This window comes from Panthera leo, chromosome A3 (assembly GCF_018350215.1).
Source record: "Panthera leo isolate Ple1 chromosome A3, P.leo_Ple1_pat1.1, whole genome shotgun sequence".
NCBI classification, from domain to species: domain Eukaryota; kingdom Metazoa; phylum Chordata; class Mammalia; order Carnivora; family Felidae; genus Panthera; species Panthera leo.
Genome location: NC_056681.1, coordinates 63,743,328 through 64,896,760, shown reverse-complemented (window position 1 = coordinate 64,896,760; position 1,153,433 = coordinate 63,743,328). Strand labels below are relative to the sequence as shown.

Genomic DNA, 1,153,433 nt, shown 5'->3' with positions numbered 1-1,153,433 from the left:
TGCTAGGCACAATTCAGTCACTGGGAATGTAACAGTAAACAAGAGAGACAAAATTCCTGCTCTCCTGGACCTTAGGGAGATATCAACAACCAAATAATACATATAATCTCAGATGGTGAATGTGAAGACTCATGAAGCAAGAAAGGAGGAAAGGAGTGACAAGGATGTGGGATCCTGAGGGTAGTTGTTTGGAAGGTGACCTTGGGTGGAAGCTAGAGTGACCTGAGGCAGGGCAGCATGCAAAGATACAGGAGAAGAATGCTAAGGAGGTGGCGAGGCAGGAAACAGGGTGACGGGTTCAAGGAACAGCAAGAGGCCCATGTGACTGGAGCTTCAGGAGGGCTTGGTGGGAAATCAGGCCTCATCAGGTAGGGTGTTGCAGCCACTGTAGGGATCTGGGGTCTTTTAGGCATAAGGGAAGGCCAGGAGAGGGTTTTGAGTGGTGAGAGCACGTGGTCTGATTTTTGTTTTATTTATTTTTTATTTTGAGAGAGAGAGAGACTGAGAGAGTGAGTGCAGGAGGGGCAGAGAGAGAAGGAGAGAGAGAATCCCAAGCAGGCTCCGCCCTGTCAGCACAGAGCCCGACGCAGGGCTTCATCTCACAAACTGTGAAGATCGTGACCTGAGCTGAAATCAAGAGTTTGATGCTTAACAGACTCAGCCACCCAGGTGCCCCTGATTTTTGATTTTAAAACATCACTTTGGCTGTTGTGTGGAAACACATGGTAGGCAACAAGATAGAAGCAAGAAGACCAGCTCCTGGGCTGCAGCGACCCGGGCGATTGTTGGCAGGTTTGCGCACTGTTTTAGTGGTCAAATCGAGTTCAGGGAATCTTCTGAAGATAGAGCCAACAGAACTTGCTGAGGGATTGCATGTGGTGTGAGGGAAAACTCAAAACTGATGTCTGGGTTTTGGGCCTGAGCAGTTGGGTGAACGGTCACGTTATTTCCTGAGAGAAGTGGGGGCAGAACTGGTGTGGGGCAGGAATCAAGAGGGGTGTTTGGACATGTGAACTGCAAGATACCCATTAGACATCTAAGTATCTGGCTCAGGAAGAGGCTGAGTTTGGCGCTTTAAGTACAAGTATCATCAGGACTTTGATAATATTGATAATATTGGGGCCTTTCCTCAGGGAATGAGTGTAGCTGGAAAAAAGAAGAGGTCCAAGGAAGGAACCACCAGGCACTCCAACGTTTATAAATTTGGAAGAGGAGGAAGAGTAACCACTGATCGAACCTTCCCTTGTCTAGCAGTTTTGTGGGCATCTCCACCTAGTTTCCTAGGCCTCCCAGACCAGAACTAGTCTTACCTGTTGGTGGCTAAGGCCCCTGTCCCACAGTGCCCTTGGGAATCTCATGGATCTAGTCCTGGCCCAGGCCCTGGTGGCCTCCTCCTTTCAGCAGGAGCTCTAGATCCCCAAGCATCTGTTTTGGCCTCCTTCCTAAGCAGGGAGCCTACCCTAGACCCAGAGCCGGCAGACTGATGGCTTCAGCCCCACTTGTAATATCATCTTTCCATTTTGTGTCTGAACCAGAGGCTGATTTTGTTTTAGCAAGAGGATATGAATATGTTGTGGCTTCTTAATTTTCTCTGTCATGCTATGTGTTTGGGGAATATGGGCAAGGGATGTTGCTATTCTGACTGGAGCACTAACTTTTGATTTTCGAGAGCTTGTTTTCTTTATGGTTCACCTCCCCCTATGCATCTCTCCAACAACTGGTTATCCCTGAGTCACTCACTCAACTAGTTTGACCGGTAACTATGAACATTTGCAAAATACCGAGTAAGATGTGGTTCTTGCCCTCCAGGAGCTTAAAATCAAGCCAGGCAGTTGGAACCACAAACCTAACATGAGGAATATCTTTGGAGTATATATTCTCGTGAGGATCTGCTGTGACACGTTGCTTATTAACATATAGGAGATCCTCAACAAATGTGAAAGGCACAAGCCCACTGGGGCTTATCATTGTCCGGTGGCCTAAACTGGTGGCCCGTCCAAAGCAAAGCAAGCAACCAAGGCAGCTGCCTCGATACCACTATTATGAACAGTTTTTACAAGGTTCCATATTGTTAATGGCAAAATATCCCCCTACTTGGCAAAATGCTCTGGGCTATAGCTCGGAAAGTACTTCTACTCACATCTCTCAATTCTCACAACCTTCTGCCCTAAGTCTCTGCATTCCCACCTAACAGAAGGAGACACGCATTCACTGAGTGGCCTCCTGGCCTGCTACTATGTGCCCCAGGGCACTGAGGCCCCCAGCTGGGGTGATTTTGGCAGTCCACGCACCAGCACCAAGTGCTTCCTGCTCCTATAAGTCTTCCAGGGTGGAAGACACCACAGGGAGGGAAGGAGGTGTGACAAACCTTGGGGCCAGGCCCCACAGTGGAAAGCAGAGGGAGGGGGAACGAATGGGTTTGTAAGGCTTCTGCAGTCGGCATGGTCGTGTTATCCTCAGTGGACCAGGATCGGTATTCCTGCCACGCAGGGCATGGTAGAGTCAAGCTCTATCCTCAGACCTCAGCCCCGGTGCCTAGAGGGCTGCCGATCCTGCCAACAGGCAGACACACAGATGCCCACTGTGCCCAATAGCAGATGGCACCAAGGTTAGTCTTGGCTGTGGGGCAAGGCCGGGATCCGACACGGAGAGGAGGTTGTACTTCAGTAGCTGATAAAGCGCCTGGTGCTACAGGATGCCTTGGGTCCGGATCCTCTTAGTTCCTACCTCACAAGAACAAAGTCCCAATTTAAAACAAATGCTCAGTTTACCAAACAGAAAAGGAAAGCAGTAGATGATAAGAAAACAAAACAAAAAGGAGCATGCTCTGAGCCATCTTTCTTCTATTATCATCATACTTTGTCTTCCAAACGAAGCATCTTTACATGCAAATCCATTTTTGTATATTTTGACTGATTGCTGGCAAGATAGAGAGACATAAATATTTCTGGAAATGGACATGACATAAACATATCATTAGCAGGGCTGCAACTTTGTGTGTATGTGTGGTTTGCAAAGATGTTTATGGCGAGTTCAGTCAACAGACCCTCCTCGTCTTTGTCTGATCAAGAGTCTTGAAGGTTTGAGAGCATCAGGCCTGGAGAGGATAGACAAGAAAAGTTCTGGGAGCTGGAGGAACGTCCCGGATTTTAAGCATTAATTAAGTTAGAAACCCACCATCTGCACACTTGCTCGTAACCCCTCTGATTATCTTTCTTAATTTTTAAATGTATGAAGCGTGTTTAGTTGCCTCCCATGACACCGCTTCAGAAATTCCAGCTGTTGCATAGCTTTTCTTAACGACATTACTGAGCAACTCAGCCACTGCGGGGTGGGGGCGGGGCGGTGTGTGTGTGTGTGTGTGTGTGTGTGTGTGTGTGTGTGTGTGTGCGCGCGCGCGCGCGCGCGCGCACGTGCACACGTGCCCTCAAACTCGAGCAGAGCCTAGGCCTTGAAAACACATGCAAAGAGGCGATTGCGACTTTTTCTTTTCCTTTTTAAAAATCAGGCCTAGTCACAGCAAGGCCCCGCGCCAACACAGGAGGATTGAGAGTAAAGACGTTAGCAGCCGGGTTGAGATGGCAGCGTTTTCACGTCTGGGATATATTGCTTTGTCTAACAAGGCGCCCCAGCAGGCTTCCAATTGTGGTCTCTCTGCAGACCCTCCCAGCTGCATGGGCTGATTGACAGGCTGTGGGCAGATGCAGTGCCAGACTCTAATAAAGAGAGGGCCTTGGGAAAATATAAGGCAATTATTGATGGGCAGCAATCCACTAATCAGACAATTTCAAAATTAATCCCATATTCCCTTACTGTATTAGCTTTCTTTCTTGTTTGTATTTATATAGCAAATTCATGACTTCAGTGAAAATTCTTCCCTCCAGCCCAATTATATCTCTCTGAGGGCATTAAATTAAAAAACAAGAGATATTGAAAGTGGCTTGCAATTAGTTTCTTTAGTTAAAGGTGCTGCGCGCACTTAGCGACAGTGGGGTTCATAACAGGATGTATTATAATAAAAGTAAACACTCGTCTTTTCTTCCTTGTCTTGACAGCGTGAGGGCTGGTAAGAGTAATGTGCCTGCCATTACTCTGGACCAGTGATAATGGGTTAAATAATTATGATTTGATTTGGGGGCTGATTAGATTTGCATAAAATCCTACTCAAATGTCTCGACAGGCCCCAAACATCTCAGGATACACCGGCCCTCCTTTGCCGTGGTCCATCCTGGTGGCCTCCTCTGACTTTCCTGTGCCTCATTAAGAATGTGGATTTCTTACAATAAAGTCATTCAGAGAAAACCTGACCAGTTTCTGTTATAGGCTTCACAGGCAGGATTACCTTCCAAGTCATGATATGAGACTTTTAAATATACATAAAGAAGTCTCAAATATTTTGCCAGTTACTATTCTAGAAGTCAATCTCTCTGTTACTATTTCCACCCTCTTTTCATCTCCCTTCTCCACTTCACCCCCATTTTTTTTGACCCGAAACATATGGAATTCTCTTTTTGTTCACTGTAGAAATTGCTTCTGCAGAGTGCTTCCTGAGTGCATACCTCCACTACCTAAACTGAGGAAGGTTGATTATCAGGACATTTCGGAGGGCTTACAGAGCCAGAGCCTCATGCTGGGGGCCTGAAGGCTGTGGCTGCCCCGGCCCACCTGCTCTCCCACTCTCTGTCTCCCCCACACTCGCACAGGCTTGGCGACGTTGCAATCTGCTCTGTGGGTCCTGTCCTTTGGCAGGAGGATCTGTAGCAGCTCTGCTACAACAGCTTGGAGTACCATTCTGATCCCAGGCCCGTGTCTAGCAGCTGACCTTGTCGCTAGTTTGGAAGTCCTCAGCATTCATGCCATTACTCTTCCCTCCTATGCCTGGAGCGACATTGGTAATGTAGTCGTGAAACTCTCCCAGAAGCTGTCTTAGAATCTTAGAATCTAGATGAATCGGGTGTGGGGGCATCCAGGCAGCTAAAGGCTGACTGTGAAGCTGCGAAGTGTGAGGAGATCTTCCTGTTCCAGATTGTTAGGATGGGGAGTGAGAGAAAGTGATCAAGGGAAAATCCCAAGGAAGAGTGGAGAATGTGCAGAGTATGTGGAAGGAACCGTGAGAAGCCCAGCCTGCCTGGACAAAAAGGGCAGAGAGGAGGCTACCCAAGCAGAAGGGAACCAGAATCTTGTTCCACACAGTGCCCTTGGACCAGTCAGTCACAGCTGGCACGCAAACTGGCCAAAACCAAGCCCCGAGCCCAGACCCAGATCTGGGGCTCAGTTCTCTGTGCCCCCATGCTGATGGCCTTCCCAGAACAACAGCCTCCTTAAGACTAGAGATCTGAGCCTGAAGCTTGGCCACTTACTGTACAACTCCCCTAGTATTGACTCTCTGCCTGGCTTTTACGGCATCACTGTTGCCAGATGTCCATCTCTACACCTATGGGGAGATCTTTCTTGAGCCCCTCTCCACTGGACTGACTTCCTGATGGCTGCCCCAGTTTGGTTCCATGCCCAGTAGATGTCACATCTGTAGCCCTGTAGAACCTGCTGTAGCCCATTTGATGTGCCTGGTCCCAAGTGCCCATTGCTGTGGCTGCCATCCATGCGTGACCATGCGACCAGATGTAACAATGGGGGAGTGAGGAGGAGATAAAACCGTGCCTATGCTAAAGTTTTCTATGCAATGCTAACCCACAGAGGGGAAGTTCAGAAGTATCTCAGAGAAAATGCAAAATACGCATTTTTTCCTCCACCAAAAAGTGAATTGTAAGAAACAAAAAAGAGCAAAATGAGAGGGATGGTGTAGAGCTTCTAATCAGCGTCATGTAAGAAATACAAAGAAGAGAAGACTCATCGAGTGGGTTAAAATATTGAAGGTCCATCATGAGCAAGGTGTGTCTGAATGGCCCTAAGAGGTGGAATGAGGTCAATGAGTGGAGGTCCCCAAGAAGTCAGATTTTGACTTTATCTAAGGGTATAGGTTCTAAAAGCCAGATACATCTAAAGATAGAGTTGTCCAATAGATAGTGACAGCCCTGTCACTCTGGAAGCAGGTGGAGGTTGGACAACAGTTTGGCAAGGATGTTACATCAGAACCTCGGCTTCACATGTAAGTGCCAGTGACTTCAAGGTCCTTTCTAACTTAAGAAGCAATGCTTTGGTGTGGCTACAGAAAAAGTGATAAGGCCATTATCTTTGCATCTATTGAATCTGATCACTTCTGAAGGGGGTCAGCTTCTCTGGTGAGGTACCAGGGGGGTCAAATAAGGAAGAAAACATTAGAGGGTGCCTGGGGGGCTCAGTCAGGTAAGTGTCTGACTCTTGATTTTGGCTCAGGTCATGATCTCACAGTTCATCAGATCAAGCCCCATATCGGACTCTGTGCTGACAGCATGGAGCCTGTTTGGGATTCTCTCTCTCCCTCTCTCTCTTCTCCCCACTCACACACACTCTCTAAATTAATTAATAAAATGAAATAAAATAAAATAAAATAAAATAAAATAAAATAAAATAAAATAAAATAAAATAAAATAAAATAGAGCATTGGGATTTCATGACCTTTCCCCAATGTCTCATGGTTTTTGTTCAAAAGCTTTATACTCCCTTAGATCCATTCCTTATGAAACAGTCTTCAACTTGGTTGTTAAAGCCTTTGTTGGCCACCCACAGAAACTACATCTGAGGCCCATGAGCAGGTGTTTTTAATAGCTTTTCCATATGGACAATTTATACCTTGGAGACTAATATGAACTCTTGTATCAGGCCCCTACTGAAGAAGTTCCAGTGGCTCCATGCTGCCTGCTGGCATGGCCTCCCTGCTTAGCCTGGTGCCCATGACCTTTTATATCTGGCTCCCATCTGCTCCCCCAATTTTATCCCTGCTCTTTTTGCTCTAGGCACGCCAGGCTCTTCAGGATTCCCTTCACATACTCTGCATAGTCTCCACTCTATCCCTTGGTTTCCCCTTCCTCCATTTCTCTCACTTCCCCTCCCAACATTCTGGAATAGAAAGCCCTCCTCACTCTTCTCAACTTCTTCACATCTGTTCTTTTCTTCTCGACCCACTGCATGGATGCCCCCAACCCCGGATTCTTCCTTGTACATGAAAGCTTCTGAACGATGCAAAAAGCCTTCTTCCAAGCGGAGTAGGACTTACACAGGGCAGGAAGGAGACAGAAGCAACTGAAAACAGGGACTTCCTTACCGCCCCTTGTTAGTCTGAGGTGTTTAGTTAATGTCAAAAGCAGTGGGACACTTGGGGGAGCACCTGGAAGCTGGATAAGTGAGTCATGCTTTGTGCAAACCCCTTCCCTGGGTCAAATGGGAATTGGGTGAGGCTGTGTCTCTGACCTGAGGGATTTGCACAGTGGAGGCCAGCAATTGACAGAATCAGGAATGCTACCCATGTAGGTGCGGTGGAGGGCTGAAGTCACAGGTAGTCAGGACTCTTGTTTGGAAATGGCTCGCCATTGTGAAGATCTGAAAGCACTGTTGGTCAAATTGTGGACCGTGGGTAGAAAACATAGAGGGTGTTAGAGTTGGAAGGCTTGTATTCCACTTACTAACTGGGCAGTCTTTGCCAAGTTGTTTCGTATTTCTGAATGCCAGTTTCCACATCTGTATAACAGTGATGACGATACCTGTCTTCATGGCTGGTGTAAGGGATCAGATTGGAAGGTGATTTGCAAATTGTAAAGTGTTCGAAAAAAATTTATAATGTAGAGGCTTCACCTTGAAAAGTCATTGGTTCTGGTTCCAGACAACAAGATGATGGAGGGGGCCGCCTACAGGGCATGTGCATATGGATGCAGTTAGAGTGGGTGCTGGGCATGGACCCCTGGGGGCCTGATACATTCTTTTGGTTTATTTGTTTGTTTATTGAGATACAGTTCATATAATATAAAATTAACTACTTTAAAGTATACAATTCAGTGGTCTTAAGTATCACTATGATGTGCAACCATCACCACTAAGTCCGGAACATTTCCATCACCCCAAAAGGAAACTCGCACCTCATGGATGTATGTGGGGAGGCAAGTAACCATAGCAACCCTAATCTGCCTTCTCTTTCTGTAGATTTCCCCATTCTGGATATTTTGTATAAATGCAGTGATAAAATACACAGCTTTTTGTGTTTGACTTGTTTCACTTAGCATATGTTTTTAAGCTTCATCCATGTTACAGTGTGTATTAAATTTCATTCCTTTTTTTAAAAATATTTATTTATTTATTTTGAGAGAGAGAGACTGCATATTCAGGGAAGGGGCAAAGAGAGAGGAAGAGAATCCCAAGCAGGTTCCATGCTGCCAGCACAAAAGCCCACATGGGGCTTGAACCTATAAACCGTGAGATCATGCATGACCTGAGCCGAACTCAAGAATCTGATGCTTAACCAACTGAGCCACCCCGGTGCCCCTAAATTTTATTCCTTGTTATGGCTGAATACTATTCCATTAGATCGGTTTACCTCATTTTGTTTTTTCATCCATTAGGTAATAGACATTTGGCTGGTTTCCGCTTTTTTGGCTATTAAGGATAATGCCGCTATAAACATTGGTGGACAAGGGTCTGTGTGAGTCTCTGTTTTCAACTACTTGGGGTATATACCTCAGAATGGAATTGCTGGATCATATAGTAACTCTATATTCAACTTTTTGTAGAACTGCCAAACTGTTTCCCACTGAGGCTGTACCATTGCACATACATACCAGCAGTGTACGAGGGTTCCAATTTCTCTACATCTTCACCAATGCTTATTTTCCTTTTTAAAAAAAAAAAAATTATAGCTGTCCTTACGGGTGTGAAGTTGTATCTCACTGTGGTTTTGATTTCCATTTCCCTATTGAGGGAGCGTAATGCATTCTTAACAGAATTGAACAGTCTATGAAACAACATAGCTTCAAAGTTTCTTAGGTGACCTTCCTACAGAAGTAGCGGCTCTGAGGTTTAATTGTCACCTCCCCCTTTACTGCCTCCATCTCTGTTCCTAGTAGCCAATGCTAAAGGGCTTCTATGTGCCAAAGACTGTGACAGAGGCTTTAAGAGTAACATCCCTGTAAATCAGATATTACTATTGTCCCATTTTATAGCCATAGAAACTGAGGCTAAGTGATGTTGAACAACTTGCCCAAGGTCATACAGCTGAGTGGTAAGGCTGCTAGCATTTCATTCCAGGTCTGTCAGACTCCGAAGCTAAGCTCATAACCATCATGCCATAGAGATTCCTGCTGGAGAAGAAAGCCATCACACATCATCCTATGTTTCAAAATTCAGCAAATGCTTCCCGAGTGCCCACTGTGTGCCAAAGTCCGTGCTCGGCTCAATGGCCATGAATGAAACTGCTCTGTGGAGCACCTCATAGTCTGGAGAGTTCTGTCTGAGTTTGCTGGTGACTTCTGTAGAGTGGAGAAATGAGTTTTATAATTTTTATTTGATTTAGCCCTCAAGTTGTTAACACCTCCAGTGCAGGGACTGGGGAGAGGGCTGTCTATAAATATTAGCTCCCAAAGTAAAAATGACTCTTTCATCTCGGCAGACCTAATTAAGCTGTTGATTAGAGAAGGATCAACACCTCCGTCTGTAACAAAAGACACTGTCTGCCAGTGGGAGGTTCTGTCAGGGCAATTTCTCCTGCAATTTAGAACATTTGGGAGGACAGAACCCAGACAGCCCAGGGTGTCAAAACGGACAGGTCTTACTTCACATAATACACGCGCGCACGCGTGCACATTCACACACACACATACACATACACACACACACACACGCACACACACTGCCCCGGAGACACTGGAAACCCTGCAGCCCCACCACCTGGGAGGCATATAACATCTCTCTAAAAGAAATAGAGGCTTCAAGCAATAGACACATTTACCGATGGAATCAAGTACAGTTTACGGGGCACAAATGGAGCCCGGCACTTAGGGGATAGCAGCATATGTGTGGAGGACTCCAGCCAGCATGGGAGATGAGTGGCAGACCAGGCTCTGATTTTCCTGACGGGATGACCAGAGAACAGCTGCAGGCTTTCCCTTCCCATCTCTCCAGGAGCACTGGCGCCTCCACGGGACGTGCAGATGTCGCAGCCCTTCCGTGGGGGGTACTTGTCTGGTTTGCTCCCATTATTTCCAAGGGAGATGCTGACTTCCCTCGAGTCTCTCTTGCTGAGAATAGGCTTTTTCTCTGGGGACCCAGGGAGTCTACTTCCATGTAGTAGGCACGAATGAGAAGCATCTTCTGGCAGGAAAGCCCTGTTTCCCCAAGTGTAATTCGCCTGATCAGCTCGCAGCAAGGATTCTCCAGCCTCCACTCTGTCCCCATCCTGAGGCCATTCATAGCAACTGCCTGAAAGGAAGGGAGTCACAGCTTCACTGAATGGGCTTCCTGGGCTCAACAGTGAATGACAGGCACCCAAGAGAGCAGCAGTAGTGTGTACATGTGAGGGAGAGAGGGGGCAATGTTCTCTGTGGGAAATAGAGAAGGTCACTCTGAACTCACAATAGGAATGATGGACATTTATGAAGCATATACTACGTGCCAGGCACTGTTTTAAGCATTTTGCATATATTAATTCATTTAATCCCCATCGTGACCTATGAGGTAGGTATTACTAACCCCAGGTTACAAATGTACAGACTGAAGTACAGAAAGATTAAGGAAGCAGCGCCTGTGTCCCTACTGCAATGCTGTCTGTGAATTGTGGGCACAAATCTGGGCATTTTCCGGCAACATGAATGGCTCATATGAATCAGATTCCCCTTATGTAGTTATCTGTATACTTGAGATGATGTGAAAAGGAGGGTTGTTAAGTGAGGGGAGTTTCTCATAAAGGAAACAGAAGAAGGGAATGGATAAATTCATCTATAAACTAAACATATTTTCTTAAGTTTGTGTATTTTGAGAAAGTACACGTGCAAGTGGGGGAGGGGCAGAGGGGGCAGGGGGAGAGAATCCCAAGCACACTGCACTGTCAGCTCAGAGCCTGACACAGGGCTCAAACCCATGAACTGTGAGATCATGGCCTGAGCTGAAATCAAGAGTCAAATGCTCAACTGACTGAGCCACCGAGGTGCCCCCATTCAACATATTTTTATTGAGCAACTACTATGTGCATGTCTCTGAGTTAATGGAGCAAATCAAACCCACCTTTGTTAAAAAAAAAAAAAAAGTTTTATTAAACACTGCATGCTGTGATCCATTAGTCCCATGGAGGTAGCAAAGGGGACCAAGAAAGAGGAAGACCGGAAGAGGAGAAACTCATGTTAGAGAGGGCATCAGGACAGGTCTCTCTTGGTGATATCAAAGCAGAGACTAGTGTTAGCCATGTGAGGAGCAGTAGGAAGGGCATTCTAGGGCTGCTGCTATATCATAGGCCCTGAGTGAAGAAACGTCTTGGGTGAATCAAATATCCAGAGTGTCCAGAGGACTGTGAACTGGGGGAGGATTTTTGTGGGGAAGCCAGAGAGCCAGGGCAGGAACCGGCCCATGCCAAGGGGAAGACTCTGGATGGGCTTCTGAGAGCAGTAAAATCCACTGATGGGAATCAGGACAGTGACATTGAAGGATTGTGACTTCCATGAGGAGAATGGATTAGAAGAGGCAGAGGCTGCCACAGCAGTATAACTGAGGGATACCAGGGGCTGAAGAAGGATGGGAAGGCTGGGGGCCTGGGGGCAGTAAGGAGAGGCCGCCGTGGGAGCCAAGAGCCACTGAAATGGGGCGGCCACTGATGAGGTGGCATTTCCTCTAAAAGGGTGACATCTCTGGGAGTGGTTGCCGAGACGAACAGTTAACAGAAGTCCTGGAGTTGCCTGGCAGTTACCAGCAACAGGATGCCCCTTTGAGACAAGAAGGGTTTGCAAGCTATTTTTCTCAGCAAAATGCAGGAAAAGCCTGGAGGCTTATGCCATGCTCCTCCAGGATACCAGAAGAGAGAGGGGCTGAGGCTTTGGGAAAGGCCAGGTCCCTGGCACCTGTAAGAGAAGAGTACATGGGAATCACAGCAGGGAGACCAGAGGGCCAGGAAGCACCATTCACTTAGACACCTCGAGCATGGACTGCAAGTCAAGCTTCCCAAGCTCTCAGGAACCAGGAGAGGCCTTGAAGGTGAGCTTGGAGGGCTGCATGGAGCTCTACAGGTGGCGGACAGAGCAAAAGCTTTCCAGACAAGCCCTGCGGAAGAGAAGGCTGCCTTCTGGAGCCCAGGAGATGGTTCACTGTGGCTGCAGCCGAGGCAGGGCAGAAGGAGGTGACATGGAAGCCAGACTGTGAGGGACGAGAGTAGTTTTCCACCGATGGAGCCCTGAGCCACGAATGAGTCATCACTGGGGAGGGTGTCTCTGCCTGGCCTGTTGATGTGTTGGTTGTGTACCTCCCCTTGACCACACGCCCAGGGCAGAGATCTGTGTGGCCCAGCCCCCACAGGCTGCCCAGCGGCCACCTCAGGCACTCTGCATTCAGGAAGAGAAGCAGTCACGTTGGATCTAAATGTTAATAAAAATGAAATCCCCGAGCAGTCACTGAAATTAGCCTGGGTATGATTGAAATGCCAAGGCAGGTCTTGTTATTTTTATGAAGCCGTGAATAATATAAGTATCCAATTGATAAAATGTTATTAAAGCTGACAGCCCTTAAGTGATCTAAGTGGTAAATATTGAAATGAGGTCTCTGCCACACCGTACCCGGGGGCCCGCGGCAGTAATAAGCATTGAACAATGATTCCACTGGCTCTGGGGAGCTGCAGAGCTTAGGGGGAGCAAAAGCGTTCTTCCTAAATAATTAAACCGGGATTCCAGGGATGGATCGCAGATCCTTGTAGTGGTTTGTTAACGTCCAAAGTTGCTGGCCTCAGGCAAAGCCTCTGTTGGGCCATCCTTCCCCCGACAAGGGTAAGAGGGAGCAGGGAGGGGCTGGCTCAGCTCCCCCTCAGCCCCCAAGGAGCCCGCACTGAGCAAGCAGCATATTTCAGACTTTATTTATAATATAAACAGACTGGTGCAGCCTGAGGGCAGCTAATAGTTGATGAGCAGTGGGGCTGCCACGTGGGTTAGAGATTTTATTAGCACTGTCTAGAAAAAAACAGAACACCATACAGAGAAATTTAAAATGCGGTGCCTTCCTGACAATCAGATCGTTAAAGACGTGGCAGGGAGCATCTTTCTTTTCCCGTTCTTGGAAAAAGGATCTCTAAGGGCTGTTATCTATTCCACCGTCAGCTAAAGTCCAGCTGTGCTGAGGCAGCGGGCCTCCTTGAGTATGGCCAGGTGAGGAGAAAGGCTATTCAGAGCCCCTTCTAAGGGCTTTGGGAGTAGGACATTTCTTTGGTGGCTGGTGGGGTCCCCAGTGCCATCCATCTCTCCCATTCCCTGCCAGGTGCTGGTAAGTCTCTGGAGGTGGGAATGGGCAGGGAGGCATGGCTGCAGACCTGTGGAGCTGGCCTGAGCCTCTTCCTTTCTTGAGTTTCTCCCAGTAGAGTGGGATGCCGAGAAGCTTGCCTGTTTGCTCTGTGCACGGTCACAGGCGAGGGAAAGCTCTCTGGAGATCAACAAGGTGGAGAAGCTGTTCCCAGAGGAGGTGCCCTTTAAGCTGATCTGTGAAAGAGGGCAAAAGCAGGACAACGGGGAACCTCTGTGACCCCTCCAATGACAGAAAGGCTAGCAGAGGTGACTAAGTCGCAGACTTCGATCCTAGCCAGGCTGTGTCAAGCACTTAGCAGGGCCTGCCTGGGAACTCAGCAGGACTGGGAGGGAAGGAGTGATAAGGGGTCTGGAGAAAGGCATGAACACCTCTGGTCCCAGGGGCCCTGTTAGAGGTGGGGGTAGTGCCTGGGTGTCAGGATTTAGGGATAGATGGTGGGGCAGGGAGGGGGGGGGTGGATTCGCCTTCAGTCCATCCCTTATAAGTCTAGGACTTTCATACTGAGAGTCTGGGGTCCTGAGACTAAAACATGTGCCCACCTGGCCCAGTGACCCGAGGTTGAGAAGCCTGACCCAGGTTTGCACTCTGTGGAGCGGCCCCAGGCTACCCTCTCTTTCACATCCCTCTAAACTACAGCGAGGGCACTTGAGCCCATTTCATTCCCTAAAGTCCTCTAAGTTCCTAGGTGAGAAGTAGCAGAAACCATAATGGTGCAGTAATGGTGTGGGCTCTCTCACACTAGCCTGTGGGCTGACTGCTGTCTGCGAAGCCCTGGAAGAGAGCTGTGGCCTTTCCTGCCCAGTGCACACCACAGACTCTGCGCTCTGTCTGGCCCTTCTCTGTTCTCAGTGTGCTGATCACAGCCTCCATTTCCAACTTCCATGAAGATAGAGATTGCTCTTTCCCTGCCCTCTGGCCCTCCAAACCCAGGCTATGAAATAACATAACATGTATTAATCAGAAATGACACTTCCGTACCTCAGTCCAGGTTTTCAATACCCATCTTCTCACTTAGCTTTGTTTCAACCCTGGGAATAGCAGGGCAGATTTCCCTAGGCTGCAGTTGGGGAAAGTGAGGTTTATAGCAGCAAATGTGAGCTTATCTTAGCTCGCAAAGTCTGCTGGTGCCAAAATATTCTTTCTCCCATGATTCACCGATGGATGCTGCTGCTGGGGGTAAAAGGCAACCTGGAGGTCTTGATGAACAGGCAGCAGACCCCAGAAAACAAGCCTTTCTCTGCAAGAGATGAGCCTTCTGGCGTGGATAAGCTAATGGGATGGGTCTTGCCTTACCGGCCATTTTGGAAGGAAAGATTATGGGATATTTTTTTAGGAACAGACACAAGAGCTCTTGGGAGTGGCCAGTGGTTTTGAGCCAAGCTTAGGAAGAAGGAACAGTGGACAAGTGCATTAAAGAATATTTAAGCTTCCAAAAGCTTCAAGCAGCCCACTGGTGTGCCTGGGTGCCTCTTCGGGGCTCCGTAAACAGCAAATCGATTGAACGTCAGACTTGTTTTCATAGCGGTCCTGCACACTGGGAGTATTAGATGAAGCAAACCTTTTATTTAGTTCCTGACAGGTAATTAAATTTGCCTCTGCATTGGTTTGCGATCCAGCCAAGGAGCCAGGAGTAGCATTCTGAATGGCTATAGCTATTTGCTGGAATATTACAACTTAATTTTGCCTCTCAAGTTGCAAGTAGAGATCTTGATTCAGTGGAAAGTTTGACTCAGCCTTGGGACTCCAGGTTGGAGATTTCATTTTTTCCAACGAGAGTTTGCTCTCTGTCTCAAACATGTGAAAGCCCCATTCCTATATTTTTTCCAGAGTGACATACTGTGGGAACAACCAAAGGTTACACAGTAAGGAAAAACAGCAGTTGGCAATGGCAAGATCCAATGCCTTCCCAAAGACCCATTTCTTTGGGAACCGGGGATTATTTCAGTGACAGAAAGAAGCTCTGGATTCCATGGTCACCACAAATGCCAAAAAGACTTACTGTGGCTCTTTGAGAGCTTTTGTAAAGCACTTGTTAAATTGAGACATGCAGGAGGAAGCTGGCAGCCTCAGTTTCCCCAGTGCCTTGGGTGTGTGAGCGCTTCCCTGTGTACTGGGCTGGACTGCAGGGCATCAGGGCAGTGGCTCCCTCTCTCCCTCCCCTTCTCCCACAAGATTGGGGGCCAGTGTTGCTCCTTGCTCTGGAGACGAATTAAAGAGAAGTTACAGTTCCTAGTCCTGAACTTCCCTGAGCATTCTTTCTCTGAGCCCTACCGGGGCAGGCTCCAGGAGCTTTTTTATGATTTTCCTCTTCTTGGCGGTCTGCAGTTTCACTATGATGTGTCAGGGTGGTTTTCTTTATCCTGATCCGTTCTCAGTAATGATGTTCCATCTGAGGAGTTGTCTCTCTTCCATTTTGGAAATTCACCAGCATCATCTCTTTGTTGCTTCTGTTATTCTTTCTTTCTTTTTTTTTTTTTTTATGGAGCTTCTACTAAATATATGTTTGAGCCTCTCCTTCTACCCTCAAGTTCTTGTAAACTTCATGTATCTAAATAAATTTTCTTTTTCTGTCTATGCTGCATTCTGAGCAAATACCTTGGTGCTATCTTCCAACGTAGCACTTTTGTCTTGAACTGTATCCCATGTAGAATTTATTCTGTTGAGTTTTGTATTTCATCAACTATGTTTTTATTTACAAGATTTTAGTTCTATTTTATATCTCTTAATTTATTTCTTCTTTTCTATTTAAATTTTTTTAATGTTTGTTTATTATTGAGAGAGCACGAGCAGGGGAGGGGCAGAGAGAGAGGGAGACACAGAATCCGAAGCAGGCTCCAGGCTCTGAGATGTCATCACAGAGCCCGATGCGGGGCTCGAACTCAACAAACCGCGAGATCATGACCTGAGCTGAAGTCGGACACTTAACCCACTGAGCCACCCAGGCGCCCCTCTATTACTTAAAAAACATAATTACTATTTCTTCTTTTATTCCTTTTATCTCCTTTACCTGAGCATGCATATTCTAAATTTGTTTTGGGACCTCTATTATTTCATTTCATTTGGAGTAAATTTATTTTCTGATTGCTAATCATTTAGGCTGTTTTTCTGGAGGTTTGGAATTTTGTTAGCAAGCTCATTTGGAGTGGAGTTTTGTTCTTTGTCTCCCTCTCTTTGCATGTACACTGTTTAGCAGTGTTTTGGTTGTTTGTTTGTTTGTTTCCCAGCAGTGTCCCAGGAATCCTAGACCCTAGGCCTGTTGTTTGTGGCTCAGGTCTCCTGTCCTGAGCTGGTGGGCCACTGGGCCCAGGCTGCAAGACTGCACTGTTTCACCCTGCCCCTCCAATACACCAGGGCCTTGAGCAGCACTGAGAATTATTTCCCACCTCATTTCATGATAAGGAAGCCCCATCCCAACCCCTGGCTTCACAGCATGGCTCTGGATCCAGCGATTTGCCTCTCTGGGGCACCTTTAGACCCCTCTCTCCTGCAGGCGTCGAGCTACTGCCTGTTTACTAGCTCATCTTTCCATGTGGCCTCAGGTCCTCAGAGGGGCTTTTCTGGTTCTGAGCAATTGGAACTATGTCTTTGTAACTTTCTTATCTCATATTTTACCTCATGTTGCTATGATTTGGAGCACAGGAAGGCCTCCAAGCATGAACTAATTAATTCTGTGTTGTTGGGAAGTTCTGGGGCATGGTCTCGAACCCTTGCAAGGAGATCTAGAGGGAAGGAAGCCCTCTGTCCCTGCCCCTCCAGGAACTTCTAGGGCACAGCATTTGCCAAGAAGGTCTGGAACATGTCAGCAAGTGCTTGAAGGATGTACGACAGGAGACACTCGACTTAAACACAGAAGCAGAATTATAGACACCCCTTCATTGAAGAGAGACATTAAAAAAATCTTCACATCTTACCTCCGCTTCCCTACTCCATGATTCTAACTCTACCATCACAGCGAGGGACTAGCCACATTACGTTTGAACACTTCCAGCGATGGGGAGCCACTGCCCAGCAAGGCAGCCTTTTGTGTCTCTGTGTAGCTGTGCTCTTCCCTTTCCAACCTGAAATCTGTCTCCCTTTAGCTTCTTCCCAGCGGGCTTCATCCCTCCCCTGGGAGCCATACTGAAAAGTTCAACCACCCTTCCATCTGCCACATGTAAATGCTCAATAACTGCTCTCTACAATTATTATTTCTGAACACCATTAACCCAGCCAGCTCCCCGTACACTGCTTGCCCCGTTGTTTCACAGCTCACCCCCAGGCGTGATGTGGTTTGGCAGTCTGGTTCTGCTGCCTGGAGTTTTCTGATGCTGTAGGAATACCACTATTGCTTTTCACAGAACAGGAATAGGGTCCCCTGCAGCACTCCCTCCTGCCCCCCCCCCCCCCCGCCAGTGGCATGTAGTCCTTGCACACAGAGGCGAAAACAGGCTCTTGACAGAGGCAGCTCAACCTTTCTTTCCCCAAACCAGAGCAGGTGAGGGATCTTGGGGTTCTGGAAGCCTTCCTCGGGAGCAGTTAGATAGAACCTGCAGTTCTGGGGCCAGGCAGAAACTGAAAGACAATGGCCTGATGTTGCATCTGCAAGTAATAGGGTCTTCAGAACCCCAAGTTCCAGCCTCAGGGCACGAGGGTGGGTCACAGGGTGGAAAGATAGCCCAGCAAATATCTCTAGTCCCTTCCAGGATCACAGAATATGTTCCTCTCCAAATAATAATAAATGATGGAAAACTGTTCCCAGGAGGGACTTTGGACTTCTGGCTGAGCCATTCTGGGGTTTTCTGGTCCAGCACTGATATCTGAAATACTATGTGAGCCATGTCTTGTATGGGCCTTGTAGCAAAGTCTTTTGGATACTGAGAAAGGAAATTCACCTCAGAAGTGAGCTCACACAGGAGTATGATTTAGGGACCATGGTTTAGGGAGAAGACATTTCTCTTTTAATGTTTGAAGGTTAGAAGGAAGGAAAGGAGGAGGAGAGGAAGGAAAAAAGGAAAGAAAGGAAGGACGAGATGGCCATTTTAGAAAGTCTCAGGGAAATTCTTCAATTACTGACACGTTCTCGCAGAGTTATAGCATGGCTGGCTGTCAGGGCCGATAAAAATCCCAAAGCCAGCCCTGGGTGTGGGTATCAGGAGGACTCGGGGTCTCCGAGGATAGCAGGGCTTGGACAGCCAATGGGCGTGGGGACAGGGTCTTCCGGGGCTCACTCAGTAGTGGTGCTTCATTTGGTGATACCAGTCTGGGATTCTGCACAGGCAGAGGTGACTGATGCTGCCATTTTTCCAGGGCTGAGGTGCTGGGGGCTGCTTATTGCATTTACAGATTCGCAAGAGAATGTATGTGTTTTATAAATGGAGCGGACGCCTTATGTTTCTGATTGATGGGCCATCAGTCGCACAGTTGTTGGGCAGTGATTGATTTTCCAACCCAGCTGCTCCAGCTGTGCCGCAGATGCTCCTTGTCTGAAGTCAGAGGGCGGGTGTTGTAAGCCGTAGAGAAGATCCTAATTGGAGTGATCCCTGAGAAATCGGCCATTGTAATGGCTAACAGCCATTAATGTGGGGCTTTGCTTGGGGTGCTAAACCACAAGCTCTCCCTTGGTAATTGCCATTCCCAGCTGGGTAGGTGCCATTTTGAAACTTGCAGTGATGGACTGGGGCGGGGGGGGGGGGGGGGGGGGGGGGGGGGGCGCTGAGGTGAAGTTTACTCTTGCATGCTTTGTGCAAAGAAAACTCTGTTTTTAAAACACATTGTTTTATAATTTCAAATTAACATGCTTATTTAAAGGTCTTAAAATATATATAAAGGTAAAATAAAGTCAGGCACATTCTCATGGTCCATAGATAACCACGGCTGATATTTTGATGTATTTTATTTGGCTTATTATATTTTATTTGAGTGTGACACACACTTTTTTTTTTAAATTTGGGAACATACTTTACTTTTTTTTTTTTAATGTTTATTTATTTTTGAGAGAGAGAAACAGAGCGCAAGTGGGGGAGGGGCGGAGAGAGAGGGAGACACAAAATCTGAAGCAGACTCCAGGCTCTGAGCTGTCAGCACAGAGCCCGACACAGGGTTCGAGCTCACAAACTGTGAGATCATGACCTGAGCCTCAGTCAGACACTCAACGGACTGAGCCACCCAGGCACCCCTGGGAACATACTTTAAACAATTCTATTTCATACTTTTTATCTTTATGTTATAATTGGGAACAAAACATATGCCTTTAAATTACAAAGAAAATTTCTGAACAGGGGTGCCTGGGTGGCTCAGTCGGTTAAGCGTCCGACTTCAGCTCAGGTCACGATCTCGCAGTCCGTGAGTTCAAGCCCCGCGTCGGGCTCTGGGCTAATGGCTCAGATCGGAGCCTGCTTCCAATTCTGTGTCTCCCTCTCTCTCTGCCCCTCCCCTGCTCATGCTCTGTCTCTCTCTGTCTCAAAAACAAATAAACGTTTAAAAAAAAAAAAGAAAGAAAAGAAAATTTCTGAACAAGTAAATGTCGTCAGCTTGATTGTAGCTAGAGAGGGGACTGTTTAACAGCAACGTGGGGTGGAGATGAGACCATGGCAGATACCCAGGAGACCCGGTTTACAGGACTTTTTTGCCCCGGTATTGCTATGCTAGGTGCATAACCTATAAAACGGTGACATTAATACCTGCCTCACTTATCTCGAGGGGTTGTGAAGTGCCATGCTGTGCAAGTGCCAGTGCAAGCCCTGGAATTGAGGCATGAAAGTATTATCATTATTACTCAAGAAAGGGAACTTTCCAAGCATATCAGCTGCATCCATTTGTAGAGTCTGGTTAATTAGAAATGACCCTATTTCATTAGAGCAGAACAATGGACAACATGCCATCAGCTCTTCCTGTGAGTTTTTACTGCAGAGGTGACATGGGGATACGAGCATCTTTTATAACTGCAGGTAGGGCTTGGACCCACTCCCTGGAGGCCTCTTCAAGTTCCGACATCTGTCATTTGGTATCCTTGAAAGGGTTAATACAGGATTTCTTTTAAACCCTCTGATGGAGAACTTTCCCAAGTTCTTCCCGCTCTGGTCCACCGAGGGGAAAGCAGCGTTCTGGCAGCGTTCTCTCACACACCCGTTCCAGACACCGACTTTGCACTGTGGGTGGGGCAAACCAGTTCAAAGCTCACAGGGTTCCTAGAGGCCTACAGGGATGATTGACCACACACACAGGTGGTGTCTCTTGTCAGGGATGCTGCCTGGGTGGCATGGAGGTTCCAAAGTCCCGTCCAATTGGGGGTCCAGGGAAGGCAGTGGAGGAGCCACTCTGGCTCCTGCCCCCTTGTGCCCAGGAGACCCACTGGGGATAGTTCATTGGACAGTTTCTGTGGCCAACGAACTCATCCAACACCTAGGCCAGGCCCTTTTCTTTTTAGCCAACCTATTATAGGACTACTGGTGGTCTAACTGTGGCCTACACTTTAGTGCCATAATTTGAAAAGAGACCCCAAAAAATCACCTTTAGGGCTTTTTGAGTTCTTCAACTTTTTATCCCAGGAGAAGAACTGAAACTCCCAGGAGCTCCCTTTTGAGCTTCTGAGTTCTGGTCCCTGGGCCACTCCATGTAGACTTGATGTTAGCTTAATAAAATCCCCACAGCAACTAGCATGGGGGTTTGCAACCTTGCCTGCACATTAGAATCACCTGAGGTTCCATTCCCAGCCCAATGAAATCAGAACTTCTAGGGGTGCAGCCTAGGCAACGGTTTCAGAGTTCCACACATGGCTCAAATGTGGTGCCAAGGTGAAGAACCATTGATGGGGGAGCACCTGGGTGGCTCAGTTGGTTAAGCATCTGACCTTTTTTTTTTTTTTAATTTTTATTTTTGAAAGAGAGAGAGAGAGCATGAGCGGGGGAAGTGCAGAGAGGGAGACACAGAATCCGAAGCAGGCTTCAGGCTCCCAGCTGTCAGCACAGAGCCTGATGTGGGGCTTGAACTCATGAACTGTGAGATCATGACCTGAGCTGTAGTTGGACACTTAATGGACTGAGCCACAGGCGTCCTGCATCTGACCCTTAATTTTGGCTCAGGTCATGATCTCACGGTTTGTGGATCTAGCCCCAACTTGGGCTCTGCGCTGATGGCACAATCCCTGCTTGGGAGTCTCTCTCTCCGTCTCTCTCTCTCTCTCTGTCCTTTCCCCGCTCATGTGCGCTCTTGCTCTCTCTCTCTCTCTTTCTCTCTCTCAAAAATAAATAAACTTTAAGAACCATTAATGGGAACATGATAGCTTCATAAAATGCAGCCCTATGCCCTCATTTCCAAAGTGACAAGACTGACGAGGTGACATAACATGTTTCTTTGAGGCCACAGTTAGATGAGGCAGGTCCGGGGCTGGGACTCATAACCCTGAAGCATTCTGCTCCGGGTGCAGGCTGAGTTACTTGTACCCAGAGGGCAACAGCTGTAAAGCCAGTGAGCAATCCTGCTTATGAAAACAAAATGTATTAAAACAGGGTTGCTCACTGGTTTTATAAGATGGTTACAAACAGTTAACCGTTTGGTTGTACTGAGAAGAGACCATCTTGGAGTTTTCTCTAAGCCCTGGTACTGTGGCCGAGTGGGGTGGCACTAGTGACTAGGGAGGAGCTGGGACTTGGCAGGGACCCCTAGAGGAGATGTGGGGAGGAGGGGAGCCGACCCTGCATAACTGCAGGATGGGAGGCTGGACAGCAAAGAAGCTAGAGTGGGAGCACCTTCTCCTGGCTCCTCTCCTGCTGTGGCAGCGAGATGCTCCTGGCCTCCTGGGGCTCCCCTTTCCCAACTGCAATAATAGGACCTCATTTGTACACTCACAGGGTTACACCTGTGTTTTCAGAAAACTTCCCTTCTGGTCCTCACAGTAGTGTTATGTAGAGGGAGCGGGGGGGGGGGGGGGGGGCTCCATGAGAAACTTTACAGCCCTCACCCCAAGGCAAGAACATCTTAGAGCCCACTTCCACCCTCTCCTTTAGCATTTTCTCGAAGTTTCCAAGAGGGACCTTGTGTAAGCCCATAAACCGGTCTGTTGGTGTCAGACTCCAGGCACAACTCACTGTCCTTTCTACCCAGCTTCTGGATGGGTGGTGCTCACCCCTGAGCCCCTGCCCCCAGGCAGTGTCAATGTTGAGGGTGCTTTCTGGATAGTTCCAGGATGCTGAAGCACCCCCAGACCCCCAAATCAGTGCTGCTCTTGGCTGCTCCAGGCTTAAGGAGGTCTGTTTGGCCCCAGGTCTCACCAAGTGCTTCCCAACCCTTTTCAGCAGCTTCTTCTGACCTTCTCTAGCGCCCAGTCTTAGCCAGCCTTCTGGTTGTTCCTCCACCCCCAGCTTTCCCTCTGCCCCCTGCCCACCTTGACCTTTAGAGCTTCCATGACTGAAAGGACTAAATCCCTCTGTGCTGCTTGCTAAGTCTGGGGGAGGGGTACAGAGGCCAGGGTACAGCCGCCAAGAGGGGCATCACCACCAACAGCTGCCAGCCACCAACTCTTGTTACACAGGTGAGAAAACCAGAGTTGGAGTCCTGGAGCTAGTGAGCCACGGGGTGAGAAACGCATCCTCAACCTTCTGAGCTCAGCTTGGTGCAGGTGTTGAGAATAGCACATACCACGCCGCAGGTGGAGTGAACACAAAGGAAGAGAGGCATCTTGAAGAGCGAGGTAAGCTAGGCACAGGGCTGTCTGTAAGGGCCACCCTCGCTCCGCTGCAGGCCGAGCTGGCGGTTCTGGGCCTGGGATGCGCAGGTGCGGGCACCAGTTTGGGCGTGGGTGTGGGCATGGGTGCAGGTGCGAGTGCCAGTGGCGGTGACAGTGCAGGTGCTGTGCCACTAGGGGCGTGGGCACAGGTGCGGGCGCCAGTGCGGATGTGGGCGCGGATGCAGGTTGGGCGCAGGTGCGGGCGTCGGTGCGGCTGCGGGCGCGGATGCAGGTTGGGCGCAGGTGTGGGCGCCAGTGCGGATGCGGGCGCGGATGCGGGCGCGGATGCAGGTTAGGCGCAGGTGCCGGCGTCAGTGCGGGTGCGGGTGCAGATGCGGGCATGGGGGCAGGTGCGGGCGCCAATTGCATGAGCTGTCTGGATGCCCACTCTTAACAAAGGCCCCGCGCCTGGGCCTCCTCCCGGAGGCCGGCAGCCTTTGAAGCGCCCAGCCGGGATTATTTAATATAATGGAACAGTGCAACTCGACCCATCAGAGACATAAATTTCCAGGTGTTTTAAATTTGTTTTCCCGTCAGAATGGTAAATGGCGGATAGTAAAAGTCGCCACCAGGTCGAGGCTGTTGGTGCAGGGCGGGCCCAGGCCGTGCTCAGGCCGCTCTGGGGTGGGCTGGTGGCCCCCGCCCCCCCAGTGCCTACCAGAGGCCAGTTCGTGGGTTCTGTGGACGGGGTCTCCCAAGCCAGGAGAGGGAGTCCATGACAGGACTGGACGAGGGTCCTGGGCCCTAAGTTTCCAGAGAGGTCTCAAGCACCTAAATCTGCTGCCAGGATGCTCTCTTACCCGGATACCTGTACAGAGAAACCCACAGCCCCTCCATGCCCCAGATTAATTACGGTGTGAGGGCCTGTAACACCTATAACGAGGTTTCTGTTGCCCTTGCCAAGTTCAATTATGGGTGCGTCTGCTTTCTGATTTTTCCAAGATGGTTTGATTTTTTTTTTTTTTTTGATAAAAGAAAGCCACCCCAAACTACAAAGGAACAGACTGCACAGTAGCTTTTTGCAGAAGGTAAGAGATTCTGACTGCTTTTTCCAGACTCCCACTTTCTGAGATGTGTCAGAATTCATAGGGTGGCTGCTGAGGATAGATATTACTCTGAGTCATCCTGGAGAAATCTGACCCTTCCTCCCACTCCCCACAAGGCCCTTCACCCTTATCCCTTCAAAGTAATAAAGAATGTCTACTTTTTATGAGGCGGGCTCCCCTGCCTGCTACCCAGAAACCTACTGTGATCCGTCACTTTGAATGGAGAAATCATTTGACATTTATTTCCCAAACAGGAAGCACTGGCTCTGAGAAGGTGGAAGCCCTAGAAATTAGCTCAACTTAGATGAAAGTAGGGAAGTTCCTCCTTGCCAAAGTGATATTCATTCTCTATTTGCTTATGGGCAAGGCCTTCACAGGGATGCCATAGGGTCTGGGGGTGGGGTGGGGAGGCAAAATCCCTAATGAAACAGCTACATTTGCTCCCAGCAGAGTACCCTCTGTTGGGCCAGCATTGCATGTGTGCCCGTGTGAGTGTACATGTGCATGTGTGTGTGTGTTAGTGGGGGCTGCAGGCGGGGTAAGGAGAAGATGCAGAGTTGTGAGACACTTAAGGCGGCTTATCCTCAGAGAACTTGCACACTAGTTACTGGCTGACACGCGCCATTCACAAAGCTGTGCGTGGAGGGTGCCAACAGGACAGAGCAGACACAGCCACTGGGACTGAGGAATTCAAGAGCCAGAGGGGGCACACATCCGTGCTGGCTTACTGGTGGTTGAGGGAGGCCTCCTGGGGGAGCTTGACATTTGGGCCAGGGTTAGGAAAAGACAGCGGGAGGGGCCAGTAGGAGCCAAGTGAGCAGGAAGGAAAGGCACAGAGGTGCAGGCAGCGTGGGAGGACAGTGAGAGCTGGCACTGTAAAGACCAAATCCAGGTGGGGCAGGACCCCAGCTGTCCTCAGAGACATGCTAGTTCCCCTGTTTGCCCTGCTGCTGTGTTTTCAGCCTGGAGTCGCTTCCTGATGACATTTCCCCAAGAGCAGGGGAATGCTTCCGAGTCAACTTCTGGAAACAGGAAACGGCAATTGGCAAATCAATTAATTTAAGATCCAGTGAGCCACTGGATTACAAAGAGCAGTTATTTGTTAACTGAAGACAGACCCTGGCCCCTGATGAGAGCTCTGATTCTCCAAGACGGCATGTCTGAGAGGATTGCAGGCCCTACCTATGTGTGAAATTCCAGCAGCCCAGTTCTGCCGATGACAGAAATGACCGTAATAAACCCGGGAGGCCACAAGTCAAACAAATAATTTGGTTGACAAATAGGAGTATAAACAAGACCTTGATTAATGAATTTCCTAATAGTTCTCTGTTTATTGACATTCGCTCAGCTCGGTCATTAGGCTTGACGTTGCCCATGTACGTTGTATGGTATGATAGCTTCCATTCCAAAGACAGCTTTGTAACTTTTTTCTTGACTGTTTTGTGTCTCTGAGTCCTGTCTCTCTGACCGGACCAAGGGCCCCCAGTCTGAGAACCTGCTGTACGTGTACCGAATGAAGGGTGAGGTCACGGAGCTTCCTGTAAAATGAGAGCGGTGAGAAGTGACTCCAACTTCAGCACCTGCAGGCCTTGGCATTGGGCTGGGACCTGGGGTCTAGCACCCTTTGACTTTGGCTTCTGTTGCCTTTTTAACTAGTCACTTAACCCTGTTCTGTTTTGATTGCCCCATCTACTGAGGGAGAGAGTCATTCCACAAGATAGTCCTTCTCCTGGTGTTACAGGCATTACAAAGAGAGCAGAGAGGAGAAAGGACAGGATGCTAATATCCCATATGAACAAGAGCTTCCCTGTGGCTCGTCTTGGGCATGACTTAGACTGCTTCTTACTAAAGTGTTTTGGGGACCTCAGCCACTGCCTCTGATGGCCGGAACCAAAGCCAGGGTTGTCCTGGGAAGGTGCCAGCGTGCCTACAGTTAGTCACCAATCCCTGGCCAGTGCCTGCCAGGAGCCACTGTCCTTGTCAACAGCATGGGCTCTGTGGTCCTGAGCCAACATTCCAGCCTGGACGACTGGCTGCAGCTTTAGCAACTTGGTGAAAAGCAAAGGCAGGAGGAGTTGAAGCTGTAAATGCCAGCTGTATTTTTATTGGTCGTCTGCAACTTCAAAGCCTTCCCCGCTTTAAAGGAGGCACAAGCAGGTATCCAGTCGGCTCCCTGAGCTCCCGGCCTTGGTGCCTTATTGATTTTCAATGTGGCTTGACTCCCAGGTGGGCAGACTTCAAAACGGCCTGTATTTTTCTGCTGTCATGTTTCCATCCCTGTTAGTTTCCATCTCCAGCAAGATTCTGGATGTGTTTGAGACAGCTTTTCTTTCTTCAGCTTTCTCTCAATAATTTTCTTCCGGACAGGATTTCAGACAGCCAGGGTCACTTTTGCCGGGGTCTCACGTTGCTTATAGCGAGCTGGATCAGCTGCTGGCAAGTGTGAGGGAGAAGACACAGTGCTTGCCCTTAGGGTTTCACCCCATTGGTCCATCTAAGTGCATTGTTAAGTGTGGCCACTAGGGAAGGAGTGGCCTGTGGTGGAGAGTGGGGCCCGTGACCTCTGGTCTAATACATATTCCTCAACCTCAAGCCAGCAAGTGTCTTTTGAGCTGTCGTGTGCCCAGCCATGAGAACTAGAACATTCATTAAATGCCTCCCATAGGAAGAGCACTGGGCTTCACTGATTTTACTGGTAGCTTCACTTAAATTTCGTGTCAATTCTGTATTGCTCTAGGAAGCCGGTGATTCTTAGCTCCTCTTTAGAAATGAGTAGGCTAGCTTTGCAGGGCTAACTTAGCAGGATCTGGCTCCTGGGCTGCTCTTGCTACCACACCAGGCTGGTGCATGTCTGTGTGCCCAGGTATGTCATGGGGAGAAGAAAGAAAAAACTGAAAGCTTGTCATCTCATTGGCAAACCTATTCATGTGGAATAAACAAGCAAAATGAAGCTTCTGCCTGGTAACAGTAATAAATAGCAAAAGCCTGTCTGTATCACCTACCAGGTGCCAGTGACTAGTCACAGGTTTCAGCAGTATTAACTAATCCCTGTGAGGAGACTAAGGCACAGAGGGAGTGGGTAACTCTCCCGAGGTAACATAGTTGGGAAATGTCAGAGTGGAGATTCACACCCAGAGTGTGTCTTAATAAAACCCACTCGACTGAGTTTTAGGACTGCCGGAGAGGGATACCAGCAGTGTAGACTGAGTGGTACCTGCCACTGGGAGATTTTTCTGCCTCTTCTCCCACACTTGACCTCTTCTAAGTCTCCAAAGAGTGGCGAGTCAGTCAGCCAGGCCTTGGTACCAACCCCCCAACCCCCTTGATGGACGAAGCACGGAAACGTCAAGTGGGCGCCTAGGATTACCCAGACCGTGGCCCGGTTTCCCACCTCTCTGCCGAAGGAGTTTTCAAAATTTTGTTTTCGACAAAAATATTGGGATGTGGATGTTTGGTGGAAGTGTCTTGCCTACAAACTGGGGCATCCGGGACCATGAAAGCAGTATCCTAAATAAGCGGTTCCCTCTCCATCTGCTGTGGCCACAGAGTGAACCGGGAATGTGACTTTTGTGACTATGAAAGAAAGAGGTAGGGCAGGCTAGGGAGAGTCTGGGTCTGGGTCCAGCAGAATTCTCTGGTACCCTGGGCACAGGCCTTCTGCTCTGCAGCCTGCTGGCTCCGCCATGCGGAAGGAGAGGCCTTTGAAGTCACAGACCACCCATAAAATTGCAGCTGGCACCAGGAGCTCACAGGGCTCCAGGCGTGAGATTTTACACTACCGAGGGGCTGAGCCAGCATCGACAGGGTTGGAATGTGCCCTGGACTTCTCCCTCCTCTGCAAGAGCCACCGGGGTGCCTCAGCCCCTGGCCACCCCGTCGCCCAATCAATCAAAACTGCAGCGGCCCATTAGACACCACAGGGGGACGAGAGAAGAAGCAACTCACCGGCCAGAGCTGATGCACAGGCAGCAAACAGCCACAGCACCAGCAGGCTGTGAGTCTAGGCCCGTTGTGGCGACACAGACAGTTCTCTGCTGAAGTGATAGTGGCCAGGTGGGGAGGCCTGGGGAGGGAGAGAGCAGTGAGGACCAGAGTGGTCAAGCAACCTCCCAAGGTTTCAGCATGGATAGAGGCATGCAGGCTAGAATACAAGGTCACTTTCCTTCTTCCTCTCCCCCTCCTCTTCCTCTCTCTTCCCTTGCCCTCCTCTTCCTCTCCTCAGTCACTTTTAAACTCCTATCTGTATCTGTCCTGGCAGTGGCCCCATCTCTCCTCTTAAAAGCTTATAGTCTTAGACAGGCTTGAGAATAGACTTTGGATCTATAGGACCTGGAGGAAGAAGGCAAAGGAAGTCAAGGGAACCTGGCCAAGCACTGTGGTGGCCCTTAGAGCCATGAGTGCAGTGCAGGGGGCAGAGCTCGCCTTTGTGTCATCCTCACCCACGCCCAGAGTCTTCTAGTGCCTTGCCCCCTTCCTCTTGGGAAACAGCTATTCGCTCAACCCTTCCAAGGGTTTGGTGATGGATGGGCCAACTCCCTTCAGGGGTGGTGAACAGGAGAGGTCCTGGGGATTGGCCTGAGTAGGGACAGCCACTATCTGGAAGCTGTAGCCAGAAACAGGAGCTGAAATAGAGACCACACACGTAGGAGCAGGGCAAAGGGATGATAAGGGAAGGAGGCTGTAGGAGACGGGAGGATGGGTCAGGCCAGGACGCGTCACCACAATCTGCCCCCAGACCACAGGCAGCTGTCCTGCTTGGGCACGGGTACTTCGAAGAGGAAACTGGTTAGTCCAAAGGAACGGAAACCTTAATGGAAGACAGTAGAGTCTGCAGGGGCAAGAGAGGCCTGAACGGCAGGGTACATTTGGGTGTCGCTGTTGAGATCACACCTCACAGGTGGCTTGCTCACTGCCCCTCCTCCTCACCCACCCCACCACTTGGTCTTGCAGGAAGGACAAGCCCTGACCAGGGAAGAGACAGTGCTAAGGGATTTTAGGTAATGGGGATTGGCTGCTGCAGCCTGACAAAGCTGTTGTCCCCAGTGACCTTATTTGTCTTGGCAAAGTAAACTCTTCCCTGTGGCTCGTTTAAGTGTGAGAGGGCCAGTCCCCATGAGGGGAGGCTGGCGTGAAGAAGGGCGAGTGGACCCAGATCCCGCAGACGTAGCTAGTGCATTACCCATCAGGGTCACTGGGCCTGATTTGCCATGTCGTGTTTGGGGCCATAGGGGAAAACACCATCGTTCTGGTCAGGCACTGGAGAAATGGGGAGCTCGGGGACATTTTTCTACTTTATCCTGAGTGTCGAGCTTCGGTACCCACCATCAGATCAGCATCAGACATTGCACTGGAATCTCACGAGGAACGAGGGACCTACCTGCTGTTTGTAGGCAGCATAATACGTGACACAATTAATGCAGCTAAGCCCACGTTCACTTCTGGCTCATTGTTGAGAAAGGCGTTTAAATGTAGAGAAAATCAGAGCGCCTCAGTGGTTCAGTGGGTAAAGCATCTGACTTCGGCTCAGGTCATGATCTCATAGTTTGTGGGTTCGAGCCCCACGTCAGGCTCTGTGCTGACAGCTCAGAGCCTGGAGCCTGCTTTAGATTCTGTGTCTCCATCTGTCTCTGCCCCTCCCCTGCGCGCTCTCTCTCCCTCTCTCTCTCTCTCAGAAATAAGTAAACGTTAAAAGAAATTTTTTTTAAATGAATGTGGAGAAAATCTCTCTCCAGGAACATGGAACAGGCTGGCAGTTTACAAACTAAGTTTACAGAATGTACACAGGCAGGTAGGGCTTGTCTCCTTCAAAGCAGTCACATAGCCAGGCCAGCATTCAGTGGGATGTTCATGCTTTGCTTCGTGCTTGTCACTAAAAGAAGTTGAAGCAGAGTCAGTGAGGACTCAGAGTGACGCTTTTTGTGTGTGGCAAAACATTTGATCAAACTGTGCGTGACTTGAGAAGGAGGAATGTAGCTGCCCGAGGCTGTAGCAATAGGAGAAAGGATGAGAAAGGGTCAGAACATTAGCACGTGTCAGCTTGTGTCTCGTGGCTTTTTACCAAGTCTTGCGAGAGTGAGGTGGAAATCAGGCTAGCGTTAACAGGTCTTCGAGAACGGATGTTAAGGAGTATGGCTTCGTGAAGGTGCTTGTCTGCTGCCTGCAGCCTGAAACCTAAATTGACTGAGAGTTCAGTAATTTGGAGCCTTGTTGTGTTGAAAAAGTGTGATATTGTGATTTATGGTAAGAAATCATGGTTCCTGGCACAGAGCTCCTAAAGCATGGGGAATTTCGTAAGTGCTGAAAAACAGAAAGTGTCTTTTGTTATGTTAATGAGGTGACTTTGGGGATGCTCCTAAGTCACCCAAAAGGAACCAACCCAGTGATTAGAGTGTTGAATTTACAGTCTCACAGCCTGGGAGGGGAGAGGGGCTGGAGGTGAATCAGTTGCCAACGACCAGTGATTTAATCAATCATGCCTATGTAATGAAGCTTTCACGAAACACGAAAAGGACAGTTTGGAGAGGTTCCAGGTTGGCAAATACAGACTTGGGGAGAGTGGTGAGCCCAGGGAGGGCACAGAAGCCCCACACCCTCGCCCTATGTCTTGCTCTATGCGTCTCTTCATCTGCCTGCTGACTACCATCCTTTGTAATAAACTAGTAATCTAGGGAGTAAACTGGTTTCCTGAGTTCTGTAAACCACTCTCGCAAATTAATTGAACCCAAGGAGAGATAATAAGAACCTCGGATTTCCAGCCAGTTGATCAGAAACACAAGTGACAACCTGGATTTGCATCTGAACTGGGGCGGGGGGCATTTGGGGGACTGAGCCCTCAGCCTGTGGAACCTGGTGCTGTTTCCCGGTAGACGGTGTCAGAATGGAATTAAATTGTAGGACATCTAAGCTGGTGTCAGAGAATTCCTTGGATATGCAGGAAAACCCTGAAACACACTGGAAATGGGATCAGAATCATTAAAAAGGCAACTGCTTCTCTACCTCAAACTGAAGCAGAGGCTAAGTGGCATTCGAGAAGCCATAGACTTGGCAGAAGATGTCCCGCCATATGGCAGTGGGAGCCCGGTGATCTTGTGCCCGGTGGGCACAAGAATGTTGCTTTCCCACTCAAGCCTGTTTGGAGTGGCCTCAAGATAGTTGCCATTAAACGGAGAGCACTTGGCAGGGCCCAGCCATCAGTAAGTGAAAGAATGGCATCTAGGCTTAAAAATTACAACTAGGCAAGAGCTTTACTAGTAGTTTCTTGCACATGGAATGACCAGAAGCAAAAGTACTTCAAAAGCATTTGAAGAAATTGTTTTACCACAGGAAGCATAATTCTGTCTTTGAAAAGCTTGTTCGATCCTTAAAATCATCCCTGGGCACCTAGTCCTGCACTGGTAGGAACCTCTGTAGTGCTCTGAGGGTCCTTGTTCTCCGGAGATCAAGCAGATGTGGCCACGAAGGACAGTGGACAAGGGAGTCCCTTCTAGAGAGCAGAACAGGGGTTCCATCAGCAGAATCAACTTTGGGATGATGATTTGGGAAGCAAAAGCCCTATATATATGTGTATATTAAGGATACTTACACTTAATGCACAAAACTTGAAAAACCAGGATAAATACCTCCCATGCCAACCTCCCTCCAACCCTGCAAATGATTTATATTATATTATATTATATTATATTATATGATTTTGGTGTAAGTCAGGCTTTTTTCTAGGAACATTCTATTTATAGATTTACTTTTTTATATATTTATTTGCTAAGAAATTGGATTATGCTGTATCTGCTGTTTCACATTCTGCTTTTTAAACTTAGCATTTTATCATGAGTATCATCTCTTTTTCCTTCTTTTTTTATGTTTATTTATTTTGAGAGAGAGTGTGTGTGTGAGCTGGGGAGGGGCAGAGAGAGAGAGACAGACAGACGGAGAGAGAATCTAAAGCAGGCTCCATGCTCAGTGTGGAGCCCAATGAGGGGCCCCATTTCACCACCCTGGGATCAGGACCTGAGCCAAAATCAAGAGTTGGACACTTAATGGACCAAGCCACCCAGGAGCCCCTCATCTCATCTCTTTTTTCTTAAATATTCTTCTCAAACACGATTTCTAATGACTGTATAATATTCCACTATGCAGAGCTCATAAAGTTGGACATTCAGATTATTTTTCCTACCTTGAGAGAAATTCCTTCACATGGAAATACCAGGCCACAGGACACAGACATTTTTACAATTTGATGCAGGCTGCCTACGTCCTTCTAGCGTGATTTTTACCAGTTTACACTTCCCCTGGCTGTCTTTGAATGTGCCCATTTTCCCCATTCTGTCTGCCACACGGGCTGACACTCACTTTCGTCCTGGAGATGATGAAGTCTGAGACCTGCACTGCCCCTGTGCAGGAGAGCTGTTGCTTGAGGGTGTTTGTTTTTGGCTCCAGCCACCCTGCAAGATGGTGTATATACTTTTTCATATTCACGCTGAAGATTGTCCTCTGATCCTCTCCTTGCCAAGCCGAACAGAAGCCTATGGGTAACCATCAATGTGACATTTCTAACTTTGTACCTCATCATTCAGATGGTCGTCTGGGTCCTTGTATCATCCGCAGAAATTCTAGCTGCTCCCCCAAGGCAAATACATGGAAAGAAGGGACACCCTGGGGCAAAGCACACTTGGAAGCAGGAATCATCCAGCCACCAATCCTCGAATGCTTGCTTGAGAGAGAAGATGCACCTTTCCTTGTAAACAGTTATCTTCCATCTTCTCCACGATGGCCAGATTGCTCTTTCCAGTCTGATGGCCTGCTGTTATCACCAGTGGATTTCTGATTACACAGGTAGTTCTTGTTCTTTGCAGGAATTTAAAAAAAAAAGTATAAAGAAGAAAATAAAAACCATACATGACTTCAAGGAAAAAAAAAAAAACCCAAATGTTGACATTTTGGTGTATACGTTTCCAGAATTGTCTTCTCTACATGTTTTTCTCAGAATTGAGATCATATAAATGTACAGCTGCTTTAAACATTATAAAGAGCTTCAAAGTTATCAAGATTTGTCATAAACATTTATAATGGCTTCAGAATATTCAAACACAAGTGTTCCTAGAATTTTTGGCCACTTTCCCCTATTATTGCATGTTTAGTTTAGATGTTTCCAATTTTTTATAACAAAATCTGTAATGTTTCAAAGTATCTTTGTGTGCATAAAGCTTATCTTCATTTGGATTATCTCCCCATAATCAGTTCCCATATGTGGAACTCAATGTGTTTCTAAAGGAAAGATGTATGGCTATAGGTGATGTGGAGGAATATTCCTTGGGAAGAGCCATCTGACTGCGGGCCACATCCCACCAGACTGGGATTAAGGATCAGTCAGAAACTGTATGCGTCACTGTCAAAGGCAATGTGCCCCCCAAAGATGTCCATGATGGATTCCCCCAAACCTGTGAATATGTTACTTTACATGGTAAACGGGATTCTGCCCTTATGAGTTGGTTAAGAATTTTTATATAGTAGTTATCCTGGATTATCTGGCTGAGCCAATGTGATCACAGAGGTCCTAGTAAGGGGGAGACAGGTGGGTCAGAGTTCTAGAAAGATCAAAAGAGAGATTTAAGATGCTACACTGTTGATGCTGAGGGCAGAGGGGACCATGAACCAGGAAATTCAGGTGGCTTCCAGAAGCTTAAAAAGGCAAGGAAGATCCTCCCTGAGAGTTTAGAAGGAGTGAGTCCTGCCAGCACCTTGATTTTAATCCAGTGAGACTGATTTTGGGCATCTGACTTCCAGACCTGTAAGAGAATACATTTGTACTGTTTTAAGGCACCAAGTTTGTGCTAACTTATTACAGCAGTGATAGGAAATGAATACAGTCACCGGTCTATTATATAAGCTAAAATGTCACTGAAATAAATGAAAAAACGTGGTGGGGCTCACATTCCCACACACAATCTTCAGAGATCAGTATTTAACACACAGGTGTCTTTCTCACCCCCACCAGCCCTGGCGACCCTGAAAAGCACATGTCCTCCATGTAACAGCTCAGGGATCCATGAGGGGCAAACCATATGGCCTTCTCCATCAATGAAGCAAGAGAAAAGAGAGAAAACCTTGTATGGGCTTTTCCCTGCCTCAGGCGGGAGTCCCTTCCTCTCATAACCCATGGCCAGAGGCCAGCATGTGGGTCTGCCTGGCTCTAAGGGGCCTGGAAAGTGTAGACTTCTTGCCAGAAAGGGGATGGCAACTGACAATTCATAGACGCCAGCAGAACCTACCACACCGTGCATGCAAAAGGCATGAGAAAACAGTTTCCACTCTTCTGACTCCATATCTCACAAGTGCTTTGCTGACTCACATTTGCAGGTTGGCTGGTGTCGATTCCGGTCTTCCTGACCAGTCCAGAAGCTAGCCAGCAGACAGCTGCCTCAAGCTGGCAGCCCTAATCCGCTGAAATTCTGAAACTGAATCACACACGGAGTAGTGCTGCTCTTGGAAAACGAATGATCTGTTTTATTATCTAAACTGTGAACGTCTTAACTACACCTCCCGAGAAGTTACCTGGTTCAGAAGACTGCGGAGGAACCGTGGTGCTCGGCAGAAGGCCCTCTCTCCCCCACTTCCCTCCCTCCCGCGTTCTCTGTATTTGCTCACTGCCGCATCATGTTCCTGATGGTCTGGGCTCGAAATTTTGACATCCTTGTGGAGCTCCACTCTTTCCCTTGGCTTCACATCCAATCAGCTCCTGAATCCTGCTGCTTCTATCTTTGATTGGTCTCTGATCTCTTCCTCCTCTCCTCCCTGCCTTTCTCACTGCTACCTGCCTTCAACCTTCTCTCCTGAGTAATTACAACTGCCTCACAACTGGTCATTCCACCCTAACCTGGAAGCTGGCATTATTAATACCCTGTGTGTAGCTCTCATTGGTGCACCCCTGCTCCCCGCCACCATATGAGTTTATTCCAGACTCCTGAGTAACATTTCAAGGCCTCTTGCCATGACTCCAGTCAGCCTCTCCAGTTTCGTGTTCTCCTCTGTATCTTACATGGCGGCCAAGCTGGACCCTAGACACTCCTTGAGCATGTCCCCGGCTTCTGCTTCTCTGGGTCTTTAATGTCTTTAATGATGAGAAGACTCCCTCTCATTTCCCCCCCACCCCACCTTTTGGCCTGTTGAAGTCCTGCCCATTCTAAGGTTTGCCCAGATGTCTGTTCCTCCACAAGGTTCTCAGCCTGTCACTTGAAAGTGGGTTCTTCTATGCATTCTGCAGTCCTTTCAAATGATCTTGAAGCTTTATCAAATCTGCTTTATATTGTGGTTATTTCTGTAGAAGTCTTATTTTCTGCACTAAACTACAATCCCCTTGAGGACGAGGAAGGCAAGCCCCTTGTGGTTTCCATTCTCTATGGGCACTAGGGAGCCTAGCAGAGTTCTCATACACTGTGCCAGCTCAAAAAGCTTTGGCTGGATTAACTAGTTCCCCATTCGCATGCAGACAGGCTGAGAGTTGGAGAGATTAAAGGGCTTGCACCAGGTCAGAAACGATAGCCCCAACTCACAATGCAATTTTTTTCCCTTGACTTCAAGATTGACTAGAGAGCCGGAAGTCCCAACTGGCCATTCAACAAACATCCTGTAACTGTGCCCAGCATATATTGGGCACTCACTCACATGAGTGAGTAAGATAGTAGCAGACCCTGCCCTTGTTGGTGGCTTATGGCAGTGAGAAGGCAGGGAAAGGAGGAGGCACAGCTTAGTGGGAAAAGGCAAACCTAAATACTTGGTAATTAAGTGCTGGAGGAGAGATGCAGAGTGCTAGGGCAGCAATAAAAAACCAACTGCCTGGGCTTGAGATGCTGAGGGGAGTCCGAAAAAGCTTTCCTGGGGTACTGCTGATGAAAGCATTTAGCCATTTGAGGAGGACCAAGAAAAGAATGGCTTTCATGCAGAGAGAACAGAATATTTAAAGGCCCTGGGGTAGGAAGTAGCAAGGACTAAAAGAAGGCCAGGGTGGCTGGGGCATAGAGAGGGATGAACACGTTGGCAGGAAATGAGACTGCTTAGGGAAGGGTGTCTGATGGCCATTTACAGGAGGGGCCATGGTCAGAAGTGGGAAATAAAGAATTTTATTTGTGAGTTAAAACATGTTACAGTTGAGGATAGAAGACCCATCCTCCCAAGCCTGTGTCTGTATATGCGACTAAACTTCATGTTGTCATACTAGTTTTCACTCCTATGTGGATCCTGAGAAACTTAACAGAAGACCATGGGGGGGGGGGGGGGGAGGAAAAAAAAAAAGGTTAGAGAGGGAGGGAGCCAAAACATAAGAGACTCTTAAAAACTGGGAACAAACTGAGGGTTGATGGGGGGTGGGAGGGAGGGGTGGGTGGGTGAGGGGTATTGAGGAGGGCACCTGTTGGGATGAGCACTGGGTGTTGTATGGAAACCAATTTGACAATAAATTTCATATTTAAAAAAAAAAACAAAACCAAAGAGTTAAACTACAGAAGTGAAATGAAAATCCTTGCATGTGAGGGACGAAGGGAAGGGGTAACGAGTCCGGAGTTAACTGAAGTATGGGCTGAGGGCACAGGGCCTGGATGCCACTGTGGCCGCAAAATGACACACATGAGAAAAGCAAGTCGCCAGCAAGCTCGAAGCAGCAGTCAGCGCCATGCAGCCAGCCTCAGGTCCTGCCTGGGTGTCAGGAGTCTGGGACCCGGCCGTGGCTGGCACCGGGTCCGCCCCGGGGAGGAGGCCTGCCAGCTCCTGGTCAGGCCGGCACCGGGGCAGCTTCTGGAATGGGTCACCCACTAGTCCCTCTAAGCAGTTTCACGTGGCTTCTCAGGAGTCTGAGTGAAGTGAAAGTTCACAATGTCGAACAAGGAGAGCAAGTCACAGCTTATAAATGACTGGCCTAAGAAGTGAGGGAGAGACCTCTAGGGACTTCACGGAGAAGTGAGCGGACACGAGTGGACGAGGGAGTTGAGTGGGGAGATCACTAGAGACATCAGACAAGAGTGAGTGGACACTTAGGGTAAAGAAGTTCCAGTGGAACAGGAAAGCACACGGGCTGTCACCCCCAGCAACCCTGTCAGTGATCACACATGGTGAGACTGTGCTTGGAAGACTGCAAGCGTAATGAATGCCTTTTCCAGCTACTGGTTTGGGCAGACTGGGTAGAGAAGTCAGTTCCTCCACACACTTCTGTGTGGCCTGGGCGGGACCTGGAGCCTCTCTTGGTTTTCATTTTCAGAACCATATAGTGAGATGGGTAAAGCCTCTCTCAGTCGATGCCAGTAAAACCATCTAGATTCCCTGACAGATTAGGAACTCTGGACATCCTCTAAAGAATGCCCATTATTTGTACTCTCTAAGTTACCGTTTTTCCCCTGATTGGGGGGGGGGGGAGGGATCTGTGCATAAAGAAAATGCTTTTTTAACAAAAGCACAATTGATGGCCCTAAGAACTTGTCATTGCAGACTGGCCTTTGCAAGGTGGACAAAACTTTGCTGTGCAGGGGGAAAAAAAAATGCAGCCAGCACTCATTGGATTAAGAGTGTAGAAAAGCAAACGTGTTCAAATCTTAAACACATCATAATTTTAAGCATCCACAAGTGTTTAAAAAGTGCTAGCTGCTATGAGCACATACATCCATTTACTAGTTAAACATCATAACCTGTTTCTTTTCTAAACACGTGGGCAGGAGAACAGAGGACAGTTAACATGTTACACACACTGACATGTTTACAATGTGTTGCAAGAAGGTGTTTAACTTTTTGTGCTCCAAAGCTAAACACTTTGGAATTAGAGGGTTGGCCAGTTCCGCCTCTAGTTAGTATGGCTATCACCTGGCAGTCGTCTTGGCTTTGAGCAGATAGATGCACCTTTGGAAACGCAGGCCATCTAGTGATAACCTGGGTCCCATGAAGAGCAGCGCAGGGATGCTGACTGCAGGACCTTGGGTGCAAATGAAATGTATGTTTCTGAAAGCACATCATAAAAGGACTCAGTCCTGAATCCATGAATTGCTGGACCCAGCCCGTGCTCCAGTTACCATGCCCCATTTCTTCTCTCAGTTGGTGGGTCTGTCCTGTTGGCGGGAGCTCTCGAGGCCTCAGACATAGGCTGGCTGGGGCCTTGGTCTCTGCTCCACACTGCCTCAAACTTTCATAGGGAATAGAGCCCGAGAAGCTAAATTGGAAAGAAAGAGGGAAGGAAAAGGAGAAAGGAAGAAAGGGTCAATATTTGCTTTGTATGACTCTTTATTAGATTATCACTTGGTGCCTAAAACAACATAAATGTATTCTCTTACAGTTCTAGAGGTTAGAAGTCCTGAAATGGGTCTCCTTGAGCTAAAATCAAGCATCAGTAGGACTGGGTTCCTTCTGGAGGCTCCAGGGGAGAATCTGTTTCCTTGCCTTTTCCAGCTTCTAAAGGCCACTCGCATGCCTTGGCTTGTGCCCCACCCCCTTTCGTCTTCAAAGCCGGCGATGGACAGACAGTGGAGTCCTCACCCTGCATCACTTTGACACTGCCTCTCTCACCTCCCTCTTTCATTTCTAAGGACCTTTGTGACTACACTGGGCTCACCTGCATGATCCAGGATCCCCTCCTTAAAACCAGCTGGTTAACAACCTTAACTCCCCCTTGCCATGCAACAACACTCTCAGGTTCTGGAGATTAGGATGTAGACATGTTTGGGAGGCATTGTTCTGCCCGCCTTGAGGTGTTATAGAAAGAAACAGCAAGAGAGGGAATAGGAGAAAAGGAATTACACAAAATGGCACAAGGTTGCAATCCTGGTTAGCCTGGATAGAGGCCGTCTCAGACAAGCACCAGATGGTGGTCTGGGAGCGTGGGCCAAAGTGCAGTGTTGGTGCTTGGGCATGGGGTAAGCCATTTCAGGGATCCAGGTGTTAGTCTTTAAAACCCATCGCATCAGTTAGGGTATGGGCTAAGCTGCTATAATAAAAGCACCCTAAAATGCAATGACTTAGACAAGAGAGAAGGTTATTTCTTTTCCATGGTAATCACAGAGGCAGACAGTCTCTCCCCCTCACATATCCAGCTTCTGTTCCTAGGTCCAAGAACATTGGTCCAGTTTTGTTTGACTTGTAGCCTGGAGGAAAGAACCGGGGGGGGGGGGGGGCGTGTACATTCCTTTTAAGGGCATGATATAGAATACAACTTCTCAGCCTTGACACTGTTGACATTTTGGGCTAGAGAATTCTTTTTGTGTGTGTGCAGTGCTGTTTTGTGCAATGTAAGATGTTTCGCAGCATCCTGGGCCTCTACCAGTGGAACCCCCCAGTTGTGACAACCAGAAATGTCTTGGGAGGGTAGGACCATCCCTGGTTAAGAATCACTGATCTGGAAAAAGTACATATTGCTTCTGGTGTTATCCTGTAGTCCTAACAAGCTGGACAGTCATATACCTGTCTATAACTTGGGAGTTCTATTATAAAGCAAGAGAGAATGAGTGTTTAGGAACAACTAGCAGTCTTTACATCCGTTTCCAGCATCTGGACTGCCAAATTACTGAATCTTACCTCATATCCAAGGTACTGGCCTAGAATGCACAATGGGAGGGAAGGGACTGAGGGTGGTCACCAGTAGGAGGAATTTCTGAAGTCCTTGGCCAGAACTCTGGATGGTCATCTGGCACTCTTTGGGCAGACCTGCCTGAGGGGGCTGGGCCAGCATTCCCAGAGCTGGGAACCAGGGCCTTGCCATTCTTATTCCACTCATTATGAGATATGGCTTGACTTCCAGGGGCTCTGGCCTGGATGCTGTCAATTGTAACCTCTTGTTCTGCCCTGGGGGAGAGGCGGGGTGACCTTGGGGACTCACTGGCCTAGATCTGTATAAGGTAGTGGGTTTAAAAGACAGACAGGAATGCCTGGGTGGCTCGGTCGATTAAGCATCTGACTCTTGATTTAGGCTCAGGTCATGATCTTACGGTTCATGGATTTGAGCCCCACATCGGGTGCAGAGCCTGTTTGGGATTCTCTCTCTCTCCCTCTCTCTCTGCCTCTCCCCTACTCTTTCAAAATAAATAAATACACTAAAAAAAAAAAAAAGACAGAACTGGGTTCTATTCTGTTTCTGCCATTTATTAGCAATGTGACTCCTCAGTGCTGTAATTTTCCTCATCCATAAAATTAGGACACTCTCATGTCCTGCGTTGAAGGAGGTTGTTGGGAGGATTAAAATTAGATAATATGTGAAAAAAGACTTAGTGCCATCCCTGAGACTTTATAAGCACTTGGTAGATGGGACTCATTTATCCCTTTGTTCCTCAGACATTTACTGAGTACCTACTATATGTGAGGCTCTGTGCTGGTTGCTGGGAAAGTGAACATAGCAGTAAGCAGACTTTCTCAGTAGTTGTACTGTGGCAGCTAATGCTGTTATTGTTGTCATGATTCTAGAAGCAGGCCTAGAGATGGACTGTCTGCGGGGGGTAGATGAGACTAAGCCAACAAATTCTGGGGCCGAGTATGTAGGAATGAAGCCGGCTGTTTGGGCAGGAATGCTGAGGTCCAGCCTACATGTTTGATGGGGCTGGTTGGGTGAGGAAGACGGGGGGCGTTGACTAAGGACTTGGTCATATAAGCCAGGAGCAGGGCTTCAGAAATTCCTGGCAATTCAGAGTTAAGATGGGGCTGCTGTCCTGGGACTAACAAATGAGGAAGGAACAGTGAGCCATAGGAAGGGAGGCAGGTGGACAGGGACAGGCAGCTATATAGTGGAGGTACTTTGGCCCAACTGGATAAGCTGAGTCCTGGCTGAGGACAGAGGTGGCTTCTGGGGCCACTCCCAGTGAATCCAGGCTTGCTGATAAGGCAGGGAAGGCTGTCTTTGGGGTGATTAGTTCGCCTGATGGATAGCCTAAGAGCAAGTCTGTTACAAATAGGATGGACCCTCCCCTCCCTGCTCCACTGCCAACCCCTGCACTATATCACTGTGGGCAAGCTGATTATGAAGTCAAGTTCCAGAGGCAGGTCACCTCTATTAAATCCTCAGGTAGTCAATTAAAGATGGCCCCAGGGCAGTGAGTCTCAGACTTTTTCCATCCATGGTTCATTCTTGGCAAAGTAAAAGACCTCAACATGTTCCCACTTACTAAAATGGAAGCCCTTCTCTCTAGAATGCAACTTAAATTCCATAGTCAATCATTATAATCACTCCCTTGCCCCTTTTGTTTCATTGTACTGTCTTGGCAAACCCACAATAAAGGTTAAATCCAACTCCCCACTTACTCCATGCCTGTTTGGGGAAGAAATACAGTCATGCTGACCTCTCTCACGTTAAATTCATGCCCACAGTTTTCAAGGAGGCCTCAGTGGCAGCCGAGTCACCACCCTCTCCTGTCTGCTCACTCCCTCACACCCCTAGGTGACAACTTTACACTGTCTCTTCTCTCTCCAGCCCCCAAACGAACTCCCACAGACTCCACCAGAACTTCTCTAGAGCAACGTCTCCACCTGAGCATGGGATCTCACCCCGGTCACCTACACAAGGATATCTCTCCCGCCATATTGCCTACTTCTCTCCTCCATCTATAATTACTCATTCTCTCCTGAATCCTTCCCATCAGCATACAAGCATGGGATTATCTCCCCCATTTTATGAAGACCTTCTCTTGAACCACTTCTCCTGCAACTTTTTGTTTGCTCCCCTTTTGCAACAAAACTTCTCCAGAAAGTTGTCTGTACTATCTCCAATTTGTTTCCTCCAGTTCTCTCTTGCATAAACAACTTTATTGAGATACCCTTGACCTATAAAACTTGTTTGTTTAAGGTGTACAACTTGATGTTTTAATATAGATGTACATTATGAAAAGACCACCACAATCAAGCTCAGTAACTTATTCATCACTTCTATATAGTTACCTGTGTGTGGGGGGAGGGGAAGATTTAAGGTCTATCCTGTTAGCAAACTTCAAGTATACAATCCAGCATTGTTAACTATTGTCACCATGCTATATGTTAGATGGCAACTCATTCATCTTGTATGAAATTTTGTAACCTTTGACCAACATCTCATTTCCCTTTACCCTACCCCTGCCCCTGGGAACCACAATACTACTCACAGTTTATATGTGTTTGACTATTTTAGCTTCCACATATAAATGAGATCATGCAATATTTGTTTTTCTGTGTCTAGCTGATTTCACTTAGCATACTGTCCTCTAGGTTCATCCATATTGTCACACAGGGGAGGGTTCCCTTCTTTTTTTTAAGACTAAGTAATATTACATTATACATGCATGTGTGTGTGTGTGTGTGTGTGTATGGCAATATAATATATATGGAGATATATATATATATATATATATATATATATATATATATACACACACATATATAATTATATATATATATATATATATATGTGTATGTAATTCTCTTTATCCATTCATTCTTTGACAGACATTTAGGTTTTTCCATATCTTGACTATTATGAATAATGCTATAATAAACAAGTGAGTGCAAATATCTCTTCAAGATACTGATTTTATTTCCTTTGGATATATACCCAGAAGTAGGATTGCTAGATCATATGGTAGCTCTATTTTTAATTTTTTGAGCATCCTTCATACTGATCTTCATAGTGGCTACACCAACTTCCATTCCCACCAACAGTGCACAAGGGTTCCCTTTTCTCCACATCCTCACCAACACTTGTTATATTTTGTCTTTTTCATAATGGCCATTCTAATAGATGTAAGGTGGTATCTCGTGATTTTGGTTTGTGTTTTCCTGATGATGAGTGACATTGAGCATCTTTTCATATACCTATTGGTCTTTTTTTTTTTTTTTTTTTTTTTTTTTTTTTTTAAGAAATGTCTGTTTAGGTCCTTTGCCCAATTCCTTATATATTTTGGATATTAACCCTTATCAGATACATGGTTTGCAGATATTTGCTCCTATTCTGTAAGTTGCCCTTTCTTTCTGTTGATTGGTTCCTTTGCTGTACAGAAGCTAAGTTTGATACAGTCCCACTTGTCTATTTCTGCTTTTGTTGCCTGTGATGTTAGTGTCAAATCCAAAAAATTGTTGCCAAGATCAATGCCAAGAAGCTTTTCTCCTATGTTTTCTTCTAATAGTTTTACAGTTTCAGGACTTATATTTATGTCATTATTCAAGCTTTTTTTCTTACATTAAAGTCTTTAATTTATTTTGAATTAATTGTTCTATATAATATTAGATAAAGATCCAGTTTCACTCTTCTGTGTGTAGATATCCAGTGTTCCAAGCACTACTTACAAAGAGACTGTCATTTCCCTCTTGTGTGTTCTCGGCACCTTTGTTGAAGATCAATTGACCATAAGTGTGTGGATTCCTCCCATTCTCTCTTAAAACCACTCCAATCACTCTTTTGCCCCCAGTACTTAACAGACTGCTCTTACCAACCTTCATATTGCTGTGCCCAGTGGTCAAGTCTCAGTCTTGACCATTTAGTCCATCAACTGCATTTGATGTAAGCTGACCACTTTTTCTTTCTTGGTATGTGTTCTTTACTTGACTTCCAGAAAAACCCACTGTCACTGTTTTCCTCCTGCCTCACAGGTTGCTCCTTTTGATCTCCTATTCTGGTTCCTCCTCATCTCCTTGATCTTTTAGGATTGATATACCCCAGGGTTCAGTCCTTGGTTCCCTTCTCTTCTTTATCTATCTTATTGGTAATCTCACTTGATCTCACAGCTTTGCATATCGAATATCACTAATGATGCCCAAATTTAAAGTTATACTGCCAGCCTTCGGATCTTTACGTGGATGTTGACTTGGAAGATATCTCAACCCAATATTCTGTACTGATTTGCCCCCAGGCCCACTGATACCTTACAAACCTGCTCCACCCACAGCCATCTCCATTTTGATAGCAACTCCTTTCTTCCAATTACTTAGGCTTGCCACCTCCATGGCTACCCTCCTGGTTGGAGCCTCCGTAATTTCTCACCTGGATTATTTTAATAGCCTCTTAATTGCTTTCACCTTTGTTCCTCTTCAGTCTATTCTCAAAATAGCAGCTAGAGAGGGTCCTTTAAAATTTATTTTATTTATTAAAAAAAACTTTTTTAGCATTTAATCATTTTTGAGAGTGAGAGAGACAGAGCATGAGCAGGGGAGGGCAGAGAGAGAGATGCAGAATCTGAAGTGGGCTCCAGGCTCTGAGCTGTCAGCACAGGGCCCGATGTGGGGCTCGAACTCATGGACCACGAGATCATGACCTGAGCCAAAGTCTGATGCTCAACCACTCAACTGACTGAGCCACCCAGGCGCCCTAGGAGTCCTTTAAAATTTAAATCAGGGGTACCTGGGTGTTGGCCTGGCTTGTGAGTTCAGGCCCCACATCAGGCTCTGTGCTGACAGCTCAGAGCCTGGAGCCTGCTTGGGATTCTGTGTTCCCCTCTCTCTCTGCCCCTCCACCACTCATGCTCTGTCTCTCTATATATATCAAAAATAAATAAACATTAAATAAAAAAATAAATAAAATTTAAATCAGACTGACCAAGTCATTTCTCATCTCAAACCTTTCAATGGCTCTCATTTCCCTGAGGCCCTACAGGATCTGCCAACCCATCTCGACTCTACCTGTCTGAACTCACCTCATACAAATCTTCCTCTTATATACACCATTCCAGCCTACTGACCACATGGCAGTTCCTCAGACATGCCAAATATCCTCCTCTGTATAAACCATACGGTCTGTTCACTCTCCTGGAATGTTCCTTTCCCAAATAGCCACATGACCTACACCCCCACCTCCCTCAAACCTTTGCTGAGATGTCACCATTTCAATGATGACTTCCATAAACTGACTTCCATAAACCCTACAGCCCACCCCTATTCAAATCCCAACTTTATTTATTTTGCTCATTTATTTTCCATAGTAGTTATCACTTTCACACATTCTATGAAATTGCTTGTTTTTTAATATTTATTGTTTGCAAGGCAGACTCTTTTTGTATTTTTGTTCTCTTATGAATCCCAAGGGCCAGGATCTATGGCTCGCATGTATAGTAAGTGAACAGTAAATATTTGCTGAACGAATACACAACAAAACTGGTCCTGTTATGGGAAGACCTCCATGAAGGATGGTTGCCATCCATCCATCTGTCTGTCCCATCTACCTAGCCACCTATCCATCAAGGTTAATCATTCAACAAGTATGTTTTGAGTGCCTGGTCATTTTTTATCCTATGCATTCTCCTGTGGCATCTACCCTAAAAGAACTTTCAGTCGAGTTAGGGGAAAAAGCCCAGACACAGGAATCATTAAATAGAAGGTAGCCATTGTTATCGAAGCCAAAATTGAAGCCATAGACATTGTTACTCTGGAGGGCTGGCGACCGGGGTGGTTAGCACAATATTTATGGCCTGGCAGTCCAGTGGATTTGAGGGTTTAAAGATCAAAGAGTCTTTGAGGACCCCACCTACTCCATGTCCTGGGGATGCTGGAATCTGCTGGGAGGGGGAGGAAAGAAGCAGTCTTTGAGAGTTGTGGGAGCCCTGAGGCTGAGAGAGGAGCTGTTGCCCTGACTATTCCCTCTGTGTTTTACCTACGCCCCTGAGGCTTTCTCCCCAGGAGCTATGGGACAGTTTTAGGCCCCGGGATGGGGGTGACAACCAGCTACCTCTATCCAGGGAGCCGCCCCTCTTTGTAAGGCAGCATCCTTGACACTTGTGGGAGAGCTGGAATCTCCAGAAGCATCAGTGAGAAATGAGAGCCTAGAGGCCAGGCCATGGCTGTCCTCAACTTGGGATCTTTCTTTTCACCCCTGAACCAAACTCTGAAAGGAAAACAGTCCTAATCCTATAGCCCTAAGCCAAACAGCTCACAGCTGGCCAGCCCACCAAAACAAATAAGCCAAGTCCCCTGTGATCCACAGAACCAGAATGAGAGACACTCATCCCCTCTTGCTCCTCTTCTTTGTTCTGTGGTCCAGTGAAGGTTTGTGGGGACAGGAGGTGGTGAAACACAGAAACACATCTAGAGGCGTTGCTATGGCTCAGGGAAGGGTGCGCTGAACAGGGACTCAGGGAAGGAGGGAGTTGGGGAAATTTACATACACACCCCCCCATACACACACATATACATGCTGCTTGGCGATAACAGGCACGACCCAGGCTATGCTCTTGGGAAAGCTGGTTCCTGGTGGAGGGGGCAGTAGGGCAAGGCTTAGCTCGCCCAGCTCTTGACTTCTCCCCCTAGTGCTCTGAGGGTGCCTCTTACAGCATGTAGCTATTTATATGTGGACAAGAAGGACTTAACTGTCAGAGCGTGCATGAGAGGTGAAGTCACTCAGACGATACTCATTTTGCTCAGAGGGCCAGTTCCATTTTCCCTGCTTTTCACTTCCTCCTGTTTCAGAAACTCATCATCCAGGCCTCTAAGTGAATCCAAATGCTTCTCTCAAACTTTACAATTTTTAATACCAATGATTCACAGTTACTGTAGTAAGTACAGAAAATTAAAAGGAGACCATTCTAATCTCCCATAATGTCCCCTCCCCGCCAGAGAACTATGTTTGGGCACACACTGGCCAGACTGGTCCTTAGGCACACACATACACATGTGGTCACGTAATGTACTGTGCTATCAATCGGTGTGGGTTCTCCCTGGCTCCTCTCCTCCTCTATTCTAAGTCCATGCGTTTTCAGTCTGGGCAGCTCCAGGGGAGGAGAAGGCAGAAGCTGTCCCTCTTTCTGGCTCTCAGGAAAACCCAAGCTTCCTGAAGAGCTGGGTGTTATGGCAGGTGTGCACAGGGGTTGGGAGAGGGAACAAGACAGAGCCCAACCCTGGTCAGAGTTCAGGAGTTGATAGGCCTCACGTTGCAGGGAACCTGACCTGTCCTGGTAGCACCTGCAGAGGGGACAGGACACCTGAGGAAAATGACTGCCCCCGGGGAACAGGATGAAGGCACCTGAGCTCCCAGTCTTGCTGAGGTCACCACCCCCATGCTCCCCATCTATGAGCAGCCACATACCTGCAAGGGGCCTGTGGGCTTGCGCATGAGGATGTCAGTGCAGCCACAAGAGACAGGAGGCTAGAGGCCGGCCTCCTGTCTTCTGGGCACCATGTTAGCATGCTGGATTTTCATGCGTCACTGGATAGGAGAAGAAACCGCGGTCATGCCTGAGAGGGAATTTTCTGCCAGTACAACAGGGTAAAACAGAGTCAGATTTGAGCTGAAAAAAAGTAAAATAACAACATGTGATACTTCCTGCATATCTCAACTTGTAGAGTGTGATTCATACATGCTGCACGTATATACTTTTAACAAAAATGGGCCATCCTGTTCTGTTACCTATTTCACTCAGCACTGTGTCACACATCCTTCTATATGTATTTATATGCACACATTATCTATAATGGTCACATCACATTCCACCATATGAATGTGTCCCAGGTTACTCAACTGGCTCATCTAAATGCTTCCTAACCCAGTCTGCTTCTAAGGCCCAAATCTCCAAAGGATTAGGAGAAGGGAGAGTATTCATTTTGCTGCTGCCATCAGGAGCTCTGCGTTGGCTCTTCAGATCTTGACTTTTCAGGGCTTGGTGCCCAGGAATGACTGGCAGCAGCTGGGAGAACATGTTACGAGTAATAACAGTAATTAACATTTCCACAGCATGTGGGGCCAAGCCCTGTTCTCAGCACTTTCCACATACACTCTCACTTAATCTTTACAACAACGCTACAAAGTCGTACTATTTTTATCCCCATTTTATAGACGGGGAAATCGAGTCTCAGAGAGAGAGAGAGAGAGAGAGAGAGAGAGTAGTAACCTGTGCAAGGTCACCCACTAAGTGGCTGTGCTGGGATTTGAACCCAGCAAGCTGGCACCAGCATAGTGCCTTTAACCACCAAACTAGTCTGCTTGGTTGGAGACTTTGGGCTGGCTGTTGGGAATAAGCAGAAAGGTTTTCTGACCTTTTCCCCTAAATTTGGACACTATGTATTTATATATATATATATATATATATATATATATATATATATATATATATATATATATATGTTTTAGAGAGAGAGCACACAAGTGTGGGAGGGGCAGAGAGAGAAGCAGACACAGAATCTGAAGCAGGCTCCAGGCTCTGAGCTGTCAGCACAGAGCCTGATGCGGGGCTTGAACCCACAAAACCGTGGGATCACAACCTGAGCTGAAGTCGGATGCCCAAACAACTGAGTCACCCAGGTGCCCCTGGACACATTATATTTTGAGGCTTGCATTTTTCTTTTTAAACCAAGAAAATCATTTCTAGTTTTCCTCTATAGAGTTCAAGAGCCCATATTCTCTTGGCCTGTCATTCCTGGGCTGGGCCCTGCTGACTGATAGGTCACCATGCCACCATTTTGAGCTGTTTGTTCCTGGGTGGTGTGGCCTGACACTCCTCCATCCAGCATCCCCAGGAAGAAAATGACAAGGACTTCCCCCTCGTGGCCAAGGTCACCCTGCCAGCCTTCTTCATCTGATACCAATATGTTTCTGTATAGAAGCTGACCTCATTACTGGGTTGAGTCCAGTGGTTCTGAGGGCTCCAGGAGGATGCCTTGTACTTGTCAGCTATGTGTGGTGACCCTGGACACAAAACACAATTGCTGAGCTGCTTTTGCAAAATACAGATGCCTTGGTTCCAGACCTTGGGTTCCAAAGGAACCCCTGGGGGTGGGGCCTAGACTCGCACCTCTTAGAAAGGGCCTCCAGTGAATCAGATGCCCAGCCCTGGCCAAGGGGAGCTCTGACCGGCTTCAACCTTAGGTTTCCCCTGCTTCCAATGCCACTTATACAGAGACTCCCACCCTCCTCAGGGGCGTTTGGTGTGGAGGTTGAGGCTGCACAGGTGGAAGGTCCCTGGAGTGTGCTGTCTGAAGCCTGGAGGTGAGACCCTCCCTGTTGGCATTCAGGGACTGGAGGTGATGAGTGCCAAGAGTCCTGCGATTGTGAACAATCCCAGAAATGTGATTATTACTGGCACTGTAAAGAGATGGAGAAACCACCCAAACAGAGCCATTCTTTAAACTTGCAGTTGAAGAATCAAAGGCTTTGGCCATTCTGAAGCTTAGGAGAACATTGTTTTTTGTGTTTTATTTTGCTTTCCCTTCTCTTTTCCATTTCCTTAAAGGAGGACCAGGAAAAAAAAAAAACAAAATCAAAACAACAAACAAGAATGTTTTTTCTTGATCTGAAAGGCCAAGTCACTCTGTTCAATGTCCTACTTTCAGGCCAAGGTGGCCTGCACATCTCCATCCAACAGGTACCTGTGCCCCTGATGGAGGGGAAGGGGGCACAACTCTGAATTCTGGACTTCTTTTCCCAGTAGCTAATTTCACCCCTGTCGCTACATACACTTGAATCACAATTGGTGAGCACCATCCACTCAAATGCACTGTGGGCAGAAATCCCTACCAGGTACTGTCAGGAGATGCAAAAGAATATAAATAGTCCATGGAAGATTTCGACACAAACTGCTAAGTATCTGCCTGTGGTTCTCATTAACTGGAGGAATGTAGTGTGGCCCACGAAGCCCCAAACCCTTTAACTTAGGGTAAAAAAATCAGACAAATGTCTCCAGGTAAGTGAGCCACATGCACTCTGTTTAAGAAAAGAACAAAAACACATAGAACTCATGTAACTCCAGACCCTTGGATGGCCTTATAATTATTCTCAGGAGGCTGTCGTTGATTGTTTTGAGAGAGCACTTTCCCTGTGGGGCTCTAGGAGCCCAGCCCCTGGGTCGAGGGAAGAAGGACTTCTCCGCCCTTAAGTGTCCCTCCTGCATGGGCTCACAGCACAGAGTGCAGTCCTGTCCTCTCAGTTAATTCTGGTGGGGGGATTTGGGGCCATGCAGCCTTTATGTAGTTCCTGGTCCTCAGGCTCTAACAGTCATACCCAGGAGACCCTGTGGAAGCTCATCTAAGGTGCTCTCACAGCCGCTCCCCTAGGGCCCACCCCAGGCTTTGTCCCTCAACCCCCTGACCCTTAGTGGAAGCTACTTCTCTGTCACCTGCTCAGGCCCAGGGGTGGGGGTTGTATGGGCACCTGTACCACAGCATAGGACAGGGTACATTATCCTATCCAGACAGTTAGGCAGCCGTGTGTGTTTAGACATACCCCCTCCACTGGCCCGTGCTGTGGTGGCCCTGCGTATAACCTGGGGAGAGGCTTGGAGAGAGGGAGATGGTGTGGCTGTACAGCTGTGCTGCGGGTGGCCAGTTGTCTTGAAATCACCTCTTTGTGGAATTGTTCTCGTGTTTCCTGTTTCCGAACTTGGCCTCTGAGGCTAGACCTCTGGTGGTGGGCCTCGGGGATAAGACTTGAAGGAGTGACCCTCTGGTGTCCCTGAAGTAGCTGAGGCAGTGTCTTTCCTTGGTCCTTGTCTGTCAGATTCCAGGATGCTCTACATGGCCCAACAGTGGACGGTTAGCAGGTGGAGCCTGGAGATCTCCCAGCCTGCCCCCTTGGCGTGCAGGCCAGGCCACTGAGGAGCAGAGTGGGGGGGGGGGGCACTGAAATTCCTAAGGCCCCTTAGCTGGAGAGGGACAGTGCCAGGACAAGAACACAGGTCTTTAGGTCCTCTGGCCCTTGGTGAGACAGAGCAATGCTGTGTTTGCCTAGGAGTGTGACTAGGGGCTGGAATGCTCCCCCAGCCCCCACCCCCATCCCATGCCCCTGCTCAGGGGGGCCAGCCTCCCCCAGGAAGTCAGAGACTCTTGTCATGCTGCACCACAGACACAGGTGCTTATCTGATCTTTGGATACCTATAGAGGACAGATAATGGCATGCTCTTGCCTGATAGCACATTCACAGGATCACTCATCCCAGAGCGTGCTGTGTTAGAGGCTCCTTAAGATCAGGAAGGTGCCTGGGTGGCTCAGTCGGTTGACCGTCCGTCCGACTTCGGCTCGGATCACGGTCTCATGGTTTGTGAGTTTGAGCCCTGCGTCGGGCTCTCTGCTGACAGCTCAGAGCCTGGAGCCTGCTTCAGATTCCGTGTCTCCCTCTCCCCCACCCCCCCTCACTCCCCATACTCTGTCTCTGTCTCTGTCTCTCTCTCTCTCAAAAATAAACATTAAAAAAAAAAAAAAAAAGATCAGGAAGGCTCTGCTTTCCAAAGGCATGATTCCTTAGCGGTGGCTTTTTTAGCACCAAAGGTACAAGTTTGTTGAATTACTAAAAACATTTGTGTGCCAGATTGGATCCTGGAACAGGAATATGACATTAGTGGGAAAACTGGTAAGATCCAAATAAAACATAAACTTTAATTAATAGTAATGCACCGATGTTAATTTCTTAGTTTTGGCAAACGTACCCTGGTTGTGTAAGATGTTGCCATCAGGAGAAACTGAGTGAAGAAGATACAGGAACTCATTCTACTACTTTTGTTAACTTCTAGAAATCTAAAATTATTGTAAAATAAAGAGCGTATTTAAATAATTATTTGGTAGAACTTCCTCAGCTCTGATTTCCTACTCTACCGAAATCTACCTAAATCTGGCCCTCCTTTTCTCTCCTTACTTCATTTCTGGGAAAAGAATAGGTGACATAATTCTATTTTGCTGCACTGGCATTTTCTCCTGAGGGCTTACTCCAACAAGGAGAGTGATATAGACCTCCCTGGAGACAGATCAAGAGTCTACGCTCATCACAAAAATGAGATGGACCCATGGGGGTACAGTGGGTGGAAGCTCGCAGTGGGGCCCAAAGTTTGGAATGCAGGATGGAGTCACGTTTCCAAGGGAGACAGGAGTCTCCACCTGGGGCAAATGTGATGGAGGCAGGACATTCAAAAGGGGTTACATCCTGACCTTTTTTTTAGAAAAGTGCTTTTTAATGTTTACTTATTTTTGAGACAAAGAGAGAGCAAGCAGGGGACAGACAGAGAGAGAGAGAGACACAGGATCCGAAGCAGGTTCCAGGCTCTGAGCTGTCAGCTCAGAGGAGTTCTGAGGAGCATGGGCGGGAGGTGAAGACGTCTGAGGCGAGTCTGCCTGGGTCCCGGACCCCACCCCAGTCTCTGTGACCAGGGGCTGCTCTGTTTTCCATTACACCTCCTGTACAAGCTGAGGAGCCTGCTCCCCCTCAGTCTGGCTAGGCTTTAATTTTGGGGGGCAGAGAGGACAGGGGGCTGAATCCTCTGAGAGCCCTCAATTTGCTCCCTGTCCTGCCTTCAGGTTGAGTTGGCAAACTGCAGCCCTTCTTCGCTTGCTCTCCACCCACCCTTCTCGAAGCCCCCCAGAATCCTCCAATGGTAGGAGGAGGCCAGGAGATGGGGGTGGCGTGGCCGGGGAGGAGGGGGAGAAGCACAAGCACACCGAGTGCCCTAAGCGAAGCTCTATGCCCCTCACAGCTTTTCTGCAGCTGACTCTGCTCCCCTGAGGGACACTACCAGGGCAGCAACAGAGCGGCGTGTGTCCTTAATCCAATGTTGCTTGCAAGTTTCAGAATAGAGCACTTTTGGAGGGAAGGGAGGAACAGTTTGAAAGTAAAGAATAGAGGCAAAAGCTTGCTCACTGAGGGATCTCCAGGGTGTAGCTGGTAAGATCCCAGTGACATATTTGCCTGAATGAGCCGCAGGCGCCCTGCCTGGAAGCTGGGAAAAAGCATCCCCCTAACCAAGAGCTCCGGGAACACCCAGCGGATGAGCACAGCAGGAGGCAGGGTGTGTGGTGTGGAGAGGTTAAGGCAGTCTCCCTCCCAGAAGGAAGAGGGTCCCCGCTGAGCCCCGGAGACTCAGAGACTGGCGGGGACTCCAGTAGGTGAACGCTGCAGAGGGATGCTTTCCAGGCCGGGGCTGTCAGCCAGGAAAATACATGTAGGTAAGATGGGACGTGGAGAAGGAGGGAGTCACCCCGAGGCTCCCCGGCCCCCTGAGCCCTGGGCTACACGTGTTCCCAGTCTGCACAGGGTCATTAACTGCGGCAGGGGAAACACCTGCCCCTGGTCTGCGCCAGGGGTTTTACGTCGTCTTCATTGCTTCGTGCTTATCTCATTTATGATTATAGAAAAGATTCTTGGCAGCTGTCACCCAATCCTAACAGAGCCTTTAATGTCCCTCGTTTATCCTGAACGTGTCAGTAATTCCACACTACACACTTATGATTTTCTTTCACTTGCAATAAACGTTTAGAAAAATGTGACTTCCATAGAAATGCCTGTGAGGACAATAAAGAATATAAACACGCGCTCTTCTAGCACTTGAGGTAGGTGTACGTGCACACACAAGAGCACACGCCTGCAAAGAGTGTGGAGTGACATGGCCACGGGCTTAGGAAGACACCAGGCTGCGGGCAAGTAGAGACTCTGTGTGCACTGGAAAGAAAGGCAATCTGTGTGCCAGCTGGCCCAGCCCCGGCTTTCTCAGGGTTAGGCTCGAAGGCATCACAGGTGATGTGTTTACTTTCTCGCCTCTGCTGGGGTGAGTTCGCATGGTTCTCTGGCTTCTACTGTTGACGTGTTATGAAGAGGCCTTTCACACCAAGTCCTTGTCACCTTCCTGTTGGGGCCTTCAAGCAGGGCCTTGAGTGAGGCTTACCTGGATGCAGGGGGCTTGCCCTTCTGCAACTCGGGGGCTCTGGACAAGCAGCTCAGCGTCAGGCCAGCTCTTCTCAGGTCCCTCTCAGCTCCCTGATCTTCAGTGTCTGCCCTGCTCCCCTCACTGGGGGGCCAATTCACCTGGAGTGGAAGCTTTGCCCTGGGATCAGTGTGGTTTCTGGGTGCATCTCCATACCTGCTTTGCCTGACAGGCCTCTCTGATGTTCTCCATGGCTTCCCAGATCTCATGGGTTCAGCAGCTTTCCAGATCAGTCTGGATGCCAGCATCTGGACCTCCCAACAGCCCTCCCCTGCTCTGTTGCCCACTCTGCTCTGTTGACTTGGTCTGTTCTCCCGGTGCCCCAGTGGTCATCTCATGGCCTGATTGGGGATGGCCCTATACGAAGGCAAGCCCCTAATAAATCCACTTAGCAAGTGATGCATTCGTTAGTGGGCCATTGATGAGCACTGACAGTGTAACTGGTGCCGTAGAAGTTGGTGGGTGTAAGATATGCTCTCTTGCTCTCAAAGCACTGAGTGTCATCCAGTCTGGGCAGGTGATGTTCACAGGGGCACATGTACGCACTTGGTTATGTGCAGTTCCCGGGGCCTGTGAGCCTCGCTTTAGCCCCAAGAGGGGGTTAAGCACAGAGCCCTTGTACAAAATTCTGAAGCTTCGTGTCACCTTCACAACAAGCTGAGGCCTGTGCAAATTCAGGTGAAATTAGAATGTTTCCACACGGCACTCAAGTTTTCAGGGTACACTAAGGATCATCTAACCTCAGCTGCACCAGAAGCCGTGGAGGGTCTTGGCAAACTCAGAAGTCCATTCAGAGTCTTGCCAAATGTGGAATGCGGGCAGCCCTTTTGAATAGAGGCTGTGAGCTCAGGTCTGCCTTTGCCACTACATCCTACCCACTATGTACACAGCACCCAGGAGTATTTCCATAAAGCCAGCTGGGGCACCTGGAAGCAGGAGCTCCACGGAGGAAAGAGATGCCCACCTGCATGCTGCCGAGGGGATAGCAGATGTAAGTCACCAAACACGGTGGCCAGAGCTTGGGTGATACTCAGCCATTCTCTCCCTTCCCTCCCCGTGGTCCTAGGAAAGGGGCTTAGGCCACAGTGAAAATCACTGACTTTCTTCTCTCCTGAGTATAGGACCCTCTCTCATACACCGGCTTTATGAGAGTCCGGTGATAGGGAAGGAGGATGGCCCCCAGGAAGGGCCAAGGGCAGCACTGGAGGATCTCAAGTGTCACAGAAGCTTTAGGGTCTTGGCCTTCCTGGGGAGCCTGAGGCCCCAGGTCCCTTACGGTATGGGGAGGGGAGGTGAGAATGGGGAGCGGCTGTCATACAGAATGCCTCAGTCACAGGTGCCTGGCCACTCCACCATCTTCCGGGACAGCACCACCCCAAATACTGGCAAAGTCTGGAGCCTGCCACAGCCTTCAAGTTTCCAAATAGGGTGGTACCCATGTTGTGAAGTCTACTCAAAGCCTGAGTAAAATTAAAAGTGAGTCAGAGATGAGTCCTCAAAACTATGTCAGAGGCTCTAGACTTGGCTCATCCCCTATGGCATCTAGTGAACCTGGATATTAAGTTCTGACTGGGAGACATTACTGGAGAGAGGTGTCCCAGAGACAAGAGGCGTCTCACTGGGAGTAAGAACTGCTTCCTGGGGCCCTTGGGGGTCCAGGCCAGGCTCTGGAGGATTGCTGACACTGGGCAAGGGATCTAATGCGCCTATAAGGAAGTTTAGAGAATTCTAGGCCTGATTTGGGGGCTGTGGCCAGCCTCACTGAGCAGTTCCTGGCAATGGTGTGCTGGAGGCCCAGGGAGCACCTGGGAGCCAAGCCTAAGTTTCTCATCTATTTCAAGTACATCTTTTTTTATCGATGTCTGGGGCTATCACCCTGGGCAGGGCACCCATAGCTAGTGGAAATTCAGGAGAGTCAGGTTAGCAGGAATGGCCTTGTGGCAAAGGAGCCGGATACAAGTGCAGGAGAAAACCCCCTCCTTCCCTCCCAGCCCACACCTAGTGCCTCGGCTGTTGACCCACAATACGGCCCTCAGACTGTAAGGGGCACTTTGGGAAGCACAGGGGCTGAACCCAGGGATACCTTCTAGGCCACAAGAGGTGGGATCCTCTGAGGTTATGCCTCCTGACTTGGTGGACAGGAGGGACCAAATCTTTGGTGCATTAGGGCTCTTTGTAGTAGAGCTCTGTGTGGGTAGAGAGAGCAAGTGTTGTTCAGACTGCATTCTGAAGCCTTACTGTCCTGGCTTCCCTAACCTTGCTGGGCCAGCTCAAAGTCATCCCCATTAGTGCAAGAGGTGATATAGATTTGAATTCTGGGTTTTGTTTTTTTTTTGTCAATATTGTTTATTATTGAACAATTTTTTGTTTCTCTCAAAACAATTTTGAGAGAAAGACAGAGAGAATGAGTGGGGGAGGGGCAGAGAAAGAAGGAGAGAGAGAGAGAATCCCAAACAGGCCCAGCACCTCTTTGTGCTCCCTGCGAGGAAGCTCCCCAAAGCCAGTCCTTCTGGATTTTCATGGAGGCGTCATTACATTACAATGATTGACTAAATCATTGGTTATTGGTGACTGAACTCACTTTTCAGTCCCTATTCTCTTTCCCCATCCTTGGGTTACCTAGGGACTTTCTGAAAGTCATCTCATTAACATGACAAAAGACACCTTCATAGCTCTTGTCACTTAGGAAATTCCAAGGGTTTTATTTTTTTTAAGTGTATCTATTTAAAAAAAATTTTTTTTTTTTACATTTATTTGTTTTTAAGAGACAGAGAGTTGGAGCACAAGTCAGGGAGGGGCAGAGAGAGAAGGAGACACAGAATCCGAAGCAGACCCCAGGCTCTGAGCCATCAGCAAAGAGCCCAATGCAGGGCTCGACCTCACAAACTGTGAGATCATGACCTGAGCCGAAGTCAGACACTTAACTGACTGAGCCACCCAGGTGCCCCGTTTATTTATCTACTTTGAGAGAGAGAGAGAAAGAGAGAGAGCAGGGGAGGGGCAGAGAGAGAGGGAGAGAGAGAATCCCAAGCAGTCTCCAGGCCCAGCACAGAGCCCGATGCGGGGCTCGATCTCATGAACCATGAGATCATGACCTGAGCCAAAATCAAGAGTCGAACACTTAACTGACTGAGCCCTCCAGGTGCCCAGAAATTCTAAAGGGTTTTAGAAGCTCTGTGCCAGGACAGGAATGAAGACCAAATACATATCTCTTATTATAAATGACAATATCATTAGACCCTTATAGGGAAATCCTCCCATCCTGCAATCAACGAATCATCAAGTCTCTACTGAACAATTACCATGTCCTAAATTCTACTAGATCTTTAAGAGAAGAGAGTAAGAGATGAAAGAAGCACCTTGGAAGGTAAGTTAAAGACCTTGAGAAAACAGCTGCAGAACAGGGCCAACAAGCAAAGTGCCCCATAAGAGGTACCTGGCAGTAACTGAGCTGCCATTAAAACAAGGGAGGGTGAGAAAACCCTTGGAGTTTTGCAATTCTAGGCTGTTGAACTGTACAGGAGAGAAAGAAGAGAGGTAGAGGGTCCAGAAACCCTTGGTGATGCCTGGGCTCTGCCCCTTAATTGCAGTGTGATGCCAGTCAGGGCACTAACCTCCCCAAGTCTTCCCCGATCTGAAGGATGGCTATGATGGCATCTGCCCTTTTGGGGTGCTCATAATGAGATTGGGCATGGAGATGAAGCATCCCAGAGAGAAATGGAGTTACTGTTGTTGCTGAAGAGGTTTGGTTCAGGGAGACCTTGGGGAGCATCAGAGAGGAACAGCCACCCGTGTCACGTGTCCTCAAAAACTGACGTTTTCTTGTGTCTCTGTTCTCCCTGCCTTTCTGCCTATGATTTCCTTCCCTTCCTCTAAGACCCCACTCTCCCAAGGAGCCTACTTGGACCTGAGCTTCCTTATTCTGGGCTCCATTGTATGGTATTCACATCCTTCTGCCACATGGTCCAGCTAACCATTTGTGTGAATCTCTGTTGGACCAGGAATGACCAGGAGCTAAGACTTAATCTTTTTATTTATATCTAAATCCCAGAACATACAGAACGTACCCATTTGTGGATGTGATCTAAATGCAATGACCTCATACATCCCTGGAGGCTCCATACAGAGAGGAGGTTCTAGGCTCTCACAGGCTAAATAACCCCTCCTACCGAGATTTCTTGCTCTCTGCTCAGTAAGGATTTGGAGGCTGTTTCTGATTTGGAAATTGCAGCCAGAAAGTTTTTGGTGCCGTTTTCCAAAGTCAACATTCCCAAGCTGAACCGGGGTGCAGAGGAAACAGTGCCCCTGGACCTCGGAAGAAAGGATCAGTGTGGTTCCATGATTTAATTAGGCTGAAGAACGCTCACAGGCGCGTCCTGAACAAGAGGTGGTGGGGGCACCAGGGAAGGCGACTCTGCATGTTATTGGACCATCCTCTGGATCTAGAGAGGGAGCCTGTGGTGGGAAGAAGAGCGTGGGGTGAAAGGTCAGGGTGCTGGCCTCAAAGATGTCCACTAATTATACGTGTTTAGTCATTCAGGGCCTCAGTTTTCTCATCTGCCAAATGCAGACATGTTATTTCCCAGAATTATTGTGCGACTCAATTTAGGCAATCTTGATAAAAAGTTTTTTGAAAGTCTCTGAAACCCCACTGTGGTCTAATGGAAGATACACGGGGTCATTCATGGGCTGTTCAGTCTTTCTCTGGACCTCAGATTCTCCAACTGAAACAAATCACGTGTTGGGTTGGATTGTCCTGAAGGCCACTTAGAATTCAGAATGTTTATGTTAGCTCTTCTGACCAGCAGAGGCCCAGAAGAGACACACGCATAGTTAGTTTGCATTCTAAAACACACTGGTCGGCCAGCATTGAATGCATAGTAATAAATTATTGCTATTGTGGCCTAATTAAACATTCATAAGATGTTGAGTACCCCTCTTGGCCTTGTCCTTATTGACATGTTATTTTTGGGCTCTTGTATTATCACTGACTTTGTGTGTGTGTGTGCACATGGCTTGTGGTCCATCTAGACCAGCACTATCCAATAGAAATATGTTTTAGCCTCACATATAATTTAAAATGTTCTAGTAGCCACATTAAAACAAGTAAATAGAAACAGAAGAAATTAATTTTAAGAATATATTTTATTTATCCCAATATATCAAAATAGTATCATCTCAGCATGCATTTTTATGTTCTTATTCTGTTTTGTAATATACTTAGAGCCTGTGTCTGTTTTTATCAGTCACATTTCAAGGGCTCAATGGTCACATTATGGCTGGTGGCCACCATATTGGATTGTACAGGTCTAGACTGTTCACTGCCTAGAGGTAGGGATCGCATTCTGTGGTATTTAGCACTTGCACACTGCTTTAGAGTTTCTAAGCCCTTTCTGAAATGTCATCTCTTTCCATCTTTACCGTTGTGTGGTAAAACTGATAGTCATTAATGCCATTTTACTCATAAGGAAACTGAGGCTTTGAAGAGAGCAAGTACTTATCCAAGGCCAATACACAAGTAGTAACAGAGGCAGACTTTGAACCTAGATATCCCTCTGCAGAGGGAATTCTAATAGGGCAGCTACCTTCATTTGTTTGTCCATTTAGTTGTCACTGGTTAGTTGACCTGGGTGGACGCTGTGCCTCGAGCTGACATGGACGAGGCATCATCCTCCTCCATTTTAAGAGGAGACAGAAATGGAGGTGGTTTCCTTGTTATGTTTCAAGAGAAAGATGCAGAAATTATGACTCTGGCATTATTGTCAGTATCTTCATCATTGTATCTGCAAGCCTGCTTCATTCAGCCTCTCGGGCAAACCAGGGCTGGGTACATTCCTGCATTTCAGACTGTGTTTCCCCTTGCCCCTTATCTCCTGATTCTGTGAGTCCCCTGCACGGCTCCTCTTTCCTCCTTGGTCTGTATCCTCTAGCAGAGCCCCAAGATGGTTATCACACACACTCTCTGTCAGACCTGACTTGAGCCAAACTAAACACAGTTTTCTCTCTCATGTGGTGATCTTGGCTCATTGTTTTTAGGAATGGACATCCTGACAAGGGTTCTCATTCTGGAAGCCCGAGGCCTTCCTGCTTCAAGGAAAGATTGGCCTGCACCACTCTGAGGGGAGCCTGCTGTACTAGCAAATCCCGTGACTACAAACTACTCACCTGTGGTATCAGGTGATACTTCCAGAACGCTGGGGAGGAGGACCCAGACTTGAGGGCAGGTGGAGGAGATGGCAGGAGGCAGAGTCACAACACATTATTCAGTGTTGATGCTCACCTGGAAACGCCTGGCTGGAAGGCAGTGTTGGGGCTGAGGATGAAGCAAAGCATCGAGTTTGAGGCTCCTGTGCAGAAGTGGATAATACTGCAGGCAGAGCGCTGGGCAGGAGATGAAGTTTGAGGAGGGGCCCCTCGCAGGCAGGGACCACAACCCGTGTTCTGCGTACCCCACCCCTTGGTGTGGTGGTACATAAGAAATCACATAATCCTCGGGATGAAGGAATCTTAGAGGTCAGCTGTTCTGATCCCCCCACCTAAGGCCAACATGGCCCGCTCAGTGGGCTCAGTCAGTGCTCTGGGATGTCCTAGTGTTCCTTGGGGATGTCTCTGGAACAGGATTGTCCTATGCAAGATTTGGGACATAAGAAATTACTCATTGTTTATCTGAAATTCAAATTTAACTGGACAACATTATTTTTATTGGCTAAATTTGACAAGCCTATTTCGGGGCTCTGCCAGGAAAGGGATGGGGGCCTGAAGGGATAGGGATTTCCCACATTTTAATCAGACCAGCTCTGCTTGTATCTATCAGTGACAGCTAAAACAAAGCTAACAGTCAAACCAAATTCCTCCCCCTCTGTGGTCTATGATCAAGAAGAATCCTAGACAGACAGCAAGAGATCTGGGCCTAGTGCCATTCATGGCCGAGGTTATTAACTCTCCACAAATAGGTGAAGGTCATGTTAAAGGAGGAGTATAAATCTCTTCTGAAAACCAGCCTAGGTATTTTTTTGTTGTTTTGTTTTTTTAAAGGAATTGACCCACAAGACCGTGAGTTATGGGTGAAGAGGAGCTAACTGCAGGCAGGAGGGATGCGTCCACTGTCCAACTTGCCCCCAAGTTGCTCAAAGACCCTCAGCCCAGAGACACCCTCCCTTGCTTTAGATGGCAGCCGACCCTGGGCTGGGAAGAGGCACCAGGACAGTCACTCCGGATCCCACTGGAGTCTGTGAAATTAGCAAGATATGAGGAGGGACCTCAGGGGTTAGGAACTACTGATATTTGAATGGGGAGGGGGTAGGGTCACCAGGGGAAAGAGTGGAAATGCTTAGGGCTCCCACCCCTCATGGGGAAAAGACTTGGAGGAAGTGAAGGCAGAAGTGGAGAGTCAGGGCATGAGGAAGCATCCATTCTGTACATTCACCCACAAACACTTGTTATTTTCTGTTGTTGGGTTTGTTTGTTGTGTAGTAGCCATGCGAACGGGTGTGAGGTAGTATCTCATTGTGGTTTCGATTTGCATTTCCCTAACGATTAATGATGTTGACCATTTTTTCCAGTGCTTATTAGCCATTTGTATGTCTTCTTTGGAGAAATGTCTGTTCAAGTCTTTGTCCATCTTTTAAATTGGGTTGTAGGAGTGTGTGTGTGTGTGCGTGTGTGTGTGTGTGTGTGGTTGTTAAGTTGTAAGAATTCTTTATATATTCTAGACATTAAGCCCTTATCAGATACATGATTTGCAGATGTTTTCTCCCATTCTATAGGGTGCCTTTTCACTCTGTTGATTATGTTCTTTGATACACAGAAGGTTTTCATTTGGATGTAGCCAAGAGATTGTGTTTTTCTTCCACGATCATGAATTGGTGAGGAGGTGAGCAGGAGGCCAGCCTTGGTGACAGGGGTTAGTATCTGGGGCAGGAAGCATGAGGCCCAAAATGGAGGCACCAGCCAGGGCCTTTTAGCTTCCTGGAAACACCCACCTTTGGAGAGTGCTTCAGTTGTAAGCATGTGGTAGGGAAGCTGCTGCCTGTTGAACATGGGTCCTTGTCCTTGGGGCTCAAAGACCTACAGACTGGGTCACAGAAGGGCAGCCACAGTTTGAGGGACAGGACCAGCATCTGACTCGATTTCAGTTCAAGTCACAACCTCGGGGTCATGGGATCAAGCCCCGCCTTGGGCTCTGCACTGAGCATGGAGTGTACTTGGCTATCCTCCTGCTCATGCTCTCTCCCTTCTAGAGCCATCCCTGCTTCTGCCAATTGCAGTGGCTTCTTCTTAGAGCAGCCTAAAGGCAATTCTTCCTTAGGGAAGAGCTCATTTTCCCTCTGGGGGAAGCAGGAGCAGTATTGGGGAGGGAAAAACACACACCCCTGTTCTATGTTTCTAGGTGGACTGTCCTCGGAGTCAGACCTGCCTTAGGCTGGGTTCAACAATAGGTTCTCTTCATGGAGGTCTGTAGTTGGAAGACCCAGGCTGGGGCTGGAAGTTTGGGTTTCCAGAGGCAAGGGTGTGACCTGACCATTATAAGCTGCCTGTAGGAGGGGGATCTGACCAAAGATGCCCAGGGACTGAGCACTCTGCCCTGACTGATGAGCACTTTGAAAGGCCCAAGTGAGGGACGCCTGCCTGGGTGGGGTGGCTCAGTCGGTTAAGCATCAGATTTCGGCTCGGGTCATGATCTCATGGCTTGTGAGTTCGAGCTCTGCGTCGGGCTCTCTGCTGACAGCTCAGAGCCTGGAGCCTGCTTCGGCTTCTGTGTCTCCCTCTCTCTCTGCCCCTCCCCCACTAACGCTGTCTCTCAAAAAATAAACAAACATTTAAAAAAAATTTTTTAATTTATAAAAAGAAAAAGAGAAGGCCCAAGTGACTGTTCCCCTCCTGAGGAATATGCTCCAGGGTGGAACTCTTAATCCAGCTGTGCAGAGCAGGCCCTTGTCTCCCCGCTTGAGCAGAGGAGAATGGCCTGGCCCCGTGTGCCCAGCCAGGTGTTGGCAGGGAGAAGAGGAGCCCTGTTCCTGTGTCAGCAAAACCATAGTTAGAGATGGCGGGTACACTGGGCAGGCTGACAAAATTGGCACTGTTTCCGGTGGATTCTCTCCAGACACATGCTTCCTTTTTATCTGGAGGACAGGTGGAGCTGCGTGTGGGTTGGGGTGCAGAGGGAGAACCCTCCAGGCCAGCTACAGTTTCTCCTCTGGTTTTGAGAAGTCAGTTCTGTTCTGGCTCCAACTCAGGTTCCCTTCTCGGTAAAACAAGAGCCCCAAAGTTCACTGTACCCTTAAAGGCAGTGAAGGACCATCCATCGTCACTTCAGAATGACCCTGGGGGCTCTTGCTCTGCCCGCTCCTGCTGTCTGGACACAGAGCCCTGAAGCAACAGTGGTTATTTTGTAATTCTGCTTAAACCATTTTTGCATCAAGAAGGAGGGCTACCCTGCCTCTGGGACCCAGAACTTGTGTATTATCCTTTGCCTATATTATGGGGTACATGGATTAGCCTGAGAGTACACCAACAAGCATAATGGGACTTCACTGGGGAGATTTGTTCAATTAACTGACTCCTGGAGCACAGAGGAGTCCATATTCAGGCAGACCTTCCTTGGAACATGATGTTGGCATAGGAAGGTAGTTTCCTCAAACTATCATTCAAACATCTCAAATGATTCAATGACTATTGAACAAGGAGGTTCCCAGATACATACAAAGGTTCATCTTTAAGCTGGTTGCACACCATATTCATAGCAGCATTATTCACAATTGCTAAAACACGGAAGCAACTCACGTGTCCATCAATGGATGGATAGATAAACAGAATGTGGGATATATATACGATGGAATATTATTCAGCCTTAGAAAGGAAGGAAATCCTGACACAGGCAACAACATGAGTGATGCTTGAGGACAGTATGCTAAGTGAAATAAGCCAGTCATAAAAAGACAAATACTGTACGATACTACTTACAGAAGGTACTTAGAGTAGTCACGTTCCTAGGGACAGAAAGTAGAATGGTAGTTGCCAGGGGCTGGGGGCAGGAAAGAATAGGGAGTTGCCTTTTAATGGGTGTAGAGTTTCCATTTTACAGTGAAAAGAGTTCCGGAGGTGGTTGTACAACATTATGAATGTATTTGACAACACTGAGATGTACATTTGAAATGATTAAGGTGCTAAATTTCATTTTATCACAATAAAAAAATACACACCAAAAGATTTGAAAAACCACTGACACCTGACCAGAGGCAAGAATCTCTGAGCCAGAGGAATAGAGAAACTTGCAGTGGCTACCTGGGTCCCTTGAATATTCTTTAAGTGGAAGGACGGAACAATCCGTAAAAATAAGGGACAGTGAAAAAATTAGATTCTACTTTTTGAGAATGCCATATAGAGAAAAGTTTTCAACTCTATGCTGTGCCTTTTGTAAGAATGAAGCCCAGGTAAGTAGAAATTCTCCATTGGACTGGAGGTTTTCCAACTTTCCTCAAAATGGGATGGCGACCATGGAAGTGGGGACGTTAGCATTTCTCAGGAGAATTTTCCCTTTGCACATGCTGGCATCATGTAGGGGATCCCAGGTAGTTCCATGCACTCAATGGAAGTCTGGGATCCTCACCCTTCTCTGCCACTTACCAATTGAGGAATATTGGAAAAATGACTTAACCTTTCTGAGCCTCAGCTCCACATCCGTAATGAGGGATATATCAGGTTGCTTTTACTGAATAATAAACTACCTGAAAACATGGTGGCTTAAGACAGTGACCACTTACTATTTCCCATGATGCTCTGGGTTAGTGGGGCTTCAGGTGTGCACTGCCTTGGCTGAGAGGGGATGATCTAGAATGACTTCACTCCTGTGCCTGTGGCCTCGGCCCAAATGGCCAGAGTGGCTGGGGTCTTGCCCCACCTGGTCTCTCTTCCTCCCAGAGGGTTGTCTGTGCTTCTTCACATAGTAATAAAAATGGTTCAAGGCTGCAAGAGAGGGCAAGCCCTGATGTGCAAGCACTTTTTGAGCCCCTTCCTGCTCTGTGTTCACTAGTAATGCCTCGTTGGCCCACGCAAGAAGATGGTCAACACCAGATTTGAAGGCTGGAGAAACAGATTCCTCCTCTCAGTGGGATGAGATGCAAATATTGCGGCCTTTTTCTTTTTCTTCCTTTCTTTCTTTCTTTCTTTCTTTCTTTCTTTCTTTCTTTCTTCCTCTCTCTCCCTTTCTTTCTTTCTTTCTTTCTTTCTTTCTTTCTTTCCTTCATCTTCCTTCCTTCCTTCATCCATCTTTCTTTCTTTCTTTCTTTCTTTCTTTCTTTCTTTCTTTCTTTCTTTCTTTCTTCTTTCCTTCATCTTCCTTCCTTCATCTTTCTTTCTTTCTTTCTTTCTTTCTTTCTTTCTTTCTTTCTTTCTTCCTCCCTCTCTCTCTCTCTCTTCCTTCCTTCCTTCCTTCCTTCCTTCCTTCCTTCCTTCATCTTTCTTACTTTCTTTCTCTCTCTTCTTTCTTTCTTTCTTTCTTTCTTTCTTTCTTTCTTTCTTTCTTTCTTTCTTTCTTTCTTTCTTTCTTTCTTTCTTCAATACACCACAAAAGATAATGACAAAATCTACCCCAGGGGTTTATTGGGAGGCTCACTGGAGATAATGCATAGAAATAAAGCTCTTGACCTGGTCCTGACACATAGTAGGCCTTCCATGAATGCAGGTTTCCTTTCCTCCCCCATCTCCTTCTTGATTAAGAACACATCTTTATGAAAGACACAATGGATCTGTTGACTCTAATTCCATTCTTTTTCAGAACACATGGAAATTGAAGCCATGTGGGGCTTAACAAGAGATCAAATAGTGCCTTAAACGTCCCAGAGCAGCAGCCGTGTCCCCAGAGCCTGGGCGGCCCCTGTGATGGGGCCTGCCCTGCCTGGTGCTCCGGGCCCCTCTACTCCCAGCCTGCTGCAGGTCGGTCTTTTTTTCATTACAAATTGCTCATAAGCACACACATCCCCAGATGCCCGCATAAAAGCTGGTATTAAAGTTGTGTAATGGTGGTGTGAGCCTTGTTATGATTAGGGCAGCAGTAAGCTGTTCCCCAGAGCTTGGGGCTCCAGTGGGAAAAGCCCTGGGAAGCCTCGCACGCTCTCCAATACAGTCCGACCCCTCGCCCCACCCCCACCCCTACCCCCACCCCCAGGAAGGCTGGAGGGAGGAAGATACTGGGCTGTGCAATCTGATGGTGAACCAATTATCAAGGGAGTAAGAATTAGAGGGAACAGACACCTGAAGAGAGAAACCCGAGAGACAGAAAAGCATTTGAGGTTTGCAAAGGACTTTGCTGATGAGTGTTTTCTGAGGCAGGTACCACAGTACTCAGCACCCGCCAGAGAACTGTGCCCTGCATCTGGATGGCACTTCACAGGGAACCAGATGAGCCTTGTTTTCTCAGCCCAGTGAGTTTGGCAGGTGCATTAGCCCCGTTTTATAGATATGAACACTGAGGTTTTAGAATCATGTTGTTACTCACTTCCCAGGACTGCTCTTCCCTCTGCGTTTGGTGGCCCCTCCTGCTCCTTGATCTTGAATGAGTTGTCATCCATGATGACAGCCTTGAGGAGACGTTAATTAATGACCTCTGGAATATGCCGTCGTTAACAAGAATGAGTGTGTGTTCTGTGTGTGGTTATACATTGGATAATAAATCATCCTTGGCCTCTTGCCATTGTAGCATCTAGAGTTCTTACAGTGACTGATGCAAATCTTGTGATGAAAAGCCGCAAAAACCCTAGCCTAGAGGGTAAAAGAAGTTACAAACTAGGAAATGGGCCACTGTTTCTAAGAAAACTGGTCAGAACTGGCATAGAAGAGAAGTCAAGCGATCTAGTTGGCCATATCATGCAGAAGGCTGTGAATAATGGTTATACTCTCCAACATTTATTAACCCCTTTCTGTATGCCAGAGACCGTGCTAACGGTTTATGTGGATTATTTCCCTTCATTATCACCAGCACCCTATTCAGCATTACCACCCATGTTTAGTGCTCTCTCATAGCTGGCTCTTTTTTCCCTGGCACCTGTTGATTGTCCTTCCCTACACCCTTGCTAGAGGCAGGTCCATGGGTCCAGTCTTGACCAGTTATCGGTGAATGGAAGTGATGTGTGTTGCATCTGGGCCAAAGAATTGAACTGTCTCCGCATAGCCCTCCAGAATCCTATTCTGATCATGGAATCATGTGGTGAACAGGGGTGACACATGGCTGAAACAGCCTGGGTTGTTGAGCTTCCGTGTGGAGGACAACTGCCTTGGGAGGTCCCTTGAACTGTAGCCAACTTTGCTTGAATAAGAAGTAAGCATTTGTTGTTTTAATCTACTGAAATGTTGGTGTTGTTTGTTACTTCAGCATAGTCTAGCATATTCTGCCTAGTGGACTTGCCCTTGGCACACAGGCCATAGTGAGAATAGCAGGCTTTGGACCCAGATATGGCTCCAGGGCACAAACTTTTTTCACTGCCATCCTGTGACTCCACAAGGAAAAGTCATGGCCCATAGGGGCACCTGCGTGGCTCAGTCGGTGAAGCATCCCACTTTTGATTGCTGCTCAGGTCATGATCTTATGGTTAGTGAGTTGGAGCCCCACATCTGGCTCCTCACTGACAGCACAGAGATTATCTCGCTCTCCCTCTCTGTCTGCCCTTCCCCTGCTTATAAACACATGTTCTCTCTCTCTCTCTCTCTCTCTCTCTCTCTCTCTGTCTCTCAGAATGAATAAAAACTTAAAAAAAAATGTTGTGGCTGGTGGGAAGTCATAAAAAGACTTTCAAACTGGAGGTGACCTGATGACAACAAGGTTTAGGGGAGCCTGACCTGGCTTAGACACGGAGGGCACATCTGTCTCATGGAAGAGTAGCCTCGTTGCCTGCCCCGCCTGGTATTGGCACACTGTTTTTGCGTGTTTTTTTGCGATCAGGGAGGGCAGGATGGGAAGGGGCAGCTGGCGTGCAGGTGGGGCAATGCTGTCAAGGAAGGGACAGAGAAATGACCTGTCTCACTGCCAGATCACCCCAGCCCACAGCCCTGACAGCTTACTCAACGTCGGCTCACCCTGACTTTCTTCCAGCAGATGCCTCCTCTGGGGCTCCACCTCAAGATGAATGCCACACGCCCAGAGACCGGGCTTACCATTCTAATGGGTTTTTACCGTCTAGTTTGGCCAGATGGTTGTGGTGTTAGTTTACGGCAGTGTTTCCGAAGCTTGCCTGGTCATAAGATTACCTGGGGTCATAGACCATACCCTGTTGCCCACCCCCCCTAAGATTCTGATGCAGTCGGTTTTGCTGTAGGGCTTTGGGGTCCACGTGCTTAACAAGCCCTCCAGAGGACTTCTTATTTTCTGGCAAGGTTTGGAAACAGTGACTCACGCAGTGCCCGGTCAGTCCGCCTGAGCTGTCTGGGGAGTGAGGCTATGAATTGCTTTGGCGTCCTGTGCACAGCACGGGGCCCTGGTCCCTGAACTCCCCTTCAGCCAGAGAAGTCCTTTTGTCTCTTTCTTTTCTTCACTTTAAAAAGAAGAAGTTCTAACTTAAAAAAAGAGTTATCCAGGCTTTCAAGATGCAAACCCCTGGTTTCCTACATACCTCGGGATTCCCTTGGAGAACCCGTGTGAGAGGTCGCTTTGAAGTCTCACTTCCAGGGATATCTATGATTCTTCTGAGCAATGGTTTGCCCTTTACCTTAGTGATGTTGTCAGTCTTGTAACTGACAGTATTATCTTCTTTGCACTGGCATCTGGGAAGCACAGAGCCAAATCTGCAAGTCCCCTTAGCAAAGATTTTATGTAGCAGCCGGGATTCATCTTATTTTTCTACGCTCATTTTTCAGTTGTTTGCTATAATATTATTCATATCTTATGTGCATTTGTACATAGATTTTCCACAAATTTTGTTTGGAATGAGGTGGAGTAGACATAAATAGAGATAATTCTAGAGTAATAATTTTACAGAATCATCGGCTCAGACTTTCAGCTCGTGGGAACTACAGGAGCTCAGAGAGAGGAAAGTCCACCTTCCTCAAGTGATCCTGAGGTACAGAGAGGGGAAGTGATGCTCTAGGGTCATGGAACAGAGAGGCACGTCGAGAGGGAAGTCAAGCATCTGAACTGACACTCTGCCCTGTGGGTGGGGCAGGGTGGGTATGGGGCCCAGAGACAGCTTTCTTAGCCCCCGAGACATTCAACTGTAGGGAGTTCGTTTCTTTGGGTCTTGAGAACTCTTAAATGTTCAGTCTCCATGAAAGGTGCAGATATCTCTGGGAAGGAAGCAAGCCACAGGCATCTCAGCCAGCTCGAGGGGTGTCTCGGGAGGGGACAGGGAGAAAAATTCCTGGGAAAATGAGTGAGCCAAGCTGTCCCAATGCCTGAGGGGTCAAGCCAGCAGCAGGATGTGTGTGCCTGGGATGAAAGAAACAAAAACTGTGGCTTTCCCCTAAGAATTTGGGGCCCATGTGGCTCTCCTTCCTCTCAGGACAGTGTATGGAAAGAAGAGGAGAAAAATGGGAAAAAGCCCATCTAGAAGCTCTGCCAAAGGCTGACTGGGCAGAGTCCCCAGGGACTTCTGTGTGCCCTTGAGAAGACTGTGCCTGCTTGGTTCCAGCTCCGTCCCTGTCCCCTGTGGAGGCAGAGAGAGCCAGAGTGCTCAGTGTGAGGCTGTGTGAGGGGGACCCCGAGAGCCAGAACAATGAACTGTGGAGGGAAATGTTCCCGTCAAGAACCCAGAAGCAATGAAACCTCCCCCAGTTACATTTCAGGTTTTGTTACTTCTCTGGCCTGTTGGCTGAAAGATCCCATGGCTGCAGAGACCTGAGCCTTGTGGCCTTGTGACCTCAGCATCCCTGGTGGGACCCGGCCCTGCCCTGGCCTTCCACGAGACACATATGCACGGCTTGTGTCCGAGTGTGAGTGTGGAGCCTGGTGGGTGTGCAGAGACCCGCTGCTGCCTCTTATGTGGGGAAACATCTGTTTTCTGCAGAATGTCCAGTGTCAGATGTTTGACTACAAGGAACCCATTTTGGTGGGGTTTTTTTAATAAAATAAAAATGGGACGTGGAAATCGAGGTAACCACATTTTAAATGTTTATGGAAGATAAAGGCTTAAGCACAAGTCTTTCATCAAATGGAGGATACTAGAAAAAAGTTTAGGGAATGCCCTTTGGCTGTCCTCACCTGTGCGGTGAGACCTCGCAGAGTCTCACCTCGTACAGCATTGGGGCCTCTGGGCAGCTGGGGATATTTAGCAACGTGTCTAAATGCTGGTGCACAGCAACCACGCCACCGGGCCTGTCTGGCCATGGCCACGGGGAGGGAGGGATTTGCTCAAATGAAAAGCCCAGGTTCAAGTGTGTTGGGCAAACAGCACCCCAGGGTATACAGCAGCACAAGTCCCGTCCCTTTGTTCCTGCTTTCCTGGGGTCCAGGAGCGCTGGCTCAGAGCAGGACGGCCCCTCCTTGTCCTCCCTGTGAAAACAGAAGGCGCCAACGTCTGAGCTCTTCCTGAAGGTGCTGCGGCGGACTCTGTCTCAGGAAATAACCTTCTGGCCCGTTTCCAGGCTCCTTCTTCCCCGGGATGAATGCACACTGATATTTTCATCGCTGTTTTCTCAGCGGAGAACTGTTCCCATGTTACAGATGAGAAAATTGTCGGGGAGAGTGTCCCCACCCTCCCAACACCGTTCTGAGGTCGCCTGGCCCACAAGTAGAGAGAAGGGCCGAATCTTCTTGCTAGGGTTTGGAAAGGAAAGTGGGGACTCTTCCTGAGCTGCCCCCCTCAACCCTGGGTGGCGCCCCTTCTCTCCCCTCTGCAAGGTCTTGAACCAATCACTCCTCTTTGGATCTGAAGTAACTTTTCCATTTTAGGGCAATCCCTCACCTCCCATTCCCATGGCAGACTTATCTCTCTGCCCATCAGCTGCCGTGTCCCCTGAAGCACATAAAGTGTAGGATGGAGTGAGGGATCAAGTTGAATTATGTGACCGGCAGTTTACGGTGGGGGCCCTCCAGACATCCGATCCAGTGTCTGAGCTCAGTTACCTCGCTCTGGCTGCCGGCTGATCAGACTTCGCAGAGAAGGGGCGGTTCTTGAGGGAGAGGATGCTGAGGAGGAGGGGAGGCCCTGAGGGCTGTGAGCCCCACTCGTCAGCTGGTCCTGGGCACACTTTGGGTCTGTGGCCTCATCGCTGTTCATCCGTGAGCAGTTCCAGTGGTGGGAGGGTGGTTGGAGGAAGACAGTGAGACGGAGCCCACTGTCTGGGTTTGGGGACAAGAGGTATGGTCTTCCTCCCCACCAGCCCTAACCCAAGCCATGTTCATCGTGCTGAGTTAGCAGGAACTAGAACGTGAAGGGGTTTTCAAGTGGGACAGTGAAACCAAAGGTATTTCCTAGACTCACAAATGTCTTATGCTATCAAATAAACCAGAGGATTCTGCTTGGTCCCCGAACTCAGTCTCTATTAGAGCTGCCACGGCCCAGCTGTTCAGCAAAACGTTGCCCACAGAACAATGTCCTGTTTTCTTAGGCACAGGACATAGGAACATTTGCAAAACACTGAGACGTGCCACTCTGGCCAGCGCCCTTCTCAAGGCGTCCTTGCAGCCTGGGACTCTGATTCTGGGAGCCCCGGGTGGATTAGGCCAACATGGGAAGGCTTAAGGAACTCTGAAAGCTTCTGCAACCAGGTGTTGGAACTAACCTACGACTTAGAGCCAGGCCCTAGGCAGGGTCTCAGTAGATGTTTGTGGGATGACTAACTTTGAATAGGAATCAAGAGATCCAGATCCTCATTCTGGTCCTGTCATTCACTGAGGCCTTTACATAAGCCATGGAATATCTGAGCATCAGTTGCCTCTGTGAAGGGCCTACAAATACCTGCCCGGGACACCTCCAAGGGCTGCTTTGAGGATCAAAGGAGAGCAGATGTGGAAGTGTGTTTGTGCATCTGTGAGGTGTGTGTGTGGTGTATGTCGTGTGGTATGTGTGTGTGTGTGTATGTTTGGCTATGTGGCTGCGTGTGTGATGTGTGTGTGGGTGGGGATGGGCTGTGGTCTCATTGAAGGAGAGCCCTTCATTTTCAAGATCTTCTTGGTTCCCCTCAACATGTGTCTTTCTCACGTAAAGACCTTAGGTCTATCTCTAGCACAGCCCTAGACAGCCACATTTGTCTCCACCCTCTGCTTCTGGCCAGTTTGAATCAGTTTCACTTCTTCAGAGAGGTGGATCTCCTTTTCTTTGGATCTACCCTTGTCCTTGATAGCTCATGTTGTTCTAGAACTTCCCACGTGGAAGCCATTTCTCAACAATAAAGTTGCTGCCAACATCACAGTCACTGTGCTAAGTCCTTTACATGCCGTAAATAAAGGACAAACTAAGAAAAAAATGTGGCATTGATGAGGAAGGGTTAAAGTTTATAATATATAGAGAGCTCTTACAGATCCATAAAAGATGTGTCTCAAAGGGAAGATGGACAAAGAACAAGAATTAGTACTGATTTTACACTCAGTCTCATTAGTCTCCCCATAGGCCAATCCCCCATTTTTAGGATGAGGAAACTGAGGCCAGGAGAGGTTAAGTAACTAAATTTATACAACTGGTGGTCCCGAGCAAGAATGTGAACCCGAATGGGTTCAGAACCCAGGTGGGGGTTATTATCATTCTTAGGTTATAGACGAGAAAGCTGAAGTCCTATCTGTCTACACTTGAACCCATACTACTTAAAGGTGTGATGTCTGCTCAGCCAGCTTGCTCACTGACCGATGAGGTGGTGGGTATAGGAATCTGACAGCCAGAATCGGGGCTCGTGGAAGGTGAGAGCTATGAGTGCTTGGGCAGACAAGTTAAAAACGGTCAAATGTGGGGGTGCCTGGGTGGCTCAGTCGCTTAAGCAGCCAATTCTTGGTTTCAGCTCAGGTCACGATCTCCCAGTTTGTGAGATCGAGCCCCATGTCAGGCTCCACACTCTGCTTGGGATTCGCTCTCTCCCTCTCTCTGCTCTGCCCCGCTTGCACCCTCTCTCTCTCTTTCTCAAAATAAATAAATAAACTTTAAAAAGAAAAAAGGTCAAATGTGGGTTCTGCCTCTCTCCCATGGTCCCCCAGCTGGTAAGAGGCCGAGCCAGGCCTCCAACCCAAGCCCTCTGCGTGCAGAGCAGATGACTTCCGCTGTGCCTTGTAAAAGTCCTTCCCTGACTTTGGCCTCCTGCTCACTGAGGCAGCCTGACATAAGCACGGAGGATCCAGTGCTTTTGGCAGCCTGCCGAGTTGCGGTGGGCACCCAGTCTGGGGAAGTCTCTGATTCCTTGACTCAGAAATGAGCATGTAAGTGCAGAAACGCAATAGCTAACCAGAGACAAGATCTCTCTAACAAACCCAGTAAGGTTTACATGTTTCTATTTGTAATCTGAAATGACCCGGCTGGGGGGCTGGAGCTGAGGCCCCTCCGTCCTTTAATATGTTTGCTACTGGCTGCTGAGGGAGCCTTCCTGTCTGTATCATTAATATGATCTAGGCCTTTGGTTGCCAGTATCATCTCTTTGGAATTTCTGTCTCAGACCCCGTGCAAATGAACATAATCCCCTGGCAGGAAAGGCGTTTCAGAGTCCTGGCATCAGGCTTGGAGGCCCTGGCCTTCACGTGAGGAACGTGAGGAACGCAGGATGCTGTCACTCTCGGCCTTTCCCTCAGTCAACACCTCCTCTGCCCCTCCCTCCCCACCCCCCATCCCCCCGTTAGGGTCTGAGTTTCCATCTGGACAAGCAGGGAGGAAGCATTGGGTGTTCTCGCTGGAAGGGAGGAGGCTGGCTGGTGAGGGCTGTCATCCAGTGACTCTCCCTAGACAGAGGATGCAGAACAATTTGCTAAATATCTCAGGATAACTAGAGAGGGCTGGTGTGGGTCACTTCCAAGTTTTTGATGAACAGAACAAATCTTTACTCTCTAAACGAGACTGGACTGCACTTCCCACATTTTCTCCAGTCATACCACATGTACAACAGAATGATTTCTGGACATCGTAAGGAAAGAGGACAAGGTTGCTTCTAGCCAGAGGAAGCTTCTGGTCCAAGGGTTCTGGCTGTCCCAGTGGCTGAGTCCACCTGTAACCCAGCAGGGCCTGCTGAGGCACGGCAGTGACTGGTTGGGAACCTCAGGTAGGGTTGTGTGGGATGGCCTCACGGAAGGCTGTCAGGCTACCGCTCATTTATTTTACATTTTCTCCCAAACAATATTGAGCAGCTGCCCTGTGTATCGGGTTCAGTGCTGGGGTATTGGGATGGACAAAAGCAGGTACATACCCTCCCAAAGCTCATGGAATTGACAGTGAAACTGAGGAAGACAGACATACAAGTAAGTGGTTCTGTCACCGGCTAGTTAAGTGACCCTGAGCAAGTCACTTGACCTCTCTGAACTTCACTTCCTTCGTCTGTCAAATGAGAATAAAAAGCATGTACCTTATGGGATTGTCGTGAGGATAGAAGGTCATATTTATGAAACAGCCCAGCCCAGTGACTGGCTGGCAGGAAGCACTTACTAAGTGAGGAAGGACTGGATACATGGTAAAAGGTACGAGGTTTTCAGATTGTTATTCCCCATCTCTTATGCTGCATCACCTGACAATGTTTTCCAGTGGTTTCCCAAAAAGGGGCCTTTAACAGTTATGTTGAACTGTTGGGTGGGGTGGGAGGAAGTAGTGATAGAAGGGGATGGAGGCTATTGCTGAATGTACTGACTGTCTTTTCCTGTTTCTAGAACATTCTAGGGAAAGTAGACAAAGCTGTGGGCGGCTGGAGACCACTGGTCAAAGGTATCTGAGCTAGTGAAGGCATATAGTGTAGGGGAGTCTATATTCTTTCCCAAGCTTTCCAGGTGGTTTGGACACAGAGCTGGTTGGAGGAACACTGTGTGGTTGACAGTTTTGGGAGTGACTTTCCTGTCTTCGTCCTATAGCCATGGGTCACCAGGGTCCAGAACCATAAATCCTCTGCCAGCCATGTGGCAGGTACTAACTGACCCCAGCCTCCTGCCACTGCTATTGGATAATGGGTGAGAATCTGGCTCGAACCTGGACAATTAGAACTCCTTACCAAAAATCTGGAACGGGGATTAAGAAATGGCATTCTTGGCTAGACTTTTGGACAAAAGAGGAAATATAAATTTAGGACCAGCAAGGAGGCTTTTTCCACTGTAGGGACTGAATTAGCAGAGAGACAAGAATGGAGTCATCAGTAGGGGAAGAAAGAGGATCCCCTGGTTATCGGTGTCTTTCCCTTTTCTGATTCCAGTCCCTTTCTTGGGCTCAGCTGCTCTTGCCCTGAGGGATGTGAGACTGCACTTGGGTATTTAAGTTAGCGTGAGTTGCTTTCTGTTTCTTGCAACCAGAACATTTCCCTTTAATAAAAGAAGGGGAACCTGTTTCATTTACTATGAAGAAATGACAGGGTTTGAAGGGTTAGATGATTGTACCAGGGGTCCAGAATTTAGGTAGTTAAGTTCAGGGTATTAAATCCATATCATCTCAGTTAAACTAATTTTTAGCACACAGTAGTCTCAACCTTGGTCTTGAAGCTTTTATGATCTGCTTCCTTCTTATACCTGAGAATTGAGTGTCCTCTCAACCACCCAGGCATACATCCTGCACTGGTGATGATGATGATGATGATGATGATGATGACGACGACGATGACAACAATGACGTTATTTGCCTAACGCAGTATAGTTTATGAAGCCCCGGTCCCATTGGTAGGATATTGTGAACACAACTGTTTAATTTGTTTATTCTGTGCATTTGCTGTGTTCTGAGCATTGAGCTATGTGCCATTTTAAATTGTCTTTTAGTTCACAGAGGGCTCCTGTTAGAAGTTCACAGATAGCATTTTCCCCCTGTGGTTGATAGCGCTGAAGAAAATAGGTTTAAGTTACAAGAGAAGGTAGCTCTAATCAGCAATGGAGGAAGAAGAAATGGAGATGCGAGGGTGAGGGGGTGGATTATGTAGCCAGAAATCTTCAAGAACTGAAGTGATATGGTCGAGGTGTATGCTTGTCTGATGGCAGAGGCTAAAGCCCGGACTCTTGGGTTCTTTCCCAGCCCTGGGCTTTCATGTTTCTAACTGGTGAAGTAATCAGATGAGGACACAGCCCTGATACGCTATCTCGAAGTGACCGGTTTATACCACAGTGGACCAGTTTTGGTTCCTGTTCTCTCCAAAGCTGTTTCCTAATCCATAAAATAGGGTTGATAACACTGCTGGTATATTAGTCAGTGTTCTTTAGAATTAATAGAACTAACTGTATTTTAAGGACTTGGCTCATGTGATGATACAGGTTGAAATCCAAAATCTGGAGAGTAGACCTGCAGGCGGGAGACCCAGGGAAGAGTTGCCGTCCAAGCCCAAAGAAGGTCTGAATTCCTTCTTCCTCAGAGGAAGTCACTTTTTGTCCTATTAAGTCTTTCAACTGATTGGACAAAGCCCATCTGCATTATGGAGGGTCATCTCCTTTACTCAAAGCCCAGTGGTTTAAATGTTAATCTCATCCAGGGGCGCCCAGGTGGCTCAGTCGGTTGAGTGTCTGACTCTTGATTTTGGCTCGGGTCATGATCTCATGATTGAGCCCTGCATTGGACTCCACGCTGAGTGTGGAGACTGTTTGGGATACTCTCCCCCTCCCCTGCTCATGCTAGCTCACTCTCTCTCTCTCAAAATAAATAAACGTTTTAAAAACAAACGAATAAATAAAATATTAATCCCATCCAAAAACACCTGCACAGAAACATCCAGAATAATGTCTGACCCAATATTGGAGCACCATAGCCCAGTGAAGTTGACACAAAAAAATTAACCATCCTAGCTCGTCTCATAGGACAGACCTGGAGATTTAATTAGTCCAGAAATGTAAGAAGTGTCTTGCAAATGGTAAAGTGCCCCATCTGCTGAGAGAGGGGTTATCTTTGAGAGCACCTGCCCCATCCCCAAGCAAGAGTGTCCTGGCACATGGAGGGTTAAGGAGCCCTGCCTCCACTGCTCTTCCACCTGCTGTCTGAACTGTCACTACCCCCTCCCGCCCCTCAGGTGAGGAGGGACTGGAGAGGGGCCTGAAGTTGCCTGACACCGGATACTTCCTTCCTGCCTGGATTAGAGTCATATTGTCAATATCATGTCAGTGTTTACCAAATTAACAAATGGACTTCAAGTTAAACACTGGGCGTTTTGTGAGATGGATTTTTAAAAAATGTGACCTGGCTCAGGGGATCACTCACAGGTGATGGGCTGTTTGCCTTTTTTGGACTCCTGGCCTTTAACATCATGTCACTTTAAATTGCTTTTCATGGAAACCTGCCTCCCTGCCATTCCTCAGCCTCCACACAGAGCCTCCGGGCAGGCATTTCTGTGCACAGCTGGAGCCTTGCCTTGCCGTGGGGCAAGCTTCTTTCTTCTGTGCCCAACAGAGACAGATCTCCTCTGGTCGGTGGCTCCAGGATGGAAAATAAAGTGTGTTGAAACACTTCACTCCCCACCAGGAATTTCTACCCACAGAGCAGGGCCAAGCAGGGCAGAGCAGGGCTTCTAGATGGTCATTATAGTCTTCTAATTAGTGACAAAGAAAGCAGACGTTTCTCGGTGAGGTGGAAAAGACATCGGCATCTGGCCTGGGTGTTCCTTTGGCATCTAGATGTTGGTGGCATGTCCACAGCGAGATACCGAGCCATTGTCACTGTGTCTTCTCCTGGTAGCCGAGAGGCTGCCTCCATGGGTCAAGCCTGCTCTGCTTGAGGGATGTGCTGACTTAAGTGCCTCTCAATGATGGGAGACACCTTGACCTCAAGGAGACCATCTCTTGGAGAAGTGGGCCTTTGCATAGACAAAGTGATGACTGTCTTTTGTGTATTTTCTTACTGAGTTTCATTTTGTAGCCCATTAATTTTTAAATGCTATTTATTTTGGAAAGACATTAAAAGGAAAGAAGTGTGTTTCAGCACCTTTACCACGTGCCATTCTGTAGCTGTTACTGTAAGGCAGCAAAGCAGCCATTTGAAAAGCGAAAGACTTAGGTCAATTATTTTTCTTTCCTTGGCTTACTGGACAGCCAAGCTGGTTTAACTGAATTGACCAGTTGTTTGATGAATCAATCAATCAGCAAATATTTGTTCTGCGAGGCCTGTGAGCAAGGCGCTCACTGCTTGATTAAATTGTTTGATGAAACAGAACAAATAGACCTGTCTTCTAGGCCCCTTGTAGACAGTCGAGCTATGTGCAACTAATTATTCTTCCACCTCTAATTACAGATATGCGCTCAAACTGAGTTCCTTTTCCTTGAACCAAAAGTTAATCCTGGAAATCTGGTAATGCAATTACTCTGCTTGTTTCAACAAGCGAGAAAGAGGGGGAGGGAGAGAAAGAGAGGGAGAAAGAATATGAATATGTTCCATTTATGCAGCTCTACAATGAGGGGGGAGTTACAAAAAGACTTTGATATACAAGGAAAAATGAAGGTCTGTAATTGAGGATGATTTGGTGTCCAAGACTTGACTTTGAAAGGGAGCCGGAACCAACTTTCCTAAGTGGCATTTAATGTACTCCCATGGGTTTAGCTTTTTCATTAGCGTGGTTTTTAATTGATGTCACAGCTCAGACTCAGGACCATATTACCAGAGGGAGGGAAGAGTGAAAACACTCAGGAAACACACAAAACAACCAAAAAACTCTAAACCACAACAGTGAAAAAAAACCCATGTCTTTTCTTCTAAACATCATCTTAGCATGAGGCAAACTGATCTGTCAGATATGCTTGTCATAGCCACATATTTTATAATCCAATATGTTCGGGCAAGAATTTTGGAACAGCCTGCCAACAGCCATCCTGAACTTCTCTCGACACTTTGAAGAGCACGTAATATGTTGAAGGGGGGTGGACTGGGGGGAGGCCTTAACGCTTTCATTCTACATCTAAGTGTCCTTTGGACACTTAGTGTGTCACCTTAGTGTCACCTAAGAACAGCCCCAGAGGAGGATCAGCCACAGGCATAGGTGATGACCAGCCCCAAGCTGAGTTGGCTCTTGCTACAGCCTTACCTGTGGCCTCTCCCCAATATGAATCAGGAGGAGGGTTAAACCTGACCCTCTCTCACTTGATATAGCATTGAATTCAGTGCAATTCATGGAATCACAGACTTGTATGGGACTGTTGTGATGATCAAATCCAATGGTTCTCGGTCTTGGCTGCATGTTGGAATCACCTGGAATGCTTAAAAAAAAAAAAACAAAAAAACAAAAACTGATGTCCAATCCCACCCAACACTATTCAAGCAGAAGCCCTGGGGTTGTAGGCCCTGGCTGTTGAGATTTTCTTTAAGTTCCCAGGTGACTCTAATGCCAGGGTTGAGAACCACAGTCTAACCTCCGATTTTACAGATAAGGAAACTGAGGCCCCAAGATGGAGTTGACTGCCAGTGTCAGGACCGGACCTGTATCCAGGCATAAGTCAACTTGGTTTGCTAGGTGGTTGTTGCAGTCCAGCAGAGTGTTCTGTCCTGCCCTGGGCACAATGGAGTTACAAGAGGGAGCTGAGGCTGGCCCCTGCCCTCAAGGAGCTTATAGCCTCCACAGGGTGGCAGAGCTCACAGGCAAAGCAGTCTGTCGGGCAATGTCCAGAGAAGAGCGGAGCTTCGTAATATCAGATGCCAACTCGAGACTAACATGTCCTGGAAGAGATGCCCACAGGGCCGGGTGGGGTGGAGGGAAGCATTATTGGAATCAGGAACCCACAGGCAGAGCTCAGGATGAGGACATATGGCCAATGAAGGGAGGAGAAGGCCCTTTCCAGGGAGAAGGGCTTAGGTGACCACTTAGAGGTTGGAATGAGTGATGTTCGGTCATGTGCTTTGGTGGCCTTTGCTGGAGAGAGACTAGGACTTGAGAGAAGTGTGTGAGGCATGAGGAGGGATTCTGGGCAGAGAGGTTGTGCTGCCAGTGGGGGAGATCCACAGCACAAAAGTTAAAGGTGACTGCTGCCCCCCATGGAAGGATGTCACTGAAGGTTAAAACGAAAAGGTAGAAGGGACTCAGCATGAAGTTATCGTTGGTGAGAAACCCTGTTCTGATTGGTTGGTGCCCAAGTCATACCAATAGTTACATATTTTGAAGATCTTCCCTGTATCACATCCTTGACCTCAAGGTACCAGGTCCCTTGGAGGCATAATCTTGAGCTGTGTACTTTGGGGATTCCTGGGCTGCTGCAGGGAAGGGGCAGCTGAAGCTCAGTTCAGGTGGGTGAAGGGACAGAGATAGGTGGGTGAAGGGAGTCTTCAAGTCAATGCTAAGAAAAGCTCCATGTTCTCAGATAATTCAGCCTGTGGCTCTGCTGCCACCCATAGCAGTCGATGGCCCATGAGATTGGTGTGGCCTTTCCTCTCTTGCCCACATCTTCTCATTGAGACTTCCCGCCCCTTGTCTTCCCTTCGCCTGGATTCTTGCATGGTTGTCTGCTTTATCCCTTGACTCAAAGGATCCAACCTGCCTTTACCACGCTTTGTAGAAGAGCAAGCCCAGAGGGCAGTGTCTTGGGGTCAGCATCCCAGGCCAAGAAATAGCTTTTGGATGGGGAACGAAGATGGCGTTTGGGTATCAGATGTCCTTTCCTTCAGAGCCGTTTTGCTCAGAACCCCTTAAGACTGCACAGGAAGGCATTCTTCTTGGGTCCATTCTTCAGCTATGCTGCCTCCTTTCATTTAAGACATTTGTCATTTGATTACTGTCTCCTCCATTTGCTTTCTCAGTGGGTGCACCTACTAAGAAGTCACTCCTGTTGACAGAATTGGTTCTACCACAGCACTGTATGCTTTAGAAAACCCCTGGGATCCCTGTCCTCTGAGCCCACTCTAGGAATCCATCCTGAATTCCATTTTGTGTAACTTGATTCTAATAGTGAAACCAGCTCAAAATTCCCACCTAAAAAGTGGGGAGAATAAACTAAGGATGACGTGGCCATTTGGATTTGTCTTTAGAAGAAAGGATTCCTGGGGCGCCTGGGTGGCGCAGTCGGTTGGGCGTCCGACTTCAGCCAGGTCACGATCTCGCGGTCCGTGAGTTCGAGCCCCGCGTCGGGCTCTGGGCTGATGGCTCAGAGCCTGGAGCCTGTTTCCAATTCTGTGTCTCCCTCTCTCTCTGCCCCTCCCCCGTTCATGCTCTGTCTCTCTCTGTCCCAAAAATAAATGTTGAAAAAAAAAAAAAAAAAAAAAAATTAAAAAAAAAAAAAAAAAAGAAGAAAGGATTCCTTTTTCTTTTCTCATGTTCCTTGTGCCTTAGCCCTGGATGACTGAAAGACACCTGTGAGATCACTTGACCCAACCCTTTCATTTTATAGTCAGTGTAGATGAATGGCTAAGAAAAAAGGTCTATTGTCATATTAACTGGGTTTAAATCTTGGTCCCACCACTTTGAAGTCGCCTGACCTTGGGTACATCACTTAACCTCCTTGAGCAGCTATATAATAATGGTCCTTGTTTCACTGGGTGGTAAACATATTTAAAGAAGATGATCCATATGAAGTGCTTAGAATAGAGCCTGGCATATAAATATTATTTTATTATTATTGCTATAAATGAAGAACTTGAGTCATGGACATATTTCATAGACTTACTAGATACTGGGAACTATTTTGTAACTTTTCATGTTAGTTAAGTAGTTCTTGAACATTTCACCAAAGCATGCCCTAATATCAGAGGCACGTAGAAACATAAACCCAAGGAATCTCAGGGCTTAGCTCTGTTCCATAAGAGTTAAATGTCTTGGACTTCTGTGTTATCTGAAACAACACATACAAATTTTGCACTTTATTTTTTAATGTACCCGTGTTTGATCCAATATAGAAATTATGGTTTCATCTCAAACTCTTTCTCTCTATAATATCAACTCTCCTAAACATAAATGATGCTTATTCATTGGATGGCGAGCACTGGATGGTGAGCATGTCTAAGCGTTTATAACTCCACTGTGAGGGACATGAAGTTAGCCATGGGTCATCTTAAACAGCAGTGACTGTTCTGTGAAGGATGGGACTTGAGATCTCATGTGAGAGCAGGAGGGAGGAAGTCACACAGAAGCAGCGCCTCCTCCCTGGGAAGGGGCGAGGCCAGCCGTGTGGGGTGATAACTTCATCCCTGAAAGCTGGCAGCTTTTTGTTCTCGGCAGACCCAGAGGCCCCTCTGTGGGACTCTCCGGGCTCCAGACTGGGGGCTCTGGTCCCGCCATGCCCCAGGGAGGCCACAGTCTGAAAGATGTAGCATGCCTTGGTGCCTCGAGGCAGATTGTGTGCTGAAACGGAGGCGAGACAGACTGTCAGCGTGGAAACCATGTGGTGACAGCTTCCTTCACCCTCCAGACCTGTCAGCTCATGGGGGACCTGACAGGCCTCAACTAATAAGGTAAACAAAGGCTTTAGAGCATGGGGGAGGGATGTGGAATTCCTCCTTTAATGTTTCCCTATTCATAACATGTCACAGGGCTAACGCCTGCCTGGCCGGAGTGGTGAAGGTAGCGCTTCCTGCTTTTCAAGGTCTCCCCAGCCAGCAGCGTGGTGAGGCAGAGGCTGGGTGCACCGAGGCTGAGCTTACAGCCAGAGCAGCTCTGTCGCATGGGGCTTGGCATCTGGCTGCTTCCTTAGGAAGTCCCTGGCTCCCGAGGCTGCGTGTTTGAGGGTAAATCCAGACGCTAGCCTGGTGGCCGAGGCCCGGTCACAGCTGTCGTCTGGCCTTATCTGTTCCTGCTCCGGTGCTCCTAACACCTTTCTCATCCACACAGCGCACCTCCAGTCCACTTTGTCGGTCTGGACGGCTTCCAGGGAAAGTCACCTCAGCTTTGCCCTTTCAGAGGTCTAGCCAGTGTGCACACTCCCATTTGACTCTAGAAAAGCCTCCAGATCTTCTGGATCAAATCCCATCCTACCTTGGGTCTTTCCGCCTCCTGGGCTTCTTTCGTGTCCACCCACCCACACTCCCTCCCGCTTGCAGGGCTAGAATGGCAGCAATACAGTATTTCTGTGCCATTACTTAAGAAGACAAATGGCCTGTTAGCCTTTTAGGATGTAATTTAAAAGCCATTTGTCTAGTGGTAATAACTGGAATTGGACTTCCGCTGTAGGCCAGTATGACTTCCTCCAGGAGCTAGTGAGAGATCGGCTAATGGTGACCGGTTGGCCACGGCTGTTTTCAGACTTACCCACTGTTTCCACTGGAAGGCTCAGAGAGGGGGGATTGGCATTTTGAGGGGACTATGAGCTCACAGAGGGCTTTGAAGAAAGGCAGGCGCCTTTCTCTGGAGCCATACAGCTGCCGTTGTTGGTCTTATGTCCTGAGAGGACCAGGAATAAAAATGGGTTCAGAGGGATGGGGATCATGATGTTGTCGTTAACAGCCAAATCGCACCCATCAGAACTCTTGAAATCTGGAAAGGTTGGGCTTCCTCTTGGTCCTCTCTTTAAGAATCTGCAGGCACATTCGAGTTATCTGACTTTGGTGCACCTCAGAAGGGACACTTCTCAGATAATGGTGGCTTTTTCCTGTAGACAGCAAAGCTTTTATTTTAACCATTCAGGATAGACAGTTTTCAAGAATATATTACCTGTGCTTCTCCTTCAGTAGAATTGTTGCAGAGACATTAAGTGTTCGTTGATGATGTAGGGCCATTATTTTGAATGTCGGGTTTAAAGACCTTGGCTTCCCTTCGCTATTCTTTTGTTCATTATATGCTATTTTACAATTCCATCACCTCCTCTATCTTTGGTATTTCATATACATCTACTCCCTATTCAGTGAGGGAAAAAAAAAGAAGGGAAAGTCCCAAATGGTAAAATCAACGATGATGTGTTCACTCAATGGGCTCCACTGACCTCTGGAAAGGATGTGGACGGCCACTGATACAGACATTGGAATATTGGAAAGAGGTGCTATGTCACTTAGTGACCCAGTTGGTTGCTAAACAGTATGCACAGTAGGATGGCCTCTATGCCTAGGGACGCCATAGAGGTGAGCTGGATTCTGGACCATCCAGATCTATAAATGAGGACACCAAACTGCTTAGCTTTGGATGGACATTCTGTGCATCCTGTGAAAGGATTCTAGGGAAAGAAGCAACAGTTACCAGTCACCTACCATGTGTCAGACACTATTTTAGGAGCTTTCATATATTACCTTTATTAATCCCGCTAATCACACACTGAGGTTATCTTGTTCAGGAGTCGAGGAGGCTAAAGTCAAGTCAAGTCAAGTGTAGCAGGCTCAGGTTCATACAGATGAAAGACAGTGGAGGTGGGAGGGGAACATAAAAATAACAGACGCCAAAGCCCCTGTTCTTTTTACTGCACATTACCAGTTACCTATGGCCTCAATAATGCTGCATGACACACGACGAACAGCCACAAAACCTCAATGGCATAGGACAACAAGTGCATATTGCTCACCCCCTTGGGGTCCGCTGGGAGTCAGCCAGGTACTTCTGCTGTTCGTGCACACGTCTGGTGGCTGACTGGCCATCGGTTGTTAGGCTGGCCTCGTCTGGGGCAACCTGGTGACTCCCTTCTGCACCACGTGCCTTTCATCCTTCAGCAGGCCAGCTTGGGCGTGTTCTTGCGGCTGTGGCACAGGTGGAACAGAGCAAGAGGAATCGCACAGGCCCCTTGCGGCCAGGCTGGGAACTGGCCCACCGTCACCGCTATTGGCCAAACTAAGGTGCGTGACCGAACTCAGAGTCAAGAAGGGGGAAAGATACTCCTCTCCTTTTATGGAATGCATTGCAGAATTACGTGGCAAAGGGAAAGGTGCAAAATTGGGGCCATTAAAGCAATTAGCCACCTAGAACAAGCTGCCTTTGAACCCCAAGCAGGTGTTCTAAGAGCTTCGTCTGGGCATTCCGCCTAACCTTTTTGAGGTTTTGGTAAAGTATGTGTGTGGGTGGGGTGGAGACAGGAAAGTTGGGGGAGAGAAGGGAGACAGATATATGTTTAACCAAAATAATGTCATTGCATAGTATGTTCATGGCTCTAATGAGGGAAAAACTGTTCCAATCTTATGTTCTATTGTTCTATGCTATTTTGTAACACAGGGGTACCCCCTGGGACTATTAAGGAAGGAGAGCGTTTCTGTTGTTGTTGTGTGTTTTTTCCATCCCTACACTCAGCGAACCCAGGTTCATGACCCGGAAAGAAAACAGACAGAAGAACTGTTTCCATAGCACTTCCTTGGCTGTCAGCGGGTAATGCATTACTGCTGTGTTTCTTGCTGCCAGGCTCTCCCTCTCAGATGCCACATCTGGGTGAGAGGCTGGAGGACGTGTGTCTTGTGAAGAGTACGGTTAATGAGCTTTGTGAATGCTGTCTGCTTCTGAGACAGTCTTTCCTCTTCCCAATGGGTATCACGATAGTTCTTGAAAACACGGCACAGGGGAGCGCCTGGGTGGCTCAGTCGGTTAGGCGGCCAACTTCGGCTCAGGTCATGATCTCGCGGTCCGAGAGTTCGAGCCCCGCGTCGGGCTCTGGGCTGATGGCTCAGAGCCTGGAGCCTGTTTCAGATTCTGTGTCTCCCTCTCTCTGACCCTCCGCCGTTCATGCTCCGTCTCTCTCTGTCTCAAAAATAAATAAACGTTAAAAAAAAATAAAAAAAAATAAAAACACAGCACAGGGAAGAGTTATAAGAGCCATTGAGTCAGCAGTAACGTCTCTTGTTACTCAGTTGAGGTCTTTCTGTCTTGGTCTCATCTCTCTATCTCTCTGCTCTCTCTCTCTCTGCCATGGATGGTGTGCTTAAGAGTCCACCAAGCCTTTCCTTCAGATAACTGCTATCATATACATAAAATTGCAGGAGGAAAAGTAACTCTATTAAAAGAACAATCGTCACATGCTTTGGGAACGTATATAATCAATGATGTGAATTCTCTCCGTTCTTCTCTATTTTGTAAGTGGGACCACAAAATTTCTACTTGTCAGTCTTTACTAACCTCCTTCAAGGTGCTATTAATTCATAAAAATATCAAAGCAACATTACAAAAGAAAGAAATCTGTAACGCAGACTTTTCACTGAGGGGTTTGATGTTTCTAACGGGGGTTTCAATGCTCCTGCTGATTCAGGATGGCTGAGCATTGCTGCCTCGGGCTCTGCCTCCTGCTGGTCCTGTCTCACCCCGCCTGCCCACCCAGGAGACCTATTTAGCCAGAACTGAAAGAGGATGACACCATGGCAGTTCCCTCTGCTTCCCATCCAGGCAGCTGGAGGACTAGACCTTGGACCTGGTTCCTGCCCCCACTCCCTTCCTTGGGAACCGCTTCCGTTGAGTTCTGAGGTGGACACTGCCATTCTGGAAGTTCCAGCCTCCCAGGCTGTGGCGGAGAGTGGGGCAGGGGCCTGTAAGAAACCATACCAGACAACACACTCGAACTTTCCTCCAGAGGCTTAACAAAAATGCTGGTAGCTGCTTTGGACTAGAGGTGACCCACTTCCTCTTCCAGCGATCTCCAATCTCTGTGTCCTGTCTCAGGGCTTATTGTTTTGGGATTCACGCCCCCTGCATGTGTGCCAGTGTGTGAACTAGTGCTCTTTGGAACTTTGTGTTCATTTACATAACACATTTCTCAGGTGCATATACGTTATGCATGAAGTCTGTGTTGTTAATCGTTTGAAATTTAATTTGAACATGCCAGTTCTTCCTTACTCTTCCGTCTTCCCTCTCTCTCTTCCACTCGAGTTCATGCAACATTTCCGAAGAATTCCAGTCTCTTTCCCTGGCACTGTGAGCTTCCTGACTTCCTTAATGGAGGGTGGATATTCAGAAGCCCAGCTGGAATGGGGCCTCTTGCCTGAAGTAACTCCATGGGCCCCTACAGGATCTGTGAGGGAGCCCCAGGCTTCCCTGCCCCACCAGCCCTTCCTCTCATCTCCTTCTCCTCCCTTCCCCAGGCTTGGAGGCCTGCCTGTGTGAGGAGGGCTCAGCGATGAGGTGGCCAGGCCGTCCCTAACTTGCTCTGTGCTCTGGCTTCTGAGAGCCTTTCCCACAATTCCATTAGGCAAGGGCTCTGTATTCATTACTGTGCAATGATGACCCCCCCCACCCGCCCCCCCACCTTTGCTGGTTAGAATTCTTGAGAGCTGGGAGGGATTCTTTCTGGCTCCAGAGAAGGTGTGAGCTGAAGGACAGCAGAGGACGGAACTGTAGTTCCCACTGGGTTTTCCCCTGCGGGCACTCAGTTCTCTCCCCGCCTGCTCCATCCTGCTCCCCGTGCGCTCTGACCTGAGCAGAAGGCGAGTTCAGTTCCCACAGGTGCACGGATCCCACTCTCTGAAACGAGGGAGAAGAGAAAAGTGATGAGAGCCGATATCCCTGCTCCCGAAAACAGGAAGCGAGCTGGGTAGATTGACTCGATAGGGAGCTATCAGACTGCGCTCTGCTCACACTGGGACTTTTATCACTGCCAGGCATCAGCGCTCTGGCAAGCTCATGAATAATGCATTTCCCAGTGATTTCCTTCCTTATTTGCTAGCTGGAGGCAATATTGATTTTTTTTTTAAAAAAGGTCCACATAGCTGAGCTGTGTTGTGGTAACATTTATTTAAAATGATGGGGAGACAGAACACACTTGTGTTTATCTCGACGTATGTATGTTGGTGTCTGTTGTCTGTGGATAATGACATTTGTTTAAGGGGCCACGGTGGTTATTAGGAGTGTTTTTCAAATCAAAGGTTGGTTCAGTTTGGAGCCCTGGGTTACGCTGAAACAGCTGTGTGGTGGTGAAGGACCACAAAGATGAGGCAGAGTGCACTGGGAGGAGAAGGGGGTGGAAGGGGAAAGGGGGGGGGGGGGAGGTGGGCGACAGGGAGGAGGTGAAAGTGGATGGGGAGGGGAGGTGTCGACAGAGGTGGGGGGTTAGAAGGGGTGGATAGGGAAGAGGTGGGGGTGCACAGGGAAGAGTTATAAGAGCCATTGAGTTAGCAGTAATGTCTCTTGATATTCTGTTGAGGTCCCTCTCTCTTGGTGTCAGTCCCTCTGTGTTCTCTCTCTCTCTTTCTCCACCTTGGATGCAAAACCCCCTGGTTGCACCGGTCTCCATATCCAAATAGCAAATGTGATGGTGACACGTGGGCAACGCTCCTGCAGAGGGGCCACGACAATCAAACTATGCAGGTGTAAGCAGGGTTGGTGACCACAGGCTGAGCTTGGAGGGGAAATAGCCCAGGCAGGCCTGGGGCATCAGAAGTCCCCATGGGTGGCTCTGCCCTGCCCAGGACCGCCATGTGCTGAGTCATGGGCAGCCTCACCTGCTGAAGGCTCCTGGCTCTGTTGACTTCATTTCTGCTTCTGATCAAAAGAGGCACATACCTGGAATTTCTGGGCTGATGATGCCAGGCCCGATGCCCCCAGCCCCATTCAGCCATCCTCCACCTCAGGCAGTCCAGAAGCACACCTGCAATCTGACAGACTGTTGTGGCCTCCCACTCCATCATACTGTCACACAAGCTCTCCGGGATTCCAAGAAGAGAGCCCCCGTCTGGGAAATCAAATTCTCCTCCCAAACTGTTCACTGGCTTCCTTAGCCCTCCCCCCACCATGCTGGTCTTCCCTCTAAAAGCTCAGGAGCAAGTTCAGCAAGCTCCAGGCACCTGCGTGGTGTTGAAAGCAGGCCTGGCAAGGAGGTGGTGGCGATGGCAACCTCTTCAGTGGCCCTCCCTCACACCTTCTGTCCCAGGCACTCCAGGCTCCAGTCCTCATCTCCTGGGGCAGGTAGTGCCGTGGTGGAGAAGCCAGTTGCTGAAGCTCTGGAGAGACCCTGAGAAGTCGTGGAAGTTCGGAGGGTGGAGGGCACCGGATAGCTGGCCGGGAAAGGCTCCCATCTCTCCCATCCACTGGCTCCACGCTACTGCCAGCTAATAATCAGGACCCCAGACTCTCATCCATGTGGCTTTCTACTGCTTTGACGGTATTTTCACGTATGAGCATGTTATGTGAGCTGCCCCCAAAGTCTAGAAGGTTCCCCTGAATCCTTCATTCACGTGTCTTACTAGCAGTAGTTTAAGCTCGCTCAGCTTCCCTTCAATCCTAAACTTGTGGGATTGAAAAGAAGGCTCCATACGCACTGCTATCACTTCATGACTTACAACCCTCCTCCCACATTGACCGGAGCTACCTTTGTTAAAGTGACCACTCATGTTCAGGTCTAAACCTAGGGCCTTTTCTGAGTCCTTACAGGCTCTGCTGTAGTTTTCCTGTTGCCAGCTTCCAATTCCCCTCCACCTCCTCCCAGTGCACCCCTCCCTGGGCCCCGTGCACCTCCACCATGTCACCAACAGGTAACATGGTCAACCCAAAGGGGTCTCCAGTGATGTCATTCCAGGTATCAGAAACAGACAATTATATTGGGGTCAGGCGACAGTGTTAGTGGTTCTCTCAAATCTTCCCATTTGTACAGCCACCAACCTGTCCTGCAAATAGACGTGGCTCTAGATCCCTCTTGCTGGGGAGCAGACATCGAGAAGTCAGCCAACAGTGAGTCTCAGGCACTTCCATTTCTTTGGCCTCCAGGAGTTCATGGAGGCCTTGGTACTCTGTGTTTTGGACTTCTACTTCCCCCACTTGCTGAGCAGCAAATGAAACTGAGAGTTGGCACACCCTCCCCCTCTGTCCACTTCGGCCGAGTCAAAAACTTGAACCTGGAACCCCTGTCAGGCTTAGGTCTTTGCTTTTGCTCACCTAAAAGGAAGAGGCTAGAAAGAAAGGCTCGTTTCCTCCGCGGGATATGGAGAGCTATAGCATGCACCAGGCGATGCTCATTTATTTGAAATTGTTCCATGGTGCAAAGCCCTCTAATAGATCATTCTTTTGCAAATGTCAATGGGAGAAATGTGAGTTCTGTATTTATAAAGCCAGAAAAATGGGGGCTTGTCCCCCACCTCCCGGGTGTGTATTTATGCACTGATGGATGACCCCAAAGTGGGTTTGTTGTAGAAAAAGTCCGTGCCAAAGGCAGGAACCTTGCATCTGGAAACACAGTCTGGCAATTAGGCCTCTGAGCCCGGAGGCCCGTGCTCTGCATTTCCTGGCTGTGACTATCACATCCTCAAGGCTGGGGTGAACCCAAGTGTTTCCCACAGTACTGTCCCCTGAGGTTGCTTTTTGTTCTGTTTTGTTTTGGGCTCTGGAGGTGGAGCTTTAAAAATCTTGGAAGCTAATAATAATCAGTGCAGGAGAACAAAACTTATTCCAGTCTTGTCCCGAGAGGAGAGTCATGAGGAATAAGGAGTAAATGGTGCAAAAGACCCTTTCAAGTAGTTAGATGGGGAGTTCCTCACAGACTTGGGGAGTCCTGACTGGGTGGGTATTTCCCAGGAGCCCTGGCCTTCCCCAGCCCCCCCCCCCTGGGGAGCAGGCATCCCTGTGCCAAAAAGTGACCCCTGACCCCAACTCCCATTGCCTCCCTCTCTCCCCTCCAAACCAGCCTCTCCTTTCCTTCCCTCTAAACAATGGCACACTTTGTTTTATAAAGGACGGTGAGATAGGAATCGCACTTTCAAAATAACTTTCACACAAAGAAATTGGGACCCGCGAAGCCAATGGCATGTGCTGCGTGGGCTCCTGAGGGCCTTGCTCCTTTCAGACGGGCATCCCCACGTGAGGTCTAAGCGGAGTACCATCTGACTAATTGGTGCCTTGTGTTTTTCATGCTCTGTGGAAAAAAACCAGCTGTTATGAAAGGGTTAAAAATGAGTTCTCTCTGTCAAGAGCCCCAAGCAACAGGCACGTTCAGTTTCAGTCAGGAAGAAAGACAAGTGTTTGGTTAGTAACAGGATATGGCTGGAGCAGGATTTTGGCCTCCGGTCCCTCTGCAGGTTGAGAGCCGGGGATGGCCCAGTTCTTGCGGTTATTTGGAGGTTGGAATGGAAGCAGGCAGGCCTGGAAGGCAAGGCCTGGGCGGTGCTCCCCACCCCTCCTCTACACAGAAGGAAACTAAGGGCCCAGGGCAGGCTGGGGGCTTGACCTGGGTCATTCTGGTTAGTGGCACAGCAAACACAAGGGTAGGCAATCCCTGCTTCCGGTTCCAGAGTCCTTTCTGGAAAGCGTCAGGTCTCATGGAATGTGGATGCAGGCAGATATGGATTCGGGGTTGTTTCAGCCTCTTCTTGGCTGGGTTGCCTGCTGTTCCTCTTTTTTCCCTCTTCATCCAGATCCCTCATCTGTGAAATGGGGTCCAAAAATAGCTCTTTGGCTGGGTTTTTGGCATTCAGTCAGATGCCAAAAGTACGTATAAGATCAGCGATTGACACACTCAAAAATTGCTCTTTCTTGGGCTGACAGGAATTCTCCCAGGTGTGGCACTGGTCACGCAGAGGGACCAGCCTCCTCCTCCGAATCTGTCTGGAGGTAAATAAAGCCTCTGAAAACCAAATACCCCTGTGGCAGTCCTATGTACCCTCAGCCCCTTACTGGGGGAACTCCACATCAAAGGAGAAGGCCAATGGGACGGGGAGAATAAAAGAGCCTTTCTGAGCAGAAGGGAACTCACCCCAGAGAAACACTGAGCTAACGGTGCCCAAAGCTGGTCTGTGAAGTTAGAGAGGCCTGGAGATTAGAAGGCCGAGAGGAAATAATGCTTTTCTTGTCTTGGCTCCTGGGGCAGAAGGAGAGCAACAGCTGGCAGGCATATGCAGCCTGTTAGGGGCACACTCCCATCAGACAGAAGGAAATCCTGCCTGGGGCTGGCAGGGCTGGAATAGCCACTGGGGAGCAGGCGGTCTGGGGGGGCTCAGGGAATCTGAGCCGTTGCTGCCCAAGCTCCGGGCCCCGGGTCCCTCCATGGCTGCCTGAGCAGGGGCCTCCTTCCCCAGCCACTGGCCCTTAAGGCCCTTCCCCTTCCCAGGAGGTGTCGGATCCAGTGATACTATCGACAGAAAGTCCGAGGAAGCCTGGGGTTTATTTTGTATCCACTTCAAAATGTGTACGAACCCCCTGCCTCCTCTGTGCCCGGATGGGTGACTTTGGCCCACGCCGCAGCCTGGAATCCTTCTCCTCCGCCAGGCTAGACAGCGAGCGGCCTTCTTTTTCCCCTTCAACTTTTCCTTGGTTTACTTTACCGGCCAAGGGATCAAACTCCTAAGAGAGGAACGAAGGCTGCCTACCATCCCCTCTCGGGCCCTCAGCCTCTGAGCCTTTGGCCCATGTGACAAGATGCCCAGCATTAGCGTCTGCTAATTAATCGGGAAACTGGCTCCCTATTGGCCCATAGCTTTTTACAAACCTGAATTAAACGAAGTGTTTATGTGACAGATATGTGGGAGGGATTTCAGATATAATCACCATCAATCTGGCTGCAGCCAAAATAAATTCTGTGAAAAGTAAAACAAACTATTGCACAGACAAAGTAGGCCTTAGGGGTCTCCAGCAATAATCTGTGTTTTCTTATTTAGCCTCATCTAATATTTCTGCTCTTTTCGGCGTAGATAGGATCTCTGCATACAGGGCACTCTTGCTGCAGCTGACAGGGGCGGACACATGCTCCTGCCTCCTGAGTGGAGGGAGAGGGGAAGGGATGTTGCATATTTACATTAAAATTCTTAGTTCAAATAAACCGGCTCTGGCTGGGCACAGGGTGGGGTAGAGATGTGGGGTAGAAGGGAGTGTTGGGCGGGGAGAAGCCTGGCTGTAAAGTGGGGGGCATGCTAAAGCCTCCCTTCCTCAACCTGCTAAGGTTAGGGCCACAGTAGAAAAATCAGAGACTCAGAGACCGCTGGTCCTTCCAGAAAAGAGCTGCGTTAGGAGGCCCTCAGCGTGCGTGCGAGGTGTGCAGGCTTTCTGAGCGCTTTCTCTCTCTCTGTCTCTCTCTGTCTCTCTCTCTCTCTCTCTCTCTCCTTCAGCTATTTCGGCACTTCTGGGAGGAAACAGAGTGAGGAAATTGAAGCTCAGACATAGTAACTATGCTCTAAAGCGGTGACGTTGGGCTTTGACCCTGACTCTGAAAGCCTATGCCATCTCTCTCCACCATACCTTGTTAAGTAAAGAGTAACCAGGCTCAGCCATTCTTCCCTGAGAAGAAACCCCTGGGCACCTTGGTCGGCCCTGCCCAGCCACCCTGCTATGTCCCTTTCTTGCACAGCTGGGACTGTTTCACCCTCCCTTTCCCGACTGTCCCCACTTTGGCTCAGCTTGTCCCCAGTTCCCAGACCAGGCTTAGGGGTAAGGAAGGAAATGAGGAAATGTTGAGGGTCTCCAGTCGAGCAGCCGCCTGTCTTGCCTATCTGTGGTAATGGAGCACAGCGCTAGCCTCCTGCCTGAGAGCTCTAGCTTCTCTCCCTCAGGGTTTTGCCCTGGTGACCAGCCTAGGATCCCGGCAGCACCCCCAGGAGCAAAGACTCCTGCTTGCTCCATACAGATGTCTGGGTGCTTGAAGCCAGCTCTCCAGTTGCCCTGTACCCGGACTTGCCACGCTTGCCGAAATGCTACGATTTTGGGGAAACTCCCTCCTTCTTCAGCCACTGCCCCCCCCCTGCTTAGCACTTGCCTGGGCCTGGCTCTAGAATTCTGAAGTCATGCCTGTTGAACTCAGTCCTGTCCATCTGCTCTGAATCCCTGTCCTGGCTCCTGTGCTGCCACATCAGTGGGTCTGGTGTCACATTCTGTCCCTTCCTTAATATCTAGAACTACTATCTGTATCATTCTCGGGGCTATGCCTTACTGAGGAGGTGATGTGTGGACATAGACTTGAGGGAAGTGAGGACATTGGCCATGAAGGTAATTCGAGAAGGGTGATCCAGGCAAAGGGGACAGCCAGTGCAAAGACCCTGAGGCAGGGCACATTTAAGGAACAGCAAGGAGGCCAAGGTGGCCAGAGTGAAGTCAGCACTAGGGGAAGTAGAAGGAGGTGAAGTCAGAAGTGAGGTCAGAAAGATAACAGGAACCAGACCATGGAGGGCCTTGTAGGCACAATAAGGGCTTGGGCTCTTCTCTGTCCCTACTTGAGTAAATTCCATAAAGGTCAGTCTCTCTCACTAGTCAAGCTAGAGTTCAAGAAATCCAACAAATATTTCTTAAATTGTACACCAAGTCCTGAGGCATACACTGATGAGTAAGGCTGTCCCTGCTTCAAGAAGTTCAAGTTTGAATCCCAGTGGTTGTGGAGCATGGTGCAGAGGAAAGCACACTGGACTGGGAGTTGGGAGGCCTGGGTTCTCGTCCTCCCTTCCACTTAATCTTGGCCCTTTGCCAAACCTCAGCTTCCTGTCACTGAAGATAGTTATCTATGTCCCAGTCACCTCCTGGGTGTTATGGTGATCAAATGAATTAAGGCATGTAAAGACTCATTGAAAAGTGAACAGACCTGTATAAATAGAGGAGGGGGTTAGGGAATCAAGTTAACATGTTCACTGCCCTACATCCCTTTCCTTGGGCCAGTAGACTCAGTCTGTGTTGCAAGCTTTGTCATGCCCTCTACTCTCTCCGTGACCTCATTGGCACTCACTTCACCTGCCATTCTTTCGGGTTGGTGCAGATCTCTGGCATGAAAAATACAACCAGGAGGGTCTGCTTTGCAAAGGAAATTTACCCATTCCTTCCGTATGTCGTGCTTCCCTGATCAGATAAAGCCGCATCTGGGGCTAACGTTTAGGTCAAGTATGCACGACTCCAACCAACAGCAATAAAAACAGGCCCACAGGTTGCCGAGCACGGTGAGCTTTTAAAATGCATTCAGACAGTGTGAGGATATTAAGAGGGAGACACGTATCTCATTTCAGGCTACAAAGCAGATCCCACAGTGGGACACGGAAATGCTGGCCGCTTCAGGGTTAGCTTAGACTGAAGAGAGGGACCCGGCTGGAATACAGACATGCCTGAAGCTGTGTCCCAGGCACCGGGCTTCCAGCTCTAAGGGCACAGCCTGTCAGCTCAGCTCTGTTTTGAGTGGAACTGGACACTCGGTAATGGCCAAAAACAGCAGTTGACTAAAATAATGAAGCTACATGTGGACAGTGATGGAGGTGGAGAAAAACAGAGCTGGACGGGCCCTCCGGAAATTATCTTGTACGCTCTTCCTTTAGTTTACAGGTAAGGACACCAAGACCTGCAGGTCATGTTGTGACTACAGTAATGAGGAGACTCGAATGTCATTTTCATTGTGAGCGCATTTGCCTCCTCTGGAGTCACAGCACTCTATATGTCCTTAACTGTCATTTTTTTTTGTGTCACAGTGACCTTCTGGACGCAGGACTAGCCAGAAGGACACTTGGAGGTTTTGGGGTCCAGTCAAGGGGATGGACTGTGTTGGTCACAGTGGAAAGGGCACTGGATAATCAACCCAAAGATCTGGTGTGAGGCCTGGCTCTGGACTTACTGGGGGACATTTATCTCTTTGTTTTCTTAATTGCAGAACATGAGGTATACGGCTAAGAGAATGTGTGTTACAAGGCTCTGAAAACCAAAACTATTTTCCATCTCTCTTTTCCAGATTCCAAGCTGTCATTTGTGAGGACATGGTTCTGAATTAGGGGTGAGTTTCTGAACAGGGGGTGTAGGGAAGCTAGCGGTCCCCAAATGGACCTTCCCAGTCACAGTATGCAGGGCTCTTCACTCTCAATGACCACTTCTGCACGCCCCACCCCCCACCCCCAGCTCCCCTTCACTCCCTCAACAGCCTCACCGGCCCTCAGATTGTCCTCAAGTTTGCAAATGTCTCTTCTTCACCCCGGGGCACTCCTCCTTTCCTTTAAAATGGTAGCATCGTGACATCATCAGTACCATTCCCGACTCCATCCCACAAAGTAGTTGCGGTCTTCTCTGTGTGACCATAAAGAGAACAAGTCCGAGAGCCAGGCATGTGGGTTTAAATCCCAACTCTATCACCTACTATGGGTTTACCTTGGACACATTATTTGGCTCTCTGTGTCCCAGTTTCCTCGTTTATAAAGTGGGGATAATAAAAGAATCTGGATCATAGGATAGGGTTATTCCGAGGAGCAGGTGAATTAGTATAAGTTAAAGTGTGTAGAACCATGCCTGGTTCATGGTAAGTGCTATATAAATATTTTCTGTTATTATTATTATTGTTAGACTATTTAATATATCATGTGCAATGTAATGGATTACATATCTGCCTCCCCCACTCAGAATATTAGAGCCAGAACAGAGTCCTATTTTTCTCTTTTCTCAGTGCTTAATGCCATGTCAGGAACGTATTAAGTGCTCAATAAACACTTGTGGGATAAATGAGTGGGCATGGTCTATATAATTGTGTCTATGACGTCATTCACATCATTTTTCTCCAGTAAACTTCAGAGGACAAGCAGTATGTCAACTATACCTCTGTGGCCTTCATGTGAATTGTCTTGTGGTTTTAAAAATTCCCCAAGTCTCATTTTTGTTTAAGTAACAAAGAAAGTTGCCTTGGAATTTTACCCAGTAGAACTACAATGTGGAAACAAGTGAAACTCAATTGGTAATAAATTTTTCCACTTGGAGTTGTGGTCCCAGCCACACTGTTTTTGACATGGTTTCCAGAACAGAATCTAGGGCTGGGTTTTATTTGAAGAGTAATTAAGATAAAAGAAGATTCCCTCCACCCCTGTCACCACCCAAGTCTTTGAGATCATATGGTGTGAAGAGAGACAAAGGACTTAGACAAGTGAACACAGCTTCCAGAAGGAGACAGACGCTCTAAGGATATGCAGCATGGTGGGGGGAGGTCAGAGTGGGATGAGGGTTGTAATTTCCTAGAAGAAGTGGATTTTAAGCCACTGGTTCCACTTGCTGCTCCTAATCTGGCTATGCACAGTATCCCGACGCTGATACCTGAGAGACTATTTGCCAGTTTGGGTTTTGGGTAAGAGTGCTGTGGGGGAAACAGCTCCCTTTCTGTTGTATTCTTAACTTCCTATGGCCAATAGTATTATTTTTTAAGTTTTTATTTTAATTCCAGTCAGTTAATATGCAGTGTAATATTAGTTTCAGGTGTACAATATAGTGATTCGACACTTGCATACCACACCCTGTGCTCATCACAACAAGTGCACTCCTTAATCCCCATCACCTGTTTCACCCATCCCCCCCCCCCACCTCCTCCCCTCTGGTAACCATCAGTTTGTTCTCTATAGCTAAGAGTCTGTTTCTTGGTTTCTCTCTCTCTCTCTTTTCCCCCCAATAGTATTCTTAAATACAACAAAATACAATCCCTCCAAGGGTTTGTAGGGTTAAAATTCAACCATATTATCTCTTTCTAATGGTCACTGGTGAAGCTAATAACTTAGTAAACGATCATATTTGATAATATTTAGATATTAACTAAGGTAGTGATGTAAATATATGTATTTATGAATGTAACAGGCATGTGCTTGTAGTTTTATTAATATTTATTTTTAAATTTTTATTGGAGAGTGTGCATGCAGGTGGGGGTAGGGGTAGAGGAAGAGAGCGAAAATCTTAAGCAGGCTCTATGCTCAGCGTGGAGCCCAACCTGAGCTTGACCCCACAACCCTGGGATCATGACCTGAGCCGAAATCAAGTGTTAGACACTCAACCGACTGAACCACCCAGGCACCTTGTGGTTTTATTAACATTTAAATGATATAGGTTAGGAATGGATAATCAGGAATATCAACATACTGTCTTCAGCTATTTTATGATACGATTTCTAGGCCAGCAGACACACAACAGGATCCGTTAGGTGAGCCGAGAAACGGATATGGTAAATTGTTTGCTAAGATGGCTGCCAACAATTCCTTCCCTCCTTGGATGCTCATTTTGTGCTTCCCATCAAGAGGTGGAGTTTATTTCTCCTCCCCTTGAACCTTGGGCTGGCCTTGTGACTTGCTATGACCAAGAGAATTCTGCAGACACAATGCTGTGCCTGTTCTGAGCCTTGTAAAAGGCCTTTAATAGGCCTGACATCTTTTCCTTTCACTCTTTTAGAGCCTTGAGCCACCATGTAAGGACCCTGCTGGAGAAGGGGCACCAGCCAACCCCTGGAACCCTTTTCCAGCCTCTCAAAGCAAGAAGAGGCATAGGAGTGTGACGCCATCTCGATTCTCCAGCCCCAATCAAGATCCTCTCCCTTAACACCACTTGGAAAAGAGATAAGTTGTCTCCCCAAAACCCACCCAATTCATACCATCAAGGAGCACACAGTTGTTGTTTTGGACCACTTCAATTTGGAATGTTTTGTTACACAGCATTACATCCCAGAAACAAGGGATACCACTGATCTACATTCTTGTCTGAGATCTCTTTCTGTGTGGTCTCTTCTTTGGGTTAGGACAGGCCAGGAAAAATCTTCAGTGCCTCTCTCTCCCCATTGCTCAAGGTAGACACTGCTGGTTGATACAACTCTCCTTCCTCTTTAATCCAGATTCTGCCTTAAACCTCACCACAGAGCTCTGGACCACAACTACTAAGTCATTAATGTAGGTCTTTGAACTGAAACTATTTGCCATTCTAGGATTAGTCATCCTGTTTCAAAAGGAAAGTGTGTACCCTAGTAATCCATTCGTACCTCCTAGAGCCATGGAATGTTTTTTTGTTTGTTTTTGCTTTTTTTTTTTTTCTTTTTTTTGAGAGAGAGAGAGGGCATGCATGAATTGGGGAGGGGCAGAGGAAGACTGAGAATCTTAAGCAGGCTCCATGCTCAGCACAGAGCCCAACGTGGGGCTCAATCTCAGTCGTGAGATCATGACTGGAGCCAAAATCAAGAGTCAGATGCTTAACTGCCTGAGCCACTCAGGTGCCCAGCCATGGAATGTTAAAGATGATACAACTTTAGAGATCATCTAACCTAGTGGTTCTGAACCCTGGCTACAGATTAAAACTATCAGGGCTGCTTTCAAAATTGAACTGATGTCTGCGCCTCACCCACCAACTGGTTCAGATTCAGTTGGGCTTCAGCATTTTAAAATATGCATATTTCTTAGTAGTGAAGAAACTTGATTTCACAAATTGGGTCTGAAGGAATAGATCATAGCTGGCTGTGCCCTAATGAGGAACTATTTTGAGGGTTCTTGAAATATCACGGGCAGACTATCCAAGGACTCAGAGCACTGGAAAAGGGGAAGGTTTCCTAAAGGGAAAATGAGGATTCGCCTGAGGGAAAAAGAGGGAAGGGCAGGCACTCAGAAGAGCCAGCTCGTACATCTGAGGATAGACATTGCTTCTCTTCTGTCAGGAAAAGCCAGGAGCTGATCTGTGAGGGCAGTTTTGATATTATGACTCCAGATGGGAGTGGAAGGTACAGTGTGTGTTTTGAGGTTTTTCCTGTGGAGAGTTTCTTAAACCTCAGACCTGACTGTCAAAGAACACAGACGAAGTATGAAGCGCATGAGAGATGTGTTTGACACAATAGGGTCAGAAAAGTTCAAGGTGCCTTCTCTCCTGGCATGTTTGGCAGGAATGCTAAAATACAATGAGGGGACTAGAAACCTTATGACAGTAAAAGTTGAAGGCTTCATTTTTTGGGTACAATATGACTTGCTGTCAGGCCTGTGATTTGGTAGCTTTGATGCAAATATATAATAAATCTCACCTCTTTTCTGAAATCTGAAGAGGTTTCTGCATATAAATAAAACCATGAGTGCGATAAAATTGCTTTTGATCATCTCACATGAAAGGTGTTAGGAATTTTCAGACTATTATCATAATTAAAGTGCTCGGGATGAAAAAAAAAAAAAACTCTACGTGAGTATCTCTCCCCCCTGTCCTATCTTAAAAGGCATTTCTGGAGAAAAGCACAGCCACTTCCGTATTGTTTTGACCCTACTTTGTAGTTTGAAGAAATGTTACAGCTTTCAGTGACAGCAGGAAAATACTCTTGTCATTGAAAACACTACAAACCACACATGGCATTGGAATTTGCAAAAATGAACCAGGTTTCTTCTCACAGTCTTGGCTGAAATTGATGACTTCTAAAGAACTCATTTTTGTCAGTAAAGGAATCGCCTGGAGACCGTCTTTCCCTCTTTTCCAGCGTCTGCTTCTTAATCTGTCTGTAGGGTCATGGTGCCTGACTTGCTCTTTCTACAGGTTTTTTTTTTTTTTAATGGCTTTTTGGGGCATCTGGGTGGCTCAGTTGGTTGAGCGTCCAACTCTTGATTTCAGCCTAGTCCCACCTTAGGCTCCACGCCGAGCATGGAGCCTACTTGAGATTCTCTCTCTCTCCCTCTGCCTCTTCCCCACTTACACTATGTCTCTCTAAAACCAAAAAATAAAATAAAATAAAATTGCTTTTTGCATTTGCTTTATCTACTAATCACTATTTTTGTTCCAAGAGCATAGGCTAACAATGGGAGAGGGATCATTTCTCAAACAAATACCCACATGTACTTACACCTGGCATATCACAATGGCTGTCTCACGGGTCACCCCAGCTCCATCCCACCTGCTCCAATCATCCCATGCTCTCTCAAGACTTAATAGTTAGAAGTCTGACTCTGCATGTGCCACAGCTCCACTCAAAATATTTAAGGGATTTCCTTTTGTTTAGAGAATAATGCTCAAAGCCCTTAGCCTGGCCTTCAAGACCCTCTATAAATCTACTCTGTTATCTCTGGCGCTCACCTCACGTGAAAACTTGGATCCAACTTTGCTGCTTTGCTTGCTCCTGTTCCCATTTTTTGGCACCTTGACTTTAATCCTGCCAGAAATGTCTTCCTCCCTCTGGTATAATTCCTACAAGTCCAGCTCACTTCCACCTCCGCCGGGAAGCTTCCCCCAGTGACTCTATCCAAATCCCTTGAACTTTAGTGGGAGTTATTTGATACTTAGCAAAACCTGACCTAGATTTTTCATTTTTATGTGTGTGCCTTATTTTCCTTTCTAGAGGGTAAATTTTCATTCATTTGTTTAGCAAATGTTTATTGTGGACCAACCGTGTGTGAGGCCCTGAGTTCCACATAGGATAAAGCATTGATTAAGACAGATATGGCCCCTGCCCTAAGGAGCTTACATTCTAGCGAGGAACAGTTACCATTCAGTGTGCCAAGTACTATTTAGGGGACAGGACTGGGTACCATGGGAGAATGTAAGAGGCCCATTTGAACATACTCAGAAGGGTCAGGAAGACCTCCTAGAAAAGGCAGTGCCCTAAGCAAGACTTAAAGGGTGAGTAGGAATTAGCTAGGCAAGAATGTTGGGGAAGACTGTTTCGGCAGAGAGAATAGCATGTGTTAGTCTTGGAACTGAAAAAAATCAAAAGAGCAGAATGGCTGGGCACAGAGAAGACAGGAGAAATGGTTTGAACATTTTTTGGGGATAAGTAGTGGCCTAGCCCTGAGCCTTGTGTTCATTCTGCCATTGGGTGCTTTTTAAGCATTTTACTCTTTGGCATGGTTTCCCCTTCAAGGAACAAGACCAGCAATAGAGATCTCTTATTTTCTCATACAACATGAAATACAGAGAGGTGATTCTCGGGCTGATTCATTCAATAGTTCAGTCACATCTGGGCTCTGAGTCCACGCCTCTAAGCTTTCCTTGATTTTTCCTCTGTGATCATGAAATAGTGTCCACAGCTTCAAACAGCATACCCTCACATGGCAGAAAGATAGAGAGGGTGGAAGGGGGAAAAGTATCTTCTGCATCCTTCTTTTCATCATGTGGGAAAGTCTTTCCCAGACTCTTCCTTGGATTCATTCTAATATTTTTGGTACAGATAGGACCAATGCCTACTTTTAAACCAATCACTTGCAAAGGGAATCAGATTTCTATGGTAGGCTTAAACCAAACATGATTCATCTGAAACTGTAGGACGACAAATCTTTCCTAAAGACATTGTCACCCAATACTTGCTCAATATTCAAGTTTTTAAGCAGGGAAAAAAGAAGTGATTGCCTTTGGAGAGACAACCAACAGTGTCTGCCACTTAGCATCTCTATACCAAAGGCCTAGCAGAGGGAAAGGCATGCTTACTTCCAGGCCTAAAAACTATTTGCATCCATTTTCACTGTCACATACAAGATGTCTGGCTTTCAACAAAAATTATGAAATGTACAAGGGAAAGACAGTATCCAGAGACAAAGCAAGCAAGAGGGTCAGACTCAGATATAACACAGGTGTTGGATTGATCAGACAGAATTTTAAAAAACTGTTGTTTATATGTTAAAAGTAATAATGGAACAGATGGATAATGCACAGTAGCAGATGGGTAATTTTGGTAGAGAGGTGGAAATAATAAGAAAGTTATCAAATTGAAGTGTTAGAAATGAAGGACACAGCAACAGAGTTGAAGAATGCTTTCAACTGGCTCATTAGTAAACTTGATACAAGCAAGAAAAGAATCAGTGAACATGAAGATCTATTTTCATGAAATTACCCAAATGGAAGCACACACATGAGTGAAAGAAAGAAAAACAGAACAGACAATGATGAACTCTGAGGGACGATATCAAATAGTCTAATATATGTGTAAATTACAATTTTAGAAAGAGAAAAGAGAGAAAAGGCAAAAGAAATATTTAAGGAAATAATGGCTGAGAAGTTTCCAAAGTTAATTATGAACATCACCCCTGGATCTAAAAAGCTCAGAGAGCACCAAGCAGAGTAAGCACAAAAGCAAATCAGAATAACCTAGGCATATAATATTCAAACTGTTGAAAGCCAAGGATGAAGAGAAAAGTTGAAGGCAATAGGAGGGAAAAGACGTTATATGCAGAGGAGCAAATATTTAAAAATTACAACAGACTTCTTGTCAGAAAATATGAAAGCCAGAAGATGATGAGTCACATCTTTAAACTGCTAGAGGTGGAGGGTGGGGGGAACCTCTGTGAAGCAGAATTTCATATCCAGTGAAAATATTTTTCAAAAATTAAAAGGGGCACCTGGGTGACTCAGTCGGTTATGTGTCCAAAATCGAGTGATTTCAGCTCAAGTCATGAACTCATGGTTGTAGGATCGAGCCCCACATCGGGCTCTATGCTGAACGTGGAACTTGCTTGAGATTTTCTCTCTCCATCCCCCTGTTCCTCTTCCCCAATTCATGCCATCTCTCTTTCTCAAAAATAAAATTTTTAAAAATTAAGGGAAAAAATACTTTCTCAGCCAAACCAAAGTATTGTTGATTACAAGAGGTGGAAATAGTATCCCACTACTGTTTAATTCTATACTAGTGAGCAGTGAAGCTGATTTTTTTGTGTTTAGTATTGACTTGTAGTTTGTCTTATATGAACTGCCAATTCACATCTTTCACCCATTTTCTGTTGGGTTGCCTTTCTCTTATAGGTACTCCTTATATATTTTAAATACCAATCCTTTGTTGTATATGTAGCAAATATCTTTTCATGATCTGTTACTTTTGTTTTAGTATGTTTATGAGGACTTCTGACAGAATTTTACAGTTAGACAAAATTAAACCTAATCACTTTTTCCTCTATAGTTTTTGCATGGACTTTCCCAATTTCACATTCTCTAAGATTTTCTTCTAAGGATTTATAGTTTTTCATATTGTATAGGTCTTTAATTCTTCTGGAACTTATATTTTTGAGAAGTAAAAAATAATGATATATATGAATTCCTCACAAAGTTAGTAAATTACTCCAATATCATCTTTTTGAATAGTCTATTCTTGCCCTATTGATTTTAAATGCCACATTTATTATAAAATACATTCCCATATATTCATGGCTCAGTTTCTATATTCCATTTTATGTCCCATTGAGCTATTTTGCACCAATGTTACAGTATTTTATTTCCCATAGCTTTATATTATGTTTTGATGTGGTAGCCAATGGCCAGGCTTGTCCTGCTCAGCTCCTCCCTGGAGATAAATGACATGCCTGCCTGAAGTTTTGAAAAAGGAGTCCTGAGAGAGAGAGCACATGCTCTTTTACATTTCTTTTTTTTTTTTTTTTAATTTTTAAAATGTTTTTATTTTATTTTTGAGACAGAAAGAGGGAGACAGAATGTGAGGTGGGGAGGGGCAGAGAGAGAGGGAGACACAGAATCCGAAGCAGGCTCCAGGCTCTGAGCTGTCAGCACAGTTTCTGACACGGGGCTTGAACTCACAAGTTGTGAGATCATGACCTGAGCCAAAGTCGGATGCTTAACCGACTGAGCCACCCAGGCGCCCCACGTGCTCTTTTATATTTCTAAAGTAGCCTAGCAGACAGTGGGCTTCAGAATGAGTGGTGATAATAACCAGGCATCACACACAGCCTGTCATATTGTCTTTAGGCAACCAGGCATGTTTGATGCCTGGTTATTATCATTTAATCTGCGTGCAGTGCAGCAATATGGCATTATAGTGATATAGCAAGCAATTGAACCTGATAATAGGTCTGGATGATGTGGCTTACCAACAGTGGTTTTGTAAAACCATTCTGGAGTTTTGAGGCCTTGTGGCTGGGGGCCTGTGGGCTCCAGAAAACACTGTTCAGGACTTCCCATCACCTGACAGTTTCCTGTCAGGCCAGCACTCAGCCTGTCTCTCATAGTGTGATTAAGGTAAACCCACGGAGCTGTGCTCCTCAAGCTCTCCTCCTTGATGCAATCTCTTATCCTATAAGGTCATTGCAATGCCATGCAATTTGTGTACTCTCTTAGTACCTGAGTGTTCCTTCTTACTCATCTTCAAGCCTAGACTCTATTGGACTCCTTCAGAAATTTACGATAGCATCCTCTCATTTAGAACTTCTTTTTCAGAATCACCTTGGGTAGTTTTTCACGTTTTCTCTTTTAGAAGAATTGTAGAATCAGCTTGTAGTTCTTTGAAAAATCCCACCAGGAATTTGATTGTGATTTCCCTGAATGTGTAGATTAACTTGGGGAGAACAATCATCTTTAGATGCCAAGCCTTGCCAAGCAGATATGTGAACATTTTCTTCATTTATTTAGGTTTTCTTTTGTGTCCTTCAGTAAAATTTTAGCATGCTCTCATTTAGATCTTGGATATTTTTTTTTTTATTCTTGGGTATTTTGTAGTTTTGTGGTTTTTGTGAATGAGATCTTTTTTCATGACATTTTATAATAGGTATTGTGGGATACAGACAAGCTGCTGTTTTCCTATGTTAACACTGTGTGTGTCCTCCTAAGTGAACTCTGATTGTGGTAGTTTACAGATTCTCTTAGATTTTTTTAGATACACAATTATGTTGTTTGCAAATACTGACAGTTTTTGGGGTTTTTTTCCCTTTCAAATCCTTATGTCTTATTTATTTCCCTTGTCATTTAATTGGCTAGGACTTGTAGGTCAATGTCAAAATAGCTATGGGGATCCCTGTCTTGTTCCTAATATCTATAGGAATAATTCTTTTATTTCATTATTAGGTATGATATTTGCTGTAGGTTTCTGGTTGACATTATCAAGAAAAGAAAATTTTCTTCTATTTTCAACTTGCTAAGAGTTTCTTGGGAATGAGTGTTAAGTTTCATGAAAAAATTTTTCTGCTTCTGTTGAGATAATCATATAATTTTTCTCTTCCAGTCTGTTAACAATATTTTGAAGCGTTGAACCAACACTGCATTTGAGGGATTAAACACCGTTTGATGTTTCCCTATTGTGGCAATAACGCTTTTAGTTTGTTTATAAATACTTAAATAGGACAGACAGTCTTTGGTTTGCCTGAAAACTGCCTGCCTTGAAGGTCTCCCATGAGTCCATTGTTCTATTATTTTTGTCTCTAGCAATTGAGTTTGTGGTCATCCTCTTCAAAAGTTTCATTGCAGATTATTTAGGGGAAACTAAGGATATTTGGGACATATCCTTAACCTTTAAAGTTTGGTCTTGTAGAGGACAACCAGGATATACCAACTGCTGACTGGTGTCAGTCAGAAACACAACCCTACATTTGAGGTGGTTGGTAAAGGGCTGATGCCCCATAACCCATGATAGCTTTGTATATGGTTCATCTCCATGTAAGGAATTATGGAAAAGTACAAATGATTACATAAGAGTAGAGAGGATATACTTCTTTGGAGTCAGTCAATCCAAAATCCAGGACACAGACAGGAGGCCAATGTTCTTTCAGTTTCCATGGCAGCTAGAAGATTTTTATGTTAATAAGGCATAAGCTTCGAGGGCCTCTCACTTAAAGGGGACCTTTCCAAGGCCCCGCTTCTAATTTTGTATTTGTAACTTTATATTCTTTTCCTAAAGAGAGACCGTAAGTTGCATAAGCCTTAGACCCTACAAAACCTGGGTCCATCCCTCATGACAACCCCAGCCATAGCTTTGCATACCAGCCACCAAGCCTGGACCCAGGGCTCTGAAAGCCCTTTCTGGCAACCCTGGTAATTCTCTCAGTTTAGCAATTAGAGTGGGTGGCAGATTAAATTACCTTGTTGCTTCCCAGCTGGGCCAGGAGAACTGTGGCCTGACATAGAAGCCAGTGGGTGTCACATGGAACAAGTGCTTGGCCATCTCACACTTTGCTCGCTGTGGGGGCACGTGACCAAATTCATTATTAACGCTGAGCTGATCTGGTTACCTTGATTGACACTAAGTGATTTCAGCCTGGGCTATATTTGTCTTCGTGGGGAAAATGACTGCCGCAGAGCTGAAAGGTTATTTCCCTCCTCAAATACATTTGGGCCTGTCACTGCGGAGTTACGCACCCTGACATCAAAATTGGACCCACGGGCTTTGGAAGACAGCAAATGACATCATGGGCAAAAAATGGTGTCAGCTTCGTTTTGTTTTTTCCTTCTCTTTCTGAACTCTGACAGAGAAGTAGTTTGTCTAGAATTTGCAAGGCTTTCAGGTGAGGAAAAGGAAGAATTTGTAGTAGCAATACCTATTTTGTACACATGCAAAAATAGTTTCCAGGACATGTTTCTCTGTCTTCATGGTCTCTCTCTGTTACTATGAAGCTTAATTACTTTTTTTTTTCAGCTGTGAGGGCTTTGGTGTCTAATTAATAGAACTAATAAATCATTCCCTTACTATTGCATAAAAATCTAGCCTCTTACTAGAATACAATGTTCCTTATGACAACGCCTATTTTTGTTTATAGAACCAACATGGAAGGTATTACCTACAAGAGACTCCACCCTTAACTCTGATACCCTCTCCCATGGTTGCAAAGCATGTAAGAGAAGCCTCCGAATGACACGATGAGTATTACCTTTACAGTGTTACGCTATTTGAATTCTGAATGCGTGTGAAAATGCATGTGAGAAATACATCAAACCCAGTAACATGGGTAAAATTGGATGCTGCTAGGCTGTAAACTTCAATTAGTAAATTTAAAGTAGACTGAAGAGAAATTTTAGCTTAAAGATACCAAATGGAGTTGTAGTGGCTTAGAGTGAACTATCGCCCTACCTCATAGGATTTACTTATTTGGGATGAGACAAAAGTTAAGGAATTTAACAAAAAGTTGTATTGATGGCCAGATCCTCTAGACTTGAGGGTAAAAGGAAATGGTTTTTTTAGAAAAAAAAAAAAAAAAAAACTGCACCATTTGTCATTGTGTTTCTTATAGCACACAGGTCTGATTCTTTATTGTTGCTGAAGACAGGAGGGACCCTCTTGTGGGATAGTCCACAAAAGTTGGGTTTGAGGGCAGAGAAGTGACACAGCTCTCTTCTGTACGATTGCAACAGTGACCCGCCTATAGAAACAGTTCTTATCCCAGACTGAGTCAGGAGGGTGGGGAGGCAGGGCTACAGAATCTGCTCCTCCCCGTTGGGTCTCTGCCTCCTCTCCAGGGGCAATGACAAAGAGATAGGCTGGCTTCTCATTAGACAGAGAAATAGGAGGGGAGTGTCCACTGACCCAAGGAAAACATCTCATGGTTTCTTTAATATAGAGTAGCACATAAAAATGCATGTAAACAAGCAGTTTTTATTTGAACATTAAATTTTATTGGTACAGAGATGTGTTTTGTTATACTGGTGACTAATGCCTTTTAAAAATGAGATTTTGGAATGCCATTCTGCTTATGTAACAAGATAAGGAGCTTTTCGAACATTGTTCTGGTGCAAACCTCTGTAACAATAGCTGATTAACAACAAGACAACTCGAGGTGCCAAAAATATTTTCTGCAGAGCCCTCTATTAAGCAGAAAAAAGTTTTGGGCTTTTTTTCTTTAATGATATCCAAATAGTTTTTGTCTGAGAAACCTAGACTTCAAAAAGTCATCAGTGTGCAAATATCGGTGAGCAAAATATTTACTTGCATAGATACCGTTTTGTCCCTTTTTCTCTGTCTAATGGAGTCAGTAATTTATCTGAAAACATCTAGTTAAAGATAAACTTATCTGTGAGAGACAGAAGAGGAAAATCCAGAAACAAAAATTAGTAACCATACCAAAAGTTGCTTATTCCCAAAGAAAAAAATTACCGCAACACTGACTGTCTTAGGAAGTCTTGGTTATGGCTCATAGTCACAATTTACATTTTGTAGGAAAGTGCTTTTTTTGTTGTTAAATTTTTTTAATGTTTATTTATTTATTTTTTTAATTTTTTTTAATGTTTATTTATTATTGAGAGAGACAGAGGCAGAATGTGAGTGGGTTAGGGGCAGAGAGAGAGGGAGACACAGAAGCAGAAGCAGGCTCCAGGCTCTGAGCGGTCAGCACAGAGCCCGACGCGGGGCTCGAACTCACGAGCTGTGAGATCATGACCTGAGCCGAAGTCGGACGCTCAACCGACTGAGCCACCCAGGCGCCCCTGTTTATTTATTTTTTTTTTTTTTAATTTTTTTTTTCAACGTTTTTTATTTATTTTTGGGACAGAGAGAGACAGAGCATGAACGGGGGAGGGTCAGAGAGAGAGGGAGACACAGAATCGGAAACAGGCTCCGAGCCATCAGCCCAGAGCCCGACGCGGGGCTCGAACTCACGGACCACGAGATCGCGACCTGGCTGAAGTCGGACGCTTAACCGACTGCGCCACCCAGGCGCCCCTGTTTATTTATTTTTGAGAGAGAGAGAGAGAGAGAACCCTCGAGTGAGCACGAGTGGGGGAGAGGCAGAGAGCGAGGGAGACACAGAATCTGAAGCAGGCTCCAGGCTCCAGGTTGTGAGCTGTCAGCACAGAGACCGATGCGGGGCTCAGACTCACAAACCATGCAGTCACGACCTGAGCTGAAGTTGGACGCTTAACCCACTGAGCCACCCAGGCACCCCTGTAGGGAAGTGCTTTTTAGATGGCAAATAAATTCCTGGACGTTGGCTATTATGATGATAACGATAACATTTACGGGGAAGTGTGCCTATTCACAGAAGCAACAGGAAATGCCCAGGAGGGAAAATACAGAGATACTTTCAACAAAGAAAAAAAATTTTTTTTGCAATAATGAATGTGATTGCAAATGAGTATTTCCCCAGGTTGGTCATTTTCTGACGCAGTGAAGTATATGGACAGGTGAGTCCCTGGTCATATTCACCTGAAGCCTCGGGCTCAGCCTTCTTGGGCTCCGTGGGGCCCCAGAACCTGGCACCTTGTGGAGGTGTGTGTCATAGCATCTGTCCGGCCTCTGGAAGCTTTGGACTTGAGCCGTCAGGGAGGGTCTCCCCATGTTCACATTTTACAAGGATCCTAAGATCTCAGGGCATGTATGTTGAAACAGAAAAGTGATTAGTTCTCATGATCATGAAGCAAACCTAGAACTTGTTCCATGGAAAAGAGTGGGCTTTTGACCCATCCTCCAAATTTTAAAGTTGTTGTAATTCAGGGCAACCTTGGTTCCCCCAGATTGTCTCTTATTTCGGAGTTGAAGTGATTACAGTCCTAATCTGCATTCTGTCCTGAAACAGAACAAAACATCCTCTGTCTGTTGTACAGTGGGAAGCTCATGGGCTTTGAGCACTGACAGCCTGAATTTGAATCTGGGTTCTTAGTAACTGTGTAACTTTGGGCTCATTTGTCTCCACTTCCTCACCTGTAAATGGGAACATGATACTTTCCTTTTCCAATATCGTGAGGTTTAAATGAGATAATATGTGGAAACTACCCAGCACATAGTAGACACCCAATAAATCCTCATCCCTCCACACTTCTTCAGCAAAGACCTTTGCTGCTTGGATAAATCCAAACTTTCCAGAGGCTGAGGGCTCGTGGCAGTTCTCATAAACTTACAAAAGATTTTCCAGGGTACTCTTGTGTGTCTGGATTGTCAGATCCTATGGGTAGTGTTTTGATGTTGAACCAGCTCTCAAGGTCTCTGCAGTTCTTTATAGGTAGAATATTGCCCTTGAGGGAGGCAGAGCCCAGGTTGGAAAGTCTCTGCAGTAACGTAGAGACTTATGTTGCTGAGTCCCTTTCTAAAAGGAAAAGATGTTATACACACCTGTCTTTAACCCCAGGATCCTCCTGGAAGGAGGAGAGGAGTTCCGTATACCCAGTCACTCTGACTCCTTGCTTCAAAGGGATGCTGTGTTAATGGTTGTGCTAATGGCAGAGTTTGTTGGAGAAAGATTCTTTCAGAGGCAAGGCATTCCCTGAACCCCACAAATGCCACCATATGGAAGGCTGCCTGTTCCACATGAACACTGGGTGAGCTCTGGCTCTGCCAGATAGTATAAGAAATAGTGGTCAGTGAACACAGTAGGGATCTTAGCCTGGCCAAATTCAAGGTCATTCATTAATTCAACAAGTATTTCCTGAGTACCTTTCCCTCGGGCTATATAGGTTTTGCTCATTGTTCCATAGCAACCACACCAAAGGACCCACTGTTTACATCAAGGTATTGATTCAGGGACCCATGGGTGGGTTTTCGAGAGTAGGTGAATCCCCTGAAACTGTGTGCCAAAGAGTCTGTGCACTTCTGGGAAGAACATCCAGAACTTTCATTAGCTTCTCAGAAAGTTAGGAACCACCTGCTGGACGTGAACTGAATGTTCTCCTGTACTCAGCCAGCACCTGTAGGAATCTTGGCTCCAGAGTCCCTCCTGGGCCTCCAGATAGATAAAATATAATGACCAAGGGTACGCTCGCCATTCCCCAGAAGCCCATGCCAGGTGACTGAGCACCGAGTGGTATTGGCTGGACTGCCTTTCAGCCATTGCTACCTGGCCCATCAGAGGCTGGTCTGCATTCAGCTAAAGATAAATCATTTCCAGCCATCTGGAACTAAGCCACATTCTGGGCTATAGCTACAGAAAGAGCACTGAGCTTGGCCACGGAGGGTTGTGCTCCAGGCTGTGCTTGACTTCTCCTCTCTGACTGGGACATGAACGCCTGGCTGTAGGGTTAAATGTCCCTCTGTCGTTAATACACCCTGTACATTGCCAGGCACCCAGGAGGTGGTCGGCCCAGGTTCATGGAGTTGAAGTGAAGAGGGAGCTGATAATTCCAAGGGAAAATCAGACCACATAAATAACCATAATGCAAGGTAGAAAGGGATCCATTGCATGAGAGAACTGTAAGTCAGGGGCGTAGGGGCTGCAGCACAGAGGATGACAGGTGATCTTAGTGTAAGAGCTGGGTCAGTTGATGGGAAATCAGAGAAGCGTTTCTGAGGAGGAGACCTACAGGTAGGACTTGAGGCACAGTTGAAGGCAGACAAAGGGATATGCAGAGAACTGCATTTAAGGGAAGGGAGTGTCCTGGGCAGGAGAACAGAGGGTGGGGAGGTGCAGGACAAGAGCAAGCCTGGATGGGAGTGGTCAGATTGGGTGCCTGCTGCTCTGGGTGCCCTCCTCACCCAAGGACTGAGCAATGGGACTGGCTGTCCCCCTTGGCCAGGTCACTGAGCTGTGGCTGGGTCCTCAGGCCAGGGCAACCCAGCAATGCTCTGTGCTGTGCCAGGTTACGCTCCTTACAGCTAAAGCATCATTGGTCTCAGTGGAAGGTGCCCCTGCCTGATGGTTCTCAGAGCTCACGTAGATCCCTATCGAAGGCAGGCAGGGAGCAGATCTACACTTACTAAGGCAGTGGATACTCTCTCCCAGGGGATCACATTTCAGCTTATAATGTCGTCATTTATAAGCCCTGTTCATCACTGGTAATGAAATGAAGCTGGGCAGCATTAACTGCATTTGCGACAGGATTTTTTTTCTCCCCTTCCACTCTGCCCCTCTCACTTCCCTCTCCCACACTTCAGCTTATCTGTCTCCCGCTGATCTCTGGCACTTTCAGTGTTACAACTCCTCACCACAGAAAGAACATTCTGGGAGGCCATAAATATTGGAATTGTTCCTTAGTAGCCTCCCCCTAAAAACTACTTTCAATATCTCACTTTAAATCCCCTTTAAAAACTACTTTCAATATCTCACTTCCTCTAGGAAGTCTTCCTGGATTGCCTTCCCCAGACACTTCAATTCCTTTATGATGGGCTTGCTATTTGTATAGGTGGTTCTCTTCTGTTGGGTAGGTAGTCCTCAAGGAATGTTATAAATATTTCAGGCCCTGGGCCCTTGAAAGCATCCATTCTCTTGAATTATTACCATAAAGAAAAAGTTAAGAGCATAGAGTCCCTCTTTTAATTTTTTTTAACGTTTATTTATTATTGAGAGAGAGAAACAGAGCATGAGCAGGGGAGGGGCAGAGAGAGGGGGAAACACAGAATTTGAAGCAGGCTCTAGGCTCTGAGCTGTCAGCACAGAGCCTGACATGGGGCTTGAACTCACAAACCATGAGACCAGGGCCTGAGCTGAAGTGGGACGCTTAACTGACTGAGCTGCCCAGGTGCCCCATAAAGTCCCTCTTTTAGACTGAGGACAAGGAAAGGAGGATTCTGGGGTCTCCTCTCTGCCTCTGTGTGGGAACTGTCTCCTCCATCTGCCAGGAGCTTTGGTCCCCTCTCTCTTTTTCTGTAGAGTACTTACCCAATGCTTGCTGGGGGGAAGGCTGAGCTGCATGGTGGGTGGTAGGAGGGTGGTGTGCATCCCAGGCCCCTTAGCCCACTTCTCTATAGGAAGCCAAGAGGACATCAGAGGGATTTGTGGCCTGAAAGTGCCAGGGATCCTTTGTGCGGCCATGACCTGTTGCTGTGCTCAGCTCAGAGGCACAGTCCCTTAGGGAAGGTGTGGGACGTCCCTCTGCTTGGCTTTTGGAGACTGGTGGGGTCAGGACAGCCCCAGAAAGCTGTGATGCAGACAGTGCGCCCTGAGTTTCCCTACTGTCACAGCATGCTTCCCTCTGGGTCCTGTCCTTGGCCAGGCTGCCCCAGCCCCAGACCCTGGGTGCCCGTGCTATCCTGGCTGGGAGAGGGAGATTATTCCAGATACGGAGAAGGGCTAAGCCAAGTCGGAGAGGCAGATTAAGTGCACTGACAGCTAAATATTTGCCTCACAAATTTAAATAGTAATTGCAAAGGGTGCAATTTCTGGCATATTGAAAATCTGCCAGTTACACAACTGTAACGTTACTCCTTTAAATGGATCCAATGAAATATAAATAGCACAGCAACTTGATACTCTCCATCATCTGTTTAAAAAATACCGAACAAGCTCTTCTTGACCAACAGAAATCTTCCGTTGTTCCCATTTCTCGTTGAATCCACATTTTCACTCCAATTTCCCCATAGATTTTCATCCCAATGTATTTGTAGGCTTATCAGACTGCAATAAAAATGTGTGTATGTATTCAAGCTAACTTGACAAATCTCCTGTGATCATAAGCTCCAGGTGTTAATAAAGTTTCTAGATTATCCATTAAAATAGTTTTTTTTATACAGTTGACCAAAATACTAGAAAATAGAATGCAAAATGTAATAAATATTGAACAAAACTACCATGTTGCTGGAAATGCATCTTTTTAAATTTTAATTTCGGTATAGTTAGTGTATAGTGTCATATTAGTTTCAGGTGTATAATATAGTATAGTATAGTATAGTATAGTATAGTATAGTATAGTATAGTATATAGTATATAATATAGATTCAGCAATTCTATATATTATTTAGTGCTCATCATAATAAATGTACTCTTAATCCCTCTCCCCTCTGCCAACCACCAGTTTGTTCCCTGTAGTTAAGAATCTGGTTTGTTTTTTTTTTTTTTTTTTTTTGGTTTGTCTCTTTTTCTTCCCCTTTGTTTTTTTGTTTCTTAAATTCCACCTATGAGTGAAATAATTTGATATTTGTCTTTCTCTGACTGGCTTATTTCACTTGGCATTATACTGTCTAGGTCCATCGATATTAGTGCAAATGGCAAGATTTTGTTCTTTTTTATGGCTGAGTAATATTCCACTGTATGAATATACCACATCTTCTTTATCCAGTTGTCAGTTGATGGGCACTTGGGCTGCTTCCATATCTTGGCTGTTGTAAATAATGATGCAGTAAACATAGGGGTTCATGTATCCTTTCGAATTAGTGTTTTTATATTCTTGGGGTAAATACCCAGTAGTGGAGTTGGTGAATCGTATGGTAGTTCTATTTTTACTTTTTTAAAGAAACCTCCATACTGTTGGGAAATGCGTCTTTTAATGACATAGGAAGGATTTTTTTTTTATGCTTGCTCCTCTATCCAAGGATGAGCACTAATTATTGTTAGAAAGAGACACTGTTTAGCTTCAACTCTATTACTATTTTTCCTTTTTATATAGATGCATATGCTGAGAAAGTGTGTCCACAAAAGTATGACGCGTATAGAGTGTTGTCATAGCAATGAGACTCAATTCTTCAAACACCTTCCTAGTTATATGCCAAAATCATATGGTGATCTATCATCAAAAATTATTTTTAATGATCTTTTGGCTGACTATTTAATTAGACCCTCCATCAGTTGAGCTGAATGTGAAGAATGGAGAATTGACTACCTGGGAAAATTTATTCTTGGTCATTGCACTCATCCAGGCTTCTCAGTTTCTAGAAAGAATATCCAAAGGCTCTCCACTCACTTATGGATGACTATTGATTGCATTCTGTACTGTTTCACATTAAAGCGCTTTGTTAAACCTGATATACTCTGAAAGCGTTCGGAAAATAAAAATATTGTTAATATACCTTGCTAATACAAAGTCTTTCAAATAAAAAATTCACATTACATGCATACACTGGCGTGCACACGCACGTACACGCACGCTCTTACAGCTGAATATCTATCTTATTCAATTTATGGGTTTTGTCCACCATTTAACTTAATTAGTAAAACCAGAAGTCACAGTCAAAACCAAATGGCCAAATCAGAGTCTCAATCAGAAAAAAATCAGACTTCATTTTTTAATTCAAATAAGTATGTCGACACGCATCCTGGAGACAGTCTCACGTATGAATTCTATTTCTGGTAGAGGGCAAGAGCAGGCACAGAGGCTTGCCATGAGCTTGTCACCTGTAGGAAATAAGGTGCTGCTAGCTGGATATTTGTCCAAGGCATTCTCTTTGCTTTGCTTTTAGGGGTTCCTTTCTGGATGCATCCTTTGACGGTGGTCAAGGAATGGAAGAAATGAGGTTGTTAAATAAAATGTATCTTGAATTGTCCCTTTGTTTGATACCCTGGAGGTTTTCGTTGCCTGGGGACCATGCACCACAGGGATTAAGGCTCAGGGAGGGTGAAGGGAATCTTCATCTTTCGTGAAGTGGGACTTTGAAAAGGAAGTAGGAACGGAGAAACCACAGGAGGAGCCTTAAACCAGAGACATTCTCAGGCAAACCTGTTTTAGGAAAGATAGACGTGGAAGTTGGAAACTAAAATTAGGTTTCCTTAAACTACCTGTGTTTACATGTCTTCTGGAAAGACTTAGGTTATCCGTGGCCATATATCATGCCTTGATTTGAAGACCACCGGACTAACCCAAAGAGTGACAGTGTGGCCAGACCCTCAGGAAGGCCACACTATCCCTCACCTCTCACATCTGACGTCACTCACCATTTATGGAGAGGCAGCACAGGACTGGATCCTGTGGGAAAAAGTACACTCTCTGCTCCTGTCCATCCTATAAGGAGTCTATTACAAGAAGTCACTAGAACCAGCTCACACTCACGGGGAGGAGACTAGCTAAGGACATGAATGCCAGCAGGCAAGGATCATTGGGAGCCATCTCAAAATCTGCCTATCATGGTACTTCGTGCTTTTTCTGACTCAGATGTGAATCCTGGCCGCTTTCTGGGAAAAGAGGAAGAGTCTCACTCCATAGCCTATAACAGAAGTAAAAGTTTTGAAAAAAAAATACATGTATAGAGATAGTCACTGCTGTATTGTTGATAATAAACAAGAAACAGTGCAGATGCCCCTTCAAAGGTCTAGGAAGAGCCTGTGTAGTGTGTAGCTCCCCCTTCCCACCCCAACCCCTGCTCAGCCCAATCACTTTAGGCCATGAGGTAGGAGGGGTGAAGTACGAAGAGCAGAGCCTAACATCCATGGCCTACTCCACCTGACCCCTTTCCTTTTGCCTAAAGGAGTGTGCAGAGGCTGGGTGTGAAGGCAGGTGAAACCAGAAATGGGGGGCCTGCAGGGCCAGGGGAGTGTGAAAGGGCCATGGTAGCAAAGGGGACAAAGGACAGATTCTTTAGTCGTGACCTCCTGGGAGAAATAGGGAGACACTGGTCAAGTGGTCAAGTTTCAGTTTTGCAAGGTGGATAAGCTCTGGGGATCTGATGTCCAGCATGGTGGCTATAGTTAATAATACTGTATCCTACTGAAATTAGCTAAGAAGATAGAGCTTAAGTGTTCTCTCTCTCTCTCTCTCTCTCTCTCTCTCTCTCTCACACACACACACACACACACACACACACACACACAAAGAGGAGAGGAGAGGAGAGGGGAGGAAAGGAACTGGTAACTGTGTGAGTTGATGGATTTGTTAATTAGCCTGAATGTGGTGATTAGTTAACAATGCATTCATACACCAGATCATCAGGTTGTACACCTTAAAATTGTCAATTATACATCAATAAAGCTGGGGAGGAAATGACCTCCTATCCAATAAAAAGGGAGGGAACTAGCTGCTCTCTTGTGTGCACGCTCTCTCTGTCTCTGACACACACACAAACACACACAGATCATTTTATGAATTATAAATCTAGCCATAAAATACTTGAATCCATATTTCTTCTAAATGCCAGCATTAAGAATTTTTTAAAATACTGAATATCCATGTGTAATAGGATAAAATTCACATTGTTTTACTTCCTTCTACCTTTTCCCATCTATTTCTTCTGTGTGTGTGTTGTGTGATCTGAGATATGGGGAACCAATGTATTACTATTAAATTATGGACATGTTACACCATATTCTCTTTAAAACCTAATTGCTGTTTACATGTTTTGAAGCTATATTTACATTAATCATTTAACCTCATTCATATGCTTAAATGTCTTCAATGCCTGCCAACACTCCTTCAGATTATAGCCTACCGATTCTTTGGCTCATTTTACTTCACCTCTCTGTTGGTTGGAGTGGATCTTAAAGCAGTTTTCTCAGGAAAGATGTTTCCGAGAATATCTGAGAATGGTTTCTCTGAAAATTTCATATATGAATGATAAAATTGCAATTTGGCTAAGTTAAAGTGTGTTTCTCTTAAAACCTTGGAGATGTTATCTCATTTTTCTTTGTCATTTCTTGCTATTGTTGAGAGGCTTGAAGAAGACTGTCTGATTTTTCATCATTTGGTTGTAATAACTTTGCATTGCTTGTAAGATTTTTTTGTCTTTGTCCTTCTATTTCTAGATTCTTGCCAAGATAGGTCTACTTATTGCTGTCTTTGTTGATTTTTTTCTGTGCAGTTGATTACATAATGTCCCCTCAAAATTTGCATCTACTTGGAATATCAGAATGTGACCTGACTTGGAAATAAGGTCTCTAAAGATACAAGTGGCTACAAATGAAATCATCCTGGATTTAGGGCACCCTCAATCCAATAATTGGTGTCCTTATAAGGTAAGAACACATTGAACATACAGAGAGGAAAGCCAAGTAAAGACAGAGGCTGAGGTTGGAGTTACCCTGCCACAAGTCAAGGTTCACCTGGGGCCACCAGAAGCTAGAAAAAGCAAGGTTTTTCCCTAGAACCTTTGGAGGGGGCATAGTCCTGCTGACATACTGGCTTTGGACTTCTAGCCTCCAAAACTGTGTGAGAGAAAATTAGTGTTGTTTTCAGCCACCCGGTTTGTGGTGCTGTGTTACAGGTGCCCTGGAAAACTAAAACCGGCTGGAATGCACACGTCTTCAGTTTATAAACTTTTTTGGGGGGTCACTACTTTGATCAGCTTCTTCTTCAAGTCACCTATAATTCATAAGTATGGTTTCTGTCATCTGTCTTTTATACCTATTATATTCTCACTTGTTGTTTTAATCTCCTTGTCTTCTCCCTCTGCATCCTGGGAGAGCCTCTTGAGCGTCGGGAAAAATTGCGGAAGACAAAAATGGGCAAAAGAGTACGGGGTGTCCTTTTAGTGGAATGTGGGGTGTTGTACAGAGGACTCTTCAGGATTATCGGATCCACTGAGGTCCTGAATCTTTCATTATTTCTTTTTTTCTAGACTGTATTACAACCCTGTAGTATACAGAGAACTGGTAGTCATGCAGATGGTTCTTGTCCATGTGAATGGAAAAAGGAAGAAGAGACCCAGTGAGGCAACAGTGAGGTCTGAGCCCCTATGGGTAAGGCGGGGGGGGGGGGGTTCCCCAAACGTGTGTTCACAGAATCCTGTTCTTTCCCCAACAACCACATTTTTTGTGGACTGGCCCTATGCCTAGTGGAATTCTTAATTTTTCTCCAGCATCACGATTGTCACTTTTAAGTGATTCACTGCATCTTAGTGTAGCTTAAGCATTTGCCAAGGTAGCCAAGAAAAAAAAAAAAACAAAAAACTGGTTCCCGGAATTTTGATCTTTTTAATCACTGCTCCAGACTGGTTCTGGGAACTGAGAGGCACCATCTGCAAAAGGCTTTTGGAGGAAATGGGGTGGGAAGAGGGGTGGGTGGAGTGTTGTCAGGGAGAAGAATATGTCCCCAGATCCATTAGAGCAGTCTAGTCTAAGTTGAGTGCCACTTTGAGGAGAAAACCATTTTGTGGTGTCTTCACTAAGCCTAGATATTTTAACTTCATTTCCAGGTCCACACTTGCCGTTCCTTTCCTGATTTATTTTGTTTTTTTGGCTGTTGTAACAGGAAAATCTACTCCCTTTTCAAACAAACAGCACTGAAAAAGATAGGACCAGAGAAAGTTCTCACTTAAAGCCTCACCTCTCAGAAAAGAAGCTGTTTCTTCCACCCCCGGGCCTCTGGTTTAGTCCTCTCGTAGCCTGGGGCATGGAGAAAAGAAGAGGGACCTTGTACTCATAGATGAATACTGGGGTCAAGTTCTACCTTCTCTGTAAAGTCATCCCTGGCCACCAGCCCACTGTCCTCTGTTCCCTCTGAGCTCCTAACTCACTCACTGTTCCACTCATTTTTATATTTAATTCCAGACGTGGGTGAATTATATGAAGAATACCACTTTCCAATATGGAATTCTCATTTTCCCAGCTATAAACACCTTAACAGCAAGGACCCTCCTCTGGCTTCCCTTCTGTTCACCACAGCCCTAAGTGTGAGGTTGGACTCATGGTAGGAGTTTGGTAAATACTTGAGTTGACCTGAATTCAAGCCTGGACACTGGGGCAGATAAAGAACATTTAGATGTGGTCAGATTGCAGGCTCTCCTGGTGCCCTGTTATATCGTAGAGAACTATCCCAGTCCCCCAGAATGTTACCTTCAAAGCTTCCATATAGGGGCCTGGAACCGGGAAATCATGCCACCCTCCGTAGGGAGAATTGTCTGACCTGCTGCATGGAAATCCACCTGCAGAACCTTCCACGGTGCTTGCCAGCCCAGGCTAGCATCTTTTCTCCCCAATTCCTCTCTCCCCCTTTTCTCAAGTGAACGATTCCTCACTGCTCTCTGGCCATCCCCACCTCCTTCTCCTGTGCCTTCTCTGGATTTTGGCACATGCCTTGCATCATCTTCCCTCTCCTTCAGGACTGGGTAGAGGAGAGAAGAGGAAGTTTTCCTTTTCTCCTTGGGCAAAACATTCTGCTCTGTTCAAAGCAACAAATTTTTTTTTAATTTAAAATCACGTTAGTTAACATATAGTGGAATAATGATGTCAGGAATAGAATTCAGTGATTCATCACTTACATATAACACCCAGTGCTCATCCCAACAAGTGTCCTCCTTAATGCCACTCTCCCATTTAGCCCATCCTCCCATCCAACACCCTAACAGCAACCCTCAGTTTGTTCCCTGTATTTAAGAATCTCTTATGTTTTGTCCCCCTCCGTGTTTTTATGTTATTTTTGCTTCCCTTTATGTTCATCTGTTTTATATCTTAAATTCCACAGAGGAGTGAGATCGTATATTTGTCTTTCTCTGACTATTTTGCTTAGCATAATACCATTTAGTTCCTTCCACATTGTTGCAAATGGCAAGATTTCATTCTTTTTCATCTCTGAGTAGTATTCCATTTTATATACATACCACATCTTCTTTATCTATTCATCAGTTGATGGACATTTGGGCTCTTTCCATACTTTAGCTATTGTCAAAGCGACAAATATTGAACTCAGTCTATAATGCACTTGTTTCACTGGTAAAGATATTGATTCATTTAATTCTGCTATAATCTGGGAATAGTTCTTGCACCTTCTTCTGGGTTCTCTGTATGGCCTCTCTGGGGCTAAGGTGTCTGCAGTGTTCTGCATCTCCACTTTCTCTTTCCTTTGCCCTGGGTAGTTCACCCTCCTGTAGAGTCTCTGTTCTCCCCATCCTCTCCCTTCTCCTATTCAAATTGGTTCCTAAGGAAAGATCAGAGAGGTATGGCAATAAGTCCCAAATACAATGCTTACTTCCTCGTGGGGCAGGTAATGGAGAGGTCACATCAACTGACTAAATCCCATGGAGCAATATGAGAGACAGCATGAGGGTAAGGGTAAGAATAGGACCACTGTTTGGCAAAGGACCTCGCTAGTACCCCCAGAAATTCACGTACTTAGCCAAACACTCTTTTAGGTGCCCTGGACTTGCTTGGAATAGACATGGCTCTATCCAAGTCTGGAGTATTTGAACTAACAGTCTTACAACAGAATCGATGAGAAAATTCTAGAACTGAAAGGAAGGTTAGACAGCCTCTAGCCTGGGTGCCTCACTTTGCTGATGAGAAACCTGAAGCTCCAACAGAAATGATGAACGGTCCTTCAGTTTGTTAGGGCAGAGCTTGGCCTAGAGCCCTGGCTTCTTAATTCTTACCCCAAAGCTTGCTCGTTCTTCTTCTTTCCCCAAGTTTCATAGGTATTGTTTATTTGTTTAAAAATTGTTTATTTTTAGAATCAGCTTTTCTAGGTCTACACCAAAAAAAAAAAATTGTCCTGTAAACATCATTATTGAGAGAGTGCTAGATTTATAAAGTAACTGATTAAAGAATTGACATTTTTGCAGTGATGAGTCTTTCTCTCTAAGAACATGGTCTACCTCTGCATTTTCTCAGGTCCCTTTTTATGTTAAAGTGCTTAAAATTTTTTTATTATTTAATTATAGTTGGCACACAACCTTATATTAGTTTCAGGAGTATAGCATAGTGATTTGACAATTCTATACATTACACAATGCTCACACCACCATAACTATAGTTACTATCCACTCTACATGCATGTTAAGGTTTTCTTTATATGTTTCTTGCAAATTTTGAGAATTATTCCAAACCGTTTTGTACTTTAGTTGCTGTTGAAAATTCTTCCACTGTGTCTTCTGAGTGACATTTAGATGTAGAAAGGCTATTGTTTACTACATATTAATTTTGTAACAGGCTCATTACTCATTTCTCTTGTTTGCAATTAAGTTCTCTTAGGTTTTCCAGATATATAATCATAATAATTATACACTATAACCATGATAGGTCTATAAATTATGATAATTTTGCCTCTTATTTTCATATTTTACACCTCTAAATTTTTTTCCTAATCCTAACTTCTTGCCTACTTGGATCGGCTCATATCTGCAGAGCTTTTTAAAGAGTGATGCTAATGGGCATGCTTGTCTTTTTTTCTAACTTTAATGGAACTGCTTTTAGTATTTTCCTTTTAGAAAAGATGCTGACTTTTGGGAAAGATATATTTTATCATGCTAAAAAAAAGAATTTTGTCTATTCCTCTTTTATTAAGACTTTTTTTCTTGGGGCACCTGGGCGGCTCAGTCGGTTAAGCATCCCACTTCAGCTCAGGTCATGATCTCACAGTTTGTGAGTTCGAGCTGCAGGCTCTGTGCTAACAGTTCAGAGCCTGGAGCCTGCTTCAGATTCTGTGTCTCCCTCTCTTTCTGCCCCTCCCCCAAGCTCATGCTCTGTCTCTCTCTCTCTCAAAAATAAATAAACATTTTTAAAAAGACTTTTTTTCTATAATCTAGAATGAGTGTTGAATTTTATTAAATGCCTTTTCAGCATCTATACAAATAATCACTTAATTTTTCTCTGTAGATTTTTTTAATATAGTGAATCACATTAATGGATTTTCTAATATTAAACCATCCTTGCATTCCCAGAATAAATATCACTTATGTATGGGTATTATTCTTCACATGTGCCACATGAATCTGGTTATAAACAATTTATTTAGAAATTTTGCCTCAGTATTCATTTGTGAGGTTGGCTGGTAGTTTTATTTTTTTGTGCGCTGTGGTTAACTAGATTTAGGTATCAGTGTTGTGCTACTTCAAACAAATCATTTGTAAGCTCCAGCAGCCGGCCTGCAGAATAGCCTCCAATGATCCCCATGTCCTTGTATTTACCCCCTCACATAGTCCCCTGCTACTCTGTCACAGAGTTTGTCTGTGTAATTGGTAGCAAATGGCAGAATCTCACTTCAGGGATTAGGTTGTAAAAGACTATGGCTTCTGTCCTGGGTGTTTTTTGTTTGTTTTCTGGCTCTCTCTTGGATCACTTGCTCTAGGAGATGCAAGCTGCCATGTTGTGGAGAGGCTTGTGTGTCAAGAAACTGCAGTTTCCAGCTGATAGCGAGAAACTGAGGACTGCCAACAGCCACATGAGTGATCTCAGAAGCATCCTCTAGACAAGCCTTGAGATGATGGCAAGCTGTGGCTGACAGTTTGACTGCCACTTTATGAGAGAGACTGATTCAGATGGATTCCAGCCATGCTGCTCCTGGATGCCTGACCCACAGAAACTGCAATAACAAATGTAAGTTGTTTAAAGCTGCTGAGCTTTGCAATAATTTGTTATTCAGCATTAAGTAATGAGTGCATATATTTTCTTTATTTTCAGTTTTCCAAAGCAGTTACAAAGCATTGGACGTAAGATTTGCTCTAGGGCTTAAGTAATAGATATACTTTAGCTCTGTGGAGATAAAGGAGAAAGGTATTCTAGGAGTGGGAATTAATGAGAAGAGATAAAATGTGCATAAGTAACAGATGTCTACAGAACACTTTGCTAAACAACAGCAGAATACACACTCTTCTTAAGCATACGTGGAACATTCTCCAGGATAGACCATATACTAGGCCTTAAAACAAAGCCCAATAAGTTTAAAAGGATTGAAATCATACAAAGTATATTCTCTGTTTACAATAGCATGACATTAGAAATTAATAACAGGAAAAAAATGGGGAAATTCACAAATATGCAGAAATTAAATAACACACTATTAAATAACCAGTGGATCAAAGAAGAAATTGCAAGGGAAATCAGAAGATACTTTGGGATGAGTAAAAAATGAAACAGTATGCTTAGAGGGAATTTTATAGCTATAAAGGCTTCCAGTGTAAAAGAAGAAAGACCTCAAATAAGCATCCCAAATTTGCACCTTAAGACACTGGGAAAAAAAGAGCAAATTAAACCCAAAGCAAACAGAAGGAAGGAAATGTTAAGATTAGAACATAGGCTAATGAAACAGAGGATAGAAAGACAACAGAGAAAATCAACAAAAGTAAAAGTTGTCTCTTTAAAAAGATAAACAAAATTGACATGTCTTTTTATCTAGACTGATCAAAATTAAAACGAGAAGGCTCAGAATACTAAGATCAGAAATTAAAGAAGTGATATTATGGGCTGTACAGAAAAAAAAGGATATAAGGTAGCATTATGAACAATGACATAACAACATAGTAGATGACTTAATTGAATTGATAAATCCCTAGAAAGACACAAACTATCAAAACTGACTCAAGAAGAATAAAAAATCTGAATAGACCTAAAACAAGTAAAGAGATTGAATTAGTAATTTTAAAACTTCCCCAAAAGAAAATCCCTCGATCAGATGGCTTCCCTGGTGAATTCTATCACATATTTAAAAAACTAATACCAATTCTTCACAAACTCTTCTAAAAATAGAAGAGGATGAAACACTTCCCAACTCATTCTAAGAAGCCAGTGTTACCATGATACCAAAACCAGACAAAAACATTATGAGAAAAGAACACTCAGACCAACATGTCTTCGGAATACGAATGCAAAGACTGAACAAAATACTAGCAAATCAAATCCAGCAATATATAAAAAGGATTACACATCATGACCAAGTAGGATTTACCCCAGAAACGCAAGGTTGGTTTAACATCTGAAAATCAGTTAATGTAATACAGCACGTCAACAGAATAAAGGGAAAAAACTTTATGAGCATCTCAATAGACAGAGAAAAGGCATTTGACAAAATTTAACCCCTCTTCATGACTAAGATACCCAAGAAACCAGGGATAGAAGGGAACTTCCTCAATCTGATAAAAAGCATCTACAAATGTCCACATTTAACATACTTAATGGTAAGAGACTGAGTGCAACCTCCTAAGATTAAGAATAAGACAAGGATATCTACTCTCACCACCTATATCCAACATTTTGCAAAACATTCTAGCCAGGGAAATCAGGCAAAGAGAAAAAAAAGGCATCAACATTAGAAAGGAAGCAGACAACATGATTCGTATAGAGAAAACCCTAAATAAACTTGAAAAAAAAAGAGAAAACCCTAAATAACCCATGAAATAACTATTAGTTCTAACAAATGAGTTAGCAAAGTTGCAGGATACATGAAAAATATACAAAAATCAATTTTATTTCTATACAGTAATAGTAAGTAAACTGAAAATAAGAAAAAAACTCCACTTACAATAACATTGAAGAAATAAAATACTTAGGAATAAATATGACAAAAGAAGTGCAAAATCTATGCTCTGAAAACTACAAAATATTATTGAAAGAAATTAAAAAGACTTAAATTTATAAATAGAAAGGCATCCCATGCTCATGCTCATGGATAGAAAACATATTATTAAGGTGGTGGTACTCCCAAATTGATCTACAAATTCAACATAATCCCTATCAAAACTCCAGCTGATTTCATTGCAGAAATTGACCAGTTGATCCTAAAATTTACATGAAATGCAAAGGACCCAGATTAGCCAAAAATAAACTTGAAATTGAGGAACAAAGTTGGAAGACTTAGACTGCCAGATTTCAAAACTTACTACAAAAGCATACTAATCAAGACAGTAGGGTACTGGTCTATGGACGGACATATAGACCAATGGAACAGAATTAAGAGTACAGAAATAAACTCTCAACTATGGTCACTTGATTTTTGACAAGTCTGCCAAGATACTTAAATTGGGGAAAGAATTGTCTTTAAACCAGTGTTGGGACCACTGGGTATCCACATGTTTAAGAATGATGTTGAGGATGTTGGGAGGGAAGATGGCGGCGTAGGAGGACGCTGGGCTCACCGCGCGTCCTGCTGATCACTTAGATTCCACCTACACCTGCCTAAAGAACCCAGAAAACCGCCAGAGGATTAGCAGAACGGAGTCTCCAGAGCCAAGCGCAGACGAGAGGCCCACGGAAGAGGGTAGGAAGGGCGGCGAGGCGGTGCGCGCTCCACGGACTGGCGGGAGGGAGCCGGGGCGGAGGGGCGGCTCGCCGGCCAAGCAGAGCCCCCGAGTCTGGCTGGCAAAAGCGGAGGGGCCGGACGGACTGTGTTCCGACAGCAAGCGCGACTTAGTGTCTGGGAGGTCATAAGTTAACAGCTCTGCTCAGAAAGTGGGAAGGCTGGAGGACAAAGGGAGGGAGAGCTGCTGAGCCCCCGGACGGCAGAGCTCAGCTTGGCGGGGAACAAAGGCGCTCGCCAGCGCCATCTCCCTCGCCCATCCCCCAGCCAAAATCCCAAAGAGAACCAGTTCCTGCCAGGGAACTTGCTCGCTCCGCGCAAACACCCAACTCTGTGCTTCTGCGGAGCCAAACCTCCGGCAGCAGATCTGACTCCCTCCCGCTGCCACAGGGCCCCTCCTGAAGTGGATCACCTAAGGAGAAGTGAGCTAAGCCTGCCCCTCCTGCCCCCGTGCACCTTGCCTACCCACCCCAGCTAATACGTCAGATCCCCAGCACCACAAGCCTGGCAGTGTGCAAGTAGCCCAATCGGGCCACGCCACCCCACAGTGAATCCCGCCCCTAGGAGAGGGGAAGAGAAGGCACACACCAGTCTGACTGTGGCCCCAGCGGTGGGCTGGGGGCAGACATCAGGTCGGACTGCGGCCCCGCCCACCAACTCCAGTTATACACCACAGCACAGGGGAAGTGCCCTGCAGGTCCTCACCACTCCAGGGACTATCCAAAATGACCAAACAGAAGAATTCCCCTCAGAAGAATCTCCAGGAAATAACAACAGCTAATGAACTGATCAAAAAGGATTTACATAATATAACAGAAAGTGAATTCACTGGGTGTTGTATGGAAACCAATTTGACAGTAAATTTCATATATTAAAAAATAAAAAAAATTTTAAAAAAAAATTAAAAAAAAAAAGTGAATTTAGAATAATAGTCATAAAATTAATCGCTGGGCTTGAAAACAGTATACAGGACAGCAGAGAATCTCTTGCCACAGAGATCAAGGGACTAAGGAACAGTCACGAGGAGCTGAAAAGCGCTTTAAACGAAATGCAAAACAAAATGGAAACGATGACAGCTCGGATTGAAGAGGCAGAGGAGAGAATAGGTGAACTAGAAGATAAAGTTATGGAAAAAGAGGAAGCTGAGAGAAAGAGAGATAAAAAAATCCAGGAGTATGAGGGAAAAATTAGAGAACTAAGTGATACACTAAAAAGAAATAATATACGCATAATTGGTATCCCAGAGGAGGAAGAGAGAGGGAAAGGTGCTGAAGGGGTACTTGAAGAAATAATAGCTGAGAACTTCCCTGAACTGGGGAAGGAAAAAGGCATTGAAATCCAAGAGGCACAGAGGACTCCCTTCAGACGTAACTTGAATCGATCTTCTGCACGACATATCATAGTGAAACTGGCAAAATACAAGGATAAAGAGAAAATTCTGAAAGCAGCAAGGGATAAACGTGCCCTCACATATAAAGGGAGACCTATAAGACTCATGACTGATCTCTCCTTTGAAACTTGGCAGGCCAGAAAGGCTTGGCACGATATCTTCAGTGTGCTAAACAGAAAAAATATGCAGCTGAGAATCCTTTATCCAGCAAGTCTGTCATTTAGAATAGAAGGAGAGATAAAGGTCTTCCCAAACAAACAAAAACTGAAGGAATTTGTCACCACTAAACCAGCCCTACAAGAGATCCTAAGGGGGATCCTGTGAGACAAAGTACCAGAGACATCACTACAAGCATAAAACATACAGACATCACAATGACTCTAAACCCGTATCTTTCTATAATAACACTGAATGTAAATGGATTAAATGCGCCAACCAAAAGACATAGGGTATCAGAATGGATAAAAAAACAAGACCCATCTATTTGCTGTCTACAAGAGACTCATTTTAGATCTGAGGACACCTTTAGATTGAGAGTGAGGGGATGGAGAACTATTTATCATGCTACTGGAAGCCAAAAGAAAGCTGGAGTAGCCATACTTATATCAGACAAACTAGACTTTAAATTAAAGGCTGTAACAAGAGATGAAGAAGGGCATTATATAATAATTACAGGGTCTATCCATCAGGAAGAGCTAACAATTATAAATGTCTATGCACCGAATACCGGAGCCCCCAGATATATAAAACAATTACTCATAAACATAAGCAACCTCATTGATAAGAATGTGGTCATTGCAGGGGACTTTAACACCCCACTTACAGAAATGGATAGATCATCTAGACACACAGTCAATAAAGAAACAAGGGCCCTGAATGATACATTGGATCAGATGGACTTGACAGATATATTTAGAACTCTGCATCCCAAAGCAACAGAATATACTTTCTTCTCGAGTGCACATGGAACATTCTCCAAGATAGATCATATACTGGGTCACAAAACAGCCCTTCATAAGTTTACAAGAATTGAAATTATACCATGCATACTTTCAGACCACAATGCTATGAAGCTTGAAATCAACCACAGGAAAAAGTCTGGAAAACCTCCAAAAGCATGGAGGTTAAAGAACACCCTACTAACGAATGAGTGGGTCAACCAGGCAATTAGAGAAGAAATTAAAAAATATATGGAAACAAACGAAAATGGAAATACAACAATCCAAACGCTTTGGGATGCAGCGAAGGCAGTCCTGAGAGGAAAATACATTGCAATCCAGGCCTATCTTAAGAAACAAGAAAAATCCCAAATACAAAATCTAACAGCACATCTAAAGGAAATAGAAGCAGAACAGCAAAGGCAGCCTAAACCCAGCAGAAGAAGAGAAATAATAAAGATCAGAGCAGAAATAAACAATATAGAATCTAAAAAAACTATACAACAGATCAACGAAACCAAAAGTTGGTTTTTTGAAAAAATAAACAAAATTGACAAACCTGTAGCCAGGCTTCTCAAAAAGAAAAGGGAGATGACCCAAATAGATAAAATCATGAATGAAAATGGAATTATTACAACCAATCCCTCAGAGATACAAACAATTATCAGGGAATACTATGAAAAATTATATGCCAACAAATTGGACAACCTGGAAGAAATGGACAAATTCCTAAACACCCACACTCTTCCAAAACTCAATCAGGAGGAAATAGAAAGCTTGAACAGACCCATAACCAGCAAAGAAATTGAATCGGTTATCAAAAATCTCCCAACAAATAAGAGTCCAGGACCAGATGGCTTCCCAGGGGAGTTCTACCAGACGTTTAAAGCAGAGATAATACCTATCCTTCTCAAGCTATTCCAAGAAATAGAAAGGGAAGGAAAACTTCCAGACTCATTCTATGAATCCACTATTACTTTGATTCCTAAACCAGACAGAGACCCAGTAAAAAAAGAGAACTACAGGCCAATATCTCTGATGAATATGGATGCAAAAATTCTCAATAAGATACTAGCAAATCGAATTCAACAGCATATAAAAAGAATTATTCACCATGATCAAGTGGGATTCATTCCTGGGATGCAGGGCTGGTTCAACATTCGCAAATCGATCAACATGATACATCACATTAACAAAAAAAAAAGAGAAGAACCATATGATCCTGTCAATCGATGCAGAAAAGGCCTTTGACAAAATCCAGCACCCTTTCTTAATAAAAACCCTTGAGAAAGTCGGGATAGAAGGAACATACTTAAAGATCATAAAAGCCATTTATGAAAAGCCCACAGCTAACATCATCCTCAACGGGGAAAAACTGAGAGCTTTTTCCCTGAGATCAGGAACACGACAGGATGCCCACTCTCACCGCTGTTGTTTAACATAGTGCTGGAAGTTCTAGCATCAGCAATCAGACAACAAAAGGAAATCAAAGGCATCAAAATTGGCAAAGATGAAGTCAAGCTTTCGCTTTTTGCAGATGACATGATATTATACATGGAAAATCCGATAGACTCCACCAAAAGTCTGCTAGAACTGATACATGAATTCAGCAAAGTTGCAGGATACAAAATCAATGTACAGAAATCAGTTGCATTCTTATACACTAACAATGAAGCAACAGAAAGACAAATAAAGAAACTGATCCCATTCACAATTGCACCAAGAAGCATAAAATACCTAGGAATAAATCTAACCAAAGATGTAAAAGATCTGTATGCTGAAAACTATAGAAAGCTTATGCAGGTAATTGAAGAAGATATAAAGAAATGGAAAGACATTCCGTGCTCATGGATTGGAAGAATAAATATTGTCAAAATGTCAGTACTACCCAAAGCTATCTACACATTCAATGCAATCCCAATCAAAATTGCACCAGCATTCTTCTCGAAACTAGAACAAGCAATCCTAAAATTCATATGGAACCACAAAAGGCCCCGAATAGCCAAAGTAATTTTGAAGAAGAAGACCAAAGCAGGAGGCATCACAATCCCAGACTTTAGCCTCTACTACAAAGCTGTAATCATCAAGACAGCATGGTATTGGCATAAAAACAGACACATAGACCAATGGAACAGAATAGAAACCCCAGAACTAGACCCACAAACGTATGGCCAACTCATCTTTGACAAAGCAGGAAAGAACATCCAATGGAAAAAAGACAGTCTCTTTAACAAATGGTGCTGGGAGAACTGGACAGCAACATGCAGAAGGTTGAAACTAGACCACTTTCTCACACCATTCACAAAAATAAACTCAAAATGGATAAAGGACCTGAATGTGAGACAGGAAACCATCAAAACCTTAGAGGAGAAAGCAGGAAAAGACCTCTCTGACCTCAGCCGTAGCAATCTCTTACTCGGCACATCCCCAAAGGCAAGGGAATTAAAAGCAAAAGTGAATTACTGGGACCTTATGAAGATAAAAAGCTTCTGCACAGCAAAGGAAACAACCAACAAAACTAAAAGGCAACCAACGGAATGGGAAAAGATATTTGCAAATGACATATCGGACAAAGGGCTAGTATCCAAAATCTATAAAGAGCTCATCAAACTCCACACCCGAAAAACAAATAACCCAGTGAAGAAATGGGCAGAAAACATGAATAGACACTTCTCTAAAGAAGACATCTGGATGGCCAACAGGCACATGAAAAGATGGTCAACGTCGCTCCTTATCAGGGAAATACAAATCAAAACCACACTCAGATATCACCTCACGCCAGTCAGAGTGGCCAAAATGAACAAATCAGGAGACTATAGATGCTGGAGAGGATGTGGAGAAACGGGAACCCTCTTGCACTGTTGGTGGGAATGCAAATTGGTGCAGCCGCTCTGGAAAGCAGTGTGGAGGTTCCTCAGAAAATTAAAAATAGACCTACCCTATGACCCAGCAATAGCACTGCTAGGAATTTATCCAAGGGATACAGGAGTACTGATGCATAGGGGCACTTGTACCCCAATGTTTATAGCAGCACTCTCAACAATAGCCAAATTATGGAAAGAGCCTAAATGTCCATCAACTGATGAATGGATAAAGAAATTGTGGTTTATATACACAATGGAATACTACGTGGCAATGAGAAAAAATGAAATATGGCCTTTTGTAGCAACGTGGATGGAACTGGAGAGTGTGATGCTAAGTGAAATAAGCCATACAGAGAAAGACAGATACCATATGGTTTCACTCTTAATGTGGATCCTGAGAAACGTAACAGAAACCCATGGGGGAGGGGAAGAAAAAAAAAAAAAAAAAGAGGTTAGAGTGGGAGAGAGCCAAAGCATAAGAGACTGTTAAAAACTGAGAACAAACTGAGGGTTGATGGGGGGTGGGAGGGAGGGGAGGGTGGGTGATGGGTATTGAGGAGGGCACCTTTTGGGATGAGCACTGGGTGTTGTATGGAAACCAATTTGACAGTAAATTTCATATATTAAAAAATAAAAAATAAAAATAAAAATAAATAAAAAAATAAAAAAGAATGATGTTGAACTCCTACCTGATACCACATACAAAATTTACTCAAAATGGCATCAAAACTAAAACTTTTGTGCTTCAAAGAATACAGCTTAGAAAGTGAAACAACAACCCACCAAATAGAACATTTTGCAAATCATATATCTCATAAAGGATTTGTATCTAGAATATATGAAAAACTCTTTACAACTCAATAATGACAAGACAACCCAATTTAAAAATGGGCAAAGGATTGTAATAGGCATTTCTCCAATGGAGATATACCAATGATTATAAGCACGTGAAAAGATGCTCAACGTCATTAGCCATCAGGAAATGCAAATCAAAACCACAATGAGATATCATTTCATACCATCTAGGATAGCTTTAATAAAAAAACACAGATAATTACAAGTGTTGGCAAGGATATGAAGAAATCAAATCCTCATGTGCTGCTGGTGGAAATTTAAAATAGTATAGCTACTTTTGGGGCACCTGGGTGGCTTGGTCGGTTAAGCGTCCGACTTCGGCTCAGGTCATGATCTCACGGTCCGTGGGTTCGAGCTCCGCGTCGGGCTCTGTGCTGACAGCTCAGAGCCTGGAGCCTGTTTCAGATTCTGTGTCTCCCTCTCTCTCTGCCCCTCCCCTGTTCATGCTCTGTCTCTCTCTGTCTCAAAAATAAATAAATGTTTAAAAAAATTAAAAAAATAAAATAAAATAGTATAGCTACTTTGGAAAACATTCTGGCAGTTCTTCAAGTGGTTAAACATAGAGTTACCACATGACCCAACAATTCCACTCCTAGGTATGTAGTGAGAAGTGAAAATATGTGTCTGCACGAAAACTTTTACATAAATGTTTACAGCAGCATTATTCATAATGGTCATAAAGTAGAAATGACCCCAATGTACATCAACTGACAAATCAATAAATAAAATGTTATATTTGTACAATGGAGTATTACTCAGCAATAAAAAGGAATGAATTACCAATGCATGCTCCAGTGTGGATGGAACTTGAAAAAATCATGCTAAGTGAAAAGCCAGTCACAAAGGACCACATAGTGTATGATTCCATTTATATCAAATGTCCAGAACAGGCAAATCTGTAGAGACAAAAAGTAGATAAGTTGTTGCCTAGGGCTGGAGGGCAGCGGGAAGGTGATGGATAAGAAGTGTGGGGATTTTCAGGGGTACCTGGGTGGCTCAGTCGGTTGAGCATCTGACTTTGGCTCAGGTTCGTGAGGTTCAAGCCCCACGTCGGGCTCTGTGCTGACAGCTCAGAGCCTGGAGCCTGCTTCCGATTCTGTGTCCCCCTCTCTCTCTGCCCCACCCCTGCTTGTGCTCTGTCTCTCTGTCTTTCAAAAACGAATAAACATAAAAAAAAAGAAGTGTGGGAATTTTCAGGAGAGGTAATGAAAACATGCTAAAATGGATTGTGGTGATGTATGCATAGCTCAGAATATACAAAAAAGCATTGAATTGTGCACTTCAAATTGTATAGTGAACTGTATAGCATGTGGATTATATCTCAATAGAGCAGTTTAATTTTTTTTTAATTTTTTTAAATGTTTATTTATTTTTGAGAGACAGAGCGCAAGCCAGGGAGGGGCAGAGAGAGAGGAAGACACAGAATCGGAAGCAGGCTCCAGGCTCTGAGCTGTCAGCACAGAGCCCAACGTGGGGCTCAAACTTGTGGACCATGATATCATGACCTGAGCTGAAGTCCGACATTTAACCGACTGAGCCACCCAGGTGCCCTAAAAGCTGTTTAAAATTGTGTGTGGGGGAAATCACAGATCAGTTTGGGGTCTAGAGTGCACATGTGAGGAGGGTGGCCTAGCACCGGCATAATGGAGACAAGGGTGGAGAAGTAGGGGGGGTCCCAACTTGGAGACTGGGGAAGTGCATTACTTGTCAGGTAAAGAAAAAAGTGGGACAATGATGACAAACAGATTTTGTCTTAGATGCTATCCTTGGCCAATAGCCAGTAGCAGGTGGTGGCTACCTGCCGGGCTGCACTGAGGAGTCTGAGACGGAGTCTGGTTTTTTGGGAAAGGTACCATGGTTGGCTGCCAATGTCTGTCTGCGCAATAAGGACAGCTAATATTTCTTGAGTAGGACTTTGGGACTGAGCACTGTCCTAAGTACTTGATGTGCTGCATCCCATTTAATTCTCTTCAGTGTCCGAAGGTAGGTACTATCACTGTCTCCAGTTTATAAAGGAAGAAAATTCAGCCACACTGGCTCAAGATCACAGGACTGGGTAATGGCAGAGTCGAGTCAGAGCCTAGCGTTTTGATGCCAAAGTCCTCTGATGACTCTGAGCCGTGATGCTTTTCCCAAGAGCGTGGGAGCCTATGCTTTAAATCTGCCAGCTGGCAGAGGCCACCCTTCCTGGATATGATTAAAGATGTGTTTGGGAAGCCTCATCTGCTTTAAAATCTTTCCGAGGTCTGGAATCCTGTGGATTTCACTTGTTGGGGCAGTGTTAGCTGTTCAGGGTACCCTGAAAGGAATCACAGCTCATCGGTGTACATCTTCTGGGGATTTACAGTCAGTGGCTGACTGCAGGGCCTGGGGGAACAGAATTGCCAGGAAAATATCCCGGGGGGTATGGGGCACACACAGAGAAAACCCATCCAAACCCCGCAATCACAACCTGCAGCATCCGGTGACTCTTGCTGAGCCTTTCCGTGTGAGGAGTTTCTAAGGATGCTTTGTGCTCGCATGTGACCTTGGAGGCTAGGCTAACGTCTCAGGAGGCGACAAGTGGGCATGAGTGCAGTGGCCTGGATGTGGGCATGCTTGGCTTTCTTGGGTGACCTGAATGCAGAATGCCTTGTGTTTCAGGGGCAGTGGACAGTTTGTTATTTAAAAGGCAAAAGAAACTCACTGCCCTGACTGTGCTCACATGGGAGGTCACCTGAGACTGAGTTAAACTAGTCACCCACCAGACCTGGCACCCCATGGAGTTGCCTGCCCAGCCTTCCTGAGGTTCTTCCAGGGACAGTCGCCAGCCAGCTGCCCCTGTCCCTGGTGGGGACAACCCCCTCCCTCCCCCACCCTCCCCCTGCCGCCCTGACAAGTTGCTGCTTGCTCGGCAGTCACCTTTAGGAGAGACCTGGGCCTCTCTCTCCCTCAGAACAGAATTAGGCTCATGGACTCTGAGCCCTCCTCCCACCTCAAACCCAGACAGGCTGTCCTCCTGTGCAGAGGGTGGGTGGGGAGGTGTCCTGGACGAACACAGGCAGAGCTAGTGATGTGAGTGGAAGGGCGAGGCAGGAAGGTGTTGGTTGGCTGTGAAACAGGGAAGAATGTAAGTGGTGGGGGGCGGGGGGGATGTGACCAAGTGCAAATGTGGACTATGTGGAACCTGGCAAGGACAGGTAGGGGTGTGAGCGGCCCCACACCCTGGTTCGCCCCAGCTTGTTCTGGCCTTCTCAGATTTCCCTACCCTCTTCTCCAAGTTTGCTTTCAGCATTAGCTGGGTTTACGTATCAGCTCTGTCACTTACCACTTGTGGGTCCTTGTCCTTGTCCTTGGGGAATTTGTCCTCTGAATCTTGGTCTCCTTGCCTATAAATTAGGTGGAACGACACCACAGCCTCCCTCAGGGTTGTTGTAAAGGTAAAACGAGGTGATGCGTAAAGCACGTAGCACAGTAGGTGCTCAATAAGTGATACCTATCCTGTTACAGATATTTTTTAAAGTTATTTTTAACAGAACACAGCATTTACCATCTTAAACCATTTTCAAGAACACAATTTAGTGGCATTAAGCACATTTATAATGTTGTGCAATCATCTCCACTCTCCATTTCTAGAACTTTCCCATCATCCCCTGCAGAAACTCTGTTTGAGCATTAAGCAATAACTACCCATTCTCCCCTTACCTCAGCCCCCAGCAACCTCTCATCTGTTCTCCATGACTAGGAATTTGTCTATTCTGGATATTCCATGTAGGTGCAATCATACAGTATTTGTCTTTTTGTGACTGGCTTATTTCACTTAGCACAATGTCTTTAAGGTTGATCCATGTTGTAGCACGTGTCAGAATTCCATTCCTCGTTAAGGCTCAACGTTGTTTCATTGTATGGATATACTACATTTTATTTATCCACTTATCTGTTGATGGACATTTGTGTTTCCACCTTCTAAATGTTGAGCCTATTATACCCATCGTAGTCACTCCCTATGAAAAACTAGCTGAATGTGGGGGAACAGAGCACAGACCTTGGAGCCACACACACTGCCTGAGGCCCTTCCTTTTGCTTACCACCCTGGGATGGTCTTAACCTTTTTGTGCCTCAGATTTCTCATCTGTGAAATAGGGATATAAGGGCCTCCCTGCTCAGGGCTTGTGTGAGGAGGAAATGAATCCGCACATGCTAAGTGGCTCCGACAGTTTCCGGTACTGGGTTAACCTTCAGGACGGTTGGGAACTGATGCCTTTACCAAGGCACTGCACCCGAGACTCATCTTGATGGACTGGAGTTGTCTCTGGGAGTTGGAACCGGTGGCTGAAGGTGGAGACTTGCCAAATGGAAAAGTGCTAGAGGTGACAGAGACATTGGAGGTCACCTCCTCCAACTTCCTCCTTTGACCACCGGGGAAGCCGAGGCCCAGAAAAGATGGGGCATGGCCAGAGTCCTGGAGGCAGAGCTGGAACCAGGTGCCCGCTCCCAATGTCAAGAACTTGGCCTTGGCTCCAAGTGTGGCCACACTAGCTCCCCTCCCCCAGCCGGGTCCCCCTCTCTAGACACTTCCCCTCTCCAGAGGTCACACCAAATGGGGGGCTGCTTCACCAGCAGGATTCTGCTCCAATTTAGGGGACCTAGGGGCTCACCTTCCCTTTGACCTTAGCTCGGACACAAGGCCAGCTGCTGGCTGCACTGCCTTTTCTCTTCCCCACTTCTGCAGGGGGAGGGAGGGACGATGTCAAAAAACTTTACCTGAGAGAGTCTTTTCTGGCAGGGGCAGGGAGTAGGCAGGCAGGGACCCAAGCCTGGCCAGCCCAGGGGTGGCGAGACTCTGGTTGTTTTGGGATTAGGTACCTGCACTGGGCAGGCACATCTGTTGTTCAGCTGTTTTTGTTCTTTTGTTCATTTCGTTGATTTTTCTGCGAGGTTATTTTTAGAGAATTCCAGCCTGTCTGAGCTCTGCAAAAGTGGGGGGGGGGGGGGGCAGAAAGAGGTGCAGCCCACACCTGGGCAGGAGAACAAGGCAGACAAGGTGACTTGGTGGTGATGAGAACAAAAGAGGGGTGCCAGTGAGGACAAAAACTTCAGGGGAGGGAAAGGGACTAGCTACCGAACTGTCCCTTCCCCCCTGGAAAGGCTTCTCCTGGAGCTGTTTGATGAAAGAATTTTTTTGTTTGTTTGTTTATTCAAAGGTGAAGTCCCATCCCTCACCCCCTCTTAAGGAATTCATCTCACATAAGGAAGTTTTACCCACCTGGGTGTGGCAGGGGGGTCCATTTGGGGGGTCCATGATCAGGACGGAAGGACCCGGAAGAGCTTAGTGTCAGGGCTGGGGGGTGGGGGAGAGGGTAGGGCACCACAGAGAGGGGGTTGCTGCGTGAGGACAGAACTAGAGCGGGAGGCAAATTTTGTATGACTCTGGTGTAAATCCTTGCTTCTTACTTGTTTATAATTTTCTCCTCTTTTATCCTAATCAGTGTGATGGTCATCCGTGGGCAGGAAAGATGTTTTCTTCAGTGACCTTGAAATGCTGGTGGCGTGGACTGGATGGTTGTGACCTAGCTCCTTCCTCACCTGCCAACCCTCTCTCAAGATAGATCCTGGGAGGCAGGAGTCGGACTCCAGCAGAGGGGAGGTGCGACGATGTCCAGGTGGGTCTGTGCGGGCATGCCTGGAGGAGGCTTCTCTAGGACAGGACATGGCTCACCTGGGCAGTCCAGGCTGCTGCAAGAACAAACACCCAGTGATGGGGCAGAGGGAGGAAAGAAAGGATCCTGCCCCTGATCCAGCAGCTGAAAGTGAGAAGCTGATAATAGCAAGGAGGCCTGAAATGCACCCCATGGTAATCAAGCCATCTGGCACAAGCCCGCTGGGAAAGGAGGCCACATCCGGCCTGCCAGGCCTCACTGTGCAAAGGTGGAGTGCAGCGGTCAGTGTCAGCAGCACGACGCCAGCCACCCTCTGGAGCTGGAGGCTGGGGGTGGGGGGAGCTCTTATCTCAAGGCCATGGGGCTGAGGCCAGTTCTCACCTGCCAGAGGTAGGGAAGGAGCGAACAGTCAAGGCCATCTGTTCCTGGCCCCAGGTCTGCACCAGGCTCGACTTTCACTGCGAGGAAGCCTTTGGAAACTGCATCCTGGACCTTTTATTAGCTTGGATGGTGGTTTTTAAGAGCTTTATGGATGCCTGAACACTAATAGTGAGCCCTTACCCTGCCCTCACTAAGTACCAGGCACTGTTCTGAGAGCTTTTGTCTAAATCACCTCACTGAGCGCTCATAAGAACTCTACAAGATAGGAGTTATCCCCATTTTATAGAGTGGGAGGGGAGGCCTGGAAAGGGGGCAGAGCTAGGAATCGACTACATAACTCTGCTCCTGAGCCCCGCCCTTCGCTGCTGGGCCACACCGCCCTATTGTCCCAGAGCACAGGCTGGAGTGCAGATTCAGTCTTACTTGTCCACTGGGAAACCAAACGTCCTAGAGATGTGGCCTGTGGGTGATTAGCCAGCACAGGTGATAGCATGCCATCAGAATTGACCAGCCCCTAACTTAGAGCAGGCAGGGGGCTCGTCCAACCCCACCCCCTCCTAAGGTTAGTGCACCCAGATCTGGAGAGCTTTCCTGGGGTCACGCAGCTAGAAAATGATGACACAAGAATCCAAAGTCTTCTGACAGTCCCTTCAATTGCTATGCATTGTCTTTCTTTCTCTAGGAAAGTAAGACTATGCCCCTGCCCTGGCACCCCAGTCCCATCCACCTAAGCCCCCACAGTGGACAGCAGGAGTGTTGTTGGTATCAGGTGGCAGTTATCTGCTGGAGGTTTCCTGAGGGTCAGGGAGCCATGTTGACCTGATCACTAGTTCTTGCCCGCCTAGGGAGCCCCCTCCATCTGGTAGAGAGGATTGAGAACTGGAGATGCTTCATCCCATGCCTCCTGGCTCTCCTCCCTCTTGGCTGAAGGCTGGTTAGTGTCTCTGGAGGCTGTTTGACCTGTGGGCCTTGCCCAGAGCTCAGCTTGGGTTGCATTGGGATCGAGCCCCCAGCCAGGTCCCAGAGAGGAGTCTCAGGCCTGGAACGGAGATTGCCGGTTGGACAGGGCTTCACCAGGTAATCATTGCTGGTAATGGCAAAGGCTTTGAATGAAGTGTCCAAATTGGTTTAACACCCTTTTGGTATTTCTCTTATTTTGTGGATTTATATCATTTACCTGCTAAGGACCTCCCTTGCCTAATCTCTATTCCCTGAGGAATGAAAGAGTAGATAAAGTTTTTTGTTTGTTTTGTTTGTTTGAGGGCTGTACTCCTGTCTCCTGGGATAGCCTCAGCTGGTCCAGCTGAGGGGGGTCTAGCTGAGGGGGAGTCCAGCCCCAGGAGGGCCAGCTCTAGGGCTACTTGGATCAAGGCCCAAAGTACCTTCAATGTTCCTCCTAAATCTGTGGTTCCCAGAATATTATTTAGCACCTACTGGCATTCCACCAACAGAAGATATAAGAGAAGAAATGTCCTTCAATTCCTAATCAAACAACATCGATGAAGCAATTAGTATATAGAAGGTGCTAGGCAAGAAGCATTCTAGTTTTCTGTTGTGGAGGAGTTTACAGTCTGAAAGAAAGGTAAGACACACGCACACGATGGGAAGTTCAGGATTGGAAAGAGAGACATAACAGTGCAGAACAAGGGAGCAGTACCACTTCATTGCCAAATGAAGGACCCAAGAACAGTTTTCATATGAAAGTGTTTCACAGAGTAGCTGATGTAGCAGGACTTATTCATAACCAAAGGATGCCAGCAAAAGACGTGGCCAACATGAATGGCAGTATGAAGAATCAGGTCAGGACTTCAGAGGAGAGAATTGGCTAGAATTGTTGGGCCTGGGTTTTGGAAGACATGAGCGTGTGGTGGGCATTTGCTGGGCTTTGGGTTTCCTGTGTGTATTTTCCCTTATTCTGGAGACTATCCTCATCTCTTTCTGGGAAGAACCCCCTTCCCCTTCATCAATCTGGGAAGTGTCAGTTGGGTTGCAGGTGAGAGCATCACACTCCTCCCCCATCACCCAACCCTACCATTGGTCCAGGGAATGGACCCAATGACAGTTGCACATGTTGCACACGTGCAACATGTGCTGGGGCTGTTAGGAGCGAGGAACGTTCTCTCTCTCACTGGGCTTGAACCTGCAGTTCACTTTGCAATGCAAATCTCTTGCCACCAGAAGTGTAGAGTCTGTCTGCGGGTGGCACCAACATAGAGGGAGCAAGACCAAGAGGTGAACATCAGGTGCTTGTGACTTCTTGCAAGACCCTGGTTCAAGCCGTGCCTGAAGACGGACCTACCCTCTGGACTTTTCAACTGTATGGTCAGTACATTTCCCTTCTTCTTGTATGTACTTGGGTCAGTTTTCTTGAAACAGAAAGCATTTTGTTACAATGTAGGCCTTGAACTAGATTTGGGTGGATGGAGAGCAAGAGGGCAATCCAGGTCGACGGTGCCATATGAGCTAGGGTGTGTTGATAAGTGTAAGGGTGTGGTGTCCATGGAGCTGTGTGGAAACTGCCTGAGAAAGAGGGTCTTGGTGGACAGCATGCAAAATACCCTGTGAGAGAACCTGTGTTTTCATTCTTCTGGGTGCATTTATCTATTTGGACAAATCCAGTGGGATTGCCAGGGAGTGGCATGTAATGGAAGGAGAGCAAGAGCTCTAAAAATAATAGAATAACAACAATAAACATTTACTGAACACTTACTACATGCTAAGCATTTTTCCCACTTAATCCTTTTGACAGCCAGGAGGTATTATGATTTCTCTATTTTGCAGATGAGGAAATTGAGGCACAAGGAATTTGCCTCAAGTAAACCAGTTAGTAAGGATCAGAGCTGGGATTTTAACGGGCAGGAAGGCTGGATCCTGCATTCTTACCCTGCCTTCTTCTGCTTGTGGCCTCCTCTGTTGCATGTGGCCTCTGCCTTGGGGAAGAAAAGGAGGCAGCTGTTGCCGAAAGGGTCCATGGGACAACACAGAATTCGAGTTGTTTTTCCCAGAGCTGACCCCAATTTGACAATTTGTTCGCTTTTGCTCTGTTGTTTTAAAAGTGTGCTGTTAGACAAATGCAGGCACTCTGCCCACCCCCACCCCCACCCCCCAACTAGCAACAGTCCTTGGGACCAGCGGATGACTCCAGGAAACTTCTCCTGGTCAGGACCGACAGCGTCCTGGGCTGGCTGACCACACTCAGAGGGAAGCAAGGCCCTCTGGACAATTCTTCCCTGGCCCTGGCTGCTCCCTCCTCCTCCCTGTCTCTTTCCGGCTCCATATCTCCTTCCCTTGGATTGCCTCAGGAGAAGGAAAGAAGACATGTTTTTTAAAAAAGAAATTTAATGAAACCAAACACTTGTATTTCCAACTATTGACATTGGATGTGTGCTTCTCCAGCCCAGCCATTTGGGACAAGTCTTTAACCGCCTCTCTTCGCCCGACGGTCTAATGCAAACAGACCATAAAAAAATAAACTTCCCCCCCCAAATATTATCTTAGGCCTCATTTTATCATGCTTCCTTGAGCTGTCTCTGTAAAAAAGGGAAGAAAAAAGAATGTGGGTTTTAGTTCGTGCAGGGATAGAGAGGGCCCCATCACCGTTTCTCCCAACACTGTCTACTTCCCAAAGCACTTGGTATGTGTCTCATTTCCATTCAGACCTCGCTCAGGCTCTGCTCATCACACAGCCGATTTTTGTTTATTCACCTGTAAAATGGGCTATTGACACCCATCCACAAGGTTGCTGCAAGACAGAAGTGACAATACAAGTACATCCAAGACTCAGAAACCAGAACAGTTATAATACAAGAGGGGGTGATGGCCTCTGATCTAACCAGACAGAAAATGCCCCCTACCAAATGTATTTTCATTTGGCTTAAAACAAACCAAAACAAACAAACAAAAAAACCCCAACAAACAAAAACACTCTTGCTGGCCCCAACAGCTTAAGCACTATCTGGGTTTGGGTTTAGGGCTACCTGTTTTCTTTTTCTTTTCTTTTCTTTTCTTTTCTTTTCTTTTCTTTTCTCTTCTCTTCTCTTCTTTTTTCTCTTTTCTTTCTTTCTTTCTTTCTTTCTTTCTTTCTTTCTTTCTTTCTTTCTTTTTTTAGTTTATCCATTTATTTGGAGAGAGAGAAAGTGAGCATGAGTAGGGGAGGGGCAGAGAGAGAGGGAAAGAGAATCCCAAGCAGATTCTACAATGATAGCTTAGAGGCTAACACAGCCCTTGAACTCACAAACCGTGAGATCATGACCGCAGCCTTAGTCTGTACCAACTGAGCTACCCAGGTAGCCCAGGGCTACCTGTTTTCAACCCCACAAAGTTTATGACCGAATATTTGAGACAGGTAGCTGAAAAATCCCTATGCCTCTAGGATGGGTGATGCCCTCAATTTATCTTCTAAGGGGGGAGAAAATGAGAACCTGTTCCTTGAAGGTGGGCACTGCTGGGGTGGAGAGTTGGGGAGACAGAGGAATCACAGGGCCTGGGGTGAACTCTTTGTGGTCGAAGGCATAGTGAGAGAAGGCAGGGCTGATGGAGGCCATCTTTATGACAGTTTTGCCAATTTCAGACCTCAGTAACTTACCTGAATGTGCCAGAGCTTTGAGCTCTGGGGGGAAGAAAGGGATTTATGCAGATTTTTCTGTGTGAACTGTACCACAAGTAACCAGATTATAGAAGGAGGGAAGTTCTGAATTGGACTTTCACCTTTCTGAAACCCCAGATATATATTGGAATTGAGCAACAATGACTGTTTATAACACAAAAGTCATGTTGTAGCTGATTATGTACTTTTCAGTGAACAAATGCACCACTGCCAATGAAGGTGTCTTGCCAAAATTAATCAAACCCACGCAAATTTGTTGGGCCGACAGATCCAACCAGAGATATTAAAGGAACTACAAGGTCAGAGGAAAGAGGTCATGCAAGAAACAAAACCCACACTGTTGGAAACTACAAATGACTCCCCCTTTTTTTCACCTTCAAATTTTACTTTATTTGGAAACTATACAAAGGTATTATTTTCATGCTTCGTGACTGTGGTACTGAAGTGGAGACACAGAGATATTATGAATGCATTGAGAAACTAAATATAACAGTATCAATGCAACACTGTGTAAAAACTCATAGGTACACTTGAAATAAGTCCGAGGTCTGGGCATTCACAGCCATCAGATTTCCCCCCGGAGGCCAGTGAACCTTACCGGGAGATCGTCCGCGGGGTACATGACCAGACTGGTTTTCATTACAGGAGGGCCATTTAAAAGCCGCCAGTCACAATACCTTGCCAGCTCCCCTGTAAATATTTTGAGAAGAATTTTTGCAAATTCTTTCCCTACACAGCTCCTGAAGCCTCCTGCAGACAGAATGAAGCTGAACTTGGATGCATCCTCTGGGTGAGGCAGCATAAAATCGGTCCGGATGAAATCCCTCCTTGTTGATGAAGATATCTGCCGCATCGTGAGTATCACAGGTACCCGTGGACAACAAAGTCCGCAGCCAGTAAATTCACAAGTGGAAAGGGGTGGATGGGAAATCTGTATATTCAGAGATTTAAAAATATTGAAAAAGTGAAACTAAGCCTCCATGTTGAGGGAAGCCCGAGTAGGTGATAATGCTGCAAAGAAAGGAAGGAAATCATCATAAAAGTCAGCGGGGCAGGGGCGCCTGCGTGGCTCAGTCAGTTAAGCCACTGGCTCTTGATTTCAGTTCAGGTCATGAATTCACGGTTCATGAGATCAAGACCTGTGTCGGGCTCTGTGCTGATAGCACAGAGCAGCTTGGGATTCTTTCTCTCCCTCTCTCTCTGCCCCTGCCCTGCTCTCTCTTGTTCTCCCTCCCTCCCTCTCTCTCTCTCTCTCTCAAAATAAATAAATAAGCATTTTTAAAAAAGGCAGCAGGGCAGTAACTGACAGAGGGCAGTGCGGGGTCTATGATGGGATGGAGCTCAGGCACAAACTTATGACCTGGTTCTGTCTATTTGGGTAGGGGTTATAAGCATGCTCACCTTTTAATGCTTTATTAAACTGTACACCTATTTTCTGTATTTGTACCATTTTTTTAGCCATATAAAGATTGAATGTTTGTTTTCGCTACATGCCCCTGGTTCTTTCTCTACCCCGGCATCAAACAAAGTTTTGCTTATTGCTTATTCTATATGTCTGTGACACCTTAGCAGAGGCCTCTGCTCGTCTCAGTTGGTCAGGGACACTGACTCACAGGGTAGCTCCTGCTCAGATACTCTCAGGGGCTGTGCCAGTACTCACTGGCAATTGAGTGCTTTGGCATGGAAGGGATATCTGTAACTTCTGGTCACAGTTCATTGGCCAGAAGTAATAACATGTGACTATCCCACCACAAGGTGGTGAAGTGCAATACTCTCAATGCACTCAGAAATGTTTTGATAAACACATTTTTTAAAATGGCGGGGGGAGACCTGGTCGTTCAGTTGGTTAAGTGTCCAACTTTGGCTCAGGTCAGGGTCTTGGGGGTTTGTGAGTTTGAGCCCCTCATCAGACTCTCTGCTGTGAGCGTGGAGCCTACTTTGGGTCCTCTGTCGGCCCCATCTCTGCCTCTCCCCTGCTCGTGCTCTCTCTCTCTCTCTCTCGAAAATAAATAGTTAACATTAAAAAAGAAATATTTGGTACAAATATTCACAAAACAGTCCCTCCCTGCACTGCATGTTTCTGACACACACAAGTTTCAATTTCCATGATTTAATATGTATTACCTGTCCCCAACAAAATGGTTGCAATTTCTGCGGCCTTGGTATAGGACTGTAGTTACATAAACTACAAATTTCACTGCCTGCTTTTCAGGCCACAGATCACTACATAAACAACAGATGCGAATCGTGAAGTGACCAATTGCATCGCTCCTTTCAAAGTCTGTCTGTGATTGATCACCGTGCTTCTGGTATTCCGTTCACGCACAGGCAGCAAAGTATGGAGCTGTGCTGCCTCCTTGCCTCCCAGTGATAAACCCACATGACATTTTACAAAAGTGAAAAATCCACAGAGGATTAGCTAACAGAAGTACAAGTACAGCAAAGAAAGAGTGACGACGCTGGCAGTGAAACTGGATGTGAATAGATTGGAAAATGGCAACAGCAAAGCCAAGCTCATGGGCAACAGAGGGCTACTAGAAGCTACGGTGCTAACCTTACTGGACAAGTCCAATGAGTATTAAAAAACAAAACAAAATAGGAGAAGCCACTTTATCTTTCAGTTTTAACTGCAGTGGAAGCATAAAGCCATTTATGGTTGAAATGGAATGTTTTCTTCTACTTTGGGTTGAAGACCATAATGTTTTAAAGTCCTAATTAGTCTGGCTAACATTCAGACCAAAGCATTGCAGTCAGCTGCATCGTCAACAACAACAACAACAAAAACAACAACAAAGCCAATCACAAGGAGACTGAAGAAGAACCACTGACTGCCAGTAAAGGCTGGTTTCTGCATTCTCGAGTTCAACATGAGCTGGTTGGTGCTAAGTTGCTCGTGAAGCTGCTAGCCTAGATGAGGATGCCACCATGACATTTGCAGCCAGATTCCAAGAAAATGAAGATGTCCCAGAGGAAGTGATGCCAGCAAAAAACTTCTCCTCAAGAAATGCTCTGAGATATTTCACGGCACCGCAGGAGTGAAGGATAAACTATTGCACGCTGATCCAAACTATGTAGGAAGGACGACAGCACACTGAGGCATAGCATCACAAGTTACACAGCGTGGGGTGCCTGGGTGGCTCAGTCGGTTAAGCTTTGACTTCAGCTCAGGTCATGATCTCACGGTTCGGGAGTTTGAGATCTGCGTCAGGCTCTGTGCTGACAGCTCAGAGCCTGGAGCCTGCTTCAGAGTCTGTGTCTCCCTCTCTCTATGCCCGCCCTTGCTCATGCTCTGTCTCTCTCTCTCTCTCTCTCTCTCTCTCTCAAATATAAATAATAAAAACATTTAAAAAAAAAAACACAGTTATACAGTGAGAGGAAGAAGGCAAGAACTGCTCAAAACTACTTTTGATAAGTTTTTTAGAAAGAAAGCAAACACTTTAATCCTCACTGTTTTTAATGTTTTAAATTACAGTGTAATATGTAAATATTAATTTTGCTAATTTTTCATTTCCTGGTGCATTTATAGCCAACAATAAGAGCGTTTTTAATGTTTAGACAAAAATACTTACAGGTCACAGAACAGTTGTTGTTTTTCCATTGATTATCAAGATCACTTTGTAGGACTGGAATGCCCACAGTCATTTTTACGATCTTGTGTCATCATGCAGAGCAAACATACCTGATTTGAGCAGAGTTAGGTTGCAATTCCTCCGCATCTGTTTGTGTCAACTCAATTACATGGAGTGTGAGGAAACTTCTGGAAAAGAACCTGAACCACTGGGATTAGCTAGGTCGAGGGTTTCCAGTTACAGTTGGAGGCTATTATTCAACCCCAACCTGATCCAGCCACCCGAGGGCCTGTGTGTGATCCTGAGTGGTAAAGGGTTGTGGACAATCTGAGATGAGCCACACCCATTTGGGGGCCATGCCTTTCTACTCTGGGGTTCAACCAAAGAAAAAAATGTATCCTAGATAAAGGCAATGTGTTTCTTTACTCACTTCATGGGAGGGCAGATATATCGAGCTACAGCCAAAGTAGAGACTCAAACCCTGGTCAGGGATGAGCGTCCATGGGGCCTCCTTGGGCCATCTGGGCCTTGTGGCAATGATAGAACACCCAGACACTGTCTGATACCCCAAAGCAGCAGTGCCAGTTGGAGCCACTGCTCCCGGGGAGAGTGGAGGGGACTGTCAGCCTTGAGGTTCGACCAGCAGCCTCAGAAGAGGGTCGACCAGCAGCCTCAGAAGAGGGTCGAGAGCAGTAGCTGAGCAGTAGTTTGATCTGTCGAGAAAGTGTGGGCTCCAGCGTCACTCAGATTTTCTGGGGAGGAAGCAGGGGAGGACGAGGGAGGGGCTGAAGTTCCAGAATTAAACTTAAGAGGCGCTCCAAGCTAGGGGAATCCAGACTATGTTAATATGACCTCACTTTTCCACACTGGCAGTGAGTCCTGGGGACATTAGAGTTGTTTACAGATGAGGTGGCCGTAGAATTTATTGTTCCACCAGAAATATTTTTAAAGTCGAAAGGATTGCTATCAATTGTTAAACCTTTTAATAATTAAAGGCACAAATAGGTTGTCCCAGACAAACCAAACCATACACTCACACTAGCTACAGGTGGAGTCCAGGTAATTGCAAGTCAAAGGTTGTATCAGAACTAATAAAAATAAATGAATGTGCCCCTCCCTAGACGGGCCGGGATCCCCGGAAATGGACTTGGAGGTAGAGATTAGCGTGCAGGACGTTTATCGGGGAGTGCTCTCGGGATCCACATCTGTGGAAGTGGAAGGGAAGGAGGAAAAGCAGGCTCAGGCTGAGAAAACACTTGGACTACAAAGCAGTGTCATCAGAGCCCTCAGCGGGCCCCAGGGGGAGCTCTAGGGGTGATCTTCAGAATTATTAACAATTGGGGCAAGGGGAGGGGGCCTCACTTCTGCCCAGGGACCGGTCATTGTCTATGGCTGTCCCCGATGGCCCTCTCCAGCTGAGGACAGATTTCTGGGCTGGCAGCAGTCCCAACTCTCTGAGGAGGGGTCAGGGTAGCACATCACAGCATCCACTACCCTAAGGGAGAGGACAGTTTGAGTAAAACTATCATAAAGATATATACCTGAAGTTCAATCATTAGTCAAGTCCACCAAGGAAAGATCCTGTCGCACCTGCTTTGAAGGTGTTGAGTCTCCATGTAATCAGCATACTAACTGCTTATCTACAGATGATATTACCAAGAGGGGGAACTCATTCTCTCAAATTAATATTGGTATAATTGGTACTGCTTAGAAAACTTTTTTTCTAAGATAAATTTCTACCCAACTCTTTTTGGTAATGTTTGTATGTAAGATACTTATGTAGGACTTACTATGTTTCAGGCATGGTGTGATGGTGGTACTGAAATATTAACCCACTGATTCTCATAACAAACTTACAAAGTAGGCACTCCAGGCAGGGAAACAGAGACCCTGAGGTTAAGTAATAGGACTCAGGTGGTGGTGCCAGAATTTGGACCCACATGTCTCCACAGGCTGTGCTCATAACTGCTATGCTGCACTGGCTCTTGAAAACACTGTTTAATTTAGTAGATACTATATCACCACAAAGAAGTTTAACAAGTATCTATTGAGCCCCTATTAGTTGGCAATGTCTAATCTTTGAAGGAAGTAAAAATCTCGGAAGTGATGCAAATAAGTTAAATAATAACAACAATAATAGCATTAATATCTAAGATGTGTCAGGGGCTGTCCTAACAGCTTTCCATGCATTCACATCCTGTAACATGCAGAACACTTATTGCCTCCCCAGAAAGAGATTCTGATTAATGCGGAAGCGAGACAGGAAATGGCCTTGTAACCATATGTAAGATTTGAAAGATTCGGGGCCTCGATATGCAGGACAGGCTGTCGCTGGGTGAAGTGGTCAGAGAAGCACAGGCTGGGTTCAGAGCTAGGGAACTTAAACCCTGGAAAGATTACAGGGTGTCCTCTCCAGGTAATTTAAAAAAAAAAAAAAAAACATAAGCAATAGTATAAACAACAAAATCAGGGTAAAGAAATGCAAGAAAATTCCTGTTTCCTGTTGTGATTATTTCACAACAGAATTTTTATTTAATTTTTAAAAATTTTTTAACATTTATTTACTTTTGAGAGAGAGAGAGACACACACACACATCATGAGTGGGAGAGGGGCAGAGAGATAGGGAGACATAGAATCCGAAGCAGGCTCCAGGCTCTGAGCTGTCAGCACAGAGCCCAATGCAGGGTTCAAACCCACTGGTCGTGACATCATGACCTGAGTCGAAGTCGGACACTTAACCGACTGAGCCACCCAGGTGCCTCCAGTACTTTTAAAAGAAATTTTCTGGTAACAGCTTCTTCCCCAACAATACATTCGGTTGCCCGTGTTCTGCTGGTGGTAAATTTGGTGTGGTCTGCAGTTTGGTCTCCCTTTCTAGAGAAAGAAGAGCTTATTGTGGGCCTGTAGAGCCAGCCAGCTTCATGGCTCTTAAGGGATGGATAGGACCAAGAAAGGGAAGAGAAGGGAAGAGGATGGGCCTGGATGGAGGAAGAGTGAAGAACCGAGAGCACTGGCCTCGCTGGGGCACATGGTGTTCATGGTGTGTGCAGGGGAGCAGCGAGGTTGAGCAGATAGGTCGGGGCCATAGTTTAAACCTTGAATGCCTTGTCAAGGGAGTTGTAATATATCCCATATGCAATGGGACTCATGGGAGGTACATGCAATCTTGTTCTTGTCACTGTCTCTCCTCCCCTAAATCGGAATGTGCCGGATAGCCAAGGTACTCAAAGCCCTCTTGGGCAGAAGCCCCAGGCGGCAGGTGGCTGGGATCTCTGGTCACCCCAGCGGGAGCTTTCCTATGCTGTGCCCTGACCCTCTGCAGCCTCTGTAAACACCCAGGACCTTCCTCGTTGCCCAGCCACCTTTCCAAAGGGACCTTACTGACTCAACGTTCTTGGTGGCCACCCAGATTTTTACAGATCCAAGACAGCAATGCTATGTCACCAGCTCTGCTTCTCCCAATAATCGCAATCTGACAGAAGAAGGTACCCCACAGTTTCCCACTCTGCCAGGTCACGCCAGTGCTGTCCCCAGTTGCCTCCCGATTAAGAATTTCCAGATTATTGCTGGTTGCTTCCTTTTTCTGAATTAAAAATTCAAACATTGTTTTTCCACCTTCATTTCATGCATTCAGGTCAAAGCCTCTGGCTCTTCTCCGCGGTAGAATGAAAGATCCCAACCTGGCTGAGCTCAGGATGGAAATGTTTGTGGAACTTTCGGTTAGGTGCTGGTAAAAGGAGCATGCGGCCAGAGCGGCTCTGAAAACCCAGAGGAGCTGGAAGTTGACCTCCGACAGGAGTGGTCATGTGCACGTTTGTCCAGACTGCAAGATTTCCTCCCTGGCCTTGGTCTCTGCTCTCTGGATTCACATTATGTTCTGTCCCTCCAGCCCAGCCCCGCCCTTTCCATGAAGCCTTCCATAAACTCTGCCAGGCCACCATGACTGGTGCCTCCTCACCCAGCAGTCAGATCGGGTACACCATGCCCCAGAATTCAGCTGCTACGTGCTCCTAGTACTTAGCTGTGAGCCTTCTTTCTTTAAGACAATGGAAAGCCTGGGGGCACCTGGGTGGCTCAGTCAGCTGAGTGCCTGACTCTTGATTTTGGCTCAGGTCATGATCTCCAGGTTGTGTTGGGTTCATGCTGACAGCACACAGCCTGCTTGGAATTCTCTCCCCCCACCCCTCTGCCCATCCTCCCGCTCTTCTCTCTCAAAAATAAATAAGCTTTTTAAAAAAGAGGACGGAAAGAGTGCTGAAGGCAGAGACTATGTTTTCTCAGCACTGGGTTGAGTATAAAGTACAGGTGGAATGAAATTTAATTGCACCAAATAGAAGATGGACCAGCCAGGACCTTCCGAAGATGCCTGTTTATTATAAATAATAAGATGGAAAACTTACATTAACTGGATTCTTCAGAGAGAGAGAGTGTGTGTGAAGGACAAGCCGTGTATACTTTGATCTGTCTCATGGGTAGAAGGAAAGTGGGCTGCAAGAGACTCTCAGGGGCATTCACTATATAGTTGCTACTTTTTTTCTAAGGGGTTTGCAGGTTTGAATCAGAGCCAAACTCAGCAGGAAGACAGAGGGCAACTGGCTGCTTCTCCCCCCTTCACCAGGCAAAGATGACAGCAGCCTCTAAATATGTGTGCCCAAATGTGTTTGCAGGGCGCCATACTATGAGCCCGCCCTGGACCTTACACTTCTCCCTCTGGCCTCGTAGCTGTACTAATATTCTCAGTCCATCTTTTTTAAGTGAACCCACAAAGAGAATTGCAATGAGCAAGTTGAGCTTTTCTTCCCTGGGAGAAAATCATCTTAAGGCATAGTTCACACTGAACTCTCTTGATTGAAAGGGAGGGAGAGAACCTGCTTCTGGAGTCCATGTTCTCTGGGCCTTACCAGTCACAGAGGGGTCCAGGGGACAGCACCAGCATCACTCAGAAGACTGTTGGAAATGCAGAATCTTGGCCTCTACCCCAGATCTACTGATTTCCAGTCTGAATGGTAAAGGGATTTGTATGTGCTGTTCTATAGAACACGGAGTGACCTAAGTCTGGACTTTGGAACTAAGTACAAATAAATCTCTAATGTGAAAATGGCATCCACAAACCATCCCTCAAGCAACGAGGTTTTATTGAAATCTGCTGGGTTCCTAGTCCTGCGTTAGGCACTGCGGGGAAAGAAAGAGGCAGGGGTGGGTCCAGCAAATAAGGACTCACACTGTGGGATGCCAATGGCACACCCTGCCCACCGGTCCCTGCACAAGACTCCGACGAGGGGCGGGCTCATGCCTAACCGAATTCTCTGCAGCATACAGCACAGCCCTGGGGTGACACCGGTCACGTGGATGACCCTTATTTTCAGCAATAATATGTCATTAAGATCGAGCTAGCAAATCTTCAGGGAAGACAGGCCAGTTCTAACCTCCTTCATAACATTTCTCTTTTGCAATGAAGCATCGCCGAGTTTGTTGAAAGCTCATTCAGTGTTGCTAAAGCTCAAACACTCAGGCTTCCCCAAGGTCCAGACTGGGACTGGGAGGTTGTGGGGTGCTGTCCTGGCCTATTAGCCCAGACTGTTGTTGTACTGTAGAAGTCTGTGCTCCCTGCATTGTGTCTTGTACAGGGAGTTGTTTTAGAATACTATGCATAAAAATGTAGATTCTGGAGTCAGATTGCCATGAGTTCATTTCCAGGCTCTGCCATTTGCTAGCTGTGTGACCTGGTGCAAGCCTCAATTTGCTAGCTATTAATAAAGAGATACTTTATTTCCTGCTTAATTTGGATGAAATCCAATTTATCTTTTTTTTTTTTTTTTGCATTTAGGGATTGTGTTTTTGATGTTGTATCTAAGAAATCTTTGCCAAGGTCATAAAAATGTTCTCCTGTGTTTCCTTCTAGACATTGTATAATCTAAGGCTTAACATTTAGGTCTGTGATCCATTTTTAAGTTTTGAACATGCTACATAGTAGTGCAGGGTAAAGAGAGGTTCTTCTTTTTTTTTTTTTTTTTCCTTTTTCTTTCTTTCTCTTTCCTTTTCTTTTTGACATATGGATATGTGTTTGTTGCGGCACCATTTGTTGAAAAGACCATCCTTTGTCCTTTGAATTACATTTTTGTAAAAAATCACCAGCAGTGTATTTGTGGCTCTATTGTGTTGTGTTGATTTATATGTCTGCCCTTTGGCCAATACTGTACCCTTGATTTCAGCAGCTTTATGGCAAGACTTGAAACCAGTTAGTAAAAGACTACCAACCTTGTTCATGAAAAATATCTAGGCAACCTAAGTCAGTTCTATTTCCATATAAATTTTATAATTGGTTCATTAATTGCAACCAAAAAAAAGCCTGCTGGGATTTTGCATAAAATCTATAAATACATTTGAAGAGAACTGACATCTTTACATCACAGATTCTTTTAATCCGTGAACACAGTATATTTCTCCATATATTTATGTCTTTCATTTCTCTGAGCAATATTGTATAGTTTTCAGTGTATAGGTCTTGCATAGCTTTTGTTAAATGTATTCCTCAGTATCTTCTGTCACTCTTGTAAATGAACTTCTTAAAATTTCCTTTTCTAATTGGTTGTTGCAATTCTATAAAAATAAAAATAATTTTTGAATGTTAACTTTGTAACATGTGACTTTGCTAAATTCACTTATTAATTACAACAATGGTTTTGTAGATTCTTTAGAACTTTCTGCATAAGAAATCATGTCATCTGCAAATAGAGACAGTTTCCACTCTGCTTTCTGAACTTTAAAACCTTTATTTCTTTTTCTTACCTTATTGCAGTGGCTAGGAGTAGTGGTCAGTACAATGTGGAGAAGAAGTGATGAAAGTGGACATCATCGCCTTGTTCCCAAACCTACTGAGAAAGTGTTCAATATTTCATTATTAAGAATACCTTTTATAAGATTGAGGAAGCTCCCTTCTATTCCTAGATTGCTGAGAGTTTTTATCATAAAGGTGTATTTGTCAGTTGTTTTTTCTGCATCTATCAGAATTACTGTATGCTTTTTCTCCTCTATTATTTTAATTTGGTGAGTTACATTGATTGATTTTTTTTTTCCTGTCAAATCAACCTTGCATTCCTAGGATACTCTTATTGGTCATGAGGTATTATTCTTTTTATATATTATTGTGTCTGATCTGCTAATATTTTGTTGAGAGTGTTTACAACTATGTTTGTGAGGGATGCTGGCCAGCCTCCTTTTCGTATGTGTTTGTCATGTTTGGGTATTCGAGTTTACCAGCACCATAAAACAAACTGGGAAGTGTATCCCATCCTCCTCTATTTTTTTGAAAGAGTTTGTGTGACTTTGGTGTTATTTCTTCTTTGAATAGTTGATCAGCGTAATTACTGTGCCTACAATTCAGGTTTTCTGTTTCATCTTGTGTAAATACTGGTGATTTGTTATTTTTAAAGGATTTTTCTATTTCATCTATTTTGTAGAAACTATTGGTATAAAGGTCTTCACAGCATTCTCGTATTCTCTTTTTGTTATTTTAACGTCTGTAAAATCTGCATTGATAATCCCTCTTTCATTCCTGATATTGGTAATTTGTGTTTTCTATTTTTTCTTGAGCACTCTAACAAAGTTTATCAGGTTTTTTTGCTGTTATTCTTCACAAAGAAACAACTCTGGGGTTTGCTAGTTTTCTTTATTGCTTGCCTGTTTCTTATTACATTCATTTCTACTATATTTATTATATTACTTGTTCTACTTTGGTTTACTTTGGGTTTGAGGTGGAATCTTAAGTCACTGATTTCAGACCTTTCTTCTTTTCTAATATAAGCATTTAAAGCCATAAAATTCCCACTAAGCCCTGCTTTAGCCACAACCCACAAATTTTGTTGTATTTTCATGATCATTAAGTTTTATATATTTTCTAGTTTCTCTTTGATTTCTTTTTTCACTCATGGGTTGTTTAGAAGTGTGGGTTTAATTTAATATTGGGGATTTCCTAGGTACCTTATTTTTATTGATTTCTAATTTAATTTAATTACCCTGTGATTAGAAGATACATGCTAGTATAATTTTGATCCTTTTTTATTTTATTAGGACTTGTTTTATAGCCCAGGTTATGGTCTCTCTTGGTAAACGTGTGCAGTAGAAAAGAATGTATATTTTCAGTTGTTGGGTATAGTGTTCTATAAATACCAGTTAAGTGAAGGGGCTGATAAGGCTGTTTAGAGCCTCTGCGACTTTACTGACTTTTTTCCTGGTGGTTCTATCAATTGTAGGAAGGGTTAAAATATCCTACTATAATTGTAAATTTTTCTATTTATTTTTTTATTCTGGCAATTTAAAATTTTTTTACTTATTTATTTTGAGAGAGAGAAAGCACGTGAGCAGAGAAGGAGCAGAGAGAGAGGGAGAGAGAATCCCAAGCAGGCTCCAGACTGTCAGTGTAGAGCCTGATGCAGGGCTCAATATCACAAACCATGAGATCATGACCTGAGCCGAAATCCAGAGCCAGACACTTAAACAACCGAGCCACCCAGACACCCCTATTCTGTCAATTTTTGTTTTATGTATCTTGAAGCTCTATTCTTAGTCATGTACACATCAACAATCATTATGTCTTCCTTATTAATCGATCCATTGTACTTAAAAGTTTATCTCTTTTTCAAAATTTATCGTTAACTTTATTGAGGAATGATTGACAAATATAATTGTATATATATTTAAAGTGTGCAATGTGACGATATACATATACATTGTAGAACGATTACCAAGATCAAGAAAATTAACAATCCGTTACCTCACATAGTTAACAAAGTTAGCTCTGTGTGTGTGTGTGTGTGTGTGTGTGTGTGTGTGATAAGAACGCTTAAGATCTCCTCTCAGCAACTTTCAAGTCTACAATCTTGTATTATTAACTGTAGTCACCTTGCTGTACATTAGAGCCTCAGAACTTATTCGTATAACTGATAATTTATGACCCCTGACCTACATCATCCTGTTTTTTTCCCACCTCTCTGCCCCCCAGGTCCCAGCTCCCTCCAACCATTCTATTCTCTGTTTCTGTAAAATTGGCTTTTTTTTTTCTTTTTAGAGTCCATATATAAGTGATACCATACAGTATTTGTCTTCCTCTGTCTGGCTTATTTCACTTACTGTAATGCCCTCCAGATTCATCCACGTTTTAGCAAATGGCAGAATTTTCTTCCTTTTCATGACAGAATAATATCCCATTGTCTATCTATACCACATTTTTCTTTATTCATTTATCTGTTGAAGGACATTTAGGCTGTTTCTGTTTCTTGGCTATAGTGCTTCAGTGAATATGGGTGAGAAAGTCCATCCCTTCTAGTCAGAATATAGCTTGGTCTTGCTTTTTAAAAAAGATCTAGTAAACTCTGCCTTTTAATTTGGGTATTTAGTTCATTAATATTTAATGTGATTATTGATATGATTGTATCCAGGTCTACCATTTTACTCTTTCTTTTCTGTTGTCCACTCCACTCTATTCTTAATTCTTCTGTTTCCCTGCCTTCTGTTGGATTATTTGACTATATTTCATAATTTTGTTTTAACTTAGTTATTAGATTTTTTTTTAAGTTTATGTATGTGAGAGGCAGGTAGGGGCAGAGAGAGAGGAGAGAGTGAGAATCCCAAGCAGGCTCCCCACCGTCAGCATGGAGCCCAACACAGGGCTCAAACTCACGAACTGTTAGATCATGACCTGAGTTGAAGTTGGATGTTTAATGGACTGAGCAACCAAGGTGCACCTAGATTTTTCGATATATAACTTTGCATTATTTCTTTGATGGTTTATCTAAGGATTACAAAAAAATCCTTAGATTCATTTTACAGTATACTTACAGTTAGTACTGAACATCTTTACATAAAATGTAGAAACCTTGAGACAGCGTAAGTCCATTTGCCACCCCAACCACCACTATCACCATTAAGTCCACAGCCTTTGAAATCACTATTCCCTTGTATGCAATGTGTCGTTTTTCTTTGCCTACTTGCAAGATTTCCCCTTTACTTTTCGTTTGCTGCAGTTTAATTACGATATGCCTATATGCGATTTTATTCATAATTATCCTGTTTGGGATTCCCTATGGTTTGGATCTTTCAACAAATTTGGGAATTTCTTATCCACTATTTTGTCAGATATATTTTCTGCCTCATTATCTCTCCCCTCTCCTTCTTAGACTCCCATTGACTTCATACTGAACTTTGGATATTCCCTACCCATCCTTAAATCTTACTCAGTTTTTTCAGTCTTTTCTCTTTTTTGTCTTCAGATTGGGTAATTCCTTTTGGTGGATCTTCCAGGTCACTCATCCTGTCATTCATTAGGGGAGTGGCTCCCTAACCAGGACTGTTTAATATTTAAACTTTTTAAATATTAGGTTTTAAAGTATAATAGAAGGCTCAGGTTTTAAAGTACAATAGAAATCCACAATACTAAGATTTATTAATGTTAACTATGTAATACCATGATTTCATATGCAATGAAGTTCAAAACCTCAGTCCTCAGTCTTGACAACTCTCTATAGAAAAATGGAGATTTTGTGATAAGTTCATAACTTGAGTCAAAGCTAGGGATCAAGTTAGGAGACAGACACCAAGCAGAGGGTTTACAACACAGTGTTATGAGGTGCTAAAATCCAGATGTGAACAAAGTGCCATGAGAGCACAGGGGTGCAGATGGCTGCTGCTATCCCAGGGAGTCAGGGAAGACCTTCAGAGGGTTGGCACTTAATTAGGCATTTTAGTTAGCAGGAATAGTCAGACTTTGTCAAAACTAGAACATTCTAGGCAGAAGGGCTCTGGGAAGGGGCTGCCATTGGGAGGAGGGGGAAGGAGGAAATGGAGGGTAGCGTCTCCAAGGTGGGGCAGGAGAGTGGTCTATGTCAGGCTGTTTGAAGCTCAAACTGAGAAATAGTTTGTTGCATCATGTGATGGTACTGGTGGGAAAGAGTAGGACACCTCCTTCATCGTAGGAAGACTAAAGCAAGCTCTGTCCTCCAGGAGCTCTCAGAGAAGCCAAACCAACCTCCATTGGTTGAGAAGCCAAATCAACCTCCATTACACAAAAGAAGAAGAATACCCATGGCCATCATTCTGCTCCAGCCTCTATTTTCTCTCACCTAGCCTATGGTACTCTCCCAAAGGGCCTCCCCATTATTCCTTTTGCTCGCTTTCAATCCATTTTCCACACTTGGAGCCAATCATCTTTTAAAACCACAAATCGGAGCAGGTTAATCCATTGCTTAAAACCACTCACTGGCTTCCCACTGCACTGATAACGCTCTGAATCCACACCACTTCCCATGGCTTCATGCCCAGCCTCCCTACCTTCACATCTGGTCACAATGGCCTTCTGGCTGGGCCTCGTCAGGCCAAGCTCTTATGGACATCAGGACCGTGTGCTGCCTATTGTCACTTTCCTCCCAGCTCACCATGTGGCTGACTTCTTCTTGGCCGTTAGGTCCAGTGTGACTCCCTTCCCTACGTCAGGTGCCTCCGCTATTAAAACCTGTCACAAGGCATGAATACCAATTTGTAGTCTCTTAACCTGTTTGTTCACCTGATTCATATCTACCTCCTCCACTGGGACATAGACCACAATGGCACGGATCTTGGCTGTCTTGTAGCTCATTAAATCCCCAGCACCCAGTATAGTGCCCAGAGTGTGGTAGATACTCGGAAAATATCCATGGATAAATAGCTATAACTACATGTTAACGGTCATGCGATTAACTCTGTATCACAGAGCAGGAGATGAGTGGAGGGTGAAGGATCAGAAGAGGAGAGAGAAAGCCCTGTTTGAAGGGGGCAGCCCTCGTTGCCCCTAGCCTACCTGCAAGGAGGGCCCCTCATGATCTTGCTGTGGGTTGTGCAGCCCCCTGGGGGTGAAAGAGTAGCTTCGGCTGTGAAAATGATACTTTGGGTAAGGTAATCTTGTTCTCTGGACACACTCCAGTAGGCACACTTCAGGGCTGGGATTTCCACATTCCCCAGAAGGCAAACTCATTTCACCTCCCCTAATTCTTGCTTCTAGGCCACAGGATGATTTGGAAGCCCTTGCTTGTTCCATCGGCTTCTCCAACCCAGCTCTTAGGTGAGGAAACCTATTCTGTTCCCTAGGAGGCTTACATCTTATTCCAGAAGACAGTGCAAATAAGAGAATTCTTGAATATTCCATTGAGTTGCTTTATTTTAAAAACCACTGTGGTTTCTAAACCTAGGATACATTTTTGAAACTCTCCTGCCCAAAACCCAGGCCGGAAAGCATCACGTACGTAGAAAATGCACACCTAAGAGTTGGAAGCACTGGATAGGGAGAGACATAAGCAGAAGCACGTGATGTCAACATGTGCTTTTATTGAGTGAGATGTGATGTTTCAAAAGTCTACAGCTCACACCCCAAGTGGAATTTCTTTCAGTAACAGTGCCATTAGCCAGTCTGGAACCCTCGTCCCACCATCCCCCAGTCACTCCCCTTGTCCTGTCTTATACACAGTCATGGATGGAATAAGAGCATCTCTCCTTGGCCGGGTCAGAGTGGAGCGTCACCTTCTTGACCCCCTCAGAGAGAATGTTTGTAGTGTTTTGCTGTTTTCTCTGCTGGGTGTGCTTGTGATAACTGATGGAGGCTCAGTCTGCTCCGGGGCTTCTTTGGCTTTGGCTTACAGGGCTCAATTTAGACACCCTGGGCTCAATTCTCTCAGAATATTGAAATAGGATGCAAACACCCATCCTCCACCTCCAACATCCCCATCCTGTTCCCTTCTGCCCTCCTTCCTCCTCCCCAAACAACTAATATCTTAACTCTGTAGTATAGGCTTTAATACCTGTTGCGGTGAGTTTCTCGATCTCCGAATGTGTTTTTCCTGCCTCAGGCTCTCTGGGTCTTTGGCACAGAGAGCACATGTCAAGAACAGAGCAGAGCATCTGGGTCAGAGGCAGATGTGCTCCTCCAGGCCAGGGAGCGGGTACAATTTCCAAGCCATCAGGACAGCGTGGCTGCTCAGGGTCCCTTCCTGGCTGGTCTCAGAGCAGTTGGACAATGATGTGCACGGTCCCTCTCCCCCAGAGCATCAGCCATGGTCCCTTGGAGACAATGGAGGTCTGGAGGCCTTTGTGAAACAGGCCAGGACATCCTCCTTAGGTGTCACACAGGCAAAATCATCAATATGACAGTACCACAAAGGCTCTGCTTCTGTGCATAAGCTTAGTTATAAGAGCTAAAAGGGAGTTTCCAGGAGAACACCCCCCCCTCCCTGCCTAATCTGCCTCCTGCTTCCCACTTCCCACCAGACAAATATGCCTCCCTGAAATTTTAGAGATTCGTATTCTCGCTAGGGAAATTAAAAAGAAAGAAAAAGAAAGAAACAAAGAAACAAAGAAAGAAAGAAAGAAAGAAGAAAGAAAAAGGTCTTTCCTTTCCAGATTCCTCCTCTGAGCGGACTACATGAGGAGATGTCTGTAAGAAATTGTGGGTTGATATCTCAGACAGGGGGGGAAAAAGCACTTTAAATGGACAAATCAGTCCAAACCACTAAGGTTATAACTCTTTCTCTTCCCTCTCCAGCAGAATAGTAAAACAGACGCGTTATTGGCAACTCCGTCGTGCTAAGGAGAGGCCGTCTCCAGCATGACATCAGCCAAATCTATTTCACCAGAGAGCCTTGCACTGCCTGATTTCCAACATGTAGAAGATGCACACGGGGGGCAGGGGAAGAAGGCATAAATGAGACACAGACTGGGGACTTTTTGATGTGTTTAGCACATTTTTGTGACTTCCTTTAACACCGCAGACCTTGGTTCTTCCACCATTAGGCGAACAAAAGACAAGCCAGGAGGGGGCAGGGAAGGTGACCCGTTCAGGAACAAGTTCTGCTCAACCTATTTAGCATTTTTAATTAAACCGCTGAAAAGGGGAGGCAAAAATGGGAAGACGAGAGTGAACACCACAGCCGAGTAACTTCAGATATAAAAAGTCCCTTCATTAAATCTGTTGTTTTTTAATTCATAATTGCACTTAAATAAAGAGGGACCTATGGGCAGCTGTTTCTAATATCGAGTCCCCACCGCACATGAAAGACGCATTTATTCCTGCAGCAGGCCTCCCTACCCTTGGGTGTTATCAGCTGAACATGTTTTGAACCTACCTAATGCATTTGAGGTAGCTTGGGTTTATTTTTCTTTCAATAAAATAAATGGTTTTGTAATTAAATTTCTGCACTGCTTGTGCTTAATGGTTACATTGACAAGTGCTAATGTATGGCAAGAGAATGAGTTTGAAATGAAACATGCTGTTTTTGAATCTGCAAGCAATTTTGCAGCGGGGCAATCAAACCCCTCATGCCAGCAAAACATTTTCATTAATCTGCTCACCACGCCCCTTGCCCACTCGGCTGGCCGAGAGAGGACACTTTTTAGCTCTACCCATCCCCCACCCTTGCCTTGCCTTTTTCTCAAACACACACACGGACGCGCGCACACACACACACACACACATATCATGAAGCGAGCCGTTGTTTGAAACCATTTTGTGGTCTCTGGCAGGCGAGCCGGTGGAAATTCGCTGACTTTACACCATGAAATGTTTCAGCTGTCCCCTCCGAGGGGACTGGCTGCCTCAACCTTTCAATCCCTGGCAGCCAGTCAACAAGAAAATCTGTCCCTCTGCTTTCCTATTTTTTTTTTTAACATTTCCCCCTTAGCTAAATTTATTTTTGAATAAATCTTCTCATAGAAAATAGAGAACAGCTATTACCTATCTGGCCTCGGTCTGTGCGAGCCACTTCAAGCCCTGGCAAAGGTGGCGGCCTTCCAGCAGTGCGCTTGTAGGAAGGTTCATGAACGGAAGCCTGGATGGTGGGCTGTGGCCCTTTGCTGGCTCCCCTTCTGCCCGATGCCCCGGGAGGGAGTCCGCAGCTTGTGCTCCGGCCCACACAGGTACGGGAAGTGGACACACGCCTTTGGCCCTGGCCCTTCCTTGGAAGGCCTGTGTTTCATCCGACCACTAGCGGGATGACTTCCCAGGTCATGGCTGCTCTAGAGCTTGCTGGACCCTCTCTTCAGAGGCCAAGAAGAATGGGCAAAGCCCAGAAGCTGTCTGGGCTGTGGAGAGAGAGAGAGTGACGGGGGCTCTGGCTCAGTGGCTCCCCACAAGGTGTGCGACTCAGCATTTCCCCTCCAGGCTGGGGAGAGGAGCGGGGGGCTGCCCACATGAATGCTGACTCACCCGTCAGGGCTGGCCAGAATTACAAGCTGTCCTGCCCCAGCGCGGCCTTCTCTTGCCGTGTGCTAGGACAGGGCTTAGGGGAAGGGCTTCTGTGTGGTCCCACCTCCCTGAATTTACTGCAGTGGAAGATGGAGGAGGCAGCTGCCTGTGGGATCTCAGCAGCAGGAGGAAAGATCCCGGCTTCTCAGGGCTCCCCTACCCCGTTCACAGGTCTCACTGCCCGTAGTAGGGGACACGCCTTTCATTTCGTAAGAGGCTTGACTGCAGGAGTCAAGCAAGGAGACTTAGCTCTCCACTACTGTGTAAATGATGGGCACTGCAAAGCCCATCCTGAGGGGGGAAGAAAAATCTTTAACATTAACCCATATCTGGGGGCCCCTGGGTGGCTCAGTCAGTTCAGTGTCCGACTTCGGCTCAGGTCATGATCTCACAGTTCATGAGTTCGAGCCCCACATCGGGTTGTGGAGTTGAGCTGTCAGCTAGGAACTGTCAGTGCGGAGTCTGCTTGGGATTGTCTCTCTTTCCCTTCTGTTGCCCCTCCCCAACTTGTGCTTTCTCTTTCTCTCTCTCTCTCTGTCTCTCAAAATAAATAAACTTAAAAAAAAACAAAGTTAACCTGTATCTGGCTTGCAGGAGGGGAATTCTTGGAAGGAGAGAGCAAAGATGTAGGGGGACTGATGTCCTAGCCAGCCGACACCTTCACGGTGGCCCTATGAAGACATAGAAAGTTCTGGTAGACTTATGGAAGAGTCCGAGACTTATCCAGGGTAAAGGGGCAAAGGAGAGGCCCGTGTCTCAGAAGGAAAGATGGAAAGGTGGTGAGGAAGTGAAGCTGGAGGGCTGGTCACAGGAGCCTCAGCTGAGTCGGAGCTGGGATCCTGATGAAGCTAAGATATAAATATTGTGAGAGGCCTGTCATCTACCACTCAGCCTGCCCCCAAAGTGCTTATACATATGACTCCTGGACGACAGTGGAACACTTTCGTCGTTCATTCACTCACGCGTTCAGCAACTAATAAGTTCTCACCATGTGCCGGCCATGGTGCTGTGCCTCTCAGCGTGCAGGCATCAGGAAGACGTGGTCTGCCCTCTCAAGGATGAAGGGGTCTACTAGAGATACAAACAAATGCTACGTGACTGCAGAGGTGGAAACAGTGAACTGTGCCTGGAGGAATAAGAGAAAGCTTCACGGAGGAGACCGGCCTTATAAGGTGAGTAGGATTTCAAGAGGGGATAACGATGTTCCAAGGTAAGGAACCAGTATAAGTGTAAAAGGAGCCAGCGTAACACGGAGGTATGAAAGGGAGAGTGGTATCTGGAGAACGATGAGTGGTCCCAAATGAAAGGTGAACGAGGTAAGGGTGTGTGTGTGTGTGTGTGTGTGTCTGTGTGTCTGTGTGTGTTGCTGGGGGTGGGAAGGGTGGTGGGAAGTAGAACTATGGTTAAGATGGGGCCATGTTGAGAGCCATGATCAGGAGGCTATGGAAGCTATGCTGTATTTTGCAAACCACAGCCATGCCTTAAAAGAATTGGAGCCTTGAGGATGGAGGTAAGTAAGGGAAGGGTGATGTGACCCCATCTGTGTATTTGTAACAGACTCTGTGAGCCACGAAGAGCCATAAAGGAGCAGGCTGAGGACGGAAGACGGTGAAGGTAGGCAAACCAAAGCTATTTCAACAACCCGGGTCAGAGAAGAGGAGGGCTGAGGAGGGCTGGCGAGCGCAGGCAGCCTTCCTGGAGAGAGGGAATGGGTGCCGGGGACCCTGCAGAGGCCAGGGGAAACCAGTCACTTGTGTGGGCAGAAGGGAAGTACCAGCAAGTAGTTTGCTATCTTCAGTGTGTCTGGGAAGATGCTCCTGGCCATGAGAAAGACAGGGAACCCTGAGGGAGAAGTGGTCTGGGGGGAGGGAGAGAGAAAGCACCAGTTCCGACAGGATAGGTGGAACTGGAGTTTCTGGTGGCGAGGTTCATGAGACAATATCCAGGGGGCAGTAGAGGGAGAAAGGTACCAAAATAGGAGAAAGGTAGTGCTCTGAGGACCATTCACACTGAGAGGCACCAATGCAACGGACGCTAGGGGAGAGCAGGGGGAGCGGGAGAAGAGCTGAGAAGAAAAGGAAGGACAGTTTTGAGAGGAAGAGCTGGAACACATTTCTGATGCTTCAAAGAGGCCCCATAAGGGGAGATGGGGAAGTGGTTGGGTCTGCCATAAATAGACAATGGTTATCTTGAGAAGAATAGTCTAAGTACAGGGGAAGCTTGAGTGGGAAGCGAGAAGTAGAGGCAGCAAGAGAGGATTTGAAGTGTCACAGTGGGGCGCCTGGGTGGCTCAGTTGGTTAAGCATCCGACTCTTGGTTTTGGTTCAGATCGTGATCTCACAGTTTAATGGGTTCAAGCCCCTCATCAGGTTCTTTGCTGGCAGTGCAGACCCTGCTTGGAATTCTCTCTCTCCTGTCTATCTCTGTCCCTTCCCCTACCTGTGCTGTCTCTATCTCAAAATAAATAAACTTAAAAAAAAAAAAAAAAAAAAAAAAAGGAAGCGTCACAGTGGTGCATGAAAAGTTTCCCTGGGTGATGGTCCTCTGGACAATGGTCGGTGGGGAACCCATAAGGAGGCAGAGATGGAAAAGGGACTAGAGAGGGAACTCAGATGGAGCGTGATCATGAGGGAGGTGGACGGGGTGGAGGAATTGACCTTGGAAAGCAGCAGGAAGAAGGGGTGATGGGCCAGAGAATTCTGGGGTAAAGGCAAAGGGGGCTGATGGCTTTGGCAGCCTCTTGGGGAGGGAACCAATGAGATCATGTGCTGACTGTAGGGGGTGGGGGTGGAGGGCATGGCGAGAGTGGTGTGGCTTGGAAATGTGAGGCAGGCAGGAAACGGGACAGCAAGTCAAGCAGGATTGAATAATAGGGCATTGAGCAGCCCTGAGAACCAAGCTGAAGACAGAAACCTGACTCTGCAGCAGCCCAGCCTGCCCAGCCGTGGCCAGTGCTCCAGCCATGCTTGGCAGTCTGGAAGCAGGAGCAGAAGTGGAGACGGTGGCGGGAAAACTCGGGCGAGCGGTGGCACCACAGCTGCGGTGGGAAGCCAGGGACGGGGACCCCAGGTGCCAACCAGAGAGAAATTTTTTTTTAATTTTTTTTAAATGTTTATTTATTTTTGAGAGAGACAGAGCGTGAGCAGGGAGGGGCAGAGAGAGAGGGAGACACCGAATTTGAAGCAGGCTCCAGGCTCTGAACTATCAGCACAGAGCCCGATGCGGGGCTCGAACCCACAAAGCTGGGGATCATGACCTGAGCTGAAGTCGGCCGCCCAACCGACTGAGCCGCACAGGAGCCTCAACCAGAGAGAATTTGACATCAGGCAGCCTTTGAGTTGACGTGTGTGAGCTTGATCTCCAAGACTGGTACAGCCCTGTCTTGGGCTAAAATTTGGAGACCCAATTTGAAAAAGTTCCAAATAAAAAAACACACACCACTGCCAGACAGAATACGAACTGGAGGTTAGAAAACGAACCCCCGTTGAAGCTTCTCCTCTCAGCTTTCTTATGCCGCGTGATCCAGGCCAATGGCTTAAACGTTTTACATCATTACTCCTATGTGCCTGCCTCTGGGACACATTCTGTTGATTTACTAGCTTCCTGGAAGAAAAGGTACCATTTACCTGAAGGTAACCTCGCTGAAAAAGAGCTTCGAGTCTACAAAACTCTGTGGTTCTTGACCTCTTGCTGCGGCAGCAAAACAAAACAAAAACAAAGAAGCAAGACCAGTTTCCTGGAAACCTCATGGGTCTTTTGACTTGTTCTTGACATTCAGCGGGGTTGTCAAAGCTAAGGAGATACTGAACAAACTCTACCCAGTTCGGTTTGGGCAGGTAAACCTCGTCAGTGCTGTGGCCAGACCTTTGCCCTCCACACAGATGCAGGATCCTAGCGTTGGTTCCAGTCGCCTTGGGTACTGGAAGACCCAAGGTTCCAGTCGCCTTGGGTACTGGGTGCTGCCTCTTCTGTGAGAGGCAGCATCCTAGCCTTGACCAGAGTGGAGAAAGGTCCAAGAACTGAGGACCCCATCCAGGACCAGAAAGTCGCAAACTGGGGATGAGCCCAGAGGAAGGGGTGCAACATACTTCCGTACTGTCCACCAGGACCCCACTTCCTGACAGGGGGAAGTGATTCTGTGGGGTCTGTTCTTCCTGCATCCTCTTTAAACATCTCCAAGCACCCCCACCAAAGCCCTGAGGAGACCTCTGAAGCCACCCTTTCTCTCCTGTTAGCTGTAAATGGCTGCTAACAGGCCAGAGTAGGATAAAGAAAGTCAGAGCCCAAGAGAGGCCTCCACAGTGTCAGCACCCCGGGTTCTGTCCAGCCTAGAATCTGACGGCTGAGACCCCAGGCACAGTGTGGGGCAGGGACCACGAGGGGCCTCCTCCACACCCTCCAAAGGCAGAGCAGGGCCGGAATATCCAGGGAATGGCTTTCGTGATGTGTCCCAATTCTTCTCCTGTGAGCTCACTGTATTTCCCACCGGGGCCACATCAGGGAAGAGTGAAGTTCATAAGTTGACTTCCCACTGCCTAAAGTGGACACATCTTTTTCTCCCAAAAGACCCACTGTACCAACTTGAATTTGATAACCTAACAAAGAGAAGAAGCAAATGATTATGATTGGGATCTGCGATGTACTAAAGCCTTTGCTAAGTGTGCACTTTTGCTAAATTGTTTCACAGCATACCTATTATGTAAGAAGGATTACCCCCATCTTACAGGTGAGGAGCTAGGTTTGAATCCTATCTGGATTAAAGCTTAGCCTGTTCTCCATTTTCTCTTGCTGCCAAGTCCATAATGCCATTATATGCTGCCTTATAGCGACCTCTGTCTTTCCAAATTAAAGAGCCCTCTTATTTTGATGCCCCACCTTGGTTTCTGTGTAGAGGAGGGCTAGGGATCTAAACATATTGGCTGGAAGCCAATAAATCCCTCGTCAAATATTCATTGAGACCCTCTGAGAGAGAGATCCCATCTGCAAGGACAGAGCTACCCATTTCGGAATAGGGAAAAACATGTCCATTGTCATGTCTTCCTTGTAGCCAGGCCCCAGAGGTGTGGGTTGTCATTTCGAGATGCAGAACAAACATCGCAAAATAACTCTGAGGACCTGGTGATCTCCAGGGGGCCCCCACTACAGCACCATCGCATACCAGTGAGCCCCAAAGCAGCCTTCTTCAGTGTTGGCAAATGTGTTAGTGGAGGCAGACATTGTTAGGTCCCCGACCAATGGTGCTTTGCTTTGCTTCTTGATGTCTTCACTTGGACCCAGAGGAAGACAGCCAGCACTGGAAGAGCAACATGGGAGCGTCCTGGTGAGAAGCTTAGGTAGCCCGGCACACTGAGGCAGCCCACACTTTAAGTACCAGAACTGATTGAATATCGTGATTCACCCTCTCCTTGGCTTTCAGCCCTCATCGACTCTTCCAGGAAGGAAGCCACACAGAGGAAGGGAGGGAGGCGGGAGGGGAGGAAGGACCATTCCCACGGCGAGAAGGTTCCTGACCTGTGATGGGGGAGGATGGAATCTGAGGGCTGGCTGCTGAGAGAGGCAAGGAAAGCTGGGTGCTTTGGAGCCAAAGCGCTCATTATGAGAAGTTTCTTAATGACCGTAAGTCCTCAGGGAGGCACGTGGGCAATGTGTGGTGCCAAACATGCCTGCCCGGGGCCTCCCGTCCAGATGGAAAATGTGTAGAGAGTTAGGAGAGGAGAAGAAATGGTGTGGTTGCTGAAGGTGACTGATGGCCTTGGGACAGCAAATCGGGCTCCTGTGAGATCAGTTTTTCCTGGAACCAGACACAAAGATTAGTGACTTTCAGATGAGAAGGAACCTCAGGTCCTGGTTTTTGGAACAGAGTTTCTTTGCGGTTCCTTGAGGGTTTCGTTTGTGTTCACCTCCAGACTTTCGCTTGTGACCTTTCTTCCTTCTTTCCACATGTCTACATCCTACTGGGCCAGCTTAGGGCTTCATGAAGGCCCCTTCGTGAAGTCATCCCTGATGGTCTAGCCTGGAGTCTCCCTCCCCTGACCTGCTGACCCTGTAGGCAGAAATGATGTTGGTTTGAGGTTTTTCAACAGGAATATGTGTTCAGGATGAATGTTTATCTTCCCAGAACCTCAATGTTACTCAAAGATTCTGAGGGAATAACTTAATAAGATTTAATATATTAAAACATTTTATGGAGTTAAATACAAGAACGTGTAAATGAAAGCTGAGACCTCAAGGAAATTTCACGAAGGTGGAGGATCACTCTGGGCCATACCCAACTGGATACCTGCTTGCTCTCCTCTCCACTGGGGAACTTGGGTGTAAGAGCTGGGGAAATAGGCAGCAAGATGTCAGGGGACATTGGAATGTTCCCTTCTCTTCATACAGGCTGGACAACGACAGGGGAAATCTTACTTATTTAAAGTAAATGGCTAGGCGCCTGGGTGGCTCAGTCAGCTGAATGTCTGACTTCGGCTCAGGTCATGATCTCACGAGCTCACGAGTTCGAACCCCATGCTGGGCTCTGTTCTGATGGCTCCAGAGCCTGGAGCCTGCTTTGGATTCTGTGTCTCCCTCTTCTCCCCCTCTCTCTCTCTCTCTCTGCCCTTCCCTGTCTGTCTCTCTCTCTGTCAAAAATAAACATTTAAAAAAATAGAGTAAATAGCCATGGTTTCACCAATCTGCAATTTAAGAAAAAACACAAAAGCAAGCTAGAATAAAAAAGACAAGAAATTGTAAGTGTTGGCAAGGATGTGGAGAAAAAAGAACCCCCATGAACTGTCGGTGGGAATGCAAAGTGGTGCGGCCACTTGAGAAAACAGTATGGGGGGGGTTCCTCAAAAAATTAAAAGTAGAAATACCACATGAGGCAACCCAGTAATTCCACTACTGGGCATTTACTCAAAGAAAATAAAAACACTAATTTGAAAAGATACTTGCACTCTTATGTTTATTGCAGCATTATTTACAATGGCCAAGATATGGAAGCAGGCCAAGTGTCCATCAATAGATGAATGGATATGGGGAGGCTGGGTGGCTCAGTCAGTTAAGCATCTGACTTCGGCTCAGGTCATGATCTCACAGTTCATGCTTTCGAGCCCCACATTGGGCTGTATGCTGATAGCTCAGAGCCTGGAGCCTGCTTTGGATTCTGTGTCTCCCTCTCTCTCTGCCCCTCCCCTGCTCACGCTCTGTCTCACTCTGTCTCTCAAAAATGAATAAATGTTAAAAAACATTTTTTTAATAGATGAATGGATAATCAAGACACACACACAAACACATATGGTGGAATATTACATAGCCATAAAAAATGAGATTTTGCCATTTGAGTCAACATGGATGGATTCAGAGGGTATTGTACTAAGTGAAATAAGTCAAACAAGAAAGACAAGTATCATAGGATTTCACTTATATGTGAAATCAAAACAAAATAAACGAACAAACAAAAAAACAGAATCAGACCTACAAGCACAGAGAACAAACTGATGGTTGCCAGAGGGAGGGGGCGGGGGATGGGCAAAATGGGTGAAGGGAAGTGGGGGGTCTAGGCTTCCAGTTATGGAATGAATAAGTCATGGGAATGAAATGTACACCACAGGGAATGTCGTCAATGGTACCGTACTAGCGGTGTATGGTGACAGAGGGTGGCTATACTCGCGGTGAGCAGGGCATGAGATACGGAGCTGTCAAATCACTATGCGGTCACCTGAAACTGATGTAACACTGTGCATCAACTATACTTCCATTTAAAAAAGCAGTAAATGGCAGGTATTGTGAGCTTCCTGCCCGTGGGGCGCTGGACTGGTTGCATTAGACCCATCGTTTCAGTCAATCCTCATGACAACCAATGAGGTAAATACCACTCTCACCTTATAGCTGATGAAAGCAAGCCACTATGAGGTGAAGTAACTCACCCTAAGTCAAAAAGCTAGTAAGATCCAGACTCTTCTCTATTATGCCGTGCCGCTGTGGGTGTATTAAGGAAAGCCATGCATTGTATGTCTCCACAACTAATCCTAGGCCCCCCTTAACGTTGTATGATTCTTGTGTTGGCCCCCAGATGTTGACCTCCAGCATGGCAGGAACAGACCCCTAGCTCCAACGAGGAGCTCAGTTTGTCCCACCGGTTCCTCCCCATCCCCGGGTTCCTGGGCCAGGTGTGTGGGGACCTCGCCCCCTGTAACGATATCTAGAAGGTCTCACAGATCACAGCTTGACTTATCGAACCAGAGATAAAATGACTGATTTGGCCTGTCCCTTTACATTGGGGAATTACCAAGTTGGATCGAAGCGTCCATAAATTAGGGATGAGCAATTTAGAGGCAGCCAGGGACCGGCTAGTTGTTAATCCACTCTGCACAGGGAGAACTGAGGGTGAGAAATCAGGGCCGGAGCCCCTCTGCCGGGACAGCTCATCTCCAAGAACTTTTCCATCCAGTAACTTCCTGCTTGATATTTTTCATTGCGGTCACAGTGAGGAGCTCTGGTTATTTTTAATAACACACCCCACAGCCATTGCATTCATTCAGTCCTACGGCGTTTTATGATGTGTCTGACCCAGGAAAATGTGTGGCTCCTGGGGGTGTAAGGGGTGGTCTTTATTTTCTCCCCTTGCTCCGCTTTCCTTTTCCCTGGCACTTGCCTGCCTGCCGAGGGAGTGGGCTCTGACATCCCACGCACACTTTTCCACCGCCTGTGCAGGTCTGCCCCATCTCCCAAGGGCCCTTCTAACTTTACGTTGCACAAATTCATGTCCCGGGGACTTGCCAAATCTGTCAAGTCCTGATGTTTTCCTTGGCAGGGACCACACCACTCCACTCAGATGGGTGGGGCGAGCCATCGGGGCTTGGTGCCGCTCCTCTGGGCGCCGCCGGGCGCCGAGTGCAGCCGCTGGGGCTTTCCTGACACCCTTCCCAGGCTCCTCTGGGCCTGGCATGCCCAGCATCCCGCCTCCTCCAAGCCTGCTGGCTTCCTGGAACATCACTGACGTCAGCACCTCCCAGGCCTGCAGGAACATCATTGAGTTTTATCTTCATCACCTCTGCCCACCTCACCCCAAGGGGTGTGTGCCCCTCGTCTTCACTGTTCTCTTCCCACTGCTGCCCCTCTGGTGGCTCCAATCCTTTCGGCCAGAGGGGAGAGTTCTTTCTTCCATTCAACCAGGATTTGTGCAGAGTGTACAACGCTGTTCACTGTCCTAGGTGCTTAACGGTGAACTGACCAGTGATCAAAACAACCAGAAAGCCCAGCCTGCACAGGGCTTACAATCTAACCTGTCTCACAAGATTTTAAAAGGAGGTTGTTGGGAATTTAACATGCTGAGTCAGAATGACTGCTTCCTAGAACAGAAGTCTGGAGAAGTCTAGTTTAACCCAAAAAGGAACAAAGTACCTGTTTGGAACTCCTGGTAAGTGTGTTTGAGGTGGGGGAGGTGGGTGATATTTGGGACCGCAGGACCTCTTTGGTCCTCTGGAACAGGGCTTGAGAAGCTATGGCCCATAGGTGGCCCACTGCCTATTTTATATGGCCACAAGCTAAAAATAATGCTTACATTTTGAAATGATTGGGGAAAAAATCAATAGAAGAGCAATATTTTGTGACGTGTGAACATTATATGACATTGACCTTTCAGTGTCCAAGAGTTTTACTGGGACACGCCCATTCGTTTACACGTTGTCTGTGGCTGCTTTGGTGCTACAATGGCAGACTTCAAAAGTTGGGACAGAGATTGCATGTGGCCCCTAAAGCCTAAAACCTTTACTCTCCAGCCCTTTACAGAAAGTTTGCTGACCGCTGCTGTCGAATCATACAGCGAAGACAGCAATTTATCTTCCATGTGCATGGGGCTGGCCCGGTGAGGCAAGCAGGAATCTCTTCTCCACCCACCCGTGGAAGAGAATCATAAGGTGGACTTAATGTTGGCAGCTGAGAACCTGTCCCTGCCATCTGTTTTCTCTTCAACACCCACGGAGACAAGCCCTCCTGTGAAGCTCCTGACAAATGCAAGGTTCTTTCCTGGCAGAATCTTCGATGTTGTTTGCTGAGTTCAGGAAAAAACCTTCACCTTGGGAGGTTCAGGTTCCTTGGTGGGGGGATTCATCCATACTCTCAACTCTGCAAAATTTAATGTTTATTTATTTTTGAGAGAGAGAGAGAGAGAGAGAGAGAGAGCGTGCATAAGTGGAGGAGGGGGAGAGAGAGGGAGACACAGAATCTAAAACAGGCTCCAGGCTCTGAGCTGTCAGCACAGAGCCCAATGCGGGGCTCGAACTCACAGACCGTGAGATCATGACCTGAGTCGAAGTCAGATGTTTAATGGGCTGAGCCACCCAGGTGCCCCTGTTTTCTTTTTTTAAGTTTATTTTGAAAGAGAGAGCCTGCATGAGTGTAGGAGGGGCAGAGAGAGAGGGAGACAGAGAATCTGAAACAAGCTCCAGGCCTGAGCTGTCAGCACAGAGCCTGATGGGGGTGGGGGGGGGGAGGGGCCTCAAACTCACAGACCGTGAGCTCATGACCTGAGCCAAAGTCAGACACTTAACCAACTGAGCCACCCAGGTGCCCCTCAACTCTACAAGTTTAAATAATAATACTATGCCTGTGGAAAGGACACAGAACTAAGGGTCAGTGGAAATGGGTTCAAATCCCCACTCTGCCACTTAATTAGTTGTGTGTAGCAGGCAAATTATTTAATCCAAAGAAAGAAGCCTCCATTCTCTCATCTGTGAAACGTCCAGCATTGCCCTCTTCAAAAGGCTATATTCAGAGAAACTAATGCGATCATGGAAACACATCTACCCTTTTCATGGGTAGGGGAGCAATATTAGCTGAATTAGCATCCTTCATTCCGGTTTGTCTGTGGTGACCCCGCCAGAGAGTCAAGGTGAGAAAGATCTAGAATAGTGTTCTGGACCTCAGTCAAGGTATCTGCCTGTCCTGAGGCCCCAACTCCCACCCTTACCCCCAGATTCCACCTACTCTCTGGAGTCAGATTAGGGGATTCTCAACCATGCAGGGACATAGGCCTCTCAAACTAAATAAGAACCATAGTAACACCCCTGTGGTTCTTTGGCAGGATCATGTCTCAGAGTTTGGCGGACGTCACAGCTGCCCTCCATCAAACTCCCCAAACCCCATCCAATGCATGATGGAAACACCAGCTGCAGCCCCCTTGACCTATTTGCTTATCTCTTCCCCCAGTCGGTAGCCCTCTCCAGTGCAGTGAGTTTCTTCCCTACTATGGACCCCTGATTATCCTAAGTTCAACAACCATCTTTTTCAGGTAGTTTAGGGTTGAAGGGGGAAATGTGCAAATAAGAATGATTTTTAAAAATGAAAACCTTCCTCCCTCGCTGGACTATAAGCATGCGAGGGGCAGCGACTATGTCTGTTCTCCGTTGTGTCATTGACACCTACATGGTGCTGAGCACGTGATGGGGGATCCATAAACATCCTTTGAACGAATGAATCAGTGAATGAATGGCATCTTAGGATTTAACACCAAGTGTTTTCCAGGTCATCCTGGTGACAATTTTTATGTGTTTATACATATCCCTTCTATGTGAAACACAACACTCTACACCCAGGAGGTGCCTAAAACATGTCAGTGGAAAGTGACAACAGTGAATATGAAGGTTGAAAGGTCGGTCTCCCAAATCTCAAAGCCAAATGAACAGAAGAAGACATGTGAATAGAGTCTCAGTTTAATAGCATCTTTAAAAAACAAAAGGGGGCGCCTGGGTGGTTCAATCGGTTAAGCAGTCAACTCTTGATCTTGGCCCAGGTCACCATCTCGCAGTTTGTGAGTTTGAGCCCTGCATCAGGCTCCATGCTGACAGTGTGGAGTCTACTTGAGATTCCCTCTCTCTCCTCTCTGTCTCTGCCCTTCCCTCTCTCTCTTTCTCTTTCTCTCAAAATAAGTACATTTAAAAAAATAGTATCTTTAAAAACAAACAAACAAAACCCTTCTTTTGCAAGAGGGCTAGTATCTTGTAGTTTATATTTTGTTCAAGGATTTTGCTGCCATAGGGTAACGATAACTTGCAACTTCGACCTGTGACCTGGGGAGGTGGGTGTGGCCATTCCATTGGTTACGTCCCCTGAAAAAATTCTCAAACTAAGAAAAAAGAAATACTCTGACAGTGACACACTAAGGCTGGTATGTATAACTACTGTCCTCGTTGTTTAGGGGAAAGAAGTTTTAATTCTGGGCCAAAGAACAAATGTCAAATCCCCGGCCTTCCTCTGCTGTTTGCTGTTTGCTGTTTGCTATGAGTCACTCTGGAGCCTGTCCATCCCAACACCAATTTTCGTGGGAGGCGTCAATGTGTGGCTGCAAGTGTGTGCTGATGGATGGGCACACATGAGGATAGCTGGAAGGCTGGGCCTCAGCCTACGGTTGGCTCTGGCCTTCTTTGCTTTTTGGGTCACCTTGTTCCCCTTGCCCACCTGCCCCCTCTGTCCCCTTTGTTCTCCCTCCGGAGCCAGATTTTCACAATAAATATGGGCTCTCACTTCAGTTCCTGCAGCACTGGCTCATCAGAGACACAAGCGAGGGCGACAGAAACACCTTCGCTCAGGACAAGTATGTTGTCCGTGCCACCCAAGATGGCACAAATTCTAAGAAGAGAGAGGGCCATCTCCTGGACAGTGGTGGGAAGAGACGAATGGATTTCTTGGTCTTTTCACTTGGTGCCCCAGGAGAGAACCCTAGAGCCATCCTGACTTGCACACTTTCTTCAAAGCCTCCTGGAACCTTCCCAGGTTTTCTGGCTGACTCAGCCATTTCCACCGGTGGACCTGATCTCTCCTTTAGTGATCTGAGCTAAGCTCTGCCAGTTCCCTTTTCCCCTTTATTTAAGCGACAATAGTGCTGGGATTTTGCATAAAGAACTTTGCTAGAAATCTAAGAAAAAAACCCAAACACTTGGAACAGGGTTTGCTAAGCCCAGCGGATGTCGTTAGTCAAGATCCCTGGTTCTTTTCCTGTTCTTACTTAACTCAGTCGCTGGACCAGCCACACAGAGCCCTTACCTCATAGGCATGTGTGAAGCTTAAGTAGATGTAATTGGTTTCCAAAATTTATCCCATTTTTGCACTCTAATGGATTTATGCCATTTTGCACTCTAATCAGTGCTGTAGAAGATTCCATTGCTCAAGATGGTGGTCTACCTTTGTTGTGGTCAGTCTTGGTCATGTCTTAAGTCATTTTGATGGATATATATTAGTATCAAGTTGCGGTTTTAATGTGTATTTCCCTGAAGAACAACGATGTCCAGCACCTTTCCTTATCCTGGTTGGCCATTTGGTTATCCTCTTTGATAAAGTACATTTCAAATCTTTTGCACATTGTTCACTGGAGATAAGCCCTTTGTCAGATACATCTATTGTGAAAATCTTCTGCCAGTCTGCAACTTGCCTTTGCACTCTCTTCGTGCTCATCTGGCCCAATGAAACCCTTCTGTAATATAAAACCAGAGTTAGGAGGACTGAATCTACAGCATGGCCAGCTGCTTTTACTTGATTGCGTTTCCAAATCACTTTTCAGAAAGTCAATAATATTTATAATTCAGCACCACAGAAGGTGCCCTTGTGCCCCCTCTCAATCAATAGCCCCCTGCAAAAGTAAATTCTATCCTGACCTCTCTCACCATAGATTTGTTTTGCCTGTTCTTGTCCTTCACATAAATGGAATCAAGCAGCATGTACTCTTTTGTATGTGGCTTTCTTTTGCTCTACATTATGTCTGTGAGATTCATCCATTTTGTTCATGGCAATAGTTGGTGCTTTTTTGTTGCTATATGATATTCTGTTATATACTACAACCTGAATTGTTTCCAAGTTGGAAACTTGTGCTGAATAAAGTTGATATATATTTATGTAAATTTGTTTAATATATATATTTATAAACATACAAAATATATAAAGCTACATTCTTTTTTAAAAGATTTTTTATTTTTAAGGAAAGATTTTTTATTTTTAAGCCCCAATTTGGGGCTCAAACTCACAACCCTGAGATCGAGAGTGCCACATTCGGCCAGCTGAGTTAGCCAAGCACCCCAAAACATTTCTTTTCTTCTTCTTTTTTTAATAATCTCTTCACCCAACACGGGGCTTGAATTCACGACCCTGAGATCAGGAATCACATGCTCTACTAAACTGAGCCAGTGAGGTGCCCCTTAAAGATGTATTCTTATAGGTCTTTGATAGACAAATGTAATCCTGGGCCTATACCTAGGAATTGAGTTGCTGGGTCTTAGGGTATGAATTACTGCTTTGTTTTAGTAGATACTACAGATTTTTCCAACTGGTTGTATCAGAATACATTCCTACCCACAGTATGAGAATTTCACCTGTTCTACATCCTCCCCTCCAACACTCGATATTTCCAGTGTTGTTGTTGTTGTTGTTGTTTGAATTTTGGCCCTTCTGCCATGCACGGATCTTAAGTGAAGCTTTAATCTGCATTTTCTTGACGACTAATGGCTTTGAGCATCTTTTCATATGTGTATTGGCCCCTTGGATATCCTCTTTTGAGAAATATCTGTTCAGTCTTCTGTACATTTGTAAACTTTGGTTTCTTTGGTATTTTTCTTATTGATTTGTAAAAATTCTTTATATATTGTAGATACGAATTCTTCATCAGAAATATATTGTGAATATTTTTTTCACAGTCTGTGGTTTGCCTTTTCATTCTCTTCATTCATTCTCTTCATTCATTGTCTTTTGATGACAATTCATTAAATTGAATGAATGAATTTGATGAATGGAAGTTCTTAAATTGAATGAAATTCAAATGATCACTTGTTTCTTGGACTTCAGTAAGACTCTCTGCTTTGGGTCCCAGGCTGCAGGCTGTTCTGTCCTGACCTGCAGGTCTTTTCCCTACCCTTCCCGCAGATCCCTTCTGCTCTGCTGGCTGGCTTGCTGTAGATTCCCTGGGGTGGGGGCTGAAGCTGTAACTCCTCTTTGGATAAGCAGAATCATCCTCTCTTTCTGACTTGTGCCTGGACTTATTTCCTCTGCAGCCACAGGTCTTGAAGGTTAGAACTATCCTCCGGGGGTCTCCCTGCCTGCCATCAGCAGCCAGTACTCCTTCCCTAGGTTCCTCTGCATCTCACATTCCAGTCCCAGCCCCACCCTGGCCTCATTCACCAAGGAGAGGTGATTCATTCATCCTTATCAAGTCTTTCCAGGCTCCGGTTACACCCCTCCCCCAGGCACTTTGACAGGTGACCTTTAACACTTCCTTTAGTGTCCTCTGGGCAAGGGAACAGTTCTCCTGATCTCCACTCTCTGGATTATGATATAAAATTACTTTTCACCTCAAGACCAAAACCTAATATCACAGGCTCAATATTTAAACTCCAAATGTGGGCCCAACACGATCCAATCAAAACGGACCCAAATGACCATTTTATTGTGTATCTCCAAAGCACCACCAGCCTGCCTCTCTTCCTCCTTTTAAGGGGTTCTTCACTTGAAAGTGATCTGGAAATGCGACCAAGGAAAAGCAGAATCCCATAAACTTGGATGTAAAAAAATGGCATCTTTATTTCTATGAACCTCTATTTGAAAATTTGCATTTCCTTACATTATGAATACAGAGAACAAACAGCAGCATTAGCAGTGCCTATGTCTTCATCACCAACAGAAATCACAGCTACCTTCGTATCACATAGTTGCTGATAACAGTTTATCATTCACACTTATCACGATTTCAATATTAGAGAAGCTATTAGACTCACCACTGGATCTCACATTTAATGGGTTGTTAAAGACACAAATACAATACCGTCTCACAAATTTGTTTCTTAAAAGTATTCTGATACATTGATTTCAGTATAGTTCATGAACTTTAAAACATTCTGACCAGCAGTCTCTAGGCTTTGCAAAACTGCCAGAAAGGTCCCGGATACAAAAAAGAATGAGAAACTCCTGATGACAAGAGATCCTCTGAGCCCATAGCAACTTGAAGTCACATGGCAACCCACACTGATGAATCCGCATCTATGCTTCTGGGTTGGTTGGTGCTGAAAGTCTGCCCGGTCTTTGTTACTGAGTTCCTTTGGTATGGGGGTGGGGGTGGGAGGATCTCAAGGGGCCCAGGCATGTGGCTCCAGTTTTCTCTAGATTCTGGCATTCCGGGGATTCTGAAAGAACAGGGCTCTTCTGCAGGTCAGAGGAAATGGGTAGCTATCCAGCTAAATAGATTTCATGCTTGACTTCAGGGGAATAGCCCAAATGATGATCTGTTTGGGAGAGTAAATTAAAGAGGTAAGCGGGCATGCTGATTTTATTTGGTTTAACTTTTGCTAGTTTCGTGGCTCCCCTAAGCATTTCAAAAGAAGAATATAGGTTGTCAAACCTCTTTTCCCAGTATCATTATCTCCCCCACTGCCCAATTCAAATTTTGGCCAGATCCTGCTTCTCAGGGGGCACCGACCTTGGATTAGCCTGAAGGGGAGGCTTACCAGGACCTCTTCTCTCTCCAGGCCAATCAAAACAGGACTATTTCTTTTCTCACAACTCCCAATACTGAGTCCTGGGTCACTCCCTCCTCCCACCCGCATTCTCCTAACCAGTATCCCTCCTTGCATTTCTTGGACCAGAATGTTCATGAAGGAGAGCTGTCTTCCCTTTCTAGAAGCAATGCTTTTATGTTCTCATTTGATGTTGAAGAAAATATAAAATGGAAGAGGTCTGATTACATCATGTATGAATCCAGTTCCTTGGCTCTTGCCATGAAGGACCAGTGAGATTCCCAGATCCCCAAAATTGGGGACGTATACTTCGTTTCACTATCTAAATATCCTTAAATAGCATATTTCTTTTGGGGCCCTCCCCCCGCATCCTTCATCCCCCACCCACCTACCTCATGCATCCTAACCTTTCATTTCATCATACAAACCACTGGGACAATGAGTTGAGGCGATTGTAAGTCAGGTGAGACACTTCCGCTGACATCTTTGTCTTCTTGTGTCAAGAATGGTGTTGATGTCGCTGCCCCCACCTCCTCCTCCTCCCTTCACCCCATCAAGGTCCGTTATTCTGGCTGTTTAGATGTGTTCTTTTCCAGGAAAAGAGACCGTACCCAATCCTGTGTGTGACATTCCTCCAAGGTGCTGTGAGTTCTCTGTAGAGATCTGTCATGTGTTGTTTTCAGGACCACCAGGCAAATTGCTGAAGCTGACGGGGTTTTTTATTCGCTATGTTTTTGCAATAGTTTGTCTTACTATGGAGACTAATGGGAGGACTCTGCCTTTACACTGGCTTTGTTTTATAGTTCTTAGATGTGTAACACCAATGAATGGTTTTGAGCTGCGTCCAGCCCGTAGTGATGGGTGTCAGTTTCTTGGACACTCCTTGGAAATCTGTGAGTCTGAGCAGTATGGTAATGATTCCAAGGCAAGTTGTCCTGGAATAAGCTTTGGGCTCTGTGAGTCATGACTGGAACTCAGTGATTCTAGTTCTGACCCTTCCTCTGACTCACATGTGGCCTTGGATAGGTCCTTTAATGTTTTTGGTCCCCAGTTTTCTCATCCATAAAGGGAGAGAGGAGGCCTGGAGGAGCTCTGAATCCCTTCCAGCTCGCTCTGTCATTTTATTATTCCAATAAATGAATCACAAAAAAAGTCATGAAAACATCCTAATTATAGCCATTAAGAAAAATAACTGTGATTCGGTTTTATATGGTGTTAAAGATTCCCTTCTGCCTATTGAGTCTCTTAACGACTCGATAAGTGTACCCCCGAAACTCTACTGCATCCCTGTAAACTATTTTTTAAAATTGATTGTGGGCCAATATGAAATCCTGTGTCTTATTATCCAAGTCTCAGATTCTGAGTTGTAAGAAGGTTTATTTAAAATGGTATGTTTTTCTTACAGCGATTGTAAGTGGTCACATTTTATGATGTTTTAACATTCATTGCCATTCATTATCTAAACACTCCTCTGTAATCTGGTGAGTGTGTAGGGCTAATAAGTAGAATGGAATTCATTCTGGGCTTGATTTCATCTGCTGATTCTAGTGGAAGGCCTCTCTTATATCTGCTCCTTCTTTCTCAACATGGTTAAGGCAAAGAGACGTGGAAAACCTCAGACTCAGCTCAAGATTTTAAATCTCTGCAACTTTGGGGAAGGAAAAACATGTGGCTCGGTATCTTCATCCCCAAGCTTAACAGCTTGTGTGGTGATATTTCACATGAAGAGAAATCTATTGTTACTGTATTTGTCCAAGTTATTAGAATTGTCGCTATACTGCTTTATTTTCAAACATGGAATTTTCCCGCCTGTCTAGTGCTCATAAGGCTTAATCATGTTTTAATGTCATCTGACATTTATTCGTTTGACTTTATAATGCTCCAAGAAGGAACAATGCAGGGGAGAGGGCCTCCAAGGGCACAGTGATATTTCACAATCCGACTGAATCTCAGGCAAAAGGCATCCCTGTTCATGCTGCTGCCGAACGCCCCACTTAGCCTATTTAAGATTATGGGATGCCACAGACGGATTCTTTGTAGGCTGTGCCCTTTATTGTAAGCCCTTATCCCATTGAACCAGGCTCCCTCTCTCCTATCTTCCCCTTTCTGGCTCCACTGCCCCCACTCCCTCCCAAGTACACGCTAACACTTGTACTTGGACTACGTTTTCCAAAACATATACTTAGAGTTTCATTTACTGATTGCTCTGCTGCGCTCCAAATGGCCCAGCATCTTGTCGATGAAAGAGTGTAAATCATGCCTTACGTGGGATATGGTAGGATGTGATGTTTAGACAAAGGAAAATATGCTTCCTTATAGAAGCACCAGGCACTAAACCATCTGGATTGGAGAGAACATTTTCAGTCATTCATCCTGATGTTTTGTCTACGCAGTCCCAAACATCTGGGACCTGGGTGACAGACTGAATTTTTCACTTCACATCCAGATGTTTTTGCACCATGCTGAAACAGCTTAAAGTACGCAGCTATATTTTTAAGAATTTAAATAGTAAAAGCGTAGAAGTTATACTCATTTAAGTTTTGACACAGAAAAGATGAGAGAAATAGAGACAAACTTTTGGCTGTTCTTTATGCAATACGCTAGTTTTTTGTTTTTGTTTTTGTTTTTTAAGCCACGTATTCTCCAAGTCAACTATCAGAATTAAAAGCATTATGAAGAAATATCCCCAGAAATACCGCCTGTCATGAAAAATACAATAATTTGGACTGTTGTTCAACAGGGAAAACGCTCAGATCCTGCAAATTCAGGTAAGACTCGGACAGTTCAAAAGTTATTCTCAAAAACAGTTGCTTCACAGCTTAAAAAATGAGAGTGTCATTGGAAATGACTCTAATTACATGTATTTCTTGCATGAACATGAGAATGCACGATCAACAGGTTGTCGAGATTCTAACAGGATTTGCAAGGAGGCTTTTCAGACCTTTTAAAGACTTATTTTTGAGAAATGCTTTGAATGATTCAAAGTGGAAAATAAGATTCTATCTGCTGGAGCCACCTTGAACATGTCACAAGAACAGGAGCAGAAAGGAAGTTTCAACATTCTGCAACACGACCATTTGGAAACAAAAAAACATTTTGCGTTGTTTGGAGAATTTGTATGTCTCTGGATTCCTCCCATTAAATGGAACTGGGTCTAATGCTTGTTAGACGACATGCTCAGAACATATTTCTTGTATTAGAAGACACAGCATTTAACCTGGCGCTGAGCCGCCGACAAGTTTTGTGGCCATTTCTATGCCATGAAAATTCTAATATATTTTTCATTATTTCCACGAAGGCACATAGAGTGTGTTCATTACACATAGCAGTATTATTGAACTGAACTGGCCTGGTACAGCACTTTTGCTGACTCAGCACATGGTTTCTCTTTTCCAGATTACTAAAACAACTTTCCTCTGGGGTAAAGGCTTCACAGAAAGCAAAGGGGAAGAGAAATACAGAGGGGCCTTATTTTCGCCCTTAATTATACCACGTCCACAGGCAAATGCAAAATCAGACTCAACTTCTCAAGGTTTATAGAACTAAAAAGTCCCTCCCCCTTGCCTCTCTCCCACCCCAGCAGAGTAGGAACCCCACAAAGTTGGGAGGAAGCTTGTTGTTCACCCATGAATTTGCACCAAGCCCGACCCTTGGGGTTGGACTCAGATGCAAGGTTGCCTGTGCCTTTTTAAGGCTGTGTGTAGGGTATTTTAGGCAAGGCAGGTCAGTCTCCGCTTCATGAACTTGTACCAGGAAACATTTCTTAAGAGTCGTGCATTGAGTAAGCTGCATACCCCAGACATCACAGAGGCACTTGTAGGGCCTGGGGTGAACCGGGGGTCACAGCATGTGTCCACCGTCTCTGCCTGATTCAACACTGGAGCCTTCAGAGACTTAAGGTTGTGTGTGCATGCCCCCCCCCACCACCACCACATTGTACAAGCTGAAAGGCAATGGCCAGTTGCTATACATATCAAACGTTCTTGAAGTTCAGTTCTCTGCTCCGTGCCACACTCAGCCGTCTGGTGCGGTGGGAATCGCTGGGCTGCAGGGTAGCTCGTGGAACCGGGTCAGGAAGAATATTGTGAACCTCCGGTCTCCCACCTCCCCCGCCTTTGGCCTCCCCCTTGACCGGCTCACTAATCAATGCAAATGTCGTAGGAGGCCAGGTCCGCAATTGGCATTCCAGAGATCGCGGACCACCAGCCGAGCTTTAAATAAGTGCAGATGTGACAGGCAGGAGACCAGGGAGGGCCGCCTCTCCGCCCCGCACCTCCCTCCCGGCGCGGCCGGGTGCACACCGCCGCGGGCCTCAGCTGTGTGCGCAGGGTGCTCGCGGCGGCTGCGGGGAGTATGTTCGGGAGCAATGGGGTGCACACATAGTAACTGCAGAGGCAATGGAGGCCCTCAAGTTTGAAGGCAGTGCGGGAACAGTTTGAGCCCCAGCATCCCTAACCCCAATGCTTCTTCCCTAAAGTGGCTGGAGAGTAACGCACCCTCGCCGCCAGCCTCGGCCTCCAGGGGCCCAACTGCCCGGCCTGGCTCGGGAAATTCTGAACTTGGCTGGCCGGGACGGCTGGGGAGGCTCCGCTCTTCCGCCGCAGGGCCCGAGCAAGCAGAAGGCGCTCTGGGCCCGACCCGCGGGGGGCCCAGAGATTCTGGATTTTCTCCCCGGCTTACCCCCACCCCACAGGGAAAGGCACCTTCCCCTTCCCAACCCCTAGGGGCTTGGACGAAAGATCCCAGTCGGAGACGTCCGGACCCGCGGGCGGAGGACAGCGCGGTCCTGGGAGTGCGGCGGCGGCCGAGGGAGCGGGAGAGGTCAAGCCCCGGTCAGTCCACGAGCCCCGGCGGAGATTGAGCGGCGCTGCCCCGGGCGAGAAGCGGCGCGGACCGCCCCATCTCTGCAAAATGCCTGCAGAACCGGCGACCCGCAGGCTCCCTTGTAGCCCCGACTGCGGGCTCCGCGTTTAAGGGCTTGGGGCAGAGACGGAAAGGCGAGAAAAAAAAAAAAAAATCGGAGCCATGTGCATTCTTCCGTGTTTGATCTGCCCCGAGCCCGATTTCGAATTTATTCACAACCAGCTCCCCAACTCTCCAATCTCGGCTCCGCGAGCCACTAATCCCGTCCGGTCCCGGCTAGCGCGGCCACCCTCGCCTGCGGTCTCGTCCTCCGCCCCGGGCCTTTCAGGTCCGAGCGAACCCCTTCGGCCTCTCCTGACCCGCTCTGCGGGTGCCGCTCCCGGGGCCCAGGGGGGCGGCGGGGACGCAGCTGCAGACCGCTTGGCGGCCGCCCAGCGAAGCTCCGGGGCCAGACCCCCACACCACCTTCGGCCCCGCGCATTCCCGCCCCTCCGGGCCCCAACCGCGCCAGCCTCGCGCCCTGCAGCTGCGGGATCGGCTCCCCCCGGAAACCTGCAGACCGGGAGGGGCCGGCCGCCGCGCCGGGTGCACGGTGGAGAAGGTTTGCCCCGACGCCAAACCCGGTCGCCCCCGGCCTTCCCAACGGCCTCCCGCTCATCGGAGACACCCGTCTGGGCGCCCACCGTCCGCCCCGCGCCTCTGTGCCTCTGCTCCTCTGCGCCTCCGGGCACCCCCTCCGCCTCGGGGCACGCTCGGAGGGACCCGGGGCGGGCCAGCCGGAGCCCCGGGGCCCCGAGCGTCACCCCCGCCCAGCGCCGCCGCCCGCCCCGGGGCGCCCCTCCCTCCTTCCCTCCCTGTCTCCGGGCCACGCTCGGCGGCGAGGGCTCCAGGCCAGAAGCACCGGCACCGGCGCGCACGAACCCGCAGCGCTGCGGCGCGGAGAGCCACGTGCGCCGAGGCTCGCCGCCCCAGGCCGGTCCCAGCTGCCCCCGGCGCAGCCAGCACCCCGCGCCGCCGCCCGCCCGCCGTGGCCACTCGCCGGCACCTGCACCCTCCTCTCCCGCTTGCCTTTCCATCCGCGAGAAGTGCCACGACCTTAAACAAACAAACAAAAAAATTTCGGAGACATTCACGAAAAAGACGAGGGGGCTACGACAATCCGAGCGCCGAGGCACAGTAACGCAAACTGGCCCAGAGCGACCTGGCTTGGCGCAGAGACTCATTTAACCAGCGGGAGAGGCGACAGCAATGGGTGTGCGGAAAGCGGAGCTGTTCTTAAAAGAGTGATAAACAGCCTCAAATTATATCGAAAAGCTATTCAGACCCTTAATTATTTTACGTGGGCCCGTCCTAATTGAAATGCCGATTGTAAGCAAAAACAAGAACTTGAATTTATTGATGCAAATTCTGTTCACAGAGGCCAACAGGAGTAGGAGACACGTGGCGATTAAATTGCTAGGCGATGCGACCCCTATACCATACTTTACGGAGACGTTCTAATGAATTTGCCTATTTTTTAAGTGCAAAATGCAGCTAAACAACCTTCCCTACAGCTAACACCCCCAGATAATATGGTTACTTTGCTATGTAAAATTTCTTGGTGATGCATCTTCTAAAACAGTACCCACAAGGTTTCCGATTGTGTAATATAAACAGCAGGACGTAACCAGGCTAAAGAGCTGTTAAGTCCCTTTATGTAAATACCTGATGCCATCATTCAAAAATAGTTGTTAGTTTGTATAGCAAATCTAAATCACAGGGCCAAGCTTAGCTGCCCTTTCATGAATAATATCTCAACTTTCCTGGGACCCCAAAGAAGACAAAATGCAATGTCAGTGTTTTGTTCTTTAGAGGGAATAAATTGTCCTTTCCAGCCGCCTGAGGTGCTCAGGAAAGAGATGTGCTAGGCATTCAGATGAGGATATTTGGGAAGCTGGTGCAGGTGTGGACTGACTTAAATTACTTACTTTTGTGTTTTTTTAAAAGGTCAAACGTAGGATCTGGTTTTAGGAAGGGAAGAGAATAAGATTTCCTGACATGAGTTAAAATGCCCCTGTGCCCAGTCTCAGATGGAGAAGGTAATACAAACCTGACGAGGCTTTAGCTGAGGCATCCTGAAAAATGGTGTGCCTATCCACATGCCTGCTAGCAACCAAAAATTATTTAATATTTGCATTCAATTAACCAAATGGCCCACCATTTTGAGAGTTTTCACAAATGAGCCGTTAGTAAAATGATCAGTAAAATCTTCCACACTCACTCATTTAATGGTAACTTATTGAGCGGTATGCTTTAACTTGTAGGAATATTTAATAGTTTGGGAATTTGTAGTGCGGTCACAAATACAGTACAAGAATTTCACTGGACTGGTAAAAAATACTAACAGAATAACTCGTTTCTTTTCTTTTTTCTTTTTCTTTCTTTCTTTTTTTTTTTTTTTTAGATCCTTTTGGAACAGAGACTAAATTTAGGAAACAAATCAGAACAGCCGTAATATCTGAATATATAAGTGAGTTTAAGTATATGGTGTCTTAAATGATTTTTTATATAAAATAGCTTAGTGGCCTTTAAAAAATCTCTTGTTTAATTAAACACACAACACGAGCTATATTAAGATATGTTTTTTTGTCTTATGTAACTAGGATTCCTTACATACCAACATAAGAAACTAACAGCTATGTTGGCTATATTCCCTAAGTATCAGTAATTTCAATTCTCTGAATATAACTGACCTCAGTAAGTTGAATCATAGGACATAAAAGCTAATTTATAAAAACTCTTTATATATAATTATGCAAATCATTGGATTTTTTAAGTCACTAATAACTAGACATAAATTATCTGGGTTGAAGGAGAGATTATAAATCTATCTCATATACTTTTCTAGCCATCTTTTAATATGAGATAAATTATAGCATATAAACATCCTTGGGATCTGTTTTATGATAAGAAAATAATTTTCTTTGCTGTCAGAGATGCCCATGAGAGCACATTTTTAATATATATTTGAGAGCTGTTCAATTTGATGATTAAACACATCATTTCAAGTCATTTCTCAGAAAAGTTCTCAGACTATTCAGAGTATTTTACTTTGGAGAAATGCATTAAAAATACAAAATGTGTGGCATCAGTATTGAATTTTCAAAACTAAGAATGTACTTAAAACTGGAATTATGTACAAAGAAAAACTGGAGACCTAAGTCCAGGTGAAGAAGGACACTCAAAATTACACTTGGCAGAAAAATGATCTATTTTACCAATAGTTCTTGCAATATTTTCTCTCTTAAGTTCGGCCGTTTACAAAATGACAAAACTGTTCAGGGATCTGCTCACCAACTTCACACAATTGCAGCTGTGTGTGTGTGTGTGTGTGTGTGTGTGTGTGCACAGGTTTCAACCCTGCCTTTGCAGGGCACAGAAGTAAAGGAAAGAAAAAAACCTTGAGCTACTCTGACACACATAAGGACTTATAGTTTATTAATCAGAGAATTTAACTTATCCCCTCTGCTATTCATCTGAAATTAATTAAGTGTGTAGAATTACAAGGTGGGTGTATCTGAGACAGCAGGCCCTGCTCGGACTAATCAAAAGGGCACATGTTGAATGAGCACAATTTAGTTAAGGTTAATCCAGTGAAGATGATACCTCCCTGGTCTTAATTACTCTAGGTGATAGATTGTGGAATGGGAGAGTAGGAAGGAAGGGAAATTCGGTCCTACTGAATACCAGGATTTTCTAATTTAATTTGGCTCCCTGTTTTCACAGAGGCAAACAGTTTCCATTCAAAGACCAGGACCACGCTCTCTGGATTCTTGTTTAGGGTGGGTGGAAGAAAAAAATAATTGCATGTGTATTTTTAAGAAAAATAAATGGAAAACAAATACGAAGGTTTCAAAGGTGTCGGTTGGTGATAATGTGCCTTTCATTACAGACTTGTCAGTTCGGAATTTTATCACAGCTCAGTGGATTCTTTGTGATTTCTGCTGGGGGTTGGTTACTTTTTTTAACTTTCTTCTGAGCGGGGAGACAGGGCACTATGCTGAAATAAACAGAGGTGTTTCTGTATCTACAAAATTGCATTAATGAAATGACTCCATGTGTATTATTAAAAAATAAGACAGTTTAAAATATTAACAAGTCAACAACTAACCACCATGAATGAACTGCACAAATATAATGTTGAGCATTAGAAGCAGCTGCAAGAAAACCTACTCCACTATTCCATAAAGCTCAAAAACAGACAACACAAATCTATATGTTACAGGTCAGAGTAGTGATTACCCTGAGGGGAGCACAAAACAAGAGGGGCTTGGGAGGGGGGTGTTGGTAATGTTCTGTTTCTCAAGCTGGGTGCTGGTTACACAGGTGTGCCCACTTTATGAAAATTCATTCAGCCTATGAATTTACAAACTTACAATTTGTGCATTTTTCTGTACATAGGTCTTATTTCAACAAAACATTTACTTCACAAAATGAAAATGAACAAGAAAAAAATGCTAAGAAGGGAATAGGATTGTAGAACGGTATATTTTTGAAAGACAGAGGTATGAGGCTGAGTTCTTTTTTTTTTTAATTTTTTTTTTAAACGTTTATTTATTTTTGAGACAGAGAGAGACAGAGCATGAACGGGGGAGTGTCAGAGAGAGGGAGACACAGAATCTGAAACAGGCTCCAGGCTCCGAGCTGTCAGCACAGAGCCCGACGCGGGGCTCGAACCCACGGACCATTAGATCATGACCTGAGCCGAAGTCGGCCGCTTAACCGACTGAGCCACCCAGGCGCCCCAGAGGCTGAGTTCTTAATGTGTGCACTTTACCATCTTTATATCTGCAAACACTTAAGATTATGCCTCAGTTTCCAGACTTCACTAAATATTTGGATCTTTCTTGTTTCTTTTGCCTAAGTGAAAGTCACAGTCTGATTAAAGTGTTTAAGAATCTGACTTCTTTGTTGCTATTTAAGGTGCGGGCCTCTCCCCCCTCACACACGCACAAAAGCTTATTTTCTCCTTGTGCATGCATTAAAAAATCATCAGTTGATTTCCTCGTTTTCAGTTTTGTGATATATTTTCGGCTCGAGAGGGGGTATCTGTTTCTGATTTATTAGCATTTGATCCCCTCGTTTCCTGCCATTGATCAAGCCTAATACTTAGCTCAGCTGATGAGTTTTATATGAAAACTGATATTTCAGGAAGGCGAAGGTTGGATCCATTTTTAATATTTTTTTTCCCTTCATCTCTTTCAGAGTTTGATGTACACGGGAGACACCTAGTAAAGCCTGAGACTATATTTCTTTTTCACTACGTCTCCCTGGTATAAAACTTTTTGGAAGTAAAATATGTATTTATCAATAGAAGAGATGTTTGTCCACTGTCATCCACATCCTGCCGACTGTATATACGTTTACACCCTCTCGCCTAAACAGGGCTTCACCCCACTACTAACCGGCTGTCTGCCATTCAATCTCCAGTGAAGTCACGGTGAATAAGGTCAGCCTTTTGGAAACATCTGTATTTGATCAGTTTGCACAAGACGGGGGCCTTCCTAACGCTGGACTTCCCTGAAGTCCCCTCTGACAATAGTTGATTCACCACCACTGCCCGAGTCTCCCCCTGGAAACTTTTCCCCCCTCTGAAATATACAATGCCCAGACGCAACTCTGCTCTAATGAGCCAAGGGACGTTTGCAGTCCCATGCCTTCCAGGCTGGCAGCTCTCTGGGGGAGAATGTCCCTCCTTCAACCGGGAAGATGGTGTTCTAGTTATTGCTAAAGCTAGGACAGCTGGTGGTCTTTTACCCACTCCAGTGCCCCGGAAGAGTAACAAATAAAATCTGGTCAGAAAGTCATCAGCACGTGGAAGGTACTTCAACCATTCTAGACCCTGATGGGGTCAGTTCTGTAACTCCCAGGTACACATCAGTGGGGATTAGCATGAGCCTCTGAGTGTGTGTTTGCATTTTCTTTTCTTTTCCTTCCTGTCTCTCTCCTTCCCGTCCCCTCCCCACCACCTTGACCATGTTTTCAGCACTGTATTGTCAACATATTATTCCAATAGAAAATCTGAAGGACAACTCTAGAGCTTCTTTTTTCTTTAAAGCAAAAAAGAACTTTTATGACAGTTTGATAGTCCCAGATGGTATTTTGATAGGCAGAATATACATTTTATTCATGACAATTTAAAAAAAAAAGTTGACAAAAAATCTAGTGTAAACTTTTACATTTGGAAGAAGTTCCAAAGGGGCGCCTGGGGGGGGTGGGAATCAATCAGTTAAGCGTCCCACTTCTGCTCAGGTCATAATCTCACAGTTTGTGAGTTCGAGTCCCGCATCTGGCTCTCTGCTATCAGTTTGGAGCCTGCTTAGGATCCTCTGTCCCCCTTTCGCTGCCCCTCCCCCACTTGTGCATGTGTTCTCTCTCTCTCTCTCTCCCTCCCTCCCTCTCTAAAATAAATAAACATTAAAAAAAAAAGAAGTTCCAGAAATTTTGGGGCATCATTACATTCATTCTACCTATAGAGCATTTAGAAAATACCCCACCAAGTGTTTGCAAAATTTGTTTACTACATTTTTTTAAAGTTTATTTATTTACTTTGAGAGAGAGAGAGGGTGAGAAAGAGAAAGCCTGGGTGAGTGAGGGAGGGGCAGAGAGAGAGGGGGAAAGAGAGAATCCCAAGCAGGCTCCGCACTGTCAACACAGAGACTGATGTGTGGCTTGATCTCAAGAACCAGGAGATCATGACAGAAGCCAAAACCAAGAGCTGGTTGCTCAGCCGACTGAGCCACCCTGGCACCCCAACCACGTTTTAAAAATATACAAGTCGGGCTGTCCTTTATTTACAAAGAGGGTGGGACAATAGGCTGAAACACTAGTTAATCAATTACATCATCACCGAAGGTCTCTGAGAATAACAGGTACCAAGCAGGAGGCAAGAGACCCAGTAAACAGCTCCCCTCTACCGGAGCTGTTAGAGCAGTTGAGGGGAAAAGACAACAATACATAAAAACGTGAACAGCAGCAAGAAGTCCCAGGTAGCCAGCAAGTGGCATAGACACCAACGTGCAGATTATCCACCTTTTCTTCATGTTAAGGACATCAGGACTGGTTCCTGGTTTAAGCCTGAAGCTTCCATTCATGGTCCCATCTAAGACCTCATTGGTGTTGCTTCCCCATCACCCCATGATCAGTGGTGCTGGGGTCACACAGATGTGCTTTATAATCCCGGTGCTTCTGGAACATAGGGCACGTTGCCGAACTGCTCTAGGCCTTAGGTTCCTCACCTGTAAATAACAGTCCTACCTCCTAGGACAGGCTGGTGAATCAGAGGGTGTACGCGACAGGCGTAGGCAGCACTGAGCGTGAATGCCCCACTCACCACAAGCAGCTATGGCTGGTATTCATATTCCCACCCTTCCGGGTCCCTCCCACATCAGCCAGCCGTGTTATGTTTAGTAGCTAATGATTTCACTCGGATAAAAAAGAATTGTTTGGAAATACTTCAGAAAGCTGCTTTTGTAACGCTCACTGCTTTCAAGTATACTGGCTCCCCCAACACAACCCGATTCAACAGGGAGGGAAATTTACAGTGATTCACATCACTGTCTTTGCCCCTAAGTGCAAAGTTACACACTGTACAAATAAAGGAGCAGCTTTTTCCACCGCAAAAGGATTATTTTAAAGGTCTTGCAACGGGCGTAGAAACCCTTGGCACCAAGGCCAACGTTGGGTCCCAAATGTCAATATTCTGGAAAACCTGACCTTTCTGCATAGATTTAACTGGCTTTGTGCAAGTGACACAAATACTTTTCCTCACCTCAATCTAGTCCCATGTGTCGGGCTGTTTCCTTACTCGCCTCTGCTTCTGAATGGCCTGATGGCCAAGGGGCCCGTCGCCTTCTCGCCCTGGAGACCCGCCTTCTAAGGGGGGCTTCCTCCTGCGGCTCTTTCACCGTCATGTCTTCTGGGTCTGCCTCTGTTTCTTCCTCAGCAGCTCTCTTCTCCATGCGGTCCTAGCTCTCCTCTTTCCTTCCCTCTTGGCCATCCAGGCCTTCCTGCCACATTAGCCTCAGCTCCCTGCTGTCTTTGGAATAAACCCTTGGCTGTCACCTTTAATGTTGTAAGCATGAGCCCTCCTGAGAGCTCTTCTTTCAAAAGCAGCCTTTCCCAACTTTCTCCCTTTGTCTTGCTCCCAAACCAAGCTCACTATACCCTTGACCTTTGCTCTGTCTCCCTCCTGTGGCTGTCCTTGTGCTGATACATGTCTGTCCTTGAGTAAAGGGGTGCGGCTGCAGGGGGTGAAGAGGAAGAGGTTGGAGCCATGAATCCCAGGCTCCTTTACTTGGTCGTGTCTTCCCTCTTCTCCTGGTCCACCAAGACGGTGCTGGAGCCAGCCATCACCTCCTCGTTCAGAAGCACTTCTGGGAACTCTGCTTAACCCACCTGCCTGCCCCCCAGAACCATCCAAAAGCACGGTATGTTCCCAGTGAGTATGTTGACTGTCCCTTCTCCCTGTACGGAAACCCCTCCACTTTTGTGTCATGTCCTCAGCAAGGCTTCTTGACAAGAGCTGTGCCTCATTCAATTCTTTTTTTTTTTTTTTAAACACTTATTTATTATTGAAAGACAGAGAGAGACAGAGCTTGAGCATGGGAGGGGCAGAAAGAGGGGGAAGACACAGAATCCGAAGCAGGCACCAGGCTCCGAGCTGTCAGCACAGAGCCCAACGCGGGGCTCGAACCCACAAACTGCGAGATCATGACCTGAGCCCAAGTCGGACGCTCAACCGATGGAGCCACCCAGGCACCCCTCATTCAGTTCTTTGTAGAAGTGGGCATGTTGCTGACGGTCATTGGATTAAAAGTCCTGTTCAATTCCCGTAAATCCAATTAGTTTAAAATGGAAAGATGATTCGGGGTTGCCCTGAGTGGTGCAAGAGAAAGAAGAGAGGAGGCCACATGTCTCCCCCTGTAATAGAAAATGAACACACATGAAAGAGTGACTGAGACAGGGGCTGGATGATTGGCCTGGGAGAAGTCGAGGCTTGTCTGTGTCCCAGGGGCTTTGGGGGATGGTGAAGGAGTGTTCACTTCCTGCAATCACACAAATGATTCATACTTGGTTTGGTATCCAGTTTACTAATTTTAAGGCAATGAACATTTTGAAACTATTCACACACTACTGAATAGCTAATAAGTCAAGAATATCAACTCAACTAATTAGATTCCCCCTAACAAGTAAACAGTTCTGCACACTCGAGCAATGAAAGTCTTTACCATTCTAATATATCAGATTCTCCTAATTGCTTTAGAGCCTTTGAAAAATAAATTGGCAATAACTTCACGATACTAAACTCATTGGTTCACTTACACTAAAATCTGTTACCAGAGGGCCAACGCCACAACTTACATGTGATTCTTCTTTTTGTTTTGATTCCCATTGTTCACTTTGCAGTTCTTTCTTCTTTGCCTTGGGTATGATTTTTACTCAACTACCCTAACGAGTCAGAGTTACTTTCTAAGCCACGTGGAGGCTGCAAATACAGGTCAGGAGGCAGTGACTTGGGTGTGCTTTCCAAGGTCAGCGTCTGGCCAGCCAGGCACTTTACTGTGCAGAGACTTGATCAATTACATCGGAACTGTGCAAATTATAGATTCTGACTAAACAGATGCATTTTTATCATTTTGATCTTAATCTTTTCCCCCAGTCGATGCTTGTTCTGAGTATCTTGTCTTCTCTTCATTTTACACCAGGTATAAGCCTATTTTGCCATTGCTGGCTCTCAGCGAGTCCTGGCCTGGCTGCATCTTAGCTCAGATGTTTACTAAATTTGGGTTATCAAAGCTATAGAGCTGGAGTATTGATGTTCCGTGCTCCACTAACTGGGACAAGTCACTTTCCCTGGGCTCCAGATTCCCATCCTGGGCTCCACCCCTGAAGTCCAGTCAGCCCTAACCATCTGCGATGCTCGGATTCTAAGAGGCAAAATGGATGTGAGGTACAGCCAGTGCCGTGGGCCTTCATGGGAGGGTATGACCAGTACAGGCTGGCGTTAGGGAGGTCCTGTGGCAGGGTTGATGGACTAAGTGGGATCTTGAAGGATGGTAGGATCCAACTGGAAGAGAAAAGAAAAAGGGCAGCCAGACAGGGGGAAAACCATGAGCCAAGGCCTGGCAGCGGGAATGAGGTGGTCCCAACAGAAGAGGAATGCAAAATGAAAAATATTCAAGAGAAACCACAGCAGTGGCATTGCTCCCGGGAGGAATCTGCACATTTCTCTCCGGCAGCTCTGTTATCTGTTACCTAAAGGTTTTTTGTTTGTTTTTTTTTTTTTACTTGCCAATCATTTGTGGGATATCCTTTGAGGATATCAGTTCAAATCCAGACACACCTTAGCAAAAGTGTGTGCAATGTTTCCGTCTGCTCTGTGCCCAGAGGCTGGAAGGGGAAGGGTGCCAACTCCTAGACTCTGAGCTTTCTGAATGCGGCGGCTCTGCCAACCTTTCCCTCCTCTTGCCCAGCCCCTGCCCTCCTGTTTTACTTTTCTATTGTTGCGAAATGCAACAGCTTAAGGCAACAATGTATTATGTCCCCTGACTCTGGCTTAGCTGGGTTCAGCCAGACAGTTCCCCGCTGGGTAATATCCGCTGGGGTCACTCACGTGGCTGTATTCAGCTGCCAGAGGGGCTGTGCTGGCGGGTCAAGGAAGATCGTGCATATGTCTGGGGCCTTGGTGCTTCTCCGTGTGGCCGTGCCTCCTGTTGGGCTGTCCCCCGGCGTGGCAGTCTCGGGACGGCCGAACTTCTCAAGTGGCTGCTGGCTTCCAAGAGGGAGAAGCAGAAGCTACCTCAAGAAAGCCTATGCTCTGGAGTCCCACAGTGGCACTTCTACAACATCGTGTTGTTTGGAGCAGATGAAACAGAGCTCTGGATGGGAGGAGAACGTGTGCAGAAGAGGGCTCGGGGGTCGCCACGTTCGAGGACGATGTGTTCCGTCTCTCCCCACCGCACGGTGCGTGTGCAGCTGCCAGAGGGATAGAAACAACAGCGGCGGGCAAACAGACCTTGGAGCCAACGCAAGTCCCCGTGCCAGGTGTTAGAATTTTCCATCTGTGAACGACTGCAATAAATGCTGGCGGCTCTGCTCATTTTGACTCTTCATCACACACCTTCGGTTACTGCTGTGTTTCTCAAGTGTGAGTCTTTTTTTCCCCCTAATTAGACCAACAGCTCCCAGGGGCAGGACCACCTGTTCTTCTCTCATATGCCTAACCGTACCTTGAGTCAGGCTGGTACGTTCTGAAGGAAGTTGAACTTGTATAAAATCCCATGCATTCATGTTTCTTGAATGCTAAGCAGAGATCTAGAGTTCTAGCAGTGAATGGAGTCCCCGTACTCTGGAGCGTCCCTTATTACTGAATAAGAGTAATGATGGCAACAATCCTATCTACTAGGTATTGAGCATCTATTCTCTTTCTGCCAGCTGCTGCACCTGTTGTTTCACATACACTGTGGCCTTGATCTCCCCAACCACCCTGTGAAGAGAGGTTATTACTGTCCCCCTTTACACAAGAAGAAACCGAGACTTTAAAGAGATTATGTAATTTTCCCCAGGCCAGAGTCTATCAGTGACAGAGCCAGGATCCGAGTAGGAGACTATGTGGCTCTAAAGTGGGGCCATCACCTCCACTCTGCTACTAGCCAGGCATACAGAATGCCAGTTCTCAATGCACAGTTTCAGTTATCCCCAGAACATCACGACGGGACCCAAGGCAAGATCCTGAACAAGCATGTGGAAGCACACACGCGTGTGTAAGAGAAGGCAGTTCATCCTGGGAGATCTAGCACATCTAATGTTGTAAAGCATTGGTTCTCAATGTGGTCCACGAGTCAAAACTGTTTTCCAAACAAACACCAAGGCATCGATGGCCTTCTTCATCCTCATCGTCTCACACGTGCACACTCGTATTTGCCCCCAGGGACATGACGTGTTCTAGCACAACACACTGGATACCAAAGCATATGAAGGATCATATTTATTATGTCTCATAAATCAGACATTAAAAGGGTTTTCCAGGGGCACCTGGGTGGCTCAGTTAATCGTCCGACTTTGGCTCAGGTCATGATCTCATGGTTCCCGGGTTCGAGCCCCGCTGACAGCTCGGAGCCTGGAACCTGCTTCCGATTCTGTGTCTCCATCTCTCTCTGCCCCTCCCCTGCTCACGCTGTGCCTCTCTCTCTCTCTCTGAAAAACAAACATTAAAAAAATTTTTTTTAAGGTTTTCAAAAATGGCAAACAATGCGTGGCTTCTCACTAGGTTTTTTCTTGCTGTTGTGTCTGAATATGTCATTACTTTTCATAAAAGTATTACTTATATTAATATGTAATGGATTTATTGTTGTTTTTAAATGAATTAATAAATGGGTATTTTTAAATTTGCAGTTTTAACTGCTAATATGGAAATTCATTTTTTATGTTTATTTCTTTATTTGTGAGAGGAGGGGAGGGGCAGAGAGAGATGGAGAGACAGAATCCCAAGCAGGCTCCACACTGTCAGCATGAAGCCTGATGCAGGGCTCGAACTCATGAACCATGAGATCATGACCTGAGCTGAAATCAAGAGTCAGACACTTAATCGACTGAGCCACCCAGGCACCCCAAAAGGGAAATTCCTGATAGGTGTAATTCATATAAATACAAGCTTACTGGAGTCCTTGATAAATTTTAAGAGTGTGGAAGGGGGTCCTGAGAACTGCTGGTGGCAGGGGGGTTGAAAACTTCTGGCTCAGTAAGAGAAGGTAAAAGTACAGATCCTTTGCCTGACCTGTGGTAAGCATTGTCAAAGATCTAATGGGGGTGAGAGGAGAGAGCCCCTGGGAACCATGAAGAACCCACTAAAATTGAGAGGATCTTCCCTCCCCACCCCTGCAGTCCAGAAGCCCCAGCAGAAGCTCAAAGAATGAGGCATGTTTTGCCCAGTGCCAACTATGGCAGCACTCGTTTGCTGTGGAGACTGGGACTCTCACTTGCACCGGTGAGCCAAGGCTTTAGAAGGCACTGCCCGAGGGGGTGACGTGGCTCTGAGGTCCAAGGATGTCGGGTCAGGGCTGACCTCCAAATACACAACATCTACACGCGGATTCGGTTCAGAAAAGAAAACCAGGCGAAGGAACATCTGCTCATTTGCCTGGTTCTCCAGAAGCAGCTGATATGCACTCCCACCTCCCCACACCTGGCCCAGATCTTTGAACGAGGCCTGGGAGAGCAGAGGCTTGTGAACCGGATGCTGTGAAGGAGGAGATGCACGGCCCCATCACGGCTGAGCTCCCTGTCTTTATCTCCAGCATCCCGCATCTGGGGTAGGCTGTCCTACTGAACAACACGATCAGGCCCCAGCCACACTTTTAGTTCTTCCTAAAACTTGTTTATGGTTTCAAAGACGCCAAAGAAGGTGTGAACAAAACACCTACCCAAGAGACCCAGTCGACAAGCCCGGCCTCACCATCCGACCTTGAATTAGACTGGAGGCGCACATGACCTAGAGCCAGCCGCAGGGTAACCAGTGAGACTTGCTAAGGGGCTGGCAAGTGACGAGGCAGCTCGTCCCCTTCAGTGGAATTCCAGGCCCTGGGACAAGCTGGAATAAGGTGAGTTGGGGAAAAAGGATTAGAGCCTCAGCTCAGGAGGATGAATCATTGCTTCCTGTAGGAAGTGGGCACCCGGTTCTCCTCCCAGCCCCACCACGAGCACCTCCTTTACCTCTCTCCTCTCCTATTCTTTGCTTGTCTCCCACCCATGCCTTCCAACACCAGTTCTTCCTCACACACCCTCCGTTTCCTCTCCTAGGTTCTGGGTCTGGAAGCCATGGATGTGACTTTGCCCTGATGGAGACCCCAAGAGGTGCTGCTGAGCCGGTGTCCTAATACAGAAGACAGCAGAGGGAGCATGGGGAGAAGAAGGGAGGCAGAACCAGAGTCAGCAAAGCATCTTCAGTGTTGGAAAATAAGCTTGTGAATCTCATCTCGTGTAGATTTTCCTTAATTTGATTAGGATAATAATGCTATCTTTATGCAACTCCAATCACAGAGATCAATGTATCTGAACATTTAGTGTCATACCAACCACATATTGAGCTGTTGACAATGCTTGTCTAAAAGGCTTTTAAAACTACAAAGTAATGCGTCTCTAAAGGTGAAATTCCAGGCACAGAGACAGGCCAGTGGGAGTGGTAGGGTAGAAGAGCTATTCTAGCCGCTCTCCGGTTACACCAAATGGGCAACCATCTAGTCCAATTATGTAATAGGCAGCCCGCGTCAATTTTCATTTGAATGCATTTACTTGTAAACTAAAATGACTTCTGGTGAGTTATCCTCTCCAACCAAGAGGTATAGGGCCTTCAGGTTTACACTGGTGATCCCTTTTTTTTTTAATTGTGCATTGCTTCAGCACCAGGTAAACCCTTAAGCCCCTCAGGGTCCCTCTATGGGAATGAGTTGTCTGGGTGACTTGGCTCCATGAGCAGGAGGGTAGAGTAGCATTCATTCATTCATTCATTCATTTATGTAACAAATATTTAATAAGGGAGGGGAAGGAAGAAAGGCAGGGAGGAAAGGGGAACTAGGACTTTTCTAGGGATGTTACCACCTTCACAGTCCAGACTGAGCCTCCTTAGCCAGCAGGACCAGAATCTTTGAAAGAGGACTCTCTGCCTCAGAGCCAAGAATTAACCCCCAGAAAGGGAGAAGAGGAAAAGGAGGAGGGGAGTCCACGAGTCTACAGTGTCGGCTTATTACTCCGAACAGTACATCCACAACATCTCCCTTCCCGGCTGTGCCTTCTAGAATTAGGCAGAAAAGAGGCCTTGGAAGCTCTTTGCATGAGCACGACTCATTTCTCTGTCAAGCAGGTCAAGTGGGAGCTGTCTGCTCTGAGGTCAGCTTGGAAGAGAGTCAGTAAGGCCCTCCCAGGCTCTCCCACCAGGCTCCCTCCGAGGCTGGCTTACTCGTCTGGTGTAAGTGCGGGGTCCTGAAACACAAACCCCACCGAGGTAAGTAAGGATTAAGTCTTGAGCGATCATTAACCCCGGGTAGGCAGGGCTGAGAAAGCAGCCACCGGTAAAGGAAAGGGTACCAGGTATTTGGCACAGGAAGACGGGGATTCAAATCCTACCACTTCTTAGTGCCTGATCACTTAACCTGTGTGAGAGGCAGCCATTTAGTTCCTTCATCCCTGGTTGAAACAGAATAATATCGCAGGCTGATATGAGAGTTAAGAGGGAATATTTGCTGAATGTGTTTTTTGGGTAGAGCATTCAATGTCAGTTGTTCAGTCGTTATTATTCAATTTTATCAGATCTTTTTGGGAGTGACTGCTAGCTGGGAGAAGTTTAACAAGAGGCCTCAGAGGATGGATGGGGAGGAGGAGGGAGAGGAGGGGCAGAGCTCCCCGGTGGAATGTGGTCTAAGGTGCTGGGACCGTGACTTTTGGAGAAAAACTTGGGGTTTCCTCACTGCCGTTCTCCAGGCCACGGTAAAACTCTGTCCTGTGCCTTGGCATGGGCCAGAGAAGTCCCCAGGCCCTGCTTTGGGGCCAGAGAGCAGGAGACCATAGGCGCTCAGCCTGAGACATGCGGAACAGGTGCTTTGCCCACATACTGGGAATCTACAGACCAGGGTGAGGTGGGCCACAGGACCCTCATTTAGCTCACAGCTGATTAAGAAACCACTTCTAATGGAGACCAATCTTCTGATTGTACGAACTCGGACTTCGCAGTTTATTTGGTTTTGCCCAGGGAAAAACATCCGGTTGCGTGGAGAGGAGGGAGGACCGGGAAAAATCACTTTAAATTAACTTTAGACTGCTTCTTATAGCAGGGGAGCTCTGTAGGCCCCAACTATGCTAATGCAGCCTTGAGGTTTGCAGGGCAAATCCCCCCAAACACCAGCACAGCCGCAGTAACCACCCTCAGAGCCCGCTCCTGGGCCGTGAGGCTCTTACCACATTGTAAACTATACATTTGCAAATCTCACAGCTAATCCGCAGTACAGCCCGCGTGCAATCTAATATGGGTCTGAGAGCCCCGGAGGCAGCCTCGTGGCACAGGCAGACCCTGTCTTAAGCCCCACACTGAAAAGTACAACTGGTTAGCCAGACTGCAAAATATGTAACTTGAAGTCCCCTTGCCATGAGAACCACGTCTCTGGAATTTCCTGGCTTCGGGAGGGGTGGCGTTCGATTTCTAACCTTTGCTTTATGTTGGTCGAGCTCTTGCATTTTATTCCTGGGGTCAGTTGCGTATTTGGTAGGGAGGTGAGGGGGCAGGGAGGAAAGAATGAAAGAACTTCAATAGCAAAATGAGGAGCCCGAGGCCGTCAAGAGCCCTCCGTGGAGCCCCACCTGGGCCCAGCGCAGCGGGCGCGCCAACCAGGCCGTACAGACGGAGGCCGTGGAAACGCGCCTTCTGCCCCCTTCCCACGCACGCATTGCTACGGGGTTTTCCAGAGCCCCCTGATCGTGGCCAAGTGAAAACAGCTGTCATATCAGGCAGGCACGCTGGACCTGGGGCCGGGAAACCTCGCTTCCAGCTCCAGCCCTGCCTTTACCACTTGCTCACGGAGGGGCCTTTGACAAGTCTTTCTACCTGAGTCTTGGCTTCCTCCTTTGTAAATGGGATAAGGGTGCCTCGCAGAGAATGGTAAGGATTAGGTGAAGGAAATGGAGGGGGGAGAGACAGAGGGCACCCGGAAGACTGTCCGGGGAGCTCTTTGGAGTATCTGGGTTCAGAAACGTCTCTTCTGCAGCTTAGCACCGGAACAAATAAAATACGCGGTGGGCAGCTCTGTGTGTTGGCTCCCTTGCCTGGCCGTCCCGGCAAGGTAAGCCAGGCCACCACGAGCCAACACGAGCCACCATCAAGTGCTGAGGACAAGCCCTCAAAAGGTGATGAACATGATGAGGCCTCTTTTGCTAAGAATCAATAAATGTTGAAAAGAGCTCAGAGTAGAGAAGAATGGACCATAGAGTCTTTTGGGGGGTGGCGCTTTAGAATGCTTCATCCCGTTCTCTTTGGCACCCAGGACTATTTCTTGCCCCAAGAAAGTCTGGCCGAATGTGCCCAAGTTCAGTCACAGGATCCTTAATGTAGCTCCACCTAAGCAATTTGAGTAAACATTTCTAGATTAGATTGGCTTCAGGGAGAGCCAGCGTCTTTTGCCTGACAATTTTGTCTCTTCTGCCCCAAGTCCATAGGCCCTGACACCATCCGGAATAGGTCAAGGTACCGCCGAGGGATATACCGTCTCTAGGATGCTAGAGTTCTGGATGTGCTGCTTTAAAAAAAAAAAAAAAAAAAAATTATCGAATGTCATCATATGATTGCATTTCTTGGCTCCTGCCTAAAAAAGCCCGAGACCTCCTCGGAGGGAATTTCTTGTTGATAACTGAGACCCTCGGACTGGAACCAAGCCACACGTCCCGTCTCCTCTGCGGCCCTAGGGTTCAAGCTGCAGCCACCGGGGAGGGTTTGAGTTACAACTTAAAGAGTGCAGATGACATTTAAAAAATATCCGAGCACTACTGTCATTGCCTGAAAAACTTCTCTGGGCATTTCCCTGTGTGACTATTATACGACAAGGGCCCCTTCCAATCTCGGCCATTTCTGAAGGTCACACTAAGTCTGGAGTTTAGATGAAACTGCATGAACAGCGAGGTTGCTGTGCCCACAAGCCGGGAGTGGCACTTCTGTGGAAAGTTAGGTTATTCCACAGTAAAGCAACACCAGGATACATATGGAGGGAAACAGACCAACAGAGGCAAAAGCCTATAACGAAATACAGCCACATATTTGCAGTGTCTGTACTTGTGAAAATGGTATGATGGTGATGTTTATCTTTTTTTCTTCATGCATCTCTTCAGTAAAAATTGATAATTAGAAAAAAGATCATTAGAAATTGGTAATTGGAAAACTGTCCAATAATTATTTAAATTAATAAATTATTCCAATTAGAAAAACCTCCAATCATTATTAATCTAAAAACAAAACAAACATACGAATGCTCTTATTTTAATGTTTATTAAAACATTAATACAGCGTGAGCAGTGAGCAGGGGAGGGACAGGGAGAGAGGGAGACACAGGATCCAGGTGATCTGCCCTCACCTCTTGGAACCACGCATATATATGTGGAATGAGGGGTGGGTACCATCCCTCCTGGATAGCAAAGGGGGAGCAGTTCAAGCAGGCTCAGGTGGGACCAGAGAGAGCTCGGTGGTCCTGAGCACGACGAGCATGAGGTCTGTTGTTCCCCAACAGGGAGAGCCCAAGCATGCCAAGGTGCGAAATATCTTCCCGCCATATGAGAGTACGTGGTGGTGCCTTTGGATGTGTCACGTGTTGCCTTGGCTACGTGTGTTCGCTCTTTCTGGTAAGAACAATAGCCATGTCTCCCTAACAGGGAGGTTGAACGGGAAGTGGAGGATCCACATTGACCCTGATAAGAGCAGAGCACCAGCCACCGTTTGGAGTGTGTGCGGCAAGCCAAAGAAAGCCTCTGTGAGCATCTGACCAAGTTTTGCAAAGGAACAAGGTATTAAGAGGCAGAATTGCCTCCCCTTGTTGGGGGTGGGGGGCGGGTGCTGTGGAAGGAAGAAGAGAGACAGCTGACTCAGAAACTTCGAGAAGATTGTGGCAGAGACCGCTCAGCAGTCCTCAATATCCATCTCTCCTTCTTGCTTTACTAACAGATCTCTGAATTTTAATGGGACACATGGGTGCCCAGAATAAAGACACAATTCCCAGCCTTCCGAGTGTAGCCATGTGACTAGGTTTTGGCCAATAGGATGTGTGTGACTTCCGGATGGTGTCCCTGGAACGAAGGAACGTGGCCTCTTCTTCTCTCTTGATTCCTCTTCGTGCTGGCTAGACTGTAGACGTGATGGTGAGGAGATGGGATGGCTTTCTAGATCACAAAAGGGAAGGTGTGTGTTGAGGCCAGCAGAGCAACATGACAGGAGTGGGTTTCACACACTGGAAAACCATCACAACAGCCAGGGACTACTCATGCTCAGACCGTTAGAGAAAAATAAACTCCTGTCTTGCTCAAGCCACTATTATTTTGGTTTTTATTAGAGGAGCCAGACCCGCATTCTACTTAATAATGCAGGGAACAAAAAGAATAGAAGACAAGAAACTGGGTTTAGAAGAGAAAAGTCAGGAGGGCGAGAATGTCCGTGGAAGACGTTCTTTCAAGCCTAAGCCTGGAGGGGCCCTTGGTCTGGCCTAAGGAACTGACTGAACCATTTGGAGAGAGTCAACCTTTGCCCCTCCCCTGCTTTGTATTATTCACCAAAAGCTGTTCAACCTCAGGGAAGAGTGTTATGGCTGGGTGTTTGGTCTGCTGGGACTTGTAGGACAAGTCGGCCTGAGGAAGTAGAAGGCTCTTAAATAAAGCTGTACTCCTCAAAGTCTGGGCCACAAACTAGTGCCAGCCCTTGAACCATTTGCAACCAGCCCCCATGAGATGAATATAAAAATTCAGCCTAAGCGTTTGGCACCCTTTCTAGCCATTTGACATTGCTACAACATCTGAGCATATGGTTATTTTTCTGGCACTTTACTTTTTTGACATTTGAGAAAAATATTATTCTGCATATATACTGATTCTTTACCACAGGCAGTTTGAGAAAGGGGAAGGCAGGCTAAAAATGCATTGAGAAGGCACTCCAGGTATGAGAATGTTCCATGATTCCCTTACTGAGGTATGACAGCTGAAAGAGAAAACAAGAAAGACTGTCATTTTTCTTACCACTTGTTAAGCTCAGTATCTGCCATCGCTATTGGGCAGAAGGTGAAGTAGGATTCATTCTGTGTGTGTGTGTGTGTGTGTGTGTGTGTGTGTTCTTTTATTTTGAAATAATTAAAAACCTGCAGAAAAAGTAGACAGAATAGTTCAGAGAGCTTTTTCATTCTGAACCATTTGAGCAAGTAGCTGATAAGATGAGCTATTCGCACCAGACTCTTTAGTCTAACTCCCAAAAAGTTCCGTGTCTGTTTTCTGCAAATAAGTACAATTTTCTGCATAGCCACAGTAATCCCATTGAAGCCAGGAAATTAACACTGATACCTGCTGCCATCTAAATCACAGACGCCATTCAAATTTTGCCACTTGTCCCAGTAATGTTCCTTATAGTCAAAAGAATTTAATCCAAGATCACACGTTGCACTTAGCTAGCTGTTATCTCTATTATCCTTTAATCAGGAACTTTTCCTTGGCCTCTTTTCTACTTTTTGACTTTGACAATTTTCTCAAGATAGTTTATAAAATGTCTCTGAATTTGGATTTTTCTAATATATTTGTTTTCTTTTTTCTTCTTCTTCTTCTTCTTCTTCTTCTTCTTCTTCTTCTTCTTCTTCTTCTTTTGATTTCAGGAATAGAATGTAGTGATTCGTCCACTACATATAACACCCAGTGCTCATCCCAACAAGTGCCCTCCTTAATGCCCATCCCCCATTTAGCCCATCCCCCCACCCAACACCCTGCTAGCAGCCCTCAGTTTGTTCTCTGTATTTAAGAGTTTCTTATGGTTTGTCTCCCTCTCTGTTTTTATAGTATTTTTGTTTCCCTTCCCTTATATTCATCTGTTCAGTATCTTAAATTCCACATAGGAGTAAAATCATATATTTGTCCCTCAGCATAATTCATTCTTAAATACCCTTAGCTAGCCAACCACACCGAAGCTATGCTACACCCTAATTTTCAAAAAGGTAAAAGCATGATCTTCATACAAATACAAAACGAACAATTGGCAAGGGTTTTATTTAATTCATGAAATGAATCAACAAGCTGTTAAAACCAATTCATAGAGAATTTACAGAATGGGCATGCAGGTATATAGGAAGTCAGAAATCAGACTTGAGTTTGCTAACTATTTACAAAGCCAGCTGATATCCTACAACACAACAAAGTGTAGTGTTTAGGATGTTTTCTCCACAGAGTTGAGATAATTGTATCTCAACTGGACAAAATGTATTTGACCCCTAGAGAGCAGAGTCGTTTGCATCTGTACATTATCTACCACTGAACTTCTGCCTCTACAGAGCTGTTTATTAGCTTAGCTAATAGATGATCAAAGGTGCCTTCCCTTTTGAGCGAGATAACCCCTCGAGGGTCCACCAGGTAACACGTACTGCCCCACTGAAGGTAAACCCACTAAAGCACCAACACCCCTTCTTTTTCAGGTTGAGCTGTCCCTCCGGGTCTGTAGCAGGGTGGAAACTCAGATGAACCTCTGCCGATTCAGCCTGTCTCCCAGCTCTTCAATAGATCACTGAGGATCCACTAAGATCAGCAGGTCCTTTAATCAAACCGTCACCGTGAATTCTCTTCACTTTAACCCTCTGGGCCCTAATCCATGGGTCCTGCAGCCTCTCCCCAGCCTCTGATGAATATGATCAGTCTTTCTTTTATTTTCATCTCATTCCATTCTGAGTAGGCTGGGGCCTTTAGGTCTGAGAGGTGGGACATTGGCAAGACAACCTAAGCATCGTTTTGCAGAGAGCTCTAATTATCAAACTCCCTGAGTTGCATTATCAAATACCCTTTTCACAGTGTGTACCAGGTCCCAGGGTTGGGATGGATGGAAACAGTGTATGGAAAGTCTACCGGAGCACAATGTTTGCCTGTCATCTAGAAGCATTTAGCCCGCTGGGAGGCTAAAATTCTATTTATTCTCTCTCCAGGCAGGCAATGCTGTGCGGGTGGGAGGCACTGAAGCCAATGCAGTTAGGCAGGGTAGAAGACTGGGAACAGCTAGACCTGATGGAGGAAACCAGGCTTAGCCACTTTTTACTTGAGTAGTTTTCTTGCAAGTCACTTAAGACTTCTTGGGACCTCAATTTCCTCACGGTATCAACGTGCAACAGTATCAACATGCAAGGGGTGTTGCAAGGATGAACAAAAACAAGTGTGACTTCTCTGGCACATCCTGCATGCTCAGCACATGGGAATTACTCCTATTATAAGAAGAGAGAGGTCACTGAAGGCTGGATAGTCTTATAAGAGATGGGACTTGAGGGGCACCTGGGTGGCTCAGTTGGTTAAGCATCCCACTCTTGATTTCAGCTCAGGTCATAGTCTCATAGTCCTGGGATTGAGCCCTGTGTCAGGCTCTGCACTAGGCATAAAGCCTGCTTGAGATTCTCTCTCCCTCTCTCCCTCTCTCTCTCTTTCCCTCTGTGCCTTCCCTCCTTGAGCTTGCTCTCAAAAAAAAAAAAAAAAAAAGAGAGACAGAGAATGAGAGAGTGATGGGACTTGAATTAGGCAGTGAAGAATAGGCAGAGGGGAGTGATATAGAAGGAAAATGGGAGGAGGGGGCACACCAGAGGTGGGCACTCCGAGAGCCAAGGTGGGGAAACAGAAATGAACACGCCTACTTCAGAGGACAGCTCTAAAGAGAGGAAACTGATGGGTTTGGGAAACAAGGGGGACCAAAGGTGGGGCAGAGAGGCTACAAAGCTGATATGACGAACTTGCACTTGAGGCAGCATGGAAGGGACCTGTGGAAGGTTCTAGAGGTCATGCAGGTCTGTATTCTACAATTGTGTTCCTCTACCACAGCACAACGGGAATGCCAATGTCCATAACTGCCTCCCTGCCGTTGCTCTCACTTCCTCGTCAACAGGACGGGGCTCCACTCAAGATCTGAGGCACTTTGGAGTCGAGCTCCCCTCCAGCTGCTGGACCGCCTGCAACTTTTCTAGGGGAATTTAGGTCACAGTCTTATTTCATGGTATTCCTGAGAAGACGTGTGAGGGCCAACCAACCAGTTTATCATCCAAATGGGGCTTCTTTCACCAAACTGTGAATGTTTGAGTCCAAGCTGTCACCATAATTACTGCTGTGTGACACAAACTTACAAGGACATTCTGTTACAGTCTTCAGAACATGTCTAATGGAAGTAACCTCCAGGAAGACTGAAAGGCACAAAATTATTATTTTTGACCACGAAATTGGCATTTGCATGTACATTGGATAATTGCTCAGCCACAGGTAGAGCTTTTTTTTTTTTTAACTTTTTTAAATGTTTATTTATTCTTGAGACAGAGACAGCGTGTGAATGGGGGAGGAGCAGAGAGAGAGAGGGAGACACAGAATCTGAAACAGGGTCCAGGCTCTGAGCTGTCAGCACCGAGCCCGATGTGGGGGCTCGAGCCCACGAACTGTGAGATCATGACCTGAGCCGAAGTCGGACGCTTGACCGACTGAGCCTCCCAGGCGCCCCATCCACAGGTAGAATTTAAAAAAACATGAAGGTACCTGTGATGGGATCTCTAGCTGTCAGGTGAAGATTATTAACCTATGGTAATAGATTCTTAAAGAGGCAAATTGCTTGCATGTTCCAAATCAGTCACAAGCCACAGTGTATGTGTTCTGCAGCCTTTAAAGGTGAGTTCCTATTGCTGAGAAATATTTTATGTCCCAGAGTTTTCCAAAACAATCCCAGAGTATGTGGCTTTCAAAGAGATAATGTCGACTTCTAAGCGGATTCATGGGGGGAAAAAAGGAGTCATGTTCTATGTTTCATTTTTCTTTGGTTCTCTCTTAACCGTATGGAAATGTCTGGTTGAAAACCGATAATCTAAGCAAATCTTGCAGAAATGTTTGCAATTTGCGTTTAGTTTATACTATAGTACTTTACACACGAGCCCAAAGTGCTGGGCAGAAATTCTCAATTTGTATTTGTAGGCATATTTTCTTTCTGTCAATTAAATTGCGATTTCACCAAAGGAAATAAAGACATTTTATGTTTCTTTTGAATTTCCCACTATTACCTGATCCAGAGTTCCTCATCTATTATGTGTATTGTTAATTATTATGCTATTAGTTGCAAGGGACCCTCTCAGCAGCTCCTAACAAAAACTAGAAGCGGCTTGAACAACATACATTCGCTAGCTCACATAGCAAGAAGTTGAAAGACAGGAGGGCAAGAGGAGGACTGGTCAACGCGGAGACTCAGCCATGACAACAAGACCCAGGCTTTTTTCATTTTCCTGCTCCATCAACGCCCACACGTAGATTTTCTTATTCACCACACTCAACAGCCACACGCAGGAGTTGCCATTTCTCTTCACTCTTCTCTTGAGAAGAAAAATCTTTCTCAGAAGCCTCAGGCCAACTTCCCCTCAGGTCCCATTCGTCAGGATGGGGGTCACATGACCAGACCTAAGCAGCTGTTTTGGATATGTAGGGGGGATTGCAACTGTTAATCAGGAAGCAATAGGAGGTTGATATTTGAGAGGCCACTGTGAAGCTGTCACTTTATCTGTGTGTAAAGGAGGTCTCTAAAATGAGGTGAATGGTAACAGGGAAAAAAACCAAGTTTCACAAATTGTGTGCTAGGGAGCGGGGTAAGATGGGAATCATAGATACCATGCCTAGTTTGAAGAAAATTTTCCAATTCTTGGGGTGACTGGGTGGTTTCATTGGTTGGGTGTGGGACTCTTGATTTAGGCTCAGGTCATGAGATCATGGTTGTGAGATCGAGCCCCGCATTGGGCTCATGCTGGCCATGGAGCTGGCTTAAGATTTTCGCTCCTTCTCCCTCTGCCCCTCCCCCACTCGTGCACAGAAGCACTCTTCCTCTCTCTCTCTCTCTCTCCCTCTCTCTCTAAAAAAAAAAAAATTTCTCAATTCTTCCAGACCTGAAAACTTGTAAGCAAAGTCACTATGGAAAGCACCATTGTGTTGGCCCTGTAGTAAGTTCTGTTTATTACTCGGTTCTGTAAATTGGCTGAAACAATTGGAAAAGGCTGTGATCATCATGGTCGCCCTTGAGATACTGGGTGCTGTACCTATGTGTTCCATCACCTGCCCAACTTCACAAAAACATGAAGTAGTTTGCGGCCAATCTTGCTTGTAAGGAAAATGTGCATTAGTAGATTATTTGCAAAGATACAGAGCAAATGATAATTTGTTGATGCATGGCAGGTGTGATTGTATCACATTATAAAAAGACAGGCTGGTGGTCTGACAAAGCCACTAGCCGAATCAGCCTCTCTCTTCAGTGGATGCAGGTGATGTGATCAAGTATCTAGATCAATTAGAATGGAAGGATCTGGGAATTTAGAAATCTGAGAAAAATGAGTCCTAAATTCTCTTTAATTGAATTCAACAGAATATGCAATATGCTGATATATAATATTTATAATTATATAATATAAAATATACAATATGAACACATAATACATAACATGTATGACTTTATAATATACACAACATATATACTAAATAGAAAAAAGTAGTAATATTTTAATTCATAATAAATTACTTTCCTTTTATTTCTCTTTTATATTAGATATACCAGCTCATATTACTAAGATAAAAGATAAACCCTGTGCAATCTTCTTAATAATGCAGGTTGATAGGTTTGACATATAGGAATTGTGGCAGAGGCAATGTATTGCCACCAATGTAAAGAGAGGAGAAGAAGTAGCTGAATGAAGCAAAAGGACGATATATTTGCTAGCCTCCCGCAGACAGAAGGCTCATCTGCCTGGTATTATCTGGCTTTTCTGGAACATCACTCTCCAAAGCAGAGTTTTCTTAGGTGTTACGCCCTCACGACAGGCTAAATCCTTAGGAAAACGCGGGTGAGTCTGCGGGGAACTTCACAAAGCTGTTAAGTGTTCATCGCTCTTAAAGTATTTGCCAAAAGTCAACACTTGAATTCCAGGCAGCTCGTCTGCCTTGAAGGGCTGGGGGTGAGATGGCTCTCAGGAAGAACAGAGCCGCCTCACCCCTCTATCCCGCCCTACCTCTAGCGCAACTCATAATGCCCAACGCCCAACGCACTCAGCATGTGAGCAAGACTTCCCGGCTGCCCTCGCACCTGCCTCCTCCGCTCCGTAAACCGAGCTCTTACATGTAGGAACTCAAGCACCGAGCCCTCAGAGATGAAAGAGAGGGTATGGATGCTGTTCTCATCTGAAAGAACCCAGAGAAAATGGAAAAACACTCGGGAGCTAAAAACGGTGGGGGGCAAACTGAGCTGAGTGTAACTATCCTCTTCCCCACCTCGTCCTTGGCCAGAGTAAAAGTTTGAAGGCCCTGGCTTGCACCCCATTCTTGACCCAAACCAGAACATGCTCTCAGTGGGCAGAGGAAGTGCTCACAAGGGTGGAGCTCCGGGGAAAAATCACCGCCCTTCTCTGAATCTGGAGCTCCCCAGGGCAACAGTGATGTAAATATGGTCAGAGAGGGGCCGTACCCCTCCCCGGCGTGGCCAGCGTAGAATTGCAGACAGGCCTTAGTCATGCTACATGACAACGGGGTGAGATAAACACAGAGACTCTGTGTTTAACATTTCCGTCCGTGGGGCTGCCGGGGCCTCTTCTGAGGGCACAGCGTGCTAGTCTTGCCGGCAGTCTTTTTTTTCCCGTCGTGACTCTCCGCCAGGGGTGTCTGGCTCCTGTCTCCCTGACCCCAAAGTCCCGAGCCTGCTGAGTTTGGAGGGGGTGAGTTAACGTACCACGCCCAGGCCGGGCAGAGCTCCCGGGTGGGCTGCGGGGCCAGCTCCGTGGGCACGAGCCCTGTGGGGACAGGGCCCCACCCCTTCGATGGGCCCACACCTGGTTTAAAGCTCTGTTGCCCGGGTCTTAAAATTCTCGATAATTTTTGAACAAAGAGCCTCACATTTTTATCTTGCACCGGGCCTTGCAAATTATGCAGCCAGTCCCGTCTGCCAGATGGTCTTTAGAGGGCCCTTCACCCTCACGGTATCTAGAGAGTACAGCTCCCCCACTTCCAACTTTCATGTTCGTCGAAGCCTGAAGTCACCCAAGACACGCTCCCAGCAGACCCTGCGGGAGGCGGTAAACTCTGTCCCTACTGCCAGTTATGGGGATAAAAGTGACACGGACGCGTGCAGCCCTCACCCGCCCCTTCAGGCCATTCCCAACCCCAGAGGTTCATCCTACTCCCCAGAGAGGTCCCTCCTCTCGGTCAGCAGGTGCTTCCTCCTCCCAGCTATGGAGCGCTCCCTGTGTGAGCGGAGAGACTGGAAAGGATGCACTTTCCCCTCAGGGGAGGTACCACGCACCTGCATGGACAACAGTTGTTAGGGTTGTGGTATATGCTGAGCGCCAAAGAGGCCTGGTGCTAACAGACTGGAGAAGGAAGGGCTCAGCGGGGGCCGGGGGCGCCCAGAACGTAAAGGCCAAGGTCACGCCCTTACCTTATCTCCTTCTCTTCCCACAGACCCACCCTTAACCCTAGCCAGCCCTCTCACAGAGACATGCCACTGATATGGGGCAGGGGGGCAGCAGGGCTGGTAGAGGATCTGAATGCCCTTCACCTCTAGAAAATAAAACAATTGCCACTGTAGTCCCTGCCGGTAAAGATAGATGAAGGAAGGCTCCTTCTCATTGTAAGTAACGAACTCACGAGCATCTCATTCAGAGGCCAGTTGACTCCGGTAAGGGGGCGGTGACAGCCCATGAGATGAGTGACACTCCAAAGTCCCTCCTGGACCACAGAGGACTGCTTATCAATAATCAGCTTGATGCTCACTTCGTTTACACCAGCACCACGAATTCTCTGTACCACACAACTCAGGATAGAATTAATTTATTTGGATAATGCTAACAACCTGATGCTCTGGAACTTTCTGCATAAAAGTGAATCTCCTAAGTTTTTTTTTTCTTTTAACTAATTGCTTTCTAAGAAGACATTGATAGAGCAGTGAGTAAATGCCAGAGACTATGCAGAGGGCTTTTTCCGGATGATCACCTATAGACGTCACATCTGTAGAAGTAGATCCTGTTTGTTATGGACTGAATGTTTGTGTCTCCCCGCCCCAGATTCATATGCTGAAGCCCAACCCCCAGTGTGATAGTATTTGGAGGTGGGGCCTTTGGGAGGTGATTGGGTTATGTGGGTGGAGCCCTTGTGATGAGATTAGTGTCCTTATAAAGAGCTCCCAGAGAGCCCCCTCACCCCTTCCTGCCATGTGAGGACACAGCAAGAAAATAGCTGTCTGTGGACCGGGAGACAGGCTCTCACCAGACACCGAACCTTCTAGCGCCTGAATCTGGGACTTTCTCAACTTCCAGAACTGTGAGAAATAAATAGTTGCTGTTTAAACCACCCTATCTATGGTATTTTTGTTATAGCAGCCTGAACCAAGATACTACCGTTATCTTTAATTTACAAACGAAGAAACCAAGTGATGGAGAGGCAAAGTCCTGTTACACAACTGTAGACCCAAGATTTGAACCCTGGCGGTTTGGCACTGAGGTGGTCTTCTAAATTATCTGCAACTCTTGCCTTCCCATCCCCCACCCCTCCATTGTGCCTGGAGCTGAGCATAAATGAAGCGTTTTGGGGTGCCTGGGTGGCTCAGTCGGTTAAGCGTCTGACTTCAGGTCATGATCTCATAGCTCGTGGGCTCCAGTCTCACATCGGGCTCTGTGCTGACAGCTCAAAGCCCAGAGCCTGCTTCAGATTCTGTGTCTGCCTCTCTCTCTGCCCCTTCCCCGCTCACGCTTTGTGTGTGTGTGTGTGTCTCTCTCTCTCAAAAATAAATAAACATTAAAAAAAAAATTTTAACTGTCAATCAAGAGAAGTTTGAACAGTGTTTGCCTTCTTCTCATCATGAAATGGATGCTCAAGAATGAGTCAGCATCTTTGCTAGGCCTGACCAAATTGTCCGACATCCTTCCAAGTGTGGATCGGCTTCCAACGCCATGTTTTTGTGCGTTTCAACGTCCTGAAGTGTCTCTCTGAGGTCCTTTCATGGCACATGTCTTGCTGGTGTCACCGCCTCTGGGACACCTTCGTCCTTTGTGTTGTCACCACTTTCCTCACTTAAGTCGCGAAGTTTGCCTCCGCTAAGACTCTCAGCTGCACACTGGGGAGTGTCTAGAAGAGCGCCTTCCCGTGGCCAGCCATTCTTCTGTCACTCCGCTTGGGCTGGGTTGGAAATTCACTTCCGGCTTTGTTTCTTTGCTTCCATCTCGGTGGGCCCGCTCCCCCCTTTGATTATCACACGGGCACGTCACGGGTTCGCGCTTTGCCGTCCGTGCGTGAACCGAGTAGCAGATGAGCGGTGACCGGTCACCGGCGGGCTTTGAGAGAGAGGACTCAATTGGTCCCTGATCACGACGTGCCTCTACTGTTTGGAAGGGCTGGCAGAGAAGTTTGTCCTTTCTGCAGTTGCAGTCAATGCACATGGTCGCTGAGACTCAAACCCTGCTGTTGCAGACTGGTGTCATGGAGCTCGGGGGTGATAACTGAAATGCATGCATATTTGGACTCTACCGGGTGCAGACTGTCTCTACGTTATGCCGTTTAATTCCCACAGTAGCTTTATGAAGGATGCAGGTAAGGCCACTGTTGTACCCACTTATAGAGGAAGGGGCGTAGGGGGGCCCCCTAACTCAGGCCCCTGAGCACATGGCAAGGCAGTGATGGAGAGGGTTTCGGGAGCCTGCTCTCCCCACCACTACACCATGGGCCTTGATCTGGAAGGAGGGGGGCGGGGGTGCCTGTCTCTGGAGGCCGCCTTATCACACAAAAGGCTTCTGCCTCATCACACTTCTTGCGTTTGGTCTACAGGGGATCTTTGACCCAGGCTGATTTAAACTTCCCCAGTGGTTCCTACATTGCTGCCGGTGGCTTGGCTTATCACCCACTGCAGCAGGTAAGAGAAGGATTACTGTGTCCACTCGAAGTGGGAAGAGATAGAGTCCGGGGGAAGGGTTGAGACTAGTCCACACGGCCCAGCAGGCTGCCAGGGCACCTTCTGCGGCCACACAGCATGTGGTGGATACAGCTGGAGCCTGGGCAGGGGCTGGCCTTGAAACTGGGGTGACCGGGGCTGAGGAGATGGCTACCGCCCTGTCCCGCACCCTCCCCACCCCACACTGGCCACACCGTTGGGGGTCCCCTGCCCTCTCCCGCACCCTCCCCACCCCGCACTGGCCACACTGTTGGGGTCCTCCCTGCCCCCATCCCAACAGCAGAAAAGCCTGCTCTTACTCAACCTGGCCCAGCCCAGATAGGAAGGATGTTTCTCATTAATAGGATCAGAAAAGGCATCTCTCGCAGAATGAAAGAAAACGTGGCTTTCTTTGCCAAGGTCGCTCCCCTCGAAAGCCCTCCAGAAAGCATACAAAATTGTTAAATTATCAAAACATTAATTAGATTGTTAAATAAGACCTACGCTAATCCTCAAAGCATGTGGGGCAGGCCCTTTGGTGGATCTGGCCTAATAGCTTTCGGGTCCGGCTGGCAGGTCCTTTCCAGAAAGTTGAAGCCTTGGAAAAAAAGAGCTAAGAAAGAAAGAAAGAAAGAAAGAAAGAAAGAAAGAAAGAAGTAGTTGATTATGTAGAGACACCATGTGCCCCAGCAGAGTCAGCTTGGCAGGGCAGGCTGGGGGCTTCTCTGACTGTGACAGACACCACAGAGACCTCCCCGCCCCCAGCCTCCCCTGCTCCCGGTGTCTGTACCTGTTATCCTGCCATTTGAAACCCTTGACTGTATCCTGTGACTTCACGGATATAACTCACAGATTCACGTGTTTAAATCTGGTCCCTTCAAATACGTTGTAAGCATCTTGAAGGCAGGAACCAACTATTACGTGCTCCATTCTCAACAGTACCGACGTTAAAAATTATTACGTCAAAAAGAAATCTTTTATTTCCGTAGCGTTTTCTCTCCGCTCCCCGTCCACCCAAGCTGATGTAAAAGAAAATGTGACCTGGAAATCCGCCTCACCTGCCAGTCTGTATCCTGGGACGTCATGCCCAGATTCAGCCCCGGCATCAAATACATGGTCTGCTGCGAGGAATTTCCGCATTGCAGACGCAGGAGAGGAGGGGCTATCAGGCTGTGCAGCGGTGACCCAAGGGAGGTGAAGGAAAGTAGCCTTCCTGATTTCCTGCTCCCCAAATTTCTTCTTCTATTTTTTGGATTAAAATTCCAGAGATCGTTTGGACCTGTTTAAATAAGACTGATGGGAAAAACAAAACCTTTAACCGGGCAATTTGGATGAACTAATCTAAGAAATCCTTTATGGGATGCCCGTTAAGTGTCAGCCATTGGGACAGGAGTTTAAAATCTGAAGTGCAATTCTCATTCTGTAAAGGAGGAAACAGGCTCGGAGAGGTTGTGTAATTTCTCCAAGTTGAACTAGTAAGCGCAAGGAGGGGAACCTGAAGCAGTTCTATCTCTTTCGCCCCGAGCTCTGTTAGCTGTGAACACCATCAATCTGTAACCCCTTTGCCACATGTGTGCATTTCTCAGTGCGTAGAGGCCTTTTGTCCCCTCCACTGTAATTCTCACTCAGCCTTCAGACTCCGTTCAAACCCTCCACCCCCCATTCTGATTTACCTCCCTCACCTCACTTCCCCCTGGTACTCTCTGCCTAGTTCTGTGACAGCGTGTAGAACATTGGCTTCTAAGATGAGAAGTCTTAGTCTGCACCTAGTCTGTGAACAACTTGAGCTCAGGAACTAGTCCTTATTCACCTAATGCCCTCAGTGGATACTGTAGGACCTGTCCCTTAGCAGGACTAGGTTAGGAAAGGATATACAGCTTCTTCCTCCCATCTCCTCCCTGGTTTCACTTCTCAACACCAGCCCTAGACCCGGCCATCACATTGTGAGATGTTCTGGCCACAGCCCCAGCTGAGGCCCCCAGTTGAAGATACTGGAATAAATCAGATGAAGGATAATGGTGGCTTGGAACTTGGTGGTAGTCTTTGGCTACCAAAGTCATCTTTGGGCATGTGAAGTTTGAGTTCCATATCCAAGCACAGATACTTACTGTGTTTGCAGCTGGATATGTGAGTCTAGAGTGTAAGGGGCCAAAGAGAGAAATTTGAGATAATCAGCATGTAAATGATAATTAAAGCCATGAGAGGATGAGATCCAAGAGAGTGAGTGTAGATAGAGAAGAGACGAGGCCAAAGAATGTGTGGGTCCGTGTCAGTGTTCAGAACTTGAGGAGATAAGAAAAAACCAGCTTAAAGCTGGAAGAAACAAAGCAGAAGGAACCTACAAGAGTCTGAAAGGTAGTGGCCAATCCGCAAAGGGAGACACAACAGAGGAGAGTCCTGGAAGCCAAGGAAAGAGTTTTAAGAACGAGAGGGTGGTCATCTGTGTCAAAAGCTGCTGTGGGTCAGGTAAGATGAGAACCGAGAGAGAATTCACCAATGGATTTAGCAACATGGTGGTCACTGGTGATCTTGACAAGAAGGTTTTGGTGGAGCGGTGAGGGCCAGAGCCTGACAGGAGTGAGATTCAAGACGAATGAGGAACAGGCAGCAGGTATAACCCCCTCTTGAGAGATTTGCTATGGGCGGTAGAGAAATGGTGTAGCAGCTGGAGGAGGCTGCAAAGTCAAGAGAGAGTTTTTGAAATATAGAAGATATTACGGGATGTTGATATGCCGATATAAGTGATCCAGCAGAGGGAGAAAAGAGTTGACAATGCGGGAGAGCGAGGACTACTACAGGAAGCCCTTGTATGGTGAAATGTCGGGTGTCTGATGTACCAGTGGAGGGGGTTGGCTCTAGAGAAGAGTAGAAACGGCTCACGCACAGTATGGGAGGGAAGGCAGAGAACAGGAGACAGACACAAATGAGTGGATACGGTGGTGGGAGCACGTGGCAGGTCCCCTCTGATTGTGTTCTCGCAGAGAAATGGGGAGCAGGGCTCTCACTGGGTGTAGACAACCAGATTGACACCCAAGGAGCTGGGGGAGCACCAGGCACACCTAGGGGTCCACTTAACGTTAATGCTCATGAACGTGAGCATGAACTGGGTTTGTTTTACTCTAGTCGTATTCGGCCGCATGGTGCAGGCGTGAAAGATTCAATATTTAAGGGATGGGTATTTTGCTGGGGATACAATGAAGGAGGTAAGGGGCCAGAGAGATGAGAGGAGGGAATATAATGATAGAACATGGAAATTAAGCTGGGAAAGGAAGAAAGGTCAGGAGAGGCATTGACAAAGTAGTCAAAGCAATGTGTTATAGATCCCAGTGGGGCTAAATCAGATCTGGCCCTAGTTCATGGAGCATCTTCAAGGAATTAGTTAAACCCTTACCCCTCTGGGTGATACAGCCCCACAATTGTGCAACAAAAAAGCTGCTTCTTCCTTTGGATAAATAATGCCGTGGGTCAGAGTACACAGTGTCATTCCTGGAGCTTGGGCTGGATTTCAGGGTTCACTTGATCCGTTGGACAAGGACTTTTGTGCAGTCCACAAAATGCACAACTGTACACGGCAGCCCTGGGTCAAAGGATTGTTGGGACTGAGTACTAGAAGGATGGGTATGAGTCAGCGGGCGGTGGTCCCAGAGCGGGAAGATGAAATTGAGATTGTGGGAGGGTGGCAGTCATTGGCAATAAGAAGGTTAGAAGGTGTGAATGTCCATGATAGGGTGGAGGACAAGGTATTGAAAGGTATCACCAAAAATGATACCTAAAGCATGTGGGAATCAGTGAGCCAGGGCTCTGGAGATGGCCACAGGAGACTATTGCAACCTCTCTAGGCTGATGGCATGTGCTTCAAAGCAAGTGTTTTAGAGAGAAGGAAGGAACGGTGGTCCCCAAGTGGTACTTGGGATCAGGGCGTGACCAGCGGCATGAGGGGTGGAGGGGAGGAAGCAGCCGCCACTTGAAGGGGTGCAGAGGAATGTCCTGGGTGGAAAGCCAGAAGTTGCTTAGAGCAAGAGGGTGAAGAGCGCATTCAGGGAGAAACAGAGGACGCAGGGCATTTTGCTTATGGTGGACCTTGAGGCCCAGAGGCTTGGGGAGTTGGAGGAGTGAGAGATAGACTAAGATCAGGGACTTCGTGGAGATGCCTGGAGGTAAGAGTTAGGGCACAGAGTATGATCTGGGAGTCCTGGGCTTCTCAGGGCGATTGACCCCAACAGGAATCAAAGGCATGACGGAATAAGTCCCGAGGGTCTGCAAGGCAGACTGTAGTCATGAGGCTGTGCTTGTTGGGGATGGGGGAATCTTGCAAGAGCACCCTAAACTCTGGGCCCCCTCCTTCCTCTTCACTGATGGCGAGGTAAGGTGGCCAGGGGAGAAACTGTATTAACCTTGGTCTGCATCCAATTACCTTATCAGAAAAATAAAGCCTTCTGATTAGCCTAATTTTGGTGTTCCTTCAACCCCGGGTGTCTCTATCTTAATGACACATGTAATTCATTCTCTAGGACTGAACGTAATGAGCCTGTGATGCCCCGGAGGGACAGGCCTCCACCGGCCAAAACTTCTGGAATCCTCATCTATGCAGCTGCTCCCAACTCAGAATTCCAAGTGGAACGTCCAGCCCGATAGGCCCTCTGAGGGCCCTTGTCCTCTCCGCCTTCTAATGTACTGGCCAGGGCCGTTCTGTAAACTGTGGAGGCCATCGTCAGCTCACTCTAAACCGGAAGGACTAGATGTATATCAGGAGAAACGAAAACACTGTTTGATTAATCGCCATCTTGCAAGCTGGAGAGTGATGGCTGGGCACAAAATGTGGTCGTTATCTAAATGGAGTGCCGGTCTGTCCCTGGGATCCTGAACAAATGGACTCCCCTCTATTTATAAACAACCCTGAGGGATGAGCAGCTCGGTTTACGTTGAGAAGGGGCCATCGTTCATTTTTATCCATCATACTTGCTTTTAGTGATATTACACACACACCCTGCTCGGGCTAGAATCTCAACAACCCAAGAGGTTTATGTGCTTTTAACACCAATTTTGAGGGTCTCTGTGTACATTTCATCATCGAGGGGTAGTGGTGGGCCCGAAACACAGTGTGTGAGCTGATCCCTTCCTCGGGGCTTCATGCAGCGTTCACGATGCAGATGACAGCGGGCCCCAATTTTGGCCCCAAGGCTGTGTTTGTGACCACAGGTGATTACGGAGGTGAGCGGGCATGAGCCACTGAGCCAACCCGGATTCTCCTGGCAGGAAGGGGGGTGGGGTGCGGCCAGGTAAGCAAGACCCTCTGTGATGTCCAGCCCGGGCCTGAGGCAGGAATTCGGCATTTAGCATTTGCTAACTAGACAGGAGAGGGAAGGAAGTGCTGGAAAGAGCAGAGTACTTCCACTCTGCGAATACAAATCATCTAATGCTAGAACCCCACTTCCATTGCTTCCAGATCTCCACGGATGTTGATTCTTCTCTTTCAGGGAGCCCTGAGAGGAGGGCCCTGCCCGTTATTCTCACGTGATAGATGGGGAATCCGAAGCCCAGAGCGGTGAGGCGGCTTGCTTAAAGTCACCCCCTGTTAACAAGAAGGCAGGGCAAAGTCCCAGTTTTCCGATCGCCGGCTCAGGAGTCATTCCATTCATTCCTCAGTGTGTCCCTGTTGCCTGCCGGGCTCTGCAGAAAATGCCCAAAGCCTCTTCCTTCCACCTCCACCCCACGAAGGAAGAAAGCACCGGGTTACGCGAGACAACCAGAGATGAGGCAAAGAGGCCGTCTAGTCCTGGCGTAGACAGAGCTGCTAGAGAGAGGACAGACCAGGGTGCCCCTGAGGGTGTAGGGCTGCCATCCGTACAACAGCGTCATCCCACGATAATACAACGTGAGCCGCGTGTGTTATTTTACATGTTTTAGTAGCCGCAAAACAGGTGAAAATAAATGTAGCAATTCAGTGAACACCACGCATCTAAAATATCATCAACATGTGTTCAGTGTAGAATCAATATATCAAATTATCAATAAGATATTTGTTCTGCATTAAAGTTTCAAGATCCCACACGGATTTTATCCTTCTCTTTCAAGTTTCATGGAGGTATATAATTGATATACAACAAGGTGCACATATTTAATGAATACATTTCGATGAGCTTGGACACATACGCAAACCCACAAAAGCTCCATGGCCCATGTGTATTTCAAATCCCTATTCAAATCCTCAGTTGTCATCAGTAATACTTGAGCTGTGCTTAGATTTCAGAAAATATCCAGTTGAAAAAGTGGATTCACATATGCAGGCTGCTCCGCGCCGACTTAAAGTCTTCTGATAACTTAAGTATCCATTTTTTAATTAAAATCTAAGTGAACTAAAATTAAATTATATTTCATTATAATTAATATATTTAAACCACAGTTCCTCAGTCATGTTAGCCACGTTTCAGATGCTCAGCAGTCACACACAGCTCACGGTTACCATATTGGATGGCTCAGCCATAGAGAAATCACAAAAACCACGATAGCAGAAGTGGGGCTCTTTAGAGTCTCTACGTCCGGGCAGTGGGCCAGACTTGCTCTTTCCCATCACGTACCTGTCTGGCGTCGTCTTTCCATTTGTGACCCTGTTCAGCGTGACCGCTAACGAGAGGACAAGACTTCAGTTATGACCCACCCGTTAAGGCACGAACAACTTCAGGAGGTGGTGAGCATGGGTGGATTTGTCAGTCCAGCCTGCCTACTTGGACAAGGAATCTGGGGAGACTGCCAGATAGCACACAGCGCACCAGTGCCCACTCAAACCCAAAGGGGGTGGATAGTGACCCTTCTCCATGGCTATCAACACACACACACACACACACACACACATGCATATACCCCCAACACACACACACACACACACACACACACACACACACACGCATATACCCCCAACACACACACACACACACGCATATACCCCCAACACACACACACACATACATACATACCCCCAACACACACACACACACACGCATATACCCCCAACACACACACACACATACATACATACCCCCCAACACACACACACACACACACACACGCATATACCCCCAACACACACACACACACACACATGCATATACCCCAACACACACACACACATACATACATACCCCCCAACACACACACACACACACGCATATACCCCCAACACACACACACATGCATACATACCCCCCAACACACACACACTCATATACCCCCCCAACACACACACACACACACACACACACACACACACACCCCTATTCTTCCAAGGTCTGCGACATAGAATGAAGAGCGGGAGCTATCTCACATTGTGGACCCTCAAAAATTAATTTCTGAATGGTAGGGCTTAAGCACTGACCTAGGAGTTAGGAGACCTATGATCTATTCCTTGTTCTGTGGCCACTGACCCATGTGTAACCTCGACCAAGTGCAGTTTTTATAAAATGAGAGGTTAGGCCCTTCCCAGCTCTGACATTCTAGTCCAAGCGTTGGCAAACTACCGCGAAGGGTCACTCCCATTCATCTACATGTTGTCTGTGGCCGCGTTCACCTACAACTGCAGAATTGAAGGCTTGGGCCAGAGACCCACAAGCTGAGGATATTTACTCTGCGGACTTTTATGGAAAACGTTTGCTGACACTGTTCTCGTCGATGGTTCCAGCTCATTTTAATCCTTTATTACTGATTTTGTTCCTTCAACAAATATTCATTGGTCAGCATTATTGTGCAAAGTGTTATGAAAATCGCTGAAATGCGATGGTGACCAATATAGACACAGTCTTTCCCTTCAGCAATTTTAACACTCGTGCTCAGAGCAGAGGCTGCTGACCTCCAGTGTGATAGAGCCTGCTCTTGCCCCACAATGGCCATCTATACTTCTTTCATACTATGATGGTTAATTTATGTACCTACATGGCCCAGCCGGCCATGGAGTGTCAGATATTTGATCAAACGCTATGCTGGGTGTTTCTGTGAGGGCGTTTTTGGATGAGATGAAGTCAGCGTGCTTTAAGGAGAGCAGATTGCCTTCATAATGTGGGTGGGCCGCATCCAATCAACTGAAGGCCTGAGTTAGAGCAGAAAGACTGGCGACAACGAATTCTCCAGCCTGCCAGCCCTCCACCGGGAAGTGCAGCATCAGGTTTCCTGGGTCTCCACCCTGCCAGCCACCTTGCAGGTTTTGGACTCGCTAGCGTCATAATCGCATGAGCCAATTCCTTAGAACAAAGCTCTTTATCTATATGAACACATCCTATTGGTTCTGTTTTTCTGGAGAACCCTGACTAATACGCATAACATACATTCGAATGTTACCTGCTAAAGGGCCATCTGGAACAAAGACTGCAGTTCCCAGCCCTCTTGTAGCAAGGTCTGGCCATGTGACCAGAACAGAAACAGAAGGTCGTGGCAGATTCTCAGGACCTTCCTTAAGAGATAGCTGGCGGATGCCCTTTGCTGCCTCCCTCCCTCTTCCTCCTTCTGGCTGCCAGAAAGGTGTGACAGGAAGTGCTCCTTCCTGGACCACAGGAGGAGGAGAACCAACCTGTGAATTGGGATGTCCCAAACTGTGAGAACCCAGAACGAATCTGGGCTCCTGAGGCTTTTGTAAAGCAAAACCACTATGTTGTTCTGAACTTTTACTTGAGGGAAAAAATGAACTTCTTTGTCCAATCCACTGCTGGTGGATGTCTGCTACCAGCAGGAATATCTAATCCTACATGACATAGCCGCCCTTTCCTGCCCCTGCTCTGCTCTGAGCACAATATCTGCTGTAGCCGAGAGGGCCTGCCAGAGTCCACAGTATGCTGAAGGCATGCACGCAGGTTATGGCTGCATTGGTTCGTCCCAGGGGATGGTGGGGACAGAGTACATTTATCTTCCCATGAAGTTGAGTTTCAAAAGAAATGGGAATTGTAACATTTACAATTCCTCCTCTCTCCCTTGCATAGATGAAATTTGGATTGAAAAACAAACATTTTGGGGGACGCCTGGGTGGCTCAATCAGTTACACGTCCGACTTCAGCTCAGGTCATGATCTCACGGTTTGTGAGTTCGAGCCCTACATAGGACTTTGTGCTGACAGCTCAAGGCCTGGAGCTTGCTTTGGGGTCTATGTCTCCCTCTCTGCCCCTCCCCCGCTCTCTCTCTCTCTCTCTCTCTCTCTCTCTCTCAAAAATAAATAAACATTTAAAAAAATTTAAAGGAAGCATTTTTTTAAAAAAAACTCAGAGTCAACTAAATAGGTGGATAGTTTTTCTTTGTTTCTTTTTTTTCCCAACATGACACCAAAGAGTTGGAATTAGCTGTTTCTACCCTTTAACAGATTATTTGGATATTATTAGATACAAATGCACCTATGTATCTTAGACTATATCACAGTCATATGGTATTCATAGCCAGGTTTTTCCTGCCCATAAAAATAGTTTTTTACATGTAAAACAAATGTTAGCTGAACTGATAAAAGCTATGGATGCCACAGCCTTCCCCACCAGTGCTGTTCAGAATGACTATCGTATCAGAGGTGACAATCATCACCTGCTCTGTCCCCACCCCAACTCATAACCTCTGCTTCTAAGTGACACGTTGCCCACCCCTCAGCTGACTGTGCTCTGGGTAGGTGTCCAGCACAAGGACAGCTGAGTGCCCAGGGCCCTAGGCCCTGCCTCTCAAAAATAACAGATGCTCGGGGCGCCTGGGTGGCCAGTCGGTTAAGCATCCAACTTTGGCTCAGGTCACGATCTCACAGTTCGTGGATTTGAGCCCCGTGTCGGGCTCTGTGCTGACAGCTCGGAGCCTGGAGCCTGGAGCCTGCTTCGGATTCTGTGTCTCCCTCTCTCTCTGCCCCTCCCCTGCTCACGCTCTCTCTCTCTCCCCACTTCTCAAAAATGAATAAACATTAAAAAAATTAAAAAGAGAATAATAGAGACCAGTTGGGCCAGTTCTATTTCTTTTAGGACACAGAGAAACAGCCAGTTAGCATTGAGGACAGAAGCCAGACGTTGTATAGAGAATTGCCACAAATGAAAGGAGCTGGCAGTCATGATGGGCCATATGCAAAGTGAAGTAACAGAAACTATGAGTAAGCAGAGGGGGGACTGGGACACACAGGCATACAGAACAAGAACTGTTGAGAGAGCGGGCTGGTCTCCAGAGCTGCCTTGGTTCCTTCTAGCTTTCCTGTTGCTTATCCATTTCCAGCTGCAGTCCGCGTGTCCCCTACAGCGTGCCTCTGCATGCTTTATCCTTTGCCCCTGTGCACCTCGCAGCCCAGTTCTGATGGGGCCAGGTGATGCATGAATGCATCATGGCCAGGCTGGCAAACTCCATTCTTCTCTGAGAGATTTTTCACGCAAGTACTCCTAAGGATGTCAAAGAGAAGAAGAGAAAAGGGCAACTTTCTGGAAGGGCAGATATAAAACACGAAGAAACAAAATCTGTCCTCTTGCTGCTTGGAGAAGTTTCTCCAGGAGCTATCTGTTGTGCTCTGGGCGTCTTCAGAGTTAGGGGTTGTCTCTGACGGGAACCCCAGGAAAGAGTCAAAGGTGGAGAGCAATTACCTTCCCCTGAAGTCAATCGTAGGAGGTGGGGATCACACCGAACATCCCAACTTCTCTTCTCTTCCTTTGACTAAGACCAAACCTGTCGGTTGGTCAGAGCTGAACAAGGCAGCTCCCTGCCGCCCGAGGGACCGAAAGACCCGTAAGTGTAGGTCTGTGTGTAGAAACTAGTTTTGGGTCTCTCACTGAAACCCAACCCCCAGCCCAGCCACAGCATGAGCTCATTCTACCCCAACCGGGAGAATGAGAAAATGGTCTGTGAATTTCGCTTCCACTCTGTCAAAATAAGAACAGAAAAAATACACCTCTGCAAAAGTGTTTTCTTTCAGCTTTTATTTGCACACATTCTGTATAATTATGGTCAGCAAGAGGGTATTTTCCATCGCCACACTGGCAGTATTTTCCACACAAAGGTTTATGCTGGCGGGCAGCCTGCCCTTGAGCTATTTACTTGTGTGGTGGATAGAAAACCATCGGACCTATGGCCAGTTAGACCCCAGCAAAATGTTTTCACTTGGACCTCTCCTGTAACAAGGCACATTATTTTAATTTCCCTCTACCCCTCGTCCTCTTCCCTAGGTAAAGTGATTCAATATGGTACAGCCACCTTCTCACAATCAACTCTGTGGCAGACCTTCCACTTAACTACTAATGTTCACATTTTAAAATGCTTCTTCCTAGCTTCCGGATCTTAGAAGTTTCTTATCCATGGTTATCCTGCATGACTGCATCTCATGCCCTCTCTAGGCAGTGAAGCCTTTTGCCTCGCTGGCCCCTCGCGCACCAAGCCCATTTCCTTCTTCAGGTGATTTCTTACACTATTCTTCACCATCCCATCCAGAATGCCTGTCTCCTTCCTTTAGCTTCTCTGAATCCTGTCCACTGCCTCTCAGTGAAGTCTTCACTGACTCCAATTCCTCTTTCCTTCCGTGTATGGGCTGGTCGCTAGCTGCCCATTCTGAGTCAGACAACTAGACAACTTGATCAAAATGTTGACACTTGTTTATGCACAGAGCTGTAGCATAAATCAGATAATTCAGTTAGCAAGCATTTACTGAACACCTGCCTTATGGTCAGCCCTGTGGGGAACATGCTACGTCAGAAAACGTGTGGGGATTCATAAGACCTGTCTCTGTTCTTGAGCAATTTGCAGAGACCTTTGCGAAAACAAGCTATCCACACGAAGGAACAGTCCCAGAACCGGAGGCCAAAGCATGATGGTTTTTCAAGGCAACATGAGGTAGGCAAGAAGTGGAGAAGGAGCGGACCTGAATCACTGGAGTGGGGCAAGGATTGGGAGGCAGTTTCGGCGGAAAGCAAAGTCAACTTTCCACTGTTCATTGGATGGATGGATGGATGAAAGGAAGGAAGTAGAGATGAATCAACAGATGGATGGTCCAGAAGGCATCCATCCACCCATTTATTTGAGAAATATTTATTGAACACTTACATGTACCAGTCATAGGAGATACTTAGATGGAGAAGATAGGCTTCAGTGAGATTGAAGTCTAGTCTGGTGACATAGCAGTGCAGTCACAAGTCAACCAACAGTGGCTTTAAAAGTCCAAAGAGAAGTAATGATAGTTACCATTATTTAAGCACCAGTGATATGTTAGGTTCTTTCCAAACAGAATTGCTATGGTTCGCACTCTGGGGTACTGCAGCAAACTCATAGGGGCACTGTCAGTTGTTTGAAATTTTGGGGGAAGCATAATGACATTCAACGTCTGCTAGACACTGTGTTAACTACAAGCTCGAGGTAGTTCACAGTTTTGCCGTGAGATCATGCCACATTCCTTTTGATGACGTCACATCTTGTGGAGCTGGGGCTTTGGTGGCTGCTACAATAAATAAACAAGAACCATATGAAAATCAACATGGAACAGGAGATGAGGGCAACGGGGTCCAGTCAGATTCCAGGGTTTGAAAATTGCGCAGTGCCCAAGAGGAGCATACGTCTCATTAATAAGTACTTGTTGCTACTTAAGAATGAAATAAGGGGCGCCTGGTGGCTCAGTTGGTTGAGCATCTGACTTCCGCCCAGGTCATGATCTCACGTTTGTGAGTTCGAGCCCCACATCGGGCTCTGTGCTGACAGCTCAGAGCCTGGAGCCTGTTTCGGATTCTGTGTCTCCCTCTCTCTCTACCCCTTCCCTGCTCACACTGTCTCTCTCTCTCTCTCCCTCAAAATAAATAAATATTAAAAAAAAAGAATGAAATAAAGCTATTACTCTTTTCTTTCAATGTATATGTATTACTTTGTCTGGACATAAATACGTATTAAGTTATTTGGTCTTAGCTTCTTAATAAATGGGATTTTAGGTGTTTCTTAAAGCCTGGAAACACTATGAAAAAAATCACTGTTGTACTAACTCATGAGTATATTAACTGAGCAAGTTCAAGATCCTCTGTGTTATTGCCAACCCTCCCAGGTTATCGATTTGCCAAAGATCACACAGGTAGTAAGTTCCTGAGCAGGCATTCAAACCAGAATCTCTTCTAGCAGTCCCTAAAACGATATCACTCTTTGTTTATAATAATGACGGGCACTCGGTGAGCTCATGAGGAGATGGAGAGGTAGGCTGCTGGGGCAGGAGTTGAGGAAGTGGGGTGGGGCCGACAAATGATGGAAAGGAGTCTTGAGGGCTCACCACACGGCCACTCTGCACTTTGTCTCCCTCTCTGTGCTGAGTTCCCACAAGATCTTGTCTGGTGGGAGGAAGAAAGAACAACCCCTAAGAGGTAGACAGCAACGAATCCTGTGATTTTTCTCAGTTTGGTCAAAAGAGGGGGAGGTGGGCTGGAGACCATGGAGAAGTGCGAGAAATGGGGGCCGAATCTGCACATGCTTGAGCCGTCAGATAAATTTCCTTGCAGCCTGCTGACTCTTGAAATCTTGAATGGCTGCTGTCATGGTAACATCCCCAAACTGACTGGCCTTCTGTCATTTCAGGTGGGCAGAGTCCTGCCAAGATCGTGGGGAGAGTGGGGGCAAGTTCCCCTGAAAGAGAAGCCCTCTGGAATTGGGAAAAATTTAGGTCAACCTCATTTGAACCTTGCCCTCCTGCTCTTTCGTCCTCTGACAGACATTTCCTTGATCTCCAGAAATTCCTCTGCCTCAAGGGAAGACTCCCCCACCCCCCAGAGGTCTCCAGAGTGGACTGGGAACAGATTTAGGGCAGGACCCCAGAAAAGCATGGAAGGCCTTGGGAGGGTGGACAGTGTGGAGAGGCATCTCTGCAAAGATCTTCAAAGGCAAAGCCCAAGGCGGTGGGCACCCCAGGAGGGCACGCTCTATGACCAGAGCCTGCAGCCCGAGAGGGGGCCTGGCCAGAGAGACCCCCTACTGTGGCAGCGAGCCTGCTTCTAGGAGCCCTGAGAAGCCTAATTCAATTACCCTTATCAGAATGCCTCTGAACTTAACAAAGCAGATAATCAGTTCCAGAGACAGATACTGTGTGGGGGGCCAAAATTATTTTGCTTCCCCAAATTGGAGGCTGAAATCAGAGATGTTTGGGTAATGAAAAACATAATCCCTCCCCGGGCCCAAGCCCCCTCCCACTACCCACACCTGAGACACCCCTACAATTCGATCCGAGGAGGCTGGGATTCAACATCCGCACCCATCTTCTTAAGACACGTGGCTGTGAACTTGACCTCTTTCCCTCACCCTCTTTGTGCCACAGCCAGAAAGAAGCTGAGTAGAGGCTGGAAGCAAGAGGGGAAGGGATTAACATTTATTGAGCCTCCCTGTATGTCTAAGGTTCATCATACACATTATTTAATTTAAATCGCCCATTTAAAATTAAATAAATCATTTTTGATTCACGATTAAAATTAAATCACCCATTTTTGAAGAAAAATGTTAATAACCACCACATTACAGAAGGTAATGGAGATTTGGGAAAAGTGAAATCACTTTTCCCACTGAGGACCCACTGCCCAACTCAGAAGTGAGTTTTGTTTTGTTTTGTTTTGTTTTAAACGTTTACAAATTTTTTTTTAATTGCTGAGAAAAATTTCTGAGAGTCTTCTTACAAAAAGCATTGTATTATACACTGCAACATGTTCTCAACAGCATCTCCAAAATAGAAATAATTACAAGTTCATAGTATTTATTATTTCTCATGCCCTTAATTGTCAGTTGGTAGGATAAATCCAGAATCAATTCGATAAAAGCATTTAGATGAAAGACCGAAACGGCAGAATCCAAAGCTCTTTAGTGGTCTAGCCTGATCCAAGGATAAAGTTGAGATTATCAAATGGACTGGATGAACTGAGGATATCAGTGTATCACAGGAGCCAGAGCAAGTATCTTCTCTTCTGAAAGATTCTTCTAGTACTTGGGGATGTACTCTCGTCATTAATTCATGTCATTTATGCTTCATCAAAACTCTAGGCCAGTCAGATGGTCTCTACAGGAAAGGCCAGTGGTAATTCTTTTCTCTTTTTAAAGACAACAAAATATATTGGGGTCCCTGGGGGTGGAGCGTGGGACTCCTGATCTCAGGATCATGACTTCAAGCCCCACCTTGGGTGTAGAGATTACTGAGTTATTCATGTGGCTCAGTCCACAATATCTTTCAGGCATTTGGTTACAAGTCACCTCATCTGAGGCTTCTGTCACCGTTTCACATAACATAGCAGTCCCACACTGAGTGTGCCACACAGGCTCTCTGCCCAACATCAGAAAGCAAATACAACTCACTTATTCAAGGATCCACAGCAACCCTCCAAGGTAGGGTTGTCTCCTTTATGGGTAAGGAAACAGACTCAGAGAGGCTAAGTAACTTTCTTAGCGTCACACAGGTGCTGGAAGTCTTAGTTGGGATTTGAGGCCAATGAGCTTGGAGGCAAAGCCAAGGTTCTCACTGCTATCTCACAGCTGCCACCCAGATTGTTTCCTAGAATCTTCCTAGAGCCCTAACTGCAGAAACCATTTCTTTTCATCTTCCCCATTGGGCCTAGTGCGGGTCTGGATCTGGACAGAAGCAACATGGGCTGATTTCTCTTTCCTAACCCGTATGCTGGATTGCCATGATGACTACTGAATGTTCAGATGCTTTCTGAAGGAGAGCTCTCAGCCTCTATTTACTTGAGCTCTCAGCCTCTGTTTACCTTAGAATTGTACACCATACAAGGTTAGCTTGGAAACTCTCGCATCAGTGGGTCGCACCCTTTATTTATTTGTTTAAACTTGCTGTTTTTATTAGATAACATTTGACAGGTACAGAATAACATCTATGTAAATTATTTATAAAACACAGTAATCGTACAGCCTGTGAATTCACCACTCTGCCTCATGACTAAGTGGTTACAATGCTTGCCCCTCCCTGTCTTTTCTCTGCCTCCCCCACAGTAATAACCACTATCCAGAATTCTGTGTTTATCGCTCTGATTATTTTTTATAGTTTTTTCAGTTACATTTGTGTGGTAGGTTGCATTATTGTTCTGGGTTCTTTAGGTATCCTTTGACTTATGACCTTGCAGTTCCTCCCATTAGAGTTGAAATAAATTTCCCTGCCCAGTGATGGTAGATTTGCCAGTTCAATGTTGTAGGCAGTGACGGATGCCAATTCTGAGCCTGGACTTTAAGAGGCATCACATATTTCCACGTTCCCCTCTTGTATTTCTGCTTCTGCCATGAAAAGAAAGGGCTCCAGGGCACCTGCCAGTCCCAGGAGGATGAGAGACGCGTGGAACAGAGCCAGACTCCATCTGAACTCTGAACCAAGCCCCGCTGAGCCCAAACTAGACTGGTCAACCCCCGGCCAATCCACAGATACCTGAGTAGAAATATGCGAACGTGTGTGAGCCACTGAGTTTGTTATGCAACAGGTTGATAATATATGATGCATCTCTGAACAGCACATTCTATTTTTGCTTGTTTTTAAGCTTTGAAAGATGATCATTCATATGGAACACCACGGCTCCACGATTCTTTCCTACACAACATTAGGCTTCTGCGATTTATCCCGTGGAATATAACACAGCCAAAGTACTACAACAATAGAGATGGGAAAAGGTGGAAGGCCCACAGAGCTCAAGAAGGGCCGAGTGGGTGGGAAGCCTGTGTCTCACTCCCATAGCAAATATGGATTGAACATAAGAAGACCACTTTCCCCACTGCCGGAAATATAAAGGTGAGCCGGACCCTAAGGTTGTTGCATTCGAGGGCTTTGTGTTATGGAAAGAAGTGGCAAACACACATCAGTGCCTCCTATCACGTCATGGAGAGGCTTCCTTAGGGCCCCTGCCCTGCTAGCGATCCCCCTCATTCCCTTCACCAACTTCTGCCCCTGGAGGCAGAGAGCATAATTAAGGCAGTATGCGGGGAGAGCAGGCAGAGACTATGGAGGGGATGCCTCTGCTGGCAGACTGAGTTCCAAGGGAAAAGGCCAAAGTATCTGGGAAACTCGAGCCCGAGGATCGATCACTTTGGGGAGGCAGGTTTGCATGTCTGCAGATGACCTGTGTCTGTAGGGAACGGCAATTGTCTGGCCAGAGTGGGCCCTGCGATGAGCTCAGCAGCCCCCCGGACTCGGCTCCTGGGGTGACCACAGTCATCAGTAGGACATGCTCGGAAGGCAAGGAAAGGCTGAGCACTGTTCCTGCCCCTTGAGGACCTTGCAGGCAAACGAGGGAAACAGGGCGCGTGGTAAAAGCAGGGCCGCAGACCCTTTCCACGGACACGAACGTCATCGTGTAACCAAAGCTGAGCAGACCCGCATGGATCACCGTGGATGTGCGCATGTCCAGAAGCAGCTCAACCGACCAGGACACGCTGCCATTCTGTAGACAGGTGTCTTTTGTTTCCCCGCAACATTTAGGTAGTCCCCACGGGAGTTGCCTTTTGTTCCACGCTTTGGGAAAACACAGTGAGAACCGCTTCGCATGAAAACTAGACCGAACACAACTGCATACTCCCTCGGTGAGTCAGAAAGCATTCCCGGATGCCTCAGGGCCTTGGGGATGTCATTAGGAAAATCAGTTACCATAGAGGAGTGAAGAAATAGCATCCTAATGATATGAGGTTTCACGGTGATTGGGTCCTGGATAAAGAAATGATTTTTGGTAAGGAAGGACTCGCAGCACCCGCCTGATAGGGAAATGGCAAGACCGAGGCGAGCCCTGGGCGGCTCTCAGCACCAGCACTCAGATCATCTGGACTCCCGCCACCTCCCCCGATACACCTGCAGTGATGCCCTTAGGCAGCTGCCCAGACACCCCCACCCTCCTCAGCCTTCCCCGCCCTGGGTGAGAGTCGGGAAGCTCTGTCAACGCTCTCCCGGGTATCACTGTTGGCTCTCTTCTGGTCAGAGGTTGCTCAGACGGCAGCTGCAGCTCTGGGGTGATCTCTCCTGGAGCTGGGGAAGCAGGGTCAGCAAGGTCTAAGTTTAGACGGGAGGGCCCCCCGCTTTAGGAGATGAGCACTGTTTTACCTGTCTCTCCACCCAGGTGCCATTTGAACACTCCCATTGCTCCGGTTTACTGTTTTGGCTTTTATTTATTCATTTATTTTACTCCAAAAATAATGTTTTCAAATATAGTGTTTTCCGCCCCGTGGTTATGTGTGAGGACCCCCCACTCTCCCCACCCAGGGAAGGAAAGCAAGGTGCGGCTTGCAATGTGGTGGGTGAGGAGCCAGGACCCACATCTTACACACGGTGAATGACTGCCAGCTCGGAGGGCAGCAGACTGAATTGGAAAGATCTGGAAGCCCTGAGGTCAAGGCCCAGCCCTGCCACTTTTTAAAGACAAAGTCTGTAGCACAAGTCTCCTCACCTCCTCAGCCCTGGTTGTCCCATCTGTCAGCGGGCTGAGAGGACAGTGGCTTCTTTTTTTTTTTTTTTTTTCCTAATATTTATTTGACAGAAGACAGACACAGCACGAGTGGGGGTGGGGCAGAGAGAGAGAGGGAGACACAGTGGGGGTGGGGCAGAGAGAGAGGGAGACACAGAATCCAAAACAGGCTCCAGGCTCTGAGTAGTCTGCACAGAGCCTGACACGGAGCTCGAACTCACAAACCACAAGATCCCGAACTGAGCTGAAGTCAGACGTTTAACTGACTGAGCCACCCAGGCGCCCAGAGGACAGTGGCTTCTAACTGTAGACATTCTCCACCTTCAAGAGCCTATGCAAAAACCAAATGCTTCCATATAGGTGGCAAAAAGAAAGGAAGAAAATGACCAAATTTATTTGGGCCAAAGTTGAGACAATACTAAGTGGCTCTTACCATCTATTTCGCAAAGTGTGGTATATTTTCTTTCTGTCATGTATTTAATCCTGTGATACATGTGTGTGTTTTTATTTCCCCAATTAGATTACATGTTTCTTAGGAGCAAAAACAACTTTCACAGAACTCACTAAATTCCAAAACCAATTCTATTATTTTCTTAAAAGTTGTAAAATTAGAAATTACATTAATCTCTAGTAGATTAGAGTAAAAATCTCTTGGGGCACCTGGGTGGCTCAGTCGGTTAAGCATCTGACTTTGGCTCAGGTCACGATCTCACAGTTCGTGGGTTCAAGCCCCATGTCAGGCTCTGTGCTGACAGCTCAAAGGCTGGAGCCTGCTTCAGATTCTGTGTGTCTCTCTCTTTCTGCCCTTCCCCTGCTCATGCTTTCTCTCTCTCTCTCTCTCTCTCTCTCTCTCTCTCAAAAATTAATAAACATTAAAAAAATTTTTAAAGAGTAAATATCTCTCAATTAATTGGATACCATTATAGATGATCCCATTTATTTCTCACATCAACATTGTTAGGTGGATTGTTTCTGTGCCCATTTTAAAGATAAGGAAACTGAGGACAAGAGAGATTAGAAGACTTGCTAAGTCCACATAAATAGTAAAGGGTAGCCCTGGGACTTGAACCAAAGTCCTTCAGCTTAAACTTCTAGACTCTTCAGAAGTCATATTGATCTCTTCTTTACCTCACGCGGCACTGCTCACAAGGCAGGTCCACAGCAAGCGATCAATACATCGTTGTGGGTTGATGGCTACCACATAATTATCAATTGCTGGCTTAAAGGCTAGGGTGGATTCACACGGCCTTTCGTGATTTTTTTTTTCTCGCTCGGGAATACCCTTGGGCCCCTTCGAGCGCCCCGTGCTCCAGGAGCCAGGGCTCCAGAGGGACCTCCGGGACCTGTTGGCCCGCAGTTCCAGTCATGTGGCTGGCCAGGCGCCTGTGGTTCTCCTTTCTCATATGAGAAGCTGGCAGGCACGGCCCAGACTGGAAGCCCCCTTCACAAACATTCCAGTTTGCGTTCACTCCTGGCCAACAGACAGGGCCCTATAAACCGCCTGGCAAAACCAGCCAGGAAAAAGCCCTCAGTTCTGGCCACAGGAACTTCACCAACGCGTCAGCCTGAGTCTGAGGCGCCAGCTCTGCCCACAGGACACCCAAAGGCAGCAACCTTGGCCAGGCCAGGTCTCATGGACTCGCCGAGTTTAATTCGCCCGTCAGGGGACTGGAGCATCCCTTTCAACCACCCTCTTCTGTTCACAAACCTTCAGAGGCTCCCCGGCTCTCTCTGTAACAGATTTGGACCTGGACGCCCCTTGCAGCTCTTGTAAACGCCTCCCCTAGGCCCCGCCGGCCTTCCCCTCCTTCTCCCCACGCACACCTCTGTCTTCCTAGACTGGGCTCCCTGTTGTCCCAACACACAGTACACTCAGTCTGGCCTCATGGCCTTTCTTGGCGCTGATCTCCTCACCGGGAAGGCCCTGCCCTGTGTCCTGTCCTATCTTAACCCTCCCATCCTGCAAGACCGGCTTCTGGAGGAACACTTCCCTGCTGGCAGGGACCACTCTCCTCTCTGAAACCCATAGCCCTTAGCCAGATCCTGTCTTGAACTGTTATTAGGCCGTTTCACGATTGCCATGTGAATAAATATACTACACAGTAAATAAATTCCTCTCTCAGACCTATCAGCCAGCGTTCCTGCCCATTAGAAGGCCCCACTTCGGCGCCCTCCAGCCCACCTTTCCCCATGGGGGGGATGGTTCTGTGGGACCAAGGGAATATTCCCATCTTCAGTCTGCATCCTTTCTACTTCCACTGTTAGACCATGCTCCTGACAGCCAGGACCCCGAAATTCTGGGCCCAAACAGCCCTGAATCTATTTCCAGGACCCAGGGAGCCTCTTTCCCAGATCAGTGGACAAGGGGTTGCCAAGGAGAGGCTGTTTGCCGGAAGGTGGGTTTGTGGATGGAACTTGGGCCCGTGGGCTGGAGCGTTCGCCTGCATATGCGTAAGCCCTTTGGTGGGAAGAGAAGGGGATGGGCCTCCGCACACTTGAGTCCCCCGGTTGCCCATTAGTCCACCTGCTGGAGGATGATGCCAAGATAGAGGAAAGTAGGGTGAGGTTCAGACAGAGACGGATTTAGCACAGGTGACATTGTGGAAACTCGATCCAGCCTGTGCCTAGAATTTTCTGTTAACTAAACTAGTTTCCTCCTGGGCTGAAATTCATTGACACGGGCTTCGGTTACTTGCGGCTAAAAGTGACGAGTACAGTGGTGGTGAGGATGAGGACGAGGGTGGTGCCGGCTCCGGTGGAGGTGGTGGCGAACGTTTATTCATCCACCTGCACGCTCCAGGCACGCTGCTTCACCTGTGTTAGCTCATTTATTCCTCCACCTACTTCTTGCTCGGGTTGCTATTATCATCCCAGTTCTGCAGGTGAGGAAACAGAAATTCAGAGAAGCCAAGTAACTTGCCCAAGGCCACACAGTATTCAGACCCAAGTCTGTCTCACTCCTGTGCTCTTAACCTGCTCGACTGGTTTGTACTGGTCGCCAGGAGTGCAAGCTGAACCACACAAAAGGCATGGGGCTTACAGTGTGTAGTTAGCCACCGTGAGACGGCCAAGGCTCTGAAAGAGGGGGAAAGGGCAAAGGTCAAGGTCAGGAAGCACAGGATACAGCATGCTCAACCAGAAGCCCAGCAATCTTTGTTGATGGAGGAGGAGAGGAGAAAATGATCCTTCTCTAAAATGCATTCCTCTAAACCTCTCTTCCTCTCCCCCTCATCTCAGGCCTCCCCAGCAGAGCTTTGGGAAGAAGGTCAAAATTGTGAGTCTGGCGGCATGCCTTTTAATGCCTCTGCAGGGCTCACTTAAGTTACGCTTTTCAGCAAAAACACGGAGTAGCTTAGACATATTGCCATTGGGTTAAATCCTAATAATGAGCAGAGGCCTGTCACAGCACAGACGGTTGAGGCTAGCCAAGTCCAAGTGTTCGTCACCCCCCCCCCGTCCTGAGGTCATATAGGATATCCCAGATGTGGTCTGTGCAGGAGCCCAGTGCACACCCAGTGAGTGACTGGGATTCTGTAACTCAAACCTGCTCTCTACAAGGGGCGGAGGGAAACGGCAAAGCTCGAGAGGGCTCTGGCTCCTCTTAGGACCACATGACTGGTTGGGACATCAGTCCCCCTTCGTGTCCCTCCTTTAGGGAGAACAGAATGAGATCGAAATTAGCACAGGAAGGTATATGGGGTGTGCAAGATAGCAGGACTGTCGTAAAAGGTTTATTGCTGCAAGCGTCAGGGAGCTGCACGAGGCAGCCGCGGCTCCGTCGCACGTGAGAAATGCTCTCATCCGTATTGTCACTTCCATAAAATCTTTATAGAAGAGAGTGCAGACCTCCCCGCTGCCAAGTGCTCAGTGTCACTCAGCAAACACTCACGAGGCATGAAGGGCCTTCCCGTTTGCAGGTGTGGGTTTTCAAAATCTTCCAGGAAGGTCAACAGTCATGGCAGAGTAATCTCTGTGGTGCCTCTCGGAAGGAGCACTCACTCAAGTTCAGGCTCCAAGGCTAAATACGTTTTCTTCCCTACCTTTCTTCAGCGGGAAACGTGCAGAGTAAACCACTGCATTTTCGACTGAGAGCCATTATTTCCAAAAGTAACACCCATACTTTTCAGGCTGTCTGAAACCTATCTTACCACTTAACCACAAATTCATCAATATTTTTGAACAAAGGGTTAGACAGATGAATAGAGCATACTGTCATGGAAATAACATTGAAGGATGGGAAACAGGGGCACAAAATGATGCCCGTGCATTCAGTTACATTTCAGTTCATACGATTACACTTATATTAGTCCCATTTCAACGAACACAGTTAGGGTAAGTCACAAAGGACACTTGCCGGGCTATGAGAGCACGGAAAGGGGGAGAGAGAGAGGTGCTTAGGGCTAACGCTCAGGGATTGGGGAAGGTTTCTTCCATTTTGATAGAGACTCGATAACGGAGTCGAAATTAAGCAGGTAAAGAAGTGGGGAAGGACATGCCAACAGAGAACAATCAAGGAGGGTTGATGCAGGACTCCCTGTCTCAGAAATCCTCTCTTCCACTAACTTCACTGCACCACAGTTTTGCTTCACCCTATATCTACTGGCTACCCAGTCTCCTTCACAGGCTTGTTTCCCTTTATGCAGCCTTTAAAACTTGACAGCCTCAAGCCAGAGCCCCGAACCTGTTCTTTCTCTATGCTCTCCCTGCGCAATCTCTCCTGCTCCCGTGGCTCATATGTGTTTGAGGTCCCCGTGAACCCCAAAGCTTTATCTCTTTCCCAAATCCCTCCTCTGAGTTCCTGTCCACTGAAAGTGCTTCCATGCCTGTTCCTCTTCGTACTAAGTTTTGCAGAGGCAGGGTCCTGTGTGAGGAGGCTGCCATGGTTGGTTCTGCTTATGAACGTTCAATCTGTCTGCATCTGCGGTTCAGTGTTGGGAAATCACCTGGCACTATGCAACGAAGCCACATTTTCCAGTGCTGACAGTTTATCGGTCATAAAGCGGACACTGAAATCTTCGTCCATATCAACCTGACATCCTAGAATATCAGCCCGAGCAGAGGAAGAGGACTGGTGTTTACCGAACTTCCTCAACACCAGCGAGGCGTTAAGGAAAAGCAAGCCCCGTTGCTATTTCAAACTCAGTGGCTCTTGGTGCCATTTGATGAAGCGGTAACGCCGAAGGAAGACCAGGCTTTGGCGGTGAAGGGGAATGTGAAATTTGAGCCTCGGTCATGGTGACTTAGAAGTGCTTCTGAAACTTCCAAGTGGGCAAGTCAGAGGAATGCAGAAGAGGGGTGGTCCAGGACAGAGATATACACTTGAGGTTGACAGGTTCCTCAACTGATGTTATAGCCATAGCTGTTGAAGAGCTCGCTTAGAGAGAGTAGAGAAAAGAACAGGATTTAGGACCAGGGCTTGAGCTCGTCCACGGGTTTTTCTAATACATAACAGCTTTATTGAGGCATAATTAATATACCTAAAATTAAACCTTAAAAAGCTTTTTTAAATTAATTTATTTATTTTAAGTGAGAGAACACGAATGGGGGAGAGACAGAATCCTAAGCAGACTCTGCACCATCAACACAGAGCCAGACACGGGGGTCAAACTCACCAACCATGAGATCATGACCTGAGCCGAGATCAAGAGTCTGATGCTTAACCGACTGAGCCAACATTTTAAAATTCAACACTTTAAAGTGCTTACAGTTCAGGATTTTAATATATTCACAGAGTTGTGCAACCATCACTACTATGTAATTCTAGGACACTTTTGTCACTGCAATAAGAAGTCCTGTCCCTATTAGCAGTCACTTTCCATTTCTACCCCATGCACAGGTGCGGACAGCACCCATCTACTTTGTGTCCCTATGGATTTGCCTACTCTGAACATTTCATTTGTGTCTGGCTTCTTTCACTTAGCATAACGACTTTGAGGCTTTTCCATGTTGTAGCATGTATCTGTGCTTTATTCCTTTTACGGCTGCATAATATTCCATTGTATGGATGTACCACATTTTGCTCATCCATTCGTCAATTAGCGGACGTGGGGGTTGTTGCCATTTTTTAGCTATGATGCATAAGAATAAGACTGCTATGAATAAGTTTTTGTGTGAACATGTTTTCAATTCTCTTATATATCTCGAAATTGTGTGACATTCCTGGGTCACGTGGTAACTCTTTGTTTCACTTGTTGAGGAACAGCCAAAAGGTTCTTATGAAGAAAATGATACAGCTGCATCATTTTATATTTCACCAGCAATGTATGAAAGGTAATCTCTCCACATCCTCACTGACACCAGTGACTTTCTTTTTTTTTTTAATGTTTATTTATTTTTGAGAGAGAGCGAGACAGAGAGAGACAGAGCGTGAGCAGGGGAGGGACAGAGAGAGAGGGAGACACAGAAGCCGAAGCAGGCTCCAGGCTCCAAGCTGTCAGCACAGAACCTTATGTGGGGCTCGAACCCACGAACTGCGAGATCATGACCTGAGCCAAGGTTGGACATTTAACCGATTGAGCCACCCAGGCGCTTCCTGTCTTTTTTTATTGTAGCCAACCTAGGAGTGTGAAGTGACATCTCATTTTGGTTTTGATTTGTGTTTGTCTGATGAGGTTGTTCGTTCTTTCATGTGCTCATTTACTATTTGTAGATCTTCTTCGGAGGAATGGCAGTTCAAATATTTTGCCCAATTTTAAGTTGGGTTGTCTTTTTATTATTGCGTTGTACACTTTTTTTTTATTCTGGATAGACGTCCCTCATCAGACATGATGTGCAAACATTTTCTCTTATTCTGTATGGATTGCCCTTTCCCTTTATTGATGATTTTTTTGAAGCATAAATGTTTTTTAATTTTGATGAGGTTCAACTTGACTACTTGTTCTTTTGTAATTTGTGGTTTGGGTGTCATATCTGAGAAACCATTGCCATGTAGATCTCTGATCCATTTTAGTAAGCTTTTGTATACGCTTTGAAGGTAGGGGGTCCAAGTTCATTCCTTTATATGTGAATATCCAGCTGTCTCCATGCCATTCATTGAAAAGACTATATTCCCCCATTGAATTGTCTTGACACTCTTATCAAAACTCAATTGACCCAAAACGTAAAGGTTATTTATAGGTTCTCATTTCTCGTCCATTGATCTGTATGTCTATCTTTAAGCCAATACTGCACAGTCTTGATTAGTGTAGCTTTGTAGCAAGTTTAAAACCAGAAGGTGTGAGTCTTCCAACTTTGTTCTTTTTCAAGATTTGTGTGTGTGTGTGTGTGTGTGTGTGTGTGTGTGTGTGGTATTCTGGATCCCTTGAATTTCCACATGGGTTTTTAAGATAAACTCATTAATATCTCCAAAGAAGCACCTGGGATTTTTGGTAAGGATTGCGCTGACTTTGTAGATCAATTTGGAGAGTATTGCCGTCTTCACAATACTAATTGTTGCAATCTGTGAGAATGGGATGGCTGTCTATTTATTTAAGTCTTCTTAAATTTTTTTCAGCAATGTTTTGTACTTTTCAGTGCTTGCCTTGCACTTGTTTTGTTCATTTTGTTCCTAATTATTTTATTCTTTTTGATGTTGTTATAATGGAGTTGTTAAAAGTACAGCATAGGGAATATAGTCACTAGGATTATAATCATTTGTATGGTGACAGATGGTAATTACACCTATCACGGTGAGCGCTGTGCAATGTACAGAATTATCTAATCACTGTTGTACACCTGAGACTAATTAACATTGTATGCCAGCTACTTCAATAAAAAAATAAGAATTTTTTTCTTAATTTTATTTTCTGATTGTTCATTGCCAGTGTTACAAGCAATACAATCGATTTGTGCATATTGATTTTGTATCCTGCAACCATGCTGAGCCATTTATTTGTTCTAAGTTTGTTTTGTTTTGTTGTTCTAAATTTTTTTAATGGATTCCTTAGGATCCTCTGTATAAAAAATTATTTCAGATGTCAATAAATCTAGTTTTACTTTTTCTGTTCCGGTCTTGATGCCTGTTGTTTCTTTTTCCTGCCTCGTTTCCCCTGGGCTAGAACCTCCAGTACAATGTTGAGTGGAAGCGACACGAATAAGTGTCCTTGCCTTGTTCTTGATCTTAAGGAGAAAGCATTCAAACTTGCGCCATTAAGTTGATGTTGGCTGTGGGTCTCTTGTAAATGGCTGTATTCATTTTATATGTCTGCTATAACGAATCATGACCAACTTGAGGGCTTAAAACGACATGAATATATTATCTGCCAGGTGTTTTTTTGCTTGTTTGTTTTTGTTCTTTTGTTTTGTTTTGTTTTGTTTTGTTTTGTTTTGTTTGAGAGAGAGAGAGAGAGAGAGAGTACACATGCAAGCAGGGAGGAGTAGAGGTAGAGTGAGAGAAAGAATCTCAGGCAGGTTCCACACCCAGCATGGAGTCTGACACGGGGCTTGATTTTACAACTGTGAGATCATGACCTGAGCTAAAATTGAGAGTCAGATGCTTAATCAAGAGATAGACATCCCTATCTGTCAGTTTTGTATTTTAGAAGTCCACCACAGGCTTCGCTGGGCTAAAACCAAGGTGTCAGAGTGGTCCTTTCTGGAGATTCTAGGCAAGGCTTCCTTGCCTTTTCCAGCTTCTAACGATTTCTTGGCTCGTGGCCCCTTCTTCTATTCTCAAAGCCAGCAACGTGGCATCTGTCACCTTTTCTCCATAGTCATATCTTCCTCTGGCGAACTGCAATAGCAAAGGCTCTCTATTTTAAAGATTCGAGTGATTGATTATACCAGTCCCATCTAAAGGTCCTAAACAGGGGCACCTGGGTGGCTCAGTCGGTTAAGTGTCTGACTTCGGCTCAGGTCATGATCTCGCGGTATGTGAGTTCGAGCCCCGCGTCGGGCTCTGTGCTGACTGCTCAGAGCCTGGAGCCTGTTTCAGATTCTGTGTCTCCCTCTCTCTCTGACCCTCCCCCGTTCATGCTCTGTCTCTCTCTGTCTCAAAAATAAATAAAGGTTAAAAAAAAAATTAAAAAAAAAAATAAAGGTCCTAAACAGTCATTTTACCACATAAGGCACCATTTTCACACATTCCATTAGTTGGGATGTGGATATCTTGGGATGCCATTATTTTGCCCACCATATTCTCCATTTGACCCCCCAAAATTCACATCTGTCCTATATGCAGAATACATTCACTCCATCCTAAGATTCCTTAAATTCTCTACCCCTAACAGCATCAACAAGTCCAAAATCTCACCTATATCTCATCAGTTCAAAAGTTCCAAATGCCACCATCTAAATCAACAGTATAAGTATGGGCAAGACTCAGTATAATCTATCCTGGAGCACAGTTCCTCTCCATGTGGACCAATGAAACCAAGGAAACAAGTTACACTGGGGAGCCTGGGTGGCTCAGTTGGTTAAGTGTCTGACTCGATTTCAGCTCAGGTCATGATCTCATGGTTCATGAGACTGAGCCCCACATTGGGCTCTGCCTGACAGCTTGGAGCCTGCTTGGGATTCTCTCTCTCTCTCTCTCTCTCTCTGCCCTTCCCTCACTCATGCCCTCTCCTCTCTCTCTCTCTCTCTCAAAATAAATAAGTAAATAAACTTAATTAAAAAAAAAAAAACAAGTTACATGCTCCTCAGATATAAAGATAAGACAGACATAGACACTCTGGTCCAAAAAGAGAAAATGGAAAGGAAGAAGAACCACTGGTCTCCCAAAATATAGAGATCTAGCCAGGTAAACTCCATTGGGTTTCAAGGTCTGGAAATCATCTCCTGAGGGCCTCAGTTTCAACTTCCGGCTCATGGCTCCACTGTCTGGGCCTGGCCCACCCTTCCTTTCTCATCAAAGGTGACATGTGTTTGCTGCTCAGGGGTTTGCTTCCTCAGCCTGTTTTGTGCCTGCAGATTTTCAGGGAGTCCCACAGCTTCCTTGCATTTTGTTTTCTCTCTGTCCCTTTGGTCCAAGCTGGTGGTGTTTCTGCTGCTGTAAAATGATCAAGAATCTATCATTCTCCCATTAGACAAGCAGTCCCTCCACAGATTCTTCTTAAATAACCCCATCTCTGTCTTTGGCTTCTGTTGGGATGGCGGGGGGGTGAGGGGGAAATCTATGTATCATACACGGAATTTCTAACAGCCTTGTATGTGACTGAACACTCCATTTTATTTCCTGAGATATTCACTTTTTCCCTATAATACACTTCCTGGATAGTGCATCTCCTGATTTTAAAGTCTTTTGCAGTCTTACGGATAAGCAGAGGATTTCCCAAGCCATTAAGTCCTGGATCCTTTCTCAAAAAAAAAAAAAAAAAAAAAAAAATCGTCCTTCCATTCATCTCTTTTCTCTTGCATTGTATTATAAACAGCAAGAAAAATCTAGGTCACACCTCCAACACTTTGCTTGGCAATTTCAGCTCAGTTTCGAATTTCCTCATTTACCAGTTCTGCCTTCCACATCCCCGCAGGACAAAATCCTGCTAAGCTTTCTCCTCCTATCTAGCAAGAATCCCTTTCACCCAGTTTGCAAGTAACATGTTCCTCATTTCCTTCTGAGCCTTCAACAGTGGGTCCTTTTAACACCCATATACTTGTTTGTGATGATTTAGGTATCATCTAAGGTAAATTGTTGTCTCTGCTCTTTGGCATTTCCTCTCTGGTCCTCATGAGCAGACCTATCACTGTCTGTATTCTCGTGTCTATTCCGGGCAGTCTAGGCTGTTCTATCACTCCTCAACATTCTCCCAGCCTCTGTCCGTTGCCAGACTCCAAAGTCACTTCTTCATTTCAGGTGTTTGCCACAGCAGCACCCTACCTCCAGGCACCAAAATCTGTGTTCGTTTTCTGTTAGTATTTTATCGGGCCAGGGAAGTTGCCTTCTGTTCCTAGTCTGTTGAGTGTCTTTACCTCGAGAAGGAGTTGGATTTTGTCAAATGCTTTCTCCGTACCTCTTGAGGTGTTTATGTGGGTTTTGTTCTGTCGATTGTAAAAGACTGTGGAGAGAGAAAGAAACCTGCAAAGGGGACAGAAGTCGCCAGCCACAGAAGGGAAACCAAAGCAATGGTGGTGTTACCAGAGCCAACAGAAGAGAGGGTTTCAAGGAGAGACTGGCCGAGACTATCAGTGCTGTTGAGGGCTATGGTAACAGGGTCGCTGGAACGCGCTCCTTGTGATCGGTTTTACAGAAGTTGTTTCTGACCTTGGGGACAGCTGTTGTAGTGGGACTACGGGAGGCACAGGACTATTCAAAGCGGGAGGTCATTCCCTAGATTTCAGGGACTCTAGGAAAAAGCTAGAGAGCAGTGATTACATTCAAGTAATTAGTTAACATCTGGAGACCTTACTGAGCCTTTATACCATAGATTTGGGGCACATTTGGGCTAAAGCAGAGAGGGCTAGAAGCGTGTCCTCAGTCTCAGCGTCTGTGATTCTGGAGTAAGATTCTCAGCTTTTGCCGGAGTCAAGAGTGGACGTTTCCAGAGCCCAGCTTGGGAAACCAGCCCCCCTGCCCTTTCTGAAGGCACAGTGGGACCGGCACCTGCCTCACCCCATGAAAGAAACCAGCTGGGCTGTGAGTGGTGTCCCATCTTGGTAACACACCCAGGCTTGGCCCCACAGCCAAAGACGGGATGAAACCCACATATGGTGTCTAATTTTTTGATGACTCTTTAAAATGCGACGCTTTTTTTGTGGGAAAGGGATGGATTCCTGGCCTCAGGGAGAGACATTTCCAGTCAGACGCAGCATTATCTTCCACCCTGAGGGGGAAGCCAGCTCCAGCTGGTTCTCTGGGCTCAGCCTTCCCACATTCTTGGATGGGACTCCCACTTGACTGAGCCCAGGAGACCCCAGCACTCCGCTGCAAAGCTCATTTCCCTCTACCTGGCAACCTTGTTTGATTGAACATTTCCCTGGGATATTTATGTGGAAACCAAAGAAAATACTCCCCGGTCATTTTTAATAAGTGCCAATCCCTCCTAGCTATCTGCAGCCATAAACATTTATGTCTAATATCCCAAAGAAAATGTTGATGCAGTCTGATGTGGGGGTGACGGCACACAGATTAGTCTAAACAAAAACATGAGGGTGACAGTTAGCTTTTTCCTGCATGAAGCTGCGTTCACTCATTTTTGACATAAAAGTGCAATTTGCATATTCTTTCAAGTCTGTTTAGCTGCAAACACATGTGTGTTTGGGGCACAGAAATTTAAAATTTGTAAATTATTCAGAAACTACTGCCAAATTGTAATCAAGTGGTAGGAAAAACATTCTCCATGAATAGTTGTATATTCAGAGGGGAGCCTTTCTCAGGCTGGGGAAACAGTTTTAAATATACTGGTGCTTAATCAACTCAGAAAAAAAACAGCGGGAGAAATGTTTACTTTGTTAGTAACAATTTAATATAGATGTTGGGGTTTTTTTTTCTGTTTATTGAACACTGCAGAATGGAATGATTTTAGTATTGTGACATTAAATAAATAAGGTGCCTTCCGAGAGAAAACTAAACACAGTGATTAAGCTAAAGTAGGAATTTCTAATGCCTCTCTAAAAACCATTGTAAGCCCAGAACCATAATTACTAGAAAGCAATCCAATGTAATTTAATGTATGTGCACTGTACCTTGCAGAGTGTAACATTCGGTATGTATTAGTTCCATCTTTGATGTCTACCCCCGCCCTACACATCTTTTATCTTGTGCATCTAGCAAATATTGTTCCGAGGGTCCACTTTCTGCAAAGCACTTAGGGTCCAGGGAAATTGTCTATGGAGAGGGACAAGTACGTGAGTCAGTGAACTATTTGTGGGAGAGGTGAGGGGCTGGTAGACGCTGCCAGGAGTATTGAGTGTGGCTCAAGGGTGGAAGCACTCGTCTGAAGATTGACAGAGAAGAGCGACCACTTTCACTTCCCTGCCAGTGCTGCCAGATGGTGGGTTGAAGCTCATTAAGGCTGGACAACCCTTACGGCATCTTCCATGACCGTAACTATAGGGTGTACACACAGATCGATGCAAGCAAATTCAGTTTTAAAAAAAGTCAAGGGGCCCCTGGGTGGCTCAGCCGCTTGAGCGTCCGACTTCAGCTCAGGTCATGAACTCACCATTGGTGAGTCAAGCCCCACATCAGGCTCTGTGCTGCCAGCTCAGAGTCTGGAGCCTGCTTCAGATTCTGTGTGTCCCTCTCTCTCTGCCCCTCCCCTGCAAAATAAAAATAAAAATAAAGATTTCTCTCTTTCAAAAATAAAAATAAAGACCAAAAAAAAAAACTTTTTTAAGTCAAGTTCGGTCCAACATCCACTTCTCCTACTTTACCTTTTGACTGTTACCACTAGCAACCTCTGAGAAGTAGGATTGAATTGTGGTGGGAAGAGAGATTCTTGTGGCCATCTTTGAAAACAGTCCACTACGGATGGAATATTCCTTTAGCGGAACCAAGTTGTAAGCGGAAAACCAGATTATTTGAACATCAAACAAAATAGCAAATAAATTCAAAGTTCAACAGGATGTATTGTCCAAGATAACTGAAAGTGGAGCTGACTTCTCTCATCCCTAATTCCACTCATTCACTCTTTTATTTATTCATCCCGTCGCTTATTCATGGAATGTGGATGGAACACCTAAGTGCCAAAGTACAGACTAGGAACAGAAGACAGAAATCCTGCCCTTCTCTTGTGTGTCCTTTGGTGGATAAATACAGAGAAAATTGCTTTCCGAAAAGTCCCAAAAGATCAAGAGGTAAAGTTTGACATAAGCAAGGTTTATTTTGAGACCTCTATGTTCAAGCTCTTGAACATTTTGTGATGATTTAACCAAAAATGTTCCTTTGGACAAGATTTTCTTGCACTTTCTGTGCCTACTTCACCACATGGCTGCTGAAGTGCATATTTACCGGACATGGGCGGTATATACACTTTGTGCGCCTAAACATTTCATGTAAATGGGGGCACGTAGTGAGAAATCACATTCACATCACTGCTTCCATTAAATTAGCCATTAATTAAGTCTTCCTTGTCCTGCTACTTTCTATGGCTCATTGGAGCTGTATGACTTGAATTAGGACCATCAGTCTACAGAAAGATCCTTTGGAAGTCCTTTCAGAAAGAAAAACAGATAAACGTCCACAAAAAGGGGAAGGAAAAGAAGTACGACTCTTCATTTGCCACTATTCTGCATAATTGTCTACGTAGAAATTCCAAAACTACAACAATTAGAAGTAATAAGTGAACAAATGGAAAGCCAATATATAAAATTGTACTTTTTTTTTTAATTTTTTTAAAATTTATTTTTAAGAGAGAGAAAAACAGCACGAGCAGGGGAGGGGCAGTGAGAGAGGGAGACACAGAATCTGAAGCAGGTGCCACGCTCTCAGCTGTCAGCACAGAGCACGATGTGGGGCTCGAACTCATGAATCACAAATCATGACCTGAGCCGAAGTCGGACACTTAACTGACTGAGCCACCCAGGTGCCCCTAAAATTGTATTTTCTGTAGAAGAGCCACAAAAAATTGGAAAATGAAAAACTCAAAATCCAATGGTATGACAATAGCATTAAAGCTATGAGATATTTGGTGACACATTTAACAAAATATGTGTAAGACTTGTACGCTGAAAGCACAGAAGATTGCTGGGAGAAATGTGAAAGGGGCTAAATTAATGGCACACACATTGATTGAAGGAGTCAGTATTGTTAAGGTATTAACTCTTCCTGGACTGATATATAAATGCAAGGAAATCCCCTTCAAACTCCCAAAAAGTTACCCGTTGTTGAAATTGACGGTTTGGTTGTATGTTTTACAAGGAAATGCAAGAAATCCAGAAGAGTTAAGATGACCTTGAAGAACTTACTCTACAGATGTCAAGTCCTACAAAGATGGAAAGCCATCGTCATTAAGACAGAGTAGAGTAGCACTGGTGACAGGATGGATCAATAGACCAATATTACAAAATTAAGCACAGGAATAGACCTTCTTACATGTTCACCTGATTCACAAGGAAAGCACCCATGCGATTTGCTGGGGGAAAGAATCATCTTTTCAACAAGTAGTGCTGAAACTTTGGAGAGCCATAATGGCAAAAAAAAAATGCAGTGTGACCCCCTACCTCACACATGGCACAGAAATTAATTTGAGATGAATCACAGACCTAAGTATGAAAGGTAAAACACCAAAGTTCTAGAAGCAAACGTAGGAGAAATATCTTCGTGCCCTTGGGGTAAACAGATTATTTCTTAAGCAGAACACAAGGCAGTAGCCCTCAGTGAAAAATAACTGATTAACTGAAATTCACTAAAATTGAAGATTTCTGATCATCAAAAAAAAAAAAAAAAATCGCTAAGAGAATTTAAAAAGGCAAGCCCCAGACAAATATCTTTGAACAGATAGGAGACAGGACTCATACCTGGAATATATGAAAAAACTCCTACAAATCAATTAAAAAAATTCAAACAACACAAATTAAAAATGGTACATTATTTATTTTTTTTAATTTTTTTTTTTATTTTTGAGAGAGAGAATGTGAGCGGAGGAGGGGCAGAGAGAGAGGGAGAAAGAGAATCCAAAGCAGGCTCCGCGGTGTCAGTGCAGAGCCAGATGCAGGGTTCGAATTCACGAACCGAGAGATCATGACCTGAGCTGAAGTCGGACGCTTAATTGACTGAGCCACCCAGGCACCCCAAAAATGGTACTTTATTTTTTTTAATTTTTTAAAATTTAAATCCAAGTTAGTTAACATATAGTGCCCCCAAAAATGGTACTTTAAAAATATCCAAATGGCCGATAAGCATAAGAAAAAGTGCTGAGCATTTTTACTTATCAAGTAAATGCAAATTAAAACCATAATGAAAGACCACTACATACCCACCAGAATGACTAAAATTTTAAAAATTTACAATGCCGAGACACCTGGATGTCTCAGTCGGTTAAGCGTCCAGCTTCAGCTCAGGTCACGATCTCATGGTTCGTGAGTTCAAGCCCCGTGTCAGGCTCTGTGCTGACAGCTCGGAGCCTGGAGCCTGCTTTGGATTCTGTGTCTCCCTCTCTCTCTGCCCCTCCCCTGCTCACGCTCTGTTTTTGTCTCTCAGAAATAAATAAATGTTGAAAAAAAATCAGAAAAAATAAAAATTAATAAAAGATTTACAGTACCAAATGTTAGTGAGGATATAAAAAAACTGGACCCCTTAAACACTAATGATGGGAATGTAAAATGACATAGCCACTTTTGAATATTATTTTATAGTGTCTATTAAAATAAACGTGTATATGCCCTATGACTCAGCAAATCCACATCCAGGTGTGCACCCAACAGGAACGTGTACATATGTTCACAAAAAGACAGGTACAAGAATGTTCATAATAGCTTTATTCATAATAACCAAAAACTGAAAACAACCCAAAGACCCATCAACAGGAGAATGGAGAAATAAATTGCGGTATGTAAGTGTAGATACATAAAGATCTGTGTATATGTGTACACACACGTAGATAGATACATACACACACAGGCGCATTCATATACAATGGAATGCTCCAAAGCAATTAAAAAGAACAAACTGCTGATGAGTACAAGAAAGTGTTGAGCCTCAAGATAGTTATGTTGAGTGGAAGAATCCAGACACTAAAAAAAGTGTATACTGCATGATTTCATTTATAATGAGTTTGCAAGCAGCCTAAACTATTCTCTGTTGATAGAAATCTGAGCAGTAGTTACTTCAGGGGTTTTTGTACATGGAGAAGGAACATGAGGGAATCTTTTGGGGTAATGGAAAAACTCCGTATTTTGACCTGGGTATATGTATACACATATAAAAATTCATCAAGATGAACACTTACATTAGTACACTTGCATATTTTATTGCATGTATGTTATACATCAATAAAGATTTGAAAGAAAGATGGATGGAAAGAAAGAAGAAAGAAAGAAAAAAAGAAAGAAGAAAAGAAAAGAGAAAGGAGAGGAGAGGAGAAGAAAGGAAAGGAAAGGAAAAGAAAGAGGGAGGGAGGGAGGGAGGGAGGGAGGGAGAGAGGAAGGGAGGAAGGGAGGAGGGAAGGAAGGAAGGAAAGAAGGGAGAAAGAGAAAGAGGAAGAGGGGTGGTTCAGTCGGTTGAGCATCAGACTCTTGATTTCATGATTTTAGCTCAGGTCATGATCACAGGGCTGTGGGATCGAGCCCCACTTCAGGCTTCATGCTGAGAGTGGAACCTGCTTAGGATTCTCTCTCTCTCCCTCTGCCCTTCTCCCTGGCTCGTGCTCTCTCTCCGTCTCTCTCTAAAATAAAATTTTAAAAAAGAAAGAAAAGAAAAAGAATGTGAACAGCAAACTTTTTAAAAGAAAATCCTTCTTTTTAACACTTTATTTCATTAAACACAAGGTTAGGACAAAAACAACCGTAAATGTATGCAAATACATATGATACAAAGATCTCATTCACTACAGCAAAACAAGTTATTAAATGTGAGTGGAAGAATAGCCTTGTGACAAAATGTACAAAATCCATACAAAGGAAATTATAAAACTTTACTTAGAGATATTAATGTCTTGAATAGTGGGAAAACACGTCATGTTTCTGGGTGGGAAAATCTAATACCACTTCGATAACAATTCTTCCCCTAATTTGTGTTACATCTTTAACATTATCCCAAATAAAATCCAAAACAAGTATTTAAACTTGATAAAATGATCCTACATTTCATACAAATAGAACAGTTCAGATGTTTTAAAATAAAGGTGGTGATAGAAGCCTTCAACGACCAGACCATTACAACTGAAATCATGTAAAGCAGAAATAACTTTAAGACTATACCACCTGGTACAGAAACAGATAACCATGGTACCAGAACAGAAATTCAGTGATGCAGCCAAATGCATAAAAATAATGTAGACTGTGACCAAGGTACTTTTCAAATCGGTGGAGGACGGCTGAATTATTTAATAAATGAGGGCAACGGATTAATAATAGGTTTTTTTTGCATGTAATTTTATTTTATTTTTAGTAAACTCAGTACCCAACGTGGTACATGAACTCACGACCCTGAGGTCAGGAGTCGCATACTCTACTCGGATTAATAATAATTTTTTTTTAATTTTTTTTTTAACGTTTATTTATTTCTGAGACAGAGACAGACAGAGCATGAACAGGGGAGGGGCAGAGAGAGAGGGAGACACAGAACTGGCAGCAGGCTCCAGGCTCTGAGCCATCAGCCCAGAGCCCGACGCGGGGCTCGAACTCACGGTCCGTGAGATCGTGACCTGAGCTGAAGTCAGACGCTCAACCAACTGAGCCACCCAGGCGCCCCAATAATTTTTAAACTAAAGTTAGAAATTTATCTATTAACTTAAAATAAATTCAGGATGGATTAACTCTTTGCATTTTAAAAATAAGCTGCCCACTTAAAGGACTGAACTGCTGTGGGAAGCCCCCAGATTCCCTACCTTATTTCTGAACTGCTGAGTTAAATAGAATTCATACCTGGTCTGTCTCAAAAATAAGAAAAGGAAACCCACAAGTACCAGAAAATAGACAAAGAAAGTTAAAATCAGAGCAGTGGAAGGGAGTAAGAAACCAAATGGCCCACAGTGTTATTAGAACCAGATATACGCCCAGGGCATTCAGGTTTTGATTGAGGTGCTCAGCCTATTTGCATTTAGAGAATTATTGATAAGTAACCGTCTTAGTTTAGGTTACATCTACCGCCTTGCCATTTATTTCTATTTGTTCATTTTCCCCCCTTTTCCCGACTTATTAAAAATTATGTTTCAGTCGTCCATTTTCTCTCCTTCAGTGGACTTCTGGTTATACCTGTTTCATTTTTCATTCTTACTCTAGTTAGTGATTGCCATATGTAACTTTAACTTTTTACAGACTGCAATTTATTAATATCCCGCTACTTCACATGTAGTAAAACCACTGTTCCATCTATTCCCATGTAGCTCCTTCTGTGCGATGTGCTATTATCGTCATATATTTTACTTCTGTGTATGTTATAACCCCCATGACATATTGTTGTTACTCTGTTTGCTACAAACTATCGATTGAACTCTAAAGCAATTTTAAAAAAGATAAAAAAGGTCTTTACCCACATCCTTGCATCTCTGGAGCTCTTTATTTCTTCCTGTTCATTTGGGTTTCTCTCTGGCGCCGTCTTGCTGTCTCCCTTTGGCATAAACAACTTCCTTCAGCCCTTCTTGTACTGAAGGGCTGCTGGCCATAAATTCAACTTTTGCTTATCTGATAATGTCTTTATTTTGCCTTAATTTTTGAAGAATAGATCATTTCACTGGCTCTAGGATTTCAGGTGGAAGAGTTGGCTTTTTTTTTTTCCTTTCCACACTTTAAGACGGTGTTCCATGGTCTTCTGGCTTGCATTGTTTCTAATTTTTAAAAAATCATATCCATGTTACCTGGTGTGCAATCTTTCTTTTTCGCCATGCCTTCTTTTAATATTTTCTCCTTATCTTTGTGAGCAAGTTGACCATGATGTGTCTAGGTGTCAATATTTCTTCCATCTGAAGTTTGTTCAATTTCTTGGATCTGCATAGTGATGTTTTTCACCAAATTTGAGAAATTTTGGCCATGGTTTCTTTAAAGCTCTCTCTCATAGTCTCTCTTCTGATGACTCCAATACATATGTTAGACTTCTTGATATTATTCCATACGTCACTGATGATTTGTTTTGCTAGTTTTTAGAAATATTTTTTTCTCACTCTGTTTTGGTTTGATTGAGAATCCCAGCTCCAAGTTCATGACTCCTTCAGCCTCCAATACCCTAATGTCTCATCTGCTTTTAATCCTATCCAATGAAGTGATTTCAGATAATTTATTTCAGTTCTAGAATTTTTATTGGGTTCTCTATTAGGGCTTCCATTTCTTTTCTGAAATACCCCTAATATAATTCTTTGCTCATCATATCCATCTTTTCCTATAAAGTCTTCAACATATTTACATAATAGTTATTCCTTGTCTGACCCCAAATTGCCAGCAGGCTACAAATTGCTGGATAGGACTCTTCAAAGTGGCAAGATGATGAAAAGAAAAAAATGTGAAGAAGTGTCCCAGAATGGAGAACACTAAGGAGAGAGGACACCTAACTGTAATGTGTGATCTTGTACCCTTTTTAGTCCCAGGTGTATATGCTAGCCTAGCCCCACAACCTCAGGTCAGTGGAGCCATGAGCCTTCCAGCTCATCTGCCAATAAAGAGTCGCTTCCACCAACAACGTCATTGGGGGCGGGGGCGCGGGGCTTCACCCACTGCTCCAAATCCGACCAGAGCAAGGAAACTGCTGGTATTCTTGATCTGCCCTGACTGGGAACCTCACTTAAACTGAGCTGCAGGAAGGGAACAGCCCCAGCCTAGAACGCCACAGATTTCCACTGCCCTTACCCTAAATCCAGCTGTTCTTCTAGCAAAATAGCTCCTCAGATTGTTAGGCCTTTGCTCAGTTTCCAGGGGGCCGAAACAGTTATTTTTGTCAATTTTGTCTGGCTTCATAGTTGTTTTGGGGGAGGAGAATTTGCCAATCTCCACATTAGTCCAGAGCCAGAAGTCCTGCTTTAATATTTTTTCATGAATAACTGGAAAGACAGGTATTTTTAAAGATAAATATGTCAGCAATATTAGCGTAGATGAATGGAAGAGAAGTAATTTGGAATTAATGTATTTTAAGATCCTAATCTTACTTGGAAGATAAACTTTGTTAAGTTAAATAAGCATATTAAAAACTTGAGAGCACCTGTTAAAAATGGAACATAGAACTTCAAACTAACCAAGGAAACCAAAGGAAGAATAAGGGAAATTTAATAGATCCAACAGAGGAATAAAGATGGGAAGGGAAAGAGGAAAAAAGATAGGTAGTAAATTAAAAAATGTAAAGTAATATGTCAGGGAAAATTAGTATGATTCCTAATATAGTAATCATAATAAATGTAAACGAATTAAGTTTTCTTATAATGGTACGAAGTATATTGGAATGAATTAAAAGCCCAAATCTAGACATACACTGTTCACAAGAGGCATTCTAAAATAAAGACACAGAAAGATTAAGATTAAGGAATGGAAAAAATATATACTATACCATTACTAACCAAAAAACAAAACAAAACAAAAAACTGATTCAGCTATATTAATAAGAATTAGATGGGGCACCTGGATGGCTCAGTCAGTTAAACATCCAATTCTTGATTTCGGCTCAGGTCATGATCTCACAGTGAGATGCAGCCCTGTGTGGGGCTCTGTGCTGAGTGTGGAGCCTGGCTGGGATTCTCTCTCTCTCTCTCTCTCTCTCTCTCTCTCTCTCTCTTTCTCTGCCCCTCTCCTGCTCACAAAGTCTCTCTCTCTTTCTTTCTCTCAAAGAAAGAAAGAAAGAGAGAGAAAGAAAGAAAAGGAAGGCAGAAAGAAAAAGAAAGAAAGAAAGAAAGAAAGAAAGAAAAGGAAGGAAGAAAGAAAGAAAGAAAGAAAGAAAGAAAGAAAGAAAAGGAAGGAAGAAAAAAAAAGAAGGAAAGAAAGAAAGAAGGAAAGAAAGAAAGAAAGAAAGAGAAAGAAAGAACTTAATGGTAAATCCAACAAGAAAACATAGCTATTTTAACACTCAGGAATTGTAAATCACTACAGACTCTCTGGAAAATGATTTCTCAGTATGTATCAAAGGCCTTAAAAAGAATTTTTAAATCATGCAGTTCCATTTCTTGGAATTTACTGTAAAGAAACAGTTGGACGGATGAGCAAAGGTAATATCAAAATGATGTGCAGGCAGAGTAGTTGTTAGAACCAGAGGCTCTGGAGGCTGGGCGCAAACTGTGTCTATACCTCGCCTTTCTGGTCTAGAACATCGGGATGATAACAGTACCTACTTTATAGGGATGTTATAAATATTAAATGAGGACATACATGTGCTTAAAAGAGGAGATGACACACAAATGATAAAAGCTAATGCTGTCATGTTCTATAGAACATAGAAATACTTTGTTGTAAGTGACCTGGTCCTTTTAACTCACTTGATTTTTATGGACTGTCTTCTGGGATAGGTGCTATTGCTGCCCTCATTTTATTTAACCGATTTACTTTTGTCATCCTCACTCTAGAGATGAGGAAACTAAGGCCCAGGGAGGCTAGGTAACTTGCCAAGACTATACATTTAGCAACTGCTGGGGCCCGGATTGGAGCCTGGGTAATTTAGCTCCTGAGTCGGTGCCCTTCACCACCAGGCTGTTATTACTGAGCTGTGGCACTGGTAACAACCCACCCGGAGATTTGGATAAATAATTTATCCCTGAAATGAAATACCGTCTATCTGTCTTAAATGCCAATATAAAAGTCGATGATAAAAATGGCTACATTTTATTAGGTGCTCTACTATGTAAAAGACACTATTAAAAGTATTTTATACAGATTTTGCCAATTAACCACCATAAAAACTGAGGAAGGGATTCTTATTATTTCCTTCCCGATGAGGAAGTGAGGCACAGAGAGTAGGAAACGTGCCCTGTGTCCCTTAGCTGACCTGGCAGAGACAGGACTCAACCTTGGACACCACTCTTAACCCTACACATGCCCCTGCACAGAATCTCCATCCAGCCTGGCTCTGCATGTTTTCTTGCCAGACGTCCCCCACACCTCACTATTATTCGCAGCCCACAATACGTCCCAGGTCAAAGATTGGGAATCATTCTTAAAATCTTCCCCTTTCTCTGGTCTTCCACACCCAATCCATTATGGAGTCTTATTAAATCTACCTCTAAAATGCATCTTAAATCTGCACGCACTTGTCCACCCTCCCCACACCACTCACGTCTTCTTGAGGGGACGGACAGATGGCCATCTTATTTACACACCTCTGCTGCCAGGAGATCCTTCAAAATGTGAAGAGATTCTGAAAAACCACTTTATTCTCCTGCTTAAAATCACTGGAAGCTTTGGCACTGCCGGTTTGCATATATTCCACACCCTTTACCAGATCCTGCAAGGTCCCCCACGACTGGCCACCTCTGCCCAAGGTTTCCTTCTGTGTTCACTTCTCTGCAAACGCTCTTCCACTCCCTCTGTCTGGACGGCTCCTCCCCGCACAGCGCACGGATCCTCAAGGATCAGTAGAAACGTCGGCTCTGAGAAACCGTCCCTGATCCCCAGGCCAGTTCATTAACTGTTAGCACCAGCGCTCTCCCTGCATCATTCCTCCAATCCTGTTCTTCATAATACTTCATTCTTACAGTCAACAAATATTTCTTGAGCACCTACTATGTGTCAGGCACTATTCTAGGTGCAGGGAACACGGTAGTGAACAAGACAAGGCTTGCCACTGCTTGAAACTATATTTCAATCAATTTATTTATGCAGTGGGGTCATTCCTTTACAGATGAGTTTTTATTCTCATGGATACAGATACCCCAGGAAGGAAAACATGATTTCCCTCCCCACCGGTTCTCAAAGCAACTTAACCTTTGTGGTCGAGTGTCCAGACTCTTCTTGGGAGGGTCATGTCTCCCAGGTATTGGTGGGTTTCTGAGGAGGCAACTGGCACTGGGCGAGGCAAGGAAGGAATGGAAGCCAGTGTTTTGAAAAGGCAGAGGGGACTGCACCCGGAAACTGAGTAAACTCCCAGGGGCAGAATGCAGTGGGGGCGAAGATTTCCTCTGAGGTTGGAAAGCCGGTGCCTCAACTCTGAAGCAACCGGGGCTGGTGGGAATCCACACGGGGGGTTGCTGGGAACAGCGCTGGGAGCAGGCAGAAGAAGATACCCACAGGGACTGCGACGGCGGGCTGGCCATTCGGGAGCCGCCTCCGATTTTCTGGCCACAAAAACCCCAGGATTTTGGTACAATTCATGGGAAAGGAAATGACCCCAACAACTAATGGTGAACTTAGTGCAGACCTTGGCACGGGTGGAGCTGAGAGCCAGATTTGATGGGATTTGGGGGGAATCTTTCTTTCACACCCAAGTGTCAGGGAGCAATTCATACCAGTTGCTCAGCCCATGTGTGTACCCACCCCCCCTGCCCCTGCCCCCTCCGCTTTCTAAGCCGGTTTTGTTCAGTGTTGTATGTCCAGTGCCTAACAAAACAGTTAGCCCCTAGGGGCCCAGTAAATGCTTGTTCAGTGAGCGACTCTGGAAAATTAGACATAAAAATGTTAGCATGACTAACACTGGAGAAGGGATTAGAGGTGATTTTAAACTGAAAGTTTAATCCATCAAAGTTGCCAATGCCCATATCTTTTGACCTTAAACTTCCATTTCTAAGAATTTATCCCGCGGATATACAAGCATATGTGAGAAATTATGCATATACAAGGCGCTCCTTTCCAGCCTTTTTGCAACAGCAACAGATTGGAAGCAATCCAACTATCTATCTGCAGGGGACTTGCTGAATAAATTAGGGTGAAATACTATACAGCTGAAAAAAAGAAAAAGAGAAGTCTTTCTATAATGAAAAGGAATGACCTCTAAGATATACTGCTAAATGAAAAAACAGTAGATAGAAACTATGATACCTAAAAAGGGGAAAAGTAATAGGCAGGTGTGTGTTTATGAGTAACATAGCTCTGGAAGGGAAACACACACAAAAGAAACTTAATGATTAATGCCGGTTGCCTCTGGGCAGGAAAACGGGGCAGCTGGCGTGGGGTAAGAGGGAAGGTTTTTGCTAATTATCTTTGTGTTCCTTTAAAATTTGTAATCATATTGATGTGTTTCCTATTGTTGACAATAGTTAAATATACCCATAAAATCATTTGCCTTTTGGCTTCTCTTTTTTTTTTTTTTATTGTATCGTAAATGGAGACCACTCACATAATTTTCTTAATTTTTAAAAAGGGAGAGAAAGGTAACAGGGGAGCCCCATTGACAGAAAGTAGGGTCTAATTGAGAAGGAAAAAAGTCTACATCATTCCTCATCTGGAAATGTGTTTTGAGGTGCCCCTTTGTATTAAGGATGTTAAACCAAATGTGGTTGAACCTTTTCATCAATGGAGCTAGTAATAGGAATCATGTAGGGGGCTATATTTTTTAAAACATGTCCTGTAAATTCCTCTAAGTAGAAGTGATTTAAAAATCCACTTATATTGCAGTCTTCTCTTCAGACTTTATTGTCATCAACATCTGTTTTTTAAAAGAAAACAGCTTTCATCCCAGGGATACCACTGAGCTCTGTCAAAGCTACTTATAGGAACCACAAGTGTCTGCAGTCTGGGGGAGCAAACTGCAGCCCGCAGGTACGCCAGAGGCCCGGGCGGGCTGGTGCGGGAGCCCAGCCATGGAGGGAAGGGCCCGGCCACGGACTCCATAGAAGTAAAATCAGAGTGTCAGCAGCGGTTGGGAAGCCAGCTTTAGGAACTCGGTGCTTTTAAGGCATCGTGCTGTTAGTTTGCTGGCCAGGAAAGGGACACCCAGACTGGCTATCACAGCCCGAGCACCCTCAAAACCCACCTCCTTGCAGCGCTCTTAAGCCACCTGCCCTAATCGTCGCCCCCAATGTTGGGTTATACGGTCCTTTCTGTTGCCCTCGCTTGATAACACAAGAATGAATCCTGTGCAAGACTCCTGTGACACAGGCACATTTATCACCCCCATTTTGTAGCTGGTTAATACACTTGCCAAAGATCACACAGCCGGCAACAGTGAACCAGGCTGCCCATTACCGAAGCGCGGGTCCTTGAGCCCTCGGTCACCCCAGGCTTCCCACCGGTGTCAAGCTCGCTGGGTTGTCGCAGCAGTGAAATGCCATGATACGTGTGAAACGTTTGGCACGGTGCTCGGCGCATGGTAAGTGATCCATGAATGTTAGTGATACTCTCCACTATTACAGCCATTATCATTAATTTTCTCGATAGCAAAAATCATTCCATAGGTGAATAAAGACTTAATTGAGGGAGTAAGGCCTTTCAATTTGTCAAATCAGATCAGCAGAAAGAGGAGCCCAGTATCAGAGAACTCATTTGAGGCAGCTTCCAGGGCAATTAATTTTCCCATAAATATTTCAGAAGTGGCCTGCGTTATGTAAGACCCGAGAGTGGACACGGCTGACCCTGGGTGGACACATTATCGCCTGGGCAGAGTGGGTTCCCAAGCTTTATAGAACTCCTGGCCAGAACTTCAGTCCATCAGCAGGCATTTCCTGACCACCTCCTGTGTGCCTAGGTGCTGGAGGGAGACAGGAAGGGGAGGGCGAAATGAGAGCTGTGTAGGACTCACAGAAGCATGACAGACAGCCCCGCTCTCGGGGCCACTGTGGGACAAAGCATGAACTTGAGACGTCAAATACTGCTGCCTGGCCGGTCTGCAGCCCCAAGCTAACCACCGAAAGTGGTTATAGACGGTAAGAGCTACGACTGTAGGGAAAAGGAGATTCCCCCCACCGGCTGGAAGGTAGCTGGAAGAAGGAACACCTTGAAGACAGGTAGGATCTGGGTAGGTACTAAACAATACAAATGAGGTCATTCCAGGAAGGGAAATCAGCAAAGATCCAGAGCCAAAATATGTCATAAGGCTTATGCTGAGGGCAGTGAAAAGGTGGGTGTGGGAGAAGGTGGGGAGGCGAGCAGGGGACAGGGAAAAGCCAATGGTGCACTGGGCAGGGGGAGGCCACAGCCTCCCCACACAGCCAGAGGCAATAGGGAGCTGGAAGTCCCAATCAACCGAACAATTCTAGTCGCCCCATTATGCTACATCCTGTGCGTTAAGGGCACAGTGCCTGGCTCACAGCCAATGCTCCCCGGCCATGGTATCAAAATACAACTTCAGTCAGATCACTGAGCGAGGCTGGTGGCAGGGGGTGGGGGTGAGGGTGGGGGTGGGGCACAGCCAAGGGAGGGGACATTTCGGAGCCCCCTCCCCCTTGGAAGTCAGAGGCAGCTAGGGACAGGAAGATAGCAGAGCGATCCCTCTACTTAACCCCACCCTCTATCATTGCCTGTGACCCCTCCAAATATGGGGGGCATGGGGAAGGGAGGATGCTCAGTGTGGTGTCAACTCCCATGTCCTTGGGAGAATTGGCCTGTGTTTCCAGACTGTTCTCCTTGGAGTCTATCTAGAGGGACCTTTTGTCTAATTGGCAAGCCTTTGCCACTCTCCAGGGTTCACCCAGAGGTGGACAGAGCCAGTAGACAGAGCCAGACAGAAGCTTGGAGTGTCCCGGGCAGGTCCATCACTGAGCACCCCTTGGAACTGGTAGCCCTTAACATTCATTAAACACGTGGAGGAAACTGTAAGAGCAGTGGGTGATGGGCACAAGAAGACAGCCCGGCCTTGCCCCCCATTCACAAGGCAAAGGTTCAACAGGGACCCCCATGCCACCCACTGCTCACCTCCTTCATCTCTCCCAGGAGACAGGTTGTGCTGGGGCACGCACCCCCTGTGGCTTAGCAAAGTGTTCCTCTGTTTCCAGAGCTCTCCTTGAGACCGTTGCCTTCATTCACAAATATTTACCGAGTGCCTGCTAGAGGCTGGAGATACTGCCGTGAATCAAATCCACCAGGAGTCCTTTAGAAAGATTGTATTTACGTGACAAATATCATACGACCGGTACTGTTCTAAGTGCTCTGCAAGGCTCTTATTTTTCCCTTATTGACAGCCTTTGAGGTAGGTACTGTTATTATTCTGTTTTACAGGTGAAGAAACTGAGGAACAGAGTTAACTAACTTTATAACTTAAGTGGCAAAGCAGGACTTAGACCTGGGCTGTCTGGCCCCTTACTCTACATGCTTACCTCCCAAAGACAAAGGTGGTTTCCTTCAGTCCATCGGTTGCTTCCGGTGGATTGGTACCCCCTTAACCCAGGATGTCTTCAGGGCTGGGCCTGGCTCTCAGTTGTCCTCTAAAGAAGCAGCCAAAAGGGATGAAGCCCCCCCGCCCCTGCCACCTCCTCGCAGATAGTCGAGCAAACATGAACCAATCGAGACCACTTCAAACTGGTCTCAGTTCTCACTGGGAATAACTTTGAACTTGGGGCTAGCATGAGGCATCTGAAATTCTGGGCACCCACTTGAGACATATTTCATTCTCACGAATCTAACGTGACTAGGTCCCCACTCCACACCCTGGCAGGCTCCAGCCCTCAGGTGGCAGAGGTCCCCGAGAGGAAGAAGTTTCTCCCCACCTGGTCTCGTAGGGGGTTTTTCCTCCCTTCCCCCACCCCCAGCCTCTCCTCCTAGGTCACCTTCTAGCTCCTTCTGCTGCCTCAGGCCGGGGTGAGCTAGTCAGGGCTAGATATGGAAGCCCTCAAGGTTTAAACCTCTCCCTCATCTCCTGGGACTGCTCAGAGACATGTCTCTGGAGTCTCACCCTACATGCTATAGCTTCACTCCAGTCCCACCCCTGCTGCCACTGCTGACCTTGACCCCCAAACCATAGACTGTTCTGGCCTGGTGTAATATCCCTTTACACATTCGAAACAGCTCTCATGTGTCTTCCTTCCAGAACCATCTGTCCCTGGGTAGAACACATCTGGCTAGGTTCCCCAAACTCCAACTTTAGTTTATCCTATGAAACGTGTCATTATTTTTTTTTTTTGATAAATTATCCCTCAAGTGCATCAAACGAAATAACAGAGATGGTTTAATTTATTAACAAAATATTGGGGCACCTGGGTGGCTCAGTCAGTTGACCGTCTGACTCTTGATTTTGGCTCAGGTCATGATCCCAGGGTCATAAGATCAAGTCCTGAGTCAGGCTCCACACTCAGTGCTCAGCGTGGACCCTGCTTGAAATTCTTTCTCTGTCTCCCTCTGCCCTCTCCCCTGCTTGTTCTCTCTCTCTCTAAAATGAAATTTTAAATTTTTTAAGAAGCTTCTTGTTAAAATATTAAACTAATACCACACTGTCCTCAAGTAACACATTTTCCTATTTTGAACTAGTCTGACAATAAAATAATAAAATAATACCTCATCCTGCTTGCATAAAACAGTCTTTTACTTTTCGTGGTGTTTTCTTTTTAAAAAAAATTTTTTTTTTAACGTTTATTTATTTTTGAGACAGAGAGAGACAGAGCATGAACGGGGGAGAGTCAGAGAGAGGGAGACACAGAATCTGAAACAGGCTCCAGGCTCTGAGCTGTCAGCACAGAGCCCGATGCGGGGCTCGAACTCATGGACCTCGAGATCATGACCTGAGCCGAAGTCGGACGCTCAACCGACCGAGCCACCCAGGCGCCCCTCGTGGTGTTTTCTTATATATTATCTCACTTAATCTGCACAACAGCCCCGTGAGCTGGCTAGTGCAAACATCGCCAAGCCCTTTCGATAGATAAATAAACTGAGGCCCAGAGAGGCGGGTTGACTTGCATAGAGTCACACAGCCTATTTGGGATCCAACTAGCTATGAACCCAGGCCTCTCAACTTCCAGCCTTGCCGTGTGTTCACTGAGTCAGCTCATACTCGTGTGGCCTCTTCCCAAATTAACCCTCCCACCCCAGTCAGAGAGACAGAAGGAAGCCTTTGTGGTCCACACTCCGGAGGAAAGGCCAGGCCTCAAGTCAGTGGGGAAACTGGAGCCAGACATCTTGAAAGCAAAGGGACAGTGGTCTTGCCTGGTGTGGAGACCCCACCTGGCCAGTGGGATATGTGAAGGAGCACCAGTTATAGAAACCCCCGGGGCAGTTGGAGCATTAAGTGATCTGCTTAGGATTGTATACAGAGAAGCTGCGGTCCTGGCCGACATTGTGCCCCCTTCACTCATTTATTCCACAAGTAAATTGTCGTGTGTTGTACTGATGAGGTCCCGCTCACCGTCTCTGGCACCAAAGGCAGCACCTGGTAAATGGTGGGTACTGGTAGGCATTGGCTCTCGAAGGAGTAAACAGAATCCCCAGGACTCCCATGTCCTCACCCCACCCTACCACCTCCCAGCACCTCTAAGAACAAGCTTGGGATGTCACGGGGTCTCCGTTCTGGTTAGGTTCCTTGTGCCTTCGAGCTTAATTCCTCCCTGCAGCAACGTCTAGATCTGTGCTGTCCCATGCAGCAGCCACATGCAGCTACAGTGCGGCAGCCTCCGGAGCACTTGAAAAGGGACCAATGCATCTGAAAAATTGAATGTTTATTTCATTTTAATGAATTACAGTTTAACAACTGATACTGGATTCAGTCATTGGGAAATGAACCATGTTGTTTGGAAGAATGTGGGCCTGTGGAGCTATGTGTTCAACAGGCAGCTCATGGAAATCTAAACACGATCAAATATTCTAGATGACAGTCTAGTGCCTGACGTGAGATGTGCTGTAAAGGTAACACACACACTAGATTTAGAAGATTAGTATGCAAAAAGAGGTAAAATATCTCATGCAATTTTTCGTATTGATTACATTGGACGGGATAATAGTTTAGATGTACTGGGTTAAACAAAATATACCTATATTTTTAAATGCTTATTTACTTATTTTGGGAGACAGCATGAGCTGGGGAGGGACAGAGAGAGAGGGGGAGGGAGAGAGAGAATCCCAAGCTGGGTCCTAAGGTGGGGCTTGATCCCACGAACCGTGAGATCATGACCTGAGCCGAAATCAAGAGTGAGACACTTAACTGACTGAGCCACCCAGACACCCGGGTTAAAGGAAATATATTAGCAAAATTAATTTAACCTGGTTTTTTTGTTGTTTTGTTTTTAGCGTGGCCTCCAGAAATTTTTGAATTTCATATGTTTCTTGTTTTATATTTTTATGGGACAGTGGTGGCCTAGGAGGGGGAAGGATTTTGGAGACCAGTGGAAAGAACTCAGGAACTCTAGAGAAAGATCCTGACAGGTTCTAGGAAGGACATAATGCTGACCTTTATTCAATCATAACCGAAGCTGATACTTAGATGTGCCGGGCACTGTTGTATGAACTCAATCATCACAACAATCCCATGCAGGAAGTGCTTTATTAAGGAAACTGGGGCACAGAGAGGTTAAGTAACTTTCCCAAGGTCACTCAGCTGTTAAGCGGCAGGTTCAGTTTTAAACCCAGTTACAGCAGGAGCTCTGAACTCCCACGACAGACTGCTTCTAATTTTAGATTTTGCTATCAATCCAATCCTCCTGTGTATCGGTGTCGGGTTGAATTCCACTCTCCCCCTCGACTAAATATTCATGGCTTCACTTCCCTCTGCCACGTCTCCTGTGCATCTCACATTCCTCACCTCAGGGCTGACTCGGTGCCCAGGTTCTTCCGCCTGCCCAGCCGCCCCCACCTGCCTGGCTCTGGCAGAGTGCAAGAGTGCTCACGACATCCAGGGAAGAACATTCTGAAGAGGGACAATGGGACTTTTTTTGAACGCCACACACACAAAAAAATACGGTTTAAAAAAAAAGTACAGCTATGACAAGTAACATTTCGGTTAGGGCAATGGGCGAGGGGAGGTAACGGGAACAGAGGAGAGAGATTCTTTGCTCTTTACAAAGCATTGCCGAGTCGGGGATTGAGAGCTTGTCCATTTAACAAATGAAGCAGAGGTGGAAACAAGTGACAGAGGAGAGTTTGTGAGCTCTGGGCTACGGCATGGGGCATTCCAGATGAGAGATTCGAGGTGGGGTCTGTAATTTGATAAAATGGAGATGGTGCTGGGGACGTAACTCGTTCAGGCTTATCACTTGCAAGAGAGGCAGTCGGCGGTCTCTGCTCACTCAAATGTCTGCTCCTGGGCGTCTGGGTCCCTGCCACTCCCTTCTTGCCAGGGCCCCACACCCAAGTTTTGCCACCTGTGTCTTCAGAGAACAAAACAGGCACACACGATACCCCCCACTGCGGGAGAGTCAGATAAGGCCAAGGGCTTGCTCTCCAGCAGGTAGTTTGTGAAAACATCTAATTGGATGGGCGAGAGGCTGGCTGAGGCCCGTTCTCACTTGGGTTCTCCTTTTCCTGCCAAGGGCAGAGGGGGGGAGCTGCCTGACAGGTGCACCCCGGCATGGCCGAGTCACCACGAGAAAGGGGCCAGACAGACCCTCTAAACAGCACTCAGCCTGCTTGGGACCAGCTCAGGCCTCCAAACAGGGAAGGTGTCAATTTGGAGAAACTTCTACAGAAACTTGAGCTCCAGCTTCTTGTCCTAAGGGTGGCTTAGAACCAAGTTAGCAGTTGCCGGTTGCTTTCCCAGAAGCATTCCCAGGTGTTTGTTGAGCCACAAAGCCCTGAAGCCTTTAGTGACGGTCATCAGTGACCATCAGGGAGACAACAGATATGGTGGCCAGACGCACTTCCCAGCTAATGGGCAGCAGAGCCAGGGACCAAGGAATAAGTTTGGAAGATGAAATGAAATTGAATAAACATGGATTCAGCACATACTATGCACCAAGTTTTCTGACCCGGAGCAAGATGTCCCATTGTGCAGGGCAGAGCCTGGGACACATGATCCTGAAAGGCACAACATGAAGGAGGGAGAACCCGAGACTAAGGAGCTAGGATGCCCATGTGCTGGGTGGCACTTGAACTGGGTTCTCGGGATGGTTTCCACAGATGGAATTGCACCCCCCCCCCGCCCCACCCCATCGCAAAGCAATGGCAGAACATTGGGAAAATCGGGGAAAACATTCAGGGAACATGGGGCATCAAAGGTTTCCAGACAGGGGACTGTTTAAATTGGTGGCCAAGGACCTTGTGAAGAAAGGTAGATGGGAGGTAGAGGAAGAAACAAAGAAGGGAGTGAGGTCCCCACTGACTTTCATACCCATTATCCCTCACTCAACAGCCACATTGCATTATGCTTTGGAGTTTTATTTTTTTTTATTTTTTTTTTTTTATTTTTTTTTTTATTTATTTTTGGGACAGAGAGAGACAGAGCATGAACGGGGGAGGGTCAGAGAGAGAGGGAGACACAGAATCGGAAACAGGCTCCAGGCTCCGAGCCATCAGCCCAGAGCCTGACGCGGGGCTCGAACTCACGGACCGCGAGATCGTGACCTGGCTGAAGTCGGACGCTTAACCGACTGCGCCACCCAGGCGCCCCAGCTTTGGAGTTTTAAATGGCAAGGTGTGTGCTTTGGTATTCTCCGTGTGACCTCTGCAAAAGTTCAGGGTAGCATGGAGCAGGATTTGGGGGCTTTCACGGGAAAGCTAGGATGGACTTCATCCCGAAGCAAGACCCACACGTCCTGCCGGGCAGGTGACCGCTGGCACTAACATTCATATCAACCGTTTCTCCATCAGCAGCATCCAGTTCCCCCCAAGCCCCACGCTACCCACCTCTGCCAGTTCTGATGGCACAGTTTTGCCGGATGAAAGCCAAATATGCCCTATTACAAATGAAGAAGGAAAATGGCATGAGCAGAAGACGAACAGGTAATGTGGGGTGCTCAGCTGGCTTTGTAACAAACACTCTGGTAGGCAAAAAACATCCGTTCCCAAAAAGGAATCAAACGATTTCCTGGTTTTATTTTGTGTTCTTTATTCACGTACTTACTCTAGGGAACCAAAAGTGAGGTAGATGCTATCTTCCCTCAACTCCTTGCTCATTTGCTTAAGGAATACTTAAGAATTTCTAGATTCTCTGGGGGGAGGGGGGGCGGACAGAATTCTGCAGTTCAGTTGAGCTGAAACTCCCCTAGAATGGGGAGGTTTCTTCCTCATTGCACTCTCCAAGCCCAGCTGCAGGCCTGGGAGGGGACCACAAAGCATTTGGGCATATCTTCTCTTCCCCACCAGCCAGAGGCCAGGGTCCCCCCACACACATACCCCCTTGCCCCCCTTTCGGTTCCGTTCACCGTGAATGGCAGATTCCTCTGTCCGGGTCGGGTTTCCAATCACCATAGAAACAAACTCGAGGCAGTTTCATTAATCATTTAGAGCACGAGAAGTCTAGGTCAGTCTGATTGCAGCATATAGGGTATCATCTCCGGGCCACATGGGACTCAGTCGATTTGAATTAGAAAAGATTAAGCTGCCCTGGGCTGCCTGGCCCCATCAGTTTAAGTTCTCATGTAACCGTGGTCTCTGGAGCCATATGGATTAGTGAGTGAAGCTATGCATTTATGTGGCAGGGTTCAGTGAAACATTAGATGGTTGCAGGTGTCTGAGGGGAAAGAGGACAGGATCACATACAGTTTTTTTTTTTTTTTATACTTGTTGCTGTTCTTTTGAAACTGGAAACAATAACTCAGTTTTATTTCTCCAGTGACAGTTACCACTCTTGCTGACCATGAAATGGTACATTTGTTACTGGGGTTTATGGTTCACGACGACCAGAACGACGAGATGGGCTGGGAGGACCCGGGAACAGCCGAGTCCCATGCCTGCTCCAGGGTGGCGGGTGAGAATGCTGACATGTTTTTTTTTTTTTTTCTTCTTCCTTTCCTATGGAGTGGTAAGAAATGCATCAAATAAATATTGATGACATTTTAGTTTTGCTCGAATCAAGATTTATGAACCCCAGGAAATTGACTTAGAGGCGGCTACAAATCAATGTGACTCTGAAAGAGTCGTATAGGGATCCCTCAAAATGAATGCCCGCTTCCAAAGTACCCACCTTATTTATGGGCCTCTCCGGGACTTCAAAGAAGTTCAGTAACTTAGGCCAGACTGTTTTATTGCTTCATGGAGCTAAGATGTTTCGGGGAGAAGATGCAGGTTACAGCGTATTAGGAAGCCTCTCTCGGGCGGTGGGCAAGAACTTTCTGCGTATTGAACCGTTGATCTAAAGCTTATTACACTCTGGCTTCCTACAGAATTACTCTTAAATCTTACCAGTCCACTCGGCATTGTCTGCAGTCCCAGGTGTTAAGCCTCAAACAGAAAGCACTTCTACACTCTCTTTTCCCCACCATCCACCCACCCCTGGTTCGGGGGCAGTCGCCTTGGACTAGCAAGGAGGCAGCCGGGCCTGGTGGAAATGAGCTCCAGAGTTCTGCGGGGTGTTTCCATGGGCCCGCTGTTCCCGATCAGGTGTTTTTTTCCTCTCTCAGTGGTGACAGAGACAGCCCCGAGTGCATTGCCGAGAATGTAGCAAAGCAGGGTGGGAACCCTGAAGACGGGAAGAAGGGGCTGCCCGGCGCTGGGTCACATCAAATGCATCAGAGGAGCCTTGAGAATCATCCCCGGTCGAGCGGGGGCACTCCAGACTGGTTCTGCTCACACCCGGGGGCAAGCGCTCGGCAGGAAAGAGAGGACCAAGGCTAGCTCAGGCCCCGGAGCTTCACTCTGCTCTGAGCACACTGGCATTCTGGATGCTTCCCCCGGAGCCCAGTAGTACATAACCAGAGAAGCCCAGCGGAGGAGGTCAGATTTCTGGGAAGGATGGGGCATGAAAGTGCAGAGAATACGCGGGATGTCAGGCCACATGCCCACCTGGCCAGATGTGCCAGGGTCAGTGAGAAAGGCCAAGCATTCTGGGGGCTTGGGCAGTGGTGTTTATTACCACCTGTACTATTGAAAGCTGTCCAGGGTCAGGCGGGGCAAGCACCGACCCACCTTCCCCCACAAATCATCCCTTCTCCTCCTCACCTGTCCCTCACACTCCTGACCCCTGCTCCCAGCACCCACAGCCACCCAGGGATGGGGGCCCAGTGCCATCCCCGAGGCCTCCTCTCCCCGAGACCTTGCCCTCCTGGCCTTCAGTCCTCCCCTCAGTGCTGCGTATGGGGCAGAATAAGGGAAGTGTCTTCCCCATAGGTTGAAATCGAGGGCAGTGGGGAGAACAGAGCAGAGAGACGGGAGGGGGCTAGAGAAGGAGACTCGGCTGGAGGAGGGGGCCGAAGCTGGCACCGAGCTCTCAGCAAATCCCTCCACGCCTGAGAGCACTCAGAGATCTCTTGAAACACTGGGTAAAAGTGTATTTCACGAAATATAAACGTCGGAGGGCTACTGGGGCTTTTTCTGTCCACAGCACACGCTGGTTTGTAGTCCGCTCCTCCCGCAGACAAGCCACTCGGTTCTCCCTCGGCCCCCCCCCCCCAGAGCAGCATCCAGATTTCCGGGTTCACTGCGAACAGTTTCCCCCTGAGTCTGTCTTACTCCCAGAGCAGGGTCACGCCTTCTCTTCATGCCTCACCCCTTCAAACACACACTCACACGTGTCCACGTGTGCCCACACGTGCCTGCGTGCCCGTGCACGTGCCAGGCCGGATACACGCTTATCAGGCAATAAAGGGAGTTGATTGATTCGCAGTCACCAGGATCCATACCAGTGGGCACAGCTTGAATTTCCCATTCCCACGTCCTTCACAAAGGTCAGGACACTGCCTGGAAAACTAAGTGGACTCTTAAGGTCTCATTCGGGTGACAGGTCCGCACACCCACCCCACCACACATGCCTCTCGGCCCTCCTCGGCCCACGTCGACCAGATGTACAGCAATGGCTCAGGAGGCCACAGAAGGCAAGAAGGGACACGGTCTCCCCACCTCGAGGCCTTCCCTGCAGGACAACGCGGTTACTGAGTTAGCATGACCTTTCTCCAGCATGTTCGGTTTCACCACCCAAGTGTACCCTGGGACCCCATGTGGGAAATGTTGGAAAACTTGATCTTGGGCTCCAAGACCTATAGCACATGGATCACACGTGCTTCAGTGACAGAGAAAGCGAGGAGGGGTGGCCGTGGTCTGTACTCTCTTAGGGAAATCTGCGCGAGTGTCTGGACAGGACACCCAATTTCCCAGAGGGGGACCTCGGGCAGTTCCAGCTGCTGTGACAGAGTCCCATAGACCCAGAGGCTTAGGCAACAGAAGTTTGTCTCTCACAGTTCTGGAGGCTGGATGTCCAAGATGCGGGTGCCGGCATGGTGGGGCTCTTGGAGAGGGCCCTCTTCCAGAATGCAGGCAGCTGTTTTCTTGACTCCCATAAAGTAGAGAAGGTGGGTGGGGGCGGCAAACTCTCCCAGGACTCCTATAAGGACACTAATCCCACTATGAGGTCCTCACCCTCAGGGACTCGGTGAGCTCTAATGACCTCCCAAAGGCCCCCTCCCCTCATACCATCCATTTGGTGGGGAGAGTTTCAACATATGAATTTGGGGGGACACAAACATTTAGTCCATAATAAGGGCAAAAGAGCAGTTCCCACGCTCCTGGATTCTCTGCCCAGTCACCTGGCCAGGGAGAGCCCCAGATTCCATTCCTCACAGACTGAGGATTCGAGATTGCCAGAGGTCACCCCAGCATGAAGCCCCCTCTCCAGTGTCCAAGGAAGCTGCTCCCCAGCTCATTCCTGACTACTTCCAGGGACACAGGCGTCCTCCCTGCCCAGCAGATGTCAGAAAGCCCTTCTTCGGGGCGCCTAGGTGGCTCTGTCTGTTAAGCCTCAGACTCCTGATTTTGGCTCAGGTCGTGATCTCGTGAGGTTGAGCCTGTGCTGTTATCGTGGAGGCTGCTTGGGATTCTCTCCCTCTCTCTCTCTCTCTCTCTCTTTCTCTCTGCCCCTCCCCCCACCTCAAAATAAATAAATAAACGTAAAAAAAAAAAAATAGAATGCCTTCTTCCAGTCAGCCACAGTCCACTTCTCTGTCCCCCACCTCCCCTCTTCTGAGGACACAGTGGGCACAGCTGAACTGTCTTCCATACAAAACACCCCCAGCCTCTCTCCCTAGGACATCGTTTCAGTTTGGCCCCGACTCCCCCGTGTCAGGACCCTCCAGGCAGCCTCAGAAATTGCGAGCTCTAACGGCTTCATAGGAAGAAAGATGGGGAAGTTACTTCACTTCTGTGCCTCTGTTTCCACATATAGAGTGGGGAATAAGAGAAGAGCCTAGCTCCTCGGATGGGTGTGAAGACTGAATGAGAGAGCACACGGGAGGCCCAGAGCACAATGCAGGGCACAGTGGAAGGAACCTGTACCTGTCAGATACCATTTTCCTACATGTATGTTTGAACAACATTTTTTAATTTTTTAATTTATACAAGAGAGAGAGTGAGAGAGGCAGAGTGTAAGCAAGAGAGGGTCAGAGAGAGAGCGAGCAGAGGAGAGACAGAGAGAGAGGGAGACACAGAATCCAAAGGAGGCTCCAGGTTCTGAGCTGTCAGCACAGAGCCTGACGCGGGGCTTGAACTCACAGACCGTGAGATCCCGACCTGAGCCGAAGTTGGACACTTAACCGACTAAGCCATCCAGGTGTCCCGGGACAACGTTTTTTAATAAAAATCATATCATACATTATCTTTTGTAACTTGTGTTTTGTTTTTTTTTTTTACTCATTGCGTATGAACATTTCCCTATGCCATTAAGTATTTTTCAAAGCATTTTTAATGGCTGTCATATTTCAGTGCAGGAGTTCTGGTGATTTATTTAATCATTCTCAGTGGGGTTACTTTTGTAAACTTTTTTTTTTTTTAACCCAGGCTCCCAGGTTGGAACCACCAGGGCGGAGGGGTGGGGGCACCGTCAGAGCCACCGACCCTCGCCCTCCACTTTTCCAGCATCCATTCCCCGCAGCCTGTGCCTGTTGCCCTCGTTCCTCAGCTGGAATCAATCGCCTTCCCTTCCGCCCGTCCCTCCAGCCTCATAACATCAATCAACCAATGAGCCACCGCTGGGTGCCCAGCTCAGTGCCAGCATCAGTGCCAACACGGCCTGAGAGAAGAGGGGTTGACCTGTCTTCAAGGACGCTGTTCTCCATCCGGGGAAGTAAGCTGTACACAGCAAGGACGGGGGAGGCGGCCCACTGAGGGAGGGTGGCTCAGAAAGACAGAGAGGAGGGGTAGGTGGGAACTGTGTTCCCTGGGAACGCTGAGAACAAAGACAGGAGCACGCTGTAGGGGAGGCATCCGTGGGGGCAAGGTGCACCCTGACTGTCTGGGCACAAGGAGTCTCTGCGGGTGAGTGGAGGGGGCTGGTTGGAGAGGACAGTTCGGCAGGACCACAGCTGGGAGCCTTTGCAGGGTCGCAGTCCTGCTGGGGTCTGAGCCGGTGGAGCTGTCCCCCTCTCCGCCCCCTGCCTTGGGCCAGATTGGGGGGCCCCCCCGGCTTGGAACTAATGCCCCCAGTGGCCAGAGGCAATCATTTCGAAATGAAGGTAATGACCCAATTAGTGGTTATCCATCAAGTTCAGTTATCTTTCCTTGGGCTGGGGAGCAGAGAAGCTGAGTAAACACGTGCCTTGGACTGTGACATAAAACCAGCCCCCCTCATGCTGCAAAATGAGTTCAAGATGCGGGCTTGAGCTGCCTCTCAGGGCCTGCAGGATAGCATCTCTGTGGCCCAAGGAGGCTAGGGGAGCCACCGAGCTTACCAGGGGCAGGGTCTCTGAGATGGCAGTTCCCGACCTTGGCCAGTTGCCCCACTGGGAGAGTGGGGAGAGAGGCTCCAGCAGCCATGGGTCTGGGAAAGAACTTCACACCCACAGCCAGTGTCTGACCAGCATGCCAGGCAGAGGGCTTTGGTTTAGCTCAGTGCTGGCCCCAAGCCCCCCGCTCTGAGCTTCCCCAGGCATTAACCGGCTGCCAAAGCCCACCCCTCCTCCCCACCTTCATCGTCCAGGCAGCTCCTTTCCACACTGGCGGGTTCTGTCTGGGCCTCCTTATTTAGACTCTAAGTTCCTTGAAGACAAGAACTTTTAGAGTCTTCTCATCAAAGGACAGGCTTTATAGCACAATGGGGGTCATCTACTCTAAGAGTCTCATTTTAAAATGAGGAAGGACCGCCTGGGTGGCTCAGTCCGTTAAGCGTCCGACTCTTGATTTTGGCTCAGGTCATGATCTCACGGTTCGCGAGATCCAGCCCTGAGTCGGGCTCTGTGCTGACAGTGTGAAGGATGCTTGGGATTCTCTTTCTCTCTCTGTCTGCCCCTTCCCACTGCTTTTGAGCATGTGCACTCACTCTCTCTCTCTAGAGTACTCTTATTCTCTCTCTCTCTCTCTCTCTCTCTCACTTTCTCTCAAAGTAAATAAACTTTGAAAAAATAAATAAAAATAAAATAAAAAATGAGGAAACTGAAGCCCAGGGATGGGACATCCTGAATGTGAGAACCTGCATTCACCCCGTATCCTCTCAAGTCTTTTCACTGCAAGGTGAGCCTTTTTACCCTCATCTTCCCCAAAGAAGGACACCAGCCATCACTTCAAGCAACCATCCAAAAGTGGCGGGCCATTCGTGAGCCTGTCCTTCACTCTGCTCCATCATCCAGAAACCCTGAAATTCTGTCAACACTGGGTTTGGAGTTGGCCTCCAACTTCCCACTCCCTCATCTCGCTTCTCCCTGACTGCTCAGACCACTGGAGAAAGGCATTACGGGGTTGTCCTGCTCAGTAGGTTCCCACTCAGAGTCTCACACTGCCATCTGCCCCCTACCCCCCATGTTCACAGCTGCCTCCAGAAATTATTTACAGAATGCAATCCATACCACCTGCTGACTCGGCTCAGCCTGGCCTGGTCACAGCAACTCACCCTTGCTCCTCTTTGTAGCTTTACAGGGATCATTGAAGGACACACCCGTGTCCCCCAACACAGAGAGGCCGGAGAATGACATTGCTAAAACTGAAACACCACCCACCCTTCCGCACTTTATTCTCTACGAGAAACCATTAAGCAGAGGGACCCTTCTTCCCATCACAAAACCTACCCATCCAGACATCGTCCATCCTCCAAGCTCTCCTGAGGACATAGCTCATGAGCCCGACACCGAGGCCTGCCCCTTTCTATGGCAAGATTGCAGCAACCGCGGCACAGGGATCCCCAGTGTGCTGAAGTTTCCCTGTGGATTCGGCGCTTCTTTCTCTTGGCCAGGTAAGTGCTCCGTGACCTCAGGTGGCTCTCTCTGCTCTGAGATGCAGGGGTCTGCTTTCAAATGACCCAGTTTTCCTCGTGTGCTCATCTTACACTGACCTCATGTGTGGACCATCTGCATATTAACTGCAATATGTTTTAAGGAGTTATCCAATCTCCTTTTCCAGGGGTCTCTTTGGCCCCTCCCCTCTATTTCTACCTATGAAGGGTATAAGGTCTGTGTCTAGATTCATGTTTTTCCATGCGGATGTCCAGTTGTTCCAACACAACTGGACATTTGCTTTTCTATCTTTGCTTTTTGTCTTTGCATTTTTGTCAGCGATCCGCTGACTAGATTTATGTGGGTCTATTTCTAGCTCTCTATTCTTTTCACTGATCTGTTTGTCTATTCTTTCACCAAGACCACATTGTCTCAGTTACTGTAGCCTTATAGTAAGTCTTGGCCTCAGGGAGTGTCAGTCTTCAATTTTGATCCCTTTCAATATTGTGTTGGCTATTCTGGGTCTTTTGCTTCTTTATGTAAACTTAGTTTGTCAATATCCACAAAACAACTTGGTGGGATTTTGATTAGGAATGCATTAAATCTATAGATGAAGTCGGGAAGAATTGACATCTTGCCAATATTGTGTTTTCCTATCCATGAACGTGGAATCTCCTCATTTATTTAATGGAGATATCTTTCATCATCGTTTGACATCTTTGATACCTTTTATCAGAAGCCTGTAGTTTTCTTTGTATAGATCTCACACATACTTTGTTAGATTTAGACCTAGATATTTCATTCGGGGGAATGCTAATAGGGGCCACCTCTCTCCTGTCTCTATTTCTGTCTATGAAAATCCCACCAACCATGGGCTTCAGAGGGGAATCCCAGCTCTGCCACCTGTATGCTAGGTGTTCCTGGGCAATTGATTTAACTGCTTTGAGCCTCAGTTTCCTCATCAGTAATATGGTTAAAATAACAAGTATCTTTAAGTATCACCTCTTCCATGATGCCACTTCTTATGGCTTCATCCAAAACCTATTTTACCCATTGCATTTTCCTTATAGAACTTCTTTCATGGCAATGGTAAATGAGGGAGAGAAGAGAACAGGGAAGGTGGGAAAATAAAAAATTTTAGGTGTACAAAAGTGGATGTTATTCCACAATAGTTTGATGGTTGAATGGGTAGACCCAGGAGGCAAATGGGTTTCATTTCATGTGGTCACATGATTTGGGAAGGTATTGTTCAGAGCACAAAAGAATGGTGCTGTGATTAATTAATAGCGTCTGCCATGGGCAGTGGACCCTAAGTAATGTATTTGCCAATGATGGAATAAACTGTAGATCTATAGGGTATCATTAACTGGACATGGCTGCCAGAATTCTTTGTTTCATAGGTGAAGAAACTATAGTATATACTCAGATACACAGTTGTGTAAAATTTCTCTTTCTTTTTCTTTCTTTCTTTCTTTCTTTCTTTCTTTCTTTCTTCTTTACATCACCTATTTCTTTAAATACATATAGCTCAGATACACAGTTGTGTAAAATTTCTCTTTCTTTCTTCCTTCCTTTCTTTCTTTCTTCTTTCTTTACATCACCTATTTCTTTAAATACATATAGCTGTGTCCCATAGGAATTTGGATATTGTAAGTTATATAGTTCTAAACCTCAGTTTCTTTCTGGCCTAGCTGTTTCCTCCTCAAGTGAGACCTCAGAACATTATAGAAACTTGGAAGAAGAAACACTTTGTTCCATGACACAATGGGTGCTTACAATATACTCAAGAAGGACAAAATAGTATATAAAACAAATAAATAAAGCATATGTATTACTCCTACAGAAGAAGGATGAGAGGAGAAATTAGAAGAGAGAAGGAACCCCTGGCCCATAAGAATCAAAAGGCTGACAGCCTTATAGCTGGGAAAAGTCTGATGTCTGGGTGCTTCACCAAGAGAGGACTCAGTATCCATGACGACTGTTGATCAAAGGGTAGGGGATGCAGGATACCAGTCGGTGGCTTTTTTGTCCTGAGATATGGTTTCCTTGAAAGTTCAAGAGCTTCCGGAGGAGAGGGTGTACCGCAAGTGAGGTCATTCCCACATTGCCTCTCCACGTGGAATAACAATCTACGTGCCACTCGCCTACTGTCTATGCAAGCACTTTACCTACGTTGGCATTTGGCCATCTCAGCAACCTTTTGCGGTAGACAATATTGTTTCCATTTTACCGGTAAGGGCTGAGATTTAGTGAAGTGAATTGTCCAGGACAGCACAGACAGTGGCAAAGCCAAGACTTGCATCCAGGGATTGTGACTCCAAATCTTTACCCTATTCCACACTGTTTGATGGTCTAAGTGGCCCCATACATGGTGTGGAGTGGTTTGAACAAAGTCTTGCTTCAAATCTGAGCATGGAATAGTTGTCCTCGCGAACTCTGACCCTGTTTGATCCTGCTGGATTTCCACAGCTGCTTAGGTCGGGTCTCTGAAAAGAATACCCCTACTGGGACTGTTCCTGATTATCACTCTGGAGAGGTCCCTGCTTCCTGAAGGAGATACACCCAAGGAAGATGAAAACCTTGAAGCCTCATTTTTTGGCAGGCCCTCCATGGCTCTGGGCTGCGTGCTGTCCATGAGGAGGGAGCACTGTGGTGCCTCTAGGCAGCCAGCTCTTACTTGTTGTGTTTCTGTTGGTATGCATCCTCTGTGGGATCCAACCATATTAAATTGCTTCAAGCAGCCTATAAAATAAAGACAACTGCAAGGCCATAAGGAATAGCATATCCCCAACCATAAATAAATTAGGGCTCTAATTCCATCAAGGCATGTGGGTGACATCACACACCATGAGAGCCGGGCTTAGAAGGGCTGCTCACAGCTCCACAAATCTGAGATGGAATTACCATCTTAATTTATTTACATCTTCTGGTGGCTAGGTTGCTGTGACAGATGATTTCTGAGAAGTCTGGTCCCTCCAGATTTTGACCTTGTGTTCTGCTCTTCCCCTTCTCCTCCCCCACTTGCCCTCCCCCACGCCCCGAGGCACCCCCACGCCCCTTATTGTATTTTATTTTCTCTGTGGTCTTGGTAAAGAACAGGAAGGAGGGAAGCACCTAGCACTGAGTGGAGATGGCAAATTCCAGACACAGAGGAGAGGCCTCCCACAAGTGGGGGAGGCACAGAAAGAATGAATCTCTCCTGCAGCCATGATTTGTTGCATTGCCCCAGGGCCATTTATCCATGACCTCTCTGGGGACATATAGCCTTTCCTTGCTTAAAATTTCGATTTAATTAAATCCACTAGGTGTGTTCTTGGATGTCAACCATGTCCTAGGCAACGTAAAGCAGTCAGAACCATATGGAACCGAGGAATTTTGGAGGCAGACAGGCTTTCAGCAGTCTCTGAGTTAGTTTAACTCCTCGTTTTACAAACGAGGGACCCAAGGCCCAGAGAAATAAAGTGATTTTTTTCCAAGATCATGTGGCTAATTAATGGCAGAGCCAAGTCTAGACTGCAGAAAAAGTGGGAACGTCCGCCAGGGCCTCACAGCCTAGTCGGAGAAGTAAGACAGACATCTTCAAAAGAGTTAGCTAATAACATGAGAGAGTACATAAGCAGAGCCAAACCGAGGATTATAAAAACTGAATTCAGGGAAGGAAGGAAAGAGGAAGGAAGGAAGGAAGGAAGGAATACTTACTGGCAAGTTGGGGACATATGTCACGGAGGAAGCAGCAGTTGAGTTGGATGCTAAAGGGTAAGAAGGATCTTGCTCAGCAGAGATCACAAGAGAGGGCATTATAGGCAGAGAAATAATCTGAGCAAAGACCTGAGGGCTGGAATAAGCATTGCCTGGACAGAACTCAGTGGGACCTGAGTGGGAGAAAGGGGTCAGTATCTGAGTGTCAGTACTTGGTGGAACCAGAAGACTTGGGACTCAACCCCGAGATCAGCTGGGAGTACAGGAAATTCTCAAAGATGAAGTGACACATGACTACCTTTCAGCCCTGCTCCTCAAAGTGTGGTCTGGGAGCCATGAACTGAGCTTTGCTCCACCTGGGAGCTTTTCTAGAAAAGCCCAAGCTTGGCCCCATCCCACACCTTCTGAATTGGACCCGCATTTCAGCTAGACCCTCAGGTGACTCACAGGCACATTAACATTCGAGAAGTTCTTCTTTAAGAAACCTGGCATAAAAGCATAAGAGACTCTTAAAAACTGAGAACAAACTGAGGGTTGATGGGGGGTGGGAGGGAGGGGAGGGTGGGTGATGGGTAGTGAGGAGGGCACCTTTTGGGATGAGCACTGGGTGTTGTATGGAAACCAATTTGACAATAAATTTCACATATTGAAAAAAAAAAAAAAAAAGAAACCTGGCATAGTGTGAATGCCACTTCTCGGCTGTTCCAGAGTAGTTCCCTGGTGCTGCTCACTCGTTTCCTGACCCAGGATGGCTGAGCAAATGTTATTGTACTCAGAAATTCTTGCAAAGTGAGGGAAGCTAACAACTAACGAGCTGTTTTCAACTAAAATGAAATGTTCCTGAATGCTAAGCTTAGCAATTAACAAAAGATGGTAACACCAGATTTTCGTGAACACAAAACATTTTATTCTTTTCCATCTCGCCATTCTCTTTTTTGGATTTTGGAGCCCAGGGACATTCTTCCAAAGATAAGACATTTTTCCAAGCCCTGGAAAAGTACCTGATGTATGAAAACGGTTGTGGTGGGTGTTGCAAGGACAGGGACTCCCCACACAACTCAGTGCAGCTTCCTGGGGAGTTAGTAAGACCCCAGCAGGGAAGATGAGAGAATCTAAGACGCCTGCCCCGTGTCACCAGACCTCAGGGGAACACTCCAGGCCGGAGTTTGATTCATCAAACCCCGGAGGCCCTTCCCTACTCCAGGTACCACATAAACCCCGATCCTAACGCTGCCCAAGCCCACAAGGTAGACAGAGCCAGCAACGACTGAATTTCTACCAGCCCACCAGATGGGAGCTTGGAGTCGGAATTCAGTTGATTTAAAGAAAATATAGAGTGATGTGTGTGTGTGTGTGTGTGTGTGTGCGCGCACACACGCCTTGGTCTTATAGACCAAGATGAATACTTGCTATATTTTCTTTAAAAAAAAAAAAAAAAGAATTCTCCCAAGGCCTCCTCCAAAGGGAGGAGAGAGTGTGCATATGCTTGAGGTAAGCCACAAGCGAAAACGCAAAGAGTCAAGGGAGTCTTTCAACTCTTCAACTTTAGACTGACATTGACGTGGAGTGCAGTGCCCCCCTCCCACCAAACCATAAAATATGCGCCAAGTCTGGGTCGTAGCTTCCTCTCCCAGTGACCATCTTGAAGTGCCTGGCGCGTGCTTTTCAAGGCAGAAATTCCACCTGGGCCTCCTTGGTGGTAGCTGACATTGCTTTGGTCTTCTGGGAACTGTTGCCCCTTGGGGAATAGCCCAGGGACCCGTCTGTCTCTCTCCACAAGCAATCTGTGCTGGGCACCTGCCTGGTGAACCTGCTTCTTATATGGGCCCCAGTCAGGCCCCTCAGCGGGCTGCTTTCTCTGAAGCTCCGGGTCCCTATGTCTTCCCTTCCACTCAGGGAGACTTCAAGGAAGAGGAAATCTTCCATGGCAATGGGAATCTTGCTGGGAGCCTCCTCCCTTCATTCTTTTTTCAACTGAGATTTAATTCACATACCACAAACTCCGCCCTTTTACAACGTACTATTCAGGGGCGCCGGGGTGACTTACTTGATGAAGCGTCTGACTTTGGCTTAGGTTATGATTTCACAGGCATCGGGCTCTGCCCTGATAGTGGCGAGCCTGCTTGGGATTCTCTGTCCCCTCCCCACTTGTGCTCTCTCTCTCTATCTCTCAAAATAAATAAATAACTTAAAAAAAATAAAATGTACTATCTGGTGATTTTTAGTATATTCACAAGATTGTGTAATCATCACTATCTAATTCTAGAACATTTGTATCACCTCAAAAGGAAACCCCACACTCACTAGCAACCACTCCTCATTTGCCCCTCCCCCGCAGCCCCCTGAAAATGCTAATCTGTTTTCTGTCTCTATGGATTGGCCTATTCCGGACATTTGATGCATATGGAATCTTACAATACGTGGCCGTTGGTGTCTTGCTTCTCTTCCTTCTTATCTTGCTGCAAGTGGGCTTGTCTCAGTCATTTCTTACGAAGGTCTAGAAGTTGCCAGTCTGAGAAAGATGGTAATGTTCCTGGAGCAAATTCTCCTGAGACTCAGCTTTACTGAAGGGACAGGTCAGTGCACAGGAACACATTTAGGCTGAGGGCCGTGGATCCAGCCCTCTGCTTACACTCCAGAGCAAGGGCTGGCCACCACCACGGAAACCAGCTTTGCTCGAACAGATCCTACCTGGCCATGGCCATTTCATATCAAATATTTGAATGGCCCTTCACAATATAAAAAACTTCCTCCTATGGAAAGAAAGGGTAAAAGACTTGCCCAGGGTCACACAGGTCGGAAATGGCAGAGATAGCGTCGAAATTCGGGACCTCTGTTCCAGTGCTTTCCCAACAGCTGCCTCCACGTTAATGACTCGGGCTGCATTCGTAGAAGACTACCCTATCATCCTTCTCTTCCCCTCAAAGATCCCTTCTCCCCCCCACCCCACCACCAAAAACCCTCCTGGGGGAAGTAGGGTCAGCTGTGAGCTGACGAGCAGACTCTTCCTTTCCTTCCTCCCCCAACCCCCTCGCTGAGTTTCTCTCTTGCCACATCCTGAGACTGCCCAAGTGATCCACTAACATTGCTAATGATCTTCTAGCAATGAGGCCAAGTGCTTTGTTTTCCAACTTTCTGACTGTGATCTCTGGAAAGCTATTGAACCACTTGTGCCTCAGTTTCTTCATTTTACTAATGAGGATACTATTAGTCCTGACCTTTTAAGGCTATTGAGAGGATTGAAAACAAATTTTTTTAATGTTGATTTATTCTTTTGAGAGACAGACAGACAGAGCATGAGCAGGGGAGGAGCAGAGAGAGAGGGAGACACAGAACTCAGCATAGAGCCCGACACAGGGCTCAAACTCACAGACCATGAGACCGTGACCTGAGCCAAAGTTGGACGCTCCACCGACTGAGCCATGCAGGAGCCCCAAGGCTACTGAGAGGATTAATTGAAATGTGTAAAGACCTGAGAACAGTACCAGACACACAGTAAGCACGTGATACATGATAGATGTTTTTTGTATTGTACGTGTTTGTATTTCTCATGCTGTCGAGTACAAAAACTCTATTGAACATACTATGTCTTGCACAAAAGAGATGCACATAAATGTTGGAGGAAGAAAGGAAAGAGGGATTGAAGGAAGGAAAAGAAAAGAGGTATAAAAAGGAATTTACAGTAGCTTCTACGTATAGAACAAAGACTGATCTGTAGCTAAGTTTTTTTTGTTCTTTTAAAACATCTTCACATACACACCAAGAGAAAAATTCCGGCAGTGCAGAAAAGACCAATCCATTGGGACCTTATGAAATTCACCTCAAGTTGCAAACAGAATGGCTAGGATGTGTCCTCTTTGTTGACCAACCCTATTCTAGTGTTGGAGAATCAATACTCAATCCTTTCAAATCCGTTCTCACATCTAAACCCGCAGTTACTCTTGATTACATCAATTGCCATTTTATTAGATTCTCATTTCAGCATCCTGAAGGCCTGGCTTATTTCATCCTCCGCATTGGCTGAGTATCAAGTTCTCTGTTGGGTTTATCTTCTTTTTGTTTCCTCGTGACCTTCCTAGCGAAGGTGGATGTTCACAGCATTTCCTCGCATTAGTGTGAGGACTGTTTGGTTCACTGTTTTCTTTCTGGCTTGTGCCCCTCATGCAGCTCACGTCAGGAAATGCTCTGTGTCTAGTGAGGGAGTGTGTCGGGAGAAGGTGATGTGAGTGAGGTGGGGTTCCAGACAGCTAGGAGGTTCTTCCTTCTGACCCTTCCTATATTCACCTGGGTTCCTGATCCCCAGGGCAGCAGCTGGAGACTGCACCGGATAGCATCCCTACCTTGGACAGACCCAACCTCGGAAGGCTGCCGCACCCTCAGTGCTGTTCTGAGAGAAGGTATCTGTGTTATGGGTAGGCTCTGAGCAGTCGTATTCGGACCTTAATGACCACCCTTCTCACCTTTCTAGCACTGGAAGAGCTGATTGGACCAGGGGCAAGCATCTAGATCAAGGGCGGCCAATCCAGAAGATGAGCTACGCCCATCAGCTCTCTAAGGCATTTGAATGAAGAAATGCAAAGTGAAGGGTGTAATTAGCAATAAAGCTAAAACAGAAGGTCTGCCATGTAAGAAGAAACTAGAGAAGCCATGATAATCTAGTGTGAGCCAAAGTTACATGGGAATAGAAATTATAAGTAACAGAAGCCAGACGCAAAGAGTTATCAGGAGGGGAATGGAAAAGACACACCCGACGAGGCAGAAACACAGGCCGCTTATGGGAGAGGACCCTGGTCCAGCTCCCTCAGTTCGAGACCACATTCTGGTCCAGGCTAGGAGTATCCTTCAGATAAATCTCTTCTCTCGAGGTAACTCGAACAAGTCTCTGTTTCTTACAACCACTAAAACCTAACTATTGCCTCTGTGCTCCTCAGGCTTCTCCTGATTGGGCATCAGGACTAATGGGGGGCCCCGGACCATCAACAGGAGCAGGCCCCGGACTTTTAACTCAAGTCGTTGCCCTGCACTTGGCGTCTGGGATCCAAGGTAATCCAACAAGCACATACACTGAGCACCTGGGAGGCCCCGTGCAAGACCTGGCAGAGCTAAAGATGAGGAAGAAAGTTCTTGCCTGGAAGGAGCTTGTGACCCAAATAGGGTGGGAGGGTGTGAGAAACACACAGGACCAAGTCCGTACAAAACACAACAGATCAGTGTGTCAGAGAAGGAAAACAACGCTTTGGAGTTTCGGGGGGAGTTGTGGTCACCTTAGGATGTGGGGTTCAGGAAAGCCTGCCCCACTTTGCTGGGGATGCGCACGAGGAGTGTAAGATATATGCAGATTGCTGTTGCAGAGCTTGGCAACCGAGGGGATACGAGGGGTGAGGAAGGCAGAGGGTGACGCTGAGATTCCAAGTGACACTGTCAGCTTAAGAGGGAAGACGTTGGTGATGGGTTCGGGACACCCTACCTCAAAACATGGCACCTTGGCATATCGGGTATCTTCAGCAGAAGGAGTTTAAAGGAAAATAGCAGAAGCAGGAAGGTCACTCCGACCTCCCCCACCTCGTCCTTCTTCCCTGAAACATGTCACAAAACCCCCATGTGAACAGGTCCCCTCTCTGCACCAGGAGGAAGACATTCTTACCACTGGAGACAGAGAATTTGAGGCCCAAGAAATCTGTTCGGACAAATCGGGTTAAACCAACCCTTATCTTCCTAGTAACTTCACCGCCCCCAGCAAACCCCTCTGCCTCGTGGATTCTTCACAAGTGTGTTGTTTCTTTGTCTACAAGGCGTGAAATCTTCCCGCTCTGGCTGCTTCCTCATTCTCCTATAAAGGCTCCGGTGCACGTGTAAAACTTTAAGAACATTTGTGTGCTTCTCCCCCTGTTAATCTGTCTCTGTCAGTTCAATTTTCAGACCCACCAGGGACTCCAGGAGGGTGGAGGAAAGCATTCGCCTCCCCTGCACTGGGGAGTGGGAAGGAGCTGATGAGACATTTGGCTTGTGGAATGCGTGATTTCAACCAGCAGACGACAGGGCAGAGGGGAGCTCCACCCGACAACGAGAAAGGTGGGTCCGGGATTTAGAACAGAGAGTAGATTTAGGAATCTGGAGGAAGGAGTCCCTCTGCAGGGAAATAAAACTGAGGAAGAAAATGGGAATGCTGTGTGGCTGAAGAGACCTGACCCTGAAGAAGGGAGGAAGGGAAAACGAAAGGAGGGGTAGCCACGGGACTGCGTGGACAGCCTCGGGGAAGGGACAGCATCTCAATGAGAAGGGGTGTCTTCACCCTTCCAGGAGCCCCTGCTGGAGGGGTGGGAAGGAGGGGAGGGGGAAGGGCAGTCGTTTGAGGAAGACATGAGCAGACGAGTTGCAAGGAGCCAGGACAGAGGAAGGAGGGAAGGCGCAAGGAGGCAGGTCAAGCAACTGAACTCCGGGGTGGGGGGGGGGGGGGGGTGGTGCAGCAAGCGCGTACCTACAAACCTCGTCCTCCACCATGTGGGTTTGGAGCAGGGTGGGGGGGAAGAGAGGATGAGACCCAAAGAACAGCTCCTGAGCAGGACGGAGTATGCATGTCATAGGCCGGGAGCCAGTTTCCCACCAAGATGTCACATTCTCTAAATTCATCTCATTGCAGCCCCTGTAGGCTTTCCTTTAAAAATTATTTGTGGGTTTTCTCGGGTGCCTGGGCGGCTCAGTCGGTGAAGCATCCAACTCTTGATCTCAGGGTCGTGAGTTCAAGCCCTGCATTGGGTTCCACTCTGTGTGTGGAGCCTACTCACAAGAAAGTGTTAAAAATTATTTGTGGATTTTCTACTTTTATAAACAGTTCCTTGTTTGTTTGTTTGCTTAAGGACTCAAGGGGTGGCTCATTGGTTGAGCATCTCACTTGGGCTCAGGTCATGATCACTGGATTCATGAGTTCGAGCCCCACATCAGGCTTGCTGCTGTCAGCTCAGAGCCTGCTTCAGATCCTCTGTCTCCCTCTCTCTCTACTCCTCCCCTGCTCACGCTCTCTCTCAAAAATAAATGAACTAAAAAAGAAAAAAAAAAAAGGATTCAAATAAGACAAGAAGAAAACTGTGCCATAAACCCTCCCTCCTCAAAGATGAACACTACATGTTTTTTCCACAAGTCAACACACACAGAAACGCCTCTCGAAAAAAAAAAAAAAAAAGATCAAAATATACACACTAATGGACATTTCTTTAATTGAGCATATTGTGGAGCTTTTCCAAGATAAGTACACATAGATCCACCTCATCTTGTAATAATCATGCCATGTTCCATTGTGTAGATTACTGGACCACCGTAGTTTATTTAACTAATTCCCTATTGATGGACAGTTAGGGGGCTCCAACGGTATGCTACTGGGAATCATGTAATGAATATATCTATTTCTTCCACAGTTGTGTGAGCATTTCCATAGGATAAATTCCTTATATGTGGAACTTCTGGTTGAAAGGGTAGGGACATTCTAAGTTTTATGGATAATGCCAAATTGCTCTCTAAAAACATGCCAGTTTACTCTTCTGTCCCCAGCCTGGAAGTTTCCATTGTCCCCACACCCTTGCCAAACGGGGGTTTAGCAGTATCTGTCGTCTTTCCTACTCTGATAGGAAAATGTAAAAACTGCCCTTGTTTTCATTTGCCTTATTCATAATTGGAGAGACTGAACATCTTTTCATAAGATTTGAACATTTGTAATTTACCTTCTACTCGGGGAATTTCTACAAATATTCTTTTCCAGTTTTTGTAATGAGTTGCTGGATGTTTTTCCCTACTCCCAGGAAGACAATATTTTAAGAGAGGTACACAGAGGTCTGTACTAGGAAACATTTCTTTTTTTTTAAATTTTTTTAAACATTTATTCATTTTTGAAAGACAGAGAGAGACGGAGCGTGAGCAGGGGAGGGGCAGAAAGAGAGGGAGATGCAGAATCCGAAGCAGGCTCCAGGCTCCAAGCTGTCAGCACAGAGCCTGACACGGGGCTTGAACTCACGGACTGCGAGATCATGACCTGAGCTGAAGCCAGACGCTTAACTGACTGAGCCACCCAGGGGCCCCATGTGCTAGGAAACGTTTTTAAACCGTTTTGTGTATCCAGAGAGCCATACTACCTTCAACAGTGAGTACTTCCTGGATACTCATGGCGGCAAGGAAGATTGCTCATGCAATAGAAACACACATAATATTGTCTACAAGACTGAACTTGAACATTAGAGATATCGGTGTTAACAACAGAGATGTGCAAGTTTGGAAATGATGTATTACCTCGGATTCAAGGAAGGAGAAGTTTGACGTGGACACCAGCTGGTGACACAGAAGCAGATTGGAGGGTGACACAAAACCAGGACAGATTGCTGCCTGGAACCCCCTCCTTGAGAGTTATAGCAATTCCAAGCTTGGAGGAAGTGGTATTAACCATCAGAGCACGGCTGCCATCGTGCATGCCCATGATGTGCCATTGACTGTTGCTGCTAATGTGCTTGGGTTAGAAGTTTAAGAAACTGCATATTAGTTTATTCCTTTGTTGTCCTTATAAAGTCCCAAGTATCCTTTCATGTTTTATCAAGGGCTGAGACCTGAACTCGGGCAAAAATGCATGTGTGCGATGCAGGAATAACAATGGCCAACAGTTTTTGTCACCACACTGATGCCCAGAGTAGACAGGAAAGACACTCAGATGGTTCCAGAGCAGTGCCTGTTCCCATGCGAGTGTACCCCCCATTTTTACAAATGAGACAAGGGGCCATTGTCTGACCCCCTGGTACCCTGGACCACATACCCAAAAAATATTTGTTAATTAAATTGAAATCTTGATGTGGTATACACCCCAAGGAATCAAGAAGCCATAAAAGTTTAAAACTAGACCTAACACTTGAATTGCTAAAGTCAAGGACACAGGTTCATTCTATTTTGTTCCTGGACATCATTTCTCCCTAGGAGACAGTTTTTCTTCTGACAATTTCCTTTTTTCTTTTAATTGTTTTTAACATTTATTTATTTATGAGAGGCAGAGAGAGACAGAGCATGAGTAGGGGAGTGGCAGAGAGGGAGGGAGACATAGAATCCGAAGTGGGCTCCAGGATCTGAACTGTCAGCATAAAGCCCGATGCGGGGCTTGAACCCACGAACTGTGAGATCCTGACCTGAGCCAAAGTCAGCTGCCTAACCGGCTGAGCCACCCAAGCGTCCCTCTTCTACCAATTTTCAATCACTTCCTCACCCAACACACCCTTATTCCCTCCCTTCTGGAGTTGAGACCAAAGAAAGGCGCTCCCTGCAGCTCTTCAGTTTGGTTGTGATTGACCAGCCGGTCCTTCCAAAGTGCTGGCTGGTTGGGGGGCTCTCTCTGGCAGCTGATGAGTCCACATGCGCTGCTTGATTCTGCTGCTTTCTCCAAAGCGAGTGACCGAAAACATGCCTTTTCCAACAAGGAAAGTATGTACGATTCGGTTCCCAAGTCATGTTTCATGTTTACAACGGTCTTCTCATCATCGTTAGTTGGATTAAATTTAGTGATTACAAAGATTTTTGTTTTTATCAATAATACCCTTGATCTTGAAAAACAAGAGCAATTTAAACAGACCCAGATGCTCTAAACTCCACCACATGTTTGTTGTATTTTTTTTTTAATCGCATTGTATTTGAGGCTGTCACTTAAATCAATTAAAGATGAACGTTATTCCTATGGCCACGTTTCCCTGGCTTCTCACACTAAACCTTTCCTGTTTCTAGTTATTCAGTGGCAGAAGCCTTGAAGAAAAACGTTTAATGTTAATTATTATGTGGTCCCCCCAAACTCTTGTGAACGGGTAGGTTCCCCTACCAAAGCCCATGAGAGGTAATCCCAGGGGGAAATTACCCTGGCCCTGCCAAGTCATTGGATTTTAAGTCACTGCTCTGTTTATCTCCTTTCAGCAAACGTTCCCCACCCCCCCTTTAAAATGGATCATTTAGTTTCATTATTATCACTACGATTATCAACAACTCTTTCTGTCAATGTAATTCAACCAAGACTTACCGAGTGTCCCCTGACTTTCTGTAAACATTTCCTCCATCTGTAAATCGAAGCAGCTCCAGTGACTCTGGTCATGCGGCAGTGAATTCTGGGAGCTGGATGGGGGGTGGGGGTGGGGGAAGGCATGCAACAATAAAGCAGCAGGCTGTGCGTATAATGTAAAAAGAAGGTGGCTTGGCATCAGGGGATGTGAATTGAATCCTGACCTTGGCATCCATCGGTGACCCTTGGGCATGTGATCTGACCTCGTTTGAGTTTTTGTTTTCTCACCTGTGAAAAAAACACATACGTAAAAGACTTCTTGACAAAACACTCCTCCAGACACGTGGGTGGGTAGCAGTTGTGTAGAGGCTCCTGCAACAGTGGGCCAGCACGGGGCCAGAGCTGTGTCCTGTTTGTGCAAGATGGGTCCTTCTCTGAGGAACGAGGTTCCCCCTGGGGGCCTCAGGTCTGGCCAATAAAGGGAGCCTGAGGAGCTCTGGCCAGAGCTGGGAGGAGCAAAGACATGTGAGAGCGCCCTTCCGGGTGGAGATGGGGATCTGGTGCTAAAGAAAGTCAGCAAGGGGCCTGCAGAGGTTTCCTGACCCTTGGGATGAGGATGAAGAAATAAATCTCTCCTTGGGATCCTCCTGGGAATGACGCAGGACCCTTGGCCCCTTTCCTCTCCAAGCCAGCCAGGTTTCTTTTATTTTCTGGGCTTATTTCCCTTTTGTCCTTCCTTAAGATTTACAGAATCCTTTTGAGAAATTCCAGTTGTCACCACTAAGGGCAGTTCAGAGAAAGGGTTTGTGCCCCCACTGGGCTGGCTCATTCAAACAGCAGCCCCTGCTCCTGGGCCCAACAAGGCAGGAAGAGTGGGGATCAGGTTGGGAGAGCCCAGGGATGACTCACGCAGACAGACCAGGGCCTCGTGCTCCCAACTGCTCCTCCCACCTGGAGAGGTGAATCCATCTGGAGGTTTATTTTTGCTCATTTTTTAAAAATGTTTATTTCTTTATCTTGGAGTTCTATTTTATTACAAGAGGCAGAACTGTCTCACCCTCTTTCCCAGTCTCACTTCCCAGATACCCCAGTCCCCGACACCCAAGTCAGCTAACAGCCCCGGTTCCACGCTCAGCTGGGGCCAGACACTCTGAACTGTTTCCAGCGGTGGGGAAGGGTTGCCTGGAGCCATCGGGACTCTTTCCCAGGCCACAGGATGACCCAGCGCACACGCTGGTTGGCTAAAGTGAGACTGGAGCCTGTGGCCTGGAAAAACACTTCTCTGGCTTGTAGGCTCAAAAGTCGGTCTCACCTTTGATCTCTCAGATTGGGCTCCAATCAACGGAGTGAACCAGCCCCTTTGTGATGTAATCACTCCCCCCACCTTTTTTAAAATTTCTTTTAAAGTGTATTTACTTATTTTGAGAGACAGACAGAGAGAGAGCATGTGAAAGAGGGGCAGAGAGAGAGAGGGAGAGAGAGAATCCCAAGCAGGCTCTGTGCTGTCGGTGCAGAGCCTGATGCAGGGCTCGATCTCACGAACCGTGAGATCCACGTCCTGAGCCGAAATCAAGAGTTGGAGGCTTAACCAACAGAGCCCCTAATCACTCCCCTTTGTGATGTAAAGGGCTGGATAAAAGTGAACTAAACACGGAGGCTGGGGCCGTGTTCCAGAAATCAATTTGCTGCTAGGGGTCAAGTGCCTTCCACTGAATGTCAAAAGGCCACTTAAAGATCAGCAGAACCCCCCTTGTCATCTGTGTTTGTTTTCTCTGTGCTGCGAGGAGCCTGGTCGGTAGGAACTCTCATGGTTGCAGGCAGCCGGCTTCCAACTCCTTAAGCCCGAGTTGTAATAATCACAGCAGCTAACAGCCTTTGTTTTTCTCTAGAACATAATGTATGCCAGACACAGATGATCTCCTAAAATCCTTGCAATCAACCCATGCATTTGGTCTTCTTTTCATCGTTTTGATAAGGAAACTGAGATTTAGAGAAGGTGATCCGCCCAAAGTCACACAGTGGGGGGCGGGGGTGGGGGGGCCGAAGGCAAGATGCAGGGGAGGCCCTGGCCTCCTCGTCACTACCCACACTTCAACCGTGGCTGGTGTGAGTTACGTCTCCTGTGGTCACTGGTACCAGACACAAACAGTGGCTGGCTAAATAAAGAAGTAAACAAATAAATACAGGAGTAAGGAGAGGGCTTAGCCTTTACTGGAAGATCTCTAGAAGGCTCTCAGAATCCAGTGGAGAGCTGCACCCCCAGGCAGGGAGGAAGCAGGGCAGCTGGGAGCCTGAGCAGGGTCGGTGGCCCTTCTGTCCACAGCACTTGGTGCCAACTCTCATCTTCAGTGGTTCAAAGCTTCGAAACCTCTAGAAAAAGAAGTCAGAGATCCCCACTCGGTCAGGTGTACATCCTGGACCAATCAGCTTTTGCCCACAGGCCAGGGGCAGGAGCAGACACAAGGATGCCAGGAAGGGGTAGGACAAGAAGTTCCTACAGAAAGAGGGTCATTGTGAGCCAAGAAAGACAATGATGATATCAGAAAAGGTGACCGAGAAGGACCATGAAATCTTCCTACACATAGGGAGTCAGCAAACACAGAAATCTAACCTGACTGCTGGCGGGCATTTGGGCCCCCATGAGGTAGACCTGTCTGACCCCATCCAGCCTTACCGGGTAGGTTCCCTCTGCCCCCAGTCTCTCCATCACCTTTATAAGGCTACCTTGTCAGTGCCTTTGCTCATTTGGTGCCCCCATGCCTAATGTATCCTCCCTCCTCTCCAGCAACCCAAACCTTCCTCATCCTTCAAGGGAGGTCCCCATCCTCCAAGAAGCCTTTCTTGGCCCTTGTGCTCCTTGCCCCCCCATCACTGTCCTGCCTCCTATAAACACCTATACCATCTAATCTGTACCTTACATCTTACTATTTAGCCCTGTTCTATATTATTTATTGTTCTTATCTATTTCTTGGTCTTCTCTCTGCCCATTTGAATAGACTCTTTGAGAGAAGAGACCTTATTTTCTCCATTTCTTATATTGTCTGTGTATAATCTAGTGTAGGACTGAACACCATAATAAAAATAACCACAAAAATAATAGCTCTCTTTTTTTATTTTTCTTTTAAATGTTTATTTTTGAGAGAAAGAGGGAGGAGCATAGAAGGGCAGAGAGAATGGGAGAGAGAGGATCCAAAGCAGATTCTGTGCTGACCACAGAGAGCCTGACGCAGGGCTCGAACTCATGAACCATGAGATCACGACCTGAGCTGAAATCGGCACTTAACCAACTGAGCCACCCAGGTGCCCCAATAGCTCCCTTTGTACAGCCTTTCAGAGGCTTTTTTTTTTTTTTTGTATATTATTTCATTTGCTCATCCCAACAAGTCTGCAAATTAGGAAATGAAAATAATATACTCCTGACTCAGCCACATGATGCCTGGGGCCTCAGCCGGAGGCTAAAATCATCTGGTGGCTGGTGCTGGCTGCCAGCTGAGATTCCACTGAGGCTGTCGGTTAGAACACCCCCCATGTGCCCTCTCCATGTGACCTGGGCTTCTTCATGACATGGCAGCCTCAGGGTAGTTAGACTTCTTACACGGTGGCCCAGGGCTCCAAACGTGAGTGTCCCAGAAGAACTAAGGAAATGATGTGGACTTTTCTGAACTAGTCTCCGAGGTCATGCAAGGTCACTTTCTACTGCATTCTACTGGTCACAAGTGAGTCACTAAGATTGGCCCAGATTCAAGGCAAAGGCACATAGACCCTCGCTTCTCAATGACAGGAGTGTCAGAGAATTTGCCCAACATGTTTTAAAATTGCCTCAATTTCCCATTGGACAGATAGAAAAACTAAGGCCCAGGAAGGGTAAGTGAGCTTTCATAAGCCTATGCAGCTGACTGGAAAACAGCAGAGTCAAAGGCATCCCAGCTCCCTCAGCAAGTGTCATTCTCCTGTCTGCACTTGACAGGTGATATATTAATGGAGAATCTAGGGCAGGTGGCAGCAAGGTCAAGAAGGAGGGGGAGGGGGGCACGCGGGTGGCTCAGTCAGTTGAGTGTCCGACTCTTGATTTCCACTCAGGTCATGATCTCACGGTTCATGAGATCGAGCCACGCATCAGGCTTTGCACACACAGTGCAGAGCCTGCTTGGGATCCTCTCTCTCCCTCTCTGTCTGGTAAATAAATAAACTTTAAAAAAAAAAAAAAAAAGGAGGAGGGGGAGGGCCCAGTGGTCTTCTCTGCTCCAGTGGGCTCCTTGGATCCCTCTGACCATTTTGAACTCTAACCTGTGTGAGAGGTACCCACTTTCTTGGTGCTGAGAAACAACTCTCTTAGATAACTAGGAAATAAATAAAATGAGAAGCTCTCCGCCAAATGTGCATGCTGTATATTGAGGAACATAAAGAGAATAGATCTGTCTGTGGCCTATTTCAGGGTCCGGGGAGACAATCATGCAAAAGAGACTGGGGCTGAAGCCTGAGCTGGAGGCTGGAGGCTGGGGACTGGGCTGCAGCTGGAGGTTAAGTGCTGGGGGGCTGAGGCTGGGGAGTAAGACTCGGCACTGGAGGCTGGGACCCAGGAGTGGAGGTCTCTGACTGCTTCACTTTTCCAATATGGTCTGACACTCAACCCACGGTCTGCATGCTTATTCACACATCTGCTCAGCACTTGCCTGCAATCACTTAAGTTTTATTATTGGACTTGTCACCATATTAATGTAGCTGTACGCTTAAATTGATGGTAATTGTAAGTTTCCTGAAAAACCTTGGGTTTTTTGCAAGTATTAATTAACTGATTCACTTACATTAAAAACAATTATGTAACCGCAGACCTGCCTCCCTAGCTCTTCATGTCAAAGATGGGGGTTTCACGTAATGCGTAAAATATGTCGATCAAAATTTCACAATTAAGGTCAATTTTCATTTGGAAAGTAAAGATAATTAACCGACTCGCACCTGTAATCTCCTGACATGTTTCAATTAAGAAAATAATTCTTTATAAACTTTGCAATCTGGACACTCAGAGAACATGTTAATACAGCTACTGATAAATATAATCATTAACAAAATAAATCAGGACCCCTGGCTGCAAATCTGAGGGGGCATCTGTTTTCATGGTAAGCCAATGACGCTAGAATTTGGGAATGCTTGTACAAAGGCCCAGCTGGGTCCTTAAGCAGCTGAGGAAAAAAACACCAGTGGCATTCTCTGGCCTGCCCCCGCGGTGAAGCCCTTCCCACAGAAGCTGAACGTGTAAAGGTTTTTCACTCTTCCTCTGTTGCTTCCTAGCTGTGTGACTCTGGGCAAGAGACTTGATCTCTCTGAGTCTCTGTTGCCTCATTTATTACCTGAAAAGAAATGGTATCAATCTCACACTGCTGCTGGAATTGTACATGAACTGATATCTAGGCAACATACTCAGCACTATGGCCAGTGGTAGAACTCAGTAAAAAGGAGATGCTTTGGGTTCGTTGAGCCCAGGAGGGGAGGCGAGGAGAGGGAGGTGGGAATCTCTAGCTATAGAAACCTGGGCAAGCCCAGTCTTGTCTCCGCCCCTGCGGATGTGGATGTCCCATCTGTGGATGTCCTTCCGGGTGGCCCTCTGTGACCTCTCCCCCAGTGTGATGGGGTGAGATGCCAGCTCCCCAGCCCCATGCTCCCTCACACATGCTGGGAGGGGCTCCTAAGCCCCTCATGGGCAGTTGAACCCCCCAAACGATAGACCTGACTCCTTGAGACCCATCTGCAGAGTCATCCAAAAACATTAACTTCTAGATGTGTGCAGGTGGCAAGATACGGGGAAGAGAACCTGCCCAGCTCAGGCCCACCCCCCACCAAATCTCCCCAAGTCTCTAAATGAACTTGGCCCAGCCCAGCCTCCCAGCCTTTGATTCTTCATCAGGAAATGGGGCTGATTAGAGGAACTCCAAGGTCCCTTGTGCTCCCCAGTTATATATACTTTTGTTTTCCTTTCTTACCTCCTTCAGAATCTATTTTATTGTTTTTTACAAAGTCGAAGACTCAACAGAAGTGTTTGACATTCTTTTTTCTAAAAAGAAGACATTTGACCCCTTGGACTGGGGCTTTGATATGTCTCCAGTAATGGGGCGGGCTTTTTCCCCTGACCCAGTCACGCCACATGACCGTGAATTTGTCTGGGAAATGATCTCTCATAGAGGTTCAGTGCCCAGTGAGGTCTCATGGGGTAGATGAGGATCCAGACAAGGAGCCTGGGGGCAGGGATCAGCCCTCCCCCTGTGAGGTTGCCAGGCCAGCAGACTCGAAAGCAAGAGTTGGGAAGGGCCTTTCCCCACGGACCCTCAGTGAGTGGTGAGCAGCAGAGAGGAGGGAGGTGCTCTGCCACACCGGATTAATCCAGTTCAACATCTCTTTCTAGGACCCCTTTGCCTCTATACTCTCAGCAGAAGGCATCGCCATTAGAATAAAGCAACTGTGGTCGACTAAGTTCTCATTGTCACAAAGAAAGCCCCCTCTGCACACTAGTCACACTATTCTCCCCCTCCTGGGAGTCTGTCCACTCGCTCTCCTGCCTGACACCAGCAGCTGCCGAACCCAGCAGGATGGCAGGAGTGGTAGGATTTAAGGTCAAAACTCCTGGAACCCACCCTGAACCCACCCTTACCATTGATTCTCATGCGGTCCCCCAAAGGCAGCTGTTGCATAAATCCCCTGGCTCCGAGGAGGCTGTGGGGCAGCAAAGAAGGCTGCAGGGAGAAGAGCTTCTGACTGAAAGCCATGATCCCCGGATTCTTTTGTCCATCTATTCAACAAAAGCTAGTGAGAGTTAACCAAGTGCCAGGCACTTTTCTAGACACTAAGGTTATAGAGGTGAGCAAAACAAATACGAACCCCACCATCACGGAGCTTACATTCTAGTAGTAGTCTGGCAGAGGCCATAAAAGAAACAAGTAAATAAAGCAGAGAATATGGAGAAAAATAAAACAGAGAAGATCCCCAGGAATGGGAGGTGTGCTTTTTCTTTTTAAATTTTTTTTCACATTTACTAATTTTTGAGAGACAGAGCTTGAGCAGGGGAGGGACAGAGAGAGAGAGAGAGAGAGAGAGACAGAATCTGAAGCAGTCTCCAGGCTCTGAGCCATCAGCACAGATCCCAACGTGGGGCTCGAACCGTGAGATCATGACCTCAGCCGAAGTTGGACTCTTAACCTACTGAGCCATCCAGGCACCCCAAGAGTATGCCGTTTTTAATAAGTGATCCGGGACCGTCTCTTTGAGAAAGTAACATTGGAGCAAAGACCTGACATAGGTGAACTTCAGTCTTTTTTTTTTTAATTTTTTTTTAATGTTTATTTATTTTTGACAGAGAGAGAGAGAGAGAGAGAGAGAGACAGAGCATGAGTGGGGGAGGGGCAGAGAGAGAGGGAGACACAGAATCTGAAGCAGGCTCCAGGCTCCGAGCTGTCAACACGGAGCCAGACGTGGGGCTTGAACTCACAGACCACAAGATCATGACCTGAGCTGAAGTCAGACGCTTAACCGACTGAGCCACCCAGGCGCCCCAGGTGAACTTCACTCTCGACTCTCACCAGTGGATCCGTGGGGAGGTGGGAAAATCACTTTCCTCCTGGGTTTTCCTGGAAAATAATCAAACAAACGGGCTAACCTTAAATCAGTAACTTGCAGACATTTTTCCCCCTGTAGCAGGCACCTTTAGGGAAACGAAGAATTTACCCAAAGCCCTATAGATTAGGATAAAAGACAATGAGGACAGACCACCCAGTTAAATATGAATTTCCAGGAAACAATGAGTCTTTTTTTTTTTTTTTTTTGGTATATCCCAAATATTGCATGGATGTCTTCACACCAAAAAGTATTTATTATTTATCTGAAATTCAAATTTAACTGGGCATTTTGTCTTTTTGTTTGCTAAATCCTGCACCATGGGAGCAGGGGAATCACTTCTCAGCGCTCTGGAGCTCCGCTGCCCAGCGGCCTCCCTGAGCCTCAGTTTCTCCGTGGGCAAGGCTTGGAAGGTATCGCAGAGAGATAGTGATGGATCTTCAAGGGAAGAATGAGTGATCACCACATTCCAGAGCTCAGCCTGATGTAAATCCCAGGCCAGGAGCCCTCGGATCTGAAAAAGGTTTCACTAAAATACCCAATGAGAAATCTTCCGGCCCAACGCCTGGTGGCAGCGGGTGCCCAGAAACTGTTTTGTTTGGGTCTTGTTTTCTGGAAAATCGCCTTGCCTTCTCCCAGGCCAGGCTTTCTGAAGGCCAACTTCCGGTCCATTTATCCCAGATGGCCCTTTAGCTCCACAGTGCCAGGAAAGGGTTGACAGAACATGTTACTAAGTCTGGGAAAGAACCCAGCAGAGTTTGGTGGTTTTCTCTCTTCCCGGAAGTTTGCTCATTCCTGGGCCGGTGGCTGAGCTAGGTTTGGCCCTTTCACCTTCATTTGTCTTGGAAGGGCTGGCCTTGGACTATCCCACCCAGTGAGCACTAAATTGGAAAAAACGGTGACTTTTTTTTTTCAATTTTTTTTTCAACGTTTATTTATTTTTGAGACAGAGAGAGACAGAGCATGAACAGGGGAGGGGCAGAGAGAGAGGGAGACATGGAATCTGAAACAGGCTGCAGGCTCTGAGCGGTCAGCACAGAGCCCGACGCGGGGCTCGAACTCACAGGCCGTGAGATCATGACCTGAGCCGAAGTCGGACGCTTAACCGACCAAGCCACCCAGGCGCCCCAAAACGGTGACATTTTTTAATGAAATGCAAAAACCCCTCAAGGCTAGATAAAGAGCAGAAATGTGAACTACAAAATATCCGATGATTCCTGGCAGGTCCTGGAAACGGTCTCTTAATGGCGTGAAGGAGAAGCAAGGCTTCTCCAGAGCCCGCAGCTTCAGAACATGCTGGAAGCAGCTGGGACTTCTCAGCTGGCAGCAAGCGCTTGTTTTGTCCCTGGGGTAAAATCAGTAGCCAAGGCAGTCTGCTCTCAATTACCTGCCCTGTGGCTTATCTGAGGTGGGATAACATCAGCATGAGGGAGAGGAGAATTGGGGACAGAGGGGAAGGGGTGAAGGTGGCTCTGACCTAGCACATGAAACCAAGACATGTGTACTGGTTCTGGCTTTCTTGAGCTGTGTGTCTTTGGGCAAGTAACCGGCCTTCTCTGGGCACTGGTTTCCTCAACTTAAAATGGAGACACTTGGATGAAATCATTTGACGTCTCCTCTCACCTCCGAATGAAGAAATAGAACATGTTATGGGAGCCCGTCGCAGAGCTCAGGCCTCTCTCTCAAAAGGCAAAGAGATAAGAGTCCCAGGGCCATTCTCAGTACAACTAGAGGTACTAAGTTACCTGTCACCAATCCTCCCACTTTCTGTAGCAACAAAATCCATGTGGCTAATCGGTATGTCCAATTCAGGGGACCCTACACGTCCCTTCACGACTGCATGTGTGAGTGCTTGTGCGTGTGTGTCTGTGCATGCATGTATGTGCCTGTGGGGTGTAAATGTCAGTCAAGCGTCCCACTATGCATTGTTTCTGCTCAAGAAAAGACTGCCAAATGGGTAGTTTATCCTGGAAACAGCCCGGAATATCTCACTATTTCCCCAACTATGTGTTGTGTGGCCTTTTAATTTAGCCCTCATTCCAAATGCATGACACATCCTTTTGACACCTTAAAGAAATGTTTCTCAGATGGCAGGCAGGGCACAGCAGCTCCAGGCTGCAAAAGGAAAACACACGGCCCTGAAAATTAAAAGTGATTTAGGTCCTCTCCGGAAATGCCTTCCTTCAGGCTACTTGATGTGGTCATTTATTAAGTGACTTAATCAGGAACGTAACGCAATCTCAGAGCGATTAAGGCCCTTTCTGGGCACTCCTGGATCCTCCCAATTATGAGTGGGGGGGTCATGCATTCATAAAAGGACTATCAGAAGAGAATCGTTTCCTAGGGCTAAGGAATGGTTAGCTGCTCAGCTAGAAAAGCCCTGTGTTGCTGAGAAACATAGTTAAATCACTAACTCCGGGGAAACGTCCCTCTGATTGAATTTAAGCAGTTGTTAACATGGTTTCACTTGCCCCACACTTGCCTCGTCACTTGCGACGAGTTAAGGTTAGAGAACCACAGCCCATCAGAGTATAAGGAATTCTCGAAGCTCTCCTTGTCCACGCTTGCCATCACTCCGCCAAGGAAGCACAGAGAATGACAGTGCCTAAGGCCATGTACCTTGTCTTTGCAGATCTGGGACCAGCACCCAGTCTCCCTTCTTGCATGTCAAGTCGCGTGGCTACACTAAAGGGGAAAGGGACTCTCACAGACTCTGTTGGAACGGTGAGGGGACACTGTGGACTCTCCAAATAACCGGATGCGGCTCTGGAGATGAGGAGGGACAAATGGACTCAATATTCCAGAGGAAGCATCCTGAGCAAGTGTAAATGGCTAAATGAATGCTCAGGGGAGGAATATGTTCAAAAATACTTACCGAGGGCCCACTATGTACCCAGAACTATGCTAGAAACCAGGAAAACAGCAGAGAGCACAGCCTCAAGCCTAGTGAGGGAGCTTACACTGGAGGAGGTGAGGAGGTAGGCAGAGAGGATAAGGGAACAAGCAGATGGATGGATGGATGGATGGATGGATGGATGGATAGATGGATGGATGCATGGCTGCCACATTTAGAAAGCTAGGAGAGCAATAATGTAGGGGTAAGTTGGGGCCTGGAGTCCAGCCCCTCCCTGCAAGCCTGCAGCCCAACCAGAAACACCTCTCTGGCTCAAAACAACTTCAAGGGTCACCCAGTCCTCTATAATCAATACCCTATTTCCCATAGCCAGCGTTCCAATACTTGCCTTTCACCTCAGTCCTGGCTGATGTCATCACAGAGCCCCCTCACCACCACTGATGAAAACCCCTCCTGCTCCTGGCCTGGAGCAGACACCGCTTCCCAGAATGGCCTCCCCCCTGCCCTCTGCTTCTTGGCCAAATCCCTTCCCCTCTATTTAGCACCTCTGCTCACTCCAGGCCTCTCCTCCTGCCCTACCTGTGCCACACGCCTGAGCTCTTCTGGGAGGTGTGCTACATCTGGTGAGCTGGCCTTGTCTTCCCCAGCCCCCGGCTAAATTGTCAGGTCACCAAGGGCAGCCGCTGTCTTCCCCCTCAGAGTCCCCACAGAGTGGGGCATGTGGCTGGCCACACAAGAGATGATCAATAAGAGACTTTAGGAATAACACCCGCTCTGGACAAAGCAAATGGAAGGAGAGCCCAGGGCAAGTCCCTAGGAAAGTCTGAAACCTGGGCTTTCCTCCTAGAACCTGTTTCACGCAGCCCCCTTCCCTCCACCCCTGCGGTGCTTTCCTGGAGGCTTCTCCTCGAAATCAGAGTTGGGTTGAGGCCTACCATGCTGGGCAGGGTTAGGGGAGGGGACTCTTGGGCTGTTTTACAAGAACTACTCTTCTGAGCTGGCCAGTGACTCAGCATCTTGGATCTCAAATGAAAAAAAGCCGTTTTCATCCTGGCACGCAGGAAGCACAGAGGGTCCAGCTGACTTTGCGAAGCCACCATGCCAGGCCCAGCCCCTAGCCGTGTCAGATCCCGGCACCTGAGGCATGTACTGTTCTGCCAGACTCCTAACCAGTCAGGAATGGGGAAACAGCACCTCCTATTGATGGGCTCAGTCATCCCATTTCATAGATGGAAAAGTTGAGATCTAAACATACCAAAACCTCCTAGGGCTCCCCAGGTTGTTCCTCTTTCCTCCTGATGCCTGGCTGGGGGTTCCTCTGACCAGGTGAAAGATGAAGAGTTAACTCTTATTCAAAACAGCTGCAACTCTGCACTAGAGGAAGAACCCCTAAATACACAGCGATTTCATGGGGGTCCTTAACCAGTTTCGTTGCCTTTGGCATCTGGTGAATCTGCCTAGGCACCCCTTCTCAGAATAATATTTTCTAATGCAGGGGTGCCTGGGTGGCTCAGTCAGTTAACCGTCCAACTTCAGCTCAGGTCACGATCTTACGGTCCGTGAGTTCGAGCCCCGCGTCGGGCTCTGGGCTGATGGCTCAGAGCCTGGAGCTCGCTTCCGATTCTGTGTCTCCCTCTCTGTCTGCCCCTCCCCCGTTCATGCTCTGTCTCTCTCTGTCTCAAAAATAAATAAACGTTAAAAAAAATTAAAAAAAAATATTTTCTGATGCCTAAAATAAGATATGATTGCAAAGAAAACAAATCATGTTGAAATAAAGTTACAAGAATAATTTTTTAAGTTTATTTATTTTGAGAGAAAGAGAGAGAACGAGCACGCTCACGCCCGAGCACAAGCGGGGGAGGGGCAGAGAGAGAGGGAGAGAGAATCCCAAGCAGGCTGTGTGCTGTCAGTACAATACCGAACACGGGGCTCAATCTCACGAACCGTGAGATCATGACCTGAGCCAAGATCAAGAGTCCAAGGCTTCACCGACTGAGCCACCCAGGTGCCCCAAGTTATAAAAATAATTTTTTAAACGGATATAGTAACACATGCACTTCTTGATTAACATGTTAAGTTGCAAGATCTAGCAGCAGGTCTGATTGGTACTGTAATTTCCAAGTAGTGGTGAGCATAAGCATTTCAACGTGTCCGCCTCGACTCTAACGTGATATGAAAATACCTGTGTTTTCTGCTGGTGGGGAATGCCATAGCTACTGCCCAACACTGCTATGGTTAAAGCCTACATTCTTTTTTTTTTTTTTTTTAAACATTTCATTTATTTTCAAGAGACGGGGACACAGTGTGAGGGGGGAGGTGCAGAGAGAGAGGGAGACAGAATCCGAAGTAGGCCTCAGGCTCTGAGCTGTCAGCACAGAGCCCCCGATGTGGGGCTCGAACCCACCAGCACGGAGATCGTGACCTGAGCCGAAGTCTGACTCTTAACCGACTGAGCCACCCAGGCACCCCAAAGCCTACATGCTTAAAAAAGCAACTATATTCCAGTTAGGGGTTGGTGACGATAAAGATGAAATTTTTTTCCCATCCGAGTTCACGGATAATTTGACTGCTGTCCACTGGACTCCTTAGGCAGCACTGTCACTGAGTGACTGACTACTTAAAGGTGGCCTTATAGGCAAAAGCCTGACGTCCTCCTATCCCAGACTTAGGACCGAGCTCACTTGGAGACACTGAAGAAAGCATGTGCTGAATTGAATCAAATACTTCTCGGCTCCCACCGTGGACGAGGCACGGATAACACACTATGTCCGCGTCCCTGTCCAGCTCACTCCTGAAAGTTCGGGGCTTTTCATAGAGGGGCTTTATTTTCATGAATATATATTTGGAAGCAGAGGGAGGTGTTAGATAACAGACCCTGCGCCTGCTAACGGGAGACCTGTGCAGTGGCAGGAAACGTTCAAGAACAGTTCATCCTTATGAAAATATCCTCCCTCTGACACCAGCCAGCCCGGGAGACGCGGGAGGGGGCAGTCGGAAATGAATCTCCATTTGAGAATGAGCCAATTATTTCAGTGAGGCGGTTTCACTCCTGCCCCCGCCATGGCTGAAATAAAACACCGGTGAGGTGTTATTGCACGGGCTTGTCCTCGCATCCCAGCTCAGGTTGCCCCCCAGGGCCGGTCTGGAGGGGGCAGAGGGTCCCGGCTTGGGAGCAGCGCTCGGTCGCACAGGCGCCTATTAGCCCACCTGGCACCTGGGCAGTCTTCAGGACCCCCTGCCCCGCTTTGCCCCTGCCAAATCGTGCCCGATGTACTCAACATTAACTGAACAGTCATATTGCTCAGAGGAGCAAGACAGGATAGTGGTTACAGGCTCAGACTTTGCCAGCAGACCTCAATTCAACTCCTTCCTCTGCCACTTTAGTCATTCAACCTCTGTGCACCACGGAGTACCCACTTTACCATCTATAAGATGGGCCTAAAAATAGTATCCACACTGGGGAGTTGTCGGGGAAATCAGTGAGATCCTGATTCTAAAGCCCCTTGCTCAGTGTTAGCACATAGTAAACATGCAATGAAGGACAGCTGCTATTTACAAATGAACAAAAACCTAGTTTTGAGCTCCTGCTGGAGCAAGGCACCTGTGGGATTCTGGGCCATTTCCATGTTCAAGGATGGGCAAGGGTTGGAAGGGATAAATTACTCAACTGGTTAATTTTTTTAAGTGTATTTGCTTATTTTGAGAGAGAAAGTGGGAGAGGGGCAGAGGGAGAGAGAGAGAATTCCAAGAGGACTCTGCACCGTCAGCACAGAGCCCTACGTGGGGTTTGAACTCAAGAACCGCGAGAAAGGCTCAGTCCATGACCCCAAAAGGGTGCTAGAAACTCCAAGGAAGCACCAGGCCTCCAGCGTTTGGCCGTGCCCCAGCTGCCTTCCAGCTGCCCACACCACAGACCCAGGGGTGGGAGGTGCAGGGCTGGGGGCTGGCGTTTGTGAGTTCCTGCGGTAGAATGCCACTTTTTGTGTGCGTGTACAGATGAGCATTTTATTGGGAAGAGGACTTTCCTCACCATTTCCAGTGGGATCTCAGAGCCCTGTAAGTAGGAATCACTGCTCTTCAGATTAGCAGGGTTTTCAGACTACTCTGCAAATACCAGTCCCTTGTCTGCAATAAGACTTCATTTGCCACCCGTGGCTGTCACCAGAGGGGGCCGGAATCAATGGGCATTGGTGGATTCTGAATATTCCTACATATTTTGGCTTTTCCCAGAAATCTCACTGTCTCACCTGGGGGAGCTGGAGGGAGAGATGCTAAACACAAAGCCTCGGAGGCCTTCCCAAGCACAGCTAAGGCAGGTAAGGAAGGCTCAGCCAGACCTCATTCTGTCTCGCTGATATCTTGCCCTCTATCCTAATTCTCCCTGTTGTACAAACCCCACGTCAAGACCACCTTTTCAAAGGAGGCTTCCTTGCCCCCCGGACACACAATATTTCCTCCCTCTCAACCTATGTGCCCCGTTTTGTTTTGTTTTCCATAGCTTTACACAGCTTGGTTCTGTTGCCCAACTAGCCCATTAACTCCTAGATGACAGAATGGTGTCCTCCTCTCTTCTTCCCCCAATACAGCCTGGCACAGAGTCAGACATAGGGTAGAAGTGCCTTAAATACACCTTAGCCTGATACTTTGGGAAAATAAGTGTATTTGTTTCATTGACCAGAATGGGATGAGATCGAATTGAGTTGAATTGCTGGTGGGCATCGTCAGTATTGTCAATGTCTCAGATTAAATACGAGCTGGAAAAAAAAAATCTAGTAGAAACTACAGATTCCTTAAGAACAGCCCTATCCCCAGCCACATCCCAAATAGCCACAAAGTCTGTAACACGTTGAGCATCCGAATTTTCCCAATGAGAAGCACACCTGTTATTCAGAAGGAGAAAACCTCAATAATTGAATGTATTTACATTTTCTTAGTTTTAGCTTCTACCCCTTACCAGATGAGTCTCCTTCCCCTAAACCCCAAAAGTTATGACTAAACTCATGGGGAGAACGGGCTTGGGATGACCCAGAGGTATATTCACCAACCCATTGAGGGTGAAATGGCCCCCATGACTTCAGGAGTAATTTTCTCATGTGAGTACAAATGTGTGTATTCATCATTCCCTATGAATATAAGTACACAGGTCTTTGTGTGTATCCTCATGTGTATGTGTGGGGACAGGTATTTGCCTATATATACATTTATTTATATATGTGTGTGTATACATTCCTGTTTGTTTCCGTGTGTGTGTGTGTGTGTGTGTGTGTGTGTGTGCGTGTCTCCACATACCCTTGGAACAAGACCCTAAATTAAAGTCTTTCTAAGACTCCAAAATGGATCACTCAATAATCTTGTGGGCTTAATTTAAGACTTCCCCATGAGGAAATCTCGTTTTATGAAATGCTCATGGATTTCACGGTCTGAATCTGTTCTTCATCTGTGCCAATCTCTTCATGGGGCCTTTTCCCCGGGTCTGCCCTCGTCCCGGCTCTGGCTCCAGCCCTCCTCCTCTTTGCAACAGTCTCAGCTTAAGACAAGGAACCCTTACCCACCCGTATCACACCTTGCATCCATGTTAGACTATTTTTGTTCACTCTTTAGTGCTAACTTATTGCTGAAAACGATATATTTTTATTGTATGCCTTATGTAGTGAGTGCACGTCCTTTGAGGAGGAATGTGTTTGCTGGTAGTGCAATCTGCTGAGAATCAAGTGTCCTCATAGGCCTCTGTAAGTATTTATCAAATGCCAGAAGTATGAAGGAAGAGGAGGCTTGAGTGTCACAGCCATAGGTGGAGACGATTGTGTTCATAGCTCATCGCAGACCCACTCAGAGAAGAACCTGAACTTCCGGGGTCAATGCTCGGTCAATGTGCCCGGTATGGCTGGGAATATATACTCAACAGTATGTGATTTCTTGCCCTATGTACCTCCCTGGGTGTGTACATATGTCTGTGTGTGGGGCGGGGGGTATGCGTGTGATGGGCAACACCCCATGATGTCTGGGTTTTCAAATACTCCCAGGGTCTGGATATTGACTTTGGCCAACATGGATTAAATGTGGAGAAAATTCAGCTTATGGACTCTAAAATAGTGAGTCCTATGTGGTCAGAAGCTCAAAGGAGCACTTTCAAAAACCCAGATCATGCCGGCTCTCGTGGGGGATCCAGCATTTATTTCCAGCCACCTGCTGGGACAGGGTGAAGGGTCTTTGGGATGCTGTACATGATAGGCTAGATATTAAAAAAGGAGGGTGTGGCAGAAATGGAGGAGAGGATGACTCAGAAATATTTGTTTGCAACTATAGCCCTTACATCCATTTTGCAAGCTCCTCTTAGGCAGCATTAATTCTGGACGAACAAACTTGTAACAACACTGAGAGTTTACCAAATGGTTCATGGATAGAGTTACATTTAGCCTTCACAATAACCTCATGAGGCAGCTGTTCATATGAACCCATTTGCAGAAGAAGAATGAAATATTGTCCTAATTTAGGCAGTCCCAAGGAAGCCTTGAGCCACCATGGCATGGACCAGGGAAAAGAATACAGCTCCCTTAAGGGTGGGGAATTGTCCCAGCTGGGTTGTGGCCCATGGTGGACAGCATGTAGGCAATGTCTGCGGTACAGTGGGTACTGGGGCACTTAGGATGGATTCCCCACGACTATGTGAGCCGAGGAGCTCTAGTCTAGGGGGTGGCAGGAATTGGGGAAAGTACTATCCAAAGCCAGATAGAGGGCAGCTCAGAGTTCCAGAGGCTAAGATCTATCAGAGTTACTCCAGCCAGTGGCTGTGGATGTGGGCACAGTGTCTGCCTGCCCCCCTTAAGGTGAGAACGCAGATATTAAGGGCCAAGGCAGGGAGGCTGGGGTTTAGGACAGGTATTCAGATCCAAGAGAAAATTGGATTGCTAAGAGGAAAGCCAAATGATCAATTATCAATTGCTGTGTAGCAACCACTCCAAAACTTAGTGGCTTAAAACAACAGCAATCATTTATTTTACTCATGAATCTGCGACTGGGACAGGGCTTGGCAGGGATGGCTCATCTCTGCTCCTTGTGTATCAGCTGGGACAATTTGACTAGAGTTGGAAGATCCACTTTCAAGATGGTGCACTGGCATGTTGGCAAATGAGTGCTGGTTGCTGCTTGGAGCTTAGCCAGATCTGGGGCAGGGGAGTGGGGGAGGACTCAGCTCTTTTCCACAGGGGCCTCTCAACAGGGCTTCCTTACAGCTTGGTGGCTTGTTCCAAGAGCTAGTGTCCCAAGAGAATAGGGCAAAAGCTGTATTGCCTTTCCCGACCTAGCCTCAGAAGTCATATGATGTCATTTCTGCCATTATTACAAGCCTATTACAGATTTAAGGGGAAGAAACATAGACCACCACCCTCTTCATACACACACACACACACACACACACACACACACACACCTCAACAAGAAGACTATCAAAGACACAGTAAAAGAAGGGTACATGGGATTGAGATATTGTTGTTGCATTCTTTAGAAAATCAAATCTGCCACACAAAGGTAAATTACTCATACTACTGCCATCATCCCTTTTCAACAAATATTTTTTTGAGAACTTACCATCTGCTAACCGAACCAGAGGAACCAGTCCCTGCTTTCAAGAAGCTCACAGACTGATAGGTAAGATGCAAAGGGGTTATCAAGAAAGCAGGGATAGAAGGAACATACTTCAACATCACAAAGGCCATATATGAAAGACCCACAGCTAATATCATCCTCAATGAGGAAAAACTGAGTTTTTCTCCTAAGGTCAGGAACACTACAGGGATATCCACTCTCACCTCTGTTGTTCAACATAGTACCAGGAGTCCTAGTCTCAGCAATCAGACAACAAAAAGAAATAAAATCCATACAAATTGGCAAGGAAAAAGTCAAACTTTCACTGTTCGCCGATGACACGATACTCTATGTGGAAAACCAAAAAAAAAAAAAAAAAAAAAAAAAACTCCACCAAAAAATTGTTAGAACTGAAACATGAATTCAGCAGAGTCGCAAGATATAAAATCAACATGCAGAAATCTGTTGCATTTCAATACACCAACAATGAAGCAACAGAAAAAGAAATCAAGGAATCGATACCATTTACAATTGCACCAAAAACCATGAGATACCCAGGAATAAACCTAACCAAAAAGGTAAAAGATCTCTATGTTGAAAACTATAGATTGCTAATGAAAGAAATTGAAGAAGACACAAAGAAATGGAAGAATATTCCATGCTTATGGATTGGAAGAACAAATATTGTTAAAATGTCGATACTACCCAAGGTAATCTACAGATTCAGTGCAATCCCTACCAAAATAGCACCAGTATTCTTCACAGAGCTAGAACAAACAATTCTAAAATTTGTATGGAACCAGAAAAGACTCCAACTAGCCAGGGTAATACTGAAAAAGAAAACCAAAGCTCGAGGTTTCACAATTCTGGACTTCAAGCTGTATTAGAAAGCTGTAATCATCAGGCAGCATGGTACTGGCACAAAAACAGACACATAGATCAATGCAACAGAATAGAGAACCCAAAAATGGACCCACAAATGTATGGCCAACTAATCTTTACAAAGCTGGAAAAAACATCCAACGGAAAAAAAGACAGCCTCTTCAGCAAATGGTATTGAGAAAACTGGACAGAGACATGCAGAAGAATGAATCTGGACTACTTTTTTACACCGTACACACACACACACACACACACACACACACACACACACACACACAAAATCAAAATGGATGAAAGACCTAAATGTGAGACAGGAAACCATCAAAATCCTAGAGGAAAACACAGGCAGCAACCTCTTCGACCTCGGCCACAGCAACTTCTTACTAGACATGTCTCCAGAGGCAAGGGACACAAAAGCAAAAATGAACTATTGGGACCTCATCAAGATAAAAAGCTTCTGTACAGTGAAGGAAACAATCAGCAAAACTAAAAGGCAACTAATGGGATGGGAGAAGATATTTGCAAACGACATATCTTTTACATGGCTAGTATCCAAAATCTATAAAGAACTTCTCAGACTCAACATCTCAGAAACAAATAATCCAGTGAAGAAATGGGCAAAAGACATGAATAGCCACTTTTCCAAAGAAGACATCCAGATGGCCAACCGACACATGAAAAAATGCTCAACATCCCTCATCATCAGGGAGATACAAATCAAAACCACAATGAGATACCACCTCACACCTGCCAGAATGGCTGACATTAACAACTGAGGCAACAACAGATTTTGGCGAAGATGCAGAGAGGATCTCTTTTGCACTGCTGGTGGGAATGCAAACTGATGAGCCACTCTGGAAAACAGTATGGAGGTTCCTCAAAAAATTAAAAATAGAACTACCCTATGGCCCACAATTGCACTACTAGATATTTATCCAAGGGATACGGGTATGCTGTTTCGAAGGGATGTAGACACCCCAATGTTTGTAGCAGCACTATCAACAATAGCCAAAGTATGAAAAGATCCCAAATATCCATTGACTGATGAACGGATTAAGAAGATACGTTATGTATATACAATGGAATACCACCCGGTGATGAAAAAGAATAAAATCTTGCCATTTGCGACCACGTGGATGAAACTAGAGTGTATTAGGCTAAGTGAATAAGTCAGTCAGAGAAAGACAAATACCATATAATTTCACTCATGTGGAATTTAAGAAACAAAACAGATGAACATAGGGGAAGGGAAGGAAAAATAAAATAAGATAAAAACAGAGAGGGAGGCAAACCATAAGAAACTCTTCAATATAGGGGACAAACTGAGGGTTGCTGGAGGGGCGGTGGGTGGGTGGGGGCATGAGCTAAACGGGGGATGGGCATTAAGGAGGGCACTTGTCGGGATGAGCACTGGGTGTTATATGTAAGTGAGGAATCACTGGATTCTACTCCTAAAGCCAATACTACACTGTATGTTAACTAACTTGAATCCAAATAAAAATAAAAAAAAAAAAAAAGAGGGGTGCCTGGGTGGCTCAGTTGGTTAAGCGTCCGACTTCGGCTCAGGTCATGATCTCACGGTCCGTGAGTTCAAGCCCCGCATCGGGCTCTGTGCTGACAGCTCAGAGCCTGGAGCCTGTTTCAGATTCTGTGTCTCCCTCTCTCTCTCTCTGCCCATCCCCTATTCATGCTCTGTCCCTCTCTGTCTCAAAAATAAATAAACGTTAAAAAAATTAAAAAAAAAAAAAAGAAATCAAGGGGTTATGGTACCATGAGATGGTGTAATGGTGGGAATGAGTATAGGAAGGTGACGTGGGGACTGGAACAGGGCCGCAGCCCCAACCTGGGGGAGGAAGAGTGTCAGGAAAGTTTTCCAGAGAAAGTAACATCTCATCTGAGTCCTGAAAAATAAGGGGTGTGGGAATGAGGGAGAGGTTTCCAGGGAGAGGCAACAGCACATACAAAGATCCACAGGAGGGAAAGATACCCCTCAGCTTTGCTGCAGTGACAAACAACCCCCAAATCTCAGAGGTTTACAGCCACGCACATTATTTCTCGCTCATATTAAATGCAGGCTGCAGGCCAGCTGTGACTGTGCTTTGAGCTGGGGCTCCGCTCCATCTTCTCTTTCATCCTGTAACACAAGCTGGAGTGACACCTGTCTGGGGGCATGAGAGCAAAAGAAGAAAGAGTCCTGGTAGCAACGTACAATGTCTCTAAAAGCTTCTGTTCATCCACTCGCATTTATTAGTCGACCCTGTCATGTGGCCAAGCCCAGGGCCAATGAGGCAGGGACATAGGCTTCTCCCGTAAAGGAATAAGTGGGTGGTGATGAATATGTATGACCGGAGTGGAAGAGCCCATGGAGATCACTCGGGATGGCTGAAGCCGGGAGGAAGCAGTGGGCAGCTGGATATATGCGCAAAGTCCGATGACAAAGGACCTCAGAAACCATGCTAAAGCGTCTAAATTTCATCCTGAGGTTAACAGGTGCCATTAGAGGAATGTAAACACGGAGTGGCACAATCATATCTGTGCTCTAAATTGGTGGCTCTGGCTGATTCTTGATAGAAGGGTTAGAAAAGGCATCACACTGGGGAGTGGGGAGAAAGGAAACAATATTTGTTTAGTGCCTTTTATGTGCCGGGCACCAAGCCTCCACATTCCATAGAAGACTAGAATAGTAGCCCACCCATCACCTCATTCTTCCATGTCTGGACTCACAGTCTCTGCAGATCAGGCACTGGGCCATACAGTCCCTCCCCGCCCTCCCCCACGCAACATCACCAACTGGAGTGGGAATCACCTGACCAAAGATGAGCCTAAGATTCTCCACCCCCCTCCATCCTTCTGTCTTCCTCTTCCTCTCCTCCTGTCCTTTCCCTCTCCCTCCCTCTATCCCCTGAGTTCTGAAGGGGGGGGGGGGGGCGGTGGGCAGAGATTTCAGAGTGCCTCCCGAGTGGCTGAACGAGGGACTCAATGAAAAACGAGGGAAGTATTAAAAGGAGTAGCAACAGGGAAAGCTTCTCTTCAGAGAGAAAACAAGGATGCTCAGATGGGAGCGGAGGAGAGATGACTCTGCCATCGGGAGGGAGGAAAAGCCTTGATTTCTAACTACTGTCCAGTTTCTGGTTCCATCCCTATTAAGGACAATGGGGTTCCCTGCCCTTGAATCCATGTGCTACCCCTGAATCCTTACAATAAATTTATTCTTTTGTTTATTCTATTAGTCCGAGTGGATTTCTGTGATTTGTACCTCAAAGTACCTTGCCTAAGATATTTTAATTCTCTGAGTCCCCCTAAGTTCACCCCAGGCATAATGGGGCCATGAATCCATCCAGACTTTACCAGCTTGGGACCACGGCTGCTGTACGGCCTGCCCTGGTCACAGTGGGCTCCTGCCCGGCAGGGGCTCACAAAGACCGAAGCTCACGAGCCCCAGGGTCCGGTGGTTGAAACCTCAGGAGGGCAGAGATGGCTTTTCCTAGAACCTAGAGCCATCTTCCTGACACCTGCAATGAACTCTCAACCACTGGGAGCTGGAAGTGCCCAGGGAGTGGAACTTGGAGTGGAAAGGACTGGGGGTAGGTGGGGAGAGCTTACTGGTAAAGCTGCCCCAGTGAAGTGGGTCAAAGCCAAATGGCGGGAGGAAAGAACTCAGGTTTTCCATAGCTGCTGGACTTGTACTTAACCTCTCAGAGCCTCAGGGTCACCACCTGTAAAATGGAGCTGTAGGTGGGCCTGGTGCATGGAAGAATCATGAGATTATGTGAGATACCACAGTGCCCGGCATATAATAGCCATTCAGCAAATTCTTCCTATTATTATTATCCTATTATCTTGCTATTATAGAGGAACTAAGGGCAGTAAGGCTTATGGTTTATAGTATGGGTTTTGGCATCAAGGACTGAAACTTCAGAGGCTTTTTTTTACCAGCCGCATGGCTGCATTGGTCGAGTTGCTTAACCTCTGAGCCTGTCTCCTCCTCTGTAAATGCTGATAATACCCATTTTATAGGGTTATTGGGAACCAGAGGTTGCATTAACTTTATCCCTAATCCCAAATGCAACTGTATTCAATTCAACAAGAATTTGTTGAATGCTTACTGTGTGCCAAGCACCGGGTCATTATTCTCATTTTACAAATGAGCAAAATAGGCTCCAAGATTGAGTAATTTACTGAGGTGGTGGGTCTGGACCAAGGGCTCAGGCCTGTCTGATGACAAAGCCTGTGCCCACTGCCCTACTCACCCTGCTTTCCCCAAATGTGAGCATTTACTAACAGTGCAACTATACTAGAATGATTGGAACAGAGACGGCAACTGCCAAAGGGCCCACCACACCTGTCATCACAAACCCGAATGCCACAGTGCTACCAGAGGACATCTATTTGAGGCTGACATTGACCTGGTCCCTCTGCAGCAGCCTCGCGCACAGGTTGTCCTAAGCTATGTGCCCTCCCCAGCAGGGCTGTATCTTGTTTCTACCTACTTTAGCAGAGCATTTGCACAGCACTGTGCATAAATTAATTAGCACACATTCTTCTATAAGAAACAGCCCCTGGATTTTAGCCTTAATTCACAGAGACAACAAAATAAAGTATTGGATTTCCAAGTTAAGAACAATCTGACTTTTTTCAGGTTCCCTTTCAAGAAATGCAGAACTTGATGGAAAACCGTGTGTGACTGCTTTCAATGGCTGGGTGAGAGTGCCCTCTTGCTCAGGTGCTACCCAAATCAGGAGAGCCAAGAGCAGGCACCAGCCAGGGGGAGGGGCTATCACTGATGAGCGGGACTGATGCATTGTAATTAATGCTAATAAAAATAGATACTGCAGGAGAGAGTAGTGCCAAGCCAGGAATCCCTACTCCCGGATAGAATTTCTCACAGGTAATGGAAAGAAGAAGAAGGAAAAAAAAAAAAAAGTCACTTCTTATAGGAAACCTGATCTACACGTTGCCTACAGAGGATTTTTGTAAAGTAACTAAGGAAATGCAACTAAAGACAGCAGCCCCAGAAAAATTAGACTAACTCTGCGTTGAAAACTTTCTTTCCTGCAACCCAAGGGAACCTGGTAACGCCATAGGCAGTCAGATAACACTCAGAATTTCTAAGAGCAGCGCGTTTAGTCTGCAGCTTCTATGCAGCTCTAAGGGGACTCCAACACCCAGTGCTTCTGGTTGGAGGAAGCCGACACAACGCTGAGACTTCCCCTACGAAGAAGAGGAGAGCTAGGAGGGAAGACCGGGAGAGAGGGGGAGGAAAGGGGCCATTTTCCTATTGGCCTGGTACTTCGCAGTTGCTGCTGTCAGTCAAATCCCACTGGTCATTCTGCCGTCCATTCAAACATTCCCCAGGCGCCCACGGTGTGCAAGGCAGATCCAGATTCTCCGGGAGGGGGCGATGGGATAAAAGGGTGAAACGCTGGTATCTGTGCCCCAAGGATGGTGTGATCAGACCATGGCAACCTAGTGCGCCTCCGAGGGAGCGCGCCCCACTTCTAGTGGCCTCTCTGGCAGCGCAAACGTCCGGTTAGTGGTGGGGGAAGTGGGTAGGGAGGAACCAGCGGGCCTTCCCGGCGCCCTCTGGCTGGTCCACTAGAGGCCTGGGGGGAACTGCGACTCACCCAACGACCTGGACTCTGAGACCTGCCGCTTGGGGGCGCTCGCGGGCAGACCCTGCCGAAGGCACGTTTAGGGACGAAAAGGACCTCTGAGGCTCCTACGAAAAGAAAAATACCAAAAAGAAAAACCGGGCGGCGGATTCAGGCGGCTTCCTGAACCCAAAGCCGAGAGTCTGACCGCCTCCCCCGGATGCCCGGCCCGCCGTGCCCGCGCCCCAACCTCTCCCCAGGCAAAGGGGCCCGGCGTCCCCTGCCAGCCCGGGAGGGAGCGTGGCGCGGGCAGGAAGGGACCCCAGCACTGAGCCGTGACCGCGGGCGGGGACAGCAGGGCCGGGCGTCGTCGGACCGCGGGCAGCGCCCCTGGCCTGGGTACCCGCCTCGGGTCCCGCTTGGTCCCCGCTCGGTCCCGGCGCCTCCGCGGGCCGAGTCACCGGTTTACCGACCTCCAAACCGGCCCCGAGCCCTAGTTCTCGCTCTTTCGTTTGAACAAGAGCCCCTGTGAGCCCGTGCGACCTCCAACCCGTTGTCTCCGGAGGGCCCTCTAGACTGCCCCGTGGGTCCTGAGCAAAAGCCCCAGAGAAGGACGGTGCTACCCCAGCCTTTGTGACCGTGCAGGCATGTGCGGCGCCGGCGACGCCCGGAGTCGCGTCGTTACGGGACGGCTGCGGCCGGGATCCCAGTGCCCGAAACCTTGCCCTGGCTGGGGGCGCCGTGGGGACCACTTTCTGAAATGGAGATTCACCTGAGCGGAATGCCTGCGCCTTGACTGCCCCCAAACGCTGGGCAACACAGACCGCCATGGGGTGCTGGGTTTTGCCAATACCCCCTCGGGTCCGCGAGGCAGCCACGCAGCCTGACGGGGCGAAGGGCCCGGCGGCTGCGGCGGCGGGGAGGCGCCCGGAGTCTCAGCGCACACCAGCCCTGCTCCGCTAGCCCGCTTTCAACGAAACTGGCCTCCGAGGCCCGAGCCAGAGGCCGGGTCTCTCAGCGAGTTTGCTGCGGGAACAGCGGGCTCTGGGATTGCGGACGCCCGCTACAGTCCCCCCAGCCACCCCGGGGAGGCGACGCCCCAGAACCCAACCCGGTGCGAGCTGCGGGGAGGGCCTGAGGCGGCAGGGCCAGGGCCAAACTCTGCCCAGGGGATTCCTGCAGCCTTTAAAGCCTGGAAAAAAAAATAAATAAATAAAGATTAAAAACAAAACAAAACAAAGCTTCTGGTCTTCTGGTTTTGCATGGAGCCCCCCCCCCCACCACCGTCCCCTCCTCTGCTGGTGGAAATAGCCTACAAGCAGCTGCTCCTTAGATCACCCTCTTCTTTCCAAATTGGCCTCAACCCAAAGTCAGAGAAGCCCTTTGGGGGCTGGTGCGGCTGCTTTCTCCCTTTCCCAAAAGTTCTGCTAGTGGGTAATGTACTGGCCCTGGGCTGGGTCATCTGTGGGGGCCCAAGGGCTTTGTGCTGGGGAGCTTCCAGCCCAACTCCAGACATAAAGGCCCCAGACTGTCCCTGACCAAGAGTCAGGGGCAAAGGCATTCTGTCAGAGTGAGCTCATTGGAGCACACCCATCCACCTGTGCTGCTGCCTTCCAGACAGTCCCATCCCAGGGGACTGCCAGCACACTTTGGAGGTCAAAGGAGACATTTCAGTGAGTCCCAAATTTCCACGTGTCTGCTAAAGTTTTCTCCTTCCCAGCCATGGAGCTTCTCCTATTTGTGCTTGAAGAGATGGCAAATGCAGGCCTCCCCAGCATGTCTCAGGGAAAGAAAGAATATGGGATTGGGTAGATTGGGATAGGTTAGACCCAAGGCTTCTCCAGCAGCTGCTTTGAGCACTGGCACCGGGGGCTAGGATTGCCTTAAGGTCAGGCTGGCAAATCCTCCCCCAGTCAGCTCCCCCGTGCTCTGTCCTGTAGCAAAGCCTTCCAGGGAGGGGGCTGGACAAGAAGGGCCTTCAGATTGTGAAGAGAGCCCAGCTAAGCTTGGAACCCTTTTAGGGCAGGCCCTCAGCTGTCCCTGCCGGCAAGAGGTTCTAGCTCAGACCTGTGAGAACTGGGTTTCTACAAACATGGGAGGAAGGGGAGAGTTGGTGGCATATGGACACACACCCATACATTGGGTGATGGTGTTCCAGGTTTTCTGTGCTTGCTCTGTGATGGCTTTTTACATGGCACGCATGATATTATCCAGGTCGGCATCTGTTCTCTTGGCAGGGGTGACTCTTGGGTTTGGCAGCCAGGGGCCCCAAAGAGGGCAAAGCTGGAAAGAACAGTGAGTCTGAAGTTCCAGAAAATCTGCCTTAGCTAAACACGGCAGGACCCAGTCCTGGAGAAAGTTCAGTCTTGAAGCTCCCAAGAGTCCAGGGAGGGGGACATTCATAGTGGAAGCTGCGGCTGAGGATGCTAAGGTTACCCGCTTTTTCAAAGTTAAGATTCTCAGACCCGCCCCCCAGCTCAGAATCAGCGGGGATGTGAAAGATCATGCAAGCCCCATCTAAGAGTGGGAGAAGGTGAGGTAGAGCAGACCATAAACTGGTCCAAAGTCTTACACCAGGAACTTACTGTCCAGTCCCACTCACTGGCACCAGACCATGGTGCTCCCCCACAGCCCCAGCCTGTCCTTGCCAAGAGGTAGGATGGCCATGGTGAGAGCTGGGACCAGCCTGCTGTCATTAACCTTGTGGCTGAAGATGAGGTCTTAGAAAGAGTAGGTTGCCCATTCTTGGGGGTCAGCAAGGTAGACTCTGAACGTTAGTGAGGCCAGGGGTAAATATTTCCCCCATGTCTCCCAGAGTCCTCTGAGACCGACTTTTGCGTGAACCTTGTGTGGCAGGACGCAGGACTCCGCATAGGGTGGCCTGGATGCAGCAGGCCCCCTCCCAGACAACAGACACAGCCTCTGAAGATGCCACCTGGATTTCTGCAGGGAACTGTCCCTGGCACTGGCTTGGAACCTACTTTGACAGCCCTGGTCTCAACACACACAGGAGGAGGCGGGAGGGGCCTCCAAAAACAGGCCTTAGGGCGAGTCCCAGGGTTCCACTTTTTCATGTCTGCAACTCCCCCAGAAGACTTCTAGAATACTAGAGGAGGAGGAAACTTTTGGAAATCTTGCTAAGGAAATGAACACTTACAGAAATAAACACAAGCTTTTCTCATAGACACCAAGCAAAGCAAAAACTTGAACCCAGGGTTCTACCGTCTCCCATCCGGTGCTCCTAACACAAACTGCAGAGAAAATGTAAAAGGGTGGGAAGGAAAAGAGATGTGGCCTAGACACCAGTTCCACAGTTCCACGCTGAGGGCAGAGCCCAGGCTCGGTACTGGCTTGGGTCCTGGAACTGGGAGCAGGGTTGACTCCAGCCTCCAACAGCTCAGAGCAAAGAAGGGAAACGGAAGTGGAAAGGACCAGTCCGGGAAGAAGCTAAGCCCCGGGCTTTTTCAAAACCGTAGGAACAGCAGCAACACCGCCCCCCTTCTACCCCCAGATCCTCCACCTACTCCCCCTGCCCTCCTCCCAGAGAACCAGCACCACGTGTTCCCACACGCGCCCTTGCAAAGACGCACACACACAAAAAAACAGGATCCCCCTTTTATCACCCTTATTCCGGAGCTCAGTGATCTGGTTCCCAGGCTGGAAGTGCCCGGAGCCGAGTCTGAGCTCAGAGGCCGGAGAAGGGGTGGGTCTTACTCCCACTCCGGCTTCCCCGACCACCCACGGGGTTAGCGCCACGATCGGCCTAGACTCCTTGCCCTCGCCTCCCCGTGGGCCGACTGCCCGAGCTGCAGATAGGAGTCAATTTCCGTAGAGGCCCCATGTTAGTGCCTGGCGCTTCCCGTGGGGCCGTGGGACCCGTGGGGTTAAGTGTGAGTCCCCGCCTGGCGAAGAGCAGAGAGCGCCGAGCTGGGGCGGTACCGACCTCAGGGCAGCCGGCCGGGTTAGGAGAGAGAGAGGGAAGGCGGGATCCTCCAAGAAGTTGATTCTCAGGCGTCCGCCTGCGGCCACTGCCAAATCTTCTCCACTTCTGCCTCCTACTCCCTCCCCCTTTCCCTCGAAGACCGCCCAAGTCCGGAGTTCCTAGGATGGGGGCGGGGCGCTGTCCGCAGGAAAAGCCAAATCTTTGAGAGGCGCCCAAGCACGTCCAAACTCTCCCATCCTACTGGCCCGATCCTGGGCAGAATCTATCCCCAACACTGCGGCCCCGGGAGGACGCTGAAGACCCGGAGTGGGGGTAGGGTAGCCGGTAGGGCCTCGTGAAAGCTGCTCAAAATTTCTTCCCCCTCGAGGTACCCTCCACCCCCTTCCTCCCCTTCCTCCCGGCACCCTCTTAAACAGTCCCCCGCCTTCTCCTCTCCCCTCTTCCCTCCCCACCCGGTTCCTCCCCTTTTCTTCTCAGCGCGTCTCCACTCCGCCCCCCCCCCCCCCCGCGTCGGTCCCCTCCCTAGCTCTTTGGGCGTCCGCCCCGTCAATCACCACCGCCGCCGGCCTCTGCCCGGTCCTCTCCGCCTCCCAGGTTCTTGGAGCGCCTCCCGATCCCGTCTCGGGCCGCCCTCCGCTTTGCGCGGAGCCGGGCGATCTGTCAGCGGAGCCGGTCGGGGGGAGCCGCCCGACCCGCCGGGGCTCGGGTTACCAGTGACTGACAGCGTCTCCATGGCGAATAATTTGACTCCGACTATTGTCTGGCGCGGGCAGGCCCCGGGTCAGATAACCAGACCAATCAGGGCGCGGGCCGCCGCGCCTCATGCCCGCTTAGAATAATATTATTAAAAAAGCAGCGAGCGAGCTAGACGGGAGGGAGAGCGAGCGAGAAACGAGCGAGGGAGCGGCGGGCGGGCGCGGAGCATGCGGAGCGGCGCCCCGGGCGGCCCCCGGGCTTGGACGAGGGCGCGGGCGAGGCGCGCAGGCGGCCGGGGCGCAGAGGAGCGCGGGAGCCGCGGCGGGCGCGAGGACGTACTGCAGTGACTCGGAGTTCGCCGGGAGCCAGCGCGGGGCCAGGGGGCCCGCCCCGCCCGCCTCTCGGCCCCGGACGGCCCGGCGGGGAGGCGCCCATGCGGGACGGCGTAGCGCGGTGAGGGCGCGCGCGGGCGGGCGGGGGCACAGCCGGCACCATGTCCATGCTGCCCACCTTCGGCTTCACGCAGGAGCAAGTGGCGTGCGTGTGCGAGGTGCTGCAGCAGGGCGGCAACATCGAGCGGCTGGGCCGCTTCCTGTGGTCGCTGCCCGCCTGCGAGCACCTCCACAAGAATGAAAGCGTGCTCAAAGCCAAGGCGGTGGTGGCCTTCCACCGCGGCAACTTCCGGGAGCTCTACAAGATCCTGGAGAGCCACCAGTTCTCGCCGCACAACCACGCCAAGCTGCAGCAGCTGTGGCTCAAAGCGCACTACATCGAGGCGGAGAAGCTGCGCGGCCGGCCCCTGGGCGCTGTGGGCAAATACCGCGTGCGCCGCAAGTTTCCGCTGCCGCGCTCCATCTGGGACGGCGAGGAGACCAGCTACTGCTTCAAGGAAAAGAGTCGCAGCGTGCTGCGCGAGTGGTACGCGCATAACCCCTACCCCTCACCGCGCGAGAAGCGCGAGCTGGCGGAGGCCACGGGCCTCACCACCACGCAGGTCAGCAACTGGTTTAAGAACCGGCGGCAGCGCGACCGGGCAGCCGAGGCCAAAGAAAGGTACGAGTAAGTAGAACTTCGGCGCCGGCTCCCCGGGGCTCGAGGGAGGGGGTCGCAGGGCGTGTGCTCGCCCCCAGGAGAGGCCTAAACCGGGTGTCCGGTCCCTGCCACGGCCCAGCCGCAGCCTTGTCTGACCCCGCCAGCGCTCAGGTCTTCCGGGAGACCAGGAGGTCAGAACTTTGTCCAAAGCGGGCAAAACGATCGGGAAAGTTGTCAACTAACTCCCTGGTCGCTTGTGAACAGAGTGGAGAAGCAGCGAACTTGGGGGGCAAGGCAAGACGGTGGACCTGGACCCCGTGAAAGGGGGAGCACAGCAGGCAGGGCCTGGTGGTCTTCGGAAGGCCAGAGGGGTCTAGTCGGGACTTTCAGAGTTGCAGATTTCGTTCGGGCTGCCTGTGCGAATTTACCAGGACTTCCCTGAACTTCCTGTTGGTCTTACTCAGCTCTAGGCCAAAGTGTGATGAGGGGTCAGGACTGGGAGTGATACTTTCCTGGTGTGACCTGGATGTGCAGGGGCCTGGGCAAGAATATTACTTGTCTGGATATGGAAGTTGATAGGGAGACTGTTTTATGCCGCGTATAAAGAAGCAAGAGGAGAAGGACGGAAGTGTCCGCTGTAGGAGAGCAGAAGAGAAACGCGTGCCCCTTTTCCTGCCTTGTTGGACCCAGCAGCCCTTCGCTGGCCTGCCAGTCTCTTCGGTCCTCTCCCCACAGGCCCTACCGTCTTTGCGTGGTAGGTCGGTAGGTCTGGGGTGAACTGAGAGCAACAGAAGGGCTGAGAGTTGCTTGTCCTCAAGGAAACCAGGACTTCCTGAACTAGCCTAACAGTTGACCATTAGGCCCTTGTGGCCGCCAGTCCATGGCTCCTCTGAACCCCAAATATGGTGAGGGAAACGGGAGAGAAACCGATTGTGGGCACAAAAATCCAGCCTGCGTGTAGCCGGGTAAGACACCTGGGGTCGGTGGTGCAGGGTGTGCACAGCCCAGAGTAAGTGACTGGGGGGGGGGGGGGGACAGTGATGCTAAACAGTGGAACCAAATATCTGGAAGCGGATGGGGGGGCTTCAGGCTGACCGTGGCCTCCCAGACAATGAGGTTGGCGTATCCACAGTTGCAAGTTCTCAGCTGCCAGCCCTGTGGGAAGTTCCCTTCCAGGAAAACAGAAAGAAAAGGTTTTGGGAAGCCAGTGAAGAGAGAATCTACCCAAGATTTCAAGTCTCCAAATCTGGTTGGGGCTGTCAGTCAAAGGCAGAGCAGAAGGTGGGTTCTCCCTGCCGGGGTCCCCCTCTATCCAGCCTGGCATGCATCCAGACTCCTGAAGAACTGGGTTCTGAGGCCAGGCCCCAGGTAACGGTTGCAGAATCCTTCAGTTTCTGTATGGTGGACAAGTCTAGGCCAGGATTAGCAATTCCTTCCATTCTTTTCCCAAGGGCTGCACCCCAGGCCCCAAGCTTCCAGTCTCCCAGCTGAAGTTTGCACTGTGCCACCAGGGAAACGGAGTCCTACATCCTTAGGGCCTTGTCCTTAGGTCCAGCAAGGACAGCCCTCACAAGACCTCCCAGTGTGGAGCTAGAAAGAAAGGACCCTTAGCTCCAGGAACCTGACCCTCAGCCAGATTTCCCTCAAGCAGAGAAAAGCAATGGGAGGTGAAGGCCTGTGAGATTCCTAACTTCAAATGGGGGCCCTCAGCCTAGGATCTCGGGTCCCTCATTCTCCTGGCCCCCCTTCTACCCAGCAAACCTTGGCTCCAGGAGCCAAGACTCTGAAAATCGGGCATCTCCTTGTTCCCCTCTCCCCCAACCCCCCTGAGCTCTGCTCCTGGGACCCCTCTCCTCTGGGGGAAAAAAATTGTTAGCAACTCAGTGATGGGGGGTGGTGGGCAGAACCTACAGAGAGCAGAGAAGATATTCAAGAGGTTAAGAACAGGAGAGGTGGGGAGATAGAGACGATAGAGGAAAGGACTAGAGAGAAATCGGGTTTTGAGAGATTAAGAGAACTGGCCGAAAGAACGAAAGCCCCAGGCCAGGCGGGGAAAATGATAGAAACCGAAAACACCCGCAGGCAGCGCCTGGCGGCTCTGGCTCCGGGTGACACGGCGCAGAGCGGCCTCGGTTTCCCCCCTGACCCGGCTGCTTTGCTCCTGCACTTGCAGGGAGAACAGCGAGAACGCCAACTCCAACAGCCACAACCCGCTGGCTGCGACGCTGAACGGCAGCGGCAAGTCGGTGCTAGGCAGCTCGGAGGACGAGAAAACGCCGTCGGGGACGCCAGACCACTCGTCGTCCAGCCCCGCGCTGCTGCTCAGCCCGCCGCCGCCCCCCGGGCTGCCGTCCCTGCACAGCCTGGGCCACCCTCCGGGCCCCAGCGCGGTGCCGGTGCCCGTGCCGGGCGGAGGCGGCGCGGACCCGCTGCAGCACCACCATGGCCTGCAGGACTCCATCCTCAACCCCATGTCGGCCAACCTCGTGGACCTGGGGTCCTAGAGCCCCACCTGCCTCGACGTGCTCGCCTCGCCGGCTTGTCGCCGGGGACCTGAGAGACGGTGTCAGAGGGCGCCCTGCGGCCGGCGGGCCCCACCGGGTACTGAAAGACCCGCGCGCTGAGCGGGCAGAACCGCCGGCCCAGGCAGGGTGGATGGCTCTTTGGTTTGGCCTTTGTCCGGGATTTATTTTCAACAAGTTGCCTCGGAGGTCGTTTGGAGGCCTGGGACCTGGGCTTGAACCAGGGAAGGGAATAAATTATACACCATGCTCACACTCTCTCCCTACCTTCTCACGGCTTCCTTGCTCTTCCCTTCCCTTCCCTTCCCTGCTCTTATTTCCAGGTCCTTTTCCTTCCCTCTCTCTGGTCCTTTCCCCCTTTCCCTGCCCCTCTCTCTATATTTCTGGCTTGTCAATTCTCGCTAAGTTTCCGTTTCTTTTTTTCTCCGTTTTTCCGGTTCTCCTCTCGCCAGCCTCTCGCACTCCTGGCCCCTGGGTCCGTATCCCTCAGCCTCTCTCCTCCTGCCTGGACGTCTGTTTGCGCCCTCCTCCCCCACTGCCCTGGCCTGGAAGTAGGAGGGGGAAGAGCAGAAGAACCCGGCCTTCTCCGGAGGCCCTCCGCGGGGTTCGGCGTGTCGCAGGTGTCCGCTGTGCGCCTAGTAACTTAAGTGAAAGAGAAAGGACCAAGGCGCGGAGGCCTCTGCACGCGCCCTTGCCGCTTGCCTCTCTCTCTCTCTCTCTCTCTCTCTCTCTCTCTCTCTCTCTCCCCTCCCCATGAGGCCCGCCACCCTCTCCCCTCTTCCTCCCGGACTGTGGCCACAGTGCCCCTGGCAGAGTGCGCCTCCCGAGCCGCGGACTTGCCGTCTCCCTGTTACGCCCTCATGTGAATGTTCTTCGGGAAATATTTCTGCTTTTATTTTATAATAAAATTAGAAATCATAAATATATATATGGATCTATACCATGAGGCCCACGAGCCGGGAGTGCAGCAGTGTCTGATTTCCCTACAGGGACTCGACACCCTGGGGGGACCGCTCTGGGCAGCGGTGTCCCATGAGCCCCAGGAACCGGGAGCCGCCTTCCCACATACACGATGTGTATCAGCCCTCAGGTGAAGGGACTGAAAACTGAAACCCGCGTCCCCCGCCCCCAAAGATCACTGTCCCTCCTCTGGTCTGGAAGGCTCCCTGTAAAAGCGGGGAGGGGGTGGCCTGCTCCTCTCGGGGTCTCTTCTCCTTCCGCCAGCGGAGCAGGGCCCTCACCCTCCTTTTTCTTCATTTTGGGGATGGGAGTAAGAAAAGAGAAGCTGTTTGCCGAACAGCGCGTTGTTGGTGTGTTTGGAGACGCCAACGCTGGGGAACAAATCAGGCCACGGAGGTTTCCTTCCTTAGTGGTAGTCACAGTGCCCAGAACCTGGTGGGACGCCCTGGGCAGATTCCCTGGCCCCAAGGGCAGCCGCTGAGCCAGCCGCAAAGCCCACGTCGTGCGTGTGGACGTGGAGCAAAGGTCTCCACGCTTAGAAATCTGTCGTTTGGAAAAGGCGATGAAAGGATAGGGGAGACGGGAGGCCCGAGGAGACTCGGGGAGGCCGGCCCGCGGGCGCATGTTCTACATCGGAGCAAGGGGGCGCCAGGGCTTGGCCGGTGAGACCGAGGGGGCGCCTCTGCGCTGTGCACAGTAGTACGTGCCTCGGTAGCGGTAAATTAACCTGCAGCACCCTCTCCCTTCTTGGGGATCCAGTCCCACCTCTCCCCCCAAATTAAGCGACCCGTCTAAGCCTATCCAGGCAGATCCGAAGCGTGCAGGACTCCTCCAGGAGGCAGGTGTGGCTTTTCCGTCTCAAGTCGGGGCGGCTGTGATTACCGAACACGTTCCTCCTCCGCTACCAGACCCCGCCACCCGGACCCCAAGGGAAACAGGGAATAAGGCGCTCTTCCGACGACGAGATCCTAGAGTGTGGCGACCTCTCTGGGGACTTTCCTTTCTGATGAAATGAGCGCTCAAGGACCCTTTCTCGCGGATTTTCTAAGTACGGAGGATTCCTTCCCAGCCGAGACTCGCGCAGACGCGGACATCTGGGCAGGCTCACTGGGTGCGTGCGGAGGCTACACCTTGGCCTTTGCCCTGTGCGGGCCTGGAGTCAAAAGAATTGCCAGCAGGCTAAGACTGCTTTGCGGGGCCCAGCCCCGAACCCCAAGAGGAACTCTAGCCCTGGCAGATCCTTCAGCCTCTCCTGGAGGCTCTGCTCTAGGGGACAACTCAGGTCCCCTCTGGCCCTGATCTGTGCCTATAAGGGCCCCAGCGGCCTGACCTTCGCTGACTGGTGGAGTGTAGAGGCAGCTATGGCCTTGGGGACCAGAGCCGTTCAAGCCACCTGAGAAGCCACTTTGAGCCAGCAGAGCTGACCCACCAGCCATCCACCCCCCTCTTACTTCTGGGAAGGGAGAAAACACCGTAGCCCCTGGAGGCCACATCACCCCTACCTGCCTCCTATTTTCCAGACTTACACTCCCAGGAAAACAGGCTTTATACAAACTTTCACAAGGACACCAACATACACACTCATTGTTCGATTCACTCAGATTGAAAGCCTGTTATGTGCCAGGCGCCGCTGATGGCACCAGAAACACACACCCTTTCAAACAGTTGCCACACTGGGAAACACACTGACCCTGTCATACATGTGTTCACACACACAGAGAAGCAAACACACACACTCTCCATCCACACAAACATGTGTGCTTGGGCAAAACCGGAACACTCTCCTGCCCCGGGCATGTGAGACACGTACACAAAAGAGTCTCTCCCACTTACATATGCAAATATACACGGTGTTTCTCCCCAGTAGCATGCAAACCCACACTCACAACTGGTGCCCCTGCCAGCAGCCAGTCCTCGTCCACTGGGCCTGGGGAACCGCCTTGCAGCACAGCTTGCTTTGAAGGTCTCAGTGGCTGTCTCCCAGCGAAAGCGATGATCTTGGCCAGAGGGGGCAGAGGGTCAGGGATCCCACCTGCCGCACCTTCTCTCCAGCCCCAAGTGGGATCCCTGGGGTTTGCCGGGAGCTCTCCCTGGCCGGTAGGAGGCAGCATGCCTGTCCTGGAGCTTTATTCCAGCATAGCCCCGTTATAACTTCCCTCTTTCCCTCCCCCTTGGAAAGCTAACCCCGAAAATATTTACTTAAACGGGAAACTATGCAGAAGTTCTGAAAATAAACCGGAGCAGCTACTCACCCACTGCATAAAACCTCTAACAAGCCAGCCGTCCATTCCACACTCCACTAGACCCAGTGAGAGGCTGCAGCCCCCACCAGAGTGCACACTGGACATATAACTTTTGCACAGATAATGCCAGATGAATATAACCGCTTCTCTGTTAGGCATCCACCAAACACGGTTCCTAATGGCTTGTCACCCCTTCCCCCGAGGCAGCCGGAAGCCAAGAGTTTTGCTCAAGCGACCCTAAAGGACACAGCGCACTGGGAGGGGGAATCTCCCTCCCTTTCTGTTCCCCTGACCATGTTTGCCTTGTCTTTGTTCCCAGCGAGTTTCCATACCCATTCAAGCCTCAAAGGTGAAAACGAATGAAGGTAGAATCCAACCCTTGTGGGCACCTGGCGGGCTCACCTGCTTGGGGACACAAAGGTCGAGCGCAGAGGGGAGAGGGGGGAGGAGCAGGGGGCTTGCTATGCCTCCAGGGTAGTCTCCTCCTCTCACCCCGAGCTCAGCAGCCCACACCCAGACTCGGGCCTTGCCCCCACCCTATTGTTCCCACCCCCAAAGCATGTCTTGATGGTGTGCGACACAAGAAAACGTTAAACAGAGCCAGGGAGATCTGAGGAGGGAACACGGGGCTCTCTAGTCCTGGGTTTTCCATAGTCCTCTAGCTCTTGTAGGAAACACCATTTTGGCGCCTGAGAAAGCAGGGACCAGCCAAGTGGGGCCGCGGGAGTCAGGACGCAAGGAATTTGCCTCCACCACTCCACAGGTCCCCACCTCTGGCCGGGGTACCATTGGGGTTCCAGGAGATGTGTGGATGTTTTTGTGTTGAGGGGCAAGTGGAGAAGGATGGAGGAGGGCCTGGGCTCTTGACGGAGTCCCCTCTTTTTTTCATGTTGCCCATCCCAACATTCCAGCTTCGGTTCCCTCCGCACTCAAAGCTGCCTAGGGCATCTGGAAAGGGCGTGAGGATGTAAGGGGGAAATGTGAGAAGTTCCGAGAGAATGTGTAGGCACGATAGGATGAAAAAACTCATAGATGGGGTGCGGACTGTGTGTCCTAGGAGAGTGGCTATTGTCATGTACATAGGTGGGCGGGTAAACCAGTGCGTGCCCAGAGCTCTCCCGGCAGCCAGCAAATTCAGGCTATGCCTTGGCGTTCCCCGCTTGCAAGAGAAGGTGCCCGGGGCTGGAGAAGGACCAGCCTCTCCTCTCCCGATGCCAGAACCCAACAGGGCGGGCACAGGTTAGTCCTGATTCCTGAAGCCAATGCTGACCGTGGCGGGGTGGTCCGGGAAGGAAGGAGGATCTCAGTGTTGCTGCTGCCAGGGGCAGGGCAGTGGAGCCTGAGCCCAAAAAAGGTCTCGAATCCTGGTGTCAGGGTCAAGGTCTTGAGCCCCGCCTGGCAGGAGTCTCTTTTCGAAACTCCGTGAGCCCGTGGGACTGGAACTCAGGAATGGCTTCTTCCGGGTTGCGGGGTAGAATCGGAGGGCAGAGGGTCAGATTGTCCTACAATGGGGTGGGTTTTGCAGTTTCCCCACAACCTCAGCCTCAGGGCTGCTCCCCCACCAGGCAGATCCCTGCACCTGGCCGCTCAGCTGTGGAGAGAGTCTAAGAAACACCCTGTGGATGTGCCTGAAGACAGCCACCCTCGCCAGGCTCGACAGGAGTCCCTAACTGCCCCAAAGTCTCCCTTTCTTGGAGGACCCACAAACCCCACAGGCTGGCACAAGGGTGGACACGGAGCGGAGCCCTTCTTTAGGATGCTAGTAGCCCTGGCTCTTGCCAAGGATGAGTGCACAACTACCAGCAGCCCAGCCCACCCGGAGAGCCCTTTCAGCCACCGGTCAGGCATAAGGCAGAGGCCTGGGAGCCTGGACCTTTGGGACACGCCGCGGGCGACAAAACCATCCGCAACTGTGCTATCCTCAGTAGCCATCCTGGTGCAGGGGCTCCACCTCTGCCCGTCCAGGGCACCCAGGCCCGACCGGCTCACATCCGGGCTTCTATGGCCTGGGAGCCAGACCAGAGCCGCCTGAGGTCCTATAGAGAGAGGAAGGCAAGAGCAGCAGCAGGGCGATCCTTGCAGATTTGCCGACCCTCCATCCCTTCCTTCGGGGCTTTCCCAAGGGCCTATGTCTCTCTCCGGCCAGGCGCTCTCCCTAGCTCGAAAGATCATCGCTGGCAGAACTACCTAGGTAACTTGCCCTGGGCCGTGGAGACGCAGGTCTACGGTGACTCGGTGGTCTCCAGAGTCACAGGTCATTATTGCCGTTTCTTGAACGCTTACTAGGCGTCAGGCACTTTACACACCAGGTATCTGTTTAATTCTCACAGCGGCCACACAAAGAAGCTATTATGACTGGTGGATGAAACTGAGACGCCGTGTTCGGGAACTTGCCCAGAGTCGCGCACGTTACAGCGGCGGGGCTGGGCATCTGAGCCTGCTCTCCGCGAGTCTGTAGCGCACGGGTCTTCCCAGGGCAGAGGCTGCAGGCGAGCGCGGGGCCGGGGCGGCCGAGGCGGGCTCAAATGACTCCCGCGGGGATCCGGGCAGTGCCAGGGCGCGGCGAAATCTCCGACAAGGACCGGTTCCGGACCCCGCCGCGGAGCGCGCCGCTTCACTCGAGTGAGAGAGTTCATCTCCGCAAAAATTCGGGTATACTCCGTTTCCTCGCTTGCCCTCTACTACGTAGGCAGGGCGCACTGCATACCACAGAGGGAGTGGTGCAGGTTACTCCAGAGTAAAAATGGAACCTTGGACGCCAGGATCAGCCTGCTGCTACTTCCCTCTTCGTCCTCCCGAGTCTTTGGCCTCGTCTCTGCCATTCCGCTTGGGAAGATGAAGCCGTTTGGGGGACCCTGAGGGCTGAGACAGGGGTCTTGGGTGGGACGCCCTCCTCTTTCCCTATCCTCCACTAGTTCCGCGCTGCGGACAGAGGTCTCCCTGGAGGGGGGCCGGGATGCGTATTAAGGCGTCATTTCATTAACATGGATTTACCGCAGGGATGGGAAGAGGTCGGAAGGGACGGAGAACCCAGACCCTGCTCTGGGATGGAGAAGCCAAAGAGCAGAACTTACCACGCCCATCCCGCCCTGCCCCCAAATTAGGCCCACGGAAGCCCCCATCCCCTTTCTGCGTCCTCAGAGATGTTGATTCCACCTGAGCTAGGTGATTCTGTCAGTTTCAATATAGGGCATATGAAATACCCTATTGTTGTGAGGCCCTGGAAAGCCACCCAGAGACACCTGAAGAGGGGAGTTCACCGGTCCAAGCCCAGGGAAGTGAGCCAGCGCGGGGAGGCTGGGGCGTAGCCTAACAAAGGAGGCCAACCAGGAAGTGGGAGTCACTTCTCCCTTTTCCTCCAGACCGAAGAACGCAGTAGGGTGGGGTAGGGGGCTGAGGGGATTAGAAAAGGTGACCCTGAGTGGTTTCTAAAAGGGAAATAGTCTAGGATTCCTAGCATGTATGCGGTACTCTGCAGGGCGTTAGTGGTTTCACCAACTGCCTACCGTTTAATATGCACAATTACATAGGGTAGGCGGAAAAGTAATTCTTATTCCCATTAGACAGATGGGGACGCAAAACTAAGGAAGGTGTTCTGTGTGGCTTTCCTGGCGCCCCAGGGTTGGTAGAGGCTCTTTCCTGTACACTCCATTGTTGAGGTGACCTGTCTAGTTTGGGGGAAATAGCAGGTGCCCAACCAGCCCAAAGAGTAAAGATTATTCCCCGGGGGTTGGGGGAAGGATGCAGAGAGATATCAGCCATCCGGATCATGGAGATCTATATGCTGCTACAGACTTCAAGCAAGAGTTCTTCAAAATCAGAACAATCTATCTCTGCAATCACTAAAAGGAATACCTGAAACAGGCCTCTGCGGAAAAGACGCTTACATACATGAGGAGACTGAGAAAGTGGGCAGCGCTGAGAACTAGAGCTTTGCTTTCTCATTGGGCTCAGGACCTTTCAGTTAAGGCTCCCAGCAAATGAGTTGGCAGATAATGTTACATAGGAAGAAATGAGGAGGGGGGTTAGAGACAAAACATACGTAAAGACAAGAGGTACAGACACAAGACTGTGGCTCAGTCGGCTAAGCGTGGGACTCTTGCTTTCAAGTCAGATCATGATTTCACGGTTTGTGGGCTCCAGCCTGGGGTTGGGCTCTGTGGTGACAGCAAGGAGCCTGCTTGTGAATCTCTCTCTTCCTCTCTCTCTGTCCCTCCCCCACTCACGTGCTCTCGCTCTTTCTCTCAAAATAAATAAATAAACTAAAAACAAAAAACAAACAAAAAAAAACCAAAAAAGGACAAGACTTCAGGGACAGGACAAAAGTCCAGAATGGCTGGAGCCAGAGCATAGTCTCAGGGGTTACGCAGGGTAGCCGGCAGTGCCTCTGTCCCTAATGAGCAGGAACCAGGAGGGGACAAGGAGGCACAAACAGGTAGTGCCATATCACCCAGAAGCAGCTGGGATGTGTTGGGCACCAGACTTGAGACCAGAAAAGACCGAAAATCCCACCATACCTGATAGCTGTGTCAACAAAAGTCTGCCTGACTCCCCAAATCTACTGAACACGGGTAGCTGTGCCCCCAGATAGATCTGAGACAAACAGCAGGACAAGAGACTGTATTATGTGTGTGTGTAACTAATACATTTCAAAACATGAACTTGTTTCTCACCCACATAACAGTCCGATGGGGTGTTTCTGGACGGCAGGTGGCTTCCCGTGAGGTGATTCACAGACCCGAGCTTCCTCATCAGCTGGCTCCACCCTCACCTAGAGCCTCACAGTCATTTGCATTCTGTTGCTGGAGGGGTTGGGAGCACGGAGGAGAGGCACGGGAGGTGGGGGCTGGGGTCAGGTTTGGAGTGCGGGCATCACTTCCACTCATATTCCATTGGCTGGAACAACATGACCAACCCAACTGCACGAGAAACCGGGGAATGGAGCTACCTGTTTGACCAGAAAGAAATCCAAGGAAAAAGATTTACTGAGTCTGTATGAAGAGTTAGTCAATCCTCAGTGATTTTATAACAGAGAAATCTGTGTTCTGTAAATCTTTCTTTTTCTAAGAACCTGTACATATTATTGTTGTCGTATTTACTATTATGGGTTTGGTTTTTTTTTTTTTTTTGGTCTTGCTTGTCTCAGCTTTTCTTTTTTTTTTTTCTTTTTTTAAAGTTGTTTTAATGTTTTGTTTTGTTTTGAGAGAGAGAGAGAGAGACAGAGCACCAGCTGGGGACGGGCAGAGAGAGAGATGGAAACACACAATCCGAAGCAGGCTTTAGGCTCTGAGCTGTCAGCACACAGCCGGATGTGGGGCTCGAACCCATGAACCGTGAGATCATGACGTAAGTCGAAGTCAGACGCTTGACTGACTGAGCCACCCAGATGTCCCTCAGCTCTTCTGTAGTGAAGAAAACAGGTGGATGCCATGAAGATACCATTCCCACATTATAGACCACAGGTCAGTTCACTTCTCTGGGACTTGGTTTCCTCATCTGTTGCACAGTGAATTAATTGGGGGTAAGGTTCAGTTGGATGTGATTAAAAAAAGCAAATATAAGTGGCTTAAGCATAATGGAAGATTATTTCTCTCACACATCAACATCCAGCTGGGCAATCTAGGACTGGTGCAAGTCAAACTCCTCCTACTTTGTTGCTTCACCGTGCATGACCCCAAATTCATGCCCAAGATGGCAGCAGTATAAAGGAAGGAATGAAGAAGACGGTACAAGCCATATGCCCACTGTCTCTTAAGAAAGATTGCTAGAGGGGCGCCTGGGTGGCTCAGTCGGTTAAGCGGCCGACTTCAGCTCAGGTCATGATCTCGCGGTCTGTGAGTTCGAGCCCCGCGTCGGGCTCTGTGCTGACAGCTCAGAGCCTGGAGCCTGTTTCAGATTCTGTGTCTCCCTCTCTCTGACCCTTCCCCGTTCGTGCTCTGTCTCTCTCTGTCTCAAAAATAAATAAACGTTAAAAAAAAAAAATTAAAAAAAAAAAAAAAGATTGCTAGAAGTGCTATATATACGGCATCAATTTGGCCATAACCTAGTTACATGATCACACTGCACTGCCAGGAAAGATATGAAATGTAGATTCTATTCGGAACAACCATGTGCAACAAAAATGTGGCAATTCTATTTCTGAGGAAGAATGGGAGAATGGATATTAAGGGACACCGCATCTGAACTCACAGGGGATTGGACATGGTAATCTCCAAGGTCCCTTATTGAGGTTCTGTGTTTCTATAAAAGCAGTAACAAGCAAAACAAAACAAAACAAAACAAAACAAAAAACACAGCAAAGTATGAGCAAAAAAGTTGTTAAAAAACTAAAAAAATTTGTTATCAAAAACTCGTAGCTAATTCATTTTAATTTTTTTAACATTTATTTTTGAGAGAGACAGAGTGCAAGCAGGGAAGGGGCAGAGAGAGAGGGAGATACAGGATCCAAAGCAGGCTGCGGGCTCTGAGCTGCAAGCACAGAGCTGGATGTGGTGTCTGAACCCACGAGCTGTGAGATCATGACCTGAGCCAAAATCGGATGCTCAACCGACTGAGCCGTCAGGCGCCCTGTGACTAATTCATCTTAAAGTTAAAACTCACACCAATAACCGTTATCTCCATCCCCTCGCCCCACAAATATATAATGTGGTTTCTGAATTCTATTGACTGAATTTACTTACAACGGGCCATTTATTTTTTATGTGTATTTATTTTGAGAGAGAGAGAGAGAGAGCGCGCGCGCACTCATGTGGGAAAGAGGCAAAGAGAGACTCCCAAGCAGGCTCCACCCTGTCAGAGCAGATATCAACATGGGGCTTGATCTCACAAACTGTGAGATCATGACCTGAGCCAAAATTGAGGGTCTGATACGTAACCGACGAAGCCATCTAGGTGCTCTTATAATGGGCCATTTAAAATTATTTCCCCATGCATTCATATCGAGATGCTTTCTGGGAGTGTGGAAAAACACTGGGACATCTCTAACCTCTTCCACTACTAATAGGATACTGGGGGCTGCAAAAACATATCTCTAACCATGTAGTAAAAGAATTACTTCACTCCTTCCTTCATTTATTTATCCATTCACTCATTCATCTATCCCAATTCAGTAAATATTTCCTGAGTACGCCTATCTGCTGAGTGTTACATGTAGGGATATAAATAGTGTCTTTACCTATCTTCACTAAAAACAGAACTACAGCCGGACATATGACTGACCTACTACATGACCTTTCTCAGCCTTTTTTGTTAGGTTTGGCCTTGTGACCAGGTTCTCCCCAAAGGGATGTAAATAGATATGATATGGGCCACTTGTAGGGCTGGCTGGCTTGTAAAATCTCCCACATGTTCTTCCCCGTTCCTCTTTCCACACACTAGAATGACAATACCTAGAGTCACCTTGGAAGTCATGTACACACGCGCGCGCGCACACACACACACACACACACACATACACATGCCCTAATTTGGAGCAAATGCCTTGGATTAAATAAGAGATAAATAAGTGTGTGTGTGTGTGTGTGTGTGTGTGTGTGTGTGTGTTTGAGCCAACACGGTATCTATTTGTTACAGCATGTTAGTCTAACTCAGTTCTAGAGCATCACCAACCCTGATTAGCACCATTCCTCCTGTACTCTAGGTGCTCCTGGGACACAACAGCCTAATTAATAAACCAGATAAATGTGAAGTGCGTGCTAGACAGGGCATCTCCAATGTAGACAGAGGCCTGGATCTGTGTTCTCAGGTGTGAAGTGAAAGGATCTCCTCTTCAAATCCAACCTGTGTGTTTCTCTGGGACATATCGGAGCAGGCAGCAGAGAACTCTAAAAGAGTGGACTCTTCTGGAACCAATGTTTTGGGGGAAAATGTTTACTCCCTGGAAGCCAGGGAGAGCAGCAGCCTATTCACGAGCCCTAAGAAACACTTTCCTCATGAGGTGTGGGAATGGAGCAATGGGCAGAGAAAGGGAGAGTACGGACAGATCAACTAACACCAACACTTAACCATAATGGAGAAAATGAGATCTGGCTTCACCCACACAGAGCGACCTGCACACATACCACTAGTTTTATCCCATGGAGGGGACACTAGGTGGGGACACAGGAGATCTGGCGTTTTACCTCTATCCTTGCATTCCTGTGCAATCTTGAACAAGTCAGCAAGACTCCCCGAACATCAGTTCCCCTGACAATAAAGGGAGAGAGGACTCTTTATAGCCTCTCATTCTATAGACGTGACAGAGGAAGTCTAATCAGTGTGAACAACAGCTTAAAATCTTTGGAAGCAAGACATTGGGAAGGAAGGCATGGGTAAGAGCATTATTCCTTTAGGAGGCAATTGATCTTGGCAGCATTCACACTATTCCACTAAACACGGGGTTAGAGGACAATTATTTGAACCTACTGTCTTATGAGCTGTTGTGCTGAGATTTTCAAAGGGAGCTTTAGGAGGGAAAAAAAAAAAAGTCTCCAGAGAAAATGGCAGAGCCAGGAGCTCCAAAAGCCCACCCCCTCCATAAAAGCAACAACATTAAAAATTGGCAGAAACTGTCCGCAGCAATTTTTTTAGAACTCTGCAGACTAACTAGAAGCTTGAAGCAACCCAGGGAGACCTCATTTGAGAATACGGCTGAATCTTAGTAAGAACATCAAGCTTTGTGGCATTTTCCTTAGCCTTCCATTCCTCACTCCTCAGCTCATTAGGAGCCTTAAAAAGAACAGTCTGCAGTCCCAGTGCCGAGAAGGGGCAGAATGGACCCCAGTTACAAACTGATCTTAGTTCATCTGTATGGCGGCTCCCTGGAAAATCTACTCAAACATTTGCCTTCATCTTGACTGCCTAACTGGAACTCACCTTCTGCTACAACCACCAACCAAGGAACCTTTTTCAAAAACATTTATAGGCAAATGTTTCCATTTCTGCTGCCTGAGGCAATAGATAACAGTCGGGCAAAGAATAGATCACTCCAAAAGCTTATAAGAAAGGCTGGGGAGTAAGGTATTTTGGGGAAAACGGCTTTGAGAAGCTCCAACATATTCCTGGGATTCTAGAAGGACACACCCATGCTGAGGGCTATGTGCACAAAAGACCCTACACTTTTGCCTCTGGCTGTCCTGAGACTGCACAAGCAGGAGGTGAAGGCTAAGGCAGAGTTGTAAAATTCCTGACTGAGTGTTGAAGCCTCAGGCCAAAGCCAACATGCACACTGAATCTCTCCATAAAGACTGGGAGATTTTTTTTTTTAAGTAATCTCCACACCCAACGTGGGGCTTAAACTCATGACCCCAAGACCGAGAGTTGCATGCTCTACCGACTGAGGCAGCCAGGTGCCCCAAGACTAGGAGATTTTTCTTTGTCTATTCCAGGTTTTTAGAACAATCCCTGTCCAGGGCACCTGGGTGCATCGGTCAGTTAAGGGGCTGACTTCCGCTCATGTCATGATCTCACAAGGTTGGAGAGTTTGGGCCCTGTATCTGGCTCTGTGCTGACAGCTCAGAGCCTGGAGCCTGCTTCGGATTCTGTGTCTCTCTGCCCCTCCCCAGCTCACACTCTGTCCCTCTCTCTCAAAAATAAATAAACATTTAAAGAAATTTTAATAAAAAATAAATAAAGTGCAAAATGAGGAAATGAGTGCATTTGAGTATAATGATGCAGCAGCTGTGGAAAACAGTTTGATGGTTCCTCAAAAAATTAAACATAGAATTACCATGTGATACAGCAATTCCACTCCTAAATATATACCCAAAGGAATTTAAAGTAGGAGCTCAAACAGATAATTTCACACCAATGTTCACAGCAGCATTACTCACAATAGACAAAAAGTGGAAACAACCCAAGTGTCCATCAACAGATGAAAAGATAAACAAAATGTGGCTTATGCATACAATGGAGTATTCATTTAAAAAGCCTATAAAGAGGAATGAAATTCTTATACATGCCACAGCATGGATGAACCTTGAAGACATTATATTAAGTGAAACAAAAGGACAAATACTGTATGATTTCACTTATGTGAAATATCTAGAATAGGCAAATTTATAAGCAACAGGAGGTAGAATGGAGGTCGCTTTCTACTAGACTGAAGAAAAGGGATATGAGGAGTTATCATTTAATAATAATGAGGGTACAGAGTTTCTGTTTGGGAGGATGAGAAAACCTGGTAATGGACAGTGGCGATGGTTACATAACATTGTCAATGTACTTAATGCCCCTGAACTGTTCACTTCAAAATGATTAAAATTATAAATTTTATGTATATCATACCACAATAAAAAAATATAAAAAGAAAAAATTACAAGGTACACAAAGAAGCAAGAAATGGTAGCCTGGACACAGAAAAGAATAGGCAGTTAATACAACCTGCCCCTGAAATCCTAGACATTGATTTTACTAGAAGACTCTAAATCACCTATTTTAAATATGATCAAGGTGGTAAAGGAAGCCATCTGTAAAGAACTAAAGAGGGGCGCCTGTCTGGCTCAGTTAGTAGAGCACACAACTCTTGATCTTGGGGTGGTGAGTTCAAGCACCACATTGGACTTAAAAAAATATAAATTAAGTAAATACATTTATTTAAAAAAAAAAAGAACTAAAGAAAAGCATGAGAACAACATCTCACCAGAGAGTATCAATAAAGAAATTGGAACCATATAAAGTAACCAGATAGAAATTCTAAAGTTGAAAATGACAAAAACTGAAGTGTAAAAATCACCATTGGGACTCAACATTCCTTTTTAGCTGGCAGAAGAAAGCATCAGCCAACTTGAAGGTAGGTTAATTGGAGTTATCCAGTCTAAGAAAGAGAAAGAAGAATGAAGAAAAATGAACAGAGCCCATGAGCCAGAAGATGGTATGATGACATATTCAAAGGACTGAAAGAAAAAACTGTCAACCATGATTCTATATCCAGCAAAACATTTCCTCAAAACTGTGTCCAGAGGAATTGAAAACTTAGGTCCACACAAAAACCTGCACACAGATGTTTATAACAGCTTTGTTCATAATTGTCAGAATAAGTTATTCCTAAACCTGGAAGCAACCAAGATGCTCTTCAGTGGGTGAATGAGTAAGTAGGGGGATGCATAACAATGGATACTTATCTTTATAAACTTGTCCAAGACCATATAATGTACAATGTCAAGTGTGTACCCTAAAGGAAACCATAGACTTTTGTGATTATGATGTGGCAATGTAGGTCCATTCTTGTAACAAAAGTACAACTCTGGGGATAGAGTATGCATAGGAAATCTCTGTACAATCTTCCCAATTTTGCTATGAACCTAAAACTGCTCTAAAATAATAAAATCTTCTTAAAAAGAAAGTCAAAGCAAGGGGGAGAAATTAAGACGTTTCCTGACAGAGTGAGTTTTGCTTTCTGACAATATCCTTAAGTACTACCTAAAGATCCTCAGCTTTGCAGTGAATACCAGGTTACGAAACCACGGCCCTCCTACCAGGGTGGAAAGAGACTCTGGGCCTCGGTTTCATCATTGCCTTGTGCTACCAGTTAACACTCAGCACTCCTCACTATGAAAACCAGTGCCTGGGTGGCTCAGTCGGTTAAGCTTCTGACTTTGGCTCACGTCATGATCTCGCACTCCGTGAGTTTGAGCCCCGCGTCAGGGTCTGTGCTGACAGCTCAGAGCCTGGAACCTACTTCAGATTCTGTGTGTCCCTCTCCTTCTGTCCCTCCCTTGCTCATACTGTCTCTCTCTCTCTCTCTAAAAAATCAATAAACATTTTTTAAAAATTTAGAAAAAAGCATATAATCTATCTCTCCTTTTTCTTTTTTTCTTTTTCTATATTTATTTATTTTTGAGAGACAGAGTGAGACAAAGTGAGACTGGGGGAGGGGCAGAGAGAGAGGGAGACACAGGATTGGAAACAGGCTCCAGGCTCTGAGTTGTCAGCACAGAGCCCGACACAGGGCTCGAACCCACAGACTGTGAGATCATGACCTGAGCCGAAGTCGGACGCTCAACCGACTGAGCCACCCAGGCGCCCCTATCTCTCCTTTTTCACAGTTGAGAGAAAATTTTCAGACGGTTGTGCAATGGACTGTCTTCCTTCATCTTCTATTCCAGTGTGATGACTGACAACTGAAGCTAGAGGTTAGGAGGAGGAAGAGTTAGGGCTTTGAAGGAAATGTATGGGCTAAAAGGTGGAAGTGCTCATTACACTGGGGAAGGAAATGAGTAAAATATCAGAGAGAAGAAATAAAACTTCTAAGGTGAAGGACAAATTATTGCATCTGGCCCCTTCTACAACCAGAGGGAGGCATACCATCTATCGAGCCTCTTTGAATTTTAGGCAACATATTCGTCATTTGGGTCTGTGACTCTGGCCCATTTACTGAGTGTCTCAAAAAGGAGCTAGTTTTGAGTGGGGGTCAGAACAGAAGAGGGCTCTGCAATAGGTCCAAGCTGCTGTGTAAGCTGCTCTGACACGGGCTTTGTGATCCAAAAGATCTAACGGTGCACAAAGTGTCGAGGGCAGACGAGGATGCCGTTTGGAAACTTTGGCGAGCTCCTTTAGGACAAGTGCAGCACAGGCCTTTAGGCATCTGGAGCGAAGCCCTGTCATCCTCTGCAGATAACTACTCTCCTTTTAAGAAACAGCTTTTGGCCTGCTACTAGGCCCTCGCTGAGACTTAACACTTAACCATGGGTGAAATCAAGTTCCCATGTGATCTGAGCTCCTGGTCATGACCTGGGTGTTACCTGACCCACCACGCCATAAAGATGGGCATACACTGCAGCATTCCATCATCAAATGGAGGTGGTATTATGACACGGGACCTGAACACATCCTGAAGGCACAAGTAAGTTCCATGAAGAGGTAGCCCAAATGCCCACAGTCGCTACCCCTGCCACACTATCGGCTCTCTCCCAGCCGGCACCTACAGCTTCACAGGGAGTTCCCTCCAATCAGATGACGGAGAAAGAACTCAAGCTTAGCTCACAGATGGTTCTGCGTGACGCGCAGGCACCACCTGAAAGCAGACAGCTGCGGCACTACAGCTCCTTTCTGAGCATCCCTGAAAGATGGAGGTAAGGGGAATCCTCCTTGTGGGCAGACCTTTGAGCGGTTCACCAGGTTGTTCCTTTTGCTTGGAAGGAAAAATGGCCAGACGTGTGATTAAATATCAATTCATGGGCTGTGGTCGATGGTTTGGCTAGACAGGATGACTTGGAAGGAACACAACTGGAAAACTGGTGACAGGGAAGTCTGGGAAAGAAGTATGTGGACAGAACTTTCTGAATGGGTGAAAACATCATGTGTCCCATGTCAAGGCCCCTGGAGGAGTGACCTCAACCGAGGAGGACCTGAATGATCAAGTGGATAGGATGGCCTGTTCTGTGGATACCAGTCAGCCTCTTTTCTCAGCCATCTCTGTTCCCATACCATGAACCACCAATGGGCTCATGAACAAAGTGGCTGGGGCGGAGGAGGAAGGTTATGCATGGGTTCAGCAACATGGACTTCAACTCACCAAGGCAAGCCTGGCTACCACCACCACTGAGTGTCCAATATGCCAGAAGCAGAGACCAAAACTGAATCTCTGATAAGGCACCATTCCCAGGGAATGGTTGATTACACTGGACCACTTCCATCATGGAAGGGGCAGGGTTCTTACCGGAATAGACACTCACTCTGGATATGGATTTGTCTTCCTTCAATGAAATCCTTTTGCCAAAACCACCATCCACAGACTTGTAGAATGCCTTATCTACTATCCTAGTACTCCATATAGCATTGCTTCTGACCAAGAAACTCACCCCATGGCAAAAGAAGTGTAACAATATGCCCATGCTCAAAGAATTCACTGATCTTATCAGATTCCCCACCATCCTGAAGCACCTGACTTGATAGAAAGATGGAATGGTCCTTTGAAGATTTAAAGCACCAGTTAGGTGGCAACACCTTGCAAGGCTGGGGCAAGGTTCTCCAGAAAGCTGTATATGCTCCGAATTAGCGTCCAACGTACAGCACTGTTTCTCCCATAGCCAGAATTCAAAGGCCCGGGAAGCAAGAGGTAGGAATGGGAGTGGCACCACTCCCTATTATCCCTAGCGACCCACTAGCAAAAATTTTGCTTCCTGTTCCCATGACAATATGCTCTGCTGGCCTAGAGGTCTCAGTTCCAGAAGGAGAAATGTTCCCACTAGGAATCCCAGCGATGATTCCATTGAACTGGAAGTTGAGGCTGCCACCTGCCCACTGTGGGCTTCTCATGCCTCTGAATCCACAGGCAAGAAGGACATTAATGTGCTGGCTGGGTGATTGGTCCTGACTACCAAGAGGAAATGGGACTGTACTCCACAGTGGAAGTAAGCTTGAGTGTGTCCAGAAAACAGGAAATCCCTTAGGGCATCTCTTAGCATTACCATGACCTGTGATTAAGGTCAGTGGAAAGCTACAGCAACCCAAACAAGGCAGGACTACTAATGGTCCAGACCCTTCAAGAACCACTGCCCCAGGTAAAGAACTACAACCAGCTGAGGTGCTTGCTGAAGGCAAAGGGAATTCAGAATGGATGGTGAAAGAAGGTAATTAAATACCAGCTACAACCATGTGATCAGTTACAGAAATTAAGACTGTAATTATCAAGAGTATTTCCTCCTCATTTTGTTATGAATATATTTGTGGGTGTATATGTATATATTTTAAGTAAATATCTTTGGGCTTTTCCCTCTCTTATTCCCTAATTATGTAACATAAGATGTATTGACTTTATATCATAGTATTTAAGGATTGTTCATTTTACATCATCGTATTTAAGTTATGGGAAATCAAGAAGAGTAAACACCACTCAAGGGCTTTATCGCTCTTCTGGGGAAGGGGTTGCTGCATTTTCAGTGGTACTCTTGATAGGTCTATCATGTTTGGAGCTATGACCTTGTTATTGTTTTCATTTGTGGAGTAAGTTCAGTTGAAAGAGATTCAGGTTGACAAGGGGTGGGCTCATGATGATCGATTTTATGTATCAACTCGACCAGGCCACAAGGTGGGCCGATACCTCATTAAACATTAGTTCTGGGTGAGTCTGTGATTGGCATTTGGGTCAGTAGACCAAATAAAGCATGCTGTCCTCTCCGATGTGAATGGACATCATCCAATCTGTTCAGGGACCGAACGGAACAAAATGGAGAATAAACAGAATTCTCTCTCTCTCTATTGCATGAGCTGGGACACTGGTCTTCTGCTTTTGGCCTGGACTTATGCCATCAGCCTGGTTCTCAGGTCTCTGGACTTATTCTGGAGCTTACTATCAGTCCTCTGGCTGTAGACCTTTAGATGTGAACCAGAACATACACCATTGATTCTCCTGGTTCTCTGGCCTTCAGTCTTGGGCTGGAACTATAACCACTGACTTCCCTGGATCTCCAACTTACAGACAACAGATTGTGGGACTTCTCAGCCTCCATTATCATGAGTCAGTTTCTCATAATAAATGTCTTCATTATAAGGCCTCCCTTGGTTCTGTTTCTCTGGAGAACCCTGACTAATACACCTCCTAATGCCTCCCTAAGGTGAGCCCAATATAGGCTGAGTAGATGATCCAAGGGGGAAAATAAATAAGGAAAGAATTATTTTTCACACTTGTTAGTACTTTGTATGCTTGACAGGCTACTAGTATTTTCTTTCTGGTAATGGACTCTGCCGTCCCACCTCAGCACATAGGACTAGTGGCTGCCCTCTTTATTCTGTCTCCACGTCTTTTTTTTTTTTTTTAATGTTTTTATTATTTATTTTTGAGAGAGAGAGAGACAGAGCATGAGTGGGGGAAGGCAGAGAGAGAAGGAGACTCAGTCTCAAGCATGCTCCAGGCTCTGAGCTGTCAGCACAGACCCCCACAAAGAAGAGTAAACACCACCCACAAACTGTGAGATCATGAAGTCGGACACTTAACAGACTGGGCTACCCAGGCGCCCCCCCACTTTTATTTTTTTTGAGAGAGAGAAAGAACAAGTGGGGATGGGGAGGGGGGCAGAGGGGGAGAGAGAGAGAGAGAAAGAGAGAGAGAATCTCAAGCAGGATCCACGCTCAGTGTGGAGCCCGACGCGGGACTCCATTCCACGACCTTGGGTTCATGACCTGAGCCAAAATCAAGAGTCAGACGCTCAACTGACTGAGTCACCCAGGTGCCCCCTCCACATCTTTCTTAATAATAGAAACTGAAATTCGTGGCTGGGCACATAGCTGCCCAGAATAAAGACTTGTGTTTTCCAGCCTCCCTTGCAGATAGGTGTACCGTGTAACTAAGCTTTGACTAATGAATGCAATTGGAAGTGTTGTATGCAAATTTCTGGAAGTGTTCTTAAAGGAAAAGGATTCCTTCCTTTTCCCTTCCTCCTTCCTGCTGACAGGAATATAGACGTGATGGTGGAGCTGCTTTGGCCACCTTGGACCGTGAGGCAGCTACTAAAGTTGGTGGAAAAGCCAGGCAAAAGAAGTCTGAATTTTATGACTTTGGAGTAGCTGTTCCAGCCCTAGACTTTCTTTTCCTCACTGCCCTAATGTAAAAGAAAAATAAGCCCCCATTTTATTTAAAGCCCTTGGGTCTTCTGGCACATGCAGTTGTATCTAACGAATGTTAACTACCTTTCTAAATTCAGAGTATAAGGGGGCGCCTGGGTGGCTCAGTCGGTTAAGCATCCGACTTCGGCTCAGGTGATGATCTCACGGTCCGTGAGTTTGAGCCCCGCGTCGGGCTCTGTGCTGACAGTGCAGAGCCTGGAGCCTGTTTCAGATTCTGTGTCTCCCTCCCTTTCTCTGCCCCTCCCCCGCTCATGCTCTGTCTCTCTCTGTCTCAAAAATAAATAAACGTTAAAAAAAATTTTTTTAAATAAATAAATAAATAAATAAATAAATTCAGAGTATAATTCTTCCTGCTTGGAATCCACCCTGTGGCCCTTTTATGTACGTAATTTGCATTTATTCTTTCAATATTTCTCTGACGTGTAGTATTAAGTCTGACCATTCCCAGTTCACAAAGGTATAGTAAACTTGCACACTTCCATTTAAAGTACTGCCTAAGGCAATGAACTCAGCGTAGCTGAGAAGTTGTACCTCCTCGTTCCCCAGGGCATGCTGTCCCCACCAGAGGGTACCGTGCAGAGGTAAGTTACAGCATAGCCCAGGCCCCTGCCCCTCCCCCGAGAGAAGCAAGTTCCCTGTGCTTGCTTCCCTTCGGCAGCGCATATGCTAAAATGGAAACAGTGCAGAGCAAGTCCTCAGCCACTCAGATCCCTAGATAAATTTGCCCGGACTCAGGAAGCTACCAGAGATGTTTCCACTTTTAGTCAGGCTGGCACTCTCAGGAAGAGTCCAGAGGCAGACAGAGAGAGGAAAAACTCTGTAGGTGTTTCTTAATAGCTGTGCAGGATAATGAGCTATTGGAAGCTAGAGAGAATGGACTTTATCCCCTTCCCAGCCTATGGGATCAGTACCCAAACTATTTTACTTCATGGCTCACCTGGGCGACTTAGGCGGTTCAGCATCCAACTTCCGCTCAGGTCATGATCTTGTGGTTCCTGAGTTCGAGCCCCAGATTGGGCTTGTTGCTGTCAGCCTGTCAGCTCAGAGCCCGCTTTGGATCCTCTGTTCCCCTGTGTCTGCCCCTCCCCCACTTGTGTTCTCTCAAAAATAAATATACGTGTGTGTGTGTGTGTGTATGAACTATTTTACCTTATTTGTGTAAATGCTCTGGAGGATCATGGTGAAATCTTTAGATGACACGCTGCTCTCCTAGAGGGTGAAGGACTTGAGAAGATGAGAACAAGTCCAGGAAGACCTCGCAAAGGCACATGAGTGGGCAGAGCAGTGACAGGTAAACTGAGGCAAGCAGCTGGCAGCCCGGGGGCAAATAGCCTACATTTGTGGGCTGGGGAGCTGAAGGTGAAGGCACAGGGTTTATTGTTAATTGCTCTTCAACGACATTAACCAATGAGCTGGTGTAGTCAAGGTCAGTGCGATTCAGCTGCCCACTATCAATCAAGAGTCTAGGATGTGTCAGGCATCATACCCAGAGCTAGTTTGCAAATACATGCAAGATGCACGCCCTGCTTTCATGGGGTACATGGTCCAGATGCCGCCAGGAAGGGGTCTTGAAATATTCTCCTTCCTCGCTTTCTGGTACATTGTTCTGCTTGGATTATTTGTTTAGTTTTGCAATCTAAAGATTGTTTGCAAATCCTTTGGAGCTTCTTGACCATTTGGGGATGGGCAAATTTTTGAAACTAGAGATGATCATCCTGGCACTCAAACATTTCTGTTATACAAGGAATACAAATGCTTGAGGGTGTTGATGACAATTCTTTTGGGGCACATCCAACGTTCTCTTGCAGTTTCTTGAATACAGCAGGTAACGTATTTCCACCTGGAACTTGACCTGAAGATGGGTACCAGCCTCAATTTATATATGAAATGTTAGTAACACTTTATTTCAAATTTTATAAATAAAATTAAAACATGAAACTTATTTTCTTGTCTCGCCTCCAAAGGGTTATTTCGTGGATGGGGTCCTAGATCCAAGGTATTTTGGAAGGTGGTCTTAAAATTTGAAAAAGGGGTTTTGAGTAGAGAAGGAAGGACTAGATTTAGTCAGCACAGAGTGAGAGGCAGATCTAGAGAAGCTAACGTCAATTCCATAAGTGTGGTGGTTTCAAAACACTGTGGCAATTTTTTTACGCCTCTTCCAACGAGAGACAGAATTTATCTCCCTTCCCCTAGAAACCCCGGGCAAGTCTCTAGCTACTTTGATCAACCAGATATGGTAGAAAGGGCATTATGTGGGGAGTCTGAGTGGCTCAGTCGATTAAGCGACCGACTTCCACTCAGGTCATGATCTCACAGTCCATGGGTTCGAGCCCCGCGTCGGGCTCTGTGTTGACAGCTCAGAGCCGGGAGCCTGCTTCAGATTCTGTGTCTCCCTCTCTCTCTGCCCCTCCCCCACTCGTGCTCTGTCTCTGTCTCTCTCCGTCAAAGTAAATAAATATTAAATAAATAAATAAATAACTTTTTAAAAAGAAAAAAAGAAAGGGCATTATGTGATTTCCAAGATTAGGTGACACAAGGCCATGAAGCTTCCACCTTGATCACTGAACATGCACTTCTGGAGCTCTGGGCCTTCAGATCAGAAGCCCTGAGGCCATGGGCTGGAGCACACAGAGACACTCTGCTTGGCAGGCCCAGCCCAGCCTTCCGGCCTTCCTGCTACGGAGCCAGACACCCAAGAGAAACTCAGATCCTCCAGATCAGCTCATCGGCCAGCTCACTGCCACTGCCACTGTGTGACCTCTGAACAGAAGAATCAGCCAGGCAAGTGAATTCCTGACACACAAAGTTGTGAGATACAAGAACTTGGAAATATGGTTATTTTATTTATTTTTTAATGTTTATTTATTTTGAGAGAGAGAGAGAGAGAGCATGAAAGGGGGAGAGGCAGAGAGAGAGGGAGACACAGAATCCGAAGCAGGCTTCAGGCTCTGAGCTGTCAGCACAGGGCCCAATGTGGGGCTCAAACCCACAAACTATGAGACCTTTACCTGAGCTGAAGTCAGACGCCCAACCGACTGAGCCACCCAGGTGCCCCAAAATATGGTTGTTTTAAAATCACTAAACTTGGGGGTAGTTGTTATGCAGCAGAGGATAACCAGACAATAAGGAAAGAGTTTCTCAAAAAGCAGAGCTCTGGAACAGTGGGACAGACTGCCTTGGGAAGGAGTGATAGCAGGTAGTATTTGATAAGAGCTGGACAGGTGTTGGCCAACGGTGGGTGGGAGGTGGCTATGCTGTCATGGAAGATGCTGAAGTCAGGTGACACGACTAGGTCCTACCCCTAAGTAGCTGTGAGTCCTTGGGCAAATCACTTTACTGTGCATCTCATGGGCCTGTACCGAGCATTGAAATGGATGCAAACACCACCTGCAAACTGCAAGGGACCCTGCTTCCCTCCGATCGTCACATTGCAGAAGGGAATCCTGCACTGGGTGAACAATTGGATTAGATGAATTAACCCTGAGATTCTAGAAAAAGGGAGGCAGTCCTACTTCACGGAGTAGTGTCACTTATAGGTCAAGATTTCATCTCTCTAAAGACTGCTCAGAATTAAATGCAGGGTTCTCCCTGCTGCTTCCCCAGCCTCTGCGACGTGAGTGGCAGCCAGTCAAGAGATCTATTTATTAGGTTGAAAATATAAGCAGATTTTAGAAGCCCTAGATTCGGATGGCAAATCTCTATAGAAGGAGGCCGGGGGTGTTTGGGAAAAGCCTCAGAATCTGAGGGCAGTAGACAGCATAATTATGATTTGCCCAAATTCCTTCAGTGCCCCTGGTCTAGAAGGCCAATCGCTAAGTGTTTCTGACAAGTGTGTTTATGATGTTCAGTTAAAGAAACAGAAATAGCGCGGGACGTGGGAGGTATTCTCAAATACTGAGAAGGGGAGTCCCAGGTGGTGACGCACATCCCTAGACTGCAAATTCAGAACTGCCCGCCCCGGCGCGCAGGAATCTCCGAAGGTAAAGTTATGGCGCCACCTGCTGGAGAAATAGAGACGGGATTCCCTCCCGTCGTTTTCTCCCTAACATTTAGCCCTACAGCTCAATCTTTAAGCTCCGCCCTAAAGACCCGAGACGTGCCGGGGAACCACGTCCCAGCCAGATGGGAAACCACTATCCTGCTTATCAATATGCCTTCAGCTTTTCAAAGCCTGCGCTTTGGGGATTGGAGAATCTGAATGTGATAAGCCTAGCAGTCTTTCCCAAAGGAGGCTGGGATAGTCTGTATAGGGCCAGAGGAGAGATGGGGGGCCCTGAGATTGCTCTGCCTGGAGATCAGCAGCCTTCCCTGACCCCTCCCCCCACCCCCCCTGCCAGCTCACCATGGTGACAGGCCTCTTTCCAGAGCTTTCTGGAAGAGCGCTGCTGTACCTCTGAGGGAAGAGGCACGGACAGGTAAGAGATGGCACACGAGTGAGCCCACAGAGATCCAAAGCCCATCCCGACACTGATGAATTTGCCCGTACCCCATTCTGTGTGGACTGACTCTAAAAGGCTCTGTAATGACCCAATAATGGCCAGGAGATGCTGTGAAAATGGCTCCCTCCTCCAGGGATCATTAGAAAGCTATTAAGGGTGTCTAATTATTTCCTAGTGCTAATAAAGGTGCTAATAAGCCAGGCAAGTTTTCCCACTTTTATGGAGATAATTAGAAGGCAATTACTTTTTATGTACAAAAAGGAGTGAAACCTTAGCTACTGTCTCTGCAGCTGGATTTTGTTCTGCACCCGTGACAGAAGCTGGTCTGTAGCACTTCAACATGCATTAACAAGAGTCTTGGGTTTTTAAACTCCATGCTACCAGTCTACCTCAATAAAGGGTTAGTCTGAAGGAAGCAGAGAGAAAATAGAGGTAATCGATCATCCTCTAGGACTTTGGGGTAAGGGGCCATCTTGGTTGTACATTCTACTTCAGGAATTGTGTCCCAACTAGCTCTGAGACAGTGGTTCTCAAATTTGGGCATACATCCGAACCGTCTGGAAGCTTGCTCAAACACTGACTGCTGGGTCCCACCCTAGAGTTTCTGACTCGCCAAACCTGGGGAAGGGGGTAAGAATTTACATTTCTTTTCTTTTTTCAGTTTTATTTATTTTGAGAGAGAGAGAGAGAGAGTCCCAAGCAGACTCTGCAGTGTCCAAGCAGAGCCTGACACTGGGCTCGAACCCACGAACCATGAGATCACGACCTGAGCGGAAACCAAGAGTTGGCCACTTAACAGACTGAGCCACCCAGGCGCCCGGAGAATTTACCTTTCTAATAGATTCCCAGGTGAAAAACACTGCTCTACAACAAGTGTTTCTGACTTGGAGTCCTCAGATACCCCCTCTGACTCCCTCCCTGCCAAGAGATTAACGGGTAGGATTCAAAAGTATACTTGACTTTGAGGGGGGGGGGGGCGGCGGGGAATGACATCTTTATCTTCACTAATTTCCAACTGAAATTCAGCTTTTTCTTAAGTTATGAATGCAGGCAATCAACCACAGCAGTATTAGCAGTGATAACAGACATTTTCCAATCCTATTACATCCATAACAGGTATCTGCCAGGATCATCTGTGCACATCACTGCTTCAAAACTCCAATGGTTAGGGGCGCCTGGGTGGCGCAGTCGGTTAAGCGTCCGACTTCAGCCAGGTCACGATCTCGCGGTCCGTGAGTTCGAGCCCCGCGTCAGGCTCTGGGCTGATGGCTCGGAGCCTGGAGCCTGTTTCCGATTCTGTGTCTCCCTCTCTCTCTGCCCCTCCCCCGTTCATACTCTGTCTCTCTCTGTCCCAAAAATAAAAAAAATAAATAAATAAATAAATAAAATAAAAAAAAAAAACTCCAATGGTTATTAGTCCTGCCAGTAGATTTTATTATGTAATCCAGAGTTGGAAAAGCACATACATTACTATATCACTACTTTCAAAAATATTTTGATAACTGTATTTCAAAATGATTGGTTTCCTTTGAGGGCCTCTGTACTTTCTTTTATGCATCTGATAATGTTACTCAGGCTGCCCAGGGAGGAGAGGGAAGGGAGGTGGGGCCCATAGCACACACACAAAAAGGTAAAAACTTTGTTCTTAGGAGGTGAAATTAATCCTCAAGGAGAATTCAGAGGCTGCTTCAAGGGAAAAATCTGAAAGGAGTGATGTTAGTGCTTGTATGGGCAAGGAAGAGGGTGGACAGGGAGGTGTCCTAGAGGCAGAGGAATGGATAAGATGGCAGGTTGTCAGCTGGAAAAGTGAAACTTCGCGTAGCAAATCGTCCCTAGAATTCAAATCTTCCTAGATTGATTCTTAGCCAGAAGGTGTCTGGGACTTGCTTTGCTTTTTTATCTCTTCCTCTCTCCGTTGTATGTTGAGACAAATCTCCCAACTGTGGCTTTGAGTACAACCCCCATGCCTCTCTGCATCATCCCTCTTCTCAAACCACCCACCCTTTCTGACTCCAGAGAAACACACTGAAGCTTTGTTGAAGAACATGCATATCTCGATGTCCTGCACTCAGGTGCTTTAATCCTTTTTATTTGCTCTGTGTCCTTAGGCAAAGTCACCTATCCTTTCTGGGCTCAGGATCAACACATCTAGTAGTCAGAAGGCTATTTCCATTTTCCTGAGTGCTCCAGGTGGGGAGGATGGGGAGTTCTCTTAAAGTCTGAGAAGAGGATGGTTCCTGCCATGCCCAAGATTCACAGAGCTCTTACGCAGCCTCTTTCTCATCCATCCGCCCATCCTTGATGCCTGCCTTAGAAACAGAGGACATGACCCCTTGGCCTTGAGGACGGGAGAGACAGACTTCTACGAAAAATGACAGCATGTCGAGGTAAGTGCTGTCCAGGACATCTGCAAAAACACTCCAGGTGCAGGTGAGCAAGTGACTAATTCTCCCTGGAGCGGGGCAGCTGGGCTGAGACATGGGTTGCACCCTGGCTGCACATGGCGGGCTGAAGGAAAGGAGGATGGGGGTGACATTTTGGGGGATGATCTTCCATTAACCGAACTGGGGCATTTAGGAGGGAAGCAGGTTTGCAACAAAGGATAAAAGGAAGAATAAAATAAAATAAAATAAAATAAATAAAATAAATAAAATAAATAAAATAAAATAAGATAAAATAAAATAAATAAAATAAAATAAGATAAAATTAATAAGATAAAATAAAATTAATAAAATAAAATAAATAAGATAAAATAAAATAAATAAAATAAAATAAATAAGATAAAATAAAATAAATAAAATAAATAAAATAAAATAAAATAAAATAAAATAAAATAAAAAAAATAAAATAAATAAGATAAAATAAAATAAATAAAATAAATAAAATAAAATAAAATAAATAAAATAAAACAAAATAAATAAATTAAAATAAAATAAATAAAATAAATAAGATAAAATAAAATAAAGTAAATAAGATAAAATAAATAAAATTAAATAAATAAAATAAAATAAATAAGATAAAATAAAATTAATAAAATAAAATAAAATAAATAAGATAAAATAAATAAAATTAAATAAATAAAATAAAATAAATAAGATAAAATAAAATTAATAAAATAAAATAAAATAAATAAAATAAAATTAATAAAATAAAATAAAATAAATTAATAAAATTAAAAAAAAATAAAATAAAACAAAATAAAATAAAAATGCACTCCAGGTATCAGAAATCAGAAGTCAGAGCTAGAAGGCCACAGCCCACAGGTACCTGAACCCCAGGCCCCCCCAAGGCATTCCTGGGGAAAGAATGTGCCAGAGGATAATGAGAAACAAGGCAACAATTATGATTGTTATTTATTGAGCACCTTCGAAGTGCTAAGAGCTTGCTCAGTGTTTTGCTTTGTTATTTAGTCCTCGTGACAAACCCATGAGGTTTGCTCTCATCTTACAGAGAGGACACTGAGGCTCAGAAGGCCTGTGTACCCAGCCCCCCAATCACCTCCACAATGTGGCCAAGCCCTGCTGTGGTGCCCTATGAGCACCCATGGGACCCCTCAGAAGATCCCTGCAGCTCCAGCTACTGGCCGCAGGGCCAAAAACTGCCATGAGCTAAATGGCCCCTTTGCTATCTCCTCCCAAACTGGCTTCAACCTCAGCAGCTGCATCAGTGAGAAAAAGGCCATCTAGTCAGAAAGAACCAGAAGCAGCAGTACAAGAGTCTCAGCCTGGGAACCAGGGTGGGCACCCAGCAGGCCCAGGCTATAGGCCCACACCCACCTCAGCTGGCCAGCGGGGTGGAAGCCGCCAACAAGCAGGGCAGGGGGGCAGGGGGGCAGGGCGGCAGCCAGAGAGAGGAGGCCTCCTGCCCACTGGAGCCAACCTGGCAAGTCTGACCCCAATTCAGCTTATTCAGACCCTCTTCTTACTCAACTGTGGAATCACATGTCCTTGCCAGGACCCTGACTCACCAGTGAGGGGGGTGGGAAGGAAGCGGAGGGCAGAGGAGCAGGAGGAACCTCAACATCCTCTCTTTCTGCCTTTCTCCTGTTGACTTGGTGGGTTCAGTAGCCAATCCCAAGACGCTAACATCCACCCCACCTCCACACCCAGGCAGGAATCTTCCAGGGCGTGTGCAGGCCCCACACCAGGTCAGAGGGACAAGCCCCAGACATGCCAAACACAGAGCTGAACGCCAGGCATCAAACAGGTCAGCTGGTTCCAGGGTCCCTGAGGGGCCAGACTGAGGGGCTCTAGCCCCACCCAGCCTGGAGACAAGCTAAGCCAGAGCTGAGGGCTGCTGAGGGGCACACGAGCCAGGTCCCCACAGCCAGTAGCTTCTCTCTGGCTTCCCGCACTCTGGCTCAGAGTGCCCATTCTCTGGGCAAACCTGAGAACCTAAGGACTGCCCTCTCTCTCCCCCCTTCCTCCTCCCCTCGGTTGGGGGAATATTCTAGAAGTGAGATTGCAGCAGCTCGTGCTCATCCCAGACTTTCATCAGGAGTTCTAACACCTTAACTTCCCCTGACCTCAGTCTCCCCATCTGTGAAGTGGAACTAAGGTCAAACGGGTTAATTCCCAGAAAGAGTCCAGCATAGGGGCGCCTGGGTGGCTCAGTCTGTTAAGCAGCTTCGGCTCAGGTCATGATATCACGGTTCGTGGGCTCAAGCCCCGCATCGGGTCTGTGCTGATAGCTCGGCAGAGCCTGGAGCCTGCTTCAGATTCTGTGTCTCCCTCTCGTTCTCCCCTCCCCTGCTCGTGCTCTGTCTCTCTCTGTCTCTCAAAGATTAAAAAAACATTTAAAAAATTAAAAAAAAAAAAAAAAAGAGCAGCATAGATGGAACTGACTCAACAGTAGCTGGCACTGGTGTCTTTCTCGTCCTCCCCACACCCACCCTCAGCACCGTATTTGCCCTTGGGACTAGGAGCAGAGCTCTGAGCAAACCAGGCAAACCTGTAGCTGCTGTGAGGCTGGGGGCTCATGTTCAGGTGTGGGCACAGGCGTTCTAGAACAAAGTTTCAAAAGCCCGGATGTTCACCCTCAGGGTGACTGGATACTGGCCTCCAATATATAAAGAGCACCGCCCTGGGAGAAAAGGGAGCCGCCCCATCCTGAGGAGCCCCAAGGGTTAGCTAATGGACCCCCCCTGGAGGGTGCGATGGGGAGAGAATCTTGATTCAGGAAGGAAGAGTTCTTCAGAGGCAAGTCCAGGGAAGCTGCGGGCTGGCTTCCGTGGTGATGTGTTCTCAGTCATCTAGGTGTTCAAGCAGAGAGGCTGGTGACTCCAAGAGGGTTTGGGACTGGAAGAGGGAATAGAGTAAGTGACCTTACACCTCCTCTAATGTGGAGCTGCTGGGTCTGTTAAAATAAGTGACTGCTGAGGCGCATGATACGAGAAGAGCTTTTCACCCCAAATCTGTCTGTGTCCGTTGCTGATACCTGCCATCCTTCACTGCAGATTCCTCACTTGGGGCTAAGACACTCTCCTTTACAAACTGCCAGGCTCTCTAGCTGGCATCCCAGTGATTCCTCAGGTCCTGGTGAAGTTCTGATGGGGGGGGGGGGTGCGGAGAGGATAGGGCACATTTGTATTATGTCAACTTTTCTAAGGAGTAAAAAGAAAACCCTCCCGTGGTTTTAAAGAATATCAAGTATAAGCCCACTACTAGAGTGGATACCACACGTTTTCTTTCCCATTTTATTCAGTTTTATTGATTCATGCAGTTAAAAACAAGGCACATTAAACATACCGTCTTATTGCTCTATACATGCGTGCAGGCATGTATATATATGCTCCTTCTATATATCAGGAGTAATATATATATGCTCCTTCTATATATAATCTATATATAATCTATATATAATATATGCTCCTTCTATATATCAGGAGTAATAAATAATGGTTCTAAAACACCAAGGCAGTTGTACAAATGACAGCCCAGGGGTGCCTGGGTGGCTCAATCGGTTAGGCGTCTGACTTTGGCTCACATCATGATCTCGTGGCTCATGGGTTCAAGCCCCGTGTGGGGCTCTGTGCTGACAGCTTAGAGCCTGGAGCTGGCTTTGGGTTCTGTACCTCCCTCTCTCTGTGCCCCTCCCCTGATGGCACTCTTTCTCTCTCTCAAAAATAAATAAGGGGCGCCTGGGTGGCTCAGTCGACTGAGCGTCCGACTTCAGCTCGGCTCACGATCTCACAGTCCGTGGGTTCGAGCCCCGCATCGGGCTCTGTGCTGACAGCTCAGAGCCTGGAGCCTGCTTCAGATTCTGTGTCTCCCTCTCTCTCTGCCTCTCCCCTGCTCATGCTCTGTCTCTCTCTGTCTCAAAAATAAATTTAAAAACATTAAAAAAAATTTTTTTTAAATAAATAAAAGCATTAAAAATTAAAAAAAAAAATGACAGCCCAGCCTCAAACATAGTATTTAACAGTCCAATCTAGAACAATAACCCAACAAAATGCATGGAAGTGCCACCTATGAAAACGTGCAGTGTGCACATCCACTCCAGCACTGGCCTCATACTGGATAGTCTTTAAAAACACAATAGGGCGTTTTAACTCCCTATAGAGGGTTGACATAATACAAAACAGTGCAAATTATGGTGTCATTAGAGACCCAAGTTCCACGGTGCCCTGGAGCAGTTCTCCACCTGATAGAAACACAGTGCGTGTTGTGGGGGCAGAGGGAGAAGCCATTTGGGCAACATGTAAATACACACTCTGGACCCAAACCCATGTTCATAGCAGGATTATTCACAGCAGCCAAAAGATGGAGATGACCCAAGTGTTCATCAATGGATGACCGGGTAAACAAAACATGGCGTACGCATACAATGGAATATTGTTCAGCCTTAAAAAAGAATGACATTCTGATACAGGCTACACCATGGATGAAACCTGAACACATCATGCTCAGTAAAATAAGACAGACACAAAAGAACAAATATTGTCTGATTCCACTTACATGGGATCCCTACAATAGCCAAACTCACAGAGACACAATGTAGGATGTTGGTTGCTGAGGGATTGAAGGAGGGAGGAATAGGGAGTTTATTTAATTATTTAATGGGTACAGAGATTCATTGGGGGCATCAGAAAGTTCTGGAGATGGATGGTGATGATGTACTCTGAATGTGCTTAATGCCACTGAACTGTAGGTCTAAAAATGATGAAAATGGTAAATCATATCTTACTATATTTTACCACAATAAACACACACACACACACATACACACACACACACACACACACACACACACACACACACTGGAGGTTAGGGTTCAGAGAGACTCCGTGAAGAAGGCTGTGGGTCCTGTTTCCAAAGACACAGCCTGCTAACCCTTTGCCATCAACAAGTGTCTGTCCACTGCCTCCCAATGCCTTGGGGTGGTGGCTGGGACCCAGGCCTTGTGCTGATGGGAAAAGAGATACGAGTAGGCCTGAGGGTAACCCAGCAAGAGATCCAGGAGAAGCACTTGGCATGCCAGGGGCTGTGAGGAAATAGCCGGCAGCCCCACTCAGTACCATGCCCAGGGACGTGGAGTGATACCAGCCTGGCAGCAGTGATGGCTGACTGGAACATGCAGTTGACAGGTGCCCGTGGGGACAGCACAGGAAGCAGGAGAAGGGGCAACAATCCCAAAGTACCCTCCCATTAGGGAAGGGCTTTCAGTGTCCAAAGAAGCATCTTGCGGACAATGCAAGGTGCAGAAGTCCCATGGAGGTGGGGCTGAGAGGACACACTCTCCCGGGCCTTCGGTAGTAGGATTATTCGGCACCCCATCACCCCTTCACTGAGCAGCAGGCTTTGCCCCACGACCCAGGAGGACAGAGCAGGGAGGCCGCTTCTGAATCAGTATGAGGAAGAAATGTCTAGAACCTTGGGAGGTGATGAGTTCCCTATCGTCAGAGGTGTTCTGAGATAAGCTGTCCTCTGCAGACTCGTAGCCCTCTGTACCCTGAACTTCTCAGTTAATAAAGGGGGCAGGAGCTCCCCAGAAGAGGAGGTTTTGTCTGAAGCAGTGGCTGTGGCTTTTTCAGAGGAAGCCACTAATCCTCACTGGGAGCCTATCTGGCCCAGGGCACTGGATAATCCCAAACTGCCATTCTGGGGTTTGCTTTCATCCTGGAGCCTGGCACAAGGGGCAGGGCAGTACAGCCATTTCAACACTTCCTGGCAATGGTGCCGGGCAGAGGCAGACAGTCTGGCTCCCTGTGCCTTTGCCCTTAATTCCAGGGGGGGAGGCAGGGCGGCAGGAGGATGGCACAGGGGAGGAGATGTCACCCTCACCCTCTTAAGGACTGCTTCAGAGCTGTGGGGGGAAGGAGAGGACTTGGCTCCCAGGATATGGCAGATATGGAGGTACAGCCCATGACACAGGTGGATGGTCCTGGGCCGCATGCGATGACATTCTTTGCTTTTGGCAGCCTCTAACCTTTGGAAAGAGGGATGAACTCTACAGAGAGAGCTACATTTTTAGGAAATTTTTGAGAGAACAATGCAGAGCAGAAGACTTGGACGATACCCCACAGTGAGATTTAAGATGGGATTGGCAAAGGAATCTTTTCGAGCAGAGGGAATTTTCTGGCATTTTTCTGTCCCAGCCCTCTTCCTGTCCCTCCTGGGAGCCCATCTGGCCTACAGCACAAGCACCAGACAGCACTACCTGGGTGGAAGGTGTGTGTATACTTGAGGGTCCAAATCGAGCCACATTCGCATCAGAACCACCTCCAGGGCATGTTGAAAATTCTGACTCTTACCTGTCAAGATGCAGCTGAGAATTGTCTCTAGTAAAGACACAGGATTCCATAACAAATGGACGAACTCAGGAACAAGAGCCAGGAAGGGAAATCACTGTCCTGGCTGGAGTTTTTGCTCTACAGTGTTAATGGTCCGGTGGCAGTGAAAGGACTCTATGTACCAGGTTCATGGGCATCCCACATGGGACAGGTAGTGTGCCCTGTGCCAGCTGCTGAGGAGATATGGATGAGAGAGTGTGGCACACAGCTTCATGAAACAGTCCGCAAACCGTCTGATGATTTATTGAATTGTCTGGGTCCTCAGAATGGCCCTGTGAGCCACCACTCCCGGGCCCAGCATACAACCACGCACCAGCCAAACTCCAGGAGTGGCCTCGGTGGAGAATCAGTGACTCCAGGGACCCTTCTCCATCCTCCCCCAGAACCTTAGCCCTGCGTTCTTTCAGCAGCTCCTCTGTGTCCACACCAATCGGGTCATCTGCGGCTGGGTTATGCCCCAAGCTGCTGAGTGTTTAGAGAACCCAGCAGGGGCTGTCTCCTCCTAGTGACAGGCTGACAGGTGGATAGGAGCAGGGAGCTCATGAGATGTCACATCAGAGGATGCGCAGGTCTGTTTTGTTCACATCTCTGGGGAAGGCTTGCCAGAGAACCCGATCCCCAGGTCAGAGATGAATGTCAAAAGGGGTCCAAGGGGGAGCCTGGGTGGGTGGCTCAGTCCGTTGAGCGTCTGACTTCAGCTCAGGTCATGATCTTGCAGTTCTGTGAGCTCGAGCCCCATATCAGGCTCTCAGCATGGAGCCCACTTTGGATTCTCTGTCTTCCTCTCTCTGCCTTTCCCCCACTCAAATATGTGCATGTTCGTTCTCTCTCTCTCTCTGTCTCTCTCTCTTTCTCTCTCAATCTCTCTCTCTCTCACACACACACACACATACACACACACATACACACAAGTAAATATTTTTTTAAAATTTTTAAAGAGGTTCAAGAAGTCATTTTGAGACCTCACACATGAGCAGGATTGTGTCCTCCTCCCACAGTGGGGAGCGCTTGAGGGTTGGAGACAATGGAAGAGTCCCCCCCCCCCCACTAAACCTGGGGCCCTTTCCCCAGAATAGTTTTAATCTGGTAGTTGTGTATCAACAACCCCTCGCCATCAGATTCTGATTGAGTGTAGATTCTTCTTAATGACGATCTGATTAACCAAGGGCTCATTTCTCTACCTGGCCTTCCATTTTCCTGCTCTCCCCCAGTGCTCACATACTACTGCTCATACAATAATTCAGGTATCTATTATTTGCTGAGTTCTTACTATGTGCCAACCTCTGCTAAACCCTGCACATGTGTTACTTGACTTTCATCCCGACAGCTTTCTTCAGGGATACACTTCTTTGACTTCCAGGACAACCCCCTGTTGGTTTTCTTCCTATCTCCCTGCTCACTCCTTCTCAGCCTCTTTGACTGGTTCTTCCTCTTCTCCCTGACCCATAACAGTTGGAGTGCTCGGGGCATCTTGTTCCTTTCCTTGTCTCCCATCTACTCTCTTCCTTGGTGAGGTCATCCCACCCCATGGCCTTAAACATCCATATAGAAAATGCCAACAACTCCAACCTACCCAGACCATCCTTGGATTCCTACTTGTATATCCTACTGCCTGCTCAACCTCTTTACCTGGAAGGTTCATAGACACTAAGACTCAACATGTCTAAACCAAGTTCTTGATCACCTCCCTCCCCACCCCAAATATGCCCCACCTTTAGCCTTCCCAGTCTCCGTGATGGGACCTTCCACCTTCTAGTTACTCAGAACCCTCCTAGGGCTCCCACTGCCCTCGAGTACAAGCCAGCTCTCTACAACAGCTGTATGGCCTGCCAGGGCCAACACTGCCCCCAGCACCACTTCTGTGACCACCTCTCCAAATGCTCCCCATTCAAATCACACTGGCCTCCTTGCTGTCCTTCATACACGGCAGACCTCCGGGCCTCAACCTTGGCTGTTCTCTCTTCCTGGAACACATTTCTTCCAGATGTTTACCTGACTCACCTCCTACAAGCCAGCCCACTTCTCACTTTCTCACTGAAGTCTAGGCTGACAACCTTGTTTTTTGCCATGCCTTGCCCCTACCCCATTCTTTCTGGCTCTCTTCCCTTGTCTTACTCTTTTTGTTCCTACAGCCATGTCACCTTCAAACACACTATATGTTTACTAATTTATAATATTTATTTATTTTGGTCCATCTCCCTTAACATGAGGACAAAGACCCTTGACTATCTTTGTCCACTGATACAGCCCAAGTTCCTAGAACATTACCTGCCACGCAGCCGATGTTCAATAAACACTGTTGAATAACTGCTATAAGCTGAATCTCCTCCAGGCCAGTTTGAAAAGCTTCACAAGCTGCATATCAAACACAATGATAAGTATGTCCATAATGTTACCAGTCTCACATTATTTCTTGCTTAAAATTTTTTGCCTATAGAAATTAATAAATTAACATATTTATTTATTTATTTATTTTTATTTATGCTCATTTATGTTGGAGAGAAAGAGAGAGAGGGAGGGACAGAGTACAAGTGGGAGAGGGGCAGAGAGAGAAGGCAACACAGAATCTGAAGCGGGCTTCAGGCTCTGAGCTGTCAGCACAGAGCCTGACATGGGGCTCGAACTCATGGACCATGAGATCATGACCTGAGCTGAAGTCGGACACCCAATGACTAAGCCACCCAGGCACCCCAAAATTAATGCATTTAATTTATAATTATCTTCAATGTCTTCATCACTGGGCATACTTGGAAAACCTTAGGAAGTAAGGTTTAAAACTTACTTAAACTGGAGACTGCAGTTTAAAATTTGGTCTCGGGGCACCGAGGTGATTCAGTCGGTTAGGCATCCATGATCTCACAGTTCCTGGGTTCGAGCCCCATGTCGGGCTCTGTGCTGACAGTTCAGAGCCTGGAGCCTGCTTCAGATTCCATGCCTCCCTCTCTCTCTGCCCCTCCCCCACTTGTGCTCTGTCTCTCTCTTTCAAAAATAAACATTTTTTAAAATGTAAGTTAATTAATTAATTAATTAAATAAAATTTGGTGTCAAGCCATGTAACCTTGACTCTAGAGAACCTGAAATCCTGAACAACCTTCTGATATCCAAATAGCTCACTCTTCAGTCTCTGTGAGGTCTTCCAGGCAGCTCTCCTTGGGTTCTCAGAGGCCCAGACTCACAATTAAGACTCTTATCATGTTCATTTCCACATGCATTTGCTCTGTGAGCACTGGTTTCTGATGAGAGCTCATGACTCTCTACTCTGAGTCAAAAGAACCCCACCAACCCTTTCTCCAAGCTCCAGTTCCCATTTTCTCTGTACTTTCTGCAGATTGGGTTGCTGGGTGGACCCTGGAATCCCTCATTACCTCTGACTGGAGATCCCTTCGGCCACAGTATATGCACACAAAAAATGTATTCTACTACAGCCCGTATGAAGCTCTGCAAAGTTACAGTTTAAATGTTTATTTATTTTTGAGAGAGAGAGGGAGGGAGGCAGAGGATCTGAATTGGGCTTTGCACTGACAGCAGAGAGCCCAATGCAGGGCTCGAACTCATGAACCATGAGATCGTGACCTGAGCTGAAATTGGACACTTAACTGATAGAGCCACCCAGGCACCCCTGCAGATTTGCAGTTTAAAAAATCTTTGTTTTGGGGGCACCTGCCTGGCTCGGTCAGTAAAGCATGTGACTCTTGATCTCGGGGTTGTGAGTTCGAGTGCCATGTTGGGTGTAGAGATTACTTTTAAAAAATGAAATCTTTATTAAAAACAAAACAAAAAGAAGCTTTGTGATTATTTGTGCTCCTGATTGTAAATAGCTTAGCATCCTAACAGCATTAGCCTGTCTCATGAAGTTAAGAAAGTTGCTTCCTCCAACCCTTACCTTGTGTTCTGGTCCCCTTTCAGTGCTGCCTACACACAAACGTGCTGAGCCCCGGGCATGCTGGTGACCCACCAGCCCCCCATGATGGTGTTTTGGTTTGGCCTCTGAGCTTGCACCTTTAATTTCGGGCTCACCTGCACTCACTCGGCAGCTGTCCTTACCCTCATGGGAATCCTCCTGGTTTCTTGTCATTTCTTCTGCAATTCCAGATTCTCAGGGCTGTGGACCAGCCACATCTCAGTAACTTTGCAGGCACAATTTTCTTACACCATGATGCCTCTTTCCCTCTGGTTTCCTGGAAGCCCCATCCTGCCTTCTCTCTGCTCCTTTTCTCTACCCCTAACCCTTGACATTGAAGCTACATGCAACATGTAGCATAAAAAGAAAAGCATGAGCCTTGGAAGTGTACAAATTCAGGTTCCAATTTTGAATGTGCCACTCAAAAGGTCTCAGTGACCTTGTGTGTGTCATCTGGCATGCCATTTAACTTCTCTGACCTTCATTTTTTTTTCATTAGTCAGATAAGTTTAATAATATTTATATCTCAGAGACTTTGTGAGAAATAATTGATTTAAAAAGTACCTTGGACAGCGCCCCATGCAGCGTAAGTGCTCACTTAAGGGGAGTCTTCCCCTGGCCTTGCCTTTCTGCCTTCTGTCTAATATTTGTAAGTGCTTTTCTTTTTCTTCCTTCCTTCCTTCTTTCCTTTCTTTCTTTCTTTCTTTCTTTCTTTTTTTCTTTCTCTTTCTTTCTTTCTTTCTTTCTTTCTCTTTCTCTTTCTGTCTTTCTGTCTTTCTCTTTCTCTTTCTTTCTGTCTTCCTGTCTTTCTTTCTTTCCTTCTTTCTTTCAAGAAAGAGGTCTTGGCTTCATTAACTCTTAATTCTTCCAGCTCAGGCTGACATATGTTGTCCACAGCCAATGCACTGATTCCCTCTGCCTTCTGTCTCTCACCAGTCCTTCTTAGAGTCTTGCCTAGCTCTTCACTGAGACCAATGTATATAAGGATTCTGGGATGGACCCTTCCTAGACCAGGGTTCACCATGACCCTGCTCTGGGCTTGCTTCACAAATCTTCAGAAGTGCCCTCCTCTCTCTCTCCCTTACCAGCCCCATCTTCTATGGTCAAGGGATGAAGACATGAGGGGCTGTGTCTTTCCCACATTTGACATTAATTGAGTCTTACAGACAGTGAGTTTAAAAATCACTCCAGCTTGACAGAAGTAAACACATTACATTTTTCTATTTACAAATAGGTCTACCTCTCTATACTACTCAGCCAGCCCCCCTCCCCTCTGCCCAAGATCCCTGCAGGGCCAGGCACTTTGCTGGCTCCCCACTGGACTCACACAGGCCAGAAGTGTCAGCAATGGCCTTGGCCTCTGCCTCATCAGATATCAGATTTCTGACATGACTTTACGATGCCATTTAGCACTTGCATATTTGTTTCAGATGTGACTAGGTACTTCCCCTCCAATGCCCCCCACCACCACCGCCCTGTTCTGACTGAGGGAGAGGATCCCACTTCTGAAGCTGCCCCACCTCCAACTGGCTTGGGATGTGGGCAGCCTTGTCTGCAAGCAGAGGTATAGATAAAATTGATGGATTCTCTGGCTTTTGCAGCCCGTAAGCCCCTGTGATAGACACGGGCCTCCGATGTCCACCTGCTGGTGCCAGGTTGGAAATCTCTTTCCCACCTGGCAAGTTACCATTGGCCTGGCTGCCAGCAAGGAAGCCACAGTGAAGATCTTAAGTTATTCTTCAGTAGGTGCCCTAAGGTTTGAGACCAGTCCACATACCCTCCTTAGCAGAGTGAGTCCTGGGGGCTGCAGGTTCTGGGCCCACCTCTCACCCCAATGGCCTTTCCCACTCCATCCCTAGTTCTCTGTAGATGGATCAAATTAAGTAGAACAGCCTCAAAAGAAGAAGTTGCAAAAACACACTGTGAGCGACAATGGGAGGCAGTAGTCCCTCATCTGTTTTAGGGCTGGGGGCAAAAAGGTCAAGGGTTGCATGCTTCCAATCCCTGAACTCTGTGAATCTCAGACCTCTTGGGGTCTAGCTGGTGGAGATTCCCCAGGGGCTCTTGTGGGAGCCACTAACTCTGAGCCGACTGGTCTCAGGGTCCATGATAACCACCTCGGCTTTCTGCACCCTAGTAACTTCTCAAATCCTTTGAGACAATAGAACACTAAGAGTTTTCAGGGTTCTTTCCTGACGATAAATTCTGTTTCATTCCAGGGACAGTGGGGGCATAATAAAAACGCTTTATTGTTTACTGTATTTATGCAGCAGTTATACACCTGCTATGGTCTGTGCATTTCTTTTCATGTCTAACCACTGTCCCTGGGTCTCCCTGCAGGAGGGACGGTCTGCAGGCACTGAGCCAAGCCAGTGCAGGAGATGGAAATGATGTCCTCTGACACCAAAAGAGACAACTCACATTTGACCCGGCTTTTCCCTGTCAATCAATGGGTGAAGCACATTTTAATGAGAGGGGTATCACTCTTGGATGCTTTGAGTTGACAGCACCTCTGCTCTACCAACAAACCTGACACCTCGTCAACACCAAGCTCCTTAGAGTTTGCCCACGAGGTATGAATACTAGGGACCAAGTAATAAGAGAGGTAAAGGAGAAACTGAGGCAGGGGCAGAGGCCCGGCCAGTGGGTATCGCTGCTTCTGAGGCAGCTGGGGAGGAGGTATTCCATTTCCTGAGCTGTGCTTGTCCCATTTCAGTTTGAACAGATGGAAATATAGTTCAATGTTTCAACATCATTTGCCTTTCTCGTGCTAAAATATTGATAAGTGCTGCCCAGCCTGATGCCCCCGCAGTTCTGAGCAGTAACTGGAGCATGATGTGTACTGAAGTGAGACACGGCAAAGCCTTTAACGAGTGTTTAAAATTCCTGGAATAATGCTCAGTGCTGGCTTAGCGCATTCGGCCCCTGAACACCTCCCCCCCTGGGCCGCCTCCTAAGCGACAGGAGGAGTGTGAGCCCGGCCCAGACCCCCTGCTGGTGGCAATTAGTGCGGCAGCTGCTCGTCTTCAGGATGGGAAACAAAGCAGGAGATGCCTGCATCTGCCGAGGAAGCAGGCAGGGGGCAGACACGATGGGGGGGTGGGGTGGGGGGAGGATGGGGACGCGGGGTGCTGGCTCTCCCGCTGCAGGGGCCTGTCACTGGGAGCTCGGGGGCCCCAGAAGGAGGGGGCACCGGGCAGGGCTCTCGAGAAAGGCAGGAGAGGGAAGGGCACGACAAGGGGAAAGAGGAAGATGAGAGGAGAAGAAAAGAAGGAGAAAGAGGGAGGAAGAAGGAGGACACTGGCAGGAATGCCCTGGGAAAAGCTTCCAGTTCCTGAAAGGAGAATTCAACGTGTGCCCTGAGGAAAAGGAAAAGGGTCTCTGCTGGTGGCACCCCAGGCCCGGGGCACCCCTCTTCAAATCACAGCCATGACAAAGGTGCCCAGACCTATAAGCGTACCCTGCAAGCCACTCCCAAGGTCTGGTACACTATGGGTTACTCAGATGAAGGCCACTCTGGATCTCAAGCACCCCCCATGGACACAACATGGTCTAATTGTGGAGGTCCCCGCCACGTTAAATATCTCCCACACATTAAGCTCTGGATTTCAGGTTCATGATCTTTATAGATTTTTGTGGGACTGCTCAGAAAAGTGTTTTCCAAGAGGACTGCTTGAATCAGACCCCAGGGAGAGGATGTCTGCCTTCTTCAGGAGTGACCGTGTTAAAGCTCCCATGTGGGAGAGAGCAGCGCTGTGCTCCAGAAAGCTGTGGGTTACCTCCACCCCTGGAAGGAATTCCGAGCTGGTTGTTGCATGGGACTTAAATCGGGATAACTCTATGCCACCGAGTGAAAACTTACAGAAATGATTGTAGGATGAATGATATTTACAGCCAGGGAGACAGAATAGGAAATCTACAATGAGTTGGAAAGCAGGGTCTGACAATTATGCTCAACCTCTGCCTTCAATAAAACAAGACTCAACAAAGTCCTGTAAATATAACGGTCCTGTCTTCTGAGACAAAAAAAAGGAACATGTGATTGACACACAAGGGGGGACATTTGTGGGAACAAATAGGATGGAATTTAAAACCGAAGGGCAGGAAAGGAAAATGTAGGCCACGCAGCTATTGTGAATAGAGAGACTGGGGGGTTGGGTTTGAACCTAGGACTGCAGACCCCAGAAGTCCCCAGGTGAGGCCAATGCTATGCAGACCTCACACACATGCACTTTGAGGGGTGAGGTCCTGGTGCAGTGATTTCCCATCTTGCTTGTCCCTCAGGAATCACCTGCAGAACATGGGGAGTTGGATTCGCTAAGGACTCGGGATTGTGAGTGTTTGAAAAGAGCCTCAGGTGCCCCAAATGGACAGGACAGTTTGGGATATGCTGCCGCAGAAGTGTGGGAGGGATGTGGCCACAGTTGGGAGGCTTTGGCAGGGCACCAGAGGCGGGGACTTCTTTGCGGGGCTCCCATGTTTACCAGGTGCCCTCTCTACAGCAGGAGAATGCCTGCCCTTGGCCTTGACATTGCTTTGGTGTTTGGTCTTGGGCAAGCTCCTTCCTGTCTATAATATGGGAACACATGGCTGAAGGCCGGGACACGTGGCAGACGCAATGGAGGGAAGCACCCATGGAAGGGGGATGGTGGAGAAGCAGCCAGGCACGATGTGGTGTCCATCTTGCAAGGGGGGAGAGGTGGGTGGAGAGGAAAAACAGTAGGAAGAGAAAGGAGAAAACGCCGTTGTTAGGCTGGGTTCAGAAGAGCACAGGTGGGCTGGGTACTTCAGTGAGACATCACCTCCAGACCACTGACCTCCCCAGCCCCCACTGCACTCACTCACACAAGACTTGTTTTGCCACCAGCCAGTGGGGGGGAGGGGAGGGGAGGGGATGCCCGCCCCTCTTTCTCTTGCCCCTCTTGCTCCCTACTTGCAAGCTCCCTGGTTGCTTCCCTTACCTCTGACCCCAGAGAATCCTCTTGTGGGCCCCAGGCTATCCTGCCCTGCCCAGGCAATCCTCACCTCCACTCTTTTGGGGGTGTCTCTCCAGGTTCAGCGTGTCCTACCTGGTCACCTATTGGTTTCTCTAGGCAAATTCTGTGGCCCTCTGGTAGTGCCTGGGTTGTTGGTCCACGGCCCTGAGCTGGTGCTTACCGCTCATTCACACATCGATTCAACAGATACGTGCCAGGCTTTGTATTAGGTGCTGTGGGCAATCCAAAGGGGCCCGGTAGAGCCCTCCCTGACCCTAATCTAGTTGGGGGACTGAGCCATGCACCCAAATCCCTGTAAGGCCAAGGGGAGTGTGGCTGTGGCTCTTTGGTGGCCAAGGTATCTCAGTGAGGGCGCCGTGTTCGTCTAGCACTTTCTGTACCACGTGTCACTCCACAGCTTAAGTCCCTCCTGCTGCTATTTGGACAATGCCTCTGCTCTGGGCACGGCCTGACTCAGGGTTCAGGTTACCACCCCACCCTGTCTCTGAGCTGTTCTCCTGTGACTCAGACGCCCAGATGTTCCAGGAGAGTGCAGTTCCAGACTCCTATCGCCCAAGTTTTAATGTTATAATACCTTAAACAAATATTGCAAACAACACAGCCCAAGTTCTCACAGAGTGCCAGGGCCAAGGGGTGAGTTCTGCCCCAGACAGAGGAACTGAACCACCACAGAAGCGGACGAGCTATGTTAGAGAGGGAGCAGCCTTACCTGGAGGGACAAGGGGGTGTGTCTTCATTCTATTTGTCTCTGATGGAGCCCCTGGGAAAGGAGCGCCACAGGATTATCCTTAAGCCAGGCCTTCAGGGAGCGACCCCCTCCCTGCAGAACTCAGGGCCCCTGGCCACTTCCTCACAATGGATACCACCCCCACCCCCCACCATCAGGCTCTGAAGAAGGTAGAGAGGGGTGTCTGTGATCGAAATCCTCACCCTCTTGCAAGGTGACTTCAGACAATGGAGGAGAGACCGGCAGGCACTCTACAATTCTCCCAGCCCCTCTATGTCCTCAGCTGTGAAATGGGGAAAAAATTGCTGAGGGCCCAGGATGCTGAGAGGCTTAAAAGAAAAGAAAGAACCCAGGGCATGTCCTACTGCCTAGCGAACAGTCAACCCAGGCTCTTTTCTTCCTCCCTTGGCACCGTGTCTCCTGTAAAGGGTTAAAGCTTCAGGCACATGGCTGTGGCCTTATGGTGGAAATGGACTGTGTCCCGGGCCACCCGGGCGTGAGACTAGTGGGCATCTGGCTGTCCCCAACCTGACCTGGAGGGTGGAGTCCAGCATTTCCCTGGGTCTGGGGAAAGAGGGAAGGCTGGCACCAAGGGCAGAGTCCCACTCTTGGTGGGAAATGGCAATTAAAAATGAGAGCTGTGGGGTGCCTGGGTGGCTCAGCTGATTGAGCGTCTAGCTTCAGCTTAGTTACGTAATGATCTCTCGGTTTGTGAGTTCCGTCCCCACATTGGGCTCTCTGCTGTCAGCACAGAGCCTGCTTCAGATCCTCTGTCCCCCTTTCTCTCTCTGCCCCTCCCCTCCTTGCTCGTTCTCTCTCAAAAAATAAATAAAACAATAAAAAATGGATAAAAATAAATTTTTACAAAACGGGAGTTGAAAGTCCTCGTTCCAAGAAAAAAAAATTGTAACTATGCATGGGAACGGATGTTAAGTAGACGCATTGTGGTCATTTCGCAATGTATACAAATATTGAATCATGATGTTGTACTCCTGAAACTAATATAATGTTATTTGTCAGTTACACTTCAGTAAAAAATACTGATGAGAGCTGGCCCCAGCCAAGGGGTCAGTTTTGCAACTGAGTTAGGGATCTCATCTCTGCGGAATTACAGTCATCCTTGAAAAAGACCTTTATTGATTTTTGAAGTTTGGAGCTTCTTGAAGCAAGCCCCTTCTTTCCACTGAAGGCGAAGCTTGCAACTTCCCCTTGGCCACACAGTGAATGCAAGAGGGGGCGGGCACAGGGAGCAGGGGTGCAGAAAGCTGCAGGGAGTGGGGAGGACGTCCACTGCCTGCTCTCATCCCAGGCTGGCCCTCCAGCCTTCCACACCTTCACCAGTACCCTGGCTCCAAGCTCCCTCAGATACCCTGTCTCTTGTCCTAGCACGATTCGGGCCCCATTTCTTCTTTTCATCCAGGATCAAGTTCGAACAGTTCTAAACAAACATATTGGGAAATAATAGGGCCGTGCGGGGTGTGTGTTGGGGAGGAGGACCCTGAAAACGACAACAGCCAAGTATACTCAGCCCAGATGACTTCTCTCTCTAAAGCTAAAATACAAGCCACTGGCAGGCTGGGTGGCCCCATGCATGGGGGTGGGAGGCACTCCGCCTTTACCTGAATCCTCCCTGGGGAAGGCGTTAAGGCCCCCCTTTCATCAACTGATAAATAAACAAAATGTGGTATGTCCACAGACAGGATATTTTTCAGCCATAAAAAAGAATGAAATATGACACATGCTATAAAATGGATGAATGTTGAAAGTTTTGTGCCGAGTGAAAGATGCCACATACAAAAGGCCATGTACAGTGTGATTCCTATTATAGAGAATGTCCAGGATAGACACATCCACAGAGACAGAATGTTCTAGAACTAGGCAGTGGTGATGGCTGCACACTATGAATGTACTAAATGCCAATGAGCTGTACACTTTAAAATGGTTAAAATGGTAAATTTTATGTTATATGTCCTTTGCCACATTTTCTTCAAAAGCAAAACCTTTTGAGTATTTCCTTGAGTATTTCCTCCTCCAGTTTCCATCCTTCTGACACTTCCCCCAACTCAAGGAGAAGAGCCCACTCAAGTGAAAAAGGAAAATTTATATTTCTGTTAGGGTTGGGGGGGGGGTGTCCACTGGCCACAGGATGGCCCCCCAGGGCCTTGACTGAGACTGTGTTACTCTCACACCTACCATCTTGGAAGGATGAGAAGAAAGACCCAGACTCTTGTCCATGCCAGGCCTTCATCCTCACCCACCTCCCGGCCCAGCCTGACGGCTATTTCGCCAGCACTGAGCTTCTCAGGTGGTCCCCAGCCAGGGCACAGAGGAGGCTGACCCACCCTGTCTTAAGTCCATTTTCGTCCCAATATTCTGGTTCCTGTCACAGAAGAGTAGGCAGGAGCCCAGGCTCATGGAATCCCACAACTGTATGGAGGTTCACCTATAAGAACGTGCCACAGGGCTGGTCTGGACATAACCCAGCCCCCTTCATGCCGACAGGTCCTGCTGCTGGAGTTGGTACAGATGACCACAGGAGACCTGGATCTCCTCCCTCCTTGAGGATAACCTGGAACTTCACGAGATACCACACTCAGTTTGTGGTGGACCAAACTTGGTCTGGGAGCCAGCCAGCCCAAACCACCATGACATGTCCAGTAGAAGCCTACACAGTGTGTGGACGTGCCAGGGAGGAGAAATGGTGTTTGGAGACAGGGGCCTAGTCCTGGGCCTGGGCAGTCCTCCAGCTGGATGGCAGGAAAACTTCTAGAAAGATAAATTTTCCCAGGAGGCTCTGTGGCTCCTCTCGCCCCAAGATTTATCTGCCTTCTCCAGCTTGTGTAGCAATCAAGACGCTAGCCCCTGAGGCTGTCCAGGATGCCACCAGCTTTGCCGGGCTGGCCCTGTGACTCTGTTCACCTTTCGTGGTTTACCCACTTCCGTGATTCACATTCCAACTCTTCCAACTTCCTCTCCTACCATGAACTTCTTTATCCTTAGAATATACACGCTCGGGGCGCCTGGGTGGCTCAGTCGGTTAAGCGTCTGACTTGGGCCAGGTCACGATTTCACAGTTTGTGAGTTTGAGCCCCGCTCAGAGCCTGGAGCCCGCTTCCAATTCCGTGTCTCCCTCTCTCTCTGCCCCTCTCCCACTCATGCTCTGTCTCTCTCTGTCTCAGAAATAAAAACATTCTTAAAAAAGGAATATACATGCTCAACCCAGTGAACCACATTCCCTTTCCCAAAACCTTTGGGGGTAAGATATGTTTGGGAATTCAGGATTTTGGAGGTTTCAGGAAGGTATATTCAAATGGTGCACGTATCGTATGTTACAACATACCAACCTCGGGGGTACAAAGCAGTACCTGTAATCAAGCACATTAATATTTCCACAGTGAAACATCTGATATCTGGGCCAAGTGGGATAAATGAGGGCTATAAATAGCCTCACATCAGTTTAGCTCAGGTTTCGCTGCCAAATAGTTTTGGCAGGAAATATAACAAACAAACAAGCCTAAACAAAGCTTTCAGAATTCTGGATTTGTAGAGAAGAGACTGAGGATCGGTATTTACGCTGCATAAGAGAGAACAAGGCAAGCAAACCAGCCCTAAGAAAATAAAAGCAAGAGGCTCCTCCTGTCCACTCCCTACCACCAACCTCCCCTCTGAGATCGCCTGGCATTGGAGCCTCCTGTAAGCAGTGTTTGGGACTCTGTAGAGTTATGGGCCACTTAACTAGCTGTGTGCTTAAGGCCAGAGACTAAGCCACCCTAAAAGTCTTAGTTTCCTGATCTCTTTAAGTGGGAAAGAGATTCCAAAGGCTCCTTTTACCTCTGACATTTTACCATTCAACTCAATATGTTAGCCAAAGCTGGTCATACTGTTCAGAGAGAGACAGTGTGTTCACCACCCAGAGCATCATAAGGACCACCCTCCAAAAAACAGCTCAGCACCCAGCGCCTCTCCCCCATGAGTAGAGGGGGGAGGTGGGTGCTAGGTAGGGATGGCGTCCTGCCAGGCAGACTGTCATCGTAGAAGCAGAGCCCCACACTTCACCTGTAAGAGACCCGGAAGCATGTGCAGGAGAAAGCAAGCCCTAGCAGCAGACGCATATTGCAAGTTCAGGTGGACAGCTCCAGGATCAAATCGTTAAGCAAAAGACAGGAGCTAGAAAGGTTAACCCAAATCGCACAGGTCAAGGTGGAGACTCCTTACAGACGCAACACTGTGGATTTTGGTATAAAACAGGGCTTGATTCATCGCAGACCCCTTTAAAAGTAGCAAACGGCTACCCTGGGGTAAGAGGTGCTGGGAAAAAACAAGCAGCGCGAAGCCCTGAAGCCCTCACGCATGCGGCCTGCCCAGGCAGAGCCCGCGGCTGGCGCAGAGGACTAGGCGGCTGCGCGCCGCCGCCGCAAGGTGGCAGCAAAAACCCGCCAATGGCTCGCGGCGCGCTGCCTCCCGCCTCGGACCTGGTTTTACTTTTTGCCTGGGTTTGCACCGCTGGAGCAGAAGGGGTAACCCTTCAGATGGGGTGGAGGGCTGAGCGCCCCGGCCAGGCTCTCCCGGAGTTTTCTTTGGGTGTCATAAAGGCTCCTAACGTGGTGTCTGGAAACGTCTTGAGAGACTGGTGGAACGCAGACGCCCTGACCCACTCCCCCCTGCCTTACCGCCCTGGGCGTGGCGGGGGCCGGGGAGGAGGGGGGGAGGTTGGATCCAGTTGTCCCTCCCCCATCCTTGCTCTCTCTGCAGACAGGGTCAAGTCCAGGAATAGAGCTTTCCCACTCACAGCTCAGGCGGGAACGTGAGAGCGAGTCTGGAAGCTGAGGCTTCCGAGTCTCGCTCCCTGACACCTGTCACGCCCAGCCACCCACCCTCAGCAGACACGTGCGGGCGCCGACACCCACTCGCACAGACTCGCCCTGGTCACGAGGAGCAGACTGAGAGGCCGCAAGGTGCCACGGAAGAATAGAAGGACTTGGCGCGGAGAAACCGGAGTTGGACTCTGACTCATTCCATTTTTCTGGGGCTCTAAACCCGGGTTGGCGTCCAGTAACGGGACGCTAAGCTGCTTGGAAGCACCTCCTCCGCGTCGAAGCGCCGCGGCAGCCTGGAAAGCCTTCCTTGACGTTCCGGTGGCTCAAACGGAAGACCCCGGCGCCGGGCTGAGCGCCTCCCCGGAGCCCGCAAGGAGGACCACGCGCGGAAACGGGGCGCAGGACGGTGCGCGCGTGGAAGTTGCGCGGGACCCGTGGCGCTAAGACGAAGACTCTTCGGGCACGGAGAGGCGCGAGTCCTGGGTGTCCTGCTTCATCTCCAACCCTCGGGGACCCCTCGCGCAGGTCCCACTCCCACGCACCTAGGGTGCTGGTCTCCTCTGGTCACTCCAACTACTCCTCGAGGACCCTTCAGGTGTGGGGCTTGCGACTCAAGCTTTCCCCCTTCCTCCTGTTCCCTAGCGCCCACTCGGAGAGGGTGTTACTGCGCAGCGGAACTAAAGCAGAAAGTGGTGGGCATGGGAGGAGACCCGGCCATACTGGGTGGGCGGTGGGTTTCTCAACAAGGTGCCCCACACTAATTGGCCCTTGGCATCCACCGACAGACCCTTCTAAGGAACATTGTGAACCATATGCGAGGCCAAAGGGCATGATGCTTCTGGAGAAATTGGGGGTCAGAGGATGAGATCTAGGATCAAGTCATAGACCCATAAAAAAAAGGGCAAGCACTGAAGTCATGTCATCAGGGAGCCCATAGGTCTCCAACTGATCAAATCCTCCCCCATTTCTCCTTTTGAATGTCTTTAACTGGTTCTGCAGCTCAAGCCCCTTCACTTCTTGCCTGCTCATCAGAAATAGCCTCCTAATCCGCCTTCCAGTCACAGCCTCACTCCCTCCAGCCAAATTTCTGAAGCAGAGCTCTGGGTGGGACCACTTTAGCTCTCTACAAAGCTGCCTTTGGCTCCCCAGTGCCCATGGGATCAAGGCCACACAACTTGTGTGACCTTGTAGCTGACCCCCACTCACCCTTCTCTCAGATTTGATTACAAGTCTACTTATGCACCCAGGCACCAGCCACATCACCCTGCTCTAGAACCCGAACCTTCTCATTGCTTTGGCCCCCTCTGTTCCAGCCTGGCCTTCCCTCCAAGCTATCCAATCCATCTTTCTGGTCACAGCCACCTCGTTGAGGAGCCCATCCTGTTTCTATCCCCAAAGTTGTGATTAATCCTGAAGCCTCCACTCTCCAGGGCACTATATGCAACTACACTGGGTTTGTTTGTTTTTCAGTGATGACTTTAACCATCCACTGGACTGTGAGTAACTTGAAAGCCAAGCTCCACTGTGCTTGCCCCTGCATCCCTGGGTCTTATTTTTGGACGAAGTTGGATGTATTCACACCCACAAGCGCACGTCTGTCTGGACACTGTCCCCTCCCCCTCAGGCATATCTGCAGGTAGATGTGTCCAGAGGTCAGGAAATAAACATTTCTCTTCCATCTCATGGGAATCTGCACAGCAGTCTCACCGAACACTCAACAAAGTTCACACATACACACACTTCAGACTCAAATACACACCACGGACTCCCATGTACTGTGAAGCGTTGGTGGTTCAAAGTGGAGCTCAGTCCCATCTGGGAGAGGAGCCCGCTGAAATCTCTGCTCATCCTCTGGGCTTCAGAGGCCAGTCCCTGTAGGAGGTGCGTTTTGGTTGGGGCTACATCCCTGCAAAGTCCAAGGGCAGGGGCGAGTGGGGGAGTGCGCCCAGACAGGCAGAGCCTGAGGTGGCCGCGCCCCTTCCCATTGACTTTGCCTCATCTTGCGCTCTCAAAAAAGGATCTTAAGAAAGTATTTCCTCTCCTACCGGCAGCCCACGGGCCAAAAAGATTGATTGGAAGGGGACACCGGACGCACAGGTATGGCGGAGCATATGAAGGTAGGGGCTGGCTGTGTGACAGCGGCCAAGTCATGGCCCTCTCTGAGCTTCACTTCTCGTGTAATCAGAGCCGCCAACAACAGCTCAGAGACGTCAGTGCTGGCCGTGGTCTGGATTCCATACGCCCACCTGTGTACTCGTGTCTGTCGGTCCGTCCTTCCTCCCAGCCCGGCCTGGCCAGGCGGAGCCAGCGCGTCCTGGACGAGGTGGGGACGGACAGGAGGCAGAGGCCCGGTCAGGCTGCAGAGCCAGAGGCGCGCGCGCCCGTAATTAGCGGAGCGTTCAGTCATTAAGAGGCCCTGCTAAGAATTTCTGTTTAATAATGGTCGCAAATTAGTTATAATGGTAAATAGTCATCTCAAAATCCAGCAAACTAAAGCCAGTGCCGTCCTGGAAGGGCTCCAGGCCGCCCCCAGGCGCGGGCCCGGCTATCGCCCGGGTCGGCCCAGCACCACGGGGATCCCGGTGCGGAAAGGCGGTGCGGCCTGAGGAGCGGGGAGTCGGGCCGGGGGAGGGGGGTTTCGGCCGCAGCGCCTCCCAGCGGCCCGAAAGAAGAAAGACGGAGTCCGAGCCTGCGACGCGGGGACAAAGGCCCGGCGCGAGAGCGCCGTGGAGGCCGGGGGGCGGAGCGGGGAGTCGGGGAGCGCACACCCGCAGAGCGGAGTCGGCCTCCTCCCAGACCCCCGCCCCAGGGGCCTGCCTCCCACACACACAGCCCGGCTCTCGCTCACCTCTGGGCCTCGCCACTGCCCCTCAAACACGTTTATTAGGTTCTGGACCGCACGCACTCTCCTGCCTTCACCTCCAGGGGTCCAAGAACCCATCCCTGGTCCCGAGCCTCACCTCTTCCAAGGGGAGAAGAGCAGCCGGTGTTTCCTGATCTGCAGCGACCCCAGCCCCACGGCCACATCCATCCTCCCGCAGAGAGGCTCTCCGCCCTGGGCGGGGCAAGCCCAGCCTGAGGAGATACCAGCAGAGGTGGATTTCCCTGTGCTTTTCTTTCTTGCCAGCACCTTTCTGTAAAGTCCTCAGTGTCTGAAGGGTTACACTCCTGCGGGCTAAGGCCCTTTCCTTTCCCAAAAAAGAGTGTGGGCAGATCGGTGAGAGTCATGAGCTTATTTGTAGAAAGTGGAGAGAGCTGGCTTGGGCGCGCAGACGCGGCCCTGTTCTGTGCAGGGGGAGGTGGAACCAGTGTCTACTCTGGGAGGCAGTTTGTGCGGGGGGGGGGGGGGGGGGGCGCTGTGTGTGTCATGTGAGTGCAGTCGCCTGTGGGGGTCTCCGAGAGTGCAGTGGGAGGGGGGAGGCTGCTGCTGAATGCAGAGAGGGCACCTTAAGGGCTAGCCTCTTCTGGGCAGAGGAAGCTGCCTGTACCCCCCAGCCCCCAGCCCACCAGGGGAAGGGGTATGTGCCCCCCACCTCATAACACTCGCAGCGCTCAGCTCACTTCCCAGGTCCCACCTGCGCTGAGTCCTCGTGCTCCCGGGGCACTTGGTGGAGACTGAATTGTTCCTGTGCTCACAGCCACACCCTCTCCCCAAACACGCCTGGTCTTCCCCCTGCTTGAACCCAGGAAGTAGTTGCTCCCCAGTTTCCCTCTCCCTTCCTGTTCCTGACTTCCCCACTTTTGCTCTCAACCTTGCTCTCGTTTCTCTCTCTTTCTTCTCCTTTTTCTCCCTTCTCTACAATTTCTCTCCCTCTTCAATAGTCTCCTTTCCCTTCTTGCTGGGTAAAACAAATGCCCCTGAGCATTTGGTGGGGGGTTATAAAACGAAGCCCCCCTTTTCCTGGCCGTTCCCAAGATCAGCCAGGTTTCTCTGACAGTGTTTATCGAGTTCTCTGCCTATCTTTGGGGCTCCAGCCTCCTGGTGTGTGTGTGTGTGTGTGTGTGTGTGTGTGTGTGTGTTGGGAGTGGGCGAGGTTGGGCAAATGGGAAGCCTCTCAGTGTCTAGAGTCAGGCAATGTGGTTTGGGGGTTGAAGTGCCTCTGGGAGGCATTTCTTTTATGTCTTTGGGTTGGCTCATGCATGTTGTGTGTCTGAAGGCTTCCTCTTACCTATCCTCTGTGTGTTTGTTTTGGTGGATGGGGAGAGGCTGTGTTCTCCGACTGTGTTTATTGCTCATCTGCCCCCTTTCTTATACGGGAACTTTTGGCCCCAGCCATTATATATAGCAGGCGGCACACCAAATGTGTAGTGGTGCTAATGCCGTTTTATGCAGACATGTTTCTTTTGTGGTGTGGATAGCTCTGCAGAGGGTGCGGTTGTGAGACGGGGCATGTTTGTGTGTGCATCTGTGCAATTTGGAGCGCGTGTGCCCTAGAGAGCGTGCCTGCAGGAGAGAGGGAGGATGGTGAGTTCTTGTGTTTGTGTGTGAGGACCGATGTAGAATCTGTAAAGAGGACATCAGAAAGGCAGCCCTGTGTTGTGTAGGGAAGGAGGTCTATGGGGGCTGCAAAGGTTGTTCTGGGGGCAGGTGGGTGTACAAGGAAAGGACTATAGTGGGTTTGTGATGAAATGGCTTGGGGCTGAGGTGTGTGCATAACACGTGAGTTGAGGGGTATATTTGTGTCGATAATTGAGTATGTGTGTGCCTGTGTGGTGTAGCCCCGTCCGCCTGGCTGTGCCAGCTTGCTCCTGTGGAGCCCCGCCCGACACTGCAGAGCTCAATCAGCCGCTGCATGAATACACTCGAATGGAAAGTTGTGCTCAGCTGACCAGAGAAATCGGAGCCGGCTAGCACTGCTCCCCTCCTCCCTGGCTCCCTCCTGTCCTTCCTTGGGCTAGGCCTACGCACCAGGGCAGAGGAGGCTAACTCAGCTGTGACTGAAAGGGGCCAAGGTGGTGGGTAGCTGGGCGGACCTGAGCTCAGGGAGCTGGGGGCACGGCACGCACCCCAGAGGGCTGGGCATCTCATCCTCGGTGCTTGGGCACGCAGGGGATAGGTGAGGGCCAGGGAAAGCCTCTGAGGCAGCAGCGGATGCTCCAGGTGACAGCCACACAAAGACCTAGACGGGGACCTAGGTGGCCACGGAGGCGCAGAAAGACAGGGAGAGGGACAAGAGACTGAGTCATCCCCACTGAGGGAGGCCAAGTGCATCCAGTGTGCCACAGGTCTGAGCTCCAGCAACTCTAGTGATGGACTAGGTCCTGAGTGTGCCAGGCTGGTCACTCCTCTTTTCAAAAGAAGCTGAGAGAGCTACTCTGTTGCCACAGCCCACGGTAAGGTGCATGTTCCACCCCAGTTTGGCCCATCTAGGCTTGGGCCTGGCCCTCTCATCGCATCACTGGAGCCCTCCCTACATCCAAAGTCCAGCCAGCCCTGGCTGGTCCCACCACCTCCAACCTGAGGCCCAGCCTGAACCAGCCAGGCTCCTATGCCTCCAATTCCACTATCGATCAGCATCCCCACCCCACGCCGTGGCAGCTTCCAGGTCATTTCATTTTAATCAGCTGTACGTCTCACTTGGGATGATCAGCTGTGTTGGCGCTGGGCAGTCAATTCTGCAGGATTGGAGGAAGGCAAGGAGAGGGGCGGGGTGGGGTCTCAGGACCAGGTCCCGGGGAGGGGGGCAAAGAGGAAGCGGTGAGCAGGCTGGAAGAGGTAGACTGGCCTCTCTAACCTCAGGCAGGCAGCTTTTAGAGGCCAGGGACTGGTACAGATTTTTTCCAGTTTTGCTTCCCATTCTGCAGCTGGATTGCCATTGTTTTTCTTTGAGGGAGGCAGGAATGAAGAGAATAGCCCCAGGTTGGCGGTTATTCTTCAAGCCCCTTATCCTTAGGGTAGGCAGCCCAAGTACACAGAGGCCAACGCGCACAGGGAAGACTCAAGTGCTCTGGCTGGGGCACCAGGCAGAAGTGTGCTGTGCACAGAGCAGGGTGCATACAGGGTGTGTATGCCCATGCTCAAGCCCACCCATGGGCTGTCCTGGGGCCAGACAGACAGGAGGGATGGTTAATGTTGAGGCCTGCCTTCCCAGGCTGACAAGGCTCATGGGAGTGCACACAGCGGCACATACACTGTCCCCAAGGCACAGTCCACAGGGTTCCCAGGCCGTGGGGGGCTGTGCACAGTGGCTGAGCTGGCTTTTCCACCAGCAGGGCTTCAGTCGGGCCCCACCCTCGAGCTCTGCCCTGGCTGCCCCTGGGATGTTGACCGCCTTGGCCATGGCTTTGAGGGACCCTGAAAGAGAATGGGCAGGCAGCCCATAAAAGGAGAGATCTGGCTGGAAATGGGGCCTCTTTTCTCTCACTCTCACATTTAAAGGGGCAGGGGCCAAATCCAATGTAACGTCGGTAGTGATCAGGGTAAAAGGGCAGACTGGGGAAGCCAAAGAGCCCAACTCCCCCTCTGCCCTCTGGTCAGAGTATGCCAGTTATGACCCCTGCCCCATTCCTTAAACGCAGAGGAAGGTCAGCTAGGGGTGGGTAGCCTGGGAGTCATATCCGTGGGTTGACTAGAACAAGGGAATCCACCAGAATGGAGACCCACGAGACACGAGTCCACTGCACCGAAAGGCTCTGCATACACAGCATCCTGTAGTTGTACCCGAGAGCCACTTCTTGCAGAACTAGGTAAACAGAAACTGCCCAAGCTATACACAAATATCTACAATACAGGCGACATAAAAGAAAACACATACTGGACACATTGATGCACTATGATGCACTGTGATATACACACATGTATATCAAACACGCATGCGTGCACACACACACACACACACCCCTTTATATGCAGACCTTGATTGCACGGTGGAAGGCCAGGCTTCCGCATTGCATACATCTTCAGTACTCACAACAAGCACTCATACCTCTCCTGCAGAGAATCTGTAGGTAAGGTCAGAAAGTGCACAGTAGAGTATTGGTGTTTGTATAGATCTGAGTAGAAACACAGGATATGAGAGAGAGTGATGGATGCTAGATAGGAAGACAGACAGGTAGCAGGTGACACCCAACAGAGCCTAGGTCTCCAAAGCTGAAGGTTGCTATGGAGTCTGATCACCTGTTTTCTGCAGTAGAGAGAGAGAAATGGGTACTGGACACTCCAAACTCGCTTTCTTTCTCTGATATGTTGAGACAAGGAGGCATTTTAACTCCACGAGTTTGTCCTCTGTCCCCAGACAAAAAGGAGTCCGCTCCCTGGTTCACCAATCAAAGCCCCTCCAGAAGTCACTCTCCATCAGTCTCCATCAGCCACCCTCTCCTTCCACCCATCAGTTCTGGTTAGTTAGTCCGTCAGGTAGGGTCCATCCACAACCTCTATACTGTCTGAGGCAGCCCCTTCTCTGGATTTCAGGTCCAAGTTCTGGGTCAAGTATGTGCCAGTACATTTTAAAATGCAGGTCTGGGATAGGGCCAGTTATCTCAGGCATTGTGCTGTGTACCAGAACAGAGTCTCAAGCTGGGTAGAATGCAGCAGCTCTTCCCCAAAGTCCTGCCACCTAGGTCAATAGTGCCTGAAGTGTGGCATCATGAGGAATGTTTCCCAGAGCAGTGAATGCATGCAGAGATTCTGACACTGCGTGCCAGACCTCAGAACTTGGAAGCTCTCGAGGTCATCCGGATGCCCTGGATCTAAGGACACACACAGAAACCTTCCCCTGCAGGCAAGCTTGCCCTGGGTGCACAAGGCCCCCCTTACGCGCACAGGGCACCTCTGGGCCTGGCGGCCTTTCTGTCCAGCCAGGCCCTGTGTAAACCCCACGGCGAGACTGGGGATGGGGACAAAAGGAAATCGGAAGTCAAAATTAGTTTGGAACCGGGCGCGAAATTCCAGGCACGTTTCTCCCTAATCCTCCTCGCTTTGGAAATTAGATTTTCAAGTGAAGGCAAGTTTTCTGAAATTACCTCTTTGGCTCCTCGGGTGCAGGCTGGCCTGGCCCAGAGCGGCAGAGGCTCAGTGAGCCACCCCATCATAGGGAACTGTGGGGCCGGCGCAGGGTGAGGAGGCCTGGGGCAGGCGGGAACCTGGTTAGCAAAAGGCAGTGAGTTTTTTGGTTTTTCTTTTAAAGTGTAAACCAACTGAAGTGTCTTAGGGGCTGGAGAGAGATTCCACTTGATCCCAAAAGACGGGAAGGAATTTCAAGGAGACAGATGGAGATCCGTAAGGCAAGTCAATACAGTCACACGAGTGGCGAGGAAAAGGTCGGTCCCTAAACTCCTCACACTACCTTCTCCTCTGCTCTCTCTACCCTCTGCACCCTGGCTACTGCTGCCCCTCACTCCACCCCACAAAAAGAAGATAAAACCTGTCAGCTCTGCTCTGGATGGGTGAATGGTTGGTTTGGTGACCTTGTGTGTTTACCCTTAAATAACAACAACAACAACAACCACAACAACAACCACAACCACAAGATGCCAAATACACCCCCAAAGACCCACAAGGGCTGCAGGAGGCTATAATTCCTGCGGACCACGGCCTGGCATCTTTGCTGAAGAAACCTGCCTGAGCCCCCCACCCCCTGCGCCCTCTGAGCCTTTCCTTCAGGATTTGGCTTTGGTTCTTTTCCGAAAGGCCTGCCCCCATCTTCCCCCCAACCCCCACCCCCACCTCCAAGAAAAAGCTCACCCCCAGCCTTAAAATTCTGCCCCAGTTCTAGTATCGTAGTTGGAGCGGAAGTGAAGGCCGGGCGCTGCACCCCCCCCCCAGGCTGCGCACAGGGGCGGACAAAAACACCAGTCTCCGAGAGTGATAAGAAAATGGAGAATACTGTATTTGCTTTAGAAAGTTTTTACATATAGATAAACACGCAGTTAAGATAACAGTAAAAGCGCCCTACGGGGAGTGAGAGATATCTCCAAAGCAGCTAAGAAATACTTGGAATAGCTTTTGCATAAGAATACTACGGTCTCACTCTCCGCTTCTGCTAGCGACGGGGTCCCTCTGCCTAACCCAGACCGCCATGCCACGCCTTGACTGCCAAGTCGACGCCAGGAACACCGAGTGGGAGGGGAACCCCAAAAAGGAAAGAGACAGGTGAGCGGGGAGGGCAGAGGAAGGGGGGGGGGAGAGAGAATGAAAAGGGAAGAGGAGAAAAAGCAATATCATATACAGGCAATTTCTACACATATATTACAAACTGGGAAAATGACCGATCATTAAGATATACATAATTCATATAAAATTTTGAAATAAAAATAAAAATCTGTTACAGTCATAACTATTCTTTTTCCACATTTATAACCAGTACCCACACAGGCAGTGACAGAGTAGAGAGAAAAAGGTGCTTACGAAGAAAATGATTGTCTGCTGAACAAAAAACAGAAGATTGCATCTTGTTTGACCAATACTTGGACTTAAAAACAGAGAAAGAAAGAGAGCGAGAGAGGAAAGAAGAGAGAGCGAGCAACAAAAGGCGAGAAACATTTGCTATTTCCCTCTCGAGGAGTTCTTTTTTTTTTTTAAACAAATTCCGAACAGAGATGGCGGTTTTATTTTTTTTTCTCTTTTTGTCTGTTTTGCTTTTGTCGTCTTGTAGTCGTGGTGGTGGTCGGTTTTTGTATAGTCGACTCTTTTTAAATCGTTTTAAACTAGAGAGAATATTTTCCCAGATACAAATAAATCGTCATGCAGGTGGGGTGCCGGGTCCGTGGGAACCGAAAGGAGAAGCCGTGCTTGTCCTAGAAAGTATACAATTGTCACCTCTTTTATGTTTTCTGCCCGCAACATCAGCGTTTGTGACTGTCTGTCGGCGTCGCGGTCCTTTGGGGTGGCCGTGGCGGTAGATGGTGGTCGGGGTTGTTGATAGTTTGCGTTTCGTTTGTTATTTTTCTTGGTTTTTATATATTTTTGGCTGGGGTAGAAGTGTGTGTGTACGTGTGTGTGCGTGTGTGTGTGTGTGTGTGTATGATTGTGTATCCTGATTTCGGTTGGTTCTGGGGCTGGAGGAGGAAGAAGAGGAAGAGGAGGAGGGCGAGAAGGAGGAGGAGGGGAAGGAGGGGGAGGGGGAGGAGGGCGGCCTTGGCTATCATACATCACATTCCGAGTCGCTGGAGGTTACCGAGAGGATGGAGGTGCCGGTGTCCGCGCGCTCCGTCAGGCTGGACACGCTGGTGGTGGGGCTGGCCGCCGTAGACGGCGACTCTGCCGAGCCGTGCGTGGGGCAGCCGGGCTCGGCCAGCGAACGCATGCCGCTCGGTCCGATGGCCTGGTGTTGGAGCCTGCGGGAGACAGAGAGCGGCACCAGCCCTTGAGACAGCGGCCCCGCCACAGAGCTCCGTCAAGCAGCCTCCCCGCGCCGGCGGCCGCCGGTGCTCCCCAATCTCCCCAACCCCGCGCCCCCCGCCACCACCCCTGACTCTGCTCTCTGCGCTCATTACTTCTCGCTACCACCCCCCACCCCCACCCCCGCCTCCAAGCACCCGGCTGCAGAGCCCCCCAGCGCCGGTCTCGGCTCTCTTCTCTCCTTCCCGAGGCTCGCTGGAGCTTCCCAAAGCTTCCCAGTTCGCAGCCGGCCTCAGAGGAGAGGTAGAACCCGAGGCCGGACGCCTGGGGAGGCCTCCGGATGCAGCGTCCCGAAGGAGCAAAAGTCTGAGAGGGACAGGGTGCTTCTTCCTCCCCAGCCCCTGGGACTCTTCAGACTGAGCCGGCTGCCGGGAGCGGTCGGTCCCCGCAGCGCCTCCTGTCCCAGCTCCCCCAAACACACCCAGAGCTGCGGGTGATCGTCCGCAGCCTCTCCCGGGCAGGACACGCTGGCTTTGCTCTCTGAATCCCTGCGCTGAGCGCAGGAGCAGGGGAAGAGAGAACCGAGGAGCCGGAAGCGGAAAAAGTGGGGAAGAGGAGCAAGAGAGAAAGCAGAGAAGAAGGCAGGAGCGGGTGCAGAGCAGTCTCCGTCTGTCCCTTTCGCACCAGGCAGCCGCTGCCCGAGCCTAGAGTCTCTGAGTTCCTACGGAGGAGGCCTTCCCCTGGTCCCCGGGGAACTCCCCCTCTCAGGCGAAAACCTGGCTCTACAGGCAAGGGTGAGAGGGCGCGGGGCTCAGGCCTGGGCCACGTAAACACAAACACACTCGCTCACTCCGGGAACTCACACCGGGCCTCAAGCCCCCGGCAACTGTCAGCAACTGGGGCTCCGCTCCCTGCGGTACATCAGGCCCAGAGCCTTTGCAGGCTAGGTAGGGACACAGGCTCCTTACCAGGGCTTTTACCCAACTTCCTCCCATCCCCCTTCCCTCCCATTCCGTGCCCTTTCCTCCTCCTCTTTCTTCTAGTTCTTTTTCTCCCGACTTCCCCCAGGCCCAAGTCTGCTGACTGGCCAAGCCCAGTCAACTTTGTGACTTTGTGGCCAACTTGCTGGTAGTGGGGTTGCTCCTATTCCTGGTGGCTTCCCAAGTTAATGTACCAAGGGGATGCTCCTTGACTGAGGCTTGGGGGCTAGCACCTGCATGCATGTACACACACACACACACACACACACACACACACACACACACGGCCTTTCTACTCCCAGCCTGATTTTCTTGCTTCCCCGTCAGGCAATTTGCAATGAAGGCCTGCTCAAAGGTGGCCACCGACCTTTTTCATTTTGTGGCAGAGACCCAGGTTCAGTTTCCTTTCCATGACATTGTGGATTCCTCCTGGGTTTTTGCAATGCATGGAAATAAGAACCAGATGGCAAGGACTGCTTTCCTTCCTTCCCTGTCTGTAGGCTCCAGAGGAGTGCCGAGCTGTGGAAGGGCTGAGCAGGTAGCAGGGTGCAGCAGGGCTAAGGTGCCCAGGGCTGGGACCAGGGGCCGTGGGGACTCAGGATCTCTCCCTCTCTCTCTCCCTCTCTCTCTCCACCCTGCCGAAAGCCCCTCTCCGACAAAGCAGCCAATAATCCCGCTGACCGTCCCTCTTCTGTGCGTCTGGGCAAGCAGAAACTTTTCTCCAACTGGCCAGGGGTCGCGGCTTCTCGAGTGCCCGGCAGCCATTGGCACCCTGCCCCATCCGCCCCCATTTCAACCCCTCTCTCCCTCCCCAGCCCGGGAGACGGTAGCCAGGCCGCGGGCCCGCCACTGACCTGTTCTTGGCCGCCGCGGCGCGGTCGCGCTGCCTCCGGTTCTTAAACCAGTTGCCTACTTGTGTGGGAGTGAGGCCGGTGGCCTGCGCCAGTTCGCGTTTCTTGCTGGGGTTGGGGTAGGGGTCCTGCAGGTACCACTCCCTCAGCAGGCTCCGAGTCCGCTCCTTGAAGCAATGCGTCTTCTGCTCGCCGTCCCAGATGGTGCGCGGCAGCGGGAACTTCTTGCGCACGCGGTACTTGTCCACCGGGCCGAGCGGGCGGCCGCGCAGCTTCTCGGCCTCCTGGTAGTGCGCCTCGAGCCACATGGCCTGCAGCTTGCCGTGAGACTCCTTGGTGAACTTGTGGTTCTCCAGGATGTGGTAGAGGTCGCGGAAGTTGCCCGTGTGGAAGGCGACCACGGCGCGCGCGCGCAGGATCGACTCGTGCTTGTTGATGGCCTCGCACGCCCCGGGGGCCACGGGCAGCGACCAGAGGAAGCGGCCCAGCCGCTCGATGTCGCCCGTCTCCTCCAGCGTCTCGCAGACGCTGGCCACCTGCTCCGGCGAGAAGTTGAGGGTGGGCAGCTGGAACATGGACAACTCTTCCGGGGGGGCCCTGGAGCCGCCGCCGCTGCCGCCGCCGCCTGCTCCGCCAGCACCGCCGCCTCCCGCACAGTTCCCGCCGCCGCCCGCGCCGCCGCCGCCGCCGCCCGCACCGTTCCCGCCGCCGCTACTCGCCAGAAGTAGGGAGCGGTGATGAGGATCGGCGAAGTTTGGCAACAAGAAGTGGGAGGAATAGAGGTCTAGGGGGGAGCGGAATACCATGGACTGACCTGAGAGGAGAGGAGAAAATTCAGGGAGAGGAAGAGAGAGGGGAGGAAGAGGAGGAGAGGGGCGATGAGGACCAGGAGGAGGGAGAGGAGAGGGGGGAGGAGAAGGAAAGGAGGGGGAAGCAGGAGGAGGAGGAGGGGGAGGAGGAAGGGCGTAAGGGACACCCACACCCCACACACATCCACACACACACACACCCGCGCAGCCACATAGAGAGGGAGGAAGGAGAGCGGCCCGGTGCGCGCGCGCAGAGAACCCGAGACAGAGAGGGAGAGGAGAGGGAGAGGGAGAGGGAGAGAGAGAGAGAGAGAGAGAGAGCGAGAGAGAGAGAGAGAGAGAGAGAGAGAGAGAGAGAGCCAACCACCGCCGAGTCAAGATTCAGCGATTCCACAGCAATCGCCCTAATGACAACAGCCTCATAATATCTCCCCTAAATCCACAGTGAGTGCAGCATTGAAACATTTTGTTTCGCTTTTCTATTGGTCTGCGGCGTGTCGTTGTGGCGTTGCCACGGCAACCGCTGCCAATCACTGTCAGCCCTGCCAATCAATACCGAGAACGTAAGGACGGTTTTACCACTTAGCCAGAGTTGGGGGGGGGGGGAGGGGGAGAGGAGGGAAAGAGGGAGAAGGGGGAGAAAGAGATTTTTTTTTTAATCTTTGCAACTCTTAATCTCGCCACTTCTCTCCCTCTCTCTCTCTCTCTCTCTCTCTCTCTCTCTCTCTGTCTCTCTCAGCTCCCTTCTTCCCTCTTCCCCAAAGAAGTTGATCCAGAAATTCAAAATGCCGTGGGCATAGAGTTGTTGAATGGGATGAGCAATTAAAGGGATTTTTGTCGGGAAGTGAGAGGCTCCCCATGCCGCCTGAAGGCCAAAGGCCAGCCCTCAAGTAGAGCCCGAGGGCCGGCCGAGCAGGCATGGTTTGCACACGGTGTGCACGTCGGGCTGTCTCTTTCTGCCTATGTGAGCACTAATACTGGTGAGGAAGAAAGAAGAGATGAGATCATGGGGCCCACCGCACGCTGACCCTAGCTGCTGCGGCGGGGTTCCCGGATTTCGGGGGGCACCTGGCGCCTGAGAGGCTGAGCTCAGGCCCCAGGGTGTTGGAAGCCGCTCTGGCCTCCCCCGTCCTGGTTCATCGGCCACGTTTGCCTCGATTTCATCTGCATTGGATTCCACCCGCTTCTCTTTCCTCAGCTCCGGGTCAAGGAGCTTTGATTTCCCTTATTGCCCTGTATTTTAAAATACCAGCATAAATAACAGTACACTTCTTTTTATCTTGAAAGGCAAGCCACGTCTTTGTTTCCCCCTAGACTTCAGCTGTGTCCCCTGGGAGCTGAGAAGTCTGGAACCCTCTGGAGCCCCCTGAAATGCCTGCTACCTCTACTCCTCCAAGAAGCTCTGGACTTGCCTACCAGCCCCAGAAGGACAGTCAAACTTTGGAGGCTTCCCCAAAGAAGCGGATAGGCCTGAACATTGCATGTTTGCTCATATTTTAAAGGAAAAAAAAAAAAAACAACTAATTTACCTAAGCAAAGTAACATTACAAACCTAAAACAGACCCCAAAAAGTCCATAGGATACAGAGAGCCCTTCCTCCCTCTGGCCACGGCAACCCCCCCTCCCCCACTCCCAGGGGCCGGTAGGGGTATTTATTCTAAGGTATGTTGCTTTTAAGAAGATGTAATCAGCATCTTTAGCGGGGTCTCCCTTTGTGAGGCCTCTGTAACTATGGAAGTGTGATTTACGCAGATTTGTCGGGGTCAGAGACGTCTTTCCCCTGAGCACTGTGTATATTTAGACAGGACTCGGTTTGGTGTTAAAAAGTGTATATTTTGAATGAGTTCACACACAGTAGCCAACAATGCCCACATTGTCGGCCCGTGTACAACGCGTATTGAAACGCAGCGTCCAGACTTCAACTAATCTGCCCTCAATAAAGCTGAAATAATTATCCTAAGCTGCCTTTCCAGAAGAAAAATCATTGAGGAATTCAAAACTCTTTTTAAAAAAAAAAAAAAAAAAAAAAGATCTTTTCTACATTCCGATGCAGATCGGGGGGAGAGGCACAGAGTCCACACCACTTTGGAGATCTCAATGAGGGAGGAGAGAAAGAGATTGAGCGAGAATTTAAATGGGAAACCTAACGTGACTAGGGCTGTGAGCGTCCCACCCCGAAACCCTGAGCTCGGGCCCTGCTTAGGCCCTGACTCCTGCAGAGCCAGGCCTCCTGGAAAGAGAAGTGCAAGTTGCTGTTGGAGTCTCTCCTCTGGCAGGGAGGGTCTGGACTGGGCTTGGGGGACGATACCAGCCCGCTCAGCCCCAGGCAGCTGAGGGTTGCGGGTCCTAAACCCCACGACAGAGACAGAGAAATATTCGCTCAAAGGGAAGACCCGCCAAGTCCCACTTCGGCTGATCTCTCCCTTCCAACTATCTTGCTTTCAACCGCGAGGACTTCTCCGTTCAGCTTCGAAGCTCTGGGCGGTCGTTCACGGCGGGCCCAGAAAGAGCCCTAAGGTTGGGACACAAAAACAGACGCTTCATCTTTTCTTCCCGATCCCTTTCTCTTGTAGGGGAAGGATTATAGGCTGAGGGGTGGGAGGGGGAAGGGGCAGGAGGAGGAAGCGGGGGAGGAAGGAATGAAAAAGGGGAGGGGAGTGGGTATTGTGCCGCGTGTGGGGGGAGAATTCCTACGGGTGGGTTTCCGAATATTGTGTTCAACTTTTTGAAAGCAGCTCGTGACCCCGAAACTGCATCCCCTGGAGCCGAGGACCCAGGCGCCGGGCGGGCGGGTGAACCCAACCAGTCCCCTCCCCGTCCTCACAACCCCCGCCTCCGGGTGGGGGCGACCCGGCCTCTCCCCGTTGCAGCCCGGCCAGCCCTGGAGGGAGGCTGGGCAGGTGCCGCGGGCTCTGCCGAAAAGTGCTGAAATCAAAAACCGTCGCCACTCAAGGAGAGTTGAGGCAAATGGGGCCGAGGCTCCGCTCGGCGACACCCCGGCCCCCAGCCTCGGCCCGGGGCGCCTGCAGACGCACCGCACCTCGCCTGCTGGGGTGGCGACCTCGACTCGGGAGTGCAAAGCCTGGCGGAGGGCGGCTGCGAGGCGCGCAGCTTTGTGCGCCGGGACAGAGCCGGCGCGGCGGGGCCGGCAGCCAGCCCCGGGCTGTCAGACTCCCCGCAGAAGCGAGCTCCGCGCCGCCCAGGGAGCCAGCCTCGCGGCCCCGCTGCCGCCAGCGCCTCTCCCCTCTGGCCCGAAGCACGATGTCCGCCTCCGGGAGCCTGTAAGTTGAGAGTCCAGAGAGCTGGGTGTTGGGGGGAGGCGGGGCGGCGGGTCTTCCGCGCGGGTGACTGGACCGGCTCCCGCTGGAGCTGGGAGCGCAGGCTCCATAGGGTCCGGGTCTAGTAGGTCCCCCTGGCCGTGTGGGGGAGGGGACTGTGGAGCACCCGAGCTTCCTCTCCCAAATTCCCAGGCGCTGGGCGTTGGAGAGGGGGCGTAGGAGCAGAAGGACCTCGGGTTCCGGGGCCCGGGCGCCTTTCACGCCGCTCTGGGGGCCCGAGGCATTGAGCAGAGCGAGGGAAGGGAGCTGAGCCTGAGGGACATCTGGAAGGGGTGGCGCGCAGGGGGGCGCCAGCACCCTGGGTCTCTCAGAGCGTGGAGATCCGGATGAATGGGTCAGCCCGCGGGGCCCATACTTCTCCCCTGCCCTCTGGCCGCTCAGACTCCCTGATCTGGGACTTGGAGCCCATACAGGCCGAGGTCACAAAACTGCCACCATCGTCTCTGCTTTAATCTTGGGCCAGGCAACCGGCAGGACTGCGTACAGGTGGTGCGGGGAGAAAGGGCGTTTGAGCTGGAGAGTGTCTTTCTATTACTAGGACCTGCGGGGCATTTATTTACAAAATCAGCCCGGACCCCAGCAGTCTCAACTCCACCGGGAGAGGTGTCTGAGGACTCACTTCGTGTTTGGCGTTACCGGGAAAGCCCAGAGGTCTGCAAGCCTCCCGGCTGGAGCAGCTGCACCCATTAGGCCCTGCTCAGCTCCGTAAGGCCGGTTCGTCCCGGGGGGCAACGGCCCTTCCGGCCCCCAGGACATCGGGAGGCGAGGGCTGTTTGGGCCTCCCCGCAAGCTGCAAACTGAGGCGCCAGGCGCGGGCGGCGGAGGAGGGCGCAGGGGAGCGCAGCACGTAGGCGGGGAGGCCGATAAACCCTTCAAGGACCCCGATTACTTTCCTTTGAATGAAAAACAACAACAACAACAACAACTGCTCCCTCCCAGCGCCTCCGCCCCCCCCCCCCCCCCCCCCCGCGCCTTAGCCTCCGGGGACCCGCGCTCCGAGCAATTGTCGCTCGGGACAGTAAACACAGCTCAGTTGCCTCAACTTTCTCCGCACATAAAAGTTCCTGGCGTGCGGGGAAATTTGAATATTTGATCAGCCCCTTTGAGTGACCCTCATTAGCTTGGCGCCCTGCTAAGGCTCCGGCATTGCAAGAAAGCTGCTGGGCCCGGCATTTGTATGCCTTGTTAGCGCTACTTAATGAAGCTGCCCCGACCGCTCAAAGGCGGCCTCCGGGGCCGGCGCTGCGCACCTCTCCGCACCCCACTCTGCCTAATGAGCCCCACCGCCCGCTGAAGGCCTCCTCGCCCCCCACATCCTCAAACAAGAGAAGTTTGGCTCAGTCTTGGGCCACCGCACCTCCCACTGCCAGGCCCAGGAGAGTGGGCCCAAGCTGGGTCCCAGCTGGCTGTAGTGACCCAGGTGGAAGAGGGAGAGAGGTGGCAGACTTTGGGGTTGTGAGTCTTTTGGGCTGGGGAGGAGGGTTGTGGCTTCAGGTTCCAGTCCAGGGAGTGCACTGCCACCCTCTCCCAAGAGGCCAATTTCCAACCATTTACCCGGGTTCCTTTAAGATGCACTGGACTAATGTTGGGGTGGCAGAGGGCAGATGTCCAGGGGAGGGTCCGTTTTCCACCCTCCTCCCACACCACATTCCTTTGGGCTCCACTGCCCGGGAGGCTGCCTATGTCTTTGCAGGGATCTCTTTAGGAGAGCCAGAACGGATGTGCTGGGGAGTGAATTTGAGCAGGGGTGGGCACGCTCCTCTTCAAACCATCATTGCCCCTCCACAACAGACCCCAAACAATCAAACACAGTCGGCACTGGCAACTACAGCACTACAGCCTACCTTGAACCAGCCCCCATTCCCCCAGAGAACCATGCCTTCTCTGGTCTCTCTTTACTCATGCTTCCAGTCCTTAGGAAGCCTAAAGAAAGCACTTGAAGCAGGCCCCCCCCCCCCCCCCCCCCGTACAGGACCAACTTGCTGCTAGGGCAAGATGGGACGAAAACAAGCCCGAAGGGGAGGAAGAAAGGGGGTACTTTGGAAGGAAGGAGGACCAAAGCCACCATCTACTTCCCCTTGCCTCAGTGGGGCAAGTGACAAGCCAGCGAATCTAAGGAGGCCCAGGACCAGTTGTGTTTCAGTCCTCTGAAAAAGGAGTAGACTCCCTCTCTGCCCCTTCCCATGCCCTTTTGCCTGGACAGGTGTCACTAAAGGTCCCTTCTTGAGCACCCAGTTCTTGGACTTTGGAGGGCTTGGGTAAGAGGCTTCTTGCAGACCCACGTTCTTGGGACTTCTAGAGGTGCCCCCCACCACATGCCCACAATCCCTCAGATACACAGCAGGCTAACCAGGTTGATAGCCTCAGGACCCTATCCCAGGGTGGCCACCTCTAGGAATGAGTGGCACCCAGCCAGTCCTCACCCTCTGCCGACAGGCCAGCAAGGCCCTGGGATAGCAGAGCCTCTAAGTCCATCTGGTCTGCTCCTCTTTCTTTCCCCCAGCTCAGCTGGCATGCCCCGCCCCATTTCCCATCCCACGACCCCCTAATTTAAGCCCAAACTGACGATCTTTAGGGATCATCTCTGCACTGGGCAAGATGGTGCCCGGGCCTTGATCCATCCAAAGGGCAAAGGTAGGAGCGGGCAAGCGAGGGATGAACGATGTTGGAGAGAAAGGGGACCTAAAGCGGGGTAAAGCCTAAGGCCAGGCCCACCAACTGCTCAGGGGAGGAGGTGAAGGGAGGGGGCTAAGAGTCCGCAGGCTTCGGTCGGGGCAGCAGGGACCTAAGGCGTCGGCGTGGGGGGCTAGATCCAGAGGAGAGGGGCGGGGAGGCGGGGGTCGGGGGAGCGCGCAGGACGGAGGGGGGGGGGGTGCGGCTCTTTAAGAACCACACCACTGGCAGGAGAAGCGCGCGGCCGGGTGCTGGTAGCGCATTGACCCCGAAGGGGATTTAGCGGGAAGGGAGCGGCGGGGCTCCGGTGGCTTTGTCCGGGGGCGACCAGAGAGGCCGAGGCACAAGAATAAGGAGCGACCGCGTCATGAAAGGCCGCGCCGAGGCGGCGGCGCTGCTGCTCTTGACTTCTGAGCAGGGCTTAGAAAGCTTGTCCTGGCTTAAGCCGAACTGCGAGCGCTGGGCCCTGAGCGCCGAGTCCGCGGGCTCCGAGACCCCCGGCCTCGGAGCCACGGAATGAAGGGAACTGGGGTGGCAAGGGTGCTTTTGGCTCTGCAGCTCCCTGACCCTAGCGCAGAGCTGCTAGCCTGACTGGCTGCTCCAGGGCAAGGCCAGAGAAAGAATTTTCTTTTTCCAACTTCGGCTTTTGGTTTTGTGTGTCCACTTGGAGCAGCTCCGGAACTGACCGACCCCAAATGGATTCCCAACAGGTGGCCGGGTAAGTCCATTTAAAAATTCTGGTCATACTATCAGCTCCTCCACGGCCTCCTTCCTTTTTCCCTCCCAGGTCCCCCCCCCCCCCCCCACCTCCGGGCCTCTCCGAAATCCCCGTGCTCCTTTCCGGGGTGAAGGCAGGGAGGATGGTGGTAGTGGCGATGAGAGGCACCCTCTCCCTGGGGGTCCTCGGTCCCCCGGTTCCAGCTCAGGATTGTTGGCTGGAGGGCCCCGCGAGGCTCCACCCAGTACCCCCAGGTCCCAATCACTCTTAGCTCCGTTGTGGGCCGTGATACCCCAAGGTGTGTGTGTGTGGCAGGGGGTGGGAGAGGTTGAGTATGGGAGGACACGCCGCAGCATTTCGCCAGCGGAGACGACAGGAAGGGGGCGGGGGGCCCCGTGGCCCGGCGGCCTTTGTGTGTGGGGTTAAGGCAGAAACCCAACTACACACCCTCTTTTCTTCGAGACCCGGGATCCGGCCCGGGGGAGCCCGCGCCGGCTGTACAATAGCCCGCAGAAGGGGTTCTTGGCAGCCGGGGGTGGGGATAGGGTGGGGGAGGTGGAGGGGGCGAGCGGAGGGAGGAGGGGGAAGCTGAGAAAGGCAAAGGCAAGAAATCCCCGGCGTCCGAGTGAAAAGTCGGAAAATGTCCTCGGAGCGCGCGGGAAACAGAGGCGCGCGCGCGCGCTCGCGGGTTCACATCCTCTCTGTCACCCACTCTTACACACGCATTCACACCCACTCCACACAGGTAACCCACGCACGCGGACCTTTCAAGTGCTGGGTCGCGAGCCTCCGCGCGCAAGCCGAGCCGCGAGCAGAGCCACCCTCCTACTTCCCCAGCTCCCCGGCTGTCAAGAGCCCTGCCGCCTGGCCACCGGTGCCCGGAGAAGGACGGGGGGAGCTGGGAGAGCCCCCAGGGCTGGGGCTCTGGGAGGATCTTACCTGCGGAAAGGTAAGGGAAGCCGGGAGCAGGAAGCAGCGGCGGATAAATATTCATTAGGAAGTGTAAGTGTCTCCTTTTAAACCGCGCGGCGCGCGCTCTCGCTCCTCTCTCTCTTTCCCTCCCTCCCTCTGTCCTCTTCTGAGGCTCTCTCCCCCTCTCACTCAGCCTCCCCCCCCCCCTTTCCTGCGAAATGCCGAGTGGATCCCCGTCTAGCTAACCTGTTGGGAAGCCTGAGCCCTGGGCAGCGCCTCCACAGCTGTTTGCCTTCGCTCTTGGGGAGCGCGTTCCCCATCCACCCTCCCTTCTCTCGCCCAGCCCCTCACCCCTCCTAAATTACTACATCATTAGCTTTATTTTCCGGCGTGGAGCGGGGGGGGGGGGGGGTGGTAACGGCACACCCCGATGCACCTCCTCAAAGCAGGGCGAAAAGCCGGCGCTGAGTCTGCCCCACAGCCACATCCCCACCCCACATCCCCACCCAGTCATCTTTCCTTCCCCCCCCCCTCCTGCCATCTCCACCTCCATCCTGAATCAGCCTAACTCCCCATCCCTCCTTCCCTTGCCGCCAACAATCCGATCCCCGGCTGGGTCAGCAATGAGATGCCAGGTCTGCAGGTTCAACGCGCGCCTTGATTGGAACTTCACCCTGCATTGGGTGCGGGGGTAGCTCTCTGAGTCCCCCTTTCCCACGTAGGTTTTATAGCTTCACCCTGAGTGGGCACCTGGGCATCTTAGGTCTTATGATCAAAACACCGGGCGCACTCTCAGGCCCTCGCCTCGCCAGGCCTCAGGGTCCCCGGGCCACAGCCTTATGGCCGGACTTGGAAGGCTGCGTGGAAGGCGGGGGAGAGGTGGCCTCACTTTATGCGATTGCGCAGTAGAGACAGACCTACCGACTGACTGACTGACAATGGCTTTTTACAACAAACTGACCTGAAGTTAGACGCAAGTCCGCGTCTTTCTCCCTCACCCTCATGAGAAAACACATCCACAGGATTCCAGGACCGCACACGTCCCCGCAGGATCCCTCTGAGCATCGCTTGCAGCAGCAGGCGAGCAAGCACTCACACACCCCATCCCCACCCCCGCACTCCCCAGGCCAACCCTCCAGCGGCCCCGGAGACTAGAAGGTGGGCGGGCTGGCAAAGCGGCTCCCAGCAGAGGTATACAACGCAAGACTGCTACCAGACGACCTTGGCCACCTTTCTCCCCACTCCAGCCCCCTAGACCCACTCCAAAGGCTTTAAGAGACGGCGTGGTCCCAGGTGCTTGGAGGTGGCTGGACCCCGAGCTCCCGCTGCCTGCTGAGCTCAGAGCTCCGAGGTGGGGGCGGGAGGAGGGGCCGAGGGGGCGGGCCCAGACAAGTTCCCAGTTACAAATACGGCTGCTCTCACGAGGCCTAGGAGGAGAGCTTCGCCCCCAAAGACTCGTAACGCTGGCCGAGAGGCACCGTCACGTCCACTCTTGGGTCCCGCACCTTCCCCAGGATCCTGGGGCTCTTTCGGCCATTTGGTGGCCCGGGGATGGAGCGGGGTCTCGAGCCTCTAGGAGACCCAGAGAACCGCCCCCCCCCCCCCCCCCCACCATTTGGCCCCGCCAAAATCCACCAAGACCAGTCCCAGCGGCTGTTTCGACCCTTCCAGAAGGGAGTGGGAGGCAGGATCCTTGGAGGGTCTGCCTCTTCCTGGAAAGTTGAGAAGTTGGACACATGAAGATGTAAGAGAGGCCTAGAGGGTCGGCTAGGAAACCCTGTTAACCTCTCATTCCACCCTAAGGCCCAAGTTTGCACTTGCACACCTTCCTCCCCAAGCAGACCCAGCAGGTCGCACGTCAGGCTTGAGCAGAGTCACCTGACAGTAAGTACAGGGAACATACATGCAAGTGTAACTGAGTACACGCGGTGGAATTAGAGGAACACTGAAAACAGAATTTGAGGAAAAAAAGAAACGTCCACAGACATTTCCAGTGCGTGGTCCGGTTGTCCAGATGCAGACAAAAGCCACAATGCCCGCGCGGAGTGACCCCGGCCACAGCGGGAGAGTGCACCGCGTGAGGATGCAGGCTGTGAAGCCAAGGGCTTCCTGCTAGAGGGACGTTGGTTCCCGAGGGAAAAACTTTGTTGAGCCGACTGCGTGAAAGGTTTCAGGTCAAGTCCAGGAGACTACCTACATAGAGCACCTCCTCCACCCCAAAGCTGGCCCTTTCCCCTTGCTCTGGGTCAGAGACACCCAGAAGAGGGCAATCCAGGAAAGATCCATCTGGATCAGCATCATTTATTTGTTGTTATATTATTGGTTTGGGAGATCGCATTCTGAAGGAGGATGAGGTGAAGAGCAGAGGCGCACTTCAATGTCAGGAGATTCCTAATACCTAATGGGAACTTTGGGCTCTAATCAGGTTGGAGAATCCGGAGGGTCCCTTCCACTCCTCTTATGCTAAATTTAGTCTTTAAAAAAGAACATTAGCCCATCTGCACGTCTTCCTGCCTTTTCCCTTCCATCCCAGTCCCCTTTGTGTAAAATAAGTCTGCAAAAGAGCACTCCAAAGAAAATTGAATTATTTGGTTTATTAGACTACATTTCTTTGTGAGATATTGAGAAGTTCTCCCTCACCTACTCCCCTGTCCCAGGAGAAAGTCCTCGTCCAGGCCATTGGGGGTGGGGGATTGAAGAGGCGGGATTGATTCCCAGAGTAGCTTTCCTGGAAAGGCCCAAGCAAGTGCACAGACTTGTTTTTGGTTTCAGCTCTGTTTGCCTGCCCCGTCCTGGTGAACCTTCCAGACAGTAGCCATCATGGTTTCCCTGCAGAAGAGGCAGGCACACTGGATGCAATGATGCCCTCCCCTCCCCAATTGTCTCTCTGAAAGTAGAGGGTAAGTTTGGGAAGATTCTTTCAGACAAAACAAGAGAAAAAAAAGAGGATGCTCTGGGCCAGCAAGTCGGATGACCACCCTCCAAGGGGGCAGAGGAAGGTCTGTCTCCTGAAGAAGAGATGAACCATCTGGAAAACACTGCAGGAGGACACTTTTAAACAAATGTGGTTACCCTAGAAATGGAGGGGGGCTGGGAGTATGAGTAGGGAAGGATTTCTTCCCTTTGGGGGACAAACATTGTGTCCTTTCAATTTTTCCCAAAGATACATTTAATTCCTGGAAATTGTAGTGTTTGTTCTTGTAGATGTTCTAAACAATAAAGAGTGAAAATCATTTTAGACTCAATCTTCCTTGGAAGGGCATTTTCTTCCAAGACCTTTTTCTTTCTCCAGGTTTGTTCTTCCTTATTCCCTAATAAGAGTCCATCTGCTGATATGCTTCAGGAAGAGACTATGACAGAGAGGGAAATGAGTAAGGAGACCATCACTCCCAAGCCGGGAGTCACTGCCATTCCCCATAGCTGAGACTCGGGACACAAAGAAGCAAACTCCTTTACCTTGAGGGCATTTCTCCCCTTTGAGTAGTTTATTCAGAGCCTTTCCAATAATACATAACCACCAGCATTTTAGAGTTAAAGATGTTTGTTACTACTTACCAATTAATTCTACAAGATTCTTCAAACTCTGCTTGTATGATTTAGAAAACCGCACGTAGGTAGCTAAAGTCGTTGTAACATGCATCACTCAAGCAGAAAAGCAGTTCAGTCTCTCATAGCCCTAAGTGCCCCATGCACAGTCGCTGGAGAGAATTTATTTTTCTCTGTGTTCCCTAAAAGCCCTTATCACCTCTGCCGGAGCCACAGGACTCAGGGCAAAACCGGAGAGGTTTGCGACCTCTTGAGTGGAGCGCACTGTGTTGTTAGGGTTTTTTTGTTGTAAGGAATTCTTAGTGATAGTGTGAGGCTCTCTCCGTCTCCGTCTCTTTCTCTCTCTCTCTCTCTCTCTCTCTCTCTCTCTCTCCCTTTCCCTCTCTCTCTCCCCCCTCTCCCCCCTCCCCAGATGAGTCCGCCCGGCTGCCCGCCTCTTCCTCCGAAGAATGCTTCTCCCTAGGTAGACGCAATCCATTTCCGCTGCCCCGGGCAAAGGGCTGAACGTTGTCCGGTCCTAAACTGGGGAAGGAAAGGAAGGGCGGTGTGTGCGGGTTGGGGAGGAGACAACCATCACCTTCGACAATAAAATAAAATAACCAGATACCCCATTTAATCCCTTCCATTAACAGTGTCAGTGCGCTAGAGAGGCCGTCTCACCTCCAAAGGTGTCTTCACCCCGGAGGGCCCAGGCTTCCCGTCGCGGCCCGACACTGGGCCCGCGCGCCCAAGAGGAGGTGCTCCGACGGCAAAAATCCCATACATTTTTAACTGCAGTGATTACTAAATTAATAGCAGGCACTAAGACAGATGTCAAAACGTCTTGAAAATGTTTATCTGTGAATAATTGAGAAGGTGGTGGGACGCATTATCTGATTGTGTAATGAAATATGTATGAGGAACAGCTGTTTGCGACAGTCCCCTCCCGCCGCCTCCTCAGCTGGGGGCCCTTCCCCTGGAAGCAGGAGCCTCGGCGAATTTGGTGGCCCACTTGGGAGCCCGCTCAGCCCCTCCGGGGTTGCTGGCAGAGCTGTGGCTTTAGCGGCTCCAGAGTCACCCTGTTTCCATGCGGAGGACCTCCGCATGGGTCACCCCCCCAGCCTCGCTCTTTTGGCTTTGGTGGCGGGATGAGGCTTAGCCGCCGGCCGAGCCACCTTTGAAGCCCTCGGGCGGGCCGCGGGCTCGGCAGGCGAGACCCAAGGAGAGCCCGGGCTCGGGCGGCGGAGGCCCGGAGGCCGGGGGCCTGGCGTGCGGCGGCGGAGCGGCGCGGCCTGCTCGGAGGCTAGGGCCCGGGGCTCGGCGGCTCAGCGGGGCGGGCCCGGGGTCACCGCGGGGTGACGGGGCTCCCGTGAGGGCTTTGTTCGGCGCTCTTGCCACACTGCGCACTTCCTTCCAGCCCCCAGCCGGTCGCCCCCCAGCCTCCGCGCCCGCCCTGTTTGTTTTTCCAGCCCCGCGCCCTCGGCCGGGACGTGCAAACAGCCCTCGGGGCTGCGTCAGCCGCCCGAGGCCGTGGCCCAAAGCAGGCCCGAGCCCTGCTGGGGCCCTCGCGCCGAGCTCTGCCCCTACCCCCACCCCCACCCCACCCCCCAGGAAGCAGAGTGAGGGGCGAAGGAGCTCGGGGGCATTTCTGGAGCTCCAGGGCAGGGGTCGGCCGGGCCGGGGACGTGGACTAGTGGGGCGCACGGCCTCGGCGGGCGGCCCAGGCCCAAGTCCTGGGCTCCGAAGCGGCCGGCGGCTCCTGGCCCCCAGCCCCACAGGAGAGCGGCGGCTGTGTGGGGTCTAGACGAGCACGCCGGAAGGGGCCCCATCAGGCCTGGACCTTGAATGAAGGGTCAGCCACACCGATAAACCCGCTGACCCCCGCGTGGGCGTGCTGTCCCCGTCGCTGCACTCTGGCCGCTTGGCACGGCGGTGGAACCTGGTCCCGGGCGCGGCGCTGCCCGCGGCCCCCGGCCGGGCCGTAGGCCTCCCCGCGCCTCCGCGGCCTCCCGGCCCCTAGCCTCCCCGAGCCCGGGGGCCCCGTCCCTAGTCCCTGGCGCCCAGGAAGCGTCGCCCCGAAGCCTCCGGCCGCGCTGGCCCTTCCGGCACTGCCGCCCCCGACCGCTCTGGGGCCGGGAGAGGACGAGCGGGCTCCAGCTCGGCGAGCCTCCGCGCGCGGACACAGAGCGTCTACGCGGTTTCCCCCGCCGGCTGGTCGAGATGCGCTCGGGCGTTCTTTCTCGAGCGTCCCCCCTTTTACCTAATCCCTTATGCTTTTATTCTAATCCTGCACATTACAGTTAATCTGTAATGATACCGCTTCGGAGGAACCTGTTGCATACGAGGCACGGTAATTTGTAACCTTGGAAACAGTTTTAAATAAAGATTATAACAGTGATGTCAACTGTGTTTATTCTCCGCGCGGGAGGTGGGTTGGGGGCCCGGCAGCCCCTCGGCGGAGAGGACGGAGTTTCGGAGAGAAAGAAGGAAGCGAGGTGCGTGGGGCAGAGCGGAGCGGGCAGGGGGCCGGGAGGCGCAGAAGCAGCCAGCGCCCGCTCCAGTCCCGCTCCGGGCCCGCTCGGGTCCCGCGCCTGGGGTCTTCTGAGTTTTTCCTTTTTGGAAATCGTGTGGTCTTAAGCCGGGAGGCTTGGAGATACAGCAAGGGTTTGCAAAATTGAGGAAAACTTGATGAACTTGAGCCACTGTGTGTTCCGAATTGGCGTGCGGCCGGGCCCTGCGCCCCTGGGAGGCCGAAGCCGCCGAGGGTGGAGAAAGGGCGGCTTGCAGGACCCTTCCGCTGCAGGAAGGCAGAGCCGCTTGTGTGCCGATCACTGCGCCCCGAGCTCCCTCCTCTGTTAAATACACCCGCGGCAGCAGCAGCAACAACCAAAAATTGTTCGCATACCGAAAGCAAAATTAAACATAATTGCTTTTATTTATCTATTGCTTTTATATCGTTAAAATATTTTTAGTCACTTTGTACAAAATAGCATCCGCTCTGATTATTACCTGCCATATCTGTTGATCCGCTCCCTGTGTGTTCAGCACAGCAACATTAACAATTAAGAAAAAAGCACATCTTATATATTGTATCTGTCAAGATATGTTACAATTTCCATTAACAAAAAACCATTATTCTTGTTGAAGAAGCTATGAAGCATATCTTTCATGAGAACTTTATTAGTAATCATAGTTGTCAAAAAGAATTAGATATGCATAGATTGTAGATGCAAAGGAAATATTAGATGCACAGAATAAAATATACAGTGGGATTGAGGCACAACTATTTTTCTTTTTAAAATAAATTTTTACCGAGGTGAAAAAAAAAAAAAAAACCAAGCTATTAAGCTTACTTAAAAGATGGCTTTGTTGGTTTAATTATACTGTAGTTATTTTATAAATATGTTTCAAAGGAAGCTTGCCATATTGCATGTCAATGAGGACTGTAAAGAAAAGCTCACAAAAGCTAATGCATACCAAATACCAAATTTTAGTCATTAGCATTCCTATTTATTACAAACTAAAGGAACCTATTAACAGACAAGAATTTCTATTTAGCTAGCATTACAATGTTTAGCCATTAAAATAAAAAGGGCAAAGTATATACGTATTTTTTTCCCTTGGAACTATACGTTCTTTTTGCCTAGAACCTCGTGGAGAGATTGGGAGATGTTTCTGATTGGGGACACATGATTCTACAGTGGGAATAGGCCAGAGGGCCCAGATCCACTATTTTTAGTTATCGAGCTTAATGCTATTCATTTGGAAGCAAGAACAGTGCTGGGGCGGTGCAGCTTGCTGAGGGCTGCGTGGTAACCATAGTCAGTGAGGGGCCCTTTGTCTTTAATTTGTGTCAGGAGCATATGCAAATTATTAATTGTTTTTCCTCTAGGGGAGGGAGTGGATAGCAATGGTAATACCGCTTTTGTTTGGATATTAAAATTTCTTTAAATGCTCCCTAGACGGGCTACATCCCCCAATGCGGATTCCCCTGGAAGGAAATCCCACCACGACAATGAATACAAGCGTCTTAATTCTAAAAATACGCACACATAGATCTGTGTCATTTCAAAAACCTTTTCCTTTGAGCAAAAGCGGCAATTCTGCTCTCACACCAGACGTAAATGAATATACAAATATATTTTTCCGAATGCAGATTTGAGAGGGAAAAAAACTTTTTAACCATTCTTACATTTAGAAACTTTAAAGATCTTTTTCTTCTTAAAATCGAGGCAGAATTTTTTTTCCCCTAACTGGGTAGGGAAACAAGTAAGTATTACAGGCACTGAAATGAAACATTTGGCATGGTAAGAAAGGTTATTTCGAAGTATGCTAGGTGAGTTTTTTTTTTTTTAAGTGCTCAACACGGGGGAAAAAAATAACAGTTACACGAGATTGTTAAACTCTGTGCACTTACCAAGCGACTGGATGCCCAGCTTTTTATGGCCTGACTTTCTGCTCGGATGTGATGCGTTCTGCCCGCTTTGGGGGGACTTTTTGCATTAAGAAGGTAGAAAAAATTTAAGAAAGGTGCTTCCCTGAAAGGCCTACATGTTGGAAGGAAGGAAGGAAGGAAGGAAGGAAGGAAGGAAGGAAGGAAGGGCATTTTTGAATTCTTGATTTAAAAAAGAAAATCTCTTCATCAAAAGTTATTAACATTCACAAACCCCACTCAAAATCTTAGTTTTCAACAGTAAACTTCGCCGCATTGTGTTGAGGGAAGTGGTAGGTATTCTCTCCCCTGTGAGTACTTGAGCACAGATAAAGGAAGGAGAGTGTAAGTTCCTAGACTGCAAACTTTTCCTTCTGGGAAATAACGAAAGTCAGTGTACTAAGAAGCTTGGGTGCCGCACTGCTGGCAGTTCTAGAAAAGAAAATGTGAACTCTCCCCATTTCTTTCCCATTATGCCAGGATAAGGAGTCAACCCCCAAGTTCCTGAAGTCTATTTGATACAGAGGTGGGGAAAACTGCTATAAATACCCAAGTGTATCAAAAGAGTGACACCTGTCAGCAAAGACCAGATTTATACACTTATTTAGATAATCCATCTTCTTTTACTGACCGCAAATTAACCAGTCTGATTTTGCCTCCACTGCTGAGAGGGCGCATATTATCTAGACAGGACACACTCTTACCCTCATCTGCATATTTACCCCTCACTGAATGCTGAATACTACCAATAGCCAAGGAGGAGAAGGCTGTTTCTCATATATTTAAACCAAGATGGCTTAAATCTCAAGCGGGTGAAAGATAACCCACTTTCAGTTGCTTTATTTATTTTTTTAAATGTGTATCTATTCTTGAGTGAAAGAGACAGCGTGTGAGCGGGGGAGGAGCAGAGAGGGAGACACAGAATCCAAAGCAGTCTCCAGGCTCTGAGCTGTTGGCACAGAGACCGACTTGGAGCTCGAACCCACGAACTGTGAGATCATGACCTGAGCCAAAGTAGGATACTTAACTGACTGAGCCACTCAAGCGCCCCTGCTTTCAGTTGCTTTAAATCCCATTTCCAAGAGCATATTAGGGAAGACCATCTCAGAGATAAGTAAGACTGAGGCCCTTTTCTCAGGGAGCTGATACTTGTTGGGGGAGAAGAACATATGCAGGACACAGGTCAATAGCACAGAACAATGCTGTTCTGTGGATGCCCTGGCTGGGAACACAGGGGAGAAGCATGGGAGAAATCTCAGAAGGCTTCCTGGAAGAGGTGGGGTTTGAGCTGAGGCTTGAAAGTTGAGTTATGATTCGAGATGGTGAGGAGAATGACATACAAGAAAACTGGTATCCAGTTAAAATATAGTGACAAGTCTGACACAACACAGGCATTTAAAAGTGCTTACTTAAATGCAATGAATGAATGGAATTATTTAGAAGTCTGATAATAAATTCCTCTAAACATTTCTTTTTAGGCTGGCCTGTCTGCTCTGTTAACCTGAACCTCTCTTTCTTTCTTTCCTCCATTAATGTTGTACCTTTTCCTCAATTAGGCTGAGGGAGTAAAGTCTGAAATTTTGATGATGTCAAGGGCTGACAAAGTGATGCTTGTTGGTAGGAGGGAGTGAGGGTTCGTACTCAGGGGATACTTCTCTAAGGGCCAAGTGTTCCCTCTAGTCCTATTCACATTCTTGCAAGAATGAGGGGATTACTGAAATTCTAAGAGGTTTCCTATTTTTAACAAATCTTTCTCTTATGGTACCAATTTAATGTTTTGTTCAAAACATCCTGGAATGCAGAATGGTGAAAGGGGGTTTGTTAGGTTTTTATATACAGAGCAGAGAAGAGTCCACTGAAAATGGCCCGTGGATTAGAAACAAGGAAGCCTGGTGGTGCTGCTAATTGGGGGGGGGGGGGGGGGGGGGCGGCGGTTTAAAGTGGCTCACCCAACCTAGCTTCACTTTTTCTCATTTGAGAGATGGAGCCAATATCAGCCACCCTTGTCTATGTGACAAGACGTTTGGTCTTGTTCTTTAAAGGCACAACAAGAAGGTGGGTTTTTACAGCTCTGGCCTCTAGCAATGGCAGGATTTGGGTGATATTAATCGATTATGAACAGTTTTGTTTTGTTTTGTTTTCTCTCCTGGAAGCAGATGCTGATTAGTTTGAACGTTAAGGTATAAATTTTGTTTTTTTAAATTATTTTTTAAAATATGTTTAAAAATTTTTTTAAATTAATTTATTTAGGGGGAGAGAGAGCACAAGCAGGGGAGGGGCACAGAGAGAGGGAGAGAGAGAATCCCAAACAGGCTCCGCACTGTCAACGCAGAGCCCAGCGTGGAGCTGGAACCCATGAACCGCAAGATCCTGACCCAACCTGAAATCAAGAGTGGGTCGCTTAACCGACAGAGCCATCCAGGTGCCCTAAGATACAAGTTGTAAATGACAACAACCAGAAAATAGATCTTGGCGAGATGGGAAATCTACATGCAATATTGTCTTTTCTACAGAATGCGTTTTTATGCTTTATTAGGTCTTTGGGCCTGAACATGTGCTTCACATTAGGGCACAGCACTGACTGGTTCCTCAGAAAGTAGCTTTGCTGAGCACAGCAGTGTGGGGCTCTACTATAGATCTCGCCTCCAGCAAGACACCTTACATCTCCATTCTCCTCCCCTTCGCCCTCCTCTCCACTTCTCCAGAAATCTGGCTTTCTTCTGGTGCCTCTTTTCTTTTACTTTTTACTTTTTTCTTTTTCTAAGCAAGCCACTGTTTCTTCCTAAACTAAGCATGGAAGCCAATGGGTTGAGGGCAATTCAGTTTCAATAGTAAACAGATGACTTTTGCGATCCCAAGACCTAAGTAAAGGCCCTTCCCCCGGAAACACCTAATTCAAAAGGAGGAAACACTAAGGATTATGGAACATTCTGCAATGAGTGTGGCTGAAGAGGGGTCTACCTTCCACCCCACATCCATGTGCTGTCTCTCCAAATTCGTCTGAGGGAAGCTTGCTTTCCCAAGAGCCCCTTTTTGTCCCGGGTGTAGAATGTATTCAGCCGCACCATACATAAGCTGAACATACGGCAGAATGGTCTGAAGCAAGAAGTGCATCCATTGGCACATCGAAGGGCAGAAGCTGGGATGCACGTTCAATAAAGGGCTCCTCGGTGCAACTGGGTGGCTCAGTCAATTAGGCACCCGACTCTTGGTCTCGGCTCAGGCCATGATCGCACAGTTTCCTGAGTTCGAGCCCCACGTCAGGCTCCATGGTGGCAGCATGGAACCTTGCTTAGGATTCTCTCTCTCCCTCTCTCTCCCTGCTGCCCCACCCCCCACTGGCTCTATCTCTGTCTCTCTCCAAATAAAAAACTTTAAAACATTCTAATACGGGGCTTCTAAAACATTCTAATACCGCAGGATCTCTCTAGTGAAAGCTGAACTGACCTCAATCTGTGTGGGCAATGCGCTTGTGCGTGTGTGTGGTGTATTTACAAGGCCGGACAAATTCCAGCTACTCGGTAAGACTCTTGGTATAAAGGAGGAAAAAAATATTGGATGACCTTGTGTGTCTGTGTTAAGGAGGAGGAGCCCCTGGAGATTAAAAACTGAACAGGGGCTGGAATTTTGTTTTAATTAGTCTCACATTTCCCTGGAGGGCTTTTCTGAGAATATGATCTCCTTTCCCATTTGCCTCTGCAGTAAAGTATGGAGACTCACCAAGCCCAGGAGGAAGAGGGGACCATCTCCACCCCAGCCGAATTCCGAAGAAAACTTGGCTTTGGCTTCCAGAAATCCTAAATCACATGTAGACAAAGTATTAGACCCCATTACCAAGAATAAAACAGAAACTGGTTCTATTACTCCCATTTTCAGACTGACCAGAGGACGCACCGAAAAGCCTTTTCTTGAGGGAGACATGGAAAATCTGGCTCAAGGGTGGAACGTTGGGTCTCCTCTTGATGGGGTGTGTGAGGGCTGCACCCTCGAGTCCTGATACCCAGATCAGATCTTCAACGACTCCCAGATCACGCGCAAGGGAGGGTAGATCGGAAGCAGGGGAGGGGTCTGCAGAGTCAGCGAGAGCAGCAAGAGGAGGGGACAGGAAAAACCGAGCCGAGCCAGCAGGTCTAGGAGACAGCAAGTCTGTCTGCACACAAAAGGAAGGCACCCACCTGGGACAGAAGGGGTTATTAGGTCCTTCCCTGAGCCACGGTGCTGATGTCCTCACAAGGTCTCCAACCCTCAGTAGCAATCTATAGCATGCGTCAGTATGGGTGCGAAAGCTTCTTCTATCAAGTTTAACAACTTTCTGGTGTAACTTCTGAGAGGGCCAATTGCTTATTCATGCGGAAGCAAGAAGCCCAGTTCATTTTGCCTGTTTTTGCTACTCTTTGTTGGGTTTGGGAGGCTGTTATGGTAGCTGCAAATGGCTTCTCAAGTGACATTTGCTGACATTCAGCGAAGTACATTTATCAGTATTCGCCAGCTCACCTCTACACATGCAATCCATTTTGTTTTGTTCTTCATAGCAACCTCCTTTCCGACGCCCGTGCCCTGAAAATGATAAATGGCAAGGTGGCATATTTCTCAAGCTGCACTCAAATGTCACTGTGAAAAATCTTTAATGGACTAAGTGTAGCTCTTCACGTTACAACTTGTCAGGTACTGAGAAATTCTAGAGTTTCTCCTTAATCCACAAGTCTTTGGAACCACACATCTGCAAGCAGAGACTAATTATAAGCTGTACCAGTCAGACCTGGGCAAGCAGAAACCAAGGAGAAAACATCTGATATCAGCTAATTCTTTTTTATTCTTACTCTTGTTCCATTTTCGCTACTTCCTTTCCTACTCAAAGAATATGCCAGGTATGAGCAATTTGTTACTCTAAGTGGGGGACGGTCTCCCCCCCAGCCCCTCCCCCCACCCCAAGCAGGCCTGTAATCCAGTTATACAATCAGCCTTCTCCATAATAGCTTTTTCTCTTCTCCTCCAAGACTCAACATCTCTAGGACTTCTCCCCTCTCCCCCGCCAACCTTGCCCCTCAAATAAACTCCACCTGATTCTGAATCGTAAATCCTGGCTCCTAAATGTTGGCTGTGATGGGGCGGTTCAGAGGCGTCTGAGACATCTGGCTGGAAGGGTCCTCTTTCCTGCCTCCTCAGCCATCCCTTTTCAGCGTATTTGGTCATCCTTCAGATCTCCACTACCACCATGCTGCTTTCGCAGGGAGCAGCCCACAGACACTCACTCATCCCTGAATATGGCTCAGTCGCTCAGGTGCTACATTTTCCTAGTCCCTGGAGTGTGCTCCAAGGAGGAATCAGCCCTTGCCCACTGTCGTCAGGGGAGAATTTGGTTTGCGCGTGTTTGGGATGTGTTCCAATGAGGGCATCATCGTCAATTCACACTGATTTTACAATCAGTGTTTGAAGGTCAAAGGAATTGAGAAAGGGGTAACTGAAGCCAAGGAAAAGAAGTGGTACCACCCACAACTGTACCGGCCAAGTTCATCTTTGGCCAGATGCTAGATTGGGATGTTCTTGGTTTTACACCTGTCTCTTAAAGCCCCACCCAAGCCCCAACTTTGATATTTGCTTCTAGATTCCTTGGTTTGGGCATTTCCTGGGCTCTCCTGTTTTTTCTCTAATATCATGCTTGGCTTTTCTTCTCCCTTAGGCTTAGCCTCCAGTCTCTTGGGCTGAATAAGTGTCTTATCTGTCTCTTAGACCTCAAGGACCCTTCCAACAAGTAAAGAAAGGTCTTTGGCCACATAGAGGCTCAAGAATCTAATAGTCTAACAGTCTAAAATCTGTAATGTAGCAATCTCCATTTCTACATTTGTGTGAATTGACATCACTTGTTGTTTTCACACACACACACACAAAAAATCACTGGGCACCTCTGTAGTAACCCAGCTCTGCCAGGAGCTCCGAGAATGTTCTGGTAAGAGAAGTGAGAGAAACCCAGTCAAGCTAGCATCACTAAAATGATGGGGGAGTCTCAGTCAAGGATACAACGGTATCTCAGGGCCAAATAGCAGAAGGAGTATTTGCTTCAGACAGGTCTGGGACCGGAAGTAAATGAGGCACCAGATGAGAGGTGGCCATTCTCACGCTCATTGAGTCTTGCCTCTGCTTAGTTCAAGCCTCTCTACTGGTTGACATTCTCTGCTTCTTTGTGTGCATGGTGGACCAAGACCCCTTCAGTTCTAGAACTTATATTTCTATAATATAAGTCTCCCCCCTCCCCTCCCCTCATCTCAAGCAGGCTTGTAATCCAGTTATACCATCAGCTTTCTCCATAATAGCTTTTACTCTTCTCCTGCAAGACTCAACATCTCTAGGACTTCTTCCCCTCACTTCAGGTGACCAGAAGCAACCCCCCCCCCCTTCAGTTTTCTATTGGTCAACTCCAAACTTCCTAAAGAGAGCGTTTTTGTGGTCTATTGGGTTAGAAGTTGACCCAGAGGACTGATTCCTTATGTGGGTGGGACTTGTTCCCAGAAGAGAATGTTGTGGGTTGGACTGTCTATAACAAATTAGGATCTAAGAGCTCACATTGGGGTATGGAATCTTTAGCGTAAATCTTCTATGGGGTGGAGGCAGCAGCTCTTATTAGTTGGGGCCACCTGTAAGTGAATGAGATTATCAAAGTTTTCCTCGAGGTCTCAGGGAAATTTGGAAATAACTAGGAAAGCATTGAGCGCTCCAGGGATGGTAAAGAGGATGCTGTGAGTGTTGAAAAGATTGCACTATCCTTCTCAGGGCTCCATGAGACACGTAGACAAGCAGAAGCAAGGGATTTGGGAAGCTGTGTCATGAGAGCCATTTGAACTTGAGGCTAGAAGAACATAAACTCCTTGAGTGACTAAATCCAGATGGCTTGGTACTTTTAGTTGCTTAGATAGTTCATAGGAGAATTTAACCGGATTAAGGACAGAGGCACCCTCTCTAGAAGCCTGTTCCTCATGGCCCTGGGAGATTCCCTTGTTTTTCTGTTTGAAAACTTATGGGCACTGTTTGTCTTTCCCTTCTTCTCATTTCCTAGAAGGTCAGCAGGCCAGGCCGGGGGGATCAAGGCAGTGGAGAGTACTTCATTCGGATCTAGTCAACCGGTCTTTGCAGATCTGTAATCAGAAGTTTTGAGAACCAGGACTGGGTTTTTTTTGTTTTTTGTTTTTTGTTTTTTGTTTTTGTTTTTGTTTTGTTTTGTTTTGTTTTGTTTTGGTCTGGCTTCATAGGATCCAGTAATTTAATCTAAAGGACTCACCTTTGTAGCATTCTCTGCTTAGAAATCCCCCTTTTCACAGTGCCTGGGTAGCTTGATCACTTGAGCGTGTGACTCTTGATTTCAGCTCAGGTCACGATCCCAGGTCGTGGGATTGAGCCCCACGTCAGGCTCCATGTGGAGAGTAGAGCCTACTTAAGATTCTTTCTCTCTGTCTCTCTCTCTGTCTGTCTTTCTCTCTCCCTCTGCCTTTCCCCTCCACTCTCACTTGTGCTTTCTCTCTGAAAGAAGAAAAAAAAAAAAAAGAAAGCCCCTTTTTCATAAATCCAATCTCAATTCATTCTCCCCATTTACTAGCTGACCAGAAGTTATTGGCCAGGGAATCAAACACCCAGACAAGGGTTCTGGTTCTGCCTCAGACAATGTTAGGGTCTTTGAAAGTGACAGAAACAATCCCCTGTGGGGTTTGGGCCCTATCATCCACCAGGCTAGAGACAGGGGAGCCAGGTTATCCCTGGTTTAGGAGCAAGGCTGTGGGAGGAGGACTGCCATCCCCCTAAGGGCCAGGACACAGGAATATAATGTTGCAATCCCTAGTCCTTGCCCTTCTCACAAAGCAAAAACCAGGAAGGAGTTCCTCCCCAGGTTCCCCTTCTTCCTCAGAGCCAGAGAGGCACTGAGGGAGTAACATGGAATCAAGAGACTTTGTTTCTAGCTCTAGCTCATCCATTCCATGGTTCATTCATTCAGCAAATATTCACTGAGTGCTTATCACACTGGAATAAACAGAGAGGATGTGCAGTGAGTGAAGCAGACACAGTCTGTGCCATGAGCACAAGCTCAGGCTCTTCCCGGGCCTCAGTTTCCTCATCTGTAGAATGAGATGTTAGACTAAATCAGCGGTCTCAAAGTTCAGCCTGCGTCTTAATCACCTGGAGGGCTTGTTAAAATGTAGTTTTCTCAGCCTTACCCCCAGAATTCCTGACTCAGAAGGCTTGAGAATTTGCCTTTCTAGCATATTCCCAGGTGATGTTGGTGCTGCTCATCCCGGGACACACTTTGAGAACCACTGGACTAGATGAGCTCTCAGTCTCCTTCTGGCTGTGACAATCTGTGATATGGATTAGTTGGTGGTCACTGGAATATCCCAAGCAGAAAGAGATTGTGGAGAGCCAGCCTGAAAATGGAAAAGTCCCGTAAGTTTCTTGAGCTTAGGGGTAAATGGATCAGAGATAAACCGTAACAGAGCCACTAAAGCCTTTGCCTCATTATTTTTTTAAAAAATGATTAAAAAGTAATTCCCTAACATGAAAGTTCAATCAGATGTTGGAGAAATTATTTCAACTTTCCATAGGGAAAAAAGGGCTCCACTAAAAAGCTACAAGGGTATTGATGTCTATTAAATATTTGCTTTTCTCTCTAGCCCACACTAGACTGAGTAATTTGTATTTGGCAGAAACCAGCTGCAATTACATTAGTCAATCCAAAAGCCCAACTTGCTCATACAAAATGCAAACAAATTAGTTAAAATGGCCTAATTAGTAGACTGTAAAAATACAAACTGAGGCTGGCAGCCTGATGTGTGTTAGTCAAGAACGCTGTCTTCCTGCCCGGGGGGGCTTGGAGCTAAGCAGACCTTTGGACTCAGCTCCCAGCTGGTTAAGGGTCCTCTCTTGGGACTCCGATAGCCAGTGACCCAGCCAAACCCCAGTGGTTCTGCCTTAGCACATCCTGTCGTGGCCCAGGGCATGGCTTCATCTTTGGCCAAGTTGGTATAATGGAAAGAATGTGGTGTTTGAATCTAGACCGAATGTGAGTGTGAATCTCTCACCCAGCTATTGCTTTAGACAAGTTGCTTAACTTCCCTGAGCCTCTTGTTTCCTTTCTTAAAATGGAAATAATGTAGCCTGTACTGAAAAGAGGTTGTGAGAATTAGCAATTACGTATGTACGTGCCTGGTACAGAGTAGTTGTTCCGTTATTAGTGTAGGTCTGGGTTTCCTCTGCCTTCACATATCAGAATGACCCTACAGGCCAGTCTTCTGATTCAGATGTGGAGCACCAGTGGGCAGTTTTCTGGATGTGAGATGAGGTAATGACCCTCAGACGATTGACCAAGGTCAAGGATTGTATTCAGAATATTGTGGTGTGATTCAGACAACTCACCTGTGCTGAATCCAAAGGGGCCACAGGCTGCAGCCTTGTACATGCCTGGGTCACAGAATCAGAGAACTGGAAAGGATTGCAGACATCATCTGGTATGGGAGTTCAAATCGTCACTGTGCCTCAGAATCTCTTATAAAAATGCTAGAGCCAAGACTCCGCTTCCAGAGATTCTAATTCACCCAGCTTGAAAGGGACCTATGCATCAGTGTATTTTAATGCCTCCCCAGTGATTCTAAATGAAGTCAAGGTTGAGAATCCTTCCTCTAGCACATGCACCCCAGTGTATATAACAGCGTTATCAACAACAGTCAAATTATGGAAAGAGCCCAAATGTCCATCAACTGATGCATGGATTAAGAAGATGTGGTACACACACACACACACACACACACACACACACACACTGGAATACTAGTAAGTGATAAAAAAAAGAATGAAATCTTGCCATTTGTAAGAACGTGGATGGAACTGGAGGGTATTATGCTAAATGACATAAGTCAGTCAGAGAAAGACAGAAATCACATGATTTCACTCATATGTGGAATTTAAGAAACTTAACAGATGATCATAGGGGAAGGGAAGGAAAAATAAGATAAAAACAGAGAGGGAGGCAAACCATAAGGGATTCTTAAATACAGAGAACAAACTGAGGGCCGATGGGGGTGAGGAAAGTAGGTGATGGGCATTAAGGAGGGCACAGGATGTTATATGTAAGTGATGAATGGATAATTAATTAATTAATTAATTAAAAGAATCCTTCTCCTAATCCAAACTCTTTATTCACTGGAGAAAAACAAAACAGGCAGACAGACATGCAATAAAAATTTTAAACACACACACAAATAAACAAAACTGTGACAACTCAGAGACTCAGAGGGGTGTGAATTATCTAAGGTCACACAGAATTCAGTTTTCCTAAGTTGACTTCTTACGCAAATTGTTGGATCAGACCATTGGCTTCCATGGGAAGGAATGTTTGCAGGATGCCTATAGAGAAACAGGCCTTTTACTAGACTCCTAAAGGAAGCTAGACTTTGGTGACAATCAACATCTTGTATTTTATAACACCTTCTCACCAAAGCACATTCCCAGCTCAGTTTTGGTCACATCATCAGCTAGATTAAGACCGGAAGTCTCAGGGAAGTTACACAGTCAGTGACAGGCACAAGTCTTCAATGTCCAGGGTTGCGTATTGGACAAATAAGGAATCCCTGCCAACTCTGGCCACCAGACTTTGTGAATCATGTCAGATGGTTCTCGTCCACTAGTGGATTCCATCCAAAGGCAGAAAGCAAAGTTACATACTTATTTGGAGAGGACCAGAGATATGAGCTTTCCTGAGTGAGTGGAAAGATGTTTCGTTTCCTTTGTGTGCAATGCCTACCTCCAAAAGAGAATCTAACTTTTCAGAGGCTGTGTCTCATTTGTTTTTGCCCCCTGCATTTAGTAAGTGCTTTTCTGAATCCTGCCTCTGTACTTCTGGGCCTCTGTCGGCTCGAGAAGAGTGGGACGCCTGGGCTTAAAGAGGCCAGAACACAAGCAGAAGCTAAGGGCTCCCCACCCTGAGGGAAAGAGTAACAACAGATGTTCTGATCCTGCCCCATTCTCCAACTCCAGGCTATATCTTTACCGTCCCAACTCCCAGAACCAAAATCTCAGGGAACAGGAAAAGACACTATCATTTCTGACTGTGTGGCATTCGATAATTTTATCACTACTTATGTTTGGATCTCTCTGAGGACTCTTAGGTACAATTTACGTTGACGTAGTTCTCTCAGACTGTGGCAACGCAGCAGGTTAAAGTGGGATCCCTGGCTTTGGCTACGTTCCCAAGTCAGATGCTCAGCTCCTTAATTTTTTATTTCCCCATCTCTAGCATTATTATCTAAGGTTAAACATTTCCTTCTAAGAACTACTTTAGCTGATTTCCACAATTTTTGGAATTGTACCATTTTATCTTTCAGTATTTGCTACTTTTCCTTAGTGAGGACCTGTTAGTAAAAAAATTCGTTTGTCTGAAAATGCTTTGAAATGTATTTTTTCCCCTAAGTATAGGGCTTTAGGTTGCTAAGTATTTTCTTTCAACACATTGAAGATCTTTTTCCCAATATCTTCTGGCACCAATTGTTACTGGGAAGCCAGTTGCTATTTCAATGATCATCCTTTGGAAAATGATGTTTCTTCTCTGACTGCCTTTAAGATTTTCTCTTTGTCTTTTGTGTTTTGTGATTGCAGTGTGATATGCATGGGTATATATGGATGACCACGTATTGATCTGTATTGATAAACATTAGCAGTAGGTTCAGATTGATAAGCAAATCAGATACAGGCTTGGATAATTCAGATGATGTCTGGTTACCTAAAAAAATATGGATGGGGGGGCGCCTGGATGGCTCAGTTGGCTGGGCATCCGGCTTCGACTCAGGTTATGATCTCACAGTTTGTGGGTTCAAGCCCCGTGCCAGGCTCTGTGCTGACAGCTCAGAGCCTGGAGCCTGCTTCAGAATCTGTGACTTCCTCTCTTTCTCTCTGCTCCTCCCCCACTCATGCTATCTCTCTCTGTCTCTCAAAAATAAATAAAACATTAAAAATCATTTTTGAATAAATAAAAAAATATATGAATGGAAGTCAGTGCAGTGAGAATACACAGCAGAGAGAGACAGAGATGTAAGCTTCTGGACCCTAGTTTTCATGAGAGTATCTTGTCGTAGATGGCAGTTTTAAGTGAGAGAGAGTCACATCAGACTCTTTGGAACAATATCTTCCCTTTCCAAGCTCAATCTCATGTACAATATTGGTGTTATACATACAATATACGGTATGACAACAAAGTTCAGTACAGTATAATATAGTATGCTTGTGTATGAAGATAATCGTTACTAGTCACTCCCAGCTTGGTTTTAAACCTGTGATATGAACCTAGAACAAATGTCAGGGACCCAAATATCTCTGCAAGTTATACTAGGTATTGGGCCCTTCACTGCCACTTAATATTATCTTTTATTTATCTTTCTTAGCATTTGGGGGGCTCAGAATCTATGGAAAATTCTTATCTTTTCAAATATTACCTCTGCCCTATTCTTCTCCTCCTCGTCTATAAATTGTCTTGAGATATGTGTAAACATATTCACTCAATCCTATATATGAAGCTACATTTCTTTGACATCATCCTTCTTTTTTGTCTTCCTGAGCTGCATTCTGGATCATTTTTTTTTTCAGATCTATATTCTAGTTGTCTAGTAGCATATTCAGTGTGTCTAATCTTCTGTTGAAGCCATCTATTGATAAAAATCCTGTTGGAATTCTTTTCCAGTCTGCTTGGGCATTTTTATAGCCTCTTACTTCTGGTCATGCTTTTAATCCTTTCCTTTATTTCTTCAAATGCATTAAACATAATGTTTTATATTTATATTTGGTCATTTCCACATCTGACGTCTTTGTGGGTTCAATTTTGCTGTTTGCTGACTCTTGCTAATGGTACTTTGCTTCCTTGAATGCTTAATGATTTTTGACTGTGAGTTTCTTGCTTTCAAATTTTATCTATGGGAATTCTTTGAGGTTTGGATTAAAATTCCTCCAGAGAGGTAGCATCTTATTTCCTAGGTGCCTGGGACCATTGATAATTCAGATTCACTTCCTCCAGATTTTAACTTGAGGCTTTTTGGGCCACCCAGGGAGTGGGAATTCGATGTGCAAGCCTACAAAAAGCTGGATATGGTTATAAATTCTCAGAATAATTCTTCCCTCTGTTTAGGGTCAAAATTTGATATATGTAATTTTCTTTGTAGTTCCCATAGTAGAAATAAAGTATAGGTTACTTTTCATTTATCTTTACACATGAGGCATAATTTGGGGGTCTCAGATTTATGCACAGGGATCTTTACTATATCCCCCACCTTAGATAAGCCCTAGACTTTTTCTTCTTTCCCCCTTGCTCTGTGAAGCTATGAAAACTGAAACCAAATTTTACGTGATTTGGCAAATGCCTTCAAGGTCAAAGCCAACATCAGTACTTAAGTTATTTCTCTGAATTTTTACTTTCATCTGGTTTTTGGCTTGAATATTCTTTAATTTCTTTCCACCTCATTAGTACATTAAAAATTTTCTTTTTATTTTATCCAGAACTTATAGCTGTTCTCATTGGGACGGTTGATCAGAGTGTCTAGTCCAGTGTCTTGTAAGAAATGGACATGGCCACCTACTATCTTTCTGATCTTGGGCAAACAATCGATTTCTCCAGACCTCAGTCTCCTCATCTATAAAATCACATATTTCCTAGAGCTATTGGAGGATCAATTGAGATATTGTACAAGAAACATCTTTTATTTTTTTATTAAAAAAATTTTTTTTAACGTTTATTTATTTTTTTGAGAGAGAGAGAGAGAGACAAAGCATGAACAGGGGGAGGGTCAGAGAGAGGGAGACACAGAATCTGAAACAGGCTCCAGGCTCCAAGCTGTTGGCACAGAGCCTGACGCGGGGTTTGAACCCACAGACTGCGAGATCATGACCTGAGCCGAAGTCGGATGCTCAACCGACTGAGCCACCCAGGCGCCCCAAGAAACATCTTTTAAACTATAAAGTAAAGCAATACCCCACTATATTAGAGCACTTCATGAATCTGTATCTGATAAGAATGGTTTCTTTTTCATTAAGATCAGTGATGAAAGCTAGCACAGGTTATTTATAATCTAGGTCAATATTCATGTATTCATTCAACAAGTATTTGCCAAGCACCTTCTATATGGCACTATCCTAGTCTGAGGTTTACTTGATTCAGTTATTTCTACAGGGGTTGAATCCAAGACAAAATTGTGGTTTATTTAAGAATTAAAACCAGGTGTGCCTGGGTGGCTCAGTTAGGCTTCCAACTTGGGCTCAGGCCATGATGTCACGGCTGATGAGTTCAAGCCGCCTGTCAGGCTCTCTGCTGTCAGTGCAGAACCCACTTTGGATCCTCTGCCTCCCTCTCTCTCTGCTTCTCCCCTGCTCATCCTCTCTTTCTCCCTAAAAAATAAATAAAAACATTTTTAAAAAACTTAAAGAAAAGAATTAAAACAAAACCCAGAAAACTTGTGCTGTTTGCTTGTATCTTTTTCCCCCCTCTCTTCTAAATGACAGACACAAAACTGAGATGTCATTTCTGGCACATCTCCGTGTCCTTTGCTGGCCAAAAAAGCATTTTGGGTTTTTTTTGTTTTTGTTTTTTAAGAGAGAGAGAGACAGAGCACAACTGGCAGAGGGGCAGAAAGAGAGGGAGACAGAGAATCCAAAGCAGGTTCCAAGCTCCAAGCTGTCAGCGCAGAGCCTGATGCGGGGCTTGAACTCACAAACCGTGAGATCATGACCTGAGCCCAAGTTGGACGCTTAACTGACTGAGCCACCCAAGTGCCCCAAAAGCACTTGCTTCTTTAAAAGCACTTTAAAAGTCCTGATACCTTCTGGGAGTTTTTTCTCAAGCACTGTTTTTAACTCCCGCTATTTGTGCACAGCCAGAGTCAGCCCCGGGAGGGACTACGCTATAAGTCTGGATGGGGAGTGAGAAAACCAGAATTCTCATTCCCCTCTTCACTACTTGACTGTTTGAACCTGGGAAAATCACACCCTCAGTTCTCAAGACCACAGTCGCATTCCTATTAAAAAAAAAAAAAAAAAGAAGAAAGAAAGAAAGAAATATTAACCACAACAGGGTTGTGAGTGTCAGGGGAAGTAATGTATGTGAAAATACCCTGGATGTTCTGAAACTTTCTACAATTTATGGGAAAGGAATCATTATTGCCCAGCATTAGAAAAGATTGGTTGTCCGACCCCTCCCCCCCCCCCACCACCCCGCCACAACTAATAATATGTCAGGCCAGAAAGAATTGGCAGGGAACATTCTCTTAGAACCCAGAACCTGAGAATGCTCAAAACTGTGTGCAATGGACACACTGTGTGGCTGCAGGCCTGTGGCTCCAGGGAAGGGTTGTGTTCCCACTGGCCTTGGCTGCCGCAGCACCTGTATCCTTGCCCCTCCCCAGCTGCCTGCTTCCCTGGGGGCTTCAGCTCCCCGCAGAGAGGAGAGCAGACCCCCTTACAGCCGGCGGGGCCAGACCCGCCTCCTCTGTGCTGGGCGCAGAGTGCCAGAAGCGGCTGATCTGCAAAGGGCTGTGGTATCAGGGGTCAGTGTCAGGACGTGCTGACTGTGGAGGACACGGTGACAGGCTGAGCTGGGGCAGTAATTAGACAGTGAGAGCTTCCTGCAGCAAGCTGCAATCAATAGGTCCGCTTACAGAGGGAAAAAAAGATTAAAGTAAAGCAGATGGCAGAAGATAATAACGTCTCCCACTTAACTCGTGTTTTCTCTGGTCAGAGCACTTTCACCACAGATTTCTCATTTGGTCCACAATGCCTCCATCCCTGGGTCCTCCGTTGGGTTTTATAGCCAAGAAAGCTAAGGTACCGAGAGAGCAGCTGACCAGCCTAGCTGTGAGAGTTGAGACATTTCTATTCTCCTGTGCTAGCCTTCCCATCATCAGTATCTCAGAGAGAATGCAAACATATCGATTCATTCAACACATTTTTACTGAGCACCTGCTACGTACCAAACAGTGTTTCAGGCATAATGGATAGAGTCACTACTGAGACCAAATCCTATTTTCATGGAGGTTCCATTTTAGCAAGAGGAGAAGACAATACACAAATGAATGATCAGGAGAATTGCTACGAAGCCCAGAAAGTAGGTGCTATGACGACCATAAAAGAAAATTTAATAGAGAGGAACCAGCAAGTCTAATCGAGCCTGGTCACTCTGGGCAGGTGACCTCTGAGCTGAGACCTCAATATCAAGAAGTTGCTTGAATGTCAGGAAGAGGCAGGATAGTGAAGAAAGACGGAAGAACAAACGCAAATTAATAGTGAATTAATAGTGCAAAGGGCCTGCGGTCTCTCCAGATTGAAAAAGGAAGCTGAGGAAGAGGCAGTTCTGTAAAGCCCGGGGATGCTGCCCTGGAAAGTTAGAAGAACTTCCCTCTGGAGCTGTCTTCTCAGGCTATCAACTTTTCTTTATTCCTCGCCTCAGATTGCTCATCTGTGAAATGGGCACAATGGTGTCAGACACTGTTTTAGACGCTTTCAACTGGAGGCCGCAGTGAAGAGTTACGCAGCATTAGCCACATGCAAGACACCAGCAAGGGGTTGCAAATTCTTTAGACACTCAGTGAATGCTAAATATTTCCTCTTTTAAATAATGTTACCAACACAGCTCTAGGGGTGCCTGGCTGGCTCAGTTGGTGGAGTATATGACTCTTGATCTCAGGGTTGTGAGTTCAAGCCCCATTTTGGGTGTAGAGATTACTTTAAAAAAAAAAAAAAAAGATAAGCCTCTCTATTCTACTGACTTGGATTCAATTCAGTTGGTCTGGTTGAACATAATGACATCAGCTTCCGAAGGCTTCCTTTCAATGACACCACTACATCTTAACTTTATATAGTATACTTCACTGTACAGAGCCCTTTGATAGCTCTTACTAGGTATCTACTAGATTATAAGCCCCTTGAAGGCAAGGACCTTGTCTTACTCATCTTTGCCCACATAGTAAGGATATAATCAATGTTTGTGAAATTAACATATGAGCGACACAGCTTTGTCCCCATCACAACCCTTTCCTCTTTTCCCCGTCCCCCACCTCCATGTATCAGGTGAGGAAACTGAGGCACAGAGACCTGCAGTCTCCACATAGACTCAGCTGACTTGATTAGAAATTTCTTTTGGTACCTCTAACTACAGCAGTGGCAACAGAAACATTAGTGAAGTTTTCTGAGACAGAACCAAAGGTAGAGATTTCTCTCTGCTTAAAAAGTCCTGAGGCAGGAATGTCAAATCTTGGGATCTAAGTGGAATTGCTTAAAGAGAACTTACAGACCCAGAACTCAGAAGTCCTTCATAGGAAGGGACTGATAAGATTATTTAACCTCAGTCTTCAGATGGATAACCAGACCAGGGTTACCTGAGCTTGTCAAGGTCATCTAGGTAGCTAAATACATATTTTTAGTGCAGCCTCACCTCTCTTTACAAAATGTCCCCAGTGGTAGGGCCTTGGGGTCATGTCATTTGCATTTGGAAAGCCTCAGATGTCAATCAGTCCGAGCCGCCTACCAAGGAACTTGCAAGCCTAAGAGTTTCTTTAAGAAGGGAGAAAGGAAGTGATAAAAACAAGTTTAGCTGTTTTAATGAGACTGGAGAAAATGTAGACAGTAGAGTCAGATAGATTCACAACACATTTGGACGTCATTCATTTTACCAAAACATGGACTCCTTTTGAGGCTTTTCAGGTAGTTCAGGCTGCTGAACAGACAGAGCCAAAGGAGCCCAACCTTAAGAGCTCCCTGAAGTCATTTCTCCCTATGCATTGGTTTTCACCCTTGGTTGCACATTGGAATCATCTAGAAAACTCTAAAAAGCACTATGGCCTAGGTCCTATTCCCAGAGCTTTTGATTCAAGTGTTCTTTGATGTGGCCTGGACACCGAGATATTTTAAATCTCTGCAGAGGATTCTATGCTATAGCTAAGACTGAGAACAGTGATCTATAAGGGGCCATTCCGGGTGAGCAAAGGAGGAGGACTGTAGTACAAGGAAGAAGAGAATGTGTCATTTCTCAATAGCCTGCACTCTCTGTGCTGGGACAGTCATTTCCTTGAAAGGGACCAACCATCCACTTTGTGGTCCTAGTACTGAAAGTCCTGCCCCTCAGGAAACCCCTCAGATCCAGCCAAACCAGGAAGGTTGATCACTCTATTACCAGTCCCCCCACCCCAATGCAGGTTGGCTCAATTCTGCATAACGAAAGGAGGGGAACTGGGGGGTGGGAAGCAGTAACGGAGCTAAGAAGCAAGCTGGTGGAGGGCTCAGACCTGCGATCCCTCCGACGTACAACTTCATGACCCTCCGATTTCATGAAAACCCACTAATTCAAAAATACTTGATATGGGGCGCCTGGGTGGCTCAGTGGGTTAAGCATCTGACTTCAACTCCAGGCATGATCTCATGGTCTGTGAGTCTGAGCCCCGCATCGGGCTCTGAGCTGACAGCTCAGAACCTGGAGCCTGCTTCAAATTCTGTTTCCTTCTCTCTCTGCCCCTCCCTCCCACCATGCTCTGTCTCTCCCTCTCAAAAATAAATAACCATTTAAAAAATTGCTTGATATGAACAACTTTTTCTTTATAAAACGGAAAAGGTGGTCGAGTTTCATTCTAGGGTTGACATAGTATGGGACGCAGGCAAGACTCTGAACTTGAAGTCGCCTCGATAAGCACCCCCTCCAAGAATCTGCACACATTTTGTAGGGGCGCCTGGGTGGCTCAGTTAGTTAAGCGTCCGACTCTGGCTCGGGTCATGATCTTGCGGTCCGTGAGTTCGAGCCTCGCAAAGGGCTCTGTGCTGACAGCTTAGAGCCTAGAGCCTGCTTTGGATTCTGTGTCCCTGCCTCTCTCTGCCCCTCCCCCACTCATGCTCTGTCTTGCTCTGTCTCTCAAAAATAAATAAATGTTAAAAATAAAAATAAAGGAATCTGCACACATTTTGTGAGAGGACTTGTGACTTGGAATCGGTGTGGCTTCATGCCTTTTGTACCCAGATCTTGGAGCAAGGGGCTTCCAGGTGACATCAGAGTCCAACTGGCATCTATCATACACTAAACCTTTTATTGAACACCTTTCACTTGCCAGACACTGTGCCCGGGCTCATACCCAAGGTGAATGAAGGTGGTGGGTAAGGGCACCATTAAGGGGTTCTTTGGGGTGGGACTGGGTGGGGGGGGGGTTGGCAAGACAAGCCCAGCTCGGGTATCTGGAGAAGGGAACACAGCTTAGCCAGCTTCACAGAGAGTGGGACCCTGTTTTATTTATCATATTATAAATGACAAATCACGCCGGCTTGAAAAGTGGCCATTGGCCAGGAATCGGACAGAATTAAATGTGCAGAAACCGCTTACGAAATGACCTCACAGGCCCCAATCATCCCCGAAGTTGACCAGGCAGGCGCTTGGAAACGGACAATTTTATTTTCTTTTTGCTCGGGCCTCCACTCCACCTCACCCTGGCTCTCCCTAAGGAACTGGGTTTGAAAAGTTTCCGATTGGCCTTTGGTGCTCTGATTTTTTAGTGGGAAGGAAAACACCTATTAAAAATGTTCGTTCCGGGCGGATGGCTGCTTCAAGCAGCCTCCGGTGCCAGAGTAATGAATCTAGAATCCTCGGTCCTTGCCCAAATCTCAATGGCTGGTAATTAAATTTCCACTAACAGTTTGTTTTATCACCTCAGTTAGCTTGTTGACATATAATAGGTGCTGCTGAGAGGTACAGCGAGTTAATGATTTTCTTTTACATATTGATATTAGTACCTGGAGTGGGAATATCTCCTCTTCAGAATATGATTACTATTTTGAAATCTTAAGCACAGGAGGGAAAGCCATGTCTATAAATTAAACAAGAAGTTCTGAGAACTTATATCTTCAGTTCCCATCCAGGCACTAATGCATCTCATTTACTTTGTGCTGTTCCCCGAGTTATCTGTGTCACGCAGGCAACTCTTGCATGACACATAAACTATCTGGTGAAAAAAGGCTCCAAGTGTGCTGGTGCCCGTGCCCTGAGCCAGGATACAAGGTAGGGAGCAGAACAGAGAACATTTTTCCCTGTTACATTTCAAGTTGTTTGCATGTTTTCATTCGAGGAGGAAAGGACCCACGTCAGCTAAAGAGGGAGCTATAATTAAACAGATATGGCATTCACAACTGCCTCCAAACCTGCGCCCCTTGTCCTTTGTTTCTTTTCCTCATCCTCAAAGTACGGGCCACCAATGGTCTCCGCAAACCGGTGGTGAGGGTTCTATGCCAGCCACTTTCTCCTGAAGTGAATACACTTTTTTGGAATTCATCGCTGATGTGAACAACTCTTCTGATGGAAAGCCCGGTCCGATTCTCTCGGGGAAGGTTCCGGAAGGCACCCGCCCTGGCCTCTGTCTCTGGTGCCCAGGTCAAGGTCTTTCTGTTACCGATGTCGGCGTGGGGAAGGAGGGCAGAGTACAAAGCCCACTTCATCTCCAGAGTGGCCTCCCCTTAACGTGTGTGGCTTTACACGTGCTGACAAACATGTTCCCAGCATACCCCAGAGTGACAGCTACAGGGCGCACGGGGGACAGATGTCCCGGTCTGAAAATACGTCTTGTGTGTGGAGGAAGCCAGCCACCTGGAGCGGTGATAGGCACTGGTGTGGACAGGATCTGAAGTGGAGTTGATGTGATGTCATTTTGGCTCTCTTATAACCTGGTTATCTCTTGCCAAGACTTCACGTCTGATTAGCCCACTTGGAGGGGACAGCGGACTTTATCGGCCTCACTCCCCGACGCTCCCGTCAACTTCAGAAACTCAGTGAAGGCATTTCAGATGAGGTGTCACCTCTTCCCATCAAATGCTTTTGCGAGCCACCCCTGAGCCCAGCGCCTCCTGTGGAAAGCATTAACAAAGGGGGGAAGGAAGTTTCGACTGGCTTCAACCTGGGGATGCGTTCCGCACTCCCATCTTCCTGGGTTAGCGTCTCCTGGGTGGCTCTGGGCTGTCTCCCGTGAGTTCTCTCTGTCAGCTGTGCTGGGGGTGGTGGGGGCAGGACAGCGGTGCCCAGGGCAAACACCGCTGGTCTGCAGCTCGCAGGAAGGGTCAGGCCCGCTGGAGACAGGCGAGCCTGCTCCGATTGATATCCTTGTCTGAGCATGGGGAAATCATCCAGTAAACCGCTGACAAAGTAAATCCTCCCTAGCCGTCTCCTCTCTACCTAGTCGGGGAATTCTGCCGCTGTAGCTCCAGGGTCTCTGGCAAAGCCCAGACCACACAGGGTGTTTTAGGGCCCCGATCCTGCCAAGTTTCCTGGCAAAGGAAGGAGGCCGGTTGCTGTGCCAGTTTCACTCTCAGATCCACCCCTCACCCCTCTGGCTGCAGTGGTTGTTCCTACCGCAGATCTGTGACCTTCTCCCACCCTGAAGAGAAGAGATGTGTGACAGCAGGGGTGGTCATTAGAAACATTATATGGTGTCCAAGAAATATCACCGGCATTGGTTGCTTCTTCCCCTGGCAAGTGCCTGCTCAGACTCATCCCCCACTCCCCACCCTGTGGGCATCAAGTGCCTCCGTGATGCCACGTCCCTCCTTCCCCCCCCCCCCCATAAATTAAGTCTATCCCCAAGGTGGGGCTTGAACTGATGACCCTGAAATTAAGAATTGCACGCTCTATTGACTGAGCCAGCCAGGCCCCCTGATGATGCCACATCCCTTTTATTGGGAGTCAAACTATAAACTCATTTATAGTGGCACGTCAGGAACTCCATGTATGGCCCTCAATCCTAGATAATCTGATTTCGAAAGAAGAACCAGTGAAGACCAGTGTTTAATCCGGAGAAACGAGTCTCTGATGGTGGAATTGCAGCCTTTGGAAGATCTGACATTTTGGAACACTGGTGAACTATTTATCAGGGTCTGTTGGATCACACTCTCTGAACATTGGGAAAATGGGAATTATAATATCAGGCTTGCTTCTTACTCTCGTCAGAGCGACAGGATGTGATGACTGAGGACATGCAGATAGTGCTACGTAGGCAGCAAACTGCATGACATAGTGACACTATTTCGTGTAAGAGGATGGAGTCTCGCTCAGTGAGTAAAATCTAGACCTTCAACGATTTAGTCCAAGAAGGAGAACCGGCCAGCTGACCTCGCAACACGAATTCTGTCCCACTAAATTCCATGTGGGCTCCAAGGAGTGCTTCTGCCCTTCGATGTTCTGTCCTCAGCAGGAACAGTACGTTCGCCTTTGTTTCCCGTGTCAGACAGAGCTGAGATGTGGGAGACATGAGCCCCTTTGCAGATTTTAAGCAGGGAAGTATTGCGCACAGGGTTAAATACGAGGCCACTAGAAGGGCTGCAGGAGCCACGGGTTCTAGCTGGCTCCAGGATCTCCCAGAACATCATCCCAGCACTGACCTTCTAGGGAGCAGCTGCTCCTGCCACTACCCAAGAGGCGGGGATGTGGAGACTAGCACTGGAACCAGTCCAAGGACACATGATCGAGGTACAAGCCAGGAATCAGGGAGCCCCCTCTGACACATCTGCCTCTCACCTCCGCATGGGACACGGGGGATCGGTGCCGAGAAGCCCAATATTTCTCTGACTGTGCTCGCCAGGAGCAACAGCCAAAGGAAGGAAGATGCATCGCTCCCCGCTTCACCTGCCAGATCTCCCGAGAGGGCACGTAATTGGCAGGGTGTGAATGACCCTCAGAACCCCAGCTGCAAAGAGGTCTGTACTGTTTGGATTTTCAGCCTCTCCAGTTTGTCAAGAAAGAAACAGAAATGGATGCTGAGGGCAATTCACCATATAGCTTCGCGCTCTACCCATTGGCAGAGCCGAGATAGGTGGGAGCACCCCCAAAGACTTCCATAAATGTGAAAGAAGACAATGGGCGCCTGGGCAGCTCAGTCCGTTAAGCATCCTACTTTGGCTCAGGTCGTGATCTCACGGTCTGTGAGGTTGAGCCCCGCGTGGGGCTCTGTGCTGACAGCTCAGAGCCTGGAGCCTGCTTTGAATTCTGTGTCTCCCTCTCTCTCTGCCCCTCCCCTGCTTGCTCTCGCGCACGCTCTCCCTCTCAAAAATAAGTAAACATTAAAAAAAATAAATAAAAGGAAAAGAAAGAGGACAAAAGGGCAACAAACATAAAAAGTGTGTGGAATTCAAGCAGCCGACACAGCTATCTCATTCACTCCTGCCAGAGTGGTGAGGAAAATTCACCCTGTCTGCAAAGATTAGCGCCTCTTCACAGATGTCTTGCCTAGGTTCCCTGCACCTGGCTTCTTGGACCATCCCAGGTGACAGACGACTACCTACAACTGCCTTCTTTTCAGTTCATAGTAATAAAGAGAGGGAATCCCTGTCCCTCCTACGAGAGCCTGTCCTTTTTTATCCATTTTCCCATATAGTAGCTGTGAACTGGAAATGACTCATCCTTCAGATGGAACCCACTTACTATCCAAAGTGGATAGGATAGTATAGAGAGGAGAGCAGGGGTATATTGGCTAGGATGCTTTGGGTTGCAAGCAGAAAACATAAACCTATCAAACCAGCTGAAAAATGACTTGGATTTATTGTTTCATATAAAGCCCAGAGAAGGTGGGCTTTGATGCAGTTTCATTAGGGCATCAACTGTATTTCTCTGCACTTCTCTTGGCTTTACCTTCCTCTGTGTGTCGGCATAGGCCAACTTCCCTCATGGCCACAAGATGGCTGCAGAAGCAACGAAGGCAATATATTCTTCATTCACTCCAGGGAAGAGGGAGGATATTTCCTAAAATCACCACTCAAACATCCTGAGTTTCTGTCTGATTGAATCACCTGCAAACCAGTCATCAGGGCCTGGTCTATGTCTGCTGTTTTCTGAAACTCTTGTGCTATGGAGGAAATCAATTCCACCCAATTGATTTGCTTGCTACAATCTGGGGAGGGATGGATTGGGCTGGAGTGCAACCCAGTGTCTACTTGCAGAGACAGTGGCTGGTTTTCATCCTGCAGACCCGGGAGCCAAGCTGCGCACTGACCACATGTTGAGTCTAAGATATGAACAACTGGAGACATGTGCATGGGCACCAGGGGTAGGACTATCCATTTGGTGATTATGGTTGAGGCTGGTGCTGGGGAGAGGGGCACACCAACATCAAATTTTAGGGGGCACCTGGGTGGCTCAGTTGGTTAAGTGTCCGACTTCAGCTCAGGTCATAATCTCGCAGTCAGTTAGTTCGAGCCCCGCATCAGGTTTTGTGCTGAAAGCTCAGAGCCTGGAGCCTGCTTCAGAGTCTGTGTCTCCCTCTCTCTCTGCCCCTCCCCCACTCATGCTCTGTCTCTCTCTGACTCTCAAAAAATGAATAAATGTTAAAAAAAATTTTTTTTTAAATTGAGCTCACGGGGCTCCTGAACAGCGTGTGCCCTGGCCGCCATCTCCCTGGCTGAAACACCCATGACTTCAGAGCACAGAGAAATAGGTTTCTACTCATATCCCAGCTGCGGACTTGAGATCCCTTGCCTTTCCATCCAGGGAACACCTACAGAAAACAGCACAGAGGAGGTCTGTGTTTGGGGTGAGGTAGACCAGGATTCAACCTTGGCTGTGCCACATATCAACCACTTACCAGGTCAGATAACTGCTTTCCTGAGCCTCGGCTTCCTTACCTACAAATGGGCATCATGATACCTCCTAGTTCTAGGACTGTTGTGAGAAACGAACAAATAATGTTAGCAGATAACCTGGAACAGCGTCTGGCACATTGGTGTTTCTTCACTATCTTTTCCCCCTCAACTCCCAAGAAATCAAAAGGAGCACCCATATTGTTGTCTGGGTGCTTCTAATGCACCAGTTACCCTCCTTAGAAACCCAGGACATCTGCTATTATTTGGAAGAATGTGCACATCAAGCAACCAGTCAATGTTGCAAGCTTATGATGTTTGTGCCTAGTACTATTTAAGGTGCTGTGGGGTGGGCAAAAGAATGTCAAATTGGTGGCCTTTGCTTTTAAGGAAATTGACATGGTTGGCTTAATAAGATTTATGCCAGTGAGGATCCAGGAAATCATGTCTTTGGGTCTCTCTGGCCTCCTATGATCTTCTGGATCAATGTCGAAGTTGGAATTGTACTGTCCTTGTAACTGCCGAGAATAGTCATAGTCATGTGACAGTGTACCCTCTGAAATGCTTCTGTCACTCTGGACAAAACTGTAAAGTTGGCCAGTTTGACCACAGGGCCTCTGAGCTTTGCTGTCCTCACCTGACCTCCCAGAGACTTCTCTCTCATCTCTTTCCCTCCAGCCTCGTTCCCAGGAACATTATCTGAGCAGCAAATTCCTGGGCTAAGGTTATTAGAAGTCAAATGCTTAAGGTGTCTTTTTTTGCCCGTAATGTTAGTTGTTAATAAAGGACACTTAAAGACTCAAATTCCAGCTGGTGACTAACTTCATTACCTCTGAGTTGGGAGACACTCTTGAGCATATGACCCAGATCTGGCCAAGGAAATGATAATGAACATGATGACAAGATTACTAAAAATAATGGTTAATATGTTTTAAATACTTGCTATGTACTAGGCAGTGTTCTAAGACCTTTGTATGTATTGACTCAGTCAATCCTCAGAGATAAGCACTGTTACCGTTATGATTGTATGGGTGTTGAAATAGAGACACAGAACTTTCCCAGACTCACATAGGTAGTAAGTGGAAGAAGCCTGTGTGTGAGCTCAGAGACTGAGACCTTCTGTGGTGGGAAATCTGCTGGGGTCTCTAAGGGAAAATTTTCTCCATGACAAAAGAGCAGCACAAGGAAAAAAACCATTTGCCCCCTTTTATCTTTCCTTGCACGTTCTTGATCTAAGGACCAATGGCAGTCATCCTGCAACCATGAGACAAGAAGCTTGAGGATGAAAGCCAAGAAGTTCAAGACAGTGGGATAAGAATGCAAACAGCCTGGTCCCCTGATGACCGTACTGAGTTGCTAAACCAAACTTGGGACCACTAATCTCTAAATAAACAATTAACATCCTTATCAGTAAACTACAGTTAGTCAGATCTTCTGTTACTTGAATCCAAAAGCTTCCTAATTGACATGAAAGTTGTCCACGTTGCACCTTTGAAAAGCCTCTCCACAGAGGCAGCCATATACCCTGCATCTTGCCAATAAAATATTCCAACCCTATTTTGGCCATTAGGTTACTGATACCAGTTAAGTTCCATTATTTTAGCAAACAAGAATATTATCTTCAGGAGTAAGAGTTGGAAAAATACATTATGGTCACGATCCGTGATACAAATGTAACTTTCCCAAATAAACTTGAACCCAGTTTCTTCAATGGACCAGCAGGGACTCACAGGGAGATGGTGATGGTGGGGCAGGATGCAAAGCTGGATCTTAGAGCCCCACCAGAGCACTCTTCTTGGGGACGACCATCAGCATTTTCTCTGAGGTTCTGAGTCATTATCCAGGAGAGCAAGGCCAGAGAGAGTTCTCAAGAGCCGTTGGAAGCTGGCAATTCTTTGAATTTCATGATTCTCGGTTGAAGGCCCATTCCCCACCTTGGGTTGAAGTTGAAATCAGGACTATCTACCTACTTTACACCCACACTGAGGACAATTATGAATTCAGCACAATTCAGCCAAATCCACTATTTGGCTGAACCCAAATATTCAATACCCACACTATTCAATACAGCACAGTGTAATACAGCACAATGAACCCAACGACCAAGACTGGAGCACGTGTGTGTGCATGCACACGTGTGTGTGTCCGCGCACATGCACGCGAATGAACCTTCTCTTAGCGGCGTCCTCCTTCCTTCCTGGGTCATTTTTGCCATGGGAAGATTGCCACCTTCCTCATCAGCAGCTCTTTCCTCCAGCGTACTAGGAAGAAGTTGCAATCAACAGGGGAAAGGCGTGTCCTCTCCCAGTGGGCTTTGCCACCGTCTGAGGTCCAGGGGCTTCTCAGCTTGAATGTCACCAGGCTTTTCTCTCCCTTTTATAAGCTGATCACTTATACTTCTGTATAGACATTTTAAAAACACTTGATTTTTTACAATACACACATCATTCAACCCCTTTTCCCCATTAAGACGTTATTCTGTAACGTCTCTTTGCTATTTTTAGGACCATTGATTTCTTTTTGAATCATTCTGCCTGCGTTATTCGTGATGTCCTCAGACAATACTTTTGGTCTGACTCTTCTATCGACACCTAGCAGAGGCATCCTGCCGATCAGTTAGCAGACACGGCAGGAGGGAGGGGGCTAGGGAAGGAACCTCAGCTCCCCGGCCCCTCCTCTTCTTCCCCTGCAGAAATAATCATGGTAACAATAACAACACCACCGCCCTGCATTTACACGGAACATTGTGCTTTTCAAAGAGGGTGCACCTTTCAATGAACAACACATAATATCTTTCAAAGGATGAGAACAGAACAGTATGCCAGAGGAACAATTTTTGATTGGGGCAGGTAAGGGTGGGTGACAGTACTTGTACCCTGGGCTTGTTTTCTTAGAAGTTTTGCATCTCTCTCTTGAAGAAGGGAAATCTAGTCTGTTGATCACCTCATTTATTCCCAGGTCTAGTCCTGTGGTTATGCCACTGCTCTGGCCTCCTTGGCCCAAGTGGGGGTACAACTGCCTGCCAGCCTTCAACACACCTGAGAGCCTAGAGTTTTCTAAAGCACCATACTCTAGGGGCGCCTTGGGGGCTCAGTCGGTTGGGGTCTGACATGGGCTCAGGTCACAGTCTTGCAGTTTGTGGGTTCAAGCCTCGCATCGGGGTCTGTGTTGACAGCTCAGAGCCTGGAGCCTACTTTGGATTCTGTGTCTCCCTCTTTCTGCCCTCCCCCTCTCATGCTCTGTCTCTCTCTGTATCTCAAAAGTAAAGAAACATTAAAAAATTAAAAAAATAAATAAATAAAAGCACTGTACTCTGAAGGAAGCAATCTCTCTCCTGTCTCTGTAGGTAATTTGGATTGCCATCAGATGAAACAAGACTTGCTCTAAGGACTGGGGGAGAGGGCTTCCATTGGAAGGTAGCTGTGGTAGGGTGGAAAGAGAACAGACTTGGTGTCAGGCAGGCTGAGTTCAAATCTTGGCTCTGCCACTAATGAGCTGTGTGGCACTGGTGAGGGGACATGGCAATGCCCAGCTCTGCTCATAATGAAAACTAAATGACTTAAATGCACGCAGAAGTACTTGGCCCACTGGAAAGTGACACAGGAGCACAAGGGTGCAACATGAGGTAGAGGAGCGAACTTGAGATTTGCAGCCAGGCTCTCCTGGCTCTGAACCCCGGCATTGCAAATTCCCAATGGTTCCATCCTGGGCACATTACTTAGCCTTTCTGAGCCTTAGTTTTCACATTTGTAAAATGGGGTAACGGACTAGCGATGAACAATATGATTCACGCAGTGCGCAATGACCCGTGCTCAGTGAGTGAGAGCTGCTTTCTCTACCGCTGTTCCCCATCGCTCAAACCTTGGTCCAAATTCCCTGGTCACTAGAAGAGAAGAGCACAATGACATGTCTGTCATTAATAATTAAAGATTTTCCACATCAACTCACGCTGGGTACCACACACAAGATAACACAGGAGCATTAAGCCATCTGTGAGGCCCCTGCCCTTGGGAAGCTGTTTAGGACAGTGGCCACGACGAGTTCAAGTAATAATGATAAACCACGACGAGTTCAAGTAATAATGATAAAACGTAAAAGATAAGGGCAGATTTGCAAGTGAAAATGAGAGCCTTGCTTCAGAAGGGTAGACGTTTTCACCTTTGCTCCCTGGGCTCTCCACCTGCATCAACGTAGTAAGGGTTTGTTCGGATTTGACCTCTCTTGTGTGCTCAGAGTTTGGCAGGTCCCATTCTAAAGTTAGTTTTGCCAGGCTGGTTGGGTCTTGGGGGGAAAAGTGACATTTGCTGTGATTTTTAAACTGCTCTGAGTCTAACGTAGCACACAGACTCACAGTTCTGTGTATGACCACATGATGTAGCGTGCACTTTTCCTGAGTGTGTGCTGGGTGCAATTACCTCTAAGGAAAGTGGGTTATGGTTTCAGATATGTAGAATAGAACATAAGACAGTGTGGAAAGTCTTGAGAGAATAGCTGCTTCACTACTTATCACAAAACTAGGGGAATCGGAAGACGTTTACTTTCAATTAGGAATGTAGGCTTTGCTTGAATCAAGTGCCCACAAAGACCCATTTCAATTTGGTAAAACTATGACTGAGTAAATACCTAACAGCAATTAGTATTTATGATACTGAAATAGACATTTAAAAGCGTATCTATCACCCAGCAATTGCACTACTAGGAATTTATCCAAAGAATACAGGAGTGCTGACTAGAAGGGGCACATGTACCCCAATGTTTATAGCAGCATGATCAATAATAGCCAAAGTATGGAAAGAGCCCCAATGTCTATTGACTGATGAATGGACAAAGAAGGTGTGGTATATATATATATATATATACATATATATATATATATATATATATATATATATATATATAAATAAATATATATCACATTATCACCAACATGGATGGAACTGGAGGGTATTTTGCTAAGTGAAATAAGCCAGTCAGAGAAAGACAGATTTCACTCATATGTGGAATTTGAGAAACTTAACAGATGAACACAGGGGAAGGGAAGGAAAAATATGATAAAAACAGAGAGGGAGGCAAACCAGAAGAGACTCTTAAATACAGAGAACAAACTGAGTGTTGATGGGGGTAGGGAAAATGGGTGATGGGCACTTGTTGGGATGAGTATTGGATGTCATATGTAAGTGACGAATCACTGGGTTCTACTCCGGAAGCCAAGACTATATACTGTATACTAACTAACTTAAGAATGAATTTTAAAAAATAAAATAAAGATATTTTTCCAACGTAAAAAAAGAATAAAAGAATATCTATAGCAACTTTCCTCATAATAGTCCCCAAATGGCAACAACTTAGATGTCCATCAGCAGTAGAATGGATAAAGAAATTGTGGTATATTCGTGCAATGGAATATTGCACAGCAACGAAAAAGGAAAAACTGCATAGTGTTGAGTGAAAGAAGCCAGATGCACTATTTAACTTGTGTGAAGATCAGGAACAGGCTAAATGCATCCTTGGTGACAGAGGTTACCTTTCAATGGTGGCAAGGGAAGTGCAGACCAGGAGGGTACATGAGTACCGATTTATAAATATTATCGCCTTTCTGAAAAGTGATTTGGAAATGGGCTACATTTAAAGTAGCCAAACAGTTTTTCTAAGTCTGTGCTTTCACATTTCAAAAAGATTTCACTGTGGCCACATGAACACAAATTCTTCTTTTTTTTTTTTTAATTTTTTTTAATGTTTATTTTTGAGAGAGAGAAAGAGACAGAGTGTGAGCAGGGGAGGGGCAGAGAGAGAGGGAGACACAGAATCCGAAGCAGGATCCAGGCTCTGAGCTGTCGGCACAGAGTCCGACACGGGGCTTGAACCCATAGATCATGAGATCATGACCTGAGCTGAAGTCAGATGCTTAACCGACTGAGCCACTCAGGCGCCCCCACATGAACACAAATTCTGAAAGAAGCCCAACATTTGTACTAATTTCTGTTCAGTTATTAGCCTCTAGAATTCTGTAGTATGTAAGAATCATTTATAGCTAGTTGAGTGCTTTTCAACTATATAGGTTTATACTGAAATGAGCCATTTGCTGGCAGGCCACTACTTTGTGATTTGGTTGACCCTGAGTCAACCAAAATATTAGTGGTGCAGATTCAATAGGTGAGGTCCAACCAAAGCCTTCTCCAAGCAAGGGTGTCTGGGAGACTCAGAGACCCAGGGCCTGACCATATGAGCATTCAAGACCTTGGCTCTTCTTGACTCCCGTTGAACTTAATCTGCTCTTTGGACTTGAGGCCTTTGAACTAAAACGTGCCCTTGCAAGATTTCCCGGCTTCCTTGTTTGGACTGGTGAGAAATGAGAAACACCATTCTTCTGGTATTTCAGGATCTTGTCTTCCTGTCCAGGCCCTTAAGGAGGAAGTTCAGAAAGAGGCAAGGGGTTCACGCCAGTCCCACCATTTATAGGCCATCCGGCCACCTCTTTGCCCTGAGCACGTCTCTCCTGAGAGTTCATTCCCTCGCCAAGCTGAGACCCCTTCACATTGTTTTTATAATACTAGCTAGAGCTTTTTTATTTCTTAAAAAAAGAAAGCAAAAAACAACATCCAGAAGGAGTTTTCTATTCTGGCTGGAATTTTATCATTTGTTTTAGTACAAATAGTTATCACAGTAATAAAAACCTGGTGACTATAGCTGATAACACTGTGTTGTATAATTAAAATTTGCTAAGAGAGTGAGACTGAAATGTTCTCACCAGAAAAGGGTAAATATGTGAGCTGATGGATGTATTAATTAACTTGATGGGGGGATCCTTTCACAATATATACGTATATCAAATAGTCACATTGTACACTGTATTTTTTATGTTTTTTTTTTAAGTTTATTTATTTTGAGAGAGAGAGAGAGCTTGCACACATGTGCAAGCAGGGGAGAGAGAGAGAGAGAGAGAGAGGATCCCAACCAGGCTCTGCGCTGTCACCACAGAGCCCGAAGTGGGGCTCAGTGTCACAAACCGTGAGATCGTGACCTGAGCCGAGGCCAAGAGTCGGACACTTAACTGACCGAGCCTCCCAGGCACCCCATCGTAGGGTATACTTTAAATACCTTACATTTTATTTGTCAATTATACCTCAGTAAGGATGAAAACATAAAAAAAATTAAAAAATAAAATAAAAAACTTGGGCACCTGGGTGGCTCAGCTGTTAAGCATCCAGCTTTGGCTCAGGTCATGATCTCTTGGTTCGTGAGTTCAAGCCCCATGTTGAGCCCCACATCGGGCTCTGCACTGACAGTGAAGAGCCTGCTTCGGATTCTCTGTCTCCTTCTCTCTCTCTCTCTCTGTCCCTCCCCATCCCCTCTCAAAAATAAATAAATAAATAGGCTTTTTTTTTTTTTTTTTTTTTTAAGTGCAAAACAGGAGCTCCGGGAGGTTAATAGACTCACCCAAGGTCCTGCGGTGGGACTGCAGAGGGACTGAGGCTCGAATGGGGCGTTCTCATTGTGAGCCTGTTCGTGCCTACTCCTCGGCCCCCTCCATCTGTCTGTCAGCTCCTAGCTTCTGCCTCTCACTGCCCACTTTGGAGGTGGAGACTTGCTTTGGGAGCAAGAAAGCCCCAAGTGACCGGAAGCCAGGGCTCCTCAGTAAATGGGCGCCAAAGTGAGTGAACCGGTGGTGCTGCAAGCTTAGTACTCCTGAGCTTCTAGCAAGGGGTGAAACCATAGAGCAGGAGGACGGATTAGAGACTCTGGAGCCTGCCTGGCGTTCTCTAATAATAACAATTGCTATTGTTATTATTCATTGACAGCTTACTGTGTGCCAGCAACTTTAAAATTTTTACATGGGTTATCTCAGTAATACAATGATTTTGTGAAATGGGTAATTTTTATCACAGTGTTACAGGTGTGGAAACCGGGGCTCAGATAAACGGCTTGCCCGAGGTTATTCAGGCAGAATGTGGGGGTCAGGAGTCAAACTCACGCAGTCCAAGTCCAGAGACCATGCTCTTAGCCTCCAAGCAGGTCCCCCCCACAGAGAACCTATCAAAAGGCCAAGGGGATTTTCAGAAGCCTGAGGCTTCCTGAACAGATACCCTGGCTCCCTCAACACGTTCACCTCCTTAGTGTTCAGACGTTCCTTCCATTCCCTGCCCCTTCCACTCCTCACTTGCTTATTTGATGATCTCATCCTCCTTATCTCCCTTGTTTTGGGTCTGCTTGTATTTTCCTTCCTCTCCTCTCCAGTCCTACCTTTTTCTCTCACCTCTCCTCCTTTTCTTCTTGCCTATGCCTCCCCCTGCCAGCTCTCTCTCCTGCAGCAACATTGGCAAGACCACAAGTTATAGTAGAAAATCATCTGGAGGTGAGCTGAGGTGCCCCCAGAGCCATCAGGGCCTTCTCCCATGCAGGATGAGTCAACCAGCCTGGGAGGTCACCTGTTCCTATGTCCTGGGCACACAGTGGGGAGGAAAAGCAGACTTTAACTAAACACCCACACTGCGAATGTAAAATACAACTGGATTAGGACAATGGAGTCACACTGGCACCTGAGCTGGCCTGGAAACAGCCACAGCTGGCGAAATCTTCAGGAGGACTTGGTGCTGTACGTGGGGTCCTTGTCTCCGCTTGTTCCATATTCACCACGATCCTCAGAGGTGGGTGCCAGCACATGAGGAAACTGTAGCATAACGAAGTCATATGATTTGCTCAAGGTCCCAAAGCTAGTAAGTAGCAGGCTCAGAATTCAAACCCTGACAGTGGGTCCCAGAGCCTATACTCTCAAGCCCTGTGGTATGTTGCCGAGAAGTCATGGCAGGCTTCCTTGGGGACGTGACAATGAGGTGAGATTGAAGGAGAAGTAGAGCTGCTTTCAGGCTGCTGTAACAAAGTACCATAGACTGGAGGGCTTGTAAACCACAAAACTTTATTTCTCACGGTTCTGGAGTCTGGGAAGTCCAAGATCAAGACACTGGCAGATTTGGTTTCTGCTGAGAGCCAGCTTCCTAGATGGTTGTCTTCTCTCTGTTGGCTGAAGGGGCAAGGGACCTCTCTGGGAGCTCTTTGATAAGAGCACTAATTTTGTTCGTGAAGGTCCCCCTCTCGTGACCTAATCACATCACAAAAGCCTCAACACCACGTTGGTAATTAGGTTTCAACATATGAAGTTTGGTGAGATGCAAACATTCAGTCTAAGCAAGCTGGATTATCAAATATGCAACAAAATGTTGCTCTTCCCTTATGCCCGCGTCAGTGGCAGACATCCACTAATTGATTACAGCACCCTTTTTCTTAGCTAGGGACTCAACTTCAGATTCTTTAAGAAGGTGCTCCAAGAAGTCCCCTACCCCGGATTCATCAGAATCAGAACCAGAATTGAAATGTATTTACCTAGGTTTTGCTAATCCTAAGCCAGCAGGCCTCCTAAAACCACTTTGATGTAACTTTGAAGTGCCTTCTCCGTGATCCTGAGGCAACCGCATTGATTAGGCACTTACTGTATACAGTAGTTTTGTTTTCCCAACACGGCAGTTGCTTGAGCTACCTAGAACTAGTCTCCATTTTCTGGGAACAGAGTGACAGGGAAGGTCAGAGGACCTGGAAGTCCTGAGAACTCTGAGAAGAGTTGTTTGGAGAACGAAAATCACCTTGCATCAAGCAGAGGACTGCTGTGTGATTCATAGTCTGTAGAGTGCTTCATTGTTGGACCGACTCAAGTTCCATCGCGGGACCTCTGAGTCCTCATTGACTCACAGCCAAACAGAAATTATGCCTAGAATGGCAGTCATGGCTGGTTCTAAACATCAGCTTCGGAGCAGAGAATTCAAAACATCTGCTCAAGTGCTGACCTCCACACAACATCCCTCCTCGCATTCCCGCCCTGCCCAGCTGTTTGTCAACAGAGCCCAGCTCCCTGTGTAAACCCAGAGCAGAGGACACCGTGTGATGGGGCGGGGGGGTGGAGGGTTTCTGTAGCGGCCCAAACAGGGCCCCTTGAATCCCTTACACCTTAGAGGAATTTTACTCAAGTCCTGCCATTGTTTCAAGCACTCACATTACATATTGTCTTTAAAAAAATGTATACATTTAATGTGGTTATACTTGTATGAATAGATCAGTATGATATAAGTGATATTTAGTAACCGATAATTACTGTGTGTTAGCCATCTGCTATTCCTGAGGGTTTCTCCAAACCCTTTCATAAAAGCAAAATGATACTCCGCAGCCAAATTATATAACATTAACAGAATATTTTATATGCGAAAGGCTGTATTTCTTTACTTTTCATTCAACTAAAAATGTACACAGTCAGTAACAAGCCATTTCAGCTGCATATTTATCCAAAACATTTCATAGGCAAAAAAAAGTCAAGTGAGAAAAATAACAGTTCAGCCACATGAGGGCTAGAAAAACACATTAGAAAAGGGATCCTCATTACAATAATAAACGAGAGCCCAATTAAGGCTGCCACATGCAGGGCGGGTCCATACTTGGCAGGGAAAGCCAGTGCTTAGGAGGTTTTGCCCTTGACTTTGAGAGTGTCCCCAGCACCCTAACCAGCATTCCCAAACTGGGGCTGCTGCAGCTGCAACGAGCCAAACGTCAACAACTCCTGCCACTTTTCAGCCTCACATTCTGGAAAGTGCTTCTTCAGTGTAGCTTTCCAGGCACATCTGGGCCTCCACCCTTATCGCCCTATCATCCTCACTCTTCTGGAAGTTGCCACAGGCAAGTGCGTGAGCAGCAGCAGGGCAGAGGGATGCCGCGCTCTGCGTCCCATGACAGGTCCCATGACAGACACGTCTCAACACCCATGAGCCTGGTTTCCAACCTCCCCTATGGGGAGGCACAGTGCATCAGTGTTAGTGGCATTTGCCAGGTAAGTGTGACGGGTAGAGCCCTGGGTGGAAGGGAGGGAAGACTCGCCGGGGCTCCCACAGAGGCCACAGCCTGCAGAGGGATGCAAGCTGGGTGTAGTGCTCACGCAGTACTCACCTTCTCTAAGCCTCAGTTTCTTCATATGCAAAATGGGAACATAATACTTACCTTTGGGGTGGTCCGAGGACCAAATGCTAAGCTAGGTGTCTGGCCCCTAAGAGTCACTTAATAAACGTCTGCTATTAATATTTTTAAGCGATGTTCTAGATAAAGTATAACCACATGAAATAGTAGAGAATAACAGAACAACACGGCAGTGAGTGCAAAACACTCAAGTATGGACTAAATTTGAGGTGTTGAAAGGTTGGCAGAGGGAGGAGCAGAGGGCAGTTGGGGCGGAGCAGGGAAGGCTGCCTGGAAGAGGCAGATCTCACATGAGAACTTCTCTATTTCAGATCCTAGAGGATGCCAGTCACTGCAGTCCCTGGCAAGGGTGGTGAGGCCTCCGGAGGCCGATTTCTTCCTCAGGCCTCGTGCTTATGCCCAGGGCTCCTGCAGTCAGGTCCACAGCGGGGTCTGTTGATGGTAACTTGGGCCCAGTAGAACAGACTTTCTTCTAGGGCGGATCATTGAGAAGGGCAGAGAATTCACCGAGGCACTGAACGTCCTGTGTCAACCGTTTACTTCCAATTCACCTTCTTGGAATTCCCTATCCATGCTTGCGAGAGCAAGCAACGTTTACCTCCCGACTTTTTAAAGGAGCCAGGGCCGGGGCACCTGGGTGGCTCAGTCGGTTGAGTGTCTGACTTCAGCTCAGGTCACGATCTCACGGTCCGTGAGTTTGAGCCCCGTGTCGGGCTCTGGGCTGATGGCCCAGAGCCTGGAGCCTGCTTCGGATTCTGTGTCTCCCTCTCTCTCTGCTCCTCCCCCGTTCATGCTCTGTCTCTCTCTGTCTCAAAAATAAATAAGTGTTAAAAAAAATTTTTTTTAATAAAAAAAAAATAAAGGAGCCAGGGCCCTTTTCATGCAAACACTGAAGAACCTTCCAGATGATAGAAATGTCTATTTCTTTAAAATTGATTTTTACTAAACACAAGAACGTGTTTCTTTCTTGGCCTGTTTGGAGATCAAACCTGCGATGTTGGTGTTGTTAGTGTCACGTTCTACCCAACGAGCTAACCAGCCACCTGTAGAAAGTCTATTTTTAACACTGTTACATGACTATGTCCCCTCTCCCATACAGGTGCACTCAGAGTGGGACAGGGGTACTGGTGGGGGTGGATATGAGGAGGAGAAGATGGGTTGAGAGGAGAGACCTGGATGGCTGATGGCCAGGCGAGGAAGGCAGTGGGCAGCATTCTGGCCTGAGCATTGATGGTGGAGGCCATCCCGTGGCTGCACGCCCGAGAATGGCAGTGGCTGGGTTAGCAGGACAGCGTCCCTGCTGAGCGGGACAGGATGCTGACCCAGCCGCCCCCCTCCTCCCTACGTCCCACCTCCCACCTTTTTACCTGGAAATCCGGCTCCCAAAGCTGTCGGATCTACCTACCCACACCTGTCTGCCCCTTCATTCAGCCAGCCTGGTTTTGGTGACGGCTCATCAATGAATGTTCAGATTCAGGGGCAAATCGGCTGGGCTATCGGCTCCTTCAGAGATCCATTTTGTTTGTAAGGCAAGTGAAACACAAGAGGGCCTTATTCTCTGCAGTTTGACCCGTGGCTGAAAAGTTCAGTTGGAATTCCGGGTTAAAATCAATCTTCGCATAAATATAGTAGCTATTTAAAGGAGCCCCGTGGTTTAGAATGAATAATTCGTGTTAGCTTCTCTGGCTCAGGAAGTTGGCATAGTAGAGTTTCTTAAAGCGGGAAACCTATGTATTGTGTACATTGTGAACACGGTCAATTAAAATGAGTGAGAGACCAAGGCTTGTACCACAGATTTTGTGGCAAATACTGGAGCAAAGCTAGAGCCAAGCAGATGGCCTTGGTACTTACTGAGCATTTACTGTGTATCCACCCAGGGCAGGAAGTCGTGGGGAATACAGACGAAAACATATTCCACCTCTGCAGGCTTCTGCTTCCTCGTCCATAAAACGAAGCGTTGGAAGAAATGATGTCTGTCGAGACTTCCAGCCCTAGGGGTTCTGCAACTGGCAGTGTGATCTATGTCCTAAGGGACCTCCGAATCTCTCCGGGAAAAAGCACAACACCCACCTTCCTGTGAAATAACAATACTGCAGTACCTAGAGGTCAGGGAGAGGCTGTTGGGGTTGGAGAAAATGTAAAAGTCTCTTCTCCAGTCCATGGGACACGCACGGCCTTCTAAGATGGAGACAAATCTCCAGGGGACGAGTAGAGGTTGAGTCAAGTTGGAGGAAACAAGCCTAGTGATGGCAGGGGGCCAAGAGGACCCCTGCTTAACAGGGTTGTTGGAAGATTAAATGAGATAATACGTGAAGAGCTAGCATAGTGCCGGGTGCACAGCAAGCGCTAATTACATGTCCCAACACAACCGCTAGGGGGTGACGGACGCATTGGGTTATCTTCTGTTCAAACCTCATGGATGTAACCCGGATGAGGAAGGAACCCCAGAGGAGAAGCTGGAGAGGGCTGCAGAGGGAACCAGTGGGGTGGCTGTGCTGAAGGAAGACCCTCTCTCGGAGATGGGGAAGAGACAGACCCGGCCCCGAGATGCTCTCCACTGAGTTGTTTTTGCCCAAAAATTGCTTGCCAGCCCACGTACACAGCAGAGATCTTGGAGAGCTCTTCAGGCAAAATTTGAGTTAAACTGACCTCTTGGCATGATCCGGAAGAATGTCACTTTTGAAGGGAAATGAGTTCCGCACATTTGTCTTTATTATTTTTAACCAGGGCACAAAGTTGCTTATGGTGCTGTCTGTGCCCTTCCTGCTGGTCCTGAGAGGTCGGTGGGTCCAGCAAACCCTGACTTTCTGAAGATGTCGCCAAACCAAAATGCCAACAATTTGGTTTCTCGTTAAAGAATTTGGCCTTCTGTGATCAGCTCTCCTGATGCCCTGCGACTCTGAGTAGATTTCCAGCCAAGTGTATTCACACTGATATCTCTCTTCTTTGAGTTCCAATTAATATTATTATTAACTGTCACTATCATTTATTGAACCTTTACTATGATCCAGGTACATACATAGCTTATTAAGGCAAATCATAAAATACATCTTATGAGATAGGTAGAAACTATGATCCAGAGAGGCTAAGTAACTTGCCCAAGGTCACACAGTAGGCAATAGCAGAGCTAGGACAAAAATCCAAGTCAGTCTGACTTTAATTCTTTTTTTTTTTTTTTTTTAGCATTTATTCATTTTTTTTTTTTTTTTTTGAAAGGCAGAGAGAGACAGAGTACAAATGGGAAAGGGGCGGAGAAAGAGGGAGACACAGAATCAGAAGCAGGCTCCACAGAGCCCGATGCGGGGCTTGAACTCACAGACGGCGAGATCATGACCTGAGCTAAAGTCGGCCGCTTAACCAACTGAGCCACCCAGGCGCCCCTGATTCTGATTCTTAATAACTACTCTCCTGCCTCCTAGATGATGAGGGAATTGGGGATTAGGAATATAAAGGGCATGTGAAGCAGATGGGTCAGAAGAAAAAAATAGAAGGATTTCAGTGCTGCCTTGGAAAAGATGAAGGAAGATAAGAGGAGCAAACAGAGCCGTAGAACAGGAGTCCCTTGGCTTGGGGGCAGAAGGTGCCTGGGTCAGAGGAGCTGATGCCACGTGCTTTGGCAAGACGTGTACCCAGGGACAGAGCCCACATCCCACAGTCTTATGTGTTTATGAGCCACACGGGATTGAGAAATACCTGAACACAGGGCACCCCCAGCCTTTGCAGTCTTAACCATCCGGATTCACTGGGGGCTTGGGGGGGAGGAAGGGGAATTCCCATTCTGGGGGGGCTGAGACCCCAAGGAGGAGTGGCAGCTGACACTGGGATGTCATAGAATGGACAAAGCATTGGACATTTGGAAAGAGGAGAGATACAGAAAGTAAAACCCCTCTTAGGTGTGCATTTTCGGCGACAAAGCAAAGCAAATTTACAAGCATATCATGGAAACTGCGGGAGAGGGAAGGGAAATCATAGGAAGTTTCTAGTGAACAAGGAAATTGGAAATGGAAATTGGAATCTCCCGGTACAGTGCCGATTATTATTAATTTGAACTGTGTAAAATGTTACTGATAGTGTCTATTAGTGTCTTCTTTCCACCGTACCTTAGTGAACACACAAATATTCGAAAAGGCTCATTCTCAACCTCCTTGCCCCAATCCCGTTTTTCCTTGAACGCCTTACATTTCTTAAACCCTGATCCTCCTCCACTGGAAATTCTCTTCATGCCTGGAGACAGCCTACTGCATACGTGATGTGATCCTGGTGGGTCGAAACTGTGCTTTCCCATCTCCGGAATCACTACCAGGCTAAGCCTGGAATGGGCAAACAGTAAGTGCTCAATAAATACCTGCTGTGTGATGAACACGTCTCAGTTTTGCCTCTCCCGGTTGGACGACAGTTCGGAGACTCACACTGGAAGGCAGCAGGAGAGGGCAGTGGGGTCCCAGTTTCTGCCAGGATGGGGCTCTGAGCAGAGGCCTGTCTCAGCACGCTTGTGAGTGGGAGCAGACGGTCACCTACAGGCTGGGGAAGAGCCTGCCGGATTTGCCTGACGTCTCTGCGTTTTCCCGGAGTTGGAGGTGGATGGAGGTAGGGGTGGGGGAAGCCCGCCACGGCCGGGACAATGAAAATAAAAAGCAAGCTTGCACGTCCTGGACCAGGCTGACCCCCTGTGAGACACAAAGATGGCTCGGGGCCGGCCTGGAAACAATTCGCTCGGCGTGGACCCCAAACTCGGAGGCAAATTGAAGAGCCAGAACAATTTCCCATTCATGAAGAAAATGAGGAGGCCGGGTATCTTGCAACGAGTCAGCTGTAGGCAAAGGGATTTATTTATAATATTATTATTGGGTAGAAAAGAACTTAACTATGGCCGAATGTAAAAAGTATTTTTTTGATAAGTTAAAGAGATTAAGAAAAATCGGGCCGATTTGGACAGAGAATGGTGTGTAAACGAGAGGTGTTATCAGTGAGAATCTGGCACCGGCTCCATTTTGTTATGGTGAAAAATATCAGTATTATTTACTAAGAAGATTAGGGTTGAATTGGAAGAGACGCTGGTTGTTGTGTGCAGATGGAGATAAGATAAGGATTTTACCTTCTCTGCACAGCCAAATGCAGCGTGCACGGCGGTGTTATCTCGAGGCTGGCAAGCAGGGGGATATTAAGATGTACGTTGTAATTACCAGTGGCAGGAGCAAATTTCATTGCGACTATTTTAAACCCTAATAAAATGCCGGCCTTTAATTATACAGCTTTGAAATATTTTTCTCAGTTAATTGCAACGGGGGAAAATAAAATCAACCTCATATTTGAAACTGAACCTCACAGGGAAAGCCCTCGGCCTGGCGGTTCCTACTGCCTCTGAGAGACACGTCACAGGGAGGGTGAGGGCTGCCTTGCTCCTGGGTTTCCAGGCTCCATCGACCCCCTCCCTCCCTGGCCACCCCCCACCCTCATATGGGGAGGCAGAAGAAGAAAGGGTGAAGCTTCTCCGAGTAGAATTAGATATCACCGCCACCGTCCCCCTGTATACCGCCCCCCAACCCCTGCCTGCCCCGCAACGCCCCAGCAAGCCGCATGCTCATTCTCTCTGGGGATGAAGCCTGATTTCTAGAAGCTGGAGGCAGGTGGGTATAGGAGAGAAGAAAGGAGGGCCCCAGCAGGCCAGGAGGGGCTTCTCCTCTGCAGAGGTAGCTCCTGAGGACTCCCGCCTGTAGATCTCAAGGCCATGTGGCCTCCCCACAGAGTGCGGTTAGACTGGGTCCTTCTTGGTCCACACCTCTCCTGCTTTCAAGTCAGAGATGGGAGTCTGGCATTTTCAAGTCTTCCACCTTTCCCTCGGGCCACCAAGCCCCACCCATGACTGTCCTCTGTGACCTGGACTCCCCGTCCCCGTCACCTTCTGAGCCCTGCACCTGCGCCCTTGCTCAGAAATGGCAAAGACCCCTTGTTGCCTGTAGGATGATAATCCAACATGACCCCTGCCCCCAGGCCCCTCCACAGTCTCGTCTCGATTACCTTTCCCCACTCACCATCCACTTCTTCTTTCCTTCCGGTCCTGGAGGGTTGATCTACTGCTCACTGGCTGCTGAAAGGAACATACCCCTCTCCCCACCTGGAACCCCCTCGAAGCTTCTCCCTCCACTCAGCTGCTCCTCAAGGTGCAGTTCAAACTCTTCTTCTGAAGCCAGACCCCTCCCGGCCACCACGCAAGTCCCTCTGTGCACCTTCATGCCCATGTCTGACCCTTTTCCAGCACTTGCTGTCTTCGCATCATTTAGAACAGAAGCTCCTGAAGGCAGGAGGTGGCTCTGCTTTGCTGCCTAGTCTCACCCCCTGCCTCCCTGCTTCTCTGAGGCTCTAATATTTGCTGAGTAATAACTGTCAGTTACCCTTTTGAATGTGTGTTCTATTTTGCCCAGTGGATTGTAAACTCCCTGATGGCAAGAACGGTATATGGATTCCTTTTCAATCCCAGCCCAGACTCGCCAGAGGAGCCTTGATGGGAAAGGGGCTGGTTTTGTATCTGAATCTCCTGTGGTGCAAAACCTGTGGGCAAGGGGCCAAGAGATAGCACAGCCTTAATTCATTTGTGTCACCTTCCGTCAACTGACCCTAATCTCCTCCTATGTGAAATGGGACCAGTGACATCCATTCTATAGAGTGTGGGGCATCTGGATAGCTGGATCCAATGACTGTACAGAGCAAGAAAGCCTTGGTCAGGAAGTACACAAACATGGCATATTGGTAAATTACCTCCTTCTCCCGGAGCTGCCAGACCCTTTAAAGTCCATTTTTTTGGACTGGCACCAAAAAGAAATTCGCTCACCTTCCACCATGGGATCTCTGGGCCTTGGCCACACACTGTGCTCTGGGTAGGCAAGAGGATACTACGCTACGGATTCGAGGGCGATCTGGCGGCCGCATCTGTCACCGCATTGATCACCAGCGCTGACTTGGCTGCTCCGGCTGGCTGAGCAGGTGTCCCCTTCCTCCCTCACTGCTCCATGTGTGTCCCTCCTGAAGCCGCTCACTGGGCGGAAGAGGAGGACATTCTTCGGTCAAGAGTATACGAGTAGCTGTGCTACCCTTCCAGAACCTCCAAACAAGCTCTCAAGGTCCATTGGTAGAGGAATGTTGGGTAGCCAAGCTTGCAAGACTCCAGACACACCCAAAGGAGGTGCCACATGCCTGTGACAGTCTGTTTTTCTTTAAAAAAAAAAGAAAAAAAAGGAGGGGGGTATTGGATGGGCCATTCCAGAATTTTCCCTGGGACTGGTGTGAGACAAGGAGAGTGGGGTGCCAAGGGCCTTTCTCCAGAGGAAAAAGCCCAGTCAGATACTCGGTTGTTTGGACTATTTCCCACTGGGGCTAGGGGTGGAGGCAGGCCACTCCATCCAGGAAGGTCACCAACTTCACAGGAGAAGGAGGATTGATCAAAGCCACCTAAGGGACCCATGAGTATGCTTTCTTTTTTAATTCTTTTTTTAAAAAATTATTTATTTTTAGAGAGAGAGAGAAAGAGAGGGAGTGCCTGCAAGTGAGGGAGGGGCAGAGAGAGGGGGACAGAGGATCCCAAGGGGGCTCTGCACTGTCAGCGTGGAGCCCAACGTGGGGCTTGAACCCACGAACTATGAGATCATGACTTGAGCCCAAGTCGAATGCTTAACCAACTGAGCCACCCAGGCGCCCCTAGCATGCATTTTGTTGCAGGCCTAGTGTTTATGGGAGAAAGTTGCTTTCTCGGCTGGAGCTCAAGACAGCTGGACCTCCTGTGTTCTTACAGTCTCTCTCGTCACCTCCCTGGCATTCTCCTCAAGCCGGGCACGAAACGAATTTTTATAAAGCAATCCTTCTTCTCCACGCAGTTATACCTTATCTTCTCAGAGATAATTTAATTTCTTGTGGAACCTCTCTGTGTCTTACAGTTCCAATCTTCCTGTCAGATACTTAGTGATCCGCAAATAGATACTTAACTAAACTGGGTGTCCCCTCCTCCCAGAAAGACTCTTTCCTACGGAAGGGAAGAATTCTTTGGTCCACAATGATTGTCACCTTCAGTACAAACATTTATCAAGTACTGACTAAATGTACCCATTTATAATTTTCAATTTTTTATTATCGGTGACAGAAGCTAACACCAGTGGGATTTTTTTTTTTTTTTTAATAAGCAAAGCACTGGGTTAGCTCTCTTTACGTGTGGCTTCACGTCATCCTGATAAAACCCTCTGAGGTGGGTACGGTTATCATCCCCATTTTATTGAAGAGAAAATCGGGGTTTAGAGAAATTAAGTACTTGAAAACCGAACGCTGAATCCAGTCTCTTGCTGTAAAGCCGTGCTTTCAACCGCTATGTTGTACGATGTCACACGTACAGGGCCCAGCCTGCATGAAGTACGTGTCCACGACAAGGACTATGGATTACATGTATTTAGTGCACACCTGTATGTGTGTGGGTGTGTTTGCTGAATCCCGCGTGTCCCACTCTTGCTGCTCCCCGGCCTCTGGACGCCGATGAACAGGGCCTTGTGATTCCTTGGTCTGGGGAGGTCAGGGCCCATCGGCCACTGTGCTTGGCAACAGCCCCTTAGCCAAATAGCAGGAGCCAGCTGGAACGTGCTCTCGGTCACAGAACTTGGAGATTGAATCCCGAGCCGGCGTCTGTCATGGGCGGCTGCAGCTGGCCCTGGGGTTGCAGCCTTTGTGGGTGCTGGCTGGTGTTGGGGCTCTCACTGTTCCAGAAATGATTAATACTCTGATACTATCTTGATAGCTTTAGGAGACACCCCTCTGTGGACTGGGATGCTACTGGTTGATATAAAATGATATATTTTTTCCAATCTATTTCATGGTGGTAGTAATTCAGACAAGGAAATGTCTTTGCCTTCTGCTGGAGCTTTATGCTGCTTAGAAAGGAAAAAAAAATCACAGAAAATGATGAAGAGAATTTTTCAGAGAACTTAATACATTAGTAACTGGGAGCTTAGAAAATGAAACACTCTCTAAATTTCTGATACTGAACAAATGGCTTTCCCTCCCTCTTGAAACAATAATGGTTATCTCCCCCTCTTCCAAAAACCAGGCAGCCCAAGAGAAGTATGGTGAGATATAACACAGCCAAGGGAAGGTCTGGAAATAATTAGTGTTCTTCTTTCTTTTTCTTTTTTTATTTTTTTAAATGTTTTTTATTTATTTTTGAGAGACAGCAGCGAGTGGGGGAGGGGATGAGCGAGAGGGGGCCAGAACATCCGAAGCAGGCTCCAGGCTCCCAGCTGTCAGCACGGAGCCCGACGCGGGGCTCGAACTCCATAAACCGTGAGATCGTAACCTGAGCGGAAGTCGGACGCTCAACCGACTGAGCCACGCAGGCGCCCCTACAGTGTTTTTCTTATTTTTTACCCCAAAGCAGCTCTGTTTAATGGTTTCCTTGAGCAATCACTCATTCCTTTTGCAGCCTGCTACAAAGAGGTGGAAGACATAATTCGAAACCATAAACAAAAACTAATTTTTCGATCATGTTACATCATTGTTCCCCCCACATTTACGATGTTCTTCAGTTGTTTGTCCCCAGCGAGAGCATCCCACAACCAAAGCAGCTCTTTAGGGGACCCGCTACCTACGACTGTGGCCTTCCTCCATGCCCTGTTTGCTTTCCCTTGGCCACACAAGGCAAGCTGAGGCCATTAGTAATAGTCATATTTTCAGAAATTCCCAGTGCTTCCCATTTTGCAGCGAACATAGAATCCAACAAAGTCTGCACCACCCATTTGCCAGCGGGACCCAGTAGCAGTAGTTAGAAGGGTCTGAGACTGAGGGCACTGGGTGACAGGAAAACTGTGAACAGAGGACAAAGCTTGAGCACTTATTATAAACCCTCTAAAATATCATTTTTACCATAGTTATACAGGTACATAGTTTAAAAGAAAAAATGTAATCCAGCAAGGCTTCCTTCCAGTTTCCTTCTCCCCCTCCTCAAAAGCCATGACTTCCAATCTCTGAGCAGCCTCTTCTATTATTTAGTTCCACATGTCTAAATACCATGCTTATGAGGTTACTTCTATGTTTTCTGATTTTAGCCACTGTCCACTAACTTCTGACTGAGGAGGATGAGATTTGGGCTCTCTTACACCTCTTCGCCCCAACCCCATTCACACATGCTCCCTCCCACCAACCCTTTCTCTGCCCCCATGCTCACAACATCATTATTTCCCTATTTTTGATAGGGTCAGTGCTTAGTGTTTACATTACTGTGATTATGAAAATAATTATTTGCTGTGGAGCTCTACGTATTCTATGGTTACACTTCCTCTCCTATACTTAACTTTCCTTGTTTCCCTTGGCTTACTGTATACTTATCACTAATTCATCCCTACATATTTGAAATCTTCTCTCAATGTGTTTAGAATATTATCCATTTTATTTTTTTCCCTAGAGACTTTCATCTCAAAGCTCTCTATCCTCCTGCTTCAATCTGGACTGGACATTCCTGAGGCTATTGTGGAGTTAGTATCTTAGATCTTTCTTATTACTATCTTGATGATCCCCTCAGCTTCTAGCTTCTCTCTCTCTCTCTCTTTGTTTATTTTAGAGACAGAGCTCACAAGCAAGGGAGAGAAGGAAAGCGGCAGAGGGAGAGAGAGAGAGAATCTTGAACCCCGACATGGGGCTCGATCCCACGTCCATGAGACCCTGACTTGAGCTGAAATTAAGAGTCAGGCGTTCAACCGACTGAGCCACCAGGCACCACATGCTTCCCTCTTACATTACATTCTCTGATTTTTGTGTCCTTGTCTTCCCTTTGTTGGTTTACTTCCTCAGAAGCTTCATAGTAAAAATATAAGTAAAAAAAGGGGGAGGTGACTTTTTGAGCTCTTATAAGCAAAAATGTCATTATTCTGCTCTTATGCTTGACTGATAGTTTGGCTAGGTATAGAATTCTAGGGTGCAAATAATTTCTCTCCAGCTTTGTAAAGCACTTCTATACCTCCTGGGATTGCATGCTGATTCTGAAAATATTAAACCAACTTGACACTATCAGTGACTATCACAGTGATAACCTACTAGATTTTTGAGAACTGGAGAAAAGTTGAAGGGCAAGAGATCACCCTTTGGCAGGTATATATTGATTATGGTATAGTAATGGTGGCATTAATTTTTCATAGAACTTCCTTCCTTGCTTAATGACCCTTAGTGTTTCTCACACTCCCCTGACCATAGAATCAGGTTCAGTCTTCTCTAAGCAGCCTTCCAAGCTCCTCTCCACATCCTGCCTTTCTCACATGCCTTCTATAGTCCAGTCCAGAGAAGATATTCTTCTTATTAACCCCTGCCCAATTTTCCTCTTCACCAGCCAGGAATTCTTTTCCCTGAAAATTTCCTTCTTAAAACAAATCCTATACATTTTCAAGGCCAGTTTCAAAGCTCATCATCTGCATATACCAAATACTCTAGATTTGCTCACTCAACTTCCCTTTGCAGTTGGAGAGGTTAGAAAGATTAAAACGACATCTCTGAAATTTTCTTGCAGCTAGAGTTCTGGATTTGAATTAGGTTCTACCTAACTAAATACACTCATGCAAGGTTTGGAATTGAATTGAATTGATTTGGAGTTTGGAATTGAATTATTCACCACAATATATGAAGAAAAAGAAAATGAATGAGGTCTAAAATAGAAGAAAAGAGTTTCTCTCCAAGCTTATCCTCAAAGGATTAGTTTGTCACCCTCAAGCTTGACTATTTGTGTGAACCAGGGTCTGCTTATTTCATTCATTAGTCACTCAGTGCATGTTTGCTGAATGAAGAAAGGATTAATGATCTCTAGAAAGCTACTAGAGATTTCACGGACTGAGGTACTCATTAATCCTTATCCCCAAAGAAAAAGAAAAAGAAATAAAAAGGAAAAGGGGAAGAATATTTCAGTAAACAAATACTGTCCTGGGAAGTTCAGAGTCATCACCTACAATGGTGGCCAAGGGGTTGATGGAAGATGGAGGGGTGAATGCTTAATTAACCCTGCACATCTCATCTACAGAGTCTCCTCCCGGTTCTGCCTGGCTAGGGGCATTTTTGTTTTTTATTCCTTTTGGAAGCAAGTTTCTCTCCCCTCAAGCACCCTTCACTTCATCTACTGTCCAGTTCATTTCCCACTTGCAAGTGTCACGGGAAAATCACTCTCTAACAACAACACTTGTGTATTCTCCCAAATTGAGCTCTGTGAAGTCCCTCATTGTTCTCCAGGGAACTCATGCATGTCCGCCATTATGTCACTTCTGACACAGAGAAGAAAAAGAGGACTCTGTTGAGAGCGGTTGACAAGGCTGGGACAATGTATTCCCAAGTCAGACAAGTCAATCTTACAGCTGTTCACAAGGAGCTCTTTGGAAAATGGCATAAATCTAAATACCATCTCAAAATCTATATGTAGGGAGGCAACAAATATACGATCAAATATATAAATAAATGTTTCAAATGATCACTTACCAACATCAGTTAATGAAACGACTACTGACTGTGTTCACCAAAAATCATGGGGAACCAGAAAGGATGGACAAGAGCAGGAGAACCAGAGTCAGAAGCAATAACTAAGTTAAAACATGCGAATATGAGTGAACATCTGCTGTTTTCAAGCACATTATCTCATTTAATCCATACCTTGTGGGTTATATATTATCAACCCCATTTGGCAAATGAAACTTAAGAGTCAGAGGAGTTACGTAACTTGTCCAAGGGCATACACCTTGTATCTGAATTAGGATTTGAACCCAAGCGAGAGTACAGATGATCAAAAGCCCCAAATAATGATATAAGCTAAAAATACTATATTGTATACATTTGAGTAAATAGAATGGTTAAATGGAAAATTTTATTATACATATATATTTTTTAAACATACACATATACACACACTGTAAGTGGGAATGTAAATCCTTCATGGGAACTGAGATAGAAAATTTTAGTAGACACCAAACTGGACCTGATTTCAAGTCATGGTCTCAGTTTCAGTCTTTGTGCAATTATATTCTCACCAGAATATGACAGATGGTGAGAACCAGAGAAGGAGTTGGAAGAGACACAATGTCCATTAATGGGTTTAGGATGAGTGTTGAGGGGAAAGGTAAATGGATGAGCATTGTTTACCCTGGGAAACGGAATATCTTATGACTTGTTATCATACTCTTTACTACAAGACGCAGATGAAAGTTAGACAAGCAGAAGGCTCCATTAGCCAGGAATTGTCATGTGTATTTCTCAGAAGCCTTTGATCCTGGGAGAAATTCTTTTCTGTCTAGAGCTTTCTGGGAAGCTTCCAGAAACTTGAAGGCAGAGAGGAGCATTAGTTCTTTTACCACAGCTCACCCAGAACACCTCCATTTAATTCAGTTAGGTACATTGGTTTTCCCCATAAAAAATAGTTTGAAAACCAGTATGGCGCTGCAGAGCTTGGAATCAAGTGTCTCATCAAGATTTCTGTCATTCATTCATTTAATGTAACAAATACCAATTTTGCTTTTGTAGTTTTCACTTAGAATCAAGAGGCAATAAATACATTTTACACATGATTGTTGAAAAGAGACCATGTAGACCCTTGGATTGTACTCAGGCGCCCATGGACGAAAATGAGCTGGGGGCCCCTGGGTGGCTCAGTTAGTTAAGCATCCAACTTCAGCTCAGGTCATGATCTTGTGGTTCGTGAGTTCGAGGCAGCATCGGGCTCTGTGCTGTCAGTACAGAGCCCCCTCTGGATCCTCTGTCGCCCTCTCTCTGCCCCTTCCCCGCACACACACACACACACACACACACTCTCCTTCTCTCTCCAAAATAAATAAATGGACATTTAAAAAAATGACCTGGACTTGGTACAGAGAATGAAAATAGGAGCAAAGTGCTAAATGTATATCCTATGAAGTGGAAGGCGTCTTCTACTCATTTTTGCTTCCTCCATGGAGAATCACACAAAACATAAAGAGCACAAATATACAGGTATTGGTTTCCATCAGAATTGGTCCTTAACCACATGTTCTTGGAATTATTTAGGTGTGGTGAAACTCAGAGGCAAGGGAATGGACTTGGTGGCCACTGGGGGGCCCTGTAAAGATCGGGTGCCCATAAGTGAGGACACCACTGAAGTATATAATGCACACTGCTTGATTGTTACCAAACAGCCTCTGGTTTCTTGCAAAGTGTTTGGGGACCCCTCACCCCACACTGGTCCCTCAACTCTCCACCAGTCTTGGGACACACAAATCAAACTAAAATCTTCTAAACACCAAATTTCAGATGCACATCAGTAGCGCTCACCAGCTGAAATATTTTATCTGTAAAACGTATCACCTTTCCATCTTGGAATTCTGTCCAGAATGAATGCCTCTTACTAATCTCCGCATACTCTCAGGAAGACATCATAGCAGAGGCATATGGCGATGTCATAGGAAGCATGTCATCAGGAAGCATACGGCAGATTCTCACATCCCTTCCACTTATCATGGGCAGGGACACAGAGAGAGGGAGAAAGTGGGCTCGGCCCCTGACATTCAAGGCTGCTGCGTGGGCCAGGCTGAGCTGGGTTTGTGGGCAGGAAGCAGGATTTAAGAGGGGAATATAGGGCACGGTTTTACCCTGAGGGGGGCTGTATTTAGTTGGGGAGACACATACAGTGATGGAACACAAGCACCAAGAGGTAGAAGGGAGTCCTGGATTGTGTGACAGCCACAGCAATTCAGAGAGGGGAGGGATGGAGTCTCCAAGGAAAATTATGGTGATTGAACCAGGCAGGGCTTGCCCCCTCTCCAGCGTGCTTGAGGCTGTTTATCTACCCTGTCGAATCGCTCAGCTTTCCCAGGTTCCTATCTCGTTAAAGATGCTTTCCTCTCTTCCCACTCCCAGAAATATTGGCAAGCTTCTTTTGCCATTTGTGTTTCTTCACATTATCAAGGCCAGAGGTATATCTTCTCTGATAGATAATGGCCCTCAGTTAAGACTAGCAAAAGCTATTTTGTTTGATGTATTAGCGCCCTATTTTAGAATAATCCTATTCCCTTGATTCTTTAGTATTTACAATTTTTGTAAGTACCGATTATATTTTCTAAGTCAAAGTGGGATAAAATTAGTGCATTGTGTCCTGTTGTCGCTGCTTTCTGGAGTAGTCGGTCTGACATATTTGAACAATACCACCCTGGTGTAATTTTAAAAGGTAAGAGCTCGATTCTGTAAAAAAACACTTAGACGGGCAGTGTGAGCTCTCGCTGAGGATCCTCACATTAGGAGTGTTTTACATATATCACACAAAAGGAAAATGCGTTCTGAGGGGATCGAGGCTCATCCGAACTGGGAGCTGAGCCCGCTGAATTGTGACAGATGGGCCCTTTTCTGCCAGCTACATACTGTCAGCTGGGTAACATTGGAGGCTATGTTCTGTTAATGGGCTTGGGGTTTGAGGAGGGACTGGTGGGGGTGTATGAAGTCCCCGTCAACTTCGTAGGGGCCCTCGTGGGCTTTGGACCTGACTGCTCTGGGTTATCGAAAACTCCTGAAATGAAGAGTTAGTGATACACAGTGAGCAGCGGCTTTAGGGGCTCTGATAGTTGAACAGAGGGAGAGGTGATTGTTAGCTGGAATAGTCTGGGAAGGCTTCCTGGAGGAGTGGGACTTCAGTACAGCCTGGAAAGGTCACCAGGATGTAGATGGGCAGAGCAGAGGACAGAGACAAAACCTGACCATGTGCTCTGATCCCAAGCATGGCCTTCCCTTGGCTGTGAGAGACCATCCCTTTGGAAACGTCTTAGCTGTCAGCTCCTTGACTGTTACACCGGACTGATCACTTTGCCAAGTGTTCATCTATGGCCATAGGCTCACCTCTGTCCTCTTTTTGAAATCTTAAATTAAAATAGTAAGTACATGCATAGAGGAAGATATAACGAATGCCCACATCGTCCCAAACAGGAAAATATTCGATCCTATTTATTCGGATCTTTTTATAATGAAATAACTTTTCCAGACAACATATTCCCCTACATCCCTCTCCAATCCCATCCTTCCCACCAGCAACTACTAACATGAATTCAGTTTATATCCTGGTTGTGTTTTTATACTTTTCAAGTGCATGTGTGTTTTTGTTGGCCTGCTCAAAGAGTGTTTATTTATTTCCCTTTACTTTTTTTTTTTTTTTAAATCAGGAAGTAGGTGCTTCAAGTATCAGACACTACAATGCGGAGTTGGGAACACCTGGACGGCAGAGTCAGTAGAACATGAGACTCTTGATTTCAGAGTCGTGAGTTCAAGCCCCACGTTGGGCATGGAGCCTACTTGCAAAAAAAAAAAAAAAAAAAAAAAAAAAAGAAGAAGAAGAAGAAGAAGAAGAAGACTGCATGCAAAAATAAAATCAAATAAATAATCAAATGGGGAATTGGCTAAGTGGAGGTTGGAGGACAGAAGAGGCTGGGAAGCTGGGGACAAGTAACCCCAGTGTTCCTTGGGACATAGACAATTTGTCTACTAAAGCTGTAGTATTAAGAAGAAGTTCAGTTGGGGCGCCTGGGTGGCTCAGTCGGTTAAGCGTCCGACTTCGGCTCAGGTCATGATCTCACGGTTCGTGGGTTCGAGCCCCGCGTCGGGCTCTGTGCTGACAGCTCAGAGCCTGGAGCCTGTTTCAGATTCTGTGTCTCCTTCTCTCTGTGACCCTCCCCCGTTCATGCTCTGTCTCTCTCTGTCTCAAAAATAAATAAACGTTAAAAAAAAAAAATTTAAAAAAAAAGAAGAAGTTCAGGATCTTGGTGTGTTAACTCTATCTTACTGCCTTTGGTAATATCCTACGGGGAAGATATGACTAAAGGCATCCTAAAGCAGAGAAAAGAGGGAGATCGAGCAAGAGAAATGTCAGTGTCTTGCCATCCCCTAGGTCCTCGCCTGATAATCTGGACCTTTGCAGTCAGGATGGTTTAGAATTGTTTAAGACAGAGGCCAGGAGACTAGAGGACAGGGCCTGGGGCTTCTGTTATTTGCATTCAAATGATTTAATTGAGAGGGTATCCATAAATAACTGTATTTTATTACATGTAGGTAGCCATAAACAATATATTGCTTCCTGCTCTTTTAAATTCACTTAAATGAAATCCTACACTTGGTAATGTTACATACTTCTTTTTTCTTCTACATTGTTTCTAGATCTATCCATGTCGATACCTTTAAGTACAGTCCATCCATTTTAACCCCTTGATAGTAGTTTGTAGAATAAACATAGCATAATTTATTTATTCCTTTTTCTTTAAAACAATTTTCGTTAGTGTGTATTCATTTTTGACAGACAGAGACAGAGTGCAAGCGGGGAAGAGAGAGAGGGAGACACAGAATCCGAAGCAGGCTCCAGGCTTTGAGCTGTCAGCACAGAGCGCAATGAGGAGCTCGAAACCACAAACTGTGAGATCATGACCTGAGCCAAAGTCTGACACCCAACCGACTGAGCCACCCAGGCTCCCCATTCCTTTTTCTAATGGACATTTAGATTGTTTCCGATTTCAGGCTGTTCCAATGCTGGAATGAACATTCCTGTAACATCTCCTTGAATACATGTGCAAATGTTTCTCTACAGTATTTAAAGTCGGTTCTACCAGGGCATAGAATATGCACATTTCACATTTTGCTGGATATTGCCAGGTCGATCTCCAAAACGGTTGTACCAATTTGCATTCCAACCGGCATTGTGTGAGAGTTCTTATTCCCCCATATCCTTTCAACAATCAGAATTTATTTTCTGCTAATCTGATGTGTGTGACATGATCTCTCATTGTGATTTTAATTAGCACTCCTTGATTATACTTCGGCTGAACCTTTTAAAATGTGTTTTAGGCTATTCAGGTTTCTTCTTACATGAATCACGCATTTTTCTATTTGGTTGTTTGTAGTCTTTTTATTCTAAATAGTAATCTTCTGATTGCTATATGTGATGTAAATATCTTCTCTCAGTATACTGCTTGGCTATTCATTTTGTTCATGGTGTCTTTTGTTCCACAAAGTTTTCCACTTGGATGTCACATGTTTTCAGCCTTTCCTTTATGATTTTTCTGTGTATATGTTCTGTGTGTATGTGCCTTTAAGAAACATTATTCCTTACCTTGTGGTCAAAAATGTGTTTGCCTATATTTTCTCCAAATAGATTTAAAGTTTTACTTTTACTTTTTAATTAAACAACTTCTTTTTTTTTAAAGGTTTTATTTGTAAGTAATCTTTACACCCAATGTGGGGCATGAACTTACCACCCTAAGATCAAGAGTCACGTGCTCTACCGATTGAGCCAGCCAGGTGCCCCAGTCAAGTTCAATTTTAAGAGCAGTTTTAGGTTCACAGCAAAATTGAGCAGAAAGCACACTGAGTTTCCATATACTCCTTGTCGGGCACATGCACAACCTCCCCCACTATCAATTTCCAGCACCAGAGTGGTATATTTGTTACAAATAATAAACCTATCGTTATCATGCAAAGTCCGTAGTTTACATTAGGGTTCACACTTAGCATTGTCCATTTTATGGGTTTTGTCAAATGTATGATGAATGTATCCACCACTGCAGTATTGTGCAGAATATTTTCCCTGCGCTAAAAATCCTCTGTGCTGTGCCTCTTCATCCCTCTCTTCTGATAACCTCTGACAACCGCTGATCTCACTCACTGTCACCAGTTTTGCCTTTTCCAGAATGTCATATAGTTGGAATCAAACAGTATGTAGCCTTTTCAAATTAGCTTCTTTCACCTAGTAATTTGCATTTAAGGTTCCTCCGCGTCTTTTCAGGGCTTGATAGCTCATTTCTTTTTAGTGCGAAATATTTCATTGTTTGGATGTACCAGTTTATTTATCCACTCGTCAACTGAAGGACATGTTGGCTGCTTCCAGTTTGGGCAATTATGAATAAAGCTGCTATAAACACCCTTGTACAGGATTTTGAATAGACATAAATTTTCAGTTCATTTGGGCAAATACTAAGAAGCACGACTGTTAGATCACATGGTTAAAATATATTAGTTTTGTAACGAAATGCCAAACTGTCTTCCCAAGTAGCTGTAACATTTTTGCATTCCTACCAGCAATGAATGAGAATTCCAGTTGCTCTATATTCTTGCTACCATTTGGTGTTATAAGTGTTTTGGATTTTAGCCATTCTACTAGGTATGTAGTGATATCTCGTTGTTTTAATTTGAAATTGTAATTTAGTGACATATGACATATTTTCATATGCTTTCTTGCCATCACGTTTTTTGGGGTGAGGTGCTTGTTCAGGTCTTTTGCCCATTTTTAAATTGGACTGTTTATTTTTTTTTGCTGAATTTTAGGAATCCTTTGTATATGTTGCATAACAGTCCTTTACCGGATGTATATTTTGCAAATATTTTCTCCCAAGCTGTGGCTTGTCTTCTCATTCTTTTGACAAGTCTTTCACAGAGCAAAACCGGTTAACTTTCATGAAGTTTAGCGTAGTAATTATTTCTTTCACAGATCATGCCTTTTGTGTTATATCTAAAAGGTCATTGCCAACCCAATACCACCTAGTTTTTCTCCTGTGTTTCTTCTAGGGGTCTTACAGTTTTGCATTTTACATTTAGGCCTGCCATCCATTTTGAGTTCATTTTTGTGACGGGTGTAAGGTCTGTGTCGAGATTTATTATTTTGCATGTGGATGTCCAGTTGTCCCAGCAACATTTAATAAAAAACTATCTTTGCTCCATTGTTTTGGTCTTTGCTCCTTCGTCTAAGATTAGTTAACTATATTTATGTGAGTCTATTTCTGAACTCTCTGTTCTGTTCCACTGATTTTTTTGTCTATTCTTTTGCCAATACCACACTGTCTTGTTTACTGTACCTCTATAGTAAGTCTTAAAGTTGGTTAGTGTCACTCCTTTGACTTTGTTCTTGTACTAAAATACCGTGTTGGCTTTTCTGGATCTTTCACCTCTCTATGTAAACTTTAGAATCATCTTGTCAACATCCACACAATAACTTGGAACTTTGTTTGGAATTACACTGTATATTAAGTTCTTGACCAATAGGTTATTATTAGTGTCTAGAAGTGTTAATACTTTACGTATGTTGGGACTAAGCCCAGCAGCCTTGTTGAATACTCTGATTAGGTCTAAGAGCTTGGTTTTTGGATTTTCTCTGTAGATAATTATGTTATCTGTAAATGATAATTTTTTTCTTGTGTTGTTGTAAATAAGTAAAGTTTTCCTATTGTTATTACATTCTCTAGAACCTCCAGGATAATTTCGTGTAAGAGGAGCAGAAGAGGGCATCCATGTCTTATGACATCAAAGGAAATTAAAACTACACTTCAAACATTAACTAAGATATTATTATAGATTTTTGGATGATATTCTGTATCTGATTAAAATGGCCCCTTCTATTTCCAGTTAAATAAATATTTCCTTTTTTTCGTTATGAAAGAGTATTTACTTTTGTCAAATATTTTCTGCATCTTCTGAGATGATCTTTCAATCTGATAAGTGGTCACTTACATTGATATATCTTTTGCTATTGATTAACACATTCCTAAGATAAATCCTGCTTGATCAGGACATATTTTTACTTTTAAACCTTTCTGAAGTTGATTGATATAGTATCTTCCATCTATGTTCATGAGTAACATTGCCATATGAGTCTTTTATCTTTCCTTCCTTCATCATATGATTTTCTCCTGTCCTATTATCCTTGACTGGGTTTACTACCAAGGTTAAACTAGCTATCTGCAATGAGTTGGTTAAGTTTTCTAAATTTCCATTCTCTGGAACAGTTTGTTTTGATGATGCAATTTGTACTGATGCAATTTGTTTAATAATGATTATAGATCTCTTAAAGATAACAATTTTCCTTGAGTCAGTTTTGATGTTTATCCATTTATCTAAGTTTTTCAGATTTAAAGAAATGTAGTTTTCAAATTTCAGTAAAATCATCTATAGATTATTTTATGATTTAAAATTTTCTATTGCATCTGTAGTCAGGTCCTCTGTCACCATCCAGTGTTATTACTTACATAATTTCTGTATTTTCCACTTAATCTATCCACCTGATAGAGGTGTATTAAAATCTCTCATGTAATTTTGGGTTTAAATTTTTTTTTCAAGGCGTCTGGGTGGCTCAGTGGGTTGAGTGTCCAACTCTTTTTTTTTTTTTTAAGATTATTTATTTATTTTGAGGGAGAGTGCAAGCAGGGGAAAGGGAAGGGGTGGGGGTGGAGAGAGAGAGAGAGAGAGAGAGAGAGAGAGAGAGAGAGAGAATCCCAAGCAGGCTCCACAGTCAGCACAGAGCCTGACTTAGGGCTTAAACTCATGAACTGTGAAATCATGACCTGAATCAAAACACGTAACCCACTGAGCCACCCAGGTGGCCCTGAGCCACCTACTCTTGATTTCAGTTCGGGTAGTGACCCCAGGGTCATGGAATCCAACCCTGCATCAAGCTCCATGCTGGGCATGGACCCTGCTTGGGATTCTCTCTCTCTCTCTCTCTCTCTCTCTCTTTTTCTCTCTCTCCCTCTGCCCCTCTACCACTCACAAGCACGAAATCTCTCTTTAAAAATAAAAATAAAAAATTTTTTTTCCTTGTAATTTTGTCAGTTTTTACTTTATATATTTTGAGACTATCTCTTATTAGGCATATACGATTTCATGATTATTATACCTTATTTATGAATTGTTTTTTCCATTATGAAATATTCCACTTTATCTCTATTTATGTGTGTGCCTTAAGTTATATTTCATCTGATATGAATAATTATTTTGATTGGTATTTGCGTTGTATACCTTTGCCATTCATTTGGCTTCAATATTTCGATTATTTTGGTTTGAGGTGTACTTGTAGACAGCACATATTTGGATTTAAAACATATAATTAAAAAAAATCTAAAATCTGAATGATAAGCTCAGGGTTTTTGTAGTTGAGTTTAGCCCATTTATATATATGATGATTATTGACATGTGGAATTATTTCTGGCATCTTCTTTTTATTTCCCTTTTTTCCATGTGTTTCCTTGACTTCTTTTTCTGCTCCTTTTCTATTGTTAGATTGAGGATGTTTGCTTTATCCCCACTCTTTTTGTTTTTTCTGCTAATTTGGAAACTGCATATATTTTTTATTTTGTTTCAAAGATTTATTTTTTATTAAAAATTTTTTTTAGTATTTATTTTTGAGAGAGAAACAGCACGAGCAGGGGAGGGGCAGAAAGAGAGGGAGACACAGCATCCGAAGCAGGCTCCAGACTCTGAGCTGTCAGCACAGAAACTGATGCAGGGCTCGAACTCACAAACCACGAGATCATGACCTGAGCCGAAGTCAGATGCCTAACCAACTGAGTTACCCAGGCACCCCAAAGATTTTTTTTTTTAATTTTTAATTAATCCCTTTAACCAACTTGGGGCTTGAACTCACAACCCTAAGATCAAGAGTTATATGTTTCAACTGAGCCATCCAGGTGCCCCTATTTTTTATTATTTTAATGGTTATCCATAGTTTAAAATTTTTTGCTATGAAATATTTAAAATATATAGACAGTTGCACCAAATAATAGTACATTCATCAGTGTACTTACTATTCAGCTTCATAGGCCATGTTTGGTTCAGATTTTTATAAAGAAATAAAACATTACAGAGCAGTTGAAAACTCTGTGTACTCCTCCTTAATCCCACCTCCTTCTTTCTCTCCAGAGGCAACCACTAATCTGAATTTGGCAATTATCATTTCCATCCATGTGATACATTTATGTGTTCATGTCCAATATAGAGTGTTGCTTTGCAATTTAAAAAACTTACATAAATGATATCTTGCCATATACATAATCCTACAACTTTTGTTTTATTATATGATGTATTATCATCTATTATTATTTTGAGATTTATTTATTATAGCACATGTGGCTTTAGTTCATATCTTTAATATTACTATAGAGTATCTATTGAAAAAAATACGTCACAATCCATTCTCCTGTTGATGGATATTTGGGCTGTTTGCAGTTTTTCACTGTCACAAAAGCTGTTGGAATAAACTTTATTGTGGTTTAGTTCCTTGGGCAAATGTGTAAGAGTTTCTTTAGATTATTGACTTTGAAGTAGAGTTTCTTTGTCCTAGGGTAGGTTCAATGTCAACTTTACTAGATACTGCAAAATCGCTCTGCACAGTGGTAACACAAATTTACTTTCCCAGACTCCTTTGCACCTAGCATTCCAGATATGATCCAGTTCTGCAAACAGAACGTACTCACGAAAAACCCAGAACGGGGAGTAAGCCACGCTCTGCTGCATCCAGAAGCAAGCACAGGTGGGGAGCCATTTTATTTTTCTGTGGTGGCATTAGTGGGGGTCCGAGGGCCTGGTCCCCAGTCTCAAGGGGATGGAGAACAGGGTGTAGGATAGCCATTGTGTTAGTGCAGATCATAGCAGGAGCTTCCTGATCGTGGTGCTTCAAGATCATATAAGGGGCAGCCACCATCTTGTTGGCCCAATTAGTTTGAGAATTGGTGGCCTGGACAACTGTTTCTGAAAACTGAACCTAGAGTCCGTTTCTTTGGTGGAATGATTCTGTGAGCTATTTAACTTCCTGTCAGAAACTCCTTTCTATTGAACTTTCTAGAGATTCAGTGTTTCCTGCAGTACCCCAGCCGACAGATTAATTGTTTTTATGGTTACTTTTTCCCTAGAGTCTAGGTGCATTATGTTTTCAGTTCCGTTTCTGTAAAAGTCCATTTAAAAATTTTAACCTATCTTGAGTATGATCATCATTTTAAAGCTGAGTCAATGCTTGAGACATGTTTTAAAGGTAACACATGCACCTGTCAAACATTCGAAAAGCACTAACAGGTTCTCAGTGAAAAGTAGGTCTTCCCTCCTCGGTCCCTTCCCTCTCTGGCCTCAAGCAGCTCAGTTCCCCAGAGGCAAATAGCGCTAACAGTTTTGTGCCAATCCTTTCAGAGTTATTTTTATGCAGAGACAAGGGGATATATGCATCTTATTTTTGAAAATAAATAGTATCATACAATGCACATAGTTCTGCACTCGCTTTTGTGGAAGAAAAGTTGTTGCGGGAAAGAACACGCACACAGGAAAGCAAAGAACATCTATGTGGAGTTACAATAAAAGCATACACCTGTGTAACCACCGCTCAGCTCACGACACAGAGCAGTGTCAACACTCCAGAGCCTCTTCTTAATATCCGTTCCCTCCCTCCCTGTAGAGGGAACCGTTATCTTGACTTTTGTGATAGTCCCTCCCTTGCTTTTCTGCACAGTTTTGCCTCCTCTGAATTGTATCTCTAAACAATAGAGTTTAGCTTTGCCTGTTTCTAAACTTTATATTAGTGGAATCATATCATATATATTCCTTTGTGTCTTTGCTTTTTATTGCCTAATATTATATTTTTAAGACATGTTGTTGAATGTAATGCACTTTTCTTTTTCCGCTTACAAATGCATCTTGGAGATCGTTCCATTGCACCGCACGTAAGAGCAATAATTCATCCAACCGGTGGCGTAGTGAGGGACATTTAAGTTGTTTCTCATTGTTTGCTGTTACAGGTATGCTTCTGTAAATATTCTTGTACGTACCCGTGCAAATAAATGAGTCGAATAAATTCCTAGATGCTAAATCCCTGAGTAAAAGATGATGTTCATTTGTACGCTTTTTTTAAGTTCATGTATTTTTTTTTGACAGACAGAGAGAGAGCAAATGGGGATGGGGCAGAGACGGAGAGAGAGAGAGAGAGAGAGAATCCCAGGCAGACTCTGCACTGACAGACAGAGCCCCTGTGTGGGGCTCGAACCCATGAACCATGGGCCGAAGTCAGATGCTTAACTGACTGAACCACCCAGGTGCCCCCATTTGTACCCTTGATAGACATTGTTCTTTATAAACATAATATTAGTATTTACTCTGATCATCAGTATAGATTTCCTTTTTCCCTACACATTCTCCAAGACATTTAAATCTTTTTCTTATATGATAAGTAAAATATGGTACTTCATTGTCGTTTTAGCTCTTCTTGTATTAAGAGAGAGGTTAGGCCCCTATTCATTCTTGAACTTTAAAAACAATTTATATATCCTTTTCTGTTAGTTGGTTTTTTTATCACTGACGTTTAGAAACGTTTCATATTAATATTTTTCCTTTTTTAGGTTTATGAGTTGCAAGTATTTTCCCCCAGTTTTTCCTTTTTTGTTTGTTTTTTCCATTCTTTATGATGTTTTCTCCCATGAATAAACTTTGGTTTTTATACAATTAAGTTTTCCAAATTTTTTTCTTGTTCCCAGCTCTTACGGCATAACTACAGATGATGTCCTCAGCCTGGACCCATTAAAAATACTCTGGGGGAGCCTGGGTGGTTCAGTAGGTTGTGTCCGACTTTGGCTCAGGTCATGATCTCACGGTTCGTGGGTTTGAGCCCTGTGTCAGCCTCTGAGCTGTCAGCATCTGAGCCTGCATCAGATTCCGTGTCTCCCTCTCTCTCTGCCCTCCCCTCCTCGCACTCTGTCTTTCTCTCAAAATAAATAAACATTAAAAAAATAATATAAATAAATAAATAATAAAAATACTGTCCCATATTCCTTCTTGCTCTTTTAAAGTTCACTTGTAATTATTTATATCTTTGAACCCCCTGGAGTCTCTTTAGGTAGAAGACCTGAGATAGGTATACAAATTATTTTTATTCATAGTTCTATTTTTTTAATGTTTATTTATTTTTAAAAGAGAGACAGACAGAGTGCCAGTGGGGGAGGGACAGAAAGAGCGGGAGACACAGAATCTGAAGCAGTCTCCAGGCTCTGATCGGTTAGCACAGAACCCGACGTGGGGCTCGAACCCATGAACTGTGAGATCATGACCTGAGCCAAAGTCAGACGTTCAACTGGCTGAGCCACCCAGGCGTCCCTATTTATAGTTGTATCGATTTGTCTATTCATGTGCCAGTATCAGACTGCTTCAGTTTTATAGCTTTATAATATAATTGAATATCTGGATGAGCCAGTTCCTTTCATCACATCTCAGTTTTGAAATTTCTATGGCAATTTCTGGCTTGTTTTTCCATGTGAAATGTAGTATCGGCTTGTCTGATTCGCCTTCTACCAAAAAAATGTACTGGGATTTATAGATTAATTTAGAGACTATTAGCATCTTTATGATGTTGACCCTTTCCGTAGAATATCCTTTGTCCAGATCTTTTTTGGTCCATATTGTTGCTCATTGACATTTGAAAGAATCCATCATTTGGACATTACCTGCTCGATTTCTCCCTAAGTATGGTTTCTTCCTTTATCTCTTCTAACATGTTCCCGCTTCTTTACAAGGGCTATATATTACTTTATATTAATTTCATACTCAGTCATGCCACTGAATTATAAGAGTTTTTCATCTGAGTCTCCTATTGTTTTTTTCCCTCGGTAAGTGATCACCTCGTACATGAAGAATCATCACTTTGTTTCTTCTCCCTGCTGCATTTTGTGGGCCCGTGCTTCTAGGACAATATTCAATAATAGTGCTCCACAAGAACACTGCGGATTTGTTTTTCACTTTTATGCATCTGCTTCTACTGTTCCATCCAGCCAATGGAAGTTTTGCTCCAATAAGTTGGAGAAAGCTGGGGCCACGGGGAAAAGATGGTGGCAAAGTTCATGACCCTCACAGAAAGCCCATGGCTCTGTCTCATTGGCTGGGCTGGGTTGCAGGGATGCTTCTGTTTTGCCCAGTTGACCACCTTACCCTTCCTCAGGGCAAGGTCAAGGAGAAGTCCTATGAGAGATGGAAACCAGGTGATGGGAGTGGGGGTGGGGGGTTTCAGAGAATCCTCTGGATTCCTCTCCAGGGCCAACGCTGACCGTGGATAGTTACAGCCCTGGAGGCATCGGCTGTTGGTCCTCCTTTAACATCCCCTCTGTAGTGTGTCCCCTTTCCACTCCACGGGAAGACTGGGAAGCTGCTTAGCTCGTGGAGATGGGAGAGACGAAGAGGACAGAGAACACTTACTTGCCTTTCCTCCTAGTGCAATGTAAGTTTGGAATATCCTTGTTTCTTCCCCGTTAATAACATAACAACTTATTTACATTCATCACCACCTCTCCTATATTACAGAACTCCCTTCCCTTCCCCCCCGGTCATCGCGGAAACATTAGAGTAATACTCTTTTCTCAGTTAACCTTTCCTTCCAGGATAGTTTATTTTCAAGAGGAAACATTTGATAAAGCTCAGAGTAATTTTAAATACATGATTTGCCATGTTAACACTTGTCACTTATCATATGCACTTCAGTCTGACCTCCCTGCCATTCTGTTAACCTTCAGAGGCACCGTTAAAGCAAGCCATTTGCAGTTGCCCTGTGAAAACTCTGCATTTAAATTGCTTTTCCTCCCTTCCCCAAATTTTCCATAACTATAAATAAATTTAATTACCATTCCAAGAAGTGTAAGCAAATCTTCTATTACATTTTTTAATCTTTTATCTCCTCCCTGTCCCTCTACCAAATATACAGTTTATCAGGCAGCCTCCCTGCCTCTGGTGGCACTTGCCCCTCTCTGCTCCTCTCCCACTAATACGAATCTCAGTCTGTGTCCCTTGTGCCCAAGTGGGTTTCCTGAGACTCTCAGTCCTAACGCTGCACTCCGGGGCCTACTTGGAGACCCGAGCAATTCTGTAAAGGGGTCGGTGGGGAGTCAGTACATAGGGCTCCTCAAACGCCTTTTCGGACCTCTCTTCGCTGGCATCTAAACATGGCACGTCCAAGGTTGTGTCCTTTTTGCACCAGAAGAACACATTTCCTTTTGTCATCATGAGGTTGGACCCAAATGACATCTTATAAAGACACACCAATAACAATTTACCTTGAAGGCTTTACTCTTTAGAAAGTACTTTTTTTAAAAATAAGTATTTTGTTAATGCTTATTTTGAGAGAGAGAGAGAGAGAGAGAGAGAGTGGGGGGAAAGAGAGAGATTCCTAAGCAGCCTCCATACCACCAGCACACAGCTCAACGTGGGGCTCAGACCCACAAACCATGAGATCATGACCTGAGCTGAAACAAAGGGTTGGACGCTCAACCCACTGAGCCACCCAGGCGCCCCTCAACGTATTTTGTAATGCATTATTTCCTTTGTTCCTTATTTCCCAATTATATAATACAGTGATATCAGCTGTATATTTCATTCGTTGTTGACAAGCTCTTCACAAGGCAAGAATGGGGAAATTGATGCAGATGGGGAAATTAAGACACATCGCGCGCGCGCGTGCGTGCACACACACACACACACACACACCTGTCTCTGTCTCCAGAATTGCTTCATTGACCTCTACCTTCTGTTCTTTCAGGTGATCTTCCTCTCTCTTCCTTCCCTAAGCACATCAAAAGCTCCTTACAGAGACGGCCATGGGGCTTACAGCAGGGGTTGCTGGACACTCCCTCAACACCGCTGAAGGCAAAGCACCCGTGTCTGGGTCTATGTCCTGGACTCTGGAGCTTTCTGTGCCTGCTGGTCCCTCCCTCAGTTTAGCCCTCGGATCGTCGCTGCACCTCTCTCCTCAGATTCCCACACGGTGAACCCAGGGCTAAGCTCACTTTACTCTTTTCCCTCCATCCGTGTTATCCAGAGTTAACACACCACTTCTCAAGTGCCTCCCTCCTTGAGCTCAGGACTCTTGCAGGGGTGACTTTGCTGCCTAACAGCCCATTCCTGGTCTTCTGGCCCACAGCACCAGCTGCCTCTGGGCCTTTAGGTCCTGGGATCCTGGAGCTGGTCTTGCTAGAACTGAGCAGAGAACAACGGGAAGGTGGACACATCACTCAGATGGGAGCAGGAAGACCCAAGGCAAGAAAAAGATTGAGAAAGACTGGAAAGGACCCAGGACCTTCATTCCAAACAGACCAACAATCGTGGGTGAGGGGAACCATTCCAGATCTTCTATCGTCTAATGGCCAGGCGAGTGTAGAGAAAACTCATGAGAGGCATTCAGGGGAAGCTGTCGAAACTGCTGCCTGCTCATAGCCAAGAATAACAGTGAGAGTGATGATAAGAATTGCAGTGTCCCAGGCATCCTTTAAGCGCCTTATATATAATAACTCATTTAAGCTTCCAGCAATCCTAAGCAGGAGATAATATTATTATACACATTTAACAGCTGAGAAAATCGAAGCATAGAGAGGCAAGCAAATTTTCTGAGCTCACACAACTAGTAAATGATAGAGTGAGAATTTAAAATCAGGGATTTGGGGGTGCCTGGGTGGCTCAGTTGGTTGAGCGTCCGACTTCGGCTCAGGTCATGATCTCACAGTCTGTAAGTTCTAGCCCCGTGGTGGGCTTGGTGCTGAGAGCACAGAGCCTGGAGCCTGCTTCGGATTCTGTGTCTCCCTCTCTCTGCCCCTCCCATGCTCATGTTCTGTCTCTGTCTCTCTCAAAAATAAATAAACATTAAAAAAAGTAAATTTAAAATCAGGGATTTGGGTTCTAGAGTCCATGTTCTTAACCACTACACTTGAGAATCAATGATGGCAAGAAAATTTTTAAATCTTGGTTTAATGGGTTTATAACTTGGAATGCCTACCACCGCAAATATCAGAAACTCCTTCCCCAAATTACTTACACACGCATCATGAAAGAGCCTTGAGGACATTATGCTGAGTGAAATAAGCCAGTCACCAAAAGGCAAATACTGTTAGAATGGCTATGATAAGAAAGGCAAGAAACAACAAGTGTTGGAGAGAAAAGGGAACCCTTCTACACTGTTGGTGGGAAGGCAAACTGGTGCAGCCACTATGGGAAACAGTATGGGGGTTCCTCAAAAAATTAAAAATAGAAACACCATATGATCCAGCAATTCCACTTCTGGGTATTTACCTGAAGAAAATGAAAACATGAACTCAAAAAGACATCTGCACCCCCTTATTCGTTGCAGCGTCACTGACACTAGCTAAGATATGGAAATAATCTGTCTGTCAGTGGGTCAATGGATAAAGAACATGTGGTATATGAAAACACAATGGAATATATTCATCCATAAAAAGAAGGAAATCTTACTATTTGTGACAACATCGATGGACTCTGAAGGCATTATGTTAAGGGAAATAAGTCAGACAGAGAAAGACAAACACCATATGATCTCACTTAAATGTGAAATCTAAAGCATACAAACAAAAAAACACAAGCGCATAAATACAGAGAACAGGATCCACATATGAGTGAAAACATATGGTATCTGTCTTTCTCTGTCTGACTTAGCACAGGTGCTTAGCATAGGCTAAGTCACCTTAGCTAGGTGACTTAGCATTTCACCTAGCATAACACCCTCCAGTTCCATCCACGTTGCTACAAATGGCCAGGTTTCATTCTTTCTCATTGCCAAGTAGTATTCCATTGTATATATAAACCATAATTTCTTTATCCATTCATCAGTTGATGGACATTTAGGTTCTTTCCATAATCTGGCTATTGTTGAAAGAGTCGCTATAAACATTGGGGTACAAGTGCCCCTATGCATCAGCACTCTTGTGTCCCTTGGGATGAGCACTGGGTGTTGCATGGGAAACAATTTGACAATTAATTAGATTTAATATAAAAAAATAAATGAAAATAAACATTACACATAAATAAATAAATAAATAAATAAATAAATAAACAAATTGGTGGTTGCCTGAGGCAGGGGATGGGGGGAGGTGGGCAAAATGGGTGAAGGGGAGTCAAAAAGTGAAAAACTGGGGCGCCTGGGTGGCTCGGTCGGTTAAGCGTCCGACTTCGGCTCAGGTCATGATCTCACGGTCCGTGGGTTCGAGCCCCACGTCGGGCTCTGTGCTGACAGCTCAGAGCCTGGAGCCTGTTTCAGATTCTGTGTCTCCCTCTCTCTGTGACCCTCCCCTGTTCATGCTCTGTCTCTCTCTGTCTCAAAAATAAATAAACGTTAAAAAAAAAATTTAAAAAAAAAAGTGAAAAACTTTCCATTATAAAATAAAGAAGTCATGGAGATGTAATGTACAGCATGGTGATGACAGTTAATAACACAGTACTGCATACTTGAAAGTCGCCGAAAGAGTAGATCTTAAAAATTCTCACCACAAGAAAAAAAAATTGTCACTGTGTATGGTGATGGATATTGACTAGGCTTAGTGTAGTGATCATTCACAGTGTATAGAAATGTCGAATCCTTATGTTGTACACCTGAGACTAGTATAATATTATAGGTGAACTATACCTCAATTAAAAAAAAAAAGAGGACGAATACTAAATGATTCTACTTGTAAGAGGTCCTGGAACAATCATATTCATAGAGCCAGAAAGTAGAAAGGTGGTTTCAAGGGGCTGGAGGACGGCAGAGAATGGGGAGTTAATATTTAACAGGTACTGAGTTTCATTTTGGAAGGACGAAAGCTCTAGAGATGGATGGTGGTGATGGCTGTACAAGAATGTGAATGTATTTAATGCCACAGAGTTGTACACTTAAAAATGGCGAAAATGGTAAATTTTCTGTTATTTATATTATATAAATATAAATAACATGGTTATGCCACAGCTGTTTATAAAAGCTGTTTATAAAAGACGAAAAGTGATTTACAATCAGGAAATTTAAAATGATCACACAGCACACAAAGCCCAGAGGTAGAGCAACTCTACAGCATGTGATCAGTGGCTCGGACACATTGTGGAGGACGCAGGGCCATTCCATCTTTCTGCCCTGTCATTTCTGGATGTGTACCTGGCTCTTCTCATGGTCACAGAATGGTCACAGTTGGACACATGACATCCAGACATGATAAATTATAGAGAGACCATTTATTCCTAGGGAGAAGGGGGTTTCCTTAGGAGAGAGGAAACATTTCCCACATGTAGCCCCATTTCACCGACCAGAGTTACATCACACCCTACCCCGTGCCTAAGGGGGACCATAATGGCCATCTCAGACCCCTCAGGATCTGCCCTTTGGAGCTGGGACCAGAGCCAGCTTTCCTTGAAGCAGAAGGCCACGTGGAGTAGGGTGGAACCTGAACAAAATAGATTCTGTGAGGACAGTAGGGGTGGTGGAAATGATGCTGAAAGCCACCCAACTGTGTCTGCTGCAACTTTGTAAAATAGCACTTAGTAAGGCCATTTATTACTCATGGTCACCATGACCCTGTCGCCCTCACTAAAACGTGTGTCATGAATACCTGTTAAATTAAGCTGTTTTAAGTTAAAAAAAAAAAAAATGTATACAGGGGCACCTGGGTGGCCCGGGTGGTTAAGCAACCGACTTCAGCTCAGGTCATGATCTTGCGGTTTGCAAGTTCGAGCCCCGCATTAGGCTCTGTGCTGACAGCATGGAGCCTGCTTCGGATCCTCTGTCCCCCTCTCTCTCTGCCCCTCCCCTGTGCTCTGTCTCCCTCTCGAAAATAAGTAAACGTTTCGAAGTGTGTATATATTGCAACAACATCTCTTCCATAGCTCATTTTGTACAGTCACCTTCTCATAACAGCTTAGAAATACAGAAGTGGCTGGGGTCACCACTGCAATTTTGGTAACACATCTGTCAACTTCTTTTTCATTCGAAAAGTTTAGGGAAAGGGAAGAAGGGAGGAGATCTACGGAGGAGGTGAACCTAGATTAAAGCGTCTGGAAGGGGTCCTTTGCTGCCCCCACCCCCGACCCGCACACACAGAGGGTCGCGGTGGGTGGGTGGGTGGGTGGGTCAGGCCGTAAGACACGCAAGGGGTTGTTGTGAGGAGCTGACGTAATCCCAGACTCTTCCCTTTCCCTCGCCACCACATCCCTTCAGGATATTCAGCCCTTCCTCCCCTTTGGCGCCCTGCACCGCCTCCCCGGCCCTGGCCTTGCTCCAATAGTTCCCTAACCCGCTTCAGGTCTTTGATCTTCAGCCACCCTCCCTCCCTGATTCATTCACCCTGCAACTCTAAGAGAGACCTTTCAGAGACACACATCTGATCCTGCCGTGGCTCCGTCGTGCACAGGATAAAACCGAACTGCGTGGCATGGGCCCTGGGCCCGGGACTGTCAGGCTTCCTGGTCACGCCCCTCTGACCTGCTCCCAGCCCCAGCTGTCCCTGCGCCCCCTGGATGTGCCTGTGCCCTCGTTTATATGTCTCCCTTCACCTGAAACGCCGTTCTCTGGCCCGACAGTCAAATGCATCCTCCTTTTCAGTGGAGTTTGGAGTCAGTTGGGTCTGAATTCTAACCTCAGCTAGCCAGCTAGCCAGCTGTGAGACCTGGGACGACTAGCCTTACCTGTCCCAGTCTCAAGTCCGTGAAGGGTCTGGTGGGTCCTACAGGGTAGTGAGAATCAGACAACAGGCAAGGAGAGTGCCCAGGACGGGGCCCTGCTCCGGTGAGTTCCTCCAAAGGACAGCTGCTATTCTTAGTAGCCCATATGTCCCAGCTCAAGTATGGCTTCCTCTGGAAGATTTTCTAGGCCCCTGGGCTAGAAGAGTCCCTTCTTCATTTCTGCCCAGAACCCCTTCTCCCGGCCTGCTCTAGCATCCACGACACGTTCCGAGATGAGTTGAGTTCCAGGTCTTCCTGTATCCTCACCTCACTGGACTATAAGCTCCTGGAGGGCAGGAACTCGTTTATTCATTTTGGGATCCTCAGCCTCTGGTCCAGGGTGCTTCACAGGGCTGTTGCTTTACCTAAGTGCTGTACCCACCCTGTAACAACCCATCAACAGCTTTCATGTCCAGCCCCTCAGGCCAGGCCCTGATGCCAACTTCTCCAGGGAGACCTCAGAATCGGGGCTAGATGTGGAGGTAAAAGCCCGTTAAGTATAACTACCCTGACTTCCATCTGTCCGTGTCTACTGGGTAACCTACTTGTGTCCCCCGACATGCCGTGGTGACCCCCTTGTCCTCCCTGCCTACTACGGTCCAAGACTGGAGGTGAACTTATTTAAGTACCCACATAGTCTCCCAAATTGCTTTTCCCTCTCTCCTCTCCCCTGGTGAACAGAAAGTAGCATTCCTGGGCCATCGTGCGTCCAAGATACCTCCCGAGTCAGTTTATCAGTCTCGTTTTCAGATGAGGCAAGTACTGCCCCACGTGAGCAGACCTACAGAGAGGTCTCTGGGAAGGCGGGGCATGAGGCCCTGGCCACCATGAGTAGGGGTCAGATTCTTGGATGGGTTCCTGAAAATAGTCTTCATGTCCACAACTTTGTTTTTGTTTTTTTTTGTTTTTGTTTTTTTCTGAGCCTGTGGACAAGGCCAGGCTGAAAGTCTGGTTTACCTCTGCTCCTCCCCCCAAACCCACTCCATTTTTATATTGCTCCGAGGTTAATAGCCATGTCGTGTGGGGTCATAGAAGACATCTGTGTCTCAGATAATATGCTTACGGTGATTACCACACATAATTGACTGACCTTCCCTCATTCTTTCCCTGCTGCAGGCCGCGGCTGATAGGATGAAGCAAGCCACAAGAGTTTATTTTCCATCACACACCATTGTGCTGCTGAGCAAATATTTTAGCAAGCTTTGAATGAACCACCTTTTCAAGCCCTAGGTTTTCAGAGTTAAAATAGGAAGCCATGACCAACCTAATAATAGTAGAGTTTAAATCAGCTTTGGGCCACCCTACTTAGAGCACTATTGTGAGTCTCCTGGAAAACCAGGTTGGGGGCACGAGCATCGCAGGACCCTCTTCCCTTCAACCTTATCCTTCTTCACGTTGCCTTTGCAGGGAGTGGGGAACCTTGATACTCCTCATGGCAGAGTCTGGGTCTTTATAGGGAAAGGAAAATTCGCCTTTGGGTGCCCAGCCAACCAGGTCCCGGAAGGGTAACTGGAGTTCAGCCTTTCGAAGTCACCTCATCTCATCATATCACTGGCCACCCGAGGCCCAGCCACCAGCTCCTGCCTCCACCCACCGTCACAGGGCCACCTGGATGTTCTTAACAAAGAACATCGTGAGCTCTCAGCAAATGGATCCCTCCTTCTGCAAAGACAACTAAGACTCCTGATCCCGGAGAGAATGGAAAAAGTAGGAGACTGCAATGAAAAAATTCCCCAAAGCAAATTTCAAAATGTTGCATTAAGATTTTAAAACTTCTTAATAATGTTTTACCTGAGCTCGATTCCATCTATCTAGCAATTAATCCATCAGTCTTCACATAATACACACCTACAGGAAACGCGATTCCGCGTCTCTGGGCTGGATTCCACTGTGAATTACTAATGCGTTAACACTCGGGAATGCCTAGCTCCCTTGATTTTCAGTACCCCCTCTCCCCGCCGCAGCCCTCCCGATTAAGTTCCTATGTGTCACAGAGGACAAGGCCGGGGCTCGGTGACTCCACCAGGGTTTGGTCCCAGCCTCAGAGAAGCAACCAGGGTCTAACTCTCAATGGCACCACCTCACCCAGATGGAAAGATCTCAGTGTTTGCACTCTGAAACCCACATCAACTCCCCAGACCTCTACCGTGCTGCAGTTCAGGAGGATTACCCGGAAAGCAAGTGTCAACAAGAAAGTTTCCTGCCACAGTTTATCACACGAGCGCGGCTTCAAAGTCATTTTAATTTGTGCAGTAACCTAAGTTGGGTTCTAGTTGCCACTTAGAGAAATGCACCTGGAATCAGCAGTTCACCATTTCACGTAAGTCATCCCTATCTTCTGTTGGCAGGGGAGGGACCAAGGAGTCAAGCTGGGGGTGGGGGAGAGATCGAAACTGCTTAACAGAAAAATTATACATATTCTAAACATATGGGTGATCTTTAGAAAAATCTCAGCATCACTTCATAATTATATACTACAAGTTTTAATTAACTAAAGCTCTGCAAATCATAATGCCTTATTAAAATGCAATTAATCCTTTGATTAGAAAACAAAAAGCACAAGTATTTACAACAAAAACACAAGTAGAATAATTACAAATATCATGTACCCATTTCTTTTATTTGGGTGTCACTTATGATGTTGCCTGCTCCCTTCATTAATTCAAACACACACATTATCTCGCATCCACAGCAGCGTGAGTGACAGTGGCCACCAAACACACAGCACTATATCCTATTGATTTCGGCAAATCCCGAACAATGCCATTTGCATGCTTGTTTCTGTAATAATAAAGATATGCCATTCAGAATTAAAGCCCGGCCAGGCTAGTGGCAACTAATTGTGTTGTATGTAATGAGTGCAATTTCAATTTGATATCACCCTCAGCTTTTCTTGCCGCCCTCGCTAAGTACTTTCAAGTCTTTGTGGGGAAATAATTGATTTTTTTGTGCCGTGGGCACAAGAAAATTATTATGATCTTTTGAATAATGCCAAAGAAAAGACCATGAATGATTTAAATTGGTATATGAAGAAGGCTTCGCCGTGGACTGCGGCTTGACTGACATCCCACTAATGCAGTATCTAGATTAGCAGTTTTTAAGGAGGCAGCTAATAGGAAACTAGTAAAACAGAAAAGGTTGCTACCGGGATTGGGTGGTGGCGGGGCGGCGGAGAGGGGTGTGGGTAGTGAGGGTTGTTGTTCCATTTTATTTGTTATCCAGGAAGGACCAACAATTCGGAGATTTGAGGCACGACACACGATTACATAATTGCCTGGCCCTCACCACCGAGGGTATGTTTCCACTGATAAATTACACATTTGAAATGGGCAGATAGGAGAGGGCTGAGTGGGATTGTTTAGCGGGGCCACAGTTCAGTTGGGGAGACCCACCTGCGGTGGGCAGATCCCGGTGCCTAGAACATGAAAGTTAGTTAGTATCTTTTTCTGACATTCAACTCCAGGAAGAAATTGGGAGTAGGGTGATGAAGGAACTACTTTATTTATTCCTTAATCTTCCCATTAGGAGCTGCAGCTCTCTCCCACTGTGAGCATGGCTTGGGTCTAGCAGAAGAGCTAAGTCCCCTTTTAACCTGGGGTAATAACAGGGAAGGAAATCCAAACCTAAGTCAGGTTTCCTTTGTGTCCAGGAAACCTCGGATCTGCAAACCCAACTGGGACAACCGACTGGTCTCCCTCCCTCTCTCCCCAGCCTCCAGCTGAACTCCATCCCCACTGTGGCAGCCTGGACTATAACAGGCGAGGAAATAAGCACCTTAGAAAGATGGATCGCCAATTCAAAACACAATTCCACCTTAAAATGCATCCACCTTCCAAATCTCATTCTTCAGAGGAGGGAGTGTTGTTAATTTAGTTGGTCATAACTAAATAGTTTCTAATCTGGAGCAGGAGGCTGCTGGGAATATTGGACAGTTTAAAGGTTAATCACCATCGCCTGGTTACACAAGTGAGGCAGAACTAATTCCTCCAAAGGCAAATGGCTTGCAGTTTTATCAGCAGTGCAGATTAGAAGTGTTAATATACAGAACAGAATGGACGCTTAAGGGCCGGTTTTCCCCTTATCGGCAAACTTTGCAACAGAACTCAGCTCCCTCACAACCTCTGCACTTCTATAATAAGGCCCCTTATTTTGCCTCTCGAGCAGAACTATCAAACAATCCTGTCCAAACCACTGCCACCAAAATCAGGGTATTACAGACCACGGCTAATTGGAAGATCACTATAATGAAGGAAAAGATAAAATACTTTGGCTGTTGGCCTAAAATGTGGATCAACACAACATAGGAAGCTATCTTGCTATGTCACATTCTGAGAGATTTACATAAACAATAAACTCAATCCAACTGCCCCCCCCAAATACATCTTTGTTTACAGTAAATGCAACCTAAAGCCAGACTAGAGGAGGCGGGAGAAGTACTTTACATAGGCAATATGATTAGGCCAGCAGTTTTGCAACTGTGCAGGGGAGCAGGGACTGTGTAGATTTCCTCTCTTGGAATCAGCAGGGAGAAAATGGTTTTTAATGTTCTCCACGCTTCCTATATCATAGATATTTAAATATTTGGACCACTCAATATGCTAAAACGCTTGTACCAGCCGCACAAATTGACGACCATATTTCTACTAGGGCTGCAGGTGCCCTTCTCGGGGAGGGAGGGGCAGGGCAGGGAAGGCGAGGCTGCTACAGGCTGGTACCCAAGTGCTTTGGTGGGTTTTCCTTTGGTGACTGGAGGAGGAAGTGGATGCAGCTGGGAGAGGGTGGTATTTTGAGAGCAAAATCAGAGAGATCCTGCCTAACTGGGCAAGGAATGATGCTTCCTTGAAGGGAAATCTTTTATTATAACAAGACCAAATATTCCAAACGCACAAGGAAGAGACTTTTGGGGCAGTAGGGGGCTGGTGTGCACTGAAGGCAGGTCCATCCAGGTGATAGTTTCTGGAGTCAGATTTATCTTTTCCCCAGGTATACCCAGCAGCCCGGATGGGTCGATCTCCCAAGTATTATTCATTGACTTTTCCACCCTGGCTGCTGGCTCTCTCCTGGACTCCAAATCTTGCCTGAGCCCTGAGATGGTTGAAAAAGAGGGATTCTTATCTACTGGCAATAGGCTTCTGTAGTCCTGTTATTCAATATCCCATTCCTTTATTGTGCAAGCTCCTACCAGAAGGAGCCGTGTCTTTTGTCTGAATGGCCCACAGCACATGGAAGAGTGTTCCCTTAGGTATTTCGTAATTTATACCAACTGACTAATATAGTTATTGAACGTTGTAGAGCATACAGGCTGTCTACAGGGAACTTGCAAGCTTACGGGCCAAAGCCAAGACTATCACCCGAGGGTTAGTGCACCCCAGGAGATAAATGGCTATGTGATAAAAGGGAAAATGTGACATGAAATTGTGGTTAAGTGTCAGCCACCTAGAGCTTTGGGAGTTGAGGAGGGTGGGACCTATGTGGTTAAAGTGCTCAGGAATTTTGAACTGGGTCCATAATTCATTCATTCAGTGTTTTAGTCATTTGTTCACTCAACGAACACTTTCTCTGCTCCTACCACGTGCCTCGCTATTTTCTAGACACCAGCCGTGCAAAGATGAGTAGAGCAGGGTTCCGCCATCAGGATGCTCCCAGTGGGAGGTGGGGAAGAGGGACAGATACACGACTAAATGACCCCAATACATCAGGTCCTTGACACTTCCAGATCCAGCATGTGAAACTTGGACTCATGTCAGGAATCAGCGTTTGGGCCCGTGACATGCAGCCATGAGTGCTGAATGGTGACTGCAGAGGCCTGTATATGGAGGGACACACTTGGCTAATAATAGGACTTGGCCAACTGGCAGTTTAGCAAGCAGAGAAATGGCGCAGCAGCTGAGGGGAACGTGAGGCCCAGGGAGGATTTTTAAAAGGGAGACAAATTCACAGCATGTTTATGTGCTGCTAAGACCCATTCCGAAGAGACAGAAAAAAATGGTGGTGCAGGAGAGGAACACAAGTATGGGACCATCGTCCACGATTCTATGAGGAGGAAGAATCCAGGGCACTGTGGGAGGTGGGGAGGGGGGCGAGAGCAACTCATCCCGGTTTGCCCAAGACTTGCCTGTTGTTTGTACCGAAAGGCCCACCTCCCAGGAAAACCCTCAGATCCAAGCAACCTGAGATGGTTGGTCACCCTAGAGGAGGGGGTGAGGGAGCAGGGGAGGCAGAGAAGGTGACACAGATGTGGGTGGATTGGTTGATTGGTGACAGGATAAAAAGGTGGTTCTCTTTTGATGCTTCTATTTTTTTTTTTTTTCAGTGAAATAAAGAGTATTGTATTAGCTGAGAGTAATGAGAGCAAGAGGAGGGGGTTGAAGGTTTGAGGGGAGAAGAGAAGGGGGCAATAGTCATCTGGAAGAGGAGAGCACAATAATCTGGGGGAGAGGTTAGGACTTCTAGACAGTGCTGAGTGCCCACTAGAAATTTGCAGCAATAAATTGAAAGCGAGACCAGTCAGTGTGGCCCATCTGCTTTTCTCTAGCCACATTCAACTGTCGAGGAGCAGGGACCATGTAGGAGGGAGATTGCATGTATCCAGAGCATTCGATCCTGGGTGGGGAAACTGAGGACTGACAGTTAAGTGAATTTCATGCAGGAGCTGAGGCAAGGCCTGGTGAACCTGCCTCCCAACGCAGTCCTTTCCATTTGCCAGGAATCAGCACTCAGGTCTCACCGGTCTCTTGGCCAAAGGTGTTTCCACAATCTTCAGAAAACCTGCCTCCCCATGCCTATAGGGCCCAGCGTGGGTGAGCTGATAGGCTGTGGGCAGCAAGGAGGAGGAAGGCAGTCCAGGATACGGGAATGACCAATTGGCAGCCAGGGACCACAGGCAGGAGTACCTCGGGGACATGTCCCTGTTGATCGGAACAGTGGTCTGCCAAGGGATTTAATCTCATGTGCCTGTGGAAGCATCCAAATATACAATTACAGCATTTCATTCCTCAAACTGGAGCAGAGCTGATGAGACAGCAGCCTGCCCCATCTCTCCTGTATCCCAGCCCCGCCACCACTTTCCTTGGATTCTTTCTCTGAGCTCTCTAGCAGAGGCGTGGTCATTTCTTATACCTCTTGTTGGGGGAAAGGGCTCAGAGACCCCAACGGGCATCAGAAGAACAACCTTGGACAAGAGAATTTTATGCTTCACCACAGGAGAGCCATGGTAGTTGACTAGGACACATGTAAGAAGTCTACCAGTATTGACTGAGCCCCTTGTGAGTACGTGGCTCTGTGCTGGGGACCACAGGAGACACAAAGAAGAACAGAAGTTGACAGCCCACCATACCAGGGGCTGGCATGGCCAAGGAGGATTGTCTGGGTCTGTTGAGAACAGAGCGCAAGAGAGAGGCCGGAAGCCACTTCACCTGGGCTGGGCGAGTCATGGTCAAAACCCCCCAGCAGCGGCTCCCTGTGTTCACCTGTGCCTATAATGCTGCCATGAGCACCGGTGAATTCAGACATTGATTTTAGTTACTCTCCACCTGAGGTTTCCAAAGGGGCCGATGAAACTCTTAGCAATGGGCATGCCAAAGTATTTCAATATTTTAAAAGTCGAAATCATAGATTTAACCACCATAAGCAGAGTAAATTTCAAGTGTCTTTACCTTTGGCTCGAAAAGAACAACTCCACATGGCATTTCTTGGCAGTGAGAAACTTGATGGGCAGTTCTGTGTCTCTAATCACCATGAGACAGTAGTTACTTAAGATGCCATTTGTTTGATGGGCAGTATCTCTTCAAGTATCATGCTCAGGGGGTAATCTAATAAAAAGAAGGAGACCGAAAGTTAGGAAAGCAAGGATCTGTCTACATGGCTTGCCGTCTAAGCTATTTTTTTGACCCAACGTTACAACTAGAAGGTTTGGTGCCATGTTAACGAAGCAACTTTTGTGTAAGTAAGTGCAATTTACACACGTGCATCTGCTTCCATTTCCAGCTCAGACACCTCCCTGACTCCTCACCAGCTCAGCTGATCATCTGGGACCTAGAACTTGGCTTCCCATGCTGTGAGTAGCCATGGATGCTCTTCCACTAAAAGTTGATGGTTACCTGTGCTCGCCTGTCCACAGTGATGAATGCTTCCAGGCCCTGCCTGGTGTTCACTCCTGTCTCCTTGGCTGAATTCCTTTCTGCAAGCTCAGCCTCAGAAAGGACCCAGTCTGATCATAGCGGGCAAACTTGGAGAGAGTCAGAGAAAGTCCACACTTTGTATTCGCCCACTACAGACTCTTGGAACTGGGCTTCTTCCCTGATTCTATGATTCTTTCATCAGATATTTATTGAGTGACTATTAGATGCCAGGCACTGTGCTAGGTTCTACGGCTACAAAAATTAATAAGTAATTATCCTCTCTTCCCCCAAAGAGCTCTCACTGCTCACACGTAAGCAATGATACCACCATTGTGGTAATGGTTCTAAGACACACAAAGGCTGTGACAGGCCTTCTGGAGACAATATGTGTATTAGAGAAGCTTTATTCAGGTATGAATTATAGTGCTGTTGGTCTTGAGTCCAAGGTTAATGAATCACCCATATATATCGAATAAGGTATCTTTAAACAGACACATATAAAACAAAGTTATGCATTGACCCATTCATGAAAATATGGCCAGAGGTTTGTAGGAAAGTAACCTGGTATTTGCCCTGGATGTAATGGTTCAGTATTTGCTAATTTAGTGATCAGGTGACTTTACAGATCGTAACTACTGCCAATAACAAGAATTGACTGTAAATAGGACAAGGGATTTGTGGAGTTAAAGGGAGGCCCCAGGCACTCTGGAGCTGGAGTCCTCCAAAGCTTGCAGGAAGTGGTCTGGCAATAACTACCCCTTTCAATAAAGACTCAAATTGGGGGGGGGGGGGGGCTTTTGGAAATAGTTACAAAGACATTCTTTATTGTTGTTTTTTTTTTGAAAGATGTTATTTTCTTGTCTTTAAAGGAAAAGCGCAAGATCTTGGCCCATCCTGGCCCTCAGTTCTGGTTATAGGATCCTTCTGGGTGAGTCTCTGTCCAGGATTTCCAGAACTAGAATCCTGCTCTGACTCAACCATTTCCCTCTCCCTTCCTTCCTTTTCTTGTCTCTCAGCCCAGGGATCAATTTCTCTGCCCATTTTCTGTCCAGATGCCAATTGCTTGTCTGCCCAAGCTCTCATGGGTAACCTGCCCCTGATTTCATGTTCCCCCAAGTGCTGGTTCCACTCAACGGGGCATATCCACCGGCAGACTCTAGCCCTCTCCTGCCACCTTGGCTAGGGTCATAGGTTGAATCAAAGCTCATTGGCTACAAGAAACATAAATTTTACTTAAAGAAAAGGATGATTGCTAAAAGGTGTGGAAGCATCTTCTAGAAATAAAGTAAATTCAGACCTCTTGGGAACTGAAACTGGCAACGAGAAGGCACAGGCAGCCAGAAAGATTCCCGGTCCCCTCTGGCTTGCTTTCTGTCTCTATGCACCTGTCTTTCCTTCTTTCCATTCTCCTTCCCTTCTTTCCCACTTTTTCTCATTCCTGGTTTATCTCTCCTGCTCTGTCTCATTCTCTTTGCAGACCATTTTGCTCTGCTCCCTCTGACCACTCCTCCCTTCCAATTCTGGCTCACATGAAGCTTGGCTTTGCCTTGCCATTAATTCCAGAGCCAACTCTACATGGTTATCTCCAATGCCTGCTCCCAAATACAATTAGTTTGCATACAGAAGGGAGGATCTGACTGGCTGAGCTCCCTAGCTAATGCAGGCTCCTCTTACGTCAGATGCCCACCCCTGGCTCACTTAGCTGCAGCTGGAGAGGGAAAAGAACATCAGACGAGTCATGGCCATCTACACCTGCTCCTTTTTAGAGGGTAGGCAGTCCTGCGGGCAGAACTCAGTTCCCAGAAAAGGGAACAGAACCCCAAAATATGTTACCTATAGTCATTTCATCACTCAGACCATATTCTGATGTATGAGAAAATGTTCCGGTGGATATTAGGAATTCTTATTTAATCTTTCATGTGGCCTCATTGTCTAATGGATAGAGTTGGCAAGTCATTTATGACACTTAATCCTGTGGTTTAGGACTGTGTTCTGGGAACAGAAATTCAGTCCTCTGGCTCAACCCCTCTTCTTCTGTCTGATCTCCCCACTGTCTTTCTTCACACTTTAGGAGGACAGACAGAACTGTCAACCAAGGACCACTGTCTCCTTCAGGGAGGGCTCAAGCGGGCTGAGGGTTTCCCAGGGAGCAGTTTCAGAGCCCCTGTTGCACAGCAGGGTCAAGGTAGGGATATGGAGGGACAAGCCTGTGCTGATCTACAGGTAGCAAGAGGACTTTCCGAAGGTTCTCCAAGTGAAGGCACATGAATCTCAGAGATCAGAGATGGTCTGACTCAAGGTGGGGATGGATGAGGTCATGTTTCTAGGCCAGCTTTCAGTTCTTCCTTTCTATTGGGCACTGCCTTGTTGGGGAGGAAAGAAACTTCTCCCCTGCCCTCTCCCGCCATGTTTCTGCTTCTCTCTGTGGAGAGGACAGAACATGGCACAGTCCTCTTTCCCGCCCTGGTGGGTGTTGGGGGAACATCCACACTCCCCTTTATAGATTCTGTCCCCATGGGAGGAGGGGGGAATCTGAGAGCCTAAGGGTCACCGTACATAAAAAAGTTCGTGAACATTTTGCCCACGTCCTCTTTTATTTCCTGCTCCACATCAACACGGCCCCCGGGGTCTCACAACCCAGACAGCTATTCAGTTGGGCACTGGAGACACTGCTCTTTCATCTACAAATAAGCTTCAAATTGGCCTTTCGTAGCACTGCATCCTTAGGTTCTGGGGCTAAACGAGGCAGATTTGGGAAAGTGGAACAGTTGCCACTTTGACCTGAAGCCTGAGCCATCTTCCCCAGCCCTGCTTTTTTCAGAGCCCTGCTTTGGGGTTATACAGTATTGGCCCAGAGACTCTTTAAAGCTGTGTTTTGTTTCACAATTGGCTACTGATCTTTGAGCTGCTACTCAATCCATCAGAACCTCTGAGAAGGCCAGATAGAGAAAGACAAATACTGTATGATCTCACTCACATGTAGAGAGTAAATCCTAAAAGGTCTCATCTCACACAAACACACACACACACATGCACACACACGCACACACACGGACACACACTTGTAACTATGTGAGGTGATGGATGTTAACTAAACTTACTTGTAGTGATCATTTTGCAATATAAACATATATCAAATCATTATTGTGTCGACCTGAAACTAAAAAACAATGTTAAGTGTCAATTATATCTCAATAAAATTGGAAGGAAAAAAAAATCTTGGAGAAGGGAGGAGGCATTTACTCCAATATGCTTAGGAGACCCAGAATCTAAAAGCAACTTAATTTGTTTCACCAATGATTTTATCCTTCATGCTACTTAAATTTCTACAAGTTAAAAGGTGGGATGCCTTAGAGACTTCTGTCTTCCTCCATCATGGAAGAATGAGAAAGTTAAGAGACAGGTTTTGTTTTTGTGATTAAAATGTTTTATTTAAAAAATTTTTTCTAACATTTATTATTGAGAGACAGAGAGAGACAGAGAATGAACATGGGAAGGAGAGAGAGAGGGGGAGACACAGAATCTGAAGCAGGCTCCAGGCTCTGAGCTGTCAGCACAGAGCCCAACTTGAACTCACAAACTACAAGATCATGACCTGAGCCAAAGTCGGATGCTCCACCGCCTGAGCCACCCAAGCGCCCCTGTGATTAAAATTTTTTTAATGTTTGTTGACTTCATCAGAAGATTTTCTCTGCTGTGACATCAGACCAATTTGGGTTATGTAGTTTATTCTCTTTTACCCACCTGTTGTCCTCACATTACCTGGGCAACATGAGGACCCAGGAGGGCCTCCTCTGAAGGCAGTGGGGAAATGATTTCAGAGCCCCTGCCCTGGTGGGCCTTTCCCTTTCTAGGGGAAAAAGCAGGGGGCCTCTGAGACCCTGAATATATCCGTAGGGCCTTCTAGAATTGGATTAGGGCCTCTGCCTGAGCTGCCCATGCTATGTTAGGAGACTGTGTCTCCCGGTGATCTTGCAGGTAAGTGGAACAATGAGAAATAGCCCATCTAGAACTTGACCATTAGCAGACCCATCCTTGGCTCACCTGTGGCCATACACCCGGTTTCCCCCACCTGGCCCTTCAAAAAATCTGCACAAGTATATACTACGAGTTATATAAAATTTAGAATACAAATAAACAAAAAGAAAACCACCACCTGAAACCCCACATGCTGGGTGGACCCTGGCAACACTTTGATGTATGTTCTTTCAGATTATTTTCATGCACATGTGTGATGTTTATCTACAAAAAAAGGGAGTCATATTATGTAATGCTCATTTGTAATCTGCCATTTAAAATCTAACAATATAGGGGCTCCTGGGAAGGCTCAGTTGGCTAAGCGTCCGACTCTTGGTTTTGGCTCAGGTCATGATCTCACAGTTGGTGGGACTGAGTCCCACATCGGGCTCTGAGCTGACAGTGCAGAGCCCGCTTGAGATTCTCTCTCTCCCTCTCTCTGCCCCATCCCTGCTCATGCGCGTGCTCTCTCTCTGTCTCTCTCAAAATAAGTAAACTTAAAAATGTTAAAAAATAAAATAAAATCTAACGATATAGTGTGACTGTATGTTCATGGTGCCATCCAAAGGTCGACAGCATCATTTTGAGTGGTTGTACCCTCCTCTGAGGCAAGGCCATACTGTCATTTATTAACCAAGCCCATCAGTGGCTGGTTAGGGGTTCTCCAGTGTTCCGTTGCTGTTGTAAACAACAGCGCGGTAAGCATCCTTGTTCATTCCCCTTTCAACACTGTTTGGTTATTTCCTGTGAACGCATTCTTGGACATGTAATTGCCATGATAAAGAGCATGTACTGCTTAAAGCTTCTTTTGCATATTGGCAGATTAAGTGCCCCCGCCTCCCCGCAAAGGTAACCAACTGACACCTCTACAGCAGTGAATGGGAGGGCCCATTTCTGCCTACCCATGGCAACATTTGACGTCATATCTGCTCCTTCAGAGCAGTGGTTGAAGCATCGCGTGTGTATGTGTAAGCCTCTTTTGTCAAAGCATCTGATGGGCACAATAAGCAGCAAGTCCTTCGGCAGCGTGGGCCTGGGACCGTGGGCCTCCCTGGACGTGATCTGGCCCACTCTGAGGGGTTTTGCTCCTAACAATGAGCAGGTCTCGGGCCATTACTCTTACTGCTCACCCAGGTGGCACCCCCATCTCTGTCCTCTGGCCAAAGGCCCATCCCCCTGTGGGCTAAGTCAGGGCTGGGCCTGCTGTAGCAGGAAACACTGGAAGGTGAGAATGTCAAACACACCAGTCTTCGCTTCCCCAGGGAGCTGTGCTTTCACAAACACCCTTGAGGCCCCCTCCATGGGTCCCAGCTGGCTTTCTGTGCAGGTTGATTGAAAGCTTGGAGCTTCCTCATCAGTAAGTGTAGAAGAAAATCTGTTCCGTCACTCAGCAAGCCACGGAGCTCATCAGAGACCACAGAACCTGGAGAAAGCTGAGCGAGCCAGAAGAGCAGAATGGCACCCACTCTTCTGCTGGCCCATGTCTTCCTTTATGCTGTTCTTTCTTGTCTAGCTCCACAAAAGCTGCAGCTCCCTCCAGCTAGTGAGGAGGCTAGCTTTCCCTGCAATCTGCATATTGTGGTCCAAGCAGACTCGAGTCTCCAAGGGGAAGGTGGTTGATTTATGGGGGCCCTCCCCCATATCTTCAATCAGCTTCATTCTCGCTTCTGAGGCTCTCCAGCCACTCCCGTTTGGTTCTTATTTCATCAATCCCCCCACTGCCTCACACTTGCCTGATCCGATTACTTTTACATAGAACACGTTACTGTGTTCCTTTATGTAGCGCTGACTACTCGTGTGATAATATGTGCCCCTGCACCTCGTACTAGGAGATGTGAAGGGGCCGATACGGGTCCTTCTCTCCATCCCGGGGACACCGGGACAGAGCAGCAGAAAGAGAAGTGACAGTAGGGGAGAGGCTCACCAGGGTAAGGAACCTTCTCATCTTTCGGTTCTTTCTTCATTATAGAGAAGTTTTAAAAACGTCTGCATCTTCAGAAAACATGTAGCATCAGCAGCATCTCTGGGGTCTCGGTTCTTCTGCAGGATAATGTGGAAGGTCCGCCAAGGGGACCTGACTTATCTATAGAACATTCACACTCCGCTTAGGGCAGGATGGCTGAGAGCTTCACCAGAGCACCAGGCTGGCAGTTAGCATGTTTGAAAGGAGATATGCTAAATTTTAGAGCTAGAGAGGACTCAAAGATGATTCTTGTCAAACTGCCTCATTTTTTTCCTATTTTTTCCCTATTTTTTTTCCTCCCTCCCTTCCCTCCTCCCTTCCATTCTTTTTTTCATAGCCATCCAAGGAAGTCAGTAGCTCAGTGAAAAAATACTGGTCTTGCATCCAGAATCCAGGGGCTTGGGCACTACCATGGGAGTGTGCCAACTGGGTCAGGGAAGAAGGTGAGAAGGCCCCAGGTGGGCTTGCAGAACCCAGGTGTGCAGGACCCTATCTCATACTGGGGTCCCCAAGTGTGACTGTCTTCAGGGCTCAGATTTTAATGGCAGGGTGGGATGTGGGTTGCCATTTAGAAGATCCCAGTGAGGCTCTGCTGACTCACAGCAGCCCAGAGTTCTTACCCTGGAGAAAGTGGCCAGGCCTAAGCATGAGTCCCAACTCTATGAGCCCCCACCTTTGCCCCAACCCTCGTGTTCACTTTGCCCACCCCTGTGCTTTCTCTCCCCAGCACCTCATCAGTCTGGCCGGTCTCCTTTACCTCTCACATTCATCATGCTCAGCCCTGCCCCGGTGCCTTCTCACAGGTGGCAGGTGCCTGGAAGGCCACATTAGGCCATGAATCCCACCTCCTCCATGAAGACTTCTCTGATCGCTTCAGACTACACAGCACTCAACGGGCAGCACTGAGGGACTCGTTAATTATGTTACCGGAGTCTCTCAAGAGTCCACTCTGGAGGGGCCCTTGCCTCTCCCTCACTTCTAGGCTGAGTGCCACATGCTCTGAGCCTAGAGCGACACAGAGCTTCTCTGGAGCCCAAGGGGGTTTCATGTCCACCTTCCCTCCGCCTGTCAGCTCCTTTGGGCCGGGCCTTTGCGTTTTTCTTCTTTGAGCCTCTAGCATTTAGTGCTGTGCCTGGCACTGATTAATTAAACAGATACAGATCAGGGTCAGGGAAAGAGTAAAGAGGGGAAAAGCTACAAAGTTAAAAGAAGCTTCTGTCATCTTACAACGGTTATTTCCAGTGTGCATGAAAACAACAGTTCTCAAAGTGTGGTTTGGAGCCCCCTGGGGTCCCCAAGACCCCTTCAGGGGACTCTGAGGTCAAAATTATTTTCAAAACAATATCAAGATATTATTTGCCTTTTCCCCTCCCATTGTCTCACATGGTACATTGGTGTTTTCCAGAAGCTACACAGTGTGTGATCTCACAAAAGACTGAAGGCAGGAGCAGATACAGGCATCCAGCTGTCCTCTACTAAGCCAGACACTGAAGGGATTTGCAAAAATGCAAAGCAATGCTACCTTTCTCATTGATTTTTTTTTCTTTGAAAAATATAGCTATTGTCATAAAAATATGCTATACGTGCTAACATGTAATGGGCTTGTATGGTGACTTCAAAAGTCACCATAAATATATAATTAATATTAATAATATTAATATTATTAAATATTAATAAATATGTTTATATTTATTAATAAATACTTTAAGCCTTAATAAATTAATAAATATTAATAAATATTTTAAGCATTTCTTAGTTTTAATTTCTAACGCAGTTAACAGCAACAGCTATAAGCCACATAAACAAGAGTTCTTTGGGATCCCCAATAATTTTTAAGACTAAAAAGAGGCTTAAGACCAAAGAGTTTCAGGATCTTTGCACAAGAACATGAGTATTAATTGCTTGTCTGGTAGTCAGTACCCCTTCCCCGTTACACACTCCCAGTTTCCATCTCTTGTTTATTCCTGGAGCCTGTGACTGTGGATTTTGGGATTCGTCTTTGCTCTGGAAAATCCACAAAGTGTGGTTCCCAGTGGCCCTCAGTGGTGGCATGCTAATGAGGACAGGCCAGCTGTGTGAGGAAGGGGGCTTAGCGAGGGTTCCTGGGCCCTCTCCCCCACCCCATGCAATGGCCCGCGGGCCTTCCCCCTCCCCCCACTTTATAGAAGCCCATCAGTCTCTCTCATCACCTCATAAATGACTTGTTTCATTCCCCACAACTTGACCAATCCAACAACCAGCCCTCCTCAGCTCACAAGCCCTTTTCCCAAAGCAAGAGCTGAGAGAGCGCTTCTCAAGACCTATCCTTCAGGATTAGCTGAGCCCCAATTTTCACTCTCCCTTGGAGATGCCAGGGGGAGCAGGGGGAGCGAGGAAGAAGGGCATGTCCTTTCCAGAAGGCAGCTGCAGGGCTGGGGTTCCTGGTGTTGTTACCGCTAAACCGACACACGCCGCAGAATCCTCAGAACCATCTGACACGGGAAACTCGTCTCGAGGCCCAGACTGAAGCGTGATACGTGCAAGCTGCTGTTGCCGTGAAAAGACGGAACAGCTCGCTGCTCAGGATCCAATCAATGAAAGCATTTCGAGCATTGGAGGGTCACGTCACAAAGGAATGGAGATTTGTCTGCAGGATAAAGGGCAGGGGCAGAATTTAAGGGTAGAAATGCCGCCACCACCCAAATAAATAGTAATAATAGTAACTAACGCTTACAGTTAGCGCAAGCACCCTGATGTACTTCCTGACGACAACCCAGTGAAGCAAGTGCGTTGTTAATATTTTCTGCACTTTGCAGGTGAGGAAGCTGAAGCTCAGCAAGTTGAAGTAATGTGCCACCTACTAAGTGGTGGGGCTCGATTCTGGCTGCAGAAGTCTTGCTCCAAAGCACGGCTGGTGAGGGAGTAAGCGTTCTGGAGAGGCCTGAACAGGCAGTTGGTTCTCTTGGCTAATTATTGCCCCGAGGAAAGGAAAGAGAGCCGCTCTTCTGCAAGCCACATTAACTGATCATAAAACACCTGCTTCACACTTCATGCGGTGGTGGTGACGTCATTTCTCAAGCAGTGCATCCAGGGGACACACCAGGAAGTGTGGGCAGGCTAGGCAAACATTCTTGAATTCCTTCTTGGCAGGTTGGCGGAGGCTGGATATCTGGTGACACCTGCTTTAAACATTTTTCAGGCTAGACCATTGGGCACACCGCCTGGAGGGGACCCTGGACACCTGTACCACTCTGTGTGTGTGTGTGTGTGTGTGCGCGCATGCGTTGGAGCCAATTCCAAATGCTTTCTGAGGAGATACCTGGCAGAGCAATGAGTCCCCCTGGGCTCACCTCCAGAGGAGGTGGGATGGCTGCCTAGAGAGGGGAGTCCCCAATGTCTGCAGCTTCTGTAAGGGGACAGCCAAGCCTGCTCCCAGCTGGCCGCCATTGCCCCGCAAAGACAAGACCCTGATGGTTCTGCCAGGACCCTGCCAGTGGCACAAACCCCATCTCACCTCCCTGTATTCTGCGAAGAGCACGAATCATTTGCTCTAAGGACATCTTTGCTTGAAGGACACATGGTCCCTTTACGCCTCCAGGGGCTTGGAAGCCCACCCCTGGGCCAGGCCAGGTTGGCAGAGAGCGGGGCCTACCCTGCAGCTGTGGGGCTCCTGCGGAACTACTTTATGAATGGGCCTTGCTGTGATGCCAATCACAAAAAGCAAAAAGAAAAACAAAAACTACTCACTGGCTCGTGGCAAGGCTGTCGTGAGGAGGCCGTTCATCACGTCCCATGGCAGGACCAGGGGTGGCCCCCACCTGTCCCATCCTTGCAGACAAGTTTAGGTAAAGAAGTACATAAATGTAGATTCCTAACAAATAGCTTTCTCCCCCAACCAGACACACACACGTGCACACACACATGCACACATGTGCACACATACGCCTGCAGGCTCCTGGATCCCTACAGACACTCTGGAGCCACCATTGCTTCTGGGGTTTCTACTATCAGCTTCTGGGCTTCTCCAAAGCCCAGATAGGCTTTCACCTGGGGACAGTCATGACACCATGAATTATATAACTGACCCGGCACCTTTCTTTGTATCGGCCTTTAGAAAGCTCAGAGATAAATTTGTGGCTCCCTAGAACAAGTAAATACAGCCTTGAGGTATTCTACCAAATCTTTTTCTACTTCTTTCCCTTTTTTAAAAACTTGAGGAACTTTGAAAATTCTGAAAAGCGCACACAATAATGTTATATCTGATATTGCCATACAAAATTGACAAGCGTTACTATTTTGTTATATTTGCTTTAAGTCTGTAAAACATTACACACAAAGTTGAAGTGCCCATTGTCCCCCTCTAGGATTGTTCCCTGCTCCCAGTCAGAGCATAACTAATATCTTAAATTTAATTCAGATCTTTTTTTTTGAAATTGCAATAAACATTTATACGTGTTCATAGAAATTTGTAGGCAGACCTATTTTTTATGAAGTTTATAAATGGCTCACAGAGTATGCATTATTCTACAGTGTGCTTTTTTCATTTAACAGTATGTGGTGATGATTCCTTCTGACCCTTTCTGTGTTCTTGACTGTATTTTATGGTTCCTTCCTGGCCATCATGTATCCTTTTAGAAACAAGGCAGTGTTTGGGGCGCCTGGTTGGCTCAGTCGGTTGAGTGTCCGACTTCGGCTCAGGTCATGATCTCATGGTGCGGAAGTTTGAGCCCCGCGTCGGGCTCTGTGCTGACAGCTCAGAGCCTGGAGTCTGTTTCAGCTTCTGTGTCTCCCTCTCTCTCTGACTGCCCCCCCCCCCTTGTGCTCTGTCTCTCTCTCTCAAAAATAAATAAATTAAAAAAAATTTTTTTAAAGAAACAAGGCAGTGTTCAAACGACAAAGGGATTAATAAAATAATGATATTCTGGTATCATAGGTATTATCCTAAGAGCTGGTCGTCCGCTGTCTTCACGGACACCTACAACAATGGAAAACGAATCAATGTTGCCCGAGGAGACACTTGAGCTGGATGTCAGGAAGCTTCCCCTACGCTCAAATAGGCATTCTCGAGAAGTTTTCTCTAATGTTGTTTCGCTTCTTTTCTACGTGGAGACAAAGAAATGGATGAAATGAAATGACCCATTGAATTTTCAATCAACTGACAGGTCTTGGGAGGGAGCTAGTGGGCCAGCTATCAGGCTAAATGCTAGGGAAGGTAAAAGTGCCTGTGCCTTCCAGGGCTCTATAATCTTGGTGGGAAGATAAGTCAGGCCACATCAAGATGGCGTGGGCGTACGTGGGGCAGTGTGCGGGAGAGGGTAAGAGCAGGGAACCCAGCTGCCTGGGTTTAAGTCCCTGCTCTGCACTAGATAGCTCTATGGATTTACTGTACCTTCTTTTTGCCCCACTTTCTCATCTGTAAAATGGGAACAATAAGGTTGAGTGAGAATTAAATGTACTAATATAGGTATAGCTATGAATACAGTACCTGACGCTTAGCAGGCACTATATATGTATTTGTTGAATAAAAATAAGTGTTTCAATGGCACAGACCATGAGCTATAATGGTCCAGAGATGGCTTTGAGCAGGGGGGTGGGGGGAGGTTATGTGAAATGGCTTCCCAAGGCGGATATCAGAAAGAGTGTGACCAAAGGCCTGAGCAATTCAGATCTCTTAACCAGAAGACCTTCTTCACTAAAACAAGGTATGTGTGGGCCCAATAAGGAGAGAGGTCGGGCGGGACCGTGGGAGCACGTGAAGAGAATCCTGATATCTAGAATGCATGGGGAGAGGGGAAGGGCTCGATGTCAGGACCAGAAGTTCGAGATTTATCCTGTAAGGAATAGGAAGCCCATACAGGTTCTATACAGCGGTGACATACTGTAAGGACATATATCAATCAGGACACGCCGGCACCCCCCTACTTCTCAGTGGCGGACAACAAAGTTTATATGCCCTCTGCCAGTCACCTGAGCCTTTGTCCCACATGGGCTTCACGTTGAGATCAGACCAAGGACAGACTCGTCTAGAACACTTCAGGGTTGTTGCAAAGGACCAAAAAAAAAAACCAAAAAACAAAAAACAAACAAAAAAAAAACAAAGGAAGAGCAAACTGTGCTGGCTCTTAAAACTTCTGCTGGGAAGTGACACAGGTGTCATTGGCCCAAGCAAGTCATACAGCCAAGCCTGCTGCCAGTGGAGCTGGGACACAGGTCTTCCCAGGAAGCGGCAGCAAATATTTGTGAACCATAATATACCCCTGCCACAGGGAGTTTTAAGACCCTTCCTAATATTATCAGACAGGCTCGTGCCCTGCTATCCCCTCCTTCCCAGCAACATTGCTATCATGCGTTGTTAGGAATTTTGCTTTTACCAAGATGTTTTAGAATTTGCCTTGAAATCAATGTGGACCTCACCCCCACCTCAGGATGCCCCATTAGCTGATTAAAAAGAAACCATTCCTCTAAGAATCGTTTTCCCCCCAAGCCTGAGAAATGAATATAATATTTCTGCCTTTGAGTTACTCAGGCATCTTGGTGGAGGTGAGCCTGTGTGTTCTCCAGTTTGCCTGGTCTTATAATTTTGTAGCCTGCTGCGATTTCTGGCCTATTGATTAATGGGTCTCTCTCTCTCCACCACAAGCGACCTTAATCTTTTCTTAATTGCTTTAATGGCTGTTCGGCTCCCCTCTTGTGCCTTCCCCCACAATGTTGTTGTTGCAAAGCTTTTGTGTCTTAACTTCATTCCCCAACCGAGGACTTTGCAGGAGCTTGAAAGGTGAATTCTCTCTTTGTTTACCCTCTTTTCCTTGTTTTTCTCTTTTGCTTTATTTCTTCTTCAGCTGTTTTCACATTATGTAGCCAGTGTGGGGCATTGTTTGAGGTTCCTGGGCACAAATAGAAAAATAGACACAAATATCATAAGGAAAGCCGATGCCAAGGCTCCCCTCCCCCACAGCGACCCCTGCACCCACTTGGTCGGCATTCTGTCTGGACACTGCCTCTCCCTCTCTGTCTCCTGCCCAGCAAGGCCCGTAGCAGGCAGGCCACCCCTCCCCTATGCCCAGGGAGTCTGAAAGCCAGACTAAGGTGGAAGGGTAGGGCCAGCTTCCACCTGACCTATTTTGTGGTTCTCTCCCTCCTTAGGAACAGAATTCCAGGAATTTTTTCAAATGTACTTCACTCATTCATTAATTTATTCACAAGCACTTATTAAATGCCTAGTGTGTACCTGACACTGTGCTAGGTATCATGGGAAAGTACAAATAAGGCATAGACCCTGAGCTCCAATCACTCACATTTCAAACTAACTGAGGTAAAAGGGTAACTAACAAAGAAACACCTCAGAAACCCGTGAGGTACTGGATGACGAATACTGTGGGAGTTTAGAGGTGAGAGGCCATGGCAGGCTGGAACAGACTGCCTGGAAGAGGTGGGCTTTTTAAAATGGACCTTAAGTGATGGGTGAGACACACAAAACAGACAAAAGAGAAGGTATTTCCAGAGGTGAGAGAAACATAGGAGTTGGGGAAAGGGAAGCATAAAAGTGGGAACTCTGACTCCTTTGCACCCCAGGCTGCCATGGCCTGGGAGGTCAGGTGTGGTGAGGGAACACTTCACTGCGTGCACCAATGCTCGCGTCTGCTTGCATCTGTGGGAGACCCCTTTCTCCTTTGATTCCCCATTATTATGAGGAGAGAAGGATGATAGCAATGGTTAATGGGTGCCATTTTGAAGGGAAGAGAAGGAGACAAAGAATATTCTCAGTCAACAAGGATTCAGAAAACAAAATTTCTGGAACCTTCTTAGGTGGCCCTACAAAGTCTGAAAGGATTCCCATGGAGCCTGTGCCCTCCATAGGACCCCAGACCCTGGTCTTCATACCAATCCTGTTGGGATGTTAAGGCTACATTTCAGCATCTCACCATGTCCCAGTTGGTCGCCAGGCATCTTGAACTGCTTCCTGGCAGACTCCCCAGGTGTCAGTGAACCCCTGGGGAGAAGTCAGGGTCCTCTCCTGTAAAGGAATAGACAGGACCTGGGAGCCTGATAAGACAGCCGATCCAAACTGCTTGGCACCATTCGTGCCAAGGGACTCACCTCTACTCTTACTTATAAACTCTTAGGGGAGGCAGAAAGAGAAAGACCATTTACTGAGCATTTATGTCAGTAAGTTAAGGGAGGCATAGTATGTGGTTAAGAGTTTATCTCTGGGATCAGACAGACGGAGTTCAAATCCAAACTCTTCAAGTCTGCCTCTTCCCAGCTGGGTGACCTTGACTGAGTTATTTAATCTCACTTTTCTTTTCCCAAAATGTCTTAATTTAATTACGATATATCTCAAATATAAAACAAGCACTTATAGGGGCCCCTGGGTAGCTTAGTCAGTTAAGCATCAGACTTGGGGTCCAGTCGGGATCTCGTGGTTTGGGAGTTGGGGGCCCCGCGTCAGGCTCCGTGCTGACAGCTCAGAGCCTGGAGCCTACTTTGGATTCTGTGTGTGTGTCTCTCTCTCTGTCCCCCTCCCCTGCTTGCACTCTGTCTCTCTGTGTCTCAAAAATGAATAAACATTAAAACAAAACAAGCACTTATATATAATCTTTACATTTATATGTAACAGGTACCCATATATTCATCACTAACATTAAAGACATAAACATTGTATCATATTTACTCCATATCATCCTTTTTAAAAGAAGAAATGGAATGTTAACAATTAGTTAAAACTATCTTCTCATTGTTCCCCTTCTTTCCTCTACTAGGGTAACAAGTGTCCTGAAGCTGTTTATTATTCCAGCGCATTTTTTTTAAAACGTTCACTACCTACATAAGTAACTGTGAAACATATACGCCGTAATAACACCTGCTGCTTAAAATTTTACATGATAGGTACCATATTTTATGGATTCTTTTGAAAATTCCTTTTTCTCTGCATTCGACATTGCATTCTGGGACTGACTTTGGCTGATGCTTATGTGATGGCTGTGTGGTATTCTTTATTTATTTTTAAATATTTTTTAAAATCTTTTTTTTTTCTTGACAGAGAGAGCCCATGGGTATATTTGTGCACAGCAGAGGAGGGGTAGAGAGAGAGGGAGACACAGAATCCAAAGCAGGCTCCAGGCTCTGAGCTGTCAGCACAGAGCCCAATGCAAACTCACGGACCTAGAGCTCATGACCTGAGCCGAAGTCAGACGCTTTTAAAGGACAGAGCCGCCCAGACGCCCCTATGGTATTCTGCTCTGAGAGTGTGCCACTGTTTTGTTTCTCTACTCCTAGAACAGGGACCAGCGATCTTCCTCTGTAAAGGGCCAGAGAGTAAGTCTTTTAGGCCATATGATCTCTTCCATGATTTAACTCTACCACTGGAGAGGGAACGCAGCCATAGACAGTATGAGTTTGGCTGTGCTCCAATAAAAAATTTATTTCAAATAATTTTTTAAAATAAGATTTTATTTTTTGGAGCAGTGTAAAGTTCACAGCAAAACTGAGGGGAAGGTACAGAGATTTCCCATATATTCCCATACGTCCCCCCCACACACGCACAGCCTCCTCCATTACCGACATCCCCCAACAGAGTGGTACATTTGTGACAACTGGTAAACCTACATTGACATGTCATGATCACCCAGAATCCATAGTTTACATTAGGGCTTACTCCCGGTACTCTACATTCGATGGGTTTGGACAAACGTATAATGACATGTATCTACCATTATGGTTCCATACAGAGTAGTTTCGCTGCCCCCCAAATCCTCTGAGCTCTGCCTCTGTGCCCTCCCTACTCCCTATACCCCATCCCTGGCACCACTGAGCTTTTTACTGTCTCCACTGTTTTGCCTTTTCCAGAATGCCACACAGTTGGGATCCTATGGTACGTAGTCTTTTCAGACTCGCTTCTTTCACTTGGTATATGCACTTAGGCTTCCTCTCTGTCTTTCCATGGCTTGGTAGCTCGTTTATTTTTAGCGCTGAGTGGTATTCCACTGTCTGGGTGTACTACAGTTTATTTATCCATGAACCCCTGCAAGACGTCTTGGCTGCTTTCACGTTTTGACAATTATGAATAAAGCTGCTAGGAACATCCATGTGCAGGTTTTTGCATGGGCATAAATTTCGATCATACTTTTCATGTGTCACAAAATATTCTTCTTTTTATTTTTTTCAACCATTTAAAATGGTTCGAAGCACTCTTAGCTCGCAGGTGGCAGGCCAGGTTCGGCCTAGAGACGGGTGAGCCGTTTCCACTCTTCTCCTGTGACAAACGATGCTGCCATGTTCATTCCTGCGAACACTTCCCCGAGGACCATACGAGCACTTCTCCAAACGAGACACTGAGGGGTCAAACTGCTGTGGCGCGGGGTGTGCATTTACGTCACCGGATACTGCCCGATTGGCGCAGAGTCGTCAGACCCATTTACATTCCTACGGACACCACCTCCGTCTCCTCCCATTCTCACCAACGCTTAGCGTTGTCAGACTTTAACTGTTTGGCCAAACCCATGAATGCGATGCGTGGTATCTTATTCTTGCTTTAATTTGCAATTTCCTGAGAGGTGGGGAGGGGGGCGGTCTCCAGATGTTTATTGTCCAGGTTGCTTCCATCCTGAATTGCCCCTTAACACCTGTTGCCCATTTTTCCATTGGATGGTTTATCATTTCCTGGTTAATTTATAGGGGTTCTTTACCTGTTCTGGATGATTACTTAAACCTTCGTAGCCCCAGTTTCCTCATCGGTGGAGCTGCTGGAAGGATTAATGTACATGAGTATCATATAAATGGTCTTTGGCCTTATCACAAAGAGTAAGGACAAGCAGGACATCGTGGTCCCCAGAATCCCTCCTGGGGAGAGCCCTGTATCTGCTTGGAGAAAATGTTATGCTAAACAACACAGAAAGGAGGGTAAAGCAGGAAAGGAATATTCAAGAGCAATGGAGTGTGTAGCTAATTGGCTACATAGGACAAAGTGCCAGATTTGCTTGATCACTGAGAGGGAGGGAAAGAGAGGCTGCAGTAGGTCAAGGGGACCACAGGGGCTGGGGGAGGGGGTGGCGGTGGGTTCGGGGGGAGGTAACAAAGAAACCTCACAGAGAGACATTGGAGGAGGATAAAATCTCAGACGTCTTTTTCGACTGGCTGGGAGGTGTGTGGTTTAACTTCCCTCCCGTGTTTCTCCTGCGGAAAGTCTCCGTTGCTCACAAACGATGTTTGTAAGGGGACTCTTCCGTGCCCAGAAGAGGTACCAGTGTGTGCACTGGGTTTGGTATGGGGGTGGGAACTGCTGGCATGGGGGCACCTCAACAACTGAGTCTGAGGGGAGGGCTGACAGCTCAGAAGTTGTTTGCCAGTTTTATGATGTCAGGTGCTGTACTTGGTCCTTTCCATACATTACCTCATTCAATCCTGGCAGCGGGATCACACAGCCTTGATATCATTCCATCTTTAAAAAAAAATTTTTTTTAATCTTTATTTTTGAGAGGGGGGTGGGAGGGGCAGAGAGAGAGGGAGACACAGAATCCGAAGTGGGCTCCAGCCTCTGAGCCGTCAGCACAGAGCCCGACACGGGGCCTGAACTCAGGAACCAAGAGACCATGACCTGAGCTGAAGTCGGATGCTTAACCGACTGAGCCACCCAGCTGCCCCTATATCATTCCATCTTACTTGAGGAACCTGAAGTTCACAGAGGTAGGGTTACTTGCCCAGGCTCATGCAGTCAGCAGGTAGTGGGACAGGATTGCATCCAGGTATGTCTGACTCTAAAATGGCCATTCTTAAAGAGAGATAGAGTTGGGAGAGGGAGAGAAAAGAGGCAGGAGGGGAAAGAGGAGGAGAGCGAAAGAGAGAGGGGGAGATGGAAAGAGAGAGCAAACATCGCTGATCCTTCTGGAAGCCCCATGTGGAAGGAAGGGAAGGCAGGGCCACCTGGGAATCCCAACCACTCACAACAGGTGGGATTGCCAAATTCAGCCACTAATGATATGGGACACCCAGTTCAATTTGAATTTCAGACCAACAATGAATAATCACAATTATGTCCCCATGAGCTATATGGGACATACTTATACTAAATAATCATCTGTTGCTCTTCTGAAATCCAAGTTTCACTGGTGTCTGTGTGTAATCTGACAACCTCCCATGCACAGCATCTGGGTCCGGCGTCTGGAGAGACAATCGGCAGCGTCTGGAAAAAAGCACCAGAGCAGTGTTTCCCTTCACCTCCTAATGCCCGGGATCTTCAAACAAACATGCCCCATGTAGCAGCTGCCTCCTTTCAGAGCACCTGCTTCTCAACCATCTGAGCTAGGAAGCCTTCCAGCATGGCGGGAGCCAGCAGAGGTAGGGGTTGGTGGGAGCAGCCATCAGCGCAGCATCCCAGCTGCCCATCGAGCCCTGTCGGGAGCATGGACAAACTTGACGGGTGGACAAGTTTGCCTTTGGGGCATCCCACCTGCCGTGTTCTCCCTTTTCCGGGCATTCCTTTACTAACCCAGGCTCCCCGAGGCACCGAGCCTCCTGCCAAAGCATTCGATAAACGAGTCCACGCTGAGGTGGCAGGGACTGCACATGGGACCCCTTCCTAGGAGAACCTGCAATGGAAAGAAAGAGCTCGAGGAGGATATGCTCGAGCCAAGGGCAGGAAACTCAAATGACAGGATGCCAGGCCTTGTGACAAGTGTTGGAAGGAGACTGGGAACAGAAGCGCCCTTTGGTAGTCCCCAAAATATACCAACTGGGTGACCACCTCTTCTGCCAACTCTGCCTGAAGGAATGGGTACCAAAACACGAGCACGTAGTATCACACCTAACACGAAGTTCCAGCCTGAACCAGAACTCTCTGGGGCTCGTCCTGCTTTGGGCAGCTTCCTCCACGCTGAGGAGCAACAGGGGCCGAAAGGCCTTCTTTGCACAGGCATCACCGGCCCTGAGCTCTGAAGTCTCTAGTTGGTCTCGTTCTTGCTTGGCCTCCATCCTCTCCTTGGAGGGTCTCCACCCGGAAGGCAGACGGTGCTGAGCCATGGTCACAGACCAGCTCACGGAGAAGGCGCTGAGCTTCCCGCACCCCAGGGCCAGACTCTCAAACACATACCTGTCCTTGGCTTGTTGTTGCTCTCTCCTAGAAAGAGTACCAGGCCTCCCACCCTGGCCTTCCCACCTCTAAACAGCCTTCGAGTGCTGTTTCCATGACAACCAGAGGCCTTGCTGTAGTTTCACACCTATAACACGGATCTCCTTCCCTCCCAACATTTTGCCCCTCTGCCCAGGATTCTTGTCAAGACCCTCTATGGTCTCCCCGGGTACCTGCATGCTCTGCCTAACAGACTCCCACTTCCGTCAGTTTCCAAGAATTTTACCCCCATGTTTACTCAAACACATCAGTGGAGGCCTTCCCTTTGAATATGGAGGGTTTGTTTGTTTGTTTTTTTTATTTGTGGTAAGTTAAAAATGTAACAAACAGGGTGTGGACCATTTACAAAAACCTTTGGTACAGCCGAGACTATGATAAGAGCTTCAGCGATGTGAGGGGAGAACTTGGCCCAAAGGCCTGTATGTGGAGATGTGATTATTCTTCAAGTAGGAGTTAATGGGGAGGCAGATCTCCAAATATTTCATACAGGGATTACAGCCAATTATCGGATTATACAAGAGGCCAGCATGCGGGCTCCCCTCTGGCCATCCCCACATTGTCAACACAAATGGCAAGGAAGAAGGGGACCCAGGAGAGACGCCTGGGTAAAGTGTAGTGAGGAGTAGAACCCTCCGGGGCCCGTCCACTCCCTCTGCTCAGCCTCCTTGCCCCAGCTCTGATTCTGCTCTCGGTAATTTTTGGAGCTCCCCACCTCATTCAGTTGGCTCCCTCAACCACAGGCTTGGGTTGTTTATAGTCCCTCTCCCCACCCAATGCTAGTCCAACTCATTCTGCCACATATGTCATTGGCAAAGCGTCATTCCCAGCAAACCCACCCATCGGACCAACTTGGAAGGCATATAACTTTCCATAAGGGAAGAGAATGGAGAATTATAAAACCGTATCATCTGATTTTTTTTAGACCTTTGCAAAATAATCATATTTTGTTGATCGTGGCTGAGAGGGTCCTGCCGGGAGGGGATGCCCAGATCCAGGAAGGGGACAGTCTTTTAGATTCAAGTTTCTAGATGCCTGGGATGTGGAACATTCTCTGGTCCTTCCTGAGGGTTCAGAAGTCTCTACGTGGTTTTTCTGTGCCCACCAGGAGGCCCTTCTGATGGGGTCAATCTCCACAAACCCTGACCTGCCATCTCCCCGCCAGACTCCCACCCTCAGCCCCTTCCTTGTTGACTGGGTGGCCAGAGGGCAACTCACATGTCGTCTATATAATCCCATAAGTGGCAGTAATCAGACAATGAAATCTCCATGGACCTCCTCTCCAGTATCTCCTGAAAGCAAAATTCTAAAATACAACCTAAGGTTACTTTGTCCCCATGTAACTCCTTCCTTCGTAGATGGGACAGGATGTGGCATCAGGTGATGAGATCTCCACGGGGTGTTCTGTTTCAGCCTAAACCCTAGTGCTTGGGAAGTTTGGGGGATTTTGTGACAAGTCCCACAGGGTAGGCTGATTTCCCCAGAACCGCCTGGCCCCATGTCACAAGGTCCCTTCAAGTGAGTGACAGCCAACGCAAACCTGGGATTTTAGGTTATAAGGCCAATTCCATTTCCGATTCCAGAGGGGAGCAGACCTTTCAAAGAATAGCTCAGCAGTGCACATTCTGGTCTCCCCAACCCAAAATGTCTCCACAAGGGTGTCCTCTGCCCTGTTCACTCTTGATCTATTCCAGCTTGACTTTGGACAACATCTGTCTTCCTAGGAATACAAAGTGCTAGACCCTCAGTTTCTCTAGTCTCCCCTGCTGGCCAGCTGGTGACAGAGGTTAGCCTCTACTCTCTACTCTCTACTCTCTGAGCATGAGTGAAACTGAGGACCTGGAAGGACACAGACCTTTCAATCCCTTAGCCCAAGAACTTCCCAAGTTCAAGATGCCCAGTTTGGAGGTAAAGGAACTCAGACATCTCTGGATTGTGCAACCTCTCTGCGTTCCTCCCACCCTGCCCTTGTCTGGGGGAGATCCCAAACTTCTGAAAGTGCCTTTGAGCTGGTCTGCAGCCTCAGTCTCCACTGTATGTCTGCTTAAAAATTCTCCAAATCAGAAGACGCAAAAGTTACAGCATCCTAAGATTCCACTAGGTGAGTCAGAGAGGCAGCAAGGAGTGTGATAATTCAGTACCTAGGGGGCTAACCACAGAAGGAAACAGCAAATGAAAGATTCTCATGTCTTCTCTTGGCCCTTTCTTGCAGCTCCCACCTTCACCTCAGTTTGGTCTCAGCCTCCGGTTCCCCAGCCCCAGCAGATACCATCCGGATCAACGAGGCAGGGACTCTGCTCCCCACTGGATCCCCTGCCCCTCCCTCATTCCAGGAAGTCTGAGGTACATCTGGTGAAGAGAACTGATCCCAGGACTCTCACTCAAGTGAACTTGGATGGACCCTCCGGGACATTAGGGAGTGACTTCTGCCAGTGCCATAGTCAAACACAGGCCTTTGTGTGTGTGTGTGGGGGGGGGGGGGGGTGCCTGGGTGGTTCAGTCGGTTGAGTGACCAGCTTTCTCGTGGTTTGTGAGTTTGAGCCCCACATCGGGCTCTCTGCTGTCAGCGCAGAGCCCGCTTTGGATTCTCTTGTCTCCCTCTCTCTGCCCCTCCCCTGCTCACGTGCAGCCCTGGGCTGCATGCTCTCTTTCTCTCTCTCTCAAAAGTAAACATTAAAACAAAAACAAAAACAAAAACGGGCTTATGGGGAAACCAAGTCAAGTCTCCAATTAAGACTCAGGCAGGAAGTTCTGGATTATAGGACAGTCAAACCCGAAAGAACCTTCAGAAATATGAGTGTAATAAATTGCACACATCAGGATAGTTAGCCTGCCAGGGAGTGAGACCCCTAGATGTCAGCCTTCGGGGAATATCTCAAATGACTACAGGCACATACATCTCCAGAGGGAATGGCTTGGGTGCCGGGGTTAGCCAAAGCCAGAGTAGACACTGGAAATATTTTGACAACAGAGCAGAGCTATCTGAGAGGACGCAGAAGCTACGATTTCAAATGGGAATGAAATTGCTGCCAGTGTAGGATTGTCTCCATTCTAGAAAAAAACGCACCCGTTTACACTTTTAAGACTAAAAGATAATTAGCAATTCAGCTCTGGAAAACCTGTTTCCTACTCTCTCCTTAGCACGTCTGAGGAGGTCGGCGATATGACAGCATGTGGGAAGAAGTACTTAGTGACGAGTGTTGCCAAAAATACAGGACACCCGGTTCAATGTCAACTTCAGATATCCAACGAATACTTTTTTAGTATGAGCATGTAGTACATTAAAGAAAAGTGTTCATCGTTTATCTGAAATTCAAATTTAACTGGGCATCCTGTATTCTATCCGACCACCCTCCCATCCCTGCATGAGTGAGGGAAAAAGGAGCAAATTCCTGAGGCCCTTTCATTGCAAAATTCATTCAGTCTATAATTATATACCAAGCACCTGTGCTCTGTGCCCGGCACTGTGTTCCATGCTGGGGTGATAGACCGAGTGCCTGACCTCAGGGAGCCTACAGTCCAGCCTGGGAGGTAGAGAGGAAGTGACTATCAAAGCACCCTGAGCAGGAATGTCCCGGGTTAGGAAAAGCCAAGCAAGAATCGACATTCCAGATGAGTGAGGGAGCAGAGGTCACCACCAGTACAGAAACCTCAGCTCTGCTGCATGTCTGGGGCAAAACACGAAGGCCCTCTTGGCCCTTTCTCTGTTGTGGCACGTCCCTCTTTTCACCAAGAACCCATTCATTCATTTATCCATTTAACTGATGTTTATTGAGAGCCTATCATGTACCAGACCTTGTGTATACTAGAGAGACAAAAATAACCAGGACATAGCACCCTTGAGGTTGACAGGCTGGGAGTCAAGAAACATGACAATGAGCTCATTCTCGCTGTGGGGATAAAGCAACGAGGGACCACTGAGGTGTGGCCCACAGCATCAGAAAGTATGGGCACCCCAGTCACACGACTTTGTTCTGAGGCCAAAGTCCCCATCGATGTGTTGAGTGACCCTGATCAAGTCACTGAACCTCTCTGAACTTCATCTTCTTGAATTGAATAAAGGTGATGTTCATAACAGTGTCTGTCTCCTTGCTCTGAGAAGCTAATAAAACAGCCAGCATTTGGTCAACCATAAATGTGTCACATAAATGTGTCATAAAAGTGATTTTTGGTTGACAAGTTCTTAAAGGTTAAACATAAAATTACCATCTATGATCCAGCAATTCTATATCTAGCTACATACCTAGAGAATTGAAAGCAGGGACTCAAACAGACGCTCGTACACCCGTGTTCAGAGCGGCATTATTCACAGTAGCCAAAAGGTGGAAACAACCCAAATGTCCGCCATAGAAAGATGGACAAACAAATGTGATACATGCATACAATGGAATATTATTCGGCCTCAAAAAGGAATGAGATTCTGATACAACGCGAATGAAACTTGAAAACATTATGCTCAGTGAAATAAGCCAGGCTCTAAAGGACAAATGTACTATGATTCCACTTATATGAGGTATCTAGGGTAGTCAAATTTATAAAGACCCAAAGTGAGTTAGAGCCTCCAAGGGGCAAGGGGAAGAGAGAACGTTCTTGTTGAACGGATACAGGGTTTCTTTGGGGGATGACAAAATAGTTCTAGACATGGATGGTGGTGATGGCTGCAAAGCATTGTGAATATACTTCATGCCACTGGACTGTACACATAATAAATAGTCTAAATGGTAAGTTTTATGTTATATGTTTTTGCAGTTAAAAAAAAAAAAAAAAAGTCATTCTCCAGAGAAGGCTGGGAAGTCAGAGAGGCATGAGACAGGAGGTATTCCTTAGGCAGAATTGGACTGAGAGAGATGGAGGAAGGACCTTTAAGCAGGACAGACAGAAACTACAGGAAAGGCAGGGCTCTCTAGGAGCTTCCTAGGCCCAGTGGCTCCTGTAGGAGAAGTCCAGTCCTCAGGTTGAGATGCTTCAATGCCACCTGCTATGGAGTTGTCCTGCAGGCCAAGGAAGAAAGCATCGATAATACACAGGGTGGTGCCAGGGCAAAGGCTCATCTGGGAAGTGGGTGGAATGTGTCTGCTGTGGAGCTGCTACCCCAGAAATCAAATCACTGGAGACGGTGTATCTAGAGGATCGGGAGCTCAAAGAGCCTGAGGAGCAGGTCATAGACAGCTGGGGAGGAGGAGCCAGAAGGTAACCAATGGCTGGAGAGGAGGGGTTAGAAGCTGACCAATGGCTGGGGAGAAGGATCCAGAAGCTAACCAATGGCTGGGGGGGGGGGGGGTTAGAAGCTGACCAATGGCTGAGGAGGAGGAGGAGCCAGAAGCTGACCAATGGATGGGGAGAAGGAGTCAGAAGCTGTGTGTTAGGGTCAAGCTGTGGTTAGGGTCAAGGTGGCTAGAGATGGGGGGAAGGGGGCCTTATGCAGGAGACATCCCTCAAGCCCAAGTAATTTGGGAAGGTAGGTTGGGCAAGTAACCCAGTGAGGATGGGCTGAATCCAATCTAAGACCACGTCCACACCAAGCAGAGACTTTCGTGGTTATTCAGAGTCCTTTCCAAGGAACCTGAGTGCAGACCCTGGGATCTGCTCTTGTACCCTAACAGAGACTGGTCTTGTACTTACTTATCCTCTGGACAAAAAAGCAGAGATATCATTTCGTAAGATCAAAAACTCAGACTCTCCTTCCCTCGTCCGCACTCCTTGGAAGTCCCTCTGATTCATGGTCATTTTCAGCAAAATTATAAATTCAGTGAGGATAATTTCCTTCCTCCCATCCACCCTCAGAAAAGGGCTGGGGTATCAAGCATTTTGCACCTTTTTGTGAATTCAAACTTGAGTGTTCCTTTTACCCCCAAAGCATTTGCATTTTAGCCAGATCTATTGTTAAAAGATTTTAAACATCAGGGACCAGGCTGGCAAGATTTAGAGACAGGGAGGTCTTTCCAGCTCTCTCGTGCAATCTCTCCTTCAACTATAAGAGACATTCTCCTGATGAATGGGTCACCTCTCCTCACCTCTAGCAGATTGTCACCTCTCCCTTAAGTCAGCAGCAGCCATTGGCTAAACAGCAGGGTTTTCATTTAATAATAAAATGTCCTAACAGCAAATAGAAAATTCTCTAGAAATAGAGATCATGTAAAATGACAGTGGATTAACATTTTAATTAAACATGGCAATTCCAATCATTTTTATCATTATAAAGATACCCAACATTTTGACACATTTCAGGCGTAAATTGATAGTTCCAGTCCGATGGCAAATTGAAATAATTTTTCAGGTGATATTTGTAAGCTTTCCGTGGCAGCAAGAGATGGTATTCAACAGTCAAAGCCACAGATTCTAGACATTCCCATTCAAAATACTAATCCTGAAGCCTCCCTCCCTCCAGAGAGAGCTTTCAAAATTATCTCCCCAGACATCACACACACAATCATACACTAAATTGATGCTTTATGATTTGCAAAACTCACACCAAAGGGTACTTTGTTTTCCCTGGTAGAATGTCAGACTCTGTTCTTTGGCTGAAAGGCATGGCAAGCAGGACTGACGTGTGTATTTGTCTTGGCAATTAATGATTTATTGAGCACGGAGGATGTGATTTAACATCACACCACTGCTGATCCTCCCAGGGGACCATGCAAGACTATTGTGGTGGCTGCTGCAGAAAGAATTTAGGTTCAGAGCAGAGAGGTGACTTGCCAAAAGGCACACAGCGAGAAAGTGGCCGGACTGACACTGGAACCCCCCAACAATTAAGCTCTAAACACTGGACCCTTTGACTACCATCTTTCTTCCTCGTAAAGGAAACTTGGTACCGCCTTGGTTGAAAGGGAGCTCCGTAAATGGTTCTTGATTTGTCATACTTCTCCTACCTTCTATGCCAAAGAAAACATTCCAAAGCTGGTAACCTAACCTTAAGGAGACACTTTGTCACGTTTCCTCTGAGCTGACTCTCACCAAACCATCACCACCAACCACTACCACGGCAAACTACAGGTGGTATTTGAAGGAGAAATATTTTTTCAAGAAAACGAGAAACATTTTAACAGATGGATCATGGTTTTTCTATACTAAGCAATTTCAATCTTTAAAATCTAGGTTAGGCTCCATGCGTTCTTGGTTTCACGACCTTTATTGTTACCCACAGCGGGCTGAGCCATTGGCCTTAGTTTACAGTCACCATTTGCCTTCAAGGCCCCCTGAGAAACACACAGGGCTTTGCCAGCGAGGGGAAGCAATTGATATGCCTGTGGAGCCTTCTCCAGAAACTTCCATCGCTGCCCAGGCTGCAGTGTGCTGAAACGCTACACAGAGAATTTCACATTGAAATGATAGACCCACTCAGGGTAAACGTTCCTCTAAGTGAACATGCTGAACAAAATATTTCCGGTTTTGGAACCTTTGGAACATGTCAGAGAAAATGAAATCACTCTGAGAAAAATTGCATGGTAACTAGTCTCTCCCTCTTATAGTTTGATGAGCAACTCTTGATGATTTAAGATGCTAAAACTCTGTGGGGCTGAATAAAGTTTATTAATAAAATCAGTAAATATCCCCTGACTACATTTGTGGGTGCCAGCAGCACATCTTCAATGATCTTTTAAAACAAATGTCTCGAGGGCATGACTGTTGCTTTTCATCTTTGTAACCCACAACAGGGCTTAGCCTGGCACCACTCTTGGAAAAATCTGTTCCACAAATGTTTGTTGAGTGAATATCGATATTTAATAAGTCTTCTCCAAAGACTTGACGGTGATTCTACAACTGGGAGAAATTATAACTAAAAAACGAACTACAGACACAACATTGTGAATGCCCGAAATGCCACTGAACTGTTCACTTTGAAGTGGTTGATTTGGGGTTATGGAAATTCCACCTGAATAACAACAACACTAACGGCAGAAACCAGGGAATAGCAACCTGACAGCTTTCGTTAATATGTAACACGGTATACTCTCATATTTTCATAACAACTATAAAGTATTTGCAACAAATAAAAAGAGCCCATAAATATTTCTTACTAGTAGGAAGTATAAAAAATCGTTATTAAATAGATACAGTTTAAAAGTTCCAACAGAATTTCCAGAAATTGTGATGCAAATAGCCTGAAATATTTGAAGCACTCAGGGCTTGGGGGGGGAGGATCTAGAGGGTTTTATAGCATCCTCCCTGGCTGTTCCTGTTTGTGGAACTCGTGGCCCCCAGCACGCTGGAAAGGGCAGGGTGAAGAAGCCCCGAGTTTCTTCCCCATTCGAGAGATTTTCCAAGTACGTAGAGAAATGTGCCCCATCCCGACACGCCTGTCCTTTCGCCAACTTTAACCTCAGTTCCAAATTCAGGGTGATCCTTCTGAGAACCTCAAACATACAAATCATTTCAAAAATGAGGCTTCCCTTCTTAGATGACAATGTGACAAGCTTCTTTTTTTAAGCAGTAAAGAAAAAGCCTCTCATTTAAAAGTTTTTAGTAATCTCGATTCAGTAGGGCTGCAAATACAAATGTAGCTTCCACTAGTTTAGGAAGCAATATTTTCTGATCATAGACAAAACAGTTTTTCTTTTCCGTTACAGGGCCGTTTATGGAGATAAATGCTTCAGTTCCGAGGACATCGCAAGAGGTTTGCAAGCTGTATCTTTTTTGTAAAAGGCCAATGATTGCACACTTGTTTTCAAAAAGTTAACACATTTCGAGTAAGCCGCAGCTTGGAATCTTGTCTGTATCAAATTTTCCCTTCTGCTTTCTGATAAATCACAATGTGACAGCCTGCGAGCCTTCCTCCCTCATCCGTTTGGCTTGCTCATTAGGTCTTTAAAAGAAAATGCAAATCCTCATCTCTTCATTAACCCATCTTAGAAAATAACTCAGATGTTCCTAATTTCTCGTCTGATTTATCAGACCGGTCTCTGATAACTTTTGAAAGAAGTCCATTCAACATTCTCAAGGACAAAGGACACTTTATAGAAATAAATAAAAAGGAACGCTGACATAAGCACAGAGGAGAAAACCGCCAAGACGTTTGGGACGTGTTGCTTGCTTGTTTCAGAATTATTTCTAGTTCTGTCCGAACCAATAAACACCTTACACTGAGAATGTTTTATTCAAAAACTTCTCTGATATGATCTACGAAAATAACTAAAAGACTCTCCATTTCACTCCACGTTACAGATGCCTGGAAGCCTGAAGGAAATCAACACTCTACTGTAACCTTTCCTTTAAAGGAAAATAACAATAAATACAGCAACATGATGGAGCCTGAAGGAATCAAAACATGTTTATTCTTAACTCCTGAAAAATCTTTTCACCATGTGAAGTGTGTGCATGTGTGTGTATGTGTGTGTGTGTATTAAAACCTCTCTAAAATTAAGTCTTTTTTCACACACCAACACTAAACTAAATCCTAGGGTCTTCTCAGAATATCTCCCCATGATCAGGTGGCTTTAAAAAGAATTCTATTTACCAAAATCATTATGACCTGTTTATTTTCCTCGGGGGGGGGGGGGGGCTGGAGGGAGGGCAGGAGGGGAAAGGAAAGAAAGCTGGTGAGTTTTTGTAGAATAAGTGACCCTATCATGCAAATAAACAAGCGCTCCACTTTCAGGATATCTGTTATCAAAGACATCTCCAAGGCTGACAGCATTTCTCGGCTCCTCAGCAGAAACAGGATTACTGACCCCACCAAAAGTAAAGAAGATCTTTCTCCTTATCCCAAGACACGGGGAAAGGAAGGCAGGGAGGCTTGTGGGGGAATGATTTTTTTGAGCAGTGCACCAGACACATTCTCAGCCATTTGACCACACTCTGGGTACCTCCCCGTCCACCTTCTTCCCCTCAAACAAATCGCACGGGTGGACCCCATGCTCACAAGAATTCCATCATACTGCTTTCCACTGTTTTCTTCTTCAAATTCTCTGTATTTATGGGTCTCCAAGTTAGGGAAGGGGCAGGGAGGAGCTCTTCCTCACAAAGACAAACACGGTTTGCAATAACAAAGCAGAGAAAGTATCTGTGTGTGTGTGTGTGTGTGTGTGTGTGTGTGTGTGTGTAGTGGGGGTGGGGGGGGTCACGCTTGGTTTTGTTTTGCTTTTCCCCCCAGAAGAAGGAATTGAAAGGCCACCCAGAGTTCCAAAGTAGTCAGTTTCTGAGGAGGTAACTGGGGAAGGAAAGCGTTTGATAAAGTCCCGGACTGGAAACTTAATCACCAGATTCCAGAGAGAGAGTCCAACACCTTCTTTAAAAGGGGCATCCATTGTGTTCTTCTACACCAACACCTCCTGTCAGTTCCACAAAGACCCAAAGACACACCTCAGCTGGGAGAGCATTGTCCCCTCCACCCATCCAGGGCGGGCTGGTCCTGTCAGATGGGTACAGGGACAGAAGGGAACTTAGACGTGGGGACGTGCAGCAGAGGCAGAGGAGGGCCCAAGGGACTGGATCTTTCTTTTCCGGAGACTGCCTTCTCTTCTCTTCTCTTCCACCTGCTTCCCAGCAGGGAGTCTGGTCTCTCCGCTGGTGGGGGCCTGTTGGCTAATGAAACAGCGAAAGCCTAGGTCAGCCATCAGACAAATAATAAACATATTTGTGTTGCACATCTGTTAAGCCTGTTTAATGGGTCGTCCCTCCATGTAAATGGGCTTCCTACCCCAGCCCCCATCGCTCCACCTGTATCAACAACAATGCCTCCGCACAATTATCTTACCTTAATGAACTTAATCTTTAATTTCCCAGCTTGGCCCTGGGACTCAGCCTCCTAACAAAGGAAGTGGAACTGTTTGAGTCCCCGTGAGCCGCCTTCCTCCAACAGCTAGGGAAACTTTACCCACGACAAGGATTTTTGCCCCTTGTGGAACTGTCAAAAGCAATAAATATTTTTCTTTTTATTCCATCATTAGACCCTCCTAAGAATGCCTCCCCATTGTCCACTGTAATTCCCAGAGCTCTCTGGGCAGGGGCGTTATTGTGGAAAATGAATCCTGAAGTGTTAACAATCCTGCCAAAGCGGCTACACTTTTTTTTTTTTTTTTTCCGAGGGCGTAACCGTTAGGAATGTGTCGCCTCACCATAGCCTGCTCGGCGAAAAGAGCACTTGTGTTTTTTAACACTGGGCTTTGAGAAGGATGCTCAAGTTAAAGCATTGTGGCCACTGTAAATAGATGCACTCAGCAGAATAGAGCTTCTTCATTCCTAATTAGGGAAGTAACTCTAGAAAGACAGAATGTCACTTGCTAGGCTGTGCGTATTGTTGAGTTTGTACTCGCCTCCACAATGTGAGGTAATTGGAGTTGTACCTTTTAGAAAGCTGCTAATTTCACATAGGAAGTGCTAACAAGACCTTTCTGGGCCATGTTTTCCTTCTTCCTTTTTAAGGAAGTTACAGACCTTCAGTAGTGGGAATGGCTGAGCCCTGGCCTGGCGGAGGAAACAGCAGTAATGAACCACTTCAGCCCGCGGTTAGAAAAAGGAGGCCTCATTTTGGAGTCCTGAGAATACTAAGCACAACAAAAGGTTCTGTTTAAGCTTGTTATCCAGGACATTCTTACAGGCTACACAGCTTTCCCTGCAATGACCCTCTCCAAACAAGTGCATCAAGTTTGAGCAAATAGAAACACCCAACTTTCAAGGCTCAGAGTTATAGTTTTCTTTACAAAGCCATTTATATAATGTAAGCTGCAATTAGCATGGGACAGAGCGAGGAGATTTAGGCTGGAAAGTTCTTTTAACAAAAGATAGAAATTAGTGGAATAAGTAACAGTTAAATATCGGCTTCAGATAACTAGTTGAAAAGGCCTTTTAAATCATTTACTAATAAAATAAAATAAAATAAAATGATTTTGCCTCAGACCTTGTTCCAACCAAAGTGTGGTCTTTTAAATCACTGAACTGATTAATCTACTAATTTTAAATTATCCAGCAAGAATGGATCCAAGCAAAAAAAAAAAAAAAAAAAAGTCCACACACCCTCAAATGAAAAGCACTACAGCTTTTAAGCCTGACAATTTCATCAAAATGTCCATAGGAATTACATAAAAAATTCAAACCGTAATGAAATAAATTGCTACTTACATTATGAAAAGTCTGCAAAAGCTTTTTATAGACTTCAAATGCAGAAGTTATATAAACTGCACAGTAAAAAGAATTAGAAATTGACCTTTACAGATCAAGGGCTAAAATTAACAGTCTTCAGGGGAAAAAAAAAATTCCCAGTTCACAGTGGCTTTTAATGCCATTTTTTCCCCCTACACTCATTTATCTAATAACCATGGCAAGGTTAGGATAAACAATGAACAGTATGTTTTCACATTTTCCACCTTTTGTGTCCTCCATATGAATTTCTAAAACACTTAGGAGAATAGATACATAAACCTGTGACCTTCAAATGAGCTTTCTGATACTCTCAACATTTTGAATAAAAAGATCAGAAAATGGAACCACTTTTACATAGTAATGAATTCCATTCTGTTGGGTAAACAAAGCTAAATTTTAAAACAGAGACCTGACATTTGTATAGCTCAAGAAGCTGTTCTGTTCTTTTGGGGGTAGGCAGAGGGAGGGAGGGGACTTTGTCCGTATGACCAAATGTACAATTCGCATAAAAAGGAGACGAATCCATTTGGCCCTGTTCAACAGACAGCCACCGTTTCCAAGACAAGGACAACAAAAATGCCCAATTTTTATGACAATGTCCCCCCACCCCCACCCCACCCCGTGAACAATCGATCCATCCCACAGAAAAGGGGGGTTGCTGGGGGAGGCCCATGCCGCCATTATGGAGCGGGCGCTTATTGACGGGAGCTTACAAGGGCCTCCAAAAGTTACTCCAATTTCCGTCGAGCTTTTGTGCGTCCCTTGTCCTGTCTGAAAGGCTCAGTTAGGTATTGTTGCAAAAAAAGTCTGCATCCACATTTGTTCCCCTCTAATTCATACTCGGCATTGTGAAGTTTTGCTATTCAGAGGCTGATTGGACAACAGCCCTGACAATGGCCAAGCGATTAGTCCCTCAGCATGGGCTGGGGTTGTGGGTATAAACCTAGGGATGGGGCTGGAATTCACTGGGGCATTCAGCTTCCTCTCGGGGCCTTCCCGAGAGGCCGTGCCTCCTTTGCTGCAGGTAATGCATTCCTTCAGACCCGGGAAACAGAATCCTTGTAATTAGCGTGTCCAGAACGGGGCAGGCCGCCCCCTCCCAGCAAGTCGGCCCTCAGGGGCCCTGAAGCTTTCTAAGGAGCTCAGCCCCTGAAATGCTCCAGCCTCGTCGAATTGAAAACTTTCTCGGGCGACTCGGCGGGCCTGAAAATCGGCGCACAGGGGAGGGGAGCCAGGGGAGGCGGCGATCGGCGCCACTTAACCCTTGGCGCGCCGAGCCGCGCGGCCCCTTCCCCTGCTCTGGGAAGGCACCGCCGCGCTCCGCGCTGCGCCCCGGCGGCTGAGCGCGCCGCTGAGTGTACAGATGTCAGTCTGGTGTTTTACATGTCAGTAACTGGAATTAATTTACATTTATTTTCCTATTGTTTTATATCACTTTATGACAATGTGCTGCATAATATAATTTAAATCTTTAATGTACAACTAATTCTCTACCATTAATTTGTCAACATGATTACTGGATATGCCACCCGGAAAAGCAGGCTGCCTTGAAATATGTGTAAGACGTTCCTGTGTTTTTTAAGAAGGTTTATATTGAAAATGACAAAGATTTACGGAGGGTTTTTCCTTGGACTGTCTATAATCTTGTGAAAACGACAATTTCAATGGAATTCCCGCTTAGACGGTGGAATTCTGGATATCAGTGTGGGAATAATGCACGCGCACAGCCCCCTTCTTGGAGAAATTAATTTAGGTAGCGCAGGGTTCTCGCAGCAGCGGCCGGAAATGAGCGGTGGCCCAGCCCTCGGGCGGAGAGGGATCCCCCAAGACGCCGCTGGGGCCGCGTGCGCGCGCGGGGTGGTCGGGCCTCGCCGGGAGCACTGCCCCGGGTGCTCCGGGAGGTGGGAGAGCAAGAAAGCGGGCGCGGGGCCCGGGCCGCGTTCCCGGGGCGCCTGCGGGCACCGACGGCGTTGGGAACAGAAAGGAGGAAAGGGCGTGCCTGTGGGCGAAGCGTTTCTGGGCTGCCCTGACTTGGAGACGCCCCCCCCCCGAAATTTCCCCCCAACCCCAGCGTCCTTCTTTCGCAGGCTGTCGGAGCCCAGCTTGAAAAAAAAAAAAAAAAAAAAAAACAACAACCTGGTCCTTCCCTCCACGGCCCAGGAGGACGCGCGCCCTACAGCCACCAGCCGAGTGATAACACCCAAACGTCTGCACCATTAAAATTAAAAAAGAAGAAGCACCCCAAACCTTATTAAACATTCAAATAGAAAAATTAAGATATTCTGGGCAAAAGAAGTGTTTAGACAAAGGCTGTCTGCTTCAATTTCCCCCGTTAAGCGGGGAGCTGGCTGCTCAGAGAGAGAGAGTGACGGTGAATTCCATAAATTAACTGAAAATCCCTCTTCTCCGGAGCCCAAGTTATCTCTCCGTTGCCTGCAGCTCTGATTTAGAATGGGAGCCGGCTTGTTTACCGGTTTAATTAATGCTCCTTTTCAAGCAGGGAGGAGGGGAAGGGAAATGAAGTGACTCCGCGATAAACAGGTGTAGCGCGGCCTTGTAGCACAGCTCACGGGGCCTGTGGCAGCCTCATCAGGCTTGACTGGGCCTGACCCCGCCAAGCGAAAAAGGTAGATGGCCCAGTTGGAAACGCAGTAGGTGAGCATTATTTTAACCGCGAGCCTGTGATTGGAATGGCTTAAAGGGACAATCAGCGCTTGGGGTTTTTCTTCTTCCTCCAGAATGCATTCTGATTCTTTCCTGTTGCTGAGAGCAGAAGAGACCTTGAAGATATAGGTCATAGGCCTTTCTCCTCCTCTTCCTCCTCCTTTTCCTCAGCCTGCACCTCCAAATGTGAAGGAAGAAGCTCTTAAGGAGGAAACCTGGCTCGCTCAGGTCGCCGAGGACCGGCTTTCTGCTCTGAAAAATCCCTGGGCATTCTCTCTTTATTTACTTATTTCGGCTTTTAATTCCAAGAGCCTAATATCTGGGATTGGACTGTCCGTGGCCTACGTGTTTCTGTGACCTTACAGATAACAGGGAAGCTTGGATGGAAAATGAAATTCAAGCGCCAGCTAATTTTAAAAACATAACTAAAAACTCATTCCCGAGGGGGAAATGGCAGTTTCAGTAAGCACAGGCTGAACATGTTTTTAAATTAATAACTAGCCCTGGTATTTGCTAAATGATGGCTGTATGGGGGTGGGGGGGGGGGGGGTAGTCATTAAAAACAGCCGGTGCTGAAGGTGAGAATATATGTTTCATGACTTAAAGTCACCTGTCTGCTTTGCCTGCTGCCTTTCTTCAAGCCAGCGTCCCGGAGAATCAGAAGTGAAACCAGAAGCTGGGACTGTCAGCCATGCTGGCCTTTTGGAGAAGAAGAAGAAAAAAAAAAAGGCTTTTTCTTTTTTCTTTTTTTTTTTAATTGCCATCTATCCAATGCCTATTTGATGCCTCCACATATTAGTGCCAATTCTTACAGCTTCCTTATGAGGCGGTTATGCTCATCCCCATTTTTGAGACGGTTTTAGAGAATTCTAAGTGATTTTCCCAGGGCCATCAAACTAGTTAAGTGCCAGAGTAGGGATGAGGACTGGGGTCTCTCTGACCCTAGGGCCCTCACTTCTTTCACTCTCTGCGAGGTAGCAGTGATCCTCGACACCCACTTTCATGTGCACGCTGGGATTCCATTCTAGACCGGGACCGGTTATGTCCTTGGTTACAGAAGAGAGATGTTTGCCACCTGGAGAATTCCACTCCAAGTTCCGGTTCAGGTCTATGGGGGCCCAACACATGTATAAGCACCAAGTACTTTGCGGAACACAGATTTCTTTCCGGAAAGATCTCTAAACTGGGATCAGGATCTTTCAACTTCGTTGCTCGTTCTACTACCCTTGAATGTGTGATCTGGAGCAGGTCACCTTGGCTGAGTGAAAGTCCCTCGTCTCTGACTGGCATCGCCTGCCTCACGGTGGGGCCAAAATGCGTGACGTGAGTTCAAATGCGTTGATCGCCGTGAGGGGCTGTCCAAATGTACTTTCATGACTAGTTTCGGAGAGTTATCGGGTACTAATTATGACCATAGGGGCGCCTGGGTGGCTCCGTCAGTTAAGTGTGCGACTCTTGATTTCCCCTCAGGTGATGATCTCACAGTTCCGAAACTGAGCCCTGAGTCACGCTCACAGGGTGGAGCCTTCTTGGGATTCTCTCTCTCACCCTTTGCCCCCCTCCCCCACTTGCGCGCGCGCTCTCTCTCTCTCAAAAGTAAATAAACTTCAACAAAATCTTTTGAAGGACCCTATGTGCATGTGCTTTGAAAGAAGTGAATTACTGTACAAGAGGGGAGACTTTTTTCCTCCTTATGAAAGACAAGAGCCCTTACCTCCTACTTTCTAAACGTGAAAATCCTGGCTATGTTAACAACAGTTCTAAAAGTTCTAATGCATCCTAAAATAATATAATTTTGATGGAAGAGACCATTAATAATAATTTAAAATTACACGAATGATGACTAATGTTGCTGTATGCCAGCAGGACACGAAATACTCGACCTGTACCAATGAGTTCTCATCATAACTCTATGAGATAGACACTGTTATCATCACACCCATTTCAGAGATAAGGAGACTGAGACAGAGGTGATTCGGTCACATGATTTCACAAATGACAGAACAAACATTTGAGTCCACACACTTCATCACTGTGTTGTACAGCTTCTCATAAGAGACTGTCTGTACTGTCCCTACCTCTCCAAACACACGTTTAATATGGTAAAAGTGAAGCTCAGGGAGGCTAAATGACGCCAATTACCACACATCTGTTTCAAAAGGAGAGCTCGTATCTCCTAATGTCCGGCTGCGGTTCTATTCCTAACCTGATTGCTACTCACTTCACCCAGCCTTCGGTGCTCTCTGCAGAGACAGGCCGACTGGTTTGAACATTAGCTCTGCCACCCCAGGCAAGCTCTGTAACCTCTCTGAACCTAAGATAATAATGCCCACCTCACTGTTAGGCAGACTGAATGAAATAACACACAGAGATATTTAGCACAGTTCCTGGCATGTAGTAAATGCTCAATAAACCCTTCTCAAAAGTAAAATGTGGGATCCAGGAAGAGAAGCGTGAACAGCGGGGAGGCCCTGACTTGGAGGTGGTTGTTGCTGTCAGTGAGTTGGCCCAAGCTAAGTTGAAGGAAGAGACTAGCAAGGCTGAGAGGAGGTGCAGAGCCCATCAGTTTGGAGGAAACCTGAGGCCAGCCCTTCAGACATTAGAAGATCTTCTGAAGTGAGTCCTGAGGACATGGGACTTTGAAATCATTGCCCAGCCTGAAGGACAAAGGGGAGGTATTGACTCGAGAAAACAGGAAGGAGAAAAGGAACAATCAAAAGGGATGGAAAAAGCAAGTTAGGGAAGGCTGGAATAAGAAAAATGGCTGCCTCAGCACTCAGTCATCATGGGTGGGGCCGCGTCACAGCGTTGATCCCCAGAGACTTTGGCAATAGTGTTTCCCTCCATGGGGAGAAGGAAGGATGGGTTGACAGGAGATTGAATGCCGAGGAGGAGCTACAAAAATGCCTGGCTGACAGAAACATCCTCTCTCCATGTCAAGGCCTCTGTGGACCTTTGTCTTTTTCTGTTTCCTCACCTCATCAGCAAAATTTCCCAACTGCCCAACTCGGGTATTGAAGGGATCAAAAGAGTTATTTGATGTAAATGAAAACCAGACATGTCAAATAAGTCTAAGCTATTGTTACCTTGTCTGTAGAGAGAGCAAGGGATATTAAGTGAGGAATTTTATTATTGAAAATTTCAGACATATACTGAAGTAGAAGAGTACGATGAACTCCCATGAGCCCATCATCTAGCTCCAACCATTATCAATTTATAGCCAATATTGTTTCATCCTTCCCCACCCTCCGCCCAGCCCACATTGGACTATACTGAAGCAAATCCCACATATCATGTAATTTCATCTGTAAATATTTCAGAATACATTTTTTAAAGTTTATTTATTTATTTTGAGGGAGAGAGAGCATGAGCAGGGGAGGGGCAGAGAGAGGGAGAGACAGAACCCCAAGCAGGCTCTGCACTGTCAGCACAGGGCTCTGCTCTGGGCTTGAACTCACGAACCATGAGATGGTCACCTGAGCCGAAATCGGACGCTTAACTGAGCCACCCAGGTGCCCCTCAGAATACATCTCTAAAAGATAAAGCTCTTTAAAAAAACATAACCAGGGGCGCCTGGGTGGCTCAGTCGGTTGGGCGTCCGACTTCAGCTCGGGTCACGATCTCACGGTCAGTGAGTTCGAGCCCCGCGTCGGGCTCAGGGCTGATGGCTCAGAGCCTGGAGCCTGCTTCCGATTCTGTGTCTCCCTCTCTCTCTGCCCCTCCTCCGTTCATGCTCTGTCTCTCTCTGTCTCAAAAATAAATAAATGTTAAAAAAAATTTTAAAAAACATAATCATAATTACATTATCACATAAAAGGATTGATAGTATTTCCTTGACATCATCAAATACTGAGCCTAGGTTAAAATCTCATTTGTCTTACAAATGGACTTTTACAGATGTTTTCGCAAAGCAGAGTGCAAACAAGATCAACACCTTGCATTTGGTTGATCCAGGGAAGGGACTTTTCCTGAGGGTTACCCTTGTCCTCTCAGCCCGCCAAGGCTAGGGGACCTCCTCTGGGTAGGGTTTGCCTAGACCTGACGCGAACAGTGGTTCCTAATCATCGTTTGACCGTCGATTCATCCTTTTGAAGGGGTTCTTGGACATTTAACTATGGATTGAGTCGCCCTTCTGAAGTTTGGGAAGGCCCAGAAAAAAGGAAGCATCTTGGGGTATGCTGAAAGTGTTGGTGGCAGACATCTGCTCCTTTGCCAAGGTGCAGTTTGAAACAGAGACTTTAAGTAATGGAATTTAAATAAAAACTTGAAGAAGAAAAATCCAGAGACTTTATTTTTTATTTTTATTCTTATTTTTTCTTTCCTTTGTTTATTGAAGTATAGTTAACATACAATATTATGTTAGTTTCAGGTGTGCAACATAGCGATTCAACATTCATATGCATTATGAAATCACCTTGATAAGTCTAGTTACCATCTGTCCATACCTTATTACAGTATTATCGACTATATTCCTTATGCTGTACTTTATGTCCCTGTGATGTATTTCTTTCATAACTGGAAATTTGTACCTCTTAATTTCCTTCACATATTTTGCCCATCCTCCCTCTCCCAGTCTTCCCCTCTGGTAACCACCAGATTGTTCTCCATATTTACAAGTCTGTTTCTGTCTTTTGTTCATTCGTTTTTTAGATTCGACATATTAGTGAGATCACATAGTATTTATCTTTTTCTGTCTGACTTATTTCAATTAGCATAATACCCTCTAGGTCCATCCATGTTATCATAAATGGCAAGATCTCATTCTTTTTTTATGGCCAAGTAATATTCCATTGTGTATATATATATATATATATATATATATATATATGCCATATATATATATATATATATATACACACCACATCTCTATCCATCCATCTATCAACAAACACTGAGGTTGCTTCCATATCTTGGCTATCGTAAATAATGCTGCAATGAACATAGGGATGCACATATCTTTTTAGATTAGTGTTTTTGTTTTCTTCTGATAAATACCCAGAAGTGGAATTGCCGGATCCTGTGGTCATTCTATGTTTAATTTTTGAGGAACCTCCATAGTGTTTTCCACAGTGGCTGCACAAGTTTACATTCCCACCAACGGTGCACAAGGGTTGCCTTTTCTCCACATCCCTGCGAACAGTGGTTATTTCTTGCCTTTTTGAAATAAGCCCTTCCGACAGGTGTGGGGTGACATCTCATGGTGGGAAAACAGAGACTTTAAAAGCAGACACTGGAATTCCCGCTTCTTCCTTTCCCCAAATCCCACTTCCTCCTTCAAGTCACACCTCCATCACCAACCCTGCCTTGCCCTCACTCTGGTCCCTCAGCTGAGCCCCTGTAGCATTTAGCAACTACCACTTTTTTTTTTTTTTTAATCATTTGGCTTCTAGGAGTGGAAGCCAACCTCTCTTAGAGGATTTGCTGTTCTGTGCACAATATATATCTTGCCTTTTCAATTGAATTCCAAGCTCCTAGAGCTCAGGGACCCATAGCATCTGGCACAAAGTTGGTCCAAGTACGCGAGACCTGTAGGCGTCTGACAGGTTTACAATACGAATATCTACACTATTTACAATATGAATATCTCAGACAAGTATTCCTTACATACCTGCTTAAAACTTATGCAGTAGGGTAGGACAATGCTGATTTGCTATTGGTAAAATTATCTGCCTTTTCCTAGATACTCAGAGTGAGGGATTGATTTACTACATGCACCGAACACATTTGAGACATCTTTGCTCCCATCAAAATAATACACACATATACTTGCAGATCAAGTAAGGAGCACATGCACGCTTGTGAGTAAAAATGCTACAGCTCCAGGGCGCCTGGGTTGTTCAGTCCGCCGAGCGTCGGACTTCGGCTCAGGTCAGGATCTCACGGTTCGTGGGTTCGAGCCCCACATAGGGCTTGCCGCTGTCAGCGCAGAGCCTGCTTCGGATCCTCTGTCTCCCTTTCTCTCTCTGCCCCTCCCCCGCTTATGCTCTCTCAAAAAGAAATAACATTAAAAAAAAATGCTACATCTTCTCCCACCATCAGCCCACTGCTCTGAAGCAACCTCTTTGATCTGTTGGATTTTTAGTTCTTCCAGCGGATCCAGGGTTGCCGAGTTTAGGGAGGAAAAGTACAGGACGCGTTGTAAAACTTGAATTTCAGACAAACGGCGAATATGTCCAAAATACTCCAAGATACTGTATTTTATCTATTTCATTAGATCCCTCATCTAATGTATAGATTTATATACAGTATGCCTCTAATGTATTTCTGTCTTCATTTCTTCATTTACCAACTTGTTAGTATCCATAGAATCAGAAGTGTGAAAAATTTTTTTTAATTTTTTTTTTTAACGTTTATTTATTTTTGAGACAGAAAGAGACAGAGCATGAACGGGGGAGGGTCAGAGAGAGGGAGACACAGAATCTGAAACAGCCTCCAGGCTCTGAGCGGTCAGCACAGAGCCCGATGTGGGGCTCGAACCCACGGACCGTGAGATCATGACCTGAGCCGAAGTCGGATGCTTAACCGACTGAGCCACCCAGGCGCCCCAGAAGTATGAAAATTTTTAATAGTTATATCCATTTTTCTTTTTGCCTTTGTAACTTTAACAGAATGTTTAAACCTGTATTTATTGATCCATCAACTTTTAGCATTGCCTCTTGGCTGTCTACTTCATACGTTGAGTCATTACCGATATCCTCTCCTTCCTTCTATATTTTTCTTTCCCTTTCCATGTCTCACCTTCTGCTACTATACTTGTACTTTTACATTCATAAGGTTGTTAAAACTTATATTCTGTTCTGATACACACCCTTGTCTTCCCAGCTTTGTCTAACGGTTGACTCTTACAAAGAGAAATGGATCATATATTTTGTTATTATTGTGGAATTTGTATTTAATGGTAGTTATCATGTTAGGTTTACACACCCTGCCTCTCCAAGGGATGTTTCTGGCACCAGCTCACGTGGATTCTCATTCCTTACACTTTATCTTTAGCTTAATATCACGTCACATTTAGCTAGCGTCATATTCAGATCTTGAATTGAATTGAATATCAAATCAGTTTTCCTCCAGTGTTTCCAGTTGCCTTTCCTTTCTCTTGCATTACTTGTTACTATCATATGCTTATTTCAGGATCTGCCCGTTATCTAATCTATTGAGAACAACCTTCTCCCCTTCCTCGGAGGCCTCTGTCCATCCTGCTCCAGTGTGGGCAAGTTGCTCCCCAGGCTGGTGGGCAACAGTCATCTGGAGACTTGTCTTTACTGCCTTCCCAGGTGTGAGCCCAGATTTTCTTCTTTCTACCACCTTCTGTCCTAGTTTTCCTGAAGTATGGCCTCGTGTAACTTCGTAAGAAAGAGCGCGCGCGCTGGAGACAAATTTTCTGTGCTCCCGTTTGCCCCAAAATTTTTCTGTTGTCTTTCATTTGACTGATAGTTTGTGTATAGAATTCTAAACTGAAAATAACTTTCCCTCAGAATTTTAAAGACATTACTCCATTGTCTTCTGGCATCTAGTGTTGAGGAGAAGTCTGACACCACTCTTACTGCTATTTGTTTGTAGGAGATCTGAACTTTCTCTTTGGAACCTTTCACAATCAACTCTTTATGTGTAGTGAGTTGATATTTGGCCAGGATGCATCTAGTTGTGGGTCTTTTTCTTACACTAAGCGGTCCTTCCAGTATTAGGACTAGGCTTTCGTAAGCCCTGGGGAATTATCTTCTTCACTTTCTTTGAGAATTCTCTCCCCTTTAATTTCTGGTGGTTTCTTTCAAAGATTCCTATTAGTGAGAGATTGGATTATGCCAGGGTGTCTTTTTTTCTCTTATATTTTCTCTCTCTCTGTGTCTTTCTGCTCAATGCTTTCTGAGATCTCATCTACTTTTTAGTGCTTCTGCTGAACATTTTTTTTTCACCACTTGCATTTTCAACTTCCAAGAGCTCATTCTTGTTCTCAAAATCCCATTTTAGAATGCATTTTCTTCCCAGCCCCAATCGAAAATTCTAAAAAATATTTAAAGTGATTTCCTGTTTCTTGTGTTTCCCTGGGGTGATAGTTTTCAGCTCGCTTATTTTTATGTATTTATTTCATGTGAATGGTTCTCATCCTGCACATATGCCTCCTTGATTATCCTTTGATGATGAATGTGGAAGAACTCGAGATGGTGTGGATTTACTGTGCAATCGTGCACATCTCCTGCCTGAATAGAGTTCCCTGAACCTTTGTGAGGTTCTCTGAGTGAACTGGCTCCTATCTCCTCTGCTGCCTCTCAAAGAGCATTTTATGCGTGGTTTCCTTCAGCCCTTTCCTCTAACAACGGCTCCCATATACTTGACATGTTCCAGAAATTTGTCTTACATCTCTTATCTGTTGGTGGCCTCCTCCCCCTCTCTTTAATGTTACAGGTGTATATCATTTTGGAATTCTAAAAATTTATTTCAGTGAGACTTTGGGAAAGATGGGAGGCAAATGTGTATCCTGGGTTCACCATCTTGAACTATAAAAAGACTCTGAAACTTTTGTGTTTTTAGTTTTGTTTTTTGTTTTTACACTTTTGATGGCTTCATCTTCCAGCAGCTTGGTACCCCTAAGCCAGGAGGTCCACTTGAGGTTTAGGGGCTCCCCAGGAAATTGTTCACAGATGCTTAGCATTTTGTGGCCCTCACTCTTACGATGGTACACATAAGCTAGGGCTTGGTTTTCCCCAACTTCTTCCTGCACAGCCTTGGGGGCCCCAGGAAGTAGAATGAGGGTAGCCTTTCTTTGCAGTCACCATCCTTTTCTTCACCACAGGGTCCAAGAGCCTCTACGACACCCAGCAGGCTCCCCTTTGTCCTTCATTCCATCTGTTCCCATCCCCAACCTAGCTTAGCCCTTATGTGCCCTTCAGACCCCAGATCCAGCACCATTTCCTCAGAAAAGTCTTCCCTGTCCCTCTTGACTCAGCCAAGTTCCTCCATAGTATAATCTCTCGTTTTTGCTTTTGGTGTCAGATTCAAAAAATCATCTCCATGACCTATGCCAAGGAACTTGCCACCTATGTTTTCTTCTAGGACAAGGACGTTCAAGTATTTAATCCATTTTGAGTTAATTTTTGTGTATGGTGTAAGACCATGGTCCAGTTTTCCCAACACCATTTATTGAAGAGACTGTCCTTTCCCCATTACCTATCCTTGGCTCCTTTGTTGTAAATTCATTGAGAATATATTTGTGGGTTTATTTCTGGGCTCTCTGTTCTATTGATCTATGTGTCTGTTTTTAAGCTCATGCTACACTGTTATAATTACTATAGATTTGTAATACAGCGTAAAATCAGGAAGCAGGATGCCTCAAGCTTTGCTCTTCTTTTTCTAGATTGCTTTGCCTATTTGTGGTATGTGTGTGTGTGTATGAGTGTGATTCCACACAAATTTTAGGATTATTTCTTCGAAAAACTCCATTAGAATTTTGATAGGGATTGCATGGAATATGTAGATTATTTTGGGTAGTGTGGAGATTTTAACAGTACTGATTCTTCCAATCTAGGAGCTCAGATTGTTCCGTTTATTGGTGTCTCCTTCAATTCCTCTCATTAAATCTCTTGGAATTTCCAACATACAGATTTCTCACTCGCTTGGTTCATTTATTCCTTGGTATTTTAGTTTTTTTGATGCAGTTGTCAATGTTCTTGATTTCTCTTTCTGATTGTTATTGAAACTAACTTTCATGTTTCATGGAATAACTTTCATGGTTCATGTTTCATGTTACTAAGTAACATGCAACAGATTTTTGTGAATTTATTTTGTATCCTGCCATTTCTGAATGTATTAGTTCTTATAAATTTTTTTTTTAACATTTATTTATTTTTGAGAGACAGAGACAGAGAGTGAGCAGAGAAGGGGCAGAGAGAGAGGGAGACACAGAATCTGAAGCAGGCTCCAGGCTCTGAGCTGTCAACATAGAGCCCAAAGTAGGGCTCGAGCCTTCGAGCCGTGAGATCATGACCTGAGCTGAAGCTGGATGCTTAACTGATGGAGGCACCCAGGTGGCCCTGAATTTATTAGTTCTAACAGTATTTTGATGGCGTCTTTAGAGTTTTCTATATATAATCTCATGTCATCTGCAAAGAATGAAAGTTTAACTTCTTTGTTTCCAATTTGGATGCCTTTTATTTCTTCTTTCTCTTGCCTAATTGCTCTGGCTAGAACTTCCAATACTATGTTAAATAGACGTGGTGAGAGTGGGCATTTCTGTCTTGTTCCTGATCTTATGGGAAGGCTTTCCACTTTTCACTGCTGAGTAGGTTACCTGTGGCTTGTCATATATGGCCTTACCAAAAGCAAAAGCAACAAAAGCAAAAATAAACAAGTGGGACTATATCAAACTAAAAATCTCCTGCACAGCAAAGAAAACCATCAACAAAATGAAAAAGCAACCTACTGAATAGGAGAAAATATTTGCAAATCATGTATCTGAAAAGGGGTTAATGTCCAAAATATATAAAGAACTCCTATAACTCAATAGTAGAAAAATAAACAATCTGATTAAAAATGGGCAGGAGGAGGGGCGCCTGGGCGGCTCTCTCGGTTAAGCGTCAGACTTCGGCTCAGGTCATGGTCTCACGGTCTGACAGCTCAGAGCCTGGAGCCTGCTTCCGATTCTGTGTCTCCCTCTCTCTCTGACCCTCCCCCGTTCATGCTCTGTCTCTCTCTGTCTCAAAAATAAATAAACATTAAAAAAAAATGGGCAGAAGGGGCTCCTGGCTGGCCCAATCGGTGACTCTTGATCTCAGGGTTGTGAGTTGGAGCCCCACACTGGGTGTAGATTCTACTTAAATGAATAAATAAGAATTTTTAAAAATAGAAGAATATCTGAACAGACATTTTTCCAAAGAAGACATACAGATGGCCAACAGACACATGGAAAGACGCTCAGCACCACTCATCACCAGGGAAATACAGTGCTCACTTTGGCAGCACTTATAGTAAAATTGGAACAATCATCAGGGAAATGCAAATCCAAACCACAATAAGATAGCACCTAACACCTGTTAGAATGGCTATTATTGAAAAGATAAGAAATAACAAGTACTGGTGAGAATGTGGGGAAAAGAGAACCCTCGTGCACTGTTGGTGGCAAGGTAAATTGGTGTAGTCACTGTGAAAAACAGTATGGAGATCCCTCAAAAAATTAAAAATAGAATTACCATATGATCCAGAAATTCCACTTTTGGGTATTTATGCAAAGCAAATGAAAATACTAACTCAAAAAGACATATGCACCCCCATGTTCATCGCAGCGTTATTTACAATAGTCAAGATATGGAAGCAACCTAAGTTTCCATCAACAGATGAATGTATATAGAAGATGTGGCCCATATCTAGGATGGAATATGATTCAGCCATAAAAAAAAAAAAAAGAATGAAATCTTGCAACAACATAACCATGGATAGATATCGAGGGCACCATGTGTGAAATAAGCCAAACAGAGAAAGACAAATACCAAGATGATCTCTCTTACACGTGGAATCTAAAACAGGGGAAAAAAAAAAAAGATACAGAGAACAGATTGACGATTGTCAGAGGCAGGGGATAGGAGAAGTGGGTAAAGGGGATCAAAGGGTAAAAAAGAAAAGAAAAGAAAAAATAACGCTAAGATAAAACATGTGACAATAACAGCAAAAATATATATAAATTTATTCAATGAATTGTATGTTTCTATTATAAAACTTTAAATATTTGAGACTGGCAACTTACTGCCATGTGCCTCTGGAAATTTACTTGAAATTATAGATCTTAGTTTCCTTATTTATAGAATGGGATAATGATATCAAGCCTTCCTTGTGAAGGATTAAGTGAGATAATATACATAAAGTGCCCATCACAGTGCCTGACCCATGGTAGGTTCTCAACAAATGACTTACTGTGTTTGAGAAGTTTGGGATGGCAGTGTGTCTCAGGGCACAGGGCAAGGAACATGTGAGGAGGGAGAGGTTTTATACATTTGTTCAAATGCCATTTGGATGTAAGAACTGAGGAGAGGACATGGAAAGTAAGATCAGAAGAATTGGCAGAAATCAAATAAAGGTGGTTCTTACCAAAAATTCTGGAAATGTGGACATGGGCACACCTATTTATTAAGTACCTAGATTGCATGGGTCCATGGAAAAAGATTACAATAAACTATATGGACAGGGCATTAAGAGGAAAAAAAAAAAAAAAAAAAGACTTGCCAGGGAGATGGTAAAGGGCCAAATCTCAGGCAAGCTGAAATGGAGCATCCATATTTTCCTTGGAGTCCTACATTTGCATAAATTCCCACAGTCCCCCAAATGTCCCACTGTCATGCAAAGAGACTCTCCCAAGCACCTCAATTTAATTTTGATTGTGTTTTCAAGCCCCCCTTGGTCAATTCATCATGTTTCCTCAGCACATGACCAAGCATTGGTGTGGACCACTTAAACAAACAGCTCACCGTAAGCAGAGAAAGACTAAGATTTACGCTAGGGTTTGACAAAATGCCAGTGGGACAGGTACTACTTAGGGAGTTCTTGTAGAGAAAAGCGTACAGTATCCTTTATTTGGTCCCCAAGAGATGACAATGAAGATAGTCCTCTGGCCTTTGAGAAATAAACCAAATCGATTTCTTGGCACTATGTGAATTATCTTTTTCTCTTCATTCACAGAACTTAAGAGGCATCCCCCTAGAAAGAAAAAAAGAAAAAGAAAAAGAAAAAACATAGTATGACCTCATGGAACAATTTTCATCTCCTTTACAGCCCTTAACTCCATCTGTATCATTTGTAGAGTGAGACCGCGTCTGTTTTCTGTTCACTGTGATGTCCGAGGCACTTGAGGACAGAGCTGGAGCATAGCAGGTGCTCAGTGAGTATCTCTTGAGTCAATGAATGATCACGAAGGTGGCCACAAAAGAAACATTCCTTTAGCTACTCATAGTTTGAGAAATAGCTCACATGTGCCCAAAGTAAACACCACATATACATATCAGACGCCTGATATCTGACTAGGCATAGACATCCAGGTTTTCATCAGCACTGCCCAAAGCCTGAATCACAGTTTTCCCATGGCCTCTTGTCTGAAGCCTCAGCTCTGCCCATGGTGAGCCCCATGGTCAAGAAGGTGGGTTCTGGTGCAGCCCAGAGCATTTGAGGCTTCTATGGCCTTATGACCACCCAAGCATTCTGCAGAGACTCTGTTCAGAACGGACAAAATTGTGACTCATCTCAGACAAGGCCCTTGAAGCCTGGAACGAGGGAAAATAGCCAACTCACCCAAGAGAACAGGAGGAACTTTTCAGCCAGGGCCACAGAACCCCCAGGGGGTGGTCCAGGGGCTGCCCAGCACCAGTGGCGATATCCCCAGCTGGGAACAATGTGGCTCCACACCTCAGCTACCTTTCTGACTCTGGCTTCCCAGTGGTGAGGCTTTTATTAAATTTGGGATTACCATGTGTAAAGCACAGTCTGAATTTTGTTTGCTCTGCCATGTAACTTGCCTTTCCAAACACTCAGCCAGAGCTGTAGTTAATCTACTGACCACAGGCTTAATCGGCAGGTGGCCACGAGGCCCCACCAAATTCCTCCTGACCCTTTGTTACCTGGCCTGGAAGGCAGAGACCCCTTGTTTGGGAAGTGTTTCTCCTCCCCCCGAACATTTTCAGTATTAGGAGTCTTTTGTCACCATAAATCTGAAGCAGGGGATTATGATGGGCAGGCTGTCACCCAGATTGTTTCTTGCAGGGGATAATGGGACAAGTTTGCGGGCCGGCCTAATGAAACCTTTATTCAGGGGACAATACCATTTCCATTAAGCTTAAAGCTCAAGCCTTAACAATGCCTCAGAACAAACCCAATTTGAATATTTAATTTGGGATGGAAGGGACTGAGTAAACACCCTCTCTCCCCTCAGCCCCTTTCTGGAGACCCCTTGCAGCAAAATCTGAGGAAGATTCCCGAGTTGTTAATGCCAGCTTAGCAGCTGTTGCTGCCAACCTCAAATGTAGAAAAATCCAAATCTTTAATATTCAATTGACATCAAAGAATGTTCTTTAGTCCTCACCCCCCATTCCCTCCCCTCCTCCCACAAAAAATCAGGAAGGGAATGCTAATCATATAAGTGACCAACTAAAGCTGTCTGTTCTGAGCCTTACAGACTTTTGGGTGAGAGCTCTCCCCACCCCAAGTGCCCACAACCCACGACCAAGCCCCAAGGTCCTCTGAGAATCGTGCCCTGCCTCAAACCCTGCCCAATTCCTCCTTCTTTGCTTCTTCAAAGAGAATCTCTAAGAGAATGAAACATCTAAAATGCTCGATCATTTTTTTAAATGGCTATACTGACGTCAAATACACGGTAAGAGAGTGGAATTTTCTGTGTCTTCCTCCTCTACCTGGCAACCAGGCAGCGAGGCAACAGGCACTTGAGAGATGGGGTTGTGTGTGGGCTCCCTGTGCTGAGAGGAGAATACCCAAGAATAATTTCTCTGTGGGATCGCTGGTAGTTTTCCTGTCCCTACCCATGGCACGTCCGTGGATCCTTGGTCTCCTTTTCGCCTCTTGCTTCCTGGGGGAGACACCTTTTGTTCTAGCCAGTTTAGGCGGTGGCTCTACTTCCTCAGCTCTTCTGTTTTCCTCAATTTTCATAGTCTCTACCTATAGCAGAGGTGATGAGAAGCCACTGAATCACACTGTGAGGGGTGAATCATCATCCTGACACAGTTGATTTCTCCGTCAAAAACGTGGCTTCTGCCTTGCCCGTGACGAACAAAAGGGAACACAGAGAAGGAATGTCTCTGGCACTGCTGACCTGGTGGCTTTTGAGCCTAGTCTCGGCCCAGGTGAGCAGGCCACAAGTGACTTCACGTGGGAGCGACCGCTGTGGCCACAGTGTTGGATGTCGTCTGAAAAATTCGAACCAAGTTGCCAACATCCATTCCGGGCAATAGCAGTCAAATCCCTAGACAAAGAACACATCTCAGACTGGCCACCAGGACCAACTAGCCATGGGCTACCACTTGGAGTCCTGGGAGGCCAGAGTCCAAAGAAACTTCCTTTGCAGGCAGGTTGTGTGTGTGTGTGTGTGTGTGTGTGTGTGTGTGTGTGTGTGAATGAAGGCTTGGCACCCGACTTTTGAGAGGTGGCTAACCTCTAATCTGTCTGTGGTTTGGGCCCTCATCTGGCCAAATCATGTGCTTCACAGCCCCCGCAGGGCTCCTTGCTCAGACATGGCTCTCCGATGTCGATTCGCTTCAACAACTCCATCAGTCTAACAACCAGGCACCGGTGACACCACTCTTCCTTTCCTCTGCCTTCGGATTAACCGCTAAACCTTCTTCCTAGGTGAGCCTTTCCTCTGGACAATGGTCTCACAGGCCGAACGGCCAGGGTTCATCTGGGCCCATCATTCCCTCAGCAGAAATGGTACCAGGCCAGAGATGGTTGGTCATTTCACCTGTCTGAGCCTCAGTCTCCTCGTCTACAACAAGGGGGATAATAACAACAAGGTCAGAGGAATGCTGTGAAGATAAAATGTGGCAACAACACAGAGCACTTAGCACAATGCCTGGCACTCGGTAAGTGCTCGGTGAATGTGAGCGGCTGCTACCGTTTCCCTTGGGTCTTCAAATCCTCGATGGAGGTTTTCTTTCCTTTAAATAGTCCCATGGGGGCACCTGGGTGGCTCAGTTGCTTGAGCGTCCGACTTTGGCTCAGGTCATGATCTCACGGCCCGTGAGTTCGAGCCCCACGTCGGGCTCTGTGCTGACAGCTCAGATCCTGGAGCCTGCCTCAGATTCTGTGTCTCCCTCTCTCTCTGCAACCTCCCCAGCTCGCACTATCTCAAAAATAAATAAACGTAAAAAAAAAAAAAAAAAGTCCCATGGTTGTAGGGCATGTGATCGCGGACGACAACTCTTAGAGGTTTCTGTTGGGAAGTGTGTGACATTTCTGCCAATTCCTGAATGTAGCCGAGCAAAGAGGGTGGAGGTGGGGCCAGAGATGTCCTGGGCCAGTTCTTGTCCAGCCGCCTTCCTCCAGCCTTCCCGTCCATCAACTACTACCTGCCAGATGCTGGGATGCCTCAGTGAATGAGACACCGCTCCCTGCTCACATGGGTCAGTGCACTGGCCCTGGGGCTCTCAGGGGCCGGGCTAAGGTCCTGCGGTCGTCACACGTCAAAGACAGACCTGGAGCTCTGCTTCCATGTCTGCAACCTGCAGCGCAGGAATATTTTCACTCCAGCTCCTTACAAAAGTCACACCAGGTCAGCAGTCTTGATGGTCTCCCACTGCTCCCAGCTGGAGTCCAGCCCTCTTGGCCAGATGGATTCTCTCTGCTGACTCTCCAGGCCTCAGCCGGCTCCCTGTTTTCTCCCCTCACCTGTCACCTCCTTCCCGAATGACTATAACAGCTTCTCCTGGTACCTTCCACTTCCCCTCTTACACCCCCCTCTTCTCCTCGCAGCAGCAACAGAGAAATCAAGATCATGTCACTCTTTCAGATCCTGCAGTAGCCTCCCACTGAAATAAAATTCAGCTTCTCCTCCGTGGCCTACAAAGTCCCATACGTTCCTTGCCTCACACCATGAACTTCACTTGTGCCCTGAGCTCCATCCGCCCTGGCTCTGCAGATTTGCTCCTGCCTCAGGGCCTTTGTACTTGTTGTTGCCTCTGCCTGGAATTCTCTTCTTCTCAATCTCCAAAGCTTGGCTCTTTCTTGTCATTTAGGTTTCAACTAAAATGATGCCTCCTTCAAGACAGCTTCCTTGACCTTGTATCTAAAGGAGGCCCAGTCACTTTCTAAAATAGCAACTCATCTTCTTGTCTTCACCAGACCTGTCCTGATTTGAGCCAGTCTTATTTGTGTGCCTGTAGATTGCCTTTCTCCCCCACACAGGAATGCTGCTCCACGAGAGCAGGGAATTTGTCAGTCTGGTTTGCAATTCTCCCTTGTGTGCCTGGCCCCTGTTAGGCTTTGATGAGCCTCAGGCACCGCTCCCTGCTGGATGGGATGAGCGAATCTGTACCTCAGTCAACCCCACCATCCTGCCGAGTCAAACGTTTTCCGAAATCTTCCGCTGGGCCTTAGCTCATGAGCTGCCCTCCCTGGCAGGGCCTCCCCTTCCACCGCCACCACCTCGAGGCCTGCCGCGAACCTGGCCTCCTCTTGCATGGCGCTCCTGCTCCCCCCTTTGGTCTCTAGTAACCCTTATGCCAGTCCTTTCCCATGCATCTGCATTATTTGAGGACCGTGGGCCTCATTCTCTTATTCCTGTGCACACGCAGTCAGGTGTCCACACTGTCGAGTCAGGACAGCCCTCCTGGCCCTAGGTAACATCGTGAAGCTGACAAGTGGATCCTCCCATTTCGGTTCCTCCCCCAGGTCTCGGGGCCCCTTTCCTTCCCTAGGTTCCCAGGGTCCTCTCCTCGCCCACCTCACCCATTTCACTTCCCCATCCCCACTAAGGCCTGTTCTCAGATATTTCACACCAAGGACCATGAGAGTGTCCACTCTGCCCAGAGAAGCCTCATTTTAACAGCACCCCCTGCCTTGAGCTAAGGGGAAGATGTTCTGTTGGTAGAATTTCAGTATCAATGACTCGTTTCTTTCCCACCCAAGAGCTTTGCTGGGCTCTTTAAATCTTGCCACATAGGGGATTACTTGTTCTGCCTGTGTTGAGCTCAGTGGGGCCTTATGATCAGGACAGAGGCTAGTCTCTGACCTCCTTGGGTTTTCCCCTTAGAACCCCCAAGTGCTGGATGCCTAGAAAACAGTATGAATGAATGAACTCTTCTATCCTGGGAGTTATGTCCACAGAAAGGATACAAATGAGCTACTAGTCCTATAGCCTCATCCTGTCTGGTCACTGCCACCTCGGACTCTGAGCATATCAGAGGATGTTAGGCAGGTCCACCTGGGGGGCCAAGGAGGCATCAGGATATGAAGACCCCTGTTCCCAGGTTCTTGTAGATCATGAAGCTGGGGGTGGAGCGTGTGGAGGTCCCATCCCATCCGTGGTCTGTCCTCCCACACCGCCACATATCCCCAGCCAAGTGTGGCAAAGGGGCTTACATTCCCAACGCAGTGGGTTCAGATTTTTAGGCTGACCAACCATATCCTCAGCCGAAATCGGGCTACTTGCAGGTCAAGCACAGACTTTGAATTGGTTTGTTCCTCCTTCCTCATGGTCACTTGCGTCCCCGGTCCACACTGTCGTTTTCGTCCCCCAAGACCGCAGCGTGACAGAAGCCTCCTGATTGGAATTTCCACTTCCTCCAAACTGTCCTCCGTCCAGCATCCGGGGTGAGCTTTCAAAAATATACATCTGATTATGTCATTCTCACTACCCCAAACCATTCAGTGGCTGCTCATCAGACTCCAGATAAAATCCAAACTCACGAAGTCCTGCACAGTCTGGCCCTCACACATCCCACGGCCCTCCTCTCAAGGCCCCAGCTCCACTGGCCTCCCTTTCACTCTTCAGAGGCCACAGCTCCAGCCTACCTGGGGGCCTGCCTTCCACATTCCCTCCCTCTGAGCTCCTCGGCCCCACCATCACTGCTTTGCAGGAATGTCCCTTCTCACAATTGAGACCCTCGGGGCTTTCTCCCATCCATCCTGTCTGAAGTAAGTCTCTCTATGATTCTCCATCAATAGGACCCTATCGGGTTTTCATAGAATTTATCACAATTCATAATTATTCCATAAATGCACTGGCACCTTTACTGTTTAGAATGCAAACTATGTGTGGACAGCAGTTCTGTCTTTCTCACTAGACCCCAGCATAGAATGGGGTCTTTTTGTTCACTATTAGATCCCCAGCACCTAACAGGGTGACCAGTACCCAATAAGCATTTATAGATAAATGGATAAAAATGAAGGCTCAAGGGTCCCCATCGCTCCTTTCTTTCCCCCCAGATTCAGCCTGCAACAGAGCAAGGTAGGATCCTGGGGTTATTCCAGAGCCCCACCAGGCTAAGTCTACTTAGAAGTACTAAGTATTCTCAGGGTGTTGGGGTGGCTCGGTAGGTTAAGCATCTGACTTCGACTCAGGTCATGATCTCATGGTTCACGAGTTCCAGCCCCATGTCGGGCTCTGTGCTAACAGCCCAGGACCTGGAACCTGCTTCCAATTCTGTGTCTCCCTCTCTCTCTGCCCCTCACCTGCTCCTGCTCTTTCTCTCTCAAAAATAAACGTCAAAAAAAATTTCCTCTCTCTCTCAAAAATAAATAAAAACACTAAAAAAAGTTAAGAACGACTAAATATTCTCTAGGACCAAGCTAATGCGGAACAAGTTTTTCTTGGCAACATCAGAGAATTCCAATTCCCTGAGGTGATGAACATCTCTGGCCCTGATTGATAATGGAATGTTTTTATCTTGAATCCTTCAGAATTTAGTGTAAAATGGAAAATTAAATGATCTTGTTCAGAGAGGAGGAAAATGATGCCCAGGGAGTGGGTAGCTTGCCTGAAATCACCAGTTTGTTACTGGAAGAGCATGGGCCAGCATCTAGTTATCCTAACCCTGACTCCATCGTTCTTTCTCCCATAGCTTATTTTCTCTTGTGTCTTCTCCTAGGAGCCTGAGAGTGGTTTGCCTGTGGCACTTGCTGGCCTTCTGATGGGTGAGTGAGGCCTGTGTGGCCTGTATCCTCTTTTAGTATTTTCAAAATGCTGGTCACCATGTGACTCAACACATTTTAGGCAAAACATTATCTCAAAAGTTTTGGTACCTCAAGGTACACTTAAGAAAAGTACTTCAGGGGCGCCTGCATGGCTCGGTCGGTTAGGCGGCCGACTTCGGCTCAGGTCATGATCTCACGGTCCGTGAGTTCGAGCCCCTGCGTCGGGCTCTGTGCTGACAGCTCAGAGCCTGGAGCCCGCTTCCGATTCTGTGTCTCCCTCTCTCTGACCCTCCCCCGTTCATGCTCTGTCTCTCTCTGTCTCAAAAATAAATAAACGTTAAGAAAAAAAAAGAAAAGAAAAGTACTTCAGGGAGGGGTGCCTGGGTGGCTCAGTCAGTTAAGTGTCTGACTTCAGCTCAGGGCATGATCCCATGGTTCATGGGTTCGAGCCCCACATCGAGCTCAGTACTAACAGTGCAGAGCCTGCTTGGGATTCTCTCTCTCTCTCTCTCTCTCTCTCTCTGCCACTCCCCCACTCCCCTGCTCACTCTCTCTCTCTCCCAAAATAAATAAATAAACTTAAAAACAAAAAAAGAAAAGTGCTTCAGAGAGAAAAGACCAAGGATTATATCTGTTATCCCTTCCTGTGTAGCAAACTGCCGTAAACTTTAGTTGCTTAAAACCACCATTTAGGGGGTGCCTGGGTGGCTCAGTCGGTTAAGTGTCTGACTCTCGTGTTCAGCTCGGGTCATGGTCTCATGGTTTCTGGGATGGAGCTCTGCATTGGTTTGTCTAGTCTGGCGGGGGGGCGGGGGCAGAAAAGGAAGCTGAGGCTAGACATAGACCCCCAGCTGTGAGGTGGGGGGGGGGGGGCGGACACTAAAAGCCAGCTGGCGGTTCTGAGGCCTCTGTCCTGCAGCCCAGGGGGTCCTACTGAAATGGACTGACCCAGAGTATCTGAGAATCGAGGATACACCTCAGACAACTTGTGAGCTGTGAGCTGCCTCCTTCTGGTTAGCTCTTGGCATCAGGAGATGCCACTTATATAAATGGTTTGGCCAAGAAAGAGACAGAGAGGGTGCATTCCACTCAAAACACAGGCGGGTCAGGGCTGTGCCCTCTGCTCCTAAAAATAAAGCCTATAAAGGAAAATGAAGGCTAATGTACCTGGAGATGAAACCATAGGTCAGGTGGGCAAAGCTTTTAAAAGTCGTGTTTTCTGCGCTGGGAACAGCATGGTGACATTCCCCCCCCCCCCCAAGCTCAAGGAGAGCCGCCCACAGGAGGCAGATGCCACATCAAGAGATGAACTGAGCTCACTTTCCAACCCTGATAGACACGTGCTAAGCTTCCAAATTTCTCACATTGCCGGGCTGCAAACAAACAAACAAACAATCAGAATTCAATTTAAAAAGCGGTGTGCCTACTCGAGGTTGAGCAGGCGGTTTCCCCTCCCAGTGTTTGCACATCCCTCCGCCAAGCCTCCCCTGCGGACCTGGCCTAGGATGGCGAGGTGACAGCGCCCACCCCGAAGGCACAGGGGCTTCCAAACGAGGTGAGGGAGGGACGCTGCTCTGAGGCCTTTTTCTTGTATTTCCAGACAAATTAAAAACCTCCTTAGCAGCCATTCATTCCGAGGAGGCCTCTTCCTTCCTCCACAGGGGGGCTGCTGTGTTGGAAGGAGATCGGATTCTGGGAGGCTGGGCCTCCCGGGGCTCTCGAGGAGGGGGAGCCCACAAGAATGGAAAGAGGGAGGCCCCAACCCTGAAGAGATTGGCAGGCAGGGAGTGGGGGCAAAGTGCGGCCCAGGTCACTGGGAAAAAAGAAATCTCAGAGTAAGGGAGTGGGGGAAAGTTCCACTTCCAGCCTAATTATGAAAGAAGCCTGGGTAGAAAGGGGCGGGAGAGCCCCAAGGAGCGAGAAAGGGGAAGTGAGACGTTGCGGAGAGCAGAAAAGAAATTCTCAGGGGGCACCGGCTATTGAAGGAGCACAGGCAGGGAAAGGTGTCGCCTCTTCAAACAGGGGCCGGTTAATAACTGATTTTGAGAGACCTGGAAACACATTTGCCTGGGACTCCCAAAGAGGGAGGGCAAAATGCCCTATTAAGGGTGGGACGAATTGATTTGCCAAAGAACAGCACCATTTCCTCCAAATGCCCTCTGCAGTCCTCCTTAATCTGCCTTGGAGGCGGCAGGTGACCTCTGCACAGGCTCCTGGAGGCGCCTTTGTTCTGGGGCATTCTGCAGCGGCTCCGCCCCCACCCCTTGCACCTGGGCAGCAGACTCAAAATGCACTTGTCCACCCTGGGCTGGCTGGCTCGAGGGGAGGGATGGGCGGATGCCTTTGTATGTGAAACGCCACGAGTCCTCCAACTCTCGTTTTCTCTTCAGCTTGACACATTCGCTGATGGTTTTCCTGTTCCCTCTGACAGCCACAGAGACCTACTGGGGGGGGGGGGGGAGTTTCGCAAGACCGTATCTGGTTAGGACAAGTTTGTGATGGGGACTACCCAAACAGGCAGACCCTCGCTATTCACGGAGAGAGCCCAGCCGTTCAGAAACTCGGCTCGGCCCCAGAGTCCCAGGTGTTCCCCGCGGAGTCCTAATCCCATCCCTCCGAGGTTTGCTAATTGAATTGTGTAATGGTCCACACCCGAGACATTCCCTTAACTATCTTTAGGACAGTACTTAGCTTAAAAGAAGGACTAATAAGAGTACTAAGACGGGGACTTAGACATTGAAAGCTTTTGTCGTGTCTAAAACATCTGAGTCAAGCAGAAGCAAACCGGAGGGGGTGGGGGAAGACCTCCAAGTTAGAAAAAGCAACAAGAAGTAATTAAAGTTCTTGCTAAGTGAGTCTGAAATATGTATTGAGCCCTTGTAAATTAAATGCCCTGGCTTTTTAAAGAGCGATTTCCCCAAACATCTATTATTCACATCAGTAGGACCGACGGTAAGCCACTGTAAGATTTATAGAAACTAAAAGACTTCCTCTGCTAAAGGTTAATGAAAGTGTAATCGGAATCATGAAATCTTTATGTGTCGCTTCAGTTTACACCGAGGTCTCATTAAGGATGCGTTTGGGTTGGCAGGTGACGTCACAGCGGGTATTTACATGGGCGGGGCCAGGCTGCCCGGCATGTAATTCTTTAAAAATATAAAAGCCTCCCTTTCCCTCTGTGTCTCCAGCTGTAACAACTTCACTGACTGTCTTGGTTCCACCCCGAGGATTTCGTGGATAGAACACGTTAGAGGGAATCAGGAAGCAGAGAAAAGGTCACGAATAAGCACCTCAGGAACAATGAAAGCTTTTCTCTATGCAGCAGTGGGAGAGTTGCTAGAAAAACTGGAAAGGTATTAATCAGAAGTGGCTATAAATCCTCTGGAGTTTTGCTCTTATAAAACTCCTCAGAGAAAGTCTTGAAGGAAATGCAGGTCAAAGCCCAAAAAAGCTCTTGATCAGAGATTGCTGGAGGAAAATCTTCCCAGACGCCTTTAATAGGCAGCAATCACCCCAGGAGTGGGGAAGCCAAGTACGCTTGAAACATGGTTGCAATTCCTAATAGGTCTTGTCACACTTAAGGCACCGCGAGCTCCATCCAACGAACAGCTGAAGCTAGCTGGCGATTCATAAAGCCAACAGTTTAAAGTTTATTATGATGAAAGCACTTAATGACAGCCATCGCTAGGGGCCCATCATTTATAAAGCTGTACCGAGTATTAGGCATGTAGCATGACCACCAATTTTATGTCACAATTGCTACCATAAAATGACCTTTGGTGATTTTTGCTGCATGTGGTGGACAGCTCTTCCTTCACATTAGTGCTCTGTGGCTTTCTTTGCAGACTATTATGCTGTCTGAAGCTTATTTGGCACTGTCGTGAGCCTCAACCCTTGTTATTACCCTGAAGGCCTGTCTAAAAAAAAAAAAGAAAAAAAAACAAACCAAAAAATCCCCACAAAACAACAACAACAAAAAAACCTTCATGCTCTATTACTCCACTCCAGTAATTTACAGTTCTTACCAGCCTTGGTTGGTGTAATATTTTAATGCAAATATGCTATACCGTTGCATTTTATTTAAAAAGAAAAAACAAGTTCCCATGCTTGTGGCTAGGGCAATATCCATATGATAGGAATTCACTGAAATCAGCCTCTGATTTCCTGGTCAAGTCTCACTGAACGGGCACTCTTTTCCCTGGTGGGTTAGAACCCCTCCAAAGGAAGGGGGAAAAAAAGGTTAATTAAACTTCCCTTGAGATTTTTTTTTTTTTAAAAAGATCCCATGTGTGATAAACCCACCTAAGGCAGAAACACCAATTCTTATTTCCTTACATCCCATCCCATTGCAAATTTACATCTGAGTAACATTATTTAATTAGGATTCCATTTTCCAACCTGCTTTGTGTAGTTCAAAAGTGTTTGAATACATGGCCACTTTACTGCTCTGATGTAAAACGCTGCTGAAAAAGTGGTCTGTCCATGCTACACCACCTTTAAATTGTATATATAATTTTATAAATGATATAAAATCTGCTTCTAGTTCCTGAAAACACACACACACGCACACACATGCACACACACAAGCATGGCACACTGCAATTTTGGAAAGATTTAAAATATGTGATTTCTGCTGGTACCTACTGTATTGGGTTTTATATAAAGCTTTTTTCAATAAGGTAAATTGTTACATGACAAACTCATCTTCCACCATTATCATCTGCTGTTTGTGTTTAACAACAGGAGTGCCGCTCTAACAAAACTGTTGTAATGGCTGTACAAATTACTCAGCTGAAAGCTTTTCACCAAACAAAACAGTATTAATCAGCAGTTCTTATGAAGGTGCTAATTAAAAACAATTTTCTTCCTCAGTTTGCAATACTAAAGCCATCTTCACTTGCACAGTTTCCAATATACAGCTACTGTATTTGCTCACACTTCAGGCCCTCTATTAACTATTGAATCTCCCATTAGCCATTTTATTACATTTCTGTTTACAAGCTTGTTGACATTTTAAAAGTCACAGTATGATCTGTTTTATCTATTTAAAAAATGTATTAATTGAAAAGTCAGAGAGACCAAAAAAAAAAAAAAAAAAGGCAAAATATAGACTCCAAATGCAGACTTCCAGGGCAGTGAGCACAGTGAGCTTTTAACCACAGCCTAGGCAGTCAGCTTCCTGGGTGAAACAAAGTCTGAGAATTAAAAGTGGCATTTCGGGCTTAATGGTTTGTTAAACACCAACAAGCTCCTTCCTAATTTGGAAACAGTCCACTCAGGAAAACATATTTGCCCTGTCTAAATTCAGTTTCTAAGGAGACTGACTTTCAAATCAGTCTTTCTAATCTATGAGATACACTCTGCATAATTATGACATTTCGGGCTGTCTGAACTCAGGAGATTTTGATCTGGTGTGAGGAGCAGATCTGGAATCTGGGAACTGGAGCCCCAATCTAGGGTCTAAATAGCCTCATCTTCCTTCTAAGTGTGTGTGTGTGTGTGTGTGTGTGTGTGTGTACCCGCGTGCGGGCACGGGCACACCTACATCTACTTTCATTCCCTCCCTCATGTGGGTGTCCTCCCTCCTCCACTACCAGAGTCCAATGAAAGGGTCCTGCTGGATGATGCCACCAAATTGTTTGGCACAGATTGGAAACAAGTCGAATGCTAAGACAAACTCCATGGAAGCTGGGTTTAGGGAAGGGGACGGTCTATTCCTGTTAAACAAGGGAAAGTCTAACCCTTAGGAGAAGGTATGCTCCACTTTGGCAGTGGGAAGAAGGAAACAACCACAACAACCACAACAAACCCACCACCACAACAGCCTCCTGCCTATGCTATTAAAATCAGCTTCTTCAAGTGTCAAAAGCAGTTAACTAGTTCAGGACAGACACCTGGCTGTTGAAATAGGGCTCCGGAGGGCCACTAATCCTTCCATTCACTCGGTTAACTGCTGGATCCCCCAAATTGATTCAACAGGTATGCCGTGGTAAATTCAGCCCATACTGAAGCCAAAGGGAAAATCAGCAAGGGGTGGGCAGCTCTTCTCTGAAAACACCCGAGGAACCAGCCAGAAAAGCTTTTATGGCCCCGACAAGTTTTCTGCTGAATACTGAGCACCTAAATTACCCTTCCCTAATGGAAGTTACATTTTCATGCTCAGTCAAAAAGCCAACAAAATACACAATTTATACAAAATAGCATCAACCTCTTAGGTACTCTTTGCTAGCACTTTTATCCCAATTCACAGCATATGTCTTGCTATAAAATAAAATATATTTCTTATAACCAAGTTGTATGTAGCTGTTCATACCACCGCATCAGAACTGACCACGGGTGATGTGGAAAACATTCTTACGTCCAACCCAATCTACTTAGTATGATAAAGGGAAATCATGAGTTTTATCAGGAGATACAGGTACACGGAGAAGAGGAATATCATAATAATCCTACTGATTTCTTAAGTGGACAGGCCTCCTTTCGAAACAAACACATATATAATTACCTAATAGACAATTATGGAAGGGGCATTTGAACTGCAATTATACAACCCAACAATGATGCATACAAATGGTTCTTAATCATAAAGTTCAAAGGAAATGAAAATGGTAACCTTTCTAAAGCAGCTATATATTTTTTCCTTCTCAATATTGGCATTTCATTAAAATTTCAGGAAATAAAAACACCTTAAAATTATTCAATACCACACAACGTGAGTTCCTCACCAACCTCCCAAGAGCCTGAACTAGAGACATCTCCAGGCGAGGATCCCATAAAGATCAGCTCTCTGAAGCCTTTAACATTTTGCAGGAGACCCTCTGGGTTTTAATCACAATAAGCTTATTTCTTTACCAGGCATCTCTTGGCAAGAAAAGCCCAATTCTTACACCCCATCTCAAGCTTGGGAACCTATACATGCCATTCTCAGATACATTTTTTTAAAGAATACATCACTAGTCCCTTTTTAAGGTAAAATTTCTCCCAAAGAAATAAACAGTGGATGTCTACACCCACAACACACAAATGCAAATGGAATTCTTGCCGATTCACGTCTTCTCATGGGAAAAAAAAAATGACAATATTCTCTACGTTTTGAAGAAAAAAGAAAAAGGAGAGCCCATCTTAGATGCTACTGTAGGGATGGGTTTTCTTTGTCCGGCTGATTTAGTTGCAGGTTTTATGGAAGAAATAATTCTGGCTGTTTTTCCACCCGTATAAATGGAACTACCTGTGTTGCCTTTTAAAACATTCCAAATTCTAATTTTTAAACAAGAAAATGTGAAGCCAGTGTGCAATCTATACAGTCGCCAAAGGAGAGCTGCCACTAGCTGAACTACTCGGCTAAATGGCTGGTTTGCATTGCCCTGGTCTTTATCTAGCACTGAGAATAGACTGCTGTTTTATCCATAGAGGAATAAATTGCTGTTATTGTGATGTTAGCCCATCGCTTGGCATTGCAATTCAAGTTTTTGTGAGAAAGAAATGTATGATCTAACTGCGACTTGACCTATGCCTTCCGAGATCCATCTAGGTGCTCTAATGGAGCAGAAAAAGTGGTGAATACAAGGACATGCAAACTGATGGTGAAAAATTTGTTTGATGATAGAAGTGAGCAGAGGAGACATGTGAGAGTGGCTGTTTTTATGACAGCTAAGTTTGTTTAACATGCAAAAGGATTTGCCCCCCAGTCTCCCACCTAGCACTTTAATTGTATCACACGAGATACATGCTTTGCCTCCACTGAAGATATGAGCATATATAGCTAACCTACTAATGACATTACTGCTAAAGTGGGCACAGATGATTCCTTACAGATAAACATCTGAATTTCCACAAAAGGCATTAAAGCTTCTCGCGGATGCACCAGGCAAGGATATGCTTGGGTTCCCCGCAGAAAAGTCATTCTTTCTTAATCCTAGGTAGCACCTATTAAATGTTTACTACACACTTGAATCCCAGCACACAACAAGATGTACTTACTTTAAATAAGATAATTGTGTGATTGAGTTTTTAAAAACTCCCCCCTGGTCGCAATCCAGTTTAGCAACCATTTATTCAAAATTTCTCTGGAAAGGACCTATTTTGAAAGAGGCCTGGAGAATAGCAGCAGTTAGATGTGAGCCCCGATAAAGGCTCACTTTTCATTCATAGTCAGAGCCTAAATGTGCTCTTCTTGTACCTAAACAGATAATAAGCACTCAGCACACTCCTCCTCCTTGACACAACACATTGAGACTAATCACACATAATTGGAGAGGAGGAGCAGAGGGCTGGCCACGCTATTGTGTCCAGAGGACAAACGGTCAGTTTATGAGGCTTTGGGCTGATGTAGTCATTTCTTATACATCTACAGGGAAAAAAACATCCTGTTGAAAAGGAAAAAGAGAACGAGAGAGAGAGAGAGAGACAGAAAAAAAAAAGATGGCAGATTTAATACAATTAATTCGAGGGAGGTGAGAAAGATATGCCTTTATTTCTTTCTTTTCTCAACCAGGAAAGAATCATGATGTTAGCTGTTTACAGATTAAAAACTACCACCACAAAATAAAACAAAGACCAAGATATTTTCTAAAAGGGCTGGCGGGAGTGGGAATCAGCCAAAAGAAATTCTGTCTCAAAAGGAAAAATATTTAGGATTCTCATACGTCCAATTCAAATCGCAGGCTGTTTATAGATATTTGAAGACAAAGGTTTGGCACCAGAAGAGCAGACGATAAAAGGAGGAGTCCAGCAAGGCTGGAAATAATGTGAGTGAGGACAGGTGGACTCCATAACCCCACATGTGGAATGTTTGCAAAGGTGGTGGTGGTGGGGGGAGGTGCTCACAAATCTCAGGGGGCCTCAGGGAGCCTCCTCAGGGAGGATTTAAAAAAAACTCCCATCCCAGACTTCTGGTTTTGTGAAAATATTCCCTGTGCGCTTGGTGTTTTCTTCGCCTTTTGAACATCTTAATCTTCTATCCATTTTTGGTTAAAATAAGCAGAAGCGGGTAATGAAGGTTTTCTTCATATACGTCCTGGTTTTCCTTTTTCAACTGAAAACAATAACAGAACAAAAAAGGTAAGGAGACTCAGATTAGGCATTTTGACCAGTAGTTTTGTTTTTTTTTTTAATATAATTTATCGTCAAGTTGGCTACCATACAGTGTATACAGTGTGCTCTTGGTTTCGGGGGTAGATTCCCATGATTCATCGCTTGCATACAACACCCAGTGCTCATCCCACCAAGTGCCTCCTCAATGCCCATCACCCATTTTCCCCTCTCCCCCGCCTCTCCCCCATCAACCCTCAGTTTGTTCTCTGTATTCAAGAGTCTCTTATGGGTTTGCCAGTAGTTTTTCATGCCGAATGCAACGAAGACTTCTTACCCGAATATATTGTTCTGGAAAATAAATCACAAAAAAGCAAGTCAAAGTAGTTTCAGTGGCATTGGCATGAGAGTACCATGCACCAGGCTGGGATGTTTCCTGGGAGGGTGGGAGGGGTGGGGGGGGGGCAGGCAGGTAAGGAGGAAAGGAGGAGAGCAGGGTGGTTTTTTTTTCATAAATAGACAGTATTTGTGACCTCTATGAACTGTGAGGCACTTCAGTGAAGGGAAAGCTAGAGGCTCAGTCATCTGCACCAGACCAGCCATTTGGCATCGAAGTTTCTGCTCTTGGTCTACCGTGTCCCACACCTGAGCCCCAGGAGCAAGGCGGCCAGGCATTTCAGATCTCTTGGAGACTGGCAGCACCTGGGCACAAGGGACAGGTTTCCAGGCCTAAGACATTTCAAAGGCTCTCCAGCTGCTCCTTAGCGGGGGTTAATATTAATGATAATTCAAAAACTCTTTTCTCTGAGGAGGAAAACAGAGTCCAACAATAGAGCAGCAAGCTTCGATACCATTCAGGTGAAGTTCTGAGGGCCTTTCCGTGGTAGTTTTAAAAATCCAATCAGGGTTCTCAAATCTAGAGTACTCTTTTCCTCATTCGGCCAGAAGACTTTGACGGTCATATTTATATTTCTCCTGGCAAAAAATAATTTGCTATTTATAAAGACAAAAATCAGTATTTTGACATCGGCGTTTCTGAGCCAATTGTTAATTCAGTTTTTAAGTGATAAGGATCAGAAATAAATATTTCTTTTAATAATACACGGAACCAATTCTTTTATTGTTTTGAATCAGATTACCTCCCCTCACCCCCCCCCCCCCCCCCCCCAAACTACATGAATGGCTCCAATATGACACTTTCCTGGATTAGTATAGGTCTGGGGCATATTAACTTGAATTTTTTCATGTTTCTTCTAAATCATATTCCCAAACTGTGACACACCCTCACCGGTAAGGACCAGGAGCAACGGGGCCGGCTTTACCTCCCTCACTGGGGAACAGAAAGCCAACCTCGCCTGTACTCTCTAATCCATTTTCACAAGAAAAGATGGTGTGCAGTCACTGAGGTAACTTCCTTCTGTTTTCTTAGACGGGACTTTGCTTTGTTTACAGATGATTAGTTGCCTACTTAGAAAGATCCCCTGGAATTTTGTTACCGCCAAAGTAGTGACAGTGTTAATCCCCAACACACGGTCCCTTAACATCACTCTTAAAAAAAAAAAAAAAAAAAAGGCCAAGAAAATGGCTTCACAAACTTCCCAATCCAAACCCACTACCTAGGGCCTGCCAGCTGTAAATACCTTTGTTGCCAGCTGCCCCAGTGATAGGAGCTCGCTGACATACATTACAGAGGGAAGAGGGGGTCAGGCTAGCTCGGTTCTTCCTCAGGGATTGGGGATGGAGGAAAGTTGATTACTCAGCGTGAGTCAGCTGACCTACTCACTCACAATGCACTAATATACAGAGACTCAAATGAGCTCTTTATATAGTCCCCAAGGTAATATGTGGGATAAATAATTCTTTTGTAAATATGGGTTAGAAATCACTTTTAACTTGGATTCTGTGCTGACCTCTGGAGGCCAAAGCAGAGGCTTCCTTGCTAGAAGGGGCCAGGGGCCAGCCCCGCACTGACTGTGAGCCCTTCCTGCCACGGGGAAGAACCAACGCCCCTCAAAGGCATCACCACACCCCAGCACCAGATCATTTCTGAACCAAGTCTGTCATGTCAGGGCACCTGAACACACACAAGGCTGTTGGGAAATACTTGCTGTCGACGAGGGAATGTGATGTGGTCTAAGAGTAATTCCATTTGCCCAGGCTGTACTTCTCTGCTCAATTGATAATTACAATTTTAAGAAATGAAAACCACCTTGAAAAAAAATGAACAAAAAGCAAATTGCGAATAAAACAATTTTTCAATTTCATCGGTTAAAACAGGGTCTTTGAGGACCCAACTAAATTACATAGCGGCTATTAGTAACATTATGCTTTACTTCATAATTGGATGTAACACGCTCAGCCTCGCCACTGTGCTGAGCGAGCAGCAGCACTAGGGACAGAGTTCAGACTGTTTACCCTTTACAGTATCCACAATTATCAACAGCACACCACACAGATTATAAGCACCAGCCACTTGTAAAGTGGCATTTTGAATAGATAAGCAGAAGTGCAATACGGCCATGCTTTTAACACAATGTACCGACTTCACAAATGAGCCCAAGGCTGTTTTCATGGCGAAGTCTACAAAATACAGAAAATAAACACACCGGTGGTTTTGCCAAAGTTAAAAAAACAAAAACAGAAACAAACCCCAAAACCTGTGGCATGTAGATTTCAAAGACTGCATGAATGAGAGTATTTTTATCAACTGATTTCAAGCCAGCAGTAAGCTCCAAGTGAGGTCTCCACCTTGAGAAACAATTTGCTTATCTTAACATCCTAAAGGTTTTGAGACACGGGCAAGGCACGGGATTCCTAGCCTGGAGGAGACCAAGACGTTGGGAAGGAGAGGGAAGTGTTCTATTTTTCTTCCCCGTCGCCTGGAAGAACAGAAAGGCAATATTTTTTAAAACACCACACCTTCGGCCGCCTGGTTCCTGAGCACGCTGGCTGCATGGTGTGGGCACAATTTAACAAAAGCACTGGCAGAAAAGTGCAGAATGGCACCGTTTTGATTACAGGCTTGCTTTTTAACGGAAATAAAATTTCACAGTTAACAATGAGAGGTGAAAAGTTTAAGAGGCAAAGCTGTTCCTCCTGATCACTGACTGTTAATCAGCTTCATGGGTGGTTGCCTAAATCTGTAGATTTTTTTTTTTTTACCTTCCACTACTGCCAAGATTGTAACTAATTTTTTCCCCTGTTGTAAGAGGAGGGGTGGAAAACTCAGCATAGAAACCAGCTGTGTATGAGTGACGTGAGGCACTAATGCAGAGGGCGAAATTAAAATTCATGAATCTCTTCACAACCATTTGTGTAACAAGATTAAGACGGGACAGCGGAAAAGAGCGGCATTATCAGGCGTCTTACAGTCCTCCAGCTGGTTACGCTCTATTCCAACACAGTAGGGCTAAGAGGATAACACGCAGCCCGAAGGAAAACGCTGCTCCTCCGTTTGCGAGCAGGCTCGGCCCAGGGACTGTGGGGCTTTGGCCAGAGACGGAGAGGAAGAAAGCTGATTGCCGCGCAAGATGGAAAACTTTTAAGCCCTGGCTATTAGCACGCGGCAAACAAAAGCGGCCAGGGTGGAGGTTCCCGGCGGCCGCGCGGTCCCCAGCGCGCCCCCGGAGCCCCGGGGCGGGCGGCGGGCAGGTGCCCGAGGGGGCGCCCCGGAGAAGAGCACCGGGGCTCGGCGCGGAGCAGGGGCGCTCCCCGCTCCCTCCGCCTTGGCCCGCGGCCCTGTCTGGGCGGCCTTCGGTTGCAAAGGAGACCTCCACGTGCGAGCCGGAGCCGGGTGTCGCCGCCCCGACACACCCGCCAGGCGGCACACGGTTATCCGCGCCGCCGCCCGAAGCAGGAGGGCAGGGCATTCTGTGCTTCTGGGGCAGAAGGGACCAGAGGCGCTCTTTTGCTAGAACACCAGACCAGCTGCAACTGCCCTCCCCCCCTCCCCCCCCCATCCTTAAAAAATACACATCTTGGGTTCACGTTGGTACCGCGTAGTCAGGGGCGCCCCAACCCTGCAGAATATTCGCCTGGCGGCTCCACTTTCTGAGAGCCACACGCAACTCTCAACTCCTCATAAGCTGAGGAGGAGGGAAACTGTTTCTTAGCCCAGGGTCAGCAAAGTGGAGAGTTTTAACTTTTGAGCACTCATGAAGAGATGAAAACTAAGGCCGCCTGGTTCTTTATGGAAATTTACTTCCGTGGGACCAATCAGTCCATGGTTATTTACGGAGTACTACCTACCTGTGGGTACATGACACAATATAAATACAAGAGGCATGTCTAGCGATTTATGGACCGTGCTATGCTTAGCAGGGTAGTGTACAGCATTGAAAATAGAGGCAGCTGCTGTCCGCTAGCCGCTGACAATCTAAAGTTCTAGACAAAGGAGACGTGGCCACGAAGGACTCACGTGGCCCAGCACACTTCCAATCTTGCAGGGAGGACACGGAGGGTATCAGGCACAACGCTGACCCTCTCCGCTGGTGGACAAACCCTTGCCTTTGCTCTCCTGATCTGTGACTGAGAAACTGAAAGCATTTGTTGTTCTAGGGGGAAGGTGAATGACAAGGCATTTAAGCAGCCACAGGCTGATCCCTGTAGCTCTAGCCCGATCCAGGAGAGAAGGCTGTTTTTGTCCCTTTGGGTAGAGGAGAGACCCTTCCCCTACCTGGTAAAGCCCTCAGAGGCTTTCCTTTTATTCTGGGGAGGGGTTGCAAAAGGGAAAAATCTCATTCTGGAGAAGCAGGTCAGATTTGAATAACACACCATTCTCTTTTTACTTTCTGACTGTAAGCAAAGGGCAATCCCACCAGGCAGAGGAGGTGATTTAACCCTTTCAGTTCACAAAGCATCGTTGTTTCCTCCCCCACCCCCACCCCCAGGGGGGGCTAAATGAAACCTTAGACACCCAAAAGAGTGAACCCATCTCCACAAAGTAAGGATTTTCTTTCTCGTGCCTGAAGATCAGATCCACTTTGCATATAATTTTTCAAAAGTCAACATACTTCGACATTATATCATAGTCCTGGGTAATAAAGAATGCTCTTCCCATTTTCTCAGGAGAAAATTAAGGTCAGGGCTTAACTTTTCTGCGTTCACAACTTGCAAAATCATGACAAGTTCAAAGTCTCTTGCCAAGGTCAGACTAGCTCAAAGAAGGGAGATTTCTGTAAGGCACAAAATTACAGAAGTAATACATGTTAGACTAGCAAGTGTGATATGTATTAGCAAAGGTGAGATTCCTAAAAAGTTTTCAGTGGAACGCTTGCCTCTCAGTGTCCTATACTGCTCTATACTTATAAATAATAAAAAGGCTGATAACATTGCTTTATGTAAGCAAGCTTAGAAATCACTCTCAGATAAGTGCTTTTGACCTAAATCTTGTAGCTCCTCGATCTGACATATAACCTCACAACTGTGAAATTCTGTATGAGATTTAACAGTCTCAAACTGCCAACTGACCCAGCCATAAAGCAAGCAGAGATAAAGATTTACAGTCCAACATGATACAATTAGACATTCACCTTCTATTTATTTCAGTGCAGCTGAGCATTTAACCTACTTAAAAGCCGAAGGTTTTTCATTAAAATATAAATGCTTGTTTATCATTCATTCTATGCCACCTCCCCTGCATCCTACAAATTAGTCTATTATGAATGAAAAGATTAGTTTGTTTCAGAGAAAGGAGTAAACAGAAATGGTTTCCGTAAAATCCTTCTAGACATGCAAAGATAAAAGATGGCTTTACCACACAAAAATAATCAGATACAAATAGCTGTTCAGAAGCAGCACACCTAAGGAGTGCTTTAATCAAATATTTAGGTTACCTGCCAAAAAGACCATGATCTCTTCAAAATGCAATGCGGATTAAAGTGTTATCTAACATAAGCAGAAAACTAACCTTGGAGTGGAAGTTTGAAATGTGTTCATCATAATTTTCATGTCTTTGGATAGAGAAATCAGCTTTTTCAGCTAGATTGCAAAACTGGTTTAAAGTATTCCCTCGGCGTGGGGCGAATACCATTGCTTTCCCCTAGAACATTAAAAAGGAAATTCACACATTTTAAACCTGGAAGGCAACCAAACACAACAAACATTGGGTAAAGCATTTAAAGTACTGCTCTCAGGTAGAAAACACAATTGTTCTTGGAGACATCCACACAGGATGGGCATTCACAGCGAGAATAATTTCGAGGACAGATATACATCGAGCAAGAAAAAATACATGTATTTCGCATTCAAATGTTGCTGTCTTTCCCTTTTCAACTAACGCATCTGATAAATAAAATGTGGCCCAGAGTCGGTATTCTGTACGACACACACCTCTCTTGGGTCCAGTGGTTCAAACCATCAACTAGATGTTAGAGTAACTGGTCCACGAAGTGCTACCCACCTTGTGACTCCTTAGCAGCTACCAGCTTGTCCACAACACTGCTCCAGTGTGTGTGTGGCAACGGACGCCTAGGGACGTTAGTTTATTACTGTGCCCTGAGAACTCAGTTCCAAGAAATTCTCCACAGAGACAGCTAAGTGCAATCTCTATTGAAGAATTTTGCTCTTTGCTACCACCAGCCTTCTCCGGGACCATGCTATCAGAGACAAGGCTACCAGATCTTGGTTTCCAACTTCATCGAATCCTTCATGATAGTCATCATTAGAGCAAAGCAGCTCCTTGCGGTACTCAAATGATTGCTTTTCAAAGAAAGTGGTATAATGAGGGTCGCCGGGCTTTTCCAAATAAACTGCACAACCTCATGAGCTTGTTGCCGTGGAAAGGATGGAGGGACTTGAGTAAAATCTACACTGGATTTCAGAAGGCCATTGGACATGAGACTCCACGATGTCCGTTTGCTGACCCTTGGCTGCAAGCGGACTTTTCCGCGCCCTCTGAGACATGCACAGAAGAGCTCAACTTCCAAATCCTTTCTTTTTGTTCAAAAGATGACCGTACGCTTCTGTTAACTTCAAGGTTATACTTCACCTCTGTCAAATGCTTCTTCAGGTTTTGAGGGAGTCATGAAAATATTTATGAAAGGTGGTTTCTCATTTATTACTGCCACCTATTTATGGAGCATCTGGGATAGGCGCTCCATTGGCCTCATTTGCTCTTCACACCACCCGGTAATGGAGGTGTTATCAGCTCCATTTTTACAGCATGCTCCCAATGGTTGAATAATTGGCCAAGATGACACAACCGGCAAAAGACTGGAAACTTACCGGACTCCAGGGCTGATGCCCGCTCCACGACACTACACTGCCTCCTTATTAGCAATAGCGATGGCAATAATAATAATAATAGCTACCAGTGTGTTTGGTGCTTCACCAACCTTCCCTTCCATCCCATCAACGGTACCCTCAATGACCTTGTGTGGTAGACATTACATTTCACACATGATTAAACATGCAGTGAAGGCCTTGGAGAAGACGAGGAGGAATTGCGTGGCAGAAAATGTTCTGGGCTTAAAAGAGTCTCCACCATGACACAACTGTCACCTCAGGAAAATTAGAAGAAGGAAAAAAAAAAAAAAAAAGCCGTAGAACTGTTGAACGAGAAGGGACCTTGGGGATGACGTAATCCAGTCTCCTCAGTCATCCCAGCCGACCCACCAAGGTTTCTCACTCACCAAATGGGAAGAACGAAGCCGCAACCCCCCCCCCCGCCCCAACTCCAGTAAGTTGTGAGGATCGAATGAGATGACGAATGTGAAAATAATCTGAAAATCAAGGTTATGTCAATGTAAGACTAGAGACATCTACACCACTTAACAATGCCAGAGGGATTCTATCAGTTCTTTGTCCCTCTCTTTCCCTCATCCACCTGCCAGAAAATACACTGATATAGTGTCCTGGACATCAGGTGTGTTTTCATACTGTGTTTACACAGACATGTGCACACTCAGGCACATAATTATATCAGCACCAATCACGCCACCACACTTCAGGTCCTGTCAGCTTTTCCAATATTAATTGCTATTTTCAGCGTTTTTCAAACTTAGCAGCAAAAATTCATTTTGATGTGAAACTGGATATAATACATGGTCTCGGCAGGGGAGCAAAAGTCTCCATTAAAAAAAAAAAAAAAAAAAAAAAAAGGAATACTAGTGGGTCATTTTAGTCATTTCTAAGAGCTGGTTGCCAGTCTGGCTCTGTGAATAATGGAAGTTGCTTTATTTTCAAGTCACCTGCAAAAATTGTCTCACAGTTAAAATTGAAGAGTTGATTTTTTTTTTCAAGATTTTATTTTTTTTTTTTTAAGTAATCTCTACACCCATCGTGGGGCTTGAACTTACAACCCTGATATCAAGAGTCGCATGCTCCATCAACCGCGCCAGCCCAGAGCCCCTGAAGAGTTGATTTTTAACAGTTATTATCTGAGCTACATATCATAATGTTTACAGGGCTACAGGGCTCTTGGCTGGGTTGGTGTTTACATTTATAAGCACACGCTCCCCACCCCCACCCCCACCCCCCCCTTGCTGGTCAGGGTGAGCTGTAGGGGGACCCAGCTAAGCATATGGCATTCCTCTCCGCCCAGACATCTCTCCCTCTCTGGGTCCCAGCTTATCTGTCCTTCCCTAACCACCCTCTAGAACAGCAGCTGCTTCCCCATCACGCTCCCCTCCCCTCCCCCCTTCACTTTTGTTCTTAGCGCTCATCACCGCTAACACATATTATATCCCTGTTTGTTACTGCCAGTCACCTTCGGCTAGAACGGACGCTCATGACAACGGGATCTTCTAATGTTTTATTCACTGCATTTTCTCAGTGCCTAGCACATAGTAGACTCTCAGTCAATACTTGTTGAGAGAATAAACGAATTCCAGATGTTGAGTAATGTGAGAAATGCAAGTCTTAGGGAATTCGAAGGCCACATTCTATTGCTTATTCTTGAAAAATGATCTTCCCCAGGAAGCTTTTACAGAGTCTGATGGGATTTCAGAGGGCAGCATTCTGTGCACAATACTGTGCCCACAACAAAGAGAAAGGGTGAGCAGTAGTTTTAATCTCTAATTACTCAGTTTTGAGTTTTAAAATGCTTTCTTTTTCACTTTATTGAATACAGACAGACACCTTTGAGGTGTGAATCAGTATTTAGGAGGGACAATAGCACATCATCCATTCATTCAATAAACAGCTGCTGAGTGCCAGCATCCACCCCATAAGGAATGATTTTAGAATTCCCCTGTCCCCAGTGGAGCAGGACACTGGTACAATCAGAGGAATATGGCTTACAATTTAGGCTGCAAAAATCAAAACAAGAAAAAGAGATATAGATTTCAAATTAGCCCATCACTTTAGAAAAATTACTTTCAATTTACCAAAGCCCAACTTTCTAGGCATTTGAAGTCCTAGAATCATCTTAAACTCAGAATGAACACTCAATTGAACGTAAAATTTTGACTGATGGGCAGAAATTTGAGAGAATTCATTTATCCCTGGAGAGGAGAGAGGAGTAGTTCCACTAAACAACAATGATATTGTTTACATCGTGAGCTCAGTTGTTGTTATTTTGCTATACTAATCTATACTCATATATTAAAGGGTGTGTGCTTCTGGAAAAAATAAGTATGCTTCAGATTTCTTTTAAAAGGAATACGCTATGCCGGTGAAATGCCTTTATTCCTGTTTCATTTCCAGGCAACCAACTATTAAATACCGATTACGTGTTTAAGCTTATGTTTATTTTTTTCTTTACCTGGCTTCTGAGATGCTGCCTTTGCCTGCTTCCTCCCCTCCATCTCTCTCAACCCCCTTCCCTGGCTTCTCCACCTGCCCCTTGGTCTCCAGGGATCTGCCTACTTTTTCTTCCTGTTGTGCTCGATTCTAGGCAATCGTATGGAAGTCCACGACTTCAGCTCTTACTGATACATCAACACTTCCAAATATTTATCTAGAGCATTCATCCAGGGCCCACCCATGTTTTCAGGTGCCTACTAGATCTCTCCATGAGGATGTTCTGAAAATACTTTTTTTTTTTTAAGTAGGTTCCATCTGGAGCCCAACTCGGGGCTTGAATTCACGACACTAAGATCAAGACCTGAGCTGAGATCAAGAGCTTAACTGACTGAGCTACCCAGGCGCCCCATGATAAAGGAATTGATTTTTGTTTTGTTTTGTTTTTTTTTTTAAGTAGGCTCCATGCTCAATACGGGCTTGAACTCACGACCCTGAGATCCAGTCACATGCTCTACAAACTGAGCCAGCCAGAGGCCTTTTGAAAGTACTTTTAACCTATTCTGTCCACAATGGAACTCGTACTCTTGGCCACAAACCCCTTCCCACCCCCATCCTCCCACCCAAACACACTGAGTACCTACTAGGCACCAAGCATTTCCGTACCCTTCACCTTCAAAATGAAGCTGGAAACCAGGGAATTGTGGCATTGCCTGTAAAACCCTCCAATGCCACACCTGCATCAGTGTCATTTGCTGTATATGATTTTCAGACTGTGTTTGAGTTGTGTCCAGGGTGACATGGGAGGGTGAAAATGAGACCAAGAGCAGAAGTGCTAATATTCTCACATCCAGTCTAACCACAGCTGCTTCACTTTTATCTGTCTTACAATTGGGGTGATGGCTAAAAACGTTTTGACCGAAGGCTTCTCCCATTTAAAAAGAGTTTGAAAACCATGACATGGGCCCCACCTTTCTGGGAAGGCAGGCAAAGTCTAGCATGACCTGACGCATGCCTCTATCTTCAGTCCCGGCTCTAGCCCCTCCCCCATACCCACTTTGAGCTCCAATCAGGCCAAACTCGTCGTAGTCTCCCGACTTGCCCTTTCATGGACCCCATGTGTCTTCAAACTTGCAAACATTCTCTTGGGTGAAATGCTTCTCTTACCCCCCAGTTCTTTGTCTGCCTGGTAAACCCTACTCCTCCTTCAGCACCCAGATTAGACACCCTGTCCCTGGGATGTCTTTGCTGACCATCCCTGGCCTCAATGCTGTGCCTCCTCCCTGTTAGCCACTTTTGCCCTCTGCTTCCTCACCCACACCTCTGCTATATCCTTAACACACCATCAGGTAATTGCTTGCTTGTTTGTCTCTAACACTAGACTGGGATCTCGTTCAGGGCAAGATTCCATTGTACCGTATTCTATCCCCAGGTCCTAGCACAGCATCTCAGCATCTGGCATCTGAGAGGTACTCTGTGAATGTCTGCTGAATAATTCCTCAGTAAATATCCACTCAATTCTCTCTTTTCCATCTTCAGATCTTCTTTAGCTCCTAACTATTCAATCTCATGTACAAGTTGGTCCACGATGGTGACCTGAGGAGACTTGCTGCTTTCCAGCTCTCTCATACTCCACTACAGCCTCTATGTGGGCCAGTCGATCTTTCTAGAACCCACATCTGACCACCCCACTGCTCAAACACTTTCAGTGGCTCTCTATGGCCCATATAATAAAGCCCAGTTTCTTCTCATAGTGTCCTCAGCCTTTCATAAAATGGCACCCCAAACTAACTCTTTAACCTCATCTTCTGCCCCTCCCAACGCTAACCCCAAAACCACACAGATTCTCACACTCCAGTCAGAGCAAACTTTCTGTTGACCCCAGAATGCAACATGCTGTTTCATGCCCTGTACCTGGGAGCATCGTTCCTTCCACCTGGGATGTGGGATGCTTCCTTTCAGTCCCCTTCCCTTGAAGCTTAGGATGCTTTACTATTAAAGACCAGAGTCAAAGGCCACTCCCTCTACAGAAACCTTCCTCAGGCAGTCAGTCACTCTTTCTAGTGTACCTCCTCCCCAGTACCCATCACACTGCACTGTAATTCCTGGTGGCTCAGGCACTCATCTGCTAAACTGAGATTCTCAGAGTGCTCATGATACATATTGACACCCCTACCCTACATTCCCAGCAGAGTGCCGGGTAGTTCGTAGTTGCTTAACAAATGTTTTTTGCATCAAGACAGAGTCTAAATCTTGACTATCACGTTCTAATGAAGGTGTAAATTACAAAGACTGTCAAAGCAAATAAACTCAGCATCGCATTATATATGACCAAAGGCTGGGCTCTTGTAGGCCATTTTTCACTGTCCACTGGGGTTCCACCTGTGAGTGTGGTACATCTCCACGACCAGATTATAAATTCTTTGGGGGCAGAGACTCAGTACTACATGTGCTGAACAAGCACCTGGGTAGACTTCAGGAAAGAACTTCTAGAGCCAGCCTCCTACTCTGAGGGTCTTAAAACAATCTGGAGATTCTCTATTCCTACAACTGGGAGAGGCAGGTATGGCTGAACCCGGTTTCTCACCAAGAACAAGGGAGGATTTGTTGGGTCTCTGACCCAGCTGGCAGACAGGAAAATAAGGGCCCTTCAGCACCAGCTCAGTTCATTGCCCTGAACCCACACTCACAAGGCATTTCCCTGAGATAAGCAAAAACAGAGGTTTGTACAGATGTATGCAGAGATGTTGGATTTAAAAAAAAAAAAAAAGGAGGAGGAGGAAATCTCTGCTCTTCAAAAACCATGTCCGTGATTTACATGCATAGCACTCTTGGCATACAAGCAGGGCTCCAGGAATTTGGTGGTTAGTTAGGGCCAGTTTTAAAGGTTAAATGAATCCCAAGATGGCATTTCTGAATTCCCGACAACTGGTTAGCGGCAACGAGCTGGAGAGCGGTCAACATGGCATCCCCATCCATCTCTTTGCGCTTCTGAGTAAATTCAGACCGTCTAGCTGGCTTGGTGTCCCTCCCTGCACTGAAAGCCATTTCAGAGAAATATTAGTAGATGCCATTTGTGGCTTGTCATTTCCAGGCTAAAGTTCAACTTGCAGGTTGCTGTGGCTATATTTTAAATTACATTCTGGTCCTCTGATATCAGACATTGCTGATGTTCTTTGAAGAACACAACAACAGGGGGTCACCTATCAATCAGCAGCAACAAGAAGCCACTCATGGAAGGGAAACAGATGGGGAGGGGACGCTTTGGAGCAACATTGCTTCTTAGAATAAGTACATTTTGCCAATTTCATTCCTTTTTAGTATCTATTCTTTTCTTTTCACCTTTTAAGTTTGCTAGAGAGTTCCCTGTACATTCTGGCAGGACGCCAGTGTTCTATAGCTTCTCTCAACCAGCAGGTTGAGGAAAGTTCCCATTTGGGCCGGCGAAAAACATTTCCTGCTAAAATTTGGGGCTTCGTGTAATGACTCTGCAACTACAGGTGCCCATCTGGCTGAGGATCTAAGCTCAGCCCTGGGATTTGACATCGGCACTGTGCCATGCCGGGAGTGCACCTTGGTGGCTCAGCTCTCTCTGGGGTCTGTTCTTCTCACTCATGACCACACTACAAAATCTGAAAAGCAGGGGCACCTGGGTGGCTCAGTTGGTTAAGCGTCCGACTTCAGCTCAGGTCACGATCTCGTGGTCCGTGAGTTCGAGCCCCGCGTCGGGCTCTGGGCTGATGGCTCAGAGCCTGGAGCCTGCTTCAGATTCTGTGTCTCCCTCTCTCTCTGCCCCTCCCCCGTTCATGCTCTGTCTCTCTCTGTCTCAAAAATAAATAAACATTAAGAAAAAAAAAAATTCAAAATCTGAAAAGCAGGGAAACTCCTCTTCTCCATCTACCTTTTTTTGCTTCTGGATCGTGTGACTCCAGACAGCTGATTTGCCTTAGCTAGAAATCAAGGAACATACCCGCAAATGGCAGAGTTCATTTCTTCCCGCAGCTCACCCCTTGAAACCTCACGTGACAATTCCTCCGTTATTGCCATCTAGCACTGATCTCTCTCCTCTCACTCTATCTGTAGCCAAAAGTGTCATCTTCATCCATGCGGACAGTCCTCCTGGGACCGAGGGACCCGCTGCAAGGCATGCAGGACCTGGGTGCAGGGGAGACGCTGTATGTCCAGGTATGTGCAGAAATCACCAAAGTTTGGGTCAAGAGAATGGTGTATTCCCCTCCCACCGGCATATCTGCAAGGAAATATTCTGTCCTCACCACAGTCAGAAAGTCTCTCTGGTTCTTCCTTAGGAGCTAAAATATATTCAGAGCCAGTGGTGTGTGTGTGCTAAAGCTTTCTGATGCGTTGGCTTGTTCCCTCCCCATTTTACACATGGGGGAAACTGAGGCTTCATGAGATGAACCCAGTAAGTGGCCCATCTGAACCTTAAACTTTCAGACTCAAGAGAACAAGCATACCTTCCCTCCAGAAGAAGGACTTGGTGAGAGAGATTGAGTTCCAGAGCCTGCTAGTGTGAACTTGGGCCTAGATTCACGTCCCACACCACCCTCCATCGGCCAAGTCAAGTGTCCCTTTGGACAAGTGTCTCATGGGTATTAATCCTGACAAGCTAATAGAGCAATAATAAACAGCCAGTTTTCATCCTGGAGCACATCCCATGCACCAGGCACTGGGCTGGGCATTTACATATGCAAATACTTTACATCAGGAGGAGGTAAGATTTACTCCTCCCTCACCCGGAGGTGATGAAACTCTGGGCTCTGAGAGCCTTGATAGTAAGAGCAGACTTGGGTTTTGTATGCAGATATTTGTGACTTCACCCTCTAGCTTTACCTGCTTTCCCAGCAGAAACTGGGGCCCTCCTGGGCATTTGGAAGCATTTGGCTGAAATAGTTTTCACAGAGCACCCTGAGAACTTGGCTTTTATCTCCCACTGAATTTGCTGAGCCTTGAACCCAGAAGTTGGGATCCACTAATGGAGCCCCCCAAGTTATTTCTTTGTGGGCCTCTTGTGACACCTTTTTAACACCAGGGCCACAAAACCATGGAGAAGTTGTCTGGGCTCAAGAGAACGTTAAAAGCAGCTCTAATTGTAATGGAATAAACCTCTCATGTTCTCTTAGTCTTAGATAGTGATTTCCGCAGGAGGAGAGCCTATGGCAGCAGAACAGCCAGTCCTGAGACCTAAGAGGGGAAGGGGTCAGTTTTTGCTCTGGTTACCCCCCCGCTCCGGGTAACCAGCCCACTGGTGCTCCTGGTGGCCACTGCCAAGTCTATGTGATCCTTCTACCACCCACCTGGTGGAGGCCCAGGAAGTGCAAGTGCCTTGCTTCCAATGGGGAGGAGATTCCTGGGTGGTAATTTGGGCATATCCGTGTGCCACGCACAACTTGGATTTCCCCTCTCATGGTGGGTCTCTGACACCTTGGGCGAGAACACCCAGCAGCCTTGGGCATCAACCATCCCATGAGGGGCCTAAGCAAGGCTCCCTACTCCCATCTCGAATGCTGCGGTTCAGGGCAGGCCTCTCTGATTTGGCCTTCCTGCTCCTCACGTAGAATGGGCAAGTACCACCTACTCCAGGATCCTGCCTCGTCCTTCTCGAGCTAACGGTGAGTATCGGCTGTCACTAGGAGGGCTGCTCCGTGGAGCCACACTTCAGGCAAGGTTCAGGGTTTACTGGAGGGTGTAGAAGAAGCTGCTAGAGATTCCAGCCCAATCCGCGTTTAGGACTATCCACAGCCTGGACGGTTTTCCATTGGAAATCATTTGAAAGATTTACAATAGATCCTAGGTAAATCATGCAAATCTCTGACAAATGGAGCATTTGCCACAAATAGGCTTTGAAGGGTGTTGGTGAAGTCCTGTCTGTGCAGTGTGAGATCCAGGAGTCCTTGAAAGCATTGTATTTATGTATGATACATTTTCACAGAGGCCTTTACATCCAAGAATCTCCATGCCCTCTCTGAAAATCCTGACCTTGCAAGTGCTCACAAGAATCACCCAAGGCTAATGGTGGGGGTGGGGGGGATGAGGAGGCTCCCAATTCCTTCTTCTACCCTCAACTTGGGCTGCTCACTCAACCATGGCAGCAGCCATCAATAGCTTGGAGCATGCCCCTTCCTTGCCTCAAGACCTACTACCCACCTCACAGGGGGAATTGAGAAGGCCAATTTAATTTAATTGATTACCACTTACCAAGCTGTGGTTACTCCTCTGAGAGGCCTATTTAAAGTTTCTGAGCTACACAGAGATAACAAAATAAAAAGCAACAGCATAAGGCAAAGGACGATTATCAAATTGCTCTGGGAACCTTCAATGTGAATAAGATATAAAAGAAAGATTGAAAGGTATTAGTCCATAAGTCTCATCGAGGTCAGAGAACTAGAGCAAACCTTCTTAAAAAGACTTTTGAAACAAAACTTTAGAAAATACTTTTACACACACACACGCGCGCACACACACACACACACACACACGCTGCAGTCCTTTCTCAGACAAATATGAGTACCTGTCTTAGAACTGCATTAACATTGTTAACCTATTTTAAATTCCTAGGGCACAGCAAGAGTCTTACATACTTATAAGATTTTTTTTTTTTAATGCATGAGCTTTAAACTTGTTTTCTTACTTTAAATAGATGTATATTAACTCTCCGGTTAGGCTGTAGGACCTCCTAGCTTAGTGGAACAGCCCAACAAAATAAGAATGGCTACAAACTCTGTAATTTACTCACAGGCATAAATGGATATATAAATGTAAAAATGTGCACAATATTTTATGCCATGCTTGGCTTCATTGTGACCTAATGTTTATAATATGTAAATAATGGCTTCCTTTTAAAGCAAAGAACTTTTAATATACAGATTCATCTGAAGTCCTATTTTTTTGATATAAACAGAAATAAAAAGAAAAAATATTCTTCTGCAATAAATAAATACCCAATGACAAAGGTTACCATTGAAGGCATTTAAAATGACAGAAGTCAACACAAAACTTTCAATATCATACTTCTACTTTAATATGAAGATATTGTTATCAAAGGAAAAGACTCAAGAAATTCTTTGATAAAAATAATCTCACACTATCTTTGAAGCGGTTTCATTTATTTTACTACCCACTGTGTTCCTTATCAGAAGGCCAAGGGTAAGAAGTTTCCTGATTAGGAAAGAATCTGATAGATCAGAAGACCCAATTGAAGTTGGACATAATAAGTATTAAAGTATTACATGACATTAATCCTGCCATTCCATTACTCTCTCCATCTTTGTGCACAGACTAATTATTCTGAAGCCAGTGTTCAGGAGAAAATAGAAACATACTTACTCTGGGCTGGAGTAATCTCTTTATTGCATCAACAAGGCTGGCTCTGTACTGGTCCAGAAACAGGCTGACATTGAGAAGAGAGCAGAATCCAGATTAAACTGGGTTCCAAGTCTAATGATACTAATGGAGATAAGTACAAGACTAATTACACATGTTTACTCAACACTAAAAAAGGAGAAATTGTTTCCTTCCATTCAAGTGTCTCACTGGAACAAAAAAAGATATTGTGGTTGGTGTTATCCACCCGAAGCCAAGTCATCAACATGCAACTGGCCAGGATTCACACATGACTGGGTCATGTGTGAGTGACAAAGGGACAATTTCTAAGCTGCCATTTGGGGGGATCATCTGGTTGAGATGTAACACTTCCTGTCATGAGAGCCTAGTTTATATAGACCTGGGCCATCAGCCAACGGAGGGCACTATGAGGCCACCCTCCAGAAACAAACACCAGCCCTCTGATGCCCAAACCACAGAACAGATCTCAGGTGGTGATGGGTTTTAGTGACTAACAGCAGCACTGAGGTCAGACTCAACCACTGACCTAGGAGTAAACAGTTCCAGAAACAAAGACCAGGTTTAGGCAAGGTATCACACAGGGTTTTTCTCCTTTGACCTCCATGTTGATTTTTTTCGAGTTCACTGTGATTTTTCATTTTTCTTCTCTTTTGAGAATTTCTTTTTTTTTTTAATGGTTATTTATTTTTGAGAGAGAGAGAGAGAGAGAGAGAGAGAGAGAGAGAGAGCATGAGCAGGGGAGGGGCAGAGAGAGAGGGAGACATAGAATCTGAAGCAGGCTCCAGGCTTTTCACTGTCAGCACAGAGCCTGATGTGGGGCTGAAACTCATGAACCATGAGATCATGACCTGAACTTAACTGACTGAGCCGCCCAGACGCCCCCTCTTTTGAGAATTTCCATTTGTTGCTCTGTCACCCCTTTGGTTGGGTCAGGCTAAGCCTTCTTTACCAGGCCTGCTCTTGGAAACCTGGGGCAGATTTGTCTTATCTGGGACTTGTGGACTAAAGCACTGAGCAGCCTTGTGAATCAGCCACCTCATAAGGGGCCTAAGTGGAGCCTCGTCCTCCCGTTTCTAATGCTGCAGTTTGGTGAGGGTCCCTCTGATTTGGCCTCCCTGGTCCTCACATAGCATAAGTAAACACCACAGATTCGAGGGCCCTGCCTCATCATCCTCCTCTGAACTCAGCGTGACTACCACCTCTCAGTAGGAGGGCTGCTGTGCCGAGTCAAACTGCAGGCAAGTGGGGAGCCCAGTGCAGGGTTTAATAGACTTCTGGCTCTGAACTTTCTACTATGTGTGGCTACGTTGCTTCACACGAGGCCTCGGTTTCCTGGTCCATAAACGCCCACCTACGTGGCTGTGGTGGGCATCAAATGAATAATAAATATTAGGTGACAAATATTTGTTGATCATCTACTACATACTAGGAGCTGTTTTAGGCATTGGAGACATGCTGTGAATAAAACAAAGTTCCCATCCTCAAGGAGCTCCTGGTCTCTCTTCATTTACACACTACAAGTTCTAGCACAACCAACATACGCACCCAGAAGGTACTCTCTGTAAGTATCTGCTTACTGCCTGACTGGTAGAGAAACACAGTTCTTGAAATCGAGCAACTTACGTACGGTGTTGGTTTCAATGACCCTCAAACAGGCTGTCCGCACTTCTTTATGGGTATTGTTAAGGAATTGTCAAGGAAGAACCAACACTTGGGTAGAAAGTTCCACCAATTAGGTTGGTTCTCTTCCAAGTCTCTCATTTGAGAAAGGAGTGGGGGAGAGCAGTGTATGAAAAATTGCCAGGAAGTCAGTGCTTGGGTTTCACCATGACGTGTACAGTAGAAGGTTCTTCTATAAAAGGATGCTTTGAGCATCGGAGAAAGAATCCTTTAAAGATGAGCTAAAATCATATCTAGAGTGGGAACCTTATCCCGCTCCATCCATCAATCAGGACAACCTGAGGGTGAGCCAGGGGAAAATGTTCCTATCATTCCATTAAAAAAAACAAACCAAAAAAACCACAAAAAAACCCCACTAAATCTTAGAGCTTAGAGTGTGTCTAATTCAAATGCTACAAAAACTTGCCCATAAGTCATATTAGTCAGTGATTAATAATCATTAAGGGTTGATAAGAAAGGAATCAAGTTTGGGGCACCTGGGTGGCTCAGTTGGTTGAGCATCCGACTTCGGCTCAGGTAGTGATCTTGCAGTTTGTGGGTTCGAGCCTGCGTCAGGCTCTATACTGACAGCTCGGAGCCTGGAGCCTGCTTCGGATTCTGTGTCTCCCTCTCTCTCTGCCCCTTCCCCGCTCATGCTGTGTCTTTCTCTGTCTCTCAAAAATGAATAAACGTTAAAAAAAATTAAAAAAAAAAAAAGAAAGGAATCAAATTCTATCTTGGTCTTTTTTAAAGTTTTCTCTTCAGGACTGTATACCCTATTCTTTAGTGAGGTAATAATATCTTAATTTTGTTTTAATTTTATTTATTTATTTATTTATTTATTTATTTATTTATTTTTAGAGAGAGAGAGAGAGAGAGAGAGAGAGAGAGAGAGAGAGAGATATCAGGGGAAGGGCAGAGACAAAGGGAGACACAGAATCCGAAGCAGGCTCCAGACTCTGAGCTGTCAACACAGAGCCTGAAGTGGGGCTTGAACTCACGAACTGGGAGGTCATGACCTGAGCCAAAGTCAGATGTTCAACAGATGGAGCCACACAAGCGCCCCAATAATATCTTAAATTTTAATAATTAAGCACCCTGGTTTTATTTTTTAAAATGACTATCATTGTGGGACAATATCTCTGTCAGTTACTCAGGCCCGTAGGAGAGCTGGCTGGTTATGATATGCAACATTAAGCAAAAGACTGCTCTTCAGTTTGTACCTGTGCATCCTATGAGCTGGTAAGACTGTCAGAAATAATCAGCACCTTAAAAACTGAGCTTAAAACATAACCTTATAAAGCCCTGTTTCCACTCAACGTTGGTGATATGACAAAGATATTAATATTGCAGCCTACTGGAAAATGCACCTTAACACCCAAGCACCCATTCCACACAGGTATTTGAATGGCAGTGTTGTCTACTCCATCCTTCCAAGTCAAATTTCCCAAAAGTAATTCTTACAGTTCTCTAATAAGTCTTGATTCCAAGCAGCTCACCTTTCTACTTAGCTCTGAGGCAGAATGTATAATGCTTTGTAGGATACGTCATATGAGCAATTTCAATGTGCTTTAGTGGGAGTGATGTATAATCTCCTGAAAATTCACCCCTTAAATAAGTCCTAATGGGCTCTGAGAACAACAGCAGCTTAAGTGGATCTATTTAAAAAAGGCTGAGTGGGTCACTGATTGGAATGGAGATACCATTTCAACTCTCCCTTCTGTTACTGATCAAAATACATGGACAGTTGCACTAGTTTGGCTATTAAAATACACACACACACACACACACACACACAGCCCTCTATATAATGCACTTGTGGAATCAACACTTGCTTTGTTCCATTGATCTGGTCTGATTTCAGGACAAAGGAAAGGTGCTAGGCCATTTTCACCGCCTCCCTTAGAATCAGAGTTTTAGGCAGAGCACAGAGCACCCAACCCTCCACTCATAGACAAATTAATTAATGAGTGCAGTGGACAAGGAGACATTTCTCGGTCAGTATCCACAGAAAGGAAGGTCTCTATGCAATCTTTAAGATGACATGTGCTAAGTTAAAGATTTAACTTTCAGAAGAATGGCCTCTATCAATATTTATCAACTGATTGCTGTGCAGCCAGGGTTGATGGGGGTCTGATTGCCTGTGGGGCTACCCCTTAGGGTGCCAGATCTTTGACAATTTGTTTATCTTCTTTGGGACTGAGTTTTAGGTATGGCTGAGTTTAGGTAAAAGGGCTGGCCGCATTTGGGTTAAAGAGTTTTTCAGGTGGGAAGGCTGCGATTTAGAACTATCCACGAGCACAGCATCTGGAAGAAAACAAAGATATTCTAGAGCCTGTTTTGAGAAAAAAAAAATTTTTTTTGTTGCCACAAACACACCTTAAAAATCAAACTTTTTTCATCATTTAGAATAATAGAAAATAGGAACAACCCACCATACATAGTGTAAAAATGCTAAGAGAGCCAGTGGGGTGGTGTAACCTTCCTCCATTTCTCCACAAAGTCTCAGACGGCGCTTGCAGGCACAGTGCTGACTGTCCTGCGGACCTAGCGCGATGCATCAGGCTATGGGTGGCATTTTAGACTTCCTTTCCAAGCCTTTAGAGAATCCAAACATACAGAATCATTTTTATTTATTGCAGAGCTACAATAAACTGGACAGCCATCGAACACTGAATGAAAGCGTTCATTGGATGAAAAAAAAAAATCTTACTTCCAGACTCTGAGATTATTGTGATTGAACAGGAGTCTGGAAAGGCAGGCTGAAAATTAACAATCATGTGCTAATCTAAACTCAGCAAGGACCAGGCTGGACTGCATTCGGGTAGAAAGGAACTCTTACATTAAATTCGATGTTAAACAAGTCAACCGAGGAACTTAATAGGCAGGTTTTTCTTCTACACCTGTGGTTAAATATTCTAATATTGTGATGTTTGTCAACAGCATCCTTTCGCAGGTGTACCTCAATTTTTTTCCTCTTGTTTATTTCAAAGTTGACATTTTACAAGTTATTTAGAAACTGTTGAACCATGAAACTATATTTCATTGTCAAAAATGCTGAATGGTGAAATACTGGCTCGCTTTCGCAGCTTGCCTCTTTATTTTAGAATCTGGGGAGCTCCTAAATTTAGACGTGAGCGAAGGAGACCGTCTCTTCTGGGAAAGAAGTCATTTCCCCCACAGCCCACAGGTTTATGAATGTTTGAATGTAAATATATGAATATATGAATGATTTAAAAACATAAACATATCACCCGCTCGCTCTTGTAATCATGTGCATTTTCCCTGAACCGCAACGTGGGTTTGGAATAGGTTTGTGAATGGGGTTTGTTTTCATGTAAATGGGATCAAGCAGTCCCACTGGTTAGCTATTCAGAGAATCAGACAATGCCACCCTTGCTGGAAATGCTTCAGTAAGGATTTAATCCATGAACCTAATATTTGAACTCCAACTCTTGCTTCATATTCCTATGGCCTTAATCCAGATCTCACGGATAATAACTAAAGGACCGTGTGCGGCAGTGTGATCTGTTTATGCGTGGCACCTATTTCTGCCACTGAGTATTTCAAGTTTCATCTTGGAGGTGGTGTCTAAAGAGAGTTGTTTTTTCTTTTCCCCTCCTCTGTAACATTGTGGAAAAAAAAAATGCAGCATGGTCTGCCTGCCCGTCCCCAGAAGCATCACCCACGCCAATCACTGACAGAGCAACACCAAACCGTCAGGACATAAAGAGCTCACGGAGCCTTTGCTTCACTGCTATGTGTACAACATGCATATTAAAAATATCACTGTGCTTTCTAAGTTTCTAAGCAGCTTACCCATCCCTGTGAATATGAAGAGAGACTATTACCAAAGCATTTCTTTTGGAAATAATATCGGCATTGCAGTGAGACTAGCTTAATGTTTCACATTTACAAATGGGAAATTATAAACAGGCTGACATTTTGGCACTTACGACACCAGGGGGAAAAAAAAACTTAACAACTCACGCATAGAAAAGCCATTTATAAAATAAAACTTGGTATATTTAGTTCATTTGAATCCGTAAATACTCACATAGCTCCTAGATGTGTGTGTGTCTGTGTGTGTGTGTATACATCTAACATTGTGCTATGTTATGTATTTGCAATGAAAGCCTTAACTGAATATGCATTATGTATACCGGTTGTACGTGACCCTGTTGTTCACTAGGGGAAAAAAAAGATATTTCTCAAACATGCTGTGTGGCTATTTTTAACCTGAGAACATTAATCAGAAAAGAGCTTAAATCTTACTTCCGCTGCTTGTCTCTCTGGTACAAATAGGATGACATGGTATGAGTGTCCATAGCACAGGGTCTGACAAAGCCAGGCTGTTCTGATATTTGTGTAAGGGACACATTTAACTCTAAATCTCCCAGCCAGACCTGACTTTCTCCACATATCAGAGCCCACGCCTGCGACCCTGTCTAAACCTCCAAGAAGATGCCTCCCTGCTTCCCTCTTCCTGCTGCTCTCTGATCTTTCATGCTTAATCTCATCTAATCCTGCCAGCATTATCTTCACCTGTGCAATGAAACCTGGAGGATCCTTTCTCATATTTGGTGAGGAGAGGCAGTTACTAAATTACTTGCTCAAATCGTATGGTGAAGTTTTAGTGCCTTGGTTTTGATCAGATGAGGGATATAACATTAGGCACCATACCAACGATTAGTCCAAAATCTGTTTCTCCCTCTTTTGGAACAAGGTTTTCTGAAATTGGGTGCAAAGACACTAAAAGGCCATGGAAAACTAGAAATAGAACAAATTCCTTCTTTTCCCTTGAGAAGTATTTTTCAGAAGAAAAAAGAAAGCAAATCTAATTCCAATGACTTACGTAGAAGAGTTACCTATTGAAAATCTTATTTAGAATAATAATAATAATAATAATAATAATAATAATAATAATAATGACGGCCTGAAAATTTCATCCCATTTCTCTCTGGGGAAAGTTGTCTCCAGGTTCCGGATCTTGTAATTGGATTGATTGATACAATAGAACTTCTTCAAAATCCGAACTTGTGTTTTCAAATCTAAAGTGTCATAAAACCATGATAAAATGACAAATAACATCTTACTCTTACCAGGGAAAAAAATACTTTAGAACTGTCAACGTTTCCCGTATGGTGAAATAATTCTTATTCGACGTGCATGAAGAAAATACCTAAGATTATTTGAAATAATTATTAAGGTTTGATACATATTTATCCTGCAACTTGGGATCAGGCTCTCATTAACAATAAGTAGATTGAGCTAAAAGAGAAGACAAAATATCTAATGTAGATTATTTTTAAAACGCAGGCACCTGACAGAGATTTTAATGTTATTTGCATAACAATAAAATGTAATTTTATAATTCCTGTTTTGTGTATAATTAAACATCATAATTGAATACATTGAAAATTTAGATAACAAACATACATTTTAAGAAAAGATATTTCCCCGAAGATATTCCACAAATACGTTTATTTGTAGGAGCATATACGTGCGTGTACACACATGTACCTATATTCCCTTATCTCAATAGTCAGATCTCTCCTAAGAAGTAAGCTAATTGAGCTGTTTGTGTTGATAAACTCCTTTTTCTCCAGACTATTCCTCTCCGAGCCATAATTATTTGCAATTTGCCTAAGTCGTCCATTTACTGATACGTCAAGCATGAAACAGAGGCAATTCCAGAAAATGGAAATGCTTCTCAAAATCAATCTTTGGGAAATAATGTGGTAGAAGTTACTGTGTGATAGAAGACTACCTTATAACTGTCACATGGAGATGAATATTAATTTGTTGAGGTTAAGGTGGCTTTGTGCTTCATTTGTTGACTTGGCTTAGCCGTCAGCAAAGCAGCACAGCCCAATTACTCCAGCAAAGCTATTTTTTCTAACAGGAGTTTTATGATTTTTATGTACTTACCAGTCAGCACACATAACAATGTCAAAATGTCCTTCCAGTTGAGAGACATCTGTCTCATTATCCCATCGTAAAACGCTTGAGGAGAAAAAGATTTTAAAAATTATACTTAGGGTTTTTTTTTTTTAACTTTTGATTTTGAGCTATTAACATTATTTTTTGTGGCACTTGAAATTATTTAAAAGGTATATACAAATTATTTCAAAAGGTATAATAAAAAAATTAAGGATGTAACTGTCTGTTCTGTATTTTACTTAGTCTTCAAATCTAGAAGAGGAAGAATTCTCTATTTAGATACAATAGTTAAGCTTGTGCTAGTTTTTATAGTTTTTTTTTTGTAGATGAACCAGGGAAAAACATCTTATTTTTACCGTAGTCATTACAATGAGTCCAGACTCTTAACATCAATGAGGTACATATTGAGATCAAAGTATTCCCCGTCTGACTGGAATACAAATTTATAAAAATAAATGATATGAAACTTAGTGTGTATCTATCTTGCCTGGCATGTCAGTTGCCTTTGCCTTTCTGATTGAGGGAATGAGCAATTTGGCAGGATGGAAGAAGAGCCAACTTTCATTTTTGGTAGTTCTAGTTTTTAGGCACATTTTAAAATTCACCCATCCTACCACTTAGTCTCCCTAAGAGGATCAGGTTTTAAACCTCATATTAGCAACAATAATTAATAGCACATATTTAAAAATTCTAGTTGTGCTTATGAAGCCAACCAAAGATTTTAAGTTACTTTTAATTAATAATGGGGATAATCAGCATTTTACCACATTAAAGTACTGTAATGATTCCTCTTTCCACATAGAAAGTGATTTGCAGTGCTATTTTTCAAAGGAAAATTGTGCTCCTATCTTCTACTTTGATTACTATTTAAAACCAAACTGAGTGAGCACATTCAACCCTGTCCAGATATATTTGGTTTTCCTGGTGGGTTCTTTATTTCTTCTCCATCTTCCCTGGGTGAAAAGCCATATATTTGAATAAAAAAAACTAAGTCTTATGTCGGTAAGTCCAAAAGTTCTTCCGCTATACGCTAATATACACAAGTGGTAGTGAATTTCTTAACGCAGAAAAGATTAAACACATCACCACGAAAATATCTATACAGACTGAGCATCAGTTCCCCATTCACTCATCAACTCGTTGTTACTGAGCACCCACTGTGTCGCAGGCCCTGCGCTGTGCCACAGGCTGTATCTTCATGATGGCAGCCTAGCAGGACATGCAGATACATAAACCTATAATTCTGATGCTGTGTCCTATGTGTTGTGTAAGCATACAGACATAATAGAGCTCCAGGGAGGGCTTTCCAGAAGAACGTGTCATGCCATGACACTTGGACAAGCTTTCTAAATTAACTCTACTGTTCTACTTACTTGGGCCTACTGGAGAGCCAAGGAATGGAAAAACCAGGGAAGCCCTAAGAGATTAAGGCTTACTTTGTTTTTAGATTAATTCCTTAGAAACTCCATGCACCTGAGGAGAGTGGGACACAACCGATATCAACTTTTATGGAAATGCTGAGGCCTCCAGTGCAGCTGGAACTCCAGCTCCCTGGGAAACCGGGCCCATTGAGCCCTCATCAGAGACCTAAGAGTCCTAAAAAGTTACTACATGAAGAAGCTAGTTGAAAGGATAGATCTATTCTTGACCTTTTCAAATCATAAAAATAATGTACCCATCGCACAAATTTTAGGAAAAAGAGAAAACTGTGAAAATTACTCATAATCTTACCATTCCGTAAACCATTATTTAGAAAGTGCTTCTAAAACATAAGTAGTTACTAAAGCACATGAACAGAAAATGTAGGAAATCCTGTGGTGGGTACTGCATGTTGGATTCCTGGGGTGCTTCAGCCTTTGATTCGACAAAGACAAATTGGAGAGACAGGGGCCTAGATAGCAATTGGCTGTGGATTACCACAGCAGATGTAACGAGTGATTCTAAAAGAAACTGAAATGCTTGGCTTGGCCACATGGACCACAACACATTCCCAAAAGGCATTTGTCTTAGTTCTCATGAGGCTTATGGCCATGCTATCCCCATAACGGTAAGCATGTGACAAAAGAGTGGTGTATAGACAGAGTTCAGCTTTGGGGTGACAGGCACACCTAGGTTCAAATTTTGGTTCCTTCCTTGACTGGCTATGTGAACTTGGAGTTTGCTTTCTCAGCTGTAAAATGGAGAGAACAATGGCCACCTTCTTGAGAACACCATTCACACTGTATTCTGGAGTTACGGTGTTCACGTAGCATACGATGAGAAGGGTGCCCGCTGGAGCTATGCAATCAGGGGACCTTCCATCTTGGAAGGAAACTGACAATGGTGACGTCAATATTCAAGAAGCTGGGCCTTCCAGTTCTTCTCTTCCAATGACCTTGCCCTCCACCCTTCTCAGATAACTCACAGGATGGTCATGTACACTAGAGCAGTATTTTAGCTGTGGGGAAGGACCAGATTTTGTTGTTATGGTTTTTAGACCCAATCTGTTGCAGACCAACCCTTTTATAAAATACAATATAAATTAATAGACAGATGAGATTTTAAAAGCCAAGACATTCTAAATATAAGTCCACCGATCATATGCTTGGATAGCACAGTAGTGTTCCTAAACGTTTACTTTCAGTTTCTGAACTTTCCTCATTGCAGATGAGTAGCATGCAGTTCACATATTGGCTCCAGTGTATGGCCTATTTGTTGAGCAACACTGTTCAAGACCTTGTCTTTATGAATAACTACAATCCTGACCTACTCTCTGACCAGCCCTTTCACAGCTAACCCCTTCCAGAAGGTATTCTAATCTCAACCATTCTTCATTCTTCTACTCCCTTTTCCCTTTCTTACTCCCTCCTGTTTGTTAAATCCAGCCCTCTGCCTGCTCTGAGACTGCACCTGTGCACCTGAGTGTGATTGGAGAAAGCACAAAAGCATCCTGACTGGCTTTGCTTTAGATTCATAACCATGAACCCCAAGTGGACTCTTGGTGATGTCTAACAGTTATACTTAGACTTCCCTTGTCCACTTACTCCCCCAGTCTCCCAGGTTGCTATTTTGCACTACCTTCTCTTTTCAAAATGCTAACACTTCCTCTCTCACCCTCACTCTCAGCTGATCACCTTGCTTCCTACTTTACTGTCAAAATTGCAGGTATCAGATGAGAACTTCCACATACTCTCACCACCACACTTATGCTCCTAACAACATCTGTTCCCATATACCCTGCCTTCCTGCCTGTTTTCATAGATGAATTAAAGATGCCATACCCTGGGGTGCCTGGGTGGCTCAGTCAGTTGAGCATCCAACTCTTGACTTCGGCTCAGGTCATGATCCCAGGGTCGTGGGATTAAGCCTCATGTCAGGCTCCATGCTGGGCATAGAGTCTGATTGAGATTCTCTCTCTCTCTCCCCTCTATCCCTTTCCCTCACTCACATGCTCTCTCTCTCTCCCTCTCTAAAATAAAATAAAAATTTTAGGAGAGTAGTTCTCTCTCCTAAAATATCTTCACTCTACTTACCCTCCAGTTTTAACTCTATTTCCCAATTCCTCCTCTGCAGGAAAAATCCATGAAAAAATTGTTTAAACTCTTTATTTTCAATTCAACCTCATAGTTAACAGGGTACCGGGTACAGTCCTCAGATGGGTCTTATCTCGGTAGGGGAGAATATTTAGTCCTAGACTAAATGCTACTCTGGTTCTGCCTAATAAATATTAAAAGCAAGACCCAAAAGTTATTTCAAAATAACTTAACTGTGACCCAGAACAAAATTCAGAAACGTTTACTGGAATACAAAAACGTTCGATTCCAACAAGATAAAATATAAAATACCTGGCATACAATCAAAGATTACCAGGCATACAAGGAATTGAAATAATACAACCAATGATGAGACAACTGGTTTCAAACAACTGAAACCAGTCTAAACCTGCCACAGATGTTAAAATTAACAGACAAGAGCATTGAAATAGTTATTATAATGATATTCATTGTATTTAAAGAAATGAATAGAAACAAGAAAGATATTTTCAAAGTCCCAAATCAAACTTCTAAAGACGAAAACTACAATGTCTGAGAGGAAAAAAATACATCAGATGTAATTAATAGCAGATTAGACATTTCAGAAGAAAAGATAAGTGAATTTGAAAACAAAGCAATAGAAACTATCCAAAATGAAATACAGATAGAAACAAAGAATAGAAATAAATTAAAAGAGGTTTAGTGATTGAGCTGTAGGGCAAATTTAAATGACCTCAAATATGTGTAACTTGAGTTTCCAAAGGACAGAAGCGAGGGAGGAGCATGTATGGAAATTATTTGAAGAAATAATGGCTGAAATGTTTCCAAATTTAATGAGAACTATTAACCCACAGATCAAGAGATTGCACCAACTCCAAGCACAAGAAACATGAAGAAAACTATAAGGCATAAATAATCAAATTGCCCAAAAGCAGTGATAAAGAGAAAATCTGAAAAGCACCCAAAGGAAAAAAAGACACATTATATATAAATAAAGGTAAGAATGACAGCATATTTCTTGTGAGTAATGGGCAAGTCTGAAGACAGTGGACTGACATCCTTAAAGACTGAATGGGAAAAAAAAAATCTGTCAAGCTAGAATTATATAGCCAGTTAAAATATACTTTCCCCCAAAATGTAAAATAGGTATTTTCAGACATACAAAACCTTGAAGAATTAATCATCAGTAGACCTATAGTACAAGAAATGTAAAGGAAGTCATTCAGGCAGAAGAATGATCATACCAGACGAAAATATGAATCAACAGAAAAAAATGATGAGAACCAAAAATTGTAACAATATGGGCAAATATGTAAGATTTTTTAAATTATTTAACTCTTTGAAATATAATGGACTAGCTAAACAAATAACAAGCACTGTGGAGCTTATAACATATACCTCAGTAAAATATAAGGCAATAGCATAAATACTGGGAGGGCAGTAATAGAAGTATACTATGATAAGGTTTTTATAGTGTAGATGAAGTGGTCCATCACTTGAAGATAGACTGTGATAAGCTAAACATGTATATTGTAAATCTTAAAAAAAAATTCTTTTTTAACATTTATTTATTTTCGATTTTTGAGAGACAGAGGGAGACAGAGCATGAGTGGGGGAGGGACAGAGAGAGAGAGAGAGACACACAGAATCCGAAGCAGGTTCCAGGCTCTGAACTGTCAGCACAGAGCCCAATGCAGAACTCGAATCCACACACTGTGAGATCATGACCTGAGCTGAAGTCGGACGCTTAACCGACTGAGCCACCCAGGAGCCCCTAAAGATGTATATTATAAAACCTAAAGTAGCCACTAAAACAGCTAAACAAAATTATAGCTAATAAGTCAACAAAGGAGATAAAATAGAATGGAAGGAGAAAAAGATGAAAAGAGGAAGAAAAAGATGGAACAAATGGAAAACAAAAAGCAAAATGACAGATTTAAATCTAACCACATTAGTACTTGTACTCAGTGAAAATGGTATAAATGCCCCCAAATGAAAGGCACAGTGTCAAGTTGGATTAAGATACTGCATTCTCTCTCTCAAAAAAATAAAAAGTAAAAAGTAAATAAAATGCTAGATGCAAGTATATGAGGTTTACAGTGAATCTATTTTTTTTTTTTTTTAGAGAGAGAGAGAAAGCATATGAGCCAGGGGAGGGGCACAGGGGGAAAGAGAGAGAGAGAGAGAGAGAGAGAGAGAGAATCTTAAGCAGGCTCCACACTCAGCACAGAGCCCGATGTGGGGCTCAATCTCATGATCCTGGGATCATGACCTGAGCAAAAATCAAGATTCAGATGCTAAACCAACTGAGCCACCCAGGCACCCCAATAAGTGTATTTTAAATGTGAAGCACAAGTGGGTTAAACGTAAAAAGACATACCAAGAAACACTAGTCAGAAGAATTCCAGATTGCCTATGTGAATGCCAGACAGTAGATTTCAGAGCAAAGAATATTATTGGGTATAAAACGGATCACATTATAATGTTAAAGGGCCAATTCAAGAAGGAGACATAACACTTCTAAATGTATATGAACTTAATAACAGAGCTTCTAATTTGAAGCCCAAATGGGTATTACTGCAAGAAAACATAGACAAAACCACAATTATAATGAGTGATTTCAATACTCCTTCTTCAATAATTAATTGAAGTAGACAGAAAATAACCAAGGTTACAGATGACTTTAACAATGCTATTGAGCAACATGACTTAATTGATATTTATAGAACACTCCACCCAATAATAGCAGAATAAACTTTTTTTTTTTCAAATAGATATGGAGCATTTGCCAAAATATATCCATTCTGGTTCTTAAATATTTTTTTTAATATTTATTTTCGAAAGAGAGAAAGAGATAGCGAGCATGAACACGGGAGAAGCACAGAGAGAAGGGGACAGAAAATCTGATGTGGCTCTGTGCTGACAACAGAGAGCCCAAAATGGGGCTCAAACTCACAAACTGTGAGATCATGACCCCAGCCCAAGTCAGATGCTCAAGCAACTGAGCCACCCAGGCATCCCTACCCATTCTGGATCTTATTCTAACTTTCAACAAAGTTAAAAGATTTCCAGTCATATAAAAATATGTTCCCTGCCCATCATGGAATTAAAATAAAAATCAATATTCTCTATAAATAATCTCCAATATTTAGAAAATAAATAATATGCTTGTAAATAACCTAGCATCCAAAGAAGAAATCAAAACAGAAACTGAAAAATATTTTTAATTGAATGAAAATGAAAATACAACATATAAAATTTGTGGGATGATATCAAAGCAGTACATGGAGGGAATTAATAGCACTAAAATGCCTATATCAGAAAAGAAAGGTCTCAAGTCAATAGACTCCATTCCAAACAAAAGAAACAAACAAAAAAGCACCCCCTCACACACAAGAAGTTAAACTCAACATAACCAGAAGAAAGGAAGTAAAGATTAGAACAAAAATAAATGAAATAGAAAACAAAAACATAATAGAAAAATCAAAATAGGAATAGATTTCAAAATAGAAAATTTCAACATAGAAAACCAGTGAAACCAAACACTGGTTCTTTGAGAAGAGCAATAAAATTGATAAACTTCTAGTCAGACTGACTAGAAAAACAGGGAGAAGACATAAATCACCAACATCATGAACGAGTGAAGTGGCATCACTACAGATTCTACAGATAGTAAGAGGATAATAAGAATATAACAAGTATTCATAAAATATATTAATAAATATATATATTCTCTACAGGTATATAAATACATATCAATATATAGATATAGATGTCATGATCAAGTGAGGTTTGTCCTAGGGATACAAGAAGGTTGCTTTAATGTTTAAAAATTGATCAATATAATAAATCACCATATTAATGAACTAGAAAAGGAAAAAAAAACATATCTCAATAAATACAGAAAATGCATTGACTGACAAAATCTAATATCTATGCCTGATAAAAATTCTCAGCAACCTAAGAACAGAAGGGAACTTCCTCAACCTGAAAAAAGTCATCTGGGAAAACCTACAGCCAGTATCATATTTAATGGTGAAAGACTAGATTTTTTTTCCTTAAACATCAGAACAAGGAAAGGATGCTTCCTCTCACTATTGAACATTGCACTGGAGGTTCTAGACAATCTAATAAGGCAAGAAAAAAAAAGGTCATCAAGACTGGGAAGGAACAAGTAAAACTGTCTTTATTAGCAGGCAACCCTATCGTCTATGTAGAATATTCAATAGAATATACAAAAAATACCAAGCAGAACTAACAAGTGAGTTTAGGAAGCTTATGGAATATAAGACCAATATACAAAAATCGGTTGCATTTCTTTATACAAGCAACACATAACTGGAAATTGTAATTTCCAATTCCATACCATTCACAATAACATTAAACAATCCATACCATTAGTAGAATAAAAATATGAAATACTTGGAGATAATTCTGACAAAAGATGAGAGAAATTAAATAAGACCTAAATAAATGGAGGTAATTCAGTGGATAAAGGAGAGTATTTTCAACAAATAGTGTTTTAGCATTTGGATATCCACATCAAAAAAAAAAAAAAAATATATATATATATATATACATCTCCAACACATATCTTGTACCATATTAAAAAATTAACTCCAAATGGGTCATAAAATTAAATGTAAAACCTAACACTATAAAACTTGTAGATGAAAGTACAGGAGAAAATCTTTGTAACTTTGGATTGAGCAAAGATTTCTTAAATATGACACAAGATACATGATCCATAAAAGAACAAATTGGTAAATTAGACTTCATTAAAATGAAAACTTCTGTAGTTTGAAAGATGCTATGAGGTGAATGGAAAGAGAAGCCACAGGCTGGGTGGAAATATCTGCAAATCATATATCTGATAAAGGTTATATCATGTAAGCTTACATATAAACATATAAAAAATATATAATGAACTCTCAGAGTATGTTAATAAGAAAACAAGCAACCCCCCCCCCCCCAAAAAAAAGTAGGTAAAGCATTTGAGCAGATGCTTTTCCAAAGATATGTAAGTGGCAAATAAGCACATAGAAAGATACCCAACATCATTAGTAATTAGGGAAATTCAAATTAAAACCCTAATGGGATAGTACTATACACCTATTAGAAAGGCTATAATTTAAAAAATATTTTTAATGTTTATTTATTTTTGAGAAAGAGAGAGAGAGAGAGAGAGAGAGAGAGAGAGAGAGAGAGAGAGAGACAGTTGTTAGCAGGCGAGGGGCAGAGAGAAAGGGAGACACAGAATCCGAAGCAGGTTCCAGGCTCTGAGCTGTCAGCACAGAACCCAACACAGGACTCGAACTCGCGAACCACGAGATCATGACCTGAGCCAAAGTAGGACGCTGAACTGACTGAGCCACCCAGGTGCCCTAGAAAGGCTGTAATTTAAAAGACTGACCATATCGAGTGTTGAAGAGGCTGTGGACAAAACAGAACTCTCTGACAGCACTGATGGGAATATAAAATAGTAGAACCAGTTTGGAAAAGTTTGTTGGGTTCCTTAAAACATTACATATGTGTCTCTATATGATTTAGCTGTTCCACTCGTAAGTGGTTTACACTAGAGAAGTGAAGGCACATATCCATATAAAGAATATATCCACATATCCGTATGTGTACATAAATATTCCTAACAGTTTCATTCATAACAGCCCCAAAGTGGCAACAGCCGAAAAGTTCATCGATGAGTGAAAACAGGAATAAATTGTGGTGTATCCACACAAGGGCACGCTACTCAAGAATAAAAAGGAAAGAACTATTGATCCATGCAACAACACAGATGAATCTCAAAATATTCTTACTGACTGAAAGAACACTGACTTTCTAAAAAAAAAAAAAGCACGTACTGAATGATTCCATTTATTTAAATCTCTAGAAAATATAAACTCACATAAGGGGAGGGAAAACAAAGCAGTGGTTTTCTGGGGAGGGAGGAACCTTCAAGAAGCAAAAAGGAGGGATTATTAAAGGGCAAGAGAAAACTTTTTGGGGGTGAGAGATATTTTCAGTATTTGGATTGTGGTGATGGCTTCAAGGGTATACACAAATTTCAAAACTTACAAAATTGTACATACAGTTTACTGGATGCCAATTTACCTCAATACAACTGTTAAGGAAAAGCTAAAAGGGAAATGCTTTTTGAGACAGCAGGGTGTATACATAAATACTCCTAGCCCCTGGACCTATATGGACTTTACACAATCTAAGGCATAACATTCAGATGCAAAGACAAGTAAAAGATGGTTCTTCCAAATCCCCAAATCATGCCAATGTGTTACCTAGAATTACACCGACACTGAAGAAAAATTTATGTTGTCACCATTTTATTTGACCACAATGTCAAAATCTTATTTGTTTGAAATTCATTACGAAGCAGAGTACAATTTTACAGATAGAAATATAAAGCCAATCATCATTACAGAACTCCCCATGCTTTAGAAAAATCTGAATACCTATAGGCATATCAAACCCAGTAAGTTTAACAGGTACAGCATAGCAGAAAGAATGCTGGGCTTGTAGCTAGGAAGTTCTGAGTTCAAATACCAGCTCTGCCACTCACAGGCCAGTGGGGCTGAGAGACGCAGAGTATCATGGCCCTCATCTGTAACAGACGTTAGTTGCCTTGCACAGCAATAAAGAATCGAATGAGCTAGAATATATGAAAGATGCATTATCGGTGCTCAATATCAGTTTCCCTTCCCTTATTCTTGCACTAACTTAGACTTTTTTTTTTTTTCATTCTGGCTTTGACTTTGGAGTTTCAACCTGAAATGCAAAGCCAAGTCAATTTCTGATAGGACTCCTACCTTGTGATTTAAAACTCACACTAAAAAAAGAAAAAAAGAAAAAAAATTTCTCAAACAGAAAGTCTGCTTTAAGTTTATAATAAAACCTAATGTCAAACATGCTTAATCTCATTTGTATTTCATTCTGGTGTTCACAGATAACCTTCCTTCTACAGATTTAAGGTATTTCTTTTCTCACATTCGCACAGTTAATATTTGTTTACCGTTATATTTGTAGATTCTATGTTGAGGAGCGAGTCACAGTTTTTAATTCTGCTGTTAAAACTGTTGTCCTTTATGTGTTTGCAATAGTGTACTGATATAATTCTTTAAAAAAAATTTTTTAATGTTTTTATTTATTTTTGAAGGAGAAAGACAGAGCATGAGCGGGGGAGGGGCAGAGAGAGAGGGAGACACGGAATCTGAAGCAGGCTCCAGGCTCCAAGCTGTCAGCCCAGAGCCCAATGCGGGGCTCGAACTCACGAACCGTGAGATCATGACCTGAGCTGAAGTCGGACGCTTAACCGACTGAGCCACCCAGGTGCCCCATGCTGATACAATTCTTGATGATGTTTGCCAAATGTAATGAACTTAGACTTATTAAACAAAACAAAACAAAACAAAACAAAACAAAACAAAACAAAACACAAGCTGTCCTACCAGCAGTGGGGAAGGCAGTGGTTTTCTTCACATGGATATTACACCCATTCTTCCTTGCAACAGACTCCAGGAACCCTTCCACGGTTTCTTACATCTTACTTCTCAAAGACTGTCTGGGCTTAGCTCCCCCTTATGGAGGGTCCATTCAAGTCATTTATAGTATTAACCTACACTGGGGAATCATTTCTCTTCTTTCAAACCATTCCCTATCACTTGGCCCTCCATTTCTCCCGATCTTTTAATAGAGTTTCAAAATGCCATATGCTAGAAGCTTCTCTAATGGTGCCTTAGACACTTGGAGGAAGGAATCTAAATCTAGAACAGAAACCGAGAATGAGGAGGGACACCAATCTGTTGATTTCCTAACTTGTGCGCCAGTCCATCCGCAGGGTTATTCAGCACTTGTCTGGAGGCTGTGAACCGTAGGACAAGGAGGACCTGTTTCTAAGTAACAAAATTAGAACAGTCAAAGGAAACATATAGTCTTATCTGGAAATGAAACAAAAGAATTACAGAGGGCCATGTTGGGGAAAGTAGGCTAAAGAAGGTAGAAGGTGGAATGTGATGTTAAAGTCAGGTTTGGACAGGAAACAGAAAGAGGAATTACATCTTAGACAAAGTGTATAGGAGGCAAGGGTTTGGAGGCTGGATGTACACATCTCTGTTTTTAGCTCCCCAACATCCCAGGTCTTTGTTCTCGAAGATGACCTTATCTCAAGCCTGGGGCTCTCTGATATCTTTCCCCTCTTCTTCATCTTTTCTCTTTGCCTCTTATCTAAAAGGAAGTAGTCTTTCCTTTCAAAGTCCGTCCTTTCCACCTATGCGCAGGGTTAAGCCACTCCCTCTTTCCTCTAGCTCGGTGTTTTTCAAACTTGAGCATGCATCAGAATGCTCAGAAAGTTTGTTAAAATACAGACTGCTGGGCTTCAGTCGCAGAGTTTCCGATTCAGTAGGTCTGGGGTGGTGGCAGCAAATCCACATTTCTAGCAAATTTCCACGTGGTGCTGATGCTGCTGGTCTGGGGACCATGCTTTGAGAAGCACCGCTTTCCATCCTTGCTCCATCAAATCCACCCCCCGCCCCGCCTCACTTCATATATTACTTATTTCTTCTTCCTTGGCTGTCCTCAACTCTGCTTCTCCTTGACATACATACTACTTGTCTCTTTCCCTTTGCCATCAACAGTTTGGCAGGAGGAGTCTACTCCCTTTGATTCACCTGCCCTTGCAATATGACCTCTCCCCCAGCAGACACCAGCACTGCTCTGCAATTTGCCAGACCTTCAGCGATCTGCAGCAGCTGACCCTGCTCCTGTTAAGGAGCGGTTTTACGCCACACCACCCTGCATCAGCCTTCCGATCTCCAGCTCCTTCTCTGTGTCCCTGACTGACTCCTATTACTCTGCCTCCAAAACAGCCATTTTCCAAGATTCTGTCATTGGCCATCTTCTTTTACCTTCCAGTTTCCATAGTTCTGCTCTTATCTCTTCATGTCGATCTCCAAATCTTCTGGCACATTTCCTGACATTTGAACTCTCCTACTTAACCGCTTGCTAGTTATTGTCACATATAGAACACACATTTATGTTCTATGACCACATGAATGTATCATGTCCCAAACTGCTCTCTCACTCCACCTATTTTCTTTAGTGCCCACATATAGTCAATTCTCTGGAATGGCCTCCATATTTGCTTACTAGGTTGCACTCTTAATCAGGCCTGATTACTTCTTTCCCCTTCTCTGGAACCACTGAGATGGCTTTGAAACAAGCAAAACAAAAACAAAAACAAAAACAAAAAACAACACAAAACAAGAGCCAAACAACAACAAAAACCAACCCTAAAACAGGGAAACAGAAAACTATGTGAAGCAAATATGCATCTTAATTAGTTATGAGGCTAAAAAACTCGGGACCACCACCCAGATCAAGAAATGGAACTTTGCCTGATCCCTCAGAAGTCCCTTTATGTGCTCTATCATTCACCTTCAACCTTCACCTCAATGCAATGACTTTCTAACTGGTCATCGGCCTCTACCCTGCCACCATTCATCACACCAAAGAACTAAATTTGCCTGGACACATCTTTTCTACCTCTATGCCTTTGATGATTTCCTCCCTGCTTATCATATCTAGAATGCACTCTTCAACTGCTTTTCTTCTCTTGCCTTTCAAGGGCCACCTCCTTCATGACCCTTTGTCAGATCCCTCTTCCTTGGATTGGCTGATCTTCTTTTTATACTTACAAAACACGAGTAACCCAACTAGAGCAGACTCAGTCTTGTGTTTTGGTAGTTGGGCAAGTATCTTAGGTCTCATGTGGATATCTTGAAACCTCACCTTACTCATATTTAGGGGTTACTCATGGTAACCCCTAAAGGGCTCACCATAGTGCTTTTACATGGAGCAGACTCTAAATTACATTTTATTACCTTGAACTGAATGAAACAAGTTGAACTAGAATATAGCAGCTAATTTAGTGAAATATTTTAGGTAAAAATGTTATTCACTAACAAACTTAATTAAAGAAGAGTGTATGTAAGACAGATATAGCAATTCAAAAAAAAAAAAAAAAAGTCCAGAAAATAAGCAATGCTATAAAAGTGATCCAAGGTTAATTTCTGGATCTCCATTTTTCTCAACTAGTATAGGATGAGTGTTTCTCAACTGGGGTAGTATTGGCATTTGGGACAGGACAACGCTGAACTGTAGTCCCTGGTACTGTAGGATGTTTACTCTCTCTGCTCCCTCCGGTTCTAGTAACAACCCTTAGTCATTGTGACAACCAAACAGAAATACCCCACATAATTACAAACAGGTGCAGAGGTGGGCACACAGTCCACCTCTGGTTGAGAACAGCTGGTGGATTATCTCAAAGGACTCTTCCACCTCTGATGCGTGCTTCTTGTTGGATCCCAGTAACGAAAGGCTGTGATGCAGACAAGAAACTAATCAGAACTCTCCCTTCTCTGTACAACTTTCCCCCTCCCACTGCCATTTACATCGTCACGAAGATGCCACCATAGGAATCCAGAGTCCAACATGAGGAATAAAGCATGGAAGGTAAAAACAAAACAAAACAAAACAAAACACCTCTCCTAAGGACAAATAGCGGGATATCCAATAGATTCGCCTTTATGCTTTCAGTTGGTATGCTAAACTGAACAGCATTGTAGGGATAAAACAAGTTGATCAAAGTGTGATCTGTGATCCAAATACATTACAGTCACCGTGGGAGATTGTTAAAATGTGAGATTCATGAACCACAACCCTGGGGAGTCCAGTTCAGTAAGGAACTTTTGTTTTTAAAATAAGCACCACAAGGTAATTCCTATGAAAATGGGTCATGCATCATTTTGAGAAACCTGTTCCAGAAGATCTTTACCAGTATAGATATGCATTTAGAATACTCTTTAGCCAAAGGTCTAGACTTTTAGTTCCACGTGTCAAATGTCTTTATTTTCAAAAGAGTGATTTTAAAAAGGGTGCCATTCCAGAGAAGTAATAGTGGCCCTAAAAACAGAATTAAGAGCACTCCACACTATATACAGAACTTATATAACTCAACACAACATCATCATCACCATCACCACAATAATAATGATGATCCCATTGAAAAATGGGCAGAGGACCTGTCCCAAGAAGACATACAGATGTCCACCGGACACATGAAAAGATGCTCGACATCACTAATCATCAGGGAAATGCAAATCAAAGCCACAATGAGATATCACCTCACACCTGTCAGAATGCTAGAATCAAAAAGACAAGAAATAACAAGTGCTGGCAAGAATGTAGAGAAAGAGAAACCCACGTGCACTGTTGGTGGGAATGGAAATTGATGCAGCCAATTTGGAAAACAGTAGGAAGGTTCCTCAGAAAATTAACAATAGAAATATCCTATGATCCAATAATTCCACTACTGGGTATTTACTCAAAGGAAACAAAAACACTAATTTGAAAAGATATCTGTACTCTTATGTTTATTGCAGCATTATTTACAATGGCCAAGATATGGAAGCAACCCAAGTGTTCCTCAATAGAAGAATGGATAAAGAAGATGTGGTATATATGTGTGCAATGGAATATTACTCAGCCATAAAAAAGAATGGTGTCTTGCCATTTGGGATAACATGGATGGATCCATAGGGTATTATGCTAAGTGAAATAAGGCAGACAAAGACCATACGATTTCACTTACATGTAGAATCTAAATGACAAAGCAAATGAATAAACAGACAAAAAGCAGAAATAGACCCATAAATGCGGAGAACAAACATGGTTGCCAGAATGGAAAAAGGTGAAGGGATGGGCAAAATGGGTGAAGGAGGTGGGATACAGGCTTCCAGCTGTGGAATGAACAAATCATGGGATAAAAGGTACAGCATAGGGAATATAGTCAATGGTGTTGTAATAGTGTGTGGTGACAGAGGGTAGCTACACTCGTGGTGAGTATAGCATAATGTAGAGACTTGTGGAATCACTACACTGTACATCTGAAACTAACATAACATTGTGTGTCAACTATACTTCAATTAAAACAAAAGAAAACAACAACAACAACAAAACCCCACTCCCCCCTGGATCACTAAGGGAAGGAAGCAACATCACAGATTAACCAAAACAGGATTTCATTTATATAAATTCCTTGAAACAGATGACCTGACCAACTTTTTGATTTTTATCCTGAAGTGAACTAATTCACATTTCCAGACTAAGAAAGAAGGCTTGGAGAAAGGGGAAAGGGAAGTAAAATGAGGTCTCGATGAAAATTTTACTTTAGAGGATCTACAAGATTGATTAATTACAGACAATTAAGAGTTGCCAGGATGTCAGATCTTGTACTTTCTTTGTAAATACATGAGATCTATAAAATAAACATGGGAGTAAAGTGGATGGAGCTGGTTTTAATGAATGAAAATTGGGACAACTTTAAAGCAATGAAACACTATAGAATTTAACGAGAAACGCTCAGAGAGACCGCAAGTTCAGTGGTTCTCAAGTGAGGTCTCCAGACCAGCAGCAGCAGGGTTACCTGGGAACCCTGCTCAAAATGCAAGCTCTTAGGCCCCCACCTCAGTCTCTCAGGGGATAAGGCCCAACAATCTCTGTGTCACAACAAGTTCTACAGATGATTCTGATACTAAAGTTTGAGAGCTATGGCTCTAGCTTGTTGTATATTTCTGGACTGACTTTAAAACTGACCCCACTCTCTGGATCTGTGTTTTTGTCTGTAATTCAGCTGAAATAAACTTACTTCAGAGTCCAAAAGGAAGACAGATTTCCTTAACATTTGGACTTCCTAAGTTGTTGACCAGTATATTCCACACTGGTTAAGGAGGACTGGTAAAGGGTTTTGAAATCTTGGAATGAAAGGTACTAATTATTTTACTAATTATATTTCCCATTTCAAGTATCTCTGATTCCATAATTATGACAGCTGATTAACTTACATAAGAGCAAAACAAAGTGATGATAAAAAATTAGAATTAGCTCTTATTTCATATCAAATTACAATTATGTGCCATTAGATGTGAAATCACAAATTGATTATTGTTTTTTCATGTTTTCATTTCTTTTTTCTTTTTCAAACTTATGAACTTTCAAGCATAATGCAATTTTAATATAAGATTTTCACTATTTGTTGCCAACTTCAAGTCATAGCTTCCAAAATAATGGGGTAAAAATTGCTTTGATCTAGCATTATGGTAGCAACTTAGGGTGACCCAGATTAGGTGGTTCAAAAGATAAGAAAAGCTTCCAAATTCTTTTAAGAAGCCATCATACCAGTGATATTAAAATCTAATAAAGATTGTGCAATAAAATTGTGGACCATTTCTACTGATGAATATCAGTGCAAAAAGCCCAGATAACAAATACACTGCTGGTGGGAATATAAAATGGTCCAGCCAACTTAGAAAACAGTCTGGCAGTTCCTCAAAAGGTTAAACATAGAGTTAGTATATGATTATATACACCCAAGGGAAATGAAATTTGTCACAAGAACTTGTACACAAATGTTCATAGCAGCACTATTCATAATACCCCAAAAAGGGCAACCACCCAAATGTCTATGGTGAATGGATAAATAAAATTGTAGTCTATCCATCCACCAAAAAACTATTAGAACTAATGAATGAATTCAATAAGTTTGTAGGATACAAAATCAATGTACAGAAGTTTGTGGCATTTCTGTACACTAATAATGAAGTAGTACAAAGAAAAACTAAGAAAACAATCCCATTTACAATTGCACCAAAAATAATAAAATACCTAGGAATGAACTTAACCAAGGAGGTGAAAGACCTATATTTTGAAAACTATAAAACACTGATGAAATTGAAGACGACACAAATAAATGGAAAGACATTTCCATGCTCATGGATTGGAAGAACCAATATTGTTAAAATGTCCATACTACCCAAAGCAAACTACACACTTAATGCAATCCCTATCTAAATACCAGCAGCATTTTTCACAGAACTGGAACAAACAATCCTGAAATTTGTATGGGACCACAAAGACCCTGAATAGCCAAAGCAATCTTGAAAAAGAAAAACAGACCTGGGAGTATCACAATTCTACACTTCAAGCTATATTACAAAGCTGTAGTAATCAAAATAGTATAGTACCGTCACAAAAACAGACATATAGATCAATAGAACAGAAAAGAAAGCCCAGAAATAAACCCACAATTATATGGTCAATTAGTCTTTGACAAAGGAGGTAAGAATATGCAATGGGAAAAAAGTCTCTTCAACAAATGGTGCTGGGAAAACTGAACAGCTACATGCAACAGAAAGAAACTGGGCCACTTTCTTATATCATACATAAAAGTAAACTCAAAATGTATTAAAGACCTAAATGTGAGATCTGAAACCATAAAAATCCTGGAAGAGAGCACAGGCAGTAACTTCTCTGACATTGAGAAACAACCCACAAAACTAAAAGATAACCTACTGAATGGAAGGAGATAATTGCAAATGACATATCCGATAAAGGGTCAGTATCCAATATGTATAACAAATTTATACAACTCAACACCAAAAAAAACCTCAAATAATCCAATTAAAAAATGGGCAGACGACATGAATAGACATGTCTCCAAAAAAGGCCTACAAATGGCCAACAGACACATGAAAAGATGCTCAACATCACTCATCATCAGGGAAATGCAAATTGAAACCACAATGATATATCACCTCTCACCTGTCAGAATGGCTCAAAACAAAACCAAGAAACAACAAGTGTTAGCAAGGATGTGAAGAAAAAGGAACCCTCATGCACTATTGGTGGGAATGCAAACTGGTGCAGCCACTGTGGAAGAAAGTATGGAGGTTCCTCAAAAATTTCAAACAGAACTACCCTATGATCCAGTAATTGCACTCCTGGGTATTTGTCCAAAGAATATGAAAACACTGGGGCACCTGGGTGGCTCAGTCAGTTAGGCGTCTGACTTTGGCTCAGGTCATGATCTCATGGTTCGTGGGTTTGAACCCCGCGTCGGGCTCTGTGCTGACAGCTCAGAGCCTGGAGCCTGTTTCAGATTCTGTGTCTCCCTCTCTCTCTGCCCATCCCCTGTTCACGCTCTGTCTCTGTCTCAAAAATGAATAAACATTTAAAAAATTGTTAAAAAAATATGAAAACACTAATTTAAGGGATATACACACCCCTATATTTATTGCAGCATTATTCATAATAGTCAAATTATGGAAGCAGTCTAAGTGTCCATCAGTAGATGAATGAATAAGGAAAATGTAGTATATATATATATACGATTGAATATTATTCAGCTACGAACAGAATGAAATCTTGCCATTTGCAACAACATGGATGGATATAGAGAGTATAACGCTAAGCGCAATAAGCCAGACAGAGAAAGATAGATGCTATATGATTTCATTCACATGTGGAATTTGAGAAACAAAACAGAGGAAAAAAGTGAGACAAACCAAAAAACAGACTCTTAACTACAGAGAACAAACTGATGGTTACCAGGGGGTAGATGGATTGGGGGACGGGTAGAATAGATGAAGGGGATTAAGACTACACTTATCTTTATGAGCACTGAGTAATGTATGGAATTGTTGAATCGATACACCTGAAACTAATACAATATTGTATGTTAACCATGTTGGAATTAAAATAAAATAAAGTAAATGTGGTCTATCCATAGAGTGGAGTATTATTCAGCCATAAAAATGAATGACATCCTGATATGTGCTAAAACATGGATGAACGCCAAAACATTATGTTAGGTTAAAGAAACCAGACATGAAGGACCACACGTTGTATGATTCCATTTATGTGAAATGTCTAGAATAAGCAAATCCATAGAGACAGAAAGATTAGTGGCCCCCTAGAGCTAGGACGGAGAAAGTGTGGGGGGGCAATGGGGAGTGACTGCTAATGGGTCACTTTATTATTTAGAATTTAGAACATTTGTATCACTTTTTATATTTTATAACACAAAAATGTTCTCAAATTGATCATGATGGTTGCACAGCTCTGTGAATATACTAAAAACCATTGAGTTGTACACTTTAAGTGGGTGAATTGTATGGCATGTGAATTGTATCTCAACAAACTTGTTATAAAAATAATTCCAGATATCACGTTAGAATACAGCAGCATGTTAAAGGACAAATTAAGACTCCATGACCAAGTGACTAGAAATGCAGAGATGCTTTAATATTAGGAAACTGGTTAATAGGACTTGTCATAATTACAGGTGAAATTAAAAAAACAATTTGCTCAGCTCCGTTCATGCAAAAAAGGCACCTGCTGAAGTTCCAAATTTATTTATAATAAAATCTCTTAAAAACTAGGAACCAATAACAATTTCCTTAACAAGATAAAAAATATCATATGTATTTCCACTCAAAAGCTAATGCATAGCTAATGGTGAAATATTAGAGGAGTCCCAACAAAGTCATATTCAAAAATGCCTATCATTTAATATCATCTTGGAAATTTTTATCCAATAAAAGTATACAAGGGATACAAAAGAAGAGGTATGAGAATTGGAAAGAAGTCAAAATCGTCATCGTTTGCAGATGATGTGATTGTTTATTTGGAAAATTCAAGAAAATAAACTGACAAACTTCAGAAACAATAACTCATAGAGATGACTAAACATTTACTATACAAAACCCTGTAGCTTCCTTTATAAACATACAAATAACAACCAGTTAGAAAATATATGAAAGAAAAGAGCTCATTTATAAGAGAAACAAAACTAATTTCCAAAAATAAACTTAACAAGAGACATGAAGAAAGGTTTTAAGTGCCAGTGAAACATCTGGAAAAACTTGAATAAAAAGAAAACGCCCTGTTCTTGAATAGGAAGACTCAGTCATAAAGACGTCAAGGCTTAGTAAATTATATTTCTTTCAATCACAATGAAAATGCCAGTGTAATAAAAATACCAACATAATTTTAGAAAATTCTAAAAAGAAAGCATAATGACAAGGGACTAGTCTTAACAGATAGGAAAATATATTACTAACAGGTAGTAATTTACCCTTTGGTAGAGCCATATGAATAGACAAAGTTCACTTCTGAAAGTCTGTTGTGTAGATATACTTGCAAATATACAGTCTACGTACAGATGTGTTCACTGCAGCACTGTTTGTAATGGCAAAATACTGAAAACAGACTATTATTAAAGTTAAAAAACAATTAGTTTTTAGCAATGGATTATGATGTGGCCATTCTCTAAAAAAATATTTTAAGATTGCCCCTTGTCCATTTTAAAGTGAAGAAATCCTTTGAAAACGAAGACGTTTGGGGCACCTGGGTGGCTCAGTCGGTTGAGCTTCTGACTCCTGATTTCGGCTCAGGTCATGATCTCGGGGTTGTGGGATTGAGCCCCGGGTGGGGCTCCGTGCTGAGCATGGAGCCTGCTTAAGATTCTTTCTCTCTCCCTCTGCCCACTCCCCACTTACACATGCTCTCTCCCTCTCTCTATAAAAAAAAAAAGAGAGAGAGAGAGAGAGAGGTGCCTGGGTGGCTCAGTCAGTTAAGCATCTGACTTTGGCTCAGGTCATGATCTTGCAGCTGGTGGGTTCCAGCCCCGCATCAGGCTCTGTGTTGACAGTTCAGAGCCTGGAACCTGCTTCCGATTCTGTGTCTCCCCCTCTCTCTCTCTCCTCCTCCCCCACTCACACCCTGACTCTCAAAAATAAATAAAAATGTTAAAAAAATTTTTTTTTCTAAAAAATAAAAAAGAAAGAAAATGAAGACGTTTTTATTTGATATGTAACTTCGGTGATACACATTTCTATAAAGGAGTGATTTTTCTCTTAAAACTAGAAGGCATTTTTGCAGAGGATGTAGTAGTCTGACATGCACACCTGGCTATCAATATTGAACTTGGCCAAATTTGGATAGTGAGATTTTGATCTTGGTGAGGAGTAGGAAACCGCATGTCCAAAGAGTTAATATAATGTTATTTTAGAATAAGAGACCTTAATTTTTAATTTACTGCAGTTTAAGAGGATGCCTTAAAAAATACAATGTCCCCAACTGTTAAAATCTGGCTCATTTTAATACAAAAAGGAGAACTCTATCAAAATAATCAAAAACTGGATAACATGCCTGTGGGAGCTGGTTTCTTCAGGGCAAAACACTGAAGAGTAGGGGGCATGGATCCTTCTTTAAATTTGTCAGGCAAATAAAAAATGTTCGTAATAGAAAGTACATGTAGCAATTTCCTTCCCCCACATCCAAGATAGCAATGGAAGGAAACAGGACTGTGGCATCTCTAGAATTGTCAGCAGTTCTCAAGATTCTGTTACATAATTCTAGCAAAACTCACTAACAGGTATAGTTATCAGAAAATTTCCCAAAGACAGCCTTCAGCCTCCTTATCTCAGTTACCTTCTTCTAACCTTCCTCTTCAACCTGACAAAGGACCGATAAATGCCTACTTACAATGTCAGTTTGTCTATAGACACGGCATAGGCATTCCTGAGAAGAAGCCTATCCTGAAATGAAAGTCAGCTATCTGATGTATAAACTGATGTCTGAGTCTCCAGAGCTTGACTTTCCTCCTACTAAAAATTATTTGGTTCCATAAGCCTTATGGATTCATGTCTTTCAAAATGTGCTCCAACTACAAATCTTAAAAACCTTTTTCTATGGCAGGGATAAAGCGTACTAATTGCTTCAGGGAATAGAAAAACATATTAAGCAGAACCTTTGCCTTCAAGAAAATTATCCGTCTCCCCTGCTAGAGTGTGAAGTCCAAGAAGGCATGGGCTTTCTCAGTCTTGTTCATCACTACATCTCTGGCACCTAGAATAGTACTTGGTGTGCAGAAAGTGACAGAAATATTTGTCAAGAAATGAATGAACCTCAGCAAAACTAAAAGGCAACCAAAGGAATGGGAGAAGATATTTGCAAATGACATATCAGATAAATTAGCATCCAAAATCTATAAAGAACGTGTCAAACTCAACACCCAAAAAACAAATAATCCAGTGGAGAAATGGGCAAAAGACATGAATAGACACTTCTCTGAAGACATCCAGATGGCCAACCAACACATGAAAAAATGCTCAACATCACTCATCATCAGGGAAATACAAATCAAAACCACAATGAGATACCACCTCACACCTGTCAGAATGGCTAACATTAACAACTCAGGCAACAACAGATGTTGGCAAGGATGCAGAGAAAGAGGATTTCTTTTGCACTGCTGGTGGGAATGCAAACTGGTGCAGCCGCTCTGGAGGTTCCTCAAAAAATTAAAAATACCATTACCCTATAACCCAGCAATTGCACTACTAGATAATTATCCAAGGGATACAGGTATGCTGTTCTGAAGGGGCACATGCACCCCAATGTTTATAGCAGCACTATCAACAATAGCCAAAGTATGGAAAGAGCCCAAATGTCCACCGATGGATGAATGGATAAAGAAGATGTGGTATATATATACAATGGAGTATTACTCAGCAATCAAAAAGAATGAAATCTTGCCATTTGCAACTACATGGATGGAACTAGAGGGTATTATGGTAAGTGAAATTAGTCAGAGAAAGACAAATATCATGTAACTTTACTCATATGAAGACTTCAAGATACAAAACAGATGAACATAAGGGAAGGGAAGCAAAATTAATATAAAAACAGGGAGGGGGGACAAAACATAAGAGATTCTTAAATATGGAGAACAAACAGGGTTACTGGAGGGGTTGTGGGAGGGGGGATGGGCTAAATGGGTAAGAGGCATTAAGGAATCTACTCCTGAAATCATTGTTGCACTATATGCTAACTTAGATGTAAATTAAAAAAATAAATTAAATAAATTTAAAAAAAAAAGAAATGAATGAAAGAAGACACAGACAACATGCTTTGAGCAATAAGAGAATATGGCACTTTTAACTGTGGGATCAGTCTAAGGCCAATGGAAGTTAAAAGGATGACAAGATTAAGGCAGGATAAATGATAATTAGGCCATCCTACAAGGAAGAATTTAGAAGGACGAGGGAGAAGGGAATAGGACTGGTTAAGGCCAGTGACGGGAAAGACCAAATGTGTCCAGAGAGTGCAGAGGCCTGGGTGGCCATGGGAGAAGGCCACAGGAGAAGGCCATGGGAGAAGGCCCCTGGAGAGGGCCAAGGGAGAAGGCATATGCTGGGGAAGCAGAGGGAGCTAGACTGAATGAGGAGAGTGAAGGAAGTGAGGGCAGGCTGCAGAAGGCCTAGAAAAATCAGCAACTGGATCCCACTTGGTGGACATTTACACTTTTAGAATCATTTTTCACACCCTTGATTTAACCTTTAAAAGGAAATGAGCCTCAGAAAAGACATAAATCTTAAAAAGCAGTAGGGCAATGGGGCCAATAGCCAGTCCTGGGGGCCCACATAAAGGTGAAATTTGGGTTATAAAGAAGTCTTAAATGTTATAATAAGTTCCATAGTTTACTAAAATTAATGGTTTATCAAAGAATAATACAAGTCACAGGCCTAAATTCGCCAGCAATTTTCACACAAAGATAAACTCTTTTCTTAGGCAGAAACTTACTTTTAATATCACAGCAGGGTATATTTAATAGATTTTTTAAAATACTGTAACTGTTAACTAATATTAACCAGAGAATGACGCCCTTCACTAATTCTAGAACACCCAGAAACACGTAGACGTCAAAAGCTCCAAATGCTTTTTTATGAGACAGTCAAGGTTTTGAAGACAGCTTCAGATAAACCTAACAATTGAGAAGCCGTAAATATCCTTGCTCTTTCCACCACTCTCCGGCTATATTTAGCAGCACAATTTCCTTTGTTCACAAGTTACTCTCGCTAACTCCATATTTATATTCTCAAAGGCAGAATGCCTTGGACCTATCAGTTAAATGAGTGGATGGCTACATGCATGGACAAACACGTGAACCATCAAATGACTGTATTAAGATCTGTGAGATGAAATGGATATAACGCTTCATCAATGGGCATCCTAGATCTTCCTTCACCGGGGCTAAAGCTCCCGGGCCTCCACAGATATGTCTGTCTCACTATGCAACAATTAGACTGGGATTAGAATGGAACAGGGGGAGTGAGAAAGTTTGTTATTAAAGGAAGGGCGTTATTCTAGGCAAGGGTGGTGATGTTTAGGAGAGCAGGGGTGGGTTCGTTGTGAAGCTAGTGGAGCTTAAGTATCTGGGTCCCTTACTTGCACAGGCTCCTTCCAAGCACATGAGGCGCCCCAGTGATGTGTTCCTATGGTCAAATGCTTCTGTAAAATTTGCCAAAGTAAGATGTCATCAAATTCATTCTCCTGAAGAGAGCCCTCAAAATGTGGGGCCCCACAGGCACCCGCGTCTGCCCTGGCTGAGAGGCAAGAGGAGGCTGATGGTCACTGAGCATGCTGTTGGAGCAGCGGGAAGGGGAGCTTGGGGTGCCGTTGCCATTTCTGGGCAGTTTCCCGCTCCTTTCTAAAAACACACCATTTCCTAGGCCCCATGTCCTCATACCCTGATACACCTTTCTGCTGTTACATCTCCTTTGCGAATGAAGTCACAGGAAACTCTCGGCTGTTCCAAACTTCATGTCAAGCTTTGAAGTGCTTTTCAATAGCAGAAATATTGGGCTCACGGGTGGGCTTTGTAGCTATGGTAAATACTTCTTAGTTATCTGTCGCTACTGTTATCCCACACCTCCAATTTGGAGGAGAAATTCTGCATAGGCATTGAGGCAATAAAAAAGAACATTGAACTATATCTTAGCTCTTTTGTGAACAGTTTCCTTTTATTTCTTCTCGCATGGAACTAATGTGCTCATCATATTGTACTGGTTATGGGTGGGAAAGCAGTGGAGAGAAGGGAAATGCTGATTACTACATCACTGGTTGGCAGTTTCCTCTTAGCTTCTGGAAGGTTAAGTGGTCAAGTAGCTTCTTAATATGAGATCAAGGCATTTCAAGGTCTGACTCATCCGCTGGTTATCTGGCAAAGTGTTTTTAGTAGACTTTGGACAAAATGCCTGCAGTGGTCAGAAGAGAAAAAACTGACCACAATGAATAGAAGATAAAGACAAAAAACCCAAATCTCTCACCTTGGGAGGTTCCTATAAGACTATTGTCATGTAGACTATATGTCCAGGTACATATCAGAACAACATATTTAGAGATCGCATTTTGAATAACAGGTAAATAGAAACAAAGGCCATTTTGGATACGTCCTGTGTTGAACAACGACATTTTGCTTCTTTCTGTAACAATTATTTTATGAAAAGATGACAGCAAATTCTGTTGCACTCTGTAAGTTAAACACTTGACATTTTTATTCCTCAAAATGGCACATTTTAGAAATGTAGATATGTTTATTAATTAGTGATTATTAACACCCAGTAAACAACATTATGTCTTGTAAAAACACAATCTCACTTCACAGCATGATGCTGAAATCTATTATTCCCTGATTCCATATGCTGAAATACACTCAAATGGTCACAAATGACCTTAAGCATTAAATAAATGTAAATGAGGACAACATAGAAAATGTGCTTTTGATTGATAACTAAAAGACCAGGTTGCAAATCACGTCCCTAAAGAAGGCCTCCCCAGAAGGGTAGGGCAGTCTACACCGCGGAGTGAAGGCTGTCCTAAGAATGAAGGATACACAGGTAACAGATTGCTCTTTCTCCTGACCTGCCTGAGGCTTTCTGGGAAACAGAAAGGGTTTGTTATTTACATGAGGAACACAGAGCACATTGTCCCCTGTGCCACCAGCCCACTCTGACATTCTACTGCGAAATTTCAAAACACATACGTGGACACTCCATTATCTTCACCAGCTGACAGGAGAGAAAAATAATTATTGCTATTCCATGGCCTCATGCCAATGTGTTGACCACTGTAGGTTTTAAGCGTTGTTGCTGTTCATTCATCTCCCTCCCACACCCCCAAACTGAGCAGTTTGGGTGGGAAAGCATCTTCAACACAGAGAAAACTCAAAATATCAAAGGGTGACAGGTTAAGAGTAATAAATAAATTAAATAGTTAAAAATCAGACTGTTCTTCTAATGTCTGGGGTTTGACCTATGCATGAAAAATGCACAAATACAGACATTTCATGGGAAAAGTACTGAACGATGATTACTCACTCTTCTGGTTCCTATCATCAGGGCAAAAGGAAATGTAGCATCACAGAAAGCACTATTGTTTGGGTTGAGGGGAGGCATTTCTCTAAGTTTGAATAGGAATCAACAGAATCTGAAAGGGAAAGGACACCTAGCCCATTTTACAATCATGAATGGAGAGAGGTTTCTCAAAGGGGCCCGTCTTGTGCATTGCAGGAGGTTTAACAGCATCCCTGGCCTCTGTCTACCAGATGTCAGTAGCAATCCTCTCCCCAGGTCAGGACAATGAAAAAGTCCCTGGGAGCAAGACTGCCCCTAGTAACAGAGCCTTCATAAGGAGGTCTCACGAGGGACCTCCCCAGCCTCATCCTGTACACTCTCAACCCTCAAATCATTCCCAACCCAGGGTTCAATACACTTCAGTTTTCCTCACTTATTAATTGAAGATAATGAAAATGTCCGTCTGCCTCATTACAAGTTCTTTTCAACATTAAATGAGATACTTTTAAAGTGCTTAGAACAGGGCCTGACCCACAGTAAATGCTCAGCAAATGTTAGCTATTATTATTTTTAATAATCATCCCTAGTAGTGAGAACACCAGAGTGTTTTAATGCAGAAGGGTATCTTACCCGCTTGATATTTTCCGAGTTTTAAACACACCAGCCTTCTGATTCCTTGTGATGATGTCTCTCACGTCTGAAGGACACAGTTAAGAAAGCTTCTGCAGAGACTGTCAACTGACTCAAAACAAAACAAAACCAAAAGGTCCACAAACACGACGATCTTCTTATTGTACATGGAATCAGCACGGTGAAAAGAGAAGAGTTGTAGGAGAAGAAGGGTCTAGCCCTGGCTCTCCTACCACTCTTCACCACCAATGTTGAACTGCTTGCCACAGGCAAGCTCTCTGGACTTGCTGGGCTGCAGTTTTGTCACCCGTGAAATGGACATTCAGGGAGCATGCTGGCAAGGCCCAGGGCTATGAGTGTTGGTGGGTGTAGATGACTCCTGTGTGGGCACCATGCCCCACTTGCTTAAACGAGCTACAAGCCCCAAGGCAAGCCTCTTTCAGTCAGTGGGGAGGGCAAAGGCAGTTTTCGGAGACTCTCCAGGTTGAAGAATTTCCAATCTTGTAAACGCTAGCAGAGAGTATGGGGACGAGCAGCAGGGAAGGGCTTGGGAGGAAGTGAGAGGCGAAAGACAGAAAAGCTTGGAGAGCCTTTGAGAGAAAACAAATTACTAAAGAAGAAAGTCAGTCCAGGGAAAGGCCCCTTGAAGAACTGGCTTTACAGACTCATGCCGCGGCCTTTGGCCATCTGCTGGCACATAAGGGCTTGTACGAGAAAAGCCATATTTCTCGAAGAGACGTTTTGAGGAGCTAGTCCATTACATCACACAGCGCCATCTTGATGAGGGCCCGTGGGAAAAATCATGTCACATTCCAACACCGGGGCAAGGCTAGACTTGAGATCAACCCTTCTTGCTTCAACTTCCAGGTGCTATAAATCTTACAACTGTCCTCGTTTCTCTTCTTGCTCTGGTCCCTGTGCAATCCAGAGCCAAACGGATGACCAAACTCTATCAACCACAAAAGCTCGTATGGTATGTGTTTTCTGTACTGACCTCTCATCCTGGCTTCATCATATTTTCCTGGCTTTCTGATTTCAATAATCCTCACTTTCTCATTTATTTCATATGGTATATCCTATGCGTCACTGTAAAAAGCCTCCAAGTCCCTCTTTCGGATCAAGGCAGGTTTAAATAAGCAAGAAATAAAATAATTCCACCGAAGGCTGCAAGCTGAACTAAATTGGGCCCATGGGGAGGACACCAAGCAGACAAGCGATGTTCCCCTATTGCTCAGAAAAACAGATTTCCTTTTTTTTTTTTTTTTTTATTATAGAAAAACAGATTTCCTGAATGCTCCAAACAAGCATTGGCCAAGATCTCCCCGTAAGAACAGAGCCACAGGACTTTTTAACCCAAATCTCTGCTTGAAACATCAGGCACACCCATTTCTTCTCTGAGTGAATAAGCAGGTACTGTGATAGCTTTCTCCCCCCCAGGAGTGGGTAGGAAAAATCAATTAGGTCTCCTAATGAAGGGCTTTGTGGAGGTTTACAAAAGTGCATTATATGGAGACTTTTTTTTTTTTTCTGGGTGAACTTTCCTGTATGCAAATTAAATACCGTTAAATTACATTCATTAAAAAAATAAAAGAGACTAATTTGCCTACTTGTTTTGATTAACTAAAATGACACATCGGCCTACAGTTCTGTCTATTTCAGGAAGAAAGTATTTCAGGAAAGTCTTCTAAACGAACTGTCTTGTAAGAAAGGACAGCTGACATCTTTATTCTGAGAAGACCAAAATTAGTGAAGAATCAACTGACAACTGTTTTTTGGTTATGCTCCCCCACACGCCGGCCACACCCTTCTCGACGTTTCCATGACATCCCACCGCATGCAACAATGTGCCTGGTTCACCTGTAGCGTCGTATGAGTACATGACTAATCTATCAAGCCAAACATATTATTTTGTTAGTGGAGGTAATACTTCTTATAAAATAGTCACAGGGAAGTTAAATTACATAAGCCTGAAAACCTATTAATAATTTTTAGTAAACATCTTAACGCTCCATGCTTTTATACAATTTATAAACCTGTGGCACTGGGTGGTCAGGTTGAAGCAAGTGTACGTATTTGTAATTCTAGAGGTGCTTTTTTTTTTTTTTTTAATATAATGAAAAAAATTCACAGCAGTATTTGGGCTGCTTTATTTTTAGAACTGGGAAGGAGATATGTTTTATGGTTTAGGAGGTGTTTTTATATTAAAACAAGTCCAAAGAGAAAAACAAATGGCAGTAGTGTATTTAAATATCTTAAGAGATACATTCTGATATTCTGCTCCCCCCAACCTTCACTTTAGGTCAGATTTTGAGGTGGTTCCTCTGGTTGGCATGTATCTAATAACAAATTTTATCATTTTTTAGTGTCACTTCAGAGTAACAAAGGAAATCCAATCCACATATATATAAATATATGTATATATAAGAGCCTGGGTGGCTCAGTAGGTTAAGCATCCAACTCTTGATCTCAGTTCAGGTCCTCGTCTTAGGGTTGTGAGTTCAAGCCCCATGTTGGGCCCCACACTGGCTGTAAAGCCTACTTAAAAAAATAACATAAAATAATAAAACAAACATTGTGATTCAGAAAGCAATACTTTCTGAGTTTATGTTACCTTTATTTTCACTGGACCATCCAAGGTGAGGGTCGAAAACCATGAAGTTATAATATAAATCCTGTTCATTTTGATCACTGGTTTTTAAAAATGCTTGATGTGGCAATATTTGCCAGTTTAAAGGCTGCAAAACATTCTTAAATGTGGTTGTTATCAAAGGAATTGAGAGGATGACAGGAGATGCTTTGAACTCTGTTAGCAGTGTCAACTGTTATGTTTTTGGATGAGAGGCCTTTTCTTACTGAGGGTGCTGAGGAAAATGTAAGATGACACTCAGCAGACCATTCTAGGTTTTGGTGAAACAGAATGGTTTAATGGGGGCGGGGGGAGGGAAGCTTTGAAGCCAAATGAACCTGGCTGGCTTCTAAGCTGATTTTGATACTTAACGGCTGTGTGAACTTCGGTAAATTAGCCTCTCTGAGCTCCACCTCAAAAATAGGAATAATGATTCTGCTAATAAATAATAAATTATTTAATTTTATAGGCTTAATGGAGTACTCCATAGGATGAGCCTGACACATTGCCTAATTCATGCCAATTCATTATCTTTTTCAAGAGTTCAGGCAAAAGCTTTGGAAGGACGAAGGGGCTGGTGAGTAACTAAAATGAGGTTTGGCAGTTAGGCTTTATTTTCTCTCCCTGCCACTCAGAACTAATAATGTTAACGTTTATATTGTAGAATTTATTATTTAAAAAAAATTCTAATGTTGATTATAATTAGCAGGGGGCGCCTGGGTGGCTCAGTTGGTTAAGCGTTCGACTTCGGCCCAGGTCATGATCTCGCGGTTCATGAGTTCAAGCTCCACATTGGGCTCTGTGCTGACAGCTTAGAACCTGGAGCCTACTTCGGGTTCTGCGTCTCCCTCTCTCTCTGCCCCTCACTTGCTCACGCTTTGTCTCTCTGTCTCTCAAAAGTAAACAAACATTTAAAAATTTTATTTATTTATTTATTTATTTATATTTAATATTTATTTATATTTATTTTCTCATTATAATATATTATAAATTATAAATATTAATTTATTCACATTTATTTATAAATTATAAATATTTATTTCTACAATTATTGTTTATTTTATTTTTGTTTATTTAATTTTTGAGAGAGAGACAGAGAGACAGAGCATGAGCTTGGGGGTGGGGCAGGGAGGGAGTGAGACACAGAATCTGACACAGGCTCCAGGCTCTGAGCTGTCAACCCAGAGCCGGACGTGGGGCTTGAACTCGTGAACCGTGAGATCATGACCTAAGCCGAAGTAGGATGCTTTACGGACAGAGCTACCCTGAAGCCCCTATATTGTAGAATTTAAATAACTGGAAGGAATCAAAGAATTTCTGCCCTGCAGATTTTCAATGTCTTTCCTATGTATAAATGTGCTCCAGCCAAGGCACAGTCCGAGTCCCATAAGAACAGGCACTTGGTTCGTCTTGTCCACTTCTACGTCTTTAGCACCTGAAATGGCGTGCAATTAATAGTGGTTGGGTTAGTTTTAATTAATTACTTAGATTAATTTATTACTTAAGTTAAATTGAATTTCCAAAGCCATTTATTGAGCTCCTACCCAGTATGAGGCACATGGAATCCATTAATGACTCAGCCACCAAACAGAAGTGCAGTTGGCACAGCTATTAGAGGAAGAGACCTGAACACAGGACGATGGCGTGGCGTTCCCAAGGTCTCAGCCATCCGCAGCACAGGCTGCACAGTCTACAGGAAGCTGAATTTATTAATTCCTCAAGTCAGGGATTCTGCTAATAAATAATGTTAAGCCAGGGGTAGCATCTTTAAAATGCACAGGAGATTTACCAATTTTTAGTGGACCCTGAGCTCGAGATCATGGTCCGGACTGTGCATGCTGGGGGAATAAGACGCCTGAGTCAGGAGCACAAGAAATGGGTCAACAAGCACTTCCACCGTCTGCAGATAATACACTTGATGTTTCCTAAGGATGGATCAAGGCAGGGTGCTTGTGTTGGGGGAATTAGTGAGTATACCAGAGAGGGCTCCTTAGTTCTGGGTGTTGTACTTTTATTCATGATGATTTGGAAGAGGCTTAGCATCGACAGTAATTCGGTATATCACTTCCCTCCCCTATTCTTCTGTCATTGTCATCACCAGCTATGAACTGTAGTGAGTAATTATTATCTGTAGGCACCGAGAGATTTCTTTCTTTATTACACCAAAAGGGCCACGCCAAAGCAGAGGGAATGCATTTCAAACTATTTTAGGTAAATTTGAGAGGTGGACGAACCAAAGGATCCCATTTCTAATTTATCTCTTGTTCTCTTTGGGCGCAGATACACATGGCATCTGTAAGGAGAGGGAGCTCTCAGGTAGAGGGGCTCTGGGTTAGACCCAGCAATGCAGTTTAAGGACCCAGGAGAACCTGAGGGGCACGTACCCATGAGTCTAAGAAAATATTTAGGACTCACAACATTCACTTATACCTCAAGTCTTAATCTCTTTTCAGATATCTCTGTTTAGTAGATCTCAAATCAACATCTAGCTTTCCAGGGTCAAGGGAAAGAGCTCTGAAAGACATAGCCAATCCATTTGATACATCTTAGGGAAGATTATAAATAACCTCACAACTGGTTGACATGCTTCTAGGAAATAAAGATTCAGAAGTCATCCATTCATTACATGTTAAAAAATAGAAATAACAGGAGATAAAAAGGAAATATCAAAACATGCTGTTTTTTTTTTTTTTTAAAAAAGGTAAAAACTAGAACTTTAATAAGCCTAAGAGACTAGAAAGTAAGATTCGGTTGGATTCATTAAATTCAGATGCCAAGAACAACAAAAATAATTTTTAAAATGATGAGAATAATATACAGGCCAATACTCAGATGTGATGTGCGATTGCCAGGTCGATTTTCAATTACATTTCACTGATGTATTCATTTGTTTCTTAATGTGCTCATCTTGCCCATTAAGAATAATTAGCAGCTTTGCTTAGAGATTTCCTGGCTTCTGGCAATGTTTCTCCCCCCCTTTTTTTTGTTGACATCCACTTTTACTTTTTAGAAAGTAATTTTTGGATAATATCCTACAACTGGTATATAATTTAGGCTTCCTAAAATTTTAAAGGAAAGATGTAAACAGTAATTTTTAAATGAATTTGTTTCGATCTATATGCATCAACAGTATGTGATTCAGTAAATTAGTTATTCTCACAGAAAGTGGGCACACAAATAGAAAAAAAAAATTTCATTCATATTAACCCTATTCAGGAAAACAGCTTACAACGAATGCCAATTGTAAGCTCTGTTAGCAAATCGAGAATAACATCGGTATTAAAAGCAGGAGAAACACATTGCCAATTTTTAAGGCTTTATGCATGCTTTTTTCTCTTAATTAAAAAAAAATTAGATCTAGTTACAAAAGAAAAAGGCACACACACAGAACAGCTGCATGATAAAAACTGAACTCCATCAGGAAAGTCCTGAGAGATGAAATAAAACACACTCCGAGTTTTGGTCTGCATCCTGAAAGGACCTACTTTATCTACATTGTAAAGTTCTTCCCCTCCTGCCCTTTGGCACCCCGCTATATTAAACCCATTGTAAAACCCAGCACAATAAAGCACTCTCAGGGCTGAGCTTCTGAGGACCAAATGTTAAAAATCCATTTTCTTGGGAGGGGGCTGTACCAATCATTTCCTTGAAAGGCCAGCAGAGTGAATACAGAATCTAAGATTTTTCCTCTCCGGTTTCAAGAGCTGGCATGGCATCTTTGCTGTTTAAAGCAAAGGTGTGTTAATTAATGACATTAGCATTGCTTCCCTTCTTTGGAAGCTCTGTACTTTAGCTCTCTAATAATTTTAGCACGATTAAATTTACATGCTGACTACAGATGTTCCTATAGCTTGATAAAAGTTCGCATTTGTTTCTGACGCTATTAAATGAGACACCTGCTGACTTGGAGGAAAACCTTGGGTTGCCGGGCCCAACCTGAAAGTTTCTGTGGCTAAATTGACCCTCTCTTGTCCAATAATCCTCCTCGTTTCCCCACCCCCACCCCCAAGGGGGGTGGGGGAACATCCACTGGGGCTGAGCCAGCATACCTGACTTCATCTCACTGTCTGTGTTCCCTGACATGCGAAGGAGGAGCACAGTGAAATGATACAGTGCAAGGCATAACTCAGAATAAAGCAGAGTGAATGAAACAGCACAGGCTCATCTCCGGGGATATTTTGAGAAACTTGCGACAGTCTGAAGATCATGATTAAAATCCTGCATCTTAAAAAAGGAAGCACCTTTTGTGATCTCTTTCCCTTGTGTGAAAGGCCAAGATTGTGATTGGCTGTTTTTCCTTCCCGAATTTTTTTTTTTTTTTTTTTTTTTTTTTTTAAGTCTGTCAAGCAATTAGCTGGGTGGGGCTCTGTAGAGCACAGAAGGTGCTGCGGAACAATATTAGCTACTGTGCTTCTCACATCCCCTTTCTCCTGTTCGAGCAGCCTGATAGAGCTGCTGCAAGTTTTGTTTAAAAAAAAAAAAATTACATAGCAGGGGTAGAAAAAGAAAATCGAAAACAGGCTTTATGTAAGAGGCCACAAAAATCAAAAGTGCTTTGGCATTTTAGGGGTCTAGAATTCACGTAAGTAGATTGCCTCCTTCATGATGCAAATGTAAGGCACACCAAAAAAATCCAAAGCAAATATACCTTCCACTTCGCCTCTCAATTTCTAACGGCTGTTAACTGCTCCTGAACAAGTCAGCTCGATTGCTAAAGTAGCCACAAATTATGCTTGCTTTCTTAGTTAAAGTACAGTTCAATTTTCACGAACTCTGTGTACATATTGGTAAAGCATAATCTAATATAATGGGGTTTGAACTGTAACAGCATAGCAGAAAAAAAAGAGATAGCTTTTATAATCCTAAATAAGAGGAAATAACGAAAGACTGATAGCTGTTTCCAATGGGGAGATACAGGTAACCCCTTAGCAATGAGAGTAGGTACCGTGCTACTTAGCACATAACGTTCAGTATCGAACGCAAGAAAGGTCATAATGAACATGAAGCTGGATGTTAATTTTTGCAAGCAATATCCAATATAATAAATATTCAGTTGTTTCTTTTATCCTGGTAAACTTCCGTGGAAATAAAAGGACAAGAATGCCTGGAAATTATTATGAAACAAATGCTCTTATTGCCTTGAGAGGTCCACAAATCATAGGCTCCTTTAACAAGAAGTGACTGTAAAAATCTATCGAGATAAAAGAAAAAAAAACAAAACAGTCGTATCCAATGAATCCCATATATCTCTACTTTTTCTTAATTACTTATCATGTGTGTGGGGGGAATTCTCTTTTAATACCCCATGCTGTCTTTCTTTATATCAATTGTTACTCAGCCGGGAAAAGGGAATGAGCACAACAAACCCGTTTTCTATCTGAATAAGGATACTTCTGATGGCCTTTTCATTCCCATCAGTTAACAGAACTTCTTTGACATCTGCAGAAATAGCAACCTGAAAAAAAAAAAAAGGAGCACAGCAAACAATGAGCAAATATGCTTGTCTGTGTGGAAGTGAAGACAGGAATGACAAGCCTTCAGTATCATGCTTCCTCACCTATTCCTCTGTAACAATCTTCAATCTTTTTCCATTTTATGTCTGCATTATTTTAATCATTCAATCAAATCAGTCAATACTTTTATCATTCCATTTGCGGGAGCCTCTATCTTGCTATCATTCTGTTCGGTAATTGCATTGTGACAGCGGATGATGGTATTCTGAGAGGCTTTCATTTGTGGGCTTCTGTTTATCTAGTAGAGCCATCATACAAGGCTGTCTGTCACTCTGCCTTTCAGCTCGCTTCTGTCTGACTGCCTGATGCCCTTCATATAACTTTGCATTGCAGGCAGATGGCTTTGTGAGGGTAATTTTTTTGTGAGCTTTGACATGCTCGCACATTGGGCTGTAACCTCGACACATTGTGTAAGAGCGACAGGTTTGTCAAATGCCAATCAGTGTAACAATATGCTTTTATTTGTAGAGACATAAAAACTTGTCTAATGCACTGTGCTGCTACATAATATCTCCTGAATACATGACTCAGAACCCAGAGAATGGGGAACGACGTTCCTGAATGGCCAATCTAATTCAAAAGAATCTAATTACTGAGCGCTCTGGATCATGTTTGTTGGTGTAATAATGCAGGCAAAACATTAGCAGCTATATCATGGTGCTCCAACTGTGATTCGCCGGGCTATTCCTGTATCTTAGCAAATGGGACTATAATCTGAAAAAAAAAAAAAATGCTTTCGCTATGGCAAAGAAAGACTGCGCGAGGCCTGGAATGTCACAACAAGCGATATTGACTACACTGAGGTAAAATGTTTCTGCTCATCGAGGCAACCATAAAATCAATATGATCCGAAAGTAAGTCAATCTAGAAGGTCTCTCAAGACCCGGCAGCTTGACCGCAGCTGATGCTGTTGACGGTTCTCTGACCCAGCAGTTGGAGGCCCTGGAACATTTTTCCTTTTGTTCCTCCCTCTGAATGGGATTGGAATTGAGAAAAGACCTACCATGAGCCCAGCCAAGCATGTCATGCCACCCCCTAGCTCACACACAGCAAGGTCCCTGAAAGAGAGAAAAGAAATGGTAGAACCCATACAAATTAGATGAAAATGGTCAGAGAGATATATATGTTACAAGAACAAATTGCCATCTGCAGTAAGAACGGCACTACCAGGAAGTTGTAGAGACATGACTAGGCTACCTCATGTTGCTTTGCGTTTTAAAAATAATTATGAAATAGAAAAGTCACAAAGCAGGCAAATCAGTGGGGGTTCCCTCATTAGTGTTCACTGCAACATTACCACCGCTGAGCTGAAAAATCTGAGAAGGTTCCCTTTTTTTCCCTTGTCAATGGCGCTGTCTTTTAGAACTAAACTAGCTAGAGTAGCAAAAGATAATTGTTAGGAAAGGATAACACTGTTAATCCACATTCATTCCTTCAAAAACAGTTAGACAAGTAAATGAAGAACATATATGAGTGTGTATATACCTATGTTATAGTCACACACACACAACACACACACAAATAAATGCAATCTGGAATTAAAAAAAAAAAAAAAATGGAAACCAAACTGAAACATTTTGGAAAGCCGAACCGCCCCCATAAAGAACAATTACACAAAGAGCATTTAGCAATTAACACTTAAATCACAACTGACCCCAAGACAACACAGTGAATAAACAATGCGGGGGCATAATATGGTTAAGCCAGCGAACCCGGGCTAAAGTAATGACCGGGCTCTGACTTTGCCGCTCCAAAGTAAAGCTAAAGCGGTTCAGAGTTAAAGCGGACAGTCTAGGGTGGCACTCGGCACTCACCTTCCCCTTTGTGCCTACATATTAGCCCTCAACGTGTGACATTCTTGCCCTGGCCCACAGCTCGATGATTGGAGCTCCAGTCAAGCTTACGCACAGCGAGAAGAGCCAAATGCCGGACTCCCAGGGCAGCTTTGTGGCCCAAATTCAATACTGCCCTGCTGTTATTTTATATGCTTAAACCCTTAAGATTGTTGCATCTTCCCAGGTTGGGAAGTTTATCACCTCCACAGGGGAAAAGAAAAAGAGAGAGAGAGAGATAACTGAAAGGGAGGGAGAGGTGCAAAGAGGGGGAAGAGGAAGAGAAGAGGCCAAACGAGGATGTTCATATTCTGAAATGCACTTAATGGGCATTTAGTTGTTCAAAGCAATTATAGACTGGTTGGTAAATATGGGCCACAGAGCTTCAAAAAATACATATTATTGACCCAATCTTGTAAGTACATATTGTTAAAACACACACCATGATCTCTAGTGACTTGTCTGGAATCATAATGGGCTATTCAGGGAGTATATATTAGATGACTTTTATTAAATGAGAATTAAAATGAAAAACCTGTATTTTCTGGGTCTACCAAACATTTTTAGAATTTTTAAGTAAAAGGAGGTTTTTTCCCCCCTTTTTCCTAAATCCCATCCATGGGTTTAATCTATAATGCACACTGACAATTGAAAACAGTTATTTCCATAGCATGAGTTTGTAATAGTAATTTATATTTTACAAATACATATTGTTAGGTATATAAAATACCTTTAAAACCAGGGCTGGGATGGCATCTTTAAATAAGAGCTGTGGGGTATATATTTATCAAATATTCTGCAATGATTTCCCTAGCAGAAGTTTAAAGAATGTCCTGATTGTGGTTTGGTTTTTTTTTCTTTCTTTTCTTTTCTTCTTCTTTTTTTTTTTTTTTTTTGACCTTCACAATCAGTAAGGATTGATTGGAGCTTCACTTTTGTTTCCCCAAAATCAAAGTGAAATAAAATGCCTTGAGTGGAAATCAAAAGCCTTTGACATATAGCAAAAAGCTTGCTGTGCAATATTAGTACCCAAAGGCAATTCAGATTTCTTTTTCAGAAGCAACATGTTTTCACCATGAACTTTTTTTCCTTTCTTTTTATTTCTTTCTTTCTTCCTTCCTTTCTTTTTTCTCTTTCTTTCTTTCTTCCTTCCTTCCTTCTTTCCTTCCTTCCTTCCCTCCTTCCTTTTTTTCCTCTTTCCTTCCTTTCTCTCTTTCTTTTTTACATGTTTCTAACAACTTAATTTGAAGAATGCAATCATGGCAATCGTTAACATGCAGATACAATATCCACAAGGGGCTAAAAAATATCTTTTTAAGTGCAGCTTTGTACCTGAATATATGACTGTGCTTGAGGCAGTAGTAAGCCAAAACCTCTTCAGATGGCCAGATGCCTGGAAAACACAAGAGGATACACTTTTTGATTATAGGAGTCTGTTCTATAATCATTCTCGTAAGAAATTGCTTTTAAAAATAATGTTCAGCACAAGGTATTTCCACCTGAACCAAACTTAACATAATTATTACTTGTAATATGTCATATCACATGGGTTTCTTTTGTTGTTGATTATAGCTCCCTTCCCAGATAAACAGTAAAATATCCTAAATAGATTTTACTACATTTCAATCACAATAAGAGAGCAAAAACAATAACAATCAAATTACAAATATTAAAAGTTCAATTTTAATGGGATTTCAGGTAGATAATCTTGTACACATGAACATTCTTCTCAGCCAATCCATAAGCATCAGTTGAATACCTACTATTTATGCAGCCCATATGAGGCAAAAATAAATGAAAAAATCACTTGCAAGGAGCAAAGAAAAACCCCAGAGGTCATTATACTTTTTTCTTTGATTCCATCCTAATCTTTTCAAACATGCACAATGATTTCCTTTCTGCAATTAGAAATATCAAACTGGAGATTAAAATTAAGAACTTTAAATTTCACCAACTTTTGGCACATCTTTAAATTTAACAATAATCCTCCCCACTAAAGTCCATGTATGGGCATTTTCTAAAATCATCTCTTAGAAGTCATTTATTTTGACGACTTATATAGTCTTCATGAATGAATGTGAATTCCTTAAAAATAAAAAGACAAGCATGGAAATGACAGTTTCTAGTGGTTATCACAGGATGGTAGGGTTGCAAGTGCTTTCAATGTGTTTCCTTTACACTTTTTTATATTTTCCAAAGATTTTCACAACGAATGTGAATCACCCCTATGATCAGAATTAACCATGGTCTTATGTTTTCCCCAAGGGGCCAGACTCAAAGCTCAGGCAGGCAGGGCACCAGCATCTCGCTCTGCCTGAGGTTGAGAAGGCTCTGCCTTCCCGAGGAAGAGCAGTGAATGTTCACCGCCTTAGCACTAAACGCTCTTCTAATGGGTCTGGATGCAAAGCTGAAACACCTAATGAGCATTAAATTTTTTTTCTCTCCCAGCTGCCTCTCCAGCTTCAAAGAGTGAGAAATCCGAACATTTCAGAAAAGAGGATGGCAAAGAAATGGTAAGTAAAAGCCTAAGGGAATCAATGGGTAAATATAGGGACAGCAAAGACAGTGACCCCACAGAAGCATGTGCCGCAGGAGAGTCCAGTCAAGTGTGCTCAACAAGTTCAGCCTCCATGGTATTTCTAGTAGAAACAACAGTTTGGGAGAGAACAAGGTCCCCAGCAAGAGGCGTTGGAGTCGTATTTATGAGGAAAGTCAGAAAGGCAGTGGAGTAGGGCAGTTAAGACCACAGGTGCTTTGGAACCAGACTCGTTGGGCTCCACTCCCAGCATGTTGGACTGCATGCCCTAGCTGAGTAACCTTGGGTAGTTTACTTAACCTCTCTGTGCCTCAGGTTCCTCATCTGTAAAATAATGTAATTGTAGTATCAATTTCACAGAATTGCTGTGAGGATTAAATACATAAAATACACGATATGTATGTAGAACAGTTTCTAACTTATAATGAGCTCCAAGAAAAATTCATCGTCAAATGTGACTCTCCTGGGGCACCCAAGCGGCTCAGTCGGTTAAGCATCCAACTTCGGCTCAGGTCATGATCTCACGGCTCTTGGGTTCGAGCCCCGCATCAGGCTCTCTGCTGTCCGTGCAGAGCCGGCTTTGGATCCTCTGTCTCCCTCTCTCTCTGCCCCTCCCCCGCTTGCTTGCACGCATGTATGAGCTCTCTCTCTCTCTCTCAAAAATAAATAAAACGTTAAAAAAATAATGTTATTCTCCTGAGAAGGGGGACAAAAGAGTAGAAGAGAGAATATGTGGACCCCAGACAATTATCCCAATGACAGAACAGATGGAGAACATTTTTGTCCTGCTCCTGCCCGTGAACGTTGCCACACCCCAAAGTCCTTAATACCTGGCATACCTCCACATAAAAAGAACTCCATAAAGACTAAAGCACATAATAAAATTTTCCAAAGGAAGAGCCCAAGACAGTATTCTACACCATGTGCGTATAATCACCAGAATAATAAATTTCTTTATGCCTTTAGTAGATGGTTTTGAGGTTTTAAAAAATAATCATAGGGGAAGGGTATTTAACTAAAATTCAAGCTTTGATTAAGTACAAAAATGTGACTTCTAAAATGCATAGTCTTTCAAGAGAGTTTTATAATTTTCTCAAAAAATTATAGAGGTTGATTTTTAACTAAATTAAATACAAAAATATGTAGAACAAAGTTAATAAAATCACCTAAAATTCCACCACTGCTATATAACCCCTAGTATCATTTTGGACATCATTCCATAAAAAGCTCTCCAAGCAGGGGCGCCTGGGTGGCTCAGTCGGTTGGGCATCCGACTTCACCTCAGGTCATGATCTCATGGCTGGTGAGTTCGAGCCCCGCATCTGGCTCTGTGCTGACAGCTCAGAGCCTGGAGCCTGCTTCAGATTCTGTGTCTCCTTCTCTCTCTGCCCCTCCCCAACTTGTGCTCTGTCTCTCTCTGTCTATCAAAAATAGATAAATGTAAAAAAAAAAAAATTAAAAAAAAAGATATTTTACACAAATGGCATCTTATCGTGCAGGTATTTGGCAATCTGATTCTGCCCCACTCAATATGTGATGGATAACTTCTGATGACAATAAAAATCTACTTGCATCATAATTTTAAAAAAAATTTTGGGGGCGTCTAGGTGACTCAGTCAGTTAAGTGTCTGACTTCAGCTCAGGTCATGATCTCACGGCTGGTAGGTTCAAGCCCCCTGTCAGGCTCTGTGCTGACAGCTCAGAGCCTGGAGCCTGCTTTGGATTCTGTGTCTCCCTGTTTCTCGGCCCCTCCCCTGCTTGTGTTCTGTCTCTCTCTGTCTCTCAAAAATACATGTTAAAAAAAATTTTTTTTTTTAAATTTTTAATGTTTATTTTTGAGAGGGAGTGCGCACAAATGGGGGAGGGGCGGATAGAGAGGGAGACAGAAAATCCGAAGCAGGCTCCGTGCTGTCAGCACAAAGCCAGACGCGGGGCTGGAATCCACGAACTGTGAGATCATGATCTAAGCTGAAGTTGGAGGCTCAACTGACTGAGCTGCCCAGGCACCCCACATCATTGTGTTTAAAGACTTCCTAGGGATTTTATGTCTGCATCATAATTTATTTAGCTAGTTTCCTCTTGATAGAAGTTATTTTGAGTTCTTGATATAATGAGATTATAAACCGTGGTACAACGAAGACACATTTTTTTCCCCCAATTGTGGTTTTTCTTCATAGGTCAAATGCCCAGAAAAGGGAAATCTGGTCAAAAGCTAAGTACATATCACATTGTGATATATCAAACTGTCCTCCCCTAAATTTGTACCAAAATATACCTCCAAATAAGAGTGTTTACTTCCTCAAAGCCTTGCCAAGATGAGATTTTGACAACGTATTTTATCTTTCCGAATGTATTAAGTTTTTGAAAGTGATCTCAGTGCACATCAAAACCACAATGAGATACCACATCACACCTTCTAGGATGGCTATAACCAAAAAGTCAGACGATAGCAAATGTTGGCGACGATGAGGAGCAATTATGTAAAATGGTAAAGCCACTTTGGAAAACAGTCTAGCAGCTCACCAAAAACTTAAATATAGACTTAACATATGGCCCAATAATTCCATTCCTAGGAATGGACTCAAGAGAATAGAAAATAGGTCCACACAAAAATCTGTACTCATGTACATGTAGCAGCATTCTTCCTCATAGCCAAAAAGCAGAAGCAACTCAAACGCCTATCAACTAGTAAGCACATAAGTAAAATGTGCTATGGCCATGCAATGGACTATGACTTGGCAATTAAGACATGAAGTATTGATTCATGCTACTACAACACAGATGGAACATGAAAACATTATGCTAAGTGAAAGAATCCCAAAGCAAAGAACCATGTGCTACATGTTTCCATTTACATGAAATGCCTAGAATAGGCAAATTCATAGACACGATATAGAGTGGTGGTTGTCTAGGGCTGGGACGGTTGAGAGTAAATGTGGAGTGACCTTTTACCAGTGAGGAAATATTCTAGAATTGATTGCGGTGATGGTTCCACAACTCTGTGAATATACTAAAAACCACTGAGTGAACTGTGTGGTATGTGAATTATATCTCAATAATGTCATTATTTAAAAAAGTTTTCTCATTCCTATTTGTGGAAACAGTGGCCTCTTTTTTAAAGAAATTTTTAAAGTTTATTTATTTTGCTAAAAAAAATGTTTTTTAAACGTTTATTCATTTTTGAGAGACAGAGAGAGACAGAGCATGAGCGGGGAAGGGGCAGAGAGAGGGAGACACAGAATCCGAAGCAGGCTCTGGGCTCCAAGCTGTCAGCACAGAGCCTGACGCGGGGCTCGAACTCATGAACTGTGAGATCATGACCTGAGCCGAAGTTGGACGCTCAACCAACTAAGCTACCCAGACACCCCTCTTTATTTATTTTGGGAGAGAGGGTGGGGGAGAGTGAGCAGGGGAGAGGCAGAGAGAGAGGGAGAGAGAGAATCCCAAGCAGGCTCTGCGCTTACAGAGGGGCTTGAATCACAAAACATGAGATCATGACCTGAGCCAAAACCAAGAGTCAGGACACTTAACTGACTGAGCCACCTAGGTGCCCCTATAGGATTTTATTTTTAAAGAACTTATCCAGAGTTTAAAGAGCCATTGAGTTCCATGAGAATGATCAAGACAAACAGCAGTACCCATCCCCTCTGACCCAGTCTTTCTCCTTTCTCAGAAACTAGTATTTCCAATTCTTTTAGTTGATGCTTCTGGCAATTACTTCCATATTTCTACATATGTGTGTATTGTTACTTCTTGATTTTTCAGTTTCAGGCAAAATCTGTTGACCCCCACTATGGAAGATAAGCATTTTTCACTTTCATGTACACGCCTCTCCCCATGCCACACACACCATGCTCCTTTTCCATCCACTATCACCGTCTTCCTATCATAGATATATTATAATTTTGGGAAGATCACTACTCTTTGTCAATTCCCTTATGGCCATGAAATAATACCGAGCCATGTAGTAAACTATGATTGCTTTTCCTCTCATGTACAACTTTCTTTCCTGTGGAGTTTATAATTGTCCATTTTTTTTCTCATTTGCTAAGATTTTTATTCAATCTCAAAATCCAGTTGTCAATTTCCCCTCTCAGTACATTCATTCACATCAAGTATTCTTTTTTTTTTTAAGTTTATTTATTTATTCGGGGGGTGGGAAGAGAGAGAGAGAGAGAAGGCACAAGCACACAAGCAGGGCAAGGGCAGAGAGAGAGAAGGAGAAAGAAAACTCCAAGCAGGTTCCGCACTGTCAATGCAGAGCCTGACATGGGGCTGGATCCCATGAAGCATGAGATCATGACCTGAGCCAGTATCAAAAGTTGGACACTCACTGAGCCACCCAGGTGCCCTCACATCAGGTATTTTATCAACCTCATGAGGAAATCTCTCCTGGTGCCTTCTGATCTGCCTTTGTCTGGAACGAATGCGCCCTATGCATGGTGCACAGCTGATCCCCTAGAATCAGTCTTCACTATCATTCCAGGCTCTCTTTTGCCCTTTTGCTGTATCTCATCTCTTGTTTCTCTTTCCTTTGTCTTCTTCTCTTGGTTTACTTCCTCATTTTAATGCAACATATCCTCCAGTAGTTTCTTTGAAAAAGTGTGTGGGAAGTAAATGTTTGGGAATTTTCAGGATTCAGTGGGTAATTTCAACCTGGAAACTTGATGTTCTCAGATCCTCTAAAGTTTTTTGGGAAGTTCCGTTGATGATTTCCTGACCTCCATTTTTACCTGTCCTATTTCTCTGGAACTCTTGCTATTTGGATGTTGAATCTCCTGAACTCATCCTCTAATTTTCTTATCTATTCTTCCCTGCTTTCTAGTTCTCATTGTTTTCTACTTTCTTGGAAATTTCCTCAACTTTATCTCCCAACCCTTTTATTGTTCTTTTCATTTATGCTATTGTTGTTGGTAGTTCTCTGAATATTTCTTTTTTAGAACATCTTACTCTTGTTTCAAGAATGCAATCTTTTAAAAAATTATTTGACAATATTAATTAGTTTCTTTTAGGTTTTCTGATCCTTACATAGTCTGTTTTCTTCATGCTATTGGTTTTGTTTGTGTGTTTGTTTTTGCTGATGTTCATTGATTTGGGTACCTGTCACATTAAAAGGTTTCCTCAGATAGCTGGTAATTCTTTGTTGTTTGCTTAAACATAGTCATAGAAAGATAAAAAGCTGGTTGGAGATGAAGACGGCCGAATGGGTGGGCACGGAGCGGAGTGTGGGTGGCTCTGTGTATGCTCACCCAATCCTTCCAGCCTGCTTTTGGTACTCTCTCTGATTTCAACTGTGCCTGGTGTTCCTTAATCTAAAACCCTTCAGTTTAACCCTCTCCAGAGAACAAATCTCTTCCACTAGGGGTACAGAAGAGGAAGTTACTCAGCAGACTGGAATAGGGATGTAACTGCTTTATAAACAGCTTTCAATCAGTCTTCCTTATTTTAGCCCCCTTCAACTCCTACTTTTACAATTGCCCCAATTTCTGAGCCTTTCAAAGTTTCAGATGTATGAATTGGTTTGCTTCTCAGCTTTCTCAACTGCTGGCTTTCTCAAATCTGCTAAGTCAGTGACTTCTCATCCACCTGCTTCCCAGGTTCCAAAATTATGTTGTTATATGCCCCCTCATTCTATCATCCTTGTGTGTTTAGGTCTTAAAAACATCTCTCTATAGTGGTTTACTACAGTTTCTCAAAGGAAGTGATTTTAACGCATTGTTCAACCCCCATGTTTACCTGAAATCCAGAAATGTCTGGTCTTTTGAAAGTAACTGTTTGTGGGATAATTCTGGAACCCAAGACATATAGTAACGGTTCTTATCTCTCATAAGGTACATTTTAGTATAAATGCTTTAAGGTCTGAGTGGTGGGGTTTCAGTATGCATCCCAGGAGAACAGTGACTAGAAGGACTTCATGCAACAGAGAGAAACTCATTGGAAAAGTGATGAGGACAAATTAAAAAAAATTTTTTTAAATGTTTATTTATTTACTTTGAGAGAGAAAGAGACGGGGGCAGAGAGAGAGGGAGAAAGTTAAAGAGTCCCAAGCAGGCTCTGCACCACCAGTGCAGAGCTAGATGTAGGGCTTGAACCCATGAACCACGAGACCATGACCTTAGCCTAAATCAACAGTCGTATGCTTAACTGACTGAGCCACCCAGGCACCCCTAAATTTTAGGAGGACATACAAGCCAATGACATGAATGGGGAGGTTTTTCTCATGCTCAAGATTTTTATCGTCCTTTAATAATACTGTAGGACTCTATCAATCAATTATAGGCATTTCTGCTATATGCTTGACATCACCCATTGAGACAGAGAAGAATGACCAAAGTGGCATTTAGAGTAGCTAAAGCATTGATCCCCCAAAAAGCATCACAAAATATTTTAATTAATGACTTATTCTAGATAACTTGTTTCCTAAACACATGTCATGAATTAGGATACTTCCTTAGAAGTTATTTGAAGGCATATAGTTCTCTATGCCTTAGTGTTTTCTATATAAATTGAATTCATTTAACTCATAGGGGAAAAGTCTTCCTTCATCCACTGGGCCTCCATAAAAGCATTAGTTAAACAAGAGCTCTGTTTGGAAGAAAAAAAAAAAGAATACTATATTATACTTGGGTTTCCATGGTCATTTGATTTCATTCCATTTTCTTTCAAACAAAGGATTGGTTCCCTGCAGATGCTTCTGTCAGAACGGGGCCTGCTGGATATGACAAACTTCAGAAAGCTGTAGCCAGCCAACACGAAAATAAGAAAAACTAGCTATCCATGTAGCAATAATGAGGGGGGAAAATGACAATGCGATCTATTTTATGCATGCAATCACTTTTTTGTTGTGGGTTAAGTAGCTAGTTTAGAATTATTTTAAATGCCAACTTTTATAGTCAGTCTGGAAACAAACAATAAATCCATTATTAACCTGAGGGCTGAACAAATCTTGAAACTAACTATGTGGATGATAAGAGATAGGAGTCTCTAACTGAGCGTGGGTCCTCCTAGATCACTTGCATCTGAGAGCTTTTTGCTTCCCCAGAGTTCACGTTAAAGGAAAGTCCTAAGACTCTGCCAGATGGCACTGGACCCACAGCACTGCTGTCTCTTGCTTCTCACTCTAACAGCTTGTACTTGGCCCATGGGGACAACACACCCAGCTCGTGAAGCAGAGAGATGGCTTTCCTCTGATCAGCTGATAAGGCACCCAAGCAGCAGCTTTCTTTACCCTCCTCAAATGAAAGGGTCACGTCCATTACACAGGAGTCAGAAGTAAAGCCTCTCTCAAATCTGAGAGGAGGCCAGCACACCCTTAGCTAAGCTGTTGACTCTTCTGTAAGAAGAAGCACACCGGCAGGTGTTACGAAAATGAAAATCAGCTAATGTGGAATGGGTAGGTAAATCTCTTGGACTGTTTTCAGTGTTTATACTCTGACTCCTCTTCCTTAAACATTTCTGCTTTGTCACTAATATTTCGACCCAGAGTGGAAATCCAAAAGAGGACTACAGAATGCTCCATAAATATTTTGGGGGCACCTCCTACATCTCAGGCCCTGTGGATCGGCAGAGAATGAGACAGCCTGGTAACTGGAGCTTCCGTCTAGTTAGAGGAGATACTAAATAAATGATTACACAATTAATGTGCCTAAGTATAATTATAATAAAGGCTATGTTGGAAAAATAGAGGGTACTTCTGAAAACATATCATAGGGGACCTGACTTGGCTGGAAGGGAGGTTGGGAGGAGTCCATCAGGGAACACTTCCCTGCAGAGATGGCATGAAAAGCCAAGTAGGGCAGGAAGAAGGGGACAGATGAAGGGAATGGTCCATAGTAAGGAAGCCCCATGAGCGAAAGCTCTGAAGAGGAGAACAGTTCGATATTCTAGGAATGGAAACAGGGTCAGTGGAGCTGCAGAATATATGAGAAAGGAAGACAGCAGTACCAGGCGAGATTGGAGGTGTGGTCGGGGGCCAGATGCCACAGGCTCAAAGCCACATTAAGAATTGCAAATTGCGCCTTAATATAAATAATACATTTTAAGCAGCAGAGTGGTATGATCAGACTTACATCTTAGAAGATTTTAGATTACTCTAAAGAAAACATATTGAAGAGGGGCAAGAGGAGGCAGCGAGAAACTGGGTAGGAGGCTACCACAATGACCTAGGTGAGCACTGACCGTGGCCTGGGTGATGGTTAGCAGAGATGAAGAAAAGTGGGAAGATATGAGCTATATTCAGAAAGTACACTGACAAGACTTAGTAGTTAATTAGATGGAGGGGACGGTAAGAGAGAGGAAAGTGTCAGATATGACTTAGGTTTGTGTCATGGATTAGTAAGTAGGTGGGTGATGCACAGCAAATGCATAGAGGATTTTCTTTCAATTTCATATGAACCGAGGAGGCCGGGTTCATGGTACAAAAACACCAGCTAGTGGTTTGGAGTCTGATTCTGGCTCTGTCACTGATAAGCTATGTGATATTGGGAAGTGATTTAGCCTTTCTGAACTTCAGTATCCTCATCCCCAAGAATCTAGGCTGGGGCCAGATTATGCCTAGGAGGACTTTAAGCTATAAAAAGTTGTAATAAAAAACCAGATTTCATGCTCCAGACTTAAGAGTCCAGTTTGAGGACTGGCTCTGACGGTTGTGTGACCTTGGGCAAGCTTCTTAAACTTTCTAAGCCTCCATGGAGGAGGGCACTTGTTGGGATGAGCACTGGGTGTTGTATGGAAACCAATTTGACAATAAATTATATTAAAAAAAAAAACAACCCGGGGCACCTGGGTGGCTCAGTCGGTTGAGTGACTGACTTGGGCTCAGGCCATGATCTCACGGTTTGTGAGTTCGAGCCCCGCGTCCGGCTCTGTGCTGACAGCTCAGAGCCTGGAGCCTGCTTCCGATTCTGTGTCTCCCTCTCTCTCTGCCCCTCCCCCACTCACGCTCTGTCTCAGAAATAAACATTAAAAAAATTTCTTTTAAAAACCCAAACTTTCTAAGCCTCATTCATTCTTTATTCAACTTATAATTATTGGCAGCCAGGCCTGTTCTAGAAGCTGGAGATCCAGAAATGGTTAAAACAAAGCCCTTGCCCAAATAACTTCAATAGGGGCAATAGGCAGTAAACAAGATAATTTCAGATAATGATTAATGTTGTGAAGAAAATAAAACATCAATGAAATTAAAAAATAACTACAGGGTGGGGGGGGGGGGGTATTGCTACTTCAGCCAGCATTGTGCAATGCCTCAGTTCTCTCACTTATTAAGTTCCAGCAGTATAAGTACCCACTCAGCATGGCTGTAAGGATTAAATGAGATAATATCCGTAAGGCACTTAGAACGGTGCCTGGCACATAGCAAATTGTTTTATAATGTTAGCTATGGTTGCCGCTGCTTTTTGTCATTGTTATTATTTTGACATATTTCTATCCAGGAAATTTTATCAACCTTGATTATACTTTTATAATACTTCCAGTGGGATTATGATTCCTAAATTGATAAAAAAAAAAAAAATCAACCCAAAATCAACCCAAAACTGAACTGGGGGAAAATTCACCCTAGCTTTGGGAACTTCGAAAAACGACTGTACATAGAATTCCATAAAAATGGGCAATACTTGTGGGCGCCTGGGTGGCTCAGTCGGACTTCACCTTAGGTCACGATCTCACGGTCCGTGAGTTCGAGCCCTGCATCCGGCTCTGTGCTGACAGCTCAGAGCCTGGAGCCTGCTTCAGATTCTGTGTCTCCCTCTCTCTCTCTCTGCTCCTCCCCTGCTCACGCTCTTTCTCGCTCTCAAAAATAAATAATCGTTAAAAAAATTAAAAAAAATTTTTAATTGTCTTCCTGCTCTGACCCATTAACAGACTTGTTCTGAACAATAAACTACAAGTGCAGGCCTCCCTGTTTTGTGGAGCCAGGTCACAGAGAACACGGGTCCATCTGGATGAAAGGGAATGTCTGCGTAGTTGGGTACAGCGAGCTGGCGGACGCCTGCCCCGTGACGTTCCAACATTTATTGAATGCTAAGTATCCTCTCCTCGTATACTAAGCGGTATACGAGGAAATCAAGGGACAGAGAGGTTATGAAAGCCTTCCCCCCAAATCAGACAGATATTTTGTCATGAAGTTAGAATTTGAACGCAGGTAATCTGACTCTAGTGAATGCTGTTAGTGTTAGTTTTTATTACCATTAATTAGCAGCATCACTAATTGGACACTCACTGCTTCACAAACACTGGGCTATTTGCTTTATATAGATTATCTCATTTAATCCTTAAAACAGCCCCGTAAGGTATGTACTATCATTACGGCCAGCTAAGGGGCACAATGAGGTTTGCTGACGCACACAGATCTGAAGTGGCTTTGCTCAACCTCCAGGGCCCGGTTTCTTAATCACTACCCTGTATTGCTCGAACCCTAGTGGTTGGTCCTGAAATCCAGGGAACTAGTTTCTAGTTCTCATGGCTGTCAATAACTAATTTTAGGACTTTGGACAAATCATATTTGGGCTCTAGCTTCAAGAATAAAATGGAAGGGTCAAATTGATTTCTGAGGCTTCTTCCAACTCTTAAATCCAGTGGCTATATAGATCATTGTATTTGTGCGTTTCCAAATGAAACCTGTAAAATGGTCAGTGGCTCTAGCCCACAACATTTTAAAGAAATTCGATTCGTTTAAATATTTTATTTGTACTATAGTATCAAATCTAAAGGAAATATTTTAGTTAGGATTCAAAATGGTCTCAGAAGTCAAACCTTCATCACCTATTTTAATTGAATTAGCACTGCCTTTGTTAATTCAACCTCATAGCTTCAGAAGAGACTGCTCTATCATTGTATTCTGGTGGCAATAGCTTTTTTTTTTTAATTTAGTTAATCCAGCATATTAATAACAACCTCCTCGAGTATAATTTTTCCTCTCCAATACTGAGCAGGGTTCTCAGATAAATACCGTATTTTTTTCCCTCCTATTTTCTCCTTGTCTGGGTACCAACCACCCTTGGGGCAGAAGAAATGTTCCCGAAGTCTCAAAGCACAAGTACGACAGTATCTCCGAGTGCAATCTTTCTGGGCTTAGACCAGAAAATGCTCCATCCCCGTTGGTCAGAGAGGATGTCAGAAAGTGAGAACAGTCATGTCTGGCAAAGGAACACCCAGAGAGCTCCTAGCAAGAGAAGAAACATGGCCTGTGTTCCCCTAGAAACAGCACATTCTCCTCATAGTTAAAGAGAGAGAGAGAGAGACAGAGAAGACAAAGAAAGACACAAAGAAAAAGAAAGAGAAATAAAACAGGGAGATTTTCATTGCCAGTTTTACTTTAAGTAACACCCCCCACCAAGACCTTGCTGTGCTCAGTGTCCTCAGAGTGGAGTGACCAGGCTATCATTTTAAGGAGAGCACCCTTTTTCCTTTTAATATAGGACTGTGTTGTGTCTTGAAGTCATGTGAAAGCAGCAAGGTGTCAAAGTAGAACAAAGAAGAAAGTATTAGGGGGCGCCTGGGTGGCTCAGTCAGTTAAGCATCCAGCTCTTGATTTTGGCTCAGGTCATGATCTCATGGCTCATGAGTTCGAGCCCCGTATCAGACTCCGTGCTGACAGTGCAGAGCCTGCTGGGGATTCATTCTCTCTCTCTCTCTTTCTCAAATTAAAAAAAAAAAAAAAAAAAAAAGATTAAAAAAATTGTTTAAGTATTAGAAATAATTGTTATTTTTCCTTATCTTAGGCACTGAGTCACTTCACCAGCTCAGACGCACACTTCTTACGTGGCACACCAAAGAAAAGTAGAGAGTGAGACCCCCCCCGGCACCCCCCCACCCCGTCTTAGTCACTTATGATTTGTGAACTTGATTTCTGAAGCAGCTTTCTACCTTGGGGTCCGGATTTATCTCACTTCTAGGTGAATGCTAAGACTGAATTCCAAACAAATGGAAAGCCTTGTGCTCCAGGCAGACTACATGCTCTGCGCATTTATGAAAGCCTCCCTGGAGAGAAAATGGTATTCAGGGGGTGCGTGTCACAGGTGCCAAAGCAAAGTGCATCTATTAAACGGCCCTGGTGTTAGGCTTTTTAGGCAGAACTTATTTATTGAGCAGTGTGGTTTGGAAGGTGCACATCGTAGTGTTTCAAAACTGCCTTCGTTCCAAGTTCCTCCTCTTAGGCCTGCGAGGGGGTGGGGGAAAGAGAAAGCCCGCCTCCCCTTCTTACGGCAGGAATTGCCATTAGCAAGTTCCAGAAGGAAAAACATCATTAGGCAAATTGACGCCGTAGATATGGCAACATCTCTGTGTGCTGAGGGTGTTGAGGTGCGGTCTCAACTCACTTTAAACAAACCGCTCTCTGCCATTCTATCTGAAAGTAAACGTGTGGTGTTCAGTGTTCAGATCGCGCATACACACACACACACACACACACACACACACACACACACACACACACATATATATGAGTTGGCAGAGAATCTCAGCTGTGCAAAATGGCCTGCGTCTGTCCTTCCGGGCTCCCTGCTCATCGTCATTCATTGATACAAAGGAAACATGACGGTCTGCTCTCCAGAAATTTCTGCTGCTGTCCAAACTTGGGCAGCTCACTGCAACTAATGTGGAAATAGAGTGCGAAGCACGTCCTGGCTGTAAACACAGCGGTCTTGCTCTGTCAGGGCCATCCACAAATGGCTCCAACCAACTTGTACGATTGTCTTTAACACCTTTGTGTATTTTTTAAAGAAATGAATTTGATTTCATTTTCCTTCCCCAGGTTTCAAATAGTCATTAAAAATTAAACAACACCGGGAAAGGCTTTTGTGATTATAGCCTTCATTCTCCTGCAACAAACTGGATCTATAAATTTACGTACCATTGTAGATGTAAATTACAAAATTTATATTCAACTATATTAAAACATCTATTCCAAAAATGATTACCAGTTGTGAAAAGCAGACAGGCTTATCACTTGCTGTCAGTTGTTCATGTCTAGTTAAGCAATAACGTGCTAAAACTGCTCTTTTGTTTTGTGTAAGAATTTTGGCAATAGAAGAAATGAACGCTCAGTTAATAAAAACTCAGGCTGCTTTTTGCTTTGATGGAGGAAGCAGCTGCCTGTTTTCATTTGCTGCAGAGCAGCAAAACCCATCAATATAATAAGCAGCTTAGATGCACCCATCCACAGCATCTGTAAGGATATAGGGCTATTCGCTCAAAACCAATCCCTGGTTTAATTTTAACAAAGATGTGTCTGACATATTTGAAAATGCATTATAATAGGTTTTGAAACATGAACAATTTCCCTTTCTTTTAAATACTTTTTCCGGATTTGAAAGGTTAGTATACATAGCTGAATGATAGCAACGATAAAAAGCTGTCCAAACGGTGAGGCCATCCTAAAACAAGGGTAGTAAAGGGAGCAGATCAAGAGGCAGCTATTTGGTCCCCTTCAGAATGGGAATCATTCATTTGAATGTGATTTCACTCATTTATTCATTCAGACAAATATTTATTGAATCCTTACTGTGTACTGAATTGGGCTGGATACTGAGGCCACCTTTCTTACTCTCAGTGAGTTCACCCTTCAGGGGAAAAGATGGGCACAAAAAAACCATAAAGTGAAACAATGGCGCAGGCACAGTGATGTTAGATGTGCACCTTCTGCTACCTCTGTTTTTTTAAAAAAATCAAATGGGTAGAGAACACAGAGGGAACGAACATGAAGAAATTGAAAATCAAATACTGTCTCCTCTATTATACAGTCACACACTTCATTAGACATTCCTTTAAGGAAACTGAATTATGTTTAAACACATGTCAAACTGTTTACTAGTGTAGCCAAGAATTATCACACTTTGGATAAAAGTTTTATGATTTTAAGTTTCGTTTGGACAGCCTCTAGTTTTACAGCAACCACTAGATACCTTTACATGATCGCGAGTATACCACACGGCAAGCCTAGTAGAAAACACAAACTTTCAAATAACTTAAAATGGGATACAGTATGCTTTGGCTAATGAACATGCTATAGGGATTTATTTTATTTTATTTTATTTTATTTTTATTTTATTTTATTCATTTCATTTCATTTCATTTCATTTCATTTCATTTCATTTCGGTGCTGGGGGCATTCCAAAAAGTCAGATAATTCTAAATCCTCCTCTTCTAATTCAATATCAGATAAGTGGGCATTTGCCCAGGATCGGCTAGGGACCCGTTGGATGGTATACATAAGTGTAGGGTTAGCCATCAGCTTCTCAGGATACAAAATTTAAATGAGCAGAAACATTGAGGAAATGCTCCCATAAGTGAGAGCTAAGGGTGTTCTCATTCAAACATGCGCATTGTGAAACACACATACCTGGGTTTTAAAAATAGAGTTTTAATTTTGAAATAATGTCAGATTTACAGAAAAGTAAAAAGTTGCTGAAACAGTACAGAGAGTTGCTGGATACACTTCATCTGGTTTCTCTCCTTATCAACATCTTAACATCGATCAAAACTAAGAAACTGACACTGGTACGTTCATATTACACTATATCCATGGGTTCGTTTTTAATGGGAGGGTAACTATTCAAGTGGAGAGCTAGGCAGGTGTCTGTCAGAAAGCCAAAATTTAAGCCTAAACGACAATACTAGCATCTATCATATGTTTCCTTCCCTTAATTTTCTTCCTTCTTCTCAAGTTACTCTAAAGAAATTCGTATCAGATTTAAGAATTAAAGCAGGGCACAAAATGCATATAACTCAGGGTTAAAAAAAAAAAATCTGACCCCATCAAGGGAACTGTGTAGTCCAGCTTCCCCACTACATTATTGAATGGGCAGAATATTACTTCTAAGTCATTATTCACATAGAAATTCTGATTGCCCCTATTCAATTAATACTTTCATATCACAGTGTGATATGGACCTTATAACCAATCTTGTGGCAGCATGAGTTAAGAACCACAAAGAAGTCAGAGGTCATTATTTTTCAGCCATTCAGAATGTTTATAAAGCATTCACTACGCACCCTCTCCTCTCTGTGCGTGCTTTCTTACCCCCTCTGCTCCACTGCTTAATGGCTGGGCACAATGCTTCCAGAATCCTGCAAAGATTCATGGGCTCCATACTGGTTAATGGTAGTCTCTCCAACAGCAAGTTGGAAAAGACACCTTTGGGGAGATACCCTGTAGCTACAAAGAGTGGTTGCCATAGACCACGAGAAGGAAATGTCCGTTGTTAAAGCCACCCAGTCTATGGCATTTTGTTAGGGCAGCACACATTGGCTGAGACAGTGGTCAATGGTTCGTGCCTGATATTTGAGTGAACACTCCCTCTCTAGCTCCAGTACATTCTAAGCTGAAAGAACTCCCTCCCTAAAACATACACAGGACCCACAGCACAGACAGAGCACAGCCATGGCCCCAGTAGAGCCCTTCACTCTGCCTAGTCCTTTCTGCCCCCCCTTGATTCCTTCAGTGTCCTCTCTATCCCTCTCATTATCTCTCCGACTTCTCACTTCAATCTCGGCTAAAGTTTTAGCCTCCGCTTTCCAGTTAAAAGAATTCACAATAGAAAAGCAAACATTAATCACACTCTGATAAAGACATTTTGCTGGTACCGCCTTCAAGGTTTTATAAAAACATTTTAATCTGCTTCTTTGTTATCTTGAAACAGAAACTCCTTGAGGGCAGGGAGCTCATTGCTTCTCTTACCTCTCTGTGGCATGTTTACATGATGCATGTGAAGGCATGCTGAAATTGTGTACAGCAGTAGCCAAATGTTCTAAAGCTGGAAATCACAACAATAAAAAAAAAAATGAATCCCTTTTCTTCTGCAAAATCTAATGTTGAGCTTTATATGATGGATCTCCTCAGGACCTGAGTCTAGCTGTAAATGCAATCATGGGTCAATTCTTGTGTGGATAAGTTTCTAATTGCACTCAATCCACTTTCACTGGCTTTCTTATCTATATCCACAATCTGCAGGGCTGGCAGGACAATTATCACCAGAAGACAGGATAGATGCTCTGGGGAGCAAGGCTGTCCTGGGCCTGAAAGGTACATGCTTACAAGGTTCCAGGCCAGCAACAAAGAATCCACATTCAATAGGCCATCTTTCTTTAAATCAATCCTTTTGCCTCATTCAGCAGAGCACGTGTCGTGAGTGCTCATATCTGGGGTTTATCTGTGGATATCTACAAACAGGCAGGTCTCTAATCATAGTAGCCTGGAATGAGTCCCAGAATGGGCCCTTTAAGTGACTTGAGATAGAGAAAATGGTTCTCTTTTCTTTTCATTCTTTCCCTCCTCCTTATTTTATTTTGACCTCCCCCCCACCTTTTTTTTTGCTTTGATGAAATTTATAACCTTAACCCACAGAGCAAAGTGTTTTCTCCGAGAATCACAACTCTTGGAGAAGGGCCTTCGAAATAAACTATTTAAACTGAACTATTGCTCTAAAGTTGACACCACAATCATCTTTCTGTTGGGAAAAAGACAAAATTCTAGAGCCGTTATATTTGTCACTGGCCTTCTCACACCAGGACAAACTGGTGCATTTAAGTTGAGATCAAAGTGCACGGGCTGAATTGCTGGGAGTGGAGAAGTCATCATGGTCTCTCTGGACTCACGCTGGACTTCTCAGGACAGAAAGCAGATTTCCTTCTCTCTCCAGCAGCAAAGAGTTCATGTTATCGTGAACCCCATCATTCCTCCTCCTTGGCCCCACCCGCAACACATGATTGAAAAGGGGACTTCAAACCCAGACCATTTCATTTAGACTGGCAAATATTTTTCATTTGTTCATGTTGCCCAAGCACTGAAGAGATTTTGGCTGACCAAGTGCTATAATCGAGGTCTAAATTCATGCCATAATTGACACGGGAAACAACCTTTTGGGAGAATATAAACCAGTGTTGACCTACCGTGAGACTACTTAGCTACTACTTTTCCTGGGAGCTTCAGAGAAATTTCGATTTATGAAGTAAGGCCCAGAGAATTAGGGGACTTGCTTGTTAGCCTTGGCTAGTCAGTGGCTCAGCTTCAGTTAGGACCTCAGTTCCCTAATTCCTCTCCTTGGTTCTCTTTGCAGAGGAAGAACTGGGGCAGCAGAGCAGGAAAGACATCGTCGGTTGCATTTGCATTTTGTGGAAGGATGTTACCTTCCAGGTGGAAATCGGTATTTGAAGAGATGAATCTTACTCCTTCCAATTTCGACATATTCGCAGACTCTCAGGAATCAAATGTGAGTCTTGTTGGTTTTTATTTCTCAACGAACAGTTTTGTGGAAATACGCACTCTCTCCAAACCATACCGCGACATCCTGGCTGGAGGAAGAGGCTATAGATAACATTCAGCTGCAGCCCACCTAATGGTGGAACCTCTGAATTGAGGCCAGGAAGCAATGAATAATCTTCGGAAATAGTGACCCCTTTCTCCAGAATTACAATGATTATGTGCCTTGTTTTATAAAATTGGGCTTCTGTTTGTTTTCAGGAACTTTATTATCCACGCGGTCATTATTCTCGCTTACTCAAATGTCCCCCATGCAATTTGCCTTGCAATTAAGAGTTTGCAGCAGATCCCAGCTATTCTTTTGATTCCCAGCATTCCAATCATAATAAAAGTAATTTTATTTTATTTTGTTGTGTCTCAGGAGGGGAAATCATGTAATGTATACAATTTTCACACACACTACCGTGTTGAGAAATGTAATTTTCTGCGTATTCTCTTCTAAGAATATTTTCCACGTTCCTGGATTGTCTCTGCACTCAGAAACGGGATTGAAATCTCCACTTTGGTATTTATCTGAGGCTGTGATAGCTCAGTCGTCTGCCGCCGAATGCCAAGATAGAGGGAATCTCATCATCCAGAGACCAGCTGCATGATGGGCAGTTAATAGATATATCAAACCTTAGGATATATGCTAAGCTGAAGAGATGATTGGTTGGTTGATACACTGATTGATTAGCATAGGGAGAATGGGTTTCTTCTTGACAACCTAAGATTATGCTTCAACTAAGCTCAAATTGCTTACACCTCTTCTATTGGGTTTAAAATTACAGTCCTGTCATCTGAAATCTCTCTTCAATGAAATTTTTACCATATATAAAAATTAAAGGGGAAAAGAAAGTAGGAGCACTGGATAAGAGTAAATGGAGTAGATACATTTCATGCTACTGTTGTTGATTCCACTAGGAAAAGTTGATATGTAAATCCCCTCAAAAAAATGTTACACATTTCATAAACGATTACTTGAATATTATACAATAATTCAGGGGGAAAAGTTCAGTATGCTCATGTTAGCGAACACCGTATTTTCCAACACATTAAAGGTAGATCTCCTCTATGTAAATATGTGAATCAAAACAAAGCCCCCTGTTGATCAGGTTTCCGTTCAAGGGCACACAGACTCTATCCTCGGACTTTTAATATTTTTAACTGCTGGCATGCCTTCCAGGGGGCAGGGGGAGATCGGGCAGACTTACGGAGCCTACGGATTAGCTTTGTTTTTGAAGCAGCTTAACGCAAGTAGTAACTTCTTTAATTAGCACTAATGATCCTGAAGATAGTCACATGGACATCTTGAAATATGTGAATATTGTGCCTGTTTCCCACGCATGTGGCGTCGGCTAGGCTTTACGACGAAACAAAACCACTTGAACGAAGGAAACACAACCTTGTTCTACCAAACTCTAAACTGATGTGTAAGCAGTACTGAATAAAAATCATCAAGATGTTTTGCACAAAAGGCCTGCATTTTGGAGCTCTATAAACGTCTGATATTCTTAGTTAACAATAAACTCATTAAGCATAAGCTTGGTTTACGATGTCCTGGGTAAAGACTCAATCTCATTGTACTCCGAATTATCAGAGACCGGCTGACGAAAAGGCCTTGCTCTGTCTCTCCCCTTCCCCCCTGCCCCTCCCCCTCCAAAAAAAAAAAAAAAAAAGCTGGTAAGCTTTAATTCAGCACTTTGAAGAACACCCCCTCCTCTGCCTGAGCAAATAAGGATTTGGTTGCCGAATCACACTGGATAAGTGGTTCATTGAGAATGTTAAAATCTGCATTAATAAATAGGACTGGGCTTCTCGGATTTTCCCCCTTCCTATCAGCTATGAGCGGTAGGGGATCAGCTGCGACCGAAATCCCCAGCTGAACAACCCACATACAACTCAGTGAGCAGACTTAAAACAAGGCCATTTATTGGTGACTGTTATGCAAACAAAGCGTCCAAGTCTTAGAAACAGATGTCAACTGAAGCATATGCTTACTGTAAACTGGAGTTTGATTCTCTTTATAAAAATAGACATAAATGGGCCTTCAGAAAGTAGACTGCCTCTTGTTGTCTACCACTGCCTAACTCGATTCAGCCTAAAGCTTTTGAAGAGATGAATGGACTGATATGGGAGGGCAAAGGAATAAAACTTAAAAAAAAAAAAATTAAATTGGAAATAAATGATAACACGCTGGAGCAGTTCCCAGAAGCAATTTTACAGATTCTTCTCTAAAAACACAAGACAGGAAGTTAAAAGCCTAGTACGGGTCACCGTGGCACGTCGAGTTACCATTTCCTGCCACTTAGGGTGGAAAAGAAACCGCGCTTTCGGGTGGCAAGTTTCGTGGCGCGGACTTTTTACCCTCCTCTCCCTTTCTTTTTCTCTCCCTTACCTCTTCTCACATCTTGATGTCTTTTAAATGTCACTTATTTTACATGAGGCAGTTGGTGGAGACATGAGTCAACAGCAATCAGAACCATTATCCCCTGCAGCGAGTGCTGTTCTTAATGCATTGTGACACCTTTGCTGGCCAGCCACCGATTTACCTTTCTGCTTCTTAGGGAATTAAGTGGCATCATGTGAAAATGGTTGTGATATGAACAGCATGGGCATAACTGGTATTAAATTTACCTCTCAGCCTAAGTGAATTTTCCTCACATGTGACTAATCAAAATGAAAGCTCGTGGACCCAGGCTGAGCCGGCCGGCACTTCCCCACCCCTGGGACCAGGGCTATTTTGTTTTATCTCTTTGTACACGCTGGCAGAAGTTTAAAGTGAAGGGGATAATCCAGTGCTGGTGTCTTTATGAAATAACATCCTTACATGAAGAGGCTTTTAACTGTCTGTCGCCGTCCTCTCAAAAAAAAAAAGAGTGTGACAATCTCATTTTGCTGAGCACCCTCCCATGAAAAGGGAAAATAATAGCCGTGGCCGCCATGGCTAGTACTGACCTTACATGATCCATTATCCACTAAACACTTTAAAAGTCAGTTTTACATACACTGTGGGGGGAAATGAGGGAACTACCACAATCATCTTCACTTTAGTGAATTTGCCATCCATTTGAAGTCAGTCACTTGATATCCCAACACATCCAGCCGGTGTCACAGTAGAACGCGGCAGAAAGCACAGTTGATTAACAGATGCCAGGCAGGGACGCAGTGGCACCCTACTATTTAAGACACGCGAGGAGTAACGGCCGCAGTGCAACGGCTTTGCGTGAACTTTCCTCAAACTTAAGCGTGAGGAAAAGAACAATCAAAAAACTAAGTCCTTCACATTTTCAGAAGTGCTTGACATTCCTACAAAAATGTTTTACTAACCACTTAGCAGAGATCAGTAGGTGCCAAAGGAAGTGCAGGCAGAGCAATTATCTTCCTGCACAGTCAGCCTGATGCTTATTCACAGACAAGAGTGGCTTGCATTCCGCCATGAACCAACTGTGCATGTTGCTGATAATAGAGCAGAGGTATTGCTAAATTGGTACTGAAATAGCACACCTCGTTTACTTCCAGCAACTTATTTGTGGAAGGCAATGAAGGCTGGAATATTTTCTCATCACTACAAGAATACTCACCTCATTGTTAACATTAAAATTAGTTTTCTGACATGGCTCATGCTATGCATTTACTTTTCCTTAAATAGGAACTTCCGTGCCTGGAGTAAAAACACTAATGGCATTTCTTGCCCCTTGTGGATAATGCATTGCTTCATTAATAAACCATCTGGAAGCCTGACTGGTAATCAGAGTCTTGGCCACTTTACAGTTCTTCACTCTGAAGTTCATAGACTGTTGCCCTTCATTTTGGTAACACATTTATTCTTGAACCCTCCTGCTCCGAGGCGAGGCAGGCAGGCAGAGCGGAAAGAAATGGTGGGGAGGAAATGGCTGAGAGTGTGGCAGCCGTCCAATATCAAACATGGTAACTGCCAGATCTTGAGCCACATTTATAAAATTTTATTTTACTATGTCAGGGTGCTGCGGCAGGAGAAGAGAACAGCCAGATATATGGTTACAATATTCATGAAGAGTTGATTCACCTACCCAACCCTCAAAAACTGGAGTTTGAGTTTTCTGAGCTTAACCTTTCATTCTGAACCCCACGCCTCAACTCTACCAGCCAGCCTAGGGGAGACCACGATGGCTATTCAAAAGAGTTTGAGGAATCTTACTCACACAGGAATGGAAGGAGGACTCTGTTAAGGTTCTGCTGGGACCAAACCAACTTAAAATCCAGTCTGCTACTGATTTCCTGGAGATTTTCAACTCAGTATGGAGTCAAGAGAACCAAAATTCTCAAGGACAATGAGTGAAAAACAGGATTTGTGGCAAGACAGTTGTGGGAAAAGAAAAGTGAGTAGTGGAGTCTGCCATTTTCATAAACCATGAACAGAAAATTCCAGAGACTGCATTTTTAGAGTTCATAAGAGAAAGTCTAAGAAGAGATGGGAAGGGAGGCTATTGGAAGAAAAAGAGAAGACAATATATGAGCGTTCACACTTAAAATCTTACTCATGAGAAAAAAAAAATACAACACAAAACATCAGAAGGTAGGCTTGTGAACTGCTATTATCCACTAAAGGGTGCAGTCTGCTTTGGTTGAGTAAAGCCTGCTGTGCAAAGGAAAAATAAAAACACCCAAGCAATTGGTTTTTAGAATTTGATTACATGCTTCAGGAATGAGACAGGAGTAATGAACCCAACCCAAGCATTTGGATAGACTGGCGATCTTAGACACGTCTGAACCATTAGCTTGAAACTAGAGTGTCGTACCAGGGGTGGCCGTGCCGTTCACGGATGACCGAGCAGCACTGTAGCCTCTGCAGCAATCTCAGGGAAGAGCGAGTTAAGTTTAGAGAACTACACTCCTGACTATACCTGAAGGTCTAATACATGATGGGGAACTAACACCATTCCCACTTTCACTACCTACTTTTTCACCATTCCAAAACATCAAAGGAAAATAGCAACCTGAAGTCTAATTTTCCAATGCCTACTTATTAAAACCTTTCTCCAAACTACTCATAAGAGTTGTTTGGAAGTTTTGTGGCTGCTGTTAATGGGTTTTCAGAGACCCAGCAATCTAGCTGGGTAAAGAACACTGTCCGTTCAGGATCCATATGTGGAATTCCTATTTTCAATGCAGCTGGACGTGGCCCGGCTACTCTGGACAGCTCCCTGGAGTGCAGATTGCTGATGAGGAAGTTGGGATTTAATATGCCTGTGTACCCTTCTTCCACGAACTGAAGACAGTCTCCTACCCAGGTGTGTCTTCTGCTGAAAATGTGAAAGTCTGTCTCCTGCTGAAAATGTGCAAGTTTGCCTGTTTTCCTGCCAAATTGTATTTTGGCGTATGTGTGTAGGGGGCGATATTCGTTGATTCCACTTATCCTAGTTAAAACTCTTGGCACACTCAAAATAAAGTTATGTATAAGATCATGCTGCCCCTCCATCATTCCCTCCAACGGAGGGATTGGGTTCTCTCCAATCATGGAAATCTCACTTTACTGACTTTGTAGCAATCTTCTAAAAAATGAGACTGGGCTCAATAAATCTTGCAGGTTGTAACTGTTTTGTATAAAACAATTTTGATGAGGCAGTCTACGAGATGGAAATCCCCTCCAAGATTGTTTTAGGAATTCTAAATGTCACATCAAATCCCAAACACAAATATGAAGGATCAACCCTGAACACAATCACTATCCTCTGATTGCTATACTGAATCAAGGACATTGTAAAATGAAACATAATGCTAAAATGCAGTGGTTTGTTTCCTTCAAGTCACTAAATATTGGGAGAGAAAAATCTTTATAAGAGAAGAAGGCTAGTAAACTAGAAGTAGGAAGATAGGATTAACAGAAGAATTACCATTTACCTAGCTTCTGCCAAACAGTGGGCACCGTGCTGGGCTATTTATAAATATTATCATATTTAATGATCAAAATGCCTTGCAAATTGGGCTTTCTTCTGCAGATAAGGAAATTGGGGCTCAGTGAGGTCAGGTGACTAGCCCAGCATCCTCTCTCCTTTCCAAGCCAGGGAGTGGCCAAGCTGGAGTTTGAATCCAACCCAAGCCCTTAGATCCACCTGACTAAGAACCTCTTCTACAAGGACAGAGAGGTGAGGATAGGTATGAAAAGGATCAGGAGGCAAAAGTGACAGGACTTTATGGCAGTGAATTTGGGGGATGCAGGAGAAAAAGGCTCAAGAATGACTCGGGGTTTTAGGGTCCAGGTGACTGGGGAATTTGTGGCATCATTACAACATAGGGGTGTCAGAATGACAAGCTTATTTTGAGGATCAAACAATGACTGGCTTGTTTTTTTTGCATGGTCACTCAAAGGCAACAGAGATCCCAGGTTCTGTTGGATGTACTGGATATCTGGAACTAGATTCAGCACCAAGATTACATTTAGGATATACGTTTTGAGAAACATCCATATGGAGATTATAATTTAAAATGTAGGATAAGATCAGCAAAGATGGGAGGGAGGGGGAGAGGGAGGGAGAGAGAAGAAACAAGACTAAGGATAGAATTTAGAAGAATGCTTTCCCATGGGGAAAAGCTGTGTAGCTTTGATCGGTTATTGTCTGAGCCACATTTTCACCATTATAAAATGGGGATCATCAATGGAAGGATGGATAAACATTCTTCAAAATTCATAAAAATGTGACATATCCATACAATGGAATATTACCCAGCCTTTAAAGTGCAGGAAATTCTGACACATGCTGCAATATGGACGTACCACAAAGACATGCTAAGTGAAATAAGTCACAAAAGAAGTAAGTCACAAAAAGACAAAAACTGTGAGTGCATTTATATAAGACGCCTAGAGTAGTCAAATTCATATACACAAAAAGGAGAAGCGTGGTTGTCAGGGGCTGGGGGTAATGGGAGAATGGAGAGTTAATGTTTAATGGATGCAGAATTTCAGTTCTGCAAGATGAAAGTTCTGGAGATGGACGATGGGGATGGTTGCACAACAATGTGAATGTACTTAATGCCACTGAACGGTATACTTAACAATGGTTACTATGGTGAATTTTATATTATGTGTACTTTACCACAATTATAATGAATGAATGAATGAATGAATGAATACAATTTTAAATAGGAATAATATTTATCTCTTAGGATTGATGTGAGGACAAAAGGAGATGTTTGAAAATCTGGCACAATACCTGGCATACAATTCGTTTTAAGTGTTGATAAATACTAGTTTCTTTTTTTTTCTCTCTCTTACCAGGAATGAAGAAAGGAAGGAGGGAAGGAAGGAAGGGGAGAAGGGAGGGAAGAGGAGAGGAAGAGAAGAGAATAAGGGGAGGGAGAAGAAAAGCACAAAGGTAACATGTCATGGAAGTCACGTACGGGCACATTTTGGAAAAGGGGCGGGTCGGGGTGCCCAGGTGGCTCAGTTGGTTAAGTGTCCAACTCTTGATTTTGGCTCAGGTCATGATCTCAGTTTGTGAGTTCGAGCCCCGAGTCAAGCTCTGCTCTGACAGTGCTGAGCCTGCTTGGGATTCTCTCTCTCTCTTCCTGTCTCTCGGCCCCTCCCCTGCTCGAGCATTCTCTCTCTCTCTCTCTTTCTCTCAAAATAAATAAACTTAGAAAAAAAAAAAAGAAGAGAGGCAGGTCAACAATGTGAAATGCTGCAGACATCAAGAAAACTTAAGAATGTGGAATCTGACGATCCAGAATATATCGATAACTTTCGAAAGAGCTTCATCAGAGTGCTGACACCAGGAGATCTTAAGGGAATAAGAAGCAGTCAGCAATCAAGCTGAGGCTACAAGGAATGCGGGTCCCCTTTAGGAAGCTTGGGGAGATGTAGAGGCGAAAGATGGTGGAGGCTTCCGGGTCGCAGCATAAGAGAAGATTCCTGCACTTGTATTTGCTGGCTCGCTTTAAAAAAACAAAAACAAAAACAAAAACAAAAAAACCTTAAGGATGGTAACCCCTGGACATGTTTGTGACAGAAGAGAAGAAATTAGTGGAGGGGGAGAGGGAAAAGATGTAGAGCTAGAAGAGAGAGGAGAGAAGGATCAAGGCCACGGGTGGAGGGCTGAGCTTGGGGAAGGAAGGAGTTGTCTTAGGAAGGGAGAGAAGAAGTGGAGAAGATTGATGGTTGGGTTCCCCCCACCCCCCCCCCCCACCTTGTGGGGGAGAAATCATTACATGCCAAGAATGAGAGGCTATTAGCAGGGTAGAGAAACAACAAAGCTGTATAATCAACTCTTAATTATCAGCATTTTAGTTTATCAGCTTCAAATCTTGCTTTCAAGCAAGTTAGCACTTACTCAGCTTAATTACTTGCTTTGTTAGCATTTCAAACTCAGTGTAATATAACTTTGTATGCGGCCTGCAGCCCAGCGGGGTAGCGTTTTGACACCTGAACACTTAACCACTTCCGTTGTTCTGGGGAGAGATTTACAGTAGGGCACTTGGGTTGAGGTTGGGGGCTTCGCGGCAGTCTGAGAGGCAAGCAGTTAAGCTTTCCAGGTGTTACTATGTTTTCACTGTGCGGAGGGAGGCATTACTTTGTTCGCAGTGATTTCTCAGATCAGATATATCTATTTCTTCAATTATTTATTCAACTAACATTAAACCCCAGCTCCATGCCAGAGACTGTGCTCTGGGTTTTGGATACTAATATGATCCCTGCAGTCAAGACACTGATAGTCTCGCAGAGAAGACAGATGTAAACAGAGCATTATAATACAAAGGGGTAAGTGCACAATATCAAAATACAAATGCAAATAATCAAGCGTAAATCCCAGTGGGATGCATCACCATCTTGGCTTATCAACCTTTCCTCTCATCCTAAACAGTTCATATAATAATGAAGTGACTACACCCTCGCTGCCTCTTATGTACTGCAGAGCACAGTAGAGAAATGAGGCATCCCGATAAATCCGATAGAAACATCAAATTTAGTGAGCCCTGTCAGACAACGCATGATTCCACATCGACTTCCTTTATGGGAAAAAATTCAGTTAACTTCTTTTTTCTTTAGGTAACACTTAAGGTCTCAGTGCGTGAAAAACAGACGCAATGCAAACTCTTCTTCATTCATCATGAAGGGGGTTCACCATGAAGATCAGTTACTGTGCTGGAGTGGTATGAGGTGAAGAGCTCCAGGGTGACTGGAACCTACCATGCACTGGGCTGTCTCACTCTGTGAGCCTGGTGCCCTCAGGGGTAGGTGTCCCAAAAGGCTGCTCAGCTAGGCTAGGCTGTTTACCCCTACCTGTGTCAATTTCTGTAACTGATGCTCTCCTTTCCTCACACCAGTGTTTAAATCTGTTTCTCTTTCCAGTGACCTCCACTGTCCCCCAGTCTCCCTTCATATCCTTTCTTCTTCCCCCTTTCCTTTGTTTTCGTGTTGCCTGACTCCTTTGTCTGGCATTCTCCCGTGTTTCTAGGTTGTTGCAGCAAGTCCCTTGGTTTGTACAGCTACCAGCACCAAATCAGAACCCTTCTTTTTTGATTCGCAAACCAACCAATCATGCTGGCCAGTTCTAATCTTTAGGTCTTTAGCTATTTATTTTAACCATTCACTGCCCCGAGTGAATGTTTGCCTGTTAGCGCCAAATTTTTTTAATCAAACAAGATCATATACGTAGAGGGGCTTTGTCATCTCCCATGAGACACACAATTTATTTATTTACTTATTTTTAATTTATTTTTGTTTATTTATTTTTGAGAGAGAGAGAGAGAGAGAGCGGGGGAGGGGCAGAGAGAGAGGGAGACACAGAATCTGAAGCAGGCTCCAGGCTCTGAGCTGTCAGCACACAGCCCATTGAGGGCCTCGAACCCAAACCGTGAGATCATGACCTGAGCAGAAGTCAGACGCTTAACCGACTGAGCCACCCAGGCACCCCCTGAGACACACAATTAATTAAGGTTATTACTCCCTGTTTCGGCACTGTTCTGGTGTCTAAGGTTGCTTTTAAAAAAAGTACAGTTAACAGAGGCATGGATTTATTTTTATTAGATAGTTATGAAATACCTAATTATAAGAACCGCTACTTTTCAAGTACATAGTTACAAATAGAGTTTTCCTGGCTCACAAACGATACAAAACTTTATTGTTTAGTCTCTCTCTTTTTTTTTTTTTTTTTTTGATGACTCATAAGGTACTTACAGATCTTATAATGCTTCAGAGTTGTTATTATCTCAATTAACACAAAACTATAAATGTATAAAAGTGCCCAGTAACCCAGAGCTTGGTTGATAGTCTGGCAAATAAAGCAAGTCTGAGCTTCTGGAGTTGGGAAACATAGACACAATGCCCTCTACATTCCCAAGGCATATTCTCCAGCTGTGTCATAGGGTTCCCTTTGAATGAATAGACACTGTGCTCGTGTCAAAAGAGGCTAAATTGGAGAAGGTCCCTAAACCCAACTAAAAAAGAGAAGTGGCCTCATGGTACAAATGGTTGTCTTGTTTTGCAAAAGTAAATCAAGATGGTTCAGCCAACGTCAAACTATGAGCAACAGAAAAAAAAAAATCCCACAAAATTATTTACTGTTTTGGCTGCAGAAACTAGAAAAGTGGTGTTTCAAACCGAAATCACAAAGAGCTCTATGCACTCCGCTTGTGAAGCTGCATTCAGTTTGGGCAGGTTGTTCTGAGAGCGGAATGCACTCTTTCCAAGTATGTATTGCTGCCATTCACCAGACCTCCTTGCTAGCCTGCAAGCAACTATCTCCCCATTATACATCCAAAGAGTAATCAGGGTGAAAAGGACAGTCAGTGTAAGAAGAAATAATTGCAGCTTAAACTACTCTTACTCATTAAGAAGCAAGACTATTTGGGGAGCGTGGGGGTTGGGGGTGGGGGTCGGGGAGAATGGTACTGAGTTTTCATCATCCTGTCAGGGCAGGTCAAGTTTGAGCTCTAGCAATTTTGGCATGATTTTCTATAATCGCATTACAGTTAAAAGTATATTAATCACAGTAGCTATCACCATCCTACGGTGAGATTAATACTTGCAGGAAGGACAGGAAAAAAAATCTGAAGTCTGTCCTGGGGTCTGCTTCTGTGTTTGGTGGGAGCTGCCTTTTGTCTTGGGGAAATGTGGTCGAGGATCAGTTAAGAGAACAATTACGAAAATATAACCCTCTCCTTTCGCTGTGGACAAAAGAGAAATATACAATAGGAGAGAAATGGAACAGGTTAAAGAGGTTTGGGTTGAAATGTTAAGGCTCAAACCAGCTGACAGTATTTCACGAGAAAACCCACCAGAAGTTAAGCATGAGATGTCTCTAAGTTAGTGGTTTGCAGCCAGAGGAAATTTTGCCCTCAGGGGACATTTGGCAATGCCTGTAGACATTTTTGGGTGTCACACGGGGTAAGAATGGGCTGCAACTGGCATCTTGAGTAGAGGCCACTGATGCTGCCCAACACGGGCGGCCCCACACAGCAAAGACTTACCCAGCCCCAAAAGTTAATGGTGTCACTGTTCAGAAAGCTTGCTCTAGGGGTGCCTGGGTGGCTCAGTCAGTTAAGCGTCTGACTCTTGGTTTCGGCTCGTGATCTCACAGTTACGTGAGTTCTAGCCCCGCATCGGGCTCTGCGCTGACAATCTGCTTGAGATTCTCTTTCTCCCTTTCTTCTACCCCTCCCCCAATTGTGCTGTCCCAGTCTCTCTCAGGATAAATAAACTTTAAAAAGAAAAAAAAGAAAGCTTGCTCTAAATAAACTTGAAGGACGACTTAAATTTATTTGTTGTTAATCTTTACTCAGTATTCTGTTGCCCATCTGAGGCTTTATTATTAAAATGTTTGATATTATTATGCATGTCCTAGAAAAACTCATGGGGGTCACAAATGGGGCTGGAGATGTGGGGTGACTAACTCACGACAGGAAAGGGTAGGCATTTTAAGTGAAATTTGGAAGGAAGAAAAGGAGGGTTTTGCAGAAGGAGACTTGGTACCAGAGCATGACAAGACAGTGCGTTTGATTCATGATTTAATATTGTATCAGAATAACTTCATCACACAATATACTCCTAAAGGAGGTGGCAAAGTCAGTTAATCAATAGTCCTGGGACATTTTAAAAGCTGTATGTTAACTTTGAACAAAATGGCATTTATTTAACATGGCAAGCACTGCCTAGGCTGCTATCTGCACCCAGGACTGGTAAGACCCACTAATGTCAACTGAGGCAACCCTCAGCTGGGAAAAGATTGACAGGTCAAGAACTCCTTTGGCGAAAAGGACCCTGTGCTGAGCAGGAGAGATGGGCTTGTGTTAGGCACAGGGTGTGATCTCTAAGAAACCGTGGAGGGAGAATTGGCTAAAGGTAAGAGTGAGAAGACAGAATGGGCTGAGGCAGACTTTCTCACGGTGCGCTTCCTGGATCAGCAGCATCACTTTGGGAACTTACGAGAATGCAAAGTCTCACCTACCACTTGAGAGAGGTACTGAATCAGAAACTCTGCAAACGAGGCCCAGCACTGTGTTCTCATAAGCTCCTCAGGAACTGTATGGAATTGTGTCGTAGAAAATCATCACCTATCAGCGATTTCTTACAGTTGAACTGAATCCATTAACATTAAGAATTTCGCTCATTAAATCTTCATAACAAAGGTAGAAGGGCAAGCTGAAAACTGGGAGCCGATAACATATACCTTGACGAAGGATTCGTAACCAGAATACATAAGGAATTCTTACAAATCAAGAAAAAGACAGTCCAGTAAAACAAAAGGTCGGGGGGCGGGGGGCGGGGAGGAGAGGAGAAGGCCCAAATACAAATAGGCATTTTAAGGAAGAAGAAACCCGAAAGTCTATAATCATTGGAAAGGAGCTGATTAGTAAATAGGGAAATTCAGATTCAAACCATAATGAGATGGCGTTAATTAACTACCAGACTAGCAAAAATTTTAAAAGTCAGATGGTGCCAAGTTTTGGCAAAGACATGGAGGAACTTCCATTTAGTGTGTATAGTAGTAGAAATTGATTTAAAAACAAAAACACATTAGAAAACAACTTGGGAATATCTAGTAAAATTGACCCAGTAATTCCACTCCTCAGTATATACCCTATGGAAATTCTTGCACCTGCACACCTCAGGAGCCCAGGACCAGAATGTCCATAGTAGCATTGCTAGAAATAGCAAAAAATCCAGAAACGACCCAAGTGTCCATCAACAGTAAACTAGAAAAATATATTGTAATATGGTCATAGAGTACAATACTACGCTGCAATGAAAATGAATGAACTACACACAATTAGGATAGTATTTTTAAAAAGCCTAAGTGGGGGGGGGGCACCTCGGTGGCTCAGTCGTTTGGGCGTCTGACTTTGGCTCAGGTCATGATCTTGTCCTTCGTGGATTCAAGCTCTGCACCAGGCTCTGTGCTGACCGCTCAGAGCCCGGAGCCTGCTTCAGGTTCTGTGTTTCCCTCTCCCTCTTCCCCTCCCCTGCTCGCACTCTGTTTCTCTCTCTCTCTCTCTCTCTCTCTCAAAAATCAACATTAAAAAAAAATTTTTTTTACGCCTAAAGGGGAGTGGCAAAGCAAGTGATCAAAGTATGTAACTCTATCTAGGTAGAGTTCAAAAACAGGGAAAACAAAAATGTATTACTTAGGGATACATACACATATGGTAAACTTGTAAAGAAAAACAAGCGTGATGACAAAAATTCGTGACAGTGCTTACCTCAGCAGTGCAGGGAGGGGAACACACTTGAGGAAGGACATACACGGGAGGAGTTCAGGTTGTAGAGACACAGGTGTTACCTTTATTTCCTTTTAAAAGAAACCTACACATCATACATGCTCTCGTCTATATGTATTTCACACAAAAAAGTAATGAAAAATAAGAGTGAACTGGAGGTGATGGAGTTGACCGATAAAGACAACTCTTTCGAGGCATTTTGCTGTGAAGGGGAACAGAGAAACAAAGTAGGTAGAGGTACTTCGGTCAACAGAGGCCTTTCCTGTCCTTTCCTTTCCTTGAGATGCGCGCTCTTGCCACATGCTTCTGTAGTGATGGGAGTTCATCAGCAGTGAGGGAAATTTGCTAATGAGGGAAAGAGGGAATAATTACAGACCAAAATACTGAAGCTAATGAAGAGACTGGTACCCAGAACAAAAGTGGGGAGGGCTAGCCTCAGCAAGGAGCGGGGTAGTTCATCACTACTCCTGAAGGGAAGGTAGAGACATGGTACACAGGGGTGGGGGCAGGAGGATGTGTGATGAGAACAAGCAGCAGATCTAGAGTAATTGCTTCTATTCCCTCAGCCAAACATCTGCCAAGTCATCGGCTGAGAAGGACGGGAGAGGAGAAGCTGGAGATCCGTGATGAGCAAATTTCCCAGGGGAATGAACACAGCAGGATTTCTCATGATCTGAGATCTGCGATCATGGATTCAAAGCAAGGCCAGTGAGCCTGGCTGATTGCCATGGTCAGCTGCTCGGGTGCAGGCCCCGAGTGTATCGGGGGGCCGGGTGAGTTTCCTGAAGTGAGCGAGAAGGAGGAGTGTGGAGGATGTGTATCAAGAATGACTTATACGGTGATGAGTGTGCCACATAAACAGGTAAGAAGAGAAATGAGAGCCTGAGGTGGGGGGGTGGGGGCGGGGAAAGGTGCAGGAAGGAGGGGTGACAGGCAATGAAAACTATATAGGGTCAATGGAGTGGAGGTCCAAAACAGTTCCACGCTGTTGGGATGGAGTTCTCCCGGTTGCTGGGCTGCAGAAACAGAAAGTGAGGATGCTACCCACGGAGACTTCAGAGGTGGTGCAGTTCCTGGTGATGACAAGGTCTAGACTATGTACTAGGACTATAGGGATGACTAAGATAGTGTGGAGGAAAACTAGTGTGAGAGATGAGGGTGAGGAATGAAGAAACCAGGGTTAGATCTTCTATCTACATGGACATCGGTGACTTTGAGAATAGTGACAAAGAAGAGAGTGAGGCAGTTTCTAAAATCTTCAACAGAGGCGCACCTGGGTGGCTCAGTCAGTTGAGAGTCTGACTTCGGCTCAGGTCATGGTCTGATGGTTCAAGAGTTCAAGCCCTGCATCGGGCTCTGTGCTGCCAGTGCAGAGCCTGCTTGGGATTCTCTCTCTCTCTCTCTCTCTCTCTCTCTCTCTCTCTCTCTCTCTCTCTCTCTCCTTGCTCTCTGCCCCTCCCCTACTCGTGCTTTCTCTCTCTCAAAATAAATAAATAAACTCTAAAATCTTCACCAGAGTGGAGAGTGTCTCAAATCAGCAGGTAATAGCAACATGAGCTTCAAAGGAGCTACAGACTTTGAGAGAGAAGGAAGGAGAAATGTGTGGAGGTGGCAACGTGGAGCAGTGGTAGGAGGAGGAAAGAGAAGCAACCTCCAGCTTCTGAGAGAGCTGCGGGGCGGGGGGGGGGGGCATCTCTTGCCTATTTTTTTCCCCTTAGACTTATCATCATCTAACTTCCTGGAAATTTATTTATCTTACTTATTGATCTCCTTGCCTCACTATAATATAAACTCCATAAGGCAAGGATATTTGCCTGTTTCGCTCATTGCTGTATCCCTGTCACCTAAGAGCACTGCCTGTCACATAGAAGATGATCAATATATGTTTGTTATATAAATGAATGGAAAGATTCACAAAGAAGATGCTACCTGGAGAAATCAATAGAGTTTGGATGGCTCAAGGGGGTGAATGATAAGACATTATAGAGAAGCAAAACCCCATGAGTAGAGGCATGGGGACGTGACTGATAGAGTGTGGCTCGGGGCAAGTAGAGAGACTGTGCTAATGGTCATGCTATGTCTGAAGGAAGAAGAAAGGCTCACTGAACACAAGGCTTATGAAAAGGGTCCGGAGTGGAGAGAGGTTGAGAACCTTTAGAAAGTTGTCGCTTCCAATGCCTACATTGAAAGGTCCACAGTCAAAATGCTAAACAAGGTTAAATGGAAGGGGAAAGCTCAAAACTGAGCAGATTTCATAATTTACTTTATTTTTTACTTGAAGGTGATAGCTGAGTGTTTGCTGAATCAGTGATATGGAAACAGTGGACAAAGACCTGAGGAGTCTTCACAGATATCCAACTTCTGAAGCATAAAGAACACTGCTTTTAAGGTGAAGAAATCAGCAGGCACCTGAGTGAAATGCATGATACTGGATTGGATCCTGGAACCCCTCCATCCCTCCCCAAAAAGCTATAAAGGACTATATGGGGATAATTGGTGAAATGTGAGTATGGACCATAGATTATATAACAGCATTATATCAATGTTAAATTTTCTGATTTATAACTATATTGTGGCTATTCAAGAAAATGTCCTTATTTGTGGTAAATATAAACTGAAATACTTAAAGAGGCACATCTGCCACTTATTCTGAAGTTGCTCACAAAAAATTAATATACAACTATTTATATTTCTGTGTAATGTACATCAATCTATCTAGAGAATGATAAAGCAAATGGGTGAATCTAGGTAAGTGATACACGGTAATCCTTTGAGATATTCTTGAAGTCTTTCTGTAGATTTAAAATTGCATTAAAATAAAAAGTTATCCCCCCTGTCAAAAACTAAAAAACAAGAAAGAACACCTTCCCTTCAAACTTTAATGGGCTGAGTTTTGAATATGCACGTTCAATATATAAATGCAAGAGAAAATATAGCTTAGTAGTGTTGGTGTGGTTCAGATATACTTTCCATTGATAGTAAGTACAGGGCAAGTCCATGCGATACAACTGTCAAAGAAGCTAGATCTTCAGATCCATTAGCAAGTAATGGCAATAAGGCCCCACTCAACCCTATAATGGTCACTCAGCATCAAGAGTATGGAGTGTCATTCTGGGTATGAGACTTCTAAGACGTCTCATAGAAGGGTAGAAGGGGCTAGAGGTAGAAGAAGGGTAAGAAAGGGGCTGACAAAATTTTCAGATAAAGAATAGAGTAGGCGTGACTGGGTGGCTCAGTCGGTTAAGGGTCCTTTTGATTTCAGCTCGGGTCATGATCTCACGGTTTGTGAGATCGAGCCCTGAGTCGGGCTCTGCACTGACAGCTTGGGATTCTCCCTCTCCTTCTCTCTCTGCCCCTCTTCCACTTGCACTCCCTCTCTCTCAAAATAAATAAAAACATTAAAAAATTTTTCCTTCTTAACCTATCTTAGTTCTGAAAATCCTTGGGCAAGTGTCAGATAATATATATAGTGATAGATATATACACATATAGCCAAGCTATTTTTTTAGGTGAAGGCATGATCTGATTTTCTACGAAAGGTGCAAGGACGGGATTGGGCTGAGCTGTATGAAGGTATGGCTGAAGGTGGTAGTTAACACTCCTCCACCATGTTTATTTTATTACCCATCTGAAACCTCAAGGGTATGTGTCCCATAAGCAGAAAACTCTGTTTATCACCGCTGCTACTTCAAAGTTATCCAAACCAGACTCTGTTGCCACTGTTGGGCAGGTCAAGCACTGGCAGCCTCCCTTCTGTCCAGTGGAGCTTTTGAAAGTTCAAGACTATTTTCCCATGGAAGGAGAAATGGAGAACCCAGGTAATTACTGGAACCAGCACCACCATACTGCAATGGAAATTCCATCACACTGAAGGCAGAGCTGGGATCCTTAGAGGATCCTTAGAGCAATACGTAAGCTTAAAGTCTTGCTCACGACCATGATTGCTATCACCTAAATGACAAAAAAGACGTAAAATACAGTAAAATAAATGTGTTGTTCTTCTGTACTAACTTATTCTGAACCTAATGCCACTCTGTAAATAAGGCAAGCCATCTCCCTTTCATCATGAGCTACCTCACAGCAGGAATAAGACAAATCAATTTGCTCCACTCTAGTTATAGAACGGTATAAAGATGATATAACAAGGAACACATACAAATAAAAATAATGGCTTAATAAAACTAGTTTTACTATTATCGATTGGAAGGATAAAAAAGCTAAGCCTTCCTATATACCACAACGAAAAGGATGATCACTGTTCAATATTTTTCAAAAAGGCTTGCCAAAAACATAACACTGATTTCATATATTGCTAGTAGCTTTCAAAATACATTGTCTAGATCTTGAAGGAAAAATCTAAGCATTCCCATCAACAATAGTTTGACCTTATGTTTCTATGAACTTTGGGAGAAGGCTTAGAGGCGTATTTTCAAAACCTTAACAGCTCACTGAAACCATGAAAAAGTAAAATGTGGGCAAAACATTAATTTCGATTTCTTATATTGCTATTTTCATCGGCTACGTTCTACAGCAGCAGTTCTCAAAGTGTGGTCTGGGGCCCTGAGCATCCCTAAGACCCTTTCGGGGGTCCTTAAAATCCAAGCAATTTTAGTAGTAGTAGTAGTAATATATATTTGCCTTTTTCACTTCCATCTACCCACTAGGCTACAAGATGTATGATATTGCAATGGAGTGAATGCAGAAGCAGATCTAAGAATCTAGCTGTCTTCCATTAAGACAAACATTAAGATGTTGGGGTGCCTGGGTGGCTCAGTCGGTGAAGTGTCCAACTTTGGCTCAGGTCATGATCTCGTAGTCTGTGAGTTCGAGCCCCACGTCGGGCTCTGTGCTGACAGCTCAGAGCCTGGAGTCTGCTTGGGATTGTGTCTCCCTCTCTCTCTGCCCCTCCCCCAATTCATGTTTGGTCTCTCTCTCTTTCTCTCTCGCTCTCTCTCTCTCTCTCGCTCTCCCTCTCAAAAATAAATAAACTTAAAAAAAAAAAAGATGTTAACTACACTTGTGTTGATCATTCCACAATATACACACATCTTGAAGTGCTATGTTGTACAGTTGAAACTAATATAATGTTATATGTCAATTACAGTTCAATTAAAAAAATAGCACAGAAGCAAATATTACATAGGTTTACAAAAACAATACCACTATTTTCTCTAAAATGTTCTGTTGCTGTTGTTTTGGAAATTATTGTTCATATAAATTTATGTTAATGCATAGTGGATTTGATATATAATGAGCTAATACATAATGAGTATATATTTTATTTATTTATTTATTTTTTTCCAATATATGAAATTTATTGTCAAATTGGTTTCCATACAACACCCAGTGCAATGAGTATCTTTTTTAAATGAATTTGTAAGTCAACATTTTTTAAATTTCTCAGTTTTAATATAGACATTGAGAGATAATAGCTCACATAAACAAAAGCTCTTTGGGTCTTCAACAATTTTTAAATAATATTTTTTAATATATATATTTTTAATGTTTATTTTTGAGACAGAGAGAGACAGAGTATGAACGGGGGAGGGTCAGAGAGAGAGGGAGACACAGAATCTGAAGCAGGCTCCAGGCTCTGAGCTGTCAGCACAGAGCCCGACGCATGGCTCGAACTCACGGACTGTGAGATCATGACCTGAGCTGAAGTCGGATGCTTAACCGACTGAGCCACCCAGGTGCCCCTTAAATAATTTTTAAAAATATTTATTTTTGAGAGGGAAAGATAGAGCACGAGTGGAGGAGGGGCAGAGAGAGAGGGAGACACAGAATCTGAAGCAGGCTCCAGGCTCTGAGCTGTCAGCACAGAGCCCGATGTGGGGCTCAAACTCACAGACCATGAGACCTGAACCAAAGTCGGACACTTAACCGAATAAGCCACCCAGGTGCCTCGGTCTTCAAAAATTTTTTAAAGTGCAAAGGGGTCCTGACCAAAAAAACTTGAGAACCACTGTTCTATAGTAACATGATGAGGTACAGGAATGTGTATTACTCTTTTGATTTTTGCTGGGAAAATAGAATTAAATGATTTACATTGAGCTAACTCTGTAGATGGGTATTTTGGGTAAAACATCAGCTCAGGATTGTCATATTTTCCCAAGTAAGTGATACAATAACGATCTAATACTATCATTAACAAACAGTAAAAATTAAGGGGAGAATAGAAACTTTGCCACCTATAGAAATAAGCACTATGAAGTACCATAAAGAAAATGCAGCCTTATTATTTCATTCTTACTTTATTTATTTATTTTCCACCTACTTTCAAAAGGATTTGAGACAACTTCCAATAAAAGCACCAGAACAATAAGACCAACAACTAACAACGCAGGATGAAAGGCCAACATTTAGAAGGGAGGGGGGAAGGGAGGAGGGAATGGAGTGGAGGCGAACAATATTAAGCCCTATTTGCAGAAAGCCACAGCAATTAAGCCTGAGTACTAGCTCCGTGTTTGCTACTAGTCAAAGTAAAGGGGAAAATGGCTCCCACTGTCTAGAAGGAAATAGACTAGCTCTTTCGAAGACATAATCTTCCTTGGGGACCTGAACTCTGGAGACATTTAAAGTAATCTGTCACACGACTCTTTTCACTGAGAGTGAGGAGGAGAGTGAAAGCAATAGTACCCTTCTTGAAGGAATTTCATACATTCCATTATTTAACAATTTAGGAAATGGAGTCTACCAGAGGGTAAAAAGATTGCCCAGGGCAATCAGCTCTAAGTATCAAATAAAGCCAAGATGTAAATTCAAGTCTGTTTGACTTCGAAGTATGTGTCTTAACCACTTTGCTAATCTGTCAAGGTTTTCACGTTAAATCACGTTTTTCTTAAAAAAAAAAAAAAAAAGAAAAAAAAATCTTCTTCTTCCAGTATTCTTCGGTCTCCATCCCTGGCCAACAATTTCTCCTAATAGTGTGAGAATAAAAAAAATATCCCCACAAATTTTAAACTGCACCCTTTAAGAACCACTGGCTGAGAACCTTGTAATAGGCCTCCCACGGTTGTGAATTAGACCACCATGGATATCCTCTCCAGGCCTAGCATGATACAGGGGAGCATGTGATCAATTTTAAAAATCAAAACTGGATTACTTTGGAAAAATGGAACTTGCTTCACGAGAACCCCTCTTCTGGGAGCCTCGCCAATTCTAGAGCCACCTCTGATGACCCATGTGTGCAACAGTTCAACTTAACAGCGATAAAGCTTGGACGATCAGAGGGGACAGAAAGCAAATACACGTTTGGGTTCGTGTATGTCAGGGTGGGGTACACTCCAGGAATGTGTACATTCCATAGGGGTACACAGTGTTGTGCCAAGGTTACACAGCACCGCAGAATCAAACAGAGCACGTGGGAACCAAATTTATCAATGACTGGGGGGTGGAGGGGAGACACATCACTATTTTATATTAAAACACAGTATGGAGAAGAATACAACACTTATATGAAGTTTGAAACTAAAACCGAAGATCTTAAATGTTGAGTCTGCTATGCTATGTTGAACTCTGACTCTACAGTACAAGTTCCTTCTTTCTTTGCTGTGTAGAAATGCTTGAGAATCCAACTTTGTCAGTTATTCTTATACGTGACTGAAATAAGATTTTTTTTCCCCCCTAAGAGTCTACAAAATAATACACACGTAGCTGGAAAAGATATATTTTGAACAACAGAATTGTCTGGCTTTCTTGTTCAAAAAAGTGGTGACCCACCTTCAGGAGGGGGCCTCAGAAACGCCTGTAGCTCGAGGTATGGTTTGTTCAGGAAAAGCTCCATGTTCATCTACTCATGTGCTTATGGACTTAGTTTAATTCCAAACGTATGCACCATAAATCATGGAAGGCATGACACTGGCCAGAAATGGCTCAGTGACACATGTAACCAAGTTTCTGACGGGCTAGATCCTTTCACGGGAAGGATGGAGAGGTTAGTTCCGGTCTAGACTTCAGATCTGTGACACTCACGAAGAGCCACATGGTTAAGGCTTAAAGCTCTCTCCAAATGAGTTGGGTGGGATGTGCAGTCATCGCATTTGGGTGTGCATGTTTATATCATTGATCAGTTACATGTAAACACGGAAGATAAATCAATAATTGTTGCAACCCTGTTTTGGCATCTATTCAGTTCTTTCCTGTGCTTAAAGCCTCAAAATGTAAAAGGCATCTGGATCTTGCCCTACACTGTACTCTGAGAGATCCCGACCTCTGGCCTCATGTGGCTCTCACACATGTTGGATTTGGGGCGGGACTACACCCTGAATAAGAACATGAGAACAAATTAGAAATTGCCTATATCCTCCGATATCTGAGAGTTAACTTTTAAATACATGAACGGTAGCCATCTGGATGTGAAAATGTCTCCGTGAAAAATCAATCATCTTAGCTTTGTGGTTCTTTCTGACAACAAGTAGCCAACAGTGTCAGTTGCTTCTCGAGAGCATTTGTGGCATTAGAATATAAGAAGAGGAAGCCTGCTTACCCTCCTGCTTGCTGGGACAAAGTATTAACCCAGGACATGTGAAAGCTATCAACGTGTTGGAATATACATTGAAGTGTGTTGTATCATTTAAAATGGGAATTTTCTCTTATTTTGGGGGTAATGGTGAGAGGGAAAAGAAGGAGTGTTAGTGGCCAAAAAAAAAAAAAAACCCAAAAACCAAAAAACCAAGGCTTCTTCTGGAGGCCTTCTTTAGTGTTAGAATTAAAGGACATAATAGGTTTCAGAGAGTCGGTGACACTCAGAGTGACAGTCACAGTGGAACGGATGGAGAAATGCTTACCTGGGTTTCAACAGCTCTTTGTGTTTCTGTAATTCATTTCACTGCAGTACGAAAGCCATGGGCAACAATGCCCCAGAATTCACATTTCTTATCCACTCTTACTATTACATACAGCACAGGCCTTCTAGAGACCCCTAAAGAGGGACTATTGCTTTTTTTTTTTTTAGCTTCTTTTTTTTTTCCAGAAGCAAAAAATATTCTTGAGAAAATTATCATCTAAATCCAAGTATATCTAAATAAATCTAAACATATCTCAGAGTGTAATTCATTATTCTCTTTTGGTGACAAGCTAGGGCCTTCCAAACATACTCTTAGATGTACTGTTATTTTGGCTCAGGTTTGAGTTTAGTTTAGTTTTTTAAGAAAATGACTAATAATTCTTTTTGAGAGAAATTTCTTATAGGACATAAATTTATTGTCTAATGAACAATGAATAATTTAGCAAAGCACATACTCACCTCTCCCATCGCAGCCTCACAGAAAGATAAATGAAAATATTTCAAATAAATAACATTCCCTTACTTTAAGCAAAAACCACTGGTAGGCAACTTGAAATCGTTTTTGTAATTATACTTCTCTGATGCTTTGGAAAGAACTCATTTCATAAAACATAATCTTCAGTGTTCTCATTGTGCTCTAATCTCTGTTTGCTTGTTATAGATTATTTTCTCCATAATATCACTTAAAAGAAACTAATGTTTTGCTTGTCCTCCCCCCCTCCTGCATCCACTTAAATCAACAAAACTGAAATGAAGAGCCTTCTGACCTATTTTTAATTCCATGTCTCTTTTAGTTAGCACAAAAAAAATCGTACCAGAAGAGGCTGATATTTGCCACATGATAACTGAGGCCTGCTGGCATCTCCAGATTCCAAGGCCATTAAATTAAATATAAAAAGATAAAGGTTATTGCAGACTTTATCATGAAAATCATAATGCCATCAAGTTGAACAAGCTCAGTAAGCATAGCCTCTCTCCCCTCTTGTCTCCTTTCTCCTAATTGGATAGCGCTGCTCTTACATCCCATTGTGTGCAAAACTGGGGAAGCCTCCAGTTTCCTTACTTTAAATACTCCTCTAAAGTGGCCTTGCCTGAATGTTTATGTTCTCTTGTGGGTATAGATAGTACAAGACCTATTTAGGAGATAAGTTCAGATTGCTGGAAAGCACCTGTAATGTGTCACTTTCACTTAATTAAAAAGGCAACACCTTATTGTTTATATAATCAGCCTGGAAATGGGTAAATCAGAGGGGAAAAAAGATTAGTGCATGGTCCAATGACATTTTGCCTCCAGCAAGAAACTGCCTCATGTCAACCAGCTAAACAAAGCATCCAGGCTTTGAAAATAATGAGGGGAAACCGATCAGCATAATTTAATATTATTATTCCTAAGAGAAGACCGTCATTTAAAGCATTGAAATATCTTAAAACCATCTACAACAATGTGTTTGGAAGATCATCATTTGTCAAATACAATTGTATCAATGCATAATAAAAAAATGTGTTTCTTGCGAAGAAGCAAAATTAAGTACTAAGTCCTAAAAACATCTTAAGTCTCTGAGGCAATTTCAAAGTCTACAGGAAGATAATTTCATTGACACCTAAAAACTCATTTCCCACCCTACAACTGAATCTATTTTAAATTCAGCAATCATACTCCTCAGAACCTATTCTAAGAATGTAAGTGAATATGTGAGTCAAGATGTATAAATAAGGAAGTTCACCAAGGCACTGTCTATAATGGCAAAAAATGGGAAATAATCTAAACATCCAAAACCAGGAGATTAGTTAAACAAATTATGGTACTTGTACATAATGGAATACTATGCAACCATTAAGAATGATTTCTAGAAATATTCACAAGATTCACAAGAAAAAGCTCAGTTTTAAAACAGTGTGTAATTGATGAATGGATAAAGAAATTGTGGTTTATATACACAATGGAATACTACGTGGCAATGAGAAAGAATGGAATACGGCCATTTGTAGCGACGTGGATGGAACTGGAGAGTGTCATGCTAAGTGAAATAAGTCATACAGCGAAAGACAGATACCATATGTTTTCACTCCTATGTGGATCCTGAGAAACTTAACAGAAGACCATGGGGGAAGGGAAGGAAAAAAAAAAGGTTAGAGAGGGAGGGAGCCAAAACATAAGAGACTCTTAAAAACTGGGAACAAACTGAGGGTTTATGGGGGGGGTGGGAGGGAGGGGAGGGTGGGTGAGGGGTATTGAGGAGGGCACCTGTTGGGATGAGCACTGGGTGTTGTATGGAAACCAATCTGAGGATAAATTTCATATTAAAAAATAAAAATAAAACAGCGTATAGAATATGGCCCCATGAATATGCATAGAATAAAGGTCTACAAGGGTACACAGCCAATAGTTAACAGTTAATCTTTGGCTCCTGGAGTTAACACTGGTTTTATTCTTCCTTGTGATCACCGATACTTTCTAATTTTTCTAAAATGAACATGTATTATTTGAGTAATGTATAAAACTTTTGAAGACAGCAATATAAATTACTTTTGCCCTCATGCAAAGGTTCATGGGTTATAGAACTATAAACCTAAATATATTCTCTAAAATTACATAAAGCCCTCCCCTCACACCTGGAATTGGAAACGCAATCTGATGTTTGAGATTCACCTTAAAAATTTACGTTAGTCATACCCAAGATGTTCAGGCTAAGATTATAAAATGTTCAATGGGCATTTCATTTGTAAGTGACAGGGTACTAGTTTTCTCTGGTAATTTATGACATTCACACACAGGTATTTCAGTTCATTGTAATTTGTGGCTGAACTACTTGTCGAGAGTCAATTAAAATACATGGCCAAACCAAGAAACTTGATTCAAAGAAGACTAATATTTTTCATAAGCGGACTTGATAATTCTGGAACTAAATAATACTCCTAGTCCTTAGAAAATGAGAAAGTTTTGGTTTCACTCTTTCACTCAGCAAATTTTAATTGATTGCTACCATGTCAGGTTTGTTGTAGGCACTTGGATGAGAACTTTGCAATTCTTACTTTAGGTCAGTCTTTAAAACAAATAAAAATAACTCCAAAAAAATTACTATTTTCCTATGATATCTATAACTCCAAAAGATCTGTGTACACAAAAGAGGGATAACATTTTTCTTTTTCCCAGCAGTATAATCTAAGCCATTCTTTTTGCATACCTTCTGCGTAACTCCTTTTATATGATCCTTGGAAATCTGAAACATAACAGAAATGGCTCTAGAGATCTGAGTTCTAGTCCTGACTCTGCTACAAATGTTCTGGGCAATCAAAGACAAGTTACCTTACTCCTTTGGGCCCACGTTTCCCTGTCAACAAAAGTATCTCTAATGCTTCTTCCAATTCTGAAAGTCTAGAGTTTTCTGTCAGTTTCTTTTTTTTATAAAAATGGCATGTCTGCTCACTGCTCCTTACTGTTGTGACTTTCTCATGACTTGCCTGGGCTCAGGTCATGATCTCACCGCTCGTAAGTTCGAGTTCCGTGTGGGGCTCCATGCTGATGGTGCGTAGCCTGCTTGGGATTCTCTCTCTCTCTCCCTCTCTCCCTGCCCCTCCCACCTTCAAAATAAATAAATAAACTTAAAACAAAAATAAAGAAAAGCAGAGGAGATCTCTTTATTTTGAAAGTACTCCCTAGCTAGCTGAAAAGATAAAACATCCAAGAGATGACCACTAAAGGACTTACGAGGCAAGGATCAACAAGCACAAGATTATGCATCAGAAACTAACAAATGTGTCTTGTGAGGAATCCAAATATACCAAGAGACCAGATTTGATCAAAATCACTGCACTAAATCAGCCAAAAGAGAGGGTTTGATACAGGTAATAGAAATGGGTTGGCAGAAATGGACTGAGGTATTTTGAGTATTTTCCCTGTTAGGAAGAAGGGAAGCAGGCAACCAGCCAGATGGCAAAGGAGGAGAAGCATATGGCTTGGATAATCCACACTTTGGATGATTGGCCCCTGAATGACCGAGGGCAGGCTGCGTTTCAGTAGGGAGCCAGTAGATGTCCATTGTCCAGCACTGCTTTGCATGGATCCCCATTGTCTAGTCTTTACTTTGGAGACAGGGATTAACTCCTTTCCATCATCACTTCCACACCCACCCACCAGACTCCTTCTTTTCTCCTAAAGGATATAAATTGGTTATTTGGCATTAAGCCTATATACACAAGTGTGAGTGTGGGTGTACGCATGCCTCTCTGTGTGTGTGTGTGTGTATTATCTTGGGAGACAGTGAGATGCGCTACCACTAACTTTAATCTTCAGGTAGTGAATTCAGACTAGTGAATTCAAAGACTAGTCAACCAGATTCATAATCTAATCAGCCCTGTGCAGTGGACAAGCCCAAAGGGGTTGTCATCCCTGGTTATTTCTCACACCCCCAAAGAGAGTTGGCTGCCTGTGTTCCCTCGGGGACAGTGGGCAGTCCAGCAAGCCTGGGGAATACACCAGGTACATCTCACCAGGAACAAGGAGCGGGGCAAATAATCATGCTTTTATACTTCTTATAAACTCTACCTTTGAGAAGGGAGGAGCAAAATTTCTTTATAAGGATGCAAATAAGGAGACTGCTAAAAATAGTGTTCACTGCATTGATCACCTGGCATTAAGCCTGTGCTATTTAGTCCTAACTACAAAGTCAGAGGAGATCATTTCTCATGATGAAAGTAAAACTATTTTTCTCTAGCCTATGGGCAAGTTATTTTCTTCGAAAGTATGGCTTTTAGGGACTCTGGGTTGGCTCAGCTGGTTAAACGTCTGATTTTAGCTCAGGTCGTGATCTCGTGGGTCGTGAGTTTGAGCCCTGTGTGGGGACTCTGTGCTGACACCTTGGAGCCCGGAACCTGCTTCGGATTTTGTGTCTCCCTCTCTTTCTGCACCTCCCCTCACTCGTGTTCTATCTCTCTTTCCCTCAAAAATAAATAAACATTAAACAAAATTTTTTTAACGAAAGTATGGCTTTTAAATCTCAGTCACAAAACCCATACTAAAGTGAATGACAAGACAGGATTAAAAGAATTACTTCACCAGTCAAAAACATGGCCATTCATCACACAATGCACATATACCATATTAAAATGCTTTCTTCAAGTGTCACTTTTTCATATCAGAATAATCCTACCGCTTAGTACAAGACTTATTTATGATAGAAAAACATCTGGTGTGATTTACACTACTACTGTGAGCAAAAAAATTTTTCCCAGAAAGCTCATTAAAGTCTCCTTACCTCCTAATGATTTCATCAACATGCAAGCAGTACAGGAGGATTTTAAACCAAACAGTAAGCTGAATATGCTTAAACAGTTTTTAAATTATACGAAAGTTGGGAAGATGACAGAAAAATGGCTCCCGATCATATCACCTTAACACAGCTCCATGCTCCTGGACACTTTCTGTACACTCCACCATCTCATTTGTTGCTATCTATCCACGTGCGTGCCTTCAATTTTACATTAATGCCATCATGTATACAACGTAGAAAAACCACGTAACCTTAAAACAAGTCTTTCTTCATGTTGTCACGGGACTTCATTGTTACGCCTTTGGATGGCTGCGTTTCCAACAGGAGGATGCATCATAATTCACCCACCTGCTCCTCTACTGTCAGACAAGTAAGACTGCTCCCAAGTTTTCACTGTTACCAGTGATTCTGCAATTCATAACCGCATGAACACAGGTTTTTTTTTTTCTTCTTCTTCAGGTCTATTTAGTGAGGTTAGATTTCCAGAAATATTAATTGTGGGAACGTTTTGATGACACTGGATGTATCTGCCAAATGCTTTATTTACAAAGGGACTGCAGCAACGGCTATTACCCTCGGCGATGTAATTATTTATCAGTTACACTGCGATTTAAATTGCACTTTTTAACAATTATTAAATACCTTCCCACATGTTTGCAGAACAAAAATGAATGGTGTTTTTACACATGGTCTGGTCACATCCTTTGACTACCCATTGGGGTCTTAACAGTTATATGTAATATACCGTTTATGTTTACTGTCTGATACGGCATAACATTTCCTAATCGATCATCTCCCCATTGAGTTTTTCTTGCACAAAAAACTTAACATTTTTATACAGTTAGAGCTCAGGGACCTTTTCTTTTATTATTTCTACTATTTCTTACAATCTTACAGTTCTTGCAATTTAGTTTTTACAATTCTTACAGTCACACAAATATTCAAGAGACCAGATTCTTTGTTTTATCTACAGTTCTGTGAAATTAACCCTTCAACCTATTCGCACATTTTGGGGGGCATATGGTGCAGGTATGAATTTTAAAATTATTTTTCCTAAAGGTATAACCAGTTACTTGAATACTGTTTATCTTTCATACCAATACACTTCAAATAAATAGGAACTATTTTAGGAATACTTTGGAATTACTCTTAATTATTTCCTAAACTACTTTAGGAAAATTATGAATTATTTTAACTAAAAAACTGGAATAAACTAGAAATAAAATAAATGAACAAAATTGGAATGTAAATAAGAATAAAAATAAAGCTTTTAAAAATCTGTTACAGGGGCACCTGGGAACTCAGTTGGTTGAGCGTCTGACTTCAGCTCAGGTCATGATCTCGTGATTTGTGAGTTCGAGCCCCACACTGGGCTCTCTGCTGGCAGCACAGAGCCTGTTTTGGATCCGCCTTCTTCCTTTCTCTCTGCCCCTCCCTCATTCGCACCCTCTTTCTCTCTCAAAAATAAACATTAAAAAAATAAAAGTTTATTACAAAACCTATGTATGAAGAAACATAATTTGGAAAGAGAGCATTTCTTATTTATATACCAAGGGCAAAGTCATGGTGGTATGGATTGAATTATATCCATCCCTCCTCCTTCCAAAAGGTAATTCTTAAGTCCTAACTCCCAGTACCTCAGAGTATGACCTTCTTTGGAAACAAGGTCATTGCAGACACACTTTGTTAGCTGAAGATGAGGGAGTGGAGTGGGCCCCTATTCCAACATGACTGGCCACGTGAAGACAGAGACACAGGAGGGCATCATGTGAGGCCAAAGGCAGAGACTGGGCTTCCCCAGCTAAGCAAGACCAAAAAACACCAGCCACTGCCCACAGACCAGCAGAAGCTAGGAAGGGGCAAGGAAGCGATCCCCTCCGGATTTCGAAGGAGCAGGGCTCTGCTGACACCTAGTTTTTTGACTTATAGCCTCCAGAATGGTGAGACGATACATTTCTGTGGTTTAAAGCCACCCAGCTTGTGGTACCTGTTACCCAGGAAAGTAACACACAAATGGCAACAGCTACAAAGTAAGACCAAACCATGACGACTGATGAAAAAGTTACATCTCTACCTCTGGGAGACACTACAGGTTGGCCAAGGTCATTCACAGTCTCCTTTGGCCTCACCTTCCTCCTCCAGAAAAATTGTTCAGCCTCCCTCGCCGTTCACAGTGGCCTGTGTGGCCCCTTCCTGTCCAATGAAAGATCCTGTCCACTGGAAGATCGGGGAGAAGGACTTTCCTTCCTGGGAGAAATACAAAGCCTCACAACTGAAGGTACAGTTGCCCTTTTGACCCTGGGGATGAAAGCCACGTGGCAAGGATAGCGGAGTGGGAAGGCAGCTGAAGCCTCTACCATGAGCTACCTACATCTCTAATTTATTTAAATAGTACTTGTTGGATTTTCTGTCAGGACAGAAAAGAGGAATCAACCTGATTGTCATTTCAATTTTATTTTTTAATATATTTTAAACCTTTTGTAAGTTTATTTCTTTATTTGAGAGAGAGAGAGAGAGAGAGAGGGAGACAGAGAGAGAGAGAGAGAGAGAGAATCCCAAGCAGGCTCTGCACTGTCAGCGTGGAGCCCTATACAGGGCTTGAACTTATGAACTGTGAGATCGTGACTGGAGTCGATATCAAGAATTGGATGCTTAACCGACTGGGCCACCCAGGCACCCCTGTCATTTTAGTTTTATAAACAGTCATGGAAAACTTCACACCAAACGTCAAGCAGCAGCTCCAAACATCCAGCCTATGATAGAGGATTTCTACCTAACAGGCTCCTGTCTTCCCTTCAGGTTCCAGTTCAGGTGTTTCCTCTCTTATGAAGCTTTCTCGGACTCCTCACACAGACTTCAGTATACTTGTCCGCTTTCTCCATCAATATCACTTACACGCCTTTATTTTTTAACCCTAATCACATCATGTTGCAAGGATCCGAAATTCTTTCTCCTTCTGACCAGGGGCACCGAGCCCCTACTTTCTCATCGTAGTACTACCAGCACCTGGGATTGAACCTGGAACTCAGAAGGTACTCAATAAATGATTGTGGAATGAACAAAGGAATAAGAAAAGTCACTGAACTTCAAGGACAGGAAAACTGAAAGGAAACGAGGTCCAAGAGCATCAAGAGTGTGTCAGGCTTTTAATCATCAAATCATTTTTTTTTTCCATTCACTGAAAGGAAAACCTGACAGCTGTACCCCCAGAATCTTGAAAATGTCATCTCACTTATAATAACATTATGATTTAGTGGGATCCATGTGTATGTATAATTTTTACTTCCTTGAATAGTTACTCTGTGCTAGGCATTGTGCTAAATGTCTTAATCATCTCATTGAATTCCCTCAACAACCTTCTCAGGCAGTGGTGGTGCTCTCTTTTTACAAAGAGAGGGTTTAGAGTTAGTAATCTGGTTGGAAGTGGATGACTAAAGTACTTGTCTGAAAGCTCTATTAACCGAGCTGGCCCACGGTTTTTTCAGTTGGGCTGTATATTTATTTGAGGTGGTCCAGGGGAGCAAGCAGATGGAGACCGTAGAGGAGGAAGATGTGATGCAACTGTAACTCCATCTTGAAGATGTGTCTGCTCTCAAAGATGCTATTAGTTTAGGGGCGCCTGGGTGGCTCAGTCGGTCAAGCGGCCAACTTCGGCTCAGGTCATGACCTCACAGTTCCTGAGTTCGAGCCTCGCATCGGGCTCCGTGCTGTCAGCTCAGAGCCTGGATCCTGCTTCGGATTCTGTGTCTCCCTCTCTCTCTCTGTCCTCCCCTGCTCATGCTCTGTCTCTCTCAAAAATAAATAAACAGTTTAAAAAAGATACTATTAGTTTGACTACTGCCTTTCACACATACGAAAACGGAGACCTAGAAAGGTTAAGGAACATACCCAAGGTTAGTAAGTGATGGTGCAGGAGTGGACCCGGAGCCCTGCCTTGAACTCCTACACATACTGCCTGAAGCGGATTCTCACAGGTGAGGCAGAAAGATCCACTCCCAGCAAAGAGGCTGAGCAGGACCAGAACAGCACCATAGATAGTATAGTTATGAACAGCCTTCTAAAACCTGATGACATCTAAAACGTCCGGTCTTTAGAAGTATTTTTTTTTTTTTTTAACTTTTTATAGTTTCAAACATGTATCTCTTTATTACACCCATGGGCCCTATTTCTCCAGGTATCCCTCAGAACAAATCTAGTCTTCCAGGGGTAACCCTTTACATGTTTCAAGGATGCCATTATGTTCTCCTTGAGACAGGCTCTGTACAAGCCAAATATCTTAAATTATTCCTCATGTGAGGTTTTGAAATTCTGTACACTTGGTGAAAATTAACAAAAGAATTGTGCATTTGTTGACCAAAAAATTAAAATGACACAGAGGTGCAAGAGCACAATACGAAAGTCTTCCCATCCCCAAGCCCCAGTCTCCAATTCCTATTGCTTAAGAGTAACAGTTGCTGACGATTTGGTGGGCTTTCCACAGATTTTGCTATCAAATATAACTATATAGAAATACATATGCGTAATGTGTGCATGTGTCTATATGTGCCTGCATGTGTATATTCACATTTCCTTTTTATATACATGGGATTATACTATATAGTGTTCCCTTCTTTAAAATGTAATTTATTGATGGGCGCCTGGGTGGCTCAGTCGGTTAAGCGTCCGACTTCAGCTCAGGTCACGATCTCGCAGTCTGTGAGCCCTGCATCGGGCTCTGGCCTGATGGCTCAGAGCCTGGAGCCTGCTTCTGATTCTGTGTCTCCCTCTCTCTCTGCCCCTGCCCCGTTCATGCTCTGTCTCCCTCTGTCTCAAAAATAAATAAAACGTTAAAAAAAAAATTAAAAAAAAATAATTTATTGTCAAGTTGGCTAACATACAGTGTATACAGTGTGCTCTTGGCTTCGGGGGTAGATTCCCATGATTCATCGCTTGCATACAACACCCAGTGCTCATCCCAACAAGTGCCTCCTCAATGCCCATCACCCATTTCCCTCCCTCCTTTGCCCCTCCCCATCAACCCTCAGTTTGTTCTCTGTGTTTAAGAGTCTCTTATGGTTTGTCTCCCTGTCTGAAACTATTTTTTCCCCTTCCCTTCCCCCATGGTCCTCTGTTAATATACTATATGGTGTTCTAAAGCTGGCTTCTTTCACTCAATAATGTATCATGGACACCCTTCTGTGTTAATACTTAGCAGATTTACCTCACTCTTTTTGATAGCTGCACAGTATGAATGTACTAACTTTTATTTAACTAGCTCTTCTTTCGGGTTGTTGGTCTCTATTTGTTCCCATTACAGACAACGGTGTGTTGAACATTCTTGTGCAGGCAGTCTTTGCTTTTCTCTGACAAGAGGTGGGTTCACCGTGAAGATCATGACCCTCAAGTTGCATGGCCCTCCACATGCATAGGCCTCTTCGAAGGCCGTGGGAAGGGCAGTGCAGCTAAGCTTGCATGAGCTGCCAAAAATTGAGAAGCCATTTGCCCACTTTCTTGGTTAGGGCACCTCTTCCATGCTCCATGGTATATTACAGATTTTTTATTTTTTTTATGTTTATTTATTTTTGAGAGACAGAGAGACAGAGCATGAGCAGGGGAGGGACAGGGAGAGACGGAGACACAGAATCCGAAGCAGGCTCCAGGCTCCACGCTGTCAGCACAGAGCCCAAGGTGGGGCTGGAACTCACGAACTGTGAGATCATGACCTGAGCTGAGGGAGGACGCGTAAAGGAAGGAGCCACCCAGGTGCCCCCAAGGTTTCTAAAAGATGATTCACATAGGCTCAGCTAACATGCTGCTGTCTGCGCTTCCTAATTCACTCAAAGAAATGCTTTCTACCTTCATCTCTGCATTAAACACCTCTTCCTAAGGTCATCAGTGGCTTCCCAGTTCCCAAATGCAATGACCACTTTTCAGTCTATTTCTTCTTGAATTACTTGCAGCATTTGACATTGCTCTATATTCTTCCTCACTTAAAATTCTCTCCCTCCTTTGCTTCAGAAATAATTCTGATTCTCCTCTTAACTTAGGTGTTACCACGTCAGTCTCCTTCCCTTTCTCTGCTGGCCCCCTAGGTGTGCTTTCAGGACCAGGACCCCAACTTTCACTCTATATCCTTTCTCTGAGTAAGGACATCCTTTACCAAAGATGTGACTACGATTCATTTATCAGTGAGGGCTAAAGCTGTCTCTAGTCCCAGACCAAGAGCTTCCAAGTATTTATAATCAGTTCCACCAGTATATCCTGAACTCCTCATATCTAACTGGTCCAGAACGGAGCTCACCTTCCCTTCCCAGCCTCTTATACTCTCTTTTATAAGCTAATGGCATCACTATCCACCAAATTGCTGTCATCTATGATGCCCACCTCCTTCTCATCCAACCATACCTAGGCAGTCACCAAGTTCTACAGGTTCTGCCTCTGAGACATTCACCCATCCACTCTCTCCTATCCAGTCTCATCACTCCTGCTTCAGGTGAGGCCTCAGCCTCCCTTATGGAGTAGGGTAAGTGGCTCCTTACTAGCATCCCTCACCAGATGACAACTTCCTTACCATCTATCTGTCCCCCATACAGCTAATGGAAGGAGATTTCCAAGTGTAGATTTGATTATGTCACTTCACTGAAAACCCAAGGCATCCAAGGCCCACACATCACTTCTCAGACTCATTTTAGCTCCTCCTCTACCCAGACAGTATGCTTCACCCCCAACTGAACTGATGTTTCCTAAGTCGGTACCAATGCCTGGCATGCCTCTCTTCCCTTTTCCATCTGTTCACTCCCTAAAACCCAGCCTGTACATCATCTCAAGGAGTCTCCCCCGGTTTCCCAAACAAAGGACACTGCACCCTCCTTTATGTTCATCTGGCTCTTTGTAGGCTGCTGGGTTGCAGCACTTTTAACACTGTATTGCGAGTACCTAAGGGACTGGATTATGTGTTCTTTCCCATGTCTGGAGTCTGGTACAGTGTTTGGCACTGAGTAGGTGCTCAATAATGCCTGTGGGATGAAGGGAAAGGAAGAAAGGAAGTCACTGTCTTTTGAGTCAGACAGTGTGTTAGATATATATATATATATGGCATTCAGTTTAAAACTCTGACATTTTGGGTTTGTATTATTTTCTCCTTTGGATGGATGAGGACTGTAAGGCTCTGAGAGATTAAGTGTCTGTTCAAGGTCAGATTTGCTTGTGAAATGCAGCTCTAAGACTCAAACTCAGGTTTGCCTGACCCCAAAGCTCAGGCTCTTGATGGAAAGCAAAAGCTGTGATAATCCTCCTGACCTAAAATCCAATGGCAAATGCCATTTACTTTTACAGTAACAGGCATGAAGACGTAATCTGATACGTATAGATGCAATTCCATTGCAATTAAGTATATGAGACCTCAAGGAATGTTTTTAATATCCCATTTATATGAAAAGTAACCAGGAAAGATCCTTTCCCTAATAGTCTGCCTGTGACTCTCAACTCCCCACTGGAGAGCAGCACAGGCCCATTGGTCTTTACCCTTCTTTCATCTAAATCATTAACCAGCCTACATAGTTTGCCAATGAGAGACAATGCGCTCTCTTTAATGCTCTTTAAAAGGCACAACTGTACCTTTCTTGACAATCTAGTATCTATGAAGTCTCTGGCTTCTTACTGAGGAAGCCTGGGGCTTGGTGGTGGTTCTCTTCAAAGCAAGTTGAATAAAATGTGTCCGAATTACACTAAATGTAAGGTTACTGAAATTCCACAGCTTTAGAAAAAAAGGTGGAAATTTTGTCGCGGGCATATGCTTTAGGCTAGCTTCCAAAGCAGGCAGGAAAAAATGTTTATCTCAGTATGGAGTGCAGAGACTTGAGGGAGGCAGGCAGGCCGGGACTTAACCCGTCTCAACAGTGAAGATTTCAAGTTATCTCCTGGGCTTTATTGCAGTTGGTCCCGGGTCAGCTAAATCACTAGCTGAACTGTAAGAATTTGGTGATGCTTCTCTTTCCTTGAGCCCCTCATTTTTCTGTAAGGTTGTAAGGCAGGTGAAGTAGTCACTCTACTGGGATAACCTTTGGAACATCACAAACTTCGTATTAATTAAAAACGAAAACAAACCAAAAAAAAACCCCAAAAAACCAAAAAAACCAAACATTTAGCAATGCCTAACTCTGTACAGTTATAGGCACACAGAACACAAAGCTGAAATCCATGATACTGCTATTCATCTCTAACCTGAGCCGAACTATTATTCCCTTTGGTAGATGGAATCCATAACCCTCACACAAACAGGAAATGCTAGACTGTTAACAGCTTCCCCACGATCTGTTTTTTGCTCTAATGCCTCCTATGATTTCATCATAATTTAGGCAGAGTATAATATCACAATTGATGTTCCCCGGCACGAACCCCCTCTAACTGTTCTACAATCCGTTTCCTTCTCAGTCTGGTTCTCGATCTCTTTTTAAAGTAGAAAATTCTTAAACATGCGATGGGAGCACATGTAGAGTTATAACAGTCATAAGTTGTTGCTACAATGTTTACAATGCCATCTAACAGGATAGTCTGACCCTAAGCAAAGATCGTTTCTTTTTTCTTGTTGTTTTTAAATGTTTACTTATTTTGAGAGAGAGAGAGAGAGAGAGAGTGTGTGTGTGTGTGTGTGTGTGTGCACGCACATGAGCAGGGGAGGGGCACAGAGAGAGAATCCCAAGCAGATTCCCTGCTGTCAGTGTGGAGCTCGATGTGGGACGCGATCTCATGAACCATGAGATCATGACCTGATCCGACATCAAGAGTCGGATACTTAACCGACTGAACCACCCAGGTTCCCCGAAGATCATTTCTTATCCTGGCTCTTCGGTAAGACACTCCTCTTTGTCACAGTCAGACTTTCTACTCTTTGGAAGAGAAGATTAGTAAGGAGTGCAGAATTTTGTTATCTTTTCTATTCATTCTCTGCTTAACTCTTTTCAGTTTTCATTTGTTTGTTCTGCTAATGGACTTTCCCCATTCACTTTTGGTTTTTGTTACACTTCCTTTTTGGTCCAGCCATTTTTTTTCCCTGAAGTATGCTTCACATCCAGCACAGAGCCCAACTCGGAGGCTTAAACTCATGACCCTGATCAAGACCTAAGCTGAGATCAAGAGTCAGCCCAGTCATTCTAAAAGCTCTCCTAAACTTCCTGGAGCCCGGACCTATGCTACTTTTTCCCTTCTCCTTGTGCCCACCTTTCCACTGACCCTTGCCCCATGCCTCCCTGCTGTGGCTGCTCTGTGGCCGGACTATGCCACTGGCTGGCTCTTTGAGAAGAAGTCATCCTGGAGCAGATCTACCACCATAACGCTTCTCTCCCCGCGATGCAACTCCATGAGACAGGACTGGGGGTAAAAGTTCATTTTTGGCTAATGTGTATGTCGGTGTTTTTCCCCCAGTCTCCTAATTACCACCACCTTCCATCCCAACCCCTAGCCTTCCAGTTTCTACCAAATCAAATGTGGGCCAAGCTTGGGTTGTTTGCTTGGACTCAACTACAACAGTGTGATCTGGGATGGCAAAAGGTGTAAAAAATAGCCTTAACATTCAGACATGAACTACTTTTATCAATGGGGAAAGAATGTTAGAGCAAAGCAAGCTTTTCTACAATCTTTCAATACAAGTCTGTGTGAGAGAACGACAGAATTCTTGCTTCTCCAACACAGGGCTGAGCTGGTAATTACATATTTCAGAAGAATACCACATACAATTAAAAAAAAATCATAAAAAACCTACCAGCATAAAAATGACATGACAGGAAGCTCAATATAAAGTTGTTCAATGCACATACAGTAATTGCACCAATTACATTTAAAATATTTATTTGCTTACCAAAAACCCCAAGATGTAAAAGGCTAATTATCAAAAATGACACCAGTGAATGGTTTGCCCAGCCTAACCAAAAACAGAATAATATTAATAGTGCAAAGAAATGAAAAGAAACTTCAGTTTACATTTTGAATTAAAATGTCAGCTAAATAAAATGGCAAATCCATCCGCCTTGTTCACATACATGGCTTCAACATTTGACGAAAACACAAAAAGCCTTTTTAGCTTAGATAATCACTTTGACTCTTTGGAATTGATTGAGAAAAGGAACTACGTCAAAACTTCCATGTGTTAAGATAGGTTAAATTCAATGCATAATTTGAAAACATGTGATACTTCTTTAAAGAACACATGAGCCTAGTTAACGGTTCCCATTCTCAGTGCCTTGATGGAGTCAACTTACAGACTGAAGTGTTGCAGTGCCCATGTTTTATCTCCAAACGCTACATGAAGTGCATGACACAGGATAGTTCTTTCTGGTGTATTTTACACAGTGTTTCTTTCTGAGTTTCTCAGGCCTAAAATTAAAGAATTCTACGTGATGACAGTCAAGGGGCGATTTACTGAAATGAATGACATTCTCTACTGGCGGCTCAAGATTGGATTCAGATTCCTCTGTGCTAGGAAGATGCGATCCCTATGAATAATTAAATAATGGGGCATAGATGATCGTAGTCATGTTAGTGAAAAACAACTCTGCCCACGTTTATGCTTTGACTTAAAATGAAGAAAAACGAAGATCCTGTCTTTTGTCACAAGAGGTAATCACTATGTGAGAGTAGTGCTTGCTTCTCCTGAAATGGGCAGAGGTAATGTTTAAGAGGTCCCACCATCTCAATGCTTTGTCACTGTCTCTAATTAGTCTACTTTATCATTAAGTGTTAATGGTGATCATAGCTACATGATATGGAAATGTTAACTGATCTCAGGTACGATCTAGTGTCTTCTCTTTCTGGGTTCATGGGGAAAAGGTGTAACTACAGAATCACGGCGAGGTTCAAATACAGAAGCATTTCCAAATCATACCAGGAAGGTGAATGGTTACTTTTAAATAGGAGGATATTTCATTTCTTCCTGAGAAAAATACAGAAAATTTCTACAATTTTTAAAATTTCTAAATTCCTTTAGAAATATTTTACTCCTTCTTACCGTTAGTGGTTACAACTATGAATGACTGTGGCTTCCTAAAACCTTTAAAAACAAGTTTGCAAGTTCGTTATTATTTCCTTTAGCTGGAAAACTCTCTCATCTCATTTTTACCATTTAGCTCCTGCCCATCTTTTTAAGAACTAACTGAAGCTTTTTTTTTCCTCCATCAAGCCCTCCCTCATTTTTTCGGCCTGTAACAATATTCCTCTGCTTTGAATAGCTCCAGAATAGTCCATTCCTTATAGTAGTGTCCATTGTATTATAAGGTCCTTTCCTTATATTAGATATATTCTATATCTTCTCTTATATCATTTGTTAACTCTTTTATGACGTGCCTTTGCTTTTCCAGTAACTTGAGTAGTTTGAGCTCCCTCATTTCCTACCCTCTCCATGCCTTTACACAGTGCCCCAGATCTACTGGACTGATGGAAACAGCTTATTTTCAGTAGGGTTTCCTAAGGAATATGAAATAGCCTAAATCTTGCAAATTAAATAGAGAGCCACCTTCGATATACTCATGGGGAATAATTTAACTGAAAGTTTTTTGAAAACTAAGCAAAAAAGAGGTAGCAAGACACATTGTTGACCGATACCTCCATGGTCATTTATATCCATAGGGTTCTACATGTTTTTTCTGCCAGTCTGTCTCCCCTGCCCATTTTACTGTCAGTCCTTTCAGACTAAGAATTAGGTGTTCTTATCTTATGACCCATTAGGCTTACGCCCATGCCCTGAACACAGCAGATGCTCGACATGAGCCTTTGCTTGAGAGTCATCCATGGGTAATTGTATGTTCTGTTTATTCAGACAAAGAAAAGTTAACTGTTTCATGCACTGGATGAAATCCTTCACCAAACCTCCTCCGAGCTTCAGTGCAGCTGGGTCCCAGAGTGTCATTTCATTTCATGTTCCAGGAAGACTGGACCCAAGGGCACTCCGCTCCCTCTGCCCCCGCTGCCCACCCCCCTCCCCACAGTCCTCCTCCAAAGTAGCTTAGACACATCCACCAGGCTTGCCAACACCTGGGGGCAATAAGGGCACACCTTATTTCACAAACAAGAGAATCTGTGTGAAGAGGAGGCCAGAGACTTCTCACAAAGTCACATACATAATCACAGACACACAATGCTGGGAAGCAGAAGGAATGCTTCTTGAAGATCAGCCTTCTTTTCAAAGACCTAGATCACACTCATTCCCTAGATTATAATAAATGTGTATGAAAGACCAGTACCCTTTTCAGTCTCAAGAAACAGTGGAAATCAGGAAGACACTCAGCTTAGACTCAACACAGCTGCCTCATGCCACCAGTGCCACTAGGAAGCACTTGAGACAATTCAAAGGCCACTTGATTCCTTTCCACCAGATGAGCCTGTCTTTCCTCTACAGCCTTATTTTCTCTCTGCCCATTCTTTGCTTACCCTTTGAGTTCATTCTCATCTGTTCCTGAGGCCTGCCTATACCACCTAGCACATTATTCAGGCTGGCACTCAAGGTGATTTTTAGCAAACAAAAGTAAAACTGTCTTCCCTTATTTTTTCCATTAATTATTTTTATATAGGAGGCAGAAAAAAAATACAAATACCACAGCATTACCCTTACGCTATGTCTTTACGATTAAAGTAAGAAGTCTGGAGACAACATAAGCCTTTAAGAATAGTAGGCCTAGGGGCGCCTGAGTGGCCCAGTCGGTTAAGCGTCTGACTTTGCTCAGGTCATGATCTCGCGGTCCGTGAGTTCGAGCCCCGCGTCGGGCTCTGTGCTGACAGCTCGGAGCCTGGAGCCTGTTTCGGATTCTGTGTCTCCCTCTCTCTGACCCTCCCCTGTTCATGCTCTGTCTCTCCCTGTCTCCAAAATAAATTAAAAAAAAAAAAAAAAAAAAAAAAGAATAGTAGGCCTAAGAGGCACCTCGGTGGCTCAGTCGGTTAAGCGTCCGACTCTGGCCCGGGTCATGATCTCACGGTTGGTTAGTTCAACCCCACGTCAGGCTCTGTGCTGACAGCTGAGAGCCTGGAGCCTGCTTTGGATTCTGTGTCTCCCTCTCTCTCTGCCTCATGCTCTGCCACTCCCTGACTCACACTCTGTCTCTCTTTCTCAAAAATAAAAAAACACTAAAAAAAAAAAAAAAAAGCAGGCCTGAGAAGTCTTTTGCCCAAATGTCAGGATACTAGATGGCAAGATAGGTAAGGATAGCTCAGTAGATGCATGCATAGCTAATCTTGGTAACAACAATGGTATTTCTCTTCTAAAGCCCTGATTCATGTCTGGGATCAGACAAAATATAAGATTACAAAAATTCCGAACAATGGAACTTGACCCTATAATGTGAACAGCCAGATGCATGTGTTTGAGTCTAGTGGTTCACGTCTGGGGTTGTTTTTGTAAGATTAGGCTATCCTCTCACCTGAGAAAACTGTTCATCCTGACACATGGAAAATCATATTTGCCCCAGGAAGGGACCAGACTGAAGGGGCTCATGAGATCATCTTCCTCTGTAATTCTTTGAGAGGAGCTTAAAAAGATCAACGTTAGAAAAAGAAAAGAGGCAGGCATGAATTAATTATGTTAGAATCTAGAAAAATTAGCAGTGACGATAGAGAAATAACTACTGCTTTGCTCTTGAATGCAATCTTAGTGAGGGAAAAGCTGACATTAACAAGATATTTATATTTTCGTACTATTATTTGAAAGATTCTTTAGGTTGAGAAGATAATGTGTGAGATGAAGGAGGCAATTGAGATTTACAAAAATCACTATCGGGGGATCTGAAGAAGATCAGAAGGGATACATCCACCTGATCTATAACACAAAAAGGAGGGAGGCCCCACTTCCTGAAGCAAGTAGCCTTGGTCGCTCCATGTCCAGTTTACGTAGCACAAAATAGGCTCATGGCACTCGTGACTCCAGGAAATGGCATTAGCTGGACATGTTTGGAAGTGCAGGAAGGCTTCGGGAAATTTCATGGCTGACAGATTAACATTGGGATATTAAAGGAAGCTTGTAAATACAATTGACCAGAGACCAACATGGGTTTGAACTACAAGGGTCCACTTGTACATGGATTTTTTCCGATTAATACAGCACAGTACTAAGTGTTTCTCTTCCTTATGATTTTCTTAGTAAAGTTTTCTTTTCTCTAGTTGCCTTTATTATAAGAATCCAGTGGATAATACATATGACATACAAAATATGTGTTAACCGACAGTTTACGTTATCATTAAGGCTTCTGGTCAACAATAGGCTATGGGTAGTTAAGTTTTTGGGTAGTCAGAAGTTATATGGGGAATCTCAACCGCACAGGGGTGGATGGCCCTAACTCCTGCATTGTTCAAGAGTCAACTGTATTTCTAATCTTTTCAAGATTAGTATCACACTAGCTTTTACTAAGATGCTGGCACTGTATGGTGTGCTTTACTTATGTTATGAAGCCATTTAATTCTCCATCACTGCCATGGGGATGATTTCTCCACCATGTAAATGAGGAAACTGAGGTCTACAGAGGTTAGGTAATTTGCCCAAGTCAGAGCTAGTGAATGGCAAAGCTAGGATATTAAGCCAGGCAGTGTAACTCCAAAGCTCATGCTCTTAAATTATGTGCAACCCAGTGCGTATTTACATTTTTCAGAGGAATTCAAACTCTGAAACACTCAAAACAAAACTCTACATAAAAGGGGAATCAAATCAGAGAAGATATTTCTTTGTATTATGTTGTTATAAAAGGTGTTTTAAAACGATTAAGAACCACTGATCATTTCACTTATGATGGTTCTATTTAAAGTACTATTTCTATTCCATTTTACCAAAAGTCATATTATTGATACTCATATAGTCATATTGTCTGTTTGATGACACATCAATAGTAAAATGACTTTTAAATTGTCTGTTGCTTAATGTGGATATTCAAAACCTATGTATTTAGTGGAGGGATGTGTGTTCCACAAGGAAAACTCATTTTTCAAACAGGAGGGAAATGGGTGCTCACTGGGTCCTTGGTAGATGTCCCCCTTTCCTCCCCCCAACCCCCGCCCAGGGCAAAAAGCCAAGACTGCAATAAAATCACATACAATCCCTGGGTCAACCAAGTTGGGGTTGTATAGCTTGTTTGGTTGTATAGCTTACCACCTGGTAGCTGCTCAGACAGTCCAAAATGTGAATCAATCCTAAAGATTTACAAATGCATTAGAAGCTTTTAAGTTACCCTAGTGTCCTTAGGTAATTTAACCTAATCACAAAATTAACTTGTATTCCCAGAAAACCCAATCAGCTTCTAGTAAATGGGGTGCCCTCAGAAACAGGGTGAATAGGGCAAAATAGCCCAGAATTGAAATACCTCCATGGATAGTCCTCAAAATGAGTGATCGTCACTTGGTTATTGAGCATTGACTGACTACAAATGAAAAAACTAAACTTAACATTCGGGTGACCGGCCTTTGCCACATAGGATTAACCTAACAGAGTGGAATTGAACACGGGGCTTTGGGATATCATCAGTATCCAAACATCCAGCCACAGAAGACAGGAGCTGGTGTTGAAAATTATTGTGACGACACATATGTCATCCAGAAACTATACCACTGCTTCAGCCATACTTGTCTAGTGCTTTCTGTGTAGCAGGCTTTATTCCAAGGGCTTTTCTATTTATGAAGTCACCTCCTACAACCCATGACAACATTATGAAGTAGGCACCATTATCAGTGCCATCTTATGGATGACGAAACTGAAATTCGGACACTAAGGAATTTGCCCATTCACCCGACTAGGGAGTGGCAGAGTTGCAACTGAGATCCACACGGTCTAGGTCCAGCATCTGTGCTCTCAACCACTAAGTAAACTGTCCACAAGAACTGAAATAACATAACACCCCCTGGGAAAGTCTGAAAGATGGTACTGCTGCCTGTGCAACAGGCAAACCATGATCCAGTTGTATCTACTACCTTGCCAAAGACACCCTGGAGACTCAAATGAACACAATAAACTAAGAGCTCGCTCACCCATTAGGAGTTTCGGTCAAGTATCCTGACCTGAATTAGCTTTGTTAATGTCCCACGTTGGCTTTGTTAATATACCCAGTCTATCTAGTTTTGATTGGAATGTTTCTTAAATATCAAAGACCAGTCTTGATTTGCTTTCTTGTATCTTGTTTTCTCCATGTCAAAAAGCCAAAGGAAATAAGTGTAACTCAGGATATCATGAAAAGATCACACCCGCTGTGGAACAAGCCATTTGGGAGGCTAACTGGGTAGTTCAGACAACCCAGAGATAATCTTCTCCACCACTTGAGAGCTTGGGCTTGCCAGCGACTACAAATGAGTTCTTTCTATCTATCCCTCTGCCAGCTAAGAAGGCAAAACTGGCTATCTAAGGCTTGTGCCACTGACCACGAGTGCTGGAGCAGGCAAAGGTCAGGAAAGGGCAGGGGCAATTAGTCACGTGTATCGGAAAGAGCAGAACATATCTCCTGCTTGTGTATTTTCTTGATGTCATGCCAATTTTTTATAAAAGAAAAAAAATCAGAAATCATATTGCATCCTACAATTTTACTTTAGAGGGGTATTTCCTTTCTCTTGAGAGGCCTTGGCTCCATCAGAAAGATAATAAGACATCTATCTATGAGGAATTAGAAGAAGCACAGTGTTTTGCTTTGGATTCTCATTAGGAAAGATTTCATACGAAGCGGATGGCAGGATTTTAGAGTTCTCAGCTATCTCTCATGACACACTGAAAGAACTTTAGTTCCTTTCCTCCTGTTTTTAATCTCTAATAACGACTCAGGTAGAAGAAAGGTAGTCTTTTAGATTTCACGGGGGGAAGGGAGGGGAGTTCTGAGTATTCTCCTCGAATCTTGGGGAAAAAAATAGCCTATTCCAAATAGAAATTGAACAATACTGACCGACACCCTAACTTTCACAGCACTGCCTTGAATGCTGAAAGACACAGGAAAGAAAGAAATATCTGTGGAAGATGCGGTTTCTCTCTCAGGAGATAAAACCATAGTACACACACAAAAAGTTAGTACAGTTTCACCTACAAACACATAATGCATATGTAAATTTAAGAATACTTTAATATGCTGGCTTCTCAAAAAAGAAACTGTAAATAAATGGGAGGTTTATTATTATTTTGAGTAACCACTGTCATTCTGGGTTTAAGATTATCAACAGGCTCCTTACCACTGCAGTCCAACCTGAAGGAGGAAGAGGTCCACCTTTTCCAATACACTGCCTTAAAGTAAAGGGAGCAGGGGCGCCTGGGTGGCTCAGGCCGTTAAGTGTCTGACTTTGGCTCAGGTCATGATCTCACAGTTCGTGGGTTCAAGCCCCGCATCAGGCTCCATGCTGACAGTTCAGAGCCTGGAGCCCGCTTTGGATTCTGTGTCTTCCTCACCCTCTGCCCCTCCTCCACTCATGCTCTGTCTTTGTCTCAAAAATAAATAAAAACATTAAAAAAAAAAAGTAAAAGGGTTCATTGGGTACCTCAGAAAACTATTTAAAATGGCTTATATATATTTTAAAAATAGAAAAGGGCAACTTGCTATTTTTAGGCTGAAGTTAACACAGTGGTGGGGGTGGAGTAGAGAAAAGACTAGTTTCCTATTAAAAATGGAGACCTCAATGATTTCCTTAAGACTAAACTCACATTAAGAAAATCCTGATTTGAAAAAAATTGGATAATAAAAAACCAAAAAGCATTCAGTGAAAAAAAAATCCTTCTGACAGACTAATAAGGACTTTAATATGATAATCTGGTGTTTATCTGCGCTTGGCTTGTGCAATTGCCGTTTTCTCGGCTATTATGCAAGAGCTGTAAAATGAAGAATACCTAATTGCCTCCTGGAGAAAAGTATTACTACCGAAGTGACTTAAGCAAACACATTCTGAACTAACAAAGTATTTTAAAATAATTTGAGCTGAAAAGTGAATGACAGGTAAATGACTGCCATTAACTGTTCTACAGGTGCCCCTGGCTCTGGCCCATTTTTTTAGCGAACACCCACCAGCCTCAGGACAGCTACAGCAGCGGTGTGTCAAACACGTTTGTAACTCGGTGCTCCCCTCTTACCTGCCACAATGCCTGTCCGCTTGAAGCCCTACTCTATCTACTGCTGGGTGAATTCACGACAGGGGATATTCTCGGCTTCTGTTTTTAGAGTGATGTGATGTTACCGCAGGTAGAGGTGTCAGGTAAAATGGAGCAAGAGGTAGGCACGGTGGCCCCAACGACTCTCCAGGCAAGAAACAAAATCGAAGCTGGAGGAAAGTTGGAAGAGGCAAATGGAACCCTGTCCTACCCGACAGGAGTAAGTTTTCTGGACGTGGTTTTCCAATTTGCAAAAGAAGTTGATAGGCCTTTGCTCTCAAACTGCATAGAAAGTATAGTATACAAGGACATGGTTGATACACTGTCACATAACTTAGGAAGCGCTCCCTTTGTTCTGGGAGATAATATTTTTTAAAACTATAAATAGAATTGTTGAAAGTTCAGAAATAATAGAAGTGCTTCAACCAGTGGGTAAATGTGGGGCATACGGACTATTCCCAAACCATCTTTCTTTCCGCCTCCATCGCCCACTCCAGGTAGGTTCTCCGCTCTGCCCTGGCAGCCTGCCTCACTGGAAGCCTAGAGACTCTGCTGAGCCGAAGCCGCCTCTTCATCGTTCAGGTTTTCCTCGGGGCTGGTTCTTTGCATCCATTTGCCAAGCTCTTGCAGACCTCCTGGGCCCTAACTCTGGTAATTCTGTTTTCTTAGTTTGGAGGCATCTCGTCCTAATTCTGGTAATTCTGTCTTTCTCGTTACTTCCTTCTCAAATACCTGGCTTCTCACTGTGCCTGATGTCTTCAGCTGCCTGAACTCTGGCTAGCCTCCCAGCCTGTACCATTGATTTCTGGGACCTTCAATTCTACCTGGTTTTGTTTCGATGGTCCAACTTCTTGCTTAGTGTGCCCAGTCTGGATCTGTTCCATTTTCGGACATAATACAGGTGATTCAAAAAGTGATTTGCCGAAGTTTGAAATGTCAAGTGTAGAGTGAAGGCCTGCGGGTAGCAACACTGGTTTTCATCACAGGGAACGGCGACTCCGCGTTAGACACTCCACTGCTTCAAGTCACTTGGCTGGTCTAGCGTATTACGTCTTGATGATGTGACAAATAACCACTCCAGGTTAGATTTCTATCCTCTTCTAAGGAGCAGCCCCAGCTATATAATCTTGGGACTGGAAGGAATCATATTTAGTCCAGCCTCTCCTCTGCTTTAAAAGCCATTACTCAGAATCAAAGTCACGTTCAGAACCTTTTTAAAACCGAATTCTGATCAATTTCATTGCCTGCAGAAGAATCTTCAAAGATCCCCACTGTCTACTGGTCTACAAAGTGAGGGTTATGAACCTAGGGTGTGCAAGACGAAGCATGGAATGCAGGAAAAGAGTACTGCAATGTCGATTTGCGTTTATATTATCCCACTTACATTTCCTTTCTTTTTGGTATATTTTTTAGTGTATATCTCAACCTAGTAGTACATATATATAGTTTATTAATAAATGTGTATACCTATGTTGGGGGTAGTATGCAGAAATCTTTTACAGATGGGAAGTGCAATAAAAAATGTTTGGAGGACAGTGGCCTTCAGGACAGTGACTAGCCCCTTACAGCAGCAATTAAAGTAGTTTAAAATCTCCCTTCAACCTGCCATCCCTGTCACCTCACCCACAAATATTACCTCCACCTGGACACCCTACACTTCCTCCACACTGAGTTGCTAGACTGTAAGCTCTATGAAGGCAGGAATTATGAACATCTTACTCACCCCTTAGATGCCCAACCCTTAGTACATTGCATAGCATCTAACGGATACTAAAGACAGATTTACTAAATGAATGATTACTTAATTAAACTAGTTTTATATGCACATTGTGCTATTTCATCTGTCTGAACCTTTCCATTTATTGCTCTCTCTTTGCAATATCCTTTCTGCCAGCTCTCGACCCGGGCAACACCTGTGAAACTAGGACTAATTTCTTCATCAATACCTCTGCCTCTACCCTGCAGCTATTTATGTCTTCTTTTTGGCGTCCCACATACCTTTCTAATTGTTTATAATACATGTTTGTCTTCTCTGACGTTCCTTTGTATCCTCAAATCCTGGCATGGTACTTAGCAGATTGCAGGCGCTCAATAAATCAGTGCAACGGGGTGTATAAGTGAATTTCTAAGCAATTACTTATTAATCTTTAAAAGGCATTAGAATGCTTCTGCTTCTAGTGAGGACTGAAAACGAGTACCAGACTTGACCTCCAACTGCAAACAACTGGACTAAATATATGAAACCACTGTTTTCAGCTACTGGACAACAGGCAGCATAGGACTGTGATCTCCAGGAGAAGGGAAATAAATGAGGTGAGCCTGAAGATCACTCCAGGCAGAAGATGGATGATTTGCTGAGTTGAGGAGATTAAGCCTGAATTAGGGGAAGCTGAGGTAGCTGGAATTGACAGGGCAGAATATCAGAGAGGAGGGAGCTATGCACAAGTAGAACTTCAAAAACGTGAATAGGTTCTTTCTTGAATCTTTGCCTAAGCATTAAGCTCTGCTTCCACAGAGTGACTTCTTGAAGCTGGGCAAAGAACGCCAGGCTGGATGGTGTTCCAGTTCAGCTAGTCAATACTGGAAGGATATCATTACATAATGGAAGCATTCAGTGAAGAGCCCGAAAGGATCCCAAAAGATCCCCTTTGGTAATAGGGCTAAACTAGCCAGAAAGTAAAGGCTACTCTAGACACGTCCCAGAAAATTTTAAAAACAAAACATAAGCAAGACTTCAATGACACAAGCTGATCCACAAGCAGCTTAATTGACTACCAAGAGAAAACAAAATTCAGACCTTTAACAATGTAATGTTCACATCTTGCATCCTGAAAAACTTACCAGACTTACAAAGAAGAAAAAAAGTGATCAAAAGAGAAGAAAATTTGCCCAATAGAAATAGACCCAGAAGTGACAAGATAATGGATTTAGGAGTTATAAAAAGATGTTACAAACATATTCAAGGGGGCGCCTGGGTGGCTCAGTCGGTTAAGCGTCTGACTCCTGATCTCGGCTCAGGTCATGATCTCAGAGGTTCATGAGATTGAGCCCCGCGTCAGGCTCTGCACTTCAGTATGGAGCTTGCTTGGGATTCTGTCTCTCCTTGTCTCTGCCTCTCTCTCTCTCCCTCTCAAAATAAATAAATAAACATAAAGAAAAACATTTGAAAATTAAAGGAAAACATGAACACAATGAACAGAGAAATGGGAACTATTAAAAAAACCAGGAATCAAGTACACTTTTAGAGCCAAAAATATACAATGTCTGAGATTAAAAATTCACGAGATGGGGTTTAATGTCAGATAAATCTATGGGTGAAAAGACTGGTGATAGTGACAGCTAAGCAAATTGAAGGAAAGACAGAAAAAAGGATGAAGAAAATGAACAGAGCTTCAGTGACATATGGGACACTATCAGTCTAAAACATACATATAACTAAACCTTTAAAAAGGACTGGGGAGGGAAATAAACTCAAAGAAACAAGCCCAAAACTTGATGAAAATTATCAACCCAAAGATCCATGTGACCAGCAAACCCCAGGCAGAATAATTACAAAGAAAGGCACATTAAGGCACCTCATAATCAAATTACTGAAAACCAGAAATAAAGAGAAAAATCTTAAACCAGTGTCTCCCCTCCAAAAAGACATAGTGTATTCAGAAGAAAAAAAGATAAGAATTATCACTGATTTCTCACCAGAAATATACAAGCCAGAGAACAATGAAATGATATCTTTAAAGTGTTAAAGAAAAAAAAAAAAAACCTGTGAAACTAAAAGTCCTATCCAGAAAAGAGTGTTAAAGAAAAAAAATGCCATAAGCCTAAAATTCTATGTCCAGTGGAAAGAAACTTTAATAATGAGGGAAAAATAAAACCTTTTCCTGACAAACAAAAGATGACAGAAGGCATTGCTGGCCAACCTGAATATAAGAAATGATTAACAAAGATCTTCAAGCAAAAGGAAATGACACCACATTTACAGTGAGATTTACCTAACAAATGAAGAGCACTGGAAATGGTAAATATGTGGGTAGTATATATATTTTCTTCTTGTTTTTAAGTTGTGTTAAAAGATAATTAACTGCTGGGGCGCTTGGGAGGTTCAGTTGGTTAAGCGTCCAACTTCAGCTCAGGTCATGATCTCATGGTCTGTGAATTCGAGCCCCGCATTGGACTCCGTAATGACAGCTCAGAGCCTGGAGCCTGCTTCGGATTCTGTGACTGTGTCTCTCTCTGCCCCTCCCCTGGTCTCTCTCTGTCTCTCAAAAATGAATAAATGTTAAAAAAAATTTTTCTTTAAAAGATAAGGAACTGTTTAGGCAAAAATAAAAACATTGTGTGGTGAGGTTTATGACATATGTAGAAGTAAAATGTTTGATACCAATAGCATAGAGGAGAGAATGGAAAGAGTGAAAGTATATTCTTGATGGTTCTAATATTACATGTGAAGCAGTATATAATAGTACTCCTTTATCCATGTGGATACGTTCCAAGACCCCTGGTGGGCACCTGACAGTGGTGGATAGTACCAAACCCTACATATGCTATGTTTTTTCCTATACATACACACCTATGATAAGGTTTAATCTCTAAATCAGGTACAGTAAAAGATTAACAAAAATAACTAACAATAAAATAGAACAATGATCACAATATACTGTAATAAAAATTATGTGAATGTGGTCTCTCTCTCTCTCAAAGTATCTTTTTTTAAATTAATTTATTTTTTTCTCTCAAAGTATCTTATTGTACTCTACTCATCCTTCTTCTTGTGATGAAATGATAAAATGCCTATGTGATGAGATGAAGTGAGGTGAATGATGTAGGCACTGTGACATAGCATTAGGATCCTCTTTCCTTCTACATCAGAAGGAAGATTGGCTGTTTCCAAAAAGAGATTGGCCATGGGTAACTGAAACCATGAAAAGTGAAACCATAAATAAGGGGTGCGGGGGGGAACTACTGAAATACCATTTGAAGGTAGATCAGTTAGTTATAAAGTTTAAACCTTACAGAAGCCACTAACATTTTTTAAAAGTTCATTTATTTATTTTGAGAGAGACAGAGACAGTGCAAGTGAGGGAGGGGCAGAGAGAGCAGGATAGAGAGAGTTCCAAAGAGGCTCTACAACGACAGCGTGCAGCCTAATGTGGGGCTTGAACCCACGAACCGTGAGATCATAACCTGAGCTGAAATCAAGAGCAGGACGCTCAACCAACTAAGCCACCCAGGTGCCCCAGCAACCTCTAACTTTAAACAGAGGTATAGTAACTGAGCCAATAGCCGAGAAAAATGGAATGCTAAGAAATAATTCAAACAAAAGAAGACAATAAAGAAGAAAAAAAGAAAAATACCAAATGGGACAAATAAAAAACAAATAGCAAGATATTAAACTCAAACACAGCTATATCAATAATTAAATTGAGTCCAATTAAAAGCAAAGTTTGCCAGTAGGCTCAAAATCCAAGACTCAACTATATGGCTGTCCACAAGAAACATACACAAAATATGAAGAAACAGATATGTTAAACATAAATGGATGGAAAAAGATATACCATGCAAATACTAATCATAAGAAAGCTAGAGTAGTTATATTAATATCAGACAAAATAGACTCTATACAAAGAATATTACCAAGGATAAAAAGGGACATTTCATAAATATAAAGGAATCAGCAAAATACGAAAACATGTAGCAATAATTAATATATATGCAACAAATACAAGGGCTTTAAAATATATGATGTAAAAACTGACAAAAGAAAAGGAAAATAGACAAATACATAATTATAGTAGGAGATTTCCTCACTCCTTTCTCAGCAATTGATAGAATAAGTAGACAGAAAATCAGTAAGGATACAGAAGACAAGAGTAATACTACCAGAAAACTTGATTTAACTGACATATATAGAACAATATATCAAACAATGGCAGAATACATATTTTTTTTCAAATGCATATGGAACATTCATCAAGTGAAAACATATGAAGGGCCATGAAACCAGTCTCCATGATTTAAGATTAAGTTCTACAGAATCCATTCTCTGACCAAACTAAAATTAAGTTATAAATCAATAACATACAGATGTCTTAAAAATCTCCAAATACTTGGCAAACAACATACTGCCAAATTATCCATACATTACATAAATCACAAGAAAAAAATTTAAATATTTTAAACTAGTAGTATTTTGAATACTAATTAAAATATATTGAAATCTGTTGGGTGTGTAGTGCTTAGGAGGGAAATTTGCAGCATCGAATGCTTACATTAGGCAAAAAGAAAGGTTTAGAATCAACGACTTCAGCTTTCATATTTATTTGGAAGCTAGAAAAAGAAGAGCACATTAAAACCAAAACAATTAGAAATCAGGAAATAAAAAAGATAAAAGGACAAAGCAGTGAAATAGGAAAGGGACAAACAACAGCGGAAATCAATGAAATCAAAAGCCAGTTCTTTGAAAAGATCAATAAAGTTGATAAACCTCTAAGTAGACAGCTTAAGGAAGAAAAAAGATATGAAACACAAATGTTGGGAATGAAATAGGGGACACTGCTACAGATCCTATGAACATGAAAAGGGCAACAATGGGATATTATAAACAACTTTATGCTCATAAATTTGAAAAATTACAGGAAATATACAAATTCCTCAAAAATTGTCAAAACTGACACAGAAGAAACAAACAATTGGAAGCACCCTCTGTATTTAGTTGACAATGTAAATAAGAACTTTCCCTTTACAAAGAATGCTCTAGGCCAGATGACTTCATTGGTTAAGTCTGTCAAACATTTAGGGAAGAATTACTATCAATCTTATACAAAGTCTTTCAGAAAAGGGAAGAGCAAAAAATAGCTACCAATTTATTTTATGGGTTCAGCAATAACTGGACAAAGAAACTACAAACAAACTTGAAGAAAAATACAAACCATGATGGCTGGTATGGACATAGATGACATAATCCTTAACAAAATAGTAGCAAATCAAATAGAGTCATATCTAAATATCTAAATATCTTATGACAAAATGCTGTTGATTCCAAGAATAAAAGGTTGGATCAGCATGGAAAATCAAACGTAATCAAGTGTATTTACCATATTTAAAATAAATAAGAAAAACTATACAACACTTTCAAAAGATGCAGAGAGATAACTTGACAAAATACATATTCATGACAAGATTTCTCAACACACCAGAAATAGAGAGACACTTCCTCATTTTAATAAAGGGCATCTACAAAAAACCCTATACGTAGCATCATAATTAATGGTAACATACCAAATACTTTTCCCTAAGATCAGAAACAAGAGAATAATATCCACTCTCAACACTTCTTTAAAAAAATTTTTTTTTTAGTGTTTTTATTTATTTTTGAGACAGAGAGAGACAGAGCATGAGCAGGGGAGGGGCAGAGAGAGAGGGAGACACAGAATCTGAAGCAGGCTCCAGGGTCTGAGCTGTCAGCACAGAGCCTGACACAGGGCTTGAACTCACAGACTGTGAGATCATGACCTGAGCTGAAGTCGGACGCTTAACCGACTGAGCCATCCAGGCGCCCCCTACTCTCAACACTTCTATTCAGAGTTGGACTGGAAGACCTGTTTCCAGGTTATATAAAGAACTACAATTCAATAAAAAGAAGCATACAATTCAATTAAAAACAACGCAAAAAATTTAAGTGGAATCATCAAACTTCACAAAAGAAGACATACAAATGGGCAACAAACACATGAAAGATATTCAACACCAGTAATCACCAGGGAAGTGCAAATTGAAGTCATAATAAGATAGCAGTATATAGTCGCTATAATGGCTGAAAAATTAAAAAGACTGACTCTACCAAGTGTTAGTGAGGATGTGAAGCAGCTGAAACTCATACACTGCCCATGGAAATGTAAAATGGTCAAACCACTTTGGAAAACTTTAGCAGTTTCTGAAAAAGTTAAACATACACCATACGACCCAGCCATCTGACAACTAGGTATTTATCCAAGAAAAATGAAAATGTACGCCCATAAAAAAAACCTACCACAAATGTTTCTAATAGTTTCATTCACAATAGCCTCAAACCAGAAGCAATCCAACTGTTAATCAACAGATGAATGGATGAACAAATAGGGGTAGCATACTAATACAATGGAATACTACTCCAAAATAAAGGAGACTGAATTGCTGATATACAACAATGTGGATGACTCTCTAAAAACAAAAACAAAAACAAAAATAAACAAAAAAACAAAAAAAGCCCACAAAGATTTGAGGGGAAAAGATACCCACAGAAGATTATATACTATATAATTCCATTTATATAGAATTCTACAACAAGCTAAACTAATCCCTAGTGACAATACACAGATCTGCAGTTTCCTGGATTTGGGGCTGGGGCTGGAGCTGGGAGTTCATCACAAAGGAAATGAGGGCACTTTTCCGAGGGCTAGAAACATTTTATAACTTGACTGGCATAGTGGTTACACATGAGTTGTTAAAACTCATTGAGATATACCTTTAAAATGGGTGCATTTATTGTATGTAAATTGGAACTTTTATAAAGTTGATTTTTAATTTATTTTATTAAAAAATTTTTTTAATGTTTTTATTTGTTTTTGAGAGAGAGAGAGAGACCGAGTGCAAACAGGGGAGGGGCAGAGAGAGAGAGGGAGATGCAGAGTCCGAAGCAAGTTCCAGGATCTGAGCCATCACCACAGAGCCTGATGCGGGGCTTGACTTCAGATCATGACCATGAGATCATGACCTGAGCCGAAGTCGGACGCTTAACCGACTGAGCTACCCAGGTGCCCCATAAAGTTGCTTTTTAAAAGTTAAAAAAGACTCTAGACACAAATAAGTAGAAGTTTTCCTTGCTAGCTACTGTACTATGAGAAATGAGAAACCAAGGCCATTTTGAGATCAAAATGAATAACTTTGTAGTTTGAATTATTCCTTACTCTTACCTTTACCTTTGTCTGTCTGGAGACTGTGGACTGCTAGAGAATGACTTATATAAATAACCTCATCATCCACCCTATTGTTCAAGCCAGTAACTTAACAGTCCTAACTTGATGCTTACCTTTCCTTCACTATCCCCCCACAACCAGTACATAACCATGTCCTGATTTCTATTTCCAAACTACATCTTAAATTCATCTATTTCACACCATTACTACTGCCGTGACCACAATCCAAATGACTATTATTTCTCAATTAGAATAATGCAATAATCTTTTATACATCTTTCCTCAGTCCACTCCTGCCCCTCTAACAAATCTATTCTCCATGAAGCAAAAAGAGCAATCTTCACAAGATACAAATTAGATCATGTTCTTCCTCTGGCCCAAACTCTCCCCTGGCCTCCCATCACACTTAGAATAAAACCCATACCCTTTATGTGGCCCACCAGGCTGCTCTGTGGTGCTGGCCCCAGCCATCTCACCAAGTTCATCTTGAGCCGTTCTCACCCTTCCTTCCACACTTCAGCCTTAATTACTGTCCCTTCATTCCTCAAACAGACCAAACAATTTCCTTTTTTCAAGGCCTTTGCACTAGTGTGCCCTGCCTAGAATAAGTCTTCTCAGCTTTTCACTTGACTGGCCCATGCTCATGCGTTACATCTCAGCTTATATGTCACTTCCTCAGAGAGGCCTTCCCAGACCACCTTAGGTAAAGAACCTTCCTCCTGCTCATTTCCTTATGCTACTTAGAACAGTCAGGAACGCAGGTAGTGCTTTGGAAAGGTAACAGTAACGATAATAACCATTACATGTATTGTGTATGATCTCTTATGTGCCAGGCCCTGTCCTTAGAACTTTATACATATTAAGTCACTTAATCCTCTTGGCAACCCTAAAGGCAAGAACAATTATAATTCTCACCTTACAGATGAAGAAACAGATGAAACACAGAGGAATTGACTAACTTTTTCAAGGACACATAGCCAAGAAAGGGTGAAGCCTGAATTCTAAACTAGGCAGTCTGGTTTCAGAGTCCATGGTCTTAAACATTAACCTTGTTGGAAAAAGGAACCTTCTTTTGAGAAAAAGCATAGGAACGAAGGGTGAATATCCAAGTCATCTATTACGCCTGAAGACACTGGCTAGAGGCAAGGTTGGGGAATGGAGAAAAGTGTGGATCGAAAATAGCTCCTGTGGGGAATGGGTAAAACGGCCACCAGGTGGTACCAAGGGGCCACTTAAAGCTGGAAATCACACTTGTGTAATGGTGCCATCAACAGTCACACATTTTTCTTCAACAGCATTTAGCAGAGATTAACAGGAGCAGAGAAAAACAACTGTTAGCTTTATATGTAGTTGGTGATTGAATGAGTAAGCATAAAAGAGGGCCAAGGGATGAAAGCTTTCAAGGGACAGATGACAGTGCTACTGAAATGCTCAACTTGGCTGGGTGGGATGAGAAGGAGTCAAAAACAGGCATCAAAGGACAACATGAAAATAGCTTTGGGGAGAAACGTGTGTGTTTAGAAAAAAGGAAAGAAATGTATCAAAATTTCAAACATTGGTCATCCTGGATAACAATAACAAATAACATCTGACTCTACCTTTGATAATATTAAGGAATTATTGTTGAATCTGCTGTGTTAATGGTATGATAGTAATGCCACCTTTTAGATATGGAAATATTTTATGAATGAAATTATATGGTTATCTTGGATTTGCTTCAAAATAATACAAGACAAGGGGTGAATGGGGTTTTTGACGAACAATATTGGCCAGGGATCGTTGCCTGTTGGGACTGAGCAATGGTTACATGGGGTTCTGACCAAACACGGCCATCTTAAAAAATAATCCATTTGAAAACATGATCTGATGTTGAAGGATTTATTTCCCACATATTATCATTGCTTTCCAGAGCAATGTGTACATACGAAACCATAGGGTTAGATTTCCAAATCCAGCATTAAATACATACACCAAAGATCCCCTGTTTCTAAATCAAGGTCTACAAAAAGGACTTAACCACTATAAGTTGCCAAGGTGTTAGTGACAAAATTTTAATTTTGTATCTCAGCAGAAGAGTACTCTCTAATAGTCTGAAAGAACTTACACATGCAAAATACTTTCATTTGCACCCTTTTCAGAGGTCAGTAATTACCAAGTAATGGCACCAGAATGTAATTGTAGAAATTACAGAACTTTGTTATGAAACATAAATTATAAATATAAATACACAAAGAAGTGCACATGTGTTTGCAGCTGCATATGTATACACCCACACAAATACAATCGGCTAGCATCATTCTTGCTTTTAAAAATGTAAGCGTTAGGTACAACAACTTGCAAACTATCGCAAATGATTTATATGCCTGGTAAGCCTATCAAATACCAGAAAGTCGAAGTTAGAAATGTCAATTATCTACATAATGTAAAAGTCCACATCATACTAGTTTACTGATGTTAGTAGATGTTAAGGCTGTTCAGCAAATCTTTAAGTACAAATGCAGACTTGATAACAGTAATAGTCTTTCATCACCTCAATCAAGTATCCTGTATAACTTTATCCAGGTCAAAAATGAAGCTTTCCAAAGATACCCAGTTTCCATCTGGACGAGACTGGTTGCGTTAGTACTACATCTGTGTTTCCATCCTTGTGTTTATATCCCTTCCACTCGAAGCTGCCCCAGTCTCTTTGGATAAAAGGTCATGGAGCGAAAACAATGGCGTCCTTCCCAATCCCCATGGTTCCCAAGCCACCCTGAGAAGTAAGTGGAGCTGAATTTACAGTAGTCTAGGAGAGAAGGAAGATGTCACAAAGGCTCTTTAACTTTATCATAAATGAAGTGATCAATAACTACATGCAATATTGTCATCAATTATATATGAAACAGAATAAAAGGTAGTCGTGCAAAATAACTGCTTAGGGAAGCAAAAATAAAATAAAATAACAAGGAGGTAGAAGCACTGAGAGCCTTACTGCTGAACTCTGCAGAAGGCGCCTTCAAATAAATATTTCAAGCCTTCATATGAATATTTTAAGCATGACAACCACACATAAACACACAGCCAAAGTGCTCAAATCCACTCAAGAAAGACTATTAAGTCATCAACTTGCTCCTGACAGGATCCACTGAATATGGCAACAGTGAGAAGTCAGGAGACAGTTGGAATCATTTCAAGACTGCTAATTTAACTTGTCTTAAAACCAACCAATGCTCAACGTGTCATCATCAATGTCATCTCATCGCAGCCTGAAAAGCCTTCGACCTAAAGCAAAAAGGTCCCCAAGTGCCACCCTTCTTGTCTACTGGTTGAAAATCTAATTGGTTCTGCTGACAGGCTTGGGAATTGGTAGGAAGGCTGTTCAGTTAATCTCCAAGGGCCAGCAAAGAGCTCAGTATCCATCTCTGAGCTTTGCTCCCTGGCTGTCGTAAAATGACTCTGATGGCAGTGCGAGCTCTTATGCTTCAGCTGTCTTCTGACTTCTGTTAAGTCAAATTCAATAAAGTTTGTCACTCAATAATCTGAGAGCTACCCAACAAAACCTCTTTGATCAATAACAGCTTGCCTGCTTGCACTTGGGAAGGTGACCTATTAAAGATTAAAAACACACCTGCTGCTTGAAGCAGAGAACGTCTTTTACTTTTAAATGAAAATCCAGCCATTAAAAGCAGTTTAACTATTAAAAGTGTATACAAAGCGATGCACGGGGGAAACAGGAGGGAGATAAAAAGAACAGCTCGGATAGTTTCTTCTGAATAAAGAAAAGTTTGATATCTGTACGCTTCTGCTGTATTTGGTTCCTATATAGGCCACCTTTATCCCATTTTTGCATTTCAGAATCACACATTATTTATTTGTTGCCTGCGTACGGACAAAGATTGTACTGTAACATTAATTCAATCCTCAATCAAAACAAAGTAATCTGTTGTCCCATGTCATCTGCCTTTCTGCGAAAAATCATGAGTGTGCATTCTGGGAAAATGCACTGTACTCTTCAAAGTCACAATGTTCTTTTTATTTAAGTGGTTTTCTTCACCCACCTACATACCTTCGGTGAGGCTGTGATGAGGGATAACCCCAGGTGACTTCAAAATGAAGACAGATTGTGCAGTGAGCCCAGGGAGCAATGTGTAAATTAGTGGGAAAAGTAGAGAAACGTGTATGTTTACATCCCACACTCAAGTTTCCCATCTGGATGGTTAAAACTATTGCAGAATGAAAAAAATAACTCCATTAAAAAATTTTATGAAGAATGCAAAAAGAATTCAAAATTTAACCAAGGGTATTTTGTTTTGTTTTAAGAAAGAGAAAACTGTAGAACTCCTTTTTCCAAGAGCAGAGAACAGTCTAGTTCAGGCCTTTTCTCCTATCTAAGGAGTGTATGTTTAGGATGCCATTCTGTTTGCAATCCAACAATAATAATTGATGGGGCGCCTGGGTGGGTCAGTTGGTTAGGCAACCGACTGTGGCTTGCTGCTTGTGGGTTCGAGCCCTGCATTGGGCTCTGTGGTGACAGCTCAGAGCCTGGGGCCTGTTTCAGATTCTGTGTCTCCCTCTCTCTCTCCTTCTGCCCCACCCCCCCTGCTGATGCACACACGTTCTCCTTCTCTCAAAAATAAATGAACATTAAAAAAATAATAGAGATGCATTACCATTATACAAAGAACATTATATAAATAGAATAAGATAAAAAAAAACTTCCACAAAGACACAATTATGGCTCAATATTAGTAAAAGGTTCTGCTAGAATGTGACCCCTGATTGTCAGCTGCACTCACTGTGAGGCAGATGAATTTTCCTGTAAGACGAACGTGTCCATCTCTGAAATGTATGTATATCAGTCTCTTGTGTGGGTATTCTTCACAAAGTTTAAACATGTTTATTCTGTAAGGCATTAATTTTCTCCCATGACATTCACGGTACTATCACATAGGACATATGTGACAGGGAGATATGGATTACATCTCCAACAGCCCCTAATAATTTCATCATAAGTCTCTTTGAACTCTGCAGCTTTTTCCTGATCTGAATTAATCACTTCTCCCCTTCGCTGGCTATTATCTCCTTAGTTTTGTGCTTCTGGTTTTCCAGTTTCTATTTGAAACGTCTTCATCAAAGCAGCTGCATACAGAAACATGAGTTCATTTCTGCTTTCATCTGCTTTCTCCTGATTTGTGTGATATGCATAGATCAAGGTGTTTAACTCCTGTATGTCACAACACATAAAGTCCAGAAAGGCCAACCTAATCTAATTAAGGTTTTCTAGCTAAAATAAGATAATTCTTCATGTCAGTTGAACCCTGGGATGAGGTGACTCATTTCTGAGGATATCTTAGTTTGCTCAAATGTATAGTTATAATGAGGTTGAGCTGAGGACAAGAAACGTTACTGCTTGTGATCAAGAAAGGATCACCTTTTCTGGTGAATCAAAAAAAAAAAATAGTGTTGAAGGTTGTTCTATTAGTATACATATGTCTTGTGATGGAAAAGCTTTTAAGTCATCTAAATCAAATGACAATAGTAAAAAAAAAAGTGAGTTCTAGAATATGAGAATTAGAGACAATAAAGGAACAAGCAATCAACAGAGCTCTTCTTCCGTGGGGAACAATTGCTTGGCAGATAAAGGCAATTTTTCTTTTTGTTTTTTTACAGTCTAAAGTTAGTCAGTATGTGACTGGGCATCTTAGGGTAGGTTTGTAAAAAATATATTGCAGCAGTTTAAAACACCAACAAGAACCAGAGTGGACGACATTATCATCTTGAATCTGTATGCGATATCTCGTCCAGACCATGCCTGATGCCTCTCAAATGTAACACGCCCCAAACCATTTTCATCATCTCGCCTAAATGCCTCCGAAAACTTTATCTTTCTCAGTGAATGGCATCATCAGCCGCTCAGCTACCCAACAACACAGAAACCTGGGAATTACCTGGAGTCTTCGTTCCCCTTTGGTTACCACATCTAAGCAATCACCAAGTTCTGGTGATTCTTTTCCTTCTAAATCTCTGCATCTGTGTACTTTTCTCCATTCCCTTGGCCAGCGGCAGCACTAGCTCAGGTGCTCATCATATCTTACTTTGATTTCTGCTCCTTGATTACTGATCAAACGGTCTCTATGACTTTGGGATTGTATCTCTCCAATTCATTCTCTGTATGATGGCCAGATCTGTCACTACCGTGCTTAAAGTTCAATGGTTCCCCACTGCAATCAAGATGAAATCAAACTCCTTGCAACGATTTGCAAGGCCTTTTTATGATCTGGTCTCTGCATCCTTTCCAGAATCACGTCTCAGTATGACTCCACATACACCAACAATATCCCCTTCTCTCTTTGACATCATCAATCTGCTACAACTGTCCCCTTGCTCGCGGCAACCAGCCATTTGGTGTCCTTGCTGTCCAAGAACATGCCAGTGATTTATCATTGGGTATTCTTTCTGCCTGGAATATTCTTTCTCCGTAGAGAGTCATAGGGCTTGTTCCCTTCTTGGCTTTCAGCATTTTATTCAAATATCTCCCTGAAGCTGTTCCAGACCTCCCTATTTAAAACTGCAGGCTATGTCTCCCAGCTCCAGCAGACCCCACCACTTCCCCTGCTTTGTTTTTTCCTACTGCACTTTTCACCATGTTATGTTCTACGTTTTACAAATCTTCCGTCTATCTTGCTCATAAGAATATAGGCTGTATGAAGGCAGGGAGTCTGATCCACTTCATTCTCTGGTATATCTCCAGCGTCTTGAATGTGCCTGGAAGGTGGACACCAATTAGAACACCATGCATCTTTCCATGCTCTTTCTTTCAGGCGTCAGACTGCATGCGATGCGTTAGGGCCCCACCACTCACAGTTTGCATGAGCTTGGAAAAATGACTTCATCCCTCTATGCCTCAGTTTTCTCATCCGTAAGACAAGGAAAATAAACTCCTAGGGATATTATGAGGGCTAATGAGATGAAACATGAAACATGCTTAGAACAGTGCCTAGGCGTCTAGTAAGTGCTATCAGCTGCTGTTCCAACTATTGCTGCTGACACATCTGTGAGCTCCTTGACACTAGGAGATGCGACTTCTTATTCCCTGGTGAGTTAAGCACAGTGGTCTGCATGTAACCAAAGATGATTTAAACATTAAATATCTTCACAGCCACACTAGGTTAGGGTCCTGAAGACTCTCTGCTGTGCCTTTCATTTTCCTTTTATTTGCTGGATCATAGGGAGATCTAGAGGTTTCTGGAAGAGAGCCTGGGTCTTCCAGAGCATGGAGGCAGAGCATGGCTCCGAGGGCAGTGCTATCTCCTAATTAATATAAAAATAATTCAACATTTTAACAGAAGGTACGTTTGTTCTGCTGTGTAATGTGGATCACACTGTATATAGCAGACACCCAAACACTAATTATACAAATAAAAGACAACGTATGAGTTAAAATTTTATGTCAGTAACATTGCTATGTTACCAAAATAATGCCAAATACAGAAATCTTACATTGCTCCCAAAATGATTCATTGAAGTCTCATGTAAATTTAAAAGAAGAACCATGGATTCTTTATTTAAAAAAAAAATTTTTTTTGAGGGGCGCCTGGGTGGCTCAGTCGGCTAAGTATCTGACTTCGGCTCAGGTCACGATCCAGGGTTTGCTGGTTTGAGCCCCGTGTCGGGGCTCTGTGCTGACAGCTCAGAGCCTGGAGCCTGCTTCAGATTCTGTGTTTCCCTTTCTCTCTGCCCCGTCTCTGTCTCAAAAATAAATAAAACATTAAAAAAATATTTTTAGATAAAAAATAAATCAATATGTTTTGAACCGTGGATTTTTTTTATAGCCTTATTCCCATCCATCTTTCCCTTTTCACCACTATCCCCGCTGCCACATAATGTATATGGAAGAAATGTATATGCAGGCAGCAGACAAAGTAGATTGGCAAAGATCTGTTCACATTTAAAGAAATCTTGATTTAGTCTTTAAAAGCCACTGATAGTAATGAGTGAGTGGGGTGAGGGGAGGAAGTGGAGAGAGGGAAAAAAGAGAGGGAGAGATTGAAAAGTAAGCTCAACAGTAATTTAAATAGTCTTACTAGTTATCACTCCAATGAGTTTTAATATCACCTTGGAGGCCCTGTCGTGATTGCAATAAACATGCTCCTTAATTTTGAATTTAAACTCCCGAGTCAACCTTTCGTTCACCCTTGGTCAATGTTGTTACTGATTTTTTTGGTGGGCCGGTCTAGTTGCAAGTCAGACATTTTCCATCCATGCTCTTTATTATAATAGGAACTAATAATGTATTCTGCTGTACTTCTGTGCAACTACTAAAAAACTATTTGATCCTAAGAATACGAACATATCTCTATTTGTGATGCCTTTCAGAGTGAGAGGAAATTATTGCTGCTAAAATTCCACAGTGAGTACTCCCTCAAAGTTAACTCTCCTCTTTGCTTTTTTTAAAGTAGTGCCTTTAGTCAGTAAATAACATCATTTCTGACAACTAAAGTGATGAATGTGATGCTATCTTTATTGATTGGCAGGGAGATATTAGAAATTTTCTGGAAACTTTGAACTATCAATAGCTGCCAGCTATCCCCCTTCAAAGCAGCAATGTATGCTGCCTATTCTATTTCCTGAATGATCGTTCCATGAATTGACTTTCTATTTTGGGAAATGTGTGCAAAATTCTGTATGTAAATGTAAGTAATTCTCAAGAGAAAGGGCTCTATAGCTTTCATCAGTTTCCCATAGACTCAACACAAACGTTAGGAACTGTTTGTTTCCACCCGCACTTAAATAACAGAACACAATTGAGGCTTACCACTCATATCTTATTTTTACTTTGGGATGTTTCATTTATTTTTAGCAAATAGGTTGCAAGGGTAGCTTGCCAGTTTCATTGAAAGGGTTACATTATTTTGGTTGTGCTGACAGTGTTTGTTCACTGGAACTGTAGATTTTGGTAATTTGGGTAATTTTCTTATGTGAACCACAAAGATGGAGGAAACTTAAGAGCTTTTGGAGAATTGTCATCAACTCACTTCACATGATAAAATCAGCACCTCCCAAAGAAGCCCCAGTTTTTCGAAGAGGCCCAAATTCCTTCAGAAATCCTTTGGCACTTATTCTCGGTTTCATTCTGCTTCCTGGGCTTTTTTTTTTTTTTTTTAATTTTTTTTTTTTAACGTTTATTTATTTTTGAGACAGAGAGAGACAGAGCATGAACGGGGGAGGGTCAGAGAGAGAGAGGGAGACACAGAATCTGAAACAGGCTCCAGGCTCTGAGCGGTCAGCACAGAGCCCGACGTGGGGCTCGAACTCACGGACCGCAAGATTGTGACCTGAGCCGAAGTCCGCCGCTTAACCGACTGAGCCACCCAGGCGCCCCTGGGCTTTTTTTTTTTTTTTTTTTAATCCCAAATCCTAATGCTTAATTAAATATTACCTTTCATTTTTATTTAACTCTTTCATGTCTGTGTGCCTTCTCTGTTTTATTATGATTATTATTAGTAGTAGTATTAGTATTATTTGAGTGTAGTTGACACACAATGTTACATTAGTTTCAGGCGTACTATACTGCGTAGTAGTGATTCGACAAGTCTACACATTATACTATGCTCACCGCAAGTGTAGCTACCCTCTGTCCGCACCCACTGCTATTACAATAGTGATGTGGAAATGTTGGGGTTCAGAGCTGATGGCCGAGAAAGAATTCTTAAGACGTCTTCGGGGCAAAAAGGTGGTTTTACTAAAGCACGGGGTCAGGACCCATGGGCAGAATGAGCTGTACTGGGGTGGTGAGGCGTGGCCAATGATCTACTTTCAGGTTGGGAGGGGGTTAGGAACAGCAGGAGCCTCCAAAGAATTTTGGAAACAAGGTTTCCAGGGCTCCGAGGGGGCTAGCTATAGTTAGGAAAAGGTCATTTATTAGTTTAGTAAAAGCTCAGTCATGAGACCCTTCTTTATATCCATGTATATCCATGGGCCATACGTTTGGAGTATGTTTGCCAGCATACATCCTGGGCGGGCAGAGATAAAGAAAGTTTCCAAAGGAATTCCTATATGTTTAAAGTAGACTCACAGGATCCTGGGGGGTCGGGCTAATGTTAAACTAAGATTGCCTTTTGCCCTTAGCAAAGTGTCATCATCCAGGCAGTTGAGTTCCCAAGGAATGTCACTCTGCCTGTATCAAGGACTCGTCAGGGGCTGTAAGTAGCAAGGAAATTTAATTTTTTCTTTTGTCTTTGTTTCCCACATCAATACTGTTGACTACGCTCCTTTATGGGCCTTTTCTCTTCAACCAAACTAAAAGCTCTCGGGGGCAAGGGGCACTTAAAATTTTTATTTTCTTTCTCCCTCAGAGATTTGCACCAGGCAATAGTAAGTAGACACTGGGTAAACCCCCACTAAATGAATACACTCATTTCTCTAGTCAGAAATGTATCCTCCTCCGTAATCTAGTCCAGGTACGTGAAATGAGCCTTCTTCCTTAGTGCAGAAAGAGAGGTCACGATACTCTCTGACCTCTGTTATCTTAATAGTCAACATCCTAGCGTAAGATGACTTTGAAAGTCAACGAGGCGCACTGAAACTTTATACAGCAACTTTCTCATGAGGGTCTTACACAGATAGACTGTGGTTTTCAACCTCTCTTCCATCCCCAGCACATCTGACAGATGTCTGATGATTCCATCAATAGTAGTGGTGATGACTGAACACTACATGGGAGTGTTCAATTCAGTAGGGATAAGGCGGAGGCAGGGAGGGGAAGATCAGGGGGCATTCAAAGCCTTAAGGATAATTCCCAATCCATCCTTCTGGAAATGAGCCCATTCTCTCTCCTTCCTCCCCAGCAAGCCGAGAAACACTAAATTAGAACGTTTCGGAAAAGAAGAGAATTAGCCCATTGGAACAAAATTTGTAATTTCAGAAACTGAATTCCATAAAATTACAGTGGTTAACAAGCACTTGGTAATGAAGAATTTATGGCCATATTAGGAGTCACTTACAAAGACTCTTACCTAAAGGGCTTAAAATGGCCTTTGTACACCTCAGTGGAACTCTCTCCACCCACAAGTAAGAATGAGCTAAAATTTTAAGTTGATTAATCTCTCTTTTCAAGGTCTAGGAACAAGTGGGAAAGCAGTCTTTTTATATGTAATTTTCTCTTTAAAATACCTGCAAATGTGGCAACAACGTGGAAGGAACTAGAGTGTATTATGCTAAGCAAAATAAGTTAGTCAGAAAAAGACAAATATCATATGATTTCACTCATATGTGGAATTTAAGAATCAAAACATAAACATAGGGGAAGGGAAGGAAAAATGAAATAGGATACAAACAGAGAGGGAGGCAAACCATAAGAGACCCTTAAATACAGAGAACCAACAGGGCTGCTGGAGAGGCGGTGGGGGAGGGGATGGGCTAAATGGGCATTAAGGAGGGCACTTGTTGGGATGAGCACTGAGTGTCACATGTAAGTGATAAATCACTAAATTCTATACCTAAAACCAACACTACACTATACGTTAACTAACTTGAATTTAAATTTTAAAAGAAAACATAAAAAGGGGTGCCTGGGTGGCTCAGTAGTTGGGTGGCTCGGCTCAGGTCATGATCTCACCATTCCTGAGTTTGAGCCCCACATTGGGCTCTGTGCTGACAGCTCAGAGCCTGGAGCCTGTTTCAGATTCTATGTCTCCCACTCTCTCTGCCTCTCCCCCACTCACACTCTGTCTCTGTCTCTCAAAAATAAATAAACATTAAAAAAAATTTTTTTAAACATAAAAAAAAACCCCTGCCAATGTGATTGACTGGTATGGCAAGAATAAGTTAGACCTGGGGACTGGACTTTCCTTGAGTGAATAAATACAGTACTTTACTTGAATGAAGTAGAGAAATGAAGACATGTTGAGATTTATATTCCCAGCAAAAGATGAAAGATGATATTAAAATAAAATATGAAGGGGCAGCTGGGTGGCTCAGTTGGTTAAGCATCTGACTCTTGATTTCAGCTCAGGTCATGATCTCACAGTTTGTGAGATGGAGCTCTCTCTCTCTCTCCCTCCCTCTCTGCCCCTCCCCTGTTCATGCTCATGCACTCTCTCTCTCAATACCCCCAAGGAGGTACTATCCAAATAATCCAGAATATGGGGAATTCTACAGGACGAATGACCCAGTTTGTTTCATAAATGATTGGCAAGAGAATTTTTTTTAAGTTTAATTATTTATTTTGAGAGAGAGAGAGAGCAGGGAAGGGGCAGAGAGAGACAGAGAGAGAATCCCAAGCAGGCTCCGCCCTGTCAGGACAGAGCCGGATGCAGGGCTCAAGCTCATGAGCTGTGAGATCAAGACATGAGCTGAAACCAAGAATCGGAGGCTTAACCAACTGGGTCACCCCGGTGCCCCAAGAGAATTTTTACAAAGGAGAAGGAGGAAACCTCAGTTTAAGAGATTCAGGAAAAATATTAGCCAAATAAAATATGTGGACTCTAGTTTGATCCAGATTCAAACAAACTGTAAACATGTATATATGATGAGATAATCAAGAGGAAAGGAAACTTGAACTCTTTGAATATTTGATGGTATTAAAGAAAACATTTTAGATGCATTCTTGGTGTACAATTTATGGATTAAAGTTCTTCAGGATGAATGATGTCTGGTATTTTATTTGAGATAATCTCATGGAGACAGAGTGGTGCAAGGAGATATAAATGAAACTAGATCTGTAAGCTTTGATTATTAAAGTAGTGATGGGTATACTGGGCTCATTATATTATTATCTTTACTCTTGCAAATGTTAAAATTTTTCATAATAAAATATGTTTTAACAAGAAACCCATATACACTGCTAGAATTTGGAGGATAGAGGATAAAAAATCAGAAAGTTTTGAATTATAATTACTTCCATATGCACAAATACAGACTTCATTTAAAATGCCAATTAGGGGGCGCCTGGGTGGCTCAGTCGGTTGAGCGCCGACTTCGGCTCAGGTCATGATCTCGCGGTCTGTGAGTTCGAGCCCCGCATCGGGCCCCTGTGCTGACAGCTCAGAGCCCGGAGCCTGTTTCAGATTCTGTGTCTCCCTCTCTCTGACCCTCCCCCATTCATGCTCTGTCTCTCTCTGTCTCAAAAATAAATAAACGTTAAAAAAAAATTTTTTTTTTTTAAATAAAATGCCAATTATGCATCTAATTATATCAATTATAGATCTCTGCTCTTAAATCACTACAGCCAAGGGTTTACTTATTTTGGGCCTCATTATGGCACATAAAACACCACATTTCATGAGAAAACGTATCAAGAATTCAGAGTATTTCCTGTTCTTCCAATACATGATAGGTAGAATTGACAATAAGCAGAAAATATCTTTTTTGTGTAACTCACTGGAGCTTTTATGTTCACTGCTAGAACCCACATGTATGCAAATGTGACACAGGCAAGAGCAATTTGGTGTTCAGTTAAGAAATAAACACAGGTACTGCTAATTTTTAAAATATTTTTAAAGCTTCATGTATCAACCTCCTTTCCCCAAATTAGCTTCCCAAAGAGAAAAGAAGAGATTTCGCTACCATTTCCGCTGTGAGTTAAACCTTTTATGTTATTGGAGATGATGGAAAACATGAAGAAAATGTTCTTAAGAGTCAGAATGATCTCATCAGCATTACTGGGGCATTCTGAATGTAATCAAAGAGGTAAATGGGAATAAAAAATATTCTTTGACAGATGAGCCTACCATGTCATGGGAATTTGCAGCCTGTCTGCACAGAATGAATTTCCTATTGAGGCAAAATGTTCCCTCTGACGATAAAGGAACTGCTACCAAAATAACTTTAAAACCACAGAACTGTTATAAGAACAGTAAGAGGTGCTGCGTGACACATCACAATTACGAGCTACTAATACTGACAAACAATTCAGGGTCTATATAAGCAGGCTGGGCTTCAGTGAAGGCTTCAGGATGGTCATGAAAATGGAAGGGAAAAAATTACTGCCTAGAGACTGCTGCAATAATCTGCTGAATATTAACTATAGAAGACGAGTCTAGCAGAGTGATCTTGGGGGACGTGGGGCATGTGTGTCGGGCGGGGGTCATATTAAAAATCTTCTCAGTAATCTATTCAACTTTGGTTAAATACTGAAATTCTACACGAGGCACTTCATTTGTATTCTGGAAGGGTAGATAATTGAACTGGATAACCTCTAATGCAGTGGTGCCCGGATTTTTGTAATTTCCTGAATGGTACAATTTGTTTTTAAAGTTCGGGGCCCCCGACTTTGCTGAGAAAGATCATTATGAAAACAAATAATAACAGCAAGAACTAAAAATAAACAATAACAGCAAAGATCTATTATTACAGTCATTTTGAAAATGATATTTCAATAGTAAGCCGGGTATATTTAGCTCTATGACAAGTTCACCCCATCATCTACCTCCTCCTCACTGCACTACTGAGGCTAACGTGCTGTCATAGACTGCTCGTCACAGGCTGGTGGACCGGCTGTGGGTGCCATTACTCTATGGTCTCTTCCAACACTGAGTAAGAATCATGGAGTCTAAGATCTTCAGACTCCCGAGATGGTAAAGAGGCTGATCTTTGAGGGTATTTAAATGGAGAAGGATATTTGTCATTTTGAAAGGCAATTTTTCAGCCACTTTGTTTCTCCAGATGATCAAGTATTGTCTCATTTCCTCACCTGTTTTCCTTTCCAAATCACTTTACAAAACAGGTATTTTAGACACATTGTTTATTATAGCAGTGGGGACCCCTTTTGGCTAATACTTTAGGAGTTAGTTTGAAAGTCCTGATTTTGGGGGGTGCCTGGGTGGTTCAGTCAGTTAAGAGTCCGACTTTTGGTTTCATCTCAGGTCATGATCTCCCAGTTCATGAGTTCGAGTCCCACATTGGGCTCGGCACTGGCAATGGGAGCCTGCCTGGGATTCTCTCTCTGACCCTGCCCTGCTTGTGCTCTCTCTCTATTTCAAAATAAATAAATAAACTTTAAAAAAAGTCCTGATTTTGGAAAGTAGTATAGACAGCTGATTTTATAATATGCTTGAAAAGGCAGCTCCAAACCCTCATAAAACACAAAAACAGGTAACTGGTTCCTGGAGTAGTTCATTTTGAACGATACTCATGTGAAGTGTTCAGTTGAGGGTAGCCTCAAGTTCTTCCAATGATCATGGGCAATATAGAAATCTTCTTTCCTTTTATATATTTCCAATTAAAAAGGAAATTTACCAATCGATTATTCTTCAACAGTTTGGAGCTGTTAAGAATATTTGAAAGGGGTTGAAAAAAAGGATATTTTAAAGAAGTTAGAAAGAAAGAAAGAAAGAAAGAAGGAAGGAAAGAAAGGCTGCTTTCTATCATTAACATCAAAATTTCTTAAGAACCTCAATGTACAAGATTCTACTCCATCAGAACTCACTTTCATGTTGGGGAATTCGGACGAACAAGATGTGCATTCACAGAAGAAGAAGAAGAGCTCTGTATCACTAACCATGGGACTTCAGAGGAGTCATTTCATCTTTCTGTGTCTTCGTTTCCTCAGGGTATTAAAATAAATGCCCACTAAGCCTCTTTCAGTGCCGACCTTTTGCTTCTTAAAATTCTAAAGTGGTGTGCTTAACCAAACACAATAACAGCAACAGCCACCTGTGGAAACTACTTTTTCTACACATATCTTAATTAGTCTCATTGCCTTATATACGTGTGATTGTACACCTGTGTGTGTATGGAAAGGTGCTGTGTGTAAACACATGTTACCCAGTGTGATTCCTTCCAGTGAAATCACCCATATTGATTGCAAATAACCTATATCTGCTTCCAAAACAAAACCCACCTCTCAAGAAAGAAGATTTACCACCACCAAGTATATTCAAGACAACATGCAACGGTTTGAAAAGATCTTAACAAAAATGCTGGGAGCAACAGCAGCACAGATAGGTTAAGATAACAAGTGTGAAGGAGGCAACACTTCTGTGTATGCTAAGTATGGATATGTGCTCTAATAGGATGATCCTATGTGCTCTAATAGGATGATCCGTTTCTTAACTTTGAGTTCCCCTGAGGTGAAATTCACTTTCAATTATGGCTCTTTTTTACCCTCAGGAGTTTTGGATTCCCTATTCCACAAATAATTAAGAAAAAAGGAATTGAGGGATAGAAAAATAAGGGGAAATAAAGTAGAGGAGAACAGAGGTATTACCATGAATGTCTTGGAGAGGGAGAGCGTGAGGGACAGGAAGCTGAGGGAAAGTATACGGAGGCCTTGGAAAGCTACATTTATCAGGGACTGAAAGCACTTAGTCTGGAACTAAGGCAATGTTAACACTCCTCCTGAAATGGGGGTAAAGGCACACTCATTCAGGCTGTTTGAAAAAAATGAGCCACAAACAGCTTACAAGTCCGGTTTTCTCCGTCTCTGGGACCACGGTGGGAATTAGACAATGGAAGTCAACTCCGTATCATAAAATTTGCTGGAGGATCAACACTTACACTCAGGGGAAAAGACACCAAACTGTTAGTATAAGCACGTGCTGCAAAAAGCACAAATTGAAGTTGTAAGCATAGGGTTGAAATCAAGGATGATGGAGAGCCTGAAAAGCTTATGGCTTTAATTCTTCAGGATCTCATTATAACTATTTTAATATGTGTATTCAGTTGCTGAAATTAGTATTTTATTTTAGTGAATGTAAAAAAAAAAAAAATTAGATGAGCTTTCATAGGTTTGCTTCTGCCCACAAAATCCCTCAAACATATTTCCATGAATTCTACTAGGTGGGGTTTGCAGAAAAGAAAGGGTTTCTGAATTTGGGGAAATTGGTTGTTTCCCTTCTAGTCACACTTAGTATTATAAAGGATAGTCAGAAATTTAAAGATGGTAGTGAAATAAGCACTTTAGCAATCCCTGTTGTGAGCTCAGTGGTAAATATTTCAGCAGATAGTTTTGTGTTCGTGATAAAGAAGGTAAATTTCTAACCATAATTTTTTTGAACAGTATAAAATAAAATAAAATAAAATAAAATAAAATAAAATAAAATAAAATGAAATGAAATAAAATGAAATGAAATAAAATGATTCTATACATGAATCTATACACTCTTCCCTAGTCTATCTAAATTATACCTCTAATCCAAGACCGAAATGAAGCCCTACCTCCTTAACAAAACCCCCAGTCTACAGAACTTTAATTTAGCCCCTTTCTGAAATTCAATGGTAGTTACTAAGTATTTACTGAATGCTTACTAGATGTTAAGTAGTTAACCCAGTCTATCCTCCAGAGAAGGGAAAGAAGTAAGCAATTTGACAACTATATAAGTTCTTATAATTCAATTTGACTATTTTGTAAGTGTTGGTGTTCCCAACTAGATTATAACTTCCTGAAAAACAGACGATGTCTTATATTTCTTTCTTTTGTATTGTTCTTAATGTCTAACTCAATATATTGATTAAAATGAATCCAGCCAGCATCTCAAAAAGTTATTCTGAACTAAAATGACTTTGAATTTAAAAAAAATGCAAAGAGAACCTAAGGGAAGAAAAACATTTTAAATAATTAATAAGGATAATTTGGCTATGGGTATGTATAACTTTATATAATCGAACTCCAATTCTAGGGATTCATCAAGTGAGAATATCTTGCTCCAGAAGACTCAGCAAAGCTGACACACGATTGTGGTGGCAGGAATAATCCCCACTGTGACCAGCAGAAAAATTGCCCAGCTGAGCTCAGCCTATACTGTTGACCCATACAACCATGAGCAAATAAAGCATTGGTAAGCCACTAAGCTTTGAGGTATTTTGTTATGCAGCAACAGAAAGCTGATTCAATTACACTAATGAGTACGTTATTTTTTCTAATAGATTGGAAAACAACTTAAATGTAAAACAATTTTTGTTTTTTTAAATATAGGTTCAGAAGTTTCCTCAAAAAGTTAAAAATAGAACTATCATACAATTCAGTAATTGTACTATGGGGTATTTGTGCAAAAAATATAAAAACACTAATTCAAAGGGATACATGTGCTATTGTTTAAAAAAATTTTTTTAACGTTTATTTACTTTTGAGAGAGACAGAGAGAGAGACAGGCAGAGGGAGAGAGAGACACAGGATCCAAAGCAGGCTCCAGGCCCTGAGCTGTCAGCACAGAGCCCGATGCAGGGTTCAAACCCATGAACTGCGAGATCGTGACTTGAGCCAAAGTCGGACGCTTAACTGACTGAGACACCCAGGCACCCCCATGCACTATTGTTTAATGTAGCATTATTTACAATAACAAAGATACAGAAGCAGCCCAAGTGTCCATTGATAGATGAATGGATAAAAAAAGCTATATTTATACAATGGAATATTATTCAGCCATGAAAAAGAATGAAATCCTGCTGTTTACAACAACCTGGATGGATATAGAGACTATAATGCTAAGTGAAATAGGTCAAAGATAAATGGCATATGATTCCACTCATATGTGTAATTTAAGAAACAAAACAAAGAGGAAAAAAAAGAGAGAGAGACAAACCAAGAAGCAGACTCTTAACTATAGAGAACTTACAGATGGTTGACAGAGGGAAGTTGAGCGGGGGGAATGGGTGAAATAGGTTATGGGGATTAGGGAATACACTTATTGTGATGAGCACTGAAGTACTTGAAGGGGGAGGAGTATACTAGTATACTGAAATACATAAAAAATACAAGATGTCTTGATAGGTAGAGAGAGGGCTAGTTCAACTGATATGTGATAAAGCAACTATAATAAAATGTTAGTTGTAAAAGCTAAGTGGTGGGTATGTGAGTGTTCACTGTAAAATTATTTCAACATTTCCATAGTCTGTTTTCTTAATACAATTGCTGGGAAAACAGGTTGGGAGGTTGGGTCATGTGGTGCATTCAAAAAATAGAATGCTAGGTACTCATTAAAAAATAAGAGGGTGGAAGAATGTTTATTATCATAACTGAATGACAGATCTTTGAAAATCAAACTACAAAATAGTATGTGCAGTATATCACTTTTGCAAAACACAAGTTAAAAAGCACAGATACTAAAAAAAGAACCAAAAGACATACACTAATATCTAAGTTATTACCTCTGGACATGGGACTATTTTTTTTTTCTTTTTAACTTTGCATGTTTTCCAAATTGTCTACTTAATTAGGAAAAACTAAAAAGTAATTAAGAGAATGGGGAAACTGTTTAATAATAAGTTTTAAAGCAGAGATTTCAAAAAGAAATTTTAAAACTAAAGTGTTCAATATTTTAAAATGGAAGAAAATGAAATATGAGGAATGGAGTTTAGAGAACAGTAAGAGTTTGTTTCTTACTATATTTGAAATGTTTGATAATAAAAGTAACTACATCCTAGAACAGAGACTAGATTTTTCCTCTTTCTGGAAACATAGTCCCTAAGAAAGGAAACTACATAAGTGACCTCTTGAGGTTTCTTCCAGTTTTATGACTTTTTTTTTTTAAAGCATGGCTGATATTTATAGTCAGTCTAAGGGTGTCAAAATAGAGCCAGATGTTATAATTAACTTGGAGATGTATATTATTCCTCCCTTAAACTTAGGCTATGACAGAAACCCAGCAATTAGAGGAAAAGACAGTATCAACAGAGGAGGCTGAGGGACTCTAATCTCCAGAGGTAGCTCAATTGTTAGCCAAACCTCACATAAATTCATGAGTCTAAACACTGGGCAGTTTCAATCCCCATGTGACCAAAAAAACCCCAAAAACAAAAAAGAAAAACAAAGAATAATTTCCCAGAAGTCACCATAACGCTCTCCACGGAAATTTTAAAAATTAATTTTAACACCAAGAAACCTTGGGAATAACAAATCAATTTCATCCTACAACTCAGGGAGAGTTTGCCAACATGCACAGGCACGCCTATGTGTGTGTGTTAACTGAACAATGGGGACAATAACTTGCCCAGGCTAAAGTACCTAAACACGAAAGTGGAAAACACTAGGGGAAAGGTTTCTGTCAAAAACTTGGTATTATGGTGATGGGGATGTGTATGAAATGGTGAGCTGGGGACAGGGTATTGTGAATACAGTTTTAAACTCCGAATCTGGAGAAAAAAAAAAAAAAAGGTTTTTTTAAAATTTCGATTCAATTATAAATGTAAATTTCAGAATGTGGAAATACTAACAGCATTTCTAACAAAATTTTTCAGCCAACATGGGTTTTTCATGAAGTAAAACCTTGATTAAAATGAGAACACTAGACACATCTATGAGCTTATTCATAAATCGCAAAATAAGGTATTTAAAAACCAAAGTCCATAGAGTAAGGAAAATTCATAAAATTCCCATACTGGAATGAACCTCTTCTTAGCTTCTTAAAGCAAACAATAAGAGAAACATACAAATTGTTTTATTGGCCTTGTTGAGGTAATTAATGTCACTGTTAATATAAACTCTTTCTCAGGAATACTATCAGCTCAACCTGAGCTGGTTTATTAGACTAGACATGTTAGAACCCAGGCTGAAAAATAAGACCTAACACATGTTTGAAATCTAAGCCCTAGATTCCCATTTCTGAGATTTTTAATGAGTGTGTTTGAGATTCTTTAAAGAAAAAAATCTAGGGTTTCTTTTATTTAAAAAAATTTACATAGACTGATCTTTAAAATTTTAGAAATGATTCTGACAAATTACTTTTCATTTCCACAGAAGATAATGGCCCTATTAAACGAAATAATAATAGGGCATGGATTAAATGGGCTCTAAAAGGATATGATATTGATGTACCTACATTTTCCAGCTCATTCATTGAAAGGATTAGCTGTAACTAGTGCAGTAGCTATAAAGGTTGAGAGAGAAGGGTTCTGAAGAACTGCCAGATGGTCAGAAGAAAATATCTTACAATAGTGTGACTGGAGCCCTTCACACAAGGACAGATAGAATCTAGCTTTGAAAGCTGCCAGGTACCATGCAGCGTTGCTTTCCATTTGTAAATAAACGATGAGTTATTGTCACAATGTTGGAGAAATGGAGAAAAACAGAAATTTCTGACGAAGTCCCAAAGCTTCTCATAGCGAGGCAATTCTCACCAGTTTTAAGTATTCTTCCATGTCACCTTAAATGTTAAAGCTAATTGTTGAGTAAACAATGATCAAGAACCCCCACGTGCCAGGGTCCACGCAAGTGGAGAACTTTACATTGCTAGCAGAGTTTTAGTTGATCAAAATTTAAAAGACATGATAAAGGGGTGAACCCTACTCAGACAAAATGCATACATTTTTCTTAGGTAATTATGGCTTTTTACCAACATGTGCAATTACTCCATCTAATCACGCAATGCCAGTTAGCGACTTGCAAATATGATGTTTGGCGTATCTACTGAACACCTGTAATAGGATGTAATTCTTCTGAGCCTCATATTTTGCAAACAGGACTTAATTTGTTCCTTCTTTTTGTTCTCTTGTATCGTCCCTCACCATCATCTTACCACCCAGAGCCTTCAACAAGTTTCTAAACTGAGTGAGACCCAAAGGACTTCTGATTTTAAGGGTCCCAAGCTTGCAGCCTTTAGGTTCTTCTAAGCTGGGATTTCATTATGATATATAATTCTCTCCTTTATATCATTATATTTCTATTTTGTGCTAACATTCTAAATAGGTTTCACAGATTAAAAGTGCTGTATGATTAAGTCATACTTGTCAGGCTGTTCATTAGTGGTTCATTGAAAAGGACAATGCTAATTCCAGCAGGAAGTAATGGAACGTAAAAAAAAACAAACGTATATCAAAATGTTGAATACCAATTCAACCAATTCCACAAGAAAAATGGACCTTCATTTTTTTCTCTCATATTCCTTCATAATTTATTTTTTGCATAACTTGTTTTTCACGATTCGAATTTTCATTAAAAATGAACAGAAAGTAAGCAGGGTTTCTTAGGATTCATGGAGTGAATTCAGGGGTCCTTAAGCTTGGAAGGAAAAAAATACCCGTTTTTTACTAAACTCTTGAAATTTTAGCATTTTCTTCAGTTACAAAGGTAGGCTATGAACAGCGATATTTTCATTGACATTATAGTTGTTGCAGTTATTTCCAAATGCCAAGTAGTAGCTCATTCTTAATGACAAATTACAATAGTTATTATAGCTGCAACTAGAGCTTATTATTTTATTGCATGAATAAGGAAGCACATATATTACTACAACACAATTGTGTTTTAAACATATTTTGATAACTGTATTTCAGTGTAATTGGTTTCTTTTGTATTCCTATAATTTTATTAATACATTTGCAACATTATTTTGAGAAAGGATCTATAAGCATCATCTAATATCAAAGGGGCCCATGGAATAAAAAGGGTTAAGAACTTCTGAGGGATTGTAATATATACACTTAAACACCATCTACCAAATAATATCACGTTTCCACTCCTTACTGGAACATAAATTAAAATTTAAAAAGAGCTCAGATACCCAAAGAATACAAAAATACTAATGCAAAGGCATACATGCACCCCGATGTTTATAGCAACATTATCTATGATAGACAAATTATGGAAACAGCCCAAGTGTCCATTGACTATGAATGGATAAAGATGTGATATGTGTGTGTGTGTGTGTGTATACACATATTCACCCAATAGAATATTAATCAGCCATAAAAATGAATGAAATCTTGCCATTTGCAATGACATAGATGGAGCTAGAGTATTATGCTAAGCAAAATAAGTCACTCCAAAAGACAAATGCCATATGATGTCACTCATACGCGGAATTTAAGAAACAAAACAAGAAAAGGCTGGGGGAAAGAGACAGGCAAACCAAAAAACAGACTCTTAACTATAGAGAACAAACTGATGGTTACCAAAGGGGGCAGGGGAGGGGATGGGTTAAATAAATGATGGGGATTAAGGAGGGCACTTGTGGTGAGTACAGGGTATTGTAAGGAAGTGCTGAATCACTATATTGTACACCTGAAACAGATATTACACTTTATGGTAACTAACTGGAATTTAAATAAAAACTTAAAAAAAAAAAGAAAGAGCCCAGAAAGTGACATGCTTCCTACATAAAGTGGTGATATCACTGGCTGGTGAATATTATTGGTTATAGATTCACTACAAGGAATTATGGACATTAGATTTTTTTGATGATTCTATATTTAGTCAAACAAAATGTTTGTATGTAAGTACGCAGTCAGTGGAAACCTATTATTCACAAATTGGTACCACCTTCCTAGAATCAGAACTTAGTTACAATGATAGTTAACTAGTCTCTGTGAAAGTTGAACCTTTGTGAAAACAGTAACACCACAGTTCATCAAATCTGGTACAGATAAATCAACCAGTCAATTAACAGGCACTTAGGGAAGTGCAATGACACCCTTAGAGAGCTGTTCTCTGGAAGAGAAAACAACTAACCTGAATTTATTATGTAATAAACAACCTCTAAGGTGACTTTTATCAGTAGAAATTTCACAATTACTGAAAAGGATTTTAATCTTTCCAAACTTTAACAGAGCAAAGATCTAATCAATAACATGGAACAACTTATTTTCCTTATAAAAACATAACTTTAAAAAGTTTGATTTCATGGCAGATTGGAGCAAATGTTCAATTGTCTATTGGCTATGAAATAGGAACCTATATGCATATTCCTAATTACCAAGTAAATTTTAGACTTGTTACAATTCTTACAATTCTGCCAGAATGACTTTCTGACAGAGTTTTCTGCATGGAATTTTCTGGGAGAGAAAGTTCTACAGTTTAGTGATGCAGGTCTGTGATGACACAAACATAGTTTGAAGCTGAGACTCACAGGTTGATCATGACCCTGTTAACCTCTTGAGAACTGCCACTTCCCTGGCTGCTTGATGATTGGATGGGCCTTTAAGAAATCACATTTTATCCAATCAGAATCAGATGGGAAGCTTGTTACAAACAAAGTTCTAAGCTCACCCACAGATCTGAGATTTACTAGGCCCAGCTGGCTTCACTGGTGCATTCTACCAAATAGCAAAGGAGACAATAATACCAATTCTTCTCAAATTCTTTCAGAAAGTTGAAAAGGAAGGGTACTGTCCAACTCATTTTATGAGGACACTACCCTGATACAAAAACCAGACAAAGACATTATGAGAAAATTCACAAGCCCAATATCTCTCACAAATATATATATCCCCTGTTGTAACTTCTATTTAACACTACAGTATAAGTTCTAGTCAGTTGCAGAATGACAAGAAAAAGAAATAAAAGATATCCAGATGGGAAAGGAATAAGTAAAACTGTCATTATTAGCATGTAATATGATTGTCTATGCAAAACATTCTATGGAATCTACCAAAAAAAAAAAAAAAAAGCTAATATTTAGTTAGGTTGCAGGATATAAGGTCAATTCACAAAGCAGCTGTATTTCTACATAATAGCAACAAGCTATTGGAAATTTAAAATTTTTAAATAAAATTTACAATAGCATTTAAAAATACAAAGCACTTAGAGATAAATCTGACAAAAGATACACAAGACTGGTACAATGAAAATCACAAAACATTGCTGACAGAAACTTAAATTTTAAATTAATGGAGAGATATACCATGTTCATGGGTTTGAAGACTTAATGATGTTAAGATGCCTATTCTCTCCAAACTGATCTATTGATTCAATGCAATCTCAGTGAAAATCCTGGCAGTCAAGTAAAAATTAACAAGATGATTCTAAAATTCTATGGAATGCAAAGACCTAGAATAATCAAAACGTTTTTGAAAAGAAGATCTAAGTTGAAAGACTAAGATTTCCTGATTTCAAGACTTACTATAATGATCAAGCAACCAAAATAGCATGGTTTCGGGGTAAAGTTGGACAAGTGTGAAGTTGTGACTTACAGTAAGAAATACATATTTGATCTTCATCCCAGTTTCTGGCACAGAGCTTCTAAAACCCTTGGAATCAAATCTCCCAAGTGGTGAGAGAGACTGGGGTGTCTTTTGTTGGGTCAGTGAGGTGACTTTGTCACCTAAGGATGGAGGCTGGTTGCCAGGGGAACCAGCCAAGTGACAGGTGGGTTGGAACTTTCAATCCCACTCCTCTACCTCTGGGAAGAGGAAAGGGGCTGGAGATTCAATCACCATTGGCCAATGATTTGAACAATCATGCCTGTGTAATGAAGTCTCCATAAACACCCAAAAGGACGGGTCTAGAGAGCTTCTACGGTGGTGAAGGTGTAGAGATTTGGGGAGAGTGACCCACTCAGGGAGCGTGGAAGCTCTGAACCCTTTCCACATACTTTGCTCTATACATCTCTTTCATCTGGATGTTCATCTTTATCCTTTATCATATCCTTTTATAATAAACTAGTAATCCAAAGAGTAAATGGGTTTCCTGAGTTCTGTAAGCCACTCTAGCAAATTAACTGGACCCAAGGAGGGAGTTGTGGGGACCTCTGATTTCTAGCCAGTCAGCCAGAAGGCAACAACCTTGGCTTGCAACTGGCATCTGAAGTAGAAGCTGGCCTTGTGAGGCAGAGTCCTCAGCCTGTGGAATTCAGGGAGCATCAGCATTGAGGTGAATTATAGTATGTCCAACTGGCCTCCGAGCATTGCTTAGAATGCTCACACATACATTGGAAAATGGATCTCAGAACACTCTAACAAGTAAACCAATGCAACTGAATTGGGAATCCAGAATAGACCCAAACATATATAGACAAATGATTTTTGACACAAGCTCAATGACAATTCAGTGGGAAAAGGCAGTCTTTTCAACAAATTATGCAGGAACAACTAGGTATCCATATATAAAATAAAAACATTGATCCATACCTTGTACCATATATCAAAAAATTATTCAAAATGGATCATGGACCTAACTATAAAACTTAAACTATAAAACTTCTTTAAGAAACATAAGAGAAAATATTGGTGACCAAAGAGTTTCTAGGGGTGCCTGGGTAGCTCAGTCAGTTAAGCGTCCCACTCTTGATTTCAGCTCAGGTCATGATCTCACAGTTCGTGAGTTTGAGCCCTGCACTGGACTCCACGCTGACAGTGCAGAGCTGCTTGAGATTCTCTCTCTCTCTCTCTCTCTCTCTCTCTCTCAAAATAAGTAAACTAAAAAAAAAGTTTGTAGACATGAACAAAAAGCATGATCTGAAAAAAAAAAAACCACACCAACAAAAGGATGAATTGGACTTCAACAAAATGAAAAACATCTTCCTTTGAAAGACACTGTTAAGAGAATGAAAAGGCAAACTACAGACTGGGAGAAGATATTTGAAATCATATATCTGCTAAAGGACCTGTATTCAGAATACACAAAGAGCTCTCAAAACTCAAAAATAAAACAAATGCCCAAATTAAAAAATGGGCAAAAAAACTGAAGAGACACTTCTCCAAAGAAGATACTCAGATGTCAAATCAGCACATGAAAAGATACTCAACATCTCTGGTCATTGGGTCAGTTTAGATTAAAACTGTAATGAGATACCACTATACACCCATTAGAATGTCTAAAATTAAAGACATTCACTCATCATCAAGTGTTGGCAGAACTCACCGACAAGTGCTGATGGGAGTGTAAAATGGAACCACCACTTTGTAAATGGAAAATAATTTGGCAGTTTCCCCCAAAGTCAAATATATACCTACCATAATGATCCAAACATTCTACTCCTAAGTATTTACCCTAGGAAAATGAGAGCTTATGTCTATACAAAAGCTTGTACATAAATCTTCACAACAGCTTTATTTGTAATAATAAAAAAACTGGAAACAACCCACATGTCCATCAAAGGAAAAATACATCAACAAACTGTGTATCTCCATACAATGGAATACAATACAAAGAGGAATGAACTACTGAAATACATTATAGCATGGATAAAACTAAAAATCAACCTGCTAAGTGAAAGAAGCAACATGAAAAAAAGTACAAATCATCGGATTCTACTTACATAAAATTTGAGAAAATGCAATTTTATAGTGTCGGAAAACAGACAATGTTTGTCTAGAAAGGTCTGGGAAGAAGAACTACAAGGGGGCATGGGAAAACTCTTGGAAATAACGAGTATATTTGTTATCTTGAGTGTGGTAATAGATTCATGGGTATATATTTAAGTCAAAACTTATCCAGTTATATACTTGAAATACATGCAATTTATAGTAGGTCAGTTACACCTCAAGAAAACTATTTTACAAAAAAATTCTATCCAAGTGATCCTGACACTGTCAGATTTTGGAACCATTGGACTAAACCAGAGCCTTCAACACCTATGCTATGTTAGGCAGAAGGCTGTCTATTCTGTTTTCAGCTTACAAGAAAAAATATTTCAGATACTCTCTGATAACATGTTTTAGCGTTTAATGAACTCAATAGGAAAAGAGTTCTTCCTTTACCTACCCACACTCTTGCCACATTTAAGCTGATTTGTTTTATATACTCCCCCTGTAAAAACAAAACAAAACACTTGCTCCAGAAACTGACATGAAATATCTTGACAATCTGACATATATATCTGCTACTCAACAAATGACTATAATATTTGAAGAGTGGTTGCTCTTCTCTAGTCTGAACTTTAAAGAAATATCCACTCATCATCTTACATATTTAGAAGGTTTTTTTCTCTGGACCATCTAGCTTCCCTGCAGTGTAAAATTAGAGTAGTCTGAGAATTGTGATTAAAACAGACTATTGTAGAGTAATGACTTCTGGGCGCCCCATGCTTGCAAATCATATTCCTTTTTACACGGTCTAAAATTATGTGTTACTTACAAATAATAACACAGAATTGTTCAGCGATACATGGATCGGGTTCCACCATTGACTACCAAGTCTTTCTTTGCCATATTTATGGCCAAGCACTCCCACTTTGTATCTATCTTTGGTATTGTTCATGATCACCACAGCATGTTATTATGAACTTGGTCCTATTGCCCTTCGCAGAGTACATAATGGTTCACTTTTATGGTTTAAGATCATGTCATTTAAACCATAACAATCTCCCCAAGTCCTTGTATCAAAGCTTTCCTCAGCCAACACATGAGTTTTTTTTTCTTTTGTTTTTTAATGTTTATTTATTTTTCAGAGGCGGGGGCAGAGGAAGGGCAAAGAGAGAGGGAGATAGAGAATCCTAAGCAGGCTCCATACTGTCAGTGCAAAGCCTGATGTGGGGCTCGAACCCACGAACTGTGGGATCATGGCCTGGGCCAAAGCCAGATGCTCAACTGACTGAGGCACCCAGGCACCCCAACGTGAGTTTATTTTCAATTATTTATCTATGACACAGATAGACACTCAGAATAGAACTCCAGCATTAGATTATGCATTTATAGAAGAGGATTCATTATTGACACCAAGCTCTCAGTAAGCATTTTCAATTGTGACTTGTCAGAGAGGTGGGCCCCTTCCTACAGGAGGAATATGGTCTGGACTGGATCATATCCTTTGAGTTAGTGCTAAAATGGCACATGTGACTTCATCAAAATCCTGTCTGAAGTTTAGATAAATTACATGCCCTGCTTCCTAAATGTCTGTATAAACTGTCAATCTCTTGAAGAAGAAAATTAAATCGACTTGGTACAATTTGCTCTTTGCAAAGCCAAGACAGTGACTACTCAGTACTTCATGCTCTCCTATGTGGTGACTAATTGATTGTTCAATGATTTCATCTAGCACAGAATCTTTAAAGGTATCAACATTAACCTGAGTGGCTTATAAGAGATGTAATTTGTTCCGCTTTTAAAAAGCTGGGCACTATCGCCCAAAAACAGACACTCAGATCAGTGGAACAGAATAGAGAACCCAGAAATGGACCCACAAACGTATGACCAACTAATCTTTGACAAAGCAGGAAAGAATATCCAGTGGAATAAAGACAGTCTCTTTAGCAAGTGGTGCTGGGAAAACTGGACCACAACATGTAGAAGAATGAACCTGGGCCACTTTTTTTTTTTTTTTCTAAACCTGGGCCACTTTCTTACACCATACACAAAAATGAACTCAAAATGGATGAAAGACCTAAACATAAGACAGGAAGCCATCAACATCCTAGAGGAGAATGCAGGCAAAACCTCTTTGACATCAGTCACAGTAACTTCTTATTCAACATATCTCCAGAGGAAAGGGAACCAAAAGCAAAAACAAACTATTGGGACCTCATCAAAATAAAAAGCTTCTGCACAGTGAAGGAAACAATCAGCAAAACTAAAAGGCAACCAACAGAATGGGAGAATATATTTGCAAACGACATACCAGATAAAGGGCTAATATCCAAAATCTGTAAAGAACTTATCAAATTCAACACCCAGAAAACAAATAATCCAGTGAAGAAATGGGCAAAAGACATGAATAGACATTTCTCCAAAGAAGACATCCAGATGGCCAACTGACACATGACAAAATGCTCATCATCAGGGAAATACAAATCAAAACCACAATGAGATATCACCTCACACCTGTCAGAATGGCTAACATTAACAACTCAGGCAACAACAGATGTTGGCGAGGATGCAGAGAAAGAGGATCTCTTTTGCATTGCTGGTGGGAATGCAAGCTGATGCAGCCACTCTAGAAAACAGTACGGAGGTTCCTCAAAAAATTAAAAATAGAACTACCCTACAACCCAGCAATTGCACTACTAGGTATTTACCCAAGGGATACAGGTATGCTGTTTCGAAGGGACACATGCACCCCAATGTTTATAGCAGCACTATCAACAATAGCTAAAGTTATGGAAAGAGCTCAAATGTCCATCGATGGATGAATGCATAAAGAAGATATGGTATATGTATACAATGGAGTATTACTCAGCAATCAAAAAGAATGAAATCTTGCCATTTGCAACTACGTGGATGGAACTGGAAGGTATTATGCTAAGCGAAATTAGTCAGAGAAAGACAAATATCATGTGACTTCACTCATATGAGGACTTTAAGACACAGAACAGATGAACATAAGGGAAGGGAAGCAAAAATAATATAAAAACGGGGAGGGGGACAAAACATAAGAGACTCTTAAATATGGAGAACAAACAGAGGGTTACTGGAGGAGGGGTGGGAGGGGGGATGGGCTAAATGGCTAAGGGCACTAAGGAATCTACTCCCGAAATCATTGTTGCACTATATGCTAACTAATTTGGATGTAAATTTAAGAAGTAAAATTTTAAAAATAAAACTAAAAAGCTGGGTACTAAAACTGCTTTGGTTTAATCAACAAGCCTTTTTACTATTTTTTATCATTTGATGCAGATCCCCAATTTCCAAGTTTTAGACCACAGGACCTCTAGGGAAGGAACGCCATCTTGCTTATCTTCTATTACTTTATAGAACTGAATACTATGCTTTGTGTATAGCAGACATAAATATTTATTGAATTTTAATTCTAAAAATTATTGTTGAGTTCCAAAAGTACCCCACAATGAATGGTATTGGGTTAATTTGATTTTAGTGTCTCACACTTCAGCATTCTACTCAACAACTTAGAGAGCATGTAGTATTATCCATAAATTATCAGGGAAACTGTGTTTCCGTAGGTAGGATTTGTCTTTATAACAGACTTTCATTGGGGGATAAAAATGATTTCAATGTAGGCCAACTTTATTTATATATGGTGAATACCACATAACATCCCAGGTCATTCCCATAGTTCACAGCTAAAACTAAGCCCTTACTTTCATCTTATCCTTTGGGGAACAGGTTAAGGAGTGATCCATAATCTCATTGGATGAGGTTCTATTTTACAAAATATCCAAGTAGGATTTAAACATCGCTGAGGATACTTTAGGCAATAAACTGAGGTCAGCTTAATAAGCCATTTTACAAACTACTTATAAAAATAATAATAATAATAGCTCTTTTTTATTGAGAATTTTTGTGCCAAGCATATTGCTACAACTCTTTATCACCATGAGCTCTTTTAACCCTCACAACAACTCTGTGATGTAAGGCGATATAATTATCCCCATTCTACAGAGAAGGAAACTGAGGTTTAAGGTAATTAAATAACAGGTAACAAAGCTGGCTAATTAGCAGAGCAGGGATTTAAAGCCTTGTCTGTCTTACTACAGAGGCTAATAAGCTCTTCTTCACCATCCTATTTAGTTATTCTGTGGGCCTTCTATGTGCCAAGCGTGGCTCTAGATACCAAGAGGAAAAGACAAATTAGACATAGTCCCAGTTCTCAAGGATCTTAAATTTGTGGGAAGAGAAAGATGGCCCATTGCAATGGTTTTTGCTGTCATTTTGTCCCTCTATAAGGTGGCTTTCTTATCTGGCATCCATAATGAGTACTCTAGGGATTCCTGCCCAACTCATGGGAGTCTCTCTAAAAACTTGCCCATGGGAAGATAGTTCCTTAATCTCAATTTCTCTTTTCTTTAGCCTTCATCTCTCACTTAACCTAAATGTCGTCCTTTTCAATATGCATATCTGAGTTTCTAATTAAACAATGTTGTCTGTCCCAAGAATTGTTGCTAAGAGGTCTGAAATTCTTAATTTAAAAAATACAGGAATTTCCAGGACTTTTGGCAGTGAGTTTACCCAAATATAAGAACAAGATATTAGGAAAGTGTTAATAAGATGTAATAGGCCAACTTTCTTTCCTCCACAAGTTTTTTTTTTTTTCTTTCTGTTGCTCTCTGGGAGCCAGTGTTGATTAGGCAACTGAAAAACAAGTTTACTTTCCCTTTCTCCATTTCTCTTTGGAATATTTCACTCTCACTGACACTTTATGGTATAGCTGATTCCTGCCATACTCAGGCCACAGTACCTATACACATAGCCCACTCAGGAAGGCAGAAATCCAACAGACAAGAATTTGAACAAGGACAATGGTCTCTGTGTTTCTTAATGTTCACCGTAAAAGAAAAGTTTCTAAATTTTAATCTGGTGACTACTACTTTTTTTTCCCTATTAATTTCTCAAACTGAAAGACAAGGTTAAAATCTGTTTTTCAGAAATGTGTCTCTTTATGTTCTGTACTTACCCTCTCAAATTTATTCCCTAATATAAAGATTGGTGAGGACTGGGTGCCTGTGTGGCTCAGTCGGTTAAGTGTCTAACTTCAGCTCAGGTCATGATCTCGCAGTTCGTGACTTCAAGTCCCACATCGGGCTCCTCACTGACAGTGCAGAGCCTGTTTGGGATATTCTCTCGCTCTCTCTCTCTCTCTCTCTCTCTCTCTCTCAAAATAAATAAATCAAATAAGTAAACAAAACAAAACAAAAAGACTGGTGAGGACTTTACAATGGTTTGAACCAACTTCAGTTTGGGACAGTATGAGAATCAGAGTATAATGTTTTCTAGGCCAAAAGGAGACAATTCTAGGGGAGAAATGTTACTTGAAAAACATTTCACAGTTTATGTGAAAAGACACAGGGGCAAAACAGTGTGTGTAGCTGCAGTTTTTAAGATAGCAGACCTAACCAGAAGAGACAGGACTTATGTTGGAACACTGGAAAATATAAGAATTTAGCTTGAAGGGTAGAATGCAGATGGGGGGTATGACCCAAGGGAAGGGAGAAGATTCTGTAGGGCTTTGAAGACCAGAAATGTTGGGACTTAAAGTCACTGACCAATCGGACTCTTTGTAGGTTTTTGCAGAAAGGTGCAGAAGGAAACCTATGGGCTCCAGAATCAGATAGAACTAGGCACAAATTCCAGCTCTATTACTGTTGAGAGTTTAGTTTTTGTTGACTACAAGGTGAGGTTAATGAGGCTTGCTTCACAGAATTAAATGAAATAGTGTGTGATAAGATAAGATAAGTCAAGACAATTCCAAGATTTCTAGCTTAGGCACTGAAAGAATGGTGATGGAAACAGACTTGACTGAGGGTGAACAGACATGGTGACTTTGGGTGTTTCCATTTCTGATATGTTGGGGTGGAGGTAAAGTTAGAGGATCCAAGAGATTATGCCAGGAGGTGTTTGGGAATATATAGAATAAGTAAGAGAGGAAGCCTGGAACTTTCTAAGTCATTGACCCAAAGAAGATGAATGCAGTCAATAGACTCCTTGAATTTCTAAGGAATAGAGAAAAAGAAAACAAAAGCTATGGGTTTAGAGCCATGAAGATTAGCGCTCCCCTACCCCAGGCTGTACACATACAAACAACCATATGCTCATCAGGATCACCCTTGTAAAACATAAATCTAAAACATGAACCTGATGTTGACACTCTCCTTATTAAAAACAGCCTCATTTACCTTTCAAGTTCAACAGTATAACAGTAATACCCAAACCTTCACAATATAACCTTGGCCTCCTTCCATATCACACCTCTCCCTGTGTGCTCTCTCTGTCTCTCTTTCTCTCTCTGTCTCTCTCTCTACTTCCTCTCCCTCTACCAACCACCCATAAAAACTCTTTACCTTACTCAGAACAAGATAGCTTCTGGGTCTCTATATGCTATTCCCTGGGTGAGCAGAGGAATGAAATAGTATGTTAAGAAGATTATTTTTGCAAGGACAAGAAGGGGATTGCAGTTTACTTTTCCCCACTTCTACTTCTGACCTCAATAAGATACTACTACACTTCCCATACTGAGTGCTGGCAAAGACATAATAGAGCAGTTGGAACCCTCAAGCGCTGCCTGTGGCAATGTAAAAGAGAAAATCATTTTGTTAAACAATCTGGCAGTTTTTCATATAGTTAAGTATACACTTCCCCTATGAGCCATCCCGGGATTCCACTCCCTATTTTCTCAAGAAAAATAAAAGCCTATGTTCACGTAAAGACCTCTACATTAATGTTTATAGTACCTATATTCATAAATGCTCTAAACTGGAAAAAAACCTCAAATGTCAATCAACAGGTAAATGGATAAACAAATTGTAGTATCTATTAGTATTCTATTTTATGTATATATATATATATATATATATGTATATATATATATATATATACACGTGTATATATATATTCAGCAACAATAAGGAAAACACTGATATACACAAAAACATGAGTGAATCTCAGGAACATCAGGCTGAGCAAAGAAACCAGACACAAAGAGTGTATGCTGTATGGCATCATTTATCTAAAACAAATCTGAGGTCCTGGGGAAAGTTGTGGGTTGTACTGGGAAAGAGCACAAAGGTACCCCTTTTTGGGTAATATAAATATCCTAAATCTTTTTTAATTTTTTAATTTTTTTCAACGTTTATTTATTTTTGAGAGAGCGAGAGACAGAGTATGAGCAGGGCAAGGGGCAGAGAGAGAGAGGAAACACAGAATCCAAAGCAGGCTCCAGGCCCCGAGCTATCAGCACAGAGCCGGACGCAGGACCCAAACTCAAACCGTGAGATCATAACCTGAGATCATGACCAGATGCCCAACCGACTGAGCCACCTAGCTGCTCCCCTAAATCTTTTTTTTTAAGTTTAATTATTTATATTGAGAGAGAGGTAGAGAGAGAGAGAGTGCAAGTGGAGGAGGGGCAGAGAGAGAGAAAGGGAGAGAGAGAATCCCAAGCAGGCTCCACACTGCCAATGTAGTGTGGGGCTGGAACTCATGAAATTGTGAGATCACGACCTGAGCCAAAACCAAGAGTTGGCCGCTTAACCATCTGAGCCACCCAGGCGCCCCTAAATATCCTAAAGCTTGTTAAGGTGATGATTATAAGGGTGTATAGGTGTGTGCATACATATATGCCTGTATATGTATATATACTCATATATACATACATGTATATGTGCAAACAATTACTTATATATACACATATATACATACATATACACTTAGATATGCATATACTTAGATGTATACTTACATATGGGTATGTATAAACACTTGTACAAACTCATCAAAATATACACTTGAATGTATGCATTTTTAAAAAGTGAAATCAAATTTTAAAGGTTGATTTTTAATTTTTTTTCATGTTTTATTCATTTTTGAGACAGAGAGAGACAGAGCGTGAGCAGGGGAGGGACAGAGAGAGAGCCAGACACAGAATCCGAAGCAGGCTCCAGGCTCTGAGCCGTCAGCACAGAGCCCAACGCGGGGCTCAAACTCACAAACCACAAGATCATGACCTGAGCCAAAGTCAGACGCTCAGCCGACTGAGCCACCCAGGCGCCCCTTAAAGGTTGATTTTTAAAGATCCCTGTCTTGGAGAACAATAAAAATGATCTGATTTATTTTTTTAATTTTTAATTTTTTTTTTAAGTTTATTTTGTGAGAGAGAGGGTGTGTGTGCGTGCATGTGAGCAGGGAAGGGGCAGAGGGTGGGGTGGGGGAGAGAAGCCGAAGCAGGCTTTGCACTGTCAGCTCAGGGCCCAATTCAGGGCTTGAACTCAAACCATGAGATCATGACCTGAGCCAAAACCAAGAGCTGCCCCTTAACCGATTGAGCCACCCAGATGCTCCTGATCTGATTTCTTTCTTATTTTTAAGTTTATTTATTTATTTTGAGAGAGAGAGAGAGATACAGTGCAAGCAGGGGAGGGGCAGAGACAGAGGGAGAGGGAGAATCCCAAGCAGGTTCTGTGCTAATAGCACATAGCCGGATGCGGGGCTCAAACTCACAAACCATGAGATCATGACCTGAGCCGAAACCAAGAGTCAGTTGCTGAACAGACTGAGCCACCCAGGCGACCTTGATCTGATTATTATTAGAAAAACCTCTAGCATCTTGAAGTTTGTTTAGGTATACAGTATTAAAGTGAAAAACTGCATTAATTAATTATGTAATTAGTTGTCTAATATCTGTCTCATTGCCTTCCTCACTGCTTTGAAGAGCAGGGACTGTGTGTGTCTTGTTCATTGACTGCTGTATCTGATGCCCCCCTACGTTAGGCAAGAAAAGTGTTAGAGGAATATACAAACAGCTATTTTCTTTGGTCCTCACAGAGACATCAAGCGCTAAATATCTCAACTCTGAGCGACTTCTGCGTGTAACTTTCATGCCTTTCACCCATTGTCTTCTGAAATATTTTAAGCAAGAGATCAGTCATTTGGTCTTTTAAAACTAGGAATATAAAATAGTTGTCAGAAAGGAAAAAAATCATTGCTCAATCATGATTCAAGAGCTGCAAGATTTAAGACCAAACGGGAATGTGTTACTGCTGCACTTGGCTTATGGGACTACTTGCTGTGAGTTTGCCTTTAAAACACAATGAGTAGGTAACCACTGACCTTCAGAATACAATGGAGGAGTAGTTGTCAGCAAGAAAGGATGAAACAGCTAATTACTAGGCACAACCAAGAACACTTAGAGATGTAGAACTATGTGTAAATGTCCCTTCGTCTAGAACACCAATTGGAGAATCCGATTATCAGTTCCAATTGGAGAATCCGATTATCAGTTCCAAAACGTTAATATCTTTATAGTATTTCATTGTTAGTAAAGTGCGCCCTTTTTACACCTCTTTCTTTTCAGACAGAAGGGTGAACATGCCATTGTGAACACTGTCGGGTTTTAAATAAACGTATGTATGGGGTGACTTGAATATCAAAATAGGCTTCTGTGTAGTGTCAGAAAGGTCCAGTCCAGGCATCAAGGTATGATGCCACGCTACGGTTATCTGTGAAGGGTAGAATGATTCCAAAATGCAAGAGGAGTCAGACTGAGGAAGGTAAGAAATGGCAGAAGAAATAACCTTAAAGAATTTTCCCACATAAGCAAAACATTCTGTAAGAAACATCTAGATTTTAAGGAGCCGCCAGCTATAAAATTCATATTGCTCTTTATATAAAATGACTTTGTCTTTTAAAATATAAATCCCCTGCTAGACTTTGGTCTTTCAAATGCTGTAAATATTTAATGCCCCAGATAGTCTCAAAAGTTACCCAATGCAATAATTTATTTAAATAACATCAAGGTCTTTTTTTTTATGTTTATTTTTGAGAGAGACAGAGACAGAGACAGAGACAGAGCATAAGCGTGGATGGGCAGAGAGAGAAGGAGACACAGAATCCGAAGCAGGCCCCAGGCTCCGAGCTGTCAGCGCAGAGCCCGACGCAGGGCTCGAACCCACCAACTGTGAGATCATGACCTGAGCCAAAGTCAGACGCTCAACAGACTGAGCCACCCAGGTGCCCCCCTCCCTTTTTTTTCTTAATGAACCTGAATGAAACATTAGACCTTTCAGGACATTTTTAATGGTCAGATTGGATAACTTAATAAGGGAGAACAGCAAGACAAACTCGACTTATATTCAGAGGAAATCAAATTCATGCCTAGGCCTCAGTGTTCTTACTGATAAAACAAGAATATTAACTTACACATCACAGCCTTTAGACATGAGAAAGCACTATATCCACGTAAGGTCTCATTATTATCATCAGCTAGATACACAGAGGCTGGTATCATTACAGACGGCCCCTGATTTACAATGCAGCAGCTTAAGGATTTTTTGACTTTACAATGCTGTGAAAGTGATCTGCATTCAGTAGAAACCATCCTTCAAATTTTGGATTCTGGTCCTTCCTGAGGCGAGTGATACACAGCACTCTCTTTGCAACGGGGGGTAGGGGCAGTGGCCCCAGCCCCCAGTCAGCCCCGCCATCACAAGGGCAAACAATCGATACACTGACAACCATTCTGTCTCTCACTTTCAGTACAGTACTCAATAAGTTACATGAGATAGTCAACACTTTCTTATAAAAGAGGCTTTGTGTTAGATGATTTTGCCCAACTGCGGGTTCATGTAAGTGTTGTGAGTGCACGTTCAGATGGGCTGGGCTAAGCGACGATGTTTGCTGGCTTAGGTGGATTAAACGCATTTTCGAATTAGGATATTTTCAATTTAAAATAGGTTTATCGGGACATAACCCCGTCAAAAGTCCAGGAAGATCTGTATATTCATATGGAGGGACAAATACAGAAAAGGTAAAGTCTTTGAAAATTTCTCTTTGTAACCTCATCTGGAACACGCTTGTTCCGCCTAGTTTTCATATTAGCTATAGTCTGACATTTGTGTAGTCAACCACAGCCACGGCGAGCAGGATGGCATTTATCTTTTATAATAATACAGAATGCTCTGCCGTAAAGTAGGGTCACTGAAATGAGTAATAATCCCACCAGCATCTAAGGTACAACCAGCAGGGTCCAGGTCAACAGGCAAGCAGCCGATAATTTGCCCCACAACACTGAATTTCATCTGCCCACAGCCTCTATCTACTGATTATACAATCAATACACCTCAGATGAGAAGAGCTAACAACTGACCGGGGCAGATCAATGCTAGCAAATAAGCGCTTCATGACAAAAAGTTTGATAATTACCATTCTGAAGCCGTGTAAATGTTGTTTCTATTGTAACAACATTCATGATGATACTGCTATGATTGCACTGTTATTATAGGTTTAATGTTAGGCAATCAAGCTACAGTGGTCTAGATATCAACAAACAGCATCAAAAGAAAACATCAAATTGTCCCTATTCTTTTGACACTGTAGCTGAGAAATTTTTCTATGTTAGTGGCCCTAAATGAACAATAATAAGTGACAATTTAGTGGAAAACACTATTTTCACATCTTACAAAAGTCATGCAATATAGATTGATACAAGTATGATTATTTCTAGGGCCACTTGAACCAGGGGATTAAAATAAATTCAGTCCTGTGACCATGGTTTTCTTTCTTTCCTTTTTCTCACATACATCATTTAAAGAGGATTTATGTAAATTTTCTCTGTACTCCTAATTTTTCAAGCATTAGTGCAGTCATAAGTATAGGGCACCTTGGCTTGATTTAATTATTACTGTTCCTAATACGGCACACTTTATTTTATTTTATTTTATTTTTGAGCCCTGATTGCTAGTTCATTCTCGATCATTAACATTTAGAAGAACTAGTCATTACTGGTTTTCAATAGCTGCTTGGGTTCCTATAAGCACTAAGAGTCTTAAAACACAGAAATGGAAAACAGACATTTCAAAGGTTGGGTTCGAGAAACCCTGGGTGTGTGGGCACTGAAGCACACAAACTCTTCACTTTTCCATTTGCCTTTTAAAAACCACAAGGAATTGGGTCTAAAAAAACTAGGACACCTCATTTCTGTAAGACGCTTGCTCATATAGAAAAGTGGGAACCGATTCCAAAATGAAAGTCTTTTCAAAAGAATGGCAGTCACTTTGGGCCATAATAACTATTTCTACAAGGATATGTCTGACTTTCGATTTGTGCGACACACGTTTTTAATTGTCCCTTCCATAAATACATCCTCCAGCTGCACCCAGACGGCAATAAAGTTACCTGTCTAAAACTTGGTCTCCACATCCTGAGTGGCCAAATCTCTGTCTGGAGTCAATCAGCCACCTTTCCATGTAGATAAGAGACACGGGGGGGGGGGGGGGGGGGGAAGTGGGGAGCACCGCTAAAGAGTTTGTCAATAGCTCGGGAGAGAAAGGGCACACCAAAAACCTTTTGTGAGCAGCAGTGCGAGCAAGATTTTCAGCATGCTCAGGGGTTGCTACTAAATGTCTTTTTCAACCGCATTCTCTTTCTTTCCATGCAGCTTCTACCTCGCAACAGAGTCAAAGAATGTGATGTATATTAAAATGCTTTGCCTCTCAGATGGGGTTCATTTTTATTCAGGGACAATTTTGCTGACTGACAGGTAAGCGCTCGGTGCTGAAATTGGACCTGTACGAGAGCTTTGCATTTCATTTGCTCCATTACACCAGTGCATGAATTACTGGGCTTCCACGTTGGCATCTTTCCATTACTTTCAAATATCTGACATGAGCAAAATGACTCATCTGACATTTCACGTAACAAATTTGTTCCAAAAAGAATAGAACATTATTATACTATTTGATATACGTGGGTACTACAACCTTCTACCCTAATCTGACCAGAAATTGTAAGTGTATAAATAGTAGTTGGTATCAGTTTAAGAAAACACACTGCCAGTGACAGCTGTAAAATATCGCGGCAAGAAAGAGTTCTGCTTTTTCGTGTTGCCCACTGTCACTGCACCCTACTTCCTGAAATGTTAACAAACTTTATCAAAGGCATAGCTTTGCATTTTGGTGTCCTTGCCACCCCTGAGTAAACCTGGAGGCATTATTGATTCCAGTGCACCAATGTGTCAACTTTTTCACTTTTAATCCGTTGCTTTAACATGTGTTCATTTTCCTTATAGAAGCATACTTCTTGGAACAGTACAAATACCTAATAGAGTCAAGGAGTTACAAGGCCTGTATCAAATAGTCACTCATAATTGTAACACTGCTATTTGCTGACCAGAACAGAATTATCTGGTCTTCAAATCCTTCTAGCTCTCACTTTTCCTTTGAATGCCTTTTCTTTTTTCTAGAGTGACAATTATACAGACCATGACGCACAGCCTTAAGATTACTTCTCAGCTCAAACCTAACATCACACCCACTTATCCAGTTTGCCCTGTAGAATTAGGAAGGTGCTTTAATTCTTTGCTAGAGGCCAGTGTTATCCTACAGAGCCTTGCTCCAGGTAGAAGATTAGAGAAGAAAGAAAGAATCCTCGGCTTTATGACTCAGCCAGGAGTTTTTCCCACCTCTTCACTTAAAAATACCTCAGTGACACATTACAATCTGCCATCTAAAGCTGAAGATCACAGAACTACACTCAAAGAAGGGTTTTTCTAGGTGACAGTATAACATTTCAGAAAGTAGGAGCATAATTATGTGACAGCAAAATTTAAAATATCATGTTCACTGTTAGTATGAATACATCAAATTAATACAGTATTATTTCCATATGAAATTATTAGCCTCATTATTATATAATGGTATTTTCTTTGATAAACGGCCTCCTTACATTATAAATGTTAAAGTACTTTATACTATGGTATATCCTTCTTACCAATGTTAATTTACCTTTAGGCATTATTCATATGTCGAATTTACAGAAAGCTACGATAAAAGAAAATGAGACATTCAAAAAGTCTCATTACTTTTGGCGTTATAACCATCTGTATTAAAAAAGCATCTGGGAATTCACGGCATTTCCCTGGTATACCAGCACCAAAATGATTTGCCCACTCTGGGGAAACATTTAACTAGAATGCTTATAGAAGATACTGCATATTTGAATAACATATACCTTTAAAGAAATGGTATTAATAAATGGTCCAAGAAAGTAAATCTTTTAGAAATAAACTCCTTGAAAATAGCTCTGGTACTGAACACAAGCGTTCTTTCCACAGAAACTGAATGAATGAAATTCTTTGCAAAATTTTTATCTTGGTTATGAGCAGTGGCGCTATTTAAGTGTCCGTGATGATCTTTTGAGTCGCATTTTTAAATTGTGCAAGGAGGCCATTTCTGAGCAAATCGTAAGCATTCTCTAGCTTCAACAGTGCTGTTACCATTATTCTTGATATCCCTCTCTCACTAATCCTCATCTGTTAGCCCTCAGAACTGGGAATTTCACCAACCATTCTCCCCACCTGCTCCTACGCTTGCTGACTGCCATCGGGGCAAGGCATAAAGTCACATTCACTTGGATCACTGACCACATTCATGTTGGGCTGCTGGGTAATCCAACAAGCTTTCTATTTCTCTCACAAGATATATCCTCCTCCATTCAAACTTGCCCCTGACCCTTCATTTTCAGCAGACGATTGCTTCTTCCTAAGTTACCGAATATATCAAAGCCACTGAGCCCCACATCCCAGAACTTCTGTGCCCTTTGCTTCAGATCTGTGGCTTCTTTTGCTTCGGCCTCTCCCCTCTCCTACCTGTGTTTTTGATCTCATCTGTTCTTATCTTCTCTGAGACATATTCTACCATCTGCCTTCCCTCTATGCAACATCTCCACAGCAGTGCTCAGATCTCCCAGATCTGGATATAGCAGGTCCCCAGGAAAGGGGATGCCTGGTGGGTACCTGCGAGTCTGATGCACACTTTATAAGTAGACAGCAAATATTTGCTGGGAAAATAAATGAATGATTGTGAGGGGGAGCAAAAAACGGGACCCCAAAATACTCTACTTTGGCATGTGGATTATGTTGAGCTGAAGGCAATCAAGACCCAGCAGACTTAAGAAACAATTTTACCTCTCCCTTAACTACCTAAAAGAATTTGTACAGGGGGCCTGGCCCAGAAGAGGCTATTACCAGAGATAACTTTTTACCTGAAAGACCTATCTGTAGGTCAGGGCAAATGTCTAATTACCAAATATTTGCTCTTCCTATTGTCCTGTGAATTACCCTCTTCCTGTTTGAAGCCCTAAGCCCCTATCCCATTCCTTACTCAGGATGGTGTATAACCCTCAATTGCCCAACTTGTCCTTCAGTCTCCTATTTTTTATGGGGCTTCCATGCGTATGTAATTAAATTTGTTTTTCTCTTATGAATCTGTCTTCTCTCAGCTTGATTAATAGACCAGCCAAAAGAACTTAGAAGGGTAAAGGAAATATTTTTCCTCCCCTACAATCAAATATTGAATAAGATCCTATAAAGGCTTAATGCTATGTGAAGCCACAGGCAAACAGGAACAGCAACAAAAATTATAAGGATATTTATGTTTGGTTTATTGGTCCTAAGTCTCTTCAAACATTGCCACTGTGCTCTGAATCTAAGGATTCTCACTCCAGATGATCTAGCCTTTAGCTCAAGATATTTTTTATTTTAATTTTTTGTACCAATAAGTGCCTCCTATCTAATAGTACAACAGGACTAAAATATGGCAGGCTGTCTTTTGAAATTAAAACATGCAACGAACACTCTGATACTCTACCAGTGTCTGATGAACTTCTGCACACAGGGTCCCAAACTTGCACTTTTATAAGCCAAGTGGAATTGGGGTGCCTGGGTGGCTCAGTCGGTCGTGCGTCTGACTTCGGCTCAGGTCATGATCTCACGGTTTGTGGGTTCAAGCCCAGCGTCAGGCTCTGTGCTGACAGCTCAGAGCCTGAAGCCTGCTTTGGATTCTGTGTCTCCCTTTCTGCCCCTCTCTAGCTTGCACTCTGTCTCTCTCTCTCTCTTTCAAAAACGAATAGATGTTTAAAAAAAAATTATAAGCAAAGTGGAACCATGTTATACAGTAGTACAGATCATTTTCAGTCTGTGGCTGGTTTTTGTTGGTCCTACAGGCTTCTAAAAAGTAGAATTATTCACACCAAACTATCTAAAAATTAGGCAACTTTGATCAGATTTGAAGAAACAGAAGCAGATAAGAATAGCTACCAGCATTAGTAGCTTCCATGTGAGACTGTTCCTGCTGTGTATCAATAACAACAAACATTTATTTAGTTCTGACTGCAGATAAGGAACTGTCTTCCCCCATGTAAATGAATAGATATATCTCCATTATGAGGAGACTCAGATAACGGTATTTTGTTAAATTCCTGGAATGCAGTTGTTTGAAAGAAGATGATAAATCTATTCCTCTAACAGATTTAGCATTGCCACAGGGATTTCATCATAGTTCAGTCATAAATTAATTGCATAGTAGATTTATTCATCTACCATTCTCCTATAACAAGTCTGATCGTGATTGCTTTGCATGTCTCCATTTGGCACACTGGAGTTTTATTCATTTAACAGGATTATTTATTAATCAGGCATTTATTGAATACGGTTTAAAGGAACTCAATGGGTCTGATACAGAGTGCATTAGATCTCTCATTAGGATTATTTTTATTTCAGGTATTCCTTTAAATGGGCCTCATTGTATTTGGGGGAAGTATTACTCATAAGATGAATATTTTCTCTTAAATACATTTAATCTAGCTTTATGAAATACCTGATATGGGGCTAATCCAGTTAAAAAGAAAAAAATTAACTATGTAGCATCTCTATGATTTTGGTATTTAGAGGGGGAAAAAAAACCACTTCTAAATTAATATCCGATAAAGGAATAATCCTAGTTAAGAAATAAAATCCTCCCTGATCCAAATGGCAACTTAAAAAAAAAAAAAAAAAGAAAAGAAAAGAAAAAAAAATATCACCAACAACTATAAAAACTCCCCACACAAATAAAACCTGCCAGTTGCTATCAAATTCACATTATCAGGCTGATACGCCATTTTGCCTTATACCAGAGAAAAATTGCCATTGCAACAAAGAGCATTTTATTTGAGGGCTAAATGAGTAATGACTGCACTTGAAGCTAATGCACAGAGAAGATTGAGGAAAGAAGATCGGCCAGGACTAGGGCCCAAGCTTCCCTTGATAACTACACTCCTTGAATATTCTAACCCACACCTCTCAAGCCAGCCACTACCTTCACAAAGAGAGAGCGATGGGAAACTGAGCGAAAGGATGGGATGAGAGATGAGAAGGCAGGAAAATCAGGGTATTTGAGAGTTGGAAGAGATTTTACAGAACTACCGAGGGACAGTAATAACAGAGATTCAGAATGAGGTTCTTTTCTTTTTTTTTTTTTAATGTTTATTTACTTTTGAGAGAGAGAGAGAGAGACATACACAGAACCCAAAGCAGGTTCCAGGATCTGAGCTGTCAGCACAGAGCCCAACGCGGGGCATGAACTCGTGAGCCGAGAGATCATGACCTGAGCCGAGGTTGGACACTTGACTGACTGAGCCACTCAGGAGCCCCAGGGAATGTGAAGTTCCTAAACAAAACTCATTTTTAAAATGGAGGAGAAAAAAAATGCCAATGACTCAGAATCATTTCGATGAATACATTCCATCGGATTACATATGCAAATTTAGCGAAATAACTCCAAGAAAATCGCCATTCCTATAATAAGCTGTAAGAAGCCTATGATATTTGCATCTTGATTTATAGACCTTTACCATGTAAGCAGAAACATTGCAAGTAACTGAACTTAGAACTTTTGAAAATGAAAAACATTTATTTTGAAGCAGTGAGATGATATTATCACCAGTTATTAATGGTTTTCCTATTGAGTTGTCTCTAGGTACAATTGTTCCATGAATAAAAATCACAGGAGCGTGATTTGAGTGTGATTTTTATTCATGAGGCACAGTCTCAGAACACATACTTAGTTTGGGGCTCTAACTGTCTCGCATTAATCTAAGCAATCCAGAAACTGAGGTAAGATGGCCAGAGCACTCAGATGAAATTCTAGGACTGGCCTTTCAACCACCATCACTGCATCGTTGCCGAGACCTGACTACTCCACCTTGTGAATATATCATGAATGCTTCCACTTGTCTCTTCCACAGCTGTCCCCCTTATTCCAGTTTTCAGATCTGGACTTTTCCAGTAGCATCCCCAGGACCTCTCAGAACCCATACTCCATTCCAGACATAGTCCTTTGTGCACTCCGTAACCAGAGAATTCTTAAAAGTACCAGCCTGTGCATTTCACTCCCAGGCCTTGTGCCTTCAACACCTTCCCATTTGCTTTTAGGATAAAGGCCAAAACCCCTGCCATGGTCCATGGGGCTCTGCAAAGTCTGTCTCTTTCTCCTTCCTCCCCTGTTTTGCTCACTTGCTCCACCTAGGCTGGCCTTTTTATTTATTTTTTAACACTTTTTTTTCCTTTTTTTCTTTATTTTTGAGAGAGAGCACGTGGGAGTAAGCAGGGGAGGGACAGAGAGGGAGGGGGACAGAAGATCTGAAGCAGGCTCTGTGCTGACAGCAGAGAGTCTGATGCGGGGCTGGAACTCACCAACTGTGAGATCATGACCTCAGCCAAAGTCGGATGCCTAACTGACTGAGCCATCCAGGTGCTCCTAGGCTGGGCATTTTAGACTTTCAGTTCCTTCAGTACCAAACTCTTTGTTACCTCAGGGACTTTGCATATGTCCTTCTAGCTGTCTGCTTTGCTCCACCCCTTTGTCTCTACCTCCAGTACATCCTTTAGATTTATGCTTAACTGACACTTCTTCAGGAATGCATTCCTTGATCACCCTAGCCCCACCCTGGCCAAGTTAGATCTCCTTATTTTAAGCTCAAACAGCAACTGTTTACCACAACTGTAAGCAAACAATTACCTCTCCAGGACTCACTTGCAAACTCCATAAAGGCAAGAAAGGAATTTGCTCTCGTTCACCTGTTTCCCCAGTACTAGGGAAGCACACAGCACAACACAACAAAAGAAAACAAACCCACCTGCTGAACGAATAACTCTAGATCCACAGAGCAGTGACCAGCATCTTTGAAATCAGCTTGGATGGCCATGCTGTCAAAGAAAAAGTGAATCCTGGTGTGGCACTCAAATGTTGGACTCCGCCACGAATCATGCTAGCAGGGCTGTGCCAGGACAACAGACAGAACTACAGAAGAAATCGGACGCAGGAAAGCCTCGGTTTTTATCTTCTTTTTTTTTTAAAGTTTATTTATTTTTGAGAGAGAGAGAGAGAGAGAGAGCAATGAGTGGGGGCAGGGGCAGAGAGAAGGAGACACAGAATCCGAAGCAGGCTCCAGGCTCTAAGCTGTCAGCACAGAGCCCGACGCCGGGCTCGAACTCACGGACCACGTGATCATGACCTGAGCTGAAGTCGGAAGCTTAAGGGACTGAGCCACCCAGGCGCCCCTTTATCTTCTTTCAATTTTCATCCCTCCCATCTCTGTCTTTTTTTTTTTTAATTTTTTTTTAACCTTTATTTATTTTTGAGACACAGAGAGACAGAGCATGAATGGGGAGGGTCAGAGAGAGGGAGATACAGAATCTGAAACAGGCTCCAGGCTCCGAGCTGTCAGCACAGAGCCCGACGCGGGGCTCAAACTCACGGACCGTGAGATCATGACCTGAGCCGAAGTCGGACGCTTAACCGACTGAACCACCCAGGCGCCCCTCTGTGTCTGTCTTAATAGCAATCTTTTCCTCCCAGAAATCAAGCTGAGCCCTAAACTGAGCTTCCTCCAAATGGAACCCCACTGCTACCAGTGCACTAGCTTAGATAAGCATTCTTACTCAAAACTCTGTGTTGATCTCTTGCCTGACTTTGTGACGAAGGATTTGCACAAGAGAGAAACGAGAACATAATTTTTCCAGCCCACAGCTGCTGCTCTGTACAGTGCTTTGGCAGAAATGTGAGTGTTCTCGCTCCACGAACATCATGTCCACGCAGAGGTCACCCGCAGCTCCACGGTCCTGTGGAGAGCATTTTAAGGTGCCACTGATAGTTGGGTTGCATACGTCACATAAGCCTGACAGTAGGACTGAATTCATGTTAATCAGGACAATCTGAGAGCTCTTTGGATAACCCAAGACTGAGCCAGTACCACTAAAAGAGCTGCAGGAAAATTTCTGCTCCTCTATTACATCATCCAATAATTCCACACTGAGACCACTAGATTGGAGACTCGTTACAAATACACACAGGAATCTTTTGATCAACTGGTAACACAGAAGCAGAATTTACTTCTGGAATACTGGTTCCTATGGTACCTGTCCTCCCTCAAGCATCTGACTTTGGCTATTTAATGACACTCCAATACTGCTTTCCACTACCACTAGTTTTTTGTTTTGTTTTGTTTTTTAATGTTTATTTATTTTTGAGTTATTTTTGAGAGAGAGACAGTGCAAGTGGGGGAGGGACAGAGAGAGAGAGAGAGAGAGAGAGACAGAGAGAGAGAATCCAAAGCAGACTCCAGGCTCCAAGCTATCGGCACAGAGCCTGTCATGGGGCTCGAACCCATGAACCGCGAGATCATGACCTGAGCCAAAGTCGGACACCTAACCGACTGAGCCATCCAGGTGCCCCTCCACCACCACCACTGGGTTTCTAATCCTAGAATCTTGTCTCCCTGAGAAATACTTACAGATCAGGGCCCAGTTCTTAAGTACACATTTACATGAATCCTTGTTAAAAGCACAAGAGACCGCGCCAACTGAGATGTTTTTAACATGTATGTTTTCCATTTATCTTAAAATTTTTTAATGAAAAGCATCCTTTAGCTGGTTATTCTTACACAATCCCTCAAACCGCATCCACTCATGAAATGTCGAGTGGGGTTCTCAGACTGCCAGCTGAAAAGCCTCGATTTGTTTTGATTCTGCCACAACTTCTTAACCTCCTTTCCTGTGGCTGATTTAAAAAAAAGAAAGAAAGAAAGAAAGAAGAATGTTAAACGTCATATTTCACTGCTGTGGCGAAGAGGTCTGCTTGATCCTTCCACCATCAACCAGAAGCCCCGACAGCGGCCTTGTGGTTCATAGGCCTTTAAGACTGCCCCTGTGTGAGTCAAACAATAGCTCACATAGGATCCAGCAGCCAGACTGAAAAGAAATTCCAAATTCTGCCCCAAAGGACTAATTGAACTTAGCAATTTGTTCTTTTTCATAAAAAAACACTTGTAGTACCTTTTTGTAATACAACAATAAGCTACCATGTGGATTTCTGCAGAATTCTGGAACAAAGCCAGGGCAACAATAGCTCTTTTTCCTTAGGAATAAGACCCATATGTCAAAATTTATCTAGAAACTCAATTTGGCTTGCTGCTTCATCATGCTAGGAGAATAACTACAAAATTATATTACCGTTCATTATGTCCAGGGGGACCCCAATTTATTATGATTTGTGCCAGAGTAAGTACAGTAGCCCTAGCAATGGCTATTGCTGTGTGGAGATGTGCCAGTCTCATAATGGTTATGAGTGGATCATAATACTATCCTTGGTTTTTGTAAATGTTTAATTGACATGAAATATTCAACAGCCGGTAGAGATAATTTGTAATCCTCAATTCCTTTTTAGCCCCACCTAATTTACTCAACAGATTTACAGGCTATATACACCCACGCTTGCACTCACACACAAATAGTGTTGCCGTACGACAAAACGATATTGTGCGGCAAACTACCTCTCTGTGAAGCCAGCATCATCAACTTTCGAGAATCCAGCCTTCCTATTTATTTTTGTAAGCCAAAACAGTAACACCTGTGGCATGACCAAGACTCGATCACTTGTCATTAAGACAACGGGGAAACCGTTTGAAAACCGTGTCTTTGGCTGAATGAAGAATCACTTGGGAAGTTTTGAGGTTTTTGTTTTTGTTTTGTTTTGCTTTGTTTAATTCCTGACCCGGGCCACACTCTATCTCACTTAAATCGGATGATCTGGGGTAAGATCCAGACATCAGGTCTTCCTCCAAAGCTCCCCAGGTGATTCCGATGTGCAGCCAAATTTTAGAAAAACTGCTTTAAAATCTGTTTATTTCCAAGTCTTCTTTTTCTCTTCCTCTAAAGTAACAAGCTATAGCAATAGTAAATTACAGAATCCTCACATGTCCGTTCTGGAAACAATCTAAAATAATCATCTGATGTGATGTCTTCATTTTCAAGAAGGGGAGATAGAGACCCAGAGGAGTCAAGTGACTTCCCCGAGTTCTCTAAGCAAGTTGGTGGCAAATTTTACAGCTACATCTTCCTGCTCCAATCTACTGTTCTCCCCAAGATACCACACTGCCCGAGTACTGACTTTCTTTGGTTTTTAATTTCTACTTCTTTTTCTGAGCATCCCTGACCCAATTTATGAATTAAAAAAGTGTTTGGAGCCATTACCATTAAGCCACCTCTGCCATGTTAGGTGAATATAAAAGTTAAACCATTTGGAGGGGTCGGTCCTCTTGACCTACACTCTGCTAGGAAATGCAATGCACAAAGATGAGAAAGACGATGCCCTCTCCAAAGAATCTACAGTCTAGTAGGAAAAATTAAGATAAGAACACACATGACTCTGGCATCGGGCAGACCAAGTGAGGAAGCAATGGATAGTCCTGGCACAGCTTTTTGGACTATGATTCCATCTCACACAACTCTAATAGCAACGCTACTACAAGGTCCAATGAAAACTTAAAGTATTATCAGCTTGATAAATAATAGAAATGTAGGCCTTTATTCGTCCTGAATTAAGTTCTAGTCAACGAATGTGCTTTGCACCTCAACCTTATTGATACTATGAAACTACTACTTAAAATTATTACCCTTACTATTTTTCCACTATGAGACAGTATCAGAGCACAAAGGGTAATATTCATTCACATGAGGAAAAACAATACGACTATTAAAATAAAATTGTAGAAGAATATTTAATCACACTGAAATGTTCAAAATGTATTTTGAAGTTTAAAAAAGGCAGATTAGGAAAAAGACGCTTCAACAAATGGTACTGGGAAAACTGGTCAGCTCCATGGAAAAGCATGAAACTCCACCCCTTTCTGACACCATACACAAAAATAAACTCAAAGTGGATTAAAGACCTAAATGTGAGGCAGGAAACCATAAAAATCCGAGAAGACAGCTCTGGCAGTAATGTGTCTGACATCAGCTGTAGCAACATTTTCTAGATATGTCTCCTGAGGCAAGGGAAATAAAAGCAAAAATAAATTATTGGGACTACATCAAAATAAAAACCTTCTGCACAGAGGAGGAAACAATCAACGAAACTAAAAGGCAATCTACTGAGCAGGAGAAAATATCTGCAAATGACATATCCGATAAAGCGCTAGTATCTAAAATATACAAACTCATAAACTTAAATATATATAAAAATATGTCCTACAACCCAACACCAAAAAAACAACTAACCCAATTTTAAAATGGGCACAAGACATAAACAGACCTTTCTCCAAAAAAGACATCTAGATGGCCAACAGACACACAGAAAAGACGCTCAGTGTCACTCATCATCAAGGAAATGCAAATCAAAACCACAATGAGATATCATCTCACACCTGTCAGGATAGCTAAAATCAAAAATACAACAAACAACAGGTCTGGTCAGGATGTGGAGAAAGGGAACCCTCTTGCACTGTTGGTGGGAATCCAAACTGGTGCACCCACTGTGGAAAACAGCATAGAGGTTCCTCAAAAAGTTAAAAATAGAACTACCACAGGATTCAGTTAATTGCACTACTGAGTGTTTACCCCCAAAACACAAAAACACTAATTCAAAAAGACACATGCACTCATGCATTTATTGCAGCATTATTTACAATAGCCAAATTATGCAAGCAGCCCAAGTGTCCACCACTGGATGAATGGATAAAGAAGGTGTGTTATATATATGCACAATGGATTATTACTCAGACACAAAAAAGAATGAAATCTTGCCATTTGCAACAACGTGGATGGAGCTAGAGAGTATGATGCTAAGCGAAATAAGTCACCCAGAGAAAAACAAATACCATATGATTTCACTTATATGTGGAATTTAAGAAACAAAACAAACGATCAAAGGGAAAAAAAGAGACAAGCCAAGAAACAGACTTTTAACTATAAAGAACGAACTGATGGTTTGCAGGGGCTGGGAGGGACAAGTGAACTAGGTGATGGGGATTAAGGAATACACTTATCATGATGAGCACTGAGTAACGTATGGAATTGTTGAATCACTATATTGTATACCGGAAACTAATATAACACTCTATATGTACTACACTGGAATTACAATAAAGCAATTAAAAAGTTAGGTTATAAAACAGTACATGCTGTATAATCCTGGTTTTTTTTAAAGAAATAACTAATTTTTCTATACACTTATGGGAAATGTATCCAGATAAAAAGTAAATACCTCTAAGTAATGGGATTATAGGATGATTTTTATAATAAGAAAAAATATTGTAAAAATTCCATGAAGGTAACCTTGGTATGATTTAATTCATCACAACTTTATTTTTCTCTTCTGTAAAATAGGAATAATATTTACAGCAGGATTGCCGTTTAGATCAAACGGTGTAACGTCTGTTTAAAAATGTTTTAAATCTCTGGGCACCGCGGTGGCTCAGTCTGTTAGCGACCGACTCTTGATCCCAGCTCAATCATGAGTCACGATCTCATGGTGTGTGGGTTTGAGCCCCGTGTCAGGCTCTGTGCTGACAGAGCAGAGCCTGCTTGGAACTCTCTCTCTCTCTCTCTCTCTCTCTGCCCCTACCCCGCTTGTGCTCTCTCTCTCGTTCTCTCAAAATAAATAAACTTAAAAAAAATTTTTTTTAATAAAACAAACTTAAAAATGTTTTAGGTCTTTGTATACTATGAGATGCATACTTATCACTCTATCTTTACACCCCACTTCCACCTCTACCATCAGTACTGCCGGATGCAGAGCCCCTTATGCAGGCCAGGCAGGTGGGGGTATGATATGTTAAGAGTTTGGCTTTGGAGGCAGATCCAAATCCTGGCTTACCAGCTGTATGACCCTGGACCAGTTACCTTGCTATAATAAAACCTACCCCACAGGGCCATCTTGAGGATTAAATGATTTAATACGTGTATCGGGCACGTAACAGAAGCTCATAAAGTGTGAGCTTTTATTGTTGTTAATAGCTGGCATGACTATTATAACAGTTATAATTACACTACAAAATAAATGCATAAGAAGAGAAAGGAGGCATCACAGAGGCCTGACAACGTCAAGAAAAACACGCCTAGTTTGTTGTGAAACTGCTCAGGGTCTGAAGGGCTGAGGTACAATCCAGGATGGCGCGGGAAGGGGTAGAGGGCAGTCAGCCCCTCTTGCTAGCTCAACACGTCAGAGGAACCCGGACTCAAAGTAGCAGCTAGGTGGGATATCGCAAAGCCCTCAGCAGAATACTCTAATAAATTTCCTACCCACTTGATCTTGGATCTCATTCTGTGCATGCTCATTACCAGCAAAAGCAACTCTACCCCCACGGCTACTCACCCCCCACCCCCAAGCCCCACCCCATCACAGCCACCACCACTCTGAATGGAAGCTAGTTTTTTCTCCTACTGACACTCTCCTGCCTTATCTAGGGCTCACTTCCCTACTTGGCCACTGCCTGGTGATTTCCCAGACCTTTCCTAACCAATCCCCGTCCTGAGGCTTTGCACCGCACAATTCCATGCCCCTGTTGATTTAGCAGCATCAGATTTACTTCACCTTCTGTCACAAGTGAGTGAGGGGCCCCAACGTGACCAGATCTTCAGGCACATCATTAATGCCTTAGTTGCCACTTGTCCTAGACCCATATGTTGCTTCCTGTCTATCTACAGTTTAACCTAGCAGATTGAAAAACCCTTCAAGAGGAATCCCACTCACCTCCTAAAAAGGAGGAAGAACGTGTTTGACAAAAACCTGGCTGAAACGACTGAGGAATATTCCTAAAAAGACCTATAGGTATGACTTTTCCCCATATAATTGGGAAAGGCCACCAGGTCATCTCAGGAGAAAACAAGAGGGAAAACAAAGTGAAATGCCTATTTTGCCCATTATGATGGTCAATTTTATGTGTCAACTTTAACTAGGCCATGGATCCCCAGATGGAACATTATTTCTTGGTACATCTGTGAGGGTGTTTCTGGATGAGATTAGCATTTGAATGGGTGGACTCAGTTAAGTAGATGATTCTCCCAAATGTGGGTGGGCATCATCCAATCCCGTAATGGTCTGAATGGAAGAAAAAGAGGGAGAAAGAAGGATTCTTGTCCTGCCTGCCTGCCCACTGCACTGTGACACCAGTCTTCTACTGCCATTGAACTGGGATTTATACCATTAACTCCTCTGGTTCTCAGGCCTTCAGATTCGTACTGGAATCACACTACCTACTTTCTGGTGTCTCCACCTGGGAGCTGGCAAATCATGGGACTTGTTCAGCCTCCATCATGTGAGTCAGTTCCTCCTAATCAATCTCCTTATGTAAAGATAGAGATAAAGAGGTAGAGAGACTGGTTCTGTTTTTCTCAAGAACCTTAACTAATATGCCTATATACCAATGCATAGAGATGAGTAATGATTAAATTGTATGTAAAATCGTATTTATCTACATAAACATATAATACAAAGAATAAAGTAGAGATTAAGAAAGGAAAACAGCAATGGTAGTCCTATGAGAATACATATATTAGAAACCACCATCAAGATGGAGAATTAAGATGATCCATGTCTAAATCTAGATACGAACTTGACATTTTCCTAAGATGTAGTAGTGATAAGGAGCTTCACCTTGCCAGACTTCTGCTGTAAAGTTGATAGGAGCTTATAAAACATAGTGTTGGAAAGGCCAAATTCCAGAAAGCTAAGGTTTGCAAGAAGAAAGAAAAAAAAAAAGGGTTAAGATTAGAAAAGGTTGTTTGGAACAAGAAGATAAACAAGAATGTTATAGAACAAGTGTCCAGGGTGTGCAATGTAATAATAAAGAATGACAAGAAGAAAGCAGTACTTATCAATTCCTTTTTTTTTTTTTTTTTTTTTTTGCTCTGATTTAAATTGCTCTCTGGGAAGGGTAGAACAAGTTAAAAAGAAGGACTCAAAGCCCCATCTAAGATGTAGAATAGTAAAAAAAAAAAAAAAAAAAAAAAAAAAAAAAAATTGCATGAAGTTACTTTGAGTGAATTCAAGTTTACATGAGTAGACCATCTACATCCCAGGGTACTGAAAGAATTTAAGGGTGAGTGTGCAGAATCAGTATTAGGAGCTTCAAGACATCCTGAAGAACAGGGAGGTGCCAGGAGAATGAAGATAAGTATAGGCTTTGTTCATATTTTTTTTAAAGGTAAAAGATTAGGTAAAGCTATAGCCCAAAGAGTATAACTATAATACCTCCTTTCCTCAAACTGTAGATATTAATAAATGAAAGTATGCTAAGCTCATCTCATAGTCTTTTTTCCCCTTTTTTGACAGAACAATCAGGCTGTCATTAGAAGAATGTCACAGAGTATCTCTTCATTTCAAGAAGGCATTTAAACCTCAGGAAGATCCTTACGGACATATTCAAGAAAAACCAGCCAAGTTAGTTGATGGATGTCAACCTGTCTTAGGAGAAACTCCCAGAATGGTGTGTTTAGATCTACCCCATTCAAAAATTTTTATTAACAACTTGGAAAGATGTCAAAGACAAACTTTTTGGCTATTTTTCCAATAGCCAAAGCAGGAAGTTTAGTTGATAAGCTGGATGATAAATGAAAATTTTCAGTGGATTTTGATTGAGTAAAAATGAGTTTCAAACCAGTATTATTCAAATTCAAATGAAACCTAGCAGGTAGAAATATAAAGAATGTTATTTATCCTAAGACAAACAAAAGCCAAATATACAGGTTAGAGAAGACCCTGGTTGCTAACAGTTCAAATGAAAAGGAAGGTGATTTTCAATAGTCATAAAATGCTTTATCATGAACCAATCACATAATTCTAATTCAATCAACTGTTTCAGGCACTATACGACATTCTTTTACCTATTTCTTAATTAGGCTTCAGTAAGTAGTGGGCCCAGATGCACAGATGTAATAGTCTGCTATACTGGACCCTGTGTGAGATGTGTCTTTCAAAGGGACGACAGATTTAGAACAGAAGAGGGTGAAAAGTCTGAAGACCCTGTTAAAAAAAAAAAATAAGTGGTTATACAAAATAGAAATTCATAGTCTGAAGAAACGAAGACTTTAAAAAGCCATGAGAGGGGGTGCCTGCATGGCTCAGTCGGTTAAGTATCCAACTTCAGATCAGGCCTTGATCCCCCAGTTCATGGGTTCAAGCTCTGTGTTGGGCTCTGTGCTGATGGCTCGGAGCCTGGACCCTGCTTTGGACCCTCCCTCTCTCTCTGCCACTCCCTTGCTCATGCTGTCTCTCTCTCTCAAAAATAAAATAAACATTAAAAAAATGTTTAATAAAAAAAAAATAAAGCCATTAGAGTTGTCCTCAAAAATGTGAAGGAGTCTCATGAAAATAGGGTAGTGCTTCAGAGAGAGGACAAAGAGTGTATATTACAACATAAAGATAGATTTAGGCTCATTCTGGGGTACCCTTCCTCACACACGGTTAAACAATGGTCTAACTATGTTCTACCCTCAAAAGGAGTGTACTTCCTAGGAGTAAATATGCTCACAAGCCTGTCAAGATGCTTATTGGAGGGGTTCCTGCATTGGGGGGAATAGATGGAAGAGAAGACTGTATATCCCCTTGCAACACTATTGTTCCATGTTCCTACAAATACTGTGCCCTGATTAAAACAACACCATCACTAGGTTCTGCTTCTAATCCAACAGCTCTCAAGTTGGATGCCTCTAGTGGGTCTAAACCTTTGAAGAAGCATCTGTTATAGGTACTGAGAATTAATTAATGAGTCCCTCTGAACCTTGTCTGTTTAAGATGGACTTTTGCCTTGAGAAACATCCTTTGAGGCGAAAACAGAAGGTATGAGCATTCCTCATATCCTTTCATATATGTAAACTGGTCTAAACTTAGCAAGCACCGAGGAATTTGTGACAGTGAGAAAGAGCTTTAAAAAAAACTGACAATACCACCACAGTTGCTAATCTCAAGGAGAGACTTATCACATACATTTTCCTTTAATGCCAGGTAGGGTCCTGCTCACAGATATTTTAAATTGACTGACATGAGACAGAAGGAGGGCAACTTAAATTGATAGAAGGCAGAGAGTAATGGCTAATCTAATTCTTAAACTGCCTCCTATCTCTTAATATGTTATTATTCTCCCTTAATATATTATTATATATTACAAATTAAACACAAGGAACATTTGTCTATCAACATGGAATGGAAACATCCAGAAAATAATTAAAAGTGCCTTTAAAAAATCATCTCTCCACATAAAGTGGTCACCTGCTGCTACAAGCAAATGGACAATGACTCAAAAATATGGTACAAACCATCCTTTTAATTACTTAGAAATTTTTTTCCCAAGCCTTTCCTAAAGATATTATTACTACTATTACTGCTTCTATTTTACACATGGAAGGGGGAGGAAGAAATACAGTGAGTTGTTCAAGGTATTCCAGCATGTCAACTCCAGATCAGAAACAATACCATCAGACCATCCCACTAGTATTCCTCCTCTTCAAAAACAGATTGCCAAACAAACAAAAGGATTGCCCTCAGAGAACTACAAAATTAAGTGCCTTATTAAACATGGTTTAGTATTGCTTCCTATTTTTTTCATGTGTGAGTCTTATTTCCTCAAATGAGGGAATGTACTAGCATTTAAGTACAGCCCTATCCCCAAAACAGAAACAAGACAGAAAATATTCCAATTGCTTCCTTTTAGTGCTGTGCTCCGGCAGAGCTGTGAACATGATTGAAGCAATGCCAAAAAGAGGACTAAACAGCAGTTATTACCATTATATTTCTACTGGACATTTCTGTGACAAATACTGCTTATAAAACACATTACCATTAATTATGAATAAATCTTATGTCTAGGTAAATTAATAAAGAAGACATCTCATCTGTGAGAAGAGACAAAGCAAACCACATAAGGGGAGAGTTAAAAAGACAAATTCTTAGCATACTGTTGCATTCATGGGGGTGGGGTGGGGTGGATATTTTCTATACATTTTCTCCCTGAAATAAAATTACATCCTTCAAATATATATATACATATATATATATACACACATATATATGTATATATGTATATATATATATATATACACACATATATATGTGTGTATATATATATATATATACACACACACATATATATATTTAATAACCTTTCACTTTGAAATGGAGATGCCACTTACACAGGCAGGTATGCCCCTACACTCTCCTTTCTGCTGCTCCCCACATCTGGATTTCCTTTATAGACAAGCCAGACTTCCTCACCTCCCATTCACTCCTCAACCCACTGCAATCTGGCTGCCATTCCTTATTACCTGCTGGAAGCCTCTCTGGCCAAAATCAATAATGACCTCTTTGTTGCTAAATTCAATGGATACTTTTCTGTCCTCATCTTACCGTCTCTGCAGGATTTGACATGGTTGACCACTTTTTCCCTCTTGAAAGTTTCTCCTCCCTTGGTTTCTATGACAACACCTTCTCCTGGGTTTCCTCCTCTCTGGGCATTAGTTTTCAGTCTATTTCCCATGGTTTTGTTTGCTGCTATCCACTCTTCAAATCTGTGATCACCAGGACTCTATCCTAAACTCTATTCTATTCTTTCTTTATTCCTCTTCTTCATGTTATGCCATCATGGCTTCAACTCACATGCACTTGAAGAAGAATCCCGAATCCATTTCTTCAGCTGAGACCTCTCTGCTGACCCCTAGACCTCTGAACAGCTGAAGGCCTAATGGGACAACTCTTCTCGTTGTCCCACAGGTTCTGCACACTCAAAATACCTAAAATGAAACTCACCTTCCTGCCCCAGCTCTTACCCTAATTTGTTCTTCTTCTTGTGATCCTTGCTTCAGCATTACCCGTTTCACAAGCCAGAGACCTGAGAGTCACAAACGATTCCCCCTCATCCCTTATCCCACACATTCAACTAGTCACCAAATCCTAGTAACTCTACTTTGTTTCCAGCTCTCTCAACACTTCCATGCTCTCCCATTCCCACTATCAATACCCTTAGTTTAAGGCCTCAATGATTTTTTTTTTTAATTTGAATAATGTCAACAAACCTTTGACTGGTCTCCCTGTGTCTGCATTAACCCCCCTTCCAATCTATCTTCCATGAAAATACTGTAAAAATCTGAATCTCAAAATGCAAATCATGCCCATGCTTTTATACAAGACTATCTAACATGGCTCCTGCTTCTCTCTCCAGTTTCTTCTCTCAATGCTGTCTAACCCCCTTTCCACTCTCTTTGGCAGTTCCAAGACTACTCTTGTCAAGTCCTTATAGATATGCAGTTTCCTCTGCTGGAACTTCCCTATCTCCCCCTATTCCCATTCCAACCAAAACGACCTCCATCTCATTAAAGTCTATTCATCTGTTCAGTTTTACTTATAATACTGCACTTACTATGTACCAGATGCTGTTCTAAAGGCCTAATAAATATTAACCAATTTTTTTATTATGCTCATTTCACAGAAGAAAAAAGGAAGTACAAAAAAGGCCAAGTAACTTGTCCAAGAGCACACAGTTAACAGGATTCAAACCCAAGCGATCTCGGTCCAGCTTCCATTTACTTAACTACTAGGAAGACTTTTGTGTTCCTACGCAACTGAATGCATCCCTCTGTCACAATGCTTAACTAACCATTGGATTTTTCTACTCTCTTGTCTATCTCCTTCATGAAACAATTTCTTGGAGGCAGAAATTATATCTTACTGATCTTTGAAGGTCTAGTGGTTATCCTAGTAATTGCTATTGAATATACAGATACTAGATACTTGTTCAATGAATGAATAAGGTAGCAAAAATGGTCACAATGGATAAGTACGCTTAGTATTTCTAAAACCTAAACAGGTATCCATTTCTTAAGATTCTCCATACTTTTTTATTTGCAAGTCACTTAGACTCTAATACTTAGAGCCTCTTTTTTTAAAGTTTGTGTTTTATAGAACCAGAGGACCCAACCAAACAATAAAGGTAACCAATTAAATGAACAACACTTTGTAAGAGGAATGTGTTAAATTTTAAACCCATTAAAATGTCTTCCTTTGGTAAATTATTTTTATTTCAGTGTAAAATTATAATTCAAAACTCTATCCGAGCTGTGTGAATAATTGTACCATTCGTTAGACTAGAGCAAAGTATCATTCATTAGAATAAAGCAAAAAAGGGTACAACTGTGGAATATTTTACCATCTAACTCTGGTAGGCCACAAGAGGGGAATGCCGTTCTTTCAGCACATTTAAAAAAAAAACAAAAAACAAAAGCAAAAATAAAAACGTGTCTCACTCCTGGACAAAAGGATGCCATGTCCTTTTAATGGATAAAACAATACAGGTTAAAAAGTCAACTTGTCTTGGGGTACCTGGGTGGCTCAGTGGGGTAAGCCTCCGACTTCGGCTCAGGTCATGATCTCACAGTTTGTGAGATAGAGCCCCACGTCGGGCTCTGTGCTGACGGCTCAGAGCCTTGAGCCTGCTTCGGATACTCTGTCTCCCTTTCTCTCTGCCCCTCCCCCCCTCATATCCTGTCTGTCTGTCTCTCAAAAGTAAACATTAAAAAAAAATTTTTTTAAAAGTCAACTTGTCTTTTCTTAGGAGTACTTATACATAGTTACCTCAGAATGACAGCCCTTGTATGAGAGTATAAAACGAAGAACGTTCACATGTTATCTACACATGTGAGTTTCTGGCTTAATGGTCAACAAGAGTGGCAGTAGTAATACTGTGTTGGTCAATAAGAGATATTTGGATACCATCCGCTACTTGCTGAAGGGGTTCCCGATTTTAAACAAAAGACTTTCATGTGCCATGAAACTTTAAATCATAGCACATGTCTGGTACTTAATTTCTGTGACAAAGGAGCATTCTGACCTTGTCTTTGGCTAAGCACCATTTTACCTTGTGCAAAATTCATGCCAAGGGGAATCTGGCATGTGGGCATTGCCCCACAAGTGTCTGCCATGCGGATTTATAAATTTTAATGAGTCCAAAAGAGAATTGTATATTTCAGGCTAAATATTTGAAAACCTCTGCCCTGTCAACTAGAATAAGAACCACAAACCTCTCCTCCTAAGCCCAGTGAGACTATATAGCCAAGTGTGCATGGGACAGTCCTACTCCATGCAATTACTGGAGCACAGTTATTAACTGCACCCCCTTTCGCCCTCAAAAGTGTCCCTATTTGTATGACAAATTATATGGCCATCTTAAAAATGCCTATTTAAAAAATGTTTTAAATGTTTATTTATTTTTGAGACAGAGAGAGACAGAGCATGAAGGGGGAAGGTCAGAGACAGAGGGAGACACAGAATCCAAAGCAGGCTCCAGGCTCCTGTGCTGTCAGCACAGAGCCGGATGCAGGGCTTGAACTCACGGACCGTGAGATCATGACCTGAGCCAAAGTCCGACGCTCAACCGACTGAGCCACCCAGGCGCCCCAAAATGCTTTGTCTATTAGATGCACAGAGATGGATGTAAGACACCAGGCAAATCACACTCAGTATCTCGAGAGGAATAATACAGAATGGAAAATCATTCTCAATCATACACAGGCAAATAAATCTGAAGATTTATGGTAGGTATGACAACAATTTCAGCTCAGTATTAATATTAATGTCAGACGACACATTAATATTCCTTGTGCTAGGTGAGGAAGATGTAGACTAAAAGGGGAACTCTTCTCTTATTTTCTTTCCAACTTTCCTATTCCCTCCCTCCAAAATAGTTTTTTCTTCTAAAATCACTGCAGATTTGTCTAATGACGATCAGGGAGAAACGTCCTACCTAAACTACATAAATTTACTCTACCCCTGAAGCAGAAGAACAGGAGGCAGTAGTCCAATGGTTAAGAGGTGGGCTTTGTGGCCAAACAGACTAGTTTTCACATCGCCGCTTTCGCACCACATACTGTGTGACTCTGGACAAGTCACTGAGCTTCTGTGCATCTCAGTTTCCTCACTTGTAGAGTGGGAACAATATTAGTGGGACAGTTGTGAAGATTAAATACGATGATGTCTGTAAACTGCTCAGCATGGCTCCTGAAACATAATAAATAGGTGCTGAATAAATGGAAAATATGAGGGTGAGTAGTGGTGTCAGTCCTCATACCAGATTCTGAGCACAGCTACAGTACTGGGTGTGGAAGGACTCCAACTGTGTAAAATTCCAGAATTTTAGAGTTGTTATGGTAAGATCCTCCATTTCTAGAGAAGAATGTCAAGCCCTAGACAGGTCAGTGACTTGGCTCAGTTGGCACAGCTTGCTAATGAGAAAGCCAGAAGTAAAATGGAGTTTTTATATTTTTCTCTTCTGAATTTGATTAAAGATTCAGAAGTAGCAATGACTGTAGACAAAATATCAGTGGATGTCACCGTGAATGCTTATCTATCCTATATGCTAGAAACCATGGTGCACTTTGCCCAGAGTAAGTTACATTGGCTCTGATACAAATGCCAACATACCATTAAGGAAAGTTCTCCATAGCTTTTCAGAGTCAGATTGTGTATGGGCCTCAGTTTTCTCTTATGTAAAGTGGGAGTAAGGGCATGTGATTCCCAGTGCTGTTACCAAGATCAAAGGAAATAACATACAAAAGCACTTAGCACAGTGCCTCACTGTGATGTCCCCAAGTTTACTGCGCTGATAATGATCTCTATTCTTCCACACAAATTCATCTATAGTGACATAAAATTTCAACAAATCTTTTCCATTGCTGCCATTTAAAAAGCATTCTTTGGTTTAAAGCCCAGCCCAAGATGTTTTGAAGAAAGCATGGCCTCAATGCTAATGGACTGGCTGTGTTCCAGCATCTTTTTGTTGGAAACTCTCTCTTGCAACTGAATGTTAAATACAGATCACAGGTGACCCTGATAAAACTACGCAAGTAAGCAAATTCGACACCTTTCTTTCTTATGCATAAAACTCCAGGGAGCTTCAAGGCCCATCAGTAATGGCCAGAGGAATACAAAGGGCAACTTGCACAATTCCCTCCAGAACTTGCAACCCTTCCAACACTATGCATGAGCCATCTGCTTAGAGTCACCTGGACAATGGGAATTTGAGGTCTCCACGCTCAGATTTCTAAAGTAAATTTATGAATTCAATTAATGTGACATCTAAGGCATGCCCAACTACTATGTGACACTTGGTGAAGCCCCACAACAGTTCTTTGTCTGGGCAATCTAAGAGCGAGAATAAAGATCTTGTGGATGTGGGTTTCTGCCCCAAGTTAAATAGTACTATGTAATCTTGTGATTAGATTACTGGGGCGTATTCTGTCTGGAACTTTGGAACACCACCTGGAATTGTGTGGCTTGAGGGAATGGATAGCTTTTTTCCAAACAAAACACTGAAGAAACTGCTTTAAAATTAATCGACTTTTAGGTCTTGCAAGATGTCCTACTTTATGTACAGGAATTTAGGTAGGTGGGCATTCACTGAACAGGGAGTTTAAAATTTTGGTCCCAAGCCCCATTCTTAGCAGTCCCTGTGAAGATATACAAAGAATATATAAAACATCCACAGGGGCGCCTGGGTGGCGCAGTCGGTTAAGCAGCCGACTTCAGCCAGGTCACGATCTCGCGGTCCGTGAGTTCGAGCCCCGCGTCAGGCTCTGGGCTGATGGCTCGGAGCCTGGAGCCTGTTTCCGATTCTGTCTCCCTCTCTCTCTGCCCCTCCCCTGTTCATGCTCTGTCTCTCTCTGTCCCAAAAATAAATAAAAAACGTTGAAAAAAAAAATTTAAAAAAAATAAAAAAAAAAAAAAAATAAAACATCCACAGTTCCCTTCATATCTTGCAATGTATGAGGCAATACATCATTGGCTTAATCCCCAAATACAAGTGGAAAAGAGGGAAACACAGAATATAACTCATCCAGACACGGCAAGCTTCTAAAGTACTCCTTTGGTTTAGAAGATAGTGAATCAGGTATCATTTGTTTACTGACTTCTTCCCATATCCACCACATGGGAATAGAAAAAAAGATATGAGGAGCCTATAAATCCCCTGTATTCACTGTCTCCCCAGAGCCTTGTTTAATGTTAACCTTCCAGTAGACATTTCATAATTGATTTAAATCATTTACTATCCCAGGGGCACCTGGGTGGCTCAGTCAGCTAAGTGCTTAACTCTTGATTTTGGCCCAGGTCATGATCTCATGGTTTGTGGCATCGAGCCCCACGTAGGGCTCTGTGTTGACAGAATGGAACCTGCTGGGGATTCTCTGTCTCCCTCTCTCTCTGCCCCTCCCACTCGCTCTCTCTCTCCCTCCCTCAAAAATAAATAATAAACATTAAAAAAATCATTTACTATCCCACATGTGGAATTTTCATATATGTGTTTTATATGTAAATACACTCTTATACGGTTGTCAGTTTAAAATATATATATATATATATATATATATATATATATATATATATATATATATGCTGATGTTCTTTGTGCTGACACTGTCTCGTTAGCAAGACGTTTCTGTAAATACGACTCCCTAAACACACTTCCCTTCCCCATTCTCTGCCCACCTTTTAATGTTACTTCCAATTCTGACAGACCAAAGTGAATCTCTCCTATTTTAAAAATCCTAGAATCTAAAGCCAGTAAGAACTACACACTAAGCAAGGGAAGGCTGGAGTAAAGATGCTTGCCACATAGCACCATGACTTTGAACATGACAGAGCTGGATCTGGAAACAAAATGTATGGCCAAAGTTCAACAAGTTCAAGAAGACCCATTCTGTCCTTCTAAGATGAAAGCCCAGCAGTGGGTGGGGTTGGAGGACATCACAGAGGACATAGGTTAACTGGGACTTGAGGCTTCGGGGTCCTTAAGGTAAGCTGGTAAACAAAAGGATAATGATTCTCTGTCAAGAAATGTCTTTAAAATACATGAGTAGCTCAAGAGGTTGTGGCAGGTGGCTTGACAGGAAAAAATGGAGTCTTCCTGCTGTGAGCGAAGGATTCTTCTCTTCCCTTGGGGTGAATTATGTTTGCCACTCGATGTACATTTTCCGTGTTTGGGGGATTATAGAACTATAATAATCATAGTACTCTGGCGGGGAATCCCCCCCGGGGGTGCCTGAGTGATCAGTCACCAAAGAGAGCCCAAAGAAGTGGACAGAGCTGGTAAACTAAAGAAAGCCTTAGTCATTCTCTAGCTTCAGAACATCATAACCATCTCTTTCTACAAATGAACCGGGAACATTTTCCTCCAGCTGAAAGAAGAACTTAATGGATGTGAAAATAGAAAAAGGAGATCATGCTTTCCTCTGGCCTAGGAGGAAACTAATATGGAAAAGGCAAGAATCAAAGAGAGATGACACCTTCGTTTTCTATTACTATGTAACAAATCACCACAAACTTAGCAGCTTAAAACAGTACCCACTGATTAGTTCATCATCTTGTAGGTCAGAAGTCTGGCATGGCATGGGTGGGCCCTCTGCTCAGGGTATCACAGGCTGAAATTGAGGCATCAATGAGACTTTCTCATCTGGAGGCTCTGGGGAAAAATCCACTACCAAGCTCATTCGTGTTGGTAGAATTCAGCTTCTTGTGTTTGAGAGACAGAGGTCCCCTGTTTCTTGCTGTTGTCACCCAGTGGCCACTCTTTGCTCTAGAGACTACCAGCATTCCTTGAAGTGTGGCTCCTTTTGTCTTCAAGTCAGTTAAGCCCTTCTCATGCTTCCAATGTCTGACTTCCCGTTTCTGACCTCTAGCCTCAGATTTAAAGGGCTCACGTGATTAGGTCAAGTCTACCCAGATAAACTCCCTGCCTTAAGGTCAACTGATTTGGGGCCTGAATTGTGACTGCAAAATCCTACCACAGCCAATACCTAGATTAGCATTTGACCGAATACATGGGAGAAGGTGTGTGCACACCAAGGGCCAAGAATCCTGAGGGACATTTTAGGATTCTCCCTACCGCAGGAGACACCTGTTATGGAGGCTTGAGGTGTCATGTGAGACTATGACTTCCTAGTTTAGAACCAGTGAAAGCCAAAGCAGGTACAGAGAACAATGGTCTTAGACGACGGAAGAGCTTCCAAGGCTTTGGATTCACAGAAAACTCTAGACTGGGACTAGAAGTGACCTGTACTTGTCTAACATTCATTCTGTGATATCCAACAGAAGTCAGGACTGAGACAGGAGGGGACCTGGAGCTGGCTGTGCCTGTAAACTATGCTAACACGTAGGAAGCACAGAGTAGGGTGCTAAGTAAATATTTGTTAATTAAAAGAACTAAGCCCATTTGGGGGCAAACATTAATTAATGTTGGAATCACACACCTAAACCCAGCATATGTCTATGCTTCTGTCTCTCTTCCATTTCCCTAAATTTGTAGGAAAATGTTCTAAACTGAGGCTCTTTCCCACTCCTCCAACAGGCTAGTGAGAGTGGCTAGTGTGCCTCTGATAGGCAAGTATGCCAGTGTCAGGACAATGCTGCAGGAGGGACAGCCAGGGACAGACAGCTGTGGGGATGCTCTCTTTCCACCTGAATTTCAGTTTAATCCTGTCCTCCACACTGCATTATAATTAACTAAATTTAGCCCTTTATGGATAAGAAGGGGGAGTAATATAATTTACTATGTGCCAGACACTTTTTTATAAGCCCTTACTTACTTCTCATAATAACCCCATGAAATGGACATTATTTCTAATGAAGAAATTAAGGTAGAGGGATGGGATCTGAAACCTGGGGCTTTCTGATTCTAAGGTCCAACCACTGTGCCCAATCTCATTCCATGTATTGCTAACCGTCAACTTGTAATGATCTCATTCACTGTCTTTTAAGTTTTAGGTTAATCTTTCATCTACCATTTCCTGACTCACTCTTCTTCCTTGAACCCTGAATTCCCAGCTTGATCAATCCTGCTGAGACACCGTCCTCCCAAACTATCGGCCTAGACCAGATTTTATTCTTGCTTCTGCTGGGCGAATTTCCAAGAGGCTGCCTAAAGGTTGAACAAGACTACCAGTAATGGAGTGGAGGTTTCTGAACCTGGATCACGTTCTCTGGATTCTAGTACATTCACGGTTTCTTTGGGGATCAGAGAGAGACATTCGCGCCTGAGCTCCTTCTGTCCAATCAGGTTCTTTTCTCCACCCACAAGACCCCTCAACAAACAACACATTTCTGCAGAGCCAGCCAAGCCAAGCCAAGCGATTTATCCTTATTTACCCTTGGGGATTTACAGTCTATATTTTAAAGTGGCAAATCCCACTAAAAAGGCACATTTACAGAGGCAGAAATGAAAGGAACACCAAGTCATGTGTCATTTCGTGTTGTATGGTCAGTCTCCATGCACACTGCACTATATCAGCATTAGGGAAAATTAAGTGAGAAAAACATTACAACAGCCCAGGGACACTTCTACCTAAATTTTGTGATTACATTTTAAGTGCTCTCTGTCACAGATATCATAAACTGATTAAATCATTTCATGCCTGACCCCTACTGACTATGCTAAGTGAAAAGAGAGGGCTATTAATAACTACCCATTTCTGACAGCTGCCCAGGGGCAATGCTGCCTTTTGCAGCAGTGAAATGACTCCCCAGCTCACTTACTGAATGCTGAATATTGATTCATATTATGAGTGTTGTCAAACACAGAGTGCAGGGCTGCAGATCCGTGGTGGCAGGTCATCAGGAAGAGCATTAGCAAATGTCAGGTCAGGAATCAAAGGCCTGCTGGACTCTTTAGGGATGAGATTTATCGATTCCATAAAACGTGAAACAGATCAAGTACTTGTGATGATGGAAATGGTCGTGGCAGAATGAGGCTGAGCCTACTCTGATGTAGACCTCAGGACAGATGCAGCACACAAGTGACCACTGAAGAAAATGCTAAAAGTTGGAGTGTCTGGGACAAGGACAACGGCAGCTTTGGGCTAAGGAGATTTTAGGGCTAAATGTCAGATCTCAGATGTGAAATTGGTCAAAGGTGTGTGTGTGTGTGTGTGTGTGTGTGTGTGTGTGTGTGTGTGTCTCCTACCAGTCTAAGGTATTTCCCAGAGCCAAATCCAAAAGAATATGATCAGGTGCCAGAAGGAATGTTACAAACAAAAGGCAACTGTCTATGTAAAAGGTGAAATTTGTTATCTTATTGACCTCTCTTTTTGAAGGCACTTAAAATATAACTGGCTTCTGGATTTCCATCACTAGAATTAATTTTTTTGAATCAAATCCTCCCATGCTATTACGCCATTCTCGTATTAGTCCACAAGGTGTCCTTTAACACTGTAATTTTTGTAATTCCCTTCTCCCCTCTGGTGGCTTCATCTTGATATAGGAAGGAAGGAAGGAAGGAAGGAAGGAAGGAAGGAAGGAAGGAAGGAAGAGAGGGAGGGAGGGAGGGAGGGAGGGAGGGAAGAGGCTCTAGACTAGAAGTCAGAATCCTAGATTTTTTTAATTCCATTTATCTTGTTACCTTAGGCAAGTCACAACCTCCTGTATCTCAATTTTGTCACCCACAAAAACATAAAAACCAAAACAAACAAAAAGTATAGGTGTACTAGCTCCGCAAAAAGGTTTTAGGTAGAGGATCAATAACAGATCACAAGTTCCATAATGGAGAGCAGGGTACATGTGGTATTATTACCCATCTTGATGTTCTCAATACCTAGGAAAGTGACCGGCTCGCTAACTGATCACTAATCACTAATTAGTGATTGGCTTACTGATAATTTACTTTTAAATTTCACTAAATTAAAGATGGATATGCTTTGAGAAAAGTTTACTAAGTTATTCTTATTGCCTTTATTATTATATATGTGTTTGCTAAGTATGTAGTACTTGGTCTAGTATCACTGGAAATGTTTTGAAACTTGCATTGCTTAATGGAAGTTTGCAGAAGCCATACTTTGTTTTCACCTCTCCTAAAAGCAGACCACAATGACTTCTTCAATTTTGCCCCATACTGTGATGGAGCCTTGAGCTCTCCATAAAGGGAAAGCTAGCAGCTGCGAAGTTCTAATTGTTTATTATATTTGACTAGGTAAATGTACATTTGTTATTTACAGCTCAAGAGTTTTCTGCTTTTTGAAGAAAATTTGCTCCTTTGACCACGGTAGTATGTCCTCATTGATTAACTTTTTATCTACAAAATGCATTTCAGAAAATTAAACAAAACTATCCTTTTCAAAAATTATTTATAATAGCCTAGACATCATTGGATGACATCAGCTTAGTCCACCTTTGAAATAATTTTTAAGAGAAATTTACATGTGGTTTATTTTTTTTCTTTTCTTCGTTCTTGCTTAAATTCTAAATTTCCCTCTGATAAGAAAAGAAAAAGGAAGAAAAGAATGAGGATCTTTTAGCCTGCCCATCAAAGGATCGCTCTAGTCTAGTTTTAAATCGGTTGATGAGAGAAAATGAACAGGTGCTACAGGTTACTCAGCTGTTCTAAAATTAAAGATTGATATTTTTCCTCTTGTTCTATTAGCAGACCTTTAGTGACATGTTAGCACTGGATAATGGTTGCAGCAGTGTAAGCCTCATGCTGTGATTTTCAACAGAAAGCCCAGCTACAGCAGCAAACAATGACATCTCCCCGTAGCCAGTAACCTAATAAGGAAGCAGTTGCAGCCTTAGGCAGTTTGACTAAACAGCAAGAGAAATCTGACTTCCAATGTACTAACTCCACTTTAAAGACAATGGCCTGGCTTAATTAACACTGTATTCATTTGTAACTCAATCAATTTAGAATTTTTGTCCTTTAACCATTGACTCTGCCAGCTTAAAAAGAAAAAGAAAAAGAGGGCTCACGCTGCTGAAAATCCCTCTTGATGAGTATAAACAGAAATTTCTGAACCAGCACTAGAATAAATAATCCTGAACTTTAATTGCTAAATTTCCCAAATGGCTAGGTAATCATGAAACTATCATTTAATAAAAGAATTTCACCGACTATTTTGGGAATAAATTGGGAATGTACTTAATGTAATAGAAATTTGAAATTGTTTGAAACCATACTCCTCTTTCAGGGGGCACTAAATTTAAATATCAAATCTTGTGAAAAACATGTATTTTGAATTATGATCACCAACAGTAGCCTGCATATTTTGTCTAGCACACTTATGGGATCTCATGAACTTCATTTGGCCTATCTTGGCCCCTTGGCTTTGGTTTGACCAATATATACCACCCTCTGAACAGAAATTAAAATAAATGCTAACTCAGATTGTTCATAGATGTTGATTTTCATTTTAAAACATATCAGTCAACAAATCAAGTTAATTATGTAAGACTCTAGACCAAATCAGTATTCTGAATTCTCATAAGTAAAGATACAATTTTAAGAGAAATAAATCACATAATTACTGCATGGATCAACTAAATTGTGTAAACACTTGATAAATATTAGAATTTGCAGCCTTATAAAACCAACCACATAATCTTTCCTGACAATTTTTGCATTCTGTAAAATTATGTGCTAAAAAATAATAGGGCTTGGGTGTCTGGTTCAGTTAGTTAAGCATCCAACTCTTGGTTTTGGCTTAGGTCATGATCTCATGGTTTGTGAGATCAAGCCCCGCGTTAGGCTCTGTGTGGACAGCCCAGAGCCTGCTTGGGATTCTCTCTCTTCCTCTCTCTCTCTCTGCCCCCCCCCAAATAAATAAACATATTTTAAAAATATGTTTATTTATTTTTCAGAGAGAGGGAGACAGAGCATGAACGGGGCAGAGGCAGAGAGAGAGGGAGACACAGAATCTGAAGCAGGCTTCAGGCTCTGAGAAGTCAGCACAGAACCTGATGCGGGGCTCGAACCCACAAACCATGAGATCATGACCTGAGCTGAAGTCGGACGCTCAACCGACTGAGCCACCCGGGTGCCCCATAAATAAATATGTTTTTAAAATAATAATAATAGAGCTTATGAGGGTTAACTCAAAACATGTTAACCAGAGCATAAATGAAAGTAGTAATGATCCAATTAAAAACACCAGCATGGTTCATCTCTGCTGATATTTACACTTAGTTTGGCAACCTCTGCAGCCTTAAACCTTGAGGCTCGTGCTTCCTCCTACATACAGGTCTTGGTGGGCATTTGATTTTAAAGAGACTATTTTCATGAAAACGAAACGTATGGACAATCCACAGCATAGCGTTCTTCACTAATTCATGTTTTTAACGAGGGAAATGCCTTGTTGCCTTCTGGCCTCCACTTGCCTCCATCTTCACAGACGGCTTAGCGCCATGGAAGGAGCAGAGATTCTTAAAGCCACTACGTGACCCACTACTTGCACTAAAGGAAGGCACTTCTGCAGACTGTCAGCTTCTCTCTTGAGGTCTTCAGAAAATGCTAAAGTTTTCTCTTCAATTGAAAGAAAGCTTGCCCTGATGGCTTTAAAACATAAATCAAAATATATAAATAAATAAATAAAAACCAACACAATTTCCACATCATCTCCTACTTCGTTCCCCTATTTACCAACTCACAAGAGATAATCTGCATGAAAGAAACTGTTCAGTAGATAAACCATATTCTCTATTATAATAAGAAAAAAAGTATGGCTTTTGAAAGCTACTGAGGGTGAGGAATGGAGGCTGAGGAGAAAGAGGGTCCCAGCTTTCTAACCTGGTACTCTGAGCTTCCCACCATCTGACCATTATTCTGGAGTTCCAGTTTCATCTCCCAGACACAGCTCATCAGATGAAGCCATGCCGGAATGATCTTTAATTTGGTCCTTACCTTACGCTTTCCATAACTGCTGTCCTGAATACCATGCCTGTTTCTGGGCCTGGCACTGATCCTACCTCTTCCATGAGCCTTCCCCGCCTCCCTCCTGAACCTACTTGTTTAGTTCTTTCTATGCAATGCCTCCTTGACCTCAGCCAAGTTTTTACATAGATATACATACGTCTGTGCACATGTGTGCACATATGTATATGTATAGCTATGTCTACGTATAAAAAAAAGAGTCTTTTTTTTTGAGACAGAGACAGAGAATGAGAGAGAGCGAACACAAGCGGGGGACAGGGGCGGGGTGGGGGGAGAGAGAGAGAGAGAGAGAGAGAGAGAGAGAGAGAGAGAATCCCAAGCAAGTTTCATGCTCAGTGAGGAACCTGACACAGGGCTCAATCCCATGATGCTGGGATCATGACCTGAGCCGAAATCAAGGGTCGGACACTCAATTGACTGAGCCACCCAGGAGCCTTGAGAGAAAGTGAACCTTATCTCCTTGGATATGAAGCAAGTTGAGTAGAGGTCTTAGTTATTATCTTCCTCTTTTTTTCTGGTAACCCCCAATGCCTAGCAGTGTTTATGCATGGCAATAGCTCTCTAAGTATTTATTCTGGATTTTTTGGGCTGAGGGCCTTATATGGAATTGTATACTAACCGCTCTACATTTGATAAATATATTCAAAAGAGTTGAAAGAAGTTATGAACCAAACAGTATCTGAAAATAATTTATACACACAAACTCAGATTTGAGTTGATTATATCCACAAAGATAAGGCTACTTTTAAGGATTCACCCTAAAGAAACACCTGAACATTGCAAAAAAATACATATACACAAGGTTATTCATTGCAGCATTTTTTGTTAAATTTAAAATATTTTGAGGGGTGCCTGGGTAGCTCAGTTGGTTAAGTGTCCCACTTCAACTCAGGTCATGATCTCACTGCTCGTGAGTTCAAGCCCCACGCTGGGCTCTGTGCTGACAGCTCGGAGCCTGGAGCCTGCTTTGGATTCTGTGTTTTCCTCTCTCTCTTACCTCCCCCACTCATGCTCTGTCTCTCTCTCTCTCTCTCAAAAATAAATAAACATTAAAAAAATTTTTTTCAATAAAATATTTTGAAACAGGGGCACCTGGGTGGCTCAGTCAGTTGAGCATCTGACTCTTGATTTTGGTTCAGGTCATGATCTCATGGTTGTGGGATCAAGCCCCACAACCAGCTCTGTGCTGAGGCAGATTCTGTTTGGGATATTCTCTCTCTCTCTCTCTCTCTCTCTCTCTCTCTCTCTCTCCCCTCCCTCTTCCCCTTCCCCACTCATTCTCTCTCTCAAAATAAAGAAATAAACTTTTAAAAAATGAAATAAAATATTTTGAAACAATCTAAAGGTCTATGAACAATAAATAGAGTGGCTAAATAAACTATGGTACATCAACACAGTGCAATAATTAGTAGCTACAAAAAAAATGTTGGTGAGGATGTACAGAAAGGGGAACTCTTTTGCATTGTTGGTGGGAATGCAAACTGGTACAGCCACTCTGGAAAACAGTATGTAGGTTCCTCAAAAAATGAAGGTTCCTCAAAAAATTAAAAATAAAACTATCCTATGACCCAGCAATTGCACTACTAGGTATTTATCCAGAAGATACAAAAATAGTGATTCGAAGGGACACATGCACCCTACTGTTTATAGCCGTGCTATCAACAATAGCCAAATTATGGAAAGAGCCCAAATGTCCATCGACTGACAAAGGGATAAAGATGTTATACACACACACACACACACACACACACACACACACACACTGGAATATTACCTGGAGATCAAAAAGAAATAAATCTAGCCATTTGCAACAATGTGGATAGAACTAGAGTGTATTATGCTAAGCGAAATAAGTTAGAGAAAGACAAATATCATATGATTTCACTCATATGCGGAACTTAAGAAACAAAACAGATGAACATATGGGAAGGGAAGGAAAAAAAAATAAAAACAGAGAGGGAGGCAAACCATAAGAGACTCATAAATACAGAGAACAAACTAAGGGTTGCTGGAGAGGTGGTAGGGAGAGAAATGGGCTAAATGGGTGATGGGCATTAAGGAGGGCACTTGCTGGATAAGCACTGGGTGTTATATGTAAGGGATGAATCACTGGGTTCCAGTCTTGAAAGCAATGCCACACTATATGTTAAATGACTTGAATTCAAATAAATAAATTCTTTTAAAAATTAAAAACAGAAGAGGGGCGCCCAGGTGGCTCAGTCGGTTAAGCATCTGACCTCGGCTCAGATCATGATCTCACAGCTCATGAGTTAGGGCCCTGTGTCAGGCTCTGTGCTGGTGGCTGGGAGCCTGGAGCCTGCTTCAGATTCTGTCTCTCCCTCTTTCTCTGCCCCTCCCTCACTCGCACTCTGTCTCTCAAAAATAAACATTAAAAAAATTTTTTTAATTAAAAAAAAAGAATGGAAAGATCTCTATAAATCAATACAGTGATTCACAGTATATATTAAAGTGCAGTAGTATATATGGAAAGGTATCTTTTGTATAAGAAAAAAGATAAAATAAGAAAATATACACTCTGCATTTCTTTGGCAAAAGAAATCAAGAAAGGATAAATCAGAGATTAAGGAATATTTCTTAGAGGAAGCAGGTAAGAATGGGTGGAAGAGTGGTCAAGTGGGGAGGGAGCAAAAAGACAGTTCTTTGAGTGATACACTTTTGGGACCATGGTAATACTTTATGTATTAAAAAGATAAAATAGCACAAAGCCAACAAGGATGAGAGGGTAACCTTAAAATGCAGTATGAGTAAATACAAGTGAACAGAACTTTATATTTCAATTAAATAATATAACTACACTGAAGGTGGGAGAGGTTGGAAGGGGCAGGTGGGGATTCATTTTATACCTCACTCTAAAGACAGAAAGAACTATAAACAAATACTGAACTCTAGTAAATAGGTTTGTTTTTTGCAGTATTTATGGGTTAGCAGTTCTGAAACTATTTTCTGTATATTCTAGGATTCAGCAAATACCTAAATATATTGAGGATAATGGGAACCAGATTTTTCATTGATAAAAGAGAGGGTTACAAATATGGTGTTGAAATAGGATTGAAGATATCAGTAGTGTGTGTGTGTGTGTGTGTGTGTGTGTGTGTGTGTGTGTGTGTAATTTTTATAGTTTTGTTCCTGTGAGGGCCTAAAGGCAGTAACATCCCAATAATAATGAGCACACCTAAAAACCACTTCTGGGTTTTTAAATCACATTTTCTACTAAAAAGAACCAGTGTTCCTTGGAGAATTGGTTGGTGCCATGGCTGGACCAAGAAAGTATACAATGAGCCTAGAATATCTAGTTGTATCAGAAAGTAAAAAAGAATACAAAAAACATAGGGCCATGTCAAAGAGACAAAGGGGTCAGCTTGAAGGGGCTTCCACTGACCAAACCTGGGGCAATTTGAGCACCAGAATAATAACGAAAACAAAATATTTTAATCTATTGACTAAAACAAGAACCCATGAGTCCATACTAAAATGCATACATGCATAAGAAAGGGGAAATGGAAAGTTCTTCTTTACGACAGAATGTCAACTAATAAATGCAGAAGTAATTATTTATACAATAATAATTGATTCAAGAATGATTCATCAGTGAATGCTAAAATCGGCAGGTGAGCGTTTGACTGGGGAATAATATATTTGAATAGTCTCAAAGTTTCTCTCCCGATTACTTATTGATTACAGAAGGAAAAATAGTAACTGTACAATGGAAAATCTAGAAGTCATCAGCTTTGTCATCACCAAGTGTTTGAGACAGTATCACCTAGAATGGAACAAACCAATATGATGTTATCCCCTGATATCATGCACTGATAAAGACATCATCGCTCTGTGATATGCCTGCCAAAAAGGTATAACCTGAATTTGATCATGAGGGAACAAGACAAACCCAGATTGAAGGACATTCAACAAAGTAATTGGCCTTTACTCTTCAAAAATGTCAAGATCAAATGAGACAAAGGGAGGCTGAGGAACTGCTATGGATTAAAGGAGACTGAAGAGACATGACAAGTATATTAAACGCATGATCCTGAATTGGATACTGGTATGGGAAAAACAGCTACAAAGAATATCAAGATAAGTGATAAAATCTGCATACGGATTGTGGGTTAGATAACAGCTTTGTATAAATGTTAAATTTCCTGATTTTGACAATTGTTCTGTGGTTAGGGAAGAGAGTATAGATACAGAAAGGCATATACAAAGAAGCATTATATACATGACATAAAGGTTATTGAGATAGATGGATGGATTGAGAAAATGTTAAATTAAATGGGGCAAAATGTAAATAATGTATTCAAGTAAAAAGTACAGAAGCTCGAGTTCTGTAAGTGCGAAGTATTTAAAGTGTGTGTCTACATAAATATATAATTTGCACGTGCGTTTGAGTGTGTAAGAACGTGGCCCACAAAGTACTTCCTCGGGAGGGTGTCACAGACAGTGATCATTTCCCCTGAGAAACTCAGGGTCAGTTAGAAGATAAGCTTGAAGGAAAGACCAAGCTATCCCCAATGAAAGGAGAGCCATCAGAAAATACTGAATATGTTGGTCACTTTAGTGGGAAAAAAAAAAACAAAAAGAAAAAGAAAAGAAAGCCAGCGAGAACCCAGGAGACCAAATGGCCTATGTTCAGTCATCCATATGGAGTCCCTCTGAAAACAAGTTATCAATAAGAGAAGAAAATATTCATAGGAACTCTAAGATGGCAAAATAATGAGTAATAAATTTTGCTTTGTCCCAGACATCCCAATTTATGCCTGTGTTCCTGACATGTGATTCATAAGCCCCAAAAGTGTTCAAGTTGGGATGACAAATTATAAAATCATTTTACAGAAAATTAACTATATGGCTTTCATCTTTGTAACCACTGTCATCATTTCTTGTTCCTCTTTTTCTGAAATTTCCCAGGTCATGTTTCATTTCCTTCAGATGAATCAGCATATCTTCTCTGATTCCGTATCTCCCTAATTCTGGTCTTATTTTACAGAAGCAACTATTTCATCAAGTTTTTGTTTGTTTTGTTACTATCCTTCCTTCCTATCTTTCTACCTTTTCATCTATCTTAAAATTATGACCAAATATGGTTATTGCCTCTACTCTATTTCAACACTTTTCTGGTAAGTTTGTCACTGTTTTTTTTTTTTTTTTCTATTTCTTTTCTTCTTTTTCCTTATGATATTTCTGTATTGATCCTGCCGACTCCTTTTTTTGTTGTTTTTTTAATTATTAGTCATCTTTGAACAAGGTGAATTTTTCCAAGGCCAGCTATTTGCATAAGGTTCATGTTGGGGAGGCCCAGAGCCACACTCCAGGCTATTAGTCTATTGGGATTTCTTCTCTTTTCTTTTTTTTTAATTTTTAAATTAAGTTCATTTATTTATTTTGAGAGAGAGAGAGAGAGAGAGAAAGGGAGAGAGGTGGAGAGGGGCAGAGAGAGAGGGAGAAGAAAGAATCAGGCTATTGGGATTTCTAATAGGACATAAGACTGAATAAATTCTCTGAGCCTTTCCTTCCCCTGAGCCAAATGAAGTTAACACTCCAGGGCTGTTCAGAATGTAGTTTCTCTTTCCTCAACTCCACCTTCCTGAAAGCCTACTTCCTTTAACTTGCTTTACCCTACTTGTTTCTCCAAGACTTTATGCCAAAATTTTCAGGGAAGCTCTCAGTGTCAGTCTATGTATCCATCTACTTCCATGATTTTAAAAAATGAGATTTTTGATTTCCCCCTCAGAGTAAATGTGGAGGTAACTGCCATCTTTATTCTGCCTCTTCAAAACTGTATCTCTAACACAAAAATGTGATCTGTCAACCTGTGAAAAAAATCCAGCGGCATGCAATTATGGTAAAAGTAAAATTCTTTAATATGACTTACAAAGTCCTCATAAATTTTTTTCAGCTTTAATACTTGAATTTTCTGCCTGCCCAACTAGAGTACGTTAATAGTGATGCCTTCCCTGGCTCCCACAGAAAAAATGAATTTGCCCCTTTTTGTGTTCCTATTGGAACGTAGGTATCCTATTATATATACTACGCATTACCATTATTTATTTGCATGCCAAGTTTCCCCAATATACTTCAAGCTCCATGAGGGCAGGCAAATTGTCAAATTCACCTCATGCATCAGATACAGAATGTGACATGTCGTGGGAGCTCGATAAATGTTTGTGGCACAAGTCAAAATATAATGAGAAGTGCCATTGCATGCAAGCTGATATGTAAACTTCTGGATTTCTGGATTCCTTCCTATTTTATTACCTATTTTCTTTTTGCATATCAACAGGTCATCTTCCCTTTTCAATTTATATGCCCATGTATTTGTCAACATAATCTATATGTGATATTAATAACTGTGATTTCTTAGACACTTGTACATTGTAACTGTTTAAAAAAATTTTTTTTAATGTTTATTCTTGAAGGAGAGAGAGAGAGACAGTGCGTGAGCTGGGGAGGGGCAGAGAGAGAGAGGAAGACACAGAATCTGAAGCAGGTTCTAGGCTCTAAGCTGTCAGCACAGAGCCCGACATGGGGCTCAAACTCATGAGCCGTGAGATCATGACCTGAGCCAAAGTCAGACGCTTAAATGACTGAGCCACCCAGGCACCCCTGTACACTGTAACTTTGATCAACAAAACATCTTACTGTTCCAACATACTGACACTTCAAAAGCAAGTAGCTACCCTCTCTCTATGCTGTAGGTACCATTTTTTAAATAGTTAATTGATTAAAATATTGATAAAAAATGATGCTGGCTCAACATGAAACCAGATTTGGAAAATGCATGTACATACATATGTACTATACATTGGACTAGAGGAAAGCACTATAGGGAATACAATCAAGAGTCCTAACTCTCAGTTACTATGACATACATTTATTTTAAGTTAGTTGAATAGCCTCTAAAAATACCCTTTCCTGCCTTTTATTTTCTAATGCTTAAACTCCTATAGAAGATGCCTTAGAATGATGGCATCACACTGTAAAATTGTGATAAGACCAAAAGAAAAAAAAAGAGAAGAAGAGAAAAGAAAATGCAGAAACGATGCTCTTTTAAATATACTCAAAAACATTTGGCTTCCTTTTCTTAGGGGAACGTGTGTGTAACTGAAAAAATACAAGTACAATATCATGAGATTCAAAGGTTTATCAAAATTGCTATGACATAGACAAACCTCAAGTAAAACAGATGCCGATATGTACCAGAGAGATTTGTAGTGCTACTATTTATTTTACATAAAATAGATATACATGATGTGAGTGAATAGTAATCAGAAAGTAGGAAGCCCAGTGGAAAAAGGTATATATGACTGGAACCGAAGCACTAACTCCTGTGACTACTAATGCTCTGGCCTCTGATAAAACTGTGAATCTCATGTCAGTTGTCTTTCTTATTCAAATGAGACTTCTTGTATCCACATCAGCACAGCAGTTGTGGGCTGTCAGCCAGGACACTTAAAGAACCTTAAAACAGCTGGATCTTACAAAGAAATCCTTCATCATGGGGTTGTGCAGTCTCAAATTATAGCATGGTATATTAAACAGAGCAATTCTTACAAGGAAAACCATATAAAACATTGTTAAGGAGAGCCATGTATTTCCAGGATTTGAAGTCCATGTAACTCTGTATTGGCTCCATTATTGAAAGAGAGATCCATTGGGTTGGACTTAATGCTTTTTTTTTTTCAAAATTTTTAATGTTTATTTATTCTTGAGAGAGAGAGAGAGAGAGAGAGAGAGAGAGATAGCGAGCAGGGGATGGGCAGAGAGAGAGACACACACACACAGAATCTGAAGCAGGCTCCAGGCTCCGAGCTGTCAGCACAGAGCCTGACGTGGGGCTCAAACTCATGAACCTTGAGATCATGACCCGAGCCGAAGTCGAAGGCTTAACCAACCGAGCCACCCTAGGCACCCCTGAACTTAATTCTCAACCTTAAAAACAGAGTGGAACAGAACTATTACAATTCCTTAGAACAATCTTTAAAAAAAAAATAGGTTTGCTAACTACCCTAACAGTATAATCCAGAAAGGGAAAAACTTATCTTCAGTTTATCTTGCGACTAGAAAATGAGATTTTTCATAAGTCATACATTTTTATTTTATTTATTTTTTTTTAATTTTTTTTCAATATATGAAATTTATTGTCAAATTGGTTTCCATACAACACCCAGTGCTCATCCCAAAAGGTGCCCTTTGGCTCTCTCCCACTCTAACCTCTTTTTTTTTTTTTTTTTTAAATTTTTTTTTTTCAACGTTTTTTATTTATTGTTGGGACAGAGAGAGACAGAGCATGAACGGGGGAGGGGCAGAGAGAGAGGGAGACACAGAATCGGAAACAGGCTCCAGGCTCCGAGCCATCAGCCCAGAGCCTGATGCGGGGCTCGAACTCACGTGACCTGGCTGAAGTTGGACGCTTAACCGACTGCGCAACCCAGGCGCCCCTAACCTCTTTTTTTTTTTTCCTTCCCCTCCTCCATGGGTTTCTGTTAAGTTTCTCAGGATCCACATAAGTCATACATTTTTAAAAGTCAGTCTCTGTTCTTTATAAGATATTGCACTCCTAGCAAGTTCACATGCACAACGGGGAATGTCCTTGTCATCATCTCTTGTTTCTTCTAAGGCCACTACACTATTAAACCATTAATAATATTTTTTACAAAAAACATACACCTACAAGTACTGTGATACTGCTTGAGGTTATTAAACAAACGGTGGATATTTTAAAAACTTTCTACACATTAACGTTTCAGAATGACTTTTTAAAATTAGAATTTAAATAATGTCTTAAAATATGTCATATACCCTCTCTTTTCCTTTTCTCTAATATGTAAGACAAGAGCGCTGAAGAGGCACGTCACTTATGACCATCAAAAATATTAAATCATTCATCAAGTGAAATGTGTCTTGTTTTAGTAATAGTGAGACCGCATGTGCTTTGGCCCTTTAAGGACCTTAAAGGTATTCAGTTGGAGAAAATACACTGACTGAACATTGACAAAGTACGGTACTGTTAGAATCATTCACATCAAACACATCATCGGTGATTTTCTAGAGAAAAATGCCAACAGTGTGGCTAATCTTTTTGGTTAAACAATGCTTTTAGAAGTGCCTTAAGAACAAAAATGAATATCTAAAAATTCTTTCAAATGCTATAAGGCCATTAGTAGACGAACACATTTGTCAACAATTTAATGAAATATTTTTAAGTCATCTCAAAGTCACGTAGTGGTCGTTTTTTTGTTTTCAAAGCATCACACTTGTTATTGATATGCTACATAACAAATAATACATTCTGAATTTTTCTTTGTTTATTAACAAGCCCTTGTAATTAACTTGCTTTTAAATCATAAGTATGATACTATTTTAATTTCCCTCACATTCTCTACCCTATCATTTGAAATCACATTAAGCTGACTCTTAGAAGGCCACCTGGTGTAATACTGTGACATTGAAGGAGCTGTTCTGGTATGTGGGAAACACTGACAGTCTTCTGTGCTAAAATCCATTTCTCTAACTGATGACAGAACTAGGGGAAATTAATTTTTGCTATTCATAAATACCTGACAGGTTTAATGTAAATGTTTTGAAAAAGACCTCAGCATATGCGGCACATACATTATATATGCAGCACTGCACTGGAATATTGTATGTGAAACCCATTCAATTTCTAGATCACTACTGCTGAAACCGTTGAAATTTCTCAAATTACTCACAGATTGCAATTTTCTCCATATACATGTAAATAACAACAGAAATCCCCATGAAACCTTTCAGTCACTGGAAAAATCAGCAATTTGACACTTAGGACAAATTTCTTTGATAGGAATACCATGAAAATGCAGGTAAACCTGACAAATGGCTGAGCATTAGCCTAGCTTCCCTCCTGTGGTCAGAGCCAAAGAACTTACGGGGAGGAGGCTGTGTTTGTTTTTAATGCCCTGAAGAGCCATTGCAGAATGCCTGCCACCTCAGAAACAATGCTGGCCCAAAGCAGAGGAGTTGGGATCTTTCTGATAAAGGCGAACACGTAGTCATTCCTTAGGATACCATACACAGTCCCCGAGATCCATGGAAACACTTTCGTTCAAGTGTATATGCCCAGTAAAGGCCCCCGTGCAGGTTTGACCCACTTTGTGTATTAGATATATTCCCGAAAAACCAAGTGTAACAACACAGGGAAGCTTTTTCTTTAAATAAATTCAATGAAGGAAAGCCATCTGTAATGCAATCACCCTTTACTGATCTAATTTTCAAATTTTATATGCATTTTCAGGTTTGAGAATCAATAGAATAAAAACTGTAGCGGATTGAAACACATCAAATAGGTTAAAAATCTGTGAGTTCATAATGATACTAGAAAAACAAGCCAGGGGGCGCCTGGGTGGCGCAGTCGGTTAAGCGTCCGACTTCAGCCAGGTCACGATCTCGCGGTCCGTGAGTTCGAGCCCCGCGTCAGGCTCTGGGCTGATGGCTCGGAGCCTGGAGCCTGTTTCCGATTCTGTGTCTCCCTCTCTCTCTGCCCCTCCCCCGTTCATGCTCTGTCTCTCTCTGTCCCAAAAATAAATAAAAAACGTTGAAAAAAAAAAAAATTTAAAAAAAAAAAAAAAAAAAAAAAAAAAAAAAAAAGAAAAACAAGCCAGGGGTGCCTGGTTGGCTCAGTCAGTTAAGCGTCCGATTTCAGCTCACGTCATGATCTCGTGGTTCGTGAGTTCGAGCCCCATGTTGGGCTCTGTGCTGACAGTTCAGAGCCTAGAGCCTGCTTCAGATTCTGTGTCTCCCTCTCTCTCTGCCCCTCCCCTGCTCACATTCTGTCTCTCTCTCTCTCTCTCTCTCTCAAAAATAGGTAAACATTTTAAAAAGTTAAAAAAAGAAAGAAAGAAAAGAAAAACAAGCCAAATACAACCTGGCTGGTCCCCTTCGGAGCATGCTAAGGAACAAATTCATTATTCTGAAAACTGGTAGATAAAGGGAAAGAAATCAAGCATTTAATCTGCCTTTCCTATAAGAACTGTACCTCAGGTTATTGATAAGAGAAATTTTCTCTTAATAGAAGCATTCCAGCTAATAAAGGAAGAAAGATAAACATATTAGAATATCACCATTTTGGAAGCCTCTAATGAAATAATGGCCACTAACATCAAAAAACAATCAGATACTTGGTTGAAATAAAAATGCAGAGTACGAGCAATGAAGTATTCTTGTCGCCCCCCTCCCACCCCAAAAAGGCTTCTTAAGCTAACTATCAGTTTATAGGAGACAAATGTATTAGACGACGCCACAGAGATGCAATGAGCAAATCCTGAATGTGAGAAACAACAGGAAGAAGGACCCAATTTCTTGAACAAATAAAGAAGGGAGAGGAAACTATAGATTAAAACCATAGATAAAAATGCAATGGGTGGGGCGCCGGGGTGGCTCAATCTGTTAAGCATCCAACTTCAGCTCAGGTCATGATCTCACTGTTTGTGAGTTCGAGCCCCATGACGGGCTCTGTGCTGACAGCTTGGAGCCTGGAGCCTGCTTTGGATTCTGTGTCTCCACTTCTCTCTGCCCTTCCCCAGCTTGCGCTCTGTCTCTCAAGAATCAAAATTAAAAAAAAAATTTTTTTAATGCAATGGGTGATGCTTTTTGCTCCCAATTTAAACAAACTGACAGTTAAGAAAAAAAAGATGGGAAATTTGGGAAAATTTGAGCAATGGTTAGATGTTTGATGATTTTAAGGGATTGTTGATCACTTTTAAGGTATGATAATAGTACTGTGTTAATTTTTTTCTTAAAGTCTGTATCTTTTAAAATACATATTAAAGTATGTACGGATGAAATTAGTGATGTCTGTTAATCAGAAATGATTCAGTTGGTAGGAGGTGGCACTGGATAGAAGGACAGATAAAAAAGACTGACCAAAAAAAAAAAAAAAAAAAAAAAAGACTGACCATGTATTGGTAACTGTGCTCTCTCTCTATATCATATATCTATCTATCTATCTATCTATCTATCTATAATATTATATATATGTTATGCTCTCTACTATTGTGTATTTTTGAAATGTCCTATTATAAAAAATGCTTTATTGCACATAAAATAAAAACTAAGGAAATACTGTTTCTTGTTAAATTCTAAAATTTATTGCCTGACTAACTATAAACTGGGAAGTTAGGAAGAGGCAGAAGCTACAAAAAAAGAAGAAAATTCTACCTGTGACACTCAACAAGAAAGGAAAGAATAAATTCAGCTGAAGAGACAAAATTCTTACTAGATCCTTCCCAACTGGTTGGTTGAACTAAATAATCTCTAAATCCCTTTCCACTATGAATTTCTATAATTCGATGGCTTTAAAAAGAACTATACGGGATTAAAAGGCAGAGCACAGAGGATTTTTAGGGCAGTGAAACTACTTTGTATAATACTGTAATGGCGGATACATATGTCACTATGCATTTGTCACAACCGAGAGGATGTGTAACACCAAGAGTGAGTCCCAATGTAAACCTTTATGGACTTCTGGGCGACAATATCATGTTGTTGCAGGTTCATCAAGTGTAACAAATGTACCACTCTGATGCGGGATGTGGGTAGTGGGGGAGACTGTACATATGTGAGGGCAGATGGAATATGAGAAATCTCTGTACATTCTGCTTAATTTTGCCATGAAAAAATACTCTAAGAAATAATCTATTTCAAAGAAAAAAGAGGAACTATAAGACACTCATCAACAGGCTGCACAAACTCAGAATACTGCTGCTCTTACACATGTATGATTGACTCTAAGTACAAATAATCATAAACTATCTTAGAACGTTAAAAATGACTTGGGGAGCTGGCCTAGAGATAGGTGGATTGGGAGGAAATGAGAAGTGACTGCTAATGGGTAGAGGGTTTCTTTTGGGTGATGAAAATGTTCTCAAATTGGTTGCGGGTGTGGTTATACAACCTTGTGGATATACTAAAAACTATTGAATAATACAATTTAACGGGTAAATTGTATAATATGTCGATTATACCCTCATAAAGTTCTTATTTAAAATTTTGAGGGGTTTTGTATCCACATGTAGAAAAAAAATTGAAAATTATCTGTGAATGTCCTTAGCGTTATGCATTTTCTAAGGCAGTAGCCATTAATGTCATAAGATTATCAGCATATGTATTCAATTTATTGGCACAAAATTTCAGTGTGAAATATTGGGGAAGAAGCATATTGCTTAACACAACCGGTTTGAGATCTGACAGACCCAGGTTGGAGCCCAGGCTCTGCTACTTATTAGCTGTTGACCTCAGACAAATGAATTATCCTCTCTCAGCCTCAGTTTCTTATCAGTAGAATGATTTTTACCTAATAAGATTATGATAAGGACTGCATGACATAAGATGCTAGAAAGCGGCTAGCGCTCAAAAAATAGAATTATAATTTTCCTGTGAAAATGTGCAGTGAAATTTTTAAAGGAGATAATATCTTTCTAATATTTATTGGGACAATTTTTCTAATGGTTGTAATTGGATTTTAGCCATCAACGAGCTAAACATGGACAGTTTTTAATAGCAGTAATATAATTTAATATACATCTGTATCTAATTTAATATACATCTGTATCATCTAGCTCGAGATGTTTGTATAAATGCCTAAAAATATTTCCAGTACTATTACTATTAGTATAATTACTCATATATGCTGGACATCTTAATCCCACCTATTCTCATATAAAATAAAGGGTTTTAAATGAATATTTGATGAAAATAATACAAAGCGTTGCTTAACAAGCTACATTGGTTATTTTATTATGATACTTTGCACTCGTGTTGAGGCTCTTAAACTGTTCAAAGTAAAAAGAAAAGATCTTTGGAAGCATACTGGCTATCGTTCAGAAGAAAAGCAGAAAAGGAAAATCATTCATTCAGTTAATCATTCTACAAACATTTGCTGGATTCTACCCATCATGCCAGACCTGGTGGATTAATGAAGACTTTTGCCCACCAGGAGTTCCCAACCTATTGTCATACACAGGTTTAAGTAGGCAAATAATTCCAATAGAATAAAATAAATGCTAACAAGAGGGATATACAAAGTATTTTTGGACCATAAGGTAAGGCATGGCTGACTGCAAAAATAAGGACTCCAAGATTTCTCCAGCCCTATTGTTTAGTTCATTTATTCACTAAATATTCACCAACTATGTACAGGTGTTGAGGATACAGAGGAAAACAAGGTAGACCTACCATTCTCCCAAGAAGCTTCTAGTCTAACAGGGAAAGTAGACAATGTAAATAATTACATTAATGTCTTCAAAGTAGTAGAGTGGGGCACATAATGGGTGTTAAGAGTAATGTCAAGAATGCCATTTCTCTTAATGTCAAGGCAATAAGTTTATGTTAACATTTTAAATTGTTGTGGAGGTTTGTGAGACAAGCTATTTGAGTTACAAGAAATGATATTTTAAAATTCCTGCTTAATTTCACATGAGCCATTCTGACTCACCTAGCTCACTTCCAATTTTTTAAATTTCTCCTACTTTGTGCAAAGACATTGTCCACTTAGTGGATTACCGACTTAAACAGTTTACTGATTACCTACCTGCTGTTGAGATGAGTCCCTAGTTTACGTCTTACCATATATATTGGGACAACTTCAAATAACTGGAAGTAAGCAACCCTAACCTAATGATATTTGAGTATCAGTATCATTCTACTCCTCCGTTAGCATGCATGTCTGACAAGTGACTTTATTAAGCGCTCAGGAAATTCATACCCTAAACATGTTTTTCTATATTCATGAAATACTCACAGATTCTTCTGGCCAATTCACTTCCCCCAATTCCATTCCCATTTTAAGTGATTTGCACTGACAGGGCAAGGAGTTCTGTACAAGGTTAGCAATTTCATTCTCTCATTTGTACCAAAAATATTGTCTACTGGCCGCCCTTGGGGAACTAGAGAGTCCAAATGGCTTCTCATACTTTATCTCCCTGGAAGTTCAAACAAGAGACTCTACTTTATTTTACAAGAATTTCCTTCAACTTTACTCCTTACCGATACAGTGTGCTCACAGGATGAAAATGTTCTCCAACATTCATTCTACCTTTTTATTCTATTTATTTTCTCCATTGTGCTCTTGTCCTCTTTTCAAATTTTACAGCTTGAGATATTTTAAAGATTTCAGATTGTCCTTAAAGCTAATAACCTCCCCTCCCCCCACTAAAAAAAACCCCAAGAACAACAACCAAATGAAAACAGATACTAAGGGACGTCTGGTGTACATCACTCGATGATGAAGATGATGATGAGGGAGAAGTAGGGAGGAAGAGAAGTCGGAGAAGGAAGAGGAGGGGAAGAAAGGCACAGAAGAAGGAGGAGGAACAGAAAAGAATAAAGAAGAGGATGATGAAAAATATAAATAGGATTAGAACATTAACAAAAGAGAGGCAATAAAAACACCATCTTTGGACAGAAACACTTCCATCTTCAATAAAATAGTATCTTTTTAAAAAATTTTTTTCAAAGTAATCTCTATGCCCAAACTGGGGCTAGAACTCATGACCCAGAGATCAAGAGTCACATGCACTATCGACAGAGCCAGCCAAGTACCCCAGTAAATAATATCTTGAGGGGCACCAGGGTGGCTCAGTCGGTTGAGTGCCCGACTTCGGCTCAGGACATGATCTTATAGCTCATGAGTTGGAGCCCTGCGTCGGGGTCTGTGCTGACAGCTCGGAGCCTGGAGCTGATTCTGTGTCTCCCTGTCTCTCTGCCCCTCCCCCACTCATGCTCTGTCTCTCTTTCAAAAATAAATAAACATTAAAAAAATTTTTTTTAAATAATATCTTGAAACCTCCCATCTGACTAGTAGGAGAAATTCTTCAATGAGGAATGGGGGGATTAGAGACAGGTTACTGGGCCATGGAGTCAAACTGTATTACTTGCCCCCTGAATTTTACCATCCTTGTGGCAGTTTTAAGACATGAACCCAGGGGCGCCTGGGTGGCTCAGTCAGTTGAGTGTCCGACTTCGGCTCAGGTCATGATCTCACGGCCTGTGGGTTTGAGCCCCGCATCAGGCTCTGTGCTGATGGCTCAGAGCCTGAAGCCTGCTTCGGATTCTGTGTCTTCGTCTCTCTCTGCCCCTCCCCCACTCTCACTTTGTCTCACTCTGTCTCTCAAAAATAAATAAATGTAAAAAAAATTAAAAAATAAAGACATGAACCCAAAATTCTTTGATACTTTCCCCATTAAGCAGTGAATTCTATGTCCCCTTCCCTTGAATCTGGGCAGACTTGTGACTGCTTCAACCCACAGAATTCACTGGAAGGGATGCTATGTGACTTCTGAAGCTAAGTAAGGAAAAGTATACAACCTGGGCCTGATCCTTGCTCTTGGAATGCTTGGAGCCCCCCTCACAGAACACCCTCTCAGAACCTAGCACAAGCTACAAAAAGCACAAGCCACATAGAGAGGCCATACCACGATAATCTAATCAACAATACCAATTAAGCCAGCCTTTTAATCATCCCAACTCAGGTACCAGACATGTGAGCAAAGAAACCATCTTAGAAATGGATCCTCCAGCTCTCAGCCATTCCAGTTTTACCAGCGGAATCCCAGACATCATGGAATGGAGAAGAGCCATTCCTAGATTCTTGATTCATCAAATTTATGAGCATTATAAAACAGCTGTGATTTTACACCACTACCATTAAGATTGGTTTGATTTTTTAATGTAACGAAGATAACCAGGGCAGATTTGGTTACTGGAAGCATGATGCTGCTATATCAAAATCTACAACACATGGTCTTAGTTTTGGAACAGGACTCTAGAGGCTAAAAGTGAGGGCTTAAAGGAAGAAAGATGTTACTGGAACCTGGAGGAAAACAGGCCCTTGTTGCACAGTGGCTTAAAATGTGGCAATACTTACGCTGCAGAGGCATGGGAAATAGGAAACATAATTCATTTGGTGATATAGCTAGGGAGATTGGGAAAAGAACACTACAAGTATTACCTGCCTTCTTCTTGCTGCCTATGATAAAATGGGAAAGCAGAGAGATGAACTGTTTGGTTTTTAGGCAAAATTTACAGGAGCCATAAAGCAGCCAGGACTTGGTGAGGTTGACAGACCCAATTTGTTTCTTATTCCCAGTCTCACAGCAAACACTTCTCAAATTAAGAAACACCTTCAGAGGGCGCCTGGGTGACTCAGTAGGTTAAGTGTCCCGCTCCTGATTTTGCCTCTGGTCATGATCTTACAGTTCATGAGATGGAGCTGGAGTAAGGCAGAGCCTGCTTGAGATTCTTTCTCTCCCTCTCTCTTTGCCCCTCCTCCACGTGTGTGTATGTGTGTGTGTGAGCACACACACACGCAGGCACTCTTTCTCTTTCTCTCTCTCTCTCTCAAAATAACTAAATAAACATTAAAAAAAAAAAAAAAGAAATGTCTTCAGGGTAAAGATCAAATCTAGGGTGATGTGAAGAAAACACCACAGACTGTGAATGACTGTAAAACCCATTGTTAAGCCCTTTGTTAAGTGGCCCCTGGCTGGTTCAGTCGGTGGAGCATGCATTTCTTAATCTCAGGGTTATGAGTTCAAGCCCCACAGTGGGTATAGAGATTACCCTATAGTAAAAAAAGAAGAAAAAGGACCTTTGTTAAGGTGATATATCATAAGCCCTTTTGGACAGATTAAACAACTTCTAAATCTCCTAAGATCACACTTAAGATGAAGACTTTCTCTGATAAATAACAGAGCTTCTAAGCATCTTAAAGGTGTTATTCTACAGCAGCCTCACAGGGAGTTCAAAGGAGAGAAGGACTGATTAGTAAGTATGGCTTTTGTCTAATGTAAGGGGTTATAAATGATTATACAGTAAGTTGACAAAGTGTTTAAAGGAATTGTATTAGTTTACGTTGAAAGGGCAGATAGAGTACAAAATGAAAAGAGGCTTTTGGACCACTAAGTTTTTACGAAGAGGAAGCAAGAGAATAAGACTACTCAGTTGTAAACAGGCCATTTCTTTTTTTTTTTTTTTTAATTTTTTTTAACGTTTATTTATTTTTGAGACAGAGAGAGACAGAGCATGAACAGGGGAGGGGCAGAGAGAGAGGGAGACACAGAATCCGAAACAGGCTCCAGGCTCTGAGCTGTCAGCACAGAGCCTGACGCGGGGCTCGAACCCACGGACCGTGAGATCATGACCTGAGCCGAAGTCGGACGCTTAACCGACCAAGCCACCCAGGCGCCCCGTAAACAGGCCATTTCTTATAGGAAAGAAAGGATGACTCAGAACCTAGAACCTAGAACCTTCAGAGCAGAGCCAAGAGTTACAAAGAACATAGAACATGCAACACGTGCCGGGATGTATAGTTATGGGTCAGTCATTATCATGTGTCCTATTCCTCCTCTTTCTGAGTAGGAATATGCTCAGCAGTTACCCAGTGCCTATCCCACCACTGTGTGTGGCCATGCATGGGGGACAGATGCATGGGGGACAGACCATCTCTCTGGTTCATAGGACTAGAGAAGAGAAACCATACTCAAGCAGTCGTATAGCTGAGGACCTCATGAACTTGATTTGGATGACAAGTTCCTAGACTTCCAGTTGTCATGATGGGAAGATAGGAGAACATAGGGGAGCATTATAAGTCTATTTTAATTTAAAGGGGGACTATAAATAATTTCTGCCTCCAGCTCAGCCGAGGATAGGACACCTCTCCAGTGATTCTCTCCAATGGTGTTCTTCTAAGGACTGAGATTCAAGATCTCCTCCAGAACACAAAGAAGGCCCATAGAATTTTACTAACTTCTAAAGTTTCTCAAATCCACTAAGGATCATTGGCCTTGACCAGCTGAGAAGACTCCTACTCCAGGATTCACTGACTTTGGCTTTTTTCTCTTCTGTTTCTTTCCTGGGCACCTTCTTTTTTTCCCTCAAAAGGAGCAGTCTCACATTACTTCAGCCACTCATGTGAATAATGAGAGCTATTCCTAAACAACTTAGCTTTATAGAAGGCTATATAAAAAGTGGTTGAGAGCATGAAATCTGGAGACAGATCACTAAATTCAAATCAAGTGGCTCTGCCACTTAGTAGCTTTGTAATCCTAGGAAAGTTGCCTAACTTCTCCATGCTTCAGGATCATCATCTATTAAGTTGGAATCGTGACAGCACCGACCACGTAGACTGTTGTGGAGAATAAGACATAAAGTATAAAATGCTTTTAATAGTACCTACTATGTGGGGCGAGCAGTCCATAAATGTAATAAAGTTTACCACAAAGCAAATTCACCTACCTTATGTCATTTTCAATTTGGTCCTTCCAACAAGCCTGTGGAGATAGGTTGCACTGATATCATTATCCCCACATTACATACTAAGGAAACGAGAGATTGGGTGAATAAATCCAGAGTCACACAGCTAATAACTACTAGAGTTAGTCTTTGAATCCATATTTTATGACTCTAAATCTGCTTTTTCCGTGGTACCAGGTTGACTTTGAAATAAGAGGGACAGGTACTAAAACCAACACTTAATAGGTAAAGAAATTGTTCCCCCCAAAATAATTCACCTATGATGAAATGGGTTGATGAATGGAAGAGAAATGGGTAGACGACATGAATAGACACTTTTCCAAAGAAGACATCCAGGTGGTGAACAGACACATAAAAAGATGCTCAACATCACTCATCATCAGAAAAATACAAATCAAAAACACAATGAGATACCACCTCACACCTGTCAGAACGGCTTAAAATTAATAACTGAGGAAACAACAGATGTTGGCAAGGATGCAGAGAAAGTGGAACGCTTTTGCATTGTCGGTGGAAATGCAAACTGATGTGGCCACTCTGGAAAACAGTATGGAGGTTCCTCAAAAAATTAAAAATAGAACTACCCTATGACCGAGCAATTGCACTACTAGGTATTTATCCAAAGGACACAAAAATAGTGATTTGAAGGGGCACATACACCCCAATATACCAACACAGCAACACTATCAACAATAGCCAAAGTATGGAAACAGCCCAAATGTCCATCGACTGACAAATGGATAAAGAAGATGTAGTATGTGTGTGTATGTGTATATATGTGTGTGTGTGTGTGCATATATATATATATATATATATATATATAGACTTTAAATACAGAATATATATATATACACACATATATATATACTTTAAATACAGAATATATATATATATATATATATATATATATATATATATATACACATATATATACTTGAAATACAGAAAACAAACTGAGAGTTGCTGCAGGAGAGTTGGGTGGGGGGGTGGGCTAAACAGGGGATGGGCATTAAGGAGGGCACTTGTTGGGATGAGCACTGGGTGTTGTATGTAAGTGATGAATCACTGGATTCTACTCCTAAAGCCAATACCACACCGTATGTTAACTAACTTGAATTTAAATAAATAAATTTTTTAAAAATGCTTTGGTTTCCTCATGTACAAAATGAAGACAATCACTACCTCACTGGGTTGTTGGAACCAAATGAGATAATGTGTCTTGAGTTCTAAGCACGGTGCCTAGCACATAGTATAAGTATTTAGTAAATACACATCTCCTATGCCCTGTGTCACAGATTTTTTTTTTTTTTTTTTTTTTTTTTTTTACCAAACTGTGCTGACTCAAGTCTGTCATTTCATTTCTTAAGTCTTTGTGGTAAAAGAACGTCACTCGAGGCTTGTGGTTAATTATCTTTCATAAATTATACTTGACACTTTGTTATGCATGTAGTAAGGTGGAGGGAAAAGTACTTAATAAAGTGTTTATTTTAAATGAATATAAAATGTTTTCACTTATTAGATGGTCTTTCAGTTCACAGGAGGAGAAAATCGTGATGAAAATTATACAGGTTCAAAATTACAAACTGGAAACCAGCTGTATTGAAAAAAGAAATATTTAATAATATACATAATACTCTCTATAAACATACATCTCTGCTTCAAAGTATATTCCAAAGGAAGGGTTTATGTCCCAGCTTATTTAAAAACACATGTATGGGGGGTGGGGGGGGGCGGGAAGAGTTCAATTTCCATCAGTGGAAGGAAGCGATCTGTTTCACCATGGGTCTGGAACGGTTTTAACAAGTCTGAGATATACAACAGCGGCAATTTCAACTCTTCCTAGCATTCTATTATGCTGAAGCATCTCATTTTGTGACAGCATTAAAAGTTTATCCATCCCGGAGGATTAATAGTTAAAAATCAGTTCCATATCACATTCATCACATTTGGCCCTAAAACAGCTCGGAAAAGTGGAGGCATCTGTTTTACTTTGTAGGTGCCATTATAAAATAAGAAGGTAACCAGGAAAGAAGTATCACATGGGAGGTATGTCCCGGACTATTTTTCTCTCCGAAAGCTGGAGCCTACCTTTCAGTATTCAACTGGCAACACTTCAGCGTTGTCTCTTCAGGATGACATGTTCTAAGACATTCTTCCCACTCACATTTGTCATGAACATGCACTCTCACTTTGATTTCATCTGGGCACGTCTACCTGGCTAAGCTCCATCTGTCAGAAATATACATCGTAATCAGACGGTTCAGGACACTCGTACTCTGGAGAATACCCGTGGATCATTTACCTTGATGTCCTACAGGTTCAAGTGGGAGAGAAGGAGCGATCCCAGACATCTTTGGGTTTAAAAAAACAAAACAAAACAAAAAACCCTCTTTGCTAAAGTAAATAGATTAAGGAGGGGGGTTGAGGTTTGTACAGGGGCAATTAGAGTAAATCATTTAATGGAGTTGACTAATTTTTCAAAAGTCTATTTCTATTTTCAAGAACACAGAGTAGGTTCATGTTTTCTATTGTCACATTGGATTATTCCACCTGCTTCAACAGCTGTTTGAAAAAAAATTTTTTTAACCTTTATTTATTTTTGAGACAGAGAGAGACAGAGCATGAACGGGGGAGGGGCAGAGAGAGAGGGAGACACAGAATCTGAAGCAGGTTCCAGGCTCTGAGCAGTCAGCACAGAGCCCGACGCGGGGCTCGAACTCACGGACCGCGAGATCGTGACCTGAGCCGAAGTCGGACGCTCGACCTACTGAGCCACCCAGGCGCCCCACATAGCAGCTGTTTTAGAAGTGACCTTCACGTGTTTTATTTTCAAAGATAGCTCTACAGATATCACAATAATATACAACATATCTTGAAGGTGTGCAGAAAACAATAAGATCAGTAACATACAAGGTACAGTGCAACCAGACATGTCACATGACAGTGTGACAACACATAATGGTCCCTTGACGATCCCCCATGACTCCAGTGACCAGAGACAACATTCATGTTTTGGTCTAACAACAACAAAAAAGCACTACATTTTCTCCAAAAGAAAAAAAGAGAAAAAAGGTGTTTTCTTTTTCCTTTTCCATATTCCTCCAGGGTCTCTCATTTAAAACTGAACAGCAGAAGAGGCACCTGGGTAGTTCAGTTGGTTAAGCAGGAGTCTGACTCTTGATTTCAACTCAGGTCATGACCTCATGTTTTGTGAGTTGGAGCTCTGCATCAGGCTCCACATTGACAGTGGGAACGGAGCCTGCCTGGGATTCTCTCTCTCCCTCTCTCTCTGCCCCCCACCCCCCACTCTGTTTCTCTCTCAAAATAAACTTAAAAAAAAACAAAAACTGAATAGCAGAAGATCTGTAACACCTCCCTAATTTTCTAAACCCTAGCCCCACCCCCAAGCCCTACCAAACACTAGCTAGCACCAGACCCAAGATGGGTAGGTAATTTATTAAGTGAAAAGGAAAACTAAGTGGTTTCCTGAGAAAAGAAAAAGAAAAAAATTCAAGTGTATGGAGATGGCGTATTGAAAAATCACAGTGTAAAACATCATTCACTTTAGGAAACAAATTAATTAAACTGTTAAATGTCAAACAAGACCCCTTATTATTCATGTCAGAGAAATTTCAACTCAGTAATAGGTGTGATAGAGATGTCACCTAATTGTTGATGATCTTTCTAGCTAAATTGTTCTCACACAGTAGCACCGGGGCCTTGGGAGATGAAGTATTTATGGCTGTCAAAATCTTTCTCTTGGGGTTACCCATTTGGCCTGTAACTTGGGATACTGCCGTTTTCCACTTTGTTCCCCATTACACCTTTCAATACTTTCTGACTACCTGGGGACGGCAGAAAGGCTGGATCGTGCTCACAATGGGCTGTACGTTAAAACGAAGAGCACCACTTTCCCTGTTGAGACAGTGTATGGAGGTATTACAGAGCTCTGTGCAAAAAGAAAACTGTCTTTTGGGGTTTTCTTTCCTCCAGAAGAAAATCCCATCCTTCTAAAAGTACGCCACTGGAAAATTACAAGAGTCTGTTGAGCAGTTCAGCATTAGAAAATTATTGCTGTAATTTATCTAACTCCACATTTCATTAATTCTTAAGGTACTCAGAAAGTAATTTTCAATTAATCAAAACTGAAGACTTCCCCCTAGACACAGAGTATTTCCAGACAATGCATCTTCTGTGATGTATTTTTGTAAACTGTTTATTCCAAAAAAATATTTTTATATTATCTGCAATCTCTTTAGCAACTCCTTTTAGTTATTCAAAGAATGTGGTTATAGTTTTTTCAAAGAATTTTATTAATCAGAAACTTGATTAACAAACACTTATGTACATTTATGTTGTAATAATTTTTTTGAGTTTTATTTTAAAATACTTGGCATACATACAGAGAAAGACAGATACCATATGGTTTTACCCTTATGTGGATCCTGAGAAACTTAACAGAAACCCATGGGGGAGGGGAAGGAAGAAAAAAAAAAAAAAGAAGAGGTTAGAGTGGGAGAGAGCCAAAGCATAAGAGACTCTTAAAAACTGAGAACAAACTGATGTTGTTCTGGGTTGATGGGGGGTGGGAGGGAGGGGAGGGTGGGTGATGGGTATTGAGGGGGGCACCTTTTGGGATGAGCACTGGGTGTTGTATGGAAACCAATTTGACAATAAACTTTATATACTGAAAAAATAAAAAATTAAATTAAATTAAAATAAAATAAAATAAAATAAAATAAAATAAAATAAAATAAAATACTTGGCATACATTGGGGCATCTGGGTGGCTCAGTCGGTTAAGCGTCCAACTTCGGCTCAGGTCATGATCTCATGGTTTGTGGGTTTAAGCCCCGTGTCAGGCTCTGTGCTGACAGCTCAGAGCCTGGAGCCTGCTTCAGTTTCTGTGTCCCCCTCTCTCTCTGTCCCTCCCCTGCTCATGCTCTCTCTCTCTCTTAAAAATAAATAAAAATTAAAAATAAAATAAAATACTTGGCATACATCAATGTACACATTTAAGGCATACAGCATGATGGCATGATTTATATATACTATTAAGTGATTACCACAATAGGTTCAGCTAACATCAGTCTTTTCATTTCGATACAATAAAAAGGAAAAAAAAGAAAAACAGGAAAAACTTTCCTCCTGGTGATGAGAACTCTTAGGATTTACTGTCTTAACAACTTCCCTATATACCATACAGCAGTGTTAACTAGAGTCGTCATGCTGGATATTATATCCCTAGCACTTACTTACCTTATAACTGAAGTCTAGACCTTTGACCACCTTCCTCCAATTTCCCCTCCCCCTTCACCTTCCGTCCCCAGTAACCACAAGTCTGATCTCTTCTTCTACGAGTTTTGTTTGGTTTTAGATTCCACATATAAGTGAGATCATATGGTATTTGTCCTTCTCTGCCTGACTTATTTCACTTAGTGTAATGCCTTCAAGATCCATCCATGTTGTGGCAAGTGGTAGGATATAAATATACCACACCTTCTTTATCCATTCATCCACTGATGGACACGTGGGTTGTTTCCGTGTCTTGGTGTTGTAAGTCATGCTGCAGTGGACACGGGGAAGCACAGATCTTTTGGAATCAGTGCTGTTGTTTCTTTTTGGATATATTTCCAGAAATGGAATTGTCGAATCATATGGTAGTCTATTTTTAATCTTTTGAGGATCCTCCACACTATAAACTGTACCAATTTACAATCCCCCCCAACAGGGCACAGGGCTCCCCTTTCTCCATATCTACACCAGCATTTGTTCTCTCTTGTCTTTTTGATACTAGCCATTCTAACAGGTGTGAGGTGATTTCTCCTTATGGTTTTAATTTGCATTTCCCTAATAACTAGTGATGTTGAGCATCTTTCCACACACCTGTTGGCCTTTTGTTGCTATAATACTAATTTAATTATCGTAATGATTCAAAGCCCTTCAAGATCTCCAAAAGCTTTCTTACTTATAAAGATTAAGCTGCATTTAAAATAATTTCATTGGGGGCACCTGGGTGGCTCAGTCGGTTAAGCGGCCGACTTCAGCTCAGGTCATGATCTCGCGGTCCGTAAGTTTGAGCCCCGCGTCAGGCTCTGTGCTGACAGCTCAGAGCCTGGAGCCTCTTTCAGATTCTGTGTCTCCCTCTCTCTGACCCTCCCCCGTTCATGCTCTGTCTCTCTCTGTCTCAAAAATAAACGTTAAAAAAAAATTAAAATAATTTCATTGGTAACTGTTTATTTTTTTAAATAGTACATAATAATACTTTTCTTGAAAAGCTATATAGTTAAAATTAAGCATAGAGAATTTTTTTCAAATATTCAAGGGTAATGAGTTAATAGTATGTCTCTTCAGCTGTCGCAAATACAGCCATTTCAATACAGAGGCATTCTTACCAAATTAAATTTTTTGACCTTTGAACAAAGATGCTTTGCTTGGTCACGTGTACTGGACATTAAACCCAAATCTCTCCCTCACTCTGTCCTCTGAACCACACCAGCTGGCTAAGACTCAAGCCCACATCAAAAGAAACCAACAAAAATTAAACTAGGAATGCATGCTAAAAATAATTCAATAGCAGGGTTCCCCTCTAACCTAACACTGTGGCATTTACTTCATTAAGTGTTTCTAAAAAACTCCCAGTGGGAAAGGTACTTAATTTATTTACTGCATGAGTCTAACGAGACTAGGAAAGAAATTTTAAGTAAACTGTCATGGTTTGCAGCAGGATTACTGAAACAGTTGGTTTTCTATATGAGGCTTTCTTTTTCACCCATCAGTCACCCTGGTGCGTTTCAACACAAGCAATGAGATGTTCTTCTTTGGCATTGAGCATGTATTTCCTGATAGACCTCGATAATAGTTAAGTTCTCAAGGAAAAAAAAAATGGCAAAGAAAACTGCTTATCTGTGAATCTTGTTCTTTAGATTCTCACTCTAATAAATAGAAGTCACTGCTTTGTGTTTTCAACATGTCATTAGCGATGTCCTAATGCTGTTAGACTACACATAGGCAAAGGACCTAACACCTATCAAGGCAACAGGCTAAATGTGGTATCTGTGGTTCATTGCTTTCCCGGGGCGGGGCGGGGGTGGGGTGGGGGGAGGAGTTGAACAAAAAGCAAATGATCCCTAACTTGATTCTCCCCTAAGCTTTCCCTCTGTTCTTCCCAGCTCTCTACCACAAATTTCAACATGCCGTGCTGTCATTTCCCACTCAGAATTTCTAAAACCAAAATGATGATCCTTCCACCCAATCCAGTTTCTACTTCCAAATTCCCTGACCCATTCACTGGTGACATTATTCCCCCAATTTTTCAAGTCACATCTCTGGTTCACGTACCACAGTAGATTCCTCAATTTCAGATATTCCTTAGAAGTAAGACCTCTGTAACTGACAGGTGAATGAACTGCCTGTTCCATTGGCCATCTTCTCCCCTAAATGCCCCTGTGTTTTAGGATATTCTGTAGACACTGTAGAGATCCCTCACCAGGGCCTGAAGGGCTATTTTTGTCAGGCTCTGAGCATTTTGACCCAATGTCGTAAGTCTCTTTGTACCCAACCCAAATTTCCTCTAACCCCCTCCCCATCCCCCTGAAAAGCCTCTATTAGTGACTAGAGCCACTCTCCCAAAAAGCTTTTCAGACACCAAAGCCAGCATCTGAAGAATGATCTAGCAGTAGATTAAAGCTCCTCTTAAACAGAAATTCGAATCACAGGTGAGGCCACATTCACTTCTAGGTATAATCTTTGTAGATGATCATATGATGTTAAACCCCAAATCCTCGGCCTTTCCCTGGCCACTCCCTTCTCGATCCCTTATATTATACAGACATTAAGACATAAAAGTATATTGGGCCAGCTCTATTTGTCACTTGACCTGGTGCAGATAAGCAAGTGGTTTACACAGACTACCCAACTTCTCAGAGGCTGTGCAGGCTTCATATCCAATAGCATCCTCCCTTGTGAATATACTAAACCATCTCTTGCCCCATTCCATAAATCACAGCAACTATATCCTATGATTACCTAACATATTCCTTCAATATGTACTTAATTATCTTAACGTATTTGGGATGGATATTAGGAGAAATCCAGGCATGGCTATCATTGATAGAGCAATAACCCTTACATAAAATCGACCTTGCATTTAATCTGTCAGAAGTTTCTCCTGTTAATACAATCATTCAAAACTATTTACTGAGCATCTGCCATGTGTCAGGCCCTCGTCTAAGAGCTGAAAATAGAGCAACGAATAAGACAGACAAGGTCCCTGCTCCCATGGCATTTATAATCTCATTAGCTCTTCCTCTGCCTTTCTTATCATCGTGGCATCCCTTGCTTTGGAATCAGACACCCTTGATTAATCTGCACAGCACCTCCCTCTTTTGACCTTCTACCTAGTACAGACTAGCAACTCCCACAGACCAGTGTCACCTGCTCTCAGAGCAAGCTAGCTCTAGGCTTGCTTAGTCCTCAGAGAGGAGAGACTTTTGATCGATTTGGACATTCAGGGCCATCTATGGCATGCTACCCTAAAAAAGCTGGATCTCAGCAAGTTTGCCCTTCTACCAACCTCTCCATCTAGCCAGTCACCAAGGTCTGGCCAAAGGTATTTTCAGTACCTTGCCTGGCACAAACATTAAGTAAACTTTGTCTTACTCCTAAATACATTTGCCTTTCTTGGATATAGGTTCTAACCCTGGACAACTAACTCAGCTTCTTCATTCCTCTTATGGTGCTTTTCATGCTGGTCTCTACATAACCATTCATGTTCTGCTTTCTTTAAGCGCTGAATTTCTTTTCAACCTTTCTTCCTCTGTCTTGGAAGCGGGGCGGGGAGGGGGGTGAGGAATGTCTGCCCTATCTTGCATGGTGCTCTCTTCTATACTGTCAGAATAAATCGAAGTCCACGGTAACCAGAGTGTGTCCCTTCCAGTGCCCCTACCCAAGAAGGGAGGGAGGAGTGAGCACTACAGGCTGCCATGAGAGGAAGCCATGATAGGAACCGGCCCAGAGTCCCAAGAGGACCTCCCCTTGCATGTGCACCATGTCTTTCTTAAGTGCCCTAGTCCAAATATGGGAGGTCGCTTATAATATTAAGGCACCCTGCTTTACCAAAAATTTTTAAATAATTGGGAGTAAACATACGATGTATCAGACACCTCGCCTAGTTGCTACAACTGAATAATAAATTTAGCCCTGACATTTCTAGCAGTCACGGGGAACATGGAAACATCGTGCCTATATCATCTGTGCATTCATTAATTCGATAACAATTATTGGGTCACTACTATGTACTAGTCATACTCCTATGCTCTGGATCCCTCTCCGCTGGCCCCTAATTCTGTGTGAAAAGCAGAGGGGGTTGGGTGCATAGTGGGGTGAGCTGGCTGTCTGCGGTGAACCACAAAGAAGAGCTGCCTGAGAGCATTTCTCCCTCTGCAGGGCTTGGAAATTACGAGCACCACTAGTACTGACCATGAAAATAAATACATATAAAAAGTTATTAAAACTCTCATCAGAATGTGTTTTAATTCCATGAAAATGCATGGCATCTTGTGAATAGTATTAACAACAATGTGATTACACAGGATTGTTTTTTTTTTTTTTTTTCTGTACTGGCTCCACATACATAGATGGGGGACAGCATGTATCATATCATTGCAAGTCCCTCTGGAGACCCCAGGAATACTGACATTCATTCTATTATCCGCTTCGAGAAAGGAAGTTTGCTTACATTTATCTTAAGAAAAAAACAAAAATAGAAATCAAATGAAAATTCAACTTTAAGCAGGTATGATAAAAACCATTCTAAGTTAGCTTTACATCACGCCTTTCAAAATTTTATACAGACACAGATTTAGGTTTTTATACGTTTTATGTTACCTTTGGCCAGTTGGCCTTCCAATATACAAAAATCACTAGCTTATTTTATTATAATTCACATACATCACAGTCCAGGAATTGAGAGTGCAAAAAAGGTAGGGGACCCTTGAAAGGCTAGCAATAATGAAAGGGTAGGAAGAATGTTCTTTAAAATTTAAGTACATGTAGGTCAGAAGAAGAAGTATACTGTCAAAATGAGGTAAATGAAAGTACAATTTTGTTCCATATTTAAAACGCATCCATAAAAGTTAGATAATAATGATAATAGCTGCCATTCATTGAATGCTTACAACGTGCCAGGTGCCAAGCTAAGTGCTTCATGTGTGTTTTCTTATTGCATCCCTACAGGAAACCTGTGCTTTATTAGCCTCCATTTATTTTTATTAAAAAAACGAGACACAGAAGGGCGAAATTATTTGCCCAAAGTCAAAATGTGGGTTAAGAGAGGAGCTAATAATAACTTTATGCTGTGTTTTTAACCACTACACTACTGCCTCTTCAAAGAGGAAACACACACACACGCACACGCACACACACACGCAACAGAGGGAGAAATTTTGTTTGTAGTGTGACTTTTTTTTTTAAGTTTTCAAAAAAAAAAATAGTAATCTCTATACCCAACGTGGGGCTCAAACTCACAACCCCGAGATCGAGTCGCATGCTCTTCCAACTGAGCCGGCCAGGGACCCCTAGAGCATAACTTTCTCGATGAAAGAAGAAGGAAGTTGACTTAATTCTGGTATAAACTCCTAATTTCATTGCAGACTGGTACTTTGACCAGCACTGCTCTACACTTCATCAATAAAAGGCAGGTAGCAAAAAATACCTATCGCAAAGGGATATTAAACATGAGGCTTAATGTAATCTACGTAAAGTGCTTATCAAATGCATTAAATAAATATAAATTATGATGATAATTATTACTATTATCAGAACAGAAGAGGAGATCAGGGCAAAGAGCATAAGAAAAAAATGGGCAAAGGCATACCACCTGGCATGGTATACTAATTAAAGGTAGCCTGCAGATTTGGTTCAGTGGGTTTGTGTAGTCAATACAAAGAAGAAAATGCTATGTGTTACATGATTCATAATGTCCATCAGATTTTTGTTTTTTTTTAAGGAGCTCCAAAGAAGTACCACGAGTCCTTGTTCTGAATGAAGGTCACTAAAGATTTAAGGTCTTCATTTCAAAATTGAAATGAAGACTACTTTGCCTTTTGCCTTCAATTTGTAATGACAAAAAGAATTTACTGAAGCAAGCTAGAAGTTTTAACAGACTTGCTATAGAGGAAAATTTAGCCATTAATCTGTCATTTCAGTCAAAGCTAAGCTCATTAATAACTTCTATTCAGCTTCAAACTGCCTTCAATTTTTCTATTCCTTTCTGATGATAAGGACCTACATATTCAAATTTCTCCAAAAAAAAGTGAACAAATTTTATGAATTCAAAAATGAACAGGTAAATAATATTGAAGATAATACTTTTCTTGTAGGCACTACCTTTCTAAATGCCTTGTGAGCTTTTAAAATTAAAATATTTTAAAGAGTATGTTTGCCATTCTGTCACATAGTCATTTTTATAAACATTTCAAATGTGAAGATTTTTTGATCAGCATAAATTTGCAAGATAAAAATGATACCTTGATTATTTAAAGTAATATTAGCTAACACATTTTGAAATATGACAAAAAGCAAGAATGGTTTAAACAGAGTTAATTTTGGAGGAAAATTAGTCAGTAGACTTATTACAGAAATTCAATTTGGTGTAAGGTGACGGATTTCTTGAACTATATTGATACTATAAGAAATACTTTGTGTTATTAGTCATTATCAGCACTAAAATTCTGGGATTGTGGGTATCTGTATTTATAGAGTCCCTCTGCAATGAGAAATAAGGTTTAATTCTGACCAGATTATCATCAGGATTTTAACATAATTTCAACTCCAACAAATAAAGAATAAATTACATATATATTGACAAAAACCAACCATTATTATCCCCGAGTGTCAAAAATCAATTATAATCAGGAAAGAGTAAGAAAAATAATTTACTATGTTTAAATAAAAAATCTCTGAAAACTGTCTCATATACCAGAAAGAGAATCATCCCTTTATATTACAAAATCCTTAAGGGATGAGAAAATTTCTTAAATAGAAATAAATACATTTTGCAGAAGGGATAAGCTCTTTCTCCTTGAATTTCAACTTTCCTTACTTATTTAGTTATCTTGCTTTGATATCCCGATCACTCAGCAACTAGTCATTTTCCGCTCTGTCTTTGCCTTGAAGCAAACACACATTAAAACTCTTTGTTTCTCCGTAACTGAGACAAACTGGCATTTTTATTTTTATATTATTTTTTTAATGTTCATTTTTGAAAGAGAGACAGAGTGTGAGCGGGGAGGGGCAGAGAGAGAGACACAGACTCTGAAACAGGCTCCAGGCTCTGAGCTGTCAGCACAGGGCCGGACGCGGGGCTGGAACTTATGAGCCCTGAGATCATGACCTAAGCCGAAGTTGGAAGCTTAACTGACTGAGCCACCCAGGTGCCCCCAAACTGGCATTTTAAAACAACATTCATTAGCAACAAAAACAAAAAAGAATCTCAACTAAAACTTCACACAATATACAAAAGTCAACTCCAAATGGAATATGGACTTAATTTAATGTAAGACGTAGAACTATAAAATTTAGACAAAAACACAGAAGAAAAATTTTCAGGATCAGGATTAGGAGAAGAGTTCTTAGAATTGATGTCAAAGCACAATCCACAAAGAAAAATAGATAAATTGGATTTCATCAAAATTAAATGTCTTTGCTCTGCAAAAGACCCTGTTAAGAGGATGAAGACATTAGCCGCAGACCAAAGGAAAATAATTGCACACTATGTATGCAACAAAGGACTAGTCACAGAATATACAGTCTCCAAACTCAATTATGAAAAAAGCCAAATAATCCAATTAGAAAATGAGCAAGACATGAACAGATATCCCACCAGAGAAGATATACAGATGGGGAAATAAGCACATGAAATACCTTCAACATCACTGGCCACTAAGGAGATGCAAATTAAAACCATAATGAGATATCACTATACACCTATCAAAATGTCAAATAAAAAATAATGACACCACCAAATATTGACAAGGATGAGGAAAAACTGGATCACTCATATGCTGGGAATGAACAATGGTAGAGCCACTCTGGAAAACGGTTTTATAACTAAAAATGCAATAGCTATATGATCCAGCAATTACACTAGTAGGTGTTTATCCCAGAGAAATAAAAGCTTATATTCAGAAAAAAAAAACAAAAAAAACCACAACTGTACATGCCTGTTCATAGCAGCCTTATTCATAAAAGCCCCAAACTGGAAAACAACTCAGATGTCCTCCAACAGGTGAATGGTTAAGCCACCTGTGGTATGTTCATACCACGGAACACCAGACAGCAATAAAGAGGAACAAAACTTTTGGTACATGCAACAATGTGAATGAAATTTAAGGGAATTATGCTGGTTGCCGGAGATTAAGGATGAGAAGAGGTAGATATGGTTATGAAAGGGCAACATGAGGGATCCTTGACGTGATGGAACTGTTCTGTCTCTTGCCTGTGGTGGATACACATACCTACATGATAAAATTGCATACAACTAAACACATACAGGCGTGCACACACATACACACACACAACTGAACACATGGGAAACTAGAAAATCTGAGTGAGGTTAGTGAATTGTATCAATGTCAACTTCCTGGTTGTAATATGATACTATTATTTTGCAAGTGTTACCATTAGAAGAAACACTAGGTAGGGGCACCTGGGTGGCTCAGTCAGTTAACCGTCCAGCTTTGGCTCAGGTCATGATCTCATGATTCGTGAGTTCAAGCCCCATTTCGGGCTCTGTGCTGCCAGCTCAGAGCCTGGAGCCCACTTCGGATTCTGTCTCCTTCTCTCACTGCCCCTACCCTGCTCGCTCTCTGTCTGTAGCTCTCAAAAATAAACATTAAATATAAATATATATATACATATATATATATGTATATATATATTTAGAAGAAACACTAGATAAATGGTACACTGGATATCTCTGTATTATTCCTTACTGCATGTGAATCTACAACTATTTTAAAAGTTAAATAAAATAAGTGAAAAGAAAAAGGATATCAGTTAAAACAATGTTCAAAATAGTTGAAATAACAACATAATTATTTCTGATTTAATAATTCCAATAAAAGTAGCATACAAAGAAAACAATACCTTACCACGCTATTTTATGACAGGGCTATCCTTCTAAAACTATCACCATAAATTAGCCGATGCAGCACATTAAAGGTGGCCTTGAATTCTTTGCTAATGGTCCCACTGAGAAGTAAGGTCTATTTCTTTTTACCTTGAATCTGGACAGGCTCTGTGATTCCTCTGACCAATAGAATATGGTGGAAATGACACTTTACCTGTTTCTGAACTCAGTCCCTAGCATACTGGCAACTTCTACTTCCTGTCTTTTGAAACACTCACTATTGTAAGCCAACTGCCATGAAAGAAATGTGACTACCCAGAAAAAATGATCAAGCCACCTGGGGACACCCTGGAGGATGACAACACACGTGGACACAGACTGGACAAAGAGCACCAAGGCATTTGACATGTGAGCAAACAGCCATCATCATTGATCAGCTGAGCCTTGCCAAATTCTTAACCCACGAAATCATGAGCAAAATAAAATGGTTGCTTTAATCCATTAAGTTTTAGAGCAATTTGTTATGTAGGCAACAGGTGGCCAAAATAGCTGACAGGGCCCATAGGCACTTTGCCTAGATGTCTTCCCTCAGTAGGTTGGCCTCCAGAGGAATGGAACCATCTTCTTTCCTGATATCCACATGCCTTCTACCAAAATATTCATTTCCTCCTCTTCTTTTCTGTTTCTAACTTTAGTCTCTTTCTCCTGGAGTGCTCTGTCGCTCAGCTCCAGGTTTTAGTCTGAGGGATGCATCTAGTTATAAGTTAAAAGCAGTGTTAACCTAAACCCTTGAATCCCAGCAAGATGTCCAGTCTAGTGTTTTTAAACCTCTTTTCATCGATGATCCACAGCAAAAAACGTGTTTTATATAAAAACACTCACACACACACACACACACACACACACACACACACACACCTGTAATTGAAAGACAAGTTTCAACAGACAATCCTTACCCTTACTATATGTGATTGATTCCAATATATTCTATCCTATCACAGTAGTCCATTCTATTCATTGTAGTCTTTACTAGAACCCAATCTTTCAGCCACTAGGCCAGAGCTTTGCCTTTTCTTTTTCTCCCCTTAGACAAATGAGGGCATCATAACGATTACACTATGGAAAGAAAAAATTCCCCATATCTTCTTATTGATAACCTTCTCGAAAATTATGCACTTCAACCTCTTCTATAAGGGAAGAATAGATATTAGCGATCTAAAATGCTGACCCTTATGGGGGCGCCTGGGTGTCTCGGTAGGTTAAGTGTCCAACTTTTGCTCAGGCCATGATCTCATGGTTTGTGAGTTCGGGCCCTGCAGAGGGCTCCGTGCTGACAGCTCGGGGCCTGGAGCCTGCCTCGGATTCTGTGTCTCCCTCTCTCTCTGCCCCTCCCCTGCTCTCCTCCTCTGTCTTTCTCTGTCTCTCAAAAATAAATAAATGTTAAAAAAAAAATTTTAATGTTGACCCTTACAAAACAAACAAAACTGATGCACAAGTCACTTTCCATTGTCTAAACAGAGAAGAACATGCTGACATTTTGGTAGGGAGATCATTCATCTCTGCCTCCTTTTCTGTCTGTTCACAAAGCTCTTTCTGACATAAGAAGAAGCTTCACAGGAAAACTGGAGGTAAAAAAAAAAAAAAAAAATTAAATTTGGGAGAAAAAAAACTTTCAGAGATGCCCTCATAGGCTAAATGGAAAGAAGTACCACAACTTCTCATTTGGACATAGGAATGGTCTGGAGACATTAATGGTGTGCCTATTGGAATATTCTCACATTTCTTTTTTTTTTATTTTTTTTTATTTTTTTTAACGTTTATTTATTTTTGAGGCAGAGAGAGACAGAGCATGAACGGGGGAGGAGCAGAGAGAGAGGGAGACACAGAATCCGAAACAGGCTCCAGGCTCTGAGCTGTCAGCACAGAGCCCGACGCGGGGCTCGAACTCACAGACGGTGAGATCATGACCTGAGCAGAAGTCGGACGCTTAACCTACCAAGCCACCCAGGCGCCCCTCACATTTCTTAAAATGTATTAAAGTCTCTCCTTAGGTGGGCCTTTCCATTGTACTGATACAACTGACTGCCCACTGCTTCTTGAAACTCATTACTTTATGGATAAGACAGAGACTCCAAGTACTCTTGGAGTCCTCTGTACTTCCCAGCCTCCCTTGCATTTAGGCTGGGCCCATTTGACTACTCGGGTTCAAGTAGTAGTTCAGATCAAGGCAGCAAAGAACTGGTGTCCCCCCCTTCATCTCATTTTCCTCCTGCCAATGACAAACTCATAGCCCACAAGTTCCACCAAGTGTTAAAGCAAGGAGGTGAGGGCTAGACCTGCATAGGACTCTGCATGAGAAGAAATCAACCTTTGCGTGTGGCCATTTCACTGTTACTTGTTTGTGGTTTTTGTTGTTACTGTAGCTTAGCACTGTACCCTCAGAAGAGTACTTGGCTGCTATGACAATACTCTCCGCTAATTGTCTCCTCCCTCTCTGCTCCCTTCTTGGGCTTATCCTTCCTGCACACTCCTTAAACATTGTTCACCAAGTCTCTGTCCTGCTCCCTGTTCACTTCTCTCCACTTTTTACCCTGTCCCAACACAATCTCCTCCATGTTCGTGGCTTTAATAACCATGTGTATGCTCATGATTCCCAGTCTATAATAGGACTGGGAATCCACCTAAGCCAGGCATGTCACTTTGGCTGTCCCAGAAGTACCGGCAATTCAAAATTTTCCAACCTAATGTCATAAGCTCTGAGTACACCATACAAGGCTCTCCCATGACTTGGCCCCATCTAATTCTTCAATCCTGTTACTTGACAAATGGCTCTTGACCCTTTTGTGAAGGCACACTTCTAGCAGTTGTCTAGCAGTGACTCCAAAGTGTCACTGCTCATGCCGCCCCTTGTAGCTTCTCATTTTGCTTCATTTGGTTCATGCTTATCCTTCCTTCAGCTCCTCCAGAAAGCCTTCCTTGAACCTCCCAAATTGGCTAAGTGCTCCTCCCCTGTGCTTCAGAGAACCCTATGCATTACCTTGATCTTGGCGTTTATCAACACACTGAAATCATCCCTTATGACTCTGTCTCCTTAGCTACACTATCAGTGCCTCACACATCATATCCATTTTGTAGCCCCATCACCTAGCACAGAGGTTGGAAAACTAAAGCCCACAGTCTGGATGCTTATTCTTGGAAATAAAGTCACACTGATTGGTTTGCATAGTGTTTACGGCTACTCTGTCTTATAGGCAGAGTTGAGTAGTTATGAAAAGACCCTATGACCCACAAAGCCTAAAATATTTGCTATCTGCTCCTTTAAGGAAAAGTTCAGAAACCCCTGACCTAGCGCAATACTTTGCACATAATATGTGCACGATACAAATTTGGGGGAGATTAAGGGTATATAAAGGTTCTTTACGTATTCAGTAATAATTATAACAAGTTCATAGCAAGTGCTTTTATACCCACCTCAATTCTGCCCTTGTAAGTACAGGGACAACACGTTGAACAAACTCCTAGGTCACAAATCAGAAAGAAGCCTCTAACAGGCATCTGTTAAGTAGTTGTTAAATAATTAAACAAACCACATTTATGTCAAGACAAATATTCACTTTTATGGAGTTATAAGGTGACCCAATTTCTCCAAAAAGCTAATTTTGAGAGAACAGTTAAGGGGTAAGCTGGCTGGCTCAGACGGTAGAGCACACAACTCTTGATCTCAGGGTTGTGAGTTCCAGCTCCATGTTGGGTGTAGAAATTACTGAAAAATCTTAAAAAAAAAAAAAAAAAAAGAAAAGAAAACAGTTGAACATGAATCTAAAAGCATTTATAAATATTTGAAGTCAGAATTAGTACAACCATAAAAACGTAAAGGGAAGGCCCTGAACCAAATCTGGACTAAGTCTTTGCTGGGCATCTTATCTCCCAGGGTGTTGAAGGAAGACAGGGAGTCAAAGCAGAGATGGGACTGTACATAGCACATATGAGCTATGGGAAGTGCATGAACTGAATGTTAGAGACCCCCAAAATTCATGTTGAATCACTAAAACCTCAAAGTGATGGTAGTTGGAGCTGGGACCTTTGAGAGGTAATTGGGTTTGGATGAGATCATGAGGGTGTTGCCCTCATGATAGGATTAGTGTCCTTATAAAAAGGGAAAGTCTGTTATAAGATTAACAAGGTCTGAGGATCTTATGTGTAACCTGGTGACTACAGTTGATAACACTGCATGGTATAATTGAAATTTGCTAAGAGAATAGAACTTAAGTGTTCTCACCCCCAAAAAATAAAGGTAAATATGTGAGGTGAGAATGTGTTAATTAACTCAACTGTGGAAACCTTACACAAAGTATATGTGTATCAAATCATCACATCATGTAAAGATATTACAACTTTGTCAATTACACCTCAATAAAGCCAAAGAGAGAGGGAGAGAGACCTGAAATCTCTCTCCCTTCACATGCAAGCACTATAGAAAAGCCACATGAGAACATAACAAGAAGATGGCCTCCATGAACTAGGAAGTGGGCCCTCATGAAGAGACTGAATCTGGCAGCACCTTGACCTTGGACTTGTCAGCCTCCAGAACAGTAAGAAATAAATTTCGTTGGTTCAAACTTCCCAATCTATGTTGTAATAGCAGCCAGAGCTGACCAGCACCAGGTATTTGGAAATAGGAGGGGCCAGCCCAGTGGGTTTAGACAGGCTTCCTGTGGACCAATGAAGAAACTTGGAAGTTAATAATCTTTTTTGCTCTTTTCCTTAGTTTGGTACATGTACCACCTTTGGGGCTCAGAATTCTACAGGAGCATTTTAACATTTCCATCTCAAAGGTCCTTTTCCCTTTCACCTGTTCAAAGTTCAGCTTAAAACTTCTCTGGCATCTCAAGCTTGTTGTAATTTCTCTTTCCTCTCTGATGCCTGATAATGTTAACTTTATCACATATCTTAGAACTAAAAATTACCCTGGCTTGCCAATAGGTTGCTTCATATGGAGTAATCTGATTTCTTAATAGACCATAAATGTCTTATGAAAAAGAACTCTATCTTATATTCTCTTTATTCTTGCTTTCCTTCACACTCCTACAAGTATAGACTTGGAAATGCAGAGATTCTACCAAGGGTAGACCAGAAGTACTTCAGTTGCTTGCTCTTGGATGAAATCTGAATGACACAAGCAAGGGAGGGGTTAAATAAATACCTGGGGGAAAAGGTTTGATCATTACACTAACAAAAAGAAGTATAGAACCTAAGAAAGGGATTTTTTTTTAAGCTTTTATTTAATTATTTTGAGAAACAGAGAGAGAACGAACAGGGAAAGGGCAGAAAGAGGGGGGTGGTGGGGACAGAGGATCTGAAGCAGGCTCTGTGCTGACACCAGAAAGCCAGATGTGGGGCTGGGACTCACAAACCATGAGATCATGACCTGAGCTGAAGTCAGATGCTTAGCCCACTGAACCACCCAGGTACCCCGAGAAAGGGATTGTTTTAATGATGACATAATCTTTCTATGAATAGACTTTAGTTTGTTCTTTGTTGCAGTTTTTTGTCAAGAAAAATAACGTGAACATAATACAAATGCCCCCTTCATAGTTTAACAAATGAGAGTTTACCTATAATAAATACTAAACAACTCTAACAGAGAATTATAAAACAGGGCAAATCAGCAGTCATCATCACAAAGATTAAAAATAGATGATTAAAAAAGGAAATGCTTTCCATCTTCCAAATTGTGTGTCCTGTTAATATAAAATATTTTCATTTCAATATTTTCATTTAATTGGCTAAGAGTATGCAACTAGAGGGTATTTTATTATGGATCATAATTGTTGAATAAAGTTTTGCCTTCTCTCTTCTAAAATAAGCTTTCCTTAAGGAACAGTCACAGTCTTATACTTAAATTAACAAATCTTGAAAGCAGATATGCATTGATAGTCTATCAGTGTTCTTTTTCCTTCCAAATAAATACCTAAACAAACCAGCTTGAAAGAGTGTCGAAACCATCAAAGTCCAGCCAGCAAGGGGGTGTACCCTGAAGGGTTCTTCACCAAAAACTGAGTAAGTTACAATTATTCATTACCATGGCAAACTCGAAAAGGCTATCACATCATCAACTACTACCAATTAAACAATGATTGGTGCACAGAACTAATTCCTAGGTCAATGAAATACAGAGGGACTGAAATGGGCTTGGCAATGTTTGGCAATGTTTGAATGAAGTTTGACCTAAGGGCATGGGACATGGGAAGGCTGGTAATGCAGAAAGGGAACAGGGGCACAGGCTGTGGCAAAGGATCCTTATCAGAGGGTGCATGAGAGCACCGGGAAGAGTTTATGAAAGGAAAAAGACTATTCAATTGATGAGGTATGGCTGGTAAGTTTAGAAACATCAAAGATAAATGCATATCTACTTGATGATTTTTGCCAGAAGTAAGCCTTCTATCACCTTTATATTTTCTAACGTATGATCTAATTCAGACATTTGAACTGTGCCTTAAAACTATTCCCTGAGTAGAACCAGTGTTTAAATTTGTCCAAGTCTTGGTTGAGCTAAAGCTTACGAAGTAGTTATTCTATCTGTTGGAGAAAGTATCAACAAAGACAGACTAGGATGTGCCATATGCACTGAGCAATAGAAAACGTAAACTATACAAGCCCCTTTTCTTACTCCTGCTCCAAATTACAGTGCTAGATTTTACAGAAATATGTAGCACTTTCAATAGACCCTTCAAAAGTGTGATGGAACATTTCTCTTTTGTTCTTATATATTCTCTGGTGTGCACATGCATAACACAGTTAGTGGTTCTACCTCACCCACAGAAAGTGTCTAGTAGTAAAAGAGTGTCAATGCTTTCTCAAAAGAAAGATACCACACATGGTTATAAACAAAGAGAAATAAACTACTAACTAACAAATTACCCAGGCTTAGACTGGGGTGTGGGGGGTGGCGGAGGGATGGGGTGAAAAGACTACCTTTGCAGAAAGAAAAGAAATAACATTGTCATATATTTGTATACAAAGATTAAGACTTGTCATAAATATATATATATAATATTTACATCACATATATTAATGTATACTATACAAATTGAAAGTTAGTACTAAGTATAATCCCCAGAAAACACAATTTTTTTTAAAAAAGCTAAGAAAATGCTAACAAAATTCAGCATCCTTTCTTAATAAAAACCCTCGAGAAAGTCGGGATAGAAGAAACATACTTAAACATCATAAAAGCCATTTATGAAAAGCCCACAGCTAACATCATCCTCAATGGGGATAAACTGAGAGCTTTCCCCCTGAGATCAGGAACATGACAGGGATGTCCACTCTCACCACTGTTGTTTAACATAGTGTTGGAAGTTCTAGCATCAGCAATCAGACAACAAAAGGAAATCAAAGGCATCAAAATTGGCAAAGATGAAGTCAAGCTTTCACTTTTTGCAGATGACATGATACTGTACATGGGAAACCTGACAGACTCCACTAAAAGTCTGCGAGAACTGATACATGAGTTCAGCAAAGTTGCAGGATACAAAATCATTGTACAGAAATCAGTTGCATTTTTATACACCAATAATGAAGAAACAGAAAGACAAAAAACTGATCCCATTCACAATTGCACCAAGAAGCATACAATACCTAGGAATAAACCTAACCAAAGATGTAAAAGATCTGTATGCTGAAAACTATAGAAAGCTTATTAGGAAATTGAAGGAGATATAAAGAAATGGAAAAACATTTCATGCTCATGGATTGGAAGAATAAATATTGTTAAAATGTCAATACTACCCAAAGCTATCTACACATTCAGTGCAATGTCAATCAAAATTGCACCAGCATTCTTCTCGACGCTAGAACAAGCAATCCTAAAATTTGTATGGAATCCAAAAGGCCCCGAATAGCCAAAGTAATTTTGAAGAAGACCAAAGCAGGAGGCATCACAATCCCAGACTTTAGCCTCTACCAGAAAGCTGCAATCATCAAGACAGCATGGTATTGGCACAACAACAGACACATACACCAATGGAATAGAATAGAGACTCCAGAATTGGACCCACAAACATATGGCCAACTAATCTTTGACAAAGCAGGAAAGAATATCCAATGGAAAAAAGACAGTCTCTTTAACAAATGGTGCTGGGAGAGCTGGACAGCAACACGCAAAAGAATGAAACTAGACCACTTTCATACACCATTCACAAAAATTAACTCAAAATGGATAAAGGCCTGAATGTGAGACAGGAAACCATCAAAATCCTAGAGGAGAAAGCAGGAAAAAACCTCTCCGACCTCAGCTGCAGCCATTTCTTACTTGACACATCCTCAAAGGCAAGGGAATTAAAAGCAAAAATGAACTATTGGGACCTCATCAAGATAAAAAGCTTCTGTACTGCAAAGGAAACAATCAACAAAACTAAAAGGCAACCAACGGAATGGGAAAAGATATTTGCAAATGACATATCAGACAAAGGGCTAGTATTCAAAATCTATAAAGAACTCACCAAACTCCACACCCAAAAAACAAATAATCCAGTGAAGAAATGGGCAGAAAACATGAATAGACACTTCTCTAAAGAAGACATCCAGATGGCCAACAGGCATATGAAAAGATGCTCAACGTCGCTCCTCATCAGGGAAATACAAATCAAAACCACACTCAGATATCACCTCGCGCCAGTCAGAGTGGCCAAAATGAACAAATCAGGAGACTATAGATGCTGGAGAGGATGTGGAGAAACGGGAACCCTCTTGCACTGTTGGTGGGAATGCAAATTGGTGCAGCCACTCTGGAAAGCAGTGTGGAGGTTCCTCAGAAAATTAAAAATAGATCTACCCCTATGACTCAGCTTTTGCACTGCTAGGAATTTACCCAAGGGATACAGGAGTGCTGATGCATAGGGGCACTTACCCCAATGTTTGTAGCAGCACTTTCAACAATAGCCAAAGTATGGAAAGAGCCTAAATGTTCATCAACTGATGAATGGATAAAGAAATTGTGGTTTATATACACAATGGAATACTATGTGGCAATGAGAAAGAATGAAATATGGCCTTTTGCAGCAACGTGGATGGAACTGAAGAGTGTTATGCTAAGTGAAATAAATCATACAGAGAAAGACAGATACCATATGCTTTCACTCCTATGTGGATCCTGAGAAACTTAACAGAAGACCATGGGGGGAGGGGAAGGGAAAAAAAAAAAAGGGTTAGAGAGGGAGGGAGCCAAAACATAAGAGACTCTTAAAAACTGAGAATAAACTGAGGGTTGATGGGGGGTGGGAGGGAGTGGAGGGTGGGTGAGGGGTATTGAGGAGGGCACCTGTTGGGATGAGCACTGGGTGTTGTATGGAAACCAATTTGACAATAAATTTCATATTTAAAAAAATAAAAAATTAAAATAAAAAAAAGGTAAGAAAATGCTAACAAAATATTCTCTACATCTTTGATCTTTAATGAATTTAAGAAAATGGTAAAATGCTATATTTTGGTTGGAAAACGGAATCAAATATTATGTGACAAAACAAACTAATAGAATGACATAATAGACATATGCCATAACTTGGGTCAGGCTTTTTTTTTTTAAATGTTTATTTACTTTTGAGAAACAGAAAGAGACAGAGTACAAGCAGGGGAGGGGCAGAGGGAGAGGGAGACACAGAATCTGAAGCAGGCTCTAGGCTCTGAGCTATCATCACAGAGCCTGAAGGAGGAGGAGGTGGGGCCGGGGTGGAGGGTTGTTTCGAGCTCAGGAACCATGAGTTCATGACGTAAGCAGAAAAAGTCAGATGCTTAACCAACTGAGCCACCCAGGCACCCCTTGGGTCAAGTTTTTATGATCTAATCAACACAAAGTATCAATTCTCTTTTACAATCTTAGGAAAATTTATTTTTTCATATAATAATCTGAAAAAGTAATTTGTTAAGATAAATGACTAAAACAATATGTTTATAATTTTATAAATATTATGAAATTGAAAAATAAAGCACAGGGGCACCTGGATGGCTCAGTTGGTTAAGTGTCCAACTCGTGACTTCGGCTCAGGTCATGATCTCACAGTTGGTGAAGTCGAGTCCTGCATCTGGCTCTGTGCTGACAGTGTGGAGTCCTCTCTCTCTCTCCCTCTCTCTCTACACCTCCTCTGCTCTCTCTGTCTCTGTCTCTCAAAATAAATAAACTTTAAAAAAAAAGAAAAAGAAAGCACAAAATGCTTTTTAAAGAATAATGTCTGATAGTTCATTCTTCAACATAATTTAAATAAGACATAAGCTCAAAGGTTCTTTAAAAGGAGGCCAATTCAAAATGTATCATGGATTTAATTGTGTAATTATATTTGCAGCCTTAGATGGAAGAACTTCAGTAGATGCTGCAAAACCCACAGGTGAGAACTAGATTAATGATGTTGAAGGCACATGTGGGGACAGCAACCACTTTGAACCTATATTCTGTGGCTTTGTGCTTATGTTTTAGTCAACAGCGTTGCAGGCTATTGTCCCTGTTCATGTATTTTAATACTTTCATCAAGTGAATCTTATTTGTATTTACTTCTTGAAGAGTAAAATGAAGAGTGAAATTCTGAATGTCTAGAATAGATAATAAATATGTACATAAAATCCAACTCAAGGATTGTTCCAATACATAGTGCAAGCTTTTCATATTCAATTCAACCCAAGGTGTAAAACCAATGTCATCCCCATGAATGAAACATGGAAAGACTAATCCTGAGTAAGAACTATAGCCATCCAAAAGGATCACAAGACAGATTGACTCAGCACTGTTGTGCCAAAAGCCTTTCATGTGAGAGTCTGAAAATCCACATGGTTCCACAGCATAAAAATCACAATCTCGTTTCAGAACTTCACATTCACTTGGCTAGAAGACCTGGGACGCTCTGAGTGATCTTAGAAGCATCTCGTCAATGCTCACCAGGCTTAGAGAGGACAAGTACAGTGAATTCCCATTTTGTTGTAAAGACATGAGATAATGTGAGATTTCTATTATCCACAATAAGTATTTAAAAAGACATACAATAAATTATAAAGACAAGCTCCCATTTTGTAAGAATTATACTGATTTCTCAGTATGTCCTTCACACCAGAGGAGAACAATCATGAAGTATGATAGGAACACACCAGAATTTAGCCTGACTATATTCAAAGCTTCAATTAATTTTAAATGATCAAACAACTGCACTGCCGAGACACAAGAAACCATAGGTCTTTTACATGATCCTACAAAGTAACAGGCAGAAAGAGGTCACTCTCTAAGGTCAACATATGCACCGCTAGATACATTCAAGAAAAGAACTTCACATAAATGGCTGCAGACACTTCCGAAGACAGTCCTTGTTGGCATAATTACTCAAATAGTACTTACAAGTTTCTCCTCAGATCTACCCATTCTTAAGGATAAATAACTGATTCGATGTATTTTCTTAGACATCAAAGAATTCAATTAAAAAAAGACCGAGCAGAGGTCATTAATCTCATAACTGCAACTAGTCTTAAGTAACAAGATCTCTTACAATGCAGGAGATTTTGCAAAAATGACATGGTGACCTGTATCTTTATCACCACCACCACCCTGAACATATTACCTTCACTCTGCCAACCCAAATGGGAGATTTCTGATTATAAACTTGAGAGAAATTCTTTCCCTCCCACCCCCCCATCATCCACACCAAATTCAAGACTTGAAAGTGCTCTGGATAATTTGGTTATTTCCAACAATCAAAAGAGACCAATCTCATATGGGAATATTGGCCAATAATTAAGGAGATATCAGTTGCCCTAGCAACAGATTCCTTCTCAAATAAGCACTGTTTTCATTCAGCAGCCTTTAGCCAAAAGGGGAATTAAATCACTGAAATCAACAATTCCTTTGTTTAGCAAACAGAACAGCTTTCCAGGTCTCAAGAAAACAGAGCCCTCACAGTTGGTCCAGCATTGCCCAAGGTAGCAGTTTAGTTGAATAAGCCAACCTCTTGAATTGCAGGATTTTATCATCAAAACCACCGCTAACAGAACTGCTAGCTTTTGCCAAAGAAACATGACAAAAGAGAGCATCTCCTAAGTGATACTAATGAATATATTTAGCTTTCTAGATTTTAAGCTGACATAGAGAATGTATTATGTATGTACTTCTGTCTATATATATTGATGTAATTCCAGATGTCTAGCATAGCTAACTATTAATCAACCCACCCCATTAGCTAATAAATAGCTTCTTTTTTTTTTAATTTTTTAATGTTTATTTATTTTTGAGAGAGAGACAGAGCACGAGTTGGGGAGGGGCAGTGAGAGAGGGAGACACAAAATCTGAAGCAGACTTCAGGCTCTGAGGTGTCAGCAAAGCCCAATGCAGGGCTTGAACTTAAGAGCCACAATATCATGGCCCAAGCTGAAGTGGGAGGCTTAACCCATTGAGCCACCAGGCACCCCATAAATAGCTTCTTATACTTCAATTTATAGATGTAAGAGTCTGACCCCGTGTTAGACAATTTAAAAAATATTTTACATGTGTCATTACCAAAACTGAGAAAAATGAATAGCTTCATTCCTGAATGTTGATATAACCTGACCAACTGAAGTCATGTCATTGCATTAAGGTTGTCTGGAGAGGGCAACTATCATTCATTTTCTGATAAATAAAAATAAAAATAAAATAAGGGGCAACTGGGTGGCTCAGTCGGTTAAGTGTCCGACTTCGGCTCAGGCCATGATCTCGCAGTTCATGGGTTTGAGACCCGTGTCAGGCTCTGTGCTGACAGCTTGGAGCCTGGAGCCTCTTCGGATTCTGGGTCTCCCTCTTTCTCTGCTCCTCCCCGCTGTGCTCTATCACGTTCTCTCAAAAATAAATGAACATTAAAAAATAAAAATAAAAATAAAAATAATAAAATTAGTAAAGGCTCACTATGACTGATCTCACTCAATAGAGACACATACCTAAACTCCCAGTGGCTCCCCAGGTTAACACTCTTGCCACAAAATGCTTATATCCTAGCTACACTCCAGGATCACTGATTTCATTATTTCAAGCTATCTCCATAAACAGTCCCCTCACCTTCCCAATCTTTCTCCACCATCACATTCCCTCTACAGTCCTATTCCCACTCCACACAGGCTCCCAGTTGGCCACCACTGGCGTGGGTTGCGGATTTCTCTTTCGGCAAGAAGACTCCATCAGCCAGCAAGTATCTGAATTGACCTGTGTCATGACCAGGTTCTAATGACCACAATCTTCACCCCTTCTGCCATCCTCTGACTTCCTAAGGCCCTTCACATTTTCTCTGTCTCTGTGTGTCTCTTTCTCTCTCTTTTTGCTTATTTCATAATTTTTTTAAATTATAGGAATAATACATGTTATTCAAAGTAAACTGCAGTACTATGGAGGTATATAAAATAAAAAACAGAAAAGGCCCTCTGGTTAGAGGCTTGTTCCCCAGGGGCAGTCATGGTTAATAATTTTGGTGTGCAACTTTCGGGTATATTTTTTCTACATCGATATAAAATTTCTTTTTTCACAAAGAGGGGTCTTTGTTACTCTCACTTTCTCCTACCCTTTGCCATGCCTACACGGAAAAACTTGAGTTAAAAAAGTCAAATATGAAAGAATGGGTTCCCTGAATCCATCCCATCCCACACCTTGAGCTGTACACACCCACTTTGTACTTCTTACCTCAAGTACTTTGTTCCCCCCGTGGCAATACTATACCATTTCCTTTTCTATTTATGAAAAATAAAGTGTCCAATTCTATGCTATTTATTTTTATGATTATGAAAAATAGAGACAAGGCATCCCCACTGAAACAGAAATGTCTAGTTATTTGTCAATATCCCCCCGTATTAACTGAGGTGAAATACTCAATCAGCTAATAACATTTAAAATCATGATTTCTCTATGAAGATATATGAAACTAGCATTCTAATTTACTTTGGAGCCTTTAAAACTGTACTTGGTTTTAATTCACATTGTCTCATTTTTAACAAAGGAATCATAACAAATGTACTGCATCTATGAATAATAAATGAGGATATTCTCCCTTTTCCAATTAAAAAAAAAAAAAAAAAAAACTCATACCTGAAAATGGCTAAGGTTCTTTGGCTAGCAAATAATTCCAGCCAAAGACTGACACTTAACTTCTAAATCCACCGTCACACTAATAATGCAACATATGATGCCAACAAATATGACTGCCAGGAGCAACGAAGGTTCTCACAAGCAAATGAGTATATCAGAGTCCCTAGGTGCCTATACTTTAGACTCAGATGGCCAGTAGAACCAAGCATTTACATGACTATAGGTTGCCATTACTCATTTAAATGTCATTCCCCAAGTCCCTAACTGGGAAACCGCTTTTGTGACCTTACAAATTTATCCATGATGAAGAGAGGTAATTCAAAGTCCTATTCTCTTTGGAATGTAGAAGACCACCAGACATTAATTAACTCTACCTAGAAGGCTTGGTTATCTCACATGCAGTACTGAAAATCAGGGATATTCAACTCTCATCAGCAGCTAATATTTAATGAGTGCCTGCAGGGTATATGACAATATACAAGTCACCTACAAGGGCGGGCTCTAAAGGCTATATTAGTCAACAGTGGAAAATGCTGTTGTTACTCTATGAAATATACATGAAAGCTGACCACATTTTCTACTGAGCTCTACTTATGCGTACATAATAAAGTAGGGTGCCTGTTTCTTTCAATCTGTAGGGAGTGTTCACCTTTCAGCCTTTACTCACCAGACAACAGCTGTTCTTGTCTTCAAGTATTGACAATACTGTGCAATAGTGTCTGGAAAATAGGACTACTGAATACTCTTTATTGTTATAGGACAGTAAGGGATCAATTTATTTAAAGAGCTTTGGTTTATGTTAGGGGAAAAGTGTAATAGTGCTTGTTAAATTAATAGTCAAATCTTTAGATCAGTCAATATAAAGGATAGTGTAAAATTGTACTGAGGACTTTACCACAGAAATCTGAAAAACTTCAAATGCCTTGACGTTTTGAAAATTACAAACTTGGTTATGGCCCAGTGCAACCATAGCTTTCTTCTGCACGCAAGAGGGGGAAAACTTTGCTGAATTTAAGGTGTAGAATTATTTATGGCTCTTTACTTGGAAATTCTAGATTTCATAAGAAAGTAAGAGATCCTGCCAAAAAAGTGATTAGAGATGGGAGGAATCTAATTTAATCATTAATAAAAATGAAACTCAACAACAGCCCAACAGAACGATAGCAAAACTTTTGGCTGACCCATGTTCACTGGACACATTCTTTGTGGCCTCCTGATGGGGAACGAGAAGTGTGCGCACCCTGTGACCGCTGTTAAAGAAGGGGGCCTGACTAGACATTTCAGCTTCAGCTTGGGTCCAAATCTGGTTCACATCATTGGCCAACAATTAGCAGTAAGGAAGAACTGCTTTTTTTTTTCTTTTAAGTTAGATATTTTATTTTATTTGCTTATTTTTTAATGTAATTTATTGTCAAGTTGATTAACATACAGTGTATACAGTGTGCTCTTGGTTTTTGGGGGTAGATTCCCATGATTCCTCACTTATATACAACACCCAGTGCTCACCCCAACAAGTGCCCTCCTCAATGCCCATCACCCATTTTCCCGTCTCCGCTGCCTCAAGAATCACTTTCGATTGACATCCTTGGCCACCAGGAAAGGATAGTATTGAAATTAACACTACAAAGGATTATTTTTTGAGAGAGAGAGAGAGAGAGAGAGAGAGAGAGAGAGGGAGAGAGAAAATCTAAAGCAGCCTCCACACTCAGCGTGGAGCCCGACAAGAGGCTGGATCCCATGAACCCAACTCACAATCGATTCCACAAGCCCAACCTGGTCCCATCCCACGAGCCTGGATGGCTGAGCCATCCAGGTGCCCCTACAAAGGCTTTTCAAAACCCCAAAGCAGTCAAGTTACCAAAATCAAGTGATGATATTTTTGGCAATATATTTTTACCAACTTTTACATATACATAATTTTTAATCATCAGTCCTCAAAAAATAATAAATATCAACTCTTCTGGAAGACCGCAGAGACATTTGTTTCTTAATGAAAAGGCAATGAGAGTATTTTCAAGCCCACACATGCAGCTTATTTTGATGGAAGGATGTAGACGTAATTAGGGTCTGTCCAGCATCTCTCTACACCTGATATTCATTCAACAGATATTTCCTGAGCAACTACTGTGTGACACGGGTGAGACACGAAGCCAAATAAGATACAGTCCTTGCCTTTAAGGAACTTTCTGACTAGTGATGATGTGCTAGGCATGAGGTATGTCTCACACAGAGAAAACGAGACGAGTATTGCTTACAAGAGCTTCACAGAGGTGTACCTGACCCAACAGGTGCAGGAGATGAGATAGGTCAGAGAACGCTTCCAGAGGACGTTTTCATTTTTAATTTACTAGTTATCAATTTTATGTAAACCTTATCTGTTGTGAAAGAGTCTCTCTCCCCTATATTAGTTGATATGTTTTAGGTAACTGTAATCCACATTCTTTAAAAGAGACCATATTCTCTTGTTACAATTTAAAGTGGTAAAGAAAAGCAACTAAAAATAATTTTTTTTTTTTTTTTTTTTTTTTTGCAGGAAGGGATTCCTTTTCTAACCTCCCAGCATACTATTGTCTTAGAACCACAGTAAAGCTCCAGGAGAGCTGTTTTCTATTATTCTTCTATATCTCATCCTGTGATACTCTTTAACCATTTTAAATATAGAAGACAGACAAATAGGCAGTATGGGGAGTCAACTGACGAACTGAACACTTAGGTTACAAAACACCTCACACCCTTTCCAGACAAAGATCTTGTCAAACAATCCCCTGCAAAACACCGGTGAAAATTTGAATCACTCTTTTAACAAACTGTTCGAGTTTTAGGAAACTGTTCGGTTTACAGAAACTGATGTAAAATGCATGTAGTGGGTACACCCATCTATAGAACAGCTCTGCTGTTTTTTCCTTCAGTTTATAAGGGATGTAAAGGGGTGGGGGAGCTGAACTTCCATAGTATCAAATTTTTTTTTTTAACGTTTATTTATTTTTGAGACAGAGAGAGACAGAGCATGAATGGGGGAGGGTCAGAGAGAGGGAGACACAGAATCCGAAACAGGCTCCAGGCTCTGAGCAGTCAGCACAGAGCCCAGCGGGGCTCGAACTCATGGACCGCGAGATCATGACCTGAGCCGAAGTCGGCCACTTAACCGACTGAGCCACCCAGGCGCCCCAGTATCAATTATTTTTAATAACTCCCTTGCCCCCAATATTTTTATGCTACCCAAAGAGACTAAATCTGGGGCAGTCCTTCTTATGCACTTCATCCCTCCTGGCACCTGAGATTACCACACCATCCTGTAGAGCGTCTCCTAGTCTTTGGTGTCATACCAGAATTGAAACTCTCACAGAGAGAGACTGGGCCCCCGTGGCTCAGAAAATAAAATGACTCGCCCACAGTCACACAGCTAATTAGAACCAAAACAGGTATGGGTATCTACACCTGCTAATTTCTCTATTCCTTAGAATTCTCAACCAAAAAACTGCCTCTCGTTCCTAAGCATAAGAAGAAGAACACAACAAAATCGATTTGCTCTGCATTTCTCTAATATCCGTTTCACTTCATCAAATTTAAGACAATCTAACACTTGGAACTGCATCTTAACATTGAAAACGTTTCCGTTTTTATGTCTTAGTCTTTGATGTTATTAACATTTCACATTCTGTATGCATTACCCCGTGGCAACACACGTCTTAAAAATTTGAACCAAATCCTAGAGAATGAGAGCATCTGGATTTTTTATATCAACAGAGGGAAGAAAAAAAAAACTGATGTGGCATCTCTCTCTTGCCCACCTAAACACAAAAGAAATGTATTAAAATACCACTCACAGAATTTCAAGAGGACACAATTCAAAGGATAATAATAAATGCAGGTCACCAAGAGTTGACATTTCCATGACCTAAGCTTGTTGTATACTGTACCTCCCGCTCCATGTCTGCTGACATCCAGGAGTAAACCCTAAGGGAGTTGTTTTGAGTGAGGGTTTCTGTATGTCTCTTTGAATAGGAATACAAAGTGACAGAAAAATAACTCAAAATTGCTATAAAATGAATGGTATTTCCAAATGCGCAAGCAAACAACATGCACTTTAATGTAACACATTTCTTCTTATTTGGCAGTAAGTTAAAACATATGTTGTTTGAAGTTTATATAAAATGGATGAAAAGGTGTTATTTGTGTTAAAAATGAAACCAAATTACTAAGTGGTTTAAAAATCTATGGCTTTTATTATCCAAATGTAGCCATTTAAAAGTAATGTCACTTGAAGAGTAAAAATAAATTAGGGTTAACAGTTACTGGTTTGCTTGGTTTTTTTTGTTTTGTTTTGTTTTGTTTCTTGATGAAGGAAATAAAGTAAAAACCTTCAAAAATATGCACTCAGTCATTACAGTTTCACAATTTTAACACAATTCCAAAAAAACAAACAACAAAGAAATTCAGTTACCCCTGAAAATCAAGTACAAATATTTTTTTTCCTGAAGGCTTTTTCTTCTACCAATTACCAAAGAAAGAGCTGTCAAAAGCTTAGTCTCACTTCAAAAAGGAAAAGTCAATGGCAGCAAGTAAAAATCCGGTGGTCAAAATGTCCTCATCGGCTGGCCCTGGGAAAAATCTCATCAAGAACAACATCAACAAAAAGCAAAAATCATTACTATTAAATAAATTATTTTTACCACCAAGAGTTTGATTAGCGCTTTGCAAAGCAAATAAAAACAAGAAAGCGTACATACTCTTGAGTTGTTTAGAGACAGAAAGAACAGGTTTTCAAAACAGGACTGGAAGATGAGAAGTTCAGAGCCAAAACTTGAAGTTTTGTTGCTTGGTTTTTAAATATAAAGTATATCCAAAAGCATTTGTTTCTTAGCCCTAAGGTCCCTTGCATAGGTGACTTTCTTGTCATGTTCTTTTCTATAACCTATTTAGGATTCAAAGTGTTTTTCTCTTCTGTTGACCATTGCTTAATATAGCCAAAATAAGATCTAGTATATCTACAAAAGATCACATCATTTAGCTCTAATAAATACAATCAGGGAAGCATGTTTGGTTACAGTAAATCCTTAAAGTAGGTACGAGTGCCTTAAAAGATAAAGCTTTTATCTTCAAGTACTATATAAGGAATTGTAGCCCATTTTGAACACCGATAAATTTTTTTAGATTTATTTATATAAGTGATCTCCACAACGTGGGGCTTGAACTCACAACCGCGCTATCAAAAATCGCACACGCTTCCAACTAAGCCAGCCAACACACCCCAAACACTGATGAAAATATTTTGTCACGCATTACATCATCATTGTCACCGACTGGCAATAAAAATGGACCAAGTGGTGAAGAGGAGCTGACCCACAAACCAACATCATCAGTGACGTGGGCTCCAAGGAAAATGTGTCAAGAAACGTGTCAAGGAAAATGGGATCATCATACTCAATCGCCGCTTTTGCACAGCAGTAAAGTATACATCCAGATGCAAAACACATTACATCATGTTATATTACATTGCTTACCGTTATCAATTTTTTTTTAACCTTTATTTATTTTTGAGACAGAGAGAGACAGAGCATGAATGGGGGAGGGGCAGAGAGAGAGGGAGACACAGAATTGGAAGCAGGCTCCAGGCTCTGAGCCGTCAGCCCAGAGCCCCACGCGGGGCTTGAACTCAGGGACCGCGAGATCGTGACCTGAGCCGAAGTCGGACGCTCAACCGACTGAGCCACCCAGGCGCCCCTCAATTTTTTTTATTTATCTTTTTAAGTTTACTTATTTATTTTGAGAGAGAGAGTGCAAACAGGGGAGGGGCAGAGAGAGGGAAAGACAGAATCCCAGGCAGGCTCCTCGCTGTCAGTGCAGAGTCCCACACAGGGCTCCGTCTAACAAACCGTGAGATCATAACCTGAGCTGAGATCAAGAGTTGGATGCTTAACAGACTGAGCCACCCAGGCGCCCCTAATTTTTTAAAAATTTCTGAAACACATTACATTTGTATTCTTATCTAGAAATAAGAGGAGTTAAGAAATTCAGAGCACTTTAGAAACTTTCAGTTTAATATTGTCCATGTTGCGGAGAAGCAGTGACTATCAAAAAAATTTTTTTAAATACAAGGTAAAAAAAAGTTTATGTAAGCTGATAATAATTTTAGGAGGAAATATACTCTTAACCATAGACTAACCTTCCTTTGCAAATATGATCTGCTTCTGTCAACATTTCAAATAAATGTTGAGTATTAGTGAATATCCTCCTTTATTCTCACATGCCAGCATTCTGTAGACAAATGAAAACCAAAATGCTTTATAAGAGACACAAGTTCATTAATCTTCATATAGTCTCTGTGAGGTTTATATTTAATCCCTACCTGTTTTCTTCTGTCCCTCAAAATCAAATAAGTAATAAAATCATAATTGAGATCTAGATAACAGTATCTGCAGTACTCTAACTAGTGTATCACATTTCAAAGAGTTGGTCAGCTGGAATCTGGATTTCAGATGAATCAATTATATGTCAGTTATATCTCAGTAAAGCTGGCGGGGTGGGGGGGGAGGCGGAGATGAACCAATAATGTTACTAGAACTAAGTATGGATATTTAATTTATTTAAAAAAGAAAGCAGTCCTGTTCCAGCGTAGGTAGTGATTGAGTTGCCATGGCAATGCAGTAGGGAGGTACCTGGTTCATGCACTACGGGTGAAAGTGGGGCTTAACATAAATAAATAAAATAAAATAAAATAAATGAGAAAGAAAGAAATAAGAAGGAAGGAAGGAAGGAAGGAAGGAAAGAAAGAAAGAAAGAAAGAAAAAGAGAAAGAAAGCCTTTTCTGAATTTCATGCTTTCCAAGATTTTTCTATAAATTTGTTGGTGTCCCAAATAATGTTTATTCTCCAGGTACTTTTAAGGCAATTAGTTACCAATTAAACAAGGCCCATTCTAGTTGGGGGGTGGGGGGGTGTAATGGGTAAAGGAACAGCACTAAGAAAAGTATATGTTCCAGTCCTCGCAGTGACAAAGAACATCAAAAGGAGGTCATATATATAGTCATAAGAGATACAGTGACAGAGATGCACCTGGGTGGCTCAATCAGTTGAGTATCTGACTCTTGATTTCAGCTCAGATTATTATCCCAGGACCCTGGGATCAAGGCCCACATCTGGCTCCACATTGAGGGTGGTGCCTGCTTAACATACTCTCTCTCTCCGCCCTCTGCCACTCTCCCCTGCTTGTGCATATGCTCTCTCTCAAATAAAAAATAAATAAATTGAATTGTTCTTGTTCTTCATACAATAATCCAGTTTTTCTATTATGTTACCATTATTTTTCCCATTCTGTTATAAAGTTTTCTTTTCTTTTCTTTTTTTTTTTTTTTGAGAGAGAACATGAGAAGGGGAGAAGGGTAGAGGGTGAGAGAGAAGGAGAATCTTAAGCAGGTTCCACCCTCAGTGCGGAGCCCAAAGCGGGGTTCAACACAGGGTTTGACCTCACAACCCTGGGATCATGACCTGAGCCAAAATCAAGAGTTGGAGACTCGACTGAACCACCCAGGTACCCCTTATAAAGTTTTCAGAGCCTAAGAATCACAATTTTTACTTCTCACAGCAATTAGTTTGTAAAGTTTTTGTTTATTTTTCCATAATTTTAATCCAAGTATTGCAATCCACTATTATAGCTCATGAATACATTGTGAAGTTCTGCCATGACATCATACTGTAGAAAGTATTCCATGGATAAATAGATCTGGAAATCTTTAAGCTAAAGGAAGAGTGATAAACTTCCAAAATTAAATAGTACAGCCAAATAAAACAACACTGCCTAGTGAAATCAACTCAAATTTAGAAAAATAAATCAAAATTAGAGACATTAATAAAAATGTTAAACATATATAATAAAACAAAGGCTTTTTCTAATGTATAATAACTATCTTTGAGCTTAAAATATATCCTGACTCCATATTTTATAGAAACACAATTGAATATAACTTTATAAGTAAGTTATTAAAATAATAGTAAAATATTACAGGATTATATACAGGTAAATTTACACATTTCATAGCCCTAAAGCTAGACAACAGATACATATTAAAAACAAAAAACAAAAAACAAAAAACAAAACAAAAAAAAACACACGGTTTTTGGAGACCTAATGCCATTAATGTTGGTATGAGATGTGTATTTCATTCCATTCCTTTACAGGTTTAAAATATTTCTCATACAATTACAGATAAGACACCTAAATTTTAGAGTTCTCTTATCTACAACAGAAAGCTTTACAAAGCTACCACGAATATAAGGCAGAAACCACGCAAAAGCCGACTGTGCCATGATATAAAGAAAATACCAAAGAGCATTTGGAGTCTAGCCTATAGGTCATAAATATGAAAATCTACCTGCTGAAGCAGAATTACTTCACTGAAGAAGACATGATGTCAAAGCCCTTAGAAAAGATGACAACCGAAACCACAGGCGAGCCACTGTATTGAGAACTGTGGGAATTTCTAAATTAAAGGGCCTCGTGGTCTTCTGTCTATCCATTTGAATGCACAAAATGATGAAATTCAAGGACTTGCATCCATTTCACATACCACATCCCAGGACACAGATTGTGTCTGTGATTGCCTTCGCACAACAACCAACAAATACAAAAGGGAGAATTTCATTTGTCTTCACTCTAGTTAGCTGCTTTTGGCATTGTCATTAAATCAAACAGTTTCTATTTGTGGTATGACATAGACATCCGTTCCTATAACTCCAATGTGAAAATTACACTTGTTAAAAACACAGTTAATTTGAGAGAAAGCATACCAATGGCTAAAATATGAAATTCAAGCCTGGCTTCACTACTTGATTATAATTATGACTATAGTCCATATTTTGACTTCGTACAATTAAAAAAAAAGAAAACACCAGACTCAAAACATTTGAGAAACTCTCATCTATAATAACTCTGCTATCAAGTTCTTTTTTAGTTGTGATTCAAGAGCAATTTGAAAATATCACTAAACTCCATGTTATCAGGAAAAAGAAATGATTTCACATCTTCATAAAGTAAGCAGAGACTTTCAAGAAGGTCACGTTGTTGCTTTGAGAAAAATGCTATTTTAGAACAGGGAATACCAGACTTTTTCAAGCTTCTACTTTCTTGTAAAACTTAACTGTAACGACCAAAGGCAGGTGCCTAAAAGAGTCCCAAATTCTTCATCCTAATATTTAGTGCTCACAAGAATTATGTATTTCAAACTGATCAAATCTATCTACAAAATAGTTAAACACAGGGGCGCCTGGGTGGCTCAGTCGGTTAAGCATCCGACTCTTGATTTCAGCTCAGGTCATGATCCCAGGGTCATGGGACCAAGCCCTGCATCGGGCTCTGCCCTGAGCATGAAGCCTATTTGGGATTCTCTCTCTCTCTCTCTCTCTCTCTCTCTCTCTCTTCCTGCCCCTCCCCCTCTCATGCTCTTTCTTTCTCTCAAAATACATAAACTTAAAAAAATCTAAAAATAAGAAAATAAAATAAAATAGTTAAACACAGACACCCATCCCGTTATGAACTGCTGACTTCCAGTCATTCGTGTAATGGCTGAGTACCAGCCATCATGTAAGGCACTGGGATTTGAAACAAGACAAAGTTACTCCCTTTTGTTGTTGTTGTTTTTAATGTTTTTATTTATTTTTGAAGGAGAGAGAGAGCATGAGCGGGGGAGGAGCAGAGTGAGAGGGAGACACAGAATTTGAAGAAGGCTCCAGGCTCTAAGCTGTCAGCACAGAGCCCCATGCGGGGCTCCAACTCACGAACTGTGAGATCATGACCTGAGCTCAAGTCAGACGCTTAACCAACTGAGCCACCCAGGCACCCCAACAAAGTTACTCCCTTAAGAAGCTTACAGTGTCTGGGGAGCAGGGACGTGGGGGACACAAGGACTGGTACTGTGGGTGCATAAAGAAGGGTGCCTGGCCCAAACTGACAAGTCAGGAAAGGTTTTTAGGGGGAAATTGTATCTCAGCTGAGCAATGTATGCTCAAGGCTCAACAGCTTTAAGTTCTATGACTAAGACCCCTAGCCTCGGACAGCATTCAAGTACTTTATAAATACTATCCTATATAGGTTAAGAAACACAGCACACAGGGGTGCCTGAGTGGCTCAGTGGGTTCAGTGTCCGACTTTGGCTCAGGCCATGATCTCAGGGTTTGTGAGTTCGAGCCCCACAGCAGACTATATGCTGACAGCTCAGAGTCCTGGAGCCTGCTTTGGATTCCGTGTCTCCCTCTCTTTCTTACCTCCCCCACTCATGCTCTGTCTCTCCCTCTCAAAAATAAATAAAATAAATTTAAAAATTAAAAAAAAAAGAACCACAGTATACAGAATGTTACAGTACTGTTGTTTTATGAACAACATCAACACACACTATGAGTTTTTGGCTCAGTGAATGACACTGATTTATCTCATCTGTGAGCCACCTCCCCCAAACCAGAAAAAGAACATCCAGAGCTCCTTCTCCACTCCCTGGCCTGTTTCTCCTCTGCCCTCTACTTTAAAAACCTGCAAAAATACTCCTGTCACCTCTCTTTTTTGTTAAACGTGTTTCCTGAAGTACAACCTACATACAGAAACATGAAAAAACAATAAAATCATTGATGAAAAAATCCTCACAAGTTGAACACACCCACATAATCATCACCCAGTTTAAGAAATGGAATATTCCCCACACCCTTTAAGCTTCCCTTGTGCCCTTTCTCTCCTCCCCAAATGTAACCAGCACTCTGATCTCAACATTACAGTTTTGCCATCCTTTGAATTTTCTACAAGTGGAATCACACAGTGGGCATTACTCTGAGTCTGGCATCGTTTGCTCAACATTATGTTTGTGACAGTCATTGAGGATGTTGTGTGTAGAAGTAGCTGATTCATTTTCTTTGCTTTTATAATAAAGTATTCCATTGCACGAATGAACCACCATATGTATTCAGTGTTGATGGGCATTTGTGTTATTTCCAGTGTTTTGCTGTATTAATAATGTTACGAACATACTTCTATATGTCTTTTGGTGCACATATACACACATTTCTGTACGGTCTATTATCCTTAAGGGAAATTGACAGGTAACGGGATGCTTATAGGTTCAACTTTAGTAAATAGAGTTTCCAGATGGTTTTTGCCACTTCTATCAGTTGTATGAGTTTTGTGCGCTTTGCGTCCTTATCAGTACTTGCTTTTGTTAGTTTTCAAAAAAATTTTAGCCATTCTCTTGGGAGTGGTGTATTGCTATCTTATTATGGTTTTAATTTGCATTTCCCTGGTGACTATTTAGGTTTAGTATCTTTTTCTGTGTTTATTGGCCATTGGATATCCTGTTTGTGAAGTGCCTGACCATATCTTCTGCATTTGTGAAATTAGGTTTTCTTTTTCCATTGATTTGTAAGAATCTGTTATATATTCTGAAAACAAGTCCTTAGTAAGCTATATGTATTGCAAATATTCTCTCCTATTCTATAACTTACCTCTTCCCTTTCTGAACATCAGTAAGAGAAGCTCCTAATTATCATGTAGACCAATTTATCAATCTTTTTCTATGTGGTTGTTTTCATCCTGTTTAAGAATTCTTGGCCTACCTCAGGGTCATGAAGATACTCTTACATATTTTTGTTATCAGCATTATTGTTTTATGCTTCACATTTAGACCTTTAATCCACTTGGAATTGATATTTGTAGATGATGTGAGGTAAGGGATCATGATTTTTTTTTTCCTCTAAGGCTATCCTGCTAGCTCAGAATGCTTGATTGATTGTTTCCTTATTGATTGCTCAAGCATAGAATGTTTTACTGAAAATTCCACCTATCTCTATTGTTCTGTAGTGACACCTATGTCATAAATCAAGCTTCCAGATACATATGGGTCTGTTTTTGGACCCCACACTATTCCATTAGATTTCGTCGTCTTAGACATCATCAACATTTAAAGCAACACCACACTTTCTTAATTCCTATAGCTCTATAATAAGCCTTGATATCTGGTATTGTAAATCGCCCTTCTTTTTCTTCAAGATTATCTTGACTATCATTGGTCCTTTGCATTTCTGTATAAATATCAGACTCATTGGTCAATTTCTGCTAAAAGTACCTCAACTGTCTCCCTCCCAATTGCCCAGACCACCTTCTCCTCGTGAGGACTCAGTGTAATAAGGAATACTAAGTTCTGCAGAGAAGGCATGAGGTACCAGTATGAGGGGTTTCAGACTGGAGGTTCATGGCACAGGCTGAGGAGCAAGCCCTTACTTCTTAGAAATGTGCTTGTGTCCCTTAGAGATTTTTTTAAAGAGACAGCTATCCAGACTTCTCTCCAAATACACTTTTATGATAATTGCCAGTATCATGTACTTTCTAAAGTCTCAGGGTATATTCAGAAGTTCCAATTATATCACCCTTGAAAAACAAGGGGAATCACCAACTTCATAGAATTTTAGAAGGCAAAGGGTTTTCTGGGATTACCTCTCTTTTGATTAAATCCAGTTTTACTTGAATATCAGATTTTAAAGTGAAATTCTCACATAATCATTATTGTTTTATATTATTATAAGAACTGCAACAGCATTATTTTCCCTTAGAACTTCGACTGAATAATGACTTTCGTATGTTCTGACAGCTTTGGGGGAGTGGTTTATTCATTTTTTTAGTAATCTCTACAATCAAGACTCTGACTCAAGACTCTACTGACGGAACCGGCCAGTCACCTCTGTTCTTATAGCTTTGAATTCTCAATGCCCAACTTACAAGCAAACTTTAGAAGTACAAACAGTCTAAAACTAGAAGTCAAGAATTTAGGATTCCGGTTTGAGCTATGCCATCAAGTGTTTATAACTACTCAGATTTTCTATATATGAAAGAACAACTGTATTGCCTGTGTTTCATCTATTATATCAACTGGGTGATGATTTTAAGGCTAGTGCAATCCATTAGACTACAAAGGACTTCAGGAAAGGGACAGTTGAATCCCTACACAGTAAAAATAGTAAAACATAATAATTGTGGTTGAATTCATGAGCAATTAATTTTATCTCATCAATGTTTTTCTGAAAGAACATGTGAGACTAAGAAAAATACTTAACCTGAATGGGAACTGTCTTAAAATGTCAAGTAGGGAAACTAAATTTCACACTGGGTTTTGTTCTCCCCATGGTTGACGGGTGGTATATACATTTAGATGAGTGAGTAGATGGGGCTGGTCAGTCAGGCCTGAAGGGGAAAATGTCAATTGCAGGGTTCTTCGCTCTATCTTCATCCAGTGTAAGCATGTCCTGCCCATGGTGTCTGTGCTATGTACACTTGTTGATTTGATGTGAGAGCATTCAAAACTAGAGCACTAATATCATAATTCTTTACAATATCGGTGGTACATTTTAAAATGTGAATTTTAGGGGTGCCTGGGTGGCTCAGTTGGTTAGGCGTCCAACTCTTGATTTTGACTCAGGTTATGATCCCATGGTTTGTGAGTTCGAGCCCCATTGTCAGGCTCTGCACTGACAGTGCGGAGCCTTCTTGGGATTCTCTCTCTCCATCTCTCTCTGCCCCTCCCCCACTTGCTTGCACGTGTGCTCAAAATTAATACATAAACATTAAAAAGAAAAAAAACTGAAATATGAACTTTAAGCAGAGCCTGAATGCCCATGGGTTGGAAATGGCCCTTTTGTGGGCTGTGGGACCAGATACATATGGAGACAATGTGCCATCCATGAAGGGAGAGAAGAATTCCCCCAAATACTGGAATATCTGGCATGTTTATGGTACTAATTGACCTTTCCAACCATCATTCTACCATATACAGAAAAAAAAAAAAAAACAAAAAACATGTCCATTAGTAATACCCAAGGTGAATTCTATGGAGTGTCAGACCTGTGAAAGAACAAGGCTCTCCTACAGTAAATAATAAAACCATTTTTGAGGGTCCAGGAATTTGTAGGAAGCCACTTAGAGAAAAAATTTCTTGAGGTCCTACTCTTTTAAATTATATGACTCAGAAAATAACTATGCTTACATAATATTTTAGCTAAATGTTGATAATAAATACCCTTACTTAAATTTACAGAATTGATATTAACAAACTCTCATTTGTCTGTAACCCAAGCAATCAGAAAGTGCAATCATGATCAAATTCTTTCCCCATAAAACAAGATGCTAAAATAGCAACAGATGCTCAGGATGGTAATCAATGAGACTAAAGATCACAATAGGCCTCCTGAGTAATTTTTTAGAAGCAATTACTTTTAGTGTATGTTAAAGTTAAGTTTCTCTGATTATATTCTAATGATTATAAAGCTGGCCACATGTATAGTCTATACACATGGCTAATTGGCTAAACAGAACAATTCAATTGATGAGAAGTTCCACTCACCAACCATTACATAGAATCAAGGGTTTAATGTACCTGCTGCTTTCTCAAAGTCAGACTATCAGTTGCTGTGCTTCCTCCCTTAAAAATCTTTCCCTATCAGTGTAGTACACTATTCTGTAAGCTCTAAAATTCCCCTCAAAATATGTGAGTTAATCTTATCCTGTCCTTTCAAACCTTAAGTAGTTTCTATGAACATCTTTTTTAGGTGATATTTTATTAATATTAAAGTTCACTATCATTGAATATGGGAAAATAAAACACAAATTAATTTTGAAATAAATTGGCAAGATTTTTAAGTATAAGGAAGTAAAAAGAAATGCTAATACGTGGGTTTAAATGAGTCTAAATCAGTCAAGCTTAACCAAATAGCTCATTTTCCACATTTATGATGCCTAAAATATTTTTGCTATATTTTTAAAGCCTACATACATTTTAAATGCTGAAAACAACTCCAAGAATTCATAATATCGGACTCATAGAAAGCTTTGTTATTCGCCAAAATAACTTTACTTTCAAAAAGTAAAATCAATGTTAAATATCTTGTTAAGTAGCAATATAAATTCATTAAAATACTTCATAAAATTTATGAACTAGAGCAAAGTGATCAGCTTTACATGTTCACTATATGAGAAACTAACAAATTGGGATTGATTTTAACTAAGTTTCTAAATAAGAATTGTCCAAAATATGGAATTTATGTTATAATATCTTGATGTATATCTGGCTGAAATATTTTTGGAGAGGACATAGTGCTTCCAGATAACCGAGAGAGCCCTGTCTTAAGTGATGGATCATTGTTATGCAGCCAGCTAGTTTAAATATGCTAAAAACAACAAGGACAAAAGAGATATATTTGCACATAATTAAATTGCTATGCCACCAAAATCAGCTTTATATGAGCACATATTAAAAGTATTCAAAAATAAATTGACTTGTATTTTTGCTCCTAGGAGCTGCTTTAAAAACAACTTAGGTTTGTTATGTAGCAGACAATGCACACACAATGTAACTAACTATTCAGATCCTGGAAGATTCCTAGCAAACTTTTTTGCTTTTACCATTGTTTCCTTTCATAACCCATCAAATGGGATATGTAGGTATATATAACACTCATCATTCTTTATGAAAAACACCACTCTGAACATACAGATAAATAAATGTTTTGATATATGGATGAACAATATAGGCATATATCTCTTGTATGATCCAAATATTCCATAGCTCATAAAGCTACATTTCCTTTATCTACAAGAAACGCAAATATGCATGTCTGTGTATATGTACAATGCATATAGATCTGTATGTTCTAATTTAAGAGTTCAATAATCTATTTACTTAACAGAAGCAGATTAATTCCAAAAACTAAGATTCAACAGAGTTAAAAGGTATCTAATTAATAAAAATAGATGAGCTCCAATATCCGAGAATAAGTTTAACCTATTCCCTTCAAAATATATTTGGATACTTATATAGTACAGTTAATTTACTATTCTGTTATCTCAAATGATAAATACAGAGAACTTAGTCTTTCCTAAATTAAAAAGAAGATAGGATTCCCAGACTTTGATGTTAATTTGAATAAATTATCCTTTTTAAGTTCTGGAATAACTAATTTCAACAATAAGACAAAGGTTGCCAAATTTCTCAACAAACATTTCAGAGGCAGGCTTAACTCTATTTTAACTTGAACCAAAAACTAGTTTCATTTAGGATTTTGCGAGTGTGAATTAAACAAAATAACAGTCAGGGAAAATTGTTTTTAAATAATCACTTTGACCATTAAAATTAAATGAATAACAATCTTTCTACCGAATATGGGGTTTATTTGGGACAGGTGGAGGGGTGTGTGTGTGTGTGTGTGTGTGTGTGTGTGTGTGACCAGCCACACTAATGATGACTGCTTCTTCTCAGAAGCAAGAGGTGACTGAATAGCTCGAAGAGTACTTAGTTGCTGAGTTCTCAGTCAACTAATAGGAAACTACAGTATTATTCAAAACTCCTTTTATTAAAGACAGTTACAAAATCACTCTTTTATAGGTGCTACAATTTGGTTCAAAGCCTCCTAGAAGCTGAATGGCAATGTTAAACCATTAACCACTCAGCTCCTGAACGTGAGGAAAATTACGCTTGTATAGCAAGTAAGATTTCCCTCCCAAGATTGCAGGGGCAGTAAAAATTAACAATGAATTATTCTTGTATGTGTGTGTGGGGGGGGGGGGGGTGGAGCAGTGGAAGGAAAAGGAAAAAATAGTTTCTATCATGTCTTTCCCTCAGATTACCTAAAGATTTATACTTCATAATGTAACACCATAAAATTAAGGCTGTGGACACATGTTTGGGGACACAATTTAAAATATAAAATGGAACTTAGAAGAAAGATAAGCTACTTAAATCTTAAAAGAGAAACTAAAAACTAATGGTAATTTTCTGATGTATCACATTTCAAAGAAGAGCCCTTACAGTATAAGGATCCCATGAGTTCATGACAGCTTTATTCTTAGACCCACAAATCAAGCCATTGTTCTGCTCTGAATCTGCGGGAACTGCTGCCACCTATAGGCTCTAACGATAATGGCAGTGTTTTACTCAGCAGTACCCTCTATTGGGGACAGAAATGTGCTGAATGTGTAAGCACTTTTCTTAACAGCAGGTGGCCTCACTTTTGCTACAGATTTACCTCAAAGACGTTGGTTTAAAAGCTTTTTCGTGTTTTGTAAAATAAACTCCAACTTCTGCCTGAATCTAAAGTTGTCAGGTGATTTGAGAAGGAAAAAACACAGTCTTGAACTCTGCAAATTCACATCCATAAACAGCTTTACAAAGTCGTTCTCCAGTTGCTAATCTGATGTCACTTAGTGCCACGCTGTACCAACAAGGCCACAAAAGAGAGAGACTTTCTGCTGAGAGTCACTGCAAAGGGGTAAGATGAAAGAAAGTGTTTTTAGAGTGTAGAATGCCAGTTACCAGAGTTAGTCCCATCTTCCTGGAATTTATTAAACAGGTACTCTATAATGAAATAACCAGAAAGCTGACAGCTTCTTGTGAAATTCTTAGGTGATTTACAGCAGGGTATACATTTTAAAAGTCATTTACTGTTAAGGATTCCAAAACTCAAACCCTTATGGGCAGTACTGTGTACCAAGGAGGGCCTGCATAATTTTTCTTAGAAAAAAGCAAATTAACTTTTCTGTGTTTTTACTGTAATCATCGAAGGACAAAACAAAAAGTTTCCCTTTGTTTTTATTTTGTCCATATTAATTAAAATAGCCAATGCTTTTATTAATGTTAAAGATTTGGGAGCATTTTTAAATGTTCAAAAATAAAAGGTATTATAACCAAGGGCAGAGGTGAAGGATGTCAGCATATTCAGAAGCCAAGGTAAAATAAGCTTATACATGAAAATCTTGTAACAGAAAACATTCAGAGTCAAGTAGCACTCGTGCTATGAAAATATTGCCCCACATACCGCCGTAGACATGCTATGAACTGACAAGTTGAATTCAACAGCAAGTTACCACAACTGCTAAACTCTAAACCTCCCATTGTGATCCCCACAAATAGCAAGAAACAAAGTAGACTCAAGACAAAACAAGGAAACAAAACAATACTCGATCTGGGGCTATGAAAAAGCAAATGAAATGATCATCAAAATATGGACTATTCCTGAAATATGAGACGGGTGAATACTGACAAATATCACCACCTGTCCAGATGTTCATCGTGTTTCTATAGAAAAAAACTTGGGATCTGTTTTTGAGTATCATTCGGATCTTTGGTCACAGAATCACAGATTCCTAAAATATACTTAACATACACTGCTCTTGATTTTACACACTAAATCTATGGTACAGAATATAGATATTCTTTGAGGTCACTGACATAAATTGTCACTGTGGCCTCACATACATGGCATTTGCCATGTAGACCTGTACACAGAAGTATTATCCCTCCCTGTGGGTGAGGTAGCTTGTTAATAAGCCCATGAGTTCTCACATTACCATCCTTCACCTGTGATGAGGCTTAGCCCATACCTCCACCATTGTGAATATGCTGATAGTCCTGAAGTGAGGCTTATCACCTCATTTTTTCTTTGCATGTCTAACCTGCCACCATCTTCTTCAAATGACTTTTGTGCTGCTGACAGAAACTCTCACAGACTTTCAATCCCTTTCAGAGTTGAAAAATGGCAGCTAGGCAAAGTGGAGAAATAGGAAAAGCTTAAGTGCTCAATCAAAAATGTACTGGCACCTAAGAATTCTAGATACTGGGCTTTACATCTGTATTTTCAAGTTTTTACAAGTTTTTTTTTTTCCCCTAGCTACCTACACAAGCCATTTTTAAATTGCTTATGTAATCATTATAGTTTCAACTTTAATTTTCTTTCAATTTCCAAATTGAAATTGAATTTCCAGTTGCTTTATTAGATCAAAATTCCAAGTTCCTATTAACTCAGTAATGAACTGTTTCAAACTGGACTTTTACCATGTAATTTTTAAAAGGTGATTCGATATATGGACAGATATAATTATATGTGGAACTATATTTTTCAAAGTTTTCTTCAAATTTTATTTGCATATTCTTTTTTATTTTCCTCAATTCTCTATGTCCTCACTATAATGCTTCCTCAGAGTCTATGTCCCAGAACTATCTTTGATGTAATTATGTGAAAACTTCTTTTATTACTTCAGTAATAAGCCACTTGGATAATAACAATAGCTGTGATATAGTTTGTATCCACCGTTTATCCTGTATTAGGAACTTTTTATTCATCAACATTGATCCTTAAACCATCACTGTGAGATATTATCCCCATTTCACAGATGAAGAAACGGAAGGACAGGAAAATTACATGACTTGCCCAAGGCCACCAGGCCTATGAATTACAAATTAAGTGCTCTTTGCATTAAGCAACTGTGGATATAATTTAATTCAACCCAAAGAAAATTATTGAACCACTGCTACATGGAACACGTGATGGAAACACATTTTTTTTATAAGATAATTTATTTTACAAAATTGGGTCACTCAAAATTCTTAAAAATGCATAAAGTATTATAAAAACCTGAACATGACAAGATTTAAAATTTTACTGTTTTCTTGACATATATTATCACACAATGAAACGAACACATCTCACAGCAAAAAAAAAAAAAAAAAAAAAAAGGATTCAGCAGCTGGAAAGCATCAATAGCTGATGCTGTAAAGTCATTATCTACCCCATTTTTAAGAACACATTGCAATATGCAAACCCATAAGGGGACCCCATATCGATAATGAGTGGGATCATCTGAATTTACAATATTCGTGGTCTTTAAGGAATTAATAATCTCGTAGCTCATTTTTTTCAACAACATACTTTTACCACTTTTGTAGTGTCTTCATTCTGAAAGCACTTGGGAGAAACAGTTTAAAAACTGTAATTTTCTTTGTAGGTGCGGTATTAAATGCAGTATCGACTCAAGCACCAAAGAACTACAGTGCTAGTCTGAGGATAAAAGGCATTTTAGATGTCTTAAATGTATTAAAAAGAAGCCTGTTCTTTAAATCATCAAGTAAAGTCACCTCATTTTTTAAGACAGTGATTTAATCTTGTTTTACACAAAAATTCAAATGCAGTTAACATCAGTCCCCACACATTACATAGCGAGAAACAAAGGAAAAGGTTTAGAAGGATATCCTAACGCTTCGGTTCTGAGGGACATAGGTAGGTGAGCAGATGGTGCAGTCACAGACTATTTCCCCTTCACAAATTCCTAAACGATGATGCACTTTGATTTGGAGGGTACTGTTGATATGCCCACCATATGCCTCTAGTAAATCGGGATGAAAATGAGATCATGCATGAGGCTCTCTGAATGAAATTTCCCCTTAAAATAGTGGGCCATCCCCCTCTCTTAACAGTCCTCCTCCCGGTGGGGGCTGTCTTTGCAATGCACACCGGATGCTGCTGGCGCGCTGCTTTGGGCACACCAGTTGATTCTTTCCAAAATTTCCACCTACTCTTAACTATGTTTATAAACCCCTCCTTTCCAAGTAAAACCCAGTCTTCTATTCCTCATTCAATATAACAAGTTCCTACCATTATTAAGACTCCTTTTTTGTTTTTACTACTTTAAATTTTAAATCAGATATCAATAACATTTATTAAATGCTTAAGAGAAGGGCCGTCTGGCTGGTTCGGTCAGAGGAGCGTGTGACTCCTGATCTCAGGGGAGTGAGTTCGAGGCCCACACTGGGTGGAGAGATTACTTAAATAAATGAATAAACTTTAAAAAAAAATGCTCAAGGGGATACAAAAGAAATATAGAACATAACGAATACTAAACTAATGCCACATGCCACAGAAAGATTACATTTTGGGTCTTTTCAACTATGTAGATACATATTTTGGTAAATAATTAGAATCAAGTTTGTTCAGATAATAATATACCTGAATCAGGTCTATCACTATGCCTCAGGTCTTATCATTGTTATTCCTAGCCAGTATTTCACACTGAGTGTCTATGTTGTTGATTGTAAGTATTTGGATCACTCAGCCTTCAGTTAACTTAGAGCCATGTACCAGGTACTGAATAAGGCAGTTACTAGTTTGAGGAGCTTGTCTGTTAGCAATGTAAGAGAAAATGTGGAAATACAACATTTCAATTGGGAGTGTTTCAATGCATCTATAGTGGCGCTGATGCAATTGATAGAAATAACACACAATGCTGTTTGGAACACAGAGGAGGAGCACTTGGCCTAATGAGGAGAGGCACATGAGGAAAGAAACCCAGCTCAGTTGTCTGCTGAACTTGAATCTGAGGTATTCACTGCCTTAAAGATTTGAGATCTCGTTCGGTTGACAGACATACAGGAATCAAACAGTAACAGAACATGTTAACCGGGTTATATTTTTTCCAAAAAAATTACCCTGGCATATGACTAGTTCTTTCTTTCTCTCTCTTTCTAAATGCTTACGTTCTTGTTGTACTCTAAATTTCTATTCAGTTGAAGAGGTATTTCATAGTTCCAATGAACTATGATGTTTATTAAGGTGTACATCTACCATGCATCGTGCGATGAGATTGATGGAGTTGTAAAACATCGTTCTTTTTGCCCTGTGCTGCAAGTATACAGAAAACCTGTTACAGAATTCACGTAATTGCTGCTAGATTGTATTTGATTTAGATGGTGCCTCACAGATAATCTCTAAAGAGAACAGTTGGTCCAGTTTGCTAGATAAAAGGCAGTTGCAAAAGGAGGACGCTAATAAATGATGGGGACCCCATTAACCAAAACTCAGCTGCAAAGGACTATGATCCTAGCAAGTCTACCACCTCCCTGGGTAGTTGGGTTTTCTCTTCATGAATTCTTTTAGCTTTTGCCATTTGGGTTTCTACCGTACAGTTTACTTATTCCACTTTAAACTGTAAATTCCAGGGGTACCCGGGTGGCTCAGTGAGTTGAGCCTCTGACTTGATTCAGGTCATGATCTCAGGGCTCGTGGGTTTGAGCCTCCAGCCGGCTCTGTGCTGACAGCTCGGAGCCGGGAGCCTGCTTGCCATTCAGCCTCCATCTCTCTCTGCCCTCCCCTGCTCGCACTCTCTCTCTCTCTCTCTCTCTTTCTCTCTCAAATATAAATATATTTCTTTAGTTAAAGTTAAAAAAAAAAAACTAAATTCCATAAGAGACTCTTAAATATAGGGAACAAACTGAGGGTTGATAGAGGTGGGGGGGGTGGGTTAAATGGGTGATGAACAGTAAGAAGGGCACCTTTTGGGATGAGCATTGGGTGTCATATGTAAGAGATGAATCACTGGGTTCCACTCCTGAAGCCAAACTACACTGCATGTTAACGAACTTGAGAATAAACAAACAAACAAACAAACAAACAAGCAAACTGTAAATTCCCCAAGGATAGAGCATTCTTTTTATAGTTTGTAACCTCAGAGTATCCACTCAAAAATTCTACACAGAGAAAAATCATGGGATGTAAATGTTTCACTGTCTGAAAGTGGGATCTTCCATTTGAGATGCAATTTATTGTATATAACTTAAATTTTCTCTAGACAATTTCTCTCTCTAAATCACATTTTTAAATTCAAACTGTACTGTTAAATTATTTCTGAAATGTGCTCTTTAAAAAAAAAGCTCGAGTGTGTCAGTGGTAATCCACCACTGTCGGTCCTTCTCCAACAAGGAGATAAATAATGGAATTATTTATTTAGCTCTGATTTGTTAGTGGTTCAATGTTTAACTTTTCAAACACAGCTTACTACCATTTTGGTAAATAAAAGGTAAAATCTACTAATGAGGTTTCAATTATATAAACTATTTGGTTTCTTAAATACAAGGCATATAATTTTTCATAAAGCAAAACAAAGGAAACGTGCACAAAACCACATATACTTTGGCCAGGAACAATCCATGTCTCTGGTTTTCTTTTTAGTAATAATTGATAGTAGAACGTACAACATGGCAGGCAGTACCACTATCTGACCAATGGAAGCATTCCTTCTGCCTCCTCCCCCAAATTCAGGAGGAACTGAAAAAAACATCATGATAGAGCTATCCATTTAGATATACTATACTGGAAGAGTGAGCGAATGTCCTGTCAGCTGCCCTCCCCCCCACCTTTCCTCTCTTCACGTTTATCCCTCGTGACGATAACTGAAATGGGCTGCTTGCACATCAATCTCAGAAGAAGTAGGAAAGAAATGTGCACAGATTGCAAGCCAGCTGGGAAAAGTACAACCTGATGATTACATAGGGAAGTACTAAACGTATATAAATAAGTATACTTTGATTATTTGACTCCAACACTCAATCTCATCAACACATAACTTTTGTTTCATCTGGAGAATCAAAGTCTGTTAAAAACCAGGTTCCAAAATTCTGTTCTCTGGCTTGTGTAATTTCCAGAAGGCAGTCTCTTCTAACAACTGCCTGCCTTCTCTACCAACTATGGCTCCTACATGACATCAACCATGTCTCACTTTTGCATTCCCTCAGGGCCTAGTTTACATTGCATCATCTATAAATACGTGTTAAAACGAAAGAGGAGATATGGAATATCTGTACGATGAATTTTTTAAGTAGCATATTTTAGTACAGAGTGGTTTTTGAAGGCTGATACACAAGTTCAAATCTTAGACAAGTTATCAGATTAAGCCTCACAACAGCAGTCAGTAGTAAGAGCTACCATTTATTAAATGACTACTATGGTATCTACTTTAATAAACATTATCATATTTAAACTTCACAAAAAGAAATAATAACCACTCAAATGAACTTCAAAAGCAAATTTTCATGCGCTGGTTAAAATAGGATTGTTTATGTTCTTCTTTTGGGAAAAATCATAAATAACTCCTTTGAAAATCTACGCAACAACCCCTTGAAGTAAAAGGTGCTATTTTTATCTCCTTTTTCCATGAGACAGTCAAGACTCCGAGAGGAGCAATCTGACCAAAGTCCCACAGCTAGCCAGTGGTTAAGTTTACTCCAAAGTCCATGTTCTTTGTAATAAGCCAATTCACTTTCCCAATGCCTATAAAATGGGAATAATAATATCTACCACACAGAGTTGTTGTAAAGCTTACTTTTAAAAAATATGTGAAAACATGACAGCTGCCCACAGAGTAAACATTCTATATATATTAGCTTTCTTCCTTCATCACCCACCTGATTCTGTTGCTTCATGGATCTATAATACCTAACAAATACCCAAATATCTATTTTATGTATTATATATGTAATATGTATATATAATATATAATACATATATATGTATATATGTACCTACATCCCTTATTTATTTAAGTCTATATTATTCTTACCTGCTGTTTATTAGCTCTTAGACACACATATACACATAAATGTATGTGTATGTATGTATAGGTATATGTATATGTGTGCCTATATGTGTGTGTATGTGTGTGTGTACATAAATGTGTATTAGTTAAACTAAATCTCATTTACTTTACCAACCTATTCTATATTCTATACCTTAAGCCTTATTCATGTGTACCATCCATAACACCTCAGTTTCTGAGTTAATCTTGTAATTATTTAACTTAATTAAATTAAATTATTTAGGATATTTAATTGTTCCTGGTTATATTGCTCATTATCTTTAAATTTACACATGACTTGGGGAGCTTGGGTGGCTCAGTTGGTTAAGTGTCTGACACTTGGTTTCAGCTCAGGTCATGTGATTTAATGGTTTCATGGGTTTGAGCCCTCATAGGGCTCTGCACTGACAGTGTGGAGCCTGCTTGGGATTCTCTGTCTCCTTCTCTCTCTCTCTGCCCTTTCCCCACTCACACTGTCTCTGTCTCTCTCAAATACACTTTAAAAAATTTTAATAAAAAGGTAAATAACATCACTCATCATCAGGGAAATACAAATCAAAACCACAGTGAGATACCACCTTACACCTGTCACAATGGCTAACATTAACAACTCAAGCAACAACAGATGTTGGCGAGGATGCAGAGAAAGTTTAAAACAACTTTGCATTGTTGGTGGGAATGCAAGCTGGTGCAGCCACTCTGGAAAACAGGATGGAGGTTCCTCAAAAAATTAAAAATAGAACTACCCTATGACCCAGCAATTGCACTACTAGGCATTTATCCAAGGGATACAGGTGTGCTGTTTCCAAGGGACACCTGCACCCCCATGTTTATAGCAGCACTATCAACAATAGCCAAAGTATGGAAAGAGCCCAAATGTCCATGGATGGATGAATGGATAAAGAAGATGTGGTATATAAATACAATGGAGTATTACTCGGCAATCAAAAGGAATGAAATCTCGCCATTTGCAACTACGTGGATGGAACTGGAGAATATTATGCTAAGTGAAATTAGTCAGAGAAAGACAAATATCATAGGACTTCACTCATATGAGGGCTTTCAAGAGACAAAACAGTGAACATAAGGGAAGGGAAACAAAAATAATATAAAAACAGGGAGGGGGACAAAACAGAAGAGACTCATAAATATAGAGAACAAACAGGGTTACTGGAGGGGTTGGGGGAGGGGGGATGGGCTAAATGGGTAAGGAGCACTAAGGAATCTACTCCTGAAATCATTGTTGCACTATATGCTAACTAATTTGGATGTAAATTTAAATAAATAAATAAATAAATAAATAAATAAACAAACAAACAAAATAAGGCGCACCCTGTATCTAATCTTTGGATATCAGACAAATAGCTAAGTCATTTACAAAAGAAATAAAATCAAATTGTTGTCAGATTTCAAAAACAAGGTTTTACACCATAATGCAATAAGCAACATAGTTTTAAAACAATTAACAGGAAAAAAAAAAAGAACCAATAATTTTCTATCTAGCCAAAATAACTTTCAAATACAAAGAATTCAAACTGTTGCAGACGTGAAAGAACTCAGGATTTCCATAAATTCTTCTTGAGGAAACTACTAGAAAATAAGTTCTAGGCAACAGAGGACAACTGAGTTTTAGTGAAACGGTATCCTCCACTCTACATGCTCTTCTTACAATGTAACCTTGACCATCCTCCACTGAGGTAGAAATGCAGTCCCCCTGAATCTGGGCTAGCCTTCTGAATCTTCATAATCAACAGAAAGAAGCACAAGTTGTATCGTGAGATTCCTGAGGCTAAGTTAGAAACGACCACGGAGTTTCTACCTAGTTTTGTTAGATGTCTGTTCTTGGGGATGTTACCCATCATGGAAGATCGATGACTGACCTGAGAACTATCATGTGAAAAAAACGACATGTAGACACTGAGGATAACAGCCTCAGATGAATTCAACCTTCTAGCCAAGCCCAACCAAACACAAGACACCGGAACAAAGGCATAGGAGTCTTGGCTCCTCCAGACCACTCTACCCACCAGCTGAATGACCTCAGTCAATACCAGGAGGAGCAGAAGAACACCTGAGCCATGCCTGAATACATGAACTGCAGAACTGATGAAATATATAAAACCTGTTGCTGTGATAAGCCTTTGTTACATATAAAATTTACTGTCTTAGCCATTATTGTGTACAGTACAGAAGTGTTAACTTTATGCATATTGTACAACAGATCTCTGAATTTTCCCATCTTGCAAAAGTGAAATTCTCTACCCAACAACTCCCCATTTCCCTTTCCCCCTAGGGCCTGGAAACCACCATGCTACTTTCTATTTCTAAGATTTGACTACTCTGGATATCTCACGTAAGTGGAATCTTGCAGTATTTGCTGTTCTGTGACTGGCTTATTTCAATTTAGCATAATGTCCTCAAGATTCATCCATATTGTAGCAAATGACAGAATTCCCTTCTTTATTAGGGCTGAAAAATGTTCCATTGTATGAATATATCATGTTTTCTTTATCCATTCACCTATTGATGGACATTTAGGTTGCTTCTACCTCTTTGCTACTGTGAATAATGCAGCAATGAACAGAGTATGCAAATATATCTTCAAAACTCTGCTTTCAATTGTTCTGTATATATACTCAGAACTCGGATTGGTGGATAATATGGTAATTCTATTTTTTGGTTTTTTTTAAATTTTTTTTAAATTTTTTTTTTAACGTTTATTTATTTTTGAGACAGAGAGAGACAGAGCATGAACGGGGGAGGGTCAGAGAGAGGGAGACACAGAATCCAAAACAGGCTCCAGGCTCTGAGCTGTCAGCACAGAGCCCGACACGGGGCTCGAACTCACGGACCGCAAGATCGTGACCTGAGCCAAAGTCAGCCGCCTAACCGACTGAGCCACCCAGGCGCCCCACTATTTTTTGTTTTTTAAGAGCCCTCTATAAATGGTTTTCCATAGCGTTGGCACCATTTTACACTCCCACCAACAGCACACAAGGGTTCCAATTTCTCCACATCCTCACCAACGTTTATTGTTTTCTATTTTTTTGATATTGGCCATCCTAATGGGTGTGAGGTGATATCTCATGGTGGTTTTGATTTGCAATGTTCTAATGATTAGTGATGCTTAGTAGCTTTTCATCAGCTTGTTGCCCACTTGTATATCTTCATTTGGAGAAATTCTATTCAATTCTATTAAAGTCCTTTGCCCATTTTTTAAAGCTTTATTTATTTTTGAGACAGAGACAGAAAGAGAAAGAGAGAGAGAGTATGAGTGGGGGAAGGGCAGAGAGGCAGGCAGAGGATCCAAAGCAGGCTCTGCGCTGACAGCAGAGAGCCTGACGCAGGGCTCAAACTCATGAACCATGAGATCATGACCTGAGCTGAAGTCAGATGCTTAGCCCACTGGGCCACCCACGCACCCTTCCTTTGCCCACTTTTAATTGGATTGTATTTTTGTTGTTGAGTACAGAAACTCTTTATATATTCTGGATATTGATCCCTTATCAGATATACAGTTTGAAAATCCCATTCCATAGATTGCTTTTTCACTCTCCTGATTGCTTCATTGCTGCACACAAGTTTTGAAGTTTGATATAGTCCCATTTGTCTATTTTTGCCTTCACTGCCTGTACTTTTGTTATCACATCCAAGAAATCATTCCTAAATCCAATATAATGAAGATGTTCCCTTATGTATTCTTCTAAGAGTTTTACAGTTTTAGGTCTCACATGTAAATCTTTAACACATTTTGAATGAAGTTTTGTACATGGTGTAAGGTAAGGGTCCAACATCATTCTTTTGCATGTGGATATCCAGTTTTCCCACCACCATTTGTTGAAGGTTCCATCCTGTCCCCATTGTGTAGCCTTGGAAACACTGCCAGTTATCATTTTGACCATTTATGTGAGGGTTTGTTCTGGGATGGCACCCAAGAACTCTCTATTCTCTTCCATTCATTTTTATATCTGTCTTTATGCTAGGACCATACAGTTTTGATTACTGTAGCTTGTAATGTATAAAAAACCAGAAAGTGTGGGACTTCTAGCTTTGCTTCCCTTTCTTAAGGTTGTTTTGGCTATTTGAGGTCCTTTGAAATTTCATATAAATTGGGATTTTTTTTTTTCTTAAAAAAATTCCATTGGAATTTTGATAGAGATTGCATTGAATTTGTACATCATGTTGGATAGTATGGACATTTTAACAATATTAATTCTTCCAATTCATAAACACAGGATATTTTTCCATTTATTTTGTCTTTAAATTTTTCTTTCAGGGCACCCAGGTGACTCAGAGAGTTAAATGTCCAACTGATTTTGGCTCAGGTCATGATTTCAAGGTTTGTGAGATCGAGCCCCACATCAAGCTCTGCATTGACAGCACAGAGCCTACTTGGGATTCTCTCTCTCCCTCTCTCTTTCTCTGCCCCTTTGCTCTCTTTTTCTCTCAAAATAAACATTTTTTAAATAAAAAAATAAAATTTATTTCAACAATATTTTATAGCCTTCAGTGTATAAGTCTTTCCCTTCCTTAAGTTTATTCGTAATTATATTGGTATTTTGATGCTACTGTATATAGGATTATTTTCTAAATTTTATTTTCATATTGCTCATTGTTAGTGTATAGAACCACAAATGATGTTTGTGTGTTGATTCTGTGTCTTAAAGTCTGTTCAATTTCTTTGTTAGTTTTATTATTTGTAGAATCTTTAGGGTTTTCTACACATAAGATCATGCCATTTTTGAACAGAGATAATTTTACTTCTTCCTTTCTGATGTGGATGCCTTTTATTTTCCTTGCTTGATTGCTCTGACTAGGACTTCCAGTAGTATGCTGGGTAGAAGTGGGAAGAGTGGGCATCTTTGCCTTCTTCCTATTCTTACAAGGAAAGGTTTCAGTTTTTTCCCCATTGAGTATGATGTTAGATGTGGGCTTTACATATGTGGCCTTTATTATGTGGAGATACTTTCCTTATACTCCTAGATTGTTGAGTGTTTTTATCATAAAAGACTGTTGAATTTTGTCAAATGCTTTTTCTATGTCAATTGAGACGGTCATTTCATTTTTGTCCTTCATTCTGTTAGTGTGGTATATTGCACTTATTTTTGCATGTTAAACCATCCTTGAACTCCAGGGATAAATCCTACTTGGTCATGATGTACAATCCTTTTAATACGCAGTTGAATTCAGTTCACTAGTATTTTGTTGAGAATTTTTTGCATCAATATTCATCAGGATATTAGCCTGTAGTTTTCTTGTCTCACAGTGTCTTCTGTCTGATTTAGTTATCAGGGTAATGCTGGTCTTACAGAATAAGTTCAGAAGTGTTCCCCTCCTCTTCAAATTTGGAAGTTTCAAAAGAATTGGTGTTAATTCTTTAAATGTCTGGTAGAATTCTCTGGTGAAGCTATCTGGTCCTAGGCTTTTCCTTGTTGGGAAGCTTTAGATTACTGATTCAATCTCTTTGCTAGTTATAGGCCTATCCAGATTTTTATTTCTTCATGATTCATTCTTGTTACAATATGTTTCTAGAAATTTATCCATTACTTCTAGTGTCCAATTGGTCTATAGTGTTGTTCAAGTCTCTGTTTCCTTATTGATCTTCTGCCTGGATGATCTATGCCTTACTGAAAGTAAGGTATTGAAATCTACTATTGTGTTACTCTCTGTTTCTCTATTTGGTTCTGTCAATTATCTGCTTCATATATTTGGGTGCTCTCCTGTTAAGTGCATATATATTTATAATTATTATATCTTTCTGGCGAGTTGAACAACTTTTATCATTATGTAATGTTTTACTGTGTCTCTTTGACAGTTTTAGACTTAAAATCTATTTTGTCTAATATATGTATAGTCACACCTAGTCTCTTTTGCTTACTATTTGCATAGAAAATCTTTCTCCATCCTTTCACTTTCAATCTAAAATGACTTTCATAGGGGCACCTGGGTGGCTCAGTTGGTTAAGCAACAGACTTCAGCTCAGGTCACAATCTCGCGGTCTGTGAGTTCGAGCCCCACGTCGGGCTCTGTGCTGACAGCTCAGAGCCTGGAGCCTGTTTTGGATTCTGTGTCTCCCTCTCTTTCTGTCCCTCTCCCACTCATGCTCTGTCTCTCTTTCCTTCAAAAATAAATAAACATTAAAAATTTTTAATAAAAAATGAAATGACTTTCATATCTATTTCTACATTATAGATATTTCATATCTAAAGTGAGTCTTCTATAGATAGTATATAGTTGGATTGTCTTTTTCATCCATTCAGCCACAGTATGTCTTTGAATTGGGGAGTTTATCCATTTAAAGTAATTAATGGTAAGAAAAGATTAGTGCCATTTTGTTAACTGTTTTCTGTATGTCTCATACTTGTCTCTCTTTTCAGTTCTTGGTGCCTTTCTTTGTATTTCAGTGATTTTTTTTTGTGGTGACATGCTTTTATTCATGTCTCATTTTCTTTTGTGCATCTTCTATAAGTATTTTCTTTGTCATTACCATGGGGATTACATAAAACATCTTTTTTTTTTTCCTTTTTCTTGAGACAGAGCATTAGTGGGGGAGGAGTAGAGAGAGAGCGAGAGAGACAGAATCCGAAGCAGGCTCTAATCCCTGAGCTGTCAGCACAGAGCCCAGCGTGGGGCTCAGACTCATGAATCATGAGATCATGACCTGAGCCAAAGTCAGATGCTTAACTGACTGAGCTACCCAGGGGCCTCCATAAAACATCTCATAGTTATAACAATCTATTTTAAACTGATATCTTCAATCACATACAAAAACACTACTCCTCCTTTGTATCCCCCACATGTTATGTTATTGATGTCACAAATTATATATATTTTATATTCAGTAACAAAGTGTTATATTTTTACGCTTTTATCTTCAAATTCTATACTTAAATTAAAAGTGATTTATATACCCCATTATAATATTACAGGATTCTGTATCTGTCTACATATTTACCTTTATCAGAGGGCTTTATATTTTCATATGCTTTGGTGTTGCTGTCTAGTGTCCTTTTGTTTCAACTTGAGCAATTCTTGCAAGACAGATCCAGTGGTGATGAACAACCTCAGCTTTTGTTTATCTCCATTATTTTGGAAGAACAGTTTTGCCCGATATATTATTCTTGGTTGACAATTTTTTTTCCTTCAGCACTTTGAATATACTATCCTAGTCCCTTCTAGTGTGTAAGATTTCTCCTGAGATATTTGTTGATAATCTTATGGGAGCTCCCTTGTACATGACAACTTGCTTTTCTCTTGCTGCTTTTAAGATTCTGTCTTTTGATAGTTTGGTTATAATGTGTCTTGGCTGTTAGCCTCTTTGAGTTTATCTGAATTGGAGTCCCTTCAGCTTCTTCAATTCAGGTGTCCATTTTCTTCCTCAGCCTTGGGAAGTTTTCAGCCATTATTTCTTCAAATAAACTCTCTGACCCAGTCTCTCCTCCTTCTAGGAGAAGATAATGCAAATACTGGTCTATGTAATGCTGTCTCCTAAGTCCCTCAAATTTCCTTCACTTCTCTTCATTTTTCCCCCTCTCATTTGATAATTCCAAATGACTTGTATTCAAGTTCACTGGTTCTTTCTCCTGCTTGATCAAGTCTGATATTGATCCCTGTCTAGTGAAATTATCAATTCAGTTAGTGTATTCTTGAGCTCCAAAATTTGTTTGGTTCTTTATTCTATAGTTTGTATCATTTTGTTGGTATTCTCATTTTGTTCATGCATTGTTTTCCTGATTTCATTTAGATCTCTGTGTTCTCTTGTAGCATTATGAACTTAGAATGATTATTTTGAATTCTTTGTGAGGTAATTCATAGATCACCGTTTCTTTTTTTAAGTTTATTTATTTTTGAGAGAGAGACAAAGCAGGAGAGGGGCAGAGACAGAGAAGGAGAGAGAGAATCCCAAGCAGGCTCCACTGCCAGCCCAGAGCCCAATGCAAGGGCTCAAGCCCAAGAACCATGAGATCATGACCTGAGCTCAAACCAAGAGCTGAACACTTAACCCACTGAGCCACCCAGGCAGCACCCCAAATCTCCATTTCCCTAGAGTCAATTTCTAGAGATTTATATTTTTCCTTTGATTCTAGCCATATGGACCATGTTTCTGTTTCTTCCTGTGCTTTGTTTTTTGTGTTGTGACTTATGCATTTGAAATCACAGCCACCTTTTCCAGGAAGGAAGGAAGGAAGGAAGGCCCAAAACACTCAAGCCTCTAGTTCTATCAATTTACAGGGAATACAGAAGACAGAAGCTCATGTTAAATGACAATCTGGACAGGTAATTGGCAAAATTCAGATTCTCTAAGAAAATCTACAGGACAAAAATATCAGTGTCTATGACAAACTGTAAGGGGAAAATGTAAAAAAAAATATAAGGAAACCTATAGAGTAAGAGATTAAGAAGCATTTTTTAAAAAATACTTGATACCTAAGTTATATATATATATGTTATATATATGTTATATATATGTTATATATATATATATATATATATATATATATATATATATATACACACACACACATACATATTAATGTTTATTTTTGAGAGAGAGAGAGAGACAAGCATGAGCAGGGAAGGGGCAGAGAGAGACGGAGACACAGAATTTGAAGCAGGCTCCAGGCCCTGAGCTGTCAGCATAGAACCTGATGTGAGGCTCAAACTCACAGGCTGTGAGATCATGACCTGAGCTGAAATTGGATGCCCAACCAACTGAGCCACCCAGGTGCCCCTACCTAAGTTATATTTCTGTTCTCTCATATTATGTTACTCTTGCACACAAATGCTCCCTCAGCAGTAAAATAAGGGCTTTATACAATGACACACAAAAGAAAATCTTTCATCCAGCAACAATTTGTGTGTGTGTGTGTGTGTGTGTGTGTGTGTGTGTGTGTGTGAACTTCAATTTTTTTGGAATACCAAAAATAAGAAAGGAAGGAATTTAGGTTTATTCTTAGGAAGTCAATTAAAGAATAAATCCAAATAGAATGTTAAGAAGTCATTAAAAGTAATAATGATGTTCATATAATGTTTGTTGCCATGAAAACAATCCAAAACTATTAAGTGAAAAAAAATGCAGGTTATCCAGTGACATGTAAAATATAAATTCATTTATTTAAAATAATGCATAAGTACCTAAACATATATAGCTCTCTGGAAGGATAATAACCAAAATATTAATAGAGAATTAACAGCTTTAAGTGATGGGAATATGAACTATTCTGAGTCGTGAGAATATGATTTATCTTTACTTTATTAGTTATCCTTGTCTGTATTGTTCAAAATTCAACATGAATGTGTATGTGTACTATATTCTTAGAAATTGTGTTTTATTTTTATCTTCTAAAAGAAACCATAGAATAGAATCCTCCATTCACTTACTCATTTAATATCAATTTGATACTTTAAAAATATTATTGTCTTCTCCAAAGACACAGTAAGAAAGGAAATAAATTGAAGGTGAAGATATGCATGCCTCTTCTATTCCATTTTACTCAAAACATTTGGAAGCCAGATTACATTCTACTTATTAGTTAATTCACTTCCAGAAGAAAGCTGCTCATATTTTAGAAAAGAATTAACCCATTCAGAACACAGTATAGGAAGTATTATGCAAGGATACAAGAGGAGTTCATTCTCATGTGATCCACAGAGAAATCCACATACCTAGGGTAGACAGGGTATGAAACTAAACAAGGTCAGGGAACTCTGGCTCTACCCTTATCTCATCATTAATAAGTGGCCATGTTGCCATTCTAACTGGTGCTAGAATTATACACACAAGGCAAATACTTAGAACACCAGCAAAGCAGAAGTAAAGTAAATTTTTAAAAGACTTTGATACTGAATATTACTTTGGATATAAACTTAATACTCATTTACATTCATTCATTCAACAAATATTTATTGGGCCCCTCTATAGCCCAGGTTGCTAGATGATAAGTGCAAGAATAGAGATGAACAAGACAGTGGGATTCCCTGCCACACTGGAACTTGCATTTTAATATAGCAACACATTTTCAGCCACATAAATTTCTTCCGGTTGCCATAGAGCAATTGTGATTAAGAACACTGACTCTGGAGCCAAACTAGCCCACCTCACCCATTTACTAGCTATACAATTCTGGGCAAGTTATTTATCATTTTTTGCCTCAGTTTCCTCAGTTGGGAATAATAATACCTCTTCTTAGAGGTTTTCTTTTTTCAATTCATTCTTATTTTTTGAGAAAGAGAGTGTGCACGAGCAAGCAGGGGAGGGGCAAAGGGAGAGGGAGAGAGAGAATAATAAGTAGGCTGCATGCACAGTGCAAATCAACACGGGGCTTGATCTCCGGACCATAAGATCTTGACCTGAGCCAAAATCAAGAGTTGGATGCTCAATCAACTGAGCTACCCAGGCACCCCAGAGTTTTTTAAATAAGTTAATAAATGACTAGAGTGCTTAGAAGAACCGACACATCCAATAAGCACTATGGGGAAAAAAATCATACATATAGAATTTTATTAGGTGTTTCATAGAAATACCAGCCTGGATTACCACTAGGTACACAAAAGCACTTAATTTTTCTTTAACAAAATATACTTATTTTCTTTATATTCGAAAATTTTTGAGACTGTCTGAAAACGAAGGGTTGAAAAAATAGCATCATATTTGATATGTGGGTCTATTTGGCAGAAACATACTCCCAGATGGAAAAGGCTCTCCTTAAGAACCTATCATTCTCTGAAATGATCTCTTTGTTTACTTATTGTAATTCTCATGAAAGAAAGAAAGAAAGAAAGAAAGAAAGAAAGAAAGAAAACATAGAAAGAAAGAAAGAAAACATAGAAAGAAAGAAAGAAAGAAAGAAAGAAACATAGAAAGAAAGAAACATAGAAAGAAAGAAACATAGAAAGGAAGAAACATAGAAAGGAAGAAAGAAAAGTCAAGCTCCGAGAGGACAACTGTACTACTAGTGCCCAAGACAATGCCTGAAATAAATGAGTGCTCAATGTTTTCTAAATGAATGACAAAAGAGAGTTCTCATATCACAAAAATGGGAACCTAATAGAATTTTGAGGTAAGTGTTTTTGATAAGTTTGCAGAGCCAATATCCTCAAATAAAAAGTACTGAACTTGATTTTATATGAAAGTAATCATTAGTTAAAAATAGGATTGTTTGCCATAGTTGTGGTATTTTAGATACAAAATTAAGTAAGGGATTAAAAAGAATAAAGAGTGGTATATGTGAGTGGAAGATGCTCTTCGTTCTTATACCAGAGTCCTCTTAGCACTTGTGCTTCATAAAACTAAATAGTATTTCTGGATTCTTTCCATTCTGGTGCCGTTCATTATAATTTTTGCCGTGAAACAAATTAATTCATTTTCTCTTCTTTGAGAGAAAACGAGATGATCAACTTCCCTGTCGCTTTGGTCACAGTATTAATTTATATCTATTTCAAAGCTCACATGTTAAAAGAAATCTGACTTACCACAGGCAGCAAAGTTTTTGTGCTTGAAGCAAATCACTAAAAAGACATTTTTTTTAAAAACTTTTTTACATTTCATAGCCCCAAGATCCTCATTACCTAACCTGCATAACTGTGCCTACAGTTTAATTCCAAAGAAATAACTCGTCAAATCTTTCAATTAAACTCTTTTCTTTTGAAACAAGTTATTTACATTTTTATGGAAATTATTTGCTATGATTGAAGATTAACAACATAATACAAGTAGTCACAGCTGTTTTTTTTTTTCCCCCTGTTATGTTATCTATAGGCAGAAAAAATGAGAAGCTTTGATTATGCAAATGAAAACAGAATCTATTATCTCCTTCCTGATCTATGTCCTGATCCTGGAGGGTTTTTAAGCAATGTTAGTTTCCCACATTAGGAATCACAGTCAGTTAACTACTGCTGCTAACCGATGGGCTATATTTGCAGACTCTATCAGTTTGACCCAGCTTCCAGAGCTTAATGGTCCTCCAGGCTAAAAGAGAAAGCTGATCCATCAGGCTTACATTAGCATAGAATCACACTCGAAGCTTATTGATGTGTGTTCAGAGTAACTACCACCCCCAGACCCAGCTCAGTCCATTATTTTCATTTTATCTCAAGTCATTTGTATGGTTGTCTGCCCCAGTTAAAGCTCCAGCAAGACTGGTACTTAAATGAATTTGTGAGAAAGGAGACAAATGCCCCCTGAACTTTCAGCACTTTGTTATCAAGGCTTGCTAACATAAAATACTCTAGTACTCTTAGGTCCACTTAGTGAGCGTATCAAGAATAGCCTATTGCAGGGGGGGGGAAAGTCACTTAGTACCCTATTAGCCAACAAGGAGTGTAATGATTAAATGATTTTTTTAACTGTAATTTTAAAGCACTGCTCTGATTTCTGCTAAAAGCTATTTATAAAAAATAAATTTCATAACAGCTATGTCTTTCCTGCTTAAATACCTTTCTTTTTTAAAATACAGAACACACACTAAAATAAATGTTCCCAGTAATAATACATTTCATCACCTAGGGAAATGTTACATTTAACGGAAACAAGAAAAACAACAATCTATAACAACCAGGCATTTAATGTGCACAAAACCCCATAATAAGAAGGGATTTAATGTGTGCATAAACCCTGTAATGGGTTTGTATATAATCAGGCATTTGAGGTATACATAAAATCACTTTAATTGTAAATCTTTAAAATGAAAATAAAGTGCTTCTGTAGCTGTTTTGAATATACAATAACTATTGAAATTCTAAAGCTGGTCTTCAAAACTATTTTTTATGAATTTATAGTGCTTACAGCTATAATTCCAAGGGAATCTGAAAAGGGTACTGTTTCCAAACCTTTTTTTTTTTTTTTAAGAAGGAATCTAAGGGCTACAAAGGTGAAGTGACTAGCCTAGATCCCATAGTGAGTTATAACTAAAACCAAAAAGTAGATGGTGAATTTTCAATTTATCTGTCACTTATAATTCAGCCATATTTTTGCCTCACTGTTTGTTTTATTGCCATACGGGAAGTCAAAACCTAATCTGAGAGTCTTTCTACCACAGCTGGTTTTCCTCTTTGTGTCCATCACTATAGCCTTTGGAAACTTCATAGTACTCCAACTAGGGCAAAAAGGAAAAAACTAAACACTTTAAATAATTTAATCTATCAAATATTGCCGTAGATGTCTTCATCTGTAATCTCTTTTCATTCATTCCTCTCATCTCCCTCAAAGAGAGATTAGACAGAATAGAAAGTTAACTTTTGCAAATTGTTAAAGCACAACACAAGGGCTAGTCTGTAGATTTAAAAAAGTTCTGACACTCACAATATGAATGATCACCTAAAAACTTCTTCCTAAATGCCGTTTTCAATTTGGAGAAACACCATCAGACTGAACACTGCAACGCACTGAAAGTAGGATTAAATATCATGGAGGACTGGTTAAAGAAAGAAGCTAACATTTATTGAGTACCTACTTTGTGTCTGACACTATTCCACTGAAATCATCTTGTTTAATCCTCTGAAACACACCAGAAGATTTGATTACTCCCAGTTTACAATCTCAGGAGGTGACTCAGGCACTGACTAAAAGTCACAAAGCTACCAGATCTTCATGCTGGTCTCCGAACCTCGATAAATCTGACCAAAATGGGGCATGTTCCTGGGTTATACCTTTGGGCATGCTGTTTCATGCTTTCAAGGGAATCTTGGGGCTTACTGTGAGTTTTCAGAGAGACCACATTATCCTTCAGCAAGTCATGGAGGAACTACCTATCTCAACTTTGTCAAATCTGGAATTTTTGTCCTGAGAAGAGAATTTTCAAGAGGAAACCAATTACTGAGACTTTCTAATCTTTCTTTGTTTTCTCTCTTTATTTATCTCCATTTTCAAAGACTTTTACACACTAGGCACTTTTAAGATATATGACTTAAGGCAAGTTGGCACTCTCAGAAGGAGCTCTTGACCTTCCTTGGCTCTCGTCTTTTGGCTAGAAAGTGGTACATTTGCAAAAGGAAAGTCACTTCCATTTCTAAGTATACAAAAATGCATCTAACCATATATGGTTTTGCTTGTATGTAGAAAATGACTCTGGACGTATACAAAAAAAAACAAAACTGGTCACTGTGGTTGCTTCCAAGGGAGGTGAACTGAACTAATGAAGGGCCAGGAATGAGAAGGAAACTTTTCGCAGTATATGCTCTTGTGAACTTTGAATCATAGGAGTGTACTACCTACTCAAAACATATACATCTACATAAAAACATATGTAAATCACATTCAACTGTCTTTATGATGAATGCTGATCAGTATCACTGCAGCTGCAAGCTAAAGCAATAATTATTTTATGAATCCTGTACTTTACTAAGCATTTTAAATAGAATTTATTCTAACAATACAGCATAGAAACCTATTTGAATGAGTTAGAGATAGCATCCCAGACACTAGCTTTGTATAAAACACTCTTGAGCTGGGGAAAGAGGAATCTTAAAATAGGAAAATAGGATAACTGATTACTGACCTTCCAGAGAAGAAAAATATTTAGCATGAGGATTTCTGCTCCAATTAGAGTCAAGATCATGAAGGCAAGGACAGGTAGAGTGCCTCAACCAGAATATTTTTTCTTATGAGCTCCTTCTTCCTAACCATATTTACCGGTAAAATAAAAAAGAGGAGAGTTATTGGTGGTGATTTCTTTACTTTTCACCTAGTTCATTTCTTCCAAAAGAGAGAGAGATGACATGTAGAAAAGAAAGTTGGCTGTAGTTAAACCTTTTCATTCTGAGACAGTGTTGCTTCCTTTATAAGCATGTACAAATTTTTATAACAAATTTGAGAATTAGAGAGAGGGTTAAGAGGTCTAAAGAGGTCAAGAAAGACCCAAATATTCTTCTACAGCAAATAAAGAGCTAAATATCCACTAACAACCTATTCTTTACAACTGTGAAGGTTCTGTTATTTCTCTTAATAAAAGAACTAGAATGTTTTCCCAACCCTATAATCAGGATGCAGCCAGTTATATCTAACTTAACACTTCTGTTATAAATTCAAGTCCTCCATCACTAGTGAAAATAGCAAGCACTTTCACACATATACCACAAAGATATAAATATTTTTTTCATTCAAGTTCCATTTTTCAAGAGTCTAATGAGTACTAGCAATGGATTAGGATTCATGTTGATCTGACTTTCATAGAACAAATATTTGAATTATACAAGGTACAATTTAGGTTACAAAGATAGGCAATATACAGCATGTCCCCTACTATCATGGAGTTTACTAAAAGGGTAGAAGCCATGATTTCAACCTTTTATAAATCTGACCCCATGCTACTTAATATTTATGATTGGTAAATGTCGTCAAATCAATCTGAGTACTCACTTTGACTTTCTCTTCTCAGTTAGGATAACCAATGACTTTAACCTTTCAATTAAACACTCAGATCTTTAAGAGCATTCCAGCTATAATGGATTTTGAAATTATTTCTTTTTAATTATAAAAATGTAAATATAAATAGAAAAGGAATTTTGAAACAACAAAAATAAGAGATTACTTGTATCAAGCTCTTTCTAAATGCCAAGCATTGTTCTGAGAACTTTATTTTTGAGAGACAGCGCGCACATGCTTACGGAGCGGGGGAGGGGCAGAGGGCAAGGGAGACAGAATCTTAAGTAGGCTCCAGGCCCAGCATGGAGTTCAAGGTCAGGTTCGATCTCACAACTGTGAGATCATGACCTGAGGAGAAATCAGAAGTCCGGCGCTTAACCTACTGAGCCACCCAAGTGCCCCTGTCCTAAGAACTTTAAATGTTTAACTCATTTGATCCTTATACTAAACCCAGAAGGTAGATGCGGTTTTTATTAGTTTATAGATAAGGGAACTGTGGCACAAAAAAGTTAAATAACTTGGGCAAAGTTATAAAGGTAGTAAGCGATGAGGCTCAAACCAGGAAGTCAGTCTCTAGATAGAATATTTCTTAACTACTACACAATATTGACTCTCAAGACACTAGAGTTTACTTTGAGAACTTTCCAATGGGTGTGTTTCATTGTCCCACATCCCATTAAATTCTTCCAGCTGCAATGGATGATAATTGGGTTGGAAACCTTCTCAGTATCTTGCAAACCGCTGCCATATCATATTTTCCTCAAGCCCTCCACAGTGTATCATGGCAACACAATTTCTTCTCCTTTTCCCGCACTGCTCAGACTTGAAAGTATAGTTTAAAGGCAGAGGGGACAGAAAGGATTAAGCCAGATAATACAGAAAGCACTTACTAGAATCACTGGTGACTTCCTTCATCCTGCCCATCTTTAGCACTAAGCCTCCTAAAAAAGATCTCTCTAGGCTTGGCTTTGACATCACTAGTCCTGCTTTCATTTTGCCACTAGTTTCCTCCCCAAGAATAACATCACCAAATGTGACAAATTATTTATTTTTTTAATGTTTATTTATTTTTGAGGGGGGGGGGAGGGGCAGAGAGAGACGGAGACACAGAATCCAAAGCAAGCTCCAGGCTACAAGCTGTCAGCACAGAGCCCCACATGGGGCTCAAACCCACGAACCACGAGATCATGACCTGAGCTGAATGAAGTTGAATGCTCACCCAACTGGGCCACCCAGGCGCCCCAAATGTGACAAATTATTTTATTAATTCAGCACCTGAGTACCATGGGTACCTTCTCAAATTATGCCTCAATCAAGAAAAATATCCTTCAGGTACTTGGGTTAGTACCCCAGGTTGCCATAGAGAAGCAGGGCTAATATGATAATGCCCTTCTGCCTCATACAACATCTTCTATCCACAAGTAAACCAAGATTTCAAGAGGGTCACTTCACAACAAAATCAAGAGCTCAGAGTTCAGGCTACAAACTGATGTCAGTTGCTAGAAATAAGCTGGATCCTGTTAGATGAACAATATCCTCTCTAGCTTTAAATAAAATGTTTATTGAGGTGCACCAATTCTTTCATGTCAGGAAATTCCTTTGATTCACTGATATAATACAATTCTAAACGAGAGTACAGTAGTGACCTAACATGAAAGCCTCTCCAAAAATGATTGACTTGTACATAGATTCATTGCTGCATTATGTTCGGGGACATTATGTCTTTCAAGAGAGAAGTAAAATAGAGAAACATATGGGGAATGAAAGTCTATTGACTATTAAAGATGATCTGCAGGGTACCTAGGTGGCTCGGTGGGTTAAGCATCTGGCTCTTGGTTTTGGCTCAGGTCATGATCTCACGGTTCACGGGTTCAAACCCCAGTCTCCAGGCTAATAGCACAGAGCCTGTTTGAGATTCTCTCCCTCCCTCTCTCTCTGTCCCTCCCCCACTAACTCTGTCTCTCTCTCTCAAAATAAATAAACTTAAAAAAAAAAAAAGATGATTCGCTTTATTTTCCTAATTTAAGGCATAGTCCCTAAGCAAGGCTAGCACTCAGGCACTAGCCCTTTGGGGACCCAGAGGAGGTGCCCTGGAAGCAGGGAAGGGCAATGAAGACCCATGAATGGAGGTTCCTGGCAATGTATTGGAAGGGGATGACTCTGACATTTGTAAATTTCCATCACTGCTATAGACATAGGTTCTTTTATGGGTTGGAATATGATGGGATAAAAGGAGAAGTATTCAATTTACTTACTTAACTCACCCAATTTTTGAATAACGTATTGCTGCTTTATTCAGATTACATTTAACACAAATCCTCAATGTTGAACCTAAAGTTTCTATCTTAAAAGCCCTAATAATTAGCTGCACTTAGAAAAAACAGCAATTAAATTTCTCAGGCAAATTTTGCTATAAACAGGAAAAAAAAGAAATAATTTACTGTGATTTACTCTATTATTTTGACGAGTTTTTAAGTATACCTATTTTATTTAAGAATTGCAGAACAAACATCTCCAACTCTTCTGAGTTGCCAAAATCAGATGTTACCATCCCCTCAAAAGAATTTCTCCAAAATATACAGTCCGGCAGGTATTTTCCTTCTTTCCTTCCATGCTATTCTAATTGTTAATTCCATTAAGACAACACTGTCTCAAGCTTTGTGTCCATTTCCAAAGACTCTCTTATTTCTAAAAAGCTACTTCTTTTAAACTCTGAAAGACTAAAAAGCAGCAATGAAAAACACATTCTATGGTAACTCTTAAAGTCATTTTACTAGACTGACTCTTTCACCCATGGCAGAGGAAAAAAAAAAAGAGGAAATGTGATTTTAAACTGAGGTCCTAGAGATGATGTCTAAGTAATTCATTAAAATATGCATTAGAGTATGATCCTATACTCTAACAGTGATATCAGTCCCCCAGAATGGACAAATTTACTTTTAATAAAAATGTGTGCTTTATAAACTACAGGATACAAATTTCCTTAAACTAAACTGAATCCACACTCTATCCTAAAGATGACAAAAATTATCCCACTAGCTGAATTTCATTGCCAAGCTGTCAACTTGAATTTCTTCTGTTTAAAAATAGCTGTTCATTACATTCAGTAATGGGCTGTCAAAGCAGTACAGCACTGAACCTGTATCATACATCGAAGCAATTGGGCAATGTGCATTATTATGTTTAGATTATTTGCATTCTTTACGAGGCCCCTGGGCTAATTTTAAATAAGATGGTTCACTTGAACTAAATCAAAATCTATTTTATTTTACCTGAAAGCCAATACCTATTTTCCGTTTATGACTCACCAGTGTAAGCACGTAAGACAAAAACCTCATTGAATATATTAGTGTAAGTAAACATGCACATACATGTGTTTATGGGTTTGTATGTGGTTTTGCTCCCTGTAGTCATATCTATTTTTAATAATAGATGATTGAATTACAACACCAGGCACACCAAATTAGATAATATTGCCAACATGTGAGCAAACATTGTCGCCTCCATGAATACATGATAGGTTGTTAACTGGAAGCATCACTCCTAAAGCATATAGTCTTTGATATTTTAGCATAGTGAATCAATTAGACATCTTTCTAACTAGTTAATGCATAATAATTCACCATATAATTTAGTATGGGATATTGTGAACAACTCTAAAAAAGCACATGAAATCCACAGCTGGACCATTCTTCCACAGCATGATATCATAACCCCAAAGGCATGCAATAACAGCTACAAGATATCAAATAGATGGCAACTCCACTGGCCACAAATGACTTGCAAATACCTCTAATGAATGCAAGGACCAGGTTAATATATTTTTTTATTTTTTTATTTTCATGTCTTTATTTTCATTAATCCACAGATGCTACTGGGAGAGTCATATGAGAAGAGATTACAATAGTCATGATATTAAAAAAATAAATCTTACCTTTAAAAAAATCATCTCCAGATTCCTACCACGAAATACCAAAGGTATAATGATTTGCAAACTCATAAACCCCATTGTTGGAGAAGGTAAAACATTAGTAATTTAGCAGGATTAAATTCTGTAAGCCAAATCTGCCCCCCCAAAAAAAAATATTTTAGGACAGGAACAATAACGTTTCTTTGTTAAACAAACAAACAAAAAAGTATGTTTAAGAAAAGGGGGGTAGGCATACACACATTACATTTCAAGGTTGCTTCTGTGAGCCACCAATACATCGGGCACATGTGTGGCGAACAGGTGAATATAAACAACACGAAAAACACCCAAAAGATGCAGCTATTGCATTTATTTACTTTAAGGACAAAATATTCTGCCTAAAACCTGAGATAATCAGAACTATGCCTACTTAGAAGCCTGATAAGCATGATTTATTGACATCAATGCTCTTCACACTCCAAGATACAGTGGAAATAAGAAAATTTATTCTATTTCAAACTAACTCAGGTCCTCATACACATCCACATTTTATTCCTAAAGCTCTCCAAACATTTCATTTCATCATGGCCCCTTTAACAACACGGAAGATGATTCTGGTTAAAAATCCATTTTTGATGTAACTGCTCTATTTCAGTTAAAAACGCCTAAAATAGCTTTTTCAACCACCAAACAAATATGAATGGGGTATAGTGAACAGATTTATAATTAAGAATCAGTTTCATGGGATGAGCACTGGGGGTTATACATAGGGGATGAATCACTGGAATCCACTCCTGAAATCATTATTGCACCATATGCTAACTAACTTGGATGTAAAAAAAAAAAAGAATCAGTTTCATGTTTTGCTGGTCAAATACGTGATAATGCCAATACATAAATTATATTGTGTCTGCAATGCTTTGCTTAAACATGAGAAAACTAAAATATTTATGTTCTTTTCAAATATGAAGTTATTTTCACCAGTTGGCTATGCCATTCAGTCAAAATAGAAAACCTCTCTTTAAAACTTTATTATGAAAAGTTTTGAATATATAGCAATGTGAAAGAATTTTACAGATAAGACGCATATACCTACCACCTAGAAACTACAATTAACATTTTACTATGCTTGTATTATTACAGATCTATCTGTCTGAAAGAGTAATTTTTAATAAAAGATAAACATGTTTCATAAGTATAAAATAAAGAGTAGCAAAAAGAGTACAAATGCTTTACTGAATAATGAACCTCTGAGGTTAACAGTTACCATTTGTGATTGCAGCCAGATTCTCGTAAATTGTCAGCTCTCTTTTAAAAACTATGGTATCACTTGGTCTTAAGAAAAGGCAAACACGTTCTATGGTCACTAAATTCTAAATCTAAATTCTACATTAGATTCTGATTACCATATCTTAATTTGAAGGGCAAACTATGACAGTAAGGGGGCACACATTTCATCACTTGGAAAGAATATGGACCAAGAAACAAAATATCATGTCAGTTTCTTTTTTAATTACAAACCAAGAATTGGGATGATTTTTTTTTCTAATCATCAGTATATCAGAAACCAGAACTATTCTAAAATTTAACATTATGTCTGTATAATATGCGTACATTATGAAAAACTTCAAATCTCTACTTTGTCAAAAGAATACCATCCAAGGTACTCTCTCTAGGAACCAAATGTGTTTCTGTTACTACAATAAAATTATTTTTTTATTAACATCCAAAATTTTTTTCAGATTTGGAGAGTTTATATCCCTCTGCTTTTTGCTTATTTTATTTAGGTGGGAAAGGAGTTTTAAAATTTGAGTCACAAACAAGAATACCAGTTTAGCTTCTAACTTTCATTTTCTCAGAGGAACATTTGCAAAGAATGTCCAATACTGTTTCCTCCAATCCTTTGATTGGGCACTTCCTGCAAAACTTCAACAGGTCAGAGAGCACAGGGATTGAAAAGCAATAAGTAAAGCACATTTTTAATGCTCAAATAATCTATTATACATTAAAGACTTCAGTGGCAGAAAAATTCCTAAATCTCAAAGGCCACTATGAGTTAAATAATTTTTAACCAGTTAATTTTTTACTAAAACTAGAACACTGATTTTTGTCTTATGGAAATATTTTTCATACCCCAAATTATTCTGACTCCACACAGGTATAGTGAATTGTACTATTTATTTCCCCTTCTTTCAAATGATTAAAAAAAAAGTGTAAGCTAATTAAAAGTGAATAAGCTTTTAATATTTTTCTCCAAAGTTGAAAGTGACTTTAATTTGAATATTTGGTTTTGAAACTATACATGAACGTGCATGGGTAAAAATGTATTTGAAAATATGCTAGTGTACCCAAGAAATTCTTAATCACCATAAACTATGTTTAAGCAAGTTTGGAATGTTTCATACCGCCTTTTACCGCTTTTATTTGTTGATGAACCAACAATGTTTGGCATAATTAACGCTAAGATCTTCAAAACTCAATGGCTGAAAATAATTGCTTCTCTTTTCTTTCCTGAGTACTCTGAAGCCCAACCTAAAGATTTAGAGCTGACTGGACAAATATAAAGGATGTCAAAAACAGTGACCGCTGACATGCCATTCAAGGCACATGGAAGACAGTTCAGGCTTGAATGCTTCTAAACTGCTCATTGGTAAGATCAGCTATCAGTGAGACGCAGTATAAGTCAGCATTATTCACTGAGCCTGCTATGACCTTAAAATCATTGCTCCTGGGGCATGTTCATCCACCAATTAGTTTATACGCTCACTAGAAATCCACTGCTCAGTAAATGCACTGGTCTCTCATTCCGCAGTGTTGATGAAGTGTGTGTGATGGCTTTCTCTTCACAACTTGACCCCAAAAGCTGACCTATCTCAAGCTGGAGCATTCAAGTCACTTGAGCATCCCTTGGTTATCATGGATTTTGATACTTTACTTAAAAACGACCACAGTTTAACTGATTGGACAAACACAAATGTTACCGTGACTATGAAATGCCATATGCAGAACAAAATAAAAAGCGGAACTGAATTTTCCAGTTGTAGTCACAAAGTGTAAAGTCAAACACTCGCTAATACTTTTGACAGAAGAAACATCTTTGCTGTTTTTCAACAATTATAATTAGCACAGCTCTGCCAAATCCTACCTTTTCTAAAATTTTGAAAATATTCACCTTTCGGGCAGGGTAAAATCCAATGAATAAAAGGAGACATATTTGAAAAATACTTTTAAGATGATAAGACAGGATAAAAGATTAGATCTAAAAATGAGAAAAAAGAAAAAGAAAAAATCTCCAAGTTTTCTAAATATCAACATACAAAAACTGAGGGTACAGAAAAATTAGATATTTAAGAAGGGAACTAACTAGTGGTGGGTAACACATGTAAAAATGTCCTGGACATAATTATAAACATTTAAACAAAAGATCTGGGATGGGAGTTCTATGAGCACAGAGGCTGTTAGTTGAATAACATGTATGGGTTTCTTTTCAAATAACTTGACGATAGAGCTTGGGGACAAAACTGTCCTGATTCTTCCCCTTTAGGTTCCCACAGGAGAAGAAAATGTTCCCCTATTCTTTCCACAAAGGAAGCAACTAAGGGGTCAGCCTTGAACTCACTTCCAACCTGCTTCTTGGAAAATGATCCAATTGAGGTGTTTGGTCTTTTTTTTTTTTTTTTTTTTTTTTTTTTAGCAGCTTTATTTAGGTATAATTTACAGGTCACAAAATTTCATCTATTTGAAATGTACAACTCAATGGTTTATCATGAATACATGATTTACAGAGTTGTCCATCTGTTGCCACAGTCAATTTTAGAATGTTTTCATGACTCCAAAAAGAAACCCTGTGTTGTTTAGCATTCATTCCCTGGTCCCTGCTAGAGGCAACTCCTAATCTACTTTCTGTCTCTATAGATTTACCTGTTCTGCATAGTTCATACAAATGGCATCATGTAATACGTAGGCTTTTGTGCTGGCTTCTTACACTCAGCAAAAGGTTTTCAAGGTTCATTCATACTATATACCATGTATCAATAATTTGCTCCCTTTTATTGTTGAAAAATACTGCATTTAATATTTATGCCACAATTTGTTTATGCATTTGCAACTAGGTCTTAGGGGCGCCTGGGCGGCTCAGTCGGTTAAGCATCTGACCGGCTCAGGTCATGATCTCACAGCTCCTGAGTTTGAGCCTTGCATCGGGCTTTGTGCTGACAGATCTGAGCCTGGAGCCTGCTTTGGATTCTGTCTCCATCTCTCTTTGCCTCTTCCCTGCTCATGCTCTGTCTGTCTCTCTCTCTCAAAAATAAATAAACACTAAAAACATTTATAAAAACAATTGGGTCTTATAGCAACATAAAACAACGCCTGAGAACAATAGTTTATATAACATATGCTTATATATAATTAGTGAAAAATCACCTTCCAGATGTGAATTACATGTTAGTTATTTGTGCATTCTCAGTTGGGTGAAGTTGATTGACTTGCAGAATTAGCAACATCGATTTTATAAGATATAAACCATAAAATTGCTAAACTTCAATAACACCAAAAATTAATCACTCTGAAAAGGTGGTGAAAATATTCAGAGAATAATATTTAATTACTTAAATTAAATATAGGCATGCCTCATGACCCAGCAATCCTACTCCTGAGTATAGGGCCCAAAGAAATTCTCACACAGCATCATTGACTGTGGTAGGGAATTGCAGGCAATCTAGGGAGTGGATAGGCAAAACGTGGTAGATGCTTATCATGAAATACCATGTATTTACCAGAGGCAACAAGCTGGATGAATATGTAGCAATGAGAAATAATGTTAAATGAAAATAATTAAGAAACAGAATATAATCTCGAGCATAATACCCATTATATAAATTCACAATACACAACCCAATCAACAGAATGCATCTTATAAGAATACATTGAAACAAACATGAATAAAAAAAAAGAAAACAGCCATGCAGGACCCATGATGACAGTGTGTCACAAACTGAAAAGTGTAAGTTACTCAACACTTTGTATCTAGGGTCACAGTAAAAAAAATTGGGGGTATTATTTTTCAAAAATATTTGCTGTCCCTACCTGGTAAAGATTATACTTTTCCACCCTATTAACAACAAGCTTGGCTATATAAATTGCTCTAGGCAATAAGATGTGAAAACAAGTGTCTGAGGCCCAGCACAGCATTCATTGTGTGTCTTTTCTATCTCCGACAATTGTTCCGGAATTTGCTTCATCATCCTAGGTCCCAGATTGAAGGCAGTATGGACCAGAGCCACAATAAACCCAAGATAAACATGCACACGCAAGAAACTTTGGTGTTTTAAGCCACTGAAGTTAGGTAATAGGCTATTTGTTATTCCAGCACAACCCATCTCATTATGACTGATACATTCACATATATCTACATGATCATTACATCTCGTCTAAGTTTATTTATCCAAAATCACTGCATGGTGCTAATGTTATGGATATAGGTTGGAGGGACAGAAATACAGCCCTTACCTCTAGAGGTTTTAGAAAAGAGATAAATAAAACAAGAGGAGAATAAGAGGAATCAATTACTCTAGTGAAAAGCACACTCTATGAGTTATAAAATGTGGGTTTTAATCCTACTCTTCCCATGTATTATCCAAATGCCTTAAGCCAAATCTCTTAACCTCTCTGAATCTCAGTTTCCTTATATGAAAATTAAGGAAGGGTGTATTCTAACCTCCAAGGTTTTTCTAATTCTGAGGTTCCATGTTTCTGTAATAAAGCAATATTTTAGATGGGTCACATATCCACTAAATAAAAACAGAACTTTACATGAAGGTAAATTAAAATTCTTTACTCTTGTCTTAAATGGTATGCCACACCAAAATTTTATTCACTTGTCAGGAATATGAGTTACACTAAAGAAAGAACATTTGGGTAACTAAGTATAGACACTGCCTTCATAAATGCTAAAATGAAAAAGGAATCAGCAGAGGCCCAGGTGTGGGAATTATTAATACGCATGACAATAAAATAAAGACACAGGTGTGCCCATAATTCCTTGCGTTATAATGAAGAATGGCAGAAGATAAGCCTTAGGGCAAAGACTGATTGATAAAAGGTCTCGATCTGGACCATAAGCATGCAGGGTACACAAGAGGTGGAAAACAGAGGTGGAAGGAGGCCACTGGGTCTGAACTTAGGTTGTTGAAGTAAATGAGAATATAAGGGAAAGAACAAATCCAGGAGACTCTGAGAGTAAATCACCACTGAACCTGACATAATTGACATTCGAAAAATATTCGTTGACTGGATACAGATCCTGCAACTTCCAGCGAAGAAATTTTAGGGGCACCTGGGTGGCTCAGGTGGTTAAGCATCCGACTCTTGATTTCGGCTCATGTCATGATCTTGCAGTTCATGAGTTCAAGCCCCGCACAGGACCTGCACTGGAAGTTTGGGATTCTCTGTCTCCCTCTCTCCCTGCCCCTCCCCTGCTCACACTCCCTCTCAAAAACAAGCAAACATTAAAAAAAAAAAAAAAAAAGAAATTTTACTTTTCCGAAATATTTCCACACCAAACACAATGACCAATTTATTTGATGAATCATATTACCAAGACCCTTTCTCTTCCAGTAAACATCACCTCCCATAAGATTAAGACCCCAAATAAATCCTTTCGGGATTTTTCTACCACCAGACGAAGAACAGAATGTGTGAGAAACAAGCTACTTAATGCCTCATGTGCCTTATCATGCCTGCCTACCCATGTCTCATGCCATCCCTAACCCTAGCCCATAACTATCATGCTAATTACACACCAAGCTTAGCAGCCTCATAACACACTTACATGTATAGCTTCTTGGGAATAAGGGAGAAATTCTGCTTAAAGGAAAAGCAATCTATGCATGTTAAGCTCTTATTCACAGTTCAGCAAATGAATTCTGGCCTCAAAATTACATGTAATAATGGGCAGTCTGTTATCATTTCTTTCTTTAGTGTCTTTATCATCATCCAGGTATCTCTGGCTTTAGGGTTGGTCATGTTTCAATCAGTCTACTCTTACCATGATGCTATGTCCTTCCCTGCCTCTAGCCATTACTGATTTCTCTCATTCCTAACATATGTAGCCTTTGTTTGGAAGATTTTACATTTGATGGTCATCAGTTTAGCATTTAATATTTTTTGTTTGTTTGTTTTAGATTAAATAGTGAGTATACAATGGCTACTTGGGCACATGGAGGGCAAGGGATGTCTTTCTCAGACAGATTACAAAAGTTCTACGAAAGAACACAAGTTATAGGAGTGAGAGAGGATTCAGAGTATCCTAACACTTCAAAAAGAAAAGAAATCAGTGAATGGGACTAATAACATAGACTTAGTTCTAATCAGCATCTTTAAATTCATAGTAGCATTTGACCTATAATAGTGCTCTGCATATTTTACCTTTGCCTTCCTGGGGCAGATATTATTAATTTTGTTGATGTTATTGTTATTATTATTATTAGGCAAGAGAACATAGGGGTTAAAAGATCCTCTAAGCCACACCTTCAGAGATAACTGCAGGCCCACCTGACATCTTGATTTCAATCTCTGATACCCTTGGCCACACAGTTTAGCTCTCTTGAATTACTGACCCCCAAAATTTGTGAGATAATACATTTTTATTTTTGTTTTAAGCCACTGGATTTTGAGGTAATTTGTCATGCAGCATCAGCTAATTAATATCCTGCACCCCACAATGTACCCTTCTTTCTCACTGGCCAGAATCTATCACAAGGTCACCCACCAAAGGGAGTGCAGATAGTATTTTCACTGGGCACATTCCTGCCCTAAAAAAAAAAAAAAAATCTAAGTTCCCAGGGCACCTGGGTGGCTCAGCTGGTTAAGCATCCAACTGTAGATTTCATAATGATCTTACGGCTCAAGAGTTAGAGCCCCACATCAGGCTCTGCACTGACAGAGTAGAGCCTGCTTGGGATTCGCACTCTCTCTCTCTCTCTCTCCCCCTCCTCCACTTTCCCCTCGCTCTCTCAAAATAAATAAACTTAAAAAAATTCCTGAAAAAAAATCTAAGTTCTGGTTCTGTTATTAAGGAAGAAAGGAAAGGCAATGGACAATAGGCAGGCAGCGGTTCACCTTCTACTTCAATTCAGTCTTCTCCTGGAAGAAAAAAAATCAGTCTTCAGAAAGGAAGGGAAAGATGAGCAACATAAAAAAGAAAACACAGGCCAGAATAGGTGAGGAAACAACAGAATATCTAGTAGCTGCCTTAGGAGGGTTTGAATCTCCAGAAAAAGCAATCTATATTTCACCATACTAAGTTTAAAACTGGTATCTATAATCTGCTGTCAGGAATCACACTGAGGAATCATGACAAATGACTGAAAAGAAGGAAACGGGAATATGGATGTGCTGTTTTGATTTCCTGGGAAAGATAAATAAGTGCACATAAAAAAATAAGTACACAAACTTGAACAGTAGTTTGACATCCATGATAAAATTCTGTAACTGACTTAACTAAGTAGTTTATATATGTTTAGAAAATGACGCCATGTTCAAGCATAGACCAAAACACATGCTAAGAACAAGTGTGGGAGTGTCAGAATGCTCTTTCTTGCCCCCAATCTTGCCCTTGACTTTTCAATATTTTTAGCAGTGACTTAAGACACAAAAGGGATGCCTATCAAATGCTCATGTGACACATCTGGGGATGATACATATAATAACAGAATCAAAATTTTAAATGATCCTGACAGCTTACAATACTGTCATTCATACATCCAACAATTCTAAGAAGTTATTTCACGGATTTCATTTTCGTCTCCTCAAAAAAGATACTAAATTCGTCGGGGGCAGGATTGAATCACACACTTTTTTCAAAACCTCCTATGGTATCCATCACAGTGTTGGGAACACAGAAGGTATTTCATTGATGTTTAGGGACTTGAGTTGAACTGTACCAAGTACAAATGTAGAAAAGTTTAGAATAAATCTGTCATCTGGGCAACATAACATCCTCTTGTTTTTCCCTCACACCACATCACTTATCTCCTTCAAAAAGACCTCTTCAAAATCACATTTTTCCAGCACACCCTTCCTGAGCCGCCTTCAGCCCTTTAAAGAAAGACTGCACTGGAAAAAAACTTCGGGGCTATTTCAAAGCTTTGTTACTTTTTTCTTTCTTTATTTTTTGTTTCAGTATTATACCCGGTCTGTGCCGTTAGACTTCAAGCTAGACTTCAAGCTGCTTCCATAGTGTTTTAAAGCCTTTCCCGTACATATGGAGTGAGAATAGATGCACATCCCCTTTGCAGAGCAGCACAACATAACATTTTCTTGTTACAATTCAATATCATTGCAGCAAGATAAGCACACCCCATAGTCTCATTTAACAGACATGAAGAAGTCAAGCTCTATTGTTCAATGTCACAGCCAGCCAGCCCTGCATGATCAACCTTTATTCTTTTCTGGCTTCATTATGAGGATGATGCCTTTCAACTGTGGTGACTAAATCTGTTAAACTACAAAGCAAGAAATTTATAGAACCTTTATACGAGTAATACTGAACAGCTTAAATGTAAAACCTACAATTAAATTCCAAAACTAAGCACTTCACCCCCAAGAAAATGCTAAGTAGTTCTTCAGCAACATTCCTGATTTACATACCCCCAAGATGACAGCAGTTATATACATACATGCTGCAGCGATATTAATAGTAATTTTTTCAAGTAATGTTCAATATAAAACATGGTAATATTAACCCATGCGTTACAAAACTAATAAATTGCCCCCTGGCATACCAGGGACGGGAACTGTGCTTTTTCATTTTCGAAAAGCTTCCTTTTGTCAGATGAAAAGCCCCAAGAGTAAAATATTTCAGTATAGTTCTGTGATAACAATGGATATGCCATTAGATTACCATACAAGTGAATAAAGCACCAAATGATAACGAACATTTTTTCACACTTTAGATTTTGATGGGAAATGAGTCTAATTATTTATTCATAGACTTTTCCTCTAAGGAATTCAAGGCACTATATTTTAAACCTTCCAACACATGTTTCCTAAGCGCTAAAATCTACCAGGTAGGACAGAAGAACACGTGGCACGGAAGAAGATACAGAAAAGCAGCACAAAAGAAAAGGGAGTTAGAAGAACTCAAGCATGTCTGAAACCTGAGGTGGTAGATTTTATTCATGCTTCTCTTCTTTCAGTCATTCAGACATTTACTGAGCACCTATTTTAAGTCTAGGTCTGTGCTAAACGTTAAGAATATAACCTTACCCCGCCCCAGCTACAGACGCTCTCCAGACAGAGGCATGACACACACACAGTGGTAATGACAATGGGCGCTAAGTCCTGGGACAGAAGGATAAAGTAAGTACTGTCGAAGTACAAGGGAAGGAACCCCTGGCCTGAAGGAATTTGGAAAGGCACGTAGGCAGCATTTCAACTGTACCTAGAAAAGAGTAGTAAAAGTCTGTCAGCAAATTGAGAAGAGCATCTTCAAGGCAGAGGTAATATCACATTGAAACACAAGCTGTCATCAAAAAGTGTGGCCCTCATCAGAAAGCTGAGAAATACAACATGGCTTATAGGCAAGAGATGACCTAGAGATGTCATTTCTAGATGTGCCTAGAAATCACAGGCTTCAACTTTGTACTAGGAATAGACTATAAGAATGCCGTAATCATGAAAACCTTGGCGCTAATCAAAGAAAAGTGAACAGATCTAAACCACACATATATATAATTATACATTATATTAAAATACATGATTTTATTACATACATATTTATATGTGTATATGTATTATCTGTATTGGTTATATATGTACGTGTCATATATAGTTTTAAGTATATATTTGTTTTATATATATAGACCCAATGTGTGTACACACACACACACACACACACACACACACACACATATACATACATGTAACAAATATATGCATTCATATACACACATGCATACATGCAGCTCTATGGGAATTATAACCTATGCTATTGGGCTTCCGATTTATGCTCCGCTAGGGTCGCTGAAGCTATTGTAAGGCAATTGGGAGAGCTGGGTCACATACACCTTATCCCTCATTCACCTCATCTACACAACTCCTTCTTCTCTTAAATTCAAGTCTCTCAAGTGAAGATGAATATCCAGGCCAGACTCTGCTGACGTTCTTTATCCCCAAGCTGCTACCAGCATGTCCATCCAGAAACAAGGACACTACCTGCTTCCCAAGGGCCAGCTTTGAAGGCCAGCCCAACATCTTTTCTTTAAAGTGCTATGGGGCGTCCTCTTTTGCTTCCTCATCAATCCTATATATATAGTTGCCCACAGAAGGTGCTGAAAGAAAGGGGGGAAAAAAACAACTGTCTTAGAGGTCTACATAAAGAGAATACTTTCCTTCCCTTTATATCATTTCAAATATAAAGACTCCCATATCAAAATGCACAGAAAACAGTGGCATATAGAATAGACATAAAAAGGCAAGAATGAGGTGCAGCTGTTACCTTCTGCAGTAAAACTAGTTGGTATAAGGAAATATATACCTACAGAGTTATAAGGCAGAAGGCCTAGCACTAAATTAGAGTTATCTCTATAACAATTCACTAAAATTAAAAGGTATACAAAGGCATTATATTGCTCACTCTGTGTTGGGTTAAAGGCACAAAAAAAAAAAAGAGAGAGAGAGAGAAGAAGAAGAAGAAGAAGAAGAAGAAGAAGAAGAAGACGAAGAAGAAGACGAAGAAGAAGAAAGCACAAGAAATGGGTTAACCAGACAACTTGCCTTTTTTATACAGTTAATCATCTATATTTACTGAACACACAAAATGACATCTACCATGGGGAAAGCAAAGACAGAGTTTTAGTTCTCAAGAGTTTTCCAAAATCTTTTTTTTTTTAATTTTATTTATTTTGAGAGAGAGAGAGAGAAAGAGAGAGACGAGTGGGGCAGGGGCAGAGAGAGAGGGAGAGAGAGAATCCCAAGACCCAGTGGGGAGCTCAAACTCACAAACTGTGAGATCATGACCTGGGCTGAAGTCATGACGATGCTTAACCTACTGAGCCACCCAAGCGGCCCTCAAGACTTTTCTATTTGCAAGCTTAATGATACGGGCTGAGGATTAAAGACCTCATTGTCATCATTGTGATCTAGCCTGGATCTTATCACCCAACAGCACTGATTTAGGTAAACTATTAGTCATAATTTAAAGGCCAAAGAATTGTCTGATCCTGAAAACTCATGATACAGAGAAAGAGTAACCCCTTGTTTTCCAGCAAGCCAAATCAAACGGCCTGAACCTCAAGTATCCAGAAATCTCAGCTCGAAAAAGAGACTTGAATATAAACATGCAAAGAGTCACAACACAAGAAAAGTGTCCTGATATGTAACAGGGAACAAACAAGCAAGGGAAAAAATCCTAACAAAGTAGGACCAAAGCACTACTTCAAAGGAGAGGACGTGACCTAACAGATGAATCCCTGAGGTGCTGGCCAGGTAAGCACAAGGTGTAACGCTAATGTTCATCTCATGACGTGGAATTCAAATTAGTGGAATGGGCAAGACTAACGTAAAATAGGCCATTTTGAGAACACAAGGGTGGGCTAAAAGATGTATAGATGTATACCCCCAATAAAAGAGAGATTCTGTGAAAAATAATGCCAAGATATTCAAAACGGACAATGAGAAAAAAATCAGAGAACAAAGGTTCTACGATTAGAATCAACACAAGTAGTATCGAATTGTCAGAATGTGAGATTCTTCTGTGAAAAACGAATGTCTTGGAAACAAGTGCTGCTTACCAGATCCTTCTGATAGACATATATGATCCCTGCCCAATATAGTAGTCATTAGCCACATATGGCACTGAGCAAACGAAATGTGGCTAGTGGACTGAGGAAATGAATTTTTAATTTAAGGTTTTAAATTTTTAATTAAGCTTAATTTTAAAAAGCTACGGGGTTAGTGGCTACCACACTGGGTAGTGCAATTTAAGACTTAAAGAGTTTGGGGACGCCTGGGTGGTTCAGTCTGTTAAGCGTCCAACTCTTGATTGTGGCTCAGGTCACGGTTTCACGGTTCATGAGTTTGAGCCCCACACTGGGCTCTGTGCTGACAGTGCAAAGCCTGTTGGGATTCTCTCTCTCTCCCTCTCTCTCTCTCTCTCTTCTCTCTCTCTCTCTCTCCCTCTCTGCCCATCCCCACTCTCTCTCTCTCTCTCTCTCAAAATAAATCAATAAACTTAAAAAAAAAAAAAAAGACTTAAAGGAGTTTGTTGGTCCACCTGGCTGGCTCGGCTGGTAGAACATGTAACTCTTGATCTCAGGGTCATGAATGCAAGCCCCACAGGGGACGGAAAGATTACTTAAAAAAAAAAAAAAGAGTATTGTTACAGATGTAACAGTGGAACAAGTACATGCTTTGAAATCAGACCTGGGTTTCAAATCCCAATATTAATATTTACTAGCATTTACTAGCATTGTATCATGGGGCAATCTGAATGTCACGTTCTTAATTCCAAAAAATAAGAATAATACTGTATTTTCTATTACTGCTACCAACACCCTCTCTATGACATCTTCCCTGAGACCTTTAGATAATTTAGAAAAGGATAGCACAGGGGCGCCTGGGTGGCTCAGTCGGTTGGGCGGCTGACTTCAGCTCAGGTCATGATCTCGCGGTCCATGGGTTCGAGCCCCGCGTCGGGCTCTGTGCTGACAGCTCAGAGCCTGAAGCCTGTTTCAGATTCTGTGTCTCCCTCTCTCTGACCCTCCCTCGTTCATGCTCTGTCTCTCTCTGTCTCAAAAATAAATAAACGTTAAAAAAAAAAATTTTAGAAAAGGATAGCACAGTCTAGCTTTCAGAATCTTAAGATTTCCTTAAGGAAATCAGAAGCTGAACTATATACATGGGACCAGAGGATACACCATCCTAAGCCCTAGCTGAAATGAGTACATTTTGATGAGACCTATATAAGTCAAAAAACTTTTTCCATTCCCTCCCACATCAGCCCCTTCATCTCCAACCAGCCCCGCCCTGTACCATAAGAAGCCCTATCCCATGACATGGAGACATTATCAGAAAAAATGGGAATCTTGAACCTTGAACCTGCCAATGAGAACTTTGCCTCCAATCAAAAAATGTTTATTTCAGGGTTTTTATTCAGTAACTTCGTTGTTGATGCCTGAACACCTCCTGACCTACAGTATTTAGGAAAACTGGAAAAGTTTTCAGACGGACCCAGTATGCTGACATCTCTTAAATCCAGACCAGCAGAGAGGGGAAACAACTAGAACCTATTCTACCAAGAAGTTTTTCTGTGACAAGGAACCAAAAAGGAGGTGGGTGCCAGGGGACTAGAACAGTCGCTAGGATGGAAATCAGGTCAAGAGGGAATTATTTTTAATAAGGGAGGTACGATGGCATGTTTGTGTGCTGATGAGAATGATTCTATAGAGAAGGAGAAATAAGGATGTGGGAGAGAGATTAATTGCAGGATAAAGTCATTGGGATGATAAGAGGGGAAAGATCTAGGCATGCAAGAAAGAATGTACTCCAGCAAACTGTGCCCCAAAACGAGAGTTTTTAATGCTTTGATGACAGCTGATGGTGGTTTCAACTGGAGGCTCCAAAAGGCAGTTGGGAGAAAAAGATTGTGGCTTCAAGAACATGAACCAGTTGGGCCAAACAAGTATACCTTTAACTATAGTTGTTTATTCAGCTCCTACCCCTTTGCTCGAGTTATCAGGCCAATGGAAAATAGCTACAACAACTTAAAAAAAATTTTTTTAATGTTTATTTTTGAGAGAGAGTGAGAGACAGAGCATGAACAGGGGAGGGGCAGAGAGAGAGGGAGACACAGAATCGGAAGCAGACTCCAGGCTCTGAGCTGTCAGCACAGAGCCCGATGCAGGACTCGAACCCATGAGCTGTGAGATCATGACCTGAGCTGAAGTCGGATGCTCAACCAACTGAGCCACCCAGGTGCCCCTAGCTACAACAACTTTAAAACAATCTGTTGAATGAAACAATAGAAGGCTGCAACAGAACATTGTGAGGTTACAAAAACAAGGGCACCAACCAAGTTTAGGGAGGCACTGAGGGGATGTTGTTCAGTCTTCCTAGAAGGGGTAGTATCTGATCTGAGTTAGACAGGAGGTTTAGCTGGGGAGAAACAAGAAACAATCCCATGTAAAGGCAACAAATGAGGCAAAAAAAAAATTGCATCTGAGTGGAATTTAATATTCCAGAAGTATAAAGTATAAAGCTAGATGTAAGAAATAAAACTGAAGACACAGGTAAGGTACATACCTTTAATACCATATTAGAAACCTAACTTTATGTCACAGTGTTTCTTAAACACAATTATTCTTTAAAAAAAAAAAAAACCTTTAAAAATTTTGAGGGGCGCCTGAGTGGCTCAGTCAGTTAAACATCTGACTTCGGCCCAGGTCATGATCTCACGGTTTGTGAGTTCAAGCCCCGCATCGGACTCTTTGGTGACAGCTTAGAGCCTGGAGCCTGCTTTGGATCCTGTGTCTCCCTCCCTCTCTCTGCCCTCCCCCACTTGTGCTCACACATGCACACACACTCTCTCTCTCTATGAGATAAGCATTAAAAAATTTTTTTTTTAAAAAGAAAAGATTTGAAGATTACTCTAATTGTTCACTAAATTATTTTTGTAATTTTAATTATATATGTACAGACATAAATATAACCTTATATTTATAGCTTTTATATAATCACAAAACCAAAACAAATTTACAAATTCAAGTTCAAGGCCATGTAATTTAAACTGAAGTCATCCATTTATTGTGACGGATAATGTTTTACTGAAACCAGATTTAATAGTAGGAAGATGTAAATCTAGTGTTATCTTTAATTTGAAACAATGTACAAATGAATGGTTACGAGGACAAACTTTGAAGCCAGGCTGCCTACATGCAAATCTCAGCCTGCCATTTATTAGCTGAGTGGCCTTGGACAAATTATTAAACCTGTATGCCTCAGTTTCCTCATGGGGCTAAAAGTACCTTCCTCATGGAATTACTGCCAAGATAGTATGAATTAATACATGTAAAAAACTTAGAACAAGGCAATAGTAGGCACTTAAATTTTAGCTATCGATATTTTTTACTTCAATAAAACCAACAGGCATGTCAGAAAAAGAGTATATATGTTGGTGGATATCTGGACCAGATGACATGAAAAAAAAAAAAAAAAAAGACCCAGAAGTCCACAAAACCAGAAATTTAGAGAAGGCAGTAGTTCTCTGAATCCTATTTGGTTACGCCTCCTAACTGTGTCAACTAACAATGAAAAAGTAGATGAATCCGAAATACAATTTCAAGTAGGTCTTTTTTTTTTTTTTAATGTTTATTATTTTTGAGAGACAGACAGTGTGAATTGGGGAGGGGCAGAGAGAGAGAGACACACACACACACACACACACACAGAATCCAAAGCAGGCTCCAAGCTCTGAGCTGTCAGCACGGAGCCCGACACGGGGCTCAAACTCACGAACAATGAGATCATGACCGAGCTGAAGTCAGATGCTTAACCGACTGAACCACCCAGGCACCCCAGGGTAGATCAGTCTTTTAAAGTTTGATATGATGTACTGGGCTATACACTGCCATGAGTTGCACATGAACCACTATGTTGTCAAGTCCCAGAAAAACAAAACACAAAGAAAGATAAATGAGCTTGAAAAATTCTAGAGGTTTGCTTTAATAAACACTACCAAATATCACCATCACTCTGCCGCACCAACCTTGCATTTTGGATTTTGCATTTTGTTTTAATACAAAAACGTGTGTGTATACACACACACACACACACACACACACACTTATATACATATTTGGTTGGGGAAATTTAAAGAGAAAGCATAACTTTAACCGCAAATAATACCACTATTATCAAGGGCCATATTTTAAAACTTCATCCCATAAAAAATAATTACATAATGGTATTTGAAATACTGAACTAACAAAGTCTGTATCTTGAATTTTAGAAACACTGGCTCATAAAAGCGTTGTACCTCAAAAATGCCCCAACAAATTAAAATATTGTTTTCCCAGAATCTACACTGTAAAACTGACTGTGTGAATGAGTAGTACAATACAAAACTGGAAACAAATGACAGCTAATGATTTGGGTAGAAAGGCAGTTTTAGAGACAAAACCATTACAACCTTCCGCTGACATCTCATCTTTAACTAAACTCCTACTAATTTCTATATATTTTTTCCATTCTCCTTTTTCAGTTCTATTGTTCCCTTCTAACAAGTTGCCAAGATGCCATCTGTAACTGCTCCCTCTTCCCTTTCTCCCCACGTTTGGTTTCCTCTTTCACCAATTCTGTCACCTGTACTTTCTCAATCTCTGGAATCCACCCACGCATTTCTCCCCATAGCCACATCACCAGCCTCCTAATTGTTCTCCCTGCTTGCTCTCCTCCAGCCCATTCTTCATGCTGCAGCAAGAGTGAAAAATGTTTCTAAAGCACAGATTTGATCACACCACTCCGTTAGCTCCCTATTGCCTTCAGGATCAAGTTCATTCTCGTTGGCATTGGGTACAAAAGGCCTTTCACCATCTGGGTTTTCTGCTCTCTCCAGCCTCACCTTGTTTCTTCCCCAGAACTCATGAACTGTGAGATCATGACCTGAGCCGAAGTCAGACGCTTAACTGACTGAGCCACCCAGGTGCCCCAACCTCAATTTGCTCTTAAAGTGGCTGTGAAGACCTTTGTAGCAACGTAGATGGAACTGGAGAGTGTGATACTAAGTGAAATAAGCCATACAGAGAAAGACAGATACCATATGTTTTCACTCTTATGTGGATCCTGAGAAACTTAACAGAAACCCATGGAGGAGGGGAAGGAAAAAAAAAGAGGTTAGAATGGGAGAAAGCCAAAGCATAAGAGACTGTTAAAAACTGAGAACAAACTGAGGGTTGATGGGGGGTGGGAGGGAGGGTAGGGTGGGTGATGGGTATTGAGGAGGGCACCTTTTGGGATGAGCACTGGGTGTTGTATAGAAACCAATTTGACAATAAATTTCATATATTGAAAAATAAAATAAAATTATATACATTAAAAAAAAAAGTGGCTGTGAAGACTGAATGAGATGATGAATGTAAAGCATTTGGGATAGAACCTGGTACATGGTAAGTGCTCAGTAAACATCAGTTGAAAATCACCTGTATGTCAGACTTTGGCAGTTTAGTTTAGTGATTGAACTAGTCAAATCATTTAATATCCCCACTACTGTAAGACTGTATGTTTGGTCAATTGGATATTACTTTTTTTAAAAAGGAAGGGCAATTTACAATAGCCAAATTATGGAAGCAGCCAAAGTGTCTATCGACTGATGAATGGATAAAGAAGATGTGGTATATATACGTATAATGGAATATTTACTCAGCCATAAAAAAAGAATGAAATCTTGCCATTTGCAATGACGTGGATGGAGCTAGAGAGTATAATGCTAAGCAAAATAAGTCAGTCAGAGAAAGACAAACACCATTTGATTTCAATCATATGTGGAATTTAAGAAACAAAACAAATGAACAAATGGGGAAAAAGAGAGACACAACTAAAAAACAGTCTTAACTATAGAGAACAAACTGATGGTTACTGGGGGGAGGTGGGTGGGAATGGGTGAAAAAGGTGATGGGTATTAAAGAGTTCACTTATTGTGATGACCACGGGGTAATATAAAGAATGGTTGAATCACTGTATTATACCCCTGAAACTAATAGAACACTGTATGTTAATTATACTGGAGTTAAAATACAAAACAATAAAATTTTAAAAAATAAGAAGGACAGGAAAACAGGAACAAAAAGCCAGCCTCACTATCTAAATAATGACTCAAAATTCTTGTCTCTATAATTTGATATTATGTGTGCGTGTGTGTGTGTGTGTGTGTGTGTGTGTATCTTTTGTAAAGTCATTTAGGAGGATCTGTGGGAGTGGTTTTGTCCTGGTAGCCATCTGAGGGCTAGAGGAAAAGCTCTGAGAAGGCTACCCTCTAAAACGGAAGGACTAGAAGCCCACTGAGGCTACTGTGCTTAGCAGCACTCTTGCCTCCTAGGCATCTATGACCTAGTCTGCTAAAAGATACAAATATCTCTTTCCCTTCACCATTTGACCAAAATAATACTAAATTTTTCAAAAGCAACATTACTAATAGCTTGAATAAAAACAAAGAAATTAGGAAAATATGGATACCAGGGAGTCGATTAAAAGAAGTTTCGAAACAAAGGTTTGACAGCCCCAGGTCTACTGCCACTCCCCATGCCCCATCAGGAGGACAACTGTCCCCCAGTGACCCTGCCTAGGGCTTCTTTAAGGAAGGGCTTGGAGTCTGTGTCCCCTAAACCAGTTGACACTAGAACATAAATTAAAAAGTTGAAGAAAGACACATTCACATCTAGGTAAACATTAACCTACCAACAAAAATCTGAGATGCCCGGCACCCACAATTAAAAGATGCTTTTCCTTAAGAAAAGTAAAGGGGTGTCTGGCTGGCTCAGTTGGAGGAGCATGTGACTTTTGATCTTGGGGTCATGAGTTTGAGCCCCACATTGGGTATCTCTCTCAAAAATAAACAATTTTTAAAAATTAATAAAAACAAACAAATATATAAAATGTGTACTGTGAGAAAAGGGAACCAGTTGTCTGCAATTTCAAAAATATAGGGACCAGGGCACCTAGGTGGCTCAGCCGGTTGAGCATCTGACTCTTGATTTTGGCTCTGGTCATGATCTCAGGGTTGTAGGATCAAGCCCCGCATCTGGCTCTGTGCTGAGGGTGGAATCTGCTTAAGATTCCCTCTCTCTCCCCCTGCTCCTTATCCCTTGTTCATGCTCTATTTCTAAAAATAAAAAAATATATAAATACAGGACAGAATAGTAAGCACTCAAATATCAAGGTGAGATTTTTTTCATAAAATTAAACAATTAAGGATGAAATTAAAATGGTATGTTATAAATTATCTGTCAAAATATACTTGTAATATAACCTTTCATTTTTGTTTTAAAATGAATAGCTTCAAAAAGTTTAATCTTCCAGATAGCTAAATATACCACTATAAATACCAGAACTTTATTTTGATTTCTGATAAAATCTAAGATGTTGTGCTTTCATGCCTTCTTAAATAGGACATTGAGAACATAATTTGTCCATTTTGTTGATGTTTAAAAGTCATTGTTATAAATTATTTCATTCCTAACTATAATTACAGAGTAATTACATAAGGGCTGAGAGAATATATAGGGCTTAGTGACACTGTCCTGAATCAGAGATTGGCAAATTAAGGACATTTGGTCAAATCTGGCCCTCGGCCTCTTTCTAGATGACACTTGAGCTAAGAATTACTTTTACATTTTTAAAAGTTTGTAAAAAAAAAAATTAAAATGAGAATATGTGATAAAGAATACCTAACATATTTACTATCTGACCCGCTACAGAAAAAGTCTGTCGACCCCTGCCCAAAGTGATCCCCACCTGGTGGGCCTGGTTAAGTTATCTTGTCCTCTTTCTCTCCTCTATCTGAGGAACCAGACGCTCTGGAGTGAGAACTGTGTTTGAGTCCCAGATTAATCACATGCTACCTGTATGCCTTTGGGCACTATTCAACCTCTGTGCCCTTGTTCAATCATCTGCAAAATGGGAATAAACATAACTTCACAAGACTTTTAGAGGAATGAATGAGGTACAATGGTAGACATTCAATAAATGAAAGCTATTCTAATTGTGCTTCATTATACAAAGACTACCTCCAAACGGAGGACAGACAACTTTGTAAATGGAACTAAAAAGGCAGAATTCAATAAACTTGGTTTTAAATTTTCTTGAAAATGTCCTTCTTCTAGATAAATTCACACATCATGAACTTTCTTTAACCTTAATATTAAACATTCTCAGTTCTTAAGGAGTAAATTTGACTAAAAGCTAAAGACATACAAAATAATAGCCATGACAGTCAAGCAACTTCTGAATTCAGAAACATAGTGATTAAGTCACTACTGGAAAGCCAGAATCTATTTTTGATTCACTTGGATCACCTTTATTTCATTATACATTTTATAACATCAAAGCAAAACATGGCATAATTTCAGGCACTGAATCATCATCAAACCGAGCTGCAATTAAGGATAAGAACATCATTAAGTTTTAGGTAATGCTTGCAATTGTAAGTAAGCAGTGCCTTTCTATTCTTCTGGAAAATGTCATTTAGGAGGCTTCAACAATTCTCCTAAACCCAGACTGTAAGTGCCATGCTTGAATTTTTTTTGGATGCGTGCCCAACAATAAATAATCCACAATGATCTGAGGACAGCACTCCCATCCAAGAACTTAATCAGATTAATGATGTATTTGTTTTATAAAAATGAAGTACATTAAGCCTGAGAATACCTAATTTACATACTAAATGGTTGCTAGGGACCGAAAATACTAGGGGTTTTTACAAAACTGAGGTTACAAAATTGTCTATTGTCTTGAAATCTGTTAGTAAATAGCAGTGAAATGCAAAATAATAAACAAATGTTAATGAGTAGTATTTATATGTGTAAATTCATGAGACGGTTCAAAGGAACCTAGCGATGTTCATATTCCAAAACATACGCGATGCCAACGCGATTCCATTATACGAAGTCGGAAAGAACAACAAACTTACTTAGGATGTTTTCTAATTGGTTTGACCTCAAATTGTGATTAACATTCTACTCTAATTTTTTCATTTGGGGTCCTAGTTTAATATATGCAAACATAAACAGTAAATTAGCAGTCTAGGTTTCTGCCATTTTTGTCGGAAGCCTATTAGCAACCTTTCTCTAAAAAGGAGAGGAGAGCTTTCACAAAGCAGCTGAATTTTATCAAATCCTTAAAGGTGTATTAAAGGCAGGCGCCTGGGTAGCCCAGTCCATTGAGCATCTGACTCTTGATTTCAGCTCAGGTCATGTTGCCAGGGTCATAGGATCAAGCCCTATGTCAGGCTTCATGCTGAGTGGGGAGACTCCTTAAGATTCTCTCTTTCTCCCTCTGCCCCATTTTCACACTGTGTCTCTCTCTCTTTTTAAAAAAAAAAAAAAAAAAAAAAAAAAGGTTCATTAACAGCATTTCTGGATGTCCTGTAATGGATTCTATCTCTCCCTCCCTCCCTCTCTCTCTCTCTCTCTCTCTGTCACTCACACACACACACACACACACACACACACACACACACTACTTCATTCAATAAACTCATGTTTACTGAGCTTAGGAGGCAAAATAAGACAAAGCCACTGCCCTGTCTGCTGAACAGATAGCAGGTAAACAGCTAATTAAAATGTAACAGGACAAGTACTACAATTAAGGTACAAACAGAGAGCTCTGGGCACAAAAAGAAGCCAGCCACCAACTCTGCTAGGGGACAAGGGATACGCCACACACACAAGTAACAGTTCCCAGTTCCTGTCACCTGAGAGGACAGAACAACTCCTGCAGGAAACAGTGAGAGTAGAGAATGGGGCAGAGGTGAAGTCCACGGGCCTGTATCTATACATTCCTCCACTTTAAAAAAAAAACAAAACTCAAATTTCATTTAAATCATGTGAGACTTGGGGCACCTGGGTGGCTGCATCAGTTAAGTGTCCGACTTCAGCTCAGGTCATGGTCTCATGGTTCATGAATTCCAGCCCCGCATCAGGTTCTGTGCTGACAGCTCGGAGCCTGGAGCCTACTTGAGATTCTGTGTCTCCCTCTCTCTCTCTGCCCCTCCCCAACTCATGCTCTGTCTGTCTGTCTGTCTGTCTGTCTCTCTCTCTCTCTCAAAAATAAATAAAAACCTTAAAGAAAATGAAAAATCATGCAAGACTTACAAAAATTGAGGCTACATTGAATGAACTATTTTTTATTAGAAGCTTAATGTTAATAACTTACATTTGTATTCAGTAAATACTAGATAAGGAGAGACAGGGGGTAAAAAGCCAAAACTGAATTATAAAAACACCTGAATGAAAACTTGATTAAACACGGAACTTCAAATTTAAAAAATTAGTTGAATCCAGGGCTCCTGGGTGGCTCAGTTGGTTAAGTGTCCAACTTTTTGCTCAGGTCATGATCTCATGGTCTGTGAGTTCGAGCCCCATCAGGCTCTGTGTTGACAACTCAGAGCCTGGAGCTTGCTTCAGATTCTACATCTCCTTCTCTCTCTGCCCTTCCCCCACTCTCTCTCTCTCAAAAAGTAAATGAACATTAAAAAAAAATTTTAATTAGTTGAATCCAGATTCAAATATCAATTTTTATAAGACTTAAAAATATATACGCTAGAAAAGTAAGAAATTTTGGATGCCTAGAGGTAAACTTGGAATGAATACTGATGCATCATATAGAAGAATTAAACCATATTTTTGCTTTAAAATTTTTGGAGATGTTAAGATAAGAGTGATAGAAGAAACAAAAACTTAGGAAATTAGAGTATACATTAAAAAGCTGAAGGGTGCCTGGGTGGCTCAGTTAAGCAACCAACTCTTGATTCTGGCTCAGGTCATGATCTCATGGTCTTGAGATCAAGCCCTGCACTGGGCTTCGTGCTGAGCGTGCAGTCAGCTTGGGATTCTCTCTCTCCCTCTCTCTCTGTTCCTCCCCCGTTCACTCACACATGCACGCACTCTCTCAAAATAAATAAACTTTTTAAAAAAGTTTATTCATTTATTTTGAGAGAGGAAGAGCGTGCACAGGAGGGGGGAAGGGCAGAGAGAGAGAGAGAGAGAGAGAGCGTCTGAAGTAGGCACTGCACCAGCAGTGTGAGGCCCAGTGTGGGGCTCAAACTCACAAACCATGAGATCATAACCTGAGCCAAAACCAAGAATTGGACACTTAACTGAGTCACGCCCCAACATTTTTTTTTAAGGTGATATAAGGGCGCCTGGCTGTCTCAGTCAGAGGAGTCTGTGACTCAATCTTGGGGTCGTGAGTTTGAGCCCCATGTTGGATGTGGGGATTACTTAAATAAAAACTTTAAAATTTTTTTATATAAAAGTCTTATAGAAGCAAGAACTAGAGAAATAGGGATTAAAATGATCATATACAATTACATCACCATCAAAATAGCAAACAGCATTTACTGACCACACATGTCTGAGTACACGGAATGCTGTGGAAAGTGCCTGCAATTGGTTCAATGTTTGAAATGTTGGCCAGCCAGCTTGTAACCATCATATTTAGCTGACAGACTGCTGCCCAGCTGCCATGGCCAAAAACTTTGTTGGGGCGCTTGGGTTGCTCAGATGGTGAAGTATCCTACTCTTAGTATCAGCTCGGGTCACGATCACACGGTTCTTGAGCTCTGACCCTGTGTCAGGCTCTGCACTGACAGCATGGAGCCTGTTTGGGATTCTCTGTCTCCCTCTCTCTCTGCCCATCTCCTGCTCACGAGTGCATACTCTCTCTCTCTCTCTCAAAAATTGTAAATAAACATTTAAAAGATTAAACAAAAAGCACCTTTGTTCAGAGAAAAAGGATGTTCCCTCTAAAAACTTTACTAGCTGGGCTTTAGACGAGTACCCATTTCCATGAAAGATGGTTCTGGTCCCAGCCAGTTGAACATATTATCCCATTTTCCCCTAAACATCCATACATATGCTACCTTCTTATCCTGGATAATTCACTCCCTCAATGTAGTAGATTCATGGATGTATGTTGTTCTATTCATCTCTGTCTCTTATATATATGATTATTTTGTATCTATTCACCATCTTAACTAAAAACACTATACTTAAAGAGGTTTACAGAAAGAAACGGACAAAGGGCATCATTAAAGACCTTACAGCATACTCCACGAAAAAGAAAACAGTTCAAGAGCTGTAGAAAATTTAAATAAAGGAAACACTGTAAGCTGAGTTGTATACACAATAATACAGAGTTGCCTATGTGTCATAATCTTTTTTATAGGTAATCCATGTCGATTTGCTATAACTGCAATCACAGAGACAGAGGGTAAATATTTACAACCTTAAGACCTGGCAAAATCCTGGGCACTTAATGTTTCCGAATAACAATTCTGGTAGAGAATAAAAAACATCAAACATGTCAAAGCTGGAACTTGAGTAAGGCAAGGAAGCTGATGATTCAGAGTAACCAGGCAAGGTTCAGTCCTTTGATGAGAGACACGGAGATCATACTGCCAGGGAGAACACTATTCTGGAAGGAAAACAAACCTCCAATGTCCTAAAATGTGCAAATATTGAAAAACGAAGATTTGTTACTTCTAGAAGCAACAGATTCCTTCAGAGGGGTAAATCTATTGCTGAGCCATCTGTTATTTGCAAAACACATAATAAATTCAATAGATGGGTGCACCCCCAGTGCTTCCTATAAACAGATGGTTTTTTTAAGCTCTAAAATATCCTACCAGTGGAGACCACAACACCCCCGCCCCCACCACAAAGAAAAAAACAAACAAACAAATCCCTCCCAACTACACGGCCCACAGTCGAATACTTGGTTTCTTTTCATTCAGCACACACATAATAAAGATAGCAGTGCAAACCCTAGCCTGCCATCCTTCTGTTACCATGAGAGCAACATCTTTTCTTTGTGAAACACATGTGGAGACAAAGGAAGACTGTTCAGTTGAACTGGTTAAAGATCTTTTGTTTGTACCTGGAATGACGATCTATCCGGTCAGCAACCAGAAGCAGTGTGGCCAATAAATAGCTCACCGACTTCATTTACTTACAAAACACACACAAACACAGCACACAGACAACCACCACACCAGTGAATGCATTCGGTGTGTAAAAAGACATACCAGGGTCCTATTACAGCAAGATATCTAGTCCCAAGGTATTTCTCTTAAATTTATGAGAAAATAATACTTTTGAATGAAACACCGATGCCTGAAAACTTTTTAAAAATCTACTCAAAAGCACTTATTTACATAACTGTATTCAAGCATGTTTTCAAAAGTTCATCAAATGTTAGCATTTATGCCATAACCAAGTCATTCATCCAACATTCATATGCAAAGTAGTTATTTTTTGGTGAACAGTTTGGGGGGTCAGCCAATAGAAATTATTTCATACAGAACAAAGGCAAAGATGAAACTTCAGACAGTTTTTCTCTATCCAGGCTTAACGTAAAGTGTTGTATCAGACACTTCCATTTTTCTCATAAGAAACATTCTTCCTATGAAACATCTTTTAGTATAAGAGCTTCTGAAAGTCTAAGATCACCAAACATTTCTCATATCACTGACAACTTTGAGTTGAAAAATGTATGTTTACAATTTACACACATTAAAATAATAAAAGCTCCACTATATTCATTACTCATTCTTTTAATGTGTCTTAATTTCTCTTACACCTGTCATGAATGTCCAGATGTTGGCCAACCTGAATCACTCACTTGCTTGGAATCAATCAATTACAGACATATATACAGGGTGTACCCTGGAAAGGGACAGGAAATATAAATGTATTTCAAGTCCATTGTATTTAAGTACTCTCAACTATTTTAAACTGAATTAAAATTAATAAGAAGACGTAAACCAAAAGACCAGCTCTAACATGACATAAATACAGAAGAAAATCAGCAGGGTGGCAGAGTCTTCCCCGCTAATTTGACCAAAACATTAGCAAGCACAAAAGAAAATACCTCTTAAGTTTAATGACAACTACATCATGTTTCAATATAGCTGATACTCACTACAGGCCAGATAGTTGAGTACTTTTACTTTTCATCATTTAGCTCATTTTAGTCTCACTATGGCCCCAGAAATTCACACTATCATCCTAGTAAACATATAAAATGCTGCTTTGAAAGCACAAGAAAACCTATAGGGAAAAGGCAGCCCAAACACAGTCTCTCTTACCACCAAAGTTTACGGAATCATGTCACCGAGGGAGCGTTAACATGTTAAAATTGAAGGCAGACTTCCTATATTAGTCTAAATGAAGACTTAGTCTGACTTCTATCTAAAGTATCAAACAAAGTTTCAGAGAGCCATAAAATAATACACATCAATTAATCATCATCATCTGCTGAGTCAAACATTGGAAAATAACGTCAAGAAGTTACCCTGTAATTACTTTGTGGCTCCTTGAAAACCCATTTGACATAATCACTCTCTGACAGCTGCAAGAGGGAAAATGTTCTATTTCTTCTCCCACCAGTACCCTCTTCTGAGAGCCAGGGGCATCGCTTTTCAGCACTTCCTGATCTGCCAAATGTTTACGAGGGAAGTGTGTGGGGTGCCTCCAGTAATCAGTGCTCCTGAGGCCAGTCAGGGGTTGAGAGTTTCCAATCAAAGCTGCGGATTCAGGAGAGTCACAGTCAGGGGACGGGCACCGGGCTTATTATTACCAGCCCACAGGGAGGAAAATTACTCAAGTACAAGAGTATCTGGTTTTATCTAAAAGATCACTGGAATACTTCCCTTTCTTCTTTCTGTCAATGACATTACATTTCCATTTACACTCAGTAGCCACCACATCATGTTAAACATTCTTATTTCCCAGTCCTTGGGTCAAGAGTTATTTTAAACTGTGACTCCTTCATGTAAACTAGGTGAGAAGTTAAATCATCCTGAAGCCAGGTGACAAAGCCTGTACTTCCCACTAAAGGTTCCTGCACCTTGGGCCACAACAGGGTTTTCTGCCTACACCTAATCTGATAGAGGCTAACTAAAACACCCTCTCGAAGTGAAGACCAGCCTCTCTGACAGCACACTTCCAACCTGTGGATAAGGTGCTCCATCTTTTCTCTGAACTTTGAGCTGCCACCTGAGGCCATTTCTCCACCTTCCAGGGAAGTGTTTTCTAGTTTTCTGTTAGAACTACTGCTGGTTTTCAGTCAGGGCCACCCTCCAGAAGAAAGATCTGTTTCTTTCCCTTTCTTTCCCTTTCTTTCTTTCTTTCTTTCTTTCTTCCTTCCTTTTTTTCTATCTTTCCTTCTTTCTTTTCTTTCTTTCTCTTTCTTTCCTTCCTTTTCTTTTTTCTTTCTCTCTCTCTCTCTCTCTCCTTTTAAGACCTAACTTTCTGATAGCACAACATGATTAGCATAAAACCCCAGCACCTCAGCAGCAGCTGAATATGAAAGGAGCCTAGACAAAAAATTCCTGCCAAACAATCCTATTGTGAGGAACTGAAGCTGTAAAAATACTGTGCTGAGAATAACCGTGTTCTTATCGTCGATTTTTCATATTTTTCATCAGAAGAGATACGAGTTAGGCTTGTGACACGGCAAGATTTAGAAGGTCTAGAGCATTAATGAAAATGTCATCGTATCTTATACCTCTATAGTAAAAACGGGAAAAATAAAGGCAAGGAAAAGAAGAAAGCAATGAAAGAACTAACCAGGCAACACTATGATAAATATTACCCTCTGGCAGGCCCTTTTATCCAGCTCATGAGGGCAACAACGGGAGAAGTCATTTACACGGTTTGGCACTTAGAATGGAATTGGGAAGTGCTAATGCTAGTTTTCTAATTTCCCTAAGCTTCCGAGCTCTTCCTCAGAAGTCAACGCATTATAGATGCTACTACATTATAGATTAATACATTAAGATAATTTATCCCACTTCTCAAAAATCAAAACTTGAAAAAATAGTTTACAAAAAAATGTTATTTACAGTATCTTCAGGTTAAAAACAAAACTTATGCAGTAAGAAAAAAAAAATCTTTCATTAAAAAGGAATAGGTTAATTGTGCCCATCTAATTTAAGTCAATATAATTCTCGCTTTTGTCCCCAACAATGTCACTTGCATATTTATGAGTAAGAGAATTCTGGACGGCTAAGAGTGAATTTACAGAGCTGAATTTCAGAGCTGAATTTCAGAGCTCTGAATTTCAGAGCTGGCATTTTAAAGTAAATTTTTAATAATCTTTATTATGTGCTACAACAATGATAATTTTACTTATCAAAGCCTTATTTATTTACAATGTCGATATCTCTTAGAGTACTCTTGCAAATCTTTACTAATTTAACATTACAACTTCATATCTTTTCCTAATCTCATGTAATTTACCCTACTTAATTCCTTGCTTCTGGATATGCTACATTTGCCACCCAATGAGTTTATTTCACTGGTCATTTACTTTTAACAGGAAAGCCAAACTATTTGAAGGGAATAATCTCCCTGCAAATCCAACATAGGGAAAAAAAGAGTCTTATTTATCCAGCATTTTTGTGCCATGAATCGAAGCTTTATTGCAAAGAGTAAGCAATAAACAAAAACACCTCAGGGGCCTGGGAGGAGCAATGTAACCAATTACATTTAATTAAATCAAAGGATGGGAGCCCCAGGGTTGAATGAGCTGAAGAACAAATTTGCATTAACACCTAGCAGCCAAACAAGTAGCTCGGGGTCTGGTCTGCAAGTACAATTGTTGCCATCTATTCTCTGCACTGAAGGGGGGCCATTAGCTAAATTCTTAGGCATTGTTTGTCCACTGATGAGAGGCTGCCTTCTCAACATTTCACTTCATCACACATGAAAATTGCCTACTAAAATAAACAGCTTCCTCTGAAAGCTCAGAAACAAACATTACCTGACTCCAGTTTGCAATTTGGTGAAAACTCTTCAGGGCTGCTAAAGGAGAAAAAAAAAAAGAAAATGAAAGGTGTGTTTCCAAGCCCTAACGTTACATTTGATGGAGATCCTATGTTTGAGCAGATTCTTCTGTTAACATCAGAGACTACAAGGCAGGGTATTCCTCAGGCCCCACCAAGAAAGAGTATCTTTGTTCTAAATGGAACACTTTGACTTGATCTCACAACATGAAAATTTCAAACATTCGGAGCTGAAAGCCCACTCGGTTATTCAGGTCACAATTCCGAAACGATGCTCTCACTTTATGGACAGTTTCTCCCTTGGTAAATTACTGTTTCGATTATTTAGGGAATTTTGTCTTAATATATTTATATACACACATAATACATCTATCTGTATCTATCACAAACTCTATTTAACCCTACTTAATGAAAGCCTACCTAATCATAGTAAGTTAACCTAACTCTGGTAGGTTTTATTTTGTTTGACATATTCCTCTTTTACACTCATTAAAATACTATACTCTCAAAAACAGAACAAAGCAAAACAAAACAAAACCCAAACCCTGGAAGGAAACTCAGTAAGTCATTAGTACACCCCCCCATAGAAGATGCAGAAGGAAATACGATAAAATAGGGACCAAGAGGCAAAGATACGGGCTAAGACTACTTCAGACTGAACAACCATCCAAAACTATAGTTGAAATATGATAAATATCTTGAAATATTAGTTTGAACTAATAATCTATGAGAATTCTATATCTATAATAATTGAAAATTTATTTTAATATATTAAAGTTACCAAGACACCAAGATAACACATTACACATTGCTTCAACATCAGCTGCACAGCTTGGAGGATGGGGATTCCAGCTTGAGTCTGAGTCGGAAGCAAACATTTCTGGGCTGATAAGGTGAGCCTGTGAAAATTAATAAAGGGAAACCTCACAACAATTGAGCTGAGAGGCCAGAAGGAGGAGCTCTAACTCCCTACCACTCCTAGTAAATCGCATGCCCCAACAGTAAGAGCGGTACCTTGCAAGTAGATACTACTTGACAACCGCAGGGGGTTGGGGGAGGTGGAAGAATGGTTTTCTCCTTCCGTGGAAACAGCCTACCAATGAGAGACTCAGAAATCTGCCAATCAAAAGCCACTATACTTCCAACTCTCAGTTTACTGCAATGTTCTTTTTATTTAGAATAGTCCCTTCCAACTCACTCCTTGCCCTCTAAGAGTGGTTCTCTCCTTTGTTCTCCACACTTGCTTATGGTTTTGCTGTAACGTGCAAGTCCCAGATTGCAATTCTCTGCTATTCCCAAATAAAGCCATTTTTTGCTGGTAAAACAACTTAACAGTTTTAGTTTTAAGGTTAACAAACCCATCTGACAAGACCTGTTGTGGTCAAGGGCTCAAAGGGTCCTATAAAAAGAGCTAGGCTCTTTGATTTGACCTTAAGTTCAAGATGGCTGCAACAAAGATTCTCACAACCTATCTTTCAAATCTCTTCCTTAGACTCGAAGCATTCTTAAAGCCCCAGTAGTTGGAGAAAAGACAGGAAAAGGCAAAATAACCTCCTCTCCTACAGTGTCCGGGTTCAGACTGTCACAACAGCAGACAGTGCACACTGCACAGGACCAAATGCCTGCTGCCCCTGCTTTAAGATCCTCGAAAGTCTACAAGAGTTTTACAAACTCACAGAGTCAAGACCAACTTGCATCTGGAGTCGTAGCCGCCAAATTTCTGGCTCCCTTACACAAACTAAAGCCATTAAATTCTTTCTAAGGAAAACAAAACAAAAACAAAACTAATACAAATAACAAGGTTACTTGTCAGGCTGACACCACGGTAGTTAATGGAGCCTCATGGGAAAGAACACACATTCTGCCAGCTGCTGGCATGGCTAGTACATTAGTGGGTAGAAGCCAACAAAGTGTCAGGGGCAAGGTGGGAAGATGAGGGTCGGTCACTGAGTAAACTTCTAAGAAATCTGTCCTAAATAGATAAACACAAAGTAGTGGAAAGTGGAAACTAGGCACACTGATGTGACCCTGAAGGGTTGCTGGACAGGACAAGAGCTTGCTGAGCACCCTCTGTGGGACTCATGAAAAAAAAACTGGAAGAATCATTTCTGTACAAGACAGACATAAGCAGCATTGTTTTGTTTTTTTCAAAAAAAATTTTAATGCTTATTATTTATTCTTTTTTTTTAATATTTACTTATTTTTAAGAGAGAGACAGTGTGAGCAGGGGAGGGGCAGAGAGAGAGGGAGACACAGAATCTGAAGCAGACTCCAGACTCTGAGCTGTCAGCACAGAGCCCGATGCAGGGTTCAAACTCACAAACTGCGAGACCGTGACCCGAGCCGAAGTGGGATGCTTAACCAACTGAGCCACCCAGGCGCCCCTTGTTATTTATTCTTGAGAGAGTTAGAGAGACAGAGTGTGCGCAGGGGAGGGGCAGAGAGAGAGGGAGACACAGAATCCAAAGCAGGCTCCAGGCTCTGAGCTGTCAGCACAAGGCCCAACATGAGGCTCGAACTCACGAACCATGAGATCATGACCTGAGCTGAAGTCGGACACTCAACCGACTGGGCCACCCAGGCGCCCCAACAGCACTGTTTTAGAATAATGAAGAGAAATACCAAAGGGAGAAGTTCTTGCTCCTCTGTTTCACCACTAATCACTCCACGTTCTACACCGCCATGATATACTCCTCAGGATACTGCCCAGAAAGGGTAGGGCAAGAGACCACACTACTAGAAGAGCACTAGATATACCCAGATAATTCCCGACAGGCATAGGAATATCATATGAAAGACGCCTTGTGTGTGAGCACTTGTGATACTCTTGGGGACTTTCAGGAATATTTCAGGGCACATTAGCTGAGGTCCTTCAATAGGAGTAGTTATAAGAGCCAGTGGAATTTGAGTTATTATGTGAGTCCATACCTCTAAACTGGTGTGAAGAAAATTAGGTACACACACACACACACACACACAAGAATTCTGGAAAAATCTTGTACTGTGTTTACCAAAAGAAATAGCTACAATCTACAAACCCTTACACATTTTTATCAAAAAGGAAAATATACAGTCTGTTTTGGGTCACATATTCATTACAACATGAATCTAGTATATGTTGTGGTGGCTCCTGGCATCTTGGGGCTCCATGTTAATTTATGTTTGAAGCCTAGCTGTTAATGTTTTGCAGTCAATATTTTTATGCCAAAGGGCTATGAAGCATCTCATTTTGGTGTGTGTGGTGGTATTCTGACTAACCTGAACCACGAGTACTCCTCAGTCTCACCAAACTACTAACCTTCGGAACATATTTGATTATAATCTGTACTAACATAAACTCTTCACATTTTTCTCCACAATGAATATTTTCCCAGATACTCTTAATCACTATGTATTTAGATTTTCTTAGTGGCCAGGAAGTCATTCTCAATGGTACAACTACAAATTTCTACTGGTACAGACATTCAAATATTTATTTTTCTTACAGCCAAGCAACCCCTCCACTAAGTAAATTTTCCTTGTAACAGTTATGTTGAGTTGCCCTTGCCTTAACTTAGTTCTGTTTTATACAAACACTAAAATTATTTTTCAAAAAATTTTTAAACTATGCTTTAGAATTGGCATAATTTCAAATTATTCTTGCAAAGCAAATTACTTGGTAAAATGATTTTCATGTTTTTTTTTAAGTCATGGACAAAGCTATTAAGTTTTTTGCTTAATGGATTTAATCCTAGATACACTCAGAGAGAGAATTAAATCAGTCTCCCTGAAATCGTCTCTATTTTACACATACGGCTTTTGATTTAACAGTTCTTTTGCCCTTTCAAAATTGTAACCTCATTTACTCATTGTATGTTACCAAAAAAAATTAGTAATTGAAGGGTCAATCTCATAAATCTGTAAATTTTCTTGGAGATGTATGAATGTAAAAATGAGTCATAGCCTTTTCTGTAATCAAAATAGTTCATATCAAACGTCATTGTTTTTTGATTGCTCTATTAACTATCAAAGAGTCTATAATGACCTCATCTTTATATCTTTATGATAATTTGCAGTCACTGGTCTCTTCTTTTAGTCATGATATTCTTCTTCTCACAATGTCAGTAAATCCTCTCCATCAAAATGGGTGTTATAACAACGGTTAACAGATGCTGGATAGGCAGATCATTAGTCTCAGCTAGATTTGAAATATTGCTGTCTTTTGTTAAGATGAGTTGTATTCATTGAAAACCTGGCCACAATCTATACTTAAGTAGCTTTCTTTTATTTTTAATTAGTCTTTATAACTAATATGAATGAAGTCATTATAAAAATATCAGCATCATTTTCTTTATCAACTTTAGATTGAATCCCTTTTTATGAGACCAAGTACAGAGGCATATGTAATCCTGATGACATATCCTAGCATTACTACTATGACTGTTATTTTATTAAGGGGACTGAAGAAAAGAGAGTAAATGAATACAGTTAGAAAGGAGGTCAAATCAGAGTCAAAAATTGTAATAAAGGAATGAGGATGAAAGATTCTCCAAGCAAATTATTTTTTTGATATTCATTTTTAAAAGGATTCCTGCTTCTAGAAGGCAGCCAAAATTTTGTTTTTACTTTTTTATTAATTGAAATCCAAGTTAGTTAACATACAGTGTAATAATGATTTCAAGGATAGAATTTAGTGATCTGTCACTTACATATAACATCCAGTGCTCACCCCAACAAGTGCCCTCTTTAATGCCCATCGAGAAGGCAGCCAAAATTAAAAATAAAAATACTATTTCAGTTATGATAGACAAAGGTCCAAAATAAGTAAATCAATACATAAAGTAGGTTTTCTCTAAGTCTTATATAGCACAGAAGCAAATTTAATAGACGATATATAGGATAACTAATAGTTTTCTTGAATTCATTAAAAACTTGACCTGTAAGTATCCTTACTTTTATAATCCTATATCATTTGCTTAGAAATATTGTTCAAAAATTGCCTTGAAATGTGTGCTGAATTTTTCTCATGAGATGAAATTAACCATTTACTTCTTTTTTTAAGTTTTTATTCAATTAAGTTCTACACCCAATATGGGGCTCCAATTCACAACCCCGAAATCAAGAGTCTTATGCTCCTCAAACTGAACCAGCCAGGTGCCCCTAAACATTTGCTTCTTTAAAGAAGCAAAGGTTACAATATATGATGCAGTCTTTAAATTAGCAACTCTCAGGGCACCTGGGTGGCTCCGTCGGTTAAGCGACTGACTTCAGCTCAGGTCTTAATCTCACGGTTCGTGGGTTTGAGCCCCGCATCGGGGTCTGTGCTGACAGCTCAGAGCCTAGAGCCTGCCTTGGACTCCGTGTCTCACTCTCTCTCTGCTCCTTCCTCCCTCTCTCTCTCTCTCTCTCTCAAAAATGAATAAATATTAAAAAAAATTGTTTTTAACTAGCACTCTCTGGGGCACTGAGGTGGCTCAGTCAGTTAAGCATCCGGCTCTTGATTTTGGTTCAAGTCATGATCTCACAGTCATGCAGGTCTATGCTCTTAGTGGGGAGCCTGCTTGAGATTCTCTCTCTCCCTCTCCCTCTGCCCCTCCCCTGCATGCACATGCATGTGCATGCTCTCTCTCTAAAATAAATGAATGAATGGATGGATGAATGAACAGATTAGCAATTCTCTAAGCATAGGATGAAATGGTAGTAGGGAGTAGATCCTGTATCAAAGTCTCTAAAAGAGTCTGTGCAGTTTGAAAACAAAGCAATACTTTGTCCCTTAAATCGGGAGTCATGATGTTGAATGTGTTCTAATTTTGAATAATATTAAAGGAGGGTGTGAGATTTTACTATTTTACCAAAGGGGGTAATTTTTTTTAGATTAGAGGTCTCGTGTAGTGTTCTAGATCACATAATTTAAAAAGCCAAATCCCTAAAGGTTTAGTTTTGTTCCTACCCTGTTCTCAGTTTTCTAAGCAGAGCTGGCTGGCTCGCACAAGCTGCAAAGCTTACAAAGCAGCAGCAGGTCAAGAGCAGAACTCGGAACATCGAAAAGCACACATTTATCTCTTCTTCCTCTAGAAGCTCCACTAAAATGACAACAGAGCACAAACCCGACAACAACAAAGAGAAGGAAAGAAGTTGCATGACAGGGAAAAAGACTGGCCCCATTATGTTCCTATGGAAGATGGAAAGCAAATGGAACAGTAGCAATTAGTGAAGCAGGGCAGACAAACCCAAAAATGGAGAAGGGAAACAAGGTACCATCAGAATCCTAGAGACGTTCCAGGCTTGGAAGCACCAGATAGTAAGGGAGAGATGTAAGAGCAGAGCTAAACCCTGAGGCACTAACAGAAAGTCTGTCTACAGGGTAGTTGATCCCCCCCGGCAGCCATTTTTGTCTACCCAGTTGAAAACGAAATTGAACGGCCCACAGAGAAGAGACTCTGGCAGTCACACATTAGTGGGAGTTCTCCGCTTGGTCATTCTAAAACAAACCTCTACTCATATGTATGCACGGAACTCTCAACTGGTTTCTGGTGTCTCATTCTTATGTATGACTGAACAACTGAGGCTCAACAATTGAGAGAAAGCTAAAATGTAAGAGAAGACCGTGGCAAATGAAACAAAACAATGAGCTACAGAAGACAGAAGTAATTTGGGAAACAGATTGGAACAAAAATATTCTGAAAGCCTCAGAGAAATTGGAAGAAGATACTGCATATATAAAATAAGAACTGGATGCGTGAAAAAGAAAACAATCACAAAACATTAAAGAGTTCCTAGAAATAATATGCTTAACAGGGTAGGTGATAAAAAGAAGAAATTAACACAAAAGGTTAAAAAGCGGGGGGGGGGGGGGGGCGAGAAATGACTGCATATGTGTATTAGGTAATATTAGGGGGTATCACCATCAGGCCCAAGAGTGTATAAGAGCTCAAATACATGGAAATTCATTTCTGTTCCTGATAGGCTGCTTTCTTTCAAGCAATAATTTACAGGTTCAGGATCCTTCCATCTGTGGTCGTACCATTCCCCTAAAGACCTTGTTATTTTCTGCATCTTCCCAGTGGGAGGGGAAAAGAGAAGACCTAAACACTCCTTAAAAGCCTTAATCCTGAAATGGCATACATCGCTTCTACTCATATTCTATTGTCTGGAACTTAGTCACGTGATTGCATCTCACTGCTAGGGAAGTTGGAAACTTATAGTTCACCTGTGGTCCCAGAAAGAAGAAAGCAAGTGTTTTGGTGTATAATCTCTGCCACAATATGCATGGAATACCTCTAGAAAGATCAGAGGGGGAAATAAACTCGTAATGTAGGGTTACGTCAGGGAACCAGGGCATATAGCAGCAGAGGTGCAAGTTTACTTTTCACGGTGAACCCTTTTATATTATTTTAATTTTTAAGTAATAATTATATAGAAGACAGAGAAAAATAAAAGATTAAGGTAGGAGTTCCAAACTAGAGAAGAGAGGAAATGAAAATGAGGAAATGATCAAGGAAATCATACAGAGAATTTCTCAGACTGAAGGATATGGGTCTTCAGATTCAAAGGACCTGTCCACAAGCAGAAGACACGTATCTCTTTTTTACAAAAAGACATCTATCTAGGTTTTTCTTTGAGAAATTTCAGAAGACTAAGGACAAAAAGAAATCCTAAAAGCTTCTCACAAAAGGAATAACAGACTTTATATTAGCCACACTGGCTGCTGGAAGGCAACAGCCAAGACCCTGATGTTATTAAAGGCAATTATTTTCTGACTAGAATTTACACTCAATCAATGAAACAACAAAGTGTGATGGTAGAATAATTCTTCCCATACACATGGGCTCAGAAAAATCCCCTTCCTTTCTTAGGAAGTTATGTGAAGATGTGTTTCCCCAAAACAAAAAAAAAAGTATACCAAGAAGGAAGTCACAGATCAAAAACACAAGAGATTCAGCCTAGACAGTAAAAGAAAGTACTCGTTGCCAGCTACACCGTGAGCTTAAAAGACTAACGCAGGAAGACATTGGGGAGACAACTGATGGAGGACTGGAAAAAAAATTAAATATACACAGTACAGAAGCAGTAGAAAAGCTGTACAAGAAAGGAAATATAATTATAGAAAGGAAATTATGCAAAAGGATAAGGGAGAAAAAAATGTATGAGACAATATAATTAAAGACTCCAACGTGGCTCTATATTGAATATTATTTACACAGTTAAAATAATGTACATGTTGATTATTCATAAAACCAAAAATATCGGGGCGCCTGGGTGGCTCAGTTGGTTGAGCGTCTGACTTCAGCTCAGGTCATGATCTCACAGTCCATGAGTTCGAGCCCCGCGTCGGGCTCTGTGCTGACAGCTCGGAGCCTGGTGTCTGCTTCGGATTCTCTGTCTCCCTCTCTCTGACCCTCCTCCGTTCATGTTCTGTCTCTGTCTCGAAAATGAAAAGATATCAAAAAGAAAAATTTTTTTTTAAATTAAAAAAAAAAAACCAAAAATATTGATCCGTATCTCATAATGGTGGAGGGCAGTCAATAAGCTGTGCAAAACTGATGAATCAAGAAATATTAGGATAAGTATCTTTTTTAAAAAAAATCTTTAATATTTATTTATTTTGGGGAGAGAAAGAGCGTGAGCAGGGGAGGGGCAAAGAGAGAGGGAGACACAGAATCCAAAGCAGGCTCCAGGCTCTTAGCGGTGGGCACAGTGCCCCACACGGCGCTCGAATCGGACCATGAGATCATGACTGGAAGCTGGATGTTTAACCAACTGAGCCAACCAAGCGCCCCAGGATAAGTATCTTTTTAAAGAAATACAGAAATAGCTAACAGAAAAAATACTTAGAAAAGTTAAAAGTGTTGGCCTCAAGAAGCAGGACAGGGGGAAGGCAGGGTAGGAAAAGGGACTGTTGATTTTCATCATTAAGCTCTCCTGAGTAGTATCAAATACATCAAATATAGCATCAAACTGAATATAAAATATTTGATTCTAACCATATGTATATGTCACTTTGATTTTTAAAAACTGAGCTCTTACTATATCCCAAACATAATGTTAGGTACAGAAAACAAATCTGAAATAAAAAAAATTTGAAACAAATGTTAAAAACAAATGTTAAAAATAAATGTAAATAAATAAATAAATGTTAAGTAAATGAAAGTCTGTTTCTTGTTCTCCAGGATTTCATAGTCCATGGGGAAGATGAGATATATGTTTGTTTAATTAAACTTCAGAGTGATAACTGCGCTTATAGAATATTTACAAGATGGCATCTCTGCAGCACAGGAACACAGAGGAAGGCAAGAGATGGGGAACTAATATGGGAAATCCTGGGTTTTTGAACTGTCTACTTATTATTTTGAGAGAGAGCACGAGTGCGTGAGCAGGGGAGGGGGAGAGAGAGAGGGAGACGGAGAATCACAAGCAAGAGCCATGCTGTCAGCACAGAGCCCAACATGAGGCTCAATCCTAGGAACCATGACACCATGACCTGAGCTGAAATCAAGAGTCAGATGCTTAACAGACTGAGTCACCCAGACACCCTGTGCGAAATGCTATTTGAGCTAAGAGCTTTTCGTGGAGTCTGTACCGGAGCATACGATTACTCATCCTCTCATCTAGGTTCACTCCTGAGATGAGTCGTTAAAGCCAGGACAGCCCGTGGAAAAAAATACTGTTCCTCTTGAAAAATCCATTAAAAATCATTTATGATACTGTTATGACTAGAGAGAAGAGGAGGAGGAAAGAAACGCTGAGACCGAAGGTGTTATGGATGTGTGGTGTGTTACACAGCAGTGATTCTGAAAACAGGAGCCCACTTCACGGCGACAACAGTAAAGCCAGGGGCTGACAACCCAGAGAATTCACTGTTCCTATGCATATCTTTTCATCAAAAAGCAGCTCACCTCTTAGAAAACTGAAGACTTATCCTCTGGGTTGGTTGGGGCAGAGGCGACTGGACCCAGCCTGCCCTGTTTCCTGCTCAAGCCCCAAGCCCCACTTTCCAGACTTTAACACAGGTTCTAGGAACTGCCCAACATCCAATAAATTTTATTTCTACTCAAGTTAGTCAGTATCAGTTATTTTGCAAGCAGAAACTAGATATGGCACAAAAACAATGAAAAGTCAGAGAAATTAAAGGATTCCTAAGTCTAAGATATTCTTAACCATCGTTGTTCTAAAAACTATAACGGAGTCATGTGCTTTAAATTTTCTGTTTTTGATTTAGTAGGAAAAAGAGAATGCTTTCAAAACAAAGGAAATATTTCACCTGAGTAATTAAGAAGTCTACAAGCCTATTATGAATATTAAACTAGCAAACTTTAATTACAAAAAGCAAGATAATTTTTCATTTATCTCCAACATCCTGGATCTGTTACAATTGTTTTCATTTTGTATTGTGAGTAGGAATGTCACCTTTTAATATTTTTCAGTGACACATTACTAAAAAATTTGAAGATGTGTTTATTTCTTAGAGGATAATTGCATTTATGTATTTCAAAAAAGTTATTCTTAGCTGAGAGAGCATATTCAATAACTTTACCTTTCACAGTTTTTTATTTTTGAAAGAAAGGCCCATGGATGTTTTTATCAAACATGTAAATATATTCATATGAAAAAGTATAGGGACGTCTGAGTGGCTCACTCAGTTAAGTGTCCAACTCTTGATTTCGGCTCAGGTCATGAATCTCACAGTTGTGAGAACGAGCCCCTTATTGGGTTCTACACCAGGCATGGAACCTGCTTAAGATTCTCTCTCTCTCCTTCTGCCATTCCCCCACACTCACACACCCTCTCTCTCTCTCTCAAAAAAAAAAGGATAAACCTAGACTCCTATCTTATACCATTCCCAAAACTTAACTTGAAATAGATTAAAGACTTAAACATAAGACCTGAAACCATATATCTCCTAGAAGAAAACATAGGGAAAGGCTCCTTGACGTTGGGTCCTGGCAATCATTTTTTGGATATGACATGTAAAGCACAACCAACAAAGTCAAAAATAAACAATTGGACTATATCATACTAAAAAGCTCCTATACATCAAAGGGAATGATCAGCAAAATAAAAAGGCAACCTATGGAATGGGAGAAAATATTTGCAAACCACACACCTGACAAGGGATTAATATCCAAAATATATAAGGAACTCATACCCTTCAATAGGAAAAATATAAATAATCCCACTAAAATGGGCAAAGGGCCTGAATGGACATTTTTCCAAAGAAAATATTCAAATGGACAGCAGGTAGATGAAAAAGTACTCAACATTACTCATCATTAGGGCAATGTAAATCAAAGTCTCAATAAGATCAAAATCAAAAAGACAAAAATAGCAAATGCTGGAAAAGGGAACCCTTGTGAACTCTTGATGGGAATATAAAGTGGTACAGCCACTATGGAAAACAGTAAGAAGCTTCCTCAAAAAATTAAAAATAGAAATACCATATAACTTAGCAATTCCACTTCTGGGTGTGTATCTGAAGGAAAGGAAATCACCATCCCAAAAAGACATCTGTTTACCCCCATGTTTACTGTAGTGTTATTTACAACATACAAAACATGGAAACAACCCAAGTGTCCATGGATGAATAAATGGATAAAGGAAATGTGGTACAGATATAGAATGGAATACTATTCAGCCATCTGTGACAACATGGATGAACCTTGAGGACATTATGCTAAGTGAAATAAGTCAGACAGAGAAAGATGAATATACACTATGATCTTATTTATCTGTGGATACTAAAGAAACCAAACTCAGAAACAGAGATCAGATTTGCAGTTGCCAGAAGAGAGGGATGGCGGTTTGGGGGATGGGGGAGAAGAAACTGGGTGAAAGTGGTCAAAATATATAAGCTTCCAGATATAGGATAAATAAGTTCTAGGGATATAATGTACAACATGATAACTATAGCTAACACTGCTGTTTTATATATTTGAAAGTTTCTAAGAGAGTAAATCTTAAAAGTTCTCCTGGGTGGCTCTGTCGGTTAAGCGGCCGACTTCGGCTCAGGTCATGATCTCACAGTCCGTGAGTTCGAGCCCCGCGTCGGGCTCTGTGCTGACAGCTCAGAGCCTGGAGCCTGTTTCGGATTATGTGTCTCCCTCTCTCTGACCCTCCCCTGTTCCTGCTCTGTCTCTCTCTGTCTCAAAAATAAATAAACATTAAAAAAAAAAAAAAAAAGGTTCTCATCACAAGGACAAAAACTTTTGGGAACTATGTGAAGTGATGGATGATATCTAAAATGTATTTTGGTAATCATTTCACAATATAGACATATCACATTGTACAGCTTAAATTTATACAATGTTATATGTCAATTATCTCAATAATATTGGGAGGGCACATGAAATATAAGCGTTTATAAGAACAAAAAATGTAAATAAAATTTCTTCATATGGTCAAAATTGTTTAAGTTTTTAAATAAAGAAAAAGTCCTTCCTTAAAATTTTCCAGAAAACGGCTTGAAAGAACAATATGAATAGGAGAATATTTTAAACCATTCTCAAGAAACATTAGTTTTGTATCTTAATGGTTTGCATTCTATTTTCTATGGTTTTATTTTTTGGATATTCAGTACTGCTCAGACATCAAATTTCCCGCAAACACAATATTAAGAGTCAATTCTCACTAAATTATCCCACAAATACTCAAAGGAAATATACAGCAGATACAGAGAGCAGCCAATATCAACTTCCTTTGTGAATAAAGATTGAGCACTTTCTTTGTGAGCCTCCTGACCACTGTGATGGATAATGCAAAAGCTCTGGAAGCGATTAACAAAGATAACGAGGTGACAGTTAATCCCTTACACAATTTTCAAGAAGAACTTTACCAAAGGGGAAGAAAAGGTAAGCTTCCACCAGCAGGATGCAGGATATGAAATACATGATCCTCTGTCCTGGGAACAACTCCAACAAACTAATATTTTTTAAGATGTAATTAAATGATTTTAGCTCCAAATTCCCTACAAAACCTTCAAGGGCCTAGAAACAATCCAGGTAATGTTTCGGATGCACCTCACTGCACCAGGTTTTTTATATATTTTCTCTCTGCATATATATATTACCTCTCTCACAACTTAAGGGAAAGTATTGTAGGTCCTAAAACTGAAGAAAGAAAAAAAATCATGAAAGCAACAGCAAATATTAGTTAGAAAACAGCCAGAGACTTGACTGTAAAACTTACACAGAAATATGCAAATTGCACATGATGAACAGGTCACCTTTTGTTTCATATGCCTGGATGTGGTCCTTGGAAATTTTTAAAATACAAACCAGAGATTTAAGCTATATCCCATCATTACTAAACTCATGCCGAACTCATACAATTAATAAACCTTTGGGGCGCCTGGGTGGCTCAGTTGGTTGGGCGTCCGACTTCGGCTCAGGTCATGATCTCGCGGTCCGTGAGTTCGAGCCCCGCGTCAGGCTCTGTACTGATGAGTCAGAGCCTGGAGCCTGTTTCAGATTCTGTGTCTCCCCCTCTCTCTGCCCCTCCCCTGTTCATGCTCTCTCTCTGTCTCAAAAAAATGAATAAACATTTTTAAAAAATTAAATAAATAAATTTTTATAGGATATTACCTACAAAATTGTGTAATTTCCTGAGTATTCACCTCAACTTGGAAGAGCAGTGACATTGTCTGAGTACTTCTCAGACAGCAAAAAGCTCTAAATACTAAAACAGAGAATGATGGCATTACATCATGTATCGTATCTGATGACTGTGACACTCTGCATTTTATTTATTTTTTAATGTTTATTTATTTTTGAGGAAGAGAAAGAGACAGAGTGTGAGCAGGGGAGAGGCAGAGAGAGAGGGAGACACAGAATCTGAAGCAACTCCAGGCTCTGAGCTGTCGGCACAGAGCCTGACGCAGGGCTCAAACTCACAAGCGGTGAGATCATGACCGAGCAGAAGTCGGCGGCTTAACTGGCTGAGCCACCCAGGCGCCCCACTCTTTGCACTTTAAAAAATGATTATTACTAACCATCAAAAAAAAAAAAACATAGAAAAATAAATTCTAATGAAATTGCCACATTAGACTAACAGAGCTGATCAAAGGATGATTTGCTTGTTTTGAACAGAACCTTGCTCAAAGGCATTCCATGGTAAACAAAGATCACTTATCACTTGCTACCTATTTAGAAATGCCCACGTTGGCTTGATTTGATTTTGTGATGCACTTATTATTTTAGAGGTCTACACATTCTTTCTATGGCACATTAGTTGTTAATTCTATAATTCTCATAAGAGTTACATCTTCTGAGCCATGACAAAAGGCATTGGCAGTGTGTTCCTTTTATTATGCTGTACACATACAAGTACCTAAAAGCCTGACTCTTAGCTCCTCCTTTCCCCTTGGGGATCTCATCACTTACCATCATCACTGTTACAACATTGTCTTGGTGGGGGAGTCTACCAATTTTAGCCTTGGGTCCAAGTTTGGACACTGGATTCCACACAGTGCCTTAAGGTGTTTTGATGCATTAGGCAATACAGTTGCACTGCTTAGGGCCTATATGCTTTCCAAAAACTTGTGAAAATATCTAAAACCTAAAATAAATATTGTGCCAACACACGTAACAGTAACTATAGGATCAAAATTAACAAAGGTTCAAACAAATGTCTGCAAAACATAAGCAGTAATCTTCAGTTTAACACATGTGATTGCAATTGAATTGTTTTTAATGGGAGCTATGGGTGCACTGTAATCAGCCTTGCTAGAGTTTGCCTCCAAAAATAAGAATTCCTAAGACCTACAAATGTCCTAAAACAGTTCTGCATCATCCTGCTGACACAGGCTAAACTGTTTAAATCAGATCTACAAAAAACTTAGGAGTTAGGATTTTAGAAAGAATGTAAAAATGGACCATTCCGTTTAGAACATAGATGTCTTCAACTTCTTGTTTCCTATCGTGGACATCTTATCTGTGAACGCCCTATATCTTCTGAGCATCCATTAAGGTCTGGAAATTTTCACACGTTGTGAATTCCTCTTTTCAGGGTAAAAGCCAGAACTCACTCTCTCATCTTACCTTGCTAACAGAGCAGACTCAGCCAAACACACCTGCACATTACTCAGTTTACTAGTGACCAAACTGAAGAAGCAAACATCCGATGGGATTCAACACGGACTGTGGGTTTAGTGCCAAGTGGTTTCCCAATGTGATTTGGGTACTGTACCTGATGCATCTCCCCCAAGCCTGACTTTCTGGCTCTCCTAGGATTCCATACGTTTCTTAACACTTTCATAAACACGTTTTCAGTTAAAGCAACCAGTGTGGATTCTGTTGTTTGCAAAGGACCCTGACTCACATAAAAGGACCCTCCTGCTTCGCACCTGGCCAAACTCCAGGCTGCAAACTCACTTTGCAGCAACCTTTCAGTGCATAGCTAGGTGTTTACTGTGCGAGATACGGTGAAATAGAAATACTCAGCATACATTCCAACTTTCTTCTAGACTGACTTCTTGAACCACAGAAGCAGGAAAACTACATTCCCAGATTCCATTACAGCTAAGGTTCTCAATGTGAAATAGGTTGCACCACTTAGATGCACTTACACCAGATTTGAAATGTGGACAGAAGACAATGCTTTGACTAGCTGCTGCTATCATAAAGCACAATGATAAACATGCTGGTTTTTTCTGCAAAACCACTCCAGCATTCAGCCATTTGCTTCATGGGTGAAAGAGGAAAGTATACCTTTCTAATCCCTAGATCTCAGGTATGTATTCTTGAATTCAACAGTTCTGGTGGTAACCCCCTGACTCCCCAACCTGAAGATGCAGGAAGGGGGCCACAAGCCAAGGAATGTGGGAAGACTCTAGAAGCTGGTAATGGCAAGGAAATGGATTTGCCTCTAGATGTCAGAAAGGATGGCAGTCTGCGTACATCTTGATCTTGGCCCAGTGCAACCTGTGTCAGACTTCTGACCTATATAGAACTGTAAGATAATAAGAATAAATCTATGTTGTTTCAAGACACTAAGTTTGTGACAATTTGTTAGGACAGCAACAAAACATCAGTACAGAGTCTATCTTGTGTAGCACTGTTTAAAATATCAAAGTCAAGGAAAAGTTAACTTTCCATCAGTGAGGAGTCTAAGGAGCAGTTAACACTGCAGTTAACTATGCAACCATTAAAAAGATGAACTACAAGTTTGACGACTTAATCTGGTGAGATATTTAATATTTACTGTTAAGTCAGAGAATGAAGAAAAAAGTTAAGTACAGAATAATATATACACAGCATGATTCAATATATGTTTTAAATATCCTGTTTAGGGGCAGCTGGGTGGCTCAGTTCATTAAGCATCTGACTCTTGATTTTGGCTCAGGTCATGATCTCCTGGGTTGTGAAATCCAGCCCCACATCAGGCTCTGTGCTGACAGCGTGGAGCCCGCTTGGGATTCTCTCTCTCTACCTCTCTCTCTGTCCCTCCCCGACTTGTGCTCCCTCTCAAAATAAATAAACATTTTCAAAAACTGTGTCTATAGATACGTTAAAAAGCCTAGAAAGAAGTCCATTAAACATTAACCAATTCTATCTCTACAGGACAGAATTTCAAGGGGACCTTCATATTTTTATATTGCTGGATTTTTTTCCAGTGACAGTGTATTACATAAAGAAGTAATATATTCCATTTTTAAATAAGTTAATAAATACAATCAGTTTTATCTATGTATTAATATTTCTATAATCTTTATGGAATTTAAATATAAATCATTGGATATACCATTTCTAAATCTTAGCCAGATGTGGTAATATCTTAACTCTGATGGAAGTGATTCAATATTCTCTCTAAATACACTGGACCACTCAAACTATATTACTTTTGTTTTTAACGTTTATTCATTTCTGAGAGACAGAGAGAGAGTGTGAGTGGGGAGGGACAGACAGAGAATCTGAAGCAGGCTTCCAGGCTCTAAGCTGATAGCACAGAGCCCAATGTGCGGCTCGAACTCCCAAACCACGAAATCATGACCTGAGCCAAAGTCAGATGCTTAACCGACTGAGCCACCCAAGCGCCCCAAACTATATTACTTTAATGCAGTTTATGTTCAGATTATTTCTCACTAAAGCAAAACAATGCAGCAGTAATGTCTCACAAAGGGCTATAGTAATAAAATAATCAGTTAAAATTTAAACAACGAGCATTCAGTTGAAATTAAAGTTAAATTAAATTTAAAATAAAAATAAAATAATGGGTTAAAATTGAACATTTGTAAACAGGTGGTTTATATTCCAGAGAACCTGCTGAATTCAAAATTCAAGCATGGCACTGCCTGGTCAAATGTTTTAGTCATGGGCTCTAAGGGCCAGTTAGTACAAGATGAATAATTAAATATTCATTAAATTAAATATTAAATATTCAATAAATTAAATATTGAAGAAGCAAACCTCAAATCTTTATATGCATTCAGACTTTAGAAACAGACCTCAAAGTTAATTAGCAAAGAATCTGAAGTGCAAGGGCTGTTATGTGAACCCATTGTCTTATTTATATAGACACATTGAATTGAGAATAAAGAAAGATCCATTTAAGGGGTGCTTGTGGCTCATTTGGTTAAGCGTCCGACTCTTGATTTCGGCTCAGGTCATGATCTCATGGTTTGTGGGTTCAAACCTCACATCAGGCTCTATACTGACAGCATGGAGCCTGCTTGGGATCCTCTCTCTCAAAATAAATAAATAAAGATCCATGTAAACTTTATTTCAGGGTTAAAAATGAGCAATGAGGGAAAGGAGGGAGGAGCTAACAGTTACCATTACCAGATACTATGCTAATGATTTTCAGAAAGTATCTGTTTTCGTCATTATAGTTTGACATATAACCATTGGATTTTTCATTAAGATTACATTCGAATATCTATACATCATTTACTATTAGTAAAGATATTGGTATATATATAAAAGTGACTTATTAGGACTTATATCATTTTATAATTATGTAACTATTATAAATTTTGAGGGTAGATCAAGTTAACATTTTATATAGTAATACACTAGACAAGAAGACAAATACAATTAAGAACTTATAAGACATATGCTAAAAGCAATAATGTACTTAGATATAATCATTCTAGCTGCCATGTCTGGTTTAATGATTATAAAAGTCACAAAAGTAACCAATAATTCATTTTAAATTATTGAGTTGGTATTACATTTAAGATACACAAATTTAAAAAATAATGCATCTATTGAAAAGCATATCCCAGGGCACCTTAGTGGTTCAGTCCATTAAGTGTCTAACTCTTGATTTCAGCTCAGGTCACTATCTCACAGTTTCATGAGTTCAAGCTTAGCCTTGGGCTCTGTACTCACAAGTTCACAGCATGGAGCCTGTTTGAGATTCTCCCTCTCTCTCTGCCCCTTCCCTGCTCGCACTCTCTCGGTCTCTCTCAAAATAAATAAATAAACTTAAAAAATAAAAAAGAAGGGGTGCCTGGGTGGCTCAGTCAGTTAAGCGTCCGACTTCAGCTCAGGTCATGATCTCACAGTTCATGGGTTCAAGCCCCATTTCTAGCTCTATGCTGACAGTTTAGAGCCTGGAGCCTGCTTCAGATTCTGTGTCTCCCTTTCTCTCTGCCCCTCCCCGCTCGTGTTCTGTCTCTCAAAAATAAATTAAAATGCTAAAAAAATTGTTAAAAATAAATAAAAATAAGAAAGAAAGGTATATGCCATAAAACGATAGTAAATTGACCCTCTTAAAAATTACCTACATCTTTTCAGTTAGGTACAAATAGAAATTGGTAAATTTTGTTTGCCTTGGCCAAATTATTTAGCTCTCATAAGGAGAGACCTTTTTCTAATAATTTACCTTACTTGTATTTAAAATATATTTCTGGATTGGGGCTCCTGGGTGGTTCAATTGGTTATGTGTCTGACTCTTGGTTTCAGATCAGGTCATGACCTCATGGTTTTGTGAGTGCAAGCCCCACATGGGGCTCTGTGCTGACAGTGCGGAGCCTGCTTAGGATTCTCTCTCTCCCCTCTCTCACTCTGCCCCTCTCCCATTTGTGCTCTTTCTCACAATAAATAAATAAAACTTTTTAAGAAATTAAAATACACTTCCAGATTATAATAAACTGATTTTCAGCAACAGTTAGAAATTCAAATGTAAAAAAAAAAGTGATCTAAAACATGATTTTAAAAACATGCAATATTTAGGAATAAATTTAACAAAATCTGTGCAAGACCTGGCACGTGAAATCTATAAAGCTTTGCTGAGAGAAATTAAGGAGTACCTACATAAAGAGAGAGCCACATCATATTCATAGTTTGCATGACTAAATTTGTTTAGATGTCAATTCTCCCCAAATCCATCCGTCGACTTAGCACTATTGCAATCAAAATTCCAGTAAGCTTCTTAGTAGAAATTATTAAGCTGGTTATAAAATTTATATGGAAATGTATGAACCCAGAATAGCCAAAAGAATTCTGAGAAACAAAAACAAAGTTGGAGGACTTACCCAATTTCCAGAATCATTGGAAGCCACAATAATCAATAATCAAAACAATGTAATACTGGCATAAAAGATAGATCAATGAAACAGAATAAAGAGTCTAGAAATAGACATACATACATTTATATGGTGTGTGTGTGTACAGTCAACTGATTTTCAAAAAGGATACAATAATAAATTAATGAAGAAAGAATAATCTTTTCAATAAATAGTGTAGGAACAACGCAATATCCATATGCAACACCAACAAAAAGAACTTTGACCACAACCTCATGCCATATGTAAATATTAACTCAAAATGGACCATATACCAAAATAAGAGCAAAGCTATAAAACTTCTAAAAGAAAACTTAGGAGAAGTTTTTCATGACTTTCGTGCAGACAAAGATTTCTTAGGATATAAAATGTATGCACCATAGTGAAATAAGTTCATAAATTGAGCTTTACCAAAATCAAAAACTTCTGCTCTTTGAAAAACACCATTAAGAAAATGCAAAAGCTAACCACCAGCTGGGACAAAGTGCTCTCAATGCATACCTGACAGAGGACTTGTATTCAGAATATATAATGAACTCCTACAACTCATCAGTAAGAAGACAGACAACCCAATTTTAAAATGGACAAAAGATTTGACATATACTTCACAAATGAAAATACAGAAATGGCCAATAAACATATGAAATGACACTCAACAGCACATCATGAATGAAAATATACAAATGGCCAATAAACATATGAAATTACACTCAACGGCACAGTCATCGGGTACTGTATAAAATCACAATGAGATACACAACATACCCAGTATAATGGCTACAAAGACAATACTAAGCACTGACAAGAATATGAAAGAACTGGAATTCTCATACATTGCTGGAGGCAATGTAAAAATGTGAGTACAACTTTGGAAAACAGTTGGTACTATCTTCCAAAGTTAAACATACACTTATGCAACCCAGAAATTTGACTCCTAGGTATTTACCCAGGAGAAATGAAAGCATATGTCCACACAAAAACACATATGCATGACTGTTCACAGCAGTGTTATTAAAAATATCCAAACACTGGAAACAATCCAAATATCCATCAACAGATGAGTGGATAAACAAATTGTGGGTCTATTCATACAATACTGTTCTGCAATAAAAAAGAAATGAACAACAGATGTACGCAACAATATAGATAGATGAGCCCCAAAAGCATTATGCTAAGTGAAAGAAGCTAGAGAAAAAAATAGAGTACTACAGTGACTACAGTGACAGAAAAGAGATCAGTAGTTGTCTGGGAGGAGAACCGGAGACTGACCGGAAAAAGGACCAAGGCAACTTTTGGGGCTGATGTAAATGTTCTATTGTCTGGATTTTGATAGTGGTTATATGAATATATAACATTTTCAAAACTCACCAAAATGTACATCAAAATTGGTACATTTTATTTACACAAATTATGTCTCAATAAAGTTGCTTTGAAAATTTTAAATGAGAAAAGAGCAATCTTAAGTCATATATTACTTTTGAAAATTTTCAATATAATTTAATTATTCTGTTAAGATACTAAATTACCTCCTCCTCTGAACACAGGGCCACTTAAAAGATATCGTTTAACAACAACAAAAGATAGCCATTAATATTTAATTATGTAACTATGCACCTACTACTTTTTTCTTTAATAAATTCACTAAACTCAACTATACTTCATAAATTGATATTATTTGGTGAAGCATTTAGTTAACTGAAACAATTATTCAATGTCTTGAAAGGATTTTGAGTAATATTAGGTCACATTTAGATTGACATGAGAAGAATCAAACCTACACCCATTTACGAAACTATTATGTGCAGCTTAGCCAACATTAGTAGCAATTTCCCTTTAAAAACAATATTTGAATTTAAAACATAACACAGTATTATGAATCACAGCATGATTCAGTGTGTAGGGGTTAGAAATGAAGTACTGAATATACGTATAAGGGGATGCAAAATACTTTGAAAAGGAATACTATGATTTCTAACACACTTCCCACCCAGGGATTTCAATTTCCATTCTATGGCAGCCACTTGAAGAAATGTGGAATCATTGTTTTCACAAAATTGAAGACTTTAAACGTATAATTCCTTCTCTAAACTGTGATTTCATTATAGATTTCACACTCATGCATATATATGTGTGTGCATATATATATATGCACACACACAATTTGCTCTGTTTACATTAGAAATTCCTACAAGTAATGCAAAGTGACCAATTTAAAGGCCAAAGAAAAAGACTCAAAAGAAAGTATAACCATCAATTTACCTGTGTGATTTTTTAATTTGTATCACTACCACCATAGAGTCTGGAGACAGTGCAAGTAACTAATATAGGACTGTCAAGGTGATTTGTAACTATGTATTGTTATAAAAAATTCAATATCTACTCTGGCTAAATCAGGATGGTGGCTACATGCATGCTTCTCATCTTCTCAATACTCTGTGTACTTGCAATAGTTCATAACTCATAAATGTTGAAAATAATAACAGCTAACTTTATATAAAAGAAGCTTAAAAATGAGTGATATTAGAATGGAAAAGAAAAAACAGTGACAGTTTTTTTTCTACATAAATTCCCTCTTCTTCAGCATCTCCATACTTCTGTTCACATAGTTTATAACTTAAATAATACTCTGATGGTCCAGGGGTGCCTGCCTGGGTGGCTGAGTTGGGTAAGTGTTCAACTCTTGATTTTGGCTCAGGTCATGATCTTATGGTTTGTGAGACTGGGCCTAACGTAGGGCTCCATGCTGACAGGGTGGAACCTGCTTGGGATTCTGTCTCTCCCCCTCCCACTGTGCCTCCCCTGCTCACGCTCTCGCTCACGCTCTCGCTCACGCTCTCTCTCTCTCTCAAAATAAATAAATAAACATTAAAAACAAAATACTGATGGTCCAAAAACAATTTGTGGCAAAGTTACGCTCTCCTTTGTTTTGATGATTCATTCATTCGTTCAACACATATTTGGTCTTCCACTGTATGCACAGGACTATAGTAGGTGCTGCAGGGGATATACAGAATAAATGGACAGACTGAGTTACCTCTAGCTGTTTCATTCAGTTGCTCATGGTTGGACATAATGTTATGACAATCAGTTCCATCTCTTTGTGGTTACCTTTATATGCTGTCTTCTCTCATCTACATGCCTTTACCCTCAGAGAATCCTGGCTGAAGAATTAAAGAAGATTCAGTGCAAATCTAAACTGTCTGCTGAAGAAAACAATTTTAAAAGAATTTTCACGTAAATCTTCATTGGCTAAGCCAATGAAGCCAGAGTAGACATTGAATTTTTTTATAACAATATATAGTTACAAATCAATATCCAAAGCCAAAGCTTCTTTAATAATGTTAACGATGCCTTGGGCAGTAAATCAACAATGAAAGTGAGGTTAAAAGAGTCCGTTGATATCTAAGAGGTTTGGATGACAATGAAAAAAATTATTTAAAAGACCGCATCAAATGATAACAATTCAAAAAAGCAATGGTAACTGGCAAAAAACATAAATGTCCACTCGTGTAATAGCAAGGAAGGTGAAAAATACAGACAGAGTTTAATACACGGAATTTTTAAAAAAGAACTTGGGGGGGAAACTTGGGGAAAGATTATTCCAGTGGCAGATACAATGTATAAAAGAAAGGTAGCCATATGACATTGTCAAAGGCTGTATTCATTTGCATACTCAATATGCTAATTAAGAAAATGCAAAAAAATTGCTACCCAGAATTTATTTCTATAAGGTAGACTTTAAGACCCTTAACAATGAAGGATCCTAAAATTCTCATTAGGGGATTTATAGATTATATAATCCAATTGCATGGCTTTATAGGTGAGGAAACTAAAATCTAGAAAGATGAAATTATATGCCCAAAGTCAAATCATCTAAAAAATGCAATTATTTCTAATATAATGTGAGTATAAAATGTATATCTCCTTGGATTCTAAATATTCAGAAACTTTGAAAACCAAATGTAGTTTTCCTATAGAATAGTATCTTTTTTGCTTTTTTTGGCTCTGTGCTGACAGCTTGGAGCCTGGAGCCTGCTTTGGATTCTGTGTCTCCTTCTCTCTCTGCCCTTCCCCTGCTTGCTCTCTCTCTCTCTCTCTCTCTCTCTCTCAAAAATAAACATTAAAAAAAAATTCCAAGGATTATAAATGATATTTGCTCAAACAAGAGAAGCATTCATAAAACAAAACAATTCAATTTCCTACTTTTAGGAGTTCTTACAAGCAGGAACTATTGAGTACAACAGTAAAGACCATCTCTGAGAACTCAGCAATCAAGGATGGGTATTCAAACGATTAGGTTTCTTTTGTTAAGGTGTATAACTCCAATAGGAAATTCTTGGCCAAAAGTTCCTTAACACTTTGGAACTATCAATTTCTTTTTTAAAGTTAATATTATACATAATGATACATTTCACCAAAAAACTAATTGCTTCATTTACTGCAGGTGAGCTAAAATTCACTGATCCTTAAACACAGCTGTTGTTTTTAACCTCTTAAAATTCTCCTTTAATCTCTGGATACACTGCGACCCGAATTAGTTATCAAGCAATTGCCTCCACTTGTTAATGAAGTTGTTTCTCCAAATTACTACACTAGTCTTTTGGCATATTAAATAGGCAACTGAAATAATGCTCCAAATAGAGTATGTTTCATTCAGATGAAATGAGTCATGAAAGCCTATCTTGCACTGTGAATAGCCTTGGAACTTCGACTTCAGAGTTGGTTACAACTCTCAATTTTAAGACGATCCTCCACATTTCACACTGGCTTAAAAGTATCCTTATACATCAAGTAGAGAGGCTTGTGAAATACTAATATCTAACTGGTGTCCACATGTTTATGGAACTGAAAACATGTCCACTTAAGAGATTATGTTAAATTTGTCAGGATACACACATTATTGCAGGATTGCTGGTTTCTTACATTCTGCTTCTTTGATAATACATGATGTGAAACTGCTAAAACATGTTCTCTAACAGATTCAGACTTTTCTACAAGTTTTTTTTTCTACAAAAAATTTTTTTCTACAAAAAAAAATTGGTGTTAAAAAAAAAAACAAAACTGGGGCACCTGGGTGGCTGAGTTGATTGAGCGTTCGGCTCTGGATCCAGCTCAGGTCATGATCCCAGGGTCTCGTGGTTCATGGGTTCGAGCCCTGCATTGGGCTCACTGCTGTCAGTGAGGAGCCTACTTCAATCCTCTGTCCTCTCTCCCTGCCCCTCCCTTGCTTGCACACTCTCTCCCTGTCTCTTTCTTTACTTATATATAAGTAAATAAACTTAAAAAAATCAAATCAAATCAAACCAAGATTCAGGTAAAATTTCAAGACGAGATAAAAACAGACCAAAAACTAATTTATAAATCATCTAACCCAGTGTGATATGAAAGTTTAAATGTTTCTGGGCCACAAGAATTTAAGAAATGTCACACTGGGCATAACCAATAGGTCATGGTTGCCTCTGAAGGATCAGATGGAAACTACTGAGAGAATACATACCTACAAGAATGCTGGACACTTAATAAGCACTGAACAGATACTTCACTGCATTTTGGCTAGCTGTTTGAATCTAGCAATAAAAGGTTATCAGCTAAAATAAACACCTAAAAACAAAACATATAGGACTTTCTGAACACTGCCTTTCCTCACTACATCTCTCGTTTTTGGGAGGCAGAGTGATGTAATGAAAAGAGTTCCGACTTTAAAATCATGCTGGCTTTGGTCAAAGCCATGTTCTAGCTTAAACTCGTGGAGCAGCCTTGGGCAACTCACTTGATCCTTCTGAGACTCAATTTTTTTCACCTCTGTACATAAATAAATAATAGGGAATAATCCACATATCGCAAGGCCCTCATAAAGATTAGAGAGAATGTGATCAGAGTATCTAGTCAATGTCTGCCCACAGCAAAACCAAAATTCTATAAACCAAAATTGTTATTATTTCCATTATCTTAGAATCCACAGATAAAGAAGGTCTCTACAAAGAGAGGGAGACGTGCTGCTTTTGTCCTCTGACTCCAAACCAACCAAGGCCTCAATTAAATTTCCCTGATCGTTCCCAAGGTATCAGGAAATGTCTTAGGTACTATCTGCTGATACATTTAAGCAACATGCCTCTGAAACACCATCTTCTGGTAGAGTACAGCAAAAAACAATGAATGAATGAATGAATGAATGAATGAAGGCATCTTTCAGGTACAGAAGACTGATTTAAGAAAAAGTACTTTGTAATCATTTCATGACATATAAGTCAAATCATTATGCTGTACATCTTAAGCTGATACACTGCTATGTATCAATTATATCTCCATAAAACTGGAAAATAAATAAATAAAAAGTACTTTCAAGTCAAAATGTGGCTGGCTATCATTGTCTTTATGCAATCTACCCAAGATGCTCTCTTGCCTTCAGTCTGCCCATCTAAGTCCTCCTAATTCTTTCAAGTGATGGCTCAATCTATACTTTTTGCATTGAATATTACCTAATTAACAAATATTTGTATAGAATAGTTTACAGCACATAAAACATTACATTGCCATACCTCGTGAGGTAGACAGCAATACTGTTTCCCTTTTACTAACAAGGTTCATTATGGTCAATTTTTTTTTTAATGCTTCTTTATTTTTGAAGGAGACAGAGAGACAGACTGTGAGTGGGGGAGGAACAGAGAGAGAGGGAGACACAGAATTTGAAACAGGCTCTAGGCTCTGAGCTGTCAGCACAGAACCCAGTGCGGGGCTTGAACCCACGAACTGTGAGATCATGACCTGAGCCAAAGTTGGACATTCAATCGACTGAGCCACCCAGGTGCCCCAATTCTGGTCAGTTTAGACAACAAGGCAACCCCACCCCACCTGCATAGACACTAGGCAAAAGCCACCTGCCGTCAGGAAAGGGGAGAAAACCCACTCTTGCCTAGGACCCTGCACTAATACAAAGCAAAAAATTGCTGCCACTTGGAAAAGTGCAGGGACACTGAAAAAGCCCCACTCCTGAGGTTCAGGTGCGCAGGACCTGCCAAAGACTAAGCCTTCTAAGGCCCCACCACAAGACCTGAACCAATTAACAAACTAGAGCAGTCTACTGCTAGGGCAGCTCAAGAGCATAGAGTGAAACCCTCTCTGTCATACAGGCATGCAAAGCCTTCTAAAAGCTGTACATAGAGCAGAAATTCTGAGAAAAACTCTCTAGGCTTCAAACAAAGCACAAGGTAAATGGCAGTCCACTGGCACAACTTGAAGTCTGGGGTATACTGAAGATAGCTATGGCAACAGTAAAACCCAAACCCAGTTCAACTGTCGACTAGATGGACTGAACCCCTAAGCCAGCATCCTAACAGAACAAGAGGCATGCCCACCTCTGGGCATGAATATTATTACCTCAGTCCCTGCTGTCCTATTACACACAGTGTTCAGTTTTCAATTATAAAGTATAAGAGACACAAAAATTAAGGGAAAAAACACTCTCAAGAGACAAAATAATCAACAAAATAAAGAATACATGGGAAATGTCAGTAGCGAGAAGGAAATTATCTTTTTAAAAAGTCAAATGAAAATGCTAGACATGAAAAATGTGATTTTGGAGATAAAAAATCCTTCAACAAGTGTATTGACAGACTGGACACAGCAGATGAAAAAAAAAAAAAAAGATGAATTTGACTACAGATAGGGAAATAGAAATCACCCAAACTGAAATACACACACACACACACACAAACAAAATGAGTCAAAACTGAATGGGGCATTCAGGTGCTGTGGAATAACATCAAACAGTGCTAACATGTGTATTAACTGGAACCAGTGAAGAGAGGAGAGGGAAAAAAGCAGAATGTACATGTGAAGAGATAATGGCCAAGAAGTTTCCAAAGTGAATGAGGCATCTAACCACAGAATCTAACAAACGGAATCTCTGGCCTGATAAACATAAAGAAAAGCATATCTACACACATCATAATCAAGAGCTGAAAATCAAACATTAAAGAGACAATCTTGAAGGCAGACAGGGGAAAAAGGACTATTACAAACAGAAGAACAATATAAAAATCAGAGCATGCTTTTCATCAGAAACCATGCAAGCTGGGAAACAATGGAGCAAAATCTTTAAAATACTGAAATAAAAAAAAAAAAAGTATAGCATTCTATACTGTGAAATGGTTTTTTTTTTCCTTTTTAAAGTAGGTTCCATGCCCAGCGTGGGGCTTGAACTCACGCCCCTGAGATCAAGGCTCTACCAACTGAGCCAACCATGCATTCTGAAAATGTCTTTTAAAATGAAGGCAAGAGACTTTTGCTTCTGGATTAGATAGAGTAACAGGGACTAAATGTACACTCCCTCCTTAAACAACTAGAAAACCATATAACGCTATATGGGGCAATATTTTTGAGACATTGGGCAACTGGTTGCATGGGGCTATGATCCCTAAGGGAAAAAAAAAGAAAAAAGAAACAAGGCAATCCTTACAATTGCAGTAACTTACTGCCCAGAGAAGTTTCTAAGCCACAATGCAGGGAGTGGGGGCCCAGAGCCCAACAGCCTAAACAGAGCCCAACAGTCTTTCTGAGTCAAGAAGACAGACATTCAATTTTGAGGATGCCAAAGCAGCTAGAATTTGTGAAACAAAAGTACCAGAGAGGAGGAAGCTGCGCAGAGAAAACTCTAGAAAGCTGCAGAGGTCTTGTCTCCAAAGGAGGGAAACACACACACAGACACACACACACACAAACACACACAAAGGAGAGAAAAAAAAGCACCAAAAAAGAGTGTAGGACAACTACCATGACTTACACAGGGCCAGAAATAATTCACATTCTTACCAGCCAATTTGAAAAAACCCTGTGACATTGACTAGACTGCTCAGAAAGATTTCACCTGGGAAATGGGGCTAATTTAGTCCTAGAACCAAAGGCTCCTCTGGCTCTCAGCCTAACAGAGCTTAAAAGCAAGCCTCAAGAGGCTCCAACTGATTCTAATTACCTAGAACAAAGTCCAACACAATTTAAGGGAACATAACAATCCAGCAAAATAAAACTCACAGTATCTGGCATCTCATAAAGAATCCTCAAGCATGCAAAGGCACAGGAACAGATGACCATAAACAGGAGAAAAAAGTCAATCAATAGAAGCTGAACCAAAAATGACAGAGATGATGGCATTAGCAGGCAAAGATGTCAAAACAGTTAATATGCTGCATATGTTCAAGAAGGGAGAATGTTTTCTGAATGTAGAGAGATAGAGAGATGGAAGACACGGTTACCAAATGGAACTTCCAGAAAACATACAGTATCCAAAATGAAAAAAGTTCTGAATGAGATTAACTGCCTATTAGAAACTACAAAAGAATGGGGCCCCTGGGTGGCTCAGTCGGTTAAGTATCTAGCTTCGGCTCAGGTCAGGATCCCACAGTCAATGGGTTCGAGCCCCCACATAAGGCTCTGTGCTGACAGCTCAGGGCCTGGAGCCTGCTTCGGATTCTGTCTCCCTCTCTCTCTGCCCCTCCCCCGTGTGCGTCTCTGCCCCTTTCCCATGCATGTGCACACTCTCTCAAAAAGTGAATAAACATTAAAAAAAATGTTTAAGACGTAACAATACCTATGTAAAAGCAACAAAATTACATGTTGTTGGTCAGTCGATCTGGAAGTAATTTTGCAGCTTACCTGCCATTGGTGGGGAAGGGGGAGTGCCTCAATTCACAGTAGTCTAGGGTCACTACAATGTCAAAAGTAATTTGGGGTGATTATATACAAATTAATTCACAGGGAAAAGATACATATGTATTCCTTAAGACGTAAAGGCATGGGAATTTGAGATTAGAATTACTCAAATTTATCTATTCCCATCTTCTAGTTCTGTGTTGAACCATGTTTAGCCTCTACTTTTTTTAACTTTTTTAAATATGAAATTTATTGTCAAATTGGTTTCCATACAACACCCAGTGCTCATCCCAACAAGTGCCCTCCTCAATGCCCATCACCCACTTTCCCCTCTCCCCCACCCCCCCATCAACCTTCACTTTGTTCTCAGTATCCAAGAGTCTCTTATGGTTTGCCTCCCTCCCCCTCTGTAACTTTTTTCCCTTCTCCTCTCCCATGGTCTTCTGTTAAGTTTCTCAGGATCCACATGAGTGAAAACATATGCTGTCTTTCTCTGTATGACTTATTTCACCTAGCATAATACCCTCCAGTTCCATTCACGTTGCTGCAAATAGCCAGATTTCATTCTTTCTCTTTGCCAAGTAGTATTCCATTGTATATATAAACCACATGTTCTTTATCCATTCATCAGTTCAGGGACATTTAGGCTCTTTCCATAATTTGGCTATTGTCAAAAGTGCTGCTATAAACATTGGGGTACATGTGCCCCTATGCATCAGCACTCTTGTATCCCTTGGGTAAATTCCTAGCAGTGCTATTGCTGGGTCATAGGGTAGAACTAGTTTTAATTTTTTGAGGAACCTCCACAGTTTTCCAGAGTGGCTGCACCAGTTTGCATTCCCACCAACAGTGCAAGAGGGTTCCTGTTTCTCCACATCCTCTCCAGCATCTATAGTCCCCTGATTTGTTCATTTTGGCCACTCTGACCGGCATGAGGTGGTATCTCAGTGTGGTTTTGATTTGTATTTCCCTGATGAGGAGTGACGTTGAGCATCTTTTCATGTGTCTGTTAGCCATCCATCTGATGTCTTCTTTGAAAAGTGTCTATTCGTGTCTTCTGTCCATCTCTTCACTGGATTATTTGTTTTTCAGGTGTCGAGTTTGTTGAGTTCTTTAGCCTCTACTACAAAGCTGTAATCATCAAGACAGTATAGTACTGGCACAAAAACATACACATAGACCAATGGAATAGAATAGGGACTCCAGTATTGGACCCACAAAATTATGGCCAACTAATCTTTGACAAAGCAGGAAAGAGTATCCAATGGAAAAAAGATAGTCTCTTTAACAAATGGTGCTGGGAGAACTGGACAGCAACATGCAGAAGAATGAAGCTAGACCACTTTCTTACACCATACACAAAAATAAACTCAAAATGGATGAAGGACCTGAATGTGAGACAGGAAACCATTAAAATCCTAGAGGAGAAAGCAAGAAAAAACCTCTCTGACCTCAGCCACAGCAATTTCTTACTTGACACATCTCCAAAGGCAAGGGAATTAAAAGCAAAAATGAACTATTGGGACCTCATCAAGATAAAAAGCTTCTGCTCTGCAAAGGGAACAGTCAACAAAACTAAAAGGCAACCAACAGAATGGGAAAAGAGATTGGCAAATGACATATCGGATAAAGGGCTAGTATCCAAAATCTATAGCCTCTACTTTTTAAAAGGATTTTACTAATTGCAGCCTTCAAGTGAGCCCTGCTGGCAAAGAGAGCAGAAGGAGCTGGGTCCCAACAGCTCATTGGGTCTGAATTCAAAATATGCCCTAGAGAGGGGCGCCTGGGTGGCTCAGTCAGTTAAGCGTCCAACTTCGGCTCAGGTCATGATCTCAAGGTCTGTGAGTTCGAGCCCCACGCTGGGCTCTGTACTGACAGCTCAGAGCCTGGAGCCTGCTTCAGATTCTGTGTCTCCCTCTCTCTGCTCCTCCCCCACTCACACTCTGTCTCTGTCTCTCTCTCAAAAATAAAATATAAAAACAATTTTAAAAATGCTGTAGAGAAATTATATTCAGTTCAAGTCTTTAAGCACATCCAAGCAATCCCTGTGAGCTACTTTAAGATTTATCAAACAACTGTATTTCTCTTTTTTGTTTATCCTTCCAGTTCTCTCTCCTCCTCCACTGCCACACCCAAACCATACCATTTTATCTTTTTTTTTCAATAGATACTAATTCCTACAACATCTTAACATACCCAGGTTGGTTACATGACCAAGTGGCTGATGTAGAAGGCCAGATTTCACAGTAGAGTTACTGATGCAAGAAATGGTTATTACAAGTCCACTAAGATATCTGGCACTGGTTCAGACTGAGGGTGCAGCACAGAGAAAGCTTCTGCTCTCATGAGCTTCCTTTCAGCAGAGGGACAAAGAAATAAGAAGGTAATAACAGGTAATAGTGAAGGTTATGAATAAAATAAGCAACATGGAGTGACAGGGATTTGGGAAAGATAGGTACAATAGATAAGGCAATTAGGGATGGCCTCTCTGAGAAGGTGAAAACGTGCGTCCCAAAAGATGAAATAGTGCCACCCATCAGAAGAACTGACAAAAGACACCATGAACAGAGACTGAAATATTCTCAAGGAAACGTAGTATGTTTGAGGAACTCATCTGTATGACCACAGTTAAATTGTCAAAATCAGGAAATAAACACTGATATATTACCATCTAATCCACAAAACCTATTCAAATTTCTCTGATCATGCCTATAATGTCCTTTATAGGTCCAGGATCCACTCCATAATCACATGTTACATTTAGTGATCATGTCTCTTTTTTTTTTTTTTTCCTTCAATCTATAACAGTTCTATCTTCCATGATCTTAACTTTTTGGAAAAGTACAGTCCAGTTAACCTTGTGAAATGTCTCCCAGTTTGGTTTTGTAGGATTTTCCTCACAATTTGTGATTTTCAGCAGGAATACCACAGAAGCAATGCTCTCTTCTGTCACTGCACTATATTAGGAGGCACGTGATATTAATTTTTATTTCTTGGTTAAAGTGGTGTCTGCTGGGCTTTCCCACTGTAAAGTTAATTAGAAGCATATGGTATTTATCAGTTACTAACTAGTTAGTGCTTCATGGAGATATTTTGAGATTAAGATATCTTACTCTTCATCATATGTTCACTTACTTTAGTATCCACTGATAATCCATGCTGAAGTCAGTTATTACTATGATAGTTACCAAATGGTAATTTTCTATTTCCATCATTCTTTCCAGATCAGTGGTTGTCAAATGAGGACAGAGGGTGCAATTGTGCCTCCTCATTGCAATGTGGCAATGCCTGAAGACATTTTTGCTTTTCACAACTAGAGGTTGAGGGCAGGAGGGATGCTACTATCTAGAAGGTAGAGGTCAAGGATAATGCTAAACATCCTACAATACACCAGACCGTTACTCTCCCACTCAAAACAATTATCTTTCCCAAAATGTCATTAGTGCCAAGGTTCTAGATTTACTAAATGACATTCAGAATTTTCTGTTCTTCATTTATATATTTAATATTAGTGTGGATTTCTGGAGTTCTATTTTACTCAAAAGGTTACAATCTGTTTATAACATTTATTTTGATACTCAGATGGTCTCAGAATTGGTCAACACTAATCCTTCAAACCTGTTACTGTGCCCTTTGGGGCATGTGTCAATTACTATTTGAGGGCTTCCTTACTTCATGATATAAAATGCCTAGTGAGAGAGTCAACCATTTCTTCAAAGATCCCTGGTCTGGGTCTTTTTAGTGAAAAATATTTAGAAACCAAGGTCTGGGTGCTAGGTGTGCTCACTGCTATTATACCCAGACACAGCTAGGAAATACACACACAAACACACACACACACACACACACATACACACACACACACACACACACACACACTCATACACACCCCTACCTACCTAGCTAGCAAAGCAATGAGATCATACTGATACCTCTAATTCTTTTTTTTTTTTAATTTTTTTTTTATGTTTATTTATTTTTGAGACAGAGAGAGACAGAGCATGAACGGGGGAGGGTCACAGAGAGGGAGACACAGAATCTGAAACAGGCTCCAGGCTCTGAGCGGTCAGCACAGAGCCTGACGCGGGGCTTGAACTCACGGACCGCGAGATCATGACCTGAGCCGAAGTCGGACGCTCAACCGACAGAGCCACCCAGGCGCCCCATGATACCTCTAATTCTAATTCAACACCACAGAGTTGGTTTTAGGCTTCCCCCTTTCCATATGTACAATTCTCTTTGTTGACGCTGAGAAACTTAGCTTCCATTACCCTCAATGTATTTGCTTATTTCCATCTCTTGATTGTAAACAATTTCTCAGCTGTAAAGCAGAAGACTTAACCCCAGATGTCCCAGCCCACTACCCTCCCACCTCCCAGTCGCTGCCCATATTTGAACCTAAACCTTGACTCCAACAAAAGAGAAGGGAGAAATGGGTAGGAAGAAAGGCTAGTTAGAAAGTTTGGCCTTGATCTGCCCCTCAAACCTCCACTCCTACTGCCAACTGAAAACTTGACCCCAAAGACGGATAAGGAGAAAAATGAGCCAGATTCTAAAATAAGTACAGTGTACCCTATGTAAGTAGAAGTGTTGCCTTTATCTAGTACATAGGGAGAACTTCATGCTTCTCAAAATAAAAAACATTAAGCTGGCCTTTATATACTTATATAAATTTGTATGTTATCATGATTTATAGTTTAAAATAAAAATGGTGTTAAGCCTCTTAGAAGAGTCTTCTGTAAAACAAAGCCAGATAATTCCCTTGAAAAATACAGTCAAAATTAATGTGTTATTTCTAAAAGGTATGTAAGAAACTTCTGGAACAATCTGTTGCACAGATTTAAAAAGATCATAATATAAAATTCCTGTGTTCCAGTTAGGTAGACAGAAAATATAAAGAAAAGCATAGGAATAAAATCATAATTTTACAGGTGGCATTTACAAGAATCTCCCTGGGAAATTTACAATTAAAGAAAAAAAAGATACTGAAAAACTATGTCCCCCCCCCCCACACACACACAGATATGACATTTAAGAGAAACTCAAAGATGACATTCTAAAATAACATATATAGGTTGAGACTATCTGTATTTGAATGGTTATACCTCTTATAATAAATGAAACTAATTATAATCCCAAACTCACCATTTACTAGAGAACAATTTAAACAATGGATTCTATATAAGTTCCCTTTTAAATAATGACAAATTTTTTAGGACTTAACTAAATTTAATCCAAAAAAAAGTGTCTGGCTAGGAACTTTCAATGCAATGCTCTAATTAAAAGCAGGAAATATAATTAGAGGCATACTAAATCATAAAGCAAAATGTCCAATTGTCAAGTGAAACTTAAATTCTATTACTGCTTAGTATCCTTCTAATACATTTCTTCTTACCTAAGTTAGCCAAAGTCAGGGGATTTTTGCTTGCGATCAAAGAACCCTAACTGATATAACTAGGTACCCTAGTTCTAAGTTAAATGTGGCCTCTTAAAAATGGGACATCTTGGGGCACCACAGTGGCTCAGTCGGTTAAGCGTTTTGACTCTTGATTTCGGCTCAGGTAATCAGGTCATGATCTCATGGCTCGTGAGAATGAGCCCCTTACCAGGATCTGTACTGACAAGGCGAAGCCTGCTTGGAATTCTCTGCCCCTCCCCTGCTCGTGCTCTTTGTCTCTCTCTCTCTCTCTCAAAATCAATAAATAAACATGAAAAAAAAAATTTTTAATGGGACATCTTTATTTATGAAATAGAATAGTTCAAAATCATAACAAAAAAAAGGCTTTAATTTCAGGTACAGTTGAACGGGTGCAGGAGGTCTACTGAATTAATATAGAGAAGGTCAAAGTCTTGTTTCTAATTGTCACCAGGAAATTTCTGTTGGAAATCTGGGTATAAGGTCAGAGTTCAATATATAGACACAAGTATCAATTTATTTTTCCTTCTGAAGGCAAACTGATCTAATGTACCATTTAGTTTCCTATGCACATCACTTTCCACTTCTCTTTAAAACTTAAAAAATGAGTTTTTATTATCATGGATGAACTGACACTCAGTTTGAAAATATTTTATTTTTATATTTATTTTAAAAATTTTTACTACATTTCTCCCAAAAGTAACACATACTTGAAATAAATCAAACAATACACATAATGATAGACAAAAGGCTAATTTTTCCTCTACCTCATTCCCTCAGGTCCCACTTTACTAAAATAACCAAAACTGATAATTTGCTATATATGCTTTCACAGCTTTTTGTAATATTACCAGTTTCTTTTTATAAAAATGAAATGACATTATATACATTATTCAATGCACTTAACAACACATCTCAGACATCCCTCCAAAGTATATAGCATATAACTCAATTCATCCTTTTTAATTTTTGCATAATAATCCATTGTATAGATACACCATAATTTATCCAATAATTTCATTAATTATCAGACTCATCAGACTGTTTCCAATCCAAATAATGCTCATCAATACCCATGTACATGTGTCCTGATATACTAGAGGACAGATACCAAAAAGTGGGATTGCTGGGTCAAAAGGAATAAAAAATGATACTTCCATTTTTTTAGAAATCTTGTATGTATAAAAGAGTCTATATACACAAAAATAAAGGGAATATGAAATAATGAACTCCCATTTACCTATCATTCAACTTTGACAATTGCCAAATATTAATGTTCAATTGTTTTTTCCTTCTCTAAAAAATTTAAACAAGTCTCATTTTAAAAGTTTTGTCTCGGCGCCTGGGTGGCTCAGTCGGTTGGGCGTCCGACTTCGGCCCAGGTCATGGTCTCGCAGTTTGTGAGTTCGAGCCCTGCATCGGGCTCTGTGCTGACAGCTCAGAGCTTGGAGCCTGCTTTGAATTCTGTGTCCCTCTCTCTCCCTCTGCTCTTCCCTACTCATGCTCTCTCTCTCTCTCTCCTTCAAAAATGATTAAAATGTTTTTAAAAAAATTTTTTAAGTTTTGTCTCAGGGTGCTTAGGTGGCTCAGTCAGTTACGCGTCCAACTTTGACTCAGGTCATGGTCTCATGGTTTGTAAGCTCCAGCCCAGCATCAGGCTGTCTGTTGTCAGCACGGAGCCCACTTCGGATCCTCTGTTTCCCTCTCACTCTGTCCCTCCCCCACTCACGCGCTCTCTCAAAAATAAAATAAACATTAAAAAAAAATTTTTTTTTTGTCTCCACAAATGGCTCTGAAAGTTTATTAAAATCCCTTTTGGAACAGTAGTTACATAGTAACCACCAGTGTTTGTATCTTCTTTAGTACTGTACATAACAACTTAAAAAAAAAGTCACCCATAATAGTCACTTCCTCCCTCTACTAAGCTCTTCGCCATGGAGAAACAGCAGAATCAAAGCATCTAAGACAGTAGAAAAAGGGACTAGGAAAGATCATCCTAAAAGCATACAAAGACCTTGAAAAGGAAAATATCAGGCAGGCATAGAGGTATATTAAGTGACAGAGGCAACAAAGAGAAAGAAAGGAGTAACATTAAGTAGATTTTTAAAAGCTAGCATTAGCTGGTGGGGAAAGTACTTAAGGGATTGCTGGTGGTCCGAATGGGAAATTTAAGCAAAGAAAGAGCAATTCATGAGGAATAGGACATGCTTTTGAATGTATTTTAGAACTAGCTGCTTAAAATCTATTGCACTACTCATCAGAAAGCTAGGAGAATAGCCACTTAGCGCTCAGCCAGCAAAGGGAATTTGGAGGGAAAAATATCACTAATGTGTAACAAAATAACATTTATTTCTCTTCAAATATAAGTAACATCCCTACTAAGGAAGAACAATATAGAATGTATACATATGTACACATATATGCAAAAGGAATACTACACCAAAATGTGTTCCTCAAAAAAACAAAACAAAACATGTAATGAAATTTCAAATGCACCAAAGACAAGGGCTATTTAAAGCAACCCCAAAGTAAATTATTTTGTACAGTGAACATTTTATACAATAATCATATCCTAATTTATTTAAAGTGTGGTTTCTCTTTTTTTAAAATATTAAATTCCCTAATCCACACAGCATTTTATTTTTTAAAGATTTTTTAAGCTTATTTATTTATTTTGAGAGAGAGAGACAGAATAAAGGGCAGGGGGGGGGGGGGGGGGGGGGGGGAGAAGCCCAAGGTGGCTCTGCCCTGGAGCTCAAACTCACAAACCCTGAGATCATGACCTGAGCCGAAATCAAGAGTTGGATGCTCAACCGACTGAACCACCCCCCAAAGCATTTACTGGTTGTTCACTATATGCCAGGCACTGTACATACAGAACAAAACATAAAACATCAGTCCTGCTTTCTAGGAGTTTACAATCTAGTGAGTGATTTAGACACAATTAGGATACAATGTCATATATTTTAATGGTATATTTTTTCATTTAAGTCTGCAGGTAAACACAAGAAAGACCACTGAACTATAGCTAAGGAGAGTCAGGAAAGGATTTACAGAGGAAGTGAGCGACATAGGAGTTGAATCTTGAAGGCTGAAGAGTAATTCAGAAATAAAAGAGAAAACAATCTCTACAAAGATTATGCAAAGCTTGGTGATTCATCTCAATGCATTTAAGCTGGAAATATATTTCTAGTGCAGATTTGACAAGAACCATATGTGGCCTACTGATACGAAGTTTTAAAAATTTTATTGTTATTGTTAAGCTGTTACAGCATTTATGTGAGATTGATGTATGTAGGCATGTGTTTATATGTATATGTGTTAAAAATGGTGGCTAAAGATATCAGAGTGAATCTACATATTAGCTTCCACACGCTTCCTGATACCCCACCTACAAAATAAGTAGATTTGAAAATAAAACAAGGGTTCATAAAGGCACACGAAGTTGACAGCAAAAAGCTGAATCCTTAATCGCAGGGAGAAAAGCCATTCTGTGAATGGAGGGAAGAATAAGTGAAATACAGGATCTGTCGGAAATGTATTCACAAGACAGTTAGACCTTGAAATCTTATCTAGAGTATAAATGTGAGAGTCTCTGGACTGTAGGGCATTAGCACAGTAGAGGGAGGGTATGGGGGGGGGAGGGTAAGGTAAAATATTTTTTAAAGGGAGACTGAGTAACTGAATGTTGAGACTCTTCTTCCCACCCAACTCCTAACATGTTAGCTGCTAAGGTACACACACTCTCCAAGGCAGCAGACTCAAAAGAGGGTTCTCTGGGAAACAGATCAGCTTAAAAGACAACACCTAAACATACAGACATCCGGAGTTCCCTACGAAACGGCCCAGCCAGATCATCCCATAGTTAAACCCATAACCAACAAACAAGGAGGAGGGCACCTGGCTGGCTCAGTCAACAGAGTGTGCAACTCTTGATCTTGGGGTTGTGGGTTCAAACCCCACGTAGGGTATAGAGATTACTTAAAAATAAATTCTTAAAAAAAAAAAAAAACCAACAAGCTATGGCATCACAGTAGTACCCAATTAGTTGTGTAGTACAACTCTTAAAGATCACCAGATATTTGATGATGGCCTCTATTATGAAAGACAGAGGCCAAAGAAAACAAATGGAAAAAGTAACTTGAAGGAAACAGAGACAATTAAAAGAGGAAAAAAAAAAAAAAAAAAAAGAACTTCCAGTAATATATTTTAAAAACTGAGAAACTAAGAGAAGCAATCAAGAAATATGAAAAGAATGCAATGGGGGAAGGGGGAGGACTAAGAAGAAAAAGGTCATTACAAAGTATAAAAATTAGAAATGAAAAATTTAACAGAAAGGTTGAAAGATACAGTTATAGAAATATCCCTGAGAGTAAAGAAAAAAGACAAAAATACGCAAACAGAAGGGGTGCCTGGGTGGCTCAGTCAGTTTAGCATCTGACTTTGGCTGAGGTCATCATGATCTCGCAGTTCGTGGGTTCGAGCCCCGCGTCGGGCTCTGTGCTGACAGCTCGGAGCCTGGAGCCTGCTTCGGGTTCTGTGTCTCCCTCTCTCTCTGCCCCTCCCCCACTCGTACTCTGTCTCTCCATCTCTCTCAAAAATAAAAAAAGCATTAAAACACGTATATATACACACACGACAGAAGATGAAAAGATAATTTTGAGAACCTGTCCAGGAAATGGAAGGTCTGGAAAAACATCAGTGAAAACAAAAGGAAGGAAATCATTAAAGAAATAATTCAAGGGGTGCCTGAGTGACTCAGTTGGTTAAGCATCCAACTCTTGATTTTGGCTCAGGTCATGATCTCACAGCTCGTGAGTTTGAGCCCCGCATCGCACTCTGTGCTGACAGCATGGAGCTTGCTTGGGATTCTCTCTCTCTCCTTCTTTCTCCGCCTCTCCCCAACTTGTGCGTGTGTGCACACACACTCTCTTTCTCTCTCTCAAAAACACACATTTTTTTTTTAAAAGAAGAAATAATTCAAGAAAATTTCCTGGAGCCGAAAAACCATGACTTTCTAAATTGAAAATGTCTGTCAAATGTTCAACACGATGTTTAAAAACAGAGCCACACCAAGGTTTTTAGAACACTGAATAAAGAAGATTCTGTCAAATTTGAGAGAGAACAGATTTCTTAAAAAGATAAAGAATTTTAGAATAATATTAAACTTTTAAAATGCAACACTTGAAACTACAACATACTGTAGCTGTAAAACTGTGAAAAAGGAACTATTTCAAATAGTCATATCCAACCAAAGTATCCCAAGTTCTCAAAAATTACTTCCTTTTCTTTCTCCTTTACTTTCTATTATAAATAGAGTTTATAATCTTCAAAATGATCGGAGTAAACAAAGAGGAAGCCATGGGATTTGGGAAATGAGATCCAACAAAAAAGAGGTGAAGACAATCCCCAGGATAATCGTGAAGGGAGCGTTCAGGATGAAAGGTCTGTAGCAGGCCTAGAGAGGACAGCAGGTCAGAAGGCATCAAAAAAGACTTCATAAACATGAAGTTGATGGTCTACATATGAATAACTTTAACTGAGAATATACGAAGCTTTAAAAATAGACAAATATCTTGTGTCCTGATACAATATGTTCACACCGTTAGATTTAATGTAGTTAGAGTAAGTCAAGCCATATTCTCACCGATATTCTAAAAACTGCTATCAGGCTCAATCCTTCATTGATGAAGCAATGTAGCTCTTTTAAATTATTTTTAAAAAGATGTCTGCTGGTGAGATTTAAGACATTATTCACAGATCATCCAAGGACCTGGATGCATCAGACACTGAGATATTTATCCATATTTTAATACACAGTAGTTTCTTCAACATGTGGAGAAGAATGTTTTATTCCTTTGTAGTAGTTCAAAGTTGAGAAACCATTTGAGAAGTGAAAATGCAGGAGAGCACATAATAGGCCCTTAATACAAACACTTGCTGAGATTGCTCTTTCTTTTCCAATCTATAAACAAGAAAAGGCAAGTGAAGATAAAGTTAACTATGTATTTTACATATACACATAAACACACATTCATGTACACACACACAACATACATTCACAAATATTTAAAATTTCTCCTGTAGCTCTATGTGAGTTTTCAATTTCATTTTTTAATATATTTTACAATTTTAACTCAAATGAGTAAGCTTCAAAAATGTGTTTCCTTAAAGAGACTGGATGTTGAAAGAAATTTTAAACAATATCGCCTTTACTAAATAGAACAACAGAAGTATTTGTATAAGAGTTGTCATTCTTAGATAGTATGGGCAAAAAATATTTCCCAGAGATGAATGATTAACCTGTTGAATTCAAAAAGGCTTATTATGTCCATCACAGGAATAAAAGGCACAGCATAAGGAATATAGTCAATGATACTTAATAGGGTTGTATGGTGACAGATGGTAGCTACACTTGCGGTGAGTATAGCCAAATGTATAAACTTGTGGAATCGCTACTGTGCACCTGAAACTAATGTAACACTGTGTGTCAACTATACTCAGATAATTTTTTAAAAAGACTTATCCCAAAAGACTTTACAAGTATTTAATTAGCTTTGACAAACAAGTTGACTAATCAGAACTGATTCTTAAGTAGGTAACGAAACAATCTGAAAAATACACAAAAACAAACATGGCTTAAAGTTCTCCGGGTACAGAATACGTAAGAGAAGTTGCGAATTCACACATACATGGGTGGAGTGGTGAGGGTACAAAATGGAGAATGTGCTCAGTTCCAGATAATCATTACCACGTGAGCACAAACTCAGACCTCTAGATCATTATGTTTCTCTAAGAGAAAACTCTCTGTGAATTTTCCTATTGTCAAATCTTGATAGTAATTCATTTTTTTCATTTAGCTAATTTTTTCAGCTCATCAAAACAGGTATGTGTTCTGAATTCAATTTCTAGAGTTTATGGGGCTTGTAGTATATGCCCTCTAAAATTGAGACCCAGATTTACCTCTGTGTTAGATAGAATAGCGTATCAGATTTACTTCTGTGTTAGATATAATAGTGTATCAAATATAAATACACTTGCATAGAATGAATGAATTCATGTGAATGTGACTAAGGATTCAAATGATTCAATGCATACTTTTTGAATACCACTTGAGCCAGACCTTGTACAAGTCACTATGGTGGAATAAAGAGGTATGACTGGACATTAGTAATTAATGTAAGTTTCCGATCTTTCTCTGTCTTCTAAAAATGGGCGAATAATTTATCATCCAAACCAACGCACTTCTGGGAGTGAAAAGAGCTGTGTTAATAATTAGGCTGAGAGGGGTACCTGGGTGGCTCAGTCAGTTGAGTGTCTGACTCTTGGTTTCGGCTGAGGTCATGATCTCGCAGTTCATGAGTTCGAGCCCCGTGTCGGGCTCTGCACTGACCGTGCGGAGCCTGCTCGGGATTCTCTCTCTCCCCCCTCTCTCTGCCCTTCCCTTGAGGTACTCTCTGCCTCTCTCAAAATAAATAAAATAAACTTTACCAAAAAAATAATTAGGCTAAGAACAACAGGCGTAAACTGGGACCCTGCCAGACAAACCAGGCTGTACAGTCACCCTACCTAACAGAAACCAGTCTGCTTCAGTCTCCTCCCCTCTGCCTACCCAGGCTCACACAGTCCAAGGAAAATCCTGCCTTGCCAGGCTATTTCTTCAGACTATAACAGAGAATTAGAAGGAAAGGGGGTAAAAAGGAAGTCGAGAGTTGTCTTATGATAGGAAGAGTTAGAATTGTTTCCTAAGATTTTTGTTTTGTATTTAAGAGGTACACAATCAGCGGCAGTGTGGAATGACAACAGATGGGTGAGGGGAAAAAAAGAAAAACTGCTAGAGACTGCATGTTGCCTTCGTGTCATTTAATCAAGAGAGGTAAAGCACTCAAGTTAGCTGAAAATCCTTTTGTCGCGTAGACTGGGACTACCATCCTTAACCAGAGAGGACATGGTTTTATGAATGCGGCAGAAGTAGAAGACATGGTCCTGCAATCTAGGGGGTCAAACTTTATTCGGGGAGAAAAAGACTAACAAAGAATTAATACAGTGTGATACAAAGTTGAGTGCTCAATCGTAGCACAGGAACTGCAAACCTGTAGGACTTGAGAAAGATCGAACAGAGCAATGTGAATCAATCTCCCCTTCTTGTTGTTCTCGTTTCTCCTCAAAAGGATCAGGGGACAGGCACAAGCAGAGGAGTTCTCAGTTGTAGGTAATGACAGTCCAACCAATCCCCACGAAGCTCTGATGGGGTTATCAAATATTAAAATGAAAACAAAATCCACGATTAATCAAAATACTGGGTTTTTTTTTTCCACCCGTTGACTATCACACTATCAAAAATGATACTTCATTTAAGTTGTGATTCTGGATTCCACCACACCTTTCAGTCAGAAACTAAGGGACCCCTGGTAAATGGCCATGACACAGAAGTCTGGCCTCCAACAACATGGATGGGCCAAAGCTTCAAACACACCATGAATTTACCACCAGGAACAAAGACTCGACCTGATCCAACATAATAGAGTTGGCAGATTGTGAGCATGGGGGGCATCTACAACACACAGAATATATCCATATTTTTCAGCCCATATACAGAACAATCTGAAACTTTTCCTCATTCCTTCCATGGACCATCCCCACCTCCCCGGGATAAAAGACAAATAGTCAGATGCAGGGAAAGGCGGCGGGGGGCGGAGGGGGGGGGGGCAGTGAAGGGTGAGAGGGAAGAACATAAGAAAAATGAGATACATATATACAGACACTAAATTCATTGAATCACCAAATATTTTGTCCACATCAAGCATTCATCGAGGGATACAACATACACAGGCCACACAAGTATCCAAATATCCATAATTCCCTGTGGAAAGGCTGGCCACAATCCAAACAACTTCGGTAAAAACAAGAATATCCTTTCTGTCAAGCTTTCTGTGTGACTTCTGTTTCTGTTAAGCAATTTTTAAATATCATTATAGCCCTAAGCTTGAGAAACACTTGAGTACCTCAGAGAAAGGGCTATGTAAAAACACAAATCACTGCTACTATTATATTACTGTGCAAAAAGCAGGACTTCCCAAAAAGGAGAAAAAAAAAACAAAAAACAAAAAACCCTGACATAAAACAAAACCCACATTAGGTTTCAGACTATTAAAAGAAAATGCATTCTCTTGCCCCATCCTCACTCCCCAAATCCCCGCTCCATTAGATTGTCAACTACCTTGCAGGAACCCTACAGAGCCCATTTCCAGTGACCTTTAATCAGTCTCCTCTGAGATACAATCCATTGGACAGAATTCTTTTCCATTTGCCAAAGTTATTTTCTAGCACTCCAAGTTACCACTTTTAGTTCCAATTCCCACCGTGAACTTTTAAAATTCATTCCTCGCCACTTTGGAGAAATGCTACCTTCAAGAAATACAGAATAGCTCTAAATTCCTGTGTAACAACCTCATAAATATTAATTTTTAAGCAAGTTATCTTTATCTGAGTATCAGTTTCCTCATCCCTTGTCACATAAAGAGAACTAAATGGGAATAATATTCACAAAGCTCCTGATAAATCCCGGGGGGGGGGGGGGGAGGGAGGGGGAGGGTGCAAAAAAAATGGTAGCTATTTAAAAGAAGATGAAGAAAGAAGTGGTATTACTCAGCATTTGCTCAGAGGAGGGAAGAAAAAAAAGACTTGTTTGGCATATGTCTCTTCTGCTAAAACTTGGAGGCACTTAAATTAGGAACATCCCTGCAACTACTTAAAGGAGGTTTGAAAAACTAGCAGGTTTATGGCAATGATGTGAACTATGCTCCAGTGTTACTGCGGTCACGAAGCATAACACACATTGGTGAGTCTAGAAAGGATTACAGGGTTTATTTCACTCTTTTCTCATGATAGCAGCACCTACTATTAAGAATCATTTCAACTCTGTAATTTTTTATTTCAAATAAAAAAAAATTTTTCTTAGGGGCACCTGGGTGGCTCAGTCAGTTAAGCATCTGACTTCTTAATTTCGGCTCAGGTCATGATCTACAGACATGATATCAAGGCCTACATCAGGGCTTGGGAATCCCCTGCATGGGATTCTCTCTCTGTCCCTCTCCTGCTTGCATGTGCGCTTGCTCTCGCTCTCTCAAAATAAACATTATTAAAAAAAACAAGAAACAAAAAACCTCTCTCCCACAAAGACTACATAGTACATGAACACTGTGATTCTCAAGAAGGGCTAGGAGCCAAACCTAATGTCAGTGTGGCCTATCACCAGCTCCCCACTGACACGGGGCCTACCACAGTCTAGGGGCCCCTGACCATTACCCACACATAATAACCATGTAATGCACTAAAACTTAAAATTTATTTTTTAACAAAACTTAAAATTATCAATGCCCAAGCTCAATATTCTGCCACCACCTGAGCTCTTAAGCCTCTTTGGTACTCCCCCCAACCTAATACAGGGAGAGGATGATTTGATCTCTGATTTATCATCTCGTAAGTCCATTGGGAGATGAAGACAATTAATGTGGAACATGCTGTGAGCTCCCTAGAGAAAAGTGCAATTTTAAAACAAAATATTTTATATTTTTTTCACTGGTAAAATGAATTGCTCCTTTTTTTTCCACAGTGCTGTACTTAGCAATTCAAGATTTTATCACAGCTTTCTGTCAAAAATAGTAATACTCAATTTGGAAGTTAAAGAATATCTACGCTTTTTCAAAATGAAAAGAACATTGTTTATTCCAGTTATAAAACTAATAAACATGTGTCATAAAAAAATCCATTAGTACTGGAAAGGATAAAGAAGAAAGTAGTAATCAACCATAACCCTAATGCCCCAACAAAACATGAGGGGCATTACGACATAGTTCTATGCATATACATACATACACACATAATTAATGGATATCTATGTATTTTACAGAAGATCATATTCCCTAAAGTGATTTTTTTAACCTAATATGATTTAAAAATCTTGAACAGCTACATAATATTTTATGTCCATGGATTATCCATAATCAACCAGTCATCTAAAATTAAAGTTTTATGCTTTTTCCAGTTGTTCTTTGTGCTACAATGAACTCTCTTACATTCCAGGCTTGCATAATGGTTTCATCAGTTTTTAGAAAAGCAATTATTAGTCAAAATGATACGGATACTTAAAATTATAAAAGATATTGGCAGATCACCTCTAAAAGTAGAATCATTTACCCTCCAACCAATAGCAGTTGAAAAGGCCCATTTCCCTATAATTCACTGGTTATTGCCTATCTCCTCTCATCTTTGCCAATTTGATAAACAAAAATTTTATTTCACTGTTTTAATTGTTTCATTACTTCATTTCTGGTAAAGTAATTATTTGATGTGTTTATAGAGCATTGGTTTTGGGGGTGTTTTTGTTTTTGTTTTTGTGGGTATGTGTGAAATAACTTGTCCTAATCTTTGGCTATGTTCTCCCCTTTTCATATGGATCTGCAGTCTGTTTTTGCTATTGCTTTGTGGGAGTTCTTCACTCAATAAAGGAAATACATCTTTGTCTGCATATATGTCACAAATAATACCAGTTTGTCACTTGTCTTTCAACTTTTTTGATGCTTTTTGAATAAAGTTACTTTTAAAATCTTGATTTAGTCAATATATTCATCTTTAAATTCATGGGGTTTGGGTCACTATTCGAAGGCCCGTCCTTTTTTTTATTATTAAATTATTCATCTGAAATATCTCAAAGTGGAGCGCTAGGATTTTTAATTAAATATTTAATCCAGCTTAAATTTGTATCAGTACATAACATAAAGGAGAGATTCAGTTTTGATATTTTTTCTAAATTTTTAAACAATGCTTCCCAACACCATTTATTGAAGAATCATCGTTTCCTTTCTTACTGACACTCCATCTTCATCGTATGATAAATCGCATATATTTATATCTTTCTGAACTCTCTTTTCTAAAACACAGCTTTATATGTGTATTTCTGCACTGATACTCACTGTTTTAATTATGTAGCTTTGCACTGTGTTTTCACATAACAAAATAATGCAAAATATGAAAACAGGATGGCACACACCAAAAATATTTCCTAACTTGTGTTATTTTACAATATTAAAATATTGCAAAGGTTGAGACAAATGATATGAATACTAACAATAAAAACGAACACACACATGTTAGGAACACACATACTTTACAGTTTACATAGTGCTTTCACATTACCTAACACTATGTCCACCACACTAGAAGCTATTGTTCCTTACCCAATCATAATAAGGAACTCAGATTTGTTAACTCACCTATGATCACATAGTTAGTAAATGGCAGAACTACAACCTGAACTTCATATTCCATGATCCTTCCATGAACCCACTAAGTTAAAAATAGAGCAATTACCTATAAAAGCTCAAAAATTTTTTTAAGTTTATTTATGAGAGAGAGAGAGAGATAGAGGGCGAGCAGGGGAGAGGCAGAGAAAGAGAGGGAGACAGAATCCCAAGCAGGCTCTGTGCCATCAGCACAGAGCCCGATGTGGGGCTTGAACCCATGAACCATGAGTTTGCAACCTGAGCCAAAACCAAGAGTTGGATGCTTAACCCACTGAGCCACCCAGGCGCCCCCCAAATTTCTTATTTTTAAGCAAACTATCTTACCAAGTATACATTCTATACACACGCACATATATAAACACACACATATAACTACACATAGGTATTATACACCTGTACACATACGTACACGTGCATGTGAATGCACACACATACCTTTATTTGAATGAAGAAAAAATTTTTAAATCCAAGCTGATATTCCTGAAGCTTTGATAATTCCACCAATATTACAGACCCTAACTATGTAACACAAAAGAATGAAAAAAACCTAAAAATTGGGACTATATTTCCTTAGAGATGGTTACCTTCTCTTGGTTTCCCAAATGCAGTTAAAATACAAAATATTTTCTTTTTTTTAATGTTTATTTATTTTTGAGAGAGACACAGCACAAGCAGGGGAGGGTCAGAGAAAGAGAGAGACAGAGCATGAGTGGAGGAGAGGCAGAGACTTAACCGACTGAGCCACCCAGGCACCCCAAATATTTTCATTTTCTAGTAAGAGTATTTCCTCAGGTAGTAATTATTACTAAACTGAAAGAGATCAGTTTTGGATACCTAATAAAACAGGTCCCACTATCAGACCACCAGGAAGGATCTAAAAGCAAGAGACTATAGCTGTGTATATTAAAAATCCAGATCAGCCCTGAGATTCACTGGGGGAAAAAATTACTATCGTCAAATGTGAGAGTATATAAGGCAGAGGGTCTACAAATTTCCCCGGGAGACTATGGTATACCAACCACCATGTCATGTAGCCCAGCCAGGAGAAAAAAAAAATTTTCAAAGAATGGTAGAAGGGGTCTTACCAATACATTCTCCCAATTTAAGCTGCAGTGTTAGCCAAAGATCCTGAGCCACACAAGGTTACTGTAGGGATATATTATTATTGATTTCCTATCCGTTAAAAGCTTATACATATTATATTGCATATATCATGCACAATAAATTGTATGAAAAGTATTATTACCTCATCTATTCAAGCTGCCAAATGAAGGATGATGTGCTAAAAAAGTAAAAAATGAAGCTATTATATCCCCAAGCACTGATGAGACTTTACAAATACCAAATAGTTATATTATGTAATATGACAACCAAATTTGAATCAATTAAGCCTTGGAGAGGATCACATTCTTAAAAAATTAGTTTTAGTAGAGGAAAGAGATGACTTTGGAGAAAGAGAAGTGGGTTTGGAAGAGACGGTATAGTGGGACTTCTTTGATTACAGGTCAGGGACTTGCTAGAAAGGAGACTCTGCCCACAGGGAAAACAGAAGCAAGTGATCTGCTCCAGTGCTTGGCAGGGTACTCTTGTTACCCAACGTATTCAAGCGACATGTTACATGAAACACAGAAGCAGCCAGTACCCCACCTGAGGTAAAGGATGCCAGCCTATACTTTTCCCTAGGTAGCATGATGGCATCTCTTTCCAGGCATGAGGAATCGATAGCAGACATAACCCCTCCACAGGGCAGCTTTGATACTTGAAAAGGAAATAGGTCCTCAAGTAGTAGACCCAAAGAATGAAATACACATACCTATCCCAAAATAGAGGAAAGCAGAAAGGGAGCTTGACTTTCAAAATAATGTGTTCTCCACAATAGCAAATATATTCTCTGGGGCAGTGAATCATTATGCCAAGATGACTGTGTGAGATTCATTTTTAATTTTTTCCTACAGCATTCAAAGGAATTCAAACTCTGAGAGGATATCACAAAAATATAAAACACTTCACAGGTCACACATTTAGAAACACAAAACACTTGTAACTAATAAAGGTAAATAGAATTTTTTTTCTAATCTTTCAGGAAATAAGGAACTACCCAGAAATTTCATTTGTTTTCCAAAATTAAAGACATTTCCATATCTTTTTTATTAGAGAACAAATTCAGGAACGAAGACTGATCCTGTCATCTTTGAAAATTTACAATAAAATCATTACTTGGTTTTAAAAATTAACTTAAAATGGAGATTAATGGTTCCATTAAGCCATGAATATATTTTGTATACACACACACACACACACACACACACATTTTATACATATACACATATCAGGTTTTTATACCTTTAAAATATGTTAGTCATTTTTTCTATTATTTGGAAGTTCTGTTAACCTGGACTATTCCTGAAACAAATGAATAATTCCATCTATTGGTTCTCTCACAGTATTAGAAACTTTTTTCCTTATTTTAAATATCTTTCAGTGTACCATCAATGTATTTACTACCATGGTGGTCATTTAGGAATAGATATTCTTATATAGAACTTCTGATCTCTATCAAGATTAACAAGACCAAAAATATTCCTGTTTTTAAAGCTAGAAGTACAAAAATTAAACTGATATTGAAAACAAAAGACAAAAAAATTAACTCAAAAATAACTCAGGAAAATCTTCTTTTTTGTATTGATGGATTGCTGAATATATTAAATACATGAAAAATAAATCAAATGGAAATGCTTCAGCTTACATCTTCATATGTTTACATGATGAAAACTTAGGGTTATTATTCAAGTTACTTATTCAAATTATAGTGTGCTGTGAGACAGAATTATGATTGTGGCGCCCTCTGCTGGGTTTTCTAGTCACAGACTCAACCTAATATCCCTATCAGGTTAAAATCAAACATTTGAGGCATCAAGTGATAAACCACTTTTTCAGTCACTGACCATTTTAAGCCTTGGCAAAGATTGTATAAAAGATTATATAATCAACATCCATTTTACCATAACAGGATTTTACCAATTTATCATTAAGTAAAATATCAGTACAGATTTTTCTTTTAAAATAGGAAGATAATATAAAAATTACACTAAACATGTTTTAATAGGTCTTATTTTTGTCACCACTTCCATCCCTTGGCAATATATTCACATTTTTAACACAACATTTGTGACAAGACTTTTTAATAAATTGCTATTTTGGTAATTTGATGTATTTTTTTCCTACCTTGTTAGTTCAATCAAAATAGTTTACTTTAAAACATGAGAACAACCCTTAATATTCTCTTCATTATTAGAAAAAGATGGAAAGATGTTCTAGAGGTACTCATCACAAGTAATAATTAATAAATTGCTTCCATTTCCTGAACGTCAACTATGAGGAATATGTGTTATACACTTTCTATGTATTATATCCGGTTCTAAGAGATAATATAAACTCATATAAATTGACATAATGTAAATTGCTCAAGATGAATTTCAGAGCCAAGATTCAAACGTAGGTGGGTCTCATTCAAAGACTCAAACCTTTCCACCAAACAATACAACATCAGTAAAAAAGTACCTTTTGCATGCAATTTCTCCATTTGTCAATGCAACAACTGGGGGTGGATGAAGGCGGTGTGGAGTAAGTTGATGAGAAAAAAATGTCAGAGGAGGACAAGACAGGCATTCGTGCATAAAATAATAACGTAGACCTTTATGAAAATATTTTTATTTTACATGATGCTGCCAGCTAGTGGCCCTATTTCATACTAGAAACAATACTTAAGTTTTACATTACTGAATCAAAAAATTCCACATTTAACATTTTAGGACCATGTTCCTAAATTATTTTTTTTTTAATTTTTTTTTTTTTAACGTTTATTTATTTTTGAGACAGAGAGAGACAGAGCATGAATGGGGGAGGGTCAGAGAGAGGGAGACACAGAATCTGAAACAGGCTCCAGGCTCTGAGCAGTCAGCCCAGAGCCTGATGCGGGGCTCGAACTCACGTACCGCGAGATCGTGACCTGAGCCGAAGTCGGACGCTTAACCGACAGAGCCACCCAGGCGCCCCCATGTTCCTAAATTATATATGCATAAACCTGACTTAGTGATATTTTACATTAAAAGGAGAATGTCTCCTCAAACACCACTAGCATCCCTTGTCCTAACCCTCGGTAAAATGGAGATATGCCTAAGTGGGAAAGAATTCAGCAAGTGCCAACGTGTAGAAACTAAAAGGCAAACCTGTCACTATCTATGAAAAAGGAACCCATATTATTTAAATATTTTTGGATAATTTTAGGATACTTTTAGATTCCTTAGTGACAAAATACATTAATATTTGTCTATATTATGAAAAGCTTGCCATAGGTGAGCATAAAAACAAAATTATTGCCTGAGTATTGCTCAGGCATAATTCTATGCAGACGTAAAATTAGAACGCATCTGATAAAGTAATACTGTTAGCAAAGTTCATTAGTTTAGTTCAGAGAAAAGTTACAGCAACAAAATTTCCTTTGAGAAAAAAGTATCTGAGTACAATGTTTACATTTGAAAAGGTCATATTACACAAATAATTCACTATCTGAAGAGAAATATCCTAGGCAACACACATGAAGGAGTACGCAGCTCTTCATCATATGTTGTTTAACATGGTGATAAAAATATATTATTGGCTGATTTCTTTCATCACATGACATGATAATTATTTTTTTTTAATTTTTTTAACGTTTATTTATTTTTGAGAGACAGAGAGAGACAGAGTGCAGGGGAGGAGCAGAGAGAGAGAGAGAGACGCAGAATCTGAAGCAGGCTCCAGGCTCTGCGCTGTAGGCACAGAGCCCGACGCGGGGCTTGAACTCACGAACCCTGAGATCATAACCTGAGCCAAAGCCGGACGCTTAACTGACTGAGCTACCCAGGCAGCCCAACATGATAATTATTTAGATAATTCTCTCAGTGAATAAATTTATCCTGACAATCAGCTTAGATGAAAAGGCAACGTATTCTATATTATAATACTGCATAAAACAGAAACCTTCTGGCATTATATTCACAGCAAGGAAAACAAATGGTTTTATTCTGTAATGAAAAAGCAAAGCAGGAAGTGGAAACGAAAGTACCCAAAATATAGCAAAAAAGAAAGAGACAGCCCATCTGTTGGATTAACTGAGAAGGTCAAAATGGAAACAAGAAAAAGAGACAGTCCAGTATTCCTTTTGACCTACATTCTGTTATACACACACATGCATGTACGCACACACGCACACACACACTCACACAACTGCAAAGTGTAAAGACACCCTTATCCTACTGAGTAGGTGCATCTTACATGATGCTGATTTTGCAGCAGGAAACAATAAAAGTTTGTATTACACACACACACATATGCACACACATCATTACAATAAACATTAGTGAGAAAAACACTAATTATAAATTCATTTTAAAACACTAAAAATATTTCCACAAAGGGAACATGCAACTTACAAACATTTCCTGTATTGTCAAAGCTGGTAAGAACATCTTCAACATTCAAAGATCCATTATTATGCCTAGGAAGGAATAAAACATTTTAGTCAATGATTCTGAAATATTAACATTTATTAATGTTTTTAAAAGCTGAGACACTGTATTGTGATGCGCCCACTCAACACTAATAAACCCTTCCCTGCTATATTTTCAAAATAGTTTCTGCCCACTAGAGGGAGAAGGAAAAGAAGTAACAGAATACATTCCTCAGGATATTTAATGTGATGATATTCTTGATGAGTAATCTACATTTTAAAGTATTAATAAATATTTTTTATCATTTTTGTTTTAGTTATATAAAGGTAAGGTAGATTATTAAAGACAACAAAACAAAACCATACCTTTAAGAATCTCAAGAGAGAAACAAACTGTCAACTCCACAACCACACTCAACAATATACAGATTTCCTCCATACCGGCCCAACAAACTCAGAACATCAGTCACAAAGAACTAACCCACCTTCAGATCTGCACGATCTACCTACAGAAAGTTGTAAATGTCAGGGGGCCAATAGTTTCATATCTTTTGCCCACTAACCTTAATTCCACTCCCTTTTAATTCTAATCTCTCTTCACTTGGCAGCCCCTGAAATATCTAATGTGATTGCTGATATTTCATTAATACTTACAAAAGATACTATTCTTCATATACAAACATATACAAATGGGCCTTATTGTCAACAGGTCACAAAGTTTGAGACACTTTTCCAGGGGTGATTAAACACAAAAAATTGTTGCTAATGCGTCCACAATCTTCCATATTCTCCCCTATATAAGGGGAGTTCATTTACAGCTGTAGTTCTCTAGGATGTTGTAACAGTTCATAAGCAGTTAATTACAATTTACTTCATCAACACCACTTTGTCATTAAACTTATCATATCTGACATATATTGTTACCAACTGAACTGTGTCTCCAAATTTCACATGTTGAAGCCCTAACCCCTGGTACCTCAGCATAAAAGCATATTTGGAGAAACGGCCTTATTTAAATAGGTGATTAAGTCAAAATGGGGTCATTAGGGTAGGCCTTCATCCAGTATGACTGCTGTCCTTACGAGGAAAGGAGACTGGGAAAACAGAGCATGCACACAGAGGACCAACCGTGTGAAGAGGCAGCAAGAGGGCAGCTACTTGCAAGTCAAGGAGAGGGGCCTCAGAGGAAACCAAACCTGCAACACCTTCCTCTCAGACTTCTAGACCTAACACTGTAAAAAACAAATTTGTTGTATAAGCCATCCAGTCTGTGGCATTGTTTTTGGGAGCCCTAGCAAACTAATACATTTAGTAAGAAAATATACGTAAACTGTACTAGCCTTTGCAGAAGAACTTCTTATTTCTGTCATACAGACCCAGTTCTTGGACAGAGTGACTGAGATTGGAAGAAGTTATGTGCAATCATCACAGCCAAATAAGCATTGGGCTCAGAAGTATCATAATCTAAGAAGACAAAGCTACCAAAGTGTTACCAATAATACAGTGATTCTGTACCTTCTCTGTATACGTGATTCTAGGTAGAGATGAGGTTATACGCCCTAACATGGAAAACTGCAGTATACATGTAAGAAAAAGAAAGAAAAAGGACAAAGTATTTAATACCTAAAATGCAAGATGAGGCTCTAAAAGTGATCAGCAACATGGCACAGAACTCAAAAAAGTTTTTCTTAAATATAAAAGCAATCTACAGTTCCTTCAAGAAAAACAATGCTCATAATCCTATCATGCAGAGACAACCACTATTCATATTTTGGTATAGAATTTTATTCCATGCGCATACTTTCATTAAATAACTAAGAGCATATTTCTCCTGTTTTGAAATTTGTGTTTTAAGATATTATAAAACAGTTTCCTACATCACTAAGTATTATTCTCTTGCAACATGAATTTAATGGCTGCCAAGCAGTTCAGCGAATGATTGTTGGCACCATAATTTACTGAACCAACACTTTATTTGTTGTATGTTTAGTTTGTGCCCAGTGTTATGCTGTTATGCATATCGTTACAATGAGCATCCTTGCAGAAACATCACTGAGCCCATTTCTCATTTTCCTGAGGACAAATCCCTAAAAGTTTCTCAATTCAGGATGGATATATATTTGAAATTAAATATATATTTTGAAAAATGTTAAATATTTCTAAAAAAAAAACCAGAAACTGGGATAATTGAAGTGAAATTCATGTTTAAAAATTAAAAAGCATTATTCAAAATAAAAGTGTGATTTGGCAAAATTATCACTGAAGCAGAACTTGTCTAGTCTTAAAAATGTTACCTATGGAAGCCAAAAAAAACAGAGTGTAGCCTATGACATTTTTAAATGGGGTAGGAAGTGCTTGGATGGCTTAGTCGGTTAAGTGTCTGACTTCAGCTCAGGTCACGATCTCGCGGTTTGTGGTTTGAGCCCCACGTTGGCTCTGTGCTGACAGCTCAGAGCCTGGAGCCTGCTTCGGACTCTGTGTGTGTCTCTCTCTGCCCTTTCCCACCCCCTCAAAAATAAACATTTAAAAAATAAAATAAAATAAAATGGGGTAAGAAGTAGGGAAAGTGTAAAACTAACTCTATCCCTCTAAATAACTTACAAAAATGAAAATCGCTTATCTATGAAGTCTAGACATCCTAAAAGAAGGCATCTCATGAAAGAATAATGTCAGCAATCACTGTTTTCAACAGCGTAAGAATTAGTGCTAACTATAGGAAAACTCTCATGAACGTAATGAGGTAAAGATTCAGTTCGATTATTTCAAGTTCCCTATCACTTGTCCCAACTTCATGGACAGCTTTTTCTTAACAGAGTCATCTACTTTATTAATGTGTCAACTGTATAACGTCTTGTCTAACCCTAATCTTTCAACAGTTTACCTAGGTCCTTCCTGGACAATGTGGTTAGATAAAAATACTTATAAGGAAGGGACCCCAAAACTTCAATCTTAGCATTACACTAGCAATTGATGTTACTGAAAAATGACATTTTTTTTTTGCCAACATATCAAGGTATAAAAAGTTCACTCTATCTTTCTCCTAAACTCCAAAGCTTTAACTTCTTTCCCAAACCCTTAACACCAATAGCCATTATAAATGTTCTCATCACAAAAAAGAAATAGTAGCTATGTGACATGACAGTGGTATTAGCTAATGCTATGGTGATCATCATTTGACAATATATAAGTGTATCAAATCGACACATTGTACACCTTAAATTTACATACTGTTATATATCAATTATCTCTCAATAGAGCTGGGGGGAAAATTACCCATAGTCAGTCTCTTCTTTTTTTTTTTTTTAATTTTTTTTTTTTAACGTTTATTTATTTTTGAGACAGAGAGAGACAAAGCATGAACGGGGGAGGGGCAGAAAGAGAGGGAGACACAGAATCGGAAGCAGGCTCCAGGCTCTGAGCCATCAGCCCAGAGCCGGACTCGGGGCTCGAACTCACAGACCGCGAGATCATGACCTGAGCTGAAGTCGGACGCTCAACTGACTGAGCCACCCAGGCGCCCCCATAGTCAGTCTCTTCTAAAAGCCAACCCATTTTTTCATCAAGCACTTTAAGCTAACCTATAATTGAGGATTTTTGAGTTTCTCCCAAGAATGGCCTATGGAGTAAGTAGACTAAGGAACAAGTCACTGGGGCAGATTATTATTTGAAAAGGAGGGAAACATGGGAGTTCGAGCCCCGCATCGGGCTCTGTGCTGACAGCTCAGAGCCTGAAGGCTGCTTCGAATTCTGTGTCTCCCTCTGTTTCTGCTCTTCCCCCGCTCATGTTCTGTCTCTCTCTCCTTCAAAAATAAATTTAAAAAAAAACATTAAAAAAATAAAATAAAATAATTCATCACTTCTTGTAAATCATTCCATTGTGTTGATTTAACAAACTTTAAAAAATGTACATGAAAGCAATGGTACGTCATTCCAAAACTACCTTCTAAACCACTACTTTTAGCTACTGCAAGTAATTTGTTTTTAAACTCTAGAATGCTCACAATTCAAACAATACTGAAGACAATAAAGGTAGCTAAAGAAATGTAACGGAAGCAGGTTGAGAAAACAGCGGATACAAGATGTTAAAGGAACAAAAACGGGGATCCATCCATGTTGGGCAACTAACAGAAAACAAGAAGTGGTAAGAGAAATCAACATGAACAAAGTGGACAATGGAATGGAATAAACTATTCTTGGCAGAAATCCTCCCCTCCCTAAGCAACTGCAGTAATTTCAGTGATTTTCTATATGGTAACAGAATTATAGAGTAAGAAATAGAACGCTCAGAATAATCAATGAGGAAATTAGTTTATCTGGGCCTCAATCCCTTCAGCTGTAAAATGAATAAGTGGATACATGATTGCCTCACGAGAGGCAGCATGTGCAGAAGTTAAAAGTGCAGACTGTAGCTGTCATTACATAAAATGTTACCAATGGAGATAGCTAGATGAAGGGTATGTGAACTCCTTGTACTATTTTTGCAACTTCCTGAATGTCTGTAATTACTTCGAAATAAAAGTTTTTAAAAGTACAGGCTGTGGAACCAGACCACTGGGGTTTGAATACAGGCGCGATCACTGGCAGTGTGACCTCAATCAAGTCATTTAACCTCTCTGGGTTTCACTTTCCTCATCTGTAAAATGAGGATAATAACAGTACTTACCTCAAAAGGTGTTGCGTGGATTAAATAAGCTAATACATGTAAACCACTCACGACAGTGCTTGTGACATAGTAGTCACTCAGCAGTCAGCCATCATTAATGTGGTTGTGATCTTTTAAAAATTATTCTAAGATTGTGTTCAGCTCTAGAATATGTGCACGCTATTGTTACCTTTGTATTACTAATGTGGAGAGAAAAGAACTAGTGTGAAAAAAAGAGAAAAAAATCTTGGTAGCCATCGCAGCCAATGTTCTACCTCGGTCACCTGTCTTCTCTCCATAAATTAGGATTCAATGTCGAATTTACATAGACAGACTTGCATTTATTTATTTATTTTATTTTATTTTATTTTTATTATTATTATTTTTTAAATATTTATTTAGTCTTTTGAGACAGAGAGAGACAGAGCATGAATGAGGGAGGGTCAGAAAGAGAGGGAGACACAGAATCGGAAACAGGCTCCAGGCTCTGAGCTGTCAGCACAGAGCCCGATGCGGGGCTCGAACTCACGGACCGTGAGATCATGACCTGAGCCGAAGTCGGACGCTCAACCGACTGAGCCACCCAGGCACCCCTATTTTATTTATTTTAAAAATGGATATATCACAAGGAACCATGCCACTGGAAAGGAGTCTCAGTTTACATTGGAGCCTGGGTTCCTGCCACACCAAGGTCATCTCCAGCAGGTGGAGAACCATGCCCTATTTTGAAAACTCGCACGAACCGGATTTCCCATTCTCTCTAGCTAACCCTTACCAGGACTTGGAAGATGTCAGGAAATCGTTCATGGTACATACTACACTTACTGCATCTGGTCTACCAGCAGATGGAGAAGTTAAGTTTTAGAACTTTATACCTGAAGACCCCTATGGGATCACTCCGTTCTTCCTTCTCTTTAATTTCCTTATAGATGCTATCTTCCAATTGTGTAATCATCTTCATTGCTACTTTGCAGAGTTACGGGAAGGATTACAAGAATTAGAATATGACAAAGCACCTAGCTTGGCACCTGGCACACGGTAAACATTTCATGCATTTTCCTTCCCTTTCGGAACAGGAACTAAACTAATTATCTCCATCTGAAGACGAGGCAGTTGAGGTATTCTAATTAGAATCTCATAATGAATATCCAGGCAAGCTCACAAATCCCTAGGTTTTTATCTTCTTTTTGGAGTTTGCAACAAAGCAGTATTGTGAAACCAGATCCTAATGGTTCTTCCCTGCCCACCCTCGTCAATTTTTATCCAGATCCCAAATTTTCAGCTATTATGATGTCTTTTAAAGCTTAGATATTTTAAACTAAAATGGTTCGAGAAACATATACTATAAATAGACACCCTTTGTGAAAACTTTTTTTCTGAAAATTATTCCTCTCCTCACCTAAACCTTATTCAGTCACATTCCACTTAAAATGTTTTTTGCTCTTCTTACAGTTACTGTAAATGTGCTCCTCCCTCCCTTTCAAGATGTGAAATCTTGTCAAAAAAGGCAGATTTTATAAAATCAAACACCTACAGTAATATTGCAACACGCTAGACTGTAACTGTGAGAGAAAATTAATTCGGTAAAAATGGTATCTTGTTACTTCAGTGTGCAACTCTTCTGTCTCTTTTAAAACGATTTTTAAAGCCAGAACAGTCTGTGTGCTTCTCACAGTCTCCGTGTTTTCAGCTGGATTTTCTCCTCCTATTCTTAAGATTCCATTCTGAAAGCGACAAAATATGAATGGGAAAAATACCAAAGCTTGATTTTTCAGATAACTACTCCTTGAAGAGTAGTTTAGAAAATTCTGTTTCCACTTTCAGCTTCAAAAAGAACTTGGCTTTCTGTCATAATCAAATGCTATGAGAGAATGGTTAAATGAACCTTTTGATTTGCAAGCCACTTTATCCTCAAATGCCACTACATTCCTGAGACTTTTTTCCCTCAGTTCTGAGGATACAACAAAACCCAGTTAAAGCAGCAGGATTTCCTAATACAATGCTGCAAAACTGAAGTTCTGATCAAGATTACCTGCAAACTCAACAGAATGCATAATGAGATTCTTATTAGACTGCTTTTCTTCTACAAGAGAAAAATACTTTTAAAAATATCTTAACCAGAATGATGTTCACCTTAAAGAAATGCTGTACTCAGGATAGAAGACACTTGTATATTGGATCCATGCAGCAACGTCCTCTTCAGTTGTCCTTTTTTGGGCTTCTGTTACTGAAAACAGATTAAATGATTCGAATCTTCTCACAGATACGTGTCGCAGACAGTCATCCAGGTGTTTTTGTTTCAGAACCTTTGAAATAAAACCAAATATTGTGATCATATTATATAAACACAAGTGTTCAAAGTTTAAGTGGGAAGGGGAGTTTCATTTCCAATAATGGCAGATTAGATAATGGAGACCAAACTCTTACTGGAGACGACTAGAGAAGATGGGCAAAATATCTTAAAACATTATTTGATAGTATCAGAGAACAAAGAAGATAGTGAAGATTTACCAGTCTCAGAACTCAGAAAGGGAATAAATCTAGAGAGGTGAGCCTGGCTTTTGCAATCACTTTCCTTGAGGGGAACACAGGTCCAATTCCAAAAGAAAGAGTTAAGACGATAAGCAGCACCTTTTGCAGCCTGTAGAGTTAGGGGGTAAAAGTTGATTTTCAAAGCTACCTAGGCAGAGGCAGGTATGTTATTCCAAGCCTGTCTCATGTGTGTGTGTGTATGTGTGTCTGTTTTAAGATAAATCAAATGAGTAATTTTGTTGGGGACATTTAAATGTGGGTTTTTAACTATGGGAGAAACCAAATATAGCTGTAAGCTTAATGATGTTAAGCAAAAACCCTATAGCTCTGAATCTGAATAAAATATAATAGAAACAAATGATGTATTTATTAAAACATTTTTTAAAATGTATATGTTTCTTACATCAGACCTCTTAAAAGTTCTAAAACAGGGGCCCCTGGGTGGCTCAGTTGGTTAAGCATCTGACTCTTGATCTCAGCTCAGATCATGATTTCATGGTCCATAAGTTCGAGCTCCATGTTAGGCTCTGTGCTGACCGCATGGAGCCTGCTTGGGATTCTCTCTCCCTCTTTGCCCCTCTCCTGCATGCGTACTCTCTTTCTCATTCTCAAATTAATTAAAAACAAAAAAGTTCTAGAAACAGTGACCAAACTAGAAGCAATGAGCACATTTAATGCCCACATTGCTGTCTCTAAATACCATTTTCTACTAAAACAAAGTAAGGTCCCTTGGAGAAACAGCACGAATTGTACAAATGAACCTGGAATATCCTGCATATAAGAAAAAAAGAAAGCCATAAAAAATTAAGGGTTATATCAAAAAGGCTCCAGAGCCTATTTGAATAGGGTCCATTGGCTAAAGATGGAACAGTATGAGCATTAACAAAGGTAATAAATGTAATAGAATCAAAACATACAAGCTCATTGGGGTATTTTCTTAAAAAAAAAATGATCACTAAAGGATGCTAGAGAATGAACTTATTTTGAAAACTAGTAAATAAAGAGAAAGAATCAAGTATCTGTCTGTCTTTCCTATATGAACTGTAACTGAGAATATTCAAGTAGAAGGGGAAATTTCTCCTTATAGCAGTATCCCAGGGAATAAATGAAGAAGGAATGATGCAATTAGAATATCACCATTTTTCAACCTCTCCATGAATTCATGAACCTAGAAAATCATCATCAAGAAGAAAAATAACCAGACACGACTATGATTACTGATGAAAGCACACTCTACCATCATTTGACCAACCAAACCAAACCAAACAAAAAACGTTAAATCTGAATCTGATCAAGCCTCTAGACCTACGAAATAGGAACTTACAGGAACTAGGAATACAGGAACACATTAAACATCATCATCAAGTACAATGAGCAAAGTTCAAATTATGGAGAACTCCTAAGAGACAAGAAACTCAGTTTCTTCAATAAATAAATGGCAAGAGTTGAAAGACATATCTGCAGAAGAAACATTTAGATTAAAAATACTTATAAAATGGGGCACCCAGCTGGCTCAGTCAGAAGAATGTGCAACTCTTGATCGCCGGGTCATGAGTTCAAGCCTGACGCTGGGTGTAGAGATTACTTAAATAAAAATTTTATGGGGCACCTGGGTGGCTCCATCAGTTAAGTATCTGACTTCAACTCAGGTCATGATCTCACAGCTCGTGAGTTCAGGCCCCGCATCGGGCTCTGTGCTGACAACTCAGAGCCCGGAGGCTGCTTCAGATTCTGGGTCTCTGGCTCCCTCTGCCCCTTCCCCGCTCATGCTCGCTCACTGTCTCTCTCTCTCAAAAATAAATAAAGATTAAAAAACAAAAATTTAAAAAATTTTTAAAATAAAAACTTTATAAGAAAAAAAGACTTGTAAAACTTATCAAATAATAAAAAAGTTTAGATCTTATTTGAATCATGCTTCAAAATAATCAAATTGTAAACAAAATCTAGAGACAATGGGGAAAATCTGGAAACTGACCAGCTATTTATTTCATGACATCAAGAAATTATTCTGGGTGTGGTATGGTATTTTAGTTATTTTAAAAATTTTTCTTAATGTTTATTTTGAGAGAGAGAGAGAGAGAGAGACAGAGTGCTACCAGGAGAGGGGCAGAGGGAGACACAGAATCCAAAGCAGGCTCCAGGCTCCAAGCTGTCAGTACAGAGCCCGAGGAGGGGCTCGAACTCACGAATCATGAGATCATGACCTAAACGTCGGATGCATCACCTAAAAGTCGGATGCCTAACCAACTAAGCCACCTAGGCACCCCATGTTTTAGTTATTTTTTTAATGTCATCTTGTATAGGTACATACTGAAATATCTATAGAAAAAAATGATATATCTGAGATTCATTTCAGAAATTTTTTTTAAAAGTTTTTTGACGTTTATTTTTGAGAGAGAGAGAGAGACAGACAAGAGTGCGAGTGGGGCAGGGACAGAGAGAGGGAGACACAGAATCCAAACAGGCTCCAGGATCTGTGAGTTGTCAGCACAGAGCCAGACACAGGGCTTGAACCCACGACGCAGGGCTTGAACCCACAAACGGTGAGATCATGACCTGAGCCAAAGTCGGGCACTCAATCAACTGAGCCACCCAGGTACCCCAAGATTCATTTCAAAATAATCTGAGGTTGGGGTATAAAGAAAAGAGATATAAAATACGGTTGGTCAGGAGTTAAAAATTGTTGAAGTTGGGGCACCTGGGTAGCTCAGACAGTTGAGCGTCGGACTCTTGATTTTGGTTCAGGTCATGATTTCAGTTTGTGAGATTGAGCCCCACATGGGGTTCTGTGCTGACAGTGCAGAGCTTGCTTAGGATTCTCTTTCTGCCCCTCCCCTGTTCATGTGCTCTGTTTCTCTCTCTCTCTCTCTCAAAATAAATAAATAAACTTTTCAAAAAATTGTTGAAGTTTATGGATATCTGAGTGAGGATTATCCTGTTATCTCCAGTTTTGTATATGTTTGAAATTTCCCATAATAGAAAGCTTTTTTAAAGATATAAAACATCCAGGGGTGCCTGGGAGGCTCAGTCGGTTGAGCATCCGACTTCAGCTCAAGTCATGATCTCACAGGTGGTGGCCTCAAGCCCCTCATTGGGCTCTGTGCTGACAGCTCCAAGCCTGGAGCCTGCTTCAGATTCTGTGTCTCCCTCTCTCTCTGTCCCTCCCCCTGCTCATGCACACACTGTCTCTCTCTCCCTCAAAAAATAAACATTAAAAAAAGATATAAAACATCCTAATAGTCATAAACAAGTGGAAAGTAACTAAAAAGATACCTAAAACATCAAATATATTTGGAAAGAAAGCAATATAAATTGCTTTCTAAATAAAATTGAAAAACTGGTTTCTAAATATCTTATGAACCAAAAAAAAGAAAAAGAAAAAGAAAACTCAATGGAAATTCGAAAGTATTTTGAACAGACTAATACATTTCAAACCACATGAAATGCGGATAAATTCACACTAAGAGGAAAATTTGTGGAAAAGCTAAAAATCAGTAAGCTAAATATCCACTGCAAAAATTACAAAAAGAAGCAAGTTAAGTTCCCTAGTCAAAAGTAATAAAGTAGAAGACAAAAATATAGATAGAAAGATTAAAACACCAAATGCCAGTTCTTTGAAGAGATTAATAAAACTGACAAATCCTTGATGACACTAATAAGAAAAAAGAGAGAAAATATAAATATCAATGTGACATAGAGAGATCACTATAGATCCAGCAGGCATTAAAAAAAACTAAAAATTTAGATGAATAGACAAAGTCCTAGAAGAATACAACTACTAAAACTGACACAAGAAGAAGTAAAAAGTCTGAACGGTCCTAAACTATTTTTTAAAATGTGATGCATAAATAAAAGTCCTACCAAAGAAAACTCCAGGCCCAGATTGCTCACCAGCAAATCTGGTCTAAGACAACCCAATGTCTAAGTAAGAATCAATGCTTATCTGAAATATGGCCTTTTGTAGAAACGTGGATGGAACTGGAGAGCGTTATGCTAAGTGAAATAAGCTATACAGAGAAAGATACAATATGTTTTCACTCTTATGTGGATCCTGAGAAACTTAACAGAAGACCATGGGGAAGGGGAAGGGAAAAAAATAAAAGTTAGAGAGGGAGGGAGCCAAACCATAGAAGACTCTTAAAAACTTGGGGCGCCTGGGTGGCTCAGTCGGTTAAGCGGCCGACTTCGGCTCAGGTCATGATCTCGCGGTCCGTGAGTTCGAGCCCCACATCAGACTCTGTGCTGACAGCTCAGAGCCTGGAGCCTGCTTCAGATTCTGTGTCTCCCTCTCTCTGACCCTCCCCCGTTCATGCTCTGTCTCTCTCTGTCTCAAAAATAAATAAACGTTAAAAAAAATTAAAAAAAAAAACTGAGAACAAACTGAGGGTTGATGGGGGGTGGGAGGGAGGGGAAAGTGGGTGATAAGCATTGAGGAGGGCACCTGTTGGGATGAGCACTGGGTGTTGTATGGAAACCAATTTGACAATAAATTTCATATTTAAAAAAAAAAAAAGAATCAATGCTTATCTTACCACACTCTTCACTAAATCTTCAAGTAACCCTATGGGGTAGATACTTGTTATATGAGACAGGAAACAAGGGGATGTTAATTTGCTCAAAGTCAGAAAGCTAGGAAAAAGCAAATCCAGACCGACTACAGAGCCTAAACTCTTAACATTTCTGCTTGTGGAGAATATGGTAGACATCAATCATCCATTCCAACTTCCTTCTGAGATACCTACCGATATTATAAAGCTAGAAAGCTAGAAGCCACGTTTCCCAGAGTCCCTACCAACCAAAGTTTCAGATGTGATTTTGTTAGCTAATCAGATGCACTAACGTGTGCTCTGAAAGAGGAATAGACGTGGTAATTACATTTCTGTGATTTTCACTGGTAGAACAGTTGTAAAGACTTTTGGCTCTTCTGTAGCATCTTCAGCAGAGGTCCAGTATTCCCTCCCTAATTTAACGGGAAGTGAGAGGAGGCACAAGGGGCATCACCTCTGCTGGGAGAGATCTAGTAGGCAAAATGTGCCTCCAGAGTCTGTAGTTCTGGCAGCAGCTTCCTCATCACCAGAGACAATAGATAAAATAGTGTAATGCTGGAGACAGATCAGATTCTTCATTTTGGTAGAGGTGACATTTCTGTTGGCAGGTCAGCTTTGCATTGTTCTGGGACTTTGTGTTGTTCTGGGGCTCATTCTTGGCCTGCTCCTCTGGTACGTCCAAAGAGTAAGTACTTAATCCACTATATTAAATCACTTCCTGCTAAAGACAGCTAGAGTTGTTTCTCTTACCTAAAGAGGAACTCTGACTCTAATGATGCCATAATTCTTATATGCAAAAGAGCAAACCAAGGTCAGCACCAAGCCAGAGAACACATCAGTATGAACATATCTTTACTTTTTTTTTTAATTTTAATTAATTTATTTTTTTAAGTAGGCTTCACGCCCAGCGCCGAGCCCAATGCAGGGCTTGAACTCACAACCCTGAGATCAAGACCCTGAGATCAAGACCTGAGCTGAGATCAAGAGTCAGACGCTTAACCAACTGAGCCACCCAGGTGCAGTTTTATCTTTTATCAAGATAAAATCTTGAGGGAAATCTGTTTAAAATTTATACACTATGTATAAGATTTAGAAGGTTGGGTTTTTTAATGGAGGATCAGAAAATGTTGTCTCTTTTTGATTTGGTTGAAGGTTTCTTTTTTTTTTTAAAGAATGAATTATTTAAAAGTCTTTACCAAAAACAGGGCCTTATTACTATGTCAACCATGGTTATCAGGAAGAAAAACCACCCAACAGAGCTAACTCTTAAGACAAAAACAAAGTAATTAAACTTTTAAAAATGTAAAATGTAGATATAAATTGTCGTAGATTTTGTCCATCTAATGTCCAAAAAGCAAACACCTTTTTTTTTTTTAATGTTTATTTATTTTTGAGACAGAGAGAGACAGAGCATGAACGGGGGAGGGGCAGAGAGAGAGGGAGACACAGAATCCGAAGCAGGCTCCAGGCTCTGAGCTGTCAGCACAGAGCCCGATGCGGGGCTCGAACTCACGGACCGTGAGATTATGACCTGAGCCGAAGTCGGACGCTTAACTGACTGAGCCACCCAGGCACCCCTCAAACACCTTTTTATATTAATTATGTTGTCAAGATTACAGCACCACATGTCTGATGTCAAGATTACAGCACCACAAAGCACTAAGGCAAAAAATCAAGTTGCCACAGGTATAATATTAGAAGGGGCTTTTACAGTTTAAATAAATCCCATGATCTACAATATGAACAAACTGATACCCAATGGAAGTAACAGGCAATACATTTAGGGTAAAAACAACACTTCTTTATATAATCTATATTCAGCAAAGGTAATTACAATGGGAAATCAAGTCCAATTACTTTTGACATTTCTTTTTAGTTTGAAGATTCAGTTACTTAAAAACAATTTTTTTAATGTTTATTTTGAGAGAGAGGGAGAGACAAAGAGACAAGCACAAGCAAGGAAAGAGCAGAGAGAGAGGAGGCAGAATCCAAACCAGGCTCCGGGCTGTAAGCTGTCAGCACAAAGCCAGACGCGGGGCTCAAACCCACAAACCATGAGATCATGACCTGAGCCAAAGTCAGACACTCAACCCACTGAGCCACCCAGGCGTCCCTGAAGATTCAGTTATTTTAATGCCACCAATAATGCTTGCAGCTTTGTGAGCTGACAGGATACTTGAATCTCCCATCGAGGTATAATCTTATCAACTACCATTTTTAGAATATTACCTTCAAAGCTCCTAGGTACCTAATTAAATAAAATCCAGATTGCATTATCTGGGGTGAAGAAAAATGCTCAAAGTCAAGACATTGTCTAATTCCTCTAAATCAATGAGTTCTTTAATCAAGGATACATGTTATACCAAATAAGTTCATGTCAAAATATCAAGTATCTGAAGGGGTAAAAAAATGCATGGACTGCTGGACCCATCAGGTAAAAAATGTATGCAACTAAACACAATGAAAGTCTAAAACCCATTTAATTTACCTGAAGTATTTGTTTACTCCAGAACTAAAATACACTGAACATAACTATGTAGGAACCCTACTAACCAATACTCTAAAAGTAATGTCACTCAGAAAATGAGCAAGGGTTTTGCAGTAGGAGAGCCTCTCCCTCAATAGTTGAGTGCAAGCACATTTATTATCCTTTGAGCTCAGTCTTTTCCCCTGTAAGACAGGAATAGTAATGCTTACTTTGCAGCTTCTAATACAATGCCTGATATACGGTAACTGTAGACTGACTACAAGACTCGTGTGAAAATTAATTAAAATAATATACGCTATCTGGAAAACGTCTGGCTTAGAACAGGTACTCAGTACATAGTTAAGTAACTTCTGGTTAAACAAAGCAGACCGAACACACACACAGTTATATCCTATCCCTTTCAAAACTCCCCAGAATACCAGTTAAAGAGTAAAAATAGCAAAAATACAAAAGGACAAAGAGACCTGGAGGAGACATGATGAATGGTAACTTATTCGACAGGCTGCCAAAATCTAAGTGCTGACAAAGGGAAAGCCAAGAAACAGCAAAGTTCTACCACACACTCAGGAAAGACTCGGTCACTGGGGGCACTAATGGCAATGAGGATAGAGAAGTAAGACTAAACACAGAAACAGTGGTTGAAAATATTTTTAAGAAGTACTAGATCCCCTGATTCCATCAGCAATGCCAGGCAACTACCTTTCTCTCCCACAGTGGCACTCTGAATTCTCTAAATTTCTAGAGAAAGGGTATCATAAAATTATGGTCGTAAACATCAAGCGGAGCTTAGAATGGTATAAGATGCTCTTCATTCTGATGAACATCCCTTTCCCTCACTTACCTTCTAGATCACAGGCAGTCAGTCTTATATCAGCCAGAGAAGAGATTGCAAGATTCCTTTTGGGGGCTATGGGCCAAGAGAAAAGACCTGTAGATACTGACATCTGGGATCTCCCAACAAAATGGTCAATTACTGCAGAAATCACCCTATGGTAAAGACTTACTAATTCAATCAAGACGGTCTGAAACCAGAAGGGTGCTTAATTCTGGGGCCCCAAAGGGATAATAGTTCTCTTTTGAGAGTTAGGGAGCCCCCAAAAGAATGAAGCAAGAGAGTACAAAACAGAAATAAATAGGCTCAGTCAGTTAAGCGCCCAACTCTTGATTTTGGCTCAGGTCATGATCTCACAGTTGTGAGATCTTTTTCATAAAAATATCCTTTTAATAAAAGGTGCCCAATTCCCACAACTTCTAGGACAACAATTTATGTCACAACTGTTACCAAAAGGACTTGAAGTGGCTTAGAAAAATACAATACCACAGGATGCCATTCATTAAAGATGCATGAGGGGAATTAAAAATAAGGAAATAAGGGCAGGGATAAAAAACAAAGATAGAAATAACGGTGACACAAAAGTACATTCCATGAAGAGTAAACACTTGATACGGGAGATCAACAAAGAGCACACGCTAAGTGCTGGAACTAGGATTGGAACCACATGTGTCCAATGTCAATGCTCTTTCCACTGTGCCAACAAATTGCTTAAATATTCCTTAGTTCCACAATAATGCTTAAAGTGACTTCAAAACAGTAAGATATTTTCCTTATTCCACTCACCAGATTCAGTAATTTCAGCACTAAATAACTTGAGAAAAAGTAATTATATGACAATAGAAAATCTGAGGGGTTAGAAAGCATCTCAGAACTAAGTTCAGAGGAAGAAGGTTAAAAACCTTATAAATAAAACTTGGGGTCTGACCAAGGACCATGAGGTCAAGAGAGAAACTGGAGAAAGCAGCTTCCAAAAATGGAACTGTTTCTGTGAGTGTTATGTGTAAGAGATGAATCATTTAGATTTACTTTTACATTTACATTTAGAGTTGTATCACTAAATTCTATTCCTGAAACCAATATTACACTATATGTTAACTAATTAGAATTTAAATAAAAATTTGAAAATAAACAAATACATACATACATATATACATACATACATACATACATACATAAAAGTAACGTATAAGAAAAGACAGGTGATGGGGCACCTGGGTGGCTCAATCAGTTAAGCATCTGACCTTCCGCTCAGGTCATGATCTCACAGGTCTTGAGTCTGAGCCCCACGTCGGACTCTGTGCTGACAGCTCAGAGCCTGGAGTCAGCTTTAGTTTCTGTGTCTCCTTCTCTCTCTGCCCCTCTGCTGCTCACACTCTGTCTGTCTGTCTCTCTCTCTCTCTCTCAAAAATAAACATTAAAAAAAAATTTTTAATAAACAAAAAACAAAAGCGGGCATATAAAAATATTCAGCATTATTCCAGGAAAGGCAGCTAAACTATTCAACCTTTGAAAAGTTACTACATTTACTGATAGGAAGATTATTGGTTAATACAGCTCTGTGAAACTGAAAACAAAAGCTTTTATATCTAGAGCCTTCTAAACTTTTTTTTTTCTTTACTCCACAATTAAAAGTTCATTTCTTTTTTTTTTTAATTTTTTTTAATGTTTATTTATTTTTGAGACAGAGAGAGACAGAGCATGAATGGGGGAGGGGCAGAGAGAGAGGGAGACACAGAATCGGAAGCAGGCTCCAGGCTCTGAGCCGTCAGCCCAGAGCCTGACGCGGGGCTCGAACTCACAAACCGTGAGATCGTGACCTGTGCTGAAGTCGGACGCTCAACCGACTGAGCCACCCAGGCGCCCCAAAAGTTCATTTCTTTTAAAAAACGTATTAGGAGAATATCTTGGTTTGGGACTGATAAACTACATACTTTTAAAATTCAAGAAAACATTCACATCCTCTTTTTTAACCTAAAGTACAATCCTAAATATTTTTAAGGAATCCAGAGAAACCAATTATTAATCTTAATAAGTCAGACATAAAAAACAAAATCTCCTCCAGTCACTGACATACATGTCAACATGGTTTGAACAGCAGGGATTAATGGCGAACCTCGTACCGGATCCTTAAGACTCAAGCGCGCTCCACAGCGCATGCAAAAATCTATGTCATCTGTTGCCTCAGAACTTTAAAATTCTATACTAACTTGAAATGTCAGTTTAATCTTAACACTGTGAAAAAGCCCTTATAAATACAATGATGTATAAACCTTTACGTCAATAAATTACTGTCAAAAAACGAGAGAGAGAGAGAGAAAGCACGAAAGAGCTCAGCCTCTGCTGCCATTAAGTCAAGTGATGCCAATAAACACCAGTCCCTCACTTTAAGTAGAAATCCAAACCACAATCCTCAGTGCAAAATCTACAAGTGCACCACACCAGCATTTCCAAGATGTCTCTGGTGTCTGTTTGCCATTTTAACCATAGAACCGGAAGGCCTAAACAGAGCACGCTATAAAGTAGCAGCTCTGTTAGCTGACTCTGGATTAACAGACGCTTTCCATTCCCTCTATTAAATATTCAAAGTGGACTTTAAGGTAGTAGCCAAAGCACTGTTCTTGCCCTTTCCTACTGAGCCGTATGTTTGCCAAGTTAACGGTGCTTCTTCACAAGTTTTGTTACACCAGTTGTTCTTGTTACTGTCATTAATTAAATTTGCAAAAACAAACAAAATGGTAATTAAAACCGAGTTGTTGCTTCCATAAAAACTAAGTTGAGGGGCGCCTGGGTGGCTCAGTTGGTTAAGCGTCCAACTTTGGCTCGGGTCATGGTCTCACGGTTCGTGGGTTCGAGCCCCGCATCGGACTCCGTGCTGACAGCTCAGAGCCTGGAGCCTGTTTCAGATTCTGTGTCTCCCTCTCTCTCTGCCCCTCCCCCACTCATGCTGTCTGTCTCTCTCATAAATAAATAAGCTTAAAAAAATAAAAAAAAATAAAAAACTAAGGTGAATGTTTTGGAAAGGTAAAGGCAAGTCTGCTTGATAAAAGTTGCTTAAAACCTTACTATTAATTTATTTATATTTTATTTTTTATTTTTTATTATTATTATTTTTTTTTAGCATTTATTCATTCTTGAGAGACAGAGAGCAGGTAGGGATGGGGCAGAGAGAGAGAGGGCGATACAGAATCTGTATGTAGCAGGCTCCAGGCTCTGAGCTGTCAGCACAGAGCCTGATGCAGGGCTTGAACCCACGAACTGTGAGATCATGACCTGAGCCGAAGTCGGACACTTAACCGACTGAGCCATCCAGGTGCCCCAAAATCTATACTATCAATTTAGGTGTGGGAAGCCAACCATAAAAAGTCTAAAGAACTAATCATAAATATCTAGAAGTATTTAGCACTTAGGTTATAGCTTCACTTTAGAATATGTATCATTTTTATGATTCACCTCTTTAACTCTCTCAGTTAACCAATCCAGGTAATAGGTCTTCTACTGTATAAAGCATCTTGATCTGGGAATAATTCTGTCCAATCGTGGAGTTTTTCTGGTAGTCAAGGGTCTTTAGTGTTTTACCTTAAAATGAAAAACAAAAAAAAAAAAAAGTCCTCCCTTCCCATAACTGTACTTCATTAAATTTAACACATCATTGATTACAAGATGGCAACATTTCTTTCTTCTGTTGTTATATAGAATAGACTGCCAATTAACCAGCGTGCAGTCAACTAAAAGCCGTATCTCAATTTCAAAGATGTTAAAATTAAAACTATGCATTTTGGCATAGATGGTAAGTGATTTGAAAATAATCATGTTGGGGCGCCTGGGTGGCTCAGTTGGCTAAGCCTCCGACTTCGGCTCGGGTCATGATCTCATGGTTTGTGAGTTCAAGTCCCGCGTCGGGCTCTGGGCTGACAGCTCGGAGCCTGGAGCCTGTTTCAGATTCTGTGTCTCCCTCTCTCTCTGACCCTCCCCCATTCATGCTCTGTCTCTCTCTGTCTCAAAAATAAATAAACGTTAAAAAAAAAAAAAGAATCATGTTTACTGTAAAAGAAATTTAAGTATAGAAGAGTAAAAACCCACTTGAAATTCTACTATTCTGAGACAGCACACTGTTAAACATGTATGCCTACATATACAAATAACCATGAGTAGGGGTGCCTGGGTGGCTCAGTCAGTTAAGCATGAGACTTCGGCCCAGGTCATGATCTCATGACTGGTGAGTTCAAGCCCCATGCTGGGCTCTGTGCTGACAGATAAGAGCCTGGAGCTTGCTTCAGATCCTGTCTCCCTCTCTCTGTCCCTCCCCTGCATGCACACTGTCTCTCTCTCTTTCTCAAAGATAAATAAACATTAAAAAAAACTAAAAAACCATGAATAATTCTCAAAGGGCTCATACTATGCATACTGTCCCTATCCTTTGATTTTGTCTTTGACATTGTAAAAATCATTTTTAATACTTTAAAGAATACTGTGATAATCTCACTTGTATACGCAGTGTTGCACATTTATCCAATATGTAATTTTTTTAATGTTTACTTATTTTCGAAAGAGAGAGATAGAACGTGAGTGAGGGAGGGATAGAGAGAGAGGGAGACACACAATTCAAAGCAGGCTCCAGGCTCTGAGCTGTCAGCACGGAGCCCAATACAGGGCTCAAACCCACAAACCATGAGATCTGACCTGAGTGGAAGTGAGATGCTTAACCTACTGAGCCACCCAGGTGCCCCCAATATGTAATGTTTTGTTTTTAAGTGTTAAAAATACATCAATCAAATCCTTGTTAGGAAAACATAAAACAACAGGACAAGAACATAGAAAATGAATTTATTTCTAACACTGGTAAATAATTTCACTCCAAAATAATCCGAGATGAAAATGGTCTTAGAGAAACCTACTACTGTTCCCTCATTCACAACTGAGAAACTGAGGTCCAAAGAGGTTGCTCACCATCACACAAATAGTTAAGGGCGGATCTCGGCCTGAAATTAAGTTATATTAAATTCCATTCCAGAAATCATGCTATCTCCTTCAGCACTGATAGTCTCAAACATACAGCATAGCGCTTTAATTTAAATCATGCTGTGAAATAGTCCATTAATCAGATTCTTCAGCCAAATATGAGACCTGTAGGCAAGATTATTCATTCTGAAGGTGTTTGTGAGTATGGGTGTGATGATCACTGCCACTTTTTCACCTGCCCTACATCCCTTCCTCTTAGGAATTGCCCCTCCCTCACTCTACGTGTTAAAGATGGGGATTTTATCTTCCCAGCAACAGGGTGGGCTAACGTCCCAGGTAGCCAAAATGCCTCATTCTCCTAGACACAACAACGGGTCCAACCTTGGCCTATTAGAGTTGTTCAAAGGGCATTATTTGGGTTTTGGGAAAAAAGGTCATTTCTTCTGGATCACTCGTTGGGTACATGATGAAAGCCTGTTGTTACCAACAGCCATCTCTGCTATCAGGTGATGACACCCAACAGAGAGGAAAACAGAATACTATCTAAAGCCTCTATCAATATTGATCCATAGTCTTCATCTGATTAAAGTGAGCACTAGGCTCAAAAGTCAGCAATTTATCATGTGACCTGGTATCAAACGACAAACTAGGTCAACTGGGCTTTTTCTAAAAAAGGTTAATTACAAAACCAAAAAAAAAAAAAAAAAAATTATTGAACAGTTAAAGTGAAGGACCATTAGATAGCACTGGAGCCCTATGGGGTAATAGAGCGACAGAACTGTGTAGAAGAAAACAAGCTGGCATAAGCAGATGTCATGAAGATGTCCCATAAGAGAGAGAGAGAGAGAGAGAGAGAGAGAGAGCGCTGCATATCTCTATCACTGCTTAGATTCCTGAGTTTTCCAGCTCTGGATGCATACAAGATATGGATGGTCAGTTAGTTTGAAACATATTTACTAAGCACCTGCAAATGTTTAATATACATGGTAGGTTAGATTTATTATGGAAAAAGGATTCACTTCCTTTCTTGCCCCCTCCAAGAAAGGAGTATACTTCCCGGCCCTTTGATTTTAAGCTTAGCCATGTATCTTACCTCGGATAATAGGAGTTAGCAAGACCTTAAAATGAATTTTAGTGGCTGGGCTTTACTCTCTTATACTTCTGCCATCACCTTGAGAATATGTCAGCCAACTGGTCCAAGGATTAAAGTCTGCTGATCATAGCCTATGTTAGTCAACTCCCAGGTGTCCCATGGATACACAAAATAAATGCTCACTATTGTACGCCATTGTGATGTTGTAGTTGTTTGTTAGTCATTAATATCTAAATGATACAATACATTGAGGACTTGATACTATGGGCCACTTAAAGCCTGTTCTTACTTTCAGGCTTTCCACAACACTTAACATCTACTAGAAACCACCTAGCCAGGCACTGTGCAAGGTGCAGAGGATAGAGATCAATAAAATATCACCTTTTCCCAGGGAGAACTCCCATTCTGGTAAGTTATATGGACTCTGATCAGATGATCATAAAATGATATGATATGGGGTTCACTGGTAGAGTGAGTTGAGGGTCTAACTCAGCCCAGATGAGTTAGGAGAGGCTTCACAGAGGATGTTAAAATGTAGTTGTGAAAAATGAACTTCATCGAGTAAGAAAGAAGACTCTAAGCAAAATACACATGTGTACCAAAACATTAAATGTCAAATAAAGTATGTGGGGAGTTCAAATGGTAGCCATAGCTGAAGCTTGTCCTTGATCTGATGTAGACAGCAATTCAGAATGAACATATGTGCTGGTCAGCTGGAGTTTTTACCGTACTAAGAAACACTGAAATTATCACAATAAGATTTGATTAATTTAATGCCCTAATTTACTACTTTGATAATTCAACTTTAACTGCTGTTTTATTTCACTGTAGAAAGTTCCTATGAGAATGATCTATGAATGATGCATTTAATATCCTATAATTTTGTAATATTAGTAACAAAACCAGACCACTAATGCTTTGGATACACTTTCAAAGCATCAGCAAAGAAATGATCTCTGAGTCCCGTCATGACATTATATGAAAAAGTGACTTGAGACAGCTGCAAACAATCTCCAAGTGGCTGTAGGTGGGAAATCCTTCTCGAAATACAACAGTCAGAAGTGCAAAATGTCCTCGAGTCAAGTTTTCAGGAGAAAAGCTCAGGCAGAGGATTAACACTGGTGTGCAAAACAATAAACAGATTTTACTTCAAGCAGTTTGGAAAGAGGGTCGGCGATGTCAAATCAGACATTTGTCAAACCTGTGTACAACTGAAGTTACCAACAGCAGCAACTCTAAAGTACTAGAAAATGACCGCCGTTAAACAAACCAACACACCGGGACTAGTCCACCTTGGGCACCAAGAATCTTGCTGATCACTTCAAACTACAAGATCAACACGAAACTTTCACATGCCACCAAAGACAGAAGCAGCTCTTCTGGATACACCCTCCACTCTCCGCTGTACCGACACCGCGTGCAACTTCACAGTCCCAACACAGTCAACCACGCTGATTTCCGAGGAAGGGGCCAGACTTGAACCAGACTGAGGCTGGGAGATAAGAAGCAAGGAGAAGAAACCTGGGGAAAGAAGTAAAACAGAAGCAAGAAAGAAAACAGCATAGGATGGGGAGCGGCGGTCCCACCAATTGGATTGGTGAGCACAGAGAAGAGTCCCCGAGATGCAAACAAATGTCCAAAAAAAGATCTTATACTTCCATCTGAGTTTCCCAGGAACTCAGTGTTGGCTGCCCCCTCCCTGCCCCACCCAATCCAATTCTTCCCTTTTGGTGGGACCTTTAATCGAAGCAAGGGGGCGCTTCTCACGTGGCTCCCGGCAAAACTACGAGCGAACTCCCAGAGTTGCAAAAAGGAGAGACACTCTACCGGTCGCTCGCTGCTAACCCGGGAGGGAAGTGGCCAGAGGCAAAGGTGAGGTGAGTGGGCTTTCTCTTACTTGCCGCAGAAGCTTCCACCGGGCAGCTCCCAAGGGCTCCGAGACTGGAAGCCTCTGAGAGGCATCGCCGCTTGCTGGGCCCTCGGCCGCAGCACTCTGAGCCTCGCGGGCCTCGGCATCCGCGACTCGCGACTCCATCCCGTTAAACCCGCCTATACCCCGCGCCGTCGCGACCACAACTCTCCCCTGCCAGGACCTGCCTACTGGTTCCCAGTCAGGACCTGTGAGCTCCGACCGCCCCAGCGCGCGCGCCCTCCCCGAATTCCGCATTTCCGGTGTTCGCGTCTCCTTGGCAACCGGGGCAGCGCGGCTCGCGTCATTGCACCATTTTGCTGGCGGCCATCTTTTGTGAGGGCAGACCAAAAGGTAAGGAGCTGTGGCAGAACTAATGGGACGCCGGCTCCTCTTTTCCCATTGTCCCCTGCCTCATCTAGATCACAGAAGACTAGCAAAGAACCAAAAGTCTTAGAACTTTGAGAGTTAAAAAAAAAAAAAAAACCCAGGAGGAGACCCTACTCATGACCACAATAAAAATGGCGAAATCCGCTTAGCTCTGGTGTTTGACTGGGGTTACGTAGATCAGCGTGCTGCAAACCAGCTCTGGGCGGCTCTGGATTGGCTGTCGTTCTGCGGGCTGCGGAACGCAGACTTCGGCTGGACGCGACTGAGGTGACACCTGTGCTCCTTCCTGAAAGGTTCTGGTTCTCAGACTTGCCCTCCTTCGTTTCGGTGTCTAGAGCCCGGCCAACTGTCCTTCAACTTGCGTACGTACGGAAGGCATACCGTGGCGGGGGCGGGGTCCTCTCCTTCCTTCTCTCACCCAGCCACCCGTCAGCCCCCCTAGTCGCTTTTTGCTTGGCGTCCCTTCTTTGCGTGGCACATGCTGCCACCTCCCCTGACCTTCTCTCATTCACGCCGTCTCATCCCTGGGGTGGAGAGTTGCACAGGGAAAACGAGTAGGTCCTCCCGGAACACCCCTTCGTCCCCCCACCCCCCATCCTTATCTTTGCATACTGTCTTCTCCCTGCGGATGAAAGATGGATGGATTGAGGCTTCTGGCATGGATATAACGACTTAGGGCCTTACAGGCCCCTGTTATGGGACCTTGGTGGGCGGGGAGGTGGAGGTGGTTAGTGTTGGCTGCTGATCTGTTATCCCCACTCGCCCGTTATTTTGCTGCGACACAGAGATTGAGGGGGGGGGGGCGGAATCGTCGAAGCGGATCAAATCTGTAGTAAATCTGACGCAATAGTGTATCTTTGATACCGAGGGGCGTTTTGTGGAAGACTCCCATGATGACATTCAACAGTGTGCGAGAAACTTAGATTTTTTAATGTAATAATAGTAACAAGCATTTATTGAGTGCACACTACATGCCAGGCACTGTATTGAGATCTTAACATGAATTCTGTAATTTTATTCTTACAACTCCATAAGGTAAATGATGTCATCATCTGAGTTTTGCAGATGAAGAAACTGAGGTACAAGTGGTGAGTGCCCGAGTGAGGATCTGAACCCAGGTGTCTCTCTTAAATACGAGCCTTTGATGGTTTAATAAGAACCATCTTTTCAACAGAAACCAGAGGCGGCCTCACATTATATTTGTTCATCCTAAAGTGATGTGCTTTGTTCTGTTTTAACTAAAGAGCTCAACACCTTTTTAACGTTAAGTCCATTGTTAGGTCTAACATTTGGAGCCAGCCAGATTGGACTTTTTGCTCTGCTACTTACTGTCCAAATGACCCAAGGCACTTTGCTAAAACCGCCCAGAGCCACAGTTGGCTCACCTGTGAAATGAACATTACAATAGCTACTCTATCGGTAGGTCCTTATGAAGTTTAAATTAGACAAAGTGTATAAAAGTGTCTGGCACGTAGCAAGCACTCAACACTCCCCTACCTTTATTAAGTAATTAGGCTTTTTCCTAATATACACACCGGAGACATGTTCTAAATTATGTAAGACCAAAGCCATTTTGCCTTGTAAAGCCCTCAAAAGTTCCGAAGATGCCATTAAGTCTATGTGTTTGCAAATTTTTATTTTATTTTTTTGTTTTTTGTTTTGTTTTGTTATTGTTTTTTAGTTTGCCTCATGTGTACCAGAATCAGTGCTGCGTAGTTTGACCCTGATAGGATTGACTTTACAAATGAGACATTTTAAGTCACGTCTGCCAAGAGGTGTCATTTGAATGAAACTGTAACTTATACAAGTTTTCAGGTATTTTTAACCTGAGTTATCAGCTGTCTGCAGTTATTCATAACCTGAGGGGTGGATGGCCCTGAAGGGGAGGGATAAGAACTGCGGATCTTAGATATTCTGAGAACCCACTACTGTGAAATCATGTGCTGACAGCCCCAAAGGGAGCATAAACCAGGGGCTCTGATATCATGCAGCAGAAGAGCAAATTATTTCTCCAGGCTTTGAAGTATAGTATTCCTCGCCTTGGGAAATGCATGCAGAAACAGCACTTGAATCACTATAACTTCGCTGATCATTATTACAATAGAATAAAATTGAAAAAATGTCACCTAACCAAGTGTCTGCAGGATAAACCCACGATATCAGAGTTAGCAAGGAACATCCCGAGTCGGAGCTTCTCATGTAAGGTATGGACTTTTTAAGTTAACCTATTTATAGGTCATTAAGATAAATTTTAGTTTAATAATAAAGAATGGATAGGCCATCAGTTACTAATTTTCTCAGTAATTCTAGTGTGATTTTTATAATGTTAAAACTCAATTGTGTATAGTTCAATATAAGTGTGAAAACACGCATTTATAGAGCTGTAATGTAATATATAAAGATGTATATTAATGAAAAATGGTTCAGCTTAGAAATCTTATGCCTATGCGTGCATTTCAAAGTATAATTCACCTTCCCGAAATGCCTAGAATACCATAATAGCTTTTTAAAAAATCCAATAATATACTAATTGCTTTATGAATCCCGAACTTGTAAGCTTCCATAACTCTATGTAATTGTGTGTTCTTTGTAAACAACCAAAAAGAAAGAAAAAAAAAAAAGACTTGGACTTTTGACCACTTGGGTCCTTCAGGAAGATGTTCTCAGACAATTGTACTTTCACCAGACCCCAAGCTATGGGCCTGACCACAACCTTGAGGATCTGATAGCCCTTGTAGGGAGCGTTCCCTCACATTCCAATTTGCCTGGGACAGGCCCCATCTACACCTCTTGTCCCTGTGTAATTATTAATAGTGTTCTCTCAAAAATGTCCTGGATATGATGGTAAGTTATGTGGACATCCTACTTATTTGGGATGAAACTATTTATGCTGCTGCCACTTTGACATACCTCCCCCACCATATACTTGTTATGTTCCTTAGGTTCCTTAAATTATATTTGGGGGTGATACTCTTGCAGTAACTCAGCATATTATTTTAATATTTTAATTTCCGGTTTAAATTGTTTTGTTGCATACTGATTTTTTTCTTTTTAGTCTGTTTTGGCTACTTCATTTTTTATTGTGGTAAAATGTATATGACATAAAATTTGCGATTTTAACCACTTTTAAGTGTATAATTCAGTGGCATTAATTACAATCACAATGTTGTATAACCATTACCACTGTTTGCAAATCCCTGTCATCTCCCAAAAGAAATGTACCCATGAAACCATAACTCCCCACTGCCTCATTTTCCAAGTCCCTGGTCACCTTTAATCTACTTTGTCTCTATGAATTTGCCTGTTTTAGATAATTCATGTAACTGTTGTCGAATATATCAGAATTTTGTCCTCTTTATGGCTGAATAATGTTCCATTGTATATTTATATACCATATTATCCGTTCGTCTATCGGTGGACACTTGAGCGGCTTCTCATTTTAGAAATGATTTTTTTTTCATCTTCTTTTGCTCAATTCCTTTATTTTATTTAACATTTGCTCTTAGTTCATACTTGTGGGCTCTTATGTGGGTTTTGGTTTTTTGTCTATTTTTTGTTTGGTTTTGCTTTTAATTTTTTATCTGTAGTTCCTAGACTTTTTTACTCTTTGTCTTAATCTTTCAAATTTTTTTTTTTATAGTATCATGGCTTAGTTTAGCATTTTGCATCTTTCTTTACTCAGAAATTCTTTATGACTTTCATTTCATTATTTTGTGCCTGTGTCTGCAGCTTTTGTCTACTTAAGAAAAATAAACTTTTAAATTTTACCTGTTGGAAAAATGTTGGACCTATAGAACATCTTAGTTTACATTTTGCTTAGAACATTTTGTCATCTAGTACTCTTGAGTCTTAGTTTATAAATAGCAGGCAGGAATTACCAGTGAAGTGACAGCTGAGATGAGCTCACACCCTGAACAGGAGGTTGACTATTTTTTCCCTCCGTTTGTCCCTGAGGCAACTTTTCAGTTCTCTTTCCCAGATTCCTGTCACCTAGAAACTTTAACCTGACTCAATGACTGCAAGAAAAGTAGCTCTTTTAGTAACTCTCCAACCTGAAAAACTGGTCCTGCTTTCATGTGTCATGTATCAACCGTTTTCTTCTCTGAGAAGTGATAAGATCTGAAAGCTGTGCTCCCTGTCTTGTGTGATCCCGGGGACCTGGGGAGGCTGTGAGGAGACCTGTAAACAAGAATGCACATTTTCTTCTTTCAGCAAGCTTCCACTCAGTTCCAACTTTGTTCACTCCTACAGGTACAGTAAAGTAAAAAAGAGTTGTTGGTGTCTGTAGGCAAATTACAAATAAATATATATATTTACCTTAAGGTAAAGACCTGTTTAAGTTAACTAAAGAATAAGAGGGGCAGCATATGTAATAGAAATGCCAGAGTCAGGGGGTCTGTCTATGACTGGTGTGTCTGTGAACTAGCCAGGATTCTAATCTTCCTGAATGGAAAAAGAAAGGGAGTTTCAACGTAGTAGTCTAAAAGTCCTCCAGGTGCTATAGTCTCATGATTCTGTAGCTCTTCCTTATTAACCTTAACAACAAATTATCCCCTATACATTTGGGATTCTTTAGTACCAACCATATTCTGCAGTATAGCTGTGTATCAGAAGTCCCTGGGAGCTTTTTAAAAATACAGACTTCTGGATCTCATCCCACATCTGCTGGATCAGAATCTCTATGGCTGGGGTCTTTCCTCCTCTTCCTCCTTTTTTTTTTTTTTTTTTTAAAGTTTCTCAGATAATTCTGAAATTCCCAGCCTGACACTGACAGCAGACTTGCATTTAGGATCTAGAGACACTTGGTTACCAACTGTTACTGATCTAAACCTAATTGAATTCATTCAGTTCTGAAGTTCTTACTGGCAGGTACCTGAGCTTTCCTTTTTTTTTTTTTTTTCCCACCCCGTTAATTTTTGAGAGAGCGCAAGCAGAGGAGGGGCAGAGAGAGAGGGACAGAGGATCTGAAGCAGACTCTGCGCTGACAGCAGAGACCCTGATGTGGGGCTTGAACTCACAAACCATGAAATCATGACCTGAGCCAAAGTTAGATGCTCAACTAACTGAACTGACTGAAGCACCCAGGTGCCCCTTAGCTTTCCATTCAACAGTACCAGAAGGCAAGTTGAATTTAGTCCATTATACTCCTACAGCAGCAAGTAATAGTCAAAGACCAACATCAAACCAGATACCACATTTATCTTCTACAGCATTCTGCTCTGCCTTCTAGAATAATTCCTAAGATCTTTGATCATGCAGAGCTGAACAAGATACAAAAAGAAAACCAAATAAGAAAAGAGAACATGCTAAATCCTTTGACTAAACATGCTGGCTGTTTCTACAATACAGATTATAGCAAATCCTGCAGTAGTTCTGAGATAGATAATTTGGTAGTGGATATCCTCACTAGCACTTCTGACCTGTGATTTGTAGGAATTACTAAAGGGTTTGAAACATCATCAGAAAGAAGAAGAAAGGGGATATTTTAAAGTAAAACTCAGGAGGGGCACCTGGGTGGCTCAGTCAGTTAAGCGTAACTTTAGCTCATGATCTCACAGTCCCTGAGCTCAAGCCGTGCATCGGGCTCTGTGCTGACAGCTCAGAGCCTGGAGCCTGCTTCGGATTCTGTGTCTCCCTCCCTCTCTGCCCCTGCCCCCACTCATGCTCTGTCTCTCTCTGTCTCAAAAATAAATAAACATTTTTTTTAATTTAAAAATAAAACTCCGGAAAGCAAGAAAAGAAAGTGAACATTGTAGTCTCACAATTTTTTGTAGTAATTCACAGAGTGAGATTGCCTTGTAGGTACAGCTTCATATTTTCTCCACAGTCCATTTGTTCTTTAACCTGCTGGAGTATGGCTCCTATTCCTCCTTTAAAATCTCAAGTCAGTGTCACCAATGATGGAGCGTATTTCAACCCAGTAGACCTTTCTCTTTCCTCCTCTTACAGGCTTTCTCAGTAAATTTGATACACTTGACCATGTCTTCTTGAAAGACTCTTTTGTGTTTGCTTCTTGACTCCATGTTTTCCTGGTTTTCTTCCCCCCCTTACAAACCTGTCTTCAGTCTTCTTTTCTAACTTTTCTTTCATAGGACGTCTACATTTTGGAGTTTCCCAGGGCTTAGTCCTGCCCCTTTTTTCTCTCTTTAATTTCTTCTCAAGCAGTCTTATCCATTCGTATGGATTTAAGTATCGTAGCAGTTATTCATCCCAGACTCCGCTCTGCTACACGGTATTTTGCAGCCTACTTAATTAACACTTGCCAGTTGAACATCTTGCAACAAACTTTCCACAGTTGAACTTCCCCAACCCAGTTCTACTTTTCATTGCTGTATACTCAGTTGTTCACAACTGGAAACACAGAAGTTTTTATTCTTCCCGTTCCTTTACCTGCCATCACTTCACTTAATACTGTATCCCAAACAGGCTTCATGATTTTTGCCATATCTCAATAGCACCAAGGCTATTGTTTACTTAATTATTTTAGCTTCAACTTCTCTTATTCCAAGGAATAAATTTAGTAAATGATGTGCAAATTGATGTGCTAGTTATATTCTTTCTAATAAAATGTCCACATATCCCAAATCCCATATGCCATCATGTTGACATGCTTTCAGAAACACTGCACCAACCTCCAATATATATATTGCATCTATTTTTCTCTGTCCATACCATCACCTTTATAGCCATCTTTCACCTGGACTGCTAGTAAAGCCACCTAAACAGGCTCCTTGTTTGTCCTCTTCTTCCCTTCCAACCCATTTTCTGTACAACTGGAAAAATGATCTTAAAATATAAATTAAATGATGTCCGTACCCAACTTAAAATCCTTCCAGAATTTCTTACTACATAAAGATAAAATCCAGTTTTCTAATCATGTCCCCCAAGGGCCCGTAGCATTTTACACTGTCTTATTTCATGTCACTTCGCTCCCCGTCCACCTTGGTAAAGCTGCGGTGATTATATCCCAGATCAAAGAATACAGCTCTTTCCCATCCATCTTAGGGCCTGTACGTGGCATTCCCTTTAGGTCACTTCTACATGTCTAGTTTCTTGTCCTATTTTAGGTCTTGATAAATGGTGCTTCCTAAGAAAGTACATTTCCAATTATGGTGATCAAAGTAACTTCTTCACTGTTATTTTCTACTTTAGCTTTGTTTTCTTCCTGCCACTCTTAATTATTTCATTGGTCATTTTCCCTTTTTATTTTGTCTTCCTAACTGAAATGTAAAATTCATAGGGCGCCTGGGTAGCTCAGTCAGTTAAGCATCAGACTCAGTTCTAGCTCAGGTCATGATCTCGTGGTCATGAGATAGAGCCCGGCATCCGCACCCAGCATGGAGCCTGCTTGGGATTCTCTCTCTGCCCCTCCCCAGCTTGCACATGCATGCTTGCTCACTCTCAAAATAAACCTTAAAAAATAAAATGTAACATTCAAAAGGGTTTGGTCCATTCCTATCTTGTTCAACATTGTTTCCCTGTTTCTGAAACATTGCATGAAGTAGTATTAAATGAATGCCTGTCCCCATAAATATGGGCCTACGTCAGTTTTAAGAATGCCATTCTGTGGATTGCAATATAATTATTGAACCTACCTCCCGAAATAAAGGATTGAGCTAGACAAAAAAAGAAATGACTCAGATGTAGTTAAGGTCCTGCCAGGCAGCGGGAGCAGCATGTGTAAAAGCTTCAAATCTAGAGAGGGCATCTGTACAAGTAGTGTAGCCAAAGTGGTCAAAAATGAACCAATAGAAGTAAACAGGGGCCAGAACATGTATAGACAATTTTGTAAATCTTGTGAGAAGTTTAAACTACATCCTAAAAGTAACAGAAAGCCATTGAAAATCAGGTGCAGTCAGATTTGCATTTTAGAAGAATCACTCTGACAGAACTGCAGAAAATTGATTGGAAGTAGGAGGCCTTGCCAGGAACTCAGATGCATGAAGATGAGAGTCTAACCTAAGGCCATAGCCATGAGAATGGAGAGAAGTAGATTTGAGGAAAGATTAAAGAGCTAGAATCACTCAAACTTCTTCATTATAGGATGGTTACATTTTATTGTGGACATCTTAGTAGAGGAATAGAGAATATAGGTTGATAATCCCTCTTCTGTTTGCATTTTATTTTTTTATTTTTTTTTATTTTTTTTTTCAACGTTTGTTTTTTTTTGGGTTTTTTTTGTTTTTTTTTTGGGGATAGAGACAGAGCATGAACGGGGGAGGGGCAGAGAGAGAGGGAGACACAGAATCGGAAACAGGCTCCAGGCTCCGAGCCATCAGCCCAGAGCCTGACGCGGGGCTCGAACTCACGGACCGTGAGATCGTGACCTGGCTGAAGTCGGACGCTTAACCGACTGCGCCACCCAGGCGCCCCCTGTTTGCATTTTAAAATTCAGAAGCCTCTTACAGAAGTTGTTTTAACTCTACCCCCATCCCCCACAAACTGACACAAAGCTATTATAGTTTTTATCCCACTTAATAGATGTTTTGCTCCAAAATCTTCTGTGTTTCATTACAAGATAGTGTCCCCCACCCCCCCCCCCCACACACACACACACACTTACTGGATAGGCACCGTGTTAACTTTGCAAAATCATTAAATTCCAAAGCACATCTAGGCATCATTACGTTTCAGATGGACTTATGTCATAGTCACAAGTATATACTCTGTTACTTAGATCTTAAGGGTGAGGACAGAGAAGAAATAGATATAATTCACTACTAAAGTGGAGATTTCTATAGACAATTGGATATCTGAGTCTGGAATTTGGGAAGAGTTATCCATATATAGGTACTGAGTTTAGGCCATAAAAACCATACTTCATTTAATTGTGCTATTAACTATTATATAATTCCTGATTGTAGGGAGGGCACCTGAGTGGCTCAGTCAGTTAAGTGTCTGACTCTTGGTTTCTGCTTAGGTCATGATCTTACGGTTTTGTGAGTTCAAACCCCATGTTGGGCTCTGCGCTGCCAGTGCTGAGCCTGCTTGGATTCTCGCTCTCTCCCTCTCTGCCTCTTCCCTACTCATGCTGTCTCTGTCTCTCTCAAAATAAGTAAACTTTTAAAAATAAATAAATAAAAGAATTCCTGATTACATTCACATGCTAATGTTTATCAAATTAATTTCTGAATTGATAAAACCAGCTTACAAACCAGGAATATGAGAGTTCTGTCTGTATCTCAAGTAACACTTGATATTATCAGACCTTTTCTTTTTTCCCCTTCCAACAGGTAAATATATCAGTATGTCGAGTGTGTCATTAATATTCAGTGTCCTGATTAGTGATAAAGTTGAGGATTTTTTCTGTGTTCATTAACCCGTTTTGTCTTCTTGAATCGCATGTTCACGTCCCTTAACCATTTTTCCAATGAGTTTTCGTTTTCTTACTGGTTCATAAGAGGTATTTACATGTCCTTTGTCTTTTGTGTGCTGTAGGTATCTTTTCTGTATCTTTTCTGTGCTATGTGTTTTCACTTTGCTTATGATGTCTTATTTAAATGGGTTTTTTTAATTTTTATGTTTTATGCTTTGTTTCATTTTACTCAGCAATTATTTGTTGCACCCCTACTCTGCACCATTCTAGCAATTGGGTATATAGCGGTGAGCAGAGGAAACAAAAATCCCTGCCATCATGAAGCTTATCATTCCAGTTGAGAGAAGAGAGAAGAGTGAAAAAGTATATGAATAAAATATAAAGTATGTCAGAGGCAATAGGTACAGTGAAACATAAAATAAGACAGGGAAAGAATGAATAGGCCATACTGAGATAGGGAGAGTTGTTATTTAATAGGATGGTCAGGGAAGGCCCAACTGAGAAGGTGACATTTGAGAAATAGCTGGAAGGAGGTGTTTGGGCATAGGGCATAGCAGGTTCTAAGAAACAGAGTTGGGAGCAAGCCAGTCATGTTCAAGCAGTATCAAAGAGGCCAGTGTGGCTCAGACTAAGTGGGTGTGGGAGGAATATAGTAGTAGATGGAGTCAGCAAGGTAGTGAAACAAGATCCTTTAGGACCTTGTAGACCATTGCAAGCATTTTCCCTTTTCTTCTTGAGCAAGATGGGAAACCATTGGAGGGCTTTGAGTCAAGAAATGATATCTGACTTTAGGCTCATGCTAGCTCTTTTGTTGAAAATAGCTTATGGAAGACAGGAGCAGAAGCAGAGAGCATTTAGGCTTTTGCAGTAATCCAAAGGAGAGAGGATAACAGTACCACCAGAGTAGTTCCAGTACAAGAGTAAGAAGTGGTCAGATTCTAGATGTATCTTAAAAGTTGAAAGGATTTGCAGATCACTTGGTTGTATCAAGAGAGAAAAGACTGGTTTGAAGCTTGAGCAGCTGGAAGGATAGAATTGTCATTTATCAGGATGGGAGTGATTGAAGAACAAGATTTTTTTGGGAGAGAGGATACATGGGGAGACTGGAAGTTCGGTTTTGGACATTTTTTGACATACCTATTAGTCATCCAAAGTGCAAATGTTGAACAAGTCCGTTGGATATAGAAGTTCAGCTTATGCAGGGGAAAGTTCAGACTAGAGATACAAATTTGGGAGTCCTCAGCATATAAATAGCATTTAAGGTCACAAGGCTGGATGAGATCATCAAGGGAATTCGTGCAGACTGTAGATGAAGAAATGGTCCAGGGCATGCTGTTAAGAAGCCAGGAAGTAGGAACCCATTAAAGAGACTGAGAAGGGCCGGTGAAATAGGAAAACAGTGAAAATGAGGTGTTCTGGAAGTCAGGTGAAGAAAAGTGTTTTCAGGAGGAGGAAGTGATCAACTGTGGCATGATGCTTATAGGTTAAGTAATATGAATACCTAGAATAACCTTTGTATTTTGCAGTGCTGTGGCCATCAGTGACCTTAACAAGAGAGTCAGTGGAATGAGAAGGGCAAGGAAAAGGAAGAAAGGAATTGGAGGCAGAGAGCATAGGAAACGGTTACTTCCCTTCGTTTAACAATCACTTTTGAATAACAAAATAGCGAATATAGCTAGATATTTTAAGTAAATATAATTAAGATTATTAAGACATGTTTCACAGATGCTAAATAAGGTGTGTACTAATATGAACACACTTCAGGTATGTTAATTACAGATTACATATGGTCCAGTGTAAAACAACAGAGACTGTTTATCAAGTCAAAGAAGTTCCTAGTTTTTCTAAATTCTCCATTCTTAATTAACGTTTTATCGTTTTTTTAAAGTGCCTTGATTATTTTCTATTTTTTTCTGCATTAATTGAAATGGCCCTAAGATTTATCTCTTTTATTTGTGTTAGATTACAATAATAGATTTTGTAATATTGAACCATCCTTTCATTCTTAAGATATATCCTACTTGGTCACATAGGATTTTATTATTATGTTACTATTTTTCGTTTTGTGCTTTTTAAAAATACATTAATTCATTATACTTTTGGTTTTTTTAGTCTATATTTTATGATAAGATTGATTTTTAATTGTCTTTTATCGTCATTGTCCAGTTTTGGTTTCAAGGTTTTATTTGCCTGATAATATGAATAGTTTTAAATAGTTGACATTGTTTTCTTAGCATTTGAAAAGATCCTTGAAGATTTAAGAAAACAACTTTTGAAAGCAACTGGTTTTGGTATCTCTTTTAAGAGGATACTTAATTACCACTTAATTTCTTTGATAGTTATTGGCTTATACAGCTCTTCCTTTTTTATCCATTTTTAGAATTCATTTATTTTCTGGGAAATTACTCATTTATCTGTTTTCAAATGTATACACACAGAACTTTATTGTGATTTTTTAAAATCTGTATTATATCTGTAGTTATACCACCTTTTTCATTTCTAATAATTCTTTTGAAAAGAACCAACTTTTTTTTTTTTTTTTTTTTGAAAATTTTATTTTTGAGAAAGAGAGAGAGACAAAGCACAAATTGGGGAGGGGCAGAGAGAGAAGGAGACACAGAATCCGAAGCAGGCTCCAGGCTCTGAGCTGTCAGCACAGAGCCTGATCCAGGGCTCCAACTCACAAACTGTGAGATCATGACCTGAGCCAAAGTCAGGCACTCAACCGACTGAGCCACCCAGGTGCCCCGAAAAGAACCCACTTTTCATTTTGTTGATCTTCTCTAGTTTCTTTACCAATTTCACTGAAACCACTTTATTTTGTTTCTTTTACTTCCTTTAGGTTTACTCTCTACTCAAGTTGAAATGCTTCATATTGCATTTCACAGGACCTATAATGTCAGTCTTTCCTACTATTAATGATGTTAAGTTTGATAATTTTGGTTACAGTAATAATTGCTAGTTCTCCATACATAAAGGGACCTTATTCCCTTTGCAGTTACTAAGTAATCAGTAGGGTACTACTTCAGTACTGTGTTACCCAACATCATTTCACCTAATACGTTTAACAACCGTTGATGATCTTTACCCTGATCAGTTGTTTCACTGGGGTTGCTAATGATTTTCCTAATTCTATTCTACATTTATTAGCTGATATTATTTTGTAAAGAAGAGTTTTCTTTTTTGTTGAACTCTTTTTTCACTTTAGTGTGTTTGGAGAGTTTTGTTTTGGTTTGGTTTTTCAACTTACTTTGAATTTTTATATTTTTCAGGGTAATATCAGTTTTAATCATTATTTTTTTGATGCTCAAATTCTCCCAGATGTAGGAACCTCTACAGACGGGCCCTTTTAATGCAGCTCCATTAATCTTTGGGCATTTCCTTGCTTTCTGACTAGCCTACTTTTTACTCTCTTGCCCTGGACTCGGAATTAGCCATTTATTAATGGTACCATCTTGACTAAAAGCTGTCCAGTATTTTTCTACTGTGTGATTTTTTTTGGTCTTTAGAATTACGCATTTTTTGCCATAATGAAGTTCATATATTCCATCCTCCTGTTTCATAAGTTTCATTGTTAAAATGGCTTTATAGTAGGCTACCTGGAAGGTAAAGAGTGCTTTTTTCCACTAATGGAGTCTCTCTTGATACTGTATATGTAACCTTAAAATTTTAAGTTAAAGCTATCCTCACCTCAGCTCCATTGGGTAGTATATATGCCCTTCAGACCAGTAGACTATTAACATATTAAGATACTTGGCTGTAATGGGTAGGTTTAGCTGTGTAACCTAATGATAATGCTAAGTGGCATTGAAATGAAAGCTTAAAACGCCCAATGGGTATTGTTGGGACAGAACTAAAACCAAGAACAACTTGGAATACTTTATGAATATTGTAGAAAACCTCAATTTTTTCTGGGAGTAATTCTTCTTAAGGAATTATTTACAAAGCTCTGAATTCTTCCAAATTAAGGCATTTAAAAATCATACTGCTTTCAGGGTTATTTTGGTTCAGATAAGCTTGGTATATTTGGATTTTTGACACAGAAAAAGGTTAATCAAGAATAAAATTGACGAAGAGAACAGGTATTATACCCAGTTCTGTGCGTTTAGCCCTGTGCTAGCCATGGCTCTATAAGAATGGGTATTAAGAAAAAGAAGAATGGTTATTTAAAAGGAGATGCAGAATGTGCTAGAAACTGCAAGATAGAAAGAGGTACTCCTCATAGCTATCCTAACTCTACTTCATAGCTACTCTACTTGAGAAGGTCCGATGAAATTACAGAATAAATAAGCAATATATCTGGAAATGAAAAAACAGCTCCTATCGCTAAGTTACAGTTTGAAGATAGATTTCTAATGATCTCCTGATTTGTGTTTTGGATGATAATAGGAAATTACTAATACAGATATTTCACCTCACTACTCTAAAGATCAGCTCTAGATTTTGTGTATATTCTAAAAAATAAATGAAAAATAAACATGAGCCTCCAGTATTTGATTTCAAATAATTATTCAGGCATATTAAGTGTATGATTGAAGTAGAGACTGAATGACTTAGACTACCATAACAACAATTGTTCCTAATTGGAATCTCATCCAAATCATAAAGCATCTCGAAAAGTCCAAAAGAAAAACTTAGAAAATGATCATTTTTCCAGTAATTTGTTTTGGTGATATTTCTGTTTTATTCATGTGTTTAATTTTAGATTTTAAACTGTGACATAAATTGTATTTATAGCTTACATTCTCTACAGTGTTGGTAAAGTATCATGGACACACTTGTGCAATAAATACTTACCAGCTGTTAGAGGTCCTTCCCAAAGGCTTAGTGCCCCTCTGGCACAAATCACTGTACAGTTGTCATCTTGGGCAGAAAGCTGACGTTGAAAATCTTGGCTACAATTCTTTTTGCTTAACCAAAGCAAACCTGTGGAGTTTTGAATTAGTGAACCTTGTTTGTGTGATAACTGAGGTTTCTGCCTTATCCAAATTTTAATAATTCATACGGCATTTACATGCTCACCAGAGGTCACCTAAAGCCATTAGCTTTTCATATATACTTCCAATAAGACACTAAATGCTTCTTTAGCTATAATCTGTATCTCTGCTCGTGTTTATTAATTTTCCATTATTTTTTCTTATTCTTGTATACAGTGAACATACTATTTTTTCCTTAAACTTAAAGAGAAGCTCTTTTTTAAAGTATTAATTACCCTTTTGATCTGATAAACAGTTCTATTTAGGAGATTCCTTATCCCCACAAGAGAAGAAAATTGCAGCTAATAAAGATATAAAGTAAGACACATTTCCTGTAATACTTGCTGTGAATAGAGTAATAGTGAACATTTACTAATAAAGATAATGCCTTCCTCTCCCTTTGAACTGTCCTTCCTTTTAGGAAGTATTATAGTACTTTATAAAACTCAGTAAACAGATTTTTCTATCTCTTACACCTGACTACTAAATGTGTAAATGTCCTTTCCTGCTTAATTTTGTATAAATCTTACAGTATTTCTGAACATTCTTCAGTGCTTCTTAATGCTTCTGCATCTTAAGGACTAAATACGTGTAAATTAATAGTATAGCCATCAGGTGTTCACCTTATTTTATTTGTTTACATCTTTAAATGAAAAAGAGGGGATCGTTTATTGAGGTTAAGAAACATCGTTTATGATGAAATACATATTTCATAGGTCTAAACCTAACATTGTAGTACTTGCATGAAAAGTAAGTAAGGACGAGCTCTAAAAAGCAAAGGTTTTTTTCTCTAGTTTGAAATATTATGATCATACCAGTAAACTTTTTCCAGGATTTTCTGCCTATTAAACAAGAAAACAAAGACTCACTTTCAGAAAACATGGATGCATTTGAAAAAGTGAGAACAAAATTAGAAACACAGCCACAAGAAGAATATGAAATCATCAATGCAGAGGTAGGATATCTTACTTTTTTTTTTTCCTATATCTCATATTACCAGTCAAGATGCAAATGAAGTACTTTGTTTTTTGGGGTTTTTTTTAAACTTTTTTTAATGTTTATTTTATTTTTTGAGAGCGAGACAGGGTATAAGTGGGGGAGGAACAGAAAGAAAGGGAGACACAGAATCCAAAGCAGGCTCCGGGGTCTGAGCTGTCAGCGCAGAGCCCGACGTGGGGCTCAACTCACGACCTGTGAGATCATGACCTGAGCTGAAGTCAGATGCTTAACCTACTGAGCCACCGAGACACCCCGCAAATCAAGTGCTTTGTGAATTTAGACATAAACCCACATCAAAATTAGACCTTTAATATATGCTGAAAAACTTAAACAGAGAATAATCAATGTGATTTTTAAAATAAAGGTCAAAGTGAATTTCCAAGCTATTGTGTTAATTCTATTTTTTGGAAACAACCAGTTCTTTTTTAAAATGCTATTAACAATTCCAAGGAGAGGGGCACCTCAGTGGCTCAATTGAGCTAAGCATCTGACAGTTGACTCTTGATTTTGGCTCAGGTCATGACCTCACAATTCTTGAGTTTAAGCTCTGCCTCAGCACAGAACCCGCTTGGGATTCTCTCTCTCCTTCTCTCTGCCCCCCTGTGCATACACGTGCACTCTCTCTCTATCCCTCTCAAAGTAAACTTTAAATTAAAAAATAATAATAATTTCAAGGAAAAGTTCATATGAAACCATCATGTTTTTATTATTTGAAAAGTATCTGATTGCCCTGTCTACACTTTTTTTAACAAAAGGAATTAACTTGAAGTAGTATAATACCACAAAAGCCAAGTATTTGATGTTTTATGGTTACCACAGTCATAAATATTCAGTTGAAACAGATTGAACATGCATGTTGCAAATTTCCCAATAAGACTGGAAAATAGAACCACAACTTATAAATGAAAATCATATTCATAGGAGAATGGAAATAGCAGTAGGTTAAAAATCAGGAATCCAGATTCAGAATATGCCATTTACTAGCAGGTGATAAATGCATTTTAGGCTACCTGAAATCCTGTCGGTCAGTTGCATTTAATATGTAGGTATTAGACAAGAGCACTATTTATATATTGAGTAATATTCTCTCGATCTCAAATTGTGTATATCTGTCAACCTGGAAGATGCTTTGTGTGAAATCAAATCGAAACCATGGACAGTTGGTAGTGACTGCATACTTAGAGGAAAAGAATCTCAGCAAGTTTTTGACCGGATTTTCAGAGTAGTCTGAGCCATAATTTCTTCATCTGCCTCATTTTGGATTACCTTAAAGCTGCATTCAATCTCTATTAATGGAATCCCACCATAGGGATGTCAGATACTCCCAAATATACCTAAAGTGATTTATACAGTCATAAGAACCGACATAGATTTTGTTATGCCTTCTCTTTGTTGCCTCCTACATTTATATGTTAGAAACTTCAGTGATTATGAATGTATGAAAACCATATCTTAACCACTGTGTTGTAAAAAGTGATCCATTTTGTTATTTGTTATGTGTTCATCCATAGACTTAAGTAGGTCTACTGAAGATTTCATTTCTTCATTTAAATGGTCAGATCATTAAACAATTAAATTGTGTTTAAATAATTATTAAATAAATCGTTTGTTTCTTTTTTGTCAGGTGAAGCATGGTGGTTTTGTTTATTATCAAGAAGGTTGCTGCTTGGTTCGTTCCAAAGATGAAGAAGGTACACCACAGTTTTCCCATTTTTATTTTTTAACATACTCTGATTTTTTATATTTCACGTATTTCATAGGAAATTTGGGATTAATTTCTTAAAGGTATAGAAAAAATTTTTTTAGATTATTTCTGCATTTAAAAAAAATAACTAGTTAGTATCTGGGTTTACTTAAGATATAGTTGACAGGTACATCCAAAAGCTTTGGTGGGGAGAATGGAGGTGGGAACCAGCATTTTTTTTAATATCTCCTATATTAGTTCTGTTGAAATAATAACCCTTTAGGTTCTATATGATCTATAAATACTAGACTATATTTATCAAATAATATCACATAGGCTGATGTGTGGAATAACACTTAATAGCATAGGACAATAATAAATAACAAAATGCCAGTTTCTATGCAAATAAAGCTGTTATCAAGGCTGAAGGAGGCTGGATTGTATCCTCTTCTAGAAGGGGAATGCTAATTTAAAACATTGAAATACTAAAGATTTTTTTTAACTACATCTTGTGGAGTTATCACTTTCATACTTGTCTTTATGCAGCAGATAATGATAATTACGAAGTTTTATTCAATTTGGAGGAACTTAAATTAGACCAGCCCTTCATTGATTGTATCAGAGTTGCTCCTGATGAAAAATATGTAGCTGCTAAGATAAGAACTGAAGATTCTGAAGCATCTACCTGTATCGTTGTGAAGCTAAGTGATCAGCCTGTAATGGAAGCCTCTTTCCCAAATGTGTCCAGTTTTGGTAAGCCACCAAACAAAACAGTCTTCTGTGTTATGACAACTGTAAGAGAATTGTCAGCACTTTTGAAACGTTTTTACTTGTCCATGTGAGTGAATAAGAAAGTGAATGCCTAATCCTTTTATCCCTATGGACCCAAAGCTTCCTGTGTGTCTCTCATTCAGGAGACCTTGCCTTCCTTAATTATATATCCAAATTCATGTTCATGTTTTTTAAAGTACTACAACCAGAATCCAGGCTGTACAGTTTATTTTGATATATCAATAATTCTTTGCAAATTTATTAACTCAGATACATTTTTGCACATAAGTTGTATCTTAATATGTTACTGAACTTTAATTTTAGGTATCTATTTTTTAAATTTCACGTTATCTTGTCAACTATTAGAGCAAATTGCCCAAGGTCACTACCGAGAAACTTTGGAAGATGTTGAGCTAACTAACTCACTAATAGAATTTGTCATATTTTTACTAGTAGAACCAACTTTAAATTTTCTCTTTTATTGGGACACCTGGATGGCTCAGTTGGTTAAGCGTACAGCTTCAGCTCCAGTCATGATCTCACCATTCTGAGTTTGAGCCCCGCATCAGGCTCTTTGCTGAGAGCCTAGAGCCTGTTTCAGATTCTGTGTCTTCTCTCTGCACCTCCTCCCCTCATGCTCGCTCACCCTCTCTCTCTCTCTCTCAAAAATAAGTAAACATGAAAAATTTTTTTTTAATTTTTTAATTTTACCTTTTATCATTGAGTGATACATATGTTCATAGTTTATCTTCCTTTTTCATTTTCTACTTTAATTTTCCCCATTGTTTAATAACTAAGTGCTTTTGCGGCAAATTGAAATTTTAGTCTAATTGATTCTTAGATTTACAATTTTGCACATTTTAACCTCTTTAAAAATCAAGATCCATATTATACAATGATGTCTTACAGTTACTGTCAGCCAGGTGGCAGTCATGATGTAATCGTGTCAGCTTCTGGTAAGAGCAAGAAAACTCCAACATTAAATGTATTAAATGAGATATCCTATGGCTTGAAAGCAGACAGAAAAGAGGCATGAGAGAAAGTGATCTGGTATTTCTTCAGACTTAAAGTTAGGGGTTGTAGATGGAAACAATTCATCCCATGTAAGCTGTGACTCTGAAAATACTAAACATTCAACTCTTATTCAGAAACCTGGGACTGAGAACTGCTCGAAACCTTGGAATTGATGTGGCAGTATTTTATTTTCTGGAAAGCTCTCTGACTTATTTTGGTGACCACGATCAAACCCGTGTTCAATTTACATTTCCAGGGATGAACTTGTGCGTCTCTTTTTTTGAGGAAACTCAAAATTTGAATGCACTGTGCCCTTTTTTTCAACTTCGAGTAGTATGTAATGTATATAAATCTTTAATTATTTTCTTTCAGAATGGGTAAAGGATGAAGAAGAGGAAGATGTTTTATTCTACACCTTCCAGAGGAACCTTCGCTGTCATGATGTGTATCGAGCAACTTTTGGTGATAATAAACGTAATGAACGTTTTTACACAGAAAAGGACCCAAGGTACTAGAACAATGAAATTAAATTTTTTCCTCCAGGGTTTATCTCCAGTTATCTAAAGTGCGGTTATTGGTTGACATAAGATGTTGATTTCAGCTGGAACCAGGTGTAATAGGGAAGATAAGCATAATCATTCTTTTATTAGTTGTTTGGATTCAAAATTGGAATATGGATCTATTCAAACTCCAGAGTGAACACAAATATACCAGTACACTGCATATGCTAAGTTGCTTACATTCTCTTGGGACCGTGACATATGAGGAGAGTTGTTAAGTCTTTAATCGGGTTGTCATACTGCGTTTCTAGATCTCTTATAAACCGTAGAATATGGTTCTATAAACTAGAATGCCATGGTGTCAATTGCACAGGATTCACTACATTTTATATAGATGATCTTTCATTTAAATTCTATTGCTTTGAGCCACGATGTCCACTGGTGTTTAAATTTTACTCTCTCCAGTATTTTGATAATTGCTTCTTAAAACTAATTCTCTTTGGGGCGCCTGAGTAGCTTAGTCGGTTAAGTGTCTGACTTTGGCTCAGGTCATGATCTTGCAGTTCGTGAGTTCGAGCCCTGCGTCAGGCTCTATGCTGACAGCTCAGAGCCTGGAGCCTGCTTTGGATTCTGTCTCTCTCTCTCTCTCTCTCTCTCTCTCTCTCTCTCTCTCTCTCCCCCCCCCCCCCTCTCCCCCTCACACTCTGTCTCTGTCTCTCTCAAAAACAAACAAACATGCATGCATGCATACATACATACATACCTACATAAAACTATAAAAGTAATGCTCTTTACTCCTTGTAATCCAGGACTCATGTCTTATACTCAGCAAGCGTGAGAGGAAATGACAGTAAGTTTATCTGGCAAAATCCCATTATTCTTACCCAGATACACTTTTCCAAATGACTTATTAGAAACAGATTTTTGCTTGACACCAGGTCCTGTCACCTTATATGTCAGTTAACGGTACAGTTTGGACAGTGTCTGAACAGAAAAAAAAAAAAATTTAACACCAAATCTATGTCAGTGAAATTGATACTCAAAACAAGAAAATTAACCCATCATTTCATGAAATGTCAAAACTGACAGGGATGTAATGAAAATCTTGTACAGTCCCTAGTTTATATTGAGAATTTGAGATCTGAAGAAGTTCCATTTTTCCAGCCCATAGAACTAACATTGTTGGCCTCGTGATGCTGTCCTTGCTTTTTTTTTTTCTGATGATGATTGTTTTGATGATAAATTACTAGAACTATTCATATGATTCCACTATTATTTTCTTTTTTTATATAATACTATTGTCAAATTGGTTTCCATACAACACCCAGTGCTCATCCCAACAGGTGCCCTCCTTAATGCCCATCACCTCTCCCCCTCTCCCCCACCCCCCATCAACCCTCACTTTGTTCTCAGTATCCAAGAGTCTCTTATGGTTTGCCTCCCTCTCTCTAACTTTTTTCCCCTCTTCCCTCCCCCCATGGTCTTCTGTTAAGTTTCTCAAGATCCACATAAATGAGTGAAAGCATATGCTATCTTTCTCTGACTGACTTATTGCACTTAGCATAATACCTTCCAGTTCCATCCACATTGCTGCAAATAACCAGATTTCATTCTTTCTCATTGCCAAATAGTATTCCATTGTGTATATAAACCACATCTTCTTTATCTATTTGTCAGTGGATGGACGGTTAGGCTTTTTCCATAATTTGGCTATTGTTGAAAGTGCTGCTATAAACATTGGGGTACATGTGCCCCTATGCATTAGCACTACTGTATCCCTTGGGTAAATTCCTAGCAATGCTATTGCTGAGACATAGGGTAGATCTATTTTTAATTTTTTGAGGAACCTCCACAGTTTTCCAGAGCAGCTGCACCAGCTTGCATTCCCACCAACCGTGCAAGAGGATTTCTGTTTCTCCACATCCTCCAGCATCTGTAGTTTCCTGGTTTGTTCATTTTAGCCACCTTGACCGGCATGAGGTGGTATCTCAGTGTGGTTTTGATTTGTATTTCCCTGATGAGGAGTGACGTTGAGCATCTTTTCATGTGTCTGTTGGCTATCTGGATGTCTTCTTTGAAAAAGTGTCTATTCATGTCTTCTGCCCATGTCTTCACTGGCTTATTTGTTTTTCAGGTGTGGAGTTTGGTGAGTTCTTCATAGGTTTTGGATACTAGCCCTTTATCCAATATGTCATTTGCAAATATCTTTTCCCATTCTGTCTGTTGCCTTTTAGTTTTGTTGATTATTTCCTTTGCAGTACAGAAGCTTTTTATCTTGATGAGGTCCCAGTAGTTCATTTCTCCTTTTAACTCCCTTGCCTTTAGAGATGTGTCGAGTAAGAAACTGCTGCAGCTGAGGTCAAAGAGGTTTTTTTCCTGCTTTCTCTTCTAGGGTTTTGATAGTTTTCTGTCTCATATTCAGGTCCTTTATCCATTTTGAGTTTATTTTTGTGTATGCTGTAAGAAAATGGTCTAGTTTCATTCTTCTGTCCAGTTTTCCCAGCATCATTTGTTAAAGAGACTGTCTTTTTTCCATTGGATACTCTTCCCTGCTTTGTCAAAGATTAGTTGGCCATACATCTGTGGATCCAATTCTGGGTTCTCTATTCTATTCCACTGGTCTATGTGTCTGTTTTAGTGCCAGTACCATACTGTCTTGATGATTACAGCTTTGTAGTAGAGGCTAAGGTCTGGGATTGGGATGCCTCCCACTATGGTTTTCTTCTTCAGTATTACTTTAGCTATTTGGGGTCTTTTGTGATACCATACAAATTTTAGAATTGTTCATTCTAGCTTTGAGAAGAATGCTGGTGCAATTTTAATTAGGATTGCATTGAATGTGTAGATTGCTTTGGGTACTATTGACATTTTAACAATATTTATTCTTCCAGTCCATGAGCATGGAACGTTTTTCCATTTCTTTGTATCTCCTTTAGTTTTCTTCATAAGCTTTCTATAGTTTTCAGCATATAGATCTTTTACATCTTTGGTTAGCTTTATTCCTAGGTATCTTACACTTCTTGGTGCAGTTGTGAATGGTATCAGTTTCTTTATTTGTCTTTATGTTGCTTCATTATTGGTGTATAAAAATGCAGCCAATTTCTATACATTGATTTTGTACTCTGACTTTGCTGAATTCATGTATCAGTTCTAGCAGACTTCTGGTGGAGTCTGTCAGGTTTTCCATGTAGAGTATCATGTAGTCTGCGAAAAATGGAAGTTTGACTTCTTTGCCAATTTTGATGCTTTTAATTTCATTTTGTTGTCTGATTGCTGATGGTAGGACTTCCAACACCATGTTAAGCAACAGTGGTGAGAGTGGACGTCCCTGTCGTGTTCCTGATCTCAGGGGGAAAGCTCTCAGTTTTTCCCCATGGAGGATGATGTTAGCTGTGGGCTTTTCATAAATGGCTTTTGTGATGTTTAAGTATGTTCCTTCTATCCCAGCTTTCTTGAGGGTTTTTATTAAGAAAGGATGCTGTATTTTGTCAAATGCTTTTTCTGCATCTATTGACAGGATCCTATGGTTCTTTTATTAATGTGATGTATCACGTTGATTGATTTGCGAATATTGAACCACCCCTGCATCCCAGGAATGAATCCCACTTGATCATCGTGAAGAATTCTTTTTATATGCTGTTGAATTCGATTTGCCACTATCTTGTTGAGAATTTTTGCATCCATATTCATCAGGGATATTGGCCTGTAGTTCTCTTTTTTTTGCTGGGTCTCTGTCTGGTTTGGGAATCAAAGTAATGCTGGCTTCATAGAATGAGTCTGGAAGTTTTCCTTCTATTTCTGTTTTTTGGAACAGCTTGAGAAGGATAGGTATTAACCGCTTTAAATGTCTGGTAGAACTCCCCAGGGAAGCCATCTGGTCCAGGACTCTTATTTGTTGGGAGATTTTTGATAACTGATTCAATTTCTTCACTAGTTATGGGTCTGTTGAAATTTTCCATTTCCCCGTTTGAGTTTTGGTAGTGTGTGGGTGTTTAGGAATTTGTCCATTTCTTCCAGGTTGTCCAGTTTGTTGGCATACAATTTTTCATAGTATTCCCTGATAATTGCTTGTATTTCTGAGGGATTAGTTGTAATAAATCCATTTTCATTTGTGATTTTATCTATTTGGGTCCTCTCTCTTTTCTTTTTGAGAAGCATGGCTAGAGGTTTGTCAATTTTGTTTATTTTTTCAAAAAACCAACTCTTGGTTGCATTGATCTGTTTTTTTGGATTCTATATTATTTCTGCTCTGATCTTTATTATTTCTCATCTTCTGCTGGGTTTGGGGTGTCTTTGCTGTTCTGCTTCTAGTTCCTTTAGGTATGCTGTTAGATTTTATATTTGGGATTTTTCTTGTTTCTTGAGATAGGCCTGGATTACAATGTATTTTCCTCTTAGAACTGCCTTTGCTGCATCCCAAAGGGTTTGGATTGTTGTATTTTCATTTTCATTTGTTTCCATATATTTTTTAATTTCTTCTCTAATTGACTGGTTGACCCATTAATTCTTTAGTGGGATGTTCCTTAACCTCCATACTTTTGGAGGTTTTCCAGACTTTTCCTATGGTTGATTTCAAGTTTCATAGCATTGTGATCTGAAAGTGTGCATGGTATGATCTCAGTTCTTTTGTATTTATTGAGGGCTATTTTGTGATGCAGTATGTGATCTGTCTTGGAGAATGTCCCATGTGCACTCAAGAAGAAAGTATATTCTGCTGCTTTGGGAAAAGTTTTCAATTAGCAATAATCGCACCTTGGATAAACCTCATTGGCTATGATACTGCCACTGCGCAAAGCTTATTCTGCTGCTTTGGGATGTAGAGTTCTAAATATATCTGTCAAGTCCATCTGGTCCAATGTATCGTTCAGAGCCATTGTTTCTTTATTGATTCTGTGTCTAGAGCATCTGTCCATTGCTGTAAGTGGAGTATTAAAATCCTCTGCAATTACCACATTCTTATCAATAAGATTGCTTATGCTTGTGATTAATTGTTTTATATATTTGGGTGCTTCCGAATTCAGTGCATACACATTCGTAATTGTTAGCTCTTCCTGATGGAGAGACCCTGTAATTATTATATAATGCCCTTCTTCATCTCTTGTTACAGCCTTTAATTTAAAGTCTAGTTTGTCTGATAGAAGTATTCTATTTTCTTCTTTGTTATTTTTGTTTGTTTGTTTGATTTTTAGTTTAGTTAGAGAGCACGAGTGGGAGAAGGGGCCGAGAAAGGAAGAGGGGGACTCCCAAGCAGGCTCTGCACTATCAGTACAGGTCCCACATGAGGCTTGATCTCATGAACCGTGAGATCATGACCTGAACTGACATCAAGAGATGTTTAACCGACAGAGCCACCCAAGTGCCCCTGTGATTTTATATGTCATTTGTTAAGGCTATCTTTTGGGGAGATCACAGTTTAAGGTAGTAATTTATTATATCAATAACTTGTGATTACAAACTGTTTGCCATCTTGTGAATAAAGCTCAAAATTAACACAATGAGCTATACCCTGGAATGAGATACTCACTTGCCATATATCGTTATCATCCTAATTTCTAAGATTAAGTAGAAACTTATTTGGCTTGTAGCATGCTTTTCTGCCCCATAAGGAACTAACCAATTATGGTTAAGCCTAATTTGACATTCAGAACCCTGATCTACAATACAAACTAGTTTGTAGATTCTTGACACTTTATAATGCCCAAATCCAGAGGGGAAGACCAAAAGGGAAAAGCAGAATACCTGAAGAGAAATGGAGTAAAGGTCTTCAAAGAACTTTTAAAACACAGAGCTGCTTTTTTACTATGTTTGCTCTGATCCTCAGGTTTCAGTTTTCTGTTCTCATAAGTAAAGTTCACCAAAGCATGTATTTACCTGCCCCTCTTGGCCCAGTTTTGGAGACCTGATTTTTTTTTCCTTAATTTTTTTTTTAATTTTTTTTTTTTTAATGTTTATTTATTTTTGAGACAGAGAGAGACAGAGCATGAACGGGGGAGGGGCAGAGAGACAGGGAGACACAGAATCGGAAGGAGGCTCCAGGCTCTGAGCCATCAGCCCAGAACCCGACGCGGGGCTCAAACTCACGGACCACGAGATCGTGACCTGAGCTGAAGTCGGACGCTTAACCGACTGAGCCACCCAGGCGCCCCTTTCCTTAATTTTTTTAAATGTCTATTTATTTTTGAAAGGGAGACAGAGACAGAGCATGAGCGGGGAGGGGCAGAGAGAGAGGGTGACACAGAATCTAAAGCAGGCTCCAGGCTCTGAGCTGTCAGCACAGAGCCTGATGCAGGGCTCCCAACTCACAAACTGTGAGAATATGACCTGAGCCAAAGTCGGATGCCCAACCAAGCCACCCAGGTGCCCCATGGGTACCTAAATTTTAAAGATGTGCTATTATAAATGTGCCTAAAAAGAACCCTTACCAACTAGGTTCTTCATCTGCTTTGTTTGCAGTGCTTTGGTAAATTTGGTTGTTCAAAGGTAGTTTTCTATTTCGATGGTAGAGAGCCTCTGAAAGTCATGTTCAAGGAAAATGCCTCTCTGCTATTCTTAAAGATCGATACGTTTTGAATATTTATTCTTCCATTTTTTTTTTTTTAATGTTTATTTATTTTTGAGAGAGAGCACGCAAGGACAGGAGGGGCAGAAAGGGAGGGAAACACAGAATCCGAAACAGGCTCCAGGCTCTGAGCTGTCAGCACAGAGCCCAATGCAGGGCTCGAACTCACAAACCGTAGGATCGTGACCTGAGCCAAAGTCAGATGCTTAACCAACTGAGACACCCAGACATCCCTAATTCTTCCATTTTCAAATACTTCCAGAACCATTTAATTCACAAATTCTGGGAAGAACAGAATTATATAGATTCTAAAGGAAAAGATCTGAACCAAATTAAGAGACCTGCTTTTCAAGTCACTGAAAAACAGCACCTCCCTCACAACCACCAAAAACACAACTGGTACAGATGCTATTCACTTATACAACGCACAGTGTGGTTCTGTCACTAGCAGCCAGAACAGGGCTAAATTAGAAAAGCCTGGGAGGTTACTGAAACAGGCCTTGTCATTGAAGACCAGGGGTTCAAACCCCAAAGAACCCAGGGAGGCCGTCTCAGGGTAACTTGATTATATTAAGCTGCACCAAACACTTGACATCTTAGAAATTTCAAGTAAAGGGAATTTTAGAGGTATACCTTTAACTTCATTTAGAATTAGCCTTTTGAAAATAAAGACAGTTAATGATTTACCTGAAATCATACAGTTCATTAAAAAAAAAAAAAAAACCAGACACCTGCATCTTCTAGCACTTGACACTGCTCTCCTTCACAATAGAACCTAAATTCTTGTGGGAGAAATGGAATTAGCCTGGAATGGCCCCTTTTCCTCTATGTGGCAGATGGTTCTAGTTTTATTTTTTTCCACAGATTGTTTGATCTTGGATAAGCCATTTCTTGTTCAGTTTCAGTATCCTTGGTAATACTTAGGTAATGCTTTAGGATTTGGATAATGACATTGACATATTGATTCCAAAAGTCTTTCTGGGTTTAGTTTGTGTTTCTGTGTTTCTTTCATACTTTGGAGTATACCTATCTTTATATATATTTACGCAAATTAAAAATCAATGCAGATCATTTCAAACCCCTCACTTACATATCCAGTAATACTGCAGAATGAGAAGTTGGAGTTTGCTACCCATGCAAGGGTAATGGTTGCAACGATTGTAATTAATAATAAGAAAAAAAAGACACGTTTGATTATTAAAACTGAAATTGATTTTGTGCATTACACCATGGTTCCTACATGTAAACTCTATAAAGACAACCTAGAATTGCTAGATAATGAACAAAGACCGAATCATTTCCACCTTTTCATCTTTACTGATGAGTAGGGTACCAGGCCTGTATCATTGCCATTCATCTATGCCTATTAGTTAAATGGTACACTTAGGTCAGTTTCTGTCTTTCAAGCTAAAACCCTAAACCAGTGATGGCTGTGAGTACCTTTTAACCATTGAATTCTTAGCAGGATATAGCAGAATTTAAAGTATGTGTTGCTTTGTGGTAAGTATAGCATAACATATAAACTTGTCAAATCACTTTGTTGTATACCTGAAACTGACATAACATTGTGTGTCACCTGTGCTCAGAAAAAAAGAATATATTGCTGCTGAATTATAAATTAAAACTAATGTAAAAATGTATTACTCCACTGGGTGAAAAAAGTGAATATATAGTATGATGTCAACTTATTTTTCAAAGTAAGCATGATTATTTTCCTAATCAGAGGTAAAGGATATATTAAGTTTAAAAGATATGTATCAATTGGGGGCCCCTGTGTAGCTCAGTCAGTTGAGCATCTGACTCTTGATTTCAGGTCAGGTCATGATCCCACAGTCATGGGATCAAGCCACATATCAGGCACTGCACTGAGCGTGGAGCCTGCTTGAGACTCTCTCTCTTTCTCCCTCTCCCCCTCTCCCGCATTTGCACACTCTCTTTCTAAAATAACAATTAAAAATTTTATAATAAATATGAATTGAATGGGAAAACAGATTGCCCTTAGTTCTTTACATTCCTTGTCTTCTCTCTCTTTCTGAATTGAAAGTTATTTGGTATCATTCTAGAGCTTTTTTTGTCAATGCACATGTGCATTTTTTTTTAAGATTTACTTTTTTCAGCTTTATTGAAATATGATTGACATATATATATATACATATATATATATATATATATATGTATATATATATATATATATAACAAGTTTAAGACGTATGTGGTGATTTGGTACATATACCTGTTACAAAATGAATAACAAAAGAAGTTTAGTTAATATCTCAATCACCTCACAAATTACCACTTTTTTGTGTGTATGGTGGTAACATTTAAAATATACTGTCGAGGCAGCTTTCAAGTATGTTAATACTGTATTGTTAACTATAGTCATCATGCTGGGCACCCGATCCTCAAAGCTTGTTCATCTTATATAACTGAAAGTATGTACCCTTTTTCCATTATGTCCCCATTTCACTCAGCTCTCATCCCCTGACAACCACCATTCTACTACTCTGTTTCTGTAAGTTTGGCTTTTATAGATTCCACATGTAAATGATATCATACAGTATTAGTCTTTTTCCATCTGACTTACTAGCAGAATGCCCTCAAGTTGCATCCTCGTTTTTACAAATGGCAGGATTTCTCTTTTTTTGTGGCTGAACAATACTCCAGTGTGTGTGTGTATTCTTTATTTACTCATCAGTGGACATGTATGTTGTTTCTGTATCTTGGCTGTTGTTCATACTACAGTGAACTTGGGAGTGCAGATGTCCCTTTGTGATCCAGATCCCACTTCCTATAGATATGTGCTCAGAAGTAGAATCGTTGAATCATATGGTAGTTCCTTTTTTAATTTTTTGAGGACCCTACATTTTTTTGTCCATAATAGCTATTATTAGTTTACATTCCCACCAACAGTACACAAGGGTTTCCTTTTCTCTATATCCTAACATTTGTTACCACTTGTCTTTTTGATAATAGCCATTCTAACAGAGGTGAAGTGATACCATGGTTTTTATTTGCCTTTGCCTTAGGATTAGTGACGTTGAGCATCTTTTTATGTATCTGTTGACCATTTGTATGTCTTAGGAAAAATGTCTGATCAGGTCTTCTGTCCATTTTTAAATTGGATTTTTTGTTTGTTTGCTTGTTTTGCTTTTGAGTTGTAGGAGTTCCTTATATATTTTGGCTGTTAACCCATCATCAGATAAATGGTTTGGGAATACTTTATCCCACTCCATTGATTGCCTTTTCTTTTTGTTGATTGTTTCTTTTGCTATGTAGAAACTTTTTAGGTTGATATAGTCCCACTTATTTATCTATTTATACTTCTGGTGTCATAAAAAATAATTGCCAAGACCTATGTCAGGGAGCTTTTTCCTTATGTTTTCTTCTAGGAATTTTATGGTTTCAGGTCTTATGTTTAGGTCTTTTAATCCATTTCAGGTTAATTTTTGTGAGTAGAGTAATATTGGAGTCCAATTTCATTAGCATAGCAATTTCAATAGCATGTGATTATCCAATTTTCCCAGCACAATTTATTGAAGAGATTTTTCTTTCCCTTTTGAGTATTCTTGGTTCCCTTATCAAATATCAGTTGGCCATATACTCAATGGTTTGTTTCTGTGCTCTCGGTTCTTTTTCTGTGATCTGCATGTCGGTTTTTTGTTTTTTTTTTTTTAATGTTTATTTTTGAGAGAGCGCGAGCAGGGGCGGGCAGAGAGAGAAGCAGGGAGACACAAAATCTGAAGCAGGCTTCAGGCTCCGAGCTGTCAGCACAGAGCCTGATGCGGGGCTGGAACTCACCTCGAGATCATTACCTGAGCCGAAGTCCGACGCTTAACCAACTGAGTCACCCAGGCGCCCCCATGCATGTCTATTTTTATGCCAGTACCATACTGTTCTGATTATTATAGCTTTGTAATACAGTTTGAGATCAAAAAGTGATGCATTTTGCTTTGTTCTTCTTTTTCAGGCTACTCTAGATATTTTGTGGCTCTATACAAATTTTGGAATTGTTTTTCTGTTAAAAAATGACATTAGAATTTTGATAAGGATTGCATTCATTGTATAGATGGCTTTGGGTAGTGTGGACATCTTAATGATAGTCATTCTTCCAAATCATGAATATGGCGTATCTTTCCATTTATTGTGTTGTCTTTATTTTCTTTCATCAAAGTCTTAAGTTTTCAATGTACACATCTTTTTCCCTCCTTGATTAAATATATTCCTAAGTACTGTGTTTAGTTTTGATGCTGTTTTAAATGGGATTGTTTTGTGTGTTTTTCAGATATTTCATTGTTAGTGTATCAAAACAACTGATTTCCTTATCTTGATTTTACATCTTGCAACTTTACTTAATTCATTGATTAATTCTAACAGTGTTTTGGTGGAATATTTAATGTTTCCTATATATAAAATCAAGACTGACAGTACTATGTTGATTAGGAGTAGTAAGAGTGGTCATCCACTGATCTTAGAGGAAAACCTTCCAGCTTTTCACCACTCAATGTGATGTTAGCTGTGGACTTGTCATATATGGCCTTTATAATGTTGAGTAACATTCATTTCATATCCAATTGTTGAGAGTCTGTATCATGAATGGATGTTGAACTCTGTCAGATGCTTTTTATAAAGATAATCATGTGATTTTTACCTTTCATTCTATTAATGTATCACATTTATTGATTTGCATATGTTGAACCATTTTTATATCTCGGATTAATCCTACTTGATAATGATGAATAATCTTTTTAATGTGCCTGCTGAATTAAGTTTGCTAGCATTTTGTTGAGTATTTTTGTATCATATTCACTGTGGATATTGGATAGTTTTCTTGTAGTGTCCTTATCTGGCTTTTGTATTGGGTACTACCAGCCTAATAAAATGAGTTTAGAAGTGTTCCCTTCTCTTCAGTTTTTTGGGAAGAATTTGAAAGGATTGGTGCAAATTCTTCAAATATTTGGTAGATTTTACCAGTGAGTCCATCTCGTCCTGGGCTTTTTTCTTTGCTGAGAAATTGTTGATTACTGATTGGTAATCAACTCTACCTTACTCTATTGGTCTGTTCAGATTTTCTATTTCTTCATGATTCAGTCTTCGTAGGTTGTATGTTTCTAGGAATTTACTCATTTCTCCTAGATTATTTAATTTGCTGGCATATAATTTTCATAGTAACTTTATACTTTTTTGTGTGTCTACATTATCAGATGTAATGCGTCCTTTTTCCTTCCTGATTTTGAATCCTCTTTTTTTTTTTCCTAATTTCACTAAAAGTTTGTCAGTTTTATCTTTTCAAAAAGCAGCTCTTAGTTTTGTTGATCTTTTCTATTGTTTTTCTGGTCTCCTTAATTTATTTTTCTCTGATCTTTATTATTTCCTTCCTTCTTCTAACATTAGGCTTATTTTTTCTTTTTCTAATTTTTTGAGGTGTAATGTACGTTATTTGAGATAGTTCTTTTTTTCCTCTTTTTTTAAGTTTATTATTTGAGAGAGAGTGCGTGGGTGCACATGTTAGTGGGGGAAGGGCAGAAAGAAAAGGAGGTAAAGAATCCCAAGCACACACTGTCAGCACAGAGTCCCAACTCAGGGCTCAAACTCAAACTGTGAGATCATGACCTGAGCCAAAATCAAGAGTCAGATGCTTAACTGAGCCACCCAGGAGCCCCTTTTTATTTTTTTATGTAGGCTATGCACCCATCGTGGGGCTTGAACTCATGACCCTGAGATTAAGAGTTGCATGCTCTACCAACTAAGCCAGCCAGGCACCCCTATTTGAGATACTTTTAATGTAAACACATATCCCATAAACTTCCCTCGTAGAAGTACTTTTATGTATCCCTTAAGTTTTAGTACGTTCTATTTCTACTTTGATTTTTTCAAGATATTTTTGATTTTGATTTTTTTGACCCATTGCTTATTTAGCGGTATATTATTTCCATATATTTGTGAATTTTCCAGTTTTCTGAATAGTTACTATTTTGATTGGAAAAAATACTTGGTATGATTTCAGTCTTCTCAAATTTTCTAATATTTGTCTTATGACTTAACCTATGATCTACCTACACAAGAATGTTCCTTGTGCACTTGAGAAGAATGTATTCAGCTGCTGTTGAATGGAATGGTCTACATATGTCTGTTTCATCCATTTTGTCTAAAGTATACATAGAGTCCACACCCAATTTTTTTTATTGATTTTCTGCCTGAATAATCTCTCCATTGCTGAAAGTGAGGTATTAACATCCCCTACTATTATTGTGGTGGTGTTGTCTGTTTTTCCCTTCGAATCTGTTGGTATTTGCTTAATATATTTAGGTGCTCTGATGTTGAGTGCGTACAGGCATACCTTGTTTTATTGCACTTCGCAGACTGCGTTTTTTTAACATACTGAAGCAGGTCTATTGGCACCATTTTTCAACAGCACTTGCTCACTTCATGTCTTTGTCACATTTTGGTAATTATCACACCATTTCCAACTTTTTCATTGTTATTTGTTTATGGTGATCTGTGATCAGTGATTACAGCTCCCTGAAAGTTAAGATAATGGTTAGCATTTTTTAGCAATAAAGTATTTTTTATTAAGGTATGTACATTGTGTTTTTAGACATAATGCTGTAACACACTTAACAGTTTACAATATAGTGTAAACATAACTTTTATCTGCACTGGAAAACCAAAAAATTCATTTGACTCACTTTTATCAGTGGTTCTGGAACCTACCCATATCTCCAAGGTATGTCTGTATATAGTTACAACTGTTATATCCTCTTAATTAACTGACCCATTTATCATTATATAATGGCTGCCTTTATCTGTTACAACTTTTGAGTTAAAGTGTATTTTCTTTGATATTAGTATAGCTACTCCTGTGCTCAATTGGTTTCCACTTACATGAAATTTCTTTTTACATCCCCTCATCTTGAGCCTGTATGTGTCCTTGAAGCTGAAGTGAATCTCATAGGCAGTATATAGTTGGGTCTTCCTTTCTATCCATTCAGCCACTCTGTGCCATTTCATTGGAGAGTTTAATCCATTTACATTTAGAGTAATTATTCATAGGTGAGTACTTATTAATGCCATCTTATTGATGTTTTCTGGTTATTTTGTAGCTCCCGTGTTCCTTCCTCTCTCACTATCTTCCTTTGTGAATTTATGATTTTCCATAGTGTTCTGGTTTGAGTCCCTTCTCTTTTCTTTTGTATATCTGTTGTACATTTGTGCTCTATGGTTACCATGACTTGTCTTCTCTTTCTAAGAAACCTGTTTCTGTAGAACCAGTTGTATTCTGACTTTCCTGTAACCAAATATCTGCCAAGTAGTTGACCAAGTAATTTATCTTTTGATTACCTGTGTCATCATCAAACAAAAATAAATAGATAAAAGTAAAATATTGAAAATAGCAAAGATAGCATTGAAAATAGCAAACTAGAGTAAGGAATTTGTCCTAAAACCATGTATTAAAACACATTAAGCTACAGTAGTTAATACAACCCGATAGACAAATAATAGAGATCAGAAGAGATAACTCAAAAATTTATATATATAAAAAATTATGTAAAAGGCATCACAGACCAATGAAAAACAGGTATAATTTTTTAATACTGTAGAAAAATAATTTTCATCACTTTATATATCAGCATACATTCCTAAAAGATTTAAAGAATCAATTGATAAAAATAAAACTATCCAGAAAACCTAGATGCCAGTAGTAAGTACTTCATTCAACTTGGTTGAAATATTTCCAAAACAGGGGCACCTGGGTGGCTCAGTTGGTTAAGCTTCCAACTTCAGTTCAGGTCACGATCTCATGGTTGCAGGTTCAAGCCCTACATCTGGCTTTGTGCTGACATCTCAGAACCTGGAGCCTGCTTCAAATTCTGTGTCTCCCTCTCTCTCTGCCCCTCCCCTGCTTGTGCTCTGTCTCTCCCTCTCAAAAATAAACATTAAAAAAAAAAGATTAAAAAAAGATACTGCTTATCATTAAATTCATATTTCCATTCCTAAGGAATGGGTAAGTATTTATCATAGGGAAATAATTGTAAAGGTGAGGAAGGGGGAACTGTCTTCATGAATACGTTCCCTATTATATTCTTTATTACAATGAAACATTAAAATCTTAAGTTTTAAGAATTATAATAATTCAACCTAATAGAATATTAGGTAGCCATTAAAAATAATGATCACGGGGCACCTGGGTGGTTCATTCAGTTAAGTGTTCAATTCTTAATTTTGGTTTTTTCAACTCTTTATTTCAACTCTTGATTTCCAGTCTTCATGGTTTGTGAGATCGAGGTCCACGTCAGGCTCTGTGCTGACAGCATGGAGTCTGGGATTCTCTCCTTCTGCCTGCCCCTCCCCTACTCGTGTGCACATACTCTCTCTCAAAATAAAGAAACGTTTTTTAAAATGACCATAAAAGATTGTAATTAATGTGGGGGGAATACTAATATTATGTGAAGTCACAAATGCAGAATCCAAAATTGCATCTGTGTTTTATAGAAGTCCTGGAGCTGGAAAGTACAACATAGGAAATATAGTCAATAATATTGTAATAATGTTGTATGGTGACAGATGATGACTGCATTGCTGTGATGAACATTAAGTAATGGGTAGAGTTCTCTGATCACTATATTGTGTATCTGAACTAGTATAACATTATATATCAACTGTACTTCAGTAATTTAAAGTTTTTTAAATTTTTTTTAATGTTTATTTTTGAGAGAGCATGTGCGCACACTTGAGCGGGGAAGGTGCATGGAGAAAGGGAGGCAGGATCAGAAGTGGGCTCTGCAGATAGTGGAGAGCCTGATGTGGGGCCCAAACTCACAAACCATGAGATTATGACCTGAGCCAAAGTCAGACGTTTTTTAATTTAAAAATGAAACACAAGGGTGTCTGCGTGGCTCAGTCAATTAAGCATCCAACTCTTGATTTCAGCTCAGTCTCATGGTTTGTGAGACTGAGCCCCCTGTTAGGCTCTGCACTGATAGCTCAGAGCCTGCTTAGAATTCTCATCCTTCTCTTTCTCTCTGCCTCTCCTCCACTGGTGTGCACATTCTCTCAAAATAAATAAACATTTAAAAAAATAGTAAAACAAACAAAAAACACATATTGAGGTGCCTGGGTGGTTCAGTTGGTTAAGCATCTGACTGTTGGTTTCTGCTCAAGTCATGATCTCACAGTCATGAGATCGAGCCCCACATTGGGCTCCATGTGAAGCCTGCTTGGGATTCTGTCTCTCCCCCTCTCTGTCCCTCCACCAGTCGTGCACATGCTCTCTCTCTTTCTCACAAAATAAATATTTAAATAAACTTTAAAAAAATGAAACACATGCATGAAATACAAATAAAGGAGAAGGAAAAATAGAAAAAATAAACAGTTAACATTAATTTTTAAAATGTGTTTAGATTGCAAGCATTTTTCTTCCTGTTTGTGTTTCTGTTATTTCTATTTTGTTTTGTTATAAAACTGGGGGAAGGGGAGCATACAGAGGAAGAACAAAGTAAATTCTGTGTCCCTCTTCTTTCCTACAATTACATATCTCCTCTAGGAAATTTATTTCCTCTTCCCACTAAAAAGCCTATAATCTATTAACGTGATTAAGTGAGAGAGGATACCTTTTGTGTACCTGAAAATGCATTTAGAAAAAGATGGATTGATGGATGCACAAATAATGTAATAAAGGAAATATAAGCAAATCATTGGTAATAATTGAATTTCAGTGGTGGGTGTATGGGTATTCACCTGACATGTTCAACTTCTGTAGTTTTGAAAATGTTCATAATAAAATGTTAGAGAAGAAATTCCTTTGAATACTTCCGTGGGGGAAATGAGAAAAATAATAGTTTTTTTAATTTTTTTTATTTTACAAGCAGTGTTCACTAAGGAGTTATTTTCTGCCTGCATTATAAATCAACATATGTATAGCAGGCAGTGAAATACTGTCATTAACAAAGTAACATGCCACTGAAATTTACTGGATTTCTCTCTCTCTCTCTCTCTCTCTCTCTCTCGGTCTCTTTCTGCGTGCGTGTGTGTGTGTGTGTGTGCATGCAGCTATTTTGTTTTCCTTTATCTTACAAAAGACAGTCGTTTCCTCACCATAAACATTATGAACAAAACTACTTCTGAAGTGTGGTTGATAGATGGCCTAAGCCCTTGGGACCCACCAGTACTTATCCAGAAGCGAATACATGGCGTCCTTTACTACATTGAACACAGAGATGACGAATTATACATTCTCACTAATGTTGGCGAGCCTACAGAATTCAAGGTAATCCTGGATTCTCCTTGTCCCTATGTGGTCTGTTCAAAAGTATCACACTTCCATCAACAACATTCTTTACGCTAAGAGTTAACTGTTTTCGTAGACTTTTGGTAAACTGTAGAAATTGATGCTACCTTTACATGCATAACCAATTCCGTTTCTCTTCCCTTAGATATAATGTCTCTACACTTTGTAATTATGCCTAAAAAGATTAGCAAATGAAACCTACTTTATCCTGATTATATCATGAAAGCCAAACTTAATGATTTAAAAGAACAGACTTTTATAAATTCATGACCTTATAACTTAGCAATTTGGTATTGATCTCAGCTAGGCAGTTCTGCTGGTCCCAGCCAGGCTCCTTAGTGCATCCACAGTTAGCTCGCTAGCAAATGCCTTCACTCAAACATCCATTGGTTTGTTGTGAGGTAAGCAGTAGGCCGTGCTATCTCACCACACAGCAGGCTCCTTCACATGGTGATGGTCACACTGCAGCCCTGATGTGTTCTTTGGCTCTTCTGGATGCCGTGGTTATCACATTTTGTTACCTGGATCTCTTCTGACTTTGTTCCACACAGCTCATGAGAACAGCAGCTGATACCCCTGCCATTATGAATTGGGATTTATTTTTCACAATGAAGAGAAATACCAAAGTTGTAGACTTGGACATGTTTAAGGACCACTGCGTTCTGTTCCTGAAGCACAGCAATCTACTTTACGTTAATGTGATTGGTCTGGCTGATGACTCGGTTCGGTCTCTGAAGGTAAGTTTAATTCTACATCCAGTTCAGTGTAACAGAACATCACATTTTGAGTGATAGCAACATACTGTTTCTTGAGTGGAATTTAATTTCAATGAAACTTGGCATACTGGATCTTTTCATACTGGATCTTAGGGGGTTTATTTTAAAATTACTTGGAGGACCTCACTTTTAGTAAAGTTTTACTTAAAACATGAACTTCAGAAGTAGAGTTCAGTGTCACGTTCCTCTTTCCACCTATCGCTATATATCATCCATCTCTACAACTTGACGTATACTAATCACTCAGGCCAACTTGCCGGCTAGAGCCTGACCCACTGCTGCTGCTCCCATCCCACACCCCCCCGTGGGGATAGGAGGCATGCCCACCATATTTCTGCCTTTGCAGAAATACCCTCTTCTTTTTGTTCGTTTTCTTACCTGTGGGGGTTGCGGAAGGGACCAAGAAACCTTTGGTCTCTTTCAGTAAGGGGTGGCAGTGGTCTCCACTGCAGCACAGCTGTGAATGGTGGCACATCTGCCTGGCAGGCTGACTTGCTGATATTGCCTGTGGCTGCCAGAAAAGATAATCTGCCTCCACAAGTGAACTTCTTAAAATTGGTGAATGCCAGCCTTACAACCCCATTTTAAAGCAGCATTGACATGTAAGTTAGGGGCGCCTGGGTGGCTCAGTCAGTTGAGCATCCGACTTCGGCTCAGGTCATGATCTCATGGTCTGTGAGTTGGAGGCCCACATCGGGCTCTGTGCTGACAGCTCAGAGCCTGGAGCCTGCTTCGGATTCTGTGTCTCCCTCTCTCTCTGCCCCTCCCTGGCTCATACTCTGTCTCTCTCTGTCAAAGATAAATAAACATTAAAAAAAAAATTTTAAAAACATGTAGGTTAGAAAACAGGTGCTGAAGGGAACGGGAAAGGCCTCCATTTTACTTGATATGGAAAGAGTTGTTAAAACAGTTGACCACTTATACCTAGTTTGAGGACCTAGCCAAAATGGAGAGAGAAATGCCATTTGAGCATCTTGTTTGGTTAAATTTTATCCCAAATAATTGAAATCATTACTTTTTTTCTTTTTTAAGTTTATTTATTTTGAGATTTAGTTTGAGCATAGGGAAGGGCAGAGAGAGGGGGAGAGAGAGAATCCCAACCAGGTTCCTTGCTCAGCAGAGCCCAACATAGGGGTCAGTCTCACAACTGCAAGATCACTACCTAAGCCAAAATCAAGAGTCAGACACTTGACTGACTGAACCACCCCGACTCCCCATTTTCTTTATATATTTTAGATACTAACCCTTTATCGGATATATCATTTGCAGATATCATCTCCCATTCTGTAGGTTGCCTTTTAGTTTGTTGTTTCCTTTGGTTTATTTTTGCTTTTTCTTTCCCTTCCCTTGTCTAGAAAAAAAGTTGCTATGGCCAGTGCAGAGAAATTACCTCCTGTGCTCTCTTCTAGAATATCTATGGTTTCACGTCTCACATTTAGGTCTTTAATCAATGTTGAATTTGTTTTTGTATATGGTATAAGAAAGTGGTCCGGTTTCATTCTTTTGCATGTTTTCCCAGCACCATTAGTTGAAAAGACTGTCTTTTTCCCATTGGATATCACTTCCTGCTTTGTCAAACATTAATTTACCATATAGTTGTGGGTTTATTTCCGGTTTTTCTTTTCTGTTCTGTTGATCTGTGTATTTTTGTGCCAGTACCTACTGTTTAGATCACTACAGCTTTGTGATATAACTTGAAATCCAGAACTGTGATGCCTCCAGCTTTCCTTGTCTTCTTCAAGATAGCTTTGGCTATTTGGAGTCATTTGTGGCTCCATACAAATTTTAGGATTGTTTGTTCTAGTTTTGTGAAAAATGCTGTTAGTATTTTGATAGGGATTGCATTAAATGTGCAGATTGCTTTGGTAGTATAGACATTTCAACAATATTTTTTTTTTTTTCCAATCCATGAGCATGAAATGTCTTTCCATTTGTGTCATCTCTAATTTCTTTCATCAGTGTTATAATTTAGAGTTTTCAGAGTCTAGATGTTTTACCTCTTTAGGTTTATTCCTAGGTATCTTATTATTTTGGGTGTAATTGTAAATTGGATTGTTTTCTAAATTTCTCTTTCTGCTGCTTCATTATTGGTGTATACAAATGCAACAGATTTCTGTAGATTGATTTTGTATCCTGCAACTTTACTGAGTTCATTTACTAGTTCCAGCAGTTTTTTGGTGGAGTCTTTCAAGTTTTATATTTATAGTATCATGTCATGTGCAAATAGTGAAAATTTTACTTTTTCCTTACTGATTTGGATGCCTTTTATTTCTTTTTGTTACCTGATTGTTGTGGCTAGGACTTCTAGAACTCTGTTGAATAAAAGTGGTCAGAGTGAACATCCTTATCTTGTTCCTGATCTTAAGGAAAGGCTCTCAGTTTTTCCCCATTTAGGATGATGTTAGCTGTGGGTTTTTAATAAAGGGCCTTTATTATGTAGAGCTAAGTTCCTTCTAAACCTACTTTGTTGAGGTTTTTTTTTTTAATCATAAATGGACATTGTACTTTGTCAAATGCTTTTTCTGCATCTACTAAAATGATCATAGGGTTCTTATCCTTTTTCTTACTGATGTGGTATATCACGTTGATTGATTTGTGAATATTGAACCACTCTTGCAACCCAGGAATAAATCCCACTTGGTCATGGTGAATGATGTTTTTAATGTATTGTTGGATTCGGTTTGCTAGTATTTTGTTGAGGATTTTTGCATCTGTGTTCATCAGGGATTTTGGCCTGTAGGTCTCTTTTTATGGTGTCTTTGTGTGGTTTTGGTATCTGAGTAATGCTGTCCTCATAGAATGAATTTAGAAGTTTTCTATTTTTTTTTCTGGAATAGTTTAAGAATAGGCATTAACTGTTCTTCATATGTTTGGTGGAATTCATCTGTGAAGCTATCTGCTCCTGGCCTTTTGTTTGTTTTTTTAATTCCTGATTCAATTTCATTGCTGGTTATCAGTCTGTTCAAATTTTTTTATTTCTTTCTGTTGCAGTTTCAGTAGGTTGTATATTTCTAGGAATTTTTCCATTTCTTCTAGGTTGTCCAATTTTTTGGCATAATTTTTCATAATATTCTTTTATTATTGTTTGTATTTCTATGGTATTTGTTGTTATTTCTCCTCATTTGTAGTTTTATTTATTTTTTTTTAATTTTTTTTTTTTTTCAACGTTTTTTATTTATTTTTGGGACAGAGAGAGACAGAGCATGAACGGGGGAGGGGCAGAGAGAGAGGGAGATACAGAATCGGAAACAGGCTCCAGGCTCCGAGCCATCAGCCCAGAGCCTGACGCGGGGCTCGAACTCACGGACCGCGAGATCGTGACCTGGCTGAAGTCGGACGCTTAACCGACTGCGCCACCCAGGCGCCCCTGTAGTTTTATTTAGTTGGGTCCTTTCTCTTTTTTTTCTTGAGAAGTCTGGCTAGAGGTTTATCAACTTTAGTGATTTTTTTTTTTCCAAAGAACCAGCTCCTTGTTTCATTGATCTGTTCTATTGTAGTTGTTTGGTTTCTGTATCGCTTATTTCTGCTCTAATCTTTATTATTTCCTTCCTTCTGCTGGTAATTAGGTTTTGTTTGTTCTTTTTCTAGCTCCTTTAGGTGTAAGGTTAGGTTGTTTATTTGAGATATTTCTTGCTTCTTACAGTTGGCCTATATTGCTGTAAATTTCCCTCTTAGAACCACTTTTGCTGCATCCCAAAGGTTTTGAACCATTGTGTTTTCATTTTCATTTGTTGCCATGTACTTTTTTTATTTCTTTTATTTCCTGGTTGACCCATTCATTGTTTAGGAGCATGTTATTTAACCTCCATGTATTTGTAGTCTTTCCAGATTTTTTTCTTACAGATTTTTTTCTTTTAGTTTCATAGTGTTGCAGTCAGAAAAGATGCATGGTATGACTTTGATCTTTTAAAATTTGTTGAGGCTTGTTTTGTAGCCTAATAAGTGATCTGTTCTGGAGAATGTTCCATGTGCACTTGAAAAAAATGTGTATTCTGTTTTAGGATGGAATGTTCTGAATAGATCTGTCTGTTAAATCCATCTAATCCAGTGCATCATTCAAAGCCATTGTTTCCTTGTTGATTTTCTGTTTAGTTGATCTGTCTATTGATGTAAGCGGGGTGTGAAAGTGCCCTACTGTTGTTATATTATTACCAATTAGTTCCTTTATGTTTCTTACTGTTTTATGTATTTGGGTGCTCCTGTGTTGGATGCATACATTTTATAATTATTATATCTTCCCGTATTGTTCCCTTTATGATTATATAGTGTCCTTCTTTGTCTCTTGTTACAATCTTTGTTTTAAAATCTATTTTGTCTGATATCAATATTACTACTCCAGCTTTTCTTTGACATCCATTTGCATGATCAGTGTTTCTCCATTCCCTCACTTTCAATCTGCAGGTGTTTTTAGATCTAAAATGAGTTTCCTGTAGGTAGCATATGGATGGGTCCTGGTTTTTATCCATTCTGTCACCCTGTGTCTTTTGATTAGCGCATTTAGTCCATCTAGTTTTAAAGTATTTGTTGATAGATATGTATTTATTGCCATTTTTACTTGTTTTGTAGTTATTTCCGAAGTTTTTCTCTGATCCTTCTCTTTCTTTCAGGGTTTGCTGGTTTTCTTTAGTGATATATTTGGATTTCTTTCTTCTTTATTCTTTGTATATTTATTAGTAGTTTTTGATTTGTGGTTACCATTAGGTTTTTATATAGCCTCTTTTGCTTATAGCAGAAGTCTATATTAATTTGATTGTCGTTTAAGTTTGAACCAGTTCTTTACTCCTCCCCTCCCCAAGTTTTAGATATATGGTGCCATATTCTACATTGTTATATTTTGTGAGTTCCTTGACTGATTCTTTACAGAAATATTTGTTTTTACTGGTTTTGTGTTTCCTAGCTTCATACTATCTTTTTTTGGTCTTTCCTTTTCACTCAGAATCCCCTTTAATATTTCTTGCAGGGCTGGTTTTATGGTCATGAACTCTTTTAGTTTTTATTTGGGAAACTCTTTGTATCTCCTTCTATACTGAGTGATAGCCTTCTTGGATACAAGTTTTTCCTATTCAGCATTTTGAATACATCATGCCACTCCTTTCTGGCTTGGAAAGTTTCGCTGAAAAAACCACTGATAGCCTTATGGGGTTTCCTCTGTATATAACTGTCTTCTTTTGTCTTGCTACATTCATTCATTCATTTATTTTTAATGTTTATTTTTGAGAGAGAGACAGAGTGCAAGTGGGGAACGGGGAGAGAGAGAGGGAGACACAGAATCCAAAGCAGGCTCCAAGCTCTGAGCTGTCAGCACAGAGCCTAATGTGCAGCTTGAACCCACAAACCATGAGGTGATGACCTGAGCTGAAGTCATACGCTTAACTGACTGAACCACCCAGGTACCCCTTGACTTGCTACTTTTAATATTTTTTCTTTATCACTATATTTTGCCATTTTAATTACAGTATGCCTTGCTATGGATCTGCTTTTGTTGATTTTTATCCGGGGAGGGGTGGTGGTTCTCTGTGCATCCTGGATCTGGATTTCTTTCTCTTTCCTTCTCCAGATTAGGTAAGTTTTCATCTATTATTTCTCAAATTCTCTGCCCTCTTTTCTTCATCTTCTTATGGGACTCCTAGAATACAACTGTTACTATGTTTGATGGAGTCACTGAGTTCCCTAAGTCCATTCTCATTTTCCATAATTCTTTTTTCTCTCTTTTGTTCAGCTTGATTACTTTCCGTTACTCTGTCTTCTAGGTAATTAATTAGTTCCTCTGCTTCCAGCCTGCTATTCATTGTATCAAGCACGTTTCTCATTTTGTTTATTGAACCCTTTATCTCTGGTATATTATTCCTTATCTGTGCTAATAGTTTCACTGATGTCCACCATTCTTTTCTCAAGTCTGGTGAGTATCCTTACGATCATTGCTTTAAATTCTTCATCAGGCATATTACTTATATCTGTTTCACCTAAATCTCTGGCTTTTTGTTCATTTGAGACAAAGCGTGTCTTCTCATTTTGTCTAAGTTTCTATGCCTATTTCTGTGTGAGGAAAGTCAACTACATCTCTTGTTCTTGAGGGTAATGGCTTTATGAAGAAGAGGTCCTGTAGTGTCCTGCAGTATAATGTCCTCTGTTCTCCAGGCCCTGATGCTTCCAGGAATGTCTCCAGTGGAACATCATATCTGTAATGTATTCTATATCCTCTCTTTATTTCCTCACCCTTTGCAACCTGTAGTACCTTTTGGGCTTTGTTACAGTGTTTTGAGTCATCAACACATAGAATCAATACTACATTATATATTAGGTTCTACTTAAAGAAAATTTTATAGATCAGAGCCTTTCATGAACTGGATAATACTGATTAATATGCAGGGACAATGCCATACACAAAGGACAAAATCTGTAAGCCAGACTATATTATAAAATATTTCTGTATGTAACATCTCCGCCTAGTAGGCACTTCACTAAAAGATCTTTTTAAACTCCATCTGGGCAACAGAAATGTAAAATCCTTAATATATTTGCCTCCTATCTTTGGTCATCATATTACCAGTTTTTCCTGGTAATTTTTTTTCACAAAAAGAAGCTATGATAATTTAATTGGTTATGATACTTAATTTAAGCAAATCTTGGGGAGATTTTTTGCTTTGTAGTAATATCAGTTCACATGGAGGCATTTGCACACTTGGGCCAGTTTTCTTTCAGTGAGATAGATGACTACGATTGCTGGTAGGATGCTAGCGCTGAACCTGTTTCTTTCGTGTATCAAAGAAATATCTGCATATCACCTAGCCAATTTATCATTATTCTTGGGTGCTGTCCACTAACATACCCAGATAGTACTTACTGCAGGTTTCTCAATAGGAAATGCGGTTTAAGATATCCTTGAGATGGCTAACATTTATTTCTGGACAACTAGAACTAGACAAACTAGAACAGTTTTTGTTATGGTAAAACTTTACCCTTGGTCCCAGTACTTTAAGAAATACACCCAAAAGAGTTATTTATTGGAACCACTTGGTTTGAAACTATGACCACTTACCACATGGGGCACATGGAAACTCTTTTAAAGTTTCACCAAAGGACAGAAAAATTTGTGCCTCTGTGGACTTAGGCATCATGTACCCTCTTTCTGAGACCTGGTTACAACATGAGTAGTGAGAAGCGGTGGTGGTTTTTCCCAGCAAGGTCTCCATTTACTCACTCCCATTTATGCTTCCAGACTTCACAACTTTGATGTGCCACATGCTTCTTTCCGTTTTATGCCTTTCACTTAAGTAGACAGATTATCCTTGAACATAATTCTCAGTCTGAGGACAGTAAGTTAGGAACTCTCTTTGAGAGATATTTTGAATATATATTCTTGGAGTGTTTCAGGAAGATAGATTCTTTGGACAAATAGTAAGACATATGCTCTGTGAACATAAACTCTGGCTGTAGTTTCTACAGGTTAGATGATGCACTCTTTATGCACACAGCCCCCACCTACCCTTTTTGAATAATGCCAACCTGTGACATTGCTGTACCAAGACCTCTGATTTTCTTTCTACAATTACTCGGGAAAGGAAAGGCAATTTTCTTTTAATGTTCTGACTCGCAGTACCATTTCTTATATTCTGCCAGCCTGCTTACCACAATTCTTTGAAAGGTGTAAGAGGGATGTTAGTGGCAGGCTTGAAACTGGACCCTGCTGCTCTGAGAGAATAAATTTTGATTCCTTTCCTTTTTTCTTAAAGTGAAGAATCCTAATCATAATAGCTGTGAGTTTCTCAGAGTGTATGTGCCAGGAAAGGTTTTGTTCTGCACAACAGTTAGCCTGGGGGCTGAAGTTAGAAACAGATTGTAAATGCTTTAGTGCTGCTGAGTGAGTTTGTAGCCCTGGCATGATAACTGTCACCACTGTGGCTGTCTAGGCCGCAGGGGAAGGGCTGGTGGGTAAATCATTAAAAAAACACCTGAGCGAGATTTCATGTTCTCTGAGAACGGAGATCTGGAGATGTTGCCGGGTTCTGGAATTATTTGATTTGCTCTTATTCTTAACCATTTTACTATTCACTTCCCAAGTTTATACCCAAAATAAATGGCTTTATTAAAGGAGATTCTGTATAAATCCAGAGTCATGATAAACCATTTTCCTATAATTTTTCCTTATTTTATTGGTCATTAATGTGGAGTCCTGTTCATTTGTTACTTGAAATATATTCTGTTGTGCTGAAATAATAGTTAAATGAGGAATTACTTATAATGGATAAAAGTAAACTTGATGTCCACATCATCTTGTTTGTAGCTGACTCAGAAATTTAATTAATGATACTTAGTGTGTAGATAAAGAGTAAAAATAACTTTTATTTCTTTAGCTTCCTCCTTGGGCCTGTGGATTCATAATGGATACAAATTCAGACCCAAAGAACTGCCCCTTCCAGCTTTGCTCTCCAATACGTCCCCCAAAATACTATACATACAAGTTTGCAGAAGGCAAACTGTTTGAGGAAACTGGGCACGAAGACCCAATCACAAAAACTAGTCGTGTTTTACGTCTAGAAGCCAAAAGCAAGGTAAGTCTTTGTAATCCCAACTCTGAGCCCCCATCTACTGCATTCATACTACTTGTCAAGCATTGTGCAGTTGCTGCTGGTGTTACATTAGCATGGGTTTCTGAAGTGGATCTCACATACCACAGTAAGACCCAAATGATCTTAAGGGATCCATGGATTTTTTTTTTTTTTAAATACTCCCGTATTTATTTTAACATGGCTTAGAAAATGTATAGCTAGCACGTCAAGTCATTGATTTCATCAAGGCTTGTTAATATTTGAATTTTGAATGTGAATTTTGAAAGTTGACTTAAAGAAATTGTCAAAGTTGGTTTCTAGGTAATGGCAAAAAATTGTGAAGGTGGTAAGCAGTTGACTAGAGTGCTTGAATCTAGTAGGGAAGATGATTGATGTTGAAGGAATAAGTGCTAATGTACTGACTGCTGCAAAGGACGCCGTGTTGAGTACAGTGGAAACATGGCACAGGGACCTTACCTAGGCTGGAGGGATCACTGAAGGCTTCTGAGAAAGTGATGTCTCAGGTAAAACCTCAAGGATGGTTAAGAATTAAACTAGAAAAGGGGCAGGAGGAATACATTTGTGTAGAGGCTCTGAATTGAGGGAGAAATGGTACTTTCAAGAAGTAGAAAGGAAGGGGTGCCTGGTTGACTCAGTTGCAAGAGGATGCAACTTTTGATCTCAGGGTTGTGACCTCAAGCCACATGTTGGGTGTAGAGATTACTTAAATAAATTTTTTTTTTAAGTAAAGGAGGACAATATGGCCAAAGTGTAGAGTAAAAGAGGTAAGACTGAGGGCAGAGTGAAAAGTATAAAAGAAAATTTGTGCAAGTGGGGAACAAATTAATAAACTGTGGCCTTTGGATTTAAGGAATTTTCAGACCTTGACATATCAAACATCAGATAATTTCATATGTGTTGGCAATGAATTATGACACAGCCTTTTTGTCTTTATGAATTTTTTTCTTCGTTGATTTTCTTTTAAATCTTTATTTAAGTGTATTTTTTTAATAATACAAGAGCAATATACATTTCTTAGAATAAATACAAACATGCAGAATGTACAAAGTTTAGATGACTACTTTTCAGTTCCATTTGCTGTACCTCTTAGATATTATTATTGTTTACCATTTATTGTATCACTTTCCAGATTTTTGTGTTTGGTTTTTTGTCAACAGAATATGTTTACAGGGGCGCAGTCGGTTGAGCTCAGTCAGTTGAGCATCCGAATTCAGATTAGGTAATGATCTCACGGTTCGTTAGTTCAAGCCCCATATCAGGTCCTCCACTCCCAGCGCAGAGCTGGCTTCAGATCCTCTGTTCCCCCCTCTCTCTCTGCCCCTCCCCCTCTTACACTCAAAAAGAAAAGAAAAAAATATATATGTTTAGGCTTTGTTTTGCTTTAGAAATGTGTAACTGTACCATATACCAATCCATCAAAATGTTGTAGTTTTCATATCCTAAGTGGAAAGAACAGTGAAACTAAGTGAAATTCTGGAACTTAATGGTTGAGGATTCTGCCTATAGAGGACAGAAAATTGAGCAGTTAAAACTTCTTTAGTCAGCCTATTTGTAAATACGCAAAGATGTGAAATGTCAGTATCTAGCCATAGGTGTGGGGAAATTAACTATGCTAGTACGTCTAATTTTGGTAGCTATATTTTGACTTAATCTTGAAAGAAAAAAATTACAGTAATAGTAGGTAGTAAAGAACTCTTTAAAATCACTTAACTGTCTTGGAAAGCTGCATTTCATAAAATGTTTTCAAGCCTGAGTTTTGCTGCTCTTTTCTAGTTAGCATTATGGGTCAGCAGAATAGCTAAAAATGGGGATGAACCATGATGTATTTTTAAAGACCTTAACCATAACTCTGTTGTCCTTTTTTTTTTTCTTTTTTTTTAAGTAATTTCTATACCCAACGTGAGGCTTGAACTCACAACTCTTAAGAGTCACATGCTCCACCAAGTGAGCCAGCCAGGAGCCCCTCCGTTGTCTCAATTAAATGAAGTTTGTATTCAACATCAGTAAGCAATGCATAAAATTAGGGATAAACTGTTTTAAAAAACTTTTATTTACATTGCGTAGTAACTCTTCATTTCCAGGATGGAAAATCAGTGCCAATGACTATTTTCCACAAAACGGATTCTGAGGACTTGCAGAAGAAACCTCTCCTGGTACATGTGTATGGAGCTTATGGAATGGACTTAAAAATGAATTTCAGACCTGAAAGACGGGTGTTGGTGGATGATGGATGGATATTAGCATATTGCCACGTTCGGTGAGTCAACACATTTTACCTGGCACATGAGTGTTGTAACAGATGTCCAGAACAATGCTATATCAGGGAGGAAAGTTTATTTTCTCATTTGTGTTATTGAATTTATGTATTCCTAAACATGTGCTGATAGAAGCTGATTTAACAGACTAGCTGATCCCAGAAAGCAAAAGGGTAGATTTTTAGGATCTTGCACCAGATTTTTTTTTTTAATTCTATTGAGACCTCTTTACTTTGGGCAAAAATGAGACCTGAAAGCAAAGCAGTAGGTATATAGTAAATAACAGTAAAACAAGCGACAGCTTTGATGATCACTTTAGAATAGCAAGTATTTAACACATTTTGAAATTAAGTCTATGAATGAGCTATTCTTTCTTTTTCTTTTTTTTATATATAATTTATTGTCAAATTGGTTTACCCAGTGCTCATCCCAAAAGGTGCCCTCCTCAATGCCCGTCACCCCTTTCCCCTCTCCCCCACCCCCCATCAACCCTCACTTTGTTCTCAATATCCAAGAGTCTCTTATGGTTTGCCTCCCTCCCTCTCTGTAACTTTTTTCCCCCCTTCCTCTCCCCCATGGTCTTCTGTTAAGTTTCTCAGGATCCACATATCAGTGAAAACATATGGTATCTGTCTTTCTCTGCCTGACTTTTTTTTCACTTAGCATAATACTCTCCAGTTCCATCCATGTTGCAACAAATGGCCAGATTTCATTCTTTCTCATTACCACATAGTATTCCATTGTATATATATAAACCATTATCTTCTTTCTTTGTCAGTTGATAGACATTTAGGCTGTTTCCATAATTTGGCTATTGTTGAAAGTGCTGCTGTAAACATTGGGGTACAAGTGCCTCTATGCATCAGCACTCCTATATCCCTTGGGTAAATTCCTAGCAGTGCTATTGCTGGATCATAGGATAGATCTATTTTTAATTTTTTGAGGAACCTCCACACTTTTCCAGAGCGGCTGCACCAGCTTGCATTCCCACCAACCGTGCAAGAGGGTTCCCGTTTCTCCACATCCTCGCCAGCATCTATAGTCTCCCGATTTGTTCATTTTAGCCACTCTGACTGGCATGAGGTGGTATCTCAGTGTGGTTTTGATTTGTATTTCCCTGATGAGGAATGACGTTGAGCATGTTTTCATGTGCCTGTTGGCCATCTGGATGTTTTCTTTAGAAAAGTATCTATTCATGTCTTCTGCCCATTTCTTCACTGGCTTATTTGCTTTTCAGGTGTGGAGTTTTGTGAGTTCTTCATAGGTTTTGGATACTAGCCCTCTATCCGATATGTCATTTGCAAGTATCCCATTCCATCAGTTGCCTTTTAGTTTTGTTGATTGTTTCCTTTGTGGTTGCACCAGATTTTTAGAATTCATGTACCAGTCTGTGTACTCTGACTTCATTTTATTTTAGCTGTTTTCCAGACACAAATAATATTTTATGTTTCTGCTTAAAATCCTTCTCCATCTCCCTGTCTCCAAAATAAAATCCAAACTCCTTACTTATAGTATTTAACATCCTAATGATCTGGCTTATCTCTGTAGTGAGATCTTTCATTACTGCCCAGACACACCCTGCACTCCAGCCCTGTTACATCCTTTCAGATGACACTTGCTCCTCTCTGCCTTTGCACACACTGTGTCTTGATGTTTTCCCTTTCTTTGTGCGTCTCATATTTTCATATTCTCATATTCTTCCTCCAAGACTCGGATTAGGTATCCTTTCCTTCTTAAGCATTTGTTTTAAGAAGTATATACCCCTAACCTAATAAGTGGATGTTCTTTCTACTGTTTCTGTGATAACCTGCAGTACACTTGTGTGAAAGCAGCAACCACATGGTTGGCAGCTGTTTTCTTTCCCCCCAAAATTATGATCTTCAGGCAGGAGATTTTTGCGTGTGTGTGTGTGTGTGTGTAGATTTTTTTTTTTTTAAGAAAGTTGATTTGTGGGGCGCCTGGGTGGTTCAGTCAGTCAAGTGTCTGACTTTGGCTCAGGTCATGATTTCATGGTTTGTGGGCTTCGAGCCCCGCGTCGGGCTCTGTGCTCAGAGCCTGGAGCCTGCTTCAGATTCTGTGTCTCCCTCTCTTTCCGCTCCTCCCCCACTTGTGCTCTGTCTCTCAAAAATAAGTAAACGTTAAAAAAAAATTTTTTTAAGAAAGTTTATTTGTAATCTTGTATCATTTAACCTAATGATTCTCAGCTCTGGGTGTACAGTCATCTGAGGACCTTTTGCTTTTTTATATTTTTAAGGCCAGCATTTAGCACAATACCTGAGAAGCAGAAGCAGCAACTCAAAACATATTTGTTGAGGGAGACCTGACTGGCTTAGAGCATGCTGAGTTTATTGATCCTTGGGTCACGAGTTTAAGCCTCATGTTGGGCATAGAGCTTACTTTGAATGAATGAATGAGTGAATGAGTGAGCGGAAAAGAGAAAATGACAAATGACTCTTATTTTTTTATAAAAACATATTTCTGGAACCCATTTTTGACTGTCTCTTAACAGGGATTGATGAACCCTTTCTCTGAAAAACTAAATAGTAAATATTTCAGGCTTTGTAGGCCACCTATGGTCTCTGTTGTATATTCCTCATTGTTTTTTGTTGTTGTTTTTTCTCCCAACCTTTAAAAATAAACCGTTCTTAGCTCTAACGCCATTTAAAAAAAAAAAAAAAAAACAGGCCTCCTGGTAGATGTTGCCCACCGGCTATTGTTTGCTGACCCTGAAATATATCATTAATATTTTTTTCCCCACTAAAAAATTTTTTTGCCCTTTAATTTCAGGGGTGGTGGTGAGTTAGGCCTCCAGTGGCACGCTGATGGCCGTCTAACTAAAAAACTCAATGGCCTTGCTGACTTAGAGGCTTGCATTAAGACGCTTCATGGCCAAGGCTTTTCTCAGCCAAGTCTAACAGCCTTGACTGCTTTCAGTGCTGGAGGGGTGCTTGTGGGAGCATTGTGTAATTCTAATCCAGAGCTCCTAAGAGCTGTGACTTTGGAGGTGAGTATACTTTGTCTCTTCTATTTACAAAGTGGGAAAGTGGGAAAGCCCTAGGATGCTCTATAAAAAATATTTGTTATATCTTTTCACATTTCTCTCTCTCTCTCAAATAAATATTTTTAAAGAAGTTGCTAACATATTTACTAGCATAGGGAGTATAACAAACTTTAAAATTTTAAACACAGAATTGTAGCTCTGGGAAAACTTCTAAACTTAATCTAACTGCTTATCCTTTATTTATCCCTTCTTCCTGGACAGTGTTATTAATCATTGAGAATTTCCACTGAAGAATATTAATGGCTATCCTCATTGACCATTTCTTATTTTTAAGAACATGTAGAGTTGGTAGAAAAGAGGCAAAGGATATATGACTCACCAGTTCCAGGGACTCAGGCAGAGCACACTGTGACTCTGGAATTCATGAAATCCGTTGCCTGTGCTGCCCATCAACCTTTTAGTCCTGGATGTAGGGGCGGGCTCTCTGTTTTTTAGATACTCCATTCTTAAAGGTCTTTAAGGGGTAGTTTTTCTGTACTTTAATTGAAATATCTTGCTTTATTCTTAAAAGTCTCTACAGTTGACCTTTGAACAACATGGGGGCCAGGGGCACAGACCCATCCCCATCCCCATCCCCGTGCAGTCAGAAACCCATGATAAACTTTGGACTCCCCAAAAACTTAACTGCAAATAGCCTCCTGTTGAGCAGAAACTTTACCAATAACGTAAGCAGTCGATCAACATGTTTTGTATATTCTGTGTATCACATACTATGTTCTTACAATAAGTTAGAGATAAGAAAATGTTATTAAGATCATAAGGAAGAGAAAAAAATGTTTGTACAGTACTGTGTGTATATCTATTGAAAAAATCCAGATGTAAGTGGACTTGCATAGTTCGAACCTATGTCACTCAAGGGGCAACTGTATAGTCTTCCTGGTGTCCAAAATTATGACGTTCTATTAAAGCAGCTCATTTCACCTTCATCACTGTGCTCCTGGTTAGGTACTCTAGAAAATAATAACCGGAATGGAGAAAGCATAGTATTTTCAGGTTTCTTTTATTGTGAGGATGGGGGTATATACACTGTGGACTTGTAAATAAGTGTTAAATAATCCTCATCTGTAAATCTACTTTTTTAAGTAGAAATGCTAAATATAGAGGGGGGAATCTATATACAAAGATAATAATAGCAAAGCTATTTACAATATAAAGAGAATACAACTGGTCTGTGACTTTTAGAAATTAGAAAGGAAATAATCAAAAAGTATATGAATATTCATCCCACGTTGCTTATTAGAGTCAACCTGTAAATATCCAACAATAGAGAATTCATAGTTTTAATTAGAAGTACCAAATACCAGCTCTACTTTAAGCAGAAAAGGGATTTATTAAAAGGTGGTGGGGAGGAGCAGGTATAGTACCAGTCTTAGAGGCTGCACAACCAGAAACATGTCCAAAATACACCATAAAACTGCCCCAGTGAAGCTATCACTGCCACCACTGCTGCGTACAAGTCCCCTCATACTGCCAGTGCTGCTTCTAAAATCTCAATATAAATGTGGCACGTTTGCCAGAGGAAATTCTCTATGGTCCCTACTTCTTTGAGTCACTAACTTGCCATTCAAAGTTTGGAGCACATTATGTCTGATTTGGTAGACCCAGGCCATGTAGTTATACTCCACAACTGCAGGGAAAACTAAGAAAGGAAATACGGGGCATTTAGTACCTCCGTAGTGAGAGGCAGGCTTTGCCTCATAAGGTTAGGGATAGTCTAAATGCAAAAAAGGAGTTCAGATTCTAGGCAGCTGGAAGGAATTGCATTTGCCTACTAGGTTAATGCCAATACAAGAGAAAGCTGAAAAGCATGTTAACAGAATACTATAAGCTAAGTGGAAAAAAGCAGCTGCCGTTTTACCAAATGTTTTAATACTGGCTTTAAGCCAGTGAGTGATTTTTTTCTTATTTCAATTTGGATACTATCTAGACTTTCTTCAATCAACATTTATTACCCATATTTTAAGGTAAAATGTCCAACTGATAAAGTAGGGTTTACTCATGTGTTGGGGTTTTTTTAATAATTTTTAATGGTGATAAAATAACAAAATTTACCATCTTAACTATTTTTACACGTATAGTTCAGTAGTGTCCAGTATGTTCACATTGTTGTGGAACCAGTCTCCAGAACTCTTTCCACCTCGCAAAGCCAAAACTCTACGCTCATTGAATAGCAACTCCCCAGTTCCCCCTTCCCCTCAGAACCACCACTCTCCTTTATGTCTCTGAATTAGAATACCTGTACCTCCCGTAAATGGAATCATACATATTTGTCTTTTTGTAACTGACTTATTTCACTTAGAGATATCCTCAAGTCCCCAAGGTCCATCCATTATTGTAGCATATGTCAGAATTTCCTTACTTTATAAGGCCGAATAATATCTGTTGTGTCATTGTGTATATTTTGCTTACCCGTTTATCCACCATTGGACACTGGGTTGCTTCCGCCTTTTGGCTGTTGTGCATAATGCTGCTGTGACTATGGGTGTACTCTTCAAGACTCTGATTTACGTAGGAATATATTTGCTGGATCATATGGTAATTCTAAGTTTGATTTTTTTGAGAAACTAGCATACCGTCTGCACCATTTTGCATTCCCACCAATAGTGCACAAGGGTCCCAATGTCTCCACATCCTTGCCAGCGCTTGTTATCACTTGTTATTTTTGTTTCTTTTTAATAGTACCCCTCCCAACGGATGTAAGGGGTAGCATTTATTACTTTTATATAAAATGTACACTAAGGCACCAAACTAAAAACTTGTGAAATTAGAAGATAAACCCATATATATATCTGAATACCTTAAAGGCCAGTTATAAATCACAGGCCCTAGTTAAGGACTGAGTAGGTCTGAGTAGTCTGCCTCCTGGGAATCAGCGTGGCTTCTTGACCTTTGTTCTCTCATGTCAGCATTTATATTCATAAAGTATATTTTTCTGAAATTCATTTTACCAATTTGTTAGTCAAAGTTTAAATTTCTTTGGCTTTGTGGGGTTTTTTTGTTTGTTTGTTTGTTTTTTTAGGCACCTTTCTTGGATGTTCTCAACACCATGATGGATACTACACTTCCTCTGACATTAGAAGAATTAGAAGAATGGGGGAATCCTTCATCTGATGAAAAACACAAGAACTACATAAAACGTTACTGTCCCTATCAAAATATTAAACCACAGGTAGTGAATAACAGTTCTGATAAAGTATCCTAAGATGATAGAAAAGATAATCAAAAGAAGACTTACCCATGCTGACCCGGAACTTTGTAGGGCTTTAGATTGTTTCTGCTTATAATACCCAAACAACTTTCAGCGCCATCTCTGCTCATACTCCATGTTTGTTTCAGTGTAATAGTTCGGAATAGGTTAGATGTGGTCATGGTCTCACTAGCCAAGAAAAGGGTATTTCAGGTAGCAAGTTGTCTAGTACTACGACACTGTAGATCTCTCAGTATGAAATGAGAAGAAATTATCTAGCACTTAGGTCAAAAAAATGGGGTTATTTTTCATAACCTATAAGGTAGAAAAGGACCGTAAGGAATAATGCAAATCTTGTACATCTATTTTCTTTCAGCATTATCCTTCCATTCACATCACAGCTTATGAAAATGATGAGCGTGTACCTCTGAAAGGAATTGTAAACTATACTGACAAACTCAAGGAAGCCATTATGGAGCATGCTAAGGACACTGGTGAAGGTAGGAGACCACCTGGAAGCAGGGAGCATAGCTAAATGTTCTGTTACCTACCACATACTGCTCAGAGTAGTACATTTTATGCCACAGACCAAATCATCTGCCCGTGAGTTTGGACAGTTGGTTTTCCTGTGTTGACTACTGAGTTGAGGCATACCTAATAACTATATCTGACTTGCCCCTTTTTCAAAGGACAGTCTTAAAATAAGGTAGGCAAGGCACAAAGAAAAATAAATTTAAACATCAAAGTATAACTTAGAGATACACTGTCATACAACACTCATTCATTTAACAATATGAATTGAGCCATTATTCCTGGAAACTTCTAGAAAAGCTTTTGCTCTGGAGCTTCAGTGTCCAAACTAGCTGTGTTAATTTCCTCTAGATCTTTCCATTTCATTGCACAGGAACTCTTACCTTTTTCTTCCTTATTAGCAAGACACTCTGAGCTCAGGGTGGAAGGGACCCACATGCAAGTTTCAGTCACCTTGTTTTCACCTCCATGCCTCACACTTACACATTGCAAAAGTTGGCGTTTCCAGGTCATAAGACTCTGATTCCACAGGGCCATTGGCTTCCTCTTGCTTCACAACCTTCTCCATGTGGCCCAACAAGTCTCTTCCATCCAGTGTCCTCAGCCACTCATCCTCCTGTTGCTTTCTCTGTTTCAGAAATTTGTCTTTTGCTGCTTGCCCCCTCCCATCTCTTACTTGGTGATAGTTTATGCCTTTTTCCTTTGCTATTATTTTAATAGCGTACTTGAGAGGAAAGGGGAGAAATGAATCTCAAACAAACCTTCTAATTGTTGCATATGTTAACTCTTTCAGGCTACCAGGCCCCCAATGTTGTGTTAGATATTCAGCCTGGAGGCAATCATGTGATTGAGGATTCTCACAAAAAGGTATGTTTTCAAACCCCTCTCAGTTGACAGATGCCCAAGTAGAGATCTGTCACTGTCACCATTTCATCGGTTGCAGCAGAGTTTATGACAGCTGCTTTGTCACTCTCTGGTCTGTGGCTGAGGCCCAAGAGCAGAAGGAAGAATGCTGAGTCGAGAAAAGGTTCCCTCTTATACTTGATAAGTGAGCACTGTTAAAGAGAGTGATGGAATCTTACCTGTTTGGGAGCACCTTCTGCCTCTGTCCCCAAATAAAAGTAGACTTGCCATAAATGGCTGACTTTGTGGTTAGGTGAAGATGGACAGACAAAGAGCTGTAGCCCTCGAGTTTTACCACAAAGGCCTTTATCTAATTTTTTAAATGCGTTTCTTTTAGATTACAGCCCAAATTAAATTCTTGTACGAGGAACTTGGACTTGACAGCACCAGTGTTTTCGAGAATCTTAAGAAATACCTAAAATTCTGAAACGCTGCATTCCATGGGAATTGGAAACACACTGAAATATTTCATAGTCTTATTTCCAATTGGGTAAGCAACAGTGAGATTTTTTTTTAAGTTAGTAATTTTTTAAAATTTGCTTCTCCATCCACATTTTGTCTCGTGTATATCTCACTTGCTTCTACTGCTCTGTCCTTTGGCACACGTGCCCTTTAACCTAGGAAAGGGGTTTTCAAACCGTGCTCCTCAGAAGGACACGGAGGACGGGGTGAAGGAAGGTTTGGTGACAACACAACTCTCCCAGCTCCCCCTTCAGAACAGCTCTGTTTCTGTCTGTCCGAACTAACATTTCCTTTGAAAAGTTTACAAATCAAGGTTCTGCCTCTTTGCTAATGAACACTTTTAGACACATCAGCAGTAAGTCCTCCAATTTCTACGTCTGTATTTTATGAAAAGAGGTAACATTCTTCACATTAGAATTCATTAGATCTCTCTGACAGTCCGGGGTCCTCAGGTGTCCCGATCATCTCTTACACTGATGCTAGCTCAATAAAGTTACAAGTTCCTGCAAGCGATAGTTTTATTATTTTTAAAAAACATTTGAGAACCTTTTCTAAAGCTGTTACATTCACGTTGTATTACCCAGCCGTCTGTGGTGCGTGAAGTTACTGCACATGCTTAGGAGGGAACAGGACGTCAGTGTCTTCATCTCTTTAACACAAGCTGTGCAGTAGGTTTAATGTGCTGGAATAGCACGCCCGATTAGAAACAAAACATCTGTCTCTGAAAGCTGTTTGGTGATGAAGGAGATTCTTCGTGTTGTATTCAAGGACGAGGCCTTCTCCTTTGTCCAGTAAAATGTCATGCGTATCAACTTCACCGCCCTTGTCGGCAAAACTGGTACTTAACCTTATGCTTGCTCTTGTGGGAATATTGGGAACCATTTCCTTTAGATTTAGCGGTGAGGATTCTCCAAAATTCAGAACCACCAGAAAGACTCGGTCGATGCCATCCAGCTCTCTTGTGTACACGACAGAGTGGCTGTTATTCCTCAGATAGCAAAACCAGCCCCTGCTGAGGAGCAGCTCATTGACATGAAGTAAACTTAATTCTTGATAGAACTTGAGTGCTGATCTGGGCTGAGTCTTTTGGACCTATTTATAAAAAAAAAGAAAAAATTAACTATTCACTTCTCAAATAGTTGTTAGCATGTTTTTTTTTTGTTTGTTTGTTTTTTTTAGTAGTCTTAGTATCAAATAAGGAACTTATTTCCCAAAAAAGTTTGCTTCGGTTTTGCCCATTAAAATGACTACCAAATTGTAAGTATTGATAGGTTGGTAAGAGTAGTTTATTTAACTACCAAGAGATACTGCAAATGCAGGGAGTCATTGGGTGCACAGCGTTCTGCTCGCATTTTGGCCAGACGTTATGAGAGACCAAATTTGACTCCACTTTAGGTATCTCAAAACAATGTCCGTGTCTAAGTTACCTGGTGTTTAACTTGCCTAACTACAGTCCCTTTATGCTACATTGTAACTGGAAGAAAGGCTGCCACTGTGGCCATGAACTGGGAGGGCTTCCCTGTTCTCTTTTGTAGAATAGTTTGGAGGTCTCTTTAACTTCAGCAGACACGTGTTCCTTACGTAGCCAGTGGTGAACAGAAAGTTGCAAAAAAGGACGCAAAGCAAAATGCTGCCTACAGGGAAAGTTTAAAAATTATACTTCTTTAATGTGTATCCATTAAAGAAGATTGGGGTTTATTTCACAGCTATATAGAGCATATATAATTTAATTTCAAGCGCCTTCTCCTGTGATTATGTTAAAATGTCATTTTAATAACAGGATAATGTTTGGTTGAATGGATATACCAAATTTAAAACCATCCCTGTCATTTCAGCATTCAGCTTTCTAATATTTTCTCATATTTGTAGTGCCTCTCCCATATCTGGATTATTTATTTAGGATAGAAAGACCATTACTACGTCAGAGAGTATGGATACTTGATACATAATGCCAAATTAGTCTTCATAAGAGCTGTTGCCAAATCAGTGGTGATGTTCATTTCCGTGGACTCTTGCCAGCCATGTTGACTGCGGCGGTGGTGGCTGTCATTGCTGTTATCATTGTTGTTACTGCGGGGCAGGTGCCTAATGTGTGGTCTTCAGTGAACATCTACTGAATGTTTGAAAAATGTTTATTCTCTGTTATCAGGCACAGAGGTATTTATGGTACATGTATATGGTATATGTATATGACTTGTCAAATTACTATTAACATTTTCTATAGCCTTAGATGATGCATGGAAAAGCATAGTTCGGTGCCACTCACATAAGAAGTGCCCAGTAGGTGTTAACTATTATCTGTGTCTACTTTCTAGAAGTATGTTGAAGTGTCTCTCTGTAATTGTGGATTTGTCAGTTTCTCTTGGCATTTCTCATAGTACTTGTTTTATATATTTGGACGCTATTGTTAGATGCATAGATCATGACTTGTAGTGGAATGTTCTTTAACAGTTTTTGAAAATTACATTGGTCTCATAATGCTTTTCATATTGAATTCTATTTTGTCTGCTATTAAATATTTCCACACCTGCTTTTTGTAACTTTATTTTTTTTAAATAGGAAATGCATGCACACAGTATAAAATTCATTTATAAGAGGAATATATAAAATAAGGTTTTTCCCAACACCATCCCCTCGCTTTTCACCTTTTGTCTCAGAAACAGACACTATTGCTGTTTATGCTACATCCTGTGCCTTTGCAAACAGATGTAGATATACTTTTTCTCTATACAAGTGGAGGCATGCTACCATAATGGACTCTGTTGCTTAGTACAGGGTAGAGATGGTCTCATGATACCAGTGCATTCTTTTTAAAAGCTGCATACTAGTCCATTGTGTAAGTCAACCATAATTAATTCTCTTGATAAAATATTTAAATCATTTCCAGTGGAGATCCTTGAATATTTATCATTTTCCACATATATTAGTATTCTCGGAATGAAATTACTAAGTCAAAGGTTATATGTGCGTTTTTTGTTTTAGCAATGTCTCTGTATTGGATTTTGTCTCTTTACCTTAATCTGAGAGTTTTTATCTTTTAATAGGTGAATTTGACCCATTTATATTGGTGATTGCCATGTGTTTGGACATACTCCTACAGCCTTATTTTATTTTTTATTTATATTTGTACTATTGTTTTCATCCTTTTTACATCGGTTGTTTTGATGTAATATTTTTCCTTCTATTCTTTGAAAATGACACTCTTAAAATTGTAATGCCTGTTTTAAAATATACTTTTCTCAACATCCGGAGCAGTGCTGTCCAGCAGAACTTCTGCAGTGCTGGAAGTGTTCTATATCTGTGCTAAAGTGGTAGCCCCCAGCTGCTCTGCACTTGAAGCGTGCTAGTGTGCCACAGGAAGTGAATTCTGCATCGTTTAGTTGAGTTACTCCGTTTCCATGCCCTGAAAAGAGTGCTTTAGCCTGCTCGCTCACACATTCTCTGTCTTTTCTCTCCCCTTCTCTGCTGCCACTTCCCATATAGAAATCAATCACTAAGATTTTTGTTCCAGAATATCTTACTAACCCTTACTTTACATTATGTACCAAAAAATATCCTTAAGTTCTGTTGATTCCTTTCCTTACTGTGTTTTATACATCATGTATTATTTTCTTAACATTTTTTTATCTTTAAGTAATCTTTATACCCAACATGGGGCTTCAACTTAAAACCCCAAGATCAGGAGTCACATGCTCTACTGACTGAGCCAGCCAGGCACCCCACATCCGGTCTTTCTTTTAGATTCATCTTTTTGTTTTGTTTCAGTCCCTGATGATTCTTTCACAAGCTGGCTATTTATGGTAAAATTGGGGTGCATGCTTTTCCAAGACTATATTCATGAACGCTAGTTTCAGTGGATATAAGATTGTAGGTTTAGAATCAAGTTTCCATCATAGCGTTAAAGATTAAAGTTCTAATATGTTCTAGGATCCGCTTAAGCCAGTCCAGTTCTCAGTCCTTTGCTTGGGCGGTCTGTTTTGCAGTTTGGTTTTGGTTTCCGCATATTTTTAGACTTTTTTTCTTTATTCTTGCCATTTTTCTTTGAATATATAGTTCCCTCCTAGAATTTCATGTTGCAATTTCTAGATTGATTGCATATCAAAAATTTTCTCTTTATACTGTTACTTGCCTTTTTTCAGTGCATTCTGGGAGAAGTCTCTGGATCAGTTTTCCAGCACCCTAATTAGAATTTCTGTTTCAGTCTTTCACAATGTTTTACGTACCTACATGCTCTGATCACTTTTTTTTAATTTTTATTTAAATCACCTGTACACCCCACGTGGAGCTCAAACTCAGCACCCCAAGGATGAAGAGATGCATGCTCCACCCACTGAGCCAGCCAGGCTCCCCTCTGATTCCTTTTTTAAGAGAATCAAGAGACTCCATAAGACAGTATAACAATAACAAAGTCTTCTGTTTGCCATATTTCCTCTACTTTAACAGTTTTCTGTTAAGAGTGGTGTTCTCTTCCATCCTCTTAATTTTTCTCAAATGTGTCTTTCTTGGCGATCCATTTACTTTTGCATTTTGATACTCCTTGTCTTCGGTTGTCTGCCTTTAGTCATTATGAGAAGCTTGATTTTACTTTCTTTTAGAAATTAAATTCTTACCTGTCTCTAGGGCTCTTAGGGATGTATTTTATTAAATAGCTTAGCCTGAGACATTGTGTTACGATTTAGTATTCCTCCAAGCATTACTCTTGATCATTTGAAAGACTTGGTTAATGTTGTAGAAAAAATTGTTTTAATTTGCATTTACCTTTTTTCATCTTTCTGGTATATATTTTTATGTAGGACTTCTTAACCTCTTGGACTCAAATTGAAAACCAGTAGATGCATTTAATCTCAAACACAAATGTTAAAATACATATTTTTGTTTTCAAGGACCTATCTAATACTATCCCAGAAGCCTCTGTGGAGTTTGGAGCAGGGAGTTGTGGAAACAGGAGGGTTTGCGTGAAGCTCAAAACAGATTAATAACCTGGGGAGGCTGCACTTACTGTGATGAGCACTGAGTAATGTACAGAATCGTCCCATCACTGTGTTGTACACCTGAAACTGATATAATATTGTGTGTCAGCTATACTTCAGTAATTTTTTCAAAATACTTAGTAGATTGGGGCAAGGGGAGATTTTTGCTTTAAAATTTTTAAGTCTCATGGGATGCCAGGAATTTCTCTTCTGAGGTGGTTTAAACAATGAGATTTTCACTAGTACATGACTCCACCTGAAGCCATTTCATAGTGTCCTGGTCCAAGGAAATGTACTTAGCCCTTTGCCAAATTAAGCAAACTGATTTTCTAAACAGGAATGCGTATATTCCAGCAACTCCAGCTGAATCTGGCAACCTTGATCACTAGGATGATAGAAAACAGTGTAGCCAAAAGCCAAAGGGTGTGCTTTTCGAGAACAGCTCCTTTTAGGAATTGGTTACATCTTGGTTTCTTCAGGTAATTATCCTTAATCTTCTTTCCTTCCTTTCAAAGGCGGGAAAGGAGGACAGATAGCTGGGCTTGCTGAAAGACCTCCATAAAATCTCCTTAATAGCTCAAAGTTCTCAAAGTCATTCCAGTGAATAGCTGTGTGTTCCATAGGATACTCCACATGGTGCACTTCTGTACCAGTCTGTACTTCCACAAAAACATCACTTAAAAACTCTAAGTCTATGTGATTAATTTAAAGAGAGCATCAGTTAAGGTCTTGGGCACCCTCAGGGTGACTGTTCGTTGTCAACACAGAAACTCATTTCCTATTTCTGGAATCAGCATAACATTTTCATTGATACTTACATCAACATTTACAGTGTGGTAATCTGAACTGGTGGGTAACCACGTGTGACTGGCTTCAGAAAAACCAGCATTTGAGCTGTTGTCCCACTGCATCGGTGACTTGGAGAAAAGGGTATCCTGTGTCACAAGACCATAAAGAGAAAACAGTAGTTATTAAAAAAATATAATTTGGTCATGGTTTACTTCATAATTATTTAATTCCCTGTACTTCTTAGTACTTGTATTTATTAGCATTTATAATGAAAAAGCTTCAACATTCAGTACATAAACCGGCTTCTCACTTTTAATTGGAAAATCGTGACATGTTGAGTTTGAATAGATTATGGTAACTGGACTTTGATCAGTAGAAGTAAATTCAGTAGAAGTTTTCATCAGTAGAAGTAAATTCTCTAGTTTCATGTAGTTAGATTATATTAACTTACAACGTCGTAGCTTTCGTTGAGATTTGTGACTAAAATATTTCTCATTCCTATTTCTTCCCCATAGTAAGTTATGGGGGTTCCAGGGAGTGTGAAAACAAGCATGTTCATGATGTTGACATATTCTGCCCCCAAACGAGAAGTCAGCCGGGCACGGTCCGGTCCACCGATCTGAAAGGCAGATATTTTTAAGGACGTAGCTTAATATACAGTTTTCTGGAAAACTTACCCTATTGCACAAAAAGTTCATCAGGCAGAAAAACAAAGTTAGCTGTGAGTACCATGGTATCAGCAAGCCTGGCTTTGAGTACCAGCGCTGCTTGCTACTTGCTGTGTCACTGACCAATTTACTGTCTTGGCCATTATGATCAACAGAATGGTGTTAACAATTCACTTCACAGTGATGTTGCAAATGTGATAAAATGTATGAGGGTGCGTGTTAATATTTTCACACATTTGGATGAGAGAATATGGACAGGAAACAAAAATGTTTACCCCATTGAGGGCACAACAAGGAGGGAACAGGTGGAAGGGGTAGGAGCAGTTTCTGGTGTGTGTGTGTGACTTGAACTATTCAAAACAAATTTTAAAGATAAATCAACTTTTATAGAGAAATGTACACAGTCCAAGAGGAAATTTTCTAATGTGTTTCCTGTTTTTAAATTTGGTATTTCTATGCTGAATTCTCTAATTACATATTATGATATTATATATTACCTAGTCCTTAAGAGTTTATTTAAATCACCTAGCAGTTCTCTCCATATACCACAACTCGGTCTCATGTGCATTTGCTGAGCGTGGACTTTTACTATTGAAAAAGTACTTTCGGGGTACCTGGCTGGCTCAGTCAGAAGAGCATGCAACTCGGTCCTGGATGAATTCAAGCCCCACATTGGGTGTGGAGATTACTTAAATAAATAAGCTTTTAAAAAAAAATTCTTTCCCACCTACCTTCTATCTTCTTGCCCTCCTCCCCTGTCAGGTATTCTCTCCAGTGTACAATGATGAAATGACAAGCTCTGAGACGTTATATCACTTATTCAAATTAGGGTATAATGCAAAACCAGCCTTTGAATTTGAGTCTAAGAATAAGAACTTGGTTGTTACAGTGCACGAAAAGAGTTTTGTGGTTTTTTCTTTTTAGATGTACTAAAAACTATCTACAGTTACCTTTTTGTAGACCACTGTAAATTATTTCTCTATGGTCAGAAAAGTCAAATGTCACCTCTGTTTATTTTCATTATCTCGAGAGCATTTGATAAGAAACCCTATGGTTTCTCAAACTTTCTGGACTTAGAGCACTTTCAATTTCAGAACTGAAATCAAGAAATATTTCCGCAGGTAGTTCACAGCAGTGGACAGAGATTGGGGCCTCTCATAGGCTGAGAGAGATCCCAGTCACCTAAGCTAATGGAGACTCTCAGTATATGAAAAATACAAGTGCTAAAACTCCATTATAAAATAGAAGGGGCCCTTGTGGAATGGTGGAGGAAAGACCTCCAAAATCTCAAGGAGAATGCTGGCAAAAACAAAATCCACTGTTTCAGAACTCTGGAAACTAGCTAAAGGCCTTCAGTAATCTTAAGAAGTATTTACTCAAGAAAAACAGCAAGCTTTGTGTCATTTTAACTGGTCCTGAACTCCTGCCCCTTGGATCTACAATAGCCTTGAAAACCTCAGTCCAGCAACTACTGTAGCTGTGAAAACCAGGAGCCACCGGGGTAGTGGGGGGGGAGGGGGGCAGAATAGGTTTAGAGTTCACCAAAAGCTCCATTTAGAGAACTGTCACAATTTGACCTTTCTAGCACTAGCTTTTAGTTGGATTTTTTTATTAGATGCCCTATCCCTGAGATATTGGCCAGAAATAATCAGCAACAGTTATTTAGCATCACATCTGCCTGAGGAGGTATTGCCATTTGGGGCTAAACAGAGACTGACCAAAAACCTTAAAAGCTGGGGAATGAGGTGACCATAAGAGCCTTTGAAAGGCTCTGACAGATTCTTGGAATCTGGAACATGTGCAGATACCCTGGGAAGACTTGAGAAGGCTCTAATCTCTCATCTCTGGCTAACCTTGAAACTCAGTGCAAGCAGAAAGTGAAGACTAAGGTAGAACTACCAACTGCCTGCCAAAGTGTTGAAACACACACAGTCCCTCAGCAAAGGCTGGGAGACTTCATGGTTCACCATATTTCAGGAATCTCTTCAAATCATTAGTTGATACTCTGACCAAGCAGACACTTCAGTGGCCACACCCAACAAAGAGCACAGATTTTACAAAATTAATCCAGGAAAGTCACTAAAGAAACAACCAGCAACAATAAACACCAGGGAAGAGAGAAGGGGTTTTCCTACATTACTACATTATTTAAAATATCCAGTTTTCAACAATAAAAAGGAATGCAAAGAAAACAGGAAAATACAGCCCGTAATAGAAAAAGCAGTCAATAGAAAATGTGGATAAAGAAACACTGGCCTAGCGGACAAAGACATTTAAGTCAGCTGCTATCCATATGTTCAAAGAAAAGTGTGAGGACAGTGTCTCATCAAATAGATACTGTCAATAAAAAGGATAGAAGAAAGAACAGGAAAGAAATTTCAGAGTTGAAAAGTATGAGCACTGAAAGGAAAAACTCATTGAGAAGGGCTGGACAGATTTGAACTAACAGAGAAATCAGCAAACTCGAAGACCGATCAAGATTAGTCTGAGAACCAGAAGAAAAAGAATGAAGAAAAATGACAAAAACCTGGTCAGAAGCTGGGATAGGCCTGGCTCCCTGAAGAATCACCGATGAAGGGAAGGGTGACGCCTGTTTACAGACCTAGCCCTTGCATTAGGGGTGACTATTCAACAAGCACCACAGCCCCAGACGTGCTGATCAGGCATGAGGACTTACCATCCAGTTAGGCCATTTTCCTTCTGGCATGTTTTCCATCCAGGATGTGATAACCTCAAACACACCGTTCCCAGAAGGAGTGTTCAGCTCACTGAGATAATCGTTGAAGGGAAAATCTGCTTCTTGGACAAAAGGCAACCCGTAGTACATCATGGTCCTGTCAATGCTCTCTCCGTAGGCTTCAATCCCCATGAACCTGGAAGAGTTGGCAGGGTGCAGTGTCCTCAGGGCCCGTCAGGGGACTGAGAAGCGTTCTGCAGCTGCTTCCGTCTGCTGGACTCTTATCCACATCCAGCTGGGCTCGCTAGGAAGCAGAATCAAGCCAGATGGCCAGGTAGTGGCATGCCTGCTCACCTGGACCCTTTCTCACTTCTCATGGACAATAAACCCAAGGACTAGCCTAATACTATGCCGTGCCTAAGAGTTAGGAAATACATTTGGGGACACCTGGGTGCCCTAGTTGGTTAAGCATCCAACTCTTGATTTCAGCTCAGATCATGATCTCACAGTTCCGAGTTCAAGCCATGTGTCAGGCTTGAGTACGGAGCCTGCTTGGGATTCTCTCCCTCTCTCTCTGCCCTTCCCCTGCTCATGCTCTTTGTCTCTCCAAATAAACATAAAATACATTTGGATATCAGTCAATATTGTTCTTTCTTTCTAAATCTTATTAAAACTCAGTAACTTCCAGGAACTCTTTAGCAATCTTCCTCACACTTAGAATCTGCAGTGTGTGCATATCATGTGAAGGGGTTTTCCCCCCAAATCTTCCCGTTTTATTTGAATCCCTATAAAGCCTCACTTTATTATCAGGATGACCCTTGGCTATTAAAAACCAAACACTTGGAGGGGCGTCTCGGTGGCTCAGTTGGTTAAGCTTCGGCTCAGGTCATGATCTCACAGTTTGTGGGTTTGAGCCCCACATCCAGCTCTGTGCCGACAGCCCAGAGCCTGGAACCTGCTCCAGATTCTGTCTCCCTCTCTCTCTGCCCCTCCCTCATTTGCACTCTCTCTCTCAAACATTTTTTAAAAATTTTTTTAAAGCATCTGACGTTTATTTTGGCTCAGATTATGATTTCACAGTCCCGCATGTGCGCTCTGTTGCTCTCTCAAAAAAAAAAAAAAAAAAAAAAAAAAAAAAAAAAAAACCTTGAGGTGCCTGGCTGCCTCGGTAGAGCACGTGACTCTGGATCTTGCAGTCATGAGTTCAAACCCCACGTTGGTTGTAGAGCTTACTTTAAAACAAACACTCTTAGGGAAAGACATCAGCCTGAAATGACCTACATCAGTGCTGACTTCACCTGTTTGAAGTAAGTGCACACTATCTGGAACCCAAGTGTTTCAGCTCCGGTTCCATCCCTGCCATTTACTACCTGTGTGACCATTGCCTTTGTGCTCGAGTCTCAGTTTCCTTATCTGTAGTATGGGGATAGCAATCAGAGGACCTACTTTGAGGAGGAGAAATTAACTCCTGTTGCTGCTACTGGGTGATGTATATAAACATAGGAAGAGATTTAGTGAGTTTATGTGTCCCTGTTTTAAGTGCTTCATATACATTATCTCTTGCAGTCTCACAAAAGCCTGAAAAGGGTTTCACTGTCACCTGTTAATTGATGAGAAAGTGGGACTTGAGTCCGCCAACCAGCCCAAGGTCACACACAGGACTCTACCTTAGGTCCATCTGATTCCAAAGCTGTGTTGCTAACCATTGTGATCTAATAGCAGTTTAGTTTAAACATTTGGATTTATACTGGACACTGGACACTAACAGGCCAAATAGTAATGATTAAAAGTAGAAAAGTCAATGGCTAACATTTAGACTATGTATTTTAAGCTAATTTCACAAAATTCTGTGAAGGACTGTGATGCGCATTGTCTGAACAAAAAAAGAAACTGAAAATGAGCAAAGTTAAAACAACATGAAAGACTATCCCAGGCCCTGGCAAAACTGAATTACAACACACTGTAGTTATGGAGATTTGTTAAATAATCTGAGCCTCTCGAGAATGCCTGGCTGTGAAGGATAAGCTATAGATCACACCCTACGCCCGTGAAGAACAGAAGCGTGTCTTGTGGTCACCTGTATCTCCCAGGCTCCCTGCTGTATTGGTCCATTGTCTGCCGGAAGCTCCGGACAATGTCATGCATTCCCACTTGGGTGGTGGTGAAGTCATGATACAGCTCCCAGTAATGTGTGACCGTGTCCTTAGGAAACCAAGAAACATGGTTACCATCATTTCATATGTCAGATGCCTATAGCTGGCCTTATGCGAATATAGATGGTCTCTTCAAAGGGCTCAAGTCAAGACAAACGTGCTGAAGGATGATCCTAGGACTTTAAGTGCTCATGGGGTTTTATGGCTGGAGAGTAACATTCATGACTATTAGGACTTCCTTTGATGCTTAAATTATTAAGTAAAACAAATTTTACTATGTAAACATTGATTACAAATGTATTCAACAAAACCCTTTTCCTAAACATTTAATGGTCCTAAATGCTTAAAGGCAAAGAAAACATAGAGCTCCTTATTACACCTGGACTTTATCTGCTTACAAAATTATCATCCAAAGTGTAACAGAATAAAGGATAGAAGTGGTAAGTAAACACTGCCAGGGGTTCAGTAATTTTTCCTGATATTCATTCTATGCCTTCCTAGGGTTACAGTAATCTAGAATCCAAAGTAAAAGACTATGTCTGACACAAGCCAAGGTCATAAATCCTGGGTTAGGACATGGATCTACACTGCCATCCATTCAGTGGACTCCTTTTCAATAAGTGAACTTGCTAGATCAAGTGAAGAGTTTTGGAGTCCTAAGTCTCTTACTGAAATCACTTTTTCTTTAGGTTTGTCTTGGGTGGCACACAAGACCCATTGTTCTGATCTTTTGTCATGGCTGGAGGCATATGCCTGTCTTATGACATCTCATCATAATTAGGAAGGTTACTTTGAGATTTCTTCTCCAAGGATATGCACTTCTCTTTGGGACTAATATATCACCTTTTTTCCCCCTTCATTTTCCCTATTGGAAATCATGTGCTTCCCACCGCTGCGCCTCCCCAAAAAATGGCCTCTGATTCAGGACATGCTCTCATAATTAGTCCAGGCATTGCCAACTTTTCTTTAGTTAACTGATTTGGTTTAATGATATTCTTAAGTACCCATAAATCTATTAGGATGAAAGCTAGACACTTGATAATTAACTATATGCATTTCATGCAAAGTGTATCATGCTTTATATAATAATTTTAGGGGTTTTTTTAAGTTTATTTATTTTGAGAGAGAGCGTGCAGGGGACGGACAGAGAGAGGGAGAGAGAAGGAGAATCCCAAGCAGGCTCTGCACTGTTGGCACAGAGCCCAGTGCAAGGCTCAAATTCATGAACCATGAGATCATGACCTAAGCCAAAATCAAGAGTCAGATATTTAACCAACTGAGACACCCAGGTGCCCCTAGTTTTTTTCACTAAACATTACACTGCTAAGATTCACCCATATTGTTGTGTGTCACTGTAACTCATTTATTTTGACTAATGTATAATATTCCATTGTGTAAATTTACAAATCCATTACTCTGCAACCCATTTTAGGACTCCTGTCTAGCCATTGAACATAGAGTGACTGTAGAGTGGTGGTCAACCAGAAGAGCAGAGTGGCATCCTGATTACTGTCTCTGGTGTGACATGGGGGGAAGGGTGAGAACCACTGGTGTGGAACCACAAAGAACCCAGATTCTGTAGCAAGATAGGCTTGGTTTATAGTTCTATTTATCATCTCCATCACCCCTGATAAAGTCGGTTCTCTAAGATTTTCTAAATGAGGATCATGAAATGTCTCCTGTGAGCTGTTGCAAGAGTTAAATGGACTGTTCTAAATAAACAACACCTAGCATACAGACATTCAGCAGGTGTGTGTTACCTGCTCTTCTGTGTGTTCTTTAATGATTACAAAAGCAGCTCAGGAATCCTAAGCCTCCCCACTTGAGCTTGAGTGAGGTGATACAATATCAGTGAGTTGTCAGAGCCCTTGGTGGAGCCCGTGCCCTCGGAACCCTTGTCACCAAAGTACTCCTTAAGGATGCCCTACATCAGAGGGTGCCAATGAAGGAAACATCTAGGCATATGCATTTGAAACAACTCTGTTCTAAAGAAACGATCCAAAGCATTTCCGATAGGGGCGCCTGGCTGGCTCAGTCAGTGAAGCATACAGTTCTTGATCTTGGGATTGTGAGTCCAAGCCCCATTTTGGGCATGGAAACACACACACACACACACACACAACTACACTTCAGGCACCATGGTGGCTCAGTTAAGAGTCCAACTCTTGCTTTAAGCTCAGGACATGATCTGCTGGTTCATGGGTTTGAGCCCTGCATCAGGCTCCATGCTGCCCTTCTCTCTCTGCCCCTCCCCCACTCCAGTGTGCTCATTCTCAAACTTTAAAAAAAACTATGCTTTAAAATTCAGAGGCATATATTAATAAATTTAACTAAATTAAATATTTTTTTAAAAGCTTCCTATAGATAGGATCAAATTCCTCTCTGGTCAGTGGTGTCTCGTGCTAAAAAAGAAAACCCTCTGGGGGCGCCTGGGAGGCTCACTCAGTTGAGTGACCAACTTCAGCTCAGGTCATGATCTCTCAGCTCGTGAGTTTGAGCCCTGCGTCGGGCTCAGTGCTGACAGCTCAGAGCCTGGAGCCTGCCTCGGGTTCTGTGTCTCCCTCTTTCGCTGCCCCTAACCCACTCTCGTACCCACACAAAACCCACAAATTTGTTGTTACTAGCCTCTTGCTCTTAACCAAATTCATTCATTCAATAAGTATTCAGGTTCCAACTGTGGGCCAGGCACTTAGCTAAGCCCTACAACCATGAGCAAAATACAACAGCTGCGGTCCTAGGTCTCCTGAATTTACGTTCTGTCTCTCTCAAAAATAAATAAACATAAAGAAAAAAAGAAAATGCTCTAATGACATTTTTAGAAAGGGGGAAAAAATAATGTTTAAGACAAAACTTTACCGGTATTTGAGTCTTATTCACTTGGGCTTCATCTCTCAGATGCTCTGCTTCTAGAAGAAATTTAACAGCATCGAAACTAAAGCCATCAACACCCTTTGTGAGCCAGAACTGTATGATTTCCTAAACACAAAGAAACAAAATGCTGTGGTTACATTATGCATTTTTATAATGCTTAATTAAAGTTTCTGTCTGTAATGACTTTCCACTATAAAACGACCATCTCCAGATACAAAAGAAGAACAGCACTCCTATAGTGTATTTTTGTCTGTTGAGCATAGCAGCAGCTTAATGTAGTGAACTCTCACTGCATTTATGGACTCCCATACTTCCCTCAAATTTGAATTCAGAATGTTACATTTGTAATTAACGTTATGAGCATGCTTCCAAAGTTTAAAGAATCACTCAAAATGAAGGCATGAAACCACAGTGAAAGGGACTCAGGAGAAACTGGGAACATATCTTCCCCCAAACCCCAGTTCCTTAAAGGTCACTCCAAACAGAGAAAACAGTCAGCTAAGCATCAGGTCATGAAGGGTTCTTCCACCAGAGTGGGAGATTCTAGAAGGAAAGACTGCAGCTTTCATTTCTGTTACCCTTGCCTCAGACCACAGCACCAGGTCCTTAGTGAACCAGTCATGGATTGAAAGTACACAGTACAAAGCCCAAATAAGTCAAACATGCTGTGATACCATTGGGACACAAAAATTCAGCATGGCCCCGGGCATCAGTGCATTTACAGAATAGTTGGGGACACATGAGACATGAGAAAATTACCTAATAATGCCAGGTGGGGTGCACTGTAACATCATGAGAGGAGACTCCTTGTCTGCAGGGCTGTTGGCGCTCCAAGAAGATCAAATTTAACATGGGTGGCCACAAACAGCGAAAGAGCTAGAGTTCTACCTTGACCAGTGGGAGTTTATCAGGGAGTACGATTAGGAAGAACATTCTGGACTGTTTGTAGGACAGCATGGCTAAGCACGGAGGCAGAACTGACTTGGCCTCTACTGGGGCAGCTGGAAGGACCACAGGGCCTTGAAGAGCAGAGGAACTAGGTCTCCGCTCTCCACCCCTCCCAGCTGGCTCTACTCTGGCACCAGCCGCAAGCTACCCTTCTGCAGAGGGACAGTGGCTCTCCCCACTTTCCTCTCAGCTCAGCCCTTACTGAGTGGAAGGTTTTACAGGAACGTACTTATCACATTAAAACAGAACAGCCCACAACTCGGAGTACTAGACTAAGTAGCTAATTTATGGAGAACAGAGCCATAGGTCCCAAATAAAGACTATCACCCAAAAAAACACGTGTCCTTTTTAAAATGTGTTTCGTGTCTACACATATGGGATCTCTGGAGCGCTGTAATTCAAGGGTCTCAAGGGTTTCTTACAGGCTAACTGGAAGGGTTAATACTGCTGAGGTCAAGTCCCTTTAAAGTGACATGTGTGAGTAACAAACTTGAAAAACATTTTCAAATCTAAGAGCAGACTTAGAATCTTAGCGTGGACACAGTTGAACCAAATACCCTTAAGCTGGTTCTACCCACACAAAACCCACAAATTTGTTGTTACTAGCCTCTTGCTCTTACCAAATGCATTCATTCAATAAGTATTCGGGTTCCAACTGTGGGCCAGGCACTTAGCTAAGCCCTACAACCATGAGCAAAATACAACAGCTGTGGTCCTAGGTCTCCTGAATTTATTTAGAATCCCCAACTAGACAGCAAATAGTAATGCAAGAATATTTAAGTCACAGCCAGGTAAAAAGCTTTAAAGGAGAGGCACATGATCTTACAAGAAGATGAAATAGCAGGATTGGTCCTGGAGGTCAGCGCAGCAGGAAGGCAGGAAGTGAGAGCGATTGGTTAGAGATTGAGAGAGAGAAGTCAATAGATGTAAAGGTACCTCATTGATGAGGCAGAACCATCTCGTCCCGGTGGCTCCAGGGGTCAACTCAGCATGAAGCTTCAGGACCCCTCAGTAACCCCGGCCCCTTCCTAACCACCTTCTTTCCCCGGGCTAAGTAAACACTCTGTACCTAATTTTACACTATTTTAAGAAGGCCCCAAATTTTCACAAGCTTCAGACTCCATACAACCCAGGCCTACGGCCAGGTGGCGTTGGTCCTGACAAGAGAGAACATGGGAGGTGGGTCAGGGTGGGGGTGGGACACAAATAGCTGTAATCCATCCAAGCCACCTCCGACAAAGCTGTGGGAAAACATTAAACACCACTCTGTTGTAAACATTAAGCTTTGGGGCACGGATTTCCCAGAAAAAAATCTGCTCACTTTCTTCATGGGGTCCTTATTCCCTTTGGGAATAGTTAGACTTGCTAACGGTTGACCCAGCCATAAAAAATGAGAAATGTGTACCCGAGCAAAGGTTTCTGGCCCTGGCAGGGGTTTTTACTTCAGTCCAGTAAGAGATACAATGATCGTTTGAAGAGACAAAACAGCAAAAGTTGGATGGTTATTTTTGAGAGTCATTGTAAAAATGCTGTGGTCTTCATTCAGATAATCCAAAATGTGCTCTTGAAAAATATTTGTGCTATTTATTCTCCCAACTAGGTGAGAAAAGGGAGCTCTAGATTTTAATCATTAACCCTCTCTTTACCCCATTTAAGCTCTCCCAGGGTGCCTGGTGCAGAAATGGGCACAGAGCCTAGTTCTGCTGGGTCTGGGTGACCCACAGAGGCGCCACGGGACTCTGGGGACAGTACATTGTGTCCCCGATTCCTGTATAACTCCCATGACATCACAGAGTCCTGGTTTCTCTACCAGGCACCTTTTCATTCTTTTCTCCTTAATTCACTGCGCTGAGTAAAACAGGAACCAATTCAGCATTACTAGTCTCATATCCAGATTCACGAAACCTAGAGGCAAAACTTTTCTTTTGAGATGACTAAAGTTACTGGGCCATTTACCTAAAAAGCTTAGTTTGCGAAATAGAAAAACTCTGCTCTTACGGGTGACGATCTGTAAGACATCGTCTTGAAAGTGACATAAACCCCAGGTTCAGTCCATCTCAAAGAGGAATAACAAACTATAGGATATTTTAGAAGTACAGAGAGAAAACTATATTCTCTGCTTTTAAGCAAAGGAAAGAAAATTGACCCTACTGCTGTTCAGAAATGTTGGTGAAACTCTTGGCTAACTCCTCCAGGATCACGGGCTCAGGATTCTGACCCATCCAAGTGCCCTTCCCAGCTTCCCACTTTGCATCCAGCTGCGTGCGTTAGGGCATCTGCATGATCTTACTGACCTTGCTTTCCTCATCCATAAAATTACACCCGCCTGGCAGAGTTTCTGTAGGGACTAAATAAGGTATTGCTGCTAGAGTCAATTCATACTTGGATGTTTATATTACCTGATCTCTCTGCAGTGTTTGGCCCTGCTGACTAAACGCGCCTCTAGAAATACTCCTATCCCTTAGCTCCCGGATACCCACTCCTCGTTTGCCACTTTTCTCTGTCTACTCCGCAGTCCTTTAAATATTAGCATTTTGGGGGGCGCCTGGGTGGCTCAGTCGGTTGAGTGTCCGACTTCAGCTCAGGTCATGATCTCATGGTTTGTGAGTTCGAGCCCCGCATCGGGTTCTGTGCTGACAGCTCGGAGCCTGGAGCCTGCTTCAGATTCTGTGTCTCCCTCTCTCTCTGCCCCTCCCCCACTCATGCTCTCGCTCTGTCTCAAAAATAAAGAAAAATTAAATATTAGCACTTTGGGGGGCTCTTACACTCCCTGTTCATTTCATTTCACAACATTGTATTGACTCATTTATCTACCCATTTATTATTTAACAAGCATTTAAATAACAAGGAACACCCTATCCTAAATGCCATACAGAGAGGTTAAACCACTTAATCCCCAATCACCCCTACGAGGTATGTGTCATTATTGTTCCTTCCTGTTTTACCAACGAGGGAACTGAGGCACAGGGAGATGAGGTAACTTGATCACGGTCACAGAGTTAGTAAGTGGTGGCACCAGAATTGGAACCCTCTGGCACCCTTACCCATTTGCTCTGCTTTATTTTATTTTATTCTTTCGATTGGAAGATCTGCCAACTCCTGGCCCCTATTCCCACATGCCAACAATCACCTCAAGCTCAGTTGCAAGTGACCCCCTTGTCCATCTTGGCCAGCCTGGTGCTCTCACTGACACAACCTGCCTGACCTCTGTAGGCCTTGTCCGCATGCCCACAAATCCCAGAGTTTTATCTCTAAGCCAGACATGTCCCCCAAGCTCCATGTCCTTATATCTGAGTCTCCACTGAATACTTTGACGTCTCAGACGTCAAACTCTCCATGATTAAGACATGCCCCCCGCCTCGTATTTGTCTCCCATCTCAGGAAATGGCACCACCACCAGTCTGCATTCAAATCCGAAATCTGAGAGTCACACCAGACTCCTCTCTAACCTGATGATACCCCTGCAACCCCATGCCACCTCACTGCTCTGAAGCCCCTGGCATTTCTTCCCTGATGACTGACCCATCCTCTCCCCTGGCCCCTCTGCCTCCAGACCTACCCCACTCAAACCCCTTCTCCACAGTCACTGATTTCCAAAATGCAAATGGAAAATGATTTCCCTAAGACCTTGTAAACTCAAATCCTCACCACCTCACCACCAACGCCGTGCTCAGTAGGAGCAGAGTAGAGCTGACATTTAAGCCGGGGCGGGGGGGGGGGGGGGATGGAGGTGGGGTACCTGGGCTCCCTGTCCCCAGTGGCCATGAACATACTAACTCCCCAGGATCCCACACTCCAGCACTCAACATTTCCACATGGCGGGCTCGGGGTCCTGACACCGTTCAGGCAGAGGGCTGGGCTGTGTGGAGTCTCTTCCCTGCTCTGCTACTAACCCAGCTCTCTGGACTTCTGTTCGCTCATTTGGCAAAGAAGAGACTTGATCGCAAGTAAAAACCAAAGTGGCTGGAAACGTCCAAAATGCCATACAAACGTAAGCCTCCACCTTCTCCCAAGAAGGCTTCTAGACTTCACGAGGTAAACACACTCAAGCCCCGAGAGGTTCAGGGCAGAGCCAAGTCCCCTGAAGACCAGTGCAAGGAGGATTCAGAGAGGAGAGACGAGGGTGCTGTGTGCTGTGGGTCTCCCGCTTGCCTCCCACTGTGCAGATAATCTGAAATCTGATGGGAGCCAGAAGGAAGAAGTTGCCATGAGTGCAAGCTGGTATGCAAGCAGGAATCATTCCAAATGCCTCCCCACCACAAACTCGCTGGGTTGCAAATAATTAACCTGCTCTACTCTCTACTCTCTAATCTCTACTGCAGAGATAAGTGCTGCTGGGGGGTAAGAGGGTGTTGGAAAGTCCCCTTCATGTGAAAAGTCCCTCTTCAGCAGCAAAGAGCCTTTCCTTGCAGCTTCTTGGCCTTTCTTATATAGTTCTAGAAGCAAATCTTCTATACCAGCCTTACAAAAATGTCTAACCTTCAACTGGAGGCAGTTAACGATTCATCCCAAGGGGAATCTCATTCTGTTGAGACTAGTAAATAAGGCTCTTGTTCCACTACTTGGATGCCTGCAAGGGAACAGCTGGAACAGTCAAAAAATAATTAATGTATTGGCTGGCACCTTTGGACAAAATTTATCACACTTGTCTAAACATCTCCAGACAATCCATCTCTATTGCCACAAGGAGCCTGGAGAAATCCACTGCCTGATAAACCAACTGGATTATACTCACATTTATGAATTTCTATTTTTTTTCTTTTCTTAATGTTTATTATTTATTTTTGAGATACAGAGAGAAACAGACAGACAGACAGAATGTGAGCAGGGGAGGGGCAGAAAGAGAGGGAGACACAGAATCCAAGGCAGGCTCCAGGCTCTGAGCTGTCAGCACAGAGCGGGACGCGGGGCTCCAATTCTCAAACTGCGAGACCATGACCCGAGGCGAAGTCGGACGCTCAACCGACTGAGCCACCCAGGCGCCCCACCACATTTATGAATTTCCAACTGAAACCCCTTGAAAAACTGTGTAGGGAAAGTGAAGCACAGAGACAGAAACAGGTTTGCCTCAAGTCGGAAGTGGGGTTGTGGTTAAGAGGATGAACTCTGGGTTTGAATCCTGCTCTGGATCAATCCGCCCCAGGTGGGTGACTTCACTTCTTTCGCCCTCAGTTTCCTTCTCTGTAAAATGATCCTACAGTCTCCTAAATAAGGCTTGGTCAGAGCATAAATGAGATGATCCAGGTAAGGCACTTGGCACAAAGTAAATGCCCAAAAGTGTATGGGGGTGGGTGGGGCGGGGAAAGGTACAGGTGGGGGTGTGTAAATGATCTTTGGTGAAGGAAGACAGTGTCCACCCTCCAGCAAAGAAGGTTAAAACTAACCCTAGTTGGGAGCTATGTCTGCCACCCTGCCCCACCCCGCTCTCCCCAACCTCAAAGAGACAAGGCTGCACTGACAAGATGCCTACCTCTGGAACAGATCATCTAAATTCATCTAAATTCTGGGAAACATTAAACATGTGTAGTAAAAACAGCCTTAGAAGTAAGGAGTCTACAGGAATATATTTAACAGCAACAACAACAAAATGCAAGACTTGCACACTGAAAGCACAAAACAATGTTGAAAGAAATTAAAGACCTAAACAAGTGGAAAGACATCATGTGTTCCTGGTTCAGAAGACTTAATATTGTTAAAGTGGCAATGCTGCCCCACACTGATGCCCGCATTCAATGCAATCCCTATTCAAATCCCAGGAGCAGGCTGCTTGCAGAAATTGACAAGCTGATCCTAAAACTCATATGGAAAGAATATGATCCAGTAACTCCACTCCTGGATATTTACCCAAAGAAAACAAAAGTACTAACTCAAAAAGATACATGCACCCCCATGTTTAGTGCAGCATTATTTACAATAGCCAAGCTATGGAAGCAGTCCAGGTGTCCATTCATAGATGAATGGGTAAAGAAGATGTGGTCTGTACACACACACACACACACACACACACACACACACACAACGGAATATTACTCAGCCATAAAAAGAATGAGACCTGGCCATTTACATCGGTATGGATGGACCCAGAGGGGATTATGCTAAGAGAAATAAGTCAAACAGAGAAAGACAAATACCATATGATTTCACTTATCTGTGGAATCTAAAGAACAAAACAAAAACAAACAACAGTCTTTTCAATACAGAGAATAAACTGGTGGCTGCCAGAGGGGCGGTGGGTGGAGAGATGGGCGAAAGAGATAAAGGAGATTAAGAGGTACAAACATTCAGTTGCAGAACAAGTCATGGAGATGAAAAGTACAGCGATGGGAATATAGTCAATATTCTAGTAACGTTGTATGGTGACAGATGGCGACTGCACTTACTGTGGGCAGCGCTGAGTAATATACGGAATTGTCAAATCACTATGTTGTACACCTGAAACTAATATAACATCGTATGTCAACTATACTCCAATAAATAATAATAATAATTGATCGCCAAAAGAAAGAAAGGAATACAAGGACCCAAAATAGCCAAACAATCTTGAAAGAGAAGAACAAAATTGTAGGACTCACACAACCCAGTTTTGAAACTTCCCATAAAGCTAGGCTAATCCAGACATTGTGGTATTGGCACAAGAACAGACCTACAGATCAATAGAGAAGAATTGAGTCTAGAAATAAATCCTGACATTTATGGCCGGTTGATTTTCAAAAGGGTTCCAAGACAGTTCAATGGGGAAAGAATACCTTTTTTTTTAAACACATGTTGTAGGAATAACTGGATAGCCACATGCCAAAGAATTAAGTTGGACCCCCTCATATATAAAAGGTAATTTAAAAAGTGGATCAGATACCTAAAATGTAAGAGCTACAACTATAAAACTAGGAAAAGAAAACATAAAAAATTTTCATAACCTTGGGTTAGGCAATGGTTTTTAAATGACACTAAAGTACAAACAACAAAAGAAAAAAAACGGATAAATTGAACAATTTAAAACTTGTGCTTCAAAGGACTCCATCAAGAAAGCAAGAAGACACCCCACAGCATGGGAGAAGATTGCAAATCATGTATCCAGAATATATATAAAATTCTTTTTTAAAGTTTATTTTATTTACTTTGAAAGAGAGAGAAAGAGAGAGAGAGAGCAGGGGAAGGGCAGAAAGAGAGAGAGAGAATTCCAAGCAGGCTCCTCCCTGTCAGCCAAAATCAAGAGTCAGACACTTAACCAACTGAGCCACCCAGGCGCCCCTATACAATTTTTTTTACAACCAGGGCATCTGGGTGGCCTAGTCAGTTGAGCATCCGACTCTGGCTCAGGTCATGATCTTGCAGTTTGTGGATTCAAGCCCCAGGTAGTGCTCTGCTCTGGACAGTGCAGAGCCTGCTTAGGATTCTCTCTCCCTCTCTCTCTCTCTCTGTCCCTCCCCTGCTCACACTCTTTCAAAATAAATAAACTTCAAAAGAATCTTAAAACCAACAATAGAAAGACGAATAACACAATTTTAAAATGGGCAAAGGATGTGAACAGACATTTCTCCAGCAAAGATATAAAAATAAACTACATAAGCGCATTTGAAGATGCTGAACGTCATTAGCCATCAGGGAAACGTAAATCGGACGCTTAACTGGCTGAGCCACCCAGGCACCAGGGAAACGTAAATCGGAACCCCAGTGAGATGTCACTACACACCCACTAGGATGACGGTACTCAAGAATACAGACAGTAACAAGTGCTGGCAAGGAAGGATGTGGGGAAATTGGAACCCTCATACATTGCTACCGGGACTAAACATGGTGCAGCTGATTTGGAATAGAGCTGGGCAGTTTCTCAACTTATTAAATATAGATTATAAATACAGATACATATCGTAGACATACAGGTAGATATTGTATGACTTTGTTTATATGAAATGTCTAGAACAGGCGTATCCACGGAGACAAAAAGTAGATTAGCGGTTGCCGGCAATGGGGGGGGTGTAGGCACGGAGAGTATCTGCTAATTGATATAGGGCTTCTTTAGGGGGTGAAAGAAAATGTTGTGAAATCGGTGGTGATAGCTTTACGACTCTGTGAAGAGACTAAAACCACTGAACTATACACTTGAAGGGGTGCATTTTATGTTTATGTGAATTATATCTCCCTAGAGGTAGTACTTAAAAACAAGAGGGGCGCCCAGGGGGGCTCAGCTGGTTAGGCATCCGACTTCAGCTCAGGTCATCATCTCACAGTTTGTGAGTTCAAGCCCCTGCATCGGGCTTACTGCTATCCACGCAGAGCCCAAGTCAGATCCTCTGTCTCCTTCTCTCTCTGCCTCTCTCTCTCTCTCTCTCTCTCTCTCTCTCAAAAGTAAATAAACATAAGAGAAAAGAAAAAAAAACAAACAAACCAAGAACAAACTTAAGGGTTGTGGGCGCCCTCAGTGGCTCCAGCGTGGCCACCTGCACCCTCACCCTTCAGCTGACAGGGTGCGAGCTATAGAAAGGGACCCACAGCTCTCTGTTCTGTTCGGGTCCCCTCCCCACCTACCGACCTCAGAGTACTCCCCCACTAACCTGAATCCCTGCCCACTGCAGCCACAGCAGCAGCAGCAGCAATAACACAGCTGATGTCTGTCTTGTTGGGTATTGGAACCACCACTGTGTGGTGACCGCTGACAGGAAGCCTCCTATGAGGGGCCACGGAGGGATCTTCAGCAGCTCAGCAGGAATCCCTTACAGCAGCCTTCGTGGCCCCGTGGGATCCGCCCCTCGTCTCCACTTCTTGGATCTCAGCCCCTAACCCTCCCTCTCGTGTCACTCATATGTACTGGCAGGCTTGCCAGATAAAACACAGGACACCCCGCTAAGTTTTCATTTCAGATGCGCCACGAGTAATGTTTTAGCAGAAGCGGGTCCCAAATACCATCTTTCTCATTGTTTATCTGAAATGAAAATTTAGCTGGTGTCCTGCATTTCCATTTGCTCCCTCCGGTCACTGGATGCACCAGCCTCCACGTCATTCCTGAAACACACGAAGCACACTCTCACCTCGAGGTCTCTGCACTGGCTCTTCCTCGTGCCTGGAATCTTCTTCTGCCAAACATCCACGGGGCTCCCTTTCAAACTTCAGGTCTTTGTCCAGACAGGACCTCCACAGAGGGATGGCCCCAAACCAACTTGTGCCTGGCACTCTGACGTCCCTTACCCTCAGGGACCACCCGACACGTTACCCGTTTAGTTGATAACTGTGTGCCCTCCCCTCGGTTTGCAGACAACGCCTTGAGAGCAGGTTTTATTCGCGGCTGCATTTCCAGTGCTTAGAACGACCTGGATACAGAAGGCCGTGCACGGGTCATGTCCCGCAATGTTCCAGACAGCCCGTGAGACGAATACCGCCTTCGACCGTGTTTCACAGATGAGGGGTCAGAGACACGGAAAGCCAAATATCTCACCCAGAAGCCCACGGTAGCAGCAGTGGCGCTGGGTCCAGATGCAGGCTCAGATCTAGAGCCCACACTCTGGCGCACCTCACTCCATCCTCTCGTCATCACAGGCAGAGGGGTGATGACCTCAGGGCTAAGTTACCAGGTATTTCTGCCTCCCTCCCCCGTCCGTTGTGTGAGGAAGGAATGACCAGCATGTCTGAGGGTCTAATATTTGCCTCAGACTCCATAATCCCAGAGTTTAATTGTATTACTTGGTTGTTGTTGTTGTTGTTTTTAATTTTTTTTTAATGTTTATTTATTTTTGAGACAGAGAGAGACAGAGCATGAACAGGGGAGGGGCAGAGAGAGAGGGAGACACAGAATCTGAAACAGGCTCCAGGCTCTGAGCTGTCAGCACAGAGCCCGACGCAGGGCTCGAACTCACAGATCATGTGAGATCTGTGATCATGACCTGAGCCGAAGTCAGACGCTTAACCGACCAAGCCACCCAGGCACCCCGTATTACTTGGTTTTGCCTGAACAAGTACTGTTCAACACAAAGTGTATCGGGTACCCACTTCTACACCCATGCAATGGAGAAGTCTGTGGGGGTATCTGTACTCACTTTTATTTCCTCTTGAACATCAGGATTGTGGAAATTTAAGTCAGGTTGTTCTCTCATAAACTGGTGAAAGTAACATTGGTTTCGTACTGCGTCAAAGTGCCAACTGGAGTTTCCGTACACACTTAGCTAGCAAACAGAAAATAGCATATCACCTTCTTAGCATCCATGTAATGGCATTGCCCGCAAAGAAACGATCATTGCCATCCCTGGCCCGGTGCAGGCAGAGTGCGTAAATCCTCAGAATTTTCCTTCTAGGGAGAGCACTGGATAAATTCATTCCTTAAAATGTCACCCACGAAAGCCGCACAGATGTAGTTGGGGTATATTTGTCTAGTAGAAGCTGTCCATAACAACCACAATAGCAAACCAATGCTCTCAAATGTAGAATGAGGCCAATTTAAGGAGCGGACATTTTTTTTCTCCAGAACAGGATACTTTTTTTATTCAAGTAACTACAAATCGGAAACCAGATTGGGGGAGGGAGGACCAGGCTGGGACAAATAATGGCTACCTCTTCCCTGAATGGGGAGGAGGTGGCCCCTACACCCTCAATGGTTAATACAGGTCCCCCCGCCTCGCTCTGCCACAGCATCCCACTTTCCCTGGGACTGGGGTGGTCGGTAACCCAGCCTGCTCTGCCCCAGACCCCTTCCCCTAAGAGCATCTTGGAGGAGGGGGATGCGGGCAGAACAGCAGGAAGCAATGAGGACGAACATTTGGTGGTCATGGCAGCGATGACGTGTGTCTAAGAATGGAAACATTGAACAAAAACAACACACTGTCCAGAGGTAGTTTGTGAACAGAGGAAAGATGGAACCAGAACCTTGGGGGGTAGGGAGGAGTGGAAGGCTGGGAGTGAGCAAGGCTAGTTCCTTGTTATTAGTGCCCCGTGTGAGGCAAGGGGAAACCAAGGCCTAGGGTGGAAGCGGATGGGGTCAGGCAATGGCTGCGGCCCACCTGAGGTGGCTGCCACAGGGAACCTGGGCCTCCTGGATAATGGGTGGACTGCATTTCCCTCACTGCAATAGATTCCAGGGTGGCGGTGAGGTGGGCTGGAGCCCATTTACAGAGGGTAGGGGGATCAGACCCCTCCTGCCTTCCCTCTTGTGCCCCAAATGGGACCATCTGACCTTGAGCAAGGACTAGGCAAGGTGGGAAGGAAGAAGACTAGGTGGGAGCCACACCTACTGAGGCACAGGTCGGCTGGGGGCATCTTGGAGCTGAGCGCCCCTCCCCATTGGCCGTATCTGCTGCTGCCAGGGCTATGGAGTGGGGCAGATCAGAATGAGATGGGGCTTGAGCCCCTTTTAAGGCCAGGGGAGCCCTCCTGGGCCCCTTAGTGGGAAGCCCTTAGAGGGAAGAGTGGGGAAGCAGAAGGGACGCCCAAACCAAGAGCCCAGTCAGCAATGTCCCACCACTGAGCGTGGGGACGCAGCAGGGGCAGGATGCAGCAAGGTAGGAAGTCAGCTTTGTCTGGAAGGGCAAGTATGCGCCTGGGGTGAGGGGTCACTGGAAACCAAGACCAAAGGAAACTGCTCCCCACTTGGGCCCACAGCAGCTGGTGGTGAGGGTGCAGGTGGGTGGCAGTGATGCATGGGCCTGGGGGGAGGGGGGGGGCGATGGGAGTGGAGCTGTCGAGTCCCAGAAAGAACCTAAAGAACAGACATTTCTAACATATTTTCTTGAACCTTCTATCCAGGCTCTGGACTCTTGTTTGTGAAGAAATGCAAATGATGGTCAACTGGGGAGAAAGATACATTCCATTGGTCTTGGAGTTTGAATCCACAGAGTGGATATTTAAACTGTATCCTCAGAAAATTAGTAGAATCATCCACTTAAAACTCTTCTTAAAAAATAACAATAATAAAATAAAATAAAATAAAATAATAAAAATCAAAACCCTCTAGCCCTCAGGAATAAAAGAAATCTTAGCAGCTTCAAGCACCTGGCACTGATTTCCTCTTTCTAGGAATGCTCACAAATGTGACTCCGAAGCATGACTCTCCTGGCGGACTTTCCTGCCTCTCTCGCTGCTGCTTTTAAGTCAGCTTGGTTCCTTCAATGGGGCGGTTGCTCAGGGCTCTAGCTTGGGCTTTTTTTCATTTCATGCAAAAGAAAACATCTGGACAACATTTACAAACTGGGGGATTTTGCACAAATCTTTTTCTTTTTAACTGGAAGACCCAGTCATGGTGGGTCCCAATTGCCACTAAAACAAGTGGGTGGAGCTAAGTGGCAGCTGCCGCCTTTCAAGGAAACACACACTCAGCGCCGGCCCTGACACAAACCAGGATATTTACAGTCTGTGCGACCAAGAAAAGATGGGTATCCAGAATACAAAAAGAACCCCACCAATTTCAAAGGCACAAACAACCCAAAAGAAAACTGAGGAAAGAAACCATAAACAGGTGTTTCACCAAAATGGAAGCTCAAGTGAATGAAATGTACGAATAAATGTTCAACATCATTAGTAACTAGATAAATCTTCATTCGCAACTAGATAAATGGAAAATGAAGACCTTAAGGTGATACCAATTTAGGTTCACTTGGTAAAAATTATTAAGTCCGGCAGTACCAGTAAGTTAAGGAGAATATGTATGTTTTATACTGCTGGAGGGGATATAAATTGGTACAACCACTTTGACAATCAGTTTGGTATTATCTTGCAGAGGTCAGCATGCAGTCTCGTGCACCCAGAAATTTCACTCCTAGCCATTTGCCTTTCAGAAGCTCTTGTACATGCACCCCAGGACAAAGAGACTAATGAGAATGTTACCATGGCATCGTTAATAATAGTAAAAAAATAAAATAAAATAAAATAAAATAATAAAATAAAATAAACACCTGGAAACAGTCCAACTGCCCATCAGTGGAAGAGTGGATAAATAAATCATGGAATATTTACACAATGGAATATTACATAACAATGAAAAAGTATAGGGGCACCTGGTTGGCTCAATCAGTCTTTGGCTCAGGACCACAGTTCATGAGTTCAAGCCCTGCATGAGGCTTTGCACTGACAGTACAGAGCCTGCTTCTGATCCTCTGTCTCCTCCCTCTCTCTCTGTCCCTCCCCCGCTCATGCACTCTCTCTCTCTCTCTCTCTCAGAAATAAACATTAAAAAAAAAAAAAGAAAGAAAATGTATAAACCACAGCTACCGGACTCTACATAGATGAACATTAAAAACAGTGAAAAAGGTAGTTACAGGAGATTTACATGCACCAGGACATTTATCATAGAGTCCAAAACAGGAGAAACTAAATAATAAATCTTTTAAAAATATGCAGCATATGCAGCACAGGAAAAACACAAAGCAAGGACTTGGAAAACCCCCAAATGTGAGGCAGTGGTCACCCCTAAGAGGAGGTGTGGGGAGGGACAGGGAGGAACCTGCAGGCATTTTCAGCAGCGTTGGTAATGTTCAATTCTTAATTTGGGGATGGGCTCATTGATGTTCACTATATTATTACTTAGATACATATTACCTATATTTTCTAACAGTTTTATTCACGTATAAATGAACACAATAAACTGCACATATTGTGTGTATGATCTGATCAGTTTCAACATGTGTATATGTTTGTGAACTTCTCACCATGATCAAAATAGTGAATATATCCATCCTTTGGGACCCCCTGGCCCCATCTTCCACTCCTCCCCATCTCCTTCCCATCCTTAAACAACTAATTGGCTTCCTGTCACTACAGATGAGTTTCCATTTCCTAGAATTTCATGTTAAGTGGAATAATATGTACCCTTCTGTCTGGCTTCTTTCACTGGTATAGTTCTTCTGAGATTCATCCATGGTGTTGCCTGTTATCAATAGTTCATTCCTTTTATGGCTGAGTAGTATTCCATTGTATGGTTATGCCACAAGATGTTTTATACATCTATCATATATTACATATATTTTGGTATGTATCAACTATTTTTTAAGTTTATTTATTTTGAGAAAGAGAGAGAGAGAGAGAGAGAGAAGTGCCTGTGGGGGAGGGGCAGAGAGGGATAGAGACAGAATCCCCAGCAGCTTCTGTGCTGTCAGCACGGAGCCCGATGCAGAACTCACTCACAAACTGTATGATCATGACCTGAGATGAAATCAAGAGTCGGACACTTAACCAACTGACCACCCAGGTATCCATGTATCAACTACTAAAAAAACAAAAACAAACAAACCCAAAAAGCCAACAATGTTGGCTATAGCGGAGAACAGATGGAAGGATGGAGAAACTGGAGGCTGTTACAGGCCTGTAGGCAAGAGATGATATGGTTGGAAGTATGGGCAGCAATTTTTAAAAGTAGACTGTATGGTGGGACGGTGCCATCATTAGCCCTTTCATTTACTGGCTGTGTGACGGAGGGCAAGGTGTTTAACATTGCTCATCTGCAACACAGGAATTAAAACTCATAGGCTTGCAGGGCAGATTAAATGAAGGAATGAATATAACGCACTTAACACAGAGCCCGGCACATAGTATGCATTTAGTAAATGCTTGTTAATATCGTAATCATTTTAACGAGTGTGCGGGATTGGGGAAAAGAAAAATTAAGGAGCTAAAACTGCCAGGATTGCTGATAACCCGCTCACCAGGCTGCATACTAGTACTATTCACGAAACCTGGGGTACGAGAGGTTGGCGGGGAGAAGATCACACAGTCAGCATTGATACGTGTTGATATTGCATGCCCTTGGTTCATCTAAAAGTTGATGCCCAGGAGTCAGCCTCTTTAAGTGTTTCTGGAGAAGGTCAGGAAGAGAGAAGGAGGGACTGGAGAGTAGAGATCCAGAGGATCCAGGGTAAACAGTTCTGCAGAAAGCAGGACAGACATGAACCAGAGCAGGTGGGGGGACCAGCCCAGGACAGGGGCAGAGTTGCCAGATAAAATAAAAAACATACAATTAAATCTGAATTTCAGATACACAGTGCATCATTTTTAGTGTAAGGATGTCCCATGAAATATCTTATACTCAGAAACTATGCAAATTCAGATTTTACTGGGCTTCCTGGATTTTTACTTATAAGTCTGGTAACCCCAGACAAGACAGACCCGGCCTCTGCCGTAAAAAAAAGGTGAGTAGGAAGAGGGCGGGTATAGGAGCAGGCAGGTTTGATGACTTCTGCTCACCCTTCGAAGCAGAGCTTGCCGCTGAGCATGATACGAGGCAGAGATGGCAAGAAGGGTGTTTGAGGAAGAGAGAGGGCCTGGATGGTAAAATTCCAAGACTGGATGCCTCAGTTCAGGTGAGGACAATGGATGTGTGATGTCTCTGAAGGCACAGACACCAAAGTTCAGGTGAAGAGAAAGTGGACGGTCAGGCTCATGTATGGCTGGGGTTTTACTGGACAGGGGAGTCACACAGTCAGAAAGACATAGGAGTCTGGAGTCAGAAAGACGGAGGAGTCAGCGAGACCGTTACTGACCTAATAGGACATGGAGTCCAAGTCTGACGGCATGGGAAGTAAGGGAGGAAGAAGCTAATAACAGAAAGTACAGGCTTTAATTTGCTAAAACACATCAGTTCCACAATGGAATAAAAAGTCCAAATCCAAACGATTACAAGCCTTGGGTAGATTATTTCTATTTATTTGGGAAATTTTCCCCTCCCCCAAAACTATACCCATTCACTTTTTTCCTTAAAAGGACTTTATAGATAACCAGTTTAATCACCGAAGATCTGCCCATTTTCTCTTTGTAAATCAGACAAGTCGGTACTTACCCAGTTGTTGGGTGGTACGGTTATGCCATTCTCATGGGTACAGTCATGCCAGATGTAATAATCAGTATATTTCCCTGTCCGGGTCCGACTCAGTTGAAACCAAGCATGTTTATCACTGGTGTGGTTTGGTATGAAATCAATTATTAATTTTAAACCTAATGAGTGAAAATATTTCAAATGTTAGGAAGAGATTATATTAGACAAATACAGGTCTGTTAAGGAAAAAAATGCTTTAAGTAAGCAATTGGAGAATGCTTTTCTCAACCCCCCCCCCCACCCCCGCACCCACCTACCACTCAGTTTACCTTTATCATGTATGGCTGCAACCAGATTCTCAAAATCTTTCATTGTTCCAAAAATAGGATCGATTTCTCGGAAATCTTCAACACCATGTCGGAAATCTTTAAGGGATGACTTATAAAATGAAGTAATCCAGATAGTTTTTATATTTAAAGTTGTGATGTAGTCCAGTTTCTCTTGAATGCCTGAAGAAAAAAGTCAAGGCCATGAGAAATAAAGTTTGACTTTTTGATCAAAGGATTAAAAACAAAACCAATATGGCTAAAATTGAAATATGTATATTGAAACAGGAATACTCAGAATTCTGTTGAATCTGATGAAATTCAAATAGAAAAGTCTAGTTCTACCAGTAGCATCAAATGGTCTTTTAGCAATAACCTTTGACCTTTAACATAAATGGAAAACATTAACATCTGTCTGTGCCTTGTTCATAGATTATATTTAAAATCAAGGCTACAGTATTGCTAATTTATCCTACACATGGTTTTTGAACACCTAATCTAAGCCAGGTGCTGGACTAAGTGCCAAGGGACAAAGAAGAGTAACACACGGTCTAAGCTACACTGTCCAGTATGACAGCCATTTGTACACGTGGCCATTGAGCACTTGCAATGTGACTCGTCTATTGAGATGTGCTGTAAATGCAAAGCACACACTGGATTCTTAAGAATATGATAATGTAGGGGCCCCTTGGTGGCTCAGTCAGTTGACTGTCCACTATAGCTCAGGTCATGATCTCACAGTTCGTGGGTTCGAGCCCTGCGTTGGGCTCTGAGCTGACAGTTCAGAGCCTGGAGCCTGCTCCGGATTCTGTGTCTCCCTCTCTCCCTGCCCTCCCCCACTCATGCTCTGTCTCTCTCTCTCTCTAACAAAAATAAATAAACATTAAAAAAAAATTTTTTTAAGAATGTAATAATGTAAAATATCTCAGAAATATTTTATGTTGATTATATGTTGATATGTTGGCTTAAACAAAATACTTTAAATGACTATTATTAAAATGGATTCTAAATTAAAATTAAATTTTTTTAAAGATTTTATTTTTAAGTAACCTCTACACCCAACATGGGGCTTGAACGTATAACTCCAAGATCAAGAGTCACATGCTCTATTGACTGAGCCAGCCAGGTGCCCCTAAAATTAAATTATTATTAAAATGAATTTCTCATCTGTTTCTTTTGTACTTGTTTTAATGTGGCTCCTTAAAGAATTCACAATTATCTGCGTGGTTCACGTTCTATACCCTTTGGACAATGCTGAAGCCAATAATTTACACAGAAGAGAATTCTAGATTTGGCTGAGAAGAGACACAGGAATGAAACTCCTTGTACTTGGAACCTTGTGGGATAATTAGCAGATAGTGTGTATTTGTGTGTGTGCGGTTCCAGTTCAGAGTCCTAATTGCAGATCAGACTTGAGTGTAGTAACTTCAATCTCCAATAACTTTGGGTGGGACCCCTATATGGCTTCCTACAATCAGAGCCTGTCACAGGTCCCACAGCAGGCTGGAGGTCACTGAGACCAAAGCACAAAGTCTCCTGACTCCTGGCATTGGGGCTCTTCCCCTATTATAGGATGCTTGTTTTTGTCCCCTTTGTACCTCAGTTCCTCCATATGGGTGTCTGTGAGACCTCACAGACTATTCACCACCAACAAAAGGATTTTGATTTCAATCAGAACAATACAAGATATCTTAAGAATAAGGAAAGGAACAGGATGGTAAAAACAAAGGGGCTGGACAGATACAAAGTAAACAAGGGATCCCAGGCCCCCACTCCAGGGGACAGAAGGCAATCACCAAAAACAAACTGAAACCTGGAGTGGTTCCTTCAGATAGTAACAAGCAAATCCCCTCAACCTCAAGGACAAATACCTATTGATTAAAGGAAACAACTAGTCCCTCAAGGCAAAGTTACTAGAAAAGGCAAACATAGGAGCTGATGAGACATGGCCCTGTGTATGGGAATTTGGGATGTATCTAGAAGGAGATTACAAGGGGAGGGCCAGGAAGTGGGGAGTTTATTTGGGTTTAGGAATTTTAGCTCTATTTTGTCAAAACATCACTTTTGCTAAGCATTTACTGCATAAAGGGAGCAGGTGCTAAGGCCACGCAGGGATGAGGGGTGTTGGAAGGGAAGTCACCAGGATAGGTTACAAGGCGGTATCAGAGGGGACTGTAAACAGTCCAAAGTCCCATGAGCTCTGGGGAGGGGAATAGATGCTCTGACTGAAAGCTTAAATAAAGATTAATATAGGGGCACCTGGGTGGCTCAGTAGGTTGAGCATCTGACTCTTGATTTCAGCTCAACTCATGATCCCAGGGTCTTGGGATCGAGCCCTGCGTTGGGCTCCATGCTGAGTGGAAGAGACAGAATCCTCTCTTCCTCTGCCCCTCTCCCCTGCTTGTTCTCTCACTCTCTAATGGAAAAAAAAAAAGATTAATGCAGAAAGAGTTTCAACTGCACCTTGAAGGACAGATAATATTTCAATTAATTTTTTATTAATTTTTTAATACTTAAAAAAAATTTTTTAACATGTATTTATTGTTGAGAGAGAGACAGAGCACAAGTGGGAGAGGGACAGAGAGAGAGAGGGAGACACAGAATCCGAAGCAGGCTCCGGGCTCTGAGCTATCAGCACAGAGCCCAACGCAGGGCTCGAACTCACGAGCTATGAGATCATGACCTGAGCCGAAGCCAGACGCTTAACTGACTGAGCCACCCAGGTGCCCCCATTTATTTTTTTAAAAGTTTATTAATTTATTTTGAGAGAGAGTTCAAGCAGGGGAGGGGTGGAGAGAGGGGGAGAGAGAATCCCCAGCAGGCTCTACACAGTCAGCATGGAGCCCGACGCAGGGCTCAAATCTACAGCACTGGGATCATGACCTGAGCCGAGATCAAGAGTCAGACACTTAACCAACTGAGACACCCAGGCATCCCAATATTTCAATTAGTGAGGACACAGGAAGATACAAAAAAAGATATCAAGCATGAAAAAGAAAAGCCTTTTATTAATTATTTTAAAGTAATCTTCAAAAAAATTTTAAAGTTTATTTTTGAGAGAGAAAGAGACAGTGCAAGTAGGGGAGGGGCAGAGAGAGAGAGAGAGAGAGAGAGAGAGAGGGAGACAGAGAATCCCAAGCAGGCTCCATGCTGCCAGTGCAGAGGCCCATGTGGGGCTCAAACCCCCAAAACCCTGAGATCACGGCCTGAACAGAAACCAAGAGTTGGACGCTTAACAGGCTGAGCCAGCCAGGTGCCCCATCACATAGCCTTTCATTAATTATTAAGGTAAGTTAGAGATTTCAAGATCCTATTTGAAAGTTAGATTTTAAAGTTAGATTAAACTCAGGGGCACCTGGGTGGCTCAGTCGGTTAAGCAATGGACTCTTGATTTCGGCTCAGGTCATGATCTTCCGGTTGTGAGACTGAGCGCCGAGTCTGTTTCTGTGCTGAGGGTGGAGCCTGCTTGGGCTTCTCTCTCTCCATCTCTCCCTGGCCCTCCCCTGCTGTGTTCGTGTGCTCTCTCTCTCTCTCTCTCTCTCTCAAAATAAATAAATAAACATTTAACATTAGATTAAGCTCATCCCCAGTTCCCATACTCTATTAGATCATTTTCTTTTATTTTTTTTTTTCAAACTAAGTCTTATCAAAAATTACCTTGTTTGTTTCTTATCATTACCTGAACTAGAGTGACCGTATCAACTAAGTTGTCCAGGACAGCTCCTGTTTACATTTGCTGTCTGGCAAAATTTTCCTTTAAAAGTGTCCTGATTTAAGCAACAAAGTATAAGGATGCTCTACACTTGACTCAGAAATTATTGGCGGAACTTAAAAAAAATAGTTTTGGGGGGATTCCTGGGTGGCTCAGTCGGTTGAGCTTCTGACTTTGGCTCAGGTCATGATCTCATGGTCGGTGAGTTCAAGCCCCGCGTCGGGCTCTATGCTGACAGCTCAGAGCCTGGAGCCTGCTTCGGATTCTGTGTCTCCCTCTCTCTGCCCCTTCCCCCCTTGGCACGCTCTTTCTCTCTCTCTCAAAAATAAACATGAGAAAAGTTTTTTAATAAAAAAATAATAATGTTTACCTTGTGTTTCATTTTATTTTTACTGATAGGGATATTATTTTAAACAATCCTCAATTCAAGTAATGCCCAACACTCTGCTAATACCTTTTTTCCTTCCCTTCATTTCTCAGGATTTAAACTTTAAAGACTCAGCCTATACCTTTTAAAGATATCACTTAATTTTTTTCTAAAAACATAATGTATGCTTTATTCACTAATAAGAAACTCAGCTAGATTACCAAACTAGCCCCTACACACACTGGGAAAGCAGTTCTAAGCTGTCACTCTGAGATAACCAACTAGAAGGTGCACAGAAGCAGGAAGCATTTGAGGAGGAAATGAGTTCCACATAAGAAGTCAGAATCGATGAGCTAAGCATATATACTTAGTGGGCAATAAATGAAACAACTCACTGGGGGCTCAAAGGCATGCAGCGAGGAGCCTTTCATCGTGCCAAGAACTGCCGGGTTGTGCTGAATGGCTTTTCGAATATCATAAACAAGGAGAAGCTCGGCGTGACCAGTCACAGCGGAGTGTGCTTAGCGCCCAAGCCAGGCACAGTTCGGTTTTGAGGATTGAGAGCCATAAACCAGCTGCATCCCGGCCCCGCCCTAATCCCCACTCCTGAACCCACCTTTTAGGTCTCCGTTCCCATCCATGTCACTGTCCTTGAAAGATCTCGGGTAGATCTGGTACATGGGCCCCGCCTGCCACCAGTCGAGACACTTTGGAGAGACGGCGATGATGGCTATGGTAGCCCCGATGAGCACGAACACCGAAGCCACGGTGAGCCAGAAAAGCACCTCCCGGGGCAGCCGGTAGCGGGCCTGGCCTGAGAACTGGAACAGCACCTCCTTGGGCATGCCCGCGTAGGGCCTGATGTCCTTCAGGTCGGGCTCCACAGGGCCAAGGACGGCCACGGCGTCGTCCAGCCGGCTGCCCGGGTCCAGGTCCTTCTCCAGGATGTCTTCGTTCTGGACAAACCCGTTGTTTGTCTGGCATCCCTGCATACTCATCCTGATGGAGTCTGTCTTGCCTTTATTCTCAGCCATGTCCCACAGCCTTATCCCTTCAGAGGGCCTTCCTGCAATAAGAAAGGTGGAAAGGTGGCTTGCTGAAGTGCTTGGTCTTGTTAATGAGCTTTCGTGGTTTATAAATAAACCTGGGCGGACAAAGTCCAGCCAAGGAAGAAAGGGTAAAGGTAAAAGGGGTTTAAAAAAAAATTCTCTCTACATCAACCCTTGCGGCTGTTGTGGCTACTGTCCCAGCGCTGAGGGATTCAGACCTGGATGGGAACAGGGGCACGGAGGAGGGGAAAGGGGAGGAAGAAGCAGGGTTCCACCGCAATTTAAATGTTACTTGACTGGGTACACCAGTGTTCACGGCAGCGTTATTCACAATAGTCAAAAGGTGGAAACAAGCCAAGTGTCCATCAAAGGATGAATGGACAAACAAAATGTGATATATGCAAACAATGGAGTAATATTCAGCCATAAAAAGGAAATCCTGTCACACGCTACAACATGGATGAACCTTGAAGACCTCATACTAAGTGAAATAAGCCACAAAAGAACAGATATTGTGTGATTCCACTTGTCTGGGGCACCTAGATGAATTTATAGAGACAAGAGAGTAGAAGGGTGGTTACCAGGGGGTGGGAAGAAGGGAGTCATGGGGACTCACTGTTTATGGAGTACAGAACTTCCATTTGGGAGGACGAAAAAGTTCTGGAGATGGAGAGTGGAGATGGTTGCACAATAGTGTAAAAGTACTTAATGCCACCGAATAGTGGCAAATTTTATGCTATGTATATTTTACCACAGTAAAAAAAAAAAAAAGTTTAAAAAATGGTCCTTTTTAGCTAGGTAGGAGAAAAAGAAATACTGAATTTTGTAAGCGGAAACAGGCTTTTCTGTATGTTTTGTTTTAAAGGTCTCTTTTCTTCCTCCAAACCCAAGAGGAAGAGTGTCTGGAGACAGGGAGCAACAACACTTTTGTAACTGAAGCTAACTTTATTTTATCTCAGTCCAGGCCAACCCTATAAATAAGCTTGTTGTACACTCAGTTGGACCTCAGGTGCCTCCAGTCTTGTTTTCTTTCTTTCTTTTTTTTTTTTTAATGTTTATTTATTTTTGAGACAGAGAGAGATAGAGCATGAACGAGGGAGGGTCAGAGAGAGAGGGAGACACAGAATCTGAAACAGGCTCCAGGCTCTGAGCTGTCAGCACAGAGCCCGACGCAGGGCTCAAACCCACAAACTGCGAGATCGTGACCTGAGCTGAAGTCGGACACTTAGCTGACTGAGCCACCCAGGTGCCCCTCCAGTCTTGTTTTCTATTTTTTAGCTTCCATTCATTGAAGTACCCTCTGAGGGTGGGGGAAGAGAAGATGGGGAGAAAGGATTCCATGTCTAGCAAGTTCAAGTGCTTTACTATAGATAAATATAAATGCACTTAATACACGTACTTAAGAGTTATTTAATCATTGACAAGTGCAAAATACAACATTTGCAAACCCGAGCAAACTGCACTAAAGTTAGGTGTGCTTTCCTAGAAGATTCTTCAAGGCTTCCAAGAATGTGATGACTCATGCTTACCATTTAATCAATGGAATTTAAACAGCCTTATGACTCATTTGATCAGGTAACAAGGATTTTTGGTTCTTTAAATAAAGCTATATGAATTCTTAACATTCCTGTATTTTTTTATAGAATGGCTTGGAAGCAGTGTGTGGTACACAGGAATAAACCGTTTGATTTTGTCCAGGTTATTTTTCTAAAAGAGTAAATCCCAATACCTAGCTCATTGAATGCATCCAACATGGCATTTCTCATTAATTATGCATACTGTGTATTTTTTTAAAAATCAAAGGAATTCGGGGCGCTTGGGTGGCTCAGTCGGTTGAGCATCCGACTTGGGCTCAGGTCATGATCTCATGGTTTGTGAGTTCCGGCCCCATGGTGGGCTCTGTGCTGACAGCTCGTAGCCTACAGCCTGCTTCAAATTCTGTGTCTCCCTCTCTCTCTCTGCCCCTCCCCTGCTCATACTCTGCCTCTGTCTCTCAAAAATAAATAAATGTTAAAAAAAATTTTTTAATAAAAATCAAAGGAATTTAGCATTATGTCTTGAAATTGCTTTATCTCTCAAACACATAATAGTAATTTTCACAAAAGAATCTAATTCTTTTTTTTTTCTTTTCAAATTTTTATTTAAATTCTAGGTAGTTAAATTACAGTAGGTTTCAAGAGTAGAATTTAGTGATTCATCACTTATATACAACACCCAAGGCTCATCATAACAAGTGCCCCCCCTTAATACCCATCACCCAACTAACTCATCCCCCACCCAAGTCCCTCCATCAACCCTCAGTTTGTTCTCTATCATTAAGAATCTCTAGGGGCGACTTGGTGGTTCAGTCGGTTAAGCATCCAACTTCGGCTCAGGTTGTGATCTCCCAGTTATGGATTCAAGACCCCCATCAGGCTCTGTGCTGACAGCCAGGAGCCTGGAGCCTGCTTTGGATGCTATGTCTCCTTCTCTCTCTGCCCCTCCCCCACTTGTGCTCTCTCTGTCTCTCAAAAATAAATAAATGTTAAAAAAAGGAAAAGACTCTCTTAGGGTTTGCTTTTCTCTCTCTTTTTTTAAAGTTTATTTATTTTTGAGAAAGAGACAGAGAGTGTGAGTGGGGGAGGGGCAGAGAGAGGGAAAGAAAGAATCCCAAATAGGCTCTGCATCATCAGTGCAGAACCCAATGTGGGGCTCGATCTCATGAAGCATGAGATCACCACCTGAGCCAAGATCAAGAGTCAGACACTTAACCAGTTGAACCACCTAGGTGCCCCTCCTCTCTCTCTTTTCTTCCCCCTTCCCATATGTTCATCTGTTTTGTTTCTTAAATTCCACATGAGTGAAACCATATGGTATTTGTCTTTCTCTGAGTGACTTATTTCATTTAGCATAATACACTCGAGCTCCATCCACATCATTGCAAATGGCAAGACTTCATTCTTTTTGATGGCTGAGTAATATTCCTGTGTGTGTGTGTGTGTGTGTGTGTGTGTGTGTGTGTGTGTGTGTATGTGTACCACATCTTCTTTATCCATTCATCAGTCAATGGACATTTGGGCTCTTTCTACAGTTTGGCTAAACAGGACCTAATTCCTGAAATTCTGTTACTATTTGGGGGAAAAAACAATGTGCAAAAATACCCATAGTTTCAAAATAATTTTATACAAAATAACTTTTAGTTATAAATCCTTAAATTCTAATTATGCAATCATATAAATGCAGAGAAAACTCTACATCACAGCAGTATGCCTTCATGACAGAAATGCTCCATTTCAACTTTTCTACACCCAAGATGGGGCTCAAACTCAGGACCCAAGATCAAGAGTCACACGCTCTACTGACCGAGCCAGGAAGGTGCCCCTCAACTTCTCCAAATTTTATTTAAGATAGCAACAATACTTTAAGCTTCCAGACATGCAAACTAGAATCTTTTAGAAACAAACGAATGATTATCTAGTCTTTGGTGGGAGGATTTCTTTAAATAATAAAAGCAATCACAAAAGAAGATTGCTTAAATAGATTGAATAAAATTTTTGAATTTATTATATCATAAAGTGTAGTCACTAAAAAGCATATGCCAAGTTGGGAAATATATTGGTAACAAATATGCCAAAGAGCTATGTCTTTAACATTAAGGGGACATAAACATTGTTAGGCTTTATACGTATGTATATGAAAGTTCATGATATCAAGTAAAAAATATGTATGTCAATAGAAAACTCAGAAAAAAATATAAAGACATTTCACACAAATTAATTCGCTAATATTAGAGAAACAAAGGAACATTTCCAATCACCTTGGCAAAGAATTTCTAAAAGATTATAGTGCTGGTGAGTGTCCAGGGTAAATTGACATAATAACGCTAGAAAGTAATTTGGCAATGTGTATCATGAGCTTTAACATTTTCAGAGTAATAAATGAAGCCAGGTTTTAAAATATAAACTCCAGTAAAATAAGGAGTTGGTACGAAAGAAGGGATAGGTCAAACGATCAGCTGAACAGATTGGAGTCACCAAAAATAGACCCCTATTCAGAAGGGAATTTAGAACATGAAAAGGCAACATTTCAAATTAGGAAAAGAAAGATTATTTAGTAAGTGATGTTGGACAACTAGCTAGCTATTTGAAAAAGAAAATAAAGCTATATAGCTTTCCTTATTCTTTACATCAAAATAAGTTCTATGTAGATCAGATTTACAAGTAAAAAGTAAAACCATAAAAATGCTAGACAGAAATTTGTGAATGGAAAAAAACCTTGGAGTTGGAAAACCTTTCTAAATAGAATATGAAATATAAAACCTAGATCCTATAAAGGAAAAATTTATCAATTTTTTTAATGTTTATTTATTTTTCAGAGATAGAGCATGAGCAGGGGAGGGGCAGAGAGAGAGGGAGACACAGAATCTGAAGCAGGCTCCAGGCTCTGAGCTGTCAGCACAGAGCCCAATGCGGGGCTCAAACTCACAAACCGCAAGACCATGACTAGAGCTGAAGTGGAACGCCCAACTGACTGAGCCACCCAGGTGCCCCTTACAAAATTTAAAAACAAACAGAGCAATCCACAAAGATAGAAGGCAAATGGCAAACACATATGACAGCTAATATCCATAATACAGGAATTGATTATACAAACTAACACCAAAAAATAGAAAAATGGACAAAGGATATAAAAAGTTGACAGGAAAAAAAATACAAGTGGTTAATAAACACACAATGTAAATTTCACCCAAAATTAAAGAAATAGAGACAAAAATAAAAACGATATACTACTTTTAGACTATCATTTTGGCAAAAATGAAAGACTTTGGTGATACTCAGCATCCAAAAATATAGAGGGAACTGGCACTCGTACATTCGTGCATACATTAGTGCAAACTTTGTGTAGAACAATTTGGGAGTCTATGTCAAAATTAGAAACTGCATAACTTTTGATTTGGAAATTACACTGCTAAAAACTTACCTTGAAGATGTAACCAACAAGACGTACGTACAAGGATGTACACTGCAATAAAATTGAAGACAATCTAAACATCCATCAATAGAAAATAATTTAAGTAAATTATGGTTGATTCAGACAATGAAAGATCACATAGCTACTGCAAAGAACAAGTTTATAGGGGTGCCTGGGTGGCTCAATCAGTTAAGTGTCTGACTTCAACTCACATCATGATCTCACGGTTCATGAGTTCAAGCCCCACACTGAGGTCTCTGAGGTCAGCACAGAGCCCACTTCAGTTCCTCTGTCCCCCTCTCTCTCTGCCCCTTCCCTGTTCTCATGCTTGCTCTCTCTCTCTTTCTCTCTCTTTCAAAAATAATTAAATAAGCAAACAAACAAACAAACAAACAAATAAATAACATTGGGGAAAAAAGAAGTTACTGCCATAAATACTTCAGTGCATGAAAAAAAGAACACGTTTATATATCTCTGCTGATAAAGAAAAATGTCCAAAACATAGTGTGAAGTGGAAGACGATGTTCTGGAACAGTACAGATAATATCAGCAGAGTTGTGTGGAGAAAACTGGACACACATGTACACGTGAATATTTCATTCTCAGCTAGTGGTTGACCGAGACTAAGAGAATGAGGTCAATAATCCTTGCACTTTTACTTTTCACTATTTGCCCTCAACATATACAACTTTTGTAACAGAGGGAAGGAAAAGTTCATAACCTTTAACTCAGCAATTCCACTCCCAACAATTTATCTTAAGGAAATAATTCAAGATAAGAACAAAAATTTACATATAATGAGGCTTCTAAATTACAGTGCTATTTATAATAGCAAACACGGGGGCGCCTGGCTGTCTCAGTCAGTAGAATGTGAGACTCTTGATCTCAGGGTTATAAATTTGAGTCCCATGTTGGGTGTGGAGATTACTTATAAATAAAATCTTATAAGAGCAAACATTGGAAACAAGCTAACTGTTCAGTGATGCAAGACTAGCTAAAACATTATTATAGATCCATGTGATACAATATTAATCATCAAGTATATTTTCTAAGATTTTTTAAAAAATTTATTTATCCATTTTGGGAGAGAGAGAGAGAGAGAGTGTGTGAGGGGGTGGGGCAAAGGGAGAGCAAGAGAGAATCCCAAGCAGGCTCCACACGGCCAGCATGGAGCCCGAGGCTTGGGGCCCAAACCTACAAACTGTGAGATCATGACCTGGGATCATGAAGTCAGATGCTTAACCAACTGAGCCACCCAGGCACCCCTATTTTCCAAGATTTTTAATGGCAGGGAAGAAATCCCACATTATCATGCTGAATGGAAAAATGAAGAATATAAAGAAATTATCCCACTTATGTGAAAAAAATTGCATGTATATCTGCAAAATCCTATTAGAAAATATATTTAGAGGGGCGCCTGGGTGGCTCAGTTGATTGGGCATCCGACTTCAGCTCAAGTCATGATCTCACGGTTTGTGAGTTCAAGCCCCATATCGGGCTCTGTGCTGACAGCTCAGAGCCTGGAGCCTGCTTCAGATTCTGTGTCTCCCTCTCTCTCTCTGCCCCTCCCCTGCTTGTGCACGTTCTCTCTCTCTCTCTCTCCCTCCCTCCCTCAAAAATAAATAAACATTAAAAATTAAAAAAAAAAAAGAAAAAAGAAAATATGTTAGAGTATTTATATCTGGGTTCTAAGATTGTGGATGATACTCATTTTGTTCTTTAAACTTTTTTGATTTTTCTAATTTTTCTATAATACATATGTATTTCTATTCCATTGGAAAAAAATATTAAGTCAGGAAACCCTGAGCTGGGAGTCTACCTAGGCAGGCGGTAGAGTTCAGTAATAAGGTGACTTCTCCTAGCAATAGCCACCCCAAATTCATAAACACCCCATACTTATATCTAAAGTAAAGAGAAAAAAAGCAAACTTCAAAAAGTAGAAAGAAAACAGAGAAGAATTCAGTGAACCAGTACTGAAACACCGACAGAAGAGGCAGTTAGCAGTAATCTGGAAAAGAGTGCACAAAGTTAAGAATTCCACGCAAGTACAAAGCTATCAGTATCACTTTCTTTCAAGGAGATTTTAAAAGGAAATACCGATTGTAGAAAGCCAAACACACTACTGTTAAAACTTTTAAATGTGACTAAGGAACAAGAACACTAAGGAAGCTTGAAGAGCCAACAAGGATAATCAGAACAAAGAATCACAGATAATGAAGATAAACCCGCTTGGTAAATTCAAATCCCAAGTGCATTACACAATCACGATCATAAAGCAGAAACGAATGAAATATCTAGAAAACAGGAGATAGCACAACGGGGAATACCACAGGATCCAGAAACACCCTGTAATTAAACAAAGAAACAAATATACAGAAGTAGTAACCAGTGGGGGAAAAATGTATGTATATAATGAATTTTAAAGCCATCATATCATAAATATCATCTCAGCAGCAAACCCACCAAAGTGACATGCAACATATAACCTGCCAGGTTTGTGAAAATTTGAAAAAGAGGAAGGATTTTCCGTATTTCATTCACCTATTTACAGCCTCTCTGAACTAAGGGTGGGACCTGTTGCAATGTTCTCTCTCTCGGGTTCCCAGAGTCTGGCTCAGACGCTGGTACGTTACATGAATAAGAGAACAGTCATTTAAAGATGGATGGACGGAACTCAATGCTGAAGGAGGAGGAAAAGGAGGATGTGGAGGAAGCGGAAGAGAAGAAGTGGAAAGTACACTCTGCACAAAAATGTAGATGTTTATCACCTAGCCAAATGTTCCTGCCTTGGAACGGTTTCATGAGTGAAACTGGAAGTCAGAGGAAGTGAGATGCATCACGTGCTCTCTGATCTTGGGACCCACTGCCAGCTTCGCTGAGGCCTCTGTTACCTCACCTATAATATTAAACTTGGTTCCGGGGTGACTATTCTAAATACAGTCCAGAGTAAAATGTTTCTCTTTTTTTTTTTAATGTTCATTGATTTTTGAACTAGAGAGAGTGCAAGCAGGGAAGGGACAGAGAGAAAGAGAGAGAGAGAGAGACACACACAGAGGATCTGATGTGGGCTCCGCGCTGACATCCGAGAGCCCCGATGTGGGGCTCAAACTCATGAACCGTGAGGTCATGACCGGAGCCAAAGTCAGACCTTTAACTGACTGAGCCACCCAGGCGCCCCTGAAATGTTTTTTTTTAATAGTTCTAATTAGAAGGAAACAAAAAATAGATTTATCCCAGCTAGTGAAGAAGTTAAACTTTTTGGTGAAATCAAAGGAGAATATTTAAACATGTTTCTGCTGAAAATTAAACTATTTTAAAACACTTTTATAATCAAATATAACCAAAAAATGGCAAAAGAAATGTGGACAGAACATGAGAGTGTGACAATGTCACAAGACAGTCTTTCTATGCTCCACATACACAGAATTAACGCAAACATACAAATCAATAGCTAAATTACATTCAATACAAGATTAAAAGAGATAGCAAATTATATCTAGGAAATTAACATCACATAAAAGTCACTGCATAAAAAGTATTTGCTTGATGGGAATAGAGAAATATAAATTAAAATGTTAAGGGTGGAACACCTGGGTGGTTCAGTCAGTTAAGCAACTGACTTCGACTCAGGTCAATGATATCATGGTTCGTGAGTTTGAGCTCCATTTCGGGCTCTGTGCTGACAGCTCAGAGCCTGGAGCCTGCTTCAGATTCTGTGTCTCCTTCTCTCTGCCCCTCCTCCACTCATGCTCGTCTCTGAAAAATAAACATTAAAAAAAATTCGTAAATGTTAAGGGACATGATGGATTAATTGCATCAATAGCCCAATTAATGGTCTCCCTGTATGCATGCCTTTTGTCCCATCATTTCTTAGACCCTTAACACACTGAGCCTTGGCTTTGGACATGTGGCTTGCTTTGGCCAATGGCACAATAACAAACTTGAAACAAAAAGGAGCTTTAAAAATTGCTTGTGCATTTCTGCTTTTCTTTTGCTCTCCTGCCATCACCATGAGATGATGGTGACAAGTGTGGGACAAGTGCGGAAGGACAAGTGTGGGATGTGGGACATGTGTGAAGGAGTGTAAAATCTTCCCATCCAGGGTCTTCTAGACCAGCCAGTCCCCAGGCAGCTGGCCAATTGACCATAGATGCTTGAGCAAGCCCAGCCGTGACCAGTGGAGGCCACCTAGTTCAGGTCCGCCAAACTGCCCATCAATTGTTGTGTCATGAAAATTAATAAATGGTTGGGTTACTGTTTGGTTTTCACCTTTAAAAAACAGCTTTATTGAAGGATAAGTGACATACAATAAACTGTACTCATATAAAGTATTTAGGGGCGCCTGGGTGGCTCAGTTGGTTAAGCGTCTGACTTCGGCTCAGGTCACGATCTTGCGGTCCGTGAGTTCGAGCCCCGCGTCGGGCTTCTGGGCTGATGGCTCAGAGCCTGAAGCCTGCTTCTGATTCTGTGTGTGTCTCTCTCTCTCTGCCCCTCCCCCGTTCATGCTCTGTCTCTCTCTGTCTCAAAAATAAATTAAAAAAAAAAAAGTATTTAATTTGGTAAGTTTTAACATGTGTATACACCCATCACCATGATAAAAAATAGTGAATACGTTGGGGCACCTGGGTGGCTCAGTCGGTTAAGCGTCCGACTTCAGCTCAGGTCATGATCTCACGGTTTGTGAGTTCGAGCCCCACGTTGGGCTGTGTGCTGACAGCTCAGAGCCTGGAGCCTGTTCTGGATTCTGTCTCCCTTTTTCTCTGCCCTGCCCCTGCTCACACTCTGTCTCTCTCAAAAGTAAACATTAAAAAAAAATTTTTTTTAAATAGGGAACATGACTGCCAGATTGTCTTCCCAAGTGGCTGTACCATTCATTTTGCATTCCCACCAGCAATGAAGGAGAGTTCTTGCTCCACTTCCTCACTGAGTGTTGCTATTGTGCTAGATATTAGCCATTCTGATAGGAGAACAGTGACGTCTTGTTGTTGCTTAGTACATTCCTTTTTACCTCTGAGTAGTATTCCATTGTATGAGCATACAACTGTTTATAACTGAACACTTGGGGCTTTTCCCCCCTCAGTTTTTCACTATGACAAATACAACTGCTATGAACAACCATGTACATGTCTTTGTAAGGATATGGCTTTCTTTTCTTTTGAGTAAATACGAAGGAGCGGACTGGCTGGATCATATGGCAGGTATATGGTATATAAACCTTTCAAGGAAGTACCGAGCCGTTTTAGAAAGTGGTTGCAGCACGTTTGAGAGTCCTGGTTCTTGTACATCCTTGCCAGCACTTGCTATGTTCTGCAGGTTTAATTTTAGCAATTCTGGTAAAGAGGGAGTGGTATTTCACTGTGATTTTAATTGGGGCATCCCTGATTACTCATGCTGTTGAGTATCTTTTCAGGGTTTATTTGCCATCCATGTAGCTTTTTGGTGAAGCTGATGTTGGCCATCAGCCAGGGGGTCTCTGTTCTCTCCACATGGACCTGTCCATGTAGTCTCTCCATGTTGGCCACGTTGGGCTTCATCATAGTATTCTGGCTTGGTTCCATACGTGAGTGTCCCAAATGAAGAGAGAAAGCAAGGCAGAAACTGTATCCTTTTTCGTGACCAGCCCCCGAAGTCACATAGCTCCTTTCGGACTGTACTTTATATACAAGCCCAGAGCCTGGGTGTGAAGTTCTGGGGTAAAGGACGTGGACGCAGGGAAGCCATTGCCTGGGATATTAATGCAATTAATCTATCACGTACTTAACTCTTTTGTCATCAATCGTGGTGAAAAAACACAGAAGATATACCGTCTTGGGGCGCCTGGCTGGCTCAGTTGGTAGAGCCCGCAACTCTTGATCTCCAGGTTGTGAGTTGAAGCCCCATGCTGAGTGTAGAGATTACTCAAAAATAAATTGTTTAATTTTTTTAATGTTTATTTTTGAGAGAGAGAGAGAGAGAGGAAGACAGGGAGAGCAGGGGAGGGGCAGAGAAAGAGGGAGACAGAGGATCCAAAGTGGGCTCCATGCTGACAGCAGAGAGCCTGATGTGGGGCTCGAACTCATGAACTGCAAGATCATAACCAGAGCCGGTCACTTAACTGACAGCCACCCCGGCACCCCAAAAATAAAATCTTTAATATATATTGTGTCTGAACATTTTTAAGGGTATAGTTCAGTAGTATTAAGTACATTCGCATTGTTGTGAAACCAATCTCCAGAAATTGTCGCATCTTGCAAATCTGAAACTTCACATACCCATTAAACAACTCTTCTACCTCCCCTCAGCCCTTGGTAACCACCATTCTCCTTTCAGTTTCCATGAATTTGACGACTTTAGATTCCTCATATAAGTGGAATCATACAGTACTTGTCTTTCTGTGACTGGCTAGCTTATCTCACTTGGGATGATGTCCACAAGATTCATCCACATTGTAGCCTGTGTCAGAATTCCCTTCCTTTTAATAATAAAAAAAAGTTTATTTATTTTTGAGAGAGAGACAGACAGAGCACGAGGGGGCAGGGGCAGAGAGAGAGAGAGACACAGAATCTGAGGCAGGTTCCAGGCTCTGAGCTGTCAGCACAGAGCCTGATGTGGGGCTTGAACCTGTGAACTGCAAGATCATGACCTGAACCGAAGTTGGACACTCAACCAACGGAGCCACGCAGATGCCCCAGAACTTCCTTCCTTTTTAAAAACTGAATAATATTCCATTGTATGTATATACCATCCATTCATCTGTGGGACATTTGGGCTGCTTGTATCTTTTGAGTATTGTGAATGTTGCTGCTATGAAATTGGTTGTGCCAATGTCTGCAAGATCCTACTTTTGAATTTTGTGGATACGTATCCAGATGTGGGGTTGCTGGATCTCTATGGCAATTCTATCTTTCGTTTTTTGAGGAAACTCCGTATCGTTTTCCATAGCAGTTGCACCCTTATGCGATCTCGCCAACATTTTATTGTGATATTTTACTGTGGTTTTGATTTACATTTTTCTGATGATTAGTGGTACTGAGAGCATCCTTCATATTCTTGCTGGCATTTGCGTATCATCTTTGGAGAAATGTCGATTCAAGTCCTTTGCCCCCTTTTTAAATCGGGTTATTTGATTTTTTGTTGTTGCTGAGTTGTAACCATGTTTAATTTGTATTTCCAACAGGCTGCTAACAGCACCAGGTGCAGCCCTGAGCTGATACTTTGGCCTGATAAGAGGTATTTCTGTGTATACCTCAGGCCCAAATTGGTGATGATCACAGCCAGGGGATTTCTATGGCCATGGTCAACCCAGAGCAACTGCTATTGATAATAACACTTCACCACTGTGCCTTCCTGGTGGCCTATCCTCCAGACATTACAAAACAAAACAACATACACACAAACAAAAAACCCTAATAATGTCCTAATGTGACATCATTGGCCAACGATGTAATTGCATCCACAGCATAATGGGCTGATTTATCGAGTGTTTGAACCTTGGGGTGTTTCAATTCTCTACCGCTTAAAGACTGTTCTCAAAAAAAAAGTCCAGAATCACAAAAGAAATAATGACACATAGTATCTGGTCTTTAACAAAGTTCTATTGAAAAAGATCACCCAATAGTTAAGTGCCAAGTTACCCACCCTGTGGCAAATACTTCAAATTCAGACACACTGAACGACTCCAGAAAAACGTGTCATTACTAGCACCAGGACACTGTGAGCATGAATCAAATCAAGAGCTACACTCATCTGAGAACACTGTGCATTAGAACTTCACTGGGACACTAATGTTACTCTCTGCAATTTAAAGCTGGGGGAATGTGGTTGTTGGATGTTGAGCGAATTCCTCCATTCCCAGGCCGGACCCAGTATTCTGGGGACGGGAGGGGGTCTATGTCTCCCGGACCTTTAATGGACACTCTCTTAGCAAAGCCGGGCTCAAAGCCCGGACACATTCAGCATGACTTTGGGTGCCGGATCAAGGTCTCTGAGAACATATATCAGAGGACAAAGTGCCAGGATAGGTAGAAAAGACACAAAACATGTCCCTACTTTAAGGAAATGGCTTTGCCTACAGCTAGGCATATACACAAGTCCACTGTGAATGTATTTCTTTGAAATAAAGCCCACTGACCCAGCACAATCTGTCAGACCACTGACCTTCTCAATAACACTTCTATTGAAACTCTATAGCTTCCAGTGGCTTCTCACTATAAAGAGGACAAAGTCCAAATATCTTGGCCTAAAGTCTAAGCTTCAGTCTATGCCAACCCTACATTCTAATCTTACTTCTCTCTTAATATCTCCAGTCAATCAGTGATGTTCACCGTTCCTTTGCCGCAGACTAGGCACACCTCCTTCTGGACATTTGTCCCCACCTCTCCCGAGTCCCTGCTCTGTCCGCCTTCCCCACCATCAATATTATTCCAGTGGACACTCATCTAGCCCCCCCAGAACCCTGTGTTACTCGTTTGTATATTCATCCTTATAATTTCGGTTATTTTAACACATGATTTCATTTGGCCCTCCCACTCCGATGACTGAGCACTGCACCTGTTACCACAGTGAGCAGGTCGGGGCGTTGCCAATGGTCTTGCCGGCAAAGGAGCTTGGGGATCATCTCGGGCAAGCCTCCGCCAACTTTAGTCTGGGTACAAATCTTCTGTAGGTCTTGTGAAAGTGCAGGTTCTGATTCAGTGGTTTTTGGGTGGAGCCTGTGCTTCTGCCTTTCTAACCGGCTCCCAGGTGAGGCCAGTGCTGTGGTGCCTGGACCACACAACAGGAGGTGGAGACCTGCAGGACCGAGGTGGCGCACATGGGTGATCGGGCAGCATCGGGCACAGCAGAAAGGAGCAGGCTGGTGGCAGATTAGAAGGCTCCTGTCCAGCCTACGGGGGCAGCGGCCACTCAGCTAAAGTGACAATGAAGAACCAAGACTGACAGATCTCCTCTTTCCCGAGAAGCTGTGAAATCTGCATTAATATGTAGAATTCCCCCAATTTTATATGTGGGCAATTAACTCAAATCCATGTTTGAGAGGATCTGTAGAACACATCCCTAATCTCTTCATTAAAAAATTTTTTTCTTAACGTTTATTCACTTTTGAGAGACAGTGTAAGTGGAGGAGGGGCAGAGGGAGAGGGAAACACAGAATCCAAAGCAGGCTCCAGGCTCTGAACTGTCGGCACAGAGCCCAACGCAGGGCTCAAACCCACAGACTACAAGATCATGACCTGAGCCAAACTCCAGCACTCAACCGACTGAGCCACCCAGGCGCCCCACCCTTAATGTCTTTAGATGGCCCTCTGTGTGATGACTGAGTACTACTCTCGGGTCTTCGTTCTGTCTGAAGTTTTAGCTTTTTCTTTTTCTTTTTTTTAGTTTATTTATTTTGAGAGTGAGGGAGTGAGCATGGGAGGGGTAGAGAGAGAGGAGAGAGAATCCCAAGTGGGCTCCACGCCATCAGCTTGAACCCACGAACCTTAAGATCAGACCTGAGCCAAAATGAAGAGACTGACACTTGGGACTCCTGGGTGGCTCAGTCAGTTGAGCGTCCGACTTCAGCTCAGGTCATGATATCATGGTTCATGGGTTCGGGCCCCGTGTCAGGCTCTGGAGCCTGCTTGGAATTCTGTGTCTCCCTCTCTCTCTGTCCCACCCCTGCTCACACTGTGTCTCTGTGTCTCTCAAGAATAAATAAACATTAAAAAAATAATTTAAAAAAAAAGAGACAGACACGTGACTGACTGAGCCACCCAGATGTCCCTGAAGTTTTAGCTTTCTTCCTGTAACAGCCTTTATGTAAAGATTAGAGTTTTTCAAACTGAAAAAACTATTTCAAGGAAAAAAATACTCTGTAGCCCTAACAATAAATATTTGACTTGATAGTCTGTGTATAATTAGAACAATGATCCCCAAACTTTGGGACTTTCTAGGCAAAAATAAAAAAAAAAAATCCAAAAAATGGGGGGAAACCAAAAAAAAAAACAGTACCAACACTTCACTTTGTTCAATAAGGAGATTAAAAAATAGTCTACTCCTGGGGTGCCTGGGTGGCTCAGTTAGTTAAACGTCCGACTTTGGCTTAGGTCATGATCTCATAGTTCATGGGTTTGAGCCCCACGTTGGGCTCTGTGCTGACAGCTCAGAGCCTGAAGCCTGCTTGGGTGTCTGTGTCTCCTTCTCTCTCTGCCCCTCCACTGCAGAGACTCTGTAGAGAGACTCTGTCTCTCCCAGTCTCTCAAAAATAAATAAACGTTAAAAAAATTTTTTTAAGATAGTTTACTCCCAATATCTTATTGTATGAAGGACATTGTGATGCCAAAACATGTAGGAAGAACATAAATCTTAGATCAAAGGATAATTCTTTAAGTAGGCTAAATTGTAGCTTTTAAGGGAAAACCATACCATTCTTGTTTTTCTAATTTTGTGAGAGACAAGTGCAAACTTTGACTCAAGTTCTAGTTTGACAGAACCATTGATTACGTAATCCCTTCTGTTTGCAGGAGAGGAAACTAAGATGCCCAACAACCATGTGACTTGCTCATTGCCACCTGCTTTAGTGGCATAGCCAGTGCCCTCCACTGTTCTTGCTGGGGGGGTTACAATCTTACGATAATTCACCTCCACTCAGCCTGGTGAGATGCCAAAGTCTTGGGCCAAAGAGATGTGGGTTTGAATCTCAGATCAGCAACTTATAAGTTCCGTAGTCTTGGGTCAATGGTTCAACCTCTTTGGATGGATCCCAGCTTTTTTATCTGTTATACTTATTCCACAGGGGTGTATGAGGATTAAACAAAATACATGTAACATTTTAAATTCATTTAGTTAAATAAAAATTAAGTACAATATTTAAAAATTAAATTAAATAGCATATACAAACTACCTACCAGGGTTAAGAGGCTCCTCTTGTAAAGATTGGTTAGCTTCCTCCCCAACAAAGAGCATATAGTGAGTCCAATGTCCTTGATAAAACTTACTGTTAACATTATAACAATTACTATTAAGCATTAAGTATCAAAACAATGCAGTCTACTCACTACATTTATAGAACTAAAGGGAACATCTCAAATTATTCTTCACAAAACAAGAATGATCTGCTCGGGGGTAATTACTCTATCCTCAGTTATCCCAAGAGGCAGCTAGAAATTTCTCTCACTAAATAAGAAATAAATATTAGGATTTTTTTTATGTTTTATTTTTGAGAGAGAGAGAGAGAGAGAGAAAGAGAGAGAGAGAATGGGGGGAGGGGCAGAGAGAGAGGGGGCCAGAGGACTTGAAGGGGGATCCATGCTGACAGCAGAGAGCTGTGCACAGAGCCCGACGTGGGACTTGAACTCATGAACCCTGAGATCATGACCCGAGCAGAACTTGGACACCTAACCAACCGAGTGAGCTACCCAGGTGTCCCTACTTTTTTTAAAGTAAGCTCTACACCCAACATGGGGCTTAAACTCACGACCTCGAGATCAAGAGTCACATGCTCCACCAACTGAGCCAGCCAGGCACCCCCAAATTAGTTCTTTTTGATAGCAAACACTGCATAGGAAGAGCCTAGAAGCAATAGAGTATAATAATATCTACCATCATCTCTTCTTTGTTTTTCTTTTGTTTATTTCCACTTACTAAAATATATTTGTTTAATTTGAATAAGACCCTAAGGGCAAGAACTCTTAGCTCTTCTAAATTCTATTGAATGATGGCAGCTTTACTTGAACATCATGAATCATCTGGAAGTCCTTATCTAGTTACTCTGCTTTAAATCAGGAGAAATGATCTGATTACAGGGAGCACCACAAATTGTGTAAGGATCAGTCACAGATGTTGGTCATGTCCTTGTGTACTGCTCACAACCAAGAATGAAATGTTGGGACTAAACCTTCAACAGGAGTGACTTTGGTTTGTTGGTTTTAACAACAATGGTTTTAACAAGAATAATGGTCATCTGTCATGACCTGAAAAATATAAAAAAATACAATCTTATAGGAGGGTAAACAAAGTAAAAGTAACACCTACTAAAGTACACTTTACCAAGCAAAGTTGTAATCAAATACTTGAAATATTTTGTAAACCAACTTGAACAAATATGTTCATATTTTCTAGACACTTTTGTATACCAGTTAACCATAGAGACCAAGAATATGCATATCCTGATCTGAAGCCTCCCTGATGAACACTTCATTACTGTAAGGGAGGAAAGATAATCTCAATGTTTTTATGCTCGGTCTGATGAAGAGTGGAAGGTCGTGGAAAGGCATGATAGGACAAAACATTTAAGGGAAGCATATAGTAAGCGGCAGAAAATCTAGCAAAGCTAAAATTTATTCAGATTCTTCTCTGTGTCTTTGCCTTGCAAGATAAGGATGTTCCTTTCCTCTGAGTATTGGGGGAGCATCTCTCACAAGAGGGTTTTACTTTATTTTTTTAAGTAATGTCTACTCCCAACGTGGGGCTTGAACTCACAACCCTAAGATCAAGAGTTGCGTGCTCTACTGACTGAACCAGCCAGGCGGCCCGTCAGAAGAGGGTTTTATGACCTGCTTCAGAGGAAGGTCAGAAAGTTCTTCCTGAACATGCCATTTCTCAAATTCCTCCAGCTTTAATTATGCAATATGCCAAACTACCATATTTTCTGGTAGTATTTCCTTAACCCCACTGTTAACGTTCAGCATTAGTTTTCTTGATAGAAGTACCTGGGTTATTTGACTACAAACACTTTGTCATAACAAGTAGCAGATTTGTTTTAGGGGGTATTTATAATCTACAGCCAGGGCCAGCAAACTTTGTCCCAGGTCAAATCCAGCCCAATACATGTTTTGTAAATAAAATTTTATTAAAACACAGCTGCTTTTGTTCATTTGTGTGTTATCTGTGGCTGCCTGCCACGACAGAAGAACTGAGAGACAGAGACCACATGGTCCTCAAGGCCTAAAATACTATCTGGCCCTTTACAAAGTTTGTCAACCCTTGTTATGTAGAATAAAGACAAATAGCTAAAAATGCTAAGGGATCCCTAAAAAAAAAAAGTTATCACTCCAAAAGCTTCAAAGGATGCCATCATCCTAAGCCTATATGCCTTTGTACCAGCAAGGCAATAGTCTTTGCTTAAAAGGTAGACCTCCACATTCCTAACCATGAGGAGACGTCAAAATGAAAGTCATAATCACAATGGAGGCACTCTACTTTCTAGAAGTAGTAAAAGAAAGGGAGTTTGTTTTTGGCAATGTTGCATTAGTGAGGATGCCATGCCAGAGGGAGTGCTCTCAAAGGTTTCAAAACCATGGCTCTTGAAAAGAGAAAAATCAACCATGGGCATCTTCTATAGCTGGATTTCAATACAATTTTAATTACTTTTACAACATTTTATTTTATATTTATTTTTTAATGTAAACTCTATGTCCAATGTGGGGCTCAAACTCACAACCCAGAAGTCAAGAGAGACATGTTCCACTGACTGAGCCAGCCAGACGCCCCTACAACATTTTAAAGTTATGCTCTATTGATACGTCTTCCTGATTGTTGGGGGAGGCAGATGGGATTATATAATAAAGTGGACTTCATCAATTTGTATTTATCAATATCACATAATTCAGCCCATATAAATGGATTACTTAGCAAAGCTTCCTCCACACTCCAACCCTATCATCATCCCAGATGCTGCTTAAGAAAACCATTAAGGAATTAACCAGATGAATACATTCATATACACACATAACTACTAAATCAATACCTAGATGGTAAATCCCTGGTGCTACTTACCCTAAGCAGGTCACATAGAGGGGCCCCTGTGAAAAATAACTCAGGCCATAAAATTTGGAGTATTCTTCTCTAGCGAATTTCATCTCAAGTTCACTTCTTTTGAAATATGTTAAAATGAAAATTATGGAACATAAAACAGATTTGGAAAAAAATTGTTTTTAATTTTAAAATATTTACTTATTTTTGAGATAGAGACAGAGCATGAGCAGGGGAGGGGCAGAGAGAGACGGAGACACAGAATCCCAAGCAGGCTCCAGGCACCAAGCTCTCAGCACAGCTATCAGCTCAAACTCACAAACTGTGAGATCATGATCTGAGGTGAAGTTGGACGCTTAACCGACTGAGCCACCCAGGTGCCGCAGATTTGAAAAAATCTTACCGTGAATGCCCACAAACCCAAATCTACATTAACACATTTTTCCTTTAATCAGATTCATGTACAGAACACAGACTTACCACTTGTAGATGTAGAATTTGATGAGATTCGACACAGGGTTAGTTAAGTAACCACTGCCACAATCATAAGATAGAGCTGGTCCATCACTCTGGAAAGCTCCCTAGACCCCTCTGCAGTCAATCCCCAGCCCCTGGCAGCAACTGATCTGTTGGCACTATAATTCTGCCTTTTCTTGAATTTTAGAAAAATGGAATCATACCATATATAGTCTTTGGGCTTTCTTTCATTCAACATAATGTCTTTAAGATTCACCCATGTTGTTGCATGAATTGGTGGTTTGTTCCTTTTTGGAACAAACTTTGAATAGCATTCATTGTATATATGTGGTTTATCCTTTACACCAGCTGATGGAACTTGGGGATGTATTTAATTTTGGGCTATTATAAATGAAGTTCTTTATAAACATTCCTGTGCAGATTTTCATGTGAACATGTTTTCACTTCTCTTGGGTAAATGCTGAGGGATGGAATTGCTGGGTCCTAAAGTTATATAATATTTAAGGATATAAGGGAGGTGGTTTTTTAGAATGTTTGAACTAGAATCATCAGGACAACTTTGATAAAGGAGGATTAAGTTGGAAGATTCATACTACCTCATTGCAAGAATTACTATAAAGCTATAGTAATTACAATAATGTGCCAAACTGTTTTCTAAAGTGGTGGGACCTTTTTACCTCCCATAGGCAATGTAGGAGCCTTCCATTTGCTCCACATTGTCACTGAAAATTGGCGACACCAGTCTTTGTAACTTACCTCTACTGAGTAACACTGGTATTACAATGTTCATTTCTTTAATGACTAAGGAATTTGTTGCATCGCCATTTGTTATATCTTCCTTGGTGAAATGCTTGTTCCATTTTTCAATTATTTACCCATCTAAAAAATCTGTCCATTATACACATGAGTTCTTTATCAGTTACATTTTGCCTAAGGCTTGCTTTTTCATTTTCTGAACAGTTTTCTTGAAGAGCAGTTTTTTGGTTTGTGTTTCAGTAAGCTCTACACCCAATGCAGGGCTTGAACTTGCAACCCCGAGATCAAGAGTCACATGCTTCACCCACTTAGACAGCCAGGTGCCCCTCATTTTTTGATATTACTGTAAATATTTTTTTTCGTTTCCATTTCCAATTGTTTGTTCCCTGTATGTGAAAATAGAAATGTTCTGGTACATTGACCTTGTATCCTGTGACTTTGCTAAGCTTATCTATTAGTTGTATTATTTATAGATCCCTTATCATTTTCTACTTACACAATTGTGTCATCTTCAAATAGACAGTTTTATGGGTCTTTCTTTCCATTTTGTGTGTTTTTAATTTCTTTCTTGGTCTTGTTGCCCTGGTGAACATTCCAGCGGCTAGGAGTACAAAAGGTGAGAAGAGACATTCTTGCCTTGTTTGGGGTTTTCCAGGGAAAGTATCAGTCTTTTACCATCAAAGAGATTACGGTTAGGTGTCACATAGTTACCCTTTGTCAGGTTGAGCAAGTTCCCTTTTATCTGTACTTTGCTGAGAATTCCTATCACAAATAGGTGCTGGATTTTGTAATGCTTTTTCTAAATATAATGAGATATGGTGGTTGTTGCTGTTGTTATTTTTTTTTACTCCCTCCCACTATTGAGTTACATTGGTTTTCAAATGCTTCCTCTGTCAACTTCATGGGCATCAACATTTTCATAATATTCCTTTTTATACATGTCTGTAGGATCTGTGGTGAGATGTTCTCCTTTCCATTTCTCATACTGACAATTTCTTCTTTTTATTTCCTTCTGACCAGTCTGGTTAGAAGTTTATCAATTTTATTGATATTTTCAAGAGCCAGCTTGTGATTTTTCTATTTTTTGTGCCGTATTTCATTGATTTCTGTTCTTATCCTTGTTTCCTTCCTTTCTTGTGCTTCTAGTTCTTAAGTTGGAAATTTAAAGTTAGAGACCTTATATTCTTTCTAATAGAAGGGTTTAAACCTATAAATCTCCCCCTACGTATTGCATTAGCTGCAGCCCCAAATTTTTGGTATGTTGTGATTTTCATTTTCATTCTGTTTGAGATATTTTCTAGTTTTTCCTGTAACTTATTTTTGGTACATGGTTTATTTAGAAGTGTGTCATTCTTTTGTAGGTTAATTCCACTGTGGTCAGAAAATACGTCTTCTAGGATTTCAATTCCTTAAATTTAGTGGGACTTCTAAGAAGGTAGGGGAATCTTTTCCTTGTTCACTTTCCCCTTCCGCTGATTGGTACGGTTGACAACCAGGCCCTGGATGACGATGTAGCCATGAGATGGAAAAGGTCTCGGACTTGAATCACCACATGGGAGAAACACACTTACCTGGAACACCCATCCTGGTCTATAAGTGTTAAGAAATAAGCTTCTAGGATTTGGACCATTATGGGTTTGGTTCTGTTTGTTACAGCAGCTTACCTTACCCTAACTAAAATGCTGCTTATCTTTTTAAGGCTCCCCTGTCTCCCCACTACCCTGAAAGTGAATTTTTTCATAAAGCATAATCTGTATTTTAGTTCATACTATCCAAAGCATATTGACCACATCTATTCAACTACCTTCATGTGTTCCATTAACAGACAAACATTTCATATGAATATAAATATATGTGATGTTTACTGCATCAGCCATGGTTCCTTTTTATTTTTTAAATAAAGTTTTATTGAAGTATAGCATGCATACATTAATGTGCACAAAATACTATCTCTCTATATTTACAAAGCTGTCTAGATGTGGGCCATTCTCGTCCTTTCCATCATTTCTTTCTCACTTGCTATTTTTGCAGCCCTGGTAATTGAGGAAGTCAAGAAAACAAGACAGAAAAGGCCCCCTGCTACAGAGTGCAGTCACAGAGGGGCCCTTCCTGCATTCAGCTCAATGCCTCTGGCATACGCCTCCAGAGCCACCTTTCCCCATTTTTATTTTTAAGGGACAGAGGATATTATACAGGTATGGAAGAATGTAAAGAGAGAAGCTGCGCTGATCTCCTTTCCCAGAGCAAATGCGAGACTCCAGCCAGGGCTGTTGATACACCATTTTAGCATCAGAGTTATTTTTTAAAGTATTTTTTTAAGACATACATACAGGATGAAAATGGACATGTACCTAAAAAGAGTGCGGTAACAACAAAATAAAAACAAGAAACCACCGGTGTTCACAGAAAGAAATATTAACACGTTCAGAATTTCAGAAAATGCATAAATGATGTTAAAAAAAACACCATAAGCAAAACCAACACCAGAAATTTGCATGTATGTACAGGAAAGGAGTCAAAGTAAAAACTTGAAGTAGCAGAGTTACACACAAAAGAGAGGGCCAACAAGAACTTTATTTCCTATTTTATGCTGATGGAAAACAAGAAAATGATACTGAAAACCTAAGAATATTTCTGGGTGGCCCATTGTTTAAGTTACAGAGAAGTGTGGAGTAGGGTAGCAGCCACAATACCAGAAAGGGTAAAGGTCATTCCAATCTGGGGGAAAGGTGAAAAATGATGGCAACTTGATACCGATCCCAGGAAAGGTCCCAGACTAGATCCTTCTAGTGTTTTCTAATTCTTCAGGAAAAAGAACATCATTCACTATGAATCGACAGGTGTGACCTCACAAACTGTTGGGGGGCAGTTACTTGACTAACGTTTTGGGAAATGCAGGACGTCCACAAGGAACGTAAGATCCCACAATATCCTTTATAACTTGGGAGAGATATGGGCTGATCAGTAAATCGTGACATCCTTACCTAACAGGTTGGTTAATACATTGTTTAACTTAGATCCTACCGAAAAGAAGTTTCTAAGGCCTGTGAGAGGCCGTTAGACTCAGACTTGTTTCATTCAATATACAAGGTTTACATATGAAACTTAGGAGTGATCGGAAAGGAAAAGATAGCTAATAGATCTTACACGAACCCAAAAAATTCTCAAAAGGTTAATGAATCTAACACAAGAAAACTTACTAAGAATGAACACAGATTAAACAAAACACCAACCGTACAAGTGTGGGATAGGGGAAAAAACGCTTAACGGCAGTAAAAATCGTTAACTTCTGAAGACTCACAGAGTACTGTGTGGGTGTCAGCAAAGCTAGTCCAACCTCTGGGTGCTATGATGAAGATGTATTAACTAGCACAAAGGGCAGGAGAGCTCTGTTACTTATGAATGTTCAGCTCTGGGTTGGGTACTTTCAGAAAGACGTAGAAAACCAGAGTAGTTGCAGGAAAGGGTCTTAGACGGTAAAGACAATTGAAGCCGTGCCATCTGATGAGTGACCTGGGGCAGAACAGAGTAGATGCTAGGAGTCATCATAGTAGCTGCTGTTAAACGTTTGGTCTCAAGAGCTAATAAGACAAATGAAGGGAAGAAACAAAGGACCAGTGAGCCCCCTAGAGCCCAAGACAAAATAGATTCTGGTCCTGGAGGGTCAGGCCAGAGACTGCTAAATGGTTTTTCCAACTTTGAGATCCTATAAATGTACACTTAAAGATCTGACCAGGTACAAAATCTGTTACTCTGTTTTTCAAGAACACACAAATGACAATCCTTCAGAACTACTATGTTGTAACTTTTGAGTCTATAAAACTACAAATCATTCAGAATTTGCTTTCTTGGCCACTTTTTATCTCAAATGGACAAGTGTGTGTGTGTGTGTGTGTGTGTGTTTCCCTCCTTGTTTTACTGAGATACAAGTGAAACGTGTGTGTTGCTGTTTGATGGGAAATCAGTCTAGAAAATGTAATTTATTTTGTCCACTCCCCCCTCTGCTAGTGTTAAAGCAATCAGCATTGTATAAATTTTTCTTGGTGAAAGAAACTTCACTAGTATCGGATAGTACACATTTATACTGTAATAGGGGCTACTCTGTCTTACCTGCTATCTTCATGCATGGTCCACCCTGAAAAAGCAAAAAGCCCTAAAAAAACCATATATACAATACAAACATGGGTCATTAGAAAGGAGTTCCTTTTACACAGCCAATCTTCCAGGTACATTTAACTTATGGTTTTATTTATATAATTGAGGTTACCTCCAGCTACCTGGAAATGTGTGGTATGGTATGAACCTAATTCTAATCAATTCCAATTTTGTCTTAAAGATATATCTTAGTACACTACAAACGTGCTCTAGAAATTACTACATATCTGAGATTGCCATAAACCGCTTTCACCATTCTTCTGAGATTATGCAAAACTTGAATAAACCCATGCAATGCACTAAAGAAATCTGCTATTCTACATACTACATCATGAGATTACCCAGAGATCAAAACATGAAAGGAACTTTTCCATGGCTTTCCCTAAAAGAAATTATCTACTGTCTTTCCAAATTTTTGCCATATTACTTCCTGGAATATTTAGACCAGTTCTTTGGAAAAGCAAGAATTAAACTTGGCAGCCTTTGTGCTCAAGGATCAAACTGGGGTTCCTTTTTTCTTACCAAACTTTCTTGCACCTTTCATCTCAGGGTGGAAATACAATCTCTCAGAAAGGGAATGTACATAGTTACTGTGCAGTTACAGTCATTTACTACTCTCTGATTATCTAAAAGTAAGTTAAATGGAACTGTAATAAAAGGCACCAGAGGGGAGCTTACTTAGGTGATGTGTTTTCCAAAAGTAAAAATTTTTGGCCACTGGAAAAAGTATTTACAAGAAAATACCTGAGCTGGTTTCTTGTGCGACCAAGGTATCCACTACCTCGTATATTTTTAAACACATCTTTGACATCATCTAATTAGTTTATAAAGTATCTAATCTAAGGGGTTAAGTTTTGTATTCATGTAAAACAAGCCAGTTAAAAACTTACTTCCCTTTATATTAACTATAAACACTGAACCTCATTTCAGAAGAGGTCTGGGGCATCACAAATACCAGAATCAAAGAAAGATGTTCTTACATGAACATTAAGAGACCCAGGAACTTCTCATTTAAATGGCACTTTTAGGAGAAGGGAAACAATAATGACAGATTCAAGACTGCCTCTAGCCATGAGAATCCTTGGAATAAAACCAAAATCCTGCCCCAAAGCCACAGGTGTTTATCACATGGACAGAGATTTAGAAGGGTGCAATGACAGTTTTTCTTTGCCTCCATTAATGGGCTGTAAGATTACAGGTTAATAGAAGTATAAATAATGCAATTACACAATGTTGAGTTCATTTTTCTTTCGGGTTAAAAAAAAACAAAAACCTTCATGTCCTTGTACTTTTAGGGGCTTGGAAGGTCTGCCAGCCACTGCCTTTCTTGTCACCAGAGCCTTGTTGGGTTTACAGATGGACATGCCCGAGACTGCCATCTGGTGGAAATGATAGAAACTGAAATGATTTTGTTAAATGGTTAAGTACATTGTCTACAAAGAAGGTACGAATTAAAAATATATGAAGGGGGAATGTCTCATTCATAACAGCAGTAAGAAACATAAAATAACAAGGAATTTACTTAAGAAATGGGTAAAAAATATGAATAAAACTGTAAGACTTCAGTGGGGAGTGGGGGGAGGCATAAAAACACTCATATACATAGAAAGATGTAGCATTTTCCCGGAATGGAGCTCCTCTCTGCTAAAGATATCAATGACCCTCCCCCACCCATTAATCTAAGCATATGACAACTCAATATTCATGGGATTTTTATTTAGTAGAGAAAACTTGGCCAAATTATTCAAAAGTTCAAATGGAGAAACATACATTCAATTTTTGTTAAAGCAGGGTAATAAGGAAGCACCTTCCCTACCAGATAATAAAATGTATAATAAACTATGGCACTTAAGATGACATATTGATACATAATACAAAACACTGAAATGGGATGCCCATAAAAATACAAGCTTATACAAGAATATATAGTATAAGGGCATTTTCAAATAAATGAGAAAAGACTGGCTTATGTATTAGCTGGTGTGAGGGGAAAATGGAAAATATCACATTAGGTTTTCGCCATGTAGTATTACCCCAAAGTTCGTTCAACTAGCATTATGTATTTATAATAAAAAGAGCAAAGTCATAAAAGAAAATATATGTAAATATTTACTTACTCAGAATGTGAAAAGATTGTCTATGTACACAACTGAAGGTTCAAACTGTTAAAGAAAATAACATTCTAAAACTTTTGAACTTTATTTATTTAAGTAATCTCTAATCCAACGTGGGGCTCGAACTCAAGACCCCGAGACCAAGAGTTGCGTGCTCTTCTGACTGAGCCACCCAGGCGCCCCAAATTCTAAAACTTTTGAATATAAATAACCAAGGGATTCTTCTCAAAACTCATCAAATGAAACACCTCAGATCTTTGCAGTTTACTGTCTGTACATTTTACTTCAATTTTTTTTAAAAGTACAACAAAAAATAAACCCCATTATATTTTACTTCAAATGGCATATGGCGGATAAAAGGACAATCTTTACTATTTTTGACCAAAGATAGCTATCCAATACTATTCAGATCAGAGCCTCTTAGCTCTCTAGTGCCTCTCCAATCATTGCAGAAAGACTTCATCCTGCCTGTAGGAAGAACCGGCATAGAAACGAAAATTTACTGTGTAACAAAAAGCACAGAAATAAAGTATCATGACATAAGATTTTTGGGGGAAAAAAACCCCATGGTATTGACTTAGTAGTTTTTGAGGAATTAGGTCTTTTCCGTATTGGTAGATGTGTTTTGTTCTTAGTTCCATCCCTCCAATATCCTTATTTAAAAAGACAAATGATAATAAAATAGTAATTTGTGGCATATTTAAGAGAATGGTTGATTTCCTAAATATATAGAGATCTCACAAATCAATAAATCAGCAGAAAATATGCAAATGAAAAAGGCTTTATTAAAAGATATAAAAATCAGCCAAAATGAGGAAAAAATGTTCAATCTCAGTAGTAATCAAATATAATTGAAAATTAAGTCAAGAAAATATCACAAATTACAGTATCTTACCCACCGGTTTGGCAACGCGCAACAGTTGAGAGAAAGCAAAAGACACAGGCATTTTTGTGTCCTGTTGGGATTATAAATTGGTGCCCTCTCCCCAAAAGGCAATCCAGGACAACTAAATTCACTTGGTTTCTGTATTTTATTTTTTATTTCAAAATTTTATAAAAAATTCAAATATACAGAAAATTGCAGAAAAGAATTATGATATCCTTATCGAACTGCCCAGATTTAACAAACGTTAACATTTTGATAGGTCTTTGGGGGGCTGGGGGTGGAAATAAAGATCTCACACTTCCCAATGCTTCCAAATAAACACTGTCCTAAATTAATGTGTATCATCCCCATGCATGTTTTATACATATTATTTACCTATAAATTATATATCAAATTTCAAGATTTCGTTATTTTCTGTGCCACTCTTTTAATGCATAATTAAGAAAAAAATTAAACGACAAAATGGTGCTGTAAGAACACTTAGGATTACTTTATACTTATTGTCATAGGGTTTTATTCCCCAGTAAGCTCTATGCCCAACGTGGGGCTTGAACTCATGACCCCGAGATCAACAGTTGCACGCTCCACCGACTGAGCCAGACAGGTGTCCCATAATAGGTTTTTAAGACAGACTTTTTACAAACCTTACATTGTCATTTGTTTTGCTTACACAATAACTTTGCTTCTATGTTAAATCATACGTAATCATCTTTAAGACGTTTTAAACAGCATTGGAGTTAACACGTGTAGTCCCAACCATATGCAAAGCCCCACCGTGGGTCTGAAATATGAATTGCTATTACCAAGTCAGAGCAACTGTGCCAGGACAGATGCCTAGCAGATGGCTACTGTAAGATGCCACTGACCTAAGATGCTTCTCGGTCTCAAAGGTATTAAAATAGTGCATTTTGGAATAAATTTTGGAGATTAATGCTGTTACTTAAACGACGTCCTTTTAAAACCTGCCATTTCTCTCAGCATCACATTTTTAGAGTATTAAAAGAGGGTTCACTGCCTAAGGAAGATAAGCCAAGAGCAACTAGCTGCTGGAGCAGAGGATTCTCTGCCCAGCCTTCCCAGGATTTCACTAAAAACCCCAGGACAAACTGGTTTATGCCAAAGGGTACTTGTGAGGAGGTTGAGTTATTCCTCCTTGGCAACATCTGCCTTAAATCAGGAAAATCGTCTAGAGACAGTCACTTCAACGGCCCACAAGTTCACATACCTATCGGCCGAGCCGAAGGTGAATCAAGTGACGCACTTAAATTGGGGCCAAAAAACTCAGGAACTGAGAGAAATACACTCGTGACATTTAAAAGAACCAAACTAATGTGAAAAACATGATGAACAAAACATCAAATTTTAAATAAAGACAATCGTGGTCACTGAATTTTCCATTTGCCTCAGGCTTCAACACAGCACGGCAGGGCTCTTTTACTGGTCCAGCCTTACAGGGGAAGGAAAGGGGTCAGAATGACCTCTGGGCTAGTTTAACATGTAAATGTGCAACAGGAACACACAAAGGAACTCTCATAAGCAGGGTGAAAATTCTTCAGTACTAGATGCCAAAACGGAAGCAGGCTGCTAAGAAGTAGAGTGTGGATTATTCAATTGTAGTTTTATTAAAGGGAACTACGTTTATGTAAGAAGGTGGCAATGCGTACCTGCCAGGTATCAGCATTTATGAGGCCACAGTAATGAAAACGTGGTATCTGACAGGGTTGCACCAAAAGACAACAGAACAGAATTTAGAAATAAGAAGTGCATCATGTATGTAGGAAACTGGTATGAGACAGGGCTAGCCTGGTGTTGACGCAATTAGCTAGTGGCCTGCCGAAAATTAGATTCCTGACTTCATGCTATATAAAATAGTAAACTCAAGATGGATTAAAATCCTAAATATATGGGCTTGGGAGATAGGATGAAGACTTTACAACTACTGGAAGCAAAGAGAATATGTGAACCTGGGATGGTAATGATTTCTTGAACAAGAAAGACAATAGTACAAACCATAAGACTGATAAATAACAAAAGACCCCATACACAAAGTGCGTGTGTGCACATATGTGTATATGTGTGTATATATGTCTGTGTGTGTGTGCATATTGAGAGAGAGATACTAGGTTTTGTAGCACTTACAAGCAAAGGTTAGTATCCAGACTATATAAAAAAACTACAAACGAGAAAATGGCAAACCAAAAAGAAAAATGAGCAAAGGACATGAGCAATCATTTCAGATGAAACTCAAACGGCCACACATACAGAGATGTTCCCCTCACATGTAACCAGATATGCAAATGAAGACATACTATTTCATGTTCACCTAACTGGTAAATTTAAAGTCTGGCAATACCAGCATTAACTGAGAATGGAGATGGACAGAGAAAAAGAATTTTTGTACATTTCTAGTGGAAATGGAGACTAGTATACACCTTTAGTAGAATGCATTTGCATTATTAACTTGAAGACATGACTACTTAATAACCTAGTAATTTTATCTCTAGGCAAATACTAGAAAAACACTAGTACATGTGCTCAAAGGGACACATGCCAGGATGCCCACTGCATCACTTTTTTTAGTGGAGAGTTACAAATAGTCTAAATATCCCTTGATGATGAAATGGGGACTACACTGTGGGGTAGTCACACAAAAGAATACCAATTTATTTCTCAACCATTAGCTTGTTTTATAGAAGAGGGGATGTAGAGGTAATAATATGAGCAAATAAATTCAAACCTGAGGTTGGAAATAACACCCTTTCCTCCCCGTAATACCACTCCCCAACCCCTGGCCCAAATCAAAACTTACCCCAACATGGTGGGTGGATGTGGGGGGGGGGGGGAAGGGGTAATGAGATGGTTGACCCCTCGTGGTGGGTGATATTTGGCCTCTGGCACAACTCCATTCCCCTTCCCCACCTCCTAAATATGTACATCTGAATACTTGGGTAGATCACAAATCAAAACCTGTAATCCTCATTCACAGTTCAGCCCACACACTTCTGAGTTTCCTTCCTTGTAAAAGAGCGTAGGTCTGCTTTCATTTGCCAAGTCATATATATATACACTCTGACCCTGGTGACCTTTAAGCTTTTCAAAGTCCAAGAACCTTTACTCAAATCAAATCTCCTATGGAATCCCAACAAGTACCACAGAAAAAAGCAGAACTGCTCTGGAGGTTGAAAAATGGCACCCTTGTCATTCTAACATTTTAGGGAATTTGAACTACATGAACATTCTTAAGGCTATTACTTTATTGCTGAGTATAAATCATTTTAAAATGTTAACTATTGGGGCACCTGGGTGGCTCAGTTGGTTAAGTGTCCGACTTCGGCTCAGGTCATGATCTCGCCGTGGTTCACCAGCTCAAGCCCCGCATCGTGCTCTCTGCTGACAGCTCAGAGCCTGGAGCCTGCTTCGGATTCTGTCTTCCTCTCTGCCCTTAGATTGTACTGGTCCTCTTCACTCAAATACATGCCCAAGTATTTTCATTAGAGGTAGATGTTTTAAGAAAAATGCATTTGTTGCACAAATTTAATTACTAAAGAAGTTACTATTGCCATTATAGACTAGTGTTATTAGTCAAGGGGGGAAAATCCCAAAACTTTGATTCCACCCATATTTGATGTTCATTTATTTTTGAGAGAAAGACAGAGCATGAGTGGGGGAGGGGCAGAGAGAGAGGGAGACACAGAAACCGAAGCAGGCTCCAGGCTCTGAGCTGTCAGTACAGAGCCCAACGTGGGGTTTGAACCTATAAGCTGCAAGATCAAGACCTGAACCAAAGTCAGACACTTAACCCACTGAGCCACCCAGGCGCCCGATTCCACCCATACTTGAAAGTTACAGTTCCTTTTTGTGCTGCTAGAGTTGTGGATATAAGAGATAAAAGAATTACTAACCTCCTAATCCCAAGATCATGTACCCTTCACTCCTGAATTAGAGGAGCATAGCTACCATTTGAGCAGGAAATGATGTATCTAGTTAACAGAAGTATTTGACAGGCAGAATAAAACTAAAACAAAATAAGGGGCGGGGGAGAAGAGACCACAGTCAAGAAAAACAGCAAGTGAGAACAGCAGGGATGTGGTCGCAGCCTGAAAAGCAACTTATTCTGTATTAGTAGCTAGCTGGTTTACTTCTAGACCACAACGTAACACACAATGCACAAAAATAAACACTTGCTTAGCGTTCTCATTAGGGCTTACAGAAAATTGCCAAAGTTGAATAGGAAAACAAAAAAGCAAAAAACAAAACCTTAAAGCAACTGAACACAAAAATACAATGCAAAACAAATTGTTATAATGCCCATAAGAGTTTATTTGCAAAAGCAAGTAACTCTTCAAATTGTTTTGAAGTACCTTAAATTCTAGTTGTAATGACTTTTAGCTTTTGTATTACAAATACAATGGAGTTTCTGCACTTTGAGCATTGTATTAACATGTGAAACAAACCACAATATGCTAGTTTTTACTTACTACTATTTAGCCACCCAAAACAAAATGTGCTCTAAAATCTTCACCAAATGCTTTCCCTTATTATTAGTTAAATCCGATTAGTTCCAAAATACAAATAAAGGCAATTTGGAAGAGGAAATATGAATTTGAAATCATTGAAAAATGCAATCTATGATTTGGCAAGTAAAAGAAATTCAATGGCCAAGTTCCAGTTAATTTCAATAACTGAAGTTTAACTCCAGTAACATGTGGACGCACTGGTCTGACTGCATACTTTCACACATCCAGAAAACACACACACACAGTTTTCTGATGACCAATTTGTTGTCTAAAAACTAACTTTGTTCATAACGTCAGCATACTTATTTATACAGTCTTCCTCCATCAAGTATTTCAGGTAGCTTAGTTTAGAATATGAATTAGTGAGGCTCTAATTTCCAGCTCAAATGTTGGGCTAATATTATAGTAACCTGTCTCCCCAACTGATGACCATTTCCCTGGTCATTAAAAGCCATTCTGTTGGGGCGCCTGGGTGGCGCAGTCGGTTAAGCGTCCGACTTCAGCCAGGTCACGATCTCGCGGTCCGTGAGTTCGAGCCCCGCGTCAGGCTCTGGGCTGATGGCTCGGAGCCTGGAGCCTGTTTCTGATTCTGTGTCTCCCTCTCTCTGCCCCTCCCCTGTTCATGCTCTGTCTCTCTCTGTCCCAAAAAAAATAAATAAAAAACGTTGAAAAAAAAATTTAAAAAAAAAAAAAAAAAAAAAAAAAGCCATTCTGAAGCCTAGCTTAGGGTGGGGGTGGGGGTGGGGGGGGAAGGAACACCTCAGGGGACATGGCAAGCACCATCATTTTCACATAGGAAGACTGACTCATTATATGGAAACTTCATCTGAGTTTTAAATTTTGCTACAGTTTCTTATGAAGACCAAGGATCTACTTATGTGGTTGGGAGAGAGCCTGACAAGCACTGTGAAAAGACATCAAAACTCAACTGAATCCCACAAGTCCCCAAAATAAAACCGACCTAAGGACTTAAGGAGAATTCAGCGTTGCAGTTACTTTTAACTAAACACATTTAAAACCAAAAGCTCAAGCAGTAAGTCTCTTAAGTCAGTATTATAATTACCAAGCCTCATAATTGGGCAAGAAACAGGAGACAAATTACGAGTGCTTGCTTTTTTTTTTTTTTTTTAACACTTCCATGGCAACTTCACTCAACTCTACTTGAATGTTCAGCTAAGTGAAAAACCTTAACAAAAAAACTTCATAACGCTCCCATCCATTTAATGGTCATTAAAAAAAAAAAAAAGTCCTATCTTTATCCGGCCAACGTGACGTGACATCTCAGGTGTGGTAAAATGATTTAACACAAATCTGTAGTCACCGAAGACTTCGTAAAAGACTAAAATGGACCTTTCAAGGAGGTCTATGAAATCAGAACTACGTCCTTAACAATACTAACACCTATTATTTTTTCAACATGTTGACACTTGCATGGACCGTGCAAAACAAATAGTGGGTAATAGTGAAGACCCCTCGGTGTGCATCCAGACAGACAACAAACTAATCAGCTGCTACTGTTCTCTTCATGCCACACGCAGAGAAAGGGCGGGGGCGGGGGGGACCTGTTTCACTTAATGGTGTCCTTGATTAAGCAGGAAAACTTTTTTTTTTAATTACACCTTTATCCTCGAGTACACATCTTTTGAGTATCTTAGGTGATGAAAAGGGAGGTACCGGCTCCTGTAGCATGCTTGAGTGTTGACGGCTGTCACTTAAGCTGTGTGCTGAACTAGCCGCTTTCATGAAGCACCATTTTGCCTTGAAAGAATGACTGACAGACTATGGTTATTCAGCAGACATTTTCTCCGAAACAAATGAAGTAATAAGCCTGTCGCTTAAGGAAAACAACTGACAATATTTGTTGCCGGTGACAAAATTTCACCTTTCAAATGACAATTAGAATTTTGAAAAATCTGTATCCGTCACCGTGAGCCTGACAGCTTCCCAATACTTAGCAAGATTTTTTTCTGAGGAGATCAGTTATAGTCACAAGAAAATCTTAAACACTGCATAATAATGTGTCAATATTCTAAAGAAAGCACAGTTCGATGAAACGGTATTTTCCAAAAGATCAGTGTATGATGTTACAAAATCATGCCAAAGTAGGAGATCCATTCAAACTCCAACAAGATAGAGCAAATGGATTTTAATGTAACAGAGTACGAAGCTGATCAAGTTGCGGATTTCACACTGCATCCAACCTTCAAGAAACTACCTACCAGCTCTGAAGTTCTGACAGTATATCAAACAAAATATTCAAAATTACCTGAAGCTATTAAAATACCCTTTCCATATACGTATTTTTGTGATGCCAGATTTCTTCATATACTTCAAAGTGCCACATTGCAACAAAATGAATGCACAATCACACGTGAGAATCCAGCCCAACATTAGAGTTTACAAAAACGAAAACAAGTGCTACTTGTCACACATAATTTTCTAAATTTGGAAAATAATTATTTGTCATGAAACAATGTTATTTATGTTAACAGTCAATTGATTTCATTTTTTAATGAATAAAAATAGTACACAATATAATGTCTTGGCTTTAATTTCTAATACAATAAATAAATAAAACCCACAAAAGCAGTTCTTTGGGATCTTTGATCTTCAAAAATATAAATGAAAAAAAAAAAAAGAATATAAACGGGTTCTAAGACTAAAATATTTGAAAACAGCTGGACTAGAAAGTTCAGATTAGTGAAGACTGAATTCAGGTTTTTCTTCTCAGTCACACATTATTTGTATGTCAAGGGCCACCAGACCACTTGAAAAAGTGGCATAAAAAATGGTTTTGGAGTGAAGAAGGAATTAGTATTGTCCTATACAGTTTGGATAATTCCTCTTTGGGATTATAAATCACCCACATGGCTTTGCATGAAAATTTCACAATAAATATTCCAACTACATAAAATGTTGAAAAAGAACATTCAAAACTGGACTTTTGCTTTTAAAAATCATACCAAATAGTAATATGTCACACTGTTTTTATCAATTCTTTATTTAGGTAACAAGTTGGTTATGTTCACTGCATTGTATGAAACATCACAATATCTTACTGGAAAGGTACTATCAGTACAGGGTTGGATCAGAGTGGGCAGTATGAACAATAAACCATTTTGCATTCTTCATTCCCTATCTTTTTACAACCCCCCAAACCCAGTAAAGGGACAGATAGCTTTTAACATCATCATGTAAAGCACTTTAACTTACAAGGCTAAAATCTAAGGAATAAATAAAATATATTGTGGCAATAATTCCTTTAGACCAAAAATCAGGTGCACAATAAATCAAATGATCAGGAAAGCTGTCTGTATTCAAATGGTGTGGCTCTCCAGAAACAGCTTCAGGAAAATGTTACAGAAAATATCATGAATTCCATTTCACACAGGACCAGATGACGACTCATTTTAACTACACACAAGGGCAATTACATCCTGCTGAAACACAATTTAAACATATAGGATAATGTTTACAAAGCATCCACAACATGTAAACCATGTACAAATGGATACATTCATTGCTTCTCCTACCCCAATAGCTTCTTTTAGATAAATATTTTACTCTTCATGTTCAGCATTAATTGGATTTACTACATGCAAAACTCAAAAGAATTAAAGAATTCAAGGTTATTGTAAAAATAGAATTAAAATAATCTTCAAGTACCTTATGTGATAGCCACTCTGTACCGTGCCCAATGTTATAAAATGAAAGGTTACTGAACCCATGAAAATATCTCTGTAATATTTCCTTAGATCTAAAATAGATAATTTTAAATGTATTTATAGTCATTTCAATGTGATATTCTGAGCTTTTAAAATAACGTAAACAATTAAAAATTATACCAAATTACACACAAAACTTGTATCTTAAAAGCTGAAAAAGTAAAACTATAGAAACCCACATGTAAAACAAAAATCACAATTTACATTATAAAGGCAAATCTCATCATTTAAAAAAATTTGCAGCAGTGAGATGTCAAAGCAAATTATAAATAGCCATAAATTAACCCATTTGGTTTCAAAAGATTTTCTAGTGAGAGTTGAAGGATGTAGTAGATACATGCATAAAATTTGTGAGGGTTTATAATATTATTGCCAAATACACTTTATCTTGAAGCAGGCAACATTACAATTTGGACATTATCGGAGAACCCAGTTTGGTAATACAGGTAAAATTAGAAAAAAAAAATTAAATAACAATTAATAATAAATATATATCCTATAGTAAATTGCTCAAAGGAAATCTCAAGCCACAGAGCTGCAAAAGGCTTCCAACGTGGTGAACTGAGAAAGGAGCATCCCATACAGTTCTTTACTCTTACATGCTTATATGTTGTGTGTCTTGTCTAAAACAAAAACGAAAACGAAAACATAATGTATCTTCAGAGTACAGCTAACTATATTCCCATGCACCTTGGGCACAGTTTGTTATTTGTGGTGAAATCACTCCGTTGGTTCCTAGGGCCCAAAGTTCAATACAGGTGTAACCAGTATGCCTGAGGTTGGCGAAAAATACTGCAGTACAGGCAATGCTACAAGTGGCAATTATCAGAAAACACAAATATGAACAAATGGTGGGAAATGCTAATGATTTTCTGCTCATATCACAAAACGGCGGGAATCCACAAGAATATGTTTCCCTTGTATTGAAGCAAATTGTGATTAAAAGTTTTTTTCCCCCAATTTTCAGAATCAAAAGCATTTTAGAAGGTTTATAAGGCTACCATGGGTCTTCTAGATCTCCAGCACCCTACAGGAAGAGAAAAGGAAGAATATTATTATTATTTACCTACACCACTTCCGGGTTGGATTGAATTTCAAAAGAAAACAAAATTAGATGAACAAATTACCTTCCTTTGTTTGAAAAGGCACTTTTACAGAGAGCTGTGTGCAGTGTATACCTTGTGTACACACATGGGTCTATCTACTACAGATAGGTAACTGGTTGGGTTTTTTCCTCCCCTCTCCACCAAATGCCTTCCTCTTTCACAAACCACTTAAAAACATTCTGGCATTGGAAAAACAGATCAAAACATCAGCTACGTTCGAAGATCCAAAGTTTCGCCTTAGCGCACATTAAGCAATTTTAGATACGTTACAAATATAAACACGAAGGAGAAAAGTTAATGTCCTACACCCACAAAATAATTTAGCTGTAAAAAAAAATTTCCCCATGTGACTCCCGCATCTTAAAAACCTATTTTTAACAACAACAACAAAAAACTCATATCTGCCACTATGTAAAACATCCTGTGATTCTTGCCTTTGTTAAGAGCTGATGAATATTTACAGCAAAGATCACAGTCTTGCAATCTTTAAAACGCTCATCATGGCAATTTTCCGACATGTCTATGTGTGTCCATACTGTCCAAAGATTAGTATCACAAAAGATTTTGTATCACAAAAAGGGGATAAGAAGCAGAATGGATTTGAGTAAGCAAGACTTTTCAAAATGTTTTCTTTTAGTTACTGAAAAAAGCCAAGCCAAAAGTTTTCTAAATGGTATATAAATACAAATGAATTTCTAATGGGCATTTTTCCAATATACCAAACCTGGTTGTTAAAAAAAATTTTTGTTTTGATTTAAAAATAAGTACAACATGCATAGATTATTCCACATCACATGCTTTATTTGGACTTGAACACTTATAATTTCATTCTAAACACTTGGTTGACATACATTTTGATGTATGTAGTTAGGCTATACAGAATGTACAAACCAAAGCTGTATCAATAATACATAGATTTTTCAAAAAATAGGTTTCAATAAAGAATACAGAGAAAGGAAAAATAACCACATATGCAATAGCTCAGAACTTCTAAAAATAAAACTACAGAGATGTAAAATATAAACAAGTCAAAGAACACACAAATCATCATCTTTGGAAAAAAAAAAAAAAAGTACAGGCCAGCATCTGCCATTCTTTGAGGAACTGAAATTACTAAAGAAAACACAAATTTATTACAAAGCTAACGATGAGTGTTCTAGTATGTAAAATAATGTGAAGCAATATAATTCTACATTAACAAGTTTTTCCACAATATAATATAATCTCGCTTATCAGTAATCTCTAATCCTGTCTAGTATAACTTTAACTATTGATTTGAATAACTAGTAGCCTCATTCTGGCATACAATAGGAAATGACATATAACTTTATTAAATTCAAAGTTCTAGAAATAGTCCACTTTAAACTGATAAAAGTGTATGCAAAGGCCTTCTTTAAAAAACAAGGCTATATGAATGTAATAAAACTAGTTGACCAAGGGTTCAAATAACAAAACGGTTCTACAAATGCATACATTACACTTCCTAAGTAAAAACCATCAAATCAAAGATCACAAAAATATTACCACGGAGTCAGGTCACATGGGTTTACCACTCATCTTTGTCCCTGCATCTTCATTATAGCTGTCTAATTCAGCAAGATCACTTTTTGATTCAGTATGGCCTTCCTGCATTGTCACTGGGCTTCCAGCATCACTGTTCGAAGAAGGAGCTGTGGCAGCTTGGTCAGCCGGGCTTTCTTCTCCCTCTACTTTAGCTAGCCTGTAACTAGTCAGCATCTCCTCCAGAAGTTGTCGGTAGTTTCCCCTATGATTAATTCTCATTTGCCTGAGAGCTTCCACCAATTTTCCCTGTGATCCACTTTCCTCTGCTTCCTCGGAGGCCTTTTTTTAAGATTCAAGACCCCAGTGTCAGTAGACAAACTAGGATATCACATGTATATCATAACATATCACAGCAAAGCACTCATTTCTCTACCACGAGTAATATAGGCTAAGCATGAGAACAGTTCATTAGATACGTATCAAGTCTTACTTGTGTCAATAAAAACTTCCAATGGAAATATCAAGTCGATTTTAGCAAATTACCATTAACTAGTTTACATCTTATTCCACACTGTCATTTGAAGCTCCATCTGAAATTTACTCCGCTATTGGAATTCAACAGCAACACAAGCATTCCTAAAACTGACTTACTTATAAAAGAAAAACCAGTAATTGGCTATAATGGTTTAGTACAAAAGGAAATTAGTGTTTAAAGCAATAGGAAAGGACAGAAAAGCAGGCCATTAGAACATTAGTTTCTTCATCACTTCTGCAAAATGACAGGTAGGAAAGGAGACACAAAACGTAAAACTATAAATTTAGACTGGATTTTGGGGAAATTTTAACGCTTCTGTGGATAAGAATTTTATTTCCTGTTTGTACTTAAATACTTCAATTAAAACATTTCTAGATAAAAATAAACGAGTTATTTTAAACATGATAATAAGATATGAATAGGAAACTACTCACTCCTTTCCTATTTTATTAAATTTTGGAAAACTTACAGGTTTCTACAATAGCAGCTGCTTAATCTCGTTAGCTGAACACGCTCTCACATCAAAGCTGATCACAGTTAAGCTGACCGTCTAAAAGGAAGAACCTTCATCATGTGCCTCCTGATGTGATGCATTAGGGAGTGTAGGGCCATGTCCTGTGTGTTCTTGCCAAACATGTTTAATACAAATCTAATAAAGCGAGTTCCCAATTTACGGGAAAACAGGGAATAGAGGACTGAGTTAAAGGACACAAGAAAACAATCACATGATCCAGAATGTAGGACATGCTATACAAAGCTGGCTCAGGCCCTTCTTTTTCAGTGGCAAGGGAAAAAAGAAAGTGGGGGCTTGGTTACGGACTCCATTAATATGCTTGACTGATACCGTAACAGCCTGATTAGACCATCGTTTAAAATAACTACTGTAACAGGCATTCTAGGGACAACTGGGAAAATCCGGAATTGGCACTAGATGATAATCTTTATCTTATTAGGTATGATAATAGTATTATGGTTATAATACTAGAGTTATGGTTGGAAAGATGTCCTCATTTTTTTCTTTTTTTAAAACTAAGCTCTATGCCCAATGTAGGGCTTTAAGTCACGACCCCAAGATCAGGAGTTGAATTCTCTATCAACTGAGCCAGCCGGGCACCCAAAATGTCCTCATTTTTAAGAGCTTCATGCCAAAATATGCCAAGATGATGTCTGCAATGTACTGTTAAAAGGTTCGTGAAAGAAAGGGGGAAAATACACACACACACACACACACACACACACACACACACACACACAGAGATAAAGCCAATATGGTAAAATGTTTACAGTTGTTGAATCAAGGTAGAAGGTGTGTAGGTGTCCATTGTGATCATTTCAATTCTCCATATTTGGGAGTTTTTATCATAAACTGTTGGGAAAATCAGGGCGCCTGGCTGGCTCAGTTGGTTAAGCGTCCGACTTCGGCTCAGGTCATGATCTCAACAGTTCATGAGTTCGAGCCCCACATTGGGCTCTGTGCTGACAGCTCAGAGCTTGGAGCTTGTTTTGGATTCTGTCTCTCTCTCTCTCAAAAATAAATAAACCTTTAAAAAAAAGTTGGGAAAAAAAACTCTAAAAAAATGGTTACTGATCTAGATGATCTGACATAAACTTTTAACCATCTCTGGAAACTGATACTCTACAATTCTGCAACAAAGAAACAAAGATATGCTGATATAACCACATAATAAATAGCAGCGCTTATTAGAAAAACGAAGAGCACCTGAATGCTTTGGGGGGAAAAAAAAGTGCCCTTGTGGCAAAAAGCAAGAGATGATACTGTGCATCGTGTATGTTTTATGTGTATGTATATGTCTATTATCTGTTCATTTTAGGATGTTATATGTAAAGTGCCTGGGAAGACAGGAAATACAGCAATATACAAGTGATGGTATTGGATAGTGAAGTTATAGATGCTTTATTTTCTTTGAATTCTCCAATTTTCTACCTCAGGTAGGTTAACTGTCAAATAACTTTTAATTTTTTTTTCCTTTTTAAAGTGTTTTTATTTATTTAAGTGATCTCTACACACAACATGGGGGCTTGAAGTCACGACCCAAGGGTCAAGAGTCGCGTACTCTTCCAACTGAGCCAGCCAGGTGCCCCAAATAACTTTTGTTTTTCTTAACTTGCAAAATTTACCGGGTGGAGAAAACATAATAAAATGTGCTCTGTTAAGATTTTTCTTATTTTTTCTCCCTTACCTTTCCTTATGTGCTAAATAAACATGTTTCCCTATATAAAGTTTCTCATTTGAATCTATTCAGGGAAGGTTAAGAAGGAACAACTGGGTGAATGCTTGCTAATCATAAACCTTATTGGTCTTTAATCAAGTTTTCCAAAAGGCAATTTTCTCCTTGATAGTATATCACAAAGAACTTTCAATAGAGGGCATAAGAATCTCCCCACCTCACCCCCCTGATCCAAAAAAACTGAACTCCCTTTTTATAAATAAATTAAATTAAATTAAATTAAATTAAATTAAATTAAATTAAAAAAAAAAACCTTCTAGGGCATTGAAACAAATTCTGAAGTGATGATCAACCCTAATTTCGTACCAGGACTGCCTGTGGAGCTTTTCAAATTATATACATACTGAAGTTTTAAGCAAATGATATTCACACTCATTGGGTTGGGGTGAGTTTTTTTAACTTTTTTTTTTTTTAAAGCTTTATTTATTTAAGTACTCTCTACACCCAATGTGGGGCTCAAACTCACGGCCCAAGACCAAGAGCTTCACACTTCTAGCCTGCCAGGCGCCCCCTCCTAAAGTTCAAACACATATTTAGATTCACTGGGGGGGGGTGAGTTTTTTAAAGCCTGCCAGGCGATTCTGATACACAGAACCTGTGATATAGACTCTTCTTACTGGAACTTATTGATGAAAATGTTATGTTAGTTGCATTTCAATTTTGGTGGGTTCAAAAGATACAGCACCTCTTGCTCTCCAACTGACACCTGTTACTACAGCAAGCGTCTACTATGTCTCTGTGGATTCTGTAGGAGTGCTAGCTGGGGAGGAGTAGCTGCTTCCAAAAAAAACACATTAAAACCAAACTTGTAAGTTAAATTGGGATGGATTTACAATGGCTGCCATCACCGAGCCACTGAACTGAAAAGAACTTGAGCTAATGACCACATTTAAAAGTCATTTTATCTCAAGACAAATTACATTTCCCTACTGTGCTCGATAAAGATAGATGGATGAGACCTCTTACCCAGCCATTTCATTGGACTCTTCACAATACTGTTTCGCAACTCTCTTATGGATTTTCATTAATATTAGAAAAGGAACCTACTGTTTGGCTGTACTTTTTTTTTTTTTTTTTTTTACCTGAACTCATATATACATTACATCACGATTACACATCTATTACAGCCATCAGTTCCACCTTGCAACTGTTAATAAGTCTTTCCAATTAGATTGTAAGCTCTCTGAGGTAAAGACAATTTCATATTCCTTTCTGTAATTAATGTCTGTACTTGGAACTTTATGCATATCATCTCATTTAATCCTCCTAGGTACCCTACCTAATAGGTACTGCAGCCCTTATTTTTATAAGTGAGGAAATTTATAAGCTCAGAGAGACCGAAGTTATTTATCAGAGTGAGAATGCTAGTTAAGTGACACAGTTCAGATTGTATACAGGTATAATTAGCACCAATGTCCTCCTGCATGTTCTTTTGAATACATGATGGTAACCATTTTTGCGTAGCAAATGCCCCATATAAACAGACACTCACTAAAGAAATATTGCTTAAAATTATTGTAGAAGTGGGCCACAAATTATTTCATAGTCAAGTCTACAATGTATTTCCTTGATACAGAGAGACTAATGAAATTATAGGACGAAAAAATTCTATTAGATGGGATGGTTTAAAAGTACTCTGCAAACTAAATTAAAGGCAATTATGGAGATGAGAATATAGAACTTTACCCTCTGTTTTTATTTTCAAGGTTTCACTGTCATCTAGACAAACACAGTTTAAAAGAATCAAATCTCTCACAAAAATACTGCTTTCTCCCAAATAAGACACTGGAATATAGACAGTGAACAGAAGGGGGAAATTTTTAAGCACATTTAGAAGATAAACTTTAACTAGCTAGTATTTATTTGCAGCATTTGTTAATGCAGTTGCCATAAGCAAAATTCTTCAAACGACTAGCTAAAACAATGGAGAAAAAAGCAAAGAATAAATATTTACTGTATTTTTGGTACAGTCCTATCCTCTGCTTCTCAGCTAAAAATAACTTTTAGAGCTAAAAATTCTCAACTATGAGTTCGTGAGATAAAATTAACAACGACTAAGGAAGAATCTAATTAGCTGTTATCTGCAAGGATTATGTAAAATTTAATGAATCTGAAATTATTTTAAAGAGTCATTTAAATGATCAAGACCACACAGCTTAGAGAAGCAGTATGTCGTACCATCTTTAAAAATAGACTAAAGTTTGGCATATTTTCAAACAGTATAGATCTTCTCCATAAATATGTTCTGAGAAGTAAAAAAGAAAACAAAGTCCTGAAACTGTGATATAAAAATGTAAAAGCAGCTATGTTTACTGTAACTGATCAGTTTGAAATTATCAACAGAAAGGCTATATATAAAACTTAATGTGAAAACAGAATACGAAGATTCTTTTGGGCTTTTGTCCGGTCTTTCCTCCCTTCTCAAAAATCAAATGCCTTAAAAAAGATTTTGGATTAGGACAAACAAAAATGTGTACTATTTAAAAGAAAAATAACTGGTAAGATATCGGACTTGGCTGCTTAGTTTCAAAAACTTCATGAAATATTCCTTTTCAAAACCAGAGTATCTTAAGACTATTAAACAGGAGATTCACAAAAGAATGAGGAATGATTTTTCATGGCTAGTAAAGAGATGGGGTACAGACATATATGTAATCTCTAAATATCTTAGATAACACAGAAAGGTGTAAAGACAATGGTTCTGGGAATCCCCATGCCTTAGACTGAAATTCTGGCTGTATCATTTATTTAGCTTTGCAACCTAGGCTAACTACTTCCTCTCCCTGACTCTCAGGCTTACCTGTAAAAGAAGGGTGTTGAGGATATCACCTATGACTTTATACATATCCAACAACTGGACAGCTACAAGTCCCCCCTTTGCCCTTGGAAAATCATCAACCTATATGGCTACTTGATCAGTAATATACTAATTAAAAAGCATTTTAAGTATTCTTTGAGGGAAGAACTTAACATTTTTCCATGGAAAATATAAAACTCTATACATGTACTTTCATACAAATTAGCAACCTCAGATTATTTTTTTTAAATATATGACTTAAGGATAGTCTGAAGCAAACACCTAGAAATTAATAAATAGAAATGGCTCTTATTTAGCAAGTATTTACTGAGTTCTCACCACATGCCAGGCACTGTTGTAGGTGCCGGGACTATAGCCATAAAGAAATCAGATGAAGTCACAGATCTCGCAGAATTTCTACCTCTAGTTATAAGACGCAACCTAGCTTTTTTTTTTTTTTTTTTTAAGATTAGAACCTAAACCAATGAAATAGCTTATTTTTTACTAATCTACATACCCAGTGTGGGCCTTGAACTCATGACCCCAAGATCAGGAGTCACATGCTCCATCTAGTGAGCCAGCCAGGCACCCCAACCTAGCATTTTGGAAGAAGAAAAAAACCATGATCTCAGAGCCCTGCCTAAGGTAAGAACAGTTTAGAGCAAAATGCAGTTTTACTTTTTCTGGTCCTCTAGGTGATTGTTCTTTTGGGGTCACAGACGCCTTTGAGGAACTGATGAAAACTGCAGACATACTATACTTCTCGTTAAAAACTGCGTATGTACACACATAAACACATTTTCAAAAACTTTCTGGGGATTCACAGACCACCTAAGAATTCCTGCTGGACTCTTCCAAAGATTTTACTAGGTGGGAAAATGTCAATACTGCTTGCATTAAGAAGTCTTAACATACTCCAACAGGTTGAACTAAGAAACAAATTTAGTAGACAACTTCAGAAGACTCCTCTCAATAATGAACTTTCTGAATATGTTTTAAATGTTTTAATTTCTGACTTACATTCCACTGGGCCTTCTGAAATACATTATCCACAAGATTTTCTTTTCATATAAGAAAAATAAATGAATCCTTATTTCCATAAGTAATCCCCAAATTACTTATAGGCATTTACAGCCAGATAATTCTATCTCTGATATGAAGCAGACATTTTAGGATTAACTCGAATTAACTCTGACTAGCATTCTTTTTTATTTTTTAATTTTTTAAATGTTTATTTATTTTTGAGAGAGAGAGAGAGAGACAGACAGACAGACAGACAGACAGAACATGAGCAGGAGAGGGGCAGAGAGAGAGGGAGACACAGAATCCGAAGCAGGGTCCAGGCTCTGAGCTGTCAGCACAGAGCCCAACACGGGGCTCGAACCCACGAGCTGTGAGATCATGACCTGAGCCGAAGTCGGACATTTAACCAACTGAGCCACCCAGGTGTCCCCCTCATTTTTTAAAATGTCTGAACAAAATTTTTATTTTTGTTACTTAAAAAACCCCCAATTTTTATAAAATGTCCCAACTGGCTCCTCTTCTGTATTTCCACCACTCTGCTGTCTTTCCCATTCTGTAAACTAACCCTGGGCTCCTGCCACTGTACTTGGGCAACATCTTCCACATGGCACACATCTAACTAAGTTAAGAAGCACTTATGGAGCACATCCGTGCCTCACTCACTGCTACAGTAGCTTAAAAAGTAAAAACTTAAACACCTATAATGACTTCATTTTTTTTCTGCTTCTTTGTGTTCTTTTATTACATTACTGCTACTAGTGATGATGGGTCAACATTTTTCTAAGGTCATGATTATTCTGAAAGGGCAAAGTGGTATTTCCCAAAAGAGGGCTCTGGACTGCAAAAGTTACTTTTTATAGTAAACAGGGAAGTTTCTCTAATCCGCATATCTGTCTGATAATGAGTTTACGCTTATCATCTGATCTCTGCAATTATTTCGCTACTTGACTGCCAGCATCTCTTTAATCTAATGCTGCACATGTTTCTAACAGATTAAAATACCAGAGATATTCCTTTGGGTCTATCATTCTTATGCTCCAAACAGATGGTGGCTCCTCTCTGTAAAATATAAAGTTCAAAAGGCCTCTCCAGGAGCGCCTGGGTGGCTCAGTCAGATAAGCGTCTGGGACTCTTGATTTCAGCCCAGATCGTGATCTCACGGTTGTTGAGATCAAGCCTGCACTGGGCTCTGCACTGACAGCACAGAGCCTGCTTGGGATTCTTTCTCACCCCTTCCTCCTGCCCCTCTCTCAAAACAAATAAATAAACTTAGGGAAAAAAAGGGGGGGGGGCACTCCAGTCTCTCCAAAAGTACTTCTGGCATCCTAAGTTCTTTTTTTTTTTCCAAATGGTCATTGGTTTTTGAGAGAGAGAGAGAACAAGCAGGAGAGGGACTGGGGAGGGGCAGGAGGGACAGAGGATCTGAAGTCGGCTCTGTGCTGACAGCAAAGAGCCCAATGTGGGGCTCCAACTCATGAACCATGAGATCGTGACCTGAGCCGAAGTCAGACACTCAACCAACTGAGCCAGCCAGGCGCCCCACATCCTATTTTTTTTTTTTTTTTTTTTTTTTTTTAAACCACAGCAGCTCTATGCTCTGGACAAAATGAGGTCCTTTCTTTAAAGACTGGCTTATACTTTGTTCTTGCCTCTCCCGTCCACTTGAACTACCATCCTCATTTCATTTGTCATTCTCATCATTCTTCAAATCCCCTCTTATTTGTAATTCGGACTTGCCAGGCAATCAGCGTACAGGTCACATGGAAATGAATCACATTCCCTATTCTGTCACTTCTTTCTGTTCTTTACCAAATGATGTGAAACACTGTATTCTTTAACTTGTGTGTTTATGTGGACACGGCAAGCTGCAATGACAGGAGAGATGGAACCATGCCTCATGTTCTGTAGTCTCCCCGCTGTATCACTTCACCTCAGGGTAGACTGTCCGTGTGTCATCTGCTGATGTTACTAGAAAGCTTATGCATCTCCTAACTTATACACAGTCATAGAATACTCATATGCAAGGCCAGTTTTTTATCCTGAGAATTTCTCTTCAGTTTCATGGCTCTGTTTTTTATTCATTCACTGTTTATTGAGCTGTGTATAAGTATTTTCTATTTTTTAAAAAAGTTTAAAACATTAACCCCAATGTTAATTTAGGGTTCTGAGGCATTTTAAAAATCGTATCTGGAGTAAAAGTAGCCAACTTTTTTGAGGGACAAAGAAATTTGGCAAGGCGTAATGAAATAATTTTTTTTAAGTAGGCTCCACCCCCAACATGGAGCTTGAACTCATGACCCTGAGATCAAGAGTCGTGTGCTCTATCTAGACTGAGCCAGCCAGGTACCCCAAAATTATTTTCTAAGATTACACACCGGGGTTACATTTTCACACACATGAAGAAACAGGAGCGCTTAGACAGCTAGTAATGAATCAGTAACTACCTTTTGAGGGTTTATTTCCCCTAACCATAGTACTGGATGCTGTGTGGAACCTATAATCTAGCTGAAGAGACCAGCCTGTCTTCACTCCACCACCCACTTACGACGAACTTTTCAGTCATGGCCACCCCAACTTCTGTCCTCATTTGTTTGATTTAGAGTTCTCAAAGGTATCACATGACGTTTTTAAATTAATTTCATAGCTTTAGATACAATTCTTAACACTCTGAGGTACCGAACACCAAAGAAAGACTCAGGACCACTGCTCTAGACCAAGATATAAATCCTGTTATTAGCAGTATACAGTGTCACTTATATTCAACTCACTACAATGTATTAATTGTAAAATGTTCCTTTTTGCAAGGACACTTTTATTGTTTAGAAAAAAAAAACAAGAGGATTTTGCTGCACAAAAAGGAATACAGTGCAATTGAGAGGATACCAGTGGCTGACGTCTCTCTCAAGACCTGTCACCAGGAGCTGGAGACTTGGAGGGTGAGTCTATTTCTTCTCAATGAGTTTCATTACTAACTTGGGCTCCCTTAAATCTTTCAAGCATAAGTGTTAAAAATTAAGTTATTCATTTACAGACGTCCGAAAACTTCAAAACCCTACGAGAAAATACTTATTTGAATTACTGACTTTGAAATACAGGACAATTAAAAAAAAAAAAAAAGAAGAAGAACAAGAAGAAGGAGGAGGAGGAGGAGGGAGGAGGGGGACAAGGAGGAGGAGAAGGAGGCACTGTTTTGTCTTCTGGCACTAGTACCAAGATAAAAACAGTACAGAGACGCGGCTGACAGCACATCAACAGCAGTAAGGAAGGTAAAGTGACAGAGTTCTGCTCTGAGGAAGCACAGCAGAGAACAGCAAAAATGGTTATCTCAGCTCAACACACATGCCTACAGCGGCAATGCTAAGGTTAGAAAGAAATTATCCTTAGGTGTTCAACTGGGCACACAGGGGCACTGAGAGTCAGGTCTTTAAAAGAATAGCTCATTTTCTCTATCACTACGTTCTAGTGATGGTAGCAGCCTGCTGAAGGAGAAACTGAGATACTTCAAAGCACATTCTTCGCCTCAAAATTAAGATTTAAGGGAGAGGGAGAAGGAAAGGCAGACACACAGGGAGGAAGTAAGTACAGCCCAACAAAAAGGTACTCGGTGCCCGTTAAGTGGCAAGTCTATCTACAGAACAGAACTGTATCTCTACCTCCATTTCTATACATTCCCTTAAACTTTAACTGACTCCTTAACATGAAAAGTACTAATACTTTATTACAGATTTCATTATGTGAAAGTATTATATCTAGTATTTACATTATAAAATTATTTAAAATGCTTAAGAAACGAAATAAAACTTACCCCATCACTTTCTCTATGTGGATTCAGCCTACTATAAACAGCTTCAATAACATTGCGCCTAAAAAAAATTACGCTTCAGGTTTATTAAAATTGCATACAATTACTAAGCTTGAGTATTTAAAATAAGGCTTCATCTGGACCGTTCTCAAAAATTAATTGCCACACTTAAACACTTGCCAAGAACATAGTTTCTATATCTCACTCAGAATCTGATCCAGCACAACCCCAAATTTGTTCTCATTTATCAAGGAAATAGGACCTTCACCTTCAAAGCACATGATAAATAATTCCCTTAAAAAAAATCCCTTTTGGATGAAATTTTAAAGTTCTTCTCTAGTAAAAGAACCGTCAACTCATTTCATTTTTAGATAACTGATATACTTCTTGCCCAAAATTAATTACTAATTATAAATGAACTCAAAATTAGTTCTTTTTGTTCTACTTACTTGCCAGCAAGACCTCCCCCAGGAGGCAAATTTGGGATATTTTCTGCAGACAAGATGCGCATGACATGGGCAAGATCAGGCATTCCTTCCTCACCAGACTTCTCCATAATTTCTGCAAGTTTTTAAAAAGAGTTCCTAAATTAATGTGGTAAGTCCAGATTCACAGAGTGAAACGAGGGGTACTATTTGGTAGTATCAATTTTCAAATGTAAAAAAAGCAAACATTATCTTACTATCACACGAGGAACAAAAAAAGTAATATAAAAAGTTAGGTGCATACATAAAAGCAAAAACTGAAACAAAGGAAACGTTCTATGATACAGCAATAGTGGAGAAATTTTTGGTATAAGCCGAGTGAAATGGTTTATAATCACTAAAAATGATCCCTGTTAGTACAGTTATGTGGAAAAGCATATACATCTGATCTGATTTTATATAAAAATACAAAAGTTATTAAGACTATAATTATAAAAAAAAAAAGCGATGGATAAGGATTGTAAGGAAAAGGAGAAAAAATAGAAATCATTTTATAAGATTGTTCATTTTTAATCAAAGAATAGCTGACGTATTATATTCGTTTCAGGTGTACATAGTGATCCGACAATTATATACATTACTAAATGCTCGCCACGGTAAGCGTAGTCTCCATACGACGTCAGTGCAATATTACTGACTGTATTCCCTATGCTGTACTTTTCAGCCCTGTGACTTGATAACTGGAAGTCTGTAGTTCTTAACCCCCTTCACCTAGTTCGCCTATCCTTCCTCTGGCAACCACCAGTGTGCTCCTCATATCCAGGAGTCTTTCTGTTTTGTTTTCTAGATTCCACATAGAAATGAAATCATAAGGTATTTACCTTTCTCGGTCTTATTTCATTTAGCATAATACTTTCTAGGTCCATCCATGTCGTTTTATAAGGTTTTTGATACCTAAGTAGTAATGTTCCACAACAATTTAAAAAAAGGAAAATGAGTCACAGAACTTGCTGAAGCTTAGAACAAAGTAAAACATTTACATGTTCCGTTTACATTTACGATTTATGGAAAACAGGTATTTAGTACATGATTATTTGGCCAGTATTAAGATATAAACTCCTTGGGGCTCCTGGGTGGCTCGGTCAGTTGGGCGTCCAACTTGGGCTCGGGTCATGATCTCACGGTTCATGGGTTCGAGCCCCGCACTGGGCTCTGTGCTGACAGCTCAGAGCCTGGAGCCTGCTTCAGTTTCTGTGTCTCCCTCTCTCTCTGCCCCTCCCCCACTCACACCCTGTCTCTTTCTCTCTCAAAAATAAATAAACATTAAAAAATTTTAAAAAGAATGATATGAACTCCTCAAAAATCAGACAGTGCCCACTGACTTGAAGTTAACAAAAAAGCAGTATCCTCGGCGGTCACCACGCCTCACCAGGCCCTCACCATAACCTTAACTTTCACCACTCCCATTCGACTCTGCCCCTGACCCTTTTATTCCCACAGTCTCCGTTCAGAGCAGCCTTCTCCTGCTTCTAGATCTTCACATGTACTTCTACGCTCTTTCTGCCAGTCCGACCAACCTATTTTGCATAGTTCACTCACACTCATTCTTCAGGTTTCAACTTCTTATGTCACTTTCTCAAATGCGTCTCTGACCCAAGCCTGGAGCAGGTGCACCGCTGCACACTTCCACTGCATATGATAGTTAATGTGTCATAAGACTGCAAGCTTCTTGGAGGCAGGACTGTAATTCTCCTGCCTTATACTTGCATCTCTATAGCACAGGATTTCTCAGCCTTAGCACTACTGACATATTGGACCAGACAAAAAAAATTTTTAATGTTTATTTCTGAGAAAGAGAGAGAGAGAGAGAGAGAAAGAGAGAAAGAAAGAAGCACAAGTGGAGGAGGGGCAGAGAGAGACACACACACAGAATCCGAAGCAGGCTGCAGGCTCCAAGCTGTCGGCACCATGCCCCACAAGGGGCTCGAACTCACAAACTGTGAGATCATGACCCGAGACGAAGTTGGATGCTTAAGCAACTCAGCCATCCAGGAACCCTGGACCAGACAAATTTTTGTTGTAGAGGCCGTCTGTGTACTGTAAAATGTTAAGCAACATCCCCGGCCTCTACTCCATACTAGAGGTTGGCGACACCCTCTCAGTTATGACATCAAAAAGGTCTCCAGACATTGCCACGAGAGAGAGAGAGAGAGAGAGACAGAGACAGAGAAGACTGGGTATGTTACAGAAAGTATATATAGAGAGAAGTCAAATGAATTATAATGTAAACAAGATGGGGAATCTAAGTAAAAGGTACTACATGTACATGGGAGCTCTCCTGATTTTTTTTTCAACTCTTCTATAAATTTAAAATTACTGCAAAATAAAAGATTAAAAAAATAAGTACAGTTGACCCTTGAATGACTCAGGTTTGAACTGCATGGGGCCATTCACGTATAGACTGTTTTCCAATACAGTACACTACTGTAAGTGTATTTTCTCCTTATGATTTTCTTAACAACACTTTCTTTCCTCTAGCTTACTTTGAATACGTGTTAATAGACTGTCTATGTCATCAGTGAGGTTTCCAGTCAAGTTTCAGGGGAGTAAAAACTTACGTGTGCATTTTTAACTTATGGGGAGTGCTGGGGGAAGAGGTGGGGATGGTGGTGTGTTTGTACCCCCAACCCCCACGCTGATCAAGGGTCAACTGTAAAATCAATGATCTCTCACAACACCAATGCTAACTCTAATCGGGAAGATAAAAACAGACAGTAATGAATTCCTATGATTAACTTGGTAGGAGGGAATTAGTATTAGTGGAATTATAGCACTTGATGCTCATGATAACCCTGGAGGCAAATTTCACTGGACTCCTCCATAAAAGTATAACAAAGGAAAGGGACAATAAAATAGCAAGGTTTAACAGTATTTTCGAATTTTTCTCCTTGGGGGTATCATAGGCCTATCTCTTCTCCCTGCCAATCAATTCCCACTCACTGGTCCAAGATGTGACAGTAAATCTCAGGCAGACAGATGCCTGTTTTTTAAGGCCTTGTTTAGAAATACTTAGTCATTTTTTCCCAATTAAAAAAAAAAACTACTTGATAAACAAGGAAGAATACTTTTCCTTTCCTTCTTAAAAAAAAAAAAAAAAAAAAAAAAGCACCTTTCTTACTTACCTTCAACCCGTGATTCCAAGTGCTTATCCAGCTCTGAATCTTTTCTCACTGCTTCATCTGAGACCTTGGGAGCATTTGAAAAGCAAACTAGTACAATACTCATGTTATCTCGACTTCCCTGTATATTCAAGAAAGAAAAAGAAAGAATTATATTTCTACAGTCCAGCAACTTCCTATTATTTAATTCAAAACAGAGTTAATTACATTAAGCAATTATAGTTTATTTAAATCACCAGAATGCACACATTCAACACATTCATTTCCATTCCAAAGAACTATTTGAAGCATTCCCTGAAGAATTAAGATCTCTAGATAGGGGTAGATCTGGAATTATTTTATGACTTTTAATTCTGTGTACCTATTCTTACCCACCAACACTCCACAAATGAGGAAATGAGGAGATGCATCTTTATATGCATTACATCTTCTAAACTCTGTTTCCCACTCAAGACTACATATTCCCAAAGTGGCTCAAGCCCAAAACACATCTTCCCAAACAAGTGTGTAATTTTCACCTAATTAACCTGCATTAGAGCAATGCTAGCAAAACGCCACTGAATTTGACACAGCTGAAAATTACTGATCATTAGGATACTCAAGAGACTATACTGAACAATTAAGCAGAGAAGAAAACAGATTATAAACCATTCCGAGGATAGCAAACAATGGAATGTAACTGGATGGCTGAGATACTATACAGTCAGATAGAAGAACTTTTGAAGAAAAGCCATCATATTGTTAAACAGAATCACAAACAGGGTCAGAGTCTGCAGAGGGGAGCTAAACCTGCTAACTTAAGGACAAATTTTACTGCTGCCTTGTTAATCACACTATCACGTACAAATGATCTATATTTAAAAAGTAGACTACTACCGTAAGATTATGAAAAATGAATTTAAAACTTTCTCATTACTTTTCCTATAGATATATCACTTTAACTGAGTTTCTTAGAACAGGATAAAACAGTGCTTGGGTCACCTGGATGGCTCACTCGGTTAAGCATGCAACTCTTGATTTTGGCTCAGGTCACGATCCCAGCGTCGTGGGATCAAGCCCCATATGTGGCTCCACGCTGAGTGTGGAGCCTGCTTAAGCTTCTCTCTCTCTCCCCAGCTCACGTGCTCTCTCTTCCTCTCTTAAAAAAAGGGGGGCGGGGCGGTACCTGGGTGGCTCAGTAGGTTAAGCGTTCGACTTCAGCTCAGGTCATAATCTTGCGGTTCAGGAATTCCAGCCCTGCATCAGACTCGGTGCTGACAGTTCAGAGCCTAGAGCCTGTTTTGGATTCTGTGTCTCCCTCTCTCTCTCTCTCTCTCTCTCTGCCCCTACCCTGCTCATGCTCTCTCCCTTCCTCTACCAAAAATAAACATTTTTTAAAAATAAAGAAAAAAAAAGAATAAAACTTCTTGAAATAGTGACTTTTCAACCCCCTTCCTCCCCCCCATGGTTTCTATTTATGATTCTAAACAAACTAAATCAATGTAGGTGGTAGGCTATTTTGTCTGATGGTGCCCTTTGCCAACTCAAGTGAAAAAAGCCTAGGCCACATCCATTCTAGTCTTTTCATTCAGTATGGCCAGAATCTAGGCAGGCACTGTTTGTTCAGACTTGTCACTTTTTTGGAACCCACATGACACAGCCAAAAAGACAGAAAGATCTTGCAAAATGTGAAGGCAATGGAGGCCAGGCCTTAAGAAGGCTTCAAAAAAAAAAACTTTTCACAGACTTGCATGCTTTAGTAGGAAGAAACATCATGAGTATATAACCAGATTCTCTGTATTTGGGAGGGAAAAAAAAAAAAAAAAATCAAGATTTCCAAAAAATCAGGATTGGTCCAAACTAATTTCGTTCTTTAATGAAACCCACCAAGACTTTCACAATGACTTAATATTAGAAATACTACAATGGCTGTATGAATATATATACATATCCACACATAAACACACCATGGTTCCAAATAGCTTCCCCCTCCCACCCAAAAAAAGAGTCAACACATTCTACAGGATTTACCATGTAAGTTCAGGTCAGGAAAAGCTTTATACCATAGACATTCAAGACACACACACACACACACACACACACACACACACACACACACACACAATTTCCATTAGGTTTTTATGTTATAAAAATTAAATCCTACCAATTGGAAAATTAACTGAAAGATAGTTTAAGGAAGTTTAAATATCAAAAAATAAAGGAAATAATTTACATTTACACCTAAACATGTGTGATTTCAAGGATGCTTCTATTTCTACATAAAGATGACTTTCCCCTAAGTACAACGTATGAGTGCGTTTCAGTAATTTTTATACAGCAACTTAAAAAGATGTTTTTCCCTTTATGCCTCCTCAGTTTTCTAGAGATAAACTATCCTTACATAATCAGTATAAATTTTTCATTAAGTTCAGAAATGAAACATGATAAAAACAAAACAAATCCAGCTTGGTGAACTGAAGCAATTAGCCAGATATTTAAAACTGATTATTTCAGTGCCTCTTCTTTTTATTTTTTGACAACAGCACAGCAGTACCACTCTAAGGAATTAGACCACTAACGGATAGTTCTAGGTCAAAGCAGCCAGCGTCCCTGCCATATGTAAGGGCATTTAAATGGAAACAGAAAATAATCTGATGTGGTTAATTTTAAAGCTGAATGCTGCCCGGTTATAAAGAAGTGTCCTGGATCAAGTGTTAACATGGCATATGAAAGTAAGTTGTGAACAGAATACCATTGCCAAGGTTAGTAAATGAGTATCTGAGTATCTGATAAGTAAACCATCAATATTCCTCATTTTTTTAATCATTTTTTTCAGCCTGGTACTGTGCTTATCTTACTTACATGTTCAAACACCAGCCAAACTTCAAAAATAGACCAAATTTTCACCTATCCATGAGAGATGGAGTCTATGATTACTTCAAGAACACTCCCTTCCACCATTACCTTATTCCCTGAACCTGTATTTCCTTCACCTCCCTGTTTCACAACCATCATCTACAGAATTAAAATTTATCGAGGTCTATAAACCAGAGAACTATTCAGGCACTTACCAAGAGCTTTACCCTCAACAACTCCACAAAGATATTATCATTCACCGCTATCTTATAAGATGTAGAAACTGCAACTTCACCCGAATTCATTCTATGTGGTGCAGTATAACTTAAAACCCAGCTGTCTGGCTCCAAAGCCTATGTTCTAATACTAAACCCATGGTTCTCAAATGGTGCACCAAAAAGCCCCAGGGTGCTGTGATGTACTCACAGAGATATTAAAAATAAGGGGAAATACAGTGATACTTCACATCTGTGGACACCCCACAATCTACCGTGAAGTAATTCACAGTTTTAACATTAGATAATGCGATATTCCTCTCAATGACATCCTATCTTTTCAAAGCCGGGGTTTTAAGAGTTGGTGTGATAAAAAGCAAGTCCCATTAAAAAAAAAAAAAATCAATGTGATACAGGCAGTGAAGATGGCCGTGCCCAATAATTATAATGTTTGAGAAGTCGTGCAGTGACCAACAGGTACACATATCTCATTAATATGTAACTGTAGTTTCTTAAAGAATGAAATAAAGTATTTTTTCAATGTACGTGTATTATTTTGTTAAGACATATATACTCATTAAGTTTGCATCTCACTACATAAACACTTGTATCTGTTAAATATTACTATGGCTAAGTAGCACTGTGAAAAAATTACTAAGACACTCCGGCAACATGGGACTAAGAAAGTTTGGGAATCACTACACTACAGACTATACTTTTACATTCAGTCCTTCCCTTCCACGCCCCAAAATACCCAACCACACTCCATTCTAACACGATCCAGGTCTACCTTTGCATTATTCAGAATTCTATTTTCTGAAAACTATAATGGAAAAACTCCTGAGTTTAGAGCTGAACAGTTGTTTTGGGGGATACACAAGTACATTTTCCGTATTGGACTACTAATCTGGAATGATGCTGCCTTTGGAAAATAAGTCATTAACTTACCTCAATTTTATCCAACTATCAAGTACTATCTCATGTTTTAAAATAAATAAGCTTGGGTGGTTCTGTTAGTTAAGCATCCAGCTCTTGATTTCTGCTCAGGTCATGATCTTACAGTGTATGAGTTCCAGCCCCACATCAGGCTCCATGCAAACAGTGTGGAGCCTGTTGGAGACTCTCTCTCTCTTCCTCTCTCTCTGCCCCTCCCGTGCATGCTCTCTCTCTCAAAAATAAATAAAAATAAAACTTAAAAAAAAAAAAAAAAGCAAAATGAAATAAATGAGCTTCTGATAAGTAGCATATAAACTGAATTTAGGAATATCAAATAGTATTTTTTTTTCAAATAGTATTTTAAAAGAAAAATAAAAGAACAATTTAAAGGAACACTGAGTTTTATAATTTAAGAAAAATGAAGCAGGTGGCAAAGTAACATGCATAGTATGATCCATTTCTGTAAACAGTAAAAAACAAACCAACCCCTCCGCCTATTTTTATACTCCTGTATGTTTGTATAATAAACACAGAATTATTTGGAAGAATATATGTGGTTGCTTAAGGGGGATGAGATTTCTTAAAAGGACATCAAGATTAGTAACTTTACTTAAAACATCTTCGTATTTGTTTGCAAATGTTATTCATCTTGTACTTAGTGTTATCCTTCAGGAAAAATTTTTCATGAAACCCTCTGAGAAATACTGGCAATAAACACACCAAACTTGAGTCCGGAAACGTGAATTCTACTCTTGGCTTCAACACTCACCAAAACAGGACTTACAGCTATCTTTTAATGTCAAGCCTCCATTTCCTTAATTGCAAATTGGAAATAGATTTTTATTTTGTTCACCTCAGAAGGTTACTAGGAGGATAAATGAGGGTTACTTATAAGTTATGAAAGGCTATGCAAACAGCCGCTATGTTTTCTATGCAACCTGAAATTAACATAAATACCATGGATGCCAGCACTGGCAATAAAATGGGAAGGGTGCTTTCTTAGGGACTATACTCTCCTACAGTTAAATATCTTAAAGAGAGTAATGCCTGACCAGAGTCATCCAACACTTACAGCTTCATATTGCTAAGTGGCAATCCTGAGAAAAAGATTATCATTAGCAATAATAATGCTAACTACCTTTCATGGTTGTGAAAATTAAATGCGTTAAAATACCTGTAAAGTGCTTAGAATAGCGTTTGCTCATAAAAAGCAGTAATTTACTGATGCTATTGTGATTATGATGATTATCACAATCTCCCAAGATTTCATGAGTTAACATATAAAAGTGCTTGTAAACTATTAGGGCATGACAAGTGTTAGAAAATATTAACACATCATTTAAATCTATTATCACGAAAACTTCAATACTTAAAAACTGTGTCTATTCTCGCTTTCTCCTCTTGAAGTAGCTCTCACTTACTGAGCAATCACTAAGTGCCAAGCACAAGGCTAAAGTGCTTTCCATGAAATCTAAAATTTTGTATTCAATCTTTCAGACTAAGTTCAAAGTAATCATATTCTATTTTAATCATATATTTTTTTAATTTTTTAATGTTTATTTTTGAGAAACAGAGTACGAGCAAGGGAGGGGCAGAGAGAAAGGGAGACACAGAATCCCAAGCAGGCTCCAGGCTCCGAGCTGTCAGCACAGGGCATGATGCAGAGCTCAAACCCATGAACCACGAGATCATGACCTGAGCCGAAGTCAAAGGCTTACCCGACTGAGCCACCCGGGCGCCCCTACTCACATTATTTTAATTTTTTTAATGTTTATTTTTTTTATGTTGTATTTATTTTTGAGAGAGACAGAGAGAGAGTATGAGTGGGGGAGGGGCAGAGAGAGAGGGAGACACAGAATCTGAAGTGGGCTCCAGGCTCTGAGCTGTCAGCACAGAGCCAGATGCGGGGCTCGAACTCACAAACCGTGAGACCATGACCTGAGCAGAAGTCGGACGCTTACCCAACTGAGCCACCAGGTGCCCCTAATGTTTATTTATTTTTGATGTGAGGATGGCAGGAGCAGAGGATCCGAAGCAGGCTCTGTATTGACAGCAGAGAGCGCCATGTGGGGCTTGAACTCACAAACCATGAGATCATGACCTGAGCCAAAGTTGGACATTTAACTGACTGAGCCACCCAGGCGTCCATGTTTTTATAATATTGCTAACCCTTAGTTTTACAATACAAATGAGTGAAATGACAAAATTATGGAGTTAGAAAAACAGAAATGGATAAGGTGTTTAATATTTAATTCCATTAAGTAACAGGCAAGGTTCAAAACATTCATAAGTCTGTAATCTTTCAACATAAAAGTTAATTAAGCTTCTCAAAACTGATTTCAATTTGAATGCAGCTTCATTCAAAGGAACTATGATGGTCAACTTCCACTACAACTAAATGAATCATGTGTTCCAACCTTTTGTCCCATTACTATAGTAATTTATCATTTCTGAGATTCTAGGAATTCAGAATGTTTAATGCCATCAACGGGAATATTTAATCACTTTAAACTGATAAAAGCTATCAAGCGAAGATATGAAGATATGCTACCAGAATCCTTTCAACTCCATTCTGAAGGGTCAAGTCAAATTCCTGAAAACTAGCATCCTTTCTACGGAAGGGAGAGTGCGGTTTATCCACAACACAAACTTCTTTTTTACTCCAAATTACAGACCTACTAGATTGTGGCTATTCCCTTCAAAACTACATGCCATTCTTTCAACAAAATGCTATGCAACCATGACAAATGATTTAGACTGACACCTACAGACATGGCGATCTCTCTACAGCATATTGTTGAATGAAAAAGCATATTGTAGAATAACAAGTATAATGATCTCATTTTAATAAAAATACACACACTCACAGGCAGGCAAAAAAAGACTAGAAAGATACATACCACAACAATGAATGTAGCCAAGTTAGGTGAGAGGCAAAATTGTTGAGTGTTTATATGTTCTGGATTATCTGGAATTTTTTTCAATAGCCAAGTAAATACTAGTTTGATAATCAGGGAAAATTCTGTTTTCATCTGCTGGTCAGGCCAAAAAACACCTGCTTGCTTTTGTCTCAAAAAGCTGCAGGTCAGAATCTCTCTATTTAGAGTCCAAGGAGAAGGCATTTTTGAGCCACTGACTATTCAATCACTGACAGCCATCGATACCTTCAGTGCTTAACTTGTCCAGGTAAAAAAAACAAAAAAACAAAAAAACAAGAACAAAAACAAAAAACAGAAAAGAAAAGAAAAAAAAAGAATACAGTGCGCTTAAGGAAAAAAAAAATCAAAAGAGCTAAAGGAACCACCATTAAAAACCCTTCCGGAAAAAAGCTGCCAACTACAAATAGCAGCCCTTAAATTTTGTCTATTTGAAGTTGCCTTTTCCCGTTCTATGGAAAAGAAATAGACACTTCACCAAAACCTGGGTACTTCCATAGACTCAGAGATCCCTCCTGGGAAATTTTTTGGCTATGCTTGTACCTTCCAAAGCAACTTACATGGTGGAGAGACAGAACAGTTCTAATCTAGACAGAATAAATAAGTCAAAACCTTTCTTTCATATAATCAAAGATTAGTTTTGCCTTAGTTATCTTTTCAATCAGAGTCATACAATACACGCATATCCTAGGCACTGGCCAGATAACTCCAATTTTACCTGATTGCTATACAGACACTGTCAAAACCCATTGGAAACTACTGAATACTTTAAAAACATTGAAGGGAATTGCTAAATAAGTTAGTCTGGAGTTTCTTTCCCTATTACTGTATCAAGTTAAGATTCACAGAACATTATAAAACTAAACGTTCATGTTCCACAGGAATTCTTCACAGGATTGTATTTTACGTTAGTCTCTGGTTTTGAATCACTGCTGACAAAAACACCTATAGGAAAAGAACTCTGGTATCTTCTACAAAAGCTAAGATATTCTCCACCATGTCATACATCACTTACATGGAGCCACATGAAAATTCCTTTTTGATTTTATCACTAGGAAAGAGCTGCTTTTATTAGACAATAAGATATACACAATTTGTACTTTTACTTCGGTTTTCATCTCATCTGCCAGGAGGCTCAGATATAAATCACAAAACTTGACTTAGCCTAGGTCTCTGGCATATCTTTTGTAGATCTAATACAGAACTATACTATATACATGGTTCACCAAACTGCTTCAAAATCAGGCATAAGACAGCTTATTGCCAGTGCTGAGAATTTAAATCAAAAGGCACAATTCTGTATAGATGCCCTTGCCACATCAACAAGCCATAAAGTACTTAAATGAGAACAAATGCCACAAGCTTATTAAACCTAATTTTCAAATTAGAAGGCTGAGATAAACGAGGATGGCCAAAAATTAATTAATTAATAATAACAAATAAATAAATAAGTCATTTCTGATGAAGAAGATAATTTAAAAATACACAGGTTTTCCCTAAGGGAAAAGTTTTCAAAATTTAAGTTTGGTTAATTTTACTTACCGTGCCTTTTCAAAATTAACAGGGTATTTATAATTATAAAAAAAGACTTACATACCTTATGTAAACAAGTGTCCACTACCCAATTGCACACATTTTCCAGGTCATCAGATACCTCAAGCCTAGATTTAACAAATTCACAGAGCTCCTCATTACTCATAACATCCCAGATCCCATCACAAGCCAAGATGATAAATTCATCCTCTTCTGCTCTTAAAATTTCATAAACCTCGGGCTCTGGAGAAACAAGTTGTTCTGTTGGGCCCTTGCCATCAACACACTTGTAATCATAGTCCCCCAAAGCACGAGACACTGCTAATGAACCATTAACACGCTGTATCATTACGCTGCCTCCTGCATTTTGGATTCGCTCCTTCTCCCTTGGATTGCAAGGTTTGTGATCCTGGGTGGAAAAGCAGACTTGTCCATTCCTGTACAGAACAGCACGTGAATCACCACAGTTGATAAAGTAGATATGCTTGGGTGAAATCAGGACCCCCACTGCAGTTGAACCACTTCTGTCCATTCCATTTCTGAGGTCGGAAAAGTTACGCATGTATTCGTCAATTTTCAAAAAGCCAGTTCTGATGCCACTCTTGACATTTTCCACTGAGGGCTCAAGAGCAGACCCTGATTTCCCAGCTGCCCTAAAGTCTTCATTATTAGTGATGTGTTCTAATAAATGTGTTGAGCAGTAATTTGCTACTCGAGATCCAGCGTGACCATCATAAACTGCAAAAAATGACCAGTCGTCCAAGCCGTGAGGAATACCTACAACAGCTGTGTGTGCATCTTCCATTTCCACTCTCCATCCTTGCATGCTGCTCAGGCCATAACGTAAACCATTCCCAGCACCATGAGCGTTATGTTTCTCAGTTTTGGGTTTATCCAAAAATGCACCCATGTTTAATAATGAATCTGAAAGAAAACAAAAATTGCCAAGTGTTATATGCTTCAGTCTGTGAGACAATGATCTATATTCTATTCTATTCTTCACTATTCTATCTATTCTCTACTAACTCCTATCTTGTATATTTTTCAGTGTTATCTGAATTTACTGGAACAAAAAAGAAACCAAGAAAATTTCCCCACATATCCTTATTCTAGAACGGCGGTTTCTCAATCGTAGCACATTAGAATCATCAGACCGATTAAATCAGAACCACTAGGGGTAGGACCCAGATATCAGTAATTTTTTGAAGCCTCTCCGGTGATTTATATGTGCAGTACACTGAGAATCACTGTTCCAGGAGAAAGGAAAACAAAGAAACAAAACCTGGCTAAGTTTTCTTAAACATGCAACTAAGATCACCCTGGAGTTCATATAGAAGTTCAGACTGGTGTGGCATTTTTTCCAATAGATTAAGGTACTAAAGTATGCGACTGTATTTCAGAAAGACTTCCAAAGGCATGTATTATGTTTTCCCCCAGTGATCCTGACAACCTCAAAACTCAATTGAAACATAAAATCTCCATTCTACAAACATCTGATTTTATCAAAGCTTTACTGTGTATCAAATGAAAACCTTTACCTGGGATTCTGGCAAAAACAATAAAACAACACAACTTTAATGATGTGCTACAGAACATACTTACTGTTGTCAAGTTTTGTAAGCATGGAGTAGCATTAGGACAACTTTTACTAAGTGCTGACTGACAAAAGACTTAAAATTCATAGACAGTACTACTAGGTAGTGCTAAGGTAAGTACTACTGTGCATCGCCCTCCCTCCTGACTTTCCTATTATTTTAGAATAAAGCTTTTCCAATTTCCAAGGACTTGGACTAGAGTAGTGGTTCTCCAAGTAAGCGTGGAGATGCCCTGTCAGTTTCCTACCTACAATCCTGGCCCTAACACTCATTAGCTGTGTGACCGACCGTAAGCTTCTTAGTCACTTCTACCTCAAATTCCTGCTCTGAATTAGTCACTTGCACCCCCACCTCCCCTCTGTCAAATGGGATAACAAGAGTACCTACACTTCACAGGGTTGCAGTGAAGAATGAGTTAATGTAGTGTGCTTAGAACAGTACTTGAAAAATAGTCAAACCATAAAATGTTTGCTGTTATTTGCTCAAAATGCAGATTCCATAGCTCATCCACACACCCAAAGATTTTTTTTCAGGAGATCTTAGATAGGGACATTCAGAAGAGCATGCTAGCAACTGAAGAATCACATTTTGAAAGACACCAGTCCAGATCAACCGTCTTTTTTTTTCTAAGTTTATTTACGTATTTAGTTATTGGGGGGGGGGGGGGGGGAGGCAGGGAGGGAGAGAGAGAGAGGGAGAGGGAGAGGGAGAGGGAGAGGGAGAGGGAGAGGGAGAGGGAGAGGGAGAGGGAGAGGGAGAGGGAGAGGGAGAGGGAGAGGGGGAGAGAGAGAGAGAGAGAGAGAGAGAGAATCCAAAGCAGTCTCTGAGCTTGTCAGCACAGAGCCCAATTCAGGGATAGACCTCACAAGTCGTGAGATCATGACCTGAGCCGAAATCAAGTCAATGCTTAACCGACTGAACCACCCAGGAGTCCCTAGATAACTTACAGCTATGAAAATCTTTTTCATATCTTCTTCAGCTATGCTCTTTAACCTAACTTTACAATAAAATTTTATCTCTATTTCTAAAATCCCAATGAACCACCATATATAATATTTATAAATTACACAATTTTACAATTTTTCATGAGTTATAGAATACTATACTAACAAATTACAAATATAAATATTTAAAAAAGGAATTCTGAAAGGTAAGATTCAAAAAACATAAAAATTATTTTCCATTCAAGTATACAAAACTATATTCTGTATTAACAGCAATGTAATACAATGTTTATTTTTTAATGCACTGGTTTAAAACTGTGACACAACAATCTGAAAGCCTACTTCTAAGTACATTTTTATTTAGATTCTTGTTTTTAAATGTTTAAGAGAAAGTGAGTGCCCATGTGAGTGGGGGGGAGGGGCAGACAGAGAGGAGAGAGAGGGAGGGAAAGAATCCCAAGCAGGCTCTGAGCTGCCAGAGTGAGCCCTACTCAGGACTCGATCTCATGAACCACCAGATCATGACCTGAGCCGAAATCAAGAGTCAGACGCTTAGCCGACAGAACCATCCAGGTGCCCCTGGATTCTTGTTTTTAATCGCTATTTCAGCTGAGAAAGACAACTTAGATCATACCTAAATGCAAATTAACTGAATTATTGACTATTTATCAAACCACTTTTTTTCTTTAGATTTAACTTTTTAAAATTATTTTAAGGTTTTTATTTATTTATTTTTAGTAATCTCTATACCCAATATGGGATTTGAACTCACAATCTCGAAATCAAGTTGCACATATTTCTGACTAAGCCCGCCAGGTGCCCCTACTTTTAAATTTTTTTTAAGTAATCTCTGTTCCTAATATGGGGCTCAAGCCCATGACTCAAGATCAAGAGCTGCAGGCTCCAGCTACTAAGCCAGCCAGGCACCCCTCAAACCACTTTTCAAGCCCATCTATCAATTATGGGAAAAAAAAAAAGTGCTGTCATTTCCATCATCTTGATGTTCTTGCAATTAAGGTGCTACTATTTTACACTTCAACAAATAGATCCAAAATTCATAAGAACTCCTCATTTTGAAAATTAAAACAATAGTTGGGAAATTTCTATTTCCAAATTTGTTTTTAGGAATAAAGAAAGGAGGGACGGAAGAAGGGGTCTTCGATAGAAAGTTACAGGGAACATTAAGAACCAAACAGCGCCTGGAAGGCTGACTCGGAAAATCATCAAAGAAGCCCTGTCCCAAACAAAGGAGCCAAACACTGAAATTTACACCAAGAACAGCCTTGCTTCTGTGCTGCTGCTGCTCTCACTCCAACGGTTCCTACCTGCTGTCTCCCTCTCAAAGTCACTTGCTCAAGATTCAAAGTCCAGGAAATGGGTATCTGACAGAGCTTAGGTCACCAGTACACCTATTGGCTTTGTCAGGAACTGCATTCTTCTGCAAACTGGTCATTTTTTAATTCCAAATTGCTATTTTAAAGTTGAGGTTGTCCCTTGGGGCACCTGGGTGACTCCATCAGCTGGGCGTCCAACTCTCTGCTCAGAGCATGATCTCACAGTTCGTGAGTTCGAGCCCCAAGTCAGGCTCTCTGATGTCAGCACAGAGCCCTCTTCGGATCCTCTGTCCTCCTCTCTCTCTGTCCCTCCCCCGCTCACACTCTCTCTCAAAAATAAACAAACATTAAAGTTGGAGTTGTCCTTCAGTGATTTAGTTTTTTAAACATGAAATATCATACATATGAGTTTATATAATGTACACATATAGCTAAAGAGTAAAAAAATGAACACCTATGTACCCACTATACAATTTAAGAAATAACACATTACCAAGATCACTGAAGTTTCCTATTATCCTGAATATTACCATTGTATCCCTTGTATTTTAACCATTTGACGTGCAATTGTTTAGTTTTATATGTTTCACATTATACATTGATGTGAAATACAGTAGGTGTTGCTCTACTATTTTTATCATTTTTTTGGCCCACCACTAGATTTGAGATCCATCCACACTGATGCAGAGCTATTATCCATTCTACTATCAATGAATATTTGAGTTACTTCTCATTTTTTAGAACTATAAAACAATGCTGTTGTGAATAATCTTTTTTTAAAATTTTTTAAGTTTATTTGTTTATTTTGAGAGAGACAGAGACAGCATGAGTGGGGGGAAGGGCAGAGAGAGAGAGAGAGAGAGAGGGAAAGAGAGAATCCCAAGCAGGCTCTGTGCTGCTAGCACAGAGATTGATGCAGGGCTTGAACTCACAAAACTGCAAGCTCATTAAGAGCAGGCTGCTTACCCGACTGAGCCACCCAGGCATCTCTGCTGTGAACGCTCTTGATGCCAATGTAGGAGTTTTCCTAGAACATATACCACAATTCCCAAGTACTTAAAGTATGCAAATTTGGCAGTAACTATACATGACCTTTTTTTCCAACAAAAATCACAAAACAAACCATTATATTTCCAAACTAAATTTATCCCCCAAATGCTTATTTATTTGGTAACACTACCTTCTTTAAAATAGATACCTTCTTGGGGCGCCTGGGTGGCTCAGTCGGTTGAGCGACCGACTTTGGCTCAGGTCATGATCTCACAGTTTGTGAGTTCGAGCCCCAAGTCGGGCTCTGTGCTGACAGCTCAGAGCCTGGAGCCTGCTTCAGATTCTGTGTCTCTCCCTCTCTCTGCCCTCCCCTGCTCATGCTCTGTGTCTCTCAATGATAAATAAACGTTAAAAAAATTAAAATAAAATAGATACCTTCTTGGTAAGTAACCTTTATCTTGAATGGGAACATTAAAGTGTGTGTTTCTTTTATCTAAAAATATCTGCATACAGACGACTTCGGCTCAGGTCATGATCTCTTGGTCCGTGAGTTCGAGCCCTGCATCGGGCTCTGTGCTGACAGCTCAGAGCCTGGAGCCTGTTTCAGATTCTGTGTCTCCCTCTCTCTGACCCTCCCCTGTTCATGCTGTCTATTCCTGTCTCAAAAATGAATAAAACATTAAAAAAAATTTTTTTTAAATATCTGCATACTGCTGAGGAATTAGCAACTCCTATTTTAAGTTCTACTGTTCTTCAGAAGCAAAGAACTTTGCTATGAGATAATCGGCAAACTTCTATGCGATAAAATGTCTGTCTTGGTTACTTCTCATTTATAAGCACTGTCAATAACTTACTATCATTTAAAGTTAAAGGTCTTGTTTCTATCAAATTAACTACACTGATGACACACTAACCACTCCTTATAAACTCCTGGTTCAATTTCTTTGCTGTGGAAATTTACCTAGGAATGATGCAGTGAACGATTTTTACCTTATGTGACTACGATTTTTCTTCCATAAAAGGTGGTCTTTATTAAAGAAAACATTTATTGTTGAAAATACACATTTGCCTAGCATCTCTCTGCTTTTGCTATTCATCCCCATTATTACTGAAACACAAGTCAGCAAACACTAAGGGGAAGAAGGTATGTTACAACACCTATATTTTAATCAACTGCAAAGCAAACCTTCCACAACGTATAATTGTTCTCATACTGGTTTCTTCGAATCAGCACTGTATACCAGGCATGTTTCAAAGGCATTTGACGGCAAAGGAATGCAGTTTAATATTTTGCCATATGTTCCATGTTATTTCGGTCATTTTGACCAAGACAAATAAAACAAGTGTTTCCCCTGTGATATGGCTTTCTGTCGTTTTACTGCTCAACAAGAAACCTCAAAGGGCCTTGTAAACGTTTATAATTTGGTGAAATCTTGTACTCTTTTTTTGGTTGTTGTTAAATTTTGTGTTTTTAAATTTTTTTTTTAATTTTTTTTAACGTTTATTTTTGAGACAGAGAGAGACAGAGCATGAACGGGGGAGGGTCAGAGAGAGGGAGACAGAATCTGAAACAGGCTCCAGGCTCTGAGCTGTCAGCACAGAGCCCGACGCGGGGCTCAAACTCACGGACCGCGAGATCATGACCTGAGCGGAAGTCGGCCGCTTAACCGACTGAGCCACCCAGGCGCCCCTTTAAATTTTTGACAGAGAGACAGAGCGTGAGCAGGGGAAGGGTAGAGAGAGGGTGACACAGAATCTGAAGCAGGCTCCAGGCTCTGAGCAGTCAGGCTCAAACTTGAGAACCACGAGATCATGACCTGAGCGGAAGTCGGCTGCTTAAGTGACTGAACCACTCAGGCACCCCCAAATTTTGTACTCTTATTGCATGTTGTATGGCTTTATCAAACATCTCTGAAAAAAAAAATCACGAAGTTTTTGTTTGTTTTTTATTTTAGAGAGAGTGAGTGAGTGCACACAAGCGAGGAAGAGGGGCAAAGGGAGAGACAGAATCCCAAGCAGGCTCCACACTCAGCGCAGAGCCCAACGTGGGGCTTGATTCCACGACCCTGAGACCATGACTGGAGCCAAAATCAAGAGTCAGACGCTCACCAACTGAGCCACACAGGCGCCCTCATAAAGGTTTTTGATACTCAGAATGCCCAATTTTTAAATGTCTTGCTAATTTCTTGCGATTTCATGCTATCGTTTAGCTACATGTCAAGCAAGGTACAGTTTCAACAATAGAGATCTACACTTCAAACAATCTTTTTTGACAATCTCAAATTTTTTGTAGTTGACATTTCACATCTGATTATAGCACGGTTTTTACCGCATAATGAGAGATCATACTGGAATTAGGAGTTCTAACATTTTTCATGTGTATGCCTGTGTGTGCTTTATTATAATCAATCAATCAATCAGATTTTTTGATAGGAATCTTTTATAGTCATTTACTCACTTTTTGAAGACAGCTTCATTAAAACCTGACCATATGGAAATCAACATAGATACATGTAAACTTCAATGGGATACCATGACGACAAATACAAGTGAGAAAGTGAAAATTCCTCCCTTCCTTAGGATCTCTCTCACCAGCCCAATTTGACATACTAACAGCATGGGAAGCCAGTGTCAATCACTGTATTAAATGCAATTTGCCTTTTTCAAGATGAAAGGTAATAAACAGAAGTTCTAAGTTTTAAAAAATTAATACTAATGGCTTGTTCTACATACCTATGTTTAGAAACCAGTGATGTATACAACTCTGTGGGCCACAGAGTTTTTACAAGAACGTCTACACAGAAAGCATTACCTAAAAACAACACATTTGTCCTTTTCCACTGCCTTCTTTGAGAAAAATACATTAGTGAACCCAGAGCAGCCCAGTATGGTAATTGTACTATGGAATAAGAATCTGAGAAATAATATTTTAAAAGGGGTTCTCAGACCTGGAAAACTGGGGACTACTTGTCTTTTTTTATTTAAGCAATTTGCTTAAATCACTTTAAGTGATCACATTTTAATTTTTCTTAATTCTAATTCATTATTTTTTTTAAAGGAAACTCCAAGCCCAATGCGGGGTTCTAACTCACAACCTAGATATCAAGAGTCACATACTCTACAGACTGAGTCAGCAAGGTGCTCCAAGTAATCACATTTTTAAAATTACCTAAAAGATTGCACATGTGTTTATAGAATATGTAGCATTCAAGTCTGGGATGACCCTACAATTTCTCATTAATAATCAGTGCATAAAATACAGAAATAAATTATACATACTTTTAATGTATCTGTCAAAAGAACACTTTAACTTTGTTCAATTAATTTAAAATTACATAATAGTACAATAGTTACTCATTCAAATATTTTCTTCCCCCCTCCTATTTTTTTAAGTAAACTACCCCTAACGTGGGACTCGAATTCATGACCCCAAGACCAACAGTTGCATGCTCTACCAATTGAGCCAGAAAGGCGCCCCTCATTCAAGTATCTTCTCAGTACCTACTGCATGCCAGGCACTGTATTAGGTACTTGGAATAAGATGTCCCCTTCCCTAAAGGAACTTATAGTCTAGTGGAAGATAAAGACAAGCGCACAGATCATGAAGGCACACTGTGATATAGGGTACAAGGAGATAAACAGAGATATGCTAACAGGAGGTGTCAAAGACAGCCTTATATATTTAAAACTTTTCCACGGTGGGGCACCTAGGTGGCTCAGTCAGCTGAGCGTCCAACTCTTGATTTTGGTTCAGGTCATGATCTTACAGTCACAAGGTGGAACCCAGTGACAGGCTCCTCACTGTACACGAAGCCACCTTAAGATTCTCTCTTTCCCTCTCCCTGCTTCCCCTCCCCAGCTCTCACAGGCATGTGCAAGTGCACTTTATCTCTCGCTCAATAAAAATAACAATAGGGGCGCCTGGGGGGCTCAGTCGGTTAAGCCTCGACTCCAGCTCAGGTCATGATCTCACGGTTCGTGGGTTGGGCCCCGGGTTGGGCTCTGTGCTGACAGCTTGGAGCCTGGAGCCTGCTTCGGATTCTGTGTCTCCCTCTCTCTCTGCCCCTCTCCTGCTCACGCTCTCTGTCTCTCAAAAATAAAAAAATGTAAACATTTAAAAAAAAACAATAAAACTTTAAAAATTAAATTAAAATGGGGTTTAAAAAAAATCCCCCCAAAAAAGCCAAAGGTGAGGCCTAAATGATGGAAGTGGGAGAAGGCATTAGCCAGCACAAACACCAAAAGAAGGGCAAGAGCACAAGCAGTTTGGTATAGCTGGTATGTGTGTATGTGTACGTGTGAGTCTATACGTGAGGATTTCAAGGGACAAAGCAGCAGCACTGAAATCCTAAGAATAACATTATTTCCCACTGAAATGTCCATTATCTACTTAGAATCGTGGATTTGAGAACTCAAAACCACGCGAACCTCTTCTTGCCTGAGAAGGTAGTAAACCCATCTGACAATTGTGCTTTTCAGTGTGAAGAACATATCTGGGGGAAAAGTCTAGAGGTCCTAAAATTTAGGTGAGTTTCTACAGTTTACATTCTTCTATAGAATAAGCCTCCACATAAAAAAAAAACTTGATACCTTTGAGTTTGCTTACAAACCCACTCTAAAAGGGAGGAAGGGTAGGGGGGTAGGCAACCTTCACATATAATAAGTCAAATTTCATTGAAAAGAGACTTTGAAGGGCTGTTCAAATACTCCCAATGAAATATTACTACAACGTTCAAACAGATCAAATACATGCAAATACACATAGTCAAAATGTACTCACACTACTCATCACCAGATAATTAAAACAGTTGCAAAACTGAATTTCAGGTTCCTTTTTTCTTTTTTTAATATCTATTTAAGTAATCTCTACACCCAACACAGAGCTCAAACTCTTGACCTCGAGATCAAGAGTCAAATGTTCTTCTAACGGAGCCAGCCAGGTGCCCCTTAGGTTCCTTTTTTTCTAAACCCTTCTTTAGTTCATTCAAAATCATCTCTACTCCTTAGATCAAATGGATCCATAGGACAGAGGCTTTTTCCTCTCTTTTCTCTTAACCATGTCTAGGGACTAGAACGTCATCCAAAGAGGGGCACACTTACTTCAAAGCTGCCCTCAGTTTATAATCAAGCCCAAATATATTTCACATTTATAAACAAAACTGACAGCACAGTAGGAAACACTTAATAATAGGTCATCAAAGAATATACCTTCAGTTTTTCAAATAACAACTAACTTATAAAAGGGAAGAAAAAAACCCACATATCGCACTAAACATTTGCAGTAACTGACTAGAGTTACTAGAGTAACTAGAGCCTCAATTCAAAAGCAGGACTATTTTATCTACCATAATTTGGGCACTAAATTAGTTTCAAATCGTGCCTCCCCACGCCCTTAATTATCCTCCACCTATGCAAAGCTACATTCTTCCAAAAATGTCAGATGTGGGTCTCACCTCTTCCAGAAATTCTTTCTCTGTGGTGCTCTATCTACTAAACTTCATTTTTTTTTTAACTTTTTTTTTATTATTATTTTTTTATTTTTGAGACAGAGAGAGACAGAGCATGAACGGGGGAGGGGCAGAGAGAGAGGGAGACACAGAATCGGAAGCAGGCTCCAGGCTCCGAGCCATCGGCCCAGAGCCCGACACGGGGCTCGAACTCATGGACCGTGAGATCGTGACCTGAGCTGAAGTTGGACGCTCAACCGAGCCACCCAGGTGCCCCTCTACTAAACTTCATTAACAGTAAATGCTACTTTCCCATCCATTTAGTGCATGCTACTCTGCATAATCAATGGCCCCTCTGTGTATACCTCCTACTTCCCCCAAATAGTATGTTCATTTCCCTGCAAAAACAAGTACTGAATAAATGCTGGATTTTTTAAAAATTAGTTTGAGAGAAGTGATTTTACAAAGCAACACTTCCATTCCCAATAAGTGATAAATGTTATGTGGCCTTTACCATAGGCCATATTCTCCCTCATAACTGAAGTAGATTTCATGAAGGACAAAGACAAGCCTTTGTATTACACTGAAAAGATAAAGGCCTTAAACAAAAAACCCCTGAACTTGTCGCTCCAGTGTCCTAGAAGAGCATCTTTCTGTCAGAGAAAAGATTTCCAAGGAGGACAGCATCCAGGTATGGGATCTAGGGTAATGAATGCCAAAATGGTGTCCACCACATTAAGTCAATCCAGGAATTATATCTTTGAATGAAACTGTGCATTCCAGAAGACAAGGCATCGATTAAATTATATTTTTGGTTATTGTACTAGATGTTTATTTTCCTTTGGATTTCCTCTATCTTTAATATAGTTTAAAAGTTCTTACTTATCTCAATGATCTTATGTCAAATTAAGGGGGGAAAGACTCACAGACATGTTCTAGAGAGGGCTTTGAACTTAAACTGAATGCTCTCTGCCTCCCTTAAGTCAGTAATAATAAAGGGCAGTAGTAATAAGGGATAGTCTCCCAAAAGTGATAGAGACATTGGCTTAAGCAAGGAGCTGGGAATGAAAATTCTGGCCACTCCTACCTGCTTGGACCAGTTTTTGTTTTTAAAGAATGGTTTACTCATACATGATAGTCATTAAGTCATTTTAACTATTAACCAGTTCATTTCATAGTATCATCTATAAGGCTTGGCCATGGAAATCTTCTCACATGAATTATAAAAACATCTATTAGAACAGATTATTATGACCAAGGGCCATATTTCATTGAGATAATCTGGGAAAGCTTCATGCAACACAAAGTCTAGAAAACAAACTACATTTTTACAAATCTAAATCTGAAGAGACTAAACGAAATGGTCCCAAAAGAACCAAGAAATCTGTAGTGCTTAGAAGAATATCTTCTGATAATAAATAAAAGCATACTAACTTGCATCTAAAATAACAAATACATTCAGTAAGCATACCATCTTAAGACAACTAACGGTGGGAAACAAGGAACCAAACGCTAAACATTGGGTTTGATTCTTGGCTCTACCAAATATCTGTTTTCCTAGGGATGGGGGAAGCTGTACAAAACAATACCAAGCATTTCTTCCTGTTCTGAAATTCTGTGTGGTTAGAGTCTGACTAGTAAGTAAACTACCAACTGCTGACAACAAATATAAAATTATAGGACACTGTGAGACTAAAATACAGTGAAGAGGGGATAGTACAGTACCAGTGAGCAAGTTTGTATTTCATTTGCAATATCAGATAAATACAAGTGAAATACAGTAAGTAAATAACCTAAAGATTTTAAAAAGATTTCTCGCTTTCTGAATGAAAGTTGGAGAACTTCGGCTTATTGCCCAAGGCTCCCAAAATGATAGCAAATATATCCTCTTCTCCAACTTGAAAAAAACAAAACCTCAAGTCAAGCATGTCCTCCCCTATGATATTTTACAGACTACTCCAAACAAAAGTATTTATCGGGGCACGGGGTTGGCTCAGTCAGTTAAGCGGCTGAATTCAGCTCAGGTCATGATCTCCTGGTTCCTGAGTTCAAGCCCCGCGTCCAGCTCTGTGTTGACAGCTCAGAACCTGGAGCCTGTTTCAGATTGTGTCTCCCTGTCTCTCTGCCCCTCTCCCGCCCATACTCTTGTCTGTCTCCCTCTCCCTCTCTCAAGAATAAATATTTTTTAAAAGCATATTTAAAAAAGAAAGTACCACCTTTCTGAACTCCTAGAAGTAGAGTCATGCACAAGGCAATTAACTGTATACTGCTTTATGGCAATCTTTGTATTAAACGGTAACATTTATATCATTCCAAATGTATCTATGTCAAGTGGTACCAAGTTTCCATTTCAACTTTCTATTCAAACCAAAAGCAAGCTTCTTACCGAAACTTATTATTAAGCAGAACCAAGCTTGTTTGTCATATTTTCATTATTCACCCAATTTGGATTTTACTTTTTTTTTTTTTTTTTTTTTTTAAGGACGGTGTCAGTAATTTGGCATGGTTATCTCTTTAAGAAGTTTAGTTTTACACTTTATGTAAAGAAAGCCAATGCTTCTCCACATTGCTGGCACTGTCCGCCTTGAAGAATGACTGCTGACTAAACAGAAGGGAATAACATTTTGGTAGAAAACGTCTCTGAATTCCTCTCAACTGTAAGGGACTTTTTTTTTTTTAATTTTTTTTTAACGTTTATTTATTTTTGAGACAGGGAGAGACAGCATGAACGGGGGAGGGTCAGAGAGAGAGAGGGAGACACAGAATCTGAAACAGGCTCCAGGCTCTGAGCTGTCAGCACAGAGCCTGACGCGGGGCTCGAACTCACGGACCGCGAGATCATGACCTGAGCCGAAGTCGGACGCTTAACCGACTGAGCCACCCAGGCGCCCCTATAAAGGACTTTTAAATCCGTGAAGATAAAGTTAGCGAGAGTGAAGTCAACAGCAACCACGCTGTGAAGCCGGGGAAGCAGCAGAACCAAGACTCTGACTTAGTGGAATGCTAAGTTAAATGCTAGGCTAACTGTGAGCAAACAAGGACACTAGTTTAAACTGCAGCGTGGAGGTACTGCAGGCAGTGGGGGTGAAACCAGGACTAACAAGAGGACTGATGGAAAGTCTACTGCAGCAGCAGGTGCACTTCCCAGAATTCTCCTCTGTGGGTCTGCGCAGCCGAATGAAGGAGTAGCATCCCCTCGCCCCAGAAAGAGATGGAAGTTTATTTCTGAAGAAGGTAAAACAGAACTTTTGAAGAGGAGAACACCAGGCTGAGATTAGGGCTGGAAACTAGCCTTAAAATGTAAAATTAAGTAGAAGTTTACATATTGTTTGATACACTAGCCTTTTTCAGACACTCAGTTCCCCAAATGCTGGCAATCAAATGTATACCCTCTAATAAAAGAGGCTTATTTATACTCTTTAGAATCTCACTAGCTCTACAGGAAAAGATCTAAGGTACTGACATTGGAGGTTACTCAAAAAGCTAGATCAAATTCACCCCACAGCAATCCCACAGCCAACCAATCCCATGGACAGGCACAAAACTTCCAACCATCTATTCAACGTCCATTTTAAAATACAAGCAGACAGTCCATGGCCAAACATCAGTGAATTTTCCTAACGGAAGAGGGGCCAACACAAGCAGAAAAGGGCAGCTTGGAAAAGAAAAGCCTAGAAAGGGATTAGGTTGGGCAAAGAAAAGTTAATCACAGGAGGAGGAGGAAGGAAGCACGCAACCAAACTCCTTTCAGAAAGGTAAGAGATTTTGATTCCATGGAATAACCGGATGTTATTAAAAGGAAAAATAAAACAGAGGTATAAAAGAGCTCCTGTAAAGTGAAAACATAATCACAGAAGAGAAAACTGGGAAAATGAAAGTTGAGAGGAATTCCCAGAAATTAGAGCACAAGACAGATGGTACAACAGGAGAGGATCGGCCTAGGAGTTTCAAGAGCCAAAAAATGGGAGTAAGAGAATACAGGAAATTGAAATGCAGGCACACCTTGGAGATACTGCAGGTTTGGTTGCAGATGACTGCAACAAAGCAAGTATCGCAATAAAGCTAGAAAGTGAAATTTTTTTGGTTTCCAGTGCACATAAAAATTATGTTTATACTGTACTGTAGTCTATTAAGTGTGCAATAGCAGTATGTGTAAAAAAAAATGGATACACCTAAATTAAAAAATAGTTTAGGGGCACCTGGGTGGCTCAGTCGGTTAAAGCGTTCAACTCTCGGTTTCGGCTCAGGTCATATCTCACAGACTGTGAGGAGCCTGTTTGGGATTCTCTCTCTCCCTCTCTCTCTCTGCCCCTCACCTCCTCCTCTCTTCCTCCTTCCCTCCCCCCTCCCCTCAAAATGAATAAACATTAAAAAAAAAAAAAAACTTTATTACTGGGGCACCTGGGTGGCTCAGTTGGTTGAGCATCCAACTTTGCCTCAGGTCACAAATCTCACTGAGCCACACACTGGACTCACTGCTGTCAGCACAGAACCCGCTTTGGATCCTCTGTCCCCCTCTCTCTGCCCCTGCCCCACTTGCACGCATGCGCATCCTCTCTCTCAAATAAACATTTAAAAAACTATTTCATTGCAAAAAACTGCTAACCATTATCTGAGCTCTCAGTGAGTCACAATCACTGATCATAGATCACCATAATAATTATTATAATAATAATAACGGAAAAGCTTGAAATATTGCAAGAATTACCAATATGTGACAGACACAAAGTGAGCAAATGCTGCCCCCAAAATGGTGCTGAGATTTGCAGGGTTGCCACAAACCTTCAATATGTAAAAATCGCAGTATCTGTGAAGCTCGATAAAATGAGGTATGCCTGCAGTTCCTAAAATATAAGAAAACTTCCACACTGAAGTTTGAATGAACTCCAGTTCATTCCATGTCCACACATGAATTTCAAAACTGAAAAAGCCCACTCTGTGACAAGCACAATGGATGGAAACATATTTACAAAGGCACATTACCAAAACCTTCAGAACACTGGAGATAGGCAGGTATAAGAGCCTACAGCTATCAGAAAGAGGTTTAATTCAAAAGTTGAAGGATCAGAATGCCACTGGTCTCAACTGGAGGTTGAATTAGCAATTAGAACATCAAACACTAAACAAAATGTATTAATGCCAAGAAAACAAGAAACTGTGCAGGGAATAAAAAGCAATCCTATTTTAGAAAAAAATAAAGAAGAATGAGGGAGTATGTGTATGTGTTATGGTTAGGGTAGTGGAATTGAAAGAGCTAGATTTCATCTATAGTAATGGGACAGATAATTCCTAGAACTGGAAAAAAAATAATCAAATAGCACATTAGAGATTTAAAGATAAATTCCAAAAGAATCAACTGTAAAAGTTTAAAATGGTTGGTTCTGGAGAATCTTCTCCAAGAAGAGGAGCTCACAGAACTGTGTGGTTCTTCAAACCATGTAAATGTTTATTTTAATTAAAAAAAAAAAAAAAAAAAAAAAAAAAAACTAAAGAAACATAAAGTAGAATAATAGCACACTATGAAATAAGAAACTGCAATTCAGATCATAAACTAATTTCCCTAATAAAGAGACATAAAAATGTCTCATTAGGGCTTAGTATCCAAAATATATACACAGCTTACACAACTCAATACCAAAAAAACAATCCACTTAAAAAATGGACAGAGGACCTGAACAGAGCTTTTTCCAACAGGCACATGAAAATCGCCAGGGAATTGCAAATCAAAATCACAATATCACCTCACACCAGTTAAAATGGCTAGAATCAAAAAGACAAGAGGGGCACCTGGCTGGCTCAGTCTGAAGAGCATGTGACTCTTGATCTCCGGGTTGTGAGTTCAAGTCCCACATTGGGTATAGAGATTACTAAATAAATAAATAAATAAATAAATAAATGTGCTATGATACTACAGGTTTCTTTAAAAACAAAAAAAAGACAAGAAACGTGTTGAAGATGTGGAGAAAAAGAAAACCTTGTACACTGTTGGTGGGAATAGAAATTGGTGCAACCACTGTGGAAAACAGTGTGGACCTTGCTTAAAAAATTAGAAATAGAAATACCATATGATCCAGTAATTTCACTACCGAATACTTACCCAAAGAAAACAAAAACACTAATTTGAAAAGATACGTGTGGGGTGCCTGGGTGGCTCAGTCAGTTGAGCGTCCGACTTCGGCTCAGGTCATGATCTCACCAGTTGTGGGTTCGAGCCCCACATCGGGCTCTGTGCTGACTGACAGCTCAGAGCCTGGAGCCTGCTTCAGATTCTGTGTCTCCCTCTCTGCTCCTCCCCTGCTCAGGCTCTGTCTCTCTCAAAAATAAATGTCGAAAGAGATGTGCACCCCTATGTTTACCGTAGCTTTATTTACAATAGTCAAGATACGGAAGCAGCCCAGTGTCTATCAATAGATGAATGGATAAAGAAGATAGGGGTGTGTATATATGTACACACACACACGCGCGCGCGCACACTGCAATATTACTCAGCCTTAAAAAAGAATGAAATCTCACCATTTGCAACAACATGGATGGGTCCAGACGCACCAAATGAAATAAATCAGAGAAATACAAATACCACATTATTTCATTTAAACAAAATAAAACAAAAGAGTCTTAAATACAGAGAACAAACCAACCAGTGATTGCCAAGGGAAGGTGGGTGAGTGGATGGGCAAAATCGATAAAAAAGGATTAAGAGGTACAAACTTCCAATTCTAAAAATAAGTCACGGAGTAGAAAAATACAGCATAGAAAATATAGTCAGTAATATTGTAATAATGTTGTATGGTCACAGATGGTGACTACACTTATTGTGGTGAGGGAGGAGTTAACAGAACTGTCAAATCCATCAACTGTCAAATTCAGATGTTATGCACCTGAAACTAATAACATTGTGTGTCAATTTAATTTTTGAAAATCCCATAAATCAGTAAGAAAATAATCAAAAACACTGATAGAAAGATGGACCAAAAGAACCCCACAAATGGATCTTAAACTATGCCCAACCTCACATTCATGAGAGAATGAAAATTAAAACAACACTGAGATATCATTTTTTATGTATGACATTGGCAAACACCAAAGGTTTGGTAATCATTCTCTTGACAAGATTATGCAGAAACATATTCACATTGCCAGTACAAACAGACTGGTACTATCTCAGTGGAGGGCAATTTAATAAAATTGATCAAAAATTACACTTGCACCTACTCTTTGACCAAATGCTAAAAATTTACCTACACGTTTATGTACAGAATGACTATTCACTGCAGCACTGTAAGCAAAAGTAAAATACATGAAACAATCTTAGTATCATTCATTTGGGAATTATTTGATTTAGTAAGATGAGTCATGATGCACATTCCATGCAAAATATGCTGAAATATACCCTACGATTCTTTTAAAAGGAATATACACACATGCACATGTGTATATCCGTTCGTTTCTGCAAGCGTACACAGAACACAGGAAATTGTGGGGAAGAGAAAACAAGAGGTTGGAAGGCAGGGATGAAAAGGACGCTCTCTATTATATGCTATGTTGTATCCTTTCCATTTTATTTATTTTTTAGGTTTATTTATTTATTTTGAAAGAGTGAGAGAGAGCACATGGGCAAGGGAGGGACAGAGAGAGACAGTGAGAGAGAATCCCAAGCAGGCCCCATTCCATCAGCTCGGAGCTCAATGGGGAGGAGCCCCACACAGAGCCCGACTTGGGGCTCAATCTCACAAACCGTGAGATATGACATGAACCAAAATCAAGAGTTGGACACTTAACTAACTCAGTCACTCAGGCACTCCTATGCCCTTTCCATTTTAAAATATATAAATGTAGGGGCACCTGGGTGGCTCAGTCGGTTAACCGTCCGACTTCGACTCAGGTCATGATCTCACTGTTCGTGAGTTCGAGTCCCGTGTCAGGCTCTGTGCTGACAGTTCAGAGCCTGGGGCCTGCTTTGGATTCTGTGTCTCCCTCTCTCTGCTCTTTCCCCACTCAAGGTCTCTCTCCTTCGAAAATAAACAAACATTAAAAAAATTTTTTTAAACATATAAGTGTAATAAAATTAAATTTCTTGAATTTAATGCCATTAAATGAACATTATTTCAACTAGGAAAATTCCTTTAGAGTGAATCTTCTTTTACCAATCAAAGCTCTAATCCATAAAAATCTAAACCATTTATAGGGGCACGTGGGTGGCTCAGTCAGATAAATGCCCGACTTCAACTCAGGCCATGATCTTGCAGTTTGTAAGTTTGATGAGCCCTGTGTCAGGCTCTGTGCTGACAGCTCATAGCCTGGAGCCTGCTTCAGGTTTTGTGTCTCCCTTTCTGTCTGCCCCTCCCCCACTCACTCACACTGTCTCTCTCACACACACAAAATAAACATGAAAATAAAGTTTAAAACCATTGTAAATATTGACATATTGGTACCCAAAGGTTTCTTCTCTGCAAATCAAAGGAATGATCATCCACACTGACAGAATGAGTGGGCCATTAAGACCCAGCAGATACATCCTGTTCATTTTAATATATCATTTCCTTGAAGAAGTAAACTCATTGGTGAGTCCTACTATTAAAAAGAATAAATAAGAAGCATGAATACTACACTCAATGCATGACAAAAACTGAGGTGTAATGGTGTCGATTAAGACAGCATCAAGCTACGGTAAAGCATATCATAAATTCATAAAGAAATACATATACCAAACAGAGGGAAAAATTGTTTTCTCAAAAGAATTTAGAAGAAGAGTAAATATTTAGTGCTGCTATGCTGTATATACAAGTATCAAGTTCTACCTAAATGAATTGCACTTCTGTATGAGATCCAATGAAAACAAAATTCTCATGGTGCATTTTATAATTTTATAGAAATAAGATTAACACATATTTCACCAGACATGAATATAAAAGCTATCCTATGAGACATGTTAGCAGAAATCCAGTATTTCTGATAACCCTTTCAAGACATTTCTTCGGTCTAGGACTGCAGTATAATATTCTGAAAGCATTTGAAACAAACCCATTAATGCAGATTTCAGCTAGCAACATACAGCTACTGGAAAACACAAAACAATTTTTCTACATTTTCACAATTGCAGAAAACAAAACATTTACAGATACCCCTGAGGAAAAACAAAAATTACAAAGATGCAATTAAAGACTAGAATTGCATCTTATACAGGGGTTAGTGTATAAACTCAGCAGATGGCTGACATTATGTAGAATGAAAATTACCCTTGCAAACCTGTTAAAATAATAAACACTAACCTTTATATAGGCTTTTTAATATGACCAGGCACTAAATCTACATTAATTTCATCTATATCATTCAATTCATTTAATCTCTTCAACAACCTTATGAGGCAGACATTATGGTCCTCATTTTATAGAAGGGCACTGAGTCACAGAATGGCTTAGTAACTTGTCCAAGGTAAGGAACCCAGGTTGTCCAAATTGTAACCCAGTCTGTCCTGACTCCAGAGTCCGTGCTCTTAACCACCATGCCAACATACAACAGTCAATATTAAAAGTATACCCGGTTTGTTCTCGAGTTGAAACAAATCTGTTTCTTCACATCAACAAAAATATCTGAATGTCATAACCTTGATTCTGCTTTCTCTCCCACACAGTATTCTGAATCATTAATAAATCCCATCAATTCAGGGTGGGTGGCTCAGTCGGTTGAGTGTCTGACTTCAGCTCAGGTCATGATCTCATGCGTGATTCGTGAGTTTGAGCCCCGCAACAGGCTCTGTGCTGACAGCTCAGAGCCTGGAGACTGCTTCAGATTCTGTCTCCATCTCTCTGCCCCTCCCCTGCTCACACACACACTCCCTCTCTCTCTCTCTCTCTCAAATATAAAATAAAACATAAAAAAAAAAAAAAAAAAAAAACTTAAAAAAATCCCATCAATTCTATCCCCAAATATAGCCCAAATCAGTCCCTATCTCTCCATCTGTAGCTGCACCAGCCTGGCTGAAGTCATCATCATCCCTTGCCTGGACTACTACAATAACCTCTTAACTAGTGGTTCCACTTTTGACTCCCTATAATTCATTCTCCAGGGTGATCTTTCTTAAATGTAATGAAATCACGTCACTCTTGCCTCCCACTGAATTAAGAAGAAAACCCAAACTTAATACAGTACTCTACTCTCTGACCCCTGTTCCGTTCTTCAGCCTTACTTCCTGTAACTCTTCCATCATCACTTACTGCTCACTAGCCACAGTGCCCTTTTCTATTCCCCTCACTGCGTCACACTTGTTCCCCATCACTGGACTTTTGTTTTTACTGTTTTCTCTTCTTGGAATCACCCTGAATTCCACACCCCCAGTTGCATGGCTGACTCTTTCTTGACATTTAGATCTCAGCCCACCTGTCAACTCAGAGACGTTCCTGGACTACCCAATCTAAAGTAGTCTCCAAACACCATCACAGCTCGTTATACTGTGTTATTTTAGTCATAGCTTGCTGAAATTGCTTTTCGTTAAGTTCTTTATTTTTTACCCCAAAAAGAACGTAAGCTCCACAAGTAGACAAACTCTGTCTTGTTCACTGCCAAAATGACTAAAGCTACACATGGCACATAGTAAGCACCCCATAAGATATTTGTGGAATGAATGAATGAATGGCCAAGTAAGCACCAAATGGAGTAGCTGACTTGCTATAAGTAATATGCATTGCACAATGCTCACGTTATAGGTTTACTGTAGCTGAAAATGGCTGTGTCATGGTTACCAAGTCAAGCTCATTAAAGCCAGAAAACATAAATACAACAGTCTAGATTAATACAAGGTTCAATATGCTGACTTGCCAAACATATAAAGCATTGCATTCACTAAGAACCGCGCTTCAAGAGGGACACTGACAAAACCTAAATATATCCTAAGCAGAAGAATGAGAATAGCTGCTCAAAAGGCATTTGAAGAACAAATGAAGAACATTTGAAGCTGGTACTGCTTAGACTAAAGAGGAGGTATTAAGTCCCAACAGGGCTGATGGTGGATACTGAATCCTCGCAGAAGAAGAAAAGGCTTATTCATTTGTTCCAGAGGACAGATCCAGAATCAACGGATGAAAGACAGGTGTCTCGTTAACAATAACACAGTTTCAAAAAGATTATGTTATTTATTAGGGATACGGAAAGAAAGGAGACAATCAAGTTGAAAATTGAGAATTCAGTTTATGTGCACTACCACCCACCCCCACACCAAGGATTTTTTTTAAAAAGACACCTCTCTATTTGAAGATGTTACCTGTTTATAAATACATGGAAACCAAGATGTATCGTCATCTTGGCGTCTACTGCAACATAAAAATGTCAGTGTCTTTTCCAAGCTGAAGTCAGAAAAGACTATAGAAAGAAGAGCAAATAAAGAAGGAGAGAGAACTGAGAAACAAAATAAAAGTTGTGATCTCCACTTAAATGATTATCACTAAGACTACGTACCAAAAAAGTAAACAACACAAAGAAAAACAAAAATATTTGTACTCTTGTTTTACAATGTAAAATTTATGCATATAAAATATACAAAAATTAAAATGGTTGCTATTGGACTGATAATGTTATGAGGGCTCAACACAATTAAAAAATACTATCTTAATGTCCATACTGTTGAAGTAGGGTGACCGGTAAAGGAGGGCTCAATATATACTATTATTTCTACCTTCATGTAGGTCTGAAATTTTCTGTAACCAAATTTTTACAAACTAGTTTAATGCTGTCTCCCTAGGGTCGACCAAAATTAAGACCACTTCTTCCCCAACAACCACACTTGGGATACTGGTGACTGTAATGAAATTTAAATTGCAGGACATGCAGAGGAAAACCTGCCAAAACAATTTCATTCTCCCTTTATTCCTTCATAATTACAAATGTCAGAAACTACCCACACTTCCACCAACCCTAAGCCAAAGGTAAGAACCTTCAAGGGTCTCACTAGCACGAGGGGGCAGATGGCAAAGACTTCTGGTCAGAAACCAAGCCCCTTCAGGGACAACCAGGTGACCAATCTTAGAGGATTAATGGTCCTCTCACCTCTTATTATTTTAATTAATTTTTGCTCCAGAGACTCATTAGAACAAGTAATCAAAATGTGGGCATCTCATTTGAGGCGCTAAAGAATAAGCGACTACATCCATGGGGCTCATCCTGTTGCCGGCACTGTTTTAAACGTTTCACAAACATTCTACCCTTTAGAAGAACAAATATCAGAAAAGCAAACAACTGTCAAAGAGACCTTCAACCCCAAATCTTTAGACATAGCAAATTATAAAATTTCAACCACAGACATTCAGCTACTGCAAAATTTCCCCTCTCCTTTCTACAGCTGGCACACTATTTAAAAGGTGTGGGGACGGGGGGGCACATGGACATTGGCAAGCCTTGCTCAGGACAGCACAATCTGCCAATCCCATCTGCCTCCTATCAGAAGGATGAGGTCGTGTCAGAGATGCCTCAGGCCCATGCACAAAATCTTTCCCAAGGATTTCTGGAGACTAGCATGTTGCTCTTTTGACTAAAGGTAACACAGAATAATAAACTTGCTATTTTTTCGTGAGGTCTACATGCCAGACATTAAATGACAAGAGATACATGCACCGTAGCATTTAAATCAAATAATGATTTAGTAAAGGTCATACAATTAATGTTCCTAGTCTACCACTGGGAAAATTGAGATCCCTAGTATAACCACACAACACAACTTAAATGGCAAGTCAGAATTCATACCAAAGTAGACTGGCTTAGAGCTTGCATTCTTAGACTCTAGGCTTAAGTGATTAACATATTAAAAACTTGTCTGCTGGGGCACCTGGGTGGCTCAGTCGGTTGAGCATCTGACTTCAGTTCAGGTCACGATCTCATGGTTCATGAGTTCGAGCCCCGCGTCGGGTTCTGTGCTGACAGCTCAGAGCCTGGAATCTGCTTCAGATTCTGTGCCTCCCTCTCTCTACCCCTCCCCAGCTTGCACTCTGTTCTGTCTTTCTCAAAAATAAACAAACATGGGGTGCCTGAGTGGCTCAGCCGGTTAAGCGACCGACTTTGGGTCAGGTCATGATCTCGCGGTTTGTGAGTTCGAGCCCCCAGTCGGGCTCTGGGCTGACAGCTCAGAGCCTGGAGCCCGCTACTGATTCTGTGTCTCCCTCTGTCTGCCTTGCACTCTGCTGCTTGCACTCTGTCTCTCGCATTGTCTCAAAACTAAATAAACATTAAAAAAAAATTTTCTTTCAAACAATAAAAAAATAAATAAAAACTTGTCTGCTTTTTAAAAAATCAAAAATAGTTATACATAAATGCTTGGGGACTCCAAAGGCAGAGGTACTAATGTAATGTGGTACTCGGATCAGATTCTGGCATAGAAAAAGGGAATCTCTAGAAAAACTGGTGATATCCAAATAAAGTCTGGAACATCATTAATAGAATAGTACCAATGTTTGTTTCCCAATTTAAACAAATACACCATAGCTAGGGAAGAAATTAACATTAAAGGAAACTGGTTAAGGGGTATGCAGGAACTCTCTGCACTATGTTTGTAACTTTTCTGTACACCTGAAATTATTTCAAAATTACAAGTTTGTTTAAAAAATTAAAATAAAAAATTAAAATAATAGGTAAGCCTCAGTTAAGTAGAACACCTCACACTAACCAAAGTGTTGGATAAAGCAAGGATTATAAAACTGCTATGGAAAATCTTTTCACCTGTGACTGTGACTATCATGATGGAGTAGCTTAGAAATGTTATTCTAAAAATATCGAGATTACATAATAACTGAAAACTCTGACACAGTGCTTCGATTTCTGAGAAGTTATCTTTAAAAACATATGTACAAATTGTACATGAAGAATGTATTATGATCTTAAAAAATTAACTATGTTAACAAATGGAATCTATTAGCATATTAAAAGAATGTCATTCTATAACAAAACAGGAATAGAAAAGTGGTTCTAGGGGAGCCTGGCTGGCTCGGTCGATAGAGCATGTCACTCTTGATATTGGGGTTTTGAGTTCAAGCCTCATGTGGGGTATAGAGATTACTTAAAAATAAAATCTTAAAAAAAAAAAAAAAAAAAAAGAAGAAGAAGAGGGGCGCTGGGGTGGCTCAGCTGGTTACACATCTAACTCTTGATCTCAGCTCACGTCTTGATCTTGGGGTTAAAGGCCTGCATTGGGCTCCATGCTGGGTGTGGAGCCAACTTAAAAAACAAACAAACAAAAAAACAAAAAAGAGAAAAAAAAAAGAAAAAAAAAAGAAAAAAAAAAAGAAAAAAGAGAAATGGTTATAATTTGGAAATCAGTTATGTAATTCACACTAATAACATCAAAAAGAGAAAAATCTTTGTGTATAATGATGTTCATTACAGTGTTATTTATTCTAAAAATCTACAGGAGTGGTTATCAACACGGGGAGATTTTAGCCCCCAGAGGACATCATTTGATAATGCCTAGAGACATTTTTCTCCATTGAGAGAGAAAGAGAAAACATCCATGCACACGTGTGCCCAGGGCAGAGACTGATGTAGGGTTCGATCTGACAAACTTTAGATCATGACTTGAGCTGAAATCAAGAGCTGGACACTTTACCGACTGAGCCACCCAAGGGCCCCAGAGAGACATTTTTTTTAAATAATTTTTTAAATTTGTTTATTTTGAGAGCGAGAGAGACAGAGCATGAGCAAGGTAGGGGCAGAGAAAGAGATACAGAATCTGAAGCAGGCTCCAGGCTCCAAGCTGTCAGCACAAAGCCCGATGTGGGGGGCTCGAACCCACGAACCATGAGATCATGACCTGAGCCGGAGTCGGACGCTCAACTGACTGAGTCACCCAGGCGCCCCATCCATAGAGACATTTTTTGACTGACAAGTGGCGCAGGGAGGGGATACTGGCATCCAGTGAGTGGAGGCCAAGTAGGCTATAAAACATCTTACAATGCACACAACAGGCCTGCAGCAAAGAATTAATGGTTCAAATGTCAATGGTGCTGAGGACAATAAAACCTCATCGAAAGGATGAAATACTACACAGTCATATCTACAAAGAATTTGGGGGAACATGTTTACAATTTAGGTTAGGGGAAAAAAGCATAATATGTTTAAGCTATTTATTTTAAAGGCAAATAAAGAATCCCATGGGAATTCAGTCTGTCACTCTTGTCCACTCAGTCTTAAAGCCACTTAAAGCAGGAGTAGACAAATCAGGCTATTCTCAGTTTTTCCAAGATACAGTGCAGAAGGAGCTAGAATAATGGTAAAGACTTCAAAGAAACAAAGCACGATGCAAGTGTTTTATCTCTAACTAAACTGTTGCTCTTTCAAACGTGTCAAGGGATGCAAATTATATCACAGTGGCATAAGAATTATTTTTGCACTGAAGACATTTGAAAATCAACAGATGCAGAAAGGCTTTATCTCGACTTCCTACCCCTTTTCTCTGCCTAACAAGCAGAATCCTCCAACAGAACCGAACAGGACAAAATCCCCCTTCAAGGGAGGCTTCCAATAACAACAGACTTACTCTGATCACCTTGCAATGGGAAGTCAGCACTGGGATAAGAAATCAAACAAACATTGCCATACCTCTCATCTGCTCTCTCCTAAAGACCTAATTTGTCTTTCCTAAGTCTTGTTTTTCCATGAGAACCCTTTCTCTCCTTCCCCTTCCCCCATTAAGGGGAACTCTAAATTCTAAACTCTAGGAGCGCCTGGGTGGCTCAGTCAGTTAAGCGTCCAACTTCGGCTCAGGTCACGATCTCGCGGTCCATGAGTTCGAGCCCCGCGTCGGGCTCTGTGCTGACAGCTCGGAGCCTGGAGCCTGTTTCACATTCTGTGTCTCCCTCTGTCTCTGACCCTCCCCCGTTCATGCTCTGTCTCTCTCTGTCTCAAAAATAAATAAACGTTAAAAATAAATAAATAAATAAATAAATTCTAAACTCTAAATTCCAACTATCTGTTTAAGTTCCCAAGTACATACACAAATGAACTTTGTCTTTTCTATTGTTACTCTATATTTTGGCAGTTTAATTCACAAGCCCCCCAACCCACTGATATGAAACGGCAGAGGAAGTTTTCCTCCCACTTGTGCAAGAGTGTAATTTCATTCTTCTAGGCCCTTTCTTATACAAACTACTGAGAGCAAACTTGGCTAAACAAGAAAGGACTAGAGAAAAATTGGGGATAAACATAAATCATAATGAAGTTGAAATAATAAAGTAACTGACACAGACTGGAAGGTACTGGAAAGAAATGAAGGTAAAAGATAGTGCGTATGTGTGAATTTCTGCTTTCATGGGAAAGATGGTCATTTGTTTATAGCTATTAAATAAAGCGACAGAGGTATATTAACCAAAGAGAAGTAATTAAAGAATCAAAATCAGGTGGCAGAGGATAAGTAGTAAATATTAGAAGTAAACTAATTTCCACATCTTTGAGGTATCATTAAGATAGAATTTCAGCTTATAATGCAATTATAAACAAACCATTAGAGAAACACAGAGATTATAAAATGTCTAAGTCATAAAAAAACATTCCCAAAAGACAATAGAATATTTTAAAATTTTCAAACATTTAAAAGAGAAAGCAAACAATTCAGAACAAAGACACATCATATTAATAAACATAAACTTGCCTATTTAAAAAAAAATATTCTTGGGGCACCTGGGTGGCTCAGTCAGTTAAGTGTCCGACTTCAGTTCAGGTCATGATCTCGCGCGGTCCGTGAGTTAGAGCCCTGCATCGGGCTCTGTGCTGACAGCTCAGAACCTGGAGCCTGCTTTGGATTCTGTGTCTCCCTCTCTCTCTGTCCCTCCCCACCTCTCAAAAATAAACAAAGATTTTAAAAAATGAAAAAAAAAGATAAATATAATCCACAAAGAAAATTTAACTATAGTGATAAGCCAAGTAACGTCAACCAAAATATGTAAGTAAAAACTATAGGTAAGGCAAAGGGAAAGAACAAGAAACAACAGAATTTGTTACTATTACACTATGGTACATCAAACAATGTGTTTTAATGGGCAAAACTGGAATAATCCGTGCAACAATAGAGTAGTAGTGGATTATAACCCAAAGTACAAAATAAAAATTCCATGAGTCCGTACTGATAAAAATGAATGGCTGAATAAATGAGAGAGAATAAATCTCCAGTGCAGAAGAATTCCAAATAATTTATGTAGATACCCCACACTCAAATAGGTAAGTCATCACTTTCCACCCCTTCAGTGTGGTCTGAGCATGATGACTTCCTTTTCAAAGAGAACAAAATGAAAAGGGGGGAAAATAGTAACTTTACAGTGGAAAGACATGACACACACTATCTCTGGCAGGTGATCAAGGTCAACGTCAACAATCAGAGTCATGTTCACAGTATGTTCTCTTTAAATAACATGATGAAAATAGCACTGAATCTCTGTGGTCTTCTGCCCCAAATCCCATAACCCCAGTCTAATCATGAGAAAAGCATTAAATAAATCCAAATAAAGACATCATGCAAAATAGCTGACCAGTACTCCTCAAGATTGACAACAAGATCATTTAAACCAAAAAAAAAAAAAAAAAAAGAAAAAAAAAGAGAAAGAAAATCTTAGCAGCTCCCACAGACAAGAGGGGCCTAAAGATACATGATGATTCCAAAGTAATGTAGCATATCCTAAATGCAATCCTGGGACTGAAAAAGACTTTAGGTAAAAACTATGGAAGCCTTCATAATATAAATAACATGGATAAAAAGTAGAGCATAGGGAATAAAATCAATAATACTGTAATAATTCCGTTTGGTGACAGATGGTAACTACACTTATCATGGTGAGCATTTTGTAATGTATATAAATGTCGAACCATTATGTTGTACACCTAAAAGTAATATACTCTGTCACTTGTACTTCCATTAAAAAACAAAAAACAAAAAACAAAAAACCTGAGGAGGGGAGGCATCCAACCCTTGATTTTGGCTCAGACCATGATCTCATGGTTTGTGAGTTCGGGCCCCACACTGGGCTCTGCACTGACAGTGCAGTGCAGACTTGGGGATTCTCTCTTCCCATCTCTCTCTCTGTGCCCCCCGTGTTCTCTCTTTGTCTCTCTCAAAATAAAGAAAATAAACTTAAAAAGAATTATTTAAAAAAAAAAAACCTGAGGAAACCAGGGGAAGTATGAGTTTTGGTTAATAATAATAATATATCAATATTGGCTCACTAATTATAAGGGTTCAACTGAGCAGTTCCCACTTGGGGTTTCTCACATCATTGAGCAGATATTGGCTGGGGAGACAGTCACCTAAAAATTCACTTAAAGGTTGGCAGTTGATGGGAGCTGCTGGTAAGAATTCAGCTGGAAGTGTCCCCAGGAGCGCCTGTACATAGTCTATCCAGTTTGACTATCGCTGGGTAGTCAGACTTCTTACATGGGACCTGGCTTTCCCCAGAAGGAATGTCCCACGGGAACCAAGCAGAAGCTATTTCTCCTTTTCGGAGTGTCACCAGTGCCACATTCTACTGGTTAGAAGCAATACACTAAAGCCAGTTCAGATTCAAAGGGAAGGGATACAGACCCCACTCTCATAGCAGAGACCCCATCTCTCAAAAAGGGAAATCAAAAAAGAATTTACAGACATATTAAAACTACCACACATGGCAAAAAGACTAGAGGTTTACTTTGAAAAAAGCTGAATTACAAAGGCTCTGAATTTAGAGACAGCATATTTAGTTGAGAGCCAGGGTAAGAAACCTTACTGAAACCAGAGATTTAAGCGATGAATGCTGAATCCCTGAGCCTTCTTTCCCAACTCAATTTCCAGAAATATATTTATAAATTCCAAGCACGTAACAATTCTACTGCTCTCTGAGGAAATTCAATAGTCCCAGAGCAAGTATTTACGGATTACTTACACACAGAAAACTCAACAAAATGGTCAGGTCACCTTATGGACAGGTCTACCAAATGATGGTCCCTGTCCCTTTCACACAAGGCTTCCAAACTTAAACATGAATGGACACCTGAAGGAAAACATACAATGTGAAAAACAGAATAAATCAAAACAAACAAAAAGGAAACAGAAATAACAGAGTACAAAAAAAAAATCGTCAAGAGAAATGATTCATGAAACGAGATCGAGATGTTATTTTAAATAGATAGATAGATAAATAAATAAATAAATAAATAAATAAATAAAATGGGGGCACCTGGCTGGCTCAGAGGAGCGTGCAACTCTTGATCTTGGGGTCATGAGTTCAAGCCCCACTCTGGGTGTAGATTACTTAAATAAATACAAATTTTTGAAAATAAAATCACTAGCATATATGTAAAAAAAAAAAAAAAAAAAAAAAAATCAGAGAAAAAGTAGGTGTCCTATAGGACCTAAAATGAAGATGGACATTTTTTAATAAAAGGTTACAAAATTAAGTCAGAAATACAATCCAAAAAAGCAGGATTCTCTGTACCTCCTTCACCCCAAAATATGCACGCGCATGCACCCACACACTCAAAATAGGAGAGAACAAAACTAGGCAAGTTTTAGGATCAGTCCTGGGTATAGCATCCAACTAACAGATATTCTAGAAAGAACAAGGAATGTAAACAGAAAAAATTTATCAAAGAAATGATTCAGAGAAGTTCCCTGGCACTAAACGTAAGTGCCAAGACTGAAAGTGCCTTGCCAAACCGACAGCAAAGCAGAACCACTTCGGCCACAACAAAAAAAGGTAACTGAAATTTCAAAACACTGATAAGACAAAAACCCTGACCATTCCCAGAGGGGAAAAAAACAGGTCACACAAAGAGGATCAGGAACCACAATGGCATCAGAAATCTCAGAGTAGTATCTGACAGAGCTTCCCGTGGAATTGCTAGGTTATACAGTATCCACCCTAGAGGAACTCTATACACAAGGAGGGGCACAAAATGAGACTCTACAGAGGTTAAAAATACGGGTTCCATCTACATGTATCACCATGAATAAATCCAGTGGGATGCTATTTACGCCAAGTTATAAAATGTAAAAAACAATAAACAGATTAGATGAGTAAATATCCAGCACAAATATTAAAAACATGCCTGGCTAGTATAAAAACTAACTATCATACTACTGGGGTCACCTGGCTGGCTCAGTGGGAAGAGTGTGCCACTCTTGATCTCTGGGTCATGAGTTTGAGCCCCATGCTGGGTGTAGAGCTTACTTAAATAAATAAAACTTAAAAATACAATAAAATTACTAAACTACTAAAACCAGTTTGATAGTAGCTCACTTCCAGGGAAAAAGAGTCAGAAGAGATGGGATGATAATGTTTAGATAAAGTTGTTCACATTTTCTTTCTTTTTGAGAGCAGTCTGAAGCAAACATAGCAAAATGTCAATGTCTATTAAATCTTGAGACAGGCACATGAATCCTCCTGTCATGAATCAAATTGTCATGCTGTTCCAGAAGCTGCATACGCTGACATGAAAATTCATATCTCAATACATACAACTTCATTTCAACACAATAATTCTGCACCAATTTCTTTTACTATTAAATGGTCATTAATACCCATTTCCTTGACAAATATTACAGTAAAGTCTTGTCAACCTAAAAATATGAGTACTTGCTCTGTTCAATTTATGGAGTGTGAAAATGCTATGTAAACACATATGTAGAACAGAAACTGTTTAGCCAAAATAAATGTCACTTCTGTTTTAACAGACGCCTGGTCTAACACTTATAAATAAAAGATCAACTCATTTGAATTTATCTCCCTACTAAATTTTGAGAGTTCTTTAAAATTATTTTCAAAAGAAAAAAAAAAAAGCTTTAAAAAATGGGAACAAAGAGGAGAAAAGTTTCAAAAGTGCAGAGAAGACATAAGACTTATAGATTCAATTTTCCCAAAATCCAATGTATTAAGTTTCTCTAGACTATTATTAAATATATGTACACAAACAAAAGCCCTAGGGTAGCTTACTCTTCAGTGAAAAAAATTTTTAAGTAAGCTCTACACCCAATGTACACTCAAATTCATGACCCCCAAGTTCAAGAGTTAAATGCTCTACTGACTGAGCCAGCCAGGAGCTAGTGAAATGTTTTTATAATGAAAATAATCATTAATATTGACATATTAACCCACGTCAGGAAGGATTTTCTAGTTCAAGACAGATGGAACATAGCCCATTTATCTCTAGCCCCTCCCAATACACCATCAAAATGTTAGTAAAGTTATTTATTTTTAAGTATAAAACAAACAAAAACGAAAACTTAGGAAGGAGAAGAGGGAGGTGAGAGGCACAGCATCACTGGGTACAGATATCAAAAATCTATGGAAGGTGTAAAGCATATGGAAGCATGGTAACTAACTAATGAACAGAATGGAAGAATCTGCACTTTGGAATACGCAAGCAGCAAATGAGAACTGGGAACACGACTCCTAGCCAATTCAGAGCTCATACACAGCATGGTGTTTGCACACGGTAAAATGGGAGAGAACATGAAAATGGAAATGGGGGAACTACTGAAAGTTACAAAGAACCATTAACACCATTCCACCCCCAGTCCACATCCAGAAAGGCATGTGCCAGACCTTTAACCCCCAACAAAACCAGAAGTGTTCTTTTCTCAAGAAATTTAAAAGGAATTTTATATGCTTATTTATTTTTTTAATATTTACTTTTGAGAGAAGAGAGAGAGAGGAGAGAGAGTACGCACACACAAGCAGGAGAGGGGCAGAGAGAGAGAGAGGGAGACAAAGCGTCTGAAGCAGGCTCCAGGCTCTGAGACATTAGCCCAGAGAAAGACACAGGATTCGAACCCATGAACCATGAGATCATGACCTGAGACAAAACCGAGAGCTGGACTTTTAATCCACTGTGCCACCCAGGCACCTGCTACGTGCATATTTAAGAGGAAGCATGAACAGACAAGTCAAGGATAATCAACCATGTGAGGAAACTCAGCAGCACAAAAGGCAAACAGTTGGGATGATCTCATTATAAAGAGAATTTTAACAATGGAGAGATTTTTTTTTTTTTAATAAGAAATCAGAATCTTCAGAAATTCAAAAAAATGCTGTATCTTGTTTCCATGAAACAGGAACAGGGTGCTATGAAAATGGAACACAGGATGAGAAACAGCCCCTCACATTTAAATATATGGCTGCCCGTACCCCTCACCCCACCAAAAGAACAAAAGCAAAAACAAAAACCACACACCTCATTCAATGGTTTTTGGGAAGTTTAAACAACTCACAGCAACCTCCCAGACTATAACAAATACCAAAATAAGGAAAAAAGAAAAAAGAAAGAAAAAAAAAAAGGTGAACATCACAGAGGAGGTTCAATGTATTCCAGAAAGAAAATAAGAGAATAAATTATCAAAGGAATAAAGAAGAAAAACAATTTCTCAGAGCTGAGGACAGAAGTAATCAGATTCAAAGCCCACTGCTTGGGGAAGAAGTGGGGAAGGGGAGGGACCCATGTTCAAATAGACCACTGTGAACTTTCATATGACCAAAAATTAAGAGAATCTCTTAAAAGCTTTCAGGGACAATGTGGTGGTTCCCCAGAAAATAAAAATAAAACTACCAAATGATCCTGCAAATCCCACTTCTGGGCACATAACCAAAAAACTGAAGGCAAAGTATCAGATATTTACACACCCATATTCATAGCAGCTTAATTCACAATAGCTCAGAGGAGGAAGCAACCCAAGTGTCCGATGATGGATGAATGAATACACAAAATGTGGTATATACATACAATTAGTTATTCAGTTTTTAAAAGGCAATTTTTTAAATCATTATACTGTATATCTGAAACTAACATAACACTGTATGTTAACTATACTGGAATTAAAATTGGGGGGGAAGGAAGGATGGAAATTCTAACACTTGTTACAACATGGATGAACCGTGAGCATATTACGCTAAGCGAAATAAGGCAGTCACAAAAAGACAAATACTACATGCTTCCACTTATATGAGGTATCCAAACTAGTCAAATTCATACAAACAAAAAGTAGAATTGTGGTTACCAAGGGCTGAGGGGAGGGGATATAGAGGAGTTGGTATTGTTACAGGGATTGTTTTTGTGTTTTTTTTTTGTTTTTAAAGTTTATTTATTTTTGAGAGAGAGAGCATGCAAGCGAGCAGGGGAGGGGCAGAGACTGAGGGAGAAAGAACCCTAAACAGGCTCCACCCCAAGGCAGGGCTCGAACCCACACACCATGAGATCATGATCTGAGCAAAAACCAAGAGTCTGATGCTTAGCTGATGGAGCCACCCAGGTGCCCCCTAGTTTGTTTTATAAGATGAAAAAACTCTGGAGATCCACTGCACACGAATGTGAACATATCTTAATACTAGTATACATTTAAAACTGATGGTAAATTTTATGTGTTTTTTAAGCACAACTTTAAAAAATTATTTAAGCTTTTAGGTATGAAGCTGGAAAGTCATCTATACAAAAACAAGAGTCCAAATAACATGGGACTTGTTAGCAAAACTAGATGGCAGAAAACTCCTTTGAATTTCCATAGAAGAAAATCAAACTATGTCTAATTAAAAAAAAAAAAAAAAAAAAAAAATCATTGGAACGCCTGGCTGGCTTAGTCAATCAAGCATGTGATTCCTGGGGTCGTGAGGTTCAAGCCCCACAATGAGCGTAGAGCTTACTTAAAAAAGTAATAAATAAAAATTTTTTAATTTAAAAATTCATTAAATAGTTGTATAAATATTTTAGTTAAAGATAATGGAATTACCAGAAAAGCTCACAGATATCAAAAATTGTTCCTGTAGAAAAGTATTTATTTTCCTCATTATAAGCTTTCCATACATTTTACTTTAAACAGCACACACTTTGTTATTTTTTTTTAATGTTTATTTATTTATTTTGAGAGAGTGCATGCACAAGTGAGGAAGGGACAGAGAAGGGAAGAGAGAGAGAATCCCAAGCAGCACAGCACAAAGCCCAACTCAAGGTTTGATCTCACAAATCATGAGAGCATGATCTGAGCCGAGATCAAGAGTTGGATGCTTAACTGATTGAGCCATTCAGGCAACCCTGAGCACATACTTAGGGGAAAAAAAAAACCAAAAACAAAAACAAACAACTGGGCGTATATCACTTCCTTTTTTTCACTGTGATATATAAAAGTGTCTTTACTGAGCTTTATAGACTACTAATACATCACCAAAATAAAGTTAAATCAACGTTATTTTCTTATTGCCTTCCATTATTAAATATGAAGCATGTTTCTCTGAATTTAAAAAAGTCAATGGTCCATGTTGAGCATTTTTTCTTTAAAAACGAAAAAAAAACATTTAAGAAAAAATGGGGAGGGGTGGTACCTGGCTGCCCCAGTGGGTAGAAATGCAACTCTTGATCTCAGGGTCATAACTTCAAGCCCCACATGGGCCTACCTTAAAAAAAAGGCATGTGGCCTACCTTAAAAAAGAAAAAAAAAATTTTAAGTCAATTGTAAAGGTAGTAAAATGGCATTTAGAAATGAAGAAATCTAAGGCAAAGCAAATTTACAAGAAATATTCTTGCTGAAAACAAACAGTAATTATAGCATTCATAAGAACAGTACTGGTATGTTATGTTCAAACTAGCCAGAATACTAAAAATGTGTAATTCAATAGCGGGGGGGAAAAAATAAGCAGAAACAGGATACAATTTTATGTTGTGTACTATAGTCCTAGATCCCTGCTAACACCCTGGACTTTTAAACAGTTTGAGGTTAAGAATCGCTTACCTTTCTGAGTCAGATGATCCAGGTTTCACAAGTTTGAAAAATTCTCAGCTTTCATCTCTTATTATAATGTATTTCCTCAATGCGCTCTATTCTATGTATTTGAAGTTAAAGCAAGGTCTCTAGAGCCAAACTACCTGGATGTGCATTTACCTCCTATATGCTAGGTGATCTTGTCAAGTTATTTAACCTTTTCTGTGCCTCAGTTTCTATAAAATGTGAGAAATAAAACCTACCCTAAGAGAGCTGTGAGAATTTAAAAAGCTAATACAGGTGAAATGCTTAGAACAGTGCCTCTTTCTACTTTCACATTTTAACTGAGGTCATATATTCTCCTAAGGATTATCAAGAAATGTTTCTACAATGTAGCCAAGTATTCTTCACTACCAACCTGTTGCTAGACACAATGCCTAGATTAACAGCTTTTACGAGTATAATATGTTGGTAAAATTAATGATAGCCTGGGGCACCTGGCTGGCTCAGTTAGTAGAGCATGCAACTCTTGATCTCGGGATTGTAAATTTGAGACTCATGTTGGGTGTAAAAAAGGTTAAAAAAAACTTTAAAATAGAAAAATAAAGAGTAAAATTAGTGATCGCAGTAATAAAGTCCGTAACCAGCTCCCGCTCTAAATGATGATGCTTGGAAGTCACACGGTACCAATACCAAACCAGAGCCTTACGGAGAGTATCCTTCACAAATATCTGCTTCAAATCCTAAACACTAGTCTCCGCTTCCCTGGGAAGCAAAGGAAGAATACTTTTTCCCCCTTCACTAAATTCACAGAAACAGAACATTTGGCTCTCATCCTCCTTTCCAAAAGTTCTCTCTTCTTCCAAATCAACCCTGAATTGTAGTGTTAGTGGCATTTGCTTAAGATTTCTGAAAAAATAACAGGTATGGAAAGTTCGAAAGGGTCTGAATAAATGCTAAACTGATACTTTCAACATTTTTTTATTACAGCTGGATAACTAGGCATTTACCACATCCAGCTCCAGTAACAGAGATGTAACTGATGGGAATATAAATTAATCTGGCTCCAAAACTAGTGTTTCATTTGGAATTTACACGTGCGGTGCTCCCAGGTCTTTCCAACTAATTCTTTTTCTGTTGTTGTTAATTTTTTTTAATGAGAGAAAGACAGTCACAGAGCGTGAGGGGGAGGGGCAGAGAAAGTGGGAGACACAGAATCTGAAACAGGCTCCAGGCTCTGTGCTGTCAGCACAGAGCCCAATGTGGGGTTCAAACTCACTAACTGTGAGATCATGACCTGATCCGAAGTCAGACGCTTAAGAGACTGAGCGCCACCCAGGCGTCCCATCGTTCCAACTAATTCTAATATTTGCTTGCCTTCCAAAAAACAAACAAACAACAAAAAACCCCAAAGGTTGGAAACTATAGCTCTAGATTAGATTATACTATGAAAACAAATCAATTAAGTTGCAGATTTTGTGAACTTATAAGTAAGGTTCGCCAGATGTGACAATAATTTAGATCTTGTTCTAATTCAAAAGCATAGCTAAAATTCCAACTTTGGGACAATAGTACCATTTGTTAATCCCTCCCCTAGTCCCTCAATAAGGAACAGGTAGGTCATAAAATGGAAATAACTTTTGTTGACCATGGCCTTTTGCTTTAGCTGCTATTTTAATGAGAGAAAAACCTGTCACTGTTTGGATATGTATAGTATGTGTTAAAAATTAGACTACCTGCATATCTGAACTACAAATAACATGCATTCAGGTTATATATACACGTACAGGTTATATATATACATCGTCAACTCTGACAGAAATGCCATAAGCCAAGAACAGTGATCTTGAAGAAATTCAGGAAAATATCTGCCACAGATTTTACACCCAGCAAAACGAATTGCAAGTATAGAAGAGTGTATGCAAACTCATAAACATGCAAGAACTCGGGGAATATTGTTTCCATGAGGCCTTCCAGAGGAACCTGACTTGAGACAATGCTAGAAGGATGTCAGGAGTGAAGAGGAGCACAAGAGGAAGAGAAAGGATCTCCTAAGGGCAAAAGACAGACTGCTGGATGATGACCTTGGGAATGGCAGAAACCTCATTTTCAATAGCCATCACTGCCATTAGCTCAGATCCGTGAAGCACTGCCTGACATCAAGGGCTGTAAAAGCTAGAAATGCCACATTCTTTGGTACTCAAGATCCATTTAGCGTGGGCTACAGAATCCGCAGAAAACCAAGTTATGCCCTCTTTTAAATCACCACTCTTCCCCTCAAGACTTCTTTTTTCACATTAAAAAAAAAATGGTATGGGCTTTACCACAAAATAGACTTGAATCAAATGCCAGCTCAACCGCTTACTGTATGACCCTGACCTAATTATTTAATTTTTAAAGCCGTGATATATTCGTCTAAAAGACAGCAGTATTAAAAGCACCTATGTCACAGAGTTGTAGTAAATGAATGAGATAGTGCAGGTTAACTGTAGGTCAGTGCTGGGCATAAAGTAAGTGCTTAAAAATGTTAGCTATCATTATCATTATAAACCATAAATCAAACTTAGTCTACCATAACCAACCTAGTGCATAAATGAAATCAGACGTAGTCAAACAGCAAAATAAAGTTATAGTTTACCTCTCAGATCAACTATCCATACATAAATCGACAGAGAAGAAAATACCTGGTGTTTAGAGAATGACTATCCTGTGGATAACATTTTGAACTCAAGTTTTTCCAACCAGGCTCAACTGTATTTAAACATCCTTTAAAGGCTTTTTCATTACTGAAATCCTTTCAATGACTTCTGAAACCAGCAAACCAGATGGGGTGGGGAGAAACTTAGTTAACTGGATATTACCCAAATGTTTTAGTTAATTATATATATGTTTACTTGCATCTCAAACGTAGCAAAAATCACTGCGTTAATCTCAGTTGCGTTCTCTTACATATACACTCCCTGTCAGACACATCAAGGAGTTTCCACCAATGTTAGACAGCTTTACTGTCAAAATGGTCAATTCACTATAAAAATGTCAGAACACAGTCCAATCAACAAAGTTCCATTCTGCCATCCAACTCCTTCCCGCTGCTAAAGACTCCTGGCTGTTTTTACGTGTAATAAGATGCACCTATTCTATGTGCACAGTTTGAGGAGTTAAATATAGATACTTGGGTAATCACAACCACAATAAAGATACAGAACATTTCTATCACTTCAGAAAGTTCCTTCACGCCCCTTTGAAACCAATCTCCCCATCACTTCCAGACTTAGCCATTAACGAGCTGTCCATAGAATAGTTTTGCCTTTCCAGAATTTCATGTACATGTAACATATAGTATGTGCCCTTTTCTGTCTGGCTTCTTTCACTTAGCATAACGTCTCCAAGATCCATCCACATTGTGTTTATGATCAGTTTGTTCCTCCTCACTACTTCCATGGCTTTTAAAAACTTTGGGTCCTAACAGATTTGGAAGAAGACTGAGAGGCAAGGACTAAAGAAAGTAAGTAGTTTAGGCCAATATAAAGCTGGTTATCACCAGCTACCTGCATGTGTCCATTAAAAGCTTAATATTTTGGGGTACTTGGGTAGCTAAGTAAGTTAAGCGTCCCACTCTTGATCTCTGCTCAGGTCATGATCTCAAGGTTCATGAGTTTGAGCCCCGCATCAGGCTTCTGACAGCGCAGAGCCTGCTTGGGATTCTGTCCCTCCCTCTCTCTCTGCCCCTCCCCACTCCAAGTAAATTAATAAACATTAAAAAAAAAAAAGCTTAATATTTTAAGACAAAAGAATTATTTTCCCTTGACCCTAATAGTAAATTTTTTAGCTAATGTTGCTGAAATCAGAAGGAGTTCATGTCCTATCTTTATTTGACTACGTGGATGATGAAACAAATGTAGTTTGAACTTTGTCATGATTTTGTGCTTGTTTTACTACAAGATTGACTTAAAACATACTGACAAGAATTCACACCTTTTTAACATCTGCAAAGCAGCCCAGAACTAAAATAATTGCTTTTCCTAATCCCAATAGTTTTTCTTTAAAAAAATTTTTTTTACTGTTTATTTATTTTTGAGACAGAGGGACAGAGCACAGGTAGGGGAAGAACAGAGAGAGAGAGGGAGACACAGAATCTGAAGCAGGCTCCAGGCTCCAAGCTGTCAGCACAGAGCCCAATGTGGGGCTCGAACCCACAAACCGTGAGGTCATGACCTGAGCTGAAGTCAGATGCTTAAACTGACTGAGCCACCCAGGTGCCCCCTAATCCCAATAGTTTTTCAATGGGCAATGACAATAAAATAACTTCAGGGCTACATGATTTACTTCTAGCTGTCCTCTGTCCTCTCTTCACTCCCAAATAAATGGCTCCAGATTACAAAAACCAAATTAAGAACAAAATCAGACAGCAAAAGTTTCAGGAGGCTTTCAGAGTGAATTTTATTTGTAGGTTTCATTATCTTTAGTGCTATGATTATGAGTAGTGACACAACATGACTCTACTGCATCGTTACGGTCCTAACACCCACAAAAGTGAATTTACTTCACCCTGAAGCATGGTCATAGTATGACCAACATATATAGAATATTTCATATTCAGAATGTTTCTCATGATATAATATGTAACTATATCATTACAAAAAGCACCACTACTCCTGGCAAAACAACTCACACACTGAGGTCTTTTTGGTAGAATTAGCTATTTCTTGATAGAATTAGCTAATTCATCAGTCTGGTCCTAAAAAGTAGGCTTCTCAAGATAAGGTATTTTGTTGCACTTCACACTATTGATAACACCTCCCCTTTCCTGAAATTCTTTCCACTTCTGCAGACTTTTAAAACACAACATTCATGGGGCGCCTGGGTGGTTCAGTCGGTTGGGCGGCCGACTTCGGCTCAGGTCATGATCTCGCGGTCCGTGAGTTCGAGTCCCGTGTCGGGCTCTGTGCTGACAGCTCAGAGCCTGGAGCCTGTTTCAGATTCTGTGTCTCCCTCTCTCTGACCCTCCCCTGTTCATGCTCTCTCTCTGTCTCAAAAATAAATAAATGTTAAAAAAACAAAAACAAAAAACACAACATTCACAATCATTCATGCCCCTGCTTTTTCCTCCAGCCTCCAACTTTCAACAGGGAAGTGGGTCCCCCAAATAGTAATTAGCCTTCAACCCAAAATATAGTATCTCCCCTTTGACCCAATCTCATTGCTTCAGCTACCACTTTTTAATATATACATATTTTTTTAATTTTTAGAGAGAGAGAGAGCGGTTGTGAGCAGGGCAGAGGGAGAGAGAGAACCCCAAGTAGGCTCCAGCTCAATGAAGAGCTGGACTCAAGGTTCCATCCCACGACCCAGGGATCATGACCGAATCAAGAGTCAGGTACTCAACCAACTGAGCCACCCAGATGCCCTTCATATATATATATATTTTTTAAGTAGTATCTACACCCAACATGGGGCTCGAACATACAACCCTAAGATCAAGAGTCACATGCTCTACCAACTAAGCCAGCCAGGTGCCTCTCAGCTATCACTTCTATATTGACTTCTCAGATTTTTATTCATTAAGCTTGGCTGCTTTATTCATTAAGCTTGGCTGCTTTATTCATTAAGCTTGGCTACATATCTCTTCAAACAGAACATAACCAAAATCTTCACCTGTGCACCAAACCACCTTCATATGCCAATCTATTTGTATTCACTGCCCATTAATCTCCCTATTCAAACTCCTTCTTCTGGTAACTCAGGCTAGAAACTATAAATCTTTTATATAAATCCACTCAGAGATACACCAAATCATTATGTTCCATCAAATCTCTCCCTTTAAGTGTCTCTCTTATCCTCCACCCTAATCCTGAACATCATCGCCTATTGTCTGGATTATCTAACTGCCTCCTAGTTGGCCCCCCTCACTTCACTCTCCCCTTCCTTCAATCGACCCTACAGATTACCACCAGCCTCATTTCCCTAAAACATACTTTAGCTATCCCAAAAAGATTTAATGGCCTTCCACTCCCCAAGTGACACTGAGTACAAAATATCCAGTCTGGAACCTCCCTCTATAACCTGCCCCGCCTAGGCCTTACATGGGCCAGGAACATCATTCTCATTCCCACCGAAGTAGTCCTATCTCCTTTCAGTGAACTAACCAAATCATTCAAGGTGCCTAAGAAATAACACCTCCTCTTTTATTGCTTTTACTTTCCGAGTCAACCAACATTTCCAGGAATGGCTAATTCCACCACGATGAGTAAATTTCTCCTCAAGGGCTTTGCTCACACATGGAAGCTTAAGTTCCTACTTAGCCTGTTACTGTGTACTTGGCCAGCCTGTTAGGAAATCTCATTATCACTGCCACCACAATGCACCAGAACCTCCACACACTCATGCACTTCTTCCTGAGGAATCTGTCCATTTTAGAAATGAGCTATATTTCTGTCACTGTCCCCAATGCCTGTGTAAACTCTCCGACAACAGAGCCATTTCAATGGTGATTTCCAGCAATTCTACTTTCAGTGTTTCACATTTAAAGCACCCAGTCAATCACACCCACTTACTGCAGACAGAAGGTACACTAATGAATTTATCACTTGGTTTGTTTCCAGAGGCTCCGCATTAAGCATCCCCAACTCCCACATCAGTCTAGCCCTATAAGCCCTTTTTGAGAACATCTTTGGCTCTAGACCAGAATCCATTCAGCTTAGCTCTTCCTACAGGTCTCTGAGCTTAGAGTTAAGGAAAGGAGCAAACTGAGCAAACGGAGGAATGTATAGAGGAAAAGAAATATACACACGGATGCTGGGTGGCTCTGTTGGTTGAGCCTCTAACTCTTAATTTCGGCTGAGGTCACGATCTCAGGGTGGTGGGATCAAGCCCCGCATCAGGCTCTGTGCTGAGCGTGGAGCCTGCTTGGGATTCTCTTTCTCTCTCCTTCAGCCCCTCTCCCCACCTCACGTGTGCACTCTCTATAAAATTTTTAAAAATGCACAAAAATTTTTTAAAAACATACACAAAGTATTGTTTACCTTAAGTATAAAGCAATCAACCTATCCCCCACCCCCATATTACCATTCAAGTACTACCCTTCCAAGCATCTACTTCAATCCAAGCATTTTGGGAATTATTTTAAAACTGCCTTGAGGTTAAAACAGGATTTGGGGGATTTTAGAGATTTTAGTTTTAAGCAATCTCTACACCCAACATGGGGCTTGAACCCACCACCCTAAGATCAAGAGCCACGCCACTGCCTGAGCCAGTCAGGCACCACTAAAATGTCTGTGTCATTTTACAGACCCGCCATCTAATTAATCCCTAAAAACTCTTAAATACAATTAAGAAAAACAGCAGCATTCTAATTTAAAAGGAAGTCTGTATTTATGCCTACAAGATTTTGTCATTAAAAAAAAACAAAAAAACAAGAAAAACATGGGAGTGCCTAGCTGGCTCAGTTGGCAGAGCGTGAGACTCTTGATCTCAGGGTTGTAAGTTCCAGCCCCACACTGCGTAGAGATTATTTAAAAATAAAATCTTGGGTTCCGGGGCGGCTCGGTCGGTTAAGTGTCGGACTCCTGGTTTCTGCTCAGGTCATGTCCCGTGCCAGGCTCTACACTGATGGCACAGCACTTGCTTGGGATTCTCTTCTGTCCTCTTTCTTTGTCCCTTCCCACTTGCACTCTTTCTCTCTCAAAATGAACAAACTTCAAAAAAATAAAATAAAATCTTAAAAGAAAAGGGGCAAATGGTAACAGCAAATACATGGAGAAATTCAAATGGCCACTATACATATGAGAATGTTCACCCACACTAGTAAGAGGAAAACATAAAATTAAAGTCACGAAACAGTGTTTCTCTCATTAAATTGAAGGAAAAAAAATTCTCAATACCAAGTGCAGACAAGAACATAGAACTCTGCTGTGATACAGCAGCTAGTAGCCACATGTGGCTAATCCAAACTGAGATATGCTATTAAGTACAAAATACATACCATATTTCAAAGATTTAATAAAAGAGAATGTAAAAGAATCTCATTAATTTGTACTGTTTACTTACTGATATGGTATTTTTAATATACTAGATAAAATATAATTACCTTCACCTGCTCCTTTTTGTTAAAGTGGCTACTAGAAAATGTTAAGTTCCATGTATGGCCAATATTGTATTTACACAGGGCACCACCTGCACCATTGATATAGGGCAACAGAAACTTCTGTATCCCACTGATGGGAGCTTAAGTTGCTACGGCCACTTTGGAGTTAATTGTGGAAATACCTAAGTAGGTTGTACAATGAGAAAAGCCTACAATTCAGCAATTACACCCCTAAGTATAGGCTCTAGAGAAACCCTCACACATATGTATCAAAAGACATGTAAACTGCATTTTAGCAACATTGTTTACACTTACAAAAATAATCCAAATGTCCATCCAAAGAGATTACACAAATGTGTTTTAACTGTCTAATAGAATACTATATAATACATATGCAATACTATTAAAAAGAGAGGAAGAGAGCAACAAGGAAAAACCCTGCAAACATGCTGAGTGAAAAAAGCAAATTGTATAAAAAAGCATTCCATATACAATCAGGCACAAAAACTCCAAAATCTCTTAAAACAACAGTAGATGCTATTTAGACATAGATCCACACATGGAGATCATATATGTGAGGGTAGGCAGGCACAAAATTCAGGACAGTGGGAAAGAAAGGATGGAATCTGTGAAGGTAACAGAAGGGCTTCAAGTATGGTGGAATGTCCTATATCCTAAACTAAGCTGAGTAGCGGTTACTTTGGCGTTCATTATTCTTTATAACTCTTTTTATACCTGATAGATTTCTGTGTGTTTAACATATGATTGTACAGGCCATGTACAACACCATACTTTATGGATTTGGAGACACAAGCAGAAATTTCACAAGTCTCCCCATGTTAAAAGCAGTTATACCTTGAACAACATCAGGATGCAACAAAAGCTACATACAATTATATGAACACCAAATACATAAACACCACTTTTATACCACTACTACCAATACGATGAGAAAAAGGGGACAATATATACATACTACATCAGGGATGAGCAAAACTTTTCTTTGTAGAACCATAAAATAAGTATTTGGGGCTCTGCAGAGCCATATGGTTTCTGTCACAACTATTCAACCTGCCACAGCTGTGGGAAAGCAGCTATAGACAATACGTAAAAAATAAGCATGCTGTGTTCCAATAAAACTTTATTTACAAAAACAGGCAGGAGAAAAAATTTGGCCAACGAGCCATAGCTGGGTGACTCCTGTCTAGATACATCTTTTTGTTTTGTTTTTTTTAAATATTTATTTTTGAGAGAGAGAGGGAGAGACACAGTGTGAGTGGGGCAGGAGCAGAGACAGAGGGAGACAGAATCCAAAGTATGCTCCAGGCTCTGAGCTGTCAGCGCAGAGCCTGACGTGAGGCTCAAACTCACAAACTATGAGATCATGACCTGAGCCGAAGTTGGACACTTAACCAACTGAGCCACCCAGGTGCCCCATTAATGTTTATTTATTTGAGACAGAGAGAAAGAGAGTCAGAGTGCAAGTGGGGAAGGGGCAGGCAGAGAGAGAAAGAGAGAGAGAGAGAGAGAGAGAGAGAGAGAGAGAGACAGAGAGACAGAGAGACAGGGAATCCGAAGCAGGCTCCAGGCTCTGAGCAGTCAGCACAAGAGCCCGACTCTGGGCTGGAACCCAGACAATGAGACCATGACCTGAACTGAAGTCAGATGCTTAACCAACTGAGCCACCCAGGCACCCCTAGATCCATCTATTAAAAAAAAATCATGGGGCACCTGGCTTAGTCAGTAGAGCATGCAACTCCTGGTCTTGGAGCTGTGGGTTCAAGCCCCACAATGGGTGGAGAGATTACTTAAAATCTTAAAAGAAAAAAAAAAGAGAGAGAAATCAGTAAATCCATTAAGTAAAATTCTAAAGAAGAAATGGATTTACATGGTAACAAAATATGCCAAGATATACCGGATAATCACAAAAGGGAAAATGTTACTTGTCCATGGGGCTAGCTAGTAATCACCAACTTCACCTGTGATCAAAGTTAGCACCACTCAGTGTGACAATCAGGCACTTTGTGCCTTCTGATGTGAAGGATGAAGCCACATCACCTATGAAGCATCCTGGCCAAAATGTTTAACCTGAATTTAACTCAGTCTTTAGCTCTAATTTAAGAGTTTACAGAAGACAAAGGAGTAAGTTTTAAACAAGACCTCAAAGAATCAGACAAATTCTGAATACAGGACATTTTACAAGATAATCAGTCTCTTCAAAAAGACAGTCACTTAAAAAAAAAAAAAAAAAAAAAAGATGGTCACTTTTTAAGTAGGTGCTTAAATTTAAAAGAGAATTGAGACACAACAGCAAATGCAGCACAATAATGCATGATGTTTCACTGGATCTTGGTATGGAAGGGAAATACTATATAAGTCATTTCTGACCCAGCTGGGGACATCTGCATAAGGACGGGGATTAGATGACTTCTGGAGATTAGACAACCGCGTTATATATCATGATGACAATATTGTAGGTAGGAAGAAAACGACATTTGGGGAGTAGATTCATACTTAAGTATTGGGTGAAGTAACGTGGTATCTACAATTTATTTTGAAATGTTCAGCAAAGATTATATAAAGCAAACATGGTAAAAATATAAATACTGTTGAATTTAAGTAGTGGGTATAGAGGTACTCAATGTACCATGACAATGTTCTGTAGGATTAAAAATGTTCATAAACTAATACGGCATTAGATGTAACTATGCTTCTACGAAAAAATTTTTCATAGAAAGGCAAAAATGCATTGTGATTGTTAGTTTATTAAATTGCATTCATCAATCTCCTCTACAAATACTAGTTTTAAGTCTCCCCCAGAGTTCTCAAGGTTATGTATCAAATTTGACCCAAAAGAAACTCTCCTAAAGTTCATGACCTTGATGTTTTTTCAAGCACCTGCTTTCTAAAAGCAGAACAAGACAATTACAAGATACTCTATACTGCCATTTGATTTTCATACATTCTAAAAAGGTTCTAAATATATAACATATACCTCTAATTTCTTTATGACATTTTTACTTATTACCTTGTATAATTAATCACATACGTTTTACTCCTTTCCTCACTCCCCCAAACAGCAGATTCAAATTATCTTTGTTCTCCAAAGTGCCTAATGCTAGCAGAAGTATTTATTTAGTAAATAAAAATTGAACAGCAAGAGATTTGTGTTCATACCTTTAACAAGTTAAGCATTCAGTCCTTGAGAAGGAATGCTAACCTCTCTCCTCTCTTCCTACTCCCTAGTCTACTCTCATTACAAGATACTGTTTCTATGAAAAACTTTACTCGGCAAGTATTTACAGACACAATATAGATACATGGACAGAGCAGCATACAAAACTAACACAGTTGTTGCCCTTACGTAGCTAACAAACTCTAACAGAAAATGAGAATCTTACAATAGAACTCTGGATTTTAGAATCAAAAGGACCTCAAGATATCATATGGTCCAGCCTTCTGCCTTAACTCAGGTAAAAATATTATACTGCATATTAAAACTACTAAATCCTAGAAAGACTAAGTAACTCGAGAAGTCACAGAACCATTGATAGTTTCTATGGGTGGGGCACCTGGGTGCAGTGGGTTAAGCATCTGACTCCATTTCGGCTCAGGTCATGATGTCATGGTTCATGAGTTAGAGCCCCGAATCTAGCTCTCTGCTGTCAGCAGGAACCCATTTGTGACCCTCTGTCTTTCTGTCTCTCTCTCTCTCTGCCCCTTGCCCACACTCTCCCTCTCTCTCTCAAAAATAAACAAACATTAAGAAAAACAGTTTCTATGGGAACCTCAAACTGTGTCTTCTGCCTAGGTTAGGTACTCTTTCAACCTATCATGTACTAATAGTAACAGTAGTCATAGTAACGACGACAGTAACAGAAGGCACTCCAATGGCAGTGATTACGTGTGCCAGGCTCTATAGGAATAGCTTTACATGGACTGTCTCAAGCTAACAATTTTATAAGATATATTACCATTCTGGGACACCTGGCTGGCTCAGCGTGCGAGTCTTGATCTCAGGGTTGTTTGTTCAAGCTCCACATTGGGTGTAGAGATTACTTAAAATCTTAAATAATACAAGATTTTAAAAATTATATATATATATATATATATATATATATATATATATATATAATCATTCATTTTACAAATGAGAAAACTGAGGTTTAGAAACATTAAGTAACTTGCTTTAAGTTATCCATCTACAGAGTGGTGGGACAGGAATACAAATCCAAGTAGTCCGACTTCAGTGTCCATGTTCCCAATCATCCTCCTTTTGGAGCTTTTTCCAGAAGCATAATCTGCTCCAAGTATAAAGCTTCTTACATCTAATAAACACTTACAAACATACACAAGTAAACTGTGCTAAGCATTCTGCAGCATTAACTAAATGCATAAAGTAGCAAAAATTCAGAAATATGTATCTAAATGTGTTGAGATGTCTCATGCACATTTGTGGACAAGTAATTCTCACCTAGATCTGTGGGTATAGAATAGTTTTCATTCACATGTGACTAAGAAGGATTTTATGATTATCAAGGCATTACTCTGAAATAATAAAGTTAAGGCCTAAAAAAACAAAATGAAAAAAATAAAAAAAACACGGTCTCCTAATGTCATCACCATTTGGCCAACTCCTCTGAGCATTTTTCAACTGATACACTCCTGAAGCCACTGCTATACAGCATCTCCCAAACTGTATTAGCCATAATATCATCTGACAATCCATTAAATATCACACTTATCTTTTGCTGGATTGGTTTCAGTCCTTGTGAAAACGCAGTATCAATGTTATTCCAGCTAGCTCTCTAAAATTAACTATGCATCTCTTCTCCTTTCTATTCAAAATACACCTTATGCTTGACTCCATAATTTGCCCAGGCAATATATGCCTGAACAAAAACAAAAGACCCGCCTATAAGAATTCCACTGTAGGGTGATCATAAAGTCTGAAAAGAGATATTATTTTAACATTCTGTACTGTAACATCAATTAGCCATTTATTATGTACGCATCTGTGTTTCCAGACCTGGTGGCCACCCTGTACTTAAATAAAAATCAAGCACAGACAGAGGCAGAAAAAAAGCAACACAAAACAAAAGCACAAGAGAAGAGAAAATAACCTGAACCTAAAACACAAACATATCACTGAGAAAAAGACTCAAGATCCAGGATAAGAGCAATAATGCAATCTAAATCATCACTAATCCTTCCAAACCCCTAAGTCCCTTACAAACTAGTTAGATTGCACAAAACAAAAACAAAGAAATGGAGAGTATAACCGCAAACTATTCTATGTATTAAGCCAAAAGTTATCATTTCACTTCCACATTTTACTTCAAAAGACTCCAGAACAGATGACGAGAAAGAAATTAAACTCCACTTCCTCACACTTTGGACCTACAACCATCAAAGTTTTAATAAAATTCTGTACCATATAAATGAAACCAGTTACAAGAGATAATTTAGACATCAAGTAAGGCTTTGTCTTGTTTTTTAATCTAAACTATGGGCACATATTTCCAAATATTGAACAGCTCAGTGAACCTGCTCTGACAGCACTGAATTTAATACATTCAAAGAGTTCAAATTCTTCTGCACATCAGCATTTTGATAAAAGTGATATAGTTACCAAAATACATTAACAGTGAAACTAGTAATTTGAGGGCTTAATTTGGGTGCTATAAATGAAGTCTCTTAGGTCTTGAATGGAACCAGTGCTCATTTTTATATTCAGGCCCTGAAATAAACACAAGTTGATTTGCTTTAAAATAAAATTTAAAAAAATCTCAACTCACTGCAGCAAGCAAGATCACATGAGAGTCTGGCTCAATGCCTCACAAATGAAAGCAAAAGACCATTATGTATGAAAATAAAAACAAAGATCAAAGATCTCTCGTGCTTATCCTAAGTGTGCAATGGTTGTGTAAACTCAGGAAGAGACATCTTTACCAAACTGGATCATCACTAGGAAAGGTACATAACAGAAAGTAGAAAAATAAGCACCTGATTCATATCTAAGTGCAGTAAGATATCCTCATGCAGAAATTTACAATGCAGGAAAAACAATGGCACAACTTCAAGTTATACAGCACAGGTCTAGAATTAAGGGAAGCAGTAACAAATATACAGACCAATTTTAGCGCAATCAACTAAGAGACAGATTGGCTCCATCAGTTATCTTCAAAAGAACTGTCAAATAACCAGAAAAGAGAAGTAGCAGTCACAAATCAGTGACAGGAGCGCCCGGGGGGGGGGGGGGGGGGGGGGGTGCTCAGTCAGTCCAACTACTGAAGTCATAACCTCAGTTTGTGAGTTTGAGCCCCACGTCTGGCTCCGCACTGACAGCGTGGAGCCTGCTTGGGATTCTCTCTCTTTGCCCCTCCCCCATTCTCCTTCTTCCTCTCAAAATGAATAGACTTAAAAAAAAAAAATGCATCACTGACAATACTTCCAGACACTATAAAGGCCAATCACTCACCTTTCAAATATACTCACAAAAGAACACAAGAAAGAGCAACAGGGTCTTTTCTAAACACAAATGACAACGTATGTTGTATAGGTACATAGCAAGTTACTGAAACCAATCTTGTTAACAAGTCCTACTCACCCTGTTCCTATTATCCTACCTTCTCCCATTTTCCTGTCTAGGAACTTATCTATCTATCCAAGGCTGGCCAGTAAAAGTAAACACCTGAAGGCCCCAGCTTCTGGTGGGATCTCTCTTCGACCTTTGGCTCACCTTTTAAAATCTTTGGTACAATATCTCCCCCTTTCTACTTCCTCTTTCCATGTATCAGTTTATGTCTAGTTATAGAAAAACTCTTCTTCCCTCCTTTTTTTCTTCCCTCTCTTTTGTTAATAATAGTAAAGCTCTATAAGGGCACCTAACTCAGCCAATGGAGAATGAGACTCTTGGTCTTGGGTCATGAGTTTAAGCCCCACACTCGGTGTAGAGCTTACTTTAAAAAAAAAAAAAAAAAAGTAAAGTTCTCATCAGAGCTTCTAAAGTGTAGCATAGAAAACCATACATCCCAAATTTTCCACTCGTAATTTCGGCCATCCACAAAGGGAGTACAGTTGAAACATAAACTGAGGAAGTGTGTGTGCCATCAGAATGTAAAATTCATGAGGGCAGGGATTTTGTCAGCCAGGAATGGTGCTTTGCATATCAGAAGGCACTCAGGGAATGCCAGAATAATGTTTGGGGGTGGGGTGGCCACAGACTAAAAACTATTAAACTACATGGAATTCTTTACTTCTCAGTGGGTTGGTAGCCTAAAGTAATGGGAAGCTGCTCATATCTCAACTTGATCTCCCATACATTCTATCATTCACAGTTGCTTTGAGTTCACAATTTCCTCTTTGTAAGGGACTAAGAAGAGCCACCTGTATTTAATAGATAACACCCTTCATTAACTCAGACTTGAGTGCTTTAATGAGAAGAGGGGGAAAAGAAAAATTCTTTGCCAAGATAAGTTAAATACCCATGAGCAATATGGACACTCCTAGATTCTCCTAGTTGTAAGAACATCTATTAACTACCCTTTTTCAATGTTAAGAGTGTACTTATACATACCTACATCAAGAAAATTAAATGCAATTAGACTTAAGAATCAGTGACATTACTCTCAAGCTTTAAAGTGCTTTGAAATCCTTTCGAATTTCACAAATTACTCTATTTATCCTTTGTTAAACCTGCTTTTCAGGTTTGCACTATCACACAAAACCTATTCATTTAGTTTTTTTCTTCTATTACACATTTGATTATACCTGATAACATAACCACATCTTAAAAACAGAAATAGTTTTCCACGAAGGAAAGAAAAGGTTTTTCATGTATCTATCATACAAATGCACTTATCATCCACCCGTAATTTGAAGCGGGGGACGGTCTATATAGACGAAAAGCACAATACTAGACACAGGTTTAACCTGCCTGTACCACTGCCAATAATTGGTCCCATCTCTAAAAGTAAGACAAGTTCCTTAACCTTCAGTAGAAGTCTTCCAATGTTCATCTCTCTCCTCTAAACATCAGACCATGTATTTAATAGTCTTTTGTTCAAAGGGATGTAAAACAAATTTTTCAATAAGGGTAATGTTTCCAAACTTTAAGGTCTTTAGATTTCAGAAAGAAATCAACTTAAAGCCAATAAATGTAATATTGATATTTCAACATACTCCCAAAAAAGCACTTTTGAGTCCATTTTTAGTAAGTTAATATTAAACTATTTAGTAAATGAGGGGTGCCTGGCTGGCTCAGTCAGTACAGCATTGTGACCCTTGATCTCAGGGTCAGGAGTTCAAGCCCCATGTTGGGCGTGGCGCCCACTTAAAAAGAATAACTTAAAAAAAAAAAAACCACAATTTAGTAAATGAAAAAAAGCTTTCAATTTGTAAACTGTGCTTTAAATGTTAACAAACCATGTTAAATTTGTCTAAATAGATTAACAAGTTAAAATCCCACAACTGATTGTTAAACTACTGGGTTCTTGAACTTAATTATTAAAAGGGTATCATTATAAAAGGTGTATGTTATGCCAAGAAATAATAAGATATTGTAGATGTGGCCACAAGTTAGCTGCAGTTAAAAAAGAGAAATATTTACTTGAGAACTCCTCTGTGTCATGACCTACCATAATTCAGAGCAAAATGTTTAGGTCTCTGTTATTTAACATTAAATTTCAAGGGAGAAATAAAACACCCTGAAGTTTGAATGAAAACTAAAAAGAAGAAGAAGAAGAAGAAGAAGAAGAAGAAGAAGAAGAAGAAGAAGAAGAAGGAGCTACCTTATGCTATTTGTTTCTAAGGTTGTTAGATGATGCTAAAAACGAAATCTCATGATCTTTATAAAATCTGAAAATTAAACTACAGTATATAGAATACACTTCTGGAAAACTTCTTTACATCAAGAATTTAGTAAAAACTTCTTTTTATCATTAACATTGATTCAACTACCTGATCAAATCACTCGAGTTAGTCTAAAAGGTGATTTTCTTTGGGGGGAAGGAGAAGATATAGCTTAAACACTGAAAAGTGTAATTCAGGTCAAATCTACACAAAGAGGCTAAACCACATTAGAGATGTTTCTTTTGAGGGGCGCCTGGCTGGCTCAGTCAGAGCATTCGACTTTTTTTTTTTTTTTTAAGTTTATTTATTTATTTTGAGAGGCAGAGAGAGAGCACACACATGTGCGAAGAGGGTACGGGCAGAGAGGGAGGGAAGGAAGGAAGGAAGGAAGGAAGGAAGGAAGGAAGGAGAGGGAGAGAGAAAGGGAGACACAGGGAGAGGGAGGGAGAGGGAGGGAGGGAGAGGGTGGGAGAGGGTGGGAGAGGGTGGGAGAGGGTGGGAGAGGGAGGGAGAGGGAGGGAGAGGGAGGGAGAGGGAGGGAGAGACAGGGAGGGAGGGAGAGAGAGAGAGAGAGAGAAACCCAAGCAAGCCAGCTGTCAGCACAGAGCCAGAGATGGGGCTCAAACACACGAATAGGGAAATCATGACCTGAGCAGAAATCAAAAGTATGATGCTTAACGGACTGAGCCACTCAGGTGCCCCTGGAGCATTTGACTCTTGACCTCAGGATCTTGAGTTTGAGCCCCACACTGGGCGTAGAGATTACTTAAAAAAACAAAACTTTAAAAAAGTTAAGAAAAAAAGAAATGCTTCTTTTGAAAAAAGATTCCAAAATGGCCAATCAGAGATATTAGCATACTTAGTCTAAAAGATCAAAAGTTATTTTCTTTTAAATCAATATTTTGGTATAAACAAGTATCAACAAACACAAATAAACAAAGATTATGAAGTACCTTTTCTTCACCTATACTTGTTAGATCAGTATGACAGTTTATACAAAAACTACAAAAACCAGTATTCTCCAAATCCACCCTATTTCCCTTCCCTGTTTGGTCTGAGTACAGGATAGTGAGATGGAAAGTAGTCGGGTTACATTTCCAGGGTTTACCTAGTTTCTGAGAATTTTATCTCATATCCCCAATTAATCAGTCCTTTTAATCCACAACTCTACTGATATGATATATAAAATATATTCTACAGTAAAACTTTAAAGCTGCTAATATATTATTTCATTTTGACCCACATTCTGAAATTAGTTCATTAAGAAAAAAAAAAATAAAAAGAATCAAGTACAATGTGGGGGAGAGGGGAATGGATATCCAGAAATAACCATATTCTCCAACATTCTCTTCCTGCTAACCATAATTTTATATGTTATGCTAAGTATCACTTGAATAAATTTTGCTATTTGAATTCTGGAATTTAAAATAAGTTTATTCTAACTCTGACACTGTCAGTTGTTTCCCAACTCATTTTTGTTTAAAATCAGTGAACTGTGAAAGGCATATTTCACAGAAAAAGTAAAATACCATGTTATATTTTAATAAGTTAATTTTACTCACTTTATTAATTTATGAAAGACCACTATAGAGTTAGAATTATACTTCCTTACTCTCTATTGTAGGTAGTATCACAAAATTCTTGAAAATAGTTACATGTAATATACAAATATTCATACAATGTAGATAATGCGTGTAACTAACACCAATGAGAGTGGGGGGAAAATTCACTCTCAGTGTCATGTGCGCTAAAAGAAATGTTTACCAACCCATTTACAAGGGCATATTTACAATTGTTCCACCATTGGCTCAATTTTTAATGAATCACCACAATCCCTAAGCGACACTATGGCAAATTCTACTCTTCAACGAGTATCACGAGACAGTCTATCAGCATCAAATTTTAATTCAAAAGACTTCGTAAAAAATGTACATTATAGGAAAACAAACTTTCAACATGAACTACTTTTTCTGACCCTTGTCAACTTGTGAATTAGTTTTTCTTAGAAGCACAGCTAGGTAGACATACCATTCCTTCAGATGATGTAATTTGTAGAGATTTGGTAATTACGATATGTTAACAACTAACATAAAATAATATTTATTGCCGTGACTATCAAACTTTAAAAGCTTTCACCTATTCCTGGAGTCTTCGCAGAAATCAGACACCTGGTATGAGAAAACAGGTGTTGAGAGCTCTGCTGGTCACTTCTAAGAGATTAATGCAACATGTACAAATTCCACAGATTATATACAAAAACTGAGGAAATCTTAACCAAGGGGTACAAAAGATCACATAAAAACACAACTCCATGCTGACAATGCAACATGGAGAGCCACTGCAGAAACTGTGATAAAACTTTATGAGAGCAAAAATAAATGAAGAGGGGAAAACACACAACCATCATTTAAAGAAGACACTGACAGAAGCAAAGAAGCACAGTAAAAAATCAGGATTATCCCGGCGGGGGGGGGGGGGGGGGGGGGGGGGGAATCTGTTGACAAAACAAAACAAAAACAAAAACCCAACCTGTTCTAAATACTAAATTTTAGAAGTGGAATTGAAACAACACATTGCCCATTCAGGAGGCCTACAAAAATATTTCTTTAAAAAAGTTATCACCTTAATAGTGTAACTTCAACCGTATTTTTTTAAAGCCTGTACACTTGGAAAAGATTATCATAATAATTAGAATAACTTGTCTCTATTTAGAAATGCTGTTTAAAAGCAGGCCAATGATAGGAACTCTGCTATTGCACAACAGAGAAAGTAAATGAAATAATGTCCATTAACATTCAGTGTTGATGGCATGTTGCTCAATCTCCCAGAACATAGGGACTTACAGTATCTGCCCTCTACAATTTACCACTTCTACGTCCGTGCAGTAGCTCAAATAAAATGAGTTCCTGTGTTAATCCCACAATAAACCTCAGTAATTCTCACATCACAGTTGTAAAGGTTTGTTAACAAAAAGAATGTTTTTCCCAAAATAGCTACATATCACTAAGACTACTCAAATTCCTAAATAATCCTTTTACAAGTCTCCTGCCAACTTTATTTTGATACATTAAACATGTGGAGCCTATTTTAAAAGGTCTTTAACTGTGACTTCATGAAAACAGCTTCCTAGTTGTTCATCTAATGTCTTCTTTTTAAAGTTTCCACGTTGTTTTTAAGCCGACTTGAATACTTATGAATCTGGGCCGACTATCAAATGCTTAAGAAGCAGTTTTGCCAAGTAAGATGGGCAAATGTTCTAGATCTGCTAAATCGGACAATAAAGGTCAGGCAACTTAAAAAACGAAATAACTTATTTCCAACATTCACTGAGCCCCTCTTTTTTAAATTACCTTGGTGTTATTCTCACATTTAACGTTTATGAATACAACCTACTTTTGAAAGGACATTAGACCCGATTAAATTATTTAAAAAAAACTGATCTTCCATATAAAGCCGGTTAGTCTACTCTTAATGGGCCTCTGGAAGATTTGGGGTACTGATGGCAGAAGTTTCATTTAAAAACTTTTTTGTGGAAAAGAATGACATCCGAAAAGGACTGCTGGTGAAGGCAGGGAAGAAGAGCCCGGAGTCACCAAGAAGAGAAAGAAGCGATTTAGAGCTACTAAGAAGGAGGTGGTGAGAGGCAGAGAAAGAAGAACGAGAAAGAAGATTTAACAAGGAAGTGAAGTGGAGCGCAGAGTGGGGCAAAAGCTGATGAGGAAACAAATGTAAAAGGTAGGGTTTTCAAATAGGCATGATCCAGGAAGGGATGAGTTAAAGCCTGGAGTAGCCCTAGCCCCAGTGCTTTGGTGTGAAAGAGACGCTCGCTGTCTGAAGCAGAAAACAGGGGGAAAGCAGTTCACTTCCAGGCGTTGGAGCAAAGTAAAATTCCCTGCCCCGAGCCTCTCCCAGCCTCGGCCGAGCGCGGAGGCGGCGGCTGGGGAAGGGGCCTACCCAGGAGCCAGGCTCCGCGTTCTGCTCCCCCAGACTCCACGGCAGGAAGAAAAAAAAAAAAAAAAAAAGGGGGCGAGGATTAGACAGGTAGGGCCCACGACCGCAGCCCGGCGGCACGCCGAAAACGGTCCGGGGCCTCGGCGGTGCCCGCGAGCCGTTTCCCCTGCGGCGGGGCGCGGAGCGGCCTTACCTGGGGCGAGGGAGGGAAGCGAGGTCTAGGGCGTCCGTTCTCGCCCGCCGCAGAGAACCCTGCTGCACTCAACCCAGGCTTCCGACTGAGGCGCGACCCTGCCTCAGCCGCCGCTTCCCCGTCGGGGTCTCGGCCACCGCCTCCGCCGCCTCCGGGGCTGTTTACACCGTCGGGCCCCGCACGCCGCCGCCGCCGCCGCTGCCGCCTTCTCTCCACCCTAGCGCCGTTGCCGATTCGGCCGCCGCCACCTCCTCCGCCGCAGCCTCGTCTCTCTGGAGCATCTTCCAGCCACCGAACCCTGAGAAGCAGAGAGTCCAGCCGCGCCGGCAGGAAACTCCCCCGCAACTGCTAGGGGGACCAGGCGGTCAGAACACCGGCGGCTTTTCCGCCATTGAGCAGCAGCCGCTCGGCTCCTTCTGCAACCCCCTCCCCGCACCCTCTCCTCCCCGCCCCTCGGGCAGCCCCGCCCCCAGATCCCACCCATTGGGACGGCGCGGCCTCTGGCTGCACCCGGTTGGCTGGGCTTCCCGTCAATCAGCGTCCCCCTCCCACTTCGGCTGCCCCGTACCTCGGTACTCAGTTTTCCCCGCCCACAATGCCCCGCCTCTCAGTTCCTAATTTCCCATTGGGCACCAGTGACCACCTTCAATTGGCAAGGTCAACTATCCATCAAACACCGCCCACTGAGTGAGACCCAACCCTTCATTACCATTTACTTTATTCAGCCCCGCCTCTGGACGTCAGGAACCAACCCACCCTACCAGCCATAAGTAGAGATCGCCATCAATCAAATAACGCCCACCTGCACTCCGCCTCGCAAAGCCCGAACCCTAACGATTCTCTTTTGTTATTGGTCCAAAGGGTGACCCGAACCCTCAATCATTGGCTTTCGCTGAGTGTCCGTCACTAAACCAATTTCCAAGTCCGTCACACTGGCTTTTTTTAAATGAACGCGCAAAAGGCGGGGAAGTATTCGAAAAGCGATTGGCTAGTCTTCGAAAACGGTCAAATCCAGACAGTGTGTGCGGATCCTTCCCGTTCTACGAGAATCATGCCCCTTTATTTCTAACCTCTAAGCCTTGCGCAAAACAAGCGCCATAAAGGAGCCAACGCGCTTGTGCAGTTATAGGTGTGGAAGCCTAGTCCCACCCGGAATTGCAGGGGGTTGGCTGCCGATTGGCTAACAAAGTCCTGTTAGGCCCTCATTGGAGAATATAAACGCCTCTCTTTGGCGTAGAGACGGAAGGGATGGCGCGGGCGAGGATCAGAAGCGGTCCGGGGAGAGGCGGTTGTTTTGCTTCAGCCAGCGGGAGGGGCATACGCGGGAGAGAGAAGCTCAGAACGCTGGGCTCTGGGGGAGGTGTTGCGGGGAGGGAAAAAGCCCGGATGTTTCCCAACAATGAAATCATCGCCGACCAATCAGAGCTGCTGAGCTGATATACCTGCCGGACCTGTCCGCAGTAGGGGAGGGAATGAGTTAGTGAGCGGGAAATTGGGGTATCAGGAAAGGCTGGAAAGCGAACTGAGAAAATGGGACAGGCGATCCCTTCAAGAGGGCTCTGTGCTGTTAAGGGTTATTTGTGTTCTTTCTAAGCCTGCAATGCCTGGCATTCAGCCCTTGACATTTCCATGTTTTGTTTCTTAGTCAACATTGATTTTTAAAACTCGGCCTAGTCTTTGACATTCATTCCTTCGTTCCACAATTCTTGAGCGCCTGCTATTTGCCAGGCACTATGCGAAGAACTGCAGACACAAAACTAAATTAGGCAATCCCGCTACAAGATGATACATGCTATCACTGAAACATGCAAGGGATGGTAGTGACATAAAGGGATCGTCCCTGTGTATAGGTTTACTGAAGAAGGCTTCACAAAGAACAGTATCAGTCTAGAATGAATGATTCAAGAGGCAAAGGAAGGGAGTGGACAGGATTCCTTCAGCAATCGAATTAGACTAACAGGTATTGCCAGGTTAATTCCCCCCAAAAGAAAACTAAAGTGTAATTAAAGCATTCTAACACCTTAGAATACCTTTTTGTTTTTTTTTTTTTTTAATGAAAGTGTCCTGATAAAGGATTTAAACCTTATTCACACTTTTGTGTAAATTGGTTTGGACTGACAATCAGAGCTGGCCCAGCAATGGTGAGAATGGCAAAAATAAAGACTTAATTGCAGTTCAGATTTTTTCATCTATGCCCCAATTTTGCATAATAATAGGGGTTTTTACGGTATGGTGGCTAATGCACCAGCATCATAATCAGCTGGCGTGCAGATTCCTGGGTCCACTCACACCCATAATATCAGGGACTCTAGGGACAAGACTTAGGTGAATTTTTAAATTTTTATACACACCAATGATTGAGACCCTCTAGCATAGGTAATGGAGACACCATAAACTAAAATTTAGTTGCCCCACTTCTGCATGATGGGAGGAAAAATAATAAAGAAAAAAAGAAGTAGGCCCATTTAGACTTTGCCTTTCCCTTGTCTCCTTTGTTATCATTATGACTTCTTAGGAAATATTTCTTAAATAACTTATAGAATACATTTCCTTAAATCACTTTCCTTTGTCTGACATACTTTATATAGGGGAAAAGGAGTCTAGGATCTCAGCTTCCAAAATGAGAATCTAAAGATCATAAAAATGGAAACATCAGAGGACCCTGGTTTTGAGAATCCAGGCAATCTCAGAAGGACATCAGAGAGGTTTCTTGATCTGATTGATTTCCTTCTCACTTTCCCTTGGTTGACCCTAAGACTAATACAAATCACAATCATTTAGGTGGGCTGATGATTGCACATCGTTCATTCTTTCAATCACTAAAAGTAAAGATGCATTGGGCACCCTGGTGGCTCAGTTGTTTAAGCATCTGATTTCAGCTCAGGTCATGATCTCAGGGTTCACAAGTTCAAGCCCCTGCCTCAGGCTCTCTGCTGTCAGCATGGAGACTGCTTCAGATCCTCTGTATCCCACCCCCCCCCATCTCTGCCCTTTCCCCCGCTTGTGCATGCTTTCTCTCTCTCTCAAAAATAAATAAAAATAAAGATACATTGAATACTGTCCTAGGGGTTAAGGATACAATAGGGATAAAATCACATTTAGGTTAACTTTCTTGTATGCTTTATTGTATTAAAACACTAAACCAATAGGGGTGCCTGGGTGGCTCAATCAGTTAAACATCCAACTTCAGCTCAGGTCATGATCTCACGTGGTTCGTGAGTTTGAGCCCCAGTGTTGGGCTCTGTGCTGACAGCTCAGAGCCTGGAGCCTCCTTCAGATTCTATGTCTCCCTCTCTCTCTGCCCCTCCCCTGCTCGCACTCTCTCTTTCTCTCAAAAAATAAATAAACATTAAAAAAAAAAACTAAACCAATAAAGAAGGTCCAACACAATTCACAAATTTAAAAGGTAAATTGGTGTGTACCATCATAAACATATAATGCATCATAAACATTGAGTACCATCATAGAGAGCTCTGATTCTAACTAGCTGTGTGAATGCAGCTAGTCTAAGCTCTCCTAGCTTTGTTTTGTTGAGATTTAGACGTTATTAAAGGCAAAGCAGTCCCCAAAATATAATAAAAACAATACTTAATATAATGTAGAGGGGCACCTAGGTGGCTCAGTCAGTTAAGCGTCCGACTCTTGATTTTGGTGCAGTCATGATCTCACAGTTCCTGGGATTAAGCCTGGAGTCAGATTCTGCAAGCTGACTGAAAGAAGCCTGCTTGGGATTCTCTCTCTCTCTCTCTCTCTCTCTCTCTCTCACTTTCTGCCCCTCCCCCACTCGTGCTGTCATGCTCTCTCTCTTTCTCTCTCAAAATAAATATATAAACATTAAAAAAAAGTGAATGTAATGTAGAGAAAGTCCTGATTTTCCCAATGTAGGCTACAGTATTCTGGTGGTCTTTTTAAAAATCATTTTATTTATGTATTATTATTATTATTGTTATTATATTATTATTATTAGAGAGATTATTATAATTATATAATTATTATATATTATATATTTTATTATTTATTATATATTATACATTAATTATATTATATATTACATAATTATAATATAATTATTATATAATAATTATATTATATATTACATAATTATAATATAATTATAATATAATAATTATATTATATATTACATAATTATATAATATAATTATAATATAATAATTATATTATTATTATGAGAGAGAGAGAGAGAGAGAGAGAGAGAGAGAGAGAGAATCCCAAGCAGGCTCCACACTCAGCACAGAACCCAACTCAGGGCTCAATCCCATGACCCGGGGATCATGACTTGAGCTGAAATCAAGATTCAGATGCTCAGCTGACTGAGCCACTCAGGCACCCCAGTGTTCTTTTTTAAATAAGACATCAGATATTGGGGTGCCTGGGTGGCTCAGTCAGTTAAGAGTCTTGACTCTTGATTTCAGCTCATGTCATGATCTCATGGTTTATGAGATTGAACCACTTTGGCCTTTGTGCTGATAGCATGGAGGCTGCTTGGGATTCTCTGTCTCCCTCTCTCTTTGCCCATCCCCCCCCCCCCACCATACACACACACGTTCTCTCTTTCTCTCTCTCTTTCACTCTCCAAATAAATAAATAAACTTAAAAAAAAAAAAAAAGATCAGATATGGGGCCTCTGGGTGATTCAGTCAGTTAAACCTCTGACTTCAGCTCAGGTCATGATCTCATGGTTCGTGAGCTCGAACCTCACATCAGGCTCTGTGCTGACAGCTCAGATCCTGGAGCCTGTTTTAGATTCTGTGTCTCCCTTGCTCTCTGCCCCTCCCCTGCTCGCACTCTGTCTCTCAAAAATAAATAGACATTTAAAAAAAGAAATTTTTTTAAGACATCGTATAACAATTTTTTCCAAACAACTTTGGGTGCCTCAGTTTTGCTGGTGTCCTAAACCCATCCTTGATAATCCAGTACTGTCTACTTCATGTAATTATTTTAAAGATCAAATGGGAGGTGCCTGGATGGCTCAGTTGGTTGAATGTCAGACTCTTGATTTCTGCTTAGGTCAGGAACCCAGGGTTATGGGATTGAGCCCTGCATTGGGCTCTATGCTAAGCATGGAGCCTGCTTGGGACTCTCTCTTTCTCTCTCTCTCTCTCCCTCTGCCCCCTCCCCTGCTTGCATTCTCTGTCTCTCTAAAAAGAAGTGGGGGGGGGGTATTAAATGGGATATGGTATACAATAACAATACAGTGCCTGTCACAGTTGAATCATAATTCTTATATGTCACATAGAAGAAGTTTCATGTATTCATTCAGCATATTTATACACCTATTATATGCAAGCCATTATGCCCTCTCTGACAGGGTGCTTCAGTGTCAAACTTCAAATAGTCCAATTTGTGCAGACTGATCCACTCCTCTCTTAAGCCCTGGAAATATTCCAGTGATAAACCTGTTTTCCTCATTAAAAAAATTTTGGTGGTGGGGGGGCAGTGCCTGGGTGGCTCAGTTGGTTGAGAGTCTGACTTCAACTCAGGTCATGATCTCATGGTTTGTGGGTTTGAGCCCCATGTCAGGCTTTTGCTGACATCACAGAGCCTGCTTTGGAATCTTTCTCTGCCCCTCCCCTGCTCCTGCTTGCTCACTCTCACCAGCGCTGTCTCTCTCTCTCTCACTCAAGAATAAATAAACATTAAAAAAATTTTCTTTAATTTTTTTTCACCAGTTCCACTCTACAAATACTTATTAAACAGTCACTGTGCATCAGGTATTATGGTAGATTATAGGCACTGCTGCCTTTGAAATTAGTTAACAATGAGTGGTGCCTGGGTGGCTCAGTAAATTAATCGCCTGACTTTAGCTCGGGTCATGATCTCATGGTCCATGAGTTCGAGCCCCACATCAGGCTCTGCTGACAGCTCAGAGCCTGGAGCCTGCTTCAGATTCTGTCTCCCTCTCTCTCTGTTCCTCCCCCACTCCCACTCTGTCTCTCTCTCTCAAAAAATAACATAAACGTTTAGGGCGCCTGGGTGGCTCAGTTAAGTATCCAACTTCAGCTCAGGTCATGATCTCACAGTTCATGGGTTCGAGCCCCGCATCGGGCTCTGTGCTGACAGCTCAGAGCCTGGAGCCTGCTTCGGATTCCGTGTCTTCCTCTCTCTCTGCCCCTCCACTATTCACACTCTGTCTTTCTCTGTCTCTCAAAAATGAATAAATATTAACAATAAATAAATAATAAAAATTTTATTAATAAATTAATTATTTATTATTATTAATATTACATATTATATAATATTATTAATGTTATATATTATAATATATTATATAATGTTAATAATTATTATTAATTATTAATAAATTAATAAAAATTAAAAATTAAAAAATTTTAAAGAAATAAATTAATTAACAATATTATTGTGATATAAAAAGAAATATATATTTGATTTCATCCCTGGTTCCTGGCACAGAGCTCCTAAAACCCTTATCATTTTTTGAATGATAGGGGTAAGAAGAGCATTTTTGTTATTCATAAGTGGCCTTTTTTTTTTTTTTTTTAAGTAAGCTGTAGGCCCAAGATGGGGATTGAAGTCAAGACCTGGAGATCAAGGGTCACATGCTTTACCACTGTGCCAGCCAGGCACCCCATAAGAAGCCTTTCTGAACCCTTGAATTTATGCTAATGAGGTAACTCTTAGAAGATAGCTCGTTGCCAGAGGAAGCAACAATGTGATGAGAAGGTCAGAATTTTCAGCGCCTCCCGACTGTTGGGGAGGGCAGAGAAGCTACAAATGGATTTAATCACCCATGACCAATGATTTAATCAATCATACTTAGGCAATGAAGCCCCCATAAAAGCCCTAAATGACTGGTTTGGAGACTCCTGGGTTGGCATACACACTGAGGAGCTGAGAAGGTGGTGAGCCCAGAGAGGCCATGGAAGCTCCATGCCTCTTCCCACATAGCCTGCCCTATGCATCCCTTCCATTTGGCTGTTCCTGAGTTATATCTTTTATAATAAACTGACCAGAGTAAATAAAGTGCTTTCCTGAGTTCTGTGAGTGGTTCTAGAAAATTATCAGACCCAAGGAAGGGGTTATGGGAATCCCCCATTTGTAGCTGGGTGGTCAGAAGAACAGGTCACAACCTGGGACTTGTGACTGGCCTCTCAAAGAGGGGTCAGTCTTATGGGACTGAGTCTTTAACCTGTGGAAACTGCCCTAATGCCATGTAGTCAATGTCAGAATTGCTTAAGGTGAGGAAAACAACCTGCACATTTGGTGTCAGAAGTGTTGTGAGTAGAGTAGGAAACAACTTTTCCCTTTCATCGACCACTATTACTTTCTTAGACAGGTTCTACCCTAGGTGGCTCAGTCAGCTGAGCGTCCAACTTTGGCTCAGGTCATGATCTCACCGTCTGTGAGTTCGAGCCCCACATTGGGCTCTGTGTTGACAGCTTGGAGCCTGGAACCCACTTCAGATTCTGTGTCTCCCTCTCTCTGCCCCTCCCCTGCTCACACTCCGCCTCTCTCTCAAAAATAATAAATAAACATTAAAAAAAAAAAAAGTTCAACCCTGATTTTAATGAAACCACAACATGGCTTCTCTCAGTCTCTATTTTTTTTTTTTTTTTTTTTTACTTTTTAAAAAAAGTTTATTTATTTATTTTGAGAGAGAGAGAGCCAGGGCGAGTGGGTAGAGGGGCAAAGAGAGAGAAGAGAGAATCCCAAGCGCTGACAACTTGGAGCCTGACACAGGACTCCAACTCACAAACTGTGAGATCGTGACCTGAGCAGAAATCAAGAGCCAGATGCTTAACTGACTGAGCCACCCAGGCGCCCCAAAATAGTTTCTCCTAAAAATGTGTCTCAAAGAGCTCCAGAAAGCCCTTTACGACGAAGACCCTTTTATCCCAAGGTATCTGGGATTCAGCAAGAATTAGGCCACACATGCTAAAAATTATTTTAAAAATCCATCAGAATGTTGCCCTCTGCTCCACATTTAATTCTTATTTCAACACTAAAATATTGTTTAAAGTTTTTATCATCATGAGGGGAAAAGTCTTTTTTATAAACCATGTCATAAAGTTAGAGTTGTGTTTGGCTAATAGAAAACCTAAACAGTGGCTTAAATAACTGGAGGGTGTGGGTGGTGGGTGGATTTTTTCTTTTTTTTTAACAAGAAGTTTGGAGGTGAGCAGTGATGTCAGGGTCAGTGCTTCTACAATTATCTTGTCACCCCAAGATTGCAGGATGGTTACTGCAGCTTCAGATAAGATGCCCAAGTTCGAGGCAGTAGGGCGTGAGGACATCACATGACCACCCCTAGCTGTAAGGGAGGCCAGGAAGCTTAGGGAACTGTGATGTCATCAGTTTCTGAGAGTGAAGGTCCTCAAACTTTACCAAGCATCAGAATCCCCTGGAGGGCTTGTGAGAACATGGATTGTTAGGTCGCTCCTCCCAGAGTTTCTGATTCTGTAGGTCTCAGGTGAGACCTGAGGATTTACATTTCTAACAAGTGCCTTAATGCTGCTGCTCCTGCTACTGGTCCAGAGACCACGCTTTGAGAACCAGTGACTTAGGGTGATCATGACCCACTGCCTGGCATTGGCACACGGCTGTCTAGATGCATGGCCATGTTAGCATTTATAAATATTTTTGTAGGTATATTGCTGTTTCATCTCTTGCACAAATAACAATAAACTCAAGCAGGGGTGCCTGGCTGACTCAGTCCGTAGAGCATGCAACTCTTGAGCTTGGGTTTGTGGGTTTGAACCCCATGTTGGGTAAAGAGTTTACTTGAAAAATACATATATACATATATATGTACATTGGAAAGAAAGAAAGAAAGGAAG

General features: G+C 42.7%; 6 protein-coding genes, 1 long non-coding RNA gene and 1 pseudogene across 26 annotated transcripts; 2 read left to right on the top strand and 6 right to left on the bottom strand.

Moving 5' to 3' along the window:
• Window positions 1–305,757: 305,757 nt before the first annotated feature.
• On the bottom strand, window positions 305,758–309,721 carry LOC122216003. The gene is made up of 3 exons (XR_006200645.1): window positions 309,598–309,721; window positions 309,158–309,252; window positions 305,758–306,126 (listed from the first exon to the last, which is right to left on the bottom strand). It is a non-coding gene; the product is annotated as an uncharacterized LOC122216003 (long non-coding RNA).
• A 4,530-nt stretch (window positions 309,722–314,251) lies between these two features.
• Window positions 314,252–318,038, top strand: SIX2 (SIX homeobox 2). Of its 2 annotated transcripts, none has more exons than XM_042932173.1 (2): window positions 314,252–314,816; window positions 316,969–318,038. In XM_042932173.1, the coding sequence occupies exons 1-2, from the start codon at window positions 314,257–314,259 to the stop codon at window positions 317,297–317,299; spliced, it is 891 nt and encodes a 296-aa protein (XP_042788107.1). In that variant the 5' UTR covers window positions 314,252–314,256; the 3' UTR covers window positions 317,300–318,038. The 2 variants fall into 2 exon arrangements, with proteins under 2 accessions (XP_042788107.1, XP_042788106.1); XM_042932172.1 differs by having other exon boundaries at window positions 314,252–314,822.
• A 56,778-nt stretch (window positions 318,039–374,816) lies between these two features.
• Window positions 374,817–377,650, bottom strand: SIX3 (SIX homeobox 3). The gene is made up of 2 exons (XM_042932171.1): window positions 376,848–377,650; window positions 374,817–375,009 (listed from the first exon to the last, which is right to left on the bottom strand). The coding sequence occupies exons 1-2, from the start codon at window positions 377,648–377,650 to the stop codon at window positions 374,817–374,819; spliced, it is 996 nt and encodes a 331-aa protein (XP_042788105.1).
• A 154,469-nt stretch (window positions 377,651–532,119) lies between these two features.
• On the bottom strand, window positions 532,120–936,845 carry CAMKMT (calmodulin-lysine N-methyltransferase). 3 transcript variants are annotated; one of them, XM_042932169.1, is made up of 11 exons: window positions 936,691–936,845; window positions 919,459–919,631; window positions 912,667–912,731; window positions 595,831–595,891; window positions 593,670–593,724; window positions 592,545–592,608; window positions 584,528–584,594; window positions 557,329–557,403; window positions 549,721–549,784; window positions 538,604–538,735; window positions 532,120–532,699 (listed from the first exon to the last, which is right to left on the bottom strand). In XM_042932169.1, the coding sequence occupies exons 1-11, from the start codon at window positions 936,736–936,738 to the stop codon at window positions 532,622–532,624; spliced, it is 882 nt and encodes a 293-aa protein (XP_042788103.1). In that variant the 5' UTR covers window positions 936,739–936,845; the 3' UTR covers window positions 532,120–532,621. The 3 variants fall into 3 exon arrangements, with proteins under 3 accessions (XP_042788103.1, XP_042788102.1, XP_042788104.1); XM_042932168.1 differs by lacking the exon at window positions 936,691–936,845 and adding an exon at window positions 935,677–935,878; XM_042932170.1 differs by lacking the exons at window positions 584,528–584,594; window positions 592,545–592,608; window positions 593,670–593,724; window positions 936,691–936,845 and adding an exon at window positions 935,677–935,875.
• PREPL (prolyl endopeptidase like) lies at window positions 934,167–1,018,747 on the top strand. 9 transcript variants are annotated; one of them, XR_006200644.1, is made up of 16 exons: window positions 936,033–936,440; window positions 937,760–938,282; window positions 951,203–951,325; window positions 952,994–953,060; window positions 953,600–953,806; window positions 955,211–955,346; window positions 971,945–972,161; window positions 972,734–972,919; window positions 981,313–981,510; window positions 983,610–983,785; window positions 986,571–986,787; window positions 989,864–990,013; window positions 990,408–990,531; window positions 991,356–991,429; window positions 991,803–991,955; window positions 1,018,731–1,018,747. XR_006200644.1 is itself a non-coding variant. In XM_042932161.1 (16 exons), exons 3-16 carry the CDS (start codon window positions 938,130–938,132, stop codon window positions 991,890–991,892), a joined length of 2,118 nt encoding a protein of 705 aa, XP_042788095.1. In that variant the 5' UTR covers window positions 936,037–936,440; window positions 937,760–937,893; window positions 938,094–938,129; the 3' UTR covers window positions 991,893–994,458. The 9 variants fall into 9 exon arrangements, 8 of the variants coding, with proteins under 8 accessions (XP_042788100.1, XP_042788099.1, XP_042788093.1 ...); XM_042932161.1 differs by lacking the exon at window positions 1,018,731–1,018,747 and having other exon boundaries at window positions 936,037–936,440; window positions 937,760–937,893; window positions 938,094–938,282; window positions 991,803–994,458; XM_042932159.1 differs by lacking the exon at window positions 1,018,731–1,018,747 and having other exon boundaries at window positions 953,603–953,806; window positions 991,803–994,458.
• On the bottom strand, window positions 960,052–960,135 carry LOC122216788 (annotated as a pseudogene).
• Window positions 992,579–1,043,867, bottom strand: SLC3A1 (solute carrier family 3 member 1). The gene is made up of 11 exons (XM_042932167.1): window positions 1,043,731–1,043,867; window positions 1,027,749–1,028,198; window positions 1,023,057–1,023,236; window positions 1,022,752–1,022,906; window positions 1,017,032–1,017,157; window positions 1,006,041–1,006,160; window positions 1,003,109–1,003,233; window positions 1,001,032–1,001,227; window positions 998,138–998,305; window positions 997,716–997,832; window positions 992,579–993,019 (listed from the first exon to the last, which is right to left on the bottom strand). Exons 2-11 carry the CDS (start codon window positions 1,028,164–1,028,166, stop codon window positions 992,579–992,581), a joined length of 2,046 nt encoding a protein of 681 aa, XP_042788101.1. The 5' UTR covers window positions 1,028,167–1,028,198; window positions 1,043,731–1,043,867.
• A 6,090-nt stretch (window positions 1,043,868–1,049,957) lies between these two features.
• On the bottom strand, window positions 1,049,958–1,145,061 carry PPM1B (protein phosphatase, Mg2+/Mn2+ dependent 1B). Of its 9 annotated transcripts, none has more exons than XM_042932149.1 (6): window positions 1,088,610–1,089,469; window positions 1,080,094–1,080,211; window positions 1,076,936–1,077,047; window positions 1,076,490–1,076,547; window positions 1,054,347–1,054,391; window positions 1,049,958–1,053,608 (listed from the first exon to the last, which is right to left on the bottom strand). In XM_042932149.1, exons 1-5 carry the CDS (start codon window positions 1,089,453–1,089,455, stop codon window positions 1,054,347–1,054,349), a joined length of 1,179 nt encoding a protein of 392 aa, XP_042788083.1. In that variant the 5' UTR covers window positions 1,089,456–1,089,469; the 3' UTR covers window positions 1,049,958–1,053,608. The 9 variants fall into 9 exon arrangements, with proteins under 9 accessions (XP_042788083.1, XP_042788087.1, XP_042788085.1 ...); XM_042932151.1 differs by lacking the exons at window positions 1,049,958–1,053,608; window positions 1,054,347–1,054,391 and adding exons at window positions 1,065,354–1,066,419; window positions 1,144,618–1,145,061; XM_042932152.1 differs by lacking the exons at window positions 1,049,958–1,053,608; window positions 1,054,347–1,054,391 and adding exons at window positions 1,065,354–1,066,419; window positions 1,123,161–1,123,251.
• Between the last annotated feature and the right edge of the window lie 8,372 nt (window positions 1,145,062–1,153,433).

Coding starts and splice junctions, on each gene's coding strand:
- SIX2 (XM_042932172.1), top strand. CDS start 314,257: ATGTCCATGCTGCCCACCTTCGGCTTCACGCAGGAGCAAGTGGCGTGC. Junction 314,823..316,968: donor GAGGCCAAAGAAAGGTACGA/GTAAGTAGAACT, acceptor CTGCACTTGCAG/GGAGAACAGCGAGAACGCCA.
- CAMKMT (XM_042932168.1), bottom strand. CDS start 935,814: ATGGAGTCGCGAGTCGCGGATGCCGAGGCCCGCGAGGCTCAGAGTGCT. Junction 912,732..919,458: donor GAGTACAGCATTTCTTTAAG/GTGAACATCATT, acceptor ATTCCTTCCTAG/GCATAATAATGGATCTTTGA. Junction 584,595..592,544: donor GAATGAAAAGGCCATCAGAA/GTATCCTTATTC, acceptor TGTGTCCTTCAG/ACGTGAGAGACATCATCACA.
- PPM1B (XM_042932151.1), bottom strand. CDS start 1,089,455: ATGGGTGCATTTTTGGATAAACCCAAAACTGAGAAACATAACGCTCAT. Junction 1,080,212..1,088,609: donor TGGACACTTGTTTACATAAG/GTATGTAAGTCT, acceptor TTGAATATACAG/GGAAGTCGAGATAACATGAG. Junction 1,077,048..1,080,093: donor CTTGGAATCACGGGTTGAAG/GTAAGTAAGAAA, acceptor AAAAACTTGCAG/AAATTATGGAGAAGTCTGGT.
- SIX3 (XM_042932171.1), bottom strand. CDS start 377,650: ATGGTATTCCGCTCCCCCCTAGACCTCTATTCCTCCCACTTCTTGTTG. Junction 375,010..376,847: donor GCCGCGGCGGCCAAGAACAG/GTCAGTGGCGGG, acceptor TGTCTCCCGCAG/GCTCCAACACCAGGCCATCG.
- SLC3A1 (XM_042932167.1), bottom strand. CDS start 1,028,166: ATGGCTGAGAATAAAGGCAAGACAGACTCCATCAGGATGAGTATGCAG. Junction 1,022,907..1,023,056: donor TGCAGCCATACATGATAAAG/GTAAACTGAGTG, acceptor TTCACTCATTAG/GTTTAAAATTAATAATTGAT. Junction 998,306..1,001,031: donor GAAAATGGCCTAACTGGATG/GTAAGTCCTCAT, acceptor TCTGCCTTTCAG/ATCGGTGGACCGGACCGTGC.
- PREPL (XM_042932158.1), top strand. CDS start 938,064: ATGCAGCAGAAGAGCAAATTATTTCTCCAGGCTTTGAAGTATAGTATT. Junction 990,532..991,355: donor TGCTAAGGACACTGGTGAAG/GTAGGAGACCAC, acceptor TAACTCTTTCAG/GCTACCAGGCCCCCAATGTT. Junction 991,430..991,802: donor TTGAGGATTCTCACAAAAAG/GTATGTTTTCAA, acceptor CGTTTCTTTTAG/ATTACAGCCCAAATTAAATT.